The sequence below is a fragment of the Schistocerca serialis genome, chromosome 10 (genome assembly GCF_023864345.2).
Source record: "Schistocerca serialis cubense isolate TAMUIC-IGC-003099 chromosome 10, iqSchSeri2.2, whole genome shotgun sequence".
NCBI lineage: Eukaryota > Metazoa > Arthropoda > Insecta > Orthoptera > Acrididae > Schistocerca > Schistocerca serialis.
In genome coordinates this window covers 239,969,847-241,123,279 of record NC_064647.1, presented here as the reverse complement: position 1 = coordinate 241,123,279, position 1,153,433 = coordinate 239,969,847, and the positions used below count along the sequence as shown (strand labels likewise).

General features: G+C 44.0%; 3 pseudogenes; all 3 read right to left on the bottom strand.

The window, feature by feature from the left end:
• Positions 1-234,499: 234,499 nt before the first annotated feature.
• On the bottom strand, positions 234,500-234,617 carry LOC126425604 (5S ribosomal RNA; annotated as a pseudogene).
• Positions 234,618-371,690: 137,073 nt separating this feature from the next.
• LOC126425547 (5S ribosomal RNA) lies at positions 371,691-371,808 on the bottom strand (annotated as a pseudogene).
• Positions 371,809-791,848: 420,040 nt separating this feature from the next.
• On the bottom strand, positions 791,849-791,966 carry LOC126425338 (5S ribosomal RNA; annotated as a pseudogene).
• Between the last annotated feature and the right edge of the window lie 361,467 nt (positions 791,967-1,153,433).

The window sequence follows — 1,153,433 nt, the reverse complement described above, 5'->3', positions numbered from 1 at the left end:
ATCTGATCATGGAACGAATTAAAGTTCGAGGAGAAGAAATAAAGACATTAAGGTTTTTGCTAGTAAGTTTGTGATCCTGTCAGAGGCGGCAAAGGACTTGGAAGAGCATTTGAAAGTTGTGTGTAGTGTCTAGAAAAGGGGCTGCAAGATGAATGTCAAATGTGATGGAATGTAGGTAGAATAAATCATGCGATGGTGAGTGAATTAGATTAGGAAATGAGAAACTAAGAGTAGTTGATGAATTTTGCTATTTGGGGAATAAAATGACTGATGATGGTAGAAGTAGAGCGGACGTAAAATGCAGGCAGGCACTAGCAAAAATAGCGCTTCTGAAACACAGAAGTTTGTTGATATCGGCATTAAATTTAAATGTTAGAAACTCTTTTTTGTGTTGGCAGTTGTTTGGAGTTCAGCTTCGCACGGAAGTAAAATGTGGGCGATGAACAGTTTAGACAACCAGTCAGTAAAGCTTTTCAAATGTGATGTTAGAAAAGAATGCTGAGGACTACGTGGGTACGTCACGCAACTAATGAAGGTGCACTGAATGGAATGATGGTGGGAATAAACTTAATTAATGCCTACGTTGACTAAAAGAAGCGATCAGGCGACAGGACAAATCCTGAGGCGAAGAGAAAATTAAAAACGCCAACGGGATTTGTCGATAATAATTTTTTCATTAATATCGGAAATTTGTCTTCTTTCGATCTCCGTCTAGGTGTTTAACGAAGCTGCCAACAGGCATGTGTTGAAGCATTTACAGTTGCACTGACAGCAGAGGCGTTCGGCATTCTGACGAGTCGTCACCCATAGCATAACACACGTCGTCGTGTTCCGTCTGAGTGTATTTCTGAGACGTCATCGACAGAGCCATTCGTCAAACTTTCAGCTTCGCACGTCATCGCGTCGAGGAAATAGAGAGGATAAATTCTTTGACACTCCAACTACAGGCGTAGATTTACTGCGGTCGTGACCGGATCGCGAATAAATAATTCATCCGGCGCCATGGCTATCGCCGGCTGCGTGATGGCGGCCTGTCGGGAAACAAATGACGAGCGCGGCCGCCTGGCGGTTAAGTGGCCGGGCTGCAAAAAGAAGGAACGAATACAATGGCTGCCCCGGGAGGGGGAGAAAGGCAGGGGGAGGGGGCGTAATGACCGGCACAATAGCAGCGGCGCGCCGATCAACTTAAGCGTGGGAAATCGGACACGAAAACATTTGTTTTATCCTCGGCTGTCGATACCAGTCTCCGTCGTTACGTAATACCAACGATTATTGACTGTGGAGTCCGGCTGCACGCGATTGGGGACTGCTACGACAGTTTGTCCGACAGAAACTGATGTTTTCTTTTTCTGTGGGGAGCTTGATAGACAGACGTTGACAGCAGAAACAATGAGATGATAGACACAGGCGTGCATTATACTACGAACCGGTAAGCAGAAATTGATTGTTTTCTTCCCAGTAGAAGCGTCCGTGTTACGTAATTTTTGCTCAAGGACTCTGTCGCTTCGCACACAATACGTGTCTGCGATAGCAGAGTAAACGACATTTACCTTCTCCTTGTGATAGCACATCATGTTGAAGTTGCGATAGACTGCCTTCCTTTTGCAGATGGCCTCGACTCGTGACGCCACAACTGCCTAGAAACAGATTTATTTCGAAAAACGAATCTCAGGAAATATAGGTTTACCGATTTCATTCGAAAAGACAAAATCTATTCCTTGTAACAAATGGCCACCACCCTAAGTGGTAGCAAAATATGTTGCCGGTAACATATCTCTGTTGATTTCTTCTTCTTGTGGTTGAAAGGCCTTCCGGCGTCTAGCGCGTTTCATTATTGCGTTTCTTTTAACAATTTATTGTTTTTATTTTTATTTATTAATTTTTTTGAAAAGTTAGCCAACCCTCTGGTTTTTCCAAGGAATTTCATGTTGAAAGATTCATTCTTGTCTAGCGAAACTTTTAACTGAATAAAGAAATTAACCCCTCCCACCGGAGGTTCGAGTCCTCCCTCGGGCATGGATGTGTGTGTTGTTCTTAGCATAAGTTGGTTTAAGTACTGTGTAAGTCTTAAGTCTAGGGACCGATGACCTAAGCAGTTTGGTCCCTTAGGAATTCACACACATTTGAACATTTTAAATACAGTGATTTCGACAGGAAATTTTGTACATATTTATAAATAAATTCTTTTTCTTTTTTTGTAATTCCCACCCGTACCCATTCCACAGTAATACTGCCACTAGTTACATTTACATTTATTTTCTGTTTAACTTAACATAATGCTACGTGTTTTGAACATGTTCTTAAGACATAAATTCCAGTATATGTATATTATTTAATGATAAAATGTCTGAATTTATCTAAATTAACGCAGAAATACGTTATCTACAACTCTCTCTCTGTCTCTCTCTCTCTCTCTCTCTCTCTCTCTCTCTCTCTCTCTCTCTCTCTCGCTCTCTGTGTGTGTGTGTGTGTGTGTGTGTGTTTGTATGTGTTTGGCGGGATTGGTAGTGGGTGTAACAGGGATACAGAAGTGGTTTCTGCTGGTATTACTTTGATGAGGAGTTCAGTAAGATGCATCTCGCACCTCTTTGTCTGTTCACTTGGACAACACAGAGGTTTCGGCGTTACAAGGCATCATCAGAAATTAATTTTCTTCTGGTGCCCTAGCAGTAGGCCCTGCTGTCAAGCTTTACGAAAATAAATATAAATGTGAGTGTTAGTAGTAGAACCGAAACAATTACTTGTAATGGTGTATTTCCCTTGAAACTGAGAAATGTTCAGCAGCCAGTCGCTAATAGTCTGTTGCACATCCAGCTCGACTTAAACTACTTTGTGGCTATCGTAAGTGCTAAAAACATATAAGAACACACTTGCTTGTATCATAACGTATTATAGTTGTGTATTTTTTCTGCAAGAGTAGATGGTAAAGTAAAATACCTGTAAGATGCGAATCAAACCATCATTATCTCTCGAAACGGCCGTGAAACTTTCCGTACCACAAGTTCCTTCTGTGCATTTTAGTCCAAGTGTTTGGGGCAGGTTGGCAACATCTGGTGACGATGTCTCAGCGTCTCCTTCCATATCCAGAGTTAGTGTTTCACAGGTGTTCAGTCATTCTGGTTTAATGATGGAATTATAATGTTTCAGTTTGTGCATCTCTTGTTGTAGGTATTTTCGATGAGACTGCACGCTGTTTCATATTTTTTTGTACTAATTTTATTAGTTTTCTTCCATTTCATTTTCTCGAATTGTTTCGCCAGACAATGTAAACTCTCGAACTCGCTCTATTTTATCATATTTTGCTACCACTTAGGGTGGTGGCCATTTGTTACAAGGAACAGATTTTGTCTTTTCGATTGAAATCGGTAAACCTATATTTCCTGAGATTTGTTTTTCGAAATAAACCTGTTTCTAGGCTGTTATGGCGTCACGAGTCGAGGCCATCTGCAAAAGGAAGGCAGTCTATCGCAACCTCCGTCTTACGTGGTCGAACATATGTTTGCTGATTCCGTTCTTGTATCAGCTTCTCAAGCGTGTGATTCAAGAGTAATGTGCAGAGCCCAACTGAATCTCTTGACACTAGTTTCTGGGGAAAAGTTGTGGAATTACTTTCGGTTATTTTACTTTCGATTTTGTGTTATTTTCGGGAATCGCTTATGATTCCATTATTTTTGGGTCTTAACGTTGTTCTTTCAAATTTTGGAAAGATCAAGTTAATCTAAATATTATTTGAAATTTTCCCATAACATATCCACTGTGGCTCTATGATTAGTTATCGGAGCAGAGCTTCTTCAGCGAAGAAACATCATTATTATTATTTGATTTCTTTTCTTCAGGCTGGTACCACAGCCGTACAAAATTTGTGAAATAACGTTCTGCCCCCTCCACTGTCATTATTTTTAATTTACCCGCTGTTGTCCGATTTCGGATATTCCTGCATTTTCAAACGGTAGCTGAGAGTGTACGGTTCAGTTGTCATCTTTTATAGAAAATGTGTTCAAAACAGTACGTCTGCCATGTAAACAACAAGAAGAAGAAACTTCTTCGCGATATCATTGGCAAGAAAGCAGTTATATTCTAGGCTATAGCTTGAAAATGGCATAACAGCCGAAAGTAGAATTAAACAAGGAGGAGGAAAATGTCATTTCATACATTATTATTACTCAATGGACTTTTTATCAGTCTTTTATTTTAGTTATTAAGTACCCGACGTCTAGGGGTAGCGTCTTTGATTCATAATCAAAACGTCTTCGGTCCCGGGTTCGATCCCCGCCACTGCCTAAATTTTGATAAATAATCAGCATTGGCGGCCGAAGACTTCCGGCATAAGAAGTCAGCTTCATTCTGCCAACGGCCTTGTCAAAGGGGGCGGAGGAGCGGATAGAGGTTCAGGGCACTCTCTTGTCCTAGGGGTGGGAAATTGCCCCTAAAGGCGGAAGAATCAGCAATGATCAACGACATGAGGATGCAGAAGGCAATGTAAACCACTGCATTAAAGACACGTAACGTGTATCCACAGGACATGCGGCCTGTAATTGAAGATGTGTCATGATGATCTCTCCATTGGCAAAAGATTCCGGAATAGTCCCCCATTCGGATCTCCGGGAGGGGACTACCAAGGGGGAGGTTACCATGAGAAAAAGATTGAATAATCAACGAAAGGATAACGTTCTACGAGTCGGGGCGTGGAATGTCAGGAGCTTGAACGTGGTAGGGAAACTAGAAAATCTGAAAAGGGAAATGCAAAGGCTCAATCTAGATATAGTAGGGGTCAGTGAAGTGAAGTGGAAGGAAGACAAGAATTTCTGGTCAGATGAGTATCGGGTAATATCAACAGCAGCAGAAAATGGTATAACAGGTGTAGGATTCGTTATGAATAGGAAGGCAGGCAGAGGGTGTGTTACTGTGAACAGTTCAGTGACCGGGTTGTTCTAATCAGAATCGACAGCAGACCAACACCGACAACGATAGTTCAGGTATACATACCGACGTCGCAAGCTGAAGATGAACAGATAGAGAAAGTGTATGAGGATATTGAAAGGGTAATGCAGTATGTAAAGGGGGACGAAAATCTAATAGTCATGGACGACTGGAATGCAGTTGTAGGGGAAGGAGTAGAAGAAAAGATTACAGGAGAATATGGGCTTGGGACAAGGAATGAAAGAGGAGAAAGACTAATTGAGTTCTGTAACAAGTTTCAGCTAGTAATAGCGAATACCCTGTTCAAGAATCACAAGAGGAGGAGGTATACTTGGAAAAGGCCGGGAGATACGGGAAGATTTCAATTAGATTACATCATGGTCAGACAGAGATTCCGAAATCAGATACTGGATTGTAAGGCGTTCCCAGGAGCAGATATAGACTCAGATCACAATATAGTAGTGATGAAGAGTAGGCTGAAGTTCAAGACATTAGTCAGGAAGAATCAATACGCAAAGAAGTGGGATACGGAAGTACTAAGGAATGACAAGATACGTTTGAAGTTCTCTAACGCTATAGATACAGCAATAAGGAATAGCGCAGTAGGCAGTACAGTTGAAGAGGAATGGACATCTCTAAGAAGGGCCATCACAGAAGTTTGGAAGGAAAACATAGGTACAAAGAAGGTAGCTGCGAAGAAACCATGGGTAACAGAAGAAATACTTCAGTTGATTGATGAAAGGAGGAAGTACAAACATGTTCCGGGAAAATCAGGAATACAGAAATACAAGTCGCTGAGGAATGAAATAAATAGGAAGTGCAGGGAAGCTAGGACGAAATGGCTGCAGGAAAAATGTAAAGACATCGAAAAAGATATGATTGTCGGAAGGACAGACTCAGCATACAGAAAAGTCAAAAAAACCTTTGGTGACATTAAAAGCAACGGTGGTAACATTAAGAGAGCAACGGGAATTCCACTGTTAAATGCAGAGGAGAGAGCAGGTAGGTGGAAAGAATACATTGAAAGCCTCTATAAGGGTGAAGATTTGTCTGATGTGATAGAAGAAGAAACAAGAGTCGATTTAGAAGAGATAGGGGATCCAGTATTAGAATCGGAATTTAAAAGAGCTTTGGAGGACTTACGGTCAAATAAGGCAGAAGGGATAGATAACATTCCATCATAATTTCTAAAATCATTGGGGGAAGTGGCAACAAAACGACTATTCACGTTGGTGTGTAGAATATATGAGTCTGGCGATATACCATCTGACTTTCGGAAAAGCATCATCCACACAATTCCGAAGACGGCAAGAGCTGACAAGTGCGAGAATTATCGCACAATCAGCATAACAGCTCATGCATCGAAGCTTCTTACAAGAATAATATACAGAAGAATGGAAAAGAAAATTGAGAATGCGCTAGGTGACGATCAGTTTGGCTTTATGAAAAGTAAAGGGACGAGAGAGGCAATTCTGACGTTACGGCTAATAATGGAAGCAAGGCTAAAGAAAAACCAAGACACTTTCATAGGATTTGTCGACCAGGAAAAAGCGTTCGACAATATAAAATGGTGCAAGCTGTTCGAGATTCTGAAAAAAGTGGGGGTAAGCTATAGGGAGAGACGGGTCATATAAAATATGTACAACAACCAAGAGGGAATAATAAGAGTGGACGATCAAGAACGAAGTGCTCGTATTAAGAAGGGTGTAAGACAAGGCTGTAGCCTTTCGCCCCTACTCTTCAATCTGTACATCGAGGAAGCAATGATGGAAATAAAAGAAAGGTTCGGGAGTGGAATTAAAATGCAAGGTGAAAGGATATCAATGATACGATTCGCTGATGACATTGCTATCTTGAGTGAACGTGAAGGTGATTTAAATGATCTGCTGAACGGAATGAACAGTCTAATGAGTACACAGTATGGTTTGAAAGTAAATTGGAGAAAGACGAAGGTAATGAGAAGTAGTAGAAATGAGAACAGCGAGAAACTTAACATGAGGATTGATGGTCACGAAGTCAATGAAGTTAAGGAATTCTGCTACCTAGGCAGTAAAATAACCAATGACGGACGGAGCAAGGAGGCCATCAAAAGCAGACTCGCTATGGCAAAAAGGGCATTTCTGTCCAAGAGAAGTCTACCAATATCAAATACCGGCCTTAATTTGAGGAAGAAATTTCTGAGGATGTACGTCTGGAGTACAGCATTGTATGGTAGTGAAACATGGACTGTGGGAAAACCGGAACAGAAGAGAATCTAAACATTTGAGATGTGGTGCTATAGACGAATGTTGAAAATGAGGTGGACTGATAAGGTAAGGAATGAGGAGGTTCTACGCAGAATCGGAGAGGAAAGGAATATGTGGAAAACACTGATAAGGAGAAGGGACAGGATGATAGGACATCTGCTAAGACATGAGGGAATGACTTCCATGGTACTAGAGGGAGCTGTAGAGGGCAAAAACTGTAGAGGAAGACAGAGATTGGAATACGTCAAGCAAATAATTGAGGACGTAGGTTGCAAGTGCTACTCTGAGATGAAAAGGTTAGCACAGGAAAGGAATTCGTGGCGGGCCGCGTCAAACCAGTCAGTAGACTGATGACAAAAAAAAAAAAAAAAAAAAAATGTAATTATTATTACAGGAGCTCTATTAACAAATCGTATTGTTCTGGTCGTTGTATTAAATGCAAAGATTAAAACAACAAAGAAGTTAGGGAAACTGATTCAGAAACGTGGCACTTTCTTTTCCTTAAATCACCTCCTTTTTTTATCTCTTTAGGATCACATGCTACTGTTAAGTTGTAAAATACATGTTTTAAGTAAATCACGTTAATTAGTGAGACTGTAAGACTGGAATAAATGTAAAGTTTGTGCACTCATATACAAAATGTAGCCCAAGAGAACTGTTGAGAAGCACCATCATTAAAAGCAAGCTTTTCCAGGAACACTTCGCCGTAAACGCATTCATTTACTCTGAAGCCATTAGAAATGCATAACAGGCGGTAGAAATCATGAAAGCCATCGAATGAGACTCTTAAGCAATACTGAATAAACGAGCGTGTGTCCTCGTCAGTTTCCTTCGTGTCTGAGCTCGTTACGGAAAAGAAGTTCACTCTCAAACGGCGGGCAAGTTCAGAAAGAATAGATTGTTCCGTAAAGTAACGTCTTTATACAGCAACAAAAATTAGTAACCACGTTCCTGAGTGTTTAAAATATGTTTGTTGTCTTGCGTAACACTGTGATCAATACAGACACACTTATAATTTTGTTTAGACTTCTATAAGGCGAGAGCTGCTTGCAGGGTGAAATATGTAGCCGACAGTAGCCAAAGCATTTCGTCTGCAGGGACAGTCCACCCGCATTCACAAAGAGCATGCGGCTGGTCTGCGCTCAGACCTTACCTGAAGAAGCCGACAAAAGGAAGGCTACGGTGGTGGATGGGGGGGGGGGGGGGGGGAGGTAGGGAAGAGGAAAAGAAACAAAACCAAAGGGAGAGACTGAATAGCGAGTGGTTAAAAAAGAAAAGGGGAAGCAGAACGCAGACAGATATAATGCAGCGGCGCTGGGGTAGACGGTCATTACGTGCGCCTCTAAATCAACGGTTTTCCAGCCTCTTTGGACCGGTGAATCAACTAAATTAAAGGGACGGTTACAGAATCTCCGTGCTCGTGTGCGTGTTATTTACTGTTAGCATCCTTTAAAGTATACGCGCTGTGTACGTCTTGGCGTCGGCGTGTATGTGAGTCAGCAAGTGTGTGTGTGTGTGTGTGTGTGTGTGTGTGTGTGTGTGAAGTCGCGTAAGGCAGCCGCGTAATCGGATCTCCATTATGGCGGCGAAAGAGAAAGAGCGAGAGAGAGAGAGTTCTCGTTTATCTCGACAGAGGGCATTAGTGCGCAGTAGCAGCGTAGCCGCGGGGCCAATAAAAGCGAGACGAGGAACTCCTGCGATTCTCTTTGGAGAGCCCAAGTCTGCTGCCTTCTCTCCCGCGAGGCAGTTTAGCGACACAGATTACGGCCACTTTGCACTCTAAATCGCGGCGCGCAGACACTGCAGCGGAGAAGAGAGGTGAATCAATCAAGCGCGCAGACAAAACAAGTCGCCTCGCCTGGCAGTGTTAACTGCTGCAGCTGAACGATTTGCGTCAACACCAGGGCTACACAGGCTGAAGCCTGCAATGGAGTCTCATCAGCGGATCATCTTTTGCTATGCAGGGTGATACATTGATAGTGAACGTGTCAGATATCTCACGAAATACGTAAAGAAATATGAATGTTTTAGTTGGACCACTTTTTTCGCTTTGTGATAGATGGCGCTGTAATAGTCACACACACGTGGCTCACAATTTTAGACGAACAGTTGGTAACAGGTAGGTTTTTTAAATTAAAATGCAGAATGTAGGTACGTTTGAACATTTTATTTCGGTTGTTCCAACGTGATACATGTACCTTTGTGAACTGATCATTTCTGAGAACGCATGCTGTTACAGCGTGATTACCTGTAAATACCACATTAATGCAATAAATGCTCAAAATAGCGTCCGTCACCCTCAGTGTATTTGGCAATACGTGTAACGACATTCCTCTCAACAGCGAGTAGTTCGCAGTCCGTAATGTTCGCACATGCATTGACAATGCGCTGACACATGTTGTCAGGCGTTGTCGGTTGATCACGATAGCAAATATCCTTCAACTTTCCCCACAGAAAGAAATCCGGAGACATCAGATCCGGTGAACGTGCGGGCCATGGTATGGTACTTCGACGACCAATCCACCTGTCATGAAAAATGCTATTCCATACCGCTTCAACCGGACATCCACCATGCTGGAAGTACATCGCCATTCTGTCATGCAGTGAAACGTCTTGTAGTAACATCGGTAGAATATTACGTAGGAAATCAGCATACATTGCACCATTTAGATTGCCATCGATAAAATGGGGGCTAATTATCCTTCCTCCCATAATGCCGCACCATACTTTAACCCGCCAAGGTCGCTGATGTTCCACTTGTCGCAGCCATCGTGGATTTTTCGTTGCCCAATAGTGCATATTATGCCGGTTTACGTTACCGCTGTTGATGAATGTCGCTTCGTCGCGAAATAGAACGCGTGAAAAAAATCTGTCATCGTCCCGTAATTTCTCTTGTGCCCAGTGGCAGAACTGTACACGACGTTCATAGACGTCGCCATGAAATTCCTGGTGCATAGTAATCTGGTACGGGTGCAATCGATGTTGATGTAGCATTCTCAACAATGACATTTTTGAGATTCCCGTTTCTCGCGCAATTTGTCTGCTACTGATGTGAGGATTAGCCGCGACAGCAGTTAAAACACCTACTTGGGCATCATCATTTGTTGTAGGTCGTGGCTGACGTTTCACATGTGGCTGAACACTTCCTGTTTCTTTAAATAACTTAACTATCCGGCGAACGGTCCGGACACTTGGGTGATGTCGTCCAGGATACCGAGCAGCTTATATAGCAAACATCCGTTGGGGATTTTGATCACAATAGCCATACATCAACACGATATCGACCTTTTCCGCAATTGGTAAACGGTCCATTTTAACACGGGTAATGTATCACGGAGCAAATATCGTCCGCACTGGCGAAATGTTACATGATACCACCTACTTATACGTTTGTGACTATTACAGCGCCATCTATCACAAAGCGAAAAAAGTGGTCCAACTAAAACAGCGAAAAAAGTGGTCCAACTAAAACAGTATTACACGAATATGTAATAAAAATGGGGGTTCCTATTTAAAAAAGAAATAAAATAAAAATGCTGTTGATATCCGTTTGGCCTATGGCAGCGCCAGCTAGTGGGCCAACCATAGCGCCATCTGGTTTCCCCCTTCAAGCTAGACGAGTTTCGTTCTTTGTAGTTTTTTGTTTGATGTTTATTTCGTGAGATATTTGGCCTGGTCATTATCAATGGACCACCCTTTATATAGTACTTGTGGATACATTAAAAGAAATGAAATATTCGATAAACTCCATAAATCTACTGGACGATGCAGACGAGTTCGAAATTGTAATTTCGCATTCCATACGGTTTTAAAGACATATTTATATTTTTGTACCATTGTATACAGAATATGGGTTCAGGCATCGATGTAACGTAAATTATATTAATTTTACGAACTTTCAAAAACACTTGACTGTTCCTCATATATTGGAGTTATTTCGCATTGTCTTTAAAAATAATGTCAACGAGAAAACTATAGGAAACTTATTTGTCGTGGAAAATTATTTCCTCGAAAGATGTGTTCGTTTTTCTGACTTACTTGTGAGAAGTTGTTGTCATATGATATTGGCGAGAAGTTGTCGTACTGTGTATAGTATTTAGTAAGCTGTGTTTAAGACATAACGGAATGTTCAAATCGTTATGTCTCATAACGAAGAGATTTAAATTCTTAATGCGAAAGATAAAGTGAGTGCTTCAAGTTATTTGAACGTATATACACTCCTGGAAATTGAAATAAGAACACCGTGAATTCATTGTCCCAGGAAGGGGAAACTTTATTGACACATTCCTGGGGTCAGATAAATCACATGATCACACTGACAGAACCACAGGCACATAGACACAGGCAACAGAGCATGCACAATGTCGGCACTAGTACAGTGTATATCCACCTTTCGCAGCAATGCAGGCTGCTATTCTCCCATCGAGACGATCGTAGAGATGCTGGATGTAGTCCTGTGGAACGGCTTGCCATGCCATTTCCACCTGGCGCCTCAGTTGGACCAGCGTTCGTGCTGGACGTGCAGACCGCGTGAGACGACGCTTCATCCAGTCCCAAACATGCTCAATGGGGGACAGATCCGGAGATCTTGCTGGCCAGGGTAGTTGACTTACACCTTCTAGAGCACGTTGGGTGGCACGGGATACATGCGGACGTGCATTGTCCTGTTGGAACAGCAAGTTCCCTTGCCGGTCTAGGAATGGTAGAACGATGGGTTCGATGACGGTTTGGATGTACCGTGCACTATTCAGTGTCCCCTCGATGATCACCAGTGGTGTACGGCCAGTGTAGGAGGTCGCTCCCCACACCATGATGCCGGGTGTTGGCCCTGTGTGCCTCGGTCGTATGCAGTCCTGATTGTGGCGCTCACCTGCACGGCGCCAAACACGCATACGACCATCATTGGCACCAAGGCAGAAGCGACTCTCATCGCTGAAGACGACACGTCTCCATTCGTCCCTCCATTCACGCCTGTCGCGACACCACTGGAGGCGGGCTGCACGATGTTGGGGCGTGAGCGGAAGACGGCCTAACGGTGTGCGGGACCGTAGCCCAGCTTCATGGAGACGGTTGCGAATGGTCCTCGCCGATACCCCAGGAGCAACAGTGTCCCTAATTTGCTGGGAAGTGGCGGTGCGGTCCCCTACGGCACTGCGTAGGATCCTACGGTCTTGGCGTGCATCCGTGCGTCGCTGCGGTCCGGTCCCAGGTCGACGGGCACGTGCACCTTTCGCCGACCACTGGCGACAACATCGATGTACTGTGGAGACTTCACGCCCCACGTGTTGAGCAATTCGGCGGTACGTCCACCCGGCCTCCCGCATGCCCACTATACGCCCTCGCTCAAAGTCCGTCAACTGCACATACGGTTCACGTCCACGCTGTCGCGGCATGCTACCAGTGTTAAAGACTGCGATGGAGCTCCGTATGCCACGGCAAACTGGCTGACACTGACGGCGGCGGTGCACAAATGCTGCGCAGCTAGCGCCATTCGACGGCCAACACCGCGGTTCCTGGTGTGTCCGCTGTGCCGTGCGTGTGATCATTGCTTGTACAGCCCTCTCGCAGTGTCCGGAGCAAGTATGGTGGGTCTGACACACCGGTGTCAATGTGTTCTTTTTTCCATTTCCAGGAGTGTATTTTAAACCAAAACTGAATATCCTCCTGCAAGCAGAAATATGCCTCTAATTGTTGAGCCAAAAATAATGTCGAAATACGTAGAATGAATTTATATGAATCAGAGATTGGTGAAAAAAAGGGAAGGGACGGGTGGGAATTCGTGACGTCTAGCCGCACAGGGCATTGTGGTAATGCAATGGCGAGAGCTCAAAAGTTGCTCTGGACAGGTACTCGAACCTGGATTTACCGCTCCTCATGAGCAGTTGCCTTAATCCCTTCGACCATCTGGCCAATCTCCCTGACAGACTCAAATTTCCAACTTTTCGCATGCTGCAGTGCAGTGTCCATCGTTCATTAACCCCTACTCGAAAATTATTGATTCTCTCAGAAATTCGGATGATATTAGTGAGTCCGCACTGAAACAAATGTCAAGGGCCGTCGCGCTTTTAGGGATATATATATATCCGAGGTAGCGATGAAGTGGGGATTTTCCCGACATCGTTGCGGCCGGAAAAAGATACTGCAAGAACGGGACCAACGACGACTGAAGACAAACGTTCAACGTGGTAGAAGTGCAACCCTTCTGCAAATTGCTACAGATTTCAGTTCTGGGCGTTCAACAAGTGTCAGCATGCTAACCATTCAACAAAACATCATCAATATGGGCTTTTGGAGCCGAAGGCCCACTCGTGTACCCTTGATGTCTGCATGACACAAAGCTTTACGCCTCACCTGGGCCCGTCAACACCGACATTCGACTGTTGGTGACTGGAAACATGTTGCCTCGTCGGACAAGTCTCGTTTCACATTGTGTCGATGAGTCCATGGACCCTGTATGTCAGCAGGGGACTGTTCAACCTGGTGGAGGGTCTGTAACTCTGTGGGGCGTGTGCAGTTGGAATGATATGGGACCTGTTATACGTCCAGATACGACTCTGGCAGGTGACACGTACGTAAGCATCCTGTCTGATCATCTGCATCCATCCATGTCCATTGTGCACTACGACGGACTTGGGCAATTCCATTGGGACAATGAGACATCCCACACGTCCAGAATTGCTACACAGTGTCTCCAGGAATACTCTCCTGAGTTTAAACATTTCCGCTGGTGACCAAACACCCCAGAAAATAATATTATTGAGCATATATGGGATGCCTTGCAACATGTTGGTCGGAAGAGGTTTCCATCATCTCGTTCTCTTACGTATTTATGGATAGCCCTGCAGGATTCATAGTGTCAATTCCCTCCAATCCTACACGATATTAGGCACGTGTAATAGTTCCTTTGGCTCTTCAGTATATATATATATATATATATATATATATATATATATATATATATATATATATATATATATATATATATATATATATTGAAACGTCCCCTTAGAAAAATTAATGAATTACTGTACTGATAAACCTCTTACATTATTTGATTTTCAAACAGCTGAGCAAAACTGAACGTACTCAGACATTCACTAAAGTGACACACAATATTTTTAGCGCAACGCAATCTGACTCCCAGTAATCCCTACAAACGAATGGCCCTGACTAACAATAACCTATACCTTTCATGAATTCTTACCTCAAAAAAATCTTCGTTACTCGAACTACTGCAATACAGCGAGCGCCAATACTGCCAGCTAAATAAAAGATTCTAACTACTGAAGGCACTAACTACTGATAGGCATAGTTAGCAAATGAGAGATTTTGATACAGAACAAACAATGTATTTATCTTAATAGTGTTCAAAAGTCATTATATATATATGTTTAATGGTGTAGCCGTTCAACTTCATAGCTGTAGCGAGTTTGAGTCGGTGACAGTAATTGGGGACATTCCGTGAGTACTATGCACACAGTTCTCTAGTCACTTGCTTGGAAGTTATTGTGTGAGAGAGATCAGAGTAAGCTAGTGTTGTATTCTGATCAGATCTCGTTCAGTATGCTCCTACGACATCTGGTAAGTTCAGACCTCAAACGCTGCTGCCCTCACATGTCTGTTTTTATCACCTAGCTCACTTTCATCGCACTGGCCTGCGAGATGCGTACTGATAATAGGAGGTTTTTGTAAGCAACCAACTTTGGCAAATGACAAGATGGCAGCTACTGTAGGCATTGGCTAAAACTAAAAGCAAGTTTGTTGTACGTAAACAATGTGTAGATGAGATAAAGTACCTTTTGTCGAGGCTTCCCGAGATTCTAAAGGTACTTCAGCAACGAAATACGTAAACCCAGTGTAGCTGAGATGAAGTGCCACTAAACATGTGAAATTATCATAATATTCCACTATATTCCCGTAGGTATTTACTTCTTCTGCCCTTCCCCAAAGGTGGTCTCACAAACCTTTTCTCTATTTCGCTCTCGCGTTCGTAATGACAATGTCAGTGACGTGATTTCTAACTTATTGTGAGCGTGGTTGACTGATTGTATGTTTTTGGATTTTTGTACAAATTATTCCTCTCTGCTCACAATATTTCGGCAGCTGAATTCCTAAAGTGCTCTGACCAGGTGTTTTCATCTTTGCGCCACTGTATGTTTCTGACTATAGCACCTCCCTGCATACAGCTACATCTTCTGCTAATACTTTCATAGGGCCACAGGCCGTTCCCTTCCTTCGCAACTTTCTCATTTGAATTCTCAGAGCATCTCTGCTACACTTTCGTATGGTTGGTGTATTGACCTGTTATGATCCTAGTAACATGTCGATATATGCTGCCATGTCTGCTTGATGTCTAATTCCATTGGGAACCGTGTACACCAAGACCATATTATTGTCAATATATTTTGGATAAATGGCAGCATCGGTCCTAAAGCTTGAAATCCTTTGTTTTAAATATTCATTTTAGTCACTGTGTGACAATCTTCAGTCTACTTCATGTCTACTTGGTGACAACACCAAACCAGTCGGTGAGCACTCTAGAACTGAGTAGACGTAGAAAACTCTTCTCTTGAACGTCGCATTTTCTCATATTCTGCCTTTTTTACCTAGAACTTTCACTGTAAAACCATTAAAACAGCAATTATATCATTGCATGTTAACCCAGACTCCAACAAAGGTAGCGAATTCTAGACCGCCACAGCTCTGCCACCGGTAAGCTACAGCCTTCGTCTGCTAGGGGGCACTAGTCGTCGTGTACATAGCACTGGTGGTCGTTTCTCCTCTCGAAATGCATCACAAAACAAGAGTGCAGGCCATTACTCCCACAACACATTTCTGTCGTTACATTTTTTCAAATGTTTTGTAAGTAGGCTGTTTATGTTTTCTTATTGGCAACGTTACGTAGCGCTCTGTATGAAAATCACTGGCTGTGCTGTGTGCAGTCTGTGGCTAGTTTGCATTGTTGTTGGAATATCTGCTATTGTAGTGTTGGGCAGTTGGATGTGAACAGCGCGTAGCGTTGCGCAGTTGGAAGTGAGCCGCCAGCAGTGGTGGATGTGGGGAGAGAGATGGCGGAGTTTTGAAGTTTGTAAGACTGGATGTCATGAACTGCTATATATATTATGAATATTAAGGTAAATACATTGTTTGTTCTCTATTAAAATCTTTCATTTGCTATCTATGCCTATCAGTAGTTAGTGCCTTCCGTAGTTTGAATCTTTTATTTAGCTGGCAGTAGTGGCGCTCGCTGTATTGCAGTAGTTCGAGTAACGAAGATTTTTGTGAGGTAAGTGATTTGTGTAAAGGTACAGGTTAATGTTAGTCAGGGCCATTCTTTTGTAGGGATTATTGAAAGTCAGATTGCGTTGCGCTAAAAAAAAAATATTGTGTATCAGTTTAAGCACAGTCGTGTATAATTGTTCAAAGGGGACGTTTCAGTTTTTGATGGTAAAATTCCTACTTGTCACTTCGTTTAACCGTGTTTAGCTTTCTAATGTGGTTGATGCGTGCATAGAAGACGGAACTTCAATTGTTTCTATGGTGACGAATTTTTAAAACATAGAACCTGAACCTTTCGGCTCCTGATCTATTGCACAAGTTATTAGCATAGCGTGAATGTCCATTTGTGATTCTCAGTTCCCCTACAGAACATTAGAAATAACACAGTGTTGTGGGGCTTGTGTGTAGGCTGTTGCACAACTGCCAACGTTTTAAACTTACGAAAGTTTTGAATTTCCATCTGTTTTTCAACCGAGGCTAATACATCAGTGTGCTCTTGTATTTTCGTACTTCCCTGCCATTTTAAATTAGGTCCATGGGCTGTGAGATCAGAGAGGTTGTATGGATAACCGCAGATAGTACTATCTTGGATCTTATGATTTCCTGCAGTTTGTAAATTAGGGTGAGTGGGCTCTTGGATCCTAAACTAGAGATTCTGCACCCACAGTCTGTGGCGAGGTGAAGATGGTGCAGGACGAGGAGAGAGGGTGAGGATTGGGGGGAGGGGGGGGGGGACAGTTCAGTACTATTTCCACCACCTTGGGTTCTGAATTTCCCAACAATTTTTTAACTTATGAGGTGTGAGGTCTCGGGTTCTAAATTTAGGGCTCCGTATCTGCAATCTGCGGCTACACTGGACAACTGAGGGGCCTGTGGTGGTGTGGGGTCAGCTGAGGGACTTTGGAGGCCCTCCATGGCATGAAATTTTTTGAAATAAAGATGCAGTGACTCCCACATCTTTCCTACTGTACAAACACATCATAAATGTTTAAACACATTTTAAAATTAGGCAAGTGAGCTGTCGCCATTGGTGATGGAGGGTGAGCAAATTGTTTAGGTGCCATTTTGAAATGGACTATTTGAATTTCCTATCATTTTGAAGTCAGCTTTTGGATGACAAGTGGCTTGTGACAGCCCAGCGGCCATCTTGGATTTTTACGAGTGACCCCCTCAGATTCTATACCTAGGCCAAGTGACCAGACAACGATGCAGGCTACCCTCAGGTACGCCATTTTGGGTTCTATAGGTAAGACAAGTGACGTGGCAGCCACGCAGACTGTCCTCGCATACCCAAGTCCGTCATCTTGGGTTCTATATACAGAAAAGCTGACAGGGCAACCACGTAAGCTGTCCTCGCAGGTATAGATCCGCCATACTGGATACACATAGAACAAGTGACCTGTGAACCATGCATAGTGGTCTTTTTATTCCAGGTCCGCAATCTTGGGTCACCATAGTGTTTGCTGACGTGATAGAGGTCGTCTTTGTAGGCGCAGGTCCAATATCTTGGATCGCCAACCTGGATTCTGACGTGATAAAACCTTCTTTTAGCTCCGCCATCTTGGACCTTATACTTTGGATAATTGAGCGAAGTCCACAGTCTTGAATTTCTGAATTTCCCACCTTTGTACATTTTGCACAACTGGGCTATTTTGAATTACTAGTCATTTTTTGAATTTCCCGCCATTTTATACCTACGGAAATTGGCCTATGTCTACTAGGGTGTCATACAATTACGGCATAATGCAGGCAACAACGCATGATGATGTGATAGATAACTTGGGTATAATGATGACTTTCTTTGTACACACTCAGCCCACGTATAATAAAATTACGGCTCACTACTGCAGAATCCGTGTTTGTTATATATATATATATATATATATATATATATATATATATATATATATATATATATATATTGAAACACGTATGTTGTGTGACGGCGATGGCGAGGCATTGCAGAGTCTCTGACCAGAGAGCCATTTATCGTGGCTAGTCTGCGCTTGACCGCGCGAGAGTTGCGAGCGGGACTCTGTTAGTAGTAGTCGTGCAGTTCAGTTGCGAGCAGTAGTCAGGAGGCAGTCTGTGAGCAGTGCAGTTTGTCGGTAGTAGCAGCCCAGTGCAGTTGTGTGTGAGGAGTCGGCGGGCGTCGACATGGCACTCTGGTCAAGATTCAGGATGAGGTATATTATTTTGAAATGCGCTCAGCTAATAATGTAAATTAACTGTAACTAATTTGTGCAACAATCGCCCCAATAATAATTTTGATTTTCAAAGCAATTTTTTTAACAAAGAATTCTTTAATGAAAGAAATATTCCCTTGATATTCCTTAAAGAAAAGCTTCCCTTAAATTCAAAATTTTTGCAATCAATTTCCTCCAAGCTATGGCAAAAATAAATATGAGCAGATGCAGGTTAACTAAGGTAAGAATTTCAGTTTAATTGAAGAACAGGGCCTAAGATCGACATTTCGGTCTGTTTTTGTTTTCATTGTCACTGAGATTTTATTATCACCGAATTGACTTTCATTTTTTGTGAGGAACTTATACTTGGGTCAGATTGCTAATTTTTGTTTAATTGTGATTGTCAGTAGATTTCATTTGCGCGGAGGTTACACTTGGCGACACCCAGTCCAGGATCGTATTTCGTTGAGAATCTTTTGAAAAACAGTCAGATATCTGCTCTTATTTGCTTAGATATAATTAGGATTTGGCGCAACGCTTTTACTAATCTTGTGACTTTCTTTCTACAGGTCAACGGCAATTCGTTGCTCTGTTGTATTTGTGTTTGTTGCCTTTTGCATTTTTGCTTATTTGTTTTGTGAATAATTGTGACTATTGTAAAAATGCCGCGAGAGACTGTGAATAGTGTATCGCGAGGTATTGTGAACGAAATTACCGACTTAAACAACTTAACCGATAGTAATTGTGACACGCAGTGTAATGATGACAATCCTGCGTTCACTAACAATCAGTGTACTCCAACCAGTAATGATGACTTTTATCTTAATGATGAACAAACGAACTCAACTGTCTCTTCTGTTAATTTGACGACAATTGATGACGCGGGACGCTCTATTGTAATGAGCGCTACCCAGCTTAACACAACCGGTTTGGAAAACTCAAGTAACATACAGACAAATTTTTCGAATGAAAATGGTCAGTGTACTGAAAGTACGACGGATTCATTTAATCCCGAAATAGTGACTGACAGTGTACAGTCAACTGGCAAACCCTTTTGTAAATCTCAGAATAACCAAATGGTTACAGAAAACGAGACAATTCCAGATCCACCACTAAACAGCACAGAGAGTATAAACGCTAATTTTGACTTGGTACGAATTATGACAAGTTTGCTACAACAGCAAAGTGAGAAAATAGACAACAATCTCAAATAACAACTTAGTGAACAGAACAAACAGTTAAATGAAAAATTAGACGACAATTCCAGACAGTTAAATGAAAAATTAGACAACAATTCCAGACAGCTTAGTGAACAAATTAGAGACGTTGCCGCGCAGTGTCATGATACCAAGGAACAGTTGCGCGTGGAAATTGAGGCTTGTTCAAGAAAAAGCAGCGAAGAAATTAAGTCTGTTGCTCAGGAATTAAGGGAGTTGCAAACAGCTGCAACAGAAACACTCAGAGACGAAATTAGCGGAGTCGCTAAACAATGCTCTGAAAAAGCTACACAATTACGTGACGAGTTTAAAGCAATGACGGTAGAACTTTCGCGCACAATGGACGCAAAGATCGACGCGAAATTCGACCAACAGAACACTCAGATTGACGAACGCTTTAATCACCATATACAAAACAGTGATACGCGTTTCCGTAAATTTATTCAGGATCAAAATAAAGTCAAACGTCAGGTCATGGAAACAATCACTGCTCAGAGACAGGAAGACAGACGTAAAATGTTTGCGAAAGCGAAGACATATGTAGACAACAATATTGCTACATTGTCCGACGAAATTAATTCCATCAAACAGTCGAACACAGAATTACGTGACGAAATTTCTGACCTTAAATCGAAAACAGACACATACGCAACCGATATTCAAACAGTGACAGACAGATTCGAACAATTAGAACTAACACAGGATTGCGATGTCGTCAAAACTGACGTTAAAAAACTGAATGAAACTACGCGTAAATTGCAAAAACAGATTAATGCCTCTGACACTAAAAATGATGAGCAGGTAAAAATACTGACTGAAAAATATGATGAATTGGCCAGTCGTATTGACGTTATAGAAAGTAGTAATGACAATAAGTCAGACGATACTGCACCGGTTTCATTTAACCAAACACCTGAATTTCAAAATTTACAGCAGACAATTAATGAGATCGATTCGTCCAATAACACGTTGCGTAGAAAGTTATCGAGTTTACAACAAGAAGTAACAGAGATGAAAAGTATTTCAGTTAATAACACATCACAGGAGACGCCACTTTGCGAACATCTGTCAGACTCGCGGAACGCGTATAATTTGGGTAATCTACAGAGAGTACGGGACTTAGATTCCGAACAACCACAGTTCAATAGATTCTCGTACAATCCTGAACCTGTTCCATCACACAGAGACGATAATTTTGATTACAAACATTTTCTGTCAGTGAGAAAGTTTAAAGTGTTTAAAAACGACAGAACACAGATTCACCCACTGGATTGGATACAACAGTTTAGCTTTGCTTTTCCACCGACTTGGCCTATAACACACAAACTTGAATTTATATGCAGTTTTTTGGAAGGCGAACCGGCAACTCGTATGAGACCGATCGCGAGACAATGCTATTCAGTAGAAGAGTTTCAGAATGCTTTTCTGTCAGCGTATTTGTCGAAGACGACACAGCGCGGAATTAAAGATCAATTAATTAGTTTACCAAATTATGAAAACACAAATTTTCCCAATGTGACGCAATTTTTTGAGCACATGATCCAGCAAAATCAGTATTTAAGTGAACCTTATAGTGAATCCGCACTCATTCAATTATGTATCTCTAAATTACCACGCTCATTAAGAGTGTCACTTTTAACAGGTCAGCAAAAAGAAAACATTTCAGCATTCAGAGATTTGTTACAGCTCTTGGAAGTACAACAATCTGATTATTCTTTTGTAAACAAAAACTTTTCGTATAATAACCAAGGTCAACAAACTTACAGTAATTATGATCAGGGACGTAATTTCAATAGGAAAAGTAACAGACGCTTTAGGAACGACAACTACCAGAACTTAAATCACAGACAGAATTCTGATTATCAATATCGTCAAAATTTTCAGCAACAGGAACCACCTTTTAGTAACAATAGACGTTTTCCACCACAACAGCATGAAAGTCAGTCGGTTAGCATACCTAACCAACAATGGAATGCACAAGGTCAACCAAGCTCTGATGTTTCGCCGCGTGCACGTATAGTCCCAGATCCAACAAATAGTAACGCACGGCAGCAAGGAAACAACTACGTACAAAGAAGACAGTATTTCAATTCCTATCGCAATGCACCGTATAGGAATGACTTTCACGACAGACGAAAAAACAATGAGCATAATTACCAACATACGTTTAATAATAGTCGGTCCTACCAGCAGCAAAACGTTCAGCAACAACATATTCTGGTGAATGAACCAGACAGTAGGTATCATCCAGAGCGTAACACGTCTGGAAGAAGTAATAGGACAGTTCAAATAGTCGAAATGCCACAACATGATAGAATCTGACCAGACACGGTACAGGTTGCATATTCCAGTAACGTAAGCAATAATTTAGACACGCAGAATCTTGTTCACGAAAATGTTATTAATTTTGACGCCATCCGACATACGTTTGCATTAAAGACAGAATTACAACGTACGTAGACGATATTCTTATTGCAGAAGCTAACTGGTCTGAACACAATGTGATTTTAGAACAACTGTTGCAAACTTTTCATGCACAAGGACTCACAGTTAACCTCAATAAATCGCATTTTGGCAAAACTTCTATAAAATTTCTTGGACACGTAATTTCAGCAGAAGGCATTGCGCCTGATCCGGAAAAACTTCAAGCTCTGCGTGACATTACTATTCCTACAACGAAAAAGCAACTACGCAGTTTTTTGGGTTTAATTAATTTTTTTCGTAAATTTATTCATCACTCCGCTTTAGACACGCCTAGATTATGCCAATTAACAGGTAAAAACAGTATTTGGTCTTGGCATAAGCAAGCACATTCTGAATTCATGAACCTGAAACATGCTTTGTTGAATGCACCACTTTTGTCGCACCCAGATCTTACTAGAAATTTTTCCATTGCCACTGACAGTTCCAACACCGCTTTAGGCGTACATATTTTCCAGGAAATTGAAGAAGATGGTTCAACAGTAATTAAAAACATCGCATTTGCAAGTCGCATTTTGTCACCTGCTGAACGAAATTATTCCGTTACAGAACTGGAAACATTATGTGTTGTATGGGCTTTCACGAGATTTAGGCACTTTCTTTATGGCAGACATACCACCGTCTACACAGACCACAGAGCGATACAATTTTTACTTTCGGCTAAATTCACTCACGACAGATTAAGCAGATGGAAACTTTATTTACAGGAATTTAATTTTACAATAGTTCACATTCCCGGCACACAAAATGTTATAGCAGACGCACTATCGCGTTCTCTGAGCAACAATCAGCAAGACGTAGCAACCAACTTCTGCAAAACAAATTTCAGTGTCATGTACATTCAACAAGTTGCATTTGAAAATTTTATTTCGTCGTCATTACAGGACATAGCACAAGAACAAAATAAAGACAACGTGTGGAAAGAAATTAAACACCTTTGGCAAGATAGGAATAATGTTACGATTAGAAACCATTACACTGTACGCAATGACATTCTGTTTCGCCGCTCTCATCCTGACAGCAACAACTGGTTATTATGCATTCCTGACGAACTGGTTAACAAATTAATCTGGTACACTCATTTAAGTTACGCACATTACGGAGCAAGAAAATGTTTTCTTATAGTGAGACAGATCTGTTATTTTACCAACATGGAGAAACGTATACGACGAGTTTTAGCGTCTTGTAAAATTTGCCAGAAAGCTAAGTCAGACACCACTTCACATATTCCTCCTTTATATCCCATTGTACCTGTTAAATTAAGACATATGGCCGCAGTAGACATTTTTGGTCCGATTCCGAGAACTAACAGAGGTTTTTGCTACATCTTTGTCGCTGTTGAACTCACTTCAAAATTTGTTACTTTCACTCCGTTACGCAAAGCTACTGCTAAAACTGTATCGAAAGCATTTGTAAAACATTTTCTATTTCATGTAGGGCACGTGATGAAAGTAATTTCTGACAATGGATCACAATTTCGTTCTGCTACATGGACACGTATGTTACGAGCTAGAAAAATTTCTCCGATTTATATATCCAAGTACCATGCTTCTTCGAACCCCTGTGAAAGATTAATGAAAGAAACTGGCAAGCTGTGTAGAATATACTGCCACAAAAGACATATTGATTGGGATACACACATATTCTCATTCCAAGATGTAATTAATTCCATTCCAAATGAATCCACTATGCTATCTCCGTCTGTTATACTGAAAAACGTTGAACCACCAAACAAAATTAAAGAATTAGTAAACTTCCCTAAATGTCGTCGCCTACGTCACCATGAAATAATTAACATTGCGCTGAACAACATCAAACGTGCCGCAGAGCGCCGGAGAAGACAGCAAAAACAGGTTTGTAGACGCCGAGACTTTCACGTTGGACAGAAGATATTAGTGCGTACACACTATTTATCCAGCAGAATAAAAGGTAAGTGCAGTAAATTTGAACTTCTATACGCAGGTCCATATCGGATTCGCAGCATCCCTCATCCCAATGTGGTACACGTCGAAACTTTGAGAACCAGAAAATCGAAAGGCGACCACCATTGGTCAAATATTAAACCCTTTATTGAATGAAGACACTGTATGATTCAACACACTATGATGCCATTTACTAATGCAATTATATTCACATGACTAATTATTGATGATTATCGTATTTTTCTTGGCAAGTGCCCGGCAAGGTAAGGTTAGCAGGTCGCTTTTCTTGTCGTTACACATCAGACCGTGCATATTTTTCCAGATGAACTTACGTATTTTATGAATAATTATGCAATTCTATGTAATGACGTATTAATTTTATCAAATTCTCTCTCCATTAAAGTCTTTAATTCTCGCCTCTATTAACTACACTACATACAAGCTGAACACAACGAACGTCGCATTTTGTCTTTTTATGTACGATTGTTTTCATGTTTTGTTTATATGCACTGTGAAATAGTTAAGGTATAACACACCAGTTGATTTTGACATTCTTTTTGCCCTATGACATCTCAAGATCGTGACTGTTTTACGTTTTTTGCTGCTGCATTGTATTATTCTGTGTACATTTTTGCATCTGAACACTGTCAATGTCTTTGACATATTACGTTTTCTGTCATGTTATGCTGTATGGTTAATTATGTCACCATAAACCAGTCATTATTTAGTGGGTATATGATTTAAATGCAAGACATTAATCTTTGTTCATCAATTTCAGAAAGAAATGATGCGTGTAAGAAATAAATTCAACAGAAATGGGAATTTCACCTACGGAATAAACGAAAGAAGATGCAATAACTTTATGAGGAAGAGTAAATGGATCAGGATTAACAAGCATTAACAAGAATATACTATACTCATCGTAGAATAGCAGTCTTAACTAATTTTTTCTTTCAGAATACAAGGTGATTGATGCAGGCTGTCAGACAGAACTACACATCTTAGTTTTAGTGATGAAATATGCTAGAGATAAGGAATAGTTGTGTAATGAGTAAAGAAGTGATTTTTTGCAGATGATAATGAATGCTCATGAATAATGATGAAGAATATGCTGCTATGAATAATGAAGTTTTTCTTTACAGGTGATGATGATAATGGAGTTTTTGATGATATGGATAATGAAGTTTTCTTTGCAGATGAGGATAATGTTGAAGTTATATTTAGGCTATGTAGTTATTTAAGTATTTGTTGCAGTTCGTTTTGACAGTAAGTGTTATATTGCACAGTATAATGACTGAAGGTTTTGGAAAGGACAGCTATGGAACACATTTTTATACACATTTCACTACCTGTTAATTCGAAGTTCACTACTTTTCAGCATAAAATGCATTTCTCTTTTCAGCTTAATAATCCATTTTTATATATTTTTTGCAGGAGAAATTATTTATGAGATTAATGTGCTATAAGCAGTTGTTCATTAAATCTATGAATGTGGTTACATATACTCTACTTGTTTCATAATCTTGCCACAGCTGACTTATGACGAATGACGTTACACATTTTTCATTTATACCAATAACCCAGAAGCAAATTCTTCTCTCTTGCTTTCCCCTATAATTACCCTAAGCAATGCATTGCTAACAAAAAAAAATTTATTACCAGTCCCAAATAATGTTACTAGTTTAAGAGAATTCTGAATAATACTGATCAGCTCTGAATAGTATGTCACTTCAGTAATGACTTCTTAATGATACAAAAAAAATATATATATAAAATAATGCTTTGTAACTGGCTAATAACTGCCACTGTTTATTGTAATGAGACTACTTATAATGCCCATGGTTATTAATGCTATGACTGTAATTAACTGATTTTTAATAATGACTTCTTAATGATCTGAATAATACTGAATGATGAACAATGTTTTATACTATTCAATACTAACTGGCCACTGAGTGCCAATAATTAATGTCACTAAAGAATTATGTTATTAATTATGCCATTAATTAGCTCCTGTTTTCAATGATGTTTTTTTCATGTTTTGGTACCTGGCCAATGAGTGCCAATAATTTGTATAACTCAATGTATTATCTTAATGCTAGGCCAATAATTGACTTTTTTTTCTCTTTGTATAACTCAATGTATTATGTTAATGCTAGGCCAATAATTGACATTTTTTTCTCAATGAAGACTTCTGATGAACATTATTCTGTCATACTAAATATGCTTTGTAACTGGCCAAGGACTGCCACTGTTTATTGTAATACGATTACCCATGATGCCAATAATTTAATTTTATGGACATTATTCTGTAATACTACATACTTGGTACAGAAATGTTCAAGAACTGGGCTATGAATGCCGCAAACTACTACTGTAATTCTCAATGAAGCCTATTATGTGACTTAATGTCCTTCACCTTATGAGCCAACTACCCTGAATTACTGAAATTTGTCCTGTCCATCCTCATGATCATGGAGCACTATATTTGGTTTTTGCACTAATTCTACGTTGGTGTGCCTTGTAAGAGCGTGGTGTTGACACGACATACTGTCCACCACCATGAGCGATGAAGACGTTATTATGGCCCCACTGTTTGGTGTACCTAATGTACTGCCAAAATGAAAACATGGAACGTTACTACGACAGTTCAGTGTCTTGGCTACGCTGATAAATTCTGATAGGGAAAGAACTTCAAATTGTGTCACTTGGTGTTGTACTTCTGTGGAAAGATACGGACTTTTAGTGCAGCTTTGTGTAACATAAAGTGCTACAACCATGTTGCAATCCTCCCCTTTCCTATCCTAATAGTGAAAATCATTTTTTTGCTAACATCATTTATGTTCATGGGGTATACATCTTTTTTCGATTTGCTGAACTCCAGTGCGAGTACACTTATGTCACTTGTCGACATGATTTTTTTTGCCATTATGTTTATTTGTTGTGAAAATGCTAAAGACATTTTTTCGATTTGTTCTGAAGTACAGTATATGTGCACTCTTGTCTTTTATATTGTATATACATTTTTATTTTGATGATATGTTCTGAACTACAGTGCATGTGCACTTATGTTATGTAATAATATGTTTTCTACTGAACTTCAGTGCCTGTGCACTTTTCTCATTTTTCAATATGATTTGTACTCATTCTGTATGTTCAATACTTCAGTGCGTGTGCACTTATGTCATTTGTTACTCATTGTATATACATTTCGTCATTTGCTGATATGTTCTCAACTGCAGTGCATGTGCACTCATGTCACTTGTCAACATGATTTTTTGCCATTCTGTTTATTTGTTCTGAAAATGCTAAAGAATTTTTTCAGTGCGTGTGCACTTTGTTATCTGTCAAATAATTTGTATATACATTTTTCTGATCTGCGAATATGTTTTGTACTCATATCTTGTCTTTGTCTGAAATGTTTTGTACTCGGTGCATGTGCCCAACATTTAATTCATGTATCTAAATATTCTGTAAATTGTACAAGTTGATTAATTAAAGAAAAAATTTTGCCACGCTTGACAAGTCCAAATGACTCACCATCGCTGCCAAATTTTTGCCCCCCCAGTGGAGGGTTATGAAACACGTATGTTGTGTGGCGGCGATGGCGAGGCATTGCAGAGTCTCTGACCAGAGAGCCATTTATCGTGGCTAGTCTGCGCTTGACCGCGCGAGAGTTGCGAGTGGGACTCTGTTAGTAGTAGTCGTGCAGTTCAGTTGCGAGCAGTAGTCAGGAGGCAGTCTGTGAGCAGTGCAGTCTGTCGGTAGTAGCAGCCCAGTGCAGTTGTGTGTGAGGAGTCGGCGGGCGTCGACATGGCACTCTGGTCAAGATTCAGGATGAGGTATATTATTTTGAAATGCGCTCAGCTAATAATGTAAATTAACTGTAACTAATTTGTGCAACAATCGCCCCAATAATAATTTTGATTTTCAAAGCAATTTTTTTAACAAAGAATTCTTTAATGAAAGAAATATTCCCTTGATATTCCTTAAAGAAAAGCTTCCCTTAAATTCAAAATTTTTGCAATCAATTTCCTCCAAGCTATGGCAAAAATAAATAAGAGCAGATGCAGGTTAACTAAGGTAAGAATTTCAGTTTAATTAAAGAACAGGGCCTAATATCGACATTTCGGTCTGTTTTTGTTTTCATTGTCACTGAGATTTTATTATCACTGAATTGACTTTCATTTTTTGTGAGGAACTTATACTTGGGTCAGATTGCCAATTTTTGTTTAATTGTGATTGTCCGTAGATTTCATTTGCGCGGAGGTTACAATATATATACAGGGCTATTACAAATGATTGAAGCGATTTCATAAATTCACTGTAGCTCCATTCATTGACATATGGTCACGACACACTACAGATACGTAGAAAAACTCATAAAGTTTTGTTCGGCTGAAGCTGCACTTCAGGTTTCTGCCGCCAGAGCGCTCGAGAGCGCAGTGAGACAAAATGGCGACAGGAGCCGAGAAAGCGTATGTCGTGCTTGAAATGCACTCACATCAGTCAGTCATAACAGTGCAACGACACTTCAGGACGAAGTTCAACAAAGATCCACCAACTGCTAACTCCATTCGGCGATGGGATGCGCAGTTTAAAGCTTCTGGATGCCTCTGTAAGGGGAAATCAACGGGTCGGCCTGCAGTGAGCGAAAAAACGGTTGAACGCGTGCGGGCAAGTTTCACGTGTAGCCCGCGGAAGTCGACGAATAAAGCAAGCAGGGAGCTAAACGTACTACAGCCGATGGTTTGGAAAATTTTACGGAAAAGGCTAAAGCAGAAGCCTTACCGTTTACAATTGCTACAAGCCCTGACACCCGATGACAAAGTCAAACGCTTTGAATTTTCGGCGCGGTTGCAACAGCTCATGGAAGAGGATGCGTTCGGTGCGAAACTTGTTTTCAGTGATGAAGCAACATTTTTTCTTATTGGTGAAGTGAACAGACACAATGTGCGAATCTGGGTGGTAGAGAATCCTCACACATTCGTGCAGCAAATTCGCAATTCACCAGAAGTTAACGTGTTTTGTGCAATCTCACGGTTTAAAGTTTACGGCCCCTTTTTCTTCTGTGAAAAAAACGTTACAGGACACGTATATCTGGACATGCTGAAAAATTGGCTCATGCCACAACTAGAGACCGACAGCGCCGACTTCATCTTTCAACAGGATGGCGCTCCACCACACTTCCATCATGATGTTCGGCATTTCTTAAAGAGGAGATTGGAAAACCGATGGATCGGTCGTGGTGGGGATCATGATCAGCAATTCATGTCATGGCCTCCACACTCTCCCGACTTAACCCCATGCGATTTCTTTCTGTGGGGTTATGTGAAAGATTCAGTGTTTAAACCTCCTCTACCAAGAAACGTGCCAGAACTGCGAGCTCCCATCAACGATGCTTTCGAACTCATTGATGGGGACATGCTGCGCCGAGTGCGGGAGAAACTTGATTATCGGCTTGACGTCTGCCGAATCACTAAAGGGGCACATATCGAACATTTGTGAATGCCTAAAAAAACTTTTTGAGTTTTTGTATGCGTGCAAAGCATTGTGAAAATATCTCAAATAATAAAGTTATTGTAAAGCTGTGAAATCGCTTCAATCATTTGTAATAACCCTGTGTATATATATATATATATATATATATATATATATATATATATATATATATATATATGAGGGGGTTCAATAAGTAATGCAAGTCATTTCTTTTCTGAAAGCAGGTTGGTTTTATTCAGGATTCGAATACACCATGCTATTCCCCACTCTTTTAGCAACAAAACCCTATTTTTCAACATATTAGCCTTTCAATGCGGCGGCCTTATGCCACCTTACTGCTAGAACCTAAATGCCTGAATGGTACCACTCTAATGGTCAATGCCAGGGTCGATATCTTGCTGCATCAATAACCTCCCCATCATCCACTTACTGCCTCCTTCGGAGCGCATCCTTCATACTGCGAAACAGATGGAAGCAGATGGAAGTCCAAAGACGCAAGGTCCAGGGTGTAGGGTGGATGAGGGAGAACGGTCCAATTATGTTCTGGAGGAAGAGGAGTTCATTTGCATTTTTAGGTGAAGATAACGCTGAAATCATTTCTTGAATTCCTTAGGGTAGCTCAATACACTTCAGAGTTGATCGTTGCACCATGAAGGAAGACATCGAACAGAATAACCCCTTCAGAGTCCCAGAAGGCTACCGCCACCGTTTTACCTGCTGAGAGTGCTGCGTTTAACGTTTACTTCAGAGGAGAGTTGGTGTGGGGCCACTCCATGGACTGCCGTTTTGCATCTGGTTCGAAGTGGCGAACCTGTGTAGATGTTCGACTGAAACTTGTCACAACCAACCTCGTAACGCACAAGCTCATCTTCTGCTACGCGGCGAGAAACTGAACGGGCACAAACCTTTGGGTACCCCAACTGGTGGATGAGTGTACCAGCACTACAAACAGACACGCTCAGTTGTGCAGCGAGGTGTTTGATTGTGATCCATGGATCACCTCGAATGGGAGTGTCCGCACGTTCCAACATTGCAGGAGTCACAGCTGTGTGCCGCCAGAAGGCACGCGGGCCGTCGGACGGACAGGTCTGCGCGACCTTCTTGGGATGATGACAGATCCACGAGAGTCAGAGGGCCATAGACACGGGTTCCCAGGTAGATGCCGTGTTTCTTGACTTCCGCAAGGCGTTCGATACAGTTCCCTACAGTCGTTTAATGAACAAAGTAAGAATATATGGACTATCAGACCAGTTGTGTGATTGGATTGAAGAGTTCCTAGATAGCAGAATGCAGCATGTCATTCTCAATGGAGAGAAGTCTTCCAAAGTAAGAGTGATTCAAAGTGTGCCGCAGGGGAGTGTCGTAGGACCGTTGCTATTCACAATATACATAAATGACCTTATGGATAACATCGGAAGTTCACTGAGGCTATTATTTGTGGATGATGCTGTGGTATATCGAGAGGTTGTAACAATGGAAAATTGTACTGAAATGCAGGAGGATCTGCAGCGAATTGACGCATGGTGCAGGGAATGGCAACTGAATCTCAATGTAGACAAGTGTAACGTGCTGCGAATACATAGAAAGAAAGATCCTTTATCATTTAGCTACAATATAGCAGGTCAGCAACTGGAAGCAGTTAATTCCGTAAATTATCTGGGAGTACGCTTTAGGAGTGATTTAAAATGGAATGATCATATAAAGTAGATCGTCGGTAAAGCAGATGCCACACTGAGATTCATTGGAAGAGTCCTAAGGAAATGGAATCCGAAAACAAAGGAAGTAGTTTACAATACACTTGTTCGCCCACTGCTTGGATACTGCTCAGCAGTGTGGGATCCGTACCATATATGGTTGATAGAAGAGATAGAGAAGATCCAACGGAGAGCAGCGCGTTACAGGATCATTTAGTAATCGCGAAAGCGTTACGGAGATGTTAGATAAACTCCAGTGGAAGACTCCACAATAGAGACGGTCAGTAGCTCAGCACGGGATTTCGTAGAAGTTTCGAGGACATACCTTCACCGAGGAGTCAAGCAGTATATTGCCCTCTCCTACGTATATCTCACAAAGAGACCATGAGGATAAAATCAGAGAGATTAGAGCCCACACAGAGACAATCTTTCTTTCCACGAACAATACGAGACTGGAATAGAAGGGAGAACCGATAGAGGTACTCACGGTACCCTCCGCCACACACCGTCAGGTGGTTTGCGGAGAATGGATGTACGAGTATATGTAGATGTAGAGATGGCTCACCGTTTTTTTGCTCACTGTGCCGTCTCCGTAAACTTTCTGCAATCGCCTACGAGTATCTGCGATTCACTGGTTTTCCGCTAAAAGAAGCTCAGTGACTGCTCTCTACTTAGAACGCACCAATGTTACAGGCGCCATTTTGAAGGCGCTGAAGCGGGAACGTTCCCCAATGTCCTAGAGCAAATTACAAATTTTTTCAACTTAAACTGACAGAAAAAAAGTGTTGCATTACTTACTGAACGCTCCACGTGGATTTCTGTGTTTGCTATAGCTATGCTCATACTTGTAGACATCATATTTATGGCTTTCATGGTTATCTTGTTTATGTACTTCTATACTGCTGTTTTTGTTGTGGTCTTCAGTCCTGAGACTGATTTGATGCAGCTCTCCATGCTACTCTATCCTGTGCAAGCTTCTTCATCTCCCAGTACCTACTGCAACCTGCATCCTTCTGAATCTGCTTAGTGTATTCATCTCTTGGTCTCCCTATACGATTTTTACCCTCCACGCTACCCTCCAATGCTAAATTTGTGATCCCCTGATGCCTCAGAACATGTCCTACCAACCGATCCCTTCTTCAGTCAAGTTGTGCCACAAACTCCTTCACAATTCTATTCAATACCACCTCATTAGTTACGTAATCTATCCATCTAATCTTCAGCATTCTTCTGTAGCACCACATTTCGAAAGCTTCTATTCTCTTCTTTTCCAAACTATTTATCGTCCATGTTTCACTTAAATACATGGCTACACTCCATACAAATACTTTCAGAAACGACCTCCTGACATTTAAATCTATACTTGATGTTAACAAATTTCTGTTCTTCAGAAACGATTTCCTTGCTATTGCCAGTATACATTTTATATCCTCTCTACTTCGACCATCATCAGTTATTTTGCTCCCCAAATAGCAAAACTCCTTTACTACTTTGTCTCATTTCCTAATCTAATTCCCTCAGCATCACCCTTCTTAATTCGACTACATTCCATTATCCTCGTTTTGCTTTTGTTGCTGTTCATCTTATACCCTCCTTTTAAGACACTATCCATTCCGTTCAACTGCTCTTCCGAGTCCTTTACTGTCTCTGACAGAATTACAATGTCATCGGCGAACCTCAAAGTTTTTATTTCTTCTCCATGGATTTTAATACCTACTCAGAATTTTTCTTTTGTTTCCTTTACTGATTGCTCAATATAGAGATTGAATAGCATCGGGGAGAGGCTACAACCCTGTCTCACTCCCTTCCCAACCACTGCTTCCCTTTCATGTCCCTCGACTGTGCCATCTGGTTTCTGTACAAATTGTAAATAGCCTTTCGCTCCCTGTATTTTACCGCTGCCACCTTCAGAATTTGAAAGAGAGTATTCCAGTCAACATTGTCAAAAGCTTTAACTAAGTGTACAAATGCTAGAAACATAGGTTTGCCTTTTCTTAATCTTTCTTCTAAGAAGTCGTAAGGTTAGTATTGCCTCACGTGTTCCAACATTTCTACGGAATCCAAACTGATCTTCCTCGAGGTCGGCTTCTACCAGTTTTTCTATTCATCTGTAAAGAATTCGCGTTATTATTTTGCAGCTGTGAGTTATTAAACTGATAGTGCGGCAATTATCACATCTGTCAACACCTGCTTTCTTTGGGATTGGAATTACACTGCTGTAGATAGTAAATACCTTGAGCTTTCTCTACTGAAAGTAAGCGCGCCGTCTTTGCAACTGAAGCGAAATAATACTGTTCCAGCCGGCCGCGGTGACCGTGCGGTTCTAGGCGCTCCAGTCCGGAGCCGCGCTGCTGCTACGGTCGCAGGTTCGAATCCTGTCTCGGGCATGGGTGTGTGTGGTGTCCTTAGGTTAGTTAGGTTTAAGTAGTTCTAAGTCCTAGGGGACTGATGACCACAGCAGTTGAGTCCCATAGTGCTCAGAGCCATTTGAACCATTTTTTGAATACTGTTCCGTCGCTGATATTACGCTACTTGGCGCTGCAGCACTGTCAGCATGAGGGTGAGAGGGACAGATTTTTCAGACAAGGAGAGAGGAAAATGCTATCGGCCATAAGAAACATTCTCCTATGTTGGTGGGCAACACCAGCAACATCTAGGCGATACGTCGGCAACTTCCTGCAACAGCAATGTTGGCCGGCCTTGCGGCAATGCTGACGTATATTGCAGACACAGAGCAGCTGTGTGGACGGCGACACTACTGCGTGTCTCATGTACATGCACCTTTATTGTGTCTCGTGCGAGATCAGCGTTGCTGCTTCTCGATCACGGGGCCCCGGCTTCGATTCCCGGCCTTGCCAGGGATTTTCATCACTCATTACTAGTTGTGGGTACTGCACTGATCATCATATCATCATCGATGCACAAGTCACCGAAGTGGCGTAAGATAAAAAGACTTGCAGCTCGCGATCGAACTCCCTGGAAGGGGACTCACGGTCAAATTGCGAGGTGCCGGGGCTAGCAGTGTATTTAACACTAAATTCTTCTAGAATTTGCATACGGAAATGATGTCCGAAGCCCCCCCCCCCCCAACCCTTTTCTAACTCCGACTTTTTCTGTTGCACATGGATTGAGAAGAAACGCGAACTGACTGTAATCGACCCTGCAAGTGGAGTAGAAAAGAGTTAGGCACCTGCAATAATTGAATTGGATAGATATTAATTGGATACAAGAAAGCTTCATTAACGTAGTGAGAAATGAAAGGGTTGCTCTACCGATTAGCAGAATTTATTATGACTAAACTCAAAATAATAAACAAAACACATGAAACATTTACAATACGTCAAATTGGATACTGAAATAAATGCTGTGACGGTGAAGTTGTCGATAAACTAGCTTTTACATTTATGACCAAGTGGTATGTGGTGCCAATTCCTTGCAACTCAAATCTTGAGAGAAACACCCAGCGAACCCAACATTAATTGCTGCTACAGTAGTGAGAACTCAGACAGTGAACACCCAAGACAGAACCACGTAAGAAAAGACGGGAACAGGCGCGCTCTGCTGAGCTCCGATTATCACAGAGCAAAATTCCCTAATCTGCTTACATTACCAGGCTGTCTTCTCAACTGCAAGGACACGATCTGGCGTACCGGAGGCGATGGCTGGTTGCTTCGACGTCCTGTCGTGGTGATGATAATGTCGAGAGTATAGCCCGAAACAAATTGTCCTGTTCTGGTTGTTCCAGACTAAAGGCTTCCTAGCAATACAAATGCGCCTCTGAGTGAGACGATGAAGGCTCGCCACACGGTCACTATCCGTACAGTGATTGATTTTTACAAGCGAAGTCACACAATAACTCCGATACAGTCAACTTTAGCCAAAACTGCTCAAGACGGACAACATAGGCCGCCTGTATGCAGAACGCTCAATTGCCAACTGTACTCGGAAAGTTACGTTGAAGTCTAAACTTCAGCAACTTCGTCAAACAGTTACAATTAAATGAAAGTGTATTAGACAGCCAACGGAAGGCAGGTTGTCCAGGCAGCTAGAGTTCAGTCTTGTAACCTACTCCGACCGAAAGGCGAGACTCCACTCTCTCAAGAACACCCGTACAAGCCATAAACAGAACATTCCCGCCCCCACGACAGTGGCCGTGGTTAAAACGTGCCAATCAGCAATTCGAAAACCGGCGGAAAATTCCACTCTATTGCCGAAGCAGAACTATTCCTCCAATAGAGATACTTGGCGTCAATTTCTGCGCCGATTTTGCTACGTCACGGAGCTATCCCCTGATCAAGCCAATCACAGTTATGATTTTGCAGAAAACGCGGGAATTTGCCCGCCAAGACTGCCTGGGAACGCAAGTCATTCCCACGCCTCGCTGGTAGCCTGTCAGAAGGTGTTTTAACTAAGTTTCTGCGAAGTAGCGGAATCTCTAGCTCAGCCGCTCTGTCAGGCCCCTGTGGGCCTCCACTCTTATGACAATGTCGGCGTCTGGACAGCATCCACTCGACTGCCTCACACCCGTCGGCATGAGAGATGCTGCGTGGGAAGTCCACGTGTGAAGCAATAGCAACTTTTCACCGCTTGCAATTAGAGAGCAAAATACTCATATCTTCTGGGTTCTCAATGCTAGCCTTGTAATGACCATACTCGGCTATACTTCCCCAAATCGAATTACTCAGAGTAAGATATAAATATGAAAGGGGGCAAGTCACTGTACTCATTTTTTTTTTGTTTTGTTTTTTTACGAGTATAGTGGGACGCACCAGAGTTCAACATGTATTCGAAAGCACAATGCCGCTGTGTATTTTCATGTTTAGAAACGATTGCCAAGTGTGAAAGAAACAAGACGGATAAAAAATAGTGCTCAAATGAACTGGAGATCGAGTACCGTACTTCTGTAACACTCGTCTGGTTGTTTCTGCGCCAGTGAGCTCCACTGACTGCGTTGTTTGCACATTGTTTTGTTTATTTTGTTTATTTATTTATTTCACCTGGAAAGATTACGACATTTAGGCCCTCTCTTATTTCTAACCAGACATCCTCAGTGAATCAACATTACAGTCCGTACACTGAGATGAGAGAGGTATCGCGTACACAGGGTATAACAGTCCAGTGGAGCAGCTGCCATTTGTCCTCGGGTGAATCATGTCAAAATGTTTCCGACATGATGACGGCTGCACGGCGACAAGTAACAGACTTCGAAAGCGGAATGGTACTTGGAGCTACAAGTATGGGACATTCCATTCCGGAAATTGTTAGCGAATTCAGTATCCTGAGATCACAGTGTCAAGAATGTAAGGAGAATACCAAATGCCGGTCGGAGTGGCCGTGCGGTTCTAGGCGCTACAGTCTGGAGCCGAGCGGCCGCTCCGGTCGCAAGTTCGAATCCTGCCTCGGGCATGGATGTGTGTGATGTCCTTAGGTTAGTTAGGTTTAATTAGTTCTAAGTTCTAGGCGACTGATGACCTCAGAAGTCAAGTCGCATAGTGCTCAGAGCCACTTGAACCAGAATACCAAATTTCAGGCCTCACCTCTCACCATAACGCAGTGGCCGACGGCCTTCACTTAACGACAGAGAGCAGTGGCGTTTGCGGAGAGTTGTCAGTGATAACAGACAAGCAACACTGCACGAAACAATGTTGGATGTACGAGGAACGTATACTTTCGGACAGTGCAGTGAAATTTAGAGTTAATGGGTTGTGGCAGCAGACGACCGACGCAAGTGATTTTGCTAACAGCACGACATCTCCTGCAGCGCCTCTCGTGGGCTCGTGACCATCTACATCTACACATCTACATCTACATTTATACTCCACAAGCCACCCAACGGTGTGTGTCGGAGAACACTTTACGTGCCACTGTCATTACCTCCCTTTGCTGTTCCAGTCGCGTATGGTTCGCGGGAAGAACGACTGCCGGAAAGCCTCCGTGCGCGCTCGAATCTCTCTAATTTTACATTCGTGATCTCCCCGGGAGTTAGAATTAGGAGGAAGCAATATATTCGATACCTCATCCAGAAACGCATCCTCTCGAAACCTGGACAGCAAGCTACACCGCGATGCAGAGCGCCTTTCTTGCAGAGTCTGCCACTTGAGTTTGCTAAACATCTCTGTAACGCCATCACGCTTACCAAATAACCCTGTGACGAAACGCGCCGCTCTTCTTGGGATCTTCTCTATCTCCTCCGTCAACCCGATCTGGTACGGATCCCACACTGATGAGCAATACTCAAGTATAGGTTGAACAAGTGTTTTGTAAGTCACCTCCTTTGTTGATGGACTACATTTTCTAAGGACTCTCCCAATGAATCTCAACCCGGCACCCGCCTTACCAACAATTAATTTTATATGACCATATCGGTAGGACCCTAGACGACTCTAAAACAGTTGCCTGATCAGTCGAGTTCTGGTTTCAGCTGATAAGAGCTGATGGTAGGGTTCGACTATGGCGCAAACCCCACAAAACCATAGACCTAAGTTGCCAACAAGGCACTGTGCAAGTTGGTGGTGCCTCCATAATGGTGTGGGCTGTGTTTCCTTGGAATGGCTTCTCTGGTCTACGTGAACCAATAACTGGCAGGAAATGGTTATGTTCGACTACTTGGAGACCATTTTTAGCCATTCGTGGACTTCATGCTGTCAAATAATGACGGGATTGTCACAGGGCCACAATTACTCGTGGTTGGTTTGAAGAACATTCTGGGCAGTTCTAGCGAATGATTTGACCACCAAGATCGCCCGATGCGGATGCTGTCAAACCTTCATGGGACATAACCAAGAGGTCAGTTCGTGCACAAAATCCTGCACCAGTGACACTTTCGCAGTTATGGGTGCGTGTAGGGGCAGCATGGCTCACTATTTTTGTAGGGGACTTCCGACGACTTGTTGAGTCCACGCCGGGCAAAACGAGGTCCGACACGACGATAGGAAGTACCCCGTGACTCTTGTCACCTCAGCGTACAGTACGAAGTGCATTCAAGTTCTAACGCCTCCGATTTTTTTTCTAATTAACTACTTACCCGAAATCGATGAAACTGGCGTCACTTCTCGACGTAATCGCCCTGCAGACGTACACATTTTTCACAACGCTGACGCCATGATTCCATGGCAGCGTCGAAGGCTTCTTTAGGAGTCTGTTTCAACCACTGGAAAATCGCTGAGGCAATAGCAGCACGGCTGGTGAATGTGCGGCCACGGAGAGTGTCTTTCATTGCTGGAAAAAGCCAAAAGTCACTAGGAGCCAGGACAGGTGAGTAGGGAGCATGAGGAATCACTTCAAAGTTGTTATCACGAAGAAACTGTTGCGTAACGTTAGCTCGATGTGCGGGTGCGTTGTCTTGGTGAAACAGCACACACGCAACCCTTCCCGGACATTTTTGTTGCAGTGCAGGAAGGAATTTGTTCTTCAAAACATTTTCGTAGGATGCACCTGTTACCGTAGTGCCCTTTGGAACGCAATGGGTAAGGATTACGCCCTCGCTGTCCCAGAACATGGACACCATCATTTTTTCAGCACTGGCGGTTACCCGAAATTTTTTTGGTGGCGGTGAATCTGTGTGCTTCGTTTGAGCTGACTGGCGCTTTGTTTCTGGATTGAAAAATGGCATCCACGTCTCATCCATTGTCACAACCGACGAAAAGAAAGTCCCATTCGTGCTGTCGTTGCACGTCAACATTGCTCGGCAACATGCCACACGGGTAGCTGTGTGGTCGGCCGTCAGCATTCGTGGTACCCACCTGGATGACACTTTTCGCATTTTCAGGTTGTCATGCAGGATTGTGTGCACAGAGCCCACAGAAATTCCGTCTCTGGAGGCGATCTGTTCGGCGATCCCCCAAAACAATTCTCTCCACTTTCTCGATCATGTCGTCAGACCGGCTTGTGCGAGCCCGAGGTTGTTTCGGTTTGTTGTCACACGATGTTCTGCCTTTATTAAACTGTCGCACCCACGAACGCACTTTCGATACATCCATAACTCCATCACCACATGTCTCCTTCAACTGTCGATGAATTTCAATTGGTTTCGCACCACGCAAATTCAGAAAACGAATGATTGCACGCTGTTCAAGTAAGGAAAACGTCGCCATTTTAAGTATTTAAAACAGTTCTCATTCTCGCCGCTGGCGGTAAAATTCCATCTGCCGTACGGTGCTGCCATCTCTGGTACGTATTGACAATGAACGCGGCCTCATTTTAAAACGATGCGCATGTTTCTATCTCTTTCCAGTCCGGAGAAAAAAAATCGGAGGCCTTAGAACTTGAATGCACCTAGTACACGAGCAATATATCACTGTGATAATGATGAGGTGAATAGAAAATAATTTAAGAAATGTAAATCTTGTTAACACTAATCAGTATCCTTATTACGTCCTTGTCGAATCTGCATCATGACAGCTAATAGAAACGTGTCACAACACTACAGAAGGAACCAATTTGTAGAAGAAGCTGACTGGTCAGAGGAAGATCGGGGGATAATAGCCTAAGATAAGCAAACGAGATACAAGAAAGGAAACATGCATAGAATAGAATGATAAAAGTGCGTACAATTTACAATATGGCAGAGATACTGGTTTCGTGTTGAACAGAAAGAAAACAGCTCACGTGTTTCTAAAGGGAGGCTGCGCCGACAATGACAGATAAAGCTGTAACACCGTCTTGAATGCAGACCGGTTTTGGAGGAGACGTAGGCTGGACAAGGTAGCTTGTTCCACAGACGTATGGCTGGTAAGTAGAAGGAGATAGGGAATGATGTAGCCAAGACGCTGAATGTATGCGGCGTGGCACTGCAGCTATGGAATGGTGATTGTTGCGTGATATGTTGAGGATACCACTGAAGAAGTAAACAGAACGTGTGAGAATAACGCCGCCTGTTTGGCTGCATCCAAACTGTTGTTGTAGTCTTCAGTCCAGAGACTGGTTTGATGCAGCTCTCCACGCTACTCTATCCTGTGCAAGCTTCTTCATCTCCCAGTACCTACCGCAACCTACATCCTTCTGAATCTGTTTAGTGTATTCATCTCTTGGTCTCCCTCTACGATTTTTACCCTCCGTGCTGCTCTCCAATGTTAAATTGCCGATCCCTTGATGCCTCAGAACATGCCCTGCCAACCGATCCCTTCTTCTAGTCAAGGTGTGCCACAAATTTCTCTTCTCCCCAATTCTATTCAATACCCCCTCATAAGTTATGTGATCTACCCATCTAATCATCAGCATTCTTCTGTAGCACCACATTTCGAAAGCTTCTATTCTCTTCTTGTCCAAACTAGTTATCATCCACTTTTCACTTCCATACATGGCTACACTCCATACAAATACTTTCAGAAACGACTTCCTGACATTTAAATCTATACTCGATGTTAACAAATTTCTCTTCTTTAGAATCGCTTTCCTTGTTGTTGCCAGTCTACATTTTATATCCTCTCTACTTCGACCATCATCAGTTATTTTGCTCCCCTAATAGCAAAACACATTTATTACTTTACGCGTCTCATTTCCTGATCTAATGCCCGCAGCATCACCCAATTTAATTCGACTACATTCCATTATCCTCGTTTTGCTTTTGTTCTTTTTACTCCGAATTTTTCTTTTGTTTCCTTTACTGCCTGCTGAATATACAGATTGATTAACATCGGGGATAGGCTACAACCCTGTCTCATGCCCTTCCCAACCACTGCTTCCCTTTCATGCCCCTCGACTCTTATAACTGCAATCTGCTTTCTGTACAAATTGTAAATAGCCTTTGGCTCCCTGTATTTTACCCCTGCCACCTTCAGAATTTGAAAGAGAGTATTCCAGTCAACATTGTCAAAAGCTTTCTCTAAGTCTACAAACGCTAGAAACCTAGGTTTGTCTTTCCTTAATCTATTTTATAAGACAAGTCGTTGGGTCAGTATTGCCTCACGTGTTCCAATATTTCTACGGAATCCAAACTGATCTTCCTGAAGGTCGGCTTCTACTGGTTCTTCCATTCGGGTGTAATGAGGAGTGATAAGATCAAACGACCGAAAGTTGCACATAAATCTTACGCAAGCTTTCATAGCTTATTCGAGCCATCTGAAGTTTTCATTATTTGTGTCGTCCGCCCCCCGTATCTGAGTGGCCAGCGCGAGAGAACGTCAATCCTACGGGTCCGGGTTCTACTATTCCCGGCTGGGTCGGAGATTCTCTCCGCTCAGGGACTGGGTATTAGGCTGTTCTAATCGTCATTATTTCATCCCCATCGACACGCAAGTCGCCGAAGTAGCGTCAATCGAAAGACCTGCACCCGGCGAACGGTCTACCCGACGGGAGTCCCTAGTCACACGACATTTATTTATTTATTTATTATTACTCTTTGTGTCGTGCTGAACTACGTGACAGTAGTGAATATTTAAACTAATTTTTGTTGAATCTGGAATGGAAATGTTTTTCTAAATTTTTGGATCGAATGTAGGTGGCAGAGAGATATCCTGCGTGCTGCAATAGTTGATAATTTTCAGTTCAGATGCTCACCCAAGATTGTGCAAAAGTGATCGGAAACTATTACGAAGTTTTAGAGGCATTGTTTCACTAAAATGTCCGCTGGTTACCTTTAGGTGTGTTATAAGGATGGCCTGTGTGTTCTTAGGTGTTAATTTAAGATATATTTGTAGTGCCCATCGTGATAATGATCAAAGATCGCCATTCGGACCTAACACGGCAGCACTACTGTTGTTATGGCTAACGCGAGACCGACATTTTATTTTATTTTATTTTTTGGTCATCAGTCTACTGACTGGTTTGACGCGGCCCGCCACGAATTCCTTTCCTGTGCTAACCTCTTCATCTCAGAGTAGCACTTGCAATCTACGTCCTCTATTATTTGCTTGACGTATTCCAATCTCTGTCTTCCTCTACAGTTTTTGCCCTCTACAGCTCCCTCTAGTACCATGGAAGTCATTCCCTCATGTCTTAGCAGATATCCTATCATCCTGTCCCGTCTCCTTATCAGTGTTTTCCACATATTCCTTTCCTCTCCGATTCTGTGTAGAACCTCCTCATTCCTTACCTTATAAGTCCATCTAATTTTCAACATTTGTCTGTAGCACCACATCTCAAATGCTTCGATTCTCTTCTGTTCCGGTTTTCCCACAGTCCATGTTTCACTACCATACAATGCTGTACTCCAGACGTACATCCTCAGAAATTTCTTCCTCAAATTAAGGCCGGTATTTGATATTAGTAGACTTCTCTTGGCCAGAAATGCCTTTTTTACCATAGCGAGTCTGCTTTTGATGTCCTCCTTGCTCCGTCCGTCATTGGTTACTTTACTGCCTAGGTAGCAGAATTTCTTAACTTCATTGACTTCGTGACCATCAATCCTCATGTTAAGTTTCTCGCTGTTCTCATTTCTACTACTTCTCATTACCTTCGTCTTTCTCCGATTTACTCTCAAACCATACTGTGTACTCATTAGACTGTTCATTCCGTTCAGCAGATCATTTAATTCTTCTTCACTTTCACTCAGGATAGCAATGTCATCAGCGAATCGTATCATTGATATCCTTTCACCTTGTATTTTAATTCCACTCCTGAACCTTTCTTTTATTTCCATCATTGCTTCCTCGATGTACAGATTGAAGAGTAGGGCCGAAAGGCTACAGCCTTGTCTCACACCCTTCTTAATACGAGCACTTCGTTCTTGATCGTCCACTCTTATTATTCCCTCTTGGTTGTTGTACATATTGTGTATGACCCGTCTCTCCCTATAGCTTACCCCTACTTTTTTCAGAATCTCGAACAGCTTGCACCATTTTATATTGTCGAACGCTTTTTCCAGGTCGACAAATCCTATGAAAGTGTCTTGATTTTTCTTTAGCCTTGCTTCCATTATTAGCTGTAACGTCAGAATTGCCTCTCTCGTCCCTTTACTTTTCATAAAGCCAAACTGATCGTCACCTAGCGCATTCTCAATTTTCTTTTCCATTCTTCTGTATATTATTCTTGTAAGAATCTTCGATGCATGAGCTGTTAAGCTGATTGTGCGATAATTCTCGCACTTGTCAGCTCTTGCCGTCTTCGGAATTGTGTGGATGATGCTTTTCCGAAAGTCAGATGGTATATCGCCAGACTCATATATTCTACACACCAACGTGAATAGTCGTTTTGTTGCCACTTCCCCCAATGATTTTAGAAATTCTGATGGAATGTTATCTATCGCTTCTGCCTTATTTGACCGTAAGTCCTCCAAAGCTCTTTTAAATTCCGATTCTAACAATGGATCCCCTATCTCTTCTAAATCGACTCCTGTTTCTTCTTCTATCACATCAGACAAATCTTCACCCTCATAGAGGCTTTCAATGTATTCTTTCCACCTATCTGCTCTCTCCTCTGCATTTAACAGTGGGTCTCCCGTTGCACTCTTAATGTTACCACCGTTGCTTTTAACGTCACCAAAGGTTGTTTTGACTTTCCTGTATGCTGAGTATGTTCTTCCGACAATCATATCTTTTTCGATGTCTTCACATTTTTCCTGCAGCCATTTCGTCTTAGCTTCCCTGCACTTCCTATTTATTTCATTCCTCAGCGACTTGTATTTCTGTATTCCTGATTTTCCCGGAACATGTTTGTACTTCCTCCTTTCATCAATCAACTGAAGTATTTCTTCTGTTACCCATGGTTTCTTCGCAGCTACCTTCTTTGTACCTACGTTTTTCTTCCCAGCTTCTGTGATGGCCCGTTTTAGAGATGTCCATTCCTCTTCAACTGTACTGCCTACTGCGCTATTCCTTATTGCTGTATCTATAGCGTTAGAGAACTTGAAACGTATCTCGTCATTCCTTAGTACTTCCGTATCCCACTTCTTTGCGTATTGATTCTTCCTGACTAATGTCTTGAACTTCAGCCTACTCTTCCTCACTACTATATTGTGATCTGAGTCTATATCTGCTCCAGGGTACGCCTTACAATCCAGTATCTGATTTCGGAATCTCTGTCTGACCATGATGTAATCTAATTGAAATCTTCTCGTATCTCCCGGCCTTTTCCAAGTATACCTCCTCCTCTTGTGATTCTTGAACAGGGTATTCGCTATTACTAGCTGAAACTTGTTACAGAACTCAATTAGTCTTTCTCCTCTTTCATTCCTTGTTCCAAGCCCATATTCTCCTGTAACCTTTTCTTCTACTCCTTCCCCTACAACTGCATTCCAGTCGCCCATGACTATTAGATTTTCGTTCCCCTTTACATACTGCATTACCCTTTCAATATCCTCATACACTTTCTCTATCTGTTCATCTTCACACCGACATACAGTTATGTATCGTGAGCATGTAAGGAATGCTTACAACAGTGTAACACAGATTAAGTGTCGTTGATATGCAACGAGATAAGCAATGGACTGAGAATGGGACACTGCAGGACTCTAGAGAGGACATGTTTCCATGGTGATTTGTCTCGCCCACAGATGACACGTTGACACGCGACGTCGAATAGTGTATTACTGTCGTTGATTTTCTGACCTATATCCGTACTTTCGAACTTTATGGAGCCTATTCAAATTGATCCTGAAGTGGTCTAATTAAATAGGAGGACACACTGTAAATTTAGAGAAACTTGGAGAAAATAAACACTACAGAGTACTTGGAGAATACTTACCTGGAATAAAGGCAGTTTCTGGGTCATGTGGTAACTACTGCAGGGTGACAATTATTGAACCATATGAAAAAAAACGTAAAATTAGTTACAAACTACGGCGTGCAATCAATTTATTCTCTACAGATATTCGGATTTAGGTTATGGCGTGTTCGATATGCATGCCATCATTGGCGATGATATGCTGCAGACGACTAACGAAATCCTGCATAACCCGCTGAACTGGTCGCGATATCGATGTTGTCGAGGACCTCTTGAATGTCTGTTTTCAGCTCAGATATGGTTGTGGGGTTATTGCCACAAACCTTGTCTGTAATACAGCCCCGCAAAAAGGAGTCGTGTGTGTTCAGATCCAGAGAATATGGCGGTCAAACGAGGCCCATGCCAGTGGCCTCTGGGTACCCCAGAACCAGAATGCGGTCCCCAAAATGCTGCTCCAGGACATCGAACACTCTCCTGCTTCGATGCGGTTGACTTCCGTCTTGCACGAACCACATCTTTTCGAAATCAGGGTCACTTTGGTTAATGGGGATGAAATCATCTTCCAAAACCTTCTCGTACCATTCAGTAGTTGCCGTGGCATCAAAGAATATCGCACCGACGTTTTCGTGACTGTGAAAGGTCTCTGTTGGATTCCTTTCATGTTAATTTATTAAATCTGTTGTCATTTACGGCATACATTCCACTTCTAAATTTACTGTGGTGTTTCTGACTATCTGGGACTGAGCAGTGGAAGGTGTTACTTTTACACATAATCAAAAACGATCTGTCTCTCTACTACACTTTAAAACACAGTTTATATGTAATTCATGTCACACAGTCCCATATGGAGCCTACATCTGCTTTCTTTTATATACTGTATATGATAAGATACTGTCATCCCCCTTCCCTTCTGTGTGAAATGATGAATTAGCAAATGTATTTCTAGTTGCATGCTTGATGGTAGCAGACAAGCCTGTCTGCTAGAGAACAGTAGGACCAACATCGGAACAGGTAGCTACGCTTTCTAAAAGCAAAGAGGTTTCTATTCTTAGTATGGTCCTGTCCGTCCCTTGTCATGGTGGTATAGGAAGCTGCCTCTCTGGTCACTTCCGTTTGTATCTGTGAAGCACCCCTCAGTAGGAGCCCACGTCAGTCGGTCCGCGGCGCGCGTCTGAAGTGGTAAGATCTCCGGCTAAGCGTGTCTCTGCTAAGTCCGTAGGACAATGGATTTCTTAAGTTCAGCCTAACTAAAAATTTAATCACCTTTATTTCAGATTTAGATCTAAAAATTCTTATATTATCTTAAATTCCAATGCAGTGTAATTCGAGTGTGAAGTTGATAATATCTTCCAGTAGTTGCTTTGTCACTACTTTGTGAGTAAAGTGGAACCACGTGTTGATGATCCGTAACTAGCTAAGATCATCAATCTTAAATGCGAATGTGTGTGAAATTATAACGTCTCGTCTTGACAATATTTTTCAATATAGCAGCTTTTCTTTATGTTCAACACACGTGGGGTGTACTTTGTGAGACCAGTACCAAATGCTTATACAATTGTTTGACCCATCAGGTTAATAGTAAGATGACAGTAACCAGTTCGAGGTTTTTCTTTTGTAAATTGCGTTTCGATGTAATTTATTTTAATTATCAAAATTATTGTGGAGTTACACTCTTTGTGTAAACCAAGTTGACCCCGTGAAGCATGTGGTGTAATCATCAAAGTGGCCCTCAGCAATTCTTTTCGGGAAGATTTCACAGAGAGTTAGTATGAATTTAGTAGACCAGTGTGTGGCAATTTCATCACGGACAGGATTGCGCTACGAACATAACTTCTTTGGGTGAAAATTGAATCGGTTGGTGGTGTTTAATTTCCTCTTGCATATGTTTTAACGTTCTTCGTGTGTTATTTTGTGAATGCAGTGTTGTATGCAGTCTCCCAATCTTGGCTCCATAGTTGATGTGTTTCGTAAGATTATAAACTCACATTTTCACAATCCTAAATAAGGCACCAGTTTAGTTATGAATCAAGTTTAATATGCTGAAATTTTAACGGAACAATGATCAATGTTAAAATAAATGTCCAAGTATAAACTGATTTATTTCTTTTCATTTAAATTCTGTTTTTATATATGTATCACCGGGTGTCGTATGCCTATTAAAAGATTATAATTAATGTTAGTCTGTTTGGCAATTTGGCAAGCTAGACTGGATACCTGGTGAAACAGTTGCCCAGTAATGCAAGGTTAACTTCCCCAGATAGCTCACGGCTTTTAACCCGCTTTTATTGTCTTGAATATCAGCACCGCTTTCAGAACTACTTAATGCATCAACATTACAACTGAATACCACCCATTCACCCATTGAGGGTGAAGAGACTTCTCGATCGCGAAATGCGGATTCTCAGTCCCTCAAATGCGCCAATTTTGCTTATTGACGAACTCGTCCAAATGAAAATGGCCTTCGTCGCTAAACCAGGCCATAATAATTCCCGTCATGCCCCGCGGCCAACGGTGGGGTCAGAACGTCCTAATGCAAGCCGTTCGGAAGTTATGACGTTTTTATTTTATACAGTTCAATAATTATCACCCTGTGTCTTCATGTTAAGAAGAAGTGTATATGATTTGGTTTAAAAACGAATCGGTATTTTAAGCGAATATACATAATGTTATTGCGTGACTTGTATTTGAAATTCTTTGAGCTTCATTTGCTGGGAAATGAGTGTTCTGGCTGTAGTTACAAATGGCGCTGAACTTGTGTTTGTTGTTTTTGTGTAACTGACCAACTAATTCCTCTCTGCAGCTGCTGCATATGTATAAGCCACAGAGCGAGCAACTAACTAGCTAATTAACTAACTAACGTACGGCGTGAATGCTTTGCCAGATACAGATAATTAGCATTGATAATTTTAATGGTTGTTTATTGACAGCGTTGCATCAGTTTTGGAGGGGCATCGGGTGGTGTCGCGTCAGTAAAGTGCAATGTGCGTGTCTGATGCCGCTCCGGGATTTATTATTGACGTTTTCCGCTGTGGCTGCTGAGTGGAATTTCTGTTATAAATTCTACTTTCATTAATATGCATAACAGCAGAAGCAGTTATAACTGATGCACGGAATGACAGCTATGAACGCAGGTCGTTCACGGATTGCTTTCCCAATAACGCAGTTAACGGCAAAACATATAAAATATACTAGAGCTAATTACATTGCCTTTTGTTGACTACTGGAATAGCACTGGACTACTCTTACTGAACAAGTCACGTTTTGCGGTATTTAGCAAGAGTAACACTGAGTATAGGGTAAGGTGGGGTAAATCCGACCTAGTAATTTCTTCTGGCTATAAAACGCTTATCCGAGGTCGGATCTTAACGTTATATTCGTTACATTATAGGCAGTATAAAGGAGCAACTGTTTGCAAAATATTTTTGTTGTACTATCACTAGTTTCTGAGATATACGTATTTTAAGAAACTTCCATTTTTGCCATTTGCAAAAATTGTGGGGTAAATCCGCCCCCTATCTTTTTTTGGCTGATTTTGCACATAAATAGTTCTAAATGAACGTTTTTTGGGAAATAATTATAAGTAGTTATATTTTATACAAAAATGAACAAAATGTATTTACAAAATAACAATGTTTAAAGTGAAACTTCCTGGCAGATTAAAACTGTGTGCCGGACCGAGACTCGAACTCGGGACCTTTGCCTTTAGAGCACTAAATATACTGCAAGTTAAATGAATGTAAATTTTAATTTCATTTGATTGCACGGCGATGCAGCAGCAATGTCGATCTCGGGATGTTAAAATCACGAGCGACAGCTCCTAAAGACATTCCCATTTGCAGTGCAGCATCTGCTCGGCGAATATAGTTTTGATTGCGTTTTGTCGTTTTCCATTTGTAATTTCGTACCATTTTCCCAAAAATTAACAAAAATTCACTTTGTTTCCATAAATAAATAATACCACATACATAAAAACGATAAAAAAATATGCGGTCGGATTTACCCCCCCCCCCCCATTTAGTGGTCGGATTTACTCCACCATGCCGAATTTAACACACACAGAAACAATTTACACGAAATTTCCAGCAAAAACTATACATATACTTAATAGGTCACTAGATGTGATACAAAATTCACTTACCATTTGTTTTGCGATAGTTTTATTAAATAAGGTAAATATAGTGATGCAATTTGCACAATAATTAAATTGAAGCGATCGAAAACACACCTGTTGTCTTTTGGGTGTCTAAATGTCAAATGCGGCGAAGCTGTCAAGGTGACATTTTCTTTATTTCGAATGCTCTATATGGTAACACTAATGCGAAATCGCTCCGCTTTGCCGTTCCTCACAAATAGAGGGCGGTCTGCTTTACCCTCCCGGTCGGATTTACCCCACCTCCCCCTATGTGACGACGCAAGTATTAAAATTTTAAACGGAATGACGAAGCTGAAATAACCCGAGGGCTTAGAAGAACATGCTCTATATCAGCTACTCTTTTTAATTTAGAAGAACGGTAGCAAATGCTGAAGTTTAACTTGTTGTATGAATCATCTTGCTAGCGTTGAAAGCTATTGTTGGCCTTTTTTCAGTGTGTCGAAATTAGATTTGAGTTTTTTTTTAAATCTGCCTTATGCAAAATACAGTGTTTTTACTTTTTTATTTAGAGAGGCACGTTTCCTCAGCTATGTGTCGTCTCTGTGCTTGAAATTTATTTCGTCTGTTGGTGGTGGTATTGTAAAGTAGAAACGCGAAGGAGCAAGTACAGCTAAACTAAGATCAGGCAGACCTGATTTACTGACAAGAGGGACCGCTGACCGTTGTGGAGGGTCTTTGTAAAATATCGCATGAAAGCAGCAGTGAGTGTGGGTAAGGAGGTAGAAACAAAGGGGGGAAATGGCCGAGCAACTTCTTGTGCGACGCCTTTCTGCACTCAAAGCTAAGCAACGCTTGAGGTGGAGTAAAAACTGACACCACTGGACAGTGAATGGCTGGAAGCGAGTGACTGGGAGTGATGACTCGTGCTGTACCCTGTGGTATTCCGATGGAAAGATTTGGGTTGGCGAATGCGTCCACGGCTCGTGGTCTAGTGGTCAGTATTGCTACCTTTGGATTACGGGGTCCCAGGTTCGCTTACCGGCCAGGTCGAGGTTTCCGCCGCCCAGGGACTGTCTCTTTGTGTTGTCCTCAGCATTTCGTCATCATTGGGGAAAATGGCGAGACTGGACTGCGTGAACATTGGAAATTTGTAGGGGCGGTCGCTGAGCACGTCACAAACCAAATATCATCATCACTTGCCGAATGCCGGGAGAACGTCACCTGCCATCGTGTGCAGTGCCAAGAGTGAAATACAGTGGGGGTGCTCTTACGTTTGTTGTTGCTGTTGTGGTCTTCTGTCCAAACACTGGCTTGATGCAGCTCCGCATGCTACTCTATCGTGTGCAAGCCTGTATATCTCCAAATAACTATGGCAACGTACATCCATTTTATTCTGCTCACTGTACTCATTTCTTGGTCTCTGTCTACGATTTTTACCCTCCATGCATCCCTCCACTACCAAATTGGTGATCCCTTGGTGCCTCAGAACGCCTCTCACCAATCGATCCATTCTTCCAGTCAAGTTGTGCCACAAATTCCTCTCCTCCCTAATTCCGTCCAGTACCTTCTCATTAGTTATGTGGTCTACCCATCTAATCTTCAGCATTCTTCTGCAGCTCCATATTTCAAGATATTCTGTGCTCTTCTCATCTTAAATGTTTATCTTCCTTGTCTCATTTCCATACATGGCTACATGCCCATACAACTACTTTCAGAAAAGACTTCCTGACGCTAAAATCTATACTCGATGTTAACAAATTTCACTTCTTTAGAAACGCTTTCCTTGCCATAGCCAGTCTAGATTTTATATCCTCCCTACTTTCACCATCATGTGTTATTTTTCTGCCTAAATAGCAAAACTCATTTACTAGTTCAAGTGTCTCATTTCCTAATCTAATTCCGTCAGCATCATCTGATTTAATTCGACTAGATTCCATTATCCTCGTTTTGCCTTTGTTGATGGTCATCTTATATTCTACTTTCAAGATACTAACCATGCCATTCAACTACTCTTCAGAGCCGTTTACTGTCTCAATCAGAATTACAAGGTCATCGGAAAACATCAAAGTTTTTTGTTTCTTCGGCCTGAACTTTCATTCCTACTCCAAATTTCACTTTTGTTTCCTTTACTGCTTGTTCAGTATAGAGATTCAATAACACCGGGGATAGGCTACAACCTTGTCTTATTCCCTTCTCAACCACTGCTTCCCTTTCGTGCCCCTCGACTGTTATAGCTGCCACTTGGTTTCTGTACAAATTGTAAACAGCCTTTCGCTCACTGTATTTTACCCCTACCACCTTCAGAATTTGAAAGAGAGTATTCCAGTCACCATTTTCAAAAGCTATGTCTAAGTCTGCAAATGCTACAAACTTAGGTTTGCCTTTCCTTAAGCTATCTTCTAAGCTAAGTCATAGGGTCAGCATTGCCTTGCGTGTTCCTACATTTTTTACGGAATCCAAAGTGAACTTCCCCGAGTTCGTCTTCTACCAGTTTTACCATTCGTCTCTAAAGAATTTGTGTTAATACTACGCAGGTGTGACTTACTAAATTGGTAGTTAGGTAATTTTCACACCTATCAGCACCTGCTTTCTTTCGAATATGAATTGTTATAATCTTGAAATCTGAGCGTTGTGGTATGTTGAAGGGTTTTCGTGATTATTGGTCGTATGTCAAAGCGGTAGGTGGATCAAAACAAAATGTCCAGACACTCTGTGACCAAAATGGTACTGAAACAGAGGATGACAGACTAAAGGCCGAAATACTAAATGTCTTTTTCCATAGCTGTTTCACAGAGGAAGACTGCACTGTAGTTCCTTCTCTAGATTGTCGCACAGATGACAGAATGGTAGATATCGAAATAGACGACAGAGGGATAGAGAAACAATTAAAATCGCTCAAAAGAGGAAAGGCCGCTGGACCTGATGGGATACCAGTTCGATTTTGCACAAAGTACGCGAAGGAACTTGCCCCCCTTCTTGCAGCGGTGTACCGTAGGTCTCTAGAAGAGCGTAGCGTTCCAAAGCATTGGAAAAGGGCACAGGTCATCACCGTTTTCAAGAAGGGATGTCGAACTGATGTGCAGAACTATAGACCTATGTCTCTAACGTCGATCACTTGTAGAATTTTGGAACACGTATTATGTTAGAGTATAATGACTTTTCTGGAGACTAGAAATCTACTCCGCAGGAATCAGCATGGGTTTCGACGGAAAATTGTACTGAAATACAGGAGGATCTGCAGCGAATTGACGCATGGTGCAGGGAATGGCAACTGAATCTCAATGTAGACAAGTGTAATGTGCTGCGAATACATAGAAAAATGGATCCCTTATCATTTAGCTACAATATAGCAGGTCAGCAACTGGAAGCAGTTAGTTCCATAAATTATCTGGGAGTACGCTTTAGGAGTGATTTAAAATGGAATGATCATATAAAGTTGATCGTCGGTAAAGCAGGTGCCAGACTGAGATTCACTGGAAGAATCCTAAGGAAATGCAATCCGAAAACAATGGAAGTAGGTTACAGTACGCTTGTTCGCCCACTGCTTGAATACTGCTCAGCAGTGTGGGATCCGTACCAGATAGGGTTGAGAGAAGTGATAGAGAAGATCCAACGGCGAGCAGTGCGCTTCGTTACAGGATCATTTAGTAATCGTGAAAGCGTTACGGAGATGACAGATAAGCTCCAGTGGAAGACTCTGCAGGGGAGATGCTCAGGAGCTCGGTATGGGCTTTTGTTAAAGTTTCGAGAACATACCTTCACCGAAGAGTCAAGCAGTATATTGGTCCCTCCTATGTATATCTCGCGAAGAGACCATGAGGATAAAATCAGAGAGATTAGAGCCCACACAGAAGAATACCGACAATCCTTCTTTCCACGAACAATACGAGACTGGAATAGAAGGGAGAACCGATAGAGCTACTCAAGGTACCCTCCGCCACACACCGTCAGGTGGCTTGCGGAGTATGGATGTAGATGTAGATGTAGATGTAGATTAGGAAGAGGTCGCGTTATTGCGTGTAAGAAAACGCTAAATACGGAAGGATATGGACATAGAACAGCATGGTGTACTGTCTACAGCAGAGGTACAGCTCGGAAAAGATTGTTGTTTGTATCATCATGTTAATAGACAGTGTCTTACAGCATCATCTGTAAGGTAACGGGTTGTGGTCAGTAACATTGCCGGCCGGAGTGGCCGTGCGGTTCTAGGCGCTACAGTCTGGAACCGCGTGACCGCGATGGTCGCAGGTTCGAATCCTGCCTCGGGCATGGATGTGTGTGATGTCCTTAGGTTAGTTAGGTTTAAGTAGATCTAAGTTCTAGGGGACTGATGACCACAGGAGTTGAGTCCCATAGCGCTCAGAGCCATTTGAACCATTTTTTCAGTAACATTCCTGGGGGGACTGACCTGCCCAGACTCCAGAGCTGAACGCACTGCGACACCTTTCGAATGAATAAGAGTGTTGGCTTCGCTCCATATCCTAGACTGCAGCATCACTACAGTGTCTGGTTTGGGCCCTTGAGGAGGAATGGGCTGCCTTTCCTCCATAGACATTCAGATACCTTAATTTTATTTCAAAACTCTTCCATTTGGTCCGTGACTGCATACGAAAGCAGCAATGGGAATTGTGAGTCTGCCTTGATGCAACACCTTTGTTATTCATTTATTTATTCCCCAAAATCAGTGGTTTCAGAACCCCCTAGTGATGGCGATTATTGTCGCTGAAACTAGTTTCGGGAATAAGTAAATAAATGACACAAGTGTTTGGCATCAAGGCGGACTCACAGTTGCCATATTGGTGTTCAGATACCTCACTGATAGTAGTCCCAGCAGACTTCAAACCATGATACGAGGGTGAGTCAAATGAAAACCTTAAATATTTTTTTAAAATATTGTTTATTGTGCAGAAGTGGTACAAAGCTGTATCACTTTTCAACATAATCTCCCCCACGCTCAATGCAAGTCCTTCAGCGCTTGCAATGTGTATGAATTCCTTTAGAAAAAAAAAATTCTTTTGGTAGTCCGCGCAAACACTAATGCACCGCGTGGCGTACCTCTTAATCAGAACGGAACTTCTTTCCTCCCATTGCGTTCTTGAGTGCTCCAAACATAAGTAAATCACTTGGGGCAAGGCCTGGTGAGTATGGTGGATCAAGAAGACACTGAAAATGCAGGTCTGTGATTGTTGCAACTGTTGTACGGGCAGTGTGGGGCCTTGCATTGTCATGGTTCAAAAGGACACCTGATGACGGCAATTCACGTCGCTTTGATTTGATTGCAGGCCGCAGATGATTTTTTAGGAGATCTGTATATGATGCACTGGTGACAGTGGTCCCTCTAGCCATGTAATGCTAAAAAATGACGCATTTTTCGTTCCAAAAGAGTGTCAGCATAACCTGCCCTGCTGATGGTTCTGTTCGAAACTTCTTTGGTTTTGGTGATGAGGAATGGCGCCATTGCTCGCTGGCTCTCTTCGTTTCCGGTTGGTGGAAGTGAGCCCAGGTTTCGTCCCCAGTAAAGATTCTTGCAAGGAAGGCATAAGCATCAACACGTCGTTCTCTCATTTCAGGAGTCAGCTGCCGGGGCACCCATCTTGCTGTCACTTTGTGAAACTGGAGCACATCATGCACAATGTGGTTAGCTGACCCATGACTAATCCGTAAACATGCTGCACTGTCATTCTGTGTCGTTCGGCGGTTTTCCTTCACTATGGCTTCAACTGCTGCAATGTTCTGTGGAGTCACAACTCGTTGTGCCTGACCCGGACGAGGAGCATCTTCCACTGAAGTCACACACCATTTGCGAACTTCCTACTCCATTTGTAGAGTTGCTGCTATGACAAACATGCATCACCGTACTTCATTCGTCGATAAATTTCAGTACGTTTCACACCTTCACAACGCAAAAACGGAGTAACAGAACGCTGTTCTTCCCTGGTGCAAGTCGCAAGTGGGGCGGCCATCTTTATACTGATACTGCGACTGTATGTGTGCATCTGCACTATGCTGCCACCTACACGGGATACCAGTTCGATTCTACACAAATTGCGCGAAAGAACTTGCCCCCTTCTAACAGCCGTGTACCGCAAGTCTCTAGAGGAACGGAAGGTTCCAAATGATTGGAAAAGATCACAGGTAGTCCCAGTTTTCAAGAAGGGTCGTCGAGCAGATGCGCAAAACTACAGGCCTATATCTCTGACATCGATCTGTTGCAGAATTTTAGAACATGTTTTTTGGTCGCGTATCATGTCATTTCTGGAAACCCAGAATCTACTCAGCAGGAATCAACATGGATTCCGGAAACAGCGATCGTGTGAGACTCAACTCGCTTTATTTGTTCATGAGACGCAGAAAATATTAGATACAGGCTCCCAGGTAGATGCCATTTTACTTGACTTCCAGGAGGCGTTCGATACAGTTCCGCACTGAACAAAGTAAGAGCCTACGGGATATCAGACCAGTTGTGTGGCTGGATTGAAGAGTTTTTAGCAAACAGAATACAGCATGATGTTGTCAATGGCGTGCCACAGGCGAGTGTTATGGGACCATTGCTTTTCACAATATATATAAATGACCTAGTAGATAGTGTCGGAAGTTGCATGCGGCTTTTCGCGGATGATGCTGTAGTATACAGAGAAGTTGCAGGATTAGAAAATTGCAGAGAAATGCAGGAAGATCTGTAGCGGATAGGCACTTGGTGCAGGGAGTGGCAACTGACCCTTAACATAGACAAATGTAATGTATTGCGAATACATAGAAAGAAGCACCACCAGCTTGCACAGTGCCTTGTTGGCAACTTAGGTCTATGCTTTCGTGGGGATGCGCCATAGTCGAACCCTACCATCAGCTCTTATCAGCTGAAACCAGAACTCGACTGATCAGGCAACTGTTTTAGAGTCGTCTAGGGTCCTACCGATATGGTCATATAAAATTAATTGTTGGTAAGGCGGGTGCCAGGTTGAGATTCATTGGGAGAGTCCTCAGAAAATGTAGTCCATCAACAAAGGGGGTGGCTTACAAAACACTCTTTCGACCTATACTTGAGTATTGCTCATCAGTGTGGGATCCGTACCAGATCGGGTTGACGGAGGAGATAGAGAAGATCCCAAGAAGAGCGGCGCGTTTCGTCACAGGGTTATTTGGCAAGCGTGATGGCGTTACGGTGATGTTTTGCAAACTCAAGTGGCAGACTCTGCAAGAGAGGTGGTCTGCATCGCGGTGTAGCTTGCTGTCCAGATTTCGAGAGGGTGCGTTTCTGGATGAGGTATCGAATATATTGCTTCCCCATAGTTCTGCCTCCCGAGGAGATCACGAATGTAAAATTACAGAGATATTCGAGCGCGCACGGAGGCTTTCCGGCAGTCGTTCTTCCCGCGGACCATACGCGACTGGAACAGGAAAGGGAGGTAATGACAGTGGCACGTAAAGTGCCCTCCGCCACACACCGTTGGGTGGTTTGCGGAGTATAAATGTAGACGTACAGGCCATTCGGCACGCTGTTTGTAGCACGTTTACCAACTTACAGGATTTCGATTTGTTATTACATATTTAAGGTTTTCATTTGACTCAACCTCGTAAAAGGTGGAGTGTGGCCTTACCATATAACAGGTGCCCCGTTGGCCTCGACCAGTATACAGTAGCGACGCTGCTACCTGCATGTGGAGATGGCCCTCCGGATATTCTGCTCCGCTTGACTGCGTCCTCCGCTCGCAGCCAACGGGCGCGCGCAGCAACGTACCTGTAACACACAGGGGGGCGTGAGGTCTCTACTGCTGATTAGGTGAGGCGCAGGTGGGTGCATGGCTGGCTGAGGGGGGAGGGCGAGGCAGGTAGGCAGGCAGGCAGAGCCAGGGCTCCGCTGCCGGCGCCGGTTAGCGGGGTCGACTCTGCCCGGTCGATAGTCGCTGGCGCTCTCGCATGCCGGTCGCTCTGAACTCGATTAGCGGCGGCCCGCGCCCTGCGTGGCGGTTGACAGCTCGGCCGCCGTGTACTGCGGGCAGCGCGACTACCACCCTGTCCTCCTCCACCTGCTGAGGATGTCGCCCCCGTCAGCACAGGCACTGCTTCGTAGTTTTTTTGCTCCTCTAAAACCTTCCTCCTCGTGAGTCGTTTCGGAGCTTCCGCAGAGTCTGTCCGAGTTCTGCTTGCGGCCCTTGAACACTCCTAATACTGTGGGACTCCAGAGAGTAATATTCTCTAACACAAACCTTGTAACTAACCTGTTTCTACGGGTTATTACGTTAAGATTGGGAATGGAAATGCTTATTGATTGTGAAATTAACGTGAGAAGATTAGGGTCGCCACCGACTCTAACCATACAACTAATCAAAGGTTTGGCCGAGTCGGAAAATATATTAATTTTATCACAGACCAAAAACTCATAAAAATACGTACGTCGTGATTTCGCTCATGGGGGATGCGATGTAATTAATAGTATTTCCCGTGCACTGTCCACGAGAATCAACCATTTAAAATAAAATAGTACATGCATGAACACTGTGCAGAAGATCAGCTCCCAGCAACACACCTGAAAATAAGACTCAATCTAAAGCATTTGCTTTAAAATAAAAGGGGAAACTAATCACTGGACCTGTGCGTAAGGAAACGCGTTGGATGTGCTAACAGGAAAGCTACGAGGTGAGTGGCTTAGGTGCAAAAACGTAACCTCGGAATGCAAGAGAAAATTGTGTATAAAATCATTTATTCCTAAGATATGGATGTGAGGCATGTACACAATTCCTGATAACATTAATTCCTAAAACATGAAAGAAAAGCATCGCTACATACACCGTTATAATCTACACCTAAAATCATTAGTGTGAATCATTCATATAACTGCTGTTGCCTGATAACTGATCGCAATAACTCGTGAAACGGTACACGTTTCGCAGTACACCCGCGTGACCACGTGGTTTGTGGAGACGCAGTTTTTACGTGCCGTGGCCAAGTTGCAACAATATCACATCACGCAATCATGAACAGTTGACGTTCTTTAAAACGAACATGAGACCGGACAGTTAGTGATGACGGTTGCCCAACAAACTAATGTTCTACCATGTGGTCGGCTCCCCACGGGCGAAAGATACATAAAGCAAGGAAAATTTACGAGAAGGCAAAGCTCTAAATATTTAGAAAAATGAAAGCTTATACAGGCACAGCTGAAGGCGAACAGACATTCATACAGAAGCGAGTGCTCACTTCTTATCGACACCTTTGTGTGCCGCTCTTCCGGAGGATCCAAGTCTGCTATAAAAATTTACTAAAAGAAAAATCTGCCAAAGTTTTGCATTCCTTGCTGCGACAAGGCAAAGTAATCTTTAAGAGTTGAAAAGCGAGACCAAAAGCTAACAGCTCTCGTCTCGCCAAGTAAAGACGCGCCACGCGGTCAGTCTAACTCACCCTTCTTCGAGTGGAGCACAGCTGTGGACGCTTCCCGTACCGCCGGCAGACTGCCTCCCTTTTACTTCTCCAGCCTCTTCTACGCTCCGCGTGGCCCAGAATACCCAAAGATGCCATTTCCGACACCAACCTAACGCAGGTGGAGTTCTCACCAGTAGCGCAGACCTCTTTGCCTGCTTGACCACTACGAGAGTTGGCTACCTGTACAATTGCTGCTGAATCTGTATCACTATCGCAGACTTTCTGCAGCAGACTACACCACCGTCTAGCAGCGTGACACACAACCACATTCATTCAATCACACCACTATGAGAGTTATGAGAAAAGATAAATAAGGAAAAGAAAGAGAAATGCTAGTTAAATTGGGCTACCAGACTAATGAAAGGTGGCTACAGGACCCTTTAAACCTCCTTCTACAGACAGGTCCAAAAAAAAAAAGTATCCATTGTTTAAAAGTCCATAACTTGCAAACTAACTGACGGAGTTGTCTCATTTTTGGTGAAAGTGTAGCTTAAAGTCCAACTTAAAGATATCATTGTAGGTGTTCGAAAAGGTCACCATTAACATCCACACACAAACGATACCACCGAACTGCAGCACGAACTACTGACTACAACGTGTTCAGTTGGATATTTGCACATGAATGTACGATGGATTCTCGAAGTTCATCGAATGTTCGTGGCTTTTGTCGATAAACGACGCCCTTTAGTGTTCCCCACAGGTAAAAGTCCAGAGGAGTTAGGTCTGGCGAACGTGGAGGATACTCCACAGCACCTCTACGGCCTATCCATCTTCGTGGTATATTTTCGTCGAGATACGCCCTAACACGATTTTGGTAGTGGGCTGGGGCACCATCTTGTAGAAAGTAAATTCTTCCTTCTCCATACAAGTCTCTTGTGTCAGGTAAAATAGATGTCTGAAGCTTCTGAAGGTACACCTCGCGGGTGTCTTACGGGGCCAAAGAAGAATCGCCCAATTAAGCCCCGGTAAGACAACCCACACCACACATTTACCCCTGGCAATTTCACGGCTTTGTCTACATGGACGTTCGGATTTTCGGCGGCCCAGTAGATGCAATTGTGGCGATTTACTGTACCATTCAGTTCGAACTGTGCCTCATCAGACCACACAATCATCTCTGCAAACTCTTCATCGTTGCGCACCATGTTACTAAATCACTCACAGTACTCTGTTCTAAGATCTTGGTCGTCCTCGTTCATTGCGTATAGCAATCGTGGGATGTAGCACTTCCACTTTGCTGCCTTCAAAATTCGCCGAACGCTTGAGCGACTCACTCCAGTTTCACGGGCATACTGTCTCACAGACTTCTGTGGTGAGCGAGTGAATTGTTGTAACACACGACGGGAGTTAGCTGGAGTTGTTACTGTTGCAGGTCGTCCAGATCGTTGTTTGTGTACATCTTTAACACAGCCTTCGGCTTCAAGTTTGTCTCGAATGCGACGAATTGTTAAACGTGTCGGTGACTCTGTTTGATACTCATTTCGCCATTGCCGTTGAACCGCATTAATGTTTTCGTACTTAAAATACCACTTCAAAACTGACTTCCTTTCATCAAATGTAAGCCTTGCGCCAGCCATGTTTACTCCAGTAACTAGGTGCAACTAAGAAGAAAACACTGACTGTCTGGCGACTGTCATCTGACAAAAGAAAACAACGGAATACAACGCTTGCGTGGGGATTGCCGGAACTACAAACTATTACAATACCAAAGATGAGACAACACCGTCAATTAGTTTGCCAGTTATGGACTTTTAAACATAGGATACATTTTTTTGGACTCCTCTGTATATTCTTCTAAATTAAGAAAAATCGGACTTTTCAATGGTATAAAAAATAGTTTCTTTTGTGTCGTCTAATTGTCAATGTAGGCTTGTACCATGGGTTGCCAGGGGAGGATGTTGTTTGGTAGCCAGTATCCTCTTTCTGTAACACAAATTACATACATACAGTATATTGACAGGGTTCCTTATTAACTTAAACATGAAGCTACTTAACCTAAGACATTCAAGTTGTTGTGGTACTAGCTCTTCCGTAACAGTCCACATTAGCCTCACTGCCGGTGAAGTACAGAGTCCCGCTATGCACACTACTCTGGTCGCTAGGTACTGACCGACTCCGAGCTAGAGGCTGAGCTAGCTGCGAACGCGACTCCCACTGGCCTGCGACTGGTGACTCGAATCGTTGCCTCACTGGATGACTGTTGCGCCCTCTCGACCGCGGTGGCGATATAAATACTGGAAGTCGAGAGGGCGTTGGCGGCACATTGCTTGCGAGTCTGTCTTTGGCCTCTCTCCTGATAGGCTCGCTTGCTCTGATACCTACTATCGATCTCCTCGCAGTCACTCCGCCAATCGGAGTGCATTAACACAACATTTTTGTCTCTTAGGGCCTCAACTCGGCCACAAGCTGGAAACAGCGTGAAACAGGATTCATCCGAACAGATGACATTGTCCCATTCCTGCGTAGTCCAGGTTTCACGGCTTCAAAACCACGTTCTCCTTTTATGGCCATTTGCATCGCTGAGCAGAAGTTTTGGAATTCCAGATCACCCTGCAGTTTCCCTGTTTATGGAGCGGCCTTCGTGTTGTTTTGGTGCTGGGAAGACTCGCGAATGATTTTTGAGCTCTCGTCCTCTTTGTTTTTGGTCACAATCCTCTTCAAGACCGTCCGTCACGATCCCTCAACAGACACTTTCGTACGCGTTGTGACTTGACGGATGATGTTTTTTTCCACTTTCCCTGTATGCGGCGTAAATTTTCTGTAAGCGCCTCATGAAACACGAAAAACTTCGTCCGCCTTGGTTAGACAAGCACCCGCCGTACGAGCGGCAAAACCTCGGCCGCGTTCCATCTGAGATTAGCTGTGACATAATGCTCTCACAGCTACACAGGACACTGCCCCGACCGCGGCTGACACAACGTATTGACGACATTGTACAACTGTCGTTCGCGGTCAAACACACCAGTGCAACCTGCACGCTTGGGTTGCTTTGTACACTACTGGCCATTAAAATTGCTACACCACGAGGGTGACGTGCTACAGACGCGGAAATTAACCGACAGGAAGAAGTCGCTGTGATATGCAAACGATTTGCTTTTCAGAGCATTCACAGAAGGTTGGCGCCGGTGGCGACACCTACAACGTGCTGACATGAGGATTTCTCATACACAAACAGGAAAGGCGTTGCCTGGCGAAACGTTGTTGTGGTGCCTCGTGTAAGGAGGAGAAATGCATATCATCACGTTTCCGACTTTGATAAAGGTCGGATTGTAGCCTATCGCGATTGCGGTTTATCATATCGCGACATTGCTGCTCGCGTCGGTCGAAATCCAATGACTGCTGGCAGAACACGGAACCGGTGGGTTCAGGAGGGTAATACGGAACCCCGTGCTGAATCCCAACGGCCTCGTATCACTAGCACTCGAGATGGCAGGCATCTCATACGCATGGCTGTAACGGATCGTGCAGCCACGTCTCGATCCCTGAGTCAACAGATGGGGACGTTTGCAAGACAACAACCACCTGCACGAACACTTCGACGACGTTTGCAGGAGCACGGACTATCAGCTCGGAGACCATGGCTGTGGTTACCCTTGTCGCTGCATCAAAGACAGGAACGCCTGCGATTGTTTACCCAACGACAAGCCTGGATGCACGAATGGCTAAACGTAATTTTTTCAGATGAATCCAGGTTCCGTTTACACATCATGATGGTCACATCCGTGTTTGGCGATATCGCGGTGAACGCAGATTAGAAGCCTGTATTCGTCGTCGCCATACTGGCGTATCGCCTGGCATGATTCGATCCTGCCGGCCGGGGTGGCCGAGGGGTTCTAGGCGCTACCGTCTGGAACCGCGCAACCGCTTCGGTCGCAGGTTCGAATCCTGCCTCGGGCATGGATGTGTGTGATGTCCTTAGGTTAGTTAGGTTTAAGTAGTTCTAAGTTCTAGGGGACTGCTGACCTCAGCTGTTAAGTCCCATAGTGCTCAGGGCCATTTGAACCATTTGAACCATGATTCGATCCCTGCGAAACCCTACATTTCAGCAGGATAATGCACGACTGCATGTTGCAGGTCCTGTACGGGCCCTTCTGGATACAGAAAATGTTCGACTGCTGCCCTGGTCAGCATATTCTCCAGATCTCTCACCAATTGAAAACGTCTGGCCAATGGTGGCCGTGCAACTGGCTCGTCACAATACTCCAGTCAGTACTTCTAATGAACTGTGGTATCGTGTTGAATCTGCATGGGCAGCTGTACCTGTACACGCCATCCAAGCTCTGTTCGACTTAATGCCCAGGCGTATCAAGGCCGTTATTACGGCCAGAGGTGGTTGTTCAGGGTACTGATTTCTCAGGATCTGTGCACCGAAATTGCGTGAAAATGTAATCACGTGTTAGTTCTAGTATAATATATTTGTCCAATGAATACCCGTTTATCACCTGTATTTCTTCTTGGTGTGGCAATTTTAATGGCCAGTAGTGTATTTACGTTAAAAAGCTTTCCTTTCCCGCGGTATTTCGGTATCTATGACCACCGTCTGTAAATTACGCTGTATCTAGCAAAATTCGCTATACATTTGTTAGCCCTTTATCATGATACACTTGCACGTGATTCATGTCTTCCCACAATTGTAGTATTAATTTCGTAGAGGAAAAGAATTCAGCAAACAGCTACTAATTGTTTTTAGCTAACTTCATTTGTAGATTCGATTCAGATCTTTTATTTGTCCTCAGTGCTGTACTATGCTACGATATGACCCCACACAACACACTAGAGAGCTTTTAGTTTCAGCTCTCTTTTGTGTGGGGGATATCGTACCGGCGCATACATAGCGGTGAGGATGCAAATAAACATTCTGAATCCGAGCTGCAAACATAGTTCGCTAAAAACGATTTGCAGCTTTGTGGTGGATTCTTCTCTATTACAAAATTTTGGCTCCTGGCTCATAAAATATCTCGCACGGCAAATACTGTCACTGCAGCGAAAACTCGCACAAAGAATTTACGCCAACGGTTCACTGCATATTTCAAAAGATGATACACATATGTGTCATATGCTTCCTATATCTATCTAATAGCGTGCGTATAACGCTAGGAGCAATCGGTAACTGTAACGACGTTTCAAGTATGGTATCGCAGAGCGTAATCTACCAGTTACAGAAATTAAAAAAAAAAATGATGGTAATATTTTACACCTCCGTTTTAAATCCTTGCTGTCGGCATCTGATAGCCTAATTTTTATACATCACGTTCTAAGTGTAGCTACGTGTTACAAACAAATTAGTGTAATATCGTACCCAGACACAAGATCATCTGCGGCAAATGTATCTGAATTCGACGTCAACCCAGGGGGAGAAACACACTCATTTTACCTGCCCGACAGAGAAAACATCGCCGCCAGTGTGGGTAGTGTCCTATGCGCAGATCACACTAGAATACTCGTACACTGTTAGCTGAGTCTACTAAACACTACACGTGATATATTAAAGTGATATATTAAAAGCTACCAGCTGGCAGCCGTTTTTTTTTTTTTTGTTTGTGGTTTTAGGGCGCAAAACTTCTATGGTCATTAGCGCCCAGCCCGTGACATAGAAAACAGGAAAAAAACGAAATTTAAAATCAGCAGCAATGGGAACAAAATCATAAAATTTGAGTAACTAAAGGCAGAAGGAATGCTTCAAAATCCACTATAGAAAGGGGTTGGTTGTCCCCCAAAAAAAAAAAAAAACTTCAAATGACTGACGTCATTTCACTGTCACTAATAAACTGTAGAACGCGGTCAGCTGAGCGCGTGTCATCTGCTAAAATCGACGATAGATCAGGCGATAGCTGTAGACGGGAGCGTAACGGATTAAAATAGGGGCATTCAATTAAAAGGTGTCTGACCGTCCACAGCTGAGAGCAGTGGGGACAGAGTGGGGGAGGATCACCGCTTAAAAGATGTCGATGACTAAAAAGACAGTGCCCTATCCGGAGTCGAGCTAAAATTACCTCCTCCCGACGACGCGTTCGGGAGGAAGAGGTCCAAGCGCAAGGAAGGGCTTTCACTTCCCGCAATTTATTGTGGGGAAGTGTTGACCAATGCGCATGCCATAAATGAGCAGCTTGGCGGCATAAAACGCTCCGTAGATCGGTAAACGGAAGAGACTGAATAGCTGGCCGAGGAAGAGAGACTGCAGCCTTGGCCGCTATATCGGCCGCCTCATTTCCACAGATACCAGCGTGTCCCGGGAGCCAGAGGAACGCCACTGAGACGCCCCCCAGGTGGAGCAAGCGCAGACAGTCCTGAATCCGGTGGACCAGAGGGTGCACAGGGTAAAGAGCTTGGAGACTTAGGAGAGAGCTGAGAGAATCTGAGCAGATTACGTACTGTATCCGCTGATGGCGGCGGATGTAGTGGACAGCCTGGAGAACAGCGTAAAGCTCCGCAGTATAAACCGAACACTGGTCGGGAAGCCGAAAGTTATTTGGGGTGTCGCCAACAATATAGGCACTCCCTACACCTAACGATGTTTTCGAGCCATCGGTGTAAATAAATGTGGCATCCGTCATTTGTGCACATAGAGCAGCAAATGCCCGACGGTAAACAAGTGTAGGGGTACCATCCTTGGGAAATTGACATAGGTCTCTGAGCAAGTTGATCCGGGGACGGAGCCAAGGCGGTGCTGTACCCCAAGTTGTCAAGAAGGTTTTAGGAAAGCGGAAGGAAAGAGAATGGAGCAGTTGACGGAAGCGGACTCCCGGGGGTAGTAGGGAGGAGGAGCGGCCTGCATACCCGACATCAAAGGAGGCGTCGAAAAAAAGGTCATGCGCTGGATTAGCAGGCATGGAAGACAGATGGCTAGCATAACGACTCAGAAGGACTGCCCGCCGATTGGACAGCGGAGGTTCAGCAGTCTCAGCATAAAGGCTTTCCACAGGGCTGGTCTAAAAAGCTCCAGATACTAAACGTAATCCACGGTGGTGGATAGAGTCGAGACGCCGAAGAATAGACGGCCGAGCAGAGGAGTAGACTATGCTTCCATAATCCAATTTCGAGCGCACTAAGGCGCGATAGAGGCGGAGAAGGACCACTCGGTCCGCTCCCCAAGCGGTACCATTCAGGACACGGAGGGCGTTAAGCGAACGCAGACAGCGAGCCGAAAGATAGGAAACGTGGGAGGACCAGCACAGTTTTCTGTCAAACATAAGACCCAAGAATTTAGCGACGTCGGAAAACGGAAGGTTGACAGGACCTAGATGTAAGGAGGGCGGAAGAAACTCCTTACGTCGCCAAAAATTTACACAAACGGTCTTACTGGGTGAGAAACGGAAGCCGGTTTCGATGCTCCACGAGTGGAGGCGATCGAGACATCCTTGAAGACGTCTTTCAAGAAGGCTGGTCCGTTGAGAGCTGTAGTAGATCGCAAAATCGTCCACAAAGAGGGAGCCCGAGACCTCAGGAAGGAGACAATCCATAATTGGATTAATGGCGATGGCAAACAGTACAACACTCAGCACGGAGCCCTGGGGTACCCCGTTTTCTTGGGAGAAAGTACGGGAGAGAGTAGTGTTCACCCGCACCCTAAATGTGCGCTCTGCCATAAATTCGCGAAGAAAAAGGGGCAGCCGGCCTCGAAAGCCCCAAGAGAACAGTGTGCGGAGAATGCCTGTCCTCCAACAGGTATCGTATGCTCTCTCCAGATCAAAAAATATTGCTACCGTTTGGCGTTTCCGGAGAAAATTGTTCATGATATAAGTGGAGAGAGCAACAAGATGGTCAACGGCAGAACGATGCTTTCGGAATCCGCATTGGGCTGGTGTTAAAAGACTGCGGGACTCCAGCCACCAAGCTAAACGGTAAGTCACCATACGCTCCAAAACCTTACAGACACTACTCGTGAGAGAAATGGGGCGATAGCTAGAGGGGAGATGTTTGTCCTTTCCAGGTTTCGGAACGGGAACGACAATAGCTTCCCGCCATCGCCTGGGAAAGGTACTGTCGGTCCAAATTCGATTATAAAGGCGAAGGAGGTAACGCAGGCTATGGGTTGATAAATGCAGCAACATTTGGACATGGATACCATCCGGTCCTGGGGCGGAGGAGCGAGAAGAAGAGAGTGCATGTTGGAGTTCGCGCATGGAGAAAACAGTATTGTAGCTTTCGCGATTGTGAGAGGAGAAAGCAAGATGTCGCACTTCCGCTGCACGTTTCTTCGGGAGAAACGCTGGCGGGTAATTTGAAGAGCTCGAAATCTCAGCAAAGTGCTGACCCAATGAGTTAGAAATTGCGACGGGGTCCACTAAGGTATCATGCGCGACAGTGAGCCCAGAGACCGGGGAGAAACTAGGCGCGCCTGAGAACCGTCGAAGCCGACTCCAAACTTCCGAGGAGGGAGTGAAGGTGTTAAATGAGCTAATAAAGAATTTCCAGCTTGCCTTCTTGCTATCGCGGATGACGCGACGGCATCGCGCACGGAGCTGCTTATATCGGATACAGTTGGCCAAAGTTGGATGGTGACGGAAAATGCGAAGAGCACGTCGCCGCTCACGTATTGCGTCACGGCATGCCTCGTTCCACCAAGGAACTGGAGGGCGCCGGGGCAATTCGGAGGTGCGTGGTATTGAACGTTCCGCAGCTGTGAGAATAACGTCGGTAAAATGTGTGACCTCATCGTCGACGCTGGGAAAGCGACGGTCATCGAATGTCGCTAGAGACGAAAAAAGTGTCCAGTCGGCTTGGGCAAACTTCCAGCGACGCGAGCGCATATATGGCAGTTGAGGCTGCAGTCGAAGAACACATGGAAAGTGGTCACTCGAGTGTGTATCATCAAGGGCGAACCATTCGAAGCGCCGAGCTAGCGGAACAGTACCGACCGCAAGGTCCAAATGAGATAAATTTGCCGTGGAGGCAGACAAAAATGTGGGGACCCCAGTGTTGAGGCAGACTAGATCCGCTTGGTGGAAGACGTCTAGCAATAGTGAGCCACGTGGACAAGGATGTGGAGATCCCCAAAGCGGGTGGTGGGCATTGAAGTCCCCAACCAGCAAATAGGGGGGTGGAAGCTGATCAAGAAGATGAAGGAGATCAGCTCGTGCCATTGGTGTAGACGATGGAATGTATACCGTACAAAGAGAGAACGTGTATCCAGAAAGGGAAAGACGGACGGCGACAGCTTGGAAGGAAGTGTTTAAGGGGATTGGGTGATAATGGAGAGTATAATGGAGCAGAATCATGAGTCCTCCATGGGCTGGAGTGCCTTCAACAGAGGGGAGGTCATATCGGACGGACTGAAAATGAGGGAGAACAAAGCGGTCATGGGGACGCAGCTTTGTTTCCTGAAGACAGAAGATGACCGGCGAGTAGGATCGTAAAAGGATCGACAATTCCTCCCGATTGGCGCGAATGCCGCGGATATTCCAGTGGATAATGGACATAGGGTGAACAGAAAATGGAGGAACGTGACCAAGGGTGCTGTCAACTCAACGACTGCTCAGAGCTTGCGACCGACAGCATGGAATGGCATTCAGTCGAAGGCAGAAGATCCTGATCCACAGGTTGGTCAGGAGCAGCTCCTGCCACCAACGATCGGCCAGTTGACCGGCCACCAACAGTGCGCCTCGGCGACACAGAAGATGGCCGAGGGCGATTTCCGCCAGGTGGTGCTGTAGATGGGACACGCCTTGGCGGAGAAGGAGAGGAACTGTGTTTCTTCGTAGCCTTCTTAGAAGTATGATGTTTAGATGAAGGAAGAACCGATGGTTGTGAAGTTGCGGTACGTAAAAACTCTTCACGAGAATGCTCTTTTTTCGAAGACTTGGCGTCTGACTTTTGGGCTCGAGATTTAACAGAACCCGATGAAGGGTGAGCCATAGAGTGGGCAGGCGAAAGGGGTGAGGTTGAACGGGCGATCTTTGCGCTGGCCGATCTGACGACCGTGGTACTAAAGGTGAAGTCGCAAGTCTGCGTGGCCGCCTCCTTTGTTGGTCGAGGAGAAGCAAGGACAGCGCTGTATTTACCTTTCTGAGGCACGGTGGGCTGTCGACTGGCGAGTAACTTTCGAGCAGCAAAGGTCGACACCTTTTCCTTCACTCTTATTTCCTGGATGAGCTTTTCATCCTTAAAAACGGGGCAATCTCGAGAGGAGGCAGCGTGGTCACCCATACAGTTGATGCAGCGAGGGGATGGAGGTGGACAAGCACCCTCATGGGCATCCTTGCCACAAGTAACACATTTGGCCGGATTGGAACAGGACTGGCTGGTATGATTGAACCGCTGACATCGATAGCAACGCGTAGGGTTTGGGACATAAGGGCGAACGGAAATTATCTCATAGCCTGCTTTGATTTTTGATGGGAGTTGAACTTTGTCAAATGTCAAGAAGACAGTGCGGGTTGGAATGATGTTCGAATCAACCCTTTTCATAACCCGATGAACAGCTGTGACGCCCTGGTCAGACAGGTAATGCTGAATTTCTTCGTCAGACAATCCATCGAGGGAGCGCGTATAAACGACTCCACGCGAGGAATTTAAGGTACGGTGCGGTTCCACCCGGACAGGGAAGGTGTGGAGCAGAGAAGTACGCAGCAATTTTTGAGCCTGGAGGGCACTGTGTGATTCTAACAACAGGGTGCCGTTCCGTAATCTGGAACAAGACTTTACAGGACCCGCAATTGCGTCGACACCTTTCTGTATAATGAAAGGGTTGACCGTGGAAAAGTCGTGACCTTCGTCAGACCGAGAAACAACAAGGAACTGTGGCAACGATGGAAGAACCGTCTGTGGCTGAGACTCAGTGAACTTACGTTTGTGAGCAGACATAGTGGAAGGTGAGGAAACCATTGCGGAAGAATCCCCCATGATTACCGGCGTCTCCGATGGCGCGCTCCTCCCTTGTGGGGGCCCTCGCCAAGGGCACACCCGCCTTAGGTGATTGTTCACACCTCAGGTCACACCTCCCGACAAACGGACGGAGGGACCAATCGGCACTTTCGGAAGGTATCAGCTCGGGTAATCACCCCTCCCTGGGCCTGGCCGTTACCAGGGGGTACGTACGTGTCCTACCTGTCTACCCGGGGCGGGGAATTACGCGTTACCCCGTCACCGGCTACGCATGGAAGTGCGTGGGTCGGCCTTCAGACACGCACAGGGAGGAAAGAAGAGAAAGGGAAAGGAAAGAAGAGGGGGTCTCAAACGCCGTAGCGGAGAAAAGGGCAAGGAGAAGAGGGAAGGAAAAGAGAAGGACAGAGGAAGGACGAGGACTGGCAAGTGTAAGAGCAAGGAATTTGGAACAGTTTCGAGCGTCCGTCTCCGGACGTAGGCACAAACCATACTCCCAGAGGGGGAGAAAGGAAGGAAAGAGACAGAGGTGAGGGGGGGGGGGGGCGAAGATGGGGGACGGGGAGGGATGCGGAAAGGGAAGGGAAGGTATGCAGCCCGGAAAAGGAAGGAGGGCCACATTAGCTCGGGGTCCCGTGCTCGCTACGCACGTGTCCACAAAAGAGTTGTGGACCCCCTGGGGGGAGCTGGCAGCCGTGATGGACACGAATGCACTGCGGCCATGCTATCACACATGGCACAAGTTGTCAGGGCCCATGGCGGAGCCGGTGCCTACTGGGCAACAGGACACATGCTGAACCGAGATGACCTAAGTTGTAATCATTTCTGCAGAACATGCTAGTGAACATGTCCTGTCAATATGGTCGTCCTATCCATATTCGTTCAAGGTATCCTGTTCTTTTTTTGGACATTAATGTAGTTAGGACGAATTTAAAACTGAGGTAAGTGATGGAAAAAAAACCAAAGAAATAAATATGTTACGTTACTTGTTACTCAGATTTCTCTACCTAAGCAGTTTGCAGCTACCTCGGTACTTCTCGGAGTTTTTCATGTGCTGAGTAGCTAAATCACCTATAGTTTAGACAGCTGTTGATTTCATATCTACATTATACCTACACATCTAATACGAAACATTTAAAAGTTTGTGATAATAATGAATTGTGCAGGTGTTTAATGACTCGGTAAAAACATTACATCAGCACAGTTATTTGTAAATTATATCATATTATTACTAACAACTAATGTATTTACATTAAAATTAAATTTAGATTACAAATGCTCTTATTACCGTGTAAGTAGGGTGTTCAGGTTTTTATATTGGTAACACCACGTAGCGCTCTGTATGAAAATCCCTGGCTGCGCTGTGTGCAGTCTGTGGCAGGTTGGCGTTGTTGAAATATTCCCTATTGTAGTGTTGGTGTTGGGCAGCTGGATGTGAACAGCGCGTAGCGTTGCGCAGTTGGAGGTGAGCCACCAGCAGTGGTGGGTGTGGGGAGAGAGATGGCGGAGTTTTGAGAGCGGACGATCTGGACGCGTGTCCATCAGAGACAGTAAATTTGTAAGACTGGATGTCATGAACTGATATATATATATATATATATATATAATGTCTTCTGAACACTATTAAGGTAAATACATTGTTTGTTCTCCATCAAAATCATTCATTTGCTAACTATGCCTATCGTAGTTAGTTCCTTCAGTAGTTAGAATCTTTTATTTAGCTGGCAGTATTGGCGCTCGCTGTATTGCAGTAGTTCGAGTAACGAAGATTTTTGTGAGGTAAGTGACTCGTGAAAGGTATAGGTTATTGATAGTCAGGGCCATTCTTTTGTAGGGATTTTTGAAAGTCAGATTGCGTTGCGCTAAAAATATTGTGTGTCAGTTTAGTAATGATCAGAATAAGTAAAGAGAGAAATGTCTGAGTACCTTCAGTTTTGCTCAGCTGTTTGAAAATCAGATAACGTAAGGGGTTTACCAGCACAATCATTCATAAATTTTTCTAACGGGAGGTTTCAAACGGACACCACATAAGACTTCACTTGATGCTTTTACGGTGCTTCTGAGCTTATCATTTCGCCACTATAAATACAACTACCGTCCAGCACTTCATCATTCTCTTATTTCCTCTCATTCATCCCCCCTGTTTTCTTATACGCGTACTTAAATTTCTAATAGCTACTGTGGACTTCTTGGGTCCATACTTAGATATGCTGTTTCCCACTGTTCAGTAACTATGATGCGTCATCATTGCTAATGTGGAACGTCGTTTCGTCCTGAAACGGTTCAAGTGTCCCAGCATCCACTTAGAGCGGGCATGTGAAGACCACCCCGTCAGGGGATCCTAAATCACGACAGTCACACGATCCTGACGGTTCCTTTCCTACTCTGTGTCGGATTGAGGGGTACCTCCGCTGGGAACGACATGATTCATTTACTCCCGTGGCCATGGGACAGCGACTGATTATACAAGTAAGGAAAACGAACCACCGCAGTAGTATCATCAAAGAAATTTGTTCCAAACGACTAGTTTCGGCGCAACACTTATGTCATTCCAGGCCCACTATAATCCGAAAGAGTACTTTCATTCCTTGGCCCATGTATCGTAGAATTTTGTGGGTTCTACGAGACATGGACCAAGGAATGAATGTACTCTTGCGGATTATAATGAACCTGATGATGGCCGGCCGGTGTGACCGTGCGTTTCTAGGCGCGTCAGTCTGGAACCACGTGACCGCTACCGTCGCAGGTTCGAATCCTTCCTCGGGCATGGATATGTGTGATGTCCTTAGGTTAGTTGGGTTTAAGTAGTTCTAAGCTATAGGGGACTGATGACCACAGATGTTAAGTCCCATAGTGCTCAGAGCCATTTGAACCATTTTTGAACCTGATGATGACGTAAGTGTTCGCTGCAACTAGTCGTTTGAAACAGACTTTTTTGGTGAAAAGGCGGTGGTGGTTCGTTCTCTTTACCGACACATTTGTAGCGTCTCTCGGATGTCCGTAAGGAGACAGTATACCCAGCGTCCGCTATTTCCACGGTCTCAATCCCACCGCTATTCATCAAGTGCCCCCAAGTTCTGACTGACAGCTGTTCTGGAACACGTAATTTCTTGTACTTTAATCCGTGCCATCCCTCGCCGCAGCCAATACGCTCTGGGAAGATTTCGTACAGTGATGCTATAGCTGACTATGTAACAGTGAAGTGAGAGAGGGAGAGAGATAGAGGGAAAGAGAGGGAGGGAGAGAGAGTGGAAGAGGGGGTGAGCAGTACATTCCATAACAGCGCGGACAACGTCCGACAGCTCCCTTTGTGCACCGCCAGCCGCAAACCCTCGTCACCACCCTCACCCCCTCCCCCTACCCCTTCCCATCACACCCCTTTTCTGGCAGCACGAGCAAAAGGTTAAAAAACAATTTAATCCCGCCATTCATCAAGCTCGTTTAGCCCGCCCAACTGGTCGCCGGCAGCGCAGATATTTATTCCATTCTGTTATAATAGACACACGCACACACGCACACACGCCCACGCACACGCGCAGAACGGGGTGACGGGTTTATTCAGTCCCCCACCGGCGGCGACATTCCTGCCCCTCCGCCGCCCCACCGCGGCGCCCAGCTGCCCCCTCCACGCGGGCCCCTACCCCCCCTCCCACTCCGGCGCGCTTCCCCCACCACGCGGCGCCGTTCCCCCCACCACCGCCACAGCCACGCACAGTAGCGGCCGCTGCGCTGTCGGCGAGCCGTCCCCGCTGCCAGAGCGATGACAAAGGACGATAAATCAGGGATAATTAGTGGAGTGGTTAGCGGCACGGGACACGGCCCGTATGCAGCTGCAGCGGCGGCAGCCTCTGCCCCTCTAATAATCGAAGCGACACTCCGGCCCGCGTGTATGTACACCGGCAGAGGAGCTTGTCTCTGATAGACACTCGCCCTGGGTGGTTTCACGATATCACTGCTGGAGCCATGACGGGGAATTAGAAAGGCCGAGGCACAACTACGGGCAAATTGGTATCCAGTCAGCTGTGCCAGAGTTTCCTCACTGCCCAATGCAATCCGTCTCCTTCATATGTATATCCCAGACAAACTAAAAGAGTTGCAGCTAGGACTGGGCTACGAACCACAAATCCTTGTCGTTCGTAGGCAGTCTCTGGTAAAAACACTACTGTCCATTAAAATTGCTACACCACGAAGATCACGTGCTACAGGCGCGAAATTTAACCGACAAGAAGAAGATGCTGTGATATTAGCTTCTCAGAGCAGTCACACAAGGTTGGCGACGGTGGCGACACCTGCAACGTGCTGACATGAGGAAAGTTTCCAACCGATTTCTTATACACAAACAGCAGTAGATCGGTGTTGCCTCGTGAAACGTTGTTGTGATGCCTCTTGTAAGGAGGAGAAATGCGTACCATCACATTTCCGACTTTGACAATGGTCGGATTGTAGCCTATCGCGATTGCGATTTATCGTATCGCGACGTTGCTGCTCGCGTTAGTCGAGATCCAATCACTGTTAGCAGAATATGAAATCGGTGGGTTCAGGAGGGTAATACGGAACGCCGTGCTGGATCCCAACGGCCTAGTATCGCTTGCAGCCGAGATGACAGACATCTTATCCGCATGGCTGTAACGGATCGTGCAGCCACATCTCGATCCCCGAGTCAACAGATGGGGACGTTTGCAAGACAACAACCATCTCCACGAACAGTTCGACGACGTTTGCAGCAGCATGGACAATCAGCTCGGAGACCGTGGCTGCGATTACCCTTGACGCTGCATCACAGGCAGGAGCGCCTGCGGTGGTGTAATCAATGACGAACCTGGGTGCACGAATGGCAAAACGTCACTTTTTCGGATGAATCCATGCTCTGTTTCAGCATCATGATGGTCGCATTCGTGTTTGGCGACATCGCGGTGAACGCACATTGGCGTATCACCCGGCGTGATGGTATGGGGTGTCATTGGTTACATGCCTCGGTCGCCTCTTGTTCGCAATGACGGCACTTTGAACAGTGGACGTTACATTTCAGATGTGTTACGACCCGTGGCTCTACCCTTCATTTGATTCCTGCGAAACCCTACATTTCAGCAGGATAATGCACGACCGCATGTTGCAGGTCCTGTACGGGCCTTTCTGGATACAGAAAATGTTCGACTGCTTCCCTGGACAGCACATTCTCCAGTTCTCTCACCAATTGAAAACGTCTGGTCAATAGTGGCCGTGCAACTGGCTCGTCACAATACGCCAGTCACTACTCTTGATGAACTGTGGTGTAGTGCTGAAGCTGCATGGCAGCTGTACCTGTACACGCCATCCAAGCTCTGTTTGACTCAATGCCCAGGCGTATCAAGGCCGTTATTACGGCCAGAGGAGTTTGTTCTGGGTACTGATTTCTCAGCATCTATGCACCCAAAATGCGTGAAAATGTAATCACATGTCAGTTCTACTATAATATATTTGTCCACTGAATACCCATTTATGTTCTTGGTGTAGCAATTTTAATGGCCAGTAGTGTAATTTCTGCAGTCGAAGAATGGCGATTAAATAGTGGGAAAGATCGGTCTTGTATGATTACACGATTACCGAAAAGTCACTGTTAGCAGTCGCATCCGTGAAATATCTGCCCTTATGTGTACGGAACGACCTGAACCGGATCGACCATATAAAAGAAATGCCGGGAAAGGCGATCATAGACTGAGATTTGTTACGGGAATCCTCGGGGTGTGTAGTTAACTCACGAAGCAGCCGCGTATCCAATTATTTATTACAAGAATACATGCCGGCCGCTGTGGCCGAGCTTTTCTAGGCGCATCAGTCCGGAAGCATTCTGCTACTACGGTCGCAGGTTCGAATCCTGCCTCGGGCATGGATGCGTGTGATATCCTTAGGCTGGTTAGGTTTAAGTAGTTCTAAGTCTAGGGGACTGATGACCTCAGATGTTAAGTCCCATAGTGCTCAGAGCCATTTGAACTATTTACAAGGGTATATACGAGGGTTGGAATTTCAAAATTGTGGCAACTATTTATTTACAGCTCGTACAAAATAGATACGTCTTTCAAAGTTTTACTGACCTTCAGAGTAGTCAGCAGTATTGTATATAACCCGTTGCCAGCGATGTGGAAGTCCTAGGTTGTGTTCCAGAAATGAACAGCATAGAGGCATGACACTTTCTGTAGGACCTGACCGTCTTTTTCAGGACAATGCTGAAGCACGTACAGTGCAAGCTGATATTGATTTGTTTGACTGGCGGGTCTGCTAAGTGCTACACCACCTACTGCACTCCCCTGACTTAAGCCCTTGTAAGTTCAACTCGACTTCTAAACTGAAGGAAACACCGAGCGGTCTAAGGCGCTGCAGTCATTGACTGTGCAGCTGGTCCTGGTGGAGGTTGGAGTCCTCCTTCGGACATGGGTGTGTGTGTTTGTCCTTAGGGTAATTTAGGTTAAGAAATGTGTAAGCTTAGGGACTGATGACCTTAGCAGTTAACTCCCATAAGATTTGACACACATTTGAACTGAAGGAAACACTTCACGGCATTCGCTTCAGAACTGCTACAGATTCGTCGGGCAACAGACCGCGCTGCTCCAAGTGTCAACACAACTGGCATTGCTGAGAGTATCCCACGACTTCGACATCGCTGGCAACAAAGAAGTCAAGTGTGACAGCTGTGAGTAATAACGAATTATCAGTTCCGTAAGCCATGGGTTCATAATAGTGACACGAACTATTTACAGAAGAATAGAGGAACTCGTATAGGTTCATCTCTGAGGATGTTTGGTTCCGGAGAAAAGCTGGAGCACATGAGGTAGTACTGATACTACGACTTATCTTACAAGATAGGTTGAACAAAAACAAACCTACATTTACAGCACTTTTCGATTTAGAGAATGCTTTGGACAATGTTGACTGAACCACATTAGCCGGCCGAAGTTGCCGTGCGGTTCTAGGCAGGTTCGAATCTTGTCTCAGGCATGGATGTGTATGATGTCCTTACGTTAGTTAGGTTTAATTAGTCCTAAGTTCTAGGTGACTAATGACCTTAGAAGTTGAGTCCCATAGTGCTCAGAGCCATCTGAACCACATTATTTCAAAGTCCGTATGTAACAGGAATAATGTAGAGAGAGCGGAAGGCTATGTGCAACTTGTACGAGAACCAGGATGCAGCCGTAAGTGTCAAAGGACGTGAGAGGGAAACCGTAGTTGAGAAGGAACTGAGACAAGGTTGTAGCCTATCTTCGATGTTATGCAGCCTGTAGATTGAGCAAACAGTTAAGGGAAACCAAAGAAAAATTAGCAAAAGAAATTAAAGTTCAGAGGGAAGAAATACAAACGACGAGGATTCCGATGACGTTGTAATTGTGTCAGAAACGGCAAAGGACATGGAAGAGCGGTTGATAGGAATGCAAAGTGTCTTGAAAGGAGGATATAAGAAGAACATCAACAAAAGCAAAACACATGTGGTGGGATGTAGCCGAATTACGTAAATCAGGCAAGTATTAAGGGAATTAAACTACTGAAAGGAGAAAATAAAAGTAGTCGACGAGTTATGCCATTCTGGCAAGAGAATAGCTAACAGTGGCCGAAGTAAAGAGCATATAAAATGCACGTTGGCAATAGCATGAAAGGATTTTCGAAAAAGAGAAACTAGTTAATATCTGTATATACATCTACATCTACACCCACACTCCGCAAGTCACCTGACGGTGTGTGGCGGAGAGTACCTTGAGTACCTCTATCTGTTCACATAAAAGAGTGTTTATTTGTTTGTTTGTAATTCATGCAAATCTATAATTCTATTCCGATCTTGATGAAATCTAGCAAACTTTACGGTCAAGAAAAGAAGAAGATCATTCAAATGGCTCAGAGCACTACGGGACTCAACTGCTGAGGTCATCAGTCGCCTAAAACTTAGAACTACTTAAACCTAACTAAGCTAAGGACAACACACACATCCATGCCCGAGGCAGGATTCGAACCTGTGACCGTAGCGGTCGCGTGGTTCCAGATTGAAGCGCCTAGAACCGCTCGGCCACGCCGGCAGGCAGGAAATCATTGCCTACATAAGATTTTGTGATCTATGTTTTCAGACATACAATGAAGTGACCAAAGTCATGGGATGCCATTACGTACATATACAGGTGGCGGTAGCATCGCGTAACAAGGTATGAAACGGCAGTGCACTGACGGACCCGTCATTTTGTACTCAGGTGATACATGTGAGAAGGTTTCCGACGTGATCATGGCCGCACGACGGGAGTTAACAGACTCTGGACGAGGAATGGTAAAGACACATGGGACATTCAATTTCGGAAGATGTTAGGGAGTTCAGTATTCCGAGATCTACAGTGTCAAGAGTGTCCCCAGAATACCAAATGTCAGGCATCACTACCCACCACAGATAACGCAGTGACCACCGGCCATCAATTAACGACCGAGAGCAGCAGCGTTTGCGTACAGCTGTCAGTGCTAATAGACAAGCAACACTGCGTGAAGTGACCGCAGAAATCAATGTGGGACCTACGACGAACGTATCCGTCACGACAGTACGGCGGGGGGTGTGGCGTGTGTGTGTGTGTGTGTGTGTGTGTGTGTGTGTGTGTGTGTGTGTGTATGTGTGTGTGTGTGTGTGTGTGTGTGTGTGAGTGAATTCCTAAGGGACCAAACTGCTGAGGTCATCGTTCCGAATACTTACACACTGCTTACACTAACTTATGCTAAGAACAACACACACACCCATGTCCGAGGGAGGACTCGAACCTCCGGTGGGAGCGGACGCGCAATCCGTGACAGGGCGCCTCAAACCGCGCGGACACTGTGCGCGTGAAATTTGGCGCTAATGGACTATGGCAGCAGACGACCTACGCTAGTGCCTATGCTAACAGCACGACATCGCCGACAGTGAGCCGTGTGTACTTCCATCTTTCCACGGCTCGTCTCCTGAGTGTCGTGTGGAGCCAGTATTTTTGGTAATCGGCAGTGTTTGGGCGCAATCGGGCTCTAGCATCTCGTTGCTGTCTTTTATTGCTTCGCTTCCATTTCGTTTTTCCGCGGTTGTTCAGGGTTGGTCTTTTATGAAGCTGTTTCGTTTGAACTCCCGCTCGTGGTGTACCCACTATCGATTGCGAGTTCTGTCTTTGGTGTACTTAGAAACCGTAGGTTGGTAACACGGCCGACTCACGTGTTTACTGCAGCAGACTCTTTGGCCTGTACTATTTATAGGCGAGCGCGGTCGCGCTGGAGGAGGTTGTCGCGCAGTGGCCTTTGTGTCTGCTCTGGTGACGTCGACATCCTGCCTTCCGAGTACGGGTGTTGTTATCGAACCCGCAATTCTACCCGTGGGGGAACGCCGGCCTGGCTGGGCCCCTCTGTACGCTCTTCACTGGTTGTCCGCGGGAGGCGGATGGCAGTCTAATCATCGCCTGCGTCGACGAAGGCAGACAGACAGTAACCATCATGGGGCGGTGGAGCCGCCGTTCGGCGAGGGTTTGAGTCCGGGCTGGTTCTGTGTCTGCCGGGACGACTGGGGACGGCTTAGAATTGTGCAGAGCAGTCCCGGACAAACGATGAAGTGCGCCGAGGGAAAGGAGAAAAGAAGTTAAGTGTGAAAGTTTCAGTTTGATCGTCCTTTGGGATTGAGTTCATCCAGTCGTCTTTCCCGCCTTGTGGTCACCGTCGTGGCAAACCTCTGTTCTGTTCACTGGTGCAGATTCCTCCCCGCATCGTTGCTAACCGGTGTAGTGGTTTATTTTGGTAGTTATTTGTGTACGTTTGCACTTCTGTGTTTTGGTAGTTCATCCTCCCGCCATGTGGTTGCAGAATTTCGGGTGGGGAGTTATTTCGTTGTCTCCCAAGATCTAGTGCTGTATTATTAAGGTTGATTCTAGTTCAGTCTAGTGTTCTGTTAATCCCTGGGTATATGTGTACTCCATACAATTTGCGCTGTATTTATTCTAAGTGAGTTGCACTGATAGTAGTTGGGGTTTCGAGTCCTGTCACGGAGCCGACAAGGGGTCACATTGGTTTCGGCTTGTCAGTTGGAGGGTATTGCCTTATAGGATTGTTAACATCGGCATGTCAGCGTTGTCTAGCGCTACCGAGGTCTAAGGAAGAATCATTGTGCTGATTAAGGAACGTTGTTACACGTTCTTGTCTTCATTTCGATACCTGTATTTGTGAAGGCAACCGCATGAAGGAAGATCTGTTCTGAAGCTATGCTGGATCTTGCGCTCTTGGGATTTTTGGTTTTGTTTTGATCCCGACTATTTGGGTGTCAGGAATATGGAACTGTGTTGTTAATGTTTGGCTTGAACAGCGGATACGCGGCTAGTTTCGTACGTAATTGTAATTGACACCAGTTCATCTTATTACTAACTTGTAAGTTCCATTTCACTGCACACGTTTCTGTTGGTCACAGTATATGGACAATATGTGAGAAGTTGGGACTGTTAGTGTTTGCACGTGTGTTACTAATTCAGCAAGGGACTGGATAACAGCATTGCTGGTTCTAAGGACAATTCCAAAAACTTTGTGAGTGCACAAGTGGTGGTTTATGGACTTGCTATATTCTCCGCAAGACTCTTCGATGGTGAATGTGCACCTGCACAATCGCAACAGATGGCTGCTGGCCATCTCTACAAGGACTACAGTGGGTCTGCATCTTTGATGGCCCACCATTACCATTATCTCTACAAGGACTACAGTGGGTCTGCACCTCTGGTGGCCCACCAATACCGTAATCTCTACCAGGACTACAGTGGGTCTGCTCTGTGATGACCTACCTACCAATATTCTTCCAAACTTCGAATGACTCTGCTGTGGGTTTGCTCTGTTGTGACCCAATACTTGTCTGCATGTCGAGAGTCAGCACTGTCTTTCCATTGGAAGGACAACACTACTTCTTCAAGACTGCATGGAAATCCACTACTTCCGTGTGCATTTTCTTTTACTGCTCAGACTTTGAGAAAAACACTGCTATTCTACTGTTATCTACGATTAGGACTGTCTTTATGGACTGTGAGAAAATTTGAGCTTTTGACCAACGTTGTATCAATAAGTGTGTGCATTTGATATCTTTGTTATTGTAATTATGAAAAATTTTTTCAAATCTGTAATGGGCACTGCCCAAACCAATTTGTAAAATTTTTTGTGGGGAGCATGGGGGCTATGTAAGTAGGCTGTTTATGTTTTCTCTATGTAAGTAGGCTGTTTATGTTTTCTTATTGGCAACGTTACGTAGCGCTCAATATGAAAATCACTGGCTGTGCTGTGTGCAGTCTGTGGCTAGTTTACATTGTTGTCTGCCATTGTAGTGTTGGGCAGCGGCAGCTGGATGTGAACAGCGCGTAGCGTTGCGCAGTTGGAGGTGAGCCGCCAGCAGTGGTGGATGTGGGGAGAGAGATGGTGGAGTTTTGAAATTTGTCATGAACTGCTATATTTATATATGATGATATCAAGGTAAATACATTGTTTGTTCTCTATTAATATCTTTCATTTGCTAACTATCCCTATCAGTAGTTAGTGCCTTCCATAGTTTGAATCTTTTATTTAGCTGGCAGTAGTGGCGCTCGCTGTATTGCAGTAGCTTGAGCAGCGACGATTTTTGTGAGGTAAGTGATTTGTGAAAGGTATAGTTTAATGTTAGTCAGGGCCATTCTTTTGCAGGGATTATTGAAAGTCAGATTGCGTTGCGCTAACAAAATATTGTGTGTCAGTTTAAGGACAGTCGTGTAAGAATTGTTCAAAGGGGACGTTTCATATTTATGAAACGTCCCCTTTGAACAATTATACAAGACTGTGCTTAAACTGACACACAATATTTTGTTAGCGCAACGCAATCTGACTTTCAAAATTCCCTACAAAAGAATGGTCCTGACTAACATTAAACTATACCTTTCACAAATCACTTACCTCACAAAAATCTTCGCTGCTCAAGCTACTGCAATACAGCGAGCGCCACTACTGCCAGCTAAATAAAAGATTCAAACTATGGAAGGCACTAACTACTGATAGGGATAGTTAGCAAATGAAAGATATTAATAGAGAACAAACAATGTATTTACCTTGATATCATCATATATAAATATAGCAGTTCGTGACAAATTTCTAAACTCCGCCATTTCTCTCTCTCCACATCCACCACTGCTGGCGGCTCACCTCCAACTGCGCAACGCTACGCGCTGTTCACAGCCAGCTGCCTAACACTACAATGGCGAGTATTACAACAATGCAAAGCAGCCACAGACTGCACACAGCACAGCCAGTGATTTTCATACAGAGGTGGCGTTACCAATAAAAAAACCTAAACAGCCTACTTACATAGCCCCCATGCTCCCCACAAAAAATTTTACAAATTGGATTGGGCAGTGGCCAATAAAGATTTGAAAAATTTTTTTTCATAATTACAATAACAAAGAAATCAAATGCACACACTTATTGATACAATGTTGGTCAAAAGCTAAAATTGTCTCACAGTCCATAAAGACAGGCCTAATCGTACATACAGGAGAATAGCAGTGTTTTTCTCAAAGTCTGAGCAGTAAAAGAAAATGCACACGGAAGTAGTGGATTTCCATGCAGTCTTGAAGAAGTAGTGTTGTCCTTCCAATGGAAAGACAGTGCTGACTCTCGACATGCAGACAGGTAATGGGCCACAACAGAGCAAACTCACAGCAGAGTCAGTCGAAATTTTGAAGAGTATTGGTAGGTAGGTCATCACAGAGCAGACCCACTGTAGTCCTGGTAGAGATTACGGTATTGGTGGGCCACCAGAGGTGCAGACCCACTGCAGTCCTTGTAGAAATAATGGCATGGTGGGTCATCATAGATGCAGACCCACTGTAGTCCTTGTAGAGATAATGGTACTGGTGGGTCATCAAAGATGCAGACCCACTGTAGTCCTTGGAGAGATGGCCAGCAGCCATCTGTTGTGACTGTGCAGGTGCACAATCACCGTTGAAGAGTCTTGCGGATAATATAGCAAGTCCATAAACCACCACTTGTGCACTCACAAAGTTTTTGAAATTGTCCTTAGAACCAGCAATGCTGTTATCCAGTCCCTTGCTGAATCATTAACACACGTGCAAACACTATCAGTCCCTACTTCTCACATATTGTCCATATACTATGACCAACAGAAATGTGTGCAGTGAAATGTAACTAACAAGTTAATAATATCATGAACTGGTGACAATTACAATTTTATAACATAAGAATACAATAACAAAGGTACAAAACACATCATTGAAAACATAATAATACAGATAACGTTTGTAGTAATAGGGGCTTTACAAAAGAATAGAAATAAACATATACATCAGTGTTACAGGAATTATGACATAAGTAAATACATAAAAGATCAGAATAACTTTTGAAACATCAACTTTACACATGAGCATTAAAACAAAACAGAATTAATAATGTCTAACATCTTTACAAAGTAAATAACATATTATTAACGCAAATTATATTTGAGGATAACAGTATTCCTCATCATAGTTCATGTAGCTGAGTATGAGAAAAATTCTACAACAAAAGTCTGATGAGGTAAACATATAAAGACAGGAAGAACATATATACACAAGGGTACCCAAACACATAGTGGGATAACACAAAAGGAAAGGACAGGGTTTGTTTCATTGCAGTATTTTGCAAACAAAACTTTCTTTGCTTCTTGGAGCTCTCCCTTCATTCATCATTATTCCCAAAAGTCCTATCTAAGCCTGCCTTCTGTATTTCGTTCACATCCTCTGTCAAAAATAGTTTTTCTCTCTGCTTTCTGTATTCTGTTCACATCCTCTGTCAATAATAGTTTTTCTCCACTGTACAGTATCCTTTTTATTTTGCCAGACCATTTTCTGATAGCTTCTCAATGCATTTCTTATAAATTTATAATAGTTAGTTTCTTATATAGCTAACTTAAATCTACTGAGCTCAGATACTAAACTAAGGGACGAGGCAATGCAGCAGCACATAACAAATTAACACAAACAGCAATGCAAAAAAATGGAAAATTGCAAAGCAAGCTACAGTAAATATAAATTACCCAGCAATGCAACATTACAACTAACATTAGCCAATGTACAGTAGCAAGAAAAATAAGTCAGTAGTAAAATTAGCTTAACAGAGTAACACAATTTAAAATTCAGTAGCACTATGCCTGGCAAACAGCAGCAGCAAATATAAAAAATATAAAACTTATATCTATACATGACAAAGCTCAAGCAGAAAAAATATTACAGTAAAAACAACAATGCAGATAAGGGAAATGTATATTTACATCTTAATATCTATGTAATTAAAGTGGTGCACCACAACAACTGATTGTAAAAAGAAATATTACCATATACTTGAAAAGAAAATTATGTGTTACTGTTAGTAGTTCCTTCTTATTGTTCTTTCCTTTCCAAGTGCTCCTTTTTTAAAGAATGTGGATCATAAAATAATTATTTAATAGATCTGTTGACAGAAAGTGTTCACATTAGCAAATGCATTTTATTTTATAAAAGCAATGCTGCAACACAGCTGGAAACCAGATATCAAGTGAAATAAGCAACTACGAAAAGCAAAGCATAAAAATATCATTCAATAGTCATGTGGCATTTCGTAAGTCAGTAGCTCTCAACTCTCATAGAAAGACACTTGTCATAATCAGGTGTGCAGATGTACGAATATTTCCCATCAATTCATAAGCATTGCAGTAATTAGCACAAAGTACGAGTAATCATATGTTTTCAGGTAATGAGCGTGTAATATTTGCGATGCTTTCTACAAAGGAATGTCAATAGCAAGGTTAATGGAAGTAATGAGGGTGTCGCATTTGCAATATTTTCTCTAAAGGAATGCCAATGGCGAGGATAAAGGCCTCCCTTTTTTCTTTTTTTTTCTACCTGTGCTTCCGGAAAGGCACACCCTAATGGCTTGTTCTCCAGGTGTTTGACACAGCTGCGTGCCCACGACGCATTACGTGCAGGTGGTCACTTAACTTTCTTACGGAAATATTTACGACACCAGTTTCCGCTACAGTGACAGTCTCACATAAAAATATTTCACAGGTCAAGAATTAGCGTTGCAAATCTGTAGAAAGAAAATCCTATGAATATAACGTTGTCCAAAAAATTTTCGCCGGCATTGTGATACATTCATGCATTTACACACATTTCATAACTCTTAAAGTACGATTCTTGGTTTCCAACATCCTTTTTCACAAGTCAAGAGTCCCTACCCACTATTCATTACTCCTTACCTTATTACACATATACGTATCCATCGACACTCGTCAATATTTCGTCATTATAAATATGAAGCATAATCAAATAACTCATATAGCCTCAGCCTATTAATCGTAAACATACCTCAGCAGCATAATACACATCGTCGTCGTAAAAATAACATCATAACACCTCAGTCAAATCTCAAAATCGTCGTAGCTTCCTCCAATAATTAAAGAAATTCTCTGCTCATGTCAAAAGTGTCATCTGCCTCAAACGTACTTTAAAAATCATGAATCCATACCAAATACATCATTCAAAGCTCTCATAGTAACACAATGGTTCCGAAAAAATATGAACAGTTTACAAAGTACAGACAAAATACAGTTTCATAAGTGTGAAGTTACCCAACTGTGTATTGCGTAAACATGTGTCACTGATGTAGTAAAAAAATGTTTATCTCTCAGTTAAATGATCAGATAGCTGTGTAATTTGTGTGTTAGAGAAATATGGTACCGATGTGTAAAGTTGTATAAGCAAATACCATATTAGCTAGGGTTCCTTGTGGTTGCCACACACATGGTACACAAAGTAAGCGTGTACCCCCCTGAGGATTAATGTAATTATACCCTCAGGTGTTACAGATTACAGCAATCTTAATATGAAACGTCCCCTTTGAACAATTCTTACACGACTGTCCTTAAACTGACACACAATATTTTGTAGCGCAACGTAATCTGACTTTCAAAATTCCCTGCAAAAGAATGGCCCTGACTAACATTAAACTATACCTTTCACAAATCACTTACCTCACAAAAATCTTCGCTGCTCAAGCTACTGCAATACAGCGAGCGCCACTACTGCCAGCTAAATAAAAGATTCAAACTATGGAAGGCACTAACTACTGATAGGGATAGTTAGCAAATGAAAGATATTAATAGAGAACAAACAATGTATTTACCTTGATATCATCATATATAAATATAGCAGTTCATGACAAATTTCAAAACTCCGCCATCTCTCTCCCCACATCCACCACTGCTGGCGGCTCACCTCCAACTGCGCAACGCTACGCGCTGTTAACAGCCCAGCTGCCCAACACTACAATGGCGAGTATTACAACAATGCAAAGCAGCCACAGACTGCACACAGCACAGCCAGTGATTTTCATACAGAGGTGGCGTTACCAATAAAAAAACCTAAACAGCCTACTTACATAGCCCCCATGCTCCCCACAAAAATTTTTACAAATTGGATTGGGCAGTGGCCAATACAGATTTTAAAAAATTTTTCATAATTACAATAACAAAGAAATCAAATGCACACACTTATTGATACAATGTTGGTCAAAAGCTAAAATTTTGTCACAGTCCATAAAGACAGTCCTGATTATTCATTACGGTAAAATATAGTGTTTTTCTCAAAGTCTGAGCAGTAGAAGAAAATGCACACGGAAGTAGTGGATTTCCATGCAGTCTTGAAGAAGTAGTGTTGTCCTTCCAACGGAAAGACAGTGCTGACTCTCGACATGCGGACAAGTATTGGGTCACAACAGAGCAAACCCACTGCAGAGTCAGTCGAAGTTTTGATGAATATTGGTAGGTAGGTCATCACAGAGCAGACCCACCGTAGTCCTGGTAGAGAGTATGGTATTGGTGGGCCACCAGAGGTGCAGACCCACTGCAGTCATTGTAGAAATAATGGTATTGATGGATCATCAAAGATGTAGACCCACTGTAGTCCTTGTAGAGATAATGGTATTGGTGGGCCACCAGAGGTGCAGACCCACTGTAGTCCTTGTAGAGATAATGGTATTGGTGGGCCACCAGAGGTGCAGACCCACTGTAGTCCTTGTAGAGATGGCCAGCAGCCATCTGTTGCGATTGTGCAGGTGCACATTCACCATCGAAGAGTCTTGCGGAGAATATAGCAAGTCCATAAACCACCACTTGTGCACTCACAAAGTTTTTGGAATTGTCCTTAGAACCAGCAATGCTGTTATCCAGTCCCTTGCTGAATTATTAACACACGTGCAAACACTAACAGTCCCTACTTCTCACATATTGTCCATATACTATGACCAACAGAAACGTGTGCAGTGAAATGTAACTTACAAGTTAATAATAAGATGCACTGCAGCATTGGTTAAAATAAAATTTTATAGATGTACTAATATAAATATGTTCTGTCTACAGATCGAGTATATAATAATTTTTTTCAAAAAAATGAGGGAGCACAAAGCGACATTTACCTTCACAGGAACTGCATTCATAATTTTCTTTTATATGAAACGTCCCCTTTGAACAATTATACAAGACTGTGCTTAAACTGACACACAATATTTTGTTAGCGCAACGCAATCTGACTTTCAAAATTCCCTACAAAAGAATGGTCCTGACTAACATTAAACTATACCTTTCACAAATCACTTACCTCACAAAAATCTTCGCTGCTCAAGCTACTGCAATACAGCGAGCGCCACTACTGCCAGCTAAATAAAAGATTCAAACTATGGAAGGCACTAACTACTGATAGGGATAGTTAGCAAATGAAAGATATTAATAGAGAACAAACAATGTATTTACCTTGATATCATCATATATAAATATAGCAGTTCATGACAAATTTCTAAACTCCGCCATTTCTCTCTCTCCACATCCACCACTGCTGGCGGCTCACCTCCAACTGCGCAACGCTACGCGCTGTTCACAGCCAGCTGCCTAACACTACAATGGCGAGTATTACAACAATGCAAAGCAGCCACAGACTGCACACAGCACAGCCAGTGATTTTCATACAGAGGTGGCGTTACCAATAGAAAAACCTAAACAGCCTACTTACACTGTGTTGTTAATGTTTGGCTTGAACAGCGGATACGCGGCTAGTTTCGTACGTGTGTAGTGGCTTGGCGTCCTCGTGAAGGCGTGCCCGCTAGGTTGCTATAGCGTCTCCTCAAAGTGTAATTTCCACCTTACTAAAACCCCCCTTGATAAAAGGGAGGAAGGAAAAAAAACTTTAGAACTACTTTATATTTGCATTAACTATCTTACCTGTCGCTTAAGTAAATATCTGCTCAGTGATTAAGCTAATGGGAGCACCTATCCTAAAAGCAACTAGCGCACTTCTGTTGTGGTGGTCCTCGTGCCTATTTTGGTCCGAAAGGTTGTATAAACAGGCTTACATGCTCCGTATCGAACTTCTGATGTTTTTGAGTGATTGTGGATTATTAAAATTGATTATAGTGCAAACGTTTGTATTTTACGGACTGTGCTTATAAGTTATTAATGTGATTGGCTGGCATGTAATACGAAAGTCTTAGGACCATAGGTTGTCCAGGTAGAAATTTTGAGCCATGCTGTGTTGTGAATTCATGTATTTATGTTGTATATTGCAATGAGAACTTAAATGTGGTAAACCCACGCTTTGTGATTAATAATTAAAGATTTAAGAGTGCGTTCACTTAGCGCTTACTTACGGGTTGTGTTATTATTATTTTTAAAAATTATAATAGGCGTTTTGGTTTCTTAAATTAAAGCCTTTTCAATTCGAAAGTGGTGGCCCTCCCATTTTGGACAATTGTAAGCATCGAAGCAGGATTTACGTAGTTGGTATTACGTATTGTATGTTATGAATAAATTATTTGTGTGTTAAATCACGTCTGATGTGTCCATTCCTTGGCCCCGTCCACACCTTGGTCGTAGTCTTTTAATATTAAATGATCAGACCACCGTTCCAGACAGCACCTCTCCTGGGTTCGTGACCATATCGGTTGGATCTTAGACTACTGGAAAATCTGGCCTCTTGAGTCCCGATTTTAGTTGGTAACAGCTGATGGTAAGGCTCGAGTATGCCACAAACCCCACGAAGCAATTGATCCAAGTTGTCAACAAGGCTCTGTGAAAGCTGGTGGTGGCTCCATAGTGTTTACACGAAATGGACTGGGTCCTCTGATCAAACTGAATCGATCATTGACTGGAGACGGTTAAGTTCGACTACTTGGAGACCATTTGCAGCCATTCGTGAACTTCGTGTTCCCAAACAACGATGGATTTCTATGGATGACAACGCGTCATGTCACAATTGTTCGCAGTTGATTTGAATAACATTCTATACAGTTCGAGCGAATGGTTTGGCCACCAATATCGCCCGACATAAATCCCATCGAACATTTGTGTGTCATAATCGAGAGGTCAGTTCGTGCACAGAATCCTGCATTGGCAACAAAAAAATGGCTCTGAGCACTATGGACTCGACTGCTGAGGTCATCAGTCCCCTAGAACTTAGAACTACTTAAACCTAACTAACCTAAGGACATCACACACATCGATGCCCGAGGCAAGATTCGAACCAGCGACCGTAGCGGTCGCACGGTTCCCGACTGTAGCGCCTATAACCGCTCGGCCACTACGGCCGGCCCACTGGCAACACCTTCGCAATTATTCACTTCGTTAGCCGTTCGTTAGCCACCGTGCCATCAAGGAATACCGCACCGATTATTCCGTGACTGGACACTGCACACCACACAGTCACACGTTGAGGGTGAAGAGACCTCCCGATCGCGAAATGCAGATTCTCAGTCCCCCCAAATGCGCCAGTTTTGCTTATTGACGAAGCCATCCAAATGAAAGCGGGCCTCGTCGCTAAACCAAACCATACTAATTCCAATCATGCCCCGCGGCTAACCGTGCAGTTTGTACGTCCTAACGCGAACTGTTCAGAAGATACGTCGATTTTATTTCATATAATTTTCCATAATGAATATAAACAAATAAAACAATTGGAAGAGCTTGCTGAATAAGAATTTACAGTCAACTTTACCGTTACTTAGGGCAAGAATTGCGCCAAACATCAAAGCTATCCTGAAATCAGTGCTGTGTCATGTTTCAAATTGAACTGTGTAAATAATGTTCTCTGTAGTGAGGGAGGCTCTGCTAATGGTTTTGTGATAAGAACATCCCTTCACATTTTATTCACGTTTAGGACTGGGTGTACATGATACGTACGTACGTTTAATTTTTTTTTTCGTTTTCTTACTTTTACCTTATCTGTATTTGTAGATTTTACGTCTTTCGGTTCTACAGCACCCAGTCATATTTTATGAATTTTAATTTTTTTTCTGCAAAATCCTGTCATGTTTCATGAATATTAATTTCTCACTCAATTTTTTTTTGTAAGAAAACTAGAGATTTTAAACATCTTCTTAAATCCCCCGGGTCGTTATATATTCTTAAAATGTCTTTTAACCTTCTGCGAAGATTTGTTTATTTTTTCTTATTTTTTTTAAAGAATCAGGCCAATGGAATCTTTTTTTTATTTTCAAATATCTCGTTTACTGCTTCCACTTTCAACTTATTTATCAGAAACCATTCGTGGTGCTGTACCGCTGCTTAAAATCGGTTCACATTTCACCAGGTATCCTAGGAGTCTCGGTTCCATTGAATGACGACATAGTCTCCAAACTGCCTGATTTTTTTTCCTCCGCTAGCCGCTTCCTCCATTCTTACCATCGACTCTTCGTAAAGACTGTTCGGTGGTTGATGTGCCACTGCAGCACACATGCGGCGAAAAAATCGCTGTTTTTTCTCTATCTGTGTATTCCTCCACTGATCCCAGTTCGTGTATTTTCTTCCACAGACATTGGCTGAAGTGAATTTTGTAACCGGAAATAGATGTTTCGTGTAACATTGTTTTCGTAGCGTTAATTTTAGCCATTCCGAAGTGCAACAAGGCAGTTTCGTACGACTACCCAGTTATCTTACTTTTCAATGCGGGAAAAAGTCTTTCGTCTGTAATTTGACTTTTTCTGAGAGCAAAGCAAATAAAACAAGTAATACCTTCGACTGCTCTTCTGTGCTTCCGATGTCAACTTGTGTGCTGCACAGTTGTTTGAACTGTTTAGAAGAACTGTCGAATGTACATAAGAACAGCTCCTACTTCAGGCAGGATTTTCTCTGATACTTCAAAACCGAACACCAGAATTCACCAAGTTTCCAAAAACTGTTACCTTCTGTTAACTTCAAAATGTCTTTGCTCAGTTGAATCTCCGAGGGAGTGCAAGGGTTCTGGGTCGTTCCAGTAGCTTCCCTTCTTGCTTTACACAATGCAGTCTTGGCGTTTTCATAATCTGCCATATTTGCGACAAAATCCAAGGTAATTGGAGTTCTCATACAGAAGTAGATGTGGAGTACACGTAATATGTGGGTTCCCTCGATGAATCCTGTTACAACATGGTGAATGAAATCACACCAACACGAGCAGTAATTCGTTGATGGCAACGATGGCCATGGCCTTGGAGGAACTCTGTTACAGCTGCACTAAAACGTGGGCTTTGCTGTGAGCAATTGCGTCCTGCTTCCTCCTACAGGCTACATTTTGAAGCATTGCCAACTGTGTGGATATCGCACCTGAGTTGCAGTGGCACAGTTTGACTTGCCTGAGGCGACGCCACCTCCACACCGGTTCCCCTTTGGCACTGGCCGCAAGCAGAAGAGCTCAGTAGTTAATTTCCAGGTATACTTCTCGAAGCGGTGAGTCCACCCCCTTTCCATAGGCAGTTTTTCCTCACACATACAGTTTGTAACGTTGGTAGCAAATATTGGCATGGATCTAAAATGTGACCAAAGGGCACTAAAACTATAGAGACTATCATACAGATGCTAATATCAGGTGTCCCGTGTAACTGAGGCAGACCCACATGCCTATTAAGCTAAATCAATGCCTGTGTGGATACTCATCTTGCTACAAAGAAGCCCATTTTACGTCTCAAGGTACATGATGCAGCTGTAAGATCCGGCACAGCTGAGTAAATAATATTCCTGTCCTCTCGGGCGCTACTCGCATGGGACTTGCTGAGAACCTGTGTGGCACTGAGTACAGCTGATCTGAAATCACCGATTCCATATTCGCATGACCGTCATAGGATCCTGACCAGTGCGTTATTCCTACCCACTTTATGCAGTTGCACTGAAACGCTTATCATTTTTTTATCCCAGTTTAAATGGCCAGCGGGGTAATACTAGTAATTTTAGTCTGCTGGATCATTCTGCTTACAAGGGAACCTCTCCATCGCACCCCCCTCAGATTTAGTTATAAGTTGGCACAGTGGATAGGCCTTGAAAAACTGAACACAGATCAGTCGAGAAAACAGGAAGAAGTTGTGTGGAACTACAAAAAAATAAGCAAAATATACAAACTGAGTAGTCCATGCGAAGATAGGCAACATCAAGGATAATCTGAGCTCAGCAGCGCCGTGGTCCCGTGTTTAGCGTGAGCAGCTGCGGAACGAGAGGTCCTTGGTTCAAGTCTCCCCTCGAGTGAAAAGTATTTCTTTATTTTCGCAAAGATATGATCTGTCCATTCGTTCACTGACGTCTCTGTTCACTGTAATAAGTGTAGTGTCCGTGTTTTGCGACCGCACCGAAAACCGTGCGATTAGTAGACGAAAGGACCTGCCTCTCCAATGGGAACCGGAAACATTAGATCACAAGGTCATAGGTCAACCGATTCCTCCACAGGAAAACATATCTGATATATCATATACGAAACTGGTGATGGCATGTGCGTCACATGACAGGATTATGTTGTCGACCCACCTAACTTGTACACTTGCCGAATAAAAAGATTCTTCTATGTTGCCCGATTTAGGTTTTCTTGTGGATGTGATAATTACTCCCAAAAAAGTGATGAAAACATAAGAGTTTGTCATATAAACTGCAACAAATGAATCCAACAGTTTCACAGTCGCATACTTTTCCCTGTGTTCTGTCAAAACGTATGTTTTTAACGTTTTCAAATTTTTCCGTGTGTAGACCGTCAAATCCTGCATAAGTCCAAGCAAATCTGAACATGTCCTGGAATTTTGGAGAGCGAAGTTGATTTTGTGTGAGAACCTGAACTTTGATAATTGTCTGAAAATAAAAAATTAAACTTTTCGCTCGAAGGAAGACTTGAACCAAAGACCTCTCGTTCCGCGGCTGCTCACTCTAGCCGGCCGCGGTGGTCTAGTGGTTCTAGGCGCGCAGTCCGGAACCGCGGGACTGCTACGGTCGCAAGTTCGAATCCTGCCTCGGGCATGGATGTGTGTGATGTCTTTAGGTTAGTTAGGTTTAAGTAGTTCTAAGTTCTAGGGGACTGATGACCACCGTAGCTAAGTCCCATAGTGCTCAGAGCCATTTGAAACATTTTTTGCTCACTCTAACCAGGGGACCACGGCGCTGCTGAGCTCGGATTATCCTTGATGTTGCGTATCTTGCGCACGGACTACTCAGTCTGTATATTTTGCTTATTTTTTTCATAGTTCCACACAACTTCTTCCTGTTTTCTCGATTGAGCTGTGTTCAGTTTTTCAAGGCCCATCCACTTATAACTAAATCTGAGGGGGGTGCGATGGGGAGGTTCCCTTGTGAGCAGGGTCACTGAGACTAGTAACCGGCCTTTGTAGATCAGTGCGATGGTTTCAGCAGGTGAGCGTCATGGTGTCGCCGCTCCAGCAGCTCGCATCGACACGAGATTCCCGCTCAGTCGGCACCCCCCCCCCCCCCCCCACCCGTTATCTCCTCCCAGTGGCGCCGGCCGCCCGCCGTTCTCCCATCTGGGCAGCCCCCGCTCCCAGCAGGCCCACCCCACACCCCACACAGCGCAGCACAGCAGACAAAGGCGACGCTCCGGAGGTCCGCGGAGGGAGTTGCCGCTGGCCGGAAAGCTCTCCGCCGCCTTATCTGTTCCGCCACCCAACACCGCCGGCCTCCCGACAAACTGCTACCTATCGTCTCCTGCAACTCCCCTCCCACTCGGCAATATCCCGACCGGGTCCTCAACTACGAGTTCTTAATGCTGTTTCTCTCTGCTAAGAGCAACAAGCCGTTCTACAGCAAAAGACCACGAGTTACCCAACAGGTTTTCTCCGTTATAATTGTTAACTGAATCTTCCGTCGGTTCTTGGTAGAACAACATTACAATAAATGAAAAACGCTAGTTTGCTTTTGTTCTACAGCATTAATTTTGCTTGTATTAACCGGTTTTCAGCGTACAAGGACAGTTTCAGACATTTACTAACTCTTGTTACCTAAAAAGTCATAAAATTACAATTAAATCAATACCATTAGCTGCTGAAGGGCGCTGAAATACATCAACGGGGGCAGTTGACAATGTGTACCCCGACGGGGACTCGAACCCGGGATCTGCTGCTTACATGGCAGACGCTCTAGCCATCTGAGCCACCGAGGGCACAGAGGTCAGTGAGACTGCAGGGACTTATCCCTTCCACGCTCCCCGTGAGACATGGTCGAAAGAACAGATGCCATCTTCATATCTTTTTTAGGCTAACCGGCTGATGACCTTCTTCAGTGCGGATTGACACGATTTGCCTGAACTCTTACCGGACTCGGTGGATTGTCTGCCGGGAGTAATGGGTATAATGGCAGAGGCATTACGAACGTAGTGTGTGGACTATAAGTTGGGAATGTGGGTCTCACGGGGAGAGTGCAAGGGATAAATCCCTGCAGTCGCGCTATCCTCTGTGCCTTTCGTGGCTCAGATGGATAGAGCATCTACCATGTAAGCAGGAGATCCAGGGTTTGAGTCACGGTCGGGGCACACATTTTCAACTGCCCCGTTGGTGTTTATCAACGCCCGTCAGCAGCTAATGGTACTGATTTAATTGTAATTTCATTCTAGAGAGCTGCACGGTCACCAATGGCATCTGTTCTTTCGCACATGTCCGAAAGAACATATGCCATCTTCATATTCACTTCATAAGAAGTCATAATGTTTGCAAAGACATTCGGAAACAAGATACACATCTAGACTGAAGCAGAAAAGTACAGCAAGTAACATCTTGGACAGCATGGTGGTAATGAAAAAAGTAAAAATTTGATCAGTAAATAAATATAAACGGAGTAAATGAGATGAGAAAAAAAGCTTTTAATTCAAAACTGGAACAACAATCCTATGTAACAGTTTATATTAATAAACAAAACCAATAAAATAAAGTTTGTACTTGACAAGGCTACTTCAGGATGTACCTGGTGATCAAAAAGTCATTATAAATTTGAAAACTTAATAAACCGCTGAATAATGTAAATAGAGAGGTAAAAATTGACACACATGCTTGGAATGACATGGGGTTTTATTAGAACAAAAAAAAAAAAAAAATTGCTAGACGCGTGAAAGATCTCTTGCGCGCGTCGTTTGGTGATGATCGTGTGCTCAGCCGCCACTTTCGTCATGCTTGGCCTCCCAGGTCTCCAGACCTCAGTCTGTGCGATTATTGCCTTTGGGGTTACCCGAAGTCGCAAGTGCATTGCCATCGACCGACATCTCTAGGGATGCTGAGAGACAACATCCGACGCCAATGCCTCACCATAATTCCGGACATGCCTTACAGTGCTGTTCACAACATTATTCCTCGACTACAGTTATTGTTGGGGAATGGTGGTGAACATATTGAGTATTTCCTGTAAAGAACATCATCTTTGCTTTGTATTGCTTTGTTATGTTAATTATTGCTATTCTGATCAGATGAAGCGCCATCTGTAGGACATTTTTTGAACTTTTGTATTTTTTTGGTTCTAATAAAACCCCATGTCATTCCAAGCATGTGTGTCAATTTGTACCTCTCTATCTACATTATTCCGTGATTTATTCAGTTTTCAAATTTATACTGACTTTTTGATCACCTGGTATATAACATGGGGAGTGAAACACAAACCAATTAAAAGAAGAAAAAATTGTCAGTATAACTACAGAATGTGTAACGAACTCGATCAATTCATCTTATTGATATTCCTTAACAAACAGGAAAAAAAATTAGGATATTAAATATGGCACCTGTATAAGTTGAAAGAACCAGAAGTTGTAGGGAGATCCAGGAGGAACATTAGGGGACGATTGACAACAACCGGGGAAAAGAACACAGTAGAAGGCGAATGGGTAGCTTTTAAGAGATGAAACAGTGAAGGCAGCAGAAGGTCAAATTCACTTTGTAGGATGTACCAGAAATTATTTGTATGTGGTGACATCAGTATTAATTTTGTATATGATGGTACAAGAAAAAGGATGTTGGTAGATCTCCTAAATTCATATGATGTGATGCAGACTGTTTTTTTCCAACTAGGGTGCAGGGGAACAGTAGCACAGCCTTAGACAATATTTTTATTCATTCATCATTATTAGATGGGCATTCTGTTAGTAAAAACACGAGTGGCCTTTCAGACCATGATGCACAAATTTTAACACTAAAAGGCTTTTGTACTCAAACAAATGTCCTATTTAATTAAAAACTATCTAGGAAAGTTAATCCAATAGCAATAGAGAGTTTTTTAAACCTTGTCAAAGAACAGGAGTGGCAGGATGTTTATAGTGCGGAAAACATAGATGATAAATACAAAGCTTTCCTTAACCCATTTCTCGTGCTCTTTGAGAGTTGCTTTCCATTAGAACGTTCTAAACGGGGCACTACCAGTAATAGGCAGCCTGGGTGCTTGACTAGTGGGATAAGGATATGTTGTAGAACAAAGCGGGAATTATATCAGTATGTTAGAAGTAGTCACAATCAAGCTACAGTAGCCCATTACAAAAAGTATTGTAAGGTGCTTAAAAATGGTATTAGGAAGGCAAAGAGTATGTGGTATGCAAACACAATAGCTAATTCACAGGATAAAATCAAAACCACATGGTCAGTTGTGAAGGAAGTGTCCGGTCAGCAGCACAAGGTGGACGATATAAAATCAGTTCAGATTAAAAATATTTATGTTACTGATAAATCAGATATATGTACAGTATTTAACAATCATTTTCTGAGCAGTGCTGGTGAATTAAATAAAAATTTAGTTTCTACATGGAATCATACAACTTTCTTGGCAAACGCCTTTCCGAGATTGATGGCTGAAACACTCCTCTGTGATACACACAAGATGGAGATTGAGTCAGTAACTAAATAACTGAAGACTAAGGACTCTCATGGTTATTATGGAGTGTCTATAACAATATTAAAGTACTGTGCTGCACTTGTTAGCCCTGTATTTAGCCATATTTGTAATTTTTCCTCTAACAGTGGCCGGTTTCTTGAACGATTAAACTACTCAGTAGTAAAGCAACTTTATAAAAAGAGAGAAGGGGGTAATGAAGATAATTTTAGACCTATTTTTATGCCATCAGTGTTTGCAAAAATTATAAAAAAGGCTGTGTATGTAACGATAATTGATCATTTTATGTCATACGATTTTCTATCAAATGTCCAGTTCGGCTTCAAAAGTAGTTTAACAACGGAGAATCCTATATTCTCTTTTCTCTGTGAGGTACTGGGTAGGTTAAACAAAAGGTTTCGAACGCTTGGCATATTTTTTTATTTAACTAAGGCATTTGATTGTGTTGATCACAAAATATTGCTCTAGAAGTTGGACCATTACGGAATGTGGGGAGTAGCTCATAACGGGTTCACCTCTTACTTTAGCAACAGGCAGCAAGAGGTCATTATTCACAATGTACGTAACGGCTGTGTTGCGGGGTCTGAGTGGGGTACGGTGAAGCGGGGGGTGCCCCAGGGATCAGTGTTGGGGCCCTCTAGTATTACGAGTAACTCTAAAATATTTCTGTTTACTGATGACACTAGCTTGGTAGTAAAGGATGTAGTGTGCAACATTGGCTCGGTATGAAATAGTGCAGTGCATGACCTAACTTTATGGCTTGTAGAAAATAAACTAACACTAAATCACAGTAAGACAGCTTTTATAGTTTCTAACACACAATTTAACAAAACTTGACGTTTAAATTTCACAGAACGGGCATATGATTTGTGAAACTGAACAGTTCAAATTTCTAGGTGTCGTGGAAAGCCCACGTTCAGGATCTTGTTCAAAGAGTTGATGCTGCCATTTTACTATTCGAATGGTACGTGAAGTGAGTGAACGTTCGACACGAAAATTAGTCCACTTTGCTTATTTTCATTCTCTTATGTAGTATGGTATTAAATTTTGGGGTAACTCTTCCCATTGTACAAGGATATTTTTGGCTCAGAAACGGGCGGTTCGGCCAATAAGTGGTGTGAGTTCACAAACCTCTAGTCGACCTCTGCTCACGAATCTGGGTATTTTGACACTGGCCTCTCAATATGGATAGTACTTATTGTCGTTTCTTGTTACCAATATTAGCTTATTCTCAAGAATAAGCAGCTTTCACTCCGTTAATACTCGGCAGAAAACAAACCTGTATTTGGATCGGACTTCCTTAACTCTTGTGCAGAAAGGTGTGTAGTATTCTGCTGCATCTGTTTTCAATAAGCTACCACTCGAATTCAAAAATCTTAGCAGTAATCCACGCGCTTTCAAATCGAAACTGAAGAGTTTCCTCATGGGTCACTCCTTCTATTCTTTCGAGGAGTTCCTTGATAAATTAAGCTGATTCTTTTTGTATTGTTGATTGTGTTTACTTAAACTTATGGACTGACTTTTTTTCGAGTTCATAAACATTTATTTTTATCAATAACTCTAAAATATTTCTGTTTGCTAATGACACTAGCTTGGTAGTAAAGAATGTTGTGTGCAACAATGGATCGGTTTCAAATAGTGCGGTTCCTCTTAGCCGTCTTTTGCCTTTGGACTAAACCAGACGTCTGCCACTTATAGTCCTACGTTTTGAAGACAATAAATATCTGGACTGATGGTTATACTACTATAACACTTTTGTTTTATTAATACGTCTATGACGATACTGAAGATTTTACAATATGTATGAATAACTAATTAATTCTGACAGCGTATATTACGGTGTATTATGGAGGTTTATTAAGACTGAGTTCTTTTAATGAAGGAAATTTACATGTAACACTTGCAACTTTTAAGAAATACGCTATGTATTTCAATATGGTTTTATTGCTCTGATTTAACATTCGCTGTATAATTTTCATTACGTAATGTAATATGCAAACTTGATTCTTCTAGTCAATATGTTCTGTATTTCAGTATGTAATTATTGTTCTGTTATCTCCTCCACAGTTAAGGCCTGAAGATGACGTAATGTAACGTCGAAACCGGTTGCCTAGAAATAAACCTATACAACGGCGATTCGTGTTGTTTTTATGTAACATTGAACACCCGTAGTCCCATACTCCACTAGAAGATGGAGTTACATTCGTTTATTTTTATCTGTTATTACTTTTATGTTATAATTTCATGTACTGACACGTTCCATGACCTTGGAGATTTGCTCCTCACTTTGGTCCTATGGAACTTGACGTGTAAATAAATAAATAAAAATAAAGAGCGAGCGAGACTGTTAACATTCTCGCGCTCTCTTCGCGCAGTCTGTTACCCATAGAGAGAAAATGATCACCATATTTTTGTAGGAAACTTGATGTAGTTTAATTTTGTACTGCAACCCGTTTTCGCTGGAGGATGTGCTTTTCGACTTATTCGAGGAAAACGTAGAAGAGTGATATTAAATGCGTTGCAGCTCGGAAACTATTCGGAATAGGGCATTTGTCCATGTCAAGTATTTTGTGCAGAGTTATTAATACTATTATCTGTCAAAGCATGCACCTTTTCTCTCGACTCACCGTGTATATATATAAACACTGCTCATATTCTGAACGGGACTTCCTTTCAGTTGGTTAAAGTGTTTCACCGTAAAATCTAACTCATCTATAGGACAGCAGAACACCTTAAAAACCGCACACAGGTCCATATGCGCAAGCTGCCGCTCCGGTACATTGGAAACGATTTTCCTGAAAGCTCGCTCGTTTTAAAGCGCTTGTATGTGATTACACTTTTTTAAAACAAGGAGCAGAAAGATATGTATCTATACGCAGAATTAAAAAAAAAAATGACGAAAATAAAGTGTACTTGGCATCGCGTGTCGTTAAAAACATCTGTTAGCGGATTAATAACGGAAACATGTTGAGCGTCCAATCAATGGTAATGGAACGTTATTTAAATACTCGGCCGTGTTATTTGCGGTCCGCGAGCTGCTTAATATGCCGAAATTAATTTGCGCGACGCGACAGATCCGCCCGGATAACACACCGCCCGCTAGCCACGCGAGAGCCCGGCGGTGCAGTGGAGTCGACCCCAAATAAACAGCAGCGGCTGTGCGTGTGCGTGTGTGTGTGTGTGTGTGTGTGTGTGTGCGCGTGTGTGCGTGTGCGGCGTGATACCGGCGGAACACTCGGAGCGACAAGTTGAGGGATCTGATGTTGAGGGCGTGGGCGTGAGGTGGAGCTCAACTAAACTGTGCTAACTCTCTGCCTGTCCGGATGTGGCGCACACTGCATTTACGGCATTTGCTGTACCAGATAACAACAACACAAATTATGTTTACACCTGTGTTGACTTGTGAGCTAACTGTGTCAGTGACAGTTCCGAGGTGTCATACACTGAATGCAGACAATAAAGTGGAAATTAAAGAAGCGGAAATCATAATACAGAGACAGAGAAAAGAGCGAGAAGAAGGGACAGAGAGAGAGAGAGAAAGAGAGAGAGAGAGAGAGAGAAGAGGGGGAAAGAGCGAGAGGGAGACACAGAGAGTGAGAAGGAAATGATAAAGAAGGCAGGAAAGAGCAAGAGGAAGGGCAGAGAGACAGAAAGGAAAACAGAGTGGGAAAGAGGGTGTGAAAACGTAAGAGAGATAGAGATTGAAAAATGGAGGTGGGAAGAAGGAAGAACAGGGCTTGAGTTACCATCGACATAAACGTAATTAGTGAATAAGCTTGGATTGTTTCAAGATCAGGATGAAATCGGCCATTCCATTTCGAAGGAACCATCCCAGAATTTACCTGGAGCGATTTTGTGATATTACACTAAACATAAATGTGGATGCTGGAATGCAAATCTAGCGTGCTAACGATCGCGCCACATCGCTCAGTGAGATGGAAAGAAATTGAAGGAAAGAGTAAAGGAAAGGAGAGAGGGGATTGGGGCGGGGGGAGAGAAAAATGAAGACGAGAGATGTTGAGAGAAAAAGACAGAACAAAAGGAAAAGGGAAGAGAGAGAGAGAGCAGAAGATAGAACAAAAGGAAGAGAGAGAGAGAGAGAGAGAGAGAGAGAGAGAGAGAGAGAGACGAAACAATAGAATACAGGAAAGGGAGAGGGACATGACGAAAAGAAGAGAATAAAACAAAGAAATGACGAGAGATGTTTGGAAGAAAGACAAAAGAAAGAATGAAATAAACAATACATGTTGTCGCATATTAGAAACCGTTCATCAAACCATTTTCTCTCTGCGTATGGCACAGCAAGAAACACTCACTGCAGAACTCCTTCAGAAGCACTTCATCTAACATATGGAAAATTGTGAATCTCAATTGGCGAGGGCGAGGGCTATAAGTGTGTGTGTTTGTGTATGACGGGGGGGGGGGGGGGGAGGGGGGGGCACAGAAATCCACTTTTTCTTTCGGGAGCATAAAGAATATAATGCTAGTTTTCGCCACCGATAAAATGCTATGATTGTATTGCATTGTATTGTATGTTAACCGGAGACCTAGAAACGACGGAGAGACTCTGTCCCTGCTGCAGCCTCAGTGGTCGACAACCCCACGACGACTACCGTAGTCCACTTCACCCCTCCGCCGCCCCACACCTAACCCAGGGTTATTGTGGGGTTTGGCCCCCGGTGGAAACCCAGGGAACGTCTCACACCAAACGACTGTAACTCCTATGTTTATGTGGTAGAGTAATGGTGCTGTACGCGTACGTGGAGAGCTTGTTTGCGCAGCAATCGCCGACATAGTGTAACTGAGGTGGAATAAGGGGAACCAGCCCGTATTCGCCGAGACAGATGGAAAACCGCCTAAAAACCATGCACAGACTGGCCGGTTCACCGGACCTCGACACAGATCCGCCGGGCGGATTCGTGCCGGGAACCAGGCGATCCTTTCCGCCCGGAAAGCCGTGCGTTAGGCCGCACCGCCAACCGGGCGGGCTAAATGCTATGATATGGAGATGCTACCGCATTCTTTATTAATTTTTCCGAACTGTTCCTCCCACAACGACGTGTACTGTGCTATACAGCAAGTGTGGTGCGCACACAGAATACTGTCCCCTACTCTGATGTGGTCCCACAAAAGTATCTGAACAAGAGGTTTTCGAAACTGTAGGAGTTCATGGGTCTTCCTCCTCGACTGTTTCCTACTACAACCAACTCTGACGTTAGTGAGCGACGAATGAGATGGAAATCGTCGTCGAGCCCGAAAAGTACCGTTGGAAACTGTGTGGAGCATTTTAATCTGGCGGTGTGGAATAAAGTGGCACACCAGCTGTTTTTGGAGAACCGGGAGTAGCAACAGATGTGTAGACCCCAGGGCTCGAAGACTGGCGTGTCACAACCGAGACGACAGTGGTAAAAGTGAAAATCAGTCATCGGTCTGTTTTCAGTATTTTGCACCACATTTTGTACACTCTTTTAGCTTCATAATCAGCTTGAACGAATGCTGTGTGCATCAGTACAAAGCCCGAGACAAAGCAGCAAGCCATGCCGTGGAGACGTGTGAGCTCATCACTGTTGTAAAAGGTGAAGCTGTCATAGCTGTCATTGGACTGATGACTGTATCTTTTTCTATTTCTTTACCTGCCTTTTGGTATGCCGCTAACACATTATGCTAGAAGCGACACACCGTCTCAGGACCATAATTCCAAATTCTCCTGATGAGGGTACAGGAGCCTGTCAGGATGAAACGTCGCGGGCACCTATCTCAGGTAGAGTTTCCATCTCGTTTACTACTACACATTTTGCTTCTTTGACCTGCTGAATCTTGCACCACGTCTATCTCATACTGGTATGGCACCCAGTAACTTCTTCCACCGTCCTCGAATGAGGAAGCCACAGCGTGGCAGACATTTCCAGACCTGCGGTGAGGTCTTTAGAGCTGGATCGTTACCTCAACAGCTAAAATTCAGTCTTCTAAAACCAAGGTCTCCGCCATATGATCCATCGTTGGGAGCAATCTGCTGTGTTGATGTAAGAGTACATAGAGAGGCATAGGCCACCACCACCACCACCACCACCACCACCACAACCAAGTTTCATAGTCACAAGTTGATGTTCTTTTTGGTGATATCTAAGATTTTATGACTACACATTGTATTGTTATGCTGCGTGAACACCGACGGAAAATTCAGTTAATCTTATAAATATACTAACTCTTTAATTGTATCCATATTTCGCAGCTTCAGACGTGACTGCATTCAGTACACTGGAAGTATGAATTAAAAAACGCCTTTAGTCGCAACTTTACGTGTTTTATTAAGTACACGATGCATTTAGACCCTGTGGGTCCATCGTCAGGTCCCCCCTGCGGGTCCGGGGATTAGAATAGGCCCGCGGTATTCCTGCCTGTCGTAAGAGGCGACTAAAAGGAGTCTCAAATGTTTTGGCCTTAACGTGATGGTCCCCCTTGGGGTTTGACCTCCATTTTTCAAAATTCTACAGAAGTACGAGCCTTTTGGGGAAGGACACCTTACATGGTGTACCACTGGTCCTAAGTGCACTAAGACCTTGGCACTCAGCATTGCACCGGCGTTGTCACCATACCCATTATTCCTCAAATTGGGCCTAAACGCCTGATGGGTTGTCCACGTTACGCCCATAGTGCCTCTCCATCTGCACCAGCGATCATGATGGACTTTCCATGGCACCAGAAATCCAGCACGGTAGCCAGCCCGTTGTGGTGGGGTCGTCATGTACCCTCTAGGTTGTAGCCCCCTGACAACACAGGGATCGTACTGCCGATACCTGAGCTGCACCCTCCCCACGTTGGCCAAGGAGTAGATGCCCGTCTCCTTGGGGCATCAGGACTCCCGGCAATGGTCATCCTGCCAGGTGGCCCTTGCTGCGGCTGGGTGGCGCCCGTGGGGAGAGCCCCTGGTCGGAGTGGGTGGTATCGGGGCGGACGTTTCGCACATGAAACGTCAGCATGTATCAGGTCGCTCTGCGGCCGAGTCTTCCAAAAGAAAAGGTACGGTTTCTAGTTCTGGTTCTCCTGCCCTTTCCCCCTTGGCCACTCCATGGGAGGAGGGACAGGCCCGCCGGCTTGGGGCGAAGTACTTCCCCCGCTATTTGGTCTGTTCTCGAACAGATGGGGGGACGTTCGCCACCTCCAAGCCCATGTTCTTTGTTCAACACATTGAGGACGTCTTCGGGGAAATCGAGGCTCTCAGCAAGATGAGATCGGGGTCCGTTCTTATCAAGACCACCTCTGCCACACAATCGGCGGCACTCCAGGCGTGCGACCGCCTAGGGGACATCCCAGTCTCCATTGTCCCACATCTGGCACTCAATAGGACGCAGGGGGTCATTTTTCATCGTGACCTCCTGCTACAATCTGATGAGGAGCTCAGGGCCAACCTGGAGCGCCGCGGCGTGCATTTCGTCCGGCGAGTCCAGCGCGGCCCCAAGGACCGTCGCATCGACACCGGGGCCTTTATCCTCGCCTTCGAGGGGGACGTTCTCCCGGAGAAGGTAAAGGTGATGTGCTACCGGTGCGACGTGCGACCTTACGTCCCGCCTCCTATGCGCTGTTTTAGGTGTTTGCGATTTGGGCACATGTCGTCCCGGTGTGAGGCTGAGCCCCTTTGTGGCGACTGTGGACGTCCTCTTCGTGAGGAACATACTTGCACCCCACCACCTCGGTGCCCTAATTGTCCTGGCGTCCACTCGCCTAGGTCCCCGGACTGCCCCGCCTATCAGAAGGAGAAAAAGATACAGGAACTCAAAACTTTGGATCGGCTCTCTTATTCTGAGGCCAGGAAGAAATATGACCGCCTTCATCCCGTGTCACTGGCCACTTCGTTTGCCTCCGTTGTGTCCACTCCTTCCGCTGTATCCTCACCTCTATCCTGTCCCCCCTCCGCCTCCTCTGCCCGTCAGGGGGCTCTGCCTCCGCCTCCCAAATCCCTCCCTTCCAAATCCTCCTCCCCCGCGGCCCCCACCCCCCCTGCCCCAGGGGCCACCCTTCCTCCTCCTCCTCCCCCCACGCCACCTGAGAAGCGATCCTCTTCTCAGGCGTCCATCGGGGAAACGTTCCGGACCCCGGCTTCCGAGGTCCGGCGTTCCAAAACGGACCCCGCGCGTGAGGACCTTCTTCGGGTCCAGCCCACCATCCCTGTACCTCCTCGGCCTTCCAAGAAGGCCTCCAAGAAGAAATCTCTATCCCCCTCTCCACCCCGGCGCGTTTCATCTGACGCTTCATCCGTGAGTCGCTGCTCCCGGCCGTCCTCAGTTTCGCCGGGACGCTCTGCTGCCAGGCGTTCCGCCGGCCTTTTGTCGGCAAATGATGCGGCCCCTCCTACACAATCAGGGACAGCGGCCGCAGCTGGCGACGAGTCGATGGAACCGGATCCGCCTGCCGTCAGTTGTAGCGTTGTTGCCTCGCAACCTGGCCCTCCGCGGCCATCGAGGTGACCAGCTCTTCCTCGTCTCGTTCCCCCAACTTTTTGACTAGCAATGGCGTTGTTTCATTGGAACATAAGGGGTATTCGATCTAATCGGGAGGAATTACAACTGCTCCTCCGCCTGCACTGTCCGCTCGTCCTTGGTCTCCAGGAAACCAAGTTGCGCCCGACTGACCGTATTGCCTTTTCCCACCATACCTCGGAGCGGTATGACCTCGCCCCTGTGGACGGTATCCCAGCTCATGGTGGGGTCATGTTGCTCGTTCGGGACGATGTATATTACCATCCCATCCCATTGACCACCCCACTCCAGGCAATAGCTATCCGGATTACTCTTTCTGCTTTTACTTTTTCCGTTTGTACCGTCTACACTCCACCGTCATCTGCTGTTAGTCGGGCTGACCTGATGCACCTGATCGATCAGCTTCCCCCGCCGTTCTTATTGTTTGGCGACTTCAATGCCCATCATCCCCTTTGGGGCTCTCCTGCATCCTGTCAAAGAGGCTCACTCTTGGCGGATGTCTTCAACCATCTCAATCTTGTCTGCCTCAATACCGGCGCCCCGACTTTCCTCTCGGACTCTACTCATACCTACTCCCACTTGGACCTCTCGATCTGTTCTACCACTCTTGCCCGTCGGTTCGAGTGGTATGTCCTTTCTGACACCTATTCGAGCGACCACTTCCCCTGTGTCGTTCGTCTCCTGCACCACACCCCATCCCCACGTCCTTCGCGCTGGAACATACTGAAAGCTGACTGGGGACTTTACTCCTCCCTGGCGACCTTTCCGGACTGCGATTTTTCCAGTTGTGACAGTCAGGTCGAATACCTCACGGCTGTTATCATCAATGCTGCCGAACGTTCCATACCTCGTACTACTTCTTCTTCCCGTCGCGTTTCCGTCCCCTGGTGGAACGAGGCTTGTAGGGACGCTATCCGTGCTCGACGACGTGCTTTACGCATCTTTCGCCGCCATCCTACGTTGGCGAATTGTATTGAATACAAACGACTCCGTGCGCAATGCCGTAGAGTCATCAAAGACAGCAAAAAAGCTTGCTGGGACTCTTTCACGAGCTCCTTTACCAGTTTTACTCCCTCTTCCGTTGTTTGGGGTAGCCTGCGCCGGCTGTCGGGCATTAAGGCCCACTCCTCAGTACCTGGCCTGACCTCAGGTAATGAGGTCCTTGTTGATCCTGTGGCTGTCTCCAACGCCTTTGGCCGCTTTTTCGCGGAGGTTTCAAGCTCCGCCCATTACCATCCTGCCTTCCTTCCCAGGAAAGAGGCAGACGAGGCTCGGCGACCTTCCTTCCACTCGCTGAATCTGGAGACTTACAATGCCCCCTTTACCATGCGGGAACTCGAACGTGCGCTTGCACTGTCCCGGTCCTCTGCTCCGGGGCCAGATGCCATTCACGTTCAGATGCTGGCCCACCTTTCTCCGGCGGGCAAAAGCTTCCTTCTTCGTACCTACAATCGCGTCTGGACCGAAGGTCAGGTCCCCATGCGTTGGCGTGACGCCGTTGTTGTTCCTATACCCAAACCCGGGAAGGATAGACACCTTCCTTCTAGTTACCGCCCCATTTCTCTTACAAGCTGTGTCTGTAAGGTGATGGAGCGCATGGTTAATGCTCGGTTAGTTTGGATTCTTGAATCTCGACGACTACTTACTAATGTCCAATGCGGCTTTCGTCGCCGCCGCTCCGCTGTTGACCACCTTGTGACCTTGTCGACATTCATCATGAACAACTTTTTGCGAAGGCGCCAAACGGTCACCGTGTTCTTCGACTTGGAGAAGGCTTATGATACCTGTTGGAGAGGAGGTATCCTCCGCACTATGCACAAGTGGGGCCTACGCGGTCGTCTGCCCCTTTTTATTGATTCCTTTTTAACGGATCGAAAGTTTAGGGTACGTGTGGGTTCCGTATCGTCCGACGTCTTCCTCCAGGAGAACGGAGTGCCTCAGGGCTCCGTCTTGAGCGTAGCCCTTTTTGCCATCGCGATCAATCCAATTATGGATTGCATTCCACCTAATGTCTCAGGCTCTCTCTTTGTCGATGACTTCGCGATCTACTGCAGTGCCCAGAGAACATGCCTCCTGGAGCGCTGCCTCCAGCGTTGTCTAGACAGCCTCTACTCATGGAGCGTGGCAAATGGCTTCCGGTTCTCTGAAGAGAAGACGGTTTGTATCAACTTTTGGCGATATAAAGCGTTCCTTCCGCCATCCTTACATCTTGGTCCCGTTGTTCTCCCATTCGTGGACACAACTAAGTTTCTAGGGCTCACGTTGGACCGGAAACTGTGTTGGTCTCCACATGTCTCTTATTTGGCGGCCCGTTGTACACGTTCCCTTAATGTCCTCAGAGTTCTTAGCGGTTCATCTTGGGGAGCGGATCGCACTGTCCTGCTTCGCTTGTATCGGTCCATAGTCCGATCGAAGCTGGATTATGGGAGCTTCGTCTACTCGTCCGCTCGGCTATCCCTCTTACGCCGGCTCAACTCCATCCACCATCGGGGGATACGTCTTGCGACCGGAGCCTTCTACACTAGTCCTGTCGAGAGTCTTTACGCTGAAGCTGCCGAGTTACCGTTGACCTACCGGCGCGACATACTGCTGTGTCGGTATGCCTGCCGGCTGTTGTCTATGCCCGACCACCCCTCTTACAAGTCCTTCTTCGCTGATTCTCTCGACCGTCAGTACGGGTTATATGTGTCTGCCCTGCTGCCCCCCGGAGTCCGCTTTCGTCGCCTGCTTCGACAATTGGATTTTACCCTCCCTACCACCTTCAGAGAGGGTGAGAGCCCGACACCACCTTGGCTCCAGGCTCCGGTTCGTATTTATCTCGACCTCAGCTCACTCCCGAAGGAGGGTACTCCGGCTGCTGTGTATTGCTCACGGTTTGTCGAACTTCGTGCTCGCCTTGCTGGTCACACCTTTATTTACACCGATGGCTCCAAAACTGACGATGGTGTCGGCTGTGCCTTTGTCGTCGGGACCGCCACCTTTAAATACCGGCTCCTTGACCAATGTTCCAGCTTTACGGCCGAGCTTTTTGCTCTCCATCAGGCCATTCAGTATGCCCGCCGCCACCGCCATTCATCGTATGTCCTCTGCACTGACTCACTCAGTGCTCTTCAGAGCCTTGGGGCTCCCTATCCGGTCCATCCCTTGATTCACCGAATACAGCAGTCCCTCCATTGTTTCGCTGATAATGGCGGTTCTGTCAGCCTTCTGTGGGTCCCCGGACATGTAGGAGTGCCTGGGAATGAGGCTGCGGATGCTGCAGCCAAGGCTGCAGTCCTCCAGCCTCGCCCAGCCTCCCATTGTGTCCCGTCATCTGACGTTTGTGGGGATGTATGTAGGAGGCTTGTGTCCTTGTGGTGGGATGCTTGGTCATCCCTCCAAGGAAACAAGCTCCGGGCAGTAAAACCGCTCCCAACTGCTTGGACAACTTCCTCCCGACCATCTCGGCGCGAGGAGGTCCTTCTGACCAGGTTGCGGATTGGGCATTGCCGGTTTAGCCACCGCTACCTGCTCTCTGGTGACCCAGCCCCACAGTGCCCTTGTGGTCAGGCATTAACGGTGCGCCATGTTTTATTGTCGTGTCCCCGTTTTAGTCAATTTCGTGTTGTCCTGTCCCTGCCATCTACCTTACCGGATGTTTTAGCTGATGACGCTCGAGCAGCTGCTCGTCTTCTGCGTTTTATAACTTTAACTGGCTTGACCAAAGACATTTAACCTTTTACTTATTTCATCTGCATCTTTGTCCGGTCCTTTTGATGTCCCCCCATCCCCTTGAGTTTTAGCAGGTTCCTTGTGCTCTAACACCAGTGACTGGGCGCTAATGACCTCAGCAGTTGAGCGCCCTTAAACCCTACCAAAAAAAAAAAAAAAAAACCATCGTCAGGTGTAATTTGTCTTAATACATGCTTCACTTTTTCTCTTGAGTGAGGTGAAACGCAGATTCCTGTCATGAAGAGGTTTGGTGTTAGGTTATGAATTTCGTAAGACAAACGCGGAAAATATGTGCGAAATAGTGGAAAAAATGAAGTGTTAACTTACCACATAACCCAAGAAAAACGTTTTTAACGTTTTAGCACCAACATACATTCTCTAGCAGCAGTGGGCACCGGAGGATCCCGGAGAACATCCCTGCAGAGGGGTCGAAACGTCGATTATTTTAGAGGAAATACGATGCGGCCTAATAGCCCTGGATTTTAACTTCAGCTCCATACATTCTTTTTCCATCGTTTTCGTACACGTCACTTTATTCAAGATACACCTTTGCATAGACGTATTTGTAAACACTAAAATATCTGTGAAGTGTTTACAAACGTGTGTGAAAATGTTCCTCTTGAATGAAGTGATGTGTTGACGAAAACCATGGAGAAACGGATATATTCTGGTACTAAAACGTTAAAAACGCTTTTCTTGGATTACTGGTGCTAAAACGTTAAAAACGCTTTTCTTGGATTACGTGGTAAGTTTGCACGATTCACTGTTTCCACTACTTCACGCTCGACTTACGAAATTCATAACCCAACACCAAACCTTTTCATGACAGGAATATGCATTTTACCTCACATAAGAGAAAAGACAAAGTATGTATTAAGACAAATTACATCTGATGATGGACCGATAGAGTTCGAAACGCGACGTGTACTTAATGAAACACGAAAAGTTGTGACTGAAGGCGTTTTTTAATTCATATTTCCAGTATATTAGCTCTTACCTGTTGCTGCGCTCTCATATCAGGAGTTTAGTTACGGTAAGCGAGGGTCAGTTTGTAGGCGTTTTACATCTGATTTTAAATACCCCGCAGTTCACCCTACGACGCGTGGCCGAGGGTAGCCTGTATGACTACTACTCATTTGCTTTCCTGACCCACTCGCAACCAGAGAGGGAGAAAAATGACTGTCTATACATAAAATCTATTAATGCTACAAATAATTCAATACCTTCTCTTGCTGACGGTACGGGTAATGTAAGGGATGATGATAAACAGAAGGCCGAAATTCTAAACCTAGCTTTCAAAAACTCGTATACAGTAGAGGACCGGAGCACCATTCCCCCTTTCATTGATCGAACAAACGCAAGGATGGCTGACATAGTGTTTAGTGTATCTGTGATTGTAAAACAGTTAAGATCCTTAGCCTCCAGGAAGGCATCTGGCCCAGACGGTATCTCCGTAAGATTATATACTGACTATTGTACAAATATGGCACCACTCTTATGCACCATCTATCAGAGATTATAGGAACAGCGAAAGTTCCACGGGAGTGGAAGAAAGCCCAGGTTATAGCAATCTATAAAAAAGGTAAAAAATCGGATGCACATAATTACCGGCCAGTTTCACTGACATCGATTTGTTGTAGAATCATGGAACATATTTTGTGTTCAGACATAATGACCTTTCTAGACTCTGAGAAGTTCATCTGGAGAAACCAGCACGGTTTTAGGAAGTAGCGGCCATGCGAGACACAGTTGGCCCTCTTTGTGCGTGATATACAACAGGCTCTAGATACCAGCTCCCAGATTGATGCCATATTTCTCGACTTCCAAAAGACGTTCGACTCAGTTCCGCACTGTCTTTCGCTCCAAAAAGTGCGCGCTTACAGTCTATCCGATGACATATGCGGTTTGATAGAAAGTTTTCTGACAGACAGAGAGTAGTATGTCGTCCTGAATGGGGTGGCTCCAACAGAAACAAGCGTAACTTCAGGTGTGCCCCAGGGCAGCGTAATAGGTCCACTGCTTTTTACTATTTACATAAACGATGTGGTAGATCGTATTGATAGCGGCATTAGGCTGTTTGCCGATGATGCTGTAGTCTACAGGAAAGTAGTATCACACGAAAGTTGTGAACAAATCATTTGAGGATATGCAGAAACTAAATGCGTGGTATAATGGCTGGCAGTTACCTCTAAATATTAGTAAGTGTAACCTACTGCGTATAACAAGGCGAGAATCCCCATTAATGTACGAGAACAAAATAAATGATCAGTCCTTGGAAGTGGTAATATCTGTCAAGTATCTGGGTGTGACTATTCGAAATGATCTCAAAAGGAATGATCAGATTACACAAGTAACGGGCAAGGCGAACTCTAGATTGCGGCTTATTGGTAGAATCCTGAAGCGATGCAGTCCTTCAGCAAAGGAAATTGCTTACAATACGTTAGTTCGTCCAATCTTGGAGTATTGTTGGTCTGTATGGGACCCTTACCAGTTGGGTCTGATTCAAGAGATTGAGAAGGTCCAAAGAAGAGCGGCAAGATTCGTGACTGGTACATTTAGCCATCGCGAGAGCGTTACAAATCTCATAGAAAGTTTTAAGTGGGACACATTTGCAGGTAGACGGCGCGCTAAACGGAAGGGGCTGCTTTCTAAAATCCGAAATCCGATCTTCACCGAGGATGTAGAGCATATATTACTACCACCAACCTTCAAATCGCGCAATGATCACCATTCGAAGATAAGGGAAATTAGAGCTCGTACTGAGGCGTTCAGACAGTCGTTTTTCCCTCGCGCGATCCGTGAGTGGAATAGAGGTGGACGGGGGGATATGACTTTGGCACGAATTGTGCACTCCGCCACACAGCGCTTGGTGTCTAGTGGAGTATATATGTAGATGTAGATGTATATGAACCCTGATATCTCGTATCTTATCTGCGTGGTCCTTACACGCAATGTATATTGGCAGGAGTAGAATCGTTTGACAGTCAGCTTCAAATGCTGGTTCTCTAAATTTTCTCTGTCGTATTCCTCGAAAAGAACTTCACGTTCCCTCAAGAGATTCCTATTTGAGTTCCTGAAGCATCTGCAGAACACCTGCATGTCGTGCGAACCTACCGGTAACAAATGCAGCAGCCCACCTCCGAACTGCTTCGATGTCTTCCTTCAATCCGACCTGGTACAGATACCAAACATTCGAGCAGTACTGAATATTAGGTAACACTAGTGTCCTAAATGCGGTCCCCTTCGCAGATGAACCACAATTTTCCGGCCGCTGTGGTCGAGCGGTTCTAGGCGCTTCAGTCTGCAACCACGCGGGTGCTACGGTCGCAGTTTCGAATCCTGCTTCGGGCATGGATGTGTGTGATGTCCTTAGGTTAGTTAGGTTTAAGTAGTTCTAAGTCTAGGGGACTGATGACCTCAGATGTTAAGTCCCGTAGTGCTTAGAGCCATTTGAACCTTTTTTTTTTTTAACCACAATTTCCCAGAATTGTCCCAATAAACCGATGTCGACTACTCGCCTTCCCTACCACAATCTTCACATGCACATTCGATTTCATATCGCTTTGCAACGTTACGCGCAGGTATTTAAATGACGTCACTGTGCCAAGTGGCGCACTACAAACGCTGTACCCGAACGTTGTTTATCCTCCTAATCCGCACTAACTTACATTTTTCTACATTTACAGATAACTGCCATTCATTACACCAATTATAAATTTTGTCTAAGTAATTATGTAGCCCAGTACAGTCACTCAAGAACGACCTCTTGCCCCACACCACAGCACCATCAGCAAACAACTGCAGATTGCTTTCAACCTTTCCGCTAAGTCATTTATGTGTACAGAGAACAACAGCCGTCTTGTCACACTTCCACGGAGGACTCCCGACGGTCCCTTTGTCTCCGATGAACACTCGCCGTCCAGGACAACATGCTAGGTCCTGTTACTTAAGTAGTCTTCGGGGCACGGACATACCTGTGAACCTATTCCATTCACTCGTACTGTCCTTAACAGTCTGCAATGGCGCACCATGTCAAATGCTTTCAGGAAATCTACAAATATGGAATCTGCCTGTCGTTAAAAAAAGGTAGGAAGATTGTTCTGTTTAGCAATAGTGACAAAAAGCAGATTGCAGAGTACCTGACGGCTCAACACAAAAGTTTTGTTGTAAGTACAGGTAGTGACGAGGATCAGTGGACAAAGTTCATAACCATCGTACAATATGCGTTAGATGAGCATGTGCCAAGCAAGATCGTAAGAGATGGAAAAGAGCCACCGTGGTACAATAACCGAGTTAGGAAGCTGCTGCGGAAGCAAAGGGAACTTCACAGCAAACACAAACATAGCCAACGCCTTGCAGACAAACAAAGCTGTTTCACAGAGGAAGACTGCACTGTAGTTCCTTCTCTAGATTGTCGCACAGATGACAAAATGGTAGATATCGAAATAGACGACAGAGGGTTAGAGAAACAATTAAAATCGCTCAAAACAGGAAAGGCCGCTGGACCTGATGGGATACCAGTTCGATTTTACACAGAGTACGCGAAAGAACTTGTCCCCCTTCTTGCAGCGGTGTACCGTAGGTCTCTAGAAGAGCGTAGCGTTCCAAAGGATTGGAAAAAGGCACAGGTCATCCCCGTTATCAAGAAGGGACGTCGAGCAGATGTGCAGAACTATAGACCTATATTTCTAACGTCGATCAATTGTAGAATTTTGGAACACGTATTATGTTCGAGTGTAATGACTTTTCTGGAAACTAGAAATCTACTCTCTAGGAATCAGCATGGGATTCGAAAAAGACGATCGTGTGAAACCCAGCTCGCGCTATTTGTCCACGAAACTCAGAGGGCCATAGACACGGGTTCACAGGTAGATGCCTTGTTTCTTGACTTCCGCAAGGCGTTTGATACAGTTCCCCACAGTCGTTTAACGAACAAAGCAGGAGCATATGGATTATAAGAGCAATTATGTGATTGGATTGAAGAGTTCCTAGATAACAGAACGCAGCATGTCATTCTCAATGGAGAGAAGTCTTCCGAAGTAAGAGTGATTTCAGGTGTGCCGCAGGGGAGTGTCGTAGGACCGTTGCTATTCACAATATACATAAATGACCTTGTGGACGACATCGGAAGTTCACTGAGGCTTTTTTCAGATGATGCTGTGGTGTGTCGAGAGGTTGTAACAATGGAAAACTGTACTGAAATGCAGGAGGATCTGCAACGAGTTGACGCATGGGGCAGGGAATGGCAATTGAATCTCAATGTAGACAAGTGTAATGTGCTGCGAATAAGATCCCATATCATTTAGCTACAAAATAGCAGGTCAGCAACTGGAAGCAGTTAATTCCATAAATTATCTGGGAGTACGCATTAGGAGTGATTTAAAATGGAATGATCATAATATAAAGTTGATCGTCGGTAAAGCAGATGCCAGACTGAGATTCATTGGAAGAATCCTAAGGAAATGAAATCCGAAAACAAAGGAAGTAGGTTACAGCACACTTCTTCGCCCACTGCTTGAATACTGCTCAGCAGTGTGGGATCCGTACCAGATAGGGTTGATAGAAGAGATAGAGAAGATCCAACGGAGAGCAGCGCACTTCGTTACAGGATCATTTAGTAGTCGCGAAAGCGTTACGGAGATGATAGATAAACTCCAGTGGAAGACTCTGCAGGAGAGACGCTCAGTAGCTAGGTTCGAGCTTTTGTTGAAGTTTCGAGAACATACCTTCACCGAGGAGTCAAGCAGTATGTTGCTCCCTCCTACGTATATCTGGCGAAGAGACCATGAGGATAAAATCAGAGATATTAGAGCCCACACAGAGGCATACCGTCAATCCTTCTTTCCACGAGCAATACGAGACTGGAATACAAGGGATAATCGATAGAGGTACTCAAGGTACCCTCCGCCACACACCGTCAGGTGGCTTGCGGAGTATGGATGTAGATGTAGATGTAGATACCCTTCACCCATAGTTCATAATATGTCATGAGAGAAAAGGGCAAGCTGAGTTTCGCACGAGCGATGCTTTCAGTAACCGTGCTGATTTGTGGAAATAATCTTTTCAGTCTTATGAAACTTTATTACCTTCGAAATGAGAATATTCTCAAGGATTCTGCAGCAAACCGATGTTAGGGATATTGGTCTGCAATTTAGTGGGTCCAGTCTTTTGCCATTCTTATATACAGGAGCATATATAATACTGTCAGCTCCCCTCACATGTCTGCCTGTTTAGCTAAGCATAGCTCCTGATGTGCACAACCCCCCACGTTCCCAATTCCATCTCACCCATTACACGATGGGGCGTGCAACGCTGCTGCCAAGCAGTGTGTGTGGAGTGGCCTGCCCAGAAACTCTCACCTATGGGCAGTGCTATAGAACTAGCTATAGTTGCAACACATGTACAGTATGGAACAAAATGGTTCAAATGGCTCTGAGCACTATGGGACTTGACTTCTGAGGTCATCCGTCCCCTAGAACTTAGAACTACTTAAACCTAACTAACCTAAGGCCATCACACACATCCATGCCCGAGGCAGGATTCGAACCTGCGACCGTAGCCGTAGCGCGGTTCCAGACTGTAGCGCCTAGAACTGCTCGGCCACCCTGGCCGGCACATTATGGAACAAATTTAATAATTTTTTAGATGGCTTATATCCAATGAACAACAAAAGGATGTTCCATTCCTTAATTCACCCTGTTAGATGTCGAAGTCGTTTTCTTATGTTATGTACAATACGCTATTCCTTATGGTTCAAGCTAAGTCTACCCTAAATCTCATCGGAATCGGTTCAGTGTTTTGATTGTGAAAATTAACAGACAATGTAAGTGGGCCGTTTAGGTTTTTATGTTGGTAACGGCACGTTGTGCTTTGTATGAAAGCCGGCCGCGGTGGCCGTGCGGTTCTGGCGCTGCAGTCCGGAACCGCGGGACTGCTACGGTCGCAGGTTCGAATCCTGCCTCGGGCATGGGTGTGTGTGATGTTCTTAGGTTAGTTAGGTTTAAGTAGTTCTAAGTTCTAGGGGACTTATGACCTAAGATGTTGAGTCCCATAGTGCTCAGAGCCATTTGAACCATTTTGTATGAAAATCGCTGACTGCGCTGTGTGCGGTCTGTGGCTGGTTCGACTCATTGTTGGAATATTCCCTAGCGTAGTGTTGGGCAGTTGGATGTTAACAGCGCGTAGCGTTGGGCAGTTGGAGGTGAGCCGCCAGCAGTGGTAGATGTGGGGAGAGAGATGCCAGAGTTTTGAGAGGTTACTATGAGCGGACGATCTGGACGTATGTCCGTCAGAGAAAGGAAATTTGTAAGACTGAATGTCATGAACTTATATATATATATATATATATAATGACTTTTGAACACTATTATGGTAAATATATTGTTTGTTCTCCATCAAAATCTTTAATTTGCTAACTATATGCCAATCAGCAGTTAGTGCTTTCAGTAGTTAGAATCTTTTATTTAGGTGGCAGTATTGGCGCTCGCTGTCTTGCAGTAGTTCGAGTAACTAAGATTTTTGTGAAGTAAGTGATTCATGAAGGGTGAAGGGTATTGTTAGTCAGGGCTATTCTTTTGTAGGGATTATTAAAAGTCAAATTGTTTTGCGCTAAAATATTGTGTGTCAGTTTAGAAATGATCAGAATAAGCAAAGAGAAAACTGTCTGAGCACGTTCAGTTGCAGTATCAAATAAGGTACAAGTTTACCAACACTGTCATTCTTTACATACAAAGGGGAAATTCCAACAGAACTACTTGCACATCTGTAATGCACTGAAGAGCCAAAGAAACTGGTACACCTGCATAATATCGTGTAGGGCCCCCGAGGGCACGCAGAGGTGCCGCAAGACGACGTCCCAAGGACTCGTCTAATGTCTGAAGTAGTGATGGAGCGAACTGACACCAGAAATCCTGCAGGACTGTCGATAAATCTGTATGAGTGCTAGGGAGTGGAGATCTCTTCTGAACAGCACGTTGCAAGGCATCCCAGATATGCTCAATCATGTTCATGTCTCGGGAGTTTGGTCGCCAAGGGAATGTTTAAACTCAGAAGAGTGTTCCTGAAGCCACTGTGTAGCAATTCTGGACGTGTGGGGTGTCGCATTGTAACGCTGGAACTGCCCAAGTCCGCCGGAATGCACAATAGACATGAATCGATGCAAGTGATCAGACAGGATTCTTATGTATGTATTGTCTGTCAGAGTCCTATGTAGACGCGTCAGGAGTCCCGTATCACTCCAACTGCACACGCCCCACACCATTACAGAGCCGCCACCAGCTTGAACAGTCTCCTGCTGACATGCACAGTCCATCGATTTCTGACGTTGTCTCCATACCCGGACACGTCCAATCGCTCGGTATAATTTGAAACGAAACTCGTCCGACCAGTTAACACATTTCCAACCATCAACAGACCAATGTCGGTGTTGACGGGCCCAGATTTCTGTCGTGCAGTCATCGAGGATACACGAGTGGGCCTTCGGCTGCGGAAGCCCATATCGATGTTGTTTCATTGAGTGGTTCGCAGCCGCGCGGGATTAGCCGAGCGGTCTGAGGCGCTGGAGTCATGGACTGTGTGGCTGGTCCCGGCGGAGGTTCGTGCATGGGTGTGTGTGTTTGTCCATAGGATAATTTAGATTAAGTAATGTGTAAGCTTAGGGACTGATGACCTTAGCAGTTAAGTCCCATATGATTTCACACTCAGTTGAACAGTGATTCGCATGTTGACACTTGCTGATGGTCCAACATCGAAATCTGCAGCAATTTGCAGAAGGGCTGCAGTTCTGTCACGATGTACCATTCTCTTCAGTCGTCGTTGATCCCGTTCTCGCAACATCTATTTCCAGTCGCAGGGATGTCGGAGATTTGATGTTTCACCGGATTCCTGATATTCACGGTACACTCGTGAAATGGTCGTACGGGAGAATGCCCGCTTCATCGCTACCTCGGAGATGCTGTGGGCCATCGCTCGTGCGCCGACTGTAACACCATGATCAAGCTCATTTAAATGTTGATTGCCTGCCAGTGCAGCAGCAGTAGCCGATCTAACAACTGCGCCAGACACTGGTTGTCTTATATAGGCGTTGCCGACTGCTGCGCGGAATTCTGCCTGTTTACATATCTCTGTATTTGAATACGCATGACTATACCAGAATCTTTGGCGCTTCACTGTGTTGGTATGGATCAATAAATAAAGTGGAACAGATCAAGAGTTACACAGTACAGCGAGTGAAACCACCAGGGTCTCAGCAGTGTTTTGAACTGAGCGCCGTCTATTAGCGGAGAGTTTTCCGCGCTGGCTCAGTACATAGAGGCGGGGGCCACCTTAACAGCTCCCCCCCCCCCCCCCACTTGATCCCCTGATTGACAGTGGCTTTCCTTTGAGCCCCCAATTTAGCGGTGCCCACCCCAGCTAGCGGCCCGGTGTATCGACCCGGGCTGGATTACGACGGTGGTGGTCGGTGGTGGGGGTAGAAGGGGGTGCCGGACCCTGCTGGCAAGGCCGGGAAAGCCATTCACGGGCCGTGAACCCCTCAGGTATTCATACTCGGCCCGCCGGCGTGGCGTTTAATTTGATAGCCGTAACGCCACTGCAGTTTCCGTACACATAACTCCGCTTGTCACATTATGCTCCATCTGTGCCGGCACTGTGCGTGCGTTTTGTATTCTGCCCGGTCGGAGTGTCCGTATAGCTGACGTCGCTAATGCTCTGCTGAGCGGTGGCGCCCGAAACCGAGGTATCTGAATCGAATCCTGCTGGTAGTAGTAGTAGTTAACAGAGACCTGAATTATTTAATTATTTGAAGTAGCAAGATTAGGGTCATTAGGTTGGCCATTACATGTATCCAGGAATTCTATGAGGGACGTTCAATCAGTAATCAACTACTTTTTTGGTCAATTTGGATTTAAAAAATGCGGACTTCGTTGTGGGACGTCGTGATGCTACCAAAACACATGTAACCTTTCTGACAGCTGACAACAGAGTAAATACCCAATACGCATAACATTGTACACATACTTTTCAGGCACGTTTACGAAGACAGTGACAAAAAAGTAGTGAAAATCGGACTAATACAACACACAAAATTATAAATTTCTGCTCACTTTTTAAACAGTCTTCGCGTTGCGAAGATTGTTAAGTTTCAATGCAGTCCTTCAAAGAAAACTTCTACCTTTTAGTAGGAACACGAAGTGAGAGCAAGCCTTAAATTCTACAGACTGATTGAATTATGTGCGGTTCGTTTTACGAATAGCAATAGAGGAACATACAATACATTCACACGAACAGGCATTCGGTTCTATATTTGTAGTATAATCCTGACTTCCGTTCTTATGTTAATAGTATTTGCTCTATAATTTTGTGTTTCGGAAGAAGCTATCATTTTTTGTATTCTTTATGGTCTTAATGCAATTGTCTAAAAATAAACGCAGGGCCGGTACTACGTTGTGAAACAGCCTGTAGAAGCGCCCTGTGACGTAGCTGGCTTGGCAGAGTGGGGACTCGCTCACTCGTCCTCTACTTTACCGACAGACTAAAGCGCCACGATGTGGCATGGACTCGAGTAATGTCTGAAGTAGTGCTGTAGGGAACTGACACCATGAATCCTGCAGGGCTGTCCATAAATCCGTAGGAGTACGAGGGGGAGGAGATCTCCCAGATATGCTCAATGATGTTCATTTCTGGGGTGTTTGTTCGCCAGTTGAAGTATCTGAACTCAGAACAATGTTCGCGGAGCCACTGTGTAGTAATTCTGGACGTGTGGGGTGTCGCATTCTCCTGCTGGAATTGCCCAAGTCCGTCCGAATGCACAATGCACATGAATGGATGCAGATGATCAGACAGGATGCTTACGTACGTGTCACCTGTCAGAGTCGTGTCTACACGTGGTCCCACATCAGTCCCACATCAGTCCAGCTGAACACGCTCCACACCAATACAGGGCCTCCACCAGCTTGTACAGTCCCCTGCTGACATACAGGGTCCATGGATTCATGAGGTTGTCTCCATACCCGTACACGTCCATCCGCTCGATACAATTTGACACGAGACTCGTCCGGCCAAGTAACACGTTTCCAGTCACCAACCGTCCAACGTCGGTGTTGACGTGCCCTGGCGAGGCATAAAACTTGTGTCGTTAAGTCATCAAGGGTACTCAAGTGGGCCTTCGGCAATGAAAGGCATGTCGATGATGTTTCGTTGAATGGTTCGCACGCTGGCACTTGTTGATGGCCCAGCACTGAAATCTGTAGCAATTTGCAGAAGGGCTGCACTTCAGTCCCGTTGTACGATTCTTTTCAATCGTGGTTGGTCTCGTTCTTGCAGGGTCTTTTTCTGGCCGCAGCGATGCCCGAGATTTTATGTTTTACCCGTTTCCTGACACTCACGGTACATTCGTGCAATGGTCGTGCGGGAAAATCTCCACTTCATCGCTAACTCAGAGATACTGTGTCCCATCGCTCGTGCGCCGACTGTAGCACCACGTTCAAACTCAGTTAAATCTTGATAACCTGCCATTGTAGCAGGAGTAACCGATCTAATAACTGCGCCAGACACTTGTTGTCCTATATAGGCGTCGCCGACCACAGCGCCGTTTTACCGTCTGTTTATATATCTGTGTATTTGCAGACGCATGCCTATACCAGTGTCTTTGGCGCTTCAGTTTATTTCTTATGGGCGTCACACAGATGAGCAGTATTCTAGGATGGGTCGCAGGAGTGATTTGTAAGCCCTCTCCTTTGCAGACTGAATGCACTTCTCCAGTATTCCACCAACCGAAGTCTGTTATCTGGTTTTCCACCACTGACCCTACGTGGCGGTTCCACTTCTTATCCCTACGAAATGTTACACCCAGCTATTATTATGAGTTTACAGATTCCATCTGTGACTCACTAGTATTGTATTCATAGATTACTATGTTTTCCTGTTTTCTGAAGTGTGCCGACCGTTGTGGCCGAGCGGTTCTAGGCACTTCACTCTGTAACCGTGCGACCGCTATGCTCGCAGGTTCGAATCCTGCCTCGGTCATGGATGTGTGTGATGTCCTTAGGTTAGTTTGTGTTTAAGTAGTTCTAAGTTCTAGGGGACTGAGGACCTCAGATGTGAAGTCCCATAGTGCTCAGAGCCATTTGAACCATTTTGTGAAGTGTGCGATTTTATATTTTTGAAAACTTGCAGCAAGCGGTAAGCACTTTTAAATCTTATCAGGATCTGACTGAAAATCTGTGCGTGTTCGTTCAGACTGCACATCACTGTAGGTAACTGCAACGTTTGCGAAAAATCTGAGATTACAATTGGCATTGTCCGCTTGGTCTTCAGTATACAACACGAACAATAAGGGAACCAACGCACTATCGTGGGGTACACCCGAAGTTACTTCCACATCTGTCAATGGCTTCCCATCCAAGAAAACTTGCTCTACCCCACACAGTTGTTCTTTTATTTGGGTACGAGGGTCAGTCCAACAGAAATGCACACAATTTTTTTTTTAAAATCGATCTTTTAGTCTACATGATCGAAAGTTTTACAGTGTGTAGATAGATCCTTTAGGAACAATATTTTCATTTCTCCTCACAATTTCCATCCCTCTCAACTGCCTTACGCCATGTTGGAACCAGCGCCTGTATACCCGCAAGGTAAAATTCTGGGCCAACCTGTTGGAGTCACTGTTTGGCAGCGTGCACAAGAGAGTCATCATCTTCAAACCTTGTCCCACGAAGAGAGTCTTTCAGTTTCGCAAAGAGATGACAGTCACATGGAGCCATGTCAGGACTGTAAGGCGGGTGTTTCAGCATACCGTTTTTCTTGTTTCTTTGTGAGCCACTGTCAAAATCCTGGGAACCCACCTGCTACAAACCTTTTTTAACGCCAGCACTTTCAGTATTTTGCAAACAATTCCTTCCCCTATCCAAACGTAGCGTGACAATTCGTTCACTCTCATGCGTCAGTCAGCAGTCACCAATTCGTTAACTCTCTGCACATAGTCTGGAGTGTGTGCAGTACGAGGCCTGCCGCTGCGAGGACAATCCTCGATATTGCCGTGCCCGCTTTCATCACGTAACCTGCTTGCCCACCGACTAACTGTACTGCGATCGACAGAAGCATCTCCATACACCTTTTTCAACTTCTTGTGGATGTTTGCCACTGTCTCGTTTCCACAGCACAGGAATTCTATGACAGCACGTTGCTTCTAACGAACGTCAAGTGTAGCAGCCATCTCCTCCGCATTCGGGAGGACGACGGTTCAATCCCGTCTCCGGCCGTCCTGATTTAGGTTTTCCGTGATTTCCCTAAATCGCTTCAGGCAAATGCCGGGATGGATCCTTTGAAAGGGCACGGCTGATTTCCTTCCCCATCCTTCCCTAACCCGAGCTTGCGCTCCGTCTCTAATGACGTCGTTGTCGACGGGACGTTAAACACTAAAATCTCCTCTCCTCTCTTGTAGACAAACTGTGACGACGGGAATAGGTTGAACTAAGTGTGAAAACAAGCGGGAAGGATGCATCTACATACTGTACAACTTTCACATATGCAGAATGAAAACTGTATTTTTACAAAAATAGTGTGCATTTCTTCTGGAGTGACCCTCGTAGAAGGATGCGCGAGTATGCATGGTAGACACTTGCCGCACTGCCTTAAGTGTCTGCTTTTATGTAACAGACAGATGGGAATGGAAGGGCAGATTTTCCCATGTCTCAACAGTTATTGACTTCTAGATGTTATCACTATGTGAATTATCGTTTTAGTTTGGACAGTGCTACCGCATGCAGGAATATGGGAAGCGTTTTTTTAGACACTGTATAGAACAGCGTCATCTGTAAATATCGAAGCGGAGCTTGTGACGTTGTCTACTAGAAGTGAAAGATGGGAAACGACTTGTCTAACGTTACCATTACTGTTCGAAAAAGACTTGTTGGCAAACCGTGGTCTCTTTATAACAATCCCTAATGAGGTATGATTACCCGTTTTTATTTCGACCGTTCTACTGCCGCTTTCTCCGTCTCGTGGGAGCGCAGTTGTTTAGGCGGCAATCGTTACAGGGAGACAAAAGACGCTGGGGTGCCCCTGCGGGCACCGCTGGCGGTCGCGTACGGGTTTTGTGGTAACGACGTAATAACAACGCGCGCTGTTTGAGGAGAGGAAGTGGTTGCTGCGGTGTACTTCCGTAAGCCCGCGGCGGGCGTGGGGTGACCTATCCGCGGCAGACGTAAAGATACAAAAGACGCGGACGTAAAAAGCAGGAGGGCGGCCGGCACTGGCCAGTGGGTAGCGGCCGCGGGGCGAATAACGAGGCAATTAAGTCTCCGCCTCCGCAGGTGCTGCCATCGCGCGGCGCGTCTCGGAGCTCTTGCGGTCGGCGAGCAACAAAAGCCGTGACGTAGCACAGTGGAGGATGGGGTGGCCTCCCCCGCGCAGCTGTGCGTCGCGCGTCGGGGAAACAGATGAAAGCGCCCCCCTCCCCCCCACCCCTCCAACGACCACGCACGCACGTTTACCCCTCTTTAGGTCGCAAAAAGGTGACCACCCTCTGGAAGCGCCTCTGCGAGGGCAGCCTGGTGGGCTTTTGTCGCTCGTGTCCACCCCCCACGCCGCGTTAGCTTTCACCCCTGCCCAAATATACCTGCAGCCACGGAACGTGCAGCTACAGGACAAAGCTTACAGCTCGCGGTACTTTTACATCTACTCGGTCGGTAACGAAAAAAAATCGCAACACCAAACCGGCGTTGTGCGATATAAACTGTTGGTTGGCGTGTTTCTGCAGGTGATAGATGATGTCTATTCAAATTTCGTTCCAATCGCATAAAAGCGCCTTTAGTAGCGTCGCTATGCGGATGGAAACAGGTTACCTTTAAATAGTCGCCATAAGAGTCGTGAGAGTAATTAACCTCTGAGATTGGACGTGGCGAGTTGGTGTCAGTCAAGAATGCCTTCAAGGCGACACCGACGCCATTATCAGCACTTCACTGAATTTGAACGATATCCTGTAATAGGGCTAGGAGAAGCTGGGTGTTCCTTCTGGGATACTGCAGGAAGATTGGGCAGGAATGTAGCTACCAAGTCTTGTAATAGGGCTACAAGATGTTGGGTGTTCCTTCTGGGATATCGCAGTAAAACTGGGCAGGAACGTAGCCACTATCTCCTGTAATAGAGCTATGAGAAGCTGGTTGTTCCTTCTGGGATATTGTAGGAAGACTGGGCAGGAACGTAGCCACTATCTCCTGTAATAGAGCTATGAGAAGCTGGTTGTTCCTTCTCGGATATTGCAGGAATACTGGGCAGGAACGTAGCCACTATGTCCTGTAATACAGCTATGAGAAGCTGGTTGCAGGAATACTGGGCAGGAACGTAGCCACTATCTCCTGTAATAGAGCTATGAGAAGCTGGTTGTTCCTTCTCGGATATTGTAGGAAGGCAGGAACGTAGCCACTATGTCCTGTAATACAGCTATGAGAAGTTGGTTGCTCGTTCTGAGATACTGTAGGAAGACTGGGCAGGAACGTAGCCACTATGTCCTGTAATAGAGCTATGAGAAACTGGTTGTTCCTTCTCGGATATTGCAGGAATACTGGGCAGGAACGTAGCCACTATGTCCTGTAATACAGCTATGAGAAGCTGGTTGTTCCTTCTCGGATATTGCAGGAATACTGGGCAGGAACGTAGCCACTATCTCCTGTAATAGAGCTATGAGAAGCTGGTTGTTCCTTCTCGGATATTGTAGGAAGGCAGGAACGTAGCCACTATCTCCTGTAATAGAGCTATGAGAAGCTGGTTGTTCCTTCTCGGATATTGCAGGAATACTGGGCAGGAACGTAGCCACTATGTCCTGTAATACAGCTATGAGAAGCTGGTTGTCCCTTCTCGGATATTGCAGGAATACTGGGCAGGAACGTAGCCACTATGTCCTGTAATAGAGCTATGAGAAGCTGGTTGTTCCTTCTCGGATATTGTAGGAAGGCAGGAACGTAGCCACTATGTCCTGTAATACAGCTATGAGAAGTTGGTTGCTCCTTCTGAGATACTGTAGGAAGACTGGGCAGGAACGTAGCCACTATGTCCTGTAATAGAGCTATGAGAAACTGGTTGTTCCTTCTCGGATATTGCAGGAATACTGGGCAGGAACGTAGCCACTATCTCCTGTAATAGAGCTATGAGAAGCTGGTTGTTCCTTCTAGGATATTGCAGGAATACTGGGCAGGAACGTAGCCACTATGTCCTGTAATAGAGCTATGAGAAGCTGGTTGTTCCTTCTCGGATATTGTAGGAAGGCAGGAACGTAGCCACTATGTCCTGTAATACAGCTATGAGAAGTTGGTTGCTCCTTCTGAGATACTGTAGGAAGACTGGGCAGGAACGTAGCCACTATGTCCTGTAATAGAGCTATGAGAAACTGGTTGTTCCTTCTCGGATATTGCAGGAATACTGGGCAGGAACGTAGCCACTATCTCCTGTAATAGAGCTATGAGAAGCTGGTTGTTCCTTCTAGGATATTGCAGGAATACTGGGCAGGAACGTAGCCACTATGTCCTGTAATAGAGCTATGAGAAGCTGGTTGTTCCTTCTCGGATATTGTAGGAAGGCAGGAACGTAGCCACTATGTCCTGTAATACAGCTATGAGAAGTTGGTTGCTCCTTCTGAGATACTGTAGGAAGACTGGGCAGGAACGTAGCCACTATGTCCTGTAATAGAGCTATGAGAAACTGGTTGTTCCTTCTCGGATATTGCAGGAATACTGGGCAGGAACGTAGCCACTATCTCCTGTAATAGAGCTATGAGAAGCTGGTTGTTCCTTCTAGGATATTGCAGGAATACTGGGCAGGAACGTAGCCACTATGTCCTGTAATAGAGCTATGAGAAGCTGGTTGTCCCTTCTCGGATATTGCAGGAAGACTGGGCAGGAACGTAGCCACCATATCCTGTAATAGAGCTATGAGAAGCTGGTTGTTCCTTCTCGGATATTGTAGGAAGACTGGGCAGGAACGTAGCCACTATGTCCTGTAATAGAGCTATGGGAAGCTGGTTGTCCCTTCTCGGATATTGTAGGAAGGCAGGAACGTAGCCACTATGTCCTGTAATACAGCTATGAGAAGTTGGTTGCTCCTTCTGAGATACTGTAGGAAGACTGGGCAGGAACGTAGCCACTATCTCCTGTAATAGAGCTATGAGAAGCTGGTTGTTCCTTCTCAGATATTGTAGGAAGGCAGGAACGTAGCCACTATGTCCTGTAATACAGCTATGAGAAGTTGGTTGCTCCTTCTGAAATACTGTAGGAAGACTGGGCAGGAACGTAGCCACTATGTCCTGTAATAGAGCTATGAGAAACTGGTTGTTCCTTCTCGGATATTGCAGGAATACTGGGCAGGAACGTAGCCACTATGTCCTGTAATACAGCTATGAGAAGCTGGTTGTTCCTTCTCGGATATTGCAGGAATACTGGGCAGGAACGTAGCCACTATCTCCTGTAATAGAGCTATGAGAAGCTGGTTGTCCCTTCTCGGATATTGCAGGAATACTGGGCAGGAACGTAGCCACTATCTCCTGTAATAGAGCTATGAGAAGCTGGTTGTTCCTTCTCGGATATTGTAGGAATACTGGGCAGGAACGTAGCCACTATCTCCTGTAATAGAGCTATGAGAAGCTGGTTGTTCCTTCTCGGATATTGCAGGAATACTGGGCAGGAACGTAGCCACTATGTCCTGTAATACAGCTATGAGAAGCTGGTTGTCCCTTCTCGGATATTGCAGGAATACTGGGCAGGAACGTAGCCACTATCTCCTGTAATAGAGCTATGAGAAGCTGGTTGTTCCTTCTCGGATATTGTAGGAAGGCAGGAACGTAGCCACTATCTCCTGTAATAGAGCTATGAGAAGCTGGTTGTTCCTTCTCGGATATTGCAGGAATACTGGGCAGGAACGTAGCCACTATGTCCTGTAATACAGCTATGAGAAGCTGGTTGTTCCTTCTCGGATATTGCAGGAATACTGGGCAGGAACGTAGCCACTATCTCCTGTAATAGAGCTATGAGAAGCTGGTTGTCCCTTCTCGGATATTGCAGGAATACTGGGCAGGAACGTAGCCACTATCTCCTGTAATAGAGCTATGAGAAGCTGGTTGTTCCTTCTCGGATATTGTAGGAATACTGGGCAGGAACGTAGCCACTATCTCCTGTAATAGAGCTATGAGAAGCTGGTTGTTCCTTCTCGGATATTGCAGGAATACTGGGCAGGAACGTAGCCACTATCTCCTGTAATAGAGCTATGAGAAGCTGGTTGTTCCTTCTCGGATATTGTAGGAAGGCAGGAACGTAGCCACTATCTCCTGTAATAGAGCTATGAGAAGCTGGTTGTTCCTTCTCGGATATTGCAGGAATACTGGGCAGGAACGTAGCCACTATGTCCTGTAATACAGCTATGAGAAGCTGGTTGTCCCTTCTCGGATATTGCAGGAATACTGGGCAGGAACGTAGCCACTATGTCCTGTAATAGAGCTATGAGAAGCTGGTTGTTCCTTCTCGGATATTGTAGGAAGGCAGGAACGTAGCCACTATGTCCTGTAATACAGCTATGAGAAGTTGGTTGCTCCTTCTGAGATACTGTAGGAAGACTGGGCAGGAACGTAGCCACTATGTCCTGTAATAGAGCTATGAGAAACTGGTTGTTCCTTCTCGGATATTGCAGGAATACTGGGCAGGAACGTAGCCACTATCTCCTGTAATAGAGCTATGAGAAGCTGGTTGTTCCTTCTAGGATATTGCAGGAATACTGGGCAGGAACGTAGCCACTATGTCCTGTAATAGAGCTATGAGAAGCTGGTTGTTCCTTCTCGGATATTGTAGGAAGGCAGGAACGTAGCCACTATGTCCTGTAATACAGCTATGAGAAGTTGGTTGCTCCTTCTGAGATACTGTAGGAAGACTGGGCAGGAACGTAGCCACTATGTCCTGTAATAGAGCTATGAGAAACTGGTTGTTCCTTCTCGGATATTGCAGGAATACTGGGCAGGAACGTAGCCACTATCTCCTGTAATAGAGCTATGAGAAGCTGGTTGTTCCTTCTAGGATATTGCAGGAATACTGGGCAGGAACGTAGCCACTATGTCCTGTAATAGAGCTATGAGAAGCTGGTTGTCCCGTCTCGGATATTGCAGGAAGACTGGGCAGGAACGTAGCCACCATATCCTGTAATAGAGCTATGAGAAGCTGGTTGTTCCTTCTCGGATATTGTAGGAAGACTGGGCAGGAACGTAGCCACTATGTCCTGTAATAGAGCTATGAGAAGCTGGTTGTCCCTTCTCGGATATTGTAGGAAGACTGGGCAGGAACGTAGCCACTATGTCCTGTAATACAGCTATGAGAAACTGGTTGTTCCTTCTGGGATATTGCAGGAATACTGGGCAGGAATGTAGCCACTGTATGTGATTGGTGCCAGCGGCAGTCACGAGAAAGTACTGTCATAAGAAGACCAGTTTCCTCCCAGCCACGTGACACTACCGACAGCGAAGACTATAGTATTTGGTGTATGTCTCTGGTGCATTGTACTGCGTCTGCAGTAGCAATTTGAGCAGCAGTTGGAACCACCCTGGCACAACGAACTGTGACAAAGAGATTACTTCAGGGCCAGCTTCGAGCCAGCGCCCTACTGCTTCCATCACCCCAAACTATGGCCGGTTGCGACTTGAGTGCTGCCAAGCTCATTGGAGGGCAGGGTGGAGGTCTGTTGTGTCTTCTGATGAAATTCAATGATGTCTGTGTGTTGGTTAGAAAGAAGCCAGCTTAGGGCCTGCAACCAACCTCTTTGCGCACTGGATACACTGGACGTACACCTGGAGTTATGGTCTAGGGTGCGATCCCGTATGACAGAAGGAGCGCTCTCCTGATTATACCACGCACCCTGACTGCAAATTTGTACGTCAGTCTGGCGATTCCACCTGTTGTACTGCCATTCATTAACAGCATTCCAGGGAACGTTTTCCAACAGGACAACGCTCGCCCCCATACCGCTGTTGTACTGCCATTCATTAACAGCATTCCAGGGGACGTTTTCCAACAGGATAACGCTCGTCCCCCATACCGCTGTTGGAACCCTACATGCTCCAAACAGTGTCGACATGTAGCCATGGCCTGCTATATGGGATGACAACTCCAGCGTCATCCACAAACACCGTTAGCCGTCCCCGTATTGAGCGACTAAGTGGAACAGGCTCGGGTTACCATCCCACGAACTGACATCTTCCACTTGTGCAACACAATGCATGCTCGTTTAAATGCATGTATTCAACATTCTGGCGGTTACAGTGGTTATTAAAGTACCAGAATTTCACATTTGTAGTGAATTATCTCGAGCTTACACTAACCTACGATCATGCAATGTTCATCACTTAAACATGCTATCTTAGACTAGTGTGTTCTCTAAACTGCATTACCCTACATTAACCAATTTTTGGTGTTGCGATTTTTTTCCCATCAGTTTATATTGCAATACGTGGAAAGGGTACTTCTGGTAGGCGCCGGTGCAAATCTCGAAAAAACAATGTACGACTGGTCGCCGCAAGGTGTTTCTTATTAAAGAGAAAAAAATTTATTTTGTCTTTTCTTTTGGGTAAACATTTGCTGCCATGGTACAGAACTAGTTCTCCTTCTCTACAGTACCATTTGAAGAAAGACGTTGGAGGACTGTACAGATCTACCATCGTTTGACCCTCGCGACGACGTTTGCAGGACACGGAAATAGGTGTCCCTGAGGTTGAGAAGCAACTGAAATGGTCTAGAATAACTAAGTCGCTATGTCTGGATGAAATACCAACTTAGTTTTATGGAGAACACTCTTGGTCATTTGCCACTTGCTTAGCTTGCATTTATCTCGAGTCTTGCCCTAAGCGACTAAAAGAGATGCGCAGGTTACTTCCGTATATAAGACAGGGAAAAGAATCGATCCATAAAATTAGAGACCAGTATCGTTGACATAAATTTGCTGCAAAATTATTGTGAATTTCGTAAATTCGAATGTGATAAATTTGGATGGGACAGAAAAACTTCTGTCCAAAAATCAGTAAGGATGTATTAAGCGTCGCTCCGGAGAAATTTTGAAATTCAATCTCTCTCTGCAATTCCCTGCTTATGTAGTTCCCTTGGTGTTGTTTTGTTGCTGACAGGTTTCGCGCGTGCAACATTGAGTTCTGCAGCGACTTTCGCAGCTGTTGTCCCCCTATTTTTCGCCACAATGCTCTTCAATGACCGTCTGTCACGATCACTCAGCACACACTTTCGTCCACATTGTGGTTTAGCGGATGAAGCTTCTCCGCTTTCCCCGTAAGCAGTATGAATCTTCGTGCTACGTTGGTTATGGAAACACTCACCGAACGAGTGGCAACAGTTTGCCCCAGCTCGAATTCGCTTAGCTCCGACACAATGCGCTTGCAGCAACACACAATCACGTGCTGACCATGACCGGCAGTAGGAACAGACTGGGGATGTTGCACAGGTGCCGTTCATGGTCACCTACCTTGTAAGACGTTGTGGTCTCCTGACCTTCATTGCTTACATATTCCGCCCTCACAGTCATATTCCGCACATCAAGACGCTTCATTCGATCCCAAACTCGATAAGATAAAGTCAATGTTGTATGAATTCATGTAAACGATATGGAAATAACTAATAAATCGCAAGTGCGCACCGTGGTTGAAATACTCGAGGCTGGCGTACACACATGCATTCCAGACACGACGGTCACAGGAGCTTTTAGTTCGAGATAGGCAACCGCACGCCAGGAGGCTGGTCCCAACCCATCTACATCCGTCGGTGGACGCGCGTGGAGCGGACAGCGTTTGCCCGAGTGAAAGGACGACCCCGTGTTCAGCTTAAAAGCAAATTCCGCTACATTGTGTGGGAGCTCCCAGCCTACGCATTCTTTACACATAGCACGCAGTTTCAGAGATTTTCACAGGGAGACAGCAAACGCCAAACGCCGATACTACAGATTTCCGGATTGGTCGCGTTAAACGAAACGTCATTGTCCCATTTTAGAAGAGCAATACTGATTTGCAGACGATATTTCTGACGCCTCGAGCTGAAGGAATAATGGAAGAGACCGAAAGGTATACCCCTTCACGTCTGGCGTGGAGAGGCGCTGTTCAGTTGTCGCTCTTGGAGCGAGGAACAAGTCTCTCCTCAGTACTTTACTGGGAGAGCACCTCTGTGGAGAGCGAATCGAAGTGCGACTCCATATTGAGTCCTTGCGATTAACCGTTGTTCACTGTGTTGGCCGCCACACTTACTGGGCGGTGTGAACGGACAGAGTTATAGTTAAACACCTGCGAGCGAATTCTGAGTGGCATCTCGGTGGACTGGTTATGTGACCGGTGTACCACGCCAATAGTTAGACTAGGGGCGAATAGGACTCCTTGACTTCATCAAGGGGTAGGGAGAGTTTAATTGGCGAAGGTCAATGTAGATAGAACGAGAGTTATCTCATTTGTGAGCAGCGAACAGCGCAGACAGCAGTCATCGCAGCTTACGGTATTGTGCACTACAGTTACTGCAAGCCCCATGTTTCCTCCACAACGGTACACTTCATTGCATTTCACACGCGACAGCCTCGACTGTACCTAGGAACATTCTAATGGATAATTATTCAAGTCGAGTAGGCGCAGCTCTCAGATGTACCCTTGTCCGGTTAGTGGCTGATGCTACAGATCACTTTATTAATAATTATAGTAGAAAGTTACATCACCAGTTACAGTTACATTTTCAGCAAGTACACCAAGTCCTTTTATCCATACATGTATTTTTTCGTCATTACTAACTTTACGACAGGAACGGGTATACAATGTAATACTTTGCATAGAAATTTCATTAGTGAATCCTATCCTTGAGAGGTAACTTCATGTTCCGAAAAGAACCAGGATATAACTTGTTCAATTCATAAATAAAAGTGCCATTGTGATTTCTCAGAATTTTTGCAAAATGAATAATAACTTTCGTTAGTTTCATGTTTTTCTTACACTAACTAGCACTACTCCAGTACCCAAGTATCCCACCAGTTATGTAAGAAATTTTGTGAATTTTTGTGTCATTTCCTTACAGCAGACGACTCTAGAAGATATTTATTGCTAAAAAGTTTTTCAGGTATTTATCTTTAGAACGTTAGGAGCGTCTGTCTGACTTCCGTAGTAGTGTGGGGGTGGAAATTGAATCTTGCAGGAGCCACAGGGTAAAGGGTACATCTCAGATTAATCCATTGCGCAGAATAACGGAATAGCAGATCAACCCCACGCGCACAACCTCGGCTGGTATCTGCAGTTGAGTCGAAGCATGCCTTTCTTCCCGTGTTTCCATATTTTTGTGCGGCCTCTGAACTTGAGAGGTGGGTGCAGGACACGGCCACAGCTGAGAGGTATGGCCTGTAGACTTGCGACTGCCGGCCGTGACACACGGCTGAGGTAGAGGCGAGCAACAGCATGTGGCCGGGTTGGAGGTGCGACCAGCTGTTGCCGGGTTCCGGACGGCGGGCAGCCAGGAAGGGACGCAGCCCCGCGCTCCCTGCGTGTGCGTGCCCTATGCGTGTGCTAATGCGGGGCCCGGCCGCGTCACGCACAACACGCGTGTCAGGGCCGCCGCCGAGGCTGGCCGTCGGCACCGTTTCCCCTACACGGACTTCTGTGTGTGCACCAGTTGGAAGGCCAGCGCCCTGTTCCCTCCTCTGTCTCTTCCTTAAGCTATCGGCACACGGACCGTGCCCTCGAACGACAACGTGGAACGTGCTACACTACTGACCATTAAAATTGCTACACCACGAAGACGACGTGCTAGAGACGCGAAATTTAACCGACGGGAAGAAGATGCTGTGATATGCAAATGATAAGCTTTTCAGAGCATTCGCACGAGATTGGCCCCGGTGGCGACACCTACAACGTGCTGACATGAGGAAAGTTTCCAACCGATTTCCCATACACAAACAGCAGTTGATCGGCGTCGCCTGGTGAAACGTTGTTGTGATGCCTCGTGTAAGGTGGAGAAATGCGTACCATCACGTTTCCGACTTTGATAAAGGTCGGATTGTAGCCTATGGCGATTGCGGTTTATCGTATCGCGACATTGCTACTCGCGTTGGTCGAGATCCAATCACTGTTAGCAGAATATGGAATCGTTGGGTTCAGGAGGGCAATACGGAACGCCGTGCTGGACCCCAACGGCATCGTATCACAAGCAGTCGAGATGACAGGCATCTTATCCGCACGGCTGTAACGGATCGTGCAGCCACGTCTCGATCCCTGAGTCAACATATGGGGACGTTTGCAAGACGATAACCATCTGCACGAACAGTTCGACGACGTTTGCAGCAGCATGGACTATCAGCTCGGAGACCGTGGCTGCGGTTACCCTCCACGCTGCATCACAGACAGGAGCGCCTGCGATGGTGTACTCAACGGCGAACCTGGGTGCACGAATGGCAAAACGTGGCTGATGTCGATTTCCCCAGTGAATGTCCTATTCAGTATTTCTAGTTTCGAGGCCTTACTTACTCATCAGTCTCTCTTTAAGACGGATGTTGAGAATAAAAGTCAACAAAACTTAGCTTAATTTGCATTTTTAGTTCTTTTGTGTTGGCCATGAAATCGGTAGTAATGATACTGAAGGTGCATTGTTAAAGCTAAGAGTGTGTTAAAAGCCATTTTTCGGGGTCTGGACTTTACTTCCACGTCAGTGCTTCTTTAAAAGTTTTTTCTTACTATCTACAATTAACGAACATTAAAAAAAAATTGTTTTTCGGGTAGACATAAAATACCCCGTTCCCCTTGGTAAAGCTTGTTATGCAAAATGCCTCGGTATAGCTGAGGTTAACGTCCCCCACTAATAGATAAGCTGGTACTTTTGACCAGACAGTGCACACGTTTTACCCACTCGGGCGCCACAGCCAGCGTGGCTCTGTTATTGCGTCTCCCTGCAGACACTCCTAACACCTACACAGACAGCACAGATACCGTGCGTCATTCATTTGCACACGTGGTTCTCGACAGGACACGTGTCGCGGGCCAAGGACGGGTCAGCTGACGCAAGTGGGGTCCCTCCCCTAAGTAGAGGGCTGGCAGCTGCGCATGCCGGCACTAATCACGTGACCACAGGCGCTCTGCGTCCCCTAGCGGTACGCCGCGTTCATACAATTACCTGTGCCGGCGCTGCCCCTTCTGGCTGCGCTGCCGACACGCGTTACAAAGGCCGCCGGATGCCAGGTGTTCAGCGCGTGGCACTCCTAGCCAGTGCAGAGGTGTGCGCTTCATGCAGACTGACGTCTAGTGGAACTGTAGCAGCTGCATAGAGAGATGCTGCTATCAGAAACAGGGTGTAATACAGAGTCTCCACGTGAAAAATGAAACACGAAACCTCCCTGAGTCCCAAGCGCATAAAACAAAAAAAAAAATACATGAGACATAGATACTTGCAGTTTGCGTCATTGTGTAAAGCAACTCGAACATATTTTTGTAGAGTTTTCTTTCTAAGTGATTCCTTTTGTTTCGTTTTAGATCCGAAAATAACACGAAACCTCCCTGAGTCCCAAGCGCATAAAACAAAAAAAAAAAAACCTATGAGACATAGATACTTGCAGTTTGCGTCATTGTGTAAAGCAACTCGAACAGATTTTTGTAGAGTTTTCTTTCTAAGTGATTCCTTTTGTTTCGTTTTAGATCCGAAAATTACCAGAAAGAAGTGAGCCCAATGCGTGGTGTGATATGCGGAAACGAAACCAACTATCCGACGCGAATTTTTAATGGAGCCACCAGGTGTTAACATATAAACGCTTGCTATGACTAGTTCCTAACCACTACGAATATAAAAACTTCCTGGCAGATGAAAACTGTGTGCCGGACCGAGACTCGAACTCGGGACCTTTGCCAGGAAGTTTCATATCAGCGCACACTCCGCTGCAGAGTGAAAATCTCATTCTGGAAACATCTCCCAGGCTATGGCTAAGCCATGTCTCCGCAATGTCCTTTCTTTCAGGAGTGCTAGTTCAGCAAGGTTCGCAGGAGAGCTTCTGTGAAGTTTGGAAGGTAGGAGACGAGGTACTGGCAGAAGTAAAGCTGTGAGGACGGGGCGTGAGTCGTGTTCGTGTAGCTCAGTTGGTAGAGCACTTGCCCGCGAAAGGCAAAGGTCCCGAGTTCGAGTCTCGGTCCGGCACACAGTTTTAATCTGCCAGGAAGATTCATATAAGCGCACACTCCGCTGCAGAGTGAAAATCTCATTCTGCCCACTACGAATATAAACAGTCAGTCAAGTTCTGGCGGAAAAATGTACATATGATGAAATTACATAGGAGATAAGAGAGACCTTCGAAAGAAGCCACGAAAGTCATTTCTGCGACATCACGAGAGACAAACGTCCCTCATTCAACAGTTCACAAGGCTAATTATCTTAAAGTCATCCGCTTCAGCTTCACTAATGATTTATTACAACCACGACGGTTTCGACTTTTTAGAATCCCCATCCTCAGGTGTGTCTCACCGCATCTTCAGACCTCCAGTGTGGCACCCCCCACTCAGTCGTGGTTGGCTTTCACACCGTGCGGCTGCTCGACGGCGGACGGTAGGTGCACAGTGTTGGTTTTCGGTTTCTTTATTCTTCGTCCTCCCCGTCCGGACCGAGCGAGGTGGCGCAGTGGTTAGCACACTGGACTCGCATTCGGGAGGACGACGGTTCAATCCCGTCTCCGGCCATCCTCATTTAGGTTTTCCGTGATTTCCCTAAATCGTTTCAGGCAAATGCCGGGATGGTTCCTTTGAAAGGGCACGGCCGATTTCCTTCCCCATCCTTCCCTAACCCGAGCTTGCGCTCCGTCTCTAATGACCTCGTTGTCGACGGGACGTTAAAAAAAAAAAACACTAACCCCGTCCGGATGTAACATTCTTAGGTCAATTTCATGATTAGGCCCTCTCGTTTTTCTAGTTCCGCCTAAGATGGGGCGATTTGGAGCACTTGCAATGATTGGCACGACCCCATGTTGTGCATTACCAAAGACAGTCAGCGAGTCGCCTTGTTTCATTAGTCTGCTGGTTCGGATTTTCCAAATATATGGTGTCATATTTCTTCCCTCTTCTCCTATAAATGTTACTGTTTTATATACATTTACGAGAGATACACGTACTTCTCAGACTATTAACATCAGTTTGCTGGGTACTGGCTGGATGACATATGCACAGTTTAACACATTTGCTTAACATGATATAATTGGTACAAAATTAACGTCTTGTAGGAATGCAGCACATTACCGTACAAGCACATCATATCTGAGAATATCAGCCCGACCCAGGTAAACACAAGAGTAATTGTGTGAGTTCTGAAGGGACCAAACTGTATCATCAGATTTTAAATATCTTTATTAGTTTAAAGTTTAATATCCGACGGTAAATTATACGAGTAACACCCAGCAACGAATCTCCAAAATGTAAACGCTTTATCCGATTTCGTCGATCTACGTGTCTTTAGAAAGCTATTAGTGTAGACCTAAATTGGTATGAATTACAGGCATGTAACTTGAATAATACATGAGTAATTGGAGGTCAAAGTGGCCGATTACTACCGATCGCGTCAGGCCATAAGTACTCCACACTTACACGAAAAAACAGTGGGAGCATGCTTAGAAATATATTTATTCATCTATTTCTTTGTTTGTATCCGATGTACACTATTCATGAAGAAATTGGTTAAATATTTACTGTGTTTTAGACAGCATAGAAACATTAGGCTACTGGCCTGCCTTCTGTTCTATTACTTTGATATATGTTTATTTAATTTGTTCATGTATCTAATAATGTGTGTTACAGCGTGTTTATGGTCCAGCAGTACGAATACTTATTTAAGTTCAAGTTATTTAAATATAACCCCAGTATTTCGTATGTTTCATTAAGTTTGCGAGTGGGTGTTGGCTTGAAGACATGGAAGGAGCTCGCTAGCCAATCACAGCAATCGTCTCCGAGACTCGGACAGTGTAGAGCGGTTTGCGCGTGGTCGCGACAGATAGAAATACTTCGGAGTGCCGACTGGTGCACTTGTGAGGTTTCCGTGGCTTCTACAGTGAAGACGTAGTGTGCGTTTAGAAGTGAATATCTCGCGGGCTATGTTGTTGTTCATAGCTACTTACGTGCAGTAGGACTCTATTGTTTCCCTGTTATTCAACTTACATTTTACTTAATTGCTGGACCATCGACACCAATAAGTGTTTTGCAGAAATATACCACATTCTCAAAAGTACTTCTACTATCGTACTCACCATTTAAAGTCGTTAAGATAGTACCTGCACATTTTATTTAACTGCAATCTTTCATTTATAAATTTATGTGTTAAATTCATAATTCGCAATTGCCAAGTGATAGAAACCTTCGACCATTCGATTCATGTGTGTATTCTTATCGTTTACTGTAGACTCAGCAGTATTTGGCCTGTAATGCGGCAACTACGTATCCCAGCCCCTTCTAACAAACCTAGCACAACAAAGGTCAAAATTTAATAATGATTGTGGTGTTGCTGACGCTGCTAAATACGGCATTATCGGGCAACAACAAAGTTATTATGTGGCAGGTGTCATTAGAGCACAGTTAATAAAGTCACTTCATGTATTAATGAATGAACTAGGCACTCACCTTTTCGTGTTTCCCACGCTGGTTTCGTTGTAAAATCATGGCTCAATCGTTGAAAATCTAGCTGGTGATGATTCCAAGCTCGGATGCAAAGAGGCCTAGGTTTTATTCTGCTATACTCAAAAGTTGTATAGATGTGTTTCACAAACCATTCTTGAAGATTAAACCTTTGAAATTTAGCACAATGGTGATGTAAAAAAAGTAATCAGCACTCCGAATTTAAGTTACACTTCTTTTTTATTGCTTTTGTTGCAATATCGCGTACCACACAAAACATTACTTCACAATACAAAACATATTCGAAAACATCTTCCTCACTGTTAAAGTTCACATGTTATAAGCTGACTACAATATGCGTCTTTCGAACATGACGTCCAAGACTTAACTTTTTCAAGGTCCGACTCTCTAACAACCGCTTTCGCGCCCAAAATTCGAGAGTTACAAGTACGTCAAAGATCATAGTGACAAAAGAAAAAATACACATAAGAATAATATCATTGCAACATAAACATATCGATGTATCAAAGTACCTCTACATTAATGAAATCAAATCTGAATGTTGTCTCAGAAACATGTTAACTACTTTACAGAAATATAGTAGAATATTGCTGGTATCGAGAGGTTGAGCTGAGCTGCCGTAATGGTTACGTAATTCAAGTACCATTACACCTTTGACAACGAAACCAGCCAAAACTTTTAGTACTGCAACTCTGAGTCGGAGGGAACGTAGTTGAGGGCCATACCATCACACCATATCATTACATTTGAAAGCCCGCAAGAACCATGTCCTATCTTTTGTTTAATGCCCTGGGAACCACCAAGAATGGCGGGGACTTCGGTATAATTATTGCCTTGAACAAAAGCGTAATTTCTGTTCGTTTCCCTGTGTGTTTATTTGAGTTACCTTCTGTACTGTACTGTACTGTAGCAGGGCTGTATTACTTGCCAGTAACACATCAAAATCATTTTTGACCTTACGTTTTGCACACCAGTGTATATCTCATTATTGTACTGAGTAACAGCACTATCTGTGCGAGACACTGTCACCATCTTATAGCGTCCCCAGTGCTATATTACGAAAATACTTAAAAAACAGTATTTATAAAGAATCTCGCGTCCGTCGGCCGTCGTAATTTAATATATTGTTATTATTATTATTATTTTTTGATTGTTGCCGACTTACGTGGTGGGCCTTAATAAAAATGATATTTCATTTAATTTTGATTTTACGATTAAATGATTTACTGAAGTTCTCCTTTTTAACAATATTAATCTTAAATTATTTGTTACGTTAATGAATGTTAGACTCGCTGAATCTTAAAACACGAGCATATAAGTTGTACAATGTAATAAACTTTTCATATTAATTTCCTCGGCTAGTCAGTTCACTTTAAAGTAAGAAATCTTTAGTTATTAATTAAAATTGCGGCCCATACACGCGCGAGAGTATTTATCTTACCTCCGTTAACCATTGTATTGTAGTCAGAGTCCTGGCTCTGGGTCTCGGCTATGGTACTGAAAATAAGAATCTTAAAGCTAAGTATTTTCTACAACGTCGGGCGGCTGTGGAGAAAAATTAATATTATGTTAATAGCGGGCGAGTTTTCCGCTTCCGCTAATTTTTCATAACTTAATATCGCCACGTAATGGCGTCGTTGGCTGCATCGGCCGCTGCGATTGTTGAACTGTAAATTACTCGAATGCAGGTTAATTCAAGGAAGGCTGACATGAAATCGGGATCACCTCTTACAAATTAAAAGTGCACAATAATATTAAATCAATATATTATCTGCTTAACTCATACAAATATGCTTACATTTGCCAGCACTCGCAAGATGTCCGCCTATACACCATCAAGACAAGTGAAGAAGAGAAATCGACTAAAAAATCAACAAAAGAGCGTATCTCGTCGTCTCTTTAGATCACTTTGTTTGTATTGCATTTCTTTGCATTTCTCGACAGAGAAATTATTGTTTTACCGCTACATGACAAAAATATATTATTCAATTTTTAAATGTCTCTTCTTCATAAATACTGTTTTTTAAGTCTTTTCGTAATATAGCACTGGGGACGCTATAATCTGTAAGATAATTATAGAATATGAACCACTTCTGCAAGTGAGCTAGCAAGTTCGCATTGCCTGTGCGAGAGATACAATATTTCCTCATGTTACATGCGTGTGAGTTAATTTAACTTGGACAAGATACCGCACATTGCAAGGCCACGCTGTACTCGCTCGGAAGGTTTCTTCACACAGATCCGTTGTATGTAGTACGCGCGTCACACGTTCTTTAGCAGTTAACGCCCCATTGCCATCTCGGCTACATCGGCAATTTGCAAACACTGTCGGCCTCGTGGTCTCTGCGAATGTTTCCGCGTGTACGGACTGGCCTATGCCCCCGCTGCCGCCGTGTTTACAGGGATGGCCCCAGTGGATGCACCCTGCCGATCTCTCCGGCTAAAGCGCCTCCCCCCTCCCCAGGACACACACACACACTCACCCCTATTAGCTCACCCCCCAGTGTTTGCGGACGGGGCTAAGCCCGGGCCTCGCCCCCATTAAGGGGCACCCACCCCCGCCAATTAACGGCGCTAATTAATTAGTTTCTGTCGCCAAGACGGCGGGGGTCCGGCGCCGGCCGGACAGGGGAAGCAAAACAAAACACGGCGGCGACAGGGGGGCGTGGCGCCCGTCAGCCGGCAGGCAGTCCAGGGTCTCCACAGGTCAACTGGAGGAGGTGGCGAGCACCACCATGTCCCTCCTACCCTAATAGCCACCACGACTGTGCAAATACGTATGAATTGAGAAAAGAAGCCAAGCAGCTGCTAACATAAAAGTTTGACCATGTTTTCAAAAACTGTAAAATTCTCTTGAGATGTACAATGGAAGATCGGAAAGTAATGCACAATTATTTTACTACAAAAAATCACTAATTAACTTAGATGTTTTAAATACTTCTCAATATAGTCACCAACGTCTGCAACACATTTCTGCCACCGTGGTCCCAGTATCTTTACGCCCTGCTCGTAGAAGACCATTTGGTTGGACTGGTTGGTTGGCTTGGGGGAGGGGACCGAACAGCGAGGTCATCGGTCCTATTGGATTAGGGAAAGGTGGGGAAGGAAGTCGGCCGTACCCTGTAAAAGGAACCGTCCCGGCATTTGCCTGAAGTGATTTAGGTAAATCACGGAAAACCTGAATCAGAATGGTCGGACGCGGGTTTGAAACTTCGTTCTACTGAATGCGAGTCCACCTCGCTCGGTCCGGTTGGCTGGAATATAGCATCTGTCACAAAGCATTGGCCGACCAACGGTTCCTTTATGGGACCAAACAGATAAGTCCAACTGGAGGTATGAATTAAAAAGAATCGCCTTCAGCCAGAACTTTTCGTGTTTTATTAAGTACGCGATGCATTTCGGTCCCTGTGGGTCCATCATCAGGTGTAATTTGTCTTAATATATGCTTCATTTTTTCTCTTGAATGAGGTAAAATGCATATTCCTATCGCGAAAAGATTTGATGTTAGGTTACGAATTTCGTAAGTCAAAAGCGGAAAATATGTGCGAAATATGTGGAAAAGATGAACAGTGTAAACTTACCATATAACCCAAGAAAAGCGTTCTTAACTGTTTAGCACCAGTATACATTCTTTCCTGCATCGTTTTCGTACATGTCACTTCATTCAAGAGGCACACTTGCAAACACATGTTTGTAAACACTTCACAGATGTTTTTCTACATGGCGTGGTCAAAGATGAATTTATTCGTTGTGCTAAACATATAATTATTAAACAATTTGGCATATGCACGAAATAACTTTAGCCGGCCCCATTGACCGAGCGGTTCTAGGCGCTTCAGTCCGGAACTGCGCTGCTGCTACGCTCGCAGGTTCGAATACTGCCTCGGGCATTGATGTGTGTGATGTCCTTAGGTTGGTTAGGTTTAAGTAGTTCTAGGGGACTGACGACCTCAGATGTCCCATAGTGCTCAGAGACATTTAAATTAGGAATAACTTTACATTAGATCTTCCAAATTTACTGAAATAAATGTCGGCTTGCGAAGTCTCTTTGTTCATTTAACATAATTTTTTTTTTTTTATTTTTTTTATTTTGTGGATAAAATTAAAACAAAAGTCCGACGTTGCGAGGTCCAGACTGCATTGGAGCACCTCACACGAAATTTTGGATGCCTTCTCACTAACATGAGGACGAGAGTCGTCATGAGGAAGTTTGGCACTGTCAGCATTAATGTTCCGGCGTTTGTCACGAAGGACGCGACGCAACTTAACCAGTTTTAATGCGGGCTGCAACATTGTCAGTAGCCTCATGTTCAGCAAAGTCCACCAATAACGCACCGTGCGTATCCCAGAACACTGCCACAAGCACTTTCCTAGCGGACTGAAACTCGCTGAATTTTATTCGTACTGGGGAACCAGCAAGATTCCACTCCGTAGAGGCATGCTTGGTATAGGGCGTGGGTGTGCCCATGACTCGTCACCAGTAACGATTCCGTTCAGCAAGTCATGCCTTTCTGTGGCGTAACATGTTAAGTGATTGAAACTTGTCATCATTGGTTGGCCCTTGTGATTATCTGTCAGGTTCTTAGGCATCCAGGGGGCACTAATTTACAAAGAAATTTCAACGTGTCATGAACAATATCGTACACTGCACCATAGGAAATGTCGAATTGCTGCGATAAGGTCCGCAGTTGCACACGGCGGACGTCCTAAATTGTTCTCTCAATGGCTCCGACATACTGCGGGGCTGCAGCTGTTACCAGAGCTTGGCTATCCACTAAGGTTCACTCGCCCCTCTTGGAAGAATGCACACATTGATACAGTCTATACAGTCGTCCCTATATGCGCCACGTGTGTCCTTGAGAATTTCATTCGCTTTGTGCCCTTTGGCGCACAAGTATCTAGCTACACTTCGTTGCTCTTCACAGGCTAACGACAATAACATGTGCGCCATGTTTGTTTCGTAGTTCACGCTTCTCTCGCTAGAGGTGCACATGAAAACAAAATACTCTCCGTAGCGAAAAACTTCAGACTGTATCGTTGTGAAATTTATACATTCCAGCTGCAATACCAGAGGAGTAAAAAATCATTGTGCATTACTTCCGATCCTCTCTCGTACATGGACCTATCGAGTAAATTTGTTCACATTAAAGTTAAAAAGAATTATCGAAGTGGTAAAGGATTTACAAAACCACTGGATAAAAGTATGATAAACAAAAATTACTTACTAATAAAATCAAATACTCGCGACGACAAATTTCAGAAGGTTCAAAATGGTTCAAATGGCTCTGAGCACTATGGGACAGCATCTGAGGTCATCGGTCCCCTAGAACTTAGAACTACTTAAACCTAACTAACCTGAGGACATCACACACATCCATTCCTGAGGCAGGATTCGAACCTGCGACCGTAGTGGTCGCGCGGCTCCAGACTGAAGCGCCTAGAACCGCTTGGGCACACTGGCCGGCAATTTCAGAAGAAAGAAGCTCGTGTCAAGTATCATGATACATATGACCATCAGTGAAACCAAATCAAATCCATTAAAAAGAATTCCCACTGGAGATGGGCTAAGCATAAAAGTCTTCACATTAAAATGCACAAGGAATTTAAAGGTAGTGAAATGGCTCATATGTAGCTGGAGGCATGCGTTGACTGACAGCGATGTCACAGTGTACGAAATAGGAAACATCGGTAGGTGCCGTACCTTCACGAAAACATGTGCGCATTGCTAACAGATAAAGTGTAAACTATCAATCATCACGTTGTATCGGAAAGAGCCTGAGATAATTTTTAAGTAGAAAAAAACGGGAGAATATGGGAGGTAGGGAGGAAGAGGAGGTGACACTTAAAAATGAATCATATCAATAGAAAGGAGGATCAATGGAAAGCAGGAAAATACTTTACTAGAAAAAGTAGAAATTTGATGAGAATGAATGACAAGTGGAGGCCACCAACGAACTGCAACTGCATTAATCTGTTTACAACCTCGTAAGCACCAGCTCATCGTCTAACGTCTTACCATACCTACTGAACAAGAGTTTGAAAATTTCCAGTTCTTCACATAAGTCTAATTTCCGCCCTTTAATCTTGAGAGGCACCCACATGCCTTGCTCATACTGTGGCATCAAGCAGTCAGGCCTGCAAGATGAGTGGTCTGCCATGCGAGTGGATTCATTCTAATTTATCGAGTAACATGAACTCTCGTACTCAAAATTAACTTACAAGTTATCCTCCTATATGAATAATACGCAACGCAAACGCACATCTGACTATCAGTAATTTACAGAACTCTGACTGTTCACTACGCGCTGGCAATACCACATTTTCTTTTTTTTTATTTAACAGCTTTTATCACCACGTGGCCATCGCACTGAATATGAGTGGCGCACACATTATAAATTCTGGATATCATGACAACATACAATTCGAAGGAATAGACCACCAATCTTTTTCTTTTCACTATTTTATTTATTCCGATAAATTCTATAACCTAAACACACAAATTCTATAACCTACAACAATAACACGTGAGAAATTCCGCCCCAGTGGGCATGGCTTTACATTGGTGAATCTCTATCTTGTGGTCTCGTAATTATTTAACGCTACAGTGCACTTTCTGTATAGGATGGTGGATCTTTTATTATACCTCACACTTCGACTCTCACAATCATCATCACGAAACTTTCCTCCAGACCGAGCAGTAAAAAAGGAACACGCATAACCCACTACCTCTGAAACTACCTTGCTACTCTCCCATGCAAACCACACATACTTAAATTACATGACATACACCACACTACAACATGAAATACAACACAGGGAATAGTCACAACATTATCACTTTCAGCTTTCCCACTTCAATTAATATTTATCCCAGTTTCACACGACACTGCCCCACTTTGTAATTCTACTTTCCTACTATGAACTCTGGAGATATATGCACGTCTTTCTGTGCAATGCAAGCCAAGTGGCGTTGCTGGATAGACGGCCGACTCACCTTGCTTCTCTCTCAGAGTGTTATAATTTGAATCAAGCGTCACACGGAAACATATCTCGCAAAGTAATATTAAGAACATATTCATCCCACACACGAGTCCTCAACTGATACCATGGACGAGTACTTCTCTTTATCCTTTGTCTCATACACAGATTGAGACTCACACAGTACTCACCACGTGGAAGTACTCGTCTCTAATTTCAAGTCCTGCACACGCCATTTCTTAAATATTTCAACTTATAGTACACACGCTAGTAATTCAGCTTAACTTAAACACACGGAAGTATTTCAACTTATTGCCACACGTGGTTTCATTGTGACCGTTGGTCACTTCCGAAGATTACTACGATCCCATTAATATTACCTGCCTGACATTTAATTCTCCCCACAAAAGTTCCTGAAATAGAGAAATTATTATTTCAAACTACTCTTAAATATTCCACATGCATACCGTGTCTCCACTCTTTTGTCTTTACGGAGCACAACTAAGACAGGTCTTAACAGCACAAGATCCAGCGGCAGAGTGCTGAAACATGGCCGTTCTTGAGGTCCTCTCGCACCTCTGCTGAAGTGGGGGAGCACCTTGCTACCGTATTGGTCAGCCACATTTCAGGCGCTCAAAGCCCAGGTAAATTTCATCTCTTTGGTCCCACCAAAGGTGGCCAAAGGATCGTCTCAAAGATGATCATATATTCACATTCACTATCTGCAGTTAGCAGACGACCATACATTCATTCATTTCACAGATCTCACCAAACTGGATGTAGGGATTTACTTTGTGGGAGTGCACATGTGATTAATTAAATAAATAAATTGTCATTCTTTCCCACACTGGTATCCGGCTTCGCTGTATTAATTGAAATTGAGTTATTTTACAAAAAAAAGTGTTGTTCTGACAAAAATAATGAAGTATGTTGTACCTATTTTCAATGTCGGGCGGTATTTTACCCTTTCAATCTCCGTTCACAAAATCACTATTTCTCCTAGATCTTTAGTGGGACGATTAGTGATGACTGAATGTTCGTCAAATGTGGAGTGGTGCACATTACCATCCCTTTCGTAGTAAACCTTCTTTATGCCTCACTTTGTCACCCTGCCAGTTTGGCCTATATAGTAACAAGGGAAATCATAACAAATCATTTTATGAACATCTGAATTAGAAAAGGGATTATCAACATTGTTAATTGTGGAACTGTTATCAAAATGAAAACGCTTTAGTGGGCAAGGCTGACGAGTGTCATATCCGTCTTTCCTTCGATGCTGAGTAATGGGGCACTTTCAGATCTGGTACTTGCAAAGTGGATCACAATCCTGATCTTTGATTCCTCTAATCTGGTAAGAGAAGTGAACCACTTCCACCCACACAGCCAACACCTCCAAAATAATTTTTTCTATGGTGTTAGTATCCTTCCCTTATGTATTAGCATTTTCTAGGCCCAAAAGGAATTCTTGAAAGGCCGATTGGAGCACCATCTTAGAAATGTCTGTAAATGTTTTAAAATTTTATTTTTGTTCGGGTCCCTCAGCGCCAACGTATTTTGAGAATGAAAACACGACCCAAGTAGGCTCTATTCTTTTTATTATACTTGCAACTGGCAGTTTCAACCGTGAGTCATTTCTAAGCATATATATTAAGCTCCTAGCTTCATTACACAATCTAATTTTTCGCTGGTACAGGTGGACAGGTATACATCGTATTTCGGCACGTATGTGGCACGAAGACAAGACAATAGTTCACATGCTTACGTCCCTTAGCCGACACACCCAGAAAGCTGACACATCATAGTATAGGTACAGCTGTTATGATATGACCAAAGCTGTTTATAATCCATTCTGTGGATGACTCATAACATTAACAAAGCTACTAGCGTAATATTCAGAGGGTAAATGTGTAGGATGGATCAAGCAGAAGGTACAAACTCTTCGTCGAAGGCGCGATTGGGCCCTATGTCAGTATACTAGTGTCATCACAAGCTGGCACAGTTTTTGAAGGATCCTCCAGCGTCGCGGATAATTCGTTAATGTGGGTCAAGAAGGAAAGTGAGCCGAGTAAGCGCAGGACACGGTACTTAATGTTTCCTTACTGCATTTCCTTATTCACCTGGGAAAGGAACTTGATTTAGCGACAGTCTCAAAGGGAGATGTTTGAAATTTCAACTTACTACAGTCCTCTGTATCTTGTTGTTAAGATGTGACACCATTCATACGAGGGAATATTTTTAACATCCTTGTGTTTTAGCCTCAGTAATCGAATTTCAGACAATGGAAATACACTACTGGCCATTGAAATTGCTACACCAAGAAGAAATGCAGATGATAAACTGGTATTCATTGGACAAATACATTATACTAGAATTGACATGTGATTACATTTTCACGCAATTTGGGTGCATAGATCCTGAGAAATCAGTACCCAGAACAACCAGGTCTGGCGGTAATAGCGGCCTTGATACGCCTGTGAATTGAGTCAAACAGAGCTTGGATGCCGTGTACAGGTACAGCTGCCCATGGAGCTTCGACGCGATACCACAGTTCATCAACAGTGGTAACTGGCGTATTGTGACGAGCCAGTTGCTCAGCCACCATTGATCAGACGTTTTCAATTGGTGAGAGATCTGGAGAATGTGCTGGCCAGGGCAGCAGTCGAACATTTTCTGTATCCAGAAAGGCCTGCACAGGACCTGCAACACGGGGTCGTGCATTATCCTGCTGAAATGTAGTGTTCCGAAGGGATGGAATGAAGAGTAGAGCCATAAGTCGAAACAGATCTGAAATGTAACGTCCACTGCTCAAAGTGCCGTCAATGCGAACAAGAGGTGACCGAGACATGTAACCAATGGCACCCCATAACAGCACGCAGGGTAATACGCCCGATGGCGAACACACGCTTCCAATGAGCGTTCACCGCGATGTCGCCATCATGATGCTGTAAACAGAACCTGGATTCATCCGAAAAAAAATGACGTTTTGCCATTCGTGCACCCAGTTTCATCGTGCAGTACACCATCGCAGGCGCTCCTGTCAGTGATGCAGCGTCAAGGGTAACCGCAGCCACTGTCTCCGAGCTGATAGTCCATGCCGCTGCAAACGTCGTCGAACTGTTCGTGCAGATGGTTTTTGTCTTGCAAGCGTCCCCATCTGTCGCCTCTGGGATCGAGACGTGGCTGCACGATCCGTTACAGCCATGCGGATAAGATGCCTGTTATCTCGACTGCTAGTGATATGGGGCCGTTGGGATCCAGCACGGCGTTCCGTATTACCCTCCTGAACCCACCGATTCCATACTCTGCTAACAGCCATTGGATCTCGACCAACGCGAGCAGCAATGTCGCGATACGATAAACCGCAATCGCGATAGGCTGCAACCCGACCTTTATCAAAGTCCGAAACGTGATGGTACGCATTTCTCCTCCTTACGCGAGGCATCACAATGACGTTTCACCAGGCAACGCCGGTCAACTGCTGCCTGTGTATGTGAAATCGGTTGGAAACTTCCCTCATGTCAGCACGTTGTAGGTGTCGCCACCGGGGCCAACCTTGTGTGGATGCTCTGAAAAGCTAATCATTTGCACATCACAGCATCTTCTTCCTGTCGGTCAAATTTCGCGTCTGTAGCACGTCATCTTCGTGGTGTAGCAATTTTAATGACCAGTAGTGTAGAAGGCCATGGAAAGATGACAGAAAGTTACAGTACGGTAGTTTCTCAAGTTCTGGCGTCCAAGCTTCAAAATGCTCTCTTTGAATTTGTGCTAAGATTGTGTATTTATGATCGGTGTCAGTGAAAGTTTTGCCACGTGAAATCGTCCATTAATTTGCGAGCATCTAGTAAATACGTAACTCGGTAATGACGCTTCTATATTCGTAGCGGTCCCGAATCGAATATCGTGCCTGCAGGCGGCAGTAAAGAAAAAAAAAAAAAACATCCCTGGTAAGGCTACTGTCCCAAATTTGCGTACCAATAAAACAGTTCGGGACTTGGCGAACACGAATTGCAGTAAAATGAGAACCAGTAGCATTCTGCGATCGTTTCACTCGCGCGTCGGCTGCATTATTCATGCGCTCCTGTGTTAAGCAAGGTCAGGACAAGTTTGGGCGCCGGTCAGGTCGTGACGTCAGCCGTAAAAAAGAGAAAAAAGAAACGGAGAGAGCAGAGGAGGTGTTGTCCGCCTGTCTACAGAACCAGTTCCATATTTAAAGCGAGCCCGAGCTGCCGTCTGCTCGCCCAACGAGGTAACGTTAACAGCTGAAAATCTGCCGTCGCCCGGTTTATATCCGACGTTAATTCCATCTGTTTGGCCCAACAGCTAATGGGCGTTCGGCAGTATCCTCTGCAGGCATTTACCATGCTGTTTGCAACAAATTAACCTCCCTGCAGTGGGCGTAATTCACAACCGATGCCTACACGTGCATCAGCTGATAATGCGTGATATGACGAATGGCTGGAATATACGAGCACACAGGGAACGGGTCCAGTTGTTACAGTTTAGGTCGCGAATGGTTTAGAAGTACACCGATGTGGCGGATTCGTTTAATGGATTGTGCCTGTTTGTGTAGAAGAGTGTGAGAGTGACGTAATAAAGCGATTAGTTTGGTAGACTGGATACATGTCCGAACAACGCACACTGCTGTGCTAAACTGAAGGATGAAACTATCTTTCCCATGATGCGTCACTGACAAGGACGTAGCTCGACGAGACTTGGACCATACATACAAAGAACTGCTAAGCATAGTGCAGAAGGTAACCGAAAGAAATACGCATCGAGACGAACAGAAATTACACCTTTATTCAAAGTGTAACGTACCCTTAGAAAAAATTATAAATGACAGTGCTGGTAAACCTCTTACGCTATTTGATTTTCCAGCAGCTGAGCAAAACTGAAGATACTGAGACATTTCTCTCTTTACTTATTCTGATCAACACTAAACTGACATACAATATTTTTAGCGCAACGCAGTCTGACTTTCAATAATCCCTACAAAAGAATTGCCCTGGTCAACAATAACCTATACCCTTCGTGAATCACTTATGTCACAAAAATCTTCGTTACTCGAACTACTGCAATACAGCGAGTGTCAATACTGCCAGCTAAATAAAAGATTCTAACTACTGAAGGCACTAACTACTGATAGGCACAGTTAGCAAATGAAAGATTTTGATAAAGAACAAACAATGTATTTACCTTAATAGTGTTCAAAAGTCATAACATATATATCAGTTCATGACATGCAGTCTTACAAATTTCCTTTTTCTGACGGACACACGTCCAGATCGTCCGCTCTCAAAACCCTGCCATCTCTCTCCTCACATCCACCACTGCTGGCGGCTCACCTCCAACTACGCAACGCTACGCGCTGTTCACATCCAACTGCCCAACACTACAAAAGCGAATATTCCAATAATGCCAACCAGCCACAGACTGTACACAGCACAGCCAGTGTTTTTCATACACAGCGCTACATGACGTTGTTGTTGTTGTTGTCGTCTTCAGTCCTGAGAATGGTTTGATGCAGCTCTCCATGTTACTCTAACCTGTGCAAGGTTCTTCATCTCCCAGTACCTACTGCAACCTACATCCTTCTGAATCTGCTTAATGTATTCATCTCTTGGTCTCCCTCTATGATTTTTACCCTCCACGCTGCCCTCCAATGCTAAATTTGTGATCCCTTGATGCCTCAAAACATGTCCTACCAACCGATCCCTTCTTCTAGTCAAGTTGTGCCACAAACTCCTCTTCTCCCCAATTCTATTCAGTACCTCCTCATTAGTTATGTGGTCTACCCACCTAATCGTCAGCATTCTTCTGTAGCACCACATTTCGAAAGCTTCTATTCTCTTCTTGTCCAAACTAGTTATCGTCCATGTTTCACTTCCATACATGGCTACACTCCATACAAATACTTTCAGAAACGACTTCCTGACACTTAAGTCTATACTCGATGTTAACAAATTTCTATTCTTCAGAAACGATTTCCTTGCCATTGCCAGTCTACATTTTATATTCTCTCTACTTCGACCATCATCAGTTATTTTACTCATGACGTTACCATCATAAAAACATAAACTGCCTACTTACATAGCCTCCATCCGCCCCACAAAAATTTTACAAATTGTTTTGGGCAATGGCCACTGCATATTTGTTAAAATTTTTTTAACAGTAACGCTTATAAATATATCAAATACACACACATATCGATACAATGTTGGTCAAAAGCAAAATTCTACACTGTCCATAAAGGCAGTCCTGATCATTCATCACAGTAGTAATTACTCTGCCCAAAGTCTGATCAGTAAAAGAAAATGCACACGGAAGTAGTGGATTTCCATGCAGTTTTGAAGAAGTAGTGTTGTCCTTCCAACGGAAAGACAGTGCTGACTCTCGACATGCAGGCAGGTAATGAGCCACAACAGAGCAAACCCACAGCAGAATTAGTCGAAGTTTTGAAGAGTTATGAAACGTCCGCTTAGAAAAAGTTATAAATGACTGTGCTGGTAAACCTCTACGTTATTTGATTTTCAAACAGCTGAGCAAAACTCAACGTACTCAAAGATTTCTCTCTTTACTTATTCTGATCAACACTAAACTGACACACAATATTTTTAGCGCAACGCAATCTGACTTTTAATAATATTCAAAGATAATAATAACTCAGAACCAGTTTCGCGATTTATGACGGTCTCCCGGACATTGCAAAAAGGTGTGACATGGTTCTTGACAGAGCACGTTATCACCATGGACGGCAGTGTATGCTCTCAGGCCGGCCGTGAGGTTCGTAGGGAGCTCCTGTGGTGGAGTCTTCCATCCAACCACCACCAGCGCGTCTGACAACTGCTGCATACTTCCCGACCCACCTCACACGTACACGGTGGGAATTAAATCGGGGGAACAGGCAGACCACATCATTCGGCGAATATCGTCTCTTTCCAAGAGCCTCTCCACGTGCGCTATCCCACGTCTCGCATTATCACCCATAAAAACGAAGTCAGTGTCGAATGCACCACTGAAAAGACGCGCATAGCGGAAGAGTACTGCGTCACCGCAACTTTGACTGGTGAGAGTACAGACGTGTTCAGATTATTAGACTAAACGATTATTTTTAATGCTCTTACGTTTTCAGGTGTAAAAATAGGAGAGAAAAGTGTGATAACTGATTTTTTTTTAATGGTTTGTTGATGCCACCGAGCTTCCCTTCCAAGCAACTCACAGATCACTGAATTTTTCACAGTTGGTAACAGTTGTCATTTTCCCTCCAAGGGTGTTGGTGTGAGTTGCCTGTGTGAATGCTTTGAAACTGTGTTTACAGTAACATTTTATGTTTCTGTGGTGTACTCCATCTTGTTATTTATTCTATCAACTGAAAGGGTCCTGTAGTCCCCTTTCATTATCATTTTATTTACTTTACAGTGATACAAAACTCTATGGCAGCTGTGAGTGAATGAATGTGGGTGAGTCTCACTTTGCTGTACGGTGGTTTAGTCTGCTGCAGAGAATCAGCGGTAGTCGTACAGAATGGCCAACCTCTGCAGTTTTCAGGTAGGCAAAGAGGTTTGCTCTCCTCGCGTGAAAGTTACCGGTTTAGGTTGGTGGCGGAAACCTCATCTCTGGGTTTTCCTGGCCACAGAATCGTGTGGGGGAAGTTGGAGTGGGTGAGACAGCGCACCTAGGGTGTGCAGCCAAGCTCTCTTCGAAGGACGGTGAGTTTGAAAGGTCTCCGTTGGATTCCTTTCATGTTAATTTCTTAAATCTGTTGTCATTTACGGCATACATTCCACTTCTAAATTTACTGTGGTGTTTCTGACTCTATCTGGGAGGAGACTGAGCAGTGGAACGTGTTCCTTTTACACATAATCAAGAACGATCTGTCACACTACTACACTTTAAAACAAAGCTTATATATAATTCATGTCACACAGTCTCATACGGAACCTACATCCACTTTCTATTATTTACTGTATATGATAAGATACTGTCATCCCCCTTCTTCCCTTCTGTGTGAAAGGATGAATGAGCAAATGTATTTCTAGTTGCATGCTTGAGGGTAGCAGACAAGGCTGTCTGCTAGAGAACAGTAGGATCAACGTCGGAACAGGTAGCTACGCTTTCTAAAAGCAAAGAGGTTTCTATTCTTGATATGGTCCTATCCGTCCCTTGTAATGTTGGTACAGGAAGCTGCCTCTCTGGTCACTTCCGTTTGTATCTGTGAAGCACCCTCGGTAGGGACCCATGGCAGTCTGTCCGCGGCGAGCGTCTGAAGTGGTAAGATCTCCGGCTAAGCGCGTCTCTGCTACGTCCGTAGGACAATGGATTTCTTAACTTCAGCCTAACTACAAATTTAATCACCTTTATTTCAGATTTAGATCTAAAATTTCTTATGTTATCTTAAATTGCAATGCAGTGTAATTCGAGTGTGAAGTTGAGAATATCTTCCAGTAGTTGCTTTGTCACTACTTTGTGAGTAAAGTGGAACCACGTGTTGATCAGTAACTCTAACTAATATCATCAATCTTAAATGCGAATCTGTGTGAGATTATAACGTCTCGTCTTGACAATATTTTTTCAATACAGCAACTTTTCTTTATGTTCAACCTGCGTGGGGTGTACTTTGTGAGACCAGTCCCACGTGCTTATACAGTTGTTTGACCCATCAGGTTAACAGTAAGACGATAGTAACCAGTTCGAGGTTTTTCTTTAGTAAATTCAGTTTCGATGTAAATTATTTAAAATTGTCAAACTTATTGTGGAGTTACACTCTTTGTGTAAACCAAGTTGACCACGTGAAGCATGTGGTGTAATCATCAAAGTAGCCCTCAGCTATTCTTTTCGGGAAGATTTCACAGAGAGTTAGTATGAATTTAGTATACCAGTGTGTGGTAATTTCATGGCGGACAGGATTGCGCTACGAACGTAACTTCTTTGGGTGAAAATTGAATCGGTTGGTTGTGGTTAATTTCCTCTTGCATATGTTTCAACGTTATTCGTGTGTTATTTTATGAATGCAGTGTTGTATGCAGTCTCCCAATCTTGGCTCGATATTTGATGTGTTCTGTAAGATTACAAACTCACATTTTCACGATCCTAAATACCAGTTTAGTTATGAATCAAGTTTAATATGCTGAAATTTTAACGGAACAATGACCAATGTTAAAATAAATTTCTTTTTATTTAAATTCCCTTATATATATATATATATCTCACCGGTTGTCGGAAGATGACTATTAAAAGATTATAACTAATGTTAGTCTGGTTGGGAATTTGGTAAGCTAGACTGGATACCTGGTGAAACAGTTGCGCATTAATGCAAGGTTAACTTCCCCAGATAGCTCACAGCTTTTAACCCGCTTTTATTGGCTTGAATATCAGCACCGCTTTCAGAACAACTCAGTGCATCAACATTACAAGTTGGTTTAACCGCGTGGCGCGTTGTCTCGTAGCGAGAGGGTGTGTGATGTCCGTGAAAGGAGATAATTAGCAGAACACATGCATATAGTGACTAAATGTGTGTAATCCAATTTGGAATAAATACTGTTTATTACTTAGTGTGTGGCTGAGTTAGGACTTTACCCATTTTATTGTCCGATTACTTAAAGTTTTACATGGATAACTTTTTATATGGATGTTGCATTTACGGTAACAGCACAATTTGGAATCATTTTGATTAATCTTCACTTTCTGAATCGTTTACCAGCAGAATAGGGGTAGGATCATTGCAGGTATATTTTCTTTGTATTGAGAACACTTTCTTGCAGTGTACTAGCCTTAATCACTCTTTTTCCTCACTAAATAGCTAATTTTGCCACTAAATATGTAAATGGAAATAAACAGTGGTTAATTGATACAATCACAAAAACTGCAAACAAATAGAACCTATGCAAATCATCATGCACAGATTACACACTGTTGAAGGGACCATGAGGCAAGAACAATATACAGAAATCTTTGAAAAGGAACTTCTTCCCCAAATATATGAGTGGTTTCCTAATAAAGATGCCATTTTTATGCATGATGGGCACCTTACCACAAAGCCAAAAGTGTTTCCATATCCTTGGAAGAAAAGCAACTGAAATTGTTGCCCTGACCAGGGACTAGTCCTGATATGAACCCAATTGAAAATTTATGTGCTATTGTGAAACAGAGGATAAGGAAATTTACAATAACCACGAAAAAGGATCTAATGGAGAAACTAGAGGAAATCTGGTACCATGACAATGATATTAAAATGTCATATGAAAAGTTAATAAAAAGTATGGCAGACAAGATAAACGTGTTGATTAAGAACAAAGGCATGCATACAAAGTATTGGATATACAAATATAATCTGTATGTGGATGTCGTCGTCGGCTGATACTCGTAACCGAGTTTTCATTTCTCTACTGCGATTTCCTTTGTCACGGTTCAGGTGTGCAAATGTCTTTGATGGTTTAGTAGTCCAGTCCTAGCACGGAACATGCGACCACAGAAATTACAAATGATGGACGGTGGAGGACGTGGCTGGGCCTCGAGGAGTTTATGTCTGTGGCATTTGTCATTCTCCAGCCTTCGACGTTCCCGCTCAAAGTTCCGAAGAGCATTTGAGGTAGTTAAGCGCCAGCGACTGCGATCTTCTGCTATGGTGGACCAGTTACTCGGATCGATGTTCAAGGTTTTTAGATTTTTCTTATACTGACCCTTATAGCGTTTAAGAGGGGACCTCCCCGCTTTTTACCTGTGCTCACTTCACTGTACAGCCTTTGGCGTGGAAGTCTGTCATCTCTCAATCCGATGGACATGTCCAACCCATCTTAGCTGGTGCCGAATAATGAGAGCTTCTATACAATTCATTTTCGCTTTGTCAAGAACAGTGGTATTCGATATAAAGTCATCACATTTCATGTTCATGATGTATCTTAGCTTCTATTGGTTGAAGCATTCTAGTTTCTTCAGATCGCGGCGATATAATGTCCAGGTTTCGCAACCACATAGCAGCGCTGAGATGACAACAGCTTTGTACATCATCAGTTTGGTGTATACTGTTAGGTCTTTATTCAGGAGCACACGTTTTCGGGGACGACCAAACGCTACATGGGCAGCACGTATTCTGCGCTCCACGTATTTTTCAGATGAGCAATTAGATAATAATATGCTTCCTAGATAAAGGAAATGGTCCACTTGTTCGAAGGGTGTGTCAGTAATGGAAGTGGCTTTAAATGTTTATTAAATGTGAAGTTTTGGAAAAAAAAATGTCTTTAGTCTAATAATTTGAAGACGTCTGTACTGTGTTCAAAGATTTAGAGGTCAGTAAGCCCATACAACGCTATGCCTCCCCGTATCGTAATGGTTGTACCACCAAAGAGATCATTTCAAAGAATGATGGACATACCCTCTGCCCCCACCCTCCCACACTGCCCCCCCCCCCCTCTGCCCCCCTGTCAAACATGATCGATTTGTCTCTAGTTGTGTTGGCACGTCTGGGCCATAATTCTACTTAGGGATATTAGTCTATAGAGGGTGCCACAGACGACAATCGAAGGCGTCCAGCTACGAAAAGAAATGGCGCCTCACACCACGAGTCCTGTTAATTGGGCCGTATGACGGGCGTCATTCAGGTTGGTATCCCACTGCTGTCTGGGTCATCCCCAGGCTCGTCTTCGGCCTGGAATCGCACTGAATGGAGTAGAACTCTCTTCAGTGACGAGCCCCGATGACCAACGAAGACTTACCTGGAAACGCACCTCACAGCGGTGGGATAAGAACCTGACTCGCTTGCCACACCGCCTGAAAACCAGGAGCAATTGTCTGGGGTGCCATTTCATTCCATAGCAGGAACGCTTTGCTTGATAACCGCGGCACTCTTTCAGTACAGAGGAATGTAGACGACATTCTGCAGATCGTTTTGTTGCGCTTCATGGCAAGCCATCCTGGGCTTACATTTCAGCAAGATAATGCTCGCCCGCAGCCAGCAAGAATTTCTACAGCTTCTCTTGGTGATTTCCAGACCACACCTTGACCAGTAAGGTCCCCGGATCTCTCCCCAACACAGAACGTTTGGACCATTATGGGCAGGGGCCTCCAACCAGCTCGAGATTTTGACAGTCCAACGCGGACATCCAGCAATTCTATCAATCAATGCTAAGCCGAATAACTGCCTGCATGAGGGTCAGAAGTGGACCAACGCCTTATTGACTTGCTCAGTTTGTCAAGCTCTCTCTCTTGAATGAATCGTCAAATTTTTCTAAATGAGATCCCCTGCTATACCCGCTGGACAGGACAGATAGTTTAATTTATGGAAAGGATCCAAACGGAGTGGCTGTCAGTTGCACTCGATCATATTACTTTATTCATTTGACAAACATTTACAAGAGTAAGGAAAACATTAAAAACAGAGCAAGCCAAACATTAATGTTAGAACTTAATTACCGGCTAAATGCGCTATTCAATCTCACGCCTCAAGGACAAAACAACTTTAATTTAAAACCGGCTCAAGGCCAATCAATTAAGACTCAAAAACAAGAATTTGAATTTTAAAAGTATAAGGCCTCATCTTAAAACATTTCTCCAAATTAGGCTGAAGGTCCAAACAATCTCACGCCTTAAGGGCAAAACAACTTTAATTTAAAATCGGCTGAAGGCCAATAGCTTAAGACTCAAAAACAGGAATCTGAATTTAAAAGGCAGAAGGACATTTGTCTAAATCAGGCTGAAGGTCCAAACACTCTCACGCCTTAAGGGCAAAACAACTTTAATTTAGCCGGCCGTGGTGGCCGAGCGGTTTTGGATGCTTCAGTCTGGAACCGCGCGACCGCTACGGTCGCAGGTTCGAAACCTGTCTCGGGCATGGATATGTGTGATGCCCTTAGATTAGTTTGGTTTAAGTAGTTGTAAGTTTTAGGGGACTGATGACCTCAGATCTTAAGTCCCATAGTGCTCAGGACCATTTGAACCAACTTTAATTTAAAATCGGCTGGAAGCTATACATAAACAAACTACAAGGACAAATAAGAAAAGACAGCACATCAAACGGAGCTCAGAAGTTTCCAAGGGTCGGCCTGGAATTCGAACACCAATGATCTCCTGAGAGCAAAGACAGCAAGTCCGTTTGTACGAACAAAAGGTGGTAATGAGCGACCATCCAACATGGGCGGTCAAAACCGAAGACCTCTTCTCTCCACCACTGGCTTCCCAGCAAAGCTCGGCTCCCCTCTCTCGTAACTCAGAAGGCGAATCATATTCTCGAAACCACGGAATATTCTCTCTCTCTACAGATTCTTCCGAACGCCGACCAACCATATTTTAGTCTTTTGTCGTCCAGTGTGGAAAGTTTGCAAGGAAATACCTGTACTCATACAATGGTACGCTTCTCAGAGTAAAATTCCTCAGAAATAACTCAGTCTGCGATTTCCGAGGTAACACTTCCTCGTTCCTCTCTGCTGCGTCCAAGATTTTCAGAGTTTCCGAACTGTTATCCGGTTATCCTCGTGGCCACGCTACACCACCGGCCGGCCGCCGCTGTACTGTGCTTCAGCGCTCAGGTGCCCAGACCGTCCGTCTTAGCACGTCCTGTGTGAAGCAGGACCGACACACCTATGCGGGCTTCTCCACCCAGTGCTTGAGGTACACCTGCAGTTTCATTCCCACTGGCGTTCCAATCTCTAATAGTATAGGCAATCATTCATTACGTCATTTTGATAATAAAGACACTTCGTCACCTTACATGCAATAAGCGTTAACAGTTATTTAGAAGGTGTACGTGACAATGTCAGTCTTCTTTAAATATTCATATATACGTTGTACAACCTACCAAATGATACCTAATTCCAGTTGTATATCACGGCAAAATATATAGATGAGGGCTTGTAAGGTGTGAAATTATAGCCACCTTACACATCACATCTGCCAGTTCTGGAGTGCACTAGCCTGCGTCATTGTGAATTAATGCGTTTAAACAATCTTCATGAAAGCCTGGAGGTCTTCTTGAACATGGAGACTCACTGAAACTTCCTGGCAGATTGTGTTCCGGACCGAGACTCGAACTCGGGACCTTTGCCTTTTGCGGGCAAGTGCTGTACCAACTGAGCTACCCAAGCACGACTCACGCCCTGTCCTCACAGCTTTACTTCTGCCAGTACCTCGTCTCCTACCTTCCAAACTTTACAGAAGCTCTCCTGCTCTCCTGGTAGAGCACTTGCCCGCGAAAGGCAAAGGTCCCGAGTTCGAGTCTCGGTTCGGCACACAGTTTTAATCTGCCAGGAAGTTTCATATCAGCACACACTCCGCTGCAGAGTGAAAATCACATTATGGAGAGTCACTAATGTGAAATGCTCTGTCCAATGACATTATCCCTATACACGGTGCAATTGTTTCTGCTGTCTCCGCTGCCGCCATTTGTCTACTGAACTGACAGAAGGCTATGTCAGAAATGTTCCGATTTCACCACTTCGGACTCCATTTTCTAGCGTCCGCAGCTGCACTCACTATCTCCAAATGACATTACGTAAACTCAGATAGGTACAGTGAACTACGAGTAGAAATAAAAAAATGTCAATCGAAATATCAACATGCGAATCAAATACGCTACGAAGTTACGAATCAGCCCTATATAATTTAGCTGAAGTGTTTCTTGGATGCTTGGGCAAAACCCGTGCATCCACTGTGCCGTACTTCCCGTGTCCCACGCAGGTCGCCGCTCGGAAACTATCCATTCCTTCAGCTGCCTCTTGTCAGTGACGTTCTCCCCAGATAAAGGCAGGCAACTGACAGAAAACTGCGCACAGGTGTTTCGCGGGGCCACGCATTTGTGTGTCCGACCAGGCAGCGGGTAAACGGGCGAGTGTTTGCAGTAAGCGGGGTACGGAGCAGCAGCCGCCGGCGGCGGCATTAAAAGCTGTGAGCAGGCGGCGCGAAATTTATTTACAGTCGGGAGAGAAACAGGGGTGGAGGCTGGGGAGGCCGCGAGAGGACGGTGGGGGTGAGGGCAGAGTCCCTTCTCCCCTCCACCCGGCCAGTGTTTACACGAGAACGACCGCGCCGCCCGGTCGAGAGGGCACTGTGGAAACAAAAGAGGATCTCGACTGTCTCCCCGGCTGCGTAGTGTAGCCGGCGCACTCACAAAGGACGCGCGATGCTCTGGCGGCCGAACCGCCGCTATGGGCTTCCGTCACTCGACGAGCGGACGAGTGAGTGATGGGTTAACTCGCAGTGGAGGGACGCCTCAGGGGTCAGCTCTGAGTCCATTATTTTTGTTAGTATGTCTACCTGGCATTTCTTTAGGATCAGCTCTAGATCCACTACTTTCCTTACTATATCTACCTAACATTTTACTACCAAACGTGCCGTCGCCCCCATGAATGCACGCTGTGCGACTTTGATACTGCAACACCTGGAATATGGCGTTCAAAGAACATCAGACTGGTGTGGGGTGTACTCAGGCAAATCACTTTTGGTTTACGAGGAGATCCCTCGCCCCTCTCCCTTCCTCCCCTATACCCTCTTATGAACCACGGACTTGCCGAGGTGTGCATTGTGCTTGTATGGCTCAACGATAAATATAGATGTACCGAAGGCGCAAACACGAAGACTTTTCAGTAACTGTAGCAGTAACAGTGTGAAACACTGACGGATGTGGCGTTGTAATGTTAGCCACGATGCTCATGCTATGCTGGTACTGACTGATGTTCAATATGTAATCACACTTTGCTGATACTGACTACAAAATCACATCTCAAATGGTTCAAATGGCTCTGAGCACTATGGGACTTAAATTCCGAGGTCATCAGTCCCCTAGAACTTACAACTACTTAAACCTAACTAACCTAAGGACATCACACACATCCATGCAGGATTAGAACCTGCGACCGTAGCGGTCGCGCGGTTCCAGAGTGTAGCGCCTAGAGCCGCTCGGCCACTACGGCCGGCAATCACATCTCACTGAGACTAACTATTTAAGCATATATATTTCAAACTTTGCTACACTTTCGCCTGTCGGAAGCATCTCAATGACACCGTAAATTACGCATGTATTACGGTAATTGTGGTTCTACATGTATTATAATACAGTAAGTCAGTCAGTTGTTAAACATAGTATTCATTTAAATTGATAATGGGTAAAATTTTAAGTGTCAGCTCCACTTCGCATAGTACCTAACGACAGTGACTGTGCTCCCCCCCCCCCTCTCCTCCTCCACCCTATGTTATGTGACTTAGACGTTGGTTTCAGCCTCATCATATACAGATATACACTGAAGAGCCAGAGAACCTGCTACACCTGCCTAACATCGTATAGGGCCCCCGCGCGCACGCAGAAGTGGCATGGACTCGACTAATGTCTGAAGTAGTGTTGGAGAGAACTGACACCATGAATCCTGCAGGGCTCTCCATAAATCTGTAAGAGTACGAAGGGATGGAGATCTCTTCTGAACAGCACGTTCTAAGGCATCCCAGATATGTTCTATAAAGTCTGGGGAGTTTGGTGGCCAGCGGAAGTGTTTAAACTCAGAAGACTGTTCCTGGAGCCTCTCTGCAACTGTTCTGGACGTATGGGGTGTCACATTGTCCTGCTGGAATTGCTCAAGTCCGTCGTAATGCACAATGGGCATGAATGGATGCAGGTGATCAGACAGGATGTTTACGTACGTGTCACCTGTCAGAGTCGTATCTAGACATATCAAGAGTCCCATATGACTCCAACTGCACACACCCCATACCATTACAGAAACTGTAATGTTATGTGAGGCTAACTGCCCGTTCTTTTTTTTTTAACTAATTTGTGTCCTATTTTATACTGAGAAGCTCAGTAATGTCTGTAAATGTAAATTTGATTAAAAAAGTACTTGAAATGAAGTGAAGCGCAGCTGGACAGCAACAAACTCTTTAGCGCGCAATCACCGCAACGATAGTAGCTGTGAATCTTTGAGTATGGACTCAAAAAAAAAAAAAAACAAAAAAAAAAAAAAAAAAAAAAAAAGACAACGGATTTATTAAAAAAAACTGTTAATCTGTATCTTGTGGAAAGAGGACGTGTTGCTAGGCCGTCGCACAGAACGTATTGTTACATTTAATGAAAATTGACATTTTAGTGATAAAACCGAGTAAAGTATGCGTAAGAGTTGCCAAACATTTATGTATACAAATTTTCTGGAAGTGAAGAATAGAAATATCTTGTTTTTGGAAGAGGAGGTGAACTTCATTGTCGTTGCCGCCTATCAATCGACAGAATTGTATTTGTACAAAGTTCACTGAAATATAGGAAAAGAAATGCATTCTCTATAGTTTTCATTCAATAAGTAACAACCTCTCATAATTTCTTAATTACAGTAAGTGGATTATGTTCTTGTACAATAGTATGGCGCTGAACTCCACTGACCAATTTTGATGTAGCAGGACGTGTAGTTTGAAGGAAGTTTGTGTGCCAGACAATCTCCTTTCTCACGAAAAGCTGATTGCTGTTTGATCTTATTTACTTACAACAGTGGTCCATTAAATATGAAAAGCTACGACAACTTGGGCTCAAAGCTATCCCCACTACGGCCAAGTAACTAACAGAGTCGTATTTTAAACCTTAAAGAACAATAACTTCCTCCAAATTGCAATACAACAACTGGTGCAGAAGCTGATCATTCAAGGAGGCAGGAACCAAAATTCAGGTACCAGTTACGACTTAAAGTAAAAATCTCAATCAAAAATCAATATCTCTCTCTCTCTCTCTCTCCGACAAATATATAAATATTCATATTATTAAAAAAAAGTCATTTTTATGAGCCTCCACTAGTCTGAACAGTCCCCTGCTAACATGCAGGGTCCATGGATTCTTGAGCTTGTCTCCATACCCTTACACGTCCATCCGCTCGATAAAATCTGAAACAAGACTCATCCGAACAGGCAACAAGTTTCCGGTCATCAACAGTGCAATGTCGGTGTTGACGGTCGCAGGCGACGTGAAAGCTTTGTGTCGTGCAGTCATCAAGGGTACCCGAATGGGTCTTTGGCTCGGAAAGCCCATATCGATGATGTTTTGTTGAATGGTTCGCGCGCTGACATTTGTTGATGACCCAGCATTGAAATCTGCAGCAATTTGCAGAAGGGCTGTACTTCTGTCACGTTGAACCATTCTCTTCAGTCGTCGTTGGTCCCGCTCTTGCAGGATTTTCTTCCGGCCGCAGCGATGTCGGAGATTTGATGTTTTACCGGATTCCTGATATTGACGGTGCAGTCGTGAAATGATCGTACTGGAAAATCCCCACTTCATCTCTAGCTGGCAGATGCTGTTTCCCATTGTTCGTGCGCTGACTATAACAGCACGTTGAAACTCATTGAAATCTTGATAACCTGTAATTGCAGCAGAAGTAACCGATCTAACAACTGCGCCAGACACTTGTTGTCGTATATAGACGCTGCCGACCGCAGCGCCGTATTCTGTCGGTTTATATATTTCTGTATTTGAATACGCATGCTTATACCAGGTTTATTGGCGTTTCAGTGTATATCTGCACTACAAAAATGTCCGGACAGCCTCTAGTAATCTGTAATTATCCACTATATGTCATGAAAGCTGACCCGCCAGTATAAAAGAAGGCTTGGAGTGCTGTGTTGTTAGTATGCAAACAGTAGCAGCACAATGTGTTTGTAACGAGATCTCATTGACTTCGAACGTAGAACGTCACTGGACGTCATCTGAGCAAGGTATCCATAAGCAAGATTCCAGCACTTCTGAAGCTTCCCAAGTCGACTGTTGAGGTGTGCTGTAAAAAATCGCGTGAAATCAGGAAGAGGAACCACTCGTGAGATCCGAAGTGCTGACAGCGGTCCAACTGGCACAGACACAGGAGTTACGAAGAATGTGGTACAGTGGTCGAGCAACTCCTTACAGGCCACTGATTCCCGACGACACTGCCAACAGACGTCTGGTGTGAAGAGTGACATCACTGTGCTATGGGTGACTGGAAACGAGTGGTCTCAAGTGACGAATAATGTCGAAGCCTGTGGAAATCTGGTGGAAAGTTTTGGGTTTGGTGAATGGCCGCAGAACGCGTTTTTCCGTCACGCGTGGTCCCACCTGTGAGCTACAGAGGAATTGGCGTTTCTGTACACAGACATTTTCTGCGGTTAATATGTGGTCCCTGTATCGTGCTGAAGAATACGCTAAAAGTGGAGAGATACGAATAGATTTTAGATCACCGAGCACCGTGTACGGGAGAGGAACAGTTCAGAGGTTAGGGATGACTGGTGTAGTATGACAATGGAGCCTCCCATCAAGCGTCATCTGTGTGGCAATGATTCGAGGAGAATAACGATCCTAAAATGTATTGGTCTTCTCAGAGTCTCGACCTGAACCCTAATGAACAGCTTTGGGCCAAGTTAGAACGGTGATTTCGCTCCAATCCCCAGCGTCCAACATCAGTAACTTCAATGGTTGCTGCTCTTGAGGAAGAATGTGCTGCCATTCCTTCAACGTTGAGATACGTCACTGAATGTGTCCCCACCCCAGCCGGCCAGGGTGGCCGAGCGGTTCTAGGCACTAGTCTGGAACCGCGCGACCGCTACGGTCGTAGGTTCGAATCCTGCCTCGGGCATGGATGTGTGTGATGTCCTTAGGTTATTTAGGTGTAAGTAGTTCTAAGTTCTAGGGGACTGATGACCTTAGATGTTAAGTCCCACAGTGCTCAGAGCCATTTGAACCATTTTATCCCCACCAGATTTCAGCTGTCATAAAGTCGAACGGTGGGCACACTCTATATAAATGTCCACCAACAGGTGTCCAGATAGTTTTGATCAGATAGTCTGTGGTCTAAGGGACACGACACCTCAACAGTCTGGTACAGACAGATGTGTGGTTCTAGTAACAGCACATCACGAGTCAATGGACTCAGAATGTGGGATGATTATCGGTGCAAGATACACACGTAGTACCATACTGGACATTGTACGAGACTTCATCTTTCTGACGTCGACAGTGTCTAGGGTGGATCTAGAAGACAATGTCTTCACACGAGTAAACAGCCACACAGAACGACCACAAGTGTCTGACAGCCGAACACCGCATCGCTTCAGATGCAGCCATACGGTCTACTGTGCACCAGACCGCCATCGACTTACACGTGGGGGCGTCAGGATCCCATCTGTAGCGGGTGTTTTCGGAGACAATGCACTGCATAGTCGTCGACAGCCGACACACCTTGTGCCTTACCACGACTTCTGACCACACACTGCACTATTTGTGTTGCGATTACAGGCTGAGACGCAATGCGTAAATACTGGTAAGTTTACTGATATTACATGAATCTATTCGAGAAATTTTTTGAAGGAACCCGATAATTATGAGGGCCAGTTCTTTTTCAAGGCTGATCGATTACGAAATTAAAATCACAATGAAAATATTCCGGCGTAACGACAAGCGCTGTCACGAGCGTCAAGCCACCTCATTTCATGCCGCCATCGTAATGTACCTGCCGTGCGTGACAGCAGCAAAGCGCGGCAATGGTGCAGGATCTCACTGCAGAGCAACAAAGACCCCTCTGCAGCGTTTTCAATTTGAAGTTGAGACAAAGCAAGCAGGGATATCTTTACTTCCTCTCTTCTTTTGCCATCTGCTTCCTGAAATTCATTTTATTTTCATTTTTGCCTAATTTAGATTAACATGCATGAGTATAAACTACATTTCCATAAAAGAGAAATGTTGGCCCTCAGTCTTAATATAGCACCAGATCTAATTTTGTGCTTAGTTTTGTGAATGTAATTAATTTCCTAACTTATTTTGACTATTCCCAGTTCATATCTTTTGTTATAGGGTGAAATCAGTAATCGTTTCATGACTTAGATTCTATTGTTGACTTGTTGTTGTGGTCTTCAGTCCTGAGACTGGTTTGATGCAGCTCTCCATGCTACTCTATCCTGTGCAAGCTTCTTCATCTCCCAGTACCTACTGCAAGCTACATCCTTCTGAATCTGCTTAGTGTATTCATCTCTTGGTCTCCCTCTACGATTTTTACCCTCCACATTGCTCTCCAATGCTGAATTTGTGAGCCCTTGCTGCCTCAGAACACGTCCCTACTTCTTGTCAAGCTGTGCCACAAACTCCTCTTCTCCCCTATTCTATTCAGTACCTCCTCATTAGTTATGTGATCTACCCATCTAATCTTCAGCATTCTTCTGTAGCACCACATTTCGAAAGCTTCTATTCTCTTCTTGTCCAAACTATTTATCGTCCATGTTTCACTTCCATACATGGCTACACTCCATACAAATACTTTCAGAAACGACTTCCTGACACTTAAATCTATACTCGATGTTAACAAATTTCTCTTTTTCAAAAACGTTTTCCTTGCCACTGCCAGTCTACATTTTATATCCTCCCTACTTCGACCATCATCAGTTATTTTGCTCCACAAATAGCAAAACGCATTTACTACTTTAAGTGTCTCATTTCCTAATCTAATTCCCCCAGCATCACCCGACTTAATTCGATTACATTCCATTATCCTCGTTTTGCTTTTGTTGATGTTCATCTTAAATCCTCCTTTCAAGACACTGTCCATTCCGTACAACTGCTCTTCCAAGTCCTTTACTGTCTCTGACAGAATTACAATCTCATCGGCGAACCTCAAAGTTTTTCTTTCTTCTCCATGAATTTTATTTAATACCTACTCCGAATTTTTCTTTTGTTTCCTTTACTGCTTGCTCAATATACAGATTGAATACCACTGGGGAGAGACTACAATCCTGTCTCACTCCCTTCCCAACCACTGCTTCCCTTTCATGTCCCTCGACTCTTATAACTGCCATCTGGTTTCTGTACAAATTGTAAATACCCTTTCGCTCCCTGTATTTTACCCCTGCCACCTTTAGAATTTGAAAGAGAGTATTCGAGTCAACATTGTCAAAAGCTTTCTCTAAGTCTACAAACGCTAGAAACGCACGTTTTACAAATACAAATTGTGTACTATTTATAAACACTGGGAAGAAGAACTACTAGGATTTTTAAAGTATTTATTTGGCTCTTTTCAGAACCGTATTAACAAAGCGAGCCCTTAATTAATTTCAAAATAATTACCAGCTTTGTTAAAAAGTATAGTTTGCGTACTATATCTGTTAATTTCATTATTTAAACAAGTAATTCGGCCTAACCTTTGTGGTAGAAGAGACTGTTAAAAAGATGGGATTTTTCGATGGATTCCGTTAATTGAACGAGTTATGTTTTAATTGTAATTTCTGTAACTTAAACATGGAAAAATGTATAGTTTCAATGCCAATTATTGTGAGGATATATAAAGGCCCGAAGTTTGGTCCCGAGGCAGCCAGTCCACAGCTGATTTTCAGACGGGAAGTCTGTATTAGTTAGTGTAACAACAATGCATTGAGTTAACAATGGAATTAGTGTAACACAAACAGGCCGTCTGTTAAAACAATGACAGTGTCTGTTCAATTTATTTGAGAAAAAGTGTCGCACCTACCTTACTATTCTTCGAGAACTGAGGACTGTGTGGTTAGGTATTTACTGCTCATAGATGTTCAGCAGCAAACTATTGTAGCAGTATGCTGATGTTTGCCTGCAACGTATTAATGAGGCTTAACATTTACCAATAGTGACCAGGCCATATAACTGCGTAATATTGGGGGGGGGGGGGGTTGTGAACAATGAAAGTAAAGAACTGTGAAACGCAACTGTGCAACTGTTGGCTACATCATTTACAGTAGTCAGTGTTGAACTTCCATCCCCCATTTTTCAGCCAGTATAGCAATGCAGTACATCGATACCGAGGGCTATCAACAAAGAAATAAAGCAGGCGAACGTCACAAAGTGTTTGATCTCCCACCATGCAGCTCGCATATGCCTCCCTCGGATTTTCATCTCTTTGCTCACATGAACCGTTCGCTATAAGCACAACATTTTCGCACAGACAACCATCTGCAGACCAGCGCAGGGAAATGGCAGATATCACAGGCGCCTGCTTTATATATATATATAGGGTGTTACAAGAAGGTACGGCCGAACTTTCAGGAAACATTCCTCACACACGAAAAAAGAAAAGATGTTATGTGGACATGTGTCCGGAAACGCTTAATTTCCATGTTAGAGCTCATTTTAGTTTCATCCAAGTACGATCAATGGAGCACGTTATCATAATTTCATACGGGACCTACCTGTGTTGCTAGAACATGTGCCTTTACAAATACGACACAACATGTGGTTGATGCACGATGGAGCTCCTGCACATTTCAGTCGAAGTGTTCGTACGCTTCTCAACAACAGCTTCGGTGACCGATGGATTGGTACAGGCGGACCAGTTCCATGGCCTCCACGCTCTCCTGACCTCAACCCTCTTGACTTTCATTTATGGGGGCATTTGAAAGCTCTTGTCTACGCAACCCTGGTACCAAATGTAGAGACTCTTCGTGCTCGTATTGTGGACGGCTGTGATACAATACGCCATTCTCCAGGGCTGCATCAGCGATTCCATGCGACGGAGGGTGGATGCATGTATCCTCGCTAACGGAGGACATTTTGAACATTTCCTGTAACAAAGTGTTTGAAGTCACGCTGGTACGTTCTGTTGCTGTGTGTTTCCATTCCATGATTAATGTGATTTGAAGAGAAGTAATAAAATGAGCTCTAACGTGGAAAGTAAGCGTTTCCAAAGTCCACATAACATATTTTCTTTCTTTGTGTGTGAGGAATGTTTCCTGAAAGTTTGGCCGTAACTTTTTGTAACACCCTATATATATATATATATATATATATATATATATATATATATATACTCCTGGAAATTGAAATAAGAACACCGTGAATTCACTGTCCCAGGAAGGGGAAACTTTATTGACACATTCCTGGGGTCAGATACATCACATGATCACACTGACAGAACCACAGGCACATAGACACAGGCAACAGAGCATGCACAATGTCGGCACTAGTACAGTGTATATCCACCTTTCGCAGCAATGCAGGCTGCTATTCTCCCATGGAGACGATCGTAGAGATGCTGGATGTAGTCCTGTGGAACGGCTTGCCATGCCATTTCCACCTGGCGCCTCAGTTGGACCAGCGTTCGTGCTGGACGTGCAGACCGCGTGAGACGACGCTTCATCCAGTCCCAAACATGCTCAATGGGGGACAGATCCGGAGATCTTGCTGGCGAGGGTAGTTGACTTACACCTTCTAGAGCACGTTGGGTGGCACGGGATACATGCGGACGTGCATTGTTCTGTTGGAACAGCAAGTTCCCTTGCCGGTCTAGGAATGGTAGAACGATGGGTTCGATGACGGTTTGGATGTACCGTGCACTATTCAGTGTCCTCTCGACGATCACCAGTGGTGTACGGCCAGTGTAGGAGATCGCTCCCCACACCATGATGCCGGGTGTTGGCCCTGTGTGCCTCGGTCGTATGCAGTCCTGATTGTGGCGCTCACCTGCACGGCGCCAAACACGCATACGACCATCATTGGCACCAAGGCAGAAGCGACTATCATCGCTGAAGACGACACGTCTCCATTCGTCCCTCCATTCACGCCTGTCGCGACACTACTGGAGGCGGGCTGCACGATGTTGGGGCGTGAGCGGAAGACGGCCTAACGGTGTGCGGGACCGTAGCCCAGCTTCATGGAGACGGTTGCGAATGGTCCTCGCCGATACCCCAGGAGCAACAGTGTCCCTAATTTGCTGGGAAGTGGCGAAGCGGTCCCCTACGGCACTGCGTAGGATCCTATGGTCTTGGCGTGCATCCGTGCGTCGCTGCGGTCCGGTCCCAGGTCGACGGGCACGTGCACCTTCCGCCGACCACTGGCGACAACATCGATGTACTGTGGAGACCTCACGCCCCACGTGTTGAGCAATTCGGCGGTACGTCCACCCGGCCTCCCGCATGCCCACTATACGCCCTCGCTCAAAGTCCGTCAACTGCACATACGGTTCACGTCCACGCTGTCGCGGCATGCTACCAGTGTTAAAGACTGCGATGGAACTCCGTATGCCACGGCAAACTGGCTGACACTGACGGCAGCGGTGCACAAATGCTGCGCAGCTAGCGCCATTCGACGGCCAACACCGCGGTTCCTGGTGTGTCCGCTGTGCCGTGCGTGTGATCATTGCTTGTACAGCCCTCTCGCAGTGTCCGGAGCAAGTATGGTGGGTCTGACACACCGGTGTCAATGTGTTCTTTTTTCCATTTCCAGGAGTGTATATATATTCACTGTTGTTTCCATTTCACGTCCAATAGGGCCTGGCAAAAAAGAAAATAGCCTTTGTATTTCCCCATAATCGTTCAAAAACATCGTTGCTGTTTCCATAAACACTGCTGAAGAGAAATCTGCTTCACTTTTTCAGAATGATTTGTTCCACTGCAACGAGTTATGGACCTAGGCCCTCCGTCGTAGGATCTGTCATGAAGATTTCTGTTTTTTTTTGGTGGTACAATACAAAAGAAAATTCGTGATTTTGTGGTTTGCATAAGCTTTTCCATTATTTTAAATTATACAGGGTGAAAAGTATTTAAACCGACAAACTCTGGGAGGTTGTATGGGACATCAAAACAAATATTTTTCCCTAATGTCATTTTTTCCTATGAGGAGTATTTAAACCGGCAGAGGAAGATTTCTCTGGCGGCAAATTAGTTAAACCAACAAGCACTTTTCAATGTTTTTATGACCAAGAGACACCACATTAACACAACCCAATTTCAATTACAGTAGAGTTTCAAACATGTCTCCATTGACACGTAAACAAAGGTTACACTGTCGGATCATGTTCTGTCTGACATGGGCAAAAACATCAGGAGAGTCCTGAATTGTTCCCCACGCAAAAAAGTGGGTACAGGACCACCTCTGCCAATCCACGTTTCTGGGAACCGTTGGTCCAGGAATCGACACACACGACGACTGAAATGTGCCGGCGCCCCGTCATGTTGGAACCACATGCGTTGTCTTGTAGGGATCGGGACGTCTTCCAGCAATTCTGGCAGTGCTCTGGCGAGAAAATTACAATAGTACCTGCCATTTAATGGCCTAGGTAGTAGATACGGCCCAATTAAACAGTCCCCAACAACACCGACCCACACATTAACGAAGAACCGCACTTGATGAGCGCTAGTAACTGTGGCATGTGGCATATCCCCACTCGAAACATGCGAATTGTGAATGTTGAAGACTCCATCACGCACGAACGTTACTTCATCGGTAAGCAACACAGAGGATGGACAAGTAGGATGCATTTCACACTGTTCCAGGTACCACTGCGAAAACTGTGCTCTGGATGGATAGTCAACTGGTTCCAGGTTGTGGACACGCTGTAAATGAAACGGACGTAACAATTGCTCTCGAAGGACTGTTCTTACACTCGTCTGATTCTTCCCCATTTTACGCGCAATTGTACGAGTGCTGATTGAAGGATCCCGCTCCACGTGCTGCAAGACAGCTTCGTCAAATTGCAGTGTTCTTACCGTGCGACGGCGTCCCTGTCCAGGTAATCTGCTAAATGACCCGGTCTCACGCAGACGTTGGTACACAGCAGCAAAGGTCGTATGATGCGGGATACGGCGATCAGGATATTGTTGTTGATAAACCCGCTGTGCAGCTCGTCCGTTGTGGTGCGCTACGTAGTACGCACCAACCATATCAGTGTACTCACTCCAGTTGTATCGCTCCATTAGTAAACAGAGACAATGCACTACCAGACTGGTGGACAACAGTTTCTTACAACTGAAGAGTGTAATACGCCCTTTAACAATTTAAGATCGTAATACGGCCTCTAACAACTGAAGAGCGTAATGCGGCCTCCACCGGTTTAAATAACCCTCATAGGGAAAAATGACATTAGGGAAAAATATTTGTTTTGATGTCCCCTACTACCTCCCAAAATTTGTCGGTTTAAATACTTTCCACCCTGCGTACAAGTTTTATACGTTTTATATATTTAGTCTGAAGTGGCGAATTTCCTGAGTACTAAATAGGTGTATTAGCTACTAAGGCACCTTGGCTCAACGGTTCACACAATTACACGGATTACCTTGGTACGCTCTGTCCTCGATCCAAAATTCCCCCTTACACACGAACAGAATTGCCGAGGCCTGCCATGTTCTGGAATAGCACCTTTGTATCGAATGTAAATGGGGGATCAAGCTATGCAGGTACTTATACAAATGAAATGACACCATTTGAAAGACTTTACTGGTCTCATACAGATATGTTTTTATGTGCATAGACTGAAGCAGCGAATAAAAATTTGCACCAAGACTGAGATTTCTTTGAACGTTTATAAACTTTGATTTACAAAATAACAATTTTCGTTTCACAAAAACAGTTTGCATTTTACTCGTTCCGATTAGACAATCCGTTTTCTTTCTGTTATTGTCCAGGTAATTATTTTCTTTGGTCTTCTATATTTTTCGAGTGTCTGTCAGACAGAGTTCGTTAGTAGTTTCTTAGGCTGTTTATTATTTCAGCTTAGCGTTTTCTGAGTCTTGATACACTACATTTGTACATGTGGCAAAAGGAATTTGGAAGAAAGCATTGATTGCAAGATCTAGTTAGTTACACAAAATAGTTGAGAAATAAAAGTTATTTTAAGGTCTTTTTACTTATTACTAGTTGGGTTATTTTTTTTAATATTTTTTAAATTGTGGATGTTTCCTATCTATTTTAAAATCATGTTGTATTTTAACTATTTTCTTATTAAATCTAGTGTTGGGAAGCAAAAAGGGGAAGCATTTTACGTTGGGCCTTGAAAACAGACCCTGGTGGAATATACACTAGACATGAAATCAGCTTGACAGAAACATCAACGAATGTATCAAGCATCAACCGTTATTTGGTAAGCAAAGTGGGATCCAAAGGAAAACACTCATGAGTAAATATTTTAACGTAAAAGACAAAGCATGATAAAAAAGAAACATTACCATTAGAGCGAATCATTGAAACCATTTTTTCAGATTGAACGAAGAAGTGGAAGCAGTGGGCGGTGCAATCGTAGAGCTAGTTTGATACGGGTGGTGAGCGAGAGTAAAGGAGACTGAAAGGAGCGGAAGGAAGTTATTCTTGGTGGAAGGAAAGGCTTTATATAAGCTCGTGAACACTAATTTGTTTCATTGTTAGAACTGTAATGATATTGAGGTACTTACTGTTCGGCACACCTCTGGAATGCACACGAGGAACGTAGAAAACACTTTTACCAAGCAGGTGCGCTGGCCACTCTGCACAGCGATTCACGGAAATGCAAAGAGTAGCTACCTGGCGAGTCTCCTTCCTCGATCCAAATCCTCACTGCCACCGCAGTCTGCTTTAAACTCCCCCTCACACGCGAACAGAGTTGTCGAGGCATTCCATGTGTACCTGCTTGAGCCGCTGTACCAAAGTGGCTTAGTGGCTAATGCACCGTCCTAGGAAGCAGGACACCCAGTTGTGATGCCTGGCCATGGTACAAATTTTCACTCGCCGCTTCAGTCTAGATACATTAAACGATATCTGCATGAGACCAGTAAAGTCTCTGAAATCGTGTCATTTCACTTTTACACATTTTAGTTACTTATGGAATAGTTTGTCCCTACACATTGTAGCATAGAGGTCCGTTTCTTTAATATTTGGCACGGTCAACTGGGACCTAGATCAGAGACAAGGTGGCGGACCTGCATGTTTACGTCCTGCATCACGTCACCTACTGATCTGGTTGGCAGCACCAAAGAATGTAATGGTACAGTAGTCGAACAACTCTACAGCTATGATGTCTTGTTCTTGGAATAGATGATGACGAAAGCTATGCAATTTGTTGTATTCTCCAACAGTTTACTGAACGTAACTTCTTCTACAATACAATAGCGAGCTGCACAATAGATGTAGGCGTCCGTCGATCTAGCCGGAGATGTGATTCCTCTCGGTCGGCTGGTACTTCGATCGGCGGTGCAGTACAGCGGCTTCGGTGATATCTTCTCGGAGACTCTGCTATAGCGGTTGCCATTAGCAGCGGACGAAGACTGGTCTGCCTTCGACCGGCCGGGCCTATATAGTGAGCTGGTGCCAATAGAAACCGGCGTAGGAATCCGTGGCCGGATATGTCGCGGCGACCTCTGCAAGGAAAGGTTCCTATTAATCGACTGGAATCTTCGGCGTGTTTGCCTGATGTCTTCGCCTGTTTGGCTGTTGATTTGTTTCCCCTCAGAGCGTGGCTGTTATGCGGTGCTGCCTGCCATTTAGGGGAACCCGATGGCAGACAGTACACAATTAAATTTTTACAGTACTGCCAATTTCCATTTTTCCTTTTTTCAGATAAGTTTATCTTTCCTTTTGATTTATTAATTAAACGAACTGTGGCAGTATACACATCCTCTACATCACTTCAGAATTACGGGAGTAGGATGACATTTCGTAGGTACATTTGCTTTCCTAACTCTAGTTGTCATTCAACATGCAGTCATGCTTCTTGTGACTGTGGACATCGAGAATTCGGTTCTGGGAGTGGAGGGGATGGGTGGATTTCACAGACTGTCACTGTTCCCTGTCCCCATTCCTGAAATGTAACCCGCACTTTTACGCTGCCACAGACGCAACAACAAAATATATCAAAAATTTGAAGATAGCAATAACATAAAATTGTTTCACTGCAATACAATGTATAAAATACTGTAAGGTAAAACTTCCTCAAAACGGAATCGCTTCGGCCAAAAATAATTTTCCAAATAGGACAAGTTTCCGGATTACACGAAACTCACTTGGCTACGTAAAATTTGGCAGGTATCATGAACAAAAGCACAGTAAAAATTTTTAATTATGCACATATTGTATTCACTATAGCATTGTAGATATTCATTTACTGTATATTGAACAATACAACACTGGACTATTACACTAATTGATAAATAATACGACATTTCTATATTTTTAATCGAACTTCAAATTCGTTTATTATTGTGCGTGCATACATATTATTCCCATGTTTATTTGCTTTATGTTTCACTTTTTTCGTCTCATATCAAGGAGGGAAACTTGTTTTAATTTCCTGCTCGAAATTGTTTTTTTTTTTTTTTTTTTCTAGGCAATTTTTTGCACCATACAATAGTTCCAACAAGTTGAGAGACTTTGTGTGTGCTGCAAATTGCATAACATCGTTTATGCATGCAATGGCTTCTTCAGGGGTATTAATTTTCCTAGGGACATCATTTTGTTCCTCTTCTTCGTCCTTTGTTTCTTCTCTATCACCCTCAGTGTTGCGGATTTCTGTTAAATTTGTTGCTGAAGTGATACTGGAGTCAGTTGACAGAAAGTCATCACCTTGAACGTAATCATCTGCACTACACGAAATGTTTCGCATTTTCATTAACTCAGCAATTGCTGCTGCATTTTCTTGAGCTTCGATGGTCACAGAAGCGTCTTGTTCTTGACGCCCAAACACCGCTTGTCGAAGTACTTGGTGACAGTTTCGGGTTTTAGTTTCTTTACTGCCAATCCAATCCAGTTCACTGCATCCAGGACAGAAACTGACCGTGCAAGAGCAAGAATAAGAGATTACATCAGTAATTGGCTATAATGACACTTGAATGTGTAAATAACTCCCTGGACCATGGGTTGTGTGAGGCTGGTTGAACCTGGAGGGAACCAAGCCAATCTCACGTGTGATAACGTTAGTTTCGGGTGTCAGTTTGCATTGTCTAGGGAAAGGAGAACTTGCTGATTTCCTTTTTTCATTTTGGCATCGAAAGAGCTCAGCCGTTCTTCCACAAGACTACTCACCATCCACACCTTTTCATTGCTTCGCCATGTGACTCGAAGCTTACTGACGTCTATGTTTTTGAAACATCACTAGTGGCTTCTCTATTTCACCTAACATGTTTCCACTCAGCAGTACAGTGAGTCTTGGACATTTTTCCACCGGTGCACTTTTCACCTCGAATTGCTACGATTTTGAAGGCAACGCGCGATAAAACAGTCCCGTTTCATCGGCATGGAACACTGCTTTAGGGTCATAATTTACAATTAGGTTGGACAGTATTGTCTTCCATTCTGTTGCTACACTTTCCTGCACGACACATACCGGTTTGTTCGACATCATATTACTGTATCTAAGAGATACAGTGCTATTAGTCAATAGAAACTGGCAGAAAATAATGACCTTGCCGGGTAAAACCATTGTTTAACGGAACAATACTCACCTCTTTCACCGCTCACATTGCAGCAGAGTAACAGTGTTGCTGTATGCGCCGGCGTGCGTCAGCAGTGAGGAAAACGAGAAAGCCGACAAACAGAGCGCTGACGAGCGAACCGTTTCCTTTGATGTACTGTACCGACACTGAGCGTAACTTATTCCTTGACGCACAGAGCGGTGCGGTTTTAGCTCCACACCAGCAGCGCCGCGGTGCGCTGAACCCCTTTCCTTGGTTTTGAGCCGCGTAACAGAGGTGTCAAAAATAACGTCCTTGTATAGTCGTGAATAACTAACGAACTGTAATACAGTAGTACTGTATAGGCTCTTTTCCGTCCCGCATTATACAAAAAATCAGCTTATAAAAGTGCACTGAATGCGTCGGGACTGAAATACTTCTACAGTTTCGCCAGATTTCCGAATTATGCAGGTGCCTATTTGAGCAAGTTTTACTGTAATACAAACATAATAATTGTCTGTGCACATGCTTAGTGTATAACAATAATAGTATAGGTTCCAAGAAATTGCAATTCAGACAAACACAGCACTTGAAGAACATTCGTCTCGAAATTTAAGAAGTGCATGTGTCGTGCACCTGATCTGAGAACAATAAGTGCAACAGAAACCGAAAACTTTGTTAACGTTATACTTTAGGCCTAGTGGCCAAGCGGTAAAGAGCATTCCTGAAAAACCGAAATGTGCCGGGATCGAATCCTAGTTAGACCTTGGAGTATTTCGGTCTGCTTTTAGACTAGTCTTCCTCTCTCAATGACGTGAAAATTCTCCAGCGACAACGATAAAGATTTCTTGTGAATGATTTGTTTTCTCATAATGTTTTAATTCTTTCGAGACGGCGCCCCAAATCTCAGTCGGGCTCTGGTTATGTTTTAAGCCAGGTGATGTTTGCGGAACGAGGGGTCATTAAGACCATACTGAATTCACGCCGCGTAGTCTGACTGTCTGTATCTTGTTCCTCTTTTCGTTTCGACCATCTGTGGACTGCTTTAAATAGGTTCAGTTTCGCTTCTCCCCGTCTTTATCCTTGAACTGTATTCTTTCAGTATCAAACTTTTCACCCTTCTTCACTCTTCTCTCCATGGTGATTTTGTGCTGGGTCTGATTTTATAATGGATACGACAAGAGATCCCAAATTTTTTATTTGACATTTTTATTGAAAATTGAAATTTGTCGTAAATCTCTAGTTCCTGTATTCATATTTCTTTCAGATTGTTTTCTGCGTCTCCGATCCTGCGTACTCTGATTTTCCTGTTCACAAAAGAACTGTGTTATTTCAGGTGTCAACGTGACCTATTCGTTTCTAAGGTTGTGACCGAAAAACATACCCCCTTATTTCGTGATCTGCATTTGCATCTACATGATTGCTCTCTAATTCACCATTAAGCATTTAGTGCATGGCAGAGGGTTCATCGAACCACTTTTCAGTTACTTCTATACCGCTTCACTCTCGAAAAGCACGTGTGAAAAATAGACGCACAAGTCTTTCTGTGCAAGCTCTGATTTCCCTTATTTTTATTGTGATGACCCTTTCTACCTACGTAGGTGGTTGCCAACAGAATATGTTCACACTCTGAGGAGAAAGTTGGTGATCGAAATTTCATGAGAAGTTTTTGCTGCAGCAAGAAACGCCTTTCTTTTAACAACTGCCACCCCAATTAGTTTATCATGTCTGTAGCACTCTCCACCCTATTTTGCCATAGTACAAAACGGGCTGCCCTTCTTTAAACTTTGTCGATGTCCTCCGACCTCCCACCACACAGCATTATCCTAAAAGAAGACGGACAGGTGTAGTGTAGGCAGTCTCTTTTTTAGATCTGTTACGTTTTATATGTGTTCTGCAAATAAATCGCTGTCCCTCGTTTGTTTTTCCCACAACAATAGCTCCATGGTCGTTCCAGTTGAAGTTATTCGCAATTGTATCTCCAAATATTTTAGTTGACTTTACAGCCTTTAGAGTTATGTGATTTATCGTGTAACTGAAATTTAGCGGATTATTTCTGGCACTCATGTCGATGATTTCACAGTCTTCGTTATTTAGAATCAATTGCCATTTTTGCACCCTAAAGATATCTTGGCTAAATCATTTTGCAATTCGTTTCCATCATCTGATGACGCAACATGACGGTAAATGATAGCATCACATACAAACAATCCAAAACAACTGCTCAGATTGTCTGCTAAATCGTTTATGTAGATCAGGAACAGCAGATATTACTTCTATTTTACTCGACGACTTTCTGTCAGTTATTACGAGCTGCGACATTTCTGACAGGAAATCGTGAATCCAGTCGCACAACTGAGACGATAATCCATAGGCAAGCAATTTAAATGGTAGTCGCTTGCAAGGAATGGTGTCAAAAGCCTTCTGGAAATCTAGAAATAGGGAATCAATTTGACGTCCCCTGTCGATAGTACTCATTACTTCGTGAGAATAAAGAGATAATTGTGTTTCGCAAGAACGATTTTTCCAAACCCATGTTGGCTATTTCTCAACAAATCGTTTTCTTCGAGGTGAACTGAAACGATCGTATGGCATCGTTGGCCGGGATGTCCCAGTCGGGTTTGGCCGCCAAGTGCAAGTCTTATTTCAGTTGACGCCACACTGGGCGACTTGCGGCCGATGATGAGGAGGAAATGACGACGAGGACAACACGACACCCAGTCCCCGAGCGGAGAAACTCTCCAACCCGACCGGGAATCAAACCCGGGCCCAGTGCATGGGGGGTAAGCACGTGTAATGTACGTATGTAGAACTGTAAACGAATCATAGCCAAGGCTCGACATACGTTACATACCAAGAATAATGCAGATGTAACCCTTGCGCGCAATTTCTGCTTAAGCCACCTGACATGGACAACTATAAATTTAAATATTACAGGGTCGCCACCAGCCCAAGCACTTCCTAACAATTAAGAAGAGACCGAACTGTAAATTATCAGTTTAATTAAACTAAGACTTTAATAATAAGAATGTAAATTTTTCAAAGAAACTAACAAGATGAACAACATTGCACGTCGTACATTAATGATCTTGTTTAACTAAATGTGAATTCTTTAATTTTGAGACGGTACACCCGTTCACTTTGATTTTTTTCCTCCCATTTTTGTTCATCACAAGCAAGCAGATTAACCTTTTTAAATCTAATGAGGGAATCGAGTATTAATTTGAAAAGTACCATCAACAAGAAAGGTAAAGGACGCAGAATTTATCTTTTACGTAGGACATTTATTTCATGACTGAATTTGATGCACATCCTATGAATACACATGACTGGTGCCTGCATAAAAAATTTCACTAAATAATTCGCAAACGTGGTAGAATAGCGCAATGAAAAAAGGAAAAACACACAAGAGGGAAGTGGAACACAATAATTCAATCATTCCATCTACACACCCACGACAGAAATAGTTCAGAGGGATACCTATCACCATTATGCTCATGCACTAGCTTGGAAAGAGGTCTATACTATTGGAAAGGTTTTGTGGAGTAGATATACAACGTAGAAACCGCGCCTGCCTCTTACGACCGGCCGAACTTCAGCACGTGGTAAACTTAATTACAAATTAACTGTTCAGAAATTAGACTTTAAACCAAGCACAAATGTAAGAAATTTTAGTGGTGCAATATCAGAATGATTTTGCCACCACGAAACAAAATTAACTCGGCAAGGCGGAAACCTCCCCAACCGTTACAACTTACAGGTGCTCCGTTCAGAAACAAACCGTTAGAAACATTTCCTCTATGCGCACGAAAAACTGATATTTTAATGAAATTATAACACACGAAAAAATTAAACGGCTAATATGAAAACCTGTTGCAGTGCAGTAGTAGACCAGGAGGATCATCGGTTACCAAACACGAGGTACAAGACGAACACAACGAGACAATAGCATCTTCCACGAACACATAGAAAATAACAACAACAAAAATCACACTCGCTCGAAAACACTATTATTGTCACGTTCCCCCGAAGTTATACTGACCAGATTTTCCTAAACATATTCACTGCTAGAACTTCCACACCACGGTGTCCGAAAGGAACAAAGCAACTTCCGCACTCTTAATTTCAACCACCATCATTGCCGACTTTTTCAACAAAATAATTATGCCACATTCCGAAATTACATAACCACACACGCTTCAGTTAAGCTGAAGTACTTAAATGTTCTATGAGTTTAACACAGGGAAGTTCTAATTCGACGTACTTCCTATCAGCAGAAACGTTCTCTAGGAGCTACGAACTTGACTCACCAACCGCTACCTGCAGTGTGTCCTTTCTCCTCCGAGCTTCGCCTAATTACCGGTGCAACGGAGGCTACCAGAGAGGTAGGCTTCCGCCACCAACCTGACAGACAAACCAACCTCAGACTAAAACGGGTAAACCTCTTTATCCACGTACTGTGAGCCTAAGTTCGCCATCCTGTGCTACCCCCCGAAACCAGAAGCAAACATCACCTGCTCCTAGCAGACGACAAGCACCTCAGCGTCCCCCACAAAAGATACCCGAAACCACACGTAAAAACACTCACTCAATCACATTCACGCACACATAAGGTACGGTGAAGGGAAAACGAAATAAATAGTGGTCATAATTTCCTATGGAACATAAAAAATCAAATATCATTTGATAAGCTTTAGTTTGACTGCTCAGTCTTTCTGGGAGAGTTAATAAATTAAACTGCAATCAGGCGATGGACAGAATAGGATGCACAGAATCCAGTGAGACAAGCGTCTTGTGAAACGACTCTACACAGACGTTTCACACGTTACGATCCAGCTAAGGAGGCGGACTTCTCCGAGGTGATTCATAGTGTTCGAGCACAGTATAAGTTCCAAAATCTTACTGCAACTCGATCTTAGTGATATGGCTCTGTAATTCATCGGATACTCGTATTTCCTTCCTTGGGTACTCGTCTCACTTTTGCAAATTTCCAGGTTCTGAGTACAGAGATTGTCCCTAATTGGATGAACAGCTCTCAGTCGACACATATTGTACAGGGTGGCCCATTGATCGTGACCGGGCTAAATATCTCACCAAATAAGCATCAAACGAAAAAACTACAAAGAAGGAAACTCGTCTAGCTTGAAGTGGGAAACCAGGTGGCGCTATGGTTGGCCCGCTACATGGCGCTGCCATAGGCCAAACGGATATCAACTGCGTTTTTTAAAATAGAAACCACCATTTTTATAACGTATTCGAGAAGTACCTAAAGAAATATGATTTTTTTTGTTGGGCCACTTTTTTCGCTATGTGATAGATGGCGCTCTAATAGTCACAAACGTATAAGCACGTGGTATCACGTAACATTTCGCCAGTGCAGACGGTATTTGCTTCGTTTTACATTACCACAGCCACATGTGAAACGTCAACCACGACCTGCAACAAATGATGATGCCCAAGTAGGTGTTTTAGCTGCTGTCGCGGCTAATCCGCACATCATCAGCAGACAAATTGCGCGAGAATTGGGAATCTCAAAAACGTCGGTGTTGAGAATGCTACATCAACATCGATTGCACCCGTACCATATTTCTATGCTCCAGGAATTGCATGGCGACGACTTTGAACGTCGTGTACAGTTCTGCCACTGGGCACAAGAGAAATTACGAGACGATGACAGACTTTTTGCACGCGTTCTATTTAGCGAAGAAGCGTCATTCACCAATAGGGGTAACGTAAACCGGCATAATATGCACTATTGGGCAACGGAAAATCCACGATGGCTGCAATAAGTGGAACATCAGCGACCTTCGCGGGTTAATGTATGGTGCGGCATTATGGGAGGAAGGGTAATTGGCCCACATTCTATCGATGGCAATCTAAATGGTACAATGTATGCTGATTTCCTACGTAATGTTCTACCGATGTTACTACAAGATGTTTCACTGCATGACAAAATGGCGATGTACTTCCAACATGATGGTTGTCTGGCACATAGCTCGCGTTAGGTTGAAGCGGTATTGAATAGCATATTTCATGACAGGTGGATTGGTCGCCCGCACTTTCACCGGATCTAACGTCCCCGGATTTCTTTCTGTGGGGAAAGTTAAAGGATATTTGCTATCGTGATCCACCGACAACGCCTGACAACATGTGTCACCGCATTGTCAATGCATGTGCGAACATTACGGAAGGCGAACTACTCGCTGTTGAGAGGAATGTCGTTACACGTATTGCCAAATGCATTGAGGTTGAGCATTTATTGCATTAATGTGGTATTTACAGGTAATCGCGCTGTAACAGCATGCGTTCTCAGAAATGAGAAGTTCACAAAGGTACACGTATCACATATTAACAACCGAAATAAAATGTTCAAACATACCTACGTTCTGTATTTTAATTTAAAAAACCTACCTGTTACCAACTGTTCGTTTAAAGTTGTGAGTCATATGTTTGTGACTATTACATCGCCATCTATCACAAAGCGAATAAAGTGGTCCAACTAAAACATTCAAATTTTTTTACCTACTACACGAATGTGTAATAAAAATGGGGGTTCCTATTAAAAAAAAAACGCAGTTGATATCCGTTTGACCTATGGCAGCGCCATCTAGCGGCCCACCCATAGCGCAATCTGGTTTGCCCCCTTCGAGACAGACAAGTTTCATTCTTTGTAGTGTTTTCGTCTGACGCTTATTTCGTGAGATATTTGGCCCGGTCACGATCAATGGACCACCTTGTATATTGACCGTCTTCCTTTCTTTGAGGTCCCGATATCGTGCTGAGCATTTTTCATTCCGCAAGTGAAACATAAACGTTAAATTGAGGGATTGGACGTCAGGTCTGATCCGAATAGGGTTGGGTTGGGTTGTTTGGAGGAGGAGACCAGACAGCGAGGTCATCGGTCTCATCAGGTTAGGGAAAGACGGGGAAGGAAGTCGTCCGTGTCCTTTCAAAGGAACGATCCCGGAATTTGCCTGGAGCGATTTAGGGATATCACGGAAAAACTAAATCAGAATGTCCGGACACGGGATTGAACCGTCGTCCTCCCGAATGCGAGTCCAGTGTGCTAGCCACTGAGCCACCTCGCTCGGTATGCGAGTCTCCGACTGCTGGCTACAGGGCAGTACGAAGAGCGATCTGCGACCATGGGGTGTGTGATCAGTATGTCACCAACGCCTCTAGCCATCATCGACAATAGATCAATCCTGATGATGCAGCTGCTTCTTTATTCAACCAACTTCGCATCTGGTCTGACGAGGATGAGTGGACCCCCCTTTCTACACTTCCCTACATCCGAAAAAAATCCACCCATGTATTGAGAATCGAACCTGGGTCCCTCTGCACTGGAGGCACAGACGCTAAACATTCAGCTAGGGAAACGATCTCCAGACATTATAGACTAGGCCGACACTTCCTACTGTGAGTAAGATTCCATGGCGGATTACGGTCTGGTAATGTCTCAGTTTTGGATTAATCAAAATATTCTTCTTATTGTTGATGTTCATAGTTTTGAAAGTTACACTTCTTAAAAAATTATTTTCACGCTTTTCTGAGGATTTTAAAAATGTGAATATAACATTTGTACTGGTAAAAATATCCCCACCTGCACCCACAATTTCTTAATTTTATGTTTTGTTAATTAATTTAAATATTCTTTCTCAGTTCACTATTTGTAACAAAAATGAAATCACAGTAATGTGAACAAATTTGAAATATAGGATGCTGAAAAAGGGGAAAAAACTCAACTGTTTTAAATTAGACTTTATAAAAGTGTCCAATGCTTTGAAAGGTTTTCGTTGTATGGCCCTCTTCTCTCTTTTTCCTTGCTGTTGATGTCCATAGCGGAGTTCCGTCCATCAAGCAGCCAAGATTCCACGTACTTTGGAGGGTCAAAACGGGTCAGTGGTGGTCAATTCAACTTCAGTAAAAGGTAGTGAAAGAACTTTTTTTTAACGGAGAGACCGTCAGGAATGATCAGATACATTTGGGAAAATCCTCTGCCCAGTGCACCAGGCGACACTGGAATTGTCTTCATGGTAATTGACAACGTAAGCTGCTTTTGCGACAAACTACGAGATACTTTTTTTTTTTTTTTTTTTTACAATTTCCAACAAAGTTCTCACAGTTGTCAAAAACATACTCTCGAAATGCTTTAATCGTACCTCGATTGTTCAGTTGAAAGCGAACTGAAAGTGATTCAACATCTTTCCTACCAAAAGAATAGTCTTTAACGTTTTTTGGAGCGGCTGCTCGTGTAAATTTTACTGGCTGATTTAGCCAAAACTGTACCTTCCCCACTCAGAATTCTCTTTTCAATTGTTTGCGAAAGGTTGTCATAAAAGTCAACCAACTAATGGGCAGTTTTTTAGTTCGTCTGTATAGAGTACAGTCTAGCCTCGCACCAAGTAGACATACTTTTACACGGCTTCAAACGCAACAAAAGTTCTGTCGTAACACATCTGCACATCTAAAAATCTGCTGTTCTACTTCTTTTTTAAGGGCACCGGTACGGTGCACCAGCGCGTAGCGTCACAAATAAAACACTGCTCCTACGTACTAAAATCTCTCCGGCTTCCGAATTTTCCCTCCTTCTTTTGTGAAGTGACTCTGTATTTCAAAATTTTAATTCTTCCACCAAATTAATCTTTTTTGAGCATTGAAGACCATGTACAAGTATTGCACCATGCTGAGAAAGGTAGCTTTACGAATTTGCTTGAAGAGATTGAAATAGATGTACATAAAGGCAAATCACCACAAAATCTCGTCAATGAACAGACCGAGTCAGCCAATGCAGTCTTTCTTCCAAATTCCATTCAGCTGCTTTCCAGTTTAAACACTACTCTCTATAACAGTAACAGCATGCAGACACTAACCCAACATGAAAGAGTTAATAATGTGTAACAGCTTGCTTTGTCATGCAATACCTTCAAGTAGCTATATCTTAAAAAAAAAAAAAAAAAAAGAAAAAAAAGGAAAAAAATCTAATGTCCACTGTTTTAATATTGATTTATGTACATCAATCTTAAACCATTTACTTTACTCCTGATGTGTGGTATAATATTTATATAATCTATCCACAACTGCAATATTTATTTAGGTACGTCTGTCCTTTATCATTTAAAATGGTTCAAATGGCTCTGAGCACTATGGCACTTAACATCTGTGGTCATCAGTCCCCTAGAACTTAGAACTACTTAAACCTAACTAACCTAAGGACATCACACACATCCATACCCGAGGCAGGCTTCGAACCTGCGACCGTAGCGGTCGCGCGGTACCAGACTGAAGTGTAGACAATGGAAATTAAAATGTTCTGTAGTGCCTCTCCTGCTCAAATTCGGCCCTTTTGACGTCTTACCCTCTTAAAAAGACGATGTCTCACATCTCGTTTTGGTTGTAGGGCAACACCACCCCAAGGAAATTTCCTCATTTGGGAAAACCAAAAGTGAAAGCTAATGTAAAATGTATCTTAACGTGAATTAGCTGTCTGAAGATGAATTGTACTGTTCGAAGCCGGTAAAGGTGCTATTTAAGCCTGTGGCCCATAGTGTCCACTATACTGGACAGCTGTTAATGGTCGCTTCCTTGCATTTTCAATCAGACCTGAGGCTAAAAATGCACACAGTCCACTGCAGTGTGCACTCCCTACCGTTGTTGAGTCCTGCATGCATTTGCAGCCTCATGAGTCATTGAAACCGCCAGAGAATTGACCATTAAAAGTTGTCCACTGCAGTGAAATTCTTGCACTACAGGGTTAAATAAATATCTTCACCTACATCTGCATGGATACTCCGCAAATCACATCTAAATGCCTGGCAGAGGGTTCACCGAACCACCTTCAAAAATAAATAGCATTGTAACAAATCGCTAGTTGATATCATCTTTTATGTAAGAGGCAACCTATATTTTGCACACAGCCATGTGTTCAGAATGTCAGTTTTCGACAAAATAGCGAAAAACGTACTGTTCCTAAGTTTCCTTCGACGCCGTTCTCTGCGTCTCCACATTGAGCCAAGAGAGCAGCAGACGCTGATTGGGTAGAAAATCGGATGCACATAATTACCGGCCAATTTCACTGACATCGATTTGTTGTAGAATCACCGAACATATTTTGTGTTCAAACATAGTGACCTTTCTAGACTCTGAGAAGGTCGTCTCTAGAAACCAGCACAGTTTTAGGAAACAGTGGTCATGCGAGACACAACTGGCCCTCTTGGTGCATGATATGCAACAGGCTCTACATACCAGCTCCCAGGTTTATGCCATATTTCTCGACTATCGAAAGGCGTTCGATTCAGTTCCGCTCTGTCGCTTGCTACAAAAAGTGCGCGCTTACGGTCTATCCGATCGCATAAACGGTTGGATAGGAAGTTTTATACCAGACAGGGAGCAGTATGTCGTCCTGAACGGGGTGACTTCAAAAGAAACAAGCGTAACATCAGGTGTGCCCCAGGGCCGCGTAATAGGTCCTCTGCTTTTTACGATTTACATAAACGATCTTGTTGATGGTATTGAAAGCGGCCTTAGACTGCCGATGCTACTGTAGTCTACAGTAAAGTAGTATCACACGAAAGTTGTGAACAAATCAGTGAGGATTTGCAGAAAATAAATGCGTGGTGTAATGACTGGCAGTTATCTCTCAAGATTAGTAAGTGTAACGTACTGCGTATAACAAAGCGAAAATCCCCATTATCGTACGAGTACAAAATAAATGCTCAGTTTTTGGAAGCGGTAACGTCCGTCAAGTATCTGGGTGTGACAATTCGAAATGATCTTAAGTGGAATGATCAGATTACACAAGTAACGGGTAAGGCGAACTCTAGATTGCAGTTTATTGGTAGGATCCTGAAGCGATGCAGTCCTTCAAGAAAGGAAATAGCTTACAATACGTTAGTTCGTCGAATCTTGGAGTATTGTTCGTCTGTATGGGACCCTTGCCAGTTGGGTCTGATTCAAGAGATTGAGAAGGTCCAATGAAGAGCGGCAAGATTCGTGACTGGTACATTTAGCCATCGCGAGAGCGTTACAAATCTCATAGAAAGTTTGAAGTGGGACACACTTGCAGATAGGCGGCGCGCTAAACAGAAGGGGTTGTTAAAGGCGTTGCAGTCTGGAACCGCAAGACCGCTACGTCGCAGGTTCGAATCCTGCCTCGGGCATGGATGTTTGTGATGTCCTTAGGTTAGTTAGGTTTAACTAGTTCTAAGTTCTAGGGGACTAATGACCTCAGCAGTTGAGTCCCATAGTGCTCAGAGCCATTTGAACCAGAAGGGGCTGCTCACTAATTTCCGAAATCCGATCTTCGCCGAGGATGTAGAGCATATACAGGGTGTTACAAAAAGGTACGGCCAAACTTTTAGGAAACATTCCTCACATACAAAGAAAGAAAATATGTTACGTGGACTTGTGTCTGGAAACGCTTACTTTCCATGTTAGAGCTCATTTTATTACTTCTCTTCAAATCACATTAATCATGGAATGGAAGCACACAGCAACAGAACGTACCAGCGTGACTTCAAACACTTTGTTACAGGAAATGTTCAAAATGTCCTCCGTTAGCGACGATACATGCATCCACCCTCCGTCGCATGGAATCGCTGATGCGCTGATGCAGCCCTGGAGAATGGCGTATTGTATCACAGCCGTCCACAATACGAGCACGAAGAGTCTCTACATTTGGTACCGGGGTTGCGTAGACAAGATCTTTCAAATGCCCCCATAAATGAAAGTCAAGAGGGTTGAGGTCAGGAGAGCGTGGGGGCCATGGAATTGGTCTGCCTCTACCAATCCATTGGTGACCGAATCTGTTGTTGAGAAGCGTACGAATACTTGGACTGAAATGTGCAGGAGATCCATCGTGCATGAACAACATGTTGTGTCGTACTTGTAAAGGCACATGTTCTAGCAGCACAGGTAGAGTATCCCGTATGAAATCATGATAACGTGCTCCATTGAGCGTAGGTGGAAGAACATGGGGCCCAATCAAGACATCACCAACAATGCCTGCCCAATCGTTCATAGTACTGTAGAGCAATGAGTCGCATGTCAACACAAGCACCCAAGTCAACATTGCCTTCCTTCAATTGGGCCAACTGGCGGTGAAACGAGGGAGTACAGTACATACTGACGAAACTAAAATGAGCTCTAACATGGAAATTAAGCGTTTCTGGACACATGTCCACATAACAACTTTTCTTTATTTGTGTGTGAGGAATGTTTCCTGAAAGTTTTGCCGTACCTTTTTGTAACGCGCTGTATTATTACCACCAACTTTCAAATCGCACAGTGGTCACCATTCAAAGATGAGGGAAATCAGAGCTCGTACTGAGGCGTTCAGACAGTCGTTTTTCCCTCGCGCGGTCCGAAAGTGGAGCAGGGGGGGGGGGGGAAATATGACTTTGGCTAGGTGGCTAGCGGAGTATATATGTAGATATGTACATGTAGACGATTCTGCTGCAGTCGCCGGTACAGTGCTGCCACCTATCGGCGACTGAAGCAACCAGCAGTGAGCAACCCGTCGCCCCTTTGGTGAGGAGAACATTGACCCTGTACTTCAGCCGAGTGTAGCGAGCTGTGCGGGCGAGACTGTGGCCGTAGATTAGGGGTGGAAGAGTGAGTGGCGTGAGGGGGAAGGGGTGTTCGACGGGAGACGGGGTGAGCGCGGTCGAGATTTACGAGCCGGAGGGCTCGGCTTTATTGTTATTCGGACAGGCGGGGTGATGCCCGGCGGGGGTGGTGTGGACAACAACGGCCTTCTTTTGCCGAGGCGCGCGCTGCGACTTAATCGACTCCAATAAACGCGCACGTGTTAGCCTGTGTCAGACGGAAGTCTGGCCGCGTCGCTACCCCTTGTCGAAGGTGCTGTGCCTATGTGTTGTTACAGCGTGGCCGTCTCAAGGTTTCGAGGGTAGCACAGGTAACACAAGAGGAACGAAAAGTTATTTTTCCGAATACGGCCAACTACGGAAATCATAGAACTAATGCCATTGCGGCCTTCCTTTCCGTCTCTTCCTGGAACCTCTTCACCCTTTCGCTTCTTTTCTTTCTCTCCACCTCGGTGATATTAGAAATCGACTCCTTTTTACGGTTTACGTTCAATTGCTATTACGCTTTTAACTTCGCTTCTGAATTCTTCTCTGTGTTAGGAGGTTCTTGAGCATGTGTGTGTGTGTGTGTGTGTGTGTGTGTGTGTGTGGTTGGGTGACAATTATTAGACTACACTACTGGCCATTGAAATTGCTACACCAACAAGAAATGCAGATGATAAACGGGTATTCATTGGACAAATATATTATACTAGAGCCGACATGTGATTACATTTTCACGCAATTTGGCTGCATTGATCCTGAGAAATCAGTACCCAGAACAACCACCTCTGGCCGTAATAACGGCCTTGATACGCCTGGGCATTCAGTCAAACAGAGCTTGGATGGCGTGTACAGGTACAGCTGACCATGCAGCTTCAACACGATACCACTGTTCATCAAGAGTAGTGACTGGCGTGTTGTGACGAGCCAACTGCTCGGCCACCATTTTCAATTGGTCATAGGTCTGGAGAATGTGCTGGTCAGGGCAGCACTTGAACATTTTCTTCATCCAGAAAGGCCCGACAGGACCTACAACATGCGGTCCTGCGTTATCCTGCTGATATGTAGGGTTTCGCAGGGATCGAAAGGAGGGTAGAGCCACGGGTCGTAACACATTTGAAATGTAACGTCCACTGTTCAAAGTGCCGTCAATGCGAACAAGAGGTGACCGAGACGTGTAACCAATGGCACCCGATACCATCACGCCGGGTGATACGCCAGTATGGCGATGAAGAATACACACTTCCAATGTGCGTTCACCGCGATGTCGCCAAACACGGATGCGACCATCATGATCCTGTAGACAGAACATGGATTCATCCGAAAAAATGACGTTTTGCCATTCGTGCACCCAGATTCGTCGTCGAGTACACCATCGCAGGCTCCCCTGTCTGTGATGCAGCGTCAAGGGAAGCCGCAGCAATCGTCTCCGAGCTGATAGTCCACGCTGCTGCAAACGACGTCGAACTGTTTGTGCAGATGCTTGTTGTCTTACAAACGTCCCCATCTGTTGACTCAGGAATCGAGACGTGGCTGCACGATCCATTACAGCCATGCGGATAAGATGACTATAATCTCGACTGCTAGTGATACGAGGCCGTTGGGATCCAGCACGGCGTTCCGTATTACCCTCGTGAAACCACCGATTCGATATTCTGCTAACAGTCATTGGATCTCGACCAATGCGAGCAGCAAGGTCGCGATACGATAAACCGCAATCGCGATAGGCTACAATCCGACCTTTATCAAAGTCCTCCTTACACGAGGCATCAGAACAACGTTTCACCAGGCAACGCCGGTGAACTGCTGTTTGCGTTTGAGAAATCGGTTGGAAACTTTCCTCATGTCAGGACGTTGTAGGTGTCGCCGCCGGCGCCAACCTTGTGTGAATGCTCTGAAAAGCTAATCATTTGCATATCACAGCATTTTCTTCCTGTCGGTTAAATTTCGCGTCTGTAGCACGTTATCTTCGTGGTGTAGCAATTTTAATGGACAGTAGTGTATATCAAGGAAAATCGTCATAACTTCTGAACGTTTTGCGTTAAGAAGTTCGAAGTGCCCGGTTGGCCTCGTGGCACGATGGGTATTAGTATGCGCAGTGTGGTTTGGATTAGCGACGAAGCCCACATACGAATAGGTCCGTCAATAAGCTAAATTGGCGCATTTCGGGGACTGAGAATCCGTATTTCGCGATCCAGATTTTTTTGATGGGCTATACTAAAGACAAGGTGTACAGCAATAACTCCAAAGCCATTACTGAGCTGAAAACAGCCATTCAAGAGGCCACTGACGTCACTGATGTTGCGACACTTCAGCGGGTCATGCAGAGTTTCGCTATTCGTGCTCACCACATCATCGTCAATGATGGCGGGCATGTCGAACATGTCATAACCTAAATCTGAATAGTGACGTTTACATGTCGAATAAAAAGTCCGCACGCCGTAGTTTGTAACTTATTTACGTTTTCTTCAATAACTGTCAACCTGTGTATATCTATATGCTTTCTCATGTCTCATCAGTAGACTTAACAGGTACCAGAATTTTGAAGAGAATCTTTCTCTCATACTTTTCAAATTCTTCCAACTGACCTTTTTCATTTAGTCATAAAATAAGGCTTACCTTCTGGTTTTGCAGCTTAGAATTGTTACAAAACTTGGAGGGAGACAAATCAGAAAGTAGCCACATTTTGAAGATTTTCATTCACTTAAGTAATATGGAATAATGTTCTGGGGTAGCTCATGTTTTATAAACAAAGTTTTCATTTCCCAAAAACGTGTTGTTAGAGTATTACATGGTGCTCATCTACGACCATGTTGTAGACATCTGTTTAAGGAGTAGGGTATTTTGACTACTTCTTCACACTTATTCCCTCATGTAGTTTATTGTAAATAATCCACTACAGTTCAAAAGGAACAATCGTCTACATAATTACAATATCAGGAGAAAAATGGCATTCATTTCGCTACATTAAGATCACCTTTACAACAAAAGAATGGAAAAACTGGTAGAAGCTGACCTCAGGAGAGATCAGTATGAGTTCCGAAGAAATGTAGGAACAAGTGAGGCAACACTGACCCTATGACATAGATTCAAGAATGACAAAACCTACGTTTATAGCCTTTGTAGACTTAGAGAAAGTCTTTGAAAATGCTCGTCGGAGCAGACTGTTTGAAATTCTGAGGGTATCAAGGCTAAAATACAGGAAGCAAACCGTTATGTAAGACAAGTTTTGCTGTTCGGGCAGCAAAAAAACGAGGGCTTAAGTCAGGGGAGTGCAGTATGTGGTATGGCACTTAGCAGCTCCATCAGTCAAACAACAGCTTGGACTGTACGTGCTTGAGCATTGTCCTGCAAAATGATCGTCAGGTCCTGCAGGAAGTGTCATCACTTCTGTCTCTAAGCTTGTCGTAGGTTAGCCATCGTAAGTTCAACTCAATTTCTAAACTGAATGCAACACATCCCAGCATTCGCTTCAGAACTGCTACAAATTCGTCGGGCAGTAGACCGCGCCGCTCGAGCTGTCAACACAACTGGCACTGCTAACAGTAACCCACGACTTCCAATTCGCTGGCAACGGGTTATAGACAGTGCTGGTGGCTACTTTGAAGGTCAGTAAAAACTTTGGAACACTTATCTATTTTGCACGAACTGCAAATAAATAGTTGCCACTTTTGAAGTTCCAACCCGCGTAGCATCGGGCGATACTCGCGACATTATCATCACCAGGACGGGACGTCTAAGTAACCAGCCATCGCCTCCGGTATTCCAGATCGTGTTCTTGCAGTTAAGAAGACAGTTTGGTAATGTATGTCCGCAGCACCGGCAGATTAGGCAGTTTTGCTACGTGATAATCAGAATGTAGTCGAATTAAGTCGGGTGATGCTGAGAGAATTAGATTAGGAAATGAGACACTTAAAGTAGTAAAGGAGTTTTGCTATTTGGGGAGCAAAATAACTGATGATGGTCGAAGTAGAGAGGATATAAAATGTGGACTGGCAATGGCAAGGAAAGCGTTTCTGAAGAAAAAGAAATTCGTTAACATCGAGTATAGATTTAAGTGCTAGGAAGTCGTTTCTGAAAGTATTTGTATGGAGTGTAGCCATGTATGGAAGTGAAACATGGACGATAAATAGTTTGGACAAGAAGAGAATAGAAGCTTTCGAAATGTCAGAAGAATGCTGAAGATTAGATGGGTAGATCACATAACTAATGAGGAAGTATTGAATAGGATTGGGGAGAAGAGAAGTTTGTGGCACAACTTGACTGGAAGGAGGGATTGGTTGGTAGGACATGTTCTGAGGCATCAAGGGATCACCAATTTAGTACTGGAGGGCAGCGTGGAGAGTAAAAATCGTAGAGGGGGACCAAGAGATGAATATACTAAGCAGATTCAGAAGGTTGTAGGTTGCAGTAGGTACTGGGAGATGAAGAAGCTTGCACAGAATAGAGTAGCATGGAGAGCTGCATCAAACCAGTCTCAGGACTGAAGACCACAAAAACAACAACAATCAGAGCTCAGCAGATCGCGCCTGTTTTAATTCTTTCTATTTTGGTTCTGTCTTGAGTTTTCATTGTCTGAGTTCTCACTACTCACCACTGTTGCAGCCCAATTAATGTAGGGTTGCTGGGTGTTTTTCTTAAGATTTGAGCTGCAAGTAATTGGTTCCACATACCACTTCATCATATCTTATCTGGTAAGGATCCCAAGCCGCGCAGCAGTACTCTAGAATAGGGTCGACAAGCTTAAACTTCATGCACGTAAACTGCGTACCTCTTGCTCAAACAGGAGATCCGGTAGTTTATGGACAACATCACCTTCACAGCAATTATCTGTGTATCAGATTCACGTATTGCAAATGTTTCATGTGTTTTTTTCATTTTGAATTTAGTCAAAATACATCCAATTGTTATCTTGAACAGAAAAATTCCATTCTGTAGTCAGGAAGAGCAAACCTTTCGTCTGTCACGACATCAATTAAACTTTCCACCGTCAAATTAATTTTTATCAAATTAAATTACTCCAATTGCAGGGTCGATTACAATCAGTCCGCGTTCCTTTTTTAATCCATGAGCAACAGCAGAAGTCGGAGTTAGGAAAGAGGGGGGAGGGGGGAAATCATTTCCGTATGCAAATTCTAGCTGAATTTAGTGATAAACACACTGCTAGCTCCGGCACCTCGGAAAACTTCGGTTGGACTATAAATGAATCAAATCTTAAGGCCGTAAATTCAACTAAATACCTAGGAATTACAATTATGAAAAACTTATGTTGGAAAGAACACATAGAAAATGTTGTGGGGAAGGCTAACGAAAGACTGCGTTTTATTGACAGTTGTTGTTGTTGTTGTGGTCTTCAGTCCTGAGACTGGTTTGATGCAGCTCTCCATGCTACTCTATCCTGTGGAAGCTTTTTCATCTCCCAGTACCTACTGCAACCTACATCCTTCTGAATCTGCTTAGTGTATTCATCTCTTGGTCTCCCTCTACGATTTTTACCCTCCACGTTGCCCTCCAATACTAAATTGGTGATCCCTTGATGCCTCAGAACATGTCCTACCAACCGATCCCTTCTTCTGGTCAAGTTGTGCCACAAACTTCTCTTCTCCCCAATCCTATTCAATACTTCCTCATTAGTTATGTGATCTACCCATCTAATCTTCAGCATTCTTCTGTAGCACCACATTTCGAAAGCTTCTATTCTCCTCTTGTCCAAACTATTTATCGTCCATGTTTCACTTCCATACATGGCTACACTCCATACGAATACTTTCAGAAATGACTTCCTGACACTTAAATCAATACTGGATGTTAACAAATTTCTCTTCTTCAGAAACGCTTTCCTTGCTATTGCCAGCCTACATTTTATATCCTCTCTACTTCGACCATCATCAGTTATTTTGCTCCCCAAATAGCAAAACTCCTTTACTACTTTAAGTGCCTCATTTTCTAATCTAATTCCCTCAGCTTCACCCGACATAATTAGACTACATTCCATTACCCTTGTTTTGCTTTTGTTGATGTTCATCTTATATCCTCCTTTCAAGACACTGTTCATTCCATTCAACTGCTCTTCCAAGTCCTCTGCTGTCTCTGACAGAATTACAATGTCATCGGCGAACCTCAAAGTTTTTATTCCTTCTCCATGAATTTTAATACCTACTCCGAATTTTTCTTTTGTTTGCTTTACTGCTTGCTCAATATACAGATGATATATATATTGACAGGACACTTGGAAAATATAACAGATCTACTAAAGAGACTGCCTACAGTATGCTTGTCTGTCCTCTTTTAGAATACTGCTCCGCGGTGTGGGATCCTTACCAGGTAGGATTGACGGAATATACCGCATTATCGCGAAATAAGGAAGAGAGTGTCACTAAAATGATACACAATTTCGCATGGACATCATTAAAACAAAGGCGTTGCAGCGGAATCTTCTCGCGAAATTTCAGTCACCAGTTTTCTCCGCCGAAAGTTGACGCCAACCTATATAGGGAAAAACGACCATCATAATAAAATAAGGGAAATCAGAGTTCGCACTGAAAGATATAGGCGTTCGTTTTTTCCGTGTGCTATACGAGATTGGATTAGTAGAGAATTATTGTGAAGGTGGTTCGATGAACCCTCTGCCAGGCACTTGGATGTGATTTGCGGACTACCCATGTAGATGTAGATGCAGATTTTGCGACTCAGGCTAAATATACAGGGTGAGTCACCTAACATTACCGCTGGATGTATTTCGTAAACCACATCAAATACTGACGAATCTTTTCCACAGACCGAACGTGAGGAGAGGGGCTAGTGTAATTGGTTAATACAAACCATAAAAAAATGCACGTAAGTATGTTTTTTAACACAAACCTACGTTTTTTTAAATGGAACCCCGTTAGTTTTGTTAGCACATCTGAACATATAAACAAATACGTAATCAGTGCCGTTTGTTGCATTGTAAAATGTTAATTACATCCGGAGATATTGTAACCTAAAGTTGACGCTTCAGTACCACTCCTCCGCTGTTCGATCGTGTGTATCGCAGAGCACCGAATTATGTAGGGATCCAAAGGGAACGGTGATGGATCTTAGGTACAGAAGAGACTGGAACAGCACATTACGTCCACATGCTAACACCTTTTTATTGGTCTTTTTCACTGACGCACATGTACATTACCATGAGGGGTGAGGTACACGTACACACGTGGTTTCCCTTTTCAATTACGGAGTGGAATAGAGTGTGTCCCGACATGTCAGGCCAATAGATGTTCAACGTGGTGGCCATCATTTGTTGCACACAATTGCAATCTCTGGCGTAATGAATGTCGTACACGCCGCAGTACATCTGCTGTAATGTCGCCGCAGGCTGCCACAATACGTTGTTTCATATCCTCTGGGGTTGTAGGCACATCACGGTACACATTCTCCTTTAACGTACCCCACAGAAAGAAGTCCAGAGGTGTAAGATCAGAAGAACGGGCTGGCCAATTTATGCGACTTCCACGTCCTATGAAACGCCCGTCGAACATCCTGTCGAGGGTCAGCCTAGTGTTAATTGCGGAATGTGCAGGTGCACCATCATGTTGATACCACATACGTCGACGCGTATCCAGTGGGACATTTTCGAGCAACGTTGGCAGATCATTCTGTAGAGACGCGATGTATGTTGCAGCTGTTACAACACGCAACTGAACGTCGGAGGTTTCAAGCGTCAACTTTAGGTTACAATATCTCCGGATGTAATTAACATTTTACAATGCAGCAAACGGCACTGATTACGTATTTGTTTAAATGTTCAGATGTGCTAACAAAACTAATGTGGTTCCATTTAAAAAAACGTAGGTTTGTGTTAAAAAACATACTTCCGTGCATTTTTGTATGGTTTGTATTAAACAATTACACTAGCCCCTCTCCTCACGTTCGGTCTGTGGAAAAGATTCGTCAGTATTTGATGTGGTTTACGAAATACATCCAGCGGTAACGTTAGGTGATTCAACCTGTATATGTTACACATTTCGACTTTATGCTGTATTGGAAATCAGGCTCCAATTCTTACGAGAAAAATGTCATAATTATACAATTTTTCTCATACCTCACGTGGTCCTATTTCATTTTGCGCTGGCACTTTCAATTCAGAAGAACTATTGCTTCCAGAAGATGATTCATCAAGTTCTACTGCTGCATGTCTGTGCCACAATTGACAGTTAAGCGTTTGGCAAAGGGCTCGTAGAGCAACTTTCTGACTACCGGGTGATCAGAAAGTCAGTATAAATTTGAAAACCTAATATACCACGGAATAATGTAGATAGAGAGGTAAAAATTGACACACAGGCTTGGAAAGACATGGGGTTTTATTAGAACCACCCCATATTGCTAGACGCGTGAAAGATCTCTTGCGCACGTCGTTTGGTGATGATCGTGTGCTCAGCCGCCACTTTCGTCATGCTTGGCCTCCCAGGTCCCCAGACCTCAGTCCGTGCGATTATTGGCTTTGGGGTTACCTGAAGTCCCAACTATATCGTGATCGACCGACATCTCTAGGGATGCTGAAAGACAGCATCCGACGCCAATGCCTCACCCTAACTCCGGACGTGCTTTACAGTGCTGTTCACAACATTATTCCTCGACTACAGCTATTGTTGAGGAATGATGATATTGAGCATTTCCTGTAAAGAACATCATCTTTGCTTTGTCTTACTTTGTTATACTAGTTATTGCTATTCTGGTCAAATGGATCGCCATCTGTCGGATATTTTTTGAACTATTGTATTTTTTTTTGTTCTAATAAAGCCCTTGTAAGTCTCTATCTACATTATTCCGTGATTTATTCAGTTTTCAAATTTATACTGACTTTCTGATCACCTGGTACTTCTCGACTGGTCCGCTGTCGAATCGCTCTACATGCGAACTCTGATTTTTCTTAGGTTACCACGATTGTCATTTCCCCATATGTATGTGGGAGCTAACAAAATATTTTCCATTTTGGAGGATAAAGCTGGTGATTATAATTTCGTGACAGGACTTTGCCGCGGTGAAAGACGCCTTTGTGGTATTGGTTGCCACCTCAACTCGCGTATCATATTCGTGTCTCTCTCTCCCCTATTTCGCGACGGTACAAAACGAGCTGCCCTTCTTTGAACATTTTCTACAACCCTCGTCTGTCCTGTCTACCAAAGGATCCCAAACCGCGCAGCAGTACTCTAGCGTATGACCGACAACCGTAGACTCCATGCACATAACCTGCATGCCTCTTGCTGAAACAGGAGATCCGACAGGTGGAGTTTAACGTACGTATATTTGTACTCCAACCATAGTCAGATTATTTTCTGTGTTTTTCGCAAAAAGGTAGGTACTGAGATAAGTTTTCGATGAATGCAAAGGCAACTAAAATCGCTGCACAGTAAAAAAATAAAATAAAATAAAAATAAAAGAAGTCTAGATCGGATGAGATGCTTATCAAGTTCTGCAGAGATCATCCGAGAGAATTTACTGCCCTATTAGCTGCAGTTTATCGTAGGTCGCTGGAGTAACGAAGGATACCCAGCGACTGGAAAGAAGTGCTGGTCATTTCCGTTTTCAAAAAGGGTTGAAGACAGATCCAAATAATTATATACCTACATCACCGACTCTGTTTCACAATCATGAAGCATGTGCTACGCTCACGTTTTACGACGTTTTTGGAGAGACAAAAGTCTCCTCTATGATAATCAACACGCATTCTGCAAACAGAGATCCTGCGAAACTCAGCTCATTCTGTTCCTCCATGCGATCCGCAGTGCTGCAGACATCGACGCTCAGGTACGATGCGATTTTCCTTGGCTTTAGGCAGGCATTTGATACCCTCCCGCACTGGAGTCTAGTGAAAAAGTACGAACTCACAGAGCATCGGACCAGATTTACGACTGGATTCAAGACTTCCTTGCAGTCGCTGTTAAGAGATAGAGAAGACCGAACGAACAACAGCGCGTTTCGTCACGGGATCGTTTGGTTGGGGCGAGAGCGTTACGGAAATGCTCAGCAAAGTCCAATGGCAGAGGCGTTACGCATCACGGGGACGTTTAGTATTGAATTTTCGAGGAAGTACTTTCCGGGAAGAGTCGGAACCGCAAGGAGTTGTCGCGCGGTTTGAGGCACCATGTCACGGATTGCACGGCCTCTCCCGCCGGAGGTTCGAGTCCTCTATCGGACATGGGTGTGTCTGTTGTTCTGAGCATAAGTTACTTTAAGTAATGTGTAAATCTAGGGACCGACGACTTAAGCAGTTTGGTACTCTAGGAATTCACACACATTTGAACATTTGAAGAGTCTGACAACATGTCACTTAATCTCATATAGGTCTCGCGGCATGATCATAACGAGAAAATCTCGGTAAATTAAAGTCAATAGACAGGCTTACCGACAATGATCATCCCAATCGCCACTTGCAAACGGAAAAGGAAAGTTGGGATCAGTTAGAGGTAACAGAAGTAGTAGCCCGCCTCACACACCGTCAGGTTACTTGCGAGTTTGATGTTTATGTTGTTGTACAAGAAAAAGGATAGTATTCTAAACACTACTTTTTGGCAACAGAACAACAGCTACCCAACCTTTCAAAGAGCATAGGTCGATTACCTTCAGTGCCTGTGGTGTGTGTACTGTAAGACCTTCGGTACACACACCATCAGATTATTTGACTTGTCGCTCTAACGAAGTAGGCGGGTGTCAGCAATATGTCTCGTGGTCTTATCGTGGTGTGTTTATCTTCTTCCGTTAGGTCAGACGATAGAAATGCCACTTGCACGCTTAGAGTAGCAGATTGACGGTGACCAACTTTAAACAGAACTTGATTAATTTTCATACACATTTCTTAAAATAATAAAAATCATAGGTTTTGCGTAACTTGATTCTGGACGCTATTTACAATTGACAATCTGAAGTTCCTTTGGTCTTGGTACGTTAATCTTATTCTCACATATCTCTGATACTTGACAAAGTGTCTATTCCTTTATCTTCATGGCTATGTACCGGAATATGATAATCTTATTAGGCGCAGACTGAAAATTGACTATAGACTGGTACAGACAAATGCAGACTAATGCAGACTGGTACAGATTGATGCAGACTGACTAATTGGAGGTCTGTACACTCTTTATAATACCTCATGTGTTCTGGCATCACTGTGCAAGTGTGATCCGCGAGGAGAAAAGGATCTACGTTAGCAGCAATCTCATTGGCTGCGTTACATATTAATACACGGATCGGCGGAAGCAGAATTTGGTCCGTCTCTATGGCAGCGCCATCTCGTAGGACGGAGACGGACGAGTGCTACGCCTGCGCTGTTGTGCTTAGCGGGGCGCGGGAAACTTGTGTACGCGCTGACTACGCGGAACTATGTACACAACAGTGCCTTCCAGTTATGCATGTGATTCTCTTTCGTATTTTTTCCAGCGAATTGTTAAGTATGTTTCAGCATGGATAGGTTGGTTGGCTGATCGATTTGGGGGAGGAAACCAAAACGCGAGGTCATCGGTACCACCGGATTAGGAAAGGGTGGGGATGTACGTCGGCTGTATCCTTTCAAAGGAACCATAGCGGCATTAGCCTGAAGGGGTTTAGTGAAAGTCACGGAAAACCTAAACGAGGGCAGCCGACCGCGGATTTGAACCGTCGTCCTCCCGAATGCGAGTCCAGTGTGGTAACCACTGCGTCACATCGCTCGGTCCACGATGGACAGGATGTCACTGCAAAACTAAGTCGCTGTAGAGGTCTTTGCCCACAATTTTGAAGTCCAGTTTGATAAATAACTTACATTTTTGCTTCACTTCAAGCTGGTTTGGTCCTTCCGTGCAATTATCGTTCTTACGGTAGCTGCACGATTTTCCATAAAATAATTAGGCTTTGTGGAAACAGTATTTGATTTTGTGGCATGGGTGACGTGCACGTGGTCACTTGCATTCAGACAGCTTGACAGCTTTTATTTTATGGCCCCTACAAGTGAAAATACTGATAGTAAACAGCTTTAATACAGTATCTTTTGGAACAGGGAGACATCTGTTCTTTCCGTGCGATAACGATTTTTTTGGGAGATACGGCATTAAATTAAAATAAAAAACTGAAGTAAAACTTCCCACCAACACCCGGTGCTCGAAATCTACGTTCCCCTCTCCCGACACTGATTTCATCAGTGGCGAAAAAGGTAAATTACGGAACCACGCTGCTAATTTTATTAGCAACGACGATTCGTGCAGAAGGGGATACAAAAACGGTATTTTGTAAGGAAGTGAAGATCTGAGAGTGAAGACAGGGCGCTGGAATGAGAAAAATGGATGGGGGAATGAAGAGAGAGGGAGAGAGAGAGAGAGAGAGAGAGAGAGAGAGAGAGAGAAGGGGAGCGACTTGGGGAGGGAGAGATCAGAAACTGCCAGTTCAGTTGCTTTGCATTAATTAAGTCTGGGTCGGCGAAAGGAATTACTCTGAAACATTTCTCATCTGGGGGGGGGGGGGGGCGGGGGGGGGGGGGGGGACAGGGAGGGCAGTGTGCAGTTTTCGATAACGTAAGGAAGAACAGGGTCAGAGGGGGAATAACTTTGGACGACTGAAGGCAAAAAGGACGCAGGGAGAGGTCTGGCAGGGAAAAACTGCGAAACTCGAGAGATGGCAGGCTGAGAAATAAAAAGTTTACATCAAAGTCCGCTAGCGTAACAGAGGGGGGCCGGATGACCTCGCAGTCCGGAGAAGCATAACAAAATATTTTATTCGCAGCGACGTTTTTAATTTGCTCTATTAGGAAAGGCACAGAGGCGTGGAAAGACGATACCACAGAGAGAGAGAGAGAGAGAGAGAGAGAGAGAGAGAGATAGAGAGAGAGAGAGAGAGAGAGAAGGAAAAGGGACCTTGGTGCGCCCGGGAAATATCTGCTCCACCCCACGCAAGTTTCCACGGCGCTCCCTGCCTGGGAGCCAATAAATAAGGCCCATTTGCGAGCGCAGTGGCGGAATTAAGAGGGGTCGGCCGCGATCGGGTGGGGGTGGTGTGCGTGGGCGGAAACTCGGCCGCCGTACACGCACAGTAACAGCGCGAGGTTACTGCGGGCGTAATCGCGTTACTGTGACGCACCTGACTGCAGGCCGGCTTTTCTGACTTGGCTGTCAGGAATGTGTGGAACCTATCGATACCAGACGCCTGCTTTGACCCTTGACCTAACTGTGTAGTGAGATCTGACGTCATAAGTGCGCAGACGGGGTTGAATGGAACACTACCAGTACAAGCTGTTTCAGGAGGAATAGAAATTATAATAAGAGAAGAAATACACTACTGTCCACTAAAACTACTGCACCAAAAAGAAATTTAGATGATAAACAGGTATTCACTGCACAAATATATTATACTAGAACTGACATGTGATTACATTTTCACGCAATTTGGCTGCATGGATCTTGACAAATCACTACCCAGAACAACCACCTCTGGCCGTAATAACGGCCTCGATACGCCTGGGCATTGAGTCAAACAGAACTTGGATGGCGTGTTCAGGCACAGCTGACCATGCAGCTTCAACACGACACCACAGTTCATCAAGAGTAGTGACTGGCGTATTGTGACAAGCCAGTTGCTCGGCCACCATTGACCAGACGTTTTCAATTGGTGAGAGATCTGGAGAATGATATGGCCAGGGCAGCAGTCGATCATTTACTGTATCCAGGAAGGCCCGCACAGGACCTACAACGTGGGGTCGTGCATTATCCTGCTGAAATGTAGGGTTTCGCAGGAATCGAATGAAGGGTAGAGCCACGGGTCGTAACGCATCTGAAATGTAGCGTCTCACTGTTCAAAGTCCCGTCAATGCGAACAAGAGGTGACCGAGACGTGTAACCAATGGCACCCCGTACCATCACGCCGGGTGATACGCCAGTATGGCGATGACGAACACACGCTTCCAATGTGTGTTCACTGCGATGTCACCAAACACTGATGCGACCATCATGATGGTGTAAACAGAACCTGGATTCATCCGAAAAAATGACGTTTTGCCATTCGTGCACCCAGGTTCGTCGTTGAGTACACCATCGCAACCGCTCCTGTCTGTGATGCAACGTCAAGGGTAACCGCAGCCACGGTCTCTGACCTGATGGTCCATGCTGCTGGAAACGTCGTCGAACTGTTGGTGCAGATGGTTGTTGTCTTGCAAACGTCCCTATCTGTTGACTCGATCCGTTACAGCCATGCGGATAAGATGGTTCAAATGGCTCTGAGCACTATGGGACTTAACTTCTGTGGTCGTCAGTCCCCTATAACTTAGAACTACTTAAACCTAACTAACCTAAGGACATCACACACATCCATGCCCGAGGCAGGATTCAAACCTGCGACCGTAGCGGTCCCGCGGTTCCGGACTGCGGATAAGATGCCTGTTATCTCGACTGCTAGTGATACAAGGCCGTTGGGATCCAGCACGGCGTTCCGTATAACCCTCCTGAGCCCACCGATTCCATATTCTGCTAACAGTCATTGAATCTCGACCAACGCGAGCAGCAATGTCGCGATACGATAAACCGCAATCGCCATAGCGTACAATCCGACCTTTATCAAAGTCGGAAACGTGATGGTACGCATTTCCCCTCCTTACACGAGGCATCACGACAACGTTTCACCAGGCAACGCCGGTCAACTGCTGTTTGTGTATGAGAAATCGGTTAGAAACTTTCCTCATGTCAGCTCGTTGTAGGTGTCGCCACCGGTGCCAACCTTGTGTGAATGCTCTGAAAAGCTAATCATTTGCATATCACAGCATCGTCTTCCTGTCGGTTAAATTTCGCGTCTGTAGCACGTCATCTTCGTGGTGTAGCAGTTTTAATGGCCAGTAGTGTACTTCAGAGGTGAGATCGCATTTGAATATTTATTTTAAATTAATGATCGGTTTCCACGGTACTTTGCTGTATCTTCGGATCTGCAATACGACATAGACACACTTTGCATTTGTAAACGTTTTTTCTGTGTCACTAGTAATAAAATACGTAAATATACACTGAAGGGCCAGAGAAACTGGTATAGTCGTGCGTATTAAAGTACAGAGACATGCAAACAGAAAAGGGCGCTGCGGTCGACAACGTCTACATCAGACGACAAGTGTGTGGCGCAGTTGTTACGTCGGTTACTGCTGCTACAATGGCAGGTTATCAAGATTTAAGCGAGTTTCAACGTGCTGTTATAGTCGGCACACGAGCGATGGGACACAGCTGCTCCGAGGTAGCGATAACGACCATTTCACGAGTGTACCGTGATTATCAGGAAGCCGGTAAAACATCAAATCTCCCACATCACTGCAGCTGGAAAAGGATTCTGCACCGAAATGGATCAATGTCGATTGAAGAGAATCGTTCAGTGTGACAAAAGTACAACCATTCCGCAAATTGCTGCAGATTTCAGTTCTGGGCGTTCAACAAGGGTCAGCATGCGAACCATTCGACGAAACATCATCGATATGGACTTTCAGAGCCGAAAGCCCACTCGTGTACCCTTGATGACTGGATGGCACAAGACTTTACGCCTCGCCTGGGCTCGGCAACATCGACATTGGACTGCTGATGAGTGGAAACATGTTGCCTGGTCGGACGAATCTCGTATCGAATTGTATCCAGCGGATGGACGTGTACGGGTGTGGAGACAACCTCATGAATCCACGGGCCCTGCATGTCAGCATGTTACTGTTCAAGCTTGTGTAGGCTCTGCAATGGTATGGAACGTGTGCAGTTGGAGTAATATGGGACCCCTGATACGTCTAGATACGACTCTGACAGCTGACACGTACGTAAACATCCAATCATGTACAGTGTGGATTCCGACGGACTTGGGCAATTCCAGCAGGACAATGCGACACCCCACATGTCCGGAATTGCTACAGAGTGGCCGCAGGAACACTCTTATGATCTTAAACACTTCCGCTGTCTACCAGACACCCTGGACATGAACATTACTGAGTTGCCTTGCAACGTGCTTCTCAGAAGACATCTCTAGTCCCTCATACTCTTAGGGATTTATGGGCAGCCCCTGGGGGACTCTTAGTGTCAATTCCCTCCAGCACTACTTTAGACATTAATCGAGTCCATGCCACGCCGTGTTGCGGCACTTCTGCGTGCTCGCGGGGGGCATACACGATATTTTGCAGGTGTACCAATTTCTTTGGCACTTCAGTTTATTTTACATATGGCTAACATTCCTCATCTTGCCCGAAATTAAGCTACATATTTTGACAATGTTGAAAATGTAAATAGATTGGAGATGCAAGCTGTTGCAGCAGGTGGATAAAAACCAATCAGGTTGTCGTTAATTAAAATACTATTTACAATCTTCTTGCCATGCGACCACACACATGCTCATCTGGAGCTGTACTGAGTTGGGCACTGCGTCAGGCAACCTACCTCTTGTCTCCGCTGGGTGGCAGAGTGGTTTGCATTTAAAGTAGGTACGGAAATTGGGGGCAGAGGTGAGTTTCACTGTCACGGCCCGAGTGCAATGGAACACTTCTAAAGAGGCATTGGTAACCCATAGCGAGATGGACAACAAATGCACCAGGCGATACATCAAGGAGAGCACGTCGCGGTCCAGCACTGCTTGCGATGGAGAGATTCTTTAGAAAAGTGCATTGGGGTATTTCGAAATGGATACAAACAGATCAGCGACGCAGCTGATCACATGAAGTGGTCGTGGTATTCTCGTGATGTACACCTGTAACTTTTAGGCGTCAGGAGCAGGAACAAAATGTCCGATTCGCTGAAATAAAGTCAGAAGGAGTAGAAATGGGCGATATTTCGATGTAGTTTACAGGAATGCCCTTTTCAGTTGGCAGAGGGAGTTTCCACAAGATGAAAGGAACGCTCCCACTGGTCTGAAAAAAGTCATGACGTGAAGCACGAAAGGACACAGATGGGGGACAGTTTGCTGCGAAAGACACAAGACCGAAAACCTCGAGGGCTCTCCTCAGAACCAGCACGAAGTGTAGAAAAGCGTGCACCACTCTCTGTACGACGCCAAAAGAGGAATTTTGTGTGAACACTGCGTCCACTTTGGCTGACATTCAGCTACAATTGATTGGCGACTCCATGGAGTGTTCTGTGCACCACGACCAGATAATGGATATAATTGGAAGGAGAAACAGCATTGGTCGTATTTTTTTTGTTTTATTATCCGCAAAATCGATTTTCTGTCACTTAGTGACCACCCTCAGTGCTTTAATATACAATTAAAATTGGTAGGCACTGGTATCAACAAGCTTAGAGCGATCACATAAACTGTGTACACGGTTTTAATCTGCCCGGAAGTTCCAGTCTAGCAATGCTTGTTCTTACCGCAATCTCGACACACGTCTACATCCCTTGTGATGCTGTATGCAGAACCACTACTCTCTGGAAAATACTCCCGTGTCCAATATTGTCCTTGTTGACACCACTGTGTCTGCCTATCTCTGCTGCCTCGTTAGCGGAGGCTGTATGAGTGGTCACCGTGCTGACTGGAAGTGGTGCTGCACACGTAGACGCGCTGTTCGTGTGGATTCTTACCTCCAGACTGGTTCATTCCCTGAGTGATGATGTGGCCATGCAATGCTGCAGGGCCTAGTGAACAGTGTCTGTACTCTCGGGCATTAGTCGCGTGGCACCTTTGAGAGCTCGCAGGGCATCGAATACGACCCTCCTGAGCCGATTGATTCCAGCTTCTCGTACGAGGTGCATTCAAGTTCAAAGGCCTCCGATTTTTTTTTCTAATTAACTACTCACCCGAAATCGATGAAACTGGCGTTACTTCTCGACGTAATCGCCCTGCAGACGTACACATTTTTCACAACGCTGACGCCATGATTCCATGGGAGCGGCGAAGGCTTCTTTAGGAGTCTGTTTTGACCACTGGAAAATCGCTGAGGCAATAGCAGCATGGCTGGTGAATGTGCGGCCACGGAGAGTGTCTTTCATTGTTGGAAAAAGCCAAAAGTCACTAGGAGCCAGGTCAGGTGAGTAGGGAGCATGAGGAATCACTTCAAAGTTGTTATCACGAAGAAACTGTTTCGTAACGTTAGCTCGATGTGCGGGTGCGTTGTCTTGATGAAACAGCACACGCGCAGCCCTTCTCGGACGTTGCTGTTGCAGTGCAGGAAGGAATTTGTTCTTCAAAACATTTTCGTAGGATGCACCTGTTACCGTAGTGCCCTTTGGAACGCAATGGGTAAGGATTACGCCCTCGCTGTCCCAGAACATGGACACCATCATTTTTTCAGCACTGGCGGTTACCCGAAAGTTTTTTGGTGGCGGTAAATCTGTGTGCCTCCATTGAGCTCACTGGCGCTTTGTTTCTGGATTGAAAAATGGCATCCACGTCTCATCCATTGTCACAACCGACGAAAAGAAAGTCCCATTCGTGCTGTCGTTGCGCGTCAACATTGCTTGGCAACATGCCACACGGGCGGCCATATGGTCGTCCGTCAGCATTCGTGGCACCCACCTGGATGACACTTTTCGCATTTTCAGGTAGTCATGCAGGATTGTGTGCACAGAACCCACAGTAATGCCAACTCTGGAGGCGATCCGTTCAACAGTTATTCGGCGATCCCCCAAAACAATTCTCTCCACTTTCTCGATCATGTCGTCAGACTGGCTTGTGCGAGCCCGAGGTTGTTTCGGTTTGTTGTCACCTGATGTTCTGCCTTCATTACACTTTCACACCCACGAACGCACTTTCGACACATCCATACCTCCATCACCACATGTCTCCTTCAACTGTCGATGAATTTCAATTGGTTTCACACCACGCAAATTCAGAAAACGAATGATTGCACGCTGTTCAAGTAAGGAAAACGTCGCCATTTTAAGTATTTAAAACAGTTATCATTCTCGCCGCTGGCCGTAAAATTCAATCTGCCGTACGGTGCTGCCATCTCTGGGACCTATTGACAACGTACGCGGCCTTATTTTAAAACAATGCGCATATTTCTATCTCTTTCCAGTCCGGAGATAAAAAATCGGAGGCCTTAGAACTTGAATGCACCTTGTAAGAGCTGTGGCATCCTGACCAATGCGAACAGCAATATTGTCATGTCGACGGGCTACCATCCCCTCAGTGTTGAATCCCAACTCTCACTGGTACCTATACTTCCTTGTTACACAAAGGATGGTTGGATCTTCTGACAAACTAGGAATAGTCAGATTTGATTTCTGAATATGAAAGCAGCTGTAAAAACTTCCCTTGCACAGGCTGATTAACATACCGATCCGTTGTAAGCAACCCACACTACTCCTATGTCAGGAACAGTATTGAGACATGCGACAGCCACGTAATCGATACAAGTTCCCTATCAGAGGTTTGGGCAACTGTTAACAAATGGAATCATACGGTAAGCAATACAAATGAGGACTAGCTATGAGGTATGCGATATTTTTGGGGCAAGATATACCTTAGTTTGGCCAGAGTTATCCAAGTGTCTCCCATCTTCCTTTGTGCTCACACATGTTTTGAACGTCTCTGGCCGGCCACTGTGGCCGAGCGGTTCTAGGCGCTTCAGTCCGGAACCGCGCTGCTGCTACGGTCGCAGGCTTGAATCCTTCCTCGGACATGGATGTGTGTGATGTCCTTAGGTTAGTTAGGTTTAAGTAGTTCTAAGTCTAGGGGACTGATGAGCTCAGATGTAAAGTCCCATAGAGCTTAGAGCCATTTGAACCATTTGAATGCCTCTGTATGTTTATTCCGCTTATAGTATTTAGTTTTTAGTGAATGGCTCAGCCACATTGTGTTACGTCATCGGAAACAACTAAATTAATGGAAGATCTCAAAATGGGAAGTTCAGAAGTAACAGCTTCCCGGTATACAACGTGATGAAAAGGTTAATAGACAAATTGATTCAGATGACTCTATGGATGTCTTTTTATGCTACTCCACGTGTCAGAACAAGTTTGCTGGCCAGTTCACTCTGCTAACGTGAAACACATTGCCAAAATGTCGCGCGATATCTGGAAAAGTATATGAAGACACCTTACAGAGCTATTGTATAAATTTTGTTTATGATTTTATTTTAGCATATTAATGTGGCGTGTCATACATTAATATTTTCATGTTTTACAACTTCCCATGTTGAAATCTTCTGGTACTTCCGTTGTTTCCGACGGTGAAACACACTGCACCAGGTAATATTTCTAAACCATTTATGGAAGATTAACTACTGTAAACGGGACAAACAGAGACAGGCAAATCTAGTGTGTCTACACTACTAATCACACAGACAAAGATTGGAGACAATTGGATACGTTGAGTTGGGTTGTTTGGGGGACGTGCTGACTACGCGGAACTATGTACACAACAGGGGAGGAGACTAGACAGCGAGGTCATCGGTCTCATCGGATTAGTGAAGGATGGGGAAAGAAGTCGGCCGTGCCCTTTCAGAGGAACCATCCCGGCATTTGCCTGGAGTGATTTAGGGAAATTACGGTAAACCTAAATCAGGATGGCCGGACGCGGGACTGAACCGTCGTCCTCGCGAATGCGAGTCCAGTGATTGGATAAGTATGGCAGAAGCAAGGTATATTTTGGTCCAAAAAATACCGTGTACCTCATGTCCAGTCCCCATTTGTATTTTTTTTTTTTACAGCACGATTCTGTTTGTTAAGAGCCGTCCAAAGCTCTGAGAGGGAGCTTACGTCGATGAAGTGGCTGTCGCTATTCTGGATACCGTTCCCGACACAGATGTAGTGGGGGTTGCACAAAACGGATCGGTAGGGGCACCCTAACCGAGTCGTGTACAGAGTGTGGGCTGCGTTACTGCTACCAAACAACATGCGGATACACTAAAATGCTGATCACTTACATGCGCCACCAGGTAATTCGCTTCATGACTACGTTACGTTTGTAGTATTCCGATTGGTGGTGTCGCAATCTTCATAGCCTGCTGTGTAATAAGATATGTCTCATACTCGTATTTCAGTGAAAAATAAGAGGTGTATTGTTCTAGGTACAGAGCTTCAGCAGGAGTTGTGACAATGTTGAAACGGCGAGACCGAAGGGACGTAAAGAGAGGCAGTTAGAGCAGAGCCATGACAATCAGGCAGACAACTCGCAACTAGTCACGCAATCCAACCGATTGTCACGCAGTCACGCACTTGCCGTACGCACCTCAACCTCGCCCTTGCCTCGGGAGTACCATCCCAGTGGAAAAACGAACACGCATACGAGGTGTTAAACACGCACTTTACAAGCTTTTTTTTTTTTTGGTCATCAGTCTACTGACTGGTTTGATGCGGCCCGCCACGAATTCCTTTCCTGTGCTAATCTCTTCATCTCAGAGCAGCACTTGTTGCAACCTACGTCCTCAATTATTTGCTTGACGTATTCCAATCTCTGTCTTCCTCTACAGTTTTTGCCCTCTACAGCTCCCTCTAGTACCATGGAAGTCATTCCCTCACGTCTTAGCAGATGTCCTATCATCCTGTCCCTTCTCCTTATCAGTGTTTTCCACATATTCCTTTCCTCTCCGATTCTGCGTAGAACCTCCTCATTCCTTACCTTATCAGTCCACCTAATTTTCAACACTCGTCTACAGCATCACATCTCAAATGCTTCGATTCTCTTCTGTTCCGGTTTTCCCACAGTCCTTGTTTCACTACCATGCAATGCTGTACTCCAGACGTACATCCTCAGAAATTTCTTGCTCAAATTAAGGCCGGTATTTGATATTAGTAGACTTCTCTTGGCCAGAAATGCCTTTTTTGCCATAGCGAGTCTGCTTTTGATGTCCTCCTTGCTCCGTCCGTCATTGGTTATTTTACTGCCTAGGTAGCAGAATTCCTTAACTTCATTGACTTCGTGACCATCAATCCTGATGTTAAGTTTCTCGCTGTTCTCATTTCTACTACTTCTCATTACCTTCGTCTTTCTCCGATTTTTTTTGTCTGGTGTTGTGTTTACAAGCTTAACGAACAGGAAAACGGCTGAGAGTCAGAGCGCTATCCACTAGGACAGCCAGATGTACACCATTTACCTCTCCTCAGCGCCTACGCTGGCGCATTGAGCTGAACAGTACATGCATCCAAGTTCCTGGCAAAGTGTATAAAAACGAGTGTTTTTTTTTTCCAAGAGAAAGGGCTTCATGAACTGGACAAGTCAGTAACACTGCGATCCACCTCTGACCCTTATGCATGCAATTTTTTTGGTCTGGTATTGTGTAATAGAGTTGTTAGGTGTCTTCCTCAGGGATACCGTGTCAATTTTGGCGTCTTAGGTCGCCAAAATCCTAAGCTGGTTGGAGGGATCTGCCGATAATTCTCCAAACGTTATCAACTGGAGAGAGAGATCCGGCGACGTGCCAGGCCAAGGTAGGGTGTGGCAAACACGAAGACAAGCAGCAGAAACACTCATCGTCTGTGGGCGGGCATTATCTTGCTGAAAGATGGTTTCCCATGAAGGGCAACAAAACGGGGCGTAGAATATCGTTGATGTACTGCTGTGGTGTACGGTTGGCGCAGGTGACGACGGAGCCGTCCATGCTATGAAAAGACATGACAGTCCTCGGGGTTCAGTTCGAAGCAGAACTCATTACTGAAGACAGTTCCACTTCAGTCAATGATATTCGCCGCCAAAGACGTGGCTAGCTCGAGACGCCGCACACAGTGGCGGGATATTGAACTGACAGTCGCCCGCCATACTCCTTGACAACCAAGACTATTGGTCTGGAATGTCATTTCATACCATAGTAGGAACCTTTCTGTTATCACCCGCGGCACAGTAACAGTACAACGGTACATCGACGATATTCTACGCTCCGTTTTGTTGCCCTTCATGGCAAGCCACCCTGGGCTTACATTTCAGCAAGATAATGCCCGTTCGCACGCGGCAAGAATTTCTACCGCTTCTCTTCGTGACTTACAAACTCTACCTTAACCAGTAAGTTCGCGCGATCTCCCCCCATTTGAGAACGTTTGGAACATTATGGGCAGGGCCCTCAAACCACCTAGAAATTTTGACAACTGAACGTACCAGCGGGACGGAATTGGGCATCATATTCGTCAGGAAGATATCCAGCAACGTTATCAATGAATTCCAAGCCGCATAACTGCTTGTGTAAGGGAGAGATGTGGACCAACAGGTTATCGATTTGCTCAATTTGTGAAACTCTTCTTCTTGAATTTTTTTAAGCACTCCGTCTTCAGGCCACGAGTAGCCTACCGGGACCGTCCGACCGCCGTGTCATCCTCCGTGAAGGATGCGGATAGGAGGGGCGTGGTTTCAGTACACCGCTCTCCCAGTGGTTATGATGGTATTCTTGACCGAAGTCAGTAATGTTCGGTCGAGTAGCTCCTCAATTGGCATCACGAGGCTGAGTGCACCCCGAAAAATGGCAACAGCGCATGGCGGCCTGGATGGTCACCCATCCAAGTGCCGACCACGCCCGACAGCGCTCAACTTCGGTAATCTCACGGGAACCGGTGTACCCACTGCGGCAAGGTCGTTGCCGATTTTTCTTGAATCAATCATCATTTTTTTCTGAAACTGTAATCATTTGTTTGCCTGTACTTCACCTTTATCGACTTGGATCCCATTCTGATAATTCGTTCGTAGTGTGCCTTTTTTGTGTTAGAGCGTAGTTTTTATTTGTTGTGAGTGAATCAAAACATATGGTGCGCGATGGTAATTCACTTTGTGGTCAGATGAAAGATAAAAATAATGAAAAACAACGTGTATTAACAGCAACATGAAGTTCAAGAAAATCTGTAACAACAAGTGTTCGAAGCGGATATTTCACGTAAGTAGTAATCTAACAGAAGTCTGTAGCGCAGCCGTCAGTATTGTTGTTCTTTTCTTGAGTCTGAAGACTGGTTTGATGCAGCTCTCCACGCTACTCTACCCTGTGGAAGCTTCTTCTGAAAACTACTGCAACCTACATCCCTGTGAATCTGCTGACTGTACTCATCTCTTGGTCTCCCTCTACGGTATTATCTCCCCCCCTCCCCCCCGAATCTTCCCTCCAGTACTAAATTGAGTTCCAGTACAACATCCGTTGCTGCCGTACTGCGGTCGCGAAATGGTGCCGAGGCTGTTTCCCAGATAAGTTATTGCAATATGAAGATGTATTACTATGTCATAGTTTTTCATTTTTGACGTTGTCCATTATGGACAAATCGTAGTTCCTTTTATTCTAAAGAAGGCTGGGTCATCCCAACTGAAACCTAGGTAAGCCTAGGTAAAGATTGCAACTGAGGCTCTTGTTAATTTAAAATTAATATTTATACAGTTGCTGACAGGGGCGCGGAATGTTGAAAATATTAAAATTGGCGATCCCTTAATGTGCCTATCAACTGATTTCTTCTTCCAATCAGATTGTGCCACAAATTTCTTTTCCCCCCAATTCTATTTAGTACCACCTCATTAGTTACGTGATCGACCCATCTAGCCTTCAGCATTCTTCTGTAGCACCATATTTCGAAAGGTGCTGGTTCTTCTTGTCGAAACTATTTATCGTCCATGTTTCACGTCCATACATGGCTGCAGTCAAGTCAAATAGCTCCAGAAAAGACTTCCTAACATTTAAATCTGCATTCGATAGTTTTTCTTCTTCAGGAAAGCTTACCTTGCCAGTTCCAGTCTAAATTTTATACCCTGATTATTTCGGCCATCATCAGTTGTTGTACTGACAAAATAGCAAAACTGATCTACAACTTTTAAGTGTCTCGTTCCCTAAACTAACTCCCTCGTCATCTCCTGACTTAATTCGGCTGCATAGAATTATCCGTGTTATCCATTTCTTGATGATTATCCCACATGGTCCTTTCAAGGCACTGTCCATTGCGTTCGACTGCCCTCTTCTCAGTTCCTCTGGTGTCTCTGACATAATTAAGACGTCGTCGGCTAACCTCAATGTTTTCCCTCAGCGCCATCTGATTTAATACAATACAATATAACTATATACTTCCCCGTGGACCTTACCGTTGGTGGGAGGGCTTGCCTGTCTCAGCGATGCACATAGCCGTACCGTAGGTACAACCACAACGGAGGGGTATCTCTTCAGAGGCCAGACAAACGCGTGGTTCCTGAAGAGGGGCAGCAGCCTTTTCAATAGTTTCAGGGGCATGCAGCTTTACTGTATGGTTAAATGACGATGGCGTCCTCTTGGGTAAAATATTACGGAGGTAAAATGGTCTCCCACTGGAATCTCCGGGCGGGGAATATTCAGGTGAACATCGTTAACAGGACAAACAATACTGGCGTCCCACGGATCGGAGTGTGGAATGTCAAATCCCTTAATCTGGTAGGTAACTTAGGAAATTTAAAAAGCGAAATGGATATGTAAAAGATAGATATAGTGGGAATTAGTGAAGTTCGGTGGCAGGATGAACAAGACTTCCGGTCAGGTGAGCACAGGGTTATAAATACAAAATCAAACGGGGATAATGAAGGAGTGTGTTCAATCATGAATAAAAATAACAGGAACGCAGGTAAGCTACTGCGAACAACATAGTGAACGCATTATTGTAGCCAAGATAGACATGAAGCCCACACCTAAGACAATAGTACAAATTTATATGCAACTAGCTCCGCAAATGACGAAGAGATTGAAGAAATGAATGATGAGATGAATGAAATAATTCAGATAGTGAATGCAGACGAAAATTTGATAGTCATGGGGGACTGAGATTCGATAGTAGGAAAAGAAAGAGAAGGAAAAGTAGAAGGTGAATATGGATTAGGGGTAAGAAATGAAAGAGGAAGCTGCCCAGTAGGATTTTGCACAGAGCATAACTTAATCATAGCTAACAATTAGTTTAAGAATCACGTATGAAGGTTGTACACATGGAAGATTATATTATGGTAAGACAGAGATTTAGGAACCAGGTTTTAAATTGTAGGACACTTCCAGAGACAGATGTGGACTCTGACCACAATATGTTGGTTATGAACTGTAGATTAAAACTGAAGAAACTGCAAAGAGGTGGAAATTTAGGGAGATGGGGCCTGGACAAATTGAAAGAACTAGAGGTTGTAGAGAGTTTCAGAAAGAGCATTGGCAAACCATTGAAAAGACCGGGGAGAAGAAATACAGTAGAAAAAGAATGGATAGGTTTGAGAGATGAAACAGTAAAGGCAGCAGATGATCAAGTAGGTAAGACGACGAGAGCTGGTAGAAATCCTTGCGAAACAGAAGAGATTGAATGTAATTGATGAAAGGAGAATGTATAAAAATGCAGTAAATGAAGCAGCAAAAAGAAATACAAACGTCTCAAAAATGAAATCGAAAGGAAGTGCAAAATGGCTAAGCAGCGATGTCTAGAGGACAAATTTAAGGATATAGAGGCATATATCACTAGGGATAAGATAGATAATGCTTACAGGAAAATTAAAGATACCTTTGCAGAAAAGAGAGGCACTTGTATGAATATCAAGTGCTCAAATTGGGAAAGAAGAAAGGTGGAAGGAGTATATAGAGCGTCTATACAAGGGCGATGTTCTTGAGGACAATATTATGGAAATAGAAGAGGAGGCAGATGAAGATGAAATAGGAGATATGATACCGCGTGAAGAGTTTGACAGAGCACTGAAAGACCTAAGTCGAAACAAGACCCCGGGAGTAGACAACATTCCATTAGAACTACTGACAGCCTTGGGAGAGCCAGTCCTGACAAAACTCTACCACCTGGTGAGCAAGATGTATGAAACAGGAGAAATACCTTCAGACTTCAAGAAGAATATAATAATTCCAATCCCAAAGGAAGCAGGTGTTGACAGATGTGAAAATTACCGAACTATCAGCTTAATAAGTCACAGCTGCAAAATACTAACACGAATTCTTTACAGACGAATGGAAAGTCTGGTAGAGGCCGACCTCGCGGAAGATCAGTTTGGATCCTATAGACATGTTGGAGCACGGGAAGCAATACCGACCCTACTACTTATCTTCGAAGATAGATTAAGGAAAGGCAAACCTACGTTTATAGCATTTGTAGACTTAGAGGAAGCTTTTGACAATATTGACTGGAACACTGACTTTCAAATTGTGAAGGTGGCGGGGGTCAAAGAGACGGAGCGAAAGGTTATTTACAGTATGTACAGAAACCAGATGGTAGCTACAAGAGTCGTGGGGCAAAAAAGGGAAGCAGTGGTTGGGAAGGGATTGAGACAAGGTTGTAGCCTATCCCCGATGTTATTCAATCTGTATATTCAGCAAGCAGTAAAGTAAAGAAAAGAAAAATTTGGAGTACGAATTAAAATCCACGGAGAAGAAATAAAAACTTAGAGGTGTGCCAACGACATTGTAATTCTGTCAATGACAGCAAAGGATCTGGAAGAGCAGTTGAATTGAGTGGATAGTGTCTTGAAAGGAGGATATAGGATGAACATCAACAAAAGCAAAACGAGGATAATGGAGTGTAGTCGAATTTAATCGGGTGATGCAACGGGAATTATATTAGGAAATGAGACACTTCAGATAGCAGATGAGTTTTGCTATTTGGGGAGTAAAATAACTGATACTGGTCAAAGTAGAGAGGATATAAAATGTAGACTGGCAATGGCAAGGAAATCATGTCTGAAGAAGAGAAATTTGTTAACATTGAGTATAGATTTACGTATCATGAAGTCTTTTCTGAAAGTATTTGTGTGGAGTGTAGCATTGTATGGAAGTGAAACATTGACGATAAATAGTTTAGACAAGAAGAGAATGGACGTCCTCGAAATATGGTGCTACAGAAGAATGGTGAGGATTAGATGGGTAGATCACGTAACTAATGAGGAGGTACTGACTCGAATTGAGGAGAAGAGGAATTTGTGGCACAATTTGACTATAAGAAGGGATCGGTTGGTAGGCCATGTTCTGAGGCATGAAGGGATCACCAGTTTAGTATTGGAGAGCAGCATGGAGGGTAAAAATCATAGAGGGAGACCCAGAGATGAATACAGTAAGCAGATCGGAAAGATGCAGGTTACAGTAGGTACTGGGAGATGAAGAAGCTTGCACAGGATAGAGTAGCATGGAGAGCTGCCTCAAACCAGTCTCAGGGCTGAAGACAACAACAACAACAACAACAACACATTCGGTTATTCTTCATTTGCTTTATTCTATGTTCATGTTACATCGTTTCTCCAAGATGCATCATTATTACAGTTCTGTAAGTGTGAATTATTATTTAGTCTGTGTCACCTCATCTGCAAACTAAAAACATGTGTTTTGACGATACCAAACAATGTCCATTATAATTATCCGGGCTGTTATGCCGCCGTTGATGAATTCTTTGTCAACTCCCAACGTTTTGTTTCCGCCTGCGGAGGATATCTTCAAGGGGGTCTGTAGCTCGATGGAAGGTCCAACACACCCACTGGACCTTCCATCGAGCTACAGACCCCCTTGAAGATGCCGTCCGCAGACGGGGACGAAAAGTTGGGAATTGACACAGAATTCATCAACCGACCACGGCATAACAGCCCGGATAATTATAACGGACATGACATTGCAACGTACGGGGGTTTATTGTAAAATTATCTACATATTGAAATATATCTATTGGTAGTCTTAGTCGACCTTGAGTTGCTATCTGACTTAAGTTGGCTCTGTTTAAACGCGCGGTTATGCCCCCAGTATCATTTGCATCGAAATTATCATTACAGTTTAATTATTAAACAAAAATATGGTGATTGCTAGCTACGAAATCAATAATGCGGTGATTAGCATATGATACCAAATTAAGATTTATTCAGAACAGGATGAGCAATATTTCTAGCGTAACATGACAATACAAATACACTCGCTAACCTAACTAGCCTATCATTGGCAGAAAGTATCCTCTTTTCCTAACTACTCAAGTCAACACTGAACCCGCAAGTGACTCTATTGCAGTTCTGCCTGAACGGACACAGACTCAGAGAGCGCCAGTCAAGGAGCTAGCGGAATACGAACTCATTTAGAATTACAGTGCCCTACTTTGGCTGATGATTGCTAATATCACCGTAATTCTCCGTGATGATTACGACGGTCGGCCCAGCCAACGTCGTCATGCCTTCTTTCCCGTGAGCGAGCTTGGCTTTAATCTCCAACGTGGACGTGGTTTGCGTCCGTAAACTTCTGTACGCAAGTGTTGAATTGCGGAGTCCGTCACTAGTCAATACTCAAGCTACTTGCACATATGCCAAGAGTAGTTGGTCGACTCAAGTGCGCGGCAGCAAAGGTACACAACTTCAGGTTGCATATGAACACCACAAGTCAGTACAAGTCTGTTTCTCTCCTCAGGGCAGCCAGACACCGCGACTGCTCTCCTCCACAGCCGACCCCAGAGTCCCACCTTCAGAGTTTTTGCAAACCTGGCCGTTCTTCGCCTCATGGATCCGTGCGCGTTGGTCCACAAAGAAACATTGTCTCGCAATTTGGTAGAAAATCCGAAGAAATTTTGGTCGTACGTAAAGTACACAAGCAGCAAGACGAAGTCAATACCTTCGCTGCGCAGTGCCGATGGTACTGTTACTGACGACTGTGCCGCTAAAGCGGAGTTACTGAACGCAGTTTTCCGAAATTCCTTCACCAGGGAAGACGAACGGAATATTCCACAATTGGGCAAGTCTTGAGGTCCAGATTGTATACCGATTAGGTTCCTTTCAGATTACGCTGATACAATAGCTCCCTACTTAGCAGTCACATACAACTGCTTGCTCACCGATAGATCTGTACCTGCAGATTGGAATATTGCTCAGGTCGCACCAGTGTTTAACAAAGGTAGTAGGAGTAATCCATCGACAGACCTATATCATTGACGTCGGTTTGCAGTAGGGTTTTGGAGCATATACTGTATTCAAACTTTATGAATCACCTCGAAGGGAACGATCTATTGATACGTTATCAGCATGGTTTCAGAAAACATCACTCTTGTGCAACGCAGCTAGCTCTTTATTCGCACGAAGTAATGGCCGCTATCGACAGGGGATCTCAAGTTGATTCCGTATTTCTAGATTTTCGGAAAGCTTTTGACACCGTTCCTCACAAGCGACTTCTAATCAAGCTGCGGGCCTACGGGGTATCGTCTCAGTTGTGCGACTGGATTTGTGATTTCCTGTCAGGAAGGTCGCAGTTCGTAGTAATAGGCGGCAAATCATCGAGTAAAACTGAAGTGATATCAGGTGTTCCCCAGGGAAGCGTCCTGGGATCTTTGCTGTTCCTGATCTATATAAATGACCTGGGTGACAATCTGGGCAGTTCGCAGATGATGCTGTAATTTACCGTCTAGTAAGGTCAGCCGAAGACCAGTATCAGTTGCAAAGCGATTTAGAAAAGATTGCTGTATGGTGTGGCAGGTGGCAGTTGACGCTAAATAACGAAAAGTGTGAGGTGATCCACATGAGTTCCAAAAGAAATCCGTTGGAATTCGATTATTCGATAAATAGTACAATTCTCAAGGCTGTCAATTCAACTAAGTACCCGGGTGTTAAAATTACGAACAACCTCAATTGGAAAGACCACATATATAATATTGTGGGGAAGGCGAGCCAAAGGTTGCGTTTCATTGGCAGGACACTTAGAAGATGCAACAAGACCACTAAAGAGACAGCTTACACTACACTGGTTCGTCCTCTCTTAGAATATTGTTGCGCGGTGTGGGATCCTTACCAGGTGGGATTGACGGAGGACATCGAAAGGGTGCAAAAAAAGGGCAGCTCGTTTTGTATTATGACGTAATAGGGGAGAGAGTGTGGCAGATATGATACGCGAGTTGGGATTGAAGTCATTAAAGCAAAGACGTTTTTCGTCGCGGCGAGATCTATTTACGAAATTTCAGTCACCAACTTTCTCTTTCAAATGCGATAATATTTTGTTGAGCCCAACCTACATAGGTAGGAATGATCATCAAAATAAAATAAGAGAAATCAGAGCTCTAACAGAAAGGTTTAGGTGTTCGATTTTCCCACGCGCTGTTCGGGAGTGAAATGGTAGAGAGCTAGTATGATTGTGGTTCGATGAACCCTCTGCCAAGCACTTAAATGTGAATTCCAGAGTAATCATGTAGATGTAGATGTAGCCAATCAGGACACAGAATTCTCCAGCGGTTACTGTTGCCACCAGACTTTTAACACGTATCTCTACCCGCTCTGCGCCATTCCCGTCACAGTCTTCCGAAAATTTTTCCCCTGTGGCGCGAAATCGTCTTTCTCTCTTTCGCACATAGCTCCTTGTCGCTTTTTGTTGTGATGGCCCAGCCCCTCCCAACGTCTTTGGTGGTCGGAAGTGCCAGCCGACAGAGGAGTCCGGCCGCGGCCATCCCGTTAGTCTGACGTGACACAAACACCTTCCTTAGGGGTTCCGGCCGTGTTCCAGCCTCCGAGCCCATCTTGTTAGTCTGACATGACACACACAACTTCCTTTTCTGTGTCCATTCTCTCCTACCGGTGGGCCAATTATCAATTATTATTCGGTGTATTAGTACTGATTTAGCACCGTGTAAGGTAAAAAATCTGCTGCTACCTTACAACATTTCCGGCTGTGAAAGTCCACATTTTGATATCAAACAAGCCGTCTTACGATGAATCGTGTTAATTCCAAGCCGGTAACGGTAGTCTTTCTATGTTGTTGTTGTTGTGGTCTTCAGTCCTGAGACTGGTTTGATGTAGCTCTCCATGCTACTCTATCCTGTGCAAGCTTCTTCATCTCCCAGTACCTACTGCAACCTACATCCTTCTGAATCTGCTCGGTGTATTCATCTCTTGGTCTCCCTCTACGATTTTTACACTCCACACTGCCCTCCAATGCTAAATTTGTGATCCCTCGATGCCTCAGAACATGTCCTACCAATCGATCCCTTCTTCTAGTCAAGTTGTGCCACAAATTTCTCTTCTCCACAATTCTATTCTGTACCTCCTCATTAGTTATGTGATCTACCCATCTAATCTTCAGCGTTCTTCTGTAGCACCACATTTCGAAAGCTTCTATTCTCTTCTTGTCCAAACTAGTTATCGTCCATGTTTCGCTCCCATACATGGCTACACTCCATACAAATACTTTCAGAAACGACTTCCTGACACTTAAATCTATACTCGATGTCAACAAATTTCTCTTCTTCAGAAACGCTTTCCTTGCCATTGCCAGTCTACATTTTATATCCTCTCTACTTCGACCATCATCAGTTATTTTGCTCCCCAAATAGCAAAACTCCTTTACTACTTTAAGTGCCTAATTTCCTAATCTAATTCCCTCAGCATCATCCGACTTAATTAGACTACATTCCATTATCCTCGTTTTGCTTTTGTTGATGTTCATCTTATGTCCTCCTTTCAAGATGCTATCCATTCCGTTCAACTGCTTTTCCAAATCCTTTGCTGTCTCTGACAGAAATACAATGTCATCGGCGAACCTCAAGGTTTTTATTTCTTCACCGTAGATTTTAATACCTCCTCCGAATTTTTCTTTCGTTTCCTTCACTGCTTGCTCAATATACAGATTGAATAGCATCGGGGATAGGCTACAACCCTGTCTCACTCCCTTCCCAACCACTGCTTCCCTTTCTTGCCCCTCGACTCTTATAACTGCCATCTGGTTTCTGTACAAATTGTAAATAGCCTTTCGCTCCCTGTATTTTACCCCTGCCACCTTCGGAATCTGAAAGAGAGTATTCCAATCAACATTGTCAAAAGCTATCTCTAAGTCTACAAATGCTAGAAACGTAGGTTTGCCTTTCTTTAATCTAGCTTCCAAGATAAGTCGTAGGGTCAGTATTGCCTCACGCGTTCCAATATTTCTACGGAATCCAAACTGATCTTCCCCGGCTTCTGCTTTCTATAAAGCACCTAAAACCAATCTGACAGTGGGTGAAGCTGTGTCCCATCAACCGTTCGTATCGCATAACAGCCATGGTTTCCAGTCACGTCTTAATTTGAGGAAATTGCAGTGTTAATGGTGTGTGTCAGGTCATTAAGGTACAAGTGTAACGTACGACTGCCGCCCGTGGAACTCATTGCGCTGAGGGTATGGGAAGAGGGAAGGGAAGTAGCTCTCTCTCTCTCTCTCTCTCTCTCTCCCCTCTTTGCGTGTGTGTCCGCCCGCAGACATAACGCGGCCGCCCTAATTAGTGGAATAGCGAGCACCGCTGCCGCTGCTGGTGTAATTCCCGCAGTGTACACCGACACAAGCGCTAATGCGTCGCCGTTAGCCGTGTCAGATGCGGCCGCCTAAACGCAGCGCGACGCCACGGCAGCCAGGCGGCAACCCGCCGGTGCTGCTAGACAAGCGACACCCAGCAGAGCGTTTGTTAACACGAGCCCGTGTCGGCCTCGTCAAAGATGCCCTAGGAGCCGCGCAACACCTGTTGTGTTCGCGCTCCGTCGTACCCCGGCGTGAAGCGACTGTTCGATGTTTATCAAGCATCTACTTACAATAGTCCAATGGCAGCTCTAATTATCGCACGGCAGAGTTTTTTGGTACATATTCTAATGCGTTAATCCTGAAACCGATTTTTGCTAAGAGAGAGAAGTAAAATAATGTTTTCAGTTCTGGCCACGAGGCGCAAATCTGGCCCTGCGAATGCAAGGAAGACGTATAGAAACATCTCCATGTGTAATGGATTAGGAACTGTACGGAGGCAGAAAACGTCAAACAAGAAAGAAAGGCATAAGGCCCCCATAAACGAGCAAATATTTTGTCAAACTTTACCACGCTTGCCAAATACACTACCGCCCATTAAAATTGCTACACCAAGAAGAAATGCAGATGATAAACGTGTATTCATTGGACAAATAAATTACACTGGAACTCACATGCAATTAAATTTTCACGCAATTTTGGTGCATAGATCCTGAGAAATCAGTACTCAGAACAACCACCTTTGGCCGTAATAACGGCCTTGATACTCCTGGGCATCGAGTCAAACAGAGCTTGGATGGCGCGTAGTACAGGTACAGCTGCCCATGCAGCTTCAACACGATACCACAGTTCATCGAGAGTAGTGACTGGCGTATTGTGACGAGTCATTTGCTCGGTCACCATTGACCAGACGTTTTCAGTTGGTCAGAGATGTGGAGAATGTGCTGACCAGGGCAGCAGTCGAGCATTTTCTGTATCCAGAAAGGCCCGCACAGGACCTGCAAAATGCTATCGTGCATTATCCTGCTGAAATGTAGGGTTTTGCAGGGACCGAATGAAGGGTAGAGCCACGGGTCGTAACACATCTGAAATGTAACATCGACTGTTCAAAGTGCCGTCAATGCGAACAAGAGATGACCGAGACGTGTAACCAATGGCACCCCATACCATCACGCCGGATCATACGCCAATATGGCGATAACGAATACACGCTTCCAATATCCATTAATCACGATGTCGCCAAACATGGATGCGACCATCGCGATGCTGTAAACAGAACCTGGATTCATCCGAAAAAATGAGGTGGTGCCATTCGTGCACCCACGTTCGTCGTTGAGCACACCATCGCAGGCGCTCCTGTCTGTGAAGCAGCGTCAAGGGTAACCGCAGCCATGGTCTCCGAGTTGATAGTCCATGCTGCTGCAAACGTCGTCGAAATGTTCGTGCAGATGGTTGTTGTCTTGCAAACGTCCCCATATGTTGACTCAGGGATGGAGACGTCGCTGCACGATCCGTTACAGCCATGCGGATAAGATGCCTGTCATCTCGACTGCTAGTGATACGAGGCCGTTGGGATCCAGCACGGCGTTCCGTATTACCCTCTTGAAGCTATCTATTCCATATTCTGCTAACAGTCATTGGATCTCGACCAACACTAGCGGGAATGTCGCGATACGATAAACCGCAATCGCGATAGGCTACAATTCGAACTTTATCAAAGTCGGAAACGTGATGCTACGTATTTCTCCTCCTTACACGAGGCATCACAACATCATTTCACCGAGCAACGTCGGTCAAATGCTGTTTGGGTATGAGAAATCGGTTGGAAACTTTCCTCATGTCTGGACGTTGTAGGTGTCGCCACCGGAGCCAACCTTGTGTGAATGCTGTGAAAAGCTAATCATTTGCGAATTACAGCATCTTCTTCGTGTCGGTTAAATTTCGCGTCTTTAGCACGTCATCTTCGTGGTGTAGCAATTTTAATGGCCAGTAGTGTATTTGACTGTGTACTGTGCAGTTTGACGTGTTTGTCAAGCATATATAGTGTTTGACGTGTTTGAGAGAAATTTTTATTGTAAAAGGTTTGACGAGATGGCGGACGTTGTTTGTGTTGACATTTCGCCGCATATATTTAGTGAAAAGTTGTTTCACTACGATTTATCCCACTGTATCGCGAGTTTCCACTGTATAAAAACAAAACAGGACCAACGAGTATCATAATGGTACAGATACCGGTTGTGCTCTCTCAGTGTTGTACACAGTCTCGAAGCAACAGTCCGATATTTATCAAACATCTTTTATCTACCGGGGGGTTAGAACCAAAGTGGAGCTGCTTACGGAGCTCCAGCGTGGGCTATGACTGTCGTATGGCAGCGATGTTAGGTAGATATTCTAATGCGTTTATCCTCAACCGATTTACGCTAGTAAAGTCTGACGCTGTGAGTGCAAGGAAGACATATAGAAACGTCTCCATATACGAGGGTTGGAACTTAAATAGTGGGAACTATTTATTCTCAACCAATACAAAAGAGTTACATGTTTGCACCTGTTACTGTCCTTCAAAGTATTCACCAGCGTTGTGTAGGACCCGTTGCCAGCGATGTGGAAGGCGTAGTATACCGTCAGGAGAGCCTGTTCTGTTGATAGTGCGAATGGAGCGGTCTACTGCCTGTCGAATCTCTGGAACAGTTCTGAAGCGAATGTCACGAAGTGATTCCTTAATCTTCGGAATCAAATCAAAGACACAAGGACTTAAGTCGGGGGACTATGGTGGATGGTACTGTACTTCCCGCCGGCCGAAGTGGCCGTGCGGTTAAAGGCGCTGCAGTCTGGAACCGCAAGACCGCTACGGTCGCAGGTTCGAATCCTGCCTCGGGCATGGATGTTTGTGATGTCCTTAGGTTAATTAGGTTTAACTAGTTCTAAGTTCTAGGGGACTAATGACCCCAGCAGTTGAGTCCCATAGTGCTCAGAGCCATTTGAACCATTTGAACTGTACTTCCCAGTCCCATCGACCCAGTAGAGCAGCCACAGCTTGCTCTGTAGGCGCGCGCGTATTGACGTGCAAAATGATGGGTGGGTTGCGAAGAAAGTGTCGCCGCTTCTTTCACAAAGCTGGTCGCAGGTGCTGCTCCAAAAACGAACAGTAATACTGTGCACTGACGGTCTGCCGTGGAGGAACGTAATGCGTTAGGGTAACACCATCACAGACGTACACGAGAATCACCATAACTTTAGACCGCTCTATTCGCACCATCAACAGAACAGGCTCTGCTAACGGTATGCTACGCCTTCCACATCACTGGCAACGGGCTCTACACAACGCTGGTGACTGCTTTGAAGGACAGCAGCAGGTGCAAAAATGTAATTCTTTTGTATCGATTGTGAATAAATAGTTGCGACTATTTAAGTTCCACCCCTCGTGTAATGGATTAGGAACAGGATGGAGGCAGGAAACGTCAAACAAGTAAGAAAGGCATAAGGTCTCGTGTCAAACTTTACTACGGTTGCCAAACATTTGACCGTATATGCTGCAGTTTGACGTGTTTGTCTAGCATAGATCATGTTTGAGGTGTTTGAGAGAAATTCTGATTGACAGATAGCGGACTTTGTTTGTGTTGACATTTCACCGGATATGTTTAATGAAAAATTGTTTTACTACTATGAAAAGTAGAGTCGAGTATAAAAACAAAATAGTACTGACAATTACCAAAATGGCCGAGTTACCACATCTTTCCCCACCGTACATTACGCATGAAGAGATTATGAGCAGAATCAACATTTTACGCATACAGTGAAGTACAATGGGAGTGGAATGCAATAAAAGAAATCGAAGTTCTTCAGTTCTTCCACGGATGACTTGGGCTACATGTTCCCATGCTGCGGTATTTTAATGATCTGTCATTAGAGAACCAATCAGAAGAGAATAAATTTTCGCATACATGCGTCTTCTTCTTCATCGTGAGAGCGAAGTAACGCTAAACAAATTATTTAACGTTTCGCTGTCCATGCGCTGAAATTTGATGTAATCGTCGGATCCTGAGTGAAACTTTTCCACTAACAGGTTTCCAGTTGCACATTTCTCATTTTAAACCATTCCCTGGACCAGAGACTTGTTTTCTTCTTCCCTAAACACACCACCAGACGCATTGTTAGAAATGCTTTATCTGCATTTCTAGCCATTCCCACTAGTGCCGAAATACAGCACATGCGAGAAGTGTCTGCTCCAAAAGTACGGTTAAATTGAAAAGCTTTCTCAGTACATGTAGGGTCTTGTTTGGTACATCTGTGGCTAGGCGAGAGCGAACGACAGACAAGCTTGTTGATTTAGGAGTGACTTAAATAAGATTTTAAACATTTCATTGTCCATTGGAAGGAAGTTGATGTAGTCATCGGGTTCTGAGACCAATATTTCCTTTAGCATGTTTTCATGAGTAAGTCTCTCATTTTAAGCCATTCCCTGTACCAGAGTCATGTTTTCTCCTTCTTCTTCAAGCACAGTGCCAAAGTCAATCCGAGGACAGCTTTGTCTGCATTTGTGGACGAACTCAGTAAGCTTAAAATACACACGAGCACGAACAGCGTCTGTTTCAAAGTGAGTTTGAACTGACAAACATTGTTTAAACGCGTACGGAGCTGCTTGGGAAATCCATGGCTAGGTAAGAGCGATTTTGTCTACCACGTTTGATCATTTACGAGGGCTTATAAGGTCGATAGTATTATTGTTAACCGCATCTTACACAATTCGTTACACATGAGCACCGGAGATATGAACGAAATACTGTACCCATAAAATGACGTGACGAACAATGGCTCGCAGCAGGTCTGGTGGAATGTCAGCAGTGTGATCAGGCAGACACAGAACATATCCTGGTAAAAGCGTTCTTTTAAATATCCACAGAGCCGAAAGTCACATGGATACAGGTCAGCTGATCCTGCAGGCCATGCATGTGGAAAACCTCTGGAGATGAAACGTTCGTCGAAGGTTGCAAAAGCAGATCTCTCATTGGACGAGCGACATGAAGTCATGCCCCACCTGGCACGAAAACATTGCTTCCCACGCAGCTCTGCTCTTCCAAAGCAGGACTGACATGTTGTACAAGGAGGTCGCGATATTGCGCAGACGTCACAGTACACCTGACACACCCTCTCTCCCAAGAAGAACGGACCGAGAGTAAAGGTGGTTGTGAACGCGCACACACAGCCAGTGTGGCCCTTCGTGCACAACACACTCTTTAACAGTACCCCAAATTTGGCGTTTCTGTGTATTCACTGCACCCTGTAGTGTAAAATGTGTCTCGTCAGTCCACAGAATATTGCTCAGTGACACGTCTTCAACTTCGATATTAGATTAGAGATCAGATCAGATTAGATTAAATTAGTACTTGTTCCATAGATCATACATACGACACTTCATAATGATGTGGAACGTGTCAGGTTAATAAAAGGTGTCTATGCAAGATATTACATTATACAAAATATTACATAACACTAAATATTTTTAGTTTTTTTTTTTGGTTGGAGGTGGGGAAATTACCCACTTACTATATCCAAAACTTCATCTAATGAGTAGACGGAGTTGCTATTAAGAAATTCTTTTTAGTTCCCTTTTAAATGCTATATGATTATCTGTCAGAGTTTTGATGCTATTATGTAAGTGACCAAAAGACTTTTGTGGCAGCAAAATTTTCCCCCCTTCTGAGCCGAAGTTAGATTTAACCTTGAGTAGTGAAGATCATCCTTTCTCCTAGTGTTGTAGCCATGTACACTGCTATTACTTTTGAATTCGTCCGGATTGTTAATAGCAAATTATATATATTGTGAGGCTACAGTGAAGATTTCTAGCTCTTTAAATAAGTGTCTGTAGGATGATCTTTGATGAGCTTCAGCAGTTATTCTGATTACACGCTTTTGTGCAATGAACACTCTTTTACTCAATGATGAGTTACCCCAGAATATGATGCCATACGAAAGCAGAGAATGAAAATAGGCGTGGTAAGCTAATTTACTGAGATGTATATCGCCAAAGTTTGCAATGACCCTAATAGCATAAGTAGCTGAACTGAAACGTTTCAGCAGATCTTCAGCGTGTTTTTTCCAGTTCAACCCCTCATCAACGATACACCTAGAAATTTTGAATATCCTACCTTAGCTACCGATTTCTGATCGAAGTCTATATTATTAGTGGTGTCATTCAATTTACTGTGTGGAACTGTATATACTGTGTTTATCAAAGTTTAATGAGAGCCCATCTGCAGAGAACCACTTCATGATTTTCTGAAAAACATCGTTTACAATTTCATCAGTTAATTCTTGTGTGTTGGGTGTGATAGTGAAACATCCCCGTAGGAAAATTACTGAATTACTGTGCTGGTAAACCCCTTACGTTATTTGAGTTTCAAACAGCTGAGCAGAACTGAACGTACTAAGACATTTCTCTCTTTACTTATTCTGACCAACACTAAACTGACACACAATATTTTTAGCGCAACGCAATCTGACTTTCGATAATCCCTACAAGAGAATGGTCCTGACTAACGTTAACCTATACGTTTCACAAATCACTCACCTCACAAAAATCTTCGTTACTCGAACTACTGCAATACAGCGAGCGCCACTTCTGCCAGCCAAATAAAAGATTCAAACTACTGGAGGGACTAACTGCTGATAGGCATAGTTAGCAAATGAAAGATTTTGATAGAGAACAAACAATGTATTTACCTTAATAATGTTCAAAAGTCATCATGCATATACATCAGTTCATGACATCCAGTATTACAAATTTGCTCTTTCTGATGGACACACGTCCAGATCATCCGCTCGCAAAACTCCGCCATCTCTCTCCCCACATCCACCACTGCTGGCGGTTCACCTCCAACTGCACAACACTACAATTGCGAATATTTCAACAATGCCAACCAGCCACAGACTGCACACAGCACAGCCAGTGATTTTCATACAGAGAGCGATGTGACGTTACCAACATAAAAACCTAAACAGCCTACTTACAATAGCTAACTTGTATAATCGGCAAAAAGTATCAGCTTTGCATCTTCGTGAATATAGAATGGCAAGTCATTAATATATATTAAGAACAGCAGAAACTGAATAGCAAATTTAGAACGTTGCTGTGCATCATGAGGTTACAGTTGCTGCATCGTCTGGATCTTGTACGGGTTCCAGAGTAAAACAGACCAGAAAACCTTCCCCATTGCAGCTCGTGGTCGTGCGGTAGCGTTCTCGCTTCCCACGCCCGGGTTCCCGGGTTCGATTCCCGGCGGGGTCAGGGATTTTCTCTGCCTCGTGATGACTGGGTGTTGTGTGCTGTCCTTAGGTTAGTTAGGTTTAAGTAGTTCTAAGTTCTAGGGGACTGATGACCATAGATGTCGTCCCATAGTGGCCACAGCCATTTGAACCATTTTTGAACCTTCCCCATTGTTGACTATGACGTGGACAATTCTCGTGACACTGCAGGAGTACCAGCACGAGCAGGGTCGCGTGCTGCTTGGTCAGTTACAGCAACAGCAAACTCGTCAGTAGCTTCCACCAGGATAGGACGCCTTACTCTTCCAGGTGCCACAACAAGCTCACCCATCTTTTCGAATTTCGTTGTCATCTTCTTTGAACAATTTAATGACTTGGAGCCTCTGCTCAGACCTTTCAGTCGGCGATGCTCTCTCAATGCAGTACTGTAACTGCTGCCGCTCGCATGAAACAGTCTCACTAACAGCGCACGATCTCTCTTCTTAATAGATATATTGGCCATTCGCCTTTCGGATTGTCAGACGACAGCATTGATGTCATACCCTCAGACAAGTAATCTACAGCTCCAGATCTGCACCTGGTGGCGAAAATTGGAACTAATGTTCTTTTTTTTTTCAGGGTAAATACACTAGTTTTCGTATTAACGCATCAGCATATCGACCAAGTTTCGCTGCCATACCATAATTACGATCGACACCGCACTTCCATTAGTAGCTGCTGTTTACTTACAGCTACTCGGTACGTCTACGTCTACACCAGTACTCCACAAGCCATCTGCGAGTGTGTGGCGGTGGGTACTTCAGGTTCCACTAACCGATCCGTCCTTCCCTGTTCTACGGCGCGTGGCAAAAATGGTAAGTCGTTGTACCAATTCCAATTTCGCGAATTTTCTTCTCCTACACATGTCAGGTGATACAATGAAGAGCCGAAGAAACTGGTACACCTGCCTAATATCGTGTAGCCCCCCCCCCCCCCCCCCCCGAGCACGCAGAAGTGCCGCGATACGACATGGCGTGGACTCGACTAATGTCTGAAGTAGTGCTGGAGGGAGCTGACACCATGATCCCTGCAGTGCTGTCCATAAATCCGTAAGAGTACGAGCGAGTGAAGGTCTCTTCTGAACAGCACGTTGCAAGGCATCCCAGATATGCTCGTAATGTTCATGTCTGGGGAATTTGGCGGCTAGCGGAAGTGATTAAACTCAGAAGAGTGTTCCTGGAGCCACTCTGTAGCAACTCTGGACGTGTGGAGTGTAGCAGATCCGTCGGTATGCAACATGGACATAAATGGATGCAGGTGATGAGACAGGATGCTTATGTACGTGTCAGCTGTCAGAGTCGTATCATGGGTCCCGTATCACTCCAACTGCACACTGCCCACGCCATTAGAGAGAATGGTTCACACACTGAAACTTCTTGATGGCCCAGCATTGAAATCTGCAGCAATTTGCGGAAGGGTTGCACTTCTGTCACGTTGAAAGTTTCTCTTCAGTCGACGTTGGTACCATTCTTCCAAGATCTTTTTGGGCCGCGGCGATGTAGATTTGATGTTTGACCGGATTCCTGATATTCATGGTACACTCGTGAAATGGCCGTACGGGGAAAATCCCCACTTCATCGTTACCTCGAAGATGCTATGTCCCATCGCTCGTGCACCGACTGTATGACCACGTTAAAACTCACTTAAATCTTGATAACTCGCCATTATAGCAGAAGTAATCGATCTAAGAACTGCGCCAGACACTTGTCTGATATAGGCGTTGCTGACCGCAGCGCCATATTCTGCCTGTTTACATATCTCTGTATTTGAATACTCATGCCTATACCAGTTTGTTTGGCGCTTCAATGTATATGCAGTAGGAAGTTGTCTGACCTTTCCTGGAAAGTATTATCCCGAAATTTCAGTGGTAAACCTCTCCGTGAGCAACGACGAAATGGTCCCGTGATGAAACGCGCCGCTTTTAGATGGATTTTCTCAATCTCTTCTACCTGTATCGCTTGCGCAGGGCAGAGTACCAAACGACTGCAGAAAAGCGCAAGTTACTCCTGTAAATAAGAAGGGTAAAACGTCGGACCCGCAAAGTTACATAACACTATCCTTAACATCGGTTTGCTGCAGAATTCCTGAATATGTTCTGATTTCGAGTGTAATACATTTCGTAGAGACCGAAAAGCTTATGTAAACGAATCAGCACGGCTTCAGAAAATATCGTTCGTGCGAAACTCAGCTTGTCCTTTTGTCACATGATATACTGCGAACTATGGATGAAGGACAACACAAGGATTCGATACTTCTGGATTTCCGAGAAGCATTTGACACTGTACCCCACTGCAGACTGTTAATGAAGGTACGAGCAGACGGAATACGTTCAAAAATGGTTCAAATGGCTCTGAGCACTATGCTACTGAGGTCATCAGTCGCCTAGAACTAATTAAACCTAACTAACCTAAGAACATCACACACATCCATGCCCAAGCCTGGATTCGAACCTGCGACCGTAGCGGTCGCTCGGTTCCGGACTGTACCGCCTAGAACCGCACGGCCACTTCGGCCGGCACGGAATACGTCCCAAGATGTTTGACTTGAGATGTGGCATGCATTTACAATGCACACAGTGACTTGCCCCCTCTCATATTTATGTCTTACTCTAAGTCGATTTTGGGAAGTATGGCCGAGTATTATCAATACAAGGCTAGTACTGAGAACTCAGAAGATATGAAGATTTTCCTCTCTAATTGCACGTGGTGGAAAGTTGCTATTCCTTTACACGCGGACTTCCCAGGCAGAGTCTCTCGTCACCCAGGTGGTCCGCTGACAGGCGGGTTCTGCTGATCTTGAAAGGGTTAAGCCGACAGATGTGAGGGAGTCGAGTGGATGCTGTCCAGACGCCGACATTGTCATAAGAGCGGGAGTGACACGCCCACAGGGGCCTCAAGGAGCAGCTGGGGTTAGAGATTCCGTTAATTCGCAGAAACTTAGTGAAAACACTTTCTGACGGGCTACCAGTGAGGCATGGGAATGACGTGTGTTCCCAGGCAGTCTTGGCGGACAAATTCCCGCATTTTCTGCAAAATCATAACTGTGATTGGCTTGCTCAGGGGATAGCTCCGTGACGTAGCAAAATCGGTGCAGAAATTGGCGCCAAGTGTATCTCCTTTGGTGTAATAATAGTGATTCGGCAATAGAGTGGAATTTTCCGCCCGTTTTCGAGTTGCTGATTGGCACGTTTTAACCACGGACACTGTCGTGGGGGCGGGAATGTCCTGTTTATCGCTTGTATGGGTGTTCTTGAGAGCGTGGAGTCTCGCCTTTCGGTCGGAGTAGGTTACAAGACTGAGCTCTTGCTGCTCTGGACAGCCTGCCTTCCGTTGGCTGTCTAATATACTTTCATTTAATTGTAACTGTTTGATGAAGTTGCTGAAGTTTCAACGTACAGTTGGCAATTGAGCATTCTGCGTACAAGCGGCCTATGTTGTCCCTCTTGATCAGATTTGGCTAACGTTGACTGTATCAGAGTTACTGTGTGACTTCACTTGTTAAAATCAATCACTGTACCGTCAGTGATTGTGTAGCGAGCCTTCTTTGTCTCCCTCACAGGCGCATTTGTATTGCTAGGAAGTTTTTAGTCTGGAACAACCAGACCAGCATAATTTGTTTCGCGCTGTACTTGCGACATTATCATCACCACGACGGGACGTCGAAGCAACCAGCCATCGCCTCCGGTACGCCAGATCGTGTCCTTGCAGTTGAGAAGACAGCTTGGTAATGTATGTCCGCAGCACCGGCAGATTAGGGAATTTGCTCTGTGATAATCAGAGCTCAGCAGAGCGCGCCTGTTCCCGTCTTTCCTAACTTTGTTCTATCTTGGGTGTTTATTGTCTGAGTTCTCACTACTGTAGCAGCAATTAATGTTGGGTTGGCTGAGTGTTTCTCTTAAGATCTGAGTTGCAAGGAATTGGCTCCACATACCACTTGGTCATAAACATCACAAGCTAGTTTATGGGCAACTTCATCTTCACAACATTTATTTGAGTATCGAATTTGATGTATGGTAAATGTTTCATGTGTTTTGTTTATTATTTTGAGTTTAGTCATAACAAATCAAATTGTTATTTTGGACAGAACTTTCATTCTGTAGATCGGTAGAGCTAGCCTTTCATTTGCCACTACGTTAATGAAACTTTCCTTTTCAAATTAATATCCATCGGATTAAATTATTGCAGGTGCCAAACTGTTTTCTACTCCACTTGCAGGGTCGATTACAGTCAGTTCGCGTTTCTTCTTAATCCATGTTCAACAGCAAAAGTTGGAGTTAGAAAATTGGGGGGGGGGGGGGGGGGCTTAGAGCATCATTTCCATATGAAGGACGAATTTAGTGTTAAATACACTGCTGGCCCCGGCACCTCAAAGACTGGCTCGAAAACTTCTTAAGTAACAAAACCCAGTGTGTTGTCTTCGGCGACGAGTGTTCATCAGAGACAAGGGTATCGTCAGCAGAGCTCCACGGAAGTGTCGTAGGACCGTTGTTAATTTCTTTATACATGTAAACGATGTCGTGGACTGGGTGGGCACCGACCTGCGTTTGTTTGCTGATGATGCTGTGGTGGAAGTGAAAGTGTTGAAGATGAGTCCCTGTAGCAAAGATACAAGATGACTTAGACAAAATTTCTTGTTGGTTTGATGGACTAGCAGCTAGCTCTAAATGTAGAAATATGCAGCTTAATGCAGATGAGCAGGAGAAACAAACTCGTAATGTTCTGGTACAGCGTTACTAGTGTCCTGCTTGATACAGTCATGTCGGTTAAAAAATTCTGCTCGTAACGTTGCAGACCGATTAGAAGCGGACAAGCATATGAGGATTGTGGTAGGGAAATAGAATGGGTGATTTCGGTTTGTTGGGAGAATTTTAAGGAAGTGTGGTTCATCTGTAAACGAGATCATATATAGGACATTGGTGCGACCCATTCTTGAGTACTGCTCGAGTGGTTGGGATCCACATAAGGCCGGATTGAAGGAAGACGTCGAAGCAATTCAGATGCAGGCTGCTAGATTTGTTATCGGTAGGTTCGAACAGCAAGCAAGTGTTACTGAGATGCTTTTGGAAATCAAATGGGAATCCCTGGAGGGAAAGCGAGCTCCGTTCGAGGAACACTGTTGAGAAAATTTAGGGAACGGGCATTTGAAACGGACTTCCGAACGATTCTAGTGTCACCAACCTACATTTCGCGTAAGTACCACGAAGGTAATGTACGAGAAATCAGGGCTCACACGTACAATGGTTTTTCCGCAGCGCTATCTGCTCCTGGAATAGGAAACAAAACGAAGAAACGACCAGTAGTGGTACAGGGTTCCCTCCGCGACGCACTGTACGGTGGCTCGTGGTGCATGTACGCAGATGTAGATGCAAAGGCCCCAATTGATGAACAATACCCAAGAATGTGTCGAAGTAGCGCCTTCAAAGCCAAATATTTCATGGGTGCGTTACATTTTCTTCAGCTTCTTTGTACGAATCCCAGACTGGCACATACTTTTCAAACTATATGTTTTATATGGTCATTCCATTTGAGATCACTCTAGATAGTTATGCGTAGATATTGCACGGTAGATAGTGTTTCCAGCAATTTGTCATCACTGGTGCAGTTACGCAGTAGTTTATTTACGTTCTGGGTGAACTGCCAGAGCCGGCGCCATTCATTAATCATCTGTTGGTAATTCTGCAAATCGACACTATCTTCCGGTGTTGCTACTTTCTTACAGACAACCGCACCATCTGCGAACAGTCTTAAACATCTTTCGAAACTTCATGTCATATCACTTACAAATAGTATGAACAATAACGCTCCTACCACACTTCCTTAAGATCTCTGTTCGTCCATCATGAACAGTGGATATGAGCTGGTCAAGCATTTCTCAATATCAACGAACTCCTCCAGCAGCTGTGTAACTAAGATGTTATTTTATTTTATTTTCAATAAAACTAGTTTCGGCATTCCACTGTGCCATGTTCAGGCCACATATATACTCCGTCTTTAGGCCACGAGTGGCGCACCGGGACCATCCGACCGCCGTGTCATCCCCAGGTGAGGATGTGGAGAGGAGGGGCGCGTGGCCAGCACACCGCTCTCCCGATCGCTGTGATGGTTTTCTTTGACCGGAGCCGCTACTATTCGGTCGAGTAGCTCCTCAATTGGCATCACGAGGCTGAGTGCACCCCGGAAAATGGCAACAGCGCTTGGCGGCCGGGACGGTCACCCATCCCAGTGCTGGCCACGCCCGACGGCGCTTAACTTCGGTGACCTGATGCGAACCGGTGTATCCACTGCGGCAAGGCTGTTGCCTCAGGCCACATATGCACCTCTTAAAATATACGATAGTGCCATTTTGTGCCATATATCCCTGAATTTAGTGAATGCTATCTTCGTGCGTTTCTCAGATCAAGTCTTCGAATGAAGCACCTGTGAAACGGTTTGAATCGACAAAAACTTCCTGCAGGTACTCCGGAAACTAACTTTACATCTGTCGATTTTGTTGCGTTATGAGCGACGTCCTGAGTTCTGTTTGCAACGAAATCGTCAATCCAGTCGAAAATCTGGTCCAAAACCCGGTTACCTCGTACATTTTTCACTACACTGCATTATAGGATGCTGTTAGGTGCGTTCCTGAAGCGCTATAGATTTCACGGAGGAACAGAGCCAGACGAGTTTGTCAAGATACCTGTCTGCGGAATCCATAGTGATGTTCATCCCAGAACGGCCTTTGCATGATTAAAATTTTGTCCCGGGAACCGATGTTCATCATCAGTATGGGTGTTAGGTGTGATACTCCCCGCCCTCTGGCCCCTCCCCCCATAGGGGGACGCAAACAGCGTCCAAATGTCATTCCGAGAAACTGCTTGCCATGACTGAAAAACATGCTCTGTTAGCCAGAATGAGATTTTCACGCTGCAGCGGAGTGTGCGCTGATATGAAACTTCCTGGCAGATTAAAACTGTGTGCCCGACCGAGACTCGAACTCGGGACCTTTGCCTTTCGCGGGCAAGTGCTCTACCAACTGAGCTACCGAAGCACGACTCACACCGCGTCCTAACAGCTGTACTTCTGACAGTACCTCGTCTCCTACTTTGCAAACTTAACAGAAACTCTCCTGCGAACCTTGCTAGACTAGCACTCCTGAAAGAAAGGATATTGCGGAGACATGGCTTAGCCACAGCCTGGGGGATGTTTCCAGAATGAGAGCTTCTGTAAAGTTTGGAAGGTAGGAGACGAGGTACTGGCAGAAGTGAAGCTGTGAGGACGCGGCGTGAGTCGTGCTTGGGTAGCTCAGTTGGAAGAGAACTTGCCGAGTTCGAGTCTCGGTCCAGCACACAGTTTTAATCTGGCAGGAAGTTTCATGCTCTGTTAGCTCACGAAGATTTCTGACTGAAGACTGGTATCAAAGTAGATGCATTCCCATCGCAGACTTCCTGTATGGGTGACATATCTGAGGACCAGCCAAACCAGTCAAGGGTCGTTGTATATCTCAAGGAGTTCCTGGAGTGAAATCAATTGTTGTAACTTGCATTCTACAGATGGAATATCCAATTTTCACTTTAAAGCAACTACTGGCAAAGAAACTGGAAAGCAATCTGAGTAGCCTCTAAGTATTCATATATCTCGATCTTGGTCTGAATCTGGACTGGAGGAGTCACTGACCATCATTTACGTTTCTTAGTTTCGGACATGTCCGAAAGAATAGACACAATTTTGATCCTACAACCACTATGAATAAAAACAGAAGGGAATTAAGACCGAGCGGGAAAGCCAGGTCGCGCTATTCGTCCACGAGACTCAGAGGGCCATAGACACGGGTTCCCAGGTAGATGCCGTGTTTCTTGACTTCCGCAAGGCGTTCGATACAGTTCCCCACAGTCGTTTAATGAACAAAGTAAGAGCATGTGGACTATCAGACCAATTGTGTGATTGGATTGAAGAGTTCCTAGGTAACAGAACGCAGCATGTCATTCTCAATGGAGAGAAGTCTTCCGAGGTAAGAATGATTTCAAGTGTGCCGCAGGGGAGTGTCGTAGGACCGTTGCTATTCAAGATATACATAAATGACCTTGTGGATGACATCGGAAGTTCACTGAGGCTTTTGCGGATGATGCTGTGGTATATCTAGAGGTTGTAACAATGGAAAATTGTACTGAAATGCAGGAGGATTTGCAGGGAATTGAGGCATGGTGCAGGGAATGGCAATTGAATCTCAATGTAGACAAGTGTAATGTGCTGCGAATACACAGAAAGAAAGATCCCTTATCATTTAGCTACAGTATAGCAGGTCAGCAACTGGAAGCAGTTAATTCCATAAATTATCTGGGAGTACGCATTAGGAGTGATTTAAAATGGAATGAGCGTATAAACGTGATCGTGGGTAAAGCAGATGTCAGACCGCGATTCATTGGAAGAATCCTAAGGAAATGCAATCCGAAACCAAGTTACAGTACACATATTCGCCCACTGCTTGAATACTGCTCAGCAGTGTGGGATCCGTAGCAAATAGGGTTGATAGAAGAGATAGAGAAGATCCAACGGAGAGCAGCGCGCTTCGTTACAGGATCATTTAGTAATCTCGAAAGCGTTACGGTGATGATAGATAAACTCCAGTGGAAGACTCTGCAGAAGAGACACTCAGTAGCTCGGTATGGGCTTTTGTTGAAGTTTCGAGAACATACCTTCACGGAGGAGTCAAGAAGTATATTGCTCCCTCCTACGTATGTATCGCGAAGAGACCATGAGGATAAAATCAGAGAGATTAGAGCCCACACAGAGGCATACCGACAATCCTTCTTTCCACGAACAATACGAGACTGGAAAAGAAAGAACTTAGAGAGTTACTCAAGGTACCCTCCGCCACACACCGTGAGGTGGCTTGCGGAGTATGGATGTAGACGTAGAGATGGCGCAGTGACTAATACACTGGACTCGCATTCGGGAGGACGACGGTTCAATCCCGCGTTCGGCCTTCTGATTTAGGTTCTCCGTAATTTCCCTAAATCCCTCCAGACAAATGCCGGGATGGTTCCTTTGAAAGAGCCCGGCCGACTTCCTTCCCCGTGCTTCCTTAATCCGATGAGACTGATGACCTCGCTGTCTAGTCTCCTCCCCTGTTGTGTACATAGTTCCGCATAGTCTGCGCATACACAACTTTCCCACTAGAGCGCGTCCCGCTAAGCACAACAGCGTAGGCGCAGCGCTCGTCCGTCTCCGCACTACGAGATGGCGCTGTCACAGAGACGGACCAAGTTCTGCTTCCGCCGATCCGCGTATTAATATGTAACACAGCCAATGAGATTGCTGCTAACGTAGAACCTTTTCTCCTCGCGGATCACACTCGCAAAGTGATGCCAGAACACACGAGGTATTATAACGAGTGTACAGACCTCCGATTAGTCAGTCTGCATCAATCTGTACCAGTGTGCATTAGTCTGCATTTGTCTGTACCCGTCTATAGTCAAGTTTCAGTCTGCGCCTAATAAGATTATCATATTCCGGTACATAGCCATGAAGATAAAGGAATAGACACTTTGTCAAGTATCAGAGATATGTGAGAATAAGATTAACGTACCACGACCAAAGGAACTTCAGATTGTCAATTGTAAATAGCGTCCCGAATCAAGTTAAGTGATTCTATGTTTTTTATTATTTTAATAAATGTGTATGAAAATTAATCAAGTTCTGTTTAAAGTTGGTCACCGTCAATCTGCTACTCTAAGCGTGCAAGTGACATTTCTATCGTCTGACCTAACGGCAGAAGATAAACACGCCACGATAAGACCACGAGACATATAGCTGACACTCGCCTACTTCGCTAGAGCGACAAGTCAAATATTCTGATGGTGTGTGTACCGAGAGTCTCACAGTACGCACACCACATCCCCCAAACAAACCAACCGAACCCAAAGAAATTAAAGACATGAGCTGCCAATACACACTGATTTATGTCAATGTGGCAAGCTGAAAATTTGTACTAGACTGGGATTGGAACCCGTGTCTCCTGCCTACTAGTCAGATGCACGGACCACTACACCATCCGGACACAGTGGTCACCACAACAACACAGACTACCCTAGCAAGCCTCCTGTCAGACCCAAATTCTCAACTTGTACCACACACTGCTGGCGTACTGCCTCTGCTCATTAACCTCATACTGACGACATCTCGATGATTCCTGTAAGAGTCCAAACTTGGTGTGCATTTGCACTGAAGCAATCACTGGCAATCAGCGCCTTAATTATACACAAGTGGTGTTTTTTTTTTTTCGGACATGAGTTCCTAACTATTGCCACGAAGAATAACTCCGAAAGTATGATAGTAGCTGAAAAGTTTGTGAGACACATGTTGCGTGGGACAACGAAGGCCATAATATGACGCTGATTTTTTGTTGCTACGTGCGGTCGCTTCAGAGATATGAACGTTAACTTTGTTTCTTTAACTAGGATGCTATAGTTTTATCCAATGATGTGTAACAGTAAGGTCTTTGAAGGTCAACGAAAGTCAAAAAGGTGGCATAAACGTCCATTTACAGAAAGTGTTCGAAGTGATGGCCATTGGTATCAATGCAGTGCTGCAATCTTCTTATCATTGACTGAGTGGTATTCCATATCACATCGGCACTAACCGTAGCACAAGCTCTGACAGTTCTGTCTCGCATATCTTCAGGTGTGGTTGGAACGTCTTTATAAACAACGTCTTTTACGAATTCCCACAAGAAAAAATGCAGAGGCGTCAAGTCTGGCCTACGATCCGCCCACGACACATCTTCTCCGCGCCCAATCAAACTATTTTGGAGCTGTCTCTGCAACACATTTCTAGCTAACAGCAAAAAAAGTGCCGGACACCCACCGTGTTGATACCACATTCTGTTCCTTGTTCCTAAAGTTGTTACTTCCAATAACAGACCTAATGTTTGTTGCAAGAATGTGGTGTACTTCCTACCATTAAGATTCCCTTCGATGAAACAGCGGCCTATAAATCTGTCCTTCAGAATCCCACACCACACCTTCACCGACCACGGTTTCTGGTGTGCAACTTGTCGCAGCCAGCATGGATTTTCAGTTGCCCAATAATGCGTGTTATGCAAATTAACATTTCCATGGTTCGTGAATGTAGCCTCGTCAGTAAATAAAATCAAATTAATAAATGTGTCGTTTCTCTGAATCTGAAGTTGAGCCCATCGGCAGAATTCAATGCGACACATAGAATCCGTGCCAGTTAATTCTTGGTGGAGACTGATATGGTAAGGATGATGTTTATGGCGATGCAAAACACGAACAACACTACTCTGGCTCATGCCAGATTCCCTTGCGATTTCACGCGAACTAACACAAGTATCTCTAACGACAGTGGCGTGAGTACCAATTTCAGTTTCTTCGTTTGTAACTTTCCTTTGCCGGATATGTTTCCGATGCGTTAAAGGTCCAGTTGTTCTCAATTTTTCGTACACATATTTAAATGTACGACGTATAGGGTGAGTACGTTGAGGATATCTTTCAGCGTATAAGTCTCAAGCTCTCACTGAATTTCCTTGGAATTCTACGTAAATGAGAAGCATATCGACTTATTCTTCGAAGGAATACATCATTCACATTATCTTGATTCGACGATACTAGTCTTAACGTTCCTATTAGTGTTGTATTGCGAAACCGTGGAATGGTGTTTACATGTCAATGGCATGTTAGATGTATACGCCGTATTCGGTGAAGATTTACCATTTGCTAGATATACGAGATAGAGTTGTCAGAGCACGTGCTTCGATAAGTGGCGATGTGATAAGGAATACCACTCAGTCCATGATAAGAAGATTGCAGCACTGCATTGATACCAATGGTCATCACCTGGAACACCTTCTGGAAATGTACGTCAATGTCACCTTCTTGACCTTCGTTGACCTTACTGTTACACATCATTGGACTGATCCCGGTAGCCGCTATCAGAAAATAAGTACCATACCGTAACATCCCATTTAAAAAAAAATCTTGACTTTCATATCTCTGAAGCGACCCCACCTAGCAACAAAAAACCAACGTCACATTATACCCCCGTTGTCCCACGCAACAATTGTCCCATACGCTTTTCACCTAATATCATACTTTCGGAGTTATTCTAGGTGACAATAGTTAGTGACTCAACCTGTATAGCTGATACACTCGATGGGATATGAATGCACAACCATCAGTGGGTTGGGTTGGGTTGTTTGGGGGAAGAGACAAAACAGCGAGGTCATCGGTCTCATCGGATAAGGGAAGTAAGTCGGCCGTGCCCTTTCAAAGGAACCATCCCAGCATTTGCCTGGACCGATTTAGGGAAATCACGGAAAACCTAAATCAGGATGGCCGGAAGCGGGATTGAACCGTCGTCCTCCCGAATGCGAGTCCAGTGTGCTACCACTGCGCCACCTCGCTCGGTCAACCATCAGTGCAGATACACATTTTCATTCGACCTCCAACGGGAATCTAAAATTAGAGAGTTCGTAGGTCATGGGCAGGGACTGTGGATAATTGGTTGTGCTAGTCGAGAACGTGTAAAGACAGTCCAAGCATTTGCGATTAACACTGTGTCTGAATGGCACAGTAGTAAAGGAGACTGCCTAATAAACAGGAGATCGTGGGTTCGAATCCCAGTTCAGCACACATTTTCACTCGTTGACGCTAATTCTTCATAAGTTGTCAATGTCAATGAAATTCATCAACAGCCGCGTTGCTTAAGATGTTATTTTATTTTATTTTGAAGGCTACCAGTTTCAGCATTTCTCTATGCCATCTTCAGGCCTCACATGCATCTGTCCAAATAAACGAAAATGTCACACAGAGACGTAAATCTCTGGATGTTGTGAATTCAATCAAGTCTTTGAATGAAGCACTAGGGTAACGATTAGATTCACGACATCCAGAGTGTTGTGTTCTCCAACAGTTTATTGAGCGTAACTTCTCTTACAATACAATAGCTGGCTATACAATAGATGTCGACGTCCGTCGATCTAGCCGGAGATGTTGTTCCTCTCGGTCGGCTGGTACTTGGATCGGCGGTGCAGTACAGCGGCTTCGGTGATATCTTCTCGGAGACTCTGCTATAGCGGTTGCCATTAGCAGCGGACGAAGACTGGTCTGCCTTCGACCGGCCGGGACTATATAGTGAGCTGGAGCCAATAGAAACCTGGCGTAGGAATCCATGGCCGGATATGTCGCGGCGACCTCTGCAAGGAAAGGTTCCTATTAATCGACTGGAATCTTCGGCGTGTTTATCTGATGTCTTCGCCTGTTTGGCTGTTTGTTTGTTTCCCTCATAGCGTGGCAGTTATGCGGTGCTGCCTGCCATTTAGGGGAACCCGATGGCAGACAGTACACAGAGATTTATAGCTCTATACGACATTTTAGTTTATTTAGAGAGGTGCATATGGGGCCTGAAGGTGGTAGCCTTTAAAATGAAATAACGTATTAAGTTACATGGCTGTTAGTGAATTTCATTGACATTGACAGGTACTTCACCAGCCGATGTCCCTTGTTCATGATGGATCAACAGAGAGGAATTCTGCATAAAGCCCTGATGCAGCTGCTATCATCAGTTCCTTTCATTTCTTCCCCCCCCCCCCCCCCCTCACCCTCCACCAGATTCCATTTCCTTAATATGTATCACAGCTGCAGATTATACGTGGTGTTTGTACTTTCGGACATGTGCGAAAGAAGATCCGAGGGACGGGACGAAGACGTACGTTTCGAGAGATCTAACAGTCGGGAAGACCGTGGTTCGTGTCCCCATCCGGCCATTGAAATTGAAATTTGTAATGATTTTCCTACACCGATTAACTAAAACGCAGACACTGTTCCTTTGAAAATGACCGGGCGATTTCCTCGACAGGACGTCAAACAACGACCTTCCTCCATTCACATTCACAATTTCGGTCGCGTCTCGCAAACGGCCCAGTAGAAGAGTTACCACACGTCTAAAGCCAGGTTGTTGCTCTGCCCGGCTAAAAGGCTATGTTATACACTCGTGCGTGATAAAATTTTTGCCCACCTACTTTATTTGTTAATGCGGGCGAGTCTGGGCGATCGACCTGACACGCACGCTGAAAGAAATAAATAACTAAACAAATAAATAAAACGACGAGTATCGAATGGTCTAGACAGAGCGCGAGAATGCGTCCCCGGCGAGCGCTACTGTGCGTGCAGTCACGCTTCGTACGCCGGCAAAACAATCGAGTGAGAGGGTGGAAGGTCGGGAGGGAGAGAGGGAGGGAGGGACAGAGAGAGGGAGAGCGTCTGGTGCAGGCTGTCACGTGACGGCGCACGATGCGCTCCCCTAATGGCGCGGCCAGAGGAGCGGTCCGCATATTGATGCGTGAGGGACACACGCACAGTGCGCCAGCCCCAGGGCCGTGTGTCGCGTGATTGAATCGTGCCCGTGCTACGGCTCTCTCCTCCCCTCTCTGCTCCCTCTCCTTCCCTACCCGTCACAATATGTCACTCTCTCTCTCTCTCTCTCTCTCTCTCTCTCTCCCTCTCCCTCCCTCTCTCTCTCTCTACATATTCTTCCACTCCTTGCCTCCATTCTCGCTGCCTCGCTGCATTCTCCAGGCACCCTCGCGTCCATCCCCCCCCCCTCCCCCTCGCCCCTTACCACGCACCATCCTCCCTCCTTCTCCTTCACTCTCCCTCTCTCTCTCTCTCTCTCTCTCGCTCTGTCTCTGTCGGTCATCTTCTGTCCCTCTCCCGCCGGCGCCCTCCACGGTTTAGAAGCCATATCGACGCCTCGACGGAAACAAAAGAGTGCTCGTCCCTTGTCGGCGAGTTTACCGCTGAGTTTTCTTGCCCGCCTGCTCGGCGCCGTACCTTTGTGTGTGTGTGTGTGTGTGTGTGTGTGTGTGTGTGCCCGCTACCGCCGTCGGCTTGACAGCGCAGGTATTATACGAGGGTAGTCAGTCGGTCGAGCTCTGTCGACTGCCGACGGCAGTGCGATTAGTGTCCCAGCGTCACGTCACCATGTGGCTACGTACGTGCGTGACTGGAAAAATATTTAGTTACGCAGCTGACGTTTTCCCCTTTCTTCCAAATACCCTCTCCTGTCTGACACTTTAAAAAATGCACTACTCGTGGTTCCCCTGCTCGGAGTAACAAAGTATGTCCATCAATTGATTTCACCTACACCGACAAGTGAGGCAACAAAAGCCGTGGGAAACCTCCTAACGCCCGACGGAGTGGCCGAGCGGTTGTAGGCACTACAGTCTGGAACCGCGCGACAGCTACGGTCGCAGGTTCGAATCCTGCCTCGGGCATGGATGTGTGTGATGTCCTTAGGTTAGTTAGGTTTAAGCAGTTCTAAGTTCTAGGGGACTGATGACCTGAGAAGTTAAGTCCCACAGTGCTCAGAGCCATTTGAACCAGCCGAACCTCCTAACATGGCGTCGTACTCCTTTCTCCCCGGCGCACGGGTACCTCGACGTGGCATTGCCTCAACAAGTCATTGTAAATCCCCTGAAAAACTACCGAGCCTTCCCGCCTCTAGAGCCGTCCAAAACTGCGAAAGTGTCGCCGCTGCAAAACTGGAATCACGTCAGGCGATCTGGGTGGCTGAATCATTCGCTCGAACTGTCCGGAATACTCCTCAAATCAATCGCGACCGACTGTGACCAGGTGACGTGACAAATTTGTTTGGGAAGCAGCAAATTTATATGCTTACCAGGGATGGCTAGAGGACAAATGTAAGGATGTAGAAGCGAGTATCACTAGGGGTAAGATAGACACTGCCTACATGAAAATTAAAGAGACCTTTGGAGATAAGAGAACCACTTGCATGAATATCAAGAGCTTTGATGGAAACCCAGTTCTAAGCAAAGAAGGGAAAGCAGAAAGGTGGAAGGAGTATATAGAGGGTCTATACAAGCGCGATGTACTTGAGGACAATATTATGGAAATGGAAGAGGATGTAGATGAAGATGAAATGGGAGATACGATACTGCGTGAAGAGTTTGACAGAGCACTGAAAGACCCGAGTCGAAACAAGGCCCCAGGAGTAGACAACATTCCATTAGAACTACTGACGGCCTTGGGAGAGCCAGTCCTGACAAAACTCTACCTTCTGGTGAGCAAGATGTATGAAACAGGCGAAATACCCTCAGACTTCAAGAGGAATATAATAAATCCAATCCCAAAGAAAGCAGGTGTTGACAGATGTGAAAATTAGCGAACTATCAGTTTCATACGTCACAGCTGCAAAATACTAACGCGAATTCTTTACAGACGAATGGAACAACTAGTAGAAGCCGACCTCGGGGAGGATCAGTTTGGATGTCGTAGAAATGTTGGAACACGTGAGGCAATACTGACCCTAAGACTTATCTTAGGAGCTAGATTAAGAAAAGGCAAACCTACGTTTCTAGCATTTGTAGACTTAGAGAAAGCTTTTGACAATGTTGGCTGGAATACTCTCTTTCACATTCTGAAGGTGGCAGGGGTAAAAACCAGGGAGCGAAAGGCTATTTACAATTTGTACAGAAACCAGATGGCAGTTATAATGGTCGAGGGGTATGAAAAGGAAGCAGTGGATGGGAAGGGAGTGAGACAGGGTGGTACCCTCTATCCGATGCTATTCAATCTGTATATTGAGCAAGCAGTAAAGGAAACAAAAGAAAAATTCGGAGTAGGTATTAAAATCCATGCGGAATAAATAAAACTTTGAGGTTCACCGATGACATTGTAATTCTGTCAGAGACAGCAAAGGACTTGGAAGAGCAGTTGAATGGAATGGACAGTGTCTTGAAGGGAGGGTATAAGATGAACATCAACAAAAGCAAAACGAGGATAATGGAATGTAGTCGAATTAAGTCGGGTCATGCTGAGGGAATTAGATTAGGAAATGAGACACTTAAAGCAGTAAAGGGGTTTTGCTATTTGGGGAGCAAAATAACTGATGATGGTCGAAGTAGAGAGAATATAAAATGTAGACTGGCAATGGCAAGGAAAGCGTTTCTGAAGAAGAGAAATTTGTTAACATCGAGTATAGATTTAAGTGTCAGGAAGTCATTTCTGAAAGTATTTGTATGGAGTGTAGCCATGTATGGAAGTGAAACATGGACGATAAATAGTTTGGACAAGAAGAGAATAGAAGCTTTTGAAATGTGGTGCTACAGAAGAATGCTGAAGATTAGATAGGTAGATCACATAGCTAATGAGGAAGTATTGAATAGAATTGGGGAGAAGAGAAGTTCGTGGCACTACTTGACTAGAAGAAGGGATCGGTAGGTAGGACATGTTCTGAGGCATTAAGGGATCACCAATTTAGTATTGGAGGGCAGCGTGGAGGGTAAAAATCGTAGAGGGAGACCAAGAGATGAATACACTAAGCAGATTCAGAAGGATGTAGGTTGCGGTAGGTACTGTGAGATGAAGAAGCTTGCACGGGATAGAGTAGCATGGAGAGGTGCATCAAACTAGTCTCAGGACTGAAGACCACAACAACAACAAGGTCAAGTCCACGAATGACTGCAGATGGTCTCCAAGTAGCCGAACAGAACCATTTACCCACAATTATCGGTTCAGTCGGACCAGATGAAGCACCCCAATCTATGAAACACAGTCTACTACACTACTGGCCATTAAAATTGCTACACTACGAAGATGACGTGCTACAGATGTCAAATTTAACCGACAGGAAGAAGATGCTGTGATATGCAAATGATTAGCTTTTCAGAGCATTCACACAAGGCTGGCGCAGATGGCGACAGCTACAACGTGCTGACATGAGGAAAGTTTCCAACCGATTTCTCGTACACAAAAAGCAGTTGACCGGCTTTGCCTGGTGAAACGTTGTTGTGATGCCTCGAGTAAGGAGGAGAAATGCGTACCATCACGTTTCCGACTTTGATAAAGGTCGGATTGTAGCCTATAGCGACTGCGGTTTATCGTATCGCGACATTGCTGCTCGCGTTGGTCGAGATCCAATGACTGTTAGCAGAATACGCAATCGGTGGGTTCAGGAGGGTAATACGGAACGCCGTGCAGCATCCCAACGGTCTCTCATCACTAACAGTCGAGATAACAGGCATCTTATCCGCATGGCTGTAACGGATCGTGCAGCCACGTCTCGATCCCTGCGTCAACAGATGGGGACGTTTGCAAGACAACAACCATCTGCACGAACAGTTCGACGGCGTTTGCAGCAGTTGTTGACTATGAGCTCGGAAACCGTGGCTACGGTTACCGTTGAAGCTGCATCACAGACAGGAGCGCCTGCGATGGTGTACTCAACGACGAACCAGGTTGCACAAATGGTAAAATTTCATTTTTTTCGGATGAATCGAGGTTCTGTTTACATAATCGTGATGGTCGCATCCGTGTTTGCCGACGTCGCGGTGAACGCAGATTGGAAGCGTGTATTCGTCATCGCCATACTGGCGTATCACCCGGCGTGATGGTGTGGGGTGCCATTATTTACACGTATCGGTCACCTCTTGTTCGCATTGACGGCACTTTGAACATTGGACGTTACATTTGAGATGTGTTACGACCCGTGGTTCTACCCTTCATTCGATCCCTGCGAATCCCTACATTTCAGCAGGATAATGCACGACCGCATGTTGCAGGTGCTGTACGGGCGTTTCTGGATACAGAAAATGTTCGACTGTCGCCCTGGCCAGCACATTCTCCAGATCTCTCACAGACTGAAAACGTCTGGTCAATGTCGGCCGAGCAGGTGGCTCGTCATAATACGGCAGTCACTAGTCTTGATGAACTGTGGTATCGTGTTGAAGCTGCATCGGCAGCTGTGCCTGTACACGCCATCCAAGCTGTGTTTGACCCAATGCCCAGGCGTATCAAGGCTGTTATTACGGCCAGAGGTGGTTGTTCTGGGTACTGATTTCTCGGGATCTATGCACCCAAATTGCGTGAAAATGTAATCATATGTCAGTTCTAGTATAACATATTTGTCCAATGAATAGCCGTTTATCATCTGCATTTCTTCTTGGTGTATCAATTTTTATGGCCAGTTGTGTACGTCACAGAGCGACTACCAGCTTGCACATTGGCTTGTCGAAGGCTTGGTTCCATGGCTTCGTGAGGTCTGCACCACACTAGCTCTTACCATCTGAATTCGGTTCTCATCTGACCCGACCACGGTTTTCCAGTCGTCTGGAGTCCACCGGATATGGTCACGAGCCCATGAGAGGCGCTGCAGGCGACGTCGTGCTGTTAGCAAAGGCACTCGCCTCGGTCGTCTGCTGCCACAGCCCATTGACGCCAGATTTCGCCGCACTGTCCTAACGGATGTGTTCGTCGTACATCGCACACTGATTTCACGCACTGACAACTCTATGTAAACACCGCTGTTCTGGGTCGTTAAGTGAAGGCAACGGCCAGTGCTTTGTCCATGGTGGGAGGTAATACCTGAAATCTGTATTCTCGACACACTCTTGACACTGTGGATCTCGGATTATTGAATTCCCTGACTATATTTTTTCAACAAAAAAATGTCCTAGTAATAAAACGAAATTTGTGTGATGTAACATGTAAAATCACACAATGTACGACCTGCTCTATAACAACAGACAGCACATCCTTGCGTGAGAAATAAATAAATAAATTCCCTATCGATATCCGAAGTGGAATATCCGATGCGTCTAGCTCCAACTACCATTTCGCGTTCAAAGTCTGTCAATTGCCGTTGTGCGGCTATAATCACGTCGGTGACCTTTTGACCCTAACCACCTGAGTACAAATGACAGCTCCGCGGAAGCACTGCCCTTGCCTACCCTGTGTACTCGACACTACCGCCATCTGCATATGTGCGTACGGCCGTCCCATGACTTATGCCACCTCATTGTGTATCTGCATCTTCATTATACTTCTCAAACACTTAAGCAGCTGACATTGCGCTGACACACCAAATATCCCCTTCATTTCCGCCACTTTAACAACGCACTTTCCACTACCTTTATGCTGAAGGTAACGAAAATCGCCACCCACTCATCTCATCGCCATCTATATATGCTTCTACTTCTACATTTGCGTTTGCTTCACATCTACACTCACGCTCATAAATTAAGGATAATACTGATACATGGTGAGACAACGCTCTGGTGGGCGGTTTGCGGGTTTAAATCACCTCGGGGTACAACCATGCGGGCCATTTGACCTGCGGTCGTCGCGCGGTTTGCGCTGGTAGCAGTCCACATACGCAGAGGTGTGTTGGTGCATGTCAAGAGTACGGCGCAGCGAGTAAAATGGCTCTGAGCACTATGCGACTTAACTTCTGAGGTCATCAGTCGCCTAGAACTTAGAACTAATTAAACCTAACTAACCTAAGGACATCACATACATCCATGCCCGAGGCAGGATTCGAACCTGCGACCGGAGCGGTCGCTCGGCTCCAGACTGTAGAGCCTAGAACCGCACGGCCACTCCGGCCGGCCGCAGCGAGTAAGTCGGCAGACGTTTTCAGACGTGCTAATGGCGAGTGTGTGTTGAAAATGGCTCAAAGAACACATATTGATGACGTTATGAGGGATAGAGTACTAGGGCTACCGGAGGATGGTCAAACACAGCAGGTCCTAGCACTGGCCTCCCGTGTGTCGCAAAGTGTGATCTCAAGATTTTGGCAACGATTCCAGCACACAGGAAACGTGTCCAGGTGCAATAGTACGGGACGTCCACAGTGTACAACACCACAAGAAGTGTGGTGTCACCGCCAGACACCACACTTGTTAGGTGGTAGCCTTTAAATCGGCCGCGGTCCGTTAGTATACGTCGGACCCGCGTGTCGCCACTGTCAGTGATTGCAGACCGAGCGCCGCCACACGGCAGGTCTAGAGAGACTTCGTAGCACTCGCCCCAGTTGTACAGCCGACTTTGCTAGCGATGCTACACTGACAAATTACGCTCTCATTTGCCGAGACGATAGTTAGCATAGCCTTCAGCTACGTCATTTGCTACGACCCAGCAAGGCGCAATTACCACTTATATTGCGATTGTAATTATGTGTCATAAAGAGCGATGTTCTCCAATTATGGATTAAAGTTAAATATTCCAAGATTTTCGTACTTTATTTGCAATTCTCAAGACATTGTCCTGTTCCAGACCTCACGCCAGTCTGCGTGAGCTTAAACGCGTGCCTTTCTGCTACCTCCGAGTGGCTTGGCTGTCTTGCCAAGTCACTACAAGAAAACCGATATTTGACCATCAGTGCCCGCAGACGGCCACGGAGTACTAAAGTTAGCCTTGCTCGGCACCTTACCACAGCCACTGGAGCACTTGTCTCCAGACACACAGCCTACAGACCACTGAACAGACATGGTTTATTCGCCTGGAGACCTGCAAGGTGCATTCCACTGGCCCCAGGTCACAGGAGAGCCCGTAAAGCCTGGCGTCAAGAACATGGTCATTCGAACAGTGGTCCCCTGGTTATGTTCTCGGACGAGTCTAGGTATAGTCTGAACAGTGATTCTCTCCGGGTTTTCATATGGCGTGTACGAGGAACCAGATCCCAACCCCTTAATGTCCACCGAGCGAGGTGGCGCAGTGGTTAGACACTGGACTCGCATTCGGGAGGACGACGGTTCAATCCCGCGTCCGGCCATCCTGATTTAGGTTTTCCGTGATCTCCCCACATCGCTTCAGGCCAATGCCGGGATGGTTCCTTTCACAGGGCACGGCCGACTTCCTTCCCCGTCCTTCCCTAATCCGATGAGACCGATGACCTCGCTGTCTGGTCTCCTTCCCCATCCCAACCCTTCCTGTCCTTGAAAGTGACCTGTATGGAGGTAGTGGCGTGGTGGTGTGGGGTGGGATTATGATTGGTGCATGTACACTCCTGCATGTCTTTGACTCAGAAACTGTAACAGGTCACGTGTATCAGGACGTCATTTTGCACCAGTATGTTCGCCTTTTCAGTGGTGCAGTGAGTCCCACCTTCCTCCTGATGGATGGTAACGCACTGCCCCACAGAGCTGCCATCGTGGAGGAGTACCTTGAAACAGAAGATATCAGCCGAGTGGAGTGGCCTGCCTGTTCTCCAGACCTAAACGCCATCGAGCACGTCTCAGATGCTCTCGGTCGACGTATCGCTGCACATCTTCAAACCCCTAGGACACTTCAGGAGCTCCGACAGGCACTGGTGCAAGAATGGGAGGCTATACCCCAGCAGCTGCTCGTCCACCTGATCCAGAGTATACCAACCCGTTGTGCGGCCTGTGTACGTGTGCATGGTGATCATACCCCATACTGATGTACGCAGGACACAGTGGCGTTTTATAGCACATGTGTTTCGGGACGGTTTTCTCAACTCATCGTCAGTACCGTGGACTTACAGGTCTGTGTTGTGTGTGTTCCCTATGTGCCTATGCTGTTAGCACCAGTTTTGTGTAGTGCCACGTTGTGTGGCACCACATTCTGCAATTATCCTTAATGTATGAGCGTGAGTGTATATCAACACTTAGCGACAGGAATGTGCATATTTTGTGACACCTATTGCTGGGGATGAAAATGACCTACGCCCGGTTTGATTTTTCGTGTGAATATTGTTTCAAGATTGGCTCACTTGAGTGGCCCATTTGTAACACAAGCGATATGACTCAATAACTAAACTAAGATGTTGCACCAAAGATGACGTGAACTAATATGAGCGTGTCACGGAAAACAATATATCGGAAGCCATGTTAGATTCTATCATACAGTACATTTACCCTTTTTTCACTCACGTCTTTCCCTAAATACGCTTTTGTATTGTATGTACACCGATCTCTCGGGATTAAATGGCGATCGATAAAATGGGGAACAGTATGGGTGATAGCAAAATCATTTATGTAAGCAATAGGATCATGAATGGGAAATGTTAATTCAGCTAAATCAAAAGGATTGGTGGCAGCAAGTGTATGGGAAACATTAGCTGAGAAATCTGGCTTGCCCGGATGTTCATAGTGAACAATTTTCTATGAGAAACGATAGGAAAAAAGAACTGTGTTTGTAGGGTAATACCGAAAAAAATTCATTTCCATGTATTCGTGAGAACACCTTTAAATAATGAAACAGTCGTAAATGAAATAAGCACTTTTGTCGGTCATCAATCTTCTGACTGTTTTGATGCGGTCCGCCACGAATTCCTCTCCTCTACCAACTTCAGAGTAGCACTTGCAACCTACGTCCTCAATTATTTGCTGAATGTATTCAATATGTCTTCCTCTACAGATTTTGCCCTCTACAGCTCCCTCTAGTACCACAGAAGCCATTCCCTGAAGTCTTAACAAATGTCCTATCATCCTGTCCCTTCTCCTTGTCAGTGTTTTCCACATATTCCTTTCCTCTCCAATTCTGCGCAGAACCTCCTCAATCTTTACCTTATCAGTCCACCAGATTTTCAACGTTAGTCTGTAGCACCACATCTCAAATGCTTTCATTCTCTTCTGTTCCGGTTTTCCTACAGTCCTTGTTTCACTACCATACAATATGCGTACATTGTCAGAAATTTCTTCCTTAAACTGAGGCCTATGTTTGATACTAGTAGACTTCTCTTGGCCAGGAAGTCGCTTTCGGCCAGTGCTAGTTTGTTTTCGATGTCCTCCTTGCTCCGGCCGTCATTAGTTATTTTACGGCCTAGGTAGCTGAATTCCTTAACTTCATCTACTTCGTGACCATCAATCCTGATGTTAAGTTTCTCGCTATTCTGGTTTCTGCTTCTTCTCATTACTTTCGTCTTTCTTCGATTTACTCTAAATTCATACTCTGTCCTCATTATGCTGTTCATTCCATTCAGCAGTTCATGTAATTCTTCTTCACTTTCACTCAGGATAGCAATGTCATCAGCGAATCGTATCATTGATATCCTTTGACTTTGAATTTTATTTCCACTCGTGAATCTTTCTTTCACTTCCATCACTTCGATGTACAGATTGAACAGTAGGAGTGAAAGACTACATCGCTGTATTACACCATTTTTTAACGCACATGTACAAATATACAAGTACAGAATCCAAATTAAGTAACATGGTATTTGTGTATGCTGGCGCAGGTGCGTCGAGTAACAACAACGCGATTTTGTAAACGTCTCTACGGCAATGCCTTTTCATACCCCTATAAACGGCTGCTGTTTTGGCCTACAGCAGGTTGCGCTTTGCAGTTGAAAACTGTGAAAAACGCTGCCAGATATCAGGGATTTTCTTAAGCTGACTCGACTTCAGGTGTGTCTTAGTAGCAGAGAGAAAAAGTATTAAGACTTCTCGCACGGTGCGGCAGTTTTTCACGCATCTCAGTGTTTATGACGGAACATCTCTCGAAATATGTGTGGCACAACGATACATTTGTGTAGGTACATTCAGCGGAATATGTGGATACTGTCCGTGAAATGTGTTGCGAGTAGAGTTAGTAGCAAAGAAGCAATAAATTTAAACAATGTGGCACTTTTTTAACGTATCTCAGCTTTTAGTCCGTTATATGACCTGAACTGTGTGTGCTACCATGATGTAATTATGTAGGTGCATTTAGCGGCGTATGTGGATACTGTTTACGAAATTTATTACGAATAGAGTTGGCAGCACAGAGGTAATAAATTTAAACATCATGCACGATGCGCCAGTTTTTCACACATTTCATTGTTTATGACGCCATATCTCATATCATCGGTAGGTGGTTCTTACACCCAGAGAGATTATTGTCGGACAGTAAGGGATACGTGTAACAAGTGTGGTTGAAATCGGTCCAGTGGTTTAGTAGGAGATGTGGAAAACAAACACACACAGACACCTACTTTTATACTATGTGTGGACTTTTATAATATGTATGGATTCTGTATGTTATATTCATGGTGGAAACAGGCGCACTTATGGTTACTGAATAAGCGTTGCCGTATTACATTAGTGTGAAGAAATTGCTTGGGTACACAGGTTTTGTGGTGGTGGATACAGTCTAGGCTTGGATACATAATCGTTAACCACGAAAGGATCAAATTACATAATTCAGTCACGCACTAATACTGTCAAAAAGTCGCGGTCAACGGTTTATCCAACTTTCTACTGTTATTTAGCCAAGCAAAGAACAATTACAATGGACGGTGAGTCAAGCCACAGTACAGAACCACGACACAACGTTTTTTTTAAGTAACCAGAAAAAAAATCCCTGGTTAATAATTCGGAATGCATGTAGATAGTCGTTTGGACAGATTTTAATGAACTGCACAATGGAAGATACTATAGCTTAATTGCTATGAAACTATGAAGACGTGGCGCTGTACCGAACAAAGGCCACCGTGCAAGCCACAAACAAACAACCACTGAAAAAGTAAAAAATCTCATACGAATTTCTTCACTCACTACGCGAGTTAATGCTAGTCTTAACGTAAGAAGGTATAAGACTGGACATGTAATGCTTAAGGCAAGGAATACATAAACAGCGTCAGGGTCGCACAAAGCAATGGCAATCGAACTACACTCTTGTAATAAAATTTTATAAGGCAAAAAATCCTGGGGGACTCGACTCATTTCCCTAACATAAACCAACTTGAAATTGAAAGAACTGCCGGCCGGTGTGGCCGTGCGGTTCTAGGCGCTTCAGTCTGGAACCGCGTGTCCGGTACGGTCGCAGGTTCGAATCCTGCCTCGGGCATGGGTGTGTGTGATGTCCTTAGGTTAGTTAGGTTTAATTAGTTCTAAGTTCTAGGCGACTGATGACCTCAGATGTTAAGTCCTATAGTGCCTAGAGCCATTTGAACCACTTTTGTTTGCGACTCGTGACAGGGTGAGAAATAAACAGCATGTTTCTGCCAAGTACAGCAGATGTTGCGTAGGATATAGAGAACGCTCTTCACCATTCTGGCTGCCACACAATATAACAATGTAATATACGAAATATGCCATATTACTAACACGGAGCCAGAATGCTATTGTAGATGAACAGCAGGTATAACGTCTTTTGTAGTTTCAGCTCCGAATCAAACTCATTCTTAACTGTCAAACCCATTTTATCAAATACCGCAACTGTTTGGTAGTAAGTATTTGTATAGCTCTTGGTAAATTTTATAAACCAACCATTCAAAAAAAAAAAAAAAAAAAAAAAGGATTTAGAAAATGTTCCACGTGGAAGTTAATATGGACTACTGACAGGTCGGACGTCCACGAGCGACATAAATAATGTAGGGAAGGGGGCGTGATCAAAGTAACATGTGATGAGCAGAGATAATCCTTGTCATAGACAAAACTTAACTATCGATTGTCGTCTCGTCTAAGATAAACCAGTCAGGAAACTATGAAGTATACTGAACCAGAAATTTTATCTACAACGTTAAATTATTATCCGTGATAATTTAGAGATGCCATTGAAATTTATATTTCATAATTTATAATTTTAATAGGACAGAGGAGGCAATGAAACTTAGTGACACTTGGACAATAGCTCTGCATACGCGCTAGACATTTTTATCTTTGACAAGACGACAATCAATGGTTAAGTTTTATCTCTGAGAAGGATTATCTCCGCTGATTGCGTGTTACTTTGACCACATCTTCTATCTTACAGTATTTATGTCGCTCTCGGACGTCCGACGTGTCAGTCGGCAAGACTCAGAGGAGGAGCGTATCTGAGGATGTCCAGCGCTGTCCTGGACGAAATGTCAGGAACAGAAGAGTTTCTTGGACCACGACCTCACATCCCGAAAGGCTTACCAGCAGCCGAAACAGTTTGTTGTCAATAAAGATTACTTATTACAAGCAGCTATTTGGTGCATCTATTCCAATAATAATGTAATTACAACGTGAACTTTCGAGCCGGCGACTTTTTCTTTGCATGTGTCGAAACGTTGATGTTGGAAGCACCAAGGGTGATGGAGTAGTGCGCCAGGCTCTTGCACCATCACGGAGGAAAGTAGTAGGCACATGTTTCAACTTCTGCACCGCGATGGGAGACAATCATGGGGAATCAGAAAAGTGACACTTTAATTGTGTTGGGGAGTGTAATTCGAGTCGTATAGGAGAAGTAAATTAGTACTACAAGTGGCGGACGGTAGACTGTGGGTTGTTGAGTTTCGGCCCTCGAAGCCCTTCTTCAGTGTCAAGGCCGCAGTCTGCCTGGAGAGAAGTCTCCGCGGACGGCGTCTTCTCTGCTGAGGAGGGCCGCACCAGCCCTTCTGTGCCGTTTAACTGCGGGGGTGGCGCGGGGGGGGGGGGGGGGGGGGTAGGGCGCCGGGTGGGCGAGAGATGTCGAGGCCGGGCGCCGAAATGAGCAGTGGTGTGTGGCGGGGGGTGGCTCTGCCGCGCTCATAAATATTTACCTCCGTCGCTGCCGCCACGCGAAACCCGCACCCCTTCCAGGGGCGCTGCACGAATTCTTGGGGAGGCGTCACGGACACTGGGGTGGGGGGGGGGGGGGAGGGGTGCAGGCTCTCGCAGCCGCCCTCCACGGCCTCCCCGAGATTAATTTCTCTCGCGCGCTGTCGTGGCCACGCGCCCCGCCAGGCAAAATACCTCGCGGAGACAGTTCTCAACTTAGATTAACTTTTCCCGCGGAGGAGGTGGGTAGGAGCACGGGCAGTGTGTTCTTTTTTTTCTGCTTTGTTGTCTTCCGAGTCGTTTAGCAGCAACCGCCTGCGGCACGTCCCGGGCTGTGTACACTGGCGTTCACGAACGGTTGCCGACAAGGACATCTTTTGATGTAATTAGTAACGCGTCTCGTCCTTTGACGAGATACTGAATCTTTCACGCTGCTGTACTTTCCGCCTGAGCGACTACAGGCGAGGAGATTTAGGAGTAATAATATAATATACAGTGTGATGCAAAAAGAGGCAGCCAGAGTTGTAACTAAAACGGATGTTTATTTAGTAGGTGACTACAGAGCGAGGTGGCGCAGTGGTTAGCACACTGGACTCGTATTCGGGAGGACGACGGTTCAAACCCGCGTCCGGCCATCCTGATTTAGGTTTTCCGTCATTTCCCTAAATCGCTTCAGGCGAATGCCGGGATAGTTCCTTCGACAAGGAACGGCCGATTTCCTTCCCTATCCTTCCCTAATCCGAGCTTGTGCTCCTTCTCTAATGACCTCTGTTATACCAGAGTCACGGTAGCCCCTGAGGGCTGGCAACCCATATTGCACCACTGAGGAAGAGGTTGTCTATGCCCAAGGCGTACCAAAAGCACCACGGTAAACACCGGATATTTACATACAAGATAATGGAAACAGACATTCCGAGCACTACTTCCTGCAGGGGGAGCTCGAGCCACGGCTTACAGGTAGTATCACTACGCCAAAGCCTGACTGGCTGGGGACAGCTATTTAGGGGCTGCAGACAGCCCCAAAGTTCATTTCACGCCGGATGCCGACCTCGTGTACCGCGACCTTCGAAGATTACGTCTTCGTCTCTGAATTGGACTGTTACTAGTGTGTTAGTGTGTTACCATTGACCTTTGTGGGAAATTTGAAGAGAAATTTTGTTTGCCTAAGTTAGGAGACTTTTACTGGCATCGTTATTGTTACCTTTCGTTTGTAAGTTCATTCATAAACCTTGTGAAGTTACATCAATAAATGTTGTGTTTGTGAAAAATTCCGAATTGTCAGTCACAACAACCTCGTTTTCGATGGGACGTTAAACACTAATCTGAACCTTCTCCTTAGTCGGTGACTGGTTTCGGGCTATGCCCATCCTCAAACCAACCTATGCAAAAGAAAAGGTCAAAGTTACAATATATCCAAACATTGTTTTACACTAAATACGAGTGCAACATATAAACGAATAGCATATCGCAACCGGTACGTACCGACGTTTGCCAAGTCACAACGTCCATCCAAAACAGCTGTAAGTAAAGTGCGTGCATTCTGGCCACAGTGGGTGCAACGTCGTGCTGGTAACTGGGCTCATACTGCCAAGTTCTTCGTAAATTTGACACGATTTTGTAATTACCGAAATAACGTCACGTACGATCACGACGCGTGAAATTTCACTTGGCAACCACCATTCCTTCCACCTGCTTCACCTTTTATGTCAGGTAGTGTAATACAGTTTGGGTTAACTTGACATATATTATGCCGATGTTCCATAGACAGTACAAGAAACGGCATCTCCTTGTGGCGTTGGTAACTACTTGTCTAAATGCTATTATTTTGTCCGGGCAAAGGAGTAACTTTATTTTTATGAGCAAGTTCCATAAAAGGCTTCAATATTATGCAAACAACAAAGGGTGTGGTATAAAACAACATACAGGGTAATTCAGAGTTCTTGCTAAAGGCTTCTAGAGTTTGTAATGGAGACGTAGTAGATAATGTTTGACAAAGAGCCCATAACCATAAGTTTACCGTTCGGATATAAAATTAGTTTCGGTGTCGGACCACTTTTAAATCTCCTGCTTCACGGTACGCAAACAGCACTGACAATCAGCTTTGTCTTGTGTGCTGTAGAAGCACATGGTACAGCCAATGTTTTGGGTACCCGTACTTGTCCTCAGCCCTCTTCTGTGTGACAAAGGACGTCCTCCTCCATGTTGACAGCGCAGCACGGCCATGAAACACCACAGCCAACCTTCACAGTTTCGAGTGTACCAATTTCTCGCAGACATTGTAGTCTCACGAAGGTGTTATGTGAGGTCAGAGTTACAACAGGCACTGATGCCGGCGTTCTCATCGTAGGTAGTGCACATACTGTGAAGTCGAAGATTTGAAAGTCGTCCTATACATCTCAGCCTGTGTACATACTGTGAAGTCGAAGATTTGTAAGTTCAAAATGGTTCTGAGCACTATGGGACCTAACATCTGAGGTCATTAGTCCCCTAGAACTTAGAACTACTTAAACCTAACTAACCTAAGGACATCACACACACCCATGCCCGAGGCAGGATTCGAACCTGCGACCGTAGCAGTCGCGCGGTTCCGGACTACAGCGCCTAGAACCGCATGGCCACCGCGGCCGGCGATTTGTAAGTCATCCAATCCTCAAACTTATTTTAAATCCAAATGGTACACTTCCTGACACGAGTTGCTTATCAAAATTTCATCTGATAAGCCCCGTCTGCAATCCCTAGAAGGCTGTAATAGGAATTTTACATCGACCCGTATACAGTGGGTCACACAAACGTCGCGACATTCTTTGATGGACTTTAGAGGATGTCTTGCGGAACAAATCGAGGATAGTAACCCGTGTCCAGAAATGTCATCCAACTATGCTACAGAGCGTAGGAGTTGTAGGCACCGGCGCCTGCCACTAGGCAACCCCTTCGACAGCAAACGTGACTTTGTATGCTGGCGGATCACAGGAGGAACGTCTCGCTACGTTATTCCTCGCTCCTTGATCGCAACTGATTGCCACAATCAGCAGTGGAGATGACGGAGCTAGCTGTTGTCTCATCTCTTAACAAATGCAATGCTCTGTTGCCACAGTGAATGACGTTTTCGGAAACAGGTTTCCACGCGAAGTTCATTTTTTCCTGAACAGCCTGGAAAATTTCAGCGTTTTTCGGTATATAGCAGAAAAATGAGCTTCCACCAAGGCAAAGGAGCACTGCATTCACACAACACAAGGCGTGTCTCCACAGCAGCTAGCTCCATCTTCTCTGCTGGCGATCGCGGCAATCAGAGACGATCGCTAAGTGACAAACAACACTTTAACTTTAAATGCGACCATTTTAGGTCGGCCTTTACAGTGACTGTTATTGACATTAAATGAAACAACAAGTTGGCTGTTAGCAGTCACTGTTTATTTATCTACACGACGCGTTTCAAAGGTTTATACCTCAATCATCAGGTGGATTTACATTTGTTAATACGACATTTGTGTGTGTGTGTTTTGTGTTACGATTTTTTTTTTTTGGAGGAACTTGTGGCACTGTCTCCAGTGGTCACAGGTTCCTTTCACAGTCGTAACACATCACATGTATACTGTTTACAAAACAGGACAGTATACATGTGATGTGTGTTACGACTGTGAAAGGACCCTGTGACCACTGGAGACAGTGCCACACGTTCCTCCAAAATATCGTAACACAACACACACACGACCCAAGATGCTACTCCAGGCGGGTGTAAAAAGAATGTGCGCAACGGAAAATAATAAAAGCAAAAATGAAGATTTGGCCGTGTCTGACTACCCCCTGAAGCGGATCTTAGGATCTCTTAATTCTGTGAATTGCAATCTAAACATAAATGAATGATGAAGGCAACTAATCCTACTAAATGATAAACGTTGTTCATGCTTATATTTTTATTCTACATTAAAAGAACCTTTATATTACAAAGTTTATATTTCCTAAGTAAAATTACTAATTAGTTGCCCAACTCTGCCCCTTATTATTACTGCGCGGTCTAATATCAATAACGCGAAATGACTGACATCTTCCACGTACCAAACACTACAAGACACTACTTTCCAATACGATCTGCGGTGGTGTGGAACCTCAGTGGAAATAAACTAACGTGATCACAGCTGTTTAGCTTTTACAGCCCTAATAAGCTGAAGCAATTTGCGATAGCACCGTATGTTCTGCGTCCGGTGCGTCGAAGTGATGGTTCTCGTACTCGTCTGCAACAATGGAAGAACTCCAGCCACAAAAAATAAACTCTTTCAAACACTAGGACGGCAGAAGGTGGTCCTCTGATTAATATACTCTAATACTGTCTTCTCCTCTCTGTGTTCTACTGACCGCTACGGTCGCAGGTTCGAATCCTGCCTCGGGCATGGATGTGTGTGATGTGCTTAGGTTAGTTAGGATTAATTAGTTCTAAGTTCTAGGCGACTGATGACCTCAGAAGTTAAATCGCATAGTGCTCAGAGCCATTTGAACCATTTGTGTTCTACAGACGAGAGACGCGAACTCCCAGCCACAAGGACGGAATTAAGACAACGTCTCAACCTAAGTATAGGCAGAGGAAGTGCTCTCAATTACTGAACGCTGCGTACTCAACGACGACTTCCAACCCGGAGGTGAAGTCCAGAATCGTATAGGTTCGCAACAGTACAGTGCCTAACTGTTCTAACCATAAACTGTCCTGAGAGCAAAGACAGCGTGTCTGCCTGTACCAACAAAGCGGATATCGAGCGACCGTTACACACGGGCGCTCACAACGGAAGACGTCGTCTCTCCACCGCTGGCCTCCCAGCAAGGCTAGTAATTCCGAAAACGAGTCATATTCCCGAAACCACGGAATATTCTCACCCTCTACACATTCTTCTGAACGCCGACCAACCATATTTTAGTCTTTTGTCGTCCAGCGAGGAAAGCTTGCGAGGAAACACCTATACTCGTACAATGGTACACTTTTGAGTAAAAATCCTCGGAAATAAACCAGCCTGCGTGGTTTCCGAGGTGACGTTTCCTCGTTCCTCTCAGCTGCGTCCAAGATTTTCATAGTTTCCGAAGTATAATCCTTCCTGTCCGGCTACAATTCTGGCCGGTCTTCCACCCAGGGCTCGAGCTCCACCTGCCGTTTCATTTCCATTGTCGCTCCAACCTTTACTAGTATGATAATAAAATGACTCCATCACCTTTCATGCAAGAAGCGTGTAAGGTGTCAGGCAAATCCAACACCTTCCATGAAAACCCTGACATGATAAGCAAATCCGGCAGTATGTCACACAGCTCCGAATAAATCCTGACATTAAATTAACCAAAGTAATATGATCAACGAGTGAGCAAATGGAATACCACAGAACAGCACAAGAACGCCTAAACGCATGTCATACCTTCCCACCGTGAAACAGACGCAGTTATGAGGGAAGAAACGAGAACAGAAGCCGAGAGCAGAACCGTGTTAAGCTAGAAGGCCCTACGATAAGGGACTGACACCAACGTCGCCAGCCAACCACCAGGACCACCACCCAGCCCATGTTTGAAAGATAGAGCCCTCCAGAAGAACAGTATAGATCTTACAATAACACTAAAAGAGCCACACCAGCTGCAAGTTTTAGCGTGAGACTTTGTCGTGTCTCTGTTACGTTGCAAACGTTAAAAACATTGCCCCACCACAAAAAGTATAACGTTTCTCATTGGATAGACAGAACTTTTTTAGGTGGAGCTTAAGGTTAACATTGAGGCCCTGACTGGTCAGTTGAAAACACAGACAGATAGTTTTTTTAAACCAACTTCGGTAAATTGTAGTAAGGAGAAGTTAGGGGAGAGTTGCTTCCAAGTCGGCGAGGTGCGTGGAGCTGTGCCCCCCCCCCCCCCCCCCCCCACCCTCCTGACGAACACCGACAAGGTAATGGACGCACGCGATGCCGCATTTTTGAGCGCAGAAGGCTTCACTCAGAACTGCAGAAGTCTCATCTGTTACACTCCCTTTTTACGTAATACTAGTGTCGATCGTCAATTGAAGCTCATGGTATTCACATTTGCTACATAAGTTAAAATCTGAAACACGATGATTTTTCTGTTATATAATTATTGACAAGCCACATCAGCCACTGTAATTTAAGACAAGTTAGATAAGTAATTAAAGATAATTGAGGGTCACTGTAGACCATTTTGATAGTTTTCTCTTTTGTGAAACTTAATTTAAACCTAGATTACAGATGTGATATGGCGTAGGTCATCCTTCGATCCGTTGTAGATTTTCGAAACCCACTCAGGGAATATTCGTTCACATTTTTGTTGAACGCAGTTGGTTTTTACCATCCTGTATTCAAATATTTCCCTTCATCAATAGAGCAATTTATAAACAATGTTTTGTGAGTAGAATAAAATTTCCAATGGTAAACTTAACTGCTTTTTCGACGTTATTTTACGAGCTAACAAAAAATAGGAAACCCTTGAACCCCTTCCACTAAATTTAGTTAGTATTAAGATTCTTTTACAGGGAGTGCAGTGGAGCTGACGCTGAAATCATTAAGTATTTGATTATATCATCGCTAGTCTCACTGAACTCTTCTGAACTCTACATGTCATGTGTGGTCTGGCGTCTCCTTACCAGCAACAGGTCCCAGGTTCAAACTAGTCAATTCCCTAAAAAACACGCTCAGAGCGTCGTTGCGCGAAAGTGGCAGGGAGACACGATTTAGAACAAACAGACACCACGCAGAATGTTAGAAGCATTAGCAGTTATTTACAATGCATACGTGACAATGTCAGTCTCGTGTATATTCATAGATACGATGTACAGCCTATCACAGGATACCTAATTGTGTTTGTAGATCATGGTAAAGTATGTGGATGGGCGCTTGTAAGGTGCGAAATTATAGCCACCTTACAACGAATGTCATACTAACAAATGAAAATCCACCTGACGATAGAGATTTAAACGTTTGAAACGCATTGTGGAGATAAATAAATAGACTGGCAACAGTAAACTTGTTGTTTCATTTATTAACAAACAACACTGCGAGGCGCTCCACCTGTGGTTCGCCAGTGTATGAAGTCACGTTTGCTGCCAAGTAGGTGGCCCAGGAACAGGCGCTGGCACCTGTATCTCCGATGCTCTGTGGCGTCATTGGATGACATTCACCGACATGGGTCCCTATCTTAGATTTGTTCCTCGAAACCATCCACTGCAACCCCTCGAAGGGTTTCACAGTATTTCTGGAACACCCTGCCTACATAAGGTTTTTTTGTTAACGTTTCAAACAGATCTGCTCTCGGCTTGCCAAAGGCGTTATTTGTTGTAGAAAAAGAGTCGAGCAGTTGCAGTCGGTTGCTGGCAGATATAGCTGTGCACGCTTGTGGTGTCTGGTAAAAATCGTGTGCCTTGATGTACGTGTGATCACAGTGTATTGCTGTAACAGCGAAAAAGATGTTTACCGCCATGAATTGCATAATTTTTGGAGATACTGAGAGAGAGAGGGAGAGAAAGAGAGAGAGAGAGAGAGAGAGAGAGAGAGAGAGAGAGATGGTAGTCTGCCACTGAAGTCGTCACATCAACTTTCAACAATGCTTTCTGTACCAGCGTAAGCTGTCGCCAGCACACCGGTCGGCAAAGAGGTTGATAGAAGATCGATAATAGGCGCTGGATGAAGCACGCCTATCAGGAGAGAGGCCAGAGACAGACTCACAAGCAATGCGCCACCAGCGCCCTCTCGACTGCAAGTATGTGGATCGCCGCCGAGGACCGGTGGTCCTAGTCGGCACAGGCAGTCAGTCAGCCCAGTTGCAGTTACAGCGCCAGCCAGTCGCAGTCACAGAGTCGATCACCATTCTAGTTGGCGTCTGCCAGTTCATGTCACCAGTTACGAGAGTGTAGTGGTTATAGCAGGACTTGTACTTCACCAGCATTGAGGCTAATGTGGACTATTACAGAAGAGCTTGTACCACAACACGTGGACTATCTTAAAGATAGGTAGTTTTTTGTTCTGGTTAATAAAAAACCCTGTTAATATATGAGTGCAGTTGTGTTATAGAAAGAGGATACCGGCCACCAAACGTCATCCTCTCCTTGCTTCTCATGGTTCGCGACTCTACAGTGGCAACGAGACAACACAAAACTTCCTGCAAAGTTAAGTCGACCAATACGAGTTGTGAAATGCATCTCCATGCATTTCTTTCTGACTCGCAGTACAGAAAAGTAATCTCAGCAATGTTGCTTTTCTTATAATCATTTATAATTTTTTACACTTCATGTATTAACACATTTACAAGTAGCTATTCTCTGGAAAAGCAGAGACGAACTTTCTTCAACAGTACTACTTGGCTCCGAAATTTGTTTCATTTCGATACTTGAATTTAACTGACAATATTTGCTACTCAGAGTCATTACAGTCAAGTTACAGAATTTTTCTAGCTGCTCAGTATATTTTTAAAATAATTTACACTGTCATTTCTACGCAAAATTTATAATGTAATTCTTACAAGGTGACGATTATTGAACTATAAGAAGTTAGATCATCATAACTTCTGAACAGTTTGCGTTAGGACGTTCAAACTCCACGGTTGGCCGTTGCGTATGATGGGAATTACTATGTGCTGTATGGTTTGGTTTAGCGACGAAGCACGGTTTCATATGGATGGGTTCGTCAACAAGCAAAATTGGCGCATTTGGGGGACTGAGAAACCGCGTTTCGCGATCGAGAAGTCTCTTCACCCTCAACGGTTGACTGTCTGATGTGCAGTGTCCAGTGACGAAATAATGGGTGCGATATTTCTTCTTAGCACGGTGACTACAGACAGGTACGTGAAAGTTTTGCAAGATGATTTTATCCCCGTTATCCAAAGTGACCCTGATTTCTACAAGATGTGATTCATACAAGATGGAGCTCGACCCAATCGAAGCAGGAGATTGTTTGACGTCCTGGAGCAGAACTTTGGAGACCGCTTTCTGGCTCTGGGATAGCCAGAGGCCACTGGCATGGGCCTCGATTGGCCGCCATAGTCTCCGGATCTGAACACATGCGACTCCTTTTTGTGCGGCTGTATTAAAGCCAAGGTGTACAGCAATAACCTCAAAACCGTTTCTGAGCTGAAAACAGCCTTTCAGCAGGTGATCGACAGCATCGACGATCCCACACTTCAGCGTGTCACGCAGGATTTCGCTATTCGTCTGAGCCACGTCATCGCCAATGATCGGAGGCATATTGAATATGTCACAACCTAAATCCGAATATCTGTAGCCACGTTTACATGTTGAATAAAGTGTGTGCACGCTGTAGTTTGTAACCAATTAACGTTTTTTTTCATATAGTTCACTAATTGGCACTCTGTATGAACGTGTGCGTGCATGCTTTTTCTATTCGTATGTAAATCTGTTGTTACGCAAATGCAGTGCTGGATAATACTGAATCGTTGACCATATTCCAGTTATGAACAGAATTATTTTTTCCTCTAAGTTCACACTGAACACACAAAATTGAAGTACTGCCTGACAAAAAAAAAAAAAAAAAAGCGAAGCACCTGAATGAGTTCGAGGAAGCAAAACGAAATTGCACAGGTTGCGAGGATAAGTGAGGTTGTATGAGTGACTCCAGAATCAATTCAAATTAACTAAGAACTTGGCAGTACGACCCCATGTATCAGGACAACGATTGAAACCCGCATCCGGCCATCCTGATTTAGGTTTTCCGTGATTTCCCTAAGCCGCTTCAGGCAAATGCTGGGGTGGTTCCTTTGAAAAGGCACGGCTGATTTCCTTCCACCTTCCTTCACTCATCCGAAGGGACCGATGACCCCACTGTTTGGCCCCCTCCCCCAAATCAACCAACTACTTACCAGTATGACGCTGCACCTCTTTGGGCTCTCTGCATGCACTTATTCAGTTGGGAAGGGTGTCATAGCGCCGTCGTATCCTCACGTGAAGAAAGCCGGCCCACAGCTGCTATCGCTGGTCCTTGACATCCTGGATACTGAAACTGCCTTCCGAGACAGTCCCACACACGTCCTGCGAGCGCCAGATTTGGGGACTACCTCAACATCATGCAGATAGTTCACAGAGACAGGTGCCACGTGTGGACGAACCCTGTTCTGTTCGAAATGGCTCTGTGTTGATGTAACATGGTAGATAACACATGAGGATGCGCGATGCCCATTGCGTACCGCTGTGGTAACAGCCGTGACCTGAAGTCATATCCAGTGGTTACCCACACTACAACATCTACATCTACATTTATACTCCGCAAGCCACACAACGGTGTGTGGCGGAGGGCACTTTACGTGCCACTGTCATTACCTCCCTTTCCTGTTCCAGTCGCGTATGGTTCGCGGGAAGAACGACTGTCTGAAAGCCTCCGTGCGCGCTCTAATCTCTCTGATTTTACATTCGTGATCTCCTCGGGAGGTATAAGTAGGGGGAAGCAATATATTCGATACCTCATCCAGAAACGCACCCTCTCGAAACCTGGCGAGCAATGTACACCGCGATGCAGAGCACCTCTCTTGCAGAGTCTGCCACTTGAGTTTATTAAACATCTCCGTAACGCTATCACGGTTACCAAATAACCCTGTGACGAAACGCGCCGCTCTTCTTTGGATCTTCTCTATCTCCTCCGTCAAACCGATCTGGTACGGATCCCACACTGATGAGCAGTACTCAAGTGTAGGTCGAACGAGTGTTTTGTAAGCCACCTCCTTTGTTGATGGACTACATTTTCTAAGCACTCTCCCAATGAATCTCAACCTGGTACCCGCCTTACCAAAAATTAATTTTATATGATCATTCCACTTCAAATCGTTCCGCACGCATACTCCCAGATATTTTACAGAAGTAACTGCTACCAGTGTTTGTTCCGCTATCAAATAATCATACAACAAAGGATCCTTCTTTCTATGTATTCGCAATACATTACATTAGTCTATGTTAAGGGACAGTTGCCACTCCCTGCACCAAGTGCCTATCCGCTGCAGATCTTCCTGCATTTCGCTACATTTTCTAATGCTGCAACTTCTCTGTATACTACAGCATCATCCGCGAAAAGCCGCATGGAACTTCCGACACTATCTACTGCGTCATTTATATATATTGTGAAAAGCAATGGTCCCATAACACTCCCCTGTGGCATGCCAGAGATTACTTCAACGTCTGTAGACGTCTCTCCATTCAGAACAACATGTTGTGTTCTGTTTGCTAAAATCTCTTCAATGCAGCCACACAGCTTGTCTGATATTCCGTAGGCTCTTACTTTATCAGGCGACAGTGCGGAACTGTATCGAACGCCTTCCGGAAGTCAAGGAAAATGGCATCTACCTGGGAGCCAACACGTAACACGGCTGTGTCCCTCCGACACAATGGAGTGATAGGACCTTCCACTTGTCGCCACGACACTCACTGATGTTGGTCATACGGGGCAGGGTAGAACCACGGTTCTTCTCCGAATAAAATGCAACGCCATTCATCATCGGCGCATGCTTCTCAGTCATCACCGTGCCAGTCACAGCGATGTGTGTGTTGAGGTGTCTCGGAAGGCTACGTGTGTACGACAGTCACTCTCTAGTTCAGCTGCTGATAGTTTCTGACCAGTGGCGTGACTTGACAGACAATGTTGCAAGCTGTCCATTACTTGTTCTCAGATGGCAGGCGAAGGGGGATCCTCCAATTTGGTGGCCAGACGTGGTCAACTGGAACCTGGCCGGCGAGTACCTACTCTTACTTCTCCATGCAGGCCGACATCAGGCGATTGTCACATACAAATGCCCCACAAGTCTGGATACTGCACGATTAGAAAAGGCCGACTCGCAATGAGGCCCTTATCGAACACTGTCAGATGCTGGTAACGCTGCCTCACACAGAGATCACTCAATATACAGCGAATAGCCAAGCTAACTGGTACACTTGCCTAATGTCGAGTAAGGTCCCGCGGGCACGCAGAAGTGCGCAACACGACGTGGTGTGGACCCGACTAATGTCAGAAGCAGTGCTGGAGGGAACTGACACCATGAATCCTGCAGGTCTATCCGTAAATCCGTAAGAGTACGAGGGGGTGGAGATCTCTCCTGAACAGCACGTTGCAAGGCATCCCAGATATGCTCAGTAATGTCCATGTCTGGGGAGTTCGGTGGCCAGTGGATGTGTTTCAACTCAGAAGTGTGTTTCTGGAGCCACTCTGTATCAATTCTGGACGTGTGGGGTGTCGCATTGTCCTCCTGGAATTGCCCAAGTCCGTCGGAGTACACATTGGACTCGAATGGTTGCAGGTGCTCAGGCAGGATCCTCACGAACGTGTCACCTGTCAGAGTCGTACCTAGACGTATCAAGTGTCCCATATCACTCCAACTGCATACGGCCCACAGTATTACAGAGTCTCCAACAGCTTGAACAGTCCCCTGCTGACATGCAAGGTCCATGAATTCATGAGGTTGCCTCCATACCCGTACACGCCCATCCGATCGATACAATTTGAAACGAGACTCGTCCGACCAAACGACGTGTTTCCAGTCAACAATACACCAATGTCGGTGTTGACGCGCTCAAGCGAGGTATAAAGCTTCATGTCGTGCAGTCATCAAGGGTACACGAGTGGGCCCTCGGCTCCGAAAGCCCGTATCTAAGATGCTTCGTTGAATCGTTCACACGCTGACACTTGTTGATGGCCCAGCACGTAAAATCTGCAGCAATTTGAGGAAGGATTCCACTTCTGTCACGTTGAACGATTATATTCAATCGAAATTGGTCCCTTCCGTTGCAGGACCCTTTTCCGTCCGCAGAGATGTCGCAGATTTGATTTTTTACCGGCTTCCTGGGATTCACGGTACACTCGTGAAATGGTCGTACGGGAAAATCCCCACTTCATCGGTACCTCGGAGATGCTGTGTCCCATCCCTCGTGCACCGACTATAACACCATGTTCAAACTCACTTAAATCTTGATAACCTGCCACTGTATAAGCAGTAACTGACCTAACAACTGCGCCAGACACTTGTCTTATATAGGCGTTGCCGTCCATAGCACCGTTCCAAATGGTTCAAATGACTCTGTGCACTATGCGACTTAACTTCTGAGGTCATCAATCGCCTCGAACTTAGAACTAATTAAACCTAACTAACCTAAGGACATTACACACATCCATGCCCGAGGCAGGATTCGAACCTGCGACCGTAGCGGTCGCCCGGCTCCAGACTGTAGCGCCTAGAACTGCACGGCCACTCCCGCCGGCCGTAGCACCGTATTCTGCCCGCTTGCATATCTCTGTATTTGAATACGGAGTACCTGTACCAGTTTCTCTGGCGCCTCAGTGTGTGTCACTGCTCAAGTCCCTTACATACCCCGTAAGCGCTGGTAAGAAAACTAAACACGAACAACACTAGTGGTCTCTGGTGGCTGTTCAATGTGTGGCAAACAATTGCTGCTCTAATCATTAACAAACCCACCGATGGTGTGTTCGTTTACTAGCCTACACTGACATCTGTCTGTGATTCGTGGCTGTTTGACTTTCTTTGTGAAGCAGTGTATGTGTGGTAATAAAATTTTCATACTAACACGACGTTCGGGGTGCGATATGGTCACGGTCATTATTCCTAATTAGGAAGGTTGTTTAAGCAGTAAATCCCGGCGGTCGCTTTACAACTGTGGCAGAGGCCCAACCGAGATTAATTCCGCCCCCAGCTCTCCACCACTTGCTGAGGGCGCGCTCACCCCTCAAGCCCTCCCCATATCAGCTCCAACCCCTCGCAATACACCCTCGCGCCTGCCCGATGCCAAATACAGCCGCATCACCTCACCCACTCACACACACACACACACACACACACACACACACACACACGCTCTTCCCCTACTATGTCTTCTTCCGTCTTATTCCCAGTTCCCCCCCCCTCCCCCCCCCCCTTGTCTTCCTCTTGTCTTAGGGTGGGGACCTTGACACTGTCAGATTTTCCTGTATTGCCTCCTCCACTCTCTCCGGCAAAGTGACGAAGTTAAGCTTCCATCTGGCCGCTAATTTGCTGACACTGTTCCCCCACCCTCTCCACGCAGACGTCTGTTATCTCTGCTGTCGTTTGTTTGCAGTAATCTGTGACACCGCAGAGGCAGATCTTGGTGGCGGGACAGATACACAGTCCACTGCTTCCTTTAGCAAGCGGAACCCAAACCTTTCAATCACTACACGAATGCGGCGAAATGGGAGATACTGAGCAGAGCGACTGAGCACTAAAAAGTCAACTAAAATCGCTCTTCAGTGAAAAGCCGCGTGGGCAGGATGAGGAGCCTGTGAGAATCTACTGAGTTTAGCAGTAGTTCTGCAGTATTCTAGCAGTAGTTCATTGTAGGTTTCTGGAGCAATGAACGGTACCAATCGATTGGAAAAGAAGCACAGGTCATTATTGTTTTGAAAAAGCGTCGTAGGATAGATGCAGGTAATTGCAGGTCTACAGGGTGTTTTCGCAAGAGTGTGCAAAAATGTAACATGACATAGAGGAGGAGGAGATTAGTGTTTAACGTCCCGTCGACAACGAGGTCATTAGAGACAGAGTGCAAGCTCGGGTGAGGAAAGGATGGGGAAGGAAATCGGCCGTGCCCTTTCAGAGGAACCATCCCGGCATTTGCCTGAAGCGACTTAGGGAAAGCACGGAAAACCTAAATCAGGATGGCCGGAGACGGGATTGAACCGTCGTCCTCCCGAATGCGAGTCCAGTGTGCTAACCACTGCGCCACCTCGCTCGGTGACATAGAGGATGCTCCAATGAGAAATGTGGTGTAGTCCACATTACCTGGTGTAGGAGAAGCCAACTTAAGAAGATATGGAAGTCAACTTGTCTACCGCTTTGTCTAGTATTACTCTTTTCCAGCTTATTTATATCTAACATGCGTACCACTTTACACGTAACGTACTGCATATTTACATGTACGTTCTTTATATCCAGCAAGGAAACGAAGAATACGAGCCTGATTGCTAAGAAGTCATGATGCAGGTTTTGTGTACTTTACTTGTCCACAAGGTGGCACTGTTGTATCGTATTTACACTGTCCCATGACAGAACGTGCTACGAATCAACGACAGGCCCATCCATTACTCAGTGCTATTCAGAGACGTGCAGTAGAATACGATGGAACAGTACTGGTAGAGCTTAGCTCACTGACATGCACATTGTGTATGGGGAAGTACGTTGCAATGCTCTCGCTGCTGAAAGGCTGTACCGGGAACGATTTCCTAACGGGCATCATCCGTTATTTTTCTCGATCGATTAGTTCATTGAAAAGAAGAAAGGAGGGATCTGGCAGCATGATGACCACTAGCACCCCCGAGGTTGAAGTGGAGGGTGGGTCACAACCTTGTTCGCCGATGTCATGCTTGCACTGAGGTTCATGGCCATCAGGTTGAGTACATTTTGTAAGATACAGTACAAATAATAGTCCATTGTGTCAACGATGACATTTACAGTTAACTGTAACTAATGGGGGTAAAGAAGTACACGGTAATATTATTTCAAACGTTCAAATGTGTGTGAATTCCTAATGGACCAAACTGCTGAGGTCATCGGTCAATAGACTTACACACTACTTAAAATAACTTACGCTACGAACAACACACACACCCATCCCCGAGGGAGGACTCGAACCTCCGGCGGGAGGGGCCGCGCAATCTGTGACATGGCGTCTCAAACCGCGCGGCCATTCCACGCGGCTGTAATATTATTTTATTTCTATTAACTCCGTAAGCTGGCTTCTCTGACCCCAGGTTCCGTACCGCAGACTGTTCAATGTAATTCTGTGTAAACAAACATTAGCGCAAACCATTTCAGATGAGAATAGCTCGAGGTTGTACCGAGACCTTCTCATCTGAAATAGATAGAAATAGGCCATTACTAACCAACACGCTACTTAGACTGTATTACTCATCAAAATACAGCATATCACTTCCCTCTATATATTACAAATTATTCTCAACCACCCTCATTGTGTTAAATTTTTTTTGTTTTTATTTTTTTATTTTTTTTTTCATATTTGCATTTTATAAATTACACTACTGATCATTAAACTTGATACACCACGAAGATGACGTGTTACAGACGCGAAATTTAACCGACAGGAAGAAGATGCTGTGATATGCAAATGATTAGCTTTTCAGAGCATTCACACAACGTTGGCGCCGATGGCGACACTTACAACGTGCTGACATGAGGAAAGTTTCCAACCGATTTCTCATACACAAACAGCAGTTGACCGGCGTCGCCTGGTGAAACGTTGTTGTGATGCCTCGTGTAAGGAGGAGAAATGCGTACCATCACGTTTCTGTCTTTGATAAAGATCGGATTGTAGCCTATCGCGACTGCGATTTCTCGAGTCGCGACATTGCTGCTCGCGTTGGTCGAGATCCAATGACTGTTAGAAGAATATGGAATCGGTGGGTTCAGGAGGGTAATACGGAACGCCGTGCTGGATCCCAACGGCCTCGTATCACTAGCAGTCGAGATGACAGGCATCTTATCCGCATGGCTGTAACGGATCGTGCAGCCACGTCTCGATCCCCGAGTCAACAGATGGGGTCGTTTGCAAGACAACAACCATCTGCACGAACAGTTCGACGACATTTTCAGCAGCATGGACTATCAGCTCGGAGACCGTGTCTGTGGTTACTCTTGACGCTGCATCACAGGCAGGAGCGCCTGCGATGGCGTACTCAACGACGAACCTGGGTGCACGAAAGAGAAACGTCATTTCTCCGGATGTATCCGAGTTCTGTTTACAGCATCACGATGGTCGCATACGTGTTTGGGGTCATCGCGGTGAACGCACATTGGAAGCGTGTATTCATCATCGCCATACTGGCGTATCACCCGGCGTGACGGTATGGGATGCCATTGGTTACACGTCTCGGTCACCTCTTGTTCCCATTGACTGTACTTTGAGCAGTGTACGTTACATTTCAGATGTGTTATGACCCGTGGCTCTACCCTTCATTCGATCCCTGCGAAGCCCTACATTTCAGCAGGATAATGCACGACCGCATGTTGCAGGTTCTCTACGTGGCTTTCTGGATACAGAAAATGTTCGACTGCTGCTCTGGCCATCACATTCTCCAGATCTCTCACCAATTGTAAACATCTGGTCAATGGTGGCCGAGCAACTGGCTCGTCACAAAACGCCAGTCACTACTCTTGATGAACTGTGGTATCGTGTTGAAGCTGCATGGGAAACTGTACCTGTTCACGCCGTCCAAGCTCTGTTCGACTCAATGCCCAAGCGTATCAACGCCGTTATTGCGGCCAGAGGTGTTTGTTCTGGGTACTGATATCTCAGTATATATGCACCCAATTGCGTGAAAATGTAATCACATGTCAGTTCTAGTATAATATATTTGTCCAATGTATACCCGTTTATCATCTGTATTTCTTCTTGGTGTAGCAATTTTAATGGCCAGTAGTGTACATTCTCATCCAAATATGTAGTAACAAATCATATGGAACCATTTTAACAACTGTTAAGCATTAAATTCGCTGTAACCTCAGAGAAATCTTTATATATTATGTTCTTTATATTATTTTAAAAAATCATAAGCAACTGTATACCAATGACACTGTAACAATGAGACGTCTTTGTTATTATATTCAGAAGCATACGACCCACCTTACATTTCATGGCGGTGGGTTACGCTGTACTGTTAATAAAAAGAGGTAAATAAATGTTCAATGGAGCATCCTCTATATCCTGTTACATTTTTGCACGCACTAATGGAAACGCACTGTGTAGCTGACATCGATTTTTGCGGAGTGCATTGTTGAGTAGCTGATGGTAGCGATGTGAAAAACCGAGCACTTAAATCCAGTACCGTTATTTTAGGTCTAAATAACCGATATTTATCGGGGTTTATTTGGCCTCGGTTATAACAGGTGCTTTTTATTTTTTTAATAATAAGCAAGTAAAAAATCCCTATATATCAATTAGCAATAGCACAGGAAAAAAGCAATCAGTGCTATTTTAATAACAGTGCCTACAGGAACGAACAACCAACTTTTTTTTAATGGTATGGCTAGAATCCCTCGTCGGGCAGGCTGTTTGCCGGGTGCCGGTCTTTCAATTTGACGCCACTTCGGCGACCTGCAGTCGATGAGGATAATAGGATGATGACGAGGACAGCATAGTGCCCAGAGTCGATCGCGGTCCTCTGGTTTGGAGCCGTGTGGAGGGTCTAAACCAGAGGCTCAGACGACTCTGCGACTATAATGGTTGCAAATTCATCGACCTCCGTTATTGGGTGGAGAACTGTAGGGCCCCCCTAGACAGGTCAGGCGTGCACTACACACCGGAAGCAGCTACTAGGGTAGCAGAGTACGTGTGGCGTGCACACGGGGGTTTTTTAGGTTAGAGGGACCCCCCCTTGGGCGAAACGATAAAATACCTGACGGCTTACCAGAGAGGACATTATCATCGTTGATAAAGAACGTCCGTCCTCAGAGACCAAAAACAGGAAAAGTCAACGTAATATTGGTAAACTGCAGGAGTATCCAGGGCAAGGTTCCTGAATTAGTATCTCTTATTGAAGGAAATAGTGCGCATATAGTATTAGGAACGGAAAGTTGGTTAAAACCGGAAGTGAACAATAACGAAATCCTAGACACAGAATGGAATATATACCGCAAGGATAGGATAAACGCCAATGGTGGAGGAGTATTTATAGCAGTAAAGAATTCAATAATATCCAGTGAAGTTATTTGCGAATGTGAAATAATCTGGGTTAAGTTAAGTATCAAAGGTGGGTCAGATATGATAGTCGGATGCTTCTATAGACCACCTGCATCAGCAACCGTAGTAGTTGAGCGCCTCAGAGAGAACCTGCAGAACGTCGTGAAGAAGTTTCGTGATCATACTATTGTAATAGGGGGAGACTTCAATCTACCAGGTATAGAATGGGATAGTCACACAATCAGAACTGGAGCCAGGGACAGAGACTCTTGTGACATTATCCTGACCGCCTTGTCCGAGAATTACTTCGAGCAGATAGTTAGAGAACCAACTCGTGAAGCTAACGTTTTAGACCTCATAGCAACAAATAGACCGGAACTTTTCGACTCCGTGAATGTAGAAGAGGGTATCAGTGATCATAAGTCAGTGGTTGCATCAATGACTACAAGTGTAATAAGAAATGCCAAGAAAGGAAGGAAAATATATTTGCTTAACAAGAGTGATAGGGCACAAATCGCAGAATATCTGAGTGACCACCATCAAACGTTCATTTCTGAGGAAGAGGATGTGGAACAAAAGTGGAAAAAATTCAGAAACATCGTCCAGTACGCCTTAGATAAGTTCGTACCGACTAAGGTCCAAAGCGAGGGGAAAGATCCACCGTGGTATAACAATCATGTACGAAAGGTACTACGGGAACAAAGAAAGCTTCATCATAGGTTTAAGAGTAGTCGAATCATAGCTGATAAGGAAAAGCTGAACGAAGCGAAAAAGAGCGTAAAGAGAGCAATGAGAGAAGCATTCAACGAATTCGAACATAAAACATTGGCAAACAATCTAAACAAGAACCCTAAAAAGTTTTGGTCATATGTAAAATCGGTAAGCGGATCTAAATCCCCTATTCAGTCACTCGTTGACCACGATGGCACCGAAACAGAGGACGACCGAAGAAAGGCAGAAATACTGAATTCAGTGTTCCGAAACTGTTTCACTGCGGAAAATCGTAACACGGTCCCTGACTTCAGCCGTCGCACGGACGCCAAAATGGAAAATATTGAAATAAACGATATCGGAATTGAAAAACAACTGCTATCACTTAGTAGCGGAAAAGCATCCGGACCAGACGAGATACCCTTAAGATTCTACAGTGATTATGCTAAAGAACTTGCCCCCTTTCTATCAGCAATTTATCGTAGATCGCTGGAAGAACGTAAAGTACCTAGCGACTGGAAGAAAGCGCAGGTCGTTCCCATTTTCAAGAAGGGTCATAAATCAGATGCGAATAATTATAGGCCTATTTCGCTTACGTCAATCTGTTGTAGAATAATGGAACATGTTTTGTGTTCTCGTATTATGGCGTTCTTAGATAATACAAATCTCCTTCATCATAACCAACATGGATTCCGCAAACAGAGATCATGTGAAACTCAGCTCGCCCTATTTGCCCAAGAAATTCACAGTGCCGTAGACACTGGCGAGCAGATTGATGCCGTATTCCTGGACTTCAGGAAGGCATTTGATACGGTTCCGCACTTACGTTTAGTGAAAAAAATACGAACTTACGGAATATCGGACCAGGTTTGTGATTGGATTCAGGATTTCCTAGAAGAAAGAACACAACATGTCATTCTTAATGGTTCAAAATCTGCAGATGTAGAGGTAATTTCGGGAGTACCGCAGGGAAGCGTGATAGGACCTTTATTGTTTACAATATACATAAATGACTTAGTTGACAACATCGGTAGCTCCGTGAGGCTATTTGCAGATGACACGGTTGTCTACAAGAAAGTAGCAACATCAGAAGACTCGTACGTACTCCAGGAGGACCTGCAGAGGATTAATGCATGGTGCGACAGCTGGCAGCTTTCCCTAAACGTAGATAAATGTAATATAATGCGCATACATAGGGGCAGAAATCCATTCCAGTACGATTATGCCATAGGTGGTAAATCATTGGAAGCGGTAACGACCGTAAAATACTTAGGAGTTACTATCCGGAGCGATCTGAAGTGGAATGATCACATAAAACAAATAGTGGGAAAAGCAGGCGCCAGGTTGAGATTCATAGGAAGAATTCTAAGAAAATGTGACTCATCGACGAAAGAAGTAGCTTACAAAACGCTTGTTCGTCCGGTTCTTGAGTATTGCTCATCAGTATGGGACCCTTACCAGGTTGGATTAATAGAAGAGATAGACATGATCCAGCGAAAAGCAGCGCGATTCGTCATGGGGACATTTAGTCAGCGCGAGAGCGTTACGGAGATGCTGAACAAGCTCCAGTGGCGGACACTTCAAGAAAGGCGTTACGCAATACGGAGAGGTTTATTATCGAAATTACGAGAGAGCACATTCCGGGAAGAGATGGGCAACATATTACTACCGCCCACATATATCTCGCGTAATGATCACAACGAAAAGATCCGAGAAATTAGAGCAAATACGGAGACCTACAAGCAGTCGTTCTTCCCACGCACAATTCGTGAATGGAACAGGGAAGGGGGGATCAGATAGTGGTACAATAAGTACCCTCCGCCACACACCGTAAGGTGGCTCGCGGAGTATAGATGTAGATGTAGATGTAGAAAACACCCAGTCCCTGGCGGAGAAAATTCCCCGACCCAGCCGGGAATCGAACCCAAGCCCAGAGCACTGACAATCCGTTATGCCAACCTTTCAGCTATCGGCGGCGGGCAACAACCAGCTAATGTCATAAGAATGCTAAGGCACACGTGTAGCTGCAGCGTGCAACACTCGCCCCCATCTCGTCTGCACGGCAGTTTCTCGCTGGCGTCACCGGACACCCGCTGTATTGCAGAATTGCGCCAACCCGAGTCTGGAAGAACAGTGCCTGATTTGCTCTAAAAAATTAAAGAGTAGTCTGCCATTTTTACAAAAATCATAAAACGGATAGGCAACTATGATAACAGCAATAAATGAAATACTGAACAATTCATTCATAGTATACAATAAAAATAAAAAGTAACCGTTCTGCTGCGTGTGCCAACATAATATGCTTCCATCGGCTTGTAAACCTTGAATGCGGACAAATTAACGCGAAAAACAGAGCTTTTCAGTCTCCATTTTCTCCATTTGGCACTGACTATTCGTAATGCTCAAATAGTGGCATGATGTCTGATTACAACATGGCTTTTGAGCAGAGTTTCAAAAAATTTGAATTAATAGGGAGAAAAAATGGTCATTTTTGTACTACTCAACCACGTGTCACTTTTACAGGAAAGAAGCGAAATTGTGGAGGGACAAAGTTTTCTTTCATTTCCCTATTTAATTTAATGCGTCGATTATGTATCTCTTTAAACTGACAGATTCAAAATTTTTGATGGGAAATAACAGGAATAAAACGACTGAAAATCGGTTATTTCAGGAAACGGTCATTTCCAGCAGCAGTTTTAGCAGAGTGCAGAGCGACGCCACTGAAGAGTCGATCACTGCAAACGAGTGATCTGCAGTCATGAACTGCGCTGCACACGTGGCATTTCGATGGAGGGGTTTGGCTCTGGCGAATGCCTGGAGATACCTGCCATCATGTGCAGTGGGCGCAGTGAACTGCAAAGGTGCGAAGGGATTCCTCGTGTTTAGGGTGTGGTCCCGTTAGTGCGCTTTGGCGGTCGTTTGTTTCAGCGTGACAATGTACGTTGTCAGAGAGCAGTGTCTGTGAGGCAATGAGATGGGCTGGGCTGTCTATAGTATATAAATAAACCGAATACATCTTTGTGACGAGTTAAAACGTCGACTTCGCTCCAGACCCCACCTTCCAACATCACTGTTTTCTCACATTTCAGTTTTCGACGAAGACTGGGCTGGCATTCCTCCACAGACATGCAGACCTCTCATTAGAAGTGTCTTCAGGAGAGTTCCAGTCGTTATAAAGGTGAAGGTCAACAGACTCCGTATTGACAAACTGCCTATTGGCTTCTGTTTCGGGCTCTTCGGCCGACGTTCATCTAATGATTTTTCTGACGTTTCGCCAGCACGAGTGGCTGGCATTGTCAAAGCTTCACCCTCCATTGCCGGTGGTGAACTGGAGCCGAGCTCGCGGCCGCAGACTATATGTATCTGGTGCGCCAACGTCCGAGGGCTTCTCCGCGGTCATTTCCGGTGCGGTTCTCCTCTTGCTACCTGCGACGGTCGTTCGCTGCAGTACGGGAAGCCAGGATCCGTTTACCTTAAGGCTTTCCTCTTTCTCGTTGAAACTGTTCGCGTGTTTTTGTATTTCTACAGCTTCTCTAAACAAGCGCGTGTGATAGTGCTTCTCTACAGCCAGAACCTCCGTGTCGGCGAATTTTATTACGTGGTCGGTCTCATTAGGTGCGTGCTCTGCCACGGCCGATTTCTCCACCTGCCCCAACCTGCAATGTCGCTTATGCTCTTTGATCCTGGTGTTAATGGATCGTCCAGTCATTCCGACATAAACTTTTCCGCATGTGCATGGTATACGGTATATTCCCGACATTGCAAGTGAGTCTCTTTTCTCCTTCGCCGATCTAAGACACTCTTTGATCTTCCTTGTCAGTTTGAAAATCGGCTTTACGCCATGTTTGCGCAATATACAGCCGATTCTGTCCGTCACTCTGGGAATGTATGGCAGAAAGGCCGTACCCGACATTTCTTCTTCTGGTTCCTTACTTCGCCGAGTGTTTGGCTCTGTTACACTTCTAATGTAATTTGTGGAGTACCCATTGCTCCTGAGAACAGTTTCCAGGTGTTGCATTTCTCGTTTGAGGTGTTGCGGCTCACATATTCGTCCTGCTCTCGTTACGAGCGTACTAATCATGCCTCTTTTCTGGCTCGGGTGGTGGTTTGACAGTTTGTGCAGGTATCGGTCCGTGTGTGTCGGTTTTCGAAACACGCTGTGTCCCAGGTTTTCGCCTTCCCTTGTGACCAACACATCTAGAAATGGCAGTTTCTTGTCCTTTTCTACTTCCATAGTAAATGTTATGTTGGCATGGAGGCTGTTCAAGTGTCTTAGGAAGTCACCGAGCTGTTCTTCACCGTGGCTCCACACCACGAAAGTATCATCGACGTACCTGTACCACACCTTAGGTTTGCAAGTCGCCGAGTCCAGTGCCTGTGCTTCGAATTGTTCCATGAAGAAGTTGGCCCCCACTGGACTGAGAGGACTACCCGTGGCGACGCCTTCCAGCTGTTCGTAGAAATCACCATTCCACGTGAAATAGCTCGTGGTGAGACATGCATGTAAGTGCTTTTTGATGTCTTGCGGGAACATGGAACCGATGTGCTCCAGAGCGTCACTGAGTGGCACTTTCGTAAATAACGAAACAACGTCAAAGCGGACCAGTATGTCGTTTGGTGCAAGCTTCAGTTCCTTCAGCTTCTCAATGAAATGTCCTGAGTCCTTAATGTATGTGTCGGTCTTCCCCACCTGTGGCTGGAGCAGAGACGCCAAGTGTTTTGCCAGTTTATACGTTGGTGAGCCAGGAGCGCTAACGATCGGTCTCAGTGGAACGTTGTTCTTATGGATCTTGGGTAATCCATACTGCGGAGGCGGTAGGACCTCTGTGTTGCGCAGGTTTCTCTGTATGTCCGCCGGCAGAGAAGGCGCCTTGATTAATCGATTCGTATTCCGTGTGATACGCTGCGTCGGATCTGCACTTAGTTTTCGGTACGTCGTCGGATCTAATAGGTCTCGGATCTTTTGCTCATAATCTTCGGTCTTCATTACGACGGTCGCATTCCCCTTATCGGCAGGCAGTACCAATATACTCTTGTCGGCGTTGAGATTCTTAATGGCTTGTACCTCTTCTTTCTTCAGGTTGCAAGCTGGTGGTTTTGCTCGGCGCAGTATCCTGGCTGTTTCAGTGCGTATTTCCTCTGCCCTTTCACAAGGAAGGCTCCGAATGGCTGCTTCGGTGTTGGCAAGGATGTCCTCCATAGGTATAGTTCTCGGGATGATAGCGAAATTCCCTGCCCTCTCAAGAACAGACACTTCCTCTTCGGTCAATTGTCGTTCAGTGAGGTTGACCACTGTGTGTGACATGTCGGGAATCGCCTTGTCGGTCTGCTTCCGGCATCTTTCAAACTTTTTCTTCTGCCGCTCGGTGCAGCGCTCGAGTTCGTTCTGCATGCTCCTGTGAGTGATGCTTTCGATCTTGTCCCAGTCGTCTCGATGCATTCTGCTATTTAGTTGATAGAAAATGTCCAGAAGTTCCTGATCCGTTCTTGCCAAGTCTCTCCGTGTTGTATGTATTATCTCACGAAGAAAAGGTCGTTCCATTCTGTCGTAGATACGATGTGCTTGGGCGGTGGTGAATAGGCGCTTACATCTCAAGAACTTCGGTGTAGCACATTCATCTCGGCACCGTGACAGAAAGGCGAGAGAGGACATCAGCCGCGCTTTCTTCTTCCGTCGTTGGTCAAGGCGTCGGTACAATCTGCAAATCTCCTCCCCGTAGAGGCGTAATACAAAATTGTTAAGGCTTTCGTGGCCACTTGTTGACAAACTGCCTATTGGCTTCTGTCTCGGGTTCTTCGGCCGACGTTCATCTAATGATTTTTCTGACGTTTCGCCAGCACGAGTGGCTGGCTAATACTCCGTATTACTGTGGCATCTCTCTCGACGGCGCCTTTGAAGTTGCCAACCCGCAAAGCATCCATACTTGGCGGGTTGCAGTCAGCTCATCCCCTGTGTACAGGCTGGTATCTGGCTCAGCCTCCAGTGGGTCTCCCGGTGACTGGATGGCGCAGGAGATGGCAACTGGGGTTGCTCCAGACATGCACCTGTTGCTGCATCTACCGCAACTTCGATAGCCAATAGGAAAATTGCAACCTTCCGCTGCACGAGTATTTCTACACTCGCGGAGCCGGCAAGAGCCAGTTCCGTCTCCGCCAACCCGCGACTGATGTACCAGAACCGTTTGGACATCGCCTTGGGTCGGACGTCGACTTCTCCACCCCGACAGCGGCCATGCCTTGGCTGCCTTAGTGTTCCGCCCCGTGGACAAGTTGCGCTGATCGTTACATAGAACTTTGAATACGTACCTTGTTTTGAAGGTAGACTTTTCACTGCTCAAGAGAAAGTAATGAAGAACAATTTTTTGTGACGAACGTTTGCTTCACATTAATCAGAACAATTTCCAGAGAACGTTTATTTCCTTTTGTTGTACTGCATCAGAAACAGCACTGTTTGTGTTCCAAGTTTACCAGTTTAAATAAACAAACATTAACTATATGTACACTCATGCTCATAAATTTAGGATAATGCTGATATATGATGAAACAACGTTCTAGTTGGTGGTTTGCGGGTTTAAATCACTTCGGGGTATGACCATGCGGTGCATTTGACCTGCGGTCGTCGCACGGTGGCGCTGGCAGCAGTCCACATACGCAGAGGTGTGTTGGTGCATGTCAGAGTACGGTGTAGCGAGTAAGTGTGCAGACGTTTCCAGACGCGCTAATGGTGACTGTGTGTTGAAAATGGCTCAAAGAACACATATTGACGACGTTATGAGGTTGAATACTCGGGCGACTGGAGGCTGGTCAGACACAGCAGGTCGTAGCAGGGGCCCATCGTGTGCCACAAAGTGTGATCTCAAGATTATGGCAACGATTCCAGCAGGCAGGAAACGTGTCCAGGACGTCCACAGTGTACAACACCACAAGGAGACCGATATCTCACCATCAGTGCCCGCAGAAGGCCACGGGGTACTGCAGGTAGCCTTCTACGGACCTTACCGCAGTCACTGGAACATTTGTCTCCAGACACACAGTCTACACACGACTGAATAGACAGGGTTTATTCGCCCAGAGACTTGCAAAATGCACTTCACTGGTCCCTGGTAACAGGAGAGCCCGTAAAGTCTAGTGTCAAGAACACAGTACATGGTCATTGGAACAGTGGTCCCAGGTTATGGTCACGGACGAGTACAAGTATAATATGATCAGTGATTCTCGCCGGGCTTTCATCTGGCCTCAACGAGGAACCAGATACCAACCCCTTAATGTCTTTGAAAGGGACCTATATGGAGGTCGTGGTTTGATGGTGTGGTGTGGGACTGTGATTGGTACACGTACACCGCTGCATGTTTTTGACAGAGGAACTGTAACAGGTCAGGTGTATCGGGACATCATTTTGCACCAGTATGTCCGGCTTTTCAGGGGTGCAGTGGGTCGCACCTTCCTCCTGATGGATGATAACGCACGGCCCCACCGAGCTGCCATCGTGGAGGAGTACCTTGAAACAGAAGATATCAGGCGAATTGAGTAGCGTGCCTGCTCTCCGGACCTAAACCCCTTCGAGCACGTCTGGGATGCTCTCGGTCGACGTATCGCTGCACGCCTTCAAACCCCTAGGACACTTCAGGAGCTCCGACAGGCACTGGTGCCAGAATGAGAGGCTATACCCCAACAGCAGCTCGACCACCTGATCCAGAGTATGCCAACCTGTTGTGCGGCATTTCTACGTGTGCATGGTGATCATATCCCATACTGATGTCGGGGTACATGCGCAGTTAATAGTAGCGTTTTGTAGCACATGGGTTTCGGGACGGTCTTCTCAACTTATCACCAATACTGTGGACTTACAGACCTGTGTCGTGTGTGTTCTCTATGTGCCTATGCCATCAGCGCCAGTTTTGTGTAGTGCCACTTTGTGTGGCACCACATTCTGCAATTATCCTTAATTTATGAGCATGAGTGTAGGTGCCATCTTGTGGAAATATTCCGAGTGAGGAATGCTTCATAACGTCCACTAGCAGGTATGCATACTTCTGATTGGGTAGTGGGTCTGCACAATCAACGATTACTCTGAGCTCACGATTAATACTGTCTACCATTTTATTAATGTACAAGATGAAAAGGAAGGCTCCCAGCGTACTTTGCTGGGACACCTGAGGTTATTTCCACAGCTGCCTGAGAGTCTCCATCCGGAATGACACATTGCATCCTCCCTGCCAAGAAATTCTGGATCAGGACAAAAATTTTGTTTGATTCACTGTAGGATCGTACTTGGGTTGGAGCGGTCTCTTTCATTTCTGTAGATGTGTGGGTGGTGTGACTTCAGTGGACAGTGAGGTCTGTCGACACGCGTGGGTGGCTGGAGGAGTCCCAAGATGGCGCACACGCGCAGACCGCCCCCTGGGAGCCCGAAATGTCAGCGTGTGGAGCGCGCAGCGTACCGTCTAGAGCGTACAGAGGGGGTGGCAAACATTACCAGCCATCTGCAGTCCCGCTGCCCACGCGTCTAGGTTCTCCCAGTAGGTCCGGCAACTCGTGGCTTCGCCACAGAGGAAAAGCCGTCTGCTGACTCTCCTAGCTGCTAAACAGCATCGTAGCAGCACACTATGAGGCGGTTCTCTCTCCCCGAATCGTTTGTAACGGAACTGGCAAATGTTAAACTTTGCTGTCACACGGCAGGTAGAACTTGACAGGGAACTGTAAGCCCTAGAAACTTTGCTAAGGTACTACCAGAAGAACTTGATAGGGCACTGAAAGCCCTAAATATTTTGCTGTAATAGTGCTAGAATAACTTGTAAGGGTGCCGAAAGACCGAAGTGTAAATACGTCCCCTTAGCAGATGGCAATCCCTTAGAGTTAGTCACATCCTTTGGAGAGCCAGTAGTGACAAAACTGTTCCACCTGGTGCGCAAGACCTGTCAGACAACCTAAGTACCCTTTGACTTCAAGAAGAATGTAATAACCTCTGCCCCAAAGAAGGCAGGTATTGACAGGGATGAATCTTACCGAAGCGTCAGTTTCAAAAACAGTGGCTGCGGGATAGGGACACGCATTGTTTACAGAAGAATGGAAAAACTGGTAGAAATTGACACTGTGGAAGATCGTTTTGGAGTCTATAGAACTACAGGATAATCCAAAGTAATACTGAACAAACGATTCATCTCAGAAGACAGATTGGAGCAGGATAAATCTACGTGCAAGATTTACAGAAATCTTGACTGGGCTACATTGTTTGGGATTCTGAAGGTAAGAGGGGTAAAAAGATCAAGAAGCGAATGGCTGTTCACAGTTTATGGAGAAAGCTGCGTGAAGTTATAAAAGACGGAGGAAATGAAAGGGAAGTAGTGGTTAAGAAGAGAGTAAGAGAATGTCCTACACTATCCGTGGTGTTATTCAGTCTGTACATTGTGGAAACAGTAAAGGAAACCAAGGAGACATTTGGAAAGGGAAATAAAGTTCGTGGAGAAACAATAAAAACTCTGCGGTTTGCTGATGGCATGAAAAAGGTAGAGCTGTTGAATGGAGTCGTGCCTTGAAAAGAAGTTAACAAATGGTTCACATGGCTCTGAGCAATATGGGACTTAACTTCTGAGGTCATCAGTCCCCTAGAACTTAGAACTACTTAACCTAACTAACATAAGGACATCACACACATCCATGAATGAGGCAGGATTCGAACCTGCGACCGTAGCGGTCGCGCTGTTCCAGACTGTAGCGCCTAGAATCTCTCGGCCACTCCGGCCGGCCAGAAGTTAACAGATGAACGTTAACAAACGTAACACAAGGGTAATGGAATATGTCGAATTCTATCACGCAATGCCGAGACAATTACACTGAGGTGACAAAAGACATGGGATGCCTCCAGATGTCGTGTCGAACCTCCTTTCGCCCAGCGTTAGTGTAACAGCACGACGTGGCATGGACTCAACACGTCGTTGGCAGTCCCAGCAGAAATATTGAGCCATGCTGTTTCTATAGCCGTCGATATGTGCGAAACTGTTTTCGGTGCTCCATTTTTTGAGCGAATTGACCTGTCCACTGTGTTCCACAAATGTTGAAGGAGATTCATCTTGAGCGGTCTAGGTGGCCATATCATTCGCTCGAATTGTCCACAATGTTCATCAAACCAATTCGCGAACAGTTGTAGGCACGTGACATTGCGCATGGTCATCCATTGACATTGCATTGTTGTTTGGGAGTGTGAAGTCCACGAACGGCTGAAAATGGTCTCTAAGTAGCCAAACATAGCCATTTGCAGTCAATGATCGGTTCAGTTGGACCAGAGTACGCAGTGCATTCGAAGTAAACACAGTTCACACCACTACGGAGCCACCAAGAACTTGCACAGTGATTTGTTGATAACTTGGGCCCAAGGCTTCGTGGGGTCTGCGCGACACTCGAACCACACAATCAGCTCTTACCAACTGAAATCGGGAGTCATGCGACCAGGTCACGATTTTCCAGTCGTCTAGGGTCGAACCGGTGCGATCACGGGCCCAGCAGAGGCGCTGCAGGCGAGGCGATGTCGTGCCGGTAGCAGAGGCACTCGTATCGATCACCTGCAGTCACAGCCCATTACCGCCAAATTTCGCTGCTGCACTGTCTTAACGGATAGGTTCCTCTTACATCCCACATTTTTTCCTGCGGTTATTTCACGCAGTCCATTAGCACTGACAACTCTACGCAAAAGTCGCTGCTCTCGGTCATTGTGTTGCCCGTAGGAAGAAGTAACGCCTGAAATTTGGTATCTCGGCACACTCGCTTTGTACCTTGTGTACGTGATGCTACCGACATGTGTGTATGTGCTTATCACTGCCTGATGACGTCTTTCACCTCAGTGTAGATCAGGAAACGAGACAGTAAACACAGTATGATGTTTACTATCAAAAACGGGGCTCTGAGCACTATGGGACTTAACATCTATGGTCATCAGTCCCCTAGAACTTAGAACTACTTAAACCTAAGGACATCACACAACACCCAGTCATCACGAGGCAGAGAAAATCCCTGACCCCGCCGGGAATCGAACCCGGGAACTCGGGCGTGGGATATCAGAAACAGTCTTGATCACAAATTACTTATTCCGGTGACCGGTTTCGACCAGAACTGTGGTCATCTTCAGATCTACAAGTCATATAAAAAGCTTTAATTAGAGGCCTACATACATTAAAGAAAATACACAAAGCTACAAAGCTATAAAACGATAAAATTCCAATGGGTAAGAACCTCCTTCGGCTGTTACATCACTATTGGAGAAACCAGTGCACGTCTTACTAAATATACTGGAGGCTCCTCCCACTTCTCACGGAATGATGTCACTGCTGACCAATGGGTTATAGGTCGAATAACAACGTAAAATTTTTTAGGTACAAGAACATTGACAAGAAAGAAAAATAAACACATATAAAACTTAGCTTGTTCAACAGCTGTTGTCAGTTAAGAAGCGTTAAAAATTTTTAAACATGTAGGATAAATGAACTTCGTTTTGACAGTACATCGGTTGCCCTCTCAAGGCCTGTTAGTGAACCATTTCGAACCACTGGTTGCCATGGTGAAGTTGGATGCCGTTCCAAAGATGTGGCAGCAGGGTTCTTTCCACTGAAGTTGTTGTAAAGTCGATAGGCGAACTAGTGGTTGTCATGGTGAGGACAGACGCCATTCCAAAGATGTGGCAGCAGACTTCTTTCTAACGAAGTTGTTGTGAAAGTGGAATGGCAAACACTGCCACGTCAGACTATGTACTACTGAGCAGCAATATGTCTTTATTGAAACGATAGACGCTGTATCAGGGCGCTTTTCAATGAGGAGGCTGCAATAATCGTTAACTGACATGTGTAGTACATGCTGCACAGATACGATTTACTGGTGTAATAAGAGACTTGCATGTACACAGATTACTCGATACATAATAATTCTTGCAGATCAATGCTGAGGAAAAAAAAGGATCGAGAGGGCACAGTAGTTGTGCATATTTATGAAATATTGTCAATGAAGTTCTTATGTAGAATGCATTTTTCTTTTTTTTTTAACATGCAGTGCTATGTCATATGTTGCATGCCAGTTTTACAAACAAATAAAAATAATGGAAATGGAAGGAATTTAAAATTATAATACTACGAGCCGTAGTGTCAGAAATAAAAGGATGTGAATTAGCAATATACAGTCTTAAAGCATATAAGCAAACATTCTAAAAACAGATTGTCAGTCGTAAAATAATATTAGGCAAAATAATATTACAAAGTAAAAATAAAATATTTCATTAAGGTCTTAATAATTTTTTTTTTAAACCAGGGACAGACGAGTGAACATTCTAAAGCAGATCGTCAAAAAGCTCAAAGAAATGTTTGTCTTTGAATTCAAGTTGCTCATTTAAAACAGGTAACGGTTTACTTTTGTAAAGTGAATAGTTTTCAATTTCTTCTAAAGTATTTAGCAGTAGTTCTTTTGACACAGTATGCAATATTTTCAAATTGTTAGAAATGCAACCCCCAGAATGTTTGTACCCATCAAGATGTTGACCAAATATTGATTTGGTACGTGCAGTACCAGTAGGCGAGCCGGAGTGGCCGAGCGGTTCTAGGCGCTTCAGTCCGGAACCGCGCGACCGTTACGGTCGCAAGTTCGAATCCTCCCTCGGGCATGGATATGTGTGATATCCTTAGGTTAGTTAGGTTTAAGTCGTTCTAAGTTCTAGGGGACTGATGACCTCAGATGTTAAGTCCCACAGTGCTCAGAGCCGTTTTTTGAGTACCAGTAGTATTTTCCTTGTGCTCAAGACTGTTTTTGATAGTAAATATTTGTAACAACATTGAGCACTGTTCACTCCCACAATGTATACAAAAGTAAATAGTATGATGCGTTTGTAAGGTGTCTGATTTTAGCACCTTAAATGAGATGTATTCCGAAAGTAAATGACAAATACCACTCGGACAGGTATAGACGTTAGGCAGAATAATACGAATAGCAAAACCAAGGTTCATACTGGTACGTAAGATTTTGAGAAATTTGCTTGTTATCACTGGGAAGGTGGTTTGGACGGACACAGGAAAGAGCTGTTTTGAGCTGTAGAACAAGCGAGATGGCTGGCGGCTGTTCGGAGCTTAACAGGGCCGCAGGGGGCACCAAGCAAGCCTCTGGAGAGGGGGGCGGGAGAGAGAGAGAGAGAGAGAGAGAGAGAGAGAGAGAGAGAAAGAGAGAGCGAGCGTGCCTACGAGAAAGAAAGAGACTGCCTCTCGCCGCTGCGGCTACACAACGGGTGGGACGGGACACACGTACGACCATGAAAGGTGGGACAACCGCGCGAGAATTCAGAGTACTGATTAGCCGAAAACGCGTAGGGGTGCACTGCAAAATTTGGCGGCAGCAAGAAGGGGACTCGGGTGTCTGGTGTGGTGCTGGGCAGACGCAGAGTGTCTCGTCGGTGAGTGCAGTCCTAGACATAGGTTTGGAGATACTGCTGGCATGGCGACCAGTGATCCATCTCCATTCGTTCAGAGTTAGTGCATACGTCTCCACAACAGCAGAACCATCCGTTGCTCTGCACGGAGAAAACAGATTTGTGCTCACTTGTGGCGTTCGAGAGAAGCATTAAGTGTTCCTTTGCTGCCGCGCTCTTGAGTCTACCAACTACTCCTGGCGTTTGTGCAAGCAGATTGTGTATCGACTCAGCCGGCCGTTGTGGCCGAGCGGTTCTAGGCGCTTCAGTCTGGAACCGCGCTGCTGCTACGGTCGCAGGTTCGAATCCTGCCTGGGGCATGGATGTGTGTGCTTATCCTTAGGTTAGATAGGTTTAAGTAGCTATGGGACTGATGACCTCAGATGTTAAGTCCCATAGTGCAATAGAGCAACTTATGGTCAGGAGTTTTGCGGACGGAAATCACGTGTCCATGTTTTTAGACAAAGTCCAGATTTCACAGAGGGAAAGACGACATCACGCCGGTGCCTGGAACGAGCGTTGTGATCTTCACACTGAATTACGGCGATTTTAGCGCAATCAGCTGGCAAAGTAGGGCACTGTAATTGTAAGTGAGTACGTGTTCCACTAGCCCTATGCTTGAGGTCTCTGATTCTGTGTCCACGTAGGTGGAGCTTCAGTAGAACAGCGACTTGCGCGACCAGTATCAACCAGTGTGAGATAGGGAAAGGGATGCGAGAGTTTACATTGTGCCAGTGGTAGGGTAGTTAGTTTAAGGAGTTAATTTGATTGGTGTTGTAATGTCTTAGGTTAATAACATTGCTCATCCTGTTTTAATTAATAAATTTATGATTTTATTACATACTATAATTAAAGGTATTATTATTTCCGTAGTTAGCAAACCACTTATTGAGTATAAGATTTTTACTAACAGAAACTATTATTCAAAATTGATGCCAACAGTATTGGTGGTATTATTCGTGCAGTTAAACAGAGCCAAAGTCGGATAGCAGTAAAGACGTAAGGATGTTTCATATCCATATTAACTCCGTACGTTGCAAGTTTTCCTATTTGCGAAGCAAATTAAGTGATAATGGCGGAATGAGAGAGGACACAAAATACAGAGTGGAAGTAGGAAAGAAAGCAATTCTAAAAACGAAAAAGGAATTTTTTAACATCGAATATAAATGTAACGGTTAGGAATTTATTTCTGCTGGTATTTGTCTGGTGTCTGGCTTTGTTCAGAAGTGAAACGTGTACGATAATCACTGGAGGAAACAAGAGAATAGATGATTTTGCAGTGTGTTGTTGGAGAAGAACGTTGAAGATTAGATTGGTAGATAACTAATGGAGAGATAATAGCTCGAATTGCACAGAAAATTGTGTTTTGGCACAACTTGACTAAATGAAGGCATCCGTTGATAAGACACATTCTGAGGCATGAAGAAATTGTTTGCTAATGGAAGTTCGTTTGTTTGTTTGTGTGTGTGTGTGTGTGTGTGTTTGTGTGTGTGTGTGTGTGTGTTACAACTGTGGAGGAAGAGATCGTGGCTGAAGTACAGCAACCATATTCAAACGGATGTTGGCTGTAGTAGATAGGCAGAGATCAAGAGGCCTGTGCAGGGTTGTGTGGCGTGGGGAGTTGCATCGAACCACTGTGTGAACCGAAGGCCACAACAACAGCAAAAGCCAGTATGCAGACGCAGATTATGGGCCTGCACTAGGTTCCACGATCTCCGTTCTCTCATCACCGTCGTCAACACTTAAGTGCACAACCTTGCTTTTGTCCTCAGCTGGCATCCAATACACCTGTTTTATGTAGAGACGTAACCTGTGCACTTATCGAATGATAGTCACATTTCAGTTATTGGTCGGACGTCCTCACTCCAAAACTACCTCCTTGCGTATCAAAGGCAGAAAAACTACATTTTCTCTGTGCCTCAATACGGTAAATCGTCAGTTGTTTGCCGGAAGTATCAATACCGTTTCATATATATATATATACACACACATACTCCGCAAGCCACCGTACGGTGGATGGTGGAGGGCACTCTGTACCATTTCCTCTCCTCTTTCATTGGGAAACAGAGAAAGGGAAAGCCGATTTTCTATATGTCTTCTAATGAGCCCTAATTTCTCGTATGTTATCTTCGTGGTCCTTTCGCGAAATATATGTTGGTGGATGTAGAGCGGTTGTGCAGTCAGCTTCTAATTCCAGTTCTCTAAATTTTCTCAATAGTGTTCGTGGAAAAGAGGTCGCTTTCCCTCCACGGATACCCATTTGAGATCCAAAAAGCATTTCCGTAACAATTACGTGTTGTTAGAACCTATTGTTATCGTGGTCTTCAGTCCAGACACTGGTTTGATGCAGCTCTCCATGCTACTCTATAATGTGTAAGCTTGTTTATCTCCCAGTACCTACTGCAACCTACATCCTTCTGAATCTGTTTAGCGTATTCATCTCTTGGTCTCCCTCTACGATTTTTTACCCTCCACGCTGACCTCCAATACTAAATTGGTGATCCCATAATGCTTCAGAATATGTCCTACCAACCGATCCCTTCTTCTAGTCAAGTTGTGCCACAAATTTCTCCCCAATTCTATTCAGTACCTCCTCATTAGTTGTGTGATTTACCCAACCAACCTTCAGCATTCTTGTGTCGCACCACATATCGAAAGCTTCTGTTCTCTTCTTGTCCAAACTATTTATCGTCCACGTTTCACTTCCATACATGGCTACAGTCCATACAAATACTTTTAGAACCCACCCGTCGACAAATCTAGCAGCCCGCTTTTGAATTGCTTCGACGTCTTCCTTTGATGCAACGTGATACGGATATCAAACAGACGAGCAGTACTCAAGAATAGGTCCCACCAGCGTCCTATATGTGGTCTCCTTTGCAAACGAACTCCATTTTCCTAAAGTTTTCCCACTAAACCGAAGTCGACCATTCGCTTTCTCTGCCACAATGCTCGAATGCTCGTTCCACCTCACATCGCTTCGCAACGTTTACTGTCAGATATTTAAACGACGTGACTGTCGAGCAGAACACTACTAATGCTGTACACTAACACTACGGATTTGTTTTTCCTGTTCATCCGCATTAAGTTTCTCTCTCTCTTTTTTACATTTAGAGCCATCTGGCATTCATCACACCATCCAGGAATTTTGTCGAAGTTTTCTAGTATCCTCCCATAGTCACTCATGTCTGACACCTCCCTAAAGACCACAGCATGGTCAGCAAACAATCTCAGATTGCTGCCCGTCCTGTCCGCCAGAAAATTTGTGTACGTGGAAAATAACAGCTGTGGTCCCATCAAACGTCCCTGGGGCTCTCCTGACTGTGCTCTTGTCTCCGATGAACACTTGCCGTCGAGGACAACATACTGGATTCTATTACTTAAGATGCCTTCGAGCCACTCACACATTTGGGAACCTATTCCGTGTGCTCGTACCTTCAATAACCATCTGCAATGGGGCACCGCGTCGAATGTTTTCCAGAAACCAACAAATACAGATTCTGTCTGTTGCTATCCATCCGTAGCTAGTAGTATATCATGTGAGAAAAGGAAAATATGAGTTTCGCACGAGCGATGCTTTCTAAAACCTCCCTGATTGGTAGACATAAAGTTCTCGATCTCAGGAAAATACATGATAGTCGAACTGAGAATATGTTCAGGAATTCTGCTGCAAACCGATGTTAGGGATATTGGTCTGTAATATTGTGAGGCCGATCTTTTTAGCCATCTCATGCACAGGACTCACGTGCGCATTTTTCAAGTCGCCTGGCATTTTGCGCTGCGCCAGAGATTCGCGATAAAAGGAAGCTATACGCGTGTCACCCGTGCGAGTCTGGCGTCTACATTTACATCTACATCCGTACTCCGCAAGCCACCTGACGGTGTGTGGCGGAGGGTAGAATGAGTACCTCTATCGGTTCTCCCTTCTATTCCAGTCTCGTAATGTTGGTAGAAAGAAAGATTGTCGGTATGCCTCTGTGTGGGCTCTAATCTAATTTTATCCTCATGGTCTCTTCGCGAGATATACGTAGGAGGAAGCTTGACTCCTCGGCGAAGGTATGTTCTCGAAACTTCGACAAAAGCCCGTACCGAGCTACTGAGCGTCTCTCTTGCAGAGTCTTCCACTGGAGTCTATCTACCATCTCCGTAACGCTTTCGCGATTACTGAATGATCCTGTAACGAAGCGCGCTGCTCTCCGTTGGATCTTCTCTGTCTCTTCTATCAACCCCATCTGGTACGGATCCCACACTGCTGAGCAGTGTGCGAACAAGTGTACTGTAACCTACTTCCTTTGTTTTCGGACTGCATTTTCTGAGGATTCTTCCAATGAATCTCAGTCTGGCATCTGCTTTGCCGGCGATTAATTTTATATGGTCATTCTGTGGTGTCACCGCCAGACACCACACTTGCTAGGTGGTAGCTTTTAAATCGGCCGCGGTCCATTAGTATACGCCGAACCCGCGTGTCGCCACTGTCAGTGATAGCAGACCGAGCGCCACCACACGGCAGGTCTAGAGAGACGTACTAGGACTCGCCCCAGTTGTACAGCCGACTTTGCTAGCGACGCCACACTGACAAATACGCTCTCATTTGCCGAGACGATAGTTAGCATAGCCTTCAGCTACATTTGCTACGACCTAGCAAGGCGCCGTATTCAATTGCTAATTAATATTATGAAGCATGTATCATCAAGAGCGATGTTCTACAATTATGGATTAAAGATAAGTATTCCTGAAGCTACGTACTTTTCTTTATAGCATTCATTACGTATCCTGTTTCAGACCTCACGTCAGTCAGCGTGTAATTAAACGCGTGCATTTCGGCCTCCTCTAGAAAAACAGTGTTGGCTCTTCTGCCAACACTACACATTCCATTTTAAATCGCTCCTAATGCCTACTCCCAGATAATTTATGGAATTAACTGCTTCCAGTTGCTGACCTGCTATATTGTAGCTAAATGATATGGGATCTTTCTTTCTATGTATTCGCAGCACATTACACTTGTCTACATTGAGATTCAATTGCCATTCCCTGCACCATGCGTCAGTTTGTTCCCGATTCCCCTTAACTTCCAGTACAATTTCTGATACGGAAGAGGGGAGCTGTTACAGGTTTCCGATGAACGGTCCTCCTGCACCAAGTCAACGGTTGCAGCCACCGTTACAGCGCTTAACGGCCAGGCGTCACGCACGATCAGCGATCGTCTGGCTGATTGAGCCAACATCGGCGGTCGTGTGGGAGGCGACCGTGGCTCCAGATCACATCGACACGTCCAGTCGCCGCCTCTGCTGTTTGCTGTAGGGCAGAGCAGAGCAGTACAGAGCTACGGAACTAGACGTGAAACATCCATATCCGACCAACACACCTACCCGCCGACTGAAGCACCTGTAGACAACAGCAGCAAGAAGATAAGGCGTGCGTTTAGGGAGTTGTGCACAGACAACAGCAGGAAGAGTAAGGAGAGCGCCAACCAGTAGCACGAATTTCGTTTGTAGGCAGTACTTCGCAAGTCAGCAGGCGGCATTGTGGCGTAGTGTGGCAGCTCTGTCAGCTAGAGCGCTGTGTCATACTGTAAGACGTCGTGGTCTCCTGACCTTCATTGCTTACATATTCCGCCCTCACAGTCATATTCCGCACATCAAGACGCTTCATTGGAACCCAAACTCGATAAGATAAAGTCAATGTGGTACGAATTCATGTAAACAATATGCAAATAACTAATAAATCGAAAGTGCGCACCGTGGTTGAAATACTCGAGGCTGGCGTACACACATACATTCCAGACACGACGGTCACAGGAGCTTTTAGTTCGAGAGAGGCAACCGCACGCCAGGAGGCCGGTCCCAACCCATCTACGTCGGCCGGTGACCGCCCGTAGAGCAGACAGCGTTTGCCCGAGTGAAAGGACGACCCCGTGTTCGGCTTAAAAGGAAATTCCGCTACATTGTGTGGGAGCGGCCAGCCTACGCATTCTTTACACATAGCACGCAGTTTCAGAGATTTTCACAGGGATACAGCAAACGCCAAACGCCGATACTACAGATTTCTGGATTGATCGCCTTAAACGAAACGTCATTCTCCCGTTTTAGAAGAGCAATGCTGATTGGCAGACGATATTTCTGATGCTTTGAGCTGAAGGAGTAATGGAAGAGACCGAAAGATATACCCCTTCACGTCTGGCGTGGAGAGGGGCAGTTCTGTTGTCGCTCTTGGAGCGAGAACACGTAACGAGAGCGTGTGCGCTTGTATGTGTACTCAAAGAGCGAGGAACAAGTCTCTCCTCAGTACTTCACTGGGAGAGCACCTCTGTCGAGAACGAATCGAAGTGCGACTCTCTATATTGAGTCCTTGCGATTAAGCGTTGTTCACTGTGTTGGCCGCCACACTTATTGTGCGGTGTGAACGGACAGAGTTATAGTTAAACGCCTGCGAGCGAATTTTTGAGTCGCATTGTGGTGGACTGATTATCTGACTGGTGTACCACGCCAATAGTTAGACTAGGGGCGAATAGGAGTCCTTGGCTTCATCAAGGCGTTGGGAGAGTTTGATTGGCGAACGTCAATCCAGATAGAATGAGAGTTATCTGATTTCTCAGCAGCGAGCGGCGCAGACAGCAGTCATTGCAGCTTACGGTATTGTGTGCTACAGCTCTTGGCAGTCTGCAGCTCGTGGTCGTGCAGTAGCGTTCTCGCTTCCAGCGCACGGGTTCCTGGGTTTAATTCCCAGCGGGGTCAGGGATTTTATCTGCCTCGTGATGACTGGGTGTTGTGTGTTGTCCTTAGGTTAGTTTGGTTTAAGTAGTTCTAAGTTCTAGGGGACTGATGACCATAGATGTTAAGTCCCATAGTGTTCAGAGCCAATTTAAGCTCTTGCGAGCCCCATATTTCCTCCACAACAGTACACTTCACTGCATTTCACACGTGACAGCCTCAACTGTACCTAGCAACATTCTAAAGGATAATTATTCAAGTTGAGTAGGCACGCCTCTCAGTCATTCTGCCAAGGCAACAAGAATCTTAAACTTTGTGCAGGAATTTCATTAGCGAATCCTATCCTTGGGAGGTAACTTCACATTCCGAAAAGAACCAGGAAATAACGTGTTCAGTTCATAACTAAAAGTGCCATTGTGATTTCTCAGAATTTTTGCAAAATAGATAATAATTTTCGTTAGTTTCATGTTTTTCTTACACTAACTAGTTGAGTACCCAAGTATGCCACTAGTTACATAAGAAATTTTGTGAAATTTTGTGTCATTTCCTTACAGTGGACGACTCCACAAGATATTTATTGCTGAAAGTTTTTCAGGCATTTCTCTTTAGAACGTTAGGAGCGCCTGTCTGAATTCTGTAGTAGTGTGGGGGTGGAAATTGCATCTTGCAGGAGCCACAGGCTAAAGGATACATCTCAGATTAATCCGTTGCACAGGATGACAGAATAGCAACCCCACGCCGCTCACAATATATACAGACTGTTTCACCAAATGTGTTTGCCTCTGTAAGTTACGAGGCGATGGATATATTTATTGCGGTAGGTCACCATAAGAAACGTTACACTGTCTGCGGAGCTCTGAACATAGTTTATTGTGTTATTATCCAAAGAGTTACAGCAAAAAGATACAATTTTTTAAGTGGAACAGTAGTAGATTCTATCATGCTCTGGAATGAGTGACACCCGCTGTGTATACATCAATTTAAATCACATTCCTATTACTTTTAGTTTGGGAGCTACAACCCTTCAAAGTTTCAGGGGCAGATACCACACGCTGTACATAATACATGGCTGTGTGGTGAGTGATGGATTTTCTGGTGGAGGGAAGTTGATTTAAATGAGATGTTCAAATGTGTGTCCATGTTCCTGAATGCACAATGCAATGCGCCTTCTAAAGGATCTGCGGACGAGATGTACAGGGTTATTACAAATGACTGAAGCGATTTCACAGCTCTACAAAACTCTATTATTTGAGATATTTTCACAATGCTTTGCACACATACAAAAACTCAAAAAGTTTTTTTAGGCATTCACAAATGTTCGATATGTGCCCCTTTAGTGATTCGGCAGACATCAAGCCGATAATCAAGTTCCTCCCACACTCGGCGCAGCATGTCCTCATCAATGGGTTCGAAAGCATCGTTGATGCGAGCTCGCAGTTCTGGCACGTTTCTTGGTAGAGGAGGTTCAAACACTGAATCTTTCACATAACCCCACAGAAAGAAATCGTATGGGGTTAAGTCGGGAGAGCGTGGAGGCCATGACATGAATTGCTGATCATGATCTCCACCACGACCGATCCATCGGTTTTCCAATCTCCTGTTTAAGAAATGCCGAACATCATGATGGAAGTGCGGTGGAGCACCATCCTGTTGAAAGATGAAGTCGGCGCTGTCGGTCTCCAGTTGTGGCATGAGCCAATTTTCCAGCATGTCCAGATACACGTGTCCTGTAACGTTTTTTTCGCAGAAGAAAAAGGGGCCGTAAACTTTAAACCGTGAGATTGCACAAAACACGTTAACATTTGGTGAATTGCGAATTTGCTGCACTAATGCGTGAGGATTTTCTACCGCCCAGATTCGCACATTGTGTCTGTTCACTTCACCATTATGAAAAAATGTTGCTTCATCTCTGAAAACAAATTTCGCACTGAACGCATCCTCTTCCATGAGCTGTTGCAACCGCGCCGAAAATTCAAAACGTTTGACTTTATCATCGGGTGTCAGGGCTTGTAGCAATTGTAAACGGTAAGGCTTCTGCTTTAGCCTTTTCCGTAAGATTTTCCAAACCGTCGGCTGTGGTACGTTTAGCTCCCTGTTTGCTTTATTCGTCGACTTCCGTGGGCTACGCGTGAAACTTGCCCGCTCGCGTTCAACCGTTTCTTCGCTCACTGCAGGCCGACCCGTTGATTTCCCCTTACAGAGGCATCCAGAAGCTTTAAAAGCTTTAAACTGCGCATACCATCGCCGAATGGAGTTAGCAGTTGGTGGATCTTGGTTGAACTTCGTCCTGAAGTGCCGTTGCACTGTTATGACTGACTGATGTGAGTGCATTTCAAGCACGACATACGCTTTCTTGGTTCCTGTCGCCATTTCGTCTCACTGCGCTCTCGAGGGCTCTGGTGGCCGAAACCTGAAGTGCGGCTTCAGCCGAACAAAACTTTATGAGTTTTTCTACGTATCTGTAGTGTGTCGTGACCATATGTCAATGAATGGAGCTACAGTGAATTTATGAAATCGCTTCAATCATTTGTAATAGCCCTGTAACATCGCCGGTGTCACGGAGCAACATGCGTCCTCGGTGCGCCGTTTTAGATCATCTGGGGATGTGGGCTATGTGACATAAACACGATCCTTTAGATATCCACACAAAAAGAAATCTAATGGTGTTAAATCGGGCGACCTTGCGAGCCATGAATGTGGACCATGCCGCCCCAACCAGCTTCCTGCAAACCTGTTGTTTAGTTCTTCCACAACAGCACGCGCAGAATGGACTGGGTGACCATCGTGCTACATCCACATATGCATATGTTTGCATATCACAGCATCTTCTTCCTGTCGGTTAAATTTCGCGTCTTTAGCACGTCATCTTCGCGATGTAGCACTTTTATTTGCCCGTAGTATGTATATATATATATATATATATATATATATATATATATATATATATATATATATATAAAACGATAATTCCTTCGTCGAGTGTCGTACACATATATATCACACCACGTAGAAATTATCCTAATAGGACGGAAAGCAGTAGACCTGTTGTACATGTAACGATTACAGTTTCAGAAAAATTGGATGTTTTATTCGAGAGAAAGGGATTCACAAACTGAGACAGTCAGTAACTCGACGGTCCTCCTCTGGCCCGTACACAAGCAGTTAATCGGCATGCTATTATTCACTTATGGAGTTGTACTGAGGGAAATCGAGCATAATTCCGTCCAAATGGCGCGCTAGATCGCCAAAATCCCGATCCTGTTGAAGGGCCCTGACCATGACGCTCCAGAAGTTCTGACTGGAAGACATTCGGCAAGCTTGCTCACCAAGCTAGTGTTTGCCAAGCAAGAAGACAGGAGGCATAAACTCTCGCCGTGTGTGCGGGTGGGCATTATCTTGCTGAAATATAAGCCTAGGATAGCTTGCTATGAAGGACGACAAAACGGGCCGTGTGAATATCGTCGACGTACCGCTGTACTGTAACGCTGCTGCAGAAGACAACCAAAGGTGTCCTGCTGTGAAATGAAATGACACCCCTGACCATCTGTCCAGGCATGAAGATGGTATCTGTTCTTTCGGACATGTACGAAAGAACAGATACCATTGGTGACCACGCAGCGCTCAAGAATGAAATGATAATTAAATGAAGACCATACACTATCGACAGGCGTTGATATACATCAACGGGGACAATTGAAAATGTGTGCCCCGACCGGAACTCGAACCCTGGATCTCCTGCTTACATAGCAGACGCTCTATGTCCGAAAGAACAGATACCATCTTCATATAGTTACATTAAGCAGTTCTTTCACTTGTCGAGTGACTTGAGGTGTTGGCCCTTCTTGCACGAAAGCAGATAGGGAAGAGAGGGAGATGGACAGAGAGAGAGGAGACGAGAGGAGATGAGACGAGACGAGACGGGACGAGAGAGAACAGAGGGGAGATAAGAGGAGAGAGAATGGAGGAGGGAGATGGGAGAGTGGAGACTGGAGACTAGAGTAGGGGAGAGGCTGTGATAGGGTGGGGTGGGGAGTGGAGGGTAAGGGAGGAGCGGGGAGTCGAGAGGAGAGGAGAGGAGAGGAGAGGAGAGGAGAGGAGAGGAGAGGAGAGGAGAGGAGAGGAGAGGAGAGGAGAAAGCAAACGGTTGAAGGTGAACAGGGTGTAGTGAGGGTAGGTGAAGGACTGATAGTGAGGGTGGAGGAGATGGATAGAGAAGAGGTAAAGAAGGTGACGGAGAGAGATAAGGAGCAATGCCGGGTACTCAGTTACTCACAAATAAAGTGCGACGAAGACGGAATAGTTTTGTGTGTTAAAACATTTAACACTGCTTTTTCGTCCGAACAAGACACAGCCAGGGCAAAAGCACCACAGGCGCAAAGGCGCGAGCTGGTGTCAGTGCGATAGAGACTCGCCACTCACCACTCGCCAAGGGCGGCGCTGACGATGAAGATACCGACTTCACCTCGGCCAATTGCCGGACGAGTACAATACGCCAGTGACCGGACGACAACGGACAGAAGCCTACTCGGAAGACAGAAGGACAGTTCTCACCCACTTGCTTATAGATCTTCGTCCAGGGCTGACTCTGACAGCGATCGTCGCTTAGTGAACTCTTAGAAATGAGCTGACAGTTGTTGCAATCGTATTTGCTATGTACTGTGAACTCTACCTACGATTATTTCCACTTAGCCATTGAGGGCCTTGTTTATGTTATATTGCGAGCAGTGTTGCAGACCTCATATTTCAATTAGTCACAAAGATAAGGAAACCTTTTACTCATTTGTGTGACTTTGTTACTAATTTGTTGGAGTGTTGTAGAAGCTACGTTCTCCTATCCCGTTACCAGACCCTGGTGCATAGCTGTGTAGTAGTGAGAGGGAGAAATTGTGTTAGCGGTGTACTGCACCAGAAGCCGTTTCGCGGAGTCAAAAACTCGGCCTACCGTATCAATAGTGGCAACTCGGCCGCCACAGCAGTAGCGACGAGGCTTTTACAAAACTGGCGACGAGGTTTTACAAATAACACTGTTCACTATTTCTTGTTTGTATACTATCAACAGGTGAAATATTTCTGACAGCTTGTGCAGAATCACTCAGTAACTTCCCAAAAAACGAAATTTTGTATTTTCTCTGTTAATACATCTTTCCTCAGATTCACAACAAAGATTCCATATCTTGCACATAGGACTAATTCTGCGTTTTGAAGAATGGCTCTGAACACTATGACGTAACATCTAAGTCATCAGTCTCCTAGAACTTAGAACTACTTAAACCTAACTAAGCTAATCCCGGCGGGGTCAGGGATTTTCTCTGCCTCGTGATGACTGGGTGTTGTGTGCTGTCCTTAGGTTAGTTAGGTTTAAGTAGTTCTAAATTCTCGGGGACTGATGACCATAGATGATAAGTCCCATAGTGCTCAGAGCCATTTTTTTAACTAAGCTAAGGACATCACACACATCCATGCCCGAGGCAGGATTCGAACCTGCGACCGTAGCAGCAGCGCCGTTCTGGACTGAATCGACTAGAACCGCTCGGCCACAGCGGCCGGCTTTGAATTTTGATTCAAAAAATGTACAGATCGTTAATGTAAGCGAAGAACAGTACTGGGCCACTAATCGAATACTTTGGGACTCGCCCTGTGATTACACCTCATACGAATGATAAAGTGTCCCTCTTTATACACTACTGGCCATTAAAATTGCTACAGCACGAAGATGACGCGTTACTGACGTTAAATTTAACCGACAGGAAGAAGATGCTGTGATATGCAAATGATTAGCTTTTCAGAGCATTCCCACAAGGTAGGCGCCGGTGGCGACACCTACAACGTGCTGACATGAGGAAAGTTTCCAACCGATTTCTCAACGCCAACAGCAGTTGACCGGCGTTGCCTGGTGAAACGTTGTTGTGATGCCTCGTGTAATGAGGACTTTGATAGAGGTCGGATTGTAGCCTATCGCGATTGCAGTTTATCGTATCGCGACATTGCTGCTCGCATTGGTCGAGATCTAATGACTGTTAGCAGAATATGGAATCGGTGGGTTCAGGAGGGGAATACGGAACGCCGTGCTGGGTCCCAACGGCCTCGTATCACCAGCAGTCGAGATGACAGGCATCTTATCCGCATGGCTGTAACGGATCGCTGAGCCATGTATCGATCCCTGAGTCAACAGATGGGGACGTTTGCAAGACAACAACCATCTGCACGAACAGTTCGCTTGCAGCAGCATGGACTATCAGCTCGGAGACCATGGCTGCGGTTACTCTTGACGCTGCATCACAGACTGGAGCGCCTGCGATGGTGTACTCAACGACCAACCTGGTTGCAAGAACGGCAAAACGTCATTTTTTCGGATGAATCCAGGTTCTGTTTACAGCATCATGATGGTCGCATCCGTGTTTGGCGACATCGTGGTGAAGATATATTGAAAGCGTGTATTCGTCATCGCCACACTGGCGTATCACCCAGCGTGATGGTATGGGTTGCCATTGGTTACACGTCTCGGTCACCTCTTGTTCGCATTGACGGCACTTTGAACAGTGGAAGTTACATTTCAGATGTGTTACGACCCGTGGCTCTACCCTTCATTCGATCCCTGCGAAACCCTACATTTCAGCAGGATAATGCACGACCGCATGTTGCAGGTGCTGTACGGGCCTTTCTGGGTACAGGAAACGTTCTACTGCTGCCCTGGCCAGCACATCTCCAGATCTCTCACCAATTGAAAACATCTGGTCAATGGTGACCGAGCAACTGGCTCGTCACAATACGCCAGCCACTACTCTTGATAAACTGTGGTATCGTGTTGAAGCTGCATGGGCAGCTGTACCTGTACACGCCATCCAGGCTCTGTTTGACTCAATGCCCAGGCGTATCAAGGCCGTTATTACGGCCAGAGGTGGTTGTTGTGGGTACTGAATTCTCAGGATCTATGCACCCAAATGACGTGAAAATGTAATCACGTGTCAGTTCTAGTATAATATATTTGTGCAATGAATACCCGTTTATCATCTGCATTTCTTCTTGGTGTACCAATTTTAATGGCCAGTAGTGTATTATTCGATTAGCCTAGGGCAACTCTTTCCTCTCTCTTTTTTAAGTAAGAAGTAAACCAGATATGTGCAGAACTACCCATTCCACGATAACTTCACTCCTCAAACTCGGTCACTCCACTGACACCCTAGTGCTATCCTAGTGCTCTGGTACACACTGACTTCGTCGCACCTTTAGTCGGGGCTGAGAATCGCCTCACTCCTGTGGCATCGCATTGTACTCAGACCCGTGTGAGAAATCGCGCTCTTGACGCGTGCAAGTAACGTCGATTTTCCAGCAATAAAGCATCGCCGAGTGAGAAGAAGTGAACTGGGGGTGCTCCCCCCACACAACTTTACTGCCTCTTAAAGCTAAGCATTTTCCGGAGAACGCGACTCAGGAGGTAGGGTCTCATATTTTTCTTCCCTTTCCTCTCCTTTCCTTTTTTTCCCACTCCCGGCCACCGCTTACAAGTCTAGCAGCAGAGTAGCGTTTCGAGCGTCTGCCCGCAGAGCGCCCTCAGCACACGTTAACAGCGTGCTGGCACGCAGCGTCGGTAAAACACTCCGGCCGCCTCCGAGGAATGACGACAAGCGGCGGGTAAAAAAGTGTCACGGAACGGCGGGATATATCACTCGCGCCGTCCGTTCCAGTGCCACCGAGTTATCAGATGCGCCACGAAGCGGACAGGAAGAAAAAGGGAGAAAAAGAAAATACTACCCTAGCAGCAAACTAACTCTGCGGGGGAGGAAACTATATTATACACCTGTGTCACTGGAGGATGAAACTAAAGAGGAGCAACGAATGCGTAGGCAGTACCCATGGTTATCGGCTTACATGAACTACAGCGCCGAAAAATAAAAAAAATGCAACACCTTCAGGAACTAAGTCATTGTATTGACAAGTGATGTGACAGATACTTCCTCTTTGTAGAAATATTTGGTTACAAATACAATCCAAATGAAACACTCTAGTCACAGTAATGTAGCAGTAGTAGTAGTAGCTTTATTCGTCCGTAGATCTCTTTTTATAACGATAATGGAACATGTCAAAGTATTTACAAGTTTAGATCAATTTAAAATAAGCTGTTTCGTACACACATATATTTACAGACTTCTAATTAGAGACAATCATTAGGTTTACTCCTGGTATACAATACTTTTTTTTACAAATAACTTATTAAATAGTGTATTTCCACACAGTTCACTCGTATCGCAAATCAGTCACTGCACACACTATACACACATTGTTTCATAACACTTCACTCACTACACACACACACACACACACACACACACACACACATTCACACGCACACACTGATGATCTCTGGGCAATTTTCTGTACCGCAGCTTCCTATTTGCCATACCGAAAAACTGAGTCAGCATCCCTCCATAATGAGTGAGGTGTTGATCTCAGAAAGATGAAGGGATGTTAGTACTGTGCTATGCATAGCTTGGGGGTAAGTACTCGTATTTCTAGAAAGGAAAAAAGAAGGAAAAAAAAACAAAGTGAAAGTGTTATGTGGAATGTTGGATTTTTTATAATCATCGTTATTATTATTATTTATTTTTATAACATTTTTTTATCAAACCCCTGCTCTGTTTTATCTAAGTAATCCATCAATGTATAAAATGTATTGCATAACATGTACTTTTTAACTGTCTTTTTACATAAGTGTAGTTTTGCAATTTCTTTAATTTCTTTTGGTAATTTATTGTACAGTTTTATTCCTTGGTAGAAAATGCTGTTTTCAGTTTTATGTTCATTTCTTCTTGGTAAACGTAAATTGAGTCTATCTCTTGTTGCATGGTCATGGACAGAGCTATTTGTGCAGTAATTACCAATGTTATGTTTGATGTGTACAACTGAGCACTTAAAATCCCCAGTGTTCTGAACAGATCTTTACAATGAGCTCGACTAGTATTTTTGGTTATTATTCTTATGGCTCTTTTCTGGAGTTTGAGAATTGTGTTCATGTTTTGTGCGTTTGTTACCCAAAAAATAATGCCATAGCTAAGAATTGAGTGTACATATGGATAATACGTAACGAAAATACACTGCATGTTACACACTGATGATAGGACTCTAAAGGCCTAACATGTTGGTGAACTTCTGTTTTTAAGTACCTTCGTGTGTTCACACTACTTCAACTGGGAATCATTATTCATTCCCAGAAATTTTGAATTTGTTACACAGTCTGTAGAGGTGTCATCTACTTTTAATTTAACATTGTCATTTTTCCCCTTCAATCTGAAATTCATGGCATTAGTTCTCTTTATGTTCAATGTCACTTTATTGCTTATTGACCAATCATAAACTGCCTTGAGAGTTTCATTTGCTTTCGCGGCAAGGGGTTCTCTTGTTTCCTAAGTGACTATAATATTGCTGTCATCAGCGAAGAGAATTTTTTTCACCATCAGTAACACTACTGGGAAAGTCATTGTTGTACATCAGGAACAGCATTGGTCCTAATATGCTACCTTGCAGAACCCCTATATTAAAGTATTTTGATTCTGATAAGTGTTTTACTAAATTTTAAATTTATTTGAAGTATGTGTTATCTCTACTCTTTCTATCCTATCTGTTAGGTATGATCGAAACCAGTCATTAGCTGCCCCTCTTATTCCTAATGCTTCTAATTTATTTAATAGAATCTTGTGGTCTACTGAATCAAACGCCTTAGAAAGATCCTAATATATGCCTGTGACACATTCATCTTTATCAAGAGCATCAAGTACAACTTCTGTGAATTCTACTACGGCTGACTCCGTGTTTTTGCCACTTCGGAAACCAAACTGTGATTCGCTTAAAAGATTGTATTTATTCAGGTAATTCATTAATCTGTCTTTCATAATTGATTCTATTATTTTTGAGAATGCTGACAGCAGGGAAATGGGCCGGTAATTTTCTATGTCTTCCGCATTACCTTTCTTAAACAAAGGTACAACTCTTGCCTGTTTTAACCGCTCTGGAAATGTCCCTAATGTGAAGGATTCAATTATTATATTTGTTAAAGGCCTTGTATAATGCATATTCATTGTTTCAATACACACATTGGTACTTCATCTAAGCCTACTGACTTTTTATTTTTTTAGTTTTTGAACAGTTTTAAGATCTATGAGCACTTGTTCAGACGAAGAAATGTGTTTCACACTAGCGAAGATGAGCAAGTGGTCGAGGCTCTTAAAGCATGCATTTTAAACCCAAAGATTACTGGCCATTTTTTTCTTGGTTTGTTCATACTATCTCCTCCCAAAGTATGGAAAGCAAAGTCCTTGCTGCAGATGAGATCTGTTTCATAGTATCGAAGATAAAGAAGTGCTTTTGACTCTTAAGGTATGCATTTTAACGATCTAGAGCCCATGTTTACTACGCTTTTGTTCATGTTTTGGTGTAAGGAACCTATCCCTAAAGATTGTCGGTGTTTTTTTCGAGCACCCTGTACTTAGACACACAGTCAATATTTACTTGTACTTTGTTTTGCGGTCTGAAGATGATTAAGGGAGTTCAAAAGTAATCATACTATAAAACATGTGCACATGTGACTGAAAAATAAACCGTATGGAAAAACAAAACATTGTAACGGGGTCTTTTGGACGGACGAGTAAAATGTTATTGCGTCCATTTGCTGTTAGGATGGGATGCGTGGGTAGTGCAGAATGTGGTACACGGAATACTTAGTTTTACCATTTATTAATAAAGACTGTGCGACAACGCATTACGCGCGTCTAGTAACCCGTCATCACTGTGTCGAGAGCGACACATGTTCGCAACTGGGCGGTCTCTGACTGCTCTTCGTAGCCGGTGGCTGTGCACACGCCACGGCGCGCAACTCAGACTGCATTTCCCGTCAGCATTCCGCGTGGTAAGCGCACTGCGCGGCGACTCTGGCGCTGTCCGCTACGGCCGTACAATTCTGCCGTTACAATCACCCTCCCTCGTGAAAACGAGCTACCGAAGGTTGCTCGAGACGACCTCCTGGGCGTCATGCGTTTGTCTCGCCAATGGCGGCGTTGGGGGGCACTTCAACATTCATTCTGTTTGCAGACACAGTGACGATGGGCACTGAAGAGCGGGTTTTCAGGACAACAATTTCATACATTACATAGGCTGTACGTACAAGCGACATAAATAAAAGCACAAAGAACACAACACTGACAATCAAATATGGATTAGCATTATTGGAAGATTCAATAAACTTAATTTTAGTTGTTACTTCTAAGAAATTTAACTCATAATTAGTATTTATTACACTTTCATGGATATCCGCAATTATATTGTCATCCTCGGGTAAGCTGGACAGAGAATGATTTGCATAGGTCAGTAAGTATGATTCATTGTAATAAACAGGTATCGTCCTTGTTAAAGGGAATTTTGCATCTGCATGAAAGGTGCTTGGTAATACAGAAGGCATTTCAAACAGATCACATGATAAATCACAGTGCGTAACATTCAGAATTAATCCACTACCAGTTAATTTGAATGTGAAAGGTAGTTCGGGTGCGTCAAACGTTTTACAGGTAAATGTGATTTCGAGAGTTGAGCTAAACGAATATATTACACCTTCAGAATATCTTTTAATGAATGATTGATGAAGATGCATTAAAATCATAGGGCAATCACCGCGAGGCGGATTGTTCATAAAAAAATCTTTCTCACAACTGTACACTCTAGTATCTAAGAATACTTCCGTCTCTGGGCAAATTAGCTTATGACTACGTTTACACTTACGAACATCATGTTCATTCAGGGATACGAAATATCTTCTATCTTTACTGATTAATAAATAATCCTTTAGCTGATACATTGCGTGAATACCTACTTGGCTCTATTTCACAGGTTGAGTATGAATTTTATACATTTCAAAATTATACTTGGATCTGGCAATCGGTATAGAAACAATTACAGTTAATTGATCTTCAATCATTAAAAAATATGTGGTAGTTAATCTGTAATAAGCATATAAATTGTAGGAATTGACAGGGTAAATCACGGTAGATGATGCATCTAGCTTACGTTCAATCAACAGCAACATTTGTAAAAATTTGTCTGGATGCAAAAAAACACTATTCAAGCAATCATTTGAACTAGTTTCTAAGGCTAGCGAAAGTGGATTCTACTTGCATTTTTGCAGTAATCCAGTTGTTATACCAAGAGGTTCCAGTTTTCAAGACTGTATCATTATTCTTAATTGAACGGATCAAATATATTTGTTCTTTAACAGAATCAAATTGTTGGTGAATCTCAGACAAATTATATTTAAGCACAATTGTAGCACTGTGCGTCGAGACTGTCATGTCTGATTGTGGTTCAAACAACACTCCTGCATTCTGTGATACTACGTCTACAGCATTAATGGAACACACTAACATAACAAAGAATGGAATTACAGTAAACATGGTTAATAAGCTCTACACACTAGAATTAAACAATGAATATGAAGAAACATGCGTCTTCGGCGACCTTTGGAACATATATTGTTTACACTTGAGCACCTTGCACAATAGCTGCGATTTTATGTTGCACAACACATTCACATATGCACTCTGCTAAACGCACAACACACCTTGCATTAACTCACACTACACACGCCTACGGAGGTTGTAAGTGCGCCTTGGGCTGGACCGCTGGGTTGGCGGCGGCGACGCCTCGGGCTCGAAGTCTGGACTGTGAACTCCCGGTGCTCGGCTCCTGGATTTTGGAGCAGCTGGTCTGCCCCTCGGTCGGTCCTCGTCGTTGTCCTGCGTTGCTACAGGGTATCTACTCAGGTAGGGCTTTACACGGTTGACCTGGACGGCAACCGAACGAAAAGGCAGTTGGAACTTTAGGGTGACAGGTGACACCACGTCCAATATCGGGTATGGTCCCTTCCAAAACTTCTTAAACTTTTTGACCTGCGACTTCTTTAGCACTACGTTGCTCAGGAAGACAAAGTCTCCCACTCGATACTGCTGCGCGACTGCTTGGCAGTCATGTTGCTTGGCTTGCTGAAGGAAGGCCTGATGATTCCGCTGTTTCACTCCCCTCCATGCGTCCTTCACTTTGCGAGCTAACTCCCTTACGTGTTCATTGCTGATTCCAGCTGACGATCGTGCAAAGTCCAAGGGTGAGCGCATCTTCCGCCCATATACAATTTCATAGGGACTGAGGCCCGTTGATGAGTGCATTTTAGCGTTGTAGGCATTTACAACATATGGAAGACAGACGTCCCAATTATCGTGTTTGCTGCTTACATAGGGGCTAAGCATTTTCATGATGGTTCTGTGTACTCTCTCGACGCGACCATTGCCCTCAGGGTGTGCTCGTGTGGTCCTCAACTGCGCTATTTGCATCAGCTTACATGGTTGTTTAAGTAAATCACTCATAAAATTCGTCCCTTGGTCACTGATAATGCTTAATGGAGATCTAAACTTTAGAATCCATTCCTTCACAGAAACTTTAGCTATGGTTTCAGCACTTTGATCAGGTATTGGTACCATCACAAGATATCTGGAGAAATGATCTAATATCGGCAATATGTACTTGTTTCCATCCTTAGTCTTCGGCAGGGGACCGACGACGTCTAACCCAATTATTTCTAAAGGTTCACTGGTCTGCGGCAGTTCTTGTAATGGTGCCTTAGTTCTTCCCGAATTATTCCGTCTGTTGCAGGAGTCACATTGTGAGACAAACTCAAATACGTCAGCCTTACGACTTGGCCATCAATACTTTTCAGTTACTTTGATAATCGTTGCCTTTTTACCGCAGTGTCCTGATAGTAAGGAATCATGTTGTTCAGTTAGGGTTTGCTCTCTTATGCTTCCTGGAATAACTAGGCGATTCCCTTTGTTAGTAACTTTGTACAGCAATCCACCTATTTCAACGAACCGTTGATCATTTTTCCATATTTCGCATTGTGGATCTTCTTCTTGGGCTGCTTTTAATTCCTCCTCACGGCTTATGGTGACAGAAACACGAACCTCACGACTCATCACATCAGCATTCATGTGTTGTTTCCCAGGACGATGGATAACTGTGAATTGGTAAGCGCTCAGTTCTAATGCCCATGTTGTTAGTATCGAACTGGGATCCTTTAAGCTCAACAGCCATTTAAGTGTGGCATGGTCTGTGATTACAGTGAATTCTCTTCCTATTAAGAAACATCTGTTTTGTTTGATACCAAAGACCAGAGCACAAAGTTCCTTTTCAGTGGTAGTGTAGTTACATTCCGCCTTATTTAATTGTCGGGAAGCAAATGATACTGGACGTTCTTGACCATCAAACTTTTGGGACAAAATAGCACCAACTGCAAAATTTGAACCATCTGTGGAAAGGATGAAGGGCTTACTTAAACCCGGATAGGCCAAAACTGGAGCTGTGGTTAGAGCGGTTTCCAGTTTTTCCATTGCATTTCTGCATTCCGTTGACCAATTAAATGTGGCTCCTTTTTTAAGTAACTGTGTCATTGGCCTTGCGATATCTGTATGATGGACTATGAAGCGACGATAGAAATTCGATAAACCGAAAAATGATTGTAGTTCTCTGACTGTTTGTGGTTCAGGAAAAGTTTTGACAGCTTCGATTAGTTTTGGATCAGGGCGGACACCTTCACTGGTCTGTCCAAGGTACTTCACTTCACTTTGTGCGAAGTGACATTTATCTATTGATAAAGACAGCTTCGCACTTCTGATACGCTCAAATACTGCTTGAAGTCTCTCAGTGTGTTGCCTCGTTTTTTCACCAAAAATTATCACATCGTCAAGGTACACAAGAGCTTGTGTTGGGGTGAGCCCACGTAAAACAGAATCCATTAGGCGTTGGAAGGTAGCTGGGGCGTTACGTAGTCCAAAGGGCATACGGAGGTATTTGTACACTCCTGTTGCAGCTACAAATGAAGTTTTTGCTTGATCATGCACTGCTAATTGGTGATATCCGCTAGTTAGATCACAGAATGAGAATATTCGACATCTGCCCAAATAGTCCAGGGTTTCTAGCAAGTTTGGTAACGGGTACATGTCTGGTGTGGTGATGGCATTTAAATCTCGGTAATCAACGCAAAATCGAAACTGTGGTTCGCCCGAAACAGATTTCTTCTTTACTAGGACCACTGGTGATGACCATGGTGGATCAGCAGAATCTCTTGGTTTAATAATTCCGGCCTCTAGTTGTTCCTTGACCATATCTTCGACCGATTCTCTTTGACTGAATGGAATTCGGTAAGGCCTCTGCGTGATTGGTGCTGCATTTCCAGTGTGTATGCGATGCTGAACTAAGTGAGTAACAGGTAAATTTGAACGTTCTCTGAAAAGATCTGAATACTCTAACAAAACAGGTGCTAAAATCTTCTGATCACCAGCTGACAAATGTTCAATCTTCTTCCAAATTTTGTTCTTTAATTCGATTTCACTTTCAGCTCCTTGTTTCAATGTTTCAATATCACTACAAGAATCCGTTTTCGTGACTGCTACATCTGCTGCTTGGTTTGGAATCGGTATTACATCATCTTTACTTATGCTCGACACTTCAGCAACCTTCGTTCCTCGTGGCAAAACGACATCTGTATTGCTCATATTCGTTATTGTTACTGGGACTCTCGCCACGTTCGGTCTCACCATTGTAGCTACGCCTATACTTCGGACACCATAACAATGCATTGTGTCCAATAATTCACAATTTTCCGACCGTTCGGTCAACAACAGAGCTCCTTTTCTGATCAGTGGCGACTTTACTTCAACATGGATTGTCATTCCCGTTCCCTGAGGAACTTGCCGCGGCTGAGTAATTTCTACTTCGACTCGGAGGGTTCCGACTGATGCGTCGGTCGGGGTGATCGCTCCCTCGACGTCAGAATTTCGGCTCCTTTGAGTGCGACATGAAGAATGATTTTCCAGGTTGTAATTGTTACGATCTAGTCTGATTCTTCCTTCTGCGACAAATATCTCTGCCCCGTTAGCGGATAAGAAATCAAATCAAAGTACACCATCGTATAGCGTTTCATTAATAGAAACCACTTGCACCGTTGCTGTGTATTTGTCCTGGCCTAGGAACCATTCTACGTAAACTTCTCCACAGTTACGTAGTTTCCCACCGTTCAGCCCCCGCACATTAAACATTGGCGGTCTCAGCTTGTCCCTTTCGTCTATAGAACACCACATCAATGAGGTCTGTGCTCCAGTGTCGATCAATAGTTTAACATTTTTTCAGCGATAAACAGCACCTATCACGAAGTCATTATCGAATTAATTTTCAGTTGCACTAACAGGAATCACTGCCTCGAGCAAGGGGCGGACGCTGTGGTGGCACGTACGTCCCCGCACTCGTTTAAAGATCTGCCGAGTTGTCTGCTGCTCACATTTGGTTTCTTTTTGTTGCGACAGTTCCTCGCTAAGTGACCCTGTATCCCACACTTGTGGTGGGTCCTGTTCTCCTTACAGTCCTTGCGCTCGTGACCGGGCCTACTGCATCGGTAGCATTCCACATTTGGGTTGAACACGCGACGTTCTTCTTTTCGCATGTCATTTGGGCGTCTCAATGCTTCGACAAAACCAACAGCTGCCTCTACTGCTTCTTGAAATGTTTTACAGCGTTCGAGTTTGACTGCTTTGTTTACTTCTTCCCCATATAACCATTGCATTAATGTATCAAGTGCTCTCTGATCGGCTACGAAAAGCTGGATCCGGCTCTCATTTTCGTCCTCTACGAGCTCGTAAGTCTGAGCATTTATGTTTCGGATTCTATCAGCGAATTGCTCGACAGATTCGTCACGCCGCATGGGCAAGCTATGAAATTGCTCACGGTAGAATCGGATTGCATTTTTGCGTTTGAACCTCTGAACCACTACCATTTTAAAATCTTTGTAAACTTCTGTTTTCACGCACATCGGCTCGGCGCTAATGAAATCTTGTGCGGCTCCTTGGATTCTCAATTTAGCAACTGCTAGCTTATCTGAATCAGTCCACGAACCCAACAGAGCTGCGCCTTCGAGTTTCCGAAAAAATACTTCCACATCTTCCTCAGGTTTTGCACTGAACACTGGTATAGATGGCAACAGTGAAAGATTCTTTATTGGAACAGAAGTGCCGTCATGTGACAAATCAACCGGCAGGCTACGCTCGCTTTTATCTGCTGTTAATTGTTGAATCTCTCTTCGTAGTTCCTCTACAACGGTTTGGAGATCGACCGTGTTACTCGCGTTTGCGTCTACCATTTTGAATGCAGTCTATACCGGTCAGTCAATAGAGAAAAATTTAAAATCCATCACTGCCTTTCGTTTTAAGTCAATCTGAGTAGACTAACATGAATTCCAGCGCTGCATGTGCCCGTGTTGTCGGACGATGTCCTTGGCTGCTGCTGCTTGCTGTGTTGTCGTGAAGATGCTCCGATGTTAAGTTTGCACATCGCTGCACTTTTCAGGACTGTAGGTTTTCCGAAAATGATGCCACACCTGGCACCACTTTTTTAACGGGGTCTTTTGGACGGCCGAGTAAAATGTTATTGCGTCCATTTGCTGTTAGGATGGGATGCGTGGGCGGTAGTCCCGGCTAGTGCAAAAAAAAAAAAAAAAAAAACATGGCTCTAAGCACTATGGGACTTAAAATCTGAGGTCATCAGTCGCCTAGAACTTAGAAGTAATTAAACCTAACTAGCCTAAGGACATCACACATATCCATGACCGAGGCAGGATTCGAACCTGCGACCGTAGCGGTCGCTCGGCTCCAGACTGTAGCGCCTAGAACCGCACGGCCACCGGGTAGTGGAGAATGTGGTACACGGAATACTTACTTTTACCATTTATTAATAAAGACGGTGCGACAATGCATTACGCGCGTCTGGTAACCCGTCATCACTGTGTCGAGAGCGACACGTGTTCGCAACTGGCCGGTCTAAGACTGACTGCCCTTGGTAGCCGGTGGCTGTGTACACGCCACGGCGCGCGATTCAGACTGCACTTCCCGTCAGCATTCCGCGTGATAAGCGCACAGCGCGGCGACTCCGGCGCTGTCCGTTACGGCCGTACAATTCTGCCGTTACAACATAAAATTAAAAGAAAGAGTGATGGGAATGGATAGACGGAGGTGTTTAAATGTGAGTGAGGAAAAATAAAATTGGCGTCAGCGGATAAGTGAAGAAGTAAAGAAAGATTCATCAGGAGGGATAGAGGACAGTGCGTGAAGACGAGTGGGCGACGATGAGAAATTTTGGGGACGACGGCTAAGTGAGGAAGAAAGGATGATAGCGAGCGACCGAGGAGAGAGAGATTGTTAAGCCGTCGCCACACGGACCGTGCTGTCGAACGTTAACGTTGAGCGTGCCAAGTTCAACGTGCTGCTGAACGCTCAGAAACGATGCGACTTGTGCACACGGTACGTGGGTCCCAACGTGGTATACGCGAACGCAACGCACTCCAGCGGCAGTTGAGGAATGTTTCTAGTTCGTAAATCACACTCATTACTCAACGGGCGCGCGTAAAATTCCCACGTTAGCTCTATTAAAAGACACATTTGCTCCTTCGTCCACGAAAAGGAAAGTACCATGACCAATGAATAAGGATACAGGCTTATAAAAGAAGTTCCACTACAAACAGTGCGGTACAAATTTGGGATGCTTCTCCGCATAAGATGAACATTATTTCATCATTCTCACATTTCAGTAAAATCACAAGGTCAGTCTTACTTGACAACTGTTCCTACATAGTAGCAGAGTCTTTGCAACACGTGAATTACGAAGCGTCGAAGAAGAAGGAGCAAAATATCTTTATACAAGTAGCGCAAGCTGTCCTTTAGATTAAGGTAATCGAACAAAGTCACCCCTCAAAAAAAGGTGAACTTGTATTTACATAACATCAAATATTGTAGTCTATACTTATATTAGACTAATAATAAAGTATCAGAACCTAATAAAACACTGCACTCGCATTCGGGAGGACGACGGTTCAATCCTGCGTCCGGCCATCCTGATTTAGGTTTTCCGTGATTTCCCTAGATCACTCCAGGCAAATGCCGGGATGGTTCCTCTGAAAGGGCACGGCCGACTTCCTTCCCCATCCTTCCCTAATCCGATGAGACCGATGACCACGCTGTCTGGTCTCCTTCCCCGAAACAACCAACCAACGTAATAAAAACGCGAAGGTTAGGGAAAAAAAATTTGGGAATGTTAAAACGCGAACCACCACCGCAACCAAGACTCATTACTGGACAGAGACGCTACCTATTACGCTAAACCAACTAGAGGCTCAGTTTTCTTCATCATATTGTGTTATCCTCGGTTAAAACGTCAATTTTACCCCTTGATAAAAATGTAAATCATAGATAGTTATGTTAATTCAAATTTAATTGTAACATTGTACCAATAGCAATGCGTTTTGGGTTGATCTTCAGTGTGTCGCTGCCTTCAGACAGCCTACTCTCATAATACGCTCGTTACAAGAATTCTTTTGTCACGAATTTGATGTTTCTCATTATTTTATTGGAACGAATAACGCAGTTAACATTGGGTTTTGCAGTGATTCTCAATTTGCTGGTGCTCACAAACGGCATATATACATATAGGCTTGAAATGAATGCCAATATGGCGCCTCACAACTCTGTACTGAAGGGAGACGGCGTGCGTGTGACGTAGGTGGCGCTGTGCCATCTCATTGGTCAACGCTCAGACGGACGCTCAGAATGTCTGACACGCCAGATATTGCTCTGCACGTTCGGAAAGACTCCCGAACGTGCTATTGCACGCTATGACGTCAGAAACTCGGCACGCTCAACGCTCAACGTTCAGATGCACGGTCCGTGTGCCGTCGGCTTCAGATAGTGTGAGTGGGTAGGTGAGCAGCGAGGTGCAGGTGGCGGCCACGTGGGCACGTGCTGCGTCGCGGTTCGTTGACCGCTGCTCTCTCTGTTCCTCTCCGCTCAGCCCCAGGTCCAGCGCCAGCCTCTGGAGGGGGGAGAGGCGCCGCTATTTATTGCGGCCGCTACTTGCGCGCCGGCAACCTGCGGCCGAGCACGTGGTCGCCGGACCCCAAGGTCGCGCGCCGCCTCCGCGTGGGCAGCGCAGGCCGGCCGGCCGCTCACCCCGACTTCTCCCCGCCGCGTCGCGCCGCGGCGCCAGCAGACCCTCCGCCCTCGCACTCTCTGTGTGGCCGGCCGGGCGAGCTGCCGCAGGGGGCGAGGCAGGCACCGCACCTGCGCCTCCATCCACGTCTTTACTCCGCGACGTGCCGGGGGACGGCCGCGACTTACGTCTGGGGCTTCATTTAAGACTTGGGCCCTCCCCCATCCGAAGGGTGAGTAGTCGTCGGCACACGGACCGTGCATCGGAACGTTGAGCGTTGAGCGTGCCGAGTTTCTGACGTCATAGCGTGGAGTAGCACGTTCGGGAGTCTTTCCGAACGTGCAGAGCAATATCTGGCGTGTCAGACATTCTGAGCGTGCGTCTGAGCGTTGACCAATGAGATGGCACAACGCCACCTACGTCACACGCACGCCGCCTCCCTTCAGTTCAGAGTTGTGAGGCTCCATATTGACATTCATTTCAAGCCTATGTACAGGGTGAGTCACCTAACGTTACCGCTGGATATATTTCATAAACCACATCAAATACTGACGAACCGATTCCACAGACCGAACGTGAGGAGAGGGGCTAGTGTAATTGTTTAATACAAACCATACAAAAATGCGCGGAAGTATGTTTCTTAACACAAACCTACGTTTTTTTTTTTAATGGAACCACCTTAGTTTTGTTAGCACATCTGAACATATAAACAAATACGTAATCAGTGCCGTTTGTTGCATTGTAAAATGTTAATTACATCCGGAGATATTGTAACCTAAAGTTGACGCTTGAAACCTCCGACGTTGAGTTGCGTGTTGTAACAACCACGGGCTACGGTCGGCGAGCAGCATCTGCAGGGACATGTTTACGATGACGACCGTGTTTACCACTGTGGCTGTAGTGCACTGTTGTGGTTTGGTCTAGCTGTCGCAGTGTCCGCACGTAGCGCTTGCTGCTATTGTTATTCTGCATTCGTCTCCGCACGCAGACCAACTGTAGTACACCGTGTTACCAGACGTCTGTGATAGTGTAGTGTTGTAGGAACTGTAACCATGGTGTATTCGAACTCTGAAAAGGCGGAGATGATACTCATCTATGGCGAGTGTCGACGAAATGCAGCTGAAGCCTGCAGGGTGTATGCAGAACGCTACCCGGACAGAGAGCATGCAACGTGCCGCACATTGCAAAACATCTACCGCCAACTGTATGCAACAGGTATGGTCGTAGCACGCAAATGGGTCCGTAACAGGCCCGTCACAGGAGAAGCGGGTGCTGTTGCCATGAACCCACACATGAGTACACGGGACATTGCGAGAGCCGGTGGACTGAGTTAAAGTAGTGTCATGCGCATACTGCATCGTCACCGCTTTCACCCGTTTCATGTGTCGCTACATCAGCAATTACATGGTGATTACTTTAATCAGCGAGTGCAATTCTGTCAATGGGCATTAACAGAGAATGCGTTGCAGTTCTACCTGTTTACCGATGAAGCGGGTTTAGCAAACCACGGGGCAGTGAATCTACGGAACATGCATTACTGGTCCGTGGACAATCCTCGCTGGCTCAGACAGGTAGAGCGACAGCGACCGTGGACTGTAAATGTATGGTGCGGAATCATTGGCGACCACCTCATTGGTCCTCACTTCATTGCAGGAGCCCAAACAGCTGAAACATACATCGCATTTCTGCAGAATGATCTGCCAACGTTGCTCGAAAATGTCCCACTGGAAACGCGTCGACGTATGTGGCATCAGCGTGATGGTGCACCTGCACATTCCGCAATTAACACTAGGCTGACGCTTGACAGAATGTTCGACGGGCGTTTCATAGTACGTGGAGGACGCATAAATTGGCCAGCCCGTTCTCCTGATCTTACAGCTCTGGACTTCTTTCTGTGGGGTACGTGAAAGGAGAATGCGTAACGTGATGTGCCTACAACCCCAGAGGATATGAAACAATGTATTGTGGCAGCCTGCGGCGACATTACACCGGATGTACTGCGGCGTGTACGACATTCCCTACGCCAGAGACTGCAATTGTGTGCAGCAAATGATGGAAACCACATTGAACATCTATTGGCCTGACATGTCGGGACACACTCTGTTCCACTCCGTAATTGAAAACGGAAACCACGTGTGTACGTGTACCTCACCCCTCATGGTAATGTACATGTGCGTCAGTGAAAAAGACGAATAAAAAGGTGTTAGCACGTGGACGTAATGTGCTGTTCCAGTCTCTTCTGCACCTAAGGTCCATCACCGTTCCCTTCGGATCCCTACGTAATTCGGTGCTCTCCGATACACACGATCGAACAGCGGAGGAGTGGTACTCAAGCGGCAACTTTAGGTTACAATATCTCCGGATATAATTAATATTTTACAATGCAACAAACGGCACTGATTACGTATTTGTTTATATGTTCAGATGTGCTAACAAAACTAACGGGTTTCCATTTAAAAAAACGTAGGTTTGTGTTAAAAACATACTTCCGTGCATTTTTGTATGGCTTGTATTAACCAATTATACTAGCCCCTCTCCTCACGTTCGGTCTGTGCAATCGATTCGTCAGTATTTGATGTGATTTACGAAATATATCCAGCGGTAATGTTAGGGGACTCACCCTGTATACCGGGTGTTACAAAAAGGTACGGCCAAACTTTCAGGAAACATTCCTCACACACAAATGAAGAAAAGATGTTATGTGGACATGTGTTCGGAAACGCTTAATTTCCATGTTAGAGCTCATTTTAGTTTCGTCAGTATGTACTGTACTTCCTCGATTCACCACCAGTTGGCGCAGTTGGTGGAAAGTAATGTTGACTTCGGCGCTTGTGTTGACATGCGACTCATTGCTCTACAGTACTAGCATCGAGCACATCAGTACGTAGCATCAACAGGTTAGTGTTCATCGCGAACGTGATTTTGCAGTCAGTGCAATGTTTACAAATGCGGAGTTGGCAGATGCCTATTTAATGTATGGATTAGCACGGGGCAATAGCCGTGGCGCGGTACGTTTGTATCGAGACAGATTCCAGAACGAAGGTGTCCCGATAGGAAGACGTTCGAAGCAATTGATCGGCGTCTTAGGGAGCACGGAATATTCCAGCCTATGACTCGCGACTGGGGAAGACCTAGAACGACGAGGACACCTGCAATGGACGAGGCAATTCTTCGTGCAGTTGACGATAACCCTAATGACAGCGTCAGAGAAGTTGCTGCTGTACAAGGTAACGTTGACCACGTCACTGTATGGTGAGTGCTACGGGAGAACCGGTTGTTTCCGTACCATGTACAGCGTGTGCAGGCACTATCAGCAGCTGATTGGCCTCCACAGGTACACTTCTGCGAATGGTTCATCCAACAATGTGTCAATCCTCATTTCAGTGCAAATGTTGTCTTTACGGATGAGGCTTCATTCCAACGTGATCAAATTGTAATTTTTCACAATCAACACGTGTGGGCTGACGAGTATCCGCACGCAATTGTGCAAACACGTCATCAACACAGATTTTCAGTGAACTTTTGGGCAGGCATTGTTGGTGATGTCTTGATTGGGCCCCATGTTCTGCCACCTACGCTCAATGGAGCACGTTATCATGATTTCATACGGGATACTCTATCTGTGCTGCTAGAACATGTGCTTTTACAGGTACGACACAACATGTGGTTCATGCACAATGGAGCTCCTGCACATTTCAGTCGAAGTGTTCGTAAGCTTCTCAACAACAGATTCGGTGACCGATGGATTGGTAGAGGCGGACCAATTCACGGCCTCCACGCTCTCCTGACCTCAACCCTCTTGACTTTCATTTATGGGGGCATTTGAAAGCTCTTGTCTACGCAACCCCGGTACCAAATGTAGAGACTCTTAGTGCTCGTATTGTGGACGGCTGTGATACAATACGCCATTCTCCAGGGCTGCATCAGCGCATCAGGGATTCCATGCGACGGAGAGTGGATGCTTGTATCCTCGCTAACGGAGGACATTTTGAACATTTCCTATAACAAAGTGTTTGAAGTCACGCTGGTACGTTCTGTTGCTGTGTGTTTCCATTCCATGATTAATGTGATTTGAAGAGAAGTAATAAAATGAATTCTAACATGGAAAGTAAGCGTTTCCGGACACATGTCCACATAACATATTTTCTTTCTTTGTGTGTGAGGAATGTTTCCTGAAAGTTGGCCGTACCTTTTTGTAACACCCTGTATATATATATGCCGTTTCTCAGCACCAGCAAATTAATAATCACTGGAAAACCTGTTGTTAACTGCGTTATTTGTTCCAGTAAAATAATGAGAAACATCATATTCGTGGCAAAAGAACTGTTGTAACTTGCGTATTATGAGAGCAGGCAGCGACACACTGAAGATCCACCCAAAACGCATTGTTCTTGGTACAATTTGTTATAATTAAATTTCAATTAGTAAGATGTCTACGATTAAGGTTTACAGCAAGTGGTAATATAATGTGAATAGATATACTACATGTGTTGTTGGTTTAGCACAATGAGTAGCGTCACACTCCCACAACAAGAATTTTATTGACGGCGGTGTTTCGCTAGTTGACACTCCCAAAATTTTTTTCGTTATGATTCGCATTTTTATTAGGTTCTGACACTTTATTATTATTTTAATATAAGTATATACTATAATATTTGATGTTATGTAAATATAAGTTCCTTTTCTTTTTGAGGGGTGACTTTTATTCGATTGGCTTAATCCACAGGACAGCTTGCGCTACTTGTATAAAGATATTTTGGTCGTTTTTCTTTTACGCTTCGTAATTCACAAGTTGCCAAGATTCTGCTACTGTGTAGGAACAGTTATCAAGTAAGAATGACCTTGTGATTTTACTAAAATGTGGGAATGATGAAATAATGTTCATCTTATGCGGAGAAGCATTCCAAATTTGTATCGCACTATTTGTAACGCAACTTTTATAAGCCTGTGTCCTTATTTATTGGACATGGTACTTTCCTTTTCGTGGACGATGGAGGAAATGTGCGTTTTAATAGAGCTAACGTGGGAATTTTACGCTCGCCCGTTGAGTAATCAGTGTGATTTACGAGCTAGAATCATCCCTCAACTGCCGCTGGAGTGCGTTGCGTTCGCGTATACCACGTTGGGGCCCACGTACCGTGTGCACAAGTCGCATCGTTCCTGAGCGTTCAGCCCGCACGTTGAACTTAGCACGCTCAACGTTGACGTTCGGCAGCACGGTCCGTGTGCCGACGGCTTAAGCAACAGGAATAGACGGGTAACATACGACAGTGAGTCAAATGAAAACCTTAAATACTTTTTTAAATATTATTTATTGTGCAGAAGTGGTACAAAGCTGTTTCACTTATCAACAGAATCTCCCCCACGCTCAATGCAAGTATTCCAGCGCCTACGAAGTGCAAAAATTCCTTTAGTAAAAAATTCTTTTGGCAGTCCGCGCAACCACTAATGCACCGTGTGTCGTACCTCTTCATCAGAACGCAACTTCTTTCCTCCCATTGCGTCTTTGAGTGGTCCAAACATATGGAAATCAATTGGGGCAAGGTTTGGTGAGTATGGTGGATGAGGAAGACACTCAAAATGCAGGTATGTGATTGTTGCAAATCTTGCACGGGAAGTGTGGGGCCTTGCGTTGTCATGTTGCAAAAGGACACCTGCTGACAGCAATCCACGTCGCTTTGATTTCATTGCAGGCCGTAGCTGATTTTTTAGGATATCTGTATATGATGCACTGGTGACAGTGGTCCCTCTAGGCATGTAATGCTCCAAAATGACGCCTTTTTCGTCCCAAAAGAGAGTCAGCATAACCTTCCCTGCTGATGGTTCTTTTCGGAACTTCTTTGGTTTTGGTGATGAGGAATGGCGCCATTCCTTGCTCGCTCTCTTCGTTTCTGGTTGGTGGAAGTGAACCCAGGTTTCGTCCCCAGTAACGATTCTTGCAAGGAAGCCGTCACCTTGTCGTTCAAAGCGCCGAAGAAGTTCTTCACAAGAATCAACACGTCGTTCTCTCATTTCAGGAGTCAGCTGCCGTGGCGCCCATCTTGCAGACACTTTGTGAAACTGGAGCACATCGTGCACAGTGTGGTGTGCTGACCCATGACTAATCTGCAAACATGCTGCAAAGTCATTCAGTGTCACTCGGCGGTTTTACTTCATCTTCCATTTGCTGGGATAGCCTGAAGGAAAACTTCGGGTCCAGCAGCCAACGTTGTTGCTTTCTGTGCAACCCAGGTGTCACGTGTGGTGTACTATGAGGTTAATTCCATGGACGTCGTATTTTGTAGCAACACACTGTATCTTCAAGCCATACGATATATATATATATATATATATATATATATATATATATATATATATATATATATATATATACACTAGCAAAAATGGCATTTCTCGCCAAGAGAAGCATACTAGTATCAAATATCGGCCCTAATTTGAGGAAGAAATTTCTAGGAATGGACGTCTGTACGTCTGGAGCACAGCATTGTATGGTAGTGAAACATGGACTGTGGGAAAACCGGAACAGAGGAGATTCGAAGCATTTGAGACGTGGTGCTACAGGTGAATGTTGAAATTAGGTGGAGTTATAAGGTTAGGAATGGGGAGGTTCTACACAGAATGGGAGAGGAAAGGAAGAGTGGAAAACGCTGACAAGGAGAAGGGACAAGGTGATAGGACATCTGTTAAGACATCAGGGACTGACTTCCATGGTACTAGAGGGAGCTGTAGAGGGCAAAAGCTGTAGAGGAAGACAGAGATTGGAATACAGCCAGCAGATAAATGAGGACGTGGGTTGCAAGTGCTACTCTGAGATGAAGACGTTGGCGTGAAGGTTACCCTGCAACAGGGTGAAATATATAAAAATGAATTCGTTTCATTTGTTTTATACATGGATGAAACGATATACTATCTAGAAAGTGATTTTAACTCGTGATTCAAAAAGACTTTATTTTAAACATACCACCCCTGAGTACTATTCGGCTGGGCAGACACACAGAGGCAGAGAGACGAAAAGGCTCCACGAAAAAAGTAACACCTGTTTTGGCAGATACCTAAATCTGACCTTTTATTGGTATATCATTTACATTAAATTCCATCGACACTTTACTCATTTTCCGAATGAAAAACATCTTTTGTGCCTTTGTTTAAACCGTACGATTACGTAGCTTTCGAATTTCTTGATTTATATGATCACTAAAAGAATTCTTCTCAGTGAGCTTCAAAAAGAAAAAAAAATGGCTCTGAGCACTATGGGACTTAACAGCTATGGTCATCAGTCCCCTAGAACTTAGAACTACTTAAACCTAACTAACCTAAGGACATCACACAACACCCAGTCATCACGAGGCAGAGAAAATCCCTGACCCCGCCGGGAATCGAACACGGGAACCCGGGCGTGGGTCAGTGAGCTTCAGTTTACCGTCTGTCCACGTCTCTTTAGGACGTCTGCTGCGATTTTTTCCGAAAGTCGCTTAACATACGCGTTGTAAAAGCTTTGATACAATTTCATGTTGATCACAATAACATGAGCTTAATATGCGTTTGCGGAGTATCGTGACTGACTAGCTGAATGACACGCAGTGATTTCGATTCGTGTGGCAGAGAACACCCGGAATGAAATCTGACAGTTGCGTAGAACTTGTTATCAGATCAGGAATCCCTGGAGACGCACACGTGCAAAGCAGTCAGATCACTTTAGAGGGAGCATAATGATTGGTGGACACTTTAATATTGTCCATGCTTGAGATTAATTATACAAAGCAAAATGTTATCCGTTATAATAACGTATATTCTCTGAATTAAAAAATTGACGGGAGATTTTAATTGCCCTGCACCCCCCTTTAAATGAGTTATGGGGAGATTTTACCGGACCCCCTACCCCCTTCCCCTTTTGAGCTGACGTAATTAATGGGTGTCCCATAACGGATCACTGTAACCTACGTAGCAGGGATGCAAGGGAGCTGTTTTGTTATGACTCGATATACGGGATATATCAAAAAGAATCATCCGATTTTAAAACATCTATTATGTGATTTGAGATACGTGCGTGAACAACGTACGGTTGGAAAGAACAAACTCTCGAGTTTTACATGGTTCCCTATGCGTAGCAGCAGCGTGCGCCCACTTCAGTTTTGGTAAAAATGGTGTCGGTACAACAGAGAGCGTTTTGTGTTCTACATTTTGCGCAGTGCGGATCAGTAATACCTGTTCAGCATGACTTCCGTACTAGGTGTGGTGTAGACCTCCTACAGCACTGAGCATTAGATGATGGCACGAACAGTTTGGAAAAACATGTATTCTGTTTAAGAGCAAGTCACCGGGCCCACTGTCTGAAACGGACATCGAACGCATCCGCCACAGTTTCACAAGGAGTCCGCAGAAGTTCGTTCGCCGTGCAGCTCGACAGCTCAGCATGACCCCGATGTCCGTCTGACGTGTGTTGCTTCGGCGTTTACTCATGAAACCGTACAAAAATCAGTTACTGCAAGCTCGTCGTGAAGGCGACAAACAACAACGTGTCCAGTTCTGTAATTTCGTTCTGGGCAAGATGGAGGATGACGCTTTTCTTCCACGCTTAGTGTTCACTGACGAGGCAACATTCCATTTACATGCAAAGGTGAACTGTCATGATGTGAAAATATGGGGTACACAACAACCACATGAAGCTGTACAACATGAGAGGGACTCCCTAAAATTTAATGTCTTTTGTGCAGTTTCACAGGAAAAGTTGTATGGTCCATTTTTTTCTTTTCCGGGAACGCTGTTACAGGATGCACATATCCCACAGTTGGAGACTGATTCTAACGGCTTCATTTACCAATAGGATGGGGAACCGTCATCCTGACATGTGGAAGTGCGGGAATTTTTAAATCGAAGGACTACTGAACGATGGGTCGGTCACACTAGACCAAATGATTCAGCCTTACATTACTGGCGTCCAAGTTCATTGGACCTGACTGTAGGTGATTATTTCTTGTGGCGGTTTATAAAAGACTCTATTTATGTACCTCCGCTACCAACAACAGTTAATGAACTGAGACATCGCATAAGGGCAGCCGTGGAAGCTGTAACTCAAGTCATGCTCGCTGCATTGTAAAAACAATTTGAATACCGCACTGACACACGCCGTGCATCTTATGGGGGGCACAGTGAATACCTATCAAAAGGTATGAAAAAACTTCGAGTTTCCCTTTCATAAAAAAACCAAAATTGACTGTGTATGTTGATTACACTACTGGCCATTAAAATTGCTACACCAAGAAGAAATGCAGATGATAAACGGGTATTCATTAGACAAATATATTATACTAGAAGTGACATTTGATCACATTTTCACGCAATTTAGGTGCATAGATCCTGAGAAATCAGTACCCAGAACAACCACCTCTGGCCGTAATAGCGGTCTTGATACGCCTGGGCATTGAGTAAAACAGAGCTTGGAATGGCGTGTACAGGTACAACTGCCCGTGCAGCTTCAACACGATACCACAGTTCATCAAGAGTAGTGACTGGCGTATTGTGACGAGCCTGTTGCTCGGCCACCATTGACGAGACGTTTTCCATTGGTGAGAGATCTGGAGAATGTGATGGCCAGGGCAGCAGTCGAACATTTTCTGTGTCCAGAAAGGCCCGTACAGAACCTGCAACATGCGGTCGTGCATTATCCTGATGAAATGTAGGGTTTCGCAGGGATCGAATGAAGGTTAGAGCCACGGCTCGTAACACATCTGAAATGCAACGTCAACTGTTTAGAGTGCCGTCAATGCGAACAAGAGGTGACCGAAACGTGTAACCAATGGCACCCCATACACCGAAACGTGTAACCAATGGCACCCCATACGATCGCGCCGGGTGATACGCCAGTATGGCGATGACGAATAGACGCTTGCAATGTGCGTTCACCGCGATGTCGCCAAACACGGATGCGACCATCGTAATGGTGTAAACAGAACCTGGATTCATCCGAAAAAATGACGTTTTGCCATTGGTGCACCCAGGTTCGTCGTTGAGTACACGATCGCAGGCGCTCCTGTCTGTGACGCAGCGTCAAGTGTAACCGTAGCCAGGGTCTCCGAGCTGATAGTCCATGCTGCTGCAAACGACGTCGAACTGTTCGTGCAGATGGTTGTTGTCTTGCAAACGTCCCCATCTGTTGACTCAGGGATCGAGACGTAGGTGCACGATCCGTTAGAGCCATGCGGATAAGATGCCTGTCATGTCGACTGCTAGTGATACGAGGCCGTTGGGATCCAGCACGGCATTCCGTGTTACTCTCTTGAACCCACCGATTCCATATTCGGCTAACAGTCATCGGATCCTGACCAACGCGAGCAGCAATGTCGCGATACGATAAACCGCAATCGCGATAGGCTACAATCCGACCTTTATCAAAGTCGGAAACGTGATGGTACGCATTTCTCCTTCTTACGCGAGGCATCACAACGACGTTTCACCAGGCAACGCCGGTCAACTTGAAAGGTCTCTGTTGGATTCCTTTCATGTTTAATTTCTTAAATCTGTTGTCATTTACGGCATAAATTCCTCTTCTAAATTTACTGTGGCGTTTCAGACTATCTGGGAGGAGACTGAGTAGTGGAACGTGTTACTTTTACACATAAACAAGAACGATCTGTCACACTACTACACTTTAAAACACAGTTTATATGTAATTCATGTCACACAGTCTCATACGGAACCTACACCCGCTTTCTTTTATATACTGTATATGATAAGATACTGTCATCCCGCTTCCCTTCTGTGTGAGAGGATGAATGAGCAAATGTATTTCTAGTTGCATGCTTGAGGGTAGCAGACAAGCCTGACTGCTAGAGAACAGTAGGACCAACGTCGGAGCAGGTAGCTAGGCTTTCTAAAAGCAGAGAGGTTTCTATCCTTAGAATAGTCCTGGCCATCCGTTGTCATGTTGGTATAGGAAGCTGCCCCTCTGGCCACTTCCGTTGGTATTTGTGAGCCACCCCTCAGGAAGGGACCAGTCAGTCTGTCCGTGGCGAGCGTCTGAAGTGGTAAGATCTCCGGCTAAGCTCGTGACTGCTAAGTCCGTAGGACAATGGATTTCTTAAGTTCAGCCTAACAGAAAATCTAATCACCTTTATTTCAGGTTTAGCTCTAAAATATCTAATGTTATCTTAAATTGCAGCGCAGTGTAATTCTCGTGTGAAGTTCAGAATATATTCCGGTAGTTGCTTTGTCACTACTTTGTGAGTAAAGTGGAACCACGTGTTGATCAGTAACTCTAACTAAGATCATCAATCTTAAATGCGAATGTGTGTGAGATTATAACGTCTCGTCTTGACAATATTTTTCAATATAGCAACTTTTCTTTATTTTCAACCCACGTGGGGTGTACTTTGTGAAACCAGTACCACGTGCTTATACAATTGTTTGACCCATCAGGTTAATAGTAAGACGATAATAATCAGTTCGATGTTTTTCTTTTGTAAATTGCTTTTCGATCTAATTTATTTTAACTATCAAAATCGTTGTGGAGTTACACTCTTTGTGTAAACCAAGTTGACCACGTGAAGCATGTGGTGTAATCATCAAAGTAGCCCTCAGCTATTCTTTTCGGGAAGATTTCACAAAGAGTTAATATGAATTTAGTATACCAGTGTGTGGTAATTTCATCACGGACAGGATTGTGCTACGAACGTAACTTCTTTGGATGAAAATTGAATCGGTTGGTAGTGGTTAATTTTCTGTTGCGTATGTTTCAACGTTCTTTCTGTGTTGTTTTATGAATGCAGTGTTGTATGCAGTCTCCCAATCTTGGCTCCATATTTGATGTGTTCCGTAAGATTACAATCTCACATTTTCACAATCCTAATCAAGCTTAATATGCTGAAATTTCAATGATCAATGTTAAAATAAATTTCCAAATATAAACTGATTTATTTCTTTTTATTTAATTCTCTTTTATATATATATATCACCGGTTGTCGTATGGCTATTAAAAGATTATAATTAATGTTAGTCTGGTTGGGAATTTGGTAAGCTAGATTGGATACCTGGTGACACAGTTGCTCAATAATTCAAGGTTAACTTCCCCAGACGGCTCACAGCTTTTTAACCGCTTTATTGTCAATCCGTACCGCTTTCATAGCAAATTAAAGTAACAACATCACAAACTGCTGTTTGTGTTGAGAAATCGGTTGCAAACTTTCCTCATGTCTGCACGTTGTAGGTGTCGCCACCGGCGCCAACCTCCTGTGAGTGCTCTGAAAAGCTAATCATTTGCGTATCACAGCATCTTCTTCCTGTCGGTTAAATTTCGCGTCTGTAGCACGTCATCTTCGTGGTGTAGCAAGTTTAACGGCCAGTAGTGTAGCACGCAGAAGCCTCCAGGGGGGCGGTCTGCCCTTGTTCACTTAGGTGACACGAGTGGTGATCCATCGGAACACAACCGAGGGACAGCCACGGACCGATGGACAAAACGAATTGCTTGCCACCAACCGGTAGATAAGAACTCAAATACAAAATGTTACGGACGTAATTATCCACAATCAAATATCTAGAAACACTCGGTGTTGTAGGAACACCCCCCCCCCCCCCCCTCCAACAGCGAACCACCGAAACGAACCACACAACATGAATGGACGAGGCTTGGGTACTTTAAACACCACTCAGCTTTGACGTCCTGGGTCGGTGAGCCACGAAGCTCGTAGCGATCGGACAGCTCCACACACGCTCCGACACTGCGCAGGGACCGCCAGCGGACCCAGCCGACTGCACCGCGTGGAGATCCTCCCCGGTCCGCACCAAGCGACCGACTGCCTGCTGCTCCGCCGCGACTGCACTGCTGCGTCTCCCACTCGCTTCCAGACACACGACGGCGGAAATACTGGCTCGGATCCAACCGTGCAGAGGAAACACGCCCACTGGCTAAACGACGTCCCTGCACCAGGAAAGGACCGGCCCAGGTTCCAGAAGATGGTAATTGAAGGGGCCCAGTAGCGCTCAGAGAACCAGTTAGACGTCGCCCGATCAGACAGCCGACCTCTAAGAGCCACTACGCCGAGCACATTTAAAATAATCATCAGTGGGACTAACGCCGCTGACACACACAACCTGACAAACACTTGCACGAAGCCCGGAACGATACAACAGCAACTAAGCACGCACGAAGACAAATCGGGGTCGATTCGCGCGCGCGCGCACACACACACACACACACACACACACACACACACACACACACACACACACTCACACACAGCCGAGCCGGAGTGGCCGAGGGGTTCTAGACGCTATAGTCTGCGCCATTTCCGAATTAATCGGCATTGAAGTTAGCCAATCAACCCATGCGCACTCAAACTCAGCTGTTCACATAGGTAGAAGATAGCACATGAGAGTGCTCAGCTTTCGGTTCATATCCGATCCTTTTTACAGTCCCGTGTCAAATCTTCGTACCATTCTCTTGCTCTGTTTTAAAAAATCGAATGAAGCAGAGGTTTGGCGATACAGTGTCTGGTGGGCAGCTTGAATTTGCATGCACAGTGGTGTGATTTGCTTACTCCGATGTTAAACTGTAAGGTGGCAGATTGAATTAATGTCAATTTTGCACCTTCCACGAGAGATTTTATATGTTGTAACAAGTAGAGTAATATGTCACCTGACATACCTCGGTGATAATGAGCAGATTTGCCTATCAAAATGTACAGTATTTAATGCAAAGGGATGTCACTCAATTCGACGGTATTAACACACTGACGGTTCTAGGCGCTTGAGTCCAGAACCGCAAGACTGCTATGGTCGCAGGTTCGAATCCTGCCTCGGGCATGGATGTGTGTGATGTCCTTATGTTAGTCAGGTTTAAGTAGTTCTACGTTCTAGGGGACTGATGACCTCAGAAGTTGAGTCCCATAGTGATCAGAGCCATTTGAACCAATTTTGAACACACAGCCGACCCATGAACGATCGGCGACACAAAACGCGTCGTCCGGTAGGACGACCGACCGACGATCCAACAAGACTGTGGCCCGGCTCAGGTGATGCGTGCCGGCAATGGTCGGGAGAGCCGTGTGGACGCAGACCTCACTGCTGCTCCAACCTGACTGCACCAGTGAGTGCTGCATTGCAACTCCCCGACTGGCAGGTCCGGACTGCGCTCCAGACGCGTTCCAACTGCCTGGCAGACACGAACTCGCAACCCGAACTGCCTATCCGAACAGGCTTACGACAGACAACGACCGGGAAGTAATACAAGTCGAGCAAAGATACTACGAGAAGGGATATGTAGGTACGCGCTACTAGCGCCGATCACGGTCAGGGAAAGCAGCTACTCAGTGACAGTAGTAATTTAAATTAACGTAGCGAGGTGGAAGTACGTTCAAAACAAGGTGTAAAATACATCATGGCGGGAACACGAGCCACGCACTGGTCAGGGACGCTGCCTTTATGAGTACTCCACCTTGCTGCACTCGCTGGACAGCACGTCTGAGGCGTTCAGCCTGACCGGGTTGTCTCAGACGATTGTCTGGTTGAGCCGCTCGGGTTTAGCCGAGCGGTCTGAGGCGCTGCAGTCATGGACTGTGCGGCTGGTCCCGGCGGAGGTTCGAGTCCTCCCTCCGGCATGCGTGTATATGTTTGTCCTTAGGATAATTTAGGTTAAGTAGTGCGTAAGCTTAGGGACTGACGACCTTAGCAGTTAAGTCCCATAAGATTTCACACACATCTGAACATCATCCGTAGAAATACTGGAACACGTCAGGCAATACTGACCTTACGACAAATCTTAGAAGAAAGATTAAGGAAAGGCAAACCTGCGTTTCTAGCATTTGTAGACTTAGAGAAAGCTTTTGACAATGTTGACTGGAATACTCTCTTTCAAATTCTAAAGCTGGCAGAGGTAAAATACATGGAGTTAAAAGCTATTTATAATTTGTACAGAAACCAGATGGCAGTTATAAGAGACGAGGGACATGAAAGGGAAGCAGTTGTTGGGAAGGGAGTAAGACAGGGTTGTAGCATCTCCCCGATGTTATTCAATCTGTATATTGAGCAAGCAGTAAAGGAAACAAAAGAAAAATTCGGAATTGGTATTAAAATCTATGGAGAAGAAATAAAAACTTTGAGGTTCGGCGATGACATTGTAATTCTGTCAGAGACAGCAAAGGACTTGGAAGAGCAGTTGAATGGAATGGATAGCGTCTTGAAAGGAGGATATAAGATGAACATCAACAAAAGCAAAACGAGGATAATGGAACGTAGTCGAATTAAGTCGGGTGATGCTGAGGGAATTAGATTAGGAAATGAGACACTTAAAGTAGTAAAGGAGTTTTGCTATTTGGGGAGCAAAACAACTGATGATGGTCGAAGTAGAGAGGATATAAAATGTAGGCTGGCAATGGCAAGGAAAGCGTTTCTGAAGAAGAGATATTTGTTAACATCGAGTATAGATTTAAGTGTCAGGAAGTCATTTCTGAAAGTTTGTATGGAGTGTAGCCATGTATGGAAGTGAAACATGGACGATAAATAGTTTGGACAAGAAGAGAATAGAAGCTTTCGAAATGTGGTGCTACAGAAGAATGCTGAAGATTAGATGGGCAGATCACATAACTAATGAGGAAGTATTGAATAGGATTGGGGAGAAGAAACGTTTGTGGCACAACTTGACCAGAAGAAGGGATCGGTTGGTAGGACATGTTCTGAGGCATCAAGGGATCAGCAATTTGGTATTGGAGCGTAGCGTGGAGGGTAAAAATCGTAGAGGGAGACCAAGAGATGAATACACTAAGCGGATTCAGAAGGGTGTAGGTTGCAGTAGGTACTGGGAGATGAAGAAGCTTGCATGGGATAGAGTAGCATGGAGAGCTGCATCAAACCAGTCTCAGGACTGAAGACCACAACAACAACAACAACAATGAACATCATCTGGTTGTCTGGTTGTAGGCATATGGGACACTCATCGGTGAAGAGAACGTGATGCCAATCCTGAGCGGTCCATTCGGAATGTTGTTGGACCCATCCGGCATGTTGTGGTGCCATCTGTACCACGGTGCATTGTGTCGTGGTTGCAAAGACGAATTTCGCAATAGACGTCGGGAGTGAAGTTGCGCATCATGCAGCGTATAGCGTACAGTTTCAGTCGTAACACGATGTCCTGTTGCTGCACGAAAAGCATTGCTGTAACTGGTGGCGTTGCTGCCGGGGTTCCTCCCAGTCATAATCCGTAGGTAGCGGTCATTCACTGCAGTAGCCATTGGACGGCCTGGGCAGGGTATTTCATCGACAGTTCCTGTCTCTCTGTGTTTCCTCCATGTCCGAACAACATCGCTTTCGTTCTCTCCTTGACGCCTCGACACCTTCCTTTGTTGAGAGCCCTTCCTGGCACGAAGTAACACTACGGACGCGATCGAACCGGGTATTGAGCGTCTACGCATGGTTGAACCACAGACAACACAAGCCGTGTACCTCCTTCCTGGTGGAATGACTGCAACTGATCGGCTGTCGTATCCCTTCCTTCTAATAGGCGCTCCTCATGCATGGTTGTTTACATCTATGGGCGGGTTTAGTGACATCTCTGAACAGTCAAAGGGACTTTCTCTGTGATACAATATCCACAGTTAACGTCCATCTACAGGAGTTCTTGGAACCAGGGTGATGCAAAACTTTTTTGATTTGTGTATATTTCAGTTATTTTGCAACATAAGTAGTATTCACTTTGAACACGTCCTAAAATTATCTTGAATTTGTCACAGAACACTGCAGTCACCAGTAATAAAATATAAGCTCAGGGCTGCGAAGGATAAGGGTTTTAAAATTTTAGAAATTCTTTAAAAGTAGAAGGTGCTCTTTATCTTCTTAAATACGAGGAGATACGAAAAAGCGAGTTACACGTTATTAGGGCAGGCCAAGTAACTTTTCTTGAATGGCGCAGTACGCTTCAAAGTTACGCTGATAAATGTCAGTATTTTTCGATACAGTCACGAAGTGTCTGCAAACAACGGCCTGAACTTTTCACCAATGTTCAGTTTCACGACGATAAAAATCCACCCCTTGGCCACGGAGGCGTTCGAGAATTACTGAACATCCTGATAATTGGAAAATCTCTTTCCCGATCAGATGTTCTTTCACACAGCCCAAAAGGTGGAAATCGCATTGTACAAGTTCTGGATTTCCCGGTCAGTATAATGCACGTAAAATTGTTGGCACCATGTCACTACGGCTGGGTCTGAAACTAAATTTGGTGCACACGTACTGCCAGTCTTTAACGCTAATTCCTTGTGCTGTTTAGAATTTTCTCTCACATCGTACTGTCCCGCCTGCTTCATGTTTGGAGTACTTTTGCAGCTGCTTCGTCTTTTCACTTGCACATTCTGTTGCACCTATTACCTGGTTCAAATGGCTCTGAGCACTATGGGACTTAACATCTGAGGTCATCAGTCCCCTAGAACTTAGAACTACTTAAACCTAACTAACCTAAGGACATCACACACATCCATGCCCGAGGCAGGATTCGAACCTGCGACCGTAGCGGTCGCGCGGTTCCAGACTGAAGCGCCTAGAACCGCTCGGCCACGCACCTATTACCTGTACCTAGAGTTGGTAGAGTGCATAAAGGACGTCGTGAATGGTGGGATTGCCGGCCTTAGTAGGGAAAGAAACATAAGTAAATGTATGAGAGGAAAACTGGAGGCCGGTTTTTTATTTGTTTGTGTGTTTGTTTTGTACATAATTCGAACTATGTATATATCAATATTAGTCCAGTGTATATTTTGTATCATTACAAAATATAAATTGTATTTTATAAGTAATAAAAATTACTTGAACGCGATTTTATGTGACCAAAGCGATTACTTTTGATGGAAGTATAGTTTAAATGCACAAACCTAAAAATCTATGTTATTATTGTTGTTATTCTGTACTTAGGAGAACGTTTGTCATCATGATCAAACGCTAGGATTTCGTGTTGCTACTGATAAGGTACAGAGTTGGTTATGAATAGCAGAAATCTAATTTATATAAACTCAACGAAGTTTTGAAGCAATGTCTGATATGCCTTTTCTTTCTCTCTTGAGGAAATTGTGTTTTCGAGCGCTATATGGTAAATCTGTTTTTCTTTATTTTTTTATTTTTACTACAACACACCTCTCTTTCACGTTACAAATCAACCATTTTCGAATAAAGCCTCGATATAAAATTGACAGTGTTAGTTCTACTACAAATACTATTTTTTTAAGTAAAGACAGAAGGACAACCACATAGAATAAAATGTTCCATCAGTTACCTGGTCCTTTATACATCCTCATTCAGTTTCTAGACAGTTCGCCGCTTCCGGTTTCTAGAGGTAATCTGGTAAGACACTGTTTGCAAATGCAAACAAAGGGAACGAAATGGGGTAGCGCCTGATATGTATGCAACACACCTAACGTACAAGTAATGCGGTTATTGCCGTAACTGATCAAGGTTACTGGGACGGCAGCTGTAGTCTGTGCTTACTTACGACAGTCTACAGTAGTTTTACAACTCTATCCGTATCGCAGCATAACTGTGTCTGCGGGAACAGAAAAACTTACTCTCTCTTCTCTCTTCTGACAATGCGCAACTCATGTTATAACCCTACCACTACTATTGTAATTAAGTATGCTTTTACCTAAATAACAGAAAACCCTGTCTCTATGTTGCCACATATAACCTTCTCACTAAATTTAGTTTAGTTTCCAAATAAAGTACACTATGGGAGGATAGTCCTGTTAATAGGAAAAGCTAATCAATAGAGTTACCCTTTTCACAAGATCTGACCGTGTGTTGTGTCTAATGGATAAGTAAATCAGACTATTCAATTCTTTTCCTAAGATCTTACCGAGCGGTTAGAAAGGAACGCAGTAGGAATAGTATTTTATTGAAGCTAGGACAACTCCAGTTCCAAGTTCATTTAGTGGTTTAAAATATGCCACCCTATCCAGGCAATGAAACAGTGAAGTATTGGAAAAAGCAGAAGCAAGATATTTGCCTACTGTCTTGCTACTGTTTATATTGCTTCTTTAAATAAATATTACTCCAGCAAAACAATGTTGGTGCAGACACTGGAATTATTTGACTACTACGCCCTTGTACATTACGTTTTTAAAAGAGAAAAAGCCCAGTAGATTACTTGAAGGAAGCTAAAGAAAATTGGCCAGGGGGACCTTTAGAAAAGCACTACTGTAACCAACAAACTTAAATACTAAAATACTTATATACTACAGCACACACTTTTTATACTAAACATTTCACTTCAAGAAAACCTCTTTCTTACTGGAATTTACATTCAAAAGTTATTGCTCTTTGAACTAACTCTGTATAGTCATTTAACAGATTGTAGTAACTTTGCTTCATTCTGACTGAATTTTACATTTGCATACTTTTAATGTAACACTTTGCAATAGTTAAGAAAACTTTTAAAACAAGAATAGTTTGACTTTATTTCTCTGTAATGTATTAACGTATGGACACGTTATTTCTCTAATTAAAATTTTCATTACGCGTTTCAATGAAAAAACCAAGACCACTTTTGTTTAACTATTGCTCAAGAGGAAAATATTTAAGAACTCTTTAAAGGGAGGTTTACTATCTTTAGGTTCAAAAAATCGATTTCTTTAATTAAATTTTTGGATCCTTAAAAGCATTTAGAATCCACCCCTGAAACGGTTTTTCCGAATACGGAACGGAAATGTTTGTTACTCGCGGTTCAACAAAAAAATACACCTTCCTGAAACCAGTCACGCACCAGTTGTTTTCTTTCGGAGGACGAGTTATTGTACCGGTGCTTTGGAGGAAGCACACAAAATGCAAATGAAAGTTTGAACGCGTGGGTTTGGAAATTAGCTCCCAAGCGTTTGCATTCTGGTGCGAAGACTGTGGAGATTGCGACTTTCCTGGCAGTGAGCAGCTTCCGGGTATTCAGCAATTCTGAAGACCATGACAACGATGGACGTCACCCTAGGACTCTGTTCGACGCAGTTCGCCAAGGATTCGGACGACCACCGGATTCAAGCGGCACAAAACCGCTTGTCACCGGCCGTACGAGCGGCTCTGGAGCAGCGCAAAATGGCCCAGATCGAGCAGAACGCCCTCTATGAGGAAAAGGAAGGACTAGTTTATGGATGAACATACGTTGCATAATATTGCATTTGTATGTAGTCAAAACTTCCAACGCGTTTTTTTCGAAATGACGTTTTTTTATCGCGCGTTATGGTAAATTCAAATCTACTGAACCGATTGGTATGATTCTTTATTTGCGACGAGGCAGGATTCGAACCTATGACCGTAGCGGTCGTGCGGTTCCAGACGAAGCTAACTATATTGTCTAGGAGTTGTACCACTTTCATTCTCATCCATCAACTATAATTATTTTTACTTGGCAGACGAGGTCGACAAATCGATGAAAAAAACTATATGTCTTATCAAATGGCCGCCATTTTGTTTCCTATGGTCCAAATAACTTAAGCGAGGTACAACTCCTAAAGAATCTTATATACTTCGCTAACGTCAACTAAATTTTGATTTCAGACGAGCCTGCTGACCTGTGACATACCGTGCGTGGAGGTCTACATCGAAATTTAGTTTCGTTCCGACGGTTCTTCCGCCTTTACTCTTCGACATTTCTGGTAGAAAAAATTTCAGTTTGTAGAGGAAATATCAATAAACATTTTTACCAAATTTGACATTGATATCTATAACACATCCCGAGAAAAAAATTCTCAAAGAACTTTCTGATGAAAATTTACATTTGAATTCACTCTATTCAATTTACACTCTTCCACTATTGAGACGTAATTTCATTACTACAGGATTTAGTCTCTCACACATATATCTAATTATTTACACAAAAACAGCTTAAATGGTGCCTCTTTATATTAACTTGGCACTTCATGAGACACCCGGATTAATCAAAGAACAGGAAGGAACCCTATATAGGTGTACGATTGGGATGAAATAACGGGGTGAACCAGTTTATATAAAGTTCAAGAATGATTATTCGCAAATAAAACACAATTTATATTAATGGTTCAAACTGTACAAAAGTAAAATACCAAAAAAATCTTATCTAGAGGCTGTAGGCTTGGGTGTGGCGAACAATTATGACGGCAACACTACCCACAGTACAGCCTGCAAGTATCTTGCTGTATGGGCTCAGTTTCTCTTCTTGGCGTCTTTCTCTTTTAGATATAGTAGCCCAATAACTGGCAGCTATGCCGCAAGCCGTTTGCAGTCTTCATCCGAGGCATTTTTGTTCAAATTTTGCAGGCAAAGCTTCTCTTGCTCCACAAAGGTGTTGCCTCAATCTCTGCCACCTACAGACTGTGTGACTTACTTCCCGCGCTTGCTATAGGTAGCGCGCCCATTCGCCCTTGCCACCTTTCCCACTCCGCAGAGCCAGCTTCGTCAAAAGCACACTGGCTTTTACGTAACACCTATTTCTTACATTGTTCCTAAGCGTGACCATTTCTTACAATTGTCAAACTAACATCGACGCGAACAGTTTTTATACGCAAATATTTTTAAATTCAAAATGTCATCAGACAATTATTAAATGTAATAAACAATTTACATAGGATTTTATATACATTACTCACATACAATGCAAGGGACTTCAACCTCCAGTATATCACGCTTCACAGGTACAGAAAATACAGTGCCAATATGCGGAAACTTTAAAGCAAAAAAATCGTAGAAAATTTAGATGAACTATAAACAAGTAGTGTTATAAAACTTCCTGGCAGATTAAAACTGTGTGCCCGACCGAGACTCGAACTCGGGACCTTTGCCTTTCGCGGGCAAGTGCTCTACCAACTGAGATACCGAAGAACGACTCACGCCCGGTACTCACAGCTTTGCTTCCGCCAATACCTCGTCTCCTACCTTCCAAACTTTTCAGAAGCTCTCCTGCGAACCTAAGGACATCACACACATCCATGCCCGAGGCAGGATTCGAACCTGCGACCGTAGCGGTCGCGCGGTTCCAGACTGAAGCGCCTAGAACCGCTCGGCCACACCGGCCGGCAATTTTTTCGGTTTCTGTAAGTCTGACAGCTTTACTTGACAGAAGTCAACGCTATAGTAGCATATTTATCTTATTCATCTACGCAACTGTGTGGTTGTCATAGATCCTTCGTATAGATTTGTGTGAGTAGTTTTTTCTTATAATGTCACGTGTTACCGTGGTCTAAAATATCGACGAAATTTTCAATAAAAGTTTTATGCTTAAGTTCAGTCTGTTACATTACGATTTTGTCTGGGTATTTCCGTGCGTGTATATATATATTTCTACTTCCCCTAAAAGTGACATTATTGGGCCTTTAGGCTGCATATGTAGGATTTTCAGTGCGTGGTCGAACTGGTTTACGTTACAATTTTCTGTTTTCGAGTGACAAAAAAATGTAGATGGACGAGTGTCGCTGTTTCTAGCGTGTTCTCGATTTATCATAAGAAAATTTCATTCTGTTTGACCTATACAGACTTTCCCACAATCGCTATAATTCATTTTATATACACCCGAGTACGTGTAAGTTGGTGGTTTTGCTTTACTGGAATGGATTTCTTTTTTTTATGTATTGTCCGGTATGGTAGGGGAAATCTCATTGTATTATTTCTTTATAATGAGTTTACTTTGTCTGATATACACTGAAGCGCCAAAGAAACTGGTATAGGCATGTGTATTCAAATACAGAGCTACAGAGATTTGTAAACAGGCAAAATACGGCGCTGACGTCGGTAATGCCTATACAAGACAACAAGTGTCTGGCGCAGTTGTCAGACCGGTTACTGCTGCTACAATGGCAGGTTAACAAGATTTAAGTGAGTTTGAACGTGGTGCTATAGTCGGCACACGAGCGATGGGGCACAGCATCTCCGAGGTGGGGATGAAGTGGGGATTTTCCCGCACAACCATTTCACGAGTGTACCGTAAATATCAGGAATCCAATGAAACATCAAATTCCCGACATCGCTGCAGCCGGAAAAAGATCCAGCAAGAACGGGACCAACGACGACTGAAGAGAATCTTTCAACATTCCAGTAGTGCAAGCCTTCCGCAAACTGCTGCAGATTTCAGTGCTGGGCCATAAACGAAACGTCATCATTATGGACTTTCGGAGCCGAAGGTGCACTCGTGTGCGCTTGAAGACTGCGCGATACAAAGCTTTAGTTCTCGCCTGGGCCCGAAAACACCGACATTGGACTGTTGGTGACTGGAAACATGTTGCCTGGTCGGACGAGTCTCGTTTCAAATTAAATGGAGCGGACGGACGCGTACGGGTATGGAGACAACCTAACGAATCCAAGGATACTGCAAGTCAGCAGGGGACTGGTCAAGCTGGTGGAGGCTCTGTAATGGTGTGGGGCGTGTGCAGTTGGAGTGATGTGGGACCCCTGATACGTCTAGATACGATTCGGACAGGTGACACATACGTAAACATCCGATTGTGTACATTGTGGATTCCGACGGACATGGGCAATTCCAGCAGGACAATGCAACACCCCACACGTCCATAATTGCTACAGAGTGGTTCCAGGAACAGTCTTCTGAGTTAAAATGTAAGTAGGCTGTCTAGGTTTTTATATTGGCAACGTTACGTAGCGCTCTGTATGAAAATCACTGGCTGTGCTGTGTGCAGTCTGTGGCTAGTTTGCATTGTTGTCTGCCATTGTAGCGTTGGGCAGTTGACTGTTAACAGCGCATAGCGTTGCGCAGTTGGAGGTGAGCCGCCAGCAGTGGTGGGTGTGGGGAGAGAAATGGCGGAGTTTCGAAATTTGTAAGACTGGATGTCATGAACTGCTATGTAGATTATGATTTTTCAACACTATTAAGGTAAATACATTGTTTGTTCTCTATTAAAATCTTTCATTTGCTAGCTATGCCTATCAGTAGTTAGTGCCTTCCGTAGTTTGAATCTTTTATTTGGCTGGCAGTAGTGGCGCTCGCTGTATTGCAGTAGTTCGAGTAACGAAGATTTTTGTGAGGTAAGTGATTTGTGAAAGGTATAGGTTAATGTTAGTCAGGGCCATTCTTTTGTAGGGATTTTTGAAAGTCAGATTGCATTGCGCTAAAAATATTGTGTGTCAGTTTAAGCACAGTCATGTATAATTGTTCTAAGGGGTCGTTTCATATGTCGACCCTTAGCCGAGGATACCTCGCTGGAATCTTCTGATTTTTTTCTTGTAGTTTCTGTAATTAGCGTAACTATTGTTTATTGCTAGCGCGTAGTTATACAGAGAATTTCCTTTGTAGTTGTTTTTCATTGTTGTACAGTAAGACAGTTGTGGCATGCATGTAGATTTGCACCAAGTATTTCACAGCTGCGCTTGCAATTAACTAGATATTATTTTCAGTGCTATGTTAATGTGTTTTCTTATTTTGCTCTTCAAATTGTGCTTATCTGTGTTGTCGTGTGAAATATTGTGACAATAATGGCGTGTGAAAAACGTAATACTAGGCTCCAAAGTAAACTGAGAAATGACAATGAAGACGAAAGCAGTGTGTTAGCGCCACCGTGTAATGAATTAACTAATGTTCAAACTATTGATTTGGTAATTGTGCATAGGGAAATGGAGCGGGTGACAAATAATGGCGTAGACAGTGAAACAATTAGTGAACAGGGAAGCATTATCGATCGATCGGTCGGCAATAGCTCGCCTCAGGAATCCGAAATGACAGGACACAATCTCGCAAATGCTGTAGATTCAGGTTTTGGATCCTCACCGTCTTCTCAAATAAGTCAAGACACATTTTCTGCTTCCCAAAATGTGAATGTTGCCGGTGCAAATTAACTGCCGAAAAGCACTGAGGAACATGTTTCAGATACCAGTGCATTGTTATTACAATTAATACAACAAATGGGACAAACACAGCAAAAGCTTCAAAAGTTAGACACAATGGAACAAAATCTTCGAAAATTTGACACAGTGGAACAAAATCAGAGACAAACACAGAAAAAGCTTCAAAAGTTAGACACAATGGAACAAAATCTTCGAAAGTTAGACACAATGCAAACTAGCCACAGACTGCACACAGCACAGCCAGTGATTTTCATACAGAGCGCTACGTAACGTTGCCAATATAAAAACCTAGACAGCCTACTTACAAAAACACTTCCGTTGGCCACTAAACTCCACAGATTTGAACATTATTGAGTATATCTGTAAAGCCTTTCATCATGCTGTGTAAGACGAGATCTTCATGGTGTCAGTTCCCTCCAGCACTACTTCAGACATTAGTCGAGTCCATGCCATGTCGTGTTGCGGCACTTGTGCGTGCTCACGGGGGACCCTCCACGATATTATTTTGGTGTAACAGTCTCTTTGGTTCTTCGATGTACTTACTATGTATCTCTGTGATTTTCCGTTTTTTGGTGTTTCGCGTGTTAGTTTTATGCCGATATGAATTTGGCTAGGAGTCAGATTTTTATATTTCTCATACATTTTGTCGCCTCTACTCGGATTAAAATTGGTTTCAAGTGTATACTAACAACGCTATATATCAGCAAATCGTTAGAAAATTATAATGCGGCCGATATAACCTTATCGTTTAAATGTGTGACTCCTGAACAGAGCTTGAAAAAAATAGCAGCATCCTGTTATAATAACACACAAAACGTCTTTACTACAGTGAAAATTAAGAGAACCATTATTTGAAGCTCTCTGCAGGACGAGTTTACTGCCGTCAACGTAAGTTTTGCGTAAGGACCACAAAGACAAGGCCGGCCGAAGTGGCCGTGCGGTTAAAGGCGCTGCAGTCTGGAACCGCAAGACCGCTACGGTCGCAGGTTCGAATCCTGCCTCGGGCATGGATGTTTGTGATGTCCTTAGGTTAGTTAGGTTTAACTAGTTCTAAGTTCTAGGGGACTAATGACCTCAGCAGTTGAGTCCCATAGTGCTCAGAGCCATTTGAACCACAAGGACTCCTACGGAGGGGTGCAGACTATCGTTTTTCCTTCACTCCAACTGCGATCAGCACACGAAAGGAAATGAATGGTAGTGGTACAAGGTAGATCACTACGCCCCTCCCCTGGGATGCACCATACGGTGGCCTCCAGAGCATGTACGTAGAAGTAGACGTAGATGAAGAGATCACTGAATATCGGGGATGAGAAACTACTGCGAGGCAAACATTTCCAGCCGGCCGCGGTGGTCTCGCGGTTCTAGGCGCGCAGTCCGGAACCGCGCGACTGCTACGGTCGCAGGTTCGAATCCTGCCTCGGGCATGGATGTGTGTGATGTCCTTAGGTTAGTTAGGTTTAAGTAGTTTTAAGTTCTAGGGGACTGATGACCACAGCTGTTAAGTCCCATAGTGCTCAGAGCCATTTGAACCATTTGAAGCATTTCCAGGATGTCGCGGTGGTGATTTTATGCGTAGAAAGTTTCCTCAGCGGTTAAAACGGAGACTCCGGCAACAGAGGCCTCCGACAAGTCATTAATGGTTGGGACAAATGTTCTGTACTGATAGGTGAATGTGTGGAGGAAGCTTAACAGACCATCAGCAGCTTTCATGGCCGCAGCTGGACGTTTTAGGTGTGATAATTAAAACTTTAAAACACGCCTCTTGTATAGAAGCATTTAAGAATTGGGGGAAAAAATGTCGGAAGAATGTTTGATGTCTAGCGAGAGACAAATGACTCAATGAAGGCACCCTTAGTACAATGTCCGCAAAGGTTTGGCTGAAAATAAGGCTTGCTGACTTCTCTGGCCTTCTCTACGCTCCAGCTGTCAACCGAAGGTGCTGCAAGCAATCATTTAAAAATGGAAGGCGCGTGACGCTGAATACAGGCAGTGGTGCGACAAAGGCCCCTGGGTCGCGAGGCAATACGACAGAGGACAGAAGAACTTCCCTCGCCAGTTGCCCACAGACCAGACGTCCTAGAGTGCAGCAGTAGCCTCGGTCTGCTGCTAAGGAGGCGCCTATGCATCCGTCCATCCAGCCACCCATCCATCCGTCCGGCTCTCCGTGGCGCGGGCCGCCCGCTAGCCCTGGAGGCGTAACATCAGACGCCGCTTTAATTGCAATTTCAGGCTTAAATTCTCTGGAGTAATTAAAATTAATGAGCGCCGTACAGACGCCCGCCGAGTGCTCAGTTTTCACAGCCACACCCCTCCTCCCTCTCTGCCACCCCTCCCCTCCTCTGCCGCACCGCTTTTATGCCTCTCTCACGCACTCGTACCTTCTGTCACCGCACCGCTTACAAATGCGCTCGGATTTATTTATCTGTTATAGCGAGAGCTTCGGCGCGCCTGTCGTGATTTTATCTTACTCTTTCGCTCTCATTTCTTCCGAAAGGCTCTCTTCCTCCATCTCTGTCCCTCTCTCTCCCTCGCCCATCCGTCTTTAATCCCATCTCTTTCAATGCCAACTTCATCTTTCAGCGCTTTCAGATTCCTGCTCTTGTTCGCTAATTTTTGTTCATTGTGTCTCATTTACTCCTTCTCATCCGTGCCTCTGTCTCAATCTCTGTCTCCCCTTCTCTTTCTCTTATTCCGTTCCAAAGAATTTGTCCTCCCCATCGGTTCCTTCTTCACCTTATTGGCACCTTCTCATATACTCATTCTCACTCTTTTAAAACTCTCATTGTTTTACGTCACTACTTGTCACTCTCTGTTTACTATGTTAGCTTCCCTCCCTTACCATCTTTCTGTTCGCTGCTATTTAGTTTAATTCCCTCTTTACTCCTTTACACTCTGTTCCCATCTGCCTTTCCCCATCCCGCTCTTTCTCCGTCCCTTCCCATTCCATCTCCTTCCTCCCTTCCTCTGCCACTCTGTCTGCTCTTCACTCATTCACCTTCCTATCGCTATATAGTTTCAACTAGTTAGTACTTAGTCTTAAGTTTACCTGTGTCATTTTGCTCGAATATCATCATGTGCGATATGTCAACTGATTTAGAAAACATAGTTTGTCCCAGAAGATTTCTGACTGCGGCTTCATCTGCATGTGTGTATAGGATACGTTTCGATGTCAGATCTAAACACAGTTACGCTAAGGCTGGCATTATGTACAACCAACTAGTGAAAATAAAATGACACACAGTAGCAGCGATTACACAAAAGCAGTTGATAAGCTCTGTATTTACGATAGCTCAGTGACTGGATGAAAAGCATAAGAAATAAACAGAAGAGTAGGAATGGTATGGAATTACTTTAGTAAGTAAAATGTAATTTTTAAAACCAAGTTTCTGTGAAGTTTACAACCGATGTGAGTCACCCGTTTTCCTTATGGCGGTTTAGGCACAAAACTATTCACAAACTGAGTGTCACGCAATAACGAACATCTACACCTATGGTCTGTAAACCACCATGAGGTACACGGCAGATGGTACTTCTCATTGTACCAGTTACTAGGGTTTCTTTCTCTTCAAGTCACGTATGGAGCACGGCAAGAATGATTGTGTGAATGCCTTTGTGCGAGCAATAATTATTCTAATCTCATCTTCACGATTCCTTTGTTAGCAACACGTATGGGGTTGTAGTATATCTCTAGAGTAACCATTTTAAAGCCCGTTCTGGAAAATTTGTTAATAGACTTTTTCGGAATAGCTTACGTCTGTCTTCAAGAGTCTTCAGTATTTCTTCAGTATTTCTGTGACACTCTCCCACGGATTAAACAAACCTATCACCATTCGTACTACCCTTCCCTGTATACGTTCAATACCCTCTGTTAGTCCTATCTGGTACGGGTCCCACACACTTCAGCAATATACTAGGATGGGTCGCACGTGTGACTTGTAAGCCATCTCCTTTGTAGGCTGATTGTACTTCCCCAGTATTCTACCAATGAACCGAAGTATACCACCTGCTTTACCCACGACTGAACCTATGTGATCACTCCATTTCATATCCCTACAAACTGTTACCCCCAGGTATTTGTATGAGTTGGCCGATAGCAACAGTGACTCACTGACATTATAGTCGGTAGGATACTATGTGTTTTCGTATTGTGAAGTGCAAAATTTTACATTATGAACATAGAGAGCAAGTTGCCAGTCGCAGCACCACCACCACGTTGTATCAAGAGCTGACTGAATATTTATGCAGCTTCTCTCAGATAGTACTTCGTTATAGACAACTGCATCGTCTGAAAAAAGTCTGATTTTACTGTTAACATTGTCTGCAAGGCCACTAATGTACAACACGAACAGCAAGAGTCCCAAAACACTTCCCTGGGGCACACCCGAAATCACTTCTACATCTGACGATGGCTCTCTATCCAAGACAACATGCTGTGTCCTCCCTACCAAAAAGTCGTCAATCCAGTCACACACTTGATACCCCATATGAACGTACTTTTGACAATACGCGTAGGTGCGGTACTGAGTCAAATGCTTCTCAGAAATCAAGAAACACTGCATCTAGCTGGTTACTTTGATCCAAAGCTTTAGTATATGATGTGATAAAAGTGGGAGTTGGTTTTCAAATGTTCAGTGTTTTTCAAATTGGTTGGCATTGAGGAGGTCATTCTCTTAAGGTACCTCAGTATGTTTGAACACAGAATATGTTCTAAGATTCTACAACGAATCGATGTCAAGGATATTGGACGGTGACTTTATGGATCACTTCTACCACCCTTCATGTAGAATGGTGTGACCTGTGTCTTTCTCCAAGAAGTGGGCACGTTTTCTTGTTCGAGGGATCTACGATAGCTTGTAGTTAGAAGAGGGGCTAACTCAGCCGATAATTCAGTATAGAATCTGACAGGGATTCCATCGGAGCCTGGAGCTTTGTTCAATTTCAACGATTTCAGCTGTTTCTCAACACCTCTGACACTAATACTTGTTTCATTCATCTTTCCAGTCGTGCGAGGATTAGATCGGGGAAATTTTCCTGCGGTTTCCTTTGTAAAGGAATATTTTAAAACGGAGTTACGCTTTTAAGCTTTTGCTTTGCTACCCTCAATTTCAGTTTCTGTGTCATTCGCTAGGGACTGGACACTAACTTAGGTGCCACTAACAGCCTTTACATATGTCCAGAATTTCTGTGGATTTCGTGATATGACATTTGACAGTATTCTTCCACAGCAGTAACTGAAGGCCTCACGCATAGCTCTTTTGACAGCCAAACGTGTTTCATTCAGCATCTCTCTCTCTCTATAGCCCTACGCTTTGTTTTACACCTGTCAGCAGTCATCTCTGCTTCTTTAGAAGTTTCATTGCAGTGACTGTATACCACGGAGGTTCCTTCTCGTTATCAACTGTTCTACTGGGTATATGTCTATCCAGTGCGTGGTCAAATATTCCTTCAAAATTGAGCTAGAGTTCCTTTACACGCTCCTGACCTGTGCTGAAATTTTCAAGTTCCTCACTGAGATATGAGACTACTGATTTTTCACCTATCTTTCTGCTTGTTTTAGTTGTCCTTTGTACTTTGATAACCACTGTTGCCAACCACGTCATGCTCGCTGACACCAGTTTCGATCCTCAACGAGATCAAATCTGTTTGTTGCCATTAGATCCAATGTATTTCCAGCATCAGTGGGGTTCCTAACTACATGTTCTAGATAGTTTTCAGAGAACGCATTTTGTAAAGTTCTACAGGATGTATTATGACGCCCACCACTAACAAAACTGCAATTTTCCCAATTAATTGATCGACGATTAAAGTCTCCGCCGATGATTACAGTATGATACGGAAACTTAAGTACAAGTGAAGTTAAGTTTTGTCTAAAATTTTCCGTTACATGAGGAGATGAGTTTGGCGGGTGACAGAGGTATCTACTTATAATTTTATGCCCACACCTCATACTGAGTCTTGCCCAAACAGTCTCAAATGCTGTGAATGCTTCAGCAATTTACCATTAGGATTTTAATACTCTCACCTGTGGGACGCACTTCTTTCCATCTTACACTGATGGGTCTGGGTTTCCTACAGCTATTGGTATCTGAATTGGAGAGTGGCCCAATATAGAAAACCGTCGAGTGCACCCCACACACAGTAAGCTACCTGACTAACAGTCTCTGATGTGTACACCTGACTTTTTTAGAGGGTCCCTAGAATTCTCAGCACTGTGGCGCAAGTCCAGCAAGTAGCAGACTAGCTTGTCACAGAATCTTCGAAGTCTCTGGTTCAGTCCTTCCACTCGACTCAGCCACAAAGGACCACAATCAGTTCTGGGGACAATCCTTAAAACTGTGAATTTCGTTGAAACTGAACCCACAAGTCTGGTCTTCTCAGCCATCTCTTCCAGTCGCTGGAATGACGTCAGAACCCAATTGAGAGGCATCATTTGTTGCAACGTGCGCCACAGTCTGCAGTTGCTTGCTGCCTGTTCCCTCAGCGGCTGCCGGAATAGCCTCTTCAGCATGCTGAGTGATGCCCCCAGGCATATACACTGAGTGCACCTGACGTCCTTTCCTGTCCCTTGCTGCCATTTCCCAAAAAGAAAATGTTCAAATGTGTGTGAAATCTTATGGGACTAAACTGTTAAGGTCATCAGTCCCTAAGCTTACACACTACTTAACCTAAATTATCCTAAGGATAAACACACACACCCATTCCCGAGGGAGGACTCGAACCTCCGCCGGGACATCTACATCTACATCTACATCTACATGATTACTCTGCAATTCACATTTAAGTGCTTGGCAGAGGGTTCATCGAACCACAATCATACTATCTCTCTAGCATTCCACTCCCGAACAGCGCGCGGGAAAAACGAATACCTAAACCTTTCTGTTCGAGCTCTGATTTCTCTTATTTTATTTTGATGATCATTCCTACCTATGTAGGCTGGGCTCAACAAAATATTTGCGCATTCGGAAGAGAAAGTTGGTGACTGAAATTTCGTAAATAGATCCCGCGGCGACGAAAAACGTCTTTGCTTTAATGACTCCAATCCCAACTCACGTGTCATATCTGCCACACTCTCTCCACTATTACGTGATAATACAAAACGAGCTGCCCTTTTTTTGCACCCTTTCGATGTCCTCCGTCAGTCCCACCTGGTAAGGATCCCACACCAAGCAGCAATATTCTAACACAGGACGAACGAGTGTAGTGTAAGTTGTCTCTTTAGTGGACTTGTTGCATCCTCTAAGTGTCCTGCCAATGAAACGCAACCTTTGGCTCGCCTTCTCCACAATATTATCTATGTGGTCTTTCCGACTGAAGTTGTTCGTAATTTTAACACCCAGGTACTTAGTTGAATTGACAGCCTTGAGAATTGTACTATTTATCGAGTAATAGAATTCCAACGGATTTCTTTTGGAACTCATGTGGATCACCTCACACTTTTCGTTATTTAGCGTCAACTGCCACCTGATACACCATACAGCAATCTTTTCTAAATCGCTTTGCAACTGATACTGGTCTCCGGATGTTCTTACTAGACGGTAAATTACAGCATCATCTGCGAACAACCGAGAGCTGCTCAGATTGTCACCCAGGTCATTTATATAGATCAGGAACAGCAGAGGTCCCAGGACGCTTCCCTGGGGAACACCCGACATCACTTCAGTTTTACTCGATGATTTGCCGTCTATTACTACGAACTGCGACCTTCCTGACAGGAAACCACGAATCCAGTCGCACAACTGAGGCGATACCCCGTAGGCCCACAGCTTGATTAGAAGTCGCTTGTGAGGAACGGTGTTAAAAGCTTTCCGGAAATCTAGAAATACGGAATCAACTTGAGATCCCTTGTCGATAGCGGCCATTACTTCGTGCGAATAAAGAGCTAGCTGCGTTGCACAAGAACGATGTTTTCTGAAAGCATGCTGATTACGTATCGCTCCCTTCGAGGTGATACATATTGTTTGAATACAGTATATGCTCCAAAACCCTACTGCAAACCGACGTCAATGATATAGGTCTGTAGTTCGATGGATTACTCCTACTACCCTTCTTAAACACTGGTGCGACCTGCGCAATTTTCCAATCTGTAGGTACAGATTTATCGGTGAGCGAGCGGTTCTATGTGATTGGTAAGTAGGGAGCACAGTCCATGACTGCGCCATTTCCCAAAGGAGTCCCATCATAAGCTGTACATCTGAGCTGCAAACGATTAATAGACCGCTACCCTTTTGTGTTTGCCTCCTCCTGGCAACGGAAAAAATAGGTTTCTCCAACACACTGAGTCCCAACGGCAAATTTTCAGTTTCAGTGAAAGACAAAACCTCAAACCTCTTGGTTAGAGGGATCAGTACAACAGCCTGATCCTCCCTGGTCCCCGTTCACCTTGTAGAGGACGCCCAGATCTACCACTGACACGCAGCTCGCAGCCAAGGGGACGGGTAATGGCAGACCCTGCACTTTCTGCACTGGAGACAGGATTCACAGGAGAAGATAGGAGTAGTGCTTGAGATACCTCTGGTACAGGTGTCACGGGTACACGACTCTCGGAAGCTCTTCCAACACGCCGTTTCGCAGCAGCTGCCAATCGTCTGGCAGAAGCCGAGGCGTTCTCCAGCCGCTTACGTACGTCAACCGACTCATCCCCTGTTTCAGAACAGAATTCGCAATGGAGCTGCATTTTGGCTGGTGCAGTGTACCAGCTGATTACCTGTTGAGCTAAAAAGTTGTTAATTCCCTATAAGGACTAAAGCAGATACATAAAACGAGATTTCTATTAAGACAACACAAAGACCTGTGGTATAAATTACTAGTTTGCTAAAACGTTTTGGTGTTCATTACAATTGTTAGCAAACTCAAAAACAGAGTTAATTTACGATAATTCCAGATAACATATTTGGCTAGTCGTCTTTCAAGGAACTCTAGATGTAACACAAAACATTAGTTAAAAAATCTGCTGTGGTTGTTGTGGTTTTCAGTCCTGAGACTAGTATGAGGTAGCTCTCCATGCTACTCTATCCTGTGTAAGCTTCTTCATCCTCAAATACCTACTGCAGCCTACATCCTTCTTAATCTGCTTAGTGTATTCATCTCCTCGTCTCCCCCCTACAATTTTTACCCTTCACGCTGCCCTCCAATACTAAGTTGGTGATGCCTTAATGCATCAAAACATGTCCATCCAACCGATCCCTTCTCCTAGTGAAGTTGTGCCACAAATTCCTCTTTTCCCCAATTCTGCTAGGTACCTCCTCCTTAGTTACGTGATATGTCCCTCTAATCTTCAGCATTCTTCTGTTGCATCATATTTCGAAAGCCTCTATTATCTTCTTATCTAAACTATTTAACGTCCATATTTCACTTCCATGCATGGCTACACTCCATACAAATACTTTCAGAAATGACTTCCTGACACTTAAATCTATACTCGATGTTAACAAATTTCTCTTCTTCAGAAACGCTTTCCCTTCCATTGCCAGTCTACATTTTATATCCTCTCTACTTCGACCATCATCAGTTATTTTACTCCCCAAATAGCAAAACTCCTTGACCACTTTCAGTGTCTCATTTCCTAATCTAATTCCCTCGGCATCACCCGACTTAATTCGACTACATTCCATTATCCTCGTTTTGCTTTTGTTGATGTTCATGTTATATTCTCCTTTCAAGACACTGTTCATTCCGTTCAACTGCTCTTCCAAGTCATTTGCTGTCTCTGACAGAATTACAATGTCATCGGCAAACCTCAAAGTTTTTATTTCTTCTCCATGGATTTTAATGCCTACTCCGAATTTTTCTTTTGTTTCCTTTACTGCTTGCTCAGTATACAGATTGAATAACATCGGGGACAGGCTACAACCCTGTCTCACTCCCTTCCCAACCACTGCTTCCCTTTCATGTCCCTCGACTCTTATAACTGCCATCTGGTTTCTGTACAAATTGTAAACAGCCTTTCGTTCCCTCTATTTGACCCCTGCCACCTTCAGAATCTGAAAGAGAGTATTCCAGTCAACATTGTCAAAAGCTTTCTCTAAGTCTACAAATGCTAGACACGTAGGTTTGCCTTTCCTTAATCTTTCTTCTAAGATAAGTCGTAAGGTCAGTATCGCCTCACGTGTTCCAGTGTTTCTACGGAATTCAAACTGATCTTCCTAGAGGTCGGCTTCTACCAGTTTTTCCATTCGTCTGTAAAGAATTCGTGTTAGTATTTTGCAGCTGTGACTTATTAAACTGATAGTTCCGTAATTTTTACATCTGTCGACACCTGCTTTCTTTGGGATTGGAATTATTATATTCTTCTTGAAGTCTGAGGGTATTTCGCCTGTTTCATACATCTTTCTCACCAGATGGTAGAGTTTTGTCAGGACTGGCTCTCCCAAGGCCGTCAGTAGTTCTAATGGAATGTTGTCTACTCCCGGGGGTTGTTTCGACTCAGGTCTTTCAGTGCTCTGTCAAACTCTTCACGCAGTCTCGTATCTCCCATTCCATCTTCATCTACTCCCTATTCCATTTCCATAATATTGACCTCAAGAACATCTCCCTTGTACAGATGTTCTATATACGCCTTCGGCCTTTCTACTTTCCCTTCTTTGCTTAGAACTGGGTTTCCATCTGAGCTCTTGATATTCTTACAAGTACTTCTCTTTCCTCCAAAGGTCTCTTTAATTTTCCTGTACGCAGTATCTATCTTACCCCTAGTGAAATAAGCCTCTACATCCTTACATTTGTCCTCTAGCCATGTCATGACATTAAAATAATGCGTTTCTAGTCTTGAGTCACCAGATATCTGAATGGTTTGATGCGGCCCGCCACGAATTCCTCTCCTCTAGCAATCTCTTCATCCCATAGTAGCCCTTGCAACCTACGTCCTCAATAATTTGTTGGACGTATTCCAGTCTCTGTCTACCTCTAAAGTTTCTGTCCGCTACAGCTCCCTCTAGCACCATGGAAGTCATTCCCGGATGTCCCTTCTCCTTGCCAGAGTTTCCCACGTATTCCTTTCCTCTTCAATTCTGCGCAGAACCTCTATCCCTACCTTGTCAGTCCACCTAATTTTCAACATTCGTCTGTAGCACCACATCTCAAATGCTTCGATTCTCTTCTGTTCCAGTTTTCCCAGACCATGTTTCACTCCCATACAATGTTGTACTCCAATGTCCTATTCTATCAATATTTTCTTTCTTCACGTTACCAAAGTTGCTGTCTTAGACCTTTAATATGTTGTCATTCAAACGTCTCTCGTGGTAGGAGACACCGTTTTTTATGCGAATTGTCCATACCACTGTTTCTGGGATGAGTCATTTGTCTTCTAAGCAGCCGGCCGAAGTGGCCGTGCGGTTAAAGGCGCTGCAGTCTGGAACCGCAAGACCGCTACGGTCGCAGGTTCGAATCCTGCCTCGGGCATGGATGTTTGTGATGTCCTTAGGTTAGTTAGGTCTAACTAGTTCTAAGTTCTAGGAGACTAATGACCTCAGCAGTTGAGTCCCATAGTGCTCAGAGCCATTTTTTTTTGTCTTCTAAGCACATGTTTCCGAGGTTCTGACGGTTCGAGATCACTCACTTCGCTTGTGAACATAGGAAGGACTGATGTGATCAAACAACCCAACGTGACATTCACATCTTAAGCAAACATTCACGGCTAGCTTTGAGTTGTCTGGAGTTTTAGGTGTCTGTGCAGTGTTGAACTACATCACTATAACATAGAATCGACAATAATAAGGACCGGATTGGTGCCGGTTTTAGTTTGGATCGGTGTATTTCATTAAATTTTAGGGTTGCATGCAGATAACAGAAAGGGTAAAAGCCATGACGGCGGAAAATTATGGCCGACACAGAGGGGGACGCAGGGAGAGTGCAATTAAAAGTTGTCAAGAGCCAAGGCGTGCCCGCATTAACTTCATAACGAGTGCTACCTCCTCACGCACGCAACTTAATTGGATAATCAGTTTCTTAAGGAGCATACCCACCACGTTATAAGTCTCTCCAGTGGAAAGACAATCTAGTACGTGACACATACAGTGTAAAGTTACGGCGTGACCGTAGTCATAAACAGAGCACTCCCGCGTAGGATCACGACGACTTTATTGAATCGGTTATTATGAAAAGGTCGTAAGTCTATAAAACATGATTATGAGATATTCAAAGAAAACTGTTTTATGCTTCAATGGTAGAAGATATAAAGTGCTTGGATTTTTATACTCTGGTGACTACATCTTCATATCATAAGTTTTTATTTTCATATTCTTCAAATGATTTTTTTATCTTGAACTCATTATCTTTCCTAACGAAATTAAAATAAATAATAGTACAAGTATAGAATTTTGAGAAAATTTATTAATAAACACAAATTACAAATAGTATTTTAACATAATCATCATTACAGGTAAGTACTGTTGCAACATTTTCTGTAGGTTTCATACATTTTCAGCAGCAGACCGTATTATTCGTTTCGGACCTCTTGATAAGTATGGAAGTGTGATTAGCATGTCAATCACATCGCGATTACGGGCAGCATGGGGTTCACGCCTGAGCCTCTCAATATCTCGGGATGTAATGGGAATATTGTGATGCAATCAACGCCATTGTGTATGTGCTTTGTCATGCTACGGATTGCTGAAGAAAAAATATAGGAGGTCCATTTAAAAAAAACATAAGTCTGTGTTAGAAAACACATATGCTTTCCTTTTAGAATGTTTCCAAATATGTACATTCATGGGCCCCAGCCCTACATTGATACCGGTGAAAGTCGTTTTCCAATAGCTCTTATTGTTCCAGAGATATTTTGGGTGGACAAGATAGCTGGGACACCCTATATATAGATGCCCCTTAAAACCGTAAGCACTGAACCGTCTAGAAACTGAGTGAAGATGTATAATGGGCAGAGCAACCCACGGAACATTAGTATCCTAGATAGTTATCCTTCTCTCTTTTACTTAAGAAACTGAAATTTTCGGTGTTCAAATCAGGTTTCATTCGAAAGTTCTTGATTTCTAACTTGAAACAGTAGGACATGTAGCAAAAATATGGATGAAATACAAATTCATCATATAGCACTAGAAAACGCAATTTCCTCAACGAAAAAGTAAAACAAAAAACCGCAGAACAAAAATACTTCAACGTCGCTTCAATACTTCGTCGCATTTGTATAAAACATGTTTTCGTTATGCATAACCACTTTCGCGTTTATCAGTAATAAGAGGAAACGCTTGGCTTTGATCGTGATGAAGTACGTTCTATTGAGTGCCAAATAACAATAATAATATTACGTAGATTTCCTTTCTCTTGTGCATGTAAACTGTTCTTGCATCAAGAACGAGGGCTTTGGTTACATATAAGCGCAGAAGTTACGTAATCAACTAATTTTTATTTACGTTCTGTAAGCATATAATTAATACAATGGGCTAATATTGAATCATGTGCGGCTCTTATTTTGTGCAAAAGACATACAGAGAGAGAGAGAGAGAGAGAGAGAGAGAGAGAGAGAGAGAGAGAGATAGATCGTAAGCTTCCAGTTTCTGTCTTACACATTCATTTTTGTTTATTTCTCTACCAATACTGTCGGTAATCCACCCATTTAGTATGTCATTTATGTAGAGTACCAGAACTAACGAACCACTGTTTTGGTAGAACACAGCTCTACTAGAATTATTCCCCATTAGTTTCTGCTCCGCTTATACAGAACGTGTTTATAAACTAGTTACACAAAAGTAACCTTGACTTGTGACAAATGTAAATGACTTACAAAATATTTGATACAGCTCTGAATGTAGGACATCTTCAAGTTTTATTTACAGATGTTCAGCGCAGCTACCTTTTCGCGACAAGACAGATGTCCCATATGAAATCAGTTTCCTGCCATATCCTATGAAGGTACGCGGAGATACGCGACGACTTTACCATGATAATGTGCTAGCGCGCCGTTTTGCTATAATATATTAGGTTGGTGTGTAAGATCGTAGCGTTTTTGTTTTGCATTTGGTATTCCGGTTGCTATGGGTTCATTTATCGATTTTCATTCTTTATTTGTAGTTCACTGTTGCTATTTGGGTTTACATATTGTCACAGGAGGTAATGAGTGGAGCTTTGGGCACTAGAAAATGGAGTACCAAGTGGAGAAATGGGAACATTTCCGACATACTCTTCGGTTTGAGTTCAGAAGAGGGTTGACAGCAGCAGAGGAAGCCAGAAACATTTTCGCCATAAGCAGGATAATGCCATTGGATAACAGGCGCAAAGAAAACATTTTTATCGTTTTAATGAGGATCGTTTTGACATTAGTGACTCACCAAGTTCTGGAAGACTTCCGGGGTTTGATGAAGATCTTTCAGACGCTTTAATCCACAGTGGTCCACGTCACAGCGCCCGAGAACTGGCAAATGTGATTAACTGTCATCATTCCACCATCAAGGGACATTTGCATGCAAGAGGAAAAGCTCAACAATCGGGTGTACTAGTACCGCATGATTTAGCCAAAATCCCAAATATCATAATAAAAGGTTATTTCGTATAACTAATTTATAAACACCCTGTATTTTAGTTCATCAGTTTATCATCCACGTTATGTTATGAAACTCACTCTTGTGCACGAAAACAGTATTTATGAGGTGCTAATAACAACATAATCGATTTGAGTATGTCCGTATGATACTGAAAAACATCCCGTGTCACTCTAAAATAAATCTGATTGATCACAGATGTTCTGCGAGTTTCTGTTGACTCTTTTATACTACCAAAGCCATAAAAAATAATAAAAAAACTGTTTTCCGACGTTCACAGTGAAACGCGTGCTGGAACGTGACCAGATAAACATTCCGCTGTGTATTTCTTTCAGCTCAGCTCTCATTACTAGATGGAATAACTACATCAAATGAAATAAATCCACCGCGGCGGTGACGAGATAGAGTTATTCAATAACGATACGAAGAGTTTTATAATTAATTGGTAATACGTGTAGATAAGTCACAGAAAAGCGAATAACGGTTGATTCACTATCATTTGATAGTAAAATAAAATAACAGATCCAAATGCAGAGTAATTCTTTTTGTAGAATAAATGTTTGCGAGGTAGATGTGTAGCTGCAAGATAAAGCACGAAATCAATGCATTATGTCATGAAACTGAATAACAAAATACTTTCGTGAAGAGATGTCACAGCAACTCTGAAACGATTCTTTTAACGGAAACTAGTTCTCTGCTATAATACTTTGATATAAATGAGTATATTTTGTGGCCGGCCGAAGTGGCCGTCCGGTTCTGGGCGCTGCAGTCTGGAACCGCGAGACCGCTACGGTCGCAGGTTCGAATCCTGCCTCGGGCATGGATTTGTGTGATGTCTTTAGCTCAGTTAGGTTTAAGTAGTTCTAAGTTCTAGGGGACAGATGACCTCAGCAGTTAAGTCCCATAGTGCTCAGAGCCATTTGAACCATTATTTTTAGTATGTTTTGTACATCGTTCAGTTCTAATTAGTGATCGTATCCACCAGATGAAACAGTTATAATCCCCGGTTTTTTAAAGGACCAGTCTCCAGTGTATATCACAATGTTTATCATGTCATATCTCCTGAACAAAATGAGTAGTACAATCACTTAATTTTGCAGGTATATTCAGTGGTGTATGTGGATACTGTCTGGATACACGTCATGTCTGATGGTGTAGACATATAACATGAACAGTGATATTTTTTTCCTTCCGCCATTTTGTGGGCGATGTCAATTGGAAAAAGGTTCGTAAATGTTTGAAATTACACTGGCAAATAAAATCACAACACCAAAACATAGTTAATATATAGCAATGAAATTGCCGGAATGCACTTGTCTAGCTAACAGCTATTTAAGTCATTAAAATTGCGAGATTACACGCTAAAGGAAAGCGCGAGAAAGCCATTGCAAATGTGAAATTCTGGTACATTAACAACCGATGTAGCCGCCAGAATGTTGAATGCAAGGATGCAAACGTGCATGCATTCTGATGTAGAGGATGCACGCCTGTTGCACTCGGTCGGTCAGTGCAGGGATGCTTAATGATGTTTGTGGACGACGCTGGAATTGTCGTCCGATGATGTGCCATATGCGTGCGACTGGAGGCAGATCTGGTGATAGACCAGGTCAAGGAAACATGACGTCAGCATGCTGGGTCGAGTGTTATCCTGTTGGAAAATACCTCCTGGAATACTGCTCACGTATGTCAATGCAGCAGGTGGAATTCCCAGTTTCACGTACAGTTTTGCAGCCACGGTGCATGGGATAACCACGACAGTGCTTGTAATGCGACAACGTGCCGTCTAGTGAATGCAAGGCACAGTCAAGGCGCAGCGGTAGAGAAAGTGGACGCTTATGCCATCTGTAGGCCAGAATCGAAGGCAAAGCGGAAGTTCTTCCGCCTGGTGGCATCTAAATTAAAGAACGGTATGCGGGAGACAGTGTCTGGCTTGTGCTGCACTTTGACAGCAAAATATCAAAAGAATTAAACTAAATAATATTGTTACGAGCAGTAAAAATATAAATGTAATATTAATTTAATATATGAAAATGACTATAATTGAATATTGTAATGCTATGGTATATTTAATTGTAAATAGAGTACTTAGCGTAATGTACAATAACAACATCGTTCCTCCTACCATATTTAAATGTAAAATGCTTTCCTGCTCCTAAACTATTAATTTTTTAGTTAGAGCTGACGCTAACTGTAAATTAATAGCAGTTGACGTCCTGGTTATGACAAGCAGTAGATGGCGAGATATTTAGTGCAAGTGATATATAAAATAATTATAAAAAACGTGTGTGGCGATGTTATTAAGGAGAATATAATCACTGACATTAAAAAAAGCGACTTTTTATGCAGTCTTGGCTGATGAAACAGATGACATAGCTGGGAAGGAACAGCTATCAATACGTATGCGGTTCTACGACGAAAGAAAAGTGAAAATCCGGGAAGAATTTGTAGGTTTTATATGAATGAAGTCACAAAATATCTCTTCAATCGCCGAAGCAATTGACAGTTTCTTGATCAGTAATAAACTTCCAGCAGAAGACTGTGTAGGAATTGGCTTCGACGGCTGTTCTACAATGGCAGGTAGAGAGAGTGGTGTACAAGCCATTTTAATAAAGAAATATTATCGAGCTTCATACGTTAATTGCTCAAGCCACAAACTCAACCATGTGATGAGCGATGCAAACGCAGTGTCGGAAATTAGGAATACTGTTGCCACTGTGAGAGACACTATAAACTTTTTTTAGAGAATCGAGTACACGTCGGAAATACGCTCCCAGTTTAACAAGAATGTGTGAGACGAGATGGTCTGAAACATATAAATCCATCAGACTATTTTCTCAAAATTTCCCAGAGGTTGTGAGAGCTCTAGAAGAATTGTCTACTAAGGGAAATTATGCAACGAGGAAATCAGTTGCATTCAGCCATTACCAAACCAGTGTTCATCTTATCTTTACAAACAATAGCCAAATACTCAGCAGTTTTGGAACCAGTAGCTAACGTCCTGCAGTCTAAGCCTGTAGATATGATCGCAGTGAGGGAAGACATCAGAGGAATCCTTGACGTGCTCAGTAATGATCGAAAGGAAGCAGACAGAGTAACTAGCGTATTACCTGCAAAAGTACAAGCTATAGCAGAGGAACTGGAAATAGAAATTACTGTTCCACGTCTTGCTTGCAAGCAAAAATTCAGAAACAATCCACCATCCCAAAATGACAACGAATACTGGCGACGTTCGCTGGTAATACCATACATCGAATCATTCATGTCATCATTAAATAAAAGATTTTCACCAGGAAATACAACAGCTTTTGCTACATCCCTTGAATATGAGCAATTCTAGTGTAACAGACTTCCTTAAAAGTGCGGAATTGTTTAAAACATTTTATGGATTGGATGGTATTGCCGGAGAACTCGAACTATGGTACAATTTGTGGAGGAAAAAGAATATAACTGAAGCTAAATTAAAGGATATGGACGTCGTTGACCTGTTTAACTAGACCAATATTTTTTTCCCTAGCATGAAAAAAGCACTAAAAATTTTGAGCACTATTCAGTGCACAACAGCGACTGTGGAACGATCCTTCAGCGCACTCCGAAGAGTGAAGACGTGGCTCAGAAGCACTATGGGAGAAGAAAGGCTCACAGGATTGTGCCTAATGAGCGTACACCGCAATTATGTGAAAGAAAACTGAGAGATGTTAGAGAAGAAAGTAATTGAGAAGTTTGCCGCAAATCCTAGAAGATTATTACTGAATTAAAAAGTTGTATTTTTAAACAAGTGCATTATTATATTTAAAATGTTTATTGAAAGCAGTTTTTTCACTAGTTTACTGTTTTATTTAATGAGAAATGCTGCATGTTTTCTCGGATTGTACAAGTGCATTCTTGTATTTAAAATGTTTATTAAAAGCAGATTTCACTGGTTTACTGTTTTATTTAAAAAGATGGGTTGCATGTTGTCTCGAGTCCTTGTTTCCTGAAACTAGGATGACCTGCCCCTCCCCCCCCCCACCCCTTAGTTCAGATCCTGGGCACGCCCTTGGCTCTGAGGCAGAACAAGTGTTAAGTGGCTTAAAGTGACTGCCAGTGTGTGCTACGTTAACGTTGATAACAGACCAATCAGAAGTGAGCTGAAAACAGATATGGACTTCGTTTATCGTATGACTACCGGCTAAATGGACACTAAGGCTTGTAAGACGCGGTATTTCGACGGAGATGGGCGGTGAGCGGCAAAACAGTACGGTTTCCCGATCTGTGGTACATAGTACTGCATGGTGCAATGCTGTGTTAATTGCGACGAGTTGCCAACGGCGAGGTGTGAAGGGACCAGCAGCCGCATCCAACGGCGTATTGTGATCTCAGGAACTGACGAGGTACATTGGTGAGCTGACTTCGGTAGCAACGAACTAGAAGTTATCTTACAAGAGTATTATTATGAACAGTGGTTGTTATACCGACGCCATTACCAGTACATTTATATTTTGTGAATCACTTTGTGCAGTAGTCAAACCCAGTTCTCTACAGTGTGTAAGGTTCGGAGGCAATAATAATTTCGTGGTTTAAATTGCATTCCCCGAGTGTAATCAATTATTTAAAGGAAATAGCTCATTATTACCCCATATTCAGTGATTTCTATGTGCTGCAACATCAGTGAAAAGTTATGGTGCGTGAGTATCGGCGTAGCTATATTACAAGAGAAAACAGTCGGAGTTAACGCCGAAAATGCGAGCAGACGCCGCTTCATGCAACGGATGCAAGATGCCAGGTACTGTGCCACCTTAATTACTATCCAGCTCCATGTGGTGGCTTTCCAGTACACTGCCATAGTCAAAAATTGCTCGGTCCAGTCCGAGCAACGCGATTCTCAATTAATGTTTTCAGTAACTACATTGACAAGCAGATCTATATTGTTCTTTAATTAAGCGTTCAAGGAAATTGCTGCCACCACAGTACACATTGTGCCTTCAACACAATGCAAGCTCAATAATATTAAATTCAGTAATTACAATTGGTGTATTCAAAATATCCACGGGTGTACTGCCGGTCTACAGTGTCCAACGGGCACAATATTTCGGCGATCATACATGTCACCATCATCAGGTGAACTGACGGACTGAGCTCCTGTGAACGTGCCGCGTGGGAACTGTGTTCGGTCGCGGCGGCGGCCGATCTAAATACCCTCCGCCCGCGGCGCGCTCCCTCCGCCGTCTGCGCCCCGCGCCTCTGTCGCGCGGTGGAACAGATTGGAGCGGCGTCTGAGATGACGTCGGAGTGATGGCTCTGTCCACCGTGGTCGTCACAACTATACGTTTGCTCGATTTACTCTCGATTAACCCAATCGCTGGTTCCCAAGCCTTGCTAAGATTATAGCCACAGTCACGGTTTATGAGGTCGTCATTGGTGCGAATTTCGATTGCCTCTATAACAACGCTGTCCCAGTATCTCGACGTCTGTACCAGAATCCTCGTGCGTTCATACTCCATAGCGTGATTTTGAGACAAACAATGTTCAGCGACCGCCGATTTGCTCGGATACATCAGTCGAGTGTGCCTCTGGTGTTCACGGCATCGATCCTCGACGGTACGGATATTTTGATTATCAAATACGCCGGGAAAAACTCAAGAATCACATAATTTGTACAGTTTACATTAATCTAAAACAAGTTCAAGTATTTATCATGTGTGTTTATGTATTGTGAAACGATTTCAGGTTGTGGTACCGTTTTAAATGAATAATGTCCTCCTGCTAGCCAATATCTAACATACAGAATTAAGTGCTCCCTGTACAGTCACTTCAGAGAGATTATCAGCGCTACTAATCATCAAATATAGACGAGAAAATAAGTCTGTTACGCGCCATTATCATGATTTATTCCAAAAATTCCGTGTAGTAGTTGGATCACCATAGGGTGTCTATTCAAACCTATTACACGCGAGAGCCGCTTTCCGGAAGTCTGATGCCGCATGGTCTAATAATAATACAGTAAATTCGGGTAGTGGCATCGCATGCTCATGCCCTCATACGAAATCGTACTCCAGACCGTAACTCCAGGTGTCCGTCCAGTGTGCCTAGCATGCAGACAGGTTGGTTGCAGGACCTAAACTGGCCCCATCCTAACCAACACACGGCCATCACAGGCACCGAGGCAGAAACAGCTTTCATCAAAAAAACACAACAGATCTCTATCCTGCCTTCCAATGATCTCTCGCTTGACACCACTTAAGTTGGAAATAGCATTGGTTTGCGGCCGGTGGAATGCACGCTGCAGGGCGTCAATCTCGGACCTGTCCTGGAGGTAAGCCATCTGTAATTGTTCATCCTGTCACTGCGGTGCCAACTGCTTGTAACGCCGGAAATGCATATCCTCCTATTTCCATCTATTGTATTATAAATTTTTTTTCTCATTTTGTTACCTGAAGATATGACATTTCTGTGTCATTATATATTGTAATTGTACTATATATATATATATATATATATATATATATATATATATTCAAGTAGCTTTTGAAATGATTTTTGAGGTAGCCCAAGACTAACATTATTTTATTGAATTTCATAGTGCTTCAGAAACAAAGTTCACTATCAATTTCAGTCACTAAATTAACTTTCAATTTTCCGGTTTTATTAATTCTTTTGCTAAATTAAGTCAAAGTATACCGAAATTTATTACTTCTGACAAAACATTCAGTTTTCACACAACACATGTCAACCTTCAGTTGCCATGCTTTTAGTGCTAATTATATGTGCAATAACCTTTCTTTTTCAGTTATTATAGTAGTTGTCCACAGAACTGGCGACCGAAATTTTCCTCAAATCTCAAATACCTAATTAATGCCAATTAATTCTTAACGTAACGACCGCACATTAATTTCTTTATTAATTTTACCCTTTTCTCAAAATTAATGTTCACCAATTTCATTTGCATTTTTCCATTCATTTAGATACAACCCTTTCCTCCCTCTTTACCGACAAATTAACTTCGGTGACGATTGCTTTTCCCAAATTTCCATTAGGTGCACACGGTTTAATTTTTCACTGTCATTAAGGTCGATAAGTGAGGGGGACGTTACATGCTACCCAAATTGCTGTTGCAGGTGCACTACGAGGCGCCAGAGCCATACAACGAACACGATGGTCTTTCGTCTAGACAGTGCCAAATAACTGTCTGGAGCCCGGTCTTCTCGCGACCGTACATTGTCGTGACCACCGCTGCCAGCAATTCCTGTACAGTGCCTAAATTCCTGAAAGATATTTCTGCAGTGTCGCAGAAGAAACATCCAGCTTTTCGTAGCCCTATTACACGACCGCGTTCAAACTCAATCAGGTGTTGATAATGGCGTCTTTTCCATCTTAAAGCCTTTCTTGTGTAACACACACTCACCACGTCCAGTCTCAAAGGTAACTAATGCTCACGACCGTTACAGCGTGTGTCTACAGCAAATCCGATACGTATCCTCAGAGTAACGCTACCTGCACCACTCTTACGCGAACGGCGAAAAATTTTGACAGACATCATCTTCCAGATGTAGAAACACACCTACCCACATTCGTTTCAGCTATGCCGCACAACTCCTTGTGTTGAGATTTTTTTTTTTTTTTTTCCATCGCTCTATTTGTGAAGTTTGTTGGCAGTCCCTTAGATAGTGTATCATACATCGAGGTGCCTTGTTAACTGAGTCTTCCGTCGGTTCTCGGTACAGCAACATGATAATAAATGAAGAGCACTGTATTGCATACGATAAATAAGCAGATGCTTACAATACAAAAACAATATAGTGCTTCTCATTTATTATAATCTGGGTAATTTGCGCGTCGTGAATTACGATTCCTCCAGACATGTAAACAGTTTCTAACAGTAATACTTGTCCGCCTTGTAACCTGCACTTCTTAATGAATGGACTACGACAGCATGATAAATTTTTTAACCGCAGTCAGTAATTAAATGAAATACTGAAAATCAACTTTTTTGTAGCCCTTGGATGCCGTTAGGTAGGCAACCTGCAACTGGAATTGTGTAAAGTTTTAGGAGTTTGGGAACAGTGATGATAAATAGTGTCAGACAGCAAACTCCTGCCGTCCTGTTGCATTATAACATACGGAGAATGTTGTCGGCGTAAAGAAACTCGTGCATTGACGTCATCAGTCTGTCCGATGTACGCGACTGCCATTCTACGGCTGTTTTCTTTGCAGAACTGACGTGTAAAGGTAGTAAATTTCTTCCAGGTGAATTCGCTACCATTCATCATGCATTCGCCCGGCGGGGTGGCCGAGCGGTTCTAGGCGCTACAGTCTGGAACCGCGCGACTGCTACGCGACCGCTACGGTAGCGGGTTCGAATCCTGTCTCTGGCATGAATGTGTGTGATGTACTTCGATTAGTTAGGTTTGAATAGTTCAAAATTATACGAGACTGATGACCTTAGAAGTTAAGTCCCATAGTGCTCAGAGCCATTTGAACCATTTGAGCCATCATGCATTCGTTGGTAAATGTAAATGTCGTGGGACTAGGGCCTCCCGTCGGGTAGACCGCTCGCCTGGTGCAAGTCTTTCGACTTGACGCCACTTCGGCGACTTCCGCATCGATGGGGATGAAACGATGATGATTACGACAACACGACACCCAGTCCCTGAACGGAGGAAATCTCCGACCCAGCCGGGAATCGAACACGGGCACTTAGGATTGATATTCTGTCGCGCTGACGACTCAGCTACCAGGGGCGGACATTCGTTGGTAATATTCTTTAGATCACACCGTGAAAGTCTTAAAGAGATGAGAAACGATCAAAAGTATACAATTACAGTACAGTACAAAGTTCGCAACGCAAAATATTTCATTACTTCCAATAAACATTCATTGAGCATTAATTACCGTTAACATACAAATTTTCAGAGAACAGGCCGACTCAGTTAACTGAACATTTCTAGATAATTTTACTCCCGTGACAAGTTACGGGATAGCGACATGACCATATAAAAATGGCGGTAGCATCGCTTACACAACGTATAGAAGAGGAGTGCATTCGCGGAGCTGTCATTTTCACTCGTGATTCGCGTGAAAAAGTCTCATGCGTGATTATGACCGCACGACGAGAATTAACAGACTTTGAACGCGGAACGATAGTTGGAGCTAGACGGACGGGATGTTGTATATCGAAAATCGTCAGGGAATTCAATATTCCGGGCTCCACAGCGTCAGAGTGTACCGAGAAAACCAGATTTCAGGCAGTACCTCCCACAGTGTCGACGGTCTTCACTTAAGGGGAGCCGGAGGTGCCTATGCTGCCCATGTTAAAATCACTAAGTTTGAGGAACATTTATGAACAAATTATCAAACAGAAAAATTTGAATTTTTTTTACATATAGAGTGGTTTAGTATTGCAGTTATGACAGAGGGATTTTGGAGTATCTTTTCTAGTTTCCTTCCAATTATTTGTTTTATTAATGACCCAAATTTTTTTACAAATAATTGCTTTATAATTAAACTGAAATGAAACTACTGAACATATTACCAAATGGCTGTGTTACAATGTAAGTGTGACCACTAGGAGTGCTGTATCAAAATTTCATGTCTCTAGCTTGAGTGGATTTTGAGAAAATGTTCCTTATATTCGAAAAATTCTAATTTACGGGAAATGGCTATCAAAGTTTCTCAATACATTCCTGCACTATAGGATGGATTATCAGGGTCTTCATCTTCATCCTCCAAAAGCTTCCTCTTCTGTCTTCTTTTCTGGCCTGTTGTACCATCATACTTCATATGCCTTTCTATTCTTTCTGCTCCTCTTATCCTTTCCCTGTCAATATTTCTTATTTCTCGTACAGTGTTCACTCCAGCTGTAAATCCTAATGCCTTCAGAACTTCACACTTCACACTGTTCCCTTGGTTGTAGGTTGCTATTGCATCATAAATGCCACAGTGCAGTGTTTTTATGCTTATAAACACCCTTTTAGGAATTAGTTTCCAAATCAAATTGTTTACGCTCTCATTAGCATTCTGCGTCTTTCCGTGTAGACATTTGTGTAACAATTCTGGCTGTGGTAAGTCATGAAAAATTTGTTTTATTGTTCCCTCCTGATTCTTGTACATACTGCATATTACCCGCTTTACACAAGAAGTATAATACTACCAACAACAGGCGCAACACTGAACTAATTCGAAACGGTAAACAGCGAAGAGACGATGTTCCGCGCTCTTATTCATTGTAGTATCGCAACTTGGTATTAGTGTTAATTTTCTTTTCCCTACGTTCTTCCTCTTCTTATATACACGGTTACTAAAACGTGGCATCGTAACCAGAACAAAAGTGTACGACAATATTAAATGGAGCAAGATGTTCGAAATTCTGAGGAAAATAGGAGTAAGCTGTAAGGAAATACGGGTAATATTTGTCACAGAAAACAATGTAGCCAACCCTTGCACACTCGCTGTATGCGTAACATAAGGCGCTGTATGCGTAACAGGCCGAGAAAATCCCAAGCAGTTCGCCAGGAAGTCACGAGAGGGTGTAAGATGCATTCAGCGGCCGCCCATTTCCTCTGCAGGCGTGGGGGAAAATGGTAATAACTCCACTTCTAGGGCGAGTAGAACAATAATTCAAAGTTTACATTAAAGAGGAATGTTCCAATTAATTTTAGGCAGCAAAAAAAAATCGTAATTTTTTGGATATGACCACCTCCGGCTCCCCTTAACGACCACGAGCAGCGGCGTTTGCGTAGAGTTGTCAGTGCTAACAGACAAGGAGTAATTCGTGAAATAACCGCAGAAATCAGTATGGGACGTACGACGAAGTATCTGTTAGGACAGTACAGCAAAATTTGGCGTTAATATTCTATGGCAGCAGACGTCCGATGCGAGTGCCTTTGCTAACAGCACGGCATCGGCTGCAGCGACTCTCTTCGGCTCGTGACTCCGTATCGATTGGTACACAAAACGGGTCAGATCGTTGTTGCAGAAGTAACGGGAAAAGCACGCCTAATTTAAAAGAACGTAAAATGCCCAAGATTGGCAAAGTTTTACAGAAGTTCGAAGTATGGTGCGTACTTCAATGCGAGATCCTTTTAATAATCTACACAACGCAATTCTGTCTCGAAATCTGACAGAAAACCCCAAGAGATTCTGGTCACACATAAAGCACACCAGTGGCAAGACGCAATCAATACCTTCAGTGCGCGATAACAACGGCGAAGTCACTGATGACAGTGCCACTAACGCACAGTTGTTAAACACGGTTTTCCGAAACACCTTCACCAAAGAAGGCGAAGTAAATATTCCCGATTTCCAATCAAGAGCAACTGCCAAGATGACAAACATAGAAGCAGATATCGTCGGTGTAACAAAGCAGCTTAAATCCCTTAATAAATGCATGCCCTCCGGTCCAGATTGTATACCAGTCGGGTTCCTCTCTGAGTATGCTGATAAAATAGGTCCATATATAGCAATTATACACGGTGTTACAAAAAGGTACGGCCAAACTTTCAGGAAACACTCCTCACACACAAAGAAAGAAAATATGTTATGTGGACATGTGTCCGTAAACGCTTACTTTCCATGTTAGAGCTCATTTTATTACTTCTCTTCAAATCACATTAATCATGGAATGGAAACACACAGCAACAGAACGTACCAGCGTGACTTCAAACACTTTGTTACAGGAAATGTTCAAAATGTCCTCCGTTAGCGAGGATACATGCATCCACCCTCCGTCGCATGGAATCCCTGACGCGCTGATGCAGCCCTGGAGAATGGCGTATTGTATCACAGCCGTCCACAATACGAGCACGAAGAGTCTCTGCATTTGGTACCGGGGTTGCGTAGACAAGAGCTTTCAAATGCCCCCATAAATGAAAGTCACGAGGGTTGAGGTCAGGAGAGCGTGGAGGCCATGGAATTGGTCCGCCTCTATCAATCCATCGGTCACCGAATCTGTTGTTGAGAAGCGTACGAACACTTCGACTGAAATGTGCAGGAGCTCCATCGTGCATGAACCACATGTTGTGTCGTACTTGTAAAGGCACATGTTCTAGCAGCACAGGTAGAGTATCCCGTATGAAATCATGATAACGTGCTCCATTGAGCGTAGGTGGAAGAACATGGGGCCCAAACAAGACATCACCAACAACGCCTGCCCAAACGTTCACAGAAAATCTGTGTTGATGACGTGATTGCACAATTGCGTGCGGATTCTCGTCAGCCCACACATGTTGATTGTGAAAATTTACAATTTGATCACGTTGGAATGAAGCCTCATTCGTAAAGAGAACATTTGCACTGAAACGAGAATTGACACATTGTTGATTGAACCATTCGCAGAACTGTACCCGTGGAGGCCAATCAGCTGCTGATAGTGCCTGCACACGCTGTACATGGTACGGAAAGAACTGGTTCTCCCTTAGCACTCTCCATACAGTGACGTGGTCAACGTTACCTTGTACAGCAGCAACTTCTCTGACATTAGGGTTATCGTCAACTGCACGAAGAATTGCCTCGTCCATTGCAGGTGTCCTCGTCGTTCTAGGTCTTCCCCAGTCGCGAGTCATAGGCTGGAATGTTCCGTGCTCCCTATGACGCCGATCAATTGGTTCGAACGTCTTCCTGTCGGGACACCTTCGTTCAGGAAATCTGTCTCGATTCAAACGTACAGCGCCACGGCTATTGCCCCGTGCTAATCCATACATCAAATGGGCATCTGCCAACTCCACATTTGTAAACATTGCACTGACTGCAAAACCACGTTCGTGATGAACACTAACCTGTTGATGCTACGTACTGATGTGCTTGATGCTAGTACTGTAGAGCAATGAATCGCATGTCAACACAAGCACCGAAGTCAACATTACCTTCCTTCAATTGGGCCAACTGGCGGTGAATCGAGGAAGTACAGTACATACTGACGAAACTAAAATGAGCTCTAACATGGAAATTAAGCGATTCCGGACACATGTCCACATAACATCTTTTTTTTATTTGTGTGTGAGCAATGTTTCCTGAAAGTTTGGCCGTACCTTTTTGTAACACTCTGTATACAACCACTCGCTCGCTGAAAGATCCACACCTAAAGACTACAAAATTGCTCAAGTAACACCAATACCCAAAAAGGGAAGTAGGAGATATCCGCTGCGTTACAAGCCCATATCACTAACGTCGATTTGCAGTAGGATTTTGGAACATATACTGTGTTTGAACATTATGAAGTACCTCGAAGAAAACGATTTATTGGCACATAGTCTGCACGGTTTCAGAGAATATCGTTCTTGTGAAACACAACTAGCTCTGTATACTCATGAAGTAATAAGTGATATTGACAGGGGATGTCAAATTGATTCCATATTTTTAGATTTCCAGAATGCTTTCGACACCGTTCCTCACAAGCGTCTTGTAACAAAACTGCGTGCCTACGGAGTATCGCCTCAGTTGTGCGACTGGATTCGTGATTTCCTGTCAGGAAGGTCACGGTCCGTAGTAATAGACGGAAAGCCATCGAGTAAAACAGAAGTAATATCCGGCGTTCCCCAAGAAAGTGTTATGGGCCCTCTATTGTTCCTGATCTATGTTAACGACATAGTAGACAATGTGAATTGCCGTCTTAGATTGTTTGCACATGATGCTGTCATATACCGTCTTTTAAAGTCATCAGATGATCAAAACAACTTGAAAAATGATTTAGATAAGATATCTGTAAGGTGCGAAAAGTGGCAATTGACCCTGAATAAAGAAAAGTGTGAGGTTATTCACATGAGTACTAAAAGAAATCAGATAAATTTTGATTACGCGATAAGTCACACAAATCTGAAGGCTGTAAATTCAACTAAATACTTCGGGATTACACTTATAAATAACCTAAATTGGAACGATCACATAGATAACATTAAGGGTAGAGCAAACCAAAGACTGAAGTTCATTGGCAGAACACTTAGAAGGTGCAACAGGTCTACTAAAGAGACTGGTTACACCACGCTTATCCGCGCTATTCTGTAGTATTGCTGTGCGGTGTGGGATCCGCATCAGTTGGGACTGGCGGATGTCAACGATAAAGTACAAAGAAGGGCAGCTCGTTTTGTATTATCGCGAAATAGGGGAGATAGTGTCACAGACATGATACGTGAATTGGAGTGGCAATCATTAAAACAAAGGCGTTTTTCGTTGCGACGGGATCTTCTCGTGAAATTTCAATCACCAGTTTTCTTCTACGATTGCGAAAACATTCTGTTGGCACACACCTACGTAGGGAGAAGTGATCATCACAAGAAAATAAGAGAAATCAGGGCTCGCACGGAAAATTTAAGTGCTCGCTTTTCCCGCGTGCCGTTCGAGAGTGGAACGGTAGAGAGAAAGCTTGAAGGTGGTTCACTGAACCCTCTGCAGGGACTTTATTGTGAATAGCAGAGTAATGACGTAGACGTAGATGTAGACTCTAGACGACTGCTCTGGTCAGATAATAACCGATTTTGGTTGGTAAGAGCTGATAGTAGGGTTCGAGTGTGGTGCAGACTCCATGATGCCATGGTCCCATGTTGTCGACAAGGCACTGTCAAGCTGGTGGTCACTCCATGAGGGTGTGGGCTGTGGTCACTTGGAATAGACTGGGTCCTCTGGTTTAACTGAACCGATCATTGACTCGAAATGATTGTGTTCGGCTACCTGGAGTCCATTCGGAGGCATTCATCGACTTTATGTTCCCAAGCAATGATTTAATTTTTATGGATAACATTGCGCCATGTCTTACTGGGCCACAAATGTCCGCAGTTTGACTGAAGTACATTTGGACAGTTCGGGCAAATGTTTTGGCCACCCAGACTACCCGACATGAATCCTATCGAAAATTTGTGGCATAGCAAAGGGAGGTCAGTTTGTACACTTTCGCAATTATGGACGCCTATAAAGGCAGCATGGGTCAGTATTTCTGCAAGGGACTTTCAACGACTTCTTCAGTTCTCGCCACGTCCAATGCACTTCGCCAGGCAAAAGGAAAATATTAGGAGGTCTCTCATGACTTTTCTTACTTTAATGTACAATAACTAAAAAAAAGTAGATACTACAGCAGAAAGTTCGCAGGGCAAGAGGTTTATTGAATGTAATGAAACCTTCATTCAGCATTAATTGTAGCTAATAAGGGGTATTCAAAAAGTCTCTCCGCAGTGCCGTATAATTGTTAGCTGCGTGTGCCGTATGACGCAGTGAATATACCGAAATGCAGTTCAGTGAAATACCAGTTATTAATTTATTGAATATTCATTTTTACTTACAAATTTTCACATTAAACGTTGAAAGTGTAACCCCCTGTTGTTGAATACACAATTTAATTTGTCTAATCATGTTTCCAAGCACAAACTGTAACATTTCTTCTGTAACAGAAGCAGTGAAAGTGGATATTGCAGTTTTCAATTCATCGATGGATTTTGGACGGTTTCTATAGACAGTCGCTTTCGCTCCACCCAAGAAGAAAAAGTCAGGTGGTGTTAGGTCAGGCGATCGTGGAGGCCAAAGTCTCTGTGAAATTATGCAATCACCAAAAACATCAGCAAGCAGTGACAATGAAATGCGAGCTGTATGCGCGGCTGCACCTTCTTGTTGAAAATAACCGTTCAGTATTTGGGCTCAAATGGCTCTGAGCAGTATGGGACTTAACATCTATGGTCATCAGTCCCCTAGACCTTAGAACTACTTTAACCTAACTAACCTAAGGACATCACACAACACCCAGTCATCACGAGACAGAGAAAATGCCTGACCCCACCGGGAATCGAACCCGGGAACCCGGGCGTGGGAAGCGAGAACGCTACCGCACGACCACGAGCTGCGGACGTTCAGTATTTCACTTAATATAAGTTCTCCCGTGAATGGGTACAAAATATCACTGCAGCATCGTTGTGCGTTTACCGTTTCGTTGAAAAAATGGGACCCACAATCCGACGTCTAGAAATTGCAATCCAAACTCCTATTTTCACAGAATGAAGTGGTTCCTCATGAATACACAATGGATTTGCAGTACTCTACACACGAAAATTTTGCGAGTTCATGTACCCGGATAAATGAAACCTCGCCTCGTCAGTGAATAACGTTTCATTAAGAATATCCCTTCCATTTTGTTGAACGAAATTTTTGAACCATTGACAATACTGCAGGCTCTTGCCATGATTAGTATTTTTCAGTTCTTGCATGGCTGTCACTTTGTATGGGAAAAGTTCCAATTTTTTCCTTATAGCTGTGTGGGCCATTCCGACACTAACATCGACTTCCTGGGCGAGTTTTCTTACTGACTTGTTCGGATCCACGGACATTTTATCGGAAATATCGAGTAGTTTATCCTCAGACAAAACGCTAGGACGACCACTTCTCGGTGCATCGGCCACTGAACCCGTACTTTGAAATTTGTTAATCAAATCTCGCACAGTATCGCGTAGTGGGAGTGTTGTCTCCGGGAAAACCGAATTAAATGTTTGACGAACTGAAACTGTGTTTTTACCGCCAGCTTTGAACACTCGTTCGACTAAAAACACACGTTCTTCAATTGTTAGCATTTTAACAGTGACAAAAACGAAACAAACGAACGAAGGAACTGAACTTAAACGTTCGCGTCAATACGTAACGACACACACCAACGATACTTCTGACGCTGGCTTGAGATAAACGAAACAGTGGAATGTTGGGAGAGTCCACTTCAAGGGGAGTAACCGAGGCAGGCGAACAATCATATGGCACGCGCGGCTAACAATCATACGGCACTGCCGAGAGACTTTTTGAACACCCCGTATAAGATCTTTCAATGAACAGGCTGAGTTAGTTAACTGAAAGTTTCTAGAGAATTTTCTTTCCTTTGTTTTTTGCTGTGAATCATATGTAACCATTTTGTCAACAAAACCACACAGGCACTAACGTAACATCGCAAATTGCTCTAAAATATGGGGTAATACAGGTCAAATATTTCCAAAACCGTTCAAGACATTTTTCTACGTTTTACCCAGATAAACTGTGAGTAAGTCTTCAGCGAACGACGTATATTCCCGGTTCAAAGCTACATTCATTAGAGTGGTATCAATATGATATCGACTTCGCTTTTCCGAATGGATAAGCACTCCGTCTTCAGGCCACAAGTGGCCCATCGGGACCATCCGACCGCCGTGTCATCCTCAGTGGAGGGTGCGGATAGGAGGGGCATGTGGTCAGCACACCACTCTCCCAGTCGTTATGATGGTTTTCAGTGGCCAGAGCCGCTACTATTCGGTCGAGTAGCTCCTCAATTGGCATCGCGAAGCCGAGTGTACCCCGAAAAATGGCAACAGCGCATGACGTCCTGGATGGTCACCCATCAAAGTGCCGGCCATGCCCGACAGCGCTTAACTTCGGTGGTCTCACGGGAACCGGTGTATCCACTGCGGCAAGGCCGTTGTTTTCCCAATGGAACTACACTAATTTTTGCCACTAGTGTCACAATTCTAAAAAAATTTAAGAAAAATTCAACGACATTTCACTCTTCAAAATCCGATTAGTAGTGTCAGTAAAATAAGCTCACCGGATAAAAAGTAAGTGACTCCTTGAGAAATCAACAAAAGCGTGATTTAAAGGCGTGTAATGTCGTCCTTGTACTTGATAATCTCCGTGGTTCGGTTAGGAAGTGAGTCCACAAAGGTATGGAGGTACGTTGCAGCCCGTTTAAGCCACTCGCTGAGGATTTGATCCAGCAATACCACTCAATTTCGGGGATGCTGATGTCCGAGTTTCATATGGTGTCCCAACATGTCTCAGAGAATTTCTATATGGTTCAAATCATGTCAGTTTGCAGACCAGTCGAGATGTATTAGGATGAAGCAGGGTTCAGAAAACCAGTCACGTATTCTTCCAGTCCGAAAAACTTTGCTGTTGTCGTCTTTATGCGCGAGAGACAACAGTGACCTCTTGCGAGGTGATCGGACCGACTCCAAATGTTCATTGCGTTCAGTTTCCCTCGAACTGTCCTCTTACTAACCACTTGGGCTGGACCTTCATTTTCTGTCTGCAGTAATTCTTGTCAGGTTCGGGAGTGATTTTGATTCAGAAGTTCCTCTCACTCGCGATCTTTCTACGATCACACTTCCGACGTCGAGTTTCGAGGCTACAAGTATTACATTACTGCTTGTAGACACGTTGGACACCTACAAATCCAGCAACTCGACACACCGTATAGTCATGGGCACAGCGAAATACGATTGGCGCTCTTTGCCACTCTCTCACGTCATTACAGTTACCTATGTTTACGTACAACTTCTGCTTGAAATATAAATGCCTTATTGGTCACTGCCTTATGCTCACGTAGAGGCAGTGAATGCGTGGTGGTGTACGTGACTCGGTGGCTGTGCCATTTATTTATTTCTTTATTTTTATCTTACACGTCTATTCGCGTAGGACGAAACTGAGGAGCAAATCTCCAAAGTCATGGAACGTGTCAATGCGTGAAATTACAACATAAAAGTAATAACAGATAAAATAAAATGTTTGTGAACCCAAAAAAGACAAGCCATAAGTTTATGTAAACCCAGTCAATAAATAACACAGGAATCAGCTTAATTTTTCAAGGAACTCCTCTGCAGAATAGAAGGAGTAACCGATGAAGAAATTCTTTAGTTTCGATTCGAAAGTGCGTTGATTACTGCTAAGATTTTTAAATTCTTGTGGTAGCTTATCGAAAATGGATGCAACAATATACCGCACGTCTTTCTGCACAACAGAAAAGAAGTGCGGTCCAAATGCAGATTGTATTTCTGCCTAGTATTCACTGAGAGGAAGCTGCTAATTCTTGGGAATAAACTGATGTTGTTAACAAGAAACAATAGTAAAGAATGTATATTCAGGAACAACAAAACTACAGAAAAATGGCAGGAATTTTTGAGTATACAGAAGAGTTTATCCAGGCAATACGCAGAGAAGAACGTAGATATGATATAATCCGGCTAAAGAAATTGAACAAGTATTTATCAAGACAACATCAGAAATTATTACAAAATTTTCAAAGAAAACCTAACAGGGTATCAACCACATAATCTTTGCTTTCGGCGGCCCAATAGATCACTGGAAACCATTCCTAACAAGAAATGTCAAATTTTAGCTAAATATTTTCACTCACTTCCCAACTGCGAGCCTGCGACAGAACAACTACAATCACGATTCAAATCCACCATCACTTAAAGCGCTAAAGGAAATAATCCATTCGTTGAAGAACAACAAACCTCTATGGGAAGACGGAATCATAGCAGAAGTATGGAAATTAAATGACAATAATCTCACACAAACAACCCACAGAATTATATAAAATATTTGGGAAACTGAACAAATACCTGTAGAATGGAAATGTGCATTAATTCACCTCTCCACAAAAAAGGTGCAAAAACCTAGCCAAATAATTACAGGGGATTTTCACTGCTCCCTGTAATAAACAAAATTATTTCGAAGGCCCTGTTAAACACACTAGAAGAACAAGCGGACCAGTTAATAGGGGAGTATCAGGCAGGGTTTCGCAAAGTCGATCTAGCATCGAACAGATGTGGAACTTAAAAACAATTTTGAAAATAAGAAGATGTAAAAATACTGTGGTAACTTTTGTCGATTTTATATGGCTTACGATTCAATAGATAGACAAACATTATTCCACATTTTAGAGGAATTCATAACTGACAGGAAAACGAGGTCAATTATTCAACAGGCATTAACAGATACAAACTCCAAAATTAAATTCATGAGAGAAACATCAGAAGCATTTCATATCCATACTTTTGTTCGCCAAGGAGATCGAATGTCCCCCCTTCTATTTAACATGGTTCTGGAAAATAGTGTGAGGGCATGGGAAAAGGAAATTAAAAAAGAGCAGAGAATCAGGGTGAAGTGTCTGGCTTTCGCGGACGATCTTGCCATTCTGACGAACAACAGAGAGGAAGCCAAACTTGCATTGGAAAAACTACACGAAATCTCACAGAAAACTGGGCTACAAATCTCCTACGACAGAACACAGTATATGGAAACAAACCCGTAGATTATCTCCCCATTAGTACTCAATACGTGACAGTGACAGAAGTTGCCCACTTCAGATATCTGGGAGAGATAATCCAACCATCAGGACTGAATTCAATAGCTAATAAAGATAGAATTTCCAGATTACAAGAAGCATATAAGATCACTTGGAATCACTGTAATAAGAAATCTATTTCTGTCAATGCGAAACTAAGGCATTAGAACACAGTAGTCCTACCAGAAGCACTTAATCGTGTAGAAACTACAGTGATTCATGGTCATAAGAAGATCAGAGGTATTGAAAAGCAGGAAAGAAAAATTCTGAGAAAAATATATGGACCCGTGTTTCGGGAAGGAATTTGGATGAAGAGGCCAACTAGAGAGATCTACAAAGACATAGAAACAATAACAGACACCATTAGAAATCATCATCATTATCATTTAAGACTGGTTATGCCTTCCAGCGTTCAGTCTGTAGCATAGTTCCCCTTATAAAATTCCTCCATGATCCCCTATTCAGTACTAACATTGGTGCCATTTCTGATGTTAAGCCTATTACTTCAAAATCATTCTTAACCGAATCCAGGTACCTTCTCCTTGGTCTACCCCGACTCCTCCTACCCTCTACTGCTGAACCCATGAGTCTCTTGGGTAACCTTGCTTCTCCCATGCGTGTAACATGACCCCACCATCTAAGCCTGTTCGCCCTGACTGCTACATCTATAGAGTTCATTCCCAGTTTTTCTTTGATTTCCTCATTGTGGACACCCTCCTGCCATTGTTCCCATCTACTAGTACCTGCAATCATCCTAGCTACTTTCATATCCGTAACCTCAACCTTATTGATAAGGTAACCTGAATCCACCCAGCTTTCGCTCCCATACAACGAAGTTGGTCGAAAGATTGAACGGTGCACAGATAACTTAGTCTTGGTACTGACTTCCTTCTTGCAGAAGAGAGTAGATCGTAGCTGAGCGCTCACTGCATTAGCTGTGCTACACCTCGCTTCCATTAGAAATAGAAGGATGAAATTTTATGGACATATCAGCAGGGTGAATAAAAGAAGGCTCACAAGCCAAATCTTTGAGATAGTAAACAAGAGCAAAACAAGACAACGTGAATCACTGAAACAGAAGAAGACATTAAAGAACTGGGGATCACACAAGATAACATAAACAACAGAGAAAAGTTTAGAAAAATCATACAGAAACACACACTTAAACAAGAACACACGGAGAGCAGAACGGCAAAAAGATGGTCGGAAGAACGCAAGAGAGGACACAAAGAACGTATGAAGAGAATTTGGGAAGAACGAACAAAGAAGAAGAAGTCATAACTACTCGAATTCAAGCGCTCTCTTAAAAGGGAATTAATGTCAGAATACCTAGGCTAAGGAACAGGGGTCGACAAGAGGTGCGCTAAATTACATCACTTATTGCCCAAACCGCCCCTTTCTGAGCCAAAAATTTCCTTTTAGAATGGGAAGAATTACCCCTAAATATAATACTATACGACTTAAGCGAATGAAAACAAGCAAAGTAAACTAATTTTCGTGTCGAACGATCACTTACTTCAGATACATTTCGAATAATAAGTAAGGTAGTACGAAGTCTTTGAGCAAGATCCTGAACGTGGGCTTTCCACGACAGTTTGCTATCTACCTGAACACCAAGAAATTTGAACTGTGCAGTTTGACTGTTCATATGCCCACTCTGTGAAACTAAAACGTCGAGATTTATTGAATTTATGTTACAAATTATAAGGACTGAGTCTTACTATGATTCAGCGTTAATTTATTTTGTACAAGCCATGAAATAATGTCATGAGCTGCACTATTTGAAACAGACACAATGTTGCACACAACATTCTTTACTAAGAAGCTAATGTCATCAGCTGTATTTTAGAATCACTTGTAATACTAGAGGACGCATCACTTACATAAAGAAGGAACAGGAGTGGCCCCAGCACCGATCCCTGGGGCGCCCCGCATTTAACTGTGCACCACTCAGACCGCACACGACAGCCATTCTCAACACTGTGGAGAATGACGTTTTAATGTCTGTTCTTAAAGTAAGAGGTGAACCAATTGTGAGCTGCTTCCAGCATTCCATAATGGTCCAACTTCTGGAGCAATATTTTGAAATCAACACATTCAAAAGCAGTAGTTAAGTCAAAAAACATGCCTAGCGCTCGAAACCTTTTGTTTAATTCGTCCTGTACCTCACACAGAAAACAGAATATAACATTTTCGGTTGTTAAATCACTTCTAAAAACCGAAAGTACATTTCATAGCAAATTAGGTAACATAAAATGATCAATTATCCTTACATACACAGCTTTTTCAATAACCTTAGCAAACACTGATGGCATAGAAATAGGTCTAAAATAGTCTACATCATCCCTTTCTCCCTTTCTTTAAAGCGGCTTTAGTACCGAGAACTTTACCCGTTCAGGAAACTGACCATTCTTAAGGGCAAAATTACAAATACGGCTAAGTACAGGGCTAACATGTGCAGCACAGTACTTTAATATTTTGCTAGGTACTTCATCGTATCTATGAAAGTCCATAGTCACGATCGAATTGATTACTCACTTAATCATCCCCTTGCCCTCTGCCATCTGTAAAAGCTTCACGATTCACCTGTGGGTGCAGCTTCGGGATGACTAATTGCTTGTTTATTTAGAAGTTAGGACTTCACTGAGTTGAACGTGAAACCGATTGCTGTCTTACGCGGAATTGTCGCCTTATGCTTGTGGGGCGTTCCAGCTTGACGCAGCTAAGAGCGTCTGCTTATGAAAGCGGAACAACAGAGAAAGGTAGATCGAACTGACACTAATCACTAACGCGGTTGTACCGACACATCAACTGGAACGCAGAAGACTTCGCATCTGAGGATGGCTCACCAGTTAACAGCGGAAACAGTTCTGCTCTTGTTTCTGCTGGAGCCATGGAAGAAAGGTGCACGTCAGACATTGAGTGGACTTGCAAAACAGCGATTTAAGGCATACAGACTGTTAAATGATAACTTGACGTCATGTGTCAGATTGCACGATACCTACACATCCCGGTTGCATTCTCAAACCTGCAGAAAAATGTATTTGAGGAGATGTCAGGGCACGATGCAACAAAAAAAAAAAAAAATTTCTCACGGTTTACAACTTCTTGGGCGTTATGGACAGGACGCTGCACGTTTTACAGTTTTCTTTACGTAATGTAAGTCCCCGTCATTTTCTCAGTTTTGGGAAATTGTCCTATTTCGCAACAGTTCTCTAAATACGTCATTATTGTTTTACTTTTCCTCCGGTGTTTGATATTTCTTCTGAAATGTCACCATTATCCCAATGTGTCTACCCATCTAACTAGGGTGGCTCTACACATCTCATCTGCCATTGGTTCTGAAATATCGCCATTTTTATATCTGATACATCTCACGAACTAGACATTTAAAGAGACCTTTGAGTGCTGGATCTTTTTAAAAATACTTTGTCAGCTATAGCCCCACTTGTCATCTTAACTGATGATTTAATCGTTTATGCTTTATTTTAAATTGCTATTGTTTTTAGATCATGACCAGAGGTAGAAGACAGAGAACTATATGTAAGGAAATGTAAGTATACAAACTGAACGCGGCCTTAACTATTCGGTGTACACTCGACTGAACTTGTATTCATTAGACAGCAGATATTAAGAAATAATACACATGAAACAGTGACTCTAAGCAAATACAGAAACAGAAGTTTTTCGTTATCATACGTACCGATGGTAGCTGCTAGACCGAAGTGGTTGCGAATGATGTCCGCTTACCTGTGAACGTGAAATGACATCAGTTACACTCGTATTTTGGTCTGGCAGGTTATTAACATATTTAAAATTAAAGGATGTAGAGACTTATCTCACTTGGGGTAAGATAGATACTGCCTACAGGAAAATTAAAGACACCTTTGGAGAAAAGAGAACCACTTGTATGAATATCAAGAGCTCAGATACGATACTGTGGGAAGAGTTTGACAGATCACTGAAAGACCTGAGTCGAAACAAGGCCCCGGGAGTTGACAACATTCCATTAGAACTACTGATGGCCTTGGGAGAGCCAGTCCTGACAAATGTCTACAATCTGATGAGCAAGATGTATGAGACAGGCGAAATACCCTCAGACTTCAAGAAGAATATAATAATTCCAATCCCAAAGAAAGCAGGTGTTGACAGATGTGAACATTACCGAACTATTAGTTTAATAAGTCACAGCTGCAAAATACTAACGCGAATTCTTTACAGACGAATGGAAAAACTGGTTGAAGCTGACCTCGGGAAGATCAGTTTGGATTCCGTAGAAATGTGGGAACACGTGAGGCAATACTGACCCTACGACTTACCTTAGAAGAAAGATTCGAGAAAGGCAAACCTACGTTTCCAGCATTTGTAGACTTAGAGAAAGCTTTTGACAATGTTGATTGGAATACTCTCTTTCAAATTCTGAAGGTGGCAGGGGTAAAATATAGGGAGCGAAAGGCTGTTTACAATTTGTACAGAAACCAGATGGCAGTGTTGTCAAATACAGTTTTCTTTAAATATCGCAGGCGCTCCCGTCTGTGATGCGGCGTCAAGGGTAATCGCAGCCATGGTCTCCGAGCTGATAGTCCGTGCTGCTGCGAACGTCGTGAAACTGTTCGTGCAGATGGTTGTTGTCTTGCAAACGTCCCCATCTGTTGACTCAGGGATCGAGACGTGGCTGCACGATCCGTTACAGCCATGCGGATAAGATGCCTGTCATCTCGACTGCTAGTGATACGAGGCCGTTGGGATCCAGCACGGCGTTCCGTATTACCCTCCTGAACCCACCGATTCCATTTTCTGCTAACAGTCATTGGATCTCGGCCAACGCGAGCAGCAACGTCGCGATACGATACACCGCAATCGCGATAGGCTACAAACCGATCTTTATCAAAATCGGAAACGTGATGGTACGCATTTCTATTACTTTCACAAGACATCACAACAACGTTTCACCAGGCAACGCCGGTCAACTGCTGTTTGTGTATGAGAAATCGCTAGGAAACTTTCATCATGTCGGCACGTTATAGGTGTCGACACCGGCGCCAACCTTGTTCGAGTGCTCTGAAAAGCTAATCATTTGCATATCACAGCATCTTCTTCCTGTCGGTTAAATTTCGTGTCTTTAGTACGTCATCTTCGTGGTGTAGCAATTTTGATGGCCAGTAGTGTAATTTTTCTTTGCCGGCAGTGTATATCGACAAAGTATATTGTACTCTACACTTCGGATGATTTGGCGCTTCACGGCACGAAAGGAAGGAAATATTTTAAAGTGCCACGTGAGCTGGAAGGTGTGTGAGTGTGCTATGCCATTCGTAGACAGTGAAAAATATCAGAAGGATTTGGAGAGCAAATTTAGGCAAATTAATAAAGATACTAAAGAAAAGTACTTATTGAGAGTTCTCTACTGATTCAGGAAATCATTCCTACGATCGAGTCCTTCATTAAATTGTTGTTCAAACTTAGATTACCGTTGGCTCCAAATGTGCATCTTGATTGTAAATAAGGAAGATTTTCAAGTGGATTATTAGATATAAAGATGTGCAATTATGTGTGTTCGTATACAATATCAATATACAATGACAGGTGGTTGAGACTGAGTGTATATAAACGTATCGCATTGAGCGTAACTACTGCAAAACACCGAGGACTAACCACCGAGGGCACATTAAACCGGAATGAATACGTAGAACAAATTGTAGGTAAAGCAGGTGTCAGACAGATTTTCATTCGAAGAAAAGTAAACGAAATGTAATTCATTGACGGGGAAAAGGCTTACAGAACACTTGTTCAGTGTTTTTCACAGGACTGGGACCGTCGCCAGGTAGGATTGACAGTAGAGTAGACAAGATCCAGCGAAGAGCGCTCGGTTTCGTCGGGCGATCGTTTGGTCGGCATATGACCCCTACTGTGATGCTCGACAAACTCCAGTGAACACACTACGCGAGAGACGTTGTGAATGTTTTCTTCTGAAATTCCGACAACGTACTTTCCAAAAAGAGTAGAATAATTTTGGTTCCTTCCACCCAGATGGTTTAGAAAATTATATTGATAAAAAAATCTGGAAAATTCATGCTCATACGGAGATTTACCGACCGTCGTTCTTCCCACGTTTGATCACGAATCGACCAGGGGAGGGTAGAAGCGGGAGGGGCAGGGGCAACGGGGGTGCGAGGAGCACCCTCCGCTACTCGCTGAAAGGTTTTACTGAAGCTCGACATTTTGCACTAACTTCAACGAGGCATGCTTTTTGTTTTCACAACCGAACTCTCTCTCGAAATCTGCCAGAAAAACAAAGAGATTCTGGTCGTATGTAAAGTACAACTGTGGGAAGACGCGAAGGTGACAGTTCCAGTAAAGCAGAGTTACTAAACACGGTTTTCCGAAACTCATTCACAAAAGAAAAGAAGTAAATATTCCAGAATTCGAATCTAGAACTACATGAGTAACCTAGAAACACATTTCCTCAGTGTAGCGAAGCAGTTTAAAACACTTAAGAATAGCAAGGACGCCGACCGTTGTGGCCGACCGGTTCTAGGTGCTTTGTCCGCTACGGTCGCAGATTCGAATCCTGCCTCGGGCATGGATGTATGAGATGTCATTAGGTTAGTTAGGTTTAAGTAGTTCTAAGTCTAGGGGACTGATGAACTTAGATGTTAAGTCCCATAGCGCTCAGAGCCATTTGAACCAGTTTTTGAATGGTAAGGACTCCAGTCAAGATTTTACACCCGACAAGTTTCGTTCAAAGTATGCTGATGCAACAGCTCCATTACTTATCAATCATACACAACGGCTGGCCCGAATTACAGACCTCTGTCACTAACCTCAATTTCACGTAGGATTTTGGAACATGCACCGTGCCTGAACATTAGAAATTACCCCGAAGAAACGATTGTTTCACAAATAGCCAATTCGGATTTAGAAAATATCGTTCTTGTGCAACGGAACTAGCTCTTCATTCTCACGAAGTAATTAATGCTATCGACAAGAGACCTCAAATTGATTCCGTATTTTTAGATTTCCACGAGCCTCTTTACACAGTTTCAGACAAGTGACTACTAATAAAATTGCTGGCCTATGCAGTATCGTCTTAGTTCTGGTACTGGATTCGTGATTTCCTGCCAGAAAGGTCATAGTTGGTCGTAACAGACGGAAAGTCATTCAGTAAAACAGAGCTACTATCTGTCACTGCACAAAGCAGCGTTATAGGGCCTCTGCTGGTCCGGATCTGCATAAACAATTTAGGAGCAACCCATTTAAATTATTTGCAGATGATGCTGTCATTTACTGTCTTTTAAAGTCATCAGATGATTAAAACCAATTGCAAGATCATTTTCGACAAGGTATCTCAGTGGTGCGAAAAGAGGCAATTCAGTCTAAATAATGAAAAGTCTGAATTCACCCACATGAATACCAAAAGGAATCCGATAAATTTCGGTTGTATGATAAACCACACACATTTAAAGGCTGTAAATTCAACTAAATACACTACTGGCCATTAAAATTCCTACACCACGAAGATGACGTGCTACAGACGCGAAATTTAACCGACGGGGAGAAGATGCTGTGATATGCAAATGATTGACTTTTCAGAGCATTCACACAAGGTTGGCGCCGGTGGCGACACCTACAACGTGCTGACATGAGGAAAGTTTACAAGCGATTTCTCATACACAAACAGCAGTTTACCGGTTTTGCCTGGTGAAACGTTGTTATAATGGGTCGTGTAAGGAGGAGAAATGCGTACCATTACGTTTCCGACTGTGATAAACGGCGGATTGTAGCCTATCGCGATTGCGGTTTATCGTATCGCGACATTGCTGCTCGCGTTGGTCGAGAACCAATGACTGTTAGCAGAATATGGAATCGGTGGGTTCAGGAGGGTAACACGGAACGCCGTGCTGGATCCCAACGGCCTCGTATCACTAGCAGTCGAGATGACAGGCACCTTATCCGCATGGCTGTAACGGATCGTGCAGCCACGACTCGATCCCTGAGTCAACAGATGGGGACGCTTGAAAGACAACAACCATCTGCACGAACAGTTCGACGACGTTTGCAGCAGCATGGACTATCAGCTCGGAGACCGTGGCTGCTGTTACCCTTGATGCTGCATCATAGACAGGAGCGCCTGCGATGGTGTACTCAACGACGAACCTGGGTGCACCAATGGCAAAAAGTCAGTTTTTCGGATGAATCCAGGTTCTGTTTACAGCATCGTGATGGTCACATCCGTATTTGGCGACATGGCGGTGAACGCACATTGGAAGCGTGTATTCGTCATCGCCATATTGGCGTGTCACCCGGCGTGATGGTAAGGGGTGTCACTGGTTACACGTCTCGGTCACCTCTTGTTCGCACTGATGGAACTTTGAACAGTGGACGTTACATTTCAGATGTGTTACGACCCGTGGCTCTACCCTTCATTCGATCCCTGCGAAACCCTACATTTCAGCAGGACACGACCGCCTGTTGCAGGACCTGTACGGGCCTTTCTGGACACAGAAAATGTCCGACTGCTGCCCTGGCCAGCACATTCGCCAGATCTCTCACCAATTGAAAACGTCTGGTCAATGGTGGCCGAGCAACTGGCTCGTCACAACACGCCAGTCACTACTCTTGATGAACTGTGGTATCGTGTTGAAGCTACATTGGCAGCTGTACCTGTACACGCCATCCAAGCTCTGTTTGTCTCAATGCCCAGGCGTATCAAGGCCGTTATTACGGCCAGAGGTGGTAGTTATGGGTACTGATTTCTCAAGATTTATGCACCTAAATTGCGCGAAAATGTAATCATGTCGGTTCTAGTATAATATATTTGTCCAATGAATACCCGTTCATCGTCTGCATTTCTTCGTGGTGTAGCAATTTTAATGGCCAGTAGTGTACGTACTACAATTACGAAGAACTTGGGTTGTAACGGTTACGTAGATAAAGTTGTGGGGGAAGCAGACCAAAGACTGCGATTTATTGGTGGAACACTTAGAAAGTGCAAGAGGGTTGCTAAAGAAACTGCCTACACCACGCTTGTTCGGCCACTTCTGGAATACTATTGTGCGGTGTGGAATCCTTACGAGGTAGGATTAGCGGAGGACATCGTAGAAGTTCAAAGAAAGGGGCAGTCCGTTTTGGACTATCGGGAAATAGGGGGAAAGAGTGCCACGGTTATGATACGCGGGTTGAGCTGGTAATCAATAAAAACAAATACTTTTTTCGTTGGGGCAGGATCTTGTCATGAAATTTCAATCACCAACTTTCTCCTCTGAGTGTAACAACAGTTTGTTGCCGCCACCTGCATGGGGAGAAATGATCATTGTAATGAAATAATAGGTATCAGTGGTCACACGGGAAGACTGAAGTGTTGAGCTGCACGTTATTCGAGAGTGGAACGGTAGAAAAGTGGCTTGAAGGTGGTTCAGTGAAGCCTTTGCCAGGCACTTAAGTGTGAATTAAAGAGTAATCATGTAGTTTTAGACACTGTAGGATGGTACAGTAACGCGCGCGCCGGCCGTTGTGACCGAGCGGTTCTAGGCGCTTCAGTCCGGAACCTCGCTGCTGCTACGGTCGCAGGTTCAAATCCTGCCTCGAGCGTAGATGTGTGTGATGTTCTTAGGGTAGTTAGGTGTAAGTAGTTCTAAGTTATAGGGGACTGATGACCTCAGATGTTAAGTCCGAAATTGCTTAGAGCCATTTCAACCATTTTTGAGTAACGCGCGGATAAGAGGTATCAGAATCGTATTTAAGTGGCGATAAACTAACTGTTTGTACTGCCACTATAGCCTACGTTGTCACGATACGTTTATAGAGCTTTTGATTACGTTCGTTCCACAGTCCACACCCTAATTGTTTTTCACCCTTTACACACTGCTCACCGCGGAAGAGGTGTTTATCCAGCAGCGCAGCTCCAGCTCCGCCAGGTCTCTCCAGACCACTTAGACAGAGCCATGCCTCAATCCCTCTCTCCTTCCCTCTCCCATTCTGTCTCCCTCCACCCCCTCCCCCCCTCCTTCCCGCAGCAATACTCCCGGCTCCTCCCTGCCTACGCAGTGGGTAGCGCGCAGCATGCATAATCGGGGGTTGCCATGGCGACCGGCTCCGTTTGTGCCGTCAGCGGGCCAGCTCTCACACACACACCCACACGCACGCACGGCTCGATTACCTGTCGCCGTCCTTTGTTCTCGCGGCGCATGCCGCATTGCAATCCGTCGGCCCACGCGTTAAAGGCAAATGGCTGTTGGTGACGCGGGGCGCGGGCGTCTCGTGTGTGTGTGTGTGTGTGTGTGTGTGTGTGTGTGTGTGTGTGTGTGCGTGTGTGCGTGCACGCTGAAATTTCCTGTTTGTGCCGCCAGATGCGTAAACCAGTTAGCGGAAAGGTAGTCGCTCTCGCCGTCAGACGTGCCGGTTGTTCAAGGGTCCAGCGTATCGTTTTCATCGCGTCTGTTGCAGCATCCTGGAGCATATTCTGACGTCACATATCATGGCGCTTCTAGAAAGAAAGAAAGCCTGGCTCAGAACGGTTCGTGTTGCGATCAACGAGAGTCGTTCCGAAAGTAATGCCCACAATTTTTTTGTGGTGACTTTTGATGTCCGCGCCAGATGTCACTGGTGTAGTGCTAATGCTCAAACCTCCCCCTTTCATTTGCAGCTGGTTCCGTTGTTCTTCGACAGTTGGCGATTACAGAGGTGTGTTCCAAAATGGAACGCGCGTGCAATACAGCGATGAGTGACTGAATTCCTCACTGCTGAGGAAATTGCGCCGACTGAAATCCACCGACGCTTGCTAAAGGTGTCTGGAGGCGATACAACAGACATGAACAATGTCAAGCGATGGGTACGGCATTTTAGAGGTGGTGAAAAGAGTGTGCATGAGAAGCCACCTGCGAAGGTGTCATGCCTCGCAATTAACAGAGTCTCAATAAAAACATCCGTCCTGATCGGCGGTTAACGACCAAAGAATTCTCTGCAAAGCTGAATGGCAGGGATCGACATACCGGATTGGGTTGGCTTGTTGATTTGGCTGGAGGGGACCAAACAGCGAGGTCATCGGTCCCATCTGATTACACACTACTGGCCATTAAAAACTGCTAAACCAAAAAGAAATGCAGATGATAGACCGGTATTCATTGGACAAATATATTGTACCATAACTGACTTGTGATTACATTTTCATGCAATTTGGGTGCATAGATACTGAGAAATCAGTACCCAGAACAACCATCTCTGGTCGTAATAACGGTCTTGATACGCCTGGGCATTGAGTCAAAAAGAACTTGGATGGCGTGTACAGGTACAGCTGCCCATGCAGCTTCAACACGATACCACAGTTCATCAAGAGTAGTGACTGGCGTATTGTGACGAGCCTGTTGCTCGGCCACCATTGACCAGACGTTTTCAATTGGTGAGAGATCTGGTGAATGTACTGGCCAGGGCAGCAGTCGAACATTTTCTGTACCCAGAACGGCCCGTACAGGACCTGCAACATGCGGTTGTGTCCTGCTGAAATGTAGGGTTTCGCAGGGATCTAATGAAGGGTAGAGCCACGGGTCGTAACACATCTGAAACGTAACGTCCACTGTTCAAAGTGCCGGCAATACGAACAAGAGGTGACCGGGACGTGTAACCAATGGCACCCCATAGCATGACGCCGGGTGATACGCCAATATGGTGACGTCGAATACACGCTTCCAATGTGCGTTCACCGCGATGTCGCGAAACACGGATGCGACCATCATGATGCTGTACACAGAACCTGGATTCATGCGAAACAATGACGTCTTGCCATTCGTGCACCCAGATTCATCGTTGAGTACAGCACCGCAGCGTCAAGGGTAACCGCAGCCACGGTCTTCGAGCTGATAGTCCCTGCTGCTGCAAACGTCGTCCAACTGTTCGTGCAGATGGTTGTTGTCTTGCAAACGTTGACTCAGGGATCGAGTCGTGGCTGCACGATCCGTTACAGCCATGCGGATAAGATGCCTGTCATCTCGACTGCTAGTGGTACGAGGCCGTTGGGATCCAGCAGGGCGTTCCTTATTACCCTCCTGAACCCACCGATTCCATTTTCTGCTAACAGTCATTGGATCTCGACCAACGCGAGCAGCAATGTCACGATACGATAAACCGCAATCGCGATAGGCTACAATCCGATCTTTATCAAAGTCGGAAACGTGATGGTACGCAATTCTTCTCCTTACACGAGGCATCGCAACAACGTTTCAGCAGGCAACGCCGATCAACTGCTGTTTGTGTATGAGAAATCGGTTCGAAAATTTCGTCTTGTCGGCACGTTGTAGGTGTCGCCACCGGCGCCAACCTGCTCTGAAAAGCTAATGATTTGCGTATCACAGCATCTTCTTCCTGTCGGCTAAACTCCGCGTCTGTAGCACGTCATCTTCGTGACGTAGCAATTTTAATGGGCAGTAGTGTAGAAGGGTGAGGAAGGAAGTCGGCCGTGTCCTTTCAAAAGCACCATCTCGGCAGTTTGACTGAAGCGATTGCGACTTAGGGAAATCATGGAATACATAATCAGGATAGCCAGTCCCGGATTTGAACTGTCGTCCTCTCGAATGCTAGTCCAGTGTGCTAACCACTGTGCCAGCTCTCTTGGTGGGTGTAACGCCTTGGAAACAATGTTGGAACATCCTGGATATCTCAAAGACTGTGCGAGATGGGTCCCGCGGATGCTAACAGAACAACAAGAAGCTCATCGATTGGAAATTTGTCGGGATCTGCTGCACCAATATGAAGCTGAAGGTGATAGTTTTTCTGAATAGCATCGTCACCAGAGACGACATTTGGTGTCATCACTACGAGAGCAAAAAACTCATTGAATGTAAATTGGGGACCTGCTGCACAAATATGAAGCTGAAGGTGACAATTTTCTGAATAGCATCGTCACCAGAGATGAGACTTGGTGTCAACACTACAGGCCGGAATCCGAAAGACAGTCCACAGAATGGCGACATGCGAATTCTCCGTCAAAGAAGTAATTCAAGAGACAGCGGTCTGCAGGCAAAGTGATCTGCACAGTCTTCTTGGATAGCCAAGGTTTCGTTGCTTTGGATGTACCGGAGCCTGGAGAAACTGTCAATTCAGCACGTTACAGGACGACACTGACAAAGCTTAAAGCCCGAATTTCCAGGGTAACGCCAGAGAAGAAGACCAACTTTCACCAGCAATGTGATAACGTCAGGCCCCGACACCAGTTTTGCGACCATGCAATTCACTACAAAATTAGACTGGACTGTCTTACCACATCCACTGTACACTCCGGACTTAGTGCCTTCAGGCTTATGTCTGTTTGGACCTCTGAAAGATGGACTACCTGGTGAACATTTTCAAGACTCAGTTACATTTGTCAAAGCTGTAAAGAAGTGGTTGGCCTCAGCTGGTTCCAATTTTTACTAGCGCGTCATGCAAATTCGGGTTCATCGTTGGCAAAAGTGCATAACGAATGGTGGTGACTATGTGGAAAGAATGACAGTCTGTAGCTGAAATACTGCTCTTTTCGCTGTACTCAGAATGGTTCAAATGGCTCTGAGCCCTATGGGACTTCACAGCGGAGGTCATCAGTCCCCTAGAACTTAGAACTACTTAAACCTAACTAACCTAAGGACATCACACACATCCATGCCCGAGGCAGAATTGGAACCTGTGACCGTAGCGGTCACGCGGTTCCAGATTGAAGCGCCTAGAACCGCACGGCCACACCGGCCGGCTGAGATTAAGTCAAATTAAACCAAATCATGCTGACCTAAAATACAGAATGTCAAATCAAACACCTTTCAGCCATCTAATTTCCAACAGTTATTTTATTGGGCTACCAGTTCGGCGATATGTTACGCCATCTTCGTGCCCCCTGACCGAAGTGTAGGAAGATTCCAACCTCAGTTCCGTTCAAAGTGGGGGCCAGCATTCAAGGACTGGTATCTGTTGATCCATCTCTGAAAAGATGGACAGACAGAGACATGTAGAGAAGTATCTGGAAGGTTCTAGCTCACTGCTGCAAGCAAAGCATTTTATATTTTCACAGTGGTTTCCATTTCGCGACCGATCAGATCTCGCTTTCCAAATAGCCCTCGTAAAGGCGGATGCTAACCAAGCCCGCAGGTTGTGGTGTTGTATCTGAACACGAACGGCACCTGTACAGCGTCAGCGTCCTTAAAACGTTGCTAACGTCAGTCGTAGTAAGGACATTGTTTCGTGTAGGTGTGAGTCATTTATGTCGCAGCTGAGTACAATCGAATGTGTACTGAAGATTTATACCGCATACAGGGAAAATGGAAAAAGAGAAACATCAGCGGCTAAGTCGCAGCGCGGACTAAATTGGCTGCTGACTGGCCGTGACAGACGGTCGTTCAAGAGGACTGTGACGAAAAATGAGGGGCCAGCAGCTGCAGAATCCACGGTAAAACTGAATGTCGCGCTCTCACACCCTTTCAGCACCAAAAGAATATGAAGGGAGCTCCATAAGCAGGGAACTGCATCGCGAGCAACCATTCCGAAACCGTGCACCGCTGATGCGTATGCCCGTAACGGGAAAACGTGGCGTCAAAGACATAACACCTGGACTATGGTACAGTGACAGAAAGCAGTGGACAAGTCTTGTTTCACACTGTTTCCTACTTCTGGCCTAGTTTATCTCCCAAGAGAGGAACACGGCGAGAATTTTGGTGGTGATTTGGGCAGCGATATAGCATTATTCCAAGGGCGCCAAAGTTACTCTGCAGGATCGGACTTGTAGTGTTTACAACATATAGTGACAAACATTAACACACTAAAGCGCCAAAGAAAGTGGTATATGCATGCGTATTCAAATACTGATATATGTAAACAGGCATAATACGTCTTGCGGTCGGCAACGCCTGTAGAAGACAAGTGTTTGGCGCAGTTGATAGATCGGTTACTGCTGCTACAATGGCAGGTTATCATGATGTGAGTGAGTTTGAACGTGGTGTTATAGTCGGCGCACGAGCGATGGGAGACAGCATCTCCGAGGCAGCGATTAGGTGGGGATTTTTCCATACAACCATTTCACGAGTTTACTGTGAATATCAGGAATCCGACATAACATCAAATCTCCGACATCGCTCCGGCCGGAAAAGGACCCTACAAGAACTCGACCAATGACGACTGAAGAGAATCGTTCAATGTGACAGAAGTGCGATCCTCCCGCAAATTGTTGCAGACTTCAATGCTGGGCCATCAGAAAGCATCAGCGTGCGTACCATGCAACGAAACATTATCGATATGGACTTTCAGAGTCGCAGGCCCAGGATTGTAACATTGATGACTCCACGACACAAAGCTTTACTCCTCACCCGGGCCCGTCAACACCGACATCAGATTGTTAATGACTGGAAACACGTTGCCTGTTCAAATTTTATCGAGCCGACTGATGTATACGGTTATGGAGGCAACCTCATGTATCCGTGGACCCTGCATGTCAGCAGGGGACCGTTCAGTCTGATGAAGACTCTATAATTGTGTTGAGCGTGTGCAGCTGGAGTGATATGGGACGCCCTGATACGTCTAGATACGACTCTGACCCGTGACACGTGCGTAAGCATCCTGGCAGATCACCTGAATCCATTCGTGTTCATTGTGCATTCTGACGGACTTGGCCAATTCCAGCAGCATAATGCGACACCCCACACGTTCGGAATTGCTACACAGAACCTTCCAGGAACACTCTTCTGAGTTTAAACGTTTCCGCTGGCCTCCAAACTCCCCAGACATGAACGTTATTGAGCACACCTGGGATGCTTTGCAACGTGCTGTTCAGAAGAGATCTGCACCCCCCTCATACTCTTACTGATTTGTGGACAGCTCTGCATGATTCGTGGTGTCAGTTCCCTCCAGCACTACTCCAGACATTAGTCGAGGCCATGCCACGTCGTGTTGAGGCACTTCCGCGTGCTCGCAGGGGCCCTGCACCATCTACATCTACATCTACATGGATACTCTGCAAATCAGATTTAAGTGTCTGGCAGAGGGTTCATTGAACCACCTTCACAATTCTATATAATTCCAATCTCTTATAGCGCGCGGAAAGACCGAACACCTAGATCTTTCCGTGCGAGCTCGAATTTCCCTTATTTTGTTGCGGTGATCGTTTGCCCCTATGTAGGTCGGTGTCAACAAAATATTTTCGCATTCGGAGGAGAAAACTGGTGATTGTAATTACGTGAGAAGATTCCGTCGAAACGAAAAAGGCATTTCTTTTAATGATTTCCAGCCCAAATCCTGTATCATTTCTGTGACACTCTCTCCCATATTTCGCGATAATACAAAACGTGCTGCCCTTCTTTGAACTTTTTGGATGTACTCCGTCAGTCCTGTCTGGTAAGGATCCCACACCGCGTAGCAGTATTCTGCAAGAGGACGTACAAGCGTAGTGTAGGCAGTCTACATTTTCTAAGGGTCCTGCCAAGATAACGAAGTCTTTGGTTAGCCTTGGGCACAACATTTTCTGTGTGTTCCTTCGACTTTAAGTTGCTCGTAATTGTAGCACCTACGTACTTACAAGGGGAGGCCGCCAATTGTGAAATTCAGATTCTATTCGTACTGCGCATAATAAAAGCTCATATATATAATTCCCGGCAATCAGTTGCAACAATTATGGATATAATAAGTTGTTGAAAGTCGTTTGTCGTGGAAGAACTGGCGACTTCGAACATCATTATGTTTTCCGCAAACAAAAGTTGTATTTCACAAATGTTATTAATTGTCTTCATAATGTTTACCACGTATAGTTAACGGAAGAAGTAGAAACGGTATTCCGAAACGAATACGTATAGTGTAAGTCAAACGTTCGAATTAGAATAGAGACCCCACGAACACAAATTTGCTGTGGCAGGTATGAAATATAAACTCCGTTACTCGCTCGTTACACTTGAAGGACAGATGTTGAATGGGCCGAAACGAGCCGCCGCATAACAGCGTAGTTGCCTGCTAACTTCGAAAGAAGGTAGATGCGGTCCCTAGCGCAACTTATAACATCGTCGAAAATCAGTGCGCAGGTGAGAGCTTTGGTACACCCTGTTAAACAAACGGAAAAATGGAGGCGGAACAATTGGAGAGCGATCCGCCTTCACCAACATGCATAAGCAATTCATTAATAGTTTGTGTGTGTGTGTGTGTGTGTGTGTGTGTGTGTGTGTGTGTACATTTGAATTACAAAAAACAAATAACAAAAAAAAAGTTGCATGGCGCGAGATTCGATCCGGCGACCTTCGGATTACGAACCCGAGCGCTTACCGCTGCGCCACGACGCTGTAGAGAATTTATAATCGTAGGAAGTATTTCACAGGAACGGTTTCTTTTAACTGTCGATTTTCTCGACAACGGCTGAGAAGTGCATCTTGGTGCTTTGCCACATTACACCTCTGGCCATGAGCTTTTATTTTGCGTAGTATGAATCGAATCTGAATTTCACAATTGGCGGCCTCCCCTTGTTAGTTGAATTTACGGTTTTTATATTAGACTTAGTTTAACCAATTCCTTTTAGTACTCTTGTGGATGACATCACGCTTTTAGTTTTTTAGGGTCAACTGCCAATTTTCGCATGATTCAGATATCTTTTCTAAATCGTTTTGCAATTTGTTTTGATTTTCTGATGACTTTATTAGACGATAAACGACAGCATCATCTGCAAACAACCTAAGACGGCTGCTCCGATTATCTCCCAATGTGTTTATATACGTAAAGAACAGCAAAGGGCCTGCAACACTACCTTGCGGAACGAAATAAATTCTGTTTTACTCGATGACTTTCCGTAAATTACTACGAACTGTGACCTCTGACAGGAAATCACAAGTCCTGTCACATAACTGAGACGATATTCCATAAGCACGAAATTTCACTACAAGCCGCTTGTGTGGTACAGTGTCAAAAGCCTTGCGGAAATCCAGAAATACGGAATCGATCTGAAAACCTTTTTCAATAGCACTCAACACTTTATTTGAACAAAGAGCTAGTTGTGTTTTCACAGGAACGATGTTTTCTAAGCCCATGTTGACTGTGTGTCAATACACAGTTTTCTTCGAGGTAATTCATAGTGTTTGAACACAATATATGTTCTAAAATCCTGCTGCACATCGACGTTAACGATATGGGACTGTAATTTTCTGGTTTACTCTTATTACCTTTCTTGAATATTGGTGTGACCTGTGCAACTTCCCAGTCTTTGGGTGCGGATCTTTCGTCGAGCCAACTATTGTATATTAATGTTAAGTGTGGAGCTAATCCATCAGCATACTGCGAAAGGAACCTAATTGGCATACAGTCTGGACGAGAAGACTTGCTTTTATTAAGTGATTTAAGTTGCTTCACTACTCCGAGGATATTTACTTCTACGTTACTCATGTTGGCAGCTGTTCTCGACTCCAATTCTGGAATATTTACTTCGTCTTCTTTTGTGAAGGCATTTCGGAAGGCTGTGTTTAGAAACTCTGCTTTGGCAGCACTGTCTTGGATAGTATCTCGATTCCTATCGCGCAGAGAAGGCATTGATTGTTTTTAGCCGCTAACATACTTCACATATGACCTGAATATCTTTGGATTTTCTGGCAGGTTTCGAGACAAAGTTTCGTTGTGGAAACTGTTATAAGCATCTCGCATTGAAGTCCGCGCTAAATTTCGAGCTTCTGTAAAAGATCGGCAACGTTGGGGATTTTGCGTCTGTTTAAATTTGACATGTTTGTTTCGTTGTTTCTGCAACAGTGTTCGAACTCGTTTTGTGTACCAAGGAGGATTAGCTCCGTCGTTTGTTAATTTATTTGGTATAAATCTCTCAAGTGCTGCTGATACTATTTCTTTGAATTCAAGCCACATCTGGTCTACACTTATATAATTAATCTTGAATGAGTGGAGATTGTCGCTCAGGTAGGCGTCAAGTGAATTTTTATCTGCTTTTTTGAATAGGTATGTTTTTCGCTTATTTGTGAAGGCTTTGGGGATTACAATGTTCATTCTCGCTACTACAGCCCTGTGGTCACTAATCCCTGTATCGGTTTTGATGCTCGCTATTAACTCAGGATTATTTGTTGCTAAGAGGTCAAGTGTGTTTCACAACCGTTTACTATTCGCGTGGGCTCATAAACTAACTGCTTGAAATCATTTTCAGAGAATGCGTTTAGCACAATTTCAAATGATATTTTATGTGTACCTCAAGAATTAAACATGTATTTTCGCCAACATATCGAGTGGAAATTAAGGTCACCACCAGCTATTATCGTATGAGTCGGGTACGTGTTCGATATAAAACTCAAGTTGTCTTCGAGCCTTTCAGTAATTGTATCGTCTGAATTGAGAGGTCGAAAAAAGGATCCTATTATTAATTTATTCCGGTTGCCAACAATAATCTCTGCCCATACTAACTCACAGGAGGTATGTACTTCAATTCCGCGACAAGTTAAACTACTTGTAACAGCAACAAACACGCCACCGCCAACCGTGTTTAGCCTATCCTTTCAGAACACCGTTAGATTCATTGCAAAAATTTCGGCTGAGCTTATCTCGGGCTTTAGCAATCTTTCATTGCCTATAACGATTTGAGCGTCAGTGCTTTGTATTAGCGCTTGGAACTCTGGTACTTTCCCAACACAGTTACGGCAATTTACAACTGTTATGCCAATGGTTCCTGTATCTACGTTATTCCTGTGTTCAGCCTGCACCCTTTGTGACTGAAGCCCTTCTTGTGTTTTCCTGAGACCCTCTAACATAAAATTCCACCCAGTTCACGCCACAAAGCCCCTTCTACCCGTGTAGACGCCTCCTGGGCAAAGTGGACACCTGACCTACTCAACGGAACCTGAAAGCCAACCACCCTATGGCGCAAGTCAAGGAATCTGCAGCCAACACAGTCGCAGAACCGTCTGAGCCTCTGATTCAGACCCTCCACTCGGCTCTGTACCAGATATCCACAATCGGTCCTGTCGACGATGCTGGAAATGATCAGCTCTGCTTTCATCTTGCAAGCAACACTGGCAGCCTTTACCACTTCTGTTAGCCACTCGAAACCAGGGAGATTCTCTTGTGATCCAAAGTGACACACATCATTGGTACCGACGTGAGCCACCACCTGGAGTTGGCTGCACCCTGTGCTGTTCATGGCATCTGGGAGGACCCTTTCCACATCTGGAATGACTTCACCTGGAATGCACAATTAGTGGACATTGGTTTTCTTTCTCGTCTTGGCAGCTATGTCTGTAAGGGGCCCCATAACGTGCCAAACGTTGAAGCTCCCAGCTACTAATAATCCCACCCTCTGTGATTGCCCTGATCTTGCAGGCTGAGTGGTTTCCTCTGAAACAGGACAGGCGACAGCATCTGGCTCAGTAAGAGTGTCAGCCATAGACAGCACCTGGAAGCTGTTTGTCCGACAAACCGGGTAGGCCTGCTTCGCCCCGGGGCGACCCCCCAATCGACTGCAGGTGAGGGGTCAACCTCATCAGTAACTGGGTTGGCCACCAGTGAGGACCAATCGGCGGACTCAGACGTTCTGGACGATCGTTGGATCCCTGCGGCCGGCCCACAACAGTGGTGCCCATCCACTGTAGTCTCATGCTGTGTAACTGAAGCCATCACAGCCTGGAGCTGAGAGCGAAGTGTCACCAACACGGCTCGCAACAATCGCAGTCCCTGTCCATACTAAAGACCACGGAAAACTAAACTGTGCAGATAAACAGACTATCGGCACGTGTTGCGCAACTCTACTTTAGACCCTGACGAAATTGCAGGAACTGTGTCCAACAATACACAGATATTCAGAAACGTAGCTACCGATCCACTCAGGTGAAAATAAATAATTCTCCCCTGATTAGGAACTTGTAATAAGTCACAAAATCGGTTTACTTTCCGACGCAAACAAAAACGCGAGAACTGTGGCTGTTAGATATTAAATTTACACGCAGAAACTCAAGAAACAAAAATACTGAAGCACACAGATGATATAATGAAATTCGCTCCTGGTTAGGAACTCGTAATATTAGGCTGGTGTACCAGTTTCTTTGGCTCTTCAGTGTAGGTTGCGCTGAACGACGCCATGCAAATAGGAGTGTATGTTACAATTTTGTATTACATGTTTTGTGTGAGCTAATGTGCTGAATATATTTGTTTTGCGTTTATTTCATGGCCGACGATCATATTGGTCAAGGCTGTCCAGTGGCATTCAGACGTCACAGCAGCGGGTGTAGCGGGTGCTGTTGTGCTTGAAATAATGGACCCGGAAGTCCGTGTCGAGACGGAATGTAACGATCAAAAATATTATGCTGATAAAGGAACATAAAATTGTGCTCACTTCTGTTCAGCTGTGTGTGAATTCCTAAGAGACTAAACTGCTGAGGTCATTGATCCCTAGACTTACACATTACTTTAACTTGTGCTAGGAACAAGACACCCACCCACGCCCGAGGGAGGACTCGAACCTGCGGAGGGAGCGGCCTCGCAGTCCGTCACATGGCGCCTCGAACCACGCGGCCTCTCCGCGCGACGTACTGACTTCTGTATATTTGGTGATACGGCAATCTTTAACCCCTTAACTGCTCTGGACGTGTTAACGCGCGCGCCTTTGTACCTGTCCCTGTCCCTGTGTGCTCTGAACGCGTTTACGCACGCCACCATTCCTTCTACCTGGTACTCTGAACGTGTCTACGCGCGCCACCATTCCTTCTACCTGGTACTCTGAACGTGTCTACGCGCGCCACCAGTCCTTCTACCTGGTACTCTGAACGTGTCTACGCGCGCCACCATTCCTTCTACCTGGTACTCTGAACGTGTCTACGCGCGCCACCAGTCCTTCTACCTGGTACTCTGAACGTGTCTACGCGCGCCACCATTCCTTCTACCTGGTACTCTGAACGTGTCTACGCGCGCCACCAGTCCTTCAACATGGTACTCTGAACGTGTTTACGCGCGCCACCAGTCCTTCTACCTGGTACTCTGAACGTGTCTACGCGCGCCACCAGTCCTTCTAATTGATACTCTGTCTACCCGTAGACACGTTCAGAGTACCAGGTAGAAGGAATGGTGGCGCGCGTAAACACGTTCAGAGCACACAGGGACAGGTACAAAGGCGCGCGCGTTAACACGTCCAGAGCAGTTAAAGGGTTAATTCTGAGACTTCCTAGTTTAATGAGGATTAGCATAGCAAGACTATTCTTGTAGCCCATTGCACGTTATTTTAAGCTTAAACTGACAGTTCAACTACAGAAAACTTTCTTAGGCACAGACTAGGATCAGAAGTGTAGCAACATCTCTGACAGCTAATATTGCGAACATTTAGACAGGTTACTTTGCACTTCACTATTGGACGCTTAGTGAACTCCAATGAAGCTTTACAGACTAATGCTTTTTTAGACCACTTACTAGCAATTTGATGGCCAGAGAAAAATTAATGAACGATGTTAGTTACGATTGTGTATTCAGAGCGTTACGGCGTAAAGCAAAGTGCCGGCGCCCAAGTCGGGATCGACAGGGAAGAGATGGCTGTGGTAAGACGTCAGCCAATCGTACGCTGACCGACCCCTCTCCAGGACGAAAACGCGACATAAACGGCCCCTGTGTGCCGGCCGCGGTGGTCTCGCGGTTCTAGGCGCTCAGTCCGGAGCCACACGACTGCTACGGTCGGAGGTTCGAATCCTGCCTCGGGCATGGATGTGTGTGATGTCCTTAGGTTAGTTAGGTTTAAGTAGTCTAAGTTCTAGGGGACTGATGACCTCAGCAGTTAAGTCCCATAGTGCTCAGAGCCATTTTTTTGAACGGCCCCTGTGCGAAGAGGACATAAGCGCCGCGACCGGCTGGCGACCACCCAGTTGAACAGCAGCCTGAAGACGAGGCACTTGGATAGAAGCGTCCACGCCCGTTATTTCACTTGTACTGTTATGTAACACAGACTGTGGATTGCCTGTTCTGCAGAAGTTGGATTATGTCGTATGTCGCCCTTTGCTTGCGACACATCTGTGTAAATGTCAATGCTAAGTGTTTTCATTTACACTTCTGGTCATTAAAATTGCTACACCACGAAGATGACGTGCTACAGACGCGAAATTTAACCGACAGGAAGAAGATGCTGTGATACGCAAATGATTAGCTTTTCAGAGCATTCACACACGGTTGGTGCCGGTGGCGACACCTACAACGTGCTGACATGAGGAAAGTTTCCAACCGATTTCTCATACACAAACAGCAGTTTACCGGCGTTGCCTGGTGAAACGTTGTTGTGATGCCTCGTGTAAGGAGGAGAGATGCGTACCATCACGTTTCCGACTCTGATAAAGGCCGGACTCTAGCCTATCGCGATTGCGGTTTATCGTATCGGGGCATCGTTACTCGCGTTGGTCGAGATCAAATGACTGCTAGCAGAATATGGAATCGGTGGGTTCAGGAGGGTAATACGGAGCGCCGTGCTGGATCCCAACGGCCTAGTATCACTAGCAGTCGAGATGACAGGCACCTTATCCGCATGGCTGTAACGGATCGAGTCAACAGATGGGGACGTTTGCAAGATAACAACCATCTGCACGAACAGTTCGACGACGTTTGCAGCAGCATGGACTCTCAGCTCGGAGACCGTGGCTGCGGTTACCCTTGACGGTGCGTCACAGACAGGAGCGCCTGCGATGGTGTACTCAACGACGAACCTGGGTGCACCAATGGCAAAACGTCATATTTTCGGATGAATCCAGGTTCTGTTTACAGCATCATGATGGTCGCATCCGTGTTTGGCGACATCGCGGTGAACGCACATTCGAAGTGTGTATTCGACATCGCCATACTGGCGTATCACCCGGCATGATCGTATGGGGTGCCATTGGTTACTCGTCTCGGTCACCTCTTGTTTGCATTGACGGCACTTTAAACAGTGGACGTTACATTTCAGATGTGTTACGACCCGTGGCTCCACCCTTCATTCGATTCCTGCGAAACCCTACATTTCAGGAGGATAATGTACGACCGCATGTTGCAGGTCCTGTACAGGTCTTTCTGAATACAGAAAATGTTCGACTGCTGCCCTGGCCAGCACATTCTCCAGATCTCTCACCAACTGAAAACGTCTGGTAAATGGTGGCCGCGGAACTGGCTCGTCACAATACGCCAGTCACTACTCTTGATGAACTGTGGTATCGTGTTGAAGGTGCATGGGCAGCTGTACCTGTACAAGCCATCCAAGCTCTCTTTGACTCAACGCCCAGGCGCAGTCATTCACAAGATGTGGACGATGGGGGCGCAAATTGTCGTCGATGAAGACGAATGCCTCGCCAATGCACTGCCGAAATGGTTGCACTATCGTACAACCGTTACGGCGCCTTCCATGACCACCAGCGGCATACGTCGGCCCCATGTAATACCACCCCAAAACAGCAGGGAACCTCCACCTTGCGCACTCGCTGTACAGTGTGTCTAAGGCGTTTGGCCTGACCGGGTTGCCTCCAAACACGTCTCCGACGATTGTCTGGTTGAAGGCAGACGCGACAGTCATCGGTGAAGAGATGCCAATCCTGAGCGGTCCATTCGGTATGTTGTTGGGCCCATCTGTATCGCGCTGTTTGGTGTCGTGGTTCCAAAGATGGACCTCGACATGGACGTCGGGAGTGAAGTTGCGCATCACGCAGTCCATTGGGCACAGTTAGCGTCGTAACAAGACGTCCTGTGGCTGCACGAAAAGCATTATTCAACATGGCGGCGTTGCTGATAGGGTTCCTCCGAGCCATAATCCGTAGGTATCGGTCATCCACTGCAGTTGTAGGCCATGGGCAGCCTGAGCGAGGCATGTCATCGACAGTTCCTGTCTCTCTTTGTATCTTCTCCATGTCCGAACAACATCGCTTTGGTTCACTCCGAGACACTTGGACACATCCTTTGTTGAGAGCCCTTCCTGGCACAAAGTAACAATGCTGACGTGATCGAACCGTGGTATTGACCGTCTAGGCATGGTTGAACTGCAGACAACACTAGCCGTGTACCTCCTTCCTGGTGGAGTGACTGGAACTGATCGGCTGTCGGACGCCCTCCGTCTAATAAGCGCTACTCTTGCATGGTTATTTACATCTTTGGGAGGGTTTAGTGGCATCTCTGAACAGCCAAAGGGACTGTGTCTGTGATAAAATATCCACAGTCAACGTCTATCTACAGGAGTTCTGGGAACTGGGTTGATGCAAAACTTTTTTTGATGTGTGTATCTCCCACGAATGTAACACAGCATTCTACGTCCAGAGTGTCCATGCGCCTAGTCTTTGATAGCGAAAATGGTCTGGTGTTGAAGAATCGAATTTAAATTTTAAAAAATTGGATTTATAGTTTAATATTGCAGAATGGCAGCAGATGTCCGAAGCGAGTGCTTTTGCTATCAGCACGAAATCGTCTGTAGCGCCTTTCCCGGTCTTGTGACCACATGGGTTGGACCCTAGACGACCGTAAAATAGTGGCCTGGTCAGATGAGCCCCCATTTTAAGTTGGTAAGACCTGATGGTAGGGCTCGAGTGTGCCACATACCCCACGAAGCCATTGACCCAAGTTGTCAACAAGGCACTGTGCCAACTGGATGTGTCTCCATAATGGAGTGGGCTATGTATGCATCGAATGGACTGTGTCCTTTGGTCCAACTGAACCGATCATTGAATGTAAATGCTTATGTTCGGGTATCTGGAGACCATTTTCAGTCATTCGTTGACTTCAAGTTCCCAAACACGTCACCAGGCCACAGCTGTTCGCAACTGATTTGAAGAACATTCTGGACGATTGGAGCGAATGGTTGGCCACCAACATCACCCGACAAAAGTCTCATCGAACATTTATGGGACATAACCGAAAGGTCAGTTCGTCTACAGACACCTCCACCGGCAAGACCTCCGCAGTTTTGGACAGTTGCAGAGGAAAAATCGATGAGTATTTCCGCAGGGGACTTCCAACGAGTTGTTGAGTTCATGCGACGTTTAGTTGCTGCAGTTCGCCTGGCGAATCTAGGTCTTTAACGATTTTAGGAGGTATACCACAACTTTTGTCAGGTAAGTGTAGATGATACGAAAAGAGCAGGAAGGTAAAATTAGAGAGGTTCGTCGAGATGTGGTGGCTTAGCAGCAAACGTTCTTCTTGCACGCTGCTCGAGAGTAGAACAGGAAAAGGGGGAATTTACAGTGGTACACAAAGTAACCTTTGCCAGACACCGTAAGGTGGCTAGCGGAGTGTAGATGCAGATGATTTACCACAGAAGCACGCCGTCTGATGAGCGACCGAGGTTCGAATCAGGACTCTCACACTCCATCTCCCCCCTCCCAGCAATACAACACTCCAAATCAAACAGTTCAAATGGCTCTGAGCACTATGGGACTTAACATCTGAGGTCATCCGTCCCCTAGAACTTATAACTACTTAAACATAACTAATCTATCACTCACATCCATCCCCGAGGCAGGATTCGAACCTGCGACCGTAGCGGTTGCGCTGTTCCAGACTGAAGCGCCTAGAACCGCTCGGCCACGACACTTCAGAGCCACCTAACATGGAGCAGTGTGTTGAGGTAAGGGAGCCGCCTTGTCTCTCCAGGAAACTGGTCACCCTTAGTACTGCAACATAGTGGCCGGGGCAGAGCTTTAACGATTTGCGAAGAGGGCACTCGTAAATAAATCGGAAGAGCAGAGGGGGAGCGGAGATCCGGCGCGAAACTTCAGCGGGGCTTTAGCGAGCGCGCGCGGCGGGCAGGTGAGGCAGGTAAGAATTTATTACCGCGGGATTTGCAGGGGCGGCCCCCGCCGAGGTATAATGGCGATATTCAGCAGCGGGGCCGACCCCGGAGCGAGTTTAACGAAGTGCTCGCGGATGATACGGTCTCCCCGTTTTATGGGCGCTCTTTATTAATGGAGGTGGCTGCGGCGGCGGCCGGAGAAGCGCGAGCGGGGCCTATAAACCAGGCCGAGCCCCGGCGGGGGGGGGGGGGGGGGGGCCCTCGTGTAAATTGCTGTCCGCCGTCTGCTGTCTGCCGTTGCCGTGTCTGCTGTTGCTGTCTGCCGGCCGCCTCGATTTGTCGCGGTCATTAACGGCCCGGGAAGGGAAATTTACGGCCGCTTGTTGGAAATTCACTGCCCTAGGAGCGGCGCCGCGGCTTCTCGCCGCTACAGTATCGCTGGCACGGTGGGCGGCAAGAAAAAAAAAAAAAAAAAAAAAAACACTGCCTCGAGGTATCACCCATGCTTGATGTGGCGTGTAAAATTGTCACGTACATATTTCTCTCTCTCTCTTTTGTTACATAGTTCGTTAGATTTTAGCGATTCCTCTAGTGACTACAAGAGGTCATATTAACTCTCTACACATAACCATTAGTTTGACTCTACACAGCTGTAAGGTAAGAATGGCTACAGTGACCTGTATCTTTCCGCCATTGTGCCGATCGTTTCGGTAGTCAAGAGCACCGAACGGTCTAGTAATCGAATCAGAGGCCCTGCATTATTCAGTATGCAACTCGGTAGCGATACCGTTCGGGTCTAGAGAACCGAAGCGCTGTTGTCGGTTCGCGTCGCGCAAGCCAATCAAAAGCAAGCGGCCGCAGATCCGCGCATGCGCACTGCAGCGCGCACAGCGCCACGAACACAAAGCGGCTGGCAGACGATGCAGGCGCGCTATTCTTCCAAGTACCGAACATCGCGTTTACGTTGCCGTAACGCATGACGCCGCATTCCATCGAGCTGACGTGCCCACCCTCATCGCCCTTGCCTCCTCCTTAACAGTATCAGGCGCAGTACATCCGTTTCCATGATTCTCAGCACAATTTTTTTACAGTTTCTCTGCCCGCATGTTTCATGCATGCATAATAACGATTGCGTATTAGACTGTATTCTGCAGATTGTCATTAATGCCGCATTATGTCATCTTATTCTCATTCACTCTGACATGGTGTTTTGGATTTTACGTTTCGGAAAATGAGTTGGGAATAGTGTGTAGTACCACACTGAACTAATACGTCTATGAAAACACCCGAAAAATTGATTCTGACAGTTTCAAAGAATAAGAAGGTAAGCAAAATGTGGTTATTACTCGCTTCTAGAGATCAAAATGATTAAGTAGCCCACTTCCCTATGTGATACGTCAACGATTTGGTCCTAAAAACAAAATTGAAAAGAAAAAAGCGCATTTTCGAGAGCTCCTGCAGTTCGTCGAAGTTTATAGCAGATAAACACTTTTGACAAGCAAGATTATGAAGATGACTGCTGCAGGTTACATTCCCAGTAAATTAATTTGTGCTCTTAGATTCCTGTCTAATCGCATACTCGGAAATCGCTACATATTCGGAAAAAACGGTGAATTATTTCTGACAAGAAAAAATATGAAGTTCACTGTCGGTTGTTTCACTCACAGCAATTTCATCTCCAACAATTTCATATTTCGTATTTTAAACACACAGAAACCACAAAATCATTACTGAGGAAGTGCCCTCTTACACGTAAGTAATAATGAATATTGCAGAAAAATCTTAATTTACGTGAATAACAATGTCTCAGAACGTGCTGCATATACGAAGAGGAAAAAAACATTTTTTTACGATCCATCCATGCGCGAGCCCGCGTCCTTTCGTATCGCATTCCCGAGTGCTAATCACTTGGCCACGCCAAACAACAAACACGCTGTGCTCAATTCTTTTAGTATTGTGTAGACTGTAGAGGAATGTACGCTGACTTCGTTGCCAAACGGTGCTGCGTAAGTCATAAATGCGTGACAGTTTGGAGGGTTTCCAATACAGGCTTCACATAATTACTTTCCATTGTTACTTGAAAGTTGTAAACACGTTTCGATAGTTACTAACTAAACCATTTGTGGGGAAAAGTACACAAAAAGCACTAGTAACGTCAGTTCAGACTCACGTAATGTACGTAAGCAGAGCCGATGTCTTGATATTTAATGATCTTTAAACTCTTATTTGCATAAAAATAACACGTATTTTGAGACAATATTGACCGAAAACATTTTTTTTTTTTTTTGTAATCATTCACAGTAACAACCTAACCTAACCATATTTCTAACAAAGGAAAATAGTCTGTTATGAACTCACTTTCCAACCAGATGCGTCCTCTGGTGATTCTTTAGTAACACAATCACTAAATCTAAAGCTAAAACCACTAAATATGTTTAAAATAAATTATAGGTGTACAAAAGCCACAGCTCACCGATCGACAGGGCCAGACCGAAATCCAAAACCTCTCGGTAAAATTGTCGTAAAATGGATGGGAGGACTGTTCGGTAACAAGTCACAGAAGCTTATTCAATAGGATATTTCGATAAAGATCTGAAAATGACGTCACTACCGAGACTAACCTACTACACCGATCGGTATGAACGAAACAGAATAGGGCCCCAGGGCTCGTAAGGTGACCACTTCGTTTTATTGTCTTGGAGGGTGCTGCAGGCCAGTCACGAACATTTAAAACCGTTCAAAGACATTTCTTTGGTATTGTCAGCGAGTTTAGTGGCAGTAAATTTAATTACCTCTCTTACAAGATCTGCATCTTACCAAACAGCAAGCCAGCCGCTAAGGCTGAGCGGTTCTAGGCGTTTCAGTCCGGAACCGCGCTGCTGCTACCGTCACAGGTTCGAATCCTGCTTTGGGCATGGATGTGAGTGATCTCTTTAGGTTAGTTAGCTTTACATAGTTCTAAGTCTAGGGGACTGATGACCTCAGATGTTAAGTCCCATAGTGCTTAGAGCCATTTGAACCAATCACCAGAGAATGATGAACAAGAGAAATCCAACCCCTGAAACTGAATTTTTTGTAAATAAACAATATACCTTCTGGTATGTAACTGAATTTCCTGTCATGAGATAATTCCTCTCCAGCACAGAGCCATCAATTTCCTGGTAGGCAACGGTTATCAAATTGATAAGAGTGAGTGGGGGATATTCAAATAACTCTGACCTGAAAGTGTACCTGAATCAGTGAAGGGGAGGGCAGGGGGGATTGGAGGTTTCCTGAGGGGTTGGGGGAGGAGGGGGAGGGGTATAGGAACAACAGGTTAAGAACCTGTCAATCAAAAGCAAGGATTATCTGGAGTGGAGTCATAGTCCACTTCGAAGAACAATACATTAAAGACCTGTCGGTCAAAAGAGATGTAGGCAACCTGCACTAACAAAATGCATATGCACTTGCGTCGTCCCACTACTGTCTGATGTAAGGTGAGTGACAATTTCATTTGCACACATTGAAAATAATTCACTGTGATAGCTGTTTGCTACAATTGGGGTAAAATGTTATCTTTTAGCCTTCACAATCACGTGTTCATCAATTTTGTATTCACACTACATTTAGGGTAATGGTGCCCCATCAGTCACATTGGCCAGTTTCCTAAAGAGGCAAAGTGAGAAAACGTCCACTCAGGCTGAACGTATATTTTGTAATATTTTTACCTTCTTTCAAGACAATGGAATTGATGATAGTGTTATGGGACCATTTTTCCCAGACTTTCCAATAACCCAAATGGAAAAGTAAGCACCAAATCTGAATAAATTATTCTCTATTTCATAAATGAAATCGAAATTAATACCTGTGATTTCCAGTGTTTAATTACAGGATGACAATTATTTAACTACATGAAAAAACGTAAATTAATTACAAACTACGTCGTAAACACATTTTATTCAACATGTAAACGTCACTACAGGTATTCGGATTTAGGTTATGACATGTTAGATATGTGTACAATCATTGGCGATGATGTGGATAAATTCTGCACTACCTGCTGAAGTGTCGGAACATCGATGCTATCAATGACCTACTGAATGGCTGTTTTCAGCTCAGCAATGGCTTTGGGGTTATTGCTGTACACATTGCCTTTAATATAGCCCCACAAAAAGGAGTCGCATGTCTTCAGATCCGGAGAATATGGCGGCCAATCGAGGCCCATGGCAGTGTCCTCTGGGTACCCCAGAGCCAGAATGCAGTCGCCGAAGTGCTCCTCCAGGACATGAAACACTCTCCTGCTTCGATGGGGTCGAGCTCCATCTTGCATGAACCACACCTTGTCGCAGTCAGGATCGCTTTGGATAATGGGGATGAAATCATCTTCCCAAACCTTCACGTACCGTTCGGTAGTCGCCGTGCCATCAAGGAATATCGCACCAATTTTTCCGTGACTGGACACTGCACACCACACAGTCACCTGTTGAGGGTGAAGAGGCTTCTCCATCGCGAAACGCGTATCCTCAGTTCCCCAAATGAGCCAGTTCTGCTTATTGACGAAGCCATCCAAAAGAAAGTGGGCCTCGTCATTAAAGCAAACCATGCATGTGCGTACTAATTCCCACCATGTCCTGGGGCCAACCGTGCAGTTTGAACGTCCTAATGCAAACCGTTTATAAGAAGTTATGACCATTTTATTTAATATAGTCCAATAGTTTTCACCCTGTATGTAGATTACAATTTCCTGAACTGAACGGTAAGTGGAAACTTGGAAATTTGTGGTAAGGTATTACGAGACCAAACTGCTGAAGTCAAGTGTCCCTAAGCCTACACACAACTTGTTGTTGGTGTTGTGGTCTTCAGTCCTGAGACTGGTTAGATGCAGCTCTCCATGCTACTCTATCCTGTGCAAGCTTCTTCATCTCCCAGTACCTACTGCAGCCTACATCCTTCTGAATCCGCTTAGTATATTCATCTCTTGGTCTCCCTCTACGATTTTTACCCTCCACGCTGCCCTCCAAAGCTAAATCGGTGATCCCTCGATGTCTCTGAACATGTCCTACCAACCGATCCCTTCTTCTAGTCAAGTTGTGCCACAAATTTCTCTTCTCTCCAATTCTATTCAATACCTCCTCATTAGTTATGTGATCTACCCATCAAATCTTCAGCATTCTTCTGTAGCACCACATTTCGACAGCTTCTATTCTCTTCTTGTCCAAACTATTTATCGTCCACGTTTCACTTCCATACTTGGCTACACTCCATACAAATACTTTCAGAAACGACTTCCTGACACTTATATCAATACTCGATATTAACAAATTTCTCTTCGTCAGAAACGCTTTTCTTGCCATTGCCAGTCTACATTTTATACCCTCTCTACTTCGACCATCATCAGTTATTTTGCTCCCCAAATAGCTAAACTCCTTTACTACTTTAAGTGTCTCATTTCCTCCTTTCACTACGTAATCGAACTTAAACTAACTTACGCTACGGACAACATACACACCCATGCCTCAGGGAGGACTCCAACCTCCGACGGGGGAAGCCGCACGGACCGTTACAAGGCGCCCTAGACCCTGCGGTTACCCCGCGCGGCGAACGGTATGTGCACCTATATAAGAAGCCTCTATGAAAGCAAGTTGTACTTGGCTGCAGGATAGGAGATACGTGATGGATCGTAAAAACCGTCAGACGAAACAGCCCCCCAGCAGAATTGGACGAAGGATCAGTTGCACCAGTGAGGCACCACAGCAAGAGGTCAGACTGGACAGTGCTTTGAAAGAAGTCGCCTTGGCGCCGGGAGCGCCAAAGTCACGATACAGATCTCACCTCCAAGGTGTGTGGGGACAACAGAGACATTTGTTTAACGAGCTGTGTGTGGTCAAAGGTTGTGTGGCATTTTGGCAGAATCCCGGAAGACCAGCAATTGTGGATGGAATTGCAGGCAGTCGGAAATCGTCAAAATACGTGCTCTGTTAAGATAACTTCTTATAAAGGTGAATGGCAACAGAGAGTGTGAGACACTGACGCCACACCCAGATCACACAAGCCTGAATGTTTAATCAAATATAAGAACAGCTAGCAGCGGTTACACTAGATAATTTAGAAGTGGGAGTAAGAAACACAAAACTGCTTACCCTGATTGATGAGAATTCGAATACAGACACACACACACACACACACACACACACACACACACACACACACACACACACACACACAGAGAGAGAGAGAGAGAGAGAGAGAGAGAGAGAGAGAGAGAGAGAGAGAGAGAGAGAGAGTATGACAAAGTTTTGGAGTGACAGACGCAATTAATTTTGAAAGTGATTAATATCTGAAATGAGAATAAAGGAGGAACACCGGAATCCTTTAAGACAGCTTCTTACTGGTCAGTACTCACAATATTTATCGTTCAGCAATCAAAATTAGACTACACGTGAAAAACGCAGAGAATCAGGTTTCCCTTGTGATAAGCGCACTGCAGAAAGCTACACTACTGGCCATTAAAATTGCTACACCATGAATAAATGCAGGTGATAAACGGGTAGTCATTGGATATATATATTATACTAGAACTGACATGTGATTACATTTTCACGCAATTTGGGTGCAGAGATCCTGAAGTATCAGTACCCAGAACAACCACCTCTGGCAGTAATAACGGCCTTGATACACCTGAGCATTGAGTCAAAAAGAGCTTGGATGGTGTGTACAGGTACAGCTGCTGATGCAGCTTCAACACGATACCACAGTACGTCAAGAGTAGTGACTGGCGTATTGTGACGAGCCAGTTGCTCAGCCACCATTGACCAGACGTTTTCAATTGGTGAGAGATCTGGAGAATGTGCTGGCCAGGGCAGCAGTCGAACATTTTCTGTATCGAGAAAGGTCCGTACAGGACCTGCATCATGGGGTCGAGCATTATCCTACTGAAAAGTCCGGTTTCGCAGGGATCGAATGAAGGGTAGAGCCACGAGTTGTATCATATCTGAAATGTAACGTCCACTGTTCAAAGTGCCGCCAATGCGAACAAGAGGTGATCGAGACGTGTAACCAATGGCACCCCATACCATCACGCCAGATGATACACCAGTAAGGCGATGACGAATACACGCTTGCAATGTGCGTTCACCGCGATGTCGCCACACAAGGATGCGACAATCAGAACCTGCATTCATCCGAAAAAATGACGTTTTGCCATTCGTGCACCCAGGTTCGTCGTTGAGTACACCATCGAAGGCGCTCCTGTCTGTGAATCAGCGTCAAGGGTAACCGCAGGCGTGGTCTCCGAGCTGATGGAAACGTCGTCGAACTGTTCGTGTAGATGGTTGTTGTCTTGCAAACGTCCCCATCTGTTGACTCAGGGATCGAGACGCGGCTGCACGATCCGTTACAGCCATGCGGATAAGATGCCTAACATCGCGACTGCTAGTGATACGAGGCCGTTGGGATCCAGCACGGCGTTCCGTATTACCCTCCTGAACCCACTGATTTCATATTTTGCAAACATTCACTGGATCTCGACCAACGCGAGCAGCAATGTCGCGATACGATAGACCGGAATCGCGATAGGCTGCGATCCGACCTTTATCAAAGTCGGAAATGTGATGGTACGCATTTCTCCTTCTTACACGAGGTATCGCAACAACGTTTCACCAGGAAACGCCGGTCAACTGCTGTTTGTGCGTGAGAAATCGGTTGTAAACTTTCCTGACGTCAGCACGTTGTAGGTGTCACCACCGGTGCCAACCTTGTGTGAATGCTCTGAAAAGCTGATCATTTGCATATCACAGTATCTTCTTCTTGTCGGTTAAATTCCGCGTCTGTACCACGTCATCTTCGTGGTGTAGTAATTTTAATGACCAGTAGTGTATTTCCTATTACATCGTCTTGACAGCTAGGCACCTTCCCGGGCAACTTCCAGATCTCAGTGTCTCGATGGGCAGACTTTGCCTTGGAGACAAGAGACAGACAGACAGACACACACACACACACACACACACACACACACACACACACACACGGTTGTTGGCACAGGTGCAATTTCTGATTTCGTCACTACCTCGGCAACTAATTGCAAATCGTAGGTGTTTTAGATCGAGCCGCAACACTGAGGTTAATTCTAGGGAAAGTCATGTCATTTTTATCGATGTTCTATAACTTCATTCCTAATTATTAACACTTGTTTGTTGTTAGAGGATTAAGATGATTTCCTCTCTACCGATAGAAACAAGTGCATACCCTCCTGTGGTGTGTTCTATCCTTCTGCACTAACCTTCGCCGGCCGGTGTGGCCGTGCGGTTCTAGGCGCTTCAGTCTGGAACCGCGTGATCGCTACGGTCGCAGGTTCGAATCCTGCCTCGGGCATGGATGTGTGTGATGTCCTTAGGTTTGTTAGGTTTAAGTAGTTCTAAGTTCTAGGGGGCTGATGACCTCAGAAGTTAAGTCCCATAGTGCTCAGAGTCATTTGAACCACTAACCTTCAGCAATTACAATTCGACCTTCACGAATGTAAATGTTTATGCAGATATGCATTCATTTGAACCACATCCAGATCACTAATCTGCCAAGGTAATAGTTTATTATAATAAATGACTGTTACAACAATTTCGTTTGCGTTTACATGTAATAATCTGAGTCACTTGAGTGTCTTCCCTAATTTCGTAGTAAATCGAATCCCTTTATCATTGTTTTGGTGGGAAGTGCTCCTTCTATGTCAAATATACAGGGCGACATTAATATAGTCAATTAAAGATCGAATTTAAAGGCACCTGCAACACAGTGACTGGTTCTAATAGGACAACAATATTTCATAAAATAAGTGTACTACGGCATTAGTGTATTAACAGCATGGTGAAAAGCCATGTTCTCTAATTGTGGGTGCGTGTTGGGTTGCCATCCAATTATTTTAAAAAATCGCTACTAGAATCATGGGATTCCGAAGCAGCTGGCGTTGGAAGTCGTAAGAAGAAAAAACTTCCCTTCTGCTACAGCAGCAAAACTATTCAGTGTCTCAAGATATGCACTTGAAAGGAAAGTTCTTAAAAAAAAATTGCGATGCTACTGAGATAAAAGGTTATTTAGATGTTTCTTGAGGTGTGTATTGACCCATAGCAAGAGGAACAGTTCCTTAAACATCGCTTTGACATGAAACGAAGATATTAGGGCATATCAGTAACTGATTTATGTCATTTGGCATTCAGATTGGTTATCGGAATAATCTACTACCGCCATTCAACAAAGAGAAAAAATGCAGCCAAATTCTGGGTGGTATAATACAGAAAGAGACAACCAGACATAACCCTTAGGAAACCAGATTCCGCTTCATCTGAATCATATTTTTCTTTTTCTCTGTCTCTTTCCCCTACCTACCAGGAAAAGTGGACATTTTGCAGATTATAATTGAAGCTCACTTTTTTGCTGCAAAATGAGAATTTGAATAATGATACAGTTGTCTTATTATAAGTAGATAATGTGCTCAGTTTGTAGATGTATATGGCCTACGCTTATTTATGACATTGTGTCACAGGAGAACAACGGTTTTCCTAGTGTGTCCACTTGAAGCAGCTTTCCCCTACATTTTAGAGTGACGTGAAGTGTAGAATGACAAAGCAGGAATGGCTAGACGAGAAATGCAGGGATATAGGAAGATGGGCAATTAGTGGAAAGATAGACTCAGCTTATAAACGTTTGGAGAAAGGATAAGCAATAGTGTGAATATCAAGGCTCAAATGGTTCAAATGGCTCTGAGCACTATGGGACTTAACTTCTGTGGTCATCAGTCCCCTAGAACTTAGAACTACTTAAACCTAACTAACCTAAGGACATCACACACATCCATGTCCGAGGCAGGATTCGAACCTGCGACCGTAGCGGTCACGCGGTTCCAAACTGAAGTGCTTAGAACCGCACGGCCACACCGACCGGCCGAATATCAAGGGAGCACATAGCAAGTCACTACTTAGTAACAGACGGAAGGTGGAAGGATTATGGAGATGTGCTATACAAGGGAAATGCACTCGAAGGCAGTAATATAAAAAGGTAAAGAGGAATAAATAAAGATAAGGGGGGGGGGGAGGGATATGATACTGCGAGAAGAATGTGACAGACTACCGAAAGACCTAATTGGAAACAAGACCCCTAGGGTAGATGATACTCCCTTCGAATTGTTAAAATCTTTAGCCAGCCGTGATAAAACTATTCGATCTAGTGTGCAAGATGCATGAGGAAGGCGACATACCCTCAAACGTAAGGAAAGATGTAACAATTCTAGCTCCAAAGTAGGCAGATACTGATAGGTGTTAAGACTACCAAACCATCAGTCTGATATGTCATTATTGCGAAATATTGACTGGAGTTATTTGTAAAGCAATGGAAAAACTGTCAGAAGGCGACTTCAGATATGATTAATTGGGTTGCAGAGGAATGTAGGAACATGCGAGCCAATGCTGTCCCTACGAGTTATAAGATCGTTTAAAGGAAGGCAAACCTAGGAGAGTAGCATCTGCAGAATCAGAGGATATTTTTGACAAAGTTGACTGGAATATGTTCATTGTAATTTGCAATAGCAGGGATAAAACATAGGTGAATGATAATTTAAAATTTGTATGGAAACCAGAATGCAGTCGTAAGAGTCGATGGGCATATAAGGGAAATAGTGACTGAAAAGAGTGTAAGACAAGGTTGTAACCTATTCGTGATTAAAACTTAGTAATCTGTTAACGACATTGTAATTCTTTCAGAGACTGCAAAGGACATGGAAGCCCAGATTAATGGAATGGTTTCTTGAAACAATGCTATCAGATGAATAACAACTAAAGGAGAACAAAGGCAGGGAATTAAATCACATGGTGCTGAAGGAATTGGCTTAGGATATGAGAGATTAAAAGCAAAGGATAAGTTCTGCTAACAGGGCAGCAAAATACACTCCTGGAAATTGAAATAAGAACACCGTGAATTCATTGTCCCAGAAAGGGGAAACTTTATTGACACATTCCTGGGGTCAGATACATCACATGATCACACTGACAGAACCACAGGCACATAGGCACAGGTAACAGAGCATGCACAATGTCGGCACTAGTACAGTGTATATCCACCTTTCGCAGCAATGCAGGCTGCAATTCTCCCATGGAGACGATCGTAGAGATGCTGGATGTAGTCCTGTGGAACGGCTTGCCATGCCATTTCCACCTGGCGCCTCAGTTGGACCAGCGTTCGTGCTGGACGTGCAGACCGCGTGAGACGACGCTTCATCCAGTCCCAAACATGCTCAATGGGGGACAGATCCGGTGATCTTGCTGGCCAGGGTAGTTGACTTACACCTTCTAGAGCACGTTGGGTGGCACGGGATACATGCGGACGTGCATTGTCCTGTTGGAACAGCAAGTTCCCTTGCCGGTCTAGGAATGGTAGAACGATGGGTTCGATGACGGTTTGGATGTACCGTTTACTATTCAGTGTCCCCTCGACGATCACCAGTGGTGTACGGCCAGTGTAGGAGATCGCTCCCCACACCATGATGCCGGGTGTTGGCCCTGTGTGCCTCGGTCGTATGCAGTCCTGATTGTGGCGCTCACCTGCACGGCGCCAAACACGCATACGACCATCATTGGCACCAAGGCAGAAGCGACTCTCATCGCTGAAGATGACACGTCTCCATTCGTCCCTCCATTCACGCCTGTCGCGACACCACTGGAGGCGGGCTGCACGATGTTGGGGCGTGAGCGGAAGACGGCCTAACGGTGTGCGGGACCGTAGCCCAGCTTCATGGAGACGGTTGCGAATGGTCCTCGCCGATACCCCAGGAGCAACAGTGTCCCTAATTTGCTGGGAAGTGGCGGTGCGGTCCCCTACGGCACTGCGTAGGATCCTACGGTCTTGGCGTGCATCCGTGCGTCGCTGCGGTCCGGTCCCAGGTCGACGGGCACGTGCACCTTCCGCCGACCACTGGCGACAACATCGATGTACTGTGGAGACCTCACGCCCCACGTGTCGAGCAATTCGGCGGTACGTCCACCCGGCCTCCCGCATGCCCACTATACGCCCTCGCTCAAAGTCCGTCAACTGCACATACGGTTCACGTCCACGCTGTCGCGGCATGCTACCAGTGTTAAAGACTGCGATGGAGCTCCGTATGCCACGGCAAACTGGCTGACACTGACGGCGGCGGTGCACAAATGCTGCGCAGCTAGCGCCATTCGACGGCCAACACCGCGGTTCCTGGTGTGTCCGCTGTGCCGTGCGTGTGATCATTGCTTGTACAGCCCTCTCGCAGTGTCCGGAGCAAGTATGGTGGGTCTGACACACCGGTGTCAATGTGTTCTTTTTTCCATTTCCAGGAGTGTATATGGCGATGGCCGAATTAGGGAGGATACAAAATACAGACTGCCTATAGCCCGAAAAACATTTCTGAAAGAAGAGAAATTTGTTAACGTCGAAGTAGTAAGGATCAAGAAATCCTTTCTGAAGGTATTTGTCTGGAGTGTAGGCATGTTCGGATTGTGGAATGTGGAGGATTAACATTTCAGACAAGGAGAGAATAGAAGCTTTCCAAATGCCATGCTATAGAACAATGGTGAAGTACCTAATGAGCAATGGAGTGTAATAGGCGAAAACAGAAATTTATGTCATAGTTAACTAAAAGAAGAGATGATTAATAGAACTAACCCTAGGCGTCAATGAATCATCAGTTTACTGTTACAGACCCGCATGGGGAGTAGAAATTGTTGAGAGAGACCAAGGGCTGCCTACAACAAGCAGGTTCGAATGGATGTAGTATACAGAGAAGTTGCAGCATTAGAAAATTGTAGGGAAATGCAGGAAGATCTGCAGCGGATAGGCACTTGGTGCAGGGAGTGGCAACTGACCCTTAACATAGACAAATGTAATGTATTGCGAATACATAGAAAGAAGGATCCTTTATTGTATGATTATATGATAGCGGAACAAACACTGGTAGCAGTTACTTCTGTAAAATATCTGGGAGTATGCGTGCGGAACGATTTGAAGTGGAATGATCATATAAAATTAATTGTTGGTAAGGCGGGTACCAGGTTGAGATTCATTGGGAGAGTGCTTAGAAAATGTAGTCCATCAACAAAGGAGGTGGCTTACAAAACACTCGTTCGACCTATACTTGAGTATTGCTCATCAGTGTGGGATCCGTACCAGATCGGTCTGACGGAGGAGATAGAGAAGATCCAAAGAAGAGCGGCGCGTTTCATCACAGGGTTATTTGGTAACCGTGATAGCGTTACGGAGATGTTTAATAAACTCAAGTGGCCGACTCTGCAAGAGAGGCGCTCTGCATCGCGGTGTAGCTTGCTCGCCAGGTTTCGAGAGGGTGCGTTTCTGGATGAGGTATCGAATATATTGCTTCCCCCTACTTATACCTCCCGAGGAGATCACGAATATAAAATTAGAGAGATTAGAGCGCGCACGGAGGCTTTCAGACAGTCGTTCTTCCCGCGAACCATACGCGACTGGAACAGGAAAGGCAGGTAATGACAGTGGCACGTAAAGTGCCCTCCGCCACACACCGTTGGGTGGCTTGCGGAGTATCAATGTAGATGTAGATGTAGTTACCTAAAAATGAAGATGCTTTCACAGGGTAGACTAACATGGGGACCTGCGTTAAACCAAGCCTTTGCACTGAAGACAGCAACAACAACAGTGGTACCGTTACAATGTTCATAATATTCGTAGTGACTTTTCGATGTTTACTAGGGACAGGAAATATCGACTGGTTAAAACCGATCCGTCATTTTAGTTCTCAGTAACCGGTATTTCTCGATATTTGTTTGATCTCAGTTGTAATATGTGCTTTTATTATTTTTTACAAATAACCAGATTAAAAAACCGAAATAACAACTAGCCATAGCAGCAATGCTAGAAATTTTAGTTTTTAAACAAGCCTTTTTCAAAAGCGAGTAATTTTTATTTGTAAAATTTCCATTGCTTTGAAATATTACGTTATTATAGAAACTGGGAAGAGCGATTAGTGTTACTTTAATAACAGTGCTGACAGAAACGAGCAACAAACACATGCCATGAGAATTGGTACAGAATTGCTCAGTCAATAATCTACCTGTTACGATGTGACGTGGCCCATTGGATGTTACTCGTGTACATGGTGTGTGCAAGACTTGCCCCACCTGGTCTGCACTTTAGTTTCACGCTGTCATCATCGGATATTACGCGTGTTAAAGAATGGCACGACCTCTAGTCTTGAAGTATTTTACGAACCACGGTAACATTGTAGTACAATGTTCCGTTTGATTTAAAATATTAAGAAAGGTAGGAATCACAACAGATTACCGACGTCATATAAAGAGAAAACTTGAAACTTAACAATTCATTCATAGTTTACAATGAAAATAGAGAGTAGGTGATGTAATGTTGGTGTCTGCATAACATGTGTTTATGTGCTTGTAGTCCTTGGAAACGGACAAATTAACACAAAAACAGAGTTGTCTAATGTTAGTATTAACTCTTCACTGACTATTCGTAGTTCATAAATAGTAGTATGATTGTCAATTACAACATGATTTTTGAGCTGAGCCTTACAAAATTAGAATCAATAGCAGAATACTGATGATTTTTTGTAGTATTAATTGCTTATCACTTTTCAGAAAAAGGAGCAAATGGTGGTCAGAATGAGTTTCCTCCCATTGGCGCGCTTAATTTAAGGTTTTGATTCTATGTATCTCGAAACTGAAACAGCAAAAATTCTTCAATATTTGTTCTATTTCTGCCACACTTCAGGGAATAATGGTATTATAAAACTGGTTATTTCAACAACAGGTTATTTTGGGTGGCTTTAAACTGGTGTGGAAAGGAAACCTATATGATGGAAAACCGTTAGTTTCGGCGATAACTGCTATCCCTAATGTGTACGCAAAAGTAGATGAAATATGTTCAGGATTATTTAGGAGAAATCCATACATATTATAAAAAAAGTGTATATATGATTGTCTAATGGACGGTAAATAATTAATGAAACACTTCTTTATCTCTGCTAATTTTGGTCGAAAAAAAAAAAATGCAGAATTTGTTGTGGGACATCGTGGAATATTTCCTCTTCAGCCTCCATAGTTTCATTGTAAGGTGTTGTGGTCTCCTGACCTTCATTTCTTACATATTCCGACTTCACCATCGTATTCTACGTATTAAGACATTTCATTTGAGCCCAAACTCGATAGGGTAGAGTCAATTTTACATATTTCCATTTAATCGATATGCAAATCTAATAAATAAATCGCAAGTGCGCACCAAGATTAAAAAGTCGAGGCTGGCGTAACAAAACATTCAAGGACACGACAGCCACAGGAGTTTTTGGTTGGCAGAGGCAACCAGCCCACTGGAAAGTCCATAGGAGGGTGATTTACCATACAGCTGCACCGGCCGGCTGACCACCCAGGGACCAAAGCAGTTTTTGCCAGAGAAAAGGGGCAATGGCCTGCGTGTTCACCTTATAAGCAAAACCTGCTGTATTGTTTGGGAGAGCCCCAGCGCACGGATTTCTGATGGACCTACTGCACAGATTCAGAGTTCTCACACATGGACAGTAAACGCCTAACACAGATGCTATATATTTCCGGATTGGTCGGCTTAAACGAAGTGCCATTCTCCCGTCTGTAAAAGTAACGCTGACTGGCGGACTATTTCTGAAGCAATGAGCTGGAGGAGTGAGGGAAAGACAGCAGATGATATACCCTTTCGCCTTTTGCATCCAGAGGGCTCGTTCCGGTGATGCTCTTGAAGTGGGAATACTTAGCAGGAGCGAGTGAGCCCGTGCATTAACGCAGACTATGAGGAACAAAGTCTCTACTCAGTACTGCGCTGGGAGAGCACCTCTGTCACTAGTGAATTGGAGTGATACTTTATATTGAGTCGATCGCGATTAAGCATTTGTTCACTGTGTTATGGCGACCGTCTTCTGTTTTACGTCCTCCCTCATGGTGCGGCGATCATCCCTGAAGTGTGCCGAGTTAACCTCTGGAAACTGAAGAAACGACTTCAGCATGTGCGTCACCACAAAACCACAAACGAAATTCTCCTTCTCCATGACAACGCAAGGCATCACACAAGTTGCGTAGTCTAGTGGAGCTCACAAAACTTCATCGGACTGTTCCTTCTCATACACCCTACAGTCCAGATCTCGCACCCTGAGACTTCCATCTGTTTGGCCCAGTGAATGGTGCACTCATGGGAAGCAGTACGTGGATCACGCAGAGGTTACTGACACAGCGGGATGTTGGCTCCGACCTCGGCCAGTAGAATGGCATACAGGCCCTTGCAACAAGATGGCGTAAGGCCGTCACACTGAACAGAGATTGTGCTGAAAAATAGGGATTTGTAACCAAAAGGACTGGGAAATAATATAATGCATTGGGATCTTGAATGAAAGCAATGTGATTTCGGGAAAAAATATGTTGCATTATTTATTGAACGCCCCTCTAAATCAGTGAGATCTAGGACAGGAAACAAGGCACAGAAAGTCGGAGAAAAATTATGTTGTTTGGAAAGCAAAACATCTATTTCCAAAGCAAAGAGATATAAAATGCAGACTGACAATAGCAAAAAAAAACTGTTCCGGAAAAAGAGTAACTCTTTTAACATTGAAAATAAATTAACGTGAAAGGAAATCTTTTGTGAAGGTATTTGTCTGGAGCGTAGAAGTGAACTGTGGAAAATACAGAGTACAAAGAAGGGGACAATAGAAGCTTCTGAAATGTGGTGCTGCAGAAGAATGCGAGAGATTAGATGGTATGATCAAGTGACAGGTATAGAGGTACTGAATGGAACTGAGAGGGAAGAAAATTGTATGGCACAAGTTGAGTAAAAGAAGGGAGAGGGTGATACGACACATCCTGAGAGAGTCGGGGGGGGGGGGGGGGGATAAAATTCGTAAAGGGAGAAATCAGCTTGCACACAGTAAACAGATTCAGCAGTCGTTACTCGGAGATGAAGAGACGTGCACAAGATAGGGTAGCATGAAGAACTGCATCAAACCAGTCTTTGGACTGAAGGCCTTAATAACACAATTCAGAATAATAAAATATCATATACGAGATAAAACCCCTCTTCTCAGCACCTGACCTTCCTAGTCCCAACAACTTGCTAAACTACCAAATTAAACCACTTAAATAGTCAGTTTTGGATAAGAGTGGAAGATACTAATTCACCTGCAATTGTGACAAATTCCATACAGGCCAGTTTGTCAGGGAAACATTCTTCCGCCTTAAGGAACATCAAAGAGGTTAGCGACTTACAAGAGGAGGCTCTACGTCTGAGGAACTTCTGATTAATGAACGTTACAGTTACAAGGCGCAACGTGAAATCATTTCGTAACATCCTCAAAGGGAGTGTAACAAAGCAGGTAATTCCTTTCCACCTGTTATGTTTCCCTCCCCTCCGCACCCCTTCAAAAATTAGTATTAATTTTTTCCGACTTTTGTGATATATTCGATATGATCATCGGTATCGTATGTGCACTGTGCATAAAAATCTCGAATATTGGCTCTGGGTTTATTCAACTGAACTTTATTATCTGTTACTTTCCTTTGGTAATCAGGAGTTAATGAGCCAAGTGAACTGTCTGAAAACTGTGCTAATTACAAAACGTTAGTAATTTCGGATTTCGTGGTCATTATTCATTTATAAACGTATAACTGAGTCTATCTTCCTAAAAGAATAGATTAAAAAGACAAGTAAATAACAACATTTATAGAGCTGACGACGAAAATATGTTAGCAACATCTGCACTCATTTAATTCCGGAGTAATTAACATCATTAGAAAAAAATTGTTACTGAAATAGGATCCCATATTTAGGCAAACTAGCCAGAGTAATTCAATATAAATCATTTATTTATCGAAAAGTCCTCGCTCAAACGAATGTTCTTCTACTATTCATTTATTCAGAAACGTAAATCTTTAATTGTAATTTATGAAAATATAGCAATCAAAAATATCTAACTTTAGTTTTAATTAATGTAAATCTACGAGGGTCATTTCCTAAGCCATGACCAATATGGTATATCGTGTTAAAATGTGGCACCACCGTAATCGAAATAAATACATACGAAAATCAGCGGCAAACAGTACCGAAATCAGCTAACGGATTACGACCGAGTGCAAGGAAGGCTCGGTACCCGCGCCTGGAACATTCAGTGTATGCTTGCCCGTGCTACAAGGTGGATGTAAGCAGAGTGGACCAGCGAGCATACGTGAAAACTGCCTTTCTCTCCGGCAGAAATCATGCGGAACTACGAACAGCTGTGTGTGATATGGCATCACCCACGACAATCATGCTCATTCTGGTGTACGAGAGTCACTGTATTCTGGAGTATCACCTTGTTTCGGATGGCCACACCGCCAGTGCCCAGTACTTTCTGCTGTACCATCTGCGATGCACACTTGGGCGAAAACGTCCGCCCCTGCTGGATAATACAATCACACTCCATGATAACGTTACAGCCCACACTGCAAGAGGTGTAGAGAATTGTGTTCAGCAGTACAAGTGGGAAATCCCCCCCACCAACCCAACCTAATCACCAGACCTCAGACCATGCGACTTCCATCTCATTTCAGAACTCAAGAAATCATTGCGTAGGAGGCGCTTTCCAAATAGGATGGAAATCCTCACGGCATTTCGGCTACAAGTGGCACACATTGATGACAATACCAATGGCATTCACAGCCTTCTCTAACGTTGGCAACACTGTGTGTCTGCAGTGCAGGACAGTTCTGAAGGACAGTAGTTGATATTATTCAGCTTTGTTTCATATGTACTCGCGCACAATAAATTTACACAATGTTCCAATGCGTGTGTTTCATTTCAACCTTTGGCATCATCTCCTGTACTGGAACACTGTTTTATATTCTGTGCTATGTTCTTGCCGGATCACTGCACACCGAGGGATTCCCACGTCGTCGCATTATTGCAAGATATACCATTGTTTCCATAAACCTTCGTATCTGAGAGGCAGACTGAAAACCAGTTTATGGTCAATCTGTGGTGAGTTGCGAAATGAGTAAGACGGCAGACGATGCAGTATAAATAACAATCCCGAAAGTGTGTATTAAATAATCCCGTGACTGTTCCAAATGATTAACTGGACGGTGAATGAGCAATTATTACAACGCCCTGTGTCAAACTTCAATAATGATCATCATCCACTGTGTGAAACAGGATCAGACTGTGTTCAGTGTTACCTCCAGCAGCAATTGTGCAAATTGTTTTCGTATTGGTATGACTTACACTTCACGGACAGTGAATTGAGAACTTTATACAGAGACTGGGCTAATGAGTTACATGCAACAAGGGGAATGGTTGTGTTTAATCACTTGTGTTAGTGCACGCGAACAGTGTTGCAGGATATCAGTTCAGTATGTGCCTAGCTATTTATCCGTGCATAATTTAAATAGGTGAGACCAAAACTGGCCGTAGAAAGTAGTACATTCAGAATTCGAGTGCAATTAAAGTGTCTGCACTGCTAAATCTGATGTAGATTATATCACTGCCTGTAGCCTACTTTCAACACACACTTTTCTGGAGATTCGACGGAAGGCGCAGCTATCGAGAGGATAGTTGTACATGTAACGACGATGCTACTTGGAGGAATATAAACCATCATGAAATAACGTAAATCAGTAAGCTTACGACTTATTGCTCAAACTTGGTACTGACTGATCGAAGACACAGAAAATGTATCCACCCGCACTACTTTTTCGGTTAACCCTTCTACTTACATGCTCCATATTCTACATTTTTTCGGTTACTGTGGTTGAACTACCCCTGTAAATTTAATTAAATTATTACAGTTGTTTCACTTAATAGTTTACCCTCACCATGTGCCTCACTAGTAATATTATATTTGTTTATAAAGCACCTCTGAAACACGCCAGCCGGCCGGAGTGGCCGAGTGGTTCTAGGCGCTACAGTCTGGAACCGCTAGAGTGCTGCGGTCGCAGGTTCGAATCCTGCCTCGGGTATGGATGTGTGTGATGTCCTTAGGTTAGTTAGGTTTAGGTAGTTCTAAGGTCTAGGGGACTGATCACCTCGGAAGTTAAGTCCCATAGTCCTCAGAGCCATTCTTGAACCTCCTTATTAAGTAACAAATGTTGCAGAATATTACAAAAATATCGTCTGTTTTTCAATCGTAATGTATAAAACACTCTACCAAGCACAAGGGAACAGTCATTTAACGAAAAAAAGTCTGAATTTATTCGAAGATTCACCGACTACCGTAAACAGAGCAAAGCTTCGTGTATAAAAATTACTTTCTGTCTCAAAATTTCTGATGTACTAAGTCATGCTGTTATCATTCGTTATTAATTCTAAGAAATACAACAGCAACATGAAACTAAATAAGGAGAAAGTATCAGTGTTGAGACTGAAGTGTCCCTGACGATCGAAGCAGTTGTGAAAAAGATGCTTAGCTTGAAGTCCACTTACACAACAGCACTCGACACACTCGGAAACATACGAATTTGTTGGTATTAAGTCTCGCAACCACTTATATATCAGTAGATATTCCACTACACGAACGTGGCGAGAGGAGAGAACCAAGCTGGCCAACATTCGCTTCCTGAAGTGAATGCAATATCCGTGGACCTACGTCCGTTGCGAACCGACACATCGCATATTTCACACTGTGTGCGGGTGTGTCCATGTATCATGACACTCAAGCGCACCACTTCATTCCAACGCATGTGGGATTCCTCCGAAGGATTTTGCCTCGTTCTACTTACAGTATATGACTGCTACTAAGTTACAACTGACTACACACACACACACACACACACACACACACACACACACACACACAGAGAGAGAGAGAGAGAGAGAGAGAGAGAGAGAGAGAGACAGAAATTATCATAATCTGGAGGCACATTATGCCCGGAAATACAAAAATACCTGGACATATAACTGCTCAAACCTAGTATTTCATAACTGTGTATAAATAAGAATGTAAATGTTTTTTGCTTCAAAACTGCGTATTTCCGAAACTTCTTGAGATTTTCAATCAGGAACATGTACATCTCTGTTCGTTTCTCCAAGATCTCCGGAAGTTCTTCAGGGATTGCTTTGAAATGTTGACACAACGTTGCAATCGAACATGCACATGCTCTTATATACCTACTGGAATGCCATCTGGTTTGTTTGTAATAAATAAGCAGTAAAAGTGGAAACATTAATGCAAATGTCGGTTTGTCCAAAATCGTTAATCTCCAAATGCTCTTGACCGACTGCTTTGAAATTTTCACACAACGCTGAATCGTAATACCGACGTGTTCTTAGGTACCTAATCCATATATATATATATATATGAATAGGTTTAATAATGAATAAAAAATTGGAGTACGGGTAAGCTATTACAAACAGCATAGTGAACGCATTATTGTGGCCAAGATAGACACGAAGACCACACCTACTACAGTAGTACAAGTTTATATGCCAACTAGCTTTGCAGATGATGAAGAAATTGGTGAAATGTAAAATGAGATAAAAGAAATCATTCAGGTAGTGAAGGGAGATGAAAATTTAATAGTCATGGGTGACTGGAATTCGACAGTAGGAAAAGGAAGAGAAGGAAACGTAGTAGGTGAATATGGATTGGGGCTAAGAAATGAAAGAGGAAGCCGCCTGGTAGAATTTTGCACAGAGCATAACTTAATCATAGCTAACACTTGGTTCTAGGATCATGAAAGAAGGTTGTATACATGGAAGAACCCTGGAGATACTAAAAGGTTTCAGATAGATTATATAATGGTAAGACAGAGATTTAGGAACCAAGTTTTAAATTGTAAGACATTTCCAGGGGTAGATGTGGACTCTGACCACAATCTATTGGTTATGAACTGTAGATTAAAACTGAAGAAACTGCAAAAAGGTGGGAATTTAAGGAGATGGGGCTTGGATAAACTGAAAGAACCAGAGGTTGTACAGAGTCTCAGGGAGAGCAAAAGGGAACAATTGACAAGAACGGGGAAAACAAATACAGTAGAAGAAGAATGGGTAGCTTTGAGGAATGAAATAGTGAAGGCAGCGGAGGATCAAGTAGGTAAAAAGACGAGGGCTAGTAGAAATCCTTGGGTAACAGAAGAGATACTGAATTTAATTGCTGAAAGGAGAAAATATAAAAAACAGCAAGTGAAGCAGGCAAAAAGGAATACAAACGTCTCAAAAATGAGATCGACAGGAAGTGCAAAATGGCTAAGCAGGGATGGCTAGATGACAAATGTAAGGATATAGAGGTATATATCGCTATGGATAAGATAGATACTGCCTACAGGAAAATTAAAGAGACCTTTGGAGAAAAGAGAACCACTTGCACGAATATCAAGACCTCAGATGGAAACCCAGTTCTAAGCAAAGAAGGGAAAGCAGAAAGGTGGAAGGAGTATTTAGAGGGTCTATACAGGGGCGATGTTCTTGAGGACAGTATTATGGAAATGGAAGTGGAGGTAGATGAAGATGAAATGGGAGATACGATACTGCGTGAAGAGTTTGACAGAGCACTGAAAGACCTAAGTCGAAACATGGCCCCGGGAGTAGACAACATTCCATTGGAACTACTGACAGCCTTGGGAGAGCCAGTCCTGACAAAACTCTACCATCTGGTGAGCAAGATGTATGAGACAGGCGAAAAACCCACAGACTTCAAGAAGAATATAATAATTCCAATCCCAAAGAGAGCAGGTGTCGAGAGATGTGAAAATTACCGAACTATCAGCTTAATAAGCCACAGCTGCAAAATACTAACACGAATTCTTTAGAGACGAATGAAAAAACTGGTAGAAGCCGACCTCAGAGAAGATCAGTTTGGCTTCCGTAGAAATGTTGGAACACGTGAGGCAATACTGAACCTACGATTTATCATAGAAGAAAGATTATGGAAAGGCAAACCTACGTTTCCAGCATTTGTAGACTTAGAGAGAAAGCTTATCACAATGTTGACTGGAATACTCTCTTTCAAATTCTAAAGGTGGCAGGGGTAAAATACAGGGAGCGAAAGGCTATTTACAATTTGTACAGAAAGCAGATGCCAGTTATAAGAGTCGAGGGACATGAAAGGGAAGCAGTGGTTGGGAAGGGAGTGAGACAGGGTTGTGGCCTGTCCCCCGTTGCTATTCAATCTGTATATTGAGCAAGCAGTAAAGGAAACAAAAGAAAAATTCGGAGTAGGTATTAAAATCCAGGGAGAAGAAATAAAAACTTTAAGGTTCGCCGATGACATTGTAATTCTGTCAGAGACAGCAAAGGACTTGGAAGAGCAGTTGAACGGTATGGACAGTGTCTTGAAAGGAGGATATAAGATGAACATCAACAAAAGCAAAACGAGGGTAATGGAATGTGGTCGAATTAAGTCTGGTGATGCTGAGGGAATTAGATTAGGAAATGAGACACTTAAAGTAGTAAAGGAGTTTTGCTATTTGGGGAGAAAAATAACTGATGATGTTCGAAGTAGAGAGGATATAAAATGTAGACTGGCAATGGCAAGGAATGCGCTTCTGAAGAAGAGAAATTTGCTAACATCCAGTATTGATTTAAGTGTCAGGAAGTCGTTTCTGAAAGTATTTGTATGGAGTGTAGCCATGTATGGAAGTGAAAGATGGACGATAAATAGTTTAGACAAGAAGAGAATAGAAGCTTTCGAAATGTGGTGCTACAGAAGAGTGCTGAAGATTAGATGGGTACACCACGTAACTAATGAGGAAGCATTGAATCGAATTGGGGAGAAGAGGGGTTTGTGACACAACTTGAGTAGAAGAAGGGATCGGTTGGTAGAGCATTTTCTGAGGCATCAGGGGATCACCAATTTAGTACTGGAGGGCAGCGTGGAAGGTAAAAATCGTAGAGGGAGAACAAAAGATGAATACACTAAACAGATTCAGAAGGATGTAGACTGCAGTAGGTACTGGAAGATGAAGAAACTTGTACAGGATAGAGTAAAATGGAGAGCTGCATCAAACCAGTCTCAGGACTGAAGACCACAACAAAAACAACACAGAAATCAGATGGAAGTTGTAAGAGTCGAGGGGCATGAAAGAGAAGCAGTGGTTGGGAAGAGAGTGAGACATCGTTGAAGTCTATCCCCGATGTTATTCAATCTGTATACTATGCAAGCAGTAAGGGAAACAAAAGAAACATTCGGAGTAGGTATTAAAATCCATGGAGAAGAAATAAAAGCTTTGAGGTTTGCCGATAACAATGTAATTCTGTCAGAGACAGCAAAGGACTTGAAAGGAAGATAGAAAAATCTAAAACGAGGATAATGAAATGTAGTTGAATCGAATCAGGTGATGCTGAGGAAATTAGATTAGCAAACGAGATACTTAAAGTAGAAGATGAGTTTTGCTATTTGGGCAGCAAAATAGCTGATAATGGTCGAAGTAGAGAGGATATAAAATGTAGGCCGACAAAGGCAAGAAAAGCATTTCTGAAGAAGACAAATCCGTTTACATCGAGTATAGATTTAAGCGCTAAGCAGTCTTTTCTGAAACTATTTTTATGGAATGTAGCCATCTATGGAAGTGAAACATAGACAAAGAATAGAATAGAAGCTTTAGATACGTGATGCTACAGAATAATGCTGAAGATTAGATGGGTGGATCACATAACTAATGAGGAAGTACTGAATGGAATTGGGGAGAAAAGAAATTTGTGGCACTACCCTACTAGAAGAAGGGAGCTTTTCGTACGAACACATTATGAGGCATCAACAGACCGTCAGTTTAGTACTGTTGCTGGAGGGAAGTGATGGTGGTGTGTGTGTGTGTGGGGGGGGGGGGGAGGGAGGAGGGATAAAAATCATAGAGGAAGACCAAGAGATGAATACTGTAGGCAGATTCAGAAAGATGTAAACTGCAATAGTTAGTCGGCGATGTACAGACTTGCACAGGATAGAGTAGCAGGGACAGCTGCATCAAACCAGTGTTTGGACTGAAGACCACAACAACAACAATGTCATAAGAAATAATCTTCTGGGATAGCTGATCTTTAAGAAAGAATGTCTCTAGTGTTCAAAATCCTTCTGTAAGAATACTATCTGGTGCTCATCCACGATCTTGTAGAGATCTGTATAAGGAATTGGACATTTTGACTACTGCTCGACAGTATACCTATTTCCTCATGAAATCTGTTGTATATATTGTACTGCGACTGATAAGGAACGGCGATGTATATAATTACAACACCGGAAGGAAAACTGACATTCATTGCTTCACTATAAGGTTGTCTTTAGCACGATAAGGGACACACAAAGTTTCAACTGAGATTACTGGTGATTTATCTAGTGATATAAAATGTCTGGCAGACAAGAAAGTGCAGTCTGGAAACAAACTGAAAACGTTTATCATTGACAGCCTCTTCCATTCCGTAGAATTTGTTATTATCTTAATGTTTGAAAGGCGGGGATAGGAAACACGCACATTTGTATATTTCATAAAGCCGGCCGGTTTGGCCGAGCGGTTCTAGGCGCTACAGTCTGGAACCGCGCGACCGCTACGGTCGCAGGTTCGAATCCTGGCTCGGGCATGGATATGTGTGATGTCCTTAGGTTAGTTAGGTTCAAGTAGTTCTAAGTTCTAGGGGACTGATGACCTCTGAAGTTAAGTCCCATAGATCTCACAGCCATTTGAACCATTTAATAATAATAATGAGTAAACAAGGAAAGTTTATAAACATTCAGGATGTATGCATACTTACAAATTAGTCTGCGACGTGAATATAAAATTAATCGCTCCACATCACTGGGTTTTATCATAGAAATGACCTACGGAAAGTGAAGCTTACTAATTAACTATGAACTGTTGAAGACTCGTAATCTCAACTTTTTTCGGGTAGCGTCACTCTTATGTGTAAATCGTCACTGGTCTTTTGATGGGGAGGATCTTTCTGTAAGTTTTATTTTTTCTTTGTGGAACCATTCACTTTATTTTTACTAGCGGGAAAAAATCGTCCATAAGATACTTCGATCGGAACAAGAGAAGGGTTCTCTCTCTATGTATTTGAACGAGACAAAAAAATCACATTAGAATCTCATTTACTTTTTCACATAAAACATATTGTCCAGAAGTCATTGATTGACCAGCATGTTTATTCATTTCTAATTACATATTAATATTACTAAATTAACTACAGTAGCACAATCTATGAAGTTTCTACGTACGTTGCGTGGAAAATATATATATTTGTTTTAAAGATTCTTATTGTATGACACTCTCTTTTTATGCCATGGAAACTTACATGACACTCATATCTGACCTGAGGCACGCCATAGTTCTGTCTTTAATTTTTTGTGTACCTTATACGCAAGTTTGTCATTCAACAAGTAAGAAAGTACGAAAACATGTGTTCCAATTGCGCGTCCTTTAGTCCCTGTCAATAACAATCATGACGGCGAATTTGAGGAATGAATAATATTTATCAGCTGCATTACCGGCCGAAAGACGACAAATGAATTACGCCGGTCCCCAGTATGAAACAACACGTCAATAAATAATCGGGAAATTATTGAAACCTTTGATAGCGAATAATCAGATCCCGTCCCGAATACAGTTGCCGCCTGTGGAAAAGTGGAAAGAACAATCGGCTGTAACTGCGCTGGCTGCGGGACAGAACGAAAGAAACAGAACGGCCGATGAATAACGGAATCAAACTGTCAACAAAACTGCCTCTCACAAATATCGCGGGCACGCTTTGTCAGTGCTAATTACGGGAGCTGTCGGACGTATTGTGTGAGAGAGAATGGAATAAGAGAACACCTCCGGTGTTTACACACAATAATTAAAACATAATCAATGTTACGAGCAGTAATTACGCCGTATGATATCAGTTTTAAGGCCGAAATGCGTACAAGAGATGTGATATCCACGGCGATGTTTAGCGACATACTCGTCTTTTTTATTTTTATTTGCTTTTGTTTCAGTATACTTCACGGACGCAGCGTTTGTTAAGTCCGTTGTTTGTCGCCGAGAGGATTATGGCAGCAACAAGTAATTAAAATGTGCCGTGCATGTGTGTTCCTGGAATCTTGCCTGAGCTCCTAAAAGCTCACCGCACAAAACATTAGCAACCTTCCACTCAAAGGACCACATTGTTCGATTTGATGCGCTTTAGACGGAGTAGAAATGGTACCAGCTCGTAATGCGATCCTCCACCACTGACGTAAAGTCGTGACAATGAAGTGTATGCTGCAAAGATAACTATACACTGAGACACAAACTTTTTTCTTTTCCCTGAGCTTTCTTCTTTGCTTTTCCGCGTTCTCTTCTTGGCACACTCGAAGATTTAATATACTATGGATTTTTTTAGCTTTATTTCTTTATGAGACTGAGTTTCTGTACACCGCATGGAACCGTTGTTTTTATTCTTTCTGGTGTGTGCTTGCACCTTTATTAACACACTAGCTGACAAACCCAGCATTGTCTGGGTCTCCATTTTGCCACTCTTATATCAGAAAAAGAAACAACAAAAAAGAACTTTGGTTGTAGCGTAATGTGAAAAAATACCATTTCCGTGAATTCGTGAAAACACTTTCGAAATTATGAAACAGTTGTACAAAGAAACGTGCATTACGTTTATTTGCGTAAGTGCAGCTGTTTTGCGTGTCTACTATGCGATTTTGTAAACGTCTCTATGCCATCGCCTCTTCGTAACTCTATAGCAGACCACTGTTTTCGCCTACAGCTGCCAACAAGGACACATCACGAAAACATTTTATACAAGTCTTTTGTATTTTATTTGTAACTATTGTCCACTGTTCACACAGCTGTTCTCTTATTGTATGACGAGGGACAGTACAGCAATGTCGTCTCTGTAAGTTGTGTTCAATTAACGTGAACAGTCGACGAAATGAACTGACCCAAAAAAAAAAAAAATTGCCGGCAGGAGTGGCCGAGAAGTTCGAGGCGCTACAGCCTGGAACCGCACGACCGCTACGGTCGCAGGTTCGAATCCTGCCTCGGGCATGGATGTGTGCGATGTCCTTAGGTTAGTTAGGTTTAAGTAGTTCTAAGTTCTATGGGACTGATGACATCAGCAGTTAAGTCCCATAGTGCTCAGAACCATTATTTTGTAAAAATTTTATTTGTACAAATAATATGAAGACGACGATTTAATTTGAATGAAACTTAAAAATCCTTAAAATTAGTAACAGCCTATACCAAAAATTAACAATAGAAAGGAACTATCACATACAAAAATCACAATAGCCCAGGGAAAGAAAGTGCTAAACGATTACACATCACTTTGCCACAATTCATGAACTATATACGTAACACCTACCCAAAACTACATATGATCAGATTCTAAAATTAAATTCCAATCTGCTCACACTGATCACAATTGACTCTACATGCCTATCCACAATTCCCTTCCCCCCCCCCCCCCCCCCCCCACAATCTCTCTCTTTCTCTCTCTCTCTCCCCCTGTCTCTCTCTCTCTCTCTCTCTCTCTCTCTCTTTATCTATCTATCTAACACCCAGGCAGACACACAAACACAACAAACAAACACACACAAACACACACACACAAAGCACACACACCCACACACACACACACAGAGAGAGAGAGAGAGAGAGAGAGAGAGAGAGAGAGAGAGAGAGAGAGAAAGAGAGAGAGGGGGGGAGAGAGAGAGAGAGAGAGAGAGAGAGAGAGAGAGACGAACTAAACAATGCGAACATCGACAACACTTCAAATGCTCTCCGCAATGCCCAAACAAACATCCCAAGAAACAAATGAACTCTACATAGACCCAAAAATACATAGTGGCAGCGTAAATTCTGTGCTTGCGAAGAACTTGTATAAAATGAATGTTTAACAACAGAAACGAAAGAAAGCAGCGTGTTACCTCAATACAAAAACTAAAACACCACAGCATAAAAAAACTGTAAGTAACATAGCAAACAACACGATACATAGCGATTCTTTGTCGGAAATGCATAATAAACAGAAACATAAAATAAGGTTTTGCTGTTTGCATATGACAAGCTGCAGATTGTGTAGTAGACCTAAAACTACTAGCATAAACACCCAATAGCTTCATGTGAGGTATGCACACAAATGCATGCGTCCACTTCATTTCCAAACGTACTATTAAACTATAAACTGTAGATATATCGTCAATAAACAACATAGAATGTCTCAACTCACTGATACACGTCTCAGCACTGTGCCGTATGCAAACCAATGTAAAACCATTTGATAATTTTCGTTCATTTCACAAACGTAAATATTCCATAACAAAAGTTTCTTTAAAGGTTAACATGTAACGGTTTTGCAGAAGGACAATTAACAATCCCACTGTAGATAGCACAAAAGATACTGAAAAATATCTGGTTGGAAACAAAATTACAAAGGTGTCCTGCATACGGTGGAATTCCTCTCGAATATTAACCATTGTGTATTTTTGTGCGATCTGCGTGAATTAACTTTAGTAATAACATGAACAACCGTGTTTAGATTTAGATACCGCCTCCACTATAGCTGACAATATCTTCACTAGAAGTGAGGAAGTATTATGGGATGTCTTCAATAGAGTGAACTGTGCTGTAAAAACAGAATATGGACTGAGAGTAAAGTGAAGAAAGACGGAAGTAATGAGTTGTAGCAGAGATAGCAGAGATGAGATTAGTGATAAACTTAACATGAGAATTGGTCCTCATGAAGTACACGATATTAAGGAATTTTGCTACCTTGAACTTGAAAGCAAAATAATACGTGACGGAGGAAGCAAGGAGGAACTAAAAAAAACCGGTTAGCATAGGCTGAGAAAGCATTCCTGGTCAAGAGAAGTCTGCTAATATCAAACATCGGCGTTCATCTGATGAATAAATTTCTAGGAAGGCACGCATGGAGCACAACATTGTTTGGTTGTGAACCATGGACTCTGGGAAAACATTAAAAGAAAAGAATCTAAGGGTCTGAGATGTGGTGGTGCAGAAGAATATTGAAAATTAGATGGACTGATAAAATAAGGAATGGGGAGGTTCTCTGCAGAATATATGAAGAAAGGAACGTACGGAGAAGACTGTGAAGCAGAAAGAAGAGGATGATAGGACATGTGTAAAGGACATCAGGGTATAAGTTCTGTAGTGCTAGAGGGGAGGTGCAGAGGGTGAAAAATGTAGGGGAAGACCTTAACTGGAATACATTCAACAACGAAGAGGTTAGCACAAGAGGGGAGGTCATGGTGAGATGCATAGAAGCAGTCAGAAGACAAAATGAAAAGCATAGCTAACCGAATTTTTCGGCAAACGAATTTCAACTGTTTCCTTCACCACCGAGTACAGAATGATGAAGCCGACACTTGAACTTCGACGTTTTCATACCAGACTTAGAGTGACACGTGACGGTGCAGTGCAATGCTAAAGTGGATTTATTGGATTGTAAGAGTGGGATGTACCTTTGATAGAGCGTAAGAGTCATCTGCCCAATGTATGTGTATGAAAGGCCACACCCCAGGGAATCTTTAAAAACCCCTGACTTATGGAGCACCAGTCCATCCTAGATGGAATGCAAATGTGCTATTGTCTTCGGTGGAGGGCAAAAAATCACTTTAGCTTTGTGCCTGGGGAGGATCCAACCTATTTTTGATGGACTGGCTTAAAGGCGATGGATTTAAATATCTCTCTGTTTTCTTCCTCGTTCTTTGTGTGCTGTTTAGTTTCATTTGCAGATCCTTACATATCTTGTCTAAAATACGCATTTGCTTCAAAGACTCCGTTTAAGAGTAGAAGCTCATCTTGCACACTGTTCGCATCAGCAAAGCTATGTACTCTGCAAACCAGAGCGCTGAGAACAGCCATCATCTGGAAAGGTTCGTGTCAGCTTTTTGTATGTAGATACAAGTCCGAATGAGGCAGCTTGCGATAGACTGCATGCCCAAATGTGCCATCACCTTTGCAACGAACCAAAACATTTGAGAATAGAAGACATCCCTTCTTTTCGATTTCCACTGTAAGTTGACTTTTTTCCTGGATGAAATTTAAATGCTTCAAAAACTCTTATAATTTATCCTCTCCATGGAGTCACGCCATATACATGTCGTCAAAACTATCTCCAAAATGCTCCGAGTTTTGAACTAATAGTTTCCAGCGTCTTTCGCCCGAAGTCTTCCATTAACATAGTGGCTACCAAGGGCGACAAGGGGCTACCTATGTGGCACTATCGCTCTGCTCCAAAAAAATTCGTTATTAAATAAGAAGTATGACGAAGTCAGGGCACATGTGAACAAAGCAGTAACCCTTTATCAAAACTTTAGCCAGTAAGAGGAAACAGGTCTGAAAGGGTAACCTTGGTGAATAAGCAAACCAGGTCGAAGGTGAGTAATATGTAAGAATTGTTCAGTCTTAGTTGTTTAAGTAAGTCGATAAACTCTGCAGAGTTGTGTATCTGATAAGCACATTTTCCATCAACAGGTCTTAATTATGAGGCAGAGTGTATGTCACATTCGTAACTAGGAGAGCCTATACGACTCGCAGTTGGTCACATAGGAACATCTTTCTTGTGATTTTTTTTGGAATCTTCGTGTCACTTGGTTTCAATCTTCGCACAACTTCCACAGCGACTGGGGCGGGCGTTCATAGGCGCAGCATTCTTCCAAACCACCTGCTTAGTGCGCTCTTTACTGATCTTCTGATATGTCCAGTTTGGTGAATTATGTATTTCATCATGACATTCATCACGAGACAATGAAACACTGGCACTATCTTTACCAGCTGGCGATGTTTATGCAGTGCAGCCTCTCGGCCATAGATCTGATACTCTCTTGTGGGCAAGTTTTTGCAACAGCCTGGTAACTGTATGTGACCGCAGCCACAGTGGCCCAATTGACGAGTTTAAACAGATGGAGCGAGTGCCGAAGCTTCAGTCTGTCCTATCATTCTGATGATGGCCGAAAGATATACCACGAAAACGCCAAGACAATAAATAAACTTTCTGCAGTTCCACACCATAAATCTAATAGTTTATTCATTGCAATGCGAAAGCATGAAGATATACAAACAATTTTTGTTTATACTTACTTTATTTCTAACACTGAAATACAGGTTTTAGCAGGGACTTGAATCTCACCTTCTTTTGTAGAATTATTCATAGTCATGTTAAAAAATGATGTGCAAAACCGTAAGTATTTTATTTCTTTTCAGTTTTTTTATCACATCAGTTTACTAAATTATAGATGGTGTAGTAAAATTTTAAGCATTTAAATATTAAATGCCGGTGGAGTGGCCGTGCGGTTCTGGGCACTACAGTCTGGAACCGAGCGTCCGCTACGGTCGCAGGTTCGAATCCTGCCTCGGGCATGGATGTGTGTGATGTCCTTAGGTTAGTTAGATTTAATTAATTCTAAGTTCTAGGCGACTGATGTCCTTAGAAGTTAAGTCGCATAGTGCTCAGAGCCATTTGAACTATTTTTTTGAAATATTAAATGCTTAAAACCTGAAGTGCAGGCTTTTAATTCGAAAATTGCTGTAAAATACTGTTTTTCAGTATTAATTATAACAAATTTTCTCTGGTAGTGCCGACATCATAGGTTCGGCCCTGGAGTCTACATTTAGGTCGTAAGAAACACAGTGCCAATCCTGCACCTACAACCAGAGCTATACTCCGCCGGTCGCCTGATGGTGTGTGGCGGAGGGTACTTCAAGTACTGCTATCCTATCACCCCGTCCCATTCCCTGTTCGAATCGTGGATGGCAGGTGCGAAGAATGGTTGTCAGTAGACCTGCGTATCAGGTCGGAAGTAATAAGTTGCTCGACCCTTCCAGAAATGTACTCTCCCGAAATTTCTGTGTTTAACTTCACCATCGTGCTCAAAGCCTCTCCTGCAGCGTCTGCAACTGGAGTTCTTTGAGCATCTCCGTAATGCTCTCAGGCCGACTGAACGATCCCGTGGCGAAACGCGCCACATCTTCATTGGAGCTTCGCTTCCTCTCTTCTGTCGGTCCTACCTGGTAAGCGTCCAGGCTGAAGAGCAATACATACCAATCGGTGAAACAAGTGTTTTGTAAGTTACTTCTTTCGTGGATGAATTACACATTTTCTTAAGATTCTCTCTGTGAACAGCTGAATAGCTGGCATCTGCTTTCCCTACTATTCCTTTTGAATGGCCATTCCACCTATACAGGGTGTTACAGAAAGGTACAGCGAAACTTTCAGGAAACATTCCTCACACACGAAGAAAGAAAATATGTTATGTGGACATGTGTCCGGAAACGCTTACTTTCCGTGTTAGAGCTCATTTTATTACTTCTCTTCAAATCACATTAATCATGGGATGGAAACACACAGAAACAGAACGTACCAGCGTGACTTCAAACACTTTGTTAGAGGAAATGTTCAAAATGTCCTCCGTTAGCGAGGATACATGCGTCCACCCTCCGTCGCATGGAATCCCTGATGCGCTGATGCAGCCCTGGAGAATGGCGTATTGTATCACAGACGTCCACAATACGAGCACGAAGAGTCTCTACATTTGGTACCGGGGTTGCGTAGACAAGAGCTTTCAAATGCCCCCATAAATGAAAGTCAAGAGGGTTGAGGTCAGGAGAGCGTGGAGGCCATGGAATTGGTCCGCCTCTACCAATCCATCGGTTACTAAATATGTTGTTGAGAAGCGTACGAACACTTCGACGGAAATGTGCAGGAGCTCCATCGTGCATGAACCACATGTTGTGTCGTACTTGTAAAGGCACATGTTCTAGCAGCACAGGTGGAGTATCCCGTATGAAATCGTGATAACGTGCTCCATTGAGCGTAGGTGGAAGAACTTGGGGCCCAATCGAGACATCACCAACAATGCCTGCCCAAACGTTCACAGAAAATCTGTGTTGATGACGTGATTGCACAATTGCGTGAGTATTCTCATCAGCCCACACATGTTGATTGTGAAAATTTACAATATGATCACGTTGGAATGAAGCCTCATGCGTAAAAAGAACATTTGCACTGAAATGAGGATTGACACATTGTTGGATGAACCATTCGCAGAAGTGTACCCGTGGAGGCCAATGAGTTGCTGATAGTGCCTGCACACGCTGTACATGGTACCGAAACAACAGGTTCTCCCGTAGCACTCTCCATACAGTGACGTGGTCAACGTTACCTTGTACAGCAGCAACTTCTCTGACGCTGACATTAGGGTTATCGTCAACTGCACGAAGAATTGCCTCGTCCATTGCAGGTGTCCTCGTCGTTCTAGGTCTTCCCCAGTCGCGAGTCATAGGCTGGAATGTTCCGTGCTCCCTAAGACGCCGATCAATTGCTTCGAACGTCTTCCTGTCGGGACACCTTCGTTCTGGAAATCTGTCTCGATACAAACGTACCGCGCCAGGGCTATTGCCCCGTGCTAATCCATACATCAAATGGGCATCTGCCAACTCCGCATTTGTAAACATTGCACTGACTGCAAAACCACGTTCGTGATGAACAATAACCTGTTGATGCTACGTACTGATGTGCTTGATGCTAGTACTGTAGAGCAATGAGTTTCATGTCAACACAAACACCGAAGTGAACATTACCTTCCTTCAATTGGGCCAACTGGCGGTGAATCGAGGAAGTACAGTACATACTGACGAAACTAAAATGAGCTCTAACATGGAAATTACGCGTGTCCGGACACATGTCCACATAAAATCTTTTCTTTATTTGTGTGTGAGGAATGTTTCCTGAAAGTTTGACCGTACCTTTTTGTAACACCCTGTATATTTTTCAGCAGTTACAGTTTCCAGCAATTAGGCACCAATAGTACAATCGTATTGTATGCACAATGTGTTACATTTACACCGAGGTGACAAAAAGCCATGTAATACTTACTAACAACGTGACGGACCTCCTTCTTCCTGGAGTAGTGCAGCAACACAACGTGGCATGAAAGTCCCCTGCAGAAACACTGAACCATCTTAATTTTATCCAGTGTTTGCAGTGTTTCTTCCGAGACTGTATTACTTTCGTAACTAACGGCTGCAGGTGGTTGTCCCTTACTGTTACAATGGGCCATGTTGTCTCTATAGCCGTCCATACTTACGAAAGCACTGCAGGTACAGGGTATTGTGTACGAACTGACTTCTTGATTACACACCGTAAATGTTCGATGGAATTCATGTCGAGCGATCTGGGTGGCCAAATAATTCGCTGGAATTGTCCAGAATGTCCTTCAAACCGATCGCGAACAGTTATGGCCCGGTGAGATGGTGTATCTACATCTACATCTACATCTACATGTACATGGATACTCTGCAAATCACATTTAAGTGCCTGGCAGAGGGTTCATCGAGCAACCTTCACAATTCTCTATTATTCCAATCTCGTACAGCGCGCGGAAAGAATGAACACCTATATCTTTCCGTACGAGCTCTGATTTCCCTTATTTTATCGTGGTGATCGTTCTTCCCAATGTACATCGGCGTAAAAAAAAAAATATTTTCGCCTTCGGAGGAGAAAGTTGGTGATTGGAATTTTGTGAGAAGATTCCGTCGCAAAGAAAAACGCCTTTCTTTTAATGCTGTCCATCGCAAATCCTGTATCATTTCTGTGACACTCTCTCCCATATTTCGCGATAATACAAAACGTGCTGCCTTTCTTTGAACTTTTTCGATGTACTCCGTCAGTCCTATCTGGTAAGGATCCCACACCGCGCAGCAGTATTCTAAAAGAGGACGGACAAGCGTAGTGTAGGCAGTCTCCTTAGTACGTCTGTTACATTTTCTAAGTGTCCTGCCAATAAAATGCAGTCTTTGGTTAGCTTCTCCACAACATTTTCTATGTGTTCATTCCAATTTAAGTTGTTCGTAAGTGTAATACCTAGGTATCTAGTTGAAGTTACAGGTTTTAGATTAGACTGATTTATCAGGTAACCGAAGTTAAACGAGTTCATGTGGATGACCTCACACTTTTCGTTACTTAAGGTCAATTTGCCACTTTTCGTGCTATCCCGATATTTCTTCTAAATACTTCTTCTAAATCGTTTTGCAGTTGGTTTTGATTTTCTGATGACTTTATTAGTCGATAATCGACAGCGCCATCTGCAAACAACCGAAGACGGCTGCTCAGATAGTCTCCCAAATCGTTTATATAGATAAGGAACGACAAAGGGCTTATAACACTGCCTTGGGGAACGCCAGAAATCACTTATGTTTTACTCGATGACTTACCATCAGTTACTACGAACTGTAACCTCTCTAACAGGAAATCACAAATCCAGTCACATAACTGAGACGATATTCCATAAGCACGCAATTTCACTACGAGCCGCTTGTGTGGTACAGTGTCAAAAGCCTTCCGTAAATCCAGAAATACGGAATCGATCTGAAATCCCTTGTCAATAGCACTCAACACTTCATGTGAGAGAAGAGCTAGTTGTGTTTCACAGGAACGATGTTTTCTAAACCCATGCTGACTGTGTGTCAATAGACCGTTTTCTTCGAGGTAATTCATAATGTTCGAACATAATATATGTTCTAAAATCCTGCTATATATCGATGTTAACTATATGGGCCTGTAATTTAGTGGATTACTCATACTACCTTTCTTGAATATCGTTGTTTGGTAACAAGAAGTCCATGAAAGGCTGCAGACGGTCTCCAAGTAAACCTTTCCAGTCAGTGGCCGGTTGGTTGGACCAGAAGACCCAGTGCATTCCTTGTAAACGCAGCCCACTCAATTACGGTGACACCACCAGCTTGCACACTGCCTTCGTGACAACTTGTGTCCATAGCTTCGTGGGGTCCGCACCAACCTCAAAACCTACCAACAGTTCTTACCAACTGAAATCAGGACGCATCTGACCAAGCAACTATTTTCCATTCGTCTAGGGTCTAACCGTTCTGGTCACGAGCCCCTGAGAGGCGCTGCAGGTTATGTCGTTCTGTTAGCATAGACACTCGCGTCGGTCCGCTTTTCCCATAGCGCATTAGCTCTCAATTTCACGGCATTGTTGTAACGGATACGTTCTTCGTACGTCCCACAATCATTTATGAGATTACTTCGCGCAGTGCTGCTTGTCTGTGAAAGGTGGCTACACTGAGTCACAGCGCCAGAGATTGCGCCAAAGATTATTATTCCGCCGCTTCCACTGCGGCAATAGTAGTTCAGAGGTTGCCGTGGACAGTGCTTGTTGAGAGGATGTCGAGAGCAGTACTATTGAGAGCATGTCGTGTGCAGTTGTTGTTCTGTTGGGCGAGACAGTAGATGCTGTTCGGTTGGTGTAATGTATAGATGGGAGATGTTGCAATGATCACAGTGTATTTATCGTCAATATACAGGGTCAGTCACCTAACATTACAGCTGGATATATTTCGAAAACCACATCAAATACTGACGAATCGATTCCACAGACCAAAAGCGAGGAGAGGGGCTAGTGTAATTGGTTAATACAAACCATAAAAAAATGCACGGAAGTATGTTTTTTAACACAAACCTACGTTTTTTTAAAATGGAACCACGTTAGTTTTGTTAGCACATCTGAACATATAAACAAATATGTAATCAGTGCCGTTTGTTGCATTGTAAAATGTTTATTACATCCTGAAATGTTGTAACCTAAAGTTGACGCTTGAGTATCACTCCTCCGCTGTTCGAGCGTGAGTATCGGAGAGCACCGAATTACGTAGGGACCCAAAGGGGACGATGTTGGACCTTAGGTACAGAAGAGACTGGAACAGCACATTACGTCCACATGCTAACTCCTTTTTATTGGTCTTTTTCACTGACGCACATGTACATTGCCATGAGGGGTGAGGTACACGCACACACGTGGTTTCCGTTTTCAATTACGGAGTGGAATAGAGTGTGTCCCGACATGTCGGGCTAATAGATGTTCAATGTGGTGGCCATCATTTGCTGCACACAATTGCCATCTCTGGCGTAATGCCGGCCGGGGTGGCCGAGCGGTTCTAGGCGCTACCGTCTGGAGCTGCGTGACCGCTCCGGTCGCAGGTTCGAATCCTCTAGGGGACTGATGACCTCAGAAGTTAAGTCCCACAGTGCTCAGAGCCATTTTTTTCTGGCGTAATGAATGTCGTACACGCCGCAGTACATCTGGTGAAATGTCGCCGCAGGCTGCCACAATACGTTGTTTCATATCCTCTGGGGTTGTAGGCACATCACGGTACACATTCTCCTTTAACGTGCCCCACAGAAAGTGGTCAAGAGGTGTAAGATCAGGAGAACGGGCTGGCCAATTTATGCGTCCTCCACGTCATATGAAACGCGCGTCGAACATTCTGTCAAGGGTCAGCCTAGTGTTAATTGCGGAATGTGCAGCTGCACCATCATGCTGATACCACATACGTCGACGTGTTTCCAGTGGGACATTTTCGAGCAACGTTGGCAGATCATTCTGCAGAAATGTGATGTATGTTGCAGCTGTTTGGGCTCCTGCAATGAAGTGAGGACCAATGAGGTGGTCGCCAATGATTCCGCACCATACATTTACAGTCCACGGTCGCTGTCGCTCTACCTGTCTGATCCAGCGAGGATTGTCCACGGACCAGTAATGCATGTTCCGTAGATTCACTGCCCCGTGGTTTGTGGAAGCCGCTTCATCGGTAAACAGGTAGAACTGCAAGGCATTCTCTGGTAATGCCCATTGACAGAATTGCACTCGATGATTAAAGTCATCACCATGTAATTGCTGATGTAGCGACACATGAAACGGGTGAAAGCGGTGACGATGCAGTATGCGCATGACACTACTTTGATTCAGTCCACCGGCTCTCGCAATATCCCGTGTACTCATGTGTGGGTCCATGGCAACAGCAGCTAACACACCAACTGCGCCCGCTTCTCCTGTGACCTGCCTGTTACGGACTCGTTTGCGTGCTACGACCATACCTGTGGCATACAGTTGGCGGTGGATGTTTTGCAATGTGCGGCACGTTGGATGCTCTCTGTCCGGGTACCGTTCTGCATACACCCTGCAGGCTTCAGCTGAATTTCGTCGACACTCGCCATAGATGAGTATCATCTCCGCCTTTTCAGAGTTCGAATACACCATGGTCACAGTTCCTACAACACTACACTATCACAGACGTCTGGTAACACGGTGTACTACAGTTGGTCTGCGTGCGGAGACGAATGCAGAATAGCAATAGCAGCAAGCGCTACATGCGGACACTGCGACAGCTAGACCAAACCACAACAGTGCACTACAGCCACGTAAACACGGTCGTCATCGTAAACATGTCCCTGCAGATGCTGCTCGCCGACCGTGGCCCGTGTTTGTTACAACACGCAACTGAACGTCGGAGGTTTCAAGCGTCAACTTTAGGTTACAATGTCTCCGGATGTAATTAACATTTTACAATGCAACAAACGGCACTGATTACGTATTTGTTTATATGTTCAGATGTGCTAACAAAACTAACGGGCTTCCATTTAAAAAAAACGTAGGTTTGTGTTAAAAAACATACTTCCGTGCATTTTTTATGGTTTGTATTAACCAATTACACTAGCCCCTCTCCTCATGTTCGGTCTGTGGAATCGATTCGTCAGTATTTGGTGTGGTTTACGAAATACTCGTATATCCAGCGGTAATGTTAGGTGACTCACCCTGTATATGGAGGTAACGAAAAAAAAATTATTTCACATTTCCTTAATGACAATGCCTCTTGGTCACAGGTTCAGTCAACAAAGCATCTAGCTCGTGTTCATGTATTAGACTTGTAATTCTGGTTTCTATGTGCAGTTATAGTATTTCTGGTTTTTCAATTAGTTCATTGTAAATGGCGTTTAAAATATCTTGTCGTATTGAGGAAGAACCGTGCCAGATACATGTACGTTGAATCATACTCCCACACGCAGAACAGTTACACTTATTCTTTGTTGTTTCGTAGCTTTTATAGTTGCAGGGGACTTAATTAATCAATTGTGTTAACGGAAATTTCGTTTCATTCTTTATTGTTATTTTATGCAGTCAGATTGCGTACTAATACTAGTCAGGGCCAACCGGTTACGAGACTTCGTAACCGGACACACAGCTACTAAAATTATTGCATAATAATTAAGCCCCCCCTGCATCTGTCAGCACCGACAAATCTACGCAAGCGCCGCTACCGCCTGTCGTTTAGTTAAGGCCGCCGGCCACTGCGTTGTCCGTGGTGACAGGTAATGCCTGAAATCTGTTATTCTCCGCACACTCTTGACACCGTGGATCTCGGAATATTGAATTCTCTAACGATTTCCGAAATGGAATATCCTAGGCATCTAGTTCCAACTACCATTCAGCGCCCAAAGTCTCTTAATTCCTGTCTTGCGGCCATAATTACATAGCAAACCTTTTCACGTGAATGACCTGAGTACAATTGACAACTCCTTCAACGGTGTGCCCTTTTACACCCCGTGTACGCGAAACCACCGCCACCTGTATATGTTCATGTCGCTATGCCACGACTTTTGTTGGGACCGATGACCTCGCCGTTTGGCCCCCTCCCCAAAATCAACCAACCAGCCATGACTTTAGTCACCTCGAAGTATTTACGTACAGGATCACCTTCAAGTCCCTGCACCATTGATCAGTCGTATGCAGGTCTTCCTGCTGTTCGCTACAGCCTTCTGATGCTACATTATCGTAGACAGTTGTCTGCAAACGATTTCAAGGAGCTTCCGTCACTTTCTACTAGATCATTTATGTATACAGGGTGGTTCATTGATCGTGACAGGGCCAAATATCTCACGAAATGTATCAAACGAAAAAAAAAACAAAGACCGAAACTGCGTCTTTTAAAATAGGAACACCCATTTTTATTACATACTCGTGTAGTACGTAAAGAAATATGAATGTTTTAGTTGGACCACTTTTTTCGCTTTAAGATAGATGGCGCTGTAATAGTCAGAAACACATGGCTCACAATTTTGGGCGAACAGTTGTTAACACGTAGGTTTTTAAAATTAAAATACTGAACGTAGGTACGTTTGAACATTTTATTTCGGTTGTTCCAATGCGATACATGTACCTTTGTGAATTTATCGTTTCTGAGAACGCATGCTGTTACAGCATTACTGCAAGAAATGCTCAAAACGATGTTCGTCAACGTCAATGCATTTGGCAATACGTGTAACGATATTCCTCTCGACAGCGAGTAGTTCGCCTTCCGTAAGGTTCGCACATGCATTGACACTGCTCTGACGCATGTTGTCAGGCGTCGTCGGTGGATCCCGATAGCAAAAATCCTTTAACTTTCCCCACAGAAAGAAATCTGGGGACGTCAGATCCGGTGAACGTGCATCGACGACCAATCCACCTGTGATGAAATATGCTATTCAATACCGCTTCAGCCGCACGCGAGCTATGTCCCGGACATCCATCATGTTGAAAGTACATCGCTATTTTGTCATGCAGTGAAACATCTTGCACTAACATCGGTAGAACATTACGTAGGAAATCAGCATACATTGCACAATTTAGATTGCCACCGATAAAATGGAGGCCAATTATCCTTCCTCCCATAATGCCGCACCATAAATTAACCCGTCGAGGTCGCTGATGTTCCACTTGTCGCAGCCATCGTTGATTTTCCGTTGCCAAACAGAGCATATTATGCCGGTTTACGTTACCGCCGTTGGTGAATGACCCTTCGTCGCTAAATAGAAGGCGTGCAGAAACCTCTCATCGACCCGTAATTTTTCTTGCGCCCAGTGGCAGAACTGTATACGACTTTCAAAGTCGTCGCCATCCTATTCCTGGTGCATAGAAATATGGTGCGGGTGCAATCGATGTTGATGTAGCATTCTCAGCACCGACGATTTTGAGATTCCGGAATCTTGCGCATTTTGTCTCCTACAGATTTGCGGATTAGCCGCGACAGCAGCTAAAACCCTTACTTGGGTATCATCATTTGTTGCAGATGGCGGTTGATGTTTCACATGTGGCTGAACACTTCCAGTTTCCTTAAATAACGTAACTATCCGGTGGACGGTCCGGACACTTGGATGATATCGTCCAGGATACCGAGCAGCATACATAGCACACGCCCGTTGGGCATTTTGATCACAATAGCCGTACATCAACACGATATCGACCTTTTCCGCAATTGGTAAACGGTCCATTTTAACACGAGTAACGTATCATGAAGCAAATACCGCCCGCACTGGCGAAATGTTACGTGATACCACGTACTACACAAATATGTAATAAAAATGGGGGTTCCTATTTAAAAAAACACACTTGATATCCGTTTGACCTATGGAAGCGCCATCAAGCGGGCGAACCATAGCGCCACCTGGTTTCCCCCTTCCAGCTAGACAAATTTCGTTCCTTGTAGTTTTTTCGTTTGATGCTTATTTCGTGAGATATTTGGCATGGTCACTATGAATGGAACACCCTGTATATGGTAAACAGTGAAAAGAACTCGGCATCAAGCTGAGCGTCTACGTCTACATCACTGTGGATCTCACGGAGGGAAAGTGGGGGCTGAGTTTCGCAGGATCGCTGTCTGCCGACTCCATGTTGATTTTCATACCGGAAATTTTCGATCTCCAAAACTGCTGTAATACGTTAGCATAAAACATGCAACATAACTGTACAGGGATTTTCTCTGCCTCGTGATGACTGGGTGTTGTGTGATGTCCTTAGGTTAGTTAGGTTTAAGTAGGTCTAAGTTCTAGGGGACTGATGACCATAGATGTTAAGTCCCATAGTGCTCAGAGCCATAACTGTACAACAGAGAAACGCCAGCGATATACGCCTGTACTTATGTGCATCTGTCACGCGACCCTTCCTGGGTCGATAATACGACGTAAGCACACTGTTGCACAGTTGGGTGGCTAGGCCCCTTGACGCTCTGTGTGCTACGTTGATTCCTTCCAGGAAGGCGGAGTGTTGTTGTCTGTGGTGGACTTTGGATCCAGAAGTCGCACCCGCAAGTTGCTGGTGCCTCGTCTCGTGTCTGTCGCCAACAGCTTTGCAGCGCAACTTATAAGACAGAGAGAGGGAGAGAGAGAGAGAGAGAGCAGAGGTGGAAACTAATTTGGAAGGCAGACTGCGGCAAAGCACGCAGCGCGTCCACAATAAACAGGCGAGTCTGATTTACGCGGGCGGAGGCGCTCGCTTCCAGTCTTAATTATGTCTCGTCTGCGGCGAGAAGTTCGCTAAAGTCCACAGCGTGGAGGCCTCGTGTAGCGTCAACTGCACTCTGACGTGTGCACATGGGGACACGGCCTGTTCGATCGAAATATTTAATAAATGTGAGGGAGGAGAAATGAAAACTTCGTCGTTTGTCGGCGAATTTGTATTTCTGTCAGAGGTGGCAAAGGAACTGGAAGAGCGTTTGAATGGAATGGATTGCTGTTTGAAAAGAGTGTATAAGTTGAATGTCAGCAAAGGTAAAAAAAACGGGTGTGAATGAATGTAGTAAATCAAGAGATGAAAGTTGTAAATCAGGAGATGGATGTAGTAAATCAGGAGACGAATGTAGTAAATCAGGACACATACGCAGTAAATCTAGAGATCAATGTAGTAAATAAGGAGGTGAAGAGTTAATTAGATTGGGAAATGAGATACTACAAATTGTGGATCAGTTTTTATACTCGGACAGCAAAATAACTGACGACTGCCAAAGTAGGGAGTATAAGAAATGTAGACTAGCAACAGTAAGAAAAATGTTTTGAAAAAAAAAAAATAATGGCCAGATGCGAGTAGCATTCGCTCGCTGTTGCTTAATTATGTTATGTCGACAGTTCATTTATTCCAGAAATCGAGACTCGCGATCATTTTTGCCTCTCATCGACATCGATACGTACTAGTCGGCGAATGTTTGTTTCACGTTCAACTTCGAAAGCCATATCTGCGTGACGTAATTGCTATTGGATATATGATGATGAATAGAGTCCGAAACGCGTCATATTGGTTTGACTGACGTCTGGCTTTTACCATTACGACCCAGTCAACTTGAATGCAGAGCTAATGGTTGTTTCAAGTTTGACGCCTGACAAAATAATTTTTTTCGTGTGATATAATTACAAATCAACAAATTTCGTTTTTTTTTCCTTTACTTGTACTCTGAAACCTAGTTTTTTGCCAAATTTCGTGATTCAAGTCCAACGGGAAGCACCCTCTAAGGTTTAGGTGGGTGAGTTTTCGAGTATCAAAATATGTCACCTAAATGGCCTCACCTTTTGGTTCCATTGACTTAGAGGCTTACGTTTATTACACCGCCAAGGATCTACAGACCTTAGTACGTGACATAAATTTCAATCTGAAACGTCTATCTGCTCCTGAGAAAAAGGGGTGTTGAACAGACAGAGTCACTTTTTCGTATGGTGCAATTACAGTTCTACAGTTTCTGGGATTTTTACTTTGTTTTGCCAAATCTCATGATTTCAGGCGAACGGAAAGTAGCGTGTAGGTTTTGATAAGTGAGTTTGCAAGTGTTAAAGTATGTTATATAAATGCCGTATCTTTTGACTGCAGTGACTTAAAACCTTCAATGTTTTACACCGCCAAGGGGCGATAGACATCAGTATGTGAAATAAATGTGAACTAGATATGTTCTTCCGTCCATGAGACAGACAGAAAGACGAACAACAAAGCTCTCCTATAAGAGTTCCATTTTTACCAAATGAGATACGGAACCCTACAAACGACATTTGCTAACACTGAATATAAATTCAAGTGTTAGGAAGTCTGTTTTAGAAGGTATCTGTCTGGAGTATAGCTAATGGAAGTGGAACATGGACGATACACAAGAAGGTAATGCAAGCCTTTGAAACGTGGTGCTAGAAAAAAATACTGGATGTTAGATGGACAGATTGGATATCGATAAAATCTGTGAAAAGAGAATTTTATGGCACAACCTGACTAAAAAAGGGAAAGGATGACGAGACACATACGGAGGTGTCAAGCAGCAGTCGCTTTGATTTGGACGTTAGTCTGAGGGATAAAAGTTGTAGAGGAGTAGCAAGTCTTCAGTGTTGTGGCAAGATTGCAGCAAAGGTTGCAATAGTTATACATAGATGGCGAGGCTCGCACAGAATAGGCTAACCTTGAGAGCTGCATTAATTCCATCTTCGGACTAAGGACCACAAGAACATCAACAAACATTTACGAACATCTGATATATGCACAGAATCCTATGGCGTTCCATTCTAACATACAAAAACTGGAGTTGGTAATTTTTCAGATGGCACAAGTGTCGTAATTCATCAATAATTATACAGTGATGTTACATATGACATCGACAGCCAATGCGTGCGACGAAGAAGTTATAGAAACAACGAATAACGAACAGCAATGCATATACGAATGAAATGACACAATTTCAGAGACTTTACTGGTATCGTACAGACATTATTTCAATTTTTCCTGATTGTTGGTGAGCACCTATTGTTGGGATTTTGACAGAGCTGATACAGCGTTCTAGATCGTACAGAAGATGCTCTACGGTCCTCATAGCAGGACGTTGAGGGGACACAGTGTCCGCATATAGTCATGCAATTTCTGGGCCTGAGTGCGTGGCGTTTTTCAGTACAAGGGGGGGGTCATAAAATTTCGTTTATCATTACGAAAAAGTACGAATAAATATTGTTATTGTTGTCGTGCTCTTCAGTCAAAAGATTGGTTTACTGCAGCTCTCTATGCTGCACTATCCTATGGAAACCTCTTGGACTCCGAGTAACTACTACAACCTGCATATTTCTGAATCTCCTTACTGCATTCATCTCTTGCCCTTCCTCTGCAGTTTTAACCGCCCACGCCTCCCTGCAATACTAATCTTGTGATCCCCTGACGTCTCAGAACGTGTCCTATCAACCGATTCTACCTTTGGTCAAGTTGTGCCGCAAATATCTTGTCTCCCGAATTCCATTCAGTGGCCCCTCATTATTTACGTCATCTACTCATCTAATGTTCAATACTCTTCTGTGGCATCACATTTCAAAACCTTCTGTTCTCTTGTTGTCTAAATTGTTTATCGTCCACATTTGACTTCCACTACCGTCTACACTCCATACAAATACACTCATCAACATAAATTAAGGCATAACTGCAGAATGTGGTGCCACACAATGTGGCACTACACAAAACTGGCGCTAATAGCATAGGCACTTAGGAAACACACACGACACGGATCTGTAAGTCCACGGTATTGGTGAAAAGTTGAGAAACCGTCCCGAAACACATGTGCTACAAAACGCCACTGTTTCCTGCTCATGTACCACGACATTAATATGGGATATGAGCACCATGCGCACGTACACAGGCCGCACAACGTGTTGGCATACTCTAGATCAGGTGGTCGAGCAGCTGCTGGGGTATAGCCTCCCATTCTTTCACCAGTGCCTGTCGGAGCTCCTGAAGTGACGTAGCGGTTTGAAGACGTGCAGCGATACGTCGACCGAGAGCATCCCAGACGTGCTCGAAGGGGTTTAGGTCTGGAGAGCATACAGGCCACTCAATTCGCCTGATATCTTCTGTTTCAAGGTACTCCTCCACGATGGCAGCTCTGTGGGGCTGTGCGTTACCATCCATCAGGAGGAAGTTGGAACCCACTGCACCCCTGAAAAGGCGGACATACTGGTGCAAAATTACGTCCCGATACACCTGACCTGTTACAATTCCTCTGTCATAGATATGCAGGGGTGTACGTGCACCAATCATAACCCCATCCCACACCATCAAACCACGACCTCCATATAGGTCCCTTTCAAGGACATTAAGGGGTTGGTATCTGCTTCCTGGTTCACGCCAGTTGAAAACCCGGCGAGAATCACTGTTCAGACTATACCTGGACTCGTACGTGAACATAACCTGGTGGGACCACTGTCTCAATGACGATGTAATGTGTTCTTGACGCCAGGCTTTACGGGCTCTCCTGTGACCAGGGGTCAGTGGAATGCACCGTGCAGGTCTCCGGGCAAATAAACCATGTCCGTTCAGTTGTCTGCAGACTGTGTGCCTGGAGACAACTGTTCCAGTGGCTGCGGTAAGGTCCCGAGCAAAGCTACCTGCAGTACTCCGTGGCCGTCTGCGGGCACTGATGGTGAGATATCGGTCTTCTTGCGGTGCTGTACACTGTGGACGTCCCATACTGTGGCGCCTGGACACGTTTCGTGTCTGCTGGAATCATTGTCATACTCTTGAGATAACCCTTTGTGGCACATGGGGGGCCCGTGCTACGACCTGCTGTGTTTGACCAGCCTCCAGCCGCCCTGGTATACTACCCCTCGTAACGTTATCAATATATGTCCTTTGAGCCATTTTCAAGACACAGCCACCATTAGCATGTCTGAAAACATCTGCACACCTCTGCATTTGTGGACTGCTGCCAGCGCCACCGTGCGACGACCGCAGGTCAAACGGACCGCATGGTCATACCCCGAGGTGATTTAAACCCGCAAATCGCCCACCAGAGCGTTGTTTCACCATGTGTCAGCATTATCCTTAATTTATGAGCATGAGTGTACTTTCAGAAAAGACATCCAAACACTTAAATCCACACTAGATGTTAACAAATTTCTGTTCTTGGTATGATAGTTTTTACATCCTCTCTCCTTCGTCCATGATCAGTTATTCTGCAGACCTATTAGCAAAAGTCACCTACTTCCTTAAGTGACCCGTTTCCTAATCTGATTACGTCAGAATGATTTGGTTTGATTTGACTTAATCTCATTACCCTTGTTTTGCTTTTGTTGGTAATAACCTCCTTTCAAGACACTATCCATTCCGTTCAACTGCTCTTTCAAGTCCTTTGCTGTCTCTGACGGCATTATAATTCTATCAGTAAACATCAAAATTTTTGTATTTTCTTCCTGAACTTTAATTCATAACCCAAATTTTTCTTTGGTTTGCTTTACTGCATAGTCAATGTACATGTAGAATAACATCGGGGATAGGCTACAATCCTGTCTCACTCGCTTTCGTCCCCCTCGACTCTTATACCTGCCATCTGGATTTTGCACAAATTGAAAACAGCCTTTCGTTTCCTGTACTTTACCCCTGCGACCTTTAGAATTTGAAGGAGACTGTTCCAATCAACATTGTCAAAAGCTATCTCTAAGTCTACAAATGCTAGAAACGTAGGTTTGCCTTTCCCAAACGTATCTTCCAAGGTGAGTCGTAGGCTCAGTATTGCGTCGCGTATTCCTATATTTTTCTGAAATCCAAACTGATCTTCCACAAATTCGGCTTCTACCAGTTTTTCCATTCTTCTGTAGGAAATACGTGTTAGTACTTTGCAACTATGACTTATTATACTGATAGTCCGGTAATTTTCACACACTTCTCAGCACCTGCTTTCATCGGAATTGGAAGTACTACATTCTTATTGAGGTCTGAGTGTGCTTCGCCTGTCTCATGCATCTTGCTCACTAGATGGAAGAGTTTTTGGCTCTGTCGAGGCTATCAGTAGGTCTGATGGAATGTCGCCTACTACAGTGACCTCTTTCCAACTCCAGTCTGTCAGTACTCTGTCCAGTTCTTCTGGAAATTTCATATCTCCCATCTCATTTTCATCTACATCGCCTTCCATTTCTATTATTGCCCTCACGTTCATACTTCTCGTACAAGTCCTCTGTATGCTCCTTCTACTTTCAGCTTTCCGTTTCTATCTCAGTACTGGTTTTCCATCTGAGCTCACGAAATTCACGCAGGGGCTTCTCTTTTCCCCAAGAGTCTCTTTAATATTCCTGTAGGTGGCATCTGTTTTCCCCTAGTGAAATATGGTTCTGAGTCATTTCATTTGTCTTCTAATTAATCAATTGTTTTGCTTGTTCGCAGGGCTGGTAGACACTGGAATTCACACGCGCCACAGTTCTGTAGCGCGCCGGTAGAGGGCTCAGAGCCGCAGCGCATTGCCGCGGTCAGTACCCACTGTCTCGATGCACTGCGAGATTATGCTGATACTGTGCCGCGGGCTAATTCCAATATCAATCAGGGTTGTAAACAAAACAAAAGAATTTATTACTATATATAATTCTGTTTTTTTTTTCGTCGCTATAACTCTACGACTACCTCTCGTATTAGTAATTCATGCATCATTCACTTGTTTTGGATCTGTGCAACAAGTATCGAGCGCAAGAAACTTCGGATGTGTGAGATGCTCTGAACTAAAAAGCATTTCGTCAAATGGTAGTAGGACTTAGGCACTACCGAGCGAGGTGGCGCAGTGGTAGCACACTGGACTCGCATTCGGGAGGACGACGGTTCAATCCCGCGTCCGGCCATCCTGATTTAGGTTTTCCGTGATTTCCCTAAATCACTCCAGGCAAATGCTGGGATGGTTCCTTTGAAAGGGCACGACCGAATTCCTTCCCCATCCTTCCCTAATCCGATGAGACCTATGACCTCGCTGTTTGGTCTCTTCCCCCAAACAACCCAACCCCCAACTTAGGCACTGAGGATTCCGTACAAACGCAGTTATGTACAACATGCATTGTTCATCCATTCTGGGAATAAAGAATATCAACGATTTTTGCCTGTTTTCGATATCGATACTGGCAAGATACTGGACTCGGGAATTCCAAGACTGTATCAAAATCTTTACAGTAGTTCCTTAGATCGGCTCAGAGATACAAGAAGAAGCAAGAAGATTAATTCAGTTCAGACATGTAGAGAGAAAATTTAATAGAACATCTTTTTATTAACTTGATAGAACATGGGCCGAAGTGGCCGTGCGGTTCTAGGCGCTACAGTCTGGAACCGCGTGACCGCTACGGTCGCAGGTTCGAATCCTGCCTCGGGCATGGATGTGTGTGATGTCCTTAGGTTAGTTAGGTTTAAGTTGTTTTAAGTTCTACTGATGACCACAGCAGTTAAGTCCCATAGTGCTCAGAGCCATTTTTGATAGAACATGACTACAAATTACATTTTATGTTTGCTTGTTCGTCTATTGCGCTTCTGATGGACAACGACTGCATTGTATGTTCAAACGGCAAAAAGATATTTTTATGTGATATAATTGCAACTTAACAAATTTCTGATTTTTTACTTTACTCGTACTATGATACCTTACTGCTTGCTAGATTTCATGGTTCTAGGTCGACGGGAAGTACCCTACTGGTTTTGATGAACGAGTTTGCGAGCTTCAAAATTGTTGTTGTTGTTGTGGTCTTCAGTCCAGAGACTGGTTTGATGCAGCTCTCCATGCTACTCTATCCTGTGCAAGCTTCTTCATCTCCCACTACGTACTGCAGCCTACATCCTTTTGAATCTGTTTAGTGTATTCATCTCTTGGTCTCCCTGTATGATTTTTACTCTCCACGCTGCCCTCCAATACTAAAATGGAGATCCCTTGATGCCTCAGAACATGTCCTACCAACCGATCCCTTCTTCTTGTCAAGTTGTGCCACAAACTCCACTTCTCCCCAATTCTATTCAATACCTCCTCGTTAGTTATGTGATCTACCCATCTAATCTTCAGCATTCTTCTGTAGCACCACATTTCGAAAGCTTCTATTCTCTTCTTATCCAAACTATTTATCGTCCATGTTTCACTTCCATACATGGCTACACTCCATACAAATACTTTCAGAAACGACTTCCTGACACTTAAATCTATATTCGATGTTAACAAATTTCTCTTCATCAGAAACGCTTTCCTTGCCATTGCTAGTCCACATTTTATATCCTCTCTACTTCGACCATCATCAGTTATTTTGCTCCCCAAATAGCAGAACTCCTTTACTACTTTAAGCGTCTCATTTCCTAATCTAATTCCCTCAGCATCACCCGAGTTAACTCGACTACATTCCACTATCCTCGTTTTGCTTTTGTTGATGTTCATCTTATACCCTCCTTTCAAGACACTGTCTATTCCGTTCAACTGCTCTGTCGCTGACAGAATTACAGTGTCATCGGCGAACCTCAAAGTTTTTATTTCTTCTCCATGGATTTTAATACCTACTTCGAACTTTTCTTTTGTTTCTTTTACTGCTAGCTCAATATACAGATTCAATAACATCGGGGAGAGGCTGCAATCTTCAAAATATGTGGCATAAATGGCCGTACCTTTACATCGCGTTGCCTTAAAAACTTAAATTTTTTTTACACACAGACTTTAGTATGCGACACGAATTTGAACTTGTTACGCCAACCTGTTCCAGAGAAAAAGAGGCCTTAACAGACGAACAGATGCACATATGGATGAAAAAAACGACAAAAAAACTTTTTTTTGGTTTCATATAATCAAAAATTGAGAACTTTAAGGTTTTTTTCCTTTACTTTTAGTGTGAAAATTTGCTTCTTGCCAAATTTTGTGATTTTTAGGTCAATAGGAGGTACCCTATACGTTTTGATGAGTGCTTGTGGGAGTGTCAAGATATGTGACGTAAATGGCCGTATCTTTCGATTGCATTGACTTAGAAGCTTCAAAGTTTTACACTGGAAAGAGATCACAGACCTCAGTATGTAATATAAGGTTGAACGGCATACGCCCAGGTGTTCTAGAGAAAAAGGGTCTTCAAAGACGGACAGATACACAGACAGATGGATAAAAAAAACACAAAAACTATTTTTTCGTGTTACCTAATTACAAATTAACAATAGCAATAGTCAATCTTGTATCAAAATACCTGACATAAACTGCCGTACCTCTTGAATGCATTGAGTTGGAAGTTTAAAATTTTCACACCGTCAGTGGACCATAGAAACTTAAATTTGAACCTGGTGTGTGTACCTGTTCGTGAGAAAATGGGTTCTTAACAGTCGGACTGACAGACAGACAGATGGACAGACAACAAAGCGATTCTGTAAAGATTCTGTTTTTGCAGAATGAGACACGAAACCCTAAAAACGTGTCAAACCCTCAGGAGTTCCTTCATAGGCTAATTTGATGTTAAAAGTGGAAATACGTGGTGGGAGAAGTTGTGGGGCCGGGCTTCCTGTAATTTACGCAGCTCCCCCTGACCCAGATGTGGCTAATTAAGTTTGCAGTCGGGCGAGCGGAGTCTTACATAAATCTGCCGACACGTCTGGATGTTTATTGTGCGAACGTTCCGTGCTCCGCGGCAATCCAACTGCCAGCGTCCTAACAGCCCGACAACCGACTTAAACTGGGTGGCTTCATGGGCAGGCAAAGCCACGCTCAGTGTAGAGCCAAGGTCGACTGTAGAACAGAACACCGCCAGAGGGAACTCTCCCCTTCTCTCTCTCTCTCTCTCCCTCTCTCTTTCACTGCCTCGTTATTCGCAACTCAGCACTCTCTCATTAAATTCCTTAATTTTCTCTCTCTGTGAGTTTTCAACTTTCTCTCTTACCTCCTTTTTACTTCCTTTCATTCTGTCTAGTCTTCTCATCTCACTCTGTAGTTCTCTGTCTTTTCGCTTCCTTCTTTTCATTCCATTTCTTCCTTTACTTCTTTCCTGTACCTACTCTCACTGTTCCTCATCCTTCTCTTACTTTTATTACTCTCTCTCTCTCTCTCTCTCTCTCTCTCTCCTCATCCTTCACTTACTTATATTACTCTCTCTCTCTCTCTCTCTCTCTCTCTCTCTCCAAACATTCATACATATATACTAAACTTTCCCCTCTTCCTCATCTTCCTCATCTTCCTTTTCCTTTCATTTCTACATTTTAATTTTCTTGTTTTGCGTACTGTCCTTTCCTTCCTTCTTTGTTATATTCGTTAACTATATCTACATTTACTTTTTCCTCTCACTGTCTGAGTCTCTCCACTGCTTCCATTCTTTGTCTTCGTGAACATCTCGTTTTTCTCTGACACAGATAATTGGTGGAGTAGGTAAGGCACTGCTGTTGTATATGTGGGGGAGAGGGTGAAATACCTGTCGAGACACATACACAAGGCGAATTTCGAGACAGTTCTTTTGATGCCACGTTGGCTCCAGTATAGTAGGGCGTGGTTTTTATAAAACAGATCTAAAGATGATCATTGTTGATGAAGCCGACAGTGTGACGGCCTACAAATGTGTGAGCATAGAGGTGAAATAAAAGAAATTTATGCAGTGCTGAATGCCAGGGTTCCCACCTCTAGCACAGAGGCGTCAAAAGAAGAGATAAAATGTGTGTAAAAGGAGCTGTGACGACCTTCACACAGTATGAAGCATCCATGGTGCTTTGGGCACAATTCTAGTGAGATTTGGTGCCAATGTGACATCAATAATCCACCTTACATGTTGCATCAACTTCTTAACTGCGGCTTTTTTTTTCTCAGGGGTCGCACCTTTAATATTTAAAGCGCTGCCAAGCCCGAAGGTGACGTCACGCAGCCCACACTTTTGCACCAATACAGAGGAAGCCAAGTTTCAAACTTGTGTGCCCCACTCTGGGAGGCAAATACGGGGTCTCGAAAAAGTGGCACTATTTCTTTCGCAGTGTTGAAGGCAGCTGGCCTGATAGCCATGCGTGTTGAATTTCCACTCGGGGACAGAAAGGTGCGCCAGCCCCGCATACTACCTGTGCAGCGGATTAACGACGGGGCTCGATGAGGCGGTGACCATAGGTGTGGTTTTTAGGCGGTTTCCCATCTTCCACTAGGTGAATAATGGGCTGTTACCCAAGCCCCACCTGAGTTACACCAATCACTAACATTGTGAAATTTTTCGCTCACTTTCACCTAAAGAACACCACATGCAGACCATTGGGGGTGCATATTTTCTGTCCTGTGGGGGTAACGGTGCGCTGACAGTAACTTAATCCACCCTTAAACTGACCAAGTCCAATCGGTTAATGCCCACAGGTCGTGGTCTAGCGGTCGCGATCTCGCTCTCACGGGGTGCCGCGTTCGATTCCCGGTGGGGTCAGAGATTTTCACCTGCCTTGAGATGACTGGATGTTTGTGTTGTCCTCATCATTTCATCATCATCATGAAAGTGGCAAAATTGGGCTGAGCAGAGGTTCGGAATTTGTGTGGGCGCTGATAACCGCGCAGCTGAGCGCCCCACTAACCAAACATCATCATCATCATCAATTGGTTAATAACTATGTCGATTCATAGCCAATGCAAGATACAGGGATAAGGATAAGAAGAAGCGTATACAGAACGCAGATAGTGTTACTCCCACCTACAATGCCGGGAGAAAAAAATTGTACATCATTTCACTTTACTGGAAGAGTGCAGAAAGTTGAAATAAACAGTTCACATAATATGCAAAAAACTGGTGATTTCTCAAACTGGGGAACAATCAAGAATGGGGTGCCGCAAGGTTCGGTCTTCGGTCCTCTGCTGTTCTTAATATATATTAGTGACTTGCCATTCTGTATTCACGAAGATGCAAAGTTGGTACTTTTTGCCGGTGATACAAGTATAGCTATCACACCCGACAGACAAGAATTAACTGATGAAATTGTAAACAATGTTTTTCAGAAAAACATTAAGTTGTTCCCTGCAAATGGGCTCTCATTAAACTTTGACAAAACACAATATATAGAGTTCCACACAGTAAATGGAATGACACCATCAATAAATACAGACTTCGATCACAAATCAGTAGCTAAGGTAGGATATTCGAATTTCTAGGTGTATCGTTGACGAGGGGTTGAACTGGAAAAAACACACTGAAGATCTGCTGAAGCGTTTCAGTTCAGCTACTTATGCTATTAGGGTCATTGCAAATTTTGGCGACATTGAAAGGGTACAATACCACCCGACATTGAAAATAGGTACAACATACTTCATTATTTTTGTCAGAAGAACACACTTTTTTTGTAAAATAACTCAATTTCAATTAATACAGCGAAGCCGAATACCAGTGTGGGAAAGAATGACAATTTATTTATTTAATTGATCACATGTGCACTCCCACAAAGTAAATCCCTACATCCAGTTTGGTGAGATCTGTGAAATGAATGAATGTATGGTCGTCTGCTAACTGCAGATAGGGAATGTGAACATATGATCATCTTTGAGACGATCCTTTGGCCACCTTTGGTGGGACCAAAGAGATGAAATTTGCCTGAGCTTTGAGCGCCTGAAATGTGGCTGACCAATGTGGTAGAAAGGTGCTCCCCCACTTCAGCAGAGGTGGGAGAGAACCTCAAGAACGGCCATGTTTCGGCACTCTGCCGCTGTATCTTGTGCTGTTAAGACCTGTTTTAGTTGTGCTCCGTAATGACGAAAGAGTGGAGACATGGTATGCATGTGGAATATTTAAGAGTAGTTTGAAATATTAATTTCTCTATTTCAGGAACTTTTGTGGGGAGAATTAAATGTCAGGCAGGTAATATTAATGAGATTGTAGTAATCTTCGGAAGTGACCAACGGTCACAATGAAACCACGTGTAGCAATAAGTTGAAATACTTCCGTGTGCTTAAGTTAAGCTGAATTACTAGCGTGTGTACCATAAGTTGAAATATTTAAGAAATGGCGTGTGCAGGACTTGAAATTAGAGACGAGTACTTCCACGTGGTGAGTACTGTGTGAGTCTCAAACTGTGTATGAGACAAAAGATAAAGATAAGTACTCGTCCATGGTATCAGTTCAGGACTCGCGTGTGTGATGAATACGTTCTTAATATTACTTTGCGTGATATTATTCCGTGTGACGCTAGATTCAAACTCTGAGAGAGAAGCAAGGTGAGTCGGCCGTCTATCCAGCAACGCCACTTGGCTTGCATTGCACAGGAAGACGTGCATATATCTCCAGAGTTCACAGTAGGAAAGTAGAATTACGAAGTGGGGCAGTGTCGTGTGAAACTGGGATAAATGTTAATTGAAGTGGGAAAGCTGAAAGTGATAATGTTGTGACTATTCTCTGTGTAGTATTTCATGTTGTAGTGTGGTGTATGTCATGTAATTTGGCTATGTGTGGTTTGCATGGGAGAGTAGCGAGGTAGTTTCAAAAGATTAGTGGGCTATGCTTGTTCCTTCGGTACCGCTCGGTCGGGAGGAAAGTTTAGTGATGATGATTGTGAGAGTCGAAGTGTGAGGTATAATAAAAGATCCACCATCCTATCCAGAAAGTGCACTGTAGCGTTAAAAATAATTATGAGACCATAATATAGAGATTCACCATTGTAAAGCTATGCCCACTGGGCGGAATTTCTCATGTGTTATTGTTGTAGGTTGTAGAATTTGTGTGTTTAGGTTAGAGAATTTATCGGAATAAATAAGATAGTGAAAAGAAAAAGATTGGTGGACTTTTCCTTCGAATTGTATGTTGTCATAACGTCCCGAATTTATAATGTGTGCACCATTCATATTCAGTGCGGTGGCCACGTGTTGACAAAAGCCGTTAAATAAAAGACAAAAAGAAAATGTGGTATTGCCAGTGCGTAGTGTACAGTCAGAGTTCTGTAAATTACTGATAGTCAGATGCGTGTTTCCGTTGCGTATTAATCATATAGGAGGATAACTTGTAACTTAAGTGTGAGTACTAGAGTTCATCTTACTCGATAAGTAAGAATGAATCCACTCGCTTGGCAGACCACTCATCTTGCAGGCCTGACTGCTTGATGCCACAGTATGAGCAAGGCATGTGGGTGCCTCTCAATATACATCAGAGTAAATTAGCTTACCACTCCTATTTTCATTCTCTGCTTTCCTATGGCATCGTATTCTGGGGTAACTCATCATTGAGTAAAAGAGTGTTCATTGCACAAAAGCGTGTAATCAGAGTAATTGCTGGAGCTCATCCAAGATCATCCTGCAGACACTTATTTAAAGAGCTAGAAATCTCCACTGTAGGCTCACAATATACAGGGTGAGTCACCTAACATTACCGCTGGATATATTTCGTAAACCACATCAAATACTGATGAACCGATTCCACAGACCGAACGTGAGGAGAGGGGCCAGTGTAATTGTTTAATAGAAACCATACAAAAATGCACGGAAGTATGTTTGTTAACACAAACCTACGTTTTTTAAAATGGTACCACGTTAGTTTTGTTAGCACATCTGAACATATAAACAAATACGTAATCAGTGCCGTTTGTTGCATTGTAAAATGTTAATTACATCCGGTGATATTGTAACCTAAAGTTGACGCTTGAGTACCACTCCTCCGCTGTTCGATCGTGTGTATCGGAGAGCACCGAATTACGTAGGGATCCAAAGGGAACGGTGATGGACCTTAGGTACAGAGGAGACTGGAACAACACATTACGCCCACATGCTAACACCATTTTGTTGGTCTTTTTCACTGACGCACATGTACATTACCATGAGGGGTGAGGTACACGTACACACGTGGTTTCCGTTTTCAATTACGGAGTGGAATAGAGTGTGTCCCGACATGTCAGGCCAATAGATGTTCAATTTGGTTTCCATCATTTGCTGCACACAATTGCAGTCTCTGGCGTAGGGAATGTCGTACACGCCGCAGTACATCTGGTGTAATGTCGCCGCAGGCTGCCACAATACGTTTTTTCATATCCTCTGGGTTGTAGACACATCACGGTACACACGGTACACGATGGTCACCACATTGAACATCTATTGGCCTGACATGTCGGGACACACTCTATTCCACTCCGTAATTGAAAACGGAAACCACGTGTGTACGTGTACCTCACCCCTCATGGCAATGTACATGTGCGTCAGTGAAAAAGACCAATAAAAAGGTGTTAGCATGTGGACGTAATGTGCTGTTCCAGTCTCTTCTGTACCTAAGGTCCATCACAGTTCCCTTTGGATCCCTACGTAATTCGGTGCTCTCCGATACACACGATTGAACAGCGGAGGAGTGGTCCTCAAGCGTCAACTTTAGGTTACAATATATCCAGACGTAATTAACATTTTACAATGCAACAAACGGCACTGATTACGTATTTGTTTATATGTTCAGATGTGTTAACAAAACTAACGTGGTTACATTTAAAAAAACGTAGGTTTGTGTTAAAAAATATACTTCCGTGCATTTTTGTATGATTTGTATTAAACAATTACACTAGCCCGTCTCCTCACGTTAGGTCTGTGGAATCGGTTCGTCAGTATTTGATGTGGTTTACGAAATATATCCAGCGATAACGTTAGGTGACTCACCCTGTATATATTCACTTGCGAAATTTGTTATTAACAATCCGAACGAATTCAAAAGTAATAGCAGTGTACATGGCTACAACACTAGGAGAAAGGATGATCTTCACTACTCAAGGTTAAATCTAACTTTGGCTCAGAAGGGGGTAAATTATGCTGCCACAAAAGTCTTTGGTCACTTACCTAATAGCATCAAACGTCTGACAGATAGCCATATAGCATTTAAGAGGAAACTAAAATAATTTCTTAATGGCAACTTCTTCTACTCATTAGATGAATTTTTGGGTATAGTAAGTGGGTAATTTCCCAACCTACACAAAAAAAAAAATTATTGAGTGTCATGTAATATTTTGTCTAATGTAATATCTTGTATAGACACCTATTACCCTGACACGTTCCACATCATTACGAAGTGTCGTATTCATGATCTATGGAACAAGTACTAATCTAATCTAATCTGTCCGATTCACTCAAATTTTACTGTTGCAACAATGCATGTGGAGTATATGCTATGATTATATGTACAGATCAGTAGCACAAGCGGTTCTCAGGTACCAGGTATCGATCCATGCTGAGACACCCATATTGGTACGTGGTGTAGCCTCCACGGTCGGCAATGCAAGCGCTGACTCTAGCATCCAGTCGATAGCAGAGGTGGTGAATACTGTCCTCGGACACGTTATATGCTGCGCCTGCTCGACCTGTTCACGTATTTCTGTAAGAGTTATTGGTTGAGGACTCGTATGAGTCACTTCTCGTCCCAATATACCCCACACGTGCTCAACTGGAGACAAGTATGGAGATCGTGTTGGCCAGGGACGTTGCTTCACGACTTACTAAGCACGTTCAGTTTCAGAGGCACTGTGTCTGCGAACATTATACTGTTGGAACAACACATCACCTTCCTGTTGCAAGAACGGCAAAAGGATGGGTCTAACAACATTAGGCACGTACCGAGTGCTGGCTAGCATCCCCTCCAGAAACAACAAAGGTGAACGAGAGTTGTAGCTCATTGACCCCAGACGACTAACTCCTAGGGTGGGGTCACTGTGTCTTGGACAAATGCAGTCTACGAGACAGCACTCGCTAGATCTACATTGTACGCACAAAGAAATTCCCCCTTTATAAGTGGACGCGACACTCGTCTCTGACAGTGTTCTAGCAGTAGTGAACACCAAAAGATCCTGAGGAAGATCCCAGCAGAGGGGTCGAAACGTCGAACATTTTAGAACAAACATGACGCGGCCTAATAACCCAGAAGATTTTAACTTCAAACGACCATCGCTTGCATGCAGGCAGAATCTGCTTTCATCGCTGAATACGACGACACACCATTGCATCTCCCGTGATGTGGTGGGAGTGGAAGATGGGCCAGAGGCGTGCGTGCCCGTAATCCCACAGCTAATGGTCGGTTCCCAACAGCCCGTGTGGACACGTCTGGGCTCATAAGCCCTCTTACCTGTGCTGTGGTAGCTGTACGGTTGCCTCTGCTGCCTTTACAATACGACGATTCTGGCGGGCGTCTGTGCTTTGTTGACATCCAGAACCTCTTCTATGGGCTTGATATATCAGCAACGTTCTGCCTGTGTCGCAGCTCTCCAAAACGCCCACCTCGCTATTCGGAAGGCCACAATTTGACCCCTTTCAGTTGGCTGTAGGAAGTACGAGTGCGTCTTAGTTATCTCCGTGGCATGGTTTCCTGCATGCTTCAAACGTTTGCACTATACTGAGCCTTCCGGCTGTGAGCATTCCCTATTAAAGGGCAGACACAGACAGCGCTTTACTAGCTATGCCACTACTGTAACTCTTCGAGGACAGCGTCATAACCGTTGTCGGTACATCTGCTATTCCTCAAGAGACAGATCCCAACGTCACCTTTCGAGGTATAGTTGGCGCGAATACACTGAAACATTAATCATTTTTGCATTACGTGTAGTACACTTCATGAGATTTTGACGTTTGCTGTATGCTGCCTCTAACGTGTTGAAATTTCCATGTCCGACAGTTAATTTTATGATGTGCGATGTTACTTTAGTGGAAAATACATTACTGGCCATTCAAATTGCTACACCAAGAAGAAATGCAGATGATAAATGGTATTCATTGGAGAAATACACTCCTGGAAATTCAAATAAGAACACCGTGAATTCATTGTCCCAGGAAGGGGAAACTTTATTGACACATTCCTGGGGTCAGATACATCACATGATCACACTGACAGAACCACAGGCACATAGACACAGGCAGCAGAGCATGCACAATGTCGGCACTAGTACAGTGTATATCCTCCTTTCGCAGCAATGCAGGCTGCTATTCTCCCATGGAGACGATCGTAGAGATGCTGGATGTAGTCCTGTGGAACGGCTTGCCATGCCATTTCCACCTGGCGCCTCAGTTGGACCAGCGTTCGTGCTGGACGTGCAGACCGAGTGAGACGACGCTTCATCCAGTCCCAAACATGCTCAATGGGGGACAGATCCGGAGATCTTGCTGGCCAGGGTAGTTGCCTTACACCTTCTAGAGCACGTTGGGTGGCACGGGATACATGCGGACGTGCATTGTCCTGTTGGAACAGCAAGTTCCCTTGCCGGTCTAGGAATGGTAGAACGATGGGTTCGATGACGGTTTGGATGTACCGTGCACTATTCAGTGTCCCCTCGACGATCACCAGTGGTGTACGGCCAGTGTAGGAGATCGCTCCCCACACCATGATGCCGGGTGTTGGCCCTGTGTGCCTCGGTCGTATGCAGTCCTGATTGTGGCGCTCACCTGCACGGCGCCAAACACGCATACGACCATCATTGGCACCAAGGAAGAAATGACTCTCATCGCTGAAGACGACACGTCTCCATTCGTCCCTCCATTCACGCCTGTCGCGACACCACTGGAGGCGGGCTGCACGATGTTGGGGCGTGAGCGGAAGACGGCCTAACGGTGTGCGGGACCGTAGCCCAGCTTCATGGAGACGGTTGCGAATGGTCCTCGCCGATACCCCAGGAGCAACAGTGTCCCTAATTTGCTGGGAAGTGGCGGTGCGGTCCCCTACGGCACTGCGTAGGATCCTACGGTCTTGGCGTGCATCCGTGCGTCGCTGCGGTCCGGTCCCAGGTCGACGGGCCGTGCACCTTCCGCCGACCACTGGCGACAACACCGATGTACTGTGGAGACCTCACGCCCCACGTGTTGAGCAATTCGGCGGTACGTCCATCCGACCTCCCGCATGCCCACTATACGCCCTCGCTCAAAGTCCGTCAACTGCACATACGGTTCACGTCCACGCTGTCGAGGCATGCTACCAGTGTTAAAGACTGCGATGGAGCTCCGTATGCCACGGCAAACTGGCTGACACTGACGGCGGCGGTGCACAAATGCTGCGCAGCTAGCGCCATTCGACGGCCAACACCGCGGTTCCTGGTGTGTCCGCTGTGCCGTGCGTGTGATCATTGCCTGTACAGCCCTCTCGCAGTGTCCGGAGCAAGTATGGTGGGTCTGACACACCGGTGTCAATGTGTTCTTTTTTCCATTTCCAGGAGTGTATATTGTACTAGAGCTGACATGTGATTACACTTTCACGCAGTTTGGGTGCATAGATCCTGAGAAATCAGTACCCAGAACAACCACCTCTGGCCGTAATAACGGCCTTGATACGCCTGGGCATTGTCTCAAACAGAGCTTGGATGGCGTGTACAGGTACAGCTGCCCACGCAGCTTCAACACGATACCACAGTTCATCAACAATAGTGACGCGTATTGTGACGAACCAGTTGCTCGGCCACCACTGACCAGACGTTTTCAATTGAAGAGGGATCCGGAAAATGTGCTGGCCAGGGCAGCAGTCGAACATTTTCTGTACCCAGAAAGGCCCGTACAGCACCTGCAACATGCGGTCGTGTATTATCGTGCTGAAATGTAGGGTTTCGCAGGGATCGAATGAAGGGTAGAGCCACAGGCCGTAACAGATCTGAAATGTAACGTCCACTGTTCATAGTGCCGTCAATTCGAACAAGAGGTGACCGAGACGTGTAATCAATGGCACCCCATACCATCACGCCGGGTGATACGCCAGTATGGAGACGACGAATACACGCTTCCAATGTGCCTTCACCACGATGTCGCCAAACACCGATGCGACCATCATGACGCTGTAAAGAGAACCTGGATTCATCCGAAAAAATGACGTTTTGCCATTCTTGCACTCAGGTTCGTCGCTGACTACACCATCGCAGGCGCTCCTGTCTGTGACGCAGTGACAAAGGTAACCGCCGCCACGGTCTCCGAGCCGATAGTCCATGCTACTGTAAACGTCGTCGAAGTGTTGGTGCAGATGGTTGTTGTCTTGCAAACTTCCCCATCTGTTGACTCGGAGCTCGAGATGTGGCTGCACGATCCGTTACCCCATGCGGATAAGATGCCTGTCATCACGACTGCTAGTGATACGAGGCCTCCTGAACCTACCGAGTCCATATTCTGCTAACAGTCATTGGATCTCGACGAACGCGAGCAGCAGTGTCGCGATACGATAAACCGCAATTGCGGTAGGCTACAATCCAACCTTTATCAAAGTCCGAAACGTGATGGTTCGCATTTCTCCTCCTTACACGAGGCATCACAACAACGTATCACCAGGGAACGCCGGGATCCAGCACAGCGTTTCGTATTACCCTCCTGAACCTACCGAGGCCATATTCTGCTAACAGTCATTGGATCTCGACCAACGCGAGCAGCAGTGTCGCGATACGATAAACCGCAATTGCGGTAGGCTACAATCCAACCTTTATCAAAGTCCGAAACGTGATGGTTCGCATTTCTCCTCCTTACACGAGGCATCACAACAACGTTTCACCAGGGAACGCCGGGATCCAGCACAGCGTTTCGTATTACCCTCCTGAACCTACCGAGGCCATATTCTGCTAACAGTCATTGGATCTCGACCAACGCGAGCAGCAGTGTCGCGATACGATAAACCGCAATTGCGGTGGGCTACAATCCAACCTTTATCAAAGTCCGAAACGTGATGGTTCGCATTTCTCCTCCTTACACGAGGCATCACAACAACGTTTCACCAGGGAACGCCGGGATCCAGCACAGCGTTTCGTATTACCCTCCTGAACCTACCGAGGCCATATTCTGCTAACAGTCATTGGATCTCGACCAACGCGAGCAGCAGTGTCGCGATACGATAAACCGCAATTGCGGTAGGCTACAATCCAACCTTTATCAAAGTCCGAAACGTGATGGTTCGCATTTCTCCTCCTTACACGAGGCATCACAACAACGTTTCACCAGGGAACGCCGGGATCCAGGACAGCGTTTCGTATTACCCTCCTGAACCTACCGAGGCCATATTCTGCTAACAGTCATTGGATCTCGACCAACGCGAGTAGCAGTGTCGCGATACGATAAACCGCAATTGCGGTAGGCTACAATCCAACCTTTATCAAAGTCCGAAACGTGATGGTTCGCATTTCTCCTCCTTACACGAGGCATCACAACAACGTTTCACCAGGGAACGCCGGGATCCAGCACAGCGTTTCGTATTACCCTCCTGAACCTACTGAGGCCATATTCTGCTAACAGTCACTGGATCTCGACCAACGCGAGCAGCAGTGTCGCGATACGATAAACCGCAATTGCGGTAGGCTACAATCCAACCTTTATCAAAGTCCGAAACGTGATGGTTCGCATTTCTCCTCCTTACACGAGGCATCACAACAACGTTTCACCAGGGAACGCCGGGATCCAGCACAGCGTTTCGTATTACCCTCCTGAACCTACCGAGGCCATATTCTGCTAACAGTCATTGGATCTCAACCAACGCGAGCAGCAGTGTCGCGATACGATAAACCGCAATTGCGGTAGGCTACAATCCAACCTTTATCAAAGTCCGAAACGTGATGGTTCGCATTTCTCCTCCTTACACGAGGCATCACAACAACGTTTCACCAGGGAACGCCGGGATCCAGCACAGCGTTTCGTATTACCCTCCTGAACCTACCGAGGCCATATTCTGCTAACAGTCATTGGATCTCGACCAACGCGAGCAGCAGTGTCGCGATACGATAAACCGCAATTGCGGTAGGCTACAATCCAACCTTTATCAAAGTCCGAAACGTGATGGTTCGCATTTCTCCTCCTTACACGAGGCATCACAACAACGTTTCACCAGGGAACGCCGGGATCCAGCACAGCGTTTTGTATTACCCTCCTGAACCTACCGAGGCCATATTCTGCTAACAGTCATTGGATCTCGACCAACGCGAGCAGCAGTGTCGCGATACGATAAACCGCAATTGCGGTAGGCTACAATCCAACCTTTATCAAAGTCCGAAATGTGATGGTTCGCATTTCTCCTCCTTACACGAGGCATCACAACAACGTTTCACCAGGGAACGCCGGGATCCAGCACAGCGTTTCGTATTACCCTCCTGAACCTACCAAGGCCATATTCTGCTAACAGTCATTGTATCTCGACCAACGCGAGCAGCAGTGTCGCGATACGATAAACCGCAATTGCGGTAGGCTACAATCCAACCTTTATCAAAGTCCGAAACGTGATGGATCGCATTTCTCCTCCTTACACGAGGCATCACAACAACGTTTCACCAGGGAACGCCGGGATCCAGCACAGCGTTTCGTATTACCCTCCTGAACCTACCGAGGCCATATTCTGCTAACAGTCATTGGATCTCGACCAACGCGAGCAGCAGTGTCGCGATACGATAAACCGCAATTGCGGTAGGCTACAATCCAACCTTTATCAAAGTCCGAAACGTGATGGTTCGCATTTCTCCTCCTTACACGAGGCATCACAACACCGTTTCACCAGGGAACGCCGGGATCCAGCACAGCGTTTCGTATTACCCTCCTGAACCTACCGAGGCCATATTCTGCTAACAGTCATTGGATCTCGACCAACGCGAGCAGCAGTGTCGCGATACGATAAACCGCAATTGCGGTAGGCTACAATCCAACCTTTATCAAAGTCCGAAACGTGATGGTTCGCATTTCTCCTCCTTACACGAGGCATCACAACAACGTTTCACCAGGGAACGCCGGGATCCAGCACAGCGTTTCGTATTACCCTCCTGAACCTACCGAGGCCATATTCTGCTAACAGTCATTGGATCTCGACCAACGCGAGCAGCAGTGTCGCGATACGATACACCGCAATTGCGGTAGGCTACAATCCAACCTTTATCAAAGTCCGAAACGTGATGGTTCGCATTTCTCCTCCTTACACGAGGCATCACAACAACGTTTCACCAGGGAACGCCGGGATCCAGCACAGCGTTTCGTATTACCCTCCTGAACCTACCGAGGCCATATTCTGCTAACAGTCATTGGATCTCGACCAACGCGAGCAGCAGTGTCGCGATACGATAAACCGCAATTGCGGTAGGCTACAATCCAACCTTTATCAAAGTCCGAAACGTGATGGTTCGCATTTCTCCTCCTTACACGAGGCATCACAACAACGTTTCACCAGGGAACGCCGGGATCCAGCACAGCGTTTCGTATTACCCTCCTGAACCTACCGAGGCCATATTCTGCTAACAGTCATTGGATCTCGACCAACGCGAGCAGCAGTGTCGCGATACGATAAACCGCAATTGCGGTAGGCTACAATCCAACCTTTATCAAAGTCCGAAACATGATGGTTCGCATTTCTCCTCCTTACACGAGGCATCACAACAACGTTTCACCAGGGAACGCCAGGATCCAGCACAGCGTTTCGTATTACCCTCCTGAACCTACCGAGGCCATATTCTGCTAACAGTCATTGGATCTCGACCAACGCGAGCAGCAGTGTCGCGATACGATAAACCGCAATTGCGGTAGGCTACAATCCAACCTTTATCAAAGTCCGAAACGTGATGGTTCGCATTTCTCCTCCTTACACGAGGCATCACAACAACGTTTCACCAGGGAACGCCGGGATCCAGCACAGCGTTTCGTATTACCCTCCTGAACCTACCGAGGCCATATTCTGCTAACAGTCATTGGATCTCGACCAACGCGAGCAGCAGTGTCGCGATACGATAAACCGCAATTGCGGTAGGCTACAATCCAACCTTTATCAAAGTCCGAAACGTGATGGTTCGCATTTCTCCTCCTTACACGAGGCATCACAACAACGTTTCACCAGGGAACGCCGGGATCCAGCACAGCGTTTCGTATTACCCTCCTGAACCTACCGAGGCCATATTCTGCTAACAGTCATTGGATCTCGACCAACGCGAGCAGCAGTGTCGCGATACGATAAACCGCAATTGCGGTAGGCTACAATCCAACCTTTATCAAAGTCCGAAACGTGATGGTTCGCATTTCTCCTCCTTACACGAGGCATCACAACAACGTTTCACCAGGGAACGCCGGGATCCAGCACAGCGTTTCGTATTACCCTCCTGAACCTACCGAGGCCATATTCTGCTAACAGTCATTGGATCTCGACCAACGCGAGCAGCAGTGTCGCGATACGATAAACCGCAATTGCGGTAGGCTACAATCCAACCTTTATCAAAGTCCGAAACGTGATGGTTCGCATTTCTCCTCCTTACACGAGGCATCACAACACCGTTTCACCAGGGAACGCCGGGATCCAGCACAGCGTTTCGTATTACCCTCCTGAACCTACTGAGGCCATATTCTGCTAACAGTCATTGGATCTCGACCAACGCGAGCAGCAGTGTCGCGATACGATAAACCGCAATTGCGGTAGGCTACAATCCAACCTTTATCAAAGTCCGAAACGTGATGGTTCGCATTTCTCCTCCTTACACGAGGCATCACAACAACGTTTCACCAGGGAACGCCGGGATCCAGCACAGCGTTTCGTATTACCCTCCTGAACCTACCGAGGCCATATTCTGCTAACAGTCATTGGATCTCGACCAACGCGAGCAGCAGTGTCGCGATACGATAAACCGCAATTGCGGTAGGCTACAATCCAACCTTTATCAAAGTCCGAAACGTGATGGTTCGCATTTCTCCTCCTTACACGAGGCATCACAACAACGTTTCACCAGGGAACGCCGGGATCCAGCACAGCGTTTCGTATTACCCTCCTGAACCTACCGAGGCCATATTCTGCTAACAGTCATTGGATCTCGACCAACGCGAGCAGCAGTGTCGCGATACGATAAACCGCAATTGCGGTAGGCTACAATCCAACCTTTATCAAAGTCCGAAACGTGATGGTTCGCATTTCTCCTCCTTACACGAGGCATCACAACAACGTTTCACCAGGGAACGCCGGGATCCAGCACAGCGTTTCGTATTACCCTCCTGAACCTACCGAGGCCATATTCTGCTAACAGTCATTGGATCTCGACCAACGCGAGCAGCAGTGTCGCGATACGATAAACCGCAATTGCGGTAGGCTACAATCCAACCTTTATCAAAGTCCGAAACGTGATGGTTCGCATTTCTCCTCCTTACACGAGGCATCACAACAACGTTTCACCAGGGAACGCCAGGATCCAGCACAGCGTTTCGTATTACCCTCCTGAACCTACCGAGGCCATATTCTGCTAACAGTCATTGGATCTCGACCAACGCGAGCAGCAGTGCCGCGATACGATAAACCGCAATTGCGGTAGGCTACAATCCAACCTTTATCAAAGTCCGAAACGTGATGGTTCGCATTTCTCCTCCTTACACGAGGCATCACAACAACGTTTCACCAGGGAACGCCGGGATCCAGCACAGCGTTTCGTATTACCCTCCTGAACCTACCGAGGCCATATTCTGCTAACAGTCATTGGATCTCGACCAACGCGAGCAGCAGTGTCGCGATACGATAAACCGCAATTGCGGTAGGCTACAATCCAACCTTTATCAAAGTCCGAAACGTGATGGTTCGCATTTCTCCTCCTTACACGAGGCATCACAACAACGTTTCACCAGGGAACGCCGGGATCCAGCACAGCGTTTCGTATTACCCTCCTGAACCTACCGAGGCCATATTCTGCTAACAGTCATTGGATCTCGACCAACGCGAGCAGCAGTGTCGCGATACGATAAACCGCAATTGCGGTAGGCTACAATCCAACCTTTATCAAAGTCCGAAACGTGATGGTTCGCATTTCTCCTCCTTACACGAGGCATCACAACAACGTTTCACCAGGGAACGCCGGGATCCAGCACAGCGTTTCGTATTACCCTCCTGAACCTACCGAGGCCATATTCTGCTAACAGTCATTGGATCTCGACCAACGCGAGCAGCAGTGTCGCGATACGATAAACCGCAATTGCGGTAGGCTACAATCCAACCTTTATCAAAGTCCGAAACGTGATGGTTCGCATTTCTCCTCCTTACACGAGGCATCACAACAACGTTTCACCAGGGAACGCCGGGATCCAGCACAGCGTTTCGTATTACCCTCCTGAACCTACCGAGGCCATATTCTGCTAACAGTCATTGGATCTCGACCAACGCGAGCAGCAGTGTCGCGATACGATAAACCGCAATTGCGGTAGGCTACAATCCAACCTTTATCAAAGTCCGAAACGTGATGGTTCGCATTTCTCCTCCTTACACGAGGCATCACAACAACGTTTCACCAGGGAACGCCGGGATCCAGCACAGCGTTTCGTATTACCCTCCTGAACCTACCGAGGCCATATTCTGCTAACAGTCTTTGGATCTCGACCAACGCGAGCAGCAGTGTCGCGATACGATAAACCGCAATTGCGGTAGGCTACAATCCAACCTTTATCAAAGTCCGAAACCTGATGGTTCGCATTTCTCCTCCTTACACGAGGCATCACAACAACGTTTCACCAGGGAACGCCGGGATCCAACACAGCGTTTCGTATTACCCTCCTGAACCTACCGAGGCCATATTCTGCTAACAGTCATTGGATCTCGACCAACGCGAGCAGCAGTGTCGCGATACGATAAACCGCAATTGCGGTAGGCTACAATCCAACCTTTATCAAAGTCCGAAACGTGATGGTTCGCATTTCTCCTCCTTACACGAGGCATCACAACAATGTTTCACCAGGGAACGCCGGGATCCAGCACAGCGTTTCGTATTACCCTCCTGAACCTACCGAGGCCATATTCTGCTAACAGTCATTGGATCTCAACCAACGCGAGCAGCAGTGTCGCGATACGATAAACCGCAATTGCGGTAGGCTACAATCCAACCTTTATCAAAGTCCGAAACGTGATGGTTCGCATTTCTCCTCCTTACACGAGGCATCACAACAACGTTTCACCAGGGAACGCCGGGATCCAGCACAGCGTTTCGTATTACCCTCCTGAACCTACCGAGGCCATATTCTGCTAACAGTCATTGGATCTCGACCAACGCGAGCAGCAGTGTCGCGATACGATAAACCGCAATTGCGGTAGGCTACAATCCAACCTTTATCAAAGTCCGAAACGTGATGGTTCGCATTTCTCCTCCTTACACGAGGCATCACAACAACGTTTCACCAGGGAACGCCGGGATCCAGCACAGCGTTTCGTATTACCCTCCTGAACCTACCGAGGCCATATTCTGCTAACAGTCATTGGATCTCGACCAACGCGAGCAGCAGTGTCGCGATACGATAAACCGCAATTGCGGTAGGCTACAATCCAACCTTTATCAAAGTCCGAAACGTGATGGTTCGCATTTCTCCTCCTTACACGAGGCATCACAACAACGTTTCACCAGGGAACGCCGGGATCCAGCACAGCGTTTCGTATTACCCTCCTGAACCTACCGAGGCCATATTCTGCTAACAGTCATTGGATCTCGACCAACGCGAGCAGCAGTGTCGCGATACGATAAACCGCAATTGCGGTAGGCTACAATCCAACCTTTATCAAAGTCCGAAACGTGATGGTTCGCATTTCTCCTCCTTACACGAGGCATCACAACAACGTTTCACCAGGGAACGCCGGGATCCAGCACAGCGTTTCGTATTACCCTCCTGAACCTACCGAGGCCATATTCTGCTAACAGTCATTGGATCTCGACCAACGCGAGCAGCAGTGTCGCGATACGATAGACCGCAATTGCGGTAGGCTACAATCCAACCTTTATCAAATTCCGAAACGTGATGGTTCGCATTTCTCCTCCTTACACGAGGCATCACAACAACGTTTCACCAGGGAACGCCGGGATCCAGCACAGCGTTTCGTATTACCCTCCTGAACCTACCGAGGCCATATTCTGCTAACAGTCATTGGATCTCGACCAACGCGAGCAGCAGTGTCGCGATACGATAAACCGCAATTGCGGTAGGCTACAATCCAACCTTTATCAAAGTCCGAAACGTGATGGTTCGCATTTCTCCTCCTTACACGAGGCATCACAACAACGTTTCACCAGGGAACGCCGGGATCCAGCACAGTGTTTCGTATTACCCTCCTGAACCTACCGAGGCCATATTCTGCTAACAGTCATTGGATCTCGACCAACGCGAGCAGCAGTGTCGCGATACGATAAACCGCAATTGCGGTAGGCTACAATCCAACCTTTATCAAAGTCCGAAACGTGATGGTTCGCATTTCTCCTCCTTACGCGAGGCATCACAACAACGTTTCACCAGGGAACGCCGGGATCCAGCACAGCGTTTCGTATTACCCTCCTGAACCTACCGAGGCCATATTCTGCTAACAGTCATTGGATCTCGACCAACGCGAACAGCAGTGTCGCGATACGATAAACTGCAATTGCGGTAGGCTACAATCCAACCTTTATCAAAGTCCGAAACGTGATGGTTCGCATTTCTCCTCCTTACACGAGGCATCACAACAACGTTTCACCAGGGAACGCCGGGATCCAGCACAGCGTTTCGTATTACCCTCCTGAACCTACCGAGGCCATATTCTGCTAACAGTCATTGGATCTCGACCAACGCGAGCAGCAGTGTCGCGATACGATAAACCGCAATTGCGGTAGGCCAGAATCCAACCTTTATCAAAGTCCGAAACGTGATGGTTCGCATTTCTCCTCCTTACACGAGGCATCACAACAACGTTTCACCAGGGAACGCCGGTCAACTGCTGTTTGCGTATGAGAAATCCATTGGAAACTTTCCTCATGTCAGCACGTTGTAGGTGTCGCCACCGACGCCAACCTTGTGTGAATGCTCTGAAACGCTAATCATTTGCATGTCACAGCATCTTCTTCCTGTCGGTTAAATTTCGCGTCTGTAGCATGTCATCTTCGTGGTGTAGCAATTTCAATGGACGGTAATGTAGTTGTTTTAACTTTTTTTCTATTGCACATATTCATTTTCTCAGCATAATATCTCTTTCTCGAAAAAAATACATGATTAAAATCACCTTCTGGTATTGTGCCCCATGAATAAGCTGGGCACTCAGCCCTGTCCAAATGAGAACGTTAAGTTTCCCTGACGGAAGCACATCGTCCTTATGAAAGTCATTCAGGTAACCACGGTCTTCGGTAGGGGACAGTTTTCAGTTTTTAAACCGCCCAAAGAAAGTTCTGTACCACTCTTATCACTTGAGTAAACTGTGTTTACTTTACTGTAATCAAATTTCTCAGTACTCGCCCCCTCTATGGTTTTCGACGTTTCTTAGTTGCTCCTACATTGGGACTATACAGGGTGGTACATAGATCGTGACCACGCCAAATATCTCACCAAATAAGTGTCAAACGAAAAAACTACGAGGAACGAAACTTGTCTAGTTTGAAGGAGGAAACCAGATGGAGAGATAGTTGCCCCGCTATATGGCGCTGCCATAGGTCACACGGATATCAACTGCGTTTTTTAAAGTAGGAACCCCCATTTTTGTATCATACTCGTGTACTAGTAAAGAAATATGAATATTTTAGTTTGACCACTTTTTCCGCTTTATGATAGATGGCGCTGTAATAGTCAGAACATACGGCTCACAATTTTAGACGAACAGTTGATAACAGGTAGGTTTTTAAATTAAAATACAGAACATAGGTACGTTTGAACATTTTATTTCGGTTGTTCCGATGTGATACCTGTACCTTTGTGAACTTATCATTTCTGAGAAAGCATGCTGTTACAGCGTGATTACCTGTAGATACCACATTAGTCCAATAAATGCTCGAAATGATGTCCGTCAACCTCAATGCATTTAACAATACGTGTAACGACATTCCTCTCAACAGCGAGTAGTTCGCCTTCCGTAATGTTCGCACATGCATTGTCAATACGCTGACACATGTTGGTAGGCGTTGTCGGTGGATCACGATAGCAAATATCCTTCAAATTTCCCCACAGAAAGAAATCCGGGGACGTCAGATCCGGTGAACGTGCGGGCTATGATACGGTGCTTCGACAACCAATCCACCTGTCATGAAATATGCTATTCAATACCGCTTCAATCACACGCGAGCTATATGCCGGACATCCATCATGTTGAAAGTACATCGCCATTCTGTCATGCAGTGAAACATCTTGTAGTAACATCGGTAGAACTTTACGTAGAAATCAGAATACATTGCATCATTTAGATTGCAATCGACAAAATGGGGACCAATTATCCTTCCGATCATAATGCCGCACCATCGATTAACCCACCAAGGTCGCTGATGTTCCACTTGTCGCAGCCATCGTGGATTTTCCGTTGCCCATTAGTGCATATTATGCCGGTTTACGTTATCGCTGTTGGTGAATGATGCTTCGTCGCTAAATAGAACGCGTGCAGAAAATCTGCCATCGTCCCGTAATTTCTCTTGTGCCCAGTGGCAGAACTGTACACGACGTTCAAAGTCGTCGCCATGCAATGCCTGGTGCATATAGATATGGTACGGGTGCAATCGATGTTGATGTAGCATTCTCAACACCGACGTTTTTGAGATTGCCGATTCTCGCGCAGTTTGTCTGCTACTAATGTGCGGATTAGCCGGGACAGCAGCTAAAACACCTACTTGGGCATCATCATTTGTTGCAGGTCGTGGTTGACGTTTCACATGTGGCTGAACACTTCTTGTTTCCTTAAATAACGTAACTATCCGGCGAACGGTCCGAACACTTGGATGATGTCGTCCAGGATACCGAGCAGCATACATAGCACACGCCCGTTAGGCATTTTGATCACAATAGCCATACGTCAACACGATATCGACCTTTTCCGCGATTGGTAAACGGTCCATTTGAAACACGGGTAATGTATCACGAAGCAAATACCGTCCGCACTGGCGGAATGTTACGTGATACCACGTACTTATACGTTTGTGACTATTACAGCGCCTTCTATCACAAAGCGAAAAAAGTGGTCCAACTAAAACATTCATATTTGTTTACCTACTACACGAATATGTAATAAAAAATGAGGGTTCCTATTTTAAAAAACGCAGTTGATATCCTTTTTACCTATGGCAGCGCCATCTAGCGGGCCAATCATAGCGCCATCTGGTTTCCACCTTCAAGCTAGACGAGTTTCGTCCTTTGTAGTTTTTTCGTTTGATGCTTATTTTGTGAGATATCTCGCCCGGTCACTGTCAATGGGCCACCCTGTATAAAATACTTGGATCTTGTCATTTATCTTCCTTTGAGTCCATATTTGTTTTCTGTCTGCTTGTTCGCTTGTGTGCTTCCTTTCTCTCTGCAGTCCAGTTTGTTGCTGTCTTCTTCCTTAGTTTTTTGTTTATGGTCAACTTGCAATTTCTGAATTTTGGAGTTTTCGTTCTGGCTTTACTTCTGTTATCAAAGAATTCGACTATTTTTGATTTGCATGCCCGCATGGTTTCAGTCTTTTAATGTGTCCACAGAACCTTTATCTGAGTTTATATAATGTAACTATGGATACTTCCGTATTGTTTGGTTTCTTGTTTGCATCTGCGTCGGCACTGTTCGTGTACAAGTATTGAGCCTAGGATGTTTCTTATGATTTTCTGTTCATTTTTCTCATTCTCTTCGTCGTCTGTTTTGCTAATCTAAATTAGTGTTTCTTATATACACCGGCCTTCTAATTTAATTGATTAGTTTTCTGTGCTCGCCGGCCGGCGTGGCCGTTCGGTTCTAGGCGCTTGAGTCTGGAACCGCGTGACCGCTGCGGTCTCAGGTTCGAATCCTGCCTCGGGCATGGATGTGTGTGATGTCCTTAGGTCAGTTAGGTTTGAGTAGTTCTAAGTTCTAGAGGACTGATGACCTCAGAAGTTAAGTCCCATAGTGCTCAGAGCGATTTGAATTTGAACCAGACTGATTGCTGCGACTTCAGTGGCTAGGGTCCTGAGAGAAATCACATTTCACATATGACAGTATCCAAGTTAGCGGACAAATTTCGCGCAGTAAGTTCTGTGGTGGATAAGCCACATAGTGGGCGTCCAAGAACACGTACCAATGAGGAAACTGCCACAGCAATTGTAGCATCGTTTGTGAAAAGTCCACATCGCGTCGGTTATCAGTAATATCCGGTGTTCCACAGAAACCAACAAGTAGAAGTTAAAAGTACAAGTTACAATTGCAACATCATCTCTCTGGGGATGACCCTGATCGGCGGGTGCAGTTTGCAGAACCGGCTCTTGATAAGCGTAACGGCAATACATACTTCATACGACAGGTGGTGTTCAGTGACGATTGGTTGGTTGTTGGTTTGGGGAAGGAGACCAGACAACGTGGTCATCGGTCTCATCGGATTAGGGAAGGAAGTCGGCCGTGCCCTTTCAGAGGAACCATCCCGGCATTGGCCTGGAGTGATTTTAGGGAAATCACGGAAAACCTAAATCAGGATGGCCGGACGCGGGATTGAACCGTCGTCCTCCCGAATGCGAGTCCAGTGTTTCAGTGACGAAGCTAATTTTTGCGTGGAAGGAGAAGTAAACAAACAGAATCATCGTTACTGGGCAAACGAAAACCCTTAGTGGGTGGATCTCTGTAAAGAAGCTGGTGGTGAAAAAGTGACGGTTCGGTGTGTGATTTGGGACATAAAAATCGTGGATTCGATGTTTAGTAATGGAATCTTGAGTGGGAAGAAGTATCTTAACATGTTCTGTGATTATGTGCTTCCAGCGTTGCTGAATCCGCACGGTCATTTCTCAACCTTCATCCACCAAGGTGACGTACCTCCCCCATATGCTACTAAATTCTGACACTTTCTGGAAGAACAGTTTAGAGGTTACTGGATGGACTGGAGGTGTCCTATCGAATAGCCACCGCCGTCCCCCGATCTTACACTTCTTGACTTTTATCTCTGGGGACATCTGAAATCGGTTGTGTATGAAGTAATAATCAACAATGTAGCCCATCTTTTCCGGTGTACTAAGAGGGCGTGGGCCTCTGTTGACCCCACAGATGCTGCGACGTGCGAAGCAGGACTGGCGGAAAAGACTCCGATTGTGTGTACAGCGTAAAGGAGATCATTTTGAGCGTATGCTGTGATTCTGACTCTGACAAGTACCCTGAACTTTAACAGGTCGTAACTTCTACACAAATAAAGATATCTTAAAACAGATTTCTTTTGCGTATTCCTGAGAAAGAAGTCGTTCAAAATGATGCGCCACATGACCCCCGTATCATTTGAAACACGTAACGCAGCTCCAAGATGACGGATTTCGAGATGGTCGCCGCTGTCGCCATAGCTCCTATAAATTGTTTACCATCTCACAGACAGCCGAAACTAGACGCCATTATGATTCATGGCACCGTTAGACCTTTATCGGAATGTATCCAGACATTGCCTCTTTCTTGCCTCTGCCTAAAGTGATTGGTCGATCAATTTTGAGCAGTATTTTCCGTTTGCGCCTTTCTTGTCACTGTTTCTCAAGAACGTATTTGAAAAGTAATGCAGACAGCATATGTCCTAGTCTTCGTTGAACTTTTATTTCTATAGGATCTGAGTTTCCCCGTAAGTTTAAGCTTGGACTTTGTGTCTGTCAGTGTCTGACTTATTATTGCAAATGTTTCCACATCTAGACCTTATTCTTTTAATATTTGGAAGAGGATTCCAGGTCAACTGTGTCATACGCTTTTTGAAATAAACAAATGCTCAGACTGAACATTTACCACAAATTGTCTATCGTCTTACGATTAACATTACTTGCGAGATTTGCTTTGGACACAAACGGCTTGGCTTGTATCATGATTGATATTCTGCACTTTTTGGTTCAGGTTGTTCTGTGATCTGTCGAGAAGACATTGGCACAGTATTTTGTATGCAAGTGATATTAGTTTCTTCTATATTATTACTACTATCGTCATCATCTTCTTCTTCTTATTGTTCTTCTTATTATTGTTCTTCTTCTTGGTGAAGTGATACGTCTATGCAACTAAATATAAGGCCGTTCGTTTTAACGCGGTGGGCTTTCTGCTTCCTTACATTTACTAAGCGCCGTTAGTGGCATTTTCTTGCCGTGTTGTTGCCACATACGTGCAATCCCTGAATTGTATCTTTTCGTTCTGCGATCACCAGGATGCCCGATCTTCCGCGTTTGTGAGCGCATGTAACCTAAGCACTTCACTTTCGTTGTGTGTTCTTTTCTTAAGAAGTGTTGATTGTATCTGTCTGCTGTTTACACTGTTCCCAGCCATCCCTCCGTCAGTGAAAACTGATAGTTGGCAAAGCTGTAAACAATAAATATTTACAAATCATACCCCGCTCGCTAACTAGCACTGAACAAGTCCAATTTGATTCAGATGGGTGACAACGAACCCAGTGAACAGCATGTGATGATTCCGATAATCGCTTCTGCTATTACGTTACATGTTGTGGTACTCATCCTGTTAAAATTCAAGCATGTGCAGTGAAAGTTTTTGCGTAAGACATTTGTCGTTGTCGCATCCATTTCGCCCTCCTGTGAACCAACAGAAACAATTGGTTTTCAGTTTGTTTTTGTTCCCTGGTTTTCACATCTAACCACCGGCTACGCTCTTAGGACAATAACTGGAAATGATCAAATTTAGTGGCAACCTCACTATTCATTCCAGACCACCTGATCTTATAAAAATAGCGTCATGTTTCCTCAGTCCTCTTCAAGGTAATCTGGGATTCAGTCACATCTGTGAAGCTTTCGTTTCTCGTTTCAAATCAATCACCTGTTGTTCTTAAGCTCTCTCCGCTTGCAAGTATCATCATTCGTAAGTTGCTTTTTCCCCGTATTGCGTTTCTATTTTTCTCTCTTAGTTTCTGCTCAATCTCCCCTTGTCCTTTCCCTCTTTTGCCTTGGCTGACATACTGAGGTATGGATTCCTTCTGACTCTCCAGCTGTTTAGTGGAGTAGTGGTCAGTGCGTAGTGGTTAGTGCATCTGCTTAATGAGCAGGAGACCTTGGTTCGTATCCTGGCCTTGGTACAAATTTTCGATCATCGCTTCAGTCTGCATATGTACGTTTCTTAAAGAATCAACATGACTTCGGGCACAATAATTCGCCTCAAACACAGCTTGCTTCGGATGTCTTGCAAACAGATCGAAAGACACGTGTTGTTCCAAAAACCAAAGACTACTCCTATAAATAGTGGTAATGAAGTCCTGAAAGCTATGAAAAATGTATGGTTGTCATACAGTAAAACAACTTGGAGACGTAACTGCCTCGTACAGTTGAACAGAAATAGTCACACGCGCACATACTTTCATAATTCAGAGGACGGCGAAACATCGGGCTTGCATAGCTTGTAATTGAATATTGGCACAGGGCAGTGAATTAAGCAGAACGTGTGTTGGCTCTGTGCTTACAGCATCCAGCGGTGCGATCAGGAGAGTTTTCCCTAGTTTTGTAATTTTTTCCTCAGGGTATAAAGGATCCTTCACCCATCTGACTGAAAGAATAATTCATGAATGTCACTTTCAAGTAGCATCAAATATGTCTGAAATCTGTCAGCACGATATACAACCAACAGTGAAGTTTTAGAGAAGCTCGAAATTTAGCGTGAACAGCACTGCGATATGCTTTTAACAGTTTCCACAACGAAATTCTGTCTGGAAATCCAAAGAGATTCTCGTCATATGTACAGTTCAGTAGTGGCAAGACGCAGTCAATACCCTAACTGCGCGATAGGACTTGTGACGTCACTGATGTTAGTGCCACGAAAACAAAGTTACTAAACGCCGTTTTATGCAACTCCTTCACCAAAGAAGTAGTAATAAATAATGCCAACTGCCAACATCAGTGACTTAGAAGTAGATTTCCACGGTGTAGCGAGGCACCTTAAAGGCAAGGTCTCTGGTCCAGAATGTATACCAGTCAGGCCCTTTTCAGAGCATGCTGATACAATAGCTCCATACTTAGCAAATCATACAATTGCTCGCTCTTCGGAAGACCCGTACCAAAATACTGGAAAGTAGCACAAGTCACACCTGTGTCCAAGAAAGGAAATAGGACGAATCTACTGAACTGCAGACCCATACAACTAACGTCGCTTTGCAGTAGGAATTTGGAACAATTACTGTGTTTGAAAATTATGAATTACCTCGAAGCGAACGATTTATTGACAAATAGCACGGCTTCAGAAAATATCGTTCTTGTGAACACAAAGTAATGAGTGCTATCGACAAGAGATGCCACACAGGTTCTATATATTTAGATTTCCCGATGGCTTTCTACACCGTTCCTCACAGGCGTCTTCTAATCAAATTGATTTCCTATTGAGTATCGTGCCAGTCATCTGATTGGATTCGTGATTTCGAGTCAGAAAGATCACACTTCGTAGTAATTGACGGGAAGGCACCGAGTAAACCAAAAGTAGTGGGCTATCTGGAGCTTCCCAAGGAAGTGTTATAGGCCCTCCGCTGTTCCCGATTTACATAAGCGACATAAGGCACTATTTTAGCAGAACTTTTTGATTGTTTGAAGATGATGCTGTCATTTACCGCCTTATAACGTCATCAGATGATCAAAACCAACTGCAAAATTATTTAGACAAGATATCTGCATGGTGCGAATAGTGGCAATTGACTCTAAATAAGAAAGAGTGTGAGGTCATCCTCATGAGTACCAAAGGGAATCCGCTAAATTTCGGTTACACAATAAATCACCAAGTCTAAACGCTGTAGAATGATCTAAATACTTGGGGATTACAATTACAAATAACTTACACTGGAACGATCACATTGATAATGTCGCGAGGAAAGCAAACCAAAGGCTGCGATTTATTGGCAGAATATTTAGAAACTGCAACAGATTTGCTACAGAGAATGTGTACACCAAAGTTGTTCACCATCTTCTGAAGTTCTGCTGTGCAGTGTGGGATCCGCATCAGATGTGACCAACGGAGGACATCTGAAAAGGTCAAAGAAGGGAAACTTGGCTTGTGCCATCGCGAAAAGGGGACAGAGTGGTACGGACCTCATACGTGAATTAGGGTAGAAATCACTAAAACAAAGGCATTTTTCGCTGTGGCGGGATCTTTTCATGAAATTTCGATCACCAACTTTCTCCTCCGATTACGGAAATATTCTATGAACGCCCGCCTACGTAGTGAGAAATGATCATCATGATGAAATAAGAAAAATTAGAGCTGGCACGGAAAAATTTAATTGCTTGTTTTCCCCACGCGCCTTTAGGGAGTGGGACGGTAGGGAAATAGCTTGAAGGTGCTTTGGTAAGCCCTCTCCCGGACAATTTAATTGTGAATTGCAGAGTACTGGTGTCGATGAAGATGTTACAGATGTTGACAAGACAGCTAACGACACCTGCGTACAACATTTATAAGTTGCATAGCTTTTAAGGGACGCTACGACAGCCTGGAATGTGATCTTGAGAACTAAGTTCACTGTGTTATAGAAGAACAATGGTTTGGCAGTTACCAGAGAAAAAGTTTACAGCGACTTATGTGTCAGTAGATGGTTCACGAGATCACAGACATGTGTGTCGACCGCTTGAATAAAAAGACCGCGAGATTCACAAAGGGAAGGCGTTCTTGCTGCATATAATTTCTCAGTCACATAGCACGTTTGACGGTGTGGATGTCCCGTGTCTCGGTCGGTAAACTTTAATTTGTATCCGCTGTCGCACGAGAAAACGTGGGTTTCTTTGAAGTGGTTCGAAAGTATTGAGATGGAGAGAGAAATAATGAGGGAGATAAAAGAAGTGTTTGTGTCTCGTGGACAGGCTGTGCTTTCACAGCTCCGGTGAATTTACATCTGTGCGGGCAGAAAGCCAAAGGCGCCTTTGGTGATAGGCTACCCACGTTGCATTATAGTTAAGCGGGTAGCCTGAAAACACTGATTAGGGGCTGTGCATTCCGCAGCCAACATACGGAAAGTAGACTATAACCGGCAGTCAAAGGGAAACGAGACAGACTATATAACGAGGATGGCGCGGACGTTGGTAACGCAGGCAGGTGCGTGTATAGAAGTGCCTTCTTTCGGAAATCAAGATGGAACTGCGCGAACGTTCACCGCTGTTCCACTTGGCTGTTTTAACACATTTAAGTGCTCGACGTGATGAGTCGTGTGTGTGTCCACCTCCACTATTGAGGTAAAGGAAGAGGAACAGCGACGTGCAGTGCGGTTTTAGGCTGCAGAGGAAGTGTCAGAAAGTGAACTTGGTGCCCAAATATCTCCTGCATTTGGAAAACACAGCATGTCACGTGCACATGTTGAGAGGCACCCACATGCCTTGCTCATACTGTGGCATCAAGCAGTCAGGCCTGCAAGATGAGTGGTCTACCAAGCGAGTGGATTTGTTGTTATTTCTCGTGTAACATCAATGACTGATTGTGTGCTCTAGTACACACAATTAAGCTACAAATTTTTCTCCTGTTTGAATATTACGCAACGGAAACGGATAACGCACATCTGACTATCAGTAATTTACACAACTCTGATTGTTCACTACGCACTGGCAATGCCACATTTTCTTTCTTACCCAACGGTTTTGACGGATACCTGGCCATCGCACTGAATATGAATGGCGCACAAATTATAAATTCTGGGTATCATGACTACACACTATTTGAAGAACAAGGCGACCAATCCTTTTCATTTCACTATCTTTTTTATTCCGATAAATTATATTATGGTTCAAAGATAACCTAAACACACCATTAAATTTTATACATCAATTACACATGAGAAACCCCGCACAGTGGGCATGGCTTTACATTGGTGATTCTCTATCTTATGGTCTCGTAATTATCTAACGCTATAGTGCACTTTCTGGATGGGATGGTGGATCTTTTGCTATATCTCACACTTCGACTCTCACACCCATCATCGCGAAAATTTACTCCAGACCGAGCGGTACAAAAAGGAACATGCATAACCCACTGCCTCTGAACCTATCTTGCTACTCTCCCATGCAAACCACACATACTTAAATTACACGAAATACATCACACTGGCAACATACACCACAAAGCATAGTCACACCGTTAGAATCACTTCACTTTCAGCTTTCCCACTTCAATTAGTATTCATCCCAGTTTCACACGACACTGCCCCACTTCGTAACTTTTCTTTTCTACTACGAACTCTGGAGGATATATGCAAGTCTTCCTGTGCAATGCAAGCCAAGTGGCGTTGCTGGATAGACGGCTGACTCACCCTGCTTCTCTCTCAGAGTATTAGAGTTTGAATCCAGCGTCACACGGAAACATAACACGCAAAGTAATATTAAGAACATATACGACACACACGCGAGTCCTCAACTGATACCATGGACGAGTACTTCTCTTTATCCTTTGTCTCATACACAGATTGAGACTCACACAGTACTCACCACGTGGAAGTACTCGTCTCTAGTTTCAAGTCCTGCACACGCCATTTCTTAAATGTTTCCAACTTATAGTACACACACCAGTAATTCAGCTTATCTTTAGCACTCGGAAGTATTTCAACTTATTTCTACACGTGGTTTCATTGTGACCGTTGGTCACTTCCGAAGATTACTACGATCCCCTTAATATTATTTGCCTGTCATTTAATCCTCCCCCCCCCCCCCAAAAGTTCCTGAAACAGAGAAGTAATCATTCCAAACTACTCTGAAGTATTTCACATGCATACCATTTTCTCCACTCTTTTGTCTTTACGGAGCACACCTAAGACAGGTCTTACCAACACAAGATCCAGCGCTAGAGTGCTGAAACATGGCCGTTCTTCAGGTCATCTCGCACCTGTGCCGAAGATGGGGAGCACCTTGCTACCGTATTGGTCAGCCACATTTCAGGCGCTCAAAGCTCAGGTAAATTTCATCTCTTTGGTTCCACCAAAGGTGACCAAAGGACCGTCTCAAAGATGATCATATATTGCAAAAAAAATGGCTCTGAGCACTATGGGACTTAACATCTGTGGTCATCAGTCCCCTAGAACTTAGAACTACTTAATCCTAACTAACCTAAGGACATCACACACATCCATTCCCGAGGCAGGATTCGAACCTGCGACCGTACCAGTCGCGTGGTTCCGGACTGCGCACCTAGAACCGCTAGATCATATATTGCACATTCACTATCTGCGGTTAGCAGACGACCATACATTCATTCATTTCACAGATATCACCAAATTGGGTTTAGGGATTTATTTTGTGGGAGTGCACATGTGATCAATTAAATTTATTGTCATTCTTTCCTACACTGGTATCCGGCTTTGGTGTATGAAGTGAAATTGAGTTATTATTACAAAAAATATGTTGTTCTGACAAGAATAACGAAGAATGTTGTACCTATTTTCAATGTCGGTCGGTACTGTACCCTTTCAGTGTGTTTTCACGAGATAAACGTCTTCGTGAAGGCAGGAAGTCATTGAAAGACAGCAGTCGGCCAAGACAGGCTCATCGAATCATTACGCCTTCTGTCATCGCTGCGGGGAAGTTGCCGTCAGAAATGACCAACGGTGGACAGTAGAATGCATTCAGCTCATGCCTCGGTTTAGCTACCGCTGATGCCATCATGGTAGAGCATTCGAGTTTACGGAAAATCTGTGCGCAGTGGGTTCGCCATAGGGTGATGGAAGTTGAATGGGACGTCTACATCACTGCAGCACCTGGAACGACATCACGAAGATGAATAATACTTCCACGCTCTGAGTATCGCAGGAGATGAGACGTGGTGTCGTCATTCTGAGTCCGAGAGTGAACCGTCAGAACCAACGCAACGCAAAATTCCATAGCTATATACGCCACCACCGTGGCAGTCTTAGTGTCCTCTCTCTCTTTGATTCCGAGGGTCCGTTACTTAGCGAGTTTCGGGGACTCGGCGCCGCAGTGAAGGCAAAGCAATACACGGACACTCTGCAAAACCTGCAGCTCGACATCACGTCCAAACGCCAGGAATCATTGTGCTGCAGGATAATGCTCACCCGCAAGTTGCCAAGATGGTTTCATGGATCTCGGCACGACGTGATTTCCGTATTTTTGGAGCACTAAATGGGTACAATCCAGGTTCCGCAAGCCACCTCAAACATTTTTCCATGACGACATTGACCGACATCTGTCACAGTGAAATAAATGTATTAGCTGTTTCGTCAGTTACTTGTGATAATAAACTGTTTACAGATTTCCACAACGCTGCGATGCAGAAGGATCAGCAGCTTGTGATACTGTTCAATCAGTTTCTGTTAGTATCGGGTTTCACGATAGAATTCTAATCCTTTGGATGAAACCTGTCATGGTTTTTTGGCTATGTGGAGTAACATTTATTCTGACTGGATGATTTGAGGATGTGTTATGAATAAAAACACGAAACTAGTCGTCATCAAGTAATAAAAAGAGATAGTTTGCAACTCTGGCTGTTGAAATAAACAGCTTCGTTATTTTTCCCACCTGTCTCGTTTTCATTTGACTGCCCCTTATACAGTTACAGATATGGAAACTGTTCCACAATAAGCATCTTGACTGATAAACCTGTGGAGACTGTCTTGCCGATCGCTGCCAGTTTCTGACGGAGCAAATTCCACATGTCACCTATGAGGCCACAAGTAAATCTGTGGTTTAATGTATCAACATTTTTACAGGTAGTGCATTCGTTGGTCTGACCAAGGTGTATTTTGCGCGCGTTTTTATTGGTCAGTAATCTGTCATTGGCAATGGTGTACTATTCAGATTTCACGCTCGACGTGAGGTGAACTTTGTGAACATTGCTCCAGGTGATATTCCGTTTCTATCGAGCATACTTTTCTTCAATTCTGTTACAATGGACCGTTGATGTCAAGATATTGCAAATGACTCTGTTGGTTACAAAGTTAGGTATGTCCGCTTTGCTGTTTATGTAATTTAACTCACGAGTAATTTCTGCTATTGTAACCTGTGGTGTACTTTTCGGCTTATGTTTGAGTACTAGACTTCGTATTAAGTCTGGAGTTTGTTTTCTTACTTCTTATTCATGCGATTAATTGCAAGCGTTCCGCACTTGTGTTTCACACTCACATGAATAAGTCTTCCCTTTGCGAGTGGTAGAGTCGGCGTGACGAATTTTATTTCAAAGATATTGTCTTTCGACAAGGATAATCTAAAGGCTCGCTGGATTTTGCTGGCTGCTGGGTCTGGGATAGACGATATCTACCCCATGTAGCGTAGTTAACTTGCTATTGACGTGTCTGCCGTTTTCGCTTTTTCAATTAAGTCTAGTTACCTGTCGAAATTAATTTACAAAACGATTCTAGTTTTGCACCAGTCTATGCTCCCAGTAATTTTGATGCCTCATGAACTGACACAGACCCGGCCGATGTAGCTGAGCGGTTCTAGGCGCTTCAGTCTGGAACCGCGCGACCGGTCGGAGGTTCGAATCCTGCCTCGGGCATAGATGTGTGTGATGTCCTTAGGTTAGTTAGGTTTAAGTAGTTCTAAGTTCTAGGGGACTGATGACCTCAGATGTTAAGTCCCATAGTGCTCAGAGCCATTTTTTTTTTAACTGACACACAATGTGTTTCAAATATGGCAGGTAGTTCCCCGGAGACTGTTTGTTTCTTCCATGCGACAATGGATGCGAGAGTGTATTTATAGCTGCGGTGGCCATACCCCGTACGTATGTTGATGATGTACACCAGTTCCGAACGAAAGTTTTAATCAATAAATACCTTCTAAGCGATGAACACTTCCGTAATGTTTGATAAAACATCGGACTGGTGCTTCATGGCGTGTACTTTTCACGTCCGTTTAGTGTAACAGCGTCCGTTTCAGAATAATGGGAAACGCAGATTCCCTCCCGTGTGGAAACCATCGCGTCCGGAAGGGCAGCAAGTGACCCGCTACCAATAACATTTCCACATGCGAAATAAAAAGCCGATTCCGTGGAGACACGGATGAGATCAGCAATAAGAAGCAGAAGAAGAAGAAGATGATGATGAAGAAGAAGAAGTAGAGTGTAATAACGTCGCTCTGTATCTGCGCTCCGGGAGACACACTGCGATGTGTGGCGGAGGGTACACTGTACACCAGTGGCGTTTCCCTGTATATGAACTCAGCCAGAGTCCTCTAACTCAAGCGTTGTGGTGACCACTAGGTATATATGATGGACAAAGCACTTTGTCTGTGGACACGTTTCGGACATCGGGCTTCCGGAATTTCGTGAGTGTAACTTCCCACGAGGAATAGCTCTCCTCTTGTAAAGTCTGTCGTTGCAGTTTTTTGAACTTTTTTTGTGACTATCTGGCCAAACAAACGGACCCACCAGAAACTAGGCACGACTGTTTTTAATCTGTTCTACCTCTGCTCTTAAAACAATAACGCAAGTTTCACTTACTGACTAACGGTACTTAAGAATTGGTCGAACGAGTATGCTATGAGCGGTCCTGAGACGTAAATCAGCTATGCCGCTTATTGTAGAGCCATTGATAAATCTGAGTACTAGTTTTTCGTCTTATTTTCACTCATCTCAGCATTCCAGTAACATTATGCACATCTTTGCTGGTTCATGTGTTGTATAGTACAAGGTACAACTGGGTATTTCTTTTTTTTCCACTTCGAATCACACATCTTTGATCTTTGGGATACGTCAGATCAATCAATTCTTAGATGCTTGTGCCCTCTTTTTCTCCCAATAGTTCTTCATCTTATCTGATCTCTTCTTTGTTTCTTCCTCCGATATCTGAATTGGTTTCCTGGTGTTGATAAAACTTGGAACCTCTTAGTTTTGTCTATGGTCACGGTTTTGACTGTACCATTCTTTAAGATGACTTCGGTAATCTGGAGTTCTCTCAAATCGTTTTCCACTTCCTTAAGCCAACTGCGTTTAGTCTTTTTTTTTTTTTTGTTACAGAAGTCAAAGATTTCTTTAGTTAGTCTGTCGGGATTCATTCGAGTATGTGTCCATACAAATCAATCCTCCTTTTCCTCATCGTTTCCGACAGTCTCTCCGAGTTTGCAAAGAGGGCTTCGATTCTGTAGAAAAGTTGTTTCTTATTTTGGAATTTGGGACTCATGATCCTCCTCAAAATTTTCCTACCCTTGATTTCCAATTTCTCCATTTGCTCTTTCCTCCCCATGACTAGTGTCTCAGCTGCATAAAGTGCTTCCGGTTTAATTACTGTGTTACAATGCCTTATTTTGGCATTCCAAGGGAGGGCTTTCTTACTGTACGTGTTTTTGGTTTTCTGGAATCCTAGTTCCATTTTGCTCCTTCTTGCTTCCATTGTTTCCCTTCCAGGTTGTTCCATTCAATCCATTCCCCTAGGTACTTCAAACGCCTAGCCACCTCTATTTTTTGAGCTCCTATTTTAATTCTGTTAGGAGTATCTAGTATATTCGTTTTATTCCTTTTATATATTGAACCACGTATTTATTATCATCATAATTATCATCGTCTTCAAGAATGAGATCTTTCGTTCTGTTCTTCCTCCGAATTGTGGACGTGATCTCTTTAAGAGGCGTGCAACGTTGGGATGTACAGTAACAATAACAGCCCAACCACATGCTCTTTAAAGAATCGAACTCTCTTGAACAAAACAGCTTTCCATGTTTGATTTCCTTACAAGTGAGTTAATTTCTTCATATTTGTGGCTATCCGTAGCTGCCACACAATTCCTTGGGTACTTTTGTTTTGTCGTTACAATAAACACGCATTTTCTTCTAGTTGTAAAGGCGGAACAAAAATAGCCCGGAAATGAGTTAATGTGTGAAACATTTGGTGTTAAGCGTGTAAAACTTCTATTCCGGAAGACGAACACTCCTAATTATGTTGGTGTCGTTAGTTTGGGATTATCACCCGCAGAGTATGAAAAAGTTTAGAAAAACTTTGAGATGGTGTTTAAACTTTGATGGAAGTCGGTAAGTGCCCTTGTTGTCAAAGCCTGGATGTATATTTTGTTTGCGAAGTGACAAGGTGTTTATAAAAAAAAATGAATTACACAAAGTACATTAATATGTGTGCTCAGTGTCCTCGGAAGCCAAAAGAAGAAGCATCAGTCGCAACAAAAGCTGAGTACTAACAAACATATACGCAAGACACTTTGACACGCCAGAAATCACGATTTTTTAAAGAATCAAGGGATGTGTTAGCTCGCCTATGAAATTTACATTTACATCGCTTGGTTTGCTTATGACAAGCTATCATTGCAGGATAGCATACAGTTGGTCCTGAAAAACCACACAGAGTAAAATCACGGTAAGAAGCAAAACGAACAAAAACTATCGGTAGATCACACTTTGTCAAATCACTTACAACCTAAAAGTTTTTGACCTTTTATAGTTTTGAATAATCTAAAACCCACTGATGTAGGCAAAAAGGTGCGGAAACATGTTTGGGTAAAAAGAAAACAAAAGAAACAGTGTATTTGCAGAAATTTCATACGACTATCGACCAAATGTAATAGTTTAAAATATTGTCTTAATCTACGCATTAAAAAGCGTAATCTAACATTAAAGATCTAGAACAATAATTCAAGTATTAAAGTCAGAAACTGCGTACATGTATTGAGGCAGCGCAGAAATTACACAGACTATATTCCAACTGCCTTTACACATAATTTCAACGTTTTCAAACTTTTTGTCGCCGACGTCTTCCATAAAATAATGAGAGGAGAAACGGCTATCGCTTACTACATTCTCGCTCTTCACACAGTGAAACTTCAGCGTTACAGTCGAAGTTCTACATTATTACTCCTTTAGTACTAACTATATTCGCAGCCCATTTTGCAGAGAGTAGCCGCGTCTACCACTGAAGACACACACTTTATAAGTCTATCGCTGTACGACACACCAGTTCAAGAGATACGGCATCATAAACGTTGACATGCGTAAAAAACTAGTTGTGGCTTAAATCAGTGTGCAAATTACTCACATTATATTTATTCAGTCTTTGACAACAAGGGCACTTAGGCACTCCCGGCAAAGTTTAAGCACTACTTCAAAGATTTTCTAAAATTTTCATTAGTCTACGAAACTACACTACTGGCCATTAAAATTGCTACACCAAGAAGAAATGCAGATGATAAACGGGTATTCATTGGACAAATATATTATACTAGAACTGACATGTGATTACATATTCACGCAATTTAGGTGCATAGATCGTGAGAAATCGGTACCCAGAACAACCACCTCTGGCCGTAATAACGGCATTGATACGACTAGGCATTGAGTCAAACAGAGCTTGGATGGCGTGTACAGGTACAACTGCCCATGCAGCTTCAACACGATACCACAGTTCATCAAGAGTAGTGACTGGCGTATTGTGACGAGCCAGTTGCTCGGCCACCATTGACCAGACATTTTCAGTTGGTGAGAGACTTGGAGAATATGCTGGCCAGGGCTGCAGTTGAACATTTTACGTATCAAGAAAGGCCCGTACAGGACCTGCAACATGCAGTCGTGCATTACCCTGCTGAAATGTAGGATTTCGCAGGGGTCGAATGAAGGGTAGAGTCACGGGTCGTAACACATCTGAAATGTAGCGTCCACTGTTCAAAGTGCCGTCAATTTGAACAAGAGGTGACCGAGACGTGTAACCAATGGCACCCCATACCATCACGCCGGGTGATACGCCAGTATGGCGATGACGAATACACGCTTCCAATGTGCGTTCACCGCGATGTCACCAAACACGGATATGACCATCATGATGCTGTAAACAGAACCTGGATTCATCCGAAAAAATGACGTTTTGCCATTCGTGCACCCAGGTTCGTCGTTGAGTACACCATCGCAGACGCTCCTGTCTGTGATGCAGCATCAAGGGTAACCGCAATCATGGTCTGAAAATCCATGCTGCTGCAAACGTCGCCGAACTGTTCGTGCAGATGGTTGTTGCCTTGCCAACGTCCCCATCTGTTGACTCAGGGATCGAGACGTGGTTGCACGAGCCGTTACAGCCATGCGGATAAGATGCCTGTCATCTCGACTGCTAGTGATACGAGGGCGTTGGGATCCAGCACGGCGTTCCGTATTACCCTCCTGAACGCACCGATCCCATATTCTGCTAACAGTCATTGGATCTCGACCAACGCGAGCAGCAGTGTCGCGATACGATAAACCGCAATCGCGATAAGCTACAATCCGACCTTTATCAAAGTCGGAAACGTGATGGTACGCATTTCTCCTCCTTACAAAAGGCATCACAACAACGTTTCACCAGGCAACACCGGTCAACTGCTGTTTGTGTATGAGAAATCAGTTGGAAACTTTCATCTTGTCAGCTCTTTGTAGGTGTCGCTACCGGCACAAACCTTGTGTGAATACTCTGAAAAGCTAATCATTTGCATATCAAAGCATCTTCTTCCTGTCGCTTAAATTTCGTGTCTGTAGCACGTCATCTTCGTGGTGTAACAATTTTAATGGCTAGTGGTGTAATAAAACCGATATGACTAGATGTGTTCGTGTTCCACAGATAAAGTTTTACTGCTTAACGCAAAATGTTTTACACATTGATTCATTTCTGGGTTATATTTGTTTCGTCGTTACAACTACAAGAAAATGTGTCTTTGTTGTAACGACGGAACATAAATATCCAAGGACAAGTAAAGCAACTACGGATGACCACACAAATGAAGAAATTAACTCAATTCTAAAGTAATCAAAGGTTCAAAGCTGTCTTACTCACGAGAGTTCGATTCTTTAAAGAGTAGGGTGTTTTGGTGTTATTATATTGGTACTGTATATCCCAACGACAGACGTTCCTTAAAAGAGATGGCGTTCTCAATTCTGAGGCGGAACAGACCAAAAAATCTAATTCATGAAAATGACGATAATTATGACGATAATAAACAAGTAGTTCGATATATAAAACAAATACTCAGTTGTACGTTGAAGTATAGAACACGCGAACTAACAAAGATATGTATAATGTTCCTGTAGTGCTGAAATGCAAAGAATAAAAAGAAGACGAAAAACTAGGACTCAGATTTAGCAATGGCTCTGCAATGACCGGCATAGCTGATTACGTCTCAAGTCCGCTCATAGCATACTCGTTCGACCAATTCTCAAGTACCGTTCGTCAGTTCTAGAAACTTGCCTTGTTGTTTTAACAGTAGAGGTAGAACAGATTTAAAATGAGTCCCGCTCAGTTTCTGGTGGGTCCGTTTATTTGGCCAGATAGTCACAAAAAAAGCTCAAAAACTGCAACGACAGACTTTACAAGAGGAGACCTATGCCTCGCGGGAAGTTTCACTCACGAAATTCCGGAAGCCCGATGTCCGAAACGAGTCAACAGGCAAACTACTTCGTCCATCATATATACCTAGTGGTCACCACGACGCTTCAGTTAGCGGACTCTGGCTGAGTTCATATACAGGGAAACGCCACTGGTGTATAGTGTACCCTCCGCGACACACCGCTGAGCGCAGACACTGAGGGACCTTATTACACTCTACTTCTTCTTCATCGCCATCATCTTCTTCTTCTGCTTCTTATTGCTGATCTTATCCGTGTCTCCACGTAATCAGCATTTTACTTCGCATGTGGAAATGTTATCGATAGCGGATCACTTGCTACCCTTCCGGACGCGATGGCTTCCATACGTGTGAGAATCTGCGAGGCCGATTGTTCTGAAACGGACGTTGTTACACTAAACGGACGTGAAAAGTACACGCCATGAAGCACCAGCCCGATGACTATCAAACTTTATGGAGGTGTTCATCACTCAGAAGTTATTTATTGGTTAAAACTTTCTCTCCATCCGTAACTGGTGTACATCATCAACGTACGAGGTACGAGGTACGGCCACCGCAGCTATGAAAACACTCTCGCATCCATTGTCGCATGGTCCGCAGCTCGTGGTCGTGCGGTAGCGTTCTCGCTTCCCACGCCCGGGTTCCCGGTTTCGATTCCCGGCGGGGTCAGGGATTTTCTCTGCCTCGTGATGACTGGGTGTTGTGTGCTGTCCTTAGGTTAGTTACGTTTAAGTAGTTCTAAGTTCTAGGGGATTGATGACCATAGATGTTAAGTCCCATAGTACTCAGAGCCGTTTGGACCATTGTCGCATGGAAGCAAACAGTCTCCGAGAAATTCTTGCCATACTTGAAACACATTCTGCGTCAGTTCACGAAGATTTATTGCTGGAGGCATCAGCGTTACTGAGAGCGTAGACTCCTGCAAGACTAGAATGTCAAATAAATCATACGGTCTGTGGGTAAGCGAAGTCCCAGCTCAAATGATAACCTCGAATTGGAGACAAATACTAAACAAAATAAGAGCCCTTCTGAAAATTCATTTTGAGGGGGATCCCGACTTAGTTGAAAAAGCGAAAACGATTGGAACGTCAATAGCAAGTTATCTACTGTATGATATATGGGGCAGATACCGTCTATACCAGACCCACCGACCGGCAACCTTTTGATGATTCTTGTCGATGGGTAAAGCCCACTGATGATGGGACAGAGGTGCAGAACCACGTATGGGTAAAAAGTGTGTTTGCAAAAAGGCGGAACACATATCCTATAATTTAACTGCAAACGCAGAAAGAAAGAACAAGAACTGCAGATCCAAAAGATTAGTGAACATATGAAATAACTAATATCATGTTGTTGTTATTGCCCTTGTAAGCTGATAGATAGCCAACCTTCTATGTGACCGTTTCGCCGCTTGGTAACACAGATTATTACGTGTACATTGGACGTAGTTTTTCCAGCTCAGACTTTATATTTCAGTTATAGTACGGAAATAAATAGTAATTAAACATAACAAAGTTCGTTTTGCTGTTGTATTGTAGGGACTGTCTGATCACGCACGACAAATCGAATCACCATCGGTGATGTTCTTCCGCTTGTGCAGTGCACTGCTCACTACTGAACCGTAAAAGAGACACCGTTATTAGACAAGAACTAACTACACACAGGAACTATACACAATACGCCATGCAGCCAGAGAGGTTCGTTGCAACACAAAGTAATAAACAAAATTAACAACAAAATAAAAAAGCAAATTAAACAAGAACAAACCATGAACAACTTCCCAGCCGTAACAGAGAACCAGGAGCACAAACACTTGGAAAACAGAGAGAGCCAGGCAATCATTACAAAGGACGCAGCACTGCACATACCAACATACAGAAACAAAAACGTCCAGAGCGTGAGGAACATCCTGAAGAAACAAGGACTACAAACATCATTCCGTACAAAACTTGCAGTACAGAAAAATGTGATCAGTAAGAACACCTCCATAGACAAATTCTTTGAAGCTGGAATATATAAGTTAAGCTCTACGTCAGGCCTGTCTGTCTATACAGGGCAAACATGCAGAAACTTGAAGATGAGATATTGTGAACACCTCAGAGCCTTAAGAAGTGATAGCACACTCTTACAGATCATCTCACACAAGAAAACTACAAACCAAACAACACTGAGGCTGATATTAAAATCCTCAGAGAAAGCAACAGTCGCTATGAAAGGCTCACAATAGAGGAGATTATGACATCCAAAAAGAAATGATAGGAGGAAAGAAGGTCTTGAATGAAAATATAATACAAGTGCTACAAAAGGCTGGATGGGACACTCAACGAACTATACGAAAGAGAAAAATAAACATCTGTTTCTCAGTCCCATCCCCCCACAGTTCCTTCCAGTTCTCTCTCTCTCTCTCTCTCTCTCTCTCTCTCACCCACACACACACACACACACACTTTTTCCCACACAGCGATTGAGGTGGTGCGGTGGTTAGCACACTGGACTTGCATTCTGGAGGATTCCGGTTCAGACCTGTGTCCAGCCATGCTGATTTAGGTTTTCCGTGATTTCCGTAAATCGCTTAAGGCAAATGCTGGGATGGTTCCTTCGAAAGGGTACGGCTGATTTCCTCCTCCATCATTCCCTAATCTGACCTTGTCATCAGTCTCTAATGACCTCGTTGTCGACGGGACATTAAACACCATAATCTCGTCTTTCTCCTCCCCCTCCTCTACACACACGCACACACACATACATACACACACACACACACACACACACACACACACACACGCACACACACACACACACACACACACACACACACACAAGTGCGCGCGCACGGAAACACCACATCACAAGTTCTCCCCCATCAGAGACATCACAACAGTTCGCTCGAAACATTCAAAATCAGCGCCAGACTAAACACAGGACAAATGATGAACGCGTGAGCAGCGACAGCAACATAGCAGCTGTCAGTGTGTATGGAGAGAGAAGGGCGTGCTCAAATCACGTTTTCTGGAAAATACGTCGCAAATGAAGGTGAGACAGAACTTACACAAAATAAGGGTGTGAAAGCAGGGTAGACAATAGCAGTGTAGAGAGGACACGCCAGAGATACACAACAGGACAAAATATGTGTCATGCTGTCAAAACAACAAAAAATGGCACAAATCACCGATTGCTGAAAACGCATTTCCACCATCCATACAATTTTCAGAAATAAGTGTGACTCACAGAAGATGACACAGAGATGTCGAAACATATCTGAGTGAATGAAATGATATAGTGTTTTGTACAAGACAGACTTCAAAATAAACCCAACTTTAGAATGTAAATGCAGATATCGTGCAGTCTTTTATGAATGTATTTATTTGGAAGTACTGAAGCGAACAGCGGACAATAGGCAGTTCGGGCAAGAAGAGAATTGAAGCTATTGATGTGTGGTGCTATGGAAGAATGGTGAAAATTATATGGGTAGATCGAGTAACAACTGAGGAGCCAATGAGTCGAACTGGACAAATAGAAATCATGGCACAACTCGGCCGAAAGAAGGGACCAAGTAATACACTACTGGCCATTAACATTGCTAAACGACGAACCTTTGATAAAGGTCGGATTGTAGCCTATCACGACTGCGGATATCGTATGGCGACATTTCTGCTCGCGTTGGTCGAAATCCAATGACTGTTAGCAGAATATGGAATCGGTGGGTTCAGGAGGGTAATACGGGACGCTGGGCTGGATTCCAACGGCCTCGTATCACTAGCAGTCGAGATGACTGGCATCTTATCCGCATGGCTATAACGGATCGTGCAGCCACGTCTCGATCCCTGAGTCAACAGATGGGGACGTTTGCAAGACAACAACCATCTGCACGAACAGTTCGACGACGTTTGCAGCAGCGTGGACTATCAGCTCGGAGACAATCGCTGCGGTTACCCTTGACGCTGCATCAAACACAGGAGCGCCTGCGATGGTGTACTCAACGACGAACCTGGGTGCACGAATGGAAAAACGCCATTTTTTCGGTTGAATCCAGTTTCTGTTTACAGCATCGTAATGGTCGCATCAGTGTTTGGCGACAATGCGGTGAACGCACATTGGAAGCATGTATTCGTTGTCTCCATACTGGCGTAACACCCGGCGTGATGGTACGGGGTGCCATTGGTTACACGTCTCAGTCACCTCTTGTTCGCACTGACGGCACTTTGAATAGTGGACGTTAGATTTCAGATGTGTTACGACCCGTGGCTCTACCCTTTATTCGATTCCTGCGAAACCCTACACTTCGGCAAGATAATGCACGACCGCATGTTGCAGGTCCTGTACGGGCCTCTCTTGATAGAGAAAATGTTGGACTGCTGCCCTGGACAGCACATTCTCCAGAGCTCTCACCAATTGGAAACGTCTGGTGAATGATGGCCGAGCAACTGGCTCGTCACAATACGCCAGTCACTACTCTTGATGAACTGTGGTATCGTGTTGAAGCTGCATGGGCAGCTGTACCTGTACACGCCATCCAAGCTCTGTTTGACTCAATGCCCAGGCGTATCACGGCCGTTATTACGGGCAGAGGTGGTTGTTCTGGGTACTGATTTCTCAGGATCTATGCACCCAAATTGCTTGAAGGTGTAATCACATGTCAGTTCTAGTACAATTTATTTCTCCAATGAATACCCGTTTATCATCTGTATTTCTTCTTGGTGTAGCAATTTTAATAGCCAGTAGTGTACAACGTATCCTGAAACGTGAGATAATGTAACACCACGTTCCAGAATCTTCAGTTCTCTTCTTGTTGGGGAAATTTCCTCGTCTGCTTTTGATCCAACAGTGCGCTCACGTAAGGTAAGCGGCAATGAACGCGTTACCGCCGCCACGTGGGAGCAGTGCCACGTCCCCTGTGTGGAGAGCGCAGGCGCACACGTGTGTGTGTGTCGGGCCCATTACGGCTGCCGACCTGTGCCAAACGGCGCAAGCGATGACAGCTCTGGAGAGCCGCTGGAGGCGGTCCAAGAGTGCGGCCGCCGTCCAAACGAACCGCTCGCTCTTTCAGCGAGAACATTTCCCCGGCGTGCTCAGGTGTTTGGAAACTTGATGACTCTCCTGAAGCCAATTAGTGCCTCTACAACGTAGCGGCTAGTGCTTCTGGTCCTGTGTCTACAATGTCTTTTCTAGCAATGTCTACAGCAGAGAAACAAAATGGTCAAATGGCTTTAATCACTATGGGTCTTAACATGTGAGGTCACCAGTCTCCTAGAACTTGTTGTTTGTTGTTGTTGTGATCTTCAGTCCTGAGACAGGTTTGTGTCTCTGACAGAATTACAATGTCATCGGCTGACCTCAAAGTTTTAATTTCTTCTCCATGGATTTTAATTCGCATAAATGAATGTGGGACTGGACGCTAGAAGACTTAAAAACAGTTTCTGGGTCAGATGAGTCCTGATTTCAGTTGGCAAGAGTTGTTGGTAGGGACGCTACAACCCTGTCTCACTCCCTTCCCATCCACTGTTACCCTATCATGTCCCTCGACTCTTATAACTGCCATCTGCTTTCTGTACAAATTGTAAAAAGCCTTTCGCTCCCTGTATTTTACCCTTGCCACCTTCAGAATCTGAAAGAGAGTATTCCTGTCAACATTATCAAAAGCTTTCTCTAAGTCTACAAATGCTAGAAACGTAGGTTTGCCTTTCCTTTCTTCTAAGATAAGTCGTAGGGTCAGTATTGCCTCACGTGTTCCATCATTTCTACGGAATCCAAAGTGATCTTCCCCGAGGTCGGCTTCTACCAGTTGTAATCTCCCCACGGAAAGTTACCCTCTACCACGCAATAATTAATAATTATCAATCAAATCATCCACATTTATTTACTTTTGGAAAGTATCTGATCGGATTTTCTAGTAATATATGCGCCGACAGCTCGTCGACGCCAAGGTATTTTTCTAGTACGTTTATTCTTTGGAAGAACAGAGATACATATATGTATTCTCCAGGGTTGTTAGGGACGGATAACTAGGACAGCTTCGGAAGTATCTGTTGGAAGATTGTCGGGTTGCTAAAAGAGACATATTTACTCTTCTTCTCGCTAAAGCGAGGTATTAACGTTTGTGCCACTAGCGGGTTATTTGAAGAGAGAGAAAAACTGTAAACGCAAATTAAGTAAGACTTGGAATCAACAGAAAACGGAACATGTAATGGAGATGGATTGAATATACAATTTTCCTCAGAAATAAGGTTTGTGACCCTTTTATTCTAGAGTGAATGACGAATGCGTTCTCTGTCTGAATCATTGATGATTGTCTTGGCCCTGTAATTAGTGGGGAAGTTTCAGTTGTGACGAAGAGAGCCTGCAATCACCGAGATTTTATAAAATCGTCCAAAAAGGCTTCGGACACATCTGAAATTCTAAATCTGTCGTAAAATGAACGAATTGTTCAAACGATCGATTTTCCCAACTGAATGCAGCGCTTAACAATAATAACAAATGTAAAGATCTTTTCCAGCAAGCCAGCCGCTGAATATTAAGACGAAGGGCTCCACCAGAGATTCTATTGGGCTGATTTCACGTAAATGAAATATTATATTTAAAACTGTACATAGATAAAGGACAGAGAGAGAGAGAGAGAGAGAGCGAATGAAATTCGAGAAAATACTCAGAATCCTCCATTAGTATAATTGTTTGCCTGTCTTATCACGGATCAGCCTAAAGATAAAACAGGAGGCCCTAACTTTATTGTACCGATTTATGTGTGAGAGTGAAGGGGTAATAAAGGCGACAGATACACCTCTGTGCAGACAAAACATTACACCAAGTTAGCGACAAGCTGCATTCACATACTTTCATCATTTACAGTATAATCCATTATACAGTTTTTCCATTCGTCTGTAAAGAATTCGCGTTAGTATTTTGCAGCTGTGACTTATTAAACTGATAGTTCGGTAATTTTCACCTCTGTCAACATCTAGAACTTAGAACTACTTAAACCTAACTAACCTAAGGACATCAGACACATCCATACCTGAGGCAGGATTCGAACCTGCGACCGCAGCAGCAGCGCGGTTCCGGACTGAAGCGCCTAGAACCACTCGGCCACAGCCGCCAGCAGCAGAGACACACACGGTGACTTATTCACACCTAAAAAAACCGGGAACGTAACTTTATGCCGCGCGGGATTAGCCGAGCGGTCTAGGGCGCTGCAGTCATGGACTGTGCGGCTGGTCCCGGCGGAGGTTCGAGTCCTCCCTCGGGCATGGGTGTGTGTGTTTGTCCTTAGGATAATTTCGGTTAAGTAGTGTGTAAGCTTAGGGACTGGTGAGCTTAGCAGTTAAGTCCCATAACATTTCACACACATTTGAACATTCTGAACTATAGCGATTAAATTTCGTGCATACCGTGGTTGCATAATACACCGTTTACTCCGTTCGCTGCACATCTTGGACCGGTAATATGAGGCCATTGCGCCTCAGAGTTGTTGACATCAGAATGGAGAACAACCGAAACGATGCCTGTAGCAGTGGCCCAACTACACAAGATGACAGAAGACGAACAAGACAGACACATTATAGACCATACATACAGCAAATTTATGGAAATGGACCCCGAACTTGTTCACAGCGAACCCACTTGATAAAAAAAGAAGCAGAAAGAGAGAGAAAAAGAGGTGAAATTGCTGATGTAACACTGTTCCTAATCTCAATTATTTGGAAGTCCAGATGGGTCAAACTCACTACCACAGGAATGAAATATGAACTATCATATCTGAAGCAAGTAATATGGACGCATTACTACTTCCTGCTGCGAATGGTCAGTTAGGCCCCGCGCAGTGGCCGCGCGGTTAGAGGCGCCATTCACTGATTATGCGGCTCCTCCTGTAAGGTGTCAGGCAAATCCATCACCTTCCATGAAAACCCTGACATGATAAGCAAATCCGGCAGTATGTCACATAGCTCCAAATAAATCCTGACATTAAATTAACCAAAGTAATACGATCAACGAGTGAGCAAATGGAATACCATAGACTAACGCAAGAACGCCTACATGCATGTCATACCTTCCCACCGTGAAACAGACGCAGTTCTGAGGGGAGAAACGAGAACAGAAGTCGAGAGCAGAATCGTGTAGGCTAGAAGGCCCTACGATAAGGGACGGACACCCACGTCGCCAGCCGACCGCCAAAATCACCCCCCAGCCCATGTTAAAAGATAGAGCCCTCCAGAAGAACAGTATAGATCTAACGATAACACTAAAAGGGCCACATCAACTGCACAAGTTTTAGCGTCAGACTTTTGCGCGTCTCTGTTACGTTGCAAACGTTAAAAACATTGCCCCACCACGAAAAGTATAATGTTTCTCACTGGATAGACAGAATTCTGTAGGCAGAGCTTAAGGTTAACATTGAGACCCTGATTGGTCAGTTGAAAACACAGCCAGATACCTTTTCTTAAACCCACTTCAGTAAATTGTAGTAATGAGAAGTTAGGGAGAGTTGCTTCTGAGATGGCGCGGTATGTGGAGCTGTGCCGCCCGCCGCCCCCTGACGCTGACTAACCACCGACAAGGTAATGAACGCACACGATGCCGCATAAGGCTTGACTCAGAACTGCAGAAGTCTCATCTGTTACATCCCCTTTTTGCGTAATACTAGTGTCGATCTTCAATTAAAGCTCATGGTATTCACATGTGCTACGTGAAGTTAAAATCTGAAACGCGATGATTTTTCTGTTATATAATTATTGAGAAGCCACATCAACCACTGTAATATACGACAAGTTAGATAAGTAATTAAAGATAATTGAGGGTCACTGTAGACCATTTTGATTGTTTTCTCTTTTGTGAAACTTAATTTAAACCTAGATTATGGATGTGATATGGCATAGGTCATTGTTCGATCCATTGTAAAACTTGGAAACCCATGCAGGGAATATTCGTTCACATTTTTGTTGAACGCAGTTGGTTTTTACCATCCTGTATCAGAACATTTCCTTTTATCAATAGTGTAATTTATAAACACTGTTCTGTGAGTAGAATAAAATTTCCAATGGTAAACTTAACTGCTTTTTCGACGTTATTTTACCAGATAACTAAAAATAGGAAAGCCTTGAACCCCTTCCACTAAATTTAGTTAGTATTAAGATTCTTTTACAGGGAGTGCAGTGGAGCTGACGCTGAAATCATTAAGTATTTGGTTATATCATCGCTAGTCTCATTGAACTCTTCTGAACTCTACATGTCATGTATGGTCTGGCGTCTCCTTACCAGCAACAGGTCCCAGGTTCAAACTAGTCAATTCCCTAAACAACACGCTCAGAGCGTCGTTGCACGAAAGTGGTAGGGAGACACGACTTAGAACAAACAGATACCACGCAGAATGTTAGACTCCCGCCGGAGGTTCGAGTCCTCCCTCGGGCATGGGTGTGTGTGTTGTTCTTAGCATAAGTTAGTTTAAGCAGTGTGTAAGTTGGGGGCCGGTTACCTCAGCAGTTTGGTCCCTTAGGAATTCACACACATTTGAACATTTTTGAATGGTCAGTCATAAATAATTTGGTTGCTTGAATGAGATTTTCACTCTGCAGCAGAGTGTGCGCTGATATGAAACTTCCTGGTAGATTAAAACTGTGTGCCAGACCGAGACTCGAACTCGGGAGAGCTTTTGTAAACTTTGGAAGGTGGGGCACGAGGTTCTGGCAGGAGTAAAGCTGTGAGGACGGGGCGTGAGTCGTGCTTGGGTAGCTCAGATGGTAGAGCACTTGCCCGTGAAAGGCAAAGGTCCCGAGTTCGAGTCTCGGTCCGGCACACAGTTTTAATCTTCAAGGAAGTTTCAGTTTGGTTGCTTGCTTTGCTGGTTGACACCTCCGAAGGAAGTGATAACTTTGTGGACCGCGGACCGTGTTTGTATTAAATACAATGCAACAAATAATTTTGCATTAAGTTGAGTAACTATATCGGAAATAGTCTCCACGGGTTTGCCGCCGGATGACGTAGTGCATATTCCACAATATTTCCTCGGAACAACTGTCCGACATCTTCAGGTGGCTGAACTTTGCTAGGTACCCAGCCAGCAGCAAGGTTCAAGCACCTGAAGATATCGGACAGTTGCTGCGAGAAAATATTGTGGAGACAATAAGAAACGCAGCCTTCAGTTGCACGATAAGTTTTTTTTTAGTTTACCTAGCTTTCGATGCCAATAATCGTATCTTCTTCTGAAACTGTTTTAAGTATACTTTTAAATGAAACTTCCTGGCAAATTACATCTACATCTACATCTACATCTATACTCCGCGAGCCAGCTTACGGTGTGTGGCGGAGGGTACTTATTGTACCACTATCTGATCCCCCCTTCCCTGTTCCATTCACGAATTGTGCGTGGAAAGAACGACTGCTTGTAAGTCTCCGTATTTGCTCTAATTTCTCGGATCTTTTCGTTGTGATCATTACGCGAGATATATGTGGGCGGTAGTAATATGTTGCCCATCTCTTCCCGGAATGTGCTCTCTCGTAATTTCGATAATAAACCTCTCCGTATTGCGTAACGCCTTTCTTGAAGTGTCCGCCACTGGAGCTTGTTCAGCATCTCCGTAACGCTCTCGCGCTGACTAAATGTCCCCATGACGAATCGCGCTGCTTTTCGCTGGATCATGTCTATCTCTTCTATTAATCCAACCTGGTAAGGGTCCCATACTGATGAGCAATACTCAAGAATCGGACGAACAAGCGTTTTGTAAGCTACTTCTTTCGTCGATGAGTCACATTTTCTTAGAATTCTTCCTATGAATCTCAACCTGGCGCCTGCTTTTCCCACTATTTGTTTTATGTGATCATTCCACTTCAGATCGCTCCGGATAGTAACTCCTAAGTATTTTACGGTCGTTACCGCTTCCAATGATTTACCACCTATGGCATAATCGTACTGGAATGGATTTCTGCCCCTATGTATGCGCATTATATTACATTTATCTACGTTTAGGGAAAGCTGCCAGCTGTCGCACCATGCATTAATCCTCTGCAGGTCCTCCTGGAGTACGTACGAGTCTTCTGATGTTGCTACTTTCTTGTAGACAACCGTGTCATCTGCAAATAGCCTCACGGAGCTACCGATGTTGTCAACTAAGTCATTTATGTATATTGTAAACAATAAAGGTCCTATCACGCTTCCCTGCGGTACTCCCGAAATTACCTCTACATCTGCAGATTTTGAACCGTTAAGAATGACATGTTGTGTTCTTTCTTCTAGGAAATCCTGAATCCAATCACAAACCTGGTCCGATATTCCGTAAGCTCGTATTTTTTTCACTAAACGTAAGTGCGGAACCGTATCAAATGCCTTCCTGAAGTCCAGGAATACGGCATCAATCTGCTCGCCAGTGTCTACGGCACTGTGAATTTCTTGGGCAAATAGGGCGAGCTGAGTTTCACATGATCTCTGTTTGCGGAATCCATGTTGGTTATGATGAAGGAGATTTGAATTATCTAAGAACGTCATAATACGAGAACACAAAACATGTTCCATTATTCTACAACAGATTGACGTAAGCGAAATAGGCCTACAATTATTCGCATCTGATTTATGACCCTTCTTGAAAATGGGAACGACCTGCGCTTTCTTCCAGTCGCTAGGTACTTTACGTTCTTCCAGCGATCTACGATAAATTGCTGATAGAAAGGGGGCAAGTGTGTGCTGTGTGCTGGACCGAGACTCGAACATGGGACCTTTTCCTTTCGCGGGCAAGTGCTCTACCAACTGGGCTACCCAAGCACGACTCACGCCCCTCCTCACAGTTTTACTTCTGCCAGTACCTCGTCTCCTACCTTCCAAACTTTACAGAAGCTCTCCTGCGAACCTTGCAGAACTAGCACTCCTGAAAGAACGGATATGGGGACACATGGTTTAGCCACAGCCTAGGGGACGTTTCCAGAATGAGATTTTCACTCTGCCCGCGAAAGGCAAAGGTCCCGTGTTCGAGTCTCGATCCGGCACACAGTTTTAACCTGCCAGGAAGTTTCATATCAGCGCACACTCCGCTGCAGAGTGAAAATCTCATTCTGGATACTTTTTAAATACTTAAAACAGGTTCTGAAGAAGATACCATTAATTGCACAGAAACATAGGTAAACTAAAAAAAAAATTACCTTGCAACTGAAGGCTGAATTTATTATTGTCTGAACAATTCACGGTTGCTGAAGCGCTGCAACATGTTAAAGATTTGTAAATGTAGTGGAGTTTGCACAACGTCATCCGGCGGCAAACCCGTGAAGACTATTTACAATATGTCCGCTGGGAAAGCTTAAAGTATCACAACTATATTGTACTTCGTGGAATAAATATAGATTGCGGAGGTTCCACTTTTCTGCGGAGTGCAAATCTGCACGTAATGCCGCGTGCTTGGCGCTCTAATAGACACGTCACCAAACTGACCTCATTCCAGCTCCAATTACACTGAAATATAGAAATCTTCTGAATCATCGATGACAAGGGCAACTACATTGGTCTTTAAATAAAACATGTACAAAAGTAGAGATTACTGTTGTTGTTACCCAACTCCTTATAAGTAATTTCAGTGGTGAAAACATGCTAAGCTGCTGCAAGAGAGGGAGCCAGAGGAGAAGTGACAAAAGGAGATAGGAGTAAGTTTCATTCGATAAGTCGACCGGAGAATGTAAGGAAGAAGAGGATCACAGCAGTCATCCGCAACCCCATTAGCTTTTTATTGCTCTTGTATATCTAGATTCCCCCCATGAACCATGGACCTTGCCGTTGGTGGGGAGGCTTGCGTGCCTCAGCGACACATATGGCCGTACCGTAGGTGCAACCACAACGGAGGGGTATCTGTTGAGAGGCCAGACAAACATGTGGTTCCTGAAGAGGGGCAGCAGCCTTTTCAGTAGTTGCAGGGGCAACAGTCTGGATGATTGACTGATCTGGCCTTATAACATTAACCAAAACGGCCTTGCTGTGCTGGTACTGCGAACGGCTGAAAGCAAGGGGAAACTACAGCCGTATTTTTTCCCGAGGACATGCAGCTTTACTGTACGATTAAATGATGGTGGCGTCCTCTTGGGTAAAATATTCCGGAGGTAAAATAGTCCCCCATTCGGATCTCCGGGCGGGGACTACTCAGGAGGACGTCGTTATCAGGAGAAAGAAAACTGGCGTTCTACGGATCGGAGCGTGGAATGTCAGATCCCTTAATCGGGCAGGTAGGTTAGAAAATTTAAAAAGGGAAATGGATAGGTTAAAGTTAGACATAGTGGGAATTAGTGAAGTTCGGTGGCAGGAGGAACAAGACTTTTGGTCTGGTGAGTACAGGGTTATAAACACAAAGTCAAATAGGGGTAATGCAGGAGTAGGTATAATAATGAATAAAAAAATAGGAGTGCGGGTTAGCTACTACAAACAGCATAGTGAACGCATTATTGTGGCCAAGATAGACAAAAAGCCCATGCCTACTACAGTAGTACAAGTTTATATTCCAACTAGTTCTGCAGATGATGAATAAATAGATGAAATGTATGAGGAGATAAAAGAAATTATTCAGGTAGTGAAGGGTGACGAAAATTTAATAGTCATGGGTGACTGGAATTCGTCAGTAGGAAAAGGGAGAGAAGGAAACATAGTAGGTGAATATGGATTGGGGGGAAGAAATGAAAGAGGAAGCCGCCTTGTAGAATTTTGCACAGAGCATAACTTAATCATAACTAACACTTGGTTCGAGAATCATAAAAGAAGGTTGTATACCTGGGAGAATCCTGGAGATACTAAAAGGTATCAGATAGATTATATAATGGTAAGACAGAGATTTAGGAACCAGGTTTTAAATTGTAAGACATTTCCAGGGGCAGATGTGGATTCTGACCACAATCTATTGGTTATGAACTGCAGATTGAAACTGAAGAAACTGCAAAAAGGTGGGAATTTAAGGAGATGGGACCTGGACAAACTGAAAGAACCAGAGGTTGTAGAGAGTTTCAGGGAGAGCATAAGGGATCAATTGACAGGAATGGGGGAAAGAAATACAGTAGAAGAAGAATGGGTAGCTCTGAGGGATGAAGTAGTGAATGCAGCAGAGGTCCAAGTAGGTAAAAAGACGAGGGCTAATAGCAATCCTTGGGTAACAGAAGAAATATTGAATTTAATTGATGAAAGGAGAAAATATAAAAATGCAGTAAATGAAGCAGGCAGAAAGGAATACAAACGTCTCAAAAATCAGATCCACAGGAGGTGCAAAATGGCTAAGCAGGGATGGCTAGAGGACAAATGTAAGGATGTAGAGGCTTATCTCACTAGGGGTAAGATAGATACTGCCTACAGGAAAATTAAAGAGACCTTTGGAGAGAAGAGAACCGCTTGTATGAATATCAAGAGCTCAGATGGCAACCCAGTTCTAAGCAAAGAAGGGAAGGCAGAAAGATGGAAGGATTATATAGAGGATTTATACAAGGGCGATGAACTTGAGGACAATATTATGGAAATGGAAGAGGATGTAGATGAAGACGAAATAGGAGATAAGATTCTGCGTGAAGAGTTTGACAGAGCACTGAAAGACCTGAGTCGAAACAAGGCCCCGGGAGTAGACAACACTCCATTAGAACTAATGATAGCCTTGGGAGAGCCAGTCATGACAAAACTCTACCATCTGGTGAGCAAGATGTATGAGACAGGCGAAATACCATCAGACTTCAAGAAGAATATAATAATTCCAATCCCAAAGAAAGCAGGTGTTGACAGATGTGAAAATTATCGAACTATCAGTTTAATAAGTCACAGCTGCAAAATACTAATGCGAATTGTTTACAGACGAATGGAAAAACTGGTAGATGCGGACCTCGGGGAAGATCAGTTTGGATTCCGTAGAAATGTTGGAACACGTGAGGCAATACTAACCTTACAACTTATCTTAGAAGAAAGATTAAGAAAAGGCAAACCTACGTTTCTTGCATTTGTAGACTTAGAGAAAGCTTTTGACAATGTTAACTGGAATACTCTCTTTCAAATTCTGAAGGTGGCAGGGGTAAAATACATTGAGCGAAAGGCTATTTACAATTTGTACAGAAACCATATGGCAGTTAGAAGAGTCGAGGGGCATGAAAGGGAAGCAGTGGTTGGGAAGGGAGTAAGACAGGGTTGTAGCCTCTCCCCGATGTTATTCAATCTGTATATTTAGCAAGCGGTAAAGGAAACAAAAGAAAAATTTTGAGTAGGTATTAAAATTCATGCAGAAGAAGTAAAAACTTTGAGGTTCGCCGATGACATTGCAATTCTGTCAGAGACAGCAAAGGACTTGGAAGAGCAGTTGAACGGAATGGACAGTGTCTTGAAAGGAGGATATAAGATGAACATCAACAAAAGTAAAACGAGGATAATGGAATGTAGTCAAATTAAATCGTGTGATGCTGAGGGAGTTAGATTAGGAAATGAGACACTTAAAGTAGTAAAGGAGTTTTGCTATTTAGGGAGTAAAATAACTGATGATGGTCGAAGTAGAGAGGATATAAAATGTAGACTGGCAATGGCAAGGAAATCGTTTCTGAAGAAGAGAAATTTGTTAACATCGAGTATAGATTTAATTGTCAGGAAGTCGTTTCTGAAAGTATTTGTATGGAGTGTAGCCATGTATGGAAGTGAAACATGGACGATAACTAGTTTGGACAAGAAGAGAATAGAAGCTTTCGAAATGTGGTGCTACAGAAGATGCCGAAGATAAGGTGGGTAGATCACGTAACTAATGAGGAGGTATTGAATAGGATTGGGGAGAAGAGAAGTTTGTGGCATAACTTGACTAGAAGAAGGGATCGGTTGGTAGGACATGTTCTGAGGCATCAAGGGGTCACCAATTTAGCATTGGAGGGCAGCGTGGAGGGTAAAAATCGTAGAGGGAGACCAAGAGATGAATACACTAAGCAGATTCAGAAGGATGTAGGTTGCAGTAAGTACTGGGAGATGAAGAAGCTTCCACAGGATAGAGTAGCATGGAGAGCTGCATCAAACCAGTCTCAGGACTGAAGACCACAACAACAACATATCTAGATTTCGGCCACAAACAGGAATCTTCAGTATATTTGAGTGACATACTCTCGGAAGTTCGTGTCACCATAAGATCTTACTGGTGTGTAGGCAGAAGGAAACTGAGGTGGTTGTTTACAACAAGTTGAAATGGCTCTAAGCATTATGGGACTTTACATCTGAGGTCATCAGCCCCCTACGCTTAGAAGTACTTAAACCTAACTAACCTAAAGACATCACACACATCCATGCTCGAGGCAGGATTCGAACCTGCGACCGCAGCAGCAGCGCGGTTCCGGATGAAGCGCCTAGAACCGCTCGGCCACAGCGGCCGGCCATACAACAAGTACAGCGGACTCCGTTTACGTCACGTAATCCAGGTAACCCCCTCTGTGTTACAAATTAACCAAGATTATTTACTCTGCCGGGTCTCTGTAGAAATCCCGCAAGCGCCTGTGAATATCTGCGATGTTCTGGTTTTCCGCCAAAAGAAACTCAGCGACAGCCGTCAGCTCGTAACGCAGCCATTTTGAAAGCTACGTGGAACACCGCCAGCTATCGGAACTTCATGAAACTATAGGGGCTGAAGCGGGTATATTGCACGATGTCTGACAACAAATACAGCATATCTTTCAACCGAATTTAGCCGAGGAAAAATGTGTTGCATTACTTACTGAACTACCCTCGTAGATTTGTGTATTAAGTAAGGGAACACTGGTTTTCTGGGGTGAAGAGGGGTGGGTGGGCTATGTCACAAAACATTCAAACCTTTTTTACGAGATTCATGTTCATTTACTAATAATGTCAACATGTATAGAAAAATCTAGCATAGATATTTTGAAGTACATTTAATTTTAAGCGACTATAAAAAAATTTCAAATGCTCATCTGCCTCTATGTAAGAGAGTGAGTTAGCGACTGCAATACGAGGGATATTGCAGCAGGGAATAAATAACATTAACAAAAGGAAGCAACAGAATAAATAAAATTCTCGTGGAAAGCAAGCTGAAATCGGAGACTGTTTTCTCTTTTTGGATGCGATTTGACCATATCTTCGGCAACAGTTTCTAAAAGGAAACGAGGTGTCTTAAATCATACACTCTAACCAGTCTGCTCTTATAATTTTCTCCACATTATTTCCGCACTGGGCCTCGCCGTCATCTCCATTAGTTCGCTCTTAACTCTGAACCACTGTAGCCTCGTCCTGTTCCTCTGAAGGCGAGGGTCTGTGTCGTTAAGCACTACAATTTTCTTTCATGTTTTCTTCGTTTTCTTTTTTAGCCTTGTCTGTGTTCTTTTCTTATGAATTTGTGTAAAGATCTTGTAAAATGAGCATTTTAGCCTAATATTTTGTTTTCAGTGTTTCCTTTTTATCTTTACGTCTCACAAGTGCAATGTCTTTCGGAGAAACTACAGAGAAGGCACATGTTAAGCGTAGTCCGAAAGAAACATCCACAGCGTTCCGGACACACCCGATCGGGCTGTTACCTTAGACAGGACCTACGTCAATTGGCGCATGTAGTTTCCTTTCATTTATTACATCTGTGATTGAGGCAAAGGCTTTCAGAAGTTACAGGTACTGTTCCGAACGTACGGCACACTCTAACACACACACACACACACACACACACACACACACACACACAAACACACACACACACATACACACAAAACCACGACAAAGAAATTAGCCGAATGGGACGGAAATCGGTAGATGTGCTGTGCATGTATTGACAAACAAATGAGTGCAATTCCAGAAAAATTGGGTGTCTTATTCACGAGAAAAATGTTCACAAAGTGAGCATGTCAATAACGGGCTGGTTCCCGTCTGGCCAGTCAGTTATTCAGTTTGGCATTGATTGACAGAGTTGTCGCATATGCTGCTGAGGGATATTCAGCCTAATTCAGTCCAACTGGAGCGTTAGATCGTCAAAATCCGGAGCTGATTCGAGGGCACTGCCCGTAATAATTCAGAAGTTTTGAGTTGGGGAGAGATCCGGCGACCTTGCTGGTCAACGTAGGGTTTGGAAAGCGTGACGACAAGAAGCAGAATCTCTCACTGTATGCCGAAAGATAGTATATCGCTGAAATGTTAGATCAGGATGAGAACCAGAAGGGTCTTGCTATGAAAATAAGTCACCCCCTAGGCCATCACTCCTGGTTGTCGCGCCGTATGATGGGAGGCAGTGAGGCTGGTGTCCCATTCCATGGCCGGGAATCTCACTGACTGGAGTAGAACTGTCTTGAGTGGCAAGTCCCACTTCGGACTGAGCCCTATGACCAGTGACGTCAGCGCAGAAACTACGGTGGGAGCGTGAACCAACAACTGTAAACAACAATGTGCATTCGACAAGTCATTTGTGAGTAGACAGTGTTAAGCAGTGGGCGATATACAGTATTGTGTCAAAGTTTTTGTGTCGGAAATCGCAAAGGAGCAACGTCTCTAAATCAAGTGTTCAAGACAATCTCCAGAATTTTATGTAAGTCTACAGGACTTCGTGGCCGTTGTCACTGAAGTTAAAATCTTCTGGGTTATTAGGCCGCGTCATGTTTCTTCTAAAATGATCGACGTTTCGACCCCTCTGCTGGGATCTTTCTCAGGATCTTCTGGTGTCCACTACTGCTGGAACACTGTCTCGCGTGCTCTTATAAAGGGGGAGTTTTCACGTGTTCGTACTGGAGAAGTGATAGTATTGGTTAAAATTCATATGGCTACCATTCGTGGGCCATAGTCATAGGCTAATATTCCCGCTCTGATGCAGAAGAAGGGGCATTGGTAGCTCATCTCCTGTGGATACCATTGGCGGCCCATCGTCATTGGATAGAAACGCACTATTCCACACTTATGCTGGGGAAGGGTTATTGGTTGGAATGGCTGCTACCGCTGTTGGTTGGTCGTCATCAGTGGCTATATTCGAAACGGACAGAGCAAGAGAGGGGAATGTTTACCCAAAATATTATTGTCCGCCGAGGTGACTTGCAGCGCGTTGTTTATGCCGCTCACACACGGCGGCCGCTTATTTACTTCCTTGATGGTAGGGTTCCACGATGCCAGAAGCCTATAGCCGTCCTCTCTATTGAAATTAGATGCATTCTTAGAAATTTCAACCGCTTCTGGGACCTTTCTTCTACAAATGTTTGTTTCTTCAGACAGTACACGTACGTTATTAAAATCGATGTCAGAGCCACAGTTCTCATGATGTTCCGCTACAGTATTCTAGCAGTAGTGGACACCAGAAGATCCTGAGGAAGATCCCAGCAGAGGGGTCGAAACGTCGATCATTTTAGAGGAAACATGACGTGGCCTAATAACCCAGAAGATTTTAACTTCAGTTAACCTCCATCTCCAGAATGTTCTGAAGAACAGAAAAATTTGCGCAAAGTTTGTCCAGCACATCTTGACTTTTGAGCAAAAACAAAGAAGCATGAACGCCTGCTGCGACTTTTTGAAGTAAAAAACGGGAACAATTCTTTTCCAGAAACAATTACGACGGGTGAATACACTTGTTGTTCTCAGTACGAACTTACCACAAAACGACAAAGTCCAGAAATTCACATCAAGGGCCAACACTTTGACGACAAACTATCAATCAAGCCAGCGTGGACGAATAAGTTGAACTACATCTCAAAGAAGGACTCTTCTCACACTCTCACGCGGTTGTACTCAAATGGATGAGACTATGTAGGAGGCCAGAAACGTTAAAACCGACATCTTAACTTTCCTCTATTTCTTACTAGTCCTGTACCAAAGTGTATGTACTGACAGGGTACAATGCTGCTTGTGCACGTTAAACGATACAGTTTATTGTATATTCACAGCTGCTGAAGATGTCCCGCGTGTCAGCCTCGCATTTTGAGGTCTTTGGAGAGAGTCTGGAATTCTCCAGAGGAGTAGAAAGTGCTTATACAATACCGTGCCTGTACCACTTTCCATAACCATAGTGCATCGATGAGATACGAGCCCAGCTGCATTCGGACTTAATCGAAAAGTTTATATTTCAAATACATTTGCACCAATTTTTGAAGTCAGTGATCATTCTTAAGGAAACACTGGTACTTATCTCGCAAACGGTTCATCTGGAGACCCACGTTTACTCAATATTTTTCATTCTATTGTCGTGTACTTTCAACCGTATCACTTTCCGAAACTACTAATGATACACCCCACATACTAACCGGTGGAATAACTAGATAAAGAGTGACAGATTTATTCACTTCTCGCATTGGCTATCACAGAAGTGCGCTATCTACAAATTTTTCAACAAGCACACATGTTTATGAAAGTTCGACTGTCTCCAAACTTTTTGATGAACGATGTGTTTCTTGTTAGGGTGACAATGGATGTTATTTGAGACCTTTTAGATGGGAACTTGGTAGAAAAGGTTACTTTTCCAGTAAATTTTGTACAAGATCTGACAACAACTCATTCTGAAGTCAGCGATGGCACACAACCACACTTACATCGTAAACGGCTCATTTTTGAATCTCTGCTTGCTGGAATTTTTCCTACTCCTACTGCCGCGCACTTTAACCCATGTCATCGCTTTGCCAGTAATTATGATACATCCACATCTGCATACACACTCCACAAGCCAGCGTGTGGTGCATGCCCAGGGTTCCTTGTACTACAAATACTCATTTCTTTTCTCTTCCGCTCATAAATGAAGCGAGGGAAAACTGTCTATATGCCTCTGTACGGGTCGTGATTTCTCTTATCTTCTTGGTCCTTAAACAAAACGCACGTTGCCAGGAGAAGAACAGTTCTGCAGTCACCTTGAAATGCCGGTTCTGTAAATTTTCTCAGTAGCGTTCCTCAAAGAAAACGTCGCATTGCCCCCGGGGAATCTCATTTGAGTTCACGATGGCCGGCCGGCGTGGCGGAGCGGTTCTAGGCGCTTCTGTCTGGAACCGCGCGACCACTACGGTCGCAGGTTCGTATCCTGCCTCGGACATGGATGTGTGTGATGTTCTTAGGTTAGTTAGGTTTAAGTAGTTCTAAGTTATAGGGGACTGATTACGTCAGATGTTAAGTCCCATACTGCTCAGAGCCATTTGAACCATTTTTTTGAGTTCACGATGCATCTCAGCGTGCTGATCGAACCCACCAGTAAGAAATCTGCACTCCTCTGAATTACTCCGATTCCTACTTTTAATCTGACCTGGTGGATATCTGAAACTACAGTTGTACGCAAGAATGAGTAGCACTACTGTTGTATACGCGGTCTCCTTTGTAAGTGTGACAAGTTTTCCTAGTCTTTTGACCATGCAAAACTACTTCCGCCTGGCCACAACTGTGGGTTCTTTCATCGCCTGGTGAGGTGGCATATCTAACTAGAGCACATGAAATATTATTTCATTTTACACTGAAGACCCAAAGAAACTAGTACGCCTCCTAATATCGTGTAGGGCCACCGCAAGCACTCAGAAATTCCGCAGCACTACGTGGCATGGACTCGACTGATGTCTGAAGTAGTGCTGGAGGGAAATGACACCATGAATCCTGGAGGGCTGTCCATAAATACGTAAGTCTACGCAAGGTTGTAGATATCTTCTGAACAGCACGTTGCAAGGCATTCCCGATATGCTCAGTAATGTTCATGTCTGGGGAGTTTGGTGGCCAGCGGAAGTGTATGAAAGCAGAAGAGCCACTCTGTAGCAATCCTGGACGTGTGGGGTGACGCATTGTCCTGCTGGAATTGCCCAAATCCGTCGGAATGCGCAATGGACACGAATGGGTGCAGTTGATCGGGGAGGATGCTTACGTACGTGGCACCTGTCAGAGTCGTATCCAGACGTATCAGGGATCCCATATCGCAGCAACTGCACACGCCCCACACCATATAGAGCTACCACCAGCTTGAAAAGTCTCCTGATGACATGCAGGGTCCATGGATTCATTACGTTGTGTCCATACCCGTAAACGTCCATTCGCTCGGTACAATCTGAAACGAGACTCGCCCGACCAGGCAACATGTTTCCAGTCATCAACTGTCCAATGTCGGTGTTGACGACCCAGGTGAGGTGTAAAGCTTGTGCAGTCATCAGGGGTACACGAGTGGGCTTTCGCCTCCGAAAGTCCATATCGATGATGTTTCGTTGAATGGTACGCACGCTGACACTTGTTGATGGCCCAGCGTTGAAATATGCATAAATTTGCGGAAGAGTTGCACTTCTGTCACGTTGAAAGATTCTCTGCAGTCGTCGTTGGTCCCGTTCTCCCAGGATCTTTTTCCGGCCGCGGCGATGTGCGAGATTTCAACCTTTATCGGATTCTTGATATTCACGGTACATTCGTGAAATGGTCGTACGGGAAAATTCCCACTTCATCGCCACCTCGGAGAGGCAGTGTCTCATCGCTCGTACGCTGACTATAACAGCACATTGAAATTGACTTAAATCTTGATAAGCTGGCACTGTAGCAGCAGCAGCCGATCTAAAAACTGCGCCAGACACTTGTTACCTTATGTAGGCGTTGCCGACCGCAGCGCCGTATTCTGTATGTTTACATATCTCTGTATTTGAATACGCATGCCTATACCAGTTTCTTTGGCGGTTCAGTGTGCTTCCTTTCTTTGCTTGGTGAGGTGGCACACAAAACTAGAACACATGAAATATTAGCTCATTTTATTATGCATATGAATAAAAGATTTACTTGATTATGACGCACATGAGTATGGATAATTTACAACTGTCATGGACTAGTAAAGCATCACTTGCCTGTATTAACTAACAAGCTGTTCTTCTCTTGTAGTACTAAACGTAACCTTTACGAAAGAACAGTTCATGTGAAAGTTGAAGGACAGTGTCCTACATGATCATGTTGAGTGCTGTAGGTGAGGTTTCGAACTGGGTTGGAACTCCAGCCAGCTCGACGCTATATTGACGTCAGCTTGAGGCCGCCGCTGTACTGGGAGGGGAGGTGTGGTTTCCAGGAGCGCCATCCGTACGTCATTGCGGGCTACTCCGAGCCCTCACTAATGTCTGTGGTATCGATTCGCGTTGCCAAATTTGGTATGACAACGTCATCTCTGAATGATGGCAGACCTAGAATTCTCCCAATAGACTGACCTTATGTGCTCGGTCCGTTTCAGATCACCTTACGGTGTTAGCACTCCGTCTTCAGGCCACGAGTGGCTTACCGGGACCATACGACCGCCGTGTCATCCTCAGGGGAGGATGCGGAGAGGAGCGGCGTGGGGTCAGCACACCGCTCTCCCGGTCGCTATGGCGGTATTCTTGACCGAAGCCGCTACTATTCGGTCGAGTAGCTCCTCAATTGGCTTCACGAGGCTCAGTGAACCCCGAAAAATGGCAACAGCGCATGGCAGCCCGGATGGTCACCCATCCAAGTGCCGACCACGCCCGACAGCGCTTAACTTCGGTGATCTCACGGGAACCGGTCTAACCAATGAGGCAAGGCCGTTGCCATCGCCTTACGATGTTACACATAGATATTTAATGGACGTGACAAAGTCAAGTAGAGCATCAGTAATACTGTATCCGAACATTACAGGATTGTTTTTCCCACTCATCTAAATGAGCTTATATTTTTCTACATTTGCAGCAAACTGCAATTCATCACACCAAATAGGCATTCTAAATTAATGTGTATCCTTCTACCGTCTCGTATACTACGGCGTCAGCAGGAAGCAGCCGCAGATACAGTGGTTAGCACACTGTTCTTTACGGCGTACAACTTTGCACACGCCGTTTTATCCCCAACATTTGAGGCTTTAATGAAACAAATTGGTTACACCTGTGTCATTCGAAGTATTTTCCATCGCTGGCCACTACTTTCTCCCATCTTTCACTCAGTGTACGAATCCCGCGTCGAAAAAAATTGTTCATCTTTTGAAGCGATCCACGAGTCCATCCAATTTGTGACTACGTCATGAGATCGGAGGTGTTGGTCAGCCAGGCCGTGCGCCATTGATCTAAACAGGTGACAGTCAGCGGGAGCATTGTCTGGAGAATACGGCAGGTTGGGCAGGACTTCCCATTTTAGCGTTTCCAAGTACGTTTTGACCTCTTTTGCAATGTGGGGAAGAGCGTTGTCGTGCTGCGAAATCACTTTATCGTGCCTCTCGCTGTATTGCGGCCGTTTATCTTTTAATGCTCTGCTCAGACGCATTAATTGCGTTCGATAACGAGCACCTGTGACTGTTTCAATTGGTTTTAACACCTCATAGTACACGACGCTGAGCTGGTCCCACCAAATGCAGAGCATGATCTTGGAGCCGTGAATATATTCGGTTTGGCCGTCGACGTGGAAGCATCTCGTGATTTTTTGCGTTTAGGGTTACTGTAATGAACCCATTTTTCGTCCCCAGTCACAATGCGATGCAGAAATCCCTTCCGTTTTTGCCTCTGAAGCAACTGTTCACAAACACGCAAACGCCGTTCAACATCTCTTGGTTTCAGCTCACACGGGACCCAAGTTCCTTCTTTGTGAATCATGTCCATAGCCTTGAGACGTTTTGAAATGGCTTGCTGTGTCACTGCCACAAATCGTGCCACACCATCTTGAGCTTGACAAGAGTCTTGACTCAGCAATGTTTCCAATTCTGCATCTTCGAAAACATTCTCTCTTCCACCACTATGTCGGTCTATGACGTTCAAATCACTGTTCTTGAAGCGTTGAAACCACTCACGACATGTTCTTTGACTAATAGCGACCTCACCATTCGTACTTGAAAGCATTCGATGAGACTCAGCCGCTGGTTTCTTCATATTGAAACAAAAGAGTAACACCTCCCGCAAATCACGAGAATTAGCCTCGTAAACTGAGATTTTCAATCAAGAACAACTTTATGATGCAGGCACAAATCGACTAATGTTTGAATGAGGTTATATTGAGCGAGGTCCAATTTAACTGTCTGACGTCTGCGATATGTTTCTTTCAACCACTACATACCGTTTCGCCACCTATCGGCAAACGGCGGAAGCAAAGTTGTACACTTTTATAATACTATTTTGTTGAAGTTTCAGTAATATAATATGTGGCAGTGACCCGACGTGGGAACGTGAGGCGGACATACCTGTCATCAAGGTCCTGGTTAGACAAGTGAGACCACCAAAAGGCGGCATGCCCGTATTGTGGGCAAAGCACGTCATGACCACCTCCCGCCATTCGAGAAGTGATGCACTCCCAGCAGCTTTCTGTGTCAGCTCGCTCGGCTGTTCAGAGGCTAGAAGCAGTAGGACTAGCGAAACGCCGCTCCATCAGTGTGCTGACGTCAACACCACAACAACCGATAGAGGTGGCGCAGTGGTTAGCACACTGGACTCTCATTCGGGAGGACGACGGTTCAAACCCGCGTCCGGTCATCCTGAGTTAGGTTCTCCGTGATTTTCCCAAATCGCTCCAGGCAAAGGGCATGACCGATTTCCTTCCCCGTCATTACCCAATCCGATGGGACCGACGACCTCGCTGTTTCATCCCCTCCCCCCCCCCCCCCTCCCAAATCAACCAACCAACCGACCGCAAATTGCTTCTCACCCTGTCCGTTACATCCTTTCTGTATACAGAGAACAACAGCAGGCCTATCACACTTCCCTGGGATACTGCTGCCGATACCCTCGCCTCTCGTGAACAGTCGCCATCGAGGATAACACACTGGGTTCTGTTACTTGAAAACTCTTCGAGCCACTAACTTTTCAGGGAAGATATTCTGTATGGTCGTACTTCTGTTCACAGTTTGCAGTGTGGCACCGCCTCAAGCGATTTTCGAACATTTAGCCGTATGGAATCTGCATGTTGCTCTTCATCCAGCGTTTTCAGTACATCATATGTGAAAAGGACAAGCTGTATTCCGCACGAGCGATGATTTCTGAAACCGCACTGATTCGTGGACACAAGCTTCTCGGTTTCAAGAAGATTTATTTCATTCGAACAGAGAATATGTTAAAGGATTTCGCGGCGAACCTATGTTAAGGATATTGCCCTGCAATTTTGCTGGTGCGTACACCTCCGCTTGTTTTTTCAGCCACTTAGCACTTTGCGCTGGGCGAGAGATTCGCGATAAATGCAAGCTAAGTAAGGGGCCAACGTCAACGCCGTGAAGTACTCTTTGTAAAACCGATTTGAGAATCCGTGCGGACACGGCGACTTACTGGTTTTCAACGCTTTTGCACTACTGGCCATTAAAAGTGCTACACCAATAGGAAATGCAGATGGTAAACGGGTATTAATTGGACAAATATATGATACTAGAACTGATATGTGATTACATTTTCACGTAATTTGGGTCCATAGATCCTGAGAAATCAGTACACAGAACAATAAACTCTCACTGTAATAACGCCCTTGATACGCCTTTGCATTGAGTCAAATAGAGCTTGGATGGCGTGTACAGGTACAGCTTCAACACGATACCACACTTCATCAAGAGTAGTGACTGGTGTATTGCGGCGAGCCAGTTGCTCGACCACCATTGACCAAACGAAAAAATGACGTTCTGCCGTTCGTGCACCCAAGTTCGTCGTTGAGTACACCATCGCAGGCGCTCCTGCCTGTGATGCAGCGTCAAGGGTAACCGAAGCCACGGTCTCCGAGCTGACAGTCCATGTTGCTGCAAACGACGTCGAACTGTTCGTGCAGATGGTTGTTCTTTTGTAAACGTCCCCATCAGTTGACTCAAGAATCGAGACGTGGCTGCACGATCCTTTACAACCATGCGGATAAGATGCGTGTCATCTCGGCTGCTAGTGATATGAGGCCGTTGGGATCCAGCACAGCGTTCCGTATTACCCTTCTGAACCCACCGATTCCATATTCTGCTAATAGTCATTGGATTTCAACCAACGCGAGCAGCAGTGCACGATACGATAAACCGCAATCGCTATAGGCTACAATCCGACCTTTATCAAAGTCGGAAATGCGTTGGTACGCATTTCTCGTCCTTACACGAGACATCATAACAACGTTTCACGAGGCAACGCCGGTCAACTGCTGTTTGTGTATGAGAAATCGGTTGGAAACTTTCCTCATGTCAGCACGTTCTAGGTGCCGCTACCAGCGAAAACCTGGTGTGAATGCTCTGAAAAGCTAATCATTTGCATATCACAGCATCTTCTTCCCGTCGGTTAAATTTCGCGTCTGTAGCACGTCATCTTCGTGGTGTAGCAATTTTAATGGCCAGTAGTGTAGTTATTTCTGTAGCGCAGCGATGCTTGTTTCGTGTCCCGCTTACGACAGTCTGTTGGGTGGTGAAATGAGGGTACGTTTGTACGATTCTCCTACTTGACAGTTTTCTCAAATGCAACATTTAGATCTTCTCAGGGATTTTACATAGGACCAAAATTTTCTCTGGTTCTCGGCCCGATCTTGCCCCCGACATATGACGGTGGTACCTGTAGGTATGCTTGGCGCATACATCTTTTCAGGCACGCGCGGCTCTCTACTGCACTTTTCCTGTCGTCATTCCAGCGTTGTCTTTTGAATGCAGAGTGCCACAGCCTTTGCTTCTTCAGCATTTTCCAAATTTCGTTGTTAAGCTTTGGTAGGCATTTCTGTCCTTAATATTGTTACTCTATTCCGTTCATCGTAAGGCTAACGTTATGTAAACATTACACTATGAATTGTTCCGCGTTTGCTTGAACTTCATTGGATTTCGGTCGCCTGGAGCTGTCTCGAGCACAGTCAAATGCGATAATGACGATACGTTTTATGTCGTGCATTACGCGTGCATCGACTCAGCGATAAGTCGGCCGCTGTGGCCGAGCGGTTGTAGGCGCTTCAGTCCGGAATCGCGCTGCTGCTACGGTCGCAGGTTCGAATCCTGCCTCGGGCGTGGATGTGTTTGATGTACTTAGGTTAGTTAGCTTGAAGTAGCTCCAAGGTCTAGGGGACTGATGACCTCTGATGTCAAGTCGCATAGTGCTCAGAGCCATTTGAACCATATTTGACTGAGCGGTGATATGGGTCAACACACTTACCGGCGCATTTAACTCGGACAACACTGGCCAGGCAAGTGATCCAAGTAACCTGCAGTGTTCTGAACAGTTGCAGTGAAGACGTAAAGAGAGACGAAGCCGGCCGAAGTGGCCGCGCGGTTCTGGCGCTGCAGTCTGGAACCGCGAGACCGCTACGGTCGCAGGTTCGAATCCTGCCTCGGGCATGGATGTGTGTGCTGTCCTTAGGTTAGTTAGGTTTAACTAGTTCTAAGTTCTAGGGGACTAATGACCTCAGCAGTTGAGTCCCATAGTGCTCAGAGCCATTTTGAACCAAGAGACGAACAGAGAACAATAAGCTTTGAATGTCATTTAATTTTTTAAACAGAAGAAAGTAATATGCGGCAACATTTAGGGAAATGCTTCTTAGGTGACTGGACGGAAAATATAACATGCTCTCGATCTTAGCTGACACAGTAGTGTACTTAAAAACAAAAGCGATGAAAATTCCTGACTTTAACAATGTTAATTTTTCTGCATGAGCTACATGTGGCGTCAAAGCGCACTGCTTGTTTACCATGTAGTTAAATATTGGAAAAATCGGAAGCCTGTGTTTATAACTATGGGACCAAACTGCGGAGGTCATGGGTCCCTACGCTTACGCACTATTTCATCTAACTTAAACAAACTTTCGCTAACGACGTCACACACATCCATGTCCAAGGGAGGACTCGAACCTCCGACGGGGGGAGCCACGCGAACCGTGACAAGGCGCCTCTGACTGCACGGCTACTCCGTGCGGCTTGTTGTTAAGTATTGAAGCCTCTGGAAGCATTACAGTGAGTCGTCTGGTAATCTCTGAACTTCCTTGCACATCGGTCTCCGAGTAATAGATTTCACTACTGCTACGTTGATAGCGAGGCGATCAGCAACAAAATCCCAGGCCGCCAACAAGTCCACATTTCCTGCTCCTCTTTAAGACGCGCTGTTCTGCATCTCGCCATCTTTTGGCAGTGACGCGTCACAATGCTTCGTGCATTACTTCCACTACGTTTGCAAGCTCAAATGTCTTGTTATTTCTCGCTACAAATCGCTGAACTTGGCTCCCGATCAATTCTATTGCCTTGAGATTGCAGTGATGAGGTGGAAACTGTAAAAAATCCAGCATTTGTGGAGTGTGCTCGACGCCATGAAAAATATTGTTTTCCATGTTTCTACGACGCTTATCTGGTTCGTGTGAGACCACATCTGTCCTACCAAACAACGGGCGTATTGAAATAAAGAGTATTTGATTTTTTATTTTTATCCAAAACATTTGATTGTGTAATATTTTCTTAACTTCATCAACCTGTAACAATCTTTTGTAGAATAATGATAGTTAAGAATGTTTATTTGCAATTAAAACCGGAATTTCACGTGCGATAGGTAGTTAGAAACAAGAAGATACGCTTTATCCTTGGAAAATTATGGTTAAATATGAGTTAATGTACATACATTTGATGAATTTCATATTTAAATCATTTTAGATTTTCAAACAGAACAAAAAAATCGTAGACGAACACGGTTGTCAACTGCCTGCCAGCACAATCGATTATGCCGCTCATGTTATTGCAATCCCTTATCATTTAGCTATTTAGCTACAATATAGCAGGTCAGCAACTGGAAGCAATTAATTCCATAAATTATCTAGGAGTGATTTAAAATGGAATGATCATATAAAGTTGATCGTCGGTAAATCAGATGCCAGTCTGAGATTCATTGGAAGAATCCTAAGGAAATGCAATCCGAAAACAAAGAAAGTAGGTTACAGTAAACTTGTTCGACCACTGCTTGAATACTGCTCACCAGTGTGGAATCCATACCAGCAGTATATTGCTCCCTCCTACGTATATCTCGCGAAGAGAACATGAGGATAAAATCAGAGAGATTAGAGCCCACACAGAAGCATACCGACAATCCTTCTGTCCACGAACTATAGGAGACTGGAATAGAAGGTAGACCCGATAGAGGTACTAAAGGTACCCTCCACCACACACCGTCAGGTGGCTTGTGGAGTATGGATGTAGATGTAGATACCCTTATTTATTTTTATTACACAGATCTGATGATGGTCATTATAGACAGAAACCAGTAACCTGTTAAAGAAAATTTTGTGACCATAGACGCAAATTAAAGGAAACTTATTGTATATACGGGTCACTGTTTTATTCGCGACAGTGTCGCAGCTTGCGAAAGTCGACGGTTACTTATACGTCAGAATGTCTTAAAGTTTCATTTATAGTGACTACAGTGACGTAGTAATAAGCTATCTAACACGTAAATAGGACCTACTTCCAAGAGCGGAACAACACCAGTGTACGCGAGGTACGGCTCCTGGCCAATCATCGCGTTTGTGTTCGTTCGTATGACGTTTATCCTTATGGTGAATGAAGTATAAAGACATACTTGTCCAGAGCACGATTTACAATCTGTTTAAACTGTGGCTGCAATTCGTCTACGTTCACCTTACTGCAGCTAAATGACGTCAGTTCACTGTGTAAGTGACCGCTTACGATGTCAACAATACTTCGCAAGGTGCGTCACTTGCGTTACTCTCTTACCCGACTTCTCGTAGTTTTATCCAATCTCTCTGCTCCTGAGCTGCATTTTTCTAGGCATTGGGCAAGGTCTCGTTTTGCGGAGGGTCTCTCGTCGCCTGGCGAGGCGTCGTTACGTCGCTAAACGAGATCAGAGCCAGAATGCGGCGATTATTTTTTGTCCCCGTCGCGGTACAGTGTGTCCGGCAAGTACGTGCCTGGCGTGGTTCCAGATCGCACGACTCGGCAGCCGTGGCAGTCCTACATTACTGCGGCTGTGGACGTCTCTCTCTCTCTCTCTCTCTCTCTCTCTCTCTCTCTATGCTCTCCGCCGGACCCACCGACCCCCACCACCCACGCAGACAGCGGAGGAAACCGCGTCCGGCGAGATCACGTCCCGGCGTTTCTTCCTCCACCCCCTCTCTTCCCCCTCCAAACCGCCTCCCTCCCCTACGACCAGGCGGGTTCTGTCCGCGCTCGGTGGCACATAAAATATACCCTCCCGACAAATCTGACGACAGTCCCGCATCTCCACACCTTCCGCATCCTTTCCGACTGTGGCGATTCTCGGCATTCCGCCGTCTGGTAACCAATGGCGGCGATTGCAATGAATCTAACACTGTTCGTTGTTGTGGTAAGCGATTTCGCAAGTGCGGGACAGCGCGAGACGCAAGTGAACATTTTTATTTATCGCAGAAAATAAAATTAAGGATGAAAAACGCCCTCGACGAACATTAAATGATCTGGCTCGTAAAAATATGTCGCATGCTGTCAGAAGGGGTAAAAATACCACACTAGAAATTGTGTGTTAAGAAACGGACAGTATTTGTACAGGGCTTAATAACTTGGTAACTGTGGCCAAGTACCAAGCACCTTACCGCAACGTGTAGCAAGAGGCCCTTATACACTCTGAAATTTAACCCTTTTACGGTTCAAATGGCTCTGAGCACTATGGGACTTAACATCTTAGGTCATCAGTCCCCTAGAACTTAGAACTACTTAAACCTAACTAACCTAAGGACATCACACACATCCATGCCCGAGGCAGAATTCGAACCTGCGACCGTAGCGGCCGCGCGGTTCCAGACTGTAGCGCCTTTAACCGCTTGGCCACACCGGCCGGCCATCCCTTTTACGGCTTTACACTGTTAGGGCCCCAGTGAGTCGTTCTCTGCTGAGGTTCGGCAGTTGTGGGTACTGTCTGCCTACCTCACTTACGACTTCAACATCGAAATGCTAGACGGGCGAGGGCAATGTTCCTTATACATTATTTTAAACAAAGTAATCAAAGTCTCCGAAGCGTGGGCGTCAGTATTGCAACGGAAATACCGTCACAGTGAGGTAACAAGTTTAATATTCAAGTATTATTTGCGGGTTGCCTAGTTAGGATTAGTTGCAGGACAATCGGGTCTATAGCAGTGTAGCAAAAATGTACTAAACCAAATAAAGTGATTATTAAGCAGTTACTATCATGAGAATAATCAGTTCTCTGGACGTTAGCGGGAAACAGTAGCCCACTAGAAGTTTATTTGTATCTTCATGTACCCTTTGAAAGTTTACCGTCTAACCTCCTTGCCTAGGGACGCCAGATGAAAGTTGATGTCCTCAAGCCCTGAATCAAAATTGTGCAACGGATAAATGGGTAGCGGAGCTTGAGAGCGCTACCTAGAGAGCGTATCCTTTCTGTACGATACTAGGCAAGGGGCTGGAGGGCTCACACGCTGATGTTGGGTCCCTGCATGCTATAGCTTTTATTTTAAATGAATTCCTTTAACATGACTTCTTTGTGATTTTTAAGGTATGTTAAAGATTGATGACAATTGATTACGTATTTATTTTAAATATTATCACTCGATTTTACAGCGATTGCAGCAATTGTTCCAGTTCACAGATATTACAATTTTACAACTTATAGCTCAGGTGTATTATATACTAATCTGCACGCACATTTCTACGGGCAAGATGGAATTGCGTTGGCCAAATGTATACCACCAAAGTCTCCCAATATTTTACATAGGACATCCACTATGTGAGGAGGATAACGGACAAACTGGGGACCAGATACATTAACACAGGGGGTCAAATTTCCGGAATTAAACGAGCACATTCATTTCCTTACACAATCCGAAGCTGGAAATAAAAGAATTAGTACAAATATTCAAATACCTCTCTTCCATGCGTGAACATTGAGACAGACGCACTGGGGGCACGTTTGCTCACTTACCCATCTTCTGTAACACTCCTCGAATATGGCGGGCACCCGGAGGTGTTCCTGGGCCGCGGTGGAGGGGATGGTCGTACCACTTGGCCGTGACCAACCTCTCCACCCCAAATCTTGCGACACTGGAATGTCTTTGACTTTTACCTGCCTGTGCTGTCTCTCTCATCCCCTACCCAGCAGTAAGGTTGGCACTACTATACTATAGAACTACTTCCCAACAAAGATTTGTCCACGCTCTACGGAAAGGTGCGAGGAGGATTAGGAAAGTTCATGTGCAGATTCACATTCACGTACAAGAAATGCATAATACACGACACAAATAAATACGTATTATGAAGCCTGACACATTTCTTTCCACCCGTCCACAAGGGTTCTGTTAAACCCGCGGCCGGCCGCGTCGTGTAATAAAATTGGCTGCGGAGGCGCCTCTGTTTCTATTTCCCGATGCGAGCGAGCAGCGAAACCTGCTGCTTATAGAGCGGAAACTACTGTACCGTTTCACATTAACGCAATCGATCAGACGTCAAATCTAACGGGAAGACTACTTGGGAAGCGCTGCAAACTTTCGTAATCTGCTATACCTCGCAAATGTGAAGTAATAGAGTTCAAGACTTGCGAAATAAGACGAGTAATCAAGTAACACAGGTTGCGCTGCTAATCCAGCGAATTGGGAGCTGCTCAGATAACGGACAGCGCTAACAGGTAAATGCGAATCTTGCTTACAAGGGAACCTCGCCATCGCACCCCCCTCAGATTTAGTTATAAGTTGGCACAGTAGATAGGCCTTGAAAAACTGAACACAGATCAATCGAGAAAACAGGAAGAAGTTGTGTGGAACTACGAAAAAAATTAGTAAAATATACAAACTGAGTAGTCCATGTGCGACACAGGCAACATCAAGGAGAATGTGAGCTCTGGAGCACCGTGGTCCCGTGGTTAGCGTGAGTAAATGCGGAGCGAGAGGTCCTTAGTTCAAGTCTTCCCTCCGCTGAAAACTTTACTTTCTTTATTTTCGCAAAGTTATGATCTGTCCGTTTGTTCATTGATGTCTCTGTTCACTGTAATAAGTTTAGTGTCTGTGTTTTGCGACCGCACCGCAAAACCGTGCGATTAGTAGATGAAAGGACGTGCCTCTCCAATGGGAACCGATAACATTTGATCGCAAGGTCATACGTCAACCGATTGCTCCACAGGAAAACACGAGGGAAGACTTGAACCTAGGACCTCTCGTTCCGTAGCTGCTCTCGCTAACCACGGGACCACGGCACTCCTTGACACGCGTTCTCCTTGATGTTGCATATCTTCGCATGGACTACTCAGTTTGTATATTTTACTAATTTTGTTCATAGTTCCGTACAACTTCTTCCTGTTTTCTCGATTGATCTGTGTTCAGTTTTTCAAGGCCTATCCACTGTGCCAACTTATAACTAAATCTGAGGGGGGTGCGATGGGGAGGTTCCCTTGTTAGAACTCAACGAACAAGTGTCCTAACGCACGAGTTAGCATCGAATGCAGAAGGACTGAGACGGCGGCCGAGAATACCTGCCATCAGTATCAGAACAGGTCCAGACGTCTTCTCCATGACAGGTCCCTAAACGAAAACCTCGTCTCCTAACACTCTAGCTCTCGAAAAATTAATTTTGGAGGGCAGAATTTCCAGGGTTTGCCACAGTGACATGGGAGAACTTCGCTTTCTTACCCCAATTGCAGGGGAACGTGACACAAATCTACCATTCTTGGCTTTTAGTATGTAGAAGATTGGTACTGACTGTTACCCAGGTTCTACACACTGGTCGAGTCCTTCGCGCCAACGCACGGTGTCGGACAAGGTTAACGTGATTGGATAACCAGATTTTTGGAGAGAAGGCGACGAATTTTCCCATGGTGGACTAGCAGCGCCATATCGTTCTCTTCTGCGTTCTGTGTACTGCTAGGTGAATTCGTCAAACATGTCAATTCTCTAGCGGCTAGTCGGCAACTCCTTTAGAAATAGAAAACCACATTTGTAGCCGAAATGGACGGCTAGGAACTTGCTACACACGCTTCTACGAAAAGCTTCCATCATAGCCTTTGTGACAGACTTCCTGTGGGCATGACGGAACAATTTCACGCCCATTCTGTGGTGGCACCGCCAGACACCACACTTGCTAGGTGGTAGCCTTTAAATTGGCCGCGGTCCGTTAGTATACGTAAGATCCGCGTGTCGCCACTATCAGTGATTGCAGACCGAGCGCCGCCACACGGCAGGTCTAGTCTAGAGAGACTCCCTAGCACTCGCCCCAGTTGTACAGCCGACTTTGCTAGCGATGGTTCACTGTCTACATACGCTCTCATTTGCCGAGACGACAGTTTAGTATAGCCTTCAGCTACGTCATTTGCTACGACCTAGCAAGGCGCCATATTCAGTTACTAACAGATAATACTGTGAATCATGTACCGTCGAGACCGACGTTCATCAGTAATGGATTAAAGTTAAGTATCTAACTAATTACGTCCGCTTTCTAAATTCTAATTCTTTGTCATGTTCCAGATCTCACGTCAGTATAGTTGTTCCCTCCTCACGCCAGCCTGCGTGAGCTAAATCGGCGTGCATTTCGGCCTCCTCTAGCAACACGGTGTTGGCTCTTCTGCCAACACAACTCATTCAATGCGCTTGCTTTTCACCAAGGCGAACTGAAAAGTTCCTCCACAGCTAGCCGCCCTTGAGCTCTCCTCAAACGTAACTGAAAATGAGCAGCTGTACTATACATCGCATAGCAACATGTGACTGCACTGTAAACAACTTATATCTGTTTTTTAACCTTCTGCATAATGTTTCAGTACGCCCTGTTCTGAACTGTCTGGCGCCAGTTCAGCAAGACGACGTGACAGTGTGTGAGCATGCTCTATAAAGCAAGAGGGCATATTTGGAGTGCAAGAGCGCCCATCCAGAAAGCTGACAAAGTGGAAGAAGCAAGCAAGCGCCTCTGAAGGGTGAAGCTGAGCATTGCTACAGCTCTGGTCATGCTACTTCAGGAGCTGATTAGGCAAGAAGAGCAGAACGAATGACGTCATCACCACCCACTGGCGACGCCCAGCTACTAGAACGTATTGTCGCTTCTGGAGTGGGGATGCTGCTGTTGGAGAAGTACTGGCCAGTGGACTCATCTCCTCCAATCAGACCGTCAGGTGAGTTCAGATGTGTCTGATGCTCACCGACACTCTCTGTGCACGACTGTATTGTGATCTATACCTGATGCCAACCACTGCCATCTCCGTCTGGTGACATCGAGGTACAGTTTGCTGTACTGCCTGATGATTGTGTATCCAGTAATGAACAACGAACTTCGTCTTCAGTAGCAACAAGTACCCACCTTTGCTTCGGATAGTGTTCAGACGACTTTGTGCCCTCACACTGCTGGGTTACCCTTTACCCTCTCCGTGACTACTTGCTGCTGGTGGTTACCTAAGCAGTGGGACGCATGTTTGAGCTTGGGTTGGGAGCAGCCCGGTATCTCTGTCACTGTGTTCTGGTCTTGGAGGCTTCCACTGGAGCTAATTATCGCCCAGCGCAGGCATATGCCTTCGACGTGGTGATATCGAGGTACAGTTTGCTGTACTGCCTCATGATGGCGTATCCAGTAATGAACAACGAACTTCGTCTTCAGTAGCAACAAGTATCAAACTTTTCTTGGGATAGCGTGCAGACGACTTGGCACCTTTACCCTCTTCGTTACTACTTCCTGCTGGTGGTCACCTAAGCATTGGGACGCATGTTTGAGCTTGGGTTGGGAGCAGCCCGGTATCGCTGTCACTGTGTTCTGGTAACTGGAGGCTTACACTGACGCTAAACATCGCCCAGGGCAGTCACACGCCTTCGACTGCGATCATGCTGGCCGCTGTAGTTTGAGTACCTCTCTACTTTATTGCGTATTTTGTGACCCGAGGCGGCCCATTAGCGTGGGTGGGCATGACACACATCTTCCGTAGTGTGCAAGCTACCTGTCCTACTGATTCCAGCAGGTGAACCTGCTGCCCAGGTATTCCAGGCGTTAACGCCTCTGTGAACAATGCGGCTCACCGCGACATTCCAGGGTCGATAGCTTCTCCTCCAGTTGCTATGATGCATCTGTACGTAACATGAATGAGTGTCTAATCCAACCAGTGATGTTTAACTAGTGGTCCACCGTTAGTTTCCAGCCACGACCATCAGTCTCTGGCCGAGTGCTGCCTAAGGAAGCGGCATTGTTTCCTGACTTCCGTATAGCTGTTTCCCTGAACACAGTGGACGTCAATACCGGCCTCGGCAATACTTCGGTGTCTACCTTTGGACTGACTGAATAAACGAAAACGATCTGTGTGTCTTTTCAGGGCACAGAGAGGCTGTCTGGTAGCTACAGCTGTCCAAACATATTTCTGTGTCTTTACACTGAGGATGTGGGCGTTATGTTGCAACACCGAGATTTGAGGACGATTTTCAGGCGTGTCCTAATATTATCTCTAGACACTGACGAGGCAAAAAATTATGACCACCTCCCTAATGGTTTTTTGGGCGATCTCTGGAACACGATAAATAATATATTCTACATATCATCGATCCGACAGTTTGATGGTAGGCTGAAGATGAATGTGGTACCAGATTTCTACGCGTAAGTCATGTAATTTCCATAAACAATGTGCTACTGATATGTGGTCGCGCCATGCGCCTGATTAGCGATCCAGATGCGTTCCATTGGATTCATATAAGGTGAGTTTGGTGGCCAATATATCTGTGTGAGTTCACTAGCATGTCGCTGAAAACACTGTAGCACTGTTCTGGCTCCGAGGCATGGCCAGTTATACCGGTCAAAGACGACATCACCGACGGGGAAGGCATTAAGCATGAAGCGGCGCAGGTGGTCCGGAGCTGTCATCGTGTCTTCGGTAACCACCACAGGTCCCGTGCGAGCGCAGCGGAGTGTGATGTGTCCCACAGCACAGTACTGCTCCAACCAGCCGGCATCCTTGGAGCGGTGCAACCGAGCGAGATGGCGCAGTGACTAGCACACTGGACTCGCATTCGGGAGGACGACGGTTCAATCTCGCATCTGGCCACCCTGATTTAGGTTTTCCGTGATTTCCCTAAATCGCTCCAGGCAAATTCCGGGATGGTTCCTTTGAAACGTCACGGCCGACTTCCTTTCCCATCCTTCCCTAATCCGATGAGACCTATGACCTCGCGCTGTTCGGTCTCTTCCCCCAAACAACCCAACCCAACCCAAACTTGACGCAGTGCACGTTTCGATCCAACGTTCGCGTGGATGACGGAGTTTCCGGAGACGACCATCCACCTGGTGTCGTAAAAACGTAATTCATCCGACGAGGCGATGCGTTTCCATTGATCCACTGTCGAATCTCGACGATCCCGTGGCTACAACAACCGTAACTGACAACGTTGTCGGGCCAACATTTGAACCCATAGGGCTGGTCTGCTGTGGAGCTTCATGTTCAACGACGTACGGTGAACGGTGCGCTCCGAAACACTTATAGGTGGTCCAGCATTGCGCTCTTTCGACAGAGATGCCACAGACGACCGTCCCTTCTACTTTACAGAGCAGGCAAGCCTCCGAAGCCCACGTTCTGTTAAGAATGGTGGATATTCAACCACTTATCGTACAGTGATTGTTTCCCTATTTTTCTACCACTGTTCATAAATGCTCACAACAGTAGCACGTGAACATTCGACCAGCTTCGCCAGTTTCCAGATGCTTGTTCACAGGCTCTGCTTAATAATAATCTGTCCTGTGTCAAAGTCACTTGTCTCAATGGATTTCCCACATTTGTGGCGTGTGTCGTCGTTACATCTACATCAACATCTACATCTACATCTACATTTATACTCCGCAAGACACCCGACGGTGTGTGGCGGAGGGCACTTTACGTGCCACTGTCATTACCTCCCTTTCCTGTTCCAGTCGTGTATGGTTCGCAGGAACAACGACTGCCGGAAAGCCTCCGTGCGCGCTCGAATCTTTCTAATTTTACATTCGTGATCTCCTCGGGAGGTGTAAGTAGGGGGAAGCAATATATTCGATACCTCACCCAGAAACGCACCCTCTCGAAACCTGGACAGCAAGCTACACCGCGATGCAGAGCGCCTCTCTTGCAGAGTCTGCCACTTGAGTTTGCTAAGCATCTCCGTAACGCTATCACGCTTACCAAATAACCCTGTGACGAAATGCGCCGCTCTTCTTTGGATCTTATCTATCTCCTCCGTCAACCCGATCTGGTACGGATCCCACACTGATGAGCAATACTCAAGTATAGGTCGAACGAGTGTTTTGTGAGCCACCTCCATTGTTGATGGACTACATTTTCTAAGGACTCTCCCAATGAATCTCAACTTGGTACCCGCCTTAACAACAATTAATTTTATATGATCATTCCACTTCAAATCGTTCCGCACACATGCTCCCAGATATTTTACAGAAGTAACTGCTACCAGTGTTTGTTCCGCTATCATATAATCCTACAATAAAGGATCCTTCTTTCTATGTGTTCGCAATACATTACATTTGTCTATGTTAAGGGTCAGTTGCCACTCCCTGCACCAAGTGCCTATCCACTGCAGATCTTCCTGCATTTCGCTACAATTTTCTGATGCTGCAGCATCATCAGCGAAAATCCGCATTGAACTTTCGACACTATTACTAGGTCATTTATATGTATTGTGAAAAGCAATGGTCCCATAACACTCCCCTGTGGCACGCCAGAGGTTACTTTAACGTCTGTAGACGTCTCTCCATTGAGATCAACATGCTGTGTTCTGTTTGCTAAAAACTCTATTATCCAGCCACACAGCTGGTCTGAAATTCCGTAGGCTCTTACTTTGTTTATCAGGCGACAGTGCGGAACTGTATCGAACGCCTTCCGGAAGTCAAGAAAAATAGCATCTACCTGGGAGCCTGTACCTAATATTTTCTGGGTCTCATGAACAAGTAAAGCGCGTTGGGTCTCACACGATCGCTGTTTCCGGAATACATGTTGATTCCTACAGAGTAGATTCTGGGTTTCCAGAAACGACATGATACGCGAGCAAAAAACATGCTCTAAACGTCTTTGATCCACATATATGCTTTCCTTACTGTGTCACATTCCCGCAACGCCACCAGGTGACATCCAACCTCGAGGTGAGCATTGGTCACAACGCTTTGGCTTATCAACGTATAGCCGGCCGCTGTGGCAGAGCGGTTGTAGGCGCTTCACTCCGGAACCTCGTTGCTGCTACGGTCGCAGGTTCGAATCCTGCATCGGGCATGGATGTGTGTGATGCCCTTAGGTTAGTTAGGTTTAAGTAGTTCTATGTTCTAGGGGACTGATGACCTCAGATGTTTAGTATCACAGTGCTTTGAGCCATTTATCACCGTATGCAGGGTGTTGCGAAAACGTACGGCCAAACTTTCAGGGAACATTCCTCACACACAAAGAAAGAAAATATGTTATGTGGACAAGTGTCCGGAAACGCTTACTTTCCATGTTAGAGTTCATTTTATTACTTCTCTTCAAATCACATTAATCATGGAATGGAAACACACAGCAACAGAACGTACCAGCGTGCCTTCAAACACTTTTTTACAGGAAATGTTCAAAATGTCCTTCGTTAGCGAGGACACGTGCATCCACCCTCCGTCGCATGGAATCCCTGATGCGCTGATGCAGCTCTGGAGAATGGCGTATTGTATCACAGCCGTCCACAATACGAGCACGAAGAGTCTCTACATGTGGTACCGGGGTTGCGTAGACAAGAGCTTTCAAATGCCCCCATAAATGAAAGTCAAGAGGGTTGAAGTCAGGAGAGCGTGGAGGCCACGGAAATGGTCCGCCTCTACCAATCCATCGGTCACCGAATCTGTTGTTGAGAAGCGTACGAACACTTCGACTGAAATGTGCAGGAGCTTCATCGTGCATGAACCAAATGTTGTGTCGTACTTGTAAAGGCGCATGTTCTAGCAGCACAAGTAGAGTATCCCGTATGAAATCATGATTACGTGCTCCATTGAGCGTGGGTGGAACAACATGGGGCCCAATCAAGACATCACCAACAATGCCTGCCCAAACGTTCACAGAAAATCTGTGTTGATGACGTGATTGCACAATTGCGTGCGGATTCTCGTCAGCCCACACATGTTGATTGTGAAAATTAACAATTTGATCACGTCGGAATGAAGCCTCATCCGTAAAGAGAACATCTGCACTGAAATGAGGATTGACACATTGTTGGATGAACCATCCGCAGAACTGTACCCGTGGAGGCCAATGAGCTGCTGATGGTGCCTGCACACGCTGTACATGGTACGGAAACAACTGGTTCTCCCGTATCACTCTCCATACAGTGACGTGGTCAACGTTACCTTGTACAGCAACAACGTCTCTGAAGCTGACATTAGGGTTATCGTGAACTGCACGAAGAATTGCCTCGTCCATTGCAGGTGTCCTCGTCGTTCTAAGTCTTCCCCAGTCGTGAGTCGTAGGCTGTGATGTTCCGTGCTCCCTAAGACCCGATCAATTGCTTCGAACGTCTTCCTGTCGGGACACCTTCGTTCTGGAAATCTGTCTCGATACAAACGTACCGCGCCACGGCTATTGCCCCGTGCTAATCCATACATAAAATGGGCATCTGCCAACTCCGCATTTGTAAACATTGCACTGACTCAAAACCACGTTCATGATGAACACTAACCTGTTGATGCTACGTACTGATGTGCTTGATGCTAGTACTGTAGAGCAATGAGTCGCATGCCAACACAAGCACCGAAGTCATCATTACCTTCCTTCAGTTGGGCCAACTGGCGGTGAATCGAGGAAGTACAGTACATACTGACGAAACTAAAACGAGCTCTAACACGGAAATAAAGCGTTTCCGGACACATGTCCATATAACATCTTTTCTTTATTTGTGTGTGAGGAATGTTTCCTGAAAGTTTTGCCGTACCTTTTTGTAACACCCTGTATAAAATTCAACCGTGCGTGTGTTTTTAATTCTTCTATTACTAAACGGCTAGACCGATTTTGATGAATTGGTTTCGCACTTATGGGGTCATTTGGACGGTTCTTAGCAATCGTTGGACCCGGCAAGTGGCATTGTTGTCATGTATTCTTTGGCTTACTCTCATAAAAACATATAATCCCAATTTTTTAGCCTCCTAGCACTTCCCACTATTGACTTATGTGAGTGAATTATGTATCGCTTAGTTCGACATCGATATAACATAGGAACAGTATTTGAATAATATATCGTGAAAATGTGAAACTGCATTGTTTGAATTGCGATTTATACACATGTTCATTGGGTGTGATTAAATCTAATCTCCTGAGTGAAATACACTCCTGGAAATTGAAATAAGAACACCGTGAATTCATTGTCCCAGGAAGGGGAAACTTTATTGACACATTCGTGGGGTCAGATACATCACATGATCACACTGACAGAACCACAGGCACATAGACACAGGCAACAGAGCATGCACAATGTCGGTACTAGTACAGTGTATATCCACCTTTCGCAGCAATGCAGGCTGCTATTCTCCCATGGAGACGATCGTAGAGATGCTGGATGTAGTCCTGTGGAACGGCTTGCCATGCCATTTCCACCTGGCGCCTCAGTTGGACCAGCGTTCGTGCTGGACGTGCAGACCGCGTGAGACGACGCTTCATCCAGTCCCAAACATGCTCAATGGGGGACAGATCCGGAGATCTTGCTGACCAGGGTAGTTGACTTACACCTTCTAGAGCACGTTGGGTGGCACGGGATACATGCGGACGTGCATTGTCCTGTTGGAACAGCAAGTTGCCTTACCGGTCTAGGAATGGTAGAACGATGGGTTCGATGACGGTTTGGATGTACCGTGCACTATTCAGTGTCCCCTCGACGATCACCAGTGGTGTACGGCCAGTGTAGGAGATCGCTCCCCACACCATGATGCCGGGTGTTGGCCCTGTGTGCCTCGGTCGTATGCAGTCCTGATTGTGGCGCTCACCTGCACGGCGCCAAACACGCATACGACCATCATTGGTACCAAGGCAGAAGCGACTCTCATCGCTGAAGACGACACGTCTCCATTCGTCCCTCCATTCACGCCTGTCGCGACACCACTGGAGGCGGGCTGCACGATGTTGGGGCGTGAGCGGAAGACGGCCTAACGGTGTGCGGGACCGTAGCCCAGCTTCATGGAGACGGTTGCGATTGGTCCTCGCCGATACCCCAGGAGCAACAGTATCCCTAATTTGCTGGGAAGTGGCGGTGCAGTCCCCTACGGCACTGCGTAGGATCCTACGGTCTTGGCGTGCATCCGTGCGTCGCTGCGGTCCGGTCCCAGGTCGACGGGCGCGTGCACCTTCCGCCGACCACTGGCGACAACATCGATGTACTGTGGATACCTCACGCCCCACGTGTTGAGCAATTCGGCGATACGTCCACCCGGCCTCCCGCATGCCCACTATACGCCCTCGCTCAAAGTCCGTCAACTGCACATACGGTTCACGTCCACGCTGTTGCGGCATGCTACCAGTGTTAAAGACTGCGATGGAGCTCCGTATGCCACGGCAAACTGGCTGACACTGACGGCGGCGGTGCACAAATGCTGCGCAGCTAACGCCATTCGACGGCCAACACCGCGGTTCCTGATGTGTCCGCTGTGCCGTGCGTGTGATCATTGCTTGTACAGCCCTCTCGCAGTGTCCGGAGCAAGTATGGTGAGTCTGACACACCGGTGTCAATGTGTTCTTTTTTCCATTTCCAGGAGTGTATTTCATTTAGTGATCGTTTGTCCGATTTCAATGATGATGCGATGCATATCAAGAGTTAAACGGTTCGTGGGATGTAGAAAATGTATTTTTATATTCTACTGAACTATGAAGTAAATGCGTTGCGTTCATAACTGACCGTTTGATCAAACTGTGGCATTTGACTCACACATCAATACATGACGAAGATCATTGCGTCGTAGCTTGGCATTGTTTGGGCACTTCGATTTCGGTTTGCTGAACCAGATATATTCCGTGTACTGTAATTCCGTGCAAATTGAGTTAGTTATTTATCGATTAATCCGACATTGATGTGACAAATGAAGCGTATTTGAAATAATATTTTGTGGAACTGTGAGAGGAGTATTGTTTGAATCACGGTTTATACGTATGTTCATTTGGCGTCATCCCATCTAACCGCCTAAATAAAACGCTTTATTCAGTGTTCATTTGTGCGATTTCCATGATGATGCGATGCTTATTAAGAGTTAAACGGTTAGTCGAATGTACGACATGCGACAATGCTGAATGGAAAATTCAAAGGAGAGAATATATTGCTGCCACGGATTACAATGATACCTTCAGGCGGACAAGATTAGTTGCAGCGCTTACAGTTTTCCACTTGTTTGGTTTTTGTAATGACCATAAACAAGGCGTAAGGCCAAACATTGGCCATATGTGGATTGAATCGGGAAAATCTATGCCTCTGACACGGACAAATTTATGTTCTGTGTTCACGGATTGGCAACCCACTACGACTGTATATTTGCATACCAGAAGAAGGAATAACCAAAAATGTAGTACACATTTGCATTAAGATAAATTGATTCAAGTTTTTATTATTACTTACGTTAAATTACACAGATCAACAACACTCATTACTTACATTTAAGAGTTCCGCTTTCCATAATTTCCCCCCCTTATTTAATTAAATTAATGAATTCGAGGTGTTTTGGTCACATTTACGCTACTGGCCATTAAAATTTCTACGCCAAGAAGAAATGCAGATGATGAACGGGTATTCATTGGACGAATATATTATACTAGAACTCACATTGGATTACATTTTCACAATTTGGGTGCATAGATCCTGAGAAATCAGTACCCAGAACAACCACCTCTGGGAGTAATAAGGGCCTTGATACGCCTGGGCATTGAGTCAAACAGAGCTTGGATGGCGTGTACAGGTACAGCTGCCCATGCAGCTTCAACACGATACCACAGTTCATCAAGAGTACTGACTGGCGTATTGTGACGAGCCAGTTGCTCGGCCACCATTGACCAGACGTTTTCAATTGGTGAGAGATCTGGAGAATGTGCTGGCCAGGGCAGCAGTCGAACATTTTCTGTATCCAGAAAGGCCCGTACAGGACCTGCAACATGCGATCGTGCATTACCCTGATGAAATGTGGGGTTTCGCAGGGATCGAATGAAGGGTAGAGCCACGTGTCGTAACACATCTGAAATGTAACGTCCACTGCACAAAGCGCCGTCAATGCGAACAAGAGGTGACCGAGACGTGTAACCAATGGCACTCCATACCATCACGCCGGGTGACACGCCAGTATGGCATTGACGAATACACGCTTCCAATGTGCGTTCACCGCGATGTCGCCAAACACAGATGCAGGTGCTCCTGTCTGTGATGCTGCGTCATGGGTAACCGCAGCCGTGGCCTCCGAGCTGATAGTCCATGCTGCTGCAAACGTCGTCGAACTGTTCGTGCAGATTGTTGTTGTCTTGCAAACGTCCCCCATCTGTTGACTCGGGCATCGAGACGTGGCTGCACGATCCGTTACAGCCATGCGGATAAGATGCCTGTCATGTCGACTGCTAGTGATACGAGGCCGTTGGGATCCATTCCGTATTACCCTCCTGAACCCACCGATTCCATATTGCGCTAACAGTGATTGGATGTCGACCAACGCGAGCAGCAATGTCGCGATACGATAAACTGCAGTCGCGATAGAATACAATCCGACCTTTATCAAAGTCGGAAACGTGGTGGGACGCATTTCTCCTTACACGAGGCATCACAACAACGTTTCACCAGGCAACGCCGGTCAGCTGCTGTTCGTGTATGAGAAATTGGTTGGAAACTCTCCTCATTTCAGCACGTTATAGGTGTCGCCACCGGTGCCAACCTTGTGTGAATGCTCTGAAAAGCTAATCATTTGCATATCACAGCATTTTCTTCCTGTCGGTTAAATTTTGAGTCTGTTGCACGTCATCTTCGTGGTGTAGGAATTTTAATGGCCAGTAGTGTAGTTCTATATATGAGGGCTCTTCGGAAAGTAAGTTCCCATCGGCCGCGAAATGGAAACAACTATGAAAGTCAGAAACAGTTAGCTACACCTTTCAGCTACTTCTCTACGTAGTCGCCGCTCCGATTTAAACATTTGTCGTAGCGTTATGCCAGCTTTCAAGTACCCTTGTCATAGAAGGCAGCCGCCTGTGCTTTCTGCCAATTCTCTCCGCTGGTCCACAGCTGGTTGACTGTACCAAAATGATTTTAGAGCCAGAGGTTCATGGGAGCAGAGATGAAACTCAGGTGCAGCCAGTTGTGGGCTGTATTGTGGATGATTCAACACTTCCAATAGAAAAGGCTGCAGGAGCATCTTCATTGCCCCTGCAGAGTGAGGCTGACAACTGAGAAGGAACCGCATGACAGCTGTGTTATGTGGGCTGCATGACATCAGGCGCAATATCTTTCCCAGCCTTCACACTTGGTAGGAGACACTGCTATCTAGGCATCTTTACGTCCTCACTGTGCCCTCAGAACTGAAAAGAGCAATATGATGCAATCGACTGGCATACTAGAGACAGTGCCCAACAGACATGTGGAGAACGTCATTAGCTATCACAGCAGTTACCATTTCGCTCCTGGTCGGAACTTCCTTTCCGAATGGCCCTCGTATATTTTTCTAGCATGGTCTGTGACAGGGCAACGTGTGTCTGCTGGCACCTGTAGCTGTAAATAAAAACAACACATGCATGAGGCTTATTCGATATATAAGAGCCATTTTGCTATACTTTTTATATGCTGACAGCTCATAACAAACCTGAACTAATGTAGCACCATCTGTTGATTCTTTAGATAGCCACAGAGATCACTGATTTGATCGAGTAGCCATTTGAGTGACAACAGCGGCTCCGAAAGACTTGGCGTGTTTTAGTTCAATTTTTGTGTGCAAAATAAAAAAGAAATACATCAGAAGGTGTGATTCTCATTGACGTGATTCCAAGAATCGGTGCCATTGATTCAGAAGCAGATGTCACACATCAACAAAACTGAAGACGCATATCCTGCGACTTCGGCGACACAGCAACCCAGGAGATGTTTTGCTGCAACAAGATAATGATAGGCTGCATACAAGTCTCAGGACTGCTCAACATATCGCAAAACCCGGTTGGACAGCGCTACCCCATCCACCCTCTAGCCCTGACCTAGCCCCCTAGGATTTCCACGTGTTTGGGCCATAAAAGAAAGCCATTAGAGAGAGACATTTTAGAGGACAATAAGGCGGTGATTCACACAGTGAAGCACTGTCTCTGCCACCAGAACAAGGGTTGGTACCGACAGAGCAAACACGCCCTTGTTCGCGCTGGAGTAAGGCTATAGAACGGGACGTAGATTTTATGGAAAAATATGGTGTGTAGATAAAACTCCATTCTTTCATGTTAGTAAATCTCATTATGTTCAATAAAGAATTGTAGAAGAAAAAAAATGTGGTGTATTACTTTACTACTCGCAAAACGTATGAGATGCGACGTAAGCAATCAAATTCAGAAATTATCGTAAGCCAGAACACACATTAGTAGAGAGGTGCATTCTTATGTTATACAGAATGTAAGACAAATTCTATCAAAGACCTTGCTGCACCGGCTCCCAGTGCCCATCAGATGATGGAAGTTACGTGCTGTCGGGCTTGGCTAGTACTTGGGTGGGTCACCGTCCGGATCAGCTGATGGCTGTTGGCAAGCGGGGCGCACTCAGTCCTTGTGAGGCTAATTGAGCAGCTACTTGACTGAGATGTAGCGGCAGCAATAACAAAAATTGACAACATCTGGGAGAGTTGTGTGCTGACCATGTGCCCCTCTACATCTGCATCATCTGCAACCCGTGACGCCTAAGGGCTGAGGATGACACGGCGGCGGTTCAATACTGTTGGGCTTTAGAGGCATGTTTGGATGGTTTATGACACATTCAGATCATATGGGTAAAAACAGTTCCAAAAAGAAAAACACCCTCCCTCATGCGAAACGTAAAGTTAGAACTTATGAAGTGTATCGTGGTGCTAGTTACCTATCAGCTATGTATTATGCGGCACTCATGAAAATAACTGAAATAGCTGTCTTGCTGTCAGTCCTAAGTCCAACAGTTCTCATCTTGTAAAGTGAGGGACAGTACTGGTATACAATGACCTTGTGTAGAGGAAGTCACAAAGCCGAACAGCATCAAACTGTATACGAAACTAGTAGTGATACACTAGACATACTTTTAACATCTAATAATCTGAACTAACCAGAGGACAAATGTTAAGGGTTGGCTAACAAGAAGCCCGAAACATCATATAAACAAGAGAAGGAAGTCACTTAAAACACAATGTTCCAGTGTTGTAGCATCATAGTGTAATTACCATTTCTTTTGAGAAATACAAAACTTCATACAAACGACATGTTTAGTAGAAATCACAATGAAGATGACGCCAAGTAGAAATTTAAGCTACAAGGTATGCATTTGACAGACTGGAGACGTAGGTTAGGTAAAGGATAAAAGATAATGAGGGGAGGGGTATGTAGAAACTGCAGACTAGTGCAGGGCCATGACAGGAACGTGAGGGGAGGGGTATGTAGAAACTGTAGACTAGTGCAGGGCCATGACAGGAACGTGAGGGGAGGGGTATGTAGAAACTGTAGACTAGTGCAGGGCCATGACAGGAACGTGAGGGGAGGAGTATGTAGAAACTGTAGACTAGTGCAGGGCCATGACAGGAACGTGAGGGGAGGGGTATGTAGAAACTGTAGACTAGTGCAGGGCCATGGCAGGAACGTGAGGGGAGGGGTATGTAGAAACTGTAGACTAGTGCAGGGCCATGACAGGAACGTGAGGGGAGGAGTATGTAGGAACTGCAGACTAGTGCAGGGCCATGATAGGAACGTGAGGGGAGGGGTATGTAGAAACTGTAGACTAGCGCAGGGCCATGACAGGAACGTGAGGGGAGGGGTATGTAGAAACTGCAGACTAGTGCAGGGCCATGACAGGAACGTGAGGGGAGGGGTATGTAGAAACTGTAGACTAGCGCAGGGCCATGACAGGAACGTGAGGGGAGGGGTATGTAGAAACTGTAGACTAGTGCAGGGCCATGATAGGAACGTGAGGGGAGGGGTATGTAGAAACTGTAGACTAGTGCAGGGCCATGACAGGAACGTGAGGGGAGGAGTATGTAGGAACTGCAGACTAGTGCAGGGCCATGATAAGAACGTGAGGGGAGGGGTATGTAGAAACTGTAGACTAGCGCAGGGCCATGACAGGAACGTGAGGGGAGGGGTATGTAGAAACTGCAGACTAGTGCAGGGCCATGACAGGAACGTGAGGGGAGGGGTATGTAGAAACTGCAGACTAGTGCAGTGCCATGACAGGAACGTGAGGGGAGGGGTATGTAGAAACCGCAGACTAGTGCAGGGCCATGACAGGAACGTGAGGGGAGGAGTTTGTAATAAAGTATGCATACTTTTACAGTACCATGATGGCACAAAAAGGAACTACGTATGCGAACATAAACAGAAAAGGTATTGAAGAAGAGCAGAATGCCTACCCAGAGAAAATACTATACCTGAACGACTGAGTGATACATAAATAATAGGAAAAAGAAAGAAAGTGCCATGCAGCACAAAACCCTTCACACAGCGGAAAAATATCCTAAAAACTGTAAAAGCTTCTTAATGGTAAAACAATGAACCAAGAGGATGAAAAGAAAATGTAAGTTTTGAAGAAGCAAGTGACTGCAAATGCCACTTGTCTCTGAGGCATAAAACGAGCAGTATGGTAAATATAACACCATAGCAACCTTCTGTATGGTGCATGGAAGGATAAATAGCAAGCAGCCACGAAATACACTGTATAACACGAACAGCCTACCACACAACGTCGTCAGCAACAACAAATACCCTACCCCTTACCTGAAGTAAGCTTGAACCCTGTAGACGAAACAAGCTGAGGAATGAAATGTGTTATGATGCGTGTGATGGTCAGGTATGGTTCGACAGAAGCCTTGTCGATGGGTGTGCCTGGCCTCTCGTTCCGATGCCGTCCAACATCAGGCTGGTGCCACATCTGAATGCCCCACAAATCTAACGCTGCTCGAATTGACCAGCTGGTCAAATGGAGACCCACAATGTGGCCTGTTTCAAACTTTGCAGGGTGCTAATAACGCTGTCTCAAAGGAGTACATGGCGGCTGCCACTCCTTCACACTGACCACTCAATATCTGATGCTGTTGGCGCCTCTTATAAAGGGTGATAAAAACCTTGTCGAATACTTTGTAATGTGGTAGTACTTATTGAAACAAGAAAAATAGCTCCAAAAAACATGGATCAAGAGATGCATACTTTCTACGATAAACACGTGTTTACAGCAGGTGTTCAAGGTAGCGTCCATTCATGACAATGCAACCCTCTGCCCTCCGGCGCAAGGAATGACGCACCCTTTGAAGTATACACAGTTGTTGTTGCACCTGCTGGTGCACACTGAAGAGCGACCCTTTAGTTTCAGCAGACCGTTGATTGCCGTGGGGTAGACCATTTCCTTCAAGTGTCTGCACAAGCAAAGGTCTAGGGGACTGAGGTCTGAGGAACGAGCAGGCCAAGGTGTGTCGCTCCCACCCCCACAACCCATCCAGCGGTCACTAACATTGTGTTGCGGCCACATGTAGTAAGCATTGCTTCACGCAGTGGAGAATGGCAAAACAGAGGCACGCCAGCTACCGAGGCGTTGCGAAGTAGGCAGGCACAACTGGCCTTGCTGACAGCAGCAGTCTACCGACAGGCTGACGCAAGGATGCACACAGACCGAGCGCCGAGCAAAGCCTGGAGAGTGCTTAGTAAGGGGAAGTGAGGCCAGCACGCTAAGTTACGCAGAAATATACTGCGGGAGTAATAACAAAGAGCTACCACCGAGGGTAAAAAACTTCCTCCTGCCGGATACAAATAGTGGAGCGCAGGTGGAGACAGAAGCCATTAGGAAGCAGTTCGGAATGTTCAATTTTCGTAGGTGACGATTCCGGAAGTCTGTTCCAGCTCGCAGGAGTCATCCGTTCACCGTCATATGTCAACTTCAGCTCTGGAGGTCGGCCCGAGTTCGGCCGGCACCGTGGCTGACTAACCACAGCGAGTACTTCCAGCTGGACCGGCCGCAGCGCGGTCTTGGTCATAGGCGCCGCCGGGGACTGACGCCCGGACTTCACGGCAACCCGGCCCCACGGCACGTGGTCCGTCCATGACGGGACCTCGCGGACATCGCGACAGACGGCTTCCCAGCCCCCGGTGCAGCAGCCGTCGGCAGCTGACCTCAAGGCGACGCGGCTCCGTGGGCGTGCCCGTACTGGGCTGCGACGAGTTCATCTCAGCCACAGGGCATCCTGGCTTCAGTGGAGGAATTGTGGCCCGAGGCTCCCGAGTGCGGTCAGCGGCCCGCGTTTCGGGCATTGTCGGAGAATCTACACAGCAGCAGCCAGGCGGAGGGATCCGCAGGGCTGGGCAGCGACGACGAGGTAGAAATTGTAATGAAAGTTCAATAAATAACTGTAAAACTCCACGCCGTCCCAGTCTTCGGTGCAGCCACTGTGTCTGCTGCTAACAAGTGGTGCAGAAGTCGTAACAACTGTGAGGAAAGCGTCCCGGTGCGCCATCATGCGTGAACCACACTTGTATTCGTTGCTGCATTGCCACAGCCTCCAGCAAGGTAGGCAATACATTAATGAGAAACTGCAGATAATGCGTCCCAGTTAACCTTTGTGGTAGAACGTATGGCCCTATCAATCTATGAGCAATGTTGATGCCCTCTTTCCCGAATTGCTCGGGGATTTACATCTCTCCATGCATGCTGGTTATCGAAATTCACAACGCTATCTCTTGCGGATCCTGCCTCACTTTAAATAAATCCTTCAGCGTGGACAGTGGATGTGCCGCATACTTCTGCAGCAGCCATTGACAGTACCACCGTCTGCCATGATCATCCTGTGGTTTAGAGCCTGAATGCACTGTACAAGGTATGGACACAGCAAGTGTTCATGACGAGAGAGTGGGACACGCCTTCTGATGTTGCTAATCGTCGCACACTGGTCCAGGGGTTTCTTCCACCGGACGTAGCACACGCTCCTCCATGTCAGCAATGCGGACTGTGTGGGGCCTTGCACTGTCAGTCTCCCGAGGTGCTTCGGGAACCTGTGTCCCTCAGGCGCTGGAAAAGTCTTCCGAATAGCTTATCAGAGAGCACTCTGTGCTGTGGATATTTTTCAGTGTAGATGGCTCGGAGCTTGCTTTGATAAACCAAAGCAGAATATCACATCCGCTATTTCACTTGTCGAGTAGTAGGCTCCCATTGCTAACAACTGTTGGAAGAGAGAAATTGTAAATGCACTACACCATTTGTACGTACAAACAGCGCAATAACAGAAACGGCATAAGTAAACCCTCGTTTGGAAGAAGGTAAAAAGTGAGTTGCACGCAAGTAGTTTCATATATGACTGTAGACATGGCGACACGATTATACACTTCAGTTTCGTCGTTTTGCGGCTTCCTGAGTCGTGTCTGAAATGAAAGTTGTGGCAGCTGCACGTCGTACGAGCTGTGGTGCAGTCAAAGCTTGAATCGTGGAATCGCTGCGTAAGAAAAAAATTAGAAACGTGTTTCGATTCGTACTCGATGAAGAAAAGACGTCAGATCGGTTGCTCAGCATCCTTGCTGAAATAATTTATAACGGAAGATCCAAGTAGTTCTTTTAATTATCTTGGAATGTCACCAGAACCGTTCACGTTTCTTGTAAACAGAGTCAATTATGCGATAAGGAATAAAGGTACTGTAATGCATGAAGCACTGTCGCCAGAACTGAAATTACATATCGTATTGCGTGCATTACAATCGAGAACACTCGGCGTGCTATAAGATACGGTTCTAGTTGGTGATGACGCTATTTCATTAATACCAATAATTATTAACATTAACAGTAATAATTATTAACCTTAGCAACAACAATTATTCGAAGCAGCCCGCATTAAGATGAGAACGGTTTGCAAACTACTCTCTTGAAGATAGATCTTCACAGTGGCAATATTTCAAAATTCTATGCAGTCATGGACTGTGGGGCTGTTCCCGGCGGAGGTTCGAGTCCTCCCTCGGGCATGGGTGTGTGTGTGTTTGTCCTTAGGATAATTTAGGTTAAGTAGTATGTAAGCTTAGGGACTGATGGCCTTAGCAGTTAAGTGCCATAAGTTTTCACACACATTTCAACATTTTTTCAAAATTCTAACATACATGAATGGGGAGCACTTCTGCAACGTTTTAAATAGATTATTATTGAATAAAGAATGCAGGTTGTTGAATTTGTATAGCCTTCCCTCCTGTCAACAATCTTCCTATATGGTTGCCCAACTCAAACGATGGGATTATAGTCTTGTAGACGAGAGCATTGGCACAGCTAGAATTATACGTGCTTGTATTTTTCTTAATTCAGTTGTATATGCGCTCCTAACTCAGTAAATTTGCCCTGCAGCTCAGATATTGTCAAACCATCTATATTACGATCGCACATGACGGTCTCAGCGGCGACAATATGTTGCTTATTTTTGTAATCAGCATCACTGAAATCCCACAAACACCTACGCAAAGTATAGACATCCAAAAAGCGAACATTATTCTTCGTTCCCCACTTCATATTTCAGTTTGTCTGCCGCGTGGGATTAGCCGAGCGGTCTGGGGCGCTGCAGTCATGGACTGTGCGGCTGGTCCCGGCGGAGGTTCGAGTTCTCCATCGGGCATGGGTGTGTGTGTGTTTGTCCTTAAGGATAATTTAGGTTAGGTAGTGTGTAAGCTTAGGGACTGATGACCTTAACAGTTCAGTCCCATAAGATTTCACACACATTTGAACATTTCTTTTCAGTTTGTCTACGCTCTACGAATACACATTACCTCAAAACTCATGTAACTAGTGTCGCCAAAGTTGTAACACGCCGAAAGTGTTTAGTTTCACCAACGAGTTAAGCAAAGACGCGGCACGCATGCGTATTGGCCGGTAGCGCATTTGCCTGCGACCTAGTGTCGTCGTGTAAACTAGGCTTTATTGATTTTACTTCAGTATCAGACATGCGGCTTTTTCTGCGATTTTGGTTGTTTCTTGTGGGTGATTCCTTTCCATTCCATAGCCTTCTTTCATAAGGAATCTTACTTTCGATTTTCTCTTTCATACCCAGGGTTGACAGTAGTGTAGAATAAGGCACACAAACACGACGAAAACTAGAAGAGGACTCGAGCCACACAGCTGACTGCAGACCACCTAGTGGTAGCCAGAGTACTGTGACTAAGACGCCATAACACATCGCCGACACATCTGACGAAGCGCCTATGCTAGGAGTGTGCTAATATCCGCAACCAAGCGTCGCGCAACACTTCCTACAAACAAGTGTTCATCTCGGAAAAGCGTGCATTTCCGGACCCCTGTTTACTGGACTTATTTTTCTTACTTCGATGAGTACTAACACCTCTCAAAATAATCGACACTTTTTTTAACATCCTGTATATTAATCTACGAGGACTAGTAAGAACAGTAAACATAAAGATCAATAGCGCATTCTGGTCGTCGTTATACCTTCCGCAGAGAATTCCTACTCTAAATCATTATACACACCCGCCGATGCTGCGTATGTGTATCTGGCCATGTGTTCCGCGTGCATCACGTTTTCTGTAAGGCAGTGTAGTTTTCGAGCAGAAAACGAGGAGGTACTTGCGAATGACTCCGCAACTTTTACGGCTGAACTGCCCTTACTTTTCTAGCGCGCCTCATGGAAGAGAACGCTTGCGCTGTGAGACGACAGAAATGTCGGCCTGCACGCGGTGGTGCACTATGAGCAGGCGGCCGCACCGTATCGGCTCTCATTAACGCGCCGGCCAGTGGTCCCGAACACAATAGCGCGCAGAACAACGGCCTGCTAATCCCTCAGGGGCGGCGTTGTTGACAACAAACAACGCAATTATCAGCCAGTGCTTCCGCCGTCCCCGCTGCCCGGTTGACGTCGGTTAAGTCACTCGGCCGGCGCTTTGTGTGTGTGTGTGTGTGTGTGTGTGTGCGTGTCCATGTGCAACGAGCAGAGTGTTACACTGCGAGTGAGCAGCTGATTATTTTGTCTCCCGTTGTTTTCCCCGCTTGACTACGTTGCGATCCACCTTATGTTTATTACTCGCAGTCTTTTTGCCGATATTAAGTATCTCCGATACTGCAATAGGATGACAGAAAAAAATCTATGGCTTTAGTGGAAATACTGGGGAAATTTATGCCGCAAATACAGGGTGACATTCATTGAATTACATGAAAAAGAAACGTAAATTAGTTACAAACTACGGCGTGCACAAACTTTATTCATGATGTAAACGTCACTAAAGATATTCGGATTTAAGTTATGACATGTTCGATATGCCTGCCATCATTGGCGATGGTGTGGCGCAGACGAATAGCGAAATTCTGCATGAAGTGTCTGAACATCGATGCTCTCGATGACCTCCTGAATGGCTGTTTTCAGCTCAGCAATGGTTTTGGGGTCATTGCTGTACAGCTTGTCTTTAAATATAGCCCCACAAAAAGGAATCGCATGTGTTCAGATCCGGAGAATATGGCGGCCAATCGAGGCCCATGCCAGTGGCCTCTGGGTACCCCTGAGCCAGAATCCGGTCTCCCCAAAGTGCTGCTCCGGGACATCAAACACACTCCTGCTTCGATAGGGTCGAGCTCCGTCTTGCATGAACCACATCTTGTCGAAATGAGGGTCACTTTAGATAACGGGGATGAAGTCATCTTCCAAAACCTTCACTTACCGTTCGGTAGTCACCGTGCCATCAAGGAATATCGCATCGATTATTCCGTGACTGGACACTGCACACCACACAGTCACCCGCTGATGGTGAAGTGACTTCTTGAGCGCGTAATGCGGACTCTCAGTGCCCCACATGTGCCAATTTTACTTACTGGAGAACCCGCCCAAATGAAAGTGGGCTTCGTCGCTAAACCAAACCACGTACTTGAATAGTAATTCTCATCATGCCACGCCGCCAACCGTGCAGTTTGAAAGTCCTAAACCAAACCTTTCACGAGTTATGACGATTTTATTTCATATAGTTCATGAATTGTCACCCTGTAAGTCACAATACAATTAGTTTTGTTTTCCTCGTGCACATTTCAGCATTTCAACCCTTTTTTATGGTTGCGTCTTCAGTCTGTACAAACGAAATCTTCATAGGTCCACTTTGCTATCCGTCCGTCCTTTTTCTTTAAATCCATCTGTCTGTCTGTCTGTTCACCTGCTAGAACCCTTTTTCTCTGGAACAGGTTGGCGCATCGAGTAAATTTATGCCACATACTAACGTCTGAGGTATAGGCACACCTATCAAGTCACAAATTAAGGTGTATGGTTCCTCGATGAAGTAAAACTTTTAAACTTCGAAGTCAATTCATTCAAAAGATACCGCCATTTATGTCACATATTTGTAGACTCGAAAACTCACTCATTAAAAGCCTTAAGATACTTGCCGTAACCTAGAATAATGAAAAGACGCAAGAAACATGGCTTTACGGTACAAGTGAAGGAAACATCGGAAAATTCTCAATTCGTAATTATATAACAGGAAAAAGATATTCCTTGTCTGTCTGTCCAGCTTAAGGGTCTGCTACATCAAAATTTGTTGACGTGGATGGTCCTTCGCAGATTCTCCTTTAAATTAAAAATTTCTCCCTAAACTGATGGGAATTGTACAACAGATTCAGCCGGCCAGGGTAGTCAAGCGGTTCTAGGCGCTACAGTCCGGAACCGCGCGACCGCTACGGTCGCAGGTTCGAGCACTGCCTCGGGCATGGATGTGTGTGATGTCCTTAGGTTAGTTAGGTTTAAATAGTTCTAGGTTCCAGGGGACTGATGACCTCAGATGTTAAGTCCCATAGTGCTCAGAGCCATTTGAACAATTTTTTTTTTTTTTATTTATTTATTTTTTTTTTTTGTACAACAGATTCCTCTATTCATCAGTATAGACATAACTGTTGAGTAAGTGCACTATCTCTTAAGAGTGTTATGCACACATCATCTCTACGCATGTGTTTGTAGTTAGGAGGACAATACATGGTAAATGACTTACTGCGAGAGACAGTTACTTATATTCGATGTCAGAAGTACTCTAAAGACGTCTGCTTTTAATCTTACCACTGCTTCTGTACTGTGGGAGGCGTACATACACTATGTGATGAAAAGTAGGCGGACACCTGGCTGAAAATGACTTACAACTTCGTGGCGCCCTCCATCGTTAGTGCTGGAATTCAATATGTCAATATGGTGTTGATCCACCCTAAGACTTGATAACAGCTTCCACTCTCGCAGGCATACGTTCAGTCAGTTGCTGGAAGGTTTCTTGGGGAATGGCAGCCCATTCTTCACGCAGTGCTGCGCTGAGGACAGGTATCGATGTCGGTCGGTGAGACCTGGCACGAAGCCGGCGTTCCAAAACATCTTATAAGTCTTCTGTAGGATTCAGGTCAAGAATCTGCTTACGCCAGTCCATTACAGGGATGTTATTGTCGTGTAACCACTCTGCCACAGGCCGTGCATTATGAACAGGTGCTCAGTCGTGTTGAAAGATGAAATTGCCATCCCCGAATTGCTCTTCAACAGTGGGAAGGAAGAAGGTGCTTAAAACATCAATGTAGGCCTGTGCTGTGACAGTGCCACGCAAAACAAGAAGAGGCGGAAGGCCCCTCCATGAAAAACACGACCACACCATAACACCACCCCCTCCGAATTTTACAGTCTGCACTACACACGCTGGCAGATGACGTTCACCGGGCATTCGCCATACCCACACCCTGCCATCAGATAGCCACATTGTGTACCCTGATTAGTCACTTCACGCAACATTTTCCCACAGTTAAAAAGTCCAATGTTTACGCTCCTTACACCAACCGAGGCGTCGTTTGGCATTTACCGGCGTGATGTGTGGCTTATGAGCAGCCGCTCGACCGTGAAATCCAAGTTTTCTCACCTCCTGACTAACTGTCATAGTACTTGCAGTGGATCCTGATGCAGTTTGGAATTCATGTGTGATAGTCTCGAAAGATGTCCTCCAATTACACAATACGACCCTCTTCAACCGTCGGTGGTCTCTGTCAGTCAACAGACGAGGTCGGCCTGTACGCTTTTGTGCTGTACATGTCCCTTCACGTTTCCACTTCACTATCACATCGGAAACAGTAGACCTAACGATGTTTAGGAGTGTGTAAATCTCCCGTACAGAGGTATGACGCAAGTGACACCCAAACACCTGACCACATTCGAAGTCCGTGAGTTCAGCGGAGCGCCCCATTTTGCTCTCTCACGATGTCTAATGACTACTGAGGTAGCTAATATGTAGTACCTGTCAGTAGGTGGCAGCACAATGCACCTAATATGAAAAACGTTTGTTTTTGCGGGTGTCAGGACACTTTTGATCACATAGTGTATTAGGAGAAATGGTTATCTGATATGTACGTGAGGAATGTCACTCGTTTTTTTACATTTGACCGTTTACTTGGAATGTTTACCTCTTTGAACATGTTTGCATGGTTGAATATATATATATATATATGATACGTATTCTTTGGCTACGAAAGGTTGTAATATTATTACATTTAGGTCAGGCAAGCGAAGGGCTCGGAAGCAGTTGTAGGTCAGAGACGTAGAGAGTGTTGATAAACTGAGGAGCTTGGATGGCGGACATCCCGCAAGGAGAACTGAGATGCTTACCGATGTGTAACTGAGGACAGAAGATGATTTAAGAGGATTTTATAGAGGGACTGCATATTTGGAGAAAAGGTAACATGCACTGAGTTTATTTTGTTGCAAGCGTTAGCAGAGTAATTATTGTAGTGTAAGAATTTCATTGTGTGCTACAGTATCTAGGTGCTTGTACCCAGGCTGAACTGTAAGTCATGTGTTCAGAATTCTGATTATCTACCTCCCTCCACTATTGGTTAAAGAATTTCACTAACAAAGGCAAAAGTATTTAATTAAGAAAGACAAGGGGTAAATATTAAATATTACGTAATTTAAAGATCCTGTACAAATTTTTATGGTGTGTCACAGTGCTAAGGAAAAGTCGTAGTTTATGTTAGTACGGGTCTTTTCTGCCTCATTAAAAGGATTCAGCATAATTGCAGAACATTTTTCTGTTAATTTGTTGATGTTCTGTTAAGCTTACCCTCAGTATTAGATGAAAAGTAGATATGATGGAACCTGCAGTGTTATACCTTGCAGCAATGCGAGGACAGTAAATCATATATTTGGAAAGACAATAAAATGTTAATTTACGAAAATAAAATAATGTAAAAAAGCTTCCGAAATAGTAGTTTTGTTGTGCAGACCGTAGCTGACACATGTCCTGATAGCTAGGTTCTGCCATGTTACATTACCATCTTCACTTCACCGAATACATGAATTATAAATCCCCTATGTTTGGACGTTGCCGTCTGGCCAGTGAATACGTGGAGGTAAAGTCACAGAAAAGACACTCCCTTGCAACACTTTGTACACGAAAATAAAAGCCACGGCTCTGTCAGCAAGGCAGAGAAGAGTCAGTCAAAGCACTTCCACTGCTGTGAGATGTGTGTACGTTGATAACCGGCACTGCACTCTGATGCGTTCGAAACCTCCGTCTCTTACTGACACAGTTCCGGCTTTTATTTGAATGTACGCAGTGTTGCATGGGAGTGTCGTTTCAGTGACTTTTTACCTTCATGTTTTCAATGGCCAGACGGCAATTTCCCACACGTAGATGCTTTATAGCTCATGTATCCGATGATCTCAAGATGGTGACATACTCGTAACTTTACTGAAACTACAAATCAGCATATGTATTATCTGCAATATTTGCCATATAACTTCTATTTTGGAACCTTTTATACCTTAATATAGAAATAGCTCTCTTTCTGACAATGTTACTTACTTATACAGGCCACACAAAACGCAGCCGGTCCTTGGCCTCGGTGAGAACCAGCCTTCCACACTTTCTTGTCATCTGCATCTTCATCTCCCAGACCCAGTGTCTGCATGTCTCTCATGCTATTATCCTTCCATCTCATTCTCGGCCGTCCCAGTAATCTCTTCCCTTCAGCTTCTCCATCCCTTACAGCCTTTATTACGGTGTTCTCTCCCCCCCCCCCCCCACCCCCCCGCCACCCCCTTTTCACATGTCTCTTCCATCTTAGTCTCTTAATTCTCACACTCGCTAGGACCTCAGGCAGTGTGTATAATTGTCAGAGTTCTCTGTTTTTCCTTATTCTCCACTGTTCATTTTCTTTCACTGTTCCATATATTTTTCTCAGTATTTTATTTTTGAAAGTGATGAGTTTTTTCTCTGTTTTCTTTGTCAGGGTCCATGTCTCACTTGCATAGCACACTATTGGATTTATAATGGTCGGATATATTTTTATTTTTGCCTGCCTAGACTGTAACTACGATCTTATGATGATGTGCATAGCTCCTAGACATCTTCCCTCCTGCCCCCCCCCCTCCCGCAACTTGAATTTTTGTTACTATGTCTTGTGATTTTTAGATGGTCTGGTCCTAAATGAGCTCTTCTTCCTACTTCCATGAACTTTGTTTTACTTTCATTTATACTTAGACCTACTTTCTTATCTTCTTCCATTAGCACAGTCCCCATTTTCTCCAGGTCTTCCGTGTTCTTTCCTATCAGCACAATATCATCCGCAAAAGCCAAAACATTTATATTTCTTCCTATGGTGACTCCTACACTTTCACATGTTACTCTCCTCAGTGCCAAATTGAACAGGGTTGGTGATACAATATCTCCCTGTCTCACACCTGTTTTTACTTCAAACGCTTCTGAGAACTCCACCTGTACTTTCACGCTACACTTTGATTCCATTACACACACTTTAGTTAGCTTTATGTTGTAAGAGAGTACAAGATAGATATTACAGCCCTGCAGGAGATAAGATGGCCTGGGCAAGGCATGCACAGAGAGAGAAACTACATTATCATATACAGCGGAAACAAGCATTGTCACCATATATTTGGGACAGAATTTGCGGTTCATAATAAAATAATGACCAATGTGATGACACTAAAACTTGTCAATGAATGAATATGCTACACCAGAATCAAAGGCAAATATAGAAATATCTCATTAATCAGTGACCACGCCCCAACTGAGGACAAGGAAGAAGACATAAAAGACGAATTCTGTGGAAGATATACTCCAGATTCCTACAGTTTGATACCAAATTGTGCTGGGAGACTTAAAGGCCAAAATGGGACAAGAACAGTAATAGCAACCATACACTATGTGATCGAAAGTATCAGGACACCTGGCTGAAAATGACTTACAACTTCGTGGCGCCCTCCATCGGTAATGCTAGAATTCAATATAGTGTTGGTCCACTCATAGCCTTGATGACAGCTTCCATTCTCGCAGGCATACGTTCAATCGGGTGCCGGAAGATTTCTTGGGAAATGGCAGCCCAGTCTTCACGGAGTGCTGCACTGAGGAGAGGTATCGATGTCGGTCGGTAAGGCCAGGCACGAAGTCGGCGTTCCAAAATAACTCAAAGGTGTCGTATAGGATTCAGGTCAGGACTCTGTGCAGGCCAGTCCATTACTGGGATGTTATTGTCGTGTAACCACTCCACCGCAGGCAGTGCATTATGAACAGGTGCTCGATCGTGTTGAAAGATGTAATCGCCATTCCCGAATCGCTCTTGAACGGTGGGAAGCAAGAGGGTGCTTAAAACATCAATGTAGGCCTGTGCTGTGATACTGCCACGCAGAACAAGAAGGGGTGAAAGACCCCTCAATGAAGGAGGCGACCACACCATAACACCACCGCTTCCGAATTCTACTGTTGGCACTACACACGCTGGCAGATGACGTTCACTGGGCATTTGCCATACCCACACCCTGCTATCGGATCGCCATTTGTGTATCGTGATTCGTCACTCCACTCATCGTTTTTTCACAATTCAATAGTCCAATCTTTACGCTCCTTACACCAAGCGAGGCGTCGTTTGACATTTACTGGTGTGATGTGTGGCTTATGAGCAGCCGCTCGACCATGAAATCCAAGTTTTCTCACCTAACTGTCATAGTACTTCCAATGGATCCTGAAGCAGTTTGAAATTCCTGTGTGATGGTCTGGATAGATGTCTGCCTACCACACATTACGACCCTCTTCAACTGTCGGAGGTCTCTGTCAGTCAACAGACGAGGTCGGCCTGTACGCTTTTGTGCTGTACGTGTCCCTTCACGTTTACACTTCACTACCACAGTGGACCTAGGGATGTTTAGGAGTGTGTCAATCTCGCGGACAGTGGTATGACGCAAGTAACGCCCAATCACGTGACCACATTCGAAGTCCGTGAGTTCAGTGGAGTGCCCCATTTTACTCTTTCACGATGTTCAATGACTACTGAGGTAGCTAATATGTATTACCTGTCAGTAGGTGGCAGCACAATGCACCTAACATGAAAAACATATGTTTTTAGGGTGTCCGGATACTTTTAATCACATAATGTATGTAGGCAGGTTCAGCCTTCACACTGAATGAAATGATAATGATTTAAGGCTTATCAACTTCGACATAGTTAGAAACATGAAAATAGCAAGTACATCATTCCCCATAAAGACATACATAAGGCAACATGGACCTCACCGGATGGATTAAATGGGAACCAAACAGAACATGTTGTGATAGAGAAAAACAAAAAAAAGGCTATAACAGATGTTAGGGCAGTGAGATGGGCTAACATAGGATCAGACCATTTTCTTGTGCTAATAAAGATGAAGCAACCATTACCAAAACCACCAAGTAAGAAGAACAGTGGTAAAAGAACCCAAAAAGCAGATGTGAGGAGACTAAAAGAGGAGGAGGTGAATAAACTGTTTTTTCTGACAATGATAGGTAATTAAAATAAGACAAGACAGCTTGCCGGGCAATGATTTCTTACAGGTCACATACTTCAGGCCTTCTGATTCTTGCAGTGCGCAGACAGAACAGAGACGAATCATCTGTTGCACAGATAAGAACAACTGTAGGGGCAAAATGAATTTTTTCAGATGAAATGAAGAACAGGATTCATTTACAAAACATATAAATTCAGATGATGTGTTATACTAAGAGGCCACATTTTTGTTACACAACAGCAACTGTTTGAGATTGTTTCATGCCAAACTCATTATGAGCATTATTGATAACCGTTCCTCATATTCAGCGTCCTTTACAGATAGCCATACACAGTTTACATTACTTGATATCACACACATCGAAAGTAATTTCCATAGTTTACGGTCGTGTTTAAAAATAGGGCATCGAAAGCGATTCTACACTGAAGCGCCGAAGAAACTGGTATAGGGACGCGTATTCAAATACAGAGATACGCAAACAGGGAGAATTCGGTGCTGCGATCGGCAATACCTGTATAAGGCAACAAGTGTCTGGTGCAGTTGTTAGATCGGTTACTGCTGCTACAATGGCAGGTTACCAAGGTTTAAGCGAGTTTGAACGTGGTGCTATAATTGGCACACGAGCGATGGGACTTCATCTCCGAGGTAGCGACGAAGTGGAGATTTTCCAGTACGATAATTTTATGAGTGTACCGTCAATATCAGGAATCCTGCAAAACATCAAATCTCCGAGATCTGTGTGGCCGGAAAAAGATCTTATAAGAACTGGATCAACGACGACCGAAGAGACATGACAGAAGAGCAACCCTTCCGCAGATTGCTGCAGATTCCAATATAGGGCCATCAACAAGTCAGCGTCCGAACCATTCAACGAAACATCATCGATATGGGTTTTCGGAGCCGAAGTCCCACTCGTGTACGCTTGATGTCTGCACGACACAAAGCCTTACGCCTCGCCTGGGCCCGTCAACACCGACACTGGACTGTTGATGAGTGGAAACATGTTGCCTGGTCGGACGAGACTCGTTCAAAATTGTATCGAGTGGATGGACGTGTATGGGACAACCTCAAGAATCCATGGACCCTGTATGTCAGCATGGGGCTGTTCAAGCTGGTGGAACCTTTGTAATGTTGTGGGAGCGTGTGCAGCTGGAATGATATGGGACCTGTGATACGTCTAGATAGGACTCTGACAGGTGACACGTTCGTAAGCATCCTGTCTGATCGCTTGCATCCTTTGTGTCTGTGTAAATTTTATGGTACTTAACTGCTAAGGTCATCAGTCCCTAAGCTTACACACTACTTAACCTAAATTATCCTATGGACAAACACACACCCATGCCCGAGGGAGGACTCGAACCTCCGCCGGGATCAGCCGCACAGTTCATGACTGGAGCGCCCCTGACCGCTCGGCTAATCCCGCGCGGCGCTTGCATCCTTTCATGTCCTTTGTACTTTCCGAGGGACTTGGAGAATTCCAGCATGACAATGCGACACCCCATACGCCCAGAATTGCTACAGAGTGTCTCCAGCAACACACTTCTGAGTTTAAACACTTCCGCTGGCCACCAAATTCCCCAGACATGAACATTATTGAGTATATCTGGGATGCCTTGCAACGTGCTGTTCAGAAGAGATCTCCACCCTCTCGTACGTTTACGGCTTTATGGACAGCCCTGCAGGATTCATGGTGTCAGTTCCCTCCAGCACTGCTTCAGACATTAGTCAAGTCCATGCCATGCCGTGCTGCAGCATTTCTGCGTACTCGTGGGCGTCCTACACGATATCGGGCAGGCGTATCAGTTTCTGTGGCTCTTTAGTGTATATCAGACATCGTAATCGGGATGGAAAAGTACTTCCTCTTACATTATGATGCAAGGGAGAAGTTTAGTCACACACAATTTCCAGTTACGTTTGAGGTTATAAACTTCAAGTGTCTGGAACAGATGCGAGATAAATGCGTAAGTTAATTAATGGCCGATTCTTCTGTAACACTTTTACCTTTAGACTCTCTTTAGGCTTGCATTTAATTCGCTGTACCATTCACTTAACCTACCGGTACTGTTCACTTAACCTACTTGCCTTCTGCTTACAGAGCAGTACGTCCACTGAGTAGATTGCTGTCCATTCTCCAGTAATTTATGACTGCAGTATGTAGAGTATCAATTAAGCGACACGGGTCAGTGACTAAGTCGCCGTAATTTAATAATGCTGGACATAAAAGAGAGTGTCCAAGCCATGACATACTCTTTGCTGCGATACTTGTATTCGACCTTCACATGGCCTGCCGTAGTAGCTGTAATGTAGTTTTAATTTTTTATTATGTCTTCAGTGCTTAATTTTTTAAGACCTTGTTTCATTAAGAGCTATAAAAGTTGACATTTATTGCACCATTAATTATCTGGTTGCTCCATATAGGAAAAGCTCTTCCACAAAATGTCGTGTTATCGTGTCGGGGACTACTGATTCTGAATCAGAAACGGAGGAAAAGACGATCTACGATTGGAGGGTGGTTTCCGTTTTTTACAATCAATAACAGCGATTTTCGGAATTTTGATTCCATCGTCAGCTGCTGCCGAGACTGTACAGGTCCGTTTGGTGGTTCTCCTAGTTCGCTTTTTACCGACACAACCTATCAGCTATTTTGTACAGAAAATGAAACGGCCGCGACGAAACTAATTACGATTCAAAGAGAAAATTAATACGCAGCTTAACCACCACTCGTAACTGTTGATGTTGTCAGTACATTATGGCGACTGGGTAGTTCTACAGACATATTTCACGTTATTTAACCTGACTGTGAACGATTTCTCGCTTAAAGTAAATGATCACAACAGTTACAATTGTAAGGTGAAAGTGGACAGAGTGAATGAAAACCATTTTGTCTTCGGCGGGTGGAGGAAACGATTTTTAAGTCAGATGCTACCTCTTCATATATCGTATTTCAGAGGCCACTGTACAGTGCGCTGCAGAGGGTACGTCCCACCAATATTCACCATTTTCTTCCTATTCTATTCCCGTAACAAGCAGGGATGGTGGTTATCGCTGAATCAACCTGTTTTCGGTTATATCGTTTTTCTTTTTTTTCACACCAGTTTAACCTGACTCTTAACACGCTCAAAATAACCGGTTTCTCTAATAACCGATTTCTGATTCTTTGTTCCTATTATTTCCCGTAATAAAAGTAGAAAACCAACAAATCTTGAAAATCTTTGACCCTATTAGTTTGAAGGGCAACGGCCTTGACGCAGTAGATACACCGGTTCCCGTCAGATCACCGAAGTTAAGCGCTGTCGGGGACGGCTGGCACATGGATGGGTGACCATCTGGGCCGCCACGAGCTGTTGCCATTTTTCGGGGTGCACTCAGCCTCGTGATGCCAACTGAGGAGCTACTCGACCAAATAGTAGCTTCTGGTCCAAGGAAAACCATCATAACGACCGGGAGAGTGGTGTGCTGTCCACACGCCCCTCCTATCCGCATCCTTAACCGAGGATGACACGGCGGTCGGATGGTACCGATGGGCCACTTGTGGCCTGAAGACGGAGTACTTTATTAGTTTGAAGATACATAGAATCAAAATATTAAATTAAATAGGCAAATAAAAGAAAACTTAGTTCGTCTACCTTTCGTTGCATATCTCGAAAAGTGATAAGTGGTTGAATATTAGCAAAAATCACCAGTAATATCCCGCTGATTCCAATATTTTTTGACATTCTGCTCAAAAATTACACTCTAATCGGGTACCACGTCGCTATTTGCGAATAGTGAGTGCTAAAGCGTGAGAACTGAAGTTGAAGGACTCTGTTTCTCGTGTAAATTTGTCCGTTTTCAAAAGCTAGAAGAAGATAAAGGCATACCAATTTGACATGGGCAGCACATCACCCACTTTCTACAATGAAGAGCCAAAGAAATTGGCACACCCGCCTAATGTCGTGTACGGCTCCCGAGAGCACGCATAAGTGCCGCAACACGACATGGCATGGACTCGACTAATGTCTGAAGCAGTGCTGGAGGGAACTGAAAGCATGAATCCTGCAGCGCTGTCCATAAATCCGCAAGAGTACGATGGGGTGGAGATCGCTTCTGAACAGCACGTTGCAAGGCGTTCCAGATATCCTCAATAATGTTCATGTGTGGGGAGTCTGGTGGCCAGCAGAAGTGTTTAAACTCAGGAGGGTGTTCCTGGAGCCACGCTCTAGCATTTTTTGTCATATGGGGCGTCGCATAGTCCTGTTCGAATTTCCCAAGTCTGTCGGAATCCACAATAGGCACGAATGGATGCGGGTGATGAGACAGGATGCTTACATACGTGTCACCTGTCAGATTCGTATCTAGACGTATCAGGGGTCCCACATCACTACAGTTGTACACGTTCCCTACCACTGCAGAGCCTCCACCAGTCTGAACAGTCCTTTGTTGACATGCAGGGTCCATGGATTATTGAGGATGTCTCCATACCCGTACACGTCCATCCGCTCGATACAATCTGAAACGAGATTGAAATTTTGGGACAGCGCTTTTCAGAAAGAGTAAGAGAACATATTACTTCGCCCGACGTACATCTTGCATATTGACCACGAAGAGAAAATTCGAGAAATTAGAGCCAACGCAGAGGCTTACCGACAATCACTCTTCCCATGCATTATTAGCGAGTAGAACAGGGTTGGAGGGATCAGATAGTTGTACAGAAAGTAGCCTCCGCCACACGCCATTAGGTGGGTTTGCAGAGTATGATGTAAATGTAGATGTGAGACTCGTCCAACCAGGCAACATGTTGCACTCATCAACAGTCCAATGTTGGTGCCGATGGGTCAAGGCGAGGCGTAAAGCTTTGTCAAGAGTACACGAGTCGGCCTTCGCTTCAGAAAGCCCATATCGATGATGTTTCGTTGAATAGTTCGCATGCTGGCACTGACGAGCCAGCATTGAAATCTGCAGGAATTTGAGGAAGGGTTGCACTACTGTCTCGTTGAACGATTCTCTTCAGTCGTCGTTGGTCCCGTTCTTGCAGGATCTTTTTCCGGCCGCATCGATGTCGGAGAATGGACGTTTTACCGGATTTATGATATTCTGATATTCACTGTGCACTGGTGAAATTATGGTACGGGAATATCCCCACTTCATAGGTACCTCGGAGATGCTGTGTCCCATCGCTCGTGCGCCGTCTGTAACACCACTTTCACACTCACTCAAATCTTGATCACCTGCCATTGCAGCAGCTGTAACCGACCTCACAACTTCGCTAGACACTTGTATTATATAGGCGTTACCGATCTAAACGCCGTATTCTGTCTATTTACATATGTCTGTATTTGAATACGCATGCCTGGTTCAAATGGCTCTGAGCACTATGGGACTTAACATCTGAGGTCATCAGTCCCCTAGAACTTAGAACTACTTAAACCTAACTAACCTAAGGACATCACACACATCCATGCCCGAGGCAGGATTCGAACCTGCGACCGTAGCGGTCGCGTGGTTCCAGACTGAAGCGCCTAGAACCGCTCGGTCACAGTGACCAGCACGCATGCCTGTACCAGTTTCATCGACACTTCAGTGTATTTTTATTGTATAGTCTGAATGATTTGTTAAGTTTTTAATTTATTGCTGTTACCATAATTTCCGTCTTCTTTTATTATTTCACAGAAACGGCAACACAATATTTATTCTTTTAAAGGAAATGAAGCACTGTAATGCATTTCTACGCTGCTTTGTTAAAATACTTGGAGACTAGGATTGGTGCCATTCTGCAAATACAACATGTGTTCGGCAGCGACAGCGAGAAACTACCGTACAGATGAGGTGGGGGCGGGTCCCGCACGCTACACGTACACGCCCACCTAAAGCCACTACACACGGCAACAGAGACATTGTTGTCTCAGCAACGCTGTACTAATTCTTATGCCCTGTGTTTGTTGCTCGTCTCTTGCGTCATTATTACTAAAATAGCACTGATTGCTTTCCCCATATTCTACAATAACGCAATACTTCAAACCAATGCAAATTTTAAGAATAAGATATTGACTTTTTTTTTTTTTTTAAAAAAAAGAAAGGTTCATTTAAAGACAAAATATTTTAGCACCGCTACTATGGCTAAATGATATTTCAGTTTTCTATTCGGTTATTAGTAGAAAATAGAAAACACCATATTACAACGGGGACGAGACAAATACCGAAGAGTACCGGTTCTTGAGAACTAAGTTACCGGTACCGGTTTTGACCGCTCCATTTTGCCCATCCGTACTCTTCGCGTGTTGCCAATGTACTTTTGCACTGACGATCATTCAGGTTGCTGTAGATGAGCGATTTGTCACTGAACACAATCCGACGCCATTCGCCAGGAGTCCATGCTTCCCCTTCACTGCACCACAGCAGGCGCAGACGTTCGTGTTGTGGTGTTGGTTGGTTGGTTGATAGGTCGATTTGCGCGAGAGACAAACCAGCGGGGTCGTCGGTGCCATCGGATTAGAGAAGGAAGTCGGCCATGCCCTTTCGAAGGAACAGTCCCGGCATTTGCCTGAGGCGATTTAGGGAAATCGTGCAAAACCTAAATCAGGTTGGTCGGAAACGGTTTTGAACCGTCGTACTTCCGAACGAGAGGGCCATTGTGTTAAGCACTGCGCCACCCCACTCGGCTGTTGTGGTGTTAACGTCAGCACACGGATGGGACGGGAACAGGTCTGTCTGCTCTTGGTCTCCGGGCAGTCGTGCAGACTGTAATGGAAAGTTGCTGGGACTCTTGTTTACTTAAGCTCGAATGGCGGGAACGGACATGAGGAGGTCACGATGCCCTTGCTGCAAAGTGCGGCCATCCCACCTTGCGATGGTCACAGAACCTTGACGACAAATATGATTGCCCTCTCGTTCCAACATCGGGCCGCTGTCACGTATAATATTACTGATATTTAAAAAAGTATTACAAAACTCTGTAATGACTTCTGCTGGTGGCAAAGCTCCTCAAATCGTAAAATGGCGCATAGAACATTTTTGCTTGTTAATAATGAAATTGCATTCCGCCCTCCAGCATCAGATTCCCATCGGACCGACGAAAATGCTGACCGACGGCATTGTTTAGAGGCCAGTGACAGAACTCAAAATTACGCAGTTTTCCCGTAATTTCATTGCCCGGATACTGATACAAAACATCGGTAAAAGATATCTCAGAGACGCCGAAATAAAACTTTGATAAAGTAAATGCCATTTGAACACTATAGTTCAATTCTTTTATCTTGGCGGCTCGCGCATGCCCGCCCAGACGCGGGAGATTGCTGCGTTGCCAGTTGCACGCGACGCACGCGTCAATAGAAGCAGCGCCATAGTATAGTATAGTTCGCAAACTTACGTTTAGGGAGGAGCGCGCAGTTCATGAAGTAAAGCCACCACGGCTTCATTAACCCTTTCGCTGCTACAAAGACGTGCTCCCTGCATTCCGCGCATTGCGCGATTTTGTCACTGCACTGCTCGCCTGTGCAGACACATCGTGTTGCGACTGCTTTGACAGTCTTATCATTCGATTCCACAAAAACTATTTGGTCCAAAAATTAGATTTTTACACATCTTCTTGACTGATACCTTCCCCTCATAAATGACTTAATTTTGTTTCGATGTTCAACGCAGTTATTATGCAGCATTAAATATAGTAATCCATTGCACGAAATTTTGAAGAGTTTGCAGAGGTAAAAGTCCATAGAGCATACTTTCCGTATGGTCGATTTTAGTTGTCACAATGTTGAGAATGAAATGTGGACAAGATACCTAAATTTCATATAAAATTTACTCTATAACAATATCTCGTTTAAGTACCACATAGGTGTCGTATGTAATATTGAGAAATATTCCGTCTTTCGCGACTGTAACAAAAGTTTTATTTACACTGAGCACGTTTGGCTTTATTTTAAATAAAGAGACAAAGCACTAGAAATTTCAAAAAATTGAATTCAAACGAATATAATTCGTGAAGTAACGCACTTCGATATTGTTTTTAAATAATGGAAATACTATGCTTCACACAAGGTTTGAACATAACCTTTCGCATAGAAGCCCATCGCCTTAACCGTTACGCTATCGCAACTCGTCAGGCTGCAGAACTCCATGAAGACTCTAACACGTCACGCAAAATACTGACAAACACTGTTGGTATGATTATGAATTACTCACGCTTCGTCAAAGTACAATAGGAAATTGCGAAAAAGCGGTTCGTGTGATTGATAGAAACTCCTTTCCTTGCTATCGCCTGAATTAGGAGTCTTATTGCTTGTTTGGTTTAATTAATTAATAGAATATGAAGCAATTGGTATAAAGAATGCTTTTTTCAAACTTTCTATAAAAGAAAGTCTGCTATTAAGACATTGCTTTTGTTCTATTACTTTATTTATGACTGAACGCTTCTAAAACTGAAGACACTTGTCCATGCTCTGCACTGCAGTCGAGATCTGGCAACGTCGTTCTCTGTTCACTGACTGACTGCGTTTTGTGACGTCAGATGCGCAGAACGAACCTAAACTCGGCCGCCAACATAAATGACGCGCACTTTAGTAGCCCTCAATTGTGGCCACGAAACAATTCGTCGGCAACTGTCCTTCGCTGCAGCCTGAAAAAGTTCTAAAATACAACTTAATAAATCGAGCTGTGACATTAACAGTAAAGGGAAGTACGTTTCTTGATTCAAACACGGCTATTATAATTAAATTAACGTAATTATTTTACCAAAAGTTACAGATACGAGGGCGACACTTACATTTTATCAAACAATCATCGAAAACAAATGAAGAAGAGGCAGAGGGATCACAGTCCCTGGTTTTATACAGTCTAAAGCAAATTATGGCGACTACGTTCAACTTGCGACCGGACAGGTGACGCATACTGCAGGGCGAGAAACGAACCGCCATAAGTAGGACAGAAACAAGCTTTAGAAAACTGCGTTTCGGAATGCCAAAGGGATACAAACAAAACCTGTGACGCATTCGATCACGTGAACTGCAAGTGGTACACACATGATAGACATACGTAACTTTTAGGCGTCTGGAGCAGGCACAAAACGTCCGATTAGCGGAAATGCACCAGGAAGGAGTAAAGTGCTAAGATTTCGATGCAGTTTAATGGTAGGACCCATCCGATTGGTAGAGAGAGTTTCCGCAAAATAAGACGAACGCTCCTATTGGTCGAAAAAGCCGTGACATGGAGAACGAAAGAACCCAGGTGGGGAGACAGTTCGGCTATGAGAAAGACAAGACGGAAAGTTCGGGGGACTCTTCTCTGAAATGGCGTCAAGGGCAGAATGGGGTGCATAACGCTCTGTACGACGCAGAGGAGAAATCTGTGTGGACACAGCGGCTGACCTCCAGCCAGAAATTAGCTGTAGCATCGTTGACCTCCAACTGTGGAGAAACGAATCAGCTTGTTAGTTAATTGTCCTTGTGAGAACTGAGTGGGCATTATAACATGCACCCTGCTCCAGCCATGCGCGTGTATATTGCCATAGTTTGAGACTAGGGATGAGTTCATGTTTCCTCGCATATCAAGAAACGTAGGGAGAGTTTCTGCTGGAAAATTCAGCAAAGGTTTAATTCGCTTTATAGGAATTTCAGAGGGCGTGAGCAGCCAGGCAGATGGCAACTCGCCGGCCGAAGTGGCCGAGCGGTTCTAAGCACTACAGTCTGGAACCGCGCGACCGCTACAGTCGCAGGTTCGAATCCTGCCTCAGGCATGGATGTGTGTGATCTCGTTAGGTTGGTTAGGTTTAAGTAGTTCTAAGTTCTAGGGGACTGATGACCTTAGCAGTTAAGTCCCATAGTGCTAAGAGCCATTTGAACCAAGATGGCAACTCATAGCAGCTAAGTTAAATACCGCGTGCAGTGGTGTAAACTTGTTGGTCCACCAGCTTGCGTCCCCTGTAAACTCGAGCGACCTGGGTAATCTTTTGTTCGACTTGTCACAAAACTAACCAAGCATAGACTTGATTGCCATCCTAAAAGTAGTACCAAGCTTTGAACCGGAATCGGATGATTTATCGTAGTACTGGCCAACATTATAACGTAATCGTAAGAATAATTTTGTAAAGAGCCTTCTAGTTAAAATTTGATATTGTTGTGTTTAGGATTATTCAACTTTCTCAGAGTGTAGCCATGTATGGAAGTGAAACGTGGACGATAAATAGTTTTAGACAAGAAGAGAATAGAAGCTTTCGAAATGTGGTGCTACAGAAGAATGCTGAAGATTAGATGGGTAGATCACATAACTAATGAGGAGGTATTGAATAGAATTGGGGAGAAGAGGAGCATGTTGCACGACTTGACTAGAAGAAGGGATCGGTTGGTAGGACATGTTCTGAGGCATCAAGGGATCACAAATTTAGCATTGGAGGGCAGCGTGGAGGGTAAAAATCGTAGAGGGAGACCAAGAGATGAATGCACTAAGCAGATTCAGAAGGATGTAGGTTGCAGTAGGTACTGGTATATGAAGAAGCTTGCACAGGATAGAGTAGCATGGAAAGCTGCATCAAACCAGTCTCAGGACTGAAGACCACAACAACAACAACAACAACAGAGTTACAGTTTAAGACTGTTGTGTTTAGGATTAGTTCACTTTCGGAGACCTAGATGCGTCATTTTGACTACTGTCTTAACATTGTCACATTGTAAAAGCGTGTATTTCTGTGACAAAATTGCAATATTAAAAATGTCATTACAGGTTACACTTTGGTGTTCAGTCATAGAATAGGGAACCACCTAACCATAACCTTACATTACGAACAATTTACAAAGCGGTTACAAAAGTCGTGGGATACATCCTGAAACCGTTTCGGATACCCTTTTGTCCTGCACAGTGCAGCAACTCGACGTAGCATGGACTTGTTGGAAGTCCCCTGATGCCTCATAGCCGTCCATAATGGGGAAAGTCTTGCTGGAGCAGCATTTTGTGCACGAACTGACTTCTCGATTATGTCCCATAAATGTTCGATGGAACTCAAGTCCGGTGATCTGGGTGTCCAGGCCATTGGCTTGAACTGTCCAGAATGCTCTTCAAACCAATCACAAACAACTGCTTCACAGTGATATGGCGCATTGTCACCCGTAAAAATCTCGTTGTTGGATGACCGCAAATGGTCTCCGAGTTGCTGAACATAGCAATTTCCAGTCAATGGTTGGTTCAGTTGGACCACAGGACCGGTCAATTCCATGCAGGCAGAGCCCACACCATTATGGAGCCACCACCAGCTTGCAAAAATGTTCGAATGTGTGTTAATTCCTAAGGGACCAAACTGCAGAGGCCATCGATCCCTAGACTTGCACACTACTTAACATCTACAGCTACATTTATACACCGCAAGCCACCCAACGGTGTGTGGCGGAGCGCACATTACGGGCCACTGTCATTATCTCCCTTTCCTGTTCCAGTCGCGTATGGTTCTTGGGAAGAACGACTGCCGGAAAGCCTCCGTGCGCTCTCGAATCACTCTAATTTTACATTCGTAATCTCCTCGGGAGGTATAAGTAGGGGGAAGCAATATATTCGATACCTCATCCAGAAACGCACCCTCTCGCAACCTGGCGAGCAAGCTACACCACGATGCAGAGCGCCTCTCTTGCAGAGTCTGCCACTTGAGTTTGCTAACCATCTCCGTAACGCTATCACACTTACCAAATAACCCTGTGACGAAACACGCCACTCTTCTTTGGATCTTTTCTATCTCCTCTGTCAATCCGACCTCGTACGGATCCCACACTGATGAGCAATACTTAAGTATAGTTCGAACGAGTGTTTTGTAAGCCACCTCCTTTGTTGATGGACCACACCTTCCAAGGACTCTCCCAACGAATCTCAACCTCGCACCCGCCTTACCAACAATTAATTTTATATGATCATTCCACTTCAAATCGTTCCGTACGCATACTCCCAGGTATTTTACAGAAGTAAGTGCTACCAGTGTTTGTTCCGCTATCATATAACCATACAATAAAGGATCCTTCTTTCTATGTATTCGCAATACATTAGATTTGTCTATGTTAAGGGTCAGTTGCCGCTCCCTGCACCAAGTGCCTATCCGCTGCAGATCTTCCTGCATTTCGCTGCAATTTTCTAATGCTGCAACTTCTCTGTATACTACAGCATCATCCGCGGAAATCCGCATGGAACTTCCGACACTGTCTACTAGGTCATTTATATATATTGTGAAAAGCAATGGTCCCATAACACTCCCCTGTGGCACGCCAGAGGTTACTTTAACGTCTGTAGACGTCTCTCCATTGAGAACAACATGCTGTGTTCTGTTTGCTAAAAACTCTTCAATCCAGCCACACAGCTGGTCTGATATTCCGTAGGCTCTTACTTTGTTTATCAGGCGACAGTGCGGAACTGTATCGAACGCCTTCCGGAAGTCAAGAAAAATAGCATCTACCTGGGAGCCTGTATCTAATATTTTCTTGGTCTCATGAACAAATAGAGCGAGTTGGGTCTCACACGATCGCTGTTTCCGGAATCCATGTTGATTCCTACAGAGTAGATTCTGGGTTTCCAGAAATGACATGATACACGAACAGAAAACATGTTCTAAAATTCTACAACAGATCGATGTCAGCGATATAGGCCTATAGTTTTGCGCATATGCCCGACGACCCTTCTTGAAACCTGGAACTACCTGTGCTCTTTTCTCATCACTTGGAACCTTCCGTTTTTCTAGAAACTTGCGTTGCACGGCTGTTGGAAGGGTGGGGGGGGGGGGGGGGAGTACTTTCGCGTACGCTGTGTAGAATCGAATTGGTATCTCCTCAGGTCCAGTGGACTTTCCTCTATTGAGTGATTTCAGTTGCTTTTGTATTCTTTGTACATTTAATTCGATGTCAGCCACTTTTTCGTTTGTACGAGGATTAGAGAACTGCATTGCTGACTTCTTCTGTGAAACAGCTTTGGAAAAAGGTGTTTAGTATTTCAGCTTTACGCGTGTCATCCTCTGTTTAAATGCCATTATCATCCCAGAGTGTCTGGATATGCTGTTTCGATCCACTTACTGATTTAACGTAAGACCAGAACTTCCTAGGATTTTCTGTCAAGTCGGTACATAGAATTTTTCTTTCGGGTTCACTGAACGCTTCACGCATAGCCCTCCTTACGCTAACTTTGACATCGTTAAGCTTCTGCTTGTCTGAGAGGTTTTGGCTGCGTTTAAATTTGCAGTGAAGCTCCTTTTGCTTTCGCAGTAGATTCCTAACCATGTTGTTGAACCACGGTGGGTTTTTCCCGTCCCTCTCAGTTTTACTCTGCACGTACCTGACTAAAACGTATTTTACGATTGCCTTGAACTTTTTCCATAAATCCTTAAACTAATGCCACAAAGAATACACAGACCCATGTCCTAGGGAGGACTCGAACCTCAGGAGGGAGGGGCCGCGCAATCCGTGACATGGCGCCTCGAACCGCGCGGCCACCCCGCGGAGCCACCAGCTTGCACGCTGCCTTGTTGACACCTTGTGTGAATGGCTTCGTGGGATCTGCGCAACACTCGAACCGTATTATCGGCTCGTAGTAACTGAAATTATGACTAATCTGACCAGGCCACGGTTTTACAGTCGTCTAGAGTCCAACCGATATGGTCACGAGCCCAGGAGAGGCGCTGCAGGCGATGTCGTCTGCTGCCATAGAACATTAACGCCAAGTTTAGCTGCATTGTCCTAACGCAGACGCTCGCTGCACGTCCCAAATTGATTTCTGTGGTTATTCTATACAGTGTTGCTGGTCTGGTAGCACTGACAACTCCGTGCAAACGCCGCTGATCTCGGTCTTTAATGGGCTCCGGAACGGCCTATACTTGCAATGTTAAAATAACGCTTATAAATTACATCTTTCGTCACAAAGTATTTGAGGTAGGAAGTTGAACTTTTTACAGATTATTTATTGGAATATGGGCTACAACTTAACACAGGGATTTTACAAAATTTTAGTTCAGTTATTAAAGATGATTTTTTTTTTAATTGTAATGAAAATTCACAACATTTTTTTGCAATTTTTTATTTATATATTCAAAAATATACAGTTTTTTAGAAAAAGGCTGTGTCAAATTATGCAGAAGGTACTGTGTAACATTTACTGAAAGTTTGAAACAAATATGTTTGGAAGATCCTTAGAAAACATGTAATTAGTATGAGAAAATAAAAGTTTTGGGAATCGAGCGACAAAGATTGGATTAACTTTTTAGTGCATTCCAGGTCCATAGGATGGATTATCTTCATCCTCTGCAAACTCCTCCTCCAGCTTCCTCTTGTTCCTCCTCCTGTTTACTCTTGCTTGTATTTCTAGGCTCTTTACAGCCCTGTCTGCAGCCCGAAGGCGTTCCTTGTCTAAAGCAAGCATCGCTCGTTGTTGTGTTCGTAGATTTTGCTACCATTTTCTTCAGTTGCAGTTACTGCAACACTGTTCCAAAAGGTGGTCATGTGTGAACACTTATCACATTTCAGTTGTATTTCACTAGCAAGTCCTACGTGATTTATTATGGAGAGTTCCAGACCAACTTCACTACAATGAATACATCTTACACAGTTTGAAAAAATTCCTTTGAGAACCGACATATCAAATATTTCATTCACATCCGATTCGCCCATAAAACATTCATAGTTTTCACTCATTGAACCAAGCTTGTTCTGTGAAGTATTTTCTTTCCCACTTTGACTGCTATGGACAGGTGTACTTGAGAGGTTAGGTTCACTCACTTGGTTATCGTCTTTATTGTTTACAGTAATAACACATACCTTTGGCTTTCCAACATTTCTCCTTTTCTTAAAAGCCTTCAGAGGATTTCTAATAACTTTACTTTTACTCATTATTATACTTCAACAAAACAGAGACTCAAGAAACAGAATTAATTACGAATATTTTCGAGATAACGACAGAGTAAATAAACATGAAACAATCGACAATCACACCAGCGATATATATTGAACCATCACAGGTTGGCCACAACACATACTTTATCTCACATCACTAAAACGTACCTGATGAACACGGACGTTAATAATAACACCATTTGACAGCAGTTTAACAGCGCCACAGTGGGTCACGCCCATGTAGAACACATTTTTAAAAAAATTTAAAAATAGTTGTAGTCTTCGGAATTGAATAAATTATATATCTATTAAAAGGTAATAGTCTGCAGATTCAGAAAACGCAAAAAAGTAGAAATTGAACTTTTCATGATTTTGAGCCTTTCCGGAGCCCCTTAAGCAAAGGCGTTGTACGTGGTCAGAGGTAAGGCCTGAAACTTGATATTCTCAGCGCACACTGTACACTGTGAGTCTAACGACTTCCGATATGGAATGTCTGATACGTCTAGCTCGAACTACCATTCCGCGTTGGAAACTGTCACATCCTGTCGTCCGACCGTAATCTCGTCGGTGACCTTTCCTCATGAATTACCTGAGCACAAATGACAGCTCCGCCAATATACTGCCCTCTTATACCTTGTGTACGCTATACTACCCCTATCCGTATAAGTGCATTTCGTTATTCCACTACTCGGCTTATTTTCTAAGGGAATTATATGGGGTGATGTAAAATTTTCCTTTCGAAGGCCTTATAGTACAGAATCGGTACGTCAATCAACACAAAATCGCTTAGAGCATCGACGTAAATCGTCCCAGAGACGCACCAGGCTGAAGATCGTCGCCTGCTTCTGTGGCCGAGCGGTTCAAGGCGCTACAGTCTGGAACCGCGCGACCGTTACTGTCGCAGGTTCGAATCCTTCCTTGTGCTTGGATGTGTGTGATGTCCTTAGGTTAGTTAGGTTTAAGCAGTTCCAGGTTCTATGGGACTGATGACCTCAGAATTTAAGTCCCATAGTGCTCAGAGCCATTTGTACCTTTTTTTTTTTTTTTTTTTTTTGAAGATGGTCGTTTGGTAAAACGACGTGTGACATTGCGTGGAGGCATCAGTAACTGCCACCTGCACACAGCCTCGTCCGACAGAAGTCATCCACTCTTCAAGGCCCTTCTTGAGGGACCGAAGGCGTGATAGTTCTACTTGAGTTGGCGTAACTTGTGCGTTACGACTTTTGCAATATGGGGAAGCGCGTTCTCATGAGGCAGGAATATTACTTGGTGCACCATTCCACAATGATGGTTTTCGACGTAGGCCTACATACTTCCGCATCTAGATTCCTCATTCGCGTGTACACCGCACTCACGTCGGAAAGGCACGAATGCCACACTGGTTCCTTCTCTACATGTCGATGCTTATATACCCGCACTGGGGTCGCGCTACGTCGCGTATACGCTGCAGCACCAACACTCTCAAACGAAAACTTTTTGAGCGCCCCTTACAGAAAAAGAAATTGCAATCTCACTCGGTGACTTACACGGGGATCAATGGCAGTTATTATGAGAATGAAGTGTTCAGTTTTGGTAAAAAGATGCACCTTAGAGTGTTGTTATTTAGCAAGATTAGCATATTACTTATCGTAGGTGCACTTGCAATACTGTTTCCCTGTGCTGTACAAGATTTAAAATTATTTTACTCTCTAAAGAAGAAACATTCTTTCACCAAACTGCTTTTGCAATATTTTATTCTTCATTACTTTAATACGCAAGTCAGCAATTCATTTCCCAACCTTCTCTGGTCCATCTGGCCCGTATCTTTTCCTGTCTCAAATATACCCATTTTACTTATTTCAGTCCAGACTGGGTTGTTCTCTCCCACTCTCTCTCTATCACATCCTTTCTACTTACCATAATTCGTATCTCCGTCTATGGTGTCCTTATATCTTATTTCAAGTTTTTTTTCAACTTTTCTATATCACCTGCATTATTTCTCTCTTCCTTTTTCTCTTCCCTCTTTTCTCTCCTGCCTATTTCAGTGGTCTCCCTCTCTCTCTCTCTCTCTCTCTCTCTCTCTCTCTCTCCCTCTCTCCATCTGACAAGAAGTGCCGTAGCGCTAAAACCTGCCTTTGTGCACCCAGCGACGACTCACAGACGTCTGGTTGTTGCAGCCCCCCCTCCCCCTCAACTTGCAGCCTTTGTACTAGTTTGCCCACAGATCACCGCCTGTCACCGCCAATCACCACACAGTAGCAAGTGGCCGGCGATCCACACACACACAGAATATCTGCAAACAACGCAATGCGCACAGCTTTCACTCTGCCGAAACAGACGCCAGCGTTAGTGAATTACTTTTAACTCGCTTGATGAAGCGCTAGCACAGGTGCAATGTACCGAAGAATGTGTAACAAAGGGGGAAAGTTAAGAGTTTTAACGTCAGAACGCTGACCGAATTGTTAGAAAATCGACACAAACTCAGACATAGAAATTTGCACTTCCCACAAACAAGCGTGGAAATTTTCCTCTCGCCGCGATGAGGACACTGGTACAGATACTTAAAGAAAAACTCGACCTTTAAACTGATGCCTTTTCCGTACCTAGCTGAGTGGTCAATGCATCTCACTGACTCGGGTAAGATGTGGGTTCAATTTCCGGCATTGCCAGAGATTGTTTCTTTGTGGAAAGGCTGGACCAGCGTGCACTTAACCTCGTGAAGTAGTTGAGAAGCTGCTTGAGAAGAATCGACACCGATGTCTGGAAAACACACAGCGGCCGGGACAGCGATGGTTGACCGCATGTCACTCCAGACGGCATGCAAATGGCGCCATCTGGCGGACAACGATACGGCAGCTTGTCTGCTAGTTCGTTATACTAGGGATTTACGACGAGAGAAACGTGATAATTACGTTATAAAGGGTAGCAATCCACACACGCAGTGGAATGGTTTAGTTAAGTATGGTTTTTTATTCCTTGACGAAATACCAGGGGTGTTCAATAAGTAATGAAACACTCTTTTATCTCGGTCAATTTCGTTTGAAAAAAAAAAAAAATGCTTCAGTGCCTGTATACAGGGTGCAAATTGTGAGTTGACAAAGCAGAATAACTCGAAAAATAATCTTCGCTCGACAAAATGTGTAGAATACAATGTTGTTTATTTTCGACTGGTGCTAAAAGTAGACCACCATCCCAGCTCCGTAGAGGGGGGAGGGGGGGGGGTGGGAGGCAACTTCCAAATTTCAAATGGGAACCCCCATTTTTTATTGTAGAATCAGATTCTACATAAAAAAACTACGTACATTTTGTCTTAAACATTTGTTTTGATTCTTGGTAGTTGGCGCTGCAATTCAAGAAAATCCATGTTCTCATTCTCGTGCAGAAAATGGTTACGGGTAAATAAAAAATACTTATTTACTTCGCAAATTTTGATTCGCTAAAACTAAAACTCTCCGCCGTAGGGTGGGGTTTCAGGGAGAGGAATTAGAGTTTTACAAATGTTGACCCAAATATTAATTTTTTCCGCAAACAAATGAAATGATCGTATGGCATTATTGGCCGGGAGACGCAGATTCGGATTACACGAGAATAAAGTTTTTGAAAATAGGATACTCTGTACGTTCATTTCTAGATAAAGTTTTGTAGAAAGCCTACAATATGAATAAAATGATGGAAGAACGGAGGCAAACGTCAGATGGCTTCATTCAAATCAACAGAAACGCCAAATCAGATGCTTTACTTTTTGCTCTAGATTTAGCTTCTGCAGCGTATTAGGAGGTTGACCTGCATCGTTATGTAAGGCTACACTGTTTACAGATCATATCCCAGAAATACAGCATGGACATGAACACGGAGAGAACAAACTATTGCCTTCCGCGGGAAATACCGAGGACACAGTAAGGCCGTTTCAAAAATTAAATTTGGAAAGAGTGAATAAATTTACATATTCAGGTTGTAAGCTCGTCTTTCTGGAAGAAACAGATTTAGCTAAAAGGAAACCAGATGTACAAAAACAAAGGGAGGGATTTAATAGTGTAACGAAACCTTTCCTAGTCCAAAAGCACACCAGAGTACACTTTTATAAGACGTTAGCGAGACCAGTACTGTTATACAGATCTGAAGCCCAGAGAGAAAAGAGGAAACACGAAAAAATCCTACTAGTGAAATGAACTTCTTGAAGCGAACAACTGGTTACACCAGATGGTATCACTAAAGGAAGAAGAAGTATTGAACGAACTTAAAATTGAAACCATCTTACACTGTATTCAGAACTATCAAAACACAAACGGAGAAAGCATCAACAACGAATAGGCTCAAAGATGATCCCAAAATCGATGTTACTCTACTAGGCAAACGATGTAAGATGTCTAAGTCGACCAATGAAAAGATGGCAGGAGAACTTCTTGATGAGACGATAACAGTTCAAGATGCTTAATAATATACATGGAAGGAATATTATTTAAAGCAGTCAGACATGAACTCTAAGATTGTAGTTATGATTTTTTGTATCAGTAAATTGATTTCTCCGGGAATTTTTTATTTCATGGCCATTATGTAGGTGGTTCACCCGACACACCTTCAATAACTCAAATTATATCAACTTTAGCGGTCGGAATGTAATCGTCAATCACAAAAAATATGAGGTACTACAACAGTCTCTCAAAACTGCACCCAGAAATCTGAAATAAGAAAAGAGACCACTTTTGATGCATTAACATTTATTACATTGATTGCGTAATGAAGTGTAATACCACATAGAGTTCTAGTTGTCGGCATTGGAATTGGACGAAATGTGATCCGAAACGGAATTACTGAACTGTCACCCGCTGATTACCTGTCAGCTGGCAAATTAACCTCACCTGCCAATCTTCTGTTCCGTCGAACGTGACTTCAATTGCTGAATAAACACTTATTGATATAGGGCAATAGGGGAATGCTGACGAAAAGAGACAGATAGATCTAGGAAATAATTCAGGTACATTCGTCATAAATACCCGAAATGCTGAATGATGGCGGTCAAGAGCGAAATGCGTGAAGCCTGCAGTGACTACCATACCAGAATACTGTCAAATGATGTTTCATAAAACCAAAAGAATTTACGGTCGTATGTAAAGGCTGTTAGATGCACCAAAATTAGGTACAGTCACTCATACACGAGACAGGAAATGAAACTGTGAGTACCAAAGAGAAACCAGACTGATGGATTGCTTTTGACGTGATCTGTCAACCCTAGATTCATGATGTAAATACTTTGAAACACCCTGTACTTATAATGAATGATTGATAAGTGTTACTCATTGTGTTGCTAACATTTTTCTTGTTGTGATACTCATTTTAGCAGTGACGAGACGGTGGTTGTGTGTAGATACGCCACTTCGCTACTTTAATACACTAACCTTTCTGTGCTAGGGAGTTCGCTTCCTTTTAACCTTTACAGTGACAACGTAATTGTCAGACATGTCATGTCGAAACCTATTTTTTTCTTTTTTTTACCTCTATGATTAGCGTTGGAAAACGTACACACGCAGTGTTTTAGATGCCGACAAGACCCGGAAGTCTGTAAAAAAACGAGGTAAGACATTTGTTGCATGGTTTCCGAGATTCTAACTGCCTATTGTGCAGCCCTGATCTCTCTCGCTACGTCATGTTAAATCCATCTCGGGACAAGGTGGCGTTAGCTACGCGCCGTTTTTTCGCCATAGGAGTGAGAGAGCTGAAAGCGATCGTAAGATAACCAAACATTCGTTGGCAAGTACAACAGATATACACTGAAGAGCTTAAGAAACTGGTACACCTGCCTAATATCGTGTAGGGACTCCTCGAGCACGCAGAAGCCCCGCAACACGACGTGGCACGGACTCGACTAATGTCTGAAGAAGTGCTGGAGACAATTGACACCATGAATCCAGCAGGGCCGCCCATAAATCCTTAAGGATACGAGGCGGTGGAGATCTCTTCTGAACAGCTTGTTGCAAGGCAGCCCAGATGTGCTCAACAATGTTCTTGTCTGGGGAGTTTGGCGGCCTTTGGAAGTGTTTAAACTCAGAAGAGTGTTCCTGGAGCCACTCTGTAGCAATTCTGGGCGTGTCAGGTGCTGCTGGAATTGCCCAAGTCCGTCGAAATGAACAGTGGACATGAATTCGTGCAGTTGATCAGGCAGGTTGCTTACGTAAGTGTAACTTGTCAGAGTCATATCTAGATGTATCAGTGGTCCCATACCTTTCAACTGCACACGATCCACACCATTTCAGAGCCTCCACCAGCTTGAACAGGCCCCTCCTCACATGCAGGGTCCATGGATTGATGAGGTTGTCTCCATACCCGTACACGTCCATCCGCTCGATATAATTTGAAACGAGACTCGTCCGACCAGGCAACATGTTTCCAGTCATCAACAGTACGATATCGGTGTTGACGGGCCCAGGCGAGGCGTAAAGACTTGGGTCGTGCAGTCATCATGAGTCCATATTGATCACGTTTCGTTGAATGGTTCACACGCCGACACTTGTTGATGGCCTGGCACTGAAATCTGCAGCAGTTTGCCGAAGTTTTGTCACGTTGGACGATTCCCTTCAGTTGTCGTTGGTCCCGTTCTTGCAGAATCTTTATCCGGCCGCAGAGATTTGATGTTTTACCGGATTCCTGATATTCACGGTACACTCGTGAAATCGTCGTACGGGAAAATCTCCACTTCACTGCTACCTCGGAGATGCTGTGTCTCATCGCTCGTGCGCCGACTGTAACACCACGTTCACAATCACATAAATCTTGATAGCCTGGCATTGCAGCCGCAGTAGCCGACCTGACAACTGCGCCAGACGCTTGTTGTCTTACGTAGGCTTTGCCGACGGCAGGGCCGTATTCTGCCTGTTTACATATCTCTATATTTGAATAAGCATCCCTATGCCAGTTTCTTTGGTGCTTCAGTCTTTTACCTACAACATTCTTCCCAAATTGCTACTAATTAGCCACAAATATACAGGGTGTTACAAAAAGGTACGGCCAAACTGTCAGGAAACATTCCTCACACACAAAGAAAGAAAATATATGTGGACATGTGTCCGGAAACGCTTACTTTCCATGTTAGAGCTCATTTTATTACTTCTCTTCAAATCACATTAATCATGGAATGGAAACACACAGCAACAGAACGTACCAGCGTGATTTCAAACACTTTGTTACAGGAAATGTTCAAAATGTCCTGCGTTAGCGAGGATACATGCATCCTGTTGTGTCTAGACAAGACAGCCTAGACACAATGAGAGGAAGCCGAAAGGCACGCGCTAAGCTAAAGCAGGATGGCGTGAGGTCTGAAACAGGATACGTAATGAATGCTATAAAGAAAAGTACGTAGCTTCTGGAATACTTAACTTTAAATCATCCTTTTGGTACATCTGGAGATTGTGGCGATACAGGTGAGACTCTTTAGATACATGCAATGTTACTAATGGCGCCTTGCTAGGTCGTAGCCATTGACTTAGCTGAAGGCTATTCTAACTATCTGCTCGGCAAAGGAGCGAGGCTTCGTCAGTGTAGTCGCTAGCAAAGTCGTCCGTACAACTGGGGCGAGTGCCAGTCCGTATCTCGAGACCTGCCTTGTGGCGGCGCTCGGTCTGCGATCACACAGTGGCGACACGCTGGTCCGACATGCACTAATGGACCGCGGCCGATTTAAAGCTACCACCTAGCAAGTGTGGTGTCTAGCGGTGACACCACACATCCACCCTCCGTCGCATGGAATTCCTGATGCGCTGATGCAGCCCTGGAGAATGGCGTATTGTATCACAGCCGTCCACAATACGAGCACGAAGAGTCTCTACATTTGGTACCGGGGTTGCGTAGACAAGAGCTTTCAAATGCCCCCATAAATGAAAGTCAAGAGGGTTGAGGTCAGGAGATCGTGGAGGCCGTGGAATTGGTCCGCCTCTATCAATCCTTCGGTCACCGAATCTGTTGTTGAGAAGTGCACGAACACTTCGACTGAAATGTGCAGGAGCTCCATCGTGCATGAACCACACGTTGTGTCGTAAAGACACATGTTCTAGCAGCACCGGTAGAGTATCCCGAGTGAAATCATGATAACGTGCTCCATTGTGCGTAGGTGGAAGAACAAACTAAAATGACCTCTAACATGGAAATTAAGCGTTTCCGGACACTTGTCCACATAACATCTTGTCTTTATTTGTGTGTGAGGAATGTTTCCTGAAAGTTTGGCCGTACCTTTTTGTAACATCCTGCATATACTGTTTAGAATACGTCAAAATTAATTTTATATCTTGTATCTACAATAGAAAATGCTAATTTTTAAAGCAGTGTTCAAAAAACACACGTTTGTGCACCAATAACATACAAGTAAAGACGACATAGGATAGCCCAGCGATTCACAGACGTTATCAGATGTCCTTAGACAAAACTGGCGCGGTGCTAGAAATGAAAAATTCTTTAGTGTCAGTGTATTGTGAGGTGTGCCACGGGGCATATTTAATCAAATTTCGAAACCGTGGAGAGGAGAACTGATACTGTACTGCTGATTCCAGCTTGCGTTATCGCCACGATGTAGACTGCAAACCCCAGTAATTTGCAGACAATAATGTTCTCTATTAGTTTTTTGTAAAATGCCTTCCAATAACGTAAAAATTCCTGCCTAACCGTTGAATTACATTCTCGTGCCGAGTGGAATTTGAAGTATCTCTACTTCTTTGTGAAGGTGAGCTCGAAATGCACCTTCTAACGAATCACAACGTATATGATCTGACCACGAATCTAGATGATGAAGAGGTTTGCTATCGCAGAACGGAATAAAATCACGACGGATAAAAACCGTAACGTTTTCATTAGTCACTTTTCCCCACTTCGATGCGTCTATCGCAAGGTTGTCTGCGCGAAACATTGTTTTGAAACGTGATCCAAAATGTTCGGTTGATAACTGAAGATATACAAATAATGTAGACAGCAATGAACGATCCAGAGTAATTATGGGCATTATAGTGTATGAACGTGTGAGCGCAGTCGTTGAGTGCGAAGTCGCCTCTGTATGTTTTTGCCCTTTGAATGACGGTGTTGTTTTAGCACGCATTTCCTATTGAAAATCAGACTGTTCTGCATTGTAAACGTAGGATTAACTAAAACTATCGATCTTACGCTTTGATGTCGTAACAAAAGCCTCAATCATTCTGGTTTGAATCACTTCGTTCTCCGACCTGTTACTCGATACAAACTTCGTTAGTTTTCTCGCCACAATTTTGAAGCGAATAATCCAGCTTTGAGAAGCAGCAAATACGTTAGCACCTATCGCGTTGGCAGTATCTGACGCCCAAACATGTGAAGTTGTACCGCTGATACTAAATTACTTTTATCTGGCGTCCGTAAGCAGTTCAAAAAGCCACGCATTTAACTCCGTCTCTATCTCCAGTCGACTCTTAAGTCGTCCAGCGATTTCCTTTTTCCATCAGCACAATTCACGTTCAGAATGGCGTTTCTTACCACTTTCGTTCAACCAACACATCACTGCTTTTTTTTTTGCCTGGTAACGTAATTTTAGTTCCATGTGTTGCTTTCGGAAATAATAGATGATTATAAGCGATTTCCTTTTTCCATCTGCACATTTCACGTTCAGAATGGCGTTTCTTACCACTTTCGTTCAACCAACCCATCATTGCTTTTTCTTTGCCTGATAAAGTAATTTTAGTTCCAGGTCATGCTTTCGGAAATAATAGATGATTATACGTGGCACTACAACTATAAGAGTCTTCATGCGTACGACTTTCTTCAGTTTCTCCGTCGTCTGCCGATTCCCAATCCACAATATCAAGTGCTGCAGTCGTTCCTAATGATATTTCTGTGCTGTTTTACGCGCTCGTTTAGAAATTTAACCGACATTTCGCACATAACATAGCCTTCGCGCTTGTTCCCTGTTGGTGGCTTTATTTACGTTTGTTGTACAGGGTGATTTTTTTCCACCGTGCACAAACACTGTGGACTCATCGACGAGATGATACAGAACAATAAAGGTCTAATGAACTTATGTCCGGAAATGCATGGTTTCCGTGCTGGAGACTGGTTAATCAATCATACTTACTTCACCCAAAAAAATAGAATCCATCATACAATCTTGATATCAAAGCATTCTCGTGGTTACGACAGCATATCATCAAAGTTAATAAAAGAGTGTTCATGTGAGCTTAGTCATATCTTAAGTTATTTGTGTAATCAATCACTTGTCACAGGAACATTCCCGGACTGGGTCAAATATGCTGAAGTTATACCTCTCCACAAGAAAGGGGACAAAGAAATGCCGTCAAATTACCGACCGATCTCACTTTTGCCAGCTTTTTCAAAAATCTTTGAAAAGGTTATGTTCAAGCGTCTACTTAAGCACCTTAGTGAAAATAAAATACTGTCAAAGTCACAGTTTGGGTTTCTTAAGGGTTCTGATATTGAGGAAGCTATTTACATTTACAGCGAAAATGTCCTTAATTCATTGGACAAGAAATTAGAGGCAACTGGCATATTCCGTGACCTGTCAAAGGCGTTTGACTGTGTGAATCACAGCATTCTTTTAAGTAAATTAAAATATTATGGCGTCACTGGTAGTGCTGCAAAGTGGTTTCAGTCATATCTTACTAATAGAAAACAAAGCGTGTCATGTCATGACGTAACACTTCAGCGGTAGGCAATCGGACATCATCTGACTGGGAAAAAATTACATGTTGTGTTCCCCAAAGTTCCATACTAGGTCCACTACTGTTTCTTGTGTATATTAATGACCTGTCATCCGTTACATTACCATATGCCAAGTTTGTCTTATTTGCAGATGATACAAACATTGCAATAAATAGTAAATCAAATATAAATTTAGAAAGGGCAGCTAATCAAATTTTTACTGACATTAATAAGTAGTTCATAGCCAATTTACTGTCATTAAACTATGAAAAGATCCACTATATGCAGTTCAGAACTTCCAAGAGATTTCCTTCTGGTGTGTGTATGAAATATGATGACATGGAAATAGAAGAAGTTGAGAGTGTAAAATTCTTGGCATTACAACTTGATAATAAATTCAATTGGGAGCAACATACTAACAACTGCTAAAGCGCCTAAACAAGTCTGTGTTTGCAATGCGAATGATGTCAGACATAGGAGATACACATATAAAAAAAACTGACATATTTTGCTTATTTTTACTCCATTATTTCATATGATATCATATTTTGGGGTAACTCCACAAACAGAGAAAAAATTTTTTAGAGTACAGAAGCGTATAATAAGAGTAATGACTAGTGTAAATCCAAGAACATGACGTCGAAACCGATTCAAAGAACTGGGCATATTAACCACAGCTTCTCAGTATATACACTCCTGGAAATTGAAATAAGAACACCGTGAATTCATTGTCCCAGGAAGGGGAAACTTTATTGACACATACCTGGGGTTAGATACATCACATGATCACACTGACAGAACCACAGGCACATAGACACAGGCAACAGAGCATGCACAATGTCGGCACTAGTACAGTGTATATCCACCTTTCGCAGCAATGCAGGCTGCTATTCGCCCATCGAGACGATCGTAGAGATGCTGGATGTAGTCCTGTGGAACGGCTTGCCATGCCATTTCCACCTGGCGCCTCAGTTGGGCCAGCGTTCGTGCTGGACGTGCAGACCGCGTGAGACGACGCTTCATCCAGTCCCAAACATGCTCAATGGGGGACAGATCCGGAGATCTTGCTGGCCAGGGTAGTTGACGTACACCTTCTAGAGCACGTTGGGAGGCACGGGATACATGCGGACGGGCACTGTCCTGTTGGAACAGCAAGTTCCCTTGCCGGTCTAGGAATGGTAGAACGATGGGTTCGATGACGGTTTGGATGTACCGTGCACTATTCAGTGTCCCCTCGACGATCACCAGTGGTGTACGGCCAGTGTAGGAGATCGCTCCCCACACCATGATGCCGGGTGTTGGCCCTGTGTGCCTCGGTCGTATGCAGTCCTGATTGTGGCGCTCACCTGCACGGCGCCAAACAGGCATACGACCATCATTGGCACCAAGGCAGAAGCGACTCTCATCGCTGAAGACGACACGTCTCCATTCGTCCCTCCATTCACGCCTGTCGCGACACCACTGGAGGCGGGCTGCACGATGTTGGGGCGTGAGCGGAAGACGGCCTAACGGTGTGCGGGACCGTAGCCCAGCTTCATGGAGAGGGTTGCGAATGGTCCTCGCCGATACCCCAGGAGCAACAGTGTCCCTAATTTGCTGGGAAGTCGCGGTGCGGTCCCCTACGGCACTGCGTAGGATCCTACAGTCTTGGCGTGCATCCGTGCGTCGCTGCGGTCCGGTCCCAGGTCGACGGGCACGTGCACCTTCCGCCGACCACTGGCGACAACATCGATGTACTGTGGAGACCTCACGCCCCACGTGTTGAGCAATTCGGCGGTACGTCCACCCGGCCTCCCGCATGCCCACTATACGCCCTCGCTCAATGTCCGTCAACTGCACATACGGTTCACGTCCACGCTGTCGCGGCATGCTACCAGTGTTAAAGACTGCGATGGAGCTCCGTATGCCACGGCAAACTGGCTGACACTGACGGCGGCGGTGCACAAATGCTGCGCAGCTAGCGCCATTCGACGGCCAACACCGCGGTTCCTGGTGTGTCCGCTGTGCCGTGCGTGTGATCATTGCTTGTACAGCCCTCTCGCAGTGTCCGGAGCAAGTATGGTGGGTCTGACACACCGGTGTCAATGTGTTCTTTTTTCCATTTCCAGGAGTGTATATTCCTTAATGAAGTTTGTTGTAAATAATACATCTCTCTTTCCAACTAACTGCTTAGTACGCAGTATCAATACTAGGAATAAGAACAATCTACATAAAGATTTAAAATCACTTACTCTTGTCCGGAAAGGAGTCCAGTATTCAGTAACGCATGTTTTCGATAAGTTACCAGCAACCATTAAGAGTTTAGTTTCAGACAAGGCACAATTTAAACATAATTTAAAAGAATTTTAGGTGGCCTACTCCTTCTATTCCATCCATGAGTTTCTCAACAAGTGCTGTAGACTATTTTAATGAAAATTTATTATACTTTAATTTTTGACAATACTTGGTTGTTACAGCCAGGTAACTACCTACTGTGTGAATGATGGATGTGTGGAAAGCAGACGTAAGTCTTAAGTCTGTAAATAGTGGAAGTTTAATTTTAAATCTTGCACATAATCTGACTGTTCTTAACTGAGGGTCACTGAAATGAATAATTTACTTTAATTTTAGATACTACTTGCTAGCAAATGTCTGAATGATGGATTTAAAGAAAGCAGATGTAAGTATTAAACCTGTAAATATTAGAAGTTTAAATTTAATTCACGTACATAATTTTACTGTTTATTCACTGAGGATCATTAAAATCAATGAAACTCAAGTTTTTCTAATTACATTTTATAATGTGTTTATCTGACACGTTCCACACCCAGGAGGATTCCTTTTTTTATTGGTCTATGGAATGAATAATTAATATAATCTAATCTAATACTTTGTCACAGAGACTGCAGTCTAATATGCGCTGTACCATGCAGCCACTGTTACAGTATGCATGGTTTGCTTCTAGAGGGTGGTACTGCTCCCCATACATAATGCCATAGTTATTGGTAATGTTGTAGATACAGCATTGTACACAATGGTTCCGTATTCGAATCGAGAACTTGCCGACATGGTGTTTACTTCCGGAAAGGCAAATGGCAACACACGGCAGGCAGCAAGGTTGCATCGGGAGACCTATCCCCGGCGACAGCAACCATAGCATTCAATGTTTGCAACAGTGTTTGTTGTTTGTCCGAGACAGGTTCCCTTCAGGAAGCAGGAAATCATGTAGGACGTACCCGAAATGTTGGGACACCAGACTTGGAGGAGTGTGTGATTAACACTGTGGAAGGTGACCGCCGTGTCAGTACCAGGGCAGTTGGCTCGCCAGTACAGGGTAAGCCAGACGACCGCGTGGAACATTCCCCATGAAAACTGTTACTACCCTTATCACTCAGAGCGTGTGCACGGCTTACTAGCGACAGGCTTTCCACAGCGGGAGCAGTTTTGTCACTGGCTCCTTCACTATGTAAGGTGTCAGGCAAATCCAACACCTTCCATGAAAACCCTGACACGATAAGCAAATCCGGCAGTATGTCACATAGCTCCGAATAAATCCTGGCATTAACTTAACCAAAGTAATACGATCAACGAGTGAGCAAGTGGAATACCACAGACTAACACAAAAACGGCTAAATGCATGTCATACTGTTGTGTACATAGTTCCGCGTAGTCAACACGTACACAACTTTCCCACTAGAGCGCGCCCCGCTAAGCATAACAGCGCAGGCGCAGCGCTTGTCGGTATCCGCACTATGAGATGGCGCTGTCTTAGAGACGGACCAAATTCTGCTTCCGCCGATCCGTGTATTAATATGTAACGTAGCCAATGAGAGTGCTGCTTACGTAGAACCTTTTCTCCTCGCGGATCACACTCGGGCAGTGATACCTGAACGTGCGAAATATTATAACGAGTGTACAGACATCTAATTAGTCAGTCTGCATCAGTCTGCACCAGTCTGCATTAGTCTGCTGTCAAGTTTCAGTCTGCACCTAATAAGATTATCATATTCCTGTGCATAGCCACGAAGAGAAATATATAGACACTTTGTCAAGTATCAGAGATTTGAGAATAAGATTAACGTACCAAGATAAAAGGAACTTCAGATTGTCATATGTAAATAACATCCAGAATGAAATTACGTAATATCTATGATTTTTATTATTTTAATAAATGTGTGTGAAAATTAACCAAGTTCTGTTTAAAGTTGGTCACTGTCAATCTGCTACTCTGTGTGTGCAAGTGGCATTTCTATCGTCTGACCTAATGGCAGAAGATAAACACGCCACGATAAGACCACGAGACATATTGCTGACACTCTCATAGAGCGACAAGTCAAATAATCTTATGGTGTGTGTACCGAAGGTCTTACAGTACACACACGACACATACCTTCCCACCGTGAAACAGACGCAGTTCCGAGGGGAGGAACGAGAACAGAAGCCGAGAGCAGATTCGTCTAACCTAGAAGGCTCTACGATAAGAGAAGGACAGCCACACGCCGGCCGACCACCAAGACCACCCCCCAGCCCATGTTAAAAGATAGAGCCCTCCAGAAGAACAGTATAGATCTTACTATAACACTAAAAGGGCCACACCATCTGCAAGTTTTAGCGTGAGACAATACGCATCTCTGTTACGTTGCAAACGTTAAAAACATTGCTCCACCACGAAAAGTATAATGTTTCTCATTGGATAGACAGAATTTTTGTAGGCGGAGGTTAAAGTTAACATTGAGAGCCTGATTGGTCAGTTGAAAACACAGCCAGATATCTTTTCTTAAACCCACTTCGGTAAATTGTAGTAAAGAGGTTAGAGAGTTGCTTCCGAGACGGCGAGGTGTGTGGAGCTGCGCCGCCCGCCGCCCCCTGACACTGCCTGAACACCGACAAGGTAATGAACGCACGCGATGCTGCATAAAAGCGCATAAGGCTTCACTTAGAACTGCAGAAGTCTCATCTGTTACATCTCCTTTTTCCGAAATACTAATGTCGATCGTCAATTAAAGCTCATGGTATTCACATTTGCTACTACAAGTTAAAATCTGAAACGCGATGATTTTTCTGTTATATAATTACTGAGAAGCCACATCAGCCACTTTAATTTACGGCAAGTTAAATAATTAATTAAAGGTAATTGAGGGTCACTGTAGACCAGTTTTGATCGTTTTCTCTTTTATGAAACTTAATTCAAACCTAGATTATAAATGTGATATGGCATAGGTCATCCTTCGATTCATTGTAGAACTTGGAAACCCATTCAGGGAATACTCGTTCACATTTTTGTTGAACGTAGTTGGTTTTTGTCATCCTGTATTAAAATATTTCTTTTCATCAATAGCGCAATTTATAAACAATGTTTTGTGAGTAGAATAAAAATTCAAATGGTAAACTTAACTGCTTTTTCGACTTTATTTTACCAGCTAACTAAATATAGGAAAGCCTGAACCCCTTCCACTAAATTTAGTTAGTATTAAGATTCTTTTACAGGGAGTGCAGTGGAGCTGACGCTGAAATCATTAAGTATTTGATTATATCATCGCTAGTCTCACTGAACTCTTCTGAACTCTACATGTCATGTGTGGTCTGGCGTCTCCTTACCAGCAACAGGTCCCAGGTTCAAAGTAGTCCATTCCCTGAAAAACACGCTCACGGCGTCGTTGCGCGAAAGTGGCAGGGAGACACGACTTAGAACAAACAGACACCACGCAGAATCTTAGAACCAGGCAACCACGATTCCGGGATTTGTGTCGTCCATACTATTCACAGATAAGGCCTACTTTACCGCGGAATGGTATCTTAAGGGGCTCCGGAACGCCCTATACTTGCAATGTTAAAATAACGCTTATAAATTACATCTTTCCTCACAAAGTATTTGAGGTAGGAAGTTCAACTTTTTACAGATTATTTATTGGAATATGGGCTACAACTTAACACAGGGATTTTACAAAATTTTAGTTCAGTTATTAAAGATGATTTTTTTTCAATTGTAATGAAAATTCACAACATTTTTTTGCAATTTTTTATTTATATATTAAAAAATATACAGTTTTTTGGAAAAAGGCTGTGTTCAATTATGCAGAAGGTACTGTGTAACATTTACTGAAAGTTTGAAACAAATATGTTTGGAAGATCCTTAGAAAACATGTAATTAGTATGAGAAAATAAAAGTTTTGGGAATCGAGCGACAAAGATTGGATTAACTTTTTAGTGCATTCCAGGTCCATAGGATGGATTATCTTCATCCTCTGCAAACTCCTCCTCCAGCTTCCTCTTGTTCCCCCTCCTGTTTACTCTTGCTTGTATTTCTAGACTCTTTACAGCCCTGTCTGCAGCCCGAAGGCGTTCCTTGTCTAAAGCAAGCATCGCTCGTTGTTGTGTTCGTAGATTTTGCTACTATTTTCTTCAGTTGCAGTTACTGCAACACTGTTCCAAAAGGTGGTCATGTATGAACACTTATCACATTTCAGTTGTATTTCACTAGCAAGTCCTCCGTGCTTTATTATGGAGAGTTCCAGACCAACTTCACTACAATGAATACATCTTACACAGTTTGAAAAAATTCCTTTGAGAACCGACATATCAAATATTTTATTCACATCCGATTCGCCCATAAAACATTCATAGTTTTCACTCATTGAACCAAGCTTCTTCTGTGAAGTATTTTCTTTCCCACTTTGACTGCTATGGGCAGGTGTACTTGAGAGGTTAGGTTCACTCACTTGGTTATCGTCTTTATTGTTTACAGTAATAACACATACCTTTGGCTTTCCAACATTTCTCCTTTTCTTAAAAGCCTTCAGAGGATTTCTAGTAACTTTACTTTTACTCATTATTATACTTCAACAAAACAGAGACTCAAGAAACAGAATTAATTACGAATATTTTCGAGATAACGACAGAGTAAATAAACATGAGACAATCGACAATCACACCAGCGATATATATTGAACCATCACAGGTTAGCCACAACACATTCTTTATCTCACATCACTAAAATGTACCTGATGAACACGGACGTTAATAATAACACCATTTGACAGCAGTTTAACAGCGCCACAGTGGGTCACGCCCATGTAGAACACATTTCAAAAAAAATTTAAAAATAGTTGTAGTCTTCGGAATTGAATAAATTATATATCTATTAAAAGGTAATAGTCTGCAGATTCAGAAAACGCAAAAAAGTAGAAATTGAACTTTTCATGATTTTGAGCCTTTCCGGAGCCCCTTAAACTTTTATAACAGTGGCCTGTGGAGTAGCATGCAGAACCCCACAGTATGGCAACAGCAGAATCATCAGCATCGTTGCAGCCGGAATGTGTGGGCCGGGACAACTGGCCACCGTATTGCGGGACGAGTCTTCCTTCCACGCCGCCTAACAGGCCGGAACTATCGGCGTTTCTCGCGGGTGACTTTGCCTGCCTTGCTGGAAGAACTGCGAAGGGTCATGTGCCTGGTAGATGATGGTGCTACAGCTTACGTAGCCGTTAACGTCAGGTCGCATCTCAACCGTGTCTTCCCTGGTCGATGAATCTGACGAGGGGATCCAGTCGCACGGCCCGCTCGTTCACCAGATTTCAACATGTGTGATTTCTGGTTACGGGACCATCTCATAAGTACTGTGTATGCAGAGCACACTCCAGATGTGGAGACGCGGGAGAAGTGTTTTCATGCTGCCTTTGACACTGACCGGATGCAGCCTGGCCCATGTGAACGTGTGAGATAGAACATGGTACGGCGCGTACATACATAGGTAGAGGGTACATGCAAACCACTTTCAACCCATACTGTAACCGTGGTTGCAAGGTACGACGCGTATTAGATCGCAGTCTCTGTAACAACGTCTGATTGAGTAAATGGTGAAAACCATGCACTTCCGCACACAAGTTCATTAGACCTTTTTTGTTCCGTACCCTCTCATCGATCGATCTCTAGAGTTCGTACATGGTGGAGAAAATAATTGTGTATGTCTACACAGCAAGAGCAAAACATTTTGAGGGAGACTGATTGTTCAGCGTAAAGTGGCTTGTGGGATATGGATGTGGATGTAGAGAACATCTTTCACTACTCCAACTTGTGTCAGAACGATATGTTTCCAAATATGTAGCCGGCCGCTGTCGCCGAGCGGTACTTGGCGCTTTAGTCGGGAAACGCGCTGCTGCTACGGTCGCAGGTTCGAATCCTGCCTCGGGCATGGATGTGTGTGATGTCCTTCGGTTAGTTAGGTTTAAGTAGTTCTAACTCCAGGGGATTGATGACCTCAGATGTTAAGTCCCGTAGTGCTTGCAGCCAAATATGTACCAGAAATTAAAAGAAAATGCATACCAGAGAAACAAATGTTAGTTTCCTTGCAACGATATTACTCTTTAGTGAAAGCTGCGATAAGGTAGACCTACTTGCAGACCATGCACCAAACGCTCACCAAACGCACAGCCCACGACTCCCTATTTCCAGGGGTGGCCAGTTTTGACTGCAAGCGCCAGGCAGGAAAAATAGCCGTTTTCGTTATTTTCTTTAGCTGCTTTGTAGTTGATGCCAGCAGCTAAAGTTTCGACTGCGGACCATTCTCACAGACAACTAGCAGTGGTAAAAAAAGCAATATACATTTTCAACTTCTCGCGGCGTAATGAATACTCCATTAAATTTCGGGCATGCAGCCGCGTAAATAAAATTTCCTCCACTGATATTTCGGCCGCGTGTCGTCCCACCATCCTCAGAGTGTGTCACAACACTGACAACAAGATGCCAATCATACATCGATAAGCGAAACGAATGTCTGTACGCCTTCACCACAGGCGGCGCATGTGTAAGCGTATGTCTCTGCCGCTGACCAGCATCTGTGCTCCTAATGCACAGTTCCGCCGCGGTGGAGCATATAAAGCCGCGCTTGGCATCTCGAAATATCAGCGGAGGACATTTTATTTTCGCGGCTGTATGCCCGAAATTTCATGGGCAAATCAATATACATTTCGCCAGGACAAGTTTGACCATTGCTTTGTGAGGTCACAAACAGTCGTGCGTTAGCGATACTCACATATACATATGGCGGTAGTACGGTATACGCGAGGTACACTACTGGCCATTAAAATTGCTGCACCGCGAAGATGACGTGCTACAGACTCGAAATTTAACCGAGAGGAAGAAGATGCTGTGATATGCAAATGATTAGCTTTTCAGAGTATTCATATAAGGTTAGCGCCGGTGGCGACACCTACAACGTGCTGACAGAAGCAAAGATTCCAACCGATTTCTCATACACAAACAGCAGTTGACCGGCGTTGCCTGGTGAAACGTAGTTGTGATGCCTCGTGTAAGGAGGAGAAATGCGTACCATCACGTTTCCGACTTTGATAAAGGTCGGATTGTAGCCTATCGCTATTGCGGTTTATCGTATCGCGACATTGCTGCTCGCGTTGCTCGAGATCCGATGACTGTTAGCAGAATATGGAATCGGTGGGTTCAGGAGGGTAATACGGAACGCCGTGCTGGATCCCAACGGCCTCGTATTACTGGCAGTCGAGATGACAGGTATCTTATCCGCATGGCTGTAACGGATCGTGCAGCCGCGTCTCGATCCCTGAGTCAACACATGGGGACGTTTGCAAGACAACAACCATCTGCAGGAACAGTTCGACGACGTTTGCAGCAGCATGGACTATCAGCTCGGAGACCGTGGCTGAGGTTACCCTTGACGCTGCACCAAAGGCACGAGCGCCTGGGATGGTGAACTCAGTGACGAACCTGGGTGCACGAATGACAAAACGTCAATTTTTTCGGACGAATCCAGGTTCTGTTTACAGCATCATGATGGTCGCATCCGTGTTTGGTGACATCGTGGCGAACGCACATTGGAAGCGTGTATTCGTCATCGCCATACTGGCTTATCACCCGGCGTGATGGTATGGGGTGCCATTGGTTACACGTCTCGGTCACCTCTTGTTCGCAATGACGGCACTTTGAACAGCGGACGTTACATTTGAGATGTGTTACGACCCGTGGCTCTACCCTTCATTCGATTCCTGCGAAACCCCACATTTCAGCAGGATAATGCACGACCGCATGTTGCAGGTCCTGTACGGGCCTTTCTGGATACAGAAAATGTTCTACTGCTGCCCTGGCCAGCACATTCTCCAGATCTCTCACCAACTGAAAACGTCTGGTCAATGGTGGCCGAGCAACTGGCTCGTCACAATACGCCAGTCACTACTCTTGATGAACTGTGGTATCGTGTTGAAGCTGCATGGGCAGCTGTACCTGTACACGCCATCCAAGCTCTGTTTGACTCAATGCCCAGGCGTATCAAGGCCGTTATTACGGCCAGAGGTGGTTGTTCTGGGTATTGATTTGTCAGTATCTACGCATTGCGTGAAAATGTAATCACATGTCAGTTCTAGTATAATATATTTGTCCAATGAATAGCCGTTTATCATCTGCATTTGTTCTTGGTGTAGCAATTTTAATGGCCAATACTGTATAAAAGGGCGGTACATTGGCGGAACTGTGATTTGTACCCAGGCGGTTCGTGTCAAAAAGTTAACAGGTTTTGAGCGCGGAACAGTAGTTAGAGGTAGACGCATGGAACACTGGAACATTCCATTTCGGAAACTGTTAGGGAATTCAATATTCCGAGATCCCCACTGGAAAGTGTGTGCCGAGAACACCAAATTTCATTGACTACCTCCCACAACGGACAGCGCAATGGCCAACAGTCTTCACTTAACGACCGAGAGCAGCGGCGTTTGTGTAGACTTTTCAGTGCTAACAGACAGGCAGCACTGCGTGAAACAGCCGCAGAAATCTATGGGGGACGTACAACGAACGTATCCGTCGGCACAGTGCGACGAAATTTGGCGTTGCTGGGCTGTGGCAGCAGACGACCGACGCGAGTGCCTCTGCCAACAGCACGACATCACCTGCAGCGACTCTTCTGGACTCGTGACCACATCGGTTGGAGCCTAGACATCCGGAAAACAGTGGCCTGCTCAGTTGAGCCCAGATTTCAGTCGGTAAGAGCTGGTGGTAGGCTTCGAGTGTGTGTAAGCCGGTGGTGACTCCATAACGGCTTGGACTGTGTTTACATGGAATGGACAGGGTGCTCTGGTCCAACTCAACCGATCATTGGCTGCAAATGGATGTGTTCGGCTACTTGGAGACCATTTTCTGCAATTCTTGGACTTCACGTTCTCTCACAACGATGGAATTCCTATGGATGGCAATGCACCGTGGCCCTGGGGCAGAACTGTCTGCGATTTGTTTGAAGAATATTCAGGACAATTCGAGCGGATGGTATGGCCATACAGACCGCTCGACATGAGTCCCATCCAACATAGTCGAGAAGTCAGTTCGTGCACAAAATCCTGCGCCGGCAACACTTTTGTAATTATGGACTGCTATAGAGGCAGCATGGGTCGGTATTTCTGCAGGGGACTTCCAACGACTTGCTGAGTCCATGCACTATTCCGAAAAAAATGGAGGTCCTACACGATATTAAGAGCTATCCCACGACTTTCTTCACCTTAGTGGATACTGGGCGCCACAGTTATTTAGCCAATACAACAGGTAATATCACGAAGAAAGAGAAATACCTCAATATGATTTGATCCATTATAAATGGTTTTTGAAAGTCTGCGACTGTAGAAACAATAGATTTGTTTATAAATAAGTAAATTTTCCGCTACTAGTCACGATTTTTCTTTATTTTACTTTTCGCACGACGCGTTTTGAGAAATAATTCCCATTTTCAAGTGCGTTTTTTGTGTGTATTAAGCCATTTCTTGTGGTGTTGTCAGTGTGTGTGAGTCTGCTTCATTTAGTTGACTTTTACTGTAATACATAAGAAACATGCTATGTTTTAGTTGGGTATCAGTTCTTTTTGTGAAGGTAGTGGCTAAAATTTAGAAGAATCTGTACTTACGGTTTTCTAATGGTCCATTTGTGCAGAGTCTTACACACACTTGACATCACACATAACTTGTTGTATACTTTACACATCGAAAATATCTTATGTAAACAAAACAGTTACAAAGATCTTCTTACAGGTAGTCCACAGAGATAAAATTATAGGTCTTCCACAGATTACGATATGCTTTTGTACACAGGATATTTATCTTAACAATTTGGCTCATAAATTACTTATATTGATTTTACAATTGTGGTTATTTCTATGTTTTACTATTTTTATTTAAGTATATTATCGAAACATCACTGATTCACTTTCAAGTTTTTCATTTAATATTTTATCTTCATATTTTCTTTAATGCGCATATATCTCCAGTTCTTCTAGCAAATCCATTTTATGTCCTTTATTTAGTCGGTGGAGTACTTTGACATTTTGCTCTATTTTTCCATATGTGTGTCCCGTATTATGTATGTGTGTTGCTATTGCTGATGTGGTGTGTTTGTTGTGTGTGTATGCTCTAATGTGCTCTGTGTACCTGGCGTTGACATTTCGGCCTGTTTGTCCTATGTAGATCTTGGAGCATTCCTGGCATGTTACCTTGTATATTCCAGAGTCTGAATATGGATCATGATTACACTTTATATTATGTATTAGTTTTTACTGTAGTTTACTAGATGTAGAAAACCCAATTTATACTCTGCGATTTTTGAAAATATTTGCAATCTTCTGTGGTACATTGCCTATGTATTGAATGCTAGATATACATTTGTTTTTCTCTTTTTCTTCTGTGGTGCAGTTTGTACCTCATATTCTATTCATTTGCGGAGAGAACAGGTAGCAATAGAACAGAAGGATTTGCGCTGAATTAAAAAACTAAAATAAAAAGTAGCCAGTACAGAAAATGGTATTGGTGAGGATAATAGTGGTGACGTTGAAAGGGTCCTGTAGCCACCTTTCATTACTCCGGCAGCCCATTTTCACTAGCAGTTCTCTTTCTTTTCCTTGTTTATCTTTTCTCGTAACTCATAGTGGTGTGATAGAATGAATGTGGTTGTGTGTCACGTTGCTAGACGGTGGCATAGTCTGCTGCAGAAAGTCTGCGGCAGTGATACAGATTCAGCAGCAGTTGTACACAATAGCCAACTCTCGTAGTGGTCAAGTAGGCAAAGAGGTCTGCGCTACTGGTGAGAAATCCACCTGCGTTGGGTTGGTGGCGGAAACGGCATCTTTGGGTTTTCCGGGCCACGCCGGAGCGTCGAGGAGTCTGGAGAAGAAAAAGGGAGGCAGTCTGCCGCCGGTACGGGAAGCGTCCACAGCTGTGCTCCAGTCGAAGAAGGGTGAGTTAGACTGACCGCGTGGCGCGTTGTTACTTGGCGAGGGGAGAGCTGCTAGCTTTTGGTATCGCTTTTCAACTCTGAAAGATTGCTTTGCCTTGTCGCAGTGAGGAATGCAAAACTTTGGCAGATTTTTCTTTTAGTAAATTTCTATAGCAGACTTGGATCCACCGGAAGAGCGCCATACAAAGGTGTCGATAAGAAGTGAGCACTCGATTCTGTATAAATGTCCGTCTGCCTTCAGCTGTGCCTGTATAAGCTTTCATTTTTCTACATAGTAATAGCTTTGCCGTCTCGTAAATTTTCCTTGCTTTATGTATCTTTCGTCCGTTGGGAGCCTACTACATGGTTGAACATTAGAGTGTTGGGCTACCGTCATCACTAACTGTCCGGTCTCATGTTCGTTTTAAAGAACGTCAACTGTTCATGATTGTGTGATGTGATATTGTTGCAACTTGGCCATAATACCTAGAAATTGCGTCTCCACAAACCACGTGGTCACGCGGGTGTACTGTGAAACGTGTACCGTTTCTCGAGTTATTGCGATCAGTTATCAGGCAACAGCAGTTGTATGAATAATTCACACCAATGATTTTAGGTGTAGATTATAACGGTGTATGTATCGATGCTTTTCTTAATGTTTTAGGAATTAATGTTATCAGGAATTGTATACATACCTCACATCCTTATCTTAGGAATAAATGATTTTATCTACAATTTTCTCTTGTGTTCCGAAGTTACGTTTTTGCACCTAAGCCACTCACCTCGTAGCTTTCCCGTTAGCACATCCAACGTGTTTCCTTACGCACAGCTCCAGTGATTAGTTTCCCCTTGTATTTTATAACAAATGCTTTAGATTAAGTCTTATTTTCAGGTTTGTTCCTGGGAGCTGATCTTATGCAGTGTTCATGCATTCTCTATTTTATTTTAAATGTCTGATTGTCGTGAACAGTGCACGGGCAATACTATTAATTACATCGTATCCCCTATGAGTGACATCACAACGTACGTATTTTTATGAGTTTTTGGTCTGTGATCAAATTAATTTATTTTCCGACTCTGCCAAACCTTTGATTACTTGTATGGTTAGAGTCGGTGGCGACCCTAATCTTCTCACGTTAACTTCACAATCAATAAGCATTTCCATTCCCACTCTTAACGTAATAACCAGTAGAAACAGGTTAGCTACAACGTCAAGAAATGAAATGAGGTCAATATAAGCTAAGAGAAATGCCAGAAGAGTAGGAAGCAAAACAAAAACTAAAAAAATAAGAAGCTAAGCAAACATACACATACACGGACGCGTGTGCTCAGTGAGTCCGATGTCCGGCATTCTGCCGAACGCAACGAGTCGTTAAGAGGGTTTGTTCCCGCGCTGTAAGACGGGCTCGTGAGCGACCAGTGGGAATGAATATCAGAGCAAAAGGGGCGCTCAGCGTCAGGAGGGAGAGGAGAGGAGAGAGAGAGAGAGAGAGAGGGAGAGAGAGAGAGCAGGAACAGAGGCATTGTGCCGAGCGGCCATTGTGAGGACGAAGTAATCAAGTGAGGAGGCGCGCCCGCGGGCGCTACTGCTGGAAACTGTGGCGCGTCAGAGGGGGCCGGCCGCGTGGCTGTACAGCGCAGCCGCAGCACGGCGCCCGCCGGCGCGCGTACAGCGCCGCGCATGCAGTTTGCAGCACCGACAGGTAGGCACCTCGCAGGAGCCAGCGTGGCAGCGCAGCTAGCCTGCACAACTTGTGGGAGTTACACTGCATTTTTGGAACACAACCTACGACCAGCTGTAGTGGTTAAGAAAAAGGGAAAAGAGAAGAAACGGTTGAAAATGTGGAAAGAAATGGTGAATAAAAAGGGGGTTTTAAAATCGTTAATGACCGTGAAAAGGGGAATGAATGAAATGCAAATCGGACTTCGTATTACAGAAAAGCTATCGGACTTCGTGATTCGGAAAAGCTATTGTTGAGGTGGTCCTTGTGGCGTTTCTGAGCAAAAGTGAAACCAATTTCCACTACAAAAATTATTTGAAAGAGAACAGAGGATAACAAAATGTGGCTAACAGGGGGAAATGGCGTAGATAAGAGTTCATTCATTACCAAGTTAATATGTCTTCTCTCGTGCGGCGTTTAGGTCTTGTTCTCCAACGATCTCCTGCTTCATTTCTGCATGAAAAAGTCGCAGCTGCTCCAAACTCTTGCAGTAAATTTCATCGTTCAGAAATTACTAATGTCTACAAATTAAAACCATCTTGATCTTGAACGCAATGTACTTTACGGCCGGCCGAAGTGGCCGTGCGGTTAAAGGCGCTGCAGTCTGGAACCGCAAGACCGCTACGGTCGCAGGTTCGAATCCTGCCTCGGGCATGGATGTTTGTGATGTCCTTAGGTTAGTTAGGTTTAACTAGTTCTAAGTTCTAGGGGACTAATGACCTCAGTAGTTGAGTCCCATAGTGCTCAGAGCCATTTGAACCATTTTTTTTGTACTTTACGACTCCTTCCATTCTCCAAATTTCATACAAGCTTCCACAATACTATATGTCTGCACATCAAAAAGTTTTTACGTCTTAATAAGACCAAGACGAACGAGTAAGTTTTTACGTCTGAATTATACCAAAACTAGCTAAGAAGTTCAATTAAGCTTTCGCTCACAAGAGACAATAGCGGGTAGAAAACAAAAAGAGTTACAATTTTTGTACCTTCATTTTCTTGAAAATATTTTCTCTGCCGTCGAGCGCTCATACAGCTGCGACGGTATAATTTATATCTGAGGGAACGAGTGTAGCGCGGCGAGATTCAAAGTCCCGCTACACAGCTTAGAGAAAGAAGTGATGACACTTTCTGCACGACCCGACCATCATTTTGCAGGACAATGGTCAAGCAAGTGCAGTGCAAGCTGTTACTGATTTGTTTGACTGATGGGGCTGCTAAGAGCAATACCACCTACTGCACTCCCCTGACTTAAGCCCTCCTGAGTTCAACTCGATTTCTAAACTGAAGGAAACACTTCACGGCATTCGCTTCCGAACTGCTACAAATTCGTCGGGCAATAGACCGCGCCGTTCGAACTGTCAACACAACTGGCACTGCTAAGAGTAACCTACGACTTCCACATCGCTGGCAACGGGCTATACACAATGCTGGTGACTACTTTGATGGTCAGTAAAACTTTATAATTAATGTAACATTATCAACTTAAAAACTCAATCTCTCTGTACTAGTGTAAAAGGCATTTCAGTTACGTAACTGAATATATGATCCTTTCCAAACATAGGACATCTTCAGATGTTACGATATATCATAGCATCTTTGATACTCATATGTTTGTAAGCTCTCTGTGTGTATCAAAAGCCGGTCGGGGTGGCTTAGCGGTTCTAGGAGCTACAGTCTGGAACCGCACGACCACTACGATCGCAGGTTCGAATCCTACCTCGGCCATGGATGTGTGTGACGTCCTTCGGTTAACTTTAAGTAGTTCTAAGTTCTAGGGGACTGATGACCTCAGACGTTAAGTCCCATAGTGCTCAGAGCCATTTGAACAATTTTTGTAACAAAACATGTGGTGCGTGGTAGATATCTTATCAGTGAAAAATCTGAACTGTTCAGTGAGAAAAATTTACGTGTGCAACAATAACAATGCAGTGGGATTGTATTCACATCAGTTGGACGAATGTTAAGAAAACAAACACTCCAAACCGACATTTCACATAAGTCACATGCAACGAAAATCTGTAACGCAACCATCTTTGTATGGCGTGCTTACGATCATGTATTATTTATACTGTAGGACAATTAATCTGTAAAAAACACACCACATGTCATAAGGAAAGCGTGTAAACCGTCTGAAGATGAATCACAAAGATTCGAAACCGGTAACGGTACCCTTTGAATAAAGGAACTGAAAGTAAATTTGTGGCTGGTTGCTGTTCCAACACCATCAACACGTACCTATCTTGTACGAGCTGTAAATAAATAGTTGCCAGTATTAAAGTTCAAACCCTCGTAGTAAAAATGTCAGGTACTTTCTTTTTGTAAGATTTCAGATAGATTTTTGGACATAATAGTGGGCTCAAGTACGCCTGTTTTCCACACTAATTTACAGTCAAACTGATTTGCATCACAAAAACTTCTTCAAATGAGCGCTATAATTAATAAAAATGCAGCTAGGCTGAAGCAGTTTAATTCTAACATTAAATACGCTTTTACACTTCGTTTTTTAGTATCTCCCTTAAACTGGTAGGGATAAGGATAGCTATTAAAAATGTCCAATTTTAGCCATGAGAGAGTTGCTTACAACATAAACGCCGAACTATTAAGACGTAGCCGGCCGGTGTGGCCGTGCGGTTCTAAGCGCTTCAGTTTGGAACCGCGTGACCGCTACGGTCGCAGGTTCGAATCCTGCCTCGGGCATGGATGTGTGTGATGTCCTTAGGTTGGGTAGGTTTAAGTAGTTCTAAGTTCTAGGGTAGGGGACTGATGACCTCAGTAGTTACGTCCCATAGTGCTGAGAGCCATTTGAACCATTTATTAAGACGTACCCAAACCCCGGCTGTGTAGAGTTGGGACTGGACAGTGTTTACTGTCTGATGTTTCGAGTGGTCCTCGCTCTTCTGTTGTACTACCGGCAGCATATCCTCAGCTTGCTTATATTCTGTTTCACACTGTTTTCAAATAAAATTAAGCGCTATCCCGCACTGCTCTTTTGAACTATAATTACGTAAGGTTCTTTATTGTTGAGCTTATATGAGTACACTGGCCTCATTTTAAAAAAGTTAACGTCGCATGAGGAAAAATTACAGTGAAACTTTTTTGTTCAAATTGTACAGTACATTTTTAACCTTGTCATTACCGGCAACTTTTTGTAACTAATAATAATAATAAAAATAAACAGGCCAGTTGCGATAGGACCCGTGCACTGACAGTTTCGTTAAAACCTAATTATGTACACTGAGACAGTTCCTTCATTCCGGGAATCGGGGGTACTGACGATTTTCGCCTGCTGTCGACATTGATACTGGCACGATACCGGTCCACGAATTCCAAGACCTTCGAGAATCTTATTATTTAATGTCTCATGTCCGATAACAAATGACAAAAGAAATACTTTTTTCGTGTGATGTACTTACAAATCAATAATTTAGAATTTTCTCCTTTACTCTTACTGTGAAACCTGATCCTTGCCAAATTTCATGATTTTAGGTCAACGAGAAGTACCCGATAGGTTTTGATGAGTAATTTTTTAAGTCTCAAAATATGCGACATAAATGGCCACATCGTTTACTGAATTGATTTATAAGCTTAAAATTTTTATAGCGCCAAGTAGCCACAGACCTTAATATGTGGAATTAATCTGAACCTGCTATGCGAACCTGCCCCAGAGAAAAAGGGTCTTAACAGCTGGATAAACAGACAGGCGGATAGAAAATGAGAAAAATATATTTTTTCGTGTTATATAATTTTTTAATTAACTGTTTTCTGGTTTTTTTCCTTTTGGTTGTGGTATGTGAAGTTAACCTGAAGTTGATACCCGAATCTGCTCCAGAACAAAGGCGTCTTAACAGACGGATAGACAAACACACAGACGGATAAAAAATGAGGTAAATATTTATATAATTATAAATAAACAATTTTCTGTTTTGTTCTTTTGGTTGTAGTGTGAAACATTGCTTCTTGCCAAATTTCACGATTCTGGTCAAGGGGAAGCACTCTATAGGTTTAGACGAGTGAGTTTTAGTGTGTCAGAATTTATGACATAGATACCAGTAATTTTTGAGTGCATCTACTAAGAAGATTAAAATTTTTACAGCACCAGGTAACTCTAGATATTAGTGTGTGACATAAATTTGAAATTCATACGCCCAACAGTTCCAGGGAGAATGGGTCTGAACAGACGAACAGACCAACGGACAGACAGACAAATAATGAGATGAAATACTGTTTCGTGCTATATAATTACAAATTTGCAGTTTTAGGATTTTTTTTTCCTTTACTTCTACTGTGAAACATTGCTTCTTCCCCAATTTCACGATTCTAGGTCAAGGGGAAGCTCCCTATAACGTTTAGACGAGTGAGTTTTAGTGTGACAAAATTCATGACATGTTGTTGTTGTTGTGGTCTTCAGTCCTGAGACTGGTTTGATGCAGCTCTCCATGCTACTCTATTCTGTGCAAGCTTCTTCATCTCCCAGTACCTACTGAAACCTACATCCTTCTGAATCTGTTTAGTGTATTCATCTGTCGGTCTCCCTCTACGATTTTTACCCTCCACGCTGCCCTCCAATACTAAATTGGTGATCCCTTGATGCCTCATAACATGTCCTACCAACCGATCCCTTCTTCTTGTCAAGTTGTGCCACAAACTTCTCTTCTCCCTAATCCTATTCAATACCTCCTCATTAGTTACGTGATCTACCCACCTTATCTTCAGCATTCTTCTGTAGCACCACATTTCGAAAGCTTCTATTCTCTTCTTGTCCAAACTATTTACCGTCCATGTTTCACTTCCATACATGGCTACACTCCATACAAATACTTTCAGAAACGACTTCCTGACACTTAAATCTATACTCGATGTTAACAAATTTCTCTTCTTCAGAAACGATTTCCTTGCCATTGCCAGTCTACATTTTATATCCTCTCTACTTCGACCATCATCAGTTATTTTACTCCCTAAATAGCAAAACTCCTTTACTACTTTAAGTGTCTCATTTCCTAATCTAATTCCCTCAGCATCACCCAATTTAATTTGACTACATTCCATTATCCTCGTTTTGCTTTTGTTGATGTTCATCTTATATCCTCCTTTCAAGACACTGTCCATTCCGTTCAATTGCTCTTCCAAGTCCTTTGCTGTCTCTGACAGAATTACAATGTCATCGGCGAACCTCAAAGTTTTTACTTCTTCTCCATGAATTTTAATACCTAATCCGAATTTTTCTTTTGTTTCCTTTACTGCTTGCTCAATATACAGATTGAATAACATCGGGGAGAGGCTACAACCCTGTCTCACTCCTTTCCCAACCACTGCTTCCCTTTCATGCCCCTCCACTCTTATAACTGCCATCTGATTTCTGTACAAATTGCAAACAGCCTTTCGCTCCCTGTATTTTATACCTACCACCTTCAGAATTTGAAAGAGATTATTCCAGTTAACATTGTCAAAAGCTTTCTCTAAGTCTACAAATGCTAGAAACGTAGGTTTGCCTTTTCTTAATCTTTCTTCTAAGATAAGTCGTAAGGTTAGTATTGCCTCACGTGTTCCAACCTTTCTACGGAATCCAAACTGAACTTCCCCGAGGTCGGCTTCTACCAGTTTTTCCATTCGTCTCTAAAGAATTCGCGTTAGTATTTTGCAGCTGTGACTTATTAAACTGATAGTTCGGTAATTGTCACATCTGTCAACACCTGCTTTCTTTGGGATTGGAATTATTATATTCTTCTTGGAGTCTGAGGGTATTTCGCCTGTCTCATACATCTTGCTCACCAGATGGTAGAGTTCTGTCATGACTGGCTCTCCCAAGGCCATCAGTAGTTCTAATGGAATGTTGTCTACTCCCGGGGCCTTGTTTCGACTCAGGTCTTTCAGTGCTCTGTCAAACTCTTCACGCAGTATCTTATATCCCATTTCGTCTTCATCTACATCCTCTTCATGACATAGATACCAGTAATTTTTGAGTGCATCTACTAAGAAGCTTAAAATTTTTAGAGCCCCAGGGAACTCTAGATTTTAGTGTGTGACAAAAATTTGAACTTGTAACGCGATACTGTTCATGAGCAAACGTGTCTTAACAGGTGGACAGACAAACAGGTGAACAGAAAGGCAACTGAGCGATCCTGTAAGGTTTCCGCTTTTACAGACTAAGGCACGGAACACTAAAAAGGATGAAACAAGAGAAAAGGGGTTAGCATTTTTGAAGAAGGGTCGGATAATGGAAACAAATGATCAGCGTTGCTGCGTCTGGAGATGCGCGTTCGATTCGCGGCACCTACTGTGATAATTCTGGAACTGGATGCAGTCAGCCTCATGACGCCAAATAAGGAACTGCTTGAATCAAGAAGCGCAGGCGTCATCAGGGTTCACCTACTGGCAATGACGGCTGGAGGGACTGGGAAATGCCGACCACATTTCCCACGAGCATGGATAGCTCCTCGTATACTGCCTTGTAGATACACTACTGGCCATTAAAGTTGCTACACCACGAAGATGACGTGCTACAGACTCGAAATTTAACCGACAGGAAGAAGAGGCCGTGATATGCAAATGATTAGCTTTTCAGAGCATTCACACTCGGTTGGTGCCGGTGGCGACTCCTACAACGTGCTGACATGAGGAAAGTTTCCAACCGATTTCTCACACACAAACTGCAGTTGACTGGCGTTGCCTGGTGAAACGTTGTTGTGATGCCTCGTGTAAGGAGGAGAAATGCGTACCATCACGTTTCCGACTTTGATAAAGGTCGGATTGTGGCCCATCGCGATTGCGATTTATCGTATCGCGACATTGCTGCTCTCGTTGGTTGAGATCCAATGTGTTAGCAGAATACGGAATCGGTGGGTTCAGGAGGTTAATACGGAACGCCGTGCTGGATCCCAACGGCCTCGTATCACTAGCAGTCGAGATGAGAGGCATCTTACCCGCATGGCTGTAACGGATCGTGCAGCCACGTCTCGATCCCTGAGTCAACAGATGGGGACGTTTGCAAGACAACAACCATCTGCACGAACAGTTCGACGACGTTTGCAGCAGCATGGATTATCAGCTCGGAGATCATGGCTGCGGTTACCCTTGACGCTGCATCACAGACAGGAGCGCCTGCGATGGTGTACTCAACGACGAACCTAGGTGCACGAATGACAAAACGTCATTTTTTTCGGATGAATTCAGGTTCTCTTTACAGCATCATGATGGTCGCATCCGTGCTTGTTGACATCGGGGTGAACGCACATTGGAAGCGTGTATTCGTCATCGCCACACTGGCGTATCACCTGGGGTGATGGTATGGGGTGCCATTAGTTACACGTCTCGGTCACCTCTTGTTCGCACTGACGGCACTTTGAACAGTGGACGTTATATTTTAGATGTGTTACGACCCGTGGCTCTACCCTTCATTCGACCCGTGTGAAACCCTACATTTCAGTGGGATAATGCACGACCGCATGTTGCAGGTCCTGTATGGGCCTTTCTGGATGCAGAAAATGACCGATTGCTGCCCTGGCCAGCACATTCTCCAGATCTCTGACCAATTGAAAACGTCTGGTCAATGGTGGCCGCGCAACTGGCTTGACACAATACGCCAGTCAGTACTCTTGATGAACTGTGGTATCGCGTTGAAGCTGCATGGGCAGCTATACCTGTACACGCCATCCAAGCTCTGTTTGACTCTCTAACATCCTGCGTGGTGTCTGTTCTATATCGTGTCTCCCTACCACTTTCGCGCAACGACGCTCTGACCGTGTTTTTTAGGGAATTGACTAGTTTCAACCTGGGACCTGTTGCCGGTAAGGAGACGCCAGACCACACATGACACGTAGAATTCAAAAGAGTTCAGTGAGACTAGCGATGATATAACCAAATATTTAATGATTTCAGCGTCAGCTCCACTGCACCCCTGTAAAAGAATCTTAATACTAACTAAATTTAGTGGAAGGGGTTCAATGCTTTCCTATTTTTAGTTATCTGGTAGAATAACGTCGAAAAACCAGTTAAGTTTGCCATTGGAAATTTTATTCTACTCGCAAAACATCGTTTATAAATTGCACTATTGATAAAAGGAAATGTTTTAATACTGCATGGTAAAAACCAACTGCGTTCAACAAAAATGTGAACGAATATTCCCTGAGTGGGTTTCCAAGTTCTACAATGGATCGAAGGATGACCTATGGCATATCACATCTATAATCTAGGTTTAAATTAAGTTTCACAAAAGAGAAAACTATCAAAATGGTCTACAGTGACCCTCAATTATCTTTAATTACTTACCTAACTTGTCGTAAATCACAGTGGCTGATGTGGCTTCTCAATAACTATATCGCGTTTCAGATTTTTACTTCAAGTGGCAAATGTGAACACCATGAGCTTTAATTGACGATCGACACTAGTATTACGCAAAAAGGGGGTGTAACAGATGAGACTTCAGCAGTTCTGAGTGAAGCTTTATGCGATGTTATGCGGCATCGCGTGCATTCATTACCTTGTCGGTGTTCGTCAGGGGGCGGCGGCCAGCACAACTCCGCTCACCTCGCTGTCTCGGAAGCCACTTCCCTAACTTCTCCTTACTATCATTTACCGAAGTTAGTTTTTTTAAACAATCTGGCTGTGTTTCCATCTGACCAATCAGGGTCTCAATGTTAACCTCAAGCTCCGCCTACAAAAATTCTGTCTATCCAATGAGAAACGTTATACTTTTCGTGGTGGGGCAATGTTTTTAAAGTTTGCAATGTAACAGAGACGCGAAAAGTCTCACGCTAAAATTTGCAGCTGGTGTGGTCCTTTTAGTGTTATCGTAAGATCTATACTGTTCTTCTGGAGGGCTCTATCTTTTAACATGGGCTGGGGGGTGGTCTTTATGTAAAAGAGACGCGAAAAAGTCGCACGCTAAAACTTGCGGGTGGTGTGGCCCTTTTTGGGTTATCGTAAGATCTATACTGTTCTTCTGGAGGGCTCTAGCTTTTAACATGGGCTGGGGGGTGGTCCTAACGTAACAGAGATGCGAAAAAGTCTCATCATAAAACTTGCAGGTGGTGTGTGGTCCTAGCGGTTAGTTGGCGACGTGGGTGTCCGTCCCTTATCGTAGGGCCTTCCAGCTTAACACGGTTCTGCTCTCGGCTTCTGTTCTCGTTTCTCCCCTCGGAACTGTGTTTGTCTCACAGTGGGATGGTATGACATGCATTTAGGCATTCTTGTGTTAGTCTGTGGTATTCCATTTGCTCACTCGTTACTCGTATTACTTTGGTTAATTTAATGTCACGATTTATTCGGAGCTATGTGACATACTACTGGATTTGCTTATCATGGAAGGTGTTGGATTTGCCTGACACCTTACAACTCAATCCCAGGCGTATGAAGGCCGTTATTACGGCCAGAGGTGGTTGTTCTGGGTACTGATTTCTCAAGATCTATGCACCCAAATCGCATGAAAATGTAATCACATGTCAGTTCTAGTATAATATATTTGTCCAATGAATACCCGTTTATCATCTAGCAATTGTCCGCCCCAGTAGCTGAGTGGTCAGCGTGACGGATTGCCGTCCTCTGGGCCCGGGTTCGATTCCCGGCTGGGTCGGAGATTTTCTCCGCTCAGGGACTGGGTGTTGTGTTGTGTTCATCATCATTTCATCCCCATCCGGCGTGCAGGTCGCCCAATGTGGCGCCGAATGTAATAAGACCTGCGATATGGCGGCCGGACCTGCCCCGCGAGGGGCCTCCCGGCCAATGACGCCAAACGCTCATTTCCATTTCCATCTAGCAATTTTAATGGCCAGTAGTGTAGTAATCAAGCCAGTTGGAACAGGTCTAAGTCATAATCCGTGACCGGTGTTTACGTTTTCGAAAATATTTAAATTCCACACAGTTACTAAATCTGAAGTGCGTGGAATCGTCTGCAGCCATCAAATACTTGGCGTTACTCTGATGAAATGATGAGATTGGATTTGTTAAGTACTTTCGCCATACTGGCAGGGCGACCAAACATTCTTTAGCGACTCCAAACATAGGTAGCGGAGTCCTATGAGGTTCCCGTACAGGCAGATGGTCAACCAGCAATGCGGACGACTCCGGCACCGCCTTGACCCGCTGCGAGAACTGGGCCGTAAATATTTGAAGGCGTCCACCTCTGCCCTCCCCTCTGGGGGTGTGCCCGCGCCGCCAGACAGCCACATCACCCCTCCGCACCCCCTCCCCTGCTCCATTGCTTCCCCCTCCACAGCAGTCCATCAGCGGCTACCCTGCCCCCGCTCCCCCCACCCCCCCACCTGTCCTATCGATTCCCGCCGTTCCCCCCACCACCACCGCAGCTGGCACACGCTGGTAACTTCATCCCTCCTGCGCCCACCCACGCCACACTTCACTGTCCATGCCCTGACTCAAACTGCTACCTGCCGTTAACGAGAGAGAGAGAGAGAGTCCACTGCGTCATTGTGTCAGCGAATTAGTGGCACAAGTGGGGGCTTACTAAACGTAAAGTACGAGTCTGAAGCGCAAGTTTGTCGGACCACCTTCGCTGACACTGCAGGCACGCCGCTGGAGCTGTTTATTGCGGAGAATTATAACTTAAAAACTTTGCGTGTCAACTTCAACCTCACTAATTGTGGTACATAGGTAAACTGATGTCATTTACGAGGTTGAAAAAGTCAGCCAACCAGTTGCAAAACGCCGGCCAGAGGGGCCGAGCAGCTCTAGGCGCTACAGTCTGGAACCGCGCGACCGCTACGGTCGCAGGTTCGAATCCTGTCTCGGGTATGGACGTGTGTGATGTCGTTAGGTTTAAGTAGTTCTAAGTTCTAGGGGACTGATGAACTCAGAAGTTAAGTCCCATAGTGCTCAGGGCCATTTGAACCAGTTGCAAAACAAAGATTTATTAGCCCTTGACCTAGGTCTCGATATTTCTACAGATATCTCCTTCAGAAGGAGTGGGCCTTGTTGCATCACTCCTTCTGAAGAAGATATTTTTAGTAATGTCGAAATCTAGGTCAGGGGCTGATAAACGTCTGTTTTTTCAACTGATTGACTCATGTTTTTGACCGCGTCAGATTTATACAGTTGCTGGTTGGCAGCCATGTTTAAGATTTTTATGCCATATACAGAGTATTTAAAAAAAAAAGTATTCGCTGTTTCAAGACCCATGTGGCAGCATGGGTCACAAAATTTGTCTGTTTTAAACGTAAATAGTTATACAGGGTGATTCTCGTTAACGTTTAAAAACTTCCGAAGCTACGTGGATGATGCGGGGACAATTAATATATACAGGGTGCGTCAAAAAATGTATACACACTTTGAATTGTCATAGATAATTTACTTCCCGTTCTACAAGGTTAAATATCTGTGAGAAAGTAATGTTATGTTTCTTCAACAGGTGGCAGCAGTGGCAAGGCAATAACTGCAACATGGAGGACGTGCGTTTGAGCTTTGAAGCGCGGAAGCAGATAATTAAGTGGTACTGGAAGTTTGAGAATGCAGCTGCGGTTCGAAGACAGTGGAGAAGTGAGTATGGTACAGAACCACCTTCAAGGTTAACAATTACACGTCTACGAGACAAATTCGAAATTCGTGGAACCGTGTGTGATGTGCATAAAGGTGGATCAGGGCGACCTCGTACAGCTACAAGTGATGATTCCACAACTGCGGTCTTGGAACTGTCTCAGCGTTCGACTCAAAAATCTTCAAGGTAAGAGGTAATTCAGAGTAATGTAAGTGCTAGTAGTGTGCTACGCATTCTGAAGAAAGGCATGTTTCGCGTGTACGTTCCAAGGCTGATGCAACAGCTAAATGACGACGATGCGGATCGAAGGTTAGAATTCTGTGAATGGGTTCAGGAGATGGTGAGACGTGAACCGGGATTCATGGGTAGCATAATTGGGTCGGATGAACCCCAATTCAAACTTAATGGAACTGTCAACAGGCACAATTGTGTGCACTGGGCTGAAGATAATCCTCACATTATCGTTGAGAAGACTGTGAATTTGCCTGGTGTAAATGTGTGGTGTGGTTTGTCTACAAGGGGACTCATTGGGCCTTTCCGCTTTGAAGGTACTGTTACTGGAGAAACGTACCTAACAATGCTTGCTGACTCCATATTCCCCGCTATTCGTGCATTATACGGTAATGATGAGTTTTGTTTCCAAGAAGATGGCGCCCCGCCGCACTATCATAGGGACGTACGAGCACACCTGGATCACAATGTGCCGAGCCAGTGGCTAGGGCGCACGCTCTCCAGACCTCACGCCTCTGGATTTCTTCTTATGGGGTACAGTAAAAGATAAGGCGTAGAAACGTAAACCACGTAACCTGGACGCACTTTGGAATGAGATTCAGGTGGTGTGCGTAGAAATCTCATTGGACACTTTGGTACGATGTACGGAATCAGTGGTGACTCGTACTCAGAAATGTATTGATGCTGAAGGCCACCAGTTTGAACATTAATCACATTTGCAAAGTACATTTATTTTTCCAATAGGACTTTAAGCTTTCTGTTTCCAGAAATTTAACATTGTAGAACGGGAAATAAATTTTCTGTGACGCTTCAAAGTGTCTATACATTTTTTTGACGCAACCTGCATATATATACAGGGTGGTCCATTGATCGTGACAGGGCCAAATATCTCACGAAATAAGCGCCAAACGAAAAAACTACAAAGAACGAAACTCATCTAGCTTGAAAGGGGAAAACCAGATGGCGCTATGGTTGGCCCGCTACATGGCGCTGCCATAGGTCAAACGGATATCAACTGCGTTTTTTTAAAAAAAATAGGAACCCCCATTTTTATTACATATTCGTGTAGTACGTAAAGAAATATGAATGTTTTAGTTGGACCACTTTTTTCGCTTTGCGGTAGATGGCGCTGTAATAGTCACAAAAATATGGCTCACACTTTTAGACGAACAGTTGGTAACAGGTAGGATTTTTACATCAAAAAAATTCACAACGTAGGTACGTTCGAACATTATATTTCGGTTGTTCCAGTGTGATACAAGTACCTTTGTGAACTTATCATTTCTGAGAACGCAAGCTGTTACAGCGTGATTACCTGTAAATACCACATTAATGCAATAAATGCTCAAAATGACGTCCGTCAACCTCAGTGCATTTGACAATACGTGTAACGACATTCCTCTCAACAGCGAGTAATTCGTCTTCCGTAATGTTCGCACATGCGTTGACAATGCGCTGACGCATGTTGTCAGGCGTTGTCGGTGGATCACGATAACAAATATCCTTCAACTTTCCCCAGAGTAAGAAATCCGGGGACGTCAGATCCGGTGAACGTGTGGGCCATGGTATGGTGCTTCGACGACCAATCCACCTGTCATGAAATATGCTATTCAATACCACTATGTGCCGGAGATCCATCATATTGGAAGTACATCGCCATTCTGTCATGCAGTGAAACATATTGTAGTAACATCGGTAGAACATTGCGTACGAAATCAGCATACATTGCAACATTTAGACTGTCATCGATAAAATGGGGGCCAATTATCCTTCCTCCCATAATGTCGCACCATACATTAACCCGCCAAGGTCGCAGGCATCGTGGATTTTCCGTTGCCCAATTGTGCATATCATGCCTGTTTACGTTACCACTGTTGGCGACTGACGCTTCGCCACTAAATAGAACGCGTGCAAAAAATCTGTTATCATCCCGTAATGCTCTTGTGCTCAGTGGCAGAACTGTACACGACGTTCAAAGTCGTCGCCATGCAATTCCTGGTGCACAGAAATATGGTACCGTTGTAATCGATGTTGATGTAGCATTCTCAACACCGGCGTTTTTGAGATTCGCGAATCTCGCGCAGTTTCTCTGCTACTGATGTGCGGATTAGCCGCGACAGCAGCTAAAATACCTACTTGGGCATCATCATTTGTTGCAGGTAGTGGTTGACGTTTCACATGTGGCTTTACACTTCCTGTTTCCTTAAATAACGTAACTATCCGGCGAACGGTCCGGACACTTAGATGATGCCGTCCAGGATTCCGAGCAGCATACGTAGCACACGCCCGTTGGGCATTTTGATCACAATAGCCACACATCAACACGATATCGACCTTTTCCGCAATTGGTAAACGGTCCATTTTAACACGGGTAATGTATCACGAAGCAAATACCGTCCGCACGGACGGAATGTTACGTGATACTACGTAATTGTACATTTGTGACTATTACAGCGCCATCCATCACAAAGCGAAAAAATTGGTCCAACTAAAACATTCATATTTCTTTTCGTACTACACGAATATGTAATAAAAAATGGTGGTTCCCATTTTAAAAACACGCAGTTGATATCAGTTTGATCTATGGCAGCGCCATCTGGCGGGCCAACCATAACGGCATCTGGTTTCGCCTTTCAACCTAGACTAGTTTCGTTCCTTGTAGTTTTACCGCCTGACGCTTATTTCGTGAGATATTTGGCCCGGTCACTATCAATGGACCACCTTATATAAAAAGTACCACCGCAGCTGTATTTTGAGAATGTCTTTATTGTCTCACACGAGTAGATTCGACGGCACCTTACCACCAGCATTGGGCCCCACCACTGCCAAAAAAGTATTAGAATTCCTTGGGGCATTTGCTGTAGAGCCCTTGTTACCAGTACCATGAATATTGGAGACATCACCTACATCTGCATATCTACATATATACTCCGCTAGCCACCATGCGGTGTGTGGCGAAGAGCATAACTCGCGCCAAAGTCATATTTTCCCCTCCGTTCCACTCGCGGATCGCGCGGTGGAAAAACGACTGTCTGAACGCCTCAGTACGAGCTCTAATTTCCCTTGTCTTTGAATGGTGATTATTGCGCGATTTGAAAGTTAGTGGTGATAATATATGTTCTACATACTCGGAGAAAATCTAATTTCCGAATTTAGTGAACAGCCCCTTCCGTTTAGCGCGTCGTCTATCTGCAAGTGTGCCCCACTTCAAACTTTCTATGCGATTTGTAACGCTCTCGCGATGGCTAAATGTACCAGTCATGAATCTTGCCGCTGTTCTTTGGACCTTCTCAATCTCTTGAATCAGACCCAACTGGTAAGGGTCCCACACAGACGAACAGTTCTCTAAGACTGGACAAACTAACGTATTGTAAGCACTTTCTTTTGCTGAAGGTCTGCATCGCTTCAAGATTCTACCAATAAACAGCAATCTAGAGTTCGCCTTACACGTTACTTGTGTAATCTGATCGTTCCATTTGAGATCATTTCGAATAATCTCACCCAGATCCTTGATGGATGTTACCGCTTCCAAAGAGTGGGCATTTATTTTCTACTCCTACATTAATGGGGATTTTCGCCTTGTTATAAGCAGTAGGTTACACTTACTAATATTGAGAGATAACTGCCAGTCATTACACCAAGCAAATCCTCATTGATTTGTTCAAAACTTTCGTGTGATACTACTTTCCTGTAGACTACGGCACCATCGGCAAAGCGTCTTAATGCCGCTTTCAATACCATCAACCAGGTCGTTTACGTAAATCGTAAAAAGCAGCGGACCTATTACGCTGCCCTGGGGCACACCTGAAGTTACTCTTGTTTATGTTGAAGTCACCTCATTCAGGACGACATAATGCTCTCTGTCTGTTAGAAAACTTTCTATCCAACCGCATACGTCATCGGATAGACCGTAAACGCGCACTTCTTGGAGCAAGCGACAGTGCGGAACTGAGTCGAACGCCTTTAGACAGTCGAGAAATACGGCATCTATGGTACCTAGAGCCTGTTGTATATCACGCACAAAGAGGGCCAGCTGTGTCTCGCATGACCGCTGTTTCCTAAAGCCGTGCTGCTTTCTACAGGTGAGCTTGTCAGAGACCAGAAAGGACATTATTATGTTCCATGTTTCTACAACAAATCGATGTCAGTGAAATTGTCCGGTAATTATGTGTATCCGATTTTCTCCCCTTTTTATAGATTGCTATGACCTGCGCCTTCTTTCAGTCCCGTGGAACTTTCCTCTGTCCCAATGATCTCTGATACATGATGGAATAGAGACTCCTGAGGAAAGCCCACGTGTGCTAGTAACGAGGGCTCCAAAATAAATGCTCCAAGGATTTGTAATATACTTTTGGCAGTGGTGAGGCCTGAGGATGGCGGTAATGTGCCGCCGAAACTACTCGTGTCGGACAATAAAGACACTCTCAAGATACAGCTGTGGTGGTACTTTTTCTTATATGTGGATGACAAATGTTGAGCGTGTGACGTCACGACATGACGTACTTCACTGCATGTGCAGGGCTTGGCTCTGTATGTCTGCCGCAGTTGATGGTCCCAATCAAATATTCGATTGGTTCAAATGGCTCTGAGCACTATGGGACTTAACATCTGAGGTCGTCAGTCGCCTAGAACTTAGAACTACTTAAACCTAACTAACCTAAGGACATCACACACATCTATGCCCGTAGCAGTCGCACGGTTCCGGACTGAAGCACCTAGAACCGCTCGTAACACACATCACATGTATACTGTCATATGACAGTGAAAGGAACATGTGACCACTGGAGACAGTGCCACAAGTTGCTCCAAAAAATCGTAACACAACACACACAGACACAAACACGTCATGCTAACAAACGTAAATCCACCTGATGATGGAGGTTAGAACCTTTGAAACGCGTCGTGGAGACACACAGTGACTGGTAACAGTAAACTTGTTGTTTCATTTATGTCAATAGCAGGCACGGTAAACTCGAACCTAAAATGTTTGCATGTGAGTGTACGTCGAAATTCGGCGAAGATATTGGCTTTGTTGGTCCTGGTGCTACGACGGGGTTAGGATTAATACTGCCTGGGCGTACTGGCCAACGAATCTTTGAACAGGGTGCTCTCACTGGTCGACGTTACTGTCACAATGTATAGTTCCTCCATGTGCATGTTTTCAGGGCTGCATTCGGCCTCGACTCAATTTTGATCGATGACTGCACGGTCGCATCGATCAGCTCAGGTGAAGGAGCTGTTGGAACTTGAGTCCCACCGAGCACGCGTGAGATGCGTTCGGCAGACGCAGTCTGTAATATATTGATTATTCCTTGCTACTGTAGTGTTATCTTGAAACTATGAGAAAGGAGGACAGGCGTTCCATGGCGCTGAAGCAGAGACGATGCTGAGGGCAGACGAAACTAGGAGAGATATTGTTACGTGAAGTAAACAGTAAGGGGAGAGCCTTGCGAAAATGCAGACGCCCCCGGACCCAGGGCGTTAGTCACTCTTCAAGGAATTAACATGTAACTTCATATGTCGTCCAAACGCTGTGGTAGGTTGCCACCGTAGAACTTCGTAGCCAACAGGCGCGTACTAGTGTATCAGGCCAGCTTGATACAAGTCCTGAGAACAGCAACGTCAGTAGGCTCACAAAGGTTAGAAAGAGAGCGAAAACGCCAAAAACTGTTGACCTAGCAGTCCCTACTCCGGGGAGTCATATGGGCGGGGCTAAATGGCGTATAACAGTAATGTTGGAAGCCTTATTTGCCAGTGCAGTTACGTTAAGCTTTCAGCTGAACAGTGTTGATACCACATCTACATCTACATCTATATACATACTCCACAATCCACCATACGGCGCGTGGCGGAGGATACCTCGTACCACAATTAGCATCTTCTCTCCCTGTTCCACTCCCAAACAGAACGAGGGAAAAATGACCGCCTATAAGCCTCTGTACGAGCCCTAATCTCTCTTATCTTATCTTGGTGGTCTTTCCGCGAAATGCAAGTTGGCGGTAGTAAAATTGTACTGCAGTCAGCCTCAAATGCTGGTTCTCTAAATTTCCTCAGTAGCGATTCACGAAAAGAACGCCTCCCTTCCTCTAGAGACTCCCACCCGAGGTCGTGAAGCATTTCCGTAACACTCGCGTGATGATCAAACCTACCAGTAACAAATCTAGCAGCCCGCCTCTGAATTGCTTCTATGTCCTCCCTCAATCCGACCTGATAGGGATCCCAAACGCTCGAGCAGTACTCAAGAATAGGTCGTATTAGTGTTTTGTAAGCGGTCTCATTTACAGATGAACTACATCTTCCCAAAATTCTACCAATGAAGCGAAGACGACTATCCGCCTTCCCCACAACTGCCATTACATGCTTGTCCCACTTCATATCGCTCTGCAATGTTACGCCCAAATATTTAATCGACGTGACTGTGTCAAGTGCTACACTACTAATGGAGTATTCAAACATTACAGGATTCTTTTTCCTATTCCTCTGCATTAATTTACATGTATCTATATTTAGTGTTAGCTGGCATTCTTCACACCAATCACAAATCCTGTCCAAGTCATCTTGTATCCTCCTACAGTCACTCAACGACGACACCTTCCCGTACACCACAGCATCATCAGCAAATAGCCGCACATTGCTATCCACCCTATCCAAAAGATCATTTATGTAGATAGAAAACAACAGCGAACCTACCACACTTCCCTGGGGCACTCCAGATGATACCCCCACCTCCGATGAACACTCACCATCGAGGACAACGTACTGGGTTCTATTACTTAAGAAGTCTTCGAGCCACTGACATACTTGGGAACCAATCCCATATGCTCGTACCTTAGTTAGGAGTCTGCAGTGGGGCACAGAGTCAAACGCTTTCCGGAAGTCAAGGAATATGGCATCCGTTTGATACCCTTCACCCATGGTTTACAAGATATCATGTGAAAAAAGAGCGAGTTGCGTTTCGCAGGAGCGATGCTTGCTAAAGCCGTGCTGATGCATGGATAGCAACTTCTCTGTCTCAAGGAAATTCATTGTATTCGAACTGAGAATATGTTCGAGAATCGTACATCAAACCGATGTTAAGGATATTGGTCTGTAATTTTGAGGACTTAGTTAGTGCAACTGCATTAACATCCCCGCCTTAGGAGCAGTAGAGGGGACCTAACTAAACTTTGATTGGCAGGCACCTGCAAGAGACCTACGGGGTTGGCTGGGTGATTTCAAGCGGGAAAAACAGTGCCCCCAAGCGACTCTTTAAAACCCCTAGATCCCGCATTTTGGCAGAGTTCTCAGTCAAACGATCTGGGCGCCGAATCCGCGTCCGTCGAATCCAGCCTCGGTCCAGCTCCGCGTAAGTCTGCTCTCTCTAACTTGGAGTGCCTCAGCGAACAGTGTCACAGTCATTATGTTTTGTTTTGCTACTAAGTTGTTGCCTTAAGATGCTGGTAGTATTTGCTACTGTGGTTAGCATCCACTCCTGGGACTTCTGCACTGGCTTCTGTTGTAACAGTGTTGTTCGTGCTTTTTCTAACCCTAGAAATAGCCACCAGTGTACTAGTTAGTCCTGTCTGGAATAAACAACTATTTAAAAACCGTGTTTATCCAAGAGTCTCCACAACGAGTTCCGTAACGAGTCTCACCAGCTGCATTTCTAACAAATGCCTGTACTAGTGTTGGCTCAGATAGAAGGAAACAATCGAATGCCTTCGCTGTGAATTGTCCTTCTGCCTTTTTCTCTGTACCGCTCGGGAGCGCAGACTGACCAGCAACTCCTTTTCCTCTCTCCCACCTATGTCAGGACGCGACAAGTCCAGCACGACCACAGGCACCAACGACCATCCACCAGTTGTAAATAACAATAGTTTTCACGCTGCTTAAGGGGGGTAGGACGTCAAACGGGACGATTTGGAGCATGAGAGGTACCAGATGACATTTTAATTTCCACTGTCTATACTTTTACGAATAAATTCATAAAACTTTGTCAGGATGGCCAGAAAGGGTTCACGATTTACACTGATAGCAGTGGAAGTTCAAAAATATAAGAAAATAATTTTTTTTTACATTTAAAAGTTGACATTTTTCACTTACCATTGGCTGCATTTGTTGCTATAGGTACACTTTTTTTCATAAGTAATAGAGATTCTTCGATGAATTTTGCAAAGCATACGAACCATACTTACAGGTGTATGAAACTCTAGAATTTTCCAAATCTATTGAAAACTGTGGTAATAATTGAGATAGTTAACTATAAAATTTGAGTTTTTTTCTAAACACGAAGTTTAAAATATAACAGCACATTCATTTTTTCATAAATTAAGTAATTTCTAGAGTTTCATACACCTGTGAGAATGGTTTGTATGCTGTGCAAAATTCATCGAAGAATCTCTCTTACTTATGAAGAAAAGTGTACCTGTAGCAACAAACGTAGCCAATAGTAAGTGAAAAAAATGATGTATGTTCACATGCAAAAAAAATCATTTTTTAATGTTTTTGAACTTCCACTGCTATGAGTGTGAATCCTGAATCCTTCCTGGTCATGCTGACAAAGTTTTATGAATTTATTCGTGAAAGTATAGACAGTGGGAATTAAAATGTCCTGTGGTGTCTCTATTGCTCCAAGACGGCTTGTTTGACGCCCTACCCCTCGCTAACGGGAAACAAAGAGTGCCAATGCAAGGGAATAGTGAATTAAGTCATCAGTCATCATCAGAATGGGAAGAAATTACATGTAGTGTCCCACAAGGATCCATCTTAGGGCCATTGCTTTTTCTTGTGTACATTAATGATCTCTCATCAGTTACACTGCCAGAAGCAGAGTTAGTTTTATTTGAAGATGACACAAGTATTGCAATAAATAGTATGTCGAGTGTAGTTCTAGAAAGGTCTGCTAATGACATTTTCATGGATATTAATAAATGGCTTAAAGCCAACTCACTGACATTAACCTTCGAAAAGACTCACTATATGCAATTCAGAACCTGTAAGAGGTTTCCACCCAGCATATGCACAAAGTATGAAGAAGAGCAGATAGAAGAGGCTGACAGTCTTAAATTCCTGGGAGTCCAACTTGATAATAAATTCAGTTGGGAGGAGCACACCACAGAACTGCAGAAACGCCTTAACAAATCTGCATTTGCAATTCGAGTGTTAGCAGACATAGGCGACATAAAAATGAAAAAGCTTGCATACTTTGCCTACTTTCATTCCATAATGTCATATGGTATAATATTTTGGGGCAACTCTTCAGGTCAAACAAAAGTTTTCAGAATCCAAAAGCGTGTGATACGTATTATTTGTGGAATAAATTCACGGACGTCCTGTAGAAACCTCTTCAAAGAACTGGGCATACTAACTACTGCCTCTCAGTATATTTACTCCTTAATGAAATTTGCCCTAAATAATATATCTCTTTTTCCAACAAACAGCTCAGTTCATACTTACAATACCAGGAACAAAAATTGTCTGCACAAGGACTTAAAAGACTTACTTTAGTTCAAAAACGGGTCCACTACTCAGGAACACTCATCTTCAATAATTTACCAGCAAACATAAAAAACTTAGTTACAAATAAAGATCAGTTTAAAAGGAGCCTGAAAGACTTACTAGTGGCCAACTCCTACTCCATTGACGAAATTTTTAATAGAAAAAAATGATGTATTGTATATATTCATACTGTTAGTATTGTTTATTGTTATTTCAGCTTTAAAAAAAATAGAAAAAATAAAAAATTTACATGTTCCACATCCACGAGGCTCTCCTCTGCACGTATCTATGGCATGAAAAACTAATCTAATCTAATCTAATCTAAACCCTCGTTAATTTTAAATTCAGAGAGTGTTGAGTTGGACATCGGTACGATTACAGCGCCTACGATTAAAGTGCTACTCTGTCAGAGAGAACAGACGTGAGTCTGAAACAGCGAAACAAACAAAGGGCTGAGCAGCGCCCCGTTGATTCCACCTGTCTGCCGGCCTCTGGCGTCACACGCAGACGTGACGCGTCATCACAGCTGCCGCGGCAGGCGGTCACAGTTTACGTATTCCGCGGCGCTGCGCGACGGAGTGTAGTGTTTTGACGTGAGCGGGGAGGCGTGGGTGGTGGTCCAGCGGGCAGTGGCCCCCCACATCTGCACACAATGGCTGGCTGCTGGCTGCGCGGCTCGTGCCGTGTGGTGCAGCGGGGAGGCGCTGCGTCACCACGTGTGTGTGTGTGTGTGTGTGTGTGTGTAGCGGGCGCCGTCTGCCGCCGCCGCCTCCTGCGGTCCACACACAGCCGCACTCTGCCACGTGTCACCAAAGTACACTACTGGTCACTAAAATTGCTACACCAAGAAGAAATGCAGATGCTGAACGTGTATTCATTGGACAAATATACTAGAACTGACATGTGATTACATTTTCACGCAATTTGGGTACATAGATCCTGAGAAGTCAGTACCCAGAACAACCACCTCTGGCCGTAATAACAGCCTTGATACGCCAGGGCATTGAGTCAAACAGAGCTTAGATGGCGTGTACAGGTGCAGCTGCCCATGCAGTTTCAACACGATACCACAGTTCATCAAGAGTAGTGACTGGTGTATTGTGACGAGCCAGTTCCTCGGCCACCATTGACAAGACGTTTTCACTTGATGAGAGATCTGGAGAATGTGCTGGCCAGGGCAGCAGTCGAACATTTTCTGTATCCAGAAAGGCCCGTACGGGACCTGCGACATGCGCTCGTGCATTATCCTGCTGAAATGTAGGGTTTCGCAGGGATCGAATGAAGGGCAGAGTCACGGGTCGTAACACATCTGAAACGTAGCGTCCACTGTTCAAAGAGCCGTCAATGCGAACAAGAGGTGGCCGAGACGTGCAACCGATGGCACCCCATACCATCACGCCGGGTGATACGACAGTATGGCGATGACGAATACACGCTTCCAATCTGAGTTCACCGGGATGTTGCCAAACACGGATGCGACCATCATGATGCTGTAAACAGAACCTGGATTCATCCGAAAAAATGACGTTTTGCCATTCGTGCACCCAGGTTCGCTCCTGTCTGTGGTGCAGCGTAAAGGGTAACCGCAGCCACGGTCTCCGAGGTGATAGTCCATGCTGCTGCCGTGCGGATAAGATGCCTGTCATCTCGACTGCTAGTGACGCGAGACCATTGGGATCCAGCACGGCGCTCCGTATTACCCTCCTGAACCCACCGATTCCATATTCTGCTAACAGTCATTGGATGTCGACCAACGCGAGCAGCAATGTCGCGATACGATAAACCGCAATCGCGATAGGCTACAATCCGACCTTTATCAAAGTCGGAAACGTGATCTTACGCATTTCTCCTCCTTACACGAGGCATCACAACAACGTTTCAGCAGGCAACGCCGGTAAGCTGCTGTTTGTGTATGAGAAATCGGTTGGAAACTTTCCTCATGTCAGCACGTTGTAGGTATCGCCACCGGCGTCAACCTTGTGTGAATGCTCTGAAAAGCTAATGATTTTCATATCACAGCATCTTCTTCCAGTCGGTTAAATTTCGCGTCTTTAGCACGTCATCTTCGTGGTGTAGCAATTTTAATGGCCAGTAGTGTACATCCTCACACTCATAGTAGCGGGTGCAGATATCAGTAATAGCCAGATCCCAAAACACATGTGCACTTGCTTTAATTATACAGTGACAATATGATGTAGCGAGTCAACTACCTGTATCATGAAGTGGCTGAAACACTCACACGATACCCTACTCCCCGTTTCAAGATGCCACCTAAAGGCATCCAGGCAGAAAAAATTTGATTTCCTGTATTTCGCATAAATCAAGAATTTTGAAATGTTGTCATGATTTAGTCATTAAAAGGTATAACCTCACGCTAAAAGTTCAACACAATGAGTATTAAAATTAGAAACCATTGAAAAGAGTCTACTGGGGTAGGCTTACATGTGGCACCCGAATATTGTAATGATACTAATGTAAACATGAAACTATTAGACCGTAAACGATGTATCTCTCTGATGGGTTCTATAAAGCGGATCACTGACTTTACACGACCGCATAGTCGAAGATACTCCTTCTGGTCCGAGATTGTAGTGTTATGGTAAGAGAGCGCTTGGTGTACAGCAGTGAGTGCGTAGCAGTCTGTGAGCGAAAGCAGTTTTTTTGTAGTGTGCTCTGTAAAGCCACAAGTGCTAGATTATAATGTAGGACTTTTCTCACAGCAATATTTTGTGTTGCACCGAAAGTAAAATAGGTAGTTAAAAATGATTAGCGGTTTTATAAAGGAATGTAAAATGAAATGATGAAATGTAAATTTAATTGTGACAAGAAAGGATTACTGGATTGATATTATAAAGGAGCATTACGAGTACACGTATAATTGGAAATATGAATGTGGAGGCAGAAGTCTTCTCGCAGTTTAGGTAAAGAAATTAATTTTTTATTAATTTCCTTTTGCCAGTGCGTTAGTCTAAATGAGTTGGCTGATAATTCGTAAGAGCGAGTTCTGGCATTCATTTAAATATTGCAGATAATTTTAAAGAACGTTAGACTATGTATATGTTTTTACGTAGCGTAACTCACGGTGAACAAATTATCCATACTACATTCATTCAGTATTTCAAATTGGGAACAATCACCGATTTCTAAAGAACTAAGTAAAGTTCCATTAGTCGTACCACAGCCTGAGTCGTAAGCCAGTAAAATCCGACCCCACGCTTACAAAATGACACACCGATTGGTGCAAAACTGAACTAAATAGGCATACGAGTAAACAGAAGCTGTTAGCGGACCGCTGGCTCTCGCGACAGAAAAATAGTTAACAAGTAAATTTGTTTGTTTTTATTATCTTTCATTTGGAAGTAATTACAGAGAGGAGTATAATGATAAAGTAACTGTTTCGTGTCACATCTATTTTTGTGGTCCTCTGTCATTCATTTAAGCGTAGTCAAACGGCAGAAAACTTTGAAGATATACCTTAGTTCTAGTCTGAAACGGTAGAGGTATCACTGCCTTTATCGTAGCTGGGGAGAATTCGTCAATCGTACTGTTACGACTTAGGCGTTGGTCTAAGTGATATACGAATTAAAAATTGTTTACTTCAGCTGATCGGTATGACGAACACAGCATGTAATAAATGCCAGCAGGAGGTTAAGGACGAAGCTTACTATGTTTTTAAAATTGGGTTGATACGGTATGTAGAAAGACATAACATACCAAAGTCTACACTTCGTCCTCATTTGAACGGTTTGAATGGAACACCAACATTTGGAAGACCTAATGATATGACAGTAGAGAGGGAAGATGAATTAGCACAGCATATAATTAATTTAGAGACTAGTTTTTCTTCAGGGTAACTCTTACTGACTAAACTTGCCTACGAAGTTTCTGAGAAATATCACCTACTTCATCGCTTAAATAAAGAAAAACATGTAGGCGCTAAAATTTGCTGGTACAAGTTTATGAAAGACCATTTCACTTTGTCCATGCGAGTTTCCGAAACAATATCGATGTCACAAAGAGAGGGGTTTCATTAAGATCGTGTTAACGAGGATTTTGATGAATATGAGGATATACTGGATGCACATAAGTTTACTGCTGATCGAATATATAACGCGGAGAAAACTGCTATATCCACAATTCACAAACCATCTAAAGTAATTTCCGGAAAAGCAAACACAAAGTGGGGTCAATTACAAGGGGAGAAAGCCGTATTACAATGATATCTGTATGTGCAATGGGTGCAGCAGGCGAAATTATATAACCGATTTTAATATTTAAGGGCAGCAAAATGAATGACGTCTTGAAAAGGGGACCTGCACGAAACACAGCATTTATATGTTCGACAAATATCTGGATGACATGGGAACTGTTTTTCCGATGACTAGAACATTTCATAAAATGTACAAAAGTAGAAAAAAGGGACAAGAAAAAATTTTGCATTTACTGGATGTACATAACACGTACACGAAAAATTGAGAGATAATTCAGGTTTCTCGTGGTTATGGTATTAGGATGCTATCATTTCCTGCTCACACGACTTATCGCTTACAGCTACTGGATAGATCGATCTTTGAAACACTAGAAAGCAGATACACTGAAGCAGCATCTTCCTGACTCTGCTCAAATCCTGGAAGTGTCATGAAACAAGCTTTCGTTGCAGAACTCCTGGGTAATGGACACCCCACATCAGTTTTATGGACATAGCAATAAAAGGTTTTAAGGGAACAGACCTGTGGCTATATGACAGAAATTACGGCAGAAAAGAGGACTTTGTAACTACTAATGTACATATTGTTGATCAGTCAGGCCATGTATCTGTTGATGGAACTGAAGCATCGAAGCGAAAATCTGGAAGGCCGCCAAACGTTGGTACATCACTTAACGATCAGCCTGGACATTCTACAATGCCTTAAGAAGGTGCATCCGAAAACAACATTGCAAAGTTGTCGAAATAAACAGTCAAATAGTAAAATCTTACTTGAAGACTGTATCACCAATCCCGTGTATAACAACAGCTATCGAAAAGAATACGAAACGGTCTGAACCAATAATGGGATTAACATCAAGTCCGTATAAAAAGGCAATATAAGCCAAAGAAAAAAAGAATTAAAATGTGCACAAACCTATAAAAAAGAGACAGATAGCTGAAAACATCAACAAGAAAATAAAGGCGAATGAACTGGTTATGCCTACTGTGCGAGGAAGGTCGAAGACATGAATCAGTGTATGAAATGTAGACGTGGGGTACAAGACACATGCGCTGGCCTGGAAAGTAACATAGTGGAATATTTCTGTGATACCTGTGTTAAAACGAAATGATTTTCGATAAACCAATTTAAGCAATTTAATTCGATAAGAATTTATATTTTGTTTCTGATGTGGAATTTCGTTACATGTAACTAAGGAAGTGAAGTTCATTAATAGTCCGCAGTTTGTTATTGTGGCGTTTTGTTGCATTGTCCCATGGATTCATTATGTCGTCGCTCTATTCGTATCCTAAGTACGACTTAGGCTATGGGTGTGAGGATAAGAAAACAAGGCGCTTTAATTGTACTGATGGCACAGATTTGAAAAAAAAATTCAAACCCCATTTTGAGAAAAGATTTTTTTATTCGTGTGGGAGCTGGTTGATACCTTAAAAATAAATATTCGGTGTGTGCAAAACAAATAGTGTTATTTAAACTACCCTACCAAATGCAGTAATTCTCCCTTAAGGAGAACTACTTAAGCAATATTAATAGCACTCCGTCTTCAGGCCACAAGTGGCCTACCGGGACCATCCGACCGCCGTGTCATCCTCAGTTGAGGATGCGGATAGGAGGGGCGTGTGGTCAGCACACTGCTCTCCCGGTCGTTACGATGCTATTCCTGACCGGAGCCGCTACTATTCGGTCGAGTAGCTCCTCAATTGGCATCATGAGGCTGAGTGCACACCGAAAAATGGCAACAGCGAATGGCGGCCTGGATGGTCACCCATCCAAGTGAAGGCCACGCCCGACAGCGCTTAACTTCGGTGATCTGACGGCAACCGGTGTATCCACTGTAGCAAGGCCGTTGAACCAAGCAATATTACCCAGGTTTCAAACCTTTCGGAACTTTTTTCGCAGACACTCCCCCAACAAACAATTCAAGGGCAAACGTTTGTCGCTGTACATGCAGTAAAACGTCAGCATTAGGTACAACGTTTTAATTCATTACCGCTTTACTATTAACTCCATTCGCAACACCCAGTTGTGTGTAAAAATCTAGCTTTTCTTGAAACGAAGCGCAAATTACCCAGATTAATCTCATACAGTGATTGATAATGAGAGAATTTATGACTTCTAACAAACTTTAAACATGATTTGAAACCTTTTCTACACTACATATATTTGGTTTTGACGTCTCCGTCGGTCTATGGGTGGGTAATCCAAAATTAATGAAAACAACATGTCAAGGGTTTAGCGTCTTCAGTCATAATTTTTCTACTAGAATAAAGTCAAACATTTAAACAACTTATTTGTAAACTAATCGCACGTTTGGAGCTATTTTATGAGAGGTCGATCCCTTAAAGAATTGGAGTGTATGAGACGGTTGATGGAGGGAGGGGGGAGGGCGGAGCGGACGATTATTGCTTGTTTATAAATGAAAAGAATAAAAAGATGGCTGCTCAACAGAATTAATTTATCTAATAAGCGGTTTTCGGCTTACAAGGCAAACATGAGACATTAACTGGCTATCATCGTTACAGAGTGTAAAGTAATGCTGAACGACTTTGAAAAAGAGATTACATTTAGAGAGTGAAGTGGAAAGAAGAGAACAGTAAATCTCAAATCCCGCAGCTGATGGAAACACAAAACTTGAAAAGTAAATAAATGTGAAGGCAATATACCAAAAAAGTGCGGGTTAAACTTACAGCAAACTGTGTGTGTGTGTGTGTGTGTGTGTGTGTGTGTGTGTGTGTGTGTGTGTGTAAGTTATTTCCAAAAATGGCTCTGAGCACGGAGCACTATGGGACTTGACTTCTGAGGTCATCAGTCCCCTAGAACTTGGAACTACTTAAACTTAACTAACCTAACGACATCACACACATCCATGCCCGAGGCAGGATTCGAACCAGCGACCATAGCGGTCGCGCAGTTCCAGACTGTAGCTCCTAGAACCGTTCGGCTACTCCAGCCGGCTGAGTTATTTCCAACAGTACCAGTTATTAGAGCTTTTCCCCGTTCCATTCACGTATAGAGTGCGGGAAGAAAGACTATTTAAGATTCTCTGTGCTGTACTGTAATTGATCTGATCTTGTCCTCACGATTCCTACAAGAGCGATACTTCAGCTTGCCCTTTTCTCACATGATATAGTGCATTCAGTGGATGAAGGGCAACAGGCCTGTTCCATATTTCTAGAGTTCCCGAAAGCGTTTGACAAGGAGCGCCACTGTAGGTTAACGAAGGTACGAGCATGTGTTTGTTTGTTTGTTTGTTATGGTTTTAGGGCGCAAAACTGCTACGGTCATTAGCGCTCGGTCTGTGACTCAGGAAAAGCTAAAAAACGAAACTGGAAACCAGCAGCAATGGGAGCAAAACTCAAAAAAGTGGGGAAACTAAAAACAGAAGGAAAGCTTAAAAAACCACTATAGATGGGGGGTTGTTTGTCCCCAAAAAGAGGTTCAAATGACTGACGTCATCTCACTTGCACTAATGAACTCGAGAACACGATCGGCTGAGCGCGTGTCATCTGCTAAAATGGAAGATATATAAGGCGACCGCTGTAGACGGGCGCGTAACGGAGTAAAATATGGGCACTGAAGTAAAAGGTGTCTTACCGTCCACAGCTGAGAGCAGTGGGGACAGAGTGGGGGAGGATCGCCGCTTAAAAGATGTCGATGGCTAAAAAGACAGTGCCCTATCCGGAGACTAGTTAAAATTACCTCCTCCCGACGACTAGTTCGGGAGGAAGAGGTCCAAGCACAGGGAAGAGCTTTCACGTCCCGCAATTTATTATTGGGAAGTGTCGACCAATGTGCGTGCCATAAAAGAGCAACACGACGACATAAAACACTCCGTAGATGGGCGAAGGGAACCATGCGAACAGCAGGCTGAAGAAGAGAGACGGCAGCCTTGGCCGCTATATCGGCCGCCTCATTTCCACAGATACCAACATTTCCTGGGATACAGAGGAGCGCCACAGAGACGCCCCTCAAATAGAGCAAGTTGAGGCGGTCCTGAATCCGGTGGACCAGAGTGTGGACAAGGTAGAGAGCTTGCAGACTGAGGAGAGAGCTGAGAGAGTCTGAGCAGATAACATACTGTATCCGCTGATGGCGACGGATGTATTGGACAGCCTGGAGAACAGTGTATGGAATAAGTTCCCAGATATGTGAGGGGCTTGAAGACTTCTTAAGTAACAGATCCCGGTATGTCGTCCTCGACGATACAAGGGTATCGTCAGGAGTGTCCCAGGAAGTGTGGTAGGACGGCTGTTGTTCTCTGTATACAGAAATAATCTGGCGGACAGGATGGACACCAATTTGCGGTCGTTTGCTGGTGATGCTGTGGTGTAGAGTAAGGCGTCGAAGTTGAGTCACTGTAGGAGCGTGAAAGATGAATCAGTTGGTGTGATGAATGGCAGTTAGCTCTAAATGCGGAAAAAATGTAAGTTAATGCGGATGAGTAGGAATGTCAAACCCATAATTTTCGGATACAGTATGACTAGTGTCCTGCATGACACAGTCACCTCGTTTAAATATCTGGGCGTAACGTTGTGAAGCGATATGAGGTGGGACGAGTAGGGTAGGCGAAAACGCTAGTGACAAAATTTAGACAACCAGCATTTGAAGCTGATTGCCAAACATTCCACTGCCATCAACATAAACTGCGCGTAATGATCACGAAGATAAGATACAAGAAATTAGGGATCATACAGAGGCATATAGATAGTCGATTCTCCCTCGCTCTATTGGCGACAAGAACAAGAAAGGAAATGACTAGCAGTGGTACAGGGTACCCTCCGTCACGCATCGTTTGGTGGCTTGCAGAGTATCTATGTAGATGTCGATACGATGGATATCGTACTAGGGTACTGCACAAACTGCAGGTTTATCCATGGAAATATCAAGAACTACGTACAACAGATGAATAGATGTACGTGTTGTAGTGGAACAGAAGTACCTGTATAAAAGAAAGTAAATTAAACTGACATTTATAGTAACATAAAATAAATGGAAGAGTATTGTAGAATAACTTGAAAAGGTATTATACACTCATGCTCATAAATTAAGGATAACGCTGATACACGGTGAAACAACGCTGTGGTGGGTGGTTTGCGGGCTTAAATCACCTCACGGTATGGCCATGCGATACATTTGACCTGCGGTCGTCGCAAGATGGCGAGTAAGTGTGCAGACGTTTTCAGACGTGCTAATGGTGGCTGTATGCTGAAAATGGCTCAAAGAACACATACTGATGACGTTATGAGGGGCAGAATACTAGGGCGACTGGAGGCTGGTCAAATACGGCAGGTCGTAGCTCAGGCCCTCCGTGTGCCACAAAGTGTGATCTCAAGATTATGGCAACGATTCTAGCAGACAGGAAACGTGTCCAGGATATAAACTACGGGACGCCCACGGTGTACAACACCACAAAAAGACCGATATCTCACCATCAGTGCCCGCAGACGGCCATGGAGTAGTCTTGCTCGGGACGTTACCGCAGCCACTGGAACAGTTGTCTCCAGACGCACAGTCTACAAACGACTGAACAGACACGGTTTATTCTCCCGGAGACCAGCAGACCTGCAAGGTGCATTCCACTGACCCCTGGTCACAGGAGAGCACGTAAGGCATGGTGTCAAGAACACAGTACATAGTCATTGGAACAGTGGTCCCAGGTTATGTTCACGGAGGAGTCCAGGTATAGTCTGAACAGTGATTCTCACCGGGTTTTCATCTGGCGTGAACCAGGAACCAGACACCAAAGCCTTAATGTTCTTTAAAGGGATCTGTATGGAGGTCGTGCGTGGGATTGTGATTGATGGACGTACACCCCTGCATGTATTTGACAGAGGAACTGTAACAGGTCAGGTGTATCGGGACGCATTTTGCACCATTATGTCCGCCTTTTCAAGAGTGCAGTGGGTTCCAACTTCCTCCTGATGGATTATAACGCACGGCCCCATCGAGCGGCCATCGTGGAGCAGTACCCTGAAACGGAAGATATCAGGCGAGTGGAGTGGCCTGCCTGTTCTCCAGACCTAAACGCCATCGAGCAAGTCTGGGATGCTCTCGGTCAACGTATCGCTGCACGTCTTCAAACCCCTGCGACAGTTCAGGAGTTCCGACGGGCACTGGTACAAGAATGGGAGGCTACACCCCAGCAGCTGCTCGACCAACTGATCCAGAGTATGCCAGCTCGTGCGGCCTGTGTATGTGTGCATGGTGATCATATCCCATATTGATGTCGGGGTACATGCGCAGGAAACAGTGGCGTTTTGTAGCATATGTGTATCGGGACGGTTTTCTCGCCTTATCAGCAATACCACGGATTTACAGATCCGTGTCGTGTGTGTTCCCTATGTGTCTATGCTATTAGCGCCAGTTTTGTGTACTGCCACGTTGTGTGGCACCACATTCTGCAATTATCCTTCATGTATGAGCATGAGTGTATATGGAAGGTGACTCAGAAACAGACCAAAAGATAATATATTAACTGTAAATCACTGGAAATATAAGACCTATCCTCGGTTTCAAAAAATATGAAAAATTAAACATTGCCATTGGGGAGATTTATATGTGATAAAACAGCTAAAACGTAAAAACGTGGAATACATTGACAGTCACAATGAAATAAATAAACAGAAGAAGAAGTTGATATACAGAATGGAACAGAGTGTGTGGAAAGTACTGGAGATGCGTGAGGCTTAAGTGAAGTTCAGGAGAGATGAAATATTCAGCTGAGTTCGTTCATATAATAGTAAAACGACGAATCTATTGAGCAATATATGGCCGGTGTTCATGATTTGTACTGCTTCCAACGGATTCAGCGCTCGGTCTCTGTTTTCCAAGTGGGATTGTGGCTGGTCCTGTGACTCAGCAAATGTCGATCAAAAATCTGCAATCTCCAACCGCATTCATGTTCATCCAGTATGATTGCTATGTCTCTCACTGATTCTCCAATATAAAACTGAAGTTTTCCTAGCGTATCGTTTTTATTTATGTTATGTACGTTCCCTAAAATATCTAAATTTGTGTGTACTGTATATAAGGATTGAACACGCAATTTTCTGTTGTATGAGTGCTACGCTCAGAGACATTAACATCTGCGTAAAGTCACAGAAACGAGTCGCTGAAGAAACGTGCAACAAGAAGAAGAACACGATAAAGAGAAACAGAGAAAAAGACTAGGTTGTGTGAATTCTTTTGGACGACGAGTGTATAAAAAATTAGGAGTTGAACGACTCAATGACTAACAGATAGTGAAAAAGCTGTGTAAAGACGAGTAATTCCAAGTGATTGAAGTTGTTGAGATACTGCGAGCGATTTATGAGCATAGAAGAGCTGATGGGTGGGTCAGAAACAATGGAAGACTGTGACAATTACTGAATCACGGCGAGCAGTAACTAATTACTAAACTGCACTTCTGTGAAACCACAGCACTTCTAATTGCTCTATATTTCTTTTCTGTCTAATAAAGATAACCCAGCTATGATTGTATATGGGACATGGCGATCAAATATGAAACCACATCAACGGTGTTCAGTAAGCTGAAAATATTAGCTCCATCTGTATATTCCTTCTGTAGTGATCGCGAGTCGCAGCCCCTGCAAGATAGACCTCCTTGTAGTGAAGCAAGCTATCCGGGACAGCCGACACCGTAGGCGGAGCGAGTGCACCAGCAAATTCTAGCGGCCCGCTTCACAGAGTGGGATCTATGTTGGACGTCATGCGTCACGTGGGACAAATAGCGCACACCTCCGTATCATTGTGCACCGCGATATAAGCTACACGCTGCTGCTTCACCGGCTCAATTACGCAGAATTCTTGCAAGAATCAACTGAAATTCGGGCTTCATTTCTAGTCAGAGTCGGAGAAACAACTCCAGTGCGTCGCAGCTGTCCTGTCCAAAGAAGGATCGCCCAGTCATCGACACAACGATGGCCGTATCTACGCCGGAAAGAAGACAGAAGTGTTCAACGACTGGACTGATAGTCTCAGAGAGGGACAGGCTAGGACTACTGCACAACCATCTCCCGATGTTCAGAATTGGTGTTTCGGAATTAGAATTTGTAGTCAGTTCGGTAGAGGCTCTCTGTGTGTATGTTTCCCTGATGCTGTCTGTTGGGTGTAGTGCCCCTGTTCACAATGACGTATCAGTAGAACCTCGGTATTTGCAGTCAACGTACAAGTGAAGTAACACGATCATCATATGTTGTTCCGAATTTATTTGTGCTTTACAGGAAAGCCGTTTCATACAAACAGGTCTGTTGATAAAGAGCGTGAATAATCGTTGTAGTGTATTTTCGCATAAAATGAAGAACGGTGCGCCACGCCATGTTAGCATGATCGGCGAGGCCGAGACTGTAGCATCACTAGCCGGTTGCATGCGTCACAAAGTGGGAGACACTTCTTTGCATACGTCTTACGGCGTCGAAAATTATTGGGAGTATAGAGAATCAAGAAATAAAATGAGTGATGTGTGCATTGGAAGTGTAACAAGATTTTAGGTGACAATCCACAGTCGACAGCTACTGCCTGCAATCTTCTTGCTGACAGTCGGTTAATGACAAAGTTTGTGTAGCTATTAATAAACTCCACACGTGTGTGTAGCATATCAACTGCACCATTAAAGCTGTACAAATCTATGAAAACATTCTACCAGAATGAAAAATGCTCCTACCATAGCACAAGAAAGCGAATGTATCCTGGGCAGAGTTGGGTATGTTAGAGAAGGGAAGTAGCTTTTCGACTTATCTGGCAGTTTCACAGACATTTAAATCAAAACATCTTGACATACTCGCATTATCTTACTTGTCAGTATTAGCACCCATGTCATGTAATACGTACATGTTCAGAAGGAAACACAACACCTTGAAAGAGTAGATACAGGAAGTTCATATTCGCAGGACATATACATTAGTAGGTTCTGTAGAAATGATTACCATTTCACTCACCTCGGTTCAGCATGTGTCCTGTTGCCTAGCAGGCACAGGGTCTGCCATGAGCCGTGATAACTTTTTCCATGTGTGATGGCATCGACACACGTAAGGCCGAAATTTCGTCCTGTGTTATAGCCACCGATGCTGCAGTCACATGGTTCCAAAGTTCATCTGTGGTGATTGGCATTGGTTCACAGCGCTGCACCAGTCATTTCACCTCATCCCACACATTTTCGATCGGCGACAAATCTGGTTAGTTAGCAGGCCATGACATTCTGTGACACCAAGAAGCCACATGTTCGGATTGTCACCTAAAATCTTGTTACACTTCGAATGCATACATGACTCATTTTATTTTTTAGTTCTCTACTACTCTCAATAATTTTCGACGCCGTAAGACGTATGGAAGAAAGTGTCTCCGACTTTGTAACCCATGTTCCTAGTGCTGCTACGTTAGACCTCAATAGGTTGGCAATTCATGTAGATTTTTGTTGACCCAGGTGACGACTGATCGAGTGTAGGTTTTCTTATTGTCGTTCGAACCACGTTGCTTGGGTTGGGCATCGTTAATCTGTTTGGTGTAGTTTAACGTGTCCCGTACGGCCTACTGTGTTCAACTGCGCACAGAAGTCTTCCACACCCTCAGGGTCACATACCCGCAGGAGATTTTTGTTTTATTCTTAAATTTTTGTTTTTATTGTTTTTATAACTTTATTATTTTATCTTTTATTTTGTTTATTTTTCCATTATTTTTTAATTTCTTTGTATTGTGACATCCGCACATTTTATTCATATACTCGTGGCACTGCATTCGCAAACATGTGAAAAATAACCATAAATACTTAACATAGTACACAAAATAACAGTAAATATAAATGCGATACCGAACGAAATATTAAACTGTGTGCCAAGTTTACGACAATAATGTATGTAAATAATTTATAATACGTACATAAACTTACGATATGATCATTACATAGATTACATAAAAGTCCCCTGCAGGAATATTGAGCCATGCTGTATTTACAGCCGTCCATAATTGCGAAAGTGTTGCCGGTGCAGGATTTTGCGCACAAACTGACCTCTCGATTGTGCCCCATAAATGTTCTAGGGGAATCATGTTGGACAATATGAGTGGCCAGATTATTCACTCTAACTGTCTAGAATGCTCTAAAAACCAATTGCGAACGATTGTAGCCCGTTCACTTGGCGCATTGTCTTACATAAAAATTCTCTCGTTTACTGGGAACATGAAGGCCATGAAAGGTTCCAAATCGTCTCCAAATAGCCGAACATAGCCACTTCTATTCAATGAACCATTAAAACACAGCCGAAACCATTATGGAGCCACCACCAGATTGAACAGTACCTTTTTGACATCTTGGGTCCATTGCTTCGTGGGGTCTGCGCCACATTCGAACCCTACCATTAGCTCTTAACAACTAAAGTCGGGACTAATCTGACCAGGCCATGGTTTTCCAGGCGCCAAGCGATATGGTAATGAGCCCAGAGAGCCGCTGCAGGCGATGTCGTGCTTTTAGCAAAGACACTCGCGTCGCTCATCTTCTGTCATGGCCCACTGACGCCAAATTTCGCCACAGTGTCCTAACGGATAAGTTCGTCGCACGCCCCACATTGATATCTGCGATTATTTCTCGCAGAGTAGCTTGTCTGTTAGCACTGACAGCTCTACGCAAACGCCGCTGCTCTCGGTCGTTAAGTGAAGACCGTCGGCCACCGCGTTGTCTGTGGTGAGAGGTGATGCCTGAACTGTGGTATTCTCGGCACACTCTGGACACTGTGGATCCCGGAATATTGAATTCCCTGACGATTTCCGAAACATTATGTCCCATGTGTCGGGTCTCAACTACCATTCCGCGGTCACGGTCTGTCAATTGCCGCAGTGTGGCCATAATCGCGTCGGAAACCTCTTCAGTGAATCACATGTGTGCAAATAACAGCTGTGCCAATGCACTGGTCCTTTATACCTCGTGTACACACGATACGACCGCCATCTCTTTATCTGCGTATCAGTATCCCATGAGTTCTGTCACCTCACTGTAAACTATTGAGAAGCTTACACTTCGTTATTATCTCTTATCTTGAAATTCTTGTTACTGTGCATTTGAAATGAGCTATAATTAAAACTTTTAATCAAGAAATCGCCGACAGAAAAATTCACGTGAATAATTTTGGCGCCATATGTTGCAACAACCAAACCGAATTAAGTATGAGTATCATTGGCTGAAATATGGAAAAAAACTACGAGACAGTGTATGCACGATAAAATACCATCAACATTTCAATCCTGTACGAAAACTGACGCACTTAAGCTTGTTTTGTCCGAAATTAAATTTTGTTTAAGACACCACAATAACTTCTGAAGACAGTACTGTAAAACCTTCCTGCTGGTTAGAAATAAGTTGACCTCTCTTCTGGCAATTATTCTCACAGCAATTTTCGGGATAGTTTAATTTTCTTCTTGGTCATCCATAACAGTTTAAATACTCGATCAAACGTTACATCATTTTATACACAGTTGGGCATACTGCTGATTTGGTACGTACATCGTTTTGCACGTCCAACGATTTTTTCGATGATTTTACGCTACTGGTGAATAATACGTTTAAGGCACTACCGTATACAACGGAACCATAATCAGCTGTAATAACCAGTTTTTCTTAATAATATTAAAACATTGCGCTTGTAATGCAACGCAGCTCTGCAATACACAGTTTCACGAGAAAACAGGTGGATTTTTGCACGGGAAGCCCGAGCTGTGAAAGATGTTAGCAAATTTATTTATTTATTTATTGATTTATTTAACCTGGCAAGATTAGGGCCATCAGGCCCTCTCTTACATCTAACCAGGCATTCTACTTATTTTACATTCATACGTTTTAGTAGGTATGTTAAACTACATCTAGTACAAAAAGTGAAATAAACAATTAGAAAGGTACATCTGGAAAAATACATACATATAGAGTTTATATTCGTAGATCATAAGTACTGTTATAATTAAACATTATTGAAGAGACAAATTTTAGATAGGAGTGCTGGCAGCAGGGAGTATGAGGGAGACTCATGGTGAAGGGAGGAGAAGAATAGACATGATGAAACATAATTAAGGAAATATAAAGGAAAAGAAGATTGCCTGGCTAATAGAGATAGATGAAGGGGAAGGCATCTCAGGAGCAAGATTGTGTCATTATTACCTCACGTACATATTTTTATCGTCATCTGTATAACTTTACCGTTTCAGTACGTGCGTATTCGCATGAACCTAGATTTCACAAGTATATTATGTGAAATGTGTGTCGTGGTAACGGATAATGCTTTCAAAAAACAACAGCACGATCATTAATTATTTTAAGAATCCAAAGACTGTACATATTGGCGATAGTTGAGATGGTTCTGAGAAAAGGATGTGGCTAATTCCTGGTGTTATTGAATCTGTATATTGGGCCAGGTGTGAAGGAAAACAGGGACTTGGGAACCCAAGAAGAAATAAGAACTCTAAGATTTGCTGATGTCAGGGATGGCAATAAACTTGTAAGGTGAACAGAATGGATAATGCCTTGAAAAGAGGTTATACGAGTAAGATGAACATAAAAAAAGTAAATCATGGGTAATGGACTATACTGCTATTAAGTGAGATTAAGATGATGTAATTTGATAAGTAGTAGTAGATGTGTTTTGATATCTGAAAAGAAATATAACCTACCACAAGTGATGTAAGGAGAACACAAAATGCAGACTGTCAACAGAAAGAAAAGCGTTTGTAGAAAACGAAGTACGAATTTAAGTGTTAGGAGTGGTTTTCTGAAGGCGTGTAATCAATCTGATAACGGAAGGAAGTGAATGTTTACGTGTGAACAAGAGGGGAGTGGGGGAAGGGTAAGATTGTAAAATTTATGGAGGAAGGCCAGTACTTGCCTACAGTAAGTAGGTTCAAAAAGATGTAGGTTGCAGTACTTATGGAGTGATGATAGGTTTGTGTAGGGTGAATTATCATGGAAAGGTGCATGTATTAAGTCCATGGAATGAAGAACACAACAACAGTACAGAGGCAGTAGTAGTATACAATGTATATAGGGTGATTCACAGCTGCCCCTAACACTGGATACTATGCAACCCGCAATCGCTTCCAATACCAAGCACAAGATTGTCATATTCTCTCACTCGCTATGCGCAAAATAGTATTCCTACGGAAAAATTGAACAAGACCTTTCTGTAGGCAATTTAATGTAGTTATTTTTTTTACTGGCCCTAGTTTTCGAATTATTAAAGAAAAATGTACAAAAGTGACCTTCAAATGCGTTTTTCATAAATAACTCTAAAACCGTGGCATCCAACACAAACGTATCCCAGTACAACATTTAACTACATTAAATTTCCTACAGAACCGTCTTGTTCATTTTTACATAGGACTAATAGATTGCGTGCAGCGAGTGAGAGAATACGAAAACCTTGTGAGCCAGCGGACTCACCCTGTTTGCCGTCAAATGATGTGGAAAATGTAATCCAGTGGGTGGCCATCAAAATGAAAATTCATTTAAAGTGGAACGGCTTGCAACAGACTGGATGTTGTACACGTAATATCAGTTTCGTCATGTGCTGAAATGCTTTTGATACACTCAGTGGATTTTTTCCCTTTAATCTTCGGTTTACAAATGCAAAGAAATAACTGTCACAGTAAGCAAAGAGGGGTATCAACAGTACGTACTTACCAGTAGTCACTGGCGGTGCAAAGTGGCTGGGAGTGAAATCCACTTACCTGTAAATGAGAAATCACGTCAGGGTTACTCGGATTTTCCACCGGTAGTTTACTTACAATTTGTAAACACAATATGGTTTGAAAGAAGATCATACATGATAAGTAACAGATAATCTGTTCTAACAAACAGTGACTAATACAGCGCCATCTATCACAAAGCGAAAAAAGTGGTCCAACTAAAACATTCATATTTCTTTACGTACTACACGAATATGCAATAAAAATGTTGGTTCCTATTTTAAAAAAACGCAGTTGATATCCGTTTGACTTATGGCAGCGCCATCTAGCGGGCCAACCGTAGCGCCATCTGGTTTCCCCCTTCAAGCTAGACGAGTTTCGTTCTTTGTAATTTTTTTGTTTGATGCTTATTTCGTGAGATATTTGGCCCAGTCGCTATCAATGGATGGATGGATATTGATATATCAGTGTACCACCAGACATATTGATCGATATTGATAATACGCAAATATCGATGAGATTCTCGATTCCTAGGAAGGATGAACTATTCTCAATAGTGGAAATCAGTATAAAGGCATGGATATTTGTAGGAAAATTAACATTGTCGACAGCAATAGTTGTGCACAGCGTAGCATGGATTCCAGTATACTGACAAATGCAGTCAAATGTTATTTGAGGTCATGGGCACAGTATATGACAATACATAAACGATTCAGGTGCTAGAGCCTGGAACTCAGTGTAAAGGCAGTCGGTTCTGTGTGGTGATAGTGTGTGCGTGCGTAACTTCACTGCACACAGGAAACAGGCGCTATTATTGGCAGTGCGTGTTACGAACATAGACCACAACTGTGCCAATGCACGGCGGAAAACAGTTGTTATGAGGCGTAAAAGCAGAAACTGGTACGTACAAGGAAATGTGACTGTCTGATTGTCGAATAGCCAAGAATATGAGTACAGTGATTGATAATTTTGCTAGATTGGGCGCAAGATATGGATAGAATGTAATATAAGGGCTGAGTGGAAAATTATTTGAGACATCGAAACGGTTCCTTTTGCTCAAAGGAAGGATCTCAAACCGTTGCTCTTCTCAACATGTTGGTAATTTACTGTTGCCTGTAACTGCCAAACGTATACCACAAATTTCGTCAATTGTCAAACATCTTGGATTCAAGAAACGACTTCAGGAACCCGGTCTAACACCAAAACATAAATACGCTAAACAGGGGTTTGCCGAAAAGGCCGGCCGAAGTGGCCGTGCGGTTAAAAGCGCTGCAGTCTGGAACCGCAAGACCGCTACGGTCGCAGGTTCGAATCCTGCCTCGGGCATGGATGTTTGTGGTGTCCTTAGGTTAGTTAGGTTTAACTAGTTCTAAGTTCTAGGGGACTAATGACCTTAGCAGTTGAGTCCCATAGTGCTCAGAGCCATTTGAACCATTTTTTTGCCGAAAACCGTATGGAATGAAGTGACCTTCACTGTTGAGAAGAAAATTAATGTAGATGGGCCGAATGGACTGGCATGATCTGAGAACAGAGCAGCAGGCAAGAATGAGCAGATATTATGCTGGTGGAAGTTTTATGATTTGGACAGCCTTCAGCGGCAAAGGTACATCACAGATTGATTGGGTGAACACCAGAATTGACTCTGAAACGTACACTGATATGCTAGAGACAGAATTTACTACAACAGTGGTTCCAAGGATGCGGTTAATTACTCCCTGAGGCGTAAAATGAAATTTTCTGAGGGCTGAAAACTATACGATTCGATTGAGTTTCAGTCACGAAACTAAATTACTTTCAAAAGATCATTACTATTATCATAATTACGTAATAGATTCATAGTGATTTTATAAGTTAGCAATAATTATGCTTTCTCAATCATTAGCATTAATGCAGTGGAGATAATAGCTACTTCACACAGTGCACCCACTACAGACTTATGTTGTATTTTGTCCCGTACACCGCTGATGATAAAAGTGAGACATATACGTTGTTGTTGTTGTGGTCTTCAGTAATGAGACTGGTTTGATGCAGCTCTCCATGCTACTCTATCCTGTGCAAGCTTCTTCATCTCCCAGTACCTACTGCAGCCTACATCCTTCTGAATCTGCTTAGTGTATTCATCTCTTGGTCTCCCTCTACGATTTTTACCCTCCACACTGCCTACCAGTACTAACTTGGTTATTCCTTGATGCCTCAGAACATGTCTTACCAACCGATCCCTTCTTCTAGTCAAGTTGTGTCACAAACTCCTCCTCTCCCCAATTCTATTCGATACCTCCTCATTAGTTATGTGAACTACCCATCTAATCTTCAACATTATTCTGTAGCACCACATTTCAAAACCTTCTAATCTCTTCTTGTCCAAACTATTTATCGTCCAAGTTTCACTTCCATACATGGCTACACTCCATACAAATACTTTCAGAAACGACTTCCTGACACTTAAGTCAATACTCGATGTTAACAAATTTCTCTTCTTCAGAAACGCTTTCCTTCCCATTGCCAGTCTACATTTTATATCCTCTCTATTTCGACCATCATCAGTTATTTTGCTCCCCAAATAGCAAAACTCTTTTACTACTTTAAGTGTCTCATTTCCTAATCTAATTCCCGCAGCATCACCCGACTTAATTCGACTACATTCCATTATCCTCGTTTTGCTTTTGTTGATGTTCATCTTATATCCTCCTTTCAAGACACTATCCATTCCGTTCAACTGCTCTTCCAAGTCCTTTGCAGTCTCTGACAGAATTACAATGTTATTGGCGAACCTCAAAGTTTTTATTTCTTCTCCATGGATATTAATATCTACTCCGAATTTTTCTTTTGTTTCCTTCACTGCTTGCTCAATATATAGATTGAATAACATCGGGGATAGGCTACAACCCTGTCTCACTCCCTTCCCAACCACTGCTTCTCTTTCATGTCCCTCGACTCTTATAACTGCCATCTGGTTTCTGTACAAATTGTAAATAGCCTTTCGCTACCCGTATTATACCCCTGCCACCTTCAGAATTTGAAAGAGAGTATTCCACTCAACATTGTCAAAAGCTTTCTGTAAGTCTACAAATGCTAGAAACGTAGATTTGCCATTCCTTAATCTTTCTTCTAAGATAAGTCATAGGGTCAGTATTGCCTCACGTGTTCCAACATTTCTATGTAATCCAAACTGATCTTCCCCGAGGTCGGCTTCTACTAGTTTTTCCATTCATCTGTAAAGAATTCGCGTTAGTATTTTGCAGCTGTGACTTATTAAACTGATAGTTCGGTAATTTTCACACGTGTCAACACCTGCTTTCTTTGGGATTGGAATTATTATATTCTTCTTGAAGTCTGAGGGTATTTCGCCTGTCTGATACATCTTGCTCAGCAGATGGTAGAGTTTTATCAGGACTGGCTCTCCCAAGGCCGTCAGTAGTTCTAATGGAATGTTGTCTACTCCGGGGGACTTGTTTCGACTCAGGTCTTTCAGTGCTCTGTCAAACTCTTCACGCAGTATCATATCTTCCATTTCATTTTTATCTAAATCCTCTTCCATTTCCATAATATTGTCCTCAAGTACAATGCCCTTTGAATAGACCCTCTATATAGTCCTTCCACCTTTCTGCTTTCCCTTCTTTGCTTAGAACTGGGTTTCCATCTGAGCTCTTGTTATTCATGCAAGTGGTTCTATTTTCTCCAAAGGTCTCTTTAATTTCCCTGTAGGCAGTATCTATCTTACCCCTAGTGAGATAAGCCTGTACATTCTTACATTTATCCCCTAGCAATCCCTGCTTAGCCATTTTCCACTTCTTGTCGATCTCATTTTTGAGACGTTTGTATTCTTTTTGCCTGCTTCGTTTAGTGCATTTTTATATTTTCTCCTTTCATCAATTAAATTCAGTGTATCTTCTGTTACCCAAGGATTTCTACTAGCCCTCGTCTTTTTACCTACTTGATCCTCTGCTGCCTTTACTACTTCATCCCTGAAAGCTACCCATTCTTCTTCGACTGTATTTCTTTCCCCCATTCCCGCCATTTGTTCCCTTACGCTCTCCCTGAAACTCTGTACAACCTCTGGTTTAGTCAGTTTATTCAGGTCCCATCTCCTTAAATTCCCACCTTTTTACAGTTTCTTCAGTTTTAATCTACAGTTCATAACCAACAGATTGTGGTCAGAGTCCACATCTGCCCCTGGAAATGTCTTACAATTTAAAACCTGGTTCCTAAATCTCTGTCTCACCATTATATAATCTATCTGAAATCTGTCAGTATCTCCAGGCTTCTTCCATGTATGTTCAGAAATAGTGTCGTTACTTCAAACCATGTAAATGAATTAATTAGATTTGACAGCACAGTAGTAACTACATGAGAGCTACTATACTACTGTACGCAGTATTATTCTTATTATTATTACTATTAATGGCTGTGGTCAGACACAAAGCATTAACAGCCGGATCTCTTCCACTTTCTGCCAGTTCACAAGCAAGGAGTGCAGCAATGAAGTGAATTTACGAACGGCAAGTATAGTGCATACAATTTGACTCGATTGATTTTATATGGGTTTGCAGCGTGCAGCTCAAGCAAATGCAGTGGAGAAGAGTAATGCAGGGGAAGCATGTTTTGTAAGAAGCTTCTACCCTCACTGCGGATAGTTAGCTTTCTTATGGGTAGCACTTGCGATGAACTACAATTTCCTTCGTCATTCATTCTGACTCTCTCTCTCTCTCTCTCTCTCTCTCTCTCTCTCTCTCTCTCTCTCTCTCTGACACGCGCGCGCACACACAGACACACACACACCCACACACACACACACACACACACACACACACACAGAGAGAGAGAGAGAGAGAGAGAGAGAGAGAGAGAGAGAGACAAACACAAACATACACTAAATATTATTCAAGCTTCATCATTTTAAAAATAAGGGTGTTCCAAGGAAAGTCCTTCATTCTACAATTTACTTCGGTGCTAAAATTGGTGATAATGTGCGGGCGGACAGGTGGGGAGTCAACACACGGCACAGGAGTAGGGGGGAGGGGCAGCTAATACCTAATTACTAATAGCACTCAGCGGTAAAGGTTGGAAACCACTGGATTAGAATGTATCAGGACCTATGGAAGGAAAGTCGAATATTTCAAGAAGATAATGCATCTGTTCTTGTTTCTGTTAAAACCAAAAGTGGTGGGAAGTTAAAGATACCGATGTGTTGCCCGGCCTGCACGTGACCCGAGTATGAACCCCGTGAAAAGCCGCTGGGGAGATCTTGCGAGGCGTGTTTATCGCAGTCGAAGGCAATCTGAGGCAGTGTGTGAGCTGAAAAGTGCGATACGGGAAGATTTGGCGACAGTTTCGCTGCAAGAACTACAAACCCACCACAAAATCAATGCCGATGAGATTATTTGTGGCAAGTAGGAGGAAAGTAGGTTAGACAAAGTACAGGGCTATTACAAATGATTGAAGCGATTCCATAAATTCACTGTAGCTCCATTCATTGACATATGGTCACGACACACTACAGATACGTAGAAAAACTCATAAAGTTTTGTTCGGCTGAAGCCGCACTTCAGGTTTCTGCCGCCACAGCGTTCGAGAGCGCAGTGAGACAAAATGGCGACAGGAGCCGAGAAAGCGTATGTCGTGCTTGGAATGCACTCACATCAGTCAGTCATAACAGTGCAACGACACTTCAGGACGAAGTTCAACAAAGATCCACCAACTGCTAACTTCATTCGGCGATGGTATGCGCAGTTTAAAGCTTCTGGATGCCTCTGTAAGGAGAAATCAACGGGTCGGCCTGCAGTGAGCGAAGAAACGGTTGAACGCGTGCGGGCAAGTTTCACGCGTAGCCCGCGGAAGTCGACGAATAAAGCAAGCAGGGAGCTAAACGTACCACAGCCGACGGTTTGGAAAATCTTACGGAAAAGGCTAAAGCAGAAGCCTTACCGTTTACAATTGCTACAAGCCCTGACACCCGATGACAAAGTCAAACGCTTTGAATTTTTGGCGCGGTTGCAACAGCTCATGGAAGAGGATGCGTTCAGTGCGAAGCTTGTTTTCAGTGATGAAGCAACATTTTTTCTCAATGGTGAAGTGAACAGACACAATGTGCGAATCTGGGCGGTAGAGAATCCTCACGCATTCGTGCAGCAAATTCGCAATTCACCAAAAGTTAACGTGTTTTGTGCAATCTCACAGTTTAAAGTTTACGGCCCCTTTTTCTTCTGCGAAAAAAAAAAAAAAACGTTACAGGACACGTGTATCTGGACATGCTGGAAAATTGGCTCATGCCACAACTGGAGACCGACAGCGCCGACTTCATCTTTCAACAGGATGGCGCTCCACCGCACTTCCATCATGATGTTCGGCATTTCTTAAACAGGAGATTGGAAAACCGATGGATCGGTCGTGGTGGAGATCATGATCAACAATTCATGTCATGGCCTCCACGCTCTCCCGACTTAACCCCATGCGATTTCTTTCTGTGGGGTTATGTGAAAGATTCAGTGTTTAAACCTCCTCTACCAAGAAACGTGCCAGAACTGCGAGCTCGCAGCAACGATGCTTTCGAACTCATTGATGGGGACATGCTGCGCCGAGTGTGGGAGGAACTTGATTATCGGCTTGATGTCTGCCGAATCACTAAAGGGGCACATATCGAACATTTGTGAATACCTAAAAAAACTTTTTAGTTTTTGTATGTGTTTGCAAAGCATTGTGAAAATATCTCAAATAATAAAGTTATTGTAGAGCTGTGAAATCGCTTCAATCATTTGTAACAACCCTGTAGTAGTCAATGCAATGACACATCAGGACAGTGAACGACTTCATACTAACTTCCATGCAGAAAATGCAAGTGCCTGATTCTGTTACCCCTGTTATGAAGGAAGCTACGCAATTCTGTCATGATTGTTTAGCTCTTAATGTATCTACAACTTTCATAATAAATTCTATACAGTATGCTGCACACACTGTACCATTACTTTCATAGGAACCCTGCCTTTATACTGATTTCCACTACTGTATATACACGATAAAGTTTGTACGGAATCCTACTCCCCATTGGACGATTTTGTTAGTTTCCGTGACAGTTGTTGCAGAAATTCGGTGCTAAATCACAGCCAATGTCACGCCGCATGTTGCTTCGGCCGCGTGAAGTGTGGAGAAGCTGTTCCGGACACTTGCTGGCTGTTAAAACGCTCTCGTCATCAGAACGTTGACAGCCCCAGCACGGTCCAGCAATCGATACGTGTACGGATCCAAACATCATAACGCAATTACCGCCACGGTGGGCCCCTGCAAATACCTCCGCCGCACGGTGTATCAAATGCAAACGATTTATGAAAATCACCGCTCGCCGCTCTTAATGAAATCATGCCGACAGCGCACGCGATGACAGCAAAATAAACACGTTCGGCCGCTTGTTGACGCGACGGGGAGGGGGGGGGGGGGGTGGCAAGCTGAGGTCCTGTGTGTGTGTGTGTGTGTGTGTGTGTGTGTGTGTGTGTGTGTGTGTGTGTGTGTGTATGCGGGGGGAGGGGGGGGGGAGGACAAGGGATGTGGGATGGGGTGGGATGAGATGGCACAGAGTGGGTTAGCTGGTTTGTTGGCGGCGACCTTTTGATGGAGACCGGACGATTTTATTTCTTTTTCAAAAATGAGTTATTAATGCGATTAGCTGTCTGCCGGTTTGTTGACTGCCGGTGCCGAGTGATTACGCCAAATGCGTAAAGCGCGGCGCATGCGTTTTACGTGGGGTCGCGATGCGAAATTGTAAATGTGTGGCCAGGGTGGGTGGTATGCTTGTTGGCTGAATAATTTCGCGCGCGTGCGTAGCTGCAAGGGGCGGGGGAGAAGTTGTCGCTCGCATTTTTGCAAGTAGAGCAGGTGAGTACATCAGATACACCTCTTGTGCCCGGTCCATTTGCTTTTCTTGCTGTTTTATCGATGATAATTTCATCCCTTGTTCGCACGAAATCTATCTCTTGCATTGACGTTATCAAAAAAAAAAAAAAAAAACTTAGAGACATCCACATCAGATTTGACAAAATTTTGTGGAAACTTTCGTGTTGCAAACCTTTGCTACTGTGAGGTAGTACCACACGGCACAAACACAGGAAACTCTGGAAGACTGGAGCTAGCTGTAAGACTTTGCCTAAGGTGCGCGTGCAACATTCGCTTAATTAATGACGTCAGCTCTTCCTTTACTCAGCTGGGTTGGATGCGGCCGGTCAGGAAGCGCTATTCTCACTCGCTCTGTTTGCTTCATAAGTTCCTTGGTCAACGGTGTCCCCTGAGTCTACATCTATATCACCATCTATATACACTCCGGAAGCAAGCGTACGGCGCATGGTGGTGGGTAATTTATATGATTACTAGACGTTTCCTTTACTGTTCCAGTTGGAAATGGACCGAGGAAGAAACGACTGCCTATATACTTGCGTACCAGCTCTAATTTCTCTTTTCTTGCCCTCGAGGTCCTTACCCGAATTGTACGTTGGCGGCAGTAGAATCGACGTGAATGCAGCGGCAAATGACGGGTCTCTAACTTTTCCCAGCAGCGTTGCGAGAAGAGAACGTCACCCTCCTCCACGGAGGTCCTCGCCCGAACCCACCAGTAGCAAATCTAGCGACACGTCCCTGGATTACAACGATGTCTTCCTTTAATACGACCTGGTGCGGATCCTAAGAATGGGGCACACTTATGTTTTATAAAATGTCTCCTTTTTAGATGTGCTTCACTTTTCCAAAACTCTATCAATAAACCGAAGTCGATCATTTGCCACCCCTGCTAAGGTCATTACGCAATCGTGCCATTTCATATCGCTTTGCAACATTATGCCTAGATATTTAATGGACCTTACTGTGCCAAGCAGCACGCAACTCATGCTGTATTTGAACATTACATCATTGTTTTCCTAACTCATCTGCATCGACTTACTATTTCTACATTTACAGCAAACTGTCATTTAACACAAGAAGTAGAAACTTTGCTCAAGTCATCCCGTGTACTCCTGCTTTCACAGAACGAATACACGGTCCCGTACCCTAGACCGCCATCAGCAAATAGCCGCAAATTACTGCTCATCCATTCCATAACATAATTTATGTACACAGAGAACAAAAACGGTCCTGTCACACTTCCCTGAGGTATTCCTGACGATACCCTTGTCTTTGAAGAACAGTCGCAGTGTAGCACATCTTATTGCGTTCTATTACTTAGGAAGTCTTCGAGTCACACACAAATCTGTGAAACTATTCCGTATGCCCGGACAAATCCAAAAATACTGAATCTGGCTGTTGCCAATTTTCTCCGTGGTTTGGAGGCTATCATATAACAAAAGCATAAGCTGAGTTTCCCACGAGTGGTGCCTTCTAAATCCTTGCTGAATTCTGGAGAGAAGCTTTTCTGTCTCAAGGAAACTTACAGGGCGATCTAAAAGTCCGTTAACGTTGGAAAATTCAATACTTCACAGATTATTATAGGTGGAGGGGTAAAAACTGACGGCGTGCTTGAAGCGACACGGGGGCTCTACTCACAACAAAAAAATGGGTGCAAAAAATTGTGTGACAGATTGTGCTTCATGAAATATAAAAGTAGTAATCAGCTTAAGAATTGATTTTTAGCAAAGACGATGTTCTTTATAAAACAAATACTCAACATGCCGACTGTCTTTCACCAGCAATACCTGTAGTTGAGGGACAATGTTTTGAATAACTCTATGCGGCGTATCACTAGGAATGGTGAGAAATTGCCGTCGGATGTTGTGTTTTAGCATCCCTAGCGAGATTCGACAACCGCTGTACATTTGCGACTTTAGGCAACCCCATAACCAATAATCATGCGGATTGAGGTCTTGGGATCCTGGGAGGACAAGCATGATGGAAGTGGTGGTTCAGCACGCGATCTTTCACAACACTTGTAGCAAACATGGGATGGAACGCTATCGTGCATAAAAGTCGCATCCTCCAGCAGGTGCTTGTCGGCCAGTCTAGGGACGATCTGACTCTCTCTCCTTTCTTTTCCTTTATTGTATTTCCCGATTCAGGGCGGGCTGGCAGCAGCATATGCGTTGCCCTTCAGCCGAGAAACATTAGAACTGTACAGGAGGACATTTAAAACAGTATAAAGAAGAAAACATGGTGGAACAGAGATATAAGAAAAGGTGTAACTTAATGGAAGAGAGCATACAAAAAAGAATGACTGTAAAATGGAGATAAAAATCTAAAAAATTATTTTATACAAAAAAAATACACATTGTAAGGATTAAAAGACACGAGGCGAAGAACGACCGGAGCATAAAAAGCCGCAGAACGATTAAAACAGACACGCGATGGGTGGTGTAGCACAGAACAATCACGGACAGCAAAACTATATACAAGTCGAGCACACGATTAAAACAGCGTCACCTGACGACACTGTAGAGTGGCGCTAACACAACACAGCTGTAGCACACTTGATGATGAATAAAAAACTAGGAGGATCTGCCAGGGGCAGGGATATGAGGGAGAAGGGAAGTGGGGAAGGAGCAGTGCTATAAGTGGGGGAGAGAAAGGGGTATTAGGTGGAAGACGCACCAAAGGGGAGGGAAGGACGGGAGAGGAAAACAGCCGACAAGGGGGCGAAGAGACTCAGGGGGGAGGGGAGGAGGAAAAACCGCTCAGGGGGAAGGAGGGGGTGGGAAATGGGGTCCGGCCGGAGTGGCCGTGCGGTTCTAGGCGCTACAGTCTGGAATCGAGCGACCGCTATGGTCGCAGGTTCGAACCCTGCCTCGGACATGGATGTGTGTCACGTTCTTAGGTTAGTTAGGTTTAAGTAGTTCTAAGTGCTAGGCGACTGATGACCTCAGCAGTTAAGTCGCATAGTGCTCAGAGCCATTTGGGAAATGGGTGGCCCTGGGGGAGGAGGGCGGAAACAAGGCCACGTTACAGTGGGCAGGAAGGGTAGATGTCACAGTGAAGTTCACCATCTGGGAGGGGGAGATGCTGGAAATTGCCCTGAAGAAGGATATGGGGGGTATGGAGGTGGAGAGAAGATGGGATACAGTGATAGAGGCGAAGCAATGGGCGAAGGGTGGAGAGGAAGGAGGACACCAGAGTGTGGGGGGGGGGGGGGGGATGAAGCCTGCGCACAGTGTAAAGGATGTGGATATGTCAGAGGAAGAGGAGGTGTTAGGGGAAAGGGATGAGTTTGTGGAGGAGCAGTGTGGGGGATGGAAGGCGGATATGGAAGGCAAGGTGGAGCAAGAGGTGATCAAGGATTTAGATTGCTTTATAATGGCGGAGGGGGTGGGGGGAGGGTGAAGATCCAGGCAATCGGAGGATGGGACGAATGAGGGATTTGTAGGTGTGGAGGATGGTGGAAGGTTGCAATCCCCAGACTCCCTCTGTCACAATGGCTCATTTTATACATGATTCTCATGCAGTGTCACTGACAAGTTCCTGTCCAGCACCATCTATTTGCTGGTTTTTGCACTCATTTTTAATTTCAATAAAAACCCACATGTCATTTGAGGCATGGTGTCAATGTTTACCTCCCTACCTACATTGTTCCGTGAATTACTGCATTTGCAAAAGTTAAAGGACTTTTGGATCAGCTGGTACTATATTCGAAACTGGAATATGTTCATGAATTATGCAGCAAACCGGTGTTAAGGATGTTGTTGTTGTGGTCTTCAGTCCAGAGACTGGTTTGATGCAGCTCTCCATGCTACTCTATCCTGTGCAGGCTTCTTCATCTCCCAGTACCTACTGCAACATACATCCTTCAGTATCTGTTTAGTGTATTCATCTCTTGGTCTCCCTTTACGATTTTTACCCTCTGCGCTGACCTCCAATACGAAATTGGTGATCCCTTGATGCCTCAGAATATGTCTTATCAACCGATCCCTTCTTGTAGTCAAGTTGTGCCATAAACTTCTCTTCTCCTCAATTCTATTCAGTACCTCCTAATTAGTTATGTGATCTAGCCATATAATCTTCAGCATCCTTCTGTAGCACCACATTTCGAAAGCTTCTATTCTCTTCTTGTCTAAACTATTTATCGTCCACGTTTCACTTCCATGCATGGCTACACTCCATATAAATACTTTAAGAAAAGACTTCCTGACATTTAAATCTATACTCGATTTTAACAAATTTCTCTTCTTCAGAAAGGCTTTCCGTGCCATTGCCAGTCTACATTTTATATCTACCATACTCCGACCATCCTCAGTTATTTTGCTCCCCAAATAGCAAAACTCCTTTACTACTTTAAGTGTCTCATTTCCTAATCTAATTCCCTCATCATCACCCGATTTAATTCGACTACATTCCATTATCCTCGTTTTGCTTTTGTTGATGATCATCTTATACCCTCCTTTCAAGACAGTGTCCATTCCGTTCAACTGCTCTTCCAGGTCCTTTGCTGTCTCTGACAGAATTACAATGTCATCGGCGAACCTCAAAGTTTTTATTGCTTCTCCATGGATTTTAATTCCTACTCCGAATTTTTCTTTCGTTTCCTTTACTGCTTGCTCAATATACAGATTGAATAACATCGGGGATAGGCTACAACCATTTCCAACCACTCAAGGATATCAATCTTTAATTTTATGGGTCTGTATTTGAAATATCAGACTTACGTCATCACGTCATCTGCAGTACCAGATCGGATAAGTTAGCGTCTTGGCTGTACCTTTGCACAACACTGAATCTTTCTCCATCACCTCCATCTCAGTTTCTCCGCCTGGGGACTGTGTGTTTGTGTTGTCCTAATGATTTGGGAAAGTGGCGAGGCTGGACAGTGAAAAGACTGGGTATTCCTAGGGGCTTCGATAACCACGCAGTTGAGCGCCCAACAAATCAAACATCATTATCATCATCAGCATCATCATCATGGTCATCCTCATTCATTTCAGTCACACAGCTCTGAAACACTGCGTCCAGTCGGCTGTCTCTTATCCTAAAGCCCTCTGTATTCAAGAGGAGGTTAAAGCTTTATCTGCAGTCATCAGCGTCGTTTCCATCTCGGCATATCCAGCTTTTTCCCTTCTGTCCAACAGGGAACCAGAACCTCTGTGTGATATTGTAATCTGCCCATGCTTTATCTTTGTTTCTCATCTAGCTAAAAACAAATCTGTATTCTGCAACTCATTTTTTAAAGAAGGTGATAAACATATCTGACAGAAGAGGAATATAGAAAAATTTCCGCTACCAGTCACAATTAAGATTATTTATTTGTCACACGACCGGTTTCGGGTAGCCGGCCGTTGTGGCCGAGCGGTTCTAGGCGCTTCAGTCCGGAACCGCGTGACTGCTGCTGTCGCAGGTTCGAATCCTGCCTCGGGCATGGATGTGTGTGATGTCTTTAGGTTACTTAGATTTCAGTAGTTCCAAGTTCTAGGGGACTGATGACCTCAGATGTTAAGTCCCATAGTACTCAGAGCCATTTAAACCATTTGAACCGGTTTCGGGCTTGTGCCCATCCTCAAGTGTTTATATATTCACGTACACGTTTATAATGCTGGAGATCAATGAAGATGAAGCATCATTATTATAATTACGCTGTGGTCATTGATCTCCAGCAATATAAACGTGTACGTGAATGTATAAACACTTGAGGATGGGCACAAGCCCGAAATCAGTCGTGTGACAATAGATAATCTTTTATTGTGACTGCTAGCGGAAATTTTTCTACACTCTGTAAAGAAATAGTCACGGAGTTCAACAGCACCCACTATGGATAACATTCACATGAAGAGGAATGGCTGCTTTTTCTCTCACCTATCTGCAACTCTTTTCCTCCTCCTATTTCATCTGACCAGATAACATATTCTGGACATGGGATTCATTATGTACTGTTGCTTCACGTATCTGTCGGATATCATTATTCGCATTCCACAAGAAAGCAGTGCAGAAATCGTTTGCAATTGTAGCCGCATAATTAAAAGTATAATGAGTGCAGTACAAACTACATGTGGCCGAAATTGAGAAGTTACGAGAACTGATATCCAAACACATAAAAGTTAAAAGAAGTAGTTGCGAAGCGAAGGTTGGTCATCCGTGAGCGACTCTACCTACCGAATTAGGGTGGGATGATAAAATAAATATCCCACTATTTCACGAAAAAGAAACAAACAACTGAATAGATTACAGAAATCCAAACAACACTGTAACTGAACGATATCAAGAAATTGAATACTACCAATATAGTCTATTTGTGAGGAAAGTTCTAAATTTAGAAATCTCTGAATGAAAAGAAAAAAAAGGAAAAAACAGGAACAGAATTGACGCAAAGAAAGAAAATACTACATGGAAAGTGATATACTCATCAACAACAGCACACAAAATACCCAGGTAGCAATGACTAAACAAGTCAAAAGTTAATGAGACATGTACGTGGATTAACAAGTCTATTAATCAAAGATCAATGAGGCATCTACGTGGATTAAAAGGGTATAAAGTTAGACACTTCTCAAAATACAACAATAACACTTCTTGTAGCTGAAGGCCACTTAGATTGTCACTGACTTTAAGGTTTCTGAACACACACTTTATAAATGCCAAGTCCTGTAGCGATCAAAACTGCCCAATTCCAGAACGTGGCCGTCTGAGCGTTAACGGGGCTGAATTTACAAGTCCACAAGCCTCCCACACAACAGAGTCCCCGTCTTCTTCGGCGAGGAGGGCACAAACGGTCTAAGTCCAAAGTTCGCAGCTTCCTGCATCGCAAAATCAGACAGGAACGCCAGCGACATGATGGTGGTAGCTCTTGATTTACACTACTGGCCATTAAAATTGCTACACCAAGAAGAAATGCAAATGACAAACGGGTATTCATTGGACAGATATATTATACTAGAACTGACATGTGATTACATTTTCACGCAATTTGGGTGCATAGATCCTCAGCAACCAGTACCCACAACAAACACCTCTGACAGTAATAACGGCCTTGACACGCCTGGGCATTGAGTCAGAGCTTGAATGGCGTGTACAGGTACAGCTGCCCGTGCAGCTTCAACGCGATACCACAGTTCATCAAGAGTAGTGACTGGCGTATTGTGACGAGCCAGTTGCTCGGCCACCATTGACCACACGTTTTCAGTTGGTGAGAGATCTGGAGAGTGTGCTGGCCAGGGCAGCAGTCGAACATTTTCTGTATCCAGAAAGGCCCGTAAAGGACCTGCAACATGCAGTCGTGCATTATCCTGCTGAAATGTAGGGTTTTGCAGGCATCGATGAAAGGTAGAGCCACGGGTCGTAACACATCTCAAATGTAACGTCCACTGTTCAAAGTGCCGTCAATGCGAACGAGAGGTGACCGAGACGTGTAACCAGTGGCACCCCATACCATTACGCCGGGTGATACGTCAGTATGGCGAAGACGAATATACGCTTCCAATCTGGGTTCACCGCGATGTCGCCAAACACGGATGCGACCATCACGATGCTGTAAACAGATCCTTGATTTATCCGAAAAAATGACGTTTTGCCGTTCGTGCATCCAGATCCGTCGTCGAGTACACCATCGCAGACGCTCCTGTCTGTGATGCAGCGTCGAGGGTAACCGCAGCCACAGTGTCCGAGCTGATAGTCCATGCTGCTGCAAACGTCATCGAACTGTTCGTGCAGATGGTTGTTGTCTTGCAAACGTTCCCATCTGTTGACTCAGGGATCGAGACGTGGCTGCACGAACCGTTATAGCCATGAGAATAAGATATCTGTCATATCGACTGCTAGTGATACGAGGCCGTTGGGATCCAGCACGGCGTTCCGTATTACCCTCCTAAACGCACCGATTCCATATTCTGCTAACAGTCATTGGATCTCGACCAACGCGAGCAGCAATGTCGCGATACGAGAAACCGCAATCGCAATAGGCTGCGATCCGACGATTATCAAAGTCGGAAACGTGATGGTACGCATTTCTCCTCCTTACATGAGGCATCACAACAACGTTTCACCAGGCAACGCCGGTCAACTGGTGTTTGTGTACGAAAAATCGGCTAGAAACTTTCCTCATGTGAGCACGTTGTAGGTGTCGCCACCGGCGCGAACCTTGTGTGAATGCTCTAAAAAGCTAATCATTTGCATATCACAGCATCTTCTTGCTGTCGGATAAATTTCGCATCAGTAGCATGTGATCTTCGTGGCGTAGCATTTTTAACGACCAGTAGTGTAGAATCCTGATCGGCGGAATCCTTGTGGAATCGTTCAACTGGCCCATGAAAACTGGTCTATATGAATGGCCGTAAGAACAGACACCTCGTGGGATCCGCAGCTGTTATACATTATATGTAAATTGAGGTGGAGAGGGAAAGAAAGGAAACGAACGGGATGGGAGGGGATTACTGCTGTCAGCTGCACTGCGACACTTCGCGGAATCGGCGGCGAGGGGTGAAAATATGTACCCTAGCGGGATTCGCACCCGGAATCTGCTGCTTACTTGGCAGGTGCGGTAACCACTGCCCCATACGCGTCACAGCGTTATCACAACTGCGAGCACTATCTTGGTACGCCCCAAGACCGATCCACACTCACATAGAGCGCCACCTATACACAGACCCTGTCAATTTCCTCCGTAGCCGCTCTTCCGAGATTACCACAGGAGGTCGGATGTACACTATGTGATCAAAAGTATCCGGACACCTGGCTGAAAATGGTTTACTAGTCCGTGACGCCCTCCATCCGTAATGCTGGAATTCAATATGGTGTTGGCCCACCATTAGCCTTGACGACAGCTTCCACTCTCGCAGGCATACGTTCAATCAGGTGCTGGAAGGTTTCTTGGGGAAATGTTTTATTAAGAGACAGATAATGTGAATGCTTTTCATCACTTTTGGGCAATTTTAAATCCTTTGTCTACATGTTTTGGATTATATCTTTGTCTGAGAGTGGGTCGTTCCAATTGCTGTGTCTTGTGCAATTGGTTCGTATCTTGTACTACGTAGGTCAACCGAAGAATAGGATACGAAGTACGTAACATTGGCTTCCTGTTCCTAAGTGGTTGTATCCCATTCTTCAGTTGACCAGATAGGTGAACTGAATTACAGGATATAAATTTTTCGTCTGTCGATTTTTTTGCCTTCGCTAGTACCAGTACACCACTCTTCAGTTGCAATGCATCATCTGTGGTAACTTGTGACGTCACTGGTCAAAGCCGACGTGTTGTGTCCTATTCTTCAGTATTCCCAATAATTTTGAACAGGGTCCTGGCACCACTGCGCGTAGAAATGAAATCGTCGTATCAGTTTGACAGTCGGAAACGGGCCGATAATTCATCTCGCTGGAAACACTACTTCAGCGGACTCACCTCTTGTGCAGCGAATTGAGACAGCTGCGTTGGGGAGTGGATTCTTAGCGAAGCGTCGGATCGCTGTCTCGTCGTAAATCAGTTACGATCCTTCGAAGCTGGTGTGGATGCTGTCTACTTGAGTGACGTATTCAGAGGAGGGTTAATATGCGGGAACGAATACACTGACGGAACTGTATGACGTCAGTAAACAGCTGATAGTCGGAGCGCCAGTGCTACGTGCTATTGGCGCATTGCGTAGGTAGCTGCACAGCTAAAGGCATGGACGACAGTGACAGGAGGAGCGTATCCTGGCAACGGACCACGTGAGCTCACTAGAGACAAGAGAAACTACTGAAATCATCTTTTGTCTATGTGAAACACAACCAACAACACGTAAGTGTTGCGTTTCATGATTAAAACAAGTTTCCGTGCCTGAATAAAGAGTATATGGTACCTGATAACATATGCAGATTAATTCTTGCAAAGAACCAAAATCCGCAACAAGGCACTGTTAATAACACTATGTATTAAAACAAACTTATCTGCGAAATATAAGAGAGAGGATCGCAAAACTTTGTCGAATTATAGAGGAAATTGCGTTACAGATACATTTATGAAAGTTTATGGAAAGAAATAAAAAAAGAGGCTCTGGAGGCCAATTTTAGAAACCAAGGAGAACAATGTTGCTTCAAGGTTGTTAGATCATGTACAGGCAACATTTTCACATTGAGACAAACTTTGAAAAAATACAGAGACAAATAAAAAAATATTAACGAATTTCTAGCATTCTGTATGCACTGTAAATGTTCATTGCACATTTTTGACATCTAAGGAAATGCCATTTTCGACATGTTACAATGATTTGAAAATAGGTCTCGGTCTTATATTAGTCATCGAGTAAAGTAAAAATCTACAACTCTGGACATGTTTTCCGTTCTACCAATAAATATTGGTTTACAATTAATAAAATGCGTCGGGCTATTGTGCCTTGATCGAATGTATTTCACATTTAAACCGAACATTTTTGACTCCATCTGCGGAGGACATTTTCAAGCGGAATCGTAGCTTCTTTGACTGTCCGATTCACATCTTGACAGTCAGCAGCGAAACAGAGCGTGAATCTGACACTCAAAGAACCTACGATACCAACTGAAAATGTGCCCCGCATGTAGGGTCGATGTTGCGTTTAAATGTGAAATACATTCACCAGCGGCATAATAGGCCGGCACATTTCATGAATTGTGACATTTAGAGCCGGGAAAGTTTCAATTTTTCAATACTGGTTTAGTTTTCTTTGATTTACTAAAAGCATATTATCCCCTTTAGTGCTAAATTATTTTAAAAATAGAAAAACAAATATTCCTGCGGTTTTATGTATATGTGTACCTATTTATTGCGCATTTGAGCAAAATTAAAATTTGTCATAATTATTTTAAAAAGAAAAAGAAATAAATTGTACAATAAATTGGAGACTGGCTGTGGAAAGTAGTTGGGGATGCGAAATAAGAAGTCAACAGTTACCATAAACTCAATCTTTACAGGTACCTCTTTCTCAATATTTATGGAGACACAGAAGTTTAACTCAGGACCGTGCAGAAAACATCAAGTTGTAATGTTCGTGGTTCGTGACGTGTTTATGGCGCGTTCAACACAGAAAAAAAAGTATATTGACGTATAAAGATATTATATATAAAAATATCTGCTCTTATACCAGTTTCACTTTTTATGTATATATACAGGATGAATCACCTAAAACTTACTCCGTAAATATTGCGGTAATGGAAAGTGCTATTGGTGCGAGTTTTTTACAATACTGGATTGATGGTCAGGGGCTCATATTGTTCGCCAATAAAGAGATTTTCATAATATTTAGAAAGTATATTTCTTGTACAGATTTACACTTTTTTTAAAGGAAGAATGGGCTATTGACATTAACAGACTAAAAGCAGGATAAATCAGGATGTCAGCGGTGTTTGTTACAGGATTATAGTGCAAATCGTTTACGAGATATCGTGTTTTGAAAAGTTCCCAACCCGGCACTTGTGCAATACCTGTGGTAGCACACACCAAAGAACGAGTGTTATATGGGTTCTGCCCAGTAACGACACATCTTAGCATCACAGTCTAACAATACCACCACTTGCAAAGTAGGTTAGAAATCAGATTAATAATGTTGCTCACGCAGCATATGTTCGCTTTATCGGGCAGCAACAAAGTTATTGAAACTTCCTGACAGATTAAAACTGTGTGCCCGACCGAGACTCGAACTCGGGACCTTTGCATTTCGCGGGCAAGTGCTCTACCATCTGAGCTACCGAAGCACGACTCACGCCCGGTACTCACAGCTTTACTTCTGCCAGTATCTCGTCTCCTACCTTCCAAACTTTACAGAAGCTCTCCTGCGAAACTTGCAGAACTAGCACTCCTGAAAGAAAGGATAATGCGGAGACATGGCTTAGCCACAGCCTGGAGGATGTTTCCAGAATGAGATTTTCACTCTGCAGCGGAGTGTGCGCTGATATGAAACTTCCTGGCAGATTAAAACAGTGTGCCCGACCGAGACTCGAACTCGGGACCTTTGCCTTTCGCGGGCAAGTGCTCTACCAAGCTGTGATTACCAGGCGTGAGTCGTGCTTCGGTAGCTCAGATGGTAGAGCACTTGCCCGCGAAAGGCAAAGGTCCCGAGTTCGAGTCTCGGTCGGGCACACAGTTTTAATCTGCCAGGAAGTTTCATATCAGTGCACACTCCGCTGCAGAGTGAAAATCTCATTCTGGGAACAAAGTTATTGACTGTGAATGGTATCGTCAGAATGGAAATAATGAAGTCACTGTAAAAAAGTCATTATTTTGGCACTTATCTTGAATGGATTCCCACGTAGATTTCGTCGAAGTTGTTATGGCTCATCTTGTTGATTCTAGGGTGATTACACTGTGACTGCTCGAAGGTCCAGATCTGTATTTTAGCAATATTTGAAGACCTAACGAATGCATTTTTCAGGAAATTTTTAATGATCAAACAATCCCAGATCAGAACAATGCTATGGTAGAAGTAATTTTTGACTTGGTGTTCACGATCCACATTTTTATTAAACTTCTTGTAAATTGAGATATACTTCTTCTTAATTGTCACATCATCAAGAAAACAGTATTGTATCGATCTTCATATATTTAATTTCCACTTTAACCAAACACAAGACTTGACTGTTCTTTTACAAAGCGAAATAACAACTTAACTTCTGCAAAGTGAAACAAAGACTGCTCTGTGCGCATTCGCGCCAAAACGCTTACAAGTAAGTCAAAGATTATGACAGTCTCACAGAAATGAATACAGACAAGAACCATATCACTGTAATATATCGATACATCGGAGTACATTAATTGTCACAAAAATATGTCTGTTACTTCGCAGAAAAGTAGTACGATATTACTGGTATCGAGAACTGGGGTTGGAGTGCCGTAATGGTCACGTAAATAAAGAACCATTACAACAGGTTGTGTTCAAAGTGACCTCCGGTAGCGGCAGTACACGTTTCCAGTCTGGTAAGGAAAGACTGCTGCACACGTGCCAGCATTTGAGCGCAGAAGCCCGAGCAGGTTGCGGTAACACGTCGCTGCACATCATCAGGTGTAGTTGGTATGTCCTCACAAGCAGCTTTTCCAGCTCTCCCCACAGAAGAAAGTTTACAGGCGGAAACAGGCCGGCCAAGGAACGGGTCCCTGCGTCCAATCGGGCTATTTGGAAAAAAGATTCGTCAAGATGTGCTGTAGTACTTGGTGCATTATGGGCTAGACAGCTACCATGTTGGTACCACAGGTTCCTGCTAGACTCCAGAGGAACATCTCCTAACAACTGTGAGAGATGATCCGTTAGGAGGCTGCGATACTTGTATGTGTTCAATGTTCCGTCCTTGAATAACGGGCCTATGAGCTCATGGTTCACTATCCCACAACACACGTTTACCCTCCACGGACGCTGAAGTTCCATCTGACGATACCAAAGGAGATTGTCAACAGACCAGCAGTGCATGTTTCGGTGGTTTACCTGGCCATGATTGGTAAATGTGGCTTCATCACTAAACGAGATACATGATACATCGGGAGTGTCCTGTCTTAATGCTCATGTACACAAGTGAACCAGATTCTCATAATCGTTTCCGTGAATCTTTTGATGGAGAAAGATGTGATAGTGATGTAATCTACACTATGTGATCAAAAGTATCCGGACAACTACAAAACATACGTTTTTCATAGTAGGTGTATTTTACTGTCGCCTGCTGCCAGGTACTCCATATCAGCGACCTCAGTAGTCATTAGACATCGCAGGAGAGCAGAATGAGGCGATCCGTGGGCGTCACTTGTGTTTTACGTCTGTACGCGAGATTTCCACACTCCTAAACATCCGTAGGTCCGCTGTTTCCGATGTGATAGTGAAGTGGAAACGTGAAGGGACACGTACAGCACAAAAGCGTACAGGCCGACCTCGTCTGTAGACTGACAGAGACTGCCGACAGTTGAAGAGGATTGTAATGTGTAATAGGCAGACATCTATCCAGACCGTCATACAGGAATTCCAAAGTGCACCAGGATCTACTGCAAGCAGCATGACAGTTAGGCAGGAGGTGAGAAAACACCGGTAAATACCAAACGACGCCTCGCTTGGTGTAAGGAGCGTAAACACTGGACGATTGAACAGTGGAAAATCGTTGTGTGGAGTGGCGAATAACGGTACACAATGTGGCGATCCGATGGCAGGGTTTGGGTACAGCGAATGCCCGGCGAACGTCATCTGCCAGCGTGTGTAGTGCCAACAGTAAAATTCGGAGGCTGTGCTGTTATGGTGTGGTCGTGCTTTTCATGGAGAGGGCTTGCACCCCTTGTTTTGCATGGCGCTATCACAGCACAGGCCTACATTGATGTTTTGAGCTCCTCATTGCTTCCCACTGTTGAAGAGCAATTCGGGGATGACGATGTACCTTTCAACACTGTCGAGCACCTGTTCATAATGCACGGCCTGTGGCGGAGTGGTTACACGACAATAACGTCCCTGTAATGGACTGGCCTGCACAGAGTGCTGACCTGAATCCTATAGAAAACCTTTGGGATGGAACGCCGACTTCGTGCCAACCTCACCGACCGACATCGATACCTCTCCTCTTTGCAGCACTCCGTGAAGAATGGGCTGCCATTCCCCAAGAAACCATCCAGCACTTGATTGAACGTATGCCTGCGAGAGTGGAATATGTCATAAAAGCTTAGGGTGGATCAACACGATATCGAATTCCAGCCTTACCGATGGAGGGCGCCACTAACTTATCAGTCATTTTCAGCCAGGTGTCCGGATACTTTTGATCACTTAATGTATGTCGATCGAGAAATTGTGGGGCATTACCCTGAATCATGCCACTTCCTGGTGCGACTGCGCGTGAACTAACGTGCGGATAAACTGCGACAGCAGCAAGAACATTGATTTCCGCTTCTTCTTCCGTTCTGTTACGTTGTCGAGATGTTTCAGTTCCACTTTCACGTAACTGGTTGAAGAGGTTGAGAAATAATTGCCAAGATGTTTGACGTCCATTGGGATATCTTGCCGCATACACCGTACAAGAACGAACTGTATTCTTTCTACATTCTCCGTACACCATGAGCATGTTGGCTTTTTCTACCTTGGTGAATTCTATCGCCCATTCATGACGTAGTGCTTGGACATACACACAATAACCGACTAGCAAGTCGCAGTGCACTCAACAAACACAAAAGCACACTGTAAGCAAGCATAATAAAAATGGTTCAAATGGCTCTGAGCACTATGGGACTTAACATCTGTGGTCATCAGTCCCCTAGAACTTAGAACTACTTAAACCTAACTAACCTAAGGACATCACACACATCCATGCCCGAGGCAGGATTCGAACCTGCGACCGTAGCAGTCGCGCGGTTCCGGACTGAGCGCCTAGAACCGCTAGACCACCGCGGCCGGCCAAACATAACAACATAGTACCTAGCAACTACGCTAGTTGAATGGCACAGACAAATGTCGGTACGAAAACTTTCCAAAATACAATATCTCTTAAACTAATCGCGCTAGAATCCTGCAACAAACACCACTGACATTCAAATTTACCCTTCTTTTAGTTTGTTAATGTCAATAAACGTTGTTCCATTTAAAAAACACATATTTCGACAAAAATACCATTTCTAAGTACTGTATTACTACAGTCTGTTGACCGGCTAACAATACGAATCCCTGGCTACCAATATATGATGTGAAAACCTCTAATTTCAATAGCACTTTACATTTCCGCAATATTCGCGGTGCAAGTTTTAGATGATTCACTCTGTAATATATAAGTGTATAAGTGTATGTGTTTTGAATGTGTGTAAAAATCTACAAAGGAAAGGGCCACTGCAACACACACCAGTTACTGCTACTAATAATTAGCAACAAAAATTCAAATGGCTCTGAGCACTGTGGGACTTAACATCTGAGGTCATCAGTCCCCTAAAACTTAGAACTACTGAAACCTGACTAACCTAAGGACATCACACACATCCATGCCCGAGGCAGGATTCGAACCTGCGACCGCAGCAGCAGCGCGGTTCCAGACTGAAGCTCCTAGAACCGCTCGGTCACAGTGGCTGGCGTAGAAACAAATAATAAATAGTACAGTTACCTGTTTTAAACTAACAATCTCATCATCATAATGTTTATAATTTCGCTTAGCTTACATTGAACACCAGTTATTGGCTTTTTATGAATGTGGGGTGGGTTCCTTGGGATGACGGTGTGCTCCTATCCCATTCGAGAGTGCGAAGTTTGGGCCGTTTTAAAGGGCGTTAGTAAGGCCGATTCTCCATAGCGTGTGAGGTTAGCTTCAGCTACCTGTTGGCAATTTAGCAAGTTAACAGCAGGGGGCAAATAGAACTGCAGATAAAGCAAAGTCGAGTAATTACTTGGTTAACATTCATCCGCCGGCTCAGTAATTACCGCGTCGAGTGTTCTGTGTGTTTTCAATTAAGCCGGATGAAGAGGCTGAAGTACTACTATTACAATATTTGCGTAATCTGCATGTATTTGGGCTGTCATGCGCTTTACCAGAACGGTGACAGGTTAGATACGACCTGAAACATTACGAAATAATTTATACTGCAGTAAACAGCGCGCTAGGCATACAAAAATAATCATGAAATTTGCTGCTTCCTCCAGATTGTATCTCGTGCAGTGGCCAATGCAATAAAATTATACAATGAAGGCCATCATTTACTGCAGTTATCAATGGGGACTATGTTCTAGCAGGTGACAATGTTGTCATCATTGACTGACTGTTTAATGGCCACGTCGACATTTTTACTGTTGTTCGGGTATTTTCAGTTCAGAACAGCTACAAAGATAAATGTGGAAAAGAAATCAAATGTATTTACTTCATGGTGAGGCATTGGAAACCATGGCTTCCTCCGAAATTTTTCCGGTGGATTTTGGGGTCACCCTGTGTTTTATTTACGAGACAACAAAATCCCTTCACCTCTGCACTAGGTTCTTGCCCGAGTTGAAAGTTTAACCATCCAGCATGTTCAACTAGTACGCAATTTCCTTTTTCCTTTTCGCTGATTTGCCTATTATGGCCCTCAGCTAGTGTACGTTCTGATTCCTCAATCACGAACTCAATTTATGTTCACTTACGGCGATCACTGTTATGACGTCAGCACACCGTAACATAACATTCCAGTAAATTGTATACAGATAAAATGCTCCTGTTGGAGCACAAAAAAGACGAATACGCTCCTCTTCAAAAAGTTCTGATAGGACAGTCCGCCTTCCTCACCAAACCTTTTCCCATTAGAACATATTCTTTCACTTTTAACACAGAAGATTCTAAATTCTTTTACCCAGTCTCTCTTCGTAGTTAACCCTCCATACTCAATATCTCCCTCTCACTGTCTCTGTCTACACGTGTCTCGCCCCCACCATCACCTCTTCCTCCCATGGGCACTTTCTCCAATCTATGTCTCTCACCGTCACTGTTTTCAACCCTTTCTCTCGTCCTTCCTTGCTGCTTTCTCTTTCTCTGGCAGTTTCACTGTCTGTCTGCTTATCTGTCCACTCCCATTGTCTTTGTCCCATTCTTTTTTTCCGACCCTGTCTCTGTCTTTTTCAATCTCGCTTGTCTCCTCTCCACACATGTCCTTGGGCATGGATTTCTCGGGTTTTCGTCCCTAGACTAGAAAACTTTAACGCGTGGGTATAGGCCTATAGGGGGTGGGAGGAAGTGCTCAAATCTTTTCGTGTTGAAAGTTCGCCGGTCTGGGGAGGTGGGACTAAGACACCCGAAGCATATGTACAGCCACCACTCATCTCTCTTTTTAATTTCCACCGTCTCCTCTCTCTTTTGCTCCCACTGTCATTATCTCAAACCATTTCTATTTCTCTTTTACTGCCGCTGTCCCTCAGTGACCATCGCTATATGTGCTTTCCTAGAATCACTGCTATTGTCTTCATCCATCTCTCTCTCTCTCTCTCTCTTTCACTGTCATTTTTTCTGTCACTCGAGAGCTGTATCATCTCTTTCTTTCGACTGACACTGTGTCTTCTCTCTTCTATGATCACTGTCACTCTGCTACTCTCATTCGGCGTAAAAAAGCGCGAATATGTTCGCATGCAAGAATTTTGGTGAGGAAGAAGGAACGAAGGTTGAGGCGGCTGGTTTCCTACTTTTCTGTCAGAGTCTCTTAAAGAAGAGCATCTTAGCCCTTTTCGTGCTCCGACTGAAGCGCTATTCAACTGGTTTCTTTTTTCTTCCTGCTACAGGAGGGAGTGCTGCTGATATAAAACGAAATCTGCACGTCAGTAAAGCTTTGACACTTAATTTAAATACCAGTATTTCGACACAATTACATAGTTTGACACATACACTGAAGCGCCAAAGAAACTGGTATAGGCATTCGTATTCACATACAGAGATATGTAAACAGGCAGAATACGGCCCTGCGGTCGGCAACGCCTATATAAGACAACAAGTGTCTCGCGCAGTTGTTAGATCGGTTACTGATGCAACAATGGCAGGTTATCAAGATGTAAGTGAATTTGAACGTGGTTTCACATTCGGTGCACGAGCGATGGGACACAGCATCTCCGAGGTAGCGATGAAGTGGGGATTTTATCATTTCATAAGTGTACCGTGAATATCAGGAATCCAGTGAAACATCAGATCTCCGACATCGCTGCAGCCGGAGAAAGATCCTCCAAGAATGGGACCAACGACGATTGAAGAGAATCGTTCAACGTGACAGAAGCGCACCCCTTCCGCAAATCGCGACTGATTCCACTACTGGGCCATCAACATGTGTCTGTGGCGAAGGTCTACTCGTGTGCCCTTGATGACTGCACGACACACAGCTTTACGCCTCGCCCGGGCCCGTTAACACCGACATTAAACTGTGAACAGATGGAATCAAGTTGTGTGGTCGGACGAGTGTCTGGTATCGAGCGGATGCACGTGTACAGGTATGGAGACAACCTCATGTTTCCATGGACCCTGCATGTCAGCAGATGACTGTTGAAGCAGGTCGAGGCTATGTAATGTTGTGGGGCGTGTGGAGCTGGAGTGATACGGGACCCCTGGCACGTCTACGTACGGCTCTGACAGGTGAGACGTACGTAAGCATCCTGTCTGATCACCTGCACCCATTCATGTCCATTGTGCATTCCGAGGGACTTGCGCAATTTCAGCAGGACAATGCGAAACCCCACAGGTCAAGAATCGCTACAGAGTGGCTCCACGAACACTCTTCTGGGTTTAAACACCCGCTGGCGACTAAACCCAGACATGAACAGTACTGAGCATATCAGGGATGCCTTGCAACGTGCTGTTCAGAAGAGATCTCCACCTCCTCGTACGCTTACGGATTTATCGGCAGCCCTCCAGGATTCATAGTGTCAATTCCCTCCAGTAGTACTTCAGACATTGGTCGTGTCCACGCCACGTCATGTTGTTGCAGTTCTGCGTGCTCGCGGGGGCCCTTCACGATATGAGGCAGGTGTACCAGTTTCTTTGTCTCTTCAGTGCGGGGTCCATGGATTCATGAGGTTGTCTCCATACCCGTACACGTCTATCCGCTCGGTATAATTTGAAACGAGACTCGTCGACCAGGTAACACGTTTCGAGTCATCAACAGTCCAATGTCGATATTGACGGGCCCAGGCGAGGCTTAAAGCGGAATTGTAATCTGCAGCAATTTGCGGAAGGGTTGTACTTCTGTCATGTTGAACGATTGTCTTCAGTAGTCGTTGGTCCCGCTCTTGCAGGATCTTTTTCAGACTGTAGCGAAGTCGGAGGTTTGATGTTTGACCGGGTTCCTGATATTCACGTTACACTTGCGAAATGGTCGTACGGCAAAATGTCAACTTCATCACCACCCCGGAGACTCTGTACCCCATCCATATAACACCATGTTGAAACTCACTTAAATTTTGTTAACCGGCCATTGTAGCAGCAGTAACCGACTAACAATTGCGCAAGACGCTTGCTGTCTTATGTATGCGTTGCCGACCGATACGCCAGTTTACATATCTCCGTATTTGTATACGCAAGCCTATCCAGTTTCTTTGGGGCTTTGCTGTACAGGTATAAATCAAATGCCTTTCCATCTCTCTTATATAATGGGGACTTTTCTTATATAAAAAAACTACGTGCGTTCTTTGCGAACTGCGATATGTCACAATTCATCACAAAAAACCCTATGGATCAGAAACCGGCCTTTGGAGATTAAACGGCAGTCTGGAATTCGTTGCTCCAGCTCGTGGTCAGATAATTGAATCACAAACATCGGTCTGAATCACGTCCCTTTTTGAATCTTTTCTACTGATCTCTTGCACTGATGATTGTGGTAACTGAAGTTCAGCTACTCCTTTGCGAGTCGATGCAAATTTTTTTTAAAAAATCAAGTGATTCTTTTCACGTACTATACATAGTCCTTACTGTTCTTGTTATGTATTCAGTAATCAAATGGAGCAAGGTAAAACAATGGGTAGAGATATTCTGGACTGGTAATCGGGAGAACTAAGGTTTGCCCACCTGTGATTTTCCTGAAAGGCCATAGCGCACCGTTGTGTATGCGAATACGAAGTAAAAATAGAATACCAATGCTGTTTGCAGATAATTTAATGGTGTGGGAAAATGGGGAAGGAGGGGCGCTTGGAAGGCTAGCTAAATTGGAGGAAGTGGTGCGACAGTATGAACTGAAAAATGCAAGTAAGTATCAAGTAATGGTGACACGGGGAATACGATGAGAGTAGCAAAGGATGTAAGGAACAGAGGGCAAGCTCTGAAGGAAGTGGAGAGATTCAAGTACCCACAGAGCTTAACAGAAGTTAGCTACATGAAAGTTAAAGAGATGAGGGAAACGGGAATGAAAGCCCATGGATTCCCGCAGAGTATAAGAAGCCTTGTCAGGAGTAACGATGTATAAGGAAACAAATGTTGTACCGAGCATGTCGTGCTCCAGTACTCACGTGTAACTGTTGTTGCCGTTGTTTTTAGTTTGAAGACTAGTTCGATGTAGCTCTCCACACTGACCTATGATGTGGAAGAATACCCATCTCTGAATAAGTACTGCCACTTTTGTTCATCACTCGGTTTCCCTCTAAATTCTTACCTCCAACATTGTCCTCCATTAGCAAATTGGCGGGTCCTTGGTGAGTCAGGAAGTATCATACCAAATGATCCTCTTCTTAAGTAATTTTTGCCGTATGTATGTTTTTTCCTCAGTTCTATTCTGTAGCTCCTCATTAGTTACATGATCTAACAACCTAATTTTCAGCACTCAACTGTAGCACCACATTTCAAAAGCTTTTACAGTCTTCGTGTCTGATCTGCCCGTCTCCACCTTTCACTTTCGTACAAGGCTACACTCAAGACGAATACTTTAAGAAAAGACTTCCTATCGCTCGTATTTATATTACATGTAAACAATTTCCTGTTTTTCAGAAACGTTTTTCGTGCGATAACAAGGCTGTATTTCGTACCTGCTCTACTTGGACCGTCATCAGTTCTTCACTCCGCAAACAGGAAAACTAATCTTATTACGTGTCTCATTTCCTAATTTAATTCAGTCAGCTTCATCTGATGATTCGATTTCTACATCCTTGTTTTACTTTTGTAGATGTTCATCTTCAATTTTGTTTTTAAGGTACTATTCATTCCATTCAAATTTTCGTCCAAGTGCTTTGCTGTCTCTGTCGGAATTACACTGCTATTGCCAAACTGCAAATACTTTGTTTCTGACCCCTAAGCGTTCATACGATCACCTAATTTCTCCTTCGTTTCTTTTAGTGCCTGCTCAATGTACAGACTGAATCGGGGATAGGCTATATAGCCTAGTCTCACTCGCAAACACTACTTCCTTTTCATCTCCCGCTACGCTTATAATTGCAGTCTAGTTTATGCGAAAACTTCAAATAACCTTTGCCTTCCTGTATATTCTTGCTGCCACTTAGAGAATTTCTGTTGTGACCGCGAGGCGTGCGGTGTCACTACCACTGCAAGCTAGCCTTCCCTCTAGTCACGCAGGTTGCGCGGAGCAGCCTACTCGCCAGGCGAAACATGATCGTTAGCCATTCGGGATGTCTCCAGCATAATTGGAAGTGACTAGGGATGGCGGTTATAGCTGAAATAACCGGTTTTCGGATATTTATATGTGCGTTTTTCGTCTCAGTTTAACCTGAATGCTAAAACCACTTCAGAATAACCGTTGGTGATTGTAAGTCGGTTTTTTCCCCAGAAAGAATATGATTCAAAGAAGATACCAACCCACAGGACTTTTCTTTGGGCTACAAATGACAAGCCTAGTATACACCTTCTAGTCTGCTCCCAAGAAACGGAAAGATCACTGCTTCTGGTTACTACAGATCAACAGCTGCATCATTGGCGGAACTGGAATTGAGGCATCTGCTTTCCGACTTTTCTGTCAGAGTCTTTTGAAGAGCAACGTATTCGTCTTTTTTGTGCTGCAACGGGATCATTTTTCCGTTGGTTCCCTTCTTTTCCCTCCAACAGCAGGGTGTTCTGCTTATACAGTGTGTCTCGCACAAATACTACCTGTATTAATTACTCTCTAAAGGGGGAATGGTATTATTGGCAACACTGATTGTTTGTGATGTGTTCCAGGTATTTACACCATTTGCTGAGATGGAGCGCTGGGTCTGGCCTGAAAATACTCTGGCTGTGAAGGCCTTTTACAACGGAGACTGTGTTGCTGCTGCTAGAAGGGAATACCCTCACTATTTTAACCTTAGACGGAATGTTGTCGTGCCATCTACTCGTGCAGTCACGTAACGGGTGAAAAATTTTGAAGCAACGGGAACTGCACTTAAGTTGTAATCGCCAGGAAGGCCGAGAAGTTGTCGCTCATAGGAACGAATAGATGCGGTGGAAAATGTTGTAACCAAAAGTCCAAAACGTTCTGTGAGATGAGCTGCGGCTGCAGTGAGAATTTCCAGGCGTAGTGTGCACAGAATTTTACGGAATGATGTAAAGATGCAAAATACAACTTGTGCAACAGTTAAGTGAAAGTGATTATGAAAATCGAGCGACTGTCAGTTCAACTGTTGACTAAAATTTGGGACGATGGAAACTTCTTAAATTTGCTATGGTGGATGAGCGAAGAGGCACAACTTCATCTCAGTGGTTGGGTCAACAAACAAACGTGCTATTACTAGTGCGAGGATAGTCCTCACGTACTCTGTCAACGCTCCTTAGACAGCCACAAAGTCACAGTGTGGAGCGCTTGTCTCTTCAGTGGGTACAATCAGCCCTTTCTTTCTTTCTTTCTTTCTTTCTTTCTTGAGGATGAACATGGACGGGCAACCACAATCACATCTGAGTGGTATGCTGCCATAGTTGACCAATTCCTTTCACCTGAACTTGAACGGCTTCCTGCAAATGAGTATTTGTTTCAGGGAGATGGTGCTACGTGATATTGTGCTGAATTTCAACGTCAGCAGTGCGTAGTGTGTTTGGTAATCACACCGTTTCAAAAAATGGTGACATGTTGTGGCCTCCCAGATCTCCCTCCTTATCGGTCTGTGATTACTTCCTTTATGATTTCCTTAAACACAGGGTGTATTCAGCGGAAGTGAAAGACACCATTCGTGCAGGAACCAGAAAGGTTCCTATACAGATGCTTGAACGTGCCGTCAATGATTTACATCACAGATTGTCTGACTGTCAACGTAACAATTGTGGTCACCTAAAAAGATCATTTTCAAAAGATCAGCTGTGAGTGAAGTGGTAATACGCAAAGGATTCGGTGCTGTGAGTGAAAATGTTTTACAATATAATCCTCGACCTGTTCGCTATATGCAAACAGTCTGCTTTTCTGCGGCACTCGGTATAAGACGAATTCTACAGGTCAGTAAAGACTGACGGTTTGTTCATATGCTTCAACACGTTTAGATACAGTATTATTACGTTTAGATACGTTTACACCTGTGAACCAAAAAAGTAAGCGTAATATACAATTAACACAAAATCGTTTGCTAAACATTTTTTTCTGGATATTTTGTTCATCAATTACAATTAATCGAAAACGCCCAGTTACGATGCGTATCTTAAAAGAGTAAAAATTTTATTAGAAACATTTTACTGAATTTGCACTCTTTCCAGTTTTACATAACTTTTGGTGGCCTTGTCAAGTTCCTTTTCAGGCTTGTTAAGACCCTTTTAAGCCCATTATTTGTCGCTACTGTACTACTTTGGGCATATCTGTACAGGTGTGAAGTACCCATTATATAGAGACAGCGCGTCACAGACTTTTGTTGGTGAAAAAATACTGACTACAAATATAGTTTGGTGAACCACATAATCCATGACATGACCCTAGAACCCTGGTCATGAGTTCATATCTCAGTTAAATCTACACTCACTTTGCGAAAAAAAAAGAAAAAATTACAAAACAACTTGAACGATTAGGGATAGGACGTTCGTATTCACAGGACATCTACATTATTATACTCTGCAGATGTGAATAGCATTTGGAACATGTCGGTCCGCGGCTTTAACGTCAACACTGATACCGCGGTGCAACACCACCTACCGGTAAACGTGCCTGCGGCACTCGTCGCTGTAAAAAGAAGGTAATGGACAGTGTGACTTGAGCAAACGTGGAGGATGCCTCGCAGACGTGTGCGGGAATCGTACCATCAAATCAGTGAGTTTGGAAGAGGGCGCACTATTGTCATGAGGGAATGTGACGCATCCATCCGGGAAATTGCTGCTCGTGTGGGACAGATCTGCGTCCACCTCGGTTCTGGCGCAACAATGCAACAGTGTAACACAGAGGTGACGGTCCATTGTCATTTATTACGGCGTGGTCTACGTGCGCGTCGTCCACTTCTCCGCCCACCTTTGACAAATAAGCAACGTGCTAGATGGTAATAGTGTTTGCAACGACGTCAGTGGGGGCAGGAATTGCATCAGATAGTGTTTTCGGACGAATCCTGGATCTGTTTGTTTGCATATGATGGCCTCATTTTGGTTCGGCGCAGACATCATAGTGACTGCATTGGGACAACACGTACGGCGCCAACTTGAGGCCTTATGGTGTCGGGTGCTATTGGGTACAACCACAAATCACAGCCGGTACGTGATCAAGCGCTGTGACCAGTGTGATATACGTGAATGACACCCTGCGACCCGTAACCATACCATTTCTGCACAGCACCCCAGACGCCATTTTTCAGCAAGACAATGCACGACCACATATTGCTGCACGAACACGTGCCTTCTTGGTGTCACAGGATGTCAGCTTTTGGCCCCAGTCGGCCAAATCACCAAACTTGCCGCCAATCGAAAACGTGACAGGGTATGGTGAAAAGACGGGTGTAGCGCTGTGTCCCAATGCCAACCACCACAAACGAACTTTGGAACCAGGTGAATGGAGGGTAGTTGGCTATTCCATAGGACGCCAATCGCGCCTTATACGCATCGATGCCAACATGTATGGAACAAGTTATCTGGGTCCATGGCTTACTTGGCAACACAACACATGTTGAACCGGCCGGCCGGGTTTGGGCGAGCGGTTCTAGGCGCTGCAGTCTGGAACCGCGCGACCGCTACGGTCGCAGGTTCGAATCCTGCATCGGACATGGTTGTGTGTGATCTTCTTAGGTTAGTTAGGTTCAAGTGGTTCTACGTTGTAGGAGACAGATGACCTCAGAAGTTAAGTCCCATAGTGCTCAGAGGCATTTGAGCATGCTGAACCGAGGTGACTGAAATTCTGCAGAACATACTAGTTGTGGGGCGGCGGGTGGAAAATTTACTGTTGTATAAAATGTTCCTGTTATTTATGCTGTTGTTTTGCCGTTCTCAACACTGGCTCTCTAACTTCAACTTTGGCAACCAGAAAGTGATTAGCAAAACGCGAAGCCTGTAATTAGAATTCCTAGTGCCCACTTCATCTGAGAAATACACTTATAGCTACAGCTTATAGCTCTGAGGAATCAGGAGATTGTCTGGGATTCATAATCAAAATCGATCGTGAAAAAAAAAAAACGTTCGATATATTCTGAAAGTCACAGATGAAAAAAAAGAATCCACACAATCTGACTAACAGAGCAGTTCAGAGTCTAATGCGCTGATGCAACTATAACTGTCCAAATTAAATGTTTAAGTGAATGCTCGCCATAATTTGATGATAATGTACATCAAACGCCACGCAAAATAATGGTAGAATGTCTGTCCCGCGGCGGCACGTGAAAATACGACATACGCAAACTGAAGATAGGTCATTAAAGTCATCCCAGAATTAATACTTCACTCGAAAATGATTTCATGATTACGCGTATCCCGAGTAACTTAATGCGGCATCCGACGCTGTTTATAGCAATGATACCGACGCGACGCGACTCCCGACACAGATGGCGTGCTATTCAGCGTCTGGAGAGAACTGGGGCCTTTTCCTCGCGCAGCGTTCTTATATATAAAGCCGTGGTGCGGACGGCTAAGGGAACGCCTAATCAAATCGGCTCTCCCGACTAGCCGCTGGGCTAGTAATGCACCACTTTAAGTTATTGAATAAACCATTGCTTCTTTTGCTGATCGCCGATGAAGCTCTCATTTTGATGTGCATTCAGCACACAGGTAAGTAATCATAATAAATGTCTGACGTGGCTAAGTAAAATATTTTGGGCGAGAGAATTAATTTAATTACACTGCACGCAGTGGACGAGCTCTGAACTTGCCCTTTGCAGATACGCTATCACTATAGTTTTGTAGTTATTCAAATGAAACTTCTCACATCTTTATGATTATAGCGGATCTCCATTTTACTTAAATATAAACATCCTAGCCTTATTTATTAGCCTACTTAATCTATCTTGCTTCCTTAATTTTTTAGACAAAAACCAGAAAATCATGAATTTCAACTAAAATCTTAAATTTGTGAGATCCAGAAGGCTGTTTCTATTAAATAATTATGAAAAAGGAATCTAAATATAAATTTTTAAGTCTCTAGCTCTTTTCTGTTGCGCCAATGATTTTTAGAGAAAAAGGTCCAAATTTCGAAAATGGTTAAAGTTATCGAACTGACATTCAACACATATTAATTTAGTATCAATCCTGACATGCTAGAACCGTTTCAGGTTATTAACTTGATTTTTTAAGTATTGCGCAACATTTATGACGTCAGAGCTAGTTACAGCGGACTGGCTGGCACACAATGGAAAGACTGATGTGAATTTACTACGGCGTGAGTAGGCTGCTTCCCTACATAGTGTACAAGTACCGTGAATATGAACATCCTATCTCTAGTCGTTCAAGGTGTTCTGATTTTTCTGAACAAGAGTGTACATATTTTACGTGCATAAGTACAGTAATTTTGAACCTCTGCGACTCGGTAACAAATAGCGATAAACGAGAAAAGTTTCAGTATTCCTCGAGAACATCATCTTCAGAACATGCAGTGAAAATTTCATCGAATTGACATGAGCAGAAGTTACAAAAGCGGCCATTCCCCCAATTGGAACTTGTGGTAGTCAAAACTAGGTTATTTAGACGTACCTTCATAATGGCTAACTTATTTTCGAGAACAGGAAAATGGCGTTTGTAGATGTACCGTCTAAGGAATGTACAGTTAAAATATTAGCCATCTGCTATGGTTAATTATTCACATGATTGCGGCCCACGGTGTAAAAATAGTTGAAAAAACTATTTTCGCAGTTTCCTGCATAGGTATGGTAACTTTGAACCTCTGGATGTCGCTAAAGGATAAATTGTATCGAAAAAAGTTTCAAAGTTTGTCGAGAAGATCATCTTATGAACACGTGGTAAAAATTTCGAGGGTTGTCGTGAATACAAATATTATAGAAGTGGACAACCTTCGAAATGGTACTTTTCGTACCTAAAGATAATTGTTTTTCGGGGTTTTCTTAGGAACAGTCGTTGAGCAGATTGTGCTTTTATAAGCTGCCTGCGTTCCGCACTAGGGCACAGCTAATAGAAGAGAACCAACCGTTTTGCTCAATTTACCTGGGCTGGAGGAAGCGTGTATTGTTTAAATCTAGACCCAGTACTGTAGGTTCAAATGGCTCTGAGCACTATGGGACTTAACATCTATGGTCATCAGTCCCCTAGAACTTAGAACTACGTAAACCTAACTAACCTAAGGACAGCACACAACACCCAGCCATCACGAGGCAGAGAAAATCCCTGACCCCGCCGGGAATCGAACCCGGGAACCCGGGCGTGGGAAGCCAGAACGCTACCGCACGACCACGAGATCTACATCTACATCTACATCTACATTGATACTCCGCAAGCCACCCAACGGTGTGTGGCGGAGGGCACTTTACGTGCCACTGTCATTACCTCCCTTTCCTGTTCCAGTCGCGTATGGTTCGCGGGAAGAACGACTGCCTGAAAGCCTCCGTGCGCGCTCTAATCTCTCTGATTTTACATTCGTGATCTCCTCGGGAAGTATAAGTAGGGGGAAGCAATATATTCGATACCTCATCCAGAAACGCACCCTCTCGAAACCTGGCGAGCAAGCTACACCGCGATGCAGAGCGCCTCTCTTGCAGAGTCTGCCACTTGAGTTTATTAAACATCTCCGTAACGCTATCACGGTTACCAAATAACCCGGTGACGAAACGCGCCGCTCTTCTTTGGATCTTCTCTATCTCCTCCGTCAACCCGACCTGGTACGGATCCCACACTGATGAGCAATACTCAAGTATAGGTCGAACGAGTGTTTTGTAAGCCACCTCCTTTGTTGATGGACTACATTTTCTAAGCACTCTCCCAATGAATCTCAACCTGGTACCCGCCTTACCAACAATTAATTTTATATGATCATTCCACTTCAAATCGTTCCGTACGCATACTCCCAGATATTTTACAGAAGTAACTGCTACTAGTGTTTGTTCCGCTATCATATAATCATACAATAAAGGATCCTTCTTTCTATGTATTCGCAGTACATTACATTTGTCTATGTTAAGGGTCAGTTGCCACTCCCTGCACCAAGTGCCTATCCGCTGCAGATCTTCCTGTATTTCGCTACAATTTTCTAATGCAGCAACTTCTCTGTATACTACAGCATCATCCGCGAAAAGCCGCATGGAACTTCCGACACTATCTACTAAGTCATTTATATATATTGTGAAAACCAATGGTCCCATAACACTCCCCTGTGGCACGCCAGAGGTTACTTTAACGTCTGTAGACGTCTCTCCGTTGATAACAACATGCTGTGTTCTGTTTGCTAAAAACTCTTCAATCCAGCCACACAGCTGGTCTGATATTCCGTAGGCTCTTACTTTGTTTATCAGGCGACAGTGCGGAACTGTATCGAACGCCTTCCGGAAGTCAAGGAAAATAGCATCTACCTGGGAGCCTGTATCTAATATTTTCTGGGTGTCATGAACAAATAAGGCGAGTTGGGTCTCACACGATCACTGTTTCCGGAATCCATGTTGATTCCTACATAGTAGATTCTGGGTTTCCAGAAATGACATGATACGGGCAAGTACTGTAGGGTAGCCACGGTATGTCTGTTCTTACGATATGTGTACACATGGTTGCTACGTCCACGGCACTTGAACGCTTGTCTCTGAGATCAGAAGACCCCAAGATATGATCTCCTGAAAGATCGCATTTTCACAGGCGGGTTATAGGAACGCGTTGGTACCGTGCTCTGTTGTGCACTGACTTTTTAATACCGGACCGATCAACACTAATTTCAAAACTAAGTGACCAATTTGGACAGGGGATTGTACTTTCACGCCCGCATCTCGTGGTCGTGCGGTAGCGTTCTCGCTTCCCACGCCCGGGTTCCCGGGTTCGATTCCCGGCGGGGTCAGGGATTTTCTCTGCCTCGTGATGGCTGGGTGTTGTGTACTGTCCTTAGGTTAGTTAGGTTTAAGTAGTTATAAGTTCTAGGGGACTTATGACCACAGCAGTTGAGTCCCATAGTACTCAGAGCCATTTGAACCATTTGAACATTAATTCGCTGTTATAGTAATGCAGTAAAGAGGTGTTATATGTAGTGGCCGTGAGCAGCCATGACTTATCGGAGTTTCTCGTTTTTGCTTTCCCTCATGTGGCCCGCTCCTTACACGGAACTAACAATCAGGATTCTATGCAGAATGTGTTCTGACAGGAGAACGCCAAAACCTTCAGATTACGGATTTACTTCAAACTTCGTACGCTTTTAGTTGTCCATTAGGACAACATACTGCGCAATTAATAAGGCGCATCTCTTAGCTCACTTCACGAAAATCGCAAGAGAAGTTTTGCATGTCAGCGATGTGCTAGTGCGTTGAGACCTTGAAACGTCCCCTTAGAAAATTATGTATTACTGTGCCGGTAAACCTCTTAAGTTATTTGTTTTTCAAACAGCTGAGCAAAACTGAAGGTACTCAGACATTTCTCTCGTTACTTATTCTGATCATCACTAAACTGACACACAATATTTTTAGCGCAACGCAATCTGACTTTCAATAATCGCTACAAAAGAATGGCCCTGAATAACAATAACCTATACCTTTTATGAATCACTTATCTCACAAAATTCTTCGTTACTCGAACTACTGCAATACAGCGGGCGCCACTACTGCCAGCTAAATAAAAGATTCTAACTTCTGAAGGCACTAACTACTGATAGGCATAGTTAGCAAATGAAAGGTTTTGATAGAGAACAAACAATGTATTTACCTTAACAGTGTTCAAAAGTCATCATATACATGTATCAATTCATGACATCCATCGTTACTAATTTCCTTTTTCTGGCGGACACACGTCCAGATCATCCGCTCTCAAAACTCCGCCATCTCTCTCCCCACATCCACCACTGCTGGTGGCTCACCTCCAGTTGCGCAACGCTACGCGCTGTTCACATCCAACTGCCCAACACTTCACAAGCGAATATTCCAACAATGAGTCCAACCAGCCACAGACTGCACACAGCGCAGTCAGTGTTTTCATACAGAGCGCTACGTGGCGTTACCAACATAAAAACGTAAACAGCCTACTTACAACCTTAAGTATGGGATGGTGGCAGTCATGTGGGTAGCGTCCACACTCCGTAATCCATGGATCACTGGACTGTGTCCGGCTCATCTTTTCGTCAATACACAATTTTTTCAACACTTTTCATTTTGATGGAAGCTGAAGAAGTGAAATAAAATTTATGCCACGTCCAGGAACTGAAGCCAGGTCTCGCTTACTAGACAGGAATACTTGCAGTTACACAACCGCAGCACTATAGCTAACATTTCAGCACGTACTACCGAAGTAAAATGCCCGCCCCTACACAAATATCAGTTCACTGCTTCAGTTTATTTTCCCCTTATTAGATGTTCACTATTGCTGAGGTTCTCTGGCACTGGTATAGCTCCCCAGCATTGGATGTAATGAGGAAACCCTTTATCTCAGGTGCACGTCGTCTATAGATCTTTATAATTAAAGTTTCCTCAAGACATTTTATTATCATCTTTATGTACGATAATGATGGAAGCTGAAGAAATGAATTAAAATTTGAGCCATGGGTCTCCTAGCTTACTATTCAGGGATGCTAGCCATCGAAGTTTGTGGTTGGCAGAACTCTGCACTGTCAGAAAGGTCACAGCTCGTAGTAATAGACGGAAAGTCATCGAGTAAAACAGAATTAATATCCGACCTTCCCCAAGGACGTTTTATAGGCCCTGTATTGTTCCTGAGCTATATTAACGACATAGAAGACAATCTGAGTAGCCGTCTTAGATTGTTTGGAGATGATGCTGTCATTTAGCGTCTTGTAAAGTCATCATATGATCAAAACGACTTGCAAAATGTTTTAGATAAAATATCTGTATGGTGCGAAAACTGAACCTGAATAAGGAAAAGTGTGAAATTATTCACATGCGTACTACAAGAAATCAGCTAAATTTCGATTACGCGATAAATCACACAAATCTGAAGGCTGTAAATTCAACTAAATACTTAGGGATTACAATTACAAATAACCTAAATTGGAACGATCACATAAATAAAATTGTGGGTAGAGCAAACCAAGGACTGCGATTCATTGGCAGGACACTTAGAAGGTGCAACAGGTCTACTAAAGAGACTGCTTACATCACGTTTGTCCGCCCTATTCTGGAGTATTGCTGTGCGGTGTGGGATCCGCATCAGGTGGGACTGACAGATGACGTCGAAAAAGTACATCGAAGGACAGCTCGTTTTGTATTATCGCGAAATAGGGGAGATAGTGCCACACGCATACTATATGAATTGGAGTGTCAATCATTAAAACAAAGGCGATTTTCTTTGCGACGGGATCGTCTCATGAAATTTTAATCACCAGTTTTCTCCTCCGATTGCGAAAACATTCTGTTGATACCCACCTACATAGGGAGAAATGATCATCATGATAAAACAAGAGAAATCAGGGCTCACACGGAAAATTTTAAGTGCTCGTTTTTCCCGCATGCCGTTCGAGAGTGGAAAGGTCGAGAGACAGGATGAAAGTGGTTCATTGAACCCTCTGCCAGGCACTTTATTGTGAATAGCAGAGTAATCACGTAGATGTAGATGTAGTCCGTGCGGCAATGTTAGCTAGAGTGGTGTAATGGCTAGCATTCCTGCCTCATAAGCAAGAAGACCTGGGTTTGAGAGCAGGCTATGGCATTCTTGTTACTTTATTTCTTCAGCTTGCATAGTTATCGTAGACAAAGATGAGACTCAAATGTCTCGAGGAAAATTTAATTACTAGTAATATCGTTTCATATATATTCCGTTTGAAAAGTAATGTAATAAAAAGACAACTGTATTTGCATGAATATTTATCGAATTACCGACGTTATTTGACTGTTTCAATTTTTATTGTTACAACAAATATTACTCTGCTTTTATTTCTATAGGAGAGTTAAAATCTTTGTCAAACGCCTTCAGACTTGTTCATATTTGATTGACAACGAACGAGAAACTGATTCTCCTAAGAACGCTGTTGAAATACATTGTGTCATATATGGTGTCACCGCCAGACACCACACTTTCTACGTGGTAGCCTTTAAATCGGCCGCGGTCCGTTAGTATACGTCAGACCCGCGTGTCGCCACTATCAGTGATTGCAGACCGAGCGCCGCCATACGGCAGATCTAGTCTAGAGAGACTCCCTAGCACTCGCCCCAGTTGGACAACCGACTTTGCTAGCGATGGTTCACTGACAAAATACACTCTCATTTGCCGGGACGACAGTTTAGCATAGCCTTCAGCTGCGTCATCAGTTGCTATTGATCTTGTGATTAATGTACCGTCAGGCCGACGTTCATCCTTAATGGATTAAAGTTAAGTATTCCACCAGCTACGTCCGTTTTTTGAAGTCTAATGTCCTTGTCGTGTTCCAGACCTCACGCCAGCCTGCGTGAGCTAAAACGCGTGCCTTTCGGCTTCCTCTAGTACCCGGTGTTGGCTCTCCTGCCAACCCACAACATCATACATCACCAATTTTCAGCACCGATGTTTACGAAAATGTTGCGTTACACGTGGTTCGCGGTCAACTTGTCAGAGGAAAGAGAAATCTCCCGGATTGTCAACGAGCTTTGTTTTTATTTAAAACTCTGAAGATTAGTTGAGTGTGTGGGAAAAGAGCGGTCTTTGCATGTAGTAGGTACCGTTTGAATTTATGTTTTCCATGACTCTATGAAAAATATCCTAATGCACCTTATAATTTGTAAAGCACGTTCGACTATTAGCCATACAGTACCCTTGTATTCTAGCATATTAAAACTCGTTGTCTTATTGAATAAAGTTACTTACATCTTTATTTATCCATGTCTGACTTGGCCTTTCCGAGCTCCTCTCTCGTACTTGGAATCTGTGTCTGCATATCGAAGTGTGTGGGTGCAAAACATTCTCGGTACCTTAGCCGATTGCAGGTGTACGAGATTTCAGAAACATCGACAGGCGCACATATCCAGGAAAGCTTTACGCGCTTGGTTGTTCAATTTTCAATAGTAACAAATATAATTTTTGTCACGGAAATAAAAATTACAGATAACCAATAACAATGGAAATTCAGTAAAAATCCATGTAGATACATGTGTCTTTTCATTATACTACCTTTCAAATACAATGTATGTGAAGTACGAGGGTGAGTCAAATGAAAAAATGGTTCAAATGGCTCTGAGCACTATGGGACTTAACATCTCTGGTCATCAGTCCCCTAGAACTTAGAACTACTTAAACCTAACTAACCTAAGGACATCACACACATCCATGCCCGAGGCAGGATTTGAGCCTGCAACCGTAGCGATCCCACGGTTCCAGACTGAAGCGCCTAGAACTGCTCGGCCACACCAGCCGGCTCAAATGAAAAACTTAAATATTTTTCTTTAAATATTATTTACTGTGCAGAAGTGGTACAAAGCTGTATCACTTTTCAACATAATCTCCCCCACGCTCAATGAAAGTCCTCCAGCGCCTACAAAGTGCATAAATTCCTTTAGAAAAAAATTCTTTTGGTAGTCCGCGCAACCACTAATGCACCGTGTGTCGTACCTCTTCATCACAACGGAACTTCTTTCGTCCCATTGCGTCTTTGAGTGGTCCAAACATATAGAAATCACTTGGGGCAAGGTCTGGTGAGTATGGTGGATGAGGAAGACACTCAGAATGCAAGTCTGTGATTGTTCCAAATGTTGTACGTGCAGTGTGGGGCCTTGCATTGTCATGTCGCAAAAGGACACCTGCTGACGGCAATCCACGTCGCTTTGATTTGATTGCAGGCCGCAAATGATTTTTCTTTAGGAGATCTGTTTATGATGCACTGGTGACAGTGGTCCCTCTAGGCATGTAATGCTCCGAAGTGACGCCTTTTTCGTCCCAAAAGAGTGTCAGCATAACATTCCCTGTTGATGGTTCTGTTCGAAACTTCTTGCCCGCTGTCTTCGTTTCCGGTTGGTGGAAGTGAACCCAGGTTTCGTCCTCAGTAACTATTCTTCCAAGGAAGCCATCACCTTCTCGTTAAAAGCGCTGAAGAAGTTCTTCACAAGCATCAACACGTCGTTCTCTCATTTCAGGAGTCAGCTACCGTAGCGCCCATCTTGCAGACACTCTGTGAAACTGGAGCACATCATGCACAATGTGGTGTGCTGACCCATGACTAATCTGTATACATGCTGCAGTGTCATTCAGTGTCACTCGGCGGTTTTCCTTCACTATGGCTTCAACTGCTGCAATGTTCTGTGGAGTCACAACTCGTTGTGCCTGACCTCGACGAGGAGCATCTTCCACTGAAGTCACAGCATTTGCGAACTTCCTCCTCCATTCGTAGACTTGCTGCTGTGATAAACGTGCATCACCGTACTGAACCTTCATTCGTCGATGCATTTCAATAGGTTTCACACCTTCACTACGCAAAAACCGAATAACAGAACGCTGTTCTTCCCTTGTGCAAGTCGCAAGTGGGGCGACCATCATTATACTGATACTGCGACGGTATGTTTGCATCTGCACTATGCCGCCACCTACAGGCCATTCTGCACGCCATTTGAAGCACACTTACCACCTTACAGGATAACGGCGCGAAATTTCGATTTGTTATTACAAATTTATGGTTTTCATTTGACTCACCCTCGTAATATAACTAGTGTTTAAAAATATAAATAAATCTAAAGAAAAGAGGTTAGCAGGTTTCGATCCAGCGATTCACCGACAACGGAGTCTGAAAGCTAACTACATGACCGACGCCGGCTCGTCCTTCGGGTCACAATGCATCGGCGCATCACCGACGTGCAAAATTTCTCATGCGATTTTTTCGGAAACGTCTAAGCAGTACTGCTTATGACTTGCGCATTATGTTGTCCTAATGGACTACTAAAAATAAAAAAAGTTTGTAGTAATTCCGTGGTCCGAACGTCGTGGGCTGCCCTTGTGTGTAATCTGTCCCTCAGACCACGAAACCTGCAAAAGTTTGAACCGCACTGCGATTTTTATATCATAAAGCTAGCAGTTCGCAACTTGTGGAGGTATAAAAGAAGACAGAGAGAGAAAAAAATTGAGAGAGAGAGAGAGAGAGAGAGAGAGAGAGAGAGAGAGAGAGAGAGTGAAGGAAAACGAATGTATACGCTGGTACCCTGGGGCTCATGGCGTAACCCTAATGAATACGCGTCTGCCCTTCTACAAACGCCCATCCGTGGCTCTGGGACCGACGAAAATTAAAAAGAGTGGGCGAATTCCGCTCTGATATTAAATTCAGAGCTAATTCCACAGTTGGCTTTTACATAAGAGGCTTAAACAAGCGCCGAAACTCCCTCTCTTCGGCGTGCAGGGACACGGGAACTAACACTCCAACACGGCGTTGGCGGATTCATTCCTATGATTACTGGCGCCATTACCGACTGCACCTCTCGTGTGTACACAGACGCTGTCCGCGAGACAGCACTGTGCGAACAGAAAGTTTCCCTCTGAGCACTTTCCCGTCACTTGCATCCCATTATACTCAATTAGACATAAGGGAAAAAGTTGCTCAGAAGAGTTTGTTCGCTTCAAGAGTTACGTGCAGTTCACAGGTTACAACCAGTAAGAGGGTTCTCCAAAGTTATAAATGGTGAATGCTACCCATATCTGAGTCCATACAATGCACATCAATATGTAGTGCACTGTAGAGGGTTGTTGTTGTGGTCTTCAATCCAGAGACTGGTTTGATGAGCTCTCCATGCTACTCTATCCTGTGCAAGCTTCTTCATCTCCCAGTACTTACTACAACCTACATCCTTCTGAATCTGTTTAGCGTATTCATCTCTTGGTCTCCCTCTACGATTTTTGCCCTGCACGCTGCCCTCCAATACTAAATTGGTGATCCCTTTATGCCTCAGAATATGCCCTACCAACAAATCCCTTCTTCTAGTCAAATTGTACCACAAATTCCTCTTCTCCCCAATTCTATTCAATATTTCCTCATTAGTTATGTGATCTACCCATCTAATCTTCAGCATTCTTCTGTAGCACCACATTTCGAAAGCCTCTATTCTCTTCTCGTCTAAACTATTTATCGTCCACGTTTCACTTCCATACATGGCTACACTCCATACAAATACTTCCAGAAACGACTTCCTGACACTTAAATCTATACTCGATGTTAACAAATTTCTCTTCCTCAGAAACGCTTTGCTTTCCATTGCCAGTCTACATTTTATATCCTTTCTACTTCGACCATCATCAGTTATTTTGCTCCCCAAAAAGCAAAACTCCTTTACTACTTTAAGTGTCTCATTTCCTAATCTAATTCCCTCAGCATCACCCGATTTAATTCGACTACATTACATTATCCTCGTTTTGCTTTTGTTGATGTTCATCTTATACCCTCCTTTCAAGACACTGTCCATTGCGTTCAACTGCTCTTCCAAGTCCTTTTCTGTCTCTGACAGAATTACAATGTCATCGGCGAACCTCGAAGTTTTTATTTCTTCTCCGTGGATTTTAATACCTACTCCGAATTTTTCTTTTGTTGCCTTTATTACTTGCTCAATATACAGATTGAATAACATCGGGGATAGGCTACAACCCTGTCTCACTCCCTTCCCAACCACTGCTTCCTTTTCATGCTCCTCGACTCTTATAACTGCCATCTGGTTTCTGTACAAATTGTAAATAGCCTTTCGCTCCCTGTATTTTACCCCTGCCACCTTCAGAATTTGAAAGAGAGTATTCCAGTTAATGTTGTCAAAAGCTTTCTCTAAGTCTACAAATGCTAGAAACGTAGGTTTGCCTTTTCTTAATCTTTCTGCTAAGATAAGTCGTAAGGTCAGTATTGCCTCACGTGTTCCAGTGTTTCTACGGAATCCAAACTGATCTTCCCCGACGTCAGCTTCTACCAGTTTTTTCATTCGTCTGTAAAGAATTCGCGTTAGTATTTTGCAGCTGTGACTTATTAAACTGATAGTTCGGTAATTTTCACATCTGTCAACACCTGCTTTCTTTGGGATTGGAATTATTATATTCTTCTTGAAGTCTGAGGGTATTTCGCCTGTCTCATACATCTTGCTTACCAGATGGCAGAGTTTTGTCGGTACTGGCTCTCCCAAGGCCGTCAGTAGTTCTAATGGAATGTTGTCTACTCCCGGGGCCTTGTTTCGACTCAGGTCTTTCAGTGCTCTGTCAAACTTTTCCCACAGTATCGTATCTCCCATTTCATCTTCATCTACATCCCCTTTCATTTCCATTATATTGTCCTCAAGTACATCGCCCTTGTATAGGCCCTCTATATACTCCTTCCACCTTTCTGCTTTCCCTTCTTTGCTTAGAACTGGGTTTCCATCAAAGCTCTTGATATTCATGCAAGTGGTTCTGTATTCTCCAAAGGTCTCTTTAATTTTCCTGTAGGCAGTATCTATCTTACCCCTAGTGAGATAAGCCTCTACATCCTTACATGTGACCTCTAGCCATCCCTGCTTAGCCATTTTGCACTTACTGTCGATATCATTCTTGAGACGTTTGTGAAGAATAATATCACACTTAAATAACGCTGCATCGAAAGCCACTATTTTTATACTATGCCGGCCGTTGTGGCCGAGAGGTTCTAGGTGCTTCAGTCTGTAACCGCGCGACCGCTACGGTCACAGGTTCGAATCCTGCCTCGGGCATGGATGTGTGTGATGTCCTTAGGTTGGTTAGGTTTGCGTAGTTCTAGTGGACTGATGACCTCAGATGTTAAGTCCCATAGTGCTCAGAGCCTTTATACTATATTAAGCTAGCTGTTCCGGAATCAGGTGATACCGTGGCCGTGTAGTTGTGTGTTGTCGACAACAAATAGGTAAACAGAAACATTTCTCATGCTCTGATATCGACGAGGGAAAGAAGAGACGACAACGACGACATACTCGTATACATATACAAGCGGTATACGTGGCGCCGTACAATACAACAACACAACGGACGTCACGGTATAACGAACATTACCCGTTCTCTCAAATTTTCGAATCAAATTTTTGATTGTTAGCAGACTTGGACCGGTTGTCTTCAGCTAGTACTCGGTTCCTTTGAGCCGCAGTTTGGCTGTTATTGGTGGCATAGTAGGCCTTCTGAAGCGCCGTACCGTGACTTTTTCACCTGCAACCGGTCGAGAACAACAAACCGCTTGCGCTTGCCCATACTAATTCCCTTCACGCCCCGCGGCCTGCCGTCCAGTTTGAACGTCCAAACGCTGACCGTTTAGACGTTATGACGATTTTACTTCATACAGTTCAACAACTGTCATCCCATACCTCAAAATGCGCCCTTGTGGGTCAGCAGTTTCTTCCACCGATCTCTTCATATAGCAGCACCCTCTCTCCTGCGTCTCGCGTCTTCAGAGGTACGCACTACCACACACTGCTGTGACTTGCGGATTGTGCACATCTGCATATACACTACTGGTGTAACTGCTACACCACGAAGATGACGTGCTACAAACGCGACATTTAACCGACAGGAAGAAGATGCTGTGATATGCAAATGATTAGCTTTTCAGAGCATTCACACATGGCTGGCACCGGTGGCGACACCTACAACGTGCTGACATGAGGAAAGTTTCCAACCGATTTCTCATACACAAACAGCAGTTGACCAGCGTTGCCTGGTCAAACGTTGTTGTGATGCCTCGTGTTAGGATGAGAAATGCGTACCATCACGTTTCCAACTTTGATAAAGATCGGATTGTAGCCTATCGCGATTTCGGTTTATCGTATCGCGACATTGCTGCTCGCGTTGGTCGAGATCCAATGACTGTTATCAGAATATGGAATCGGTGGGTTCAGGAGGGTAATACGGAACGCCGTGCTGGATCACAACGGCCTCGTATCACTAGCAGTCGAGATGACAGGCATCTTATCCGCATGGCTGTAACGGATCGTGCAGCCACGTCTCGATCCCTGAGTCAACAGATGGGGACGTTTGCAAGACAACAACCATCTGCACGAGCAGTTCGACGACGTTTGCAGCAGCATGGACTATCAGCTCGGAGACCATGGCTGCGGTTACCCTTGACACTGCATTACAGACGGGGGCGCCTGCGATGGTGTACTCGACGACGAAACTGGGTGCACGAATCGCAAAACGTCATTTTCTCGGTTGAATCCATGATGGTCGCATCCGTGTTTGACGACATCGCGGTGAACCCACATTGGAAGCGTGTATTCGTATCCCCATACTGGCGTATCACCCGGCGTGATGGTAAGGGGTGCCACTGGTTACACGTCTCGGTCACCTCTTGCTCGCATTGACGGCACTTTGAACAGTGGACGTTAGATTTCAGATGTGTTACGACCCGTGACTCTACCCCCCATTCGATCCCTGCGAAACCCCACATTTCAGCAGGATAATGCACGACCGCATGTTGCAGGTCCTGTACGGGCGTTTCTGGATACAGAAAATGTTCGACTGCTGCCCTGGCCAGCACATTCTCCAGATCTCTCACCAATTGAAACCGTCTGGTCAATGGTGGCCGAGCAACTGGCTCGTCACAGTACGCCAGTCACTACTCTCGATGAACTGTGGTATCGTGCTGAAGCTGCACGGGCAGCTGTACCTATACACGCCATCCAAGCTCTTTTTGGCTCAATGGCCAGGCTTTTCAAGGCCGTTATTACGGTCAGAGGTGGTTGTTCTGGGTACTGATTTCTTAGGATCTATGCACCCAAATTGCGTGAAAATGTAATCACATGTCAGATCTAGTATAATATATTTGTCCAATGAATACCCGTTTATCACTTGCATTTCTTCTTGCTGTAGTAATTTCAGTGGCCAGTAGTGTACATCCAGTCAGCCCATTTCACTGTGAAGCACACAGCGTGATCTGGTTGTGCGCTGCCGGATTTGAGTTTTCCATTGCGCTGCTGTTTGCGTACAAAGCGTAACTGAACCTTTTACCTCGTTTTTATGTTGCGTCTGGCAGAGATATATACCATCAGAGCAGCAGCATTAAAATATGCGCGCACGACGAAATGGAAACAGAAGAGAGCGGGAGGGCGAGAGAGAAAGAAAGAGAGAGAGAGAGAGAGAGAGAGAGAGAGAGATGGAAATGAAAATTGTCACTACACTTTTTCCTCTGTGTTTCAGCCCTTTACATACAAAAATCACATCGATGCCAACTCCGAATTTAATAACAAAGCGATACAGACGCAGTACCGTCGGGCAGGCAGAAAACCACACACACACACACACACACACACACACACACACAGTCACACACGCACACACAATGGTCTTTTATTCCCAGTCCTGCCATGTTTGTAGCCTGTTCACTACATTTCTACATCGCAGCCGAGAGACCGTATTTCAATTGTCTACACTTGCCATGTTATATTCGGCGTGGCGCTAAATTAGTAGCCATTAATCTGTTAACATTTGCCAGTTTTGTGTGGGCAGCATTAACTACTATCCAGTGCAGTCAAAATATTGGAACTAAATCGCAGCATCTACCGTCGTGAAAAGACCACGTGCGCTCTACAAGCAATTCACGTAGCTACATTCATTAGTACGTGACTGTGTAATGTCATTTGCTAACTAATTTTCAATAAGCAGACAGCTGGTGTATAAAGTCTTCGTCGGTGTTCAGTGTAACATAACAATAATTATGAGCCGGCCGCTGTGGTCGAGTAGTTCTAGATGCTTCAGTCTGGAACTACGCGGCTGCTACGTTCGCATGTTCGAATCCGGCCTCGGGCATGGATGTGTGTGATATCCTTAGGTTAGTTAGGTTCAAGTAGTTCTACGTTCTAGGGGACTGATGGCCTCAGATGTTAAGTTCCATAGTGCTTAGAGCCATTTGAACCAATAATTATGACACACGAGAAATACAGTTATTTTTGACGTTCTAGAATGATTTTTAACTGTCCCAGGACAAGTTTTCGACTTTTTAGCTAATCCTCACGCACCAACTTGGCAGTCACTCCTGTCTTACGGGGAGTGTGTGCGTAAATGTCCTTGTGGGTAACATCGGAAGTTCACTGCGGCTTTTTGCAGATGATGCTGTGGTATATCGAGAGGTGAAAGGTGGCTACACTGAGTCACAGCGCCAGAGATTGCGCCAAAGACTATTATTCCGCCGCCTCCACTGGTGCGGTAGTAGTTCAGAGGATGTCGAGGGCACTTGTTGTTCTGTTGGGCGAGAGAGTAGATGCTGTTCGGTTGGTGTAATGTATAGATGGAAGAAGTTGCGATTGTCAGAGTGTATTTGAGGAGATGGGCTTTTGATTTATGATGCTGGTGTAATGGAATATTTTCGTCACTATATAATGAGGTAAAAAGGTATTATAGTTTTCTTTACTGAAAATCCCTCTAGCTCACAGGTACAGTCAACAAAGCATATGGCTCGTGTTCATTTATTAGACTTGTAATTCTGGTTTCTATGTGCGATTATAGTATTTCTGGTTTTTCAATTAATTCATTGTAAACGGTGTTTAAAATATTTTGTCGTATTGAGAAAGAACCGAGCCAGATACATGTACTTTGAGTCGCACTACCACACACAGAACAGTTACACTTGTGCTTTGTTGTTTCGTAGCTTTTATAGTTGCAGGGGACTTAATTAATCAATTGTGTTCATGGAAATTCGTTGTCATTCTTTATTTTTATTTCATGCAGTCAGATTGCGTGCTAATACTTGTCAGGGCCAACCGGTTACGAGACTTAGCAACCGGTCACACAGCTAGTAAGATTATTGCATTTATTCATTAATGTTTTTAATTAAGCCCCCATGCAGAGGTTGTAACAATGGAAAATTGTACTGAAATGCAGGAGGATCTGCAAGGAGTGGACGCATGGTGCAGGGAATGGCAATTGAATCTCAATGTAGACAAGTGTAATGTGCTGCGAATACATAGAAAGAAAGATCCTTTATCATTTAGCTACAATATAGCAGGTCAGCAACTGCAAGCAGTTAATTCCATAAATTATCTGGGAGTACGCATTTGAAGTGATTTAAAATGGAATGAAAATAGAGTTGATCGTCGGTAAAGCAGATGCTACACTGAGATTCATTGGGAGAATCTTAAGGAGATGCAATCCGTAAACAAAGGAAGTACGTTACAGTACACTTGTTCGCCCACTGTTTGAGTATTGCTCACCAGTGTGGGATCCGTACCAGAGAGGATTGATAGAAGAGATAGAGAAGATCCAACGAAGAGCAGCGCGCTTCGTTACAGAATCATTTAGTAATCGCGAAAGCGTTACGGAGATGATAGATAAATTCCGGTGGAAGACTCTGCAAGAGACACGCTCAGTAGCTCGGTACGGACTTTTGTTGAAGTTTCTAGAATATACCTTCACCGAGGAGTCAAGCAGTATATTGCTCCCTCGTACTTATATCTCGCGAAGAGACCATGAGGATAAAATCAGAGAGATTAGAGCCCACACAGAGGCATACCGACAATCTTTCTTTCCAAGAGCAATACGAGACTGGAATAGAAGGGAGAACCGATAGAGGTACTCAAAGTACCCTCCGCCACACACCGTCAGGTGGCTTGCGGAGTATGGATGTAGATGTAGATGTAGGAGAGGCAAAGAGATAAGGGATGTTTGTGATACAAACTGATGGGAAAAATCGGAACACCGAGAGATAGTTGTGCAACGCAAACAAAGATTGGTAAGCGTGTTTCTCCATCTGAAAGACGATGCCAGTTCAAATTTCGTACCAGTCCAATATGAGTGGCGCTAGTTGCGCCAGTATAAGGATGCAACTCAGATTTGCTTTAGGTACACGGTGTAACGGTGGTGAGCATTAGTTATCTCCGAGATCGGACGTGGTGAGTTGATGTTAGTCAAGAATGCCTTTAAGGCGACAAAGACACCACTATCAGCACCTCCATGAGTTTGAAAGAGGTCGTGTAATAGGACTACCAGAAGCTGGACGTTCTTTCTGCGGTACTGCAGAAAACCTTGGCAGGAATGTAGCCACTGTACATGATTGCTGGTATTGGCTGTCACGAAAATATAGAAGGTGATTAGAATTAAAGTTAAACATTCAAACCGCTGTAGAAATAATACCACTGGTCAGAATGACGTAAAATTGCAGCGTAATATTAACGAAGAAGGGGAAAACGAATGACAGAAGAAAAATAAATAGTTAGAAAATGTAGCAGTAGATGGTGCTGTAAGCATCATAATTTAATTGTGGTCGACCACAAATGACAAATGAATCATACAACAATGCCTAAGGCATGAGTTTGACGTTAAACATACTGTGCTACTCAGTGTGCATGAGTGCACAGGTGTGATACTGTTAGTTACGAAAGCCCGTCCACCACGGCATGGTCATATCAGACCGGATGGGAAAAATCGATTTTTAATTGTCCTGAGGCCAAAAACCGCATAAAAAGTACGAATCACAACCAAATTGGATTATTAAATTCCGTGTGACTGGCGCAAAACACGTTCAATGTGCTGTTCACCGTTTTCTGCGACAAGTTGATATCGAGAAACAGCATGTTCCACAACTGATCGAAGTGTTTCCGGGGTCACTTTCAGAATGTGTTGCGCAATGCGTGCCTTCAATGGAGCTAAGTTTCAATCGGAACACTGAACACAACTTCTTTCAGACAGCCCCACAGCCAGAAGTCATACGGATTAAGACCAGGTGATCGGGACGGCTAGGCTGTAGGGAAATGGCGGCTGATAATTCTAGCATTTCCGAAATGGCGCTTCGGTAGCTGCTTAACTGGATTTGCGATGTGCTGCGGATCGCCATGTTGCATAAAAATGATCCCATCCACACATCCACGCTGTTGGAGAGCTGGAATGACGTGGTTGCGCAAAAGATACTCATAGAGCTTACCAGTGATGGTTCAGGTAACAGGATAGGAAGCGCACGTCTCTTCGAAAAAATATGTCCCTGTGATAACTGATGCCGTAAGCCCGCACCATACAGTGACCTCTTCAGGATGAAGTAGTACCGATTGATTTGCATGTGGACTTTCTGCTGCCCATATTCGACAATTCTGTGTACTGACGTAGCCTGTCAGATGGAAGTGGGCTTCGCCTGTCCACAAAATCTTCCAAGGCCGATCATTGTCCACTTCCAAGCGAGCAAGAAATTCTAAGGCGAAGGTCTCTCTTGCTGGCAGGTTAACAGGAAGCAACTCGTTCACATGGGTAATTTTGAATGGATAGCAAAGAGGGATGCTTCGTAGGATTTTAAGCACCGTGCTCGCGGATATGTCAGATGTTCGGGAAATTCTCCGTGCACTACACGTTTGCACACCACCACTCTTCTCCTCCTGTATTCCTGTGACCGCTGCTTCCACTGACTTCGAATCAATTCGTTTCCTCCCTCTACCAGGTTTCACACCAACAGAACCCGTCTTTTCGAATTTTCGGATGATTTTCTCCAGACCCAAGCCAATCATGGGACCAACGCCTGTTATCAGACCCTTCAGTGCCCGCAACTTTTGCAGAGCGACGTGTGCACAGTCATCATTGCTGTAATACAGCTTCACAAGCAGAGCGCGATCCTGCATTGAGACAGTTCAAATGTGTGTGAAATCCTATGGGACTGAACTGCTAAGGTCATCAGTCCCTAAGCTTACACACTACTTAACCTAAATTATCCTAAGGACAAAAACACACACCCATCGCAAGCTGCGGCATCGTCGCGAAAAAGCACAGTGACCCGTATATGTAATAAGTTTCCTTTAATTTACGTCTATGGTCACAATCTTTTCTGTTTAACAGATTACCGGTTTCGGTCTTTAATGAGACAGATCTGATGATATGGTCATTAAATACCGAAACCGGCACTCTGTTAAACAGAAAAGACTGTGACCATGGACGTAAATTAAAGGAAACTTAACACACACACACCCATGTCCGAGGGAGGACTCGAACCTCCGCCGGGACCAGCCGCATAGTCCATGACTGCAGCGCCTCAGACCGCTCGGCTAATCCCGCGTGGTCATTGAGACAGTCATGGCGAGCGTCGCAGACGCGAAAGGAGGAAAAGCCGTGTGCCCGGAGTGTATATACCAACTTCAGAGGGTCCTCGCGACATATGTTTTCATTTACCCATTCTGACACATACAGCTCCGTCTATTGATAAATTTTCACACTATTTTTTTTTCTTATGCCATACGTTTTCCACCTTCTCAGATAATGCTTCGTTGAAATTTGACGTCATTCTGACCAGTGATGTTATTTCTACAGCGGTTTGAAAGTTTAACTTTAATAATAATGACCCTGCACATTCGGAAGTAGACCGAGCTCTGAACGGTCACGTGGCACTACCGACAGGAAAGACCATCGTGTTCGGCGTACGTTTCTGGCGCATCGTACTGAAACGTCCCCTTAAAAAAATTATAAATGACTGTGCTTAAACTGACACACAATATTGTTTTAGCGCAACGCAATCTGACTTTCAAAAATCACTACAAAAGAATGGCCCTGACTAACAATAACCTATACCTTTCATGAATCACTTACCTCACAAAAATCTTCGTTACTCGAACTACTGCAATACAGCGTGCTCCAATACTGCCAGCTAAATAAAAGATTCTAACTACTGAAGCCACTAACTAATGATAGGCATACTAAGCAAATGAAAGATTTTTATATGGAACAAACAATGTATTTACCTTAATAGTGTTCAAAAGTCATTATATATATATATATATATATATATATATATATCAGTTCATGACATCCAGTCTTACAAATTTACTGTCTCTGTCTCTCTCAAAACTCCGCCATCTCTCTCCCCACATCCACGACTGCTGGCGGCTCACCTCCAACTGCGCATCGCTACGCGCTCTTAACAGCCAATTGCCCAACACTACAATAGCAAATTCCAACAATGCCAACCAGCCACAGACTGCACACAGCACAGCCAGTGATTTTCATACAGAGCGCTACGTGGCGTTACCAACATAAAAACCTAAACAGCCTACTTACAGCACTGCATCTGCAGCAGCACTTTGAGCTGCAGTTGGCACCACAGTGACCCAAGGAACTGTTAAAAGTCGGTTACTTCAAGGAAAGCTCCGAGGCAGACCCTTGTAGGGAGTACTCCACTGATGCCAAACAAACGCATTTGCGACTTTATTGGCGTGAAACGAGAGCTCGTTGGAGGGCAGGATGGGGGTCTGCTGTGCTTCCTGATAAAAGCTGGTTGTGCCTCGCTGCCGTGTGTTGATTAACCGAGGGCCAGTTGAGGGTCTGGAACTGGCGTGTCTGCCTGCTGGACACACTGGATCCCACCTGGAGTTATGCCATCGGGTGCGATTTCGTACCACAGCCGGAGAAACCTCGTCGCTATCCCACGCACCCTGACTGAGATTTTGAACGTCAATCTGGCGATTCGATCTGTTGTTCTGCCATTCATGAACAGCATTCCAGGGAGTGTTTTCCAACATAATAACGATCGTCCACGTACCGCTGTTGTAACCCAACATGCTCTACTGTGTCTCGATATGTTGCCTTGGTCTGCTGCATCGCCAGATCTGTCTCCAATCGAGCATATATGAGACAATTTCGGACGACAACTCGAGCGTCATCCACAAACAAATGGTTGAACTAGCTCTAACAAGGGAAAGGCCTCAGAGACGGCCAACCGATTCGGCTCAGATTTGGCAGGTCGCTTATGTACAACCTAAAAGGAAGGAATCTAAGATACTTTGGTCCAACATCTCCACGTATTTGAGAAAATCACCCCTAAATGTTATGACGAGCGATCTTCTCAAAATTGGCGGGATCGATAGATAATTGTAAATAGAGCATTTTTCATCAACGGGTATGGGCTCCGAAAACGCATACTTTTCCAGAAATCGAGGTAAGAACCTTTTACAACTGCCGCGTCTCTGCCCACATGGTTAACACCTGTCGCCGACAGCGCCGGTACCACAGAGGGTTAGCTGCCCTCTATAATAAAAAGACTGAGTTAATGGATCAACGACGAACCCTGTGACATCCCACCCGAGCAGATGCAACGAACGAAAACAAACAAAATGAGATTACAAAAAATAAAATAAAAAATAGCGCAACGGCGAAGGTAACTGGTCGAGAATCGGAAAACCCGGGTTCGAATCTCGAAGAAACCCACCGAATTTTATTCTTCTCGTTTGTATTTTTCCATATCTCAATTGATAGGGATAGGAGGGTTAACAAGGTAAGTAAATCAATAAGGAATGATAATAATAAGGTAGGCAAGCTAATATCCCAAACGCCGTGAGTTAGTAAGTATTAAACTTTTAAGCCTTCTCATAAAAACAACTCCGATTAAAAGTGCTGCGACTTCCTCACAAGGGATCACAGACAGCCAGCCGTGCGACGCTTGTTTACAGCGAGGCACGGGACAGAATGCACGCGGGGAGAGTTATGTTGTCCCGGTTGCCTATTCGCCATATCATAGGGAAGGAACAGTGTAGCTGTGGGGAAGGCAAAACAAAGACTGCGCTTTGTTGGTAGAGCACTTAGAAGATGCGACAAAGACATTAAAGAGACAGCTCACATTAAACTTGTAAGTCCTATGCTGGATTATTGCTGCGCGGTGTGAGATCCAAACCAGGTAGGATTGACGGAGGACATCGCAAAAATGCAAAGAAGGGCAGCCCGTTTCGTATTATCGCGCAATAGAGGTGAGAGTGTCACTGATATGATACGCGAGTTCGGGTGGCAGTCACTGAAGCAAAGGCGGTTTTCTTTGCGGCGAGATCTATTTACCAAATTTCAATCACCAACTTTCTCTTCCGAATGCGAAAATAATCTGTTGACACCCAGCTACGTAAGGAGAAATGATCATCATAATTAAATAAGAGAAATCAGAGCTCGAACGGAAAGATTTAGGTGCTCCTTTTTCCCAGGAGCCATTCGTGAGTGGAATGGTAGAGAAGTAGTATGAAAACGGCTCGATGAACCCTCTGCCAGGTATTAAGTGTGAATTGCAGAGTAACCATGTCGATGTAGATGTAGATCAGTGTATGTCACCTAGACAAACGTATTCCCTAAGTTTCATTACTCGATATTAATTATTTTTCGTGTTGCCATTTTTTTCTGCCCGTGTAGAAGTAACGACATTCACAGATACGAATCTCTGCTTACTTATAAACTGTCTGCTCGAAAGTATCCGGACGCCAAGTAATGGACATTAATTTGAGGTGCGCCACTCTTCGCCTTCATGACGACTTGAACACTGAACTCTGCTGGATACGAGATGTTCGGGGATGAGATGTCTGTATATCTGAGGAGGAGTGGCAGCCCACTCTTCCTCAGAACCGATACCGGAGAATGCAGTTACGTTGGTCGCTGGGGCCGGAATGAAGTCGACGAAAGGTGTTCCATTGGGTTCTGCTCCGGAAGGCCAGTCCATTTCAGGAATGTTATTGTCCACAAATCATTGTCTCACAAATGCTGCCTGATAACATGGAATGCTGTAATGCTGATACAAACAAATACGGTCTCCGAACTGTGTCTCTACTGCACGTAGTGCTGTAAATGTGTTCATATCCTGCCGCACTTAGCGGTTTCTTAAGCGCAATAAGTTTGGCTGCAACCTGACCACCACGTAATCCTCTTATCCGAAACGTGGTTGAAACCACACATATCCTCTGCATCTATTCATCTCCCAGGGTACACATTTCTTAGGGCAGACAGATCAAAAAAGCGAGGTGGCGGGGTCGGCGCGTATATACAAACAGATCTCAAAGCGAAAGTCTTATGTACGTCAAATCCTGCTGAAGAAAAAGAGGCTGAATTCATGTTCATTGAAATAAATATACAAAGTCGGAAATTCTTGACTGGCGTCGTGAACAAGCCGCCAAAAATAAACTCAATGAGTTCCTTCCAGTCGGAATTACATTCACTCCAGTGTCAATACGAACATGTCATCGTAACGGGTGACTTGAAAGTAGACCTGCTAAGAGACACTCCCTCCGCAATAAACCTAAGAAGATTGTTTAGTTGCAATAGCATGAACATTCTTCCATTACAACCTACACACCATACGGCGCACAGTCATACTCTTATAGACGTAATCGCAACGAAACAGACTGACAAAGTGAGAGATGTTGGTCAAACATCGGCCCCTGGCCTCTCAGCACATGATGTAGTATTCCTGGCCTACTCTGTGCAGCCCCCAAGGATGAAATCGCGTTACATAACTTGTAGGAACATGAAACGTATTGACCTTGACGCTCTAACAGCCGATTGCTCAGAAATCTCATGGCATCAAATAATCAGAGAACCTACAATCGACGGCAAAATTAATGAACTTGGTGATAAACTCACTGCCCTCTATGACAAACATGCACCTGTGCGCACAATCCGTGTAAGAAAATCTCCTGCTCCATGGCTGACAGCTGAATTACGTCAAATGATGACTAATAGGGATGCTGCCCACAGGCGTTTCAAGGCAGATCCGAAACCCGAGCGTTTCGAAGAATACAGAAAGCTACGGAACAGAGTGAAACAATGCATTCGCAATGCTAAAATCAGGCACGTTCGCTCCCTTGTATGCAGCGATCTGACGCCCACGACTCTATGGAAGAATCTCCGTAGCTTGGGGGTCGGAAAGGCAAAATCGGAAACTACTTTTCATGTGTCAGCTAACGAATTAAATGAATTCTTCTCTGCACCTCTGAATACCAGCACGGCTGATAATTACCATCCACAAGAATCCCCAAACAGGATAACTAACAACGATACCTTCCATCTAAAACTTGTAACAACAAATACGGCAAGAAAAGCAATAATGAGAATCTCTTCTGATGCAATAGGCAACGACAGTATCGGTATAACCATGATTAAGAATGTTGCCGATATCTTAGTATCTGTCTTAACTGACATATTTAATTTTTCCCTCGTGAACGGAATATACCCCACTGCCTGGAAAAGAAGCATAATTCGATCCATACCTAAGATCGAAAACCCGCAACTGCCTAATGATTACCGACCAATTAGCATACTGCCTGCTGTTTCCAAAGCACTCGAATATATTGTTCATGACCAAATCACTGAACACTTGCATGAATTCAGCCTATATGACAAATTTCAGTCCGGTTTCCGTAAACATCACAGCACAAACACTGCTCTAATTAAAGTAACAGATGACCTGAAATGTGCCATCGACAATCGAAAGGCAACAATATTGACGCTACTGGACTTCAGCAAAGCTTTTGACACTGTTAACTATGACATATTGCTCAGAAAAATGCAACAGCTTAATTTCTCTGATAGTGCAATGAGATGGTTTGAAAGCTACTTAAAAGACAGACAGCAATGTGTTGTCTGCGTAAATGAAAAATCTTCCTGGAAACATGTTTCCTCGGGAGTGCCACAAGGATCAGTCTCAGGACCACTTTTGTTTTCTTTATATGTCAACGATATTTCGTCGGTTCGGTCCTCCTGTAAATATCATTTCTATGCCTACGACCTCCAGCTCTACCTAAGCGTCAGACCTGAAGACGTAAACACTGCAATCGCTCAGATAAATGATGATCTTTCTTCGGTAGTGACATGGGCGAAAAGCCTGGGGCTTAAACTAAATGCAAAAAAGACGCAAGTAATCTTAATAGCCCATCAGAAATTAATAAGTTCAGATTTCCGCGAACGGCTACCTCCTATTCTGCTCGACGGTACTCCAATACCATATCAGAAAACAGTGAAGAACTTGGGTGTAACTTTGGATGTGCATCTCAACTGGGGGGAGAATACAGTCGCAGTGTGCCGAAAGACGTCTGCTTGTCTCTATGCTCTCAAAAAGTTTCGGAACATATTTCCACAGGACTTGAAACGCCAGCTCGTGCAAGCACTCGTTCTACCGAACCTCCACTATTGTGATGTGATTCAACAAGGCACGAGTAGTGAAAACAAAAGACGGCTAGAGCTAACCATGAATGCCTGTGTGCGTTACACCTGGAACATTCGCCGATATGATCATGTTAGTGCTTCATAGTCCGAGCTAAAGTGGCTGCGGCCGGACAAATGGCGTGACTACCACACTCTATGTCTACTTCACCGACTCCTCGTCGCGCAAGCACCCCAGTACCTTGATTCAGAGATTAAAAACCTGTCATGCCATCATAATAGAAACACGAGGTCACTCTTATTTGGTATCCTAACTGTGCCCACTCACAAAACAAAAACTTTTGCAAACTCCTTCTCAGTTGCCGCTGTCCGCCTCTGGAACAAACTGCCCCTTACCTTGCGCAAAATTCAATCTCCTGCTGCTTTTAAGAAGAAGTTGAAGCATTTCCTACTATCATCCTCATAAAGTTCTCCACAAAATTAATGTACTACGCCAATCCTCTCATCTGTCAAATAGCAAAGCTAGCGTCTCCTATCTTGCTCCTGAGATGCCTTCCCCTTCATCTATCTCTATTAGCCAGGGAATCTTCTTTTCCTTTATATTTCCTTAATTATGTTTCATCATGTCTATTCTTCTCCTCCCTTCACCATGAGTCACCCTCATACTCCCTGCTGCCAGCACTCTTATCTAAAATTTGTCTCTTCAATAATGTCTAATATTACAGTACTTATGATCTACGAATATAAACTCTATATGTATGTATTTTTCCAGGTGTACCTTTCTAATTGTTTATTTCACTTTGTGTACTAGATGTAGTTTAACATGCCTACTAAAACGTATGAATGTAAAATAAGTAGAATGCCTGGTTAGATGTAAGAGAGGGCCTGATGGCCCTAATCATGCCAGGTTAAATAAATCAATAAATAAAAAGAATAAATAAATTAAAAACGTCCCAGTGACATAACATACCACCTCCCACGTTCTTTTCATCTGGCACTGCACACTGTGGGTTGGTTTCCACCTCCGCTCACCAAATACACTGGGGTCGTAAATTGAAGCAACAAACAGCTATTTCCCCGTTATGTGTCTAATTAATGATGTAATCGTACAAACTGTCAACAGTTGTCCGTACGATAGTGTTCTGCACGGAAAATGGCAGTCCGGTCAACGGGCAACCACGCTGACGATGACGTCAGGGCTCCTATAAAGTGGGCTAGTGTTTTCCCAGTAGTCGCACATGCACAGTCACTGTGGACTCAGACGGTGCAGAATGGCACAGTGAAGACGCTAATCAGACACTCTGGGGTGGAGGGCCATGGGAAGAATAAAAGCAGGAGTCGCAAACTGTTGTGGCCTAATGGCTTAATGTGAATCGTTCTGTTGTTCCTCGGATGAGGCGACAGTGTATGGAGACCGAAGCTGTATCCCGGAGACCAGAGCAGGGCCGACCACGTGTGACATCAAAAAGACAGGATCGTTATTTGGCTGTCAGGGGAACGACAGTACCGCCTCAGCACTGCACGGCAACTGCCATCTGACCTCGCAGCATCCACTGGACGTGTTGTATCGAGGCAAACGGTGTACAGAAAGCTTCGGAAGAATGGCCATTACTGTTGGAGATCTGCTGTGTGTGTACCTCTGACGCGTCTTCACAGAAGGGAACGTCTAGAGTGGAGTCATCGACATACCACCGGTCGAACAGTGGGCCAGTGTCATTTTCACAGATGAGTCCCGATCTGGTCTGGAGAGTGATTCTGGACGGATTCGCATCTGGAGGGAACGTGGAACACGATTTCGGGACCAAAACACTCAGGAAAGAGACCGACGTCTAGTAGGATCAGTAATGGTGTGAGCAGCAATTATGATGACCACTCGAACACCTCTTCATGAAATTGTACGGGTGAATCAGCAAGATTTAACTGCTGTCAGGTACCGTGAGGAGGTCTGGGGTCTCATGCACACTTGTTGCGAAGTACTGTGGGTCCAGATTTCGTATTGATGGACCAAAATGGTTCAAATAACTCTAAGCACTATGGGACTTAATATCTGAGGTCATCAGTCCCCTAGACTTAGAAGTACGTAAACCTAACTAATCTAAGGACACGACACACATCCATGCCCGAGGTAGGATTCGAACCTGTGACCGTAGCAGCCGCGTGTTTCCACACTGAAGCGCCTAGAACCGCTCGGTCACAGCAGCCGGCGATGGACCACAATGCTCGACCTCATAGACCACTGCTGGTTAACGTATTTTTGAAAACGGAAGATATTGAACGCATGGCGTGCCCTGCTCGCTCTCTAGATTTGAATCTCACAGAGCACGTCTGGGATGCATTAGCGAGACGGGTTGCAACACGTCAGCACACACCAACCTCTCTCCAAGACTTGCGAGCAGCTCTGCAGGAAGAATGGGCGTTGATGTCTCAACATGAAATTGGAAATTTATGGTAAGTTCTGTGTGACCAGACTGCTGCGATCATTGGTCCCTAACCTTACACACCACTTAATCGGACTTAAACTAACTTACGCTAAGGACAACACACACACCCATGCCCGAGGGAGTACGCGAACCTCTGGGTGAGGGAAGGCGTGCGAACTGTGACAAGGCGCCTGAGACCGCGCGGCTACCACGCAGGTCCACAACATGAGACTGATGACATCATTCACAGCATGCCGCGTCGTGGTCAGGTCTGTTTTGATGCCAGAGGTGGTCACACCCCATACTGAGGACATTAACCAGTAGTCGGAATGTGTGTGCAAATCCTTTAAGTTGTAAAAAACAAACAACATTTTTGTCTATCGTTATGCATGTTGCAGCTATTTGCTTACTCTATTCTTTACATTGTTTCTACGTTACCAGCACCTGTTTACACTGTTTTGTGGCTAAATAAACACAACCTTGCAAAATTTCACTTTAATTTTGCACAGCAGTGTACACTACTGGCCATTAAAATTCCTACACCGACACGAAGTACAGATGATAAACGGGTATTCATTGGAAAAATATATTATACCAGAACTGACATGTGGTTACATATTCACTGGGTGCATAGATCCTCAGAAATCAGTACCCAGAACAACCACATCAGGCCTTAATAACGGCCTTGATACGCCTGGCTATCGAGTGAATCAAACAGAGCTTGGATGGCGTGTACAGGTATAGCTGCCCACGCAGCTTCAACAAGATACCACAGTTCATCAAGAGTAGTGACTGGCGTATTGTGACGAGCCAGTTGCTCGGCCACCATGGACCAGACGATTTCAATTGGTCAGAGATCTTGAGATTTACTGGCCAAGGCAGCAGTCGAACGTTTTCTGTATCCAGAAAGGTTCAAATGGTTCAAATGGCTCTGAGCAGTATGGGACTTAACATCTGTGGTCATCAGTCCCCTAGAAATTAGAACTACTTAAACATAACTAACCTAAGGACATCACACACATCCATGCCCGAGGCAGGATTCCAACCCGCGACCGTAGCAGTCGCGCGGTTCCGGACTGAGCGCCTAGAACCGCTAGACCACCGCGGCCGGCTGTATCCAGATAGGCCCGTACAGAACCTGCAACATGCGGTCGTGCATTATCCTGCTGAAATGTAGGATTTCGCAGGGATCAAATAAAGGGTAGAGCCACAGGTCGTAACACATCTGAAATGTAACGTCCACTGTTCAAAGTGCCGTCAATGCGAACAAGAGGTGACCGAGAAGCGTAACCAATGGCACCCCATATCATCACGCCGGGTGATACTCCAGTGTGGCGATGACGAATAAACGCTTCCATGATGCGGCCATCATGATGCTGTAAACAGAACCTGGATTCATCCGAGAAAATGGCGTTTTGCCATTCGTGCACCCAAGGTTCGTCGTTGAGTACACCCTCGCAGGCGCTCCTGCCTGTGATGCAGCGTCAAGGGTAATCGCAACCATGGTCTCCTATCTGATAGTCCATGCTGCTGCAAACGTCGTTGAACTGTTCGTGCAGATGGTTGTTGTAGTGTCGGCAGACTTGCCAACACTACGCACACTAATTGAAAGAGGCGGCCAAGATGCACGCGCTAACTCACGAAGGATGGGCGTGAAGTCTGAAACAGGATACGTAATGAATGCTATAAAGAAAAGTACGTAGCTTCTGATTTTCTTAACTTTGATCCATTCTTTTGGTACATCTGGAGATTGTGGCGATACAAGTGGGACTCTTTAGATACATGCAATGTTACTAATGGCGCTTAGCTGAAGGCTATTCTAACTATTGGCTCGGCTAATGAGCAATGCTTCGTCCATGTAGTCGCTAGCAAAGTCGTCGTACAACTGGGGCGAGTGCTAGTCAGTCTCTCGAGACCTGCCTTGTGGTGGCGCTCGGTCTGCGATCACACAGTGGCGACACGCGGGTCCGACATGTACTAATGGACCGCGGCCGATTTAAAACTACCACCTAGCAAGTGTGGTGTCTGGCGGTGACACCACAGTTGTTATCTTGCAAACGTCCCCATCTGTTGACTCAGGGATCGAGACGTGGCTGCTGGATCCGTTACAGCCATGCGGATAAGATGCCTGTCATCTCGAGTGCTAGTGATACGAGGCCGTTGGGATCCAGCACGGCTTTCCGTATTACCCTCCTGAACCCACCGATTCTATATTCTGCTAACAGTCATTGGATCTCGACGAACGCGAGCAGCAATGTCGCGAAACGATAAACCGCAATCGCAATAGGCTACAATCCGACCTTTATCAAAGTCGGAAACGTGATGGTACGCATTTCTCCTACTTACACGAGGCATCACAACAACGTTTCACCAGGCAACGCAGGTGAACTGCTGTTTTTGTATGAGAAATCGGTTGAAAGCTTTCCTCATGTCAGAACGTTATAGGTGTCGCCACCGGCGCCAACCTTGCGTAAATCCTCTCATAAGCTAGTCATTTGCATATCACAGCATCTTCTTCCTGGCGGCTGAATTTCGCGTCTGTAGCACGTCATCTTCGTGGTGTAGCAATTTGAATGGCCAGTAGTGTATATGGCGAAGCTGTACGATATATCCGTAATTGTCCAGATTGGTGTTTCGACCAGTGCAACTAAAGATGTGGCCCCGCGGAATTTTGAATTGTAAATTGCACATCACGTCCTGGTAATCGCTCTGTGCTGTCTAATTAGTTAAAATTCTCGTACTTCTTCTCCGCGACTACAGGTTCGGGTTGTACAATAAGCGAAGAGAGAACTGAAACTTTGTAACAAAGTCACGCCAATGGCGGATCGGTGCCACATCTAAATATTGCAGGTCTCCCACAAAAGGCTGAAAAATGAAATTCTTAAGATATTGGTAGTTAACATTAATGTGTTGACTAGTATGACAAGAAAGTGTTCCAACTCATTTTGTTTGAGAGTTAATTTAACATATTTCAATTTATACACAGCTACAGAGCACAATGCTTACGTAACGATAGCAGGATGGTGGAAGACAAAAGATAACAGCCACACATCTCCTAGCTGCCCTAGATAAATCTGAAGGCCGCGCCGTCATTTACTTGTGCAGCCACCCAGGGGCTCAGCATTCATTTGCTGAGTACGGGCTTGGCGACCCCGGGGTCCTGAGCTGGGGACTGGTCAGCGCCGCCAGTCTCCTGTCACCGTAAACCCCGGACATGCTTCAGCGACAACCGCATGGCGCTGTGGTGGAATGTTGTGTGCTGCGGGGAATGGTAATCTTGGCTTGACCGCCTGGATTGCGAGGAAGGTAAACCTCTATAAAAACCCCTCAATCTTACGGTGTGCTGCGCGCCTATAAGATGCATGGCTGTTGGGGTGGAACAGTCGCAAGCGGGCAACCTCTGGGGCACCTGCCGCACCCCAGTTGCATAAGGCTTACTCAGGCACGCGGGGCTCTGTCTGAGCGGACCTTTAGTTCCCTAGCTGCTCGTGGGACCACAATGGACCCTTCGACCTCTACGTTTCCCCCTACCAGTGGATTGGGTGGGCCACTGGTAGGAAAACACACCCAATCGAAAAAGCGACTTCGTGCTGCGAGTCCTCCAGCGCCTGGTGTTACTAGAGATTTATCAGACTGTCGTAACAGAGCACATGCTGATATCCAGAATGTGTTTTTGATTGTCAAACGGAAGGAAGGTAGCTTTGAGAGAGTTTCTCCCTTTTACATCCACAAGGGTCTTGAGGGAATTGCAGGAACACTGAAATCTGTGAAGCGTCTGCGCAATGGGACTCTGTTAGTTGAAACTTCTAGTTCCCGTCAAGTCACTTCTCTTAGGAAAGCAACCTGTCTCGGAGAGTACGCTATCGAGACCGAGCTCCACTCCACTTTGAACTATAGTAAGGGTGTTGTGACATGTAGGGACTTGGTGGATATCCCCAAGGACGAGTTGAAATCTGAGTGGGCTGACGAAGGTATTGTCGACGTGCAGCATATTATGAAACGAGTCGATGGGGACCTAGTCAAATCCGACTCGTTTATTCTCACGTTCAATCGCCCGAAACTCCCAGAGCATGTTAAAGCGGGTTTCTTACGTTTGCCAGTACGGCCATATTTCCCCAATCCAATGCGCTGTTTTAAATGTCAGCGCTTTGGGCATACTACGTTGGGGTGCAATGGGATAGCCACTTGTGGTAAATGTGGTCAGCCTGCCCATGAAGGAGCCGATTGTTCATCGCCTGTGAAGTGCGTGAACTGCTCTGGGAGTCACCCTGTCTGGAGCCGGGTCTGCCCCATCTATCTCGAGGAACGGAAGATACAGGAGATCAAAACATCTAAGCGCATCCCCTATGGTGAGGCCAAGAAGCTCTTTAAGGCCATGCAGCCTCCTGTGTTTACAACATCTTTCGCTTCCACTCTGCAGAAACCGGTACAGTTGGCCAGTGTTGCTACACAAACGGAGGTTGCTAGTGTCAGCACTAATACCTGCATTTGCCAGTGCACTTGTGCTGCTGCGGTTGTTTTGCAACCTGCAGCTCTCCCCACAACGTTGGACAAGGCCGTGGTTGCTGACATTGGGGTACTTCCTGCACCTCCCCATATGGCACCTTCTGCCCAGGCGAGTAAAGCTCCAACTGTTGACAAGGTTCTGCATTCTAAGCCCCCCCAAGACGAAGACTCCAAAGGTGAAGGTTTTGCCACCTGAGGAGACTAGTCAGGGTCAGTCCGATGATGATGCCATCGTACTATCTGACATCTTGCTTGGGTCGCCATCGGAGCTGATGGACATTGATGTCGACCGGGGGCGACCTTCTCGCCCCAGGAATAAATCTCCGGCCAGTACGGGCTCTCCTCCAAAGCACAGGGGCAGGGTGAAAATTCAGCCACCCTGATCACTGGCTCCCATATTACAGTGGAACCTGAATGGGTTCAGGACGCATGTGGCCGAATTACAACTCCTTGTACGAGAGCGCCCCTTGTGCTTATATCTCCAAGAGACACATTTCCGGGCCACTGATGCTCCTTCTTTACGGGGCTATACCGTGTATCGAAAAGATGATCTGATGGGGGAAAGGGCAAAGGGTGGTGTTGCGGTTTTTGTCCATGACATGCACCACTCATCTGAGCTCCCTCTCGTTACGGACTTGCAAGCAGTTGCAGTTGACCTTCTTGTGGGGCAGAGGCTCACAATCTGTTCCGTTTACTTACCGCCTCAGGACGCCATAGACTCTGCAGCTCTCACAGACCTTATTACCCAACTCCCCCGCCCATTTCTCCTTCTGGGGGACTTCAATGCTCATAATGTCTTATGGGGCTCTACGACTACTTGCCCCAGGGGTCGCATTCTGGAAAGCCTCATGGCATCCGAAGAACTGTGCATCCTCAACTCTGGTGCTCCCACTCATTTCTGTACTGCTTCTGGGTCGTCGTCAGCTACTGACCTTTCCTTTTGCTCTCCAGCACTCGCGGATTCTGCTCTGTGGGAGGTTTCCGCTGACCTCCATTCTAGTGACCACTTCCCCCTTTGGATTCGCCTCCTGGATGAGACTGTGGCATTACCAGTGCCGCCCAGGTGGAACCTCTGCAGAGCTGACTGGACACTTTTCAGCGATTTAGCTGTTTTGGAACACCGTGCCAGCGTCCACGAATGGGTCGACCATGTTACAGTCGTGATCTCCCATGCTGCTGAATTGTCGATCCCACGGTCCTCAAGTCATCCCAAGAGGCGCCTTGTCCCTTGGTGGACCACTGAGTGCCGCTCAGCCATCCGAGCCCGCCGTGCAGCTCTGCGCCGCTTCAAGTGCCGTCCCTCAGCTGACAATCTTGCGGCCTTTCGGGTGGCAAGGGCCAAAGCGCGGCGAGTGATTAAAGAGAGCAAACGACGGTCATGGCAATCGTTCCTGAACTCCATCTCCCGCTCCACTAGTTCTACAAAAGTGTGGGAAGCCATCAGGAGGATCTCCGGGAAACGCAGCCAACTACCTGTCACGGCATTGCTGCATCAGGGTAGTCTACTCACGGCGCCGAGAGACATTGCCCAGACACTGGCCATGTATTTTGCCGAATCTACTGCCACTATTAACAGTGATCCAGATTTCTGCCGCTACCGCACTGCCATCGAGAGGGATCACTTGGACTTCCGGTCTCCAAATTCTGAACCCTACAACTGCCCCTTCACAATGTGGGAACTGGATTCGGCGCTGTCTGTGGCTCATGATACTGCGCCAGGTGATGATCAAATCCTGTACAGCATGCTGCAGCACTTGTTGCTGCCATCCAAGGAAGTTCTCCTGAATTGTTTTAATATGATATGGTCATCCGGCACGTTCCCTGACTCGTGGAGGGAGGCGATTTTGGTTCCCCTCCTCAAACCGGGAAAGGACCGAATGCATCCCAGTAGTTATCGGAGTATTGCTTTGACGAGCTGTATCGGGAAGACATTGGAACGCATGGTCAACCGTCGCCTGGTTTGGCTGCTCGAGACCAGGCAGCTCCTTAGCCACTCTCAGTGTGGCTTTCGGAGATGTCGTTCAACTATAGACAACTTGACCCTGCTTGAGGCGGTCATCCAGCAGGCCTTCTTACGTAACCAGCATTGTCTAGGTGTATTCTTTGACATTAATAAGGCGTATGACACTACTTGGCGCCGCCTTATCCTCAATCAACTCCATCAGTGGGGCTTTCGTGGCCATCTCCCCATCTTCATTCGGTCCTTTCTTTCCCGCCGCGTCTTTCGATATCGGGTTGGTAATGTGCTATCTGATTTGTACGTGCAGGAGAATGGTGTTCCTCAGGGAAGCGTTTTAAGTGTCACCCTCTTTGCCATCGCCATTAACAGTATCACGTCCACTATCCGGAGTCCTGCCCAGTGCTCCTTGTTTGTGGACGATTTTGCTGTTTTCTGTTCTTCCTCCAGTCTTGTCACTGCTAGTCGGCAGCTGCAGCTTACGATAAAGCGATTAGAGGCATGGACTGCGAAGACGGGTTTTACCTTTTCTGCAGACAAATGTGTGTGTGTTCATTTTAATCGTTCTCGACGTGCTTTTACCTCCCCTGAATTGCGTCTGAGGGGCATCATTCTTCCTTTTAGAGACACTGTGAGGTTCCTGGGCCTCACTTTTGATTCCAAGTTGTCGTGGTTGCCGCACCTTAAAGACCTCAAGATGCGGACCCTGAAGGCGCTGAATATTTTGAAGTGTTTGAGCCATCGGTCCTGGGGAGCAGATCGGGCGCGTCTGCTGCAGTTTTATAGGGCTTTCGTCCGGTAGCGTCTTGACTATGGATGCACTGTGTATGGGTCAGCGAGGCCTTCGTATCTGAAGATTCTTGACGCAGTACACCATGAGGGTATCAGGCTGGCCACTGGTGCCTTCCATACCAGTCCCATCCCCAGCCTGTGTGCTGAGGCAGGGGAACCGCCGCTCGCCATCCGGCGGAAACTCCTCATGGTGCGACGAGTGTGTCAATTCCTTGCCTGTCCTACCTCCCCTGCATGCCCTACTGTTGCCCGACCGCCTATGGAACGTCTCTTTTCCAGTCGTCCAAGGGCAACGAGACCATTTGGGATTCGTGCCAAGCATTTGCTTGAGTCCCTTGGTGTGGAGCGTGTGGCACCCCAACTCCAGGTTTTACCCGCCTGCCTCCCTGGTTGCTCCGGAGGCCCAGCGTCCTTTTAGACTTGTCAGACTACCGGAGGAGCTGCACTCCTGCGTTTGTTTTTACCTCCTTATTTTACGATATTTTAAACCAGCATCCTGACCATGTACCAGTATTTACGGATGGCTCTAAACAGGGGGACTCTGTAGGTTGTGCTGTGGTTTTCCCTGATCGAGTCATCAAATTACGGCTTCCTGCAGCGTTTACCATCTTTGATGCCGAATTGTTTGCGATCTTGCGGGCATTGGAGCAGATGAGATGTGTTCCCAGTCTTAAGTTTCTCATCTGTTCTGACTCTCTGAGTGCCCTTCAGACCATGCAACACTTGTACCCAGCGGATACGGTCGTCCAGAACATCCATGATGCCCTACTCCACCTGCAACGGCAGGGGAAGGAGGTTTCTTTCTGCTGGGTGCCGGGGCACGTGGGTATTAGGGGAAACGAACTGGCGGATGTGGCTGCCAAAGATGCATGTTCCCTCCCTCACGTTGTTGAATGTGCCGTCCCCCTCCATGCTGTTACCTCCCTTTTTCGTTCTCGTGCTATGCGTCAATGGGAAGAAGAGTGGCTGGCAGTCGGTGAAAATAAGCTGCGTCCGGTCAAGGCCACCACGCGGCCATGGCGTACATCCTACCAGTCATGCAGGCGGGATGAGGTTCTCCTCACCCGCCTCCGCATCGGGCACAGTCCCTTAACGCACGGTTTTTTACTCCGGCGGGAGGACCCCCCAATCTGTAGTGCTTGTGGCGTCCAGATAACTGTCCGCCACATTTTACTTGACTGTCCTTTATTCTCTGACCAGAGGGCGGTGGTTTCCTTGCCACCGGATTTGCCCTCTATTTTGCAAGACGACGCAACGACTGTGGTTAAGGTCTTACGGTTTTGTGTCCTGTCCAATTTGTTGCCTCGGATTTTAGGGAGAGGATTTTAATGTGCTGCTGGGTGACTGGTTCACCCAGGCTTTAGGTAAGAGGTCCGCCAGTCACGATTACCTACTTGTTTCACTTCGATTTCTGTTCTCTTTTCCTTGTGTTTCCTTTCCTTTTTTAGTGCGTTTCTTCTCCTCCTGTTTTGCCTCTGTATGTGAGGATTTGTAACTGCCTCAGGCCTGTACCTTTTAACCGTTCTCCTTGTTCGCTGTCCGTCTTCGTCCCTTCTCCGCATGTGTTCCTGTTTCTATGCGTTTGGGCGCTGATGACCGCGCTGTTTAGCGCCCGAAAACCTCAAAACACACACACACACACACACTTGTGCAGATAAAGTAAATGTTAATATATGAACTCTTTCGTACGGAGTCATTACACATGTTTTTTTTAAAGAAACACGATGGCAGGTAACGTTCTCCCGGCATTCTCCCAAGCGAAACCTTTCCACTGGATGGCCGCAGGGTGTAAGGTGTTTGATCACTCAAAGTCACTCTTTCCCTGCCATCCACTGTGCAGTTGAAGTTTCGCAGCCACACTTGGCTGTTCTTTACGGCCTCAGACCGCCACTTCATTGCGTCTCCCTGGTATGAAGATGACCACAACTCCGAAACGCATTGTGACAAAAATACAGCTATGCCAAAAGTTCAAAAATGGTTAAAATGGCTCTAAGCAGTATGGGACTTAACATCTGGGATCATCAGTCCCCTAGACTTATAAATACTTAAACCTAACTAACCTAAGGACATCACACACATCCGTGCCCGAGGCAGGATTCGAACCTGCGACCGTAGCAGCCGCGCGGCGAATAGAGCCGGCCAAAAGTTGGTGGTTGCTATATTTCTTAAAGAAATCTAATAAACAGTCACGATGCTCGAGCGCTATCATATCTGATAAATTAATGCTTTCACCGTATTTTGTATTTTATGCCGAAGCAGCCACGGAACTTGCCGAACCTCGTTGATAGTGTGCGTCATCGTTACACATGTGGAGATCGGATTATCAACTGGAGGTGGACCAGGGAGAAAATTGCTCAAATAACAAGAACTTCAGCAAACAATGTACCCACTAACATTCTCTTCAGACCAGAAGAAAGTTACTACCCTCAGGCAAAAAATAACGCAGTGATTTGGTTAATGGGCAAATATACAAGTTACATTTTTAACAATGTTGGTAGCGATGAACATATTGAATAGAAGAGCCGGCCGGAGTGGCCGTGTGGTTCTTGGCGCTACAGTCTGCAGCCGAGGGACCGCTGCGGTCGCAGGTTCGAATCCTGCCTCGGGCATGGATGTGTGTGATATCCTTAGGTTAGTTAAGTTTAATTAGTTCTAAGTTCTGGGCGACTGATGACCTCAGAAGTTAAGTCGCATAGTGCTCAGAGCCATTCGAACCATTTTTCGAATACAAGATGTATGAGGAAAATGAATTCGAGAAAACACTTAAGTATCAGAATCGCAATACTAAATATGGAAACATACTCCGAATTGTCTTCACCAGAATGGGTATAGGTTAGGAACTGGATTCCTCGTGGAGAGGGGATGGGTTGTGTCACGTTCCCGACCCCAACCTCACCTTCAAGTCACACGTGAAAAATAAATCAGTAGTACAGCAGATACAAGAATATGACGGCAAACATCTGGCGTCTGTTATAAAGGAAGATCTTGAACTCCCTAAGGATGCGTTTAGAAGGCTGGAAATGACATAAAATAACAAGGCAGTGAAGGACTTTGTGATGTCGCTGTTCGGGACTGCTCTTCAGTCCACGTAATTTACCCTGGAATGAACACACATCAAAGATTTACTGAATGATTAATTCGGGTCTGGGAAATGATGGTGAGGAACCTCAGGCTGTAGAAGAAGAAAATGGCCATGCTGAACTGCAAGCAGTTGAAGGTGACAGTGAAGGTGCTAAATGTGTGCTACTGTTTTGAAGACTGAATATGATTCCTCGTTCTTTGAATGCTGTAATTTATGACTGCAATTATGTGTCACCTTATTTATGTCATTTCATTGTAGTCATTTTTGTTTCTGCTTTTGTGGAATAAAAGAAAACACTTGTACAAATCAAGAGCAACCAAAGGAAAGCTATAATTACAAAATATAACAGTGAGGTGAACACTTGTAAGGTGGTATTATTTCGAGCCATATTACAACTACCACTACGGAAAGAATACCCTTTAATAGTAGAAACATGGAGACAGGAAACCATTAACGATACTGACATCGGCTAGGGATCTTAATTTGTAGCAGAATATCCGCACGTTGGGCGATAGTGAAGCGGACGGAGACGGGAGGCTGGCAGGAGAACGGGAAAGACACAAGCGTGGCAGGCCGGCCTGAGAGCTGAAGACAACAGCGCCCGCAAGCTGCTCTGGAAACCCCAGGCGGGTGGACCGCGGCTTAGCGGCAGCCACGTGGCCGAGGACAAGGAGAAGAAGACGCGGGGGCTCGCTCACAAAACGCGTGGCGGCGTCTGGGTGGTTTTCCCAGCGGCCGGAGCGGAAGCTTCTGGAACAGTCTGGAAGCTTCTAGAAGCTTCGGTCGGTTGCAAAATTGAGATTGGTCGGCGCTCGGAAACGAACGCCTTCCAGCAATATGATTGGCCACGCACATTAAAGGGGGGAATAAAAAAAGAACAGGAGCTACGAAAAAGCGTAGCGACTGAGAAACACTTGTTCCTGGGGCGTCGAGGAGAGAGGTTGGTCCTGGCGAGGTGTGCGACCTCGTTACTGGGACAGACTACTTGTAGCGAGAGCCTGAGGATCGTCTGGTGTTCCACGGCAGCCGTGGAGGTGCCCACGGAAGCTTTTGGTGAAGTAGAATTTATGTTAGCTCGCTGAGCCGAGAACCTTTGCAGCGATAAGCATCGGATCACTGTAGTGGTCGTGCATTCGCAATGGTGGTTAGGGAAGTAAAGTAAATTGCTGATCACGTGTCTTTTTCGTTCTATGCTGAGGGTTCACGCTGCTAGTCGCGAGTGTAGTTCTAAATATAATTGCAATTGCCATAGCTGATGTCAGTACTCCGCGCTCGAATTAACGACCGCGAATATATCACAGGACAGTGCCAGACAGAGCGATTACCAAATGTGAATAGGCAGAACTATAATGTTGCTCGTACTGCGTAATCTCGAATAGAGTGAATTGAAGAAGAGTAAAGTATTTAACACTACTGAGTGTATCATTTCATAGCTAGTACTTTCCTTTGTCATTTTTATTATGTCCTTATTTGTGTATTTCATGTTTGCAACCACATGGTGGAGGCAGTGTTTGTAGGTCAGCACATCTGAACATTCTAGCGTATACTGAGGATATGCTTAGAAACCAACAAGATTTGCATACGACTAGTTGATGTCACATATAGAGCAAAGGCTAAGCTTACCCTTCTGGAGAGCGTATAAGTGTCAGGGCGACAAATTAGCGTCATAAAATCCGTTGTGCAAAATTTTTCACTTATACGTTCGGCTCGCAGGCTTAACCATCAGCAGAAAAGAGCAAAACAGAAGCGGTAGCTTACACACTGAGAAAGGTGTAGCAGTTTGTATGTTAAAATAAAATGCCCATGTCACGTAACCGTTGTGTCACAACCTAGCACTGATCCTCATGTGAACCCTGATGCTTGCGATACTTGATACCGACAGTGTTACCAGGCGGTTCCAAACATTACGCTATGTTGACGGGAACATAACGATCGGCAGAAATTTGCGGAGAAAGACGATGATTTTGAGTTCCGAAAGTACGATGTCGAAATGTACATTTTCGCGAGTCGCAATTGGGGTGCAGTGGTGAGCAGACGGAGTGAGTGGCGCACGCAACAGGTGTGGGCTCTACCTGCCCCCTCTAGTGGGTCCGTCTCACCCACCACACGTCGCGGTGACGTCGGCTGGAGCGCTGGAGGCGCCTGGACCACTGTGCGGTCGTGGGGCGGTGTGGCAAAGCGCCTGTCCAGCAGCTTCAGGCGCGTAACCTGGAAGCCTGGATAATCCAGCAGCAGGGCAGAGGAACGCACCGGGATTTAACGGGGACAGCTGGTGCGAGACGTGGGGACAGGGGGGGGAGGGGGGGAAGGTAGAGGGGAGGAGAAGGTAGGAGGGGGGGGGGAATGAAGCGAATTACCAGAGTTCTCTGTTGTGTCGCTTCACTCCTGATGCTGTTGGCAATGGGAGGTTGCGATTTGTAAACAAAAAATTATTACTTCGTCCAAGAGTGAAGTCTTCTTGAAGTCTGCGGCCAACAATTAAATGCAAAGAAAGTAGTTTTCTGCGTCAGGCCACTATGAGTATGCATGGTTCACACCAACACCAAAAGATGCAGAATTACTGTGTTTCCATTGTTGGCGTTACGAAAGGGCACAAACACCTTTCCCCAACAATAGAAAAATGGTGCAAATGGCTCTGAGCACTATGGGACTTAACATCTCTGGTCATGAGTCCCCTAGAACTTAGAACTACTTAAACCTAACTAACCTAAGGACATCACACACATCCATGCCCGAGGCAGGATTCGAACCTGCGACCGTAGCGGTCGCTCGGTTCCAGACTGTAGCGCAGAGAAAAACTGTGAAATAAAAACAGTTATAGCGCAAAGTAGGCTACAGAAATCCACAAAAATCACATCGAGTCATGACAAGGCATACAGAAAACAATTGTCTGTTTTAAAATTTCCGAATACTTTTCTTAGCCACGCGGTCTAGGGCATCTTGTCACGGTCCGCGGGGTTGGCCCCGTCATACGTTCGAATCCTCCCTCGGGCATGGGTGTGTGTGTCAACCTTAGCGTAAGTTCGTTTGAGTTAGATTAAGTAGTGTGTAAGCTTGCGGTCCGATGACCTCAGCAGTTTGGTCCCATAAGACCTTACCACGCCACTTTTCTTAGACACTGATATTTGCATGTATACAAATAACGAAGATCATTTTTGCTGATATTAAATACAAAGTAAATAACAAATCGACTGTTGATTCTCTAACGTCAGCAGAGGACACCTGAGTAAAAAGATGAAATAGTTTGTTTGCTCAAGGCGGAACATAGCGAAAAACAATTTGTAACCAAACAAGGATACAAGAGTCAGCTTGAACCTCAACGTGAATAAAAAATGATATATTTAGTCTTTTGAGGTAAAGTTGAAGTAAAGCATTTTTTTTTTTGAAAATACACCTTCCGAGCACACTATTGCGTGAAAGTAAATAATGGACTGTGAAAAAACCTGAAAAGAAGACAATCTAAGTGTTTGCGTTGTGTTGCTATAAAAGACTGTTAACATTTAGATCGACTGATAAGATGACAAATGAGATCATTCTTCCGATAACACGTGAGGTAATCAATAAGTGGACATTGAGGGTAGGGAAGGATAGAATGATGTGACATGTGTTACGACATCAGAGAATAAGTTCCATGGTACTAGAAAGAGATTCAAAGGGTAAAAACTGTAGCAGAAGACAGAGATTCGTATACATCCAACAAATTAAGATCTTCACTACAAGGACTACTCTGAGATGACGGCGTTGGCACAAGAGTGGAATTCGTGACTGGACGCATCGAACCAGCCAGAAGGTTGATGATCCCAAACAAGAAAAAGAAAAGAAAAAGATGTCTATTAGTCCCGCAGATGTCCGCAGCTCGTGGTCGTGCGGTAGCGTTCTCGCTTCCCACGCTCGGGTTCCCGGGTTCGATTCCCGGCGGGGTCAGGGATTTTCTCTGCCTCGTGATGACTGGGTGTTGTGTGACGTCCTTAGGTTAGTTAGGTTTAAGTAGTTCTAAGTTCTAGGGGACTGATGACCATAGTCCCGCAGATGATGAACAGATTAAAAGAATATATGATGAGACAAAGAAAATGATTCAAACAGTTGAGTGAAACGAAAATTTAACTGTGGTAGCGAACTGGAATTCGATAGTAGTTAAAGGAAGAGAAGGAAAAGTAGTAGAAGAATGTGGACTTGGGGAAATTACTGAAAGGGAAAGCCGCTTCTTGCGATTTCGCCCAGAGCCTGACACATTAAGATCTACATCTACATTCCGTAAACCACCGTGTAGGCCACAGATGGACACACAGCTTAACTTGGACTCCCAAGGAGAGGTAACTCGGCACTCGCGCATCAACAAACGTTGAGGGAAGGGTAGCAGGTCCCTAGAGGAGCGAAGCTTTGCTAATGACTGGAAAAAAGCGCACGTCATTCTAGTTTCCCAGAACGGTCGTCGAACGGACGAAAAAATCTATAAGGTTATATGTTTGTCATCGATCTGTTGAAGAATTTTGAAAAGTATTTTACGCTCGCATATTTTCACGGTTCTGGAGACCGAAAATATCGTCGGTAGGAATCTACATGGATTTTGAAAACCCCCAGCTCGCTCCGTTCGTCCACGAGACGTACCGGGTCCCGGTGGACGTCTACATTATGTCCCGAAAGGCAATGAATGTAGTTTCGCACTGTCGCCTAACGAAGAAAATATGAAAATTCGAAATATCAGGCCAGCAGTGTGATTGGACCGAACAGTTTCTAGCAAACACAATGCAGGATGTCATAGTCAACGGAAAGAAATCTTCAGATGTAAAAATAACTGGACGTAGTGGATAGTGTCGGAAGTTAGATGAGGTTTTTTTTGGATGATGATGTTGCATACACAGAAGTTACAACACTAGAAAATTCTAGCGAAATGCAACACGACCTGCAGAGGGCAGGCGCTTGGTGCGTGACCCTCAATATAAACAAATGTGACGTATTACGAATACGTAGACAAAAAAACTCCTCTACTATATGATTATACGAGTGCAGAACAATCACTGGAACTGTTACGCCCCTGAGACATGTAGACGCAGCATGTCATTCTCAATGGAGAGAAGTCTTCCGAAGTAAGAGTGATTTCAGGTATGCCGCAGGGGAGTGTCGTAGGAGAGTGATTTCAGGTGTGCCGCAGGGGAGTGTCGTGGTTCCGTAGCTATACACAATATACATAAATGACCTTGTGGATGACATCGGAAGTTCACTGGGGCATTTTGCGGATGATGCTGTGCTATATCGAGAGGTTGTAACAATGGAAAATTGTAATGAAATGCAGGAGGATCTGCAGCGAATTGACGCATGGTGCAGGGAATGGCAATTGAATCTCAATGTAGACAAGTGTAATGTGCTGCGAATACATAGAAAGAAAGATCCCTTATCATTTCGCTACAATATAGCAGGTCAGCAACTGGAAGCAGTTAATTCCATAAATTATCTGGGAGTACGCATTAGGAGTGATTTAAAATGGAATGATCATATAAAGTTGATCGTCGGTAAAGCAGATGCCAGACTGAGATTCATTGGAAGAATCCTAAGGAAATGCAATCCGAAAACAAAGGAAGTACGTTACAGTACGCTTGTTCGCCCACTGCTTGAATACTGCTCAACAGTGTGGAATCCGTACAAGATAGAAGAGATAGATAAGATCCAACGGAGAGCAGCGCGCTTCGTTACAGGATCATTTAGTAATCGCGAAAGCGTTACGGAGATGATAGATAAACTCCAGTGGAAGACTCTGCAGGAGAGACGCTCAGTAGCTCGGTGTGGAGTTTTGTTGAAGTTTCTAAAATATACCTTCACCGAGGAGTCAAGCAGTATATTGCTCCCTCCTACGTATATCTCGCGAAGAGACCATGAGGATAAAATCAGAGAGATTAGAGCCCACACAGAAGCATACCGACAATCCTTCTTTCCACGAACAATACGAGACTGGAATAGAAGGGAGAACCGATAGAGGTACTCAAGGTACCTTCCGCCACACACCGTCAGGTGGCTTGCGGAGTATGGATGTAGACGTAGATGTAGAGGAGTATGTCTATGGAACGATTTGAAGTGAATGAACACATATATCACTGGAAAGGCTGATGCCAGACTGAGATTCATTAAGGGTTTCTCGATAAATGTAGTCCATCAACGAAAAAGGTAGCTTACAGAACCCTGTGAGAACCGTGTCAGATAGGACTGGTCGAAGTAATAATTAAGTTCCAAAGAAGAGCAGCGCCTTTCGTTCGCACGAAAGCGCTACGGAGATTCTCAGCCACCTTCAGCTGTAGACGATACAAGAGAGGTTTTCTGTATCACAGTGTGGTCTACTGTTAAAGTCCCGAGTACATTCTTTCCTAGAAAAGCCAGCCAATATATTGCTTCCTCGTATGTACATCTCGCGAAAAGACCATGATGAAAAAAGTTTAGAGATAGAAACTCACACAGAGGCTTATCAGCAATTTTTCTTCCAGTGGGGCATTCATGACTTGACAGGAAGGGGGTGGGGAACAGGTCGACTGTGACAGTGGTACATATAGTACCCTCTGTGACACGCCGTAAGATGATTTTCGGAGAAATAGATTTAGAGGGGAAAGACGTGATAGGTGTGAGACAAAAGCATCTGCATGCAAAGTCTGGGACTTCAACTCTGAACCACATAAATGAATCCATATTAGCAACCGTCAATGCTAGTTGTGGTACGTAGCGGAGGACACGTTTTACGTGATGAGCTGTAGCCAGGTGAGGTCCAGCGCTTTATTTCCCCCGCACCGGCGGTGGACGACTGGGATATCGACAAAAGCGGCGCCGCAGAGTCGCGACGCCACCAAGAGAGGGCGGAGTGGTTAGAGGGGGGGTGAATGGGGGAGAGACCACGTGGTGTGAGGGGGGAGAGCGCGGGGCAGGGGGTCCCGGCGGAATAAAGCGCTACCTGCCACCGCCTGTCTGCTCTCCAAGTCCTCCCTCAATTCCTCACACTCGTCAGCAATCTCCCGCCTCTTCCCCCACAGCTGTTACATCAGTTCACTCCCACTGCCGAGTCACTTTTCAACGACTGCCTCTTAGACCTGCCAGCATCCCGAGTAACCACCATTCGCTGTACACCCAGGCGGTAGATGAGATGGATCACCTCTTCTTGCATGTCTCTGAGTCATTCTAACCAAACCCAGTCAGTCTCCAAAGGAGACTGCTTACAAATCACTTGTATGATCCATTCTAGAATATTACTCAAGTGTGTGGGACCTGTACCAAATAGAAGTACCAAGTGTTGTTGAATGGATGCAGAGAGGGACAGCACATATGGTCAAAGTTTTGTTTGAACTATGGGAAATTTTGATGGAGACACTGAAGATTCTGAACTGGCAGACACTTGAAAATTGGACACACAATGTCCTGAGAAAGACTGCTTCGAAAACCGTTAGAAAAAGTTTCGAAAGAGAATGTAGGAATATGCTACAAACCCCCATGTATTGCTGCTAAAGTGATCATGAGCGCAAGATTAAATTAATTACAGTGCACACAGAGGCATTCTGTTGTGCTTCATATGTGAATGAAATGGGAAAAAGCCCTTATAGCTAATAGAGTGGGAAGAAACTTCTGCCATGCACTTGACAGTTGTTTGCAGAGTGTACATCTAGACATAGAATGATCCAATCAAAAGTCTGTCAGGTGAAATGAATCATTAAAATTACTACATGAAAAGAACTGCCATGTAAGGAAAATGAAAAACAAAACCAACCATGAAATACATTGTGAGTCTGTACAATTGTTCCCGTTCGTCCATGCAAAATTCTGCTATGCATCTGGTGGCCCGAAGAAGATAGCGTTTGCTATAAAAAGCATTTTGTTGTCAACAACTTATAGTGATTTGGAATGCAGATGAAACAAAATAGTCTAATAGAATTCAACAGTGTTGCTCCAACCGATAATGTCCGCCTGCTCACTCTTAACTCCATAACAGCAGCTATTCTGCAGCTCCTGATATTGCGTCCACCAATTCTGCCATGCCAGCAGTTGTGGCCGAGCGGTTCTAGGCGTTTCAGTGCAGCTGTCACAGGTTCGAATCATGACTCGGGCGTGGATGTGTGTGATATCCTTGGGTTAGTTAGGTTTAAGGAGTTCTAAGTCTAGGGGAGTGATGACCTCAGGTGTTAAGTCCCATAGTGCTCAGGGCCATTTGAACCGTTTTGAATTCTGCCGTATTCACACGAAGGAGAAAACTTTTGGAGAATCTACTCTGACGTCAAAGGTGCTTTGTGGCTTCAACTCCTCTTCTACTACAAAGCACAAGTTTCTGCATTCAATGCATTAAGGAACTATTTCAATGCTGGGAGTGCTTAATAGATAATGGAGATAAATGTATATTTATAATTAATTCATATTTGTTGTTCATCTCAAACACTTGTAGTACAAGCAGAAATAAAATCACTACTTTTTTATGCAAATAAGGCAATTCATTGTAGTCTTTTCCATAAATATCACATCAACACCTTCCTGCTGTACTGATTCTGCGTTTGATTTTTTCGTTTAGTTATCAGGTTTCATGGGCCATCTGAGCCACAGCCACTTGACCATGTAACAAGTCAGTACACAGTTCAATGACAGCTGATCAGAAGATTAATAAACGAGAGGACGAATAAGACACTAAGAAAATGTACGAGAGGACACGAATACATAACACATTATAGTGAAAAGAATATAATAATTCCAATTCCAATCCCAATCCCAAAGAAAACAGGTGTTGATAGATGTGAAAATTACCGAACTATCAGTTTAATAAGTCACGGCTGCAAAATACCAACGCGAATTCTTTACAGACGAATGGAAAAACTGGTAGAAGCCGACGTCAGGGAAGATCAGTTTGGATTCCGTAGAAATATTGGAACACGTGAGGCAACACTGACCATACGGCTTATCTTAGAAGCTAGATTAAGAAAAGGCAAACCTACGTTTATAGCATTTGTAGACTTAGAGAAAGCTTTTGAAAATGTTGACTGGAAAACTCTCTTTCAAATTCTGAAGGTGGCAGGAGTAAAATACAGGCAGCGAAAGGCTATTAACAATTTTTACAGAAACCAGATGGCAGTTATAAGAGTTGAGGGACATGAAAGGGAAGGAGTGGTTGGGAAGGGAATGAGACAGGGTTGTAGCCTCTCCCTGATGTTATTCAATCTGTATATTAAGCAAGCAATAAAGGAAACAGAAGAAAAATTCGGAGTAGGTATTAGAATCCAGAAGAAATAAAAACTTTAAAGTTCGCCGATGACATTGTAATTCTTTCAGAGACAGCAGAGGTCCTGGAAGAGCAATTGAATGGAATGGACAGTGTCTTGAAAGGAGGATATAAGATGGACATCAAGAAAAGCAAAACGAGGATAATGGAATGTAGTCGAATTAAATTGGATGGTGCTGAGGGTATTAGATTAGAAAACGAGATGCTTAAAGTAGTAAAGGAGTTCTGCTATTTGGGGAGCAAAATAACTGATGATGGTCGAAGTAGAGAGGATATAAAATGTAGAATGGCAATGGCAAGGAAAGCGTTCTGAAGAAGAGAAATTTGTTAACATCGAGTAGAGATTTAAGTGTCAGGAAGTCGTTTCTGAAAGTATTTGTATGGAGTGTAGCCATGTATGGAAGTGAAACATAGACGATAACTAGTTTGGACAAGAAGAGAACAGAAGCTTTCGAAATGTGGTGCTACAGAAGAATGCTGAAGATTAGATGCGTAGATCACATAACTAATGAGGAGGTATTGAATAGAACTGGGGAAAAAAGGAGTTTGTGGCCCAACTTGACTAGAAGAGGGGATCGGTTGGTAGGAGATATTTTGAGGCATCAAGAGATCGCCAATTTAGTATTGGAGGGCAGCCTGGAGGGTAAAAATCGTAGAGGGAGACCAAGAGAGGAATACCCTAAGCAGATTCAGAAGGATGTAGGCTGCAGTACGTACTGGGAGATGAAGCAGCTTGCACAGAATAGAGTAGCATGGAGAGCTGCATCAAACCAGTCTCGGGACTGAAGACCTCAACAACAACAACAGTGGAAAGTTCCCAAGTACCGTGAAGAATTCCGGTATATAATAGGAGGAGTGTGCCACGAAGAAACGTTTGAACTTAAATGTAAATACTTTGAGTTTATAGTTCAATTTTTTGAGTCCTGCTAGAAGGCTTTTGAAAACGAAACTTGTTAGATAGTGCTCCCTTTTCAGTACTACTCTTATGGACGTGATACACAAGTGCATGTAGCTTTCTCGTCTGGTGTTGCCCTTTTTTCGTTAGTGTTCACTGAATGAATGTTGCAGTTTCTTCTGAATTAGTCAATATTGTCAACAACCAAGTCCACAGTGCAATTTACACTGAAGGGAAAAAAAGCGCAACACCAGGAAGGAGTTGTGCGACATAAAGGAAAGTTCATAGGGGTGTCTCGACATCTGAAAGGTGATGTCTTTTCAAATTGCACATGCTGTGACCGAGCGGTTCTAGGCGCTACAGACTGGAACCGTGCTGCTGCTACAGTCGCAGGTTCGAATCCTGCCTCGGGCATGGATGTGTGTGATGTCCTTAGGTTAGTTATGTTTAAGTAGTTCTAAGTTCTAGGGGACTGATGACATCAGAAGTTAAGTTCCATAGTTCTCAGAGCCATTTGAACCATTTTTGAAACGGAGGCATCAGTTTCTGCACAAGGTTTTAAACGTGACACTTCCGAAAAAGCCTTTCCACTGTCCTCAGTCTTAAGAATTCCAAATGCTCGACTTCTGACCCGCGTCTGGCCATCCTGATTTAGTTTTCCGTGATTTCCCTAAACCCCTTCAGGCAAATTCCAGGATGGTTCCTTTGAAAGGGTGCAGCTGACTTCCTTCCCCATCATTCCCTAATCAGATGGAACCGATGATTTCGCCGTTAGGTTCCCTCCCTCAGCCAGCTAGCCAACAAACCAACCAATCATTAATCGTTCTGCCTTTACTGTAACTACCTGACTTCGAATAAAAGTTTCATTGTTGTTCGTCTCATTCCGTATTGGTTACAACCTATTTTCTGTACTGTAGCACTTGTTTCTACGTATGGCCCAAGATTCAGCGAGCTAGGTTACTTGGCACTGAAACATCATACGAAAGTTAGTTCGTCTCCTAAGCTTTGCACTCCAAAGTACAACTCGGAGATCAGTTGCACGCCTTCAACGGCTAGAACAGTCTGTGTGGACAACAGTACATGAACAATTACCGTATTTCTTCCATTTGCAACCTCTGCAGGAGCTGAACCCAGGTCCTGGTTTTCAACGCTGTAGAGCATTCCGCGATTAGCTGCTGAATAAATATGCGACAGGTCAACAATTCCTCACTAGAGTACCGGCAATGGTCTATTTTCCTGTGTCAAAAATATGGTTCGGGTTGTTGTTATTCTGACAGATTATAAAACTAAAATAGTATTTACGTTCAGTATTCTAACAACAAATCTGTTATTTTATGTAATCAAAACTTTAAAAAATAATTAAACATCAATATTTGGTCATATGATCGAAAAACGTTCTGTTATTGGCTAAAGTTCTAGTGACGTCACACGCTAGGAGTAAGACGTAACTATAAGTGTGTTACGTGGAGTCTTAGCCGAAGCTACGAGGTTTTTACGTACTTTTTCTGCAAACGGTTTAGCTATTTAGTGATGGAAAACTCAATTACAACTCTTAAGTAACAACAGAAAGAAATGCTGTGAACGTTGATAGTGAAACCTTGCGACAGTTGATGCGTTTACGCTCCGCCGACTTAGAGCGGCGATATGTGCAACAACGGACATTCTTGTCCGTGCTCCGTGCAACGTCATTAAACTCGCTCAAAACAAAGGAATTGTAGAAATTTTGTAAATGGTTGCGTATACTATAACTAGATTGTTGGCTATCTGTCCTAAGCTACGACCCAAAGTACAATAAAATTATTCTTGACAACTCTTTGTGCTAATTTCCTCTGTAGAAGACACTCAGAGACCGTTCCAAGTTGGCGCTCGGTGGAGCAATGGATAGCGCATCTGTCTGTGGACGAAGACGTCACGTGTTCGGATCCACAAACCGAAACATTTTTAAAAGTTTTAGTCCAAATACAAAAATAGCCTTAGCAAGAACTGATTGCAACAGTTGTTTCGATGTGGAATGTATTATGCACAGCTTCACATTTATCTTGGTCTGAGAAGTGGACGATTGAGGATAAATGTATTTACTCTGCGAAAAATCAAATCAGTTTTTTTTGCAAAGAATTGCTAGTTGTGAAGATATCACCAAAGCCCACAATACAACGACGAGGTTTTCTATACGGAGAGATATAAAGCACGCACTGCATGCAGGTAACACAAACGTAAAGGCTGTGATATTTGTGAGTGTGAAGTAACGTCAGCGTCTGAAACACACTTACTTCACCTTTATGTAAGGATATGAAACTCCAAAAGTTGAAACACTAAGGATCCTAGCTGGACAGTACGACTATAAAAAGAACCATTACCACGAATAAAGTAAAAAGTGTGTGACAACATTAACTAGAAAATATCTCTTTGAACGTGACGTGTGTGAACAGCGATTGCAGATGTAAGCCCAATGTAAACAGCAGGGAAAGCACAATAACATTCTGTTTCTGATCGGTGTGGTGAAGTTTTGTAATTATGATTTGGTTTTCATATGAGAGGACTGTCGAGTATTTTCACACATAAGCTAAAATATTATTTCGGGTTGCATTCGAACCAGCTACCTATGGACATCATCTTACAAAATTCTAGAGTCTCCCGCTCTGACAACTCAGCTACAGAACAAATAAAATAAAAATGGGTACTAGGGCAATTTTCCCTAAGTGTTTAGTTTCGTTGGATGACGCTATCCTTCCTTGTAACTGTGGAAAAGCATATCTAGGAGGTAAATTAATGTTACTTTCACAGTGCAAAACATTTCTAATTACTTAGGGAAATTGCGCGTCGACTTAGTGCCAATTTGTCGATACAGTGAACCTACAGAACTTTTCAGGAGTTTTTACAGACGCATCTGTACAGCATGGTACTACATACCATTTTTAACCCATTTTGCGAAACGTAAATTTCAGAACGTCAGTCTGTGTTAGCTACGAGCAGCGAGCTAGCCTGTGACGTCACAGGCAGCAGAAGAATACAGCGTTTCACCGGACTTTCGCATTATTTGAATTTCACTTAAGTTTTTATAAAAGAATATTGAAATTCAAGAGGGAAAAAAAGCATATCAAGAGCAATAAATGACGTAATGAATCATTTGAGACAAGTCTCAAACAACAGTCAAATACACTCCTGGAAATTGAAATAAGAACACCGTGAATTCATTGTCCCAGGAAGGGGAAACTTTATTGACACATTCCTGGGGTCAGATACATCACATGATCACACTGACAGAACCACAGGCACATAGACACAGGCAACAGAGCATGCACAATGTCGGCACTAGTACAGTGTATATCCACCTTTCGCAGCAATGCAGGCTGCTATTCTCCCATGGAGACGATCGTAGAGATGCTGGATGTAGTCCTGTGGAACGGCTTGCCATGCCATTTCCACCTGGCGCCTCAGTTGGACCAGCGTTCGTGCTGGACGTGCAGACCGCGTGAGACGACGCTTCATCCAGTCCCAAACATGCTCAATGGGGGACAGATCCGGAGATCTTGCTGGCCAGGGTAGTTGACTTACACCTTCTAGAGCACGTTGGGTGGCACGGGATACATGCGGACGTGCATTGTCCTGTTGGAACAGCAAGTTCCCTTGCCGGTCTAGGAATGGTAGAACGATGGGTTCGATGACGGTTTGGATGTACCGTGCACTATTCAGTGTCCCCTCGACGATCACCAGTGGTGTACGGCCAGTGTAGGAGATCGCTCCCCACACCATGATGCCGGGTGTTGGCCCTGTGTGCCTCGGTCGTATGCAGTCCTGATTGTGGCGCTCACCTGCACGGCGCCAAACAGGCATACGACCATTATTGGCACCAAGGCAGAAGCGACTCTCATCGCTGAAGACGATACGTCTCCATTCGTCCCTCCATTCACGCCTGTCGCGACACCACTGGAGGCGGGCTGCACGATGTCGGGGCGTGAGCGGAAGACTGTCTAACGGTGTGCGGGACCGTAGCCCAGCTTCATGGAGACGGTTGCGAATGGTCCTCGCCGATACCCCAGGAGCAACAGTGTCCCTAATTTGCTGGGAAGTGGCGGTGCGGTCCCCTACGGCACTGCGGTCTTGGCGTGCATCCGTGAGTCGCTGCGGTCCGGTCCCAGGTCGACGGGCACGTGCACCTTCCGCCGACCACTGGCGACAACATCGATGTACTGTGGAGACCTCACGCCCCACGTGTTGAGCAATTCAGCGGTACGTCCACCCGGCCTCCCGCATGCCCACTATACGCCCTCGCTCAAAGTCCGTCAACTGCACATACGGTTCACGTCCACGCTGTCGCGGCATGCTACCAGTGTTAAAGACTGCGATGGAGCTCCGTATGCCACGGCAAACTGGCTGACACTGACGGCGGCGGTGCACAAATGCTGCGCAGCTAGCGCCATTCGACGGCCAACACCGCGGTTCCTGGTATGTCCGCTGTGCCGTGCGTGTGATCATTGCTTGTACAACCCTCTCGCAGTGTCCGGAGCAAGTATGGTGGGTCTGACACACCGGTGTCAATGTGTTCTTTTTTCCATTTCCAGGAGTGTATATTGTCCACCTCTCCTTTATTTTAGTGTGTCGACAATTTTTTGTAGGTGCTTTCGCACGTTCCCTATGAATGACTAGTTTTATACGCGCCTGGCAATGAAATGTGCTACGTAGGCAAAAACAGATTAAATTAATGTTTTGCAAAAGGTTGCTTCTTAATATAAACACGCATCCAGCATACGCCGTATGCTTACTGAACAAAATTGTATAAATATTGTCCAGTATATAAAAATATTACGGAGAGAGACGATACGATCAACTAAGCAGTTATATTGTTGCAATGATAATAGTAATATTCTTTTTTGGCCTGGTTTTAACAGTGAAATGCTTTTAAGTAACTTAATAAAAAGTAATTTCACTTTTTAATGAAAACTGTTATCTCATTATTGGCGAGTAAAGAAGTTAATGCTGATGCAAGCTAGAGCTCTGAAATTTATTCTCAATTATACTCAAAATGCAATCAGCCTCACTTTAATGTACTGACTTTCAAACGTTATACATTACTGCTTACAGTTATTTCGTGGGCTTATGTTGCCGGGTGAAGGCTGTAAATAATCAACTTCTCCAACTAGAAACGAAAGACAGATGGCCAAAAGAATTTCCATATTATGTTTCTTATATTGTTATCTTCTTAATTATCTCACATGGTGAGAACACACAGTTACATTTAATACATATTTTGTGAAAAGCCACTTATGTACACCGACCTCTACCAGGAAATGCGTCCGCAGCTTTCCGCTTTCAGAACAAAAGCAAAACCAAGACTATTCTTTTTAGCATGAGAGGCATAGTTCCTTGTCACAGATTTTATACAATATGGGCTCTTCGGACTATTACAGTACATAGATCACATATAATTACGTTTATTTTTCCATACACAGTATTAACTAAAAACAGCGTTCTTTTATTTTATGAAGTTTCACTTTTATTTACGACTATGGGTAGCCGGCGTTTAGGTTAACACGCAATTTTTCTTTCTCTTTCGTTCTTACTCTTTGATGACGGGCACACTTTCAACAGAATTTCTCCAGGTGACGGGACACGATGGACAAGAAAATATATTTTTGGGATTTGAGGTCCGCCAGTTACGCAAAACACCGTTTTTCTCAGTACCCAAACATGTTTCGGCACCACTGTGCCATCATCAGTGGGTTTTCGTTTTTATTTATTCCGCAATGTGAACATTTTTGATACATGATTATAAAATTATGTGCATTTTAAAGTTCAAACAACAGATCGTTTCTCTTTGTAAATACCTTTACATTTGGTGAGCATGAATTTTCTGGACCACTTTTGTGTTAATTATTACAGGTAGTTTGTCGTCTGCAACCAAACGATGTTGATGGGAAAGTTTTATTTTTCCTGAGAGTTAACCTATCTTCTAGAGTGTAATTTAGTTTTTCGCGATGTTTTCGAGCCTATTTTCGTATTTAATTACGCTTGGCACACGAAAACGTAAGTAAATACGAAAACAGGCGCGAAAACATCGCGAAAAACTAAATTACACTCTAGAAGATAGGTTAACTCTCAGAAAAAAAAAACTTTCCCATCAACATCGTTTGGTTGCAGATGACAGGCTACCTGTAATAATTAACACAAAAGTAGTCCAGAAAATTCATGCTCACCAAATGTAAAGGTATTTACAAAGAGAAACGATCTGTTATTTGATCTGAAAATGCACATAATTTTATAATCATGTAACAAAAATGTTCACACTGCAGAATAAATAGAAACGAAAACCCACTGATGATGGCACAGTGGTGCCGAAACATGTTTGGGTACTGAGAAAAACGGTGTTTTGGGTAACTGGCGGACCTCAAATTCCAAAAATTTTAACTGCAGACACGGCCAATACAAGGAGCTGCAAATCAAAAGATAGAAAATATATTTAGTGGCAATGGCATCTTTAATCACCATAATAGCCATGTTTGGGCTGAGAAAAATCGACACATCATCCTGGAGGTCCATTTCCAGTGTAATTTCGCCATCGATCTTTGGGCAGCAATCGCTGGTTGGACCACTGCGTGATGTCAACTGCTTAAAGTTTCCCCAGACCATTGTTCTTGATCTGCTGGAATATGTTCTGCTGGAAACGTAACACAACAACTGGTTGCTTCATGATGGAGCCCCTACACATTGTGAGCGTGCGGTGGCTTGCTACTTTGATAAAATTAACTCCAGGAGATGGAACGGACGTAATGGATCTGTTGTACTGACAGTACGATCTCCCTACCTCACACTCTATTACGTCTGGTTGTGGGGCCACACGAAAGATCTTGTGGGTTCCCAAAAGCATTGTAAGGAGTACTCCTTCCTTTTATGTTGTAACGTATGGATATTGTGTAATTAATGTGGAAATGCAACGAAGTAATAGTTCCCTCTGAAACAACGTGACAGAAGCTTAACTGTTAACACAAGACTGGATCAGTTTACACATTGTTAGGGAAGAGTGCTACTTGCTAAACGGACAATAAAACAAAGAATTTGGAATGTGTATGTGTTAAATACATCTCTTACAACCGTAATGAAAGTCTAATTAAGACCAAACACGTTTCGCTTTATTCTTCAGTGGATACGGTTACAATATGGTCCTTTTGCCTTATAATTTTGTTTGCTAGGATCGTGAAAAGTTACCTGGTAACTTGGTACTGTAAACAGCGTTAATTCTCATCGTTACTCACGCTTTTTTTGTAGTTGTTTACGTCATTCTTCCTACAGTTCCACACGTGTGTGTTAGATTTTAGTACACAGCACTTTCACTAACACTAAACATATTCACGTTTTCGTGTTATGAAGAACCACTGTCATCTCGCCATTTCGTGTGTTTTGTTTTGCTGCTGTGAGATGCGTTCGTCTTTCGTTTGTTTTGATATTGGTAGGAGCGTCTGCTATTGCTGTGTGTGTGTGTGTGTGTGTGTATGTTTTTGTAAAAGGAGCTAATATGTCGTAACTATTGTGTGTGTTAATTACTGCTTTGCTATTGTAGAGTGTTCGATGATCTAGGCTCGGGATATTGCCTAGTTTGTGGTATTTTTTGTGGTGTCTAGAGCGGTCGTTCTTTCTCTATAACATGTTTACATCTACATCTACATCTACATCTACATCTATATCTACATCCATACTCCGCAACCCACCTGACGGTGTGTGGCGGAGGGTACCTTGAGTACCTCTATCGGTTCACCCTTCTATTCCAGTCTCGCATTGTTCGTGGGAAGAAGGATTGTCGGTATGCCTCTGTGTGGGCCCTAATCTCTCTGATTTTATCCTCATGGTCTCTTCGCGAGATATACGTAGGAAGGAGCAATATACTGCTTGACTCCTCGGTGAAGGTATGTTCTCGAAACTTCAACAAAGACCCGTACCGACCTACTGAGCGTATCTCCTGCAGAGTCTTCCACTGGAGTGTATCTATCGTCTCCGTAACGCTTTCGCCATTACTGAATGGTCCTGTAACGAAGCGCGTTGCTCTCCGTTGGATCTTCTCTATCTCTTCTAACAACCCTATCTGGTACGGATCCCACACTGCTGAGCAGTATTCAAGCAGTGGGCGAACAAGTGTACTGTAACCTACTTCCTTTGTTTTCGGATTGCATTTCCTTAGGATTCCTCCAATGAATGTCAGTCTGGCATCTGCTTTACTGACGATCAACTTTATATGATCATTCCATTTTAAATCACTCCTAATGCATACTTCCAGATAATTTATGGAATTAACTGCTTTCAGTTGCTGACTTGCTATATAGTGTAGCTAAATGATAAAGGATCTTTCTTTCTATGTATTCGCAGCACATTACACTTGTCTACATTGAGATTCAATTGCCATTCCCTGCACCATGCGTCAATTCGCTGCAGATCCTCCTGCATTTCATTACAATTTTCCATTGTTACAACCTCTCGATATACCACAGCATCATCTGCAAAAAGCCTCAGTGAACTTCCGATGTTACCCACAAGATCATCAATGTATATTGTGAATAGCAACGGTCTTACGACACTCCCCTGCGGCACACCTGAAATCACTCTGACTTCGGAAGACTTCTTTCCATTGAGAATGACATGCTGCGTTCTGTTATCTAGGAACTCTTCAATCCAATCACACAATTGGTCTGATAGTGCGTATGCTCTTACTTTGTTCATTAAACGACTGTGGGGAACTGTATCGAACGCCTTGCGGAAGTCAAGAAACACGGCATCTACCTGTGAACCCGTGTCTATGGCCCTCTGAGTCTCGTGGACGAATAGCACGAGCTGGCTTTCACACGATCGTCTTTTTCGAAACCCATGCTGATCCCTACAGAGTAGATTTCTAGTCTCCAGGAAAGTCATTATACTCGAACATAATACGTGTTCCAAAATTCTACAACTGATCGACGTTAGAGATATAGGTCTATTGTTCTGCACAGCTGTTTGACATCCCTTCTTGAAAACGGGGATGACCTGTGCCCTTTTCCAATCCTTTGGAACGCTACGCTCTTCTAGAGACCTACGGTACACCGCTGCAAGAAGGGGGCAAGTTACTTCGCGTACTCTGTGTAAAATCGAACTGGTATCCCATCAGCTCCAGCGACCTTTCCTCTTTTGAGCGATTTTAATTGTTTTTCTATCCCTCTGTCGTCTATTTCGATATCTATCATTTTGTCATCTGTGCGACAATCTATAGAAGGAACTACAGTGGAGTCTTCCTCTGTGGAACAGCTTTGAAAAAAGACATTTAGTATTTCAGCCTTTAGTCTGTCATCCTCTGTTTCAGTACCGTTTTGGTCACAGAGTGTCTGGACATTTTGTTTTGATCCATCTACCGCTTTGACATAAGACCAAAATTTCATACGATTTTACTAGTTTAAATAATGTCTGGCTGCTGATGTTTGTCTGCTCATTTATTATGTGTTTCTTCTCTACTACTGCTTTTTGAATTTCGAAGTTCTCTTGTAGTTCAAGGAAATAATGCTTGTCACCCAATCTATGTTCATGTCCATTTCTATTGTTGTAGGGTGATATTTTTCTTGCCAGATGTGTTCTACAAATGTTGAGTGGCTGGAATTGGTACATACCACAGTTTTGGTAAATGTCAGTGACATTTATTTATTTATTTTTTTACACACACATTTCAGTAACGAGTTATCGTTTTGGTATGATATTTTTGTTGCTTTTATCTTGAGGATGTTCCCAATTCTGCGTGTCAAAATGGTTCAAATGGCTCTGAGCACTATGGGACTTAACTTCTAAGGCCATCAGTCCCCTAGAACTTAGAACTACTTAAACCTAACTAACCTAAGGACATCACACACATCCATGCCCGAGGCAGGATTCGAACCTGCGACCGTAGCGGCCGCGCGGTTCCAGACTGTAGCGCCTTTAACCGCTTGACCACCCCGGTCGGCTTCTGCGTGTCAATTTACGTTTTAATGTAGATTTCACTGGCGACTTTCGAAGTCGACAATTACAGGTCATGCTGTATTTATCAAGAAAAGCAAATTACTCTGAATAGAAGCCACTTTACATGGCCCCTGTCAGATTCCCTGCTTATTGACGTTGGAGGACGACGTTATGCTTCCTGCTTTCCAGATACGGAGTGAACTATGATTGAGTTTTCTCCCTAACACCGTAAATTTGCATGTTATACAAAAGTACTGCATAGTCCACAGTACGAATTTGTTTGTACTTGAAGAGTTTTTTTTAAAAAAAGCTGTTCTCTACTGAATCAAAAACTGATTCCCATTGTCTAAGTTTTCTAGTGTCTATTGCCATTTCCTTTGTTGTATCGCTTCTAGTCAACTCTGTTGGCACAGTATTTTCATTTCTCGCAATTTCAGCAACATTAAATGTTGTCTTCGTGTCATTATTTCTTATTGTGTCCATAATTCAGTGTAATGTCTGAGAGGATTCACTTAAACTGCTCGGATTTCGTTCAAATCCTTTGAGAAAAACCCGTATTTCACTTCCCTACACCATAAGTTTCACTGCCACTATTCCAGTTAATTTTGCTGTGGCACATCTTCTCTCTGGCGGCTGGACCTTTCTCTAATGGCTCGCAATATCCCTTTGAAGTGCTATTTCAGTTTCTGTATTTCCGTCCTTGTCACTTATATCAGCTTGTTTGTAGGAAGTGTTCGCCGCCTGACGGCGTGTGGCAGAGAGTGCTTGTCGTACCGCTGTCGTTTCGCTCCCCATTCCTTCACGTCGTGGGTCGTGCGTGCGAAACACGGCTGCCGTTATGGTGGCGTAGGAATTTCTCTGGTTTCACTGCGGTGGCCATCTCGTCAGATGTACGCTTGCTTGTTAAAAAGGGAACCAAGCAGTAGGTGAGGCCGAAACGGAATGCGGCTACACGGTATAAGGGCGTATGTGACGTGGTGTCGCTGATTACAAATTTGGATCAAATGTGCAAATAACTTGGCGGTGTGAACACACTTTGAAACGGCATGTCGGTAACGCCAGGTAGCGCTCTGTATGAAAATCACTGGCTGTGCTGTGTGCAGTCTGTGGCTGGTTTGCATTGTCGAAATTTGCTGTTGTAGTGCTGGGCAGTTGGATGTGAACAGCACGTAGCGTTGCGCAGTTGGAGGTGAGCCGCCAGCAGTGGTGGATGTGGGGAGAGAGGTGGCAGAATTTTAAGAGCGGACGATCTGGACGTGTGTGCGCCAGAAAGAGTAAATTTGTAAGACTGGACGTCATGAACTGATTTTTATATATATATATATATATATATATATATATATATATATATATATATATATACAGGGTGTTTCAAAAATGACCGGTATATTGTAAACGGCAATAAAAACTAAACGAGCAGCGATAGAAATACACCGTTTGTTGCAATATGCTTGGGACAGTAGTACATTTTCAGGCAGACAAACTTTCGAAATTACAGTAGTTACAATTTGCAACAACAGATGGCGCTGCGGTCTGGGAAACTCTATAGTACGATATTTTCCACATATCCACCATGCGTAGCAATAATATGGCGTAGTCTCTGAATGAAATTACCCGAAACCTTTGACAACGTGTCTGGCGGAATGGCTTCACATGCAGATGAGATGTACTGCTTCAGCTGTTCAATTGTTTCTGGATTCTGGCGGTACACCTGGTCTTTCAAGTGTCCTCACAGAAAGAAGTCACAGGGGTTCATGTCTGGCGAATAGGGAGGCCAATCCACGCCGCCTCCTGTATGTTTCGGATACCCCAAAGCAATCACACGATCATCGAAATATTCATTCAGGAAATTAAAGACGTCGGCCGTGCGATGTGGCCGGGCACCATCTTGCATAAACCACGAGGTGTTCGCAGTGTCGTCTAAGGCAGTTTGTACCGCCACAAATTCACGAAGAATGTCGAGATAGCGTGATGCAGTAATCGTTTCGGATCTGAAAAATGGGCCAATGATTCCTTTGGAAGAAATGGCGGCCCAGACCGGTACTTTTTGAGGATGCAGGGACGATGGGACTGCAACATGGGGCTTTTCGGTTCCCCATATGCGCCAATTCTGTTTATTGACGAAGCCGTCCAGGTAAAAATAAGCTTCGTCAGTAAACCAAATGCTGCCCACATGCATATCACCGTCATCAATCCTGTGCACTATATCGTTAGCGAATGTCTCTCGTGCAGCTATGGTAGCAGCGCTGAGGGGTTGCCGCTTTTGAATTTTGTATGGATAGAAGTGTAAACTCTGGCGCATGAGACGATACGTGGACGTTGGTGTCATTTGGACCGCAGCTGCAACACGGGGAACGGAAACCCGAGGCCGCTGTTGGATCACCTGCTGCACTAGCTGCGCATTGCCCTCTGTGGTTGCCGTACGTGGTCGCCCTACCTTCCCAGCACGTTCATCCGTCACGTTCCCAGTCCATTGAAATTTTTCAAACAGATCCTTCATTGTATCGCTTTTCGGTCCTTTGGTTACATTAAACCTCCGTTGAAAACTTCGTCTTGTTGCAACAACACTGTGTTCTAGGCGGTGGAATTCCAACACTAGAAAAATCCTCTGTTCTAAGGAATAAACCATGTTGTCTACAGCACACTTGCACGTTGTGAACAGCACACGCTTACAGCAGAAAGACGACGTACAGAATGGCGCACCCACAGACTGCGTTGTCTTCTATATCTTTCACATCACTTGCAGCGCCATCTGTTGTTGAAAATTGTAACTACTGTAATATCGAAAGTCTGTCTGCCTGAAAATGTACTGTTGTCCCAAGCATATTGCAACAAACGGTGTATTTCTATCGCTGCTCGTTTAGTTTTTATTGCCGTTTCAAATATACCGGTCATTTTTGAAACACTATTAAGGTAAATACATTGTTTGTTCTTTATCAAAATCTTTCATTTGCTAACTATGCCTGCCAGTAGTTAGTACCTTCAGTAGTTAGAATCTTTTATTTAGCTGGCAGTATTGGCGCTCGCTGTATTGCAGTAGTTCGAGTAACGAAGATTTTTGTGAGGTAAGTGATTCATGAAAGGTATAGGTTATTGTTAAATGGTTCAAATCGCTCTGAGCAGTATGGGACTTAACATCGGAGGTCATCAGTCCCCTAGAACGTAGAACTACTTAAACCTAACTAACCTAAGGACATCACACACATCCATGCCCGAGGCAGGATTCGAACCTGCGACCGTAGCGGCAGCGCGGTTCCAGACTGTAGCGCCTTTAACCGCTTGGCCACCACGGCCGGCGGTTATTGTTAGTCAGGGTCATTCTTTTGTAGGGATTTTTGAAAGTCAGATTGCGTTGCGCTAAAAATATTGTGTGTCAGTTTAACGAATGTCTGAGTACGTTCAGTTTTGCCCAGCTGTTTGAAAAGCAAATAACGTAGAGGTATCAGCACAGTCATTCATTAATTTTTCTAAGGAGACGGTTCAATTTACCAGTAAGATGATGCCGCCTCTCTGGCTTGGAAGCGTGCAGTGATTTTGTTGGGAAGGCTGTCACAACGCCGTCGTAACCTCCCCTGAGGCAAGATGGCTTACGACTGATGTGAACGATCCTTGATATTTTGTAAAGTGGAACTAGGATGGGCTTGACGCCCGACTTGGTCCCACACGTTTCCTATTGGGGACACATATATGGATCTTGTAGGCCGTGGGAGTACCTCAACATCATGTTGGACATCGGCACCACCATACCGTTGTATCTGAGGTAGCGCGTGGAGGGGGGGGGAGGAGGGGGGGAGGCGGGATATCCGTCACATACCGTTGTGCAGCCAGAGGTCCCCCAATCCTTAAAAGCCCTGACCTGAAGTCGTATCCGATGGCTCTGCAGGGTACCACATTGAGAACCTTCCACTGTGCACTCTTTTGAGTTTGTAGTGTGTTTTCCACCCGGTGCATGAGCCCATCGAGTACGTCTGGTGACGAAAAGGAGTATCGTGCGGCGAGAGCAGAAATGTGGCCTGGTAAGGCTGTCAGGAACTTGCAACACCACGTCACTTGCATCTACATCTACATCTACATTTATACTCCGCAAGCCACCCAACGGTGTGTGGCGGAGGGCACTTTACGTGCCACTGTCATTACCTCCCTTTTCTGTTCCAGTCGCGTATCATTCGGGGGAAGAACGACTGTCGGAAAGCCTCCGTGCGCGCTCGAATCTCTCTAATTTTACATTCGTGACCTCCTCGGCAGGTATAAGTAGGGGGAAGCAATATATTCGATACCTCATCTAGAAACGCAGCCTCTCGAAACCTGGCGAGCAAGCTACACTGCGATGTAGAGCGCCTCTCTTGCAGAGTCTGCTACTTGAGTTTGCTAAACATCTCCGTAACGCTGTCACGTTTACCAAATAACCCTGTGACGAAACGCGTCGCTCTGTTTTGGATCTTCTCTATCTCCTCCGTCAACCCGATCTGGCACGGATCCCACACTGATGAGCAATACTCAAGTATAGGTCGAACGAGTGTTTTGTAAGCCACCTCCTTTGATGATGGACTACATTTTCTAAGGACTCTCCCAATGAATCTCAACCTGGCACCGACCTTACCAACAATTAATTTTATATGATCATTCCACTTCAAATCGTTCCGCACACATACTCCCACATATGTTACAGAAGTAACTGCTACCAGTGTTTGTTCCGCTATAATATAATCATACAATAAAGCCTGCCATGGCAGTGTCATCTGCTAAAAGGGTAGGGAGCGTATCAGGCAGCGCAAATGTCCGCTCTGCATAGTGACTGGAACCTTCCCTACCGACATAGCCGTTCGGTTTCAGGCTGCAAGGTACTAGCTGAGGAGGGGGAGACAGGATAGGGTAATCCAGATTTCCGGACAGGTCATCACAGAGAAGCTCCAACTCGTTAAATGGCACATGGATGCCTGGGAAAGGTTGGTTGGTTTGGGGGATTAAAGGGACTAGACCGCTACGGTCATCGGTCCCTTTTTCCAAAACTTAAAAACACCCACAGAGAATAAAAGCGAACAAGGTAAAGATGACAGACAACACAGGACAAGAGAAACTGAGACAAAGACCAGCCAAAACGAATTAAAATCACACAGAGTGTGATGGTGGTTGGCCGACCATAGAGACAAAAAAAAAAAGGAAAAGCCAACCACCGACACACACACTAAAAACTCAGTCGAAAACCGTAGGCTAAATGCCAGACTCAACACAAAAAAAGGACAAACAGATTAAATGATAAAAGCCCCCTGCGCAAATAAAACGCAAAACGAAGCCTGCCATGGCAGTGTCATCTGTTAAAAGGGCAGGGAGAGTATCAGGCAGCGCAAATGTCCGCCTGACCACAGCTAAAAGGGGGCAGGCCAACAAAATGTGGCCCATTGTCAAAGCTACCCCGCAGCGACATAGAGGAGGGTCCTCCCGACGCAGTAAATATCTGTGTGTCAGCCGGGAGTGGCCAATGCGGAGCCGGCAAAGTTAAACTGGGTCTCTGCGATTGGCTCGCATGGATGACCGCCACACAGTCGTCGTTTCCTTGATAGCATGGAGTTAATTGGGAGTGGTCAGATTGCGCCATTCAGCGTCCCATAGCGCAAAAACTTTGCGGTGTAAGAAGGCTCGCAAATCAGTCTCCGGGAGGCCAATCTCCAGAGATGGTTTACTGGTGACCTCTTTCGCCAGGCGGTCAACATTTTCATTGCCGGGTATCCCAACATGGCCTGGGGTCCACACAAAGACCACAGAGTGGCCACAACGGGCAAGAGCATGGAGGGACTCCTGGACAGCCATCACCAGACGAGAGCGAGGGAAACACTGGTCGATAGCTCGTAAACTGCTCAGGGAGTCGCAACAGATAACGAAGGACTCACCTGAGCAGGAGCGGATATACTCTAGGGCACGAAAGATGACGACCAGCTCAGCAGTGAAAACGCTCCCTAGAGTGAGAGCATAACCGACACGACCAGCAACCATTGAACCGTCAGTGTAAAACACGCCAGAGCCCTGACACGTGGCAAGGATGGAATAAAAGCGGCGGCGGAAGGCCTCCGGAGGGACTGAGTCCTTCGGGCCCTGCGCCAATTCGAGACGAAGGCAACGGCGAGGCAGACACCACGGGGGTGGATGCAGAGGGGCACGGAAAGGAGGTGGAACAGGGAAAACCCTAAGCCTGGAGAGAAGCTCTCTGACGTGGACCGCGATCGTACAACCCGACTGGGGCCGACGTTCTGGGAGATGGACGACCGATCGCGGGAACAGGAGACGACAGTTTGGATGCCCGGGCAAGCTACGAACATGGGCAGCGTAAGCCCTGCGAAAGGGAATGGGAGTCAAGCGATAACGACCGTACGGTATATCGGTTCTTCCCGGACATCAAGGGAACGTCTGAACGTCTGAGACTGTGCCATATCACCATATCAATCTCAGCCGGGGTACGGTTCACTTTCTGGCAGGTCACGGCCGTTACCCTCCGTACTTACACAGCGTAGGCCGTAGGCAGAGATCTACATGTACATGTGGGGAACTTGGATCCCCAGAAACCATACTTATTCGCTGTCACCGATACAGAACAGCACAGCAGACACGAATGTAACACAACAATGACATGATACGGGAAACAAGAGACGAAGACGAGTGGGAGATGATAAATAAAATCACTGATGATGTCTCAAGGACATTACGTGACAGACACGCCCGTATAGCGTAAAAATGCAACACACTCGAAGCATGTAAGAGAGCAGTTCCAATATCTACACCAACACAGACAGCAGTACCGAAACACAAACTCACTCAAACAGCGAACACTTTCACCGACACATTCCGCAGAAAACCTTACACAACATGTAGAATTATTAAACTCTATTAGATTATACAGTTTAATACAATCAACCCTGTAAACGTGTTCTAGCTTAAGTATAAAGAGTCGGCATATCCATCCCTCGGTGATTATACCGCTGTTGGGATGTAATACTTGTAACTGAACACTTAGTATAGAGGGAAATTCACGAACATATGGAAATATCAATGTGTGTTTGCCCCAATAGCTGAGTGGTCAGCGTGACGGACTGCCGTCCTACGGGCCCGGTTTCGATTACCGGCTGGATCAAAGTTTTCCTTCGCTCAGGGACTGGGTGTTGTGTTCTCTTCATCATCATTTCATTACCATCCGACGCGCAGGTCGCCCAATGTGGCGTCGAATGTGATAAGACCTGCACCAAGGCGGCCGGACCTGCCCCGCAATGGGACTCCCGGCCAATGACGCCAAACGCTCACTTCATTTCCATTTCAATATGTTATTCTACAAGTAAAATTAAATAAAAAAGTTCATATAAACATAGGCCGCCAAATGTTTAGTCACGGAGTTACGGCTAAGAAAAGATTTTGCCTGAAATTTGGCAACTTCGCTAACATGAAGCCATCGCAAAACTGCACAAGGTTAAAATAAAGCACGATTTGCGTTTATTTTGTTGTTATTGGTCTGGTGAATCTAATAAAACATGTCCCAGACGTTTATCTGGAGTAGTGTTCCAGAACATCCAGAGAAGCAAAGATTATTATGCAAGTAAATTTGTTCAGTTTCCATTAAGAATGTAAAAACGTTTATGTTATTCTTGGATACCGTTATTGATTTGTTTCAGTCGTTTACCGACATTGAAACGAATTAGTTTACTGTATTGTTCACTGAAAGAACATAATAGCAACAGTGTATTGAAGTGAAACCACATAGTAACTGTCGTTTTTTCCGGTTTAACGTGAATTCTCTTGTGTTATGGTGTCAATAAAGGCAGATTATCTGACACATTCACAAAGCTTCAGTTAACGTTATTACCATCATTTTTCCGAAATTAAATTCTCTGCAACTCCTGTTGAAAACTTTGTGCAATTGTCCGGAATTTGAAAAGCAAACTGGGCCAAGTAGTTAACATATTAAACATTTTACGAAATTAATTCTTTGCATCTCTGGATGTTCTGGAAAATTACTGCGGATACATGTCTGGAACTTGTTTTATTAGATTCACCATATCAATAACGACAAAATAAATGGAAATCGTGCTTTATTTCAACCTCGTACAGTTTTGTCATGGCTTCGTATTAGCGAAGTTGCTAAATTTCAGGCAAAATGTTTTATTAACAGTAACTATGTAACTAAACATTTGCGAAACTATGTTCATATGAACTTTTTTCTTTAGTTTTACTTGTAGAAGAACATATTAAAATATTTGCATATCTTCGTGTATCATTCTCTGTAAGCAAGACAATAGGTAAAATTCAAGACACATAATACAGGAACTGAACGTTGATTAATAACCCCAAAAAATAACATACTTTAGACTCATTCACCACTGCCCTTTCCACAACGTACATGACAGTTACTGTGTTTTTGTAATTAGTGTTTAGAAACATTAATCCGTAAATTAAACTGCTCGGCTCGAAGTACTCGTAGTTCCGAGGCTTTCAGACCAGGCTGGCTCCGATAGGGTAAAATATCTCTCTCTCTTTCCATCCAAGTCTTTCCTATAGTCTATCATCGTATCCAAATTTGATAATTTTTTGTGTTTTTTCTTTCAGTTTCTAATGTATTTTTAATTTATTAATAGTTCCATTGTAAGTCCTGAAAACAAGAAATGTTGCCTGCAATATGGAATATGTTTTAAAATCTACACGACAAGCTGTAAAATGAACGGCCTGTTGTAAAATGCAAGGAACAGTTCTCCAATGAGCAATAAATCAAATCAAATCAACTCAAATCTCCAGACCATAACACCCATTCGAAAAATGGGACCTCTGGCCGCGTCGCCTCCACACGCGTCCAGGGTGGCTCCAGAAACGAGATTCAACCCTCACAACAGTGGGCCGCCATTCGTCAGTTGTGCATAATTCCCCGTCATGGCACCACTCCAGACGCGGCCGTCTGTGTTGACGTGTTAACGACAGCGTGCCTCATGGGACGGTAATTCTGTAATCCGTCTGCTCCTATCCTCAGACTAATGGCGAACGATGATGCAGCATGTTGCAGCGTGTTCATTAGCACTCCTCGGACCGCAGGTGCAGATGTCAAGGGGCTAGAATGTACTTCGTGCAGCATATGACGATCGTCCCTTGCAGTGGTCAGACGTTGTTGACCAGAACCTTCACAACAGGTATGCCCACCCTCACGATGCCATGCAGTCCAACATCGGACCAGCGTCACATCCTAATACTGCACGAATCTAGATACTGCACGATTCAACAATCCGGTCAAATGGAGATCCAGTACCAGGCCCCTTTGAAACACTACCAAGTGCTGATAACGCTTTCTCAAACGAGTACGTGCCATTTCCGTTTGCTTCAGAGTGATCACTCAACATCTGACGCTGTTCACACCCTTCACATACTCTGCCAGGCCTGGCACCAGACACGAACGACACGAATGCAACCTGGTGGTCGTTCAACCTGTCACCCAGAACTGCAACTCTGTAATCATTTACGTGCCCACCGTTGCTGTTTTCGTGCACAATGTTACACTGACATGCGACCGCGTCTTGTGGGCGCTTCACATTTTTTCTCAGGCAGTGGTGCCCGTCACTTCCCAGAACGTGCAGTGTCGAAATTTTGGGTGGTAAACATCTCCGTGGTGCACAGTAGTCTGTTAAAAATCTCCACGACACTCTCGCCTCCGCTAAACTAACGCCTGGCGAAACGAACCGCTCATCTTTGAGTCTTCTCTACCACCTTTATTAATGCTTCATGGTGTAGCTACCAAAATGACGAAGAAATCTCGAAAACAGATTAAACGGTGGTTCTTTAAACTACTTCCTTCACGGATTCTTCTTCTGTGTGGCCATATTGTCTGTAGTTGCTTTACAAGAAAATGCGAATTTTTTCCAACATACGTGTTTCTCTTTATTGGAGTAAAGAATCAAATGGCTCTGAGCACTATGGGACTCAACTGCTGAGGTCATTAGTCCCCTAGAACCTAGAACTAGTTAAACCTAACTAACCTAAGGACATCACAAACATCCATGCCCGAGGCAGGATTCGAACCTGCGACCGTAGCGGTCTTGCGGTTCCAGACTGCAGCGCCTTTAACCGCACGGCCACTTCGGCCGGCGGAGTAAAGAATCATCAGTGGTCTGTAATTAAAGGTATTTACATCATTTTACGTCATTATAACAAAATCTGGCAAAGGTAATAATGTTGTCCTCATAAAAAAAAAGAATACACAGAAAAAAAGAAGAAGAATTCATCAGCAAAATCAATATATAAAAGTTAAAATCAAACGCAGCTAACAGATTTCAAACACATGTTAGAAACACACTCAAAAACATAGAGTAAATATTTACAGACAGAGGGACCTTTACAATAATATTGTCGAGCACCCAACATTAGATGGCAACCAAAGGTACATAATGAAAATATCCGGACGATAGTTAACTTCAGAACAGCTCCCACACACCTATTAGCAAAACAAATGAAGTCACAGCACATTCGGTACTATAAACTTAAAAACGATAGAATAATAAGAAACAATCTCAGCTAGTAGAACAAGTAAGACACATTAAAATCCCTGGCACAACAAAATTATTCTCCTTTGATGTAGAATGTACGTACAGGTGCATCGCTGTTAACTAAACCATAAACCTAACTGACCAAAACCTCAAACCACACAACCAGCTACGTCATGAATATACAGACGGAACAATAAAATTGTTACTGTTAACAAAACAACAAAATTATTTTAAACTGAAACAATAATACTACATACAAGAAGAAATGTTACCTATGGGTTCATCTGTTTCAAGAACATGAGCCAACATTTTCGTGAATCATATAGAAAAAGCAATACTTGAAGACATAATAACAAAGAAAATTACACCATCATCTACTAGTATCGGTAAATGCATGAAGTACTATGCATGATAGATGAACCTAAAAATAAAATACAGCAACTACACAAAGACATAAATATGCTACACAAGAACAAAGCGCACAATGGAAGAAGAAGAAGGAAACACACACAGGATCCTAGACATGACCTTAAGAAAAGACAGACATTTGACGTATACAGAAAACCTACAAGTCACACTAACATAAATGCAACCTCAGACCAATTGCAGAATCACAAACAGGCCGCAGTGACACAAATCTTAAACAAAATCAATAGGATCCCCCCTTAACACTTCTGATTATCAAAAAGAACAGGCCATTACAGAACAAATAACATTAAAAAATGGACACAAAGAAACACTCATAGACAAACTAGATAGAAAAATAGAGACACAAATAATGAAAAACACTAACTAAACCATACCAATACAAACAACCTGCACTATCATAAAAATAGCGTACAATGACCTACCATAACAAATTCGCACGTAAGATACGCAACGTACTAGAAAAACAAGGTATAAACACTGTTTACGAAACAAACAACTCGATACACAAGCATATTCCACAACTGAAATCAAAACCAGACAGACATCAACAGTCTGGTATCTGTCAATTCAGTTGAAGGGATGACGAAAAAATATACATTGCGGTGACTGCAGGACATTTGACTCAAGACATAAAGAAGACATTGGAGCACTGAAATACGGTACAAACCTTACAGTATACGCAGACCATCTGAAACAGGAATACCACACGCCAATCACTAATGAAAAAGGTATGAGCATCATAAGAAGCAGTAAAGGCAGACACTTCCTTCCTTTCTAAGAAAATTTCCAGATGTACAAAGCATTAACAGAAAATAAACAGCTGCTAAATGACCAGATAAGTATTAGATATCAAATGCCATCAGAATGTTATGGCTTAGGTGTCTGGTTGGTTGGTTCTGAGAAGAACCGCTGTGAAGTAGTTTAGTGTTCATGTTTAAGCCAAGAGATCTGTTGTAGGTAAGTCTGGCTGCCAGTTCTGATACTCGTTTAGCACCACCCAGGGGGTACGTGCAGCTTATGGTGTGCTGTGGACCCGAGTATCTTCATGGTCAGGTCCTTCTCCAACAAAGACTCTCCAGAATATCTAGGGGTGACTCTTGACAGAATGCTCTCTTACAGGAAGCACACAGAAAACACCACAGCAAAGCTGAGATCAAGCAATAACATCATACAGAAGCTGAGTGGTACCTCATGCGGCGCAAGAGCTACGACACTGCGATGCGCTCTCTTAGGGCTGGTCTATTCTGTTGCCGAATACTGTGTCCCAGTGTGGCTCAACAGCAAACATGTGAGAAAAATTGACGTAGAGCTAAATGCAGCAATGAGTACAATAACAGGCTGCATCAGATCTACTCCTCTATACTGGTTACCACCTCTAAGCAGCATTGCGCCACCAGACCTCCGACCACAGAACGCCCTCCTCAAGAAATACCAAAAATTACTTAAAATCCCCGAGCTTCCAATGCTCTCTGACGTTCCTGCACTCCGAATGAACCGACTAAAATCTAGGCAGCCATCTGTCCTACTGGCAGAATCGCTACAGGCAGCTATTTTCAGTATCAACAAAAAGTGGGCAGAATGTGGAACACTATTGCCCATGAGGAACATCAGACCCTCCAAAGACCTGACACAAGACTAAACCGGTATGGAACTAACGCGACGTGACTGGAAAACAATTAATCGGATCCGCACAGGCCACGGCATCTGTGCTGAAAACCTCTACCGGTGGGGACGGGCTTCATCTTCTCAACGTGACTGTGGAAATGAACACCAGACGATCCATCACACTGTCACAAGCTGTGGCAGAAGAGCCTGCCATGCGAACTTGGAAGATTTCTTTGAAGTGGCAGAGGCAGCCCTTGAATGGATCGACAAATTAGTTATTAATTTACAGACTTATTTTTCAAATTATAAATTATGAAATTAATATATTTTTGTAAAATTTTGTAAAACTATGTAATCCACAATTGCTAGTCGCTGTTCATATGTAACGCCACACGCTAAATAAATAAATAAATATATCAGATGCCATATTAAATAACTGAAGAAATCACATGAAAAATAAAAAGGGCCTTTCAATCCTTTACCCTCTCCCACTCAAACCCCTTCCCCTCCCCCCCCTTAAATTTCATTTCATCTCTTGCTCCTCACCTTTTCCTCCAACGCACTTCCCATCGCACTACTGCGCAATTATGTCCACTCATCTTTGCCACTCTCTGCCTCACCTATTCACCACAAAAGGAACTCCATCACTATTCTCCTTTACTACTCTTTCACAATATAATTAAATAGAATAGAACACACGTAATTAACTAAAGAGATAAGAAAAGGTATAGGTCAAAGAAAAACTAGTGGCAATGTTGATAACATTACAAAACACAATACATACCTAGAAGTATTCAAATAAACAGTGAACAGTGGTGTACGATAAAACGAGCTGTGCAAAATGTAAAAAATGCACAGTTATGCAAAGCAGCGAAAAATTAGACCACAAGTAGCAGTGTCTGATGAAGAAAGAAATGAAAGACGAGATAGGAGGCGGCATTTCCTGATGTAGACTTAAAACCTAGCAGAAATTACCGTTAGTAAAAAACCAACAGATTCTTAACAAACTGTTTTTCGACCTTAAAAGTAAATCAGATTGTAAGTATCTGTAATGACAGACTACTGATGATGCTTTATTCCAGTAAAGCGAAACACGCTTGATGAAAAAAAAACACGCATTTTCTTGCAGCTGTGACGACGGAACAAAAATAACCTCAGGACTTCCTTCGGCTGTCTTGTACTCATACATCTGCCCACAATTCTTCCAATACCACTACACCACAATTCAAGACCTTTTATTCTCGTACTGTCTGTTACGTTTATCGCCCACTTTTCACTTCGGTATAAAGATGCCCTCTTGATAAATAGTTTGCCATTTATTATTGTTATTTTAACATTGTTCAATTCATATCTTTGTAGTCCGACCTATACCTGCCAGAGATTATTACGAACCACTTGGATGGAGAAAGAGGAGTGTATATTGGTGGGATGAGAACAGAATGTGTAATATTTACTGTGGACATCATATTAGTGGTATACAGTGAACGACCCGTAAATAAAATGCTAAGAGACCCGACTGAAGCTCGTCTGTAGAGTAGGATGGAAGTCAATATAGCAAAAACAAAGAATTTGATGGTCGGCACAGGAAGGAGACTACCAAATACTAAGATAGGACAAGTTGTTAGTAGCAAAGCAAGAGCAATGAATAAACTGTAAATAAAAGGCTACAAGGTTTGAATGAAGCTTGTCTGTAATATGCGTTGAAAATCAATATAGCAAGATCAAAGAATATGATGATCGGCAAAGGAAGAGGGCTGGCAAATTTTAAGATAGGACAAGCTTCTGTTAGCAAAGTAAGAGCATTCAATGTCTTGGAAGTACGATTAATGAAGACTTGTTATCTCATCAGCAGCTGGAAACTCGCATTGCTATAGCGAATGGGGCATTCAGTAGGTAGAGGAGATTGTTATGTGGTAGACTATATAGGGGAGAAGACTTGGCAAGTATTTTGTCTGTAGTGTAGCACACTATGGAGCAAAACCATGGACACTGACACGAGAGGGCAGAAACTATTGGAAGCATTTGAAATGTGAATGTGGAGTAGAATGGAGAGAATAAGCAAGGCAGCAAGAGTGAGTGACGAAAGAGTGCCGGAAAGGCTTGCTGAGAAGAGAAGACGGCTGTAGGTTATAACAGGAAGGAAGAAGAACTGGATAGGACATTCGTTAAGACGGAAGTGCATCCTAACGGAAGTTTCGGAAGGAGTTGCTTGCACGAAGACATTGACGGGAAGGAGGAGATTCAAGATCATAGATGACATCAAAGGATGGGGAAGTTTCGCTAGCCTGGAAAGGATGTTAGAAGACAGGCGAGCATAGTGTGTTACAAACCTGACCTTGGGCAGAACACTAATGATGATTTAAGTGTAGGCAATACTGGAGCAGTCAATGTAAGACATTGGGCGTTTCAGGGTAATGTTTCAGCTTTCCATTGTGCCCGCATTACTTTTACTGTCAGAACGGGCTCTTTTCCCCGTCGGCAGACCATCTTTTTCTGCCTACCCAACAGTTTTGTCGTGAATTTTGTGCCACCTAGTATTTGTCTCTGGTGTACCAAGTTATGTCATTCTTGCTTCCATCAGGTCTCCTTTTACTGAGCAGTCCACTTTATTGTTTCAGTTTTAGCTTTACTGCGAATTTCGTAAAATTCCACAAACAGTTTAATTAATCTAGTTGGTTTTTCGATATGGCCATAGAATTTTGGGATGCGTTTTTTCATATCCCAATAACTACTGGTACACTTTCCTGTTTCTGTATTTACTTTTAGTGTCTATGTCGATTCTTCAGCATAATTTCGGCCTACATTTTTTCTCATCACACTTCGTTCTGTATCTTCAATGTCTGTCCTTCTAATTTATCTACAAATATAAACTGAAAAATTCTCTCGATTTTCCGATAGCTAGTGTTTAGAATTTTGAATGTCACTATGTTCCTAGATAAATGATTCAAATGGCTCTGAGCACTATGGGACTTAACTTCTGAGGTCATCAGTCCCCTAGAACTACTGAAACCTAACTAACCTAAGTATATCACAGACATACATGCCCGAGGCAGGATTCGAACCTGCGACCGTAGCGGTCGCGCGGCTCCAGACTGTAGCGCCTAGAACCGTTCGGCCACCCCGGCCGGCTGTTCCTAGGTATGTGTGCGGTTTATATAAATGAAATTTGCAGCTCTATCTATTCTGCTGTTTATTTAAGAATTTCTATTTGTTTTTGCGCTATTTGAATCTCCTAACATGGAACTGCTAGGTCGTCTGTTGTAACTAAGTAGTGTATCTAATTATTAGCTCTTCCTAATTTGATTGGCTCGTCAAACTTAAGCTTCGATTTTACTACGTTTCCTAATACACAATGAAAAAGAAGTAAACGAGAAACTCTGTAACCGTGTTTACTCCAGCTTCAATTTCAAAATGTTCCAAAGTTTCTCCCCTTCATTTTACCTCAGGTTTTATAGTGTTTAACGTTTCGCTAATAGCAGCAGCGGTTTTGACGTCCAGAATCTGGAGGAGAGACTTAGGGTCCACCAAGTCGTAAGCTTTCTTAAAATCTGTAAAGGTAGAAACTCCTTTCTTAATGTAATTAGTTTGGCGCGCGGGATTAGCCGAGCGGTCTAGGGTGCTGCAGTCATGGAGTGTACGGCTGGTTCTGGCGGAGGTTCGCGTCCTCCCCCGGGCATGGGTGTGTGTGTTTGTCCTTAGGATAATTTAGGTTAAGTAGTGTGTAAGGCTAGGGACTGATGACCGTAGCAGTTAAGTACCATAAGATTTCACACACATTTTTTTGTAATTAGTTTTTCATATCTAAGAACTACTTTCAGCACAAAAATTTCTTCCGTGTAGTATCTATTTGGTCTCTGACCTGCTTGATATTCGGTAATTTTGGATTCAAAATGCTGTAGTGCTCGGTGCAGGTGAGTCTTGTCTCTCTGCTTGTGTAGTGGATAGATGTATCAATATAGTTACTCAGTCATCTGGAATTTTCGGATTGCTAAATATTTTACATGATCACTGTATTTTCTCTTAAAGCTTTTGGGCCTACTGATTTGATGAGTTAATCCAAAACTCCGTCTTCGACGAATTGTTCGTTACTTTTTAACCATTTCATAATTCCATCAACTTCCTCTAGCACAACTTCCAACTGTATATAACAGTATATGTTAACTTACTTTTTTTGAGAAACACCTATCTTGCTACTGCCAATCACATTCACTTAGGCTGTCGTCACTCACTTTGCTGCCCACTTGCAAAAACTTTTTTTTTTAGAGACTCATTTCGTAATCTATTTCCCTCAGCATTACCTAACTTAAATCGACTACTCTCCATTTCAGCCGTTTTACTTTTATTGATGACCGCCCAACAAACTTCTTTTCAAGACAATACCCATTCCGTTCACCGTATCTTCCAGTTAGCTTGCCATCTCTGACAATATTAGGGCATTCATCGGCCATGCTTTAAGTTTCTGTTTCTCCTCCCCGAAAACCCACTTACATCTAACGATACTGCCTTACCAACAATCCTTCGTTCAGTCAGCCAGTCGCGAACGGAGCAGGAGAAGGTGTGAATCATAGTTTTACTGGAACTACCCGTTGCCACACTCCGGAGTGTGGCTTAAGGAGTGCAGATTTAGAAGCAGATGAAGTGGGGCTCGAATCTCTCATTGGACGCCCATATTTAGCTTTCCCCAGTTTTAAATTTTTTATTTGTTTAATCTGATCCGACAAGGGCCATCAGGAATTCTCTTACATCGTATCAGGGTTTGCACACACAGTACCTGTTTACCTCATAGCTTCCTAAACCCGTAGGCGCACTGCATTCGAACGTCGAGTGTGGCGTGTCATAGCGTGGAAAAAGCACGTGGCAAAGGCTTTCCGAACGTGCAGAGTAATATCTAGCATGTCAGATATTATGAACGTGCTTTCAGACGTCGACTATTGGGATGGATGAGCGCCATCTAGTTTGATGACGCCATCTCTGTTCAGTACAGAGATGCGAGACGCCATTTTGGCTTTCAATTGAGTCCCATATGTATCTATGCCGATTCTAACCACAAGAAAAGTGCGAATTTCTCGAAAACCCGTCGTTAATTGTACGATTTGCTGTAGTAAAACGGCAGGAAACGTATTACTGGTGGTTAAAGAACTCTAGTAACTTGCGTATTATGGAAGTATGCCTTTTCAAGGCGACGCAATATTCAAGATTCATTAAAAACTTGTTGTTCTTGCTGCAATTTCTTATAATTGAATGTCATTCAATAACGTATTTACGATTAACACCTCCAGGAGATGGTAATATACAAAGTACAGTCGTAAGTTAGACGCTGTAGGTCAGTGTAAAGAGTAGAAACGCAGGTTATTAGCATAACGAATTATGTTTTGCTTTTTCCCGCCCCAATGGATGTGGCTAATTTTTTTACTAACCTTGGCGTTTTCTACTTGGTTCTGATACCCCCTTATTGGTTTAATAGAAGAATATTCTATAATAATCGATATTATCTAAATATACTGGGCGATCAAAAAGTCGGTATAAATTTGAAAACTGAATAAATCACGGAATAATGTAGATAGAGAGGTACAAATTGACACACATGCTTGGAATCACATGGGGTGTTATTAGAACCAAAAAAATACAAAAGTTCACAAAATGTCCGACAGATGGCGCTTCATCTGATCATAATAGCAATAATTAGCAAAACAAAGTAAGACAAAGGAAAGATGTTGTTCTTTACAAGAAATGCTCAATATGTCCACCATCATTCCTCAACAACAGCTGTAGTCGAGGAATAATGTTGTGAACAGCACTGTAAAGCATGTCCGGAGTTACGGTGAGGCATTGGCGCCGGATGTTGCCTTTCAGCATCCCTAGGAATGTCGGTCGATCACGGTACACTTAAGACTTCAGGTAACCCCAAAGCCAATAATTGCACGGACTGAGGTCTGGGGACCTGGGAGGCCAAGCATGACGAAAGTGGCGGCTGAGCACACGATCATCACCAAACGACGCGCGCAAGAGATCTTTCACGCGTCTAGCAATATGGTTATTTTTTGTTCTAATAAAACCCCACGTCATTCCAAGCATGTGTGTCAATTTTTACCTCTCTATCTATATTATTCCGTGGTTTATTAAGTTTTCAGATTTATACTGACTTTTTGATCACCCGGTAAGTCCGCTCATTCTGAGGAGTGAATTCGTTCGATCGGCTTTATCTATACTAAAAGACAGCTTGAACTACTTATAGTAAGATATTTTGCGCTTTCTTGATTCAAGTTTTGTATTTCACATTTTTTAAAGGTTCTTCTATTGAACAGAAACGGTGATCACGAGAGAATGAAGTTGGGGCCTAACTAGAAAGCGAGTATGATGATATAATTTTTATTCTAAGTTAAGAACTATTGTAAATTTGCATCGCAATATTTGTAATGGAACTTTTACTGGTCGAAGGTCTTACTGAATGGACATCATGACTAGCGTATGGACAAAGAAGGAAATGTGTTTTAACAGAGTTAACGTGGGGATTTGACTCGTGTCTATTTAGTGAAACAGTGTGATTTTCGAGCCAGTTACAGCCGACAAGTTCCGCTGGAGCGCGCTGCGATTGGGTATACCACGTTGGGGTCAAGTGTGCACAAGTAGCGTCGTTTCTGAGCGTTCCAAAGCACGCTGAACTCGGCACGATCAACGTTGCCGTTCCAAAGCACGTTTCTTCTGCCGGCGCCTACAGGAATAAAAATTTTAATATGACAGATAGTACTAAAATGAGTTGAGTGTCTGAAGTAGCACTGAGGTGGTACTTTAGCGCAGTACTGCGTTGTCTTCAGGCTAGCTATACTAGTCCCCCACCCCGTCTCCTCCGGTCCTTAATAACCTGGACGTCGGCGGGAAGCTACTAGCCGCCGCCCTTCGTACCCCCCCTAAGACTATCTGTGGGCCAACTGTTGAAGGCACGTCAGTTGTCGCCGCGTCGGCGGCTACAGCTGACAGAAGGAGAATGTGGTGGCGGCGCGAGGGGTGGGGGAAGCATCCGGCAGGGGAGGGGCTGAGGGTGCTTGTGACGTGACATGACGTGTACAAATCTGTCGGCTTACGGACGCAGTCGCGTGGATTAAGCGGCAGACTTCGGCGAAAAGGCAAACCCACTAACAACTCCACAGGCGCAGCCAACCTGATTACGCCGTACTGAGTGTATTGTGGTAGTCTGATGTTGTTGTGGTCTTCAGTCCTGAGACTGGTTTGATGCAGCTCTCCACGCTACTCTATCCTGTGCAAGCTTCTTCATCTCCCAGTACCTATTGCAACCTACATCGTTCTGAATCTGTTTAGTGTATTCATCTCTTGGTCTCCCTCTACGATTTTTACTCTCCACGCTGCCCTCCAATACTAAATTGGTGATCCCTTGATGCCTCAGAACATGTCCTACCTACCGATCCCTTCTTCTGGTCAAGTTGTGCACAAAATTCTCTTCTCCCCCATCCTATTCAATACTTCCTCATTAGTTATGTGATCTACCTATCTAACCTTCAGCATTCTTCTGTAGCACCACATTTCGAAAGCTTCTATCCTCTTCTTGTCCAAACTATTTATCGTCCATGTTTCACTTCCATACATGGCTACACTCCATACAAATACTTTCATAAACGATTTCCTGACTATATGACTCGATGTTAACAAATTTCTCTTCTTCAGAAACGCTTTCCTTGCCATTGCCAGTCTACATTTTATATCCTCTCTACTTCGACCATCATCAGTTATTTTGCTCCCCAAATAGCAAAACTCCTTTACTACTTTAAGTGCCTCATTTCCTAATCTAATTCCCTCAGCATCACCCGACCTAATTCGACTACATTCCATTATCCTCGTTTTGCTTTTGTTGATGTTCATCTTATACCCTCCTTTCGAGACACTGTCCATTCCGTTCAACTGCTCTTCCAAGTCCTTTGCTGTCTCTGACAGAATTACAATGTCATCGGCGAACCTCAAAGTTTTTATTTCTGCTCCATGGATTTTAATACCTACTCCGAACTTTTGTTTTGTTTCCTTTACTGTTTGCTCAATATAAAGATTGAATAGCATCGGGGTTGCTCAATATACAGATTGAATATCGTCGGGGAGAGGCTCCAACCCTGTCTCACTCCCTTCCCAACCACTGCTTCCCTTTCATGTCCCTCGACTCTTATAACTGCCATTTGCTTTCTGTACAAATTGTAAATAGCCTTTCGCTCCCTGTATTTTACCCCTGCCCCCTTCAGAATATATATATATAAATCCGTTTGTTTGTTTGTAATTCATACAAACCTACAGTTTTGTTTCGACGTTGATGAAATTTTGCACACTGTACCTTAAAGAAGAGAGGAATCAGACTTGAAACGAGTATTTATGTAATATATGAAAGGAAAAGGTTGTTACCAAAAATCTCTAAAAGTTGTTGGCCTATTTACTTCATATTTCTACACGATTCCCTAATAAACATTTGGGCGGACGTGGGGTATATATTTTTCTAATGTACGCTATATACGGGCGTTGTCCAGAAAGCAACTTCCGATCGGTCGCTAAATGGAAACCACTGGGAAAATTCGGTAAAGCTTTGCACTGGTGTGCTGGGCTGTGTCTCTGGTATGGCCACCGATCGTGTAACATCGCTCATTTTAGTTTCGAGTGAACAGTGAGGACGTAAAGATGCGTAGGGAATAGTGTCTCCCTCCAAGTATGAGGGCCTGGTTAAAGATTTCACCTGCGTCATGCAGCCCGCATAACACAACTGTCGAGCAGTTCCTTCTTCATACCAATTCTCGGCCGCACACTGCAGGGGAAATGAAGACGCTCCTGCAGCATTTCCGATGAGAAGTGTTTGATCACCCACAGTACGGTCCGTAATTGGCTCCCCCTGAGTCTCATCTCTGCTCACAAGAACCGCTGACTATGAAGACAAATTTTTTCCACAGACAACGAGCTGCAGACCAGCGCAGATAACTGGCCGAAAGCACAGGTGGCTGGTTTCTAAGACGAGGATACTGGAAAGTTGATACAACACTACAACAAAACTCGAAGTTGGAGCGGTGACTATGTACAGAAGTAGGTGGAAGGTGTACCTAACTGTTGCAAATAAAACGTTTCTGGTTTTCACTGTGGTTTCCATTTCGACCGATCGGAACTTACTTTCTGGACAACCCTCGTTTAAAGGAGAAACATTGTTACTAAACATTTCTAAAGGTACTTGACAGATTTACTTCAAAGTCGATTTACATCAAATTTTTAATGTAAAATGAAGTGGCTAACAAGAGAAATTTATCGGGAAAAAGTGACTGGTTATCGCGAGAATAAATTACAGCGGAAATAGCAGTTTTGGATACAGTAAAATCAGACGTCACTAGATAGATGAAGAAGGGCGAAAGCTCGAGAACTTGCCAGAAACATTATTGCAAAGCCTTATTTGTTGATTAGTTGCCGATGTTATATATATATATATATATATATATATATATATATATATATATATATATATATATTACCTAAAGGATATTGTCGTCCGTGTTACTTTTAGTATTAAATTCCACAGTGGCATACAAACGCTAAGGCAGTTCGCGCATACAGTACCAAGAGAAGTCATTAGATCGCGGGTCGATCAAAAGATCGACCAGAACTCGAGATTTGCCGAACTGTGACGAAAACTGTTCGAACAGTTCGAGTAGTGCCTACTCGAAACAGTGAAAACCGAACTGAAACCAGAGGAGACGAATTCTCGAAAAACACAGATTCTCATCGCAAAAGGTAACAACAGATGTCGCAAATAATCATCCTTTCAAACAGCTGAAGACGTATTCATTCGCAGCATTTCGTAGACACCCAGCGATTCAAATATGCCCATAGATTTAAAACGACCGCGGTTTCCCATGCGGCTTGCATACGCCATGTGTGTCAACAACGCACAGTGCCAATCATTTTGTGTGGCGGATAATTCACATTCCGGACAATGCCTGGCACTGCAGCTAGTTAACAATATATATGTTAACTGTATACTTTGGGTATGTATATAAGTAAGTGTTGTGCATGCATGTTTTGTGTTGCGTTGATGCTAAGTGATTAATTCATCCTGTCGCTCAATGATGGAAATGGAACAGTTTACTACATGGAAAGGAATTTTTTACTCAAAGTATTGTTTGAACATAAATCAATTGGATGCATTACAGAAATAACTTTGGTGAATCCTTCTTATAAAGTTTACTATATTTACATTCAGCACGTATTTATGTGTTGACATATAAAGGAAAGTTTCGTATAGAGGCGTAGTTTGCACATTTAACTAACGGATACAGTAAAAAAATATTTCCTTTGTCAACCTACAACTTATTTGTTTTAAAATGTTAATTGTGTATGCATTCAGTGCTTATTTATTTATGTATGTACGTATTAAAATCTTTATGTGTAATAAAACAGCGAGAGAGAGAGAGAGAGAGAGAGAGAGAGAGATTAACATCTGGTGCAAAGTAAAAGCAACAGACAGTTGAAGTACTGTGAGTAGAGACAGGATAATAGCATGGGTTTTTTCTAGACGACGAATGTATAGAAATGAGGATATGAACAACTCAAGATCTAACAGTTACAAAGTGAGTGATTCCATTTGATTAAAGTTATTCGTGCGTAAAGGCGCAAATTGTGAGCCGCAAATGACAAAAGAATATGCTTATTATTGACTTGCGGGGAGAAATGACTGAATAGTTATTATCACGTCGCGAAGCTGTAGGAAATCTAATTGCTTTATGCCGGCCGCAGTGGTCTAGCGGTTCTAGGCGCTCAGTCCGGAACCGCGCGACTGCTACGGTCACAGGTTCGAATCCTGCCTCGGGCATGGATGTGTGTGATGTCCTTAGGTTAGTTAGGTTTAAGTAGTTCTAAATTCTAGGGGACCGATGACCACAGATGTTAAGTCCCATAGTGCTCAGAGCCTTTTTTTTAACTGCTTTATATTTCTTTTCTGTTCAGTCAGACCGTTTTTCTTCCTCGGATAATGATTTTAACGTTATTGAACGAATGGACTTCGTGCACCCCTGTGTGTGTGTGTGTGTGTGTGTGTGTGTGTGTGTTATCAGAAACATGAGAAGAGTTGTAAAAAGAAAGAGGAAAGCCCCAAGCCAAAAGCATCCTAGTTTCCCGTGTTGTAGCAAACCCCAATTAAACGACCGTTTCAAGTAACAAGGAGACTTTAGCGGTAAGGAAGAGGGAAACGCACTCTGACATTCGCACGACAGATACATATAGAGGCTGGGAAGAAGTGTGGAAATACCGAGAGAAGGATATGTTTCATCATAGACGCACATGCTAGTGAACCTTACAGGTTGCGCTATTTTATTATTTTATTTATTTACACGTCAAGTTCGGTAGGACCAAATTGAGGAGCAAATCTCCAAGGTTATGGAACGTGTCAGTACCTGAAATTACGAGATGGAAGTAATAACAGATAGAAATAAATGTTTATGAACCCAAAAAAGTCAGTCCAAAAGTTTAAGTAAACGCAATCAACAATAGAACAACAATCACCTTAATTTTTCAAGGAACTCCTCGACAGAATAGAAGTAGTGGTCCATGAGGAAACTCTTCAGTATCGATTCGAAAGCGCGTGGATTACTGCTAAGGTTTTTGAATTCGAGTGGTAGTTTTTTGAAAATGGATGCAGCAGTATACTGCACACCTTTCTGCACAAGAGTTAAGGAAGTCCGATCCAAATGCAGGCTTGATTTCTGCCGAGTATTAACGGAGTAAAAGCTGCTTATTCTTGGGAATAAGCTAATATTGTTACCAAGAAATGACAGTAAGGAATATATATGTTGAGAAGCCAATGTCAAATTAACCAGACTCGTGAACATGGGTCGACAAGAGATTCGTGAACTTATACCACTTATTGCCCAAACCGATCGTTTCTGAGCCAAAAATATCATTATAGAGTGGGAAGAGTTGCCCCAAAATGTCATACCATACGTCATAAGCAAATAAAAATAAGCAAAGTAGACTAATTTTCGTGTCGAACGATCACTCACTTCAGATACCGTTCGAATAGTACAAATGTAAATATTAACTCTTCGAACAAGATTCTGATGGTGGGCTTTTCACGATAGCTTACTATCTATCGGAAAACATAGAAATTTGGATTGTTCAGTTTCACTAATCGTACGCCCGTTCTGTGAAATTACATTACTGGCCATTAAAATTGCTACACCACGAAGATGACGTGCTACAGACGCGAAATTTCACCGACAGGAAGAAGATGCTGTGATATGCGAATGATTAGCTTTTCAGAGCATTCACACAAGGTTGGCACCGGTGGCGACACCTACAACGTGCTGACATGAGGAAAGTTTCCAACCGATTTCTCATACAAAAAACAGCAGTTGACCGGCGTTGCCTGGTGAAACGTTGTTGTGATGCCTCTTGTAAGAAGGAGAAATGCGTACCATCACGTTTCCGACTTTGATAACGGTCGGATTGTAGCATATCGCGACATTTCTGCTCGCGTTAGTCGAGATCCAATGACTGTTAGCAGTATATGGAATCGGTGGGTCCAGGAGGCTAATATGGAATGCCGTGCTGGATCCCAATGGCCTCGTATCACTAGCAGTCGAGATGACAGGCATCTTAGCTGGTTGGCTGAAACGGATCGTGCAGCCACGTCTCGATCCCTGAGTCAACAGATGGGGACGTTTGCAGCACAACAACCATCTGCACGAACAGTTCGACGACGTCTGCAGCAGCATGGACTATCAACTCGGAGACCGTGGCTACGGTTACCCTTGACGCTGCATCACAGACAGGAGCGCGTGCAATGTTGTACTCAACGACGAACCTGGGTGCACGAATGACCAAACGTCATTTTTTCGGATGAATCCAGGTTCCGTTTACAGCATCATGGTGGTCGCATCCGTGTTCGGTGACATCGCGGTGAGCGCACATTGGAAGCGCCTATTCGTCATCGCCATACTGGCGTTTCACCCGGCGTGATGGTATGGGGTGCCATTGGTTACACATCTCGGTCACCCCTTGTTAGCACTGACGGCACTTTGAACAGTGGACGTTACATTTCAGATGTGTTACGACCGCCGGCCGGAGTTGCAGAGCTGTAGTAGGCGCTACAGTCTGGAACCGCGCGACCGCTACAGTCGCAGGTTCGAATCCTGCCTCTGGCATGGATGTATGTAATGTCCTTAGGTTAGTTAGGTTTAAGTAGTTCTAAGTTCTAGGGGACTGATGACCTCAGATGTTAAGTCCCATAGTGCTCAGAGCCATTTGAACCATTTTTTTTTTTACGACCCGTGGCTCTACCCTTCATTCGGTCCCTGCGAAACACTACATTTCAGCAGGATAATGCACGACCGCATGTTTCAGGTCCTGTACGTGCCTTTCTGGATACAGCAAATGTTGGACTGTTGCTCTGGCCAGCACATTCTCCAGATCTCCCACCAACTGAAAACGTCTGGTCGATGGTGGCCGAGCAACTGGCTCGTCACAATACTCCAGTCACTACTCTTGATGAACTGTGGTATCGTGTTGAAGCTGCATGGGCAGCTGTACCTGTACATGTCATCCAAGCTCTGTTTGACTCAATGCCCAGGCGTATCAAGGCCGTTATTACGGCCAGAGGTGGTTGTTGTGGGTACTTATTTCTCAGGATGTATGCACCCAAAATGCGTTAAAACGGAATCAATTCTAGTATATTATATTTGTCCAATGAATACCTGTTTATCATTTGCATTTCTTCTTGGTGTAGCAATTTTAATGGCCAGTAGTGTAAAACATTAAGTTTTGTTGAATGGTGTGTTAGAAACTGTAAAAACTGAGTCTTACTGTAATTTAGCGTTAGTTTATTTTCTACAAACCACGAACTTAGGTCATGTACTGCACTATCTGAAACCGAGCCAGTGTTGCACACAACATGCTTTACTACCAAGCTAGTACCATCAGCAAACAGTAATATTTCAGAGTTTCCTGTAATACTAGAGGGCACATCATTTATATAAATAAGGAACAGGAGTGGCCCCAACACTGATCCCTGGGGTACCTCCCCCTCTCCCACTTAAGGGTACACCAGTTAGACCCCACATCACAGTCATTATTAACATAGTGAAAAGTGAGCTTTTTTTGTCTGTTGCTAAAGTAGGAGGTGAACAAATTGTGAGCTACTCACCGTATTACGCCATGGTCCAACTTATGGAGCATTATTTTGTGATCAATACAATCATAAACCTTAGTAAAATCCAAAAGTATGCCAAGCATTCGAAACCTTTTGTTTAACCCATCCAGTAACTCACAGAGAAAAGAGATTATAGCATTTTCAGTTGTTATACGACTTCTAAAGCCGAACTGTACGTTTCATAGCAAATCGTGTGATATAAAATGATCAATTATGATTGCATACACAGCCTTCTCAATAACGTTTGCAAACAGTGATGGCTTAGAAATAGGTCTAATAGTATCTACATTATCCCTTTCTATCTTTTAATAGAGCGGCTTTACTACTGAACACTTAAATCGCTCAGGAAAGTGACCATTCCTAAAGGAAAAATTACAAATATGGTTAAATACAGGGCTAACACGTGCAGCACAGTCCTTCAATATTCTGCTAGACACTCCATGATAAGCATGAGAGTCTTTAGTCTTCAGTGATTTAATTATTGACTCAATCTCCCTCTTGTCTGTATCACAGAGGAGTATTTCAGACATCAATCGCGGAAAAGTATTTACCAAGAAAGTTATATGATTTCTGGTAGAAACTAAATTTTTATTTAATTCACCAGCAATGCTCAGAAAATGATTGTTAAATATTGTACATATATCTGATTTATCAGTAACAGAAATATTCTTATTGCGAACTGACTATATCGTCGACCTTGTGCTGCTGAGCAAATACTTCCTTCACAACTGACCATATGGTTTTAATTTTATCCTGTGAATTAGCTATTCTATTTGCATACCACATACTCTTTGCCTTCCTTATAACATTTTAAGCACCTTACAATACTATTTGTAATGGGCTAATATAGCTTGATTGTGACTACTTCTAACTTTTTGATATAATTCCCGCTTTATTCTACATTCTATCCTTATCCCACTAGTCAGCCACCCGGGCTGCCTATTACTGCTTGTACCCCATTTAGAACGTTCCAATGGGAAGCTTGAGAAATGTGCTAAGGAAAGCATTATATTTATCATCTATGTTATCGGCACTATAAACATCTTGGCGCTCTTGTTCCTTGACGAGGTTTAAGAAACTCTCTATTGCTGTTGGATTTACTATCCTATATAGTTTGTAATTAAATATGAGATTTATTTGAGTACTAAAGCCTTTTAGTGTTAAAATGTGTGCATCATGGACTGAAAGGCCATTCACGCTTTTACTGACAGAATGCCCGTCAGTTGCGTTCGGGCAGGAACGACACCTGTGCAGTGTAAGGTAACCGAAGTCTTTGGCGTTTCAAGAGCACCATAGCAATGATTTACACCGGATTACAGGGGAAGCAGAAAACTATTATCTGCCAAGTCACAACTCGGTTGAAACTGTGTGTTCAGTCATCGTGACAGACGGTCATTAAGGAGGACTGTGACAGCAAAAATAAGGGGACAACAGCAGTAAAAGTCACTGCAGAACGGAATGTGGCGCTCGCCAACCCTGTCGGCACCACAAGAACACGAAGACAGCTCTAGAAGCAGTGAAGTCCGGAGTGAGCAGGAATCCCGAAAGCACACATTAGCGACGCAAAAACAGGGGAAACGTGATGCCGGAGCTATAAAACCTAGTCTGTGGAGGAATGGTACAGTGCCATTTGGTCGGATGGGTCTTGTTTCACACTATTTCCAGCTTGCGGCCGACTTTGCGTCCGGTGAGGAAAGGTGGCGGGGGTTCTCTGATAATTTGGGCAGCCAGGTCTCGCTATTCCATCGGCCCCGTGGTTACTCTGCAAGGATTAATTACTGTAGACCTTGTCTTATAATACAGTCCCACAAAAAGGAGTCGTATGTGTTCAGATCGGGAGAATATGGCGGCCAATCAGGGCCCATTCAGGTGGACTCAGGGTACCCCAGAGCCAGAATGCGGTCCCCAAAGAGCTCCTACAGGACATCAAACACGCTACTGCCTCGATGGGGTCGAGATCCTTCTTGCACGAACCACATTTTGACGAAATCAGGGTCACTTTGGATAATGGGGATGTAATCATCTTCCAACACCTTCGCGTACCGCTCGGTAGTCAACGTGCTATCAAGGAATATCGTACCGACTGCTGCGTGACTGGACACTGCACACCACACAGTCACCCGCTAAGGATGAAGAGGCTTCTCGATCGCGAAATGCGGGTTCTCAGTCCCCGAAATGCGCTAGATTCGCTTATTGACGTACCCATCCAAACTAAACTGGGACGATTTGATTTCATATAGTTCAATAGTTGTCACTCCGTACTTCCCCGTACACGAGGTGCATGTCAGTGAGTTCTGTGAAACTATACTGGTACTGCTCCACCGTTTGTACTGTACGTCTCTGAATAGCACCGAGTAATGAATGGGTCTGTGTTGAGACATAGCACCTTCTCTCACGAGGCAATGTAAATGCGATACAGTAGAGCCACCTTATAGAAAAGTAAAGTAAACAAAACTTGTATCATGACTTTCGGGTAATCAGACTAGTTCTCCTTGTTTCCTTGCAGGAAATAAGAATGTACACGTAAATAAACAGCACACTACGTGTAAATTTGTACGCGTGTTAGTTGTAAATAAACTGGAAAACAGTAATGCTACACAAAGGGGTAGACAAGTTTACTTCCATACCCCCTTAAGCTCGCTTCTCTGACCTCAGGTTTCCTACCTCAAATTGTTAGGTGGAGCATTCTCTATGTCCTGTTACATTATTGCACGCTCTTATGGAAACACCCTGGATAATAAATGTATAACACTTATTGTGAAATCCAGTTGTAACTTTAGAATTAATATGGGGCCCTTGTGTTCCCTAATTTGATAAGAAACGGATATTGGTACATAAATGAAAATAAGAAAATTAAAAAAAATAAATACCAACAATATTCGGATTTCGATCACAGGGTGCAAAATTAATAATAGACGACTCTAACCTCTCCGTCTGATTGTATCGCCCAGTGGAAGGCATATGAAGTACCTCGAAAATATTCGAAACTTTGACTGTCGTTTTTTCAGAAGCGGTTGAGTACCTGCAGATATGTGCTCGCTTATTTTGACTCCTGTTCCACTGACCAAAGTTGTTGGGAAATCGGGTGGTGGCGCTTGTCATGTTCTCTTCGTTAGTATGTTTCAGAATGATGTAAAATTTCATACCACCAGCCGGTATGTCACGACGTGGTCCATGCTACTGTCTCCAGAAGTATTTATATTCTGAAGCACCCTGCACAGAGGTATCTGAATTCCCACTTTTACGCAAAGAAGAGGGCCGGAAAACAACCCTGTGATGTTTTCCTCCCTACCTACGCAAACTCTCCCGTGTTTGTTTTCGCCAGCAACAGGCTAACGAGCGACTGGCTGTAAAGGGGGACGTTTTGCGAGACATCCTCCCATAAAACTGCCGTCATACTTACGACCCGGTATCTGTCGCCATTGTCTGAACTGGAGAGCTATAGTCCAGTCCCCCTCCCTCTTGTCCACCCCCAGCCCCTCCTCTTTTGGCTGTGTCCACCACCACCCCAGCACTTCCCCCAGCACCTCCCCCTCTAACTCTCTCCCCCCCCCCCCCCCTCTCCCAACCACCAGTCTCTTTCGACCACTGTCTTACTTTGCTCTGGAGTTTGCAGACCAGGCAGAGGAATGTTTCGTCGTTGTTGACGTCCATGAGCTTTTCCCAATCCCGGCAAACAGACGCCAAAGTCGGTGTTTTCGTTTATTACCCCTCCTAACAAGACATCTTTGTCGCTAAAGAGTAAATAGAGTTTCGCCGCAAGATCGGTGCAAAGGGTTTAGGAAGCAACATTCTAGAGACAGGCAGGAAGCCTTCTTAACTCTTGGTAATATGCAAATCGTGTTTAGGTAGCAAGGGCAAGTACACTGAAGCGTCAAAGAAACTGGTATAGGCATACTTATTCAAATACACAGATGTGTAAACAGGCAGAATTCCGCGCTATGGTCGACAACGCCTATATGACACAAGTGTCTGGCGCAGTTGTTAGATCGGTTACTGTTGCCAGAATCGCAGGTTGTTAGTATTTAAGTGAGTCTGCAGGTGACAGAAGTGCAACCGTTTAGTAAACTGATGCAGATTTCAACGCTGCGCCCTCAACAAGTGTCAGCGTGCGAACCATTCAACGAAACATCATCGGTAAGGGCTTTCTCAGCCAAAGGCCTACACATGTACGCTTCATGACGGCACAACACGAAGCTTTACGCCTCGCTTGCTCCGTCAGCACCGACAGTGGACTGCTGATGACCGTAAAAATTGTATCGAGTGGGTGGACGTGTATGGGTATGGAGAATCCTCATCAGTTCATAGATCCTGCATGTAAGCAGGGGACTGTTCAAGCTGTAATGGTGTGGGGCGTGTGCAGTTGGGGTGATATTGGACCACGATACGTCTAGATACGACTCTGACAGTTGACACGTACATAAGTAAACTGTCTGATTCATGTCAATTGTGCATTCCGACGGACTTGGCCAATTCCAGCAGGACAATGCGACACACCACACATCCAGAATTGCTACAGAGTGGCTCCAGGGACACTCTTCTAAGTTTAAACACCTTCGGTGTCCACCAAACTCCCCAGACATGAACATTATTGAGCGTGTGTGGGATGCCTTGCAACGTGCTGTTCAGAAGAGACCTCCACCCCCACATTCTCTTACCGATTTATGGACAGCCCTGCAGGATTCATGGTGTCAGTTCCCTCCAGTACTACTTCAGACATTAGTCGAGTGCATGCCACGTCGTGTTGCAGCACTTCTGCATGCTCGCGAGGGCCCTACACGATATTAGGCAGGTGTACTCTCGCCACTAGCATTCCCAAGTGCTCAGTGAGCGCATACTGAGTGAGTGTGAAGTCTCCATATCTCCTAGTATCGAATGATAATTGATTTGATTTTTCTTAGCACAAGTACTTACTTACTTTCTTATGTATTAAATTGGTATGTGCCCAATCATGCTGTAAACATGTTTCCACAAGTTTCCATGTTCTTCTTCACATACTTTTGCGCATGTCCGCTGTTCGAGCGCAGCTCCTCGTGCATAGCATAACGACATGCAGATACATGCTCCTTGATGACTCGCCATAACGAGTTGTTAGGTGTGATGGGATCAGGACTTCTTGTTGGACTATTTCAAAGGATCTGGTGTTGCCGATGTACCACGGCCTATCCACCTTGCTGGAAAGTGTTCATTTAGGAACTAGCGCACTGCAAGGGGTAGTGAGAAGGTGATCCGTAATTAGGATTCTTCATATTTCTAGCACGTGAGCTGTGACAAATGGCACGTTCATCAGAAAACGTAATCTTGGCACGGTTCGCTCCATTCGGAAATAGATTAAACAAAGCACATATGTTAAAACGCGCTCAATTCGGTCCGTATCCGATAACTCGTTTACAAACGTTTTGTCGGAAGGCTCTGAACTTAAAATCTTCTACATGCGATCTCGCTTTCTTATCCTCGGTATACGAAGTTCCGAAACACATTTACGTGTCGACTTCATAGGAGATCGTTCAGTCGAAGCAGAGATTTCAGCACCTATTTCTTTCGTGTCTTCTTCCTTCCACTGCGCGGCTTCCCATTAACACTGACAAAACAAAAGCACATCTTTCGTGGTGGAAGCTTATTCCTGGAATGGTCCCACAATCTGTCACATTGTCTGCCCTGTGAGTTGTCGTTCGTGCACCCACAGACTTATCGCTAAGCGCTCCTCAATTGCGTAATTATGACCTTTCACATCTGCCATGGCTACGAATAAAAACTCGACAGCGACTGCGAAAACATGTAAACGTGGATTCCCACAAGTGATAAGAAGTAACGTAGCTACTAACCTGTAGAATAAAATTCAATACTAAACGAACTTCTCGATCATCCTGAACTACTACTACCTTTCAGTATTCCTGTTTCTTCAACATAGCAATTTCTCCGTATTCATAATTATTTTTACCTCTCCGTTTTATGTTTTACGTGTTCTGTGATTTTCGAAGCAACGTAGCTACTAACTTGCATAATAACGTTCAGTACTAAACAGGGCTTGCAGGGTTAAGGGGACTTCTGGCTTACCCTGAACAACTACTACCCTTAGTATTTCTGTTTCTTCAACAAAGCAATTTCTCCCCGTTCACAAACATTATTTTGCCTCTCTGTTTCATGTTTTACGTCTTCTGTGACAGTTCATCTTACTACCTAAATATTTGTGTACTACTCCTTGTTTTGTCTTATTTCCTCTAATTTTAATGTTTAAATTTTTTGCTCCAAGGAGTCAGAAAGAAGTATAAATTAAAATTCGTGTGATTTGTGTTTGCTTTCAGTTGCCAAGGCCCTTCTTTGCTCTAGTAACTTGCAATAAACTGCTGGTATAAGAGAAGCAATTTGTTTTTCAATATTCCTGCACAGTCTCACAAATATTCCATACTAATTGCATCTAATCCATCATACTAACTCAGTCTCATTTCTGCTGCCCAAAGCTATGACTCACCTCCACACAGGATGCCACAGGTTTATAACAGATGAGTCTTGTCTCTTTGTGTGTTTTTTGACCGACATACATTTCTGAATTCTTATAGTTCCTTCTCTACATCCGTATCCTACTCATGTGTAATTCCACAGATTAGACAGTTAAAATGTTCAACTTCTTACAACACATTTCACTGCCTTAATTACATTCATCCAGTGAAGAGAGAAATTAGGGAATTATTGTCCACGCGCAAGAATCCCATTCACACATTCACCACACAGTCCCTATGACATGGTCCGCTTCAGCTAATAGTACCCGCAACCGCGCGCCACGCGACAGTTGACGACAGAGGTGTGGCAAGTGCTGAGAAGATTACCTTGACGGAGGGTTAACGTTACACCTTATGTAAGGGATGAGATGTTTCGCTACGTACTGGAGCATACCAACACTGCGTTCAATAAATATCCAATTGCTCGTAACTGAGGGAGAGAGATTTGCGGCATAGTGCGGAAAAAAGCAACAGCTGTTGTATTTTTGTTGTTGTTGGAACATGAGCTAACTGGATGCAGTTAATGCATTTACTTTTGCTGTTTATCTTCATGGAATGATGACGAGTTGAATCAGTAATAACGGACGAGGAAACTACGGAGTAAATACGACAGCCGAATCGTGGTCTTGCCTCGTTGCACTGGCTTCACCGTGAAGTAGGCAGGTTATGCAGTAGGAAGGCGCAGCGGTCTCCCGCACAGCGAGCGTGTAAATTGATTTGCATACAAGCTAGGCGACTACGCAACACGTCAGCCGCAATACTCGGTTTCTCACCGCGGTCGGTGAATGATGTCTACCAGCATGGGGTAGCACGCTGAGTTGCACTAATAATGTTTTATGGTTAATAATCGTAACTGTTGCATCAATAAAATACTAAAAGAAGTATTTTTTCTGAGCAGAACGATTAGTCAGAAGAAGAGAGAGTTGATGCTTTCTGAAATGTAGCGGACGGAAAAAGGAACGCCAGAACAATTTATTGCACTGACTCGCGGAGCAAACCTTCAGTTGTGTAGCTGTGTTGTTTTATCACGCCAGTAAGAAACTCCACAGAACAGGAGATTAATGATATAAGACTTATTGATGACGGCTTCGAAACATTTCAGAAAAGTATCTGAGGAGCGTGCAGAAGCCGATGGGCGATTGTGCTGTCAACATCATTAACCTGGGCCCTTATGTTACGCTCCGTCGTTATATGAATTTACTTCCGCGTCTATACTCCGCAAGCCACAATACGGTGTGTGGCAGAGGATACTTGAGGTACCACGTCATTTCCCCCTCCCCTTCCCCCTCTCACGCTCTTCCATTTGTTCCAGTGACGAATGGTTCGCGGGAATATCTGTTGTTGACAAGGTCCGTGTGGAGCCGTGTGCTTTCCGAAACGTAGCGCACAGGGGAACGTCTTTGCCTGAGATATAATCAGGAGGTAGCAAAATACTAGTTGATTTTTCTGGGAATGTACGCTCTCGCAATTTTAACAGTAAATAACAGCGTCTTGCAGAGCGCGTCTCTTGCAGCGCCTGCCAATGAGTTGGCTGAGCATATCAGAGACGCTTTCTCCGTTACTGAGTGAAGTCAGAGATAACGGAATGGACAGTGTCTTGAAAGGAGGATATAAGATGAACATCAACAAAAGAAAAACGAGGATAGTGGAATATAATCGAATTACATCGGGTGATGCTGAGGGAATTAGATTAGGAAATGAGACACAAAGTAGTAAAGGAGTTTTGCTATTTGGGGAGCAAAATAATTGATCATGGTCGAATTAGAGAGGATATAAAATGTAAACTGGCAATGGCAAGGAAAGAGTTTCTGAAGAAGAGAAATTTGTTAACATTGAGTGTAGATTTAAGTGTCAGGAAGTCGTTTCTGAAAGTATCTGTATGGAGTGTAGCAATGTATGGAAGTGAAACATGGACGATAAATAGTTTGGACAAGAAGAGAATAGAAGCTTTAGAAATGTGGTGCTACAGAATAATGCTGAAGATTAGATGGGTAGATCACGTAACTAATGAGGAGGTATTGAATAGGATTGGGGAGAAGAGAAGTTTGTGGCACAACTTGACTAGAAGAAGGGATCGGTTGGTAGGACATGTCCTGAGGCATCAAGGCATCACCAATTTAGTTTTGGAGGGCAGCGTGGAGGGTAAAAGTTGTAGAGGGAGACCAAGAGATGAATATACTCAACTGATTCAGAAGGATGTAGGTTGCAGAGGTACTGGAAGATGAAGAAGCTTGCACAGGATAGAGTAGCATGGAGAGCTGCATCAAACCAGTCTCTGGACTGAAGACAACAACAACATCAAGTGAACTTGTACCGAAACACAGTGCTCTTCTTTGGATTTTCTGTATCAATGCTACCTGGTACGGACGACCAGTATGCAACAGCTGGTGCAGCTAGGGTTCTATAAGGTACCTTATTTGAGGGTACTCTATACTGTACTTTCTCAGGATTCTTTCAATGAATGTCAGTCTGGCATCTCCGTCAGTCGCGATTAATTTTATGTGGCCGTTCAATTTCAGATCGCTCGGTACGTACACTCCCAGATATTTAATGGAAGTAACTGCTTCTACTGGCTATTCTGAAATTGTGTGATCACACGACAATACATCTTTGTGCCCATATTAAGCGTGTTGTTTATGTTTCAACTGCCCGTCACTGCAGCAAGCGTCGTTCCTCTGCAGGTTTTCCTGAATTTCACGACGACATTCTAACGGAGCGACATCTCTGTATAACAACAGCCCCTCCCGCTAAAAGCATTATCGAAGTTCCGACGTTATCCACTACGTCAGTTGTGTAGATCATGAAAAGTTATGGTGCTGTAACAGCTTCCCGGAGTATGCCACAAGTTTTTTCTGCAGCACTGGATCTCTCTCCGTTTAGAGCGATGTGCTGTGTTCCTCTTGATAGAAACTGTTCATTCCAGTCACAGAACTGGTCTGATATTCCGTAGACTCGTATTTTCTTCCTTAGGTGATAGTGCGTAACTGTACTGAACACGGTCTGGAAGTCAAGGAACACAGCATCTACCTGGGCGGCGGTGTTCTTTGCTTTCTGGTTCTCGTGGACGAACAGAGCTCACTGGGCTTCACACAATCGTTGTTTTCTGGAGCCATGTTGTTTCCTACAGGAGATTTTTCGATCTCTAGAAATGCCATAATACACTACTTTCCATTAAAATTGCTACACCAAGAAGAAATGCATATAATAAACGGGTATTCACTGAACAAATATAGTATACTACAACTGACATGTGATTACATTTTCACGCAATTTGGGTGCATAGATCCCGAGAAATCAGTACCCAGAACAACCACCTCCGGCCGCAATAACGGCCTTGATACGCCTGGGCATTGAGCCAAACAGAGCTTGGATGACGTATACAGGTACAGCTGCCAATGCAGCTTCAACACGATACCACAGTTCATCAAGAGTAGTGACCGGCATATTGTGACGAGCCAATTGCTCGGCCACCATTGACCTTACGTTTGTAATTGGTGAGAGATCTGGAGAACGTGCTGGCCAGGGCAGCAGTCGACCATTTTCTGTATCCAGAAAGGCCCGTACAGGACCTGCAACATGCGGTCGTGCATTATCCTGCTGAAATGTAGGGTTTCGCCGGGATCGAATGAAGGGTAGAGCCACGGGTCGTAACACATGTGAAATGTAACGTCCACTATTCAAATTCCCGGCAACGCGAACAAGAGGTGACCGAGACGTGTAACCAATGGCACCCCATACCATCACGCCGGGTCATACGCCAGTATGGCGATGACGAATACACGCTTCCAATGTGCGTTCACGGCGATGTCGCCAAACACGGATGCGACCATCATGATGCTGCAAACAGAACCTGGATTCATCCGAAAAAATGAGTCGTTGAGTACACCATCGCAGGCGCTCCTGTCTGCGATGCAGCGTCAAGGGTAACCGCAGTCACGGTCTCCGAGCTGATAGTCCATGCTGCTGCAAACGTCGTCGAACAGTGCAGATGGTTGTTGTCTTGCAAACGTCCGCATCTGTTGACTCAGGGATCGAGACGTGGCTGCACGATCCGTTATAGCCATACGGATAACGTGCCTGCCACCTTGACTGCTAGTGATACGAGGCCGTTGGGATCCCAGCACGGCGTTCCGTATGTAGTGTGCAAGGCAGGGTCTGGTAAGAGTACGCAGTGGCATTTTATCTACACTGGCCTTGGAGATACAACTGCAAAGTAAAAGGAATTCCATAATACTCGAGTTTCATCTAACTTACATGTTGTTATTCTGTTGGCAGCGCTGCACGTATAGGACACCTACTTACACGGACAAGTTTTTGTTACTACTCAAAGTTTGCCCAGTTGCTGTGTGTCCAACAAAAGATTCCCTGACTTAAACAGTTAAGATCGACAGAAAAACAAAGATCGATAGAAGAATGCAACAAACGGTATCTTCATTGTGAAATCTGTAACAATTTTATACATATGTTTCGAAACAGTAGTTACAAAAGCTGCTAACACATGCGGCTCAAGACTGTATACCTCGCATCGGCATACGTAATTATAATCTTTCTCCGCAAGTAACTTCTGCATCACATCACAGTCTTCTCAAAATGACCTCACTCAGTAGACACGTGACGCAAACGAACAAGGAAATTTTCATGTCGCAAAGAAAATGGACGCCACACACTCGGTTGAACACTTTCAGTTGAAAGGTTTGTTTGAATACAACGTACACCAATGAAGAAATGGTATAAATGCTACGCATCTGTGGAGAACTTAAGTTAGATTAACAGTAATTAGAATAAAATTTTGTTACTTACAATGTGGATAGAAGTAGTACAATACTGCAGAGCTTTTCAACGATATGGAGTGTCAGGGCAGTTCTTGATTACAAACTTCAATACCACAACTGGTAGAAGCCGAACTCGGGGAAGATCAGTTTGGATTCCGTAGAAATGTTGGAACACGTGAGGCAATATTGACCCTACGACTTATCTTAGAAAATAGATTAAGGAAAGGCAAATCTACGTTTCTCGCATTTGTAGACTTAGAAAAAGCTTTTGACAATGTTGACTGGAATACTCTCTTTCAAATTGTGAAGGTGGGAGAGGTAAAATACAGGGAGTGAAAGGCTATTTACAATTTGTACAGAAACCAGATGGCAGCTATAAGAGTCGAGGGGCACGGAACGGAAGCAATGGTTGGGAAGGGAGTGAGACAGGATTGTGGCCTATCCCCGATATTGTTCAATCTGTATATTGAGCAAGCAGTAAAGGAAACAAAACAAAAATCCATGGAGAAGAAATAAAAACTGTGAGGTTCACTGATGACATTGTAATTGTGTCAGAGACACCAAAAAACCTGGAAGAGCAGTTGAATAGAATGGACAGTGTCTTGAAAGGAGGATGTAACATGAACATTAAGAAAAGCAAAACGACGATAATGGAATGTATTCGAATTATGTCAGGTGATGCTGAGAGAATTAGATTAGGAAATGAGACAGTTAAAGGAGTAGATGAGTTTTGCTATTTGGGGAGCAAAATAATTGACGATGGTCGAAGTAGAGAGGGTATAAAATGTATTGTGTCAATGGCAAGGAAAGCGTTTCTGAAGAAGAGAAATTTGTTAACATCGAGTATAGATTTAAGTGTCAGGAAGTCGTTTCTGAAAGTATTTATATGAAGTGTAGCCATGCAAGGAAGTGAAACACAGACGATAAAGAGTTTGGACGAGAAGAGAATAGAAGCTTTCGAAATGTGGTGCTACAGAAGAATGCTGAAGATTAGATGGGTAGATCACATAACTAATGAGGAGATACTAAATAGAATTGGTGAGAAGAAGAGTTTGTGTCACAAGTTGACTAGAAGAAGGGATCGGTTGGTAGGAAATGTTCTGAGGCATCAAGGGATCACCAATTTAGTATTGGAAATCAGCGTGGAGGGCAAGACTCGTACAGGGAGACCAAGAGGTGAATACGCTAAGCAGATTCAGAAGGATGTAGGTTGCAGTAGGTACTGGAAGATGAAGACGCTTGCACAGGATAGAGTAGCATGGAGAGCTGCATCAAACTAGTCTCTGGACTGAAGACCACAACAACAACAACCACGACTTCCTGGTCGAACAGAGCTGGCCTCACGACGCTGAGCGGAACCCGTAGCAGTCGTGCCTTCGACAAGAGATCCCTGGATGTGAAACTTCCTGGCAGATTAAAAGTGTGTGTCGGACCGAGACTCGAACTGGCGACCTTTGCCTTTCGCGGGTAAGTGCTCTACCATCTAAGCTACCAAAGCACGACTCATGCCACGTCATCACAGCTTTACTTCCACCAGTATCTCGTCTCCTACCTTCCAAACTTTACAGAAGCTCTCCTGCGAACCTTGCAGAACTAGCACTCCTCAAAGAAAGGGTATTCCGGAGACATGGCTAAGCCACAGCCTGGGGGATGTTTCCAGAATGAGATTTTCACTCTCCCAGGAAGTTTCATATCAGCGCACACTCTGCTGCAGAGTGTAAATCTCATTCTGTATACATCCCTGGATGTACCGGAATCCGAATCCGGGTCTTCCGCCAGGCCAAAATGCTCGCTGACCACTCAGGTACTGAGGCGGACACAGAAACTCTATAGAGAGCGATATCCTTGACAATGACTCACCTCAGCAATAGAAGATTCGTCGTCTTCTTGTGAGGCTTTAGGAAGCTGGAAGTTTCGCGCCAAACGTACATTCTGTACAGACGTACCATCTCTTCGTTGGTGTATATTGCAGCCACACAAATTTTCGTGACAGTTGAGTGAATTACAGATGTACATTTTCCTTGCATTTCTACGTTTGTTTAGTGACAACTCCAACAAGTCACCCATTTATTTTACCCCAGGTAGTAGCACTGTTTGGTAATACAGGGGAGTCAAAGTCAGTTACTCTTACGTTTTTAATAAAATCTTGCTAGCGTCAATGAAACATTGTGACACAGCTCTGAAGAAGGTTTTTGGGGGATTAAGTGGATCATCATATACATTCAATTTCAGAGCAAACAGAACACTTTGAATGACTAGAGATAGGACGTTCATGTTCACAGGACATGCACGTTAGTATGTTCTGCAGAAATGCTGAGCATTTCAGTTACCTCGCTTTAGCCTGTGTCCTGTTGCATAGCAGGCGCAGGGTCCGCCATGAGTCGCGATAACTTGTTCCATGCGTGATGACATCGACACGTGTACGGTGCGAATGGCATCCTGTGGTACAGCCATCTACGCTGAATTCACCTGGTTCGAAATTTCGTGTGTGGTGGCTGGCACTGGATCACAGCGCTACACTCGTTGTTTCGCCACATCCCAAACATTTTCGGTTGACGGTGATCGTTCATTGTCTTGCTGAAAAATGGCATCTGGGGTCTCGTGCAGAAAGGATGTGGCTACTGGTCGCAGGATTTCACTCACGTACTACCGACACACACCAACTGTGATTTCTGGTTGTATCTAGCAGCACACGACACTATAAGGCCGTGAGTTGTGCGAATACAGTCAGTGTGGTGTAGTTCCCAATTTCTGCGGCGAACCAAAATACGGCCAACATTTTCAAACGAACAGAACCCGTGTTCGTCCGAAAACACTACCTGTTGGCCTTCCTGTCTCCAATGCTGCCTTTCCATACACCAGTAAACCTTCTTCAGAACTGTGTCACAATGTTTCATTGACGCTAGCAAGATTTTATTAAAAACGTAAGAGTAACTGACTTTGAATCCCCTGTATTACCAAACAGTGCTACTACCTGGGGTAAAATAAATGGGTGACTTGTTGGAGTTGTCACTAAACAAACGTAGAAATGCAAGGAAAATGTACATCTGTAATTCACTCAACTGTCACGAAAATTTGTGTGGCTGCAATATACACCAACGAAGAGATGGTACGTCTGTACAGAATGTACGTTTGGGGCGAAACTTCCAGCTTCCTAAAGCCTCACAAGAAGACGACGAATCTTCTATTGGTGAGGTGACTCATTGTCAAGGATATCGCTCTCTATAGAGTTTCTGTGTCCGCCTCAGTACCTGAGTGCATGTTCCTGCACACTCGTCACAGGTAGATGGAGAAGTGAACGACGCGCAGTGAACCTATACAGTAATAAACGGGGCCGGACTGCCCCCCTTGATAGTGTACGATGTGTTACACTGTTCCACTGTTGCACCAGAGCCGAGCAGGACACAGATCTGTCCTGCAACGCCATTCGGATGAGGTGTCGATCTTCTCGGGGTTAGTCCGGTTAATGCGACCTCACCCATCTCATCGTGTTCTGCGGCCTTCTGTGAACCACTCTGCACACACCCGTTGCGCTGCCGAAACACGTCGACCCACACGAGCAGCAATTTCTCGGATAGATGCATCACATTCTCTCATGCCAATAATGCGCTGTCTTTCAAATTCAGTGATTTGATGGTTCGGTCCACTCATACGTCTGCGAGGCATTCTGCACGTCTGCTCAGGTCACACTGATCCATTACCTTCGGTTTACAGCGACAACAATAGCCGCAGGCACATCTTATCGGCACGTGTTGTTGCGCCGTAATATCGATGTCGATCTTGAATCCTCTGTCCGACGTGATTCATATGCTAATAATACCTCTAGACTGTACTAAAGTACATGTCCTGCGAATATGAACGTCCTATCCCTTCGCTCAACGTGTGCTATTTTTTCTGAATATGAGTGCATACACTGCTGGCCATTAAAATTGCTACACCAAGAAGAAATGCAAATAATAAACGAGTATTCATTGGACAAATATATTATAATAGAACTTACATGTGATTAAATTTTCACGCAATTTGGGTGCATATGTCCTGAGAAATCACTACCCAGAACAACCACATTTGCCCGAAATGACGGCCTTGGTACGCCTGGGCATTGAGTCAAACAGAGCTTGGATGGCGTGTAAAGGTACAGCTGCCCAAGCAGCTTCAATACGATACCACAGTTCATCAAGAGTAGTGACTGGCGTATTGTGACGAGCCAGTTGCTCGGCCACCACTGACCAGACGTTTTCAACTGGTGAGAGATCTGGAGAATGTGCTGGCCAGGGCAGCAGTCGAACATTCTCTGTATCCAGAAAGGCCCGTACAGGACCTGCAACATGCGGTCGTGCATTATCCTGCTGAAATGTAGGGTTTCGCAGGGATCGAATGAAGGGTAGAGCCACGGGTCGTAACACATCTGAAATGTAACCTCCACTGTTCAGAGTACCGTCAATGCGAACAAGAGGTGACCGAGAAGTGTAACCAATGGCACTCCATACCATCACGCCGGGTGATACGCCAGTATGGCGATAACGAATACACGCTTCCAATGTGCGTTCACCGCGATGTCGGCAAACACGGATGCGACCATCATGATGCTGTAAACAGAACCTGCATTCATCCGAAAAAATGTTGTTCTGCCATTCGTGCACCCAGCTTCGTCGTTGAGTACACCATCGGAGGGGCTCCTGTCTGTGATGCAGCGTCACGGGTAACCGCAGTCACGGTCTCCAAGCTGATAGTCCATGCTGCTGCAAACGTCGTCGAACTGTTCGTGCAGATGGTTGTTGTCTTGCAAACGTCCCCATTAGTTAGCTCAGGGATCGAGACGTGGCTGCACGATCCGTTACAGCCATGCGGATAAGATGCCTGTCATCTCGACTGCTAGTGATACGAGGCCGTTGGGATCCAGCACGGCGTTCCGTATTACCCTCCTGAACCCACCGATTTCATATTCTGCTAACAGTCATTGGATCTCGACCAACGTGAGCAGCAATGTCGCGATACGACAAACCGCAATCGCGATAGGCTACGATCCGACCATCATCAAAGTCGGAAACGTAATGGTACGCATTTCTCCTCCTTACATGAGGCATCACAACAACGTTTCACCAGGCAACGCCGGTCAACTGCTGTTTGTGTATGAGAAATCGGCTGGAAACTTTCCTCATGCCAGCACGTTGTAGGTGTCACCACCGGCGCCAACCTTGTGTGAATGCTCTGAAAAGCTAATCATTTGCATATCACAGCATCCTCTTCGCGTCTGTAGCACGTCATCTTCGTGGTGTAGCAATTTTAATGACCAGTAGCGAATGTGCAGACTGCACTAGTGTACATGTCCTGCTAATATGAACGTCCTATCCCTTCGTTCAAGGTGTTTTATTTTTTTCTAAACATGGGTGTATATTATTGCTCAATTCAACATCCCTTTTCCTCAGCACATACAAATCGTACAAGTATGAATGAAATATCCTCAGAAGGTTTCTTGACCAGTTTCTCACTCTGCAAACGGATTTTGCACTAAACCTGACAATTTGTGGAAAATTTTGACATAGAAGAAAGTTTTAACAATTTATATGAAGTAGGAAGTAAGGCAGCCGGCCGCTGTGGCCGATCGGTTCTAGGCACTTCAGCCTAGAACCTCGCTGCCGCTGTGGTCGCAGGTTCGAATCCTGCCTCGGACATAGATGTGTGTGATGTCCTTTGGTTAGTTAGGTTGAAGTAGTTTTAAGTCTAGGGGACTGATGACCTCGGATAGTGCTTAGAGCCATTTGAACCATTTGAAGAAAGAGAAGGGGTATGTGGGAATTTGTGACTTACAGCCGCACAGGGCATTGTGGCAATGAGGTGGGGAAAGTTGAAAATTTGTGTCGGACCTGGACACGTTCCTAGATTTACCGCTTCACATGAGTGGTTGCCTCTACCGGTTCGGCATTCGGACACGGATCCGAACCCACTCAAATTTCCAGTTCATCCATTAGCCAGCTACTCTCAAATTAATGATTTCCATACGAGTTCCTCCCATAAACCACGGACCTTGCCGTTGGTTGGGAGGCTTGCGTGCCTCAGTGATACAGATGGCCGTACCGTAGGTGCAACCACAACGGAGGGGTATCTGCTGAGAGGCCAGACAAACGTGTGGTTCCTGAAGAGGGGCAGTAGCCTTTTCAGTAGTTGCAGGGGCAGCAGTCTCGATGATTGACTGATCTGGCCTTGTAACACTAACCAAAACGGCCTTTCTGTGCTGGTACTGCGAAAGGCTGAAAGCAAGGGGAAACTACAGCCGTAATTTTTCTCGAGGGCATGCAGCTTTACTGTATGGTTAAATGATGATGGCGTCCTCTTGGGTAAAATATTCCGGAGGTAAAATAGTTCCCCATTCGGATCTCCGGGCGGGGACTACTCAAGAGGACGTTGTTATCAGGAGAAAGAAAACTGGCGTTCTACGGATCGGAGCGTGGAATATCAGATCCCTTAATCGGGATGGTAGGTTAGAAAATTTAAAAAGGGAAATGGATAGGTTGAAGTTAGATATAGTGGGAATTAGTGAAGTTTGGTGGCATGAGGAACAAGACTTTTGGTCAGGTGAATACAGGGTTATAAATACAAAATCAAATAGGGGTAATGCAGGAGTAGGTTTAATAATGAATAAAAAATAGGCGTGCGGGTAAGCTACTACAAACAGCATAGTGAACACATTATTGTGGCCAAGATAGACACAAAGCCCACGCCTCCTACAGTAGTACAAGTTTATATGCCAACTAGCTCTGCAGATGACGAAGAAATTGAAGAAATGTATGATGAAATAAAAGAAATTATTCAGATAGTGAAGGGAGACGAAAATTTAATAGTCATGGGTGACTGTAATTCGGTAGTAGGAAAAGGGAGAGAAGGAAACGTAGTTGATGAATATGGAATGGGGGTAAGAAATGAAAGAGGAAGCCGCCTGGTAGAATTTTGCACAGAGCGTAACTTAATGATAGCTAACACTTGGTTCAAGAATCATGAAAGAAGGTTGTATACATGGAATAGGCCTGGAGATACTGCAAGGTTTCAGACAGATTATATAATGGTGAGATATAAATTTAGGAATCAGGTTTTAAATTGTACATATCCAGGGGCAGATGCGGACTCTGAGCACAATTTATTGTTATGAACTGTAGATTAAAACTGAAGAAACTGCAAATAGGAGGCATTTTAAGGAGATGGGAACTGGATAACTGAAAGAACCAGAAGTTGTAGAGAGTTTCAGGGAGAGCATTAGGGAACCATCGACAAGAACGGGGGAAAGAAATAAAGTAGAAGGAGAATTGGTAGCTTTGAGAGATGAAATAGTGAAGGCAGCAGAGAATCAAGTAGATAAAAAGACGGGGGCTAGTAAAAATCCTTGGGTAACAGAAGATATATTGAATGAAAGGAGAAAATATAAAAATGCAGTAAATGAAGCAAACAAAAAGGAATACTTATACGATCAGGAAGTGCAAAATGGCTAAGCAGGGATGGCTAGAGGACAAATGTAAGGATGTAGAGGCTTATCTCACTAGGGGTAAGATAGATACTGCCTACAGGAAGATTAAAGAGACCTTTGGAGAAAAGAGAACCACTTGTATGAATATCAAGAGCTTTGATGGAAACCCAGTTCTAAGCAAAGAAGGGAAAGCAGAAAGGTGGAAGGAGTATGCAAAGGGTCTATACAAGGGCGACGTACTTGAGGACAATATTAAGAAAATGGAAGAGCATGTAGATGAAGATGAAATCGGAGTCTGACAGAGCACTGAAAGATCTAAGTCGAAACAAGGCCCCGGGAGTAGACAATATTCCATTAGAACTACTGGTAACCTTGGGAGAGCCAGCCCTGACGAAATTCTGCCATCTGATGAGCAACATGTATGAGACAGGCGAAATACACTCAGACCTCAGGAAGAATCTAATAATTCCAATCCCAAAGAAAGCAGGTGTTGAAAGATGTGAAAATTACCGAACTAACAGTGTAATAAGTCATGGCTGCAAAATACTAACGCGAATTATTAACAGACGAATGAAAAAAATAGTAGAAGCCGACCTCGGGGAAGATCAGTTTGGATTCCAAAGAAATATTCGAACACGTGAAGCAATACTGACCCTACGACTTAACTTAGAACATAGATTAAGGAAAGGCAAACCTACGTTTCTAGCATTTGTAGACTTAGAGAAAGCTTTTGACAATGTTGACTGGAATACTCTCTTTCAAATTTTGAAGGTGGCAGGGGTAAAATACAGGGAGCGAAAAGCTATTTACAATTTGTACAGAAACCAGATTGCATTTATAAGAGTCGAGGGACATGAAAGGGAAGCAGTGGTTGGGAAGGGAGTGAGACAGGGTTGGAGCCTCTCCCCGACGATATTCAATCTGTATACTGAGCAAGTAATAAAGGCAACAAAAGAAAAAAGGTTTGCCTTTCCTTAATTGATCTTCTAAGATAAGTGGTAAGTCAGTATTGCCTCACGTGTTCCAACATTTCTTCGGAATCCAAACTGATCTTCCGCGAGGTCGGCTTCTACCAGTTTTTCCATTCGTCTGTGAAGAATTCGTGTCAGTAGTTTGCAGCCGTGACTTATTAAACTGATTTCTTAGTAATTTTCACACTTGTCAAAGCCTGCTTTCTTTGGGATTGGAATTATTATATTCTTCTTGTAATCTGAAGGTATTTCGCCTGTATGACAGAAGTTGCTTACCAGATGGCATAGTTTTGTCAGGGCTGTCTCTCCTAAGGTTATCAGTAGTTCTAATGGAATGTTGTCTGCTCCCCAGGCCTTGTTCCATCTTAAGTCTTTTGAAGAACTATAAGATGCCTTGTTCTAAAGCTGCAAAACTATTTAATGTTACGCAACACGCTGAAATGAAGAGCGCTAACGAGAAACACAGATGGTACAAGTGGTTAATAGATTAAGGGAAGCTTAAGGAGCGTTCTCAGGAAAAGAATGTTCCAAGAAAAGAAGTTCTTCATTATACACTCCTGGAAATTGAAATAAGAACACCGTGAATTCATTGTCCCAGGAAGGGGACACTTTATTGACACATTCCTGAGGTCAGATACATCACATGATCACACTGACAGAACCACAGGCACATAGACACAGGCAACAGAGCATGCACAATGTCGGCACTAGTACAGTGTATATTCACCTTTCGCAGCAATGCAGGCTGCTATTCTCCCATGGAGACGATCGTAGAGATGCTGGATGTAGTCCTGTGGAACAGCTTGCCATGCCATTTCCACCTGGCGCCTCAGTTGGACCAGCGTTCGTGCTGGACGTGCAGACCGCGTGAGACGACGCTTCATCCAGTCCCAAACATGCTCAATGGGGGACAGATCCGGAGATCTTGCTGGCCAGGGTAGTTGACTTACACCTTCTAGAGCACGTTGGGTGGCACGGGATGCATGCGGACGTGCATTGTCCCGTTGGAACAGCAAGTTCCCTTGCCGGTCTAGGAATGGTAGAACGATGGGTTCGATGACGGTTTGGATGTACCGTGCACTATTCAGTGTCCCCTCGACGATCACCAGTGTAGGAGATCGCTCCCCACACCATGATGCCGGGTGTTGGCCCTGCGTGCCTCAGTCGTATGCAGTCCTGATTGTGGCGCTCACCTGCACGGCGCCAAACACGCATACGACCATCATTGGCACCAAGGCAGAAGCGATTCTCATCGCTGAAGACGACACGTCTCCATTCGTCCCTCCATTCACGCCTGTCGCGACACCACTGGAGGCGGGCTGCACGATGTTGGGGCGTGAGCGGAAGACGGCCTAACGGTGTGCAGGACCGTAGCCCAGCTTCATGGAGATGGTTGCGAATGGTCCTCGCCGATACCCCAGGAGCAACAGTGTCCCTAATTTGCTGGGAAGTGGCGGTGCGGTCCCCTACGGCACTGCGTAGGATTCTACGGTCTTGGCGTGCATCCGTGCGTCGCTGCGGTCCGGTCCCAGGTCGACGGGCACGTGCACCTTCCGCCCACCACTGGCGACAACATCGATGTACTGTGGAAACCTCACGCCCCACGTGTTGAGCAATTCGGCGGTACGTCAACTCGGCCTCCCGCATGCCCACTATACGCCCTCGCTCAAAGTCCGTCAACTGCACATACGGTTCACGTCCACGCTGTCGCGGCATGCTACCAGTGTTAAAGACTGCGATGGAGCTCCGTATGCCACGGCAAACTGGCTGACACTGACGGCGGCGGTGCACAAATGCTGCGCAGCTAGCGCCATTCGACGGCCAACACCGCGGTTCCTGGTGTGTCCGCTGTGCCGTGCGTGTGATCATTGCTTGTACAGCCCTCTCGCAGTGTCCGGAGCAAGTATGGTGGGTCTGACACACCGGTGTCAATGTGTTCTTTTTTCCATTTCCAGGAGTGTACACTCCTGGAAATTGAAATAAGAACACCGTGAATTCATTGTCCCAGGAAGGGGAAACTTTATTGACACATTCCTGGGGTCAGATACATCACATGATCACACTGACAGAACCACAGGCACATAGACACAGGCAACAGAGCATGCACAATGTCGGCACTAGTACAGTGTATATCCACCTTTCGCAGCAATGCAGGCTGCTATTCTCCCATGGAGACGATCGTAGAGATGCTGGATGTAGTCCTGTGGAATGGCTTGCCATGCCATTTCCACCTGGCGCCTCAGTTGGACCAGCGTTCGTGCTGGACGTGCAGACCGCATGAGACGACGCTTCATCCAGTCCCAAACATGCTCAATGGGGGACAGATCCGGAGATCTTGCTGGCCAGGGTAGTTGACTTACACCTTCTAGAGCACGTTGGGTGGCACGGGATACATGCGGACGTGCATTGTCCTGTTGGAACAGCAAGTTCCCTTGCCGGTCTAGGAATGGTAGAACGATGGGTTCGATGACGGTTTGGATGTACCGTGCACTATTCAGTGTCTCCTCGACGATCAGCAGTGGTGTACGGCCAGTGTAGGAGATCGCTTCCCACACCATGATGCCGGGTGTTGGCCCTGTGTGCCTCGGTCGTATGCAGTCCTGATTGTGGCGCTCACCTGCACGGCGCCAAACACGCATACGACCATCATTGGCACCAAGGCAGAAGCGACTCTCATCGCTGAAGACGACACGTCTCCATTCGTCCCTCCATTCACGCCTGTCGCGACACCACTGGAGGCGGGCTGCACGATGTTGGGGCGTGAGCGGAAGACGGCCTAACGGTGTGCGGGACCGTAGCCCAGCTTCATGGAGACGGTTGCGAATGGTCCTCGCCGATACCCCAGGAGCAACAGTGTCCCTAATTTGCTGGGAAGTGGCGGTGCGGTCCCCTACGGCACTGCGTAGGATCCTACGGTCTTGGCGTGCATCCGTGCGTCGCTGCGGTCCGGTCCCAGGTCGACGGGCACGTGCACCTTCCGCCGACCACTGGCGAGACTGTGGAGACCTCACGCCCCACGTGTTGAGCAATTCGGCGGTACGTCCACCCGGCCTCCCGCATGCCCACTATACGCCCTCGCTCAAAGTCCGTCAACTGCACATACGGTTCACGTCCACGCTGTCGCGGCATGCTACCAGTGTTAAAGACTGCGATGGAGCTCCGTATGCCACGGCAAACTGGCTGACACTGACGGCGGCGGTGCACAAATGCTGCGCAGCTAGCGCCATTCGACGGCCAACACCGCGGTTCCTGGTGTGTCCGCTGTGCCGTGCGTGTGATCATTGCTTGTACAGCCCTCTCGCAGTGTCCGGAGCAAGTATGGTGGGTCTGACACACCGGTGTCAATGTGTTCTTTTCTCCATTTCCAGGAGTGTATTTTTAAAAATACAAAAGCGATTTTATGTATTTACGGCCGACGCAGATCGGCATTCCATGCCAAACGAACACATGGTTTTCATACTAATAACCAATATGGGAAAGTTGCCACTGTGTAACGCTCCAAAAAGTGCATAATTTTTTCTGACTTAAAAATATTTTGTGTGATATCTCACAATATGTAGATTCAAAATGTGTAAGAGCCATGCTACGATCAATACCGGCAGTCTGCTGAAAATTTAATTTTCCTTAGAGTGGCCACTTCACCCCACCTTCCACTACATTAAGAATAGACACAGGGTTTGATCACCATATCTGAGCCTATAAATTTTTTTGCACGGCCTGCCAAAATAACAATGTGTGTGTTCGTCTCTCCAGCCACCTTGCTACTCTCTAAACGATCCACGGTCACAATGGGTCCCGTGATACACCTCTTTGTATATTAATTGGACGACCGACCGCAACACAGGTGGCAGGACGCAACATAGTAATAAAACATGTACGTAAACCTAATCTGTGACTCTTCAAATGTGAATTAATCCCTACGGAGACAAATTATTCCAGGTCGCCTGTAGAGAGTGATCTTGTCTCGACGATTGACACTCTTGTTCCTTAGCTGCCGATGTGGACGCACGCTTTGGCAGGAGGAGATGTAATTTTAATTTATGCGTATTAGGCTACCGTATCTACCTTGTCCTAACCCGTATTTATCTGTTTCAGTGTCAGTTTGAGGCGAGGAAACGTAGAAGTTCTGATAAGCTGGTGCAACTGATCGACCTTCCATTGCAGTAGCCTACACTCAAATTTGCATGATCAATTATAGAGGCTGCCTCCATTCTCTTTTCATGATTTACGGAATCCGAGTACATCCTGTCTCACGCATTTTTATGCACGCCAGCATTGGCGATTCATACCTTCATTACCGATACACGGTCCAGTATCAGCCTATTAAACTGTACAATGGTAACAAGCTACGCCGATTTATAAACACATAGCATTTTATTCTTTTCTCAGAACGTCTCGTCTTCCTTATAAGAGTCCTGCTCTTATCAATTCAATTAGTAAACATTTTTAGTGATTAACGCTGGCCCTGAGGAGAAATATTGTAGTCTAACCAAAAAATGGTTCAAATGGCTCTGAGCACTATGGGACTTTACATCTGAGGTCATCAGTCCCTAGAACTTAGAACTACGTAAACCTAACTAACCTAAGGACATCACACACATCCATGTACGAGGCAGCATTCGAACCTCCGACCGTAGCGGTTGCGCCGACTATAACACCACGTTCAAACCCACTTAAATCTTGATAACCTGCCATTGTAGCAGCAGTAATCGATGTAACAACTGCGCCAGACACTTATTGTTTTATGTAGGCGTTGCCGACCGCATCGCCTTATTCTGCCTATTTACATGTCGTTGTATTTGAATACGCATGCCTATACCTGTTTCTTCGCCACTTCAGTGTAGAATCGAATCAGTGACCTATGATCAAGAGCATTTATTTTTTGATTAATGTCCACGTTTATTGATTCAGGGGACTCGCAGAGCAACTATTAATCTCGGAGGGCGGGAGGGGGGGGGATAGCCAAAGGCGTATTATCACAGAAGGACGTTTGTCAGTACCCTCCTTCCATCAAGCCCCCTCCCCCTCCCCCCCGATCCAATACTGAGTGCTGTTGGTAAGGGTAAGCTTCCTTGAGATATCGTTCTATTTTCACAGTGCTATTTTAAAGTGGATGTGCGACCTAGAGACACGGACACCCGATCACTTGTGTCTCCAGCGCGGATGGTCGCTCGGTCCGCATCGCCGTCGCCTCGCCCTGCCCCACCCTACCACGGACTGGAGAGCTGGCTGGCTGGCACTGCCCGGTGAATATTCATCGGCCCTCGTCCTGGAGACACCCCGCGGCAAGCGTTGGCGACTGCCCCCGCATAACCGACTTCCGGTCGACTATCGACTTCCCGCCCGGTAGCGACTGAGCCCCTCCACCCCACTCTCCGTCCCCACCCCTACTCCTGCGTCATTGCCCGTCGCCCTCTTCCCCCCCTCCCCTTCCCCCAACCTCATCACTTCGCCAAACGAAGAGGGCGACGCCAACCCTTCCGGTAATTACAAGAAATACGAGGCTACGCTGTACGAAAGAGCAAAGCGCTGGAGGCCACTTTGTGGTCTTCAAGGACTCGAGGGGGAAACCTGTGTCGTGCGCTCATTTACCTTAAGCCCAATCGTCTAACAAAAACACGATGGCTCTCCTGTCTTGCTGATTATAGTGTCCCTACAACATCCCGTCATGCTGATCCGTATAGTCATCTCTCGCTACGGGTTGTGCTGATACGGGTAACCGCCGATTGGACTCCAACCAGACTGCGAACTTTTTTAGTTCACGCGCCACTATTCGTAGTTGACCAGTAACCCCACCATGATGTTTCAAAGAAACGAACTCCTCATGTACAAAACATCTGTTACAAGCATGTCAATGTTCACCACGTCATATCTCTTGAACTATCTGTCGTACAATCACACATTAATGGCCATTAAAATTGCTACACCACGTACATGACGTGCTACAGACTCGAAATTTAACCGACAGGAAGAAGATGCTGTGATATGCATACGATTAGCTTTCCAGAGCATTCACACAAGGTTGGCGCCGGTGGCGACACCGACAACGTGCTGACATGAGAAAAGTTTCCAACCGATTTCTCCTATAACAGCAGTTGACCGGCGTTGCCTGGTGAAACGTTGTGATGCATCGTGTAAGGAGGAGAAATACGTACCATCACGATTCCGACTTTGACACAGGTCGGATTGTAGCCTATCGCGATTGCGGTTTATCGTATCGCGACATTGTTGCTCGCCTTGGTCGATATCCAATGACTGTTAGCAGAATATGGAATCGGTGGGTTCAGGAGGGTAATACGGAACGCCGTGCTGGATCCCGACGGCCTCGTATCACTAGCAGTCGAGATGACAGGCATCTTATCCGCATGGCTGTAACGGATCGTGCAGCCACGTCTCGATTCCTGAGTCAACAGATGGGGACGTCTGCAAGACAACAACCATCTGCATGAACAGTTCGACGACGTTTGCAACAGCATGGACTATCAGCTCGGAGACCGCAACTGCGGTTACCCTTGACGCTGCGTCACAGACAGGATCGCCTGCGACGGTGTACTCAACGACGAACCTGGGTGCATGAATGGCAAAACTTCATTTTTTCGGATGAATCCAGGTTCTGTTTACAGCATCATGATGGTCGCATCCGTGTTTGGCAACATCGCGATGAACGCACATAGGAAACGTGTATTCGTCATCGCCATACTGGCGTATCACCCAGCGTGATGGTAAGGGGTGCCACTGGTTACACGTCTCGGTCACCTCTTGTTCGCATTGGCGGTACTCCGAACAGTGCACGTATCATTTCAGATTTGTTACGACCCGTGGCTCTACCCTTCATTCGATCCCTGCGAAACCCTACATTTCAGCAGGATAATGCACGACCGCATGTTGCAGGTCCTGTACGGGCCTTTCTGGATACAGAAAATGTTCGACTGCGGCCCTGGCCAGCACATTCTCCAGATCTCTCACCAATTGTAAACGTCTGGTCAACGGCTCGTCACAATACGCCAGTCACTACTCTTGATGAACTGTGGTAACGTGTTGAAGCTGCATGGGCAGCTGTATCAGTACTCGCGATCCTAGCTCTGTTTGATTCAATGCCCAGGCGTATCAAGGCCGTTATTACGGCCAGAGATGGTTGTTCTGGGTACTGACTTCTCAAGATCTATGCACCCAAATTGTGTGAAAATGTAATCACATGTCAGTTTTGGTATAATATACTTGTCCAATGAACAGCCGTTTATCATGTGCATTTCTTCTTGGTGTAGCAATTTTAATGGCCAGTAGTGTATAATTCTGCAGATACACGGAATGGATAAAGTCTGAATACTGTGTTGCAAACAGTGTTACTACACTGAAGCGCAAAAGAAAGTGATCGAGATTTAAGTGAGTTTGGTCGTGGTGTTATACTAGGCGCACGAGCGATGGGACTCAGCATCTCCGAGGTAGGGATGAAGTAGGGGATTTTCCCATACGACCACTTCACCAGTGTTCCGTGGATATCAGGAATCCGGTAAAACATCAAATCTCCGACATCACTGCGGCCGGAAAAAGATGCTGCAAGAACGGGACCAACGACAACTGAAGAGAATCGTTCAGCGTGACAGAAGTGCAACACTACCGCAAATTTCTGCAGATTTGATGCCTGGGCCGTCAGCAAGTGTCAGCGTGAGAACCATTCAACGAAACGTGATCGATATGGGCTTTCGGAGCCGAAGGCCCACTCGTGTAGCCTTGATGACTGCACGACACAAAAGCTTTACGCCTCGCCTGGGCCCATCAACACCGACATTGGACTGTTGATGACTGGAAACATGTTGCCTGGTCGGACGAGTCTCGTTTCAAATTGTATCGAGCGGATGGACGTGTACGGGTATGGAGACAGCCTCATGAATGCATGGATCCTGCATATCAGCAGGGGACTGTTCAAGCTGGTGGAGGCTGTGTAATGGTGTGGGGCGTGTGCAGTTGAAGCGATATGGAACCCCTGATACATCTAGATACTCCCGCAGGTGACATGTACGTAAGCATTCTGTCCAGGATTGCTACAGAATGGCTCCAGGAACTTTCTTCTGATTCTTAAACACTTTCGCTGCCCACCAAACTTCTCGGACATAAACATTATTGAGCATATCTGGAATGCGTTGCAACATGCTGTTCAGAAGAGATCTCCACCGTTGGTACTCTTACGGATTTATGGACAGCCCTGAAGCTTTCATGGTGTCAGTTCCCTCCAGCACTACTTCAGACGTCGTGTTGCGGCACTTCTGCCTGCTCGCGTGGGCCCTGCACCAATATTAGGTAGGTGTACCAGTTTCTTTCGCTCTTGAGTGTAGTAAAGAGGTGATGAATTACGAAGTCTGGCTTGATGCTGGAATAGTACTACATGAGTAGGGAAAATGTAATAAGTGATAAACGGTTTTTCCTTTCATACATTCATAAGGGACGACACAGAAAAGATGTTTCGAAAACGTTTGAAATTATGTACAAAGTTTGTTGGAAGTCGCCAAGTTGCGTCATTTCCAATTACTGGATGCTTATAGTCTGGGTAATTTTAAAGTTTTATACTCTGCCAATAATTACATGAAATACAGAAAATCATACTCGTTGCTCCAGGAAGCCGTTAGGGTGTCCAGGTGACCGTTGAAGCAGTTCAATTCGTGGGTTCGACTCCCGACAGCTACTACGACCTTTCATGCTATTTTGCTTCTCGAGTCTGCACTGATATTCTGTGAAACCCACATTTTCCCAGCGTTCCCAAGCTCTCGTGGTTGAGATGGCCGGCTAGAAGATCTTACTAAATAGAGTACTGGACCCCAAGCCTTGTTTAAACTGAAACCTACGTCTCATCTACATCTACGCACATACTCGGTGAGCCACAGTCGGTGCATCGCGGAGGGTGTCTACTACCACTATTAGTCTTTTCCTTTCCTGTTCCACTAGCAACTAGAGCCAGGCAAAAACGACTGTATATACTCGTCCGTACGAGCCCTAATTTTCCTCGTCTTAAATGTACGTCGGCGCCAGTAGAATCGTTCTGCAGTTATCTCCAAATGCAGGTTCTCTAAATTTCCTCACGAAAAGAACGTTACCTTCCGTCTAGGGATTCCCATTTCAGTTCATGGAGCACCTCTGTAACACTTGGTGGCGTATCGGACCTACCGGTAACAAATTTAGCAGTACACTCCTGAACTGCTTCCATGTCTTCTTTTAATACGACCTGGTGGGGATCACAAAGAATCGAAAAACACTCAAGAATGGGCCTCACCGGTGTACATACGCCATCTCCTCTATATCACATTCCCAAAGTTCTCAAAAAAGTTACTGCTAGACATTTAATTGACGTGACTTTTTAAAGCATTTACTACTCATGCTGTCCGCCCCCGGTAGCTGAGTGGTCAGCGTGACAGAATGTCAATCCTAAGGGCCCGGGTTCGATTCCCGGCTGGGTCGGAGATTTTCTCCGCTCAGGGACTGGGTATTGCGTTGTCCTAATCATCATCATTTCATCCCCATCGACGCGCAAGTCGCCGAAGTGGCGTGAACTCGAAAGACCTGCACCAGGCGAACGGTCTACCTGACGGGAGGCCCTAGCCACAAGACATTTCATTTCACTACTCATGCTGTACTCGCAAGTCACAGGTTTGTTTTTTCTACGCATCCACATTATCATACATTTTTGTACATTCAGTGAAAGCTGCCATTCATCACACAAGACAGAAAATCCGTCTCAGTTACCGTGAATCATCCTACACTTATTCATGAACGACATCCTGCCGCACACAACAGCGTTATGAGCAAACAGACGTAAATAGCTGTACACCCTCTCCACCAGATCATTTATGCACACTCATGAGCCAAAACACTCTGACCACCTAGTTAATAGCTCGCTTGTCCGTCTTTGGAACGAAACACATCACAGATGCTGCGTATCAAGGATCCGACAGTTTGTTGGGTTGGTTTGTGGAGGTATGTGACATTAGACGTGTACACACGAGTCATGTAATTCGCGTAAGTAGCGGGTCGCTGATTTGCGTACGCGATGATGGCGCCCTATAGCGACTCAGATGGGTTCCACAGGATTTGCATCAGGCGAATGTGGTCGCCGAGACATCGGCGTGAGTTGACTACAATGCTTCTCAAACCACTGTAGCACGATTCTGACTCCGAGACACTCACAGTTATACTGCGGGAAGATGATCTCGCCGTCAGGGAAGACATCAAGCATTCAGGGATGCAGGTGGTTCGCAGCTGTAGAGTGTCTTCGGTTACTATCAAAGTCCCATGCAAGCGCAGAAGAATGTCTCCCATAGCACACTACCACTCCCACCCAGCCTGTGTCTGTGGCACGCTGCACATTTCGAGCGGCCGTTCACTTCACTGACGGCGTTTGTGGAGGCGACCATCGACCTAGTGTAGCACAAATTTGATTCACTCAAAGAGCCGACACGTCTCCACTGATCGACAGTTTAATTTCGATAGCCCCGTGCGCACTGCAATCGTAATTGACGATGCCGTTGAGCCAACATGTGAACACGTAGGGCTGGTCTGCTCCGGAGCTCCGTGTTCAACAACGTACGATGAACGGTGTGCTCCGAAACACTTGTGCGTGCAGCAGCACTGTACTCTCTCAGCAGTACTCTCTCACGCAGTAGACAAGCTTGCGAACCCCAAGTTTTGTGTAGAGTTGTGAATGTCCAACCATTTACTGCCTAGTGGTAGTTTTAGTACCCTACCTCTTTCCGTAGATGCTCACGACAGTAGCACGTGAACATTCGACCAGATTCGCCGTTTTCGAGATACTCGATCACAGGCTCTGCGTAATAGTAATCTGCACCTTGTCAAAGTCTCTATCTCAATGGTTTTCGCCATCTGCAGCCCATATTTTCACTAGGGTGATCCCCGTACGTGTCTGCTCCGCTTATATACTTTTGTTAGCGCGTCACGTGCCCGCAAAGGCACCAGGCGTGAATGAACCAACGTCACGGTGGGCAGTGGCCTCGATGTTTTGGGTTGCCAATGTACACAGGGTGTTACAAAAAGATAAGGCCAAACTTTCAGGAAACATTCCTCACACACAAATAAAGAAAAGATGTTATGTGGACATGTGTCCGGAAACGCTTAATTTCCATGTTAGAGCTCATTTTAGCTTCGTCAGTATGTACTGTACTTCCTCGATTCACCGCCAGTTGGCCCAATTGAAGAAAGGTAATGTTGGCTTCGGTGCTTGTGTTGAAATGCGACTCATTGCTCTACAGTACTAGCATCAAGCACATCAGTACGTAGCATCAACAGGTTAGTGTTCATCACGAACGTGGTTTTGCAGTCAGTGCAATGTTTAGAAATGCGGAGTTGGCAGATGCCCATTTGATGTACGGATTAGCACGGGGCAATAGCCGTGGTGCGGTACGTTTGTGTCGAGACAGATTTCCGGAACGAAGGTGTCCCGACAGGAAGACGCTCGAAGCAATTGATCGCCGTCTTAGGGAGCACGGAACATTCCAGCCTATGACTCGCGACTGGGGAAGACCTAGAACGACGAGGAAACCTGCAATGGACGAGGCAATTCTTCATGCAGTTGAAGGTAACCCTAATGTCAGCGTCAGAGAAGTTGCTGCTGTACAAGGTAACAACGGGAGAACCAGTTGTTTCCGTGCCATGTACAGTGTGTACAGGCACTATCAGCAGCTGATAGGCCCCCACGGGTACACTTCTGCGAATGATGCATCCAACAATGTGTCTATCCTCATTTCAGTGCAAATGTTCTCTTTACGAATGACGCTTCATTCCAACGTGATCAAATTGAAAATTTTCACAATGAACATACGTGGGCTGACGAGAATCCGCACGCAATTGTGCAATTACGTCATCAACACAGATTTTCTGTGAACGTTTGGGCAGGCATTGTTGGTGATGTCTCGATTGGGCCCCATGTTCTTCCACCTGCGTTCAATGGAGCACGTTATCATGATTTCATACGGGATACTCTACCTGTGCTGCTAGAACATGTGCCTTTACAAGTACGACACAGCAAGTGGTTCGTGCACGATGGAGCTCCTGCACATTTCAGTCGAAGTGTTCGTACGCTCTCCAAGAACAGATTCGGTGACAGATGGATTGGTAGAGGCGGACCAATTCCATGGCCTCCACGCTCTCCTGACCTCAACCCTCTTGACTTTCATTTATGGGGGCATTTGAAAGCTCTTGTCTACGCAACCCCGGTACCAAATGTAGAGACTCTTCGTGCTCGTATTTTGGACGGCTGTGGTACAATACACCATTCTCCAGGTCTGCATCACCGTATCAGAGATTCCATGCGACAGAGGGTGGATGCATGTATGCTCGCTAACGGAGGACATTTTGAACATTTCCTGTAACAAAGTGTTTGAAGTCACGCTGGTACGTTCTGTTGCTGTGTGTTTCCATTCCATGATTAGTGTGATTTGAAGAGAAGTAATAAAGTGAGCTCTAACACGGAAAGTAAGCGTTTCCAGACACATGCCCACATAACATATTTTCTTTCTTTGTGTGTGAGGAATGCTTCCTGAAAGTTTGGCCGTACCTTTTTGTAACACCCTGTATAGGGAACAAGAGCCGTCCTGCCATAGTTTCGTGCGCCTTTCCTGACGATACTCCTGTCTCTGACGAACACTCGCTGCTGAGGACAACGCCCTGGTTTCTTTTACATAAAGTCTTCGAGCCACTCACATACCTGAGAATGCAGTCTGTGTGCTCGGACCTTCATCAACAATCTGCAGTGGAGCAGCGTGTTAGACGCTTTCCGGAAATCTAGAAATACGGAATCTGTCCTTGTGTTTTAAGTTTTCTGTCGTCTTTATTCCGACATACTTCGATCTACTCACCACGCAGAAGCAAGGAGATGCACTACTGTAGCCTGCCGTGGTGGCCGAGCGGTTCTAGGCGCTACAATTTGGAACCGCGCGACCGCTACGGTCGCAGGTTCGAATCCTGCTTCGGGCATGGATGTGTGTGATGTCCTTAGGTTAGTTAGGTTTAAGTAGTTCCAAGTTCTAGGGCGCTGATGAACTCAGAAGTTAAGTCCCATAGTGCTCAGAGCCATTTTTTTGCACTACTGTACAGCCTCGCCATTGGTGACCGAAAGTTAAATGACTACGGAAAACTAATTGTATGGAAGGCAGATAGCAGGTTGGGCCTCAGTGGGAGAATCTTACGCAAATGTTATTCTTCTACAAAGTAGGAGGCTTATGAAAGACTTGACTGATCAATTACTGAGTGGTATTATTTAGTATGAGAACCTTACTACGCTGCATTAATAGAATAGCTGGAGAAATCCTACGAACAGATGCGCCTTTCGTCACAGTACCGTATATTCGTTATGGAAATGCTCAAGGATATCCAGCGGAAGACGCTACGAGAGGGGAGTAGTGTAGGAGGGAGGAGGTTATTGTCGAAATACCGGCAAAGTTCGTACGAAGGAGTGTTAGACATCGTATTTCTCCATCTCGCGAAATGAACATGGCGAAAAAGTCAGAAACATGGGGAGGTTTACCAACAGTGAATCTCGCGACGCACTATCCGCGAATGGAATGGAGAAGTGGGTAAATAACAGAACTACCCTTCAGGGTATGACAGTGCGAGGGTCACTCCAAAAGAAATGCATACTATTTTTGTAAAAATACAGTTTTCATTCTACATGTGTGAAAGTTTTACAGTGGGTAGATGCATCCTTCCCGCTTGTTTTCAAACTTAGTTCAACCTGTTCCCGTGAGTAGCGCCCTCACAGCAAGTCTTCAAGATGGCTGCTACACTTGACGTTCGTCAGAATTAACGTGCTGCCATAGAATCCCTGTGCTGTGAAAACGAGACAGTGGGAAACATCCACAAGAGGTTGAAAAAAGGTGTATGGCGATGCTTCTGTCGATCGCAGTACAGTTAGTCGGTGGGCAAGCAGGTTACGTGATGAAACCGGGCACGGCAATATTGAGGATTGTCCTCGCAGCGGCAGGCCTCGTACTGCACACACTCCAGACAATGTGCAGAGAGTTAACGAATTGGTGACTGCTGACAGACGCATCACAGCGAACGAATTGTCACGCTACATTGGGATAGGGGAAAGAAGTGCTTGCAGAATTCTGAAAGTATTGGCGTTAAAGAAGATTTGTGCCAGGTGGGTTCCCAGGATGTTGACAGTGGTTCACAAAGAAACAAGAAAAACGGTATGCAGTGAACGTTTGGGACAGTACGAGAATGTTGGAGGTGAATTTCTTGGAAGAATTGTGACAGGTGATGAAACATGGCTCCACCACTGTTCACCAGAGACGAAGAGGCAACCAATGGAGTGGCATCATGCAAATCCACCCAAGAAAAAAAAATTCAAAACCACACCTTTTGCTGGAAAAGTTATGGCTAAGGTGTTTTTCGATTCCGAAGGACTCTTGCTCGTGGACATCATGCCAAGTGGAAACACCATAAATTCTGATGCATATCTGACGACACTAAAGAAACTTCAAGCTCGACTGAGTCGTGTTCGACCACATCGGCAAAAGCAGGATGTTTTGCTGTTGCACGACAATGAACGGCCACATGTCAGTCAAAAAACCATGGAAGCGATACAAACTCGGATGGACAACACTGAAACACCCGCCTAACAGTCCTGACCAGGCTCCATGTGACTGTCATCTCTTTGGGAAACTGAAAGACTCTCTTCGAGGTACAAGGTTTGAAGATGATGACTCCCTTGTGCACGCTGCCAAACAATGGCTCCAACAGGTTGGCCCAGAATTTTACCGTGCGGATATACAGTCACTGGTTCCAAGATGGCGTAAGGCAGTTGAGAGGGATGGAAATTATGTGGTGAAATGAAAATATTGTTCCTAAAGGATGTATATAAACACTGTAAAACTTTCAAAAATGTAGAGTAGAAGATGGATTTAAAAAAAGATAGTGTGCATTTCTTTTGGAGTGACTCTCGTAGTTATACGTACATGTTATTCTAAAACTACTAAGTTAATTTAGATGCTTATAGGTTTGGTGCAGGCTTAGCAGCGTACAATTACCAATTTCTGTATCAGTCTGCTATCACAACAAATATCCTCCAGTTGACCTTTCCTTAGGGGCGACATCACAAAATACTGGACTACCACACCACACTGCACCACAATTCTCATTCGTCCAGTGAATAAGTTCCACGCGACCACTGCAATCATGTTCTTACATCCAACACAAACTAGCAGGGCAAACACTCTGCTCTATAACGCTTCCTTTTGCTCAGCTCAACGCAACAAACTGTCATTTTTTTTTTATTTTAATATCTCTGTGGTATCCGACCGGGTAGCGTCGTAATTTCTCCACAATATTTCGGCAGACGCACACGCTGCCATCTTCAGATGGTTCCTGACGAATGCTGTGCTGTTCCTCTCGGCACCCTATATATACTAGCCGTTACCCCCTCCACCGTTCGTCTGCTGGTGTCTTTAGTGCGCCAGCGCGGCGGCTGCTGGAGGTGGTGGGGGAAGCGGCGCCTGGGTCTGAACTGGGGTCTGCAGTCAGGAACCACCTGAAGATGGCAGCGTGTACGTCTGCCGAAATATTGTGGAGAAATTACGACGCTAACCGGTCGGATACCCAAGAGATGTTCAAATTGGAAATATGCCGGGAAAACTTCAGATCGGATCTCTTTTTTTTTTTTTATTTTACAGTCCAACAAGAGAAACTTAGCTGCTGCTTTTTAGTGTCTCATTTGTTGATCGAATTACTTGATCAGCGCCCTATCTTTTCGGCTAAATTCCATTACCCTCGTTTTATTTCCGTCACTCTTCATTTTACAATCTTTTTGCAAGACACTATCCATTTCGTTGATCAGTTCTTCCAAATTGCTTTCACCTCTGACAGAATTAAAATGTCACCGGCCAACATCAAAGCATTTATTTCCTCTTCCTGAACTTTCATTCGCTAACCAAATCGACCCTTCGTTTTATTTACTGCTCGCTCTGCGCACAGACTGAATAAAAGGGATAGGTTAGAACCATGTCTCATTCCTTTCTCAACTACTGCTTCCCTTTCATGTCTTGCACTCTGAAACATCCCCGTTTAAATTCCTTTACTGGGTTTTGTGTAATTTACCGAAGCTGCCAAACAGTTAATTATTATGGTTATATATGACCGTGCGCTTAATGGATGAAAGGTTATCGGTTCTTGTTTCTGAAGTTTGTCTATTATTAAAGACCATGAAGGTTGCGATGTACAAACTGATGTATATTTTCTACTAACACACAAATTCTGAAGCAGTTGCTACCTTCGCCTTACACGTCAAATTACGGTTATATCTTTTATTGGTTGCTGATTTTAAGTACTTCGTCACACGCAATGCTGATGGTTGACATTCACAACAATCCTCGCTGCAATCCATGGTTGTTGCTGGCCGACGCGGTTGAGGGGAAACACGTAACTCGGCGCTGGTCACTTTTGGTTTCATACACTCACGAATCTGTATCGATGAGGGTCGACCCCACGACGATTAGGGTGACGCACTCATCTGTCATACTCCGATGAATTTACCGTTTACTACTCACTCGACCACCATTCTTGCCCGTCTCTCTAGTACCACTTCTCACTCGACACTCTCTATTACTACCTCCTGCAGCGCTCGACAATCGACTCCTGTCTGCTATCGATCTGGATGTCGGATACTAGCATCTATTTATGCATATCCATTACGGATATTTTAGAACCGTGACTGTATATTGAATGTAAATAAGTTATACACAACTGCAACCAGTCAATTTTTTGAATAATAATGCTTTATTCCATAAACCGGTTTTCGAACCTTTTCAGTTTTATCTTCAGATGGTTTCGGGAGGATCTTGGAGGTTACATCATTCCTGGTAGTAGCATAATGCTGGGTGCTGGTTTGCGACAGTATAGGCGGCTTTTTTCGGATCTGTCTGCCTCCATTTTGATGTCCAGAACATTTTCACACAAACTATATTAGTTGACACTTTGACAGTGACACGTTATCAGCATCCAGCATGCGCTTTACAACTGTTGCTTGTAACAAAGATCTTGACAGAAAGATATGGCATTAGCTACTTTGTACAGAGTTGTGATTTGTTGTTCTCTACATGTGTTAAAGTCGATACAAGGGTAATTATTTTAATGGCGATAACATGAGAGCACGAGATAAGAAAATTACTACAAGAACAAATTTCAGGTGATCTGATATCTTATTTCTACTTGTATATTACAGGCAGGTTTTTTACAGGCATACAGACAGCTGCATGTCACTGGAGATACAATAACTCTTTGTTATTGATTCCTTGGGATTCATGTTAATGCCAACAAGATAATTGCTAAAAAAAAGAAATGAAAACCTGCCTGTAAAAAACCTGATTGTAATATACAAGTAGAAATAAGATATCAGATCACCTGAAATTTGTTCTTGCAGTAATTTTTTTATCTCGTGCTCTCATGTTATCGCCATTAAAATACTTGCCCTTATGTCGACTTTAACACATGTAGAGAACAACAAATCATATCTCTGTACAAAGTAGCTAATGCCATATCTTTCTGTCAAGATCTTTGTTACAAGCAACAGTTGTAAAGCGCATGCTGGATGCTGGTAAAGTGTCAGTGTCAAAGTGTAAACTAATATAGTTTGTGTGAAAATGTTCTGGACATCAAAATGGAGGCTGACAGATCCGAAAAAAGCCACCTATACTGTCGCAAACCAGCACCCAGCATTATGATACTACCAGTAATGATGTAACTTCCCGGATCCTCCCGAAACCATCTGAAGATGAACCTGAAAAGGTTCGAAAACTGGTTTATGGGATAAAGCATTATTACACAAAAACGTGACTGGTTGCAGTTGTGTATAACTTTTTACATACAAGCACCTATGTTTCTGGGATCAGGGATCCCTTACAACTCCCACAACGACAATGTGCTAGGTGTATCTGACTTTCCGCTCCCTCGGTTTTATGCCCGCTACGTTCAGAATTTCAACGAGTGTATGCCAGTAAACACTGTCAGCAGAATTCGGTAAAGTCACAAATACTATACGCGTACATCTGCCTAAAAGATGCAGTTTTATAAAGCTGTAGAGAAGCTGCACCTCTGCGAGCTGGGAGATTTGGTAGGTACGCGTACCGATGAGAGCCGCAGATTACGTTCACCGGAGCTTGAAACTCTCGCCTGTGAACGTGATGCAAATCGCTGGGAAGTGGAGGCAGCGCGACTTCTGTGGCTCGAGCCAACGTCGCGTGCTTCTGGGACCAACAGGCTTCCCTATCGATTGAGAGAGCCACCAGCCTGCGGACACGCGACAGTCGCGATAAAACGTTGGGAGGGGTGGGGGGTGGGGGGGTGACAGACGCCACGCTCAGTGCAGGACACAGTGGGACAGAACACGACAGGGTGGGGGCAGGCGCGGTCGCTGCTACAAAAGCCACAGCAGTGCACTGCCGGCTGGTGGCTGTCTCTCCCTGCTCCATCTCACCCTGCTACCTAACAGCTCCGAGTGCCACTCACTCGTGCACAGCTTCTTCCCATACTGTCTGCACGTTCTGAAGTCGCGCTTCGAGGGGACAGCTTCAAAATGGCTCAAATGGCTCTGAGCACCAGCTTCATTTGCTGCACTTTTATATTTTCACCTTTTAGTAACTACACTCAGTATTTTATGTTTTATAGCATGGTTTCTTCTGGGTATTTTGGTTTTACTTGTGTGATCCTCTGCTGCCTGCACTATTTCATCTGCCAAGGTAAGTCATAGTCTTCTACTGATTCAGTCAAATGCTGGCTGATGCTCCCTCTGAAACTCTCATTAACCTGTGGCTCCTTCATTTTATCCAGGTCCCATTTCCTTTTTTTCCCCTACGTTTTAGCATTTTTTAAATTTTAATCTACAGCCTATAACAGGCAGATTATGATCCGGATCCACATCTGCATCTGAAAATGTTTTACATTAAAAAAAAAAGCCAGGCCCATATTGCTTTTCTGCTGTAGCCAGTCCGCCTGAAAAGCAAGAATTTGGGCTCTTCGATGAGCGTCACGAACGAAATTAGCACTTTAATCGAAACAATAAAGTGATGCGAAGTCATTACTATGGTTGCTGGAGTACGAATGTGATTATAGAGTGCTATTGTTCATTTCCCCAAGACGTAAAACTGGTAATTAATTCACAAGACAGAAACACTTTGCTGTCTATGACAGATTTACATCATCATCAGGAAACCTCGAAGTTGTTATTTCTTCTCCCTGAACCTTATTTACTTTTTCAAATTTCTGCTTCCTTGCTTTTTCTGTTTGTTCAGCGTTCAGATAGTATAACAGCGACAGTCTACAACTCTGTCTCACTCCCTTCTCAAATACTACTTCCTTAACTGGTCAGGTTTCCGTACTAGTTCTAAATAAAGTTTCGCTTCCTATACTTTATCTGTCTTTTGTGATTAGCTTTAGTACTCCGTCTTCAGGGCACAAGTGGCCCATCAGCACCATCCGACCGCCGTGTGATCCTCACTGAGGATGCGGATAGGAGGGGCGTGGGGTCAGCACACCGTTCTCCCAGTCGTTATGATGTTATTCTTGACCGAAGCCGCTACTATTCGGCCGAGTAGCTCCTCAATTCGCATCACGAGGCTGAGTGCACCCCGAAAAATGGCAACAGCGCTCGGCAGACCGGACGGTCACCCATCCAAGTGCCAGCCACGCCCGACAGCGCTTAACTTCGGTGATCTGACGGGAACCGGTGTATCCACTGCGGCAAGGCCGTTGCCCGATTAGCTTTAGGATCAGCAGTAATTCGTGTGATATTACATTTCTCCAGAACCCAAACAGATCATCTCTGAAATTGTTTCATTCTTTTATGAATACTTTTTGTTTCACTACGTAATGAATGTAGCCCATTCGTAACTTCTCTTCAAGTGATGAAATGTTCAATATCATCTAAATTTTAGCCATACCTGGGCCGACTTTATTTTACATATTATTTCTTCACTATGACAACTTATAAACTGTGCCAAACACAGTTTATCCGTAAATATTTTTTCCTACTTGTATCCCGATGTATTACCAGGTATCGATCTTACACAATGAAAATTAGCAGTCACAATTTTAAAATTATTTGGTCTGAAAATAAGTCTGTTAGATGCAATAACTTGTATTTTTCAGAAATTGGTCCACCTCTGGGCCTTATTTGACTTGACATTCACTGGTAGACTCGTTCGATGTCCCCCTGATGGATACCGTGCCAAATTCTGCCCAACTGGCGCGTTCGATCGTCAAAATCCCAAAGTGGTTGGAGGTCCTCAAAGGATCTGAACGAAATCCGAGCAGTGGAAACGAATCCTCTGAGACATTATACTAAATTATGGATAGAATAAGATATAATGACACGAAGGCAACATTTAATGTTGCTGAAATTGCGAGAAACGAAAATACTGTGCCAACGGAGTTGACTAGAGGCGATACAACAAAGAAAAGGGGAATAGACACTGGAAAATCTTAGAAAAAACGGTTCAAATGGCTTTGAGCACTACGGGACTTAACTGCTGAGGTCATCAGTCCCCTAGAACTTAGAACTACTTAAACCTAACTAAACTAAGGACATCACACACACCCATGCCCGAGGCAGGATTCGAACATGCGACCGTAGCGGTCGCGCGGTTCCAGACTGAAGCGCCTAGAACCACTCGGCCACATCGGCCGGCATTTATTTATCCAAAATACTGCATTTTAATTTACAATAAAATTGTAGAATGCTTACTGCCAGGTGATCATAATTCCACTAACTGCTAGGTTGAAACAAAGGTGAAGGTTTCAAATCACTAACGCAACTCATGTGACCACCAGCATAACTTTACAACTTTTTATACACACATGAATTCCAAGTACGCCCTTATCTGCGTGCTAAGATTTTACTTCAAAAACGTAAATCATAATCATTTTTAAGTACCTTAATTTGCCCTTAAATTAGACTTTAATTATTAACAATTAGAGCTTTCAACAGCTAAAACTGTTTACAGTCATGACATCTATGTTATTTAGTTTACAGTTACAAATGGAAAATCAGATTCATCAGATTCTGTCCCATCTTTTCATTGCTGTAATCAGAGTATACATGTCTGTAACAAAATTCAAACTGTGTGCAAAACTGTGTAAATTTAAGGTTAATTTAGAAATGGTTAGCAAAAAATAATAGTCGTATAGTTTAAATAGTGTGTGTAGTTACTAATATGCGCTGCCGACACATATTGCCATGCTGGCAGTGTTTCTGTATCGTGTATAAGTTACGCCGACTTTATTTAATTTCCAATTAAATCGATCCTCTCACCTTAATTATTATAGTTATGGATCATGCGATTATCTCAGTCGATGTGTCTTATCAAAAGCAACAGTTTGACCACTAAACCTCTTTGGTGTTAGAGCACCCATAACTGGGTGTAACGGGAGACCGTACACCCCCTATATCCCAAGGGAATAAAAAAATGTGGTGTAGTGACGTTTTTTCTTTAAAGAAAAAACTTATAAAAGTTGGAATGACGTAGGTGTTCACAGGGTAGGAAATGGATCGTTTTTAATGGCTATTTACAACCCATCATTAGTCTTCCAAGATGTTAAAAATACTCCATGCCCTCAGCACTCGACTCGGTCCATCCGAAACCGCCCTCTACCCCATCTCCCCCTCTCCCACTCCCACTCCAATCCCACCCGCGAACTGTCGCACTGACGCGCTTGCTTTGGTGCCGTGATTGAATTAAATGTTGTAAGTTATTAAGCGTTTACGTTATAAGTAAATAGTCTCTGTAACTTCTTTTATGTAAAACACTCAGATGATATCTTTATATCATGAGACGCGTAAATTGGAAATTGGTGGTAAGATCTTATGGGACCAAACTGCTGAGATCATCGTCCCTAAACCTACACACTACTTAATCTAACTTAAACTAACTTACTCTAAGGACAACACACACACCCGTGCCCGAGGGAGGACTCAAACCTCCGATGGGAGGAGCCGCACGAACCGTGACAGGACGCCCTAGACCTGGCGGCTACCCCGAGCGAAAAGACGCGTAATACGTATGACACCATGTAACACCATAGTTCTAATACTCTACTGATTTATTTATCGATGACATAAAATTGTATACTCCTTTCTTTGTTAAAACTTTGATGTCGTGGTTTGATTCTATGCAATGTAGTATATCTGTCATTTAAATTCTTTTCCCATTTGGAGGGCATGGAGTATATAATTGTAATTTCTGTGTGAATAATTTTTTATAGAAATATCAATATGTACAAATGTTCTGTTTTATTTAATGCGTTTGGTTGCTGTTACGTAAACTGCTGATCCTCACTTAGGGTTCTTAGTTGTCCTGTATGTAAAAGGTAGTGTGGTTCCCCTCGGGAACGGAACTTAGTAACGCGCGCAAGTTGTGGCTGGCCTAGGTAGAAAAGGTGGAACCAAGAGTCAGTCGGGGTGGAGCTAACAAACTGTGCACTACCCATGTTTAAGTTGTATATTGTGCTGGTTCCGAGAGAGGCTTTTTCTGCCACTTTCCAATGCCTCGGATGGATGGATAAATAGCTGGAACGATTCTGGAATTCGTATCTATCATCGCCACCAAGAAGGGACAGATTCCAGCAATTCTGCCTGCAAATCCCCCTACCAACATGCAGTTGCCACCACATTGCGCAATCACTGTAACAGAATACTATAATGAGGTGCAGTGAAGGATCAGCTTATTGGATGTGTTAGTGTGCTCAAATATAAGGTAACTTATAAGTGAATTTATGTACCTACCTTGATTTTTTCCCTATCACAACACCTTTCAGGCCCATTTTTCTTTGCCGAGAACGCTGTTACAGGAAGCACATATCTCGTTCTGCTTGAGAACTTTCCTTTCCCACAGTTGGAGACTGATTCGAACGAGTTCATTTACCAACAGGATGGCGCACCGCCACACTGGCCTCTGGAAGTGCGGGAATTTTTAAATCAAAGGATTACTGAACGATGGCTCGGTCGCACTGGACCAAATGATTCAGCCTTACATTACTGGCCTCCAACGTCACCTGACCTGACTGCACCTGATTATTTCTTGCGAGGTTTATAAACGACTGGGTTTATGTACCTCCGTTACCAACAGCAATGAATGAACTGAGACATCGCATAACAGCAGCTATGGAAGCTGCGGTATGAAAACAGTTTGAATACCGCATTTGATATCCTGTGCATATCAAGGAGGGGAGGGGGAGGGGGGATATTGAACACCTATGAAAAGGTATGAAAAAAACCTTTTGAGTTACCTGTTCACAAGAAACAAAATTAATTGTATATGTTTATTAGTTTCAGAAATATAGACGTGCCAAATTTTATGATTCTTTTTGAGATATTCTGTATAAAGAGAAAATCTCAATACTTAACAGTTCATTCAGGACCTGATCTGCTTCCTGTCCCTACATATTACACCTTTATCTATTGGAAGTATGAATTAAACAACGCCTTCAGTCACAACTTTTTCGTGTTTTACTAACTACACGATGCATTTCGGAACCTGAGGGTCCATCGTCAGGTGTACTTTGTTTTAATAAATATGTCTTATTTCTTCTCCTGAATGAGGTGAAATGCATATTCCTGTCACGAAAAGGATTAATGTTAGGTTATGAATTTCGTAACCCGAACGCAGGAAATATGTGCAAAATAGTGGAAAATGAACAGCGTAAACTTACCACATAATCCAAGGAAAGCATTTTCAACGTTTTAGTACCGACAAACATTCTTTTCTCCGTCGTTTTATCACCTGTCAATTCATGCAGCAATGAATTGGCACACACATGTTTATAAATACTTCACAGATGTTTTTGTACCTTATGTTGTCAAAGATAAATATATTCGTAGTGCTAAAGATATAACTATAAACAATTGACATATGCAAGGAATAACTTTGGAATAGGACTTTAAAATTACTAAAATAACTATGGCTTGCGAAATCTCTTTGTTCATTTAACATAGATTCTGGTTTTTTGATTTTGTGGAGGTATATCTCCAGTTGTTCATACAGACTTCCGCTCTTACCATTGGGTTCGTTATGTAGTACTACCTAATTGTTGTCTAGGCTCTTTATGACATGTTTAGTTTCCAACATATGACTGATTTTTCGAAGTTCTTGAGCCTGAAAGCATTTACATGTTCTTGAAAACGGGTCTTGAAGTTTCTGCCTGTTTCCCTTACATAGTAGGCGGGACAACTGGGTCATGATAATTTGTACACTCCGTTGTTGTTGTATGTTTGTGTATTTGATTTTACATTGTGGATGAGTAGGTTTCCTAACTTACTACTGGTTGAGGATGCAACTGTTACATTTGTTTTTCTGAAAAGGTTGGCGGTTTTTTGTGATATGGGGTCAAGCTATGGGATACTGACGAATACTTTCTCTTCTTTCACAGTGTTTCGATTCGTTGTCTTGCTTTTGTGTATTTGTTTGCTTAAATTATCAATTGTTTGGCTGTGTAGGCACTGCTTATGCCAATGCTCTTTATTGTATTTATCTCATTCCTGACTGTGTTTTCTCCTAAATCAAGGGAGTGTACTCTGTGTAGCATGGACCTAAATTCAGCATGTGTCTGTGTGGTGGGATGGCATGATGAGTTGTCCAGTGTTATGTCTGTGTATGCAGTTAATAAATGTATGTGAATGTAGTTAATAAAACACGAAAACGTTTTGACTGAAGGCGTTGTTTAATTCATACCTCCAATGTTTTGAATACAGTGACGTTTTAAGTTTGCAAAATATAGATAAAATTAAATTCAATTTGCCCAGCCAGGCACTGAAAGCAGTATACTCATACATGAATTACAAAACAAAACTCATGAGTACCAGTGCTAGTATTTAGTTCACCAAAGAATGTCTAGCATGTGATTTTCGTCCTAATCATGTCAAAGTGAAGATCAAAAACAAGTCTGCTGCAGCCCAGATTCCTAAAAGTAAATGTGAGGTAATGTGAATGAAGTCTGAAGTTAAATCTCAGCATAAGAAGAAAGAAGATGTTCTTAAGTGCTGTTATTACACATATTTACAATTAGCTAATACACTACACACATTACAACTAAAAGCTGCTGAAGAGCATGTTCAAAGTATTCTAAGCAAAATGTAAACTGAAATCACATACAGGCACCAAAAGAAATTAGAAGCCATGGAACTAAAACTGCGTCAGCAACAGAACAACCAACCATCCAACAAAATACAGTTTTATGAAAGAGTCATTAACAAAACTGACATGACCTTCAGTGAAAAGGAACAACATCTACTCAGGAAAGGGCTAAAACACAATCTAAAACCCAGATTAAGTAGCAATAACCTCAAAAATCTCATCATACACACCAAAAAAGCAGCTGATTCAGCTGACCTAAATAACACTGAACAGACTGTCTTAGCACACAACATAAATAAAATTATTCATAAAAGCATAAGTAATCATAATGAAACCTGCAAAGCACTTTATCAAGAGGGAAAGCTAGTAAAGAGAATAGACATAAACTAAATAATAACAATGCCTTGATTCTGAAAGCTGACAAATGCAGTTCTGTAGTAATTATGAACAAAGGTGAATACATCACTAAAACGCTGACTTTCGTTTCTGAAAACAACATAACACAGCTCAAACAAGATCCAACGCTAAAATTCCAAAACAAAATCAGAAATATGGTCAATAAATGCAACTTCCTCTTTACAGAAAAACAAACAAAAACATTCATTTTAATGAATCCCACAGCCCCAAGACTAAGATCTCAACCTAAGACCCATAAACCACATGTTCCATTAAGACCCATTGTTAATTCTAAAAACACACCTGTCTCCAAAGTATCCCAATTACTGAATGAAATTCTGAAACAGAACTATCCATTTGAAAAATCATACTCAGTTAAGAACACAAATGAGGTAGCAACTAAAATTAAGGACATAAATATTCCTGGAGGTGCCAGGTTTGCCTCTTTTGATGTAACTAACCTATTTACAAGTGTACCAACAGAAAAAAATGGTTCATATGGCTCTGAGCACTATGCGACTTCACTTCTGAGCTCATCAGTCGCCTAGAACTTAGAACTAATTAAACCTAACTAACCTAAGGACATCAAGCCCGAAGCAGGATTCGAGCCTGCGACCGTAGCGGTCGCTCGGCTCCCGACTGTAGCGCCTAGAACCACACGGCCACTCCAGCCGGCTGTATCAACTGAAGAAACAATTAACATAATCTTTGAAACCTTAACAAAATATAAAAAATTGTCAATTGCAGAAATATCAGAAGTCTAGGATATGTTGCAGCTAATATTATCTCACAACTACTTTACATTTAATGGGAAAGATTACCAACAGAATGAGGGACTCGCCATGTGTAGTGGTATTTTTAGTTTCCTGGCAGACATATTTCTCGATCATCTAGAAAGTAACTTCTTTAATGAAGACAACAGACTGAAAAGTAAAAGAGTATATTATTGGAGATATGTTGATGACACCTTGCTGCGATTTGATGGAACAGAAGATGAGGTTGAAGAACTACTAGAAGTATTCAGTTCTTCCCACAAAAACAGAAAATTCAGAATAGAACACAAGAGCATAAAGTTCCTGGATCTTAAAATCACCAATCACCAACAAAAACACCAATTCAGCATACACAGAAAACGCACATACACAGACATAACACTGAACAACTCATCATGCCATCCCACCACACAGACACCTGCTGAATTTAGGTCTATGCTACACAGAGCACACTCCCTTGATTTAGAAGAAAACACAGTCGGGAATGAGATAGATACAATAAAGAGCATTGCCATGAGCAGTGGCTACACAACCAAAACAATTGATAATTTAAGCAAACAAATACACAAAAGCAAGACAACGAATCGAATTCTGTGAAAGAAGAGAAAGTATTCGTCAGTATCCCATACCTTGACCCCATATCACAAAAAACCGCCAGCCTTTTCAGGAAAAACAAATGTAACAGTTGCTCTCTCAACCAATAATACGGTAGGAAACCTACTCATCCACAATGTAAAATCAAATACACAAACATACAACAACAGTGGAGTGTACAAAGTATCATGCCCTAGTTGTCCTGCCTACTGTGTAGGGAAAACAGGCAGAAACTTCAAGGCCCGTTTTCAAGAACATGTAAACGCTTTCAGGCTCAAGAACTTCGAAAAATCAGTCATTGCACAGCGTATGTTGGAAACTAAACACGTCATCAGCAGTCTAGAAAACAATTAGGTAGTACTACATAACGAACCCAATGGTAAGAGCGGAAGTCTGTAAGAACAACTGGAGATATACCTCCACAAAATCAAAAAACCAGAATCTATGTTAAATGAACAAAGAGATTTCGCAAGCCATAGTTATTTCAGTAATTTTAAAGTCCTATTCCAAAGTTATTCCTTGCATATGTCAATTGTTTATAGTTATATCTTAAGCACTACGAATAACATCTGTGAAGTGTTTATAAACATGTGTGCGCAAATTCATTCCTGCGTGAAGTGACATGTGATAAAACGACGGAGAAAAGAATGTTTGCCGGTACTAAAACGTTGAAAATGCTTTCCTTGGATTATATGGTAAGTTTACACTGTTCATTTTCCACTATTTTGCACGTATTTCCCACGTTCGGGTTACGAAATTCATAACCTAACATTAAACCTTTTCGTGACAGGAATATGCATTTCACCACATTCAGGAGAAGAAATAAAACATATGTATTAAAACAAAGTACACCTGACGATAGACCCACAGGGTCCGAAATGCATCGTGTAGTTAGTAAAACACGAAAAAGTTTTGACTGAAGACGTTGTTTAATTCATACCTCCGATGTTTTGAACACAGTGACGTTTTAAGCTGCAAAATATGGATAAAATTACACCTTTATCTGCTTGTAGCCCTTCAAAACGGACGGATTAACAAGAAAAATGAGTCCTTGAATCTCAGTATTCACATTCTTCCGCTGAATATTCTTGACGTTCAGATAGTGGGATGATCCCAGACTCACAAGATTTCTGAGGCGAGTTTCAAAACTAAGAATCAATAGCAGAATATTGGCGATTATTGTAGCAGTCAACCACTTCTCACCTTTCGAGAAATGCAGTGGACGTTGGATGGACTAAATTTTCTTTTATTTGCCAATTTAATATTTTGATTCTCTGTGTCAAAATGAACGGGGTCGAACTTTTTCCACCAGTTGTCAATTTTTACTTTTATTACAGAAAAAAATAATAGGAATAAGAAACCGAAAATGGGTTATTTCAGAAATCGGTCATTTTCAGCGGTTTATACAGTACGGTTACACTGGCGTTGAAAAAAAAAATATTACCAGATACCAGTTGTTTCAGCCATAACCGCCATCCCCACAGCACATGCACAGATTTTTACAAAGCAATTGCGACTTTCCAATGGCCAGTGGCCGCTGACGTCACAGGTTCTCGAAAGACACCGAACTCCGCTCAGTGGAAGCAAAGTGTTGAACGACGGGAAACGCGGGCCCATCACCATCTCCGACAGGCAGGAGGGGGGTAGGGGGTGGGGGGGGGGGGGGGGGGCGAAGTAATCCCGTGCTTGTCACGCGCGCTATTGAGACTTCGCACTCGACTAATGCAACTAATGTGCCACTATGACTTCTCATGCTACAGGTCAGCTACAAGAGGAGGTCAGTCTATACCCAGAAATGGGTCAACGAACTACCGAAACCAGACACTGTGTACGCTAGGTGTGGGTTTTCTGTCCGCAGTACATCCGAATGCTGCTGACTTGGTATTTTCCAACCACCACGCCACCTGCTAACTAACTCGTTTGCACTGCTGACCGTCTACCCTGGGGGTCCCATGGTTGGTGTGTGTGGGCCACGTAACCATCCAGTAGTAATCGCAGGCAGACTCTGCTCCTGTCTGTTGTCATCTGTGCAGGCACACGTGATCACTGTAAGCCGCTGCCATCGGCACTGGGAACACACTTTGACTCTCCAAGCTGAGGGGTGTTTCACATTGCGACATTGTACGAGCCAGCCAGCAACTGTGTAAGTCCATTTTGTGAAATTAAGAAACCGCACAACTGCTGCTTACAGCACAGTCTTGTATCGTGTACACGACCAGTTGCGGAACACTTGAGGTTTCGTCGTCTGGTGTTATAGAGCGCGTCACTTATGACGGCGGCCGAGTTTAGGTTCGTTCTGCGCATTTGACTTCACAAAACACAGTCAGCCAATGAACAGAGCACGACGTTGCCAGAGCTCGACTGCAGTGCAGAGCACGGACGAGTGTCTTCAGTTTTAGAAACGTTCAGTCATAAATAAAGTAATAGAACAAAAGCAATGTTTTGATAGCAGACTTTCTTTTGTAGAAAGTTTGGAAAAAGCATTCTTTATACCAATTGCTTCAAATTCTATTAATTAATTAAACCAAACAAGCAATAAGCCTTCTAATTCAGGCGATAGCAAGGAAGGGTTTTGTACCAATTTCACGAACCGCTTTTTCGCAATAAAGAACAGCGGTAATTGTTTATTTCCTATTGTACTTCGACGAAGCGTGAGTAATTCATAGTCATACCAACAGTGTTTGTCGGTATTTTGCGTGACGATTTAGAGACCTCAAGGAATGTTATTGCCAGACGAGCTGCGTTAGCGTAATGGGTAAGGTGTTGGCCTGTGATTCGAAAGGTTATGTGTTCAAACCTTGTGTGGTGTTTAATATTTTCTTTATTTAAAAACAGTATCGAAGTGTCTTACGTCATGAATTTTATTCGTTTGAATGTAATTTTTTGAAATTTCTAGTGCTTTGTTGCTTCATTAACCCTTTCGCTGCTACAGTGTCGTGCTCCCCGCATTCCGCGCTGTGCACGATTTTGTCATCACTGCACTGCTCTCCAGTGCAGACACATGGTGTTCCGACTGCTTTGACACACTTATCATTCGATGTAACAAAAACTATTTGGCCCAAAAATTTGATTTTTACACATCTTCTTGACTGACACCTTCCCCCCATAAATGACTTAATTTTGTTTCGATGTTCAACGCAGTTATTGTGCAGCATTAAATGTAGTAAACCATTGCACGAAATTTTGAAGAGAACACGCTATGAACTTTTAACTCTGCGAACTCCTCAAAATTTCGTGCAATGGTTTACTACATCTAATGCTGCACAATAACTGCGTTGAACATCGAATCAAAATTAAGTCATTTATGGGGGGAAGGTATCAGTCAAGAAGGTGCGTAAAAATCAAATTTTTGGGCCAAATAGTTTTTGTTACATCGAATGATAAGTGTGTCAAAGCAGTCGGAACACCATGTGTCTGCACTGGAGAGCAGTGCCGTGATGACGAAATCGCGCACAGCGCGGAATGCGGGGAGCACGTCTCTGTAGCAGCGAAAGGGTTAATGCGGCCGTGGTGGCTTTACTTCATAAACTGCGCGCTCCCCCCTAAACGTAAGTTTGCGAACTATACTACGGCGCTGCTTCTTTTGGCGCTTGCGTCGTGTGCAACTGGCAACGCAGCAATCTCCCGCGTCTGGGCGGGCATGCGCGAGCCGCCAAGATAAAAGAATTGAACTATAACTGTAATAACGAAAATACCGTGTTGCACGACAATGGGAGGGGATCCTCAAGTCTGGAATGTTAGATGAGGAACTACGCAACTAAAATTAAAGTAAATTAAAAGAGAGAGCAGGCCGTTATTTAAAAATAAAATCACTCAAACATCTGATGTCATTCTCACATGGTGTTGTCTTGCAACCGACTCATGGCTAGGATTTATTAGTGCATAGTTTTCGTGTTTGTGTTCCCGGTGGCGCAGCACGAGGGAACGGTATAAAGTAGTACCCATAAGTACGCATTCAGGTGAAGAAACTAAGCTGCACTGAGATGTGTTATAATAGTGTTACATTTAAGTGTCCTTGTAACAACAACAACAACGCTGTACTATTATACAAATAATATTTTTTTCTGATTTTTCGATAAATTAGTGTAATCAATGTTCTGATTTCATTTGTTTTCTTGTTTCATGCCATTGTGTTAAGAAAACTGTAAACAATTTTCAATGTGAATATTAATGTTTATGTCAAATTTCAAGCAATATTGTAATAGAATTGAAGTTTAACAAATGTTGAGACTGTTGTAGGATGTTAAAATTGTAATTGTGCGCCTGGTCCATACGTAGGCAAGGTGTTAGGATATGTGGAATGCAAAACCTCGGGTGAATACCCTGTCTGTAGGGGAGCGGTAAAAGGTGGATGGCAGGCGAGCGCGGGAAAATGCACACGGGCGCTGCACGGCATAACGGGCTCAGCAGTAGTAGTCGGAGTTGGGCATCGGTCTAAGTAACACGTTGTGGAGCGAGGAGGCTCTCCTGGAAAACGAGGTTTCATTGAGCCTAGGGTATGCCGTTCCGACGCCCTTACTGCATGGCAAAATTCCATAGGCACTAAATGGAAAAGTATTGCGACGCTATGAACAAGTAAAGTGCCGATACATCAAGAGCCATTGCTGTGATTGTATGTGTGCTCCGTGCCGCGCCATCTCACCGCCCGCCAACCGCCGCATCGATGCGAACAGGTTGAAACTTTTAGTACTATATTCGTGTGGACCAGTGTTACTTTTGTTCCATACTGTTCAATAACAACTTAAATTTTACCAGAACTGTCCTATCATTTACAGGGTTATTACAAATGATTGAAGCGATTTCACAGCTCTACAATAACTTTATTATTTGAGATATTTTCACAATGCTTTGCACACACATACAAAAACTCAAAAAGTTTTTTTAGGCATTCACAAATGTTCGATATGTGCCCCTTTAGTGATTCGGCAGACATCAAGTCGATAATCAAGTTCCTCCCACACTCGGCGCAGCATGTCCCCATCAATGAGTTCGAAAGCATCGTTGATTCGAGCTCGCAGTTCTGGCACGTTTCTTGGTAGAGGAGGTTTAAACACTGCATCTTTCACATCCCACAGAAAGAAATCGCATGGAGTTAAGTCGGGAGAGCGTGGAGGCTATGACATGAATTGTTGATCATGATCTCCACCACGACCGATCCATCGGTTTTCCAATCTCCTGTTTAAGAAATGCTTCTGCTTCAGCCTTTTCCGTAAGATTTTCCAAACCGTCGGCTGTGGTACGTTTAGCTCCCTGCTTGCTTTATTCGTCGACTTCCGCGGGCTACGCGTGAAACTTGCCCGCACGCGTTCAACCGTTTCTTCGCTCACTGCAGGCCGACCCGTTGATTTCCCCTTACAGAGGCATCCAGAAGCTTTAAACTGCGCATACCATCGCCGAATGGAGTTAGCAGTTGGTGGATCTTTGTTGAACTTCGTCCTGAAGTGTCGTTGCACTGTTATGACTGACTGATGTGAGTGCATTTCAAGCACGACATACGCTTTCTCGGCTCCTGTCGCCATTTTGTCTCACTGCGCTCTCGAGCGCTCTGGCGGCAGAAACCTGAAGTGCGGCTTCAGCCGAACAAAACTTTATGAGTTTTTCTACGTATCTGTAGTGTGTCGTGACCATATGTCAATGAATGGAGCTACAGTGAATCTATGAAATCGCTTCAATCATTTGTAATAGCCCTGTAATTATCCTCACAACTAACCTAGCCAGGGTCCTTTCCAAATGTTGTGCAATCCGAGTGTTCCGAAATGAAGAATTAAATTTTATGTTAATAATAATTACCTGCAGACCTAGCTATGTTAGAATGATGTTTAAAGAATTTTTTTGTTAATGAACTAATAGACGAATAACAAAGGTCTGACAAAATTGGAAGATAATTTTGATATCAATTTAGAAATGAAGTTTAATTATTTTTAGGCTGATATAATGGTATTTAAATGAGCAGGAAATAAGACAAAAAGAGTAGTAAATCATATATTAGAAATTTTGAGCACACAATGTTTTCAGTAATTAAATTTTTTTTATACAGTGATCATAACAGTTTCAGGGTCCCCCCCCCCTCTTTTTTATTTATTTGAATTCTGAAGTGTTCTAAACTGGTTTGACCAGCAAGGTCAAAGCCAAAATAGAAACCAAAATTTATCAGTGTTTTACCTTTATCAAAATTGACATTGTGTGTGTGTTTCGAAAGTGCTTTTTCTAGGGTAACCTATGCCCGATTTTAATTAGATCAATAGATAGTACGAAGTTTTATAGTAAACATTATAGTGTAATGTTATGTATTTATGGTTTATCCATATTAGTACAGAAAGTGAAATTATCAGTTCAGTTGATTTTCTGGTTCTAAAATTTACCATATTATGCAGTGTTACTACGTGTTGTTTTGCACGAACGTACATCAACTTGTACAGGGAAGAAACTCAGTTAATGCCTAATTAGGCTGGCGACCGTATTGTTAGCAAATTGGTAGCATCTGCTGTGCTTTCTTTTGTCCGTACTGACGTGTAGTTGCATTTCGGACTTACTTGACGTATCATTGTTATTACAGAGTGGATGTAAGTCTGATTTGCCTCCATTCAGGTACACGCGGTCAATATCTATACAAAAATCCTTTCTCACAGGGTGAAGCCCGTCAACTTATCATAGTACAGGCTTTAATGAGTATTGTGTGCCAAACGCGCACGTTACATCCTTCTCTTTATCCCATTTTCTTCGCTTGTCGTTTAGATCTTTTTGTGAGGGATAGAGGCTTTACAATGTCCGAGTCAAAAACATAGGGGTGTCCATTGACATTGCAAGCTTTAGCAGTTCAGGTAGCTCAGTTGTGAGCAGATAATACAGATATGTTTGAGTAAACCAAGTTTCTGAGAGCAGACAGGGATTCGTCTAGTTTAGCTAATTCCGCAATAGGTTCAACTACCGCTGACCAGGTTAAACATTGTCGACAGTTTTGTGGAGGAGAGATACGAGTAGAAAATAAAGGAAGGAATGTGTGCTAGACATAGGGATGGTCAAAGACTGACGAAGTACAGAACATGGGAGATCACTTAATTAAGACCATTTGCTGTTGGGAGATGATTTGCTTAGGGAATATGGTATGAGGGAAAAATTTTGCGAAGTTATTTTGTTAACTTTCTTATGTGCTGACTCACTCTTGTAAATTCTGTGGGTGAGAAGCAAAGAAAGGTTCAGTGAGCTAGTACCAACTCTAAAAGGACGCATTATTGCACAGCAGGTGCTCCAGCGATACTGTGATGGTCCACGTCGCAGAGTCAAAACGATGAGTGTCTCAGTTTCAGGTACCGTTTCGGACTTAACGTTGTGCAGCCTGTATCTTTTTCAGGCGAAAAAAGAAGACGCCCACCCTGAGTTCCCATAGAGTCAGTTGCAAGTTAACTGGGCTGACCTCAGAAAATAATGATTATTTAAGCAGGTAGTCAATGAACATTGTGATTCACTCCGGATTAGTGTAAGGGGAATGAAAATGTTGTACATATCTTTCAAACTATGTGATGTGTTGTCGAACTCTTTTCCGGGGAAGCAGTCAATCTACTATCTAGTGCACTCCATCTTGCGAAGACGGGAGGTGTATTGCACCACAAGTACACCTCCCTTAGCGGAAAAATCCATTGGCTGACTTAGCAGGAGACGTCACACCAGGCTCATGCAAGAAACCACAGTTTAGTAGCCAGTTTTTCACCTGATACGATAAGCGGAACAATTCCTGAAAGCCGAGTTGCTACCCTGAGATGGCACAGGCAGGCTGTGAAACTGATGGTATAGTGGGATGGCTGGGGCAGTGATGTCAAGTCTGCCCAATGATCGCACCTTTCATCTCGATTGTGTTGCGACTTAGGCGATAGAAATACCACCATTAATAAACAATACCAGAACGAGTTCATACGAATGGTACCCATCAGGTAGGCAGTATCAGTTTGGAACCCGGCATCCAGTTAGGAAGGGAGGTGTACACCGGTCTATGACCATGAGTGCGTCAACAATCTGTCGCAACTTGCCACTCTTCATTGTAGCTGAGAATCTGCTCGTTCGGCTATGTCTCAACAATGCTGAGTGGTGGGCGTAGGTTCGAAACACACTTCTGACATGAATTATTAAGATGCTAATAAAACAAGATTAGTTATTATACACTTCATTTTTCAGTTCATAATCTCGTAGCGATGACATTGGCGACGGCTGGTTGCTGAGTAAGCTGTAGTGGAATCTAGTGTCATCAGTGGCATACTCAATGCTGTCAGAGGTCACCGAGACAGTCAAAGCATAGGCCGGTGACTTCTAGTGTGGCGGGTTGCCTATACGCTGATCCGTAGGCGCTTCCCATACAGATAATCCGCTGTCAAGGAGGCGTGACCGTGGATGACGTCTGATTGACTTACACACCCCCGTGACAGTGTTCTCTCCCTTTCCCATCACTGTCCACGTTGTCCCATCAGATGGACTGTAGTATAAGATGCCATGAAGTCTGATGTTGCGATGCACGTAGGCCCTCTGGTCCACACGATGTCGAAGTTTCAGACAGCTCGAGTCCAAACCAGGAATGATGTTGTGGGACGGCGGATAAGTTTGTAAAAAAATCTACTGTTGTATCCTTGTTTGAATGTTGTTACATTCCCGGCCGATGCACCATATGTGGGGCGGCGGATGAGTTTGTAAAATAATAAAAAATCTGATTGCTGGATAAACGCTTGCACGTTGAATCAGTTTCTGGCTTTTAGAATGTTGTTAATGCTGTCTTTCGCCGTTCTCAACACTGGCTCTCTATTTACTTCTTGGCACCCAGAAAGTGATTTAATAAAACATGGAGCCAGTAACTAGAGATCCTAGTGCCCACTTCAATTGAGATACCCTTATAGCTGCAGCTTATAGCTCTGAGGAATTAGGAGATTGTCCGGGATTTCTAATCAAAAACGGTTTTCCAAAATAGTTGAGTATATTCTGAAATTCACTGCTAAAAAAAAAAACAAGTATCCCTACAACCTAACTAACAGAGCAGTTCAGAGTCTAATGCGCTGATGCAACTATAAATGTCCGAATTAAATGTTAAAAGAATGCTCGCCATAATTTGATGAAAATATTTCATCAAACGCCACGCTAAATATTTGGTAGAATGTCTGTCCCGCGACGGCACGTGAAAATACGACAATACGCAAACTGAAGCTAGATAATGAAAATCATCCCAGAATTAACCCTTCACTTGAAATGTTTTTATGGTTCCGCGTATCTCTAGTAACTTAATACGGCACCCGAGGCTGTATGTAGCAGTGACACTGATGCGACGCGGCTCCCGACACAGATGGCGTGTCATTCAGCGTCTGGAGAGAACTGGGGCCTTGCTTCCTCGCGTAGCGTCCTTATATATAAAGCCGCGGTGCGGACGGCGAAGGGAACGCCTGATCTTTTCGGCTCTCTCGACTAGCCGCTGGGCTAGTAACGCACCACTTCAAGTTACATAATAATTTATAGCTTCATTTGCTGATGGCCGAAGAAGCTCTTAATTTAAACGTGCATTCAGCACGCAGGTAAGTATTGATAATAAAATTTTGACGTGGCTAAGTTAAATATTCTGGGCGAGAGAATTAATTAAATTACACTGTACGCAGTAGATGAGCTCTGAACTGGCCCTTTTGAGATCCGCTATCGCTATAATTTTATAGGTATTCAAAAGAAACTTTACACATCTTCATAATCATAGCGGACCTCCAACCTATTTAAATCTAAACATCCTAGCCTTATTTACTAGCCTACTTAATCTATCTTGCTTCCTTAGATGAAAACCACAAAATCATGAATTTCCACTAAAATCTTAATATGTGAAATCCAAAGTACTGTTTTTATTAAATCATTATGAAAGATGAATCTAAATATAAATTTTGAAGTCTCTAGCTCTTTTCTGTTGCGCCAATGATTTTTTCACAAAAACGTCCAAATTTCGAAAATGACTTACGTTATCGAACTGATATTCAACACACATTAATTTAGTATTATTCCTGACATGCTAGATAAGTTTTAGGTCATTTGCTTGATTTTTAAGGTATTGCGCAACATTTATGACGTCAGAGCTAGTTACAGCAGACTGGCTGGCACACAATGGAAACTGATGTGAATTTACTACAGTGTGAGTAGGCTGCTTCCCTACATCACCCTCTACTTAAATTTTTTGTTTATGAATGTTAATGAATAAAAAAAAATTAATTACAAAAAGGGAAGCAAGAGTACAGTTTAACTCCCTATGAAAAAAATCAAAATTGAGATATAAACCTGTAGAAACATTAAAGAAAACTGATTACCTACATTAATTATTTAAATTGTAGCCATGTTCACTGCCTTTCAAACAATGTCATTACTCAAAATTTTAAGCAAAGTCAATGAAATATTTTGGCATACATATTGCCTTAGACAAACAAACACATACAAATTGAAAAATCATAAAATCTTAGATCCATTATATACATTTTTACATACACAAATTCAAAGAAAATAACATGATACATAAACAGATGATTATCTCTTAGAAGTCTTTTCTAAACCTGAAAGAAAAGTTCACAAATAATTTTTTACACACGTGGTTGTAGCCGCTTTGGCTGGCGTCCTACACTTCCATTCACAAGGGTAGAGGAGGGGAAGTTGCTATGGTGTGCGTCCTTTACGTTCTCTCTAAATTACATGGGGGAAAGGGGAGGGGTCACTGTGAGTTGTGTCCAAGTCACTCCACGCTTTCACGCAGCTACCAGGCTGCCATTATCTGGTTTGTCCTGTAGAACAAACAAAAAGAGTGCCTCAGACTCTGTTCACTTAATATCTATGGGTGGGTCACAATGAAATGTGGATATATACATTTTTACCTTCAATATGTTACTGGAACAAAGTTAACAGAATTTTTTCAATTCTACTCTTACGGTTACTTAACTGTCATAAAATCGTTAAACAAATGGCTCAAAACGCCGTTAGTCACGTACTAGAGAAAATTAATGCTCAAAGCATACAATCATGAATCCGACTTAATCTGAATTTATTATTTCTGGGCCGGAACACTGAACCAATGCTCGGTACATTCCTGATACATTTGTATTTTAAGCACTTAACTGACTCATCTTTGATTACCTTATTCTTAGAGATAGCATGAGTATGATTAGTGGTTGTTTTCTCAGCTTCTTTGTACATGTGAGTAACTTTTGATAATAGTACAGTTGTGAGTGTTCAAAACACACTACGTTTAGTTGACTACAAAATCCACTTATTGGTCCTCTACTGTTGTCAGTTCCACATCTGCAATTAGGTACTTACTTACTTTGAAGTGTATTTATGCGGAGCTAAAATAATGTTTTACGTCTGCCAGTATGATATTTATTTATTTTGCTAGTGTATGTACTTATTTAACACTCACTCTATTAATATTTAAAGCATAGGATAGCATATTTATTTCATATTCATAGTGTATTGCAGCTGATTAGTTTGCTCACGTGGCAATCCATTTCCACTCGATCGGACGCTGAAACCTCAGGTAGTCTCTCTCAGACCTACCACTAAAGTGCATCAAGTAATTATGGACGAGCGTAATGCTAAAGTCCTTAAACCTATAGGACACCATGAGCTGCTCTATCTCATCTAACATAAGGGTACCTATGGTCGCATTCACGCCTCCAACTCATAACCTCAATACGTGTAGGTGTATCCTGTCACACACTACACTAAAATAATGGCCAGCTCCAACCTTATAAATACTTCAGGGACGTGTCCTTCACGTCTCAACCACAAACACTGCTCAATTCTATTACACTGCCTTTCCTTGCTATACCAGGTGAGTTTATCCTTACAACTTATCTGCATATTTTTCATAACACTAAGCAATCTCCTTTACTATTTCTTAGTTAGCTCTAATGCATACACTAGGTTTCACTACCACTTCAGATACTGCTTGTACACGAATTTGTACATTTTTTTAAATATTATTGTGGGACCATTTCCAATAAAACAACACTTTGTACTTACAATATTACCAGGGTTCTGTACATATTTGTTACTCAAATACATTTTATCTTAATTACGTCATACTTCTCTATTGTTTGTCACTATTAGGTTTGTCACATTAGGTATTTTGTTTCACTAATCGGTGGATAGAATGGTTACATAACTCATGGCTTGATAGCCATGACAGAAAATTTTCATGTCTGGAAAGAAGAGGTCGAAATTTTTGAGGACAGGAAAGAGGAAGAATGAGTGAGACCTGAAATGGAAAGAAGATCTCACACAGCTGGGACTGCACAGCTGCCACACTGTGTAGAAGTTACAGAACAACCTCCTCCCTACAGCATTCATTGCTTTAATGCTGTAAAGAAGAGTTATAACGGAAAATTTTATGTGTTGGAAGAAAAAGTCGAAATTTTTGTAGATAGGAAAGATGAAGAATGAGTGAGACCTGAAATGGAAAGAAGATCTCACACAGCTGGGACTGCACAGCTGCCACACTGTGTAGAGGTTACAGAACAACCTCCTCCCTACAGCATTCATTGGTTTAATGCTGTAAAGAAGAGTTAGAAATTTTAGGTGGATAGAAAAGATGAAGAGTGAGTGAGACCTGAAAGGGAAAGAAGATCTCACACAGCTGGGACTGCACAGCTGCCACACTGTGTAGAGGTTACAGAACAACCTCCTCCCTACAGCATTCATTCATAACCTTTGACCACGCCACGTCGATCTGAAAATACTTTATGATGCCTTTTTAGAACCTGTCTCAGTTCTTCCTTTTGATTGTCTGAAATCTTATAGATTTCCTGCAATTTAGCTTTTATTTTGTCTAAAATAATTGCTTCTCCTTCTTCTGCTGTGTTCAGCTTACTGTTACTAAGATTCACACCTTCGTCCCAAAATCTCCTGTTTTTCAGAACTCGTATAGGCAGCTCCCAAGTTTCATGATCAGTTACTACATGTTTATCACTAAAAGGTACTATAATTACTCCGGTTATTGGCAAGACCATTTTTAACTGGCTTCTTTCAAAGTCAACAACACTCTGATATTTCGACAAGAAATCTATGCCAATTAAAACCTCAATACTGAGATTGTTTAAAATTAAACATGGATGATCAATTAAATTACCATTAATGTTAAAGAGTAGTAAAACTTCTTGCTTTACCGTTTTTGAAACCTTGCCAGTAGCACCAATTATTCTTAGTCCTGACACCCTCATTACTGTAAGCTTGTCTTTACCAGGTAATGCATCAAAGAAGGACTGAGATATTGCACTCACCTCACTTCCACTGTCTAAGAGACAACGTACATTGATACCCAACATATTCACTATTATTATAGGGTGGCTTATTCTAGGTTGTACAGGTGGTTTCTCAAATTCATCTAGTAGTTCCTTTTGGATTTGTCTCCAACTAAAGTGATCGACATCTGTCTTCATTACATTTAAGTCACAGTGTGTAGGGGTTTCCTGAATTACATTTTCCGCTGCCTTTTCCAGTCGGTCTATTAATTTTAAATCGAAACACCGCACGACTTCATTACATTTAGTTTGCTGAACATGACCCAAATTACTGTAGTCTGAGCGATTCTGCGCCTCCAGGCCGGGCATAATACTAGTTACAGCTAAACCACTTTCACCATTATCGTCGGTTTCCTTCTCAAGTGACAACTGGTCACAGCTACTGGGTTCATCGACCCTCAACAGCCTACCCTCTACATTCTCACTTATCTCCTGTCCTAAATCTATTAGTACATTATCAACATCCTGTACAGGCACTTTAGATAAGAGCACATCATCCTCATCGTAAATATAAGCATGAATTTCTTCTGCTTCTTCACCTGACAATTCAGTATTTTGTAGCTCGTCCCTATCGTTACACTGCTGCGCCTTCTCTTTCTCTTCCCACTTAGAAAGCGTCTCTAATACGGTATCTATCAAATACTGTGAGTGATCTAATATTTCTGTTGTATCCTGAGGTGCTACCGACTCTTCCTCCACATGTTCAGTCTGAGTATTCTGATCTGTCTTACCAATTCCCTTAACTACTGGCTTAGGAAAAGTAACCGCCTGGTGAGCGCCAGTGTCCTCATAGACGGGAACTAGTTTTCCTGCCTCGGCCTACTACTGTTTCCTTTAGTTTCATTACAGTTAGCTGGCATAGCATTACTTTCCGTACTGTTGTTTACATGCATATTTCTGTTTGGAACAAAATTATTATCTCTTGGACGCCATTGTTGGTTCTGATAATTATTTCCCCAATTCCTACCTCTCTTAGGATGGTGAACACCTACTGTTCTGATGTTTACATTGCCATTTTGCTCGTTCCTAAAATTACTACTATTGTTATGGGCATTTCGGCTATTACGTGCTTGCTCCTCATTGGCAGCAACACGTTCTACACGTTCCAAATACTCAATGAAACGATCCAGATTGTCTCTAGGGGCTGATATAATTCTAGTTTGCCAATACCATGGCAGTTTGGCTTCAAGACCTAGTATAATCATTTCTGGTTTTAGCTTTTCCGCCAAATGTGACAAACGTGAAATCCATGACCTAGCAAACTCTTTAATTGATTCCTTGCCTGCATTGAAGCGTTTTCCACTCCAAAATTCTCTGAACACTTCATTTTGCTTATTACTAGACCAATATTCATTAATAAAAGCTGTTTTAAATTCTGCTAATGTTTTACACTTTAACATAACATCAGCTGACCACCGCATGGCGTCACCTGCTAAATGGCTTCTAATAAACGAGATTTTCTCTCGTTCAGACCAAGTTGGTGGAATCACATCTTCAAAATCGTTCCAGAAATCTAGCGGGTGGATATTTTTATCTGGATCAAACCGCAAGAACTGCCGACACCCGATAAAAGCGGCGTTTGCAGCTACAACTTGCTGTATACTACCATTACCAGAAGTTACTGAAGCTACTTTACTCTCGATGTTAGCAATGTTAGTACTGATATTTTCTACTTTCATTTCAACATTATCTACTCTTTGTCAATATGAGTAGTATCAGTTTTGATTGCATCTACTTCTGCTTGACATACGTTTACTTTTATATTAACATCTTTAAATCTATCTGAGCACAGTTCAGATTCCGCCTCGATCTTTTCTGTTAACTTGTGCTCCAGCTTCGCATCTTCCATTTGGAAGTCTTTGCGAACCTCAGCCACTTCGGATTTAACTGTTTCATACATTTCAGAAAACTGTTGAGCAACCTTTTTCTTAATATCCTCATGATTGTAATCAATTTTATAATTCAAACTGTCCAGATCTTCTTTCAACTTATTGCAACCAGCCTTGAAGATATCATCCATTACCTCCAATCGTTTATTAAAATTTGTTTGGCTGGCCACAATTTCAGACTTTAATTCAGCTGTCATTTGTGCATTACTGGCAGCTATTGCTTGTAATATAACATTTAGATCAACAGCCCCAGCATCTTTGGGTTGCTCACTGGCTGGCTTTTTATCACACTCAGGTGACAAAAAACTAGCTCCAATACCCGAATCATCAAAATTAAATGAAACTTCTGATTGATTAGTCATTTCTAACTTCTCCTTCTTAAACTCTACCATCTCTGATGACTGTTTCGTTTTTAATTCATCAGAGAAACTATCATCCAATAAATTTACCATTTCTACTTTCCGCTTTACTACAGGGGTCTCTATTATTGAATCATTGCCCCTCCGCACACTACTGTCAGGAGACAATACTTCATATTTCACTTTAACATTACTACTTTCATGCATATTTACACTCGAACCGTTGTCTGGATTTACAGTTCCCTCAACAGACATAGGTTCTGATTTAAGTTTAACCTCAGCTTCTTTTGACGGTTCCATCGCCGACAGTTTTTTAGTGCAGGTTAGTAAAATTTTTAACAGCTTTTCACTTAACTTAGTTCCTTCTGCACGACGTATGGCGTTGCCGGCGTGGCGTACCAGGCTTCCTGATGCGACGTGGCACGTTGAACTGCAGACGGCTCTCCGACGGCTGTTGTGTGTTTGCGTGGCCCGCAATTGCAGGCTCTGCGCCGGCTGCTCCAGCGGACGACTGCGGTGCGGCGAGACTGGCTTCTTGCGATGCCGGCAGCACCGCTAGACTCAGTGCCAGCTCCGTCAATCCAGATGCGTTGTTAATCCAATTGCGTCGTCCACATGCACACGTAACACATTCACTGTTCTATACTCAGTTGCGTGTCGCATTTCACTCGCGAATCCGAATAGTTAAAAAAAATCACTTTCACTTAGTTGATTTCCCGGCCGATGCACCATATGTGGGACGGCGGATAAGTTTGTAAAAAAATCTACTGTTGTATCCTTGTTTGAATGTTGTTACATTCCCGGCCGATGCACCATATGTGGGGAGGCGGATGAGTTTGTAAAATAATAAAAAATCTGATTGCTGGATAAACGCTTGCAAGTTGAATCAGTTTCTGGCTTTTAGAATGTTGTTAATGCTGTCTTTCGCCGTTCTCAACACTGGCTCTCTATTTACTTCTTGGCACCCAGAAAGTGATTTAATAAAACATGGAGCCAGTAACTAGAGATCCTAGTGCCCACTTCAATTGAGATACCCTTATAGCTGCAGCTTATAGCTCCGAGGTATTAGGAGATTGTCCGGGATTTCTAATCAAAAACGGTTTTCCAAAATAGTTGAGTATATTCTGAAATTCACTGCTAAAAAAAAAAAAACAAGTATCCCTACAACCTAACTAACAGAGCAGTTCAGAGTCTAATGCGCTGATGCAACTATAAATGTCCGAATTAAATGTTAAAAGAATGCTCGCCATAATTTGATGAAAATATTTCATCAAACGCCACGCTAAATATTTGGTAGAATGTCTGTCCCGCGACGGCACGTGAAAATACGACAATACGCAAACTGAAGCTAGATAATGAAAATCATCCCAGAATTAACCCTTCACTTGAAATGTTTTTATGGTTCCGCGTATCTCTAGTAACTTAATACGGCACCCGAGGCTGTATGTAGCAGTGACACTGATGCGACGCGGCTCCCGACACAGATGGCGTGTCATTCAGCGTCTGGAGAGAACTGGGGCCTTGCTTCCTCGCGTAGCGTCCTTATATATAAAGCCGCGGTGCGGACGGCGAAGGGAACGCCTGATCTTTTCGGCTCTCTCGACTAGCCGCTGGGCTAGTAACGCACCACTTCAAGTTACATAATAATTTATAGCTTCATTTGCTGATGGCCGAAGAAGCTCTTAATTTAAACGTGCATTCAGCACGCAGGTAAGTATTGATAATAAAATTTTGACGTGGCTAAGTTAAATATTCTGGGCGAGAGAATTAATTAAATTACACTGTACGCAGTAGATGAGCTCTGAACTGGCCCTTTTGAGATCCGCTATCGCTATAATTTTATAGGTATTCAAAAGAAACTTTACACATCTTCATAATCATAGCGGACCTCCAACCTATTTAAATCTAAACATCCTAGCCTTATTTACTAGCCTACTTAATCTATCTTGCTTCCTTAGATGAAAACCACAAAATCATGAATTTCCACTAAAATCTTAATATGTGAAATCCAAAGTACTGTTTTTATTAAATCATTATGAAAGATGAATCTAAATATAAATTTTGAAGTCTCTAGCTCTTTTCTGTTGCGCCAATGATTTTTTCACAAAAACGTCCAAATTTCGAAAATGACTTACGTTATCGAACTGATATTCAACACACATTAATTTAGTATTATTCCTGACATGCTAGAAAAGTTTTAGGTCATTTGCTTGATTTTTAAGGTATTGCGCAACATTTATGACGTCAGAGCTAGTTACAGCAGACTGGCTGGCACACAATGGAAACTGATGTGAATTTACTACAGTGTGAGTAGGCTGCTTCCCTACATCGTTGGGGGACTCAACGACTACTGACCAGTGGCAACTTTGGTTCTGCACTCTGGTGTCAGTTATCCATGGTTACAGAACTGGCGTCCATCACTGTTTGGCACAACTCTGAAAAGTAGAAAGGTCTCGATTGAACAGTTCTTCACTAAGCTTAATAAAAGATTATGCGATATTTGAAAGTTGGGGCAGAACTGGTATCATTATGCCAGGCAGCGAGAATGTGACCATAACGTGTGACAATTCTGGGTCAACCATAGACGAGATGTTACAATACAAAACTCAGAGAGATGAGTGCAGACAACATGGACGCGGTCGATCCCACTGATTGATTGATTCTAAGCTACCTGGTCAGGGTATTTATACTGAGAAGCATAATTCATAGTGACATAATGATTCTAGTTTATTACGGTCTCTAGTCCTGCTATATTTGCTTCACGAGTTTGTTTCAGCACCATAACTACTCCATCCGGTAGCAATAGGCGTTTGCCATCCAATCTAGTGAATTGTACTTAATTTGTGAGAGGAATGACAGCAGCTCAGTGTGTGCTTGTCTTTCACTTTTCTATTGAGTTCGCTCGCACTCACACACAGTCAAGTATCAATGTCGCCCTCTAGTGACCGAGAAAACATATCAAAATGCATCCCCCTTGCCACTGGATTGTGTTACACATCCCTGTGATAAAGCAATGCTGGGCTTTGGAGACTTTTCTTACTCTCCCATTCCTGTACTATCTGTGTGCACAACAGTGCTTTCCAACTGGTGTGTAACCTGCTGGCTAACTTCCATCGACTGCAGGCCAGGATCCATGGTTAATGCCTGTCCAACTACCCACCGTGACATCATTACCTCAGTGGGCGAACAATGTTGCTGTTCATTGTATGGTGCAGGCAAACTCTGTTGCTGTCCATATCTCTTGTGAGCCACTTCTCACCACACTCGGGTCCACAGTTTGATTCTGCATTCTCTGGTGCACTCCTCACAGTGCAGTAAAGTTGTACCAGTCAGTGTACCTGCCTGATTCATCTGTCGCACACTGCACTGCTTTGTGGCCAGAACCAGCTCCACATTGCTAGAATGCTGACCATGAAGCCATTCCCAGTTGCCACCTGCAGCCTCAGATGCCACCTGCAGCTAGGATGACGGGATCGACTGGCCTGGCCTCATCAAGAGGCACGAGGCCTTTTGATTATCCAAATGAGTCCAGCCTGTGGTGTACTTTTATTGCCACTTGACATCACCATGCGCAATGTATTTTGCATGGAAAAAAAGATTATATGTAAATGCTACTTTTATGATGGGACGCTGATCGCGCCCTCGTACCCACCCACTGCACTGCTGCAACACTTCCGGGCGGTGAACTGCAGGCCTTCCTAACCACCCCATCACTAGTTGCGCCGGCCGTTGTGCCCGAGCGGTTCTAGGCGCTTCAGTCCCGAACCGCACTGCTGCTTTGGTCGCACATTCGAATCCTGCCTCCAGCATGGATGTGTGTCATGTCCTTATGTTAGTTAGGTTTAATTAGTTCTAAGTTTACGGTACAGCTGACCTCAGATGTTAAGTCCCATAGTGCTTAGAGCCATCTTTTCACTAGTAACCCTGCTCGACCATCTACCATTTTTTTTTGTTTGGTCATCAGTCTACTGACTGGTTTGATGCGGCCCGCCACGAATTCCTTTCCTGTGCTAACCTCTTCATCTCAGAGTAGCACTTGCAACCTACGTCCTCAATTATTTGCTTGACATATGCCAATCTGTCTTCCTCTACAGTTTTTGCCCTCTACAGCTCCCTGTAGCACCATGGAAGTCATTCCCTCATGTCTTACCAGATGTTCTATCATCCTGTCCCTTCTCCTTATCAGTGTTTTCCACATATTCCTTTCCTCTCCGATTCTGCGTAGAACCTCCTCATTCCTTGCCTTATCAGTCCACCTAATTTTCAACATTCGTCTATAGCACCACATCTCAAATGCTTTGATTCTCTTCTCTTCCGGTTTTCCCACAGTCCATGTATCACTACCATACAATGCTGTACTCCAGACGTACATCCTCAGAAATTTCTTCCTCAAATTAAGGCCGGTATTTGATATTAGTAGACTTCTCTTGGCCAGAAGTGCCTTTTTTGCCATAGCGAGTCTGCTTTTGATGTCCTCCTTGCTCCGTCCGTCATTGGTTATTTTACTGCCTAGGTAGCAGAATTCCTTAACTTCATTGACTTCGTGACCATCAATCCTGATGTTAAGTTTCTCGCTGTTCTCATTTCTACTACTTCTCATACCTTCGTCTTTCTCCGATTTACTCTCAAACCATACTGTGTACTCATTAGACTGTTCATTCCGTTCAGCAGATCATTTAATTCTTCTTCACTTTCACTCAGGATAGCAGTGTCATCAGCGAATCGTATCATTGATATCCTTTCACCTTGTATTTTAATTCCACTCCTGAACCTTTCTTTTGTTTCCATCATTGCTTCCTCGATGTACAGATTGAAGAGTAGGGGCGAAAGGCTAGAGCCTTGTCTTACACCCTTCTTAATACGAGCACTTCGTTCTTGTTCGTCCACTCTTATTATTCCCTCTTGGTTGTTGTACATATTGTATATGACCTGTCTCTCCCTATAGCTTACCCCTACTTTTTTCAGAATCTCGAACAGCTTGCACTATTTCATATTGTTGAACGTTTTTTCCAGGTCGACAAATCCTATGAAAGTGTCTTGATTTTTCTTTAGCCTTGCTTCCATTATTAGCCGTAACGTCAGAATTGCGTCTCTCGTCCCTTTACTTTTCCTAAAGCGAAAGTGATCGTCACCTAGCGAATTCTCAATTTTCTTTTCCATTCTTCTGTATATTATTCTTGTAAGCAGTTTCGATGCATGAGATGTTAAGCTGATTGTGCGATAATTCTCGCACTTGTCAGCTCTCGCCGTCTTCGGAATTGTGTGAATGATGCTTTTCCGAAAGTCAGATGGTATATCGTCAGACTCATATATTCTACACACCAACGTGAATAGTCGTTTTGTTGCCACTTCCCCCAATGATTTTAGAAATTCTGATGGAATGTTATCTATCCCTTCTACCTTATTTGACCGTAAGTCTTCCAAAGCTCTTTTAAATTCCGATTCTAATACTGGATCCCCTATCTCTTCTAAATCGACTCCTGTTTCTTCTTCTATCACATCAGACAAATCTTCACCCTCACAGAGGCTTTTAATCTATTCTTTCCACCTATCTGCTCTCTCCTCTGAATTTAACAGTGGAATTCCCGTTGCACTCTTAATGTTACCACCTTTGCTTTTAATGTCACCAAAGGTTGTTATGACTTTTCTGTATGCTGAGTCTGTCCTTCCGACAATCATATCTTTTTCGATGTCTTCACATGTTTCCTGCAGCCATTTCGTCTTAGTTTCCCTGCACTTCCTATTTATTTCATTCCTCAGCGACTTGTATTTCTCTATTCCTGATTTTCCCGGAACATGTTTGTACTTCCTCCTTTCATCAATCAACTGAAGTATTTCTTCTGTTACCCATGGTTTCTTCACAGCTACCTTCTTTGTACCTATGTTTTCCTTCCCAACTTCTGTGATGGCCATTTTTAGAGATTCCATCTACCATAATGATCATTTATCCCTGACCTCTACAGTATCAATATGTGAAGCATTTTCACTGGTGGCCATAAAAGTTGCAACATCAAATGGTTCAAATGGCTCTGAGCACTATGGGACTTAACATCTGTGGTCATCAGTCCCCTAGAACTTAGAACTACTTAAACCTAACTAACCTAAGGACATCACACACATCCATGCCCGAGGCAGGATTCGAACCTGCGACCGTAGTAGTCGCTCGGTTCCGGACTGAGCGCCCGAACCGCTAGACCACCGCAGCCGGCGTTGCAACATCAAGGAAGGATAGCAAATAATAAAATTTTACTTGTTGTGAGTATACAGTATAAGATTATTATAATGCAGTTAAATTCCTAGGTGATCTGAGGATTTACAGGGAGCAAACTTAATTACATATAGCTGTAATCCCAGGTAGGAACAAGGGCTTCAACCCAAATGGAGACAGACTCACTCTGAGCTTGGATGATGCGTGTAGGTATGCCATTCCATGCTTCTTCTACGCAGTGTAAGGATTTATCAGTCATAGTGGCTAGTGACGGTGGTGTGAAAGTCTCTTGACAACCCATGATCAGGTATTTTCAATGGGAACATGCTGGTAAGGGCAACAAATGAACATACTCTTAACCAAAGTAGTTGGGGACAGCTTGGTCCAAATGCGGTCTTGTGTTGTCTTGTTGAAATATCTGAGCAATCTTAGGCACAGTCACTGGTCTTAACACGTTGGGAATGTGCGGTCTCATGTCCAGATTACCAGCTACAAGTACTCATTGGCACCACATATCATCACACCAGGTCCTGGCCCCGAACGGCGACGTCAAACGCAAACTGGCAATTTCGTTCTCCTCAGAGGCTCCAGCATGATATTGCCTGCAGAACTGGGTTTCATCTGCACGTCGATATGGTGTCACTCCAGCTCCCAGTCTTGCCATAGGGCGCCACTGTCTCTCTGCTGCCATGTCAACGAGAGCTGAAACGATGATCGCCGTGCTCACAGGTCGTCGTTCTCGAAACGTCATCGCACTGTCCTTGTGGATACTTGTCTTGCAGCAAATGGCCCCATTCGCTGACCCTACATACATCACGTGGAGTATATCTGGGGGAATGATACTCTTATGCTAGTCCTCTCGGGCGCTAGTCTGGTGGGAATGTAGAAACCCTGCATGGCGCTGACTACGTCCTCCTTGAATGCATCGATTTCAACAGACGTGGGATTCTGACCAACACGAGATGCAGTGTCACAGGAAGCTAAACCACAGGTCATGATGCTACATCTGCCAAAATTCTTACACATGATGGTTGGCGTTTCTCGGTCTTGTACAATGCATTAAAGCGTCTTCTCATAAATAACTTATATTCACATCTATGTTACTACGCAACTATCCCAGGGCACATAACAGAGACCCAGTTGCAGGTTACTTAACTAATGGTTTTCAATGGCAATAAAAGTTTGATTTTCAAGTTCGTGATCATATTGGTTGGACCCTAGACAAATGGCAAACCGTGTCCTGGTTGGATGATTCCCGATTTCATTTGATAAGAGTGATGGTAGGGTTCGAGTGTAACGCAGACGTCACGAAGCCATAGACCTAAACTGTCAACAAGGTACTGTGCAAGCTGGTGGTGGCTGAGTAATTGTTTGGGCTCTGTGTACAACGAATGGACTGTTTCATCTGGATCAGCTGAACCGACCAATGACTGGAATTTAGTTATATTCGGGTATTTGGAGATCATTTGCAGCCATTCATGGGCTCCATGTTTCCAAACAATGATGGAATTGTCACCAAGATACCACTGTCCACGATTTGTTTGAAGAACATCCTGGACGATTCGAGCGAATGATCTGGCCACCTTGATGTCCCGAGATGGATCCCATTATACATGTTTGGGGCATAACCGAAGGTAAGTTGGTGCACAAAATCCTGCACCGGCAACATTTCATCAACGTTCCTGCAGGGGTCTTCCAACGACTTGTTGACTCCATGTTGACTCCATACACTACGTCGGGCAAAAGGAGGTCCGACATGATACTGGGAGGTGTCCCATGACTTCTGTCACCTCAGTGTAAACAGGAGACCCCATTAAAAAATTTAAAATGTTCTCATAATTTGTTCATGAAGAGGTACAATATTATGCGAAACGTTCAACACAGTATGACATGTATCACAGTTATAAACTGTTTACGTGTCTCTAGGCAGCTTAACTCACTGTGTGCAAATACTCAAACACCATTAATCCAATATTTTCAGTGTTTGACAACGAGCGCACTTAGTGAGCTGCTACAAACTGTCTGTATGCATAATTTTGAAACCTTTGGAATACTTTTTCTTGCCCACACAAAATAATGAAACGAAATATGTTAATCGCTAGCTCATTTTCACTGTTCATGCAATAAAACTGCTGCATAATTAATGATGTTTTAATTTATTGCTTTTTTAAAATTAATAACTCTATTCGAAACGCATTTTTGAGACAGTATCCACATATACCACTGACTGTGCTTGCCGAATGATCACTTTCGATGACAGATAGTTTAGGAGACATGACGTTGTAGCCATTGACGTGGCTGAAAGACTAGCGTTTACACTTAGAAACTGTGTTTATGTCTATAGGCAAATATTCAGATTATATTCATCCAGTACTTGAGGATGACAACACCCAGAGACTTCAGACAAGCATTACACATTATTTCAAACCCTTACGAAGCTTTTCCTTACTGGCACCACACACAGAATGACACAAGGTAGGAAGCGTATCGTTTACTACATTTTCGCTCTTCACGCAGTAAAAATGTCGCATGAAGCATGACGTTTTAATTTGTTTCTCGTTTTCTACTAACTGTATTCACAGCACATTTTACAGTGCCAACACATACCCCTGAATGTAACTGCGAATCTATATCATTGTGGGACACATGTTTCAGGCTATACGTCGTCATAGACATTCAGACTCGTGTAAAACTATCTCTCTCTTAAAACCAAGCGAACACAGACTCAGACTTCCTTGGTTCTTGAAATAATCAGCAGCTAGTTGCACAAAACAATTTTTTTTTCCCTTGCCGGTTCCAGGCACTTAGTTCCGTTCTTCAGAATGATGTAACTGTCTCATTTATTGCGAATATCACAATAAGATGCATGCAGCCTGTTACTGTGATCATGTAGCTCTTAGTGCGTGTAACACAATGGTTTAAAGAAGCCAAACAACACGTGCAGACCGGAAACAGGTGTGTGTATCAAACTATGTACAGTACTCTTTTTTTTCCTTTACTGTATGTTCAACTCCCCATCCAGGGCGGGCTGGCAGCAGCAGAGGCGCTGCTCTTCAGCCGACATACATTACAAGTAGACAGGAAGACATTTAAAACAATATAAAGAAGAAAACACGGCGGAACATAGGAAAAAGACGTAAGAGAGGAAAGCATACAAAAAGCGGTGACTGTAAAACGCTAAAAAAGTAGTTTACACAGAAAAAACACACACACTAAAGATGCAAAGGCACCAGGGAAAATACGGCCAGAGCATAAAAAAGACACAGAATGATTAAAACATTCATGCGATGGATGGCGTAGCATGGAACAATCATGAACAGCGAACTACGTGCAGGTCGAGCACACAATTAAAACCACATCACGCCGTGACACTGGATAACGGCACTGAACACAACACTAATGCAGCACACTTGATGATAAATAAAACCTGGAAGGAGCTGCCAGGGGTGGGGGACAAAGGAGAAGGGAAAAGGAGGCGAGAAGGATGGGAGAGAAGGGGGGATGAGGTGGGGGGCACGCCGAAGGGGGCCAGGAAGAGAAGGATGGGAGAGGAAAACGGCCGAGGAGGGGGTGCAGAGATTCGGGGGGGGGGGAGAGGAAAATGCACTCTGGGAGGAGGGGAGAGGAGAAAGGGGGGCCCTGGGGAGGGGGAGGGAACAAGGCCAGGCTGCAGTTGGCAGGGTGGGTAAATGACATGGTGAAGTTCAACATAAGGGAGGGGAAGGTGCTGGAAACTGCCCTGATGAAGGAGATGGAGGATGTGGACAGAGGGAGGGATACAGCAATAGAGGTGTGGCAACAGGTGGGGAGTGGAGAGGAAGGAGGAAACCAAGAGAAGGGGGAGGATCAAGGCAGCAGAGAGTGTAAAGGATGCAGAGATGTTGGAGGAAAAGGAGGAGGTAGGGAAGGGGATGAGGTCATAAAGGAGTCATGTGGGGGAAGGAAGGCAGATATGGAAGGCAGGGTGGAGCACATGGTGTTCTAGTATTTTGAGGGCCTTATAAAAGTGGGGGAAGGGGGGGGGCAGAGATTCCGGCAACGCTGGCATAGCAGAGGACAGGACAGATGAGGGATTTGTAGGTGTGGAGGATGGTAGAAGGATGCAATTCCCATGTCCAGCCAGACAGGAGTTTCAGGAGGCAGAGTCGGGAATGGGCTTTCTGCTGGATGGTCAGGAGATGAGGGGTTCAGGTGAGGTGGCGGTCGAGGGTGAGGCCAAGGTACCTCAGGGTTGGGGTGAGCTGTATGGGACGACCATAAATGCTTAGGTAGAAATGATGGAGTCAGAAGGAGCAGATGGTGTGGCCTAAGAAGATTGCCTGGGTTTTGCAGAGGTTGATATGAAGGAACCATTGGTGACGCCAAGTGGTTAACTGGTCAAGGTGGGTTTTGAGGGCGCGTTTGGACCGTTGAAGGGTAGGTTAGAGAGTCAGGAAGGCGGTGTCATCAGTATATTGGAGGATGTGTACAGGTGGCGGTGGCTTGGGCACATATGTGGTGTACAGTACTCGACTTCTGGTAGCACTAAGAGAATGTACACAACGAATGTCCAATTGACATGAAGTGTTCTACATACTACGATTTGTAAAGGATTACCATTTCAGTGCAACCATGCAAAGTACATGTTGTATCAAGGATAATCATTCAGTTTAAAAAAAAATCATAACTATTATGCTATTTGTGTCATGTGTGTGAACAATGTACTGTTGGAAAGCACAGACTCTGGAGGTTTGCATGGTTCCCGCTAGGTAGCAGCAGTGTGCGCCCCTTTCGGTTCTGGTAAACTGGTGTTGGGACAACAGGAACCGTTGTGTGTTCTACTTGTGGGTCAGTAATAACTGTTCAGCGTGACTTTGGTACTAGGTATGGTGTGGATCCTCCTACAGCACAGAGTATTAGACAATGGCATGAGCAATTCCAAAAAATATGTTGCCTGAGTAAAGGAAAATCGCCGGGCCGTCCCCGAGTGGCTGGCACAGACATCGAACGCATCGGCCACAGTTCCACAAGGAGTCCGCAGAAATTCGTTCGCCGTGCAGCTCGACAGCTCAGCTTGCTTCCGATGTCCGTCTGGCGTGTGTTGCGTCGACGTTTACACGTGAAACCATACAAAATTCACTTACTGCAAGCTCTTCGTGAAGGTGACTCTGGACCAAATGATTCAGCCTTACATTACTGGCCTCCAAGGTCATCGAACTTGACTGTATGTGATTGTTTCTTGTGAGGTTTGTAAAAGACACTGTTTATGTGCCTCCGTTACCAGCAACAAAGAATGAACCGAGGCATCGCACAACAGCGGCTGTGGAAGCTGTAGTTGTAGACATGCTCGCTGCATTGTGGGAACAATTTGAATGCCGCATTGATATATGCTGTGCATTTCAAAGGGGACATATTTAACACCTATGAAATGATTCAAAGAAAACGTTTTTGAGTTTCCCGTTCATCAAAACACAAAATTCATTATATATGTTTATTAGTTTCGGAAATATAGACGTGCCAAACACCCTGTACATACGGGTCAATGCATCTAGACTACATGTAAAAGAAGAGGTTACACATCGGCTTTCTCATTTAGCAATCACACCAGATAACCCACAATTTGTTGTGTTGTATTCCTCTGCACTAGTTATTTGTTTTCGTTATACCGTTTCCGTACAGGCACTATGAAGCACATGATCAAAGCTACATGGTACGTGCAACTCACAGTTGACATTCGCAAATAGTTCGATAGTTATAAACTTGTAAACAAGGGCACTAAGGGCCTGAAACCGGTGAAGGAAATAAAATTTATTTTGCGCAATTGGTTGTTGACTGTTTCAACAAATGTAACTACAGTTGCTGAAGATGGATAAACTATTATGTTCAGACTTTCTAAAATTTTCTAACTTACATACTTAACGTCCACTATGTAACACATTACCTCATTTGTAAAATAATCAGAAGTCCGGAGCTTTTAATAGATAGGTGTTTTATTTAGATTAAAGTTCAGTCTTGATCACGTTATGTCTGTTTTAATGAGTAACCGGTTTCGGTTTTTTCTATAAAACCATCATCAGACCCATTGGTCCCTTGGGTTGGTAGGTGGAGCTCTCCTTGCTGCTGTGCAGTCAACTGCACAGCAGCAAGGAGAGCTCCACCTACCAACCCAAGGGACCAATGGGTCTGATGATGGTTTTATAGAAAAAAACGAAACCGGCTACTCATTAAAACAGACATAACGTGATCAAGACTGAACTTTAATCTAAATATAACAATTAATTGATCACTGCATTCCAAAAATGTTTACCAAAATTGTGCAAAGTTTGTCTAGTCAGGCAATTGGAAATTACAAAAGGTTTAGAAATATTAGAACCAAAATTATGAAACTTGGTATGAAAATTAAATTTAATAAAACTTGCCTCATGGAACATATCATACCAAAATATGCTAAAATCAATATTCAATCCAAATCTAGTAATGTAACATATGTACAACAAAAGAGTAGTATTTTATGGATTAAATCTGAAATTAGAGAAGCTTTTAAGACAAAAGATTTTTTAAATGTCGAAATGTATAGTCTGCATTTATTGCTAAGTAATGAACTCTCACCTTTGATTTTTTCTATTTTACTAAGCAGCATTGATGAGAAAATAGACTTTTTACGGAAAACGATTACCCAAAGACATCAGAGAAAAATTGATTTACTCATAGCTAAACAACAAAATAAGCTTTCAGAAAAGGTCAACCATATACATCAATTCTATCCAAGGACAATGAATCTTACAGATATTCAGTTCACAAAGTCCGAAATGTCACTACTTAACAAAGGCTTAAAATATAACTTAACTCCCCCACTAAATAATACCAACATTAAACACATAATTGCTGATGTTATAGCAACAAGCAAAATATCGAAAATAAATAAACCTGAAGCATGTAAGATAGCCCTAAAAACGAAGGACTTAATTTTAAAAGAGAAAAATAAACTACATAGAAAAACTGAAGATAAAACACTTAAAAATATCAATAATAAACTACTAGCAGAGAAAGCAACTGTGGTAAAGGCCAATAAAGGAAATACCCTTGTAATTATTAAAGAAGACGATTATATATTTAAAACACTCTCATTTTTTAATGAAAATGGGATCGTTGAAGTAACTAAAGACCCCACTCCAAAGTTCCAGTTAAAGATTAAGAAACTAGTCGATGAAAATAATCACATCTTGACCCCTGAGGAAAAAAATATGATGAAAAATATGAATCCCCAAATACCTAACTTAAGATCACAGATTAAACTGCATAAAAAAGAGAAATCTATACGACCTATTGTTAACTACAGAAGTAGTCCTTCATATAAACTAAATATGAAACTTAATAAAATTTTGAAAGCATTCTATACATATGAGACCAACTTCAGTATCAAAAACAGTTATGAACTAACGCAACAAATCCACAATATAGACATTCCAACTAGTGCAAATTTCGCCTCATTAGATATTAAAAATTTATATACAAATATACCAATTACTGAGACGATTAATATAATTAGGGATAACTTAATACAATACAAAAATATGACTAAAGACGAAATAATCGAACTTATAGAACTACTTGAATGCACTTTAGATTACAATTATTTCTCGTTTAATACTAAAGTCTATTGTCAGAAAGATGGCTTAGCAATGGGAAATTCTTTGGCTGGGACAGTGGCAGACATTTTCGTAAACCACATTGAGACGCAATTCATGAAAAATAACCCTGATATCGCAAATAAAATCATATATTACAAGCGATATGTAGACGATACATTATTACTTTATAATGGTTCAAAAGACGAAATTGAGAAACTTGCTATAAAATTAAATTCTATGCATCCGAAGTTACAATTTACAGTTGAACATGAAAATCGAAAATCTATTAACTACCTAGATCTCACTATAACTAATAACAACGGGAAACATTTATTCACCATATACAGGAAACCTACAACCACTGATGTTATTATTAATGCTACATCATGTCATCCTGACAAGTATAAAAAAGCATTTTTTAAGTCTATGATACACCGAATACTAAAATTACCGCTAGAAGCTAATGAGATCAAAAAGGAAATGACCATCTTAAAACAAATTGCAAAAACCAACTCTTTTGACACACGACAGGTAGATATCATTTTTAATAAAGTACAACAATCACAAAGTACTCCACTAATAAGTAATCCAAAATATATGAAGATGACATATATGGGAAACATATCAGATAGAATCACTAACTTATTCAAAAATTCTGGAATAACAATAGCATTTACAACTGACAATACCTTACAACAAAAATTAAGACATACCGTAAATAAAGATAATGGAAAATCTACCAGATCAGGAGTGTACAAGATCCAATGTAGAGACTGTGAGAAAATATATATCGGCCAAACAGGTCGAAATTTTGCAGTAAGGTACAAAGAACATACGTCAGGTACCTCACGAACAAAGTCTGTTTTTGGTCATCATATAACATTCAATAATCAAGCTGAGGGGACAGTACAACAGAATTTACAAGTTCTTCATTATGCAAATAAAGGCTTACTTATGAATATCCTAGAAGAAATCGAGATATACGCTCATTTGAAAACCAAATCATCAGTGCTGCTCAATGAACAATTAGATTTTCGCGAAAAATATTATTATGACCTTTTTGACGAAATTTTATAATAAAAGCATCTACTCTTTTGTTTTTTAAAAATATAAGATTAGTTATACCCATGGCAAAAGTAATGTATGTAAAATATGCTGCATCAGCAGTCTCATCAGTTATTCAGATATACATAATGTGGAACGTACTATTGGCTGCTAACCTAATGCTATAAGGAACATTGCCATAAAAACTACAGTTAAAACAAGACGATTTTGCAGCATCCAACAAAGATGCAATTGTGATGTAGGCGACTTGGTAGAATCGATATATACCACAACGCCAAGGATTTTACATCTTTGATGTAACTGACACTGTAATAATATTAAGGTTGTCCATAGAGGGCACAGCTATCACACATCGTAATTCACTGTTTTTATCCAAAATATAAATAAGTTGTAAACACAACTATTATCTGTTAATCAGATATTTAAATGAATCAATTTTGTGTTATTAGTGTATTTCCTACTTTTATATTTTGACGATGGCGTCATATTATGAACGCTGATTGGCAGTTATGAAGTAGTGTGACAGGAAGTAGGCTGTGCCTCTGCATATTTAAGCTCGTGCTCAGCACTCATAACCATCAGTTGACTGCACAGCAGCAAGGAGAGCTCCACCTACCAACCCAAGGGACCAATGGGTATAAGTAATTTTATTTTATTTTGTTAAAAATTTTGATATCATTAGACTTTTTCATTCATTTAAAAATTGGTATCTAGTATTTCTTAAAATTTATTCACAGGTCTGATGATGGTTTTATAGAAAAAACCGAAACCGGTGATCAGTTGACTGCACAGCAGCAAGGAGAGCTCCACCTACCAACCCAAGGGACCAATGGGTCTGATGATGGTTTTATAGAAAAAACCGAAACCGGTTACTCATTAAAACAGACATAACGTGATCAAGACTGAACTTTAATCTAAATATAACAATTAATTGATCACTGCATTCCAAAAATGTTTACCAAAATTGTAGATAGGTGTTTGATTGTTTAAAGTGTTGTGACTCGGTAAGACAGCCAAGCCACTAGGAGGAGGAAGCCGAAAGGCACGCGTTTAAGCTCACGCAGGCTGGCGTGAGGTCTGGAACAGGTAAAGTAATTGAGACTAGCAAATAAAGTACGAAGCTGCTGGAACACTTAACTTTAATCCATAAGTGGTGAACATAGCTCTTGATGGTACATGCATCACAAGATAAATAGCAAATGATAATGGCGCCTTGCTAGGTCGTAGCAAATGACGTAGCTGAAGGCTATGCTAACTATCGTCTCGGCAAATGAGAGCGTAATTTGTCAGTGAGCCATCGCTAGCAAAGTCGGCTGTCCAACTGGGGCGAGTGCTAGGAAGTCTCTCTAGACCTGCCGTGTGGCGGCGCTCGGTCTGCAATCACTGATAGTGGCGACACGCGGGTCCGACGTATACTAACGGACCGCGGCCGATTTAAAGGCTACCACCTAGCAAGTGTGGTGTCTGGCGGTGACACCACATAAAGAATCATGGATTTCAAAAACGGTTCAAATGGCTCTGAGCACTATGAGACTAAACTTCTGAGGTCATCACTCCCCTAGAACTTAGCACTACTGAAACCTAACTAAACTAAGGACATCACACACATCCATGCCCGAGGCAGGATTCGAACCTGCGACCGTAGTGGTCGCGCGGTTCCAGACTGTAGCGCCTAGAACCGTTCGGCCACACCGGCCGGCATGCATTTCCTGATGTGATTTTTAAGTGAGAAAGCCAATGTTTCATCTTTCCTTTCTTACGTAATCTAGACAGATTTATCCGTATATATATCGCATAGCTGTAGAGAAATGGTAATCATCTGCAAATCCTAGTATGTGGAACACCTCATGTCAATTTGGCGCTTGTTGCATACATTCTCATGGTGTTACATGTTAATGACAGGGTGTCAAGTACTGTACATAATTTGATATGTACACGTTTTGTCGGTCTCCGTACGGCGGGTACCTGCTTAATTTTATTGCTGCGCAGTTCCTACTCACGCCAAATACGCAGTAAATTTAGCGCACTTGTACGTTTGTTACAAACTGCTCTTGCGAAGAATATTACAGATTTGGAAAAAAATAATGAAAACGTCATATTTATTGTTCGTTTGAGTACACAGGTACAAAAATGCTGGAACGGAAGTGTGCAGAAAGAGTGAGACAGAAATTAATCAGAGGGAAAGAGGGAGGGTGGGAGAATGAGAGATACAGTGCGTGTGTGTGTGTGCGTGAGCGAGAGAGAGAGAGAGAGAAGTGATTTTTATCTGACTGGCGAACATCAGAGCCGATGCGATACGCGCGGAGCGGTCCGAGGCCAGGTTTTAATTTCCCGTTGCTGTCGATTTCTCGTCGCTTTGTTTGCTTCCTGTTCCTTTTTTGCTCCTTTTTTTTTTTTACTTGCGCAGAAATATACGTGAAATATAAACGACCAGCAGCTCCGAGGCGCTTTCTGTCGCTCTAATGTAAAGACCTGCCTCATTATTTTGCAGTAGCAGAACGCTGCGTAACGTGTGTGTGTGTGTGTGTGTGTGTGTGTATGTGTGTGCTTGGGTCGGGATGTAGTGTAGACAGAGTGCAGAAGAGGCAGCGGACTAGTCCAAAAACTTAAGATGTTGCACTTTCGTTTTAAAAGTGTTTTTGCGCTCAGCCATGAGCTGTGAATTACAGCGTCTGATTACAGAGTTCACAGAAATAACTGCGAATGATGCTCGTTGGGTGCAATTACAGCGTTTTAAAGCATACATTATTTGCAATGCTTTGGTTCCTTTTTAGTGTTCCGTACCTCTCATTTGGTAGAAAAGGAATCCCTATACAATTAGCTTTGTTGTCCGTCTCTCTCTCTCTCTCTCTCTCTCTCTCTCTCTCTCTCTCTCTCTCCGAGTGTTCAAAATCCTTTTCAGAAACGGTAGACGTATCAGGGTGAAATTTACAGGGGTAAGCAAAATAATGTGAACAGTGGTAGTAATGGGATGGTTGTGTTTGACGGTCAACATCGCAGTTAACACTTTTTGCATTTTCTTGTGTAATGTGGCTGCCAGACCTCGGTTCATGCAAAATCTTAATGTCCTCGGTCAAAATTGAATTTTCGATAACTAAAACTTGTACTACTTCTTCCTTGCCGATTGCATCAACTTAGAAGCTTCTATTTTGTTTCTTGTGGTGCCACCGCATACCTCAGCACGAGACATAAATATCCACTGACATCTAGCGACATTTTAGGCAACAATTAGGTGGTTGGCAGAGAGACTACTGGCCCCTGAGCGGTAAAGGAAGAAAATATTATGTGGTTAACCACAGTGACCACCGCCCACTGAAACCGTCTACGTAAGTGGTTAGTTACAGTTTTGCCTGCCGTTCAAAGAGTTAAGGCACGAGCCGCGCTGGACTTTGCGTGTTCAGTACGGACTAGGCACCAGTGCAGGTTGTTTGCGTGTAGTGCACACTTCGTATTTGTAATCAGAGGCCCAGGTCGACGTGGAATGAAAGATCTAACGGAGTTCCAAACAGGGCCGACTGTGGGGGCGCGATTAGCTGGAGCATCAGTAACCAAGACAGCCAACTTACTGAATGTTTCAAGAACAGCTGTTTCGACAGTCATGAAATCCTACACAAAACATGGAAAAAACATCATCGTGTAAACGTTATAGTGGGCGCAAATCAAAACTAAACGACAGAGATCGTCGTACGCTAACACAAATTGTGTCAAAACAACACAAAACTACGGCGGCTAAAGTGACCGCAGAGCTCAATAGCCATCTTCGAGACCCCGTGTCCGTCTGCCGAGAACTCGATAAAGCGAATATTAATGTACAAGCTGCTATACCGAAACCATTAGTAACGACAACCGACGCAAAGAGGCGCAAAACATGGTGTCAGGAGCATAAGTCCTGGACAATTGATCAGTGGAAACACGTCATACAGTCCGAGGAGCCAACGTTTTCTTTATTTCTAACATCGGACCGGGTTTACATCTGGAGAAGGCCAAAAGAGGCCTACAATCCTGATTGCTTGATTTCAACGGTTAAGAGTGGAGATGGAAGTGTGATGGTGTGGACAGCCATATCGTAGTATTCTGCTGGTCTCATCATTACTCTCAAGGCCGTGTTGCTGCAAACGATTACGTGAACATTTTGGGTGATCAGGTCCACCCCGTGATTCAAATGTTGTTCCCCAATAGTCATTCCGTATTTCAGGACGACAACGCACCCATTCACTCGGCAAGGACAGTACAGACATGGTATGAGGAGCCTGCAGCTGAACTGGAGCGTCTTCACTGGCCAGCACAGTCCACGGACTTGGGCATTATCGAGCCGTTGTGGGCGGTACTGGAGCGCAGAGTCCGGACCATATTTCCAGATTTCCGCCTCCCTCGTCACTGCAGGAGTTAGAAGAGGTTCTGATCGAAGGGTGGCATAACATTCCACTGGAGACTCTGCAATCAATATATGCCAGAATTACAAGAAGAATCGCAGCTGTATTATGGCAAATGGGGGTCCAACTCTCTATTAATAAACCATTTCCAAGTAAGTACAGGTGTCCACATTATTTCGCCTATCCTCTGTATGTCACCTATTAAAGTCTACGCTCCCTTGGTGATGTAAAAAATGTAAAGTTGCTAAGTCAGGATAGTCAAAAGATACGACTACTTATGTCACATTTTTTGGTACAAGCAAACTCACTCATCAAAACCTGTTGACTTAGAATCATGAAATTAATCAAGAAGCACGGATTCATACAAGAACTAAAGGGGAATATCCGAAAATTGTTAATTTGTAATTACATCACATGAAAAAGAAAAATTTTGTCATTTGTTATCGGACTGTCTCTTCATCTGTCCCTTAAGCCCCTTTTTCTCAGGAGGGCAGACGTTTCTAGTTGAAATTTTTGTCACATACTAATGTCTACACTCACTTGGTGGTGCAATACGTGTAAGGTTCTACGTCAGTGCAACCAAAAGACACGGCCATTCACGTCACATATTTCGATAGTCGCAAACTCACTCTTCAATACCTACAAGGTACTTCCCGTTCCTCTAGAATTGTAAAATTTGCAAAGAAGCAAGGCTTCACAGAACAACCAAAAGAAAAAACCGAAAAGTGTTTATTTGTAATTACTGTATATAAGACGAAAATTTGCTTTTTGTCATTTTATGTCAGACTGTCTGTCTCTTCCATCGTCTATTAAACCCCTTTTTCTCCAGAACGGGAAGACACGTATCAAGTTGAAAATTAATGCCATATTCCGAGGTCTACGGTGCTTTTGTGGTACAAAAACGTTAAACTTCTAAGTCAATGCCATCAAAAGATACGGCCGTGTACGTCACGTGTTTAAATACTCGCTAACTCACTAATTAAAACCTGTAGTGTATTTCCCTTTGACGTACAGTCACGAAATTTTGGCAAGACTTCAGTCTGGAACCGCGCGAGCGCTACGGTAGCAGGTTCGAATCCTGCCTCGGGTATGGATGTGTGTGATGTCCATACGTTGGTTAGGTTTAAGTAGTTCTAAGTTCTAGGGGACTGATGACCTCAGATGTTAAGTCCCACAGTGCTCAGAGCCATTTGAACCTTTTTTTTTTCCTTTTTTTTTGGCAAGAAGGAATGTTTCACAGTATGATAAAAGGGGGAAAAATCAGAAAATTGTTAATTTGCTGTTACTGGTTGGATGGTTTTGGGGAAGCAGACATAATAAATGTTGTACGGAACCTTAAGTGTGCGAGCCCTACCAAGCTTTCTTTTTTCCTTCCATACGACAGGTTTCAAGCAACCACGCATCCTCTGATGTTTGCCACGTAACACAGGCAGAATGGAATCTCAGAATGGTTGATAGGTTGAACGGAAGGTGATGGAACTTCCAACTTCTGATAGTGGGAGAGTCTTGCAATCATTCACGAGGCTGTTCACAGACAATGCCGGAAGACTGTATTGAAAAGCAGAAATACCTGCATGGGAGAAGACGTGCGGAGGGTCTGTTCACATTTGCCGTGTTGTTTGTGGAGATCATTGTTGAAATCGTTAGCTTTGACCGTAAGGTTTAAATCAACCGACGCTCAGACAATTCATTGGCTAGACGGGTTTCGACTCTTCAGTTGGTATCAACAGCCCCATTATCTTTTATGGCGTTTGGCAGTGTCAGCGTATGGTAGGAGTGACAATATCCTCGCTGTTTCGGTTATCGTAGTGGTTTGGGATATGTTCACTGTTTAGAATATCATCACCGTTGAGGATAGCTTCAGTGTTTCAGGTATCCTCAGTGCTTAGGATAGCCTCACTGTTTAGGATAGCCTCATTGCTTAAGGTACCCTGAATTTGTATGAAATCCTCAATATCCTCGCTGTTTAAAATATACTGTTTGATTAGAAGACTTTCATCGAAAATCTGTCAGATCATAAGTTGAGAGCAACAGAACTAAATTCTAAAAATTCACGCTAAGGCGATTGGCGCCGAAAAATTGTATATGTATTATTTGATCAGGGTCCAAAACCTTCTGGAACAACAGATAAATCAATTTACCATTAAGATAGCTTTCATTATTGAAAATATTCGTCAGTTTACATTTGTATATAGTTTTCTAAACATAATTATTTACGTGTGGATTTATAGGCCCAATGGATAATAACTTAAGTTGCAGATTTTATCGATACTACAATTAATGACATTATAAATGGGAACATATACTTTTTCACAGTTAACACTGAAGACTACAAATTATTGCATCCAACATAGACTTATTTTCAGACCCTCTAATTTTAAAATTGTGGCGTAATTTTCATGATGTAAGTTCGATACCAGATAATACATCGAGATACAAGTAGAAAAAAGATATTTACGGAAAAACTGTGTTTGACACAGTTTATAATATGTCTTAGCGAAGAAATAACATATAAAATAATTTACATGATAAAGTCGGTCCAAGTTGTTGCTAAAATTTAGATGATATCGAACATTTCATCACTTGAAGAGAAGTTACGAGAGCGCTAAATTCATTATCTAGTGAAACAAAAATTATTCACAGAGGAATGAAACAATCTCAGAGACGATCAGTTTTGGTTCTGGAGAAATGTAAGAACGCGCGAGTTAGTGCTCATACCAAAGGAAGAGGTACGTACGTTTAAAACGTTTCTAGGTTCAGACAAAGTTTCTAACAATGTTGTCTGGAATACACTCTTTGAAATTCTTGAGGTAGTAGGGATAAAGTATAGGAAGCGAAACGTTATTTAGAACTAGTACGGAAATCTGAGCAATTAAGGAAGTAGTATTTGAGAAGGGAGTGAGACAGTGGACGGTACTGCAGTGTTGTTACGCGAACAGCGAGTACGGTTTAGTGCAGTGAAAATGCCACGGATCTTCACACATGCAGAGTATGCTGACATGATGTTTGTCCACGGTTTGTGTGATGGGAATTCCAGAGCTTCTGTGCGAGAATACCGACAACGATTTCCGAATTGCAGAGTGACAGGTAGCAGGATGTTTAGCGGGGTGTTTCACGGACTACGTGAGCGTGGTACGCTTACCGGCGTAAATGTTGTCTCTGAACGTCCGGTACAACAAACTCTTCATGAAGTTGAGAACATTCTTCAAGTAGTGGAACGCAACCCTACTACTAGCTCTAGAAGAATTGCTGCCCAACTTGGTATTCTACAAACACGAGTGATACGCGCAGTACACGAGCACCGTCTGTGTCCCTTTCATCAGCAGAATGTACAACATCTGCATGAAGGACATTCTGCCGCCAGGCAAGAATTCTGTCAATGGATCATTGCCAATGAGCGATTAATTGCAGGTATTCTGTTACACTGATGAGTCGACATTTACGCGCAACGGAATCAACAACACGCGCAACTCTCGTGTATGGACAAATGAATGAATGGTTCGAATGGCTCTGAGCACTATGGGACTCAACTGCTGAGGTCATTAGTCCCCTAGAACTTAGAACTAGTTAAACCTAACTAACCTAAAGACATCACAAACATCCATGCCCGAGGCACGATTCGAACCTGCGACCGTAGCGGTCTTGCGGTTCCAGACTGCAGCGCCTTTAACCGCACGGCCACTTCGGCCGGCGGACAAATGAAGATGTGCACGCTACTGTGCAAAAGAATTTTCAACGACGCTTCTCAGTCAACGTGTGGTGCAGTATTACGAGGGTGAATCAAATGAAAAAACCTTAAATTTGTAATAACAAATCGAAATTTCGCGCCGTTATCCTGTAAGTTGGTAAGGGTGCTACAAACAGCGTGCGGAATTGCCTGTAGGTGGCAGCATAGTGCCGATGCACACATACCGTCGCAGTATCAGTGTAAAGATGACCGCCCCACTTGCGACTTGCACCAGCGAAGAACAGCGTTCTGTTATTCGGTTTTTGCGTAGTGAAGGTGAGAAACCTATAGAAATTCATCAACGAATAAAGGTTCAGTACTGTGATGCATGCCTGTCACAGCAGAAAGTCTGCGAATGGAGTAGGGAGTTCGCAAACGGTGTGACTTCAGTGGAAGATGCTCCTCGTCCAGGTCAGGCACAACGAGTTGTGACTCCACAGAACATTGCATCAGTTGAAACCATAGTGAAGGAAAACCGCCGAGTGGAACTGAATGACATTGCAGCATGTTTACAGATTAGTCATGGGTCATTACACCACATTGTGCATGATGTGCTCCAGTTTCACAAAGTGCCTGCAAGATGGGTACCACGGCAGCTGAGTCCTGAAATGAGAGAACGACGTGTTGGTGGTTGTGAAGAACTTCTTCGGTGCTTTGAAGGACAAGATGGTGACTTCCTTGCAAGAGTCGTTACTGGGAACGAAACCTGGGTTCACCTCCACCAACCGGAAACGAAGAGAGCGAGCTAGGAATGGCTCCATTCCTCATCACCAAAACCAGAGAAGTTTCGAACAGAACCATCATCAGGGAAGGTTATGCAGACTCTCTTTTGGGACGAAAAAGGCGTAATTTTGGAGCATTACATGCCTAGAGGGACCACTGTCACCAGTGCATCATATACAGATCTCCTAAAAACTCATCTGCGGCCTGCAAGCAAATCAAAGCGACGTGGATTGCTGTCAGCAGGTGTCCTCTTGCAACATGACAATGCAAGGCCCCACACTGCCCGTACAACAGTTGCAACAATCACAGACCTGCATTTTGAGTGTCTTCTTCATCCACCAAACTCACCAGACTTTGCCGCAAGTGATTTCCATATGTTTGCACCACTTAAAGACGCAATGGGAGGAAAGAAGTTCCGTTCTGATGAAGAGGTACGCCACACGGCACATGAGTGGTTGCGCGGACTACCAAAAGAATTTTTTTCTAAAGGAATTTCGTAAGCGGTGGAGGACTTGCTTTGAGTGTGGGGGAGATTATGTTGAAAAGTGACACAGCTTTGTACCACTTCTGCACAATAAATAATATTTAAAAAAATATTTAAGGTTTTCATTTGACTCACCCTCTTATTTATGACCAACTCGTCGGTCCAGTTGTTTTAGACAACCGTCTTACTGGGACTCGGTATTCCGAGTTTCTTCAAAATGTGTTACCACAACACGTGGAGGATATCCCTTCGGCAACACGAGCTCGCGCGTACTTTCACCATGACGGAGCTCCTGCATATTCCGTACGGCCAGTGACACGGTGTCTCAACACGACGTATCCTGGTCGCTGGACCGGTCGCCGTGAAGTCACCACGAAGGAGGTCACTCGATCTTACCCCATTGTGGGGGTGACTCAAGAACAACGTCTGCAAGCGCAGTGTGGACACAAGAGAGGAACTTCTCGCTCGTATTTTACATGCTTGTACCCAGGTAAAGGAATGCAAAACTGAACTCCGATCGGCGACGCAACACCTGTCTACAACAGCAGCAACATGCATTCAAGTTGACGGTGGACTGTTTGAACATCTTCTGCGAGGAAACGTACACAATTAAACAAAGCATGACGTAACAGTATCATAATTTACCGTCACCTGCACCTTCCCCATTCCTAGCTGGTTTCACTGGTTCACCCGGAAACGGTTAAGAAAAGGGCATATGTTTATTGGGAGTTTTTGTTCAGAACCACCAGTAGTGTCACCCGTGAAAGCATGTACCTTCCCTCCTCACTCACCCTGTGCATCATCTCTGGGGCACCATCTCCTGAAAATACATTTAAAGCCAGTTGTTAGGACGTCTCTTCTGTAGATACTTGTCTGGAGTAAAGCCTTGTACAGAAGTGAAACGAAAGCGGTAAGCAGTCAACCCAAGAAGAGAATAGAAGCTTTCGAAATGTGGTGGTACAAAAAAAAGCTGAGGACTAGATGGGTGGATCGTATAGGTAATGTAGTGGTACTAAATCGAATTGCGGAGAACAGAAATTTATGTCTCAACCTGACCTAAACAAGAGATCGATTGGCAGCACACACTGTGAAGCGTGAAGGAGCTGTCAGCTTCGTAAAGGAATGAACTGTGAGGAGCAAAAATTGTAGAGGTAGACCAAGGATTGACTACAGTAAGCAGAACAAAATGTACACAGTTTGCAATAGTTAGGCAGAGACGAGGAGAATTACACATGACAGAAAAAAGCGTGGAGAGCTCCATCGAAACAGTTTCCGTACTGAGGACCACAATAGTAACAACAACAACAACAAAAACAACGTTATTCAGAACACTAACAGGCCCAATAATAAGCCATTTTCATGAAACAAGTATTTCATCCTTTGCCTATGTTATTTAGCTTTGCCTGAATCAACAGGTAGCGCATATACACTACTGGCCACTAATATTGCTACACCAGGAAGGTGACGTGCTACAGACGCGAAATTTAACCGTCAGGAAGAAGATGCTGTGATATGCAAAAAACTAGCTTTTCAGAGCATTCACACAAGGCTGGCGCCGGTGGCAACACTTACAACGTGCTGACATGAGGAAAGTTTCAAACCGATTTCTCACACACAAACACCAGTTGATCGACGTTACCTGGTCAAACGTTGTTGTGATGCCCCGTGTAAGAGAATAAATGCATACCATCACGTTTCCGACTTTGATAATGGTCGGATTGTAGCCTATCTCGATTGCGGTTTATCGTGTCGCGACATTGCTGCTCGCGTTGGTCGAGATCCAATGACTGTTAGCAGAATATGGAATCGGAGGGTAATATGGAACGCCGTGCTGGATCCCAACGGCCTCGTATCACTAGCAGTCGAGATGACAGGCATCTTATCCGCATGGCTGTAACGGATCGTGCAGCCACGTCTCGATCCCTGAGTCACGAGATGGGGACGTTTACAAGACAACAACCATCAGCACGAACAGTTCGACGACATTTGCGGCAGCATGGTCTATCAGCTCGGAGACCATGGCTGCGGTTACCCTTGACGCTGCATCACAGACAGGAGATTTCTAGAATCAAGAACAATCGCTTGATTACGATGTACTTTGCTTAATTTACATGTTCACTCAAAATTGATGAGTTCTTTGGAGAAGCTGTGAAAAAATTAGTCTTTTCCATGGGGTTTAAAAATAGCTACTTTTTCAGAGCAAGATGTAAGATATCGTCTAAAATACATTTTCAGTTATGAAACAGAAATATGCACAAAGCAATAAACAATTACGTCGTTTAGCTTTCGTCATTTTGCACGAACATGAGCTCTGCTATGTTAAGCATATCTTAAAACATACCACAACTTAAATTAAGGTATCTTGTGGAGTGAAGCATGCTATTTTTAATGGACGTTGGTCTTTATGAGATGGAAGAGCTGAGAGTTGCCTAAATAGCAAGGAAATATTTTCTGGAGCAGAATTTCCCTCTGACTAATTCAAGAGACATTAATTTTGCCAATCCCACAAAGGAACTGGCAGAGAAATATTTCCCGAAAGGTAAGATGAAATTTGAAACTTCCTGCAGATTAAAACTGTGTGCTGGACCGAGACTCGAACTCGGGACCTTTGCCTTTCGCGGCCAAGTGCTCTACCAGCTGCCCTAGCACGACTCACGCCCCGTCGTCACAGCTTCAATTCCGCCAGTACCTCGTCTCCTACTTTACAACCTCACAGAAGCTCTTCTGCGAACCTTGCAGAACAAGCACTCCTGGAAGAAAGGATATTTTTCTGTGAAGTTTGGAAGGTAGGAGACGAGGTATTGGCAGACCTGATGCTGTGAGAGCGGGTCGTGAGTCATGCTTGGGTAGCTCAGGTGGTACAGCATGTGCCCGCGAATGGCAAAGGTCCCGAGTTCGAGTCTTGGTGCGGCACACAGTTTTAATCTGCCAGGAAGTTTCGTATCAGCGCACACTCTGCTTCAAAGTGAAAATCTCATTCTGGGAGATGAAAGTTTTTGACGAGCTTGAATGTCCCTTGTGCGGTGAATACTACATAAAACGCTTGAAACGTTTATATCTTGTAATAACTGAATTACTATGTTGGTGTACTAACTCCAAGGCATGTAACGTAGCTATTCACAGAGTCTCAGCACCTTAAAAATGAAAAAAAAATTGCATCATCGCTGCATAGTTTCTAAAGCCTTATGTCGGGGGTCTCACGAAGACCAAGTACGGAATACTGAGTGCTTTGAATTTTCAGAATTACCTGAAACACGTATTGGCATCAACATACCACATTTGACATGAATATCCGGTAAGTAGACCAAGATCACTAGTTAACTCTATATAGAATGACAGCACAGGATGATTTTTTTTTCGTGTTGACTAGGAACAATAAAAACTTTAATTTCTCTTCTTTCCTTGTTGTTTCCAGTACTCCTTCTTCTCCCCATGTTCCTTTCCTTCCCTCCGTCCATATTCTTCCCAATCCTTTATTTATTCCGCACTGAAAGAACTCTAAATTTTGTGTTTATGTTTTTTACAAAAATTCTGTCTGTTATTTCCGATTTTCTGTTGTATCTTTCTAATTCTTTCCCTATTTCTGTAATACAAGCTTCCAGAATTGCATGAATATTAATTTCGTGTGCCTTTTCTTACTCATTTGCTACAGGTGTCCAAAAAAAAGATTAATCTTCCTTTAGCCACCACTTGTGATACTTTCTCTAATTTTTTGTAGTTATCTTTATTATTTCTCATTTTCCAGCCATGCGTAGTTTGTATTATACCTGTTATTTTTCTAACACTCCGTCTTTCAAGTACTTATTTCGTTCACTCTCTCCATTCTATTGACTCTTACATCTACTGAATATTTTTCTAGTTCGTTCTCTTGCATAGATTATCTGAGATGTTTAAATTTACTTATTCGCACTACTTTAGCCACTAGTGTTTCTGTGAGTTTTGGTGCATCATTTGCCATTGTCATGAGTTTTGTTTTTAGCTGAAATTTCGAGACCAGTTCGATTTGTTGTTTCCTCCAGAAGATTTATTTGTATAGCTGCGTGTGTCAGCAGTATTGCATAATCGTCTGCAAAAAGCCAGGCAGTTTACCTTAATTCCTTTTGTTTTCCTTCCCAGAATTATTGGTTCAATTTTGTGGTTGTTTAGCTCTAAATTCCAGACTGTTACAATTTTTTTCTGGGACACAGTTAAACTCGAAAAGTAAGAAACCATCCTGTTGTCCAATACTAGTTTTTAGTTCAAATGACTGAGTTAATTCTACCATAAATTTAACTTCAGATAGAGTTGTTCGTTTGAGTTTCGTGAATTATGTTTCTAATTGTGCTTCGACACCAAATTTTCTAATGATTTCATCTATTGTTTCTCTGTCTACCGAATTATATTCTTTTTTGGAATTAACAAATGATACTGCTATAGGTTTTATGGTTAGCAGTCTGCGGCGAATAATTGATTTTTGGTTACAAATCTGATTGTGTGGTATCTTTCCCTTCTAAAACCAACCTGATATTATCCAGAATGTTTCTACAACTCTGTGCAGGAGAATTTTTTATGCTGTTTTGTAAAACACTGGCAGACGTGACGCTCCTCTTTAATTACTGACATTTTGTCTCCCTTTTTCTGTAGTGGGAGGATTAATGCTGTTTTCCACTACTCTTGAATCTTTTCAGTTTCTTAAATGTCCTCAGAAAGCTATCGTAGATAGTTTATAACCTATCGTTCCGACCATTTCAATAATTTTGCTGTAATAGTGTCTTCACCTCTTGCTTTGTTGTTTATGAGTAATTTGAAGGCTCCACGAATTTCCCCCTTTGTTAGTGGGAAATCTTCGTCAAGATCTGTGGTACTTGTGTAACTTCACCGTTAGAACTGGACAGTTTAAGACCCTGTCAAAATTTTGTTAGTGTTTCTCAATTGTCTTTGTTATTTAATCCTATTTTTCCATTTTAATATTTGAAACAAGTACTTGGTGCTTGATACTCTTTAAGTCCATGTTAAAGTTTGGTACAAATTTTTAATGCTCGGCTTTCTTTGTTACATAGTTTTTTTCAAAAAATTATTGCTACTATCCATAGAGATCTGCTACCTAGAAACGACAACAGACTGTAACTTTTGATTTTGTTTGTAAGTATTATTCGATAATATTATTTAGTAACGATTTCTAGGGAAATAATATTTCATCTACGAGGTGTGGCTAGAAAAAAACCGGACTAGTACTGGTGAAACAATAAAACGAATGCAATAAGGCTGAAAGTCGCGTGGCCTGTCACGTGACTCTCGCTCCGCCTACTGCTCGAGTTTCATCTGCCTCCTGCACTCAGTCTGCCCGTGGCGTCTGTTTTAAGTAGTTGACGTTTTGTCTGTGCGTCGGAAAATGTTGAGTGTACAGAAAGAACAGCGTGTTAACATCAAATTTTGTTTCAAACTAGGAAAATCTGCAAGTGAAACGTTTGTAATGTTACAACAAGTGTACGGCGATGATTGTTTATCGCGAACACAAGTGTTTGAGTGGTTTAAACGATTTAAAGATGGCCGCGAAGACACCAGTGATGACACTCGCACTGGCAGACCATTGTCAGCAAAAACTGATGCAAACATTGAAAAAATCGGTAAACTTGTTCGACAAGATCGCCGTTTAACAATCAGAGCAGTGTCTGAGTTAACAGGAGTTGACAAGGAAAGTGTTAGGCAGATTCTTCATGAAAGTTTCAACATGAACAAAGTGTGTTCAAAAATGGTTCCAAAGTATCTCACAATTGAACAGAAGGAACGCCGAAGAATGATTTGTTCTGACATCCTGGAAAACATTGAAAGTGATCCCACCTTCTTACAAAATGTTATTACTTGCGATGAATCGTGGTTTTTTACTTACGATCCCGAAACTAAACGCCAATCGATGCATTGGAAAACTCCTGGTTCTCCACGACAAAAAAAAAGTACGAATGTCAAAATCGAAATTCAAGGCAGTGATGATTGTTTTTTTTGACATCAAGGAGATTGTGCACATTGATTGGGTACCAGAGGGACAAACAGTGAATCAGCATTACTACATTAGCGTCCTGGCTACCCTACGTGAGCGAGTACGGAGAAAACGGAACGATTTGTGGAGAAAAAAGTCATGGATCCTTCACCAAGACAATGCCCCAGCTCACAGTGCGTTGTCAGTGAAGACGTTTTTGGCAAAACACAACATTCCCATCTTAGATCATCCACCCTACTCACCTGATTTGGCCCCCTGTGACTTTTTTCTTTTCCCTAAAGTCAAGTCAAGTCAAGGAACTAGATTTGAGACTGTTGAAGCAGTAAAAGAAAAAGCGACGGAAGTAATGTATGGACTTACCGAAAATGATCTGCAGCATTGCTATGAACAGTGGAAAACTCGTATGGAGCGGTGTAGAGTCCGAGGAGGAGAGTACATTGAAGGAGATAACATGAAATTGTAAATAATTGTAAATAAATGTTTTTTCCAGCATCAGTCCGGTTTTTTTCTAGCCGCACCTCGTACATCTACATCTGTACCTCTGCAAACCACTGTGAACCGCATGACAGAGGGTAAGTTCCATTGTTCCAATTATTACAAGTCTTTACCTGTGCTGTGCTGTAATTAATCTAATCTTATCCTCACGATTCCTACAGGAGTGATATGTATGGGGTTGTAGTGTATTCCTGGAGTCACCATTTCAAGCTGGTTCTTGAAATTTTATACGAAGCTGTTCTCGGGATGGCTTACGTATATCTCAAGGAGTTCGCCAGTTTAGTTTCTTCAAAATCTCTGAGACACTCTCCAATGGTTAAAAAAAACCTATGGTCATTCGTTCTGCCCTTCTCTGTAAACATACAATTTTTCTTGTTAGTTGTACTTGGTATGAGCCACACACACTTCAGTAGTAGTCTAAAATGGATCGTAGGAGTGATTTTTAAACAAGCTCTTTCCCAGGCTGATTGCATTTGTCTGTTAATGACATTTAAGCCTGCCAGCTGCTTTACGTATGACTGAACCTATGTAACCGTTTCGTTTCATACAGCAACGAAGTGTTACACCCAGCTATTTGATATACGAGATTACGATTTTTCATTTTGTAAAATGCACTAATATTCCTGATAATGCCGTAATTACTATGATAAAACTATGCAGGTAAGAAAATGTAACTAAGAACTTATAACAAAAAAAAATCTGATTGGCCCTATAAATTCGTTTCCAGCCTTAACAATAACAACAGATCGGTGAGGGAGAAAGTCCGCAAATTTCTTGAGGTATGCCATACCCAGATTAAGGCACTGATTAACAATTAGATCATATTGCGATATGGTTTCTGAATGTTTGTCAAATAAGGACCATATGCGTGTTGTTGTCACCTTCGAAACCGGGAGTGTGTAGAGAAGTAGATGTATGTGGAGGTGTGGAAGAAAAGATCACATTTGGTTCCAGTGAATGCTGAAATAAGCATTCTGCTTCATGTTCATGGCAACCTAATGTACAGACCCGAGTCTTAACATGAAAAACATTCCAAAAAGATCAAAGAACCATCTCCAGCTTGAAGTACACACTCCTCACCTCATATTCATTTTCTTGTAGCTTTTCCCCCACCGACCAAGGGTTGGCACGGTTATTGACAGATTTCGCGCTGTTAGTTTAAGGGATAGCCATATGCTCTTCCTGCCGCCATCCTATAGCCTCGTGGAGCGGAAAACGTGTACCCAAAACTGTCTGCATATAGTGTCCTCAGAGTCTTTCGCAATGGCACGCTTCAAAAAATCTTCTTGGTTTACAATGTGAGCCACTTCGAATAAAACACTCGAGCTTTCTGTAACTGTCTCCACCCTCGTCATCAGGAGTCTCTTGACGACGATGGCAGAGATAGCTGTCCGAAAGTTTGAGTATCTCGTGATGAAGTTGGCAGAGACAGCTAACGAAAGCTCGAGTGTTTAATGCGATGTGACGTGGCTTGTAAACCGAGATGATTTTACTGTTGTAGAGAGCGACAGTTTTCTAAATGTTTGAAAAATCGTCTAAATGAGATGGACCTAGGGTACGAGCCCAGTATTCACGTAGTATGACGTGGGAAACTGCCCAAAAAATAACATACAGACTGCCTGGCACACCGACCCTTGTCGCCAGATAGCCTGGCGGATTTGGTGTTGGGCCAGTACACCTCCCCTTCTTGGAAGTGGCGGTATAACACATATGGCTATCCGTGCAGGTCCTCAGGCTGCGTGTAACACTTCCCGTTGGGCGATTGGCGCACTTGACATCTTGCATCATTTGAAAAGAGGTAGCATTACAACTCATCGGACTACGGTGCACACTGCCAGTCGGGTACCGTCCAGGTTTTGTGTTTATTCGCCCCCTCAAGACGTGCAGCTTTATGTGCTGCTGTCAGCAATACCCTTTTGCTCCAAATGCTCCCTGCATGCAGTTCCCTTGGCAATGTTCTCTGAGAAATTTGTCGAGATAAACCTACATTTACAGGCAGCACCAATTCTTAGAAGTTCAAAGCATGTACCGACACTGCCACGTTTGCCTTTTCCAGGGAAACGTCTTTCCGGTTGACCTATCCAAGCATTATTCTCGACTCGCCCTCCTCATTGCTTCACTTCTGCTAGCACCTCTTACCCTAGCATCCAAACCTCACCGAAAATCTCCTACATACTTTGCGAAACTACCACTCCTGGAAGAAAGTATGTTGTCAGAAATAACTTACAAGGAAACATTCCCAAGCTCCAGTAAACGATCTTGATTAAACTTGATGCGTGTCTATAGGAGGAAAAGTAGTGCAATACATATTATTTTTGTTTTTGCCCAGTTTCCCTGTTAAGGGGTAAAACACATCCCAAAAGATAACGTGGCATTTTAGGTTTAGAAGAAATATTTTCAGAATGATGATATATATAAAAAAATGTTTTTCGTGTAAAAGTGGATGTATAATTAATGTTCTTGAAAACTTTTGTAATAATTTGAAATTTTTCAAGGTACCTCACCACCACTAATAAATTTTCAAAAATGAAAACTTTTATACAAGGTAAATTAAAGAAGCTTTCAAGCAACGTACATCCCTTTGTAACAAAGCTAGTTTCTGAAACACTATTTTTGGAAAATAAGCTGTATGCAGTGTTCCATCTGAGTAATTTCGACATACCTAATCAAAATATCCAAATGTTCATTACGATTCTAATTATTTAGTTTACTTTTGTTTGTTCTGTGTTTAAAATCGTTGTTTTACATTTTTCATTCGCAGTTTCTTTTTGCTTTTTGGTTTACCATTTCACATACAAGTATTTTGTTAACTGAAAGTGATAAGTAACTCATTATCATCATAAAAAACAATTACAATAATGATAGTCTGTAAGAAAATACTTAAAGCATATTCTTTCACACCATACACATAAAGTGAACGAAAAATCTTTACGTAATACCCATGACGAAAAGACGATACAAAACAAAATTCAGCAGGGTTTCGAATTGTTACTTATGAACTTCAAAATATCCTGATTTGTATCAGGCATATTTCAGTATACTATAAGCCTCCGTGAAGAGAATACATGATCTAATAAAGACGGCAACTTGATTTGATTGTTTCTCAAGTGCAGACTGACATCATAATCATTCGACAGAATTAGATCTAAAAAACTACTTCCAAAGTTCTTGCAACAGTACGTTCTATGGCTGTACCTGTGCCATCGATCCCTTTGAGCTTCTTGTTCTCGGCTACAATGCTCAAACCATTGTTTTTTTACATTGATCACCAGCTTTTTCATAGTTTTAAAAGAAATAAGTGGTGAGTTACGACCGAGAATCCGAGGATCTCTTTTTGAAGACCCAGCTTTCCTTGCGCCATCACCAAAATTTGGTAAGCAAACGTCTGACCAGGTTAAAAGATATTTGAAAGATTTTTCCTTTCCCAGTGAGGTAAAAATATTTGTATAATTGCTAAATTCTTGCTGTGCTCTGTGTGAAAGAACCGTTTAGAGCATTGTACCTGATGATGACGAAATTTTCTGTCTGCTGGTATCAAAGGACTGGGGCATCTACAGTTTTCGACTTTGGAATAACTTAGTGAGAAGGATTTCAGATCTAGTTCTGTTGAATGATTACAATGTCAATTTCAACTTGAGAAGCAGTGTAATCGAGCTACGTTCACTAGCACATAATCTATGCTCTTTGTCAAGGCTTAACAGTGTACTGAAATATGCCGGATACAAATCAAGATATTTAGAGGGTCACCTGTGACAATTTGAAATCTTGCTGAATTTTGTTGTATATTGTTTTCTTTGTCATACATGCAGAAATTTCGTTCATTTTATGTGCATAGTGTAAAAATTTTATGTTTTAAGCATTTCCTTACAGATTATCATTACTCTAAATACTTTCTATAGGAATAACGAGTTTTTTATTATTTTCAATTAACAAAATACATGTATGTGAAACAGTAAGGTAAAAAACGAGAAAAGTGTTTAAAACATAAAATAATAGTTCAAAACATAAAAGAAATATAAATAAATAAATAATTTGAACAGTAATAAATGTTTAGGCATTTTAATTGGTATTCAATAGCTCATTATGTACACATTATTTTAAAAAAATGACATTTGAGAAACCAGCTTTATTACATAGGGTTGTATGTGGCTTGAAAGCGTCTTTCATTTATATTGTGACAAAAGTTTTCATTTTTCAGAATTAATGAATTGTAGTGGGGTGTTTTCCAGAATTTCTAATTACTGCAAAACTTGATAATACAGTTTTCAAGAACATTAATTACATATCACATTTTATATGAAAAACATTATTTTATCGTTACATAGATATTCCCTCTAAACCTAAAATACCAGATTACCTTTGGGTGTGTTTCACCCCTTAAAATTGGAATTGGGCAAAAACAAAAAAAATATGCATTGCACTATTCTGCCTCCTCTATGCGCCCGCCAAGTTTCATCAAGATAGTTTCTTGACACTTGGGAATGTTCCCTTGTTAGCCTCTGGCTAGGGCATTGTTTCCAGAATGAATTTTCTCTCTTCAGCAGAGTGTGCTGCCATCTTTTGTAAAGTCTGGAAGATAGGAAAAGCCGTGCTGGTGGAAGTGGAGTTGTAAGAGTGAGTCGTAAGTTGTGCCAGTTGGTATGCCACTTGCTTGTGAAAAACGAAGCTCTCAGCTTCGGATCTGGTCTGGCACAGAGTTTTGGTCTACCAGGATGATTCAAAACAGCGCACACTCGACTGAAGAGTGAAAATCCGTTCTGGCACTCTTTATAGATTGGCAAGCTATTGCCACAAATTAGGCATGATACTCTTACTCACTCCCTGTCGGTTATGTAGGTTGAAATAATGAATTGAAATTTGTAACATCTCCGGGATTCGAACCTGGTCTCGTGATTACTAGGCAGGTGCACTATCTATTTGCTCTGTACTGGCACTCCAATTACCATAGCTGCATGTTGTGGTACATCTACTTCCCCAATAGAATTTCCAATTCACGCCTCAGACCACTGCTGATCAATGCTTCTGGAGCAGTCAGAGTGCCAGTGTGGCACAATGGATATCACATGTGCCTAGTAAACTCAATACATCCCAGGTAGCCGTGTGGATGTGGCCAAGCGGTTTGAGGCACCATGTCACGGATTGCGCACCCCTCCTCTCGGGAATGTGTGAGTGCGCGTTGTTCTTAGCATAAGCTAGTTAAAGTAGCGGTGTAGGGACTGACGACTTCAGCAGTTTGGTCCTTTAGGAATTCACTTAAATTTCAACGTTTGCCTCAGGCACTTCAACTGTATATGATTAAGTTGCTCTTATGACCACAGTTCTTATGTCATCTTACCTACCTGTTAGTGCTACACTATTCGCTGTAGACACGCAGGATGCAGATTAGCTGGCTGTTTTCCAAGGAATTCCTTGTGGGGTGGGGGAGTGCCTATGTACATAATAAACAGTATTCCATTCGAGTCCGTAGATGTATCACAGCAGTGCACTGAACAGATGTGAAGGGGCAGCTGAATTTAGTGAAACTAAAAACTAATTCTTGTCGTTTATAGGTCCCCTAACTCTGACTTCAGAGCATTTCTGCTCAAGCTAGAGAGGGTTCTTGATTCACCTTGTAGGAAGTACCAGAAATTAGTTATATGTGGCGACTTCAATACAAATTTTGTATATGATGGTGCAAGAATACCGAAGTTGGTAGATCTCATAGATTCATATGATCTGATGCAGATTGTGTTTTTTCCAAAGAGGGTGCAGGGGAACAATAGCACAGCCATAGGCATTATTTTATTCACTCTTCATTAATGGATCAGCATTCTGTTAGTAAAAGTGTGAATGGTCTTTCAGAGCATGATGCACAAATGTTGACACTAAAAGTCTTTAGTATTCAAACAAATGTCACATTTAATTACAAACTATGTAAGAAAGTTAATCCAACAGTAATAGAGAGTTTTCTAAACCTTGTCAAGGAAACAAGAGTGGCAGGATTTTTATAGAGCCAATAACATAGATGACAAAAATAATGCTTTCATTAACACATTTCTCATGCTCTTTTAGAGCTGCTTTCCATTATAGTGTTCTATTATAACATTCTAATTATAACGTGTCCCAGGGATCAGTGTTGGGGCCACTCGTGTTCCTTATTTATTTAAATGATATGTCCTCTAGTATTATGGGTAACTTTAAAATATTTCTGTTTGCTGATGACACTAGCTTGGTAGTAAAGGATGTTGTGTGCAACATTGGCTTGGTTTCAAATAGTGCAGTAAATGACATAAGTTCATGGCTTGTAGAAAATAAACTAACGCTAAATCACAGTAAGACTCAATTTTTACAGTTTCTAACACATAATTGAACAAAGCCTGACGTTTTAACTTCACAGAATGGTCATATGACTAGTTAAACTGAACAGTTCAAATTTCTAGATGTTCAGATAGATAGTAAGCTGTCGTTGAAAGACCTCGTTCAGGATCTTGTCCAAAGACTTAATACTGCCATTTTTACGATTCGAATGGTATCTGAAGTGAGTGATCGTTCGACACGAAAATTAGTCTACTTTGGTTATTTTCATTCGCTTATGTCGTATGGTACTATATTTTGAGGTAACTCTTCTCATTCTAAAAGGACATTTTTGACTCAGAAATGGGCATTTCGGGCAATAAGTGGTGTAAGTTTACGAACGTTTTGTCGACCTCTGTTCACGAGTCTAGGTATTTTGACATTGACCTTTCAATATATATATTCATTACTATCATTTCTTGTTAACAATATTAGCTTATTCCCGAGAATAAGCAGCTTTCACTCGGTTAATACTTGGCAGAAATGAAACCTGCATTTGTATCGGACTTCCTTAAATCTTGCGCAGAAAGGAGTGCAGAATTCTGCTGCACCCATTTTCAATAAGCTACCACTCGAATTCAAAAATCTTAGCAGTAATCCACGCGCTTTCAAATCGAAACTGAAGTGTTACCTCATGGGTCACTCCTCCAATTCTGTAGAGGAGTTCCTTGAAAAATTAAGCTGATTCCTGTGATATATTGTTGATTCCATTTACTTAAATTGATGGATTGACTTTTTTGGGTTCATAAAGATTTATTTTTATTTGTTATTACTTTTAGCTGTAATTTCATGTACTGACACATTCCATGACTTTGGAGATTTTCTCCTCAATTTGGTCCTACGCAACTTGATGTGTAAATAAAATAGATGAAGTCCGCTTTGGTACACCAACATATTGTACAAGGGCATGCCAAGGTGAATACACCGACTGCCATCAGATCACCAAAGATAAGACACTGTCAGACGTGGCCTTGGACAGGTGACTGACGAGATAAACCACACATGGCTGACGATTTCCCTTTTGGATTCACGACACAGGTGGTAGCAAAGAGCCTCTGATCACCAATCTTTGGGCCAGTGTCCTCTGCAATGTCTCAGGGAGAGAGGACTTGTTATGCTGTTGACAGTGATATGTTCATCGGATAGGGATGTAAAGCTCGACCGTCCCCTGGGTGGTCACCGAGAGAAGTGGGTTGTGTCCTGGCAACGTGTTTCAAAAAAATGGTTCAAATTGCTCTGAGCACTATGGGACTCAACTGCTGAGGTCATTAGTCCCCTAGAACTTAGAACTAGTTAAAGCTAACTAATCTAAGGACAACACAAACATCCATGCCCGAGGCAGGATTCGAACCTGCGACTGTAGCGGTCTTGCGGTTCCAGACTGCAGCGCCTTTAACCGCGCGGCCACTTCGGCCATCTCAACGTGTTTCAGCCTGTCTCCTCTCTCGTCATGTCTAACATTGAAAACCTTTCCAATTTAGGTGCCTGAACCAGGCTTTCGGGGTCTCCCGGCCATTCATGCTATACAACTTTGCTGTATTGGCGGTGTCGTCATGGGCATGTACAAACACAACAGCTCCTGTCTGTCAGTCCGTCACATCTCTCCACATGCAACCATTTTACTGCACTAATTACACACAACCAAGTGGCAAACAGGTATTCCTTTATTGCCATGACGTACATCAGCAGTGTAGTGTAGTATGGGCACCTCATAACGGCTCTACTCTGTGTATGGCACTGCGAGCCTCTGTGAAGCTTAGGTAGTTTCTTAACTCCTTATCAACAGTTTCTTTTTATTCTTTTCAGTCTGTGCTACAAAGGAGTAGAGGCGGGTTTCTGAACAGCCAGCGCAAATCCGCATGTCTCTACAACTAATTTTCAGACAACCTGGTAGTTCGCTAGAGGTGTTTCCAATTATTGTCAGACTTTTCACATTGTCTAGATTATGCACTACTACATATGTTAATAATTATTTTTGGTATTGTTAATTTACCTTCTGCACCTTTTGTTAACCTTCAGGATTCGACTGTTCTCCAAAATGGATATCAGCTAGTTTGGAGACTCTAACAGCAGCATAGAGATGTTGGAGTAAAGAAGTCCTTACCAGTCAGATTGAAGCCCCCAAACTTCGTGCTTTCTGTGGTTACTTAATAGTAAACTCCTGCCCCGCAATGACTTTACACTTGCTTCGATTTTTGGCAGCCACACTTGGATGACATCACCAGCGCCATTCGCACTTTGGCATTTAAGTTATCTTCATAATTCGATTATTCTGTTTATATTGATCTATGTAGTAAAAGAACACCTGCAAGAAGCAGGAATAACACAGTTTATTATATTAGACACAAATTTTATGGAGGAAATTCATTACTACCCAAGAAGGCTGGAACACCTCCATGTGAGCAGCGGAAAAGAGCACATGCACACAGAACGTAGGTTATATGGCCGTCAAACCACCGAAAATGCTGAATAACTGAATAACATCGGGTACAGGCTACAAATGTGTCTCACTCGCTTCTCAACTTCTGCTACCACGTCTTCCATTCTTGCAACTCCAGTTTGGTTTCTGTACAATCTGTAAGTAACCTTCTGCTGCCTGGATTTTATCACTGCTACATTCAGCATTTGAATGACTTATTTCAGACAATTCTGTCAAAAGCATTATCAGTATCTACATACTGAGGTAAAAAAGGTCATGGGGTACCTCCCAATATCGTGTCGAACCCCCTTTTGACTGAGATGGCATGGACTCCCCAAGTCATTGGAAGTGCACAGCAGAAATATTGAGCCATTTTGCTTCTATAGCCATCCATAATTGAGAAATTGTTGCCGGTGTAGGATTTTGTGGAAGAAGTGACCTCTCGATTATGTTCCATAAACGTTCAGCAGGATTCAAGTTGGGCGATCTGAGTACTTGAATCATTCACTCTAACTGTCCAAATAAGACCTTCAAACCAACAGCGATCAACTGTGGCCCGATGGCAAGACACATTGTTGTTGTTGTGGTCTTCAGTCCTGAGACTGGTTTGATGCAGCTCTCCATGCTACTCTATCCTGTGCAAGCTGCTTCATCTCCCAGTACTTACTGCAACCTACATCCTTCTGAATCTGCTTAGTGTATTCATCTCTTGGTCTCCCTCTACGATTTTTACCCTCCACACTGCCCTCCAGTACTAAATTGATGATCCCTTGATGCTTCAGAATGTGACCTAGCAACCGATCCCTTCTTCTAATCAAGTTGTGCCGCGAACTCCTCTTGTCCCCAATTCTATTCAATACCTCGTCATTAGTTATGTGATCTACCCATATAATCATCAGCATTCTTCTGTAGCACCACATTTTGAAAGCTTCTATTCTCTTCAGCGTTTCACTTCCATACATGGCTACACTCCATACAAATACTTTCAGAAACGACTTCCTGACACTTGAATCTATACTCTTCAGAAACGCTTTCCTTGCCATTGCCAGTCTACATTTTACATCCACTCTAGTTCGACCATCATCAGTTATTTTGTTCCCCAAATAGCAAAACTCGTTTACTACTTTAAGTGTCTCATTGCCTAATCTAATTCCCTCAGCATCACCTGACTTAATTCCACGACATTCCATTATCCTCGTTTTGCTTTTGTTGATGTTCATCTCATATCCTCCTTTCAAGACACTGTCCATTCCCTTCAACTGCTCTTCCAAGTCATTTGCTGTCTCTGACAGAATTACAGTGTCATAAGCGAACCTCAAAGGTTTTATTCCTTCTTCATGGATCACATTATCATCCACAAAAATTCCACCGTTCTTTGGGAACATGAACTCCATGAATAGCCATTTACAGTCATTTATCGGCTCAGCAGGACTACAGCACCCAGTCTACTCCATGTAAACGCAGCCCACACCATTATTGCAATCATCTGCAGGTTGCACATGGCCTTGGTGGGGCTTGCGCCATACGCAAACCCTGCCACAAGTTGTTACCAACTGAAATCGGGTCTCATCTGACAAGGCCACACTTTCCCAGTGGTCTAACTAAGTAATTAGTTCATATTCTGCAGGGCCTCTAAGAATAATGTCGTTGAGCACCAGTAAGTCCATACCATAGTCATCATCATCATCATCCGTGACTCCAGGAAAAGCACAGGTTGAACCACGTCAAGTCTGCAGGTAATTTTGCCTTTCTGTAATCCTGTTGCTGTCCTGCAACGTGTCACACGGGATGGCCATGCAGTCCTCACAGAAGTTGGAGCTCCTACCACTTCCCAACTATGTTGTTACTGCGACATATGCAGCTCAACACCTGTCATAGTCCAAATCATTTAACACCCTCCTCCGACAGACTGGTTTTCACTCAAAAGGTCGAAAGAACAATAGTAATTTTGGATGTGTGAAACTGTCTCTAAGTCAATCGACCGTTTTCGTTCTGTTGCTTCCACAGACTGTTTCTACTCAGAAGAATGAATGAATAATTCAGCCAATACAGAAAACTACAACCGAATGAGTAGAATGTCTTGTGACAATCTGTTGTTCTGTTGTTTCCGTGTTGCTGTGGACTTTAGTTTCATAACTGGTTTGCTGCAGCTCTGCATCCTACTCTGTCCTGTGCAAGCCTCTTCATCTCTGAATAACTACTGCAGCCAACATCCTTCTAAACATGCTTACTGTATTCATCTCTTTGTCTCCCTCTACGATTTTAACACCTCACACTTCCCTCCAGTACTCTGATGTCTCACAATGTGTCCTACCAACCGGTCCCATCTTCTAGTCATGTTGTGACACAATTTTCTTTTCTCTCCAGTTCTGTTCTGTACCTTCTCATTAGTTACATGATCTACCCGTCTAATCTTCAGCATTCTTCTGTAGCATCACATTTCTAAAGCTTCTATTCTCTTCTTGTCTACACTGTTTGTGGTCAATATATGGCCATACTCCATACAAACACTTTCAGAAAAGACTTCTTCACACTTAAATTTCTATTCGATATTATCAAATTTCTCTTCTTCAGTAACACTGCTAGTCTACATTTTGTACGATCTCTACTTTAACTATTATAAATTATTTTGCTGCCAAAATAGCAAAACATATCTACTACTTTCAGAGGCTCATTTTTTAATCTAATTCCCTCAGCATCACCCAATTTAATTCGAGAACATTCAATTATCCCTGTTTTGATTTTCTTGATGTTCATCTTATGTCCTCCTTCCAAGACACTGTCCATTCTGTTCAACTGCTCTTCCAAGTCCCTTGCTGTCTCTGACTACTACAATGTCATTGGTAAACCTCAAAGTTTATCTTTCTTCTCCATGAACTTTAATTCGTGCTCTGACTTCTTCTTTTCTTTACTTTACTGCTTACTGAATGTATAGGCTGAATAACTCTGGGAATAGGCAGTCTGACTCCATTTTCAGCCATTGCTTCCCTTTCGTGCTCTTCGACTCTTATGACTGTCGTCTGGTTACTGCACAAATTGTGAATAGCCTTTCGCTTCCTGTATTTTCCCACTGCTGCATTCAGAATTTTAAGGAGTGTATTCGAGTCAATGTCGTCAAAAGTTTGCCTTTCTTTTACCTACTTTCTAAGAAAAGTTGTACAGTCAGTATTGCCTCAGGTGTACCTACATTAGCCGGCGGTGGTGGCCGAGCGGTTCTAGGCGCTTCAGTCTGGAACCGCGCGACCGCTACGGTCGCAGGTTCGAATCCTGCCTCGGGCATGGATGTGTGTGGTGTCCTTGGGTTGTTGTTGTTGTTGTGGTCTTCAGTCCGGAGACTGGTTTGATGCAGCTCTCCATGCTACTCAATCTTGTGCAAGCCTCTTCATCTCCCAGTACCTACTTGAGCCTACATCCTTCTGAATCTGCTTAGTGTATTCATCTCTTGGTCTCCCTCTACGATGTTTACTCTCCATGCTGCCCTCAAGTACTAAATTGGTGATCCCTTGATGCCTCAGAACATGTCCTACCAACCGATCCCATATTCTAGTCAAGTTGTGCCACAAACTCCTCCCCAATTCTATTCAATACCTCGTCATTAGCTATGTGATCTACCCAACTAATCATCAGCATTCTTCTGTAGCACCACATTTCGAAAGCTTCTATTCTCTTGTTGTCTAAACTATTTATCGTCCATGTTTCACTTCCATACATGGCTACACTCCATACAAATACACTCCTGGAAATGGAAAAAAGAACACATTGACACCAGTGTGTCAGACCCACCATACTTGCTCCGGACACTGCGAGAGGGCTGTACAAGCAATGATCACACGCACGGCACAGCGGACACACCAGGAACCGCGGTGTTGGCCGTCGAATGGCGCTAGCTGCGCAGCATTTGTGCACCGCCGCCGTCAGTGTCAGCCAGTTTGCCGTGGCATACGGAGCTCCATCGCAGTCTTTAACACTGGTAGCATGCCGCGACAGCGTGGACGTGAACCGTATGTGCAGTACACGGACTTTGAGCGAGGGCGTATAGTGGGCATGCGGGAGGCCGGGTGGACGTACCGCCGAATTGCTCAACACGTGGGGCGTGAGGTCTCCACAGTACATCGATGTTGTCGCCAGTGGTCGGCGGAAGGTGCACGTGCCCGTCGACCTGGGACCGGACCGCAGCGACGCACGGATGCACGCCAAGACCGTAGGATCCTATGCAGTGCCGTAGGGGACCGCACCGCCACTTCCCAGCAAATTAGGGACACTGTTGCTCCTGGGGTATCGGCGAGGACCATTCGCAACCGTCTCCATGAAGCTGGGCTACGGTCCCGCACACCGTTAGGCCGTCTTCCGCTCACGCCCCAACATCGTGCAGCCCGCCTCCAGTGGTGTCGCGACAGGCGTGAATGGAGGGACGAATGGAGACGTGTCGTCTTCAGCGATGAGAGTCGCTTCTGCCTTGGTGCCAATGATGGTCGTATGCGTGTTTGGCGCCGTGCAGGTGAGCGCCACAATCAGGACTGCATACGACCGAGGCACACAGGGCCAACACCCGGCATCATGGTGTGGGGAGCAATCTCCTACACTGGCCGTACACCACTGGTGATCGTCGAGGGGACACTGAATAGTGCACGGTACATCCAAACCGTCATCGAACCCATCGTTCTACCATTCCTAGACCGGCAAGGGAACTTGCTGTTCCAACAGGACAATGCACGTCCGCATGTATCCCGTGCCACCCAACGTGCTCTAGAAGGTGTAAGTCAACTACCCTGGCCAGCAAGATCTCCGGATCTGTCCCCCATTGAGCATGTTTGGGACTGGATGAAGCGTCGTCTCACGCGGTCTGCATGTCCAGCACGAACGCTGGTCCAACTGAGGCGCCAGGTGGAAATGGCATGGCAAGCCGTTCCACAGGACTACATACAGCATCTCTACGATCGTCTCCATGGGAGAATACAGCCATCATTGCTGTGAAAGGTGGATATACACTGTACTAGTGCCGACATTGTGCATGCTCTGTTGCCTGTGTCTATGTGCCTGTGGTTCTGTCAGTGTGATCATGTGATGTATCTGACCCCAGGAATGTGTCAATAAAGTTTCCCCTTCCTGGGACAATGAATTCACGGTGTTCTTATTTCAATTTCCAGGAGTGTACTTTCAGAAACGACTTCCTGACACTTAAATCAATACTCGTTGTTAACAAATTTCAATTCTTCAGAAACGCTTTCCTTGCCATTGCCAGTCTACATTTTATATCCTCTCTACTTCGACCATCAGCAGTTATTTTGCTCCCCAAATAGCAAAACTCATTTAATCATACAGTAAAGCTGCACACCCTTGGGAAAAATTACGGCTGTAGTTTCCCCTTGCTTTCAGCCGTTCGCAGTATCAAAACAGCAAGGCTGTTACAGGGCCGGGTCAGTCAATCATCCAGACTGTTGCCCCTGCAACTACTGAAAAGGCTGCTGCCCCTCTTCAGGAACCACACGTTTGTCTCGCCTCTCAACAGATACCCCTCCGTTGTGATTGCACCTATGGTACGGCTATCTGTATGGTTGAGGCATGCAAGCCTCCCCACCAACAGCAAGGTCCATGGTTCATGGGGGGGAGCGGGGTGGTCCTTAGGTTAGTTAGGTTTAAGTAGTTCTAAGTTCTAGGGGACTGATGACGTCAGATGTTAAGTCCCATAGTGCTCAGAGCCATTTGAACCATTTGTACCTACATATCTCAGGAACCCAAACTGGTCCATCCACCACTACTAATTTCTGAGTCTTCTATTTGTAACCGGTAATGTCCCAACTAATTCCTAATTAGCATGTCTGAGGTGCATGTTGCTACTATTATGAAAACAGTTTCCACAGTACTGCTTCAGCGTTGTTTTTGTGGTTGCCAAGGAGGGTTGGGAGGGGTAAGAAAGCACTGTGCTGGCGGAGGGACACGGAGCAACTGGTGGTGTTGGGCCTACCTGTTAGCTGAGCTCCCGCCTCCTGCCGCTGCTGCAGCGGTGACGTCACGTCGGCGACCGGCGCGGATGACGCGGCAGTCGACGACGCGATTCCGAGCGCTTCGTCCTCCAGGCCCGACATGACCCACTCGTCGGACGCGACGTTGGCAAACTGCGGCGTCACGAAGTCGACGAAGACGGTCTCGTCGTCGAAGCCGCACGCGGGCAGGATCATAGCGACGGGCGGCGGAGGGAAAGGCGCTGGCGAAGTGGCGTCTGAAGATGCCAGCACGGCCGACGCCGGAACGCCAGTCTCCGATAGCAGCGTTGTCATAGTCTGTCGTCAGGTGGGGGACAACTGAAGCGTACACACACACACTTGAAGCACTGTATCACTACAGCATTTCACTTCCACTTCTTACACTGTTATTGTTTCACATCAGTCATTCAGTTCTTAGACGTCAGTAACACAGGTACTACTGTTCAATGGTGAACTTGTTTCACACTAGAGTTCAACTAAACACGCCAATGGCTGCATAGCTTTCCACCTCATTGCCATGAGGCCAGATGGATTAAACATCACACTACCAGGATAAAACCACTTATCTCTTCACTTGTCTCATCACACTCAGGAAGAAGATCACAATATTCTTTGGATGGAACTTTATAGTAAAATATAGTGCGAATATATGACACAGTTAATTCTTTTTTACCTGTCTGAAACGCATAGTTACTGAGGTTTTGGTTCGGGTTTTCTGGACATAGTAGTGTCTATTTGTGACAGCCAGCGAACGAGTCCAAAAGATGTTTTGCTCACTTTTTTGAAATACGAGACATCGCTATAATGTTAAATATAACATCGTACCACATGCGTTCATTTTTGTTCCTTTCTTTAAGTGCTCCATCACATCTTGCTTGTGCTTAGGTTTAGTAACACAGGATTTCACGGGTACATTGTCATCGAAGCAGTCAGATGTGATACTGTCACACAATGTGGTTGCAAGTTTCTTAAGCGGGAAGTAATGACATGGTATGAACTGTTCGAGAAATCACTTTCATATTTCGGTGAGGATGCTTGACTCCCCAGGGTATTCTGTAGGAATATGCTATTCTACTGCTCCACAGATAAGAAATAAGTCGTGGTACAGCACGTATGTGGCTGTATATTTTGATTATGGGAGTATGCTTTCATACTGCACCTCTGAGTGTGCCAGATTTCATGCAGTGTGCTGATACGATTTTCTGCAAGTATACAAGCAACATTGGTATTCTTACAAGAATATAGCGGGCTTATACTAAAATGGAAAACTGTTCACTCTGCTTTTATCCTGACACTGTTAGGCAATTAATTCTTTAGCACAGTTATGTTTCCTAGGAAGCAGAAATATTTTATAAGAATCAGTGTTGGCGATCTAAAAAGTTCACGAAAGCCAATGTTCTCAAACTTATGATTTATCATCATTTAGTTTCTTTGTAATGCACACAACTGTCTCTGTTCAAATAATCTATTCAAGAAAGCAATCGTCTCCCATCGAAGCTCAGTATGTTATGCAAAGTCCTTTTTCACCTCACGACGGTTTGTATGGAAAACGTATGCATTCGAATCCACTGCATCAGATCTGACGGAAAAATATCTCTTCGTGGAGAACATACACCCAAAGCTGATTACCGCAAAGAATAATGGCTTAGGCAATCAGTTAACACTCCAAAGAGACAAAACACACAGGTGGTAGAGTGAGAGAGGGAGAGAGAATTATTTCCAAGGCATCGTGTGGCGCTGAAAAGCTCCGACGTAAACGGATGCCGAGGAAGGAAAAAGAAACAAGCAAAGCAAAGAGGAAAAAAAAGAAGTGGACAATAAATTGCCTCTCCAGGACAATATATTCAGAGCTGGCTCTGTTCTGTATCTTCTATCGTCTTTTTTGTTCTTTTTTTTCCTTCTTCGCGCTACGTCGCTCCCTGTCCTGTGTTTTACGCTAACTTCTTGACAGCGGGTCTTGAATTACGGTATTATGACAGCGGCAGTTACTCTTCCTTTACCGCCTCCTCTTTCAGTCGCACGCAGTTGGTTACACTGACAAGCGGTGTCACGGGCTGGCAAATGCGCCTAACAGGTGGTGAAGGTGAGTGACATATCGCAGGCAGCTCAGCTCCTCTGAGGACGCACTTTTTTAAAAGTGGATGGACAAGAGGACGGATTGGGACTACTTGCGATTCGAATAAAGTAAACCTCCAGCTCATTAAGGCCGTTTAAACGAGTGATAAGCTGCGATGCTCTCTTGTTTCACGCACGGAGCCGACGTGCCTGTACCCGAAGCAGATGTAATGTGGGGCTTTCCACAGGGGTCAATTCTTGGTCCCTTTTGAATCGCTCTGTTTTGCAGGTGTTGAAACGCACACGCACTGTATTTTCCAGGGTGTATTGTCACCAAAGCAGCTAAGTGCGTATGTATATAACCATCTAGTTTATACTGCCTTAAAGGAACTTTTCCACAAGCAAGTCACGATGGGTATAGCGGCTCTTAGACGTGCAGAATGCGATGAAATAGCAATGTCTGTGATTTATCAAACAGTACTATAGGAAATAGCTGTTTTAAAGGCATTGATAAGTGTCAACACTGGGTTTCCTACTCAGTAAGTCTTACCTTCTACATGTTCTGACAAAATATTTAATCACAGTGTCATGTGTATTACATAACATTATGTGATGGTGAAAACTGGGAGGTTCACCTGCAGAAACGATCAGTTTATGTGAACGCAGCTGTGAAGCACTGTTATTACAAACGCCAACGAAAAGCGCTTTAGTTCTGTGGCTAACTACTACAACACAACACTTCATTCGAACAGTTGCCAAGTTTACCTATAAAACCACTAGCAATTTTCTCTTAAATCTCTCTATAGTGAATTTGTTACTGTTTGTTGACCTTGACAGTGCATACTGTAAGCATTTTTCTGATTTTCACTAAAAAGACAGTTCACTGTTCGACGTACTACCTTACTTTTATAGCCATATACCCTTCTGATTTGCAGTTGTTACCATAACTCAAAACCAAATGCTCACTGTTTATGAAGCAACTGTGATTAACGCTTTAAGCTAGATTCTCGCACAAGATCGACCTTCTGTTTAACACTCTACAAATCAGTTCGGTGAGTGATATTTCAGCATGTAGTAATTACATATAATTCGTCATATGTTAGAATATTAGTACCAGAGCATGTGTTTACATAGCTCTCACGATATTAATGAGGCATAATCCACGACATGTCAGTATTTCGTCTCTAAGCAGTTTCATAGCAACAATTAGATCTCAGTGTCTGTAAAATATCCACGTTGTCGGTATTTAGTCCTTCCCACCAGTGTCAAAAATATGCTGGAACAAAACAGCTGAGAAATATTTTGGAAGGAAATAAGTAGCTATATCAAGTTGTCAGTGTTTTAACACTTAATTATGTTTTTGCAAGGAATCCACTGTATATTACGTTTCAGCTGTTTCCTTGTTGTTTCAGTCTCGCTCTATGAGATTTTTGAACTGTCACTTTGGAACAGTTTAAGCACAAGTATTACGCCACCATTTAATTAAGCAGTCTCCAGCGAGTGGCATTGTTGAGAGTGAGAACTGCTAATAAATAAGTTATTTTTCAAAATCTTTTTTCCTACTGACAATCGTACGAATGTCATAGAACGAAGGTCCGTTATACTGCTGTTCTTTTACGTGCATCGGTCCAAACCAGATGTCGCCATGCAGTGTTGTCAATAGCATATATTTCAACATTCGTAGCAAATTGTAATTTCGTTGCAAATTTTGTTATTCTCGGTAAATTAATCACTTAGATTGTTTATATAACTTAAATCTAACATTTTACTGTAATCTGTTTGCAATTAGTGCCATTCGAGATCAATGTTCCCACTTTCCACTTACTGTGTACAACCAGCACTGTCACCGAGAACAAAAGTTATCAGACCTGAATAAAATGTCACACTCTGGAATGAAGTTTGAGCACTCAATCTATCCACATGAAGTTTATTTTTGTGTATCTATCCTCTTCGTGCATTAGTGACACACAGATAACTGTTATCGAATTGGACAATGACTCAAACACGTTTAGCCAAAACTGTTTGTATCTCCCAACAGTGACCTTCACAACGTCGTCGATTTCAAAGCAAACACATCCACAGCGGAGAGAAATGAACGCACTGGATCTCCCTCGTTATACACAATAGAGAAATGAAGCACTTTGCCGTGTGTGCACTAAACACACGTGTTCGTGATGGGAACACTAAAGATGTGCTCAGCTGGCATTACATCTTATGAGCAGTGACATGATTTATGCTATTGACGTGGCTTTATCTCACGTTCTTGGGTTCAGTTTAAAACAGCAAATATTGAAAACAACCATAACACGGGACACCTTTTCAACTCAATCGGCAGTCTCCTGAAGACATGCAGGTGATTTACCACATTGAAATGTTTGTAGTGAAGATCATTTGGTGAATCGTCATTGGATCGTAAATGTGGTAGACACTCCAACGCGTTTTTTTGCTGATCACCAAAGCAGTTATGTGTGGGTGGCAATTAATTAACTGCTAGCAGCTATTAAGGCCAAAGTTCCCCAGATAGGTGCAATGTAGACGTTTACTGACGATAAGGGACGCAGCCGCTGCACACGAGTTGCGCGATTTTGTTTTCAAGAAACAACTGACAGGCGAAGATTTCGGCGGGAACCGTTTCGCGCCTTCCCCGCGTCCGCGCGCGCACGCGAGCCGCAGTGCTGCCAACACAACCGTTACTGCCCGCGCTCCGTAACAACCTCACCGGCCGAGCGGCGGCGAACAACTGACTGTCGACGCGACGCGTGTCGACTGTCCCGGCTCGCGCTGCCGCCGAATGCGCATGCTCCGCTCGGCGCGTGTAGAAGCGGCCGTTGTATACAGGCGCGATGCGATAACGTGGCCCCGATCAAAGCCCTGTCTGCGTTTACGCGGTTCCGCACGGTTTCCAGCGCTTGCGACCAGAGACAGATGAAGTTGCCAACGGGCTGTTTCATGGTCCCACCAGCACCCATCGGTTTAGCAATACTCGGTATCTTTACCTCTCTACGCTAAACACTTGAAATTGTAAGCACGTACAACACTAGTCACCTTGTAACAGGTCGTAGTATGATGTTTCTTTGAAAGTGAAATATTAGTTTAGCAAGTATCTCACGAATGACACAATTTTATTTATTTATTCGAATGAACGGGTGAAAGCAAGGGGAAACTACACCCGTAATTTTTCCGAGGGCATGCAGCTTTACTGTTTGGTTAAATGATGATGGGTAAAATATTCCGGAGGTAAAATAGTCCCCCATTCGGATCTCCGGGCGGGTACTACTCAAGAGGATGTCATTATCAGAAGAAAGAAAACTGGCATTCTGCAGATCGGAGTGTGAAATGTTAGGTCCCTTATTCGGGCAGGTAGGTTAGAAAATTTAAAAAGGGAAATGGATAGGTTCTAGTCAGATAAAGTGGGAATAAGTGAATTTCGGTAGCAGGAGGAACAAGACTTTTGGTCAGGTGAATACAGGGTTATAACACTGCCTACAGGAAAATCAAAGAGACCTTTGGAGAAAAGAGAACCATTTGTATGAATATCAAGAGCTCAGATGGAAACCCAGTTCTTAGCAAAGAAAGTAAGGCAGAAAGCTGGGAGGAGTATATAGGGGATCTATACAAGGGTGATCCACTTGAGGACAATGTTATGGAAATGAAAGAGGATGTAGATGAAGATGAAATGGGAGATACGATACTGCGTGAAGAGTTTGACAGAGCACTGAAAGACCTGAGTCGAAGCAAGGCCCCGGAAGTAGACAACATTCGATTAGAACAACTGACGGCCTTCGGAGAGCCAGCCCTGACAAAATTATACCATCGGGTGAGCAAGATGTATGAGACAGGCGAAATACCCTCAGACTTCAAGAAGAATATAATAATTCCAATTCCAAAGAAAGCAGGTGTTGACAGATGTGAAAATTACCGAACTATCAGTTTAATAAGTCACAGCTGCAAAATAGTAACACGAATTCTTTACAGACGAATGGAAAACTGGTAGAAGCCGACCTCGGGGAAGATCAATTTGGATTCCGTAGAAATATTGGAACACGTGAGGCAATACTGACCTTGCGACTTATCTTAGAAGCTAGATTAAGTAAAGTCAGACCCACGTTTCTAGCATTTGTAGACTTAGAAAAGCTTTTGAGAATGTTGACTGGAATACTCTCTTTCAAATTCTGAAGGTGGCAGGGGTAAAATACAGTGAGCGAAAGGCTATTTACAATTTGTACAGAAACCAGATGGCAGTTATAAGAGTTGAGGGGCATGAAAGGGAAGCAGTGGTTGGGAAGGGAGTGAGACAGGATTGTAGCCTATCCCCGATGTTATTCAATCTCTGTATTGAGCAATCAATAAAGGAAACAAAAGAAAAGTTCGGAGCAGGTATTAAAATCCATGGAGAAGAAATAAAAACTTTGAGATTCGCCGATGACATTGCAATTCTGTCAGCAAAGGACTTGGAAGAGCAGTTGAACGGAATAGACAGTGTCTTGAAAGGAGGATATAAGATGGACATCAACAAAAGCAAAACGAGGATAATGGAATGTAGTCGAATTCAGTCGGGCGATGCTGAGGGAATTAGATTAGGAAATGAGACACTTAAAGTAGTAAAGGAGTTTTGCTATTTGGGGTGCAAAATAACTGATGATGGTCGAAGTAGAGAGGATATAAAATGTAGACTGGCAATGGCATGGAAAGTGTTTCTGAAGAAGAGAAATTTGTTAACATCGAGTATAGATTTAAGTGTCAGGAAGTCGTTTCTGAAAGTATTTGTATGGAGTGTAGCCATGTATGAAAGTGAAACATGGACGATAAATAGTTTGGACAAGAAGAGAATAGAAGCTTTAGAAATGTGGTGCTACATAAGAATGCTGAAGGTTAGATGGGTAGATCACGTAACTAATGAGGAGGTATTGAATGGAATTGGGGAGAAGAGGAGTTTGTGGCGCAACTTGACAAAAAGAAGGGACCAGTTAGTAGGACATGTACTGAGGCATCAAGGGATCATGAAATTAGCATGGGCAGTGTGGAGGGTAAATATCGTGGAGGGAGACCAAGAGATGAATACACTAAGCAGATTCAGAAGGATTTAGGTTCCAGTAGGTACTGGGAGATGAAGAAGCTTGCACAGGATAGAGTAGCATGGAGAGCTGCATCAAACCATTCTCAGGACTGAAGACCACAACAACAATAGCCTTTGTATAGGTCATTCTGGGTGAATGTTGCTGGATGCCTTCTTACAGCGCTTAATTTCTAATGTTTTAGATGCTGGGACGCACCTCTTCAACCACACAGCCAACATAAACGAAACTTGTGTTAAAACTTACAGTGAGGAATCATTTTTTACAAAATTTCTGACTGAGGTTCGTGGAACATAATTTTTTTTGTAACCACAACAATAAAACTACAAAATTTCAAAAATTGGTTCAAATGGCTCTGAGCACTTTGGGACTTAACTTCTGAGGTCATCAGTCCCCTAGAATTAGAACTACTTACGCCTAACTAACCTAAGTACATCACACACATCCATGCCCGAGGCAGAATTCGAACCTGCGACCATAGCAGCAGCGCGGTTCCGGACTGAAGCGCCTAGAACCGCCCGGCCACAACGGATAATGCATAATGTGTCTGCTCCAGTTCAGAGTTAATAATTGAAAATATTTGCTAATGGAAGTGATGAGCGCAGCAATATTATAACGAAAAATGAGATGATCTCATGGAGGCCGGCCGAAGTGGCCAAGCGGTTCTAGGCGCTTCAGTCTGGAACCACGCGACCACTACGGTCGTAGGTTCGAATCCTGCCTCGTGCATGGATGTGTGTGATGTCCTTAGGTAAGTTAGGTTTAAGTAGTTGTAATTCTAGGGGACTGATGACCTCAGAAGTTAAATCCCATAGTGCTCACAGCCATTTGAGCCATTTGATCTGATGGAGAAAATGAAATGAATGGAAGTCACCTTTGAAATCGGCGTAAGTTGTTTTAGTGATCAGTCATCAATAGGATGATTCTAGACCTTCTATCGGTAATAAAGGTTTGAATCACCATGTGTAAAAATTCCCTCAACGAGTTGTAATCGGACTTCGTAAATCATATAAAGATAATGCAGGCAGACTCTGTGACTAACCATGCAAATTTCTGCACCGGCTGTTAAAAGGTCAAATGGCTCTGAGCACTATGGGGCTTAACATCTTAGGTCATCAGTCCCCTAGAACTTAGAACTACTTAAACCTAACTAACCTCAGGACATCACAAACATCCATGCCCGAGGCAGGATTCTTACCTGCGACAGTAGCAGTCGCACGGTTCTGGGCTGCGCGCCTAGAACCGCGAGACCACCGCGGCCGGCAGCGACTGCACTGAACTGTCGGTTTAGCAGTACTAGTCTTCAGCAATCACACACACACACACACACACACACACACACACACACACACTCATATATATACACTCCTGGAAATGGAAAAACGAACACATTGACACCGGTGTGTCAGACCCACCATACTTGCTCCGGACACTGCGAGAGGGCTGTACAAGCAATGATCACACGCACGGCACAGCGGACACACCAGGAACCGCGGTGTTGGCCGTCGAATGGCGTTAGCTGCGCAGCATTTCTGCACCGCTGCCGTCAGTGTCAGCCAGTTTGCCGTGGCATACGGAGCTCCATCGCAGTCTTTAACACTGGTAGCATGCCGCGACAGCGTGGACGTGAACCGTATGTGCAGTTGACGGACTTTGAGCGAGGGCGTATAGTGGGCATGCGGGAGGCCGGGTGGACGTACCGTCGAATTGCTCAACACGTGGGGCGTGAGGTCTCCACAGTACATCGATGTTGTCGCCAGTGGTCGGCGGAAGGTGCACGTGCCCGTCGACCTGGGACCGGACCGCAGCGACGCACGGATGCACGCCAAGACCGTAGGATCCTACGCAGTGCCGTAGGGGACCGCACCGCCACTTCCCAGCAAATTAGGGACACTGTTGCTCCTGGGGTATCGGCGAGGACCATTCGCAACCGTCTCCATGAAGCTGGGCTACGGTCCCGCACACCGTTAGGCCGTCTTCCGCTCACGCCCCAACATCGTGCAGCCCGCCTCCAGTGGTGTCGCGACAGGGGTGAATGGAGGGACGAATGGAGACGTGTCGTCTTCAGCGATGAGAGTCGCTTCTGCCTTGGTGCCAATGATGGTCGTATGCGTGTTTGGCGCCGTGCAGGTGAGCGCCACAATCAGGACTGCATACGACCGAGGCACACAGGGCCAACACCCGGCATCATGGTGTGGGGAGCGATCTCCTACACTGGCCGTACACCACTGGTGATCGTCGAGGGGACACTGAATAGTGCACGGTACATCCAAACCGTCATCCAACCCATCGTTCTACCATTCCTAGACCGGCAAGGGAACTTGCTGTTCCAACAGGACAATGCACGTCCGCATGTATCCCGTGCCACCCAACGTGCTCTAGAAGGTGTTAGTCAACTACCCTGGCCAGCAAGATCTCCGGATCTGTCCCCCATTGAGCATGTTTGGGACTGGATGAAGCGTCGTCTCACGCGGACTGCACGTCCAGCACGAACGCTGGTCCAACTGAGGCGCCAGGTGGAAATGGCATGGCAAGCCGTTCCACAGGACTACATCCAGCATCTCTACGATCGTCTCCATGGGAGAATAGCAGCCTGCATTGCTGCGAAAGGTGGATATACACTGTACTAGTGCCGACATTGTGCATGCTCTGTTGCCTGTGTCTATGTGCCTGTGGTTCTGTCAGTGTGATCATGTGATGTATCTGACCCCAGGAATGTGTCAATAAAGTTTCCCCTTCCTGGGACAATGAATTCACGGTGTTCTTATTTCAATTTCCAGGAGTATATATATATATATATATATATATATATATATATATATATATATATATATATAGGGTGGTCCATTGATAGTGCATGTGCTAATATCTCACGAAATAAGCGTCAAACGAAAAAACTACAAAGAACGAAACTAATCTAGCTTGAAGGGGGAAATCAGATGGCGCTATGATTGGCTCGCTAGATGGCACTGCCAAAGGTCAAACGGATATCAACTGCGTTTTTTTAAATAGGAACACATTTTTTATTACATATTCGTGTAGTATGTAAAGAAATATCAATGTTTTAGTTGGACCACTTTTTTCGCTTTGTGATAGATGGCGCTGTACTAATCACAAACGTATAAGTACGTTGTATCACATAACATTTCGCCAGCACGGACGGTATTTGCTTCGTGATACATTACCCGTGTTAAAATGGACCGTTTACCAATTGCGGAAAAGGTCGGTATCGTATTGATGTATGGCTAATGTGATTAAAATGCCCAACGGGCGTGTGCTATGTATACTGCTCGGTATTCTGGACGACATCTTTCAAGTGTCCGGACCGTTCGCCGGATAGTTACGTTATTTATGGAAACAGGAAGTGTTCAGCCATATGTGGAACGTCAACCACGACCTGCAAGAAATGAGGATGCACGAGTAGGGTTCGCAGCTAATCCACACATCCGCGAGAATCGGGAATCTCAAATACGTCGGTGTTGAGAATGCTACATCAATATCGACTGCACCCGTACCATATTTCTATGCACCAGGAATTCCATAGCGACGACTTGGAACGTCGTGTACAGTTCTGCCACTGGGCACAAGAGAAATTGTGGGACGATGACAGATTTTTTGCATGCGTTCTAATTAGCGACGAAGCGTCATTCATCAACAGCGGTAACATAAACCGGCATAATATGCAGTATTGGGCAACGGAAAATCCACGATGGCTGCGACAAGTGGAACATCAGCGACCTTGGCGGGTTAATGTATGGTGCGGCATTATGGGAGGAATGAAGACTGGCCCCCATTTTATCGATGGCAATCTAAATTGTGCAATTTATTCTGATTCCCTACGTAATGTTCTTCCGATGTTACTACAAGATGTTTCATTGCATGACAGAATGGCGATGTGCTTACAACATGATGGACGTCCGGCACATAGCTCACGTGCAGTTGAAGAGCTATTGAGTAGCATATTTCATGACAGATGGATTGGTCGTCGAAGCACCATACCATGGCCCGCACGTTCACCGGATCTGACGTCCCCGGATTTCCTTCTGTGTGGAAAGTTGAGGGATATTTGCTATCATGATCCACCGACAACGCCTGACAACATGCGTCAGCGCATTGTCAATGCACGTGCGAACATTACGGAAGGCCAACTACTCGCTGTTGTGAGGAATGTCGTTACACGTATTGCCAAATACATTGAGATTGACGGACATCATTTTGAGCATTTATTGCATTAATGTCGTATTTACAGGTAATCACGCTCTAACAGCATGCGTTCTCAGAAATGAGAAGTTCACAAAGGTACATGTATCACATTGGAACAACCGAAATAAGATGTTCAAACGTACCTACGTTCTGCATTTTAATTTTAAAAACCTACCTGTTACCAACTGTTCGTCTAAAATTGTGAGCCATATATTTGTGACTATTACAGCGCCATCTATCACAAAGCGAAAAAAGTGGTCCAACTAAGACATTCATATTTCTCTACATACTACACGAATGTGTAGTAAAAATGGGGGTTCCTATTTTAAAAAACGCACTTGATATCCGTTTGAACTATGGCAGCGTCTTCTAGCGGGCCAACCATAGCGCCATCTGGTTTCCCCGCTTTAACCGAGACAAGTTTCGTTCTTTGTAGTTTTTTCGTTTGACGCTTATTTGGTGTGATATTTGGCCCGGTCACAATTAGTGGACCACCCTGTATAATTTGCAGCTCTGTGGAGTGAGAAAATTGGAGAAATTAGAGCTAATACAGAGACTAACCTGCAATCATTCTTCTGATGCTCTATTCGCAAGGATCAGGAAGCATCCCCTGCCACACACCGTTAGGTCACTTGCTAAGTATTGATGTATATGTAGATGTTCACGGAAAATTACGACGGTCATAAGCGTCCGCAGGGGCAAGGGGCTGGGAATTGTGCACTTCACCCCCCTCCCCCCCCCCCCCCCACCCTCCCACGAGAATCTGTAGTACTGAGTTCTTATTCATTTCGCAGTTCTCATATATTTCTAGCAGCAATTTCCGTGGTTCCGCAAAACCTCTCGTTTAGCCAATTGTAGCGTTATGTGACTAGTCGCAGTAAGATAATGATGTGGCAATTACCATCTGCTCTTTAGAAAAATCTAACATCACATACTCGACTATTGAGCACTAGCTTCATTCGTATGTATGTCGCTTTGTCCGCCTTAACAATGAGCACACTGCTTTTCCGCAGGTCGAAAGAAGGCCGAAAGAAAGCCGCTGTCGTGTGCCCTGCCAATTACCTTTGTTGCCTTCTTCGGAGTATTGTTGTCGAGTTGTCTACGAGGCGTTTCCTAGCCGTTGTGGAATATAATTCCCCGTCACAGTCTCCTTAACGTAATCAACAGTAGCTAAACGCAGCGCTTCCGCAGAACCTTGTTTGGTTTCACGGAATGTCACGTGCGTTGCAGTGTGCACTCCGCTACGCATTAAAATTTGTTCTCTGCATTGTCACTTTCGAGGGAAACTAGTCAAATGTTCTTTATGACTGATTATTTTTGTCTATAACCAACAGTATTCATATTTCTGGTTACTTCGTAATTTAAACTTCTCACATTCACTATCAATTAACATTATTGCAATATGAATAAAAACATCTTTTCTAAATATTTTGCTGCTTTATTTCCTAGCTTATTGATCCTTTTGATGGATACATCTCAAATATAAACGTAAAAGGATATAATTTTCTATCGTGAACTTTAAAAATGTGTCACAGCCATAATCATTTTATTTCTTGTGGCCTAGACTTCGCAAAACTGATTTATCATTTATATAAAAAAAATGGCAACTTTTGAGTATTGTCCTCCTTCCCCCCCCCCCCCCCCCCCTCCCTCACTCCCCCCCGGCGCTACTTCAACGTCCCCGTCTGTAAAAATTTCTGTAGACACCTCTGGTCTAATATTGTTTAATAAAGCTTTTACCGACAAATGGCGATCAAAAGATGTATCATTAGCCCTTCGGGGCCATGTACAGTTCCGACTTCCCAAAGAGTTAGGAAAAAAAAAAAACGCGATATGACATCGCACACAGAGTTTGATGTTTAGTAAATGCTTTAAACGTCATTTGCCTTCTACTCGCTGGTAATGTTCTCTGGTGCCGGCGCGGGGGCAAAGTCTACTTATGTTCGAGTTTAATATACCTATACTACCTTAACTACTTGTTCCAGTGAGTTACAAAAAAATTTCCACTTCCGTTTCATCGCTGCTTCTTCAACTGTTCGTTGTTATAAGGCTGTTGTTTTCTTTTTATTCTTGTTCGTCCCTGGAGGCCACTTTCTAAATAATTTTGTTTCTGAATAAATACCAGCTTTTTGTGTGTCCATTATGAAGAGTTAGCTTTTCTGAGGTTATTTAGTGTGTTGTGTACTTCATGCCAGCTGTATTTTCATCTTTATAATTTTGCTAAAAATTTCCTTCGTCAGTCCGTCATCCAAGCTATCCAAATTTCTGAAGAACGACATTCTAGGACGTTCTTTGGCACTTCGTGTGAGGGCCTATCACGCACTCTGCATGTTCATGGAGTTCATTGATAAGTCAGGCCTGCTGTATTCTGTCACTGTTGTCCTTGGCCCAATTACACCTCTGACCTTTCTTCTTCCTGTTCATCGAGATTCTTCATAATGTCTTACCCGAAGCTGGCTCGTACGCTGCAAGTACTTTATTGTAGTTTGCTGCTATAGTGGGTATGATTTGGCACCTACAGCCAGTACCTAAAATTTGAATAATGGAAACCACTTTCAGGCGTCGCCAGTTCTGCATAGATATGTATTCCACTTTCTATGTTCACAACGCAGAATTTTGTTTTAGTTACATTTGCACCCAGTGCCATATGGTACTTGTTGATGATCTGTAGTACTTTTGCCGGCCGGAGCGGCCGTGCGGTTCTAGGCTCTACAGTCTGGAATCGAGCGACCGCTACGGTCGCAGGTTAGAATCCTGCCTCGGGCATGGATGTGTGTGGTGTCCTTAGGTTAGTTAGGTTCAATTAGTTCTAAGTTCTAGGCGACTGATGACCTCAGAAGTTGAGTCGCATAGTGCTCAGAGCCATTTGAAGCTTTTTTTTTGTGTAATACCTTTCCAGTGTCCTTTTCATTTATGATTACGAGACCTACATCGTCTGCATGGGCCTTACAGACAATTTGTTGGCCGCGTATGCACAAACCTTGTAGGTGTTGCGCTTCGTTTCCTAAAAAGAATATGATAGTGATAGCAAAGAAGGTCGTTGACTTCGGACAGCCCTGCTAGACTGAACTTTCCAAATGAGTGCTACTCGTGAGGTAGCCGTTCACCGTGAAGTCTCATTAGCCGCTGTTTAAAATCCTACCACGTGGTTAACGAAACGATGTGGGAATAACAAAGCATTCATTCTCTTGGGAATATACTGGTGGGTAGCCCTGTCGAAAGCCATGTCGAAATCTAATGTCACTCGTGAAGCCCCAGTCCTGTGAAAAATAACCTGCGCCTGAATTAACTCTTTGACAGATCCACCGTTAAGAGCGATTGCTGGATTAAATGTGCCAAAACGGACTAAATTAACGCTTTAGTTGTTTGCAGCCCTCGCAGTGAAAATTAAGACGAGGTATTCACAATTTTTTATTCAAAAACATCTACATCTACGTGGATACTCTGCAAATCACATTTAAGTGACTGGCAGAGGGTTCATCAAACCACGTTCACAATTCTTTATTATTTCAATCTCGTATAGAGCGCGGAATGAACGAATACCTATATCTTTCCGTACGAGCTCTGATTTCACTTATTTTATCGTGGTGATCGTTTCTCCCTATGTAGGTCGGTGTCAACAAAATATTTTCCCATCCGGAGGAGAAAACTGGTAATTGGAATTTCGTGAGAAGATTCCATCGCAACGAAATACGCCTTTCTTTTAATGATTTCCAGCCTAAATCCTGTATCATTTCAGCGAAACTCTCCCATATTTCGCGATAATACAAAAAGCGTTGCCCTTCGTTGAACTTTTTCGATGTACTCCGTCAGTTCTATCTGGTAAGGATCCCACACTGCGCAGCAGTAATCTAAAAGAGGACGGACAAGCGTAGTGTAGGCAGTCTCCTTAGTAGGTCTGTTACATTTTCTAAGTGTCCTGCCAAGAAAATTCAGTCTTCGGTTAGCCTTCCTCACAACATTTTCCAATTTAAGTTGTTCGTAATTGTAATTACAAGGTATTTAGTTGAATTTACGGCTTTTAGATTTGACTGATTTATCGTGTAACCGAAGTTTAACGAGTTCCTTTTAGCACTCATATGGATGACCTCACACTTTTCGCTATTCAGGGTCAACTGCCACTTTTCGCACCATTCAGATACCTTTTTTAAATCGTTTTGCATTTTTTTTGGGGGGGGGGGGTCTTCTGATCACTTTATTAGTCGATAAACGACAGCGTCATCTGCAAACAACCTAATACGGCTGCTCAGATTGTCTCTCAAATCGTTTATATAGATATGGAACAGCGAAGGGCCATTAGCACTACCTTGGGGAAAGCCAGAAATCACGTCTATTTTACTCGATGACTTTCCGCCAATTACTACGAACTGTGACCTGTCTGACAGGAAATCACAAATCCATTCACATAACTGAGACGATATTCCATACGCACGAAATTTCACTACAAATCGCTGGTGTGGTACAGTGTCAAAAGCCTTCCTGCAATCTACAAATACGGAATCAATTTGAAATCCCTTGTCAATAGCACTCAACACTTCGCGCGAATTAAAAGATAGTTGTGTCTCACAATAACGGTATTTTCTAAACCCATGTTGACTGTGTGTCAATAGACAGTTTTCTTCGAGGTAATTCATAATGTTCGAACACAATGTATGTTCCAAAATCTGCTGGATATTGATGTTAACGATATGGGCCTGTTATTTAGTTGATTATTCTTACTACGTTTCTTGAATATTGGTGTGACCTGAACAACTTTCCAGTCTTTGGGTACGGATCTTTCGTCGGGCGAACAGTTGTATATGAGAGTTAAGTATGGAGCTAATGCATTAGCATACTCCGAAAGGAACCTAATTGGTATACAGTCTGGATCAGAAGACTTGCTTTTATTACGTGATTTGAGTTGCTTCACTACTCCGAGGATATTTACTTCTACGTTACTCACGCACGAAATTTCACTACAAATCGCTGGTGTGGTACAGTGTCAAAAGCCTTCCTGCAATCTACAAATACGGAATCAATTTGAAATCCCTTGTCAATAGCACTCAACACTTCGCGCGAATTAAAAGATAGTTGTGTCTCACAATAACGGTATTTTCTAAACCCATGTTGACTGTGTGTCAATAGACAGTTTTCTTCGAGGTAATTCATAATGTTCGAACACAATGTATGTTCCAAAATCTGCTGGATATTGATGTTAACGATATGGGCCTGTTATTTAGTTGATTATTCTTACTACGTTTCTTGAATATTGGTGTGACCTGAACAACTTTCCAGTCTTTGGGTACGGATCTTTCGTCGGGCGAACAGTTGTATATGAGAGTTAAGTATGGAGCTAATGCATTAGCATACTCCGAAAGGAACCTAATTGGTATACAGTCTGGATCAGAAGACTTGCTTTTATTACGTGATTTGAGTTGCTTCACTACTCCGAGGATATTTACTTCTACGTTACTCATGTTGGCAGCAGTTCTCTATTCGAATTCTGGAATATTTACTATGTCTTCTTTTGTGAAGGCATTTCGGAAGGCTGTGTTTAGTAACTCTGCTTTCGCAGCACTGTCTTTGATAGTAACTCCATTGCTATCATGCAGAGAAGGCATTGATTGTTTCTTGCCGTTAACATACTTCACATACGACCAGAATCTCTTTGGATTTTCTGACAGGTTTCGAGACAAAGTCTGGATGTGGAAACTATTATGTGGAAACTATTATAAGTATCTCGCATTGAAGTCCACACTAAATTTAGAGCTTCTGTAAAAGATCACCAATATTGGGGATTTTGCGTCTGTTTAAATTTGGCATGTTTTTTCATTGTTTCTGCAACAGTGTTCTGAACCATTTGTGTACCAAGGAGGATCAGCTCCGTCGTTTCTTAATTTATTTGGTGTAAATCTCTCAATTGCTGCCGATACTATTTCTTTGAATTCAAGCCATATCCGGTCTACACTTATGTTATTAATTTGGAAAGAGTGCAGTTTGTCTCTGAGGAAGGAGTCAAATGGATTTTTATCTGCTTTTTTGAATAACGATTTTTTCATTAATGATACAGGGTTTGCTAGCTTCATTAAGCAGAGGCGTGACTTGTGTGCCTCTGAATTTATTACAGAAGTTTAAATGCACTAAAAATGGAATAAGCATAATACGAAATTACTTTGTGCACAGTTAAACGTTGATATGCACACTTGAACGTTGATTGTGATGAAACTGAGGTACATTGGTGTCTAAAATTAAAGCAACAAATGGAAATCTTACAACGTTGCTTTTATTTTGCCACATAAGGGTATCAAGAGGTGATATCAAAGCAGAAATAATGTAAAAAAAAAAAACAGAATATAAACAACTGCACGGATCGAGGTGGCGCAGTGGTTAGCACACTGGACTCGGATTCGGGAGGACGATGGTTCAATCCCGTGTCCGGCCATCCTGATTTAGGTTTTCCGTGATTTCCCTAAATCGCTCCAGGCAAATGCCGGGATGGTCCCTTTAAAAGGGCACGGCCGACTTCCTTCCCCCTCCTTCCCTAATCCGATGAGACCCATGACCTCGCTGTTTGGTCTCTTCCTCCAAAAGAACCCAACCCATAAACAACTGCAACATACAAAAAAATAGACGAAAATGTTCTTCCTTTTATATACTTTACAGATTTGCACATGGATAATGTGCTCACTATGGTGTGTGACCACTTCTGGCATCAATACACGCCTGACAACGACAGAGCACGGCATGAATAATGTCGTCAATGTCATGTTGAGGCAGCAACGCCCGTTCCTCCCTTTGAGCTGCTCGCAAGTCTTTATTAGCGGTCCTCCTCGATATCGGTCTCTTTTGACAGTGTTCGGATGTCGAAACTGTGTTCCACACTCCCTTCAGATGCGAATCCGTCGAGGATCACTCTCCAGACCAAATTGGGGCTCATCTGTGAAAAGAAAACTGGCCGGCTGTTCGACTGTTCAGGTGGCATGACGACTCCACTCTGGACGTTCCTTTCTGAGACGACGCGTCAGAGGATCACAAACAGCAGGTCTCCGATAATAAAGACCCCTCTGTCGAAGTCTTCTCTACGCCGTTTGCCTCGATACAGCACGTCCAGTGGACGCTGCGAGGTCGAATACCAGTTGCTGTTGAGTACTAAGGCGGTACCGCCGCGCCCTTACAGCCAAATAACGGTCCTGTCTTTATTATGTCACTCGTGGTCGCCCCTGCCCTGGTCTTTGGGATACAATTTCAGTCTCTACAGACTGTCGCCTCATCCGAGAAACAACAGAACGATCCACATTAAGCTAGCGGGCCACGTCAGTTTGTGACTGATGGTTGAAATGGTTCAAATGGCTCTGAGCACTATGGGACTTACCATCTGAGGTCATCAGTCCCCTAGACGTAGAACTACTTAAACCTAACCAACCTAAGGACATCACACACATCCATGCCCGAGGCAGGATTCAAACCTGCCAGCATAGCAGCAGCCCGGTTCCGGACTGAAGCGCCTAGAACCGCTCGGCCACAACGGCCGGGAGTTTGCGACTTAGTCCCAGATGGTCCAGGACTGGAAGCAACTGTGTACACAGCGATGGTGGATCAGAGGCTACCCTGCAAACACTACTACGCTTGAAACTTTCTGGCAGATTAAAACTGTGTGCCGGACCGAGACTCGAACTCGGGCCTTTGCCTTTCGCGGGCAAGTGCTCTACCAACTGAGCTACCCAAGCACGACTCACGCCCCGTCCTCACAGCTTTACTTCCGCCAGAACCTCGCCTCCTACTTTCCAAACTTCACAGAAGCTCTCCTGCGAACCTTGCAGAACTAGCACTTCTGGAAACAAAGGATATTGCGGAGACATGGCTTAGCCACAGCCTCGGGGATGTTTCCAGAATGAGATTTTCACTTTACAGAGGAGTGTGCGCTGATATGAAAGTTCCTGGCAGATTAAAACTGTGTGCCGGACCGAGACCCGAACTGCAAGGTTCGCAGGAGAGCTTCTGTGAACTTTGGAAGGTAGGAGACGAGATACTGGCAGAAGTAAAGCTGTGAGGACGGGGCGTGAGTCAAGCTTGGGTAGCTCAGTTGGTAGAGCACTTGCCCGCGAAAGGCAAGTGCTCGAGTTCGAGTCTCGGTCGGGCACACAGTTTTAATCTGCCAGGAAGTTTGATATCAGCGCACACTCCTCTGTAGAGTGAAAATCTTATTCTGGACTACTACGCTTGTTAGATGTTGACCGAAATGCCATCATTCGTGTAGAACACGATCCAACAGAAGCCTGTTGACAGTTTGTATCATTATGTTGTGAATTAGACACAGGATGGGGAAATAGCTATTTGTTGCTTCAATTGTGGACACCAGTGTAATTCAAATAACAGTTGGTAAACTTAATTGGTAGCAAATTCGAATTTCTTAAACACAGTCTCCCTTTCCTATTGAATTTTTCGTCAATCTGCCTACATATCAATAACAGTGACTTTCTGGCTTTAAAAGGAAACGGAAGCTATCGAATCAACTCTGTCCGTGCTGTCAACTATGGGAAGACTAAACCGGAGCTAATGTTGAGTTCCTGTGTTCTATTCGTCCAAATGTGGTAGTACTGCCAGTTACACTCGTTCACACTCAACAGAGTACACTGCGGTGAACTCTAACATTGCACTATCAGTCTCCGCCAAACAGGACACCTGCTTTTGAAGTCTGCCATCCTTGTCAAGGGTGAAACCAACAGTTTTGTCCCACCTCAGACGTCGCCATCCCCATCTTGTTCCGTGTCTCATGCCCTAGTCTCTTCTTTTTACAAGTTAGGACAAAGGCTGTCTGTGTTTCATGTGTAGAAAATTTCGTCTACCAATCCGTAAAAAGTTGCATTTTTACTCCACCAAAGAAATAACTGTGCTGTTGATAAAAATCTCCCATCATGCGCCTGAAAACCGCAGATCCAATAAGCTTGCTTTCCGCTCCTCTGTTCTCCAAACGATGATCTCAAACAATACATCATATTGATGTCGCAGTACAGCAACTAGGGCCGACGAAATATGCGATCCCTTGCAACGAACTTGTGATGTCACACTATAGTTCAATTCTTTTATATTGCACCTCGCGCACGCCCGCTCAGACGCGGGAGATTGCTGCGTTGTCAAGAGAAGCAGCGCCATAGTATAGTATAGTATAGTATAGTATAGTTCGCAAACTTACGTTTAGTGGGGGAGCGCGCAGTTTATGAGGTAAAGCCATCATGGTCGCATTAACCCTTTCGCTGCTACAGAGACGTACTCCCCGCATTCCGCACTGTGCGCGATTTTGTCATCACTGCACTGCTCGCCTGTGCAGACACATGGTGTTCCGACTGCTATGACACACTTATCATTCGATTTCACAAAAATTATTTGGCCCAAAAATTTGATTTTTACACATCTTCTTGACTGATACCTTCCTCCCATAAATGACTTAATTTTGTTTCGATGTTCAACGCAGTTATTGTGCAGCTTCAAATGTAGTAAACCATTGCACGAAATTTTGAAGTCCATAGCATATACTTTCCGTATGGTCGATTTTAGTTGCCACTAGAAATTTCAAAGAATTACCTTCAAAACGAATAAAATTCATGAAATAAGACACTTCGATATTGTTTTTTAAATAAAGAAAATATTAAGCACCGCACAAGGTTTGAACTCAGAACCTTTCGCTTAGCAGCAAAACACTTTAATCATTACGCTAACGCAGCTCGTCACTCAATAGACTTCCTGGAGGACTTTAAAATATCACGAAATATACCGACAAACACTGTTGGTATGACTACGAATTACTCACGTTTCGTCGAAGTACAACAGGAAATGTTCTTTATTGCGAAAAAGCTGTTAGTGAGAATGATACAAACACCTTTCCTTGCTATTAGGAGGCTTATTGCTTGTTTGCTTTAATTAATTAATAGAATATGAAGCAATTGGCAAAAAAATGCTTTTTCCACACTTTCTATAAAAGAAAGTCTGCTATCAAGACATTGCTTTTGTTCAATTACTTTATTTATGACTGAACGTTTCTAAAACTGAAGACACTCGTCCGTGCTCTGCACTGCAGCCGAGCCCTGGCAACGTCGTTCTCTGTTCATTGGCTGAGTGTGTTTTGTGACATCATATGCGCACAACGAACCTAAACTCGGCCGCCGTCGTAAATGACGCGCACTGTTGGCCAGACTTCGTAAATGCTCGTCTCCATGCAGGGCCATCAGGAAATCAATATTTAATTGGAAATGTGCTGGTGTAGCCTGTCGCCAGCACACCCGATGCAAAGAGATAATGAAAAGATCGATAGTAGGCGCAAGCAGTGCGTCTACCAAGAGAGAGGCCAAAGACAGACTCGCAAGAAACTTGCCCCCAACGCTCTCCTGACTGCCAGTATTTAGGTCGCCGCCACGTACCGGAAAGCCCAGTCAGTCATCCAGAGAGTAAACGAGTCGAGACACCAGTCGCAGCCCAGTGGGAGTCACTGTCGTAGCTCAGCCTCTAGCTCAGGGTCAGTCACTACCAGGCGACCAGAGTAGTGTACATAGAGGCACTTTGTACTTCACAAGCAGTGAGGCTAACATGGGCTTGTACCACAACACCTGGAAGTCATAAGAGGCTCTGGAACGTCCTATACTTGCAATGTTAAAATAACGCTTATAAATTACATCTTTCCTCACAAAGTATTTGAGGTAGGAAGTTGTACTTTTTACAGATTATTTATTGGAATATGGGCTACAACGTAACACAGGGATTTTACAAAATTTTAGTTCAGTTATTAAAGATGATTTTTCTTTCAATTGTAATGAAAATTCACAACATTTTTTTTTTGCAATTTTTTATTTATATATTCAAAAATACACAGTTTTTTTGGAAAAAGGCTGTGTTAAATTATGCAGAAGGTACTGTGTAACATTTACTGAAAATTTGAAACAAATATGTTTGGAAGATCCTTAGAAAACATGTAATTAGTATGAGAAAATAAAAGTTTTGGGAATCGAGCGACAAAGATTGGATTAACTTTTTAGTGCATTCCAGGTCCATAGGATGGATTATCTTCATCCTCTGCAAACTCCTCCTCCAGCTTCCTCTTGTTCCTCCTCCTGTTTACTCTTGCTTGTATTTCTAGACTCTTTACAGCCCTGTCTGCAGCCCGAAGGCGTTCCTTGTCTAAAGCAAGCATCGCTCGTTGTTGTGTTCGTAGATTTTGCTACCATATTCTTCAGTTGCAGTTACTGCAACACTGTTCCAAAAGGTGGTCATGTATGAACACTTATCACATTTCAGTTGTATTTCACTAGCAAGTCCTACGTGCTTTATTATGGAGAGTTCCAGACCAACTTCACTACAATGAATACATCTTACACAGTTTGAAAAAATTCCTTTGAGAACCGACATATCAAATATTTCATTCACATCCGATTCGCCCACAAAACATTCATAGTTTTCACTCATTGAACCAAGCTTCTTCTGTGAAGTATTTTCTTTCCCACTTTGACTGCTATGGGCAGGTGTACTTGAGAGGTTAGGTTCACTCACTTGGTTATCGTCTTTATTGTTTACAGTAATAACACATACCTTTGGCTTTCCAACATTTCTCCTTTTCTTAAAAGCCTTCAGAGGATTTCTAATAACTTTACTTTTACTCAGTATTATACTTCAACAAAACAGAGACTCAAGAAACAGAATTAATTACGAATATTTTCGAGATAACGACAAAGTAAATAAACATGAAACAATCGACAATCACACCAGCGATATATATTGAACCATCACAGGTTAGCCACAACACATACTTTATCTCATATCACTAAAATGTACCTGATGAACACGGACGTTAATAATAACACCATTTGACAGCAGTTTAACAGCGCCACAGTGGGTCACGCCCATGTAGAACACATTTCAAAAAAAATTTAAAAATAGTTGTAGTCTTCGGAATTGAATAAATTATATATCTATTAAAAGGTAATAGTCTGCAGATTCAGAAAACGCAAAAAAGTAAAAATTGAACTTTTCATGATTTTGAGCCTTTCCGGAGCCCCTTAAGTAGCTTCTTGTTCTCATGAATAAAGAACCCTCTTAATAAATGCATGAAGTTGTGTTATAGAAAGAGGATACAGGCTACAAAACAACATCCTCTCCTTGTTTCCCATGATGCAACCCTACAGTGACAACGAGACGACACAAAAAGAAAGGTACCTACTAAACGTCTTAATTGTTTCCTGTGCTATCGCGACTTGCACGCATTTAAACACGTAGTGAAGAATTATTAACCTCACCTGAAATACACTCATCGTCATAAATTAAGGATAATGCTGATACATGGTGAAACTACGCTCTGGTCGGCGGTTTGTGGGTTTAAATCACCTCGAGGTATGACCATGTGGTGCATCGCACGGTGGCGCTGGCAGCAGTCCACATACGCAGAGGTGTGTTGGTGTGTGTCAGAGTACGGTGCAGCGAGTAAGTGTGCAGACGTTTTCAGACGTGCTAATGGTGACTGTGTGTTGAAAATAATTCAAAGAACACATATCGATGACGTTATGAGGAGTAGAATACTAAGGCGACTGGAGGCTGGTCAAACACAGGGAGTCGTAGCACGGACTTCCGTGTGCCACGAAGTATGATCTCACGATTATGGCAACGATCCCAGCAGACAGGAAACGTGTCCAGGCGCCACAGTACGGGACGTCCTCAGTGTACCATACCACAAAAAGACCGATATCTCACCATCAGTGCCCGCAGACGGCCACGGAGTACTGCAGGAAGCCTTGCTCGGCACCTTACCGCAGCCATTGGAGGAGCTGTCTCCAGACACACAGTCTACAGACAACTGAACAGACACTGTTCATTCGCCTGGTAACTTGCAAGGCCGATTTCACTGACCCATGGTCACAGGAGAGCCCGTAAGGCCTGGTGTCAAGAACACAGTACATGGTGATTGGAACAGTGGTCCCAGGTTATGGTTCAAATGGCTCTGAGCACTATGGGACTTAACATCTGAGGTCATCAGTCCCCTAGAACTTAGAACTAGTTAAACCTAACTAACCTAAGGACATCACAAACATCCTTGCCTGAGGCAGGATTCGAACCTGCGACCGTAGCGGTCTTGCGGTTCCAGACTGCAGCGCCTTTAACCGCACGGCCACTTCGGCCGGCTCCCAGGTTATGTTCACGGATGAGTCCAGGTATAGTCTGAACAGTGATCATCTCCAGGTTTTCATCTGGCGTGAACTGGGAACGAAATACCAACCCCTTAATGCCCTTGAAAGCGATCTCTATGGAGGTCGTGGTTTGATGGTGGGGGGTGGGAGTATGATTGGATCACGTACACCCCGGCATGTGTTTGACAGAGGAACTGCAAGGTCAGGTGTATCAGGATGTCATTTTGCACCAGTATGTCCGCCTTTTGCCGGCCGTGGTGGCCGAGCAGTTCTAGGCGCTTCAGTCCAGAACCGCGCGACTGCTACGGTCGCAGGTTCGAATCCTCGATTCCTGGCCTGGGCATGGATGTGTGTGATGTCCTTAGGTTAGTTAGGTTTAAGTAGTTCTAAGTTCTAGGGGACTGACGACCTCAGATGTTAAGTCCCGTGGTGCTCACAGCCATTTGAACAATTTTGTCCGCCTTTTCAGGGTGGAGTGGGCCCCTCCTTCATCCTGATGGATGATAACTCACGGCCCCGCCGAGGTGCCATCGTGGAGGAGTACCTTGAAACAGAAGATATCAGGCGAATGGAGTGGCCTGCCTGTTCACCAGACCTAAACCCCATCAAGCACACATGGAATGGTCTCGGTCGATGAATCGCTGCACGTCTTCAAACCCCTACGACACTTCAGGAGCTCCGACAGGCAGTGGTGCAACACTGGGAGGCTATACCCCAGCAGCTGCTCGACCACCTGATACAGGGTATGGCAACCCGTTGTGCGGCCTGTGTACGTGTGCATGGTGATCATATCGCATACTGATGTCGGGGTACATGCGCAGCAAACAGTGGCGTTTTGTTGAGGGGCGGTTTTCTCAACTTATCACCAATACCGTGGACTTACAGATCTGTGTGATGTGTGTTCCGTATGTGCCTATGCTATTAGCGCCAGTTTTGTGTAGTGCGACGTTGTGTGTCACCACATACTGCAATTGTTCTTAATTTATGAGCATCAGTGTAGTTAATCCCCCCCCCCCCCCCCCCCCCCCCGCCAGAGACGGCTGCTGGCACTTGCGAGACCTGCAGTGTGACGTAAGCGCCGCGGCCTGTCCTTCTCGTGGGCCTCGACAGCCAATTGCGGACGGGGCGCCCTTGAGTGCTAGTTGGCGCTGTCAAGTCCCTCCACCTTTCCGCAAACATCGTCGCTTTGCTACTGTGGCGTGAGCGGCAAGGCGGACGCGGTTACTTCCTGTCGTTAGTGATGTCGGTGGTGAAGTGTCTTTGACGTTGTAAAAACAGCTAATAAGCTGCGGTGTGATCATGGCGAAGTGACGTTGTTTTGTGGAGTAGGCCGGTCGCGTCTTAGCATTGTTTTAGCTTGCGTAAAGACGCACAGTTATTCATAGACAAGGAAGGAACGCCAGTAGAAGAGTTCGATAGATATTACACTACTCGCCATTAATACTGCTACACCACGAAGATGACGTGCTACAGACGCGAAATTTAACCGACAGGAAGAAGATGCTGTGTTATGCAAATGATTAGCATTCCACAGCATTCACGCAAGGTTGGCGCCGGTGGCGACACCTACAACGTGCTGACATGACGAAGGTTTCCAACCAATTTCTCATACACAAACAGCAGTTGACCGGCGTTGCCTGGTGAAACGCCGTTGTGATGCCTCGTGTAAGGAGGAGAAATGCGTACCATCACCTTTCAAGTTTTGATAAAGGTCGGATTCTAGCCTATCGCGATTGCGGATTATCGTATCGCGACATTGCTGCTCGCGTTGGTCGAGATCCAATGACTGTTGCAGAATATGGAATCGTTGGGTTCAGGAGGGTAGTACGGGACGCCGTGGTGGATCCCAACGGCCTCGTATCACTAGCAGTCGAGATGACAGGCATCTCATCCGCATGGCTGTAACGGATCGTGCAGCCACGTCTCGATCCCTGAGTCAACAGGTGGGGACGTCTGCAGTGCAACTATCACCTTCACGAACCGTTCGACGACGTTTGCAGCAGCACGGACTATCAGCTCGGAGACCGTGGCAGCGGCTACCCTTGATGCTGCATCACCGACAGGAGCGCCTGCGATGGTGTACTCAACGACGAACCTGGGTCCACGAATGGCGAAAGGTCACTTTTTCGGAGGAATCCAGGTTCTGTTTATAGCATCACGATGGTCGCATCCGTGTTTGGCGACATCGCGGTGAACGCACATTGTAAGCGTGTATTCGTCATCGCCATACTGGCGTATCACCCAGCGTGATGGTATGGGGTGCCATTGGTTACACTTCTCGGTCACCTCTTGTTCGCATTGACGGTACTTTGAACAGTGGACGTTGCATTTCAGACGTGTTACTACCCGTGGCTCTACCCTTCATTCAATCCCTGCGAAAACCTACATTTCAGCAGGATAATGCACGACCGCATGTTCCTGGATACAGAAAATGGTCTGCTGCTGCCCTGGCCAGCACATTCTCCACATCTCTCACAAAATGAAAAAGTCTAGTCAATGGTGGGCGAGCAACTGGCTCGTCACGATACGCCAGTCAGTAGTCTTGATGAACTGTGGTATCGTGTTGAAGCTGCATGGGCAGCTGTACCTGTATACACCATCCAACCTCTGTTTGACTGAATGTCCAGGCGTATCAAGGCCGTTACTACGGCCAGAGGTGGGTACTGGTTTCTCAAGATCTATGCACCCAAACTGCGTGAAAATGTTATCACATGTCAGTTCTAGTATAATATATTTGTCCAATGAATACCCGTTTATCATCTGCATTTCTTCTTGGTGTAGCAATTTTAAAGGCCAGTAGTGTAGATCTTGCAGATCGAACTGAGCTCACAAAGTTGCTAAACGTCTAGGGTACAACTTCGCAGGGTACACGTCAACTGATTACCAATATATTTGTCACCAGCTTCGGTTTTTAAATTAAAACTGCAGTTGTTAATGAAGCAACTTTCAGAAAGGTTTACTCGTGCACTTGTCGAATGTTACACTATTTATAATGAAATTTATCTTGAAAAGGAGACTTTGAAGAAAAATTTTGATGAATTTGTTTCGATGCTACAGACTTCATTATAAAAAAAAAAACATGTTCAAATGTGTGTGAAATCTTATGGTACTTAACTGCTAAGGTCATCAGTCCCCAAGCTTATACACTACTTAACCTAAATTATCCTAAGGACAAACACACACACCCATGCCCGAGGGAGGATTGGAACCTCCGGCGGGACCAGCTGCACATTTCATGACTGCAGCGCCTTAGACTTCATCACGAACCTTCGGTAGTATATTTATCGATTTAAATCGATTTGAAATTGGTGCTGGTGTTTTTGCAACTCTTTTTGCTATGTGCGTTGAAAGTGCACCTCCTGAAATTCAGTTGGAGCTCACTAACTTTTGTCGTCGTCGTGTGCTCATTGAGAGATTTCACACTGCAGAAAGCACTGAAATGTTTTACAAGAACTCACCACGAGACCAGTTTCTGCAGTTGTCTCGAATAGCTACTCGTGTCTGTACTGCGCTCCGAAGCACATTGAAAGATATACATACACAGGCTACGTTAATTCAAGTTTTGCAAGGAAATAATATATTGAATCAGAGATGGTCAAATGTAGTGTAGATTGTGTAGTAGCGTCGCTGCTCAACAGCGATCGCTGATTCAAGTTGTTATGGGTAATGTGTTAGAGTAACTTCAGATCGAGTAATGTATGAAGGTCTCGCAAGTGTAAAGACTTGTTTCATCTGATGTGTCCTGGATATATACTTACTCGAAACGGGCAGTAATGACTTTTTTTTTATCTGCAAGATAGTGTGATGCTTGGTAACTGTAGAAGGAATCTCAACAGAAGTTGGAAATAATTACGGTACAGAAATTTAGTTTGTTACTAATGCAATTCGCGTATTCATAATAATTGAGACAATGTATAGTATTCACATCCAATGATTTTGTAATGCTAATCGTTAATATATAATCAGTTTATTGAGTTTGTTAATTGTGGGCATTATTAATTTTCAATGAGTCAAAATACAAGTTTTAAAGTTAGTGCTATACTGTTGCTTACCCCAAAAATAGTTCAAATGGCTCTGAGCACAATGGGACTTAACTTCTGAGGTCATCAGTCCCCTAAAACATAGAACTACACTCCTGGAAATGGAAAAAAGAACACATTGACACCGGTGTGTCAGACCCACCATACTTGCTCCGGACACTGCGAGAGGCCTGTACAAGCAATGATCACACGCACGGCACAGCGGACACACCAGGAACCGCGGTGTTGGCCGTCGAATGGCGCTAGCTGCGCAGCATTTGTGCACCGCCGCCGTCAGTGTCAGCCAGTTTGCCGTGGCATACGGAACTCCATCGCAGTCTTTAACACTGGTAGCATGCCGCGACAGCGTGGACGTGAGCCGTATGTGCAGTTGACGGACTTTGAGCGAGGGCGTATAGTGGGCATGCGGGAGGCCGGGTGGACGTACCGCCGAATTGCTCAACACGTGGGGCGTGAGGTCTCCACAGTACATCGATGTTGTCGCCAGTGGTCGGCGGAAGGTGCACGTGCCCGTCGACCTGGGACCGGACCGCAGCGACGCACGGATGCACGCCAAGACCGTAGGATCCTACGCAGTGCCGTAGGGGACCGCACCGCCACTTCCCAGCAAATTAGGGACACTGTTGCTCCTGGGGTATCGGCGAGGACCATTCGCAACCGTCTCCATGAAGCTGGGCTACGGTCCCGCACACCGTTAGGCCGTCTTCCGCTCACGCCCCAACATCGTGCAGCCCGCCTCCAGTGGTGTCGCGACAGGCGTGAATGGAGGGACGAATGGAGACGTGTCGTCTTCAGCGATGAGAGTCGCTTCTGCCTTGGTGCCAATGATGGTCGTATGCTTGTTTAGCGCCATGCAGGTGAGCGCCACAATCAGGACTGCATACGACCGAGGCACACAGGGCCAACACCCGGCATCATGGTGTGGGGAGCGATCTCCTACACTGGCCGTACACCACTGGTGATCGTCGAGGGGACACTGAATAGTGCACGGTACATCCAAACCGTCATCGAACCCATCGTTCTACCATTCCTAGACCGGCAAGGGAACTTGCTGTTCCAACAGGACAATGCACGTCCGCATGTATCCCGTGCCACCCAACGTGCTCTAGAAGGTGTAAGTCAACTACCCTGGCCAGCAAGTTCTCCGGATCTGTCCCCCATTGAGCATGTTTGGGACTGGATGAAGCGTCGTCTCACGCGGTCTGCACGTCCAGCACGAACGCTGGTCCAACTGAGGCGCCAGGTGGAAATGGCATGGCAAGCCGTTCCACAGGACTACATCCAGCATCTCTACGATCGTCTCCATGGGAGAATAGCAGCCTGCATTGCTGCGAAAGGTGGATATACACTGTACTAGTGCCGACATTGTGCATGCTCTGTTGCCTGTGTCTATGTGCCTGTGGTTCCGTCAGTGTGATCATGTGATGTATCTGACCCCAGGAATGTGTCAATAAAGTTTCCCCTTCCTGGGACAATGAATTCACGGTGTTCTTATTTCAATTTCCAGGAGTGTACTTAAACCTAACTAACCGAAGGACATCACACACATCCATTCCCGAGGCAGGATTCGAACCTGCGACCGTAGTGGTCACGCGGTTCCAGGCTGCAGCGCCTAGAAGCGCTCGGCCACTCCGGCCGGCCTTACTTACCCCAAGTCACTACCAGTTCCCAGATGCATGTCATGTTTGATTAACTATTTTTGGATTTTCTCTGCCTCGTGATGACTGGGTGTTGTCCTTAGGTTAGTCAGGTTTAAGTAGTTCTAAGTTCTAGGGGACTGATGACCTCAGAGGTTAAGTCCCATAGTGCTCAGAGCCATTTGAACCATTAACTATTTTTCTCAAGAAGTTGCTGTCTCAGTCATCTCCGATTTAATTAAAACGTATGGTAAGCAACAGCTTTGCACAATAGCTGTTTGCTAACTGTACAAATTAAAGTACTAACAAAGAGCAGTGCGAAGAGCATTTCCGTTGCGGAGATAAAGGTAAGAAATTTTATTATTACAGTGACAGCATCCATTAAGCACGGGGACGATTATTTTGAAATCGATCAAGTTTTGTTTTATTACCAGGGCCAATTTCAAATCAATAGTCTTGCATCAGATTCAGTTTTTGTGTTACGTACATTCATGCAGTTTTGGTTTGGTTTAATATTATTGACAGTTTACTTTCTCGCAGCGAAATTAAATTTACATTCTCACAGACCGAAAAGTTCAGCACAGGGCAAAGCGCATAAGCGACGAGATGAATTACAAGTTCCCGTATCATTGCCATTCTAGCACTAGTATTTCAGATTGCTGTCAGTTAAATAATTTCAATCATATTTCAAACGCAAATGTTTCAACATATTTGCGTACAATTGGTTTTTCAACAATCGAATTAACGAAATAAAATCTTAGGATTAGTGTAAGTGACGTTCATCTCACTGGATGGCTAGTAATCTCACTCGAAGCATCTAGATGCTAGCGGAAAAACATTAAAAGGCAATAGAAAAGTGACGAAAGTAGATGATTCTTTGTTTTACCTAGGTAGCAGCCCGGGTTGTAACTTCATACTTCCCACTAAGGCCGCATCTATTAAAGTTAATATACCGGGTGACCAAAAAGTCAGTATAAATTTGAAAACTCAATAAACCACGGAATAATGTAGATAGAGAGGTAAAAATTGACACACATGCTTGGAATGACATGGGGTTTTATAAGAACAAAAAAAAAAAAAAACAAAGTTCACAAAATGTCCGACAGATGGCACTGGACAGCAAAACGTCAGTGACTGCGCATGACAAGCGGAGGGCATTTGCGGTGTGGGCGCTTCAGAAGATGGCGGAAGATGACGATTGGCTGAGTAACGTGTTGTGGACCGACGAAGCTCATTTCACGGTCCGAGGGTCTGTCAACGCCCACAACTGCAGAATTTGAGCTACCGAAAATCCTAGAACTGTCGCGGAAACTCCATTGCACGACGAGAAAGTTACAGTAAGGGTTGGATTTACCGCATCTACCGTTATCGGGCCTTTTTTCTTCGAGGAAATGCGTGATTCTGGTTTTGTAACTGCTACCGTGACGGGTGAGAGGTACGCCGATATGTTACAGAATCGCATCATCCCCAGCCTGGCTGATAAACACCTGCTGGAACGTACGATGTACGCAAGATGGCGCTCCACCCCATACTGCTAGACGCGTGAAAGCCTCACCATAACTCCGGACATGCTTTACAGTGCTGTTCACAACATTATTCCTCGACTACGGCTATTGTTGGGGAATGATGTTGGACATATTGAGCATTTCCTGTGAAGAACATCATCTTTGCTTTGTCTTACTTTGTTATGTTAATTATTGCTATTCTGATCAGATGAAGCGCTATCTGTCGGACATTTTTTGAACTTTTCTATTTTTTTGGTTCTAATAAAGCCCCATGTCATTCTAAGCATGTGTGTCAGTTTGTACCTCTCTATCTACATTATTCCGTGATTTATTCAGTTTTCAAATTTATACTGTCTTTTTGATCAGCCGGTATCTTTGATAAACCAGCTTGTGTTCTTTGCTTATTACTTTATGCCTATGTTCTCTTGATCCCCGTACTGCCGCCCCCCCCCTCCCCCCAGCCGCATTGTCTATTTTAATTAAAGAACAGAATGTAGAAAGTTTCCCACTGTTGTAATTACTGTCAACCTTTGTAGTGTATTACTTTGCGGCGTTGCACAACTCATTAGAGGTATTATGCAAAGAAAAGATTAATCTTTATTTCTTTCGTTGTCGCTGCGTAGTGCCTTCAGAGAATTTTAGTAGGTCGCTCACTTCTCTGTCGGCCGCTGGTCTCGTCCAAACGCGTAAGTGGTCCGAGCTGTTAGCACAGTGAAAAAATTACGCAGAAGTTGTATCGTGTCGTATGTATTCATCGCATTGTCTTACTGTAATAATTATGACAATTCAAAGAACTACCATTGTGACTACAAACTCGAGCGACAGCCGTCGATTGCGTAATGTGGGCCATCTTCAGTCCTGTTCGTGACTAAGGGAATGTGAGATGTGCGCGCATTGTGCCCGCTCGGCGATACAAATGCCCACGGTACCTCTTGGAAGCTCACGTTCCCAGCCCTCCACTACCGCCGCCAATCGTGGTATTTTTAGCTGCTGGTGTGGGGTCCCCTAGCTGTGGAAAAAGAATTAAGAGAGTACAATAGCTTCATGCTCTGGTGACAGACTGTTGGCCACCCACAAAACAACATGTTGTACTGGAATGGCTAAAGGCGTCTTTCTCACAAAACGTTTTTTTGAGACATATCCGACTGCCGCTCTCTGCTTCTCCGAATTCCTTCCTGCGGAAGCAGAGATTTCAGGGCACTGAAACGCACTGTAATTTATAGTAATTTAATAACACCATTCAACCAAAACGGCACATTGCCGAACCTTTACAACTACGAGTTTCAAAATCAAATTCATTCACAGCTGAAGGCCTCAGAACAAGAAATCTTAAAAAGCAACAAGATAAATTTCAAGTGACTGAAGACATGCTGTTAAAATTGCAAATAAAATTATATATATAAGGCAAAAGCGGAAAGTGGATAGAACAAACATATGCAAGGTACAATAGAAACGGCCAAGGCCACAATTAAATTTCAAAATTTTAAAATATATAACCATAATCATTTCAGGGAAAAGGCCAGAATGTTTTCGCTTAAGACGAAATTTTGAGAATTAGGCTTTAAGCGGTGGAAGGCCCACAGTTGATTTTCCAAAAATTCAAAAATACCTTAACCTTCAAGTTTTCAATGGGGGAACGCACACTAAATAAAAAAAAGCAACGCAATGACAATAACTAAATTTAAGAATAAGGTTTTAAGCGGCTGAAGGCCCATGATTGATTTACAGAAATTTATTTACATAAAACACAAAAAAAATTTTTTTCTCTTAAAGCATTGTCTGTAATAGATTACCAGCAGACCATTAAACACCCATGAAAAGGACAGTATAGGCAACGGCACTCAGACGCCTCCAGGAAGGGGGGGGGGGGGGCTGCCCTCAAAACATTAACGTTTTAACATTCACTTAGGTGAGACAGGTGGTGGTCCCAACTACACTTGATCCGTCGGTAACCCAACCAAGCGATACTCACGGACGGATCAACCAAACGACTTGCTAGCCATCAATCGGTACATAAATATCTCAAAGACCAAACTGTTACCGACGTGATTATCCACAATGAAATATGTATTAAGCTGTCAAAACTACACACTAGGTTCGTCAGGGACGACAGGTGAAGAAAGGACGCTGCCTGAAATTACGTTATTGGCCAGGGCAGGTAACCGGAACACTAACGGCCACAAGGCAGAAAATTCCGCTGGTACACTTGAATTTGAAGTAAGGTAATATAGTTAACTTCACCAAAAACAAACACTGCCTGAATTTACATCAGTGGCCAGGGCAGGTAACCAGAACACTAACTAATACAGTTAACGGCACCAAAAAAGAACGCTGCCTGAATTTACGTCAGTAGCCAGGGCAGGTAACCAGAACACTAACGGCCACAAGGCAGAAAATTCCGCTGGTGCACTTGAATTGTAGTGAACCAATATAATTAATTCCACCACACGGCATCTCGATTTCACCACTACAAACACTCGGTGATGCTCACAGGAAAAGCTCCCCAGCAGCGAACCACCGAAACGAACAACGTGGCTTGGGTACTTAACACACCACTCAACTTGGACGTCCTGGGTCGGTGAGAAACGAAGCTCATACTGATTGGACAGCTCCAGACACGTTCCAACGCTGTGCAGGGACTGCCAGAGCCCCCTAGCCGGAAGCTATATGCACAAGACCAAAGATGGTACACGGTGCAAAATCGATACACATCGCTGGCACCACACGTAGGAGGAGGAAGATCCATGACCTAACCGCAACAATGGCGGGAAACCGAACACAGATGGACAGCCAAGTTCAAGGAAACGCATAGTTCGGAGTGAGCATGGTTCAGGCACCTTTCCCTAACAGGGCACAAAGTTCATAGAAAGCACTGCCCCGCCAGATAAGCCTAGACTATTTTAATGTGTCTGCTGCATAGGCTCGTATTGTTGAAGAGGCAGTGTCTCTGTCACACGGACACCCCTGAGCCTGTGTGGACAACGCGTATGACCCCAGCTGCTGCTGGCCTCTGTTGGCCACTTTCCAACTCTCATCTCGTGGCCCTCTAGCTACCAGTTACTGTTCTGCTTGCACATTACGCTGATGGTCCTGTTCCATCAACTGCATCAAGCCACATCTTGCAAGTTCACTGAAAGAAATAATTATAATAGTGTACACTATGTTAATTGTGGTATGGTAAACGAAAGAGAATAAAATCGATCCTGAAAATCACTTTTATGCTTTTATACAACACAAAAAAATGGGTTTGCACGATCTGCATAAGTTTAACTATCTCAGAGCGAATCTACAGATCAGAATGAATGAAAAATGATCAGTCAAAATGGCTTGACACTTTTCACATTATAGCTCAGTTAATGTCGAGATATTCACACACGACTTGAAAAATAGATCTGTTCTTCCCACACCCACATCTGTCTGATACATATCGCTTACCACATGTATTATTATCTTAAACCTTAGCACAGGAATGTTGGACATAATTTTATAAATAATGTTTTGCTGTGTAACGGGTCCTAGATTTACACACAACATGGTGGTCCAACTATAACAGTCGTATTTCCTTTCGTACTACACGAGTATGTAATAAAAAATGGGGGTTCCTATTTTAAAAAACGCAGTTGATATCCGTTTGACCTATGACAGCCCCATCTAGCGGTCCAACCATAGCGCCATCTGGTTTCCCCCTTCGAGCTAGACGAGTATCGTTCTTTGTAGGTTTTTTCGTTTGATGCTTATTTCGTGAGATTTTTGGCCCGGTTATTATCAATGGACCACCCTGTATATGGGAATATTAGTGCGAGCCTGAGCGATGTATTGCAGCAGCGTCGACAGCACGTTAACACATGATGTTCTCACTGTAGTAATTCAACATGGCCGACACAGTGCTGCAAGGCAGGTTAGCTTGTTGAAATAGCGAACTCAGTAGTAGTGCACAGAAGTAGTGCAGCAAGATTTCCACACTGCCAGTGCCTGTAGGGTTTTACGATACGAGACTGGTATTGGTGTATAGGATCTTAAAGCGTGATGCTGCCATCTGTACTGTAAGACGTCGTGGTCTCCTGACCTTCATTGCTTACACATTGCGCCCTCACATCCATATCCCGCAGAAGTCTCTCCTCAGCACTTCTCTGGGAGAGCACCTCTGTTGTGAGTGAATAGGAGTGCTACTCTATATTGAGTCCTTGCGATTAAGCGTCGTTCACTGTGTTGGCCGCCACACTTATTGCGCAGTGTGAACGGACAGAGTTATAGTTAAACGCCTGCGAGAGAATTTTTGAGTGGCATCGCGGTGGACTGGTTATCTGACCGGTGTACCACGCCAATAGCTAGACTAGGGGCGAATAGGAGTCCTTGACTTCATCAAGGCGTAGGGAGAGTTTGAATGGCGAAGGTCAATCTAGATAGAACGAGAGTTATCTTATCTGTCAGCAGCGAGCGGCGCAGACAGCAGTCATCGCAGCTTACGGTATTGTGCGCTACAGCTCTTGCGAGCCCCATATTTCCTCCACAACACTACACTTCACTGCATTTGACACGCGACAGCCTCGACCATACCTATCAACATTCTAAAGGATAATTATTCGAGTTGAGTAGGCATGGCTCTCAGCCATTCCGCCAAGTCAATAACAATCTTAAAATTTTGTATAGAAATTTCATTAGCAAATCCAACCCTTGAGTGGTAACTTCACATTCCGAAAAGAGCTTGTTCAGTTCATAACTAAAGGTGCCATTGTGATTTCTCAGAATTTTAGCAAAATAAATAATAATTTTCGTTAGTTTCATGTTTTTCCTACAGTAACTAGCACTACTCCAGTAGCCGAGTATCCCACTAGTTACATAAGAAATTTTGTGAATTTTTGTTTCCATTCCTTACAGCAGACGACTCCAGAAGATATTTATTGGTGAAAGTTTTTCAGGCATTTCTCTTTAGAACGTTAGCAGCATCTGTTTGACTTCTGTAGTAGTGTGGGGGTGGATATTGCATCTTGCAGGAGCCACAGGGTAAAGGGTACATCCCAGATTAGTCCGTTGCGCAGAATGACTGAATAGCAGCCACATGCACACAATACAGGGTTATTACAAAAGATTGAAGCGATTTCACAACTCTACAATAACTTTATTATTTGAGATATGTTCACAATGCTTTGCACACACATACAAAAACTCAAAAAGTTTTTTTAGGCATTCACAAATGTTCGATATGTGCCCCTTTAGTGATTTGCCAGACATCAAGCCCATAATCAAGTTCCTCCCACACTCGGCGCAGCATGTCCCCATCAATGAGTTCGAAAGCATCGTTGATGCGAGCTCGCAGGTCTGGCACGTTTCTTGGTAGAGGAGGTTTAAACACTGAATCTTTCACATAACCCCACAGAAAGAAATCGCATGGGGTTAAGTCGGGAGAGCGTGGAGGCCATGACACGAATTGCTGATCATGATCTCTACCACGACCGATCCATCGGTTTTCCAATCTCCTGTTTAAGAAATGCCGAACATCATGATGGAAGTGCGGTGGAGCACCATCCTGTTGAAAGATGAAGTCGGCGCTGTCGGTTTCCAGTTGTGGCATGAGCCAATTTTCCAGCATGTCCAGATACACATGTCCTGTAACCTTTTTTCCGCAGAAGAAAAAGGGGCCGTAAACTTTAAACCGTGAGATTGCACAAAACACGTTAACTTTTGGTGAATTGCGAATTTGCTGCACCAATGCGTGAGGATTCTCTACCGCCCAGATTCGCACATTGTGTCTGTTCACTTCACCATTAAGAAAAAATGTTGCTTCATCACTGAAAACAAGTTTCGCACTGAACGCATCCTCTTTCATGAGCTGTTGCAACCGCGCCGAAAATTCAAAGCGTTTGGCTTTGTCATCGGGTGTCAGGGCTTGTAGCAATTGTAAACGGTAAGGCTTCTGCTTTAGCCTTTTCCGTAAGATTTTCCAAACCGTCGGCTGTGGTACGTTTAGCTCCCTGCTTGCTTTATTCGTCGACTTCCGCGGGCTACGCGTGAAACTTGCCCGCACGCGTTCAACCGTTTCTTCGCTCACTGCAGGCCGACCCGTCGATTTCCCCTTACAGAGGCATCCAGAAGCTTTAAACTGCGCATACCATCGCCGAATGGAGTTAGCAGTTGGTGGATCTTTGTTGAACTTCGTCCTGAAGTGTCGTTGCACGGTTATGACTGACTGATGTGAGTGCATTTCAAGCACGACATACGCTTTCTCGTCTCCTGTCGCCATTTTGTCTCACTGCGCTCTCGAGCGCTCTGGCGGCAGAAACCTGAAGCGCGGCTTAAGCCGAACAAAACTTTATGAGTTTTTCTACGTATCTGTGGTGTGTCGTGACCATATGTAAATGAATGGAGCTACAGTGAATTTATGAAATCGCTTCAATCATTTGTAATAGCCCTGTACATACTGGTCATTTTCGAAACAGAATTATTGTGAGTCCTGCGGCCCAGTCAAGACTACAGGGCTGTGCCGGACAAGGATGCCACATGGGCCTGCCGGTGGAACTGGCTGGTTAAACCAGAGCAGGACAGCAGCTCTGTGCACTTGAGACCCTCCCCGGACTCAGTGACTCGACGCAGTGGGCCAGACCCGGTTACCTCCAGCACCATGGCCGACTCCTGCCCAGGGGACAGTGGATCACTCCCCGTGCACACCAGCCGTCATCTACCACCGCTGGACAGCCGCTTCTGTGTGGTGGGCATCCTCTGTTGTGACACGGCCAGGCGTAGCCAGGGTCGGTAGCAAGTACAGCAACATCGTACAGGCACACCACTGGTGCAAGAATCGCGCGGCTGGCTCATGCAACAAGACCGCCAATGCGGTGAAGTGGCATGACAGCATCACAAGGCTTAAGCGGAGCACGTACATCCCAGACCAACAGTGTTACATTTGCAATATTGATGACCCGTTACCTCAGAACCTTTGACAGAGAGAGATCTGAAATTTTTGGGAACTATAGTTTCACTCCTTTACTGATAACTGAACCAAAATCATTATTATTATTATCGTATACGTTGATTACAGTAATACACATTTAGCAAAACAAAGAAATATGTACCAGCTATCTTGTCCACCCAAAATATCTCTGGAACAATAACAGCTATTGGAAAACGACTTTCACCGGTATCAATGTAGGGCGGGGGCCCATGAATTTACATATTTGGAAACATTCTAAAACGAAAGCATATGTGTTTTTAACTCAAACTTATGTTTTTTTAAATGGACCTCCTATATTTTTTCTTCAGCAATCCATAGCATGACAAAGCACATACACAATGGCGTTGATTGCATCGGAGTATTTCCATTACATCCCGAGATATTGAGACGCGAATTTGACGCTTGAAACACCCGACATGCGCTGCTATCGCACGTCCTGAGGCTCAGGCGTGAACCCCATGCTGCCCGTAATCACGATGTGATTGACATGCGTAGTCACACCTCCATACTTATCAAGAGGTCCGAAACGAATAATACGGTCTGCTGCCATCCTGCTGCGATTACGGGCCCCAGCCCTACATTGATACCGGTGAAAGTCGTTTTCCAATAGCTGTTATTGTTCCAGAGATATTTTGGGTGGACAAGATAGCTGGGACACCCTATATATATATATATATATATATATATATATATATATATATATATATATATATATATATATATACATGGTGAGTCACCTAACGTTACCGCTGGATATATTTCGTAAACCACATCAAATGCTGACGAATCGATTCCACAGGCCGAACGTGAGGAGAGGGGCTAGTGTAATTGGTTAATACAAACCATAAAAAAATGCACGGAAGTATCTTTTTAAACACAAACCTACGTTTTTTTAAATGGAACCCCGTTAGTTTTGTTAGCACATCTGACCATATAAACAAATACGTAATCAGTGCCGTTTGTTGCATTGTAAAATGTTAATTACATCCGGAGATATTGTAACCTAAAGTTGACGCTTGAGTACCACTCCTCCGCTGTTCGATCGTGTGTATCGGAGAACACCGAATTACGTAGGGATCCAAAGGGAACGGTGATGGAGCTTAGGTACAGAAGAGACTAGAACAGCACATTACGTCCACATGCTAACACCTTTTTATTGGTCTTTTTCACTGACGCACGTGTACATTACCATGAGGGGTGAGGTACACGTACACACGTGGTTTCCGTTTTCAATTACGGAGTGGAACAGAGTGTGTCCCGACATGTCAGGCCAATAGATGTTCAATGTGGTGGCCATCATTTGGTGCACACAATTGCAATCTCTGGCGCAATGAATGTTGTACACGCCGCAGTACATCTGGTGTAATGTCGCCGCAGGCTGCCACAACACGTTGTTTCATATCCTCTGGGGTTGTAGGCACATCACGGTACACATTCTTCTTTAACGTACCCCACAGAAAGAAGTCCAGAGGTGTAAGATCAGGAGAACCGGCTGGCCAATTTATGCGTCCTCCACGTCCTATGAAACGCCCGTCGAACGTGTACCTCGGTGCCTCATGGTAATGTACATGTGCGTCAGTGAAAAAGACCAATAAAAAGGTGTTAGCATGTGGACGTAATGTGCTGTTCCTGTCTCTTCTGTACCTAAGGTCCATCACCGTTCCCTTTGGATCCCTGCGTAATTCGGTGCTCTCCGATACACACGAACGAACAGCGGAGGAGTGGTACTCAAGCGTCAACTTTAGGTTACAATATCTCCGGATGTAATTAACAGTTTACAATGCAACAAACGGCACTGATTACGTATTTGTTTATATGGTCAGATGTGCTAACAAAACTAACGGGGTTCCATTTAAAAAAACGTAGGTTTGTGATAAAAAAGATACTTCCGTGCATTTTTTTAGGGTTTGTATTAACCAATTACACTAGCCCCTCTCCTCACGTTCGGTCTGTGGAATCGATTCGTCAGTATTTGATGTGGTTTACGAAATATGTCCAGCGGTAATGTTAGGTGACCCACCCTGTATATATATATATATATATATATATATATATATATATATATATATATATGAAGTTTTAAAACGGCTCAGACTACACTCGGCTGTTGATCCAGCGGAGTGCCTCGTGGGATGCTTGATGGAGCTTCTCAATGCCACCAGGGAAGCGTCTGATTGGACAGTCATTCACAATGTGTGGCTCATTGTTTGGATGTAACCACAGTCACACACACTGTCACTTGAAAAGCCCCACTTGCGCATGTTGTATTTGCACCTACCCTCTTCAGTCCGATATCTGTTTAACTGCACCCACACCTCCCTCGCTTGGTGGAAGCCTGGAACTGGAACTGTTGGATTGTCTACAAGTTCGTGGTTTCGGGTTCTTGTAGCTTGCCACTCACGTTCCCACTCTGCGTCGTAGTCGAACCCTGTGGATAGCACTTCCATTTCATATGCTGGTGTTCTAGATTTGAGGCGTTTCCTGGGAAGTGATAGCAAATCGTCATGAAGAGGGATCAAGTTGTTTTCAGAAACTTGCTGACAGAGGCTGTAAAGAGCAGCCTTTCGACGGAGGTCTGGTGGACAGATGTTTGAAAGCACTGGTAGCCAGCAAGTAGGCATAGGCCGGACTGTACCACTAACTACTCTCATAACTGAGTTCAGCTGGACGTCTACTTTCACTACGTGGGCGCTTCGGAGCCAAACTGGTGCACAGTATTCTGCTGCAGAGTATACCAGTGCAAGGGATGCTCGTCGGAGGACTGATGTGGTTGCTCGCCATGTACTGCCTGCCACCTTTCTCGCAAGGTTCACTCGTGTTTGTATCTTCTTGACCAAGTTGGAAAGGTGTTTTTTGTGTGTTGAAGTTCTATCTAGAGTGACTCCCAGGTATAATAATTAGTTAATTACTTGCATGAGTTTTCTTGAAATTTAAGTTCAATTTTTTTTAAATCCACTTTGCATCTCTAAGTGAAAAACCATTACAACTAGAAATGTTTTGGTGGTTCAGCAGCAGCAGTATACTCGAAGGCACAGAGTGTAAAACTGAGTATACGTATTTGTAATAGTCTCTGACATAATGGGCCAAATACTTTAAAAACAGTCATTTTCAAGAAATCAAATTTAAATCTTTCTTCTGATACTAACTCACATATGGAGGCAAGACAGCTCCTAGAAACAGCCAGGCCCATAATCGGCATTATCTGGATCCTGTTCTTGATCATGCCGCGAACCTGGAAGCTTCTTTCTTTTCCTGACTCATGCTTCTTTAGTCATTTCCTGTGCCCCTTGCTTATTGTCGAACCTACACAAATGAAAGTGTGCTTCTTCGCTAAACCAACAGTGCACTTTGAACGTCCTAATGCAAACCGTTCAGAAGTTGTGACAATTTCATTTCATTTAGCTGAATAATTGCCACCCGGTAGATTTCGTTTCTGAGCCTGAGTAGCTTTCTGGAATGGACAAAAGCTGCAGTTCATTCGCTTATGCATCACAGAATACAATCTCCTTTAGGCGGCGATGTTAAGATATACGACACAGAAGCACCTGAGTCGACTAGTGCCCAGACGCGTCGGCCGTCAGTGATCACATTAATGCGATTTCCTGACATGTTGGTGACTCTCATCCATGGAGTATCTTCACCTCCATAGACGATCGCCTCGCTTAGTTTTCCTGAATTTGGTGGCTAGTCGAGCAGCTGTTACCTCTAAACTGTGACAGGGAACGTATACGACCAGTTAGGGAGAGACCTCGTCCAAGGTATGGCGATGGGCGTCCTTGTAGACGTCGACTATTATCGTTTTCGGTCGACTAGCGAGAAGAAAACTATTTAACCGAAGCGCCAAAGAAACTGATACAGGCACGCTAATAGAGAGATATGCAAACAAACGGCACTGCAGTCGGCAACGCCTATATAAGACAACAAGTGTCTGATGCAGTTGTTGGATCGGTTATTGCTGCTACAATGGCAGGTTATCGAGACTTAAGTGAGTTAGAACGCACGAGCTGTGGGACACAGCACCTCCGACGTAGCGATGAAGTGGGGATTTTCCCGTACGACCACTTCCCGAATGCACCGGGAATATCAGAAATCCGGTAAAACATCAAATCTCCGACAGCGCTGCGGACGGAAAAAGATCCTGCAAGAACGGGACCAACGGCGAATGCAGAGAATCGTTCAACGTGACAGAAGTGCATTGCTTCCTCAAATTGCTGCACATTTCAGTGCTGGACCATCAACAAGTGTCAGCGTGCGAACAATTCAAGGAAACATCATCGATATGGGCTTTCGGAGCCGAAGGCCCACTCGTGTACCCTTGACGACTGCACGACACAAAGCTTTATGCCTCGCCTGGGCCCGTTAACAACGACATTCCACTGTTGATGAGTGGAAAGATGTTGCCTGGTAGGACGAGTCTCGTTTCAAATAGTATTGAGCGGATAAACGTCTACGGGCAGGGAGACAATCACATGACTTCATAGAACCTGCATGTCAGAAGGGGACTGTTCAAGCTGGTGGAGGCTTTGTAATGGTGTGGGGCATGTGAAGTTGGAGTGTTGTGGGACCCCTGAAACGTCTAGCAACGCCTCTGACAGGTGACACGTTCGTAAGCATGCTGTCTGATCATCGGCTTCCATTCACGTTCATTGTGCGTGTTCAGAAGAAGTCTCCGACTCGTCGTACTCTTATGGTTTTATGGACAGCTGTGCACGATTCATGGTGTCAGTTCCCTCCAGCACTACTTCAGACTTTAGTCGAGTCCATGCCGCGTCGTGGAGAGGCACTTTTACGTGCTCACGGGAGTCCTACACGATATTAGGCAGGTGTGCGAGTTTCTTTGACTCTTCGGTGTAGAGTATCCTTGCGACATCCAATCGAAGCTTGCAAGTGTTGACATTTGAATAAGCCCTTTCGGCATACTTACTGAAAAGTTACACATGTGACCGAAATAATTTCGCGAAACTACATCAGTGTCTCTCTGAGCCTTAAGACTCTTATACAGGCGTAAATAACGACCGGTACTAACTGCTTGAAGGAAATGTTTTATTTTCAGTGAATTCCATTTACTTCGAACCAAAAAAGGAAAGAAGAGAAAAGAAACAAAAGAGGTCACACTAAGCGTTTTTCAGCGACACTCATAACTGAATGATGAACGTAAGCAAGAATTATGCAAAAACAAAACGAACTTAATTAACTGCTTGACTGATTTTAAAAAGAATGGTTCAAATGGCTCTAAGCACTATGGGGCTTAACATATTAGGACATCAGCCCCCTAGACTTAGAACATCACACACATCCATGCCCAAGGCAGGATTCGAACCTATGACCTCAGTAACAGCGCGGTTCCGGACTGATGCGCCTAGAACCGCTCGGCCACAACGGCCAGCGATCTTTTTTAAACCAAGGAAAAAGGAATGGAGTGAACTAACAGTTTTCCTTCTGCTCTTTCACGAAAGAAAATGATCTTCCTATTCAGTAATGAATGTACATTATAAAAATGAAACTGGCATTCAACCCTAAAGACCTATGAAACGTCCCCTTAGAAAAATTATACATCACTGTCCTTAAACTGACACACAATATTTTTAGCGCAAAGCAATCTGACTTTCAAAAATCCCTACAAAAGAATGGCCCTGGCTAACATTAACCTATACCTTTCACAAATCACTTACCTCACAAAAATCTTCGTTACTCGAACTACTGAAATACAGCGAGCGCCACTACTGCCAGCTAAATAAAAGATTCAAACTACGGAAGGCACTAACTACTGATAGGCATAGTTAGCAAATGAAAGATTTTAATAGAGAACAAACAATGTATTTACCTTAATAGTGTTGAAAAATCATAATATACATAGCAGTTCATGACATCCAGTCTTACAAATTTCAAAACTCCGCCATTTCTCTCCCCACATCCACCACTGCTGGCGGCTCACCTCCAACTGCGCAACGCTACGCGCTGTTCACATCCAGCTGCCGCTGCCCAAAACTACAATGGCAGACAACAATGCAAACTAGCCACAGACTGCACACAGCACAGCCAGTGATTTTCATCAGAGCGCTACGTGGCGTTACCAATAAAAAACCTAAACAGCCTACTTACAGATCAACTGAATCACAACGAGAGCTGAACAAAGAATCGACAGCCAGTTTCTGTTATTCGCCACAGCTGGGCCGTACTTTACCGTGTGGAGTACGTGTTGTGTGTCTGCTAGTGCGATTGTACAGCTCAAGTGCTGCGTGATGGGTCTATTTGTACAGACACGTCTCGTGGTTGGCGGCTAAAAAGCGACTAATCCTATCGTACGCTGAATTAAGTACCGAAGACCACGTGATGGCAAGTTGCAAATGTAATAAGAATTGAAAAGGAAATTACTGATAAAAAGAAAGAAATATATGCACACTCATAGTTTAGATATTACTAAGTCGCATCATTCCTGTCACCTAATAGGCAATGAAGTAGGTAATTATAAACGAATTATTAAGAATTTCTTACTGTCATATTCGGATTCGCAATATTGCATAGGGTATAAACATCGTGCATGAGAGACTGTGTCGTTTCTCCGTAACGCTGCGCTCTGTTGTTCAGTTGTTGTTCCGCTAAGTTACTAACTGTTGATCGCCGCCAAATGTTTTCTTGATTTCGTCCTGAAGTTTACGCCTGCTACTGAGCTTCGTTGTCCTCGAAGCACTACCAGGCTTCCAAGGGGAAGTACTCATTTCCCAGACACATCACGTCATCCCTCGTGTTGTATTTGGCATCTCGGTCGAAACCTCACAGCCATTTCCTCGGATCGTGGCCACTGCATCCGGAAAACAAGGAAGGATGCCCGATGTGCATCTGACTTACTGATGGCTTGGAATCAACTGGTCTCGTGAATATATGGAACACGCACGCGATGTACTGCTTGTAATCTCTATCCTATCCGTGTAGGCGACAGCATTAATGTTTCCAGAATACTTTTATATAGTGTCGTTGCAGCCACGGAGATGTAGATGTTCTGAAGAATCCATCTTCCCCTGATAATGCCACGTCGAAACCAAACACCAGCGTACAGCCAGATTAGAACTGAACTCGTTGACGCACAGTGCCACTGTTTAGATAAACACTGAATATTCCAGACTATAGAGACACCAGCCTGGCGAACGCTGATTCACTCACGTAGACTCTATGGTTTGCATAGATTTTTTGTTCTGTTTTTCTATCATCGCATTTTTCTGTTGTTCACGAAGTGCAACATCTTCTAAACACTGCGTGTTGATTAAGTCCATAGAGCCATAGCCTTTTCCAAATATACTTCTCACCAAAAAGCAATTATGGCAGCTATAATCGAGAGATCTTTATTAATCCTTCCTTTCAGGCTTCTGTGGTGACATTTCCATAAAATCCATAAAATCTTCCATACCCTGACACGTATTTTTTAGAAAACAAGCACAAATTATCAAAGATTTGGCTTCAAAAATGTTTTAATGTAATTAAATACTTTCACTAAAATTTTCATCCCCCTCTATCGCCCCTTTCAGGGGATGAACTTTCAAAAAACTGAAACATGTATTTTTTACCTTAAAGAGAACCAAATACAAATTAGTCTTTATTTAACGTGAAAAATGCATTCATAATGCTTTCATAAAAAATTTCATCCCCTATTGCACTCCCTAAAGGACAAAATTTTCAAAAACACTGAGACACGTACTTTTGTATCTAAAGAAATGAGAAGTAAAAACACAAATTTTCACAGATATAGCTTTATAATACTTTATTAGTACTAAAATTATGACTTGTTTAAAAAAAAAACTTTCACCACCTATTTCACCCCCATAGTCGTTGTTGTTGTCGTTGTGGTCTTCAGTCCTGAGACTGGTTTGATGCAGCTCTCCATGCTACTCTATCCTGTGGAAGCTTCTTCATCTTCCAGTACTTACTGCAACCTACATCCTTCTGCATCTGCTCAGTGTATTCACCTCTTGGTCTCCCTCTACGATTTTTACCCTCCACGCTGCCTTCCAATGCTAAATTTGTGATCCCTTGATGAGTCAGAACATGTCCTACCAACCAGTCCCTTCTTCTTGTCAAGTTGTGCCACAAACTCCTCTTCTCCCCAATCCCATTCAATACCTCCTCATTAGTTATGGGATCTACCCATTTAATCTTCAGCATTCTTCTGTAGCACCACATTTCGAAAGCTTCTATTCTCTTCTTGTCCAAACTATTTATCCTCCATGTTTCACTTCCATACATGCCTACACTCCATGCAAATACTTTTAGAAACTACTTCCTGATACTTAAATCTATACTAATTGTTAACAAATTTATCTTCTTCTGAAAAGCTTCCTTGCCATTGCCAGTCTACATTTTATATCCTCTCTACTTCGACCATCATCAGTTACTACCGCGCGACTGCTACGGTCGCAGGTTCGAATCCTGCCTCGGGCATGGATGTGTGTGATGTCATTAGGTTAGTTAGGTTTAAGTAGTTCCAAGTTATAGGGGACTGATGACCAAAGTTGTTAAGTCCCATAGTGCTCAGAGCCATTTGAACCATGTTATTTTGCTCCCCACATAGCAAAACTCCTTTACTACTTTAAGTGTCTTATTTCCTAATCTAATTCCCTCAGCATCACCCGACTTAATTCGACTATATTCCATTATCCTCGTTTTGCTTTTGTTGATGTTCATCTAATATCTTCCATTCGAAGATACTGTCCAATCCGTTCAACTGCTCTTCCAAGTCCTTTGCTGTCTCTGACAGAATTACAATGTCATCGGCGAACCTCAAAGTTTTTGTTTCTTCTCCATGGATTTTAATACCTACTCCGATTTTTTCTTTTGTTTCCTTTGCTTCCTGCTCAATGTACAGATTGAATAACACCGGGGAGAGGCTACAACCCTGTCGTACTCCCTTCCCAACCACTGCTTCCCTTTCATGTCCCTCGACTCTTATAACTGCCATCTGATTTCTGTAGAAACTGTAAATAGCCTTTCGCTCCCTGTATTTTACCCCTTCCACCTCCAGAATATGAAAGAGAGTATTCCAGTCATCATTGTCAACAGCTTTCTCTAAGTCTATAAACGCAAGAAACGTACATTTCCCTTTCCTTAACGTATCTTCTAAGACAAGCCGTAGGGTCAGTATTGCCTCAGGTGTTCCAACATTTCTATGGAATCCAAACTGATCTTCCACGAAGTCGGCTTCTACCAGTTTTTCCATTCGTCTGTAAAGAATTCACGTTAGTACTTAGCAGCTGTGACTAATTAAACTGATAGTTCGGTAGTTTTCACATGTGTCAACACCTCCTTTCTTTGGGATTGGAATTATTATATTCTTCTTGAAGTCTGAGGGTATTTCGCCTGTCTCATACATCTTGCACACCAGATGGTAGAGTTTTGTCATGACTGGCTCTCCCAAGGCCGTCAGTAGTTCTAATGGAATGTTGTCTACTCCCGGGGCCTTGTTTCGACTCAGGTCTTTCAGTGCTCTGTCAAACTCTTCACGCAGTATCGTATCTCCAATTTCATCATCTACATCCATTTCCGTAATATTGTCATCAAGTACATCGCCCTTGTATAGACCCTCTATATACTCCTACCACCTTTCTGCTTTCCCTTCTTGGCTTAGAAGTGGGTTTCCATCTGAGCTCTTGATATTCTTGATTTTCTTACAAGTGGCTCTCTTTTCTCCAAAGGTCTCTTGAATTTTCCTATGGGCAGTATCTATCTTGCCCCTAGTGAGATAAATCTCTACATCCTTACATTTGTCCTCTAGCCATCCCTGCTTAGCCATTTTGCACTTCCTGTTGATCTCATTTTTGAGACGTTTGTACTCCTTTTTGCCTGCTTCATTTACTGCATTTTTATATTTTCTCCTTTCATCAATTAAATTCAATATTTCTTCTGTTACCCAAGGATTTCTACTAGCCCTCGTCTTTTTACCTACTTGATCCTCTGCTGCCTTCACTACTTCATCCCTCAAAGCTACCCATTCTTCTTCTGCTGTATTTCTTTCCCCCATTCCTGTCAACTGTTCCCTTATGCTCTCCCTGAAACTCTGTACAACTTCTGGTTTAGTCAGTTTATCCAGATCTCATCTCTTTGAATTCCCACCTTTTTGCAGTTTCTTCAGTTTTAATCTACAGTTCATAACCAATAGATTGTGGTCAGAGTCCACATCTGCCCCTGGAAATGACTTACAATTTAAAACCTGGTTCCTAAATCTCTGTCTTACCATTATATAATCTGTCTGATACCTTCTAGTATCTCCAGGATTCTTCCACGTATACAACCTTCTTTTATGATTCTTGAATCAAGTGTTAGCTATGATTAAGTTGTGCTCTGTGCAAAATTCTATCAGGCGGCTTCCTCTTTTATTCCTTACCACCATTACCTATTCACCTACTACGTTTCATTCTCTTCCTTTTCCTACTCTCGAATTCCAGTTACCCATGACTATTAAATTTTCGTCTCCCTTCAATACCTGAATAATTTCTTTTATCTCATCATATATTTCATCAATTTCTCTATCATCTGCAGAGCTACTTGGCATATAAAATTGTACTACTGTAGTAGGCATGGGCTTCGTGTTTATAATGCGTTCACTATGCTGTTTCTAGCAGCTTACCCCCACTCCTATTTTTATTCATTATTAAACCTACTCCCCTATTTGATTTTGTATTTATAACCCTGTATTCAGCTGACCAAAAGTCTTGTTCCTCCTGCCACCGAACTTCACTAACTCCCACTATATCTAACTTTAACCTATCCATTTCCCTTTTTAAATTTTCTAACGTACCTGCCCGATTAAGGGATGTGACATTCCACGCTCCGATCCGTAGAACGTCAGTTGTCTATCTCCTGATAACTACGTTCTCTTGAGTAGTCTCATCCCGGAGATCCGAATGGGGGACTATTTTACCTCCGGAATATTTTACCTATCATCATTTAACCAAACAGTAAAGCTGCATGCCCTCGGGAAAAATTACGGCTGTAGTTTCCCCTTGATTTCAGCCGTTCGCAGTACCAGCACAGCAAGGCTGTTTTGGTTAGTGTTACAAGGCCAGATCAGTCAATCATCCAGACTGTTGCCCCTGCAACTACTGAAAAGCCTGCTGCCCCTCTTCAGGAACCACACGTTTGTCTGACCTCTCAACAGATATCCATCCGTTGTGGTTGTACCTACGGTACGGCCATCTGTATTGCTGAGTTAGGCAAGCCTCTACACCAACGGCAAGGTCCACGGTTCAGGGAGCTGGGGGGGGGGGGGCATAGTTCCAAAAAAACATGGAACAAAAGTGTGTATAGACAAATAGTCAACATGGGTTTAGAAAACATCGTTCCTGTGAAACACAACTAGCTCTTTATTCACATGAAGTGTTGAGTGCTGTTGACGAGGGATTTCAGATCGATTCCGTATTTCTGGATTTCCGGAAGCCTTCTGATACCGTACCATACAAGCGACTTGTAGTAAAATTGCGTGCTTATGGAATATTGTCTCAGTTATGTGACTGGATTCGTGATTTCCTGTCAGAGAGGTTATAGTTCGCAGCAATTGACGGAAAGTCATCGAGTAAAATAGAAGTGATTTCTGCGGTTCCCCAAGGTAGTTTCATGGGCCTTTTGCTGTTCCTTATCTATATAAACGATTTTCGAGACAATCTGAGTAGCCGTCTTTGGTTGTTTGCAGATGACGCTGTCGTTTATCGACTGATAAAGTAATCAGAAGATCAAAACAAACTGCAAAACGATTTAGAAAAGATATCTGAATGGTGCGAAAAGTGGAAATTGACCCTAAATAACTAAAAGTGTGAGGTCATCCACATGAGTGCTAAAAGGAACACGTTAAACTTCGGTTACACGATAAATCAGTATAATCTAAAAGCCGTAAATTCAACTAAATACGCAGGTATTACAATTACGAACAACTTCAATTGGAAGGAACACAAAGAGAATGTTTTGGGGAAGACTGCGTTTTATTGGCAGGACACTTAGAAAATGTAACAGACCTACTAAGGGAGACTGCCTACACTACGCTTCTTCGTCCTCGTTTAGAATATTGCTACGCGGTGTGGGAGCCTTACCAGATAGAACTGACGGAGTACATCGAAAAAGTTCAAAGAAAGGCAACACGTTTTGTATTATCGCGAAATATAGGAGAAAGTGTCAATGAAATGATACAGGATTTGGGCTGGACATCATTAAAATAAACCCGTTTTTCGTTGCGACGGAATCTTCTCATGAAATTCCAATCACCAACATCCTCCTCCGAATGCGAAAATATTTTGTTGATACGAACCTACATAGGGAGGAACGATCACCACGATAAAATAAGGGAAATCAGAGCTCGTACGGAAAAATATAGGTGTACATTCTTTCCACGCGCTATACGAGGTTAGAATAACAGAGAATTGTGAAGGTGGTTCGATGAACCCTCTGCCAGGCACTTAAATGTGATATGCAGAGTATCCATGTAGATGTAGATGTAGAAACAGGTATTTCTTTCTCAGTATGTCCATCTTTTCAGAGATGTTTGTGGGACTCTGCGGTTCGCTACAGGATGTCAAATCAAACATCTTTCAGCTGTCTAATTTCCGAACATATTTTATTTGGCTACCACTTCCGGCGATTTACTACGCCATCTTCAGGCCCTGACCGATGTGTCGGAAGATTCCATCTGAGTTGTTCTCAAAACAGGGGCCAGCGTTCAAACACAGGTATGTGTAGATATCTACTTGCTATATTACGATCATTTCCAACTTTTTTTGCTTGTGACCAACAAACCAAATACCGATTTTCGTAGCTCTAGCTTCAAAATTTTATTAATAGTGGCATGTTTTCAAAAAAACTTTCATCCCCTATTCCACCTCCTTAGAGGTAGAATTTCCAAAAGTCCATTCTTAAACATTGCTTGCTGCGTAAGATCAATACTCACTCCAAATTTCCAATTTCTGTCCTTAGCGGTTTGGGCTGTGCGACGAACAGTCCTTCAGTCAGGACACAAGCATAAGTACATTAGAGGAGCAACGAGAAACCTTAAATACTAAATAGCAAACAACTGCAGGAAGCTGGGTTTAAACTGGTGATCCGCAGCACAGGACACGGGAGGACTGCAGGAGAGGCCAGCGAATTCTGATGAACCCATTTTGATATTCACTTAGGATTACTGCAATTTATCTTGATACACGGAGTAATTATTTTAGCGCAGCGCCTACACTCGGCGTTTAGCTGACTAATTCACGCCTTGCCTCGACTATCAGTTCTGAGACTCAATTGAAGCGGACACAGAATGAGGGAGACAGAGATTGAATTTCCTGCCTCTTCCCGCCCCTCACTCACCCTTTACCGCCCCTCTTCGTCCCCCACTGGGCACTGTTGGAAATAATTTGTTTTCATTTGCGAGATTTAAATATCAGGGGGCCGACAGGTCTTCTTCGGCGCATTTCTTTGCTTTTCTTTTCCTTCAGTTTTCTTCCTTTTTTTCCCCTTCCTACTGTTATTCCTCTTCTTGAAACTCGCTTTTTTCCCGACTCTCGGACTGCAAAGCCGCTACAGGATCTTTTTTGCGCGTTTCGCGATACTCCCAGAGTCAAACAAACGATGAAGAGTAGCAGGAAAAATTAAGTAAAATGAACCGTTTCGTCTCTTCGCCTGGCCCGCCGCCTAATTCTCCGACTTTATTCCCTCATTTCGTAGGGGGAGGGACAGAGAGAGAGAAAGCGGTATTAATTTAGCAGTCGTCGCACCCAATTCTCAAAGAGATTCATAGGGAAAAGCTCGTAGCAGTTTAACGAACGGTTGTTGGCATGGCTTTTACGATGCTGTGGACTTAACATAAGCTACCCTATCGCTTTGCTTCCGCTTATTACTACGCGCCAGGATTCCCTTCATCTACAGAAACATCTGTGCAACGCAGTCTACTTCCGGTGTATGGTGGAGGTTACTTCTACTCTCACCCATCATTTTACCAGTCGCGAACTCTGTGCTGTAAGAACAACTGTTAGTAGCGCCCCGTAAGCGTTCAGATTTACCTGATTTACTGTTGATGGTCATTTCGCGAAATGTATAGGGGAGGAAGGAACACGCTGTCCGACTCTTATTTGAACGTACGTTGTAGAAAACTTAGCTGTAACACCTCTCTTGTAGGGTATGCCACTGGAGTTTGGTGGGCACCTCAGTAATGCTTTCGCGCCAATTAAACGATCCTGAAGTATAATGGGACAAGGTCCCGAGTTCGAGTCTCGGTCGGGCACACAATTTTAATCTGCCAGGAAGTTTCATATCAGCACACACTCCGCTGCAGAGTGAAAATCTCATTCTGGAAACATCCTCCAGGCTGTGGTTAAGCCATGTCTCCGCTATATTCTTTCTTTCAGGAGTGCTAGTTCTGCAAGGTTCGCAGAAGAGCTTCTGTAAAGTTTGGAAGGTAGGAGACGAGATACTGGCAGAAGTAAAGCTGTGAGTACCGGGCGTGAGTCGTGCTTCGGTAGCTCAGATGGTAGAGCACTTGCCCGCGAAAGGCAAAGGTCCCGAGTTCAAGTCTCGGTCGTGCACACAGTTTTAATCTGCCAGGAAGTTTCATAATGGGACAATGTTTACGTAAACGCGGACTTCAACTAAAGCATTGCAAAACTGAATCCGCATGGTTTAAGCTGAGCAATATGATAGTGAACCGTGGGCTGGCTACATTTTTCTAAGGCTTACAGCAAACATCCATGTTACCTTCGGGTTGTACTTGACAGAACAGCGTCATTTAAACCGTATCTAATAAAGACTGCATCTATTAGGTTGGTCACAAGTTCGTAGCGTTCCTCCGTAAGCGTATTAAACATGGCAGTGTAAGTAGGCTGTTTAGGTTTTTATGTTGGTAACGCCACCTAGTGCTGTGTACGAAAATCGCTGACTGTGCTGTGTGCAGTCTGCGGATGGTTCGACTCATTGTTGGAATATTCGCTATTGTAGTGTTGGGCAGTTGGATGTTAACAGCGAGTAGAGTTGCGCAGTTGGAGGTGAGCCGCCAGCAGTGGTGGATGTTGGGAGAGAGATGCCAGGTATATATATATATATATATATATATATATATATATATATATATATATATATATAGAGAGAGAGAGAGAGAGAGAGAGAGAGAGGGAAACATTCCACGTGGGAAAAATTTATCAAAAAACAGAAATGATGTGACTTACCAAACAAAAGCGCTGGCAGGTCGAAAGACACACAAACATACACACAAAATTCAAGCTTTCGCAGACGAAATATGTCTGCTTGTGTCTGTATATGTGTGGATGGATGTGTGTGTGTGTGTGTGTGTGTGTGTGTGTGTGTGTGTGCGCGCGCGCGAGTGTATACCCGTCCGTTTTTCCCCCCTAAGGTAAGTCTTTCCGCTCCCGGGATTGGAATGACTCCTTGCCCTCTCCCTTAAAACCCACATCCTTTCGTCTTTCCCTCTCCTTCCATCTTTCTTGATGAGGCAACAGTTTGTTGCGAAAGCTTGAATTTTGTGTGTATGTTTGTGTTTGTTTGTGTGTCTTTCGACCTGCCAGCGCTTTTGTTTGGTAAGTCACATCATCTTTGTTATATATATATATATATATATATATATATATATATATATAATGACTTTTGAACGCTATTAAGGTAAATACATTGTTTGTTCCCTATCAAAATATTTCGTTTGCTAACTATGCCTATCAGTAGTTAGTGCCTTCAGTAGTTAGAATTTTTTATTTAGCTGGCAGTATTGGCGCTCGCTGTATTGCAGTAGTTCGAGCAACGAAGATTTTTGTGAGGTAAATGATTCATGAAAGGTATAGGTTAATGTTAGACAGGGCCATTCTTTTGTAGGTATTATTGAAAGTCAGACTGCGTTGCGCTAAAAATATTGTGTGTAAGTTTAGTGATGATCTGAATAAGTAAAGAGAAAACTGTTTGAGTACGGTGAGTTTGCTCAGCTGTTTGAAAATCAAATAACGTAGAATTTTACTAGCTCAGTCATTTTTGATTTTCAAAGGGCATGTTTCAACAGGAACTCATAAGAGACTTTCCTCATCAATAATATACAGGATGGTCCATTGATAGTGATCGGGCCAAATATCTCACGAAATAAGCGCCAAACGAAAAAACTACGAAGGACGAAACTTGTCTAGCTCGAAGGGGGAAACCAGATGGCGCTATGGTTGGACCGCTAGATGGCGCTGCCATACGTCAAACGGATATCAACTGCTTTTTTTAAAAATAGGAATCCCAATTTTTTATTACATATTCGTGTAGTACGTAAAGAAATACCACTGTTTTAGTTGGACCACTTTTTTCGCTTTGTGATAGATGGCACTGTAATAGTCACAAACGTACAAGTACGTCGTATCACGTAACATTCCGCCAGTGCGAACGGTATTTGCTTCATGATGCATTATCCTGGTGGAGGTTCGAGTCCTCTCTCGGGCATGGGTGTGTGTCTTTGTCCTTAGGATAATTTAGGTTAAGTAGTGTGTAAGCTTAGGGACTGATGGCCTTAGCAGTTAAGTCCCATAATATTTCACACACATTTGCAAACATTTGTGATACATTACCCGTGTTAAAATGTACCGTTTACCAATTGCGGAAAACGTCGAAATCGTGTTGATGAATGACTATAGAGATCAAAATGCCCAACGGGCCTGTGCTGTGTATGCTGCTCGGTATCCTGGACATCATCCAAGTGTCCGGACCGTTCGCCGAATAGTTACGTTATTTAAGGAAACAGGAAGTGTTCAGCCACAAGTGAAACGTCAGCCACGACCTGCAACAAATGATAATGCCCAAGTAGGTGTTTTAGCTGCTGTCGCGGCTAATCCGCACATCAGCAGCAGACAAATTGTGCGATATTCGGGAATCTCAAAAACGTCGGTGTTAAGAATGCACCCGTACCACATTTCTGTGCACCAGGAATTGCATGGCGACGACTTTGAACATCGTGTACAGTTCTGCCATTGGGCACAAGAGAAATTACGGGACGATGACAGATTTTTTGCACGCGTTCTATTAAACGACGAAGCGTCATTCACCAACAGCGGTAACATAAACCGGCATAATATGCACTATTGGGCAACGGAAAATCCACGATGGTTGCGACAAGTGGAACGTCAGCGACCTTGGCGGGTTAATGTATGGTGTGGCATTATGGGAGGAAGGTGAACCACTCGCTGTTGAGAGGAATGTCGTTGCACGTATTGCCAAATGCATTGAGGTTGACTGACATCATTTTGAGCATTTATTGCATTATTGTGGTATTTACAGGTAATCACTCTGTAACAGCATGAGTTCTCAGAAATGATAAGTTGACACTGGAACAACATAAATAAAATGTTCAAACGTTTCTACGTTCTGTATTTTAATTTAAAAAACCTATCTGTTACCAACTGTTCGTTTAAAATTGTGAGCCGTATGTTTGTGACTACTACAGCGTCATCTATCACAAAGCGAAAAAAGTGGTCCAACTGGAACATTCATATTTCTTTACGTACTACACGAAAAAAAAAAAAAAAAAAAAAAAAAAAAAAAAAAAAAAAAAAAAAAAAAAGAAAACGCAGTTGATATCCGTTTGACCTGTGGCTGCGCCATCTAGCGCCCCAACCATAGCGCCATCTGGTTTCCCCCTTCAAGCTAGACAAGTTTCGTCCTTTGTAGTTTTTTCGTTTGGCGCTTATTTCGTGAGATATTTGGCCCGGTTATTATCAATGGGCCACCCTATACTCTTATTCGCTATTTACAACAGTTTTCTAACGCTGGCGTAACTTTTCGATTCGCTGGCGGTAGAAAGCATGTGGTTTTGAGCCGGAGAACTCATCGAGCGTTTTCATCCTGGAAGGAAGTTCCTTGAAGGCTGTCCGGTGAAGTGTGGATAAAGTGAAAATTTGACTTTTCAAGATCAGGTGAATAAGGCTGGTGCGGAATGACTTCCCAGCCCAACTCCTGTGTAGAGTTTTTCTGTCAGTTCAGCAGAAAGCGGACAGGCGTCGTCGTGGAGTAGCCTTACTTTACGCGGCCTTCCTGCTCGTCGTTCTTCGACTGCATCTGCAAGACATCTCGGTTGTTGACAGTAAATGCCAGCAGTGATGATTACACCTCCAGCAAGCGGTTCATAGTACACCGCACCCTCGCTGTTCCACCAGATTAATAACATTCTCTTTTGTGGATGGGTGCAGTTTTCTCAGCAGGGAGTGGCTCTTTGTTTGGGCTCAGCAACTCCTTTCTTTTCCTTATGTTAGCAAATAGAAAAGATTTTTCGTCACCAGTAGCGATACAGAATAGCTATGGTCGGTACTAGTCACGATGCGTTTGATGACGACCAATCAGAAATGCACATTTGGCCAACCACTGATTTTTCTGATTTTGGCTCAGAGCATGCGATTTTTTAACCTTCTCCATTGCGTACAAATGTCCAACAATGGTGGAATGATCACAGTTCATCACATTCGCCAGTTCACAAGTACAATGACGTGGTTCGTTGTGGATTAATGCGTTTAAACGATCTTCAAGTAACCCCGAAGGTCTTCCTGGTCATGTAGAGTCACTAATGTCAAAACGATCCTCCAAAAAACGAAAGAAAACATTTTCTTACTATGTTCTGTCCAAAAATATTATCCCCACACACGGCACGTATGTTTGTGGCTGCCTCCTCTGCTCTCATCCCTCTATTGAAGTCAAGCAGAACAGAATGTCAGGAATGTTGCGATTCTTTCACTTGGTACACCATTTTCCAGAGTCCACAGCTCCATTCACTTTTTCCACAAGGCGAAATGACAATATGTAAAATCAAATAGCGACACTGAACTACAAATAAAAAATGACAGTAAACAAATAAAATCATAGCAACCGAAATATCAACATCCAAAACAAAAAACCTTCGAACTTATGCACCAACCTGATAAATTGTCAGATTCTACAAAAATTATGTGGTGGAAGACAGAGTTCTACAGCTTCGACCTTACGACGATTTGTTACTGGCCTTGTCTACTCGATGGCAGCCCTGTGTGGATAAACAGAAGGCACACGAAGTTGGTAGACACGCAACTAAATCAAACAATGCGGATTGTCACTGGCAAAATTAAGTTCGCCTCCGTATTCTGGTTACTTGTTCTGAGCCGGATACCTCCAACTAACCTGAGAAGAAAGAATATCCTTCTAAGGGAATAGGACAAAATCTGCAACAACCAGACCCTGCCAAATCATGAGGACAAACACGCTATCCAAATCAACATACGCTACTTCAGACATCCCCCACCCAGAACAGCTTGCAACCTGGTGGTCTGTAACTTGAGTCTACATGAAGTTTGGACGCAAGAATCAACAACACTCCACCACAGTCCATACTTTCTCCAAGCCAACAACAAACCATGGGAACTTGATCTGTCCCATAGGACATGGTGTGCAATCAATTGGATCCGGATTAACGATGAGGGATGCGGTGACCTACTATACACATGGGGGAAGACTACAACTAGCAGAGTGCACATGTGAATTTCCAAGAGAGACTGTTCACATATTGTTGAAGAGTGTCTTCGAAATTCGTATTCTGATAAACACTCGCACTTCTTGGCTTTTATAGCAGATGTGAGGAATTAGATAAAGTTTCAAACCTAGGAATTATGTGTCAACGGCCTTGCGGCAGTGGATACACCGGTTCCCGTGAGATCACCGAATTTAAGCGCTGTCGGACGTGTCGGCACTTGGATGGGTGACCATCAGGGCGCCATCCGCTGTTGCCATTTTTCGGGGTGCAATTAGCCTCGTGATGCCAATTGAGGAGCTACTCGACCGAATAGTAGCGGCTTCGGTCAAGACAACCATCATAACGACCGGGAGAGCGGTGTGCTGACCCCCCGCCCCTCCCATCCGCATCCTCCACCGAGGATGACACGGCGGTCAGATGGTTCCGGTAGGCCACTCGTGGCCTGAAGATGGAGTGCTAGGAATTATATTTTTGATATATATGTTTGGTATAATTGACCTGCGTTTCGACACTTAGTAAGTATGTCTTCATCAGAATGAAATTGTCAGAAATTGTGAGATGTTTTCCTAGCTAGGCATACGTGACAATACTGGAACGTATTTTATTTCGTTTGTGACTTGAGCATGTCTGCTCTAAAATCTGACTATTGCTTTCTCACAATGTAATTTTACGGTTAATTAAAATTTCATTCTGATGAAGACACCCTTAGTAGGTGTACAAACGTATGTCAATTGTACCAAACAGTTTATCTGCAATCGGTTGGTTGTATAATCCCTATGTTTGATAATTGTATACGTTTGCTGAGAAACTACCAAGTTTAAAACCGTAATTGTATAAACAATGTGTTTATAAATTTGTTCATCATGTGCATATTTTATTTGTATTTCTAAAGTGATGTGTAACTGCCATGCGATTAATAATAACAATAACAATAATCCACTACGTGACAACTGCTAAAGCGTAGCTGAAACCTGCTAAGGAACTGCTACCAACTTCTACGCGGAACATCCTCTTAGAAAAATTATGAATAACAGTGCTGGTAAACTTCTTACGTTGTTTGATTTTCAAACAGCTGAGCAAAACTGAACGTACTCAGACACTTCTCTCTTTACTTATTCTGATCAACAGTAAACTGACGCAATTTTTTTATTTTTCTTATTTTTTTATTTTTTTCTTTTACATTTTTTTTGCGCAACGCAATGTCACTTTCAATAATCCCTACAAAAGAATGGCCCTGCCTAACAATAACCCATACCTTCCATGAATCACTTACCTCAAAAAATCTTCGTTACTCAAACTACTACAATACAGCGAGCGCCAATACTGCCAGCTAAATAAAATATTCCAACTACTGAAGGCACTAACTACTGATAGGCATAGTTAGCAAATGAAAGATTTTGATGGAGAACAAGCAATGTATTTACCTTAATGGTGTTCAAAAGTCATAATATACAGGGTGTCCCAGCTATCTTGTCCACCCAAAATATCTCTGGAATAACAGCTATTGGAAAACGACTTTCACCGGTATCAATGTAGGGCTGGGGCCCATGAATGTACATATTTGGAAACATTCTAAAACAAAAGCATATGTGTTTTTAACACAAACTTATGCTTTTTAAATGGACCTCCTGTATTATTTCTTCAGCAATCAGTAGCATGACAAAGCACATACACAATGGCGTTGATTGCATCGCAATATTCCCATTACATCCCGAGATATTGAGACGCGAAGTTGACGCTTGAAACACCCGGCATGCGCTGCTAGCGCACGTCCTGAGGCTCAGGCGTGAACCCAATGCTGCCCGTAATCGCGATGTGATTGACATGTGTAATCACACCTCCATATTTATCAAGAGGTCGGAAACGAACAATACGGTCTGCTGCCATCAACTCTCATAAGCACATAATGGTTTCCCTCTTGCACGTTTTACGTATCTACGTACACAATATGAACCAGTACCGATCGGTGTACACCCGTCAGGTTGTCTTATTTATCCTGCACACCCAAAATAAGGTTTATCTAATGCGTTATATGACCCATTGTGCCTGTCGCGCAGGGCCTGGCTCTACTTAGTCAAGTGTCCAACCTAGTTCCCACTGCTGCCTCAGTTACCACTTCGCCTTGTTTATGAGTTGCGACCCATGCAAACTCCTGTACTCCACCACCCTCCGAGCATCCCGTTTGTTGTTGCTTTGGCGTGCAGTACACCGCTAGTCAGTGTAGTCGTGGATGATAGTAATCTAGTGTCGGCACGGAGGTAGTACACATTGTGAATAAACGTTGTGTTGTGGAACTTATACTGTACAGTATAATGTACACACATGAAGGTATGGTAGAAATGCTGCTGATCTATGGAGAATGTACGTTGACGGGAAATACGTTATGAGATTGCTTGTTTGTTGATGGTACTTTTAGCGAACATTATGATTATTAAGTTAATATGTCTGTTTTCTACCCTACTCTACATAACTGTACTGTACCCTGCTGTAGGTGGACGAAATGCTGTTCAGGCAGAACGACTGTACAGAAGACGATTCCCTGACAAGCCATCGCCTTCGCGCCGGATGTTTGGTCGTCTCACATCTTGTCTACGTGAAACGGGAAACTTAAATCCAAGACCTCGACATCGTCCTAGAACACGCACAGATGAACGTGCTGAAGTTGCTGTGCTCGCTACCATAGCTGTGAATCCTCAAATCAGCACACGTCAAATTGAACGTGAAGTTGGTGTGTCGAAATCAAGTGCACAGCGTATTCTTAAACGTCATAAATTTCATCCTTACCATGTTCATTTACACCAGGATCTTCATGGAAATGACTTCCGCAGTAGGGTAACATTTTGTCGGTGGGCTCAGCAAAAACTTCTTATTATTCCAAATTTTTTTGCAGATGTTCTCTTTACCGACGAGGCATCATTCTCCAACAAAGGAATTGTCAATATGAGGAATATGCATTATTGGTCCGCAGACAATCCAAAATGGCTCCGTCAGGTAGAGCATCAACGTCCGTGGAAAGTTAATGTTTGGCGTGGGATTATTGGACATACCATTATCGGACCTTTCTTTATAAATGGCATCCAAAATAGCAGACAATACTCCAGATTTATACGACACAAACGTCCTGTTCTCTTGGACACCGTACCGCTGAACCGGAGAATGGTCATGTGGTATCAGCATGACGGATGCCCTGCACATAACGCCTTACGAGCACGACGACTTCCAAACCGTAAGTTCCCTGGTAGGTGGATTGGACGAGGTGGCCCAGTTAGGTGGCCTGCCCGATCTCCGGACCTTACACCGCTGGATTATTTTCCTTGGGGAGCAGTGAAGGATGCTGTTTACCAACATGAAGCAACAACACCAGAAGACATGAAGCAACGCATTATTGATGCTTGAACAGCCATCAAAGAGGAAACAGTAGCACGAAGTAGGGCATCCTTCATCCGCAGAGTGTCCCTATGTATGCAAGCCAATGGGAATCACTTTGAGCATGAGATGTGAACGCTATGTTTAGTATGTAGTGCTGGTATCACAGTGGAAGTTTCTACAAAGGAACATTTTACCCAGTGATGTTAAGAAACATTTGTTTGCAACAATTTGTCATTTAACACATTAGATAAACATAACATTGATAATTATGTGATAATAAAACTAATTGGGTAAACACGTTTACATTCATCTCCTATGTCCTACCTGAACTTCCCAAATCAAAACATTTTTACCTAAACAACGGTAAAACTTTTAGTCCACTTGCTCGTTTCACTAAAACCATCAACATGAATTTTACTATTACGAGTGAATGATTAACTGTCACTTGCGCTAAATCTACAGTAAAGTTTTAACGTTGAACGGCATTACTTTTTTAGTAACGGATTAACGATAAGCGAAGTTAACTTTGTGACTAACGTTACGGTACACAGATATGTTACAGAACCGCATCACCCCTAGCCTATGGGATAAATACCTACTGGAATGTACGACGTTAATGCAGGATGGCAGCAGACCGTATTATTCGTTTCGGACCTCTTGATAAGCATGGAAGTGTGATTACGCATGTCAATCACGTCGCGATTACGGGCAGCATGGGGTTCACGGCTGAGCCTCAGGACGTGCGCTAGCAGCGCATGTCGGGTTTTTCAAGCGTCAACTTCGCGTCTCAATATCTCAAGATGTAATGGGAATATTGCGATGCAATCAACGCCATTGTGTATGTGCTTTGTCATGCTACTGATTGCTGAAGAAAAAATATAGGAGGTCCATTTAAAAAAACGTAAGTTTGTGTTAAAAAACACATATGCTTTCGTTTTAGAATGTTTCCAAATATGTACATTCATGGGCCCCAGCCCTACATTGAAACCGGTCAAAGTCGTTTTCCAATAGCTGTTATTGTTCCAGAGATATTTCGGGTGGACAAGACAGCTGGGACACCCTGTATATATATCAGTTCATGACATCCAGTCTTACAAATCTCGTTTTCCTGACGGACACACGTCCAGACAGTCCGCTCTCAAAATTCTGCCATCTCTCTCCCCACATCCACCACTGCTGGCGGCTCACCTCCAACTGCGCAACGCTACGCGTTGTTCACATCCAACTGCCCAACACTACAATAGCAAATATTCCAACAATGCAAATCAGCCAGAGACTGCACACAGCACAGTCAGTGATTTTCATACAGAGCGCTACGTGGCGTTACCAAAATAAAATCCTAAACAAGCCTACTTACATACGGAACAACGGACAGCTACCGCACGACCAACCAGTGATAGTAAAAGGGAATGAAGAGGGCGCGACGTATTATCAACAACGAAGCCCGTGCACGAACGCTCAGTATGCATTCGACAGGTAATGCACTTGTAAGCTGGGATGCCTGTTAAATGCATCCCACTTCTCTATCAATTCTGTAAATGCGATCTGGTAAGGGTCGCAGAGAGATGGTCAGTATTGTAGAACTGATTATGTTAAATCCAGCCCATTCGTCGATTATGGGGTGTCTAGGAAACCTGCTCTCTGGGATCGCTAGACAACATTCTAACAAATCGTATTAATGAGTTTTATTACAAAAGGAAAAGAATACAATAGTTAACTTCGCAACTACACAGGTGAGTCGCAAGCAAAGGGCGACCTACGAAATAAACAACCTTCTTTGGTATAAACAATGACAAGTCGCTGCTACATAGAAAGTACAAGCGAAGTCACTGTGTTGACGCTTCTACCCAAATCGCTAGTCTTGGTGCTACTACTGAGCTGGGCCGCGACCACTCGGTCGCAGCGCTTGAGTCCTCTTGGCATAGCGGCCGTTGCTGTCGCGTTGTCGTCCTGGAGAGTGGTCGGTCAGTGTGCGATTGGCTGACGTCTCGTCACAGCCTTCTCTTCTCTGTCGGTCCCGACTGGGGTGCCGGCGCTTGGCTTTACGCCGTAACAGATTAAACAAGCCATTTCTTTCGTGGCTTAATTACATTTTCTGAAGATTCTTCCAGTGAATCTGAAACTGTCATCTGCTTGTCCTACTATTTATTTTATGCGTCCATCTCACTGTCGGTCACCGTGCGTGGTTTCTCGTAGGTATTTTACGGTTGTTATTGTTCCCACTGAATAGTCGCCTATAGTGTAATGGAATTGTGGTATATCTCTGCTAATGATCTGGCGTAGCAACCTTCCTAAGTTCAACACCGTTATCCGAGAATATTTTCCGTGGATCTTCCGACCTTTTCCACTACATCGTTTATTCAAATGGCAAACGGGAGCGGCCGTATATCACTTTCTTGGGATGGTCCTGAAATTATGCTTACATCAGTTGAGTTGATGCCGTTAAGAATAACGTTTTGTACATATCCTCCAACTCTATGGCTACTGATCAGCAACCGTGATATACATAGTGAAGAAAAATTCGCGCATTCGCACTTCGCAGCGCGATTCCTCACTTACTGGCAATGCAAAAATATCTCGTCACAAAATTTCGTCCTGCGCATATTTCGGGCAGAAAATGGACGTTAAAGATTGGCAGTCTGGCAACACTGTAATCACGTTTGCGGTAACTACCCCTGTCAGCAGATAGAGTAGTGCTGTGCAGTTGATGCCGAGGATGGTGGTTTTGGGTTGGGATACAGAGGTCGAGGGTTCGATTCTGGGCCGTGGATTATTTGTTTTCATTTGCTAAAAGCACGGTGCGTGGTACGGTATCCGGCGTCTTAACCGTCATACAGCGATTACAGTGGGTCTTCTACAAAACATTTGCAATTACGTACTGCGAACACAGAAATGGAAGTACAATCGTTTTAATTGGTGACCTTTTAAAGAAGACTTTTGCAGGTCTTGGAGGCGAATTGTTCCGCGCCACAACATCTGCTGGATTCCAAACCTATTCTCCCTGTATCCTCCCCCAGTGGTCCCATCGAAATGATTTGCAAAGCACTTTGCTTACCCTACTGGTGACGTAAGGCCCTAATGGATTGTAATGCACCTGAACGTGGCAAGAATAATAGTTGGTACACATCGATGGCACCATGAGTGCTACGTTCCTGTTTCTTTTTTAAGTTACAAACAGGTGTAGTTGCAGCTAGGGCGTTGTTTCGGGTCTCACTGTGAAGAGCTTGTGGCGCCCTACAAGGACCCAAAGTGAGACAATAAAAACATTCGCCAGAGTATGAGTGAAAGTTGGTATTAAATTGAAAATTACAAGGTAATGAAAGATGTCTCGTAGGACTCGTAGATATGTTCGGAATTATAGAAACCACAAGCCAGAGGAATCCCCACATAGAGAGGAATACAAAAAGACTAACTGTTCAGTGCCAAGCGAATGCAAGAGCTACGGCAGCTTTGAAAAGGAAATTAAAAAAAAAAGTCGCAAAGGGATTACGTAGCTGGCGCATTGGACGCACCGCAACCGGAGAGTGCAAAATTGCGCTTTATCTGCTCTACAACCATTGGAGTAAGGATATCTATAATTAAATTACACATTAATATAAAACACTTGTTATGATTTTTATTATAATTGTAAAAAAGCTGATAGGTCGCAGATGTTAATGGAACTTGTTTATTTTCGTAACGTGTTTTGGGCGGGCCCATTATCAGACGAACTGTTAAATTAATAACACCTTTTCACATTATACAAATTTGAACACCTGCTGAATCACATTTGTACACCGAGCGAGATGGCGCAGAGGTTGGCACACTGGAATCGTATTCGGGAGGACGACGGTTCGAGCCCGCACCCAACTATCCTGACTACGTATTTCATGATTTTCCTAAATCGCTTCTAGCAAGTGCCGGGATTGTTCATTTGAAAGGGCATGGCCGATTCGCTTCCCCATTCTTCTCTAATCCGATGGTACCGATGATCTCGTTGTTTGGTCCACTCCCCCAAATTAACCAACCAACCAACATTTGTACAGGCACGATGATTTACAGCTGAAAATAAAAATCTTTTACAGAAATATGAACCGCAATGCAGTAAGAGTGCAACGGTGTGACAAGCAATTCTTTCGACTTACAACATAGAGAGTTACTCTATTTACGCAAGTACAGAAATACTGACATGAATGAACCGCTAAAAAACGAATGAATGTGGCGGCTCTCATAACCACGTAATTAAACTCTCCTAATGCCAGATGACGTGTTAACGGTGGCGCTGCGGATCACCAATAGATTAGATTTTCGTACTATTTGTATTACAATGGCCGGCCGCTGTTGCCGAGCGGTTGTAGGCGCTTCAGTCTGGAATCGCGCGACCGCTACGGTCGCAGGTTCGAATCCTGCCTCGGGCATGGATGTGTGTGATGTCCTTAGGTTAGATAGGTTTAAGTAGTTCTAAGTTCTAGGGGACTGATGACCTCAGGTGTGAAGTACCATAGTGCTCAGAGCCATTTGAACCTTTTGTATTACAATGGGATCAGATTTTTACACTGAATTGTGTATTTCATACCAAAAAGAAAGAGAACGAAAAATGTTTAAGACCAATAGTGAAAAACATAAAAATTAAATAAAACTGCTTAAATCCATGCATAGAATTGTAATTGCAAATTAACTTGATTTATTTGACACTGTGTGCACATCATAAATGAAACAGATGGTAGTACAGTTATACTAGTCAAAAATGTAAAAGAGAAATTAAGCCAGAACCTCATCAAAAATGCTGAGAAACCATTGTCTGCTTTTTGTTGCTTGTTCACTGAGTATGCTACCTGGAGAAGTACGTTGATGAACATAAATTTCAAGGTCTTCTAAAATATCCAAATCTCTGCCTTTTGGATTCCAAGTGTAGAATATTTAAACTCCTCTCATTTGACCCTAACCGGTGGCCATTTTCTCTCAGGGGACCTCCCAAAGCACCGCCTGAAAATTATTTTAAAATTCCTTCCCATTTTGTCTATGTAAATAGTGTCAAAGGACATGTGTCTAATTCTTCATTCAAACTATGGCGCAGAAAAGAAACTGATTTTTCTTTGTATGGAACCCAATCTGCAATGATATGGAGATGTGGGCGACCTTGTATTTAAGTAAAATCGTGTGCTTCTCTTTTGGGTCATTGGTCTTCTGATAGGTTTGATTCGGCCGCCACTAATTCCCCTCTTGTTCCAACCTCTTCATCTCAGACTAGCACTTGCAACCAACATCCTCAATTGTTTGCTGGATGTATCCCAATCTTTGTCTTCTTCTATAATTTTTACCCTTTACAACTCCCTCTAACACCATGGAAATTATTTCACGATACCTCCATAGATACCCTACCATCCTATTGCTCCTTCTTGTCTGTGTTTTCCATGTAATCCTTTCCTCGTCGTTTCTCCACAGATCCACCTCTTGGCATACCATATCAGTCCACCTAACCTTCAACATTCTTATATCGAATCACATCTCAAATACTTCTATTCTCTTGTTCTTCTGTTTTCCCGCAATCCAAGTTTCGCTCCCTTACGATACTGTTCTCCAAATGTACAATCTCAGAATTTCTTCCTCGAATTAAGGCCTATGTCTGATACTAGTAGGCTTCTGTACGTTATTAAAAATCTCTCTACCCAAATCTGGAATCGTCTTTTTCTGCAAACCCGTTAGCTAAACCAACCTGTACTTGTAAATTTCTTTGTTATCTGTACCATTGTCCTGTTACGCAAATAAAGAAATTACATTAACATTTAGGGACTGCTTTTTGTGACCTATCAACTTTTTTAGAATCATAATGAAAACCATTGAAAATGGTCACACACCTCGCTCACGAATTCTAGTTACACTTAAAACACTTGTCATGATGTTATATCGATGTTTTCACGAAAAATCGACTAGGCAAACGCGAACTGCACACACGAAAATTTTTTTCTATATGATAGTTAAAACTTCACGACTACCACTTGTATGTGTGTAGATGTGGATATGGTTCACGGTAAGCCCCAGGCTCTACCCTCTTCGTCCCTAGGAACCGAGGTGTCTGGACGCCAGAGCCATCTGGCTGCGGCACAGCAGGTGTTTTTTAATCAGGGCGTTGTTTACAGACAGGGTATAGGCGTCGCGCAGGGAACCCCGCTGAGAAAGTGTCCGGCCCTGTCACAGCACGCTGCACCCAATTACCGCTGCCAATACGCCTCTGTGACGTCACTAGCGCCTGCTTGCTTTCTTTCCAAGACATTTGGTCGTCCATTCGTAACTTCGTTTGCCACACAGCCAGTTTTTTTTGCATCTTTTCTTGTTAAGAGGACCACTCGTTTATTTGACCTCTGTGGCGAATCAACGCTGTTGAAACCACAGCCAACTGTACGTGAACGCAGAGCTTCCCAGCATGAAGGATATGGTCGTATAGTAGCAGACAGCGACTGTACCAGACAAGACCTGTTTCTAAACTCTAGCACTGGTGACAACTCGTAAAACAGTGTGAACTATGGAAGAACAAGACCACTCACGCCAATTTGAATCAAAATAAGAGTGCGTTTTGTATCGTCAACAATCCGTCTGCTGCTACAGAGTTCTCTCAGTGCACGAAGTTAGCTTTGGGATGTTGTGTTTTGCTTGCATGTTGATAATGACAGATTTTTTTTTTGTACATTTAGATATAAATGATACTGTTCTACGTATTGTAGGTTGTGAAAGTCAGTAGCCGCAGTGATACCAGTATAAATGTCAAACTACAACAGCAGTATTTTCTGGTTCAATTCGACAAAGCAGTTTCAGGCTGTATAGACAAAACAGATAACATAAAAACTTAAATTTTTACAGTTATTTTTCTTTAGATGGAGAAGTCAGGGCATGAATGGGACGAAAAGAGAACGAAGAAAGCTGTAGAGAAACAGACATTCAAATGACAATCAGGATAGCAAGCGAAAAATATTCAGTTCCAAGAAGTACATTATTTGATAGACCTGAGCCCTTGAGGGAAAGCCGGCCGGAGTGGCCATGCGATTCTAGGCGCTACAGTCTGGAGCCGAGCGACCGCTACGGTCGCAGGTTCGAATCCTGCCTCGGGCATGGATGTGTGTGATGTCCTTAGGTTAGTCAGGTTTAATTAGTTCTAAGCTCTAGGCGACTGATGACCTCAGAAGTTAAGTCGCATAGTGCTCAGAGCCATTTGAACCTTAAGGGAAAAGAAAGTTGTGTCCATGAGACCTGTTTTTTTCCCCCGAGAACATATAGTGATGAACGCTAACAATGTTTTAAGACCAGTGAAACTTTCGAAGAAGACTGGATTCAGCGCCACGTTTGTGATGTCTGGGCCCATGAGAATCGCACCTGGTAGAGCAGAACAGTCTTTAGTACAGGCGTGGTAAATGTACGCCAAATATACGGAGATATTTGGCTAAGGGCTAAATTTTTGACCACGCGATAAATGCAGAAGGGAGGAAAAGGGGAAGAAGAAGATTACCATCAATGGCTGATAGCGACCACGTTGTGAAAAAAAAAGGTTTGAGACATTTTAATGTGCCGAATAACAAAGACATTTTTTGTGTGCTACTTGATGCAACTATGTCTACCTTATAACGACAAATTGTACGTTTACTTTTAATAAATTCTTTTTTAGAAAAACTAAAAGATTTTACTGGTGTTTTGATTCAGTCCTCTGCAGTGTAAAACGTTAATTTGACATCTCTATTGTGAATCTTTGCTTATTTGACTCAACTTTTTGCCGACATGGGAACTTTATACTAAGATGTATAACTTCCACATACTCTAATGTTTATAGCCATTTAAGTTCAATTGAAACATCTTGTAAGAAAACCACTCTTTTCATATTGAACACAATCCCCGAAAATTTAAACAAGCAAAATGCGATGGGTGGAAATAAATAATGAACGAACATGTTTTCTTACGATATTGCGTTTTATTATGTATCATACTATTTTTTGCCTCTGAAGAACGTTTGAGTATAACCTTCGCAAGAAAATTATTATTTCGAAAAAGCTTATGTGTCTGACACTACCTGACAATTGATTACAAATCTCTCTGGTTTACAGGCGGGCGGGAGTGTTGAGATAAGTGCGGTCGAAATATTCACCAGAAGATGAGTATGATAATCGACCACATTTCATGCGTCATATGAACACTGACTCACGCCTGGAACACCAAGAGACTTTTAGCACATCCACCTACATAATTACACACGTCCTTATTGTATTTGATTTGCGTTAATAATAAATTTATACGAATGTTACAAAACTGATTAAGAAATAAAATTCATGGTGTGCATAGATTACTCAAGATGTTTAAAAATTTGTATAGATAACAGTGAAAGTGGATGGTTAGGAACAGTAAATTTTTCCCCGTGTATTTATACCATCACTAAAATGATCAGTTAAAGCTTACCATAGATGGTTCAAAAACTAGTGAAGGTGTACCATCACTGGTCCTGGTTAGTGAATGTTTAGAGTAGCACATTATTAATGGTGCATCCAACAATGGTACCAGGCATTGGAGTGAAGGTAATTGTTGCCAGATGGTTATTGTTAAGCTACAAAGCATTGCAGCCATAGCTGAATGAGTGAAGTTCTACAAACACCTTAAGGTGGAACAGGGAAACCCCAATTATAAATGAGTCTTTCTGAACTGAGAAACGTATGAGTCACTTACCAGGAAGGTTAAATAACTAAGATATGAACGAAAGAGGGACAGCAACGACTACAAGATTTTGAAGAGAGACGAAGTTGTCGAGGTAAGTGGAATAACATATTTAATACGAGGGTTGTTCGGAAAGTAAGGAACGATTGGTCGCCAAATGGAAACCACAGTGAAAATCAATACTGTTTTCTTTGCACATTTAGCTACACCTTCCAGGTACTCCACTACATAGTCGCTGCTCCGACTTAGACATTTGTTGGAGTGTTAAACTAAATTTTCAACACCGTCGTCATAGAAGGCAGCAACCTGTGCTTTCCGACAATTCTCTAGACTTGTCTATAGCGCGTAGCCTACGCCCAAGTGTTGTCTTCGTATCTGGCGTTTCATGTGAACAGAGATGACAGTCAGGACGAACCAATTTGGTCTGTATTGTGGGTGACCGAACACTTCCCATCGAAAAGGCTGCAGGAGCGTCTTCACTGCCCCTGCAGAGTGCGGCTGAGAATTGCCATGAGGAAGGATATGCGTGGCAGTTGTGTTAGGTGGGCTGCATTCATTAAGGCGAAGCCTCTCAGTGGGCCCTCCTACTTGATGGGAGACATTGTTGTTCTAGCCACCTTTACTCGCTCACAGTGCGCTCACAACTGAAAAGAACGTCTTGATGCGATAGATGGGCATACTAAAGACACTGCCCAAAATGTCTGTGGAAAGGCTCATCAGTTTTTCACAGTGGTTTCATTTCATGGCCTATCGTTCCTCACTTTTCGAATAGCCCTCGTACAAGCTGTTCCTGAGGAAGGCAGGATTATATGCTATGTTTATGGCAAAGAACTGTATGATATTCTGCATGATATTCGTATAGTGACAGCCCATAGTGGATGCATCCAAATGATAAAATGGTAAAAGTGAAAGTACCATAATATAGCATACAGAGATGTCCAGATGTATCTTGGCTTACATGAGTCTTTTTTACAGAAACAAAAATGTCAGAAGGAAGAAATAGTAGTAAAGCCCATACTCTTTAAAGAGTTAAATTCCATATGTCAAGATGATCTCTTCAAAATGCAGCCAGATAGAGACTATAAATTCAAAATGATTTATCACACCCATCTCCCTAAATTCGTTGTTCTTAGGCCACTGAAGGTCAGAACAGTTGAGGAGAAATGTTATAACACTATTGACGTTTTTACTTTGCTAGGTTCTCCCTCTGTGCTGCAGTCCGACAATGGTCGAGTGTTCGTTAGCGAAATACTGTGTAGCCCAACTGAACTATGACCCAATTTTAAGGCAGTGCCACGCGGGATTAGCCGAGCGGTCTAGGGCGCTGCAGTCGTGGACTGTGCGGCTGGTCCCGGCGGAGGTTCGACTCCTCCCTCGGGCATGGGTGTGTGTGTTTGTCCTCAGGATAATTTAGGTTAAGTAGTGTGTAGGCTTAGGGCCTGATGACCTCAGCAGTTAAGTCCCATAAGATTTCACACACATTTGACCATTTTTTAAGACAGTGCACGCCAAACTTAGACGTTGCAAGAGCCAAGGGAGCATAGAGCGAGCAAATCACAACATGAGGGATATTCTAAATAGATGGGTAAAGGATCACGGCACTTCAGAGTGCAACAGTGCTGGCATAAGCTGTCGCTAGCTCTCCGGTAGAAAAAAATGTAAAGTGCATATCGATAGTAGGCGCTGGATTAAGCGTGCCTATCACAAGAGAGGCCAGAGACACGCCCACAAGCAACACGCCGCCAACGCCCTCTCGATAGCAGGTATTTAGGCCGCCGCCACTGACCTGAACGCCTCACTGACTCACTCAGACTGCGACAGTACACAGCGACCAGATTAGTGACTACAGCGGGAACAGCAGTGAGACCAAAGTTTGTAACAGCAAGATTACCGATGCTGTGTGCAAGAGGACTATTACTCATGAGCTTGTACCACAACGCATTCATTCTCTTCCAGTTAAGTAAATGTCCATGTCAATAAAGAACTGTATTAATGCACGTGTGCATGTCTGTTGTAGATAGAGAATACCGGCCACCCATAAACATCCTCTTCCTTGATTCCTTGCGGTACGAGACTCTACAGTGGTGATCAGGATTCTACAGGAACTGTGCACTAAGGTTTGTGCACTCAGTGAAGAATGGCGCTGACATTTTGGAATTAAAAGTCCTCCCTCACACGAAAGGATGTCGAATGCCCTCCTGAACATAGTTTGTCTTCATGAATTTTCACCTCCTGAAGTACTAGCAAACGTTCACTCAGGGGACAGCCTTGAAAATGTAATTAATCAAGCGACTGTTAGCAAGGAGAAAGGGACTGAAACGTAGCAGGAAAATGACTGTAGGAAATTTCCAAGTACAAGAGCATAACACACCAACAGGAACAGAGGTTGAGAGCGGAGATAAAGAATGTGTTCCAGACAGTACTCAGTACCGCCTGACTTATTCAGACGAGCCAACTCCCGCTATTATAAAACACAATACTGATGTGTATAAGTGGTCAGAAGGACATGCGCAAAGAACGCAACTGTGCTCAGGTCGTCGTCCCACCAGTGGGAAAGGGGCATGCAGTGTGAGAGTTCCAATTCCCGCCTTCGATCCAGGAAGATGACATACAGAAGTCCATCATGGGTGTCACCCTCGCGACAAAGGCTTCTATCGAATAGGGATCAGAGGTGGTGTGCTCAGCCATATTTACGCGAGGTTATAAACTGCTTGCTTTTATGTATTTCGAGAAGGAACGACACGATATGCGACTGCGACAGCATTTTGTTTCAGGTCACACTTCATTACGTGCCCTCTTAGAATAATCTCAGAGGAGGATGTTCCAGCAGAGAAAACTCTTGCCCTGAGGACAGTTGCGCCGCAGAGGGGCCAATCATTCATCAGACGCAAGTGCCAGCACCAATGTCAGACTCTAACATGCTTCTGCAAAAGCAAAAATGTGTTGCGCAAGTCTAAGTGCCATGGTGCACGTCCTTCCTTTGATACATGAATTTTATGTAACCTGTGTTTTCAAATTGCAACTCATAACATTCGAAATACGACTTAGTCTCGTTATTGCAGCACCATGAATTTTATATACACTACTGGCCATTAAAATTGCTACACCAACAAGAAATGCGGATGATAAACGGGTATTCACTGAACAGGTATATTATACTAGAACTGACATGTAAGTACATTTTCACGCAATTTGGGTGCATAGATCCAGACAAATCAGCACCCAGAACAACCACATCTGGCCGTAATAACGGCCTTGATACGCCTGGGCATTGAGTCAAACAGAGCTTGTTTGGTGTGTTTACGTGCAGCTGCCCATGCAGCTTCAGCACGATACCACAGTTCATCAAGAGTAGTGACTGGCGTATTGTGACGAGCCAGTTGCTCGGCCACCATTGACCGGACGTTTTCATTTGGTGAGAGACCTGGAGAATGTGCTGGCCAGAGCAGCAGTCGAACATTTTCTGTATCCAGAAAGGCCCGTACAGGACCTGCAACATGCGGTCGTGCATTATCCTCCTGAAATGTACGGTTTCGTGAGGATCGAATGAAGGGTAGAGCCACGGGTGGTAACACATCTGAAATGGAACGTCCACTGTTCAAAGTGCCGTCAATGCGAACAAGAGGTGACCGAGAACGTGTAACCAATGGCACCCCAAAACACCACGCCGGGTGATACGCCAGTATGGAGATGACGAATACACGCTTCCAATGTGCGTTCACCGCGATGTCGACAAACACGGATGCGATCATCATGATGCTGTAAACAGAACCTGGATTCATCCGAAAAAATGACGTTTCGCCATTCGTGCACGCAGGTTCGTCGTTGAGTACACCTCCGGAGGCGCTCCTGTTTGTGATTCAGCGTCGAGGGTAACCGCAGCCACGGTCTCCGAGCTGATACTCCATGCAGCTGCAAACGTTGTCAAACTGTTCGTGCAGATGGTTGTGTTCTTTCAAACGTCCCCATCTGTTGACTCAGGGATCGAGACGTGGCTGCACAATCCATTACAGCCATGCGGATAAGATGCCTGTCATCTCGACTGCTAGTGATACGAGGCCGTTGGGATCCAGCACGGCGTTCCGTATTACCCTCCTGAACCCGCCATTCCATATTCTGCTAACAGTCATTGGATCTCGACCAACGCGATCATCAATGTCGCGATACGATAAACCACAATCTCGATAGGCTACAATCCGACCTTTATCAAAGTCGGAAACGTGATGGTACGCATTTCCCCTCCTTACACGAGGCATCACAACAACGTTTCACCAGGCAACGCCGGTCAACTGCTGCTTGTGTATGAGAAATCGGTTGGAAACTTTCCTCATGTCAGCACTTTGTAGGTGCCGCCACCGGCGCCAACCTTGTGTGAATGCTCTGAAAAGCTAATCATTTGCATATCACAGCATCTTCTCCCTGTCGGTTAAATTTCGCGTCTGTAGCACGTCATGTTCGTGGTGTAACAATTTTAATGGCCAATAGTGTAATATGATTGTTACCAAATTGCAGCTCATTAAATGCAAGTGTACATACTTATTGCAACCATGGTTCGCAGTCTTTACGTCTTGGCAGTGAACGTATAACTTCACTAGCGGTGGTACGCTATCCCTAGTGAATGTGTATGGTTTGGCAAAACTGGAATCAATAATCCATTTTCAGTAAAGGAGTCAGTGGAGGTACACCATCATCAGTAATGGTATTGTTTCCCTCATACCTCCACTTCCACTATAACATATACCGGTTGGTTATAACTAAACTTTCCCTATTTAACACGTTATAACACGGAAATTAAGTACCGTACCATTATCGAAGTTGGTAGCATTAACGTCCAGAGTATGGGGTGCATGATTTCCATGGGTCGCAGCGCCACCGTCCAGTTCCCACTATGGCCACCAAGTGCCGTGATCAGTCAGCGTGATTCATAGTCTCACACACCTGTCCAGTCACAATGCACTTATTGACGTGTCAACATGAGCTTGGGCAAAAGGTGCAGGGCATTATTGGTGGAGCTCTATCATCAAAACAACAGGGGAGTGTCATAGGACCGTTGTTATTCACAATATACATAAATGACCTTGTGGATGACATCGGAAGTTCACTGAGGCTTTTTGCGGATGATGCTGTGGTATATCGAGAGGTTGCAACAATGGAATATTGTACTGAAATGCAGGAGGATCTGCAGCGAATTGACGCATGGTGCAGGGAATGGCAATTGAATCTCAATGTAGACAAGTGTAATGTGCTGCGAATACACAGAAAGATAGATCCTTTATCATTTAGCTACAAAATAGCAGGTCAGCAACTGGAAGCAGTTAATACCATAAATTATCTGGGAGTACGCATTAGGAGTGATTTAAAATGGAATGATCATATAATGTTGATCGTCGGTAAAGCAGATGCCAGACTGAGATTCATTGGAAGAATCCTAAGGAAATGCAATCCGAAAACAAAGGAAGTAGGTTAGAGTACGCTTGTTCGCCCACTGCTTGAATGCTGCTCAGCAGTGTGGGATCCGTACCAGATAGGGTTGATAGAAGATATAGAGAAGATCCAACGGAGAGCAGCGCGCTTCGTTACAGGATCATTTAGTAATCGCGAAAGCGTTACGGAGATGATAGATAAACTCCAGTGGAAGACTCTGCAGGAGAGACGCTCAGTAGCTCGGTACGGGCTTTTGTCAAAGTTTCGAGAACATACCTTCACCGAAGAGTCAAGCAGTATATTGCTCCCTCCTACGTATATCTCGCGAAGAGACCATGAGGATAAAATCAGAGAGATTAGAGCCGACACAGAGGCATACCGACAATCCTTCTTTCCACGAACAATACGAGACTGGAATAGAAGGGAGAACCGATAGAGGTACTCAAGGTACCCTCTGCGCCACACACCGTCAGGTGGCTTGCGGAGTATGGATGTAGATGTAGATGTAGATAATGCCGCCGGCTGAAAGGATTTCGAAAGGGTCCTCTTTCTCCACCTGCTGTGTGGAGCTTGATGGAGTCTGAATCAGCTGGATAACTGGGCGTCCCCCCTGGAAGAGGCCGACGACCGGTTGCACCACAGGTGGTTGACGAAAATGTCTCTTGCTGTGGCAGACAACGCTGCGCGCAATTCCCGATCGTCAGGCAGTGCGCGTGTTGTGACTCGGCAGTAGAACATCCCGTGATCCACTGCTCTGAAGTTGCTTCGCACCATTCTCAAATGCTATCCGTACAAGATCCATATCGTAGAGCAGCTTGCACCACAGGACGCACAACAACGAGTTGGCTTCGCTCTCCGCTCTCTCGTAAGGATAGAAGTTCACGAGAGCTGTCTCAGGACCATCCTATGGACAGACCAAGCTCTTTTTTTTTTTATGTGTGTTCTGCTCAACTCCAGTCACTGTGCATGAAGTTCGTCTGTATGGTGAACGCATCACCGTATGGGTGTGGCCTCACGGCTACGTTCAACATTGACGTATTCTTTTCTGAACAGGTTGGCGCTCAAGAACCAAAGACGTGCAGTCCGACTGGCCAGAGTCACTGCGCTATGCTTTGCCTGCATGTCATACCCGCCCTACAGGAGAGAGATGCATTGAACTCAACGGTTTCCATGCAAGATGGGGCCGCACCACACGTCGCTCGGCAAGTTCACCTGCTTCTCCGAAACACATTTGGAAACGACTGAATTAACAGCCGACCGTTTCCAAATGCTTAGCCGGCACGGTCACCTGATCTCACTCCCTGTGATTTCTGGTTGTGGGGCTACCTGACGGGGACAGGGTTTTGCAGGGGAACTTCCACATGTGTGCTGATATGAAGCGCAGCGTATCAAGAGGCGTAGCTAGCATACCTACGGACATGCTTCGCTCTGCTGTGCAGAATGCAGTCGTGTACTTTCAGCCTCTTGTAGATACTGATGGGCGCCATACTTAGCCCCTTTCGTAGCAGTGATGGTACCAGTGTGCAATGGTACGATGTACCGTAGCAGCACACTAAAAGTGTTCCAGCTGAATTAATTCTGCATTATTTCTCTTCCTCATGTCCTTGACATTAATGCAACCAAGTTTGATACTCATACAGTAATTAGCTTCCGTGTCATGTTGTTGTTATGGTCCTCAGTCCTGAGACTTGTTTGATGCAGTTCTCAATGCAACTCTATCCTGTGCAAGCTTCTTCATCTCCCAGTACCTACAGCAGCCTACATCCTTCTGAATCTGCTTAGTGTATTCATATCTTGGTCTCCCTCTACGATTTTTACCCTCCACGCTGCCCTCCAGTACCAAATTGGTGATCCCTTGATGCCTCAGAACATGTCCTACCAACCGATCCCTTCTTCTAGTCAAGTTGTGCCACAAACTCCTCTTCTCCCCAATTCTATTCAGTACCTCCACATTAGTTATGTGATCTACCCATCTAACCTTCAGCATTCTTCTGTAACACCACATTTCGAAAGCTTCTGTTCTCTTCTTGACCAAACTATTAATCGTCCATGTTTCACTTCCGTACATGGCTACACTCAATACAAATAGTTGCAGAAGCGACTTCCTGACACTTAAATATATACTCGATGTTAACAAATTTCTCTTCTTAAGAAACGTTTTCCTTGCCATTGCCAGTCTACAATTCGTAACCTCTCTACTTCGACCATCTCATCAGTTATTTTGCTCCCCAAATAGCAAAACTCCTTTACTACTTTAAGTGTCTCATTTCCTAATCTAATTCCCTCAGCATCACCCGACTTAATTCGATTACATTCCATTATCCTCGTTTTGCTTTTGTTGATGTTCATCTTATATCCTCCTTTCAAGACACTGTCCATTCCGTTCAGTTGCTCTTCCAAGTCCTTTGCTGTCTGTCACAGAATTACAGTGTCATCGGCGAACCTCAAACTTTTTATTTCTTCTCCATGGATTTTAATAACTACTCCGAACTTTTCTTTTGTTTCCTTTACTGCTTGCTCAATATACACATTGAATAACATCGGGAATAGGCTACAACCCTGTCTCACTCCCTTCCCAACCACTGCTTCCCTTTCATACCCCTCGACTCTTGTAACTCCCAACTGGTTTCTGTACAAATTGTAAATAGCCTTTCGCTCCCTGTATTTTACCCCTGCCACCTTCAGAATTTGAAAGAGAGTATTCCAGTCAACCTTGTCGAAAGCTTTCTCTGCTAGAAACGTAGGTTTGCCTTTCCTTAATCTAGCTTCTAAGATAAGTCGTAGGGTTAGCATTGCCTCACGTGTTCCAATATTTCTACGGAATCGAAACTAATCTTCCCCGAGTTCGGCTTGTACCAGTTTTTCCATTCGTCTGTAAAGAATTCGCGTTAGTATATTGGAGCTGTGGCTTATTAAACTGATAGTTCGGTAATTTTCACATCTGTCAACACCTGATTTCTTTGGGATTGAAATTATTACATTCTTGTTGTCATAATGTGTTAAATAGGGAAAGTCGCCGAGGCAGCCAGAATTATCGCATGCCAGGAGAACAAACACATGAAGCTGGTGGATTGTTCAAGACGAACATTGGCTGGATCCACAACCATCAAGAACTCGACAGTTTGTAAGGAGCATCGTCGACACTGTTTAGCACTTGAGAGGAATTCTCCGTGCATGTCTTGGTTGAATAACGGCAACAACACAGTGGTTTTTCTATAATTATGTAAATTCGAGTTGATTAATAACAACAGAAGATGGGAACACCCGCATCCCTCTCACAGGTGTCAGAAAAGTATGCATTTTGTACATGCTTGACATTCTTCGGTTTTGGGGACGATTTAGATTAATATGAAAATAAAAGTAAAAACTTAAAACAGACAAGACAGCATTTATTTAGCTTACAGGTTTCAGGAAACTAAGTCTGATCATTGTATCTGTAAAACATAGCTCGAAAATATAAGCACAAATGTTCTTGGATGATGGGGTGTCGTTTATTTTTACATAACATCATACAACATACCTTATGCAGTACATTTCAGTGCATCTCGACCGTGTGCATTATAAGCACAAAAAGTTTGTGTACAATGGGGTGTGACACAATTCTGCCTAATAAGGAAATATATTACACCCGTCATGAAATACATTTCAATGTATCTAGACCAAGTGTACGTTATACATTGTGACATCGTAAAAAGACATTTCGATAACATGAAAACCATGGCAAATCGGCAAATTACTGATTCTGAACAAAAAACTTGATGTGGACATATGCCCTGTTCAGAATGGTCTGGGAGATAGAACACTTTTAATGTACATTTCTATTTATTTTCTGTATTATTTATTGTCACTGTTTACAAAGTACCACAGTAATATAGAGGAAGTTGAGACAAACATTTTGATATAGGACGCTTGTGGTCTATCAAGTCGGAAAACTACCGCAAACTGGCCTACAAAAAGGACTTATAAGCTGCAGCGCACGAGCGTCGCGCAATATTTTCAATATTCCCACTATCTCTCCGCGCAAACACTTATTCCTAGACAACAAATAAATAGGACCTTCATTTGTAGAAAATTTAATTTAGTTTAACTGTGTGCTGAGACACGTTTTCGTTGGAGTGTGCGGTTTTCGAGTTATTAAAGAAAAACGTACAAAAGTGATATTAAACGTGCTCTATCTCGGAAACCATTCACAATAGGGCATGTATCTATATGAAGTTTTTTGTTCAGACTCATTAATACTATCGCGTCTCAAAGCATGTACCTTTCCCCCTGTCTCTCTCTCTCTCTCTCTCTCTCTCTCTCTCTCTCTCTCTCTCTCTCTCAGGAAAAGGCGTTGAAAGATTTGTCACATCCTATCAGCTACATCACAAGCCGATACCTCCAGAATCATGGATCTGTTGATCGTTGACAAATACAAGTACCTTAATTTGGCACTTTCACCGAAGCTGGTATGGATTTAGAGGATTTCCTCAAGTCTGTGGATACTTGGTAATTATAACAGTTGCGGAATCGGATCCACTTTTCGATCGTCCAAATTTCGTGAATCAAACATTTAAGTAGTTAATTTTTATACCTGTTATTCCGTGCAATATTTTTTCAGTATAGCTTTAAGTTCTTGTCCTTTCTAATAATATTTTAAAGAGACTATTCGGATTAACGTTACCGAATTAATATCGAGTCAAAGTTACATCCTTCAGTTACCCCCATTTGTTATGGGTGTAGTCCATTGTGTTATAAAAAACATATTTCTATCTATTCTCTGACTGTGCCTGTCAGTTGGGACAGATTAAAGCCCTTCTTTAAAGCAAGAACAGATCATCTACAACGTTTACGCAAATTTGTGCCATTATTAAGGAACATAGCAGTATTTCCTACGAATGTTATCCTTGGCGGTATTTACTACGATATAAATTTTACTTGTTTGGAATCATATGGACGTAGGCAGTAATGAAGATCATACAGTGAAGCAAAAAATCGAAACCGATCCATTGCAAGTTTCACCAACTGGATTAAGATTAGGATTTAGCAATCATTATTTGTCATACTGGTCCCGATGTTGCCATTAATGTCAGTGGGGTCCTATCCACTATCACGAGGGCTAATGTATGAATCGATGTAAATGCCATGTGTATTCACTGTCATTAAGAACTACCGACTGGGACATAAAAAATACATCACTTACTGTTATTTCATTGTTATTCGTACCAAAGATATGCAAAAAACAGTATTCATAAAACAAGTAACATTATTTTTTATTTACGCGACACTTTCAATAACAAAGGTGTTACGATCAACCACCAGGCGGCACTGTAGTAGTGACAGAGTAAAACACAAGAGTAGTCTATTTTCGAAACTCCCTATACGACAAAAAATTCTATTTCGAGGTTTTCATCCTCCAGCCTTCTGTGCATTAAGACCAACAGATTCCGCTATAATCTAAGTTTCAAACGTGCTAAAAGCATCCTAAATGGAGAAAAGAAAACTGCACTGAGCTGCAAAGTGCGTTGTGTGCATCAATCATGCACTTGCAAAGTCAGTGATATTCCTCCGGAGATGCAAAGATGCAAAATCTGTAGCTTTTGTGGCCAACGCCTTGTCACTGAGTTTACAGATGCAAAATGAGCTAAATTTTCCTACCGCTTTAACGATCTCTTCTCTCTGGAAATAAAAATTAGCGTTTAAGCAGCTTCCGGGAAAAATAGGCAGTGAGCGAATGTGCTGTCCTCAGCAAATAGATTCGAAAAAGGTGACTCGTTTCGACATATGAGAGTGCCACGAATATGATTCACTAGTGGCTGTAAACATTAAAAGACGTCTCCATAGGATCCAATGCAAGTATGTGGTTGAATGCAGAGACTTGATTCCAAATCACAGACAGCATTTCTACCAGAAAGCGTAACACTACAGGTCTGAAAAGGCGGTGTATTGGTCATAGGATTTTGTACGACCTCAATCTAACGTTGTATTTTTAAAGTGATTCCGCACATAGCAGACCATCTACTGTACTCGTATGTCATCATCCCCAATCAACCATCATCCTCCCTCGCCTACAACCCCGGGGATATATTGCAGAACCTCTGTTACACTGTCTCCATGGCACCGAGATAGAATGTGCTACAAATACTGTTTGTTAGCGTGGGAAGAACCTAAGCAGCTACAAGAGGGAGTCGCAGTATTTGCGTGGAAGACCACGTCATTTGGGAACAATACCGTACATCGACTTATAAGACATGTATAGTTTTTAAGATATCGTTAGCGATATTATGTGTTGCTGTAAAACAAAGGCCGATTTTTATGTGGGTGACAGCAACTGGTCGATGCCATCATGTTTTCAACATCTGGTCGCTTATAAAACGATTACGTCCCTCTTGCAACGACACACTGCTACCACTCGCAAGAAAAACAAATGAGGCATGTCCATCCATCGCGGATTTTCGTTCAGTACCGTTTTGTGCCTCTAGCATAATGTTATTGGTGATGTATTATACTTAATACGCCTGATGATCACAGCGAATCTATCAAAGATTCCCTATTAAGTGTGTGTTGTGGTGTAAAGTTACTGTGGTCGTTGTTCTGACATGTGCAAAGAAAATGACTACACTCCTGGAAATTGAAATAAGAACACCGTGAATTCATTGTCCCAGGAAGGGGAAACTTTATTGACACATTCCTGGGGTCAGATACATCACATGATCACACTGACAGAACCACAGGCACATAGACACAGGCAACAGAGCATGCACAATGTCGGCACTAGTACAGTGTATATCCACCTTTCGCAGCAATGCAGGCTGCTATTCTCCCATGGAGACGATCGTAGAGATGCTGGGTGTAGTCCTGTGGAACGGCTTCCCATGCCATTTCCACCTGGCGCCTCAGTTGGACCAGCGTTCGTGCTGGACGTGCAGACCGCGTGAAACGACGCTTCATCCAGTCCCAAACATGCTCAATGGGGGACAGATCCGGAGATCTTGCTGGCCAGGGTAGTTGACTTACACCTTCTAGAGCACGTTGGGTGGCACGGGATACATGCGGACGTGCATTGTCCTGTTGGAACAGCAAGTTCCCTTGCCGGTCTAGGAATGGTAGAACGATGGGTTCGATGACGGTTTGGATGTACCGTGCACTATTCAGTGTCCCCTCGACGATCACCAGTGGTGTACGGCCAGTGTAGGAGATCGCTCCCCACACCATGATGCCGGGTGTTGGCCCTGTGTGCCTCGGTCGTATGCAGTCCTGATTGTGGCGCTCACCTGCACGGCGCCAAACACGCATACGACCATCATTGGCACCAAGGCAGAAGCGACTCTCATCGATGAAGACGACACGTCTCCATTCGTCCCTCCATTCACGCCTGTCGCGACACCACCGGAGGCGGGCTGCACGATGTTGGGGCGTGAGCGGAAGACGGCCTAACGGTGTGCGGGACCGTAGCCCAGCTTCATGGAGACGGTTGCGAATGGTCCTCGCCGATACCCCAGGAGCTGGGAAGTGGCGGTGCGGTCCCCTACGGCACTGCGTAGGATCCTACGGTCTTGGCGTGCATCCGTGCGTCGCTGCGGTCCGGTCCCAGGTCGACGGGCACGTGCAGCTTCCGCCGACCACTGGCGACAACATCGATGTACTGTGGAGACCTCACGCCCCACGTGTTGAGCAATTCGGCGGTACGTCCACCCGGCCTCCCGCATGCCCACTATACGCCCTCGCTCAAAGTCCGTCAACTGCACATACGGTTCACGTCCACGCTGTCGCGGCATGCTACCAATGTTAAAGACTGCGATGGAGCTCCGTATACCACGGCAAACTGGCTGACACTGACGGCGGCGGTGCACAAATGCTGCGCAGCTAGCGCCATTCGACGGCCAACACCGCGGTTCCTGGTGTGTCCGCTGTGCCGTGCGTGTGATCATTGCTTGTACAGCCCTCTCGCAGTGTCCGGAGCAAGTATGGTGGGTCTGACACACCGGTGTCAATGTGTTCTTTTTTCCATTTCCAGGAGTGTATATCCGGTCGTAAGGAGGGTGTGGCTTTGATGTGGGGGATGAAGATTTCACCGCACCGATAGCCATAAGTGGTGTGAAGAATGTTACGTAGAAATTTATATCCAGTCATATGAGGTGCGGGGTCCTGCCTATTCGTCTCTTACAGGGTGCCTAAAGGATGCTGCCTTCTCGCATAGCTATACAACAATTCAAGCAAATCACATTAATGGTTGGTTTTTATTATAGTAAGGTAGATTGACAATACTTAACTTTGATTCACAATGTCGTGTCACAAGCTATTGGCGACATGCAAATAATCAATATCTTTCGCTAAACAGAAAGTCCATGCAAGTAATGGATACGGATCACAACTAACAGCTCTACTAGTGTGCGTCTTCTACTGTCCGGCCAAAGCTGTCAGGAGTGTCGCTTACGATCCCTCGGGCTAGAGGCCGCACCTGTCGTGGTGCGGTCCCAGTCAGCGAACTACTGGCTGACGCCGTCCCACAACCTTCTCTGCTCTTGCGTTCTTCGTATTCGTGCCGGCGATTGTCATTACTCCACAACATGAGGGATATGGATACTGATATTTTCAGCAGAGCCGCACCCATAAGGAGGCCTTTTTTTTCGATACTTCACACACTGTCGAATGTCATCAGCCTGGGGCTGCAACTGTAGTATACAGGGTGTTACAAAAAGTTACGGCCAAACTTTCAGGAAACATTCCTCACACAAAAAGAAAGAAAAGATGTTACGTGGACATGTGTCCGGAAACGCTTACTTTCCATGTTAGAGCTCATTCTATTACTTCTCTTCAAATCACATTAATCAGAGAATGGAGAGACACGGCAACAGAACGCACCAGCGTGACGTCAAACACTTTGTTACAGGAAATGTTCAAAATGTCCTCCGCTAGCGAGGATACATGCATCCACCCTCCGTCGCATGGAATCCCTGATGCGCTGATGCAGCCCTGGAGAATGGCGTATTGTATCACAGCCGTTCAGAATACAGGCACGAAGAGTCTCTACATTTGGTACCGGGGTTGCGTAGACGAGAGCTTTCAAATGCCCCCATAAATGAAAGTCAAGAGGGTTGAGGTCAGGAGAGCGTGGAGGCCACGGAATTGGTCCGCCTCTACCAATCCATCGGTCACTGAATCTGTTGTTGAGAAGTGTACGAACACTTCGACTGAAATGTGCAGGAGCTCCATCGTGCATGAACCACGTGTCGTGTCGTACTTGTAAAGGCAGATGTTCTAGCAGCACAGGTAGAGTATCCCGTATGAAATCATGATAACGTGCTACATTGAGCGTAGGTGGAAGAACGTGGGGCCCAATCAAGACATCACCAACAATGCGTGCCCAAACGTTCACAGAAAATCTGTGTTGATGACGTGATTGCACAATTGCGTGCGGATACTCGTCAGCCCACACATGTTGATTGTGAAAATTTACAATTTGATCACGTTGGAATGAAGCCTCATCGTAAAGAGAACATTTGCACTGAAATGAGGATTGTCACATTGTTGGATGAACCATTCGCAGAAGTGTATCCGTGGAGGCCAATCAGCTGCTGATAGTGCCTGCACACGCTGTACATGGTACGGAAACAACTGGTTCTCCCGTAGCACTCTCCATACAGTGACGTGGTCAACGTTACCTTGTACAGCAGCAACTGCTCTGACGCTGACATTAGGGTTATCGTCAACTGCACGAAGAATTGCCTCGTCCATTGCAGGTGTCCTCGTCGTTCTAGGTCTTCCCCAGTCGCGAGTCATAGGCTGGAATGTTCAGTGCTCCTTAAGACGCCGATCAATTGCTTCGAACGTCTTCCTGTCGGGACACCTTTGTTCTGGAAATCTGTCTCGATACAAACGTACCTCGCTACGGCTATTGCCCCGTGCTAATCCGTACATCAAATGGGCATCTGCCAACTCCGCATTTGTAAACATTGCACTGACTGCAAAACCACGTTCGTGATGAACACTAACCTGTTGATGCTACGGACTGATGTGCTTGATGCTAGTACTGTAGAGCTATGAGTCGCACGTCAACACAAGCACCGAAGTCAACATTACCTTCCTGCAATTGGGCCACCTGGCGGTGAATCGAGGAAGTACAGTACACACTGACGAAACTAAAATCAGCTCTAACACGGAAACTAAGCGTTTCCGGACACATGTCCACGTAACATCTTTTCTTTATTTGTGTGTGAGGAATGTCTTCTGAAAGTTTGGCCGTACCTTTTTGTAACACTCTGTATAATCGTAATTATAGTGATAAATATGTAGCCGATTTCCTACAACGATACCGTTTGGCATGCGGGCTGCATGGCGGAAGTAGCCTGTGGCCAGAACGAATTAGTATTTCGGGCTTTGGGCTCTCTCGAGTGGCGCGGGTACAAGAAAACTTTCTGGCTGGCCGAGTAGTTTGTTCTTGTCCACAGCTGCAGCGCAACGAGTACCTGCGTGGCCCTCTGGATAGCTGAACAGCCAACTAATAATCGGTACGCGTTGGGCTGTTAGCGCGATCATGTGCGCTGCGTGTATTCTCTGTGGAACATTGAGTAATCCAATACCGATCACGGCGCTGGGCATGCTGATATCATCCGAACTCCTACCTCTCCATTCATCCCCGAATCACTACACGGCCGGGTGTGCTGCACTCTGACATACATGGGTGTCCATGAATGTGGCCTCTGAGCACTGGCGATTGCGGTGTATGAGGGGTTGGCATACTGTGTGTAGACATTGGGACAAGAGTGCGCTGGGTGTATGAGCGTTTCGGTGATCTCTGACATCCAGTCACGACAACTATTGCTATGGACTGGATCATAGTTTACATATGTCATGTTTAGTGCTTCTCAATAGATAGCAGTGGACTCTGTCTTGGAGAAGTATTTGTTGTTGTTGTCACGGTCCTATCACAAGGAAGGCTCTTCGTACTACTTCCAAACGTAAAGGAGAGAACCAATTTAGGAATTCTATACTGCCTTAGAAACCAAATCGCTAGGTCAAATTCCCGATTGATCAGTTCATTGTTTCCGATAGTCGTATTATGAGCACACATGTGTCCAGCCCGTCCCGCATATTGTTTAAGTATAGCATGTATAGCTTGCAACTGAACTGAAATTTGAAATTTTCAATTACTTCCAACGTAATGGACTTCCTACCAAAGATCTAACTGCCGGGTGGGATTAGCCGAGCGGTCTTAGGTCCTGCAGTCATGCGCTGTGCGGCTGGTCCCGGCGGAGGTTCGAGTCCTCCCTCGGGTATGGGTGTTAGGTTAAGTAGTGTGTAAGCTTAGGGACTGATGACCTTAGCAGTTAAGTCCCGTAAGATTCCACACAAATTTGAATTCTGAAAGATCTAACTGCGCCAGTATCCAAAAATAGGAGGCAAGGGGGAAAAAATCAGCAAGGGGGAAGACTAGGGTTTCGGAACTGGGCAGTTGCCAGATCGAATACCACAATATACACCAGTCTTAGTATCCACCAATCAGTCAATCAATATCATAGAGTGAGGTAATATTTTCAAGACTTCCACAGCTGGGTTGTGGGTGGGGGGAGGGAGGCCAGGTATCTACTACATTGTTCAGGAAAATGGTGGAGTTAGTGTGGCACATGACAGATGCTACCTACTCCATCTTGATTAATTTGGTTCTATCTGGTACAGGTTTTCACAACAGTGGAAGTGTGTGAACAAAGGGATGTACTGACTACTAAAACCAGGTTTGCGTAAGTGGCGAGGGGCAAGGGTGAGGGATGGAAGGGAGGAGGGGTGGGGAGATATGTTGGTTTGTATGTGTTTGCATATGATGGTTCACACAAACACAAAGTATTCACTTGAGAGAGAGAGAGAGAGAGAGAGAGAGAGAGAGAGAGAGAGAGAGAGAGCATGTCTCGACAGGAATTTCTCAGATATCAATATTACAGAGTTGCCGCCACCTGATGCCTTGTTCAGGGCTTTGTGTGACATCCATTCTGTGTGCTACATCAGCCAGTTGGCTGTATGGCAGCCGACAACTGTCACAGGGCCTGTGTGTTTGGGATACATAATGCAGGTGGCCTGGCGAAATGGTCAGGGCATGGGCCGAGAATGCCCTGCGGTCGATGTGAAAGATTTTTAACAGTGCAATTACGTGCAGTTAGTTATGTTGGCAGTATTGCTTGCACAATAAGAATAAAAAAAGAAACGATCGATTTAATTATTTCTTTTTGATGTATTTTACAAGAGCTGCATCTTCCTAAACAGGAACCCCTGCAAACTGAATTTTATTAACAAACAGTACATCCTTTCCAGAATGTGGAGTGTGCGCTGATATGAAACTTCCTGGCAGATTAAAACTGTGTGCCGGACCGAGACTCGAACTCGGAACCTTTGCCCTTCGCAGGCAAGTGCTCTACCATCTGAACTACCCAGGCACGACTCATGCCCCGTCCTCACAGCTTTACTTCTGCCAGTACTTCGTCTCCTACCTTCCAAACTTTACAGAAGCTCTCCTGCGAACCTGGACGAACTAGCATTCCTGAATGAAAGGATATTGGAGGAGAGCTTCTGTAAAGTTTGGAAGGTAGGTGAACGAGGTACTGGCAGAAGTAAAGCTGTGAGGACGGGGCGTTTTTCGTGCTTGGGTAGCTCAGATGGTAGAGCACTTACCTGCGAAAGGCAAAGGTTCCGAGTTCGAGTCTCAGTCCAGTACACAGGAAATTTCAGTACATCCTTTGCCTTGTAACTGAATTTCCTGTCATGATATCACTCCTCTCCAGATCAGACCCACCATTTTCAGGTGGGGAGGTGGGGGGCGGGGGACTGGTCTATTTCCCAAAGGGGGAGGAGTTCATTAACTGATCCATTTAATTTATTATTCAGTGAAATTGATAGAGTGGGTTGGGCTATTCAAACAACTCTGGAGTGAAAGTGTGCTAATATCGGCGTGGGGGAGGGGAGGAGGAGGGGAGGGGGAGGTTTGGGGTTTCTCAGGAGGACAGATTACCCAGGGGGTCAGAGATCAATCCCAGGTGGTCATAATCACCTTAGCAGGACAACATTTTAAGAGTTAAGTGAGAGAGTCATAAATCAATCAAATTGCCCTAGAATGTATGCAACCTGAACTAACAAATTGTGTCAGAACGTATTTTTCCCACTACTTTAGAATAGCATGTTAATATAACTACTAAATATATAAAATAAATGAAAAATTATAATAGCAAATGCGAAATTACACGAAATACACCCTTAAATCTTAAAATTACGACGTTCTTGAAAGTCTTGGAATTTCTGGAACTATTGCCTTACTATGATTAATGTTAATAAGAAGCAAAAATCGCCGACATTATTGATTTCTGGGATGGATCAACTTTCTGCATAAATAATGAAGTTTGTATACCACAGTCGTGGACAAAACGAGCGAGACCCTCGCCTTTTCGTTATGCTGATCCGCACAGCTTTAAAGTCTGCTACACAGCATAACAGGCAAGGCGACGTAGTGCTATCAACATACTATGCACAGACGTGAAATTGGCAAACTATCTGAACTTTTTTAGACTGTTTTCAATCATGTGCAAGACTATATTAATGCTGATTAGGCTGTTAAACACGTAAATATAAGATATAAATGAAAGAAGAAACGCTAATTGGTATGAACTGTACTAATAAAAACGAATTTCAGCTTATCGAGATAACACAACTGTTCTAGTAAGACAAAGTACCCAGATCGTTACGAATTAGCAAAATATTATGCGCATTCGGCTGCGAAACGGTTTGTATCAACGTTTAGACCAGTCATACTGGATTACCCCTGCTGGCCTACCACGAAAGTGTGCAAATTTAGCAATGCGTGAAGATTCATAACGAAATTCAGTTAAAAATCATTCAATGCCGTATTAAGGCAATTCAGTTATTGACAGAAGGGAAAAAGTAGGCAGTAACAAGTATGAAATTCAACAAGAGTTTCATATTGACATCCACATGGCGCCGGTACAGAATAAAGGTAGCAATAAAACGTATTGTGGGCGCGAGAATTTCTTAAAATTGCTTTACTGATAGTCTATCTGTCTCCATCGAGATTAGAACCGGAAACAAACCAGACCTCCCTTGCAGTAGCAAACACCTTTCACGATACTAGCAGACAACCCAGGCAAACAGCCCTCTATTATTACCCCAGACATAAATAAGCCGGCAATTTCGCAATGAAAATGGCAAAATGATCTGCAGTTTCTGTTGCATACAACTTTCTGGACTCTAAAACATGAATTTTCTACCTTTATGTCACCGCTTATGTGACAATTATTCCGGATGTTTATGGAAATAACAAAATACTGTTATTGGCGAGTAACGGCAACGGGTTCTACACAACGCTGGTGACTACTTTGAAGGACAGTAACAGGTGCAAACATGTAACACTTTTATATCGCTTGTGAATAAATAGTTGCCACTATTTCAGTTCCCACCCTGGTATAGTCTTACATATGATTGAAAACAGTCTGACAAAGTTTGGATAGTTCGTCAATTTCACGCTTGTGCATAGTACAGGGTTATTACAAATGATTGAAGCGCTTTCACAGCTCTACAATAACTGTATTATTTGAGATATTTTCACAATGCTTTGCACACACATACAAAGACTCAAAAAGTTTTTTTAGGCATTCACAAATGTTCCATATGTGCCCCTTTAGTGATTCGGCAGACATCAAGCCGATAATCAAGTTCCTCCCACACTCGGCGCAGCATGTCCCCATCAATGAGTTCGAAAGCATCGTTGATGCGAGCTCGCAGTTCTGGCACGTTTCTTGGTAGAGGAGGTTTAAACACTGAATCTTTCACATAACCCCACAGAAAGAAATCGCATGGGGTTAAGTCGGGAGAGCGTGGAGGCCATGACATGAATTGCTGATCATGATCTCCACCACGACCGATCCATCGGTTTTCCAATCTCCTGTTTAAGAAATGCCGAACATCATGATGGAAGTACGGTGGAGCACCATCCTGTTGAAAGATGAAGTCGGCGCTGTCGGTCTCCAGTTGTGGCATAAGCCTATTTTCCAGCATGTCCAGATACACGTGTCGTGTAGCGTTTTTTTCGCAGAAGAAAAAGGGGCCGTAAACTTAAAGCCGTGAGATTGCACAAAACACGTTAACTTTTGGTGAACTGCGAATTTGCTGCACGAATGCGTGAGGATTCTCTACCACCCAGATTCGCACATTGTGTCTGTTCACTTCACCATTAAGAAAAAATGTTGCTTCATCACTGAAAACAAGTTTCGCACTGAACGCATCCTCTTCCATGAGCTGTTGCAACCGCACCGAAAATTCAAAGCGTGTGACTTTGTCATCGGGTGTCAGGGCTTGTAGCAATTGTAAACGGTAAGGCTTCTGCTTCAGCCTTTTCCGTAAGATTTTCCAAACCGTCGGCTGTGGTACGTTTAGCTCCCTGCTTGCTTTATTCGTCGACTTCCGCGGGCTACGCGTGAAACTTGCCCGCACGCGTTCAACCGTTTCTTCGCTCACTGCAGGCCGACCCGTTGATTTCCACTTACAGAGGCATCCAGAAGCTTTAAACTGCGCACACCATCGCCGAATGGAGTTAGCAGTTGGTGGATCTTTGTTGAACGTCGTCGTGAAGTGTCGTTGCACTGTTATGACTGACTGATGTGAGTGCATTTCAAGCACGACATACGCTTTCTCGTCTCCTGTCGCCATTTTGTCTCACTGTGCTCTCGAGCGCTCTGGCGACAGAAACCTGAAGTGCGGCTTCAGTCGAACAAAACTTTATGAGTTTTTCTACGTATCTGTAGTGTGTCGTGACCATATGTCAATGAATGGAGCTACAGTGAATTTATGAAATCGCTTCAATCATTTGTAATAGCCCTGTACGTTGGTAGCATTTTGTCGCTTTGCCTGTTATGCTGTGTAGCAGACTTTAAAGCTGTGCAGATCAGCATAACGGAAAGGCGAGGGGTCTCGCTTGTTTTGTCCACGGCTGTACACAGCCCTCGATGCGCAAGCCCTACCCGCACTTACGCAGTTTTCTTGGGTTAAATTCTACTACAAATTGGAACATCAATTGCTTCAATAATAAATTACTTTATGAACACGGTGCTTTGTAGCAGAAGAAATATTAGGAAGGTTCCTGTACCGTCACAACCTGCGAACGTGCCACTACTTAATCACGTAACTTTAGTTTTCGTGGTGGTAACTGGAACCTTGTGAGTACCCTCTGTAGCGTCATTACCGCTGTCACGGCTCCCAGCGCACGGAGCTCGGATGCTGTAGGGAGACCCATGCAGTGGGTGGGCGGGACGTGTTGGGCGAGCGACGCTGTCGGTGACCCGTGCAACTGGCAACGCGACGGAAGCAAATTCGGCGCCAGCGACAAACTCTGGCAACGGGAGACAGCGCGAGATGGCCCGCGGTTGATCAAGCGCCATGGAAAATTCAGCAGCAATTACCGCCCCACTCAGACACACACACACACAGTCTCGCATGCGTGGACGCGCATGTGTGTCACGCAGCGGGCGGGCTGCAACGCAACAGGCGAACACCACGCACGGTCCACATCCTGCACTGATCCTCTGCGTGACATCGTGTATGACGTGGTATCCAAATTCACCATACATACATCAGTCAAAGTTATTCCGTCTTATCTAGATGATGGCAGAAAATCCTAAGAAATTTTTGGTCTTATGTCAAAGGCGGTGGATCAAAACAGACACTCTATGACCAAAATGGTACTGAAACAGAGGATGACAGACTAAAGGCCGAAATACTAAATGTCTTTTTCCAAAGTTGTTTCACAGAGGAAGACAGCACAGTAGTTCCTTCTCTAGATTGTCACACAGATGACAAAATGGTAGATATCGAAATAGACGACTGAGGGATAGAGAAACAATTAAAATCGCTCAAAATAGGAAAGACCGCTGGACCTGATGGGATACCAGTTCGATTGTACACAGAGTAGGCGAAGGAACTTGCCCCCCTTCTTCCAGCGGTGTACCGTAAGTCTCTAGAAGAGCGTAGCGTTCCAAAGGATTGCAAAAGGGCACAGGTCATCCCCGTTTTCAAGAAGGGACGTAGAACAGATGTGCTGAAGTATAGACCTATATCTCTGACGTCGATCAGTTGTAGAATTTTGGAACACGTATTATGTTCGAGTATAATGACTTTTCTGGAGACTAGAAATCTACTCTGCAGGAATCAGCATCGGTTTCGAAAAAGACGATCGTGTGAAACCCAGCTCGTGCTATTCGTTCACGAGACTCAGAGGGCCATAGACACGGGTTCCCAGGTAGATGCCGTGTTTCTTGACTTCCGCAAGGCGTTCGATACAGTTCCCCACAGTCGTTTAATGAACAAAGTAAGACCATATGGACTACCAGACCAATTGTGTGATTGGATTGAAGAGTTCCTAGATAACAGAACGCAGCATGTCATTCTCAATGAAGAGAAGTCTTCCGAAGTAAGAGTGATTTCAGGTGTGCCGCAGGGGAGTGTCGTAGGACCGTGGCTATTCACAATATACATACATGAAACTTCCTGGCACATTAAAACTGTGTGACGGGCTGAGACTCGAACTCGGACCTTTGCCTTTCGCAGGCATGGCTAAGCCATGTCTCCGCAATATTCTTTCTTTCAGGAGTGCTAGTTCTGCAAGGTTCGCAGGAGAGCTTCTGTAAAGTTTGGAAGGTAGGAGACGAAGTACTGGCAGAAGTAAAGCTGTGAGGACGGGGCGTGAGTCGTGCATGGGTAGCTCAGTTGGTAGAGCACTTGCCTGCGAAAGGCAAGGGTCCCGAGTTTGAATGTCGGCCCAGCACACAGCTTTAATCTGCCAGGAAGTTTCATATCAGCGCATACTCCGCTGCAGAGTGAAAGTCTCATTCTACATTAATGACAGTGTGGATGCCATCGGAAGTTCAGTGAGGCTTTTTGCGGATGATGCTGTCGTATATCGAGAGGTTGAAACAATGGAAAATAGTACTGAAATGCATGAGGATCTTTAGCGAATTGACGCATGGTGCAGGGAATGGCAATTTATTTTCAATGTAGACAAGTGTAATGTGCTGCGAATACATAGAAAGAAAGATCCATTATCATTTAGCTACAATGTAGCAGGTCATCAAATGGAAGCAAATAATTCCATAAATTATCTGGGAGTAGGCATTAGGAGTGATTTAAAATGGATTGATCATTTAAAGTTGATCGTAGGTAAAGCAGATGACAGACTGAGATTCACTGTAAGAATCCTAACGAAATGCAATCCGAAAACAAAGGAAGTAGGTTACAGTACGCTTGTTCGCCCACTGCTTGAATACTGCCCAGCAGTGTGGGATCCGTAGCAGATAGGGTTGATAGAAGAGATAGAGAAGATCCAACGGAGAGCAGCGCGCTTCGTTACAGGATCATTTAGTAATCGCGAAAGCGTTACGGAGATGATAGATAAACTCCAGTGGAAGACTCTGCAGGAGAGACGCTCAGTAGCTCGGTACGGGCTTTTGTTGAAGTTTCGAGAACATACCTTCACCGAGGAGTCAAGCAGTATGTTGCTCCCTCCTACGTATATCTCGCGAAGAGACCATGAGGATAAAATCAGAGAGATTAGAGCCCACACAGCGGCATACCGACAATCCTTCTTTCCACGAACAATACGAGACTGGAATAGAAGGGAGAACCGATAGAGGTACTCAAGGTACCCTCCGCCGCACACCGTCAGGTGGCTTGCGGAGTGTGGATGTAGATGTAGATACTCTACACCGTCCCCTTCAAAATATCCCCTTGTAGATACTTCCGCAGCTTTTGGAAAGCATCCTGCTAATCTTGTTTGTGTTCAGGTGTTTAGTACGTTCTGTGGTCTTGCTTGAAACTCTCGCTGTGTCTAATCCTCTCATGTTCAACTTGACACATGTGCGATTCTACTAACAAGGGGAAGTCCCCATCGCACCACCGTCAGATTTAGTTTTAAGAAGGCCCAGTGAACAGCCCGTCAAAAACTGAAGGCAGGTCAGGAAGGAAAACAGGAAGAAAGTGAAAAAAAAGCAAAATAGAAACAGTGAACGCTCCAAGGACAAGAAGTTCAAAATACAGCAGCCAGATGGAGCAACGACGTCGTGGGGAAGTGTGCGCGCTGTTGTACTGCTAAGCGGGCGAGCAGAGTTCAAACGTCCCCCTTGCCAAGTTCTTTTTTCGGCTGTCCACTGTACTCAAATTTGTGTTTCTACCGTGTGTCGTGGTAGAACGTCCTTTTGCTTCAGCGAGGTATTAGGTACGTACCTACACTGTCAGTTAATTCTGCGCAATTACTGTATTAGCAGCCGAAAGGAAGTGGCTTTCGAATGGGAACCGCAAACCTTTCATAACAAGGCGCCAAGTCAACCGAATGCTCCGCTGGAAAGCACGTCTTGTGTGTCACACACCGCTTCAGTGAGAGTACGTGTGTCAGATGATAGGAACACGTGAGGAAATACTGACCCTACGAGTTACCTTAGAAGACAGATTAAGGAAAGGCAAACCTACGTTTCTAGCATTTGTAGACTTACACATAGCTTTTGACAATGTTGACTGGAATACTCTCTCTTTTTGATGCGGCCCGCCACGAATTCCTTTCCTGTGCTAACCTCTTCATCTCAGAGTAGCACTTGCAACCTACGTCCGCAATTATTTGCTTGACGTATTACAATCTCTGTCTTCCTCTACAGTTTTTGCCCTCTACAGCTCCCTTTAGTACCATGGAAGTCATTCCCTCATGTCTTAGCAGATGTCCTATCATCCTGTCGCTTCTCCTTATCAGTGTTTTCCACATGTTCCTTTCCTCTCCGATTCTGTGTAGAACCTCCTCATTCCTTACCTTATCAGTCCACCTAATTTTCAACATTCGTCTATAGCACCACATCTCAAATGCTTCGATTCTCTTCTGTTCCGGTTTTCCCACAGTCCATGTTTCACTACCATACAATGCTGTACTCCAGACGTACATCTTCGGAAATTTCTTCCTCAAATTAAGGCCGGTATTTGATATTAGTAGACTTCTCTTGGCCAGAAATGCCTTTCTTGCCACAGCGAGTCTGCTTTTGATGTCCTCCTTGCTCCGTCCGTCATTGGTTATTTTACTGCCTAGGTAGCAGAATTCCTTAACTTCATTGACTTCGTGACCATCAATCCTGATGTTAAGTTTCTCGCTGTTCTCATTTCTACTACTTCTCATTACCTTCGTCTTTCTCCGATTTACTCTCAAACCACACTGTGTACTCATTAGACTGTTCACTCCGTTCAGCAGATCATTTAATTCTTCTTCACTTTCACTCAGGATAGCAATGTCATCAGCGAATCGTATCATTGATATCCTTTCACCTTGTATTTTAATTCCACTCCTGAAACTTTCTTTTATTTCCATCATTGCTTCCTCGATGTACAGATTGAAGAATAGGGGCGAAAGGCTACAGCCTTGTCTTACACCCTTCTTAATACGAGCACTTCGTTCTTGATCGTCCACTCTTATTATTCCCTCTTGGTTGTTGTACATGAATATGACCCGTCTCTCCCTATAGCTTACCCCTACTTTTTTCAGAATCCCGAACAGCTTGCACCATTTTATATTGTCGAACGCTTTTTCCAGGTCGACAAATCCTATGAAAGTGTCTTGATTTTTCATTAGCCTTGCTTCCGTTATTAGCCGTAACGTCAGAATTGCCTCTCTCGTCCCTTTACTTTTCCTAAAGCCAAATTGATCGTCACCTAGCGTATTCTCAATTTTCTTTTCCATTCTTCTGTATATTATTCTTGTAAGTAGCTTCGATGCATGAGCTGTTAAGCAGACTGTGCGATAATTCTCGCACTTGTCAGCTATTGCTGCCTTCGGAATTGTGTGGATGATGCTTTTCCGAAAGTCAGATGGTATATCGCCAGACTCATATATTCTACACACCAACGTGAATAGTCGTTTTGTTGCCACTTCCCCCAATGATTTTAGAAATTCAAATACAGGAAGCGAAAGGCTATTTGCAATTTGTTCAGAAAGCCGAAGAGTCGACGGGCATGAAAGGGAAGCAATGGTTGCGAAGGGAGTGAGACAGAGCTGTAGCTTATCTCCGATGTTATTCAATGTACATATTGAGCAAGCAGTAAAGGAAACTAAAGAAAAATTTGGTTCAGAAATTAAAAGTCATGAAGAAGAAATAAAAACTTTGACATTTGTCAGTAACGTTGTAATTCTGTTAGAGACAACAAAGGACTTGGAAGAGCAGTTGAATGGAATGGACAATGTCTTGGAAGGAGGATATGAGATGAACATCAACAAAAGCAAAACGAGGATAATGGAATGAGTCGAAATGTATCAGATGATGCTGAAGGAATTGCATTAGGAAATGAGACACTTAAAGTAGTAACTGAGTTTTGCTATTGGCGGAGCAAAATAACTAATGATGTTCGAAGTAGAGAGGATATAAAATGTAGACTGGTAACGGCAAGAAGAGAAACTTGTTAAAATCGAGTACACATTTAAGTGCCAGGAAGTCTTTTGTTAAACTATTTGTAAGAAGTGTAGCCATGTACGAAAGTGAAACATGGACGATAAATAGTTTAGACAAGAAACGAACAGAAGCTCTAGAAATGTGATGCTACAGAATAATGCTGAAGATTACATGGGTAGATCACATGGCTAGTGAGGAGGTATTGTAGAATTGGGAATAAGAGGAGGTATCGAATAGAATTGGGGAGAACAGAAGTTTGTGGCACAACTTGACTAGAAGAAGGGATCGGTTGGTAGGACATATTCTGAGGCATCAAGGGATCATCTATTTGGTATTGGACGGCACCGTCGAGGGTAAAAATCGTAGAGGAAGACCTAGTGATAAATGCAGTAAGCAGATTCAGAAGTATTTAATTGCAAAAATTTGGAAATTTGTGATAAGGGACCAAACTGCTGAGGTCATCGGTCCCGAAGCTTACACACTACTTAATCTAACTTGAATTAACTTACGCTAAGTACGACACACACAACCATGCCCGAGGGAGGATTCGAACCTCCAACGGGGAGAGTCGCGCGGACCGTGACAAGACGCTTAAGACCGCGCAGCTACGCCGCGGCTGTAAATTGCAGTAGGTACTTGGAGATGAAGAAGCTTGCACAGGATAGAGTAGCGTAGATAGCTGCATCAAACGAGTCTCTGGACTGAATACCACAACAACAACAACAACAACAACAACAACACGATAGGAATCTCTTTAATGACGCACCTAACCTGTGCACCTTCAGTTCAGTTGAATAGGAGTGAACATCTGTAGGAATAGCAATCACAAAAGCCGGAAAGAAAAACAAATGTGAAGGTAACTACGAGCAAACTGTAGGTAAAAGAAGAAATTCAGTTGATCAACGAAAGAAGGATGTACAAAAATATTCAATGAACAACAGGAATACAGAAATACGACTTACTTAGAAATGAGATAAATGGGAACTCCAGGGAAGCTAAGGCGAAGTGCCTACATGATAAATGTGAAGAAATTGAAAAATAAATGATCGTCGGAAGGATTGACTAAGCATATAGAAAATTCGAAACTGACTTCCGTGAAATTGAAAGCAACGGTGGTAACATTAAGGCTGCAATGGAAATCCCATTTTAAATGCAGGGGAGAGGGAGGATAGATGGGAAGAGTACACTGAGGGCCTGTCTGAGGGTGACTACATGTCTGCTGACGTTACACAAGAAGAAAATGGTATCAACAGGGAAGAGATAGATGATTCATTACTAGAATCAGAATTTAAAATTTTTTTTTAAGATTTGAGAACAAAGGCAAAGGGGGTAGACAACATTCAATCAGAATACCCAAAATCGCAGGGGGAAGTGGCGTGAGACAGGCGCTATACCGTTAGATTTTAGAAAAGACATCGTCCTCACAATTCCGAAGACATCAAGAGCCGACATGTGCAAGAATTATTCCACGATCCTCTTAACAGCTCATGCGTACAATTAGGTGACAAAGTAGTAAAGTACAGAGGAACGGAAAAGTAAACTGAGGTTCTGTCAGCTGACGGTCTGCCTGGCTTTAGGAAAGTTAAAGGCACGAGGGAGGCAGTTCTGCCCATGCGATGGATAATGGAAGCGAGACTGAAGGAAAATCAAGACACGTCCATAGGACTTGTGGAACTGTACAAAGCGTTTGACAATGTAAAATGTTGGAAGATGTTTGAAAGTCTGAGAAAAATAAGAGTAAGCTACTGGGAAATACGTGTAATGTAGAATATGTACACGAACCAAGAGGGAACAAGAAGAGCGGAAGACCAAGAACGTAGTGCACGGATTAAAAAGTATGTAAGAAGGGGATATAGCATATCGTCCCTACTTACAGAATATGTACAAGAACCAAGAGGGAACAAGGAGAGCGGAAGACCAAGAACGAAGTGCTCGGATTAAAAAGGATGTGAGACGGGGATGTAGCATATCGTCCGTACTGATAAATCTGAACATCGAAGAAGCAATGACGGAAATAAAAGTAAAGTTCAAGAGTGGAATTAAAATTCAAGGTGAAAGGATATCAATGATAAGATTTGCTGATGACTGTCATCAGTGAAAGTGAAGAACAATTACAAGATGGGTTGAATGGAATGAACAGACTAATAAGTATGCGATATGGACTGAGTTGAATCGAAGAAAGACGAAAGTAATGAGAAGGTGCAAAAACGAGAACAACGAGAAAATTAGAGAAAATTAATATGAGGAGTGATGATCACGAAGTAGATGAAATTAAGGCATTCTGGTACCTAGGCAGGAAAATAAAACATGACGGACGGGGCAAGGAGGCTACGAAAAACAGACTAGGACTGGCGAAAAGGGCATTCTCGGCGAAGACAAGTCTATTAGTATCAGACGTAGGCCTTAAATTGAGCAAGAACTTCTAAGAATGTACGTTTGGAGCAGAGCATTATATGGTAGTGGAACATGGACTGTGGGAAAAACGGAACAGAAGTGAAGAGAAGCATTTGAGATTTGGTGCAACAGAAGAATGTTGAAAATTAGACAAGGAACGACGAGGTCCTCCGGAATATATGGAAAACGTCACCAAGAAAAAGGGACAGAATGGTAGGACATCTGTTAAGACACCAGGGAACAACTTTCATAATACTAGAGAGAGCTACAGAGGGTAAGAACTGCAGAGGAAAACAGAGGTTGGAATACATCCAGCAAATAATCGAGGACGTGTGATCTGAGGTTTTCCCGGCGTACAGAAATCTTGAAAATTTCTCGGGTATTCAGCCGGGCAGCGTGGTCCAAAATGAGCGATATTTCGGCAAGCTGGCTTCTTGCTATCTGAAGATGGCAAGAAATTGGCTTGCCGAAATATCGCGCCTTTTAGACGACGCTACGCGGCTAAACACCCGAGAAATTTTCAAGAGTGAGGGCGTAATTTCCAAGTGCTACTCTGAGATTAAGAGGTTGGCACAGGGGAGGAATTCGTCGCGACAGTCATCAAACCAGTCATACGTAAAAAACACTGTCGCTTTCAAAATTGCCCCTTTGAGACGTTTTGACACTTTTGGAACGCATCCCGCTAATCTTGTTTTTCCTCTAGTGTTTATTAACTTCTGCGATTCCACTTGATTCTCTCGTTGTAGACCGAAGTGACAAAAATCATGGGTTAGCGATATGCACGTATACAAAAAAGAATGGTTCAAATGGCTTTGAGCACTATGGGACTTAACTTCTGAGGTCATCAGTCCCCTAGAACATAGAACTACTTAAACCTAACTAACCTAAGGACATCGCACACATCCATGCCCGAGGCAGGATTCGAACCTGCGAGCGTAGTGGTAGCGCGGTTCCAGACTGTAGCGCCTAGAACCGCTCGGCCACTCCGGCCGGCTACACATATACAAATGTGCGGTAGTGTCGCGCACGCAAGGTACATAAGGGGAGTGCCTTGCGTAACCGTCTTTTATACTCAGGTGATTAACGGGAAAATGTTTGCGACATCATTATGCCGGCACGACGGGAATTAGGAGACTTTCAATGCGGAATCGTAGTTGCAGGTAGACGAAAGTGACATTCAGTTTCGGAAACCGTTACGGAATTCAGTATTCCGAGATGCACAGTGTTAAGAGTGAGCCGAGAATTCGAAATTTCAGGCATTATCTCTCACCACGGACAAGGCAGTGGCCCGCGGCCTTCACTGACCGACCGACAGCAGCGGCGATTGCACAGTGTTTTCATTGTTAGCAGACAAGCAACACTTTCGTCAAATAACCGCAGAAATCAACGTGGGACGTCCGAACGATGTAAATAGTAGGACAGCGTGACGAAATTTCGCGTTAATGGGCGTCAGTGCCTTTGCTAACAGCACGGAACCGTCTGCAGCGCCTGTCCTGGGTTCTTGACTGTATCGATAGGAGCCTAGACGAGTGGAAAACAGTGACCTGGTTAGATGAGTCCAGATGTCAGTTGGTAGGAGCTGATGGTAAGGTTCGAGTATGGCGCAGACCCCAGAAGGCCATTTGCCCAAGCTGTCAAGAAGGCGCTGTGGAAGCTGCTGGTGGCTTCCATAATGGTGTAGGCTGTGTTTACATGTAATGAATTTGGTCCTCTGGTCAAATTGTTTGGTCATTGTGTGGAAATGGTTATGTTCGGTTACTAGGAAACCTTTTGCAGAAACAACGACGGAATTTTTATTGCTGGCAATGGGCCATATCGTCGGACCAAAATTGTTCTGGAGTGGTCTGAAGACCATTCTGGACAATTCGAGTCAATGGCTGACCACCCATATAGTCCCAGCTGAATCCCGTCGAACATGTATGGAGGTCTGCTTGTGCACACACTCCGACACCGGCAACACTTTTGCAATTATGGACGGCTATACAGGCAGCATGGCTCAACACTTTTGCAGGCGGCTTCCAACGACTTGTTGAGTCCATGTCATGTCGAGATCATGCACTATGCCGGGCGACGTTAGGACATATCCAGTGACTACTGTCACATCAGCATAGTGGGCGTCCAGCTTGGTACTCTGTTCCTTGCCTTCAGGAAGGCATTCAATAAGACCAAAGAAGAAAGTAAGAACTTACGGAATATTAGGCAGGCTGTGTGACTGGACTGAAGAGTTTCTAGCAAACAGGTCAAAACGCGTTATTGTCAACGCTGAGAAAACCTCAGGCGTAAAAGCAACTTCGGCTGTAACCCAAGGGACTGCTACTGGACTACTACACTACTGGCCAACAAAATTGCTACACCAAGAAGAAATGCAGATGATAATCGGGCATTTAGTGGACAAATATATTATACTAGAACTGACATCTGATTACATTTTCACGCAATTTGGGTGCATAGATCCTGAGAAATCAGTGCCCAGAACAACCACCTCTGGCCGTAGTAACGGCCTTGATACGCCTGGGCATTGAGTCAAACAGAGCTTGGATGGCGTGTACAGGTACAGCTGCCCATGCAGCTACAACACGATACCACAGTTCATCAAGAGTAGTGACTGGGGTAGGGTGACGAGCCAGTTGCTCGGCCACCATTGACCAGACATTTTCAATTGCTGAGAGATCTGGAGAATGTGCTTGCCAGGGCAGCAGTCGAACATTTTCTGTATCCAGAAAAGCCCGTACAGGACCTGCAACATGCGGCCGTGCATTATCCTGCTGAAATGTAGGGTTTCTCAGGGAACGAATGAAGGGTAAAGCCGCGGGTCGTAACGCATCTGAAATGTAACGTCCACTGTTCAAAGTGCCGCCAATGCGAATAAGACGTGACCGAGACGTGTAACCAATGGCACCCCATACCATCACGCCGGGTGATACGACAGTATGGCGATGACGAATACACGCTTCTAATGTGCGTTCACCGCGATGTCGGCAAACACGGATGCAACCATCATGATGATGTAAAAAGAACCTGGATTCATGAGAAAAAATGACGTTTTTCGATTCGTGCACCCAGGTTCGTCGTTGAGTACACCATCGCAGGCGCTCGTGTCTGTGATGCAGCGTCAAGGATGACCGCAACCACTGTCTCCGAGCTGATAGTCCATGCTGCTCCTAACGTCGGCGAACTGTTCGTGCAGATGGTTGTTGTCTTGCTAACGCCCCCACCTGTCGACTCAGTGATCGAGACGTGGCTGCAGCCGGCATGAGTGGCCGTGCGGTTCTGGGCGCTACAGTCTGGAACCGAGCGACCGCTACGGTCGCTGGTTCGAATCCTGCCTCGGGCATGGATGTGTGTGATGTCCTTAGGTTAGTGAGGTTTAATTAGTTCTAAGTTCTAGACGACTGATGACCTCAGAAGTTAAGTCGCATAGTGCTCGGAACCATTTGAACCATTTGAACGTGGCTGCACGATCCGTTACAGCCATGCGGATAACATGCCTGACATCTCGACTGCTAGTGATACGAGGTCGTTGGGATCCAGCATGGCGTTCCGTATTACCCACCGAGCGAGGTGGGGCAGTGGTTAGCACACTGGACTCGCACTCTGGAGGAGGACGGTTCAATCCCGCGTCAGGCCATCCTGATTTAGGTTTTCCGTGATTTCCCTAGATGACTTCAGGCAAATGCCGGGATGGTTCCTTCGAAAGGGCACGGCCGATTTCCGTCCCCATCCTTCCCTAATCCGAGCTTGTGCTCCATCTCTAATGACCTCGTTGTCGACGGGACGTTAAACACTAATCTCCTCCCTCCGTATTACCCTCTTGAACCCACCGATTCCATATTGTGCTAACAGTCATTGGATCTCGACCAACGCGAGCAGCAATGTCGCGATACGATAAACCGCAATCGCGATAGGCTACAATCCGACCTTTACCAAAGTCGGAAACGTGATGGTACGCATTTCCCCTCCTTACACGAGGCATCACAACAACGTTTCACCAGGCAACGCTGGTCAACTGCTGTTTGTGTATGAGAAATCGGTTGGAAACTTTCCACACGTCAGCACGTTGTAGGTGTCGCTACCGGCGCCAACTTTGTGTGAATGCTCTGAAGAGCTAATCATTTGTTATCAGAACATATTCTTCCTGTCGGTTAAATTTCGCGTCTGTAGCACGTAATCTTCGTGGTGTAGCAATTTTAATGGCCAGTAGTGTATTATTCGTGATACGTGAAAATGGCGCTGTGTGTAACTTCATAGGTTCCGCGGGGCTCTTCGTCCATGATGATGATGCATAGAGGAGTCGCAAAGTTAGGTAATTGTAGCGAAGTGGAACTGATTGGGTATTTAAATCTAAAAGTTTTCTGTTCAGTTGCAATTGTAGCACCTAAGACAATATTTTAGTCAGAAATCAGTGGCTGTTCGAAATCGCACATTTCCTATCATCTCGGAAACCCATCACTAGCAGCCCTATTTTTAAATGGTTGAAATGGCTCTGAGCACTAGGCGACTTAACTTCTGAGGTCATCAGTCGCCCAGAACTTAGAACTAATTAAACCTCACTAACCTAAGGACATCACACACATCCATGCCCGAGGCAGGATTCGAACCTGCGACCGTAGCGGTCGCTCGGTTCCAGACTGTAGCGCCCAGAACCACACGGCCACTCAGGCCGGCTGCAGCCACGTCTCGATCACTGAGTCGACAGGTGGGGGCGTTAGGAAGACAACAACCATCTGCACGAACAGTTCGACGACGTTAGAAGCAGCATGGACTATCACCTCGGAGACAGTTGTTGCGGTCATCCTTGACGCTGCATCACAGACACGAGCGGTTCCAGACTGCAGCGCCTAGAACCGCACGACTACTCCGGCCGGCATCTATTTTTTTTAACTGAAAGTGTTTTGTTAACGAAAAAGAAATGGCCATGATTATTCACTTACCATATCAGGTACGTTTCTAGGCAGTTAATCCATCACGTAATTGGGAGATATCGACGAGTCTTGCCTGTTATCGACACTGATAGTGCCAATAGATCGGTCCCAGGGATTCCAAATCTTCCGAGACTATTTTCATTTCAAGTCTGAAGTCCAATGACAAAGCACAAACGAACTATCTTTTTTCGTGTGACGCAAATAGAAATTAACCATGTCTGAATTTATTTCCTTTGGTTGCAGTGTGAGAGTTCGCTTCTTAGTAAATTCGATGACTCTATGTCGGTGGGAAGTACCCTATAGGTTGTGATGAGTGAGTTTACCAGTATAGAAATATATGACAGCAACGGCCATATCTTTTGATTTTACTGGCTTAGAAGCCAACGTTTACGATACCACCAGAGGACCATAGACTTCAGCATGTGTCATAAATTTCAGTCTGATACGTCTACCCGTACCTGAGAAAAAGAGGCTCAAATGGCTCTGAGCACTATGGGACTCAACTTCTGAGGTCATCAGTCCCCTAGAACTTAGAACTAGTTAAACCTAACTAACCTAATGACATCACACACATCCATGCCCGAGGCAGGATTCGAACCTGCGACCGTAGCAGCCGCGCGGTTCCAGACTGCAGCGCCTTTAACCGCACGGCCACTTCGGCCGGCAAGAAAAAGAGGTCTTAACACACTAACAGTCTGTTAGTCTGATGACAAATGAAAGAAGAATTTTTTTTCGAGTGATATAATTACAAATTAACAATTTGCGGATTTTTTTTATTTATTTTGGTTGTACTGTGAAACCATGCTTCTTGGTAAATTACAAGATTATAGGTCGATGTAAGTATGGTGAATGTTTTGATGAGCCAGTTTCCAAGTATCAACATATGTGACATAAATGGACGTATCCTTTGTGTGGATTGAACTAGAAGCTAACGTTTGTTATACGCCAAGGGAATATACAAGTCAGCGTGTGAGACAAATTTCAACTTGATACATCTACCCGACAGACAGACGGTCAGTCTCACAATAAAGGACAATTTTTGTTTGTTTGATATTATTAGCAATTTTGGCTGTAGTGTGAAACTTTGCTTCGTGACAACTACCACTATTCTAGATCAACGGGAAGTAGCCAGTAGGTTTTGATGAGTGAATTTGGGAGTATTAAAATGTATGTTGTAAATGGCCGTGTCTTTTGATTGAACTGACTTAGGAACTTCACTTTCTTGCTCAGACAAGGGATCGTAGACTTAACACGTGACAAAAATTTCTACTTGATAGGTCTAGCCGTTCTTGAGAAAAAAATATTTTAAATAGTCTGACTGACAGATATTCAGACAGACAGACGGACGGACAAAAAAGTGATAGTATAAGGGTTCCGCTTTTACTGTTTGGGGTACGGAACAGTAAATAATAATAATAGTAATAAAAATTAAAATGCCAGTTATATCACAGATCACCCAGAATAATCGTTCCCATTGTATGAAAAAGATCGATTTTCCATGCATCATTTGTACGATGTATTTTAATAACTCAAAACGAGTCGTTCTAAATCGATATTGAACACTCAAATCGAAATATCGCCAGAGGCTGCCCGTTTACATGGGTGTTTCAGATAGTTGCGGGAACCGGTAGTTTCTATCTTCCATCTTCTATACAGGTGAGCCACCTAACCTTACCACTGGAAACACTTCCCAAACCACAACAAACACTGAACAGCCAATTCCACAGACAGGCAGTGAGGAGAGGGGCTGGTGGAATTGAGAAATACACGGAAGTGTGATTTTCAAAACATACTTACGTTTTTTAAATGGATTCCTGTTGTTGTTTTTAGCACAACTGAAAATAGAAACAAATACTTAATCAATGCCGTTTGTTACATTTTAAAATGTTAAGTACATCAGGTGTAATTTGTAACTTAAAGTTGAGGCTTGAAACCTCATTTTTCCGTCGCGTGTTGTAACAAGGAAGATTTGCAGGAGTATGTTTACGAAGACTACGATGTTTATGTGTTTTGCTGTGTCAGTGTCTGAATGCAGCGCTTGCTGAATTAATCCTCGTACTCTGGATAACTGTAGTACACTGTGCTACCGGACGTCTGTGATAATGTGCTGTACACAATCTTTACAGTTAACCCCATTTTTAGCGATTTAAATGGTACTTATTTCATAAGCTATTTCGATTAATGGAAGTATAAAATTTCAGTAGCAGTTATTGCACTACTATGGCAAGGTTTGTGGCTGTTATACTTTTTTAGCGCAAGGTCCTTATGGATACGAATAAAAATTCTGATAGCACCTCTTGACATTTACTTCAGCCTAATGAAACTGTTTCTTAAAGTCGTACCCAAAGATGGAGAGTTATTTAAATACTCCTGCTAGAAGTTTCCTTTGCTATCAGAATCTAAACTGAAAGGAGGCAGCATATTTGGAATACCTGATATTTGGAAAAAACGGCTGGGATTCCAAGTTCTAAATCAAAATTGGCTGTGACTGACGAAGATGCTCGAGTATCGTTGAAGGGGCTTTCTTATTTTCATACAGCAGTAAGGATACACATTACACAAGGCCTGCTCAGAAAGTACGGTCCGATCGGTCGCGAAATGAAAACCACAGTGAACATCAAAAATTTTTTGTTTGCAACAGTTAGCCACATCTTCTAGCTACGTCTGTAAATAGTCGCCGCTTAAACTTCTACATTTGTCGTAGCGTTGTACAAATTTCCCAGTACCCTCGTTACAGTAAGCAGTGCCTGTAGTTTCCGCCAATTCTCTAAGTTGCCCTTTTCTGCCTTTCGTTGTTTGTGCCAAGATGCTGTCTCCGTAGACAGCGGTACAATGAGCAGAGATGACCAACGGAGGGAGCCAATTAAGGGCTGTATTGTTGTTGATCAAACTCTTTCCATCGAAAACACTGCGGGAGCGTCTTCATTGCTCCTTCAGAATGCGGCTCAAAATTGTCTTGAAGAAAGAAACGCACGACATTTACGTTATTTGGGTTGCATAGCTTCAGGCGAAATCTCTCACCACATCCACATATTTGGCGGCAGACACTGTTGTTTAAGGCATTCCAACGTGATCAGTTTGCGCTCTGAACCGAAAAGAGCGACGTGAAGCTATCAACAGGTACACATCCGTGCCGAGTTTCATCGGATTTTCACAGTTGTTCCCATTTCGCGCCTAATCGGGCCTTACTTTCCAAATACGCCTCGTACACTTGCTCTAGCAAGCATAGGACAGGATGTTTGATGAGCCTCAGCTTTCACTCTTTGAAGAGTCGCCTTGATTTCTTAAACGACAGCTGGTTGACATAACTAAGCAGCACAGTTAGCGTATTCATCAATAAGTAAAAATGATGAAAATGCGGTGCTAAGGCAGCTGCAATTACAATACTGTGAGAGGTTTCTGGTTATCGCTTTTTCGCAGCGTATAGCCGTTCACGTGGCTCTGAGCACGTTGGGACGTAACATCTGAGGTCATCTGTCCCCCAGAACTTAGAACTACTTAAACCTAACTAACCTACGGGTATCACACACATCCATGCCCCAGGCAGGACTCTAACCTGTGACCGTAGCGGTCGCATATGGACGCGAAACGTAAGTTAGATATTTTAAGGAGGAGAGAGAGATTAGAAACATAAACCAAGAACCATACATTTTGTATGAAACACAACTGTTTTCATCATCATTTCAAAATTATGCTGTTTCACACTGAAAAGTTAACGTTTACTCCAGTAGATGCTGTCGTTAATTCTGCGGTCCAACGTCTCGCTTTATACAGCTCTCCACTCTGGTCTACATTCACATCTGCATACATACTCCACAAGCTACCGTATGGTGAGTGGCGGAGGGTACCCTGTACCACTACTAGCCATTTTCATTCCTGTTCCACTCATAAACAGGGTGAGGGAAAACCAACAGTCTAAATGCCTCCGTATGAGCCCTGATTTATCGAATCGTATCTTCGTGGTCCATACGTGCGTTGTTTGTTGGGGGAAACAGAATCGTTCTGCAGTCAGCTTCAAATTCCGGTTATCTACATTTTCTCCTCTGAAGGAACGGCGCCTTCCCTCTGCTGATTACCATTTGGGTTCCTGAAGAATGTCCGCGGTACTCGCGTGTTGTTCGAACCTACCAGTAATAAATCTAGCACCTCGTCTCTGGATTGCTTCGATGTCTTCCTTTAATCCGACCTGGCAGAGAGCCCAAACACTCGAGCAGTACTCAAGAATAGGTCACACCAGCGTCCTATACGCGGTCTGCTTCATAGATGAACACAGCTTTTCCAAAGCTATCACAGTCAACCGAAGTCGACAATTCACTCTCCCTACCACAGTCCGCATATGTTCGTTCCATTTCATATGGCTTTTCAGTGCTATGCCTGTATATTTAAATGACGTGATTATCAAGCAGCACAGGACCAATGGAGTATTCGAACTCTGCAGGGTCGTTTTTCCAAGTCACCTGCATTGATTTATATATGTTTCTACATTTATAGCAAGCTGCCATCCATCACATAAAATGGACATTCTTTCCAACTCATTTTGTACCCCTCTACACTAACTCAACATTGACACCTCCTCGTACACCACAGCATCATTAGCAAACAGCCGTAGACAGCTAGCCTACATGTTCGCCTGTCGTTTGTGTGCGTAGAAAGCAATATCAGTAGTGTTACACTTCCCTGGGGCACTCCTCAATCGCTGTCGAGGACAACACACTGGGTTCCATAACTTAAGATGGCTTCGAACAACTCACATATTTGGGAACCAATTCCAAATGCTTGTACCATATGCCTCGTCTGTCGTATACAGGCCGCTGCTCTCTGCTTACCTATTGAAACCATAGTCCATTCGGAAATACTTGATTATCTTGGTCAATCTTGGTCTCCCTCTGCATCACTATACAGACGATACCTTAATGTCTCAGGGTATGTTCTATGAATTTATCTTCTTTACGTCAAACTGTGCTACAAACTTCTATTCTCTCATCATTTACCCGATCCCCTCATCTAACCTTCAGCATTCTTGTACTGCACTACATTTCGTAATCTTCATTCTCTTCATGTCTGAACTTCTTCTCCTTTACGTTTCATTTCCGTGTAACTCTACAGTGCAGATAAATAATTTAAGAAAAGACCTCCCTACACTTAAATTTATATTTGATGCAATGAACTTCTTTTTTCAGAAACGACTTTCTTGCTGTTTCTGTTTATACAGTCTTCATTTATTTTGCTTCCCAAATACCTAAAGTCGACTACTGCTCCAAGTAATCTTCAGGTTTCGTCTGCAAACTCCTGTGAAAAAAGCTTCTACTCTGTCTCTTTATCTGAACTGTTCGGACCCCGTGGTCAACTTCCAGACAAAGCTATAACACAGAAAAATTCTTTCAGAATAAACATCCGCACACTTAGGTCTCTAGTTCTATGAGGTGTTAACAAACGTCTCGTTTTCAGCAAAGCTTTGGTTGATTTTTTGCAGAGTGCATTTTTTATCGGCAATCATCTGTTATTTTGCCGTCAATACAGAAAAACACGTCGAAACTTTTTGTTGCCCATTTCCCTGTCTAATTTCGTCAGAAAAGTCGGTTTTAATTCCGCTACACTAGATCTTTTACTTTCGTTGGTGTTCGATTTTTACTCTCTTTTCAAGAAATAACCCATTTTGGTGATCTGATTTTCCGAGTTCTCTTGCATCCCAACCGAACTGCGATTTCCTCTTCCTAAACTTTAGTTCTCTTCCAAAATTTATCTTTCGTTTCCCCTACCACTTGTTCATTGCGCAGATGGAATGACATTGGGGGACAGACGACGAACGCGTCCCACACGCTCTTTGGTCACTACGCACCCTTCATGTCGTTCGAGTCTTTTAACTGCGCTCATGTATTGTACACAACTTTTAGATAAGTTTTCGCTCCCAGTATCTCAGTCCTTTGTAATATTTTAGTTAAAATGCACCCTTATGCGAACTTAAATTCAGTACAGAAAAAAAGCCAAACCTATAGATGAAACATTTTAGGTATACGATAGCTGTGAGAAGTGTCGGCAAATTTTCAGGTAGTGATAACAACACACAAAGCCTGGCTTATCGCTATACTTCAAACTTTGAGAAAGGTACAGTCATTGGCAGCATCATCTACATCCATGAGGAATCCCATATGAATTCATGAAACATCTCCGTAACACTAGCGTGGTGATAGAACCTATCGGTAAATGCAGCGGCACGGCTTTAAACCGCTTCGATGTCTTCTCTTGATTCCAGCTGGTGTGAATTGCAACGCTGGAGAAGTGCTCTAGAATAGGTGGCACAAGTGTTAGATACGCGGTTTCCTTTACAGACGAACTACACTCGTCTAAAACCCTCCCTGTAAACCGAAGGCGAACTTTCGCCTTCACAGTTACAGCTGTAACGTACTCGCTACATTTTGTATCGTTTTGCGACATTACGCTTAGATATTTAATCGACACGACTGTGTCAATCAGCACACCACTAATGCCGTATTGATACATTTTAGCACTGTTTTCCCAACTCATCTGTGTTAACTTAGATTTTCCTACATTTACAGTAAGTTGCAGTTGTTGTTGTTGTGGTCTTCAGTCCTGAGACTGGTTTGATGCAGCTCTCCATGCTACTCTGTCCTGTGCAAGCTTCTTCATCTCCCAGTACTTACTGGAGCCTACATCCTTCTGAATCTGCTTAGTGCATTCATCTCTTGGTCTCTCTCTACGATTTTTACCCTCAACGCTGCCCTCCAATGCTAAATTTGTGATCCCATGGTGCCTCAGAACATGTCCTACCAACCGATTTTTTCTTCTCCCCAATTCTGTTCAATACCTCTTCATTAGTTATGTGATCTACCCATCTAATATTCAGCATTCTTCTGTAGCACCACATTTCGAAAGCTTGTATTCTCTTCTTATCCAAACTATTTATCGTCCATGTCTCACTTCAATACATGGCTACACTCCATACAAATACTTTCAGAAACGACTTCCTGACACTTAAATCTATACCGATGTTAACAAATTTTTCTTCTTCAGAAACGCTTTCCTTGCCATTGCCAGGCTACATTTTATATACTCTCTACTTCGACCAGCATCAGTTATTTTACTCCCCAAATAGCAAAACTCCTTTACTACTTTAAGTGTCTCATTTCCTAATCTAATTCCCTCAGCATCACCAGACTTTATTCGACTACATTCCATTATCCTCGTTTTGCTTTTGTTGATGTTCATCTTATACCCTCCTTTCAAGACACTGTCCATTCCGTTCAGCTGCTCTTCCAAGTCCTTTGTTGTCTCTGACAGAATTACAATGCCATCGGCGAACCTCAAAGTTTTTATTTCTTCTCCATGGATTTTAATACCTACTCCGAATTTTTCTTTTGTTTCCTTTACTGCTTGCTCAATATACAGATTGAATAACATCGGGGATACGCTACAACCCTGTCTCACTCCCTTCCCAACCACTGCTTCCCTTTCATACCCCTCGACTCTTATAACTGACATCTGGTTTCTGTACAAATTGTAAATAGTCGTTCGCTCCCTGTGCTTTACCCCTGCCACCTTCAGAATTTGAAAGAGAGTATTCCGGTCAACATTGTCAAAAGCTTTCTCTAAGTCTACAAATGCTAGAAACGTAGGTTTGCCTTTCCTTAATCTTTCTTCTAAGGTAAGTCGTAGGGTCAGTTTTGCCTCACTTGTTCCAACATTTCTACGGAATCCAAACTGATCTTCCCCGAGGTCGGCTTCTACTAGTTTTCCCATTCGTCTGTAAAGAATCCGCGTTAGTATTTTGCAGCTGTCACTTATTAGACTGATAGTTCGGTAATTTTCGCATCGGTCAACACCCGCTTTCTTTGGGATTGGAATTATTATATTCTTCTTGAAGTCTGAGGGTATTTCGCCTGTCTCATACATCTTGCTCACCAGATGGTAGAGTTTTGTCAGGACTGGCTCTTCCTAGGCTGTCAGTAGTTCTAATGGAATGTTGTCTACTCTGGCGGCCTTGTTTCGACTTAGGTCTTTCAGTGCTCTGTCAAACTCATCACGCAGTATCATATCTCCTATTTTATCTTCATCTACATCTTCTTCCATTTCCATAATATTGTCCTCAAGTACATCGCCCTTGTATAGAACCTCTATATACTCCTTCCACCTTTCTGCTTTCCCTTCTTTCTTTAGAACTGGGTTTCCATCTGAACTCTTGATATTCATGTAAGTGGTTTTCTTTTCTCCAAAGATCTTTTTAATTTTCCTGTAGGCAGTATCTATCTTACCCCTAGTGAGGTAAGCCTCTACATCCTTACATTTGTCCTCTAGCCATCCCTGCTTAGCCATTTTTCACTTCCTGTCAATCTCATTTTTGAGACGTTTGAATTCCTTTTTGCCTGCTTCATTTATTGCATTTTTATATTTTCTCCTTTCATCAATAAAATTCAATATTCCTTCTGTTACCGAAGGGTTTCTACTAGCCCTCGTCTTTTTACCTATTTGGTCCTCTGCTGCCTTCACTATTTCATCCCTCAAAGCTACCCATTCTTCTTCTACTGTATTTCTTTCCACCATTCCTGTCAATTGTTCCCTTATGCTCACCTTGCAGTACATCAAACTAAACAAAAATTCTGTCCGAGTCATTCTGAACCCTGTCTCTCTCAACGACGACACTTTGTCATCGGCAAACAGTAGCAGAGTCCTGCTCACCCTTTCTGTCAGATTGTTTTGCTATAAAGTGAAGAAGAGCGGTCCTTTCACTATATCTCTCAAGGGACAAATCGTTTAGGCACAGTGCCGAAGTGCTGATATTCCTGAGGGAATATACTGAGTGACAGTGATGTGTGCATACACTGATGCCGGAGATATCTTGTACACAAGATATGAAAGGGCAGCGCATTGTCGAAGCTGTCATTCTTAGTCAGATGATGCATGTGAAAAGTTTTCCGACCTGATTATGGCCGCACAACGTGAATTAACGGATTTTAAAAGCGGAATGGTAGTTGGTTGGTTCGAATGGGTCTGAGCACTATGGGACTTAACATCTGAGGTCATCAGTCCCCTAGAACATAGAACTAGTTAAACCTAACTAACCTAAGGACAGCACACACATCCATGCCCGAGGCAGGATTCGAACCTGCGACCGTAGCAGTCGCTCGATTCCAGACTGAAGCGCCTACAACCGCTCGGCCACCGCGGCCGGCAATGGTAGTTGGAGCTAGAACCATAGCACAATCCATTTCGGAAAAGGTTAGGGAATCCAATATTCCGAGATCTATAGCGTCAAGTCTGTGCCGAGAATAGCTCATTTCCAGGCATTACCTCTCACCACGGACAGGGCAGTGGCTGACGGCCTTCTCTTAACGACCGAAAGCAGCGACGTTCCCGTAAAGTTGTCAGTGCTGGCAGACAAGCAAAACTGCGAAATATAGCCACAAAGACCAATATGGGAGGTGCGACGAACATATCCGTCAGGACAGTGAGATGGATTCTGACGTTAATGGGCTACGGCAGTGCCTTTGCTGACAGCCGAAGACAGCCTGCAGTGCGTCTCTTGGGATTGTCACCATATCGGTTGCACCCTAGACGACTGTAAAACCGTCACCTGTGAGTTGGTAAGAGCTGACAGTAGGTTCGAGTGTGACTCAGACCCCATGAAACCATGGCCGCAAGTCGTTGACAAAGCATTGTGCAAGCTGCTGGTGGTTCCACGATGGTGTGGTCTGTGCTTACATGGAATGGACCGGATCCTCTGGTCCAACTGACCCGATTGTTGACTGGAAATGGTTATTTTCGGCTACCTGGAGACCATTCGCAGCCATTGATGGTCTTTATGTTCCAAAACAAAAATGGAATTTTTACGGGTGAGCCGGCCTGCGTGGCCGAGCGGTTCTAGGCGCTACAGTCTGGAACCGCGCGACCGCTACGGTCGCAGGTTCGAATCCTGCCTCGGGCATGGATGTGTGTGATGTCCTTAGGTTAGTTAGGTTTAAATAGTTCTAAGTTCTAGGGGACTGATGACCTCAGAAGTTAAGTCCCATAGTGCTCAGAGGCATTTGAATAATTTTTGTTTACGGGTGACAATTTGACCGTCCGTTTCGTTCGTCACGAATCCCATCGAACATTTATGGGACATAAACGATCGGTCAGTTCGTGCACAAAATCCTGCCCCGGCAACGCTTTCGCAATTGTGGACGGATATAGTGGCAGCATGGCGCAGTATTTCTGCAGGGGACTTCCAACAACTTTTTGAGTCCATGCCACGTGGAGTTGCTGAATTACGCCGGGCAAAAGGAGGTCCGACAGGGTATGAGGAGGTACCCCACGACCTTTGTCACCTCACTGTATAGGACATCCTGGTTGTCAGCACGGAGCCACGTCAGTTCTGCAGATTGATGTATGGTTTGTAGTAAGTACACTGTGCATATAAATTATGTAGTATTTATGTTCAAGATAATACAGTTAAATTAATTGGTCATGATATGAAACTGTTGTGACTTGGCAAGACAGCCAAGCCACTACGAGGTGAAGCCGAAAGGCACGCGTTAAAGCTCACGCAGGCTGGCGTGAGGTCTGGAAAATGACAAGGTCTTTATAGTAGCAAAAATAGTACGTAGCTTCTGGAATACTTAACTTTAATCCATAATTGGTGAACATCGGTCTGACGGTACGTGCATCACAAGATAAATAGCAAATGATAATGGCGCCTTGCTAGGTCGTAGCAAATGAAGTAGCTGAAGGCTATGCTGACTATCGTCTCGGCAAATGAGAGCGTAATTTGTCAGTGAACCATCGGTAGCAAAGTCGGCTGTACAACTGGGGCGAGCGCTAGGAAGTCTCTCTAGACCTGCCGTGTGGCTGCGCTCGGTCTGCAATCACTGACAGTGGCGACACGCGGGTCCGACGTATACTAACGGACCGCGGCCGATTTAAAGGCTACCACCTAGCAAGTGTGGTGTCTGGCGGTGACACCACAGAAACATAAGTAAATTCGTAATGTGTGTGGTTTATGTTAAAAACAGTGTGTGCTGTGTGCTGTTAGATTCGTTATAGGACGCTGGAGCAACTGCATTGGATTTGCTACCACAAGGTATGGCGTCATTGGAAGCTGGCTACCATACGCCCCGAGCAAACGCCGTGCCAGGCTGGAAGACCTGGACACTGGAACAGCAGCCTTTGATCATTATTAAAAGGACGTTAATTTTTATTGTGAAACGTTTCTGTATGATTTCAAATCTGTACCAGTTAGATGCCAGGTTGTCTTCAGTGCACTAAACTGATACTAATATCTTCGAGCAATTAGAGTTTTTGTTGCTACGTAAATCATATATTTTGAATAGAAAAAAACTGCAGAAGACGTTACTTACTAAAATTTGAAACTTGTGTCGAGAAACTATTTGTTTCAAGAGCGTTTGTGCTTGATGTCTATCATAATAAATGCGACCCAAAAAAAATAAAAAAATAAATATTCAAATGGCTCTAAGCACTATGGGACTAACACCTGAGGTCATCAGGCAGGATTCGAATCAGCGACCGTAGCAGCCTTGTGGTTCCGGATTGAAGCTCCTAGAACCGCTCGGCCACAGCGGCAGGCAACAGTAGCTTAACTTCGAACCAGGAACAATCTAATTCAAAAGCTACGTGGCACAACTTGTGGCTCTATGACATCCACTCTTAAGTGCATCTGCCCTTGGAATGGTCCACTTGGTGACAAAATATAGCCCACCAGTGTGACTAAATGCTCACATGAAGAAAGTCGACATGTAATTGAACAGAAGAATGAGGTGATATCTGGAACAATGAGAAGTACACCCGTCGATTGACTATACCGATGCTTAGTCATACTCCACCACCTCACTTGCGCAGATCGGACGCATTAGTCAGGGAGTTCATTAAAATTCAACACAACGACCAGCTCCATATTCATTCTTGCTCTGAAGATGTAAACATCGACAAATTTTAGTCTAGAAATCCTCCAATTCTTACAGCTGTAGACATGCATTGAGATGACTTCGACACGATAGAATATTGACGTAGAAAGAGGGAAATGGGTTTAGTGACACATTTCAAAGAGATCCAGTGCATATCTGAAAATCCGCCGAGGTCTTATCTTCCTAGGAGAGTGTGGACGGGCTAAATAGGATAAAAATGAACGACGGAAGATGCGAGGACTCCATGAATAATCAGCACATTGCTACTTATCCTGAGTGTGACTGCAGTGCAGAAAGAAACGATACGACAGATTGTCCAGGAATGTCCTACTACGAAGTACCACAGTCAGACTGCCGATTTCGTGCATGCGAGCAAAGAGGGCATCGATTACATTAGTAATCTGACATACGTTTGTGATGTACATCTTATTTTGTTATACAATGACAAAGAGTTTTGTGTCTTTACGTGAACATTTATATCTTTATTTATACTTGTGTTTGTATTATTCTTTCATGTTTCTGAACTATCTTTAACTTTTATTTATATATTTCTTGCACATTTAGGAATTTTTTTTACTCTGAAGATGTCTTTTATAAATCATGATTTGTGCCATATGCTAAATAAACCAGCCAGACAATTTAACTTGTTACTTCTTTACTACCAGCTCCGTTCGTAGCACATTTTGCAGATAGCAGCCAGACATAAATACCCACCAGACGTACCATCAAAATCATATTACTCGACGCATGGTTCAGAAGATATGCCGTCATAATCATGGAGATGACTGAAAACTAGCTTTTGCTTGAAACGGAGCGCCAAGTGGGCAATCTATACACAACCAGCATTTGATATTGAGAGCACTTAGTGGCTGCCAACAAACTTTAAACCCAACTTCGGATTTTGCCCTCTTCCTGAAAAAGAGCCAATATATAACACACAAACTGATTTCTAAATAAGTCAGACGTCTGAATCTGCGTTACACTCATGGGTTGGTCCAGATTTTATTCCGATTAGGTTCCTTTCGGAGTATAAATGGCTCTGAGCACTATGGGACTTAACATATTAAGTCATCAGTCTCCTAGAACTTAGAACTACTTAAACCTAACTAACCTAAGGACATCACACAACACCCAGCCATCACGAGGCAGAGAAAATCCCTGACCCCGCCGGGAATCGAACCCGGGAACCCGGGCGTGCTTTCGGAGTATGTTGATACGTTAATCCCATACTTATCAATGACATACAACCGTTCGTTTCGACGAAAGATCCGTACCGAAAGACTGGAAAGTTGCACAGGTCACACCAATATTCAAGAAAGGTAGTATGGGTAATCCACTAAACTACAAGCCCATACCGTTAAAGTCGATGTGTAGCAGGATTTTAGACCATATACTGTGTTAGAACATTATGATTTACCTTGAAGGAAATGGTCCATTGATACACAGTCAACATTAGTTTAGAAACCATCGTCCTGCGAAACACAACTAGCTCTTTATTCACATGAAGTTCAAAAATGGCTCTAAGCACTATGGGACTTAGCTTCTAAGGTCATCAGTCCCCTAGAATTTGTTTTGTTGTTGTGGTCTGCAGTACGGAGACTGGTTTGATGAAGCTCTCCATGCTACTCTATCCTGTGCAAGCTCCTTCATCTCCCAGTACCTACTGCAACCTACATCCTTCTGAATCTGCTTAGTGTATTCATCTCTTGGTCTACCTCTATGATTTTCACCCTCCACACTGCCCTCCAACGTTAAATTTGTGATCCCTTGATGCCTCAGAACATGTCCTACCAACCGATCCGTTCTTCTTGTTAAGTTGTGCCACAAATTCCTCTTCTCCCTAATTCTATTCAAAACCTCCTCATTAGTTATGTGATCTACCCATCTAATCTTCAGCATTCTTCTGCAGCACCACATTTCGAAAGCTTCTATTCTCTTCTTGTCCAAACTATTTATCGTCCATGTTTCACTTCCATACATGGCTACACTCCATACAAATACTTTCAGAAACGACTTCCTGACACTTAAATGTATACTCGATGTTAACAAATTTCTCTTCTTCAGAAACGCTTTTCTTGCCATTGCCAGTCTACATTTTATATCCTCTCTACTACGACCATAATAAGTTATTTTGCTCCCCAAATAGCAAAACTCCTTTACTACTTTAAGTGTCTCATTTCCTAATCTAATTCCCTCAGCATCACCCGACTTAATTCGACTACATTCCATTATCCTCGTTTTGCTTTTGTTGATGTTCATCTTATACCCTCCTTTCAACACACTGTCCATTCCATTCAACTGCTCTTCCAAGTCCTATGCTGTTTCTGACAGAATTACAATTTCATCGACGAACCTCAAAGTTTTTATTTCTTCGCCATGGATTTTAATACCTACTCCGAATTTTTCTTTTGTTTCCTTTACTGCTTGCTTAATATACAGATTGAATAACATCGGGGATAGGCTATAACACTGTCTCACTCCCTTCCCAACCGCTGCTTCCCTTTCATGTACCTTGACTCTTATAACTGCCATCTGGTTTCTGTACAAATTGTAAATAGTCTTTCGCTCCCTGTATTTTGAGAGTATTCCAGTCAACATTGTCAAAAGCTTTCTCTAAGTCTACAAATGCTAGAAACGTAGGTTTGCCTTTCCTTAATCTTTCTCCTAAGAAAAGTCGTAAGGTCAGTATTGCCTCACGTGTTCCAATATTTCTACGGAATCCAAACTGATCTTCCCCAGGGTTGGCTTCTACTAGTTTTTCCATTCGTCCGTAAAGAATTCGCGTTAGTATTTTGCAGCTGTGGCTTATTAAACTGATTGTTCGGTAATTTTCACATCTGTCAACAACTGCTTTCTTTGGGATTGGAATTATTATATTCTTCTTGAAGTCTGAGGTTATTTCACCAGTCTCATACATCTTGTTCATCAGACGGTAGAATTTTGTCAGGACTGGCTCTCCCAAGGCTGTCAGTAGTTCTAATGGAATGTTGTCTACTCCCAGGGCCTTGTTTCGACTCAGGTCTTTCAGAGCTCTGTCAAACTCCTCACGCAGTTTTGTATCTCCCATTTCGTCTTCATCTACATTCTCTTCCATTTCCAGAATATTGTCCTCAAGTACGTCACCCTTGTATAGACCCTCTACATACTCCTTCCACCTTTCTGCTTTCCCTTCTTTGCTTAGAACTGGTTTTCCATCAGAGCTCTTGATATTCATACAAATGGTTCTCTTTTCTCCAAAGGTCTCTTTAATTTTCCTGTAGGCAGTATCTATCTTACCCCTAGTGAGATAAGCCTCTACATCCTTACATTTGTCCTCTAGCCATCCCTGCTTAGCCATTTTGCACTTCCTGTCGATCTCATTTTTGAGACGTTTGTATTCCTTTTTGCCTGCTTCATTTACTGCATTTTTATATTTTCTTCTTTCATCAATTAAATTCAATATTTCTTCTGTTACCCAAGGATTTCTACTAGCCCTCGTCTTTTTACCTAATTGATCCTCTGCTGCCTTCGCTACTTCATCCCTCAGAGCTACCCATTCTCCTTCTACTGTATTTATTTCCCCCATTTGTGACAATTGTTCCCTTATGCTTTCCCTGAATCTCTGTACAACCTCTGGTTTAATCAGTTTGTCCAGATCCCATCTCCTTAAATTACCACCTTTTTTTCAGTTTCTTCGGTTTTAATCTACAGCTCATAACCACTACATTGTTGTCAGAGTCCACATCTGCCCCCGGAAATGTCTTACAATTTAATACCTGGTTCCTAAATCTCTGTCTTACCATTATATAATCAATCTGATACCTTCAAGTATTTCCAGGATTCTTCCATGTGTACAACCTTCTTTTATGATTCTTGAACCAAGTGTTAGCTATGATTAAATTATGCACTGTGCACAATTCTACCAGACGGCTTCCTCTTTCATTTCTTCCCCCCAATCCATATTCACCTACTATGTTTCCTTCTCTCCCTTTTCCTACTCTCGAATTTCAGTCACCCTAGAGCTTAGAACTACTCAAAGCTAACTAACCTAAAACATCACACACATCCATGCCCGAGGCAGGATTCGAATCTTCCACCGTAGTGTTCAAGAGGTTCCAGACTGTAGCGCCTAGAACCGCTCGACCACTCCGGCCGGCTCACATGAAATGCTGAGTGCTATTGACAAGGGATTTCAGATTGATTCCGTATTCCTGGATTTCCGGAAGGCTTTTGACACTGTGCCACACAAGTGGCTCGTATTGAAATTGCGTGCTTATGGAATATAGTCTCAGTTATGTGACTGGATTTGTGATTTCCTGTCAGAGAGGTCACAGTTCGTAGTAACTGACGGAAAGTCATCGAGTAAAACGGAAGTGATTTCTGGCGTTCCCCAAGGTAGTGTTATAGGCCCTTTGCTGATCCTTATCTATATAAACGATTTGGGAGACAATCCGAGCAGCCGTCTTCGGTTGTTTGCAGATGACGCTGTCGTTTATCGACTAATAAAGTCATTAGAAGACCAAAACAAACTGAAAAACGATTTAGAAAAAATATCTGAATGGTGCGAAAAGTGGCAGTTTACACTGAATAACGAAAAATGTGAGGTCATCAACATGAGTGCTAAAACGAACTCGTTAAACTTCGGTTACACGATAAATCAGTGTAATCTAAAAGCCGTAAATTCAGCTAAATACCTAGGTATTACAATTACGAACAACTTCAATTGGAAGGAACACATAGATAATGTTGTGGGGAAGGCTAACCAAAGACTGCGTTTCATTGGCAAGACACTTAGAAAATGTAACAGACCTACTAAGGAGACTGCTTACACTACGCTTGTCCGTCCACTTTTAGAATACTGTTGCGCGGTGTGAGATCCTTACCAGACAGAACTGACGAAGTACATCGGAAAAGTTCAAAGAAAGGTAGCACGTTTTGTATTATCGTGAAATGTGGGGGAGAGTGCACAGAAATGATACAGGATTTGTGCTGGACATCATTAAAAGAAAGGAGTTTTTGTTTGCGACGGAATCTTCTCACGAAATTCGAATCACCAACTTTGTCCTCCGAAAGCGAAAATGTTTTGTTGACACCGACCTACATAGGTAGTAACGACCACCAAGATAAAATAAGGGAAATCAGAGCTCGTACGGAAAGGTATAGGTGTTCAGTCTTTCCGCGCGCTACACGAGATTGGAATAATGGAGAATTGTGAAGATGGTTCGATGAACCCTCTGTCAGGCAGTTAAATGTGATTTGCAGAGTATCGATGTAGATGTAGAAATACGTAAACTTCATCCGCTCGGAGAAAAGCGATAAATGCAAATAAAACGATTAATACGGAAAAAGACGGATAATTTAAGCAATTTGATGTAATGCCCGAAAGTTTATGTTACACAAGAACCAACTTTTATCACGTAGAATCATAGGCTATTGCTTAGGAGGCAGTTTTCATCCGCAGCAATCGATTCGGAGCAGATCCAGTGGTCGCAACGGGTCTTTGATCTATGAGGAGACCGTGGAGGGCAAAACTGTCGCATTACAGTAAGATGAACATCTGCTCAAAGTTTCACGCATAGCAGACTGGTGCTCCACGGAGTAACACTTTCCACTTCCAGCAGTGCATGAGCGCTGGAGACTGGACGCCCGCGAGCCGGTTCTTCCGCACAGTGATCACCTGCGGCCCCCAAATTGACGTCAGACCGATCGTTTCGGTGAGCGCGCAGTGCGGCCCCGGCGCTCCGGCACGTCCGCGCCTCCATTAATCACCGCAGCTCGCCCCAACCCCTCCATCAACACTCGCTGGTTCTTCTCAACTGCTGCCTCTCCCACTCAATTCCAGGCAGCTGCCCCTCCTCCCCACGCATTCCGCCACTACCTGTGCGTCGCATTCTCAGGGGGTCGGGGAAGTGGCCTTGCTATAGAAAACAGTTGACCTGTGACAAACAGTCTGGATCACATTTCGATCATCTTCATCTAAAAAGAGAAAAAAAGAATTTAAGGCATTATAAAGGCCACCATCACTTGATAGACCCTTAACCGACAACATCTAAATATACAGGGTGTCCACAATAATACTCCAACATTTTAATATCCTATGTCTTTCTCATTTCAGATGGTGCGCTTGTGAATCCGGAAGGGGCGGACAGAGCAACTCAACAAGTTTGTGGTGTGCAAATTTGATACGCCAAGTGACCGTAGTGGAGCTGCAATCAGTTGTTTTAGGAAAATGGAGGATATGAAGGAGCATGCACATGTGGTCTAGTGGTATGCAGAGACAAAATCGGCGACCCAAGTGCGAAGAAACTTTCGTCGAGTTTACAACAAAGCGCTCCCGTCGTTTGAGACTATAAAGAAGTGGTGTGATCAGTTTTTGGCTACTGGTAGTGTTGCGAAAGGGCACTGTGGTGGTAAGCCTGGGATCAGCGAACACCATGTGGAACAAGTGCGGCGGTCATTCGAACAAAGTCCACAGAAATCAGTGCGACAGGCAGCACGAGAACTTCGTATGAAACGTTCAACAGTGCACGAAGTGCTTCATCAGCGATTACGTTTGTACGCATATAAAGTGCAGGTTGTGCAAGAAATCGAGCCTGATGGTCGACCAAAGCGAGAAGAATTCGCATGTGTCATGTTAGATCGCATTGCCGCGGACGAGACATTTTTATCACGCGTGATGTTCACTGACGAGGCAACCTTTCACGTGTCAGGGGCTGTCAATTGTCACAATGTACGCATCTGGGAGTCCTCCGAAAATCCACATGCACCTAGGGAACACATGCGCGACAGTCCGAAAGTTAATGTGTTGTATGGTTTGATGACAAATCGCATTGTTGGGCCGTTTTTCTTTCAGGAGCCAACTGTGGATGGACATGTTGGAACAATTTACCGTGCCACAGATACATCTACATCTACATGATTACTCTGCAATTCACATTTAAGCGCTTGGCAGAGGGTTCATCGAACCATAATCATACTATCTCTCTACCATTCCACTCCCGAACAGCGCGCGGGAAAAGCGAACACCTAAACTTTTCTGTTCGAGATCTGATTTCTCTTATTTTATTTTGATGATCATTCCCACCTATGTAGGTTAAGCCCAACAAAATATTTTCGCATTCGGAAGAGAAAGTTGGTGACTGAAATTTCGGAAATAGATCTCGCCGCGACGAAAAACGTCTTTGCTTTAATGACTTCCATCCCAACTCGCGTATCATATCTGCCACATTCTCTCCCATATTACGTGATAATACAAAACGAGCTGCCCTTTTTTGCACCTTTTCGATGTCCTCCGTCAATCCCACCTGGTAAGGATCCCACTCCGCGCAGCAATATTCTAACAGAGGACGAACGAGTGTACTGTAAGCTGTCTCTTTAGTGGACTTGTTGCATCTTCTAAGTGTCCTGCCAATGAAACGCAACCTTTGGCTCGCCTTCTCCACAATATTATCTATGTGGTCTTTCCAACTGAAGTTGTTCGTAATTTTAACACCCAGGTACCCAGTTGAATTGACAGCCTTGAGAATTGTACTATTTATCGAGTAATCGAATTCCAACGGATTTCTTTTGGAGCTCATGTGGATCACCTCACACTTTTCGTTATTTAGCGTCAACTGCCACCTGCCACACCATACAGCAATCTTCTCTAAATCGCTTTGCAACTGATACTGGTCTTCGGGTGACCTTCCTAGACGGTAAATCATCTGCGAACAACCTAAGAGAACTGCTCAGATCGTCCTGCAGCAGACCTGCAGCCAAATGTGATATTTCAACAGGATGGTGCACCACCCCATTGGAGCCTTGATGTCCGAAAATTTTTAAATGACACATTCCCGCAATGATGGATTGGCCGTGGAGGTCCAATTGCTTGGCCCGACATAACCCCTCTCGATTTTTTCTTGTGGGGTTATGTGAAAGACCGGGTATACGCTACACCAGTAAAGGACCTGCAGGACTTGAAACAGCGCATAAGAACTGTCATCAACTCTGTCACAGAACAGATGCTCCGCAACACATGCCACGAAATCGATTATAGACTTGATATTCTACGCGCTACCGGTAGCGCCCATGTTCAAGAGTACTGAACCGTCCACCTGTGTATGAAAACTTGATGAGCTGCTGTATGATTTCCCTGTATTTGTTCGTCAAAAAATTGTGTTTCCTCTCACATTTTATGAGTTCAAATGTTGGAGTCTCATTCTGCTCACCCTGTATTCCGACGCATTTGGTCGTATAGCTATCATTTATGGCAATACATTAAAGGGAGTAGGACGTCAAACAGGCCGACTTGGATCAGGAGAGGTACCACAGGACATTTTAATTTCCACTGCCTATACTTCAAATAAATGCATAAATCTTTGTTAGCATGACCAGGAAGAATTCAGAATTCACATCCATAGCAGTGGAAATTCAAAAACACAACAAAACAAATGTTTTTTACATGTGAAGTTTCATCTTTTTTCACTTACTACTGCCTACATTTGTTGCTATAGGTACACTTTTCTTCATAACTAAGAGAGATTTTTCGATGAATTTTGCACAGCGTACAAACCATGCGCCGACATCCGACTGTTGATGACTGGATACTTATTGCCTGGTCGGACGAGTCTCGTTTTAAATTGTATCGAGCGGATGGACGTGTACGGGTATGGAGACAACCTCACGAATCCATGGACCCAGCGTGTCAGCAGGACACCGTTCAAGTTGGTGGGAATGATATGGGATCCCTGATACGTCCAGATACGACTCTGACAAGTGACACGTACGTAAGCATCCTGTCTGATCACCGTGCATGGTAGCAACGCGGTCTGAAGCGCCTTGCCAAGATTCGGGCGGTTTCCCCCGTCGGAGGTTCGAGTCCTCCCTCGGGCATGGGTGTGTGTATTGTGATCATTATTGAGCATATCTGGGATGCCTTGCAACGTGCTGTTCAGAAGATATCTCCAGCACCTCGTGCTCTTACGGAATTATAGACATCGCTGTAGGATTCATGGTGCCAATTCCCTCCAGTACTACCTTAGACATTGGTCGAGTCCATACCGCATCGTATTGCGGCATTCTGCGTGCTCGCGGGGGCCCTACACGATATTAGGCAGGTCAGTTTCTTTGGCTCTTCAGTGTAGATCATGGCTACGACTTTGACATATGTATGCCGGCCGCTGTGGCCGAGCGGTTCTAGGCGCTGCAGTCCGGAACCGCGGGACTGATACGGTCGCAGGTTCGAATCCTGCCTCGGGCATGGATGTGTGTGATGTCCTTAGGTTAGTTATGTTTAAGTAGTTCTAAGTTCTAGGGGACTGATGACCACAGATGTTAAGTCCCATACTGCTCAGGACCATTTGAACCATTTGACATATGCAAAAACGAAGATGCAACTCTCAACCGCTTTCGATAGTAGAGTTTGAAACTTTTAGGCGTACATATATACTAATGTGTGACGCCCTGCAGCCCAGGTGTCGGTAGCCGACCCAGTAAGCGACTCGATTCATAACATGAAGGACTCTGGTTCGAATCCCACTGCCGTTATTCTTTTTTTTTCTTTCTCCCACGCGATTCTAATAACAGGTTTATTATGACTGTGCAAATTATCGGTATCTAAGGAATCATTTATTGTTAACATAATCTTCACCTTGAAAACTCTGGTTTTTCTCTGACATTTTGGAAATAGTTTATCATTATAACTTTATTCCTGCAGGTACGTTTCAACCCAGCATGAACCCATTTTCCCGGTACAGGTACAGGTACAGGTACGAAACGACTCACCGGTAATCCTGCAGTTTGGTTTGACCTACCAGAAACAGATGCATGTGGACAAACAACTTTCAACTGGTGGAGGGAGAAAGGAAACTGCGTTTACAAACACGAAGAATACTTCATTCGTATGTTAGGGCCCGAGCCAGTACCATGTCAACGTTCCAAGGTGTCTGATTTTACGTGTAAATGTACTGACGTACCTGGCCGAACCACTTGGCAGCTAAGTTTCATAAGTACGATTAAAACCGGCGCTTGTGTACAGTGAATAACTTTCTCTCAAAAACAATATCATCGCTACAAACCTTCTGCAGTAATAACACAAGAACACGTGGAAATTTGAGAGGAAACATTTCGTAGAATTTTCGAAATGCAGCAGTAAATTTCCGAATGCAGACTCGAGCTCTCATACCAAAATATGAGAAGGATTGTGTTGTTAACACTGATCAAACAAGTGTTACACCTAAAAGTACCTAATCCATTTACATCAACTGCAGTACCAATTTTACAGACCATACAATGCTAATTTGTGAATGATTGTTCTAGGTTGCCAATATCTGTCAACTTCTCACCAAACTCCCACCCAACTTGGAGCAAAGATTGGTCTTGTGCAGCGAAAGGATATGCACAATGTGGCACATTCGTACACTGCACAATATTCTGTCCCCTTGTCTGGAAAGTTACTACAAACAGTGTTCGTTTGCTTGCAAGAGACGGCTGGCTAATTCGGACCAAGAGTGCAAAAAGCGGCAGGTGAGCACGCACACAAAGACAAAAACGTTATGATAAAATCTTCAAAGTGTGGAAAACTCACAACAGTGCTCTAAAGGATATTTACAATTGCCGTATTGGCAACGGCCTTGCCGCAGTGGATACACCGGTTCCCGTGAAATCATCGAAGTTAAGCGCTGTCGGGCGTGGCCGGCACTTGGATGGGTGACCATCCAGCCGCCATGCGCTGTTGCCATTTTTCGGGGTGCACTCAGCCTCGTGATGCCAATTAAGGAGCTACTCGACAGAATAGTAGCGGCTTCGGTCAAGAATACCATCATAACGACTGGGAGAGTGGTGTGCTGACCACACGCCCCTCCTATCCGCATCCTCCACTGAGGATGACACGGCGGTCGGATGGTCCCGATGGTCCACTCGTGGCCTGAAGACGGAGTGCTTTAATTGCCGTCTTGAAGTCATACGTAAGCGAAGAACAATTTCTTCTGCTCCTCGATATTTGGGGAGAGCAAACGAACCGGTTTTGTACGACGAAATTTTTCAAGATAGAGAGGGTCTGCCAACATGCAGTATTAAAGCAATTCCTCCAAAACGTACTCCGTTGGTGCAGCCCTGCGACGTTTATTAACGTGAAAAACGTTAGAAAGCGACTACAAAAATGCTCGTACATCATCGAACACAGTAGGGAGATAGCTCAAAGAGGAAGCTGCATACAAATTTAATCAGTCAGACACCACGAGTTGCCTCCACCAATATTCGATATGATCAGATATTCATGGTACGCCGCCAAAATATGTGATAACCGAGAACCGTTTACGAACTTAAACCAAGTTTGTTTTGCAGCAGGAACACTGAATAAAATCGTACTCATGCGAAAAACTCGGCTTTCATTACGTGTGCTGTATGTCACAATAATTATTGTTTTACATGATTCTACAGTCCATATCATTCTGATTCGTGCAGTGCTCCATACGTGTCACAAATGTAGGTACAATAATGTCAATAAAAAGACTGTATTGATCTGATTCAAAACGATTGTGTGTCCTTTTTTATTTTCAGTGCCCTTGAAAAAATATTTTGTATGCCTATCTTTCAGGATAAGTATTGTGCAAATAATAAATGAATCACTAAATACCAATAATCTGGACATCCATGATAAATCTGTTGTTAGAGTTACGTGGGAATAAAAAATGAAAGCGCCAGAAGCGCGGTGCGATACGAAGACTTTGCGCTTACGAAACTAAGCACTTAATCACTTGGCGGCTAACAGTCTCTTTGTCTGTCAGGGAACTCACACTAGTATATATACGCATGCCTAAGACTTTCAAACTCGATTTTCTCGAAAACGCTTGAGACAATTGTAAGCGCAAACTGATGTAGATAAAAACAATACCTGTCTACAGAGCTATGAAGAGGCGTTGCCATGGAGACTTTTTACAAAATCTAACTGTAGACACACAAAGAAGCTGCGCTTCGTATACTAGAAATATTGTTTATAACTGACTTCTGAGTGAAATGATTATAACAGAGAATCTATATTTTGCATTCTATGTTTCTTGATTAGGATGTTGTACTTGTACATCGATACGTGACGCGTATTTCTTTGTACGACTGTTTCATAATTTCAAAGGTGCTCTCACAAAAATCTATGTAAATGAGATTTTCTGATATTACCCTACAAATATATTTCATTTTCAGTTTTCGTTTCTAATAAAAAACTTATGAAAAGAATACCAGGGCAAGTCGCATTTGTTAGTAAACAAATACATGAAAAAGTTACTTTTCACAATTTTCAACCTTACTACATTCGTCATGAGTAACTTTGTTTCCAAAGTAGCAGAATTCACTTTTTTCTACTTCGTGAAACCCAGTTTTGAACTTAAATTTATTGATAATCTCATCTCTGATTCTCTACTTTACTTTCCTTTTTCTACAGTTTACTCTCAGTCCATTGTGCCCGCTCATTAGACTGTTCCTCCCACTCAAGAAGTACTGCAGTTTTTCCTCACTTCCCCTGAGAGTAGTATTGCCATTAGCAAATCTTAGCTTTCATGTCGTTTAACGCTGTTTCTTTTTTTTTTTTTTTTTTTTTTTTTTGTGCCACTGCTGAATCTTTCCTTTGTTCACTCAATTGCTTTTTCGGTGTGTAAACTGACAAGTAAGGGCAAAAGATTGTCTCCACTTCTTATACACCATCTAATCCGAGCACTTCCTTCTTGGTCCTCCGTTCTCATTTTTCCGCCTTGTTTTAAAAACATTGTACGCTGAGGTAACAAGAGTCATGGGATAGCGATATGCTCACTTACAGACGGCGGTAGTGTCGTATACACAGGGTATAAAAGGGCAGTGCATTAGTGTTAAAAATATTCAAATGTGTGTGAAATCTTATGGGACTTGACTGCTAAGGTCATCGGTCCGTAAGCTTACACACTACTTAATTTAAGTTATCCTAAGGACAAACACACACACCCACATGCCCGAGGGAGGACTCGAACCTCCGCCGGGACCAGCTGCACATTTCATGACTGCAGCGACTTAGACCGCTAGGCTAATCCTGCGCGGCAGTGCATTACTGGAGCTATCATTTTTGCTCAGGTTATTAACGTGAAAAAGTTCCGAATTGACAATCGTCGCACGTCGGGAACTAACAGACTTTGAACGCGGAACGGTATTTGGAGCTAAACGTGTGGGACATTCTATTTTGGAAATCGTTAGGGAATTCAGTATCCGAGATCCACAACGTCAAGAGTGTGCCGAGGACACCACACTTCTCACCACGGACAACGCAGTGGCCGACGTCCTTCACTTAACGACCGAGAGCAATGGCGTTTGCGTAGAGTTGTCAGTGCTAACAGACAAGCAAGACTGCGTGAAATTACCTTAGAAACCAATGTGACCCGTACGACTAACGTATCCGTGAGAACACCGAGACTAAGTCTGGTGTTAATGAACTATGGTAGCAGACGACCGACGCGAGTGTCTTTGCTAAAACCACGACGTCGCCCGCAGCGCCTCTCCCCAGTTCGTGAACGTATCGGTTGGACTCTAGAAGACTGGAAAACCGTGTCCTGGTCAGATGGGTCCATATTACAGTTGGTAGCGTTCTTAGACCCCAAGAAGCCGTGGACGCAGACTGTCAACACGGCACCGTGCAAGCTGGTGGTGCCTCCAAAATGGTGTGGGTTATGTTTACATGGAACTGACTGCGTTCTTGATCAAACACAGCCTGTAATCGAGTGGAAATACACTCCTGGAAATGGAAAAAAGAACACATTGACACCGGTGTATCAGACCCACCATACTTGCTCCGGACACTGCGAGAGGGCTGTACAAGCAATGATCACACGCACGGCACAGCGGACACACCAGGAACCGCGGTGTTGGCCGTCGAATGGCGCTAGTTGCGCAGCATTTGTGCACCGCCGCCAGTTTGCGTGGCATACGGAGCTCCATCGCAGTCTTTAACACTGGTAGCATACCGCGACAGCGTGGACGTGAACCGTATGTGCAGTTGACGGACTTTGAGCGAGGGCGTATAGTGGGCATGCGGGAGGCCGGGTGGACGTACCGCCGAATTGCTCAACACGTGGGGCGTGAGGTCTGCACAGTACATCGATGTTGTCGCCAGTGGTCGGCGGAAGGTGCACGTGCCCGTCGACCTGGGACCGGACCGCAGCGACGCACGGATGCACGCCAAGACCGTAGGATCCTACGCAGTGCCGTAGGGGACGCACCGCCACTTCCCAGCAAATTAGGGACACTGTTGCTCCTGGGGTATCGGCGAGGACCATTCGCAACCGTCTCCATGAAGCTGGGCTACGGTCCCGCACACCGTTAGGCCGTCTTCCGCTCACGCCCCAACATCGTGCAGCCCGCCTCCAGTGGTGTCGCGACAGGCGTGAATGGAGGGACGAAAGGAGACGTGTCGTCTTCAGCGATGAGAGTCGCTTCTGCCTTGGTGCCAATGATGGTCGTATGCGTGTTTGGCGCCGTGCAGGTGAGCGCCACAATCAGGACTGCATACGACCGAGGCACACAGGGCCAACACCCGGCATCATGGTGTGGGGTGCGATCTCCTACACTGGCCGTACACCACTGGTGATCGTCGAGGGGACACTGAATAGTGCACGGTACATCCAAACCGTCATCGAACCCATCGTTCTACCATTCCTAGACCGGCAAGGGAACTTGCTGTTCCAACAGGACAATGCACGTCCGCATGTATCCCGTGCCACCCAACGTGCTCTAGAAGGTGTAAGTCAACTACCCTGGCCAGCAAGATCTCCGGATCTGTCCCCCATTGAGCATGTTTGGGACTGGATGAAGCGTCGTCTCACGCGGTCTGCACGTCCAGCACGAACGCTGGTCCAACTGAGGCGCCAGGTGGAAATGGCATGGCATGCCGTTCCACAGCACTACATCCAGCATCTCTACGATCGTCTCCATGGGAGAATAGCAGCCTGCATTGCTGCGAAAGGTGGATATACACTGTACTAGTGCCGACATTGTGCATGCTCTGTTGCCTGTGTCTATGTGCCTGTGGTTCTGTCAGTGTGATCATGTGATGTATCTGACCCCAGGAATATGTCAATAAAGTTTCCCCTTCCTGGGACAATCAATTCACGGTGTTCTTATTTCAATTTCCAGGAGTGTAGTTATGTTCAGTTCATGGAATCCATTTGCAGCCATTCATGGACTTCATGTTCAAAAACAACGATGCCATGTCACTGGGGCGCAACAGATCGCGACTGGTCTGAAGAACACTCTGGACAATTCGAGCGAATCCTCTGGCCACCCTGATCGCCCAACATGAATCCCATCGAACATTTATGGGACATAATCCACAGGTCGGTTCGTGGATAACATCCAGCACCGGCAAGACTTCCGCAGCTGTGGACTGCTATAGAGGGAGCTGCGCTCAATATTTGTGCAGCGGGCATCCAACTACTTGTTGAGTCCATTCCAAGTCCAATTGCTGCACTACGCCAGGCAGAAGGAGCTCAGACACTGTATTAGGATTTATCCCATGAATTTTTTTCACCTCAGTGTATATTAATCGTCTTTCCCTACAGGGTACACGTACTTCTCTTAGTAACCCTAACATCTTCCTCCAATATTTAAAAAGGTGTCGTCATTGTTCTTAAATCTTGCCTCTAGGTTCAAGCGAAACGTCAGAACTTCGCCCATGGTTCCTTTACCTTTCCTGACGCCAACGTGATTGTGACCTGAAAGATCATCAAAATTTCTTGTCCCTTCTTATACATGGTGAAAGGTATTTAAACCGAAAAACTCTGGGAGGTTGTAGGGGACATCGAAACAAATATTTTTCCCTTATGTCATTTTTTTCCTACGAGGATTATTGAAACCGTTGGAGGCCGTATTAAGCTCTTCAGTTAATAAAGGCTGTATCTTCAGTAGTTAGAGGGCGTATTACGCTCTTCAGTTGCAGGCAACTGCTGTCCACCAGTGTAGTAGTGCATTGTCTCTGTTTACTATTGGAGCGATACACCTGGAGTGAGTACATTGACATGCTTGGTGCGTACTACGTAGCGCACCACAACGGACGAGCTGCACAGCGGGTTTATCAACAACAATATCCTAATCGCCGTATCCCGCATCATACCACCTTCACTGCTGTGTACCAACGTCTGCGTGAGACCGGGTCATTTAGCAGATTACCTGGACAGGGACGCCGTCGCAATTTGAGGAAGCTGTCTTGCAGCATGTGGAGCGGGATCCTTCAATCAGCACTCGTGCAATTGCACATCACATGGGGCGAATCAGACGACTGTAAGGACAGTCCTTCGAGAGCAATTGTTACGTTCAATTCACTTACAGCGTGTCCACAACCTGGAACCAGTTGACTTCCCACCCAGAGCATAGTTTTCGCAGTGGTACCTGGAACAGTGTGAAATGCATCCTAGAGTTCCATCCTCTGTGTTGTTTACCGATGAAGCAAGGTTCGAGAGTCATGGAGTCCTCAACATGCACAATTCGCGTGTTTGGAGTGAGGGTAACCCACATGCCACAGTTACTATCGCTCATCAAGTGCGGTTCTTCGTTAATGTGATGGTCAGTGTTGTTGGAGACTGTTTAACTGGGCCGTATCTGCTACGTAGTTGTTGTCTCTTGGTCACAAAAAAATGGAAAAGTGTTCGTTGGTTTAATTAATTTGCCGCCAGAGAAATCTTCCTCTACCGGTTTAAATACTCCTCATAGGAAAAAATGACATTAGGGAAAAATATTTGTTTTGGTGTCCCCTGCAACCGCCCAGAGTTTGTCGGTTTAAATACTTTTCACCCTGTATAAAGAATGATTTTCCAACACGGGGACAAATTGCAGGTGACAACCCCATAGAGTATGGGAACAAAAAGGTGATATGCACATACGGCCGTAAATGCGTTGCGACGGAGATAAAGTCACTTGAATGCGGAGATAAATGATCATTGACAGTGTAGGTTCCAATGATCGGAAGCGCTCACGAGAACACACAAAGCAAGTGGGGATGTTCTGCATCCGCTGGACCTCTTTGTACTAATGTGTGAGCATGCCGCCGTCTCGGGCAATATTACAGCGTGCCTGAATGTGGACGTTCCAAATTGTCTGCAGTATTCTGATGTGTGCTTTCTTTCAGTCATTGAATCCTTTCCTGTGAAAGATATTTTGCCCACATATTCTCTAACGAATCTTTTCTTGCAGTTTTTCCCAGATTTGGTAAAATCGTTCGCCCTGCATATTATTCTTGCTAGCAACTTGGACGTGTAAGTCATTAAGTTGATCGTTCGGTAGCTCCCTCATTTTTGTGCACGCTAAATCTTCGGAATTGTGTACGTGCAATCTGTTCACAATCGTGACGGTATGTCTCCAGTCTCACAGACTCTACACACCAACTTAGAACAGTGGTAGTGTGCTCAAAACCTGCCGCGACCCTTTTATCTTCCACTGCGCGAAACACGCTCTGCGCCTACATCAATACGTGATGCAACCCGCTCCGCTGCCGCGCTTAAGCGGTTGCGGCCTTGACGGGCGCGCCACGTTACGCAAAGCCCTGAGCAGACGAGACGACTCGTCGGTGAGAATCGATACGTGGCTGCGAGTTATATTTACCACCCACTGGGCAGCATGTGCCGCGAAAAAGGAACGCTAGAGTCAAGGGCGTAAGTGGCGGCGGGACCTTCGCGCGAACTCTTAGACGTATTCACATCGCGTTTCTGAAAATATCGGAGCCATTTTTAAGCCACGCTTTTATAACTTTCATTAGGTGCTATTCTTGTATAGCTCGCGTGGAACTCTCTACAAGAAAGGAACATAGTTTACGTAGCCCAACGAAACATTGGTTCACAATTTTTTTTTTCCTTCTTCTTTTTGCATGTTGGTGTTCCTGTTGCTATGAGTTTATCTATCAATTCTCGTTTTTTATTTCCAGTTCATTGTTCCTATTTGAGTTTACATATAGTCAGCTGGAGATGATAGTAATTGAAGCTGTTGATGCTAGGAAATGAAGTACCAAGTGGAGAATTCGGACCATTTCAGACATATTTTTCTGTCTGATAGGAGTGTCAGCAGCAGAGGCAGCGAGAAACGTTTGTGCGATGTGTGGGCTTGCTGCCGTTGGACATTGCATGGCAAGAAAAAGGTTTCCTCGCTTTAAGGAGAAGCCTTTTTTACATTTGCGACTCTCCACGTTCGGGGTGTGACGGAGACCGTTTAAACGCATTAACCTACAATGATACCCGTCAGTGTACTCGACAAGTGGCAAATGTGATAAACTGCGATCATTCCACCATCGCGCGACATTTGCATGCAATGGGAAAGGTTCAAAGACCGTGAGCATGGGTACCGTACGCTCTAAGGCAAAACTACAAATATCAGCGTATGGCAATATGTGCTTCTCTGCTTGCTCATCATCAATTCGTTCGTGAACAACACCGAGAATTCCTATCCTGTACCGTTACTGGTAACGAAAAATGTCATTTTTATACGTCCATAAAGAAAAGGAAGAAATGTGTGAGACCGAACACAGCAGCAACTCCCCATACTGCATACAGTGTGGTGTACTATTAATTGTTTCCCCAAGGTCTAACGATCAGTGTTGACATTTATTGTCAACAACTGAGACGTCCTGCAACGGCAGTCAAAGAACAACGACCAGGAAAACAGCACTAAGCGACGCTACTGCTCGTTACGTCCGCACGCGTTGTTATAGGTTGACAAACAACACCCATATAGAGATAGGGTTGGAAAGTCATTTCGGGCCCACATCCTTAAGCTAATCTTGGCAGTCAGATTTTCACCTTTTCTGCTCTCTATCAAACAATCTTCACGGATCTTCGTTTTCTGATTAAAATTAGCTCCGAACATGGCTCGACAAGTTCTTCGCCTCAAAAGCACGTGACTTCTACAGTAAGGAATCGAAAAGTGACCCCAGCGTTGGCAGACAGTTATAGACAGTGAAGGACAATATATTATGGACAAAAATGTCTGTTTATGTGTATGTCAAGCGCCAAATTTTACAGTTCTGAACATTCAGGGCAAGTAGCCAATTTGTAGTTATCTGACATTGTCAGTGTAGAGACAGCATTTTGTTACTTCAACGAATGTTGACTTTTTCTAAGATATTTATTAGCCAAGACCGCATATACGAAAACAGATTAGCCATTTCGACTGTTTTCGGTCATCTTCAGCTCACAATACGAATAGCAGTGAGTCAGAATTCGAAGTAAGAGTTCGAAGCTGACATTCTATTGCGTTGTTAACAGCCATTTCACAAAGTGTCTTAGACACTACTTCTAATATTCTGATCTGAAGATGACCAGAAACAGTCGAAACTGGTTTTTTTTATTTTCCTATATGCTATCTTCGCCAAAAAAGATTCTGCAAAAAGTCAACAGTCCATCAAACAGCCAATCTTTGCAATACTACAAAATGCTATCAGTATCTGTTTGCATACTTTTTTCAGACAGTACTTCATTGCGGATAACCGCAACATCTGCAAAAAGTCTGAGATTACTGTTAATATAATCTGCCAGATTATTAGTGTACAACATGAACATCAAGGGGCCCAACGCACTTCCCTGGGACACACCCGAAGTTGCATCTACATGTGACGACGACTCTCCAACCTAGGTAACATGCTGCATTCTCCCTACCAGCAAATCTTCTATCCAGTGAGAAATTTCGTTTGGTACCCTATAAGCTCGTACTTTCGATAGAAGCTGCAGGTGCCGTATTAAGTCAAATGTTTTTCGGAAGTCAGGAAATACTGAATCTTCCTGACTCACTGATCCATGGCTTTCAGAGTGCCATGTGCGAGCTGTTTCCGGAATCCACTCTGGTTGGAACGGAGTAGGTCATTGTGTTCGAGAAACCGTATTACAGTTGAGCTCGGAATATGTTCTAATATTTTACAACAAACTGCTGTCAAACGTATTGGAGGGTAGTTTTGTAGATCAGTTCTGCCACTAGTGGATGCAAGTTTTTGTTCGAGATACCTACTGCAGATTGCGGTTAAAACAGAGATAACTCAGCTGGTATAGAATCTGCTACGGAGTGAAACGGGCCTTGAAACTTCGTTCCGTTATGCTGATTTGAGCTGTTTTTGAATACCATTGACACTAATATCTATATCAGTTGTGTTTCAATGGTACAAGAATTAAATTGGGACAATAATACTGTAATTTCCTTCATAAAGAATAATTTGAAAACGCCGTTCCGCTATTATGCTTTTGCTTTTCTGCACTCAGTTTCATTTCCTGTATCCACTGAGAGTCTAGAAATTAGCTTTGGTGCCACTAACAGAATTTACTTATGGCCAGCATTTCTGTGAGTTTCGTGGGGGATCCTTCTATAATATTCTTTTAAGATATTCGTTGAGGCTTCACGCATTGCCCTCCTGAAAGCAAAAACGTGTCATTCAGCACCTTCATATCAGCGGCCCTATGCTGTGTTTTACGCCTATCGTGATGTACTCGTACGAGAGTGAGTCAAATGAAAATCTTAAATTTGTAACAACAAATAGAAATTTCCGCCGTTATCCTGTAAGTTGGCAAGCGTGCTACAAACAGCGTGCAGAATGGCCTGTAGGTGGCAGTATAGTGCAGATGCACACATACCGTCACAGTATCAGTATAAAGATGGCCGCCCCACTTGCGACTTGCACCAGGGAAGAACAGCGTTCTGTTATTCGGTTTTTGCGTAGTGAAGGTGTGAAATTCATTGAAATTGATCGACGAATAAAGGTTCAGTACGGTGGTGCAAGTATGTCACAGCAGCAAGCCTACGAATGGAATAGGAAGTTCACAAATGGTGTGACTTCAGAGAAAGATGCTCCTCGTCCAGGTCAGCCACAACGAGTTCTGACTCCACAGAACATTGCAGCTGTTGAGGCCATAGTGAAGGAAAACCACCGAGTGACACTGAATGACATTTGAGCATGTTTACAGATTAGTCATGGGTCAGCACATCACACTGTGCACGATGTGCTCTAGTTTCACACAGTGTCTGCACGATGGGTGCTATGGCAGCTGACTCCTGAAATGAGAGAACGACGTGTTGATGCTTGTGAAGAACTTCTTCGGCGCTTTGAACGAGAAGGTGATGGCTTCCTTAGAAGAATCGTTACTGGGGACGAAACCTGGGTTCACTTCCACCAACCGGAAACGAAGAGAGCGAGCAAGGAATGGCGCCATTCCTCATCACCAAAACCAAAGAAGTTTCGAACAGAACCATCAGCAGGGCAGGTTATGCTGACTCTCTTTTGGGACGAAAAATGCGTCATTTTTGAGCATTACATGCCTAGAGGGAACGTCACCAGTGCATCATACACAGATCTCCCAAAAAAATCGTCTGCGGCCTGCAATGAAATCAAAGTGACGTGGATTGCTGTCAGCAGTTGTCCTTTTGCAACATAAGAATGAAAGGCCCCACACTGCCCGTACAACAGTTGCAACAATGACAGACCTGCATTTTGAGTGGCTTCCTCATCCACCATACTCACCAGACCTTGCCCCTAGTGATTTCCATATGTTTGGACAACTCAAGGACGCAATGGGAGGAAAGACGTTCCGTTCTGATGAAGAGGTACGCCACGCGGTGCATGAGTGGTTGCGCGGACTAACAAAAGAATTCTTTTATAAAGGAATTTATGCACCTTGTAAGCGCTGGAGGACTTGTATTGAGCGTGGGGGAGATCATGTTGAAACGTGATACAGCTTTGTATCACTTCTGCACAATAAATAATATTTAAAAAAATATTTAAGGTTTTCATTTGACTCACCGTCGCATCTTTAGAGGGACTGTATACCATAGAGGGTCCTCCCATCATGGACTGTTGTACTACGCACGTGTAATTCAGTGTACGGTCAAGCAGTTTTACAAACGAGCCACAGTTATACAATACGTTCCTGTGCTGAGCCAAATTTTTGAAGTACTTCACTGATATATGAGACATGACTGCCTCTTTATCTAATTTACTGAATACCTACATCTTACTGCTGGTTGTATCTACTTTTTTGTACACTGGAAATAAAGAAAATCATTCACCACGAAGGAATTATCCAAAGGACAGAAATCGGTAGATCAGACAGACAAACAAACGATATGAGCTTCAGAAAAATTGGTTGATTTATTATAGAGAAGCTTCACAAATGCAACAAGTCAATAGCGCGTTGGTCCGCCTTTGGCCCCAATGCAAGCAGTTATTCAGCTTGGCATTGATTAAGAGACTTATTGGCTGCCGGCCGGGGTGGCCGAGTGGTTCTAGGCTCTTCAGTCTGGAACCGCGCGACCGCTACGGTCGCAGGTTCGAATCCTGCTTCGGGCATGGATGTGTGTGATGTCCTTAGGTTAGTTAGGTTTAAGTAGTTTTATGTTCTAGGGGACTTACAACCTCAGATGTTGAGTCCCATAGTGCTCAGAGCCGTGTGAACCATTTTGAACTTATTGGGTGTGGTCCTGTGTGATATCGTGCCCAATTGTGTCCAACTGAGGTGTTAGATCGCCAAAATCCCGAGCTGATTGGAGGGCACTGGTCGTAACGCTCCAGACGTTCTCAATTGGGGAGAGAAGCGGCTACCTTGCTGGCAAAGGTAGGGTTTCACAAGCATGGAGACAAGCAGCAGAAACTCTCACCGTGTGTGGGCGGTTATTATCTTGCTGAAATGTAAGCCCAGGATGGCTTGCCATGAAGGACAAGAAAACGGGGCGTTGAACATTGTCGACATACTGCTGGGCCGTAAGGGTGCACGGTGATGGTCTGGGGTGGGTTGAAGATGTTCTGTTCCACGTTTTGTTGCCCGTGAAGCCTGGCAAGCCACCCTAAGCTTGAAAATCAGCAAGATAATGCCAGCAGACACCCGGCGAGAGTTTCTACTGCTTGTCGTTGCGCCTGCGAAACCCTACTTTGGCGTCCAAGGTGGCCGGATCTCTCCGCAATTGAGAACATTTGGAAGGTTGTGGGCAGGGTCCTCCAAACAGTTGGGAAATTTGACGGGATAACGCTCCATGTGGACAGAATTTGGCACGCAATCCGTAAGGAGATCGTCCAGAAACTCTATCAGTGCCAAGCATAAGGGCTAGAGGTGCACCAATACTTTATTCACTTGCTCAGTTTGTAAAAGTCTTTCTATTGAATAGATCATCCAACTTTTTTCGAAATTTTAATCATTTGTTTCTCTCTACACGTACATTACATCTACCGATTGCTTTCCCATTCGGTTAATACCTACGTGGTGCGTCGTTTTTTCGTATTGTAGTATATTTTAATAATAATGTTGCTATAACTGTGGTATCGATAGTTCCGATGCCACAGCGTAGGAGCACGCTCGCAGGTTGGCACTACGAGAGCGGACAAACTACGCCGACCACAGCGCCCTCTAGCCGACACTGTGGATCTCAATTAGTACCGCCGTGCTTTCTGCCCTTCTCATCAAGAGCGGACGGCATGGATACATCGCATCTACTATCAGAGTGGGCTAACGTGCTATTGAGACTACGGCTTCACACCTACGTGTGCTCATCGAGACTAAGTTATGTGTAATTCAGTTGTCATTGAGTAGTATTCTCTATTAAATGTTCTTTTACGTTACATGGAGTACCGAAGTGCTTTACCTTTCCCGCTCCTACTCGCTTCCGTCATTCGGCCTATGTAAAATCTCTTTATATTCGATGAATTATTCTGATACAATTCTACCCTTGAATGACGTTTACTAATTTTCTATCTTCATACTCGCAGAATCCATGCACAAAGTAGTTTCATACAATAGCTATGCCATGAGCGCATAATTATTCTTTGTAGTACTCTCTCTGGTGGTTGTTAGAAAAAAGCTTCCGAGATTGTCTTCGTGCCGATTAGCCTGAGCATTGTTTGAAGAATTGTAATCTGAATATTGAGATTTATGACAAAAGATAACTGATACGAAATTGTACGATTAAAAGGGAAATATATATATATATATATATATATATATATATATATATATTGCTCCTTCATACAAAAGGTGTGTTACAATTTACATTATTTGACATTTGAGAATTAATAATATTCATCGATATATTGCGTGGTTGTTAATCAGAAGGGAACTTCCGGAAGACTGGATACGAACCTGCATTTAATAATCCAAGAGCTCCATTACTTCTTCGGAAGGTTAAACTTCATCAAAGCCAAATATCCGCTTGATTTGAGGTTTCCCGACTGATTATACAACGCTCCCAAAAATACGAGGCATTTTATTTGTACAGATTAGCAGACTGCCGCAAAGCACGAGCCTGCAGAGAAGAAGAATCATCACCTGATTTCATTCTAACAAGTACAATTCTGAATCATTTTGAGTGACTGAGTTATGACTGTGTCTCCTATTATGAAAGATTGATTGCTCGAACGAATTGAGAACTACATAACTACATAATTACATACATAGAAGGAAAAATTACACCTTTTTTGCCGATCACAGGAGCAGGCCCACGCACCGCCTTCCAGGTGGGAGACAAAAATAACAGCCTCACGGTCACTGAGAGCCGTTTCAGTGCGGACACCTTTAAAAAAAAATCAGGGCTATTTGTTATCACTGGATGGAATACATTTCCATCAGGAGTGAGCATGGAAACTACCTATTCTAGGCAGTCTTTGGAGAAGGCATTTAGTGACGTTTCGCAGGCTGTATTTACACGCCAAACACTTACGAAATTGTTTGGACGATTTAGTCTCGTTCCATAGAAAGAGTGTGCTTGCGGAACATATCCAATATTTGTCCGATGTGTAGCCGGATCCCGTCGACATTCTGCCACGGTATTTCGGCCCAGAGACGTTCTGCTATCTTCAGGTGAGTAAAAACTACTGAAGAGCGAAGGTGCATTATTTATGCCGAATCTCGCGCATGCGCAACGTGCTGGTCCCTTTCCGCGCATGCGTCAGGTGATGACATGCGCGAGAAAGCTGAGTTGTGTGTGCTGCCCTCGGTGGTGGAAGTGAGAGATGACCTAATCACTGAGTATTGAATGACCCCATTAATTCCGCTGTGATTGGTTAATTTTAATTATAGGATTCCAGTTTTTCTCCAACTGAAAGCCATTGTCACTATTTACAAGGTTATCGTCAAGACGCATTTCCACCGATCCTTGTGATTGCTGCCGCGTTGGGTAGCCGCACGGTCTCGGACGCCTTGCCACAGTCCGCGCGGCTCCCCCTGTCCGAGGTTCGAGTCCTCTCTCGGGCATGGGTATCTATGTTGTCCTTAGCGTAAGTTAGTTTAAGTTAGATTAAGTAGTGTGTAAGCTTAGAGACCGATGACCTCAGCACTATGGTCCCATAAGATCTTACCACAAATTTCCAAATTTCTTTTGATTACTGAATTCGAAATACTGGAAGCTGGACCTAACATTTTTCTTTTATTGTAGTCCACTGAGTGTCCAATGGAAATACAATGTTGTGGTGCTGATGATTTTAACGGTTGTCAAAGACAGGTGTATCTTTCGTGTTCGTGTTTGTTGTACAGAACATGAAAGGTTCCTTCTTCTTTTGTATTTACTTAATTCTTTTTTAGTAACATGATGATTGAATTGTGTTAAAATGCTTGTATATTCACCCTTCGTGATAAGGTCTTTTAATTCTTTTTCTAAACATTGTTTGATAAGAGCATTATAACCACTAACTGGATCACCCACTTCAACTAATTTTCTACTTTTGAAAGTAACATGAGTCTTAGTATGATGGAAAATTTTACGTAATTCAGTCCGAAACTTTTGATTACATTTTCTATTTTTAGTTTTATTTAATTTTTATTTTATATATACTATGAGAATATATATAAATTTATACACTAAATGTATATTGTACTGGGAGCTTGAGCTGGATGTTTGGATGGTTAAAGGGACAAAACTACTAGATAATCAGTTCCTTTTCCTTGAACAGACAGGTCTAAATGACTGTAGATCAGGTATGCCTACTGAGCAAACTTCAAGGGAAGGAAACCCAAAGGTCTACCGATGTCACCGAACCTGAATTAAGGCACAAAAGAGAGGGAGACAGAAGAAGAAAGGCGGGGATGGTGCCTCTTCCAGGGAACAGACGGAAGCCCCTGAAAACAGAGTGTAATGAGGGGATTTAAGTGCCCCTGCCCCCGTCACTTACCAGTGGTACTCTACTCAGAGATCGTCTAGGTAAAACTAGCAACATGGACAGGGTAAGAGAAGTACAGAGAGACAAAAGATGAACAACTCCAACAGACCATGCAAAGGCGGAGGAGGAGAAGAGTAAAAGAGCAGGTAGAGTGAGGACTGGGCTGGACTAACAAGCCCTGACAGTTAGAGTCTGATGTCGATAGAGGAGGTAACAGAGTCTTCTGCCAACCCCTCCGTGGGCTAATAAGTTCAAGAGGCCCTCCTCTGAAGAGAGTGGTAAAAGCCCAATCCACAAATACAACGTAAAACTAAGTCAACCGCTGGGGATTCAAGGAGATTAAGAGTCCGCCAAAGGGCTGATAGCTTGGAGAAGTCCAGGAAAATGTGGACCACCATCAAACGGGAGCAACAACGACAGAGGGGTGAGCCCTCGCTATGGAGGAGATGACTGTGAGTCAGCTAAGTGTGGCCAATGCAGGGTAGGCAAAGGACAGTAGAGAGCATGTGAGAGACTACTTGGAGACACCCACAGATTCATAGTCTCCTTTATCACTCGCGGTTTGTTTGGTGAAGTCACAGTGAGGCATTTCATGTACCAGGCACCTGAAAACTGACGGTGTAATTCCCACCAGAGGACTGTTCCTAGAATACCGATCTCAAGAGTCAGGTTACTGGTAGCCAGTTTCGCCAGGCTTTCAGCGAATTAATTCCCTGGGATTCTGACGTGGTCCACTGTCCAGGCGGAGGTCAGTGAACAATCACACTGTTCGAGGGCATAAGGGAATCCTGTACAGCAATGACCGAGGGATGGCGATGGTAGCACTGGACGAAAATCGCTGCAGATGAGAAAGGACTCGTCAACTGCAGGAACAGATATGTTCAAGAGGACTAGAGATGGCTACGAACTCTGCCATGAAAACACTACAGCCATATGGCAAAGAGAACAGTTCAGTAAGTCCCACGTGAGTATAAGTAAAGCCCACACGACCACCAACCATCGAGCCATCAGTAGACTACTTCTGAACCCCGGGAGGCGTCAAGGATGGAGAAAAATTGGTGGTGAGGAGCCTCAAGATGAACTTTCAGACCTTGTGACAGGTCAAGACGAAGCTGTGGCCAAGGGATGCACCATGGTGGTGTATGGGATTGGTCCAGAGAAGAGGCTGAAGGACAACTGAAGTTCACAGAGGACAGACCAGATGCAGATTGCCATCGTAATCCCTCATCGGGGCCATCGTTGCAGGAGATGGATTATCGTCTCTGGAAAGGTGACAGCAGTTTCGATACTTAGGGGAGGTGCCAACATAGGTAGCATAACAGCCAAGCTGTTGTTGGCATCTGATCCTCAATGGAGGGACCCCAGCCTCGACAAGTAAGCTGCTCACAGGGCTGGTTCTAAAGGCTCCTGTCACAAGTCAAACCCCACAGTGGTGTATCAGATCCAGTATTGGCAATTCTGAGGGTGATCCCAAACCATATGACAGACTCCCATATTCAAGATAGGGTTGTACCAGGGCTTGTAAGGTTGCAGAAGGGTAGTGCTATCTGCACCCCAACTGGTGTTATTAAGGCAATGAAGTCTATTAATGTGCAGCCGGCACTTTCACTTAAGCTGGGGAAGGTGGGGAATCCAGGTCAACAGAGAATCGAAGACCAGTGATAAAGAGTGATAATTCTCCACCACACTGAGTAGCTGGTCGTCAGTGTGATTGTGGGTGAACAGTACTACATCGACAGAAGTGCATTACGGGAGTCTTGGCGGAGGAAAATCGAAAGCCATGAGTGAGGGCTCATGACTGCGACTTTCATATGGCGCCTTGCAGTCGAAGTTCAGCGACAGTGACACAAGAGGAGCAACAGTAGAGGCAAAAGTCGTCAGCATACAAGGTGGATGACACTGAGGCCCCCACAGCTGCTGCGAGACCGTTGATGGCTACTAGAAAGAGAGGGACTTTCAGTACAGAGGCCTGCAGGACCCCATTCCCTTGGATATGGGTGTACTGTGGGAGGCACCAACTCTAACCTGCAGGAAGTTCTGAATTAAAATCGTGAGCAGTCCCTGGAGACCCACTCGCGTAAGGTAGCAAGAATGTCGTGTCGGCATGTGATGTCATAAGTCTTTTGCAGATCAAAGAAGTGGGTTATAAGGTGTTGGCGTCAGGAAAAAGTTTTTCTGAGGGTAGACTCCAGATAAACCATATTATCAGTAGCAGAACGGCCTTGGAGAAAACGACCCCCGGAAGGAGCCAGAAGACCCTTGGCTCAAGGAGCCAACACAATCACCAGCTCGCCATGCATTCAAGTAACTTACAGAGAATAGTGGAGATACTTATTGGGCGATAACTGGCCATTTCTAGAGGGTTCCTACCCGGTTTCAGTACTGGGACAATGATGCTTTCTCGCCATTGCGATGGGAACTCACACTCACTCCAGGTGCAGTTAACTATGACAAGGATATGACCATTTGGTTGAGGATGTGGCTTGGCCCTGGAGATGTATCAGGGCAGCGGGATAGGACACTGATGAATTCCCATTCACTGAATGGAGCATTGTATGGCTCCAGATGGCGTGTATTAAAAGATAATTGCTTTCACTCCAAGTGCTGTTTTAGGACACAAAAGACAGGTCGATAATTGTCAAACGCTGAGGCTTGAGCATAATGCAGAGCAAAATGTTCGGCGAAGGGTCAGCGTAGACAGAGCCATTCGTGGTAACGTCTGGTACACCCGCAGGTGTCTGGTACCCATAAACACATGTGATATTAGCCCAAAACCTGCGGAGGAGAAGTACGTGGTCCAATGGTTTAAACGCACAGTACCCAGCTTCCCCACTTCCTGAACTTTTTATCGCTGAAACTAGTTGTTTCCCAAAAAATGGTAAAGTTTCTGTTTGCCAAAGGACACCAGTTTTAGTAAATATATCTTACAACACTGTATTAAAATAAATATTTGTTTTCTGCCCAGCAAACAGCGATAGTTAATTCATCATCATACAATTCGATGTAGTCTTTTTGAGCTGTTCCCTGTAGTGTCCCTACAGAGTCATCAATTTCTACAGGTCTTGGCTTCCTGTTGCCAATTCACTGCGGCTATGTTTCTTAAGTCTCTGTCTCAATTCTCCGGTGGTCTCCTCCTTGGCCTTCTTTGGTAAATTGGGCTCCAATACAGCATTTGTTTTGACCACCTGCCACGTTTTCTTCGAGCGACATGACTAGCCCACTACCATTTCGAGTAATTTACTTTGACCGTTATGTTACTGACCTTTGTTGCCTAGCTCATATCAACTGTATTCCTTCTGTCTTCCCATTCCTCTTTGGGCTACTGTTAGTTTTCTAACAATGACTCATTTAATTTTTATATCTGGCAGCCGTACGTTATTGCTGGCACTATACAGTTGTCAGAAACTGTTTTCGTCAGGTCGACCGACAACTTAAACTTCAAAATTGAAGAATATCTTCCGTAAGTTCACCAGTCTATTTTAATACGTCGAAATATTTCTTGTTTTAGGGCTCCTATCATCTTTGGCAGTTGAACCAGATAGTCATATTCCGTGACTCTTTGCAGCTGCGTACTTACAACAGATAAATTTTACTACAGTGTCCATTCATTCATCATGATCTTGGTTTTTACCACTGTTCATTTTTAGACCAGCTTTACAGCGGACTAACACAAGTTCACTAACCAACATTTGAAGTTTTTCTGTACTATTTGCAAACGGAACATCATCATCAGCGAGCCTCCGGTTATTTAATCTGTTTCCCATAATCTGGATTCTCTTTGTTTACCAGTCCAATTTAGACATTGCTTTTTCGAGGACTGATGAAAACAGTTTTGGAGGTATAGAGTCGCCTTGTTTTACATCCTTTTCTATGGGTAATTCACTGATTTCTGTAACTACAATCACAAACCCTGTGGAGAATTTGTATTATGTCGTATAACACTTTAATATAGGTCTCTTCTATTCTTTGTTCCACTAGAGCCTCAAACATAGCTGGATGACTGATCGAGTGGAATGCGTTGTCAAAGTCTATGAAGACAAGGCAAAGAGGCAGATGGTACTCATTTGCTCTACTTGCCATTTCGAGTAGAGTTAGGATAGTGTGACGTTTATGCCACATCCCTGCCCACGTTAATTATATTTTCGTTGCTGTGGTTTATGTATGGGAATATTTTGCTATGGGCGGTTAGCAAGTAGGTAGGATCATAAGGCAGACTCACCGAACTAACCGCCATATGGCCACATAGCGTGAGAACGGCCGGGTGAGCGTGATATGTATCGTACTGGACCAGAGAGAGAGAGACAATGGGGATTCACCTAACGCGCTGGGTGTCAAGATGCGAATCGTTTATTATTTATATCTACTTTTTAATACTGCCAACGGCCCTGACGCCGTGGTAACACCGGTTCCCGTCAGATCACCGAAGTTAAGCGCTGTGGGGCTGGCCTAGCACTTGGATGGGTGACCATCCGGTCTGCCGAGCGCTGTCGGCAAGCGGGGTGCACCCAGCCCTTAAAAACTGAGGAGCTGCTTGATTGAGAAGTGGCGGCTCCGGCCGCGAGAGTGCTCTGCTGACCACATGCCCCCCTCATATCCGCATCCGGCGACGCCTGTGGGCTGGGGATGACACAGCGGCCGGCCGGTACCACTGGGTCGGCCTGGGCCGGTGGACGCAGTTTACGTTTTTTACTATTGAGATATTAATACACAGCTCCAGCCGTGATGCTGACGTTACTTGCACTGAGAACTTGTTAATAATAATATCAGCATCACTCATCAGGAAAATGTAACTACAAATTTTAGCTACTGTCAGTGTTTATTGATGTTAAGGGAGGACCAGTTATAAGTGCGCCGTGAGAGGGTAGGCGCCAAACTGTTAAGACAGCTGATTACTAATCTAAGATCGCCTTCCAAGTAGGTAATCTATGAATTTGTGTACAAAAACCTCATCACATGTAAAGATGGAACAGTTTCTTGAAAAACGTCATCGGACAACGTACTTGTGGAATGCCGTGTTCAGAAATGGAAAAGAGATGGAAAAGAGCCACCGTGGTACAACAACCGAGTTAGAAAACTGCTGCGGAAGCAAAGGGAACTTCACAGCAAACATAAACATAGCCAAAGCCTTGCAGACAAACAAAAATTACGCGAAGCGAAATGTAGTGTGAGGAGGGCTATGCGAGAGGCGTTCAATGAATTCGAAAGAAAAGTTCTATGTACTGACTTGGCAGAAAATCCTAAGAAATTTTGGTCTTATGTCAAACCGATAGGTGGATCAAAACAAAATGTCCAGACACTATATGACCAAAATGGTATTGAAACAGAGGATGACAGACTAAAGGCCGAAATACTAAATGTCTTTATCCAAAGTTGTTTCACAGAGGAAGATTGCACTGTAGTTCCTTCTCTAGATTGTCGCACAGATGACGAAATGGTAGCTATCGAAATAGATGACAGAGGGATAGAGAAACAATTAAAATCGCTCAAAAGAGGAAAGGCCTCTGGACCTGATGGGATACAATTTTACACAGAGTAGCCCCTCTTCTTGCAGCGGTGTACCGTAGGTCTCTAGAAGAGCGTACCGTTCCAAAGGATTGGAAAAAGGCACAGGTCATCCCCGTTTTCAAGAAGGGACGTCGAGCAGATGTGCAGAACTATAGACCTATATCTCTAATGTCGATCAGTTTTAGAATATTGGAACACGTATTATGTTCGAGTATAATGACTTTTCTGGAGACTAGAAATCTACTCTGTAGGAATCAGCATGGGTTTCGAAAAAGACGGTCATGTGAAACCCAGCTCGCGCTATTCGTCCACGAGACTCAGAGGGCCATAGATACTGGTTCACAGGTAGATGCCGTGTTTCTTGACTTCCGCAAGGCGTTCGATACAGTTCCCCACAGTCGTTTAATGAACAAAGTAAGAGCATATGGACTATCAGACCAATTGTGTGATTGGATTGAGGAGTTCCTAGATAACAGGACGCAGCATGTCATTCTCAATGGAGAGAAGTCTTCCGAAGTAAGAGTGATTTCAGGTGTGCCGCAGCGGAGTGTCATAGGACCGTTGCTATTCACAATATACATAAATGACCTTGTGGATGACATAGGAAGTTCACTGAGGCTTTTTGCGGATGATGCTGTGGTGTATCGAGAGGTTGTAACAATGGAAAACTGTACTGACATGCAGGAGGATCTGCAGCGAATTGACGCATGGTGCAGGGAATGGCAATTGAATCTCAATGTAGACAAGTGTAATGTGCTGCGAATACACAGAAAGAAAGATCCTTTATCATTTAGCTACAAAATAGCAGGTCAGCAACTGGAAGCAGTTAATACCATAAATTATCTGGGAGTACGCATTAGGAGTGATTTAAAATGGAATGGTCATATAATGTTGATCGTCGGTAAAGCAGATGCCATACTGAGATTCATTGGAAGAATTCTAAGGAAATGCAATCCGAAAACAAAGGAAGTAGGTTACAGTACGCTTGTTCGCCCACTGCTTGAATACTGCTCAGCAGTGTGGGATCCGTACCAGATAGGGTTGATAGAAGATATAGAGAAGATCCAACGGAGAGCAGCGCGCTTCGTTACAGGATCATTTAGTAATCGCGAAAGCGTTACGGAGATGATAGATAAACTCCAGTGGAAGACTCTGCAGGAGAGACGCTCAGTAGCTCGGTACGGGCTTTTGTCAAAGTTTCGAGAACATACCTTCACCGAAGAGTCAAGCAGTATATTGCTCCCTCCTACGTATATCTCGCGAAGAGACCATGAGGATAAAATCAGAGAGATTAGAGCCCACACAGAGGCATACCGACAATCCTTCTTTCCACGAACAATACGAGAATGGAATAGAAGGGAGAACCGATAGAGGTACTCAAGGTACCCTCCGCCACACACGGTCAGGTGGCTTGCGGAGTATGGATGTGGATGTAGATGTAGATGTAGATGTAGAATCCGAGGCATCCTGCCATCGGTTTCTGAGGTGGCGACACGCAAACAAGTGTGTGAAGTGCAACTCAGTGTAAGGCCGGAATTAATCGTCAAATTGCATCGGAAAACGTACTTGTGCGATCTCATGTGGAGTCTACGAGCATCTGAACCATTTTGTGACGGCTGCTCTGGTCGGGAATCAACAATTAATGACCGGAAATCTTGTTATGAATATTAACGGTGTACTGGCACCGGATAGGCAATTCTCACGTTGCGGTCGGTAACGGAAGCAAGACTAAAGAAAAATGAAGACACGTTAGTAGAATATGTCGACCTCAAAAGAGCGTTGGTGCAAGATGTTCCAAATTCTGAGAAGAATAGGGGTAAGCTATGAGGAGAGTCGGGTAATATACAATACGTACAAGAGCCAAGAGGGAATAACAAGTGTGGACGACCAAGAACGAAATGCTCGGATTAGAAAGGGTGTAAGACAAAGACGTAGTCTTTTGCTTATATTGTTCAATCTGTACATCGAGGAAGCAATGATGGAAATAACATAAAGGTTCAGGAGTGGTTCAAAATTGTTCAAATGGCTCTGAGTACTATGGGACTTAAGATCTGAGGTCATCAGTCCCCTACAACTTAGATATACTTAATCCTAACTAACCTAAGAACATTACACACATCCATGCCCGAGGCAGGATTCGAACCTGCGACCGTAGCAGTCGCGCGATTCCGGACTACAGCGCCTAGAACCGCATGGCCACGGCGGCCGGTGTTCCGGAGTGGATTTAAAATTCAAAGTGAAAGAATGTCAATGATACGGTTCGGTGATGACATTACTGTCTTGAGTGACTAAGAAGAAGAATTACATGACCTGCTGAAAGGATTGAATAGCGTAATGAGTACAGAATACGGATAGAGAATAAATCGAATAAAGACGAAAGTAATGAAAAGTAGCAGAAATGAGAACAGCGAGAAACTTAACATCAGGATAGATGGTCACGAAGTAGATGGAGTTACAGAACTGAACTATCTAGCCAGCAAAAAAACCAATGACCGGTGGAGCAAGGAGGACATGAAAAGCAGATGAGCACTGGCAAAAATGGCATTCCTGACCAAGAGAAGTCTACTAGTTTCAGACATAGGTCTTAATCTAAGGAAGAAATTCCTGAGAATGTACGTTTGGAGCACAGCTTTGGATGCTGCTGAAACAGGAACTGTGGGAAAACTGGACCAGAAGAGAATCGAAGCGTTTGAGATGTGGTGCTATGGACGGATGTTGAAAATTAGGTGGACTGATAAGATAAGGAATGATAAGGTTCTACATACAGTGGCAAGGAAAGGAATACGTGGAAAACACTGATAAGGAGAAGGCACAGGATGATAGGACGTCTGTAAAGACGTCAGGAAATGACTTCCATGGTACTAGAGGGAGCTGTAGAGGGCAAAAATTGTAGAGAAAGACAGAGAGTGGAATAGATCCAGCAAATAATTGAGAAAGTAGGTTGCAAGTGCTACTCTGAGATGAAGAGGTTGACATAGAAGAGGAGCTTGTGGCGGGCCGCATCAAACCAGTCAAAAGAATGGTGACTCAAAAAGATTGGCTCCAGAAATTGTTTGACTAATTTTGCGATTGGATAAATATAATAAAATTATTCTATGATTCTCATTAAGTTTAGCATTTAAACCTACGCACTTGCCACATTATTATGCACCCTTTATTACATAAACAAATGGCTCTCTGCACTATAGGACTTGACAACTGAGGTCATCAGTCCCCTAGACTTGTTGTTGTTGTTGTTGCGGTCTTCAGTCCTGAGACTGGTTTGATGCAGCTCTCCATGCTACCCTATTCTATGCAAGCTTCATCATCTCCCAGTACTTACTGCAACCTACATCCTTCTGAATCTGCTTAGTGTATTCATCTCTTGGTCTTTCTCTACGATTTTTACCCTCCACGCTGCCCTCCAATGCTAAATTTGTGATCCCTTGATGCCTCAAAACATGTCCTACCAACCGATCTCTTCTTCTAATCAAGTTGTGCTACAAGCACCTCTTCTCCCCAATTCTATTCAATTCCTCCTCATTAGTTATGTGATCTACCCATCTAATCTTCAGCATTCTTCTGTAGCACCACATTTCGAAAGCTTCTATTCTCTTCTTGTCTAAGCTATTTATCGTCCACGTTTCACTTCCATACATGGCTACACTCCATACAAATACTTTCAGAAACGACTTCCTGACATTTAAATCTATACTCGGCGTTAACAAATTTGTCTTCTTCAGAAACGCTTTCCTTGCCATTGCCAGTCTACATTTTATATCTTCTCTACTTCGACCAACATCAGTTATTTTGCTCCCCAAACAGCAAAACTCCTTTACTACTTTAAGTGTTTCATTTCCTAATCTAATTCCCTCAGCATCAACCGACTTAATTCGACTACATTCCATTATCCTCGTTTTGTTTTTGTTGATGTTCATCTTATGCCCTCCTTTCAAGACACTGTCCATTTCGTTCAACTGCTCTTCCAAGTCCTTTGCTGTTTCTGACAGCATTACAATGTCATCGGCGAACCTCAAAGTTTTCATTTCTTCTCCATGGATTTTAATACCTACTCGGAATTATTCGTTTGTTTCCTTTACTGGTTGCTCAGTATACAGATTGCCTAGACTTAGAACTACTTAAACGTGACCAACCTAAGGACATCAAGTACATCGATGCCCGAGGCAGGATTCGAACCAGCGATCGTGGCAGCAGCGCGGTTCCGGACTGAAGCGCCTAGAAGCGCTCCTCCACAACGGCCGGCTATTGCATAAACGTTAGAACTCGCGACTGACGGAGAAAAAACAAATTGGGTCAACGTCTACGAGATGCGAGGTGAGGAAGACGCCGACAATTCAGTTACGAGAAGTAGGGGAGAGTGGGGTGGGGGTGCCGGACGAACTGGACTTTCATATGTAGACCACACGCTGCATCACTGTGCGTCTCACTATAGATATTGAGGCGGACGATGCTTCAAACACACAATTGCCTACCGCTGTGACGGTGTTACATTATCATCAATTGCACTAAACCCTTCACGGCACCCAGATCGCTCAGTAGCTTGGGCTAGATCAAGTGTAGACCTGAATCTGGCAGTCAAAAATTTAGTAGAAGCTCTGTACAGTGTCGACTGGAGGCTGATAGGGCTGTAGTTCTTTATGTCTTTAGTTTTGCTATTCTTATGTAATAGGATTATTTTGGCTTTTTTCCATTCTCTTGGTCATTTTCCACTGTACCTAAATGCTTTATACATTCGTCACCAAGTACCCGCTTATTAAGTTAGCGTGTACACCCGCGTCGGCTGCCACCTGTTCCTGCGGTAAAGTGCAGCCCGGCTGTGTACAGGCTCTCGGTGTACACAAAGCGCTCCCCCCGACCTCCCAGCTGGTTAGCTTGCAGAGGGACGGACCCTCCTGGAGCGTCTAGGCTGCCTCAATTACGTGATTGCTTCCAGAGCGGGGTCGATGCCTCTCCACCGGCGGTCGCGGCTCGCTAAGTAGCTCCGCCCGGTCCATCATTCCCCCCTCCCTCCCTCCCTCCCCTCCCCTCTCTCACTCCCTCACTCTCTCTCTCTCTCTCGTCCCATGTCGCACACAACTGTCTCACTCGACCCCGACACTGTGCCACAACTAACGTTTGTGTATCATCACCACTCTTTTGCTTGCTTCTCGAAGAATGTGCAACAAAATAATATTGCATCATCAAGCAATGACTTTATAAAGGCTATGCCCAAGCGTTTTTCAGTATATAAATACGTCTTGGTCACTTAACATATGTCTTTATTTACAACGCCGTTTCCGCTACTGTCATCATCACATCTGTAAGTAATACACTACTGGACATTAAAATTGCTACACCACGAAGATGACGTACTACAGACGCGGAATTTAACTGACAGGAAGAAGATGCTGTGATATGCAAATAATTAGCTTTTCGGAGCATTCACACAAGGCTGGCGCCGGTGGCGACACCTACAACGTGCTGACATGCGGAAAGTTGTCAACCGATTTCTCATACAAAAACAGCAGTTGACCGGCGTTGTCTGGTGAAACCTTGTTGTGATGCCTTGTGTAAGGAGGAGGAATGCGTACCATCACGTTTCCGACGCTGATAAAGGTCGGATTGTAGCCTAACGCGATTGCGGTTTATCGTATCGCGACACTGCTGCTCGCGTTGGTCGTGATCCAATGACTGTTAGCACAATATGCAATCGGTGGGTTCAGGAGGGTAATACGGAACGCCGTGCTGGATCCCAACGGCCTCGTATCACTAGCAGTCGAGATGACAGGCATCTTATCCGCATGGCTGTAGCGGACCGTGCAGCCACGTCTCGATCCCTGAGTCAACAGATGGGGACGTTTGCAAGACAATAACCATCTGCACGAACAGTTCGACGACGTTTGCAGCAGCATGGACTATCAGCTCGGAGACCGTGGCTGCGGTTACCCTTGACGCTGCATCACAGACAGGAGCGCCTGCGATGGTGTACTCAACGACGAACCTGCGTGCATGAATGGCAAAACGTTATTTTTTCGGATGAATCCAGGTATTTACAGCATCATGATGGTCGAATCCGTGTTTGGCGACATCGCGGTGAACGCACATTGGAAGCGTGTTTTCCTCATCGCCATACTGGCGTATCACCTGGCGTGATGGTATGGGGTGCCATTGGTTACACGTCTCGGTCACCTCTTATTCGCATTGACGGCACTCTGAACAGTGGACGTTACATTTCAGATGTGTTACGACCCGTGGCTCTACCCTTCATTCGATCCCTGCGAAACTCTACATTTCAGCAGGATAATGCACGACCGCATGTTGCAGATCCTGTACGTGCCTTTCTGGATACAGAAAATGTTCGATTGCTGCCCTGGCCAGTACATTCTCCAGATCTCTCACCAATTGAAAACGTCTGGTCAATGGTGGCCGAGCAATTGGCTCGTCACAATACGCCAGTCACTACTCTTGATGAACTGTGGTATCGCGTTGAAGCTGCATGGGCAGCTGTACCTGTACACGCCATCAGAGCTCTGTTTGACTCAGTGCCCATGCGTATCAAGGCCGTTATTACGGCCAGAGGTGGTTGTTCTGGGTACTGATTTCTCAGGATCTACGCACCCAAACTGCTTGAAAATGTAATCACATGTCAGTTCTAATATCATATATTTGTCCAATGAATACCCGTTTATCATCTGCATTTCTCCTTGGTGTAGCAATTTTAAAGGCCAGTAGTGTATTAAGTAAACATACACTGAAACGGCAAACGAACTGGTATAGGCATGCGTATTAAAATACACAAATGTGTAAACAGACAGTATACAGAGCTGCGGCCGACAACTCCTACTACATAAGACAAGTGTCCGGCGCAGTTGTTAGATCAGTTACTGTTGGTACAATGGCAGGTTATCAAGATTTAAGGGAATTCGAATGTGGTGTTATAGTCGGCACACCAGCGATGGGAAACAGCGTCTCTGAAGTAGCGATGATGTGGGGATTTTCCCCTACGACCGTTTCACGAGTGTACCGTGAATATCAGGAACCCGGTAAGACATCAAATCTCCGACATCACTGCGACCGGGAAAAGATCCTACAAGAATGGGACCAACGTCGACTGAAGAAAATCGTTCGATGTGACAAAACTGCAACCCTTCCGCCATTTGCTGCAGATTTTAATGATGGGTCATCGACAAGTGTCAGCATGCGAACCTTTCAGAGGAACATAATCGATATGGGCTTTCGGCACTGAAGGCACACTCGTGTACCCATTGCCTTGGCCCGTCAACGGCAGCATTGAACTGTCGATGACTCTGAAACATGTTGCCTGGTCGGACGAGTCTCGTTTCAAATTGTATAGAGCGGGTGGACGTGTACGGATCTGGAGACATCCTCATGAGTCCATGGAACCTGGATGTCAGCAGGGGACTGTTCAAGCTGGTGGAGGCTCTCTAATGATGAGGGGCGTGTGCAGTTGTAGTGATGTGGGACCCCTGATACGTCTACATACGACTCTGATACGTGACTCGTACGTAAGCATCCTGTGTGATCACCTGTATCCATCCATGTCCATTGTGCATTCCTACGGATTTGGGCAGTTCCAGCAGGACAATGCGACACTCCACACGTCCACATTTTCTACAGAGTTGCTCCTGGAACACTGTTCTCAGTTTAAACACTTCCGCTGGCCACGGAAGTCCCCAGACATCAATATTATTGAGCATGTCAGGGAAGCCTTACAACGTGTTGTTGAGAAGAGATCTCCACCCCCTCGTACTCTTACGGATTTCAGCTCCGCAGGATTTCCTTGAGCACTACTTGAGACAATGGTCGAGTCCATGACACGTCGTCTTGCGGCACTTCTGTGTGCTCAAGGGGCCCTACACGAAATTAGGAAGCTGTACCAGTTTCTTCGCCTCTTCAATGTAAGAACGAGACGCGTTTGTTATACAGTGTGGCCAATATTAAAGTCCCAGTTGCAAAACGCTATACAAAGGGATCTACTACTCAGAATGACATCAGATTGGAAGAATGTATTACAGACGCAGGACGAAGCGTATAGAACAAAAAAAGAAACAAAAACATCGAAAACTGAACCAAGAGATGGCGCTGATCCTGAATTTGCGTCCGAGACGCCCAACATGTCTGCCTGCATGAACGATCGGGTGCTGCCTGTAAAGCTGTTTAACAGGAACGTCGAGCGCGCGCCAGTGTCCCTGCAAAAGTTCTGGACACTCAGGCGTGTGAAAAATGGTATTGGTCAGGTTCCTGCTTAGGGTCTGGATAATATGATTTGAAAACTCGAGAAGACAGGTGCTTTTGGAGCTCAGTGTGACAGAGGGAGGAAAGCAGTTGATCCAACGTCTGAGAGACGTGGTCACAACTGCAGGATGGGTCGAGCGGAGGTGTGGGAACTCGCAGTGCACGGGCAATCGCCGGAACGTTGGACATGCCTGCCAGCATGGTACGCAAAATCCTACGAAACATACTGCACTGCTATCCATACAAAGTGATCCATATATTTTATAATTAAATTTTCCTCGAGACATTTTGGTCCCATTTTTATCTACAATAATGATGGAAACTGAAGAAATAAATTAAAATTTGTGGCACAGCCAGGACTTGAACGCAGGTCTCCTTCCTTACTAACCAAGAATGTTAATCATAGCTACTATACATTATTCGTCTTGAGCTGATTGCTATCTAATTAAAAAGAACTATACCAGACGCATTTCGCTTTTGATTACAAAGCATCTTCCGCAGTTACTGGTGTTGCTTGACGTAATCTGCTCCTTTCCCTCCTTGCTAGCAGTGGTTAGTGTCGACAGGGTACATTTCACGTCTGCACTCGGCAGTTTATGGCATTCTGCAGTATTTCTTGACCTGCAGTGTTCACAATTGACTGTACAGTTTAAGGAAGTCAACTGTAAATCCTGCAGGTCTTTGACCTATTGTAACGAAGTGGAAAGTTGTGTAAAATGTTTTCTCTTTACTATTTAAAAATTTTTTATCAGTTTAGCCGAGCGGTCTGAGGCGCTGCACTCAGGGACTGTGCTGCTGGTCCCGGCGGAGGTTCGAGTCCTCTCTCGGGCATGGCTGTGTGTGTTTGTCCTTAGGATAATTTAGTTTAAGTAGTGAGTTAGCTTAGGGACTGAAGACCTTAACAGTTAAGTCTGTAACACCATAACTCTAGTACTCTATTGATTTATTTTGCTTTTCTTTATTTAATGTTACTTCGTTGAGCTTCTGTAAATGTGTTTGATTGAATCTATAACACCTAATTGTATACTCCTTTCTTTGTAAAAATTTTGATATCTTGATTTGATTCTATGCAATGTAGTGTATCTGTCATTTAAATTCTTTGTCCCATTTGGAGGGAACAGAACTTACTATGTATAATTGTAATTTCTGAATGAATAAGTTTTTGTTGAAATGTCAATATGTGCAAATGTTCTATTTTATTGAATGAATTTGGCTGCTGTTATGTAAACTGCTGATCCTCACTTAGGGTCCTTAGTTAGTTTGTATGTAAAAGCTGTTGTGGTTCCCCTCGGGAACGGAACTGTGTAGCGAGCGCAAATTGTGATTGGCCTAGGGAGAAAAGGTGGAACAAGAGTCAGTCGGGGACGAGCTACGAAACTGTGCACTGCCATGTAAAAGATGCATATTGTGCTGGTTCCGAGAGAGGCTTTTTCTGCTACTTTCCAGTGCCTCGGATGGATGGATAAATAGCTGGAACTATCCTGGAATTTGTATCTATCATCGCCACCAAGAAATGACAGAGTCCAGCAATTCTACCTGCAATTCCACCTACCAACATGCAGGTGCCACCACTTTGCTCAATCATTGCATCGGAATACTACAATGATGTACAGTGAAGGATCAGCTTAATGGATGTGTTAGTGTGCTCAAATATAAGGTAATTTATAACTGAATTTATGTACCTACCTTGATTTTTTCCTTATCAGAACACCTCTCAGGTTCCTCTTCGTTTGAACTAAAGTGATTACCTAGTGTCCCTACTGAAAGAACATTAAAGACCAGTGTTTCTGCTAATTAATGCCTCTTGAACACAGTAAAAAGAAAGTTAAAGTTAATGTGGCAAGAGAGTGAGTTAAAGTTAATGTGGCTTGCTGAAAATAATTTTCCTAGTAAAACTGCTTATTAATGTTGTTGCCAACTTCAAAATTAAAAGTTCTTAAGATTGAGGCTTATAAAGTTTTGCTTAGCGAATGATCATATTACTGCCTGTTGTAAATCGCAGAAGGTGAGTCAGTATTTTACATATATGTTAATTTTGTGTCTCACGGTAGTGAACGTGGAAAACTGCAGTTGTGAAACGTTATATACTCATGTTTGCTAAGTGTTTGTCTCTCTTGTGTATTGGAAGTGCATATTAATAATATAACAGGATCCACAGTTTTTCTATTGTGTTAATGCTAGGTAACAAGTAATGAGAAGACCACTAATTATGAAAACCATAATTTCTTAAATCAAATGATAGTGAGAAGTAACCTGTTAGTGGATTCCAATTAACTTTCATTTTGAATATTCAAGTATTTAACTGAGGGAGACTTAACCTGTATCCAATTAATGACTCTGCAGTGAATAGTAATAATAACGTTATCAAGTCCATTCAGTTTGTACAAGCCCTGAAAGTAATAGTGTATTTCGGTATCTGTTATAATTTTGCAAATAGTTTCTGCTGCTCTAACTGTTAGTTTCAAACTTATCGTAAACATAAGTATGTGTCAGAGTTCACTGCACTCGCGTGTGACAATGTGTAGGTTGTGTTTAGCCATTAAAGTTACTAATAACGATTTTCTTGAACGAGAATGTTAATCATTCTCTTGCCTAGTTAAGCTGGCGACCGTTTTCTTTATCAGTTAAACAGTGCAGATAGGCAAAATTTTGTTTGTTACTGTTCAAATATTTACGTAATTGTGTCTTTCATTTCCGATAAACCACCTCCGTTAGGTACAACACGGTCAACATAACAAAACTCCTCTCAGAGGGTAACACTGCTCTGTTGCTTTATACCATAATTGCTTTACCAAGATAGTTTTCTTTCACGACCTGCCTACAACTTTAAGGTTATGGTATAGCAGTAGCAGACAGGAGTGTTATAAGTCCCATAAGATTTCACACACATTTGAACATTTCTTTGTATTAAATGTTGTATTAAATGTTATATAATTATGTGGATCTTGTGTCGACATGTTAGTGTATTTAAATATTAAGATTTTCCAAAAGATGTTTGTATACAACTATGTATAAGCTGGTCCATACCTAGGGATCTGCACTGTGTAAAATGAAAAGCAACAGTTTTGCCCATTTGCAACGGAAGTGAGTTGGCGCGCTCCAAAATGTGGCTGGCGCGGGCTAAAAGGTGGAACAGGAATCAGTCAGCAGCTAGCTACTGGACAGTCTGGTCTAAGCAGCACGTGAGGGAACAGTCCAAGTACCGAGGGTAGCAGAGGAGGAGATTTAGTGTTTAACGTCCCGTCGACAACGAGGTCAGTAGAGACGGAGCGCAAGCTCGGGTTAGGGAAGGATGGGGAAGGAAATCGGCCGTGTCCTTTCAAAGGATCCATCCCGGCATTTGCCCGAAGTGATTTAGGGAAATCACGGAAAACCTAAATCAGGATGGCCGGAGACGTGATTGAACCGTCGTCCTCCCGAATGCGAGCCGAGGGTAGCATCCAGTACCTGGATGTAATATGGAAAGGCCTCGGATGCGTGTATGGCTATAAAATGGTGCTCTGTTAATGAAAAAGTCTCTAACGTTGGAAGTATCGTCGCCAAGAAGAGCAAATGACATCCAGAGGAAAGACCAGATAGCCACCATGTACTCGCCAACAATATTCCGCCATTACTTCTGCAAATCTAAGAGGTCAGAATTTTGTCAAAGTATTAATCAGTACATTTAAGTGTTGTTTAATTTGCAATAATCAGGCAAACTGTGTGAAACATGTGTCCGATCCTTGATTTGGTTCCTCTCATGAGACCTCTTAGGATCCACTCCTGACATCCGAGAATCTTGTGTGTTAAGAACTGATGAAAATAGATATTTGTTTGTTTGCATAATTCTGAATGCAAAAATATATCTAGAGATACTGTGGTTTCAACTGAAGTTAAGGGAGGAAGTAAGTGTTGCATTTATGAAAACCTCCAGAGTGATTGATTTGCTTTCTTTAAAAGTGTTTGTGCTTTTAAGAATAACTGCATTAAATTCTGTTAGTGAAAATTACTGGTTTTATTAATGGCAATAAGACAGCACGTTGTCTTGATGTTAGTTAGAGTCTAAATGCACTTGAAGTCTGACTGAAAATTATATAGAGAAAATTGCCGCCAATAATGTTTTAAAGCCAAGCAAGGTGAGTGAAATTAGTGAAAGAATAATACCAAAATTTGCATCTTACAAATTGTATCAGAAAAGTGTGTTTAGTTTGCTTTATAGTAATAGAAAGTTTACGGGTCGCCAATTTTGAGTTGCTTAAAATGAATAAACTTGCTTGAATAATAAATATATTAATTGTAGTTGAAGGGAAATTTGAGTTTTGTGTACTTTCTGTGATGAAAATTGAAAAGTCAGCTTGAGAGCCCCCACCAACAACTTTGCTCATTGGAGATAGAGTTACTGGTATTGGCCTTATCTATAAAAATAGAAGCAATATTCTTAATGAGTATAAAAATCCTATTGCAATTAACGTTTTATTATATTTGTACTATATGAAAAGTAACTATTGAAACAGGACTATCTCCATGTTCAATTTTGGTTTAGTAGTGTTTTTCACACCATTTGATGATGAGATAATTTGTATATGACAAAGTATTACTGTTGAGAAGAGATAAAGCTGTTAAATGTTTCTGTGAGAACTTCAATATACTCAGTAAAACGTAATTAAATACGAAAATAGGCGCGAAAACATCGCGAAAAACTAAATTACGTTCTAGAAGATAGGTTAACTCCCAGCAAAAAGCTTTATCAACATCGTTGGTTGCAGATGACAAGCTACCTGTTGTAATTAACACAAAAATGATCCAGAAAATTCATGCACACCAAATTATACGTATTTACAAAAAGAAACGATCTGTTGTTTGAACTAAAAATGCACATAATTTTATAATCATTTTACAAAAATGTTCACATTGCAGAATAAATCAAAACGAAAACGTTTGGGTACTGAGGAAAACGGTGTTTTTCATAACTGGCGGACCTCACATAAAAATAACTTGAATATACTATTTATAAACGCTATCATCACTGTACCACTCGTCTGATTACGGTAGAGTTCACTGCAGCTCTTTGACAAAGAAGTAACGTTAGCTTTCCTTTATCATAACTGTATACAGATTATATAAAAGTAATGTTTCACATTACTATGCTTAATTAGGGTGGCGACGGTTTTTATTTTATATAAGAAAACTTGGTTACCTAAAACAGTTTACAGATTTCAATCTTTAGGTTTCTGGTTTCTTCTGTAGCACTAAATTCAGGTTCGATAAGCCACACGCATTAGGTAATTCACGGTCAAATTACAAAAATCATCCCAGAGGGTAACATTAACTGCGTCGTAATACCACAATTGGCAAAACGCTGTATGTTAATATAACACGTGAGGGAGTATAGTGTTATAGTACCACGTAACATGATTCCTGATTGTCGGCCTGTATCTACATCTACATCATACACATACATACTCCGCAATCCACCATACGGTGCGTGACGCAGGGTACCTCGTACCACAACTAGCATCTTCTCTCCCTGTTCCACTCCCAAACAGAACGAGGGAAAAATGACTGCCTATATGCCTCTGTATGAGCCCTAATCTCTCTTGTCGTTGTGGTATTTCCGCGAAATGTAAGCGAAATGTAAGTTGGCGGCAGTAAAATTGTACTGCAGTCAACCACAAATGCTGGTTCTCTAAATTTTCTCACTGGCGATTCACGAAAAGAACGCCTCCTTTCCTCTAGAGACTCCCACCCGAGTTCCTGAAGCATTTCCGTAACACTCGCGTGATGATCAAACCTACCAGTAACAAATCTAGCAGCCCGCCTCTGAATTGCTTCTATGTCCTCCCTCAATCCGACCTGATAGGGATCCCAAACGCTCGAGCAGTACTCAAGAATAGGTCGTATTAGTGTTTTATAAGCGGTCTCCTTTACAGATGAAGCACATCTTCCTAAATTATACCAATAAACCGAAGACGACTATCCGCCTTCCCCACAGCTGCCATTAAATGCTTGTCCCATTTCAAATCGTTCTGCAATGTTACGCACAAATATTTAATCGACGTGACTGTGACAAGCGCTACACTAGTAATGGAGTATTCAAACATTATGGGATTCTTTTTCCTATTCATCTGCATTAATTGACATTTATCTATATTTTGAATTAGCTGCCATTCTTTACACCGATCACAAATCCTGTCCAAGTCGTATCCTCCTATAGTCACTCAGCGACGACACCTTCCCGTTCACCACAGCATCATCAGCAAACAGCCGCACATTGCTATTCACCCTGTCCAAAAGATCATTTATGTAGATAGAAAACAACAGCAGACCTACCACACTTCCCTGGGGCACTCCAGACGATACCCTCACCTCCGACGAACACTCACCATCGAGGACAACGTACTGTATGGCGGGCGACATCCAAGTTCGTGTCCCACCACCGTCCGGGGTGCCTCTAAACACGTATTCGCTGGTCGTCGAGCTCAGGTCGAGGCGGTCCTCACCACTGAAGACAATTCTTCTCCCGCCAATTGAGATTCCACGCCGAATGTGTTCGCCACCACGGCACACGGGCTTGTTGGTGTGCAGAGATCAATGGCAGTGTGCCCAGCCCCACCCCCCCCTCTGTGACCCGCCAAATAAATGGAGCTCGTGCTCACTGAAACACCTGTCGCACGTCGGATCGACAACAGAGATGAATCTGTGGCTCTGTGGGCCTCTCCGACGATTGCTAAGGCCTCGCGTTCCGTCGTCTGTCTGGGCCGACCGCTTCCTTCTTGACGCTGTGCTCGACCGTGGTTCGCCCTTTCCTGCCAAAGTCATCGAACAGTGGCATCACCTCCATTCGAACATCATCGAGCGATCCGCCCATCACTCCAACCAGCTTCTTTGAGCCTAACTACACGCCCTCTCTCAGTTGTTAATATCTGCGTGTACTATCCAAAGGGCTCTCTGCGAGGCATAGTGTGGTGTGCGTACTGTAAGACCTTTGGTTCACACACCATCAGATTATTTGACTTGTCGCTCTAACGAAGTAGGCGAGTGTCAGCAATATGTCTCGTGGTCTTATCGTGGCGTGTTTATCTTCTGCCGTTAGGTCAGACGATAGAAATGCCACTTGCACGCTTAGAGTAGCAGATTGACGGTGACCAACTTTAAACAGAACTTGATTAATTTTCACACACATTTATTAAAATAATATAAAACATAGATCTTACTTAACTGTATTCTGGATGCTGTTTAAAATTGACAATCTGAAGTTCCTTTGGTCTTGGCATGTTATTCTTATTCTCACGTATCTCTGATACTTGACGAAGTGTCTATTCATTTATCTTCATGGCTATGTACAGGAATATGGTAATCTTATTAGGCGCAGACTGAAACTTGGCTACGGACTATTGCAGACTAATGCGGACTGGTGCAGACAAATGCAGACTGACTAATCGGAGGTCTGTACACTCGTTATAATACCTCGCGCGTTCAGGTATCACTGTGCGAGTGTGATCCGCAAGGAGTAAAAGGTTTTGCGTTAGAAGCGATCTCATTGGCTGTGTTACATATTAATACGCGGATCGGCGGAAGCAGAATTTGGTCCGTCTCTAAGACAGCGCCATCTCGTAGTGCGGAGGCGGAGGAGCGCTGCGCCTGCGCTGTTGTGCTTAGCGGGGCGCACTCTAGTGGGAAAGTTGTGTACGCGCAGACTACGCGGAACTATGTACACAACACATAGTTACTGTCCAACTGAGTCCACGGAATGAAATTCACAGTGACTTTATGCCCTGGTATCGACGTGTCTCCTATTTACTGCCCTTGGTGGATGCACGGCGAAACTGCGCTGCAGCATGATACACTTATTCAGTTTTGCATTTGACGTCGGTTCCTGTATGAACTTCAGTTTGTGACGAATTTGTATAACTCCTTTGCGGTGCGTCATTTCTTTTTTTTTCCCTTTATCTTAGAGAGAAACAAGCTTGCCCTTTATTCAAAAGACATCCTCCAGAAATAGATGAAGAGCAGTATGCAGATTCCATATTCCTAGATTTTTGGGAAGCATTTTACGGGAGCCCCATTGCAGACTGATGGCGAATGTCGCTGCATAGGAAGTAAGTTCCCAGAAAGGTGAGTGGCTCAAAGAGTTACCATGGACGGCGATTATTCTTCCGAGACAGGATATTTGTCAGGAGCGCCCCACGGAAGTGTGACAGCACCGCTGTTATGATCTGTATACAAAAATGATCAGGCTGACAGGTGGACACCAGTCTGCGGTTGTCTGTTCATCACACTGTGACGCACAGGAAGGTGTTGAAGATGAGTTACTGTAGGGCGATGCAGAGTGGCTTGGACAGAATTCATATTTGGTGTGACGAATGGCAGTTTGTTATAAACGTAGAAACATGTAAGTTAATACCGATGTGAAGGAGAATCATCCGTGCAATGTTAGAATACTGTATTGGTGCAGTGTTACTTGATACAGTCACGTCGATTAAACATCTAGGCTTGGTGCTGCTAAGTGATACAAAATGTAAAGAGGACGTAAGGTCTGTTGTAGGGCAAGAGAATGACCGACTAACCTTCCTTGGGGGAATTTTAGTAAGTTGTGGCACACGTATATAGGAAACCGAGAACAGAAAGTCGTGTTATGGCGTAAACTCAAGTGCCGGCACGCCAGTCGGGAACGACAAAGAAGAGGTGGCTGCGAGAAGACGTCAGCCAATCGTTTGCTGACCGGCCGCTCTCCAGGACGACAACGCAACAGCAGCGGCCCCTATATGGGGAGGACAGAAGCGCCGCGACCGACTGGCGACGCCTGAGTTGAATACTATCTTCAAGACTAGTGACTTCTGTAGCAGCGACTTAGGATTGTCTATGCCGAAGAAACTTGATTATTTCGTATGTCGCCCTTTGCTTGAGACACTTACGTGCAATTGACAAAGTTAAGTATTGGATCTTTCCTTGTTTGTAATAAAACTCACTAATACCATGTGTCTGTCTAGCGAACCGATAAGACAGGTCTCCTAAACTCCTCATATTCTACGATGAGCATAGACACATAAAAAGTTGAGCGACCCATTATCGAGTACTGCTACAACGTGTGGTTTCTCAACAGGGCGAATTAAAGGAAGACATCGAAGCAATTCAGGGGCGGGCTGCAAGATTTCTTGATAGTACTTTCGAGCAACACTCAAGTATTAGAGAGATGCTTCATGAACTCAAAAGCGAATCTCTGGAAGGAACGCGACGTGCTTTTTCGAGGAATAGTACTGAAAATTTAAGGGCCGACTACAAAATTATTCTGCTGCCACATACGTACATTCCGCGTAAGTACCGTGAAGGTAAGGTAAGAGAAATTAGGGCTTCTTACGGGAGCATATAGATAGTCGTTTTTCTGTCGCTCCGTCTGCGAGAGGAACAGGATAGGAAGAGACTGGAAGTCGTACAAAGTGTCCAGCACTACGCTTGCGGAGTATGTACGTAAACGTAGATTTAGATGAAGTAAAACTTCATTGTTCGCAATTTTAAAACTTACAAGTGTGCTATAAGAGAGGGCTTCGGAAGTAGGCGCGTTTGCGAAACATGGAGGGCCTGTTATGTACGACACATTTGTAATCTCTCCGCCATGTGTCTGTGTACAGAAAGTACTCTATGGCATTGACCCCTTACCTAGTTTGCATTTAACGTGAATTTCTGGCCCTGCAGAAAGTCTCAAGCGACTGGAAAAAGGCGCAGGTGACCCTTTGTAAAAACTTTGATATCATGGTTTGATTCTGTGCAATGTAGTATATCTGTCGATTGAATTCTTTGTCTCATTTGGAGGGAACAAAACTTAATGTATATAATTGTAATTTTGTTTAAATAATTTTTTATAGAAATACCCCACGCCTGGGTTCCCGGGTTCGATTCCCGGCGGGGTCAGGGATTTTCTCTGCCTCGTGATGGCTGGGTGTTGTGTGCTGTCCTTAGGTTAGTTAGGTTTAAGTAGTTCTAAGTTCTAGGGGACTGATGACCATAGATGTTAAGTCCCATAGTGCTCAGAGCCATTTTTTTATAGAAATACCAATATGTGCAAATGACATGTTTTGTTTAAAGTAACTGCTTGCTGTTATGTAAAGACTGATCCTCACTAAGGGTTTTTAGTTATTTTATATGAAAAAGGTGCTGTGGTTCCCCTCTGGAACGGAACTTAGTAGCACGCGCAAATTGTTGTTGGCATAGGTTGAAGAGGTGGATTGAGAGTCAGTCAGTGTTGTGTACATAGTTCTGCATAGTCTGCGCATACACAACTTTCCCACTAGAGCGCGCCCCGCTAAGCGCAACAGCGCAGGCGCAGCACTCGTCCGTCTCCGCACTACGAGATGGCGCTGCCTTAGAGACGGACCAAATTCTGCTTCCGCCGATCCACGTATTAATATGTAACGCAGCCAATGAGATTGCTGCTAACGTAGAAGCTTTTCTCCTCACGGATCACACTCGCACAGCGATACCTGAATGCACGAGGTATTATAACGCGTGTGCAGACCTCCGATTAGTCAGTCTGCATTTGTCTGCACCAGTCTGTACCAGTCTGCATTAGTCTGTACCAGTCTATAGTCAAGTTTCAGTCTGCACATAATAAGATTATCCTATTCCTGTACATAGCCATGAAGAGAAATATATAGACACTTTGTCAAGTATCAGAGGTATGTGAAAATAAGATTAACGTACCAAGACCAAAGGAACTTCAGATTGTCAATTGTAAATAGCGTCCATAATCAAGTTACATAATGTTTATGCTTGTTATTATTTTAATAAATGCGTGTGAAAATTATTCAAGTTCTGTTTCAAGTTGGTCACCGTCAATCTGCTACTCTAAGCGTGCAAGTGGCATTTCTATCGTCTGACCTAACGGCAGAAGATAAACACGCCACGATAAGACCACGAGACATATTGCTGACACTCACCTACTTCGTTAGAGCGACAAGTCAAATAATCTGATGGTGTGTGTACCGAAGGTCTTACAGTACGCACACCACAAATGGGAACGAGCTACCAAACAGTCAACTGCTCATGTAAAAATTGTATACTGTGCTGGTGTCGAGAAGGCTTTCTGTACCGCTTTCCAATGCCTCGGATGGATGGATGAAGAGCTGGAACTATTCTGGAATTGATATCTATCATCTTCACCAAGAAATGACACAGTCCAGCAGTTCTATCCACAAATCCACCTACCAATACGCAATCGCCACCACAGTGCGCAATCACTGAAAAGGAAGCAAGGAATAGTAGAGACGTATGGTGAAGGATCAGCTCATTGGATGTTTTAGTGTGCGCAAATATAAGGTAACTTGTCCTCTAACTCATATACCTACCCTGATTTTTTTATCCCTAGTCACACGACCACTTAGGCTCCTTCCCATGTCAAAAAAGGCTTACCGAGTGTCCATATTGTGAAAATAGGAAAGCCCAGTGTTTTACTAATTAATGCCACTTGAACATAGTAAAAAGAAAGTTAATGTAGCAGAACTGAATAATATAGTGAATGATGCTTGTTGAAAATAATTTGCCGGCCGGTGTGGCCGTGCGGTTCTAGGCGCTTCAGTCTGGAACCGCGTGACTGCTACGATCGCAGGTTCGAATCCTGCCTCGGGCATGGATGTGTGTGATGTCCTTAGGTTAGTTAGGTTTAAGTAGTTCTAAGTTCTAGGGGACTGATGACCACAGATGTTAAGTCCCATAGTGCTCAGAGCCATTTGAACCATTTTTGAAAATAATTTTTCAATTAAAACTGTTTATTAATTTTTTTGTTGTCAACTTCTGAAGTGTCTCTTCTCAAAACTGTGGCTTATAGAGTTTTGCAAATTAAATGATCACAGTGGAGCCTGCTGAAAATCACCCAAAGGTGAGCTGTTGTCTTATAATGATGTCAAGTTGCGTTCTACTGCAGTAAAACTTGAGAACTATTACTGTTGAAAGTTACATGTTCATGCTTGATAAGGGCTTGTTTCTCTAGTGTATTGAAAGTGTGTTTAGTTTGTTCTGCTACAGTGGTCAAGATTAAGGGACCCCCTCCATTGAAAGTAATTCAAATGCACAAAGTTACTTAAATATGGAAAGTTTCAATTACTATTGCTGTTTAAGTCAAATTCTGTACAATATTGGGTTCCTCTTGTGCATTAAAAGTGGATATTAATGGTGTAACAGGATCCACAGCTTGTGTGTTGTGCTCAAACTAGATAACGATTCATAGAAGGACCACTATCTAGACAACACTGACTTCTTTATTCAAAAGACAGTGAGAAGTAATTTGTTAGTGAACTCCATTTAACTCTCATTCTAAATAGAAAGGTGTTTAGTATTGAGAGACTTAATCTATGCACAATAATTAATTGCTCTCCTATAACTGTTAACAGTTTCTTTGACGTTAACATCTGCTAGTGACAGAGTTCGTTGCACACTCATGTGATAAAGTATAGGTTGTGTTTGTCCTTTAAAGCTACTCATACCTATTTTCTTGAACAAGAATGTCAATCATTCTCATGCCTAATTAGTCTGGCGACCGTTTATTTTTTTATCATTTGGACGCTCTGGATAAGTAAATTATTGTTTGTTACTGTCTGAATATTTACATAGTACTGACTTTCATTTCCGATAAGCCACCTCCGTTAGGTACAACACGGTCAACATAACAAAATTACTTTCAGAGGGTAACACTGCTCTGTAGCTTTATACCGTAATTGCTTTAACAAGATAGTTTTTATTTCACGACCTGCCTCCAACTTTAAGGTTACGGTATAGTAATAACGGACGGAAGTGTTATAAGTGGTTCATGTGTGTGTGTGTGTGTGTGTGTGTGTGTGTGTGTGTGTGTGTCGCTGGTGCGACCTATTCTTGAGTACAGCTTGACTGTTAGCGATCCGCACCACATCAGATTGAAGGAAGACTGTGACGCTACAACGCAGTCTTTTGCTATGAATTTTTTCGCTTACTTAACACATGAAACTGTTTGTATACGATATTTTGTCTAGTGTAAATATGTACTGTAAATAGTATGTTTAAATTATGTAATACTTAACACTGGCAAGTCAGGGCATATTTAGTTAACGCGCCTCTGGGCGCGGGAGCGCGCCAGCGGGCAGTAGTAGCAGTGACGGCGTGCTCGGAGTAAGGCGTACAGTCGAGTGCTGCTAGTCCTAGCTGTGACACATCTAACGGCTAGTGCGTGGATCTAAGTACGACGGGAAAGTAATGGTCGGCGTATCTGGAAGCGTGGCCGGGCAAGTTATTATGGATTAATGGGCATAGTGCTGAAGAAACGAGGACATAAATGTGGAGCGCACTGTGGGCCCATGTGACAACAGTAAAAGCCCGCTGCCACATTGTGTCGCCGCCGTGGACTTCCGTCGATCCACCGACAACGAGGGAAGTAAGATCTACGTAATTTTCGTAGGATAAAATTGTAGAAGGCTTGCCAGTGACTGTGCTTTTCTCTGAAGTTGAACAGTTGAACCGAGTGTGTCACGCCATTATCAAGAGAAAATATGTTAATTATCAAATTATTTGCATACATGGTGAAGAGTAAATTTCAGACTGGTTATCGTAGTTAATTGTTGCACTTAATAACCGTAGTAACTTAATAATAGACTGAAGTAATAAATTTGATTATTAAGATTTATTTCAATGCATATTCAGGTGAAGTTAATTCAAGGATATTTCATGAAACTATAAAGCTTATTCTACCTGACAATCCCCCAATTAATGAATTAATAGTTAATCAATTATTGGCAATATATTTCGTTATCAGTAGATTAAACTGTGCAAAGTATCTAATTTTAAAGACAGAAAGACAGTCCATTATTCAAAATCTTGGTAGATAATTATCTTTGTTGTCAGCATTGCACTTAGTTGATAAATTATGAACAAAATAAGTGTAGTTAGATTGCTATGACATTGTTTTATATAACTACTGAGCCTGACACGGCACTTGCGTAAAAGTTCCCATTCCACCTGCTGCGCTACAAACACGTAAACTTTATTTTTGACACAATTATTCACGTAATAAACAGTACTGTCGCTCATCAGTTGAGCTGGCGACCGATTTTTTAATTGCTTTTACTACTTGATCATTTCTTTCGGCAAAATTTTCAGTGCCAAAATTTATTCCCAAATTATTTCCATTATTTCATTTACCGATTGTTACTGAATGAAATTACTCATTCAATAACGATCAAGTTATAACGTCTCCTATTTTTCCGCGGAATAATCATTATTTACTTCGGATTCGGATACCTTATCCCGACGCGGGTCAAAATTCATAATTCACAGTCACTGTCAACTTGTAATTTCGCAAATACCGGGAAGCAGGGTTGGGGGGGGGGGGGGGGGGGGTGTTATTAGACATCGAAGCAACTCAGAGGCGGGCTGCCGGATTTGTTACTGGTAAGTATGAATTGCATGCAAGTGTTACGGAGATGCTTCGGGAACTCAAATGGGAATGCCTGGTGGGAAGGTCTTTTTGAGAAACACTGCTGAGAAGATTTAGGAAACCGAGTTTTGAAGCTGACTGCCAAACGATTCTACACCCGCCAACATACACTGCACGTAAGGACCACGAAGATAAGATGCGATGAATTAGGACTCATGCGGAGGCATGTAGACAGTCGTTTTTCCCTCGCTCAGCTGTCGGAGGGTCAAGGCTGCTTGTCTGCTGTCTGTGTTTAACTGGGTAGTGTCTGTGAGTCTGGGCGCGTGGCGGCAGTGCTCTGGTCTGTCGTATCGAAGGACCACCTGCCGAGGTGCAGCCAGAATACACTCACCAGGGTACCCAAGTGACGAGTGGAACTGAACGATGAAAGTACATCGATGTCCAACATTACAGCAACAAACCGCCATTCCTCCGCCCTGTGCCTAATTCACGAGGTAATGACACAAACAGTCAACCAGGCTCTGAGCACTATCGGACTTAACTTCTCAGGTCACCAGTCCCCTAGAACTTGGTGGTGCAGGGAAACGGGAAATTTCGAAATAACGTCATTTCCATGAATAAATTCATAAAATTAGTAATTTATTAACGAAAGTGAATGTATTCAGTATGCCGTTATTCAGTATGTCTTTACAATCAAAATTTCCAAAAGTGTCTCTTTACTTTTTAAAGATGACATCGGAAAGAAATGCTCCCATTCGGCGTTCACACTCTTAACAGCCTGTTATGAAAACTCTGGAATGCGCGGTGTAGCAAATCTTGGGGAATGTCACCGTTACGTGAAATAATGCGTCTTCCAAACAATTGACGAACTGCTGCCATCGATTGTCGAGCAGTGTGTGACGTGGCTGCGTCCTGCTGAAACCACATGTTTCCGACGTTAAGATTAAGCTCGTACAGTCTCGGTGTAAAGAATGTTTGAAGCATTTCAACATATCGAGCGGATGTTACCGTCACTGCACTACCATCCTCACGTTCAAAAAAATAAGGGCCAATAACACCATGACATGATACAGCACACCATATTGTGACCTTGGTGCTATGTAGTGGTCGCTGGTGAAACTCACAAGAATTGTCATGTGCCCAATAACGAAAATTCTGTTTGTTCACGAATCCGTTCAGGTGGAAAAGGGCTTCGTCTGATATCCATAAGTTGCCAAGGAAATTCGCGTCCTCGTTGATTTTAGCCAATATCTGGCTACTAAAATCCATACGTGAGGCTGGGTCTCGTTCATGTAAGAGTTGCACAACCTGCAACTTATAGGGATGGAAGTCTAATTCATGCAGTGTTCTTTGTAAGCTTCGTCGCTTAATCCCTAGCGAAGATGCATGCTGTCGAACGAAGCGGCGAGGACTTGTCTCGATTGCAGCTCTAGCAGCTGAAATGTTCTCTGGGGTACGTACCGTTGGAATGCCACCTGGAGGTTTCTTTTTCAAGGCAGATCCTGTTTCTTCAAAATTACGCTCCCACGTTGTAATCGCATGCGCAGATGGGACACGTCCATGACGTCCAGGCTGGTAATGCTGTCGAAATGTTCTCTGCGCGGCAGTCGCACTATCGCCATTTTTGTAAAACGCTCTCACGGCTACTGCACGTTCGGCGCCAGTACAATTCTCCATGATTACTAAATGGCAATGCGTTCACATCTATTGCGCAAAGTTTCGAACATCTGCCGGCGCTACAGTGCTGCCAACTGTAACGTTCAAAATTTCCCGTTCCCCTGCGCCACCCTGTACTTAACCCTTTCGTGAGCCGTGGCAAACGTGCTTCCCACTACAATGAACTCGCTCCTCGTCCCGTGGGATTCACAGTTCCCACCTCTGTACGGTGCTACCTCCCAGTGGGCAGTATAGGGCACTATTTCCAATGGGAAGTTCCCGCCGTTTTTGCTGTACCTTCGCGCAGAGGCATTGTATAGCTGAGTCTTGCACTGTAGAGGAGCCTTTCAGTGCTGTTTGCGTGACATTTTGTGATTTTTTTTCCTCTAAGCTATAGTATAAGGTAAATACTTTTGATTTACCCAAATTTATGAAGGGAGTCGTAAAATTGGAATGAGGAGAACTCCAGTTTGAAACAAAAGGAGCCATTTCTGCAGTAAAATGGATGGATAACCGTCCAGTCACTTCCCCGTCATCAATTCATGACCTATGAGTACAAGTGAAAAGGAGAAACAAGGATGGTACTAGGACAGAGATTTCTTGTCCTGAAGTTGTGGCAGAATACAACAAAATAATGGGTGGTGTCGATAAATTTGATCAATTACGAGAAAGGTATGGAATTGGCAGACCTTCTGTAAAATGATGGCACAGAATATTTTATTTCCTGGTGGATGTTGCTGCAGTGAACAGTTTTATCCTGTGTAAAATTAGTAAAACAGAAAGTGGACAGCATGATCTGCTCACATGCAGGATCCATCTAGCCAGACAATTGATCGCTGGCTTCTCATCCCAAAAAAGGCGTGGACAAAAACCTGTCTTTCTGGCAAAAAGGGATAAAGTGCCTGAAGATTTTCGTCCTGTGGCTGTAGGGGAGCATCAACCCATTTTAGGAGAAACCTACTGGACGTGCCGTCATTTTATTACCAAAGCTGCGGAAAAGAGCACTCGCTGTGCTGGTACATATTGTCAAATACCACTTTGCATAGACCCACGTTTCAGAAAATTTCATGGCAAGTAATTGTGAACAATCATTGTAACAAGAGAAGTAAATTTATCAAATAGATATGACATATATTGAAAAAGTTGTTTTTGTCATTTAACTCCAAGGAAGGGCAGTGGGAAGAATACTTCCCACCTTGTTGTGTGACCTCACTTTCACAGATGGAGCAAATTTGATATTCTGTTTGATAAATATGTGGTGTCACCGCCAGACACCACACTTACTAGGTGGTAGCCTTTTAAATCGGCCGCGGTCCGTTGGTATACGTCGGACCCGCGTGTCGCCACTGTCAGGATTGCAGACCGAGCGCCACCACACGGCAGGTCTAGAGAGACTTCCTAGCACTCGGTTCAGTTGTACAGCTGACTTAGCTAGCGATGCAACACTGACGAAGCCTCGTTTATTTGCAGAGAAGATAGTTAGAATAGCCTTCAGCTAAGTCAATGGCTACGACCTAGCAAGGCGCCATAGCAATTGATAGTTATCGTATGAAGCATGTCTCATCAAGAACGATGTATACAAATGATGGATTAAAGTTAAGTATTCCAGCAGCTACGTACTTTTCTTTATAGCATTCATTCCGTATCCTGTTTCAGACCTCACGCCATCCTGCGTGAGCTTATAGCGTGCATTTTGGCCTTCTCTAGCAATATAACAAAATATACCTATCTGTTAACTACTAGCTGCTCTCCATTCATTAAAAAGAAACAGCTCAATAATTTTGACCACGAAATGGTTAGAACTAACTAACCTAAGGGCATCACACACATCCATGTCCGAGGCAGGATTCGAACCTGCGACCGTAGCAGTCACGAGGTTCCAGACCGTAGCGCCTAGAACCGCTCGGCCACTCCGGCCGGCAAACAGTCAACCAGATGTCTGTACGATCGTGATCTGCACGGAAAATGATCCCAATCGACGGATAACGACGTCAAAGATGGTGTCAGGGCACCTGTCAAATGGGGTAACTTTTGCCGGGCTGTCCCAAATCCAGAGTCGCTGTGTACACAGTCAGAGACAGTGTAGTATGGCACAGAGAAGTCGCCTACCAGACACACTGCAGTGGAGAGCCATAGGGAGACTGGAAGCAAGGCAGTCGCTAAGTGATGTGACCCTATGGCTCTCGCTGTCTCTCGCATGTGGTGACAGTTTCTAGAGACCGAAACTGTACCCTAAAGGCCAGGGCAGGGCTGACCTCGTGTGAGATCAGAAAGGTGGACTGTTATTTGGCTGTAGGGGCACTACGGTACCACCTTAGTACTGCACGGCAATTGCCATCTGACCTCGCAGCTTGCACTGGACGTGTTGCATGGAAGCAAACGGTGTGCAGAAGGCTTCAGGAAAGTGGCCTTCATTGTTGGAGACCAGCTGTATGTATACATTGCGAGGGTGGTGGTGTGTAGTATCTGTAAGTGGTTGTTCTTTGGAGGGCGACAATGCCCAGTGGCGCAGAGAGTCGCAAGCAGAGGCAGTTGTAGAGAGGCTGTGGAAGGTGTAGCCTGCATGAGCCAAAGGCGGTTGCGTAGCGAAGGATTTATCTCTATGTTTAATAGTAGTGGCACACAGTCTGAATAATAGTGTGTTTATGTTTGTGCAGTGTGCTAAAGGAAATAAATTACATTTTACCAGTTCTTAATGCGTCTCCATCAGTTAGTACCACGCCATTGCATTTAACAATGAACGAAGTCAACTACAACAAGAGGATTGTAACATAATAATCATTGATTAACCCATATAATCACCAAAGGCGAAGGGAGCTTATAACCTGTAACGCTCCTTGACAAAAGGGAACGTCTAGAGTGGAGTCCTCAACATGCCACCTGGGCGGTCGAGCAGTGGGCCAGAGATGAGTATCAATTTGGTTTGGAGAGTGATTCTCGACGGATTCGCATCTGGATGAAACGTGGAACACGATTTCGGTACTCAAACACTCTGGAAAGAGACCGATATCGTGGAAGATCCCTAATAGTGTGGGCAGGGATTATGTTTACTACTCAAACACCTCATTCTGAAATTGTACGGGTGAATCAGCAAGATTTAACTGCCGCCAGATACCGTGTGGAGCTCTTGGGATCTCATGCGCGATTGTTGCGAGGTTCTGTGCTTTTGATCCTTTGGCAGCTTCATTAATAACATCTTTCAGTGAGTTGTTGGTCAAATGAGATTGCTCTCCATGTAGTAATTTATGATTGGCAGCCATATTATACCACAAAGTCCTCAGTAAGGCAGAGACATAATGATCGTCCTCATACAACATGGGTGGTTGATGTATTTTTGGAAACGGAAGATATTTCACGCATGCCGTGGCCTCCTCGCTCTTCCGATTTGAATCTCACAGAGCACGTCTGGGATGCACCAGGAACACGGGTTGTACCACGTCAGCATCCAGCAACAACTCTTCAAGACTTGCCAGCGTGTCTGGAAGAGGAACGGGAGCTACTGCCTCAACGTGAGACTGATGACGTCATTCACATAATGCCCCGTCGTTGTCAGGCCAGAGCTGGTCACACCCCATACTAAGCACGTTAAGCATTTGTCGGAACGTGTGGGCAAATCCGTTAGACCGATGACCTCAGCAGTTTGGACCCTTAGGAATTCACACACAAATCCGTTAAGTTGGAAAAACACGAAGAACATTTTTGTCTACCGTTATGTATGTTGCAGTTTTTCACGTTCTGTGTTCCTTATTTTGTTTCTACTTTACTATTACCTGTTTATACTTTTTTGTGTCAAAGTAAACGCAATCTAGCAAACTTTCCCTTTGTTGCTTTAATTTTGGACGCTGTTATATATTAGGGGAGGATTCTTTTAGTTTTAGGAAAACCAGTTTTAGTATTGTGGCTAATAATAATAATAATAATAATTCTGTAAGAACGGGGTAGTTTTCTAAAGATTTGTGTGGAGTCTCCTTCTGTACGGTGCTGATGCGTGCACAACTAAACAGAAATGCGGAGCAAAGGTGGAGACGTGGGTAAGGTGCAAGGTAGGTCGAAGGAAGGAGGAGGAGGAGGAGATTAGTGTTTAACGTCCCGTCGACAACGAGGTCATTAGAGACGGAGCGCAAGCTGAGGGAAGGATGGGGAAGGAAATCGGCCGTGCCCTTTCAAAGGAACCATCCCGGCATTTGCCTGAAGAGATTTAGGGAAATCACGGAAAACCTAAATCAGGATGGCCGGAGACGGGATTGAACCGTCGTCCTCCCGAATGCGAGTCCAGTGTGCTAACCACTGCGCCACCTCGCTCGGTCAGGACGAAGGGCCGGCCGAAGTGGCCGTGCGGTTAAAGGCGCTGCAGTCTGGAACCGCAAGACCGCTACGGTCGCAGGTTCGAATCCTGCCTCGGGCATGGATGTTTGTGATGTCCTTAGGTTAGTTAGGTTTAACTAGTTCTAAGTTCTAGGGGACTAATGACCTCAGCAGTTGAGTCCCATAGTGCTCAGAGCCATTTGAACCATTTGAACCAGGACGAAGGTAGGCAGGAAGATTAGGGTTGAACGCCCCTTGGACATCGAGATTACTAGAGACGGAGCACAAATACTGACTGTTTCAGTGTTGAAGAAGGACATCAGTCGTGCCCTTTCAAAGGAACCATCCCGGAATTTATCTGGAGCCATTTAGGGGAATCACGGAAAATGTAAATCTGCGCGCTCGCACGCAGATTTACGTGTGCTGACCACTGCGTCACCTCGCCGGATATGGAAGATAGAAATGTGGTGTTGGATAGACATAGTGAAAGATAAGTAGTGAGAATAATGGGAGAGGAGAAACAGTTCCTGAGTCGAACAGAGAATAGGGGAGGAAACTGGATTCGATATACACGACGTATGAAAAAGAATCATGGTATTTGACACATACATATATCAGAAACTAATAAACATATACAGTGTATTTTGTTCTCTCATTAACGGGAAACTCAGAAAGCTTGTTTTTCATACCTTTTCATAGGTGTTGAACATGTCCCCCCTTGAGATGCCCGGCATATACCAATGCGGTATTCAATTTTTTTCCACACTGCAGCGTGCACTTCTTGAGTTACAGCTTCCACAGCTGCTGTTATGCAATGTCTCAGTTCATTCATTGTTGTTGGTAACGGAGGCACATAAAGAGAGTCTTTAATAAACCCCCACAAGAAAAAGTCACATACAGTCAGGCCCGGTGAACTTGGAGCCCAGTAATGTAAGGCTGAATCATTTGGTCGAGTGCGACCGATCCATCGTTCGGCAACCCTTTGATTTAAAAATTCCCGCACTTCCAGATGCCAGTGTGGCGGTGCCCCATCCTTTTGGTAAATGAAGTCGTTCGGATCAGTCTCCAACTGTGGGAAAAGAAAGTTCTGAAGCATATCGAGATATGCCCTTTCTGTAACAGTGTTTGTGGCACAGAAAAATGGACCGTATACCTTTTACTGTGAAACTGCACAACACACACAAAATTTTGGAGAGTATAACTCGAGAATTTTCTCTTTCCAACAGCATGTTGTTCACGTACGTATCTCAAATAACACAATAACTATGATTTTTAAAAGTTTATTGATGTTTCCTGATACACTAGGTACATTTAGAAAGAAGGATAGGCTTGTAAAAATAGGTGTAGAGGGATGGAAGGAAAGAGTATTGAAGGGTGGAAGAGATATCAGGTCTAGGACGAAGTACTGGAGGCAGCATAACGGAAGAAGCAAAACACTGCCAGAAATGGAGCCGTAAATGACCTACTGGCTTAGCAGGAAATACGACAACGATAGTAGATAATAGAGGGAATACTTGTGAAAAACTGGGAACTAGTTGCTGATAATGTACGTAGGGATTTCAGAAAGTACTTTACGCATGTAATCAGAACCTTGCGCAACAACACTGGTGCACTGTCAGAAGAGATAAGACGTTCTGAGTGTCCTGCATACACACATGTCTCCTGCAATATGGATAACAGGCAAATTCCAGTGTAGGAGTCAAATAGCACGGCAACTGGAAACGTAGTCCAAAGTTGACCTATGCCGTACAAAACACACAAACTGACAGCCCTGCTTATTGAACGTGGCCCTGTGATCAAAGAGCTCCAGTGCGTTGCTTTTCACTGAAACAGTCTTGTATCTGTGCAGCGCCTGTTGCTGAATTGGGTGTTGGGTACACATTGAATATGACCTTCACCTGAATGGGAATGGGCAGGCGAGATTTGCTGAGCACCTTGCAGAAAACTAGAAGGTGGGTTACGGGCACAAAAGACAAAAGTCCCTGTGATTACTGGAATCAAAGGGGCACATTTTTTAGGTTAGAGTCGGGTTACAGACAGATAGTAAGGAAAGAAATTCGAGCAGTACAAGACCACAGTTTTCAGGGGAAAATAATCAATTTCTTTCATCAGCTCATTGGAGAGTTGAAAATCAAGATGGATGAGGATATTGTATGGCTAGAAGGTGTGGAATATTCTGAATCGATAGACGTTCTGTGCCTCTGTAAACACTTTTTAACCACAGAGGTGGAGAAGTTAAATTTCACGGATTACAGATTTGCATCATTTTCGTGCAGGGATAACATGCAAAAAGGAGGAGTTGCAGCATATGTAAAAGTTGGACACAAAGTCAAAATTATTGAAACAAATAGCTTCTAGATTGATCAGAACCTAGAGGTATGTACTTGTGACTTGTAACTGTAGAATACGTCTCTGGTAATTGTAACAGTCTACAGATTCCCTTTAGGAAACTTCCAGTTTTTTATCAGAAATCTGTGTGCATTATTGAGTTACCTCTCAGACAAGAAGTAACAGTTAGTAGTTTGTGGAAAACTCCATGTACTTTTTTTATAAGACACAGACGGGAAAAATTAATCAGAATTATTATTTTGGGTGTTTCATTCTAATTTCAGTAGTCAATTTTCCCAACTCGTGAGCGGCAAAATAGTAGGACACTGGTTGATAACATGTGCATGGACAGCGCTGAAGCTGAAACGGTTAATGTGCACCCAGTTGCTAATGGACTATCGGACTGTGAGGCACAACTAATGGAAAATAAAAAGTAAGGCACCTTACAGACCTGCGGCAGGTTCACACTAAGCATTGAGGCTTATTAACGAGAATAGGGTACGATGTTTAAGCAGTAAGGTAAAAGGGGTGGCATGGGATGAGATGTTGGCAGAAAAGGGTAATAATGTTAAGCTCAGTTTATTCCGTACCAAATCTATGTCAACATTTGAAACTTGCTTTCGTATAAAATCGTCCAGAAGATCCATTAAAATGCAAGTAAACCGTGAAGAACTAAGAGTCTTAAAATCTCATGTAAGAGGATGCGGGAAACTTATGCGAAGGCCAGAGTTTGCACACTTCAATAGTATTTTAAGGAAAGTCATTAAAATGTCGAGACGTATGCATGTCCCCACAGAAATAAATAATGCAGATAATGAGAGTAAAACTATGTGAGCCATTGTAAAAGAGGAGACAGGACAGCCAATCACTCTATGAGACTTCATAACAATGAAAGTAAATGACAATGTTCAGTTCAGTTCAAGAAGCAGGGGAATATATTAAAAAGACTCCACAAAACTTCAAGCAACTGGAAATAGGAACAACATTCTTCAATGAAATTAACACAATTATAAAAATTCTAAAAAAACATTTTGGATGATCAGGTCCAGCCCATGTTACAGAGTTTGATCCCAGATTGTGATGCAGAGTTGCAAGAAGACATGCAGCTCGAATGGTCCAGAACTGGTTTCCTGAGCACGATGATTAACTGTAGCATCTCGTCTAGATACGACAGTCACCAGATCTGAGTGTCGTTGAACATTTGTTGTCTGCTTTGGAGATACGGGGCGTAGTCACTATACCCACCTCCATCATCGCTACCTTGTCTTGCCATATCCAGTAGGACTTGCATTCTTACGTCGTATCAAGCGTGGTAATGTGTTGTGCCTTTGGTGTCGTCACATTTTTAACCACCCTCTGCACATGGGTCAGTTTGAAATGTAGTTCAGCATTCGATGAAAGTTACTTGGCCTGCCATGATAATGTGTAACATACTCATAGAAAGAATTCAAATGGTTCAAATGGCTCTGAACACTATGGGACTCAACATATACGGTCATCAGTCCCCTAGAACTTAGAACTACTTAAACCTAACTAACCTAAGGACATCACACAACACCCAGTCATCACGAGGCAGAGAAAATCCCTGATCCCGCCGGGAATCGAACCCGGGTACCCGAGCGTGGGAAGCGAGAACGCTACCCCACGACCACGAGCTGCGGACGTAGAAAGAATTAAAATGTATTTTTTTCTTAGCAACTCTTTGAAGTCACCGAGTAAAAAGAAACAAAATGTATTCTATTCTTGGCACTATGTTATTACGTACAGTGATGGAGGAGTAACCGTTCTCTTTGTGCAGAGTAAGCTAGATAAGACAGGCCACTCAAACATTTGGAGGAAGAGTCAATATACAGATGTTCGTTTTCCGCATAATTACAACAGACAATGTGACAAAGTTTCTGACGGAGACAAGAAATTATTCACGTTTATAGCTTCTGATTCATAAAAGCGAGCTTTTACGTTCCTGCATACTGAAACACGTATGTAACGTAGCAGCGATGGTGAGGCATGATAAAATCTTTGACCAGAGAGCCTTTTATCGTGGTTAGTCTGCGCTTGACCGCGCGAGTGTTGCGAGCAGTACTCTAGTAGTCGTCGTGCAGTGCAGTCTGTCGGTAGCAGTAGCTCAGTTCAGTTGGGTCCAGTAGTCGGTCGGTAGTAGTCGTGTAGTACAGTTGCGAGCAGTCTGTCAGTGGGCAGTCTGTGAGCAGTGCAGTATGCCGGTAGTAGCAGTCGAGTGCAGTTGTGTGTGTGGAGTCGGCGGGCGTCGACATGGCACTCTGGTCAAGATTCAGGACGAGGTATATTATTTTTAAATGCGCTCAGCTAATAATGTAAATTAACTGTAACTAATTTGTGCAATAATCGCCCCAATAATAATTTTGATTTCAAAGCAATTTTTATAAAAGAACCTTTTAATTGAACCAACGATCTGCTTCCATTTCCTTTAAAGAAAAGTTTCAGTTAAATTTCAAAAAAAAAAAAAAATATTATTATTTGCAATGCATTTCCTCCAAGCCGTGGCCAACAATAAGAGCAGAAACCTGACATGCAGTTATACTGAGGTAAGAAATTAATTCTGATTTTTTGCACAGGGCCAAAGACCGATATTTCGGTTTAATTGAGTTATCATTATCACTGGGATTTTTATTAGCATTGAACTGTTTTTCATTATTTTCGTGACAGCTTACATCTTGAGTCAGATTGCGATTCTCATTTTTATTGTCATTAAATTTAATTGCTAGGGAGGTTATGCTTGGCTCCCATTTCTATTAAAATAATATCTTTTAAATTTCTGTGGAAAGGTTACAATACTTCTTCAATAAAATCATTTTGGGTATAAAGCCATATCATTACGAAACTCTAAAAACAACTAAAATACCCATCTTTCGACCATCTTTGCAGCCATCCTCTTGAGGACGGTTGTCTATAGGTTCTGATGAAAGTCTTCCCCTATATGCTGTCTTATTTCGGTTGTCAGGTGGTTACTGACATTTTCTGTAATGCCACAGCAGAATTTGAAGTATAAACTTCTCTGGCAGCGTGGCTGTGTGGCAGGCAGTTGTCGGTGATTTTCTGCAAGTGATTGGTAGGCCACAGTGAATCGGCAGCTTTTGCATCCAGGGGTAAGCTTACTCTTGATTCCGCTGTATAGATACAGCCTCCAAGCGCATTCAAAACTATGCTCGTGATTTTAACTTTTATCTCATACCGTACATTACTTTCTCTAATATCTAATGAAACGATATTATCTTTAGCTTATACACGTATTACATTTACTATATAACCTTAATTACACAGATTTATATATTAGAAGCACAGACATTGCCGAAGTGGCGTGGTTTGCGAGCCTCAACGATATAAGTAACCGTACGGTAGCTGCGACCACAAACGAGGGATATCTGCTGAAAGGCCAGAGAACAAATTGTTTGTATTGCAAGTTCGTCTCCAATTTTCATATACGATCTCCTGGAAAACGGGTAAGAGTTGAGCCTTAGTGTTTACGAATGTTCAGTTCCTAATAGTGCTCTATACACCCTATAAAAATGAATTGTATCTGTGAGGGGAACTTCGTATGCTCCCTTTGTAAGCGGACTATGCCTCTCAGTATAGACTAGCTGCATCCATACTTCCACATTTAATCACGTGACCTACTACTCAAGGAAAAAATTTGCGTTAATGGCTTGCTCTTGCCACACCTAATTGGACGTACTAACCAACCTAAAAACATACTACTCCTAACAGCTATAGTTATTGGCCTGCAAATGAAGTAAGTACTGATACTTTGGTACCTGTACTCTGTCTATAACACTGCAGCGAAATGTAAAATGCTAGATATAACCTTGACCTGTAGTAAGCGTTACCATGTGGGAGGAATTTGGATAACTTTGACCGTGAACTTCGTATTTAGGTAATTAAAAGAAAGCAGAAAGACTAGAATTTTGAAAATAATGAAAGTAGTGAAAATTTACATAAATGAAACAAAAACCGTTCGCCAGCCTAATTAGGCATAATAATGTGCAAACATTATTCCCAGTGGATATGTATACACTCTTACAAAAGGAATTTTCATGAATTCTTTCTTAGTAAAGTGCAATGAACACCTACGACAACCAGACAAACTACACAGTAGGTAGCAGTAGTTATCAATTGCATAAATTTTCGGTCACAGAAATATAAATGAGACTTTCCCCTTATTAATTAGAGTCATCATCTCAACCTTTAAGTAATTCAGCACAAAATTGTTCTCAAAGACAAAAAAAAAGAAAATAGTTCAAATGGCTCTGAGCACTATGGGACTTAACATCTGAAGTCATCAGTCCCCTAGAATTTAGAACTGCTGAAACCTAACTAACCTAAGGACATCACACACATCCATGCCCGAGGCAGGATTCGAACCTGCGACCGTAGCGGTCGCACAGTTCCAGACTGAAGCGACTAGAACCGCTCGGCCACACCGACTGGCCTCTCAAAGACAACACGACACTAAGTGGAACCTGACAAGAGTTCAAATTTGACTAACACTCATATACACGTCACAAATGCAATAATATGACACTGAAATAGCACATTTCATTCTCAGTCCAATGTAGTAATGTTTCATATTTCGTTAGCAAAACCAGATCCAAACTGACTTTCTCCTGCTAGTAAAGATTAAAGTGGGGGACCCTTAAACTGCTTTAGACACAATTTTACAGTCGGAATCACATCCGAGACTGTTCCATCATAGATTTGGTTCCAGAACGCCTCGCTTGGCACCTGCGGTGTTGACTACACAACTGCTGGCCACTGAGTGCCTAACGTGCTTTCTCGCTTGCTGCCCAGTTTGACCGCCTTTTCTTGCGCGCCAAGCTCCTTCTGTAGTGGAGGGGGTTCCCTACGTCTTTTAAGTTACATCATATAATGTCCCTAAGTATGAACCGGTTATTTACAAACAATTTTGTTTTTTAAAAAACGAACGTATTTAATAAAGTTTCATTATTTAAGCACACTGTTAAGTTAAACAATCACAGATTTCATTTCCCTCCAACAATTCAAAGATGTTAACTCATACAGAATAAACATTTCATAGTCATATACACTTAATTACACTCTACCAGTTACCCACAATCGATAATGGTGCTACAAGTTGTAAGTAGGCTGTTTAGGTTTTCTTATTGGTAACGCCACGTAGCGCTCTGTATGAAAATCACTGGCTGTCCTGTGTGCAGTCTGTAGCCGGTTAGCATTGCTGGAATATTCGCTGTTGTAGTGTTGGGTAGTTGGATGTGAACAGCGCTAGCAGTGGTGCATGTGGGGAGAGAGGTGGCAGAATTTTGACAGCAGACGACCTGGACATGTGTCCGTCAGAAAAAGGAAATTTGTAAGACTGGATGTCATGAACTGATATATATATTATGACTTTTGAACACTATTAAGGCAAATACATTGTTTGTTCTCTATCAAAATCTTTCATTTGCTAACTATGCCTATCAGTAGTTAGTGCCTTTAGTAGTTAGAATCTTTCATTTAGCTGGCAGTATTGGCACTCGCTGTATTGCAGTAGTTCAAGTAACGAGGATTTTTGTGAGGTAAGTGATTCATGAAAGGTATAGGTCATTGTTAATCAGGGCCATTCTTTTGTAGGGATTATTGAAAGTCAGATTGCGTTGTGCTAAAAATAGTGTGTGTCAGTTTAGTATTGATCAGAATAAGTAAAGAGAGAAATGTCTGAGCACGTTCAGTTTTGCTCAGCTGTTTGAAAATCAAATAATGTAAGAGGGCAACCAGCACAGTCACTCATAAATTTTTGTAAGGGGAGGTTTCAAAGTCCAATAACAATACCTGCACTTTTAGCCCCAGTTACCTTGTTCTTATCAAGTATGGTTCAAATTGGCGCAGACGTTGCGGAGCAAAGTTCAAATGTGTGTGAAATCCTATGGGACTTAACAGCTAAGGTCATCAGTCCCTAAGCTGACACACTACTTAACCTAAATTATCCTAAGGACAAACACACACACCCATGCCCGAAGGAGGGCTCGAACCTCCGCCGGGACCAGCCGCACAGTCCATGACTGCAGCGCCTTAGGCCGCTCGGCTAATCCCGCGCGGCACTGACAGACAAACAAACCCATTTTTATGTGATGTAGAGAGGGAGAGAGAGAGAGAGAGAGAGAGAGAAAGAGAGAGAGAATAAGTATCTTTCTTGTACGGTTCTCCTACGTTTTGGGCCGGCCGGTGTGGCCGTGCGGTTCTAGGCGCTTCAGTCTGGAACCGCGTGACCGCTATGGTCGCAGGTTCGAATCCTGACTCGGGCATGGATGTGTGTGATGTCCTTAGGTTAGTTACATTTAAGTAGTTGTAAGTTCTAGGGGACTGATGACCACAGATGTCAAGTCCCATAGTGCTCAGAGCCATTTGAGCCATTTTCCTACGTTTTGGCTTCTCCTGTTCCTCTACAGGGTCGCCAGCCTTATATGTTTTAAGGATTGTCAGTGGCGGTTGGTGGCCAGATGTCCTCCCCATGATGGCAACACTCCAGCTGAATCGAATTGTTGTACCCCGTCTGTCAGCGTTCAAGTGTGAGAGCGTTTTCTGCTTAAAAAAAATCACTCCTGCGACCCGTCCTAGGATATTGGTCTAGTTTTCAGAGTAATTGGAAGCTATCCCCCAACAAAGCAATTATGTCACTGCGAATGAGAAGTACGACCGTATTCCAACCCACAATAGTAAAGCTAATCCAGAGATTTGCACCAATAAACGGCAAATCCGGTGCACGAATGCACTGCCAGTATGCCTATACAAAGGGCAGACTTCGGTTCATTAATAGGATATTAGGAGATGGATAAAGACAGGGGAGAGTTGGAGAGAGGTTGGGGTGGCAGGTGCAGATGTACTGTACAGCCAATTCCCATACATTTTTAACAATTACGAACCACTGTGATATTCGCTAGTTTTGTATACAAACGTGCTCCTAAGTAAGGCTTTGTCATTCTTCCTAGGAGCACATGATACTAAATATTTTCGACGATTGCTGACGAGGAATCATTCTAACTTATCCGTAGATAACACTAATTTCTATCTAAATTACAGTGTAGGCAGGCAAATACAGTTTATCCATTTGTAACAGAAGAATATTTCTAGCCTCCAGTAACGCAGTTCATTTCTAAAGTGCAACAAAATTACTGGTCTACAGTTAACAGGAACCTGTCATCACTATTCGTAACTTGCTAATATTCTCCAATTACAGCTAAATCTGGCGTTAAATACATGTAAAAGCCTCAGAATTAGTGTAACAGCACTGGTAACACCATTTTCTGTCCCCTTTTAATATTGAGTTTAGTAAGTGGGCAGACCAGCTGTAAGTAAAACACTCTATGAGCCCTAATATTCTTGATTTCTCGTTGTATTCGTTCCGCAATATGTATGTGGAAGAAAGTAATATGTTGACCGTCTCTTCTTGGAGCGTGTGCTCTGGGAATTTTAAGAGTGGACGTCCCAATTGTGTTGTCACCACCAGACACCACACTTGCTAGGTGGTAGCCTTTAAATCGGCCGCGGTCCGTTAGCATACGTCGGCCCCGCGTGTCGCCACTCTCAGTGATTGCAGACCGAGCGCCGCCACACGGTAGGTCTAGTGTAGAGAGACTCCCTAGCACTCGCCCAGTTGTACAGCCGACTTTAACAGCGATGGTTCACTATCTACATACGCTGTCTTTGCAGAGACGACAGTTTAGCGTAGCCTTCTGCTACGTCATTTGCTACGACCTAGCAAGGCGCCCTATTCAAGAATGTATTAAGAACAGATAATATTGTGAATCATGTACCGTCAAGAGCGACGTTCATCATAAACGGATTAAAGTTAAGTATCAAACTAATTATGTCCGCTTTCTTAATTCTCATTCCTTGTCATGTTCCAGACCTCACGTCAGTATAGTTCTTCCCGCCTCACGCCAGCCTGCGTGAGCTAAAACGCGTGCGTTTCGGCCTCCTCTAGGAACACGGTGTTGGCTCTTCTGCCAACACATCAATAACCCACAACGTCGTTCTTGTAGGGTATGCCATTGGAGTTCTGTGAAAATCTCCCTTACTCTCTCCCGATTACTAAAATCAACCGCTACAAAAGGCAGCACTCTTCATTGGATCTTCTCCATGCCCCCCTCCCACTCTCTCTCTCTCTCTCTCTCTCTCTCTCTCTCTCTCTCTCTCTCTCTCTCTCTCTCAACTCATGCTGATTCTGACGACCAACACTCAACATGTAATACCATAGCTCTAATACTCTACTGATTTATTTTGCTTTTGTTTCATTTAATGTTACATTGCTGTGCTTCTGTAAATGTGTTTGTTTGAATCGATAACATAAAATTGTATACTCCTTTCTTTGTACAAACTTTGATGTCATGGTTTGTTTCTATGCAAATTAGTGTATCTGTCATTTAAATGCTCTGTCCCATTTGGAGGGGACAAAACTTACTGTATATGATTGTAATTTTGTGTGAATAATTTTTTGTAGAAGTGTCAATATGAGAAAATGTTCTGTTTTATTTAATGTGTTTGTTTGCTGTTATGTAAACTGCTGACCTTCACTTAGGTTTCTTAGTTAATTTGTATGTAAAAGGTGTAGTGGTTCCCCTCGGGAACGGAACTGTGTAGCGCGCGCAAATTGTGGTTGTCCTAGATAGAAAAGGTGGAACTGATAGTCAGTCGGGGACGAGCTACGAGTCCGTGCACTGCCATGTAAAAGATGCATATTGTGCTGGTTCCGAGAGAGGCTTTTCCTGCCGCTTTCCAATGCCTCGGAAGAATGGATAAATAGCTGGAAATATTCTGGGATTGGTATCAATCATCGCCACCAAGAAATGACAGAGTCCAGCAATTCTACCTGCAATTCCACCTAACAACATGCAGTTTCCACCACATTGCGCAATCATTGCATCGGAATACTACAATGATGTACAGTGAAGGATCAGCTTAATGGATGTGTTAGTGTGCTCAAATATAAGGTAATTTATATCTGAATTTATGTACCTACCCTGATTTTTCTCCTCATCATAACACCTCTCAGGTTCCTCTCCGTTTGAGCCAAAGTGATATCCGAGTGTCCTTACCAAAAGAACATTAAAGCCCAATATTTTGCTCATTAATGCCTCTTCAACATAGTAAAACGAAAGTTAAAGTTAAGGTGGCAAGAGAGTGAGTTAAAGGAAATGTTGTTTGCTGAAAATATTCCTATTAAAACTGCTTATTAAAGTGCTGTTGCTAACTTCAAAATTAAAAGTTCTTAAGACTGTTAAGACTGAGGCTTATAAAGTAAATGTTCACATTGTTGTCTGTAGTAAATTCTAAAAGGTGAGTCAGTTTCTTGCAATTTTGTCAACATTGTGTTTCGCTGTAGTAAAAGTGAGAAAGCTGCAGTTGTGAAACGTTATATACTCATGTTTGCTAAGTGTTTGTCTCTCTTGTGTATTAGAAGTGCATATTAATAGTAATGTTATAAATACCATTCACTTTGTGTAAGCCCTGAAAGTAATAGTGTGTTTCGGTATCTGTTATAATTTTGTAAATTGTTTCTGTTGCTCTGTTAGTTTCAATCTTACCATAAACATATGTATGTGTCAGAGTTCACTGCACTCGCGTGTGACAAAGTATAGGTTGCGTTGATCCGTTATAGTTACTTATACCTACTTTCTTAAACGAGAATGTTAATCATTCTCTTGCCTAGTTAGGCTAGCGAGCGTTTTATTTATCAGTTAAACAGTGCAGATAGGCAAAATTTTGTTTGTTACTGTTCAAATATTTACGTAATTCTGACTTTCACTTCCGATAAGCCATCTCCGTTAGGTACAACACGGTCAACCTAACAAAATTCCTCTCAGAGGGTAACACTGCTCTGTTGCTTTATACAATTGTCACTCTAACAAAATAATTCTGTTTTGCAAACTGCCTCCAGTTTCGAGGTTATGGTATAGCAGTAGCAGACAGGAGTGTTATAAACAATCCGTCGAACAAGTGTTTCATACGCCAATTAGTTCGTAGATGAGTTTGGGCAATTAGACACAAAATGACGGCAAAGGTCATGATTACATTTCACTAGGATTTTTCCATAGATTCTCAGCTTTTGCTGTGGCTCTTTCCGTGTGTTCGTTCCCCTATTTAGGTTACATTAACATTTACATTAACATTACAAAACTCGTAAGTTGCCATCTATATTTTGTTTCTGCCTGGCATTTATGCCAGCTCTACTGGACCTAATATGATCTACGAAAATCAAAACCACATGACCACCGTACAAACTGTGTGCTGACGCACGAAGTCTCCTCGGATTATCATGTAAGGTGGTCATGGCATTATGGCTTTTTATGTTATCGATGTGCACGTCAGAGAGAGAGAGAGCAAGATTCGTAACTGTCAAACAATCTTTGGTCTTGTCGTGGCGCAGTCTTTGCCTCTGTAGAGTATAATAAATTCTTAGCTGAAATGTTGTAGGTGATGGATGTATTTAGTAGTACTGCGTGCACTTGTGATTGTATCTGTTAGACGAAGAAAGATTGACTGCGAAGGACAGTAACGATGAATAAGATGGATATACTAGAAAGCGAGGAGATTGCAAATTTTGAATAATGTTATGTTTTACAGAAAAAGAGTCTGAGGTAAGACTCTGCAGCACTGCGCACCTAACTTGTAGGAATGATCATTGTCAGCTATTTAACTTGCTCAGAGCTGAAAGAAAGACCACCCTACTTCCCTGAGTCAAGCATTTACATATTAATTGATTGAGGTCTTCGATTTTTATAGAAATTCTCCCTTAACAATGTACCCTCTTTAAGTCATTGTTCACTGTGTTAAGCACAGTATTGTCCAGACCAGTGTTATGTGTGAAGATCACTTGAAGTTTTACTCCGTCTTTTTGAATACACACTTCATTCTACGTTGTTGTCTTGGAATACAGTTCCATAAGAATTCTTACTCTTACTATCCCACTGTCTATCATTACGAATTATAACATTTCACAGTTTAAATATAGTTTCGAAATTTTATTGAGAAATAGAAATCTAGCTGCTTGCTGTTTGCCACTGAGCTTTCGAGAAATCTGCAACAGACTATTTGAAGCAGTTAACGCAGAACAGGAAATCACCGATCATAAAGCGGTTACTGCATCGATGATTTCAGCCGTAAATAGAAATATTACAAAAGGTAGGAAGATTTTTCTGTTTAGCAAAAGTGGCAAAAAGCAGATTTCAGAGTACTTGACGGCTCAACAAAAAAGTTTTGTCTCAAGTACAGATAGTGTTGAGGATCAGTGGACAAAGTTAAAAACCATCGTACAATATGCATTAGATGAGTATGTGCCAAGCAAGATGGAAAAGAGCCACCGTGGTACAACAACAGAGCTAGAAAACTGCTGCGGAAGCAAAGGGAACTTCAAAAAAATGGTTCAAATGGCTCTGAGCACTATGGGACTCAACTGCTGAGGTCATTAGTCCCCTAGAACTTAGAACTAGTTAAACCTAACTAACCTAAGGACACTACAAACATCCATGCCCGAGGCAGGATTCGAACCTGCGACCGTAGCGGTCTTGCGGTTCCAGACTGCAGCGCCTTTAACCGCACGGCCACTTCGGCCGGCAAAGGGAACTTTCCAGCAAACATAAACATAGCCAAAGCCTTGCAGACAAACGAAAACTACGCGAAGCGAAATGTAGTGTGAGGAGGGCTATGCGAGAGGCGTTCAATGAATTCGAAAGTAAAGTTTTATGTACTGACTTGGCAGAAAATCCTAAGAAATGTTGGTCTTATGTCAAAGCGGTAGGTGGATCAAAACAAAATGTCCAGACACTCTGTGACCAAAATGGTACTGAAACAGAGGATGACAGACTAAAGGGCGAAATACTAAATGTGTTTTTCCAAAGTTGTTTCACAGAGGAAGACTGCTCTGTAGTTCCTTCTCTAGATTGTCGCACACATGACAAAATGGTAGATATCGAAATAGACGACAGAGGGATAGAGAAACAATTAAAATCGCTCAAAAGAGGAAAGGCCTCTGGACCTGATGGGATACCAGTTCGGTTTTACACGGAGTACGTGAAGGAACTTGCCCCTTCTTGCAGCGGTGTACCGTAGGTCTCTAGAAGAGCGTAGCGATCTAAAGGATTGGAAAAGGGCACAGGTCATCCCCGTTTTCAAGAAGGGACGTCGAACAGATGTGCAGAACTATAGACCTATATCTCTAACGTCGACCAGTTGTAGAATTTTGGAACACGTATTATGCTCGAGTATAATGACTTTTCTGGAGACTAGAAATCTACTCTGTAGAAATCAGCATGGGTTTCGAAAAAGTCGGTCGTGTGAAACCCAGCTCGCGCTATTCGTTCACGAGACTCAGAGGGCCATAGACATGGGTTCCCAGGTAGATGCCGTGTTTCTTGACTTCCGCAAGGCGGACGATGCAGTTCCCTACAGTCCTTTAATGAACAAAGTAAGAGCATATGGACTATCAGATCAATTGTGTGATTGGATTGAAGAGTTCCTAGATAACAGAACGCAGCATGTCATTCTCAATGGAGAGAAGTCTTCCGAAGTAAGAATGATTTCAGGTGTTCCACAGGGGAGTGTTGTAGGACCATTGCTAATCCCAGTATACATAAACGACCTTCTGGATAACATCGGAAGTTCACTGAGGCATTTTGCGGATGATGCTGTGGTATATCGAGAGGTTGTAGCAATGGAAAATTGTACTGAAATGCAGGAGGATCTGCAGCGAATTGACGCATGGTGCAGGGAATGGCAATTGAATCTCAATGTCGACAAGTGTAATGTGCTGTGAATACATAGAAAGAAAGATCATTTATCATTTAGCTACAATATAGCAGGTCAGCAACTGGAAGCAGTTAATTCCAGAAATTATCTTATAGTAGGCATTAGGAGTGATTTAAAATGAAATGATCTTATAAAGTTGATCGTCGGTAAAGCAGATGCCACACTGAGATTCATTGGAAGAACCCTAAGGAAATGCAATCCGAAAACAAAGGAAGTAGGCTACTGTACACTTGTTCTAACATTGCTTGAATACTGGTCACCAGTGTGGGATCTGTACCAGATAGGGTTGATAGAAGAGATAGAGAAGATCCAACGGAGAGCAGCGCGCTTCGTTAGAGGATCATTTAGTAATCGCGAAAGCGTTACGGAGATAAACTCCAGTGGAAGACTGGAACAGTAGCTCGGTACGGGCTTTTGTTGAAGTTTCGAGAAGATACCTTCACCGAGGAGTCAAGCAGTATATTGCTCCCTCCTACGTGTATCTCACGAAGAGACCATGAGGATAAAATCAGAGAGATTAGAGCCCACACAGAGGCATACCGACAGTCCTTCTTTCCACGAACAATACGAGACTGGAATAGAAGGGAGAACCGATAGAGGTACCCTCCGCCACACACCGTCAGGTGGCTTGCGGAGTATGGATGTACATGTAGACAATACGAGTGCTGTCATCACATGCAGTTTTGCTCTGTCTTTTTGAATATGTACTTCATTCGAAACTCGTTGTCCATAGGGATAGATACCCTCATCATTCTACTGTCATTACGCATTGCCACATTCAACAGTTTGAATATGTATTCAGAAGTAGAAATCTAACTTAGCCGTTGCCTGCCTACTGCTTGCTGTTGTGTCAAGACTAGAGGTAGGTGGAAATTTTGATTAATGCCAGATAATTGTTTTACTTCAGTTCCGCATTTAATATAAAGACAAGTTGCATTCAGATCAGTTACAGTTAAGTTCAAATTAGGTTCTGTTTAGTCAAAGGTCAGCATGCGAGTTTAAGTTGGGTAACAGTTATTGGGGGCATAGTTTTGGATATACGTAGACTTTTATAGAGCGGGAGGTGAAGTACGGCTAAATTTCAGAAAGTAACAGATGTATTGGGGAGTTTACGAGCATTCAAGTAACAGCATCGTCTGGATGCATTTTTGTCTTCTCTCGTATTCTTCGTAAACCTACCGAAACCCGGAGGTAGTCCAGTGACAGCCTGGGAAACACCCGCGTGTAAAAATCGCAGTGCAAAATTCGCAAACATTGTCCGTTGGTTTTTATTTACTCGTTGTGCGATGGCGGAATTAATAATTTGGTACCATACCGTCATTATTAGCTAATATTATGCCGCATATGTAATTTCATTCCAACTGTCGTTAAAAACCGCACTCGCATTATGCGCTGTTTGAAATACGCGGGACTGAAATTTCATTTTGAGCACGGTTAAATTGGGATCGTCTGAGGGAAACCCGAACGAGAAACACATCTTGTGATCCTATGGCTTACGCCTAAACTTGCCATTGTCTTTAGTAGACTCTAAGCATTCTATGTGAAGTACTGCATCTTTACAAAACTACCCAGGCCAACGGGATTTTATTTATTGCTTTTATTTTCAGTTTACAGCACAACTTGAATAATGGAAGGGATTAGCTAGTAAGAAACATTCTGAGGCGTCGAAGAATCGTCACTTTGTTAACGAAGGGAGGAGTGACAGTTAAAAAATATAGAGGGAGACGAAGATGTGAAGACAGTGGCCAAGTTCAAATGGATGTAGGTTGCAATAGTTATGGAACGATGAAGACGAGGCTTACAAGTGATAGAATAGCGTGGAGGGCAGTATCAAACCAGTTTTCAGATTCAAGCACATCACAACAACAATAGTAACTTTATGGGTAACCACAAACCAATGAATTTTCTTCATTCTCACGTTGCTGAACATCAGGAGTGTAGTAAAAGGTCCAGGTATGAACATCTACTCTCCAAATACACTTTCTGTTATGAAGTACAATATTTTGCTCAAGATCGGCCCGAAACAGTAGAGCGGCGGTAGGGTTTCTATGCGGCATAGACGTTGGGGTCATTAAGCACAGAGCATGTGCCGAATTAAAGTACAGGAGGCAGGCATGGCGTATTAAAAGGGTTTTTTTTTCTACGTTTACGTCAACTGAGTTTGGAAAAATGCGGTGAATGTTCACCTTCATAGCAGCACAGAGATTTTAAAAATAATCCCCTAAAATGCAGATTCATTGTCTTAAATGCAAGTACTGTGTCGTATGGAGACGCAATCACAAATGCTTTCGTGTGGACTCCCTGGTCTGAAATGTTTTGAAACATTGCAGAATTTCTTTTTTCATCATGACACTTACACAGAATTCCAAACATAGTAATTAAGGTACAATTCGATTTAGATTTCTACTTGTAAACAGCTGTATAACACGAATGTAGTTCTGTCCCTTATGGCCTGACAGATCCAGTAGAATACTGTCGGCTTCACACAATTCGTCTCTCTTAAGAACATTCCTTTCTCTCTCGCATATTCACTTCAAACCCTATTCCCCCTCCCGCCCCTCTCACTCACTCACATCTTTCTCTCTCTCTCTCAACATTTCTCGGTTGATATTTCGTTTCTACAAACACTTCACTGACGTGCTGGTTGGATTTGCATTGGGGTCTTAGTTTAGTGGGATCGGCGGTAGATAATGTGAATAAACAATAAGTGGACACACATGCACAACCATACACAGACCTATACACGCTCACCCACCTACCCACCCACACACACACACCATCACACACACCCACCCACCCACACACACACACACACACACACACACACACACACTCACTCAGTCACTCACATCTCGTCTCCCTTTTTCTTCCTCTTTCTCTCACTCACATCACCCTTCTCACACATTTACAACTCTACTCTTTTATTCGACGAAACCATCTTCCTCTCCCTTCTTAATACGCTATAACCTCCAACTCTCTCGCACTAAATACCAGTTGTTCCAGAAGTCATTCGCTGATTACAAAAAAAACGATAAATCATAAAATATGAGACGCAGACAAAGACTTTTTAACTTGAACTGCATATGACAGATCCAAGTTTTTGTGTACGTACAGACTTACTGTCACTTTGTCAGTTCCGAGGCCCAGGGCCGCAACAACAACGGAATCTGGCATCATTTGCAAACAAAATATACTCAAAACGGGAGAGCGCCCATTGTGTCCTCCGGCGTCACGAGACAGAGTCACGAAAAACAGTCCAAGGAAACTGCCAGAAAGCATACAATAGACAGCCACCGAATGTTAAAACCATCAAGATGTAGCACGCGAAGTGTAAGGGAACAGGGAGCGTCTGTGATCTCTCTGGAACAGTCACGCCTGCACCTAATGCGCAGGCAACCTAGCGTGCAGGCAATTCAGAGGCAGACACCTTCGTGAGAAGTCCAAAGAAGTTAGTCTGCAGAGCCTCATACGCACTGCAGATTCCCAACAGATTAGTGCGTCGTGTCCTAGAGAAGCAACTTCTTTACCGCGTGTACAAAGTCCAGGTCGTGCAACCAATGGATTACAGTGCTCGTTAAGACTTTGCTGCTAGCATGCTCACTGACTCTGAGGAAGATTATGACTATTTGAAAGTACCCATCGGGCTTTCTCCTTGTCTGAGTACATGTTGTTTCCAAATGGTGTCAGATGCCGCTGTTGCTACGTCACTGGGACCTGTAACAAATAAGTGTGCATGTATACAAAAACTTGAACAAGTCACATGCAAATCAAGATAAAGAGTCTTTACCTATGTGTCAGAGCCGGTTCTAGTGGCTACAGTCTGGAACCACGCGACCGCTACAGTCGCAGGTTCGAATCCTGCCTCGGGCATGGATGTGTGTGATGTCCTTAGGGTTAGTTACGTTTAAGTAGTTCTAAGTTCTAGGTGACTGATGACCTCAGAAGTTAAGTCCCATAGTGTTCAGAGCCATTTGAACAATTTGAACCTGTGTGTCATATTTTACGGCTTATGAATGTTTGCAATCCCGAGAGACGCTGTTGGTACAACAGGTATACAATTTTTTCGCCACGGAACGATACAGCTATCCCTGGAGACTGTGATATTACCATGAAAGTCTAAGAACCACGCCCATACTAGCTCTCAGTTTTCTCCCTATGCCAGCAGCAAAAGGCTTAAGGATTAACTGTAACGCAGGACCAGTTAAGATAATTTTGCATAACAACCTAGAACTGTAAATGTTGCTTCTTACAGTTCAATATTTTTGAAAAATGATAAAAGCAGTATTTCACACCCCCTGGTGAAGTTCCAGCGCATGCCCACGGAACAGCTGCTACTTGACATTTCGCTAGTGTTGGTGGGCGGTAAGCGGGAGGAACTTCCAGTGCAACCCAGTTTCAGCTTCACCGAAAGGTCAGCAGCTGGGATCTGCCTGACCCACTGTAGCTTTTCTGCCGAGTCGACAGTAACTGCATGGTCTGGCTTAGCTTTGCTCACATACAGTCACAATGCTCCCTCTCTTCTCTCTCTCTCTCTCTCTCTCTCTCTCTCTCTCTCTCTCTCTCTCTCTCTCTCTCTGTGTGTGTGTGTGTGTGTGTGTGTGTGTGTGTGTGTGTGTGTGTGTGTGTGTGTGAGGGAGGGGGGGCGGGGGAGGGGCGGTTGGTGTGTGGGTGGATGTGTGGGTGGGTGGGTGAGCAGGCGCAGGTCTGCGTGTGGGTGTGCATGTGCGTCCACTTCCTATTAATCCCATAATCCACCTCGCACCCACTAAGACCCCAATGTAAATCCAAGCGGCACGTCAATGAAGTGTTTGTATAAACGAAATATCAACCGAGAAATATTAAGTCTATTTCTAATTTAATGACAATACCGCGTGAATATAGACACTGATATTCGAAGGTGTCGCTCTAGTTCCGTATACAAATAATGAGATGTTTCAGTTTAAAGAGCAAAAAAAATGGTTCAAACGGCTCAGAGCACTATAGGACTTAACTTCTGAGGTCATCAGTCCCCTAGAACTTAGAACTACTTAAACCTAACTAACCTAAGGACATCACACACATCCATGCCCGAGGCAGGATTCGAACCTGCGACCGTAGCGGTCGCACAGGTCCACACTGTAGCGCCTAGAACCGCTCGGCCACTCCGGCCGGCCTATAAAGAGCACTTTTAGTGGTGTGAGAACTGGGTATACAGGGTGGTCAATTGATCGTGGCCGGGCCAAATATCTCACGAAATAAGCGTCAAACGAAAAACTACAAAGAACGAAACTTGTCTAGCTTGAAGCGGGGAAACCAGATGGCGCTATGGTTGGTCCGCTAGATGGCGCTTCCATAGGTCAAACGGATATCAACTGCGTTTTTTTAAATAGGAACCCCCATTCTTGTTACATATTTGTGTAGTACGTAAAGAAATATGAATGTTTTAGTTGGACCACTTTTTTCGCTTTGTGATAGATGGCGCTGTAATAGTCACAAACATATGGCTCACAATTTTTGACGAACAGTTGGTAACAGGTAGGTTTTTTAGATTAAAATACAGAACATAGGTACGTTCGAACATTTTATTTCAGTTGTTCCAATGTGATACATGTACCTTTGTGAACTTATCATTTCTGACAACGCATGCTGTTATAGCGTGATTACCTGTACATACCACATTAATGCAATAAATGCTCAAAATGATGTCCGCTCAACCTCAACGCATTTGCCAATACGTGTAACGACATTCCTCTCAACAGCGAGTAGTTCGCCTTCCGTAATGTTCGCACATGCATTGACAATGCGCTGACGCATGTTGTCTGGCGTTGTCGGTGGGTCACGATAGCAAATATCCTTCAACATTCCCCACAGAAAGGAATCCGGGAACGTCAGATCCGGTCAACGTGCGGGCAATTCGACGACCAATCCACCTGTCATGAAATATGCTATTCAATACCGAGCTATGTGCCGGACATCCATCATGTTGGAAGTACATCGCCATTCTGTCATGCAGTGAAACATCTTGTACTAACATCGGTAGAACATTACGTAGTAAATCAGCATACATTGCACCATTTAGATTGCCATCGATAAAACGGGGGCCAATTATCCTTCCTCCTATAATGCTGCACCATACATCAATCCGCCACGGTCGCTGATGTTCCACTAGTCGCAGCCATCGTTGATTTTCCGTTGCCCAGTAGTGCATATTATGCCGGTTTACGTTACCGCTGTTGGTGAATGACGCTTCGTCGCTAAATAGAACGCGTGCACAAAATCTGTCATCGTCCCGTAATTTCTCTCGTGCCCAGTGGCAGAACTGTACACGACGTTCAAAGTCGTCGCCGTGCAATTCCTGGTGCACAGAAATATGGTACGTGTGCAATCGATGTTGATGTAGCATTCTTAACACCGACGTTTTTGAGATTCCCGATTCTCGCGCAGTTTGTCTCCTATTGATGTGCGGATTAGCCGCGACTGCAGCTAAAACACCTTCTAGGGCATTATCATTTGTTGCAGGTCGTGCTTGACGTTTCACATGTGGCTAAACACTTCCTGTTTCCTTAAATAACGTAACTATCCGGTGAACGGTCCAGACACTTGGATGATGTCGTCCAGGATACCGAGCAGCATACATGGGACACGGCCGTTGGGCATTTTGATCACAATAGCCATACATAAACACGATATAGACCTTTTCTGCAATTGGTCCATTTTAACACGGGTAATGTGTCACGAAGAAAATACCGTCCGCGCTGGCGGAATGTTACGTGATACCACGTACTTATACGTTTGTGACTATTACAGCGCCATCTATCACAAAGCGAAAAAAGTGATCGAACTAAAACATTCATATTTCTTTACGTACTACACGATAATGTAATAAAAATGGGGGGTCCCTATTTACAGAAAACGCAGTTGATATCCGTTTGACCTATGGCAGCGCCATCTAGCGGGCCAACCATAGCGCCATCTGGTTTCCCCCTTCAAGCTAGACGAGTTTCGTTCTTTGTTGTTTTTTCGTTTGATACTTGTTTCGTGAGATATTAGGCCCGGTCACTATCAATGGCCACCCTGTATGTTTCCTGTAAAGAATGCAACTTTTGAGATGGATAATCAGATACAAATGAAATGAAGTAATTTATATATTATTGTAGTGTATGTTGCCAGTAATTACACTGAGGGAAAAAATCGTGGTACCGAAAGTAATTAAGGTAGAGTAATGAAATTTGCCTATGTGACATATTTAAATGATTAACACTGCCGGATCACTGGTTTATGTACGCGCGAGATACGTCATTGTACATGTTAAACGCTGATACGTCAATAACCGGTGTAACCGTTAGAATGTTGAATCCTAAAGCGCATACATTTTGTTGTATACGTGCTGGATGTCAATTTGTGCCATGCAGTTCACTCCCTGTTGAATATGGTCGATCAATACAGGGATTTTTCTGATTGGTTGTGGTTGACACTGGTGCTGTGGTCTGCTCGTGTCCCGTATGTGCTCCACTGGAGACAGGTATCTGGTGATCGACCAGGCCGAGGCAACATATCGACACTCTGTGTAGCATGTTGGACTATAACAGCGGTATGTGGGAGAGCGTTATCCTGTTGAAAACACTCCCTGGAATGGAGTTCTTGAATGGCAGCACAACAGGTCGAATCATGAGACTGGCGCACAAATTTGCAGTCAGGGTGAGTTGGATAACCGCGAGAGTGGTCCTGCTACCATATGAAGTCGCACCGCAGACCATAGCTCCAGGTGCAGGTCCAGTCTGTCCAGGCTGCAGAAAGTTGTGTAACAATACGAGTCAAGATATATGTATTGGAACTTGAATAGCGTATTTGCCTCTATTGGTTACGGTAGAGAGATCGATCTTTCGGTCCTGTCTATATATTTATATATAATATTGCCTGAATAAAGTGTGGGCGAGTGTAAAGCTATCGTTAAAATGGCACGCCGCACGATTTGTTACGATTTGGTCGGTCATAATAATAATAACATGCTTTTGAATACAATTAAAATATAACGGCGATACCTGTTTAGTGTTATTGGAAATAATATGTAGTAAATTAATGAGTAAGGTAGCCGATCCTATAAGAAGAGGTAAAATTGGGCATATTCAGGTGTTTTGCTTTATATCGATGAAGCCGACGATACGGCGTCATTTTTTTTTTTGTTTACTCTTAGAAATAAACAAGTAAAGAAGTGCTAAATGTGCGTAGTGAAAAAAATATAGGGGCGAGTTTTAAATAACTACGGTATACAATCAGACTAACAAATGGACATTTAGTTACACGAAATCGCGGATAGCGAAGTGTAGTCATTAAATTGGGTACACCTACAGGGCGGTAAATTCCGGGATAAATCTATACGCATCTCACGAGGGACGCGGTATTGAGACCATTTTTTTTTTATTATATCGCGGAGAGAGGGCTCCAGTTTATGAAAAGGAGAAAAACTGTATCATTATGATTGACTGTTGGTGTCGAGCAATCAAAACTGCTCATCAAAGGGTTTCGATGGAACTTGGGAGTTATGGTTCACGCACTCGCATATACTCCATATCAGAGTGTGAATGAGTAGTTAATGCGAAATAAAACTGTGAACAAAGTTACGTTAGGTAAAATAGAAGAAACAAGTCTGTTGTTATTCCATGAACTGTAACATTTCTTATCGTTGTACGAAGCCTTTATAGACGATCGTTATGACCATTTGCTTCGAAGGGATCTCGTTACGAGTTAAGTTTTGGGGACCTGGTCAAGAGGGGGTAGTTCGTAGATCCTAAATACTACAGCTATTCTAGAATCAGGTGCTACCGTGACCGTTGTGTGTTGTCAGTGACTTAAGGTTACAATTTCTCATGCTCTAAGATCGACGCGTCTTTCCACTTGGTATAACGGTGCCTCACGGCAACAACAACGCCGACGACGAAGGAAGATACGGTAGAGTTGGTTGCAGGCACCCAACTGGCCTCCTCCTGTCACTGGCAACGAGGCACAACCGGTGTTAATCAGAAAATGCAAAGACATCGCGCTTGACGCCACTGAAGTCGCGAATGGCGGTGGTTTGGGGTCACCGCATGCACTCTACGGCTCGTAGCTGTCCTTGAAGCAACAGATTTGTAACAGCTCATTACGTGACTGTGATACCAGCTGCTGCTCGAACTGCTATTGCAGGTGCAGTACGACGCACCAGAGCCACTGTTGGTGTTGGTGTTGACTCGTACCACAATTTTAAGAAGTAAATTATCGCTTACGAATGCAGATGTTTGCTCAACTCACACTGATCCGTTATCTTTATAGCGACAACGAGAGCCCCAAGCAGATCCTACAGGTAGCTGGTGTTGCGCCGCAATATCGATGTTGACCTGGAACCCGCCGGCCGAAATGGTTCAAAAGTCAAAAATGGTTCAAATGGCTCTGAGCACTATGGGACTTAACATCTAAGGTCATCAGTCCCCTAGAACTTAGAACTACTTAAACCTAACTAACCTAAGGACATCACACACATCCATACCCGAGGCAGGATTCGAACCTCCGACCGTAGCGGTCGAGCGGTTCCAGACTGAATCGCCTAGAACCGCTCGGCCACTCCGCCGGGCCGAAATGGTTCAAATTCTAATCATTTCTGCAGAACATACTAATCTACGTGTCCTGTTTATATGAAGTCCTGTATCTAGTCGTTCAAGGTGTTCTGTTTGTTCTGGACATGAGAGTACAGTGGTACAGCTGGTGGCACACATACGCTTTTCTTGAAACTCAGGTTGAAGTCTAACAGATAGCAGCTTGTTTCCAAACTTTATGTTAGCAGAAGAAGATCTGAACTATAAAACCAGTAGCAAATAAAAAATATATTTATCAGCACCTGCTAGCGGTTGAAATGTGATGTATGGCTCAAATGGCTCTGAGCACTATGGGACTTACCTACGTCATTTCTCGAGCTGTTACACTAGTCTGTTCGTGACCGAACGTATGAAGCCTCATTTCTCAGCATTTGGGTACTACCCACCATTGCACACTGCACTGAGGTGACGAAATCATGGGATAGCGATATAAAGATAGCCATTGTATCGCATACACAAGGCCTAAAAAAGGCAATAAAGCTGTCATTTGTACTCAGGTGATTCGTGTGAAAAGATCTCCGACGTTATTATTGCCGCACGGTAGGAATTAACAGACGCTGAACGTGTGATGGTAGTTCGAGCAAGGTGCACGGGACATTCCATACGGAAATCGTTAAGGAATTCAATATTCTGAGATCCACAGCGAAGACAGTGTGCCGATAATACCAAATTTCAGGCATTAACTCTCACAACGGACAACGCAGTGGGCGAAGACCTTCACTTAAGCAGCGGCGAATTGCGTAGAGTGGTCAGTGCTAACAGACAAGTAACACTAATTTAAATAACAGTAGAAATTAATGTGAGACGTACGGCGAACGTATACATGAGGCCAGTGCGGCGAAATTTGGTGTCAACGGCCTACAGCAGCAGACGACCGATACGAGAGTGTCTTTGCTGACAGCACGACATCGCCTGCAGCGTCTCTCAATACAGACCACTGGATAACCGTGGCATGGTCAGACAAGTCCCGAAAGTGGTTGGTGAGAGCTGATGTCACGGTTCGAGATCCCACGAAGCCATTAGCCCAAGTTGTCAATAAGGCACAGTCCAAACTGCTGGTGGCTCCGTGGACTGTGTTTATATGGAACAGACTGTGTCCTCTGGTCCAATTGAACCAATCATTGAATGGAAATGGCTATACTCGGCTGGTTGGAGACAGTTTTTGGCCATTGAACGATGGGGATTTGATGGGTGACAATGCACCTGTCAAAAGCCACAACTGCTGGCGATTAGTTTCAAGAACATTCTGGACAGTTCGATAGAAAGATTTGGCCAGCCAGGTCGCCCGGCATGAATCCCATCGAAAATATACACTACTGGCCATTAAAATTGCTCCACCGAGAAGAAATTCAGATGATAAACGGGAATTCATTGGACAAATATACACTCCTGGAAATGGAGAAAAGAACACATTGACACCGGTGTGTCAGACCCACCATACTTGCTCCGGACACTGCGAGAGGGCTGTACAAGCAATGATCACACGCACGGCACAGCGGACACACCAGGAACCGCGGTGTTGGCTGTCGAATGGCGCTAGCTGCTCAGCATTTGTGCACCGCCGCCGTCAGTGTCAGCCAGTTTGCCGTGGCATACGGAGCTCCATCGCAGTCTTTAACACTGGTAGCATGCCGCGACAGCGTGGACGTGAACCGTATGTGCAGTTGACGGACTTTGAGCGAGGGCGTATAGTGGGCATGCGGGAGGCCGGGTGGACGTACCGCCGAATTGCTCAACACGTGGGGCGTGAGGTCTCCACAGTACATCGAAGTTGTCGCCAGTGGTCGGCGGAAGGTGCACGTGCCCGTCGACCTGGGACCGGACCGCAGCGACGCACGGATGCACGCCAAGACCGTAGGATCCTATGAAGTGCCGTAGGGGACCGCACCGCCACTTCCCAGCAAATTAGGGACACTGTTGCTCCTGGGGTATCGGCGAGGACCATTCACAACCGTCTCCATGAAGCTGGGCTACGGTCCCGCACACCGTTAGGCCGTCTTCCGCTCACGCCCCAACATCGTGCAGCCCGCCTCCAGTGGTGTCGCGACAGGCGTGAATGGAGGGACGAATGGAGACGTGTCGTCTTCAGCGATGAGAGTCGCTTCTGCCTTGGTGCCAATGATGGTCGTATGCGTGTTTGGCGCCGTGCAGGTGAGCGCCACAATCAGGACTGCATACGACCGAGGCACACAGGGCCAACACCCGGCATCATGGTGTGGGGAGCGATCTCCTACACTGGCCGTACACCACTGGTGATCGTCGAGGGGACACTGAATAGTGCACGGTACATCCAAACCGTCATCGAACCCATCGTTCTACCATTCCTAGACCGGCAAGGGAACGTGCTGTTCCAACAGGACAATGCACGTCCGCATGTATCCCGTGCCACCCAACGTGCTCTAGAACGTGTAAGTCAACTACCCTGGCCAGCAAGATCTCCAGATCTGTCCCCCATTGAGCATGTTTGGGACTGGATGAAGCGTCGTCTCACGCGGTCTGCACGTCCAGCACGAACGCTGGTCCAACTGAGGCGCCAGGTGGAAATGGCATGGCAAGCCGTTCTACAGGACTACATCCAGCATCTCTACGATCGTCTCCATGGGAGAATAGCAGCCTGCATTGCTGCGAAAGGTGGATATACACTGTACTAGTGCCGACATTGTGCATGCTCTGTTGCCTGTGTCTATGTGCCTGTGGTTCTGTCAGTGTGATCATGTGATGTATCTGACCCCAGGAATGTGTCAATAAAGTTTCCCCTTCCTGGGACAATGAATTCACGGTGTTCTTATTTCAATTTCCAGGAGTGTATTATACTAGAACTGACATGTGATTACATTTTCACGCAATTTGGGTGCATAGATCCTGAGAAATCAGTACCCAGAACAACCAACTCTGGCCGTAATAGCGGCCTTGATACGCCTGGGCATTGAGTCAAACACACCTTGAATGGCGTGTACAGGTACAGCTGCCCATGCAGCTTCAACACGATACCACAGTTCATCAAGAGTAGTGACTGGCGTATTGTGACGAGCCAGCTGCTCGGCCACCATTGACCAGACGTTTTCAATTGGTGAGAGATCTGGAGAATGTGCTGGCGAGGGTAGCAGTCGAACATTTTCTGTATCCAGAAAGGCCCGTACAGAACCTGCAACGTGCTGTCGTATATTATCCTGCTGAAACGTAGGGTTTCGCAGGGATCGAATGAAGGGTAGAGCCACGGGTCGTAACACATCTGAAATGTAACGTACGCTGTTCAAATTGCCGTCAATGCGAACAAGAGGCGACCAAGACGTGTAACCAATGACACCGCATACCATCACGCCGGGTGATACGCCAATATTGGGATGACGAATACACGCTTCCAATGTGCGTTCACCTCGATGTCGCCAAACACGGAAGCGACCATCATGATGCTGTAAACAGAACCTGGATTCATCCGAAAAAATGACGTTTTGCCATTCGTGCACCCAGGTTCGTCGTTGAGTACGCCATCGCAGGTGCTTCTGTCTGTGATGCAGCGTCAAGGGCAACCGCAGCCACGGTCTCCGAGCTAATAGTCCATGCTGCTGTAAACGTCGTCCAACTGTTCGTGCAGATGGCTGTTGTCTTGCAAACGTCCCCATCTGTTGAGTCTGGGATCTAGACGTGGCTGCACGATCCGTTACAGCCATGAGGATAAGATGACTGTCATCTCGACTGCTAGTGATACGAGGTCGTTGGGATCCAGCACGGCGTTCCGTGTTACCCTCCTGAACCCACCGATTCCATATTCTGCTAACAGTCATTGGATCTTGACCAACGCGAGCAGCAACGTCGCGATATGATAAACCACAATCGCGATAGGCTACAATCCGACCTTTATCAAAGTCGGAAACGTGATGATACGCATTTCTCCTCCTTACACGAGGCATCACAACAACGTTTCACCTGGCAACGCCGGTCAACTGCTGTTTGTGTATGTGAAATCGGTTGGAAACTTTCCTCATGTCAGCACGTTGTAGGTGTCGCCACCGGCTCCAACCTTGTGTGAATGCTCTGAGAAGCCAATCATTTGCATATAACAGCATCTTCTTGCTGTCGGCTAAATTTCGCGTCAGTAGCACGTCATCTTCGTGGTGTAGCAATATTAATGGCCAGTAGTGTATAAGACTTGCAACAACGTGAGTCCATGCCACGTCTAGTTACTGCTGGGACAATGGAGGTCCGATACGATATTACGACGTATCGCATAACTTTTGCCACCTCGGTCGATTTCCACACATTTTCTTGTGCCATCATTTTCAGAAATAAGATATTGTTAACGTATGTACGCTTTATGTTTCCTTCCTCCGTCGTTTGCGGGGGTGGTAAGTTGTATAAAGTCCCATTTATAGATGTTTAGGTATTACCCATCGTTTTCCTGTGGTGTGAGTGGGCGCTTCGGGCACCAAACGTGGCCACATTACGATTTGTTTCGGATCTTTCGTACGATGTTCACCATTTTCTGCACACGCCCACGTCTTGAGGGACACCAGAGAGACGTGTGGCCTCGCGCACCTGGGCAGACCACACAAGATCACGGGAGACGTTACCTCACGAGCTGGCCGCTCCGCCTGCCCCCTGCTGTCTTGGCGCTCAACTAGCCACCTGTTGGACCAATTACGCCTGACTTACGGCGCGCCAACGCGTCTTTATTATTCTCGGGCCGCACAGCACGTGTATGCGGAAGTTCATAACGCGAGTTAGGGGCGCCCACTTCCGACCGGCATCCGACCTCCACCGGGGAAGGTGCCGAAGGTATCAGCAAAGCACTGCGTTACGGAATCTGTGGTCTCAACCCAAACTGGCCGTCTAACAGCTCCTGTGTGAGCGTCTCGTACGAACATGTGTCGTATTCCGTGTCTTCTGGCAGCTCCAACATTGTGCCCACAAAGTGAAACTTGTCTGTAAAAGGAAGTGTTCCCGAATCTGCCCTCACGTTAACCTATGACATCGCATGTTACAGATTTCCGGACAAGAATAAAATCAACTCTTTCAAAACCAGTTCAAAAAAATGACAGTGCCGCTGCATCACTCCATATTTGTAAAGTTATATGGGATATTTATGGACAGATCAGGACATTCAGACGGCCGCTGTGACCGAACGGTTCTAGGCGCTTCAACCCATAACCGCGCTGCTGCTACGGTCGCAGGTTCGAATCCTGCCTCAAGCATGTGTGTGTGTGAAGTCCTTGGGTTAGTTAGGCATAAGTAGTTCCAAGTCTAGGGGACTGATGACCTCAGATATTAAGTCATATAATTGTTAGAGCCATTTGAACCATTTTGAGGACATTTATTATCCTTTATTTTCACTTTCTGTCTTACTGAAGCAACCGTTTGTCGTGCCAGACAACATCACGAGATGCAACTGAAGTAGATAAATTAGGTGTTGTACTTGTCAAACTTTTAGAAAAGTGTAATTCGTAAAATTGCGTGCCGCGAAACAATGACATGCTGATCTGCAAAGCTGATACTGTTTCCTCAGACATGCATTTACTACTGATAAAAATTACAAGTGAGCTGAACAAGTACTCACTGTGTATGAAATGCTATTAAAATGAGCAAACACAGTCACTTCTTAGTCTGAAACGAAATACGTTTTTGCATTCTCGGGATCTGGGGTGCCGTAAGTCTGCAACCATTGACGTTGCTACTCACGTCCATAGAGACACGGGCTGCCAATACGACTGAGCGCTCCTCTCAGCAGGATATTACGTGCTGACATTTCAGCTGTTGACAACAGGGTAACGAATAATAATTTCGGGTATAATGTTACAAATGCCAGTCAGTTTCCTACAGGATGCACAAAGTAGACATACCGAGAGCACTAAACTTGCTGTTGTCCATTGCAGGAACACAATCACAAGAGACATTGTAAATTTCGCTGCTCATCTGCAGGAAGCAATTGTTCTGGTTAAACGGGCGTCTCCTGATGACTGCAATCTTGCAGAATGAGATTTTCACTCTGCAGCGGAGTGTGCGCTGATATCAAACTACCTGGCAGATTAAAACTGTGTGACCGACCGAGACTCGAACTCGGGACCTTTGCCTTTCGCAGGAGAGCTTCTGTAAAGTTTGTAAGGTAGGAGACGAGATACTGGCAGAAGTACAGCTGTGAGGACCGGGCGTGAGTCGTGCATCGGTAGCTCAGATGGTAGAGCACTTGCCCGCGAAAGGCAAAGGTCCCGAGTTCGAGTCTCGGTCGGGCACACAGTTTTAATCTGCCAGGAAGTTTTACTGCAATCTTCTTGTTACCAAAACTGTTACAGTGAACTATGTAAGGATCATAACCAGAAATAAGTAAACAGTCCTTGATCACGTACAGTTCGGTGATAACATTTTGCCTGACTGCAACTTGGCGAACGATGTATTTATTTATTCGTATGGCTCAATTTTGGAAATTTGTGGTAAGGTCCTATGGGACTAAACTGCTGGAGTCATCGGTCCCTAAGCTTACACAACTACTAAATCTAACTTAAATTAACTTACGCTAAGGCCAAATGCCTGTGGGAAGACTCGAACCTCCGACTGTGACAAGGCTCCTGAGACCGCGTGGCTTCACCGAGTGGCTCGTATGGCTCACATGCAGTCTAAAATTGGAGGTATATTACGTTAGTAGTACTATATGTAACAGGAGTATGAAAGTACAAAGCTAAATACAAAACTAACTAAATGTCATATCTAGGTTCCTAATACACATAAGAACCGTATCGTCAACTTTCACGAGGTCGCTCCAGCTGCCCTGGTAGGAACACAAGGGGCGTTCATCTCAAATGTGCTTGACTGTCTGGTTCGGAGCCCCACACACACAAACTGGAGACTCTGTAGCACACCATTTGTAAAGTAACCACTCACATTCCTCAGGGTTTTCAATCAGTTGACAGCTCTGGTCCCACGGGTCTCTCACCCCAGTGTTAATGGCATCTAGCTGTTCCATTTGCCGTAATGGTGGGTTTCTTGAACGGAGTCTACTTCGTCGTAAAAGTGGCGTGTCTTCCTGCATCGGTAATTCCAGGTTCTCCTGTTGCTTGCTTTATTCCCTAAGCAAGGCGGCGCTTCTGCGGATTGGATGGGTGTTGCCAGTAAGTCGGTGTTGGTCGTAGTGCCCCAGTTAAGCGCGTAGTGTTGTCCAACTGGATATCGATCAAGTTGGTGTGGCAGCTGTTTAGCCACGCCAGGGTGCAGTACTCGGCTGATGAGAAGACCAGCGCAATGGATGATGTGCGCAAGGTATCTGCTGAAGCTCCCCATGTCATTCCACACAATTGTTGAATTATGTTGTTCTGAGTTTTTATCATGGCAGCAGTATTTGGAAGATGTTTTCTATATGAAAGGGTGCGGACCAAGAGTGACACCTAGGTACTTAGGGTACTTGTTAGCCGGCCGGTGTGGCCGTGCGGTTCTAGGCGCGTCAGTCTGGAACCGTGAGACGGCTACGGTCGCAGGTTCGAATCCTGCCTGGGGCATGGATGTGTGTAATGTCCTTATGTTAATTGGGTTTAAGTAGTTCTAGGGGACTGATGACCTCAGCTGTTAAGTCCCATAGTGCTCAGAGCCATTTGGTACTTGTTATGGCAAAGAGTGTTTCGGTAAGGTTTCACTCTGGGCCCCGCGTTACCTTGTTTGATTGTCATATGAAATGTACATACTTCACTTTCGCTTGTACTAGCTCCAAGTCGCCACTTTCTAAAACACGCACTCATAACGGCTAGAACTTCTGTAGGAATTGTCTCCGCTCGTCCGAGATCATTGGTTCTACAGGCAAAAGCGATATCGTCCGCGTAGCAGAATTTCGTTCACCTGGTATTTGGGCGATCGGAGATATACAGGGTGGTCCATTGATCATGACCGGGCCAAAAATCTCACGAAATAATCGTCAAACGACAAAACTACCAAGAACGTAACTTGTCTAGCTTGAAGGGGGAAACCAGATGGTGCTATGGTTGGACCGCTATATGGCGCTACCATAGGTCAAACGGATATCAAGTGAGATTTTTGAAATAAGAACCCCCATTTTTATTACATATTCGTGTGGTACGTAAAGAAATATGAATGTTTTACTTGGACCCCTTTTTTCGCTTTATGATAGATGGCGCTGTAATAGTCACAAACGTATGGCTCACAATTTTAGACGAACAGATAGAACCAGGTAGGTTTTTTAAATTAAAATACAGAATGTAGGAACGGTTGAACATTTAGTTACGGTTGTTCCAATGTGATGCATGTACCTCTGCGAACTTATCATTTCTGAGAACGCATACTGTTACAGCGTGATTACCTGTAAATACCATACTAAAGCAATAAATGCTCAAAATGATGTCCGTCAACCGCAATGCATTTGGCAATACGTGTAACGACATTCCTCTCACCAGCGAGTAGTTCGCCTTCCGTAATGTTCGCACATGCACTGACAATGCGCTTACGCATGTTTTCAGGCGTTGTCGGTGGATAACGATAGCAAATATCCTTCAACTTTCCGTACAGGAAGAAATCCGGGGACGTCAGATCCGGTGAACACGGGTGCTTCGACGGCCAATCCTCCTGTCATGAAATATGCTATTCAGTACCGCTTGTGCCGGACATCCATCTGTAAGCACATCGCCATTCTGTCATGCAGTGAAACATCTTGTGGTAACATCGGTAGAACATTACGTAGGAAATCAGCATGCATTGCAACATTTAGATTGCCATCGATAAAATGGGGTCCAGTTATCCTTCTTCCCATAATGCCGCAACATACATTAACCCGCCAAGGTCGCTGATGTTCCACTTGTCGCAGCCATCGTGGATTTTCCGTTGCCCAATAGTGCATATTATGCCGGTTTACGTTACCGCTGTTGGTGAATGACGCTTCGTCGCTAAATAGAACGCGTGCAAAAAATCTGCCATCATCCCGTAATTTATCTCGTGCCCAGTGGCAGAACTGTACACGACGTTCAAAGTCGTCGCCATGCAATTTCTGGTGCATAGAAATATGGTACAGGTGCAATCGATGTTAATGTAGCATTCACTACACCAACGTTTTTGAGATTCCCGAATCTCGCGCAATTTGTCTGCTATTGATGTGTGGATTAGCTGCGACAGCAGCTAAAATACTTACTTGGGTATCATCATTTGTTGCAGGTCGTGGTTGACGTTTCGCATGTGGTTGAATACTTCCTGTTTCCTTAAATAACGTAACTATCCGGTGAACGGTCCGGACACTTCGATGATGTCCTTGAGAGTGCGGAGCAGCATACATACCACCACCCGTTGGGCATTTTGATCACAATAGCCATACATCAACACGATATCGACCTTTCCCGCAATTGGTAAACGGTCCATTTTAACACGGGTAATGTATCACGAAGCAATTACCGTCCGCACTGGCGGAATGTTACGTGGTACCACGTACTTATACATTTGTGATAACTACAGCGCCATCTACCACAAAGCAAAAAAAGTGGTGCAACTAAAACATTCATATTTCGTTACGTGCTAAATTGGGGGTTCCTATTTAAAAAACGCAGATGATATCCGTTTGACCTATGGCAGCGCCATCTAGCGGGCAAATGATAGCGCCTTCTGGTTTCCCCCTTCAAGCTAAACGAGTTTCGTTCTTTGTAGTTTTTTTGGTTTGATGCTTATTTCGTGAGATATTTGGCCCGGTCACTATCAATGGACCACCCCGTATAGGCTAACGTTACTGGCGACAAGTGTCTGCCGACACGCTGAAGTCGTCTGCTTACAGAACTGAGTTTCACGTCCAGACAGTGCGCGGATCGTGAATGCACCGCTTTAAACCTGCTAATATTCGCAGTAACAAAGCGATCTGTGTTAATGGACTGCTAGCGACACAAACCTCTTCTGCTCTCCAACAAAGAGTTCCATGATGAAATCCTCTCCGATCATCCGCAGAGTCAAAGCGCCCTTCTGCGGCAACGTTTCAACAAGTTCCCTATTCATCATCTTCAGGTGAAACTTTGCGAAACGTTGACACAGAACGACGGCTAGACTCGGCTGATAACCCGAGGAGGCTTCATTGTCGAAATTCGCCGGAATAGCCTGCATTTCAATAAAGACTTTCACACATTAAATGTTGATTCTGCTGCAACACTTGCTTCAGATTTATGTCTGTACACATATCAAGCACTTTAAATGTACGGATGTCACTAACTAAGAAAGATCACTAGAAATGCTCTACTGGAAAAAAATTTGTACACCCTTTTAAAGGTTTCCAGTTAACTCAAGATTTATGGTTCTAAAAGTGCATGTGGAGTACATGAAATGATTACATTCACAGATCAATAGCACAAGACGTTCTGGGGTAGCAGCTATGGACCCATGCTGTAACACCCATACAGTGCACAGCCTTCACGTTCGGCAATGCACGCGATGACTGTGGCAGCCAGTCAATATGCGGTGAATACTGTCCTTGGATGCGTTTACCACGGCTGCTCGACCTGTTCACGTAGTTCCATAAGAGTTGTTGATTGACGAGTCGGGTAAGTCAGTTCTCGTCCCATAACATCGAAGATCTGCTCGACTGGAGACGCGTCCGGTGATCGTGCTGGCCAGGCGAGTAGCTGAACGTCTCGCAGAGCACGTTGAGTTCCACGGGCAGTGCGTGGGAGAGCATTACCCTGTTGTAACTACACATCTCCTTCCTGTTGCATGAATGGCAAAAGAACTGGCCGAACAACGTTCTGTACATACCGAGCGATGGTTAGCATCTACTCCAGAAACACAAAAGGCGAACGAGGGTTGTAACTTACCACACCTCAGACCATAAGGAATGGGGCCATTGCCTCTTGAACGAATTCACTCTACTAGATAGTGCTCAACCAGTCTACATCGTACACTCTCTGTACTCAGTTCTAATTTAGACCTCTCTCTAGGCTACAATTCAGCACCCATCGTGCCTCACGACAGCAAGTTTTCTGTCATCGGTTGCCTGACAGCAAGTGTCACCTGACTTATCTATTTGAAACTATGATGTTTCTCGTCAGCTAGTTGCAGCAGACCTGGCAAGTTCCTACAAACAATGGTTTTCTGCGTAAGCTTAGTATACTCCTGGTTAACGAACGTTGGTCTAGCGTGGGGCCAAAGCTAGAAAATCTCATTCACAGATTTCTAAACATGGTGAGCCGAAGGGCTTACACAGACACCTACGGGAAATTATAATAACATAATTATTGTAAGACAATCAGAAACACCATCACTAGGGTTTTAAATGAACATTCTCTCATGGTATGACCGCAGAGAAACAGCCGGTCCCTCACTTAACTGCTCTGGCGGCTATTCCTCGCTTCACATGTTATCTTTCCAAAAGAAGTACTTCTGCCATCTCACACAATACAGTATTATGGCAACAGCAGCCTCCGATCGCCCGTTGTGTTGAGACGGAGCATAGCTAATTCCACATCTGTTATTCGCACTGGAGGACAGCTTTCATATCTGAACACGTTTATGATCCATACTAATAATCTCAAGAAAAGTTCTGTGTTCCACAAGCTACCTGGAAAGCCTTCAAGGCTGCAGGAAATAACAGGCTCCTCTCTCCGTAGCATAAGAAAGGAAAAGATAATCACTAGCAGTATTGAATATTGTCTGCAGGGATGACGGAGCATTAAAGGATCGACTACATTGACTATTGGGTATGTGCATATTATATTGTAAAATCTGTTGCATGACAAGTTGGGGATTAACAGCAATGTAACCGATTTTTACCTGGAGAGTTGCAGTAATATTAAACACAGTACCCATCTATGGAAATTGTTTATTTCTGTACTGAAAATAAACTAGCATAATCTTGAAACATTAAGTGGGCTATGAGTGGGAGTTACAGGTAGACACTCTGTGCATGCCACAGCACTTTATTTCTATCGCTGTACATCAAATCCCTGTCCCCAGGTGTTCCATACAGAACAATTTATGACATGATGCTATCACCTCGTTGTTAGTTTTCACAATTTTCTTTCCGATAAGCTAGTTGTTTATCACTTGATTTTTCTTGCTTTTTATTTTCATCAGTCATTTAAAATTTTCGTTCTTAAATTCCGTGGTGATATTTATTTCCGCTTCGTTTTTCCAATTTAACGAGCAATCCGATACCTTTCGGACTGCTAAGAAGTATTTTGGTCTCCTTATAAAATTCCTCTATCAGTTCGAAGTTCTTCTCTATCTTCAAGAAGCTGTAGCATTGACAAATATATTTTTCCTTATAAAACGTGAAATTTTCCTGTAAATATGGAACTTTCCAATTATTCAAAAATCTCCATCATTTGCTCATAGGTTACTCCGTAGCACTTCTAACCGATTTGGTCTGCGTGCGTCTGGATTTAATTTCATACTTTGGGGCTTGGCCAATCATTTTCTGACGATTGCTACCGGGAAAAAACTAATGCCGGTATAGCAGTCACACGAAGGCATCTTTCACATAGAATTAATTGTGAGGAGGCAGAAGTCAGAGCCAGTGCTGCAGAGGTTGTCCGTGGATGGCTTGTGTGGTTCAGCGATGGCAGAGCCTCTCTGTGAACACCGAAAATCCGCTCCGTTATAACGTGGCGACGTGTTCTGTCCTCCTGTGTGTTCTGAGGGCGGGCAGCTGCCTTAAAGCTGCGCTGCGGGTGGCATACTCCGCGGAGCGCAGGGTCTCGATATTAAAACGGGACGTGGCGGCGAAAATATGAAGATTGTGTGCGAGCGTGTTTGTGTGCGTGCGCATCTCCCGTGCGAGAACAAATTTACAATAATAAGTTTATTAAACACAATGTGTATGTATAGTTACATTTCAATTAGCTTTTCACGAATCATTTGATAACGCGTTTATTGGTTGAATTCTGCTCTCACACTTTACTAAATGGTATTTGGTGTGTGGCTTGTTGCATAGTTTACAGATGCAGTCTTCCTCTCGAGCGTGTCATGATCCATTCTGGCATGTCTTCCAGAGGAAACTATTAGGTGCAAAATAAGGATCTGGAAGTTCGGTCCCTTGCAGGAATCTGAATTCCTAGCTTCTGTTGCCCCGATCACGTTCAGTATCTCCCCGGCTTTGTTCGGTCTCTCGCTGATGACGGTGTTGTATGCTTGCATCTCTCGAAACATTGTCTAGTATTTTGACGAACAAACGTACGAATAAGAGCAGTGAGTAGAAATTTCCACGTTATCTGAGATTCGTAGATAGAGCAAGCTTTACAAAAAAATCTGTATGGACAGCAGTCATAAAGTTGTAATTATCATCTTGGAAACATAGGGTCACGGAATTAACAAATTGTATGTTTCAATGCACATTTCTAGATTCCCAAAGCGCTTTTGGCTACGTTCCTAACAAACGACTGTAATCAAATTGCGTGCCTCTGGAGTATCGTCTAAATTGTACGACTGGATTCGTGATTTCCTGTCAAAAAGGCGGCAGTTAGTAGTAGTTGACGGACAGTCTTCGAATAAGAGTGATAACTGTCGTTCCACGAGGAAGTGTTACAGACCCTTTGCTGTACCTGGTCTACATAAACGGTTTAAGAGACGATCTTAGCAGTCCTCTTAGGCTGTTTGCAGATGATGTTGTCATTCACCGACTATTAAAGTCATCCGAAGATCAAAACCAAATGCAAAATGGTTACGACAAGATATGTGCAAGGTGCAGAAAGTGGATATTGACTTTAAATAATAGAAAGCGCGACGTCATCGACATGATACAAAAAGACATGTGTTAAATGTTTTGTATTATGTTTTGAATTATCGCGAAACAGGGGAGAAGGTGTTACGGATAAGAGAAGCGATTTGGAGTGGCAATAATTAAAATAAAATCGGTTTTCGGCATTCTGTTACATCATAACGTGAGGCCGTCCAGTCATGCGAGGGAAGGGAAGGCATTATTGCAATAGTACGGCCGAGTCCCACCACTAGCACATGGCGCATTAGCCATCAGCTCGATATTCCATAAACGAGAGTGTGGTGTGAGTTACAATCCGAGGGCATGTACCCATTCCAGGGGCATCCCCTGCAACATCTGCATCCAGGTGACTCAGTAAGCAGACAACAATTTCGTGAATGGTTGGCTGTACACAGAGACTCCGTGCAATACACTTTATTTACAGATGAGGCTAAATTTACATGCAATGGTGTCATGAACACCCGCAGTGCTCATACATGGGCGATACAACCCAAGTGACACTAGGAAAAAATAAGATTCCAAGTTAGGTTCTCAGTGAACGACTGGTATGGTACGATAGATGACCTGGTGGTAGGGCCTGTGTTCCTGCGAAATCACGTGACAGCCGCAGCCTACACACATTTCCCGATAGAAGACCTACCTGCACTTTTGGAATATGTGATACTAGAGCAACGATGGCAAATGTACCTGTAACACGATGGATCAGCGATTCACTGTACCACACAATTACCTCAGTATCTGAATAACCCATTTCCTCAAAAATAGATTGGCTTTGATGGATCATTAAATGGCCTACCAGATCACCCGACCTAACCTCATAAGACTTCTGATTATGGTGCTGAATAAAAGGGATGTGTACTTCACGATGTCGGATACACGTGAAGAACTTCTTGCTCGCATCGCCAATGCTGTTGCCCGCATTAAAGGCCGCAGAGATGATGTTCGACGTGCAACACAGCACACCCTGCAGCGCGTTGACAGTTCTGTTGAGATGGGCGGAGAACTTTTTGAACATCTCTTTTACGCTGGATCAGCCATCTGTGACACCATCATTCGGTTCACAGCGCCTACACAGCATTTCAGTAACTAATACTAACGCTTGTCTTCCTACTCATTCATGGATGTGTGTAGTGTTCAACCCACTCAAGTTCCGTAACCATCGAAAATCGGACACATATTCATAGGACTTTTACGGTTTATTTTCATACGTACAATTACCTAATAAATTATGTAACATTCCTCCTGAATCATCCCGTACAAGACATAAACAATCGTAACGGAATTACATAGTTTCGCTCATAAGACAAGTAATGAAAAAAGTGTTTGCAATTATTTACTGGATGTAAATTTTTATAAAGGAACTCACTGTCCAGTTGTGTTATAGCGTTGTTAGTGCTTTGTCCAACCTCAGTTCTTCGTAATTACTTCAAAAGTTCTCTTCGGTATTGATTTTGTTAGGGTTTGTAGTTCTTACACTGAAATTGTCGCCTTTCGTATCGCTCTTTTCACCTCACATACATACTCAGATTGCCTTCCATTGCGATAAACATGCCTTGCGAGTATTCCCAAATGTTTGCTACGGGGTTCATATTCGGCCTACGTGCAGGCCAGGGCAAGAAATCGATCTCTGTATCTTCAAACCACTTCTTGGTTGTAGTAGAAACACGCACGGATGCAATATCTTCTTGACACATTTGACTTCCGTTCCCTGGGCCCTCATATATTGTAATCCGTTCTGTCTCTGGCATCTCAGTATCCACGTTAAGAGTTAATTCTAGCGATCAGCCAAGCAATACGCGATTAACCTTTAGCATATAAGGCAGCCGATATCATAATATTTCAACCTCCAAAAGCTGCTGCTTTGTTCTCAGATAATGCCAATAATATTTAAAGCCATCCGGCCACTCTCCATTTAACTTCTCATCACTGAAGATTACTGTTGTGTACATAGTTCCGCGTAGTCATCGCGTACACAACTTTCCCACTAGAGCGCGCCCCGCTAAGCACAACAGCGCAGGCGCAGCGCTCGTCCGTCTCCGCTCTACGAGATGGCGCTGCCATAAAGACGGACCAAATTCTGCTTCCGCCGATCCGCGTATTAATATGTCTCGCAGCCAATGAGATTGCTGCTAACGTAGAACCTTTTCTCCTCACGGACCACACTCGCGCAGTGATGCATGAACGCGCGAGGTATTATAACGAGTGTACAGACCTCCGTATAGTCAGTCTGCATTTGTCTGCAACAGTCTGCACGAGTTCTACATTTGTCTGTACCAGTCTATTCTCAAGTTTCAATCTGCGCCTAATAAGATTACCATATTCCTGTACATAGCCATAAAGATAAATGTATAGACACTTTTGTCAAGTATCAGAGGTATATGTGAGAATAAGATTAACGTACCAATACCAAAGGAACGTCAGATTGTCAATTGTAAATAGCATCCAGAACCAAGTTAAGTAATTTTTATGCTTGTTATTATTTTAATAAATGTGTGTGAAAATTAATCAAGTTCTGTTTGAAGTTGGTCACCATCAATCTGCTACTCTAAGCGTGCAAGTGGCATTTCTATCGTCTGACCTAACGGCAGAAGATAAACACGCCACGATAAGACCACGAGACATATTGCTGACACTCGCCTACTTCGCTAGAGCGACAAGTCAAATAATCTGATGGTGTGTGTACCGAAGGTCTTACAGTGCGCACACCACAATTACTTTACTTCATTTTGAAGTGCATGACGTATATTTTTCAGCAAACTCCTTTACAGCCTGTTTACTTCTGATGTTCAAGTGTGTGTGAATTCTTAAGGGATCAAACAGCTGCTGTCATTGGTCCCTAGAATTACACAGTACTTAAAATAACTTAAACTAAGAACAACAAATAGTTCAAATTGCTCTGAGCACTATGTGACTTAACTTCTGAGGTCATCAGTCGCCTAGAACCTAGAACTAATTAAACCTAACTAACCTAAGGACAGAGCACACATCCATGCCCGAGGCAGGATTCGAATCTGCGACCGTAGCGGTCGCTCGGCTCCAGACTGTAGCGCCTAGAACCGCACGGCCGGCTAAGAACAACACACACACACACCCATGCCCGAGGGAGGACTCGAACCTCCGGCGGGAGTTTACATCTGAAATTGTTAATTTTCGTACATGCATCGATGTCTTGCATACTGTAGAGATTTACATTAAAAAACAACTTTTATTATTTGTTACAAAGTTATTGCAGAACGCTCAATAAATTTTTGCACTAACTGCGTATCTGGAAATATGTGTGGTCTTAGATTCAAGTGGAGCAGAGAATGAATTACAAACCACAAAACGAGAACTCTAAAGTGTAGTAGAACGAATAGAATAGAAAAATAACGTGGTCATAGATTCAAGTGGAGCGGAGAATGAATTTCAAACGACAAAAGGAGAAACTCTAATGTGAAGTAAAAGTAATAGAATAAGAAAAATAAAAGCAGAATGAGATTTTCACTCTGCAGCGGAGTGTGCGCTGTATGAAACTTCCCGACAGATTAAAACTGTGTGCCGGACCGAGACTCGAACTCGGGACCTTTGCCTTTCGCAGGCAAGTGCTCTACCAGCTGAGCTACCCAAGCACAACCCACGCCCGTCCTCGCAGCTTTACTTCTGCCAGTAGAGCACTTGTCCGCGAAAGGCAAAGGTCCCGAGTTCGAGTCTCGGTCCGGCACACAGTTTTAATCTGCCAGGAAGTTTAAAAATATAAGCAGTCTATTCCAAAGAGCGCATCTGTGAAATGAGATACTGGCGAGAAACATCCAATGCCGTGTTGCAGCACCTCGTGCACTGTAGCCCGCTAGACTCCTCCTCGGCGAGCTGTCCACAAGGTGCTGGAGACGTCACTGCTCAAACCTGCTCTTGGACGGCGGCTCTACTGATGTCATCCAGTTTGGGAGCTCCTGCGACGACGTGATGCAAGATTCAGCCGGTCTCTAGCACGCTCAGTTGGCTTCGTGTATGAAGACAGTACAGTCCACTGGATTGTGTTGGTTCCGGCCTTCTGGAGGAAGGTGTTCACGAGGTGAGCGTTGTGCGCTCGCGCATTGTCGTCTTGGAAAACGAACCTATTATTGAAACGTCGACTTGCAGGGCTGGAAGAAGGTTTCAGGATCTTGTCCCTAAGCTTCACAGCCCTCAAATTACCCTCGATAGAGAGGATAGGCGTCCGATAACCGTACATGATACCGGCACGGAACACAACTGACGCCGCACCCTTCTTGAACCCGAGCGTCAGCTCAGCTGAGACGAGGATCCGCATCTGGCCGCCTCAACACACCTCTCTAACTACACTACTGGCCATTAAATTGCTACACCACGCAGATGACGTGTTACAGACGAGGAATTTAACCGACAGGAAGAAGATGCTGTGATATGCAAATCATTAGCTTTTCAGAGCATTCACACAAGGTTGGTGCCGGTGGCGACACCTACAACGTGCTGACACGAGGAACGTTTCCAACCGATTTCTCATACACAAACAGCAGTTGACCGGCGTTGCCTGGTGAAACGTTGTTGTGATGCCTCGTGTAAGGAGGAGAAATGCGCACCATCACCTTTCCGACTTACATAAAGGTCGGACTGTAGCCTATCGCGGTCGCGGTTTATCGTATCGCGACATTGCTGCTCGCGCTGGTCCAGTTGCAATGACTGTTAGCACAATATGACCATCCAGACCGCCATGCGCTGTTGCCATTTTTCGGTGTGCACTCAGCCTCGTGAAGCCAATTGAGAAGCTACTCGACCGAATAGTAGCGCCTTCGGTCAAGAATACCATCATAACGACCGGGAGAGGGGTGTGCTGACCTCACGCCCCTCCTATCCGGATCCTCCAGCCAGGATGACACGGCGGTCGGATGGCCCTGGTAGGCCGCTCGTGGCCTGAAGACGGAGTGCTTTATAGTTACTTTATGTATTTAAACTGACATAGGCCACCTTTGTCATTTGAACCCACAGTTTTTTGTGGTTGTAACCAAGGCCTACAATTTCTGATATAGATTTAGCCTACCTTGCACATGACGTGCTGCACTGTTACTATTGGAATGAGACCGAAGTGGATACACAGCCACATAACATGCGTAATTTTGTACAAGGTAACGTTGCATTACTTATTATTCAATATTCAAACTGTTCAAAATTTGATGGTTTGCAGTAAAGTATGAGTTGCGGATCAGACGTTCCCACGCACATCCCTATTATTAATATTCTCATTCTCAGGATGCCACAAGCTCTTTCTTTCTTGTACTAAACTTAAAAAAAAATTCTCGCAGTCAATGTTTTGTGTGTGGGAACGTCGGCCGATTCAACGGAAGAGAATTGATTCGAATTTCAGTGATCTTCGTCCTAAATCTGTACGCTCGGGGGATGAGGCCGTTCGCAGTGACTCCGCGCAGACACTGGCGCACTCCCGGCGGCATTGTCGCTGCCACTGTGACCGCAACCTTAGGTCGTCATTACACGAGCCGTGGGATTCAGTGAGAAGTACTCTCTGTCTTCAAGAATTCATCTCCACCGCGCTGGTGAACGTTCAGCAACCACTCGACTTCTGGATAGAGTCCGTGTGCGTCAAAATGGTGTATGCGATTGCAGCGCGCTTCAGCGGCAGTTTTCCGCTCTATGCGGTACACAAAACGCACGGTTTTATTACGAAATGGATGGGCACAAAATTCCGACGTAAGCTCTAGTAAGACGTCCCTATCCTCCATTATCCATACGCTAAACATGTTGCTCTGTCTGTAGCGCACACACATAAAAGTTCAGCATTTTTGAATGTGAATGTAAGAGAATGTAGATGAAGATGAAATAGGAGATATGATACTATGTGAAGATACTAAGTCGAAACAAGGCCCCAGGAGTAGACAACATTCCATTAGAACTACTGACAGCCTTGGGAGAGCCAGGCATAACAAACCTCTACCATTTTGTGAGCAAGATGTATGAGACAGACGAAATACCCTCAGACTTCAAGAATAAAATAAAAATTCCAATCCCAAAGAAAGCAGGTGATGACAGATGTGAAAATTACCGAACTATCATTTTAATAAGCCACGGCTGCAAAATACTAACACGAATTCTTTACAGACGAATGGAAAAACTGGTAGAAGCCGAACTCTGGGCAGATCAGTTTGGATTCCGTAGAAATATTGGAACACGTGAGGCAATACTTACCCTACGACGTACTTTAGAAGCTAGATTAAGAAAAGGCAAACCTACGTTTCTAACATTTGTAGACTTAGAAAAAGCTTTTGACAGTGTTGACTCGAATACTCTCTTTCAAATTCTAAAGGTGGCAGGGGTAAAATGCAGGGAGCCAAAGGCTGTTTACAATCTGTACAGAAACCAGATGGCAGTTATAAGAGTCGAGGGGCATGACACGGAAGCAGTGGTTGGGAAGGGAGTGGGACAGGGCTGTAGCCTATCCCCGATGTTATTAAATATGTATATTGAGCAAGCAGTAAAGGAAACAAAAGAAAAATTCGGAGTAGGTATTAAAATCCATGGAGAAGAAATAAATACTTTAAGGTTCGCCGATTGCATTGTAATTTTGTCAGAGACAGCAAAGGACTTGGAAGAGCAGTTGAATGGAATGGACAGTGTCTTGAAAGGAGGATATAAGATGAACATTAAGAGAAGCAAAACGAGGATAATGGAATGTAGTCGAACTAAATCGGGTGACGCTGCGGGAATTAGATTAGGAAATGAGACACTTAAAGTAGTGAAGGAGTTTTTTTCTATTTGGGGAGCAAAATAACTGATGATGGCCGAAATAGGGAGGGTATAAAATGTAGACTGGAAATGGCAAGGAAAGTGTTTCTGAAGGAGAGAAATTTAATAACATCGAATATAGATTTAAGTGCCACGAAGTCGTTTCTGAAAGTATTTGTATGGGTATGGGCTGCAGCCATGTATGGAACTGAAACGTGGACGATAAATAGTTTAGACAAGAAGAGAAATTTGTGGCACAACTTGACTAGAAGAAGGGGATCGGTTGGTGGGGCATATTCTGAGGCATCAAGGGATCACCAATTTAGTATTGGAGGGCAGCGTGGAGGGTAAAAATCGTAGAGGGAGGCCAAGAGATGAACACACTAAGCAGATTCAGAAGGATGTAGGTTGCAGTAGGTACTGGGAGATGAAGAACCTTGCTCAGGAAAGGGTGGCATGGAGAGCTGCATCAAACCAGTCTCAGGACTGAAGACCACAACAACAACAAACAACATACCAGTGCCTGTGTTTTTCAGATGTAAGATACCATCTTCCTTCGGACATTCATGAATGCAATGTCGTACGAGGGTCGTTCAGTAAGTAATGCCCAACTTTTTTTTTTCTCTCAGAACATAGCTCTTGTTAAGAGTCAGAATTTGGTGACAATATACAACAACATTTCGTCTCCACGTCCTATTTTTCTACGCAGTTATGTGAGCGTACAAGCTGTGGGGGGGGGGGGTGGGGGGGGGGGGGGAGAATAGAGCGGCAGTTTTCCGCCGCAGAGCACGTGGCTGGCGGTTGCTAGGGGGGCGTGGCGAGCGGCTAGCGATTACGCGGTCATGGAAAGACCTGAGCGGAAACTTGTGGCCGTGGTTGCGCGCTTGGAGAAATTTACATGCCAGAGAAAAGCTGATACAAACAGAACTAAGAGTGACACGAAGGTGCGAATTGGCACTCATGGGCAGAAAATTATTGAAAGCTAACTTATCTAGACTCGTCACGAAATATATAACAGTTTAAAAGTTATTGTTGTGTTAAAAATTGTAAATTTATGAAATTTCAAAAGCTAATATCTCGGCAATGCTTTGGCCGATTAATATACACAAAGTGTCTACGGATGCGGCTAGTAGAGCTGCATCGAACAATCATAGCAGACTTAGCAGAATATGTACAATTTTTGAATGAGAGGTCGGAATATGGGATTCGACAGAGAGAAACTGTCTTTTTGGTAATGAATAAATTTAAAGAGACGAAACTAGCGGCAGTATTCTCAAGTTTAAAGAGGTAGGTGAGTAATTGTCTATTTTCATTTGTTTATTTATGTTTAGTATTAAAAATGTAGGAAAAAGAAAAATCACGCTGAGAGGGAATAGTTTGTTCCATCTTATTACAATTAGTTTTTTTTGTTGCATTATACATTCAACATTTTTTTAGTTTAAATAGTGTGATATCTCGAGTGAAGAGGTGGACTACCTGTTTACTTAACTCAATTCACAATTACATAAAAGCACTTCCTTTCCTTAATCCCACTACGTTGCCTTGGGTTGATTAAGTTTGGGATTTGTATTAAGAGTTCGTCTGCTGGTAGTGCCAAGGCAGAGATGTGGTCACCCTGTAGGTCGGTTAGTGCCAACCTAAGCCTCGAGTAAACACAGAGATGATGCACCTGTTTACCAGGGGGTAGTAACAGGTCCCCCTCCCCTCCATGTAAGGGAACGGCCGCTGAGAGCCGCCATGAGATACTCACTCTTGGGGTAGCGGCTGAACTGAGCGGACGGAATCGAGGGCAATCTCCGTCTCTGCCGCCAATTTCATGGTGGCATGAGGTATTATGTTTTACACTGTTACTAATCCTCTCTTTTTCAGGACTGATATAGTTAGTGTGTCGTTACGGCCATTCATTCATTTTTTTTTAGAAATTTTGACTTTACAATTTACTGACAATTTTGTCAGTTATGGTTTCCTTTTCAGAGGCGATCATGGGGGCTTGCGTTATCCCTTTATAGTGCTGCAATCACTTGGTGCCTTCAGCACACGAAAGCAGCAATAGTTCCAAAAAAACTGTATAGCTTCATTTAGAAGCAGCCACATTTTTTTTTTTTTTTTTGCTATGTTAAAGTAATCTGGGGCCTCACCCCGTCTAGTTAACACGTGGTCATAACGACTGATGAGTAATCTGGAAGACGATTCCGTGTGAAACCTGGTAGGAGATGCGTGTGTGACATACTTAAGCTTCTAAGCGTGTGACGTGAAATTTTTCTAGGCCATCTCATAAATTTTGTTCACGGTTCCTTTTTAGCCCCCATTTGCAAGCAGCGCGTCCTAACTACTTTGATAAAGAATAGGTTGAGGGTATGAATGATTGTATAGTATGGATAGCAAGAACGAACTGAGGGGTCAGTACAAAGAAATTAGCTGTTGGTATCGGTCACCCTCGTGGTGCCGAACTGCACTACCAGCGAGCTAGCAGTTCGTTCTTGGAAATAAGTTAAGGTGAGGATGCTTACGTGTGCGGTTAATAGATTATTTGCGTGTGCCGTATTTCGCCGGATGTTTTATTTTTAAGAATTTGTTTTCTTTTCTGAATATGGAGGATGTTTGTGTCTGCTTTGTTCCCCCATTTTTCCGCCAAAGAGAATTTTTGTTGTTCGGTCCTAGTAGTAATCTTGGGTGCGAATTTCGGTCACTGTCCCAACAGACGGACCACAAGCGCAGCAACGTAGTCCCATCCTCTTTCCCAGTGCTTAAGTAGAAACGAGATGCCTGTTGGTTTAAGCACCTTCAGTGCAAGAAGAAACTAGAAGACATTTGACTTGACTTTGTTTGCTGCAATTATTAAATTTGTAAAGTTTTGGGGAATGTAGATAATAAATGTCATATTAAGTTTGTAAAACTTCTGGGATCTAGACAATAAATGACCTATAAACTGGATGTCACGGATTTAGTGGTCATTACAAACCCCAGTCCTGTGTCGAGAGCAATGACATGAATTTAATGATCATTACAAACCCCAGTCCTGCGTAGAGAGCAATGTTATCAACAAAGTGGTGTCCTTATAAATCATGATAGAGCGTGGCCTTTACTGACTTGCCCACTTGGTTGTTTAAGCCCTCCCCCGCTTTATCCGTTGCGCAATATTAACATAATAATCATCAGATCATTTAGCTAAGCGTCGGGCCGGCCCCTTAAATTCAATCCTTCCGAGCAATGTATCAAGCGGGCAAGCACGTGTCAGTGTGGCGACTTGGCCACACACGCGTCCGGCACGCTCTAGCATGGATAGGAGGAAACAGAGGAAGAGAGATACAAACAGGTAACGATGCATAACTAAACAGAAGGAATCTTTCAACCCCGCAAGAACATTATTTGTGAAAAAAAATGGTGGCAAATACGAAAAATTGGTCTTTAGATTGTTATCACCCGGAAAATTTCCATATTTTTCCATGTATCTTCTGTGTTTTTGTGTTTAGTTTTAGAATATTCGTAATTTTTTGTCAGGCATTGTTTTGAGTTAGGCAGTCGTTTCGAGGGTGGATAGGGCGGCCATCTTTGACGAGAGACAGTGGAGTTTGAGCGACGCTAAGAGCCGGACCTGCCACCCATCTGGGGGTAGTACTGGGTTGGTATTCACCATCGGAGATATGTATGTATGTAGCGAAGTGCGAAAGCGATCAAGTGGAGCCCAATGTAGTGCTTTAGAACAGCAGACAACAGTGTATTTTGTGAACAAACTGTCGAGTGCGTGATAGCGACACGTGAATTTTATAGTGAAGAGTTATACCATGAATTATTAATGGCCGCGCCCTGCTTTTGCCCCTCAGACTGCATTTTTAGTGTTTAGTCAATATATTGAAAACTATTCGTGGAAAAATAGAAATTAACTACTTGTCCAACTTATAAATAAACGAGAGTGACTCAATACTATTTAAATTTCACAGCAATACCTGCCTGCATTTATATATATATATATATATATATATATATATATATATATATATATATATATATATATATATATATATATATTTCACCTTGAAAATAAAGTTTAAGACTGGTGCGAGCTGACACACTATGACTAAAAGCGTAACCAAACATTGATATCAGCCACATCTCTGGGCCGCTGAATTAAGCTGAGTGTTGAATGTAGCAAATGCATACATATTGGCGCCATAGCACGTGGGGCCTGGAGCTAGCTATACAAATCTACAGTGCATGGTGCCCTGTACTTTCGTACTCTCCATCACGTTCTCTAGCCGTGCGCCAACGTTGTGGAAGAGCATTTATTCCCTGCTGGCAAAAGCTCTAGTCCTGTAGGCGTAGCCATGTTTTCACTGCATCACTGACACTCTCGTCATCTTCAAAGTGTGTTCCCCGTAGAGAATGTTTAAGCGGCCCAAAGAGATGGAAATCCGAGGGTGCCAGGTCTGGACTGTAGGGTGGATAAGTCAATGATGTCCAGCCCAATTTGGCGATGTTTTCCCGGGTTCTCAGACTTGTGTGTAGACGTGCATTGTCGTGTTGGAGTAAGATTCTGTTGGATTGTTGTCCGATCGAACACGCCAAAACGGTTCTGGAGTTTATTCAGAGTCTTGACGTATATCTCTGAATTGATTGTTGACCCTCTTGGTACCACATCCACGAGAGTGACGCCATCACAGGCGTAGAAGACTGTCACCATGACTTTTGCGGCATGGGGAGTTTTCTTGAATTTCTTCTTTTGTGGTGAATGAGGATGATGCCACTCCATGGACTGCCGTTTTGCTTCCGGCGCAAATTGGTGCACCCACCTTTCGTCCCCCATAACTATCCGTGACAGAAAGACGTTTCTTTGAATCTTGTGGCCCGCTGTGAGCATTCGTGGAACCCATCGTGAGCACGTCTCTGAATATTCGAGAGTCTCGATTATTGCAGACGCACTTCCAATGCTGACCGACAACTGTAGAGCAAATTGTCGGGTTTTGACAACGCCGATCGGCATGAATAATGGCATCCGCACGATTCAGCACGTCTGGAGCAGGGGCTGTGACAGGACGTCTCGACCGTGGCTGATCATGGAGCTCTGTTTCTGCGTTTTCTGCTGCTGTAACTTTCTTTACCCATCGCCCAACTGTACTCCTATCAACTGCAGCACCGCTATACACTGCACACAAACGTTTATGGATGTTCATCACGGTTTCTTTTTGTGCACACAATAATTCAATAACAGCACGCTGCTTGTAACGTACTGTACTACGGCTCTGCGACCTGCCAGAACGGTTCGAAACTTCACCAGCGTACAGAACAAACATCAGATGTGAAGCACCAACAAGGACGTTGGGATAAGTATGTTAACGGATTAAAAAAAATGTGGGACATTACTTATTGAACGATCCTCGTATTTATCCGCCGATACTGGGCAAGCAACTGTCAATTAAAATTTGTCTCCAGTGCGGGAACACTCATAATGGATGTACCACTGCTGGCTGTAGACACGTGTTTGACGGCATATGGAAATCGGACTAAGCGCGAGGCATGATCGGATAGCCTAATGCTGTAAGTGGTTCGAGTCGCGGTCCGGAACAAATTTTCACTGTCACCGTTTCCTTATACAGCTGACGGTCGTCCATATTCGCAAATCCCAATATGTTTCATGTATCTATAAACATAAGACAAAAAGAATGTTTCGTATCTAGTCAATGTGGACATCAGCTTGCAAACGTTTCATTGCAAATAGTACGATACAAATTCACAGTAGTGTTCCACATACGGTAAAAATGATTTCATAATCCACACTTTTTTAATAGAGCCCTAAGGTCATTCTTACTTTGTCTCTGTTTGCATTTAGCAGTAGAGTTTTTAGAACATGTGAAAGGCAACAGTTGAAATAAGCAAGTTTCAATTATCTGAAAAACTAATCCTGCAAGCTCTCTTGCAGATAAATCCAATTGAACGAACTCGCTCCTGGAAGGGGTGCACTTACTTTTGCATTACATAGAATTTTGCAGAACATACTGCTATTAAATTAATAAGGTAGTCAGAGAACTTTTTACAACACTTGTAAATTCTTTTTCTCGATTTACCGAAATGTAAAACCACCCCCACAACACACACACCACTTTGCGACTCGGCGTCTCCACTCATTATGCCATGCTGAACTGACGTAACTGAATGATCAAGTCTCGTACTTTATCATATCATGAACGTTTTTGTAGCTGGTGTGTTATTCATTGACATATAATTGGCTCTGAGCACTATGGGACTCAACTGCTGTGGTCATCAGTCCCCTAGAACTTAGAACTACTTAAACCTAACTAACCTAAGGACATCACACACATCCATGCCCGAGGCAGGATTCGAACCTGCGACCGTAGCGGTCACCTGGTTCCAGACTGTAGCTCCTAGAACCTCTCGGCCACCCCAGCCAGTCGTGCTTTTCCCATGAATCACCTAAGTACAAATGACACCTTCACCAATGCAGTGCCATTTCATAATTTGTGCACACGATACTGTCGCTCCCGGTATACGTGCATTATATCTATCCCATGACTTTTTTCACCTCAGTGTATAATCACAGGACTTAAATTAAAATACGAGGCCTTTTTTTTAAAGTAAGTACCATTTTGAAATTAAAAAAATACGTGCTAAGACATCTCAATAATTTATTTTTACATGAAAGCCTGTATCTTAATCTACGCACTGACGCCATTACAGTCTGATTCTTCCTTGTTTACGTTGTGTACTGAGTAAGATGCCTCCGATAATCGTGAGTCCTGCCGACTGTGAAGTACGGGCTGTTATAAGATTTCTTAGTGCTAAAGGCCTAAAAGCGACCGATATTCATTGTGAGATCTGTGCAGTTTACGGAGAAAACATTATGAGTGACGGAATGGTAAGAAAGTGGGTGAGAGCATTTAAAGATAGTCGCACAAATGTGCATGATGAACAACGGAGTGGGCGTCCTTCGATAGTTAATGCAAGTTTGGTGCAGGAAGTGGACAATAAGATGAGAGAAAATAGACTGTTTACAAGTTCCTCCTTGTGGGATGACTTTCCTAATGTGTCTCGTAGTGTTTTGTATGGCGTTGTGACCGAGCACTTGAATTACCGAAAATTGTTCGCACGTTGTGCACCGAAAATGTTGACGGATGTGCACAAAACCAAACGTTTAGACAGTGCATTGACTTTCCTTGAGCGGTACCACAACGACGGTGATGATTTCCTAAGCCAAATTGTTACCGGCGATGACACATGAGTGGCCTACATACTACCAGAATCAAAGAAACAGTCCATGGAACTTGAGCAAGGGCATCTTTGTGCTGCAAGACAATGGCCGTCCGCATGTGGCGAATCAGACCAAAGATCTCATCACATCTTTGCGATGGGAAAATTTAGATCATCCTCCGTACGGCCCCGATCTTGCGCCCAGTGACTGCCATCTGTTCCAGCACTTGAAGAAACACCTGAGCGGTCAGCGTCTTCAAGTGAGGAAGGCCATCTGCAATAGTGGCTGAAACGTCAGAGAATTTTACAAACTGACAATGCGGTCACATACTGTGAGGAATTTCATTGACAGTTAGTGGGCAGAGGTAAAGAAAGTTCGATGTTTACCAGCAACACTGTGATTAATCTCTGTTGGTCCATCATTGACAGGGGACATCAGCTGGTTAAGTAATTGTCAATATCAATGAAACTCACCAACAGCCGTGTAACTTAAGATGATATTTTACTTTATTTTGAAGCGTACGAGTTTCAGCATTTCACTATGCCAGTTTCAGGCCCTATACGTATCTCTCCAAATAAACGAAAATGTCGTATAGAGCCATAATTCTCTGGATGTTGTGAATGGAATAGTTACTCTAGCGCTTCATTCGAAGACCTGAAAGCAGCAGAGTGGTGATGCAGTGGTTAAAAAGTCAGGGGGCAGACTTCTGTGAGGAGGGTATTCAAAAACTGGTACAACGTTATGACAAGTGCCTCAATATTGAAAGAAAATGGTTCAAATGGCTCTGAGCACTATGGGACTTAACTTCTGAGGTCATCAGTCCCCTAGAACTTAGAACTACTTAAACCTAACTAACCTAAGGACATCACACACATCCATGCCCGAGGCACGATTCGAACCTGCGACCGGAGCGGTCACGCGGTTCCAGACTGAAGCGCCTAGAACCGCACGGCCACAACGGCCGGCTAATATTGAAAGAAACTATGTAGAAAAGTAGATTAAGGTACAGGCCTTCATATAAAAATAAAATTACTGAGATGTCTTAGCACGTTTTTTGAAATATTCAAAACGGTACTTACTTAGAAAAAAAAAACACCTTATATAAAAGTCAGAGAGGATGGGTTCAACTGAAATCCAATATGGCATCTTAGAACTCTGTACTGATAAAGAAAGATGGCCTGAATCTGACATATGTGGCGTTCTTCCATCTCATTGATTACGTTCACATGTGGGTTCAGAGTATCTGACATGCTTGGTATTGCTCTGCACGTGTGTAAAGGCTCCGCGGTGTTCTTTTGCCACTCTATGACGTCAGGAACTCGCCACACTCAACGTTGACGTTCGAATGTACGGTCCCTGTGACGACGGCTTACTCGGAGTACAGTAGTGAGCCGTACAGCGCAAGACGGGTTGCCTAACTGGGCCGCGGTAGGAGACCAGGCGCGGCCGCCGGTAGTGCAGCGGCAGCAGCGGCCGCCTACCTGGCCGCACAGACGGTCCCGAGCGCAGCGCCGCCGGAATACAGACGGGCCTGCGTGCCGCGCCGCCGCCGCCGCCGCCGCCGCCGCGCCTCGCTTTGATGTACCGCCGGCCGTGTGGATGCGCCGCTATCGACCAGGCCAGCTGCAACATCAGCCCGGTGGCCTTCCCTCCCCCACACTGCAGTCTCTCCGTGGAGGGTCAGCAGCCAAACACTTAACCCCTCTCCCTCCCTGCCTCCTGACACAACCTCATTATCACAACACATGTAAACAATACAGACTCTATAGAGACCGACGCAACAGTAAAGCAAACCAAGCAGAAAGTTGAAAAGAAGAAAGGGAATAAATGTATCTCTAGCCTTCCACGGCTGCCGTCACTGTCAATAAAATTCTTCAAGGTACATGACGCGTTGCTAATGTGTAAAGTTCTCTGACGTTTCCGCCACTGTTCCAAATGGCCTTCAAGTGAGGAAGGCCATCTGCAACGGTGGCCGAAACGTCTGAGAATTTTACAAACTGACAATGCGGTCACATACCATGAGGAATTTAATTGACAGGGATAAAAGTTTGTTGGAAGAGGTAAGGAAAGTTAGATGTTTACCAGCAACACTATGATTAATCTCTGTTGGTCCATCATTGACAGGTGACATCAGCTGTATAAGTAATTGTCAATGTCAATGAAATTCACCAACAGCCGTGTGACTTAAGATGGTATTTCATTTTGAAGCCTGCCAGTTTCTGCATTTCACTATACCATCTTCAGGCACCATACGAATCTCTCCAAATAAACGAAAGTGTCGTATAGAGCCATAAACCTCTGGATCTCGTGAATTCAATAGTTACACTAGTGCTTCGTTCGAAGACGTGTTAGCAAATCTGCTGCTGTCAGGTCATCGAACAAAGCACTAGCGTAACTATTGAATTCACGACATCCAGAGGTTTATGGCTCTATACGACATTTTCGTTTATTTGGAGAGATTCGTATGGGGCCTGAAGATGGCATGGTGAAATATTGAAACTGGTAAGCTTCAAAATAACATGAAATACCATCTTAAGTCACACGGCTGTTGGTGAATTTCATTGTCATTGACAACATTTTCATTATGTCATATACGACAAAGCACTTGGAAGGGAACTTGTAAGGAGCTGATGAAGTCTTGAAAAGAAATTATCAGATGAGTACAATCGCAAGTGGAAAAAGAGTGATGGAACGCACTGGAATTAAATCAGACGACGCCGAGGGAATTACATTAGGATGGGAGACACTAAAAGTAGAAAACGAGTTTTGCTATTGTGGAAGCAAAACAACTGGCGATGGCAGAAACAGATAGAACATAAAGTGGAGACAGGCAACACCAAGACCAATTATTACAAAAAATGAGAAAGTTATAACCACTGGATATAAATTTAAGAGTCAAATATCTTTTCTGAAAGTATTCATCTGAAATTAAGCAAGTGAAACGTGTTGCTACACAACAATTCTGTGATCAAACACGTGTGTCGGTAAGCTAAACAGGAGGCACTCAGTAGAAATGGAGGAAAAGGAAATTTAGGCAATTGGCAGGACACATTCTGAGGTGTCAAAGGAATCATCGATTTCGCGTTGGAAGGTGGAAGCGGGAGGGGGGGGGGGGGGGGGGGGAATTGCAGGGCTCAATGGCTTGAATACCATAAGCAGGTTCAAGAGGATGTTGGTTGTGCTACTTAAGCAGAGATGAAAAGGCTTGCACAATTTAGACCAGGGCTGAAACCTGCTTCAAACCAGTGTGTGGACTGAAGTAAAAAACAATCACACATACATCAATGCTACAGTTTCCATTAGATATAGTGAGTACTGTGAATGTTAGGGTTACTCTCTTGTAAGATTGAAAGTTGTCTACCAGCATGTTTTTCGGAATTAGATAGCGGCAGAATCATGCCTATAGATATTGCCGTTTATCCCTTCGTGATTGTTCGGAATTGCACAAATATCTTATGAATATGGGTTCTATGGTATCAGTAGGACCTCAGTGGCCACAGGCGACTAGTGCCCGAGAAGACAAGCATACTGTTCGCTCAGCTATTTCAGCTTCCCTTGATGCAGCAGCAAAGACAGTGGATTCAGGAAAGCTGCCCACACCATCATGCGTGGCCTCAAAGACCCCCATGTGACAATGGGCACAGCAACGTTTCTGAGTTGCTGTGTTTTCAGACGAGCTCCAGTTCTGCTTACATTGTGACGGCAAATGTATCCATATAAGGAGACTACCAGGAGAGTGAATTTTATCATATTTCATTCATCATCGTTACACATGCCCAGCATCTGGGTCGATGGTATGGAGCGTCATTGCGTACACAATAAAATTAACTCTTGCTGGGAAAAACCATTTGGTCAGAAGTCTGTGGTCTACTGAGACTGCAGTTTATCGTCCTGTGATACTGCCAGTTGCGTTCTTTGGTATCTGATGAGTATTGTGTCAATAGAGAATTCTTGATTTCAGGAGAACTGTACTCACCGCCACGCACGACACGTCAGAGGCCCCATGCGACTAGCGCCTGAGAGGACAAGAAATATTCTCCGCTCGTTTAATGGGGCTTCCCTTGGTGCATCAGTAAAGAGAGAAGTGTGTCGGCAGTAGTGCATCAATCGACAACAATGGACACAGGAGTGACTCTAAGCTGTCCTGTTTCCAGCCGAGTTCTGGTTTATGCTTACAGTATGACGATACCACGTGATGAGGCTCCAAGGACAATAAACATTGCCAGCTTGCATACATCATCGTCATATGTGTCCAGCATCTGGCTGGAAAGTATTGGGTGACCTTGTGTATACAAGAAAATCAACTCTGATTTCACAAAGCCCATGATCTGGACAGTAGGATGGTGGCTTTCCCCACGTTAGAGATCTCCATTGCCTTTCTTTCCAACAAGAAAATGCAAAACCACATATTTCCAGTGTTATCCTGACCCTCATCAACACAGTAGGAATTCGACTGTTATTCTTACCAGTACATACTGTAGACCTCTCACCCACTGAAAATGTCTGATCTTGGTTTCCTGAGAGATTGGCTCGCCATCGCTGGTCAGCCACTACCGTTAACGAAATCTGGTTGTATGTAGCAGCAGGGAAGGACGAACCATTATCTATGATCCGAGCTCGGTTCGATTCGATTCCCAGCAGGGTTAGCGCTGTTATTTTTCCCAGAGGTGGCAGCTCTGTGCACTTGCCAATAGGATAATGCAAGATCGCATACAGCCCGTGTTGTCCTGACTCACCTCGACGCAGTATACCTCCACATGACCTACAAATTTAATCATGCATTCGTCACAGTTGACTGCATGCACACAATAAGTAAAACTCTGTTGTTTGCTATCTTCCCTAGCGTTTCAGTTTTAGTGACCAGCAACGTACAACAACGAAGAAAATTAGGTTCAAATGGCTCTGAGCACTATGGGACTCAACTGCTCAGGTCATTAGTCCACTAGAACTTAGAACTAGTTAAACCTAACTAACCTAAGGACATCACACACATCCATGCCCGAGGCAAGATTCAAACCTGCGACCGTAGCGGCCTCGCGGTTCCAGACTGCAGCGCCAGAACCGCGCGGCCACTTCGGCCGGCCAAGAAAATTAGGGTAAGGCTGCTGAAGGCGTACCCCTCAAGGAAGAATTGTTGCATATGGCAGGGTATTTAAATAACACAATTTGCTTTGCGTACACCGATTTTTTTTCCCCGCTATCAACCAGCTTCCACACAAATACAAAAAATCTTCTCTCAAAAAGAGTTTTCAACCTTTTCCAAATCCATGCCTGGTTTTCTTCTAAGCCGTACCCCCTATATCAATTGTTCCCAACCATTCTGAGACTATTGCAACTGTATGTAATCAGATATTGGCTAGTATCCAATCCGGTACCCCCATCATCAACAACATAATAGCGTAACTAAAGTTTAGAATGAAAAAGAATTTTCTTTGATGCTTGTAATTTCTAAATGATGGAAGATAAATGATATCTAGTTTTCGTAGGTGCCTTATTATGCCCCGAAATAATGAGTCAATGAAACAACTGGCTCCGCTTTATTCTAACAACATTTTATTTATATTTATAGAAAGGTTAAGAAATTCAATGTGCATTGCTAGTGTTAGCTGCAACTACTCCACAGAAAAGAAAGCTAATTATCCACACTGATGGCAGATAAATTACAAAATGTGTTTCTTCTTCACCACTACACTCCGCAGCTGCTTCACTGTTACTTATAATCCATCTTCATTGCAAATTTTTTTTTTATTCACATGACTGGAATGTGACGCAGCATGTGAAGGTTGCTGAGTGTGGACGGGTTACTCCTGTAACCGAAATTGCAGATCTGAAGATGGTTCTAGAGGAGCCGAAACCGGTCATGTGAATAAAAAAAAATTAGCAATCAAGATGGATTATAAGTAACAGTGTATAAAAAGTGATTGCGGTATCCCTGCAGACATTACGTCTGTTCTTGCAAAAAATGCTCAGCTGCTTCACTCACACCCTGCAACTCCGTTTTAAAATCAACCAAGTCAATGGGTGTTCACCATATCTACTGCTTATGTGCCACTAGATTACTGGACTCCTTATCGCTGAAATGGTATAAGTTGAAAGACTTAAGGTCGTCAATGCTTTGAGTCTGCCCACTGCCACACAGTAATGTAGTAGCCATTACATAATTACAGCTGTGTTTTGATCTTAATTACATCGTTTATTGTAGCAAAGTGAATAATGAAGCAGTTTCTGCCCCATTTTGGTAACTATATACAACTCGGAGAAGGCATTTTCATGAGATATTTAAGCATATATGTATCAATTTTACTGTCACAGATGGATGATACAAAGTATATGTGTAGTAGGAGAACTATATCAGGAACAAGAAATATGTAGTTTGTACATTCATTTCACAATCTGTAACCTCCACCACATTGCCTCACGCGTTAATGCTAGTATTTGAAATAAAAAAATGCAATTATTGGTAACTTATGGAATCAGTATTACAGTTTCACGAAACAGTGATGAAAACACCAATGATATTTTGAAAAAATTCAGTTTCGAGACCAAAACACAACTGAACCCTTCCTTTACTCCTTATGAAATTTCGTTTTACCCCTCATGTGGTAACTTACCTCCAGGTTGGGAACCACTGCCATATAGCCTAAGTCGTACTTAACATACGAAGTCGAGACGACATAGTAAATCCATGGATGATGTAACAAGACGCCACAATAACAAATTACAAACTATGAACGTAACGCTACTTCCATAATTAGTCATAATGAAACTACACATAGGAAACAAAATATAAATTCTTAACAAATTGAACTGGTTAAACTGACATGTCAAAAATCAGTTGGTTTGAGCACAGGTATCACAGAAATATTTCTTAATTTTACTTTGCATGCCAGCGGCGCAATGGTCATGTACCCAACTTTTACATTTCATGCACTAAATCGTGTCTTCTTCTCCACCTTCGTTACATGGTCGACTTAACCAGTTCGCCATGTTCTTTATTCTCTATTCTTGTTAAAGTTTTTATGTACCTGTCTGTTTTTTATAGGTTTGTGCACAGGTTTGTTCTTTCTATTTGCCTCTTCTTTGGCTTATATTTCCTTTTTGTAAGGACGATGTTAATTCCGTTGTACGTCATTTCGTATTTTTCTTGATAACTGTTGTTATACATGGGATAGGAGATAAAGTTTCAAGTAACACTATTTGTTGAGTGTTAATTTCGCCAACTGTGCAATATTGTTTCCGTGTCCACATTTTCGTGACCCTGCAGGTCATTGAGTGGTATTGCAACTTTAAGCGGCCTTCCAGATTTTCGCATTCCTGCTGCCGTTCCATCAGCCGATTATTGAACCGACTAACCAACAGTACGCAGAGCAGTAACTACACAGTCGTCTTCTGTGACGACATTTCTATCACATGGCCACAATCCCGTTGCCTCAAAACCGTGTAGTGCTACTCCCATACAAACTAATCTGGGGCGTTACCCAGAAGTTTTGCAGTGGTAACTTGTTTCATGAACCTGCCAAAAGTCGAAGGTAGCCACGAAGCTGACGCTTTATTGCAACTATTTTTTTATTGTTTTAAAGAACAATCTGTCCAGTAGTTGTAGAAAATGAATCGCGTGAGCCGTAAATGATAGCATGACTAACCATAATCAGGATCTCGATAACTGCCTATAAACTTTTGGTGTGTGCATTATGTCCATGCAATATAACCAAAATTTGTTTCTGGTCCTTTTTTTTCTACTTTTGTACATTTTATGAAATGTTCTAGTCATCGGACTAACAGCTCTAATGTCATCTGGCGTTTTGTCGAACATATAAATGCTGTGTTGGGTAGAGCTCCCAATTTTAAGATATCATTAATTTTGCTGTGCTTAAATATTAACATCGGATGCATGATTTCGCCTGCTGCATCCATTGCACATACTGTCATACTGTCATACTGAGACAGCTTTCTCCTCTTGTGATTGCCCGCACTTGGTGTTTGCCTTTTTGGGAAATTACTTTAGGCAGTTTGTGAACCGCCGATTGTGCAGTTTCACCCACGTTATGTATTTGGTCAGCAGTAAACTTAGGTTCATCTAGTATTTCCGAAGACTTTTCAAAAGAACTCATTAACACGGTCTTTATTAAACCCCTTGTCTCGTGCCATCAATGTTGTTTCGGGAATACGCAAGGACTAAGTGGGATGATCTCTCATAAACCTGTAATACCCTTTTTTACCACCGATCATTTTCGTACTTATTGAAGCAATGTGGTACATGATTTTTTCAGAAAGTTAGTTGACAAGTTCTTTTAATTCAGTAATAGTTTTTTCGAAGACACTAGGCTCTAAATTAATTGTACACTGCTGGCCACCGTAAATGCAACACCAAGAAAGACAAGAGGTAGCACAACAAAATTTATTTTGTAGATAACATGTTGATCAAGTAACAACTGATTACGTTTACAGACGTCTGTGACATGTGGTTCCTGCCAGAATTAGTAGCCAGAGTAGCCGCCATTGTTGGAGATCACCGCTGCCACACGTCTCGGCATTGAGTCAAAGAGACGTTGGATGTGTTCCTGGGGTACAGCAGCCCAAGCAGCTTCCACACGTTGCCAAAGATCATCTGGTGTGGCAGCTGGGGATGTAATCTGGGTCACTCGTTGAGCAATCATGGACCACATGTTTTCTATCGGGGAAAGATCCGGAGAGCGAGCCGGCCAGGGAAGCAATTCAATCTGGTTATTGACGAAGAACCTTTGGACAATGCGTGCCACGTGTGGTCGCGCATTATCCTGTTGAAATATGGCTGTGGCCGAGCCCTGAACGTAAGGAAGGACAACTGCCTCCAGCACCTCGGATATGTAGCGCCGGCTATTTAAAGTACCGGCAATGCGTACTAGAGGCGTGCGAGAGTAATATCCAATACCGCCCCATACCATAATACCCGGTGCAAGACCAGTGTGGCGGTGCATAATGCAGCTGTCCAGCATCCTCTCTCCACGGTGTCTCCACACTCGAATCCGACCATCGTGGTGCTGCAGACAGAAGCGTGCCTCGTCAGTAAAGACAACGTCATTTCATTCTGCTGTCCACATCCGTCTGTCATCACACCATTGGCGACGGAGACGTCTGTGGTTCTGCGTCAATGGTAGACGAAGCAATGGACGTCTTGCGGACAGACCACTCTGCTGTAAACGGCGTCGAATGGTACGCGCAGACACTGGATGATGCGTTACAGACGCAATGTGCTGTGCTATGGTTCGGGATGTCACTGAGTGATCCGTCACTGCCATGAGCACAATTTGCCTATCAGCACGTGCAGTGGTGCACCGGGGTGAATGCGATCGACCACGTCGGTCCGTCGTACCCTCCTGCATCCAACGGTCACATATCCGCATTACAGTTGTTTGGTTTCTTCCAACACGACTAGCGATTTCTCTGTATGATAATCCACAATCTCGGTAAGCCACTATCCTTCCTCTGTCGAACTCGGATACTTGATCAAACGATGTTCGCTGTTGTCTACGAGGCATAACTGATCGTCTTGTGAAACAACCACAAGGTAAACACACGTGCCGAACGTACACTCGTCGAAATCGCCAAGCCTTAAATGGCGCTATGAGGTGGCGCCACAGGCGCGCGTGATGTGCGTCTGCGCTGAAATTCTAATCAGTTGCATATCTCATCGCTGCAAACCCATGGTGTAAATTTCACTTGATTCGGATGCTTCCTTCAGGGTGTTGCATTTACGGTGGCCAGCAGTGTATGCTGTGCTAATTCATGTTCCACGTCTGCTGCCATATCCTTTGGTCTTCCAAATTTTCATGTTTTATTCAAACAGTTGAAATGACGAGACAGTGTAGGCTTTGGTATGTTACACCTTGTACATGCTTTATTAAATCCAATTTCACCATTCTGGAAGGAAGGAAGGAAGAAAGAAAGACTGAGCTTAACTCACCGTCGCCATAGAGGTCGTCAGAGAAAGTGCACAAACTCGAACTGTTTATTGGATGGGAAAGGAAACAGGATGTGACCTTTCAAAGGAACGATCCCAGCGTTTGCTCAGAGCGATTAAGGAAAATCAGGGAAAATCTATATCTGAATGGCTCGACACGGGATTGAACCATAGTCCACACAAATGCGAGTCCAGTGTGCTAACCACTGCGCCACCTGGCTCGGTTTCACCACTCCGATGTTTCAATAAACTTCGTCCACATCCTCCTGCTTTCATATATTGTACGCTCTTCTCGTGACATTGATCAACTGATATAAACCATGTTTAAAAAAATGGCTCTGAGCACTATGGGACCAAAACAACTGAGGTCACCAGTCCCCTAAAACTTAGAACTACTTAAACCAAACTAACCTAACCACATCACACACATCCATGCCCGAGGCAGGATTCGAACCTGCGACCATAGCGGTCGCGCGGTTCCGGACTGAAGCGCCTAGAACTGCTCGGCCACAGCGGCCGGCAAACAAGGTTTAATTTGTATGTAATTTCCATCAACGTTTAAGTCTTGCCTGTACGGTTAACGAATTCTCCACAGGTTAGACAAAGACTGTGAAACTTCTAACGTTTAAAATTGGAACTACAGGCATAACCTCAAAGTTTTTATACCGTTTGATTATGTTTAAATTAGTATCAGAGTACCAAGCAAACAGATATGAAACAAAACAACTACATTATCATTATATTATCCTTTGAAATTGGGCAAATGAGCGAGAGAATGTAATAAAAACAGTCAAACCAACTTATTTGCTAGTTATTTTTCTTTTACGACTGCAAGAGGTCTGCTGTCTATTTTTGGTTGGTCGTAAGAATATTTAGTTGAGCTTTACGCCAGTTGATGTCCCTTTGTATAAACGAGGGATTATATATTACTGGAGTACGATCTACGCTGTGGTACTAAAACAACCCCACTCCCGTACCACACTTCGTTTGTAACGGCACGTATTCCTAAGGAGCCCTACAATATGGAATAAGGCATGTGATTCGAAATAAAATTATCCTCTAGTAACGTAGCGGGAGCTATAACTAACTCGTCATCGATCCACTTTTCTACTACTGACGATAAACAAAGTGTCGGTTAACTGAAATATTATTCAATGGGCGGTTTGAAATTTCTGTAGTTAGTTGTTCTGATTTCCTGTTCATTAATATGCACAGTTAACTGAAACAAACTCACGATCGCCAGCTCGCTGTACGCGCAATTCTAGTGCACTGAAATAACAGCCGTGGCAGTGCGACTCAGCTCGTGTTGTTATTAGGATAGGCCACCACTCAACTTCTGACGAGCCACTGACACAACTGTGAGAGGAAAATGCTACAGCGAAAGGAAGGTTTCTTTTCTGGCTGTTAAAGAGAATAGCTGCTCAAAGCACTGGGGCACTGCCCATTAAACTCTCTTTAGCAACTCGATCCCGACAAGCAGAATATTACGTTACTCATCTTAATGCTTAATGTTGGCAGCCTTCATTGTACCGTTATTGTGGTATATTTGCTTTTGCTCTTACATTTTAACTTCGAAAATGGAGCAATAATTCAATATATTTTCTGGTGTAGTGGCTTTAGCAATAACCGTAGCGTAACTTAAGACATTAATTTCGTTAATCTGTAACAAATAATGTTAAATCGTAAACTGATGTACATGTTTTGACAGTTGAAACGTAATTCCCTTCCTATTTAAGAAGCAATGTTTCATAGAAAGAAGCCTGACAGCTATCACTGGAAACACGATAGTCTTTACGATTGTTAAGATCATTAAATCTGAGCAGGACTAGCCACTTTTGAAAAATACTTTTTGAATGGTCTTTCCAAGATAGTAAGGTTATTTCCTTTTCGCTTCAGAAAACGTAGATCACACTATCACCATTATTTAACGCTTCTACAATTGTGAGCAGTTAACATACAGCATTGTCAAAGTTACGACTGTTTCAAATTGATCACCAAAAAATTTATTAAGTGGCTGTTCACTCATTTAAATAAGTTCCTGTCCCTTAATACAACTCGGAATTTCAATTAAGGAAAGGAAGGATCCTACCACGAAACTGTTCGGTTTGACACGTAACAATTACTACCACAATGAAAAACTGTGACTTGAAAACTATCAGTTTTAAACGCTGGAATGTCTGTACAAACTAGCACGACAAACTTGTTAGGCCTTACTTTGTGCTGAATCTTCTTACGTGCTTCGGCCGATAACATTGTGTAGCAATAATGGTACAGAATCTTCAAGGCGTCGACTAACAATGTACAGCGTCGGGCCCACAGTACGTTTTGTTGCCAGTTAAGCTCTTGAGGTTTTGCACTGTGCCAAAATAATGCCAAATACAGCCTGTCCACATACAATATTCTCACTGCAGCATAACGACGAACATTTCAGCACCATAATGAGCTCAGCAAAATCTCAGCATACTCTGACTGTAATATATTATACCTCTGAACTAGAAGCTGACTAGTAACGCAATGTGCGGTAATGGCTGCCTCTCCAACAACTTAATCGCGTCCAAATACGTTAATGAAGCCTACCGATCGATACTCTTACAGATAATATTAATCCCTCGACTACTCCGGCGTATCCACATACAATACTTTAAACATTAATCATTAATCTATTGACATATAGCTCACTGAATTAAATAGCATTAATAAAAATATTCACAGAGTAAACATTACAGAAAAATGTATACATTAAAGCGAAAAATCGGTAACTCACTGTGTTATGGTATCGAAACCTGGCAGAGAATACAAAGCGATTCCGGTGGTATGTGAAGTATGTGAGCGGCAAGAAACAATCAATGCCATCTCTGCGCGATAGCAATGGAGATACTAACGAAGATGTCAAAGCAGAGTTACTAAACACAGCCTTCCGAAATGCCCTCACAAAAGAAGACGAAGAAAATATTCCAGAATTCGAATCGAGAACAGCTGCCAACATGAGCAACGTAGAAGTAAATATCCTCGGAGTAGTGAAGCAACTTAAATCACTTAATAAAAGCAAGTCTTCTGGTCCACACTGTATTCCAATTAGGTTCCTTTCAGAGTATGCTGATGCATTATTACATACTTAACAATCATATACAACCGTTGGCACGACGAATCATCTTACCCAAAGACAGAAAAGTTGCACAGGTCACACCAATATTCAAGAGAGGTAGTAGGATTAATCCACTAAATTACAGGCACATATCGTTAACGCCGATTTGCAGCAGGATTTTAGAATATACATTGTGTTCGAACGTAATGAATTACCTCGAGGAAAACGGCCTATTGACACACAGTCAACATGGGTTTAGAAAACATCGTTCCTGTGAAACACAACTAGCTCATTATTCACACGAAGTGCTGAGTGCTATTGATAAGGGATTTCAGATCGATTCCGTATTTCTGGATTTCCGGAAGGCCTTTGACACTGTACCATACAAGCGGCTCGTAGTGAAATTGCGTGCTTATGGAATATCGTCTCAGTTCGTTTTCATTTACGGAAACTCATCGAGTAAAACAGAAGTGATTTCTGGCGTTCCCCGAGGTAGTGTCATAGGCCCTTTGGTTCAAATGGTTCAAATGGCTCTGAGCACTATGGGACTTAACCTCTGGGGTCATCAGTCCCCTAGAACTCAGAACTACTTAAACCTAACTAACCTATGAACATCATACACATCCATGCCCGAGGCAGGATTCGAACCTTCGACCGTAGCCATAGGCCCTTTGCTGTTCCTTATCTATATAAATGATTTGGGAGACAATCTGAGCAGCCGTCTTCGGTTGTTTGCAGATGACGCTGTCGTTTATCGACTAATAAAGTCATCATAAGATCAAAACAAACTGCAAAACGATTTAGAAAAAATATCGAAATGGTGCACAAAGTGGCATTTGACCTTAACTAACGAAAAGTGTGAGGTCATCCAAATGAGTGCTAAAAGGAACCCGTTAAACTTCGGTTACACGATGAATCAGTCTAATCTAAAAGCCGTAAATTCAACTAAATACCCAGGTATTACAATTACGAACAACTTCAGTTGGAAGGAACACGTAGATAATGTTGTGGGGAAGGCTAACCAAAGACTGCGTTTCATTGGCAGGACAGTTAGAAAATGTAACAGACCTACTAAGGAGACTGCTTACACTACGCTTGTCCGTCCACTTTTAGAATACTGTTGCGCGGTGTGAGATCCTTACCAGATAGGACTGACTGAGTACATCGAAAAAGTTCAAAGGAAGGCAGCACGTTTTGAATTACCGCGAAATATGGGAGAGAGTGTCACAGAAGTGATACAGGATTTCGGATGGACATCATTAAAAGAAAGGCGATTTTCGTTGCGACGGAATGGCTTTGAGCACAATACAACTTAACTTCTTAGGTCATCAGTCGCCTAGAACTTAGAACTAATTAAACCTGAATAACCTAAGGACATCACACACATACATGCCCGAGGCAGGATTCGAACCTGCGACCGTAGCGGTCGCTCGGTTCCAGACTGTAGCGCCTAGGACCGCACGGCCACTCGATCCGGCTGCGTCGGAATCTTCTCACGGAAATCCAATCACCACCTTTCTCCTCCGAATGCGGAAATATTTTGATGACACCGACCTACATAGGGAGGAACGATCACCACAACAAAATAAGGGAAATGAGAGCTCGTACGGAATGGTATAGGTGCTATACGAGATTGGAATAATAGAGAATTATGAAGGTGGTTCGATGAACCCTCTGCCAAGCACTTAAATGAGATTTGCAGAGTACCGATGTAGATGTAGATATAGATGTGTTATAATGCGAATAACGCAACCTTACCGTATATGCGGACTGGTGTGACATTTAGGGAGGTAAAAAAAAAAAAAAAAAAAAAAAAAAAAAAAAAAAAAAAGAATAAAGAAAGGAACGGAACGTGGGCAAGTAGCTGTGGGAGACATGTAGAAACAACATTGATGCGCACAGTGAAAACTTAATCACACTGTCTGATCGGAAGTTTCGGGACACCTATTGGTGGACACTAATATGGGGTGTGTCATCCCTTCGCCTGTGCGATGGCTGTATCGCTGCTGGGGACGCCTGCAATAAGGTGTCTGTGTATCTGTCGAGGAATGCCAGCCCATTCTTCCTAAAGAACCGAACCAGAGAGGGCAGGGATGTCGGACGCTGGAGTTGCGACAGACGTTGATCTCATTCTTCCCAGAGTGTGTTTCGTTGGACTGAGGTCGTGACTGTGGCCATGCTAGTCCATCTCAGGAATGTTGCCCGCGAACTACTGGTTCACCGACGATCCTTCATAAATGGGACATTGTCCTGCTGATACAGACGGCCGTCGTTCCCGAACTGTTCCTCTACAGTACGCAGAACACAATGCTATGACATGCGTTCGTATCCTTCTGCTTTTAGAGCTGCCTTAAGCCCAATAAGGGGACCACGACGTAATCAAGAAAATCACCCCCACCCTTTGTAAGGTGCTCAGATCGTTTTGTTTTTTGTATGTTATCAAATGGTTCAAATGGCTCTGAGCACTATGGGACTTAACATCTGTGGCAATCAGTCCCCTAGACTTAGAACTACTTAAACCTAAGGACATCACACACATCCATGCCCGAGGCAGGATTTGAACCTGCGACCGTAGCGGTCGCGCGGTTCCGGACTGAAGCGCCTTAAACCGCTCGGCCACCGCGGCCGGCTGTATGTTATCGATGTGCACGTCAGAGAAAGAGCAAGCTACGATACTGTTAAACAATCTTTGGTCTTGTCGAGGCACAGTCTTTGCCTCTGCGCAATCTGATACATCCCTAGCTGGAGTATGGTAGGTGATGATGGCGGCGACAATTTTGTTTTGTGGGGCGCTCAACGGCAGTGTCATCAGCGCCCGTGCAAATTCCCAATATTTTGACTTCCAGTCTCGCCACTACACGAATGATGATGAAACGGTGAGGACAACACACTGATCCAGTGCCCAGGCGCACAAAATCCCCGACCCGGCCGGGAATCGAGCCCGGGGCACCGTGTTCCAGGGGCAGCGATGCTAACCCGTGTGGTAGGTGATGGACATATTTGGTAGTGCTTTTTCGACTTGTGATTGCATCTAACAGATGAACAAAGATCGATTGTAAAGTACAGCGAGGATGAATAAGATGTATATATCAGATAGCGAAGAGGGAATAAATTTTGAATAATGTTATTATTTTTCGAAGAGGTAGGCTTGAGGTAAGATTGCAGCACTGCGCAGCTCGTTTGTCAAAATGATCATTGCCAGCGAATTAACTTTGTTCACTTGCACACAAGTGAGGGAAAGACCACGCCACTTCCCTGAATGATGCATTAACATAACAGATTACGCTGTTTAGTTCACATAGAAATTCTCCATTAATATTGTACCCTATTTAAATCGTTGATCACGTTCGTAATTATAGTATTGTTCACACCTACATTATGTGTGGAGATCACTCTGTTTTTTTGAATACACACTTCATTCTAACATCGTTGTCTTGGAATACCGTTTCGTAGGAGCAGTTACACTCCCCACCTCACTGTTTATCACTACGTATTAACACATGCGGTAGACAACACTTGGAAATTTTATTTAAAAATAGAGAGCTACCTTAGCCGCTGCGTGTTTGCTGTTTTTGTTGCGCTTTCGAGAGATCTGTAAAAAAGTCGTCAAGACGCGAGATAAATGGAAATTTTGATTAGGGCAGATAACTATTTTACTTCAGTTGTGCATATAATATAAAGAAAAATGTTCAAATGCGTGTGAAATCTTATGGGACTTAACTGCTAAGGTCATCAGTTCCTAAGCTTACAGCCGGCCTGGGTGGCCGTGCGGTTCTAGGCGCTACAGTCTGGAGCCGAGCGACCGTTACGGTCGCAGGTTCGAATCCTGCATCGGGCATGGATGTGTGTGATGTCCTTAGGTTAGTTAGGTTTAATTAGTTCTAAGTTCTAGGCGACTGATGACCTCAGAAGTTAAGTCGCATAGTGCTCAGAGCCATTTTGAACCTAAGCTTACACACTACTTAACCTAAATTGTCCTAAGGACACACACACACACACACACACACACACACACACACACACACACACACACACACACACACACACACATATGCCCGAGGGAGGACTCGAACCTCCGCGGGACCAGCCGTAATATAAAGAGAAGTTGCATTCAGGTCAGTTACAGTTCACTTCAAATTAAATTCTGTAAACAGAACTGTAACTGATCTTAATTCTGTAAACACAAGTTGATTTGAAGTGGTGTAACTGACCTGAATGCATCTGAAAGGCTAGCATACGAATTTAAGTTGGATTACAGTTTGTGGGGACGTAGTTTTGGTAATTCGTAGTCTTTTATAGTGTGGGAGGTAAATATGGGCTAAATTCCATACCGGAACAAAATATAGTGGGGAAGTTACGGCTTAACACCATCTCCTCCATGCTTCATTGTTGACGCTACAGACGATAGCAATTAACGTTATCCATGCTTTTACCAAACCCAAACTCTTCAGTGGGATTGTCAAAGCGTAAAGCAGCATTCATCACAACATATAACTAGGTTCCAGTCATCCATCGTCTAATGGCGTCGCACTTTACACCATCTCAAGCGGCGAGTACGACTGACTACAGAAATTGCGTAGATTAAAACTGAAGAAACTGCAAAAAGGTGGGAATTCAAGCAGATGGGACCTGGATAAACTGAAAGAACCAGAGGTTGTACAGAGTTTCAGGGAGAGCATAAGGGAACAATTGACAGGAATGGGGGAAAGAAATACAGTAGAAGAAGAATGGGTAGCTTTGAGGGATGAAGTAGCGAAGGCAGCAGAGGATCAAGTAGGTAAAAAGACGAGGGCTAGTAGAAATCCTTGGGTAATAGAAGAAATACTGAATTTAATTGATGAAAGGAGAAAATATAAAAATGCAGTAAATGAAGCAGGCAAAAAGGAATACAAACGTCTCAAAAATGAGATCGACAGGAAGTGCAAAATGGCTAAGCAGGGATGACTAGAGGACAAAATTGGTGATTCCTTGATGCCTCAGAACATGTCCTACCAACCGATCCCTTCTTCTAGTCAAGTTGTGCCACAAACTTCTCTTCTCACCAATCCTATTCAATACCTCCTCATTAGTTATATGATCTACCCATCTAATCTTCAGCATTCTTCTGTAGCACCACATTTCGAAAGCTTCTATTTTCTTCATGTTTAAACTATTTATCGTCCACGTTTCACATCCATACATGGCTACACTCCATACAAATGCTTTCAGAAACAACTTCCTGACACTTAATTCTATACTCGATGTTAACAAATTTCTCTTCTTCAGAAACGCTTTCCTTGCCATTGCCAGTCTGCATTTTATATCCTCTCTACTTCGACAATTATGAGTTATTTTTCTCCCCAAATACAAATAGCAATACTCATTTACTACTTTAAGCGTCTCATTTCCTAACCTAATCATCACCCGATTTAATTCGACTACATTCTATTATCCTCGTTTTGCTTTTTTTGAGATATATATATATAGCAGAGGTCAGGGACTAAATAAACCTTTTTTTTTGCAACTGGTTGGCTGATTTTTCAACCTTTTCATTATGAGAAATAGTCTAAAAATAGGGATGTCGGAGTCATTGTTTAGATTACAGGACGTTACACACGCCTATCTGAATTTGCTCTACGCGCATGCAGTGAACTCACATGACTCCCTAATAAAAGTTGTCTTGTACGGGGGAGGGGTGGAGTGGGGGAGGGAAGAGGGAAGGGCAACAGCAACGCAATTATCCGGAATTCAGCCAACAAGGAAAATGTTGCGTATCTGTGGGACGGACGTCGTGATGGCGTCGGGGTCGACCGAAATTTAAAAACATGAATCATTCAGCGAGAAGCTCCGACGAAACTGCGCGCGGATAAATTGCCTGCAGAATTGGTTATGAACGAATCGAATGGCAGGACAGCCGGGTCGTACACACACACACACACACACACACACACACACACACACACACACACACACACACACAGATGGGGAACATACGGAGATGAAACCTGTGAATGGCGAATAACTCGATTACACTCCCACTGGACATTCCTCATCCGGGAATTTGTCAGTTCTAGTTCAGTCTGCCGTACAGTGTTCACGTATGCGTATTACAGAGAGAGAAAAAATTCTATAGTGGTGCTGGTTACGGTTTATCTCACATTCAACATCAACCTAGAATTTCTCTGCGAAAAATGATTTTAATCCGAACAGACAAAACAATAAATGAAACAAAACTGTGCAGTCTAACGCATAGTTTGAAATGAAAATCATTATATTTTGTAACACTGTAAAGTTCAACTAAATCTCAATTAATAGCATCCATTTACTCTTACTTTCATTACATGTATTTCGTAAAATACGCTCTTTTAAATCGGAATTTACGAGGAGTAAGATAGAGGAGGTGAAACATTATTTTCCTCTTGTACTGTAAACAGACCGCAGTTAAAAGAATCGAGGGTCTGGTAAGGGAAGTAGCAGTTGAGAAGGGATAAGTGAGCGTTTTTAGTGTTGCTGCCAATCTCTTATGTGCATAGTGCAGGCAGTAAAGGAAATTCAAGAGAAATTATAGATAAGGGAGAAGAAGTAAAGACTAACGTTCACCGATAACATTCTAACTCTGTCATAGGTTTGGAAGGCCAGATAAGAGGAGAGAATAATGCCTTGAAAACTGGTCATTTGATGACCATGATCCAAAGTACTAGAGTGAGGTTGAATTAAATCAGGGGATGCTGAGGGAATGTGATACTTAAGGTGGTAGACGAATCTTTGTATTTGGATCTTAAAATAACTGATGATGGTAGGAGTAAAGAAAGATTTAAAACGCAGACCACCAATACCAGGCAAAGCGTTTCTGAAAAGGAGACATTTGAGATGTTCGTTACCATCTAATGTTATCGTGTTTGAAAGTTTCTTCTGAACGAGTCTTATCGAGTGTATCCTTGTATGGAAGTCAAATGTGGATGATAAGCAGTTCAGACAAGATGAGAGGCGAAGCTTTTGAAATCTGGCGGTGATAAGGAAGGCTGAAGATTACATGGGTAGATCGAATGACTGATGAGAAGGTACTGACTCAAATTGGGAAAAAACAAAATTTATGACACAACTAGACTGAAAGAAGTAATAGGTTGGTAGGACACATTTTGAGGCATGTCAAGTTGGTAACAGAAGAATGTTGGGGGATTGGGGGGCGGCAGAGAGATTGTAGGCAGTAGAGTAAACCTAGAGTACAACACTCAGGATCAAATAAATGTAGGCTGCAGTAGTTATTCGGAGATGTACAGGTGTGCACAAGATAGAGGAGCACGAAGAGCTACATAAAACCAATTTTCAGACTGAAGTCGACGATCATAACAACAACAACGTAAGGGTACCAAATATCTAACTTTTTGCGTTTCCATAATTGCATTACATAAGACATAAAATGATTCTGGTACATAATGAAGCCAGCGCTAATTACCGTTTACCGGCTTGCGTAGTATAGACGTAGACGTAGATAGACGTTAGTGAGCCGTGTAAGAAGACCAGAGGTGTCCTCAGACGAATGAAGATGTGAATCATGCCACGTCCTCTGACATAGGGACGCATATGGGCGCTCCTAGTTAATTTTTATTCCATGGCAGGCAGCGTTCAGAAGATGACGAATGATCTGAAGGCAGCATCTTCTGCAGATACCCTGGAGATATACTACGGGGAAGCATCAATTACGCGAATATCAGTCAAAATAAATTTTGGTTAACAGATACCGTTCTAGATGGCTAATTCAAATTTTCTTTCTCCAGGCGATGACCAGTTGGGTGGTTGTACCTTAGCTGTCAACCGCCATGCTCTCGATGTTTTGTGTTAGCTTCTGAAGAAACATCGCTTCTGACAGATCGTTCTTTTGTTGTTGTGCGGTTGACAATGACGATGAAACGCAAAAGCGTTTTACTCTGTGTTGCGCTAAACTTGGAAGTAATAGACCAGTTAAAGAAAGCTGCCACCGAATCAATTATACACACATCAAAAAAAGTTTTGCATCACCTCAGTTGCGAGAGTTCCAGAACCTGTAGAGAAAATTGGAACAGCGATCAACGTAAACATCATTTCCGCTCTTTTTATTGCCCATGAAAACCGCACATTGCATGTTGCACCACCATACAGCGAGACCTTCAGAGGTGGTGGCCCAGACTGTTGTACACACCGGTATCTCTCACAGCCAGTAGCACGTCCTCTTGCATTGATGCATGCTTGTATTCGTCGTGGCATACTATCCGCAAGTTCATCAAGACACTGTTGGTCCAGATTGTCCCACTCCTCAACAGTGATTCGGCGTAGATCCCTCAAAGTGGTTGGTGGGTCACGCTGTCCATAAGCAGCCCTTTTCAATCTATCCCAGGCATGTTCGATAGGGTTAATGTCTGGAGAACATGCTGGACACTCTAATCGAGCGATGTCGTTATCCTCAAGGAAGTCATTCACAAGATGTGCACGAAGGGGGCGCGAATTGTCGTCCATGAAGACGAATGCCTCGCCAATATGCAGCCGATATGGTTGCACTATCGGTCGGAGAATGGCATTCACGTATCGTACAGCCGTTACGGTGCCTTCCATGACCACCGGCGGCGTACGTCGGCCCCACATAATCCCACCCTCCCCCCCCCCAAAAAAAAACAGCAGGCAGCCTCCACCTTGTTGCACTCGGTCGACAGTGTTTTTAAGGCATTCAGCCTAACCGAGTTGCCCCCAAACACGCCTCTGACGATTGATTTAGATATGAACGTCCGTCTCTTGAAAGTATCTTGCGACGTGGGCTTAGATTTGTGACTGTTGCGCAATCTTAGCGACATTTGCGGATAGGAGGATAATAGTTTGACGATTGAAAAACTTTGACGTAGCGGGTAACGGACAAGGAGCAGGTGATTTGGATCTGCTGATTTTGTGCGGTAAACTGCCCAGCATGAAGACGTCACAGCTTTGATTCCGTAGACATCTGCACAGTGACACTCGTTTCTATTTCGCATTCCTATGACTGATGTTTTATGTCATTGTTTAAGATTTAAGATTGGGAACGCATTGTTGAATCCGTGGAAAGTTTTGGACTCTCGTCAGCTGGGTCGTTTCTCAGAATCGGTACCAAGCATCAAATGACACTTTAGTTACAGTGCTCAAGAAGCCTGTACAATGTAGGCGCTCGTAGAAATGTATTCCTTCTGTGGTATTACTCTTTCCTAATTTTCCAACAATTGCGTTGTTTCTGATTCCGGAATACCCTTTCACCCAAAGCAGTTGCAATTTGCACTCTATTGTACTTTTTGATGCACTGTTAAATTTTACTTTCTGAACACCTAAGAGGTAAAAGTTAATTTTCACTTTGCTGGAGCGCGCTCTGTGAATCTGTTATCAAAATTTCGTTGACATTGTGAGATGTGTATCCGAGTACCTTTCTCATCGCTAAAACCTGAGTCGTAAAGCTGTTCGTTTCACGTGTAAGCTTGTACACAGCTCTGCTTTTGACAGTCATGCAGAAGTTTGCAAATCCTATTTCTTCACTTGACTTAGATCCATCGGCGTATATCGGGAGAGCTGTCGAACACTCCATAAAGCTGTGTTGAAAGATGCTTAGTTCATCGGTGCCAGAACTGGTGAAGCGCTTTGGCTGATGCACTTTAGATGGTTTGTAGAAGGGGGTTTCATATTCAAGACCGAGCGTCGGAGGTGTCACACCATTCAGTACAAGCTCAATAACGTTTACAGGCTTTAGCTGATTCTGTGGTCTCTAGCTTAGTCTTGGTATCCCATGAGAGTGATGTGAGATCTCTTATTATTCAATGAACAGTATTGCATACTTGTTAACTGGTCATTTTTAAAACAGAAGTCTTTAATGGTCGATGTGTTACGCCACATAGGTTCGGAGTTCAAGCGATGTGATCTTTGGTTTGTCACCAGTATTATCGTTGTCTGTCTAGCATTCAAGAGTATTAAGTGAGGAAGTCTGGTGTTGATCACGCTGCTGGAAATAACGAGCAGGACAGCAGATGACGCTGATTTTTGGAAATATGGTTTCTAATGATCGAGTTCAGCAGTGTGAAGATAATTGGGTAATGTCGCTGCATTGCTCGCTAGGACGTAATGTGCAATGACTTCCAGAAAGGAAAAATTATAGCATAATTTTTCTTTATTGATTCGAGTCCGTTAGTCTGATTGTCGAGACGAGATTAAAAAATGTTACCTGCTCAAATGGCTTGGACTCACAGTTTTAGATTAACCACTCCATTACCATTTCATTACTAAATTTCGTGACAGAGTAACACTTTTTATACAAAAAGTGAATTTTATAAGGATTGTTTTAATAACAAAAGTCAGTTTCATACCACAATTTTTAAATGCTAGTCTCTTCTATACCATACAGTAACTTCACTTTATTTCACTACCTAGGTACAGTTTTATTTTGTAATCGTGTGTCACCACATTGCCCTTAACAGAACTCCATTTCTCAAAGATTAATGTGTGACGCGCTTAGCGTAGTTGCTTTCTCTTGTATTGCACTGGGGCCAGGTTTTTCTGTTGCTGGTTTGCTGCTGCGCCGTGTTTTACCGCTCGCCACTTTCGAGCAGTACCGAGTTTCCTTTGCCACAGGGTATGTCACGAACGTTTGTTAGGGCCGGTTGAACATAACTGTCATGACACAGTAAGATCATTTAGAGACAACTATTGCAATTCAAAATTATCATCTGTGTCAGTTCAAGTGAAGTTCTCATGTCTTTTGTCAGACATTTCTGTTCTAGCAGTGTTACACGTTAGCGTAAGCGTCATTTAATGTTCGGAATTTTATTTAGTCAGTTTGGATGCGTAAATCGGCAGGGCATTTTAACAGAAGCATTTTGGACATTCATTCTTTCAAATTTCGGTTTGTAATTTTATGCAGGATTTTTACTCTATTAGTTCTGTGTGTTAGTACTGTTAGACGCGTATTGTCCACAGCACTACACAATACAGTATTTCACATGATAGTTTTTTAGGTATACACGTTTAAGTTTTGTAATTATTTTAATAAAAGTTAACTGGAGTACAGTCCCTCAGTTTCTGACAGACATGACTAGTCATTTCATCAGATAGCGTTTACGTCACCATACGCCTTGCATTGTTCGGTTGACAGAACGTGCACACTACAATACTTACACACACGGAAACTAAGAAGAGGAGACGTGCATACAAGCAAACCACAACAAAGCAGTTCCAACGTACTGTAAGTGTCTGTAACTGGAGGCTAATAGAAATTTTTCTTTGTCATACTGCCTATCCCTAGTACTGATAATTTTGTTGAACATGCGAAGGCTCTGAAGAAGTGCATAACGTGATACAATTACTACCTGTGTATCGTCCCCTTAGAAAAATTAATGAATCACTGTGCTGATAAACCTCTTACATTATTTGCTTTTCAAACAGCTGAGTAAAACTGAACGTACTCCGACATTCATGGCATCCAGTCTCACAAATTTACTGTCTCTGTCCAGATCATCCGCTCTCAAAACTCCGCCATCTCACTCCCCACATGCTGGCGGCTCACCTCCAACTGCGCAACGCTACGCGCTGTTAACATCCAGCTGCCCAACACTACAATAGCCAACAACAATGCAAACCAGCCACGGACTCCACACAGAACAGCCAGTGATTTTCATACAGAGCGCTACGTGGCGTTACCAATAAAAAAACCTAAACAGCCTACTTACACCTGCTCTGCGAAGTATAAATTTCAAAGATAACAGGTGCCTACGGGCTAAAGTTGAAAGTTGCAAAGCAACACACAATTTTCTGTGTGTGTGTGTATGTATGTGTGTGTGTGTGTGTGTGTGTGTGTGTGTGTGTGTGTGCGTGTGTGTGTGTGTGTGGCTAAGACCGTTTCCTCAGATAGCGGCAGCAGGCGGTGCTCTTACTACGTCATCAAACAGTACAGTGCATGCAGTTTAGTCGCCCCTGCGCGTAAACAACACCCCTGCACCCGCGAACCTGCGTGGGAGGCGGTGTAGTGTCGGAGCGTGGGCGGAAGGGGGGCACTGCTGTCCCACTGCCGCCCCCACTGCCGCCCCCGCGGGGCGATCCACCGCCGCCCACGGCCGCCTAAAGGTCACGCACCGCCGCGGTGGAGGCGGAATCCGCCCAAAACGCTGCCAGCTGCAGCTGCTGCTGTTACGTCACAACTCCACTGGTAAAGCCACCGTCACACGGACCGTGCATTCCAACGCTGAGCGCAGAGCGTGGCGAATTTCTGACGTCATAGTGCCGGAAAAAAAGGAGTAAGGAGTCTTTCCGAACGTAGAGAGCAATATCTAGCGGGTCAGATATTCTGAACGTAGACCAGCGAGATGGAAGAGCGCGCTACCTACGTCACATGACACCATCTCTCTACAGCAGAGCCGCGAGACGCCATATTCAGCTGAAGCCCATACCTGCCGTTTCTAACAAGGGAACTTCCCCATTGCACCCCCCTCAGATTTAGGTATAAGTTGACACAGTGGATAGGCCTTGAAAAACTGAACAGAGATCAATCGAGAAAACAGGAAGAAGTTGTGTGGAACTATGAAAAAAATAAGCAAAATATACAGACTGAGTAGTCCATGTGGAAGATATGCCACATCAAGGACAGTGTGAACTTAGGATCGCCGTGGTCCCGTGGCTAGCGTGAGCAGCTGCGGAACGAGAGGTCCTTGGTTCAAGTCTTCCCTTTCGCAAATTTATAATCTGTCCGTTCGTTCATTGACGTCTCTGTTCACTGTAATAAGTATAGTGTCTGTGATTTGCGACCGCACCGCAAAACCGTGCGATTAGTAGAAGAAAGGACGTGCCTCTCCAATGGGAACCGCAAACATTTGATCGCAAGGTCATAGGCCAACCGATTCCTCCACAGGAAAACACGTCTGATATATTCTATACGACACTGGTGACAGCATGTGCGTCACATGACAGGAATATGTTGTCGATCAACCTAACTTGTACACTTGGCGAATGGGTAAAAAGATTCTTCTACCTTTCCCGATTTAGGTTTTCTTGTGGATGTGATAATCACTCCCAAAAAAGTGGTGAAAACATAAGAGTTTGTCACATAAACTGCAACAAATGAATGCAACAGTTTCGATGTTTGTTTAGGTGTAGCCTCCCCATACTACGGCGCAGTTGCCTCATGTCGGACGGACGGACAGATAATAATTGTCTGAAAATAAAAAAATCAAACTTTTCAAGGGAAGACTTGAACCAAGGACCTCTCGTTCCACAGCCGCTCACGCTAACCACGGGACCAGGGCGCTCCTGAGCTCACATTAACCTTGATGTTGCCTATGTTGCGCATGGACTACTCAGTTTGTATATTTTGCTTATTGTTTCATAGTTCAACACAACTTCTTCCAGATTTCTCGACTGATTTGTGTTCAGTTTTTCAAGGCCTATCCACTGTGCCAACTTATAACTAAATCTGAGGGGTGTGTGATGGGAAGGTTCCGTTGTAAGCACCAGCAAACTGAGGATGTCTCGAAATCCCGACGTTAATTGTACGATTTGTTGAACTGTAATAAAATAACGGGAAGGGTCATATCTACGGTTGAAGAATTACTGTAATTCGTATATTATGAAAGTATACCATTTCAAAGGCAAACGGCACGTTACTCACTGTTCTTGGTACAATTTGTTATAATTAAATGTCAATTAACGACGAATTTACGAGTAAAGAATTTAGGCGGTTGCAAGATGCAAAGCATGGTCATAGATAGCCCGCCTGCTCAGGCGTGCGGTCTAACGCACTGCTTTCCAGGCGGATTAGTGTCGAGGTCCTGTGTGCCGGCCAGTCTGTGGGTGTTTTCTAAGACGGTTTTCCATCTGCCTCGGCGAATGCAGGCTGGTTCCCGCTATTCCACCTCAGTTACACTATGTCGGCGATTGCTGCGCAAACACTTTCTCCACGTACGCGTACATCACAATTACTCTACCACGCATACACAGGGGTTACACTCGTCTGTTGTGAGACGTTCCCGGGGAGTTCACTGGGTGCCGAAATGCACAATAACCCTGGGTTCGGTGTGGGGCGGAGGAGGGGTGAGTGGACTGCTGTAGCCTGTTGTGGGGTTTATAAAATAAATAAAATAAAATAAAATAAAATATTAATTATATATTATTGTATGATAGTGATTGGTTGTAATTAATATTTGCGTATCTGGAACTTGGACGTTTAATTATTCGGTATCAGACGCTTGACAATGGCTTCTTCGTAAATGTAATGTTATTCGTAGTTGACCGTGAAATAAGACTCAAATAATCGGACTTCGTATTTAAGTCGTTTCCAAAGACTGCTGCGGTAGGTGCGGACTCAAATCTAAATTCTCAATATTAGAAAAAAATGCCAGCCATGTCAATACGTCGTACAGAGGTGACTGTCTACTAAACATAAAAAGTTTACACAGTTAGTTAAATCAGATATATTCAACGAATAAGCCTACAGTTAAATAATTCTACTTACTTTCATAAATACAAATTCTTTACAGATTCGAGTGCCTAGTAAGATTGCAACTCGCAGTGATCTTATATAACATTAAATATGGCGGTGTGCCAGTCAATAAAATATACGTGCTTCCAGCACCACTTATCCAAGACCTCTCTCTTCCTAATCAAACATAAGAGTATCGTAATTGTGTTTTTGTTTTATCAGCGACACAGCGCTGCAGTTCTGTGCCATAGGCTTTATTTATTTCTCACAGATTAATTATTTAATTAAGATTTCGCGTTTCCGAGGAAACTCACGCACGGCATGCAAATGTGCCTTTATACTGCCCCCTGAATTGCGAGGCGAAAGGACACACCTGCAGGCGAGCAATTCACCTAAAGGTACAAGAAAATCTAAGTTATCTACAACTATTTACATGACTTACATTATACTGTATATTATATACAAAATTTGAATGACGCGCGTGCGCCGAAAAAGTTCTTATGTTGGCAAAACAGAGTGCGCGCATGCGCAGAAGCGTCTGTGTAACTCCGGCACTGCCGTTATGTCGTAAATTTAGATCACGCGGTACAGTATTGCAATTCATATTGTTCGTGTGCGCGCGCATTTCTTAGTCGTTGCACAAAGAAAATATTCCACCAAGATTACATATGAAGACTACATTCTATGACAGGTAACTTAGTTTTAAAATTACAATATTTGTTATAATACAATACAACTTTAGATTGTTGAATGTTCTTAGTTACATAGTATTGCGATGAAATGCTTCAACGAAAAATGTCCTGTTGTTTCAGGTGCGTTGACCTATACACATCGTGTCGTTATTACAGTTTATATTCATCTACTGCACAGTACTGTTTCACAGGTTAGTGTCGTCGTGGTAAAGTTTTTTGATCACAGTAACATCGCTGTATAACAACGTGATTGATACATAAGCATGTCCATTTCCTATTTCCATTATAGTCATTGTGATGCAGTTCGTTGTGACAAAAAGCATTGTTTATTACAGATCAGACGTGACCCGTCGAGTAATTAGTCCATATGCAGTTCGTTTTCGATATTCCGTGGAAGCTTGGTTGCAGAACCTCGGACGGCACATAGCTGGCGTCGATCCTTGGATAGTCCAGGTAAGTGTGTCCGTCACATTACGAGAACATTCCATTCCCTGAAGTCCCAACCAAAATTCTTCCACTCGTCGTGTTGTTTTCTGGACAGGCACGTTGTGACCATTTAATCCAGTTAACATCTTGAAGTTAGATACTGTAGTAATGTCACTAGACGATGCACCAATTACGCACTTCACATTTTCAGATTTTTTTTTTTTTTTTTAAATATAGCTCACCTAAATGTTCGTAGTTACTTATCGAAGAAATCGTTCATCGCGTTTACAAAGGTACGATGCATCATGAATGTCATTAACAGTTTCTTTCACATAGGTTTCTGCATAGTTGCAGACTTAGTAATGTACGTTAATGTCCGTGATCAGTGGTTCACTACGCATTTTTTTTAAAAAAGTTTTTCACATTTTGGCACTCGTTATCGTTCAAATTTTCACACAGTAACAGTTACATTATACATCAGTTTAAAAAAAAAAACATAAGTAATCATACATATACACGTCACATATTTTCTTAGCATAAACACAATACAGTTACACATAAACATGTTTACATCATTATTACATAGCTATAAATTATTACATTGTGTCACATTTGATTACATGGATTGCAGATATTTACGTCCTCTTTAACGGTTTTGCTGGGATTTTATCGATGTTTTTTGTGATGTCATCTGAAATTAAGATAGGTTAGACACAACATTCATTACATTAGTAGGCAAGACCAGGCGTTTTCACTACTCAATAAATATTCAAAATAATAAGAGACGGAAAACTGTTCGATTCCTCGCGTTTTGTGCGTGTGTGTATAGTGTCTGTGTGGCCTTGGCTACTGGTAGATGCTTTTCTTGCTGAGAGATGTGCGTCTAATCTATTTCTCGAAGTAAAAGATCACTTCACAGATGACGTCTGTCGGTTCGTCAGGTGTCATACCAAGTCAGTGGTACCTACAGTCACAAATGTTCCGTGAAAAATTTATATATCATTCACTGCTACGTAATCATAAATTTTACTTTAATATTCAGTCTTCTCGGTGGTGCCGCGGCGTTGAAAGAAAAGTTCTTCTGTCTTCAACTGCGTCACTGGAACCGCTGAAATGAAAATTTCTATACTGCTTATTATCTATGTTGTAATTTGTTCTAGTTCTTGCCACACAGCAGGTCGTTGAGATAACGGTACGTTATATGTCAGTGGTAGAAGATCTTGTGAGGCTTAACTTCAATCTTGTAGACATACGTGTTGATAACACCTAATCGTTTGGTAAAAACTTGTAAATATTTGGATAACACTTCCTGTAGTTTTATACGTTCATGTACACTGAGAGCTGTAGCTTCATTTATCTTATGATCAAGCAATGTTTTCAAGTCCATTAGCTCTGTGTCAGATGAGTGTGTGTGCGTGTCTTGAATGTCATTGTCAAGTACTAACTGGACCTTGTACCCTGTACAGTGTTTGTCATGCTTTAGAGTTCTCCTGTCCAAATCAATAATAATTACACTGCCTTTATCATTTAAAATGCATTTACCTTTGGAGAAGTCTATAATGCAGTCCTTCTCGCTCATAATATCTATTCCTATTATGCAATTTGTCACAAGGTTTTGTACAACCAGGAATGGCCATTGTACGGTTCCATTCAGTATTTTAATGTTTACAAAAACTTGCTTCGTAACCCTACATGACTTATTACCTAGAGCGGTAGTTATTTTACAGTTTTGGGCAGGAAACTCAGGCACAGGCTCCAATTCACACATCTTTTTATAGAAATTAAAAGACAAAACGCTCACAGCTGCACCTGTATCTAAGATAATAGTAGTTGGAATCCCACCTACTACACCAGTAGTAGATGCTAAAACAATTTCATTTGTGTTTGAACGACATTGTGTACTGTCTTGCAAAAGTTCATCTGATATATTGTCATTGTGGTTGTATCTTATAAATAAAACAGGTAGTTTTTGTTTAGAATTATTAGGCATATCAATATTTTGTTGTTCAATTGTGGTGTCAAATAACTGATTAACATTGAAGTCGCCCCCCCAAGAATTCTTCAGCCACGACCAGGGGCATAGAAGTGACTGTTTCTAGTTTGTTGGATTAGCATTTGTACTAGTTACTGACACAGATTGAGGTTGTGTCTCAGGTGTCATTTCTATTATATTCACATTCGGATATTGCCTATTGTGATCTCCAAACTTTTGCGGTTGTTGTTGCTGTTGCGCATTACAACTTACCTGTCGGTCGTAAGGTATGCTCCAATTTTGTCCTTGTGGCTGCTGTGGTAAAGCAGTGTTTGAATGAAAGTATTGATCGCTACGAGACCAGCCTTGATGCTGTCTTGGCTCGTAGTTATTATTATTTCTATTTCTGTTTGTGTTTTTGTTGTTACATTTGTATCCGTTGCTACCGTTGTTGTTATTACCGCGGTGCCTTTTGTATGGATTGCCGCATGGAGTGTTATTACTGTTGCAACTGTTGTTCGTATTGGAATACGCGTGTTGATTTTGATTTCCGTATTGAGACGGCATGTGAGTTTGCTGTTTTTGCTGTACCGCGTATCCAACTGTGGGCGCGCCAGAATTGAGTTGGCAAGCCTGCATGTTTTGCATACCACTAGTATAAACATTGTGGTGCTGTTTTGCCGCGTGAAGCGCTGATCTTCTAGTAACATGTCAACCGAATCTAAAGCTGTTAAAAAATAATCTGGATCGTCATCCGGAATATGTAAGAGTTTTTCTTTAATGTTGAAAGGCAATTTGGCCTTCAACGCACGGAGTATATCACGTGTTGCGACTGGTTCGTCTAAAAAATGTCCCATGTTCAAGTATTTTTCAAAATATCTGCGTAAGTTACCATTTTTACTGTTAAAAGTTTCAGGTTCTAAAATTTGTCTCCTGAGTCGCTCCTGGACGGATTGCGACCAGAATTTGTTCAGAAAGGCACGCTCAAACTCACTGTACGTGGTACATACGTCAGCTTGACTGTATGCCCAGACAGCTGCATCGCCTTGGATGTAACCGATAATATATGAAATCTTTTTTCGGTCACTCCAAGTGCGTGGAAATGCGTTACTAAAAGATTTAAGAAAAATCACCGGATGAATGGTTCGTTTTTCTGGGATAAAAGCCTGAAATTGCCTGTGTTTTATTAAGCTTTCTTCTTCCTTTGCATTATGATATGGATTTCTTCCACTGTAATTACTGCAATGTTCAGCTGGCGAGTAATTACGATAATGTTGCTGTGGTTTACCATGATAATAGCTTGTGTTTGTGGTTGCACGTCGTGGTGTGTTTTGTTCTTGTGTGTTTGTCGTGTGCGGTATGTGTGCGTCATACTCGAATGTATATTGGTTTCTGAACTGTACATTTTGACTGATATCTTCGTTACATTCAGACTGTGGTTGATCGGTGAATTGTCTCATGGGTGCAGTGACGGATTGTACTGCGTCACTAATCAGCTGTTTGTTATTAGTGATGTATTCCGCTACGGAGTCGTGCACAATTGTTGGTAAATTTTCACGTATGCATCTATCAAAATGTTTGTCTTTGTTCTCTACCCAATCATGAAATTCTTTATTAATATTTTGAAAATGAGCTGTGGCATCAGATTGTAAGATGTCAGTCAGGTGTTGTTCAACATCGTCAAATTTATTCTGCACGTCAGTAATTCGTTTTTCAAGGTTGTCGTGTACTGAAGGATATGTTTGAATTTGTTCAGTAAGAGCTTCACACGTGACATTAAGGTTTTTTAATTGTGTCTGTAAAAGTGCTACGTCATTTGTAGTCTTTTCTTGTATCGTATTAAGCTTGGAAAATTTCGTACTGAGCTCAGTCATCTGTTTGGTCAGTGTGGCGTCTATAAGTTCTACACGTTTACATAAAGTGTCATTACCTGTCTTGATTGTTATGAGATCAGATTTAATTTCGTCATTTTGTGTCTTTAACTGTGTCTTTAAGGTTGCCATGTTTTCCGCGTTCTGTTTCATTAGCATTTGTAACATGTTGGCAATGTTTACTGTTTGCAAGGTCTCTGCCCCCGCCGCGTCATTAGACGTGACGTCATGTATTAACATGGGCTCTGACTGAGACTTTGAAATTTTTGTGGTGGACGGCCTATTGTCAAAATTTCCGTTAACACTTGCGTCAATATTTGATGAATCGTCACTACCGGTTGCTGTCGTAAAGTCATTTTCTAACATTTGTCTCTCGTCCGAGTCGGATTGCGTCTGAATAGTATGTCTTTGCTGTTCCATCTTTGCGTATTGTTTTCTAGTTATGACCATGCCACACGTGATATATGTTTCAAGAAAATAATGTTTGACACTGGTTTTAAAATAAAATGCAGTTGAGCATGAATCGCTCGTAGCAACAATGGCCGTTTGTTAATTTAGAAATGTAAACTGAATATGGGATTATTGTTAATGGCTGCTGTCCGTGTTACAACGTATCGTACAGAAGTCGGCCATATTGTACACTCGTGTATTGGTATTATTGCAGAAGTTATTGTTTAAGGAAAAGTACTGAGAATGAAATTTATCACTGAAAACTGCTACGCGCGAAAGAAATACTACAGAATCTACTGAAGAGCTAATACACTGAATTATGCGTCTGGTCAAGCCTGCCAATGCAAAGATGCTGCGTCTTACCTTATTTTGCTGGAAGCTTCATTGCGTCTTCCCGCAAAATTTTATAATTGGCAAATATCTTCAGATTTTTGTTATTTCTCATATAGTCAAGTCCAGGTCCAGAAAGTTGATTTTTCACATGAAACAAAGAGAACAACGTAACAAATGACAAAATAACAAGTCCGACACGCAGTCGCCAATATAAAATAAATAAAATAAAATAAAATAAAATATTAATTATGTATTATTGTATGATAGTGATTGGTTGTAATTAATATTTGCGTATCTGGAACTTGGACGTTTAATTATTCGGTATCAGACGCTTGACAATGGCTTCTTCGTAAATGTAATGTTATTCGTAGTTGACCGTGAAATAAGACTCAAATAATCGGACTTCGTATTTAAATCGTTTCCAAAGACTGCTGCGGTAGGTGCGGACTCAAATCTAAATCTCAATATTAGAATAATTTGCCAGCCATGTCAATACGTCGTACAGAGGTGACTGTCTACTAAACATAAAAAGTTTACACAGTTAGTAAAATCAGATATATTCAACGAATAAGCCTACAGTTAAATAATTCTACTTACTTTCATAAATATAAATTCTTTACAGATTCGAGTGCCTAGTAAGATTGCAACTCGCAGTGATCTTATATAACATTAAATATGGCGGTGTGCCAGTCAATAAAATATACGTGCTTCCAGCACCACTTATCCAAGACCTCTCTCTTCCTAATCAAACATAAGAGTATCGTAATTGTGTTTTTGTTTTATCAGCGACACAGCGCTGCAGTTCTGTGCCATAGGCTTTATTTATTTCTCACAGATTAATTATTTAATTAAGATTTCGCGTTTCCGAGGAAACTCACGCACGGCATGCAAATGTGCCTTTATAGGTTGTGAACCACTGCGGGCTACGGCGGCGACGAAGCCTCTCCGTCGTTTCTGGGTCACCAGTTCCATAAAATACAATACAATGGCCATAAATCATTCTTGCTCGGAGTAGCGTAATGAGCAGAGATTTTCTCATTTTGAGAGAGCTGAAGGGCCATTTGTTTAATTGTTAAAAACCATTCAACATCTAAGACCGCATAAAATATTATTTTTTATTTAACACAATCGGTTTCAACAGAGTATGCTGTTATCTTCAGGTCTTAAAATCTTTTTGTTGTGAAATATGTTCATTTTACGCTGACCTCGCGCACAAGATGCCAAGTGGATAAAAATACCACACCGTAAAAGGTTTGTCATCGCTAAAATATTTAAAGAAAACCTATAGCAGCATGCGCAACAGGCTATACCCATATAAATAAATGCCACTTAATGTGGATTTGCACTATTTAGAATATGTCCAGCATATGTAAAGATTTGTGCTTTTCTGTACCGTGTTTGTGTAATGCAACAAGCAACTGTGAGCAGTACGTATATGCACACAGCCTGTTGCACAAGGTGCTTTATGTTTTTCAAATGTTTTAGCGATGACAAACCTTTTATAATGTGTTATTTTTATCCACTTGACATCTTGTGCGTGAGGTCAGCGTAAAATGAACATACACTCCTGGAAATTGAAATAAGAACACCGTGAATTCATTGTCCCAGGAAGGGGAAACTTTATTGACACATTCCTGGGGTCAGATACATCACATGATCACACTGACAGAACCACAGGCACATAGACACAGGCAACAGAGCATGCACAATGTCGGCACTAGTACAGTGTATATCCACCTTTCGCAGCAATGCAGGCTGCTATTCTCCCATGGAGACGATCGTAGAGATGCTGGATGTAGTCCTGTGGAACGGCTTGCCATGCCATTTCCACCTGGCGCCTCAGTTGGACCAGCGTTCATGCTGGACGTGCATACCGCGTGAAACGACGCTTCATCCAATCCCAAACATGCTCAATGGGGGACAGATCCGGAGATCTTGCTGGCCAGGGTAGTTGACTTACACCTTCTAGAGCACGTTGGGTGGCACGGGATACATGCGGACGTGCATTGTCCTGTGGGAACAGCAGGTTCCCTTGCCAGTCTAGGAATGGTAGAACGATGGGTTCGATGACGGTTTGGATGTACCGTGCACTATTCAGTGTCCCCTCGACGATCACCAGTGGTGTACGGCCAGTGTAGGAGATCGCTCCCCACACCATGATGCCGGGTGTTGGCCCTGTGTGCCTCGGTCGTATGCAGTCCTGATTGTGGCGCTCACCTGCACGGCGCCAAACACGCATACGACCATCATTGGCACCAAGGCAGAAGCGACTCTCATCGCTGAAGACGACACGTCTCCATTCGTCCCTCCATTCACGCCTGTCGCGACACCACTGGAGGCGGGCTGCACGATGTTGGGGCGTGAGCGGAAGACGGCCTAACGGTGTGCGGGACCGTAGCCCGTCATGGAGACGGTTGCGAATGGTCCTCGCCGATACCCCAGGAGCAACAGTGTCCCTAATTTGCTGGGAAGTGGCGGTGCGGTCCCCTACGGCACTGCGTAGGATCCTACGGTCTTGGCGTGCATCCGTGCGTCGCTGCGGTCCGGTCCCAGGTCGACGGGCACGTGCACCTTCCGCCGACCACTGGCGACAACATCGATGTACTGTGGAGACCTCACGCCCCACGTGTTGAGCAATTCGGCGGTACATCCACCCGGCCTCCCGCATGCCCACTATACGCCCTCGCTCAAAGTCCGTCAACTGCACATACGGTTCACGTCCACGCTGTCGCGGCATGCTACCAGTGTTAAAGACTGCGATGGAGCTCCGTATGCCACGCCAAACTGGCTGACACTGACGGCGGCGGTGCACAAATGCTGCGCAGCTAGCGCCATTCGACGGCCAACACCGCGGTTCCTGGTGTGTCCGCTGTGCCGTGCGTGTGATCATTGCTTGTACAGCCCTCTCGCAGTGTCCGGAGCAAGTATGGTGGGTCTGACACACCGGTGTCAATGTGTTCTTTTTTCCATTTCCAAGAGTGTATTTCACAACAAAAAGATTTCACGACCTGAAGATGACAGCATACTCTGTTGAAACCGGTTGTCTTAAATATGTTTTTAATGACTAGAGACGTAAAATTGTTGGACAACGGGCCATGTTTTGTTGGTTCATACTCTCATTTGGATAGGAATATTTTAGTACTAACTGGCTCTGAGCACTATGGGACTTAACATCGGAGGTCATCAGTCCCCTAGAACTTAGAACTACTTAAACCTAACTAACCTAAAGACATCACACACATCCATGCCCGAGGCAGGGTTCGAACCTGCGATGTAGCGGTCGCGCGGTTCCAGACTGAAGCGCCTAGAACCGCTCGGCCACCCTAGCCGGCTAGTACTAACTTGAGTGCGTTCTAGTAGGGCTGATACTTTCATGCTACCAATTTTGACTCAGTACGGAACTGTTGTGTACAGCGACTGCATACTATTGTAAGGAAGCATAGGAACACAGAAACCAGTCACAATCCCGTTGCTTTTTCAGTGTCCTTACACATCTAGGTTTCCGCTAAAAATAGCCATCTTCAGTACATTTGAGTGTTTTATAACGCAATAGACTCCCAGCTGTATATGTCACCATTTGAAACTGGAAATTTGTGGTACGTTCCTATGAGACCAAACTGGTGAGGTCATCGGTCCCTAGGATTACCCACTACTTAATCTACCTTAAACTAACTTACACCAAGGACAACACACACGCATACATGCCTGACGGATGACTCGAACGTCCGACGGTGGGAGCAGCGCGAACCGTGGCCATGTGCCTAAGACCGCGCGACTACCCCGTGCGGCGTCACCATATGACTATACTGGTGTACAGGTAGTAAAGTCACATGGTGACATATACTGCCGCGAGTCTGTTCGGTTATAACACACTCAGCTCTACTGAAGATGGCTATTTCTAGCGGAAATTTGGATATGCAAGAATAACAAATAACCAACAGCATTTCGACTGATTGCTGTCTTCCTATCCTCCCTTACTTTCATATTAGTTTAATAGAAGTACATTCTAGAGTACGCGATGTTATGTGAATGTAAGGCTCTCTTTTTGACGTATGAGTTTGATCGATTGGTTTCATCTACAAGGTTTGCACTAAGGTATTTTTCACTATCTTGTTCCAAGTTTTGTATTTTACATGTTCTAAAGAACCTGCTAGTGAATGGAACCAGTGGTCGAGTAAGAATAACTTTAGGGCTTTACTAAAGCGTGAGAATGGTTCAAATGGCTCTGAGCACTATGGGACTTAACATTTGTGGTCATCAGTCCCCTAGAACGTAGAACTACTTAAACCTATCTAACCTAGGACATCACACACATCCATGCCCAAGGCAGGATTCGAACCTGCGACCGTAGCGGTCACGCGGTTCCAGACTGAAGCTCCTAGAACCACACGGCCACACCGGCCGGCAAACGTGAGAATGATGAAATAATTCTTATCATACGAGTTGAGAACTATTATAACAAATATAACTTTTATATTACCTTGAGTGGAGAACCCCTCAAAGTGGTAGAAAGTTTCACTTATTTAGGGAGTGAAATATCTAGGGATGGAAGAATAACTAACGAAATTAAAAGAAGATTACAGAAGGGAGGCAATTTCTACCAAACAATAAAACACCTGATTTGGAACAATGAAGTTTCAGAAAGAGCAAAACGCCTTATGTATAAGAAGTATTACATCCCTATTGTCACCTATGGTGGAGAAACATGGACAATGACAGAAAGGGACTGGAGCAGACTGCAAGCAGGGGAAATGAAATTTCTCAGAGCAGTTTAGGGAAAAACAAGAATGGACAGAGTAAGAAATGTAGAGATTAGTAAGGACCTTAAACAAGAAAGTATGAGAGAAGAAATTGAAAGAAAGTGATTAAGATGGTATGGGCATGTTAAGAGGATGCATTGGCAGAGACTCCCCACAATTATGGAAGAACTAAAGATGGATGGGAAAAGACCTAGAGGGCGCCCAAGAACACGGTGTAAAATGGGAGTGAGAATATCTGTAGAAAGGAGAGGTGTGACCTGGCAGCAAGTGGAGGAAGAAAAGTGGTGGGAGGACCGAGAAAAATGGAGAGGACTCGTCAACACCCAGACCCGGCAGTAACTGGAACGGGATTCGGGTATAGATATATATAGAACTTTTATAGCCGGACGTCCTCAGTGAGTAGACAGGTACTTTCCTTTTTGTCTTATAATATGTTCATGCATGAAATGTTTACTACTGTATACTGCAGACAGAACAACATAACTGGTGTATGGACAATGGTGGAAATGACCATTTTAGTAGAGGTACCAAGCGAGATGGCGCAGTGGTTAGCACACTGGACTCGCATTCGGGACGGCCATCCTGATTTAGGTTTTCCACGATTTCTCTAAATCCCTTCAGGCAAATGCCGGGATAGTTCCTTAGAAATGGCGCGGCCAACTTCCGTCCCCATCCTTCCCTAATCCGACTGGGCCGATGACCTCGCTGTTTGATCGCCTCCCCCAAATCAACGAACCAACCAATGAAGCTAACGTAGCGATTCTACGCTCGTTGATTTCGTGAACAGTGTGATGTGCGACCCAAATACAGCCGACAACTGCCACTGGAGCACGCTGCAGTCGGATATATCACGTTGGGTCCCACGTACCGTGTGCACAAGTAGCATCGTTTGTGAGCGTTCCGCAGCACGTTGAACTCGGCACGCTCAGCATTGACTTTGGATACCACGGTCCATATGACACGGCTTAAGCGATCCTGCACACAGTTCGGTAATATATCACAGTAAATCGTCTCTGTTAGAGAAACGAAATGGCGGGGTCAAGGTGAAAGGGATGTTCTTGTTGATGGTGATGCAGGGCAAAGTAGGCTGCTATAATCGAAACTAAAGCACTGCTTTTCATAACAAGCAAGAAACCACGTTAAAAATCAATACAAAATTGAGGCCTCTGTGACATTAAAAGAAAGTCGGACAACAAGTAATCCTCTCTTCCATCTATGAATTTGAATAGACAGTATCAATGAGACACAGACAGCGAATAAGGCTGTCCAACGTGATCATGAAGTCCAGCTAACATTTCTGAAAATCATAACTTACGACTGTTAAAGATAGAGAATCGTGGTTTGTTGTTAAAACAGCTCTCAAAACATTTTTTCTTTGTCCTTTGTTGCAGATGTGACTTGGCGTGTATCAAAATGGCAACAGACCAGGAGAAAGGTTGAAACTTCCTCTTTCGAAAATTATAAATGACTGTGGTGATAAACCTCTTACGTTACTTGATTTTCAAGCAGCTGAGCAAAACTGAACGTGCTCAGACATTTCTTTCTTTACTTATTCTAATCATCACTAAAGTGACACACAATATTTTTAGCGCAACGCAATCTGACTTTCAATAATCCCTACAAAAGAATGGCCCTGACTAACAATAACCTATACCTTTCAAGAATCACTTACCTCACAAAAATCGTCGTTACTCGAACTACTGTAATACAGCGAGCGCCAATACTCCCAGCTAAATAAAAGATTCTAACTACTGAAGGCACTAACTACTGATAGGCATAGTTAGCAAATGAAAGATTTTGATGGAGAACAAACAATGTATTTACCTTTATAGTGTTCAAAAGTCATAATATATATATCAGTTCATGACATCCAGTCTTACAAATTTCCTTTTTTCTGACGGACACACGTCCAGATCGTCCGCTCTCAAAATTTTGCCATCTCACTCCCTACATCCACCACTGCTGGCGGCTCACCTCCGACTGCGCAACGCTACGCGCTGTTCACATCCAACTGACCAACACTGCAACAGCAAATTCCAACAATGCCAACCAGCCACAGACTGCACACAGCACAGCCAGTGATTTTCATGCAGAGCGCTACGTGGTGTTACCAACATAAAAACCTAAGCAGCCTACTTACAAGGCTAACGTGTCATCTGATACGCAGAACCCAAATCTGTATTGCGCAGTTATCGACACCAGCGTCGGTCGGCACCACCGGCAAAAAACAAGATGGTTCATAAATTTTAAACCGCTGGAAATCTCAAAGAGGTTCCTCGAAATGGAAACCCGCTGTGTCCGAAACACCTGTTGACAGGGAACAAGCCGCATTTCAACGCAACCGTTATAAGTCAATTCGTCGTGCATCGCACGAACTGCAGAAAGCAATTTCAACTGCCTATTAGGTGTTACGTAAGCGTTTAAGCCTTTTATGTGTCCAAAGTGAAAATGGTGCAAGCACTGCAGCTACCAACTATGTTGCATAGATTCACGTGTTCCAAGCCGGCTTCCACATCTACATTAATAGTCCACAAGTGACCGTATGGTGCGTAGCGGAGAGTACACTGTACAACTAATTGTCATTTCCTTTCATGACTCACTCACAAATGGAACGAGGGTGAAACAACTTCCTATATGGCCTAAAGCCTCAAATGTCATTTGTCTAAATTTTTCTCAGTAGCGCTCCTCGAAAAGAACGTCATATTCCCTCCAGTGATTCCCATGTGAGTTCCCGAAGCATTTCCTTAACACTTGCGTGCTATTCGAACTTACCCGTAACAAATCTAACAGCCCGCCTCTTGATTGATTCTATGTCTGCCTTCAATCCGACCTGGCAAGGATCCCAAACATTCGAGCAGTACTCAAGAACAGGTCTTACTAGCGTCATGTATGCTGTCTCCTTTACAGGTCAACCACACTTTCCTATAATTCCCCCAACAAACTCAAGTCGACGATTCGCCTTCCCTGCTGTAGTCCTTACAAGCTCATAGCACTTCGTATCGCTTTGCAATGCTGCGACTAGATGTCTAACAGTCGTATCTTTGTCAAACAGAACACTACTGATACTGCATTCGAACCTTATGGGATTGTTTTCCCTACTCATTTTCACCACCTTACATTTCTCTACACCGAGCGAGGTGGCGCAGTGGTTAGCACACTGGACTCGCATTCGGGAGGACGACGGTTCAATCCCGTCTCCAGCCATCCTGATTTAGGTTTTCCGTGATTTCCCTAAATCGTTTCAGGCAAATGCCGGGATGGTTCCTTCGAAAGGGCACGGCCGATTTCCTTCCCAATCCTTCCCTAATCCGAGCTTGCGCTCCGTCTCTAATGACCTCGTTGTCGACGGGACGTTAAACACTAACCACCACCACCATTTCTCTACATTTAGAGTTAGCCGGGATCCATCACACGAACAAAAAATTTGTCTTAGTCATTTCTCATCCTCCTACAGTCGCTCGACTACGAAACCTGCCCACACACCACAGCCTCATCAGCAAACAGCGGCAGGTCGCTGCCCACCCTGTCCGTCAGATCAGTTATGCATCTCGAGAATAATAGCGGTTCTATTACGCTTTCCTGGGCCACTCCCTTCGATACCCTTGCCTCTGATGAACCCTCGTCGTTGGAAACAACTACTGGGTTCTGTTACTTAAGAAGTCTTCGAGCCACTCACATACCTGGGAACCTATTCTGTATGTTTGTAACTTCATTAACTCTAGCAAATGCCTTATGGAAATCTAGAAATATGGAATCTGCCTGTTTCCCTTCAGCCATACTCCCCAGAATGTGATGAGACCTTCATGACCCACGGACCTCTCAGGATAAAGGGGCGTGTTTCAGATAAAGCAACGTTTCGCATTTATGGACAATTCATTCGCCACAACTTTAGGATTTGTGGCTCCAAAATCGCACGCAACTCGCTTTGAATACATCTACATCTACATCTACATTTATACTCCGCAAGCCACCCAACTGTGTGTGGCGGAGGGCACTTCACGTGCCACTGTCATTACCTCCCTTTCCTGTTCCAGTCGCGTATGGTTCGCGGGAAGAACGACTCCCGGAAAGCCTCCGTGCGCGCTCTAATCTCTCTAATTTTACATTCGTGATCTCCTCGGGAGGTATAAGTAGGGGGAAGCAATATATTCGATACCTCATCCAAAAACGCACCCTCTCGAAACCTGGCGAGCAAGCTACACCGCGATGCAGAGCGCCTCTCTTGCAGAGTCTGCCACTTGAGTATATTAAACATCTCCGTAACGCTATCACGGTTACCAAATAACCCTGTGACGAAACGCGCCGCTCTTCTTTGGATCTTCTCTATCTCCTCCGTCAGACCGATCTGGTACGGATCCCACACTGATGAGCAATACTCAAGTATAGGTCGAACGAGTGTTTTGTAAGCCACCTCCTTTGTTGATGGACTACATTTTCTAAGCACTCTCCCAATGAATCTCAACCCGGTACCCGCCTTACCAACAATTAATTTTATATGATCATTCCACTTCAAATCGTTCCGCACGCATACTCCCAGATATTTTACAGAAGTAACTGCTACCAGTGTTTGTTCCGCTATCATATAATCATACAATAAAGGATCCTTCTTTCTATGTATTCGCAATACATTACATTTGTCTATGTTAAGGGTCAGTTGCCACTCCCTGCACCAAGTGCCTATCCGCTGCAGATCTTCCTGCATTTCGCTACAATTTTCTAATGCTGCAACTTCTCTGTATACTACAGCATCATCCGCGAAAAGCCGCATGGAACTTCCGACACTATCTACTAGGTCATTTATATATATTGTGAAAAGCAATGGTCCCATAACACTCCCCTGTGGCACGCCAGAGGTTACTTTAACGTCTGTAGACGTCTCTCCATTGATAACAACATGCTGTGTTCTGTTTGCTAAAAACTCTTCAATCCAGCCACACAGCTGGTCTGATATTCCGTAGGCTCTTACTTTGTTTATCAGGCGACAGTGCGGAACTGTATCGAACGCCTTCTGGAAGTCAAGACAAACAGCATCTATCTGGGAGCCTGTATCTAATATTTTCTGGGTCTCATGAACAAATAAAGCGAGTTGGGTCTCACACGATCGCTGTTTCCGGAATCCATGTTGATTCCTACATAGTAGATTCAGGGTTTCCAAAAACGACATGATACTCGAGCAAAAAACATGTTCTAAAATTCTACGACAGATCGACGTCAGAGATATAGGTCTATAGTTTTGCGCATCTGCTCGACGACCCTTCTTGAAGACTGGGACTATCTGTGCTCTTTTCCAATCATTTGGAACCCTCCGTTCCTCTAGAGACTTGCGGTACACGGCTGTTAGAAGGGGGGCAAGTTCTTTCGCGTACTCTGTGTAGAATACATCCGTGATAACTCAAATTTTTGGTCTGGCCAAGTGACGATAGGGTGTTATGCCCATTTTTCCTCGCAGAGGGAACCATAACGGGGAATTTTTACCTGGACATACTCGAACACTTCCTGCTACCACAGATTGAAAATCTGCGGCCTTTCATCATCTTCCAGCATGATGATGCACCACCACATAGGGGCTTGAACGTCATGGATGTGCTCAATGTCACATTTTTTCTGAGAGGTAGGTGAGTTGGGATGGTCCCATGCCATGGTTCCTGCACTCTCCCGAGTCACGCCCATAGACTTCCCATTGTGGGGTACACAACACAACGCAATTCAGTGATTCTGCTGCGCTTCGTACAGAAATCAGTGAAGCAATCAAAAACGTTGACGCTGCAGTACGGGCCCATACATGGGCAGAACTGAAATTTCGCCTGGACGATGATGATGTTTGTTTTGTACGGCGTTCAATTGCGCGGTCATCAGCGCCCTTATAGAGTCCCAATTTTTACGCAGTGCGGTTTTTTTTCACACTCCAGTCCAGCCAGTGCCACGAATGATGATGATGAAATGATGAAGATAACACAAACACCCAGTCCCCGGGCAGAGAAAATCTCCAATGCAGCTGGGAATCGAACACGGGACCCCATTATTCAGAGGCAGCAAAGCTAGCCACTAGACCACGAACTGTGGACTATCGCCTGGATGTCCTACGAGCAACCGATGAGGACACGTGAAAACTCTGGTGTAACAGAAAAAACTCTTCGAGCTGCTGACTGATGTACAGTGAATCGTGATACTCTGTCTACAAGATGACTCCGCTGCCCATACCGATTGGTTTTTATGCTACCCCCAACACGTTCAAATACCACCCACAAGATTTTCGTATTCTCTCGCTCGCTATCAGCATGTATTAGCTGTACAAGAAAAAAAAAACAATTTTTTGTAGTAAATTTAAAGCACTTAACTTTTGTACTGGGTACATTTTTGTTAGAGGCTGTGTGATGCAACCGCTAAAATTAAATAAATTTTGCAAATAATTTTTAACTTTGCTTTAGAGTATTGGTATGGTAAAAGATCGATATTAGCAAATGAATGTGTAAAAGTGTTATGTTTGTATCCAAAGCTCTTTGACATAAAAGAATTTCTTCATATCCAATTGTTAATTAACGATAAGGAAAATGTTAATGCCATTCAATGAAGAAATTGTAACGGCTCTACCACCTCAGGGCAAATTTTCATGGTTAATATGTTAAACAAATGTACAGAATCAGATAAGGGGAAGGACAAAGGGTTTCACGTGACCAGTTGTGGGGGTGACCTTGGCGAGAGGAGCGCCAAGGGAAAAGAAAGGCAGCTGCGTGGGAGCCTTCACAGGTGTGTGTATCGGGGTGCGATAGGACCGCTGAAGTGAGGCATATATGGTGCTGAAGTGGTGAAAAAAAAGTGACATCAAATATTCGGACGGCAGCGGCATTTGTGCCCCAAAATCGTCTCCAGTATGTATCAATTCGGAAAGCCAGATTATCCAAATAATATTATGATGGAATCCGGCCGATGCTACAAGGAGTAAAGATGGCTGCTGCTTTTGACGTGGCTATCAGTAAGAAAGACCCTCACTGTGGACGTGAAGAGCCGATCGAAATTGTCCTACCAACGATACTGTGCGCCTTCCAGCACGCAACGCAAGGCAAGCACTAATTTTATAGACTTGTTTGTTTAATCTCAGAGCATGTAAGGGGTTACAGTCAACTTACTTTCAAATGAAAAAATAGAAGCACTGCAAACTTATTCTCCGAAAATTTCTGCCCGAAGCCATCACCTGGTCATGTTTGTTGTGAAATGACAGTTTGAAAGTTAAATGGCTTGTTTGCTAAATAGTTGAGTAAAAGGTACGATAAGTAAATTCATTATTATAAAGAATTGCTTCATAGTAGAGAGGGAGAGACATTCAGTCTAAGAAATTGCTTTGGTTTATTACACCATCTTTGAATGTGGTAGCTTTGTGTGAAGAAATAAATTACAATCCATTGAATAACATTAATGTTGCTACAAATTTAAATTTGCTTTGCTTGGTAATTCATGATTTGCGTAACAAGTTTTTAAAAATTAAAGATGGCTGCCACTTGGTCAGTCCCAGTTTATATATATTACAGCCATTAAAAGGTACTGTCACCACTAAAAGTAATTAAAAGAAAAACATTTAGAGATTTCAAAATTGCTCTTTCAGAGCTGGCGACCGAAAATACATTTTTAGGAATAATTTTTCTTACGTTGGGCCTAACTAATGTAAGGTTTCTAGCCAGCTGTGGTGTGCTACTGCGGTGTGGATGGATCTGATAGGAAGTAGGTCAGACACTGTAGAATCCTGAGTGAGATTTTCACTCTGCAGCGGAGTGTGCGCTGATATGAAACTTCCTGGCAGATTAAAACTGTGTGCCCGACCGAGACTCGAACTCGGGACCTTTGCCTTTCGCGGGCAAGTGCTCTACCAACTGAGCTACCGAAGCACGACTCACGCCCGGTACTCACAGCTTTACTTCTGCCAGTAGAGCACTTGCCCGCGAAAGGCAAAGGTCCCGAGTTCGAGTCTCGGTCGGGCACACAGTTTTAATCTGCCAGGAAGTTTCACTGTAGAATCCTGTGTGCCCCACGGAGTCTGCGTATCGAGGCCCTTCATCCAGAATGTGCTTTGGGTAGAAACCCACGTGAACTGATCGCCTTGCAGGGTAAAGTCCATTAGGTTACACTGGTCATAGGTTTTGTTGAACATAGAATGTTTATTAACAGTATTTGCAGTAACATTTTTCAGTGTAAAGTTTATATTTTGCGGGGGTGAGGGAACGGCTGTACTGTGGACGGAGCAGCGGCTTGCGGCCGCGGAGAAACTGTTAGAATATTTTGTGCCAAGGTCCGCTAGGCGGCAGAGGAGGGGCGGTCGCTACCCACTTCCAAAGTTGTTCTTGTTGTGGTCTTCAGTCCTGAGACTGGTTTGATGCAGCTCTCCATGCTACTCTATCCTGTGCAAGCCTCTTCATCTCCCAGTACCTACTGCAACCTACATCCATCTGAATCTGTTTAGTGTATTCATCTCTTGGTCTCCCTCTATGATTTTTACCCTCCACGCTCCCCTGCAGTATTAACTTGGTGACCCCTTGATGCCTCAGAACATGTCCTACCAACCGATCCTTTCTTCTAGACAAGTTGTGCCACAAACTCCTCTTCTCCCCAATTCTATTCAATACCTCCTCATTAGTTATGTCATCTACCCATCTAATCTCCAGCATTCTTCTGTGGCACCACATTTCAAAAGCTTCTTTTCTCTTCTTGTCTAAACTATTTATCGTCCACATTTCACTTCCATACATGGCTACAATCCATACAAATACTTTCAGAAACGACTTCCTGACACATAAATCAATACTCGATGTTAACAAATTTCTCTTCTTCAGAAACGCTTTCCTTCCCATTGCCAGTCTACATTTTATATCCTCTCTACTTCGACCATCATCAGTTATTTTGCTCGCCAAATAGCAAACCTCCTTCACTACTTTAAGTGCCTGATTTCCTAATCTAATTCCCTCAGCATTACCCGACTTAATTCGACTACATTCCATTATCCTCGTTTTTCTTTTGTTGATGTTGATCTTATACCCTCCCTTCAAGACACTGTCCATTCCATTCAACTGCTCTTCCAAGACCTTTGCTGCCTCTGACAGAATTACAATGTCTTCGGCGAACCTCAAAGTTTTTATTTCTTCTTCATGGATTTGTTTCCTTTACTGCTTGCTCAATATACAGATTGAATAGCATCGGGGAGAGGGTACCACCCTGTCTCACTCCCTTCCCAACCACTGCTTCCCTTTCACACCCCTCGACTCTTGTAACTGTCATCTGGATTCTGTACAAATTGTAAATACCCTTTCGCTCCCTGTATTTTACCCCTGCGACCTTCAGAATTTGAAACAGAGTGTGGTGTCACCGCCAGACACCACACTTGCTAGGTGGTAGTTTTAAATCGGCCGCGGTCCATTAGTACATGTCGGACCCGCATGTCGCCACTGTGTGATCGCAGACCGAGCGCCACCACAAGGCAGGTCTCGAGATACGGACTAGCACTCGCCCCCGTTGTACGGACGACTTTGCTAGCGACTACATGGACGAAGCATTGCTCATTAGCCGAGCCAATAGTTAGAATAGCCTTCAGCTAAGTCAATGGCTATGACCTAGCAAGGCACCATTAGTAACATTGCATGTATCTAAAGAATCTCACTTGTATCGCCACAATCTCCAGATGTACGAAAAGGATGGATTAAAGTTAAGTATTCCAGAAGCTACGTACTTTTCTTTATAGCATTCATTACGTATCCTGTTTCAGACCTCACGCCATCCTGCTTTAGCTAAACGCGTGCCTTTCGGCTTCCTCTCATTGTGTCTAGGCTGTCTTGTCTAGACACAACACAGAGTATTCCAGTCAACATTGTCAAAAGCTTTCTCTAAATCTACAATTGCTAATAACGTAGGTTTGCCTTTCCTTAATCTATTATCTAAGATAAGTCGTAGGGTCAGTATTGCCTCACGTGTTCCAACATTTCTACGGAATTCAAACTGATCTTCCCCGAGGTCGGCTTCTACCAGTTTTTCCATTCGTCTGTAAAGAATTCGCGTTAGCATTTTGCAGCTGTGACATATTAAACTGACAGTTAGGTAATTTTCACACATGTCAACTCCTGCTTTCTTTGGGATTGGAATTATTATAGTCTTCTTGAAGTCTGAGGGTATTTCGCCTGTCTCATACATCTTGCTCACCAGATGGTATAGTTTTGTCAGGACTGGCTCTCCCAAGGCCATCAGTAGTTCCAATGGAATGTTGTCAACTCCCGGGGCCTTGATTCGACTCAGGTCTTTCAGTGCTCTGCAAACTCTTCACGCAATATCGTATCTCCCATTTCATCTTCATCTACATCCTCTTCCATTTCCATAATATTGTCCTGAAGTACATCGCCCTTGTATAGACCCTCTATATACTCCTTCCACCTTTCTGCTTTCCCTTCTTTGCTTAGAACTGGGCTTCCACCTGAGCTATTGATATTCATGCAAGTGGTTCTCTTTTCTTCAAAGGTCTCTTTAATTTTCCTGTAGGCAGTATCTATCTCACCCCTAGTGAGATAAGCCTCCGCTTCCAAAGGACGTTCGCTTTCGTCCCGAAGGCTGGTGCGGGACATTCACTAAGCAGCAAACAACTAACGTTATTATGTGCACTGAAAATGTATTTATTTAAACAAAATTAGTAGAAAGAAAGACGTAAGGAAAGACGTACGTACACGTGGAATCGGCGATTTCGATCACAGCTGCAATTATCTAATTATTCAAGAAAAACGTACAAAAGTGACCTCAAAAAGCATTTTTCTTGTGGTCTCCACCGAAAAATTATCCCAGTAGAAAATATAACTACACTAAATTTGAAACTTCCTTGCAGATTAAAACTGTGTGCTGGACCGAGACTCGAACTCGGGACCTTTGCCTTTCTGGGACTAGTGCTCTACCAACTGAGCTACCCAAGCACGATTCACGCCCTGTCTTCACAACTTTACTTCTGCCAGTACCTAGCTCAGGAGAGCTTCTGCAAAGTTTGTAAGGTACGAGACGAGGTACTGACAGAAGTAAAGCTGTGAGGACGGGGCGTGACTCGTGTTTAAGTAGCTCGGTTGGTAGAGCACTTGTCCCAGAAAGGCAAAGGTCCCGAGTTCGAGTCTCAGTCCAGCACACAGTTTTAATCTGCCAGGAAGGTTCATATCAGCGCACACTCCGCTGCAGAGTGAAAATCTCATTCTGGATACACTAAATTTCCTACAAAAAGATCCAGCTCATTTTTCCTGCAGGACTAGTAGTTCACGTGCAGTGAGCAAAAGAATAAGAAAATCTCGTATGTGGTTTTTGGAGGCGTTGCAAGTTACATAAGGCGTATCGGCAGGGTCAGCTGACCCTGTATTACGCTTTCTACGTTTTCATTTTCTGCAATGATAACAGGACGTTATCGACATTCTGTATTTATCACATGCCGACAGACGACAGATACATCAATCAGGGAATGACTCCAAAAGCTGCGATTGTAGCAGGCCCACAATGGAAACTACAGACGTCATCTGTCTCTAGTACATCTGCATCCCCAGCCGTAAGTACCAGCGCTCTATCGTCTGTCATCAGAAAGTGTAAGTAGGCTGTTTAGGTTTTTTATTGGTAACGCCACCTCTGTATGAAAATCACTGGCTGTGCTGTGTGCAGTCTGTGGCTGCTTTGCATTGTTGTAACACTCGCCATTGTGGTGTTAGGCAGCTGGCTGTGAACAGCGCGTAGCGTTGCGCAGTTGGAGGTGAGCCGCCAGCAGTGGTGGATGTGGGGAGAGAGATGGCGGTGTTTTGTAATTTGTCATGAACTGCTATATATATTATGACTTTTGATGATACTAAGGTAAATACATTGTTTGTTCTCTATTAATATCTTTCATTTGCTAACTATCCCTATGAGTAGTTAGTGCCTTCCGTAGTTTGAATCTTTTATTTAGCTGGCAGTAGTGGCGCTCGATGTATTGCAGTAGTTCGAGTAATGAAGATTTTTGTGAGGTAAGTGATTTCTGAAAGGTATAGTTTAATGTTAGTCAGGGCCATTCTTTTGTAGGGAATTTTGAAAGTCAGATTGCGTTGCGCTAACAAAATATTGTGTGTCAGTTTAAGCACAGTCATGTATAATTGTTAAAAAGGGGTCGTTTCAAAAGGCGAGCCACATTGTCCTCCATAACAATGGATTTTTGCACAATTTGAAAGCTCTCCGAGCAACATTTATTAGAATACCTGAAAGGTTTGACTGGAGCTTTTAATCAGTATTTTTCAAATGAGTAGCAGATACTGTATCAAAATAACTTTTCCGCTGAAAACGCCATTCATTGTTAACCAGAGAAACCTCAATTCTTGAAAGAATCTAAACTCCCATGCGTAAAACACAGTCAAACGTCTGATTATTTTGCACACGAGTTTATGTGTTAAATATTGGACGTTAAATACGTAAGGGAGAAAAGGTTTGAAATTATGTTTAAAGTTTGTTGCATGGCACTAAGGGCTCTCAGTATCAAACGCTCGATGTATATAGTCTGTGAAATTTGAAGCAAAAGCTAGATTTTCAAGCATCTCAATGTTTATGATGTCATATCTCCTGAACTAGATATCGTACAATGATATAATCTGGACGTACAATCAGTGGCATATTCTGATACCGTTTGCAAAATGTGTTGCTAATAGAATCGCGCGTTCAAAAAGAAGCGAGCTGTAGGCAATAATTACAGAAATCAGTACCTGTATGTTAGTAGTATTGACCCTGGCTGTTGAGACACTTGTCCCACTGTGACACAAGGCGGTGAATGGCTGTCTCACAAAATTCCTGGGGCTGCGATGTTAACCAGTTCTGCACGTAAGGCTGGACATCGTCGTCCGAGGTGAAGCATGAAAGACATTCAATGCACCTCAGTCAAACGAAGTGGCCGTAGTTGTTGTGGACAACGAAATTAGTTACCGTGTTATTGGGGTACAGCGAAAAAGTCTGTCACAGAAGTTTTTTTTTTGGTCCATTATTGTATTTATAAAACTCCTAACAGAAAGCTAGAACACCAACGAAGAGGGTTATTATCAGCTAGTAAATAAAAAATAAATAAATCAAAAGTTCATCACAATAAGCGATAAGCTATTGCTCTCTCATTATTTTGTCTGTGTGTGGGCGGAATGGTTTTAAATGTCGTGTAAAGTTTATGGAAATCGTTAAGTGCTCTCATTCTGAAATACTGGACGAGTAAAGCCCGGCTGTTTTTATACCAGCAGCTACTCTGTCTCAACACAGATACACAGTTTCTAACTGTACTACTTGTCTGACAGCGTTACACTTTTAACATACGCCTTCTTGAGTAGATTACGACAGTATTTTATAATTTTAAATTAGTTCAATAACTAACCGAGATGGTGAAAATCAGATCTTTGTCGCTCCTGGAAGCCGTTGCATACGCAACCTCCGTGGTGTCCAGAGTTCTAGGTTCCGCGGTAGTGGCTCACTAATATGGATGAAAAACCATCGAACTCAGTCAGCAGAAAAACAGGAGACTTCCGTCAGACTGACATCTGATTCATCGATGGAAGAAAATTTTAAATTAGTGACGTTAAGGGAATTCTGGTGCAACTTAAAAGACGATTAATCTCAACTATCGCGAGAAGCCACGTTCGTACATTTATCATTTGCAGCTAAGTCTACTTACAAAACAGGTTTGTCAGTAAAAAAAAGTGTCCAATTCAGTCTCCAAATTGCTTTACTTTTTTTCAGTATTACCGGTTTCGGGCCAGCTGGTGATCTGTAGATTATTTGCAGCAGTTAACAGAGTAGCCTGAAGAATATGAAAAATATGGAACTGAAAGTCCACTGTCGTATTCTACAGGGAACTCTGCAACTGTAACAAATGATCTGAAGATGGGCAGCTGGATCGAAACCGCTCATCTGGGAAAAAAAGAAGGTGATGTGGAGACTGAATTTGGAGACTTTGTTTTATAAGTAACGGTCTTGGTAACTTCACGAAGACGAATATGTTTGATTTTGAAGCATGTATAATCGTAGGAACAGACTTAATACAAAACCTATAGTAAGAATTCGGCTTTCATCACAATTTAAATACAAAAGTCCACTTTGATAAGGTTACATTTTAGTTAGTTTTCGAAGTAACTGCACATGCAAATAAACACTGTTTGATATTACAGTCATTTTTATAGCAAGTAATGAATTTACAGACAGTTGCTTTATAAACATGTTATAGAACAAGCAGAGGTTCGCACGACAAAGCTGGACCTTAAGAAGTGTTCCACTTATCGAAAAATTCAAGAAACCCTACTATGGAAGACTATGAGGACTAGTACCATTACTAGTCACTTCATTTCCTGTTCCACTGGCAAACAGAGTAAAGCCAAAACGACTATCTATATGCCTACGTATGACCCCTATTTCTCGTACCTCATCTTCGCGGTCCTTACGCGAAATAAATGTCGGGTACAGTAGAATCGTTCGCCTGTCAGCTTCAAATGCCGGATCGCAAGATTTTCACAACAGTGTTCCTCGAAAAGAACGTCGCCCTGCCTCCAGGGATTCCCATTCAGTTCCTGAAGCATCTCCGTAACACTTTCGCACTGTTCGAACCAATCGGTAACAAATTTAGCAGCCCGCCTCTGAATTGTTTCGATGTGATTCTTAAGTTTCTCTCGGCGTATTTGATAGTCAAAATATCCGGCAGCACACCCGTGGATATTTTGACTGTTTCGATGTGTTCCCTCAATCCGACCTGGTGGGGCAGTACTGAAGAATAAGTCGCACCAGCGTCCTACACGCGGTCTCCTTCACAGACGAACGACTCTTTCCTAAAATTCTCCCAGTAAACCGAAATCGACCATTTGCCTTCCCTACCACAATGCTCACATACTCGTTCCATCTCATATCGTTTTGCTACGTTACGCCCACATATCTAAATGACGTGACTGTGTCAAGCAGGTCACTACTGATGCCGTATCCGAACACTATGGATTTAGTTTTCCTGCTCATCCCCATTAACATACATGTTTCTACATTTAGAGCTAGTTTCCATTCATCGCGTCAACTAGAATTTTTGTCTAAATCATCTTGTATAGCTCCTACTGTCACTCAACGTTGGCACAGCGTCATTGAGAAACAACCGGAGACTGCTGACCCACCTTGTCTGCCAGGTCATTTATGTACACTCCTGGAAATTGAAATAAGAACACCGTGAATTCAATGTCCCAGGAAGGGGAAACTTTATTGACACATTCCTGGGGTCAGATACATCACATGATCACACTGACAGAACCACAGGCACATAGACACAGGCAACAGAGCATGCACAATGTCGGCACTAGTACAGTGTATATCCACCTTTCGCAGCAATGCAGGCTGCTATTCTCCCATGGAGACGATCGTAGAGATGCTGGATGTAGTCCTGTGGAACGGCTTGCCATGCCATTTCCACCTGGCGCCTCAGTTGGACCAGCGTTCGTGCTGGACGTGCAGACCGCGTGAGACGACGCTTCATCCAGTCCCAAACATGCTCAATGGGGGACAGATCTGGAGATCTTGCTGGCCAGGGTAGTTGACTTACACCTTCTAGAGCACGTTGGGTGGCACGGGATACATGCGGACGTGCATTGTCCTGTTGGAACAGCAAGTTCCCTTGCCGGTCTAGGAATGGTAGAACGATGGGTTCGATGACGGTTTGGATGTACCGTGCACTATTCAGTGTCCCCTCGACGATCACCAGTGGTGTACGGCCAGTGTAGGAGATCGCTCCCCACACCATGATGCCGGGTGTTGGCCCTGTGTGCCTCGGTCGTATGCAGTCCTGATTGTGGCGCTCACCTGCACGGCGCCAAACACGCATATGACCATCATTGGCACCAAGGCAGAAGCGACTCTCATCGCTGAAGACGACACGTCTCCATTCGTCCATCCATTCACGCCTGTCGCGACACCACTGGAGGCGGGCTGCACGATGTTGGGGCGTGAGCGGAAGACGGCCTAACGGTGTGCGGGACCGTAGCCCAGCTTCATGGAGACGGTTGCGAATGGTCCTCGCCGATACCCTAGGAGCAACAGTGTCCCTAATTTGCTGGGAAGTGGCGGTGCGGTCCCCTACGGCACTGCGTAGGATCCTACGGTCTTGGCGTGCATCCGTGCGTCGCTGCGGTCCGGTCCCAGGTCGACGGGCACGTGCACCTTCCGCCGACCACTGGCGACAACATCGTTGTACTGTGGAGACCTCACGCCCCACGTATTTAGCAATTCGGCGGTACGTCCACCTGGCCTCCCGCATGCCCACTATACGCCCTCGCTCAAAGTCCGTCAACTGCACATACGGTTCACGTCCACGCTGTCGCGGCATGCTACCAGTGTTAAAGACTGCGATGGAGCTCCGTATGCCACGGCAAACTGGCTGACAGTGACGGCGGCGGTGCACAAATGCTGCGCAGCTAGCGCCATTCGACGGCCAACACCGCGGTTCCTGGTGTGTCCGCTGTGCCGTGCGTGTGATCATTGCTTGTACAGCCCTCTCGCAGTGTCCGGAGCAAGTATGGTGGGTCTGACACACCGGTGTCAATGTGTTCTTTTTTCCATTTCCAGGAGTGTACATAGACAATAAAAGCAGTTCTACCACACTCTCCTGGAGCACTCCTGGCGAGATCCTTGTATCTGAAGAGCACTCGCCGTCGATGACAACATACTGGGTTCTGTAAATTAAGAAGTCTTTGAGCCACTTACATATCCGGGAACCTATTCTACACGTTCGTGCCTTCGTTAACAGTCTGCAGTGGAGCAGCATGTCAAATGCTTTCCGGAAATCAAGAAATATGAAATCTCTCTGTTTGCCCTTCATCCGTAGTTCGCAGTGTCTGAGAAAAGGGTTGGCTGAGATTCGCACGAGCGATGGTCCCTAAAACCATGCCGAATCGCGGCCATAAGCTTCTCGTTATCAAGAAAATTTATTGTATTCGAAATGAGACTGCGTTCAAGGATTCTGCAACAAACAGAAATTAGGAATATTTGTCTATAATTTTGCGGGTCCGTTCCCTTACCTTTCTTACATAGCGGAGTCACTTGCGCTTTTCTCCAGTCGCCTGAGACTTGGCGCTTGGCGTGAGATTCGTGATAACTGCAGGATAATTAAGTGGCCAACGCCATAGAGCACTCTTTGTAAAACAGAAATGGGTTTCCATCCGGACCTGGCGACTTATTAGTTATCAACCCTTACAGTTGTTTCTCTCTGCCAAGGATACTTATTACTATGCCGTCCGTATGGAGTCTGTTCGATGGCCAAATAACGGTGTGTTTGTACGATTCTCCTACGTCGAAGACTTCTTAAACGCGAAATTTAAAACTTCCGCGTTCGCTTTGCTACCTTCGACTGCCACACTGATCACTGAGTGGCTCGATAGAAGGCTTGGTTTAGCTTAGCTCACGCCCGGGTTCCCGGGTTCGATTCCCGGCGGTGTCAGGGATTTTCTCTGCCTCGTGATGGCTGGGTGTTGTGTGATGTCCTTAGGTTAGTTAGGTTTAAGTAGTTCTAAGTTCTAGGGGACTGATGACCATAGATGTTAAGTCCCATAGTGCTCAGATCCATTTTTTTAGCTTAGCTTACATTCGGACTGGCCAAGTACTGTAATCATAAATACGAGACGGACCATTAAAGAGAAATTCGATATGGTACATGTGGTTAAGAAACGAAGCATGTTTCACCTCCTTGAATAACTAGAAATGGCAGTTCACCGAGATAGATTAGACACTGTGCTTAACGTACGGACGGGAAAGAGCGATAACGGATTCTTTTACTGTTTCATGGGTCTTTTTTCGAATTTAGCACTAATATGGGAGTAGTCTGCTTAGATAATTACTTACAACTTTGTTTTCTTCGTGTCCCCTGTAGCATTTCCGAAAGACAGTGAAACGCTTTGCCCCACAGTGTAGTCGGTAGGAGCCGTGTTCTTGTTTACAGAAGCAGTCGGTGCATAGGAAGGCGGATGGTGTGACGTCAAGCAGAAACTAGCGGTGCTATCCAGAAAAGAAGTACTTCGGTTAAGGGGTGGAAGTGTGACGAAACAGAACACAGAATCATGTGTTGCCGATTTTAAAGTAAAACTAGTGGCTTCTGTGGGGATAGTTTTACTGTATTTTATTTCATGACAACTATGTGTGTTTTCTTTTAAGTACGGGTCTATGAGGGGTTGAACACAGACAGCCATACGATGGGAGCTTGCCTCCCGAAATGCGCATTTCACATATTTGTGTGTTGCATAATAAATAACGACTAACTATGTAACTTTATTTTTATGTGCGAACACTCTCTCGCTCACTCGAATGGAGATGTATCGATGTTGGTCGGTGAGGCCTGGCACGAAGTCGGCGCTCCAAATCATCCCAAAGGTCAGGACTCTGTGCAGGCCAGTCCATCACAGGGATGTTATTGTCGGGTAACGACTCCTCCACAGGCGGCGCATTATGAAAAGGTGCTCGATCGTGTTGAAAGATGCACTCGCCATCCCCAAATTGCTCTTCCACAGTGGGAAGCAAGAAGATGCTTAAAACATCAATGTAGGCCTGTGCTGCGATACCGCCACGCAAAACAAAAAGGTGTGCAAGCCCCTCCATGGAAAACATGACCAGACCATAACACCACTGCCTCCGAATATTAGTGTTGGCACTACAAATGCTGGCAGATGACGTTCACCGGGCATTCGCCAGACCCACACCGTGCCATCGGATCGCCACATTGTATACCGTGATTCGCCATTCCACACAGCATTTTTCCTCTGTTCAGTCGTCCAATGTTCACGCTCCATACACCAATCGAGGCGTTGTTTGACATTTACCGGTGTGACGTGTGGCTTATGAGCAGCCGCTCGACCATGAAATCCAAGTTTTCTCAACTCCCGCCTAACGGTCTTAGTACCTGCAGTGAATCCCGATGTAGTTTGGAATTACTGTGTGATGGTCTGGATAGATGGCTATTACATATTACGACCCCTCTTCAAATGTCGGTGGTCTCTGTCAGTCAACAGACGAGGTCGGCCTGTACGCTTTTGTGCTGTACGTGTCCCTTAGCATTTCCTCTTCACTATCACATCGGAAACAGTGGACCTAGGGAAGTTTAGCAGTGTGGAAATCTCGCGTACAGACGTATGACACAAGTGACAGCCAATCAACTGACCACTTTCTAAGTCGGTGAGTTCCATTCTGCTCTCTCACGATGTCTAATGAATACTGAGGTCGCTGATACGAAATACCTGGCAGTAGGTGGCAGCACAATGCACCTAATATGAAAAACGTATGTTTTTGGGGGTTTCCGGATACTTTTGACCACATAGTGCACTTTTGTGACAAAATACCGTCGGATTTGAAACTCTAATAACTACGAGAGTAATGTTGCATAAACAGTTCCTGAGCCCACAACGGATATATCACATCCGTCTATGTCTGTCGCGCGGTATTCACTTTGTACGTGACTTTACCGTGCCAGTGCATGCGTGTGACTGTTACTAATTAGCTTTGGGTAAAGTTAGGGTTGGGTGTAGTTTCGAAACGCATTCTGCTACCACACTGATTCAAGTGTCATTGCGAAAAAATTGTGGAGCTCTACTAGGACCGTAAGTCAGACAATAAAAATATGCACCGGCATATAAGAGAAAATCGATATTATACTGAAAATTACAAAATAATGAAAGATGTCGTCTCATATGACTCGTAAATCCAGGTTGCAACGGGTTTAAGTGCAGACATTTTTATGTGTGGTACCTTAATATGTACACAGATCTCACTCCCACAGACATACACATACAAACACACACAGATACAAACGTAACAGAAGTGAACAGGCATTAGTTTGGAGCATATATTTCTTCAGGTTGACAACATGTACGTAAATCAGCCAAACATGATGAGATACACAGTGAACTCAAAGTAGTTACGTCTTGAAGTCACAGTTTTCGAACATGTGTCTGTATTAGTGACGGAAGACTGATAGTGCGTCACAACAACAAGGGCAAAAAAATGAAAAGTAGGAAGAAAAACGTTCGAAACATAAAAACATGCTAATGTTTCGTAGATAGGCTCTAGTGCGACATCCAGCATGTGACCAGGTGAGAGGAAACGCAGATGCCAACTAAAAACGCGAAGAACTGTAAGTAATCACTTATTTACATAAAAAGCAAGAAGTGAACTGTTTTACAATCTGCGAGTAACACATATCAAAACAAAAGCGAAGCGTAACTGTATTATTATAGATCCCACTGATGATGCCTTAAAGCGAAAAAAGGAAAAACGCGTCTGGCAGAATACAGTAAAGTGCAGCAAAAATGGTTCAAATGGCTCTGAGCGCTATGTGACTTAACATCTGAGGTCATCAGTCCCCTAGAACGTAGAACTACTTAAATCTAACTAACCTAAGGACATCATACACATCCATGCCCGAGGCAGGATTCGAACCTGCGACCGTGGCGGTCGGGTGGTTCCAGACTGTAGCGCCTAGAACCGTTCGGCCACTCCGGCCGGCTAAACTGTAGCAAGTAAGGTGTTTTTTATTTACAAAACAAACACATCAATGCGTTTGTTGTTTTTGCTCTGCGCTGAACAATCTCGCCATAAACGCGTCACACACTTTACGACCTGATGCCTTCTACAAGGTTTTACTGCACCACTATGCCTATCAGTATAGAGTTACCTTTTTGCATCCACGCTTCAACACTTGAGCTGCTGCCCAGAGGAAAATAAGCATTAATGGCTTGCTCTTGCAACATGTACTTGGAGCTATTGCCCAACCTAAAAACGTACGACATGTAATGGCTAGAATCATTAGTCTGCAAATAACGTAAATACTGATGTTGTTCAGCACACGGTCCTCAGCCACCAGTTGAAATACCTGCATTTATATCCGTTACAGCCCGTACGTCAAGAAGTACAGAAAAACAACCAAAAATATGTAACATGTCCTGTACTGACCGAATACAGGAACTATACCAGTGGCAAACATGAAAAGAAAAAACATTTCAAAGCTATTACGTAGGTGGCCCATACGGCATACAGCAGCCAGGGACTGTGCTGTGACGTAATCGTTATACTACTCTGTGTGTATACTGTATTAAAGAGATTTGTAATTATTTTACGTATTAATACGAAACACTTGTTACGATTTTAGTCCAACATTTTCACGGAAAATGTACAGTGCGGACCCGAACTGCGCCGCACATGATTGTTTTTCTTTTTTTTTTTTTTTTTTTTTGTCCGAGTTGACAGTTATCGCTTTGTGGCTACCCTTCATACATCCAAAACACTGGACGTATTATGATTGACCGCCTCCTAGAGTTAGACGCAGCTGCTCTGAATTCTGCGCCACGACGTGTGCCGGGGTGAGGTGGGGTGGTCATTGTCAGGCGGGCAGTGTGTGAGGAAGAGTCCGTCTGGGACAGAGAGCCGAGGTGAGGTTCCATTATTACGGCTGCCACTGGCAGTCCGCCACCCTCTACCTCCCACCACCGCCCCCTCAGCCAGCCCATCCCCCCCCACAAACCCCCCTGCAGCAGCCATACAACACGCTCGCAGCATTTCGCTATTCCCACAGCGCGCGCCCGCTACGCGGATTAACTACCAACCTCCGGTGCACCAGCTGTTAACTTGTTGGGCATGCGAGGGATGCATATTAGTGGCGGGGCGACCTGTGTGCGGCCACGCACACGTGCACGCGCGCACGCTCGCTCACACATACACACACACACACACACACACACACACACACACACACGCTATCACACCTGGCGGATAGCGGCCAGCAACCTTTAACTAAGTCTCGACAACAGCAGCGCCGGGGTACCGGTCGCTGAAATAGCATTAATGCGCTGGTTGGCAGCCCTGCAGATTGCGTCGCGTTGCGGGAGATTACTGCGCGCCGTGAACGCAGGCCGCCACCTGCGCTCGGGTGTATGGCGGGATGCCGAACGGCTTGGCGCACTGGAGTCCATTAGGAGAGAGTTTCCACCACATTTGACAAACCAGTATTTTATTTCTGCTTTACCCAAATAAACGCCAGCACTTTCTGTACTATCTACCGTGTGGTTTGCTTATTACTATATCGCACGTAATGCTATCACCTTGTTTGTGATGGAAGCTATACATCTGCCAAATATTGTGACAAGGGGATCATCAAACCTGTTATACCCAGATTTCTATGTGTCTCTAATATGTTGTAGAGGGATTGTGCTGACTATATGGCTAGCCGCTTTTCGTACGACAGCCCCTAGTTTCCGGGAAAATCGATATTGCAGTTTTATGTGTAACCCCATCTCCGTAACGTTAGACCTGTTGCGAGCAAGTGAGCGTAGTGCGACGGCTAAGGTTGGGAGTTACCACTTTCTTGGTATCGTTTCAAAACTTGCCCGTCTACTTTTTTTTCTCCTTTATTGGTTAATGCTGAGGGGAAACAACCGCCGTATGATTGTAAGAGGTAAGGAGTCGAGTGAGTGTGCCGGGTCTTACCCCAGCTCACTACAACCAGCGCCACATTATGATAACGTGCCAGAGTTTAACATATAAATGACTCCATCATAGTTAAAAGTGAAACCGAAATCTAAAATAATTTTTCATAACATCGTCAGTGTATGCTTAAGTATGTTAACGTTAACACTGTAACGTCTCAGAATGAGGCAAAATACACGATCTTAAGAAAAAAAAAGTGGCACTGAGTAATAAAACTACAAAGCCAGAAATTATAGAATATGCAAACATATGTCGCAATTAAAAGTTTAAAGTCTCAACTTGATCACAGCAATACTTCGTTAAAATCGGCATTTTTACGAAAAATTGAAGCCGCTAAATATTGGAATCAGAAAGCTGACAAATCGTGCCGAGCGAGGTGGCGCAGTGGCTAGCACACTGGACTCGCATTCGGAAGGACGACGGTTCAATCCCCCTTAAATCGTTTCAGGCGTATGCCGGGATGGTTTCTTTGACAGGGCACGGCCGAATTCCTTCCCTAATCCGATGAGACCGATGACTTCGCTGATTGGTCTCTTCCCCCCAAATCAACCCAACCCCTGATAAATCAAAAATAGCTAAGATTCAAGTAAAAACGTTAAATATGTGACTCCAATAAGCTTCCTTTATTAGTTTCCAAGTTCTTTACTAAAAACCAAATTTGAAACGAAACTGTCCGTATTCATCGTAAGTATCATCTTATTTGTAACATAAAGTTCTTATTATTGCACTGGATTACATTCATCCCATAATACAGTTGTACCTAGTTTCAAGACTGTATTGTACATAACAACGATTACAAGGAATCTTAAAGAGGCAGATCAGAGGTCACATTCTATTGTCGGTACCGTCCCACAGAGTATTAATTGCTAAATGGCAGAGTTATTAATTATTACGTGTCGGAGAAAGGAGTCATTTAGATATTGCTATCCGTGTGCCTAGGGCGGTTGATAGCAGGTCTTCCGTTTGGTTCAAAATGTTCAAATGTGTGTGAAACCTTATGGGACTTAACTGCTAAGGTCATCAGTCCCTAAGCTTACACACTACTTAAAATAAATTATCCTAAGGACAAACAAACACACACACCCATGCCCGAGAGGAGACTCGAACCTCCGCCGGGACCAGCCGTTCTATTTGGTGGTCCGCTGCACCATTACATAAGTACATCCAGAAAGGCAGTAAGGAGACACACCTCTCACCGAGATATCAATCTGTTCGCGTCAGTCAAACGCCTGCTTGCGTTGTGCCTTGAGTGATGTAAGAGCTGGGCAGCTACTAAAAGCGTTTCCGCGATAAAAGTAGGAAGTGAACTCGCGAGGACTGTACACCGTCCTGGAGCGCTTAGATATTTTTTTTCCTTTATTGAGTTTCGATTCCCCCCGTAGGGGGTGGGCTGGCAGCAGCTTAGTACGCCGCTCTTCAGCCTACAGAATTTGTTTTATAAAATGTAGATAATAAATAATAAAATCAGACGATAAAATCGGTGACGTAAATAGTAAAATGGCGGAATAGTGAGGAACTTAAAACATGAAACAGAAGGTTGGTGATGCTAATAAAATACACAGAAGCAGAAAGGTAAAATAATGGACAGACAATTAAAAAAACATGGCGACAGTCTGGTTTCTGTTCGCAAGAGATATAAAAATCACACACAGGGACAGCATGATTTTTATTCACAACGGTGAACAGTTACTTGAACACTACACTAAAAAGTTGGCACAAAGATGACACACCACAGCCGAGGCAGACGGGGAACTCGGACAGATGATGGGAAAGTAAAAGGGGAAAGGAGAGGAAAACCGAAGTGGGGGGAGGGGGGAAGGAGTCGACAGCGAATGAGAACTCATAAGGGGGAGGGGGCTGGACAGACGCAAGAGGGAGTGGGTAAAGGTAGAGGAAGGGAATGCAAAAGGGCTCAGGGGGGGATGGGAGGCAGAGAGAGGGTAGTTAGGGTATAAACAGGATGGAAGGGGGGAAGAGGGAGCCCGGGGGAAGGGTATAGGAAACGAGGGGGAGATGAGGATCAGAGCTGGTAGAAGGGATAAATGGATGGAGAGGGGGCATCATCTGGGAGGGGGAGTTGACAGAAGCCACCTTGGGAAAGGAGGTTATGGGTGTAGGGATGGAGAGTAGGGGGGACACAACAGTGAAGGTGCAGCAGAGGGCGGGCGTTGGAGAGGGGAGGAGCAACCAGGGGATGAGAGGGATCAAGGCAGTGGGAGCTGTAGAGTATGCAGATATGTTCAAGGAATAGGAGCAGATGGGGCAAAGGAATCAGATCATAGAGGATCCGTGTGGGGGACGGGAGGCATATATGGAAGGTGAGGTGGAGTGCATGGTGCTCGAGGACCTGGAGGGACTTATAGAATTTGGGGGGGGGGGGGATATCCAGGTGGGACTGGCATAACAGAGAATGGGACAGATTAAGGATTTGTAGGTGTGGAGGATGGTAGAGGGGTTCACCCCCACGTCCAGCCAGAGAGGAGTTTGAGGAGTCAGAGATGGTTATGGCCTTTGCATTGGATGGGGCGGAGATGAGGGATCCAGGTGAGGTGACAGTCAATGGTGAGGCCAAGGTAGGTGAGGATGGGGGAAAGGCGAACAGGACGGGCGCAGAAGATAAGGGATAAATCCAGGAGCCGGAAGGAGCGAGTGGTACGACCTGCAATGATGGCCTGGGTCTTGGAAGGTTTGATTTTCAGGAGCCACTGGTTACACCATGCGGCAAAACGGTCAAGGTGATTCTGGAGAAGGCGTAAAAAACATTTAACATAAATTTTCATGGAAACTAGGAATCATCACAGAGAAAGTCATTAGTCAGGTACTCAGGACAGATTACTCTACAACTTACCTAAGACCCATCAAAATCCTAATCAACAGGTCTGATGGTCCCCTTATAACACTGTCACTATTTCTGACGCTGCAGTCTTGCTACCTGTTCTTTTAGAAGTGTTTAAACAGTTTTCCCCTTGCTATTGCCATTTTTAATTGTCACATATGCATTTCCATTCTTATTGAACGAAAATACAAGGCTTCTCGTGTCGGATCTCTTGTTATTGTAGGTATACACTAACCAGACCGAACAATATACATAAATCAGACAGAATTTTATATACAGATCAGACGAAACATTACACTTGAATTGGACAAAACATGCACGAATGAGACAAAACACTTTACACGAATGAGAGAAAACACTGTACACTAATCAGGCAAAACACTATACACAAATCAGGCAAAACACTGTACACTAAACAGACGAAACAGTATGAGGAATGTCTGCTGTGACACCGAATTCTACCTACTGGCGGTGCGGTCACATCACGCATTAGGAGAGTATTGAAGCAGAGCAGAGGTGAATGATGAATCATCCCAGCGACGATACAGGACTGCACATGGGCGAACTCACAGACATAGGCAACTTTGATGACCAGCAGAGTGCTATGGCCCGGCGCCTGGGAGAGAGCATCCCGGGAACGGCGAAAGTGGTTGGATGTTCACTAGCAGCTGTCGTGAGCATCTGTGGAAATCGGTTGAAGGATGGTAAATCTACGAGTAGGCGACAAGATGTTGGAAGTCCATGCCTCATAGCGTAACGTGGAGGTTGGAGCTCGTCCCTTCTCTAAAGCATCATAGATGGTGATCTGTGACAGAGCTGACGGCAGAATACAGTGCTGCTGCAAGGCACAGATGTTTCGGACTACAGCGTTCAGCCCATCAACTAGAGCTCGCCACTGTGTTCCTGGAACCACATGTTATGAACTGTATGCACGGTGGGTGTGTCCGACTGGAAGTAATTCCTCGCCAGATAACGCTGCTATCGCCTGGGTTGGTTTATACGGATAGCAGATAGGTAGTCACAATGTTCTGGCTGATGGTATACATAAAAGCGTATTCTCCTTGTAACCTTGTTAATATAGATTTCATTAAATTTGGAAACGAGCTAATAATCGCATTTGTTTACATTCGTAGTGCCTCTAAGTCGTACTGAATGCCGTTTTTCCTCTACAAAAAATGTATTTGAGCACTATGGGACTTAACTTCTGAGGTCATCACTCCCCTAGAACTTAGAAATACTTAAACCTAACTAACCTAAGGACATCATACACGTCCATGCCCGAAGCAGGATTCGAACCTGTGACCGTAGCGGTCGCGCGGTTCCAGACTGTAGCGATCCGCTCGGCCACCCCGGCCGGCTTTTCCTTTACAGTTTTCATTTAGGAGCACCTGATAGTATTGCATGGTTGAG